This window comes from Diabrotica virgifera, chromosome 10 (assembly GCF_917563875.1).
Source record: "Diabrotica virgifera virgifera chromosome 10, PGI_DIABVI_V3a".
NCBI lineage: Eukaryota > Metazoa > Arthropoda > Insecta > Coleoptera > Chrysomelidae > Diabrotica > Diabrotica virgifera.
Window position 1 is genome coordinate 105569228 of NC_065452.1, and position 1153433 is coordinate 106722660.

Here is a 1153433-nt window from a genome sequence, read left to right on the forward strand (position 1 = left end):
TATGTTTACATAAAAAATTTATGGGGGTTTCGTTTCTTTAAACCCCCCAAATGTTTGTGTACGTTCCAATTAAACTATTATTGCGGTACCATTTGTTAAACATAGTGTTTTTAAAACTTTTTGCTTCTTAGTATTTTTCGATAAGGCACATTTTATGGATATGTGGCTTTTTGTTTAATACGGTTCAAAATATACCTAAAATGAAAAACACGAAAATGCAGCAGCTGCATAATACTCTGGTTAAATCGGAGAGTGCAGGAAGAGTATATACCGGTTTCGGAGGTTTTCTCCTACTCATCAGTTGTCCCATATCCTCTTCTCTCCGATTTTCCCAGGCATCACACTTATCATACGTATCATACTTTGAGCCTTTCCGAATTGCAAAGAAAGAAATGTCACAGATGTGCTAGAGCCATCTACCGAAAAACAAAGTAAGTTATCAATGGAATTAGCACAGAAAACGACAATAAATATCGTTCCCATACCACTAGATTGACAACAGGTGGAATACTTTCTTTGGTTACAACCTTCCGAGATTTTCAAAAATTATAAATCATACAGGATGCCGGGGAAATTAAGATGAGAGAATTTTAAATAATTCACAACCCATCTGCTCAGCGTGGTAAAAGTTCCAACAAGAAGGATTCCTTAGTACCATATCCTCTTTCCGATTTCCCCAGGCATCTCACTTTGGGCCTTTCCGAATTGCAAAGAAAGAAATGTCACGGATGTACTAGAACTATCTACCGAAAAACAAAGTAAGTTATCAATGGAATTAGCACAGAAAACGACAATAAATATCGTTCCCATACCACCAGATTGACAACAGGTGGAATACTTTGTTTGGTTACAACCTCCCGATATTTTCAAAAATTATAAATCATACAGGATGCCGGGGAAATTAAGATGAGAGAATTTTAAATAATTCACAACCCATCTGCTCAGCGTGGTAAAAGTTCCAACAAGAAAGATTTCTTAGTACTCAATAAAAAAGTAAATGAATTAGGTAAAATGTCTAGGAATGCGTGATGGAAATGTCTGCTTATAGATGGAAATACTTAAACAAATAATACGATGACAAAATAAACGTTTTTATTTTAAGATAAATTCCTGGTTATATTACAAAGTTCTTATTGACATTGACACTTGTCACTTGTGTCACTCACAGGTGTTGCCAACACATAAAAGTCTACAATAGAGAATTGTAATACCAACACCCTTCTGCAATTCTATATTAATTATACAAAACTATAACTCAACAACATTTAGAAGTTCCCTAAAATATGTAAATTTAGTATTTGACAGTGACTTTGTAAAAATGTCACCTTGTTGCTGATCAGATGGTACATACTTTAAATTAATTAGTTCCTTTTCTAAACAATCTCTAATAAATTAATGTCTAACATCAATATGTTTGGTTCTTTTTGATTCCAATGTAGAAGCCATCTTAATACATGATTGGTTATCTTCATACACATGTATATTATAAATAGTTTTAAAAATCTCTTCTAACATCTGACTGAAAAACAAACTTTCTGTAAGACATGAAGATAATGCCATATACTCGGCTTCGGCTTCTGCACTAGATAGTGACACTACATTTTGCTTTTTAGTTTTCCAACAAATAACATTATTGTTAAGCTTTATAGCATAACCACTAATACTTTTTCTGTCAATCTGATTGTTTGCAAAATCTGCATCAACATAGGATATTATCTCTATTTCTTTATTTCTACTTTTAACAAACTTTAAAACATAATTTTCTGTAGATTTCAAGTAGGGGAACAAGGGGCTTGTTGTAACAGGGGTAAGTAGTAACACGGCTTTTTCATAGGTTATTTGACCGTTTTTAACTAATTTAGCTGGCTCAATCTTATTCTCTTATCGCCCTGCAAATGACACCGTCTAGTCAGTCATGCTCCCATAGTTGCAAATAGTAGTTTTGTGCACGAGCTTCAATTGGATGAGTTAATATAAAATTTGACACTCATTAAATTTTGGTTATCGCTATTGTTTTAAATGGAAATGAAACTTTTGGTGTTCATTTCTTTTCTAAATTTAGTTATTCTTTGATGTTGCTTAACAATTTTACGATTAGGAAGATATTTTTACAGTTATTTTAATAAATATACAAAATTGTGCTACGGGGTATGTTGTAACAAAACGTTGGGGCTTGTTGTAACATGTTGTAATATGCCTTCGTATATTCTGAAGTGAGCTGAAATATATTTTGGATTAATTTCCATGAAGATGCGAAAACTGTCTTACCAATGTGCCGTGAAACTCAGTGTTAAGCAACTTCTTTCTTATTGGTATCAAAATTATAGAGTTGGTCCCGATTGGGTTCAAAATGTTATGCGTAGAAATTTACATTTATATTTAAGAACACCGGAAGCCACGCTATTAAGTCGAGCAACATCTTTGAAAAGGAGCAACGTTCTTTTTTTTTTCGAAATATACCAAAAAATTCAAATTATCGTACTGTTACAACCTGCCCCAATAGATGTTACAACTAGCCCCAAGCGTGGGGTAAGTTGTAACAATGCACTTTTTTTCGTAAAATGCTAGTTGATTAAAAAATACCAGTCTTTTAAACTTTTTTTCAGTTCAATTTGATTCAGAAAGAGTTAAACTAGCGTTGAGTGTTTAATTAGTGATAATTGGGAAAATAGCTGTCAAGATATATTTGATTTTATGAAAATTGTTACAACTAGCCCCCTCCCCCCTCCCCTCCGCCCCTACCTCAAAACATTTTTCAAATTTTTCCAATGTTCTTCAGTATAATTATTCTGAAATTGGCTAAAATATGACATACAAAAACTTAAGTCTGGCCTAGAGCCTAACATTACATACATCAGACAACCAATCAATTCCTTATAAGGTAACTTAAGATTTCCTACCAAATCTTTATCTTTACAGATTGACAGATTAAGTTTAGGTTGCTTTGGAATATCTGACATTTTACAATCACTCATATTAAATCTTTGCAAAATTTTCTTCATTAATTCTTTTTGTGATATACAAATTTTATTTCCAATTTTACTTATATGTAAACCTAAAAATATTAATTTTTTATTATCAAACTCTTTTAATTTAAATTTTTTCTTTAATTCAGATTTTATAAAAATAATATTATCTTCAATTTTTGAAAATATTATCAAATCATCAACATATATAAGTAAAAATGTAAAATCCTTAAAATACAAACAAGGATCCTTCCTTGATCGTTGAAAACCAAGATCAGTTCGACATTCATGAAAAAGTGTATTCCAACATTTAGGAGCTTCTTTAAAACCATACAATGATTTGCTTAACTTACAAATTAAATTTTTATCATATCGACTAAGTTTTCACTCTAATGGCGTATAAAACAACATAATGCTATTCTACACCCCACCAGAATGAAAACAATGGGAACCTTCTCTGGTTACACCTCCGAGGCTTCTACAATTTGCAAGCCATACGGATGCTGAGACTAAGGAAGATGAGGGAATTCTACAATTTACAATTCACGTCCCATCTGCTCAGTGCGGTAAAGTTTCAACGAGAATGGTTCCCTTCATACTCCACACAGAGTAAATGTAAATAAAAAATGAATAACCATTTTCAATTTCGTTGCAAAACGAAAACACAGCCGAACCATATTCTAGTCCAATCAGAGAGTGCTGCAAGCACCCCTACCGGTTTCGAAACTTATTAGTCTCTCATCAGGAGGCACATATGCTGCTCTCCCTGATCCAACCAAAACAAACCCCAGCGTGCAGTCCCGGATTGCAACGAACGAAATGGCATAGATGCACTAGCGGCAACTGCTAGCAAGAAGACTAAGTTTTCACTCTAATGGCATATAAAACAACATAATGCTATTCTACACCCCACCAGAATGAAAACAATGGGAACCTTCTCTGGTTACACCTCCGAGGCTTCTACAATTTGCAAGCCATACGGATGCTGAGACTAAGGAAGATGAGGGAATTCTACAATTTACAATTCACGTCCCATCTGCTCAGCGCGGTAAAGTTCCAACGAGAATGGTTCCCTTCATACTCCACACAGAGTAAATGTAAATAAAAAATGAATAACCATTTTCAATTTCGTTGCAAAACGAAAACACAGCCTAACCATATTCTAGTCCAATCAGAGAGTGCTGCAAGCACCCCTACCGGTTTCGAAACTTATTAGTCTCTCATCAGGAGGCACATATGCTGCTCTCCCTGATCCAACCAAAACAAACCCCAGCGTGGAGTCCCGGATTGCAACGAACGAAATGGCATAGATGCCCTAGCGGCAACTGCTAGCAAAAAGACTAAGTTTTAAGACTAAGTTTTCACTCTAATGGCATATAACATATCCCACCAGAATGAAAACAATGGGAACCTTCTCTGGTTACACCTCCGAGGCTTCTACAATTTGCAAGCCATACGGATGCTGAGACTAAGGAAGATGAGGGAATTCCACAATTTACAATTCACGTCCCATCTGCTCAGCGCGGTAAAGTTCCAACGAGACTGGTTCCCTTCATACTCCACACAGAGTAAATGTAAATCAAAAATGAATAACCATTTTCAATTTCGTTGCAAAACGAAAATACAGCCGAACCATATTCCAGTCCAATCAGAGAGTGCCGCAAGCACCTCTACCGGTTTCGAAACTTATTAGTCTCTCATCAGGAGGCACATATGCTGCTCTCCCTGATCCAACCAAAACAAAGCCCAGCGTGCAGTCCCGAATTGCAACGAACGAAATGGCATAGATGCCCTAGCGGCAACTGCTAGCAAAAGACTAAGTTTTCACTCTAATGGCATATAACATATCCCACCAGAATGAAAACAATGGGAACCTTCTCTGGTTACACCTCCGAGGCTTCTACAATTTGCAAGCCATACGGATGCTGAGACTAAGGAAGATGAGGGAATTCCACAATTTACAATTCACGTCCCATCTGCTCAGCGCGTTAAAGTTCCAACGAGACTGGTTCCCTTCATACTCCACACAGAGTAAATGTAAATCAAAAATGAATAACCATTTTCAATTTCGTTGCAAAACGAAAATACAGCCGAACCATATTCCAGTCCAATCAGAGAGTGCCGCAAGCACCTCTACCGGTTTCGAAACTTATTAGTCTCTCATCAGGAGGCACATATGCTGCTCTCCCTGATCCAACCAAAACAAACCCCAGCGTGCAGTCCCGAATTGCAACGAACGAAATGGCATAGATGCCCTAGCGGCAACTGCTAGCAAAAGACTAAGTTTTCACTCTAATGGCATATAACATATCCCACCAGAATGAAAACAATGGGAACCTTCTCTGGTTACACCTCCGAGGCTTCTACAATTTGCAAGCCATACGGATGCTGAGACTAAGGAAGATGAGGGAATTCCACAATTTACAATTCACGTCCCATCTGCTCAGCGCGGTAAAGTTCCAACGAGACTGGTTCCCTTCATACTCCACACAGAGTAAATGTAAATCAAAAATGAATAAACATTTTCAATTTCGTTGCAAAACGAAAATACAGCCGAACCATATTCCAGTCCAATCAGAGAGTGCCGCAAGCACCTCTACCGGTTTCGAAACTTATTAGTCTCTCATCAGGAAGCACATATGCTGCTCTCCCTGATCCAACCAAAACAAACCCCAGCGTGCAGTCCCGAATTGCAACGAACGAAATGGCATAGATGCCCTAGCGGCAACTGCTAGCAAAAGACTAAGTTTTCACTCTAATGGCATATAACATATCCCACCAGAATGAAAACAATGGGAACCTTCTCTGGTTACACCTCCGAGGCTTCTACAATTTGCAAGCCATACGGATGCTGAGACTAAGGAAGATGAGGGAATTCCACAATTTACAATTCACGTCCCATCTGCTCAGCGCGGTAAAGTTCCAACGAGACTGGTTCCCTTCATACTCCACACAGAGTAAATGTAAATCAAAAATGAATAACCATTTTCAATTTCGTTGCAAAACGAAAATACAGCCGAACCATATTCCAGTCCAATCAGAGAGTGCCGCAAGCACCTCTACCGGTTTCGAAACTTATTAGTCTCTCATCAGGAGGCACATATGCTGCTCTCCCTGATCCAACCAAAACAAAGCCCAGCGTGCAGTCCCGAATTGCAACGAACGAAATGGCATAGATGCCCTAGCGGCAACTGCTAGCAAAAGACTAAGTTTTCACTCTAATGGCATATAACATATCCCACCAGAATGAAAACAATGGGAACCTTCTCTGGTTACACCTCCGAGGCTTCTACAATTTGCAAGCCATACGGATGCTGAGACTAAGGAAGATGAGGGAATTCCACAATTTACAATTCACGTCCCATCTGCTCAGCGCGGTAAAGTTCCAACGAGACTGGTTCCCTTCATACTCCACACAGAGTAAATGTAAATCAAAAATGAATAACCATTTTCAATTTCGTTGCAAAACGAAAATACAGCCCTAGCGGCCTAGGATGCCCTAGCGGCAACTGCTAGCAAAAGACTAAGTTTTCACTCTAATGGCATATAACATATCCCACCAGAATGAAAACAATGGGAACCTTCTCTGGTTACACCTCCGAGGCTTCTACAATTTGCAAGCCATACGGATGCTGAGACTAAGGAAGATGAGGGAATTCCACAATTTACAATTCACGTCCCATCTGCTCAGCGCGGTAAAGTTCCAACGAGACTGGTTCCCTTCATACTCCACACAGAGTAAATGTAAATCAAAAATGAATAACCATTTTCAATTTCGTTGCAAAACGAAAATACAGCCGAACCATATTCCAGTCCAATCAGAGAGTGCCGCAAGCACCTCTACCGGTTTCGAAACTTATTAGTCTCTCATCAGGAGGCACATATGCTGCTCTCCCTGATCCAACCAAAACAAACCCCAGCGTGCAGTCCCGAATTGCAACGAACGAAATGGCATAGATGCCCTAGCGGCAACTGCTAGCAAAAGACTAAGTTTTCACTCTAATGGCATATAACATATCCCACCAGAATGAAAACAATGGGAACCTTCTCTGGTTACACCTCCGAGGCTTCTACAATTTGCAAGCCATACGGATGCTGAGACTAAGGAAGATGAGGGAATTCTACAATTTACAATTCACGTCCCATCTGCTCAGCGCGGTAAAGTTCCAACGAGAATGGTTCCCTTCATACTCCACACAGAGTAAATGTAAACAAAAAATGAATAACCATTTTCAATTTCGTTGCAAAACGAAAACACAGCCGAACCATATTCTAGTTCATATTGCCTCCTGATGAGAGACTAATAAGTTTCGAAACCGGTAGGGGTGCTTGCAGCACTCTCTGATTGGACTAGAATATGGTTCGGATGTGTTTTCGTTTTGCAATGAAATTGAAAATGGTTATTCATTTTTTATTTACATTTACTCTGTGTGGAGTATGAAGGGAACCATTCTCGTTGGAACTTTACCGCGCTGAGCAGATGGGACGTGAATTGTAAATTGTAGAATTCCCTCATCTTCCTTAGTCTCAGCATCCGTATGGCTTGCAAATTGTAGAAGCCTCGGAGGTGTAACCAGAGAAGGTTCCCATTGTTTTCATTCTGGTGGGGTGTAGAATAGCATTATGTTGTTTTATATGCCATTAGAGTGAAAACTTAGTCTTTTTGCTAGCAATTGCCGCTAGGGCATCTATGCCATTTCGTTCGTTGCAATCCGGGACTCCACGCTGGAGTTTGTTTTGGTTGGATCAGGGAGAGCAGCATATGTGCCTCCTGATGAGAGACTAATAAGTTTCGAAACCGGTAGGGGTGCTTGCAGCACTCTTTGATTGGACTAGAATATGGTTCGGCTGTGTTTTCGTTTTGCAACGAAATTGAAAATGGTTATTCATTTTTTATTTACATTTACTCTGTGTGGAGTATGAAGGGAACCATTCTCGTTGGAACTTTACCGCGCTGAGCAGATGGGACGTGAATTGTAAATTGTAGAATTCCCTCATCTTCCTTAGTCTCAGCATCCGTATGGCTTGCAAATTGTAGAAGCCTCGGAGGTGTAACCAGAGAAGGTTCCCATTGTTTTCATTCTGGTGGGGTGTAGAATAGCATTATGTTGTTTTATACGCCATTAGAGTGAAAACTTAGTCTTTTTGCTAGCAGTTGCCGCTAGGGCATCTATGCCATTTCGTTCGTTGCAATCCGGGACTGCACGCTGGGGTTTGTTTTGGTTGCGTCAGGGAGAGCAGCATATGTGCCTCCTGATGAGAGACTAATAAGTTTCGAAACCGGTAGGGGTGCTTGCAGCACTCTCTGATTGGACTAGAATATGGTTCGGCTGTGTTTTCGTTTTGCAACGAAATTGAAAATGGTTATTCATTTTTTATCATATCCTTCAAGCCCTTCTGGTTGATACATATATACTGGTTCTTTCAATGTTCCATAAAGGAAAGCGGACTTAATATCTAGCTGTTTTACAAAAAGGTCATATTCTACATACAATGACAATAATACCTTAATTGTAGCCATTCTTGCTACTGGCGCATACACATTTTCACTAATATTACTCTTTTGGAAGCCTCGAGCTACCAGTCTAGCTTTCTTAACTACGTTTCCGTTCACTTCTTTTTCACGAAAAACCCACTTTGAATCTATTACACTCACATTTTGTGGTTGTTTCACTAAAGTCCACGTATTGTTTTCTTCCAATGACTGAAGTCCATCGCTGATTGCTTGTTTCCATTCCACGTCCTTGACTGCTTCAGAGAAGGTTTCAGGAACATTATCAAGAAATTGTCCTACTGACAAAGCTGCTAGTAGATTCATCTCTGTATTGTATTCACAATCATAATCTTCAAGATATGTTGGTCTCTTTTTGTTTCGTGTACTTCTTCTGTTTTCATTAATTCCTTCAACTACTTCTTCTTTTCTTCGTGTATATTTTCTTGTTCAGTGATTCTTTCAGGAATATTTTCCACTCTCTTTTCGGTTCGAATTTGAGCAATTTGTTCATTCTCAGTAAATCTAATTTTATCATTTTCAATTGAATTCTCATCAAAAATCACATTCCGTGCATGGATTATTTTTCTTTCTTTTGGATTCCATGGTCTGTAACCGTTATCTGAATAGCCTACCAAAACCAGCATTTCACTACGAGGATCAAACTTAGATTTCCTATTTTCTTTAGGAATTAGATTATAAGCATTACAACCAAATAATTTTATCTTTTTCATATTTGGCTTTTCACTGTACCAAATTTCAGCGGGTGTTTTGTTATCAGGTAAAGTTCGAGTTTCAGTTCTATTAATTAAGTATGCTGCTACTCTCACAGCTTCACCCCACATGCTTTTATCTAAATTTGAATCAAAAATTAAACATCTTGCTTTTTCCATAATGGTTCTGTTAAAACGTTCAGAAACACCAGTTTGTTCTGGATTCCTAGGTACTCTATACTGAATTTTGATTCCATTATTTGAACATAATCTTTTAAAAGCTTTTGAAGAGTATTCACCTCCGTTATCGCATCTTATACGTTCAATTTTTTACATTCAATTTAGCAGTGACCATATCAATATATTCTTTAAATTTATCTATTACCTCTGATTTCCTCTGAATCAAATAACATATACAAAAATGTGAATAATGATCTATTAATGTTACAAAATAAGTTTTATTATCATGAGTTATTGGATCTATAGGACCACACAAATCTGTTGATACAACTTCTAAAATTCTTTTTGCTTTTCTTTCAGCATCAATGCTATGAAACGGTTATCGTGATTGTTTTCCTTTTAAACAGATTTCACATATACCAGATACAGGATACTTTGCAGAATAACCCATTTTCCTATGCATTAGCACATTACGTTCAACAGCTGCAATATCTGCTTCTGGTGAAGGTCTACATCTTAATTTAACAATATATAAGTTATTTCTTAACTCACCTGTTATCACAGCATTATTTCCTTTCATTATCTTGACCTTTTTATCTTTGAATACAATTTGAAGACCTGCTTCTTCAATTTTCTTCACAGACATTAAATTATATGAAAGTTGATTACATACCCATACATTTTTCATCTCAATTTGGTTACCATTTACTGCTTGTAGATTCAAATCACCTTGCTTTGTTGCCTCCAATGATTGACCCTTCTTTGCTACATTTATGTTATACATTACTTCCTGGATATTACCTACCTAAAAACCTTTAAACATCCTTTGTAACTAAATGTTTTGTAGCACCACTGTCTATTATGAAACTTATTTCACCAGATTCTGAGTTGCTAACTAAGGTGGTTTCATCTGCAGTCAAAAATGTTACCTTCTCATCGGTTTCTGCTGGGAATGCCCTATTTCCATTTTTATTTTTCCAACACTGATAGCGATTGTGACCAATTTTTCCACAGTTGTGACATTTAAATTGAAATTTTTGATTGTTTCTTTCATTACCATTACTCGTTCCAGCTTTATTCTTCCATTTATTCCATGGCTGTTTCTTTGCTACAAATGCAACATCAGGATTTGTTTCAGGATCACTTTTATTGTGCCTTGCCTCTTCCATTAGTAGCTTGTTTTTAACAAAGTCTAATGTAACTTTAGTTTCATGTTGACAAAACATAATATCAATTGCTGTAGTAACTGCTTGATATGATTAAGGCATTGCCAATAGTATGTAACTGTGATACAACTTCACTATCTTGTATTTTACCTCCTGCACTTTTAAGTTCCCACACGGTTTGACTGAATTCTGTTAAAAATATATTTAAAGACACCTATGCAGTTGAACCTGTGTCGAAATTCCCTTCTTTCGGCAAGCATTTTCCGGTGTACCAATAATCTGTTTTGCTGAGGTATTTGATTTAATCATTTCCAGTACATTGTCATGCAAACATTGCACAATTAGATTCCGGGCTTAGACATCGTTTTTCTTATATAGTTCTCGAGCGACCTCATCTGCTGTGGCTGCGGGTTCATCTTGGGATAGTACAGCTAAGACACCAGCTTGTTCCAATAACAATTTCACTCTGAATAACCAGTTGGAGAAAATATTTCCATCAAAGGGTTTGATGTTAACAAAATTTGCTTCCGCCATTTTTGTCGTTGACTTCCGTACCACGTTTCGTGAACACTTTTGATTTCTAATTTACCACTATAGCGTCTTAAATTTCCACAATTCTGGGCCCATAACCTCTAGGAATACGTGATGGAAATAGTCTGCTTATAGATGGAAATACTTAAACAAATAATACGATGACAAAATAAACGTTTTTATTTTAAGGTAAATTCCTGGTTATATTACAAAGTTCTTATTGACATTGACACTTGTCACTTGTGTCACTCACAGGTGTTGCCAACACATAAAAGTCTACAATAGAGAATTGTAATACCAACAAAATGTATAAACATTTTCAATTTCTTTGCAACACGAAAATGCAGCAGCTGCATAATACTCTGGTTAAATCGGAGAGTGCATGAAGAGTCTATACCGGTTTCGGAGGTTTTTCCTCCTCATCAGTAGTCCCATACCCAAGAAGCAATTGGACGTAATATTACGACGTCTTAACGTTGGATTAAATGCCCCAACGTTAATACGCGACGTTGCGACGACGGTCAGAAAACCGCTATTTGCACCTAAGTGGGGAATAGAAATACGGGTTGCCTCGACGTCCCCCTCTCGACTTCTCAGCTCGAGATATTTTATCGTCAAATTACGTTAGTTTTTAGGACTTTGGTCTTGTAAAGTAATAGTATAAAATTCTCTACCACAGAAGTACGGCCGACACACTTCATTTTTACCAAATAGGTTAATAATCTTGGAGGATATTAAATCATCAGAAACTAACATGCATGACGGCCTGTCGATACTTATTTAAGTAGGTTCCTTACTCTATTCAGAATATAACCTAAGTTACTTGTATAATTATTTTAATAATCATCTGCCTCATTGCATAATGCGGTCGAAAATTTACAAACGCAAGGAAGTGTACTGGTAAACTAGATATAAAAATTGCTAAAAACTGAAAGCGCCTCAGAAATTTACAGGTTAAATCGAACAAAACGGTAAAAGTAGAAATAACCATCGTAATTAAAAAAAAAAACATATTATTATGTCTAGCAGAGGCGTGCGGTCCATGGAAGCGGGGGAAGCGCCGCTTCCCTATTTATTCGTCGATATAAGAAAATATATTATTAATTAATATTTAATAATAAAATTTTTTGCCTAATCCAAATAATCTACATATTACCTAGCCAATAGGCATTGAAAAATATTAAAAATTAATCGCGTACGAACGAACTCAATATGCACACAATTCAACTATTTGGTCCACTCCTGGCAGAAGCGCATCTCAAAACCGCCACTTGTCATGCAGTTGTCCCTTTTAAAATTGGTCAGGGTTCAATGACCGCAGCCACTAGTCGCGCGAATTTTGGTATGCCATGGAAGCGCTCGTCGTATCGCCTTCCCGAAAGTGAGATGCTCCGACTGTTACTGCTGCTAAGGGGTGCTTAGGTATTACATACATTCGCTTAAAGAATATTTCGATTTAAATGCAGAGATTTTTGCAGAGATATTTCCTTTTACTGCTCTTTTATTTGACATTTTACAGAAATCAAATTGTATTGCATTTTGTATAAGACAAATTGATGACTTTATTAATACGATAATTAAAAAAACGAGAGCAGTTTAAAAATATTTGAGATAAAACTGAACATATGGGGTTTGAACATGAAAGAAAAATAATGAAGATTGATAATTTCGGAGACAGAGAAAACAGAGGAAACAAAGAGACCTGTTGATAATATTCTACAACAAATGAATTCTAGCTTTCAAAATTTTAACGATTTAAAATTTGTAGAATTATATATAATCTTAATGTTTCTAATTATAATTCATCAAAATTTCCCACAGAAAAATTTATGTCACTACGATTAAATAATGAAAATTTTTTGATATCCCAGCTTTGCATTCTCAGTTAAGTATCATTTATGAAACAACTGACATGAATGATAAAGAAATACCCAGAAATCTGGGATTTCTTTATAACTACTGGTTTAAACAAGTCGCTGTGTGAAGTGGTCAAGTTGTGTGAATTAGTACTACTAACTATACCAGCCACAAGTGCATCAGTTGAACGAAGTTTTGCAGTATGAAGATGCATTAAGTTTCAAATTAAGAGTTTCAAAGAAATTCAACAAGCGAAGACAGACTTTGAAAGTTAGCCCTATTATCCATTAAAAAAGACTGCATTCAACAATTATCAGAAGTTGATAGGTGAATAGACCTCAAGTATAAATAAGTGTCATTTTAGTGAAAGTTTTGTGTTGTGGAAAATGCCTCGGAGTATATTTTTTTTAAATATGATTCTTCTTTAGAAAACCAAGCCCGGCGCGAGGACTCAAGGCCCGAGCTAGCAATACAGATCAATGATAGGTCACTAGTCACTAGAAATAGCGGGAATAGAGTGCCTCACGCATTCACGCGTCACGGATTTAGTGTGTGAGTCCTTGTACGCAGGACGTCTCACATAATTAAGTACTTTGCTGATAGAGAGCCCCTGCGCATCAGAGTGTTATCAGGTGGAAAGTTGCTCGACCCTCGACCCTTAAGAAAATATTTTTATATCCTTATTGAATCGCTTCCCCTTTCGAAAAAGTCACCGCACGCCACTGATGTCTAGACCCATACAAAATTATCCTTGATTTATATATAAACAAAATTCGTTAATTAAAATCAAATATTCATTAAAATCTAGCAAAAAAATTGCCAAACATTATGTTTCAAAAAATGGCTGAACCATGGCGATCTTTCATTAATGGCGGATTTGACTCGCGACCTAAATTGCACTACATTTTAACTGATTTGGACAAGGACACCCCCTGCTGACCTTTAGTATAACCTATTTTTACGTCCTAAATGTACTTTACGACGTTGGATAGTCGACGTTTTTTAGTAAATTACAGGTATCTTATAAAAAAAACTTTGACGTCAGGTTAACGTATACAACTTTACTTAAGTACTACGTTGTTATTACCTAGGTTGTATTGTCGTTCTCACCTTCCCGCAAGTACACGCAGCAATCTACCATATACCTACTGAGAAAACACCCGACGTCTCCTGAACGTGGGGTTTGATACAAATAAATACTCTGTAATCCCCGACGTTGAGCAGTCGTTAAATGTCTTCCAGTAAATTACATTGTAGTATAGAGGTTATACCCGACGTCAGCTTAACGTTAAACCTTAACCTTTTGTTGGATTGTCGTTGTCTTCTTCCCGAAAAATACGTCTACCATACTCGATAAAACTGAACGTTGGCATCTATCCTAAAAAATACGTTGTAATTCCCGACGTTGAGTAGTCGTTGATGTATGCCACTTAATTGCACTTATACTACAGATAGGTTAAGACCGACGTCAGCTTAACGTCAAACCTTATCCTAATAATTGACGTCGTTATTCCCGATGTCGGTTGGTCATCAGATTATATTACTTATTAGCAGCAACGTTGGTCCATAGGAAAAACAGACGTTGTCCTTGGTTAAGGCTTATTGTGAACCAATTTTGTCCTTAAATTTAACGTCCCATTAGGACAAAATTGGTTGCAGGTCGTAAAATTGCTACTTGGGTATCTTCTTCTCTCCGATTTCCCCAGGCCACTTTGTTCCTTTCCGAATTGCAAAGAAAGAAATGTCACGGATGTAGTAGAGCCATCTACCGAAAAACAAAGTAAGTTATCAATCGATAACTCGATATAAATTAATTTTCATATTATTACCAGGTCTCTATAATCGTACTTAACATTATACCTACAAATATGTGAGATATAAGATAAAAACTGGATTTTCGAGAAAATACTAAGAGGCAAAAAAGTTTAAAAACTGTGTTTAGTTTAACTAATAGTACTATAATAATAATTTAATAGGAACATACACAAAAGTTTAGGGTGGTTTAAGGGAACAAAACCCCCTTAAAATTTTTATGGGGTGCACAAATTTCACTATAATTTTCTTTAAGATATTGCTGCTATAAGAATGCCACATGTCTATTTTCAATAAAAAATCTTTAATAGTTTTCGAAATATTGGAAAAAAATTGATTTTCATTTTGTAACTTCAAAGGGTTGTAACTTTTTTATGTGCATATTTGTACTAAGGTAAGTTAGGTTAGGTTCAATCAACCTATTTTTGATACCAGAATCTGTGATATAATTTATGACCAATCTTTTCGGGACACCCTGTATACCTACTACCCTAACCTAACCAAACAATACCTCAATCAACGCTACTACATAGTAGATAGTAAATGTTAACAGTGACAATATTTAATGGACAATGGTAGTAAATATAGGTACCTACCTAGTCCGTTGTATTTTTTTTTTATTTTTACATCTTTTTTATTTTGAATTGTAAAATTTAAAAATGTGAATTTTGGGTTTGTTTATAATTAAATATTATTTTTTCATTTTGCTTATTTAATCTCTACCCACTCATACTATTTTCAGGCGGTTCAGATAAGGGAAAACAAATTCGTATATTTACTAATAGACTAAGAGCCGGGATAGGTAAAATTTTGTTAATCATTTATCAAGCCTGTAGCTTAAATTATCATTATCAATTGTGCTACAGTCCTATGACAGAGCCTCGACCTTCCCAAGTCTATTACGCCAGTCAGTCCTATCCATTGCAACCGTTGCCAGTTTGCTGCTCCTATTTTTCTCCCATCCTCGTCTACACCATCCTTCCATCTGATTTTTGACCCACCTCTATTTCTACTTCCCACAGGTTATGACATAAGGATTCTTCTAGGAGAGTTGTTCTGCTGTGATCTTGCTAGATGTCCTGCCCATCTTAGTCTTAGTCTTTCTATTCTTATAAGAGATACTACGTCTTTACCACCAAATATATGTTTATATCTGTGGCCTGTGGTATACCTCGTAGTTGTATCTCCTCCTCCAAACACCAATTTCACAGATGCCACCGAATATTCCTCTCAGACTGTAGCTTAAATAGTAGAGCCAAAAAGAAAACGTATGAGCACTAGCACTATGCCGTCAATGTTCGGTGGCACATGCGTCGGCAGTGGAAATTCAAACTTCCCATGTATGGACGGGATAAATTAAAAGCACCCCCCGTTAAGACAGTCAAAATGGCCTTACTCCCAGAATTCAATTTGTTTACATCCTATGTGTGGTAGCGGGTAGATACTTCTCTGCGATCCCGGTAGGGAATAGATCTACTTCAGGAATATCACACCTGCCCTACGCGAGCTCATGGATTTCCCCAACATCCCTTTACCGGGGAAACCATGTCCAAACCCAAAGCATTCCCATCTCCACCATTTCCTCCTTCCACATCCTAACCAACTCGCCAACACGCACTAGCCAAGCGTGGCGTTTTAATGGCTAAAACCCCAAAGGCAAATTTCCATGAAAGACGAAACTACTGAACGGCCCTCAGTCTCCGGCGGCTCCAACACCCCCAGCCAAGGTAGCGGGTGGAAAAGGGTTGGAGCAGAGGGTGCTAAGAATCCCCGGAAAAGATCAGGCTACCGCAAAGAACGACAAATGCATATCACCTCATATAATGTTAGAACTCTTATTCGGACCAGAAGATGATGGAACTGGAGGAAGAACTGAAAACAATAAAATGGGACATCATCGGCCTCAGTGAAATCAGACGAAGAGGGGAAGCTCAAATTACCCTTAAATCGGGGCACTTATTTCATTTTAGAGGAGAAGAAGACACTTCAAATGGTGGAGTAGGATTCATTATACATAGAAAGCACGCCCAAAATATAACTAAAATTAACAGCATAAGTCCCAGGATTGTGTACCTCATCTTCAAACTAAATGCAAGATATAACCTTAAGATAATCCAGACATATGCTCCAACGACTAGCCACTCGGATGAAGAAACTGAAATATTTTATGACGACCTACAAACAGCATTACATACTACACCAGCATACTACACAATAGTTATGGGCGACTTTAACGCGAAAATGGGCTTTAAACAAGATGATGCAGAAGTAGCAATGGGCAAGTATGGCTACGGCGAAAGAAATGAACGAGAGCAAAGACTGCTTAACTTCTTACACCAGGAAAATTTATCCGTGATGAACTCTTTTTTCGATAAAAAGCCTCAGCGTAAATGGACATGGATAAGCCCAGATGGCAGTGTCAAAAATGAGATAGATTTTATCATAACGAACAGAAAAGAAATAATTAAAGATATTGAAGTACTTAACAAATTTTCGATAGGAAGCGACCACAGATTAATCCGAGCAAGGATACAATTAAATGTCAACTTGGAAAGAACAAAGATGATCTTCAAAACACGAAAGAAGAAATGGATTCCCCCAGAAAACAACGACCTCTATGAAGATATACTAACCAGACGTATACAAGACTTAGAAAACGAAATAGAAGACATCGAACTAGCAAATAATCTCATAACGGAGGCACTTAAAGAAACCGAAAGGGAGTGCTGCCCGACGGTCGTGACCCATAAAGAAAAATTAAGCCAAAATACCAAAGAGTTAATAAGTAAAAGAAGACAACTGACGGAAAAATACGACTCCAACTACACAACACTGAAGAAATTAAATAAAGATATCCACCGGTCAATCCGAAAAGACATAAGAGAAAACAATACAAGAGAAATAACTCAAATAATTCAAGAAAACAAAAGTTTAAAAGTTTTGCGGCGAAATACGAATAACATTGGCAACAAAAATATGTACAGAATAAGAAATAAAGACAACAGCATTGCTACGGATAGAGCCGAAATCCTTAAGGTTGTCGAATCGTTTTATCGCGAAATGTATGAGAGCACCAACGCAAGGCAAGATCAGCTCCTGTCCAAAATCACAAACCAGGGATCAGAATTAATGCCAGAAGTGACACCATACGAAGTTAAAAAGACACTTTCAGAAATGAAAAATAATAAATCCCCTGGCGATGACGGAGTAGTGATCGAGGCAATCAAACAAGGTGGAAATAAAATTATCCAGGTTTTGGCCAAACTTTTCACCGAATGCATTTACCAAGGAAAAACGCCTTCTCAATGGAACAATGCAGTCATTGTTTTATTGCACAAGAAAGGTGACATAACAGATTTAAAAAACTACCGTCCTATCAGTCTGCTATCACACATATATAAACTTTTCACAAAAATTATCAAAAAGAGACTGGAGGTTAAGTTAGACTTCTATCAGCCTAGAGAACAAGCTGGCTTCAGATCCGGATACAGCACTAACGACCACTTACTGGTAATAAAAAATTTGATCGAGAAGTCTGCGGAATACAACAAACCATTGGCACTGATATTCGTGGACTACGAGAAAGCGTTCGATACCATAAACCAGCAGAAAATGTTAAAAGCATTGACAGAATGCCGAATAGATTATCGCTACACTAACATGATAAAATATATCTACCACAACGCAACGGCTAGCGTAAGACTATCTGATCAACAAACAAATAAATTCTGTATACAGCGAGGAGTACGGCAAGGAGACACCATCTCACCAAAGCTGTTCACAACCCTTTTAGAACACAGTTTTAAGAAGGCAGATCTGAACGAATATGGTATCAACATAAATGGAGAGAAGTTCAGTCATTTGAGATTCGCAGATGACATCGTCCTTATAGCCGATCGTATGGATGATGCAATAATAATGTTGAACAAGTTATATCACGCTTCCTTACAGGTCGGACTAAAGATTAACATCAACAAGACGCAAATAATGACTAATCTGGTGCTAGATCGTAATATTGTTCTTGATGGAATGAATATTGAGCAGACTGCATCTTATAAGTACTTGGGACATGAAATTCGATTGGGAAGAGATAACCAGACGTGCGAGCTCCCACGTCGCATAGGATTAGCCTGGGCAGCGTTTGGTAAACTGAGCTATGTATTTAAATCGGACTTACCCATATGCCTGAAAATGAAAATCTTTGACCAGTGTGTATTGCGTGTACTCACTTATGGAGCGGAAACATTAACACTCACAAAAAAGGTAGTGAACAAGATTCGCATAACTCAAAGGGCTATGGAGCGCCAGATGTTGGGTGTCTCCCTGAGGGACCGAATCCCAAACGAAGAAATACGTCGTAGAACAAAAACAGCGGACGCCGTCGAAAGAATCGCGTCGCTCAAGTGGAATTGGGCAGGACACGTCGCCAGATTGTCAGACAACCGATGGACAAAACGTATTGTCGAGTGGAGGCCACGAGAAGAAGCACTACGGAGCAGAGGACGACCACCAACCAGATGGGCTGACGATCTGAAACGTATTGTCGGCAACTGGATGCAAGCCGCACAAAACAGAGAAAGATGGAAAGAGCTGAGGGAGACCTATGTCCAGCAGTGGACGCGTACGGGTTGATGATGATGATGATGACATCCTATGTGATTAAAAAATAAGACGTCCCCTCCCCCCATCAAAATTATTAATTTTTCGTTTTTATTTTTCTTAGGTGGGATGCAATCAATTTAAAAATTTCAAAAAATTCACAGGCATGGTCAGTTAAGGCTTTTACAAAACATGTCATTTTTTATAGACCTGTAGGCTTAGATAGGTATATAATACCTAGATTGCGCCCTGCCATCTAAAACTATCTGACGATTGCGACAGAGAAAACAGAGGCTATTAGGTCGGAAGTCTCTTTCTAATCGACGGGGTTTATCCAATGAAGTTGGGTTTATCAACCACGTCACTTTCCCACTCTCACCGATTTGATAAACTCCTCTGATTAGAAAGAGACTTCCGACCTAATAGCCTCAGTTTTCTCTGTAGCAATCGTCAGATAGTTTTAGATAGCAGCGTGCAGTCTAGGTATTATTATGTCTAACCCCCAAAAAAATTTTAAAAAAGCGTATCAATATTATTTTTTGAGATGGCTGCAGGTCTATTTTTTTTTACTTTGTGTATTTTATCAAAAATTATACTTACCTATTTCTAATCTTTTTTCAGATTTTTCCGTAAGGTGCATTCTTCTTCTTTAGGTGCCGTGTCTGTATTCAGACGTTGGCCGTCATCATATTTACAATTTCCTGAAACCTCTCTCTATCGGCTGCTGCGCGAAATAATTCTTCTACTGTGCAGCCACACCATTGTCTAATATTACGCAGCCATGAAAGTTTCTTTCGACCAATCCATCTCTTTCCCTCCACTTTTCCTTGTATTATAAGGCGAAGCAGATGGTATTTAGGTCCTCGAATTATATGGCCGAAGTATTCTGTTTTCCTCCTCTTTATGCTGCTTATGAGCAAACGTTCTGAATTCATCATTTGAAGAACATCTTCAATGGAAGTGTGCGAAACCCACGATATATTTTATATTTTGTTTAGCATTGTGGTTTTTAACGTCCATGTCTCACAACCATACAATAGGATAAACCACACATAACATTTCAGGACCTTCTTTCGAATATTCATCGACAGGTATCTGTTACATAAAACTGGTTTCCGATTCCAGGTCATAAAAGTCTTCCGTGATATTTCGATCCTAGTTATTATCTCTTCATCAGAGTCACAATTTACATTTAACCAGCTGCCAAGGTACTTGAAATGATTCACCCGTTCTAACTCCTCTCCATCAAGAGAAAGTTGACCTTGATCTATATTAATCTTTCTAACTACCATCTTTGAAATGTTGATTTTAAGGCCTCTCCGATAACTTGCTTCACTGACTAGATTTAGTAGTGTCTGAAGAGAATGGCTGTATCGTCAGCGTATCTAATATTGTTGATTACTTCTCCGCCTAGCCTTACTCCCTCTTGTCTGTCATCCAAAGCCTCCCTAAAGATTTCTTCAGAGTACAGATTAAAAAGGGTGGGTGATAAAACACAACCTTGTCGTACTCCACGTTTTATCGGTAGTTTTTCAGTACGACTGTCTCCAATTTGGATAGAGGCTATTTGATTGTAATATAAGTATTTCAGCAGTCTTATATCGTAGTGGTCAAGGCCTGCTGCCTGCAGGCAATCGAAAAGTGTATTATACCACACTCTGTCGAATGCCTTCTCGAAGTCGATGAAATAAACATAAACGTTCTTTCGGAATTCACAACTTTTTTGTAAGAGAACGCACATACAAAATAGTGCTTCTCTAGTTCCTAGACCATTTCTAAATCCAAATTGTTTATTACCCATTCTAGTTTCGCATAGAAGGAATTACTCGGTTTTGTATAATAAGTATAATCCGACAAGTGAGTGCTGGCGGGTTGCGCGTAGAACAAATTGAACAGTGGAAAGGATTGCTCATTTCTATTGCTGTCGGCTAGGAGTTCACATCGTAGTGAACAATATTTACGAACGTAATTTTCAGATTCCAACTAAATTTTTGAAACGGCAACCACGCATTTGTTGCACCCGCGATTAAGGTCACCCGCCAGCTCTCGCTTGTCGGATTGTAAAAGTATCTTAAGTGTGTGACTCATCAAACTGGTTAGGCTAAAATCGCTACATTTGGTGGGCCTGCTTTTCTTTGGTAATATTATAAACAGTGACTCCAACCAATCATCTGGTATTTTTTCTTCGTTGTAAATTTTGTTGAAGAAAACAGTCAAGTAGGTAATGATTTCCTCATCTAAAAGTTTAGTAGCTCAACAGGGATTTGATCTGGTCCAGGTGCTTTATTGTTTTTTAAGTTTCTTGTGGAGGTTGAAACTGTAATGCGTTTTTTGGAGGTCTTCTATTTCTTTACATGAATTCTCGAGCCAGGATTCTTTGGCATGTTTAATTTTTCTTTTTATGAGTTTGTTGATTTCACGGTATTTGATAATATTTCTATTTTTGTATTTTCGTCGAACTTCCATCGGGTCTAGAATGTGAATTCTGTAAGGTGCGCTAACTTCAAAAATTCGAAATAATGGTTTTTTATGGAGTTTTGAGGCATCTTCCCCATTTTATAGACTTCAAAATAAATCAGTTCCAGTTCAAGGTTTTTTTTATAGATTAGGTTGGTAGATGTTTTGGGGGTCTTTTTGGATATTTGAACGTGTTTCTCCCATTTTTGATTATCCTTAAGGTCTTAGTTAATAACCTATAAAAAACCTTGATCCAATCTATTCTGAACAAAACCTAATAAAAACAAGTTTTTCGAATTTTTGAAGGTCACCTTATGGAAAAGTCTGAAAAAAATTAGAAATATAATTTTTGATAGAATACACAAAATAAAAAAAATTAGACCTGCAACCATCTCCAAATAAACGTTGTACCTATGATTTTTTCAAAAAAAATTTTTTTTGTGTTATGTAGACTCAATCTGCGGGTCTATTAGAATAGAATAGAAATATGCCTTATTGTCACTGAAAATTATACAATTTTATGGACAAAGCTTAACATAGAGTCACGAAAAAAATATACATAAGAATAACAAATAAAATTTTATAAAATTAGATAAATCGTCAATAAAAAAAATATAAACAAGTTAAAAAAGTGAAGTAAAAAAACAAAAACCAATATATTGCAAAATTACTATAAATTGCAAAATTGAACATACAACATAATATAATAAAACACAAACAAAGGAACTAATAAGTTTAAGCTGCTGTATGTGACACCCAAATATAGATAAATACACTTTAGTTACTTGTACATTACTGTGATTTCTTAGTTAGTCATTAAGAAACTCTTCTACTGAATAATATGGTCTTTTAGATAAATGAGCTTTTGTCATTTTACGGAACTTGAGAAAGGATGTTGCAGATTTGAGTTGTAAAGGGAGATGGTTGTATAGTTTTTTTGCGGAATATAGTATAGATTTCTTTACTAACTCAGAAGACGGGATCGGTAAATAGATATCAAAAGTTGAATTTCTGGTGGAGTAGTCATGATGAGGCCTTGCTGGAAAGACATGCATGTGTTTACGAATTAAGTAAACAGTTTCTAAAATATACAAAGATGGAAGGGTTAAAATTTCGTGATCTTTAAAGTAACTTCTGCAATGGGTTGTTCTTCTGAGGCCAAACAGATATCTTATTGCTCTTTTTTGTAATTTGAAAATAACATCAAATTGGGCAGCTGTACTAGACCCCCAAAAAGGAAGACCATATCGAAGATGAGACTCGAATAAAGAAAAATATGTTATTTTAGAAGATGCTAAATTGAGTTCCTTCGAAACAGATCTTATGGCATAGCAGGCTGAGGCGAGTTTCTTACTTAACAAATCGATATGAAGGGACCATTTGAGGTTGCTGTCTAAAAGAATACCAAGAAATTTTACAGAATCAACGGTAGAGATCTGGCTGCTATTCACAAGCAGGGGTTGAAGAGCACTTTTATATGATAATGCTACCGTTTTATCCACGTTAAAAGAGAGTAAATTAGAGTCAGACCAGGTTTTTATCGTAAGAAGATCAGAAGTTATAGTTGCATGAAGAGTTGCAATAGTTGAGTTGCTCCAAGTGATACTGGTATCATCAGCAAAAAGAAAAATTTTTCCATCGATTTTTAAATTAGTAATGTCATTTATAAAGATAAGGAAAAGTAGAGGACCCAATACTGAACCTTGTGGTACTCCACATACAATGTTTTTGAGATTAGAGTCAGTATCATTTGCTCTAACCAGTTGTTTCCTATTATCTAAGTAAGATTTGAACCCATTCAAAGAAATACCTCGAATTCCATAGAAATTAAGTTTTTTAATCAAAATGTTGTGATTTACACAATCAAAAGCTTTGGAATAGTCACAGAAAACAGTGGCAGTATAAAGATTATTGTTTAGTGCTTGGTAAACCTCGTGAAGTACAGAAAACATGGCATCAGTTGTACATTTATTAGTTAAGAAGCCGAACTGATTTTGTGATAAAATATTGTTATCAAAGAGAAAGGACATAAGTCGGGTTTTTATGAGCCTCTCAATAATTTTGGAGAGTACCGGTAGTAGGGCAATAGGTCTATAGTTGCAGGCATTAGATTTTTCGCCACCTTTATGAAGAGGAATAATAATGGCTGTCTTTAGGCACTCTGGAAATTTACCGTTTTCAAAGGAATCATTAATTAGTGACACGAGGAGTTCTAACACATTATCTGTGAGATTTGAGAAGATTTTTATGGATAGTCCATCAGTACTACAAGATGATTTGCTTTTGATACTATTGATCGTTTGGATCAATTCAGATTTAATCTATTAAAAATATAGGTACATGTTTTGTAAAAGCCTATGCGTGTGAATTTTAAAATCGATTACATCCCATCCAAAAAAACTAAAAACGAAAAATGACGTTTTTGAGGGCGGGAGCGGGTTGGGTGCCACAGTGGGGGATCCAGGGGGGGGAAGATAAATGTGATTGGCCCCACTCTCAAACCAAATGATTTTTTTTTAAAATTAGGTATACAGCACTGGCGAAGCGTGCATGTAACCACTGTTACCATTGGTAACAGTTAAAAATCTTGCAAATAAATATTTTATGACTACATACTATGAAATAATTCCATTTATATTTTTTACTAACAGATTTATTAATAGTACCTAATTCAGTAAATAGCCAACTACGCGCACGAAAATATTGGCGAGATTATGTGAATCTGTTGCACGTTATTATATGCTGTTACCACATTTGGGTATGGTAACGCATGGCTCGTTTCTGAAAATTTTGAAGGAGCAACGGCTCTAGAGACGGCGCTTTGGCACGCTGTGTATATTAGCATTGCAACCATATTTTGGTTTGGCAACGTTAGTTTAGTACCTATTACAGATTACCTACAGTGTGCGTGCATTTAAACATGGAAGAGTGTTGCTGCGTATTGCGTAATCGATCAACTACTTGAAAAGTAATTCTCCTTGTATATTTTTTTATATATAATTTTGACGAAAAAAATGGGATTATTGAAAATGGAAGACTTAAAATATAAACAATAATTTTCAAAATATGTTCTTTTTCCTACTTGTTCATTTTTTATGTTAATTTTATGGTAAAATAATCTGTTTAGTTTGTTTATTATTTATTGTTATACCTATTACATATATGTACATAATTACATAAATATAATTTGGGAATAGTGATTTGTTTAATTTTATCACACAGGAATAAAAACAAAAACTTATATTTGGGAGGTTCAAAATATTTTTTTTAAATAAGATTTTTTTACATCTGGTTTTGTTAACACTTTCGAAAAAGTCACGCGTCGCCACTGGTATACATTCGAACCCGCTTATTGGAATAGCCAGAGGCGGCTTTACCTATTGTGCAGGGTGTGCGGTGCACACGGGCGCCGGGATGTTGGGGGCGCCGAGCGCCAAAGAGCGGGTCATTTACTGTGTTTTAACATAAAATATGCTTTAAAACGATTAATGAAAAATTACATAGGCACTTATGCGCGATTTATAGATTGCCGCCCGCCCGGCTATGCGTCCATCGGACGGGCGACAATCTTTTGATTCGTTCGAGGACATACCGACAATGATTCCTAAATCAGTTGTGGAACCTATAAAGGTCAAATTGCTTGGGACTAAAAATTGAAGTAAATGATATTATTCAAGATTTTACTAATGCAAAAGCACGAAATGTATCTTTTTTTTTATAAGTATATGTTTTAACGTTACAAACATCACATCTTTGCTATTTTATTTTTAAATAATTCATTTATTTTCTTTTCTTTAATATTTCATTAATAATTATCTGCTCTATTTGTTTTACCTGTTTTCCCGGTTAAAGACTTGTTTGGCGCCCTCTTTTGTTACCCTCTATTTCGTATCTCTCTTTTCATCTAAGATCTAAGTCATACTGAACATACTTCATATTCTCTTACTCTCTAATGTATCTCAATGATATTTCAATTATCGTGATAATGTGAATTTATCGTGACAATGTTGTAGTATGTGCGTCCTGTAATAATTCGTTAATAAATTATTATTTTTTTAAATAATCACAAATCACAAAGTCGTTCTTTTTTATTCATCTAACCAATTCCTTCCTATAAGTACTATTTACTCGTGTACTCAAACCTGTCAAATTTCCTCAACCAATTTTCAACCTTACCTCATAGATAAAAAAAGTTCATTTTTAATTAAATATTTTTAACAGATTTGGGTAGGTTGTTCTGATGCCGTGAATACCTATTGGCTTCCAACATCATTTAATATTGCACTATTTGCATCCGGATTTTTGTTTACATTATAAGCGTACCTTATACCCTCTAAGACTCTATGTATAGCCGGTTCGCTAAACTCAGACACAACTGGCTAGTTAGTTAATTTAGTAACTAATTTTGTCAATTTGGTAAAATTGGCAAAAAAATAATTAATAAAAATAGTTAATAATTACTAAATAGTTAGTAATTACCGACTAAAATCACTAGCCAGCTGTGTCTGAGTTTAGCAAACCGACTATGCTAGTACTAGGTAGCGACTATACTAGTACTAGGTAGGTACCTATTCAACTATGTATTCCATTTTTACTGTGTGTCTACCAAAGGGCGCCAGGGCATCGACTGCACACGGGCGCTACATGGGCTAGAGCCACCTCTGGGAATAGCCTTCGTGCCAACCGATCATTGGTGGCTAGTAGATACGTTTCGGGACCTCAAATTTCTATTTCTTAAACCGGGGTCCTATAACCGGTATTCTAATAAGCGGGTTCGACTGTATATATAAAGATTATAAAAACATTCATTTATTTTTATAGAAATTTAGCCAATCGGCCCCTTAACGATGCTGGATCCGCCGCTGGAGGGTGGTGGGTTAAATTGCACCTGAGTCTTATTTTTTAATCGCATAGAATGTAAAAAATTTGAATTCTAGGCCTATCTTAACAACGGGCTTGCCCTTTAATTTATTTATCCCGTCCATAAGTGGAAAATTTGATTTTCCACTGTCGACGCATGTGCCACTGAAAATTGACGACATACTGCACGTTTTCTTTTAGGTTTTAGGTTCCACTATATAAGTTATAGGTAGACTCTTACGGTACTTAAAAACCTAAAATGATAAGCAAATTTTACCTATCCCGGCTCTTAGTCTAATATTTACTTATTTTGTAACGTACTATTATACCTTATGAATGACACAAATTGAAGTAAGTATATGGTGCGTTAAAGCACGTTAAAGGTCCTAACGAATGTAGAATTAAACAAGGCCACTGCCTAATCATATACATATATCATCAATTTACGACATTCAAACAAAAACAAAACCACCGAGACCCAGACACCTCAAAAACAAAAACACCTAGATTTCCCCACTTTCTGATAATTTTCTTAAGTGCGCGCATTTCATTTGTAAGCTGTGAACAGTGAGTTTTGATTTTTGATGACTCGTAGAATCTCTAGAAGTACGTGGTTGGTTAATAATAGTTCGTAGCGTACTCTTTGTTTACAAGTGAGGTGATTTTAAAAATAGGAAACTCTATTGATTAATATAAGTGACAAAGTTAATTCAAGTTGTTTCAAAATAATATGGATAACTGCTTTTTCTAACCCCAAAACAGTAGTGCCGGTTTAAACTGTCACTTCTCTGATAGATCAGCTGGTAGTTTTGTTTACAACGAAATATGTGGATAATATGGACTTTATACAATTCTTAAAAATTCGGATTTTCTTATTTTTTTCTAAATGATGTCAGTGTGCCAGTGACCAAAAACTGTATTGGACATTCAATAATTTTAAGGTTATGTTGATTTTTTGGCAGTGAAAATAAATACTGTTAAGATGTTGTGTCTCAAAAAGATGTACAGGGATGAGCTCCTCCAACTCGCCCTCCTGTTAAGCATTTTAAGAGTTAACAATGATTCCGTCTATGACAATATCTATGACAATTTGGATTTTGATAATGGTACAAGCTGGAGAAGTATCAATCCATCAGTGTTAAGATCACACTATGTAAATCCAAAAAGTCTAGACTCTGTTCTGTTAAACTATCAAAGAGATTTATTTGCTGATCTAAACTCTTTAGGGAGATTTAACAGGGGTGGCTTCAGACATCCAGATGTTACTACGTATTTGCTTAACATCGAACGGACTGCTGCAGCTGGAGCTAGCAATGACACATTAGCTATTCCAATCGTGCCACAAAATCAGTCAGATAACATTGTCACGGAAGAACCTACAGATTCTTTGGACATGGGCATCAATCTTACTCAGGAGGTGAGTACAAATTTAATCTGTACCTATTGTTATTACTCCCAAAACTAACATGTGTTTAACAAATTTATATATCCCTAAGTTGATTTTAATGATATTTGTGATGGTTTGACAGTAACATCACATTTTTGTATTTTCTCTCCAAGCAGGGCCCCGCAAGGCTGAGCGGCGCCCACGTGCTGGATATATTTTGGCGCCCTTTAAATGCACCTATATCCAATTATGAAATAAATCTATAATTTTTTATTTTTTACTCCTTTTACAACAGAAATTGCAAGAACTCAAATTTTATTTTTTTTGTAACTAATTTACTGATAATGGCAAAAAAACAAATAAAACTTTAATATGTATATTAGTTATGGGCGTAGGCATAAAATTTCGGGGAAATGTGTATTAAATGCGTTCATTTTTTTTTCGAATCCTGAGAGAACTAATAAGTATTTTTGAAAAATTTTAACGCAGAATGAAAGATTGCATTATTACCGAGGGCCGAAGACCCTTAAAATGACCAAAAAGTTCTTTTGAATGAGATATTTGAAATTAAAAATTACACTAAATTTTCTGTTTTTTTTTCACCCCTATAATTTATTAAAATAAACATTATAGAAGTTTTCAGGGACTTCCGGCCCTCGGTAATAATACAATCTTTCATTATGCATTTCAATTTTTCAAAAATTCTTACAGATTAGTTTTCTCAGGATTCGATAAAAAATGAATGCATTTAAAACACATTGGCGCCAAATTTTGCGCCTACGCCCTTAAATCTATAAATCAATATCTTAAATCTATAAATCAATATCTTAAATCTAAATTGAATTAAATGGGTGTTTTTCTAAATTTGACTGCAGCAAATTCGTAAATAATATCTTTAAAGTCAATTTTATTGACGAGCTCTTGCTCGATGGTTAATATTACCAAACCAGATAGTCTTTCCTGTACCATAGTACAGCTCAAACAGTTTTTAATTAACTTTAATTTTGAATATGATCGCTCACCAGAAGCAACAGACACCGGTAAAGTTAGATTATTTCAAATATATATTGAAGAATATCAAGTGGATCTGATGAGTTAGGTAATTAAAGTACCTAATTATAAAGCTTTATCTCGCTAAATCAGTCAGTTGCATCAATCTTTATTTTTGCCTCCGTCTTTACTGGATAAATTATCTTTTGTTGAAAAGTGAGACAATGTTTTAAAATATCATGGTCACTTAATGTAAAAATATCACTGAAAAAACCAAAAACATTATCATAATAAGACATCGTATCAAATCTACTATTCAATGAATTTGATCAATTATTCTAAAAAAAAAATAATATTTTAAACACGGTTTTTGGATCTTGAAATGTCTCGTTGCTATGTTCATAATCGAAAAATTTTGGTTTATATTTTCGTTTCATGATATTTAACGAAGGAAAATCTTGTTCATCAGCTGCCAATTTTCCCACTTGGGCAATTATTTCCTCAACAACATTTTCATCTCTGTAATTTTTTTGGCCATTGGCATGATACAGTTGATTTCACATTCAGATTATAGTGTAATGTGTAGTGTGTGTGTTGAGTAAATGTCTTGTTATATTATTATATTAAGGTCTATTTCATTGTATTTGCAAAGAGACGCTAATTGTATCCATACGTCTCCCTTTACCTATCCCACAAGGATAGAAATTATTTCTATTAACTGATTTTTAATAAAGAAAAATTTGATACTCAGCTGGGATTCATAGCTCACAACCCTTGGATCCAAAGGTCGGCTCTCTTACCATTGAGCCACACATCTTCGGCAATAACGGGCCTGCAAGTAATGCAGGCGGGCTCCCCTATTTGGTGAGTGCCAAAATGAGCTTTTTGCTGCTGGTGTTATACAAAATACATACTAATTTTAAAAACCTAAGGGACATTATGCTAGTTTTGCAGGCAGGCACCTTATACCTTATCCACAGAAGGAGGAGACTGTAATTTTTAAAATGATTAACTAGATTCTTTAAATAGTTTTGACATACTTTAATGTTAATTATTGTATCATTTTGCTTATAATATTAATCTGGAATAAACATGATACCAAATAATCATTATGATCTCTATAAATAAATCTAAATGATTGGATATTTAATAGTAAAGCACTTGCTTTATGTCTACTTGCTCCCAGAATTTCAAAAACCATATGCCACTTCCTAGCATGTATTATTTATCAAATTGGGTGTTTCTATTAAATTATTAAAAAATCTATTTAAACCAAAACCCAAGCTATCCACCGTCAAAATTTATTTTTCAAAATTTGAATACCTCGTCTCAAAAAAACCTCAATGCCAAAATTTTATGAAATTATTTTAATTTCAAAAATCCACGAATGTTTCAAATCTGGACAGAATATTATAGGTCTGGATCTCGCGTATGAAAAAAAAAATGATTAATAGCAAGCTGAAAACTTGTTAATAGCTTAAGGGTGCCTAGTCGGATAAACTTTGATATATGGGAACACTGGAACAGGGGCAGTTTTAATTGTGGAACAGGTTAAAAATTTGGAACGCTCACACCACAAAAACGGCACATTTATTTTGTCTGACAGGGCATCTACTGTCAATCTTCATTTTTACCAATCTTGTGGTTTTTCTTTGACTTCTCTCCAGGTTAGGCTGACATTTTCAGCTTATTTAATAATTGTTTTTTTTTCATGTATTTATCGGCTTCCTCTGTTTCGGTTTTCCTGTAGGTTGGAATTCCAATGCTTGTTTTGTTATATCTATGTCTGGTTTCCACAGAATATGACCCAACCATTTCAATCTTCTCTTTCATATTTCTTTATTTATTGGTTCTTGTTTAGTTTTTTCCATGAGTTTCAGTTTGTGCTCCAGTTCGGCCAAAATATTATTAGAATTCTTCTTAACCATTTATTAATGAAGGTTAATTTTTCCAGTATTGTGTTTTGTTATTCTCCAAGTTTGTGATCCATATACTGCTGTTCTAAGCCAAAAGGGCATATCTAGAAAATTTTCGATTTTTATATTATGGTTCTTAAGGACCCCAAATACAATGTTTAACCTATTTCCTAAGCAAAAAAGACGCATTTTAACTTCATAGTGCCTAAAAATTGGTAATAAAATTAGATGCATCTTAAAAAAGAATACAAAATCCTACTCCGATAAATTGCAATAACTCAAAAACTTAAAATATTGAGATGCGTCTTTTTGGCTTAGGACGGCAGTATAGTAGTACTGCTTTTACATTACTATTGAAGATTTTTACTTTGGTGTCCAGTTTTAACTCACTTTCGATATATTATTTAACATATTCTGCTTTGTCTGTGCTTTGTAAATTCGTGTTTGAATATCCTCATCTGCTCCTCCTGTCGTGTTCAGTATGCTTCCTGACTCTCCACTGATTTCAGCTCGTGGTGTTCTATTTGTATGCCCATTTCTCTTGGTGTGTTTCTTTGGATTAATTACTATTTATCACAGTAAACTATTTTAAAAACAATACAATTTATTTTGGATTCCATTGTAGACATTAATCGTTGCATATATCCATGCTATTTGTTCTATGTCCTATCTAAGGATTTCTAATCTTTTCTCTCAGTGATATTCTAAGCATTGTTTGTAGTTTTTTAGGAAATATTTTCTGGTAAGGGCTATGGTCTCCAAGTAGGTACAACTGGTAGTATGGATGTGTTATGCACCTTTTTCTTTAGGTTTATTGGAATGGAGGATGAATACCAATACTTTTTAAATACATTATTTTTTTTTCGAATCCTGAAAAAACTAATTAAACACAGGATGAAAGGTCACATTATTACTGAAGGCCGAAAGTCCCTTAGAATAAACAAAATATTTCTTTTAAATGACATATTTGAAATTAAACATCACACTCAATTTTCTCTTCTTTTTCACCCCTGTAACTTATTAAAATAAACATTATAGAAGTTTTCAGGGACTTTCAGCCATCAGTAATAATGTAATCTTTCAATCTGCTTTTAAATTTTTCAAAAATACCTATTCGTTTTCTCAGGATTCGAAAAATGAATGCATTTAAAAAGCATTGGCCCAAAATTTTGCGTCTATGCTTTTAATTTCAGCCTGCGATCTTGATTTGGTTTTCCTGGTTTGATAATATGACTTAGATATACATAATGTTTAACGTTTTCTACAGTATGGTTTTACTTATATTATTATATTAATTTTATATTTGTTATATTTGTCTTGTCCTGGCTCATTATTTTTGTTGTACTGAAGTTCATTCTCAAGCCTACCACTCCTGAAACTTCATTTAATTGTTGTAACATTTCATTTAGTTCTTGGATATTATCTGCTATTAATAATATGTCATCTACAAATCTCAAATGGTTTAAATATTATTCGACAATGTTTATAGTATAAACTTTATACCCTTGTTGTCCTGGTCTAATTTCCTAAAAATGTCTTCTTGCACTTTTTTATTACATTAGTGTAACTTGAATCTGTGATGTAGTTCTATAAAGCACAACAATAATTCAATTTTAAATAATGTATTAATAATATAATTTCGGCACTGTTTTAATTTTGTAGTAAGAAAGGAATCAAATACAGTATAGTTGACTCTTGACTCCATAGATCTACTGTCTGTCGGTAAAATTCAAACAAACACCACCTGTAGTCGACACAAAATAAAATATTTTTTTACCACCAAAAATGGGCCGTTTTAACCAAATAATGCTTCAAATATAATGTACAGAATAATTTTGAATTCGGTTCCGCCAATGAACTTTCTTTTTTTGCCCTTTAAAGTAGAAAAAAGTTTAATTTCTCTTGATACATATTTCTGTAGTGTTTTGGCAAAGGTTGATATAATATGTCCGTTTAACCTAATTTTTCAGGAGAGCATTTTGAAAGTTTGAGTCATGTTTTGCCAACCCAAAAATGAAAAGTAATCAATATAAGAAATCAAGTACCTACTTAACATATCAACATTTGTCCTACCTAATAAGTAAAAAGCTGACATACCATATCGCACCTCCGCTCAAAGAGTGTCGTAAGTCAAAAAAGCAAAGTTTCGAGAAAATGATGTTTAAAGTTTATCCTACAACATTTTCGGGTTTAATTCAAAAACTATTAAAATTAGAACAATAACTATTTCAGTCAGTTACAATGGTTTTTGAAGATCTATATAATAGCGTATAAAAAGTATATTAAAAATATTAAAAATTTTTTTTGAGTTGTGACACTATACAGATAAAATAACGAAAAAATTACGAAATATTATTTATCAAAAGTGACACTTGCAGTACAGAATATAATATTATTGTTATCTGGTTAACAGACTCATACTTTTTAATGATGTAACTTTAAATACAAATAATACAAGTACCTACCAACATTAAACACAAAATATTGCAAAAGAAAGATAAATACGTGATAAATGCACATACTTTTCTTGGGCACATACGCAGATTGTTTTAAATAAAGTAATCACATATACTGTCTTAACTCGACAAACGACGCTTTATACACATCTTAGATGGACAAATGCTTTGCAAAGTCGATATGCTACACTGTTTGTGTTCGGTGCTTCGTTGATTTTGGATAATCGTATAATGACACTAGTGTCACCTAACGATAAATACTTGACCCATAGACGTGACACTTTATAGTTTTATTAAACAGTTAGTGCAATAAAACAGATTTTAAAATTTTTTGAGTTATGACACACGTTGAGCGGAGGTGCGATATTTGTTATTCTCATTTTTAAGGGTTTTACCTTCATCACAGACATACCAAACTCTACCAACTTGAAGAAATGTTATTAAATAATATCAAGCAAGTAATCTCATTTTGGCAAAAATCGGACATCACCTTTGCCAAAACACTACAGTGTTTTAATAACGATAATAATAATATCTTAATCATAATGTTATCATCTAATTGTTTTAACTCTATGCAACTGTTTATATTAAGTTCTATAATGACTAATTTACACCTTGTTAACATACCCGCAAGTATTTATCTACAAAGCGGCTATATCAAATTTCTTAAACATTGATACTAAACATTGATACCGCTACTTTAATATATAGAACTACAGCCTTCGTATAGAAATATGGAGGCGACTTTAACCTTTAACTACCCGCGCATCAAGTTATAACATAACTACACGCGTGGCGTACTTTGTACGCCACAAGAAAATACACTTAAAAACAGCGGATTTGTTTAATTTTTTTTGAAAAAAATACACTTAGTTGTTTGTTATAAACCTTATTCGGCATCAATGAATACTTGGAGTTCCTTTTCAGTAAGCCAATTGGGATTTATAACTGGAATCATGGAATAACTGGATTCCATGATAAATAAAATTACTAATAAAACATTTTTTTAAATGTGATTTTTTACAGGAGAAAAAGTATTGTTTACAAAGAAAAATATATTTTTTGCCATAATGACTAAAAAACAATTAAAATATGTACTTATATTACGACTTATAGTAATATAATCCTAGGGTATATTGTCCACCACCGGAAACAACAAATAATAAAATGTAAATTACGATCTTTCCAGAACGCCGATTATAACGAAACTAAAATCAAATTGTAAAGCACATTCCAGTGATAGGTTAGAAAAATAAGCAAGGTCAAAAATTAAATTTTTAAATATATTTCCAGTAGAATTCTTATATCTGGCGTACAAAGTACGCCAGCGCGTGTAGTTAAAGGTTAATACCTAGATGTTTTCATCAGTCAAATCCCTTGTCTTCTGTGTCATAGTCAGTCATTCTACTGTTTGAGCTATCTGGTCAAAATTAAATGAATATAAATATTATTTTAAATTTATAAATGACATATATATTAATATGTTTTTTTTGATTGACTTTCTAATGTTGATATTTTCGTTGTACCAAATTCTTTTAAAACAATAACCAAGTACTCTTAAATTCAACAGAAAAATGCTGTACTAAATTTTCCCCATTTCCAAAATTCAAATTCCTCGGAAGGGTATTCAACCCATGAATCAGGCGTCTGAAACTAGCGTCTTAGCTCATCTTGAAAGAGAATGAACTATAGTAGAGGAGCTGATATAAGAACGACCTTCACCGATCTGTTTAATAATAATAATAATAATAATAATAATAATAGCTTATGATAATAGCTATGATAATAGCTTTATTGCCCAACAGTTTCCCATTTACAGGACAATGATAAAAATATTACATAATTTATAACACCTATTATAGGTAAGATAAAGATTTAAGCAGTAGTACCAAAAAAATAACATTAATAATACAAGTTGGACTAAAATTAATATAAATTCAAACAGAAAAAGAAATAAATTAATAAAAAAAATTAGTGCTTATTTCAGACACTCAATAGCTACTTTTATAAAGTTCCTTTGAGAACACGAAAAAATGTCACAATGTTTACCAATAACATTAAAATTTCTACACATTACATTAATAGGAGCCTTACATAGAATATTTGTACGAGCTCTTGTACACCTAAATAATTCATTTGTTCTTAAATTTGACCTTGGAATATTAAAATTAATGTTTTCTAATATTGAAATACAATCAATTGCATTATTAACAAGTTTGTACAAAAAAATTAAAGATGCAACTTTTCTTCTTAATTCTAAACTACACATACTAAAACGATCACACAAGTAATTATTATCTACACCTCTAGCCGGATAAAGACCATTTACTTTAAACATTAAAAATTTTAGAAATTTTCTCTGAACGCTTTCAATTGCAATGTTATGACAATCATAGAAAGGACTCCATACAATACTGGCATTCAAGTTTAGAGCGGACATAAGTATAATATAGCAATGTTAATGACTTTATATTATTAAATGACTTACTATTGCGAATTAAAAACCCATAAGCCTTCAACGCTTCAGAAACTTTAACACACATATGTTCCACAAAAGTGAGTTTTGTGTCAAAAATTACACCCAAATCCTTAACCGTGTTCTGTCTTTCTAATATTCTATCGTGACAACTATAGTTAAATACAAATAAACTTGATTTCCTAGAAAAAGTGACTACTTTACATTTTTTTGTGTTAAGTTGTAATTTGTTGCTGTTGCACCAATTTTCCAATATTTCTATATTCTGCTGAAGTTGGTTACAATCATCCAGCTCCCTAATAGTAGAAAATATTTTCAAATCGTCAGCAAAGCCCAGTCTTTCGCATGACATATTTCCAAGAAGGTCATTATTTAAGGTTTAATAGATAAAAATTATTTGATATGTAATTTAATGTGTTAAAAATTATAAAAACCAGGGGGTGTCCGATATAATTTTGTCCAACTATAAAACTAATAATTAAAAAATGATTTTTTTATAAATTCTACTAAATTTTTTTCAGCCGGGCAGATATTTGAGATTATTGGGATCATTAGAAACAAAAAAGGTCTTGTGTAATTATTTTTCTCTTAAGTTGATCGTTTTCGAGTTACTTATAATCAATTTAAAACTGAAAAAATAATGAAAAATGACGATTTTTAAGTCTCAAAAACACAAGTAAAAAATATTATTTTTGAAATCATTAAGTACCTAAATTCAAATTCAAACCTTCTTCTATCAGATCCCGATAAGAATTTTTACCATGTTTTATTCTAAAATATATTTTTTAATTGTTAACGAGGAAGGTTCCGTATGGGAAAACGGGCGATCGGGCTGCATTAACAACTAAAAAACAATGTTTTAAAGTGAAATAAGCTTAAAATACTTATTAACAACTGATAGAATATGGATTGAACTTAAATTTAGGTACCTCGTAATTTCAAAAATGATATTTTTTACTTCTGTTTTTGAGACTTACAAATCGTAATTTTTCGTTTTTTAATTTTAAATTTTTTATAACTCGAAAACGATCAACTTAGAGAAAAATTACAAAAGACGTTTTTTGTTTCGAATGATCCAAAAAATCTAAAATAATATCTGCCCGGGCCGAAATTATTTTAGTAGAATTTATAAAAAAAAATAATTTTTTAATTATTAATAATTACAGTCCGGACAAAATTATATCAGGCACCCCTTGTTTTTTATAATTTTTGACATACTAACTAAATTACATTATCAAATAATTATTGTCTATTAAACAGATCGACGAAGGTCGTTCTTATATTATCGGATCTAGACTAATAACGTTTATACCATACTTAATGTTTAGTATTACCTATAAAGTTACGAAAACAAGAACAAGAAATAAATCAATAGGTAGTAAAACTGACTCTACAAACCGCGGGAATGATTAAACGCCATTCATACATATTTAAGAATAGCAGAAATGTTTAAAATACCAATAACCTTCTGAAGGTTGACAATCATTGGAGAATGCCAACTTTCAAAAACGTTTTTTTTTACCAACACTTACGGAAAATCTGATTGATCTAATTCGTTAATGTAATTTAAAATTTAATAAAAATCCGTGTTTTAGTTATATGTATCCTAACAATCTAAAAGTATAACTGAAAATTTTGGGATTATATATACTGATATCCAAAAAAATGCAACACTTTCTATTCGCTTATTTATCTCGATCAAAAATATTTCTGTCAGTATTATCTAAAAATATATACATGTAGATACATTTTTTCTCGCTATCTTCTCTTTCTCTGAAGTATTTTTTTTGCAAAAAAAAGATAAAAAAGTTTATTTCTGTGTATTTAATTTTAGTTTATTTGTAATTTTTGGTCATTTAGGGTTGTTTTTGATTTGCCCAAAAAATTTAAAATGCCAGAGTTCGCGGTCGTTGGCAATTTTGTCATTTAAGCGACTTCGAATAAGGACGAATTGTAGGCATGACAGGCGTCGGTTTTGGTTGACAGGAAATTTCACGAAGAGTTAAAGCTAATCAATCAACGGTGTTAAAGAGTTTGGAGGAGATGGTCCAATAGGTCCAATGATGAAACTTATCGGCGTCGTGGAGGATCTAGACGTCCTAGAATATTGCAATGTCGTGATTTGCGCCATCTTAGACTTTTTGCTCCCAGAAATAGATGGGACAGTGTACATCAAGTAAGAGATGATTTAGGTGCAGCTAGAGGAAGGGTAATATCAAGAAGAACAGTTGATCAACGATTACTTGTAATATGACTTAGAGCTTACCGTGTGATTTTAATACCACAGCATAATGCTCGACGCTTAGAATGGTGCAAAGCTCGGCAAAACTGGAATGGCCAATGAAAGTTTGTCTACTTCAGTGATGAATCTACGTTTTGTTTGGGTGGCTCTAATGGGCCCATAAGGGTAAGAGTTAAGACAAAATATAGACTAAACTGTTGAACATCATACTGCAAGACAACCAAGCATTAGGGTATGGGGTGCTATATATATATATATATATATATATATATATATATATATATATATATATATATATGTTACACTTGAAGTTTCCGCGGGAGCTATATGTGCTATCTGTTGTTTTCCGGGTTTGACTCCGCGTTGAATAATTTTGGTTTTAAGAAAAACCATTATTTTGACGACGTTTCGGCAAGATCTCACTTGCCATTGTCAAGTCAGGTAGTTCTGCTTCTCGCTGCTGCTTGAAGTAAACTTTACTCAGTTTACTTCAAGCAGCAGCGAGAAGCAGAACTACCTGACTTGACAATGGCAAGTGAGATCTTGCCGAAACGTCGTCAAAATAATGGTTTTTCTCAAAACCAAAATTATTCAACGCGGAGTCAAACCCGGAAAACAACAGATAGCATATATATATATATATATATATATATATATATATATATATATATATATATATATATATATATATATATAACAGGTATATAATCTTTGCTGAACAGTTAGGAAACAAGGTTGAAATATTGGGGTAGCAGCAATCTCAAAGAAAACTCTTTATAATAATTCCAAGCTTTCGATAATGTTTATTATCATCTTCAGGGAAACTACAAATATAAATATACAGTATTTAACAATTAGTCTAACTAAAATCAATAAAAATTGTTATCTTTGTGCCATCAAAAATCCAAAACACCATAGTTTTCTCTCACTACACTAGGTGTCTAGGATCCCCAGAAACACAAAAATAACAAAATATTGCTCTGAGAAATGCAGAGCTAATACTCTCACTATAAACACCGCATATCACAGAACAACCTTACTAAAAAATTATTTATATGTTTTGGTACTTACATTATTTGAGGATGTAGAGCCTAGTTGTTAAATACTGACATAACAATGAAATTTTGTCTTGGTAAATAGTAAATAATATAAATTAAAGTAAAAACTATATAAAAACTTATAAAAATCTGAGTATAAAGCGATAAAAGCTAAAATATTTTTTAAAAAATTATGTATGTCTAATTGGCATTTTACAAAATGTCTAACAAAATGTTATGGATGTTTATTCATTTTTCTTTGAATTCATACGGAAACGTCACATTCACTGAACCAATTACAATTTTGTTATAAATTTCTAATAAATTTTGAAATAGGAAAAGAGCGAAATGATAATATAAAAGTTTTAATAAATGCAAAATTGTTTCATAGTCCTTGTTAAATAATTGTTAAATAATTGTTAATTAATTAAAATTAATTAAAACTAATTGTTAAATACTGTATATTTATATTTGTAGTTTCCCTGAAGATGATAATAAACATTATCGAAAGCTTGGAATTATTATAAAGAGTTTTCTTTGAGATTGCTGCTACCCCAATATTTCAACCTTGTTTTATATATATATATATATATATATATATATATATATATATATATATATATATATATATATATATAACAGCACTCTGACAGCTCGATGATATATTGGTGAAGTACTGCAGCCGGTTTTACTTCCCTACCTATAAACCATTCCAAATGCGATCTCTCAACAGGATAACGCAAGACCTCATATTGCCCATGAAACCATGAAGTTCATACAATAATCTGGTATAGAGGCTTTGGAGTGGCCATCAAGATTAGCTGATTTGTCGCCCATTGAACAGGTGTGGGATATGGCAGGTCGAAACCTAAATCGATTTATTCTTATAGGGAATTATTTCTGCAAATGGAGATTGCAACCCAATCCAACTAAGACAGAAGTGTCCTGCTTCCATTTGAACAACAAGATGGCCAACTATCAACCTCAAATCCATTTTGAGGACAGACTCCTTAACTATAATAAACACCCAAAATACTTGGGTGTTACACTTGACAGAACGCTAAACTTTAAAGAGCATCTTACTAAGACTGCTGCAAAACTCCGAACTCGTAACAACATCCTGCAAAAGCTCTGCGGCACTACATGGGGCTCCTCAGCACCCACACTTAGATCGACAGCATTAGGACTGGTATACCCCGTAGCGGAATACTGTGCACCAGTATGGATAAACAGTCCACATACTCACCGTGTTGATGTCCAACTCAACCAAGCCATGCGAACTATATCGGGCACAATCAAGGCCACGCCCACTTACTGGTTACCAGCTTTGAGTCATATAGCTCCACCACCCATCCGCCGGGAACATGCCCTTGTCAGAGAATTTACAAAAATCAATACTGATCCTGAGCTCCGCTCCCATGTCGGAACTTCCGCCAGAGACATAAATAGGCTCCGTTCAAGACACCCGCCTCTAAAAACAGCAAAAAGGCTAGTAGATCAAAACTTTAATGTAACTGAACGGTGGAGAGAACAATGGGAGAATAACGCTGCACCAGCTAACTGGAACATGCCATGTATTACAAGCAAACCTGAGGGCTTCAACCAACCGAGACGAATTTGGACCACACTCAATAGAATAAGGACGAACTGTGGCAGATGTTCCGACTCACTTTTCAGATGGGGAAAAATACAATCACCAAATTGCGACTGCGGCGCCGAAAGGCAAACAGTAAACCACATGGTAGAGGAATGCCCGATTAGATCCTATAACGGCAACCCTTCGGATTTACTGGTTGCTACAAAAGAGTCAATCTCGAATATATTTATAATCTAGATGTTTGTTTGTAGAATATTTTTGTATTTACTGTTGTTTGTAATTTATATATATGTATATATATATATATATATATATATATATATATATATATATATATATATATATATATATATATATATATATATATGAGCAATATTTCTACTTTTCGGTGAATTTTGTGGGGAGTGTCCTCGGATTTTCTTCAAATTTTAGTATGTTATTGGACCTATTTAAAAAACGTTATCCTGAGAGTTACAGACCCCTAGGGGCCTTAGAGCCCTAGATAGGGCCCGTCAAAGGCCCAAAAAAGGTCCTTTTTGCCGTATATTTGACAGGCTGTATATCGGCTCCCATTTAACCGATTTTAACTTACCAAACGTCATTGTCTTTGTAATTTTAAGTAGTTTTTTCAGTGACAATTTCAAGTCTTTAGTCAATAACCCTGATTTTTGGGACCACTTTAAGTAACGCTAAAAATTTCAAAAAAATACTATTTTCAAAAATTTGTTAAAAATCTAATTTTAATCCGATTTTCATTTTCTGGACGACAGTTTAAAGGTATTAAAAAGGGCTTTAAAATGATATTTTGTGAGTTAAAATCCGTTTAGTAGAAGTGGAGATAAAACAGATTGAAAATAGACATTTTTGTAAAAATCGCGTTTTTACGCATTTTCAAAGTGCTGGCACCTTTTGGGGTATATATTAAATTGTACAAAAATTTTTTCACAGGTAGTTTTTTATATAGATAATAACGTTTCATTGGAGATTTTCTTGGCCCGAGCCTCTATCTACCTCATATAACCCTCTAAAAATGAGTATTTTGTTACTCAAATGAGGCAACTTAACAAACAACTTACGGCTTATTTCTATCAATCAGATAGCCTGAAGACTTTATCTATCACAGATTATAAAAGTAGAGATTAAAACCTTTTATTTAAGGGGTCATACAAACTTCTACGTAGCCTACAAGTACAGTTATGATATTTCAAAATCTTAACTAAAATCAAAGTATCAATTCTGTGAACGCTATTTTTATAGACTAAGAGCCGCTATAGATGAAATTTGATAATTATTTTAAGCACGATAAGAGCCTAAAACTTAAATAGTAGAACCTAAAAGAAAAGCTATGAACACTCTGCCGTCACTTTTTAGAGGCACACACCTCGACAGTGGCGCATCAAACATTCCACTTATGGAGGGGATAAATAAATTAAAAGGTACCCTCCCTCACTCCCAGAATAAATTTTTTTTATTTTTTAAAGTTATACGTGATTCAAAAATAAGACTCAGTGTAATTTCAACTCGCCTCCCCTGTTTTCCTACCCCCACCATCAAAAAGTTCATTTCTCGTTTTTTATTTTTTTTAGGTGGGATATAATCAATTTTAAAATTTAAAAAAATTCACACGTATACTTGTGGCTTTTACAAAACATGCCTATTTTTTATAGACACGTAGATTGAGTGACATAACCTAAAAAAATTATTTTTTTATTTTTATAAACCTTAAAACGAAAAACTTTTTTTGGGGATGGCTGTTGGACTATTTTGTTTTAATCTTGTGTATTTTATCAAATGCTATATTTCTAATTTATTTCAGAAGTTTCCGTAAGGTTCTCCATCTTCAAAAATCCAAAAAATTGTTTTTCGAGGGGGTTTTTGGGACTTTCAACGTATTTCTCCAATTTTTAAATATTCTACAGGACACAGTTACTTCAATTTACATATAACCTATAAAAAAAACATTAATTTAATCTATTTTAAAGTCTATAAAATAGGGAAAATCACCAAAAATCCCTTAAAAAACAGTTTTTTTGGATTTTTGGTGGTGGGGGAAGGGGGATGGGGGAGGCGGGTTAAAATTACACTGAGTTTTATTTTTTAATAACGTAGAACTTTAAAAAATTAACAAAATTGAATTCTGGGTGTAAGGAAGGGTACCTTTTAATTTATTTATCCCGTTCATAAGTGGAAAGTTTGATGCGCCACTGTCGAGGTATGTGCCTCTAAAAAGTGACGGTATAGTGTTCATACGTTTTCTTTTAGGTTTTATTGTTTAAGTTATGGCCTCTTATCGTGCCTAAAATAATTAACAAATTTCACCCATAGCGGCTCTTAGTCTATAAAAGTAGCGTTCACAGAATTGATACTTTAATTTTAGTTAGGATTTTGAAATATCATAACTGTACTTCTAGGCTACCTAGAAGTTTGTGTGAGCCCTCAAATAAAAGGTTGTGATCTCTACTTTTCTAATCCGTAATAGTTAAAATCTTCAGGCTCTCTGATTGATAGAAATAGGCCGTAAGTTGTTTGTTAAGTCACCTCATTTGAGTAACAAAATACTCATTTTTAGAGGGTCATATAAGGTAGATAGAGGCCCGGGCCAAGAAAATCTCCAATACGAAGTTATTATTTATATAAAAAGCTACTTCTAAAAAAATTTTTGTACAATTTAATATATACCCCAAAACGTGTCAGCACTTTAAAAATCCGTAAAAATGCGATTTTTACATAAATGTCCATTTTCAATCTGTTGTATATCCGCTTCTACCGAACGGATTTTAACTCTTGAAATATTGTTTTAAAGACCTTTTTATTACCTTTAAACTGTCGACCAGAAAAAGAAAATCGGATTAAAATTAGATTTTTAACGAATTTTTGAAAATAGCAATTTTTTGAAATTTTTAGTGTTACTTAAAATGGTCCCAAAAATCAAGGTTATTAATTAGAGACTTGAAATTGTCACTGAGAAAACCACTTAAAATTACAAAGAAAATGACGTTTGGTGAGTTAAAATCGGGTAACTGGGAGTCGACATACAGCCTGTCAAATATAGGCTAAAAACGACCTTTTTTGAGTCTTTGACGGGCCCTATCTAGGGCTCTAAAGCCCCTAGGGGGCTGTAACTCTCAGGATGACGTTTTCTCAATAGGTCCAATAACATACTAAAATTTGAAGAAAATCTGAGGACCCTCCCCACAAAATTCACCGAAAAGTAGAAATATTGCTCATATATATATATATATATATATATATATATATATATATATATATATATATATATATATATATATATATATATATATGAACCTGTGATGTAGCCATACGCTAAATAAAATAAATAACCTAAATCGATTGGCACGTCCTCCAGCAAACTTAGAAAACCTGTGGCATGCCATAAGAACAATATTAATGAGTATTCAGCAATATTATATAGAATATAGACCACTTAATTCGATTAATGCCCCATAGAGTAACTGAGTGTATAGAAAATCAAGGAGGAGCAATAATGTTATTTAGAGGTTTTTACACCTATTGAAGTGGCTAGTTACAATTACTTGTACACTGGACGTTTACACTGATGATGGTCAGTTTGACCGAAAACGTTTTGTACTTCCACTCCCTTGTGGATAAATTTTAAGAATTTTAATAAATTCATATACCTATATACAACAGAAGTGTTTACTTCATTCCACGTTGTTTTATCGAAGGTATACAGCCAACTACAGGGTTTACCCTTTTTAAAGTTTTGAGCTACTCATTATTAAATTTTTGACGAAAATGACGTTGCAAATTTGTTTATAATAATACAGGGTGTTTGGTAAAGAATGGGCCATAGCTTAACCTTAGCTTCCTGAGGTTAAAATAGGTCGATTTAAGCTAACTTACCTTAGTACAAAAGTTGATAACAGCCGAAATACAGGGTGTCAAAGTTAAACTTTTATTTTATTTATTTTTGAATATTTCCTGACATGGGACAACAACACGAAATTTGGTAAGTGGTGCTGGTACTGTACACCCTACTAAATTATGTTAAAAAAACGTTTCTGGCTACTACCAGAGGCGTACGACGGGGGAACGTGAATGGTTGACCCTTCCCAAATTCTACGCCACTGGCGGAATTTCTATTTTAGTACAATTTTTGATTCTTCTATACTTTCTATGTAAATAACATACTCTTCATTCGTAACGATAAGGCCATTAGTTTTTGAGATATTTGATGCTAAAAACAAAGGAACATAATACATTAATCAAAATAAGTGTGCCTTTTCATTTTTAACTTCAAATATCTCGAAAACTAATGACTTTATCGTTACGAATGAAGAGTGTATTATTTGCATAGAAAGTATTGGAGAATGTAAAAATTATGCTAAAATAGCAGTTTCATCAGTGGCGTAGAATTTGGGAAGGGTCAACTGTTCAATATTATTTTATTTATTATAATGTATTAGTGTCATATTGTTTTGATGTTTTCGAAAATTGTTATGTCAGTTGTTAATCATTAAAATATATAATCTCTTGTGAATTACCTTGAACAATTATTCGTAATAAATTACATTCAAATACACAATAGAATTGGCGACGAGGATGGGATATATGTATTCAAATTTGAATTTCTGTTTACTTTTGAAATTTTATTTAGATTTTCGGGAGTCTGTATATAACGTGATTCAATTTTTGATGCTTCAATGGAAGAAGCTACTGCAACAACATCTGCAAATGTGGATTTTTGACTTGTAGTGACTTGTAAAAGTTTTTCTCTAATTTCATTTGAACGCCCCTCTCTTATAAACTGACCCCCTAAATAAGTATCAGCAGTAGGTTTTTTACAGTTTCCACATGTAAAATTACAATTTACTGTCAGATGCTTAAGCTCTGATTGATATTGTGCAATTGGAATTGGAATCGACAGAGACATAGAGGAATTGGTGAAATCATGTCGAAATTGCAGTTTAGTTCAAGCAAAGTTTAAATACAGACCCTACAGATTGAAATTGTAATACAACGAGGGGAAGTGTTCAATATTATTTTATTTATTATAATTTATTAGTGTCATATTGTTTTGATATTTTCGAAATTTGTTATGTCAGTTGTTAATCATTAAAATATATAATCTCTTGTCAAATACCTTGAACAATTATTCGTATTAAATTACATTCAAATACACAATATCAACCATTCACTTTCCCCTGTGGTACGCCTCTGGTATTAACCACAAACGATTCTCCAATACTTTCTATGCATATAATATACTCTTCATTCGTAACGATAAAGTCATTACTTTTCGAGATATTTGAAATTAAAAATGAGAAGGCATAGTTATTTTGATTAATGTATTATGCTCCTTCGTTTTTAGCTTCAAATATCTCGAAAACTAAAGACTTTATCGTTACGAATTATGAGTATGTTATTTACATAGAAAGTATTGGAGAATCAAAAAATTGCACTAAAATAGCAATTCCGCCAGTGGCGTAGAATTTGGGAAGGGTCAACCATTCAAGTTCCCCCGTCGTACGCCTCTGGTAGTAGCCAGAAACGTTTGTTTAACATAATTTAGTAGATTGTACAATACCAGACCCACTTACCAAATTTTGTGTTGTTGATTCGAAGATTCAAAGATTCAAAACTTATTGACTACGTTTACAAAAAAAAATCAATTTGTCAAATATAAAATATAATATAATAATGTGTATATACATGTAGGATTGTAAATATTTTATCTTAATTTTTAAGATACCCTGTATATAATATTTCTTTAATTATTCGTATTTACAAACACGAAACGAGCGGTTGTCGGCGAGGCTCTAAAATGCACAGATGGGTGGGCGTATCTAATCGAGGGGTAGTTTAAGTGAGCAGTTTCTGTTTATTTTTAAGACATAAAAATAACAAAGTAGAGCCCTTTGACCCAATTTTTATTACTAATAGGCTAGTTCCCGCGAAAGCGAATTAAACCATGAAAATGGGAAGATTAGCAGTAAGGGAATTTTGGTTGTGTGGGAACGAATACATTTAGTCGATTCTAACATCTTAAACGCGACAGATCTGTTCTTAGGTTAAGGGATAATACTTAGACGTGTATTATATTGATTAGATGCAAATTATCTATAAATACATTTCCCTTTTGTAACAGGAAAAACACGTAGATTTTTGGTCGCAAATTACACTTTTACACTTTTACATTTCGATAAGTTAATAGTAACAATAATTTAGTTATCTATTTTATTAATTAAAACTATTAAACATCAAACGGACTTTTATTACGATCGTCTTTAAAAGAAACCTACATACAAATAATATATATAGAAATATAAATGCATTCACGCACATGCACAAAATAAGACATCGGAAAACATAGTGAGTAATATTCATGTCCATGATACTGCTTTAAAATGATCAAAATATTCACTAACAGAGTAAGAAACAAATCTCAGAAGATATTTTTTCAGAAAGACTTTAAATTTATTGATTGTAAGGTTTTTAAAATCCTTAGGTATGACATTATATATGTTAAAGACAATTGAGTTTTTTTTTGTGATTTACTCAAACGATATTTGACTGTTCTGATATTATTGGCACCTCTTGTGCTGTAATTATGCAAGTCAGACTGTTTAACTAAAGTATCTGCAGTTTTGTGTATTTCCACATTGTATAGCCATAGTGTTGGCAAGGGCATTATTTTATATTTAATAAATAATGCTTTGCAAGATTCCAAGTAACCAACTTTTGCAATTATTCTTATTTATTTTTTTTGCAATTTAAATATTGTTATTGCATTGCAAGAGTTTCCCCACAAAATAACGCATTCGAAAAACGAATGGAAAAGAGAAAAGTAAATTATTCTTAAGGTATCAACACTTGTAACAAGTTTTAGTTGTCTAAGTAAAAATAAAGTACTTGAAAGTTTACCTTTGAGATGATCGATATGGTTATACTAAGTCAGTGTGTGGTCAATTGTCATGCCCAGCAATTTTACAGTATTTTTTCCCACACGAGCATCGAATGGATTAGATGAAATGAATAAATTTTGAGTTTTGTAATGGCATGTTGTCCCATACCTGTCAGGAAATATTCAAAAATAAATAAAATAAAAGTTTAACTTTGACACCCTGTATTTCGGTTATTATCAACTTTTGTACTAAGGTAAGTTAGCTTAAATCGACCTATTCAGGAATCTAAAATTAAGCTATGGCCCACTCTTTACCAAACACCCTGTATAATCAAATAATGAGAATATTATAATGTATACTTCCATAAATAAATATTTAAAAAAATATTTGTCCCTCTAGGTGTTGCATTTTTTTGGCTGTCAGTATATGAAAAGTTTTTTTTTGTGTAAATTTATTTGAAATCTTATGGATTTGGTCAGATATTGATCAGGTATTTTTGAAACATTAATCTGTTGTAACTTTCTTCGCTGTATGTTTCTGTGAGTAGTCAGCCAATTATTCCTGCCATAAATATTTTAATAACAGTTTTTGCAATAATGAGTGGGTTTTCAGCTCGATCGATCCTACAGCCTTAACTGAATATTGCGACGAATTAACTAAAATACATTATAGACCAGGAAACTATCGATTTTCCTATGACATTTCGTTGATACAGGTTTCTAACAACTGTTTTTGATAAATTTGGCGATAACAATATGTAATAAACAAAATACGCAAAAGATTAAACGTCATTTTTTACTTATAAACAATATATAAACAACGTATGAACGCTATTTGATTTTAAATACTAAAGACGAAGACGGGTAAAATATATAGAAAAGTGACACAATTTTACTGATAAAGCATAGAAAATCTTTTAAAATGGGTGCTTGTAAAGTTATTTTTGTTAATTTGTTGCTTAATTATTTCAAAAATAGCTTGAAAGTCGATCAACTTTTCTAAAAATTCATAAAAAAAATTAATTTTACGGGAGAATAAGGTTGATATCACAATTATTCAGCTCGATTTGTACAAAAAATTTGGGATTAGGCTCATTTTACCTTCTAGTTCATTTTCCATATTGATCCGTTGTACGCTTTTGGTTTTTTAAGGGTGATAACTACCCCTAATTGTAAAAAGATATAATAATAACATTTTAAACTTTAATATGCTTAACATTTGGTTTCTATCAGTTAAATAATGATTGTTTTATGATTTAGGATATAATATCATATTTCAACTCTTAAAACCACCCTTGTTGAAGCTATATATAAAAAATTTATTTATCTTAAAATAATTATTTCGGCTTGCATCGATTTGCATAAAAATTTGGGATTAGGATCATCTCACCCTGTACTTCATATTCTATGTCATGCTCAAGGGCGTTTATTATTTTTAGGGGTGTAAACGTTTGATTTCTATTAGTTAAATAATGATTGCTTTATGCTTTAGGATATAATATCATCATATTTCAACCCTTAAAAATCACAATAAATAACATTGCAATTTTTATAAGTAATTTAAAAGATCTATACAGAAAAAAAAAGTAGAATTACGTACAAAAACATTTAATTAAACAAAAATACGAATTTACAAATACAAATACAAATAGTTTTTTAGTCTTCATCGAGATCGATGTCATCTTCGTCTTTTTCTATAACCCGGTGGGTTATTCACGATTAAAACTGAATATAGAGGGCAGGTCGAATGCAGTAAAATGGCCGATATAAATGGTATAAACAAACATTCAATTGAGGAATAGAACAATACCGATTTGATTTAAAATATTTTAATGTAGGTACTCATAATGCTGAAATCTACTAAAATTTTTTAAATAGTTACAAAATTCCATTCGAATCAACAATTTTCTGGTTTGTTTATAGTACTTATAGTGGTTTAAATTTATTCCACCAGAGGTCAGATACTTCGCTTTTAATCGCGAATTATTGCAATCATCCCCCGAGCACCCAGAACAAGTGGGATTGTAGTATAACCCCAATTTTCAAAGAAACTCACCAATTTATTTACTATAATAAACACAATTGAATAATTCTACAAAAATTGTCGGTTGTTTAAAGAAAAGGGTGAAAATTACGAAATTGCAAAAAATCATTTTATCTTTAAACTCCAATTTTTCTAAATTCGGGAGCGTTCAAGTATTACGTAACGCAATTTTTGACCCCCCCTCACCTGCGTTACGTAATACTTAAACGCTCTTTCTAAATAGGTCAAACTTCTTGGGTGTATTGATAAATATAAAAATAATTACAGAAGGCCGAAGATTGTTTTCACTGATTTTTTGTAGAAAAAAGTAGGTACCGACCTTATTTTGATCATAAATCGCTCAATTTTTATGCTAGAAACTTTTTTAAAGGTCAATAATTATTGTATACTTGAAAAAATATTCTTTAAGTTTTCCTCGAAAAATGCAAAGTTTTTCCGTTATTTGGCTTTGAATATTTCAAATTATGCATTTGACGAAAAAAACTAACTTTTAACATGCCGTATCTCGGTTTGTATTAGTCGTAAAAATGTTATAGAAAACGGATACATGCCGAAAACAAATTTTAACATGCCGTAGGCACCCCAGTTTGTATTGGGTGTAGAAAAATTATAAAAAACGGATTTTGTTTGTGTTTCTAAAAGATACAATTTTTAAAGCTACAGTTTTTTGATTAAATGTATATTTTTTGAGTTATTATCAAAAATCCCTCTAAAAAGTCTATCTTTTCGTCGAAAAACTGTTACTTTCAAGCGCGAGTAACTAGAAAAATATTAGTTTTACGAAGAAAACGTAAAGAACATTTTTTTTCCTTAGAATTACATTTTCCATCGATTTCCATGGTTTTTAACATTCAATTACAATACATTTTATGTAATGAAAAATTCCCGCCTCCGAGATGGGGTGGCAACTACCCCTAAGGTTTTAGCGTACAGCGGCATGATATAGAAAATGATCCTTGGGCTATTTCCTACCTTCTGTGAAAATTTCAAGTAAATCCATGCTGGACGAAAAAATTGCGAGCCAAAATGCTTCATTTTCTGGCCTAATATCCAGTAACATTATTTTAATTTCTAGAATGGGTTGTTTGTGCGAATCAACTTTTACTAAATGGCATTGGGAAGAGTATACTTTAACTAGTTGGAGTCTACTTTTACTAGTAAATGTTGAATAAAAATCTTCATTTTATATTTATAATCAACTCTTACTGAAACCAGCCGTTTGAGTTGACTCGAACTAGGAATAGTCAATTCCAACTGGATAATCAACTTAAGCTGTAACATATATATCATACTAGTGACGTCATCCATCTGAGCGTGATGACGTAATCGACTATTTTTTAAAATGTGAATAGGGGTCGTGTGATACCTCATTCGAAATGTCATTGAATTCTCTATTCAGTAATATAAACATTAAGATAATCATTTATACAGGGTGCCCAAAATTTTTTTTTTAATTAAATTAATTGACACAAAAAGAAAAATGTATGTAATTTATTTAATTTAAAATATCTTCTACTGCTGTTAGAAAACACAAATAAAAGTTTATTGCACAAATAAACATTGTTTTTTTGCTTAAATTTAATGTTCAAACTGCCAAGAAGCAGATGGGTGGCAGCTTGAACATTGAATTTAAGTGAAAAGTAATGTTTATTTGTTCAATAAACATTTATTTCTGTTTTCTGACAGTAGTAGAATGTATTTTGAATTAAATAAATTACATACATTCTTATTTTTGTGTCAATTAATTTAATTTAAAAAAATTTTTTGGACACCCTGTATAAATAATTATCTTAATGTTTATATTACTGAATAGAGAATTCAATAACCTTTCAAATGAGCTAGCATACGACCCCTATTCTCATTTCAAAAAAATAGTCGAATACGTCATCACGCCCAGATGGATGACGTCACTAGTATGATATATATATATATATATATATATATATATATATATATGTCAAAAAATCATAATTTAAAAATAGAATAACTTTTGTATTTTACATTTTTTTCTAATTGTGTAAATACAGCAGTTTACAGAGGGGTCAAAATATAGTGAATAACCCTGTACATCCAGGATGTACCAAAAAATAGAAGAACAACTTGGTAATACACAGTTTGTGTTCCGCAATAACCTTGGAACCAGAGAAGCACTATTTCGTATTCAAGTTATGGTACAGAGATGTAGAGATGTCGGAAATCCGGTTTTTATGTGTTTTATTGACTTTGAGAAGTCCTTTAATCGAGTCAAACATACTGAAATGATTGCCATTCTTCAGCAGGTGGGTATTGATGATAAGACCTACGCAGGCGCGGATCTAGAAAATCATAATAGGGGGGGGGGGCAGATTTTACTCTAAGGATAAAATTCACTCATCCCAGATACCTACGGTATCAAAAGGATTGAGCTCTCGTGGGACTCTTTCCGTGTTACGGATGAAACACTGAAATAGTCCGTGTGGTCATGGGTGGGTGTCTAATACAATGTGGGGGGTGGTCCATGGACCCGTTGCCCCCCCCCTGTATCCGCGCCTGGACCTACGCATTATTAAAAATCTAACTTGCCAACTGGCATGAATACCAGGTTTGGCCGGGCCATTTCTGAAGAGCTTCAAATACGAAGAGGAGTAAGGCAGGGCTGCATTTTGTCCCCACAAATATTTAACATCTGGTCTGAGTTAGCTTCTAATAAAGCAGTGGATAATGTTCAATGTGGTATCAAAATGAATGGCGTGAATATTAATAATTTGAGGTACGCTGATGACACGGTGTTAATTGCAAGCAATCACGAAGAACTTCAAGATCTGATTAATAGGATTACCACAGCGTGTGATGAATATGGACTCAAGCTAAACACCGCAAAGACAAAGGTGATGGTTGTCAATAAAACGGCAATACAACCGGAAGTGATACCAGCTTATGGTGAACAACTGGAGAGAACTAACAGTACCACCTACTTTGCAATCTAAATGAGAACTAGGACATGAGCAAAGAAATTAGAATACGTATAGAGTACGCCAGAGCTACATTCTTTAAGATGAAGAAACTGTTATGTGGAATCAATATTACTTTGAGTCTGAAAATTAGATTATTGAGATGTTATGTGTTCTCTACTGTTTGAGTGGTATCGAAGGTTAGACTTTAACCTTTAACGGATACACTTCTCAAGAAACTGGGAGCCTTTGAAATCTGGGTGTATCGGAGAATCCTACAAATAAGTTGGGTCGATAGAGTTCGTAACGAAGTTGTTTTGCATCAGATGGGAAAAGTTATGGAAGTCGTCAGAATAGTTAAAAATCGCAAACTTTAATATTTTTTTGAAAAATTCACCCGGGCTTTGTTTACAAACATTAAGAAATTTAAAAAAGAACCATTAAAAAATTAAAAGTTCCAAGTTTAGACAAAAAAATTCAAAACGGTTTTCTTTAAATATGAGCTGTCCATGATCCACCAAAAATAAAGGGTTTAACAGCGAACCAATTTTACTACCTATTTCAAAAATTGAATTCATAATTTCAAGTGTATGAAAGTCGCAATATTTCCGGTTCTAATTAATAAAAAATTGATGCATTTTTTATTTTGGGTAACTTGGGGGCATTAGATACCAATGTGGGAAGGTTTTCTACTTCCACGAGTAGTGTACTGTTTTGAGGTTTTCTTGGACACTCATCAGAAGTTCCAATTTTATCTATGGGATGTTTCGGGTAGAGATTTGTCAAATTTTAAAGGACCGTCTGATGTAATAATATCTGCACCAGCTCCCTGTTCTGTGCGTCGGTAAATATTTTAAATAATTCTTTGTACTGCTAGTTCAAGATAAGGTTCAGCTCTGCTTTAAAGATTGCTGGAATTGTTTGATCCTTAATATTTAACCTTAATGCTACATTGCTTTTTTTTTTCGGTCCCCAATAGTTCATGGAGGCCAATTGTCAGAGTTTACTGAAAAAACTTTTGGAAATTGAATATTTAATTCAGGACAGTACATTCGAATTCTTCACTACACCTAAATACAAAACTAACTCTAAGGCTAAGGCCAGACAAGCGATAATTTACGGCGCCGTAAGAGCAGTAAAATTAAGCTCGAAAATGGGTCCCACGGTGAGATAGTGGATGGCCAGACGAGCTGTAAAATATCGCCTAGCAACATAGAATAGGACCCATTTTCGCGCTTCATTTTTACTGCTCTTAGGGCGCCGTAAATTATCGCTTGTCTGGTCTTAGCAAAAGATTCTATGACAATATTATACCTAATGTATTGCCACGTATTGCCATGTTAGTGTCTAATAAAGGTGGACTGTAACTCGGTGAGATAAAGGGTACTTGAATCATCACCATTCTCATTGCCTTTTCCCCTATGGAAGATCAGCTTCCCAAATTAAATTTCTCCATAAGTTTTTATCTGGTGTCCAGTAGCGTACTGATAGATCAGGGGGCCCTGGTTCCAGTTGAGATGCGGGCCCCCGCCTAAAACATTAAATATAAATCATCATAAAATCATTATATCATAAATTATATCATAAATTATATCATAAAATATGTCATAAAAACTCAAGTTAATTTATAGTCCATTTACTCACGGTTTTTGCTGTAAATTTTAAAGAACTGTTCGGATTGAGATGAAATTTGGCATACACATAGCTAACATGTCAAACAAAAAAAAGTGATACCTATTGTGACGATGTGTGCTTCTGCCCTAGGGGTGTTTCACCCCTTCTCGGTTGAAAAACATACGTTCAAGATAAGTCTGGAATTGGATAAACTGACTAATTCTAAGCAACCTTTGAGTTCTATAGAGTTTTTCACTAAGAGCCGTTTTACATGACCGATATTTACTTCGAAATTTATTTCAAGAATAACGAAAATTTATGTAGTAAAATTATACAATTTTTCCATTGTTCCTTGTTTTACACCTATAGTTAAATATTAACATAATTGTTGTGAAACGCATGCGTAGTGTAATGTGACTGGAATTAAATAGAATTGTTTTATAAATAAAAGGCCACTGATGAAAGAAAACCAAGTTAGAGGTACCATAAGAAAAGAAGAAATGTGAAATGACGTTTTAAGGTTATAAGTTACAACTTTCATTTGTTTATTTTTTAGTAATATATTTGGACAGAGAAGTAAATTCTTGTGCAAATATAATTAATTTGAACAAAGATACTTCACTGAATAAACAAATAAGCACGTGTTGTTAAAGGTGTTATCGTAAACACCATCGCGTTATTTAACGTTCTGCGCAGAAACTCGCGCAGTTTACTCTGAAAACTTTCTAAAATATAGAACAGGTTCTAAATTTTTATATTGAAAATTATCATGAGAAATTTCAGAATAAATCTTGTGTTTTACATCTAATATTTTTATTAGATAATTTTTCATTGTAGTTATCAGCGTCAGTTTCGAAGTAAATCTCGGTCATGTAAAACGGCTCTTAGTCAATACTTTTCGAGTTATTTTCGAACAAAATCGATTCTCAAATTGCATATGATACATTTATGTATAAATAAGTTAAATAATTACATACAAACCTACTCTAGGGAGATAAAACGCTTAAATAATAAAAATATCAAAAAAACTTTGTATAACGGTGGGGTTGATATCTTTTATCAAACGACTAGATTTTCTTAAAAAGAAATTAGTGTCTATATATACAGGGTGATTCATTAAGAATGTCCAATCTTTGAGATGTAGATTCTAGACCTCAAAATATTAAGATTTAACCCAAATCATTTAAATAAAATGTGGCTCGTTACTGAGTTACAGGGTGTTTTATTTAAAAATTTAATAACTATTAAACACCCAGGGCTTTAAAACTATTTGACATATCCTTGTCATACTTGTCAGAAAATATAGGTACTGTACATCCTACTAAATTATGATAAATAAACTTTTCTGGCTACTACCAGAGGCGTACGACAGGGGAAAGTGAATGGTTGACCCTTCCCAAATTCTATGCCACTGGCGAAATTGCTATTTTAGCACAATATTTCGATTTTACAATACTTTCTATGTAAGTAATATACACTTCATTCGTAACTTAAAGTCATTAGTTTTCGAGATATTTGAAGTTGAAAATGAAACGGCATAGCTATTTTGATTAATGTATTGTGCTCCGTCATTTTTAACTTTAAATATCTCTAAAACTAATGATTTGTTCGGTACGGATGAAGAGTATATTATTTGCATAGAAAGTATTGGAGAATCGAAAAATTGCAATAAAATAGTAATTCCGCCAGTGGTGTAGAAGGTGGGAAGGGTCAACCATTCACTTACCCCTTTCGTACGATTCTGGTACTAGCCAGAAAGTTTTGTTTAACATATTTTAGTAGGGTGTACAGTATCTACACTATCTCCTAAGTATGATAAGGATATGTCAAATACTTTTAAAATACTGGATACAAATAGTTAATATTTATGTAATAGGGATGTTTGATTTAAAAATTTAAAAATTATTTGTACCCAGTACTTTAAAAGTATTTGAAATTGCCGTATCATACTTGCCAAAAAGTGTAGGTACTGCACACCTTAATAATTTATGTTAAATATACGTTTCTGGCTATTACCAGAGGCGTACAGGGGAAAATGAATGGTTGAACCTTTCCAAATTCTACGCCACTGATGGAATTGCCATTTCAGCATAATTTGTAGATTCTCCAATACTTTCTATGCAAATAATATACTCTTCATTCGTATCGATAAAATCATTAATTTTCGAGATATTTGAAGTTAAAAATGAAGGGGCACAATACATTAATCAAAATAACTGTGAAGTTTGATTTTCAACTTCAAATATCTCGAAAACTAATGACCTTAACGTTACGAATGAAGAGTATATTATTTACATAAAAAGTATTGGAAAATCGAAATATTGTGCTAAAATAGCAATTTCGCCAGTGGCGTAGAATTTGGGAAGGGTAAACCATGCACTGTCACCTGTCGTACGCCTCTGGTAGTAGCCAGAACTATTTGTTTATGATAATTTAGTAGGGTGTACGGCAACTACACTTTCTGCAAAGTATGACAAGGATATGTCAAATAGTTTTAAAACACTGGGTAAAAATGGTTATTAAATTTTTAAATAGAACACCCTGTAGCTCAGTAACGAGGCATATTTTATATAAGTGATTTGGGTTAAATCTTAATATTTTGAGGTCTAGAATCTACAACTTAGAGATTGGACATTCTTAATGAATCACCCTGTATAGGATCTTTTTATTTTTACCACTATTGTCTATATTTAGAATTTAATTTCAATTTTTAAGAATTACCCGCCTATATAAAAGTACATGCTGAATGATGACGGTTCTATAAACACGAGTATCGAGCCTATTGTATTGGGATTACTTTTATGACCCAGTATAAAACTTGCAATGCATATTTGCAACTTTGTAGTTTACCTACCTACATCTTATTTATGAATCTTGCTAATGTAAAAAATATAAGTCTTTGAGTTATCACGTGTAGGCAGGCCCTGGCGGTTAGTCTTTACAGGTGTTGAAATATGGGTTTTGGAAAGCAGGTAAAACTAGTAAGGAACCTTACAACAGTATTGTACCCTGTATTTCAATAAATTTTGTTTTTAAATTTTTTGAGCAATAGGATTTCTTCGTTTTTATTTATAAGTACCTACACAAAAATTAAAATCTATTAAGCAGTTACATTTCCTATGTGTGTACTTGTCTAGTTCAAAATGTCCCCATCAAATTAGAAACAAAAGAAGCAAAACGCGCGTTAAACCGGGCCCCTGCGGGGCCCGGGCCCTGGTTCCGCGGAACCATGCTCAGTACGCCACTGCTGGTGTCATACTAATATCAATCCCTTTTACCGACATGTCCTGCATAAGCGTTTCCTCCCAGGTCTTCTTTGGCCTTCCCCTTCTATTAGTCATACAACCGCAGATCAGCAATTCTTCTTATTGGGTGATTACTGTCTCGACGTTGAACCATCTTAACCTATGTTTTCTCATTTTAGCATCTTCTTCTTCTTCACGTGCTATATTAGAATTATCCTACATTGGCGATCATCATTGCGAAGGCTTCTCAATGTTCTGTAATATGGAATAATTGTCCTGCATTTGAAATCCGAGTCCATTCATGAATGTTTTTTCACCAAGAAACTTGTTTTCTTCCTACGCAACTCGGCCCTTTATGTTGATTTTAAGGATCAGTTGTAATATTTTATATCGATTTCCCCTCACTATTATGTCCCAGATAAGACATTTTCCGGTGTTTAACAGTCTTAAGTAGTTCTCTATCTTAGTTGACACTCCTTATACTCCGGTCAACTTACACATCCGAGGTTACAAAAATTACCATCAAGCTGAAAATTGGCAGGATTGTTCAAAATACCATCATAAATGAAATCTAAAAAGTCCTCATAAATCCGACCCGAGCTAAAGAATTTACGCGGGGTCAAAGGTCACCAAATATAGTTTTTAGCGATTTTCAGCAAAACGGTAAGTTTTATCATAAAATTAGTTCCAACAAAAATTGTAGATTAGATAATTATCTATAAAAAATGTCTTATTACTTTTTTTCCTAAGAGCCACCGTTTTTGAGATACAACGATTCAAAAAGTTGTAATCGTCATAATATGCGCACACGTTTCCACACCACCTTAGCGCATTTTTTAACGTGGTTTCCCAGTAGGCCTATTCCACGGATCTGTTATGATTCTGTTAGATTTGAAGCTATTGAATAATTAATTGATATTGGCAAGGGTTAAAATGATAAAAGTTATAAAAAGCGGTATAAATTAAAAAAAAAAAGGGAAATTTATCCAACTGGTTCATAATTTTCTAATACTTCTTCCTCTTCTCCTTGTTCTTCTTCTTCTTCACCTTCTAGTTCTTCTTCTTCTTGTTCTTCTTCTTCTTCTTGCTCTTCTTCTTCTTCTTGTTCATCCTGGGTGCAAGTAAATTGCCCCAATAATGATATATCGCATGGCTCCTCGATAGAATCAAATGAATCCTCAATTGTTGGTGATTCAACATTGGAGCACGACCGGTTTTGACAATTAGTGCATGCTACCGAACAAAACAGTCCAACTTTTTTGCAACCACATTTAGCGCTACATCCCTTTTTACAGTTGCAAAAAATTGTGTTCAGGAGTTTTTCCGGCGCAGGTGGGAGTAAAGTTTGAATTGATTTTAATGAACTGTCGACTAATTTCCATCCCCACTCTTTTGGATCTAGCTGATAACCAAGCCACACTTGAACTTGGTAATATACCCAAAAAAGATGTTGATGAGCAGCCGCTGAGGTTGGAGGAAGACAAGATAACTAAACTTGTTTTAAGTATTTCGAGTATTTTTAAAGAAACATGCATATCGAAACTTATCTAAGCACGCAGTTTTTTTAGGCGCTCCATACATAGAGAGAAGAAAGCTAATTCCGTTGGAAATAACTTCTTGTGGAGTTGAACTAGTTTTTTTAAAAATTCACTCCACATTTATGGTCACAGATTTCTGCTCTTTAAGAAATTCTAAAAATTCATCAGCTCTTTCAGTACTTGCATTGATTAATGTTTTTATACCACGTTCAACGGCAACAATTTCGCCTTCACTTAAAATTTTAGCACAAATAAAACAATATTCTGACATTTTTGTTATAACAATGAAAATAACACGAAATAGGTTAAAAAATGTAGGTTTAACACGTATTTTCACTCCGGAGTAGTACTCAAGACTAATTAATACCTCGAGGGTGTCATTACCTGAAGGATTTCGCCATCCAGGAAGATTACGGTGTAATTTGCATAATAGTAAACAAACTAAATTTGCATAAAGTTTATTGTATATTGAAATGTTTATTAGTACTAAGCAATAAACATTTTGCCTAGAAAGTTGGCTTTTATTATGTTCAATCCCTTCTGAGAAAAGAATAGGTAGAGTGATTAGATTAGCCGACGTACCGATAGAACGTGTTTATTCCGACAAAATCCACCTTTACAAATTGAATAAGACGCATAAGTAAGAAGAATTATTATAAGTTAATACTTTGTCATATCAATTTACTATTTTTGTTGGAAATAAGCCGTAAAACTGAAATAATAATATAAAACTGAAATAATAATATATAAATAATAATTCTTATTATTTTCGCGTTACATTCACTTTGTAAAGATTTTTTTGTTGGCACTGTAATAATACAGCGTACACATTGCATCCCTCGGTAGACCGCAAGCTGTGTAGTAGAAACATTATCACATGTATAATATCTTATATTATTATGTGTTTTATAAGTTAATTTGACCGATAGATTATTATGTTTACTTCTTTTATAGCTTCAGTGATACGTGGTGTACTAATACATATTATGACGATTAGAACTCTTTCAACTCTTTGAATCGTTGTATCTCAAAAACGGTGGCTCTTAGGAAAAATGTATTAAGATATTTTTTATAGATGATTATCTAATTTACATTTTTTGTTAGAACTAATTTTATGATAAAACTTACCGTTTCGCTGAAAATCGCTAAAATCCATATTTGGTGACCTTTGACCCCGCGTAAATTTTTTAGCTCGGGTCGGATTTATGAGGACTTTTTAGATTTCATTTATGATGGTATTTTGAACAATCCTGCCAATTTTCAGCTTGATGGTAATTATTGTAACCTCACTCCTATGTTTGAGTCTAACTAGACCGGTCTATTAGTACTTATTCATTAGCTTTTCTTGTTGTCCAAGGTATCTTCTTCATTTTAGCATCAATTGGTGCAATATTATGCAATACATTTAGGGTACCCATCTAAGGGTACAGAGTACCGTAAATATAGAGCATAAAAATGTTTATATTATATCAACCCCGGATTCCGCTGAACAGAATCTGTCAATGTAATCAAAGGTATTGTTTTATTTAGTACATCGTTTAAACTCAACATTTTTCTGTGCATGACAGAGCCAGGTTATAATACGTTATGTATTATTTTACCTTCAAGTCTTAAATTTTTATTGTAAATTATTTTGTAAATAATCACAATTTTCTATTTGTCCGGTGAATTAGTTTGTTGTAAGGAGAAAGAAACAATCATATATTTACATTGTTAATTTTCAGATGACCTTACGAACAGTTCAATACGCAATACTAAAAAGGGAAATATTAAGTCCGATAAGGTGAATTTAAAATGAATTGGGTCAGGAGTTTACTGATAATTTATTAGTCCAGAGAAATATGGATTTTCTCGGGACACTCAAAGATTCAGGTAGCTGACTACTTTTTTAGTTATTGTAGACCTATGGGAAGAAAACCCACCTGTTTCCTGCCTTCGCGTCCGTTTTTTAATTACTAACAATTTAGCGCAAAAATCGCGATTTTTTCGATTTTTTGGACCCCATTCAAAAGCTAAATAGTTAATATAAAATTACAAAATTGAATTTTTTAGAACATTGAAATATCTTCAAAATGCCGATTTTTTAAAGTTAAAAAGATAATTTGTTGCTACGCAAACTTCAAAATAAGTGAACATCGTTATTTGTTAATAACTTTTAATAAAACTACCTTAGAACTTTAGTGTTTCACCCAAAGTTGGGTATTGGGGTACTTAACAAATACTCAAAATTTGAGACCGATCCATTAATTAGTTTAAGAGTTATTCTATTTGTTTATCCCAGAAACCTTTATTTTGCAGTAACATAAGACAGAAAATAATGACGATAGGGCAATTCTGCGTATAACAAATGAAAGTAAAAAAATGATACTATCAAAATGTACAAAAAAAAGATAAAAAAATTATCTAATATAGTCAAAAATCCTAATGCCAAATTTTTGAAATTTTGTAGTTTATAAACATTTAGAATAACTTTAAAAATGTTGTCCGTAGAAACAATCTTTTTATATATTCGAACAGATAGTATTTTAACACGAATTTTCAAATAAAAAAATTTAGCCTGGGTTTTTTTGGGACAAAGTTAGCCATGTGTTTTTTTTATTCACATCTAATTTATTTATAATAATTAAGGCATCTCATTAATGCCATTTTAAGGAATGGGATTTGTATTTTTTCTTAAAAAAATTGCACAAACATTGTACTTTCACAGCATCCTCTACGATTTTTCAAAAATGTAGTTCAAACGATTACTAGGGGGAACCTACAAATCCACCGAGTTCAAATACCGAAAAAGCAATTTCAAACTAATACAATTTTCTGTATCTCGATCCTCACGGGAGGGACCGCAGACGTTCGGATGCAATTAGCGTCTTCGCAAAGACAATGACGTCGACTTTGCAAAGTAACAAGACACTTACTCAACACACACTACATATGACACTAGGTACCCAACTGAAAAAATTCACCGTACCTACCATGCCAATGGCCATTAGTTGTCGAGGCATTACCTAAATAATAAAAAAAATAATTTTTTGTATCTCCTTCTTCTTCTTAAAGTTCCATCTCCTAGCGGAGGTTGGATATCATAATGGCTATGGTCACTTTGTTGGCTGCTGCTCTGAACAGTTGTAATGAACTACAGTTAAACCATTCTCTAAGGTTCCTCAGCCAGGAGATGCGTCTTCTTCCTATGCTTCTTTTTCCTTGGATCCTTCCTTACATAATAACTCTCAGCAGCTCATATTTCTCTCCTCTGGTAATGTGACCCAAATATTCTAGTTTTCTTGTTTTTATACTGTTCATAACTTGATACTGTTGTATCTCCGGATTAACTCAATGGATTTTGATCTTTCTTTTTTTAATTTGTATGTAATTTCGACGTACATTACAAATATGCAATTTGTTTATAAATTTGTTAATTAATTAACAGTCTAATTTGTTTAAACAATTCTTGAAAAAAATTTTTTTTCGAAAATCTATTTTTTAATCATATTAGTATTAATGATCATGGAAAAAGGTTAAGTACACTTTAATAAATCAATTATTTTTATTAGATAAGTATTTATTGAAGTTAATTTATTTATTAAAGTGTAGCTTAACTTTTTCTATGATTAATAATGATAGTATGATTAAAATCATGGATTTTTGGGAAAAATTATTTTTTCAAAAATTGTTTAAACAAATTAGACTGTTTATTAATTATTAATAAATGTCTAGACAAATTTCATATTTGTAATGTACAGAAAAATTACATACAAATTAAAAAAAAACGATCAAAATATATTCAGTACATCCCGAGATATAGAAAATGATAGTAGTTTTAAGTTGCTTTATTAGTTTTTGAACTCGTGCATTTGTCGGCTCACAGCTTCCCCTTCACTTACCACGACTAGTCACCAATTGAACTACATTTTTAAAATTCGTGTAAAATACCAGCTTTTCTAATATGTAAAAGGATTTTTTCTACGGACAATATTTTTTTAAGTTAAAAGGATTTTTGACTATATTAGATAATTTTTTTATCTTTTTTTAGTACATTTTGATAGTATAACTTTTCTACTTTCATTTGGTATACGCATAATTGCCCTATCTTCATTATTTTCTGTCTTATGTTATCACAAAGTAAAGATTTCTGAGATAAACAAATAGAATAACTCTTAAACTAATTGATGGATCGGTCTCAAATTTTGAGGGTTTGTTAAGTACCCCAATACCCAACTTTGGGTGAAACACTAAAGTTCTAAGGTAGTTTTAGTAAAAGTTATTAACAAATAACAATTTTCACGTATTTTGCAGTTTGCCGGCATCAAATTAACTTTTTAACTTTCAAAAATCGGTATTTTGAAGGTTTTTCAATGTTCTAAAACGTTAAATTTTGCAATTTTATATCAACTATTTAGCTTTTGAATAGAGTGCAAAAAATCGAAAAAATCACGATTTTTGCACTAAATTGTTAATAATTAAAAAACGGACGCGAACTGTAGGCAGGAAACAGGTAGGTTTTCTTCCTGTAGGTCTACAATAACTAAATAAGTAATCAGCTACCTGGATCTTTGAGTATCCCGAACATGGTCTATTTCTAGCTTATTTCCCTGGAGTATATGGGAACTCTCGATATTCGATTGCTGCCATCATCTGCATTATAATTTAGTCTATCTGGGAAAAAATCATCGGTTTGACGTAAAAACCATATATAAAATTTAGGTATATAAATTAAAAATAAATCTAAAATTTGAGTTCTAAAAGGTATACGAGTGGTAGCTTATGACAAATCCGTAAAGACTTGCAGCTGATTTTGCTTTTTTTAAACAATCATAAAAAGCGAAAAATAATGTTTTTGCCTATAAAACGTTTCTTGCACATTCTAAAGAAAACTGGTTCAATAAAAAGTTATAGATCTTAAAAAGTTATTTACCCCTATAACCCCTAAAAACTACCTCTTATCATAAAAATTAGGGAAAACATCAAAATTTAGACGCCCCGTAATTTTCGAACATTATCTCTAGAAAAATGTATTTGGTTTTTTAACAATAACTCGGCTTCCCTTAAAGCTTTTTGCATTAACCCACACATTATTTTGTAGGGAATTTCATAAGCTATAAGATCATGAGAGTTGCAATCTTTCTAGACCCTTTTGATCAGAGAATTTTAATGTTAAAGGGCTAAAAAGACGCTCCCTTTGCATTGAAATCAATACTTTAAACACTCATATCTCGCCTAATTTTTTAAGCTGCGTGAGTTAAAAAAAGCAAAATTTTCAGAAAAAAAAAGGTAAATTTTTGGTCAGATCACTTTTTTCATAAATCCAATAGTTTTTGAGATATTTTGAAAAAATTACGTATTTTTTGAAAAATCGAAAAAAAACTTGATGAAAACAAGTTTTTTCAAAATGTAATTGTTCTAAATAATTCAAACTTTTGGAACGTGTTGTTGGAACATAAATAAAGTTAATTTTACATGGGCTAAGATTAATATTAATTTTGCCGCACATGGCACACATTTTACCGTAATTTTTTTTTATAAATTCGAGGTAAGTACTTGACTAATTTTCGTCATAACTTGCTTAATTTTCATGCTAGAGGCTTTGATCAAAGCTTATTTTGAAGTCTGAAATAGTACTTTACAAATGTTTTTTCTACGGCCTTGCTAAAAAAGGAAAGTTGCACTTTCCCGCACGGCGTGCGTGAAAGTAAATTTTCCCGCACGGCGTGCGGGAAAGTAAAATACCTTGTAATATGGCATTATAATATATTATAATACATGCAATAAACTAATATTTAGATATTATTTACTAATTTATTTCAAATTTATCTTATTGTGTTCATGTTTTAATTAAATAAGCGCGAGAATTCGATGAAATAAAATTATTCTGACATCATATTTAAAAGTCGGATCAGTAGACAATTACAATGGTTTTGAATCGTTGTCATGGAAACCAATATCGTCGTCGTGGTAACCCATTATATTGAAAGTTTGGTTTTGACAACCTTGTCAAAGAATTAATTTTTGTGTATTTTCAGTCCTAAATAAAAATTGATATAACTCAATTTTTGTGGCTTTTTTCCAAACGTACGGCCCTAGAAAAAATATTGTTCCTAACTCATGCGGAAAGTGTCTTCCCCGCAGTCGTCTGCTGCCCGAACTCCGCTATCGCGTCGTTCGGGTCAACGGCTGTCTCGTGCGTGAAAGTATCACTTTCCGCACTAGTTAGGAAAATAACTATATTAACATTTTCTATGAAAAAATAATCATTTTTTCGTTATTTGAGCTCAAACCTTTGCATAAATTTACGAAAAACAAAAAATTCGTTTTCAATGACTCAGAAGTTGCTTAATATTATCTAAAAAAATTAATTAAAACTGACTAGTTTCTTTGTGTTTTTTATAAGATTCAATTTTAATAAGAATGGTTTTTTCCTGAAAATGCGAAATTTTCGAGTTATTCGCGAAAAACTGTCGAAAGACGTGATTTTTTTGGAATTTTCAATGGCGAATTACAGAAATTATTAAGTTAAATAAAAAATTTTATTCTACATTTTCTTCATAAAATTCAATTCTCTATCGATTCCCGGTGTTATTTTGAAATTTTAAATTTCCACCCCCGAGAAAGGGTGGCACTCACCCTTGGGGTGAAAGCATACGTTGGCACCAAGTCAGGTTTGTTATTTGCATCATTTTTGAGCTACTGTCATAATTTCAAACAAATCCATAAGGGTCTTTAGAATAATTGCAAGGCGAATTGCTTGAATGACTGTACTATAATAGGAAATAAGCAGAATTTCTTATAAAGAAAAATAAGAAGAATACAGGGTTTTTGATCATTATTATATACCAATAACGTATGACGTAGATATATTATTATTATGTGACACATGATAGAAGCTCGAAACAAATGACTGTGAATGAAAAGCCCTATATACAGTATTTTGTTTTAAAGGGTCGGTTTAGATTTCCTGCCGATAATCCAGTATACAGGGTGATTGATTAGTATGGTAAAGCTCAATAGCTCCGCTATAGTAATAGATAGCAATAAAAGTTAATAACAAAAATTTTAGCCACCTTTCAGCTTCACATTACAAAATTAGTTACAATGTTACAGGGTGTTCGATAACACAGTGGCAGACCGAACTTATGTTTTTTAAATGGAACACCCTATATTTTATTTTAAATTCGCAATCCTGTTAACTTCTCCATCACAAAAATATAAAGGTTTGTTATGTTATACAGGGTATTTACAAAGTTATAACCAATTTTATATGAAAATCGTAACAAGTTCAACTCCCTGTATAAATAAAAATAAGCAAAACAACAATGGTTTATTAATGCCATATTTTTTAACGTATTGTCAAAATTTTCAAGAATGGTCGATATTGCTAATTTTCTTTTTAATTAATATTTTCTCAGTAATTTTAAATGGAACACCCTGTATTTTATATCACTATTGAAAAGTACCATTACCGTACTTTAATTTTTAGATAACATTCCCTATGTCTAAATTTATTAGTTTTCGAGATATTTTCATTTTTCAATGGACCAGTAGCGTGGCCACCCAAATCACCAGAATTTAATAAACTGGACTGATTTTTTTGGGGTTACGTTAATAATGAAGTTTATAAAATACCTCCAACAACAAGGGATGAGATGAAAAATAGAATACAAAGTGTATTTCAATGTGTTAATTTACAAATGCTCCGTAGAGTAAGTAGCTCATTCAATGATCGTTTTTAGGCGTACATAAATGTGTTAAGAGACAATTTTGAACACCTTATGTAATTAAATATTAGAAATATTTTATTAAAAGTAGCTTCTAATTTTTTCAAACATGTTTTTTTGGAAAATGTATTACTGATAAATTATGTTTTGTTCTTTATTTGTTACATTGTTACATTTACCTACAAAAGTAGTGTTTAATTGTCTTCACAAAATATTGTATTTTGTGTTTGTGTGTTTTTTTGTAAAATTTATTACTAATTTTCTTTGTTTATTTGTTGCATTTACATAAAAACATAGTTTTTAATTGTTTCAAAAATGTTGCATGTAGTGGTTGTGTTTTTGTTTGTAAAATGTATTACTAATAAATTATTTTTATTTCTTTATTTGCTACAGTGTTACATTGATTACCGGATTGATAATTGGTAATCTTCAATTGTCAATTCAGTCATGGCTTACTTAAAATTTAGATAAATTTAAACACCTAAAATAATTTGCTCTGAAAAATGAAAATATCTCGAAAACTAATAAATTTGGGCATAGGGAATGTTATATAAAAATTAAAGTACGTTAATGTTACTTTTCAATAATGATATAAAATACAGGTTGTTCCATTTAACATTACTGAGAAAATAATGTACTTGCGTTTTGACTCACCCTGTAGTTGATATAAAGAAAATTAGCAATATCAATAATTCTTAAAAATTTTGACAATAAATAAAAAAATATGGCATTAATAAACCATTGCTGTTGTGCTTATTTTTATTTATACAGAGAGTTGAACTTGTTACGATTTTCATACAAAATTGGTGATAACTTTGTAAATACCCTGTATAACATTACAAACCTTTATATTTTTGTGATGGAGAAGTTAACAGGATTTCGAATATAAAATAAAATATAGGGTGTTCCATTTAAAAAAACATAAGTTAGGTCTGCCACTGTGTTATCGAACACCCTGTAACATTCTAACTAATTTTATAATGTGAAGCTCAAAGGTGGATAAACTTTTTGTTATTAACTTTTATTGCTATCTATTACTATAGAGGAGCTATTGAGCTTTACCCTACTAATCAATCACCCTGTATTATCTATATATTCAGTGTAAAACATAGCACAAAAAAATAGTTTCAGAACCACGTGCTTACTTTGTTTTTAAATCTAACTTGAGTTAATATTTTCGTAAATATTAAATTAAAATTGAAAGTGATTTTAATTACCTCTTTATCTGAAGTAATTATAGACAATGTTACGTTTTATCTTTTTGTTTATTTTTATAATAAAAAAAAATATTTTTGTGCGCGGATTTTAGATAATATTATACAATTTAGTTGCGATAGTGTACATAGACTAGATATTATTGTTACTTAGTTGTAATAAAAATGTATTTAATATTTTCTGTATATGAGATAATAAGTTTAATAATCTTTGCAATTATTTCACTGCTTCAAAATTAGTTTGCTACTCCATGATTTAAAAAAAATCATTCATAAACATTAATTTATATACGTATGTATTTGGTTTATTTTTAAATTGCTATCTTATCAGTATATTACACATACTTAGTTTCAAAAGTTATGCATCACCTAAAATTATTCTTATTTTCGTAGTTGATTTTTTCGTCAACAGATTAACGAATTCCGCTAATTTTTTTTTATTATTTTAGAGTTTTCTTTGGTATTTACACAGTTGGGCAAAGGTTTACTCAAACTATTTTTTGAACTTATACCGGGTGGAAGAAAATATATGTTTTTCTGATGTTACGTTTGAGAGACCCTGTAGGGAGGACAATGTATAAGTGTGGATATAAATCGAAATCATATTGTAGTCTTATGTTTTGTGAACATTATGTTTTTGGAATATCTCTGATATATTTAGAAACAAAGAAAATAGACGGTTTTTTTCTTTAACATGACGTGTTTTAACTGAAACAAAACTAAATTAACAATAAAAAATTACAGTTAACAAACCTTTAAAAACAGAAAGGCACATAATGTTAACAATTCTAGTCGACATCTTAAGAGCTATTTGTCGATCAAGTGAGCGGTATGGACAGCGCAGCATAAGAGAGACAAGATTGTTTAACGGAGGCTCAGTAGTATTTTGAGGTGGAATTCCCTTATAGTCCAGAAAGCCACTGCGCATCCGCTAGGAAAAATATTCTAATTCGGATTTTTTGCACAATCTTACTCAAAAAGGACCCCTTTTAACAAATTTGCATGTTGCCAGGACCAAAAGTTGGTCAAACATTTTTTAAACGTTTTTTTTTTTTTTTTTCCTAAAATTATTTTTTTTGCATGGAACAATTTTTTTTAGGTTTTTTGGATCATTCCAAAGGGAAAAGGTCTTTAGTGACTTTCCCCTAAAGTTGATAGTTTTTGACATATAAGCGATTAAAAATTGAAAAGTTGCGAAATCGGCCATTTTTAACCCTCAAAATCTATGTGAAAAACTGAAAATTTGAATGTTGCCAAGGTAGGTGGATATTCTTTAAACATTGATTGATGAAATCCCGAAGAGTTTTTTGCAATACAATATCAAAAACCCCTTTGTTTTTTAATTGCCAATCAAGCGTGCGCGACACTATTTTCCACCGTTGCTTGCATGTGTATGCAGTATGGTGCAAATGAAAGGAATAAATGCGTTATTTCGTAAACAGGCGACTTTAAGGAAAAATCCCGAAACAGGTCGATTTTTATTTTTAAGTTATAATATTGTGACATATGTGGTATACTAGTGACGTCATCCATCTGGGCGTGATGACGTAATCGATGATTTTTTTAAATGAGAATAGGGGTCGTGTGCTAGCTCATTTGAAAGGTTCTTCAATTCTGTATTCAGTAATATAAACATTTACATAATTATTTATACAGGGTGTCCAATAATTTAATTTTTTTGTCAATTTGCCAAATGATTTAATTTAATAAAAATTGTTTGGACACCCTGTGTAAACAATTATGTACATGTTTATATTACTGAATAAAGAATTGAAGAACCTTTCAAATGAGCCAGCACACGACCCGTATTCTCATTTAAAAAAATCATCGATTACGTCATCACGACCAGATGGATGACGTCACTAGTATACCATATATGTCACAATATCATAACTTAAAAATAAAAATCGACTTGTTTCGGGATTTTTCCTTAAAGTCGCCGGTTTACGAAACAACGAATTTATTCCGCATACACATGCAACGGTGGAAAATAGTGTCGCGCACGCTTGATTGGCAATTAGAAAACAAAGGGGTTTTTGATATTGTATTGCAAAAAACTCTTCGGGATTTCATCAATCGATGTTTAAAGAATATCTACCTACCTTGGCAACATTCAAATTTTCAGTTTTTCACATAGTTTTTGAGGGTTAAAAATGGCCGATTTCGCAATTTTTCAATTTTTAATCGCTTATATGTCAAAAACTATCAACTTTAGAGAAAAGTCACTAAAGACCTTTTCTGTTTGGAATGATCCAAAAAACCTAAAAAAAAATTTGTTCCATGCAAAAAAAATAATTTTAAGAAAAAAACAAAAAAAAAAGTTTAAAAAATTTTTGACCAACTTTTGGTCCTGGCAACATGCAAATTTGTTAAAAGGCGTCCTTTTTGAGTAAGATTGTGCAAAAAATCCGAATTAGAACATTTTTGATAGTGGATGCGCAGTGGCTTTCTGGACTATGAGAGTAAGTACGGATTTAGTGTCCACGTGTGAAACCAAGAACTTCTGTTGGAGTGAATGTAAAGACAGTGATATACTCCAACAGAAGTAAGGAAAAAAGAAAGTAACTATACAGCTTGGTAACTAATGTACTAGATGTATGTAAGCTAATGGGACAAGAATGAAGATAGTGTGGTGGCATCTACATTGAAGCCGAAGTAAGAAAAAATACTACTTTGCAGTAGTACTGAAGAAAGGGGGATTAAAAGGGATAGAAGTAGAAGTATGGAGAGACAGAGGCAAACTGAATAGAGTTGGCTAGCTAGAGATGCAAGAGAACAACTTGACACTCAAGGATGGATACGGCTCGTTTGCATGCCTGTCGAAGAACAGTAGCTCAAGTAGATAATGATGACTAGAAAAGGTATATACTAAGATAAGAATAATGTACTGAAAATGTATAAAGATGAATAAGTGCTAAAGACGAACAAAATTAATAAAACTAACAAATCATGGGCGCCAAGAAAATGATCTTCGATCACTCTCCCAGGTATCTTACACTGCTGTCAAATGTTAAATATATTAAATCTGTAATAATGAACATAAAGGAATAATAAAAAATAAATGATATACAAAATAAGTAAATATTTATTAAAATAACTACCTAGATTTTTGACAATCTCTGAGTTAAACCAAATTTAATATTATGTGACTCTAAAATTACATACGTTATACTTTAACATGTTATATTCAAGATAACAACAATCCTGTTACCTATTACAAAATTATATAAATACCTCTTACTTACATATAGGGTACAACTAGTGTTGCCAGGTCCGATTTGTTCTTAATCGGTACATAAGCAAAAACAAATCGGGATTTAGGGTTGTAGTTCGGGACAAATAAACAACAATAGTTCATTAAATGACCGTTTTGGAGTGTAATTTTCAGAGTCAACTCTGAATTGCATGAAAATCTGGTTTTAGGTTCTACTTACTGTCTATTTCAAAGTTAAACTTGTACCGTTGGTTGCTTTTACTTGGGGGGTGACAGTTATCCCCTTCTCGGGGGTAAAAAAACGCGCGTTTAAAGTAAATCCCAAAATGGATCAACTGACTAACTCTAAAAAACTTTTGTTCTATATAATTTTTAAACTAAGTCAATACTTTTCGAATAATTTTATCGAAAAAAATATTCTTAGCAAAAATGTAGCTTTTAAAAAAGCAAAAAAAATTGTATGTTCAGAAAGTCTATAAAACAAGTAAAAGCAAAATTGTAGCTCATCAAAAGTACGTTCTTATTCGTCAAATTCCAAATCGAATTTTTCAACTTCAAATAACCAAAAAATTAAGCAATTTTCGGGCAAAACTTATTAAAATTTTTTAAAGTGTTTAAAAAAATCTTTAATTTTGTTTTATATAAAGGTCTCTTTAAAGCGAGTAAGCATTAAAACTAAGCGAGTTACGCTCAAAATAAAGTTGGTCCCTTTTTTTGGTAAAAAAAAAATCGTGAAAATCTTCCCCTATTTAGTACCGTAAATAAAATTAATCGTTACCGCTTTACCATTTACTTTATATGTGTATTGTTTATACGATCTGTAAGGTTTACCGGTTGGGAGTGCTTAGTTTTCAAAAAAATTGTTTTTATAGCAAAAAAAAATTCCTAAAATATTGGAAAATGCCATTTTTTCAAAATAACTTAAGAAGTATTAGGGATACTAAAATTCCCAAGGAGTAAAAAGTAAGTAGGTTTTGCTTTTATAAATATATATGATAGATTCATTTTGTTTTTCTGTAAGACAAAAATTGGTTCAAATATGGCTGTTCATATTTTGCATACACTCGTGATTAGTGACTCGTTCAGGCCATTTCAATCATGTAAAAAATACATAAGTAAAGTAAATTGTTTGTAAAGGGGTAACGATTAATTTTATTTGGGGTGCTAAGTAGGGGGAGATTTTTACGTTTTTTTTAACAAGAAAAGGAGTCAACTTGATTTTGAGCATAACTCGCTTAGTTTTGATGCTAGAAACTTTTTTAAAACATAAAAATAAAGCTTTATTAAACAAGTTTTAATTGGTTTTTCCCGAAAAGTGCTTCATTTCTTGGTTGTTTCACGTTGAAATATTTGATTTGGAATTTGACGAATAAGAACCTATTTTTCATGAGCTACAACTTTTCTTTTGCTGGGTCTATAGACTTTACGAGTTCACAATTTTTTCCATTTTTTTATGTTATGCTACATTTTTGCTAAGAATATTTTTTTCGATCAAATACTTAATTTTTGAGTTATTTGCGAAAATCGCCTAAAAACGTGATTTTTTGTCTAAAAATAAACATTTTCAATCGTAAATAACTCGAAAAGTATTAACTAAGTTAAAATTAATTCTATAGAACTAAAATTGCTTAGAATTAGTCAATTTATCCATCTCCGGACTTATTTAAACGCGCGGTTTTTCACCCTCAACTAGGGGTGACTGTCACCCCCCTAGTAAAAGCAACCAACGGCACAAGCCGTCCAAATTGTCATGCAGTTTGGAGTTTATCCTGAAAATTACACATTATCGCCGTATTTCCCGTTCATTTACTGGGCTACAAGGTGTTTCTATAATCTGCATTTAATCCTACATAATAATAATAATTAGACGAAATTACAAAAAAAATCGTAGATTAAGTAAATTATTTATGTTTTATTAAAATTATATTTTTCATTCGATTTTGCCGCTTTTAGGAGTGTCTTGTTTTTATAACATAGTTATAAAATTCACTGCAAGTCCTGAAATTGGTTTTCATGGGTGAAAATCGGGACATTTAGTGTCCAGATCAGGTACAAATTGGTACGCGTCCCCAGGCCCCTGAAAATCGGGACGTCCCGCGCAAATCGGGACAGCTGGCAACGCTAGGTACAACTCACATGAGATTTCTACCAAATGGTTATAGTACGCCTGCTACGTACAACGAAATTAAAACCGAAAAATATTAAAAAGTGATATAAATAAATAGGCACAAGCCTGACTAAGGGAAAATACTAAACGAATTACGCAAGTTAAATATACAATGAATGAAATAGAAATGAAGTTGAGATAAATACCGAAAGAATGACCTAGATTAACCGAACAAATGAAGTAAAGTGAATAAACAATAAAATATTTGGGAAACAAGCTACTAATACAAACTAAATTTACCCGAATTACATCAACCAATCAAAGCAATAATAAAGTATAAAAACCTAATTTTCTAGGGTTATTCCTGTGCACAAGAAGTTGCCGTAGATACAAAGTTTGGGAACCTAATACATTAATATACAAATATGTCATATCAAAAAAACCAAAGGTAAACTAAATCTGAAAAAATTAATTAATAAACATAGTGCATCAAATAAATGTCTGAAATATAAAGAACCATAGTTACTTTATCACCACACTAATTGTTCCCAAACAAACCCAAACGACTCCTAACAGGTTGCTGTTGTATCCTCGAAAATGAGCATCAGGATGATGCGCCCCATGCCCTCCGTAGGCCCCGGTGGCAGGACGAAAGGGAGCTGGAATGCCCCCAAAAACATGTTCCCCAAAATGACTACCCAATAGTGACTAGTGGTTGGAAATTGTCCTACCTCTCCGATGGTATTGGGAGGTCTAAGTTTTCACGGGAGTGGCTAAAAACACAAAATTTCCATTTACTTCAGTTTCTTAAGTGTATGAAAAAAGAATCCAAGGAAAGATAGAAGAAAAACCAAGAAAGTGTTTTTTTGGATAGATAGTAATGTAAAAAAACTCATTAGTTAGGCACAAGAAATTACTGAATACTAAACCTTAACAACTTTATGTGAGAATTTCTAATTACAGCCACGTGGATTTGGGATTTAAGTACAGAATAAATATGATTTCTTTAAAATAATTATAGGATATTGCTGAATAATGGAATAATTCAAAGATAAAAGATACGGATACATAGCTAAAAATTAGGGTTAGGATTTTCTCTGAAAGATTTTGGAATAATTAAAGATAACTACTAATTTCAGTGAATAAATTTACACATAAGATTTAATTGGAAAAATTATATATTTCACCATGAAAGATTGACAACAGATTGTTATAAAAAAAATTAATATAAAAATTGTAGTTACCATGAGACTCGATGATGTTATATAGAAAACCCCATTGGATGGAAATACTCCTAATAGTTTTGGTGATCCATAGTTTGGAGTTCACATTTTATGGAACTAGGTATTAACCTGGACTTGACCTAAATTTTGTGCCATACCACTCCCAACAATTCCCAACTAAAAGTGAAAGCTGAGCTGAGGTTTTTTTCGTCTGTCACAAGGACGACCTCAGAACACGAAAGACTATTGCTCGATAGGTGGCGTATATAGTACGTTCCATCACCGAAGTATGACGTCACGTCAGTAGTCCTTTACGAGAAATTAGAGAATTTAATTAAGCGATCAAAAGAAAATAATTATAAAAATAATTAAAGCGCTAAAAATGATAGTATAACGGGTGGACCGTTACACGTGGAGGGTCTTTAAAAAACGAGAGGTACACTGCACAGATTTTCTTTCTTTGAACACTTTATTCCTTTTGCAATAGGAAATAATAATAAAGCTATATATATAGGAAATAATTTCATCTTAGTATATGATAAGACATAACCTCGTCACGTATCGCTATCGTCAGTTAAAACAAATAAAAGAGTAAAACCGTCTAATTTCTTTGTTATGAAAGATATCAGAAAAACTAAAAAAAAATCAAATGTTCACAAACTATGAGACTACAACATAATTTCGATATATACCCAACTTTGTACCTTTTCCTCCCTACAGGATGTCTCAAACTTTTTTCAACAAATCCCTCCATTTTCTTTGTTTCTAAAGATATCAGCGACATTCAAAAAACAAAATGTTCACAAAACATAAGACTACAATACGATTTCGATGAATACTAACGCTTGTACCTTGTCCGCCCTACAGATTGTCTCAAAACCCAAGAAAAATTTTTCTTTTCTTCCACCCGGTATAAGCACAAGAAAGAAGTTTGAGTAAACCTTTGCTAAACTGTGTAAAAATACCAAAGAAAAATTTAAAATAGTAAGAACGGAATCCGTTGATCTGTTCATGAAAAAATCAACTATCAAAATGAGAATAATTTTAGGTGATGCATAACTTTTGAAACTATTTTTATATTGTTTATAAATATATTGTATGATATATTGTGTGATAGATAATTCTATCTCTACTGACCATCTTTGAACCTCAAAAATCTTCTAAATGTACCTACCCGATTATTTTCAAGATACAGTACAGTTCACAGGTGTAGAGACGTCATAATGATATCAACATCGTAAAATTTAACTTTTAATGATACCTACAAACCTACATGTGCTCAAAATGTCACATATACGACCATATTTATTTTATGAAAATTGAAAACTAAAACTGCCAAATCGTTATTATTTGTGTAGTATTGCTCAACAATGAAAACGTGTTGTTATTTTGTGCAGCTCATCAATTTGAATAAATATGAAGGCTGCCATTTTTATTTTTACACTTTTTAACTTTACTACGCAAATGGCTTCAAATTGAAGTATTCGTAAAATTTCCACACCCGCTACCAGTGGCAAACCATGGGGGGTTTTGGGGGTTATAACCCCCCATTGGGATGTACTTTGAGCTCGATACGCTTAACACCATTCCCCCAGAGACCATCCAGTAGTTGGAACCCCCCTTAGGATCATCCTGGTTACGCCGCGCGCCGTTGCCCGTTACCCATTGTAACAAAGTTTTTTTAGAAAAAAAAAACAACGAAAACGAACATGGACTAGCCTTGAAAGGCTAATGAAAAATGAAATTGAAAACATGCTCAAACTACAAATAAACAATGAAATATGTAACTGCCCTTTATCACCTTAGTATAATAAGTGACCATCGCCTATAGACCAGGGCATTTATGAAAAAAAAAGTTTACAATAGAAAAATGGGTGAAAATGCATAATTGCATAACAGTGCATAAAATGCATCTCAAAGTGTATAAGCATGTCAAAATCAGTATAATTAAGAGCCAGATTTTGTTACCTGGGGATTTTTGGCGTCGCTGACCATGAATGCTATAGCACGCCATCTGGAGTTTCGAGGGTTTTAGGTACTAAATTGATGAAAACAGATTAATCGTGGGTTTTTGGGGTCGACAAATACAAATACGTCATCAGAACCGACCCCCAGAGCACCTGTGGCTAGGGTCACTCCTGAGGTATCTACGCCATTTTTTGGAGTTTCAAAGGTTTTCGGCACTATATTGATGTAAACAGATTACTTGGGGTTTTTTGAAGTTGCTGAAAACCCTTGAGTACTCTGTTTACATGAATTTACTGTCGGAAAGCCACAAAATTCCAGAAGATTGCGTTCATATCCATTACCCTGGGCACTATGTGCTCCGAGGGTCGGTTCTGATGTCATATTCATGTTCAGCAACCCCATAAATCCACGAATAATATGTTTACATCAATTCAGTGCCGAAACCCCTCGAAACTCCAGAAGACGTGCCTTAGTTGTAACACTGGGCACCATGTGTTCCAGGGGTCGGTTCTGATGGCGTATTCGTGTTCAGCAACCCCAAAAAACCCCCAAGTAATCTATTTTTATCAATTTAGTGGCGAAAACCTTTGAAACTCCAGATGACGTGTCGTAGCAGTGACCCTGGGTACCAGAGGTTTTCTCAAGGTCACCTAGAGGGCTAAAAATAGCTATAGGCTAATTTTTTACGGTTCAGTAATATTTTAAAATTTGGTAAAAATCTGCAGACCCCCCCCCCCCAAAGTGGTCTAAAAGTAAGAATATTGCTCTATATATAAGTAAAATAATTTATTTTTAAAATGTATAAAAATTTTCAATTTCTTTGCAACACGAAAATGCAGCAGCTGCGTAATACTCTGGTTAAATCGGAGAGTGCAGGAAGAGTCTATACCGGTTTCGGAGGTTTTTTCCTCCTCATCGGTAGTCCCATATCCTCTTCTCTCCGATTTCCCCAGGCATCACACTTTGGGCCTTTCCGAATTGCAAAGAAAGAAATGTCACGGATGTACTAGAGCCATCTACCGAAAAACAAAGTAAGTTATCAATCGAAGTAGCACAGAAAACGACAATAAATATCGTTCCCATACCACCAGATTGACAACAGGTGGAATACTTTCTTTGGTTACAACCTCCCGAGATTTTCAAAAATTATAAATCATACAGGAGGGGCCGGCGTAGCTCGGCGGCAGTATGCTGGGCTCGCGTGCTGGTAGTCCGGAGTATACTTTCTTTGGTTACAACCTCCCGAGATTTTTAAAAATTATAAATCATACAGGAGGGGCCGGCGTAGCTCGGCGGCAATATGCTGGGCTCGCGTGCTGGTAGTCCGGAATTCAAATCCCACCGCCAGCAAGAACAACTAGACATTTTTAAAATGTCTATAGGCTCCAGGTCGACTCAGCCTGAATAAAATGAGTACCTTGGGTAAAACCAGGGGTAATAATAGGCGGTTGAAGCGTAGCACTGGCCCTGTTATCTTCCTTGTATACCGTAGGCCCTAAATATAGCAGACTACCCTGCTATACTCCCAAAGCCACGTGAGCGGTATAAAACGGGAAACTATTATTATTATTATAAATCATACAGGATTCCGACGAAATTAAGATGAGAGAATTTTAAATAATTCACAAACCATCTGCTCAGCGTGGTAAAAGTTCCAACAAGAAAGATTCCTTAGTACTCAACAAAAGAGTAAATGAATTAAAATGTATGAACATTTTCAATTTCTTTGCAACATGAAAATGCAGCATCTGCATGATACTCTGGTTAAATCGGAGAGTGCACGAAGATTCTATGTACTAAGGAATCTGTGTCTGTTGAGTACTAAGGAATCTTTCTTGTTGGAACTTTTACCACGCTGAGCAGATGTGTTGTGAATTATTTAAAATTATCTCATCTTAATTTCCTCGGCATCCTGTATGATTTATAATTTTTGAAAATATCGGGAGGTTGTAACCAAACAAAGTATTCCACCTGTTGTCAATCTGGTGGTATGGGAACGATATTTATTGTCGTTTTCTGTGCTACTTCGATTGATAACTTACTTTGTTTTTAATTTATTTTTCTTTCGTTTTTCACCGTTTTTCAGAATTATGTTGTTTGGTTAGTAAATAATTCCTTATCTCAATGAAAGGGCGATATATCTAGCCACTTTTGTTTTGTTGTTGGTTTTTGTCGAGGTCGTTCCCAATAATAGATTTAACCGTCCTCAAATTTTTGTTTTCTTGTCCCCATTTTAGGTGAGTTATTCATGGTACAGTTTTGATTCTGGCTCATTTTTACCAAGTTGCGCATACTTAAATGGAAATCTGGGTCACAATTTGCAAACACATTTTAAGATTGTCCTTGTTTTTACCTCTTTTAATGAAATACCGACACTACAAAAATAGACACTCTTGGACGTAGCAAAATACTCGTTTTTTTCATTTATTGTTAACTTTTATGATGCAAATGTCGTTTTTAACATTGTGCCTGTCCTCTCATTGCTTCAATTATTTCTTATCCCATTTGCTGTGTTTCTTGAAATACCATATCTATTATTTACTATTTTTATAGGGAATTCAAACGAAAAACAATAGATGCACAAATCGATATAAGTAAATTATAGAGCCCACCCACTCATAAGACAAGCCTGAAAGAAGAAATCAATAATCGATTAATGAATGTTAAAGAACAAATTCTGCAAAATACTGTCACAGATTCAAAATGTTTAATTAACCTTTAACTACCCGCGCATCAAGTTATAACATAACTACACGCGTGGCGTACTTTATACGCCACAAGAAAATACACTTAAAAACAGCGGATTTGTTTATTTTTTTTTAATACACTTAGTTGTTTGTTATAAACCTTATTCGGCATCAGTGAATACTTGGAGTTCGTTCTCAGTAAGCCAATTGGGATTTAGAACTGAAATCTGATTCCATAATAAATAAAAATACTAAAAATTTTTTTTTTTTTGAAATGTGATTTTTTACATGAAAAAAAGTATTCTTTATAAAGAGAAGTATATTTATTTTGTGCCATAATGACGAAAAAACAATTGAAATATGTACTTATATTACTACTTATATTACTATATTCGTGGCGTATATTGTCGACCACCGGAAACAACAAATAATAAACTGTAAATTACGATCTTCCCAGAACGCCGATTATAACGAAACTAAAACCAATTGTAAAGCACATAGTGATAGGTTAGAGAGGTAAACAAGGTCAAAAATTAAATTTTTAAATATATTTGTAGTAGAATTCTTATATCTGGCGTACAAAATACACCAGCGCGTGTAGTTAAAGGTTAATAAAGACAGAATTAGATAAAAGTTAAAAAAAATGAAATTCTGATACCAACCAGATACAAAAAGGCCCAATAGATGACGGAGGAAATTTTAGATTTAATGAAAGAAAGTTTTACCACCAGGCCAGGTGCCACGGAGACCATCGTCGTCATGAAATTCGTGCTCAGCGACCACCAAAACCCCCGAGTAATGGTTATTGACTGATTTTGATTATAGCATAAAACTCCAAGCGACGAGTTCCACCATAGGCACCAGATACCTACGGGATCATCGCCGACATGAAATTCGTGCTTATCGGCCCACAAAGCCCCTGACTAATAGTTATTGACTGATTTTGAATGATTATAACTTAAAAATCCAGACGACGAGTTCCACCCTGAGCACCAGGTACCTCGGAGACCATCGTCATCATGTAGTTCGTGCTCAGCGACCCCCAAAACCCTCGAGTAATGGTTATCGACTGATTTTGAATGATTATAACATAAAACTCTAGGCGACGAGTTCCACCCTGGGCACCAGGTACCTTTAAGTATATCGCCGAAATGAAATTCGTGTTCAACGACCTCCAAAAATGTAAAAATTTCACTCATTTCCTTCGGTACTTCCTGAGTTATAAATTTTTCATTTTCCATCTCTTCAAGGTGCACTTTGAATGCATTTTTCTTATGGAAATTTTCTTCTGCCGGATATTAATTTAGTTCACAAACTTTCCTGGCACTCTCCTGAATCGAATGCAAAAAGTTGCATGACGTTTCATCTTACTGCACAAAATTCCTAGGTTTTGGGCTTTTTAGCGCTTCGTTGCTTCGTCTAAATATAGAGATTTTGCAAATATTTTTTATTGTGGATTGAAAGCGGCTACATAGTCGCCAAACAAAATAAATATTACGAATAAATTAGTGATAAACTTTTAAATCTTTTACGCAGTGAACGATGATTAGTTAGTGATATAAACTGCTCGTCAAAAGTTAAGGCTATTATCAGAAAATGCTTTAAAAACGAAAATATTCAAACTTTAATAATAAAATTTCTTCATTATAAAATAAATTAAGATCACTGCATCTCTTTTCTATAAAAAATCTACCAACTCAAAAGTTTCGTAAAAAAACTGAAATTGACAAGATTTCTTGACAGAATATACCCGAATCATTATCCATCATCAAAATCGAACAAAAAAGTGTTAATAGGTGGTATGTCTTCCACAAGCCTCATAGTCTAGTCGCAACATAGGGGGTCCCGTGGGCACTTTTAGGTCGCCGCGATTTGATGGTGGTATTATAGGTTTTTTGGGTCGCTGAATCCAATGGAAGTGGTCTGGAAGCCCAAATTTGGTGCGTTTAATTGTTATTAACAAATTATGGTAAAATTAGGTGTTTTTCAGGAATTATTAGAAGCCCTGTAAATAAATTGATAGTGTTAAGGTCTTCTCTGGTGTATTTTTGGTCGCTGAATCGAATGCGACTAGTCGCGATTACTCAAAATGTGTTCTTATTTTGTTAATAACAAAATAATTGTTTATTCGCCGAAAAGCTCGAAATGCGTTATCTACAGCAAGTTTGTAGTCTTTTTCGTAGTATTTTTATACGCTAAATCGATTGCCACTAGTCGTGATAGCTTAAACCACGTTTCGACTTTGTTATCAATAAATTATTGCAAAAATAACGGTTTATAGTACGTTAACTCACGATGTTTGCTCTAGATTTTAAAAAACCACTTGGATTGACATAAAATTTGGCATACACGTAGCTAACATGTCAAACAAAACAAGTGATATTGTGCCGATGTCTGCTTTTACCCTGGAGTGAGTTTCACCCCTTTTCGGGGGTGAAAAAAGAAACCTTTAAAATAAGTCCGGAAGTGGATAAACTGATTAATTCTAAGCAACTTTTGTTCTATACAGTTTTTTACTAAGTCAATACTTTTCGAGTTATTTTTGTTTTTTTGTTAAAAAATCAACAAATCAACATTCACTCGCAAATAACTCGAAAAGTGATGACTTGGTGAAAAAACTGTGTAGAACAAAAGCTGCTAAGAATTAATCATTTTATCCAATTCCGGACTTATTTTAAAGGTTTCTTTTTTCACCCCCGAAACAGGGTGAAACTCCCCCAGGGTAAAAGCACACATCGGCACAATATCACTTGTTTTATTTGACAGTGCATGCCAAATTTCATGTCATTCCAGGTGGGTTTTTAAAATTTATAGCAAAAACCGTGAGTAAACGTACTATAAACTATAAACCATTATTTTTGCAATAATTTATTAATAACAAAGTCGGAATGTGGTTTAAGCTAAGACTAGTGGCAATCGATTTTGCGTATAAAATTACTATAATCAACTATTTATAATGGGAAATAAGCCACAATTTTACCAAAAAAATATTTTATTAACGTTTCGAAGCCCAAATCGGGTTTCGTTGTCAAAATACAAAATACTACTGTAGTATTTTGTATTTTGACAACAAACCCGATTTGGGCTTCGAAACGTTAATAAAATCTTTTATTAACGTTTAAAAAAATTAATTAAAATTATTAAAAAAAATATTTTATTAACGTTTCGAAGCCCAAATCGGCTTTCGTTGTCAAAATACAAAATACTACTGTAGTATTTTGTATTTTGACAACGAAACCCGATTTGGGCTTCGAAACGTTAATAAAATCTTTTTTTGGTAAAATTGTGGCTTATTTCCCATTATAAATAGTTGATTATAAAAATGCCACAAGGAAATAGCTTCAGAACAACAATAAAATTACTATGAAAAAGACTACAAACTTGCTGTAGATAACGCATTTCGAGCTTTTCGGCGAATAAACAATTATTTTGTTATTAACAAAATAAGAACACATTTTGAGTAATCGCGACTAGTCGCATTCGATTCAGCGACCAAAAATACACCAGAGAAGACCTTAACACTATCAATTTATTTACAGGGCTTCTAATAATTCCTGAAAAACACCTAATTTTACCATAATTTGTTAATAGCAATTAAACGCACCACATTTGGGCTTCCAGACCACTTACATTGGATTCAGCGACCCAAAAATCCTATAATACCACCATCAAATCGCGGCGACCTAAAAGTGCCCACGGGGGAACGGGTCACCCTATGTTGCGACTAGACTATCAATAACTGCTTGGCAACGTATTGGCATACTTTCCACTAAATTGTTAACCACATCTTGGCCTGATTTGCATCCAAGGTTGTGGCAATAAGTTTCTTGATTGCTGAAGAGTTTCAGGGCGTAGCTCGTGTGCAGTTGATCCCAAGCATGTTCAATGCAGTTGAGATCACGAGACTGATCCGAGGAGACCCCGGAGGTAACGACAAATGAGGAATACCTTGATTTTCTCGAGCTTCAACTAGAGTGGCAGACCGGTGCAGAGTTGTATTATCATCAAGAAAAAAGAAGTCTTGACCAATAACGGCGTGAAAATGGGGAATAATATTGTTGATGACTTCATCTCTATAAATCACACTGGTCATATTCCTGTTCAAAACTAATAGGTTTTACGACCATCAAAAGAAATTCCAACCAACATTGTAACAGTACCTCCTCGAAATGGACGAATTTCATGGGCAGGTCGACGGTTTCTTGGCGCTAACGAATTCTTACTCGTAAGCGGCAACTATCAAAATACCTTCCATAGCGAGACTCGTCGGTAAGGAGTACAGATTTCCGTTCTTCCTGACAATTTCGATTTTTCACTGGTCATTTATTTATTTATCGTATGGCATAGATACAATAAGAACACATAATTTAAAAAAAGTATATAAAACGTTACATGAAGTATCACAAACGAATATCTAATGTATTAATAATATAATGTAAAACATTTTCGGTCGCATTCAGGAACTCATCGAAAACTCCGGGGTACCGCCTTCAGGGGCATTCCTCAATAATGTGGCGGACGGTCTGCCGTTGCGCAGCACAGTCACACTCGGGAGTAAGGGCCTTTCCCTATCTATGAAAGCTGTCAGCACATCTACCGGTACCTGTTCTTATTCTGTTCAGCGCCGTCCATGTATTGCGGGGCAGTTCAAAGCCTGGCGGTTTCTGATCGATACAGGCCATTTGGTGTGCTTCCTGTGGTGAGTCGCTGTCCCATTGTCTTCTCCAAGCGTTGGTGAGGTCGAAATGTTCCTGATATAGGGAGGTATTACTGGTCATATTCTTAACCAATAGCGCCGCACTGTGGTTCCAAATGCCGAAAAGGTGGTCATGAACCTTTAAAAGCTTATATTGTTCAACACTTCGGAATTACTTTGGTACTTAGGGTTTTTGGCATCGCTGATTATGAATCTGACATTATTTTTTTTTAAACATAGTGGCGGATCCAACATGGCGGAAAGAAATTGAAAATATCAATCAAAACCCAATTTTTTTGTCAAATTTGGTAGTTTAAGGTCACTGATTAAAAATCTAACATTATTTTTTTGAAAAACAAAATGGCGGATCCAATATGGCCAAAAGAGATTCGAAAATTTTATTTTAAACCCATATTTTTTTGTGGCATTTTTAAAATCAAGTATATTCAAATGGGAAATAAGCCACAATTTTACCTAAAAATGATTTTATTTTGTATTTTGACAACGACACCCGACTTGGGCGTCGAAACGTTAATAAAATCATTTTTAGGTAAAATTGTGGCTTATTTCCCATTTGAATATACCATATTTTTTTGAAATTTCATATTATAAGGGACTTTTGAAATTGCTGATCACCAATACATTTTCTTTTTGAAGCATAATATTTAGAACCTATTACTTATGTACAAACCGCCCATACATACGTAACAATCGCCAGAATCATGTAATGTACGTCATTTCACACTTTTCTAGTCAAACAACTGCCAGCAATGCAAAGGCAGCTAAACCAATGTGATTCTGTATCTGCTGACTGTACATTTTGAGACTAATAAACATTAATCGCAGCATTATGCATGTTTTGAATGTATTTTTATGAAATTTTTATTATTTCAAGTACCTATATTTTTACTGCTTATTCGGTAACAAATTTTATGCAATTATTGTTATCAAATCTTTAGTCAACTTTTATCTTACATTAATGCGTACTTGAAAAAGAAGAATCTACTTTACAACAATAAAATTGATAAACTACAAAACGTTTACAGCGTTTTAAATAAACGCGTTCTTTTTGACTTTCACTGCCGACCAAAATAAGATCGTACATGGCTCACTTGTCCCGGAATTATGAATAAGAATAGATCCGGTCTGATCCTTATACCTGCGTATTACGACTCTACAATAGTATGAGAAAACAACTACTGTAAACATGAAAATCCCTACATAGGGACTTTTTGTTTTACCTCATGACCACGTTTTTAGCATTTGGAACCACTGTGCGTCGCTTGCTTATAGCAGCCCAATTGCTATCAAATCTTTAGTCAACTTTTATCGTGCATTAATACATACTTGAAAAAGAAGAAAATGTTTTATAGCAATAAAATTGATAAACTACCAAACGTTTTACAGCGTTTTCAATATACGCGTTCTTTTTAATTTTCACTGCCGGCCAAAATAAGGTCGCACATGGTTCACTTGTCCCGGAGTTATGAATAAGAATAGAGCCGATATGTTCCTTATACCTGCGTAATACGACACTGCGATAGTATGAGAAAACAACTGTAAACATGAAAATTCCTAAATAGGGATTTTTTATTTTACCTCATGGACAGTAAAACCTCTTCCATGTCGGTACTTTGATCTCAAGAAGTAATACCGGCAGTACGCAATTGGTAATTTACCAGTGGTGGATGCGGGTTTTCCCTGTTAAAACCTGTACGTTTCTATGCGACTAGCAGTGCGAGAGTTGGGCAAAAGCGACTAAGAACATTGCGCGGTCGCCATGCGCGACTAAAGATTTTACTTCCAATTTTTCGGAGAGTGGTTCTACTGTCCCTCTTTATACTGTGTCATGGCCACGTTTTTAGCATTTAGAACCACTGTGCGCCGTGAAAATGTGGAATAATATTGTTGATGAGTTCATTTCTATAAATCACACTGGTCACATTCCTGTTCAAAACTAATATTTCTGTTCGACCATTAAAAGAAATTCCAACCAACACTGTAACAATACCTCCTCGAAATGGACGAAATCCTCCTTCCTGGGTAGATTGACGATTTCTTGGCACTAACGAATTGGTACTCGTCAGTGGCAACTATCGGAATACCTTACATAGCGCGACTCGTCGGTAAAGAGTACAGATTTCCATTCTTCATGCTAATTTCGATGTTCCAGAGCCCAAGCTAGTCTTTGGGTCTAAAAGACTTCTTGATCTTAAATTAACCTTGGAGAGCCTTCGACGTATTTAGGATTCTACAGGTATCGAGTGGCGTTCTTCGAGCTGATATGTACATGTACAGTAATGTAAAGGTCCTGGGTCCCTAGTAACTCTCGGTCTTCCAGTTCTGAGCCATTCCACAACATTTCCCGTTTCGTTGAAACGATTGACTAATCGAGAAACTACACTTTGCGATACAGTAAAACTTTCACTTACACCACTTGCGTAGCCCCGGCTTGGATCACACCAATAGCCATATTTGTCTGTGCAACACTTACCTTCCTTCTTTCCATACCTCTACACTAAAAAACTTCGAAATGCTAAGGATTGTGTAGAAATCTATTCAGTTCAGGGACAGACTTGTTCTTCTTTGTGTGCTGTGCTTGTTTTCAAGCGTTGGCTATCTACTCCAGGGTAATAAGCTAGAAATAGACCATGTTCGGGACACTCAAAGATCCAGGTAGCTGACTACTTTTTTAGTTATTGTAGACCTATAGGAAGAAAACCTACCTGTGTCCTGCCTAGAGTTCGCGTCCGTTTTTTAATTATTGACAATTTAGTGCAAAAATCGCGATTTATTCGATTTTTGCACCCCATTCAAAAGCTATTACCTATAGGAAGAAAACCTACCTGTTTCCTGCCTAGAGTTCGCGTCCGTTTTTTAATTATTGACAACTTAGTGCAAAAATCGCGATTTATTCGATTTTTGCACCCCATTCAAAAGCTAAATAGTTGACATAAAATTACAAAATTTAATTTTTTAGAATATTAAAAAACCTTAAAAATGCCGATTTTTGAAAGTTAAAAAGTTAATTTGTTGCTACGAAAACTGCAAAATAAGTGAACATCGTTATTTATTAATAACTTTTACTAAAACTACCTTAGAACTTTAGTGTTTCACCCAAAGTTTGGTACTGCGGTACTTAACAAACCCTCAAAATTCGAGACCGATCCATTAATTAGTTTAAAAGTTATTCTAATTGTTTATCCCAGATACCTTTATTTTGCAATAACATAAGGTAGAAAATAATGAAGATAGGGCAATTCTGCGTATGAAAAATGAAAGTAGAAAACTAATGCTATCAAAATGTACTAAAAAAAGATAAAAAAGAATGTATGTGTACTTTGTGCGCACGTAAGAAGTTATACTTCTATTATATAATTTCAACGAAATAAATATACTTAACAGTTACAATACCAAAAATTAACAATAATTACCAAAAATTAACCAAAACTTAACAATACCAAAAATTAAAAAAAAAATATGAATATGAATAGTCCGGGATTTGAACCTGCGATCTCTCGATCTCTGGTCCAATGCTATATCAACTGAGCTATCAAGCCCCGTGCTATTGACGTGTCGGATATAATTACACATCACGGTGACAAATAGATCAAAGTGAAGTATAAAAATAGATATTTTATTATCCTACGCCCGAGGAAGACAAATCCAAAGACACAAAAATTATAATAAATAATACATTTACTAAGAACACTAATATATTCTTTTAATGACTTATTTGCGCTGATACATACATAATTTGAAAGATTAGCGACGAACTACATACTGTCTGTCTGCGCATGCGCCAGGGAATTATAAAATTTCACCCTCGATCGTAAAGAAGTATAACTTAAAAAATTATCTAATACATATAGTCAAAAATGCTAATGCCAAATTTGTGAAATTTTGTAGTTTATAAACATTTAGAATAACTTTAAAATATTGTCCGTAGAAAAAATCATTTTACATATTAGAAAACCTGGTATTTTACACGAATTTTTAAAAATGTAGATCAATTGGTGACTAGTCGTGGTAAGTGAAGGGGGAGCTGCGAGCCGACAAATGCATGAGTTCAAAAACTAAAAAAGGCAACTTAAAACTACTATATTTTTTTATATCTCGGGATCTACTGAATATATTTTGATCGTTCTTTTTTTAATTCATATGTAATTTTTCTGTAGATTACAAATATGCAATTTGTCTAGACATTTATTAATTAATAAACAATTTAATTTGTTTAAACAATTTTTGAAAAAAAAATTTTTTTACGTCATACTATCGTTATTAATCAAAGAAAAAGTTAAGGTATACTTTAATAAATAAATTATCTTCAATAAATAATTCTCTAATAAAAATCATTTATTTATTAAAGTATACTTTAACTTTTTCTATGATAATTAATGACTATGATTAAAAAAATAGATTTTTGTAAAAAAATATTTTTTCAAGAATTGTTTAAACAAATTAGACTGTTTATTAATTAATAAATTTATAAACAAATTGCACATTTGTAAGGTACGTAGAAATTACATACAAATTAAAAAAAGAAAGATCAAAATCCATTGACTTGATCAGGAGATACAGAAAATTATATTCGTTTGAAATTGCTTTTTCGGTATTTTAACTCGGTGGATTTGTAAGCTCCCCCTAGTAATCGTTTGAACTACATTTTTGAAAAATCGTAGAGGGTGCTGTGAATGTACAATGTTTGTGCAAATTTTTTAAGAAAAAATACAAGCCCATTCTTTAAAATGGCATTAATGAGATTCCTTAATTATTATAAACAAATTGAATTAAAAAAAACATATGGCTAACTTTGTCCCAAATGAACCCAGGTTAAATTTTTTTATTTGAAAATTCGTGTTAAAATACTATCTTTTCGAATATATAAAAATATTGTTTCTGCGGATAACATTTTTAAAGTTATTCTAAATGTTTATAAACTACAAAATTTCAAAAATTTGGCATTAGCATTTTTGACTATTATTATACCATAAGACTATAGCACTTATTTTGCAGTTTGCGAAGCAACAAATTAACTTTTTAACTTTCAAAAATCGGTATTTTGAAGGTTTTTCAATGTTCTAGAAAATTAAATTTTGTAATATTATGTCAACTATTTGGCTTTTGAATGGGGTGCAAAAAATCGAAGAAATCACGAATTTTGCACTAAATTGTTATTAATTAAAAAACGGACGCAAACTCTAGGCAGGAAACAGGTAGGTTTTCTTCTATTATAGGTCTACAATAACTAAAAAAGTAGTCAGCTGCCTGGATCTTTGAGTGTACCGAGAAAATCCTTATTACTCTGGACTAATCGCCATATTAACAAGTTGATGAAATGTTTCTCGGTTGGCAGCTATATGAAACAATTCCTCAACCGTTCGACCTGTCCATTGTCTACTATTAGGCAGCCAGGACAGTTGTTTTCTTCCAATCCAGCGTATTCCTTCGATTTTGCCCTGAATGATCAACCGGAATAAGCGATATTTAGGTCCTCTCATACTCTCATTATATGACCGAAGTATTGAACCTTTCTCATTTTTATGACGTTGATCAATTCTCGCTCTCTGTGCATGGTCTCCAGCATACGTTCGTTGGATATGTGTGCTATCCACGGGATTCTGAGCATGCGACGGTAACACCACAACTCGAACGTTTGTTGAAATTCTTCACTTTTGTTGTCCAAGTTTCACATCCATAGAACAAAACGAACCAGACGTAGCACTTCAGTCCTCAGGCCTTCAGATGTGCTCCTAGACGTGTGGTCAATGACACAGACGTCTGCATAGACATACTGCACACATGGTACCTAATTCATGCATTCTAAATTATTATGATGAAAATGTACTGATAATTTTTTGTGAATAAAAAAGGATTTAATGGAACTGTTTACTTTCATTTGATATGAAAATAACCAAACTTTTAACAAAAGTTTTATTTCAATAATACCAATATCCTTAACTTTTGACGAGCAGTTTAATTTTAAGTCTATCCGAATGATAAAAGTTCACTTGTTTATAAAGTTTTTTCTTTTATTGTCATATTTCTGGACAAAGGTTTAAAATTATAGTGCTTTGTATCATTAATTTTTGTTGTAGGTATATTTAATTTTCAAAATAACTTCCTTTCGTTCATTATTTCTAAAAAAAAAACAATGCTTTATAAGCCTTGTGACTAATATCTTCAATTGTATAAAAGTTTTCTATTGTGTTCACTTTAAAAACATATTCTGAAATAGATAAGTCCGTCCTTGTTGAAAATTTTTAGTAAGGATGATAAGAATGATAAGATCTTTTGAATCTTAACCTTTCGTTTCTATTTTTTAGATGGATTTGTAATTACAAGCCGTAATTGCATTTTATAATTTTTATCTATTCTGAGAATCAGATTTGATTTTATCAATTGGCGGGATTGTTTTATGTGTTTTTTGATGAGAAAAAAATAGTGGAGCAATGAGCATTTTTTATGTATATTATACAGGGTGTCCAGAAACTATACCGACAAACGAAGACAGGAGATTCCTTAGATCATTTTAAGAGATTTTAACCCAATTCATCTAGTCCGAAAATGCTTCATAAGGGAGCTAGAGCTCTTTGAAGATGACGTCTTGTAATTAGTTTTTCTTAAGTACCTCAGAACGCTTCTAGCTAGATAAACAAAAATTGGTACGCATATTTATCTTCCAGAAATAAATCGATTCCATCCATAGCGAATTTCTAGTACCGGTCATAGGCGTCAGTTTTGGGTAGCTTATTTTATCGCATAAATTTTGTCTTTAAATTTTAAGGATTTTTTACCCTGGATTATTAAATTGTGAGTTATTCTCTAGTAATAAAAGGTACTCTTGCTTTAAGTCGGTAGGATGCACCGTTTTCTAGAAAAATCGATTTGAATATTTTTCGTTTTATGAATTTGAAAAAAAAATTGAAAATTTTTTTCAAAAAACACGATGTATTTTACCAACTTACGGCAAGAATGACTTTTAGTACTAGAATACTTCACTATTTAATAATCTGGTGTCAAAAATGCTTAAAAATTAAAGACAAAAAAATAACCGTTGACCTACCCAAAACGGATGCATATGACCGGTACTAGAAATTTGCAATTAATGAAATCGATTCATCTCTGAAATATAAATAAACGTACCAGTTTTCGTTTTTCTAAATGGTTTTTTTGGAATTTTTTTTTAATTTAAAAAAAGGAAAAATGTTCAAATCGATTTTTCTAGAAAATGGTGTATGCTATTGGCTTAAAGCAAAAATACCTTTTAGTACTAGAATACCTTACAATTTAATAATCCAGAGTCAAAAATACTTAAAAATTACAGACAAAAAAGTTATGCGATAAAATAACCGTTGACCTACCCAAAACGGACGCCTATGACCGGTACTAGAAATTCGTAATTGATGAAATCGATTTATCTCTGGAAGATAAATACGCTTACCAATTTTCGTTTTTCTAGCTAGAAGCGTTCTGGAGGTACTTAAGAAAAACTTATTACAAGACGCCATCTTCAAATAGCTCTAGCTCCCTTAGTAAGCATTTTCGGACTAGGTGAATTGGGTCAAATGATCTTAAAATTATGTGAGGAATCTCCTGTCGTCGTTTGTCGGTAGAGTTTCTGGACACCCTGTATATCTACACTGCGCGTCAGAGAAAACGGACCCCAAAAATGGGTCATTTTTGATGTCTCGAATTTCCTAAACCTGTTGTCCGATTTAATTGTTTTTTTTTAATATGTTATAGCTGTGTTCTTTAACAATATCGCTGTAATAATATTGTTGCTGTACAGGTAAATTCTCATTGTATACCGGGTGTACCAATCAAACTGTGTTTTTTTCTCAATGTTCACAACACCCTGTGGAAGATTCTAGCCTTTATAAAATCCTGAAGTTAAAACCAAACTATAGCCTCAGGTTTTCTTAACATTCTGTTTTTTGATTCATTCGTTTATGTTGGATAATTAATAAAAAAGTTAGGGACTTTAACAACTAGCCTTGTTCTTCATCAATACAGAGTGTTTCTAAATAAGTGCGACAAACTTTAAGGAGTAATTCTGCATGAAAAAATAATTACTGTTTGCTTTATAAATATATCCGCAAATGCTTCGTTTTCGAAATACGGGATGTTGAATTTTTTCTTACAAACTGACGATTTATTTATTGCTCTAACACCGGTTGAGATATGTAAGTGAAATTTGGTAGGTTTTAAGAGGTAGTTATTGTGCATTTTTTGACATACAGTTAAACATTTTATATTCATCATTGGCGTGCATACATTCATCATTGGCGTGAATACCCGTATGCACGCTAATGGTGGATATAACATTCTTTTCTAGATGTTTTTTTGTTCTCACTATTATCACCACATCACCAGCGTGCGCTATGAACTATTCCTTACTATTGAAAATATTCCTGTTTGTGCTTGTATTGAATCGTTTATCTTTGAATAAATTCGTTGATATCGGATCATCTTGTTGTAAACCTCTATAAACTGTGTTCCTCTGCATGGTTTGTTTGTGGATTTTAGACAAGCATGTGATAGAGTCGATGGTCAAAATGTATCGAGCAATGGTGCATTTGGGTATACCAAAAAAAACTAATCAGTCTAGTAAAAATGACACTAAATAACTCTACCTGTGATTTTTCTAATTGTAACATTTAGCGGGGCACTCTTAGAAAATGGAAAGAAAGGATAGTGGCACAGGAAGTGAAACCGATGACGAAACGAAACGCAAAAGAGAAAACTTGGATGATTGTTTTAATAGAAGTAAAATTACAAAAAGGTCACCAAGCAAAGCAGGCAACGAAAAAAAGGAAGACATGGAAAATGTTATGATTACGATGATGAGAGAGCTAATGAATAAAAATGATGAAATGTTTCAGGAAATAAAACAAATAAGAAAAGAACAACAACAAACCAATAAAGAGTTAATGGATGTAAAAGTAGAGAATCAAAAACTAAAAAAAGAAGTAAAGCTGCTACATGAAAGAATGGAGCAACTGGAGAAATTTAGCAAAAAGAAAAGCTTGATCGTAACTGGGTTGAAAGTAGAAACAAATGATGATAAGAAATTAAAAGAAGAAATGGAAAATTTCATAGCTCAAGAGTTGCAAACACAAATAAAACTAAGAAGTGCAACAAAAATAGGAGAAACAGTATGCGCAATAGAAACAGAAACCTTCACGGATAAAATGGAAATCCTAAATAAGAAAAGTAAACTAAAACAGCATAAAAATCGTATCTATATAAACAACGATTGGACATCGAAAGAAAAAGAAATACAAAAGGAAATAACTAAAATAGCAAAGGAACAAAGAAGCAAAGGTAAGAAAACGAAAATCGGCTACAAGAAGTTAATAGTGAATGGCAAAATCTGGATATGGGACGAAGAGAGAGAACAGCTGATTGAAAATTCAAAAAACTATTAAACGAAGAACAGCGGCTGAAATATGGTATTGACATGGCAAAAAAGGGATAACGACTTTGGAAAATGAGGGAAAAACGATACAAATAAGGAAAAACCTAGTAAATAATAAAAATTGGAACCTGGAATGTACGAATGTGTACGAAGAGGGTGCCTTAAAAAATTTAGATAATATTATGGAGAATTACAAAGTAGACATCCTGGCCTTACAAGAAACAAAACAGTTGGGAACTGAAATAGTCAAAATAGGAAAAAGAACCTTTTTTAAGAGTGGCGGGACAAACAGATATTTTGGAGTTGGATTTATGTTGACAGAAAAAATAAGTAAATTAGTTATAGACTTCCAAGCAATATCAGATAGAATATGTTATTTAAGAATAAGAGGAAAGTACAGAAAAATTAGCATCATTAATGCACATGCCCCCACTGAAGAAAAAGACCTAGAAACCAAGACAGAGTTCTATGAGAAGCTAAGTAATTTAATGGATAAAATTCAGAAATATGACATAAAGATAATCGTAGGAGATATGAATGCCAAAATAGGAAGAGCAGAGATTTACAGGAGTATAACGGGTGTGAAAAGTTTGCATAAGGAATCAAATGAAAATGGGAAAAAATTAATTGAATTTGCAACAGAAAATAAAATGAAAATTGTAAGCACAAGATTTGACCATAAGGATATTCATAAGATAACTTGGATATCTCCAGATGGAAGAGCAAAAAGCCAGATAGACCACGTATTAATAGAAAGTAAACATATCAGAGCAATTACCGATTCCAGAAGCTACAGAGGGGCAGATACCAATAGTGATCATATTCTAACGATAGCCAAACTTAAACAAGAGCTGCCAAGAAACCCAAGAACAGCAAAAGAAAGATCAACATACAAGATAGAATTACTTAAAGAAGAAAAAACGTCAAACAGATTTGTGGCAGAGATAAATAAAAGACTTCGTTACCCCACCGCAGAAGATATTGATGAAGAATGGAAGAATATACAGATAGCGATGACAGAAGCAACGGAACTATGTCTAGGAAAAGTACAAGCAGAGAAACGAAAAGACTGGTTTGACGAGGATTGTAAAATAGCATTGATACATAGAAATAAAGCAAAAATAGAAAAAGACAAAAATAATACACAGGATACTACAGAAAAATATAAAATGGCAAGAAGAGAAGTAAAACAAATCTGCAGAAAAAAGAAAAGATAACATCTTGACCAAACAGTTGAAAACAATAGAAGAATCATACATAAACAAGGAAATAAGAAATTTCTACCAAGAAGTAAAAAAATCACGAGGAATTGCAAAGAGTAAAACAAGTTACTATAGAGGTAAAGACGGTGTGCTTTTAGGAGAAACAACAGAAAAATTGAACAGATGGGCGGAGTGTTTTGAAGAACTATTAAATGCAAATAAACAAGCAGAACCCCAGGAAATAAAACAACATCAACAGGATAACACAGAACAACAACGTGAAGAAGAACCTACACTACAAGAAGTAAAAGAAGCAATATTGATGCAAAAAAAATAACAAAAGCGCAGGAGAAAGCGGAATTCCGGCAGAGATCTTTAAAGCAGGGGGAGAAAAGCTGCAAGTAAAAATTTTCCGACTAATAATAACAGTCTGGCAAAAAGAGGAAATGCCGCAACAGTGGAACAATGCACTCATCTGTCCAATCTACAAAAAAGGTGATGAAACAAGTTTGCGAAAATTATAGAGGAATATCGCTATTAGAAGTGGCCTATAAAATACTTGCAAAAATCATCCGAAATAGATTGCAAAAGGAGGTAAATAAGATTGTTGGAGAATACCAAGGAGGTTTTAGACCAGGAAGATCAACAACAGATCAAATATGTTTATTACAACTAATACAGAACAACAGCTACGACGAAAATTTGGGACTACACATGTTGTTGATTGACTTTAAACAGGCTTACGACTCAGTAGACCGAGATATGCTATATTTATGAAGCAATGAGATCCTTAGGTATTTCCGGAAAGCTGGTTAAATTAGTGAGAATGACGCTCAACAATACAAAAAACAGGATAACAATGGAAGGAAATTTTTCAAAACAATTCACAGTGAATAAAGGACTGAAACAGGGTGACCCTCTATCCACAGACTTATTTAACTTGGTACTAGAGCACATAGTAAGAAGGATAAAAATTAGTACAAGCGGTACCATATTTAACAACAGACAGCAGTTTATATCTTACGCTGATGATCTAATCCTCCTAACAAGAACAAAGGAACATCTCCAAAAAATATTTCAAAAGTTCGAAGCGGAAGCAAAAAGGTATGGATTAAGAATCAACCAAGGAAAAACACAATACATGGTAATGAAAGGAAATATAAATAAAGAGGATAACTATATAAAATTGAAAGGAGAAGGAGATGAATATAAATTTAAGGAAGTATCAGAATTCGAATACCTGGGAGTCACTGTAACCAATACCTGTAGGGAAGAAAAAGAAATAGATAAAAGATTATTGAAGGGAAGTCGAGTTGTGGGTGCCTTAAACACGATATTAAAAGCAAAAAATGTATCAATAAACGCGAAAATCAGAATGTACGAAACGATAATACGGCCCACAGTGTTGTATGCGAGCGAAACGTGGGTAATGAATCAACAAGAGGAGAAGATACAGATATGGGAAAGGAAGGTCCTGAGAAAGATTTTTGGAGGTATACAGATAGCAGAGACGAACAAATGAAGAAGTAATGAGGATGTATGGGAGACCAAAAATAACGACAAAAATACGAGCCCAAAGAGTTAGATGGCTGGGACATATTACTCGAATGCCAGAAAGTAGAAACGTCAAACGAATATTGAATGACAGAGCATTGGGAAAAAAGAGACGAGGTCGCCCAAGGAAGAGATGTTTAGAGGCCGCAGAGAGGGTTTTAGAAGAAATCGGGGTGAAGGACTGGAGAAAGAGTGCAGAGGACCGAAAAGAATGGAGAAATATTATCCAGAATTTAGAAACCGTAGGCCTATAAGGCCTGTTAGCGCTGTTATATATATAACTCTACCTGTGAACTTGCTTGGCACGGTCACATTTTAGATTATGGTTGCAAAAGGCTTGAGACAGGGAAATCTTTATCCACCATATTATTCATCTTAGTGTTAGAAACTGTAATGAAAAAATGCAGCATGAAGGTGGAAGAAACAATCATGAAAAATAAGTACCAGTGCTTGTCATTTGCTGATGATCTAACGATCCTAGCAAGAACCGCGAAATAATTAAAAGAGTTGTAAATAAAATTATTGACGAAGCTCAGAAATTCGGATTGAAGCTAAAAGAAGACAAATCCAAATTTATGATCATGATCATGGGAGGGACAGTCGAAATAAAAAGAAGAAGAAGACTTTAGCGTGAGGTCTGTTAGTGGTAAAAGCTATAGTTTTACAAGGGTGGACAATTTTGAATACCTGTGTGAAAAGGTAAAAACAGATGAAAGTGGAAAAGCGAATATGGGATCTCGATGCCAGAATAGCAAAAAAAAATAAAGATTAGGTAGTTTAAGAGCACTAATGAACTCAAAATACTTTTCTAGACAAGGCAAACTCCAAATTATATAAAACAGTAATTAGACCCACATTAACAGATTCCTGCGAGCTATGGACATTAAATAAGAAGGAAGAGGATACTCTGGAAAGATGGGACATGAAAATATTGAGACGGGTATTCGGACGACGGAAGACAGAAAACGGATGGGAGAGAAGAACCACCAACGAACTAAAGGCTTTTTACAAAAAACATACCATCACCAGGTTCATCAAGTCACAAAGAATCAGACGGTTGAGACATGTAGAAAGAATGCTGGTGAACAGAATGTCTAAACTAGTTATGACCAGAAAACTCGAAGTGGATTAATAAAGTGGAGGAAGACCTTAAACACGTGAAGGTGTGGGACTGGAAAATAAAAGCACAAAATAAAAGTGAATGTAAAAATATTGTTCATCAGGTCCTTCAGAGTAGTTAAGAATTTGGTATTAAGTTTGAGTTTTGTTTAAAATAATTGTAATTAGTTAATCTTATAGTTATGTTTTATAAAAATGCCCTAGGTCTTAATGGCCTGTTGTGCGCATACATAAAATTCACCGTGGACCAAACTGGACCTATAGAGCTAATTTCCTCTCCGTCAGTCTCCGCGCTTCCAGTAACTATTCACAGTTAATGCATATTTAATAACCAAAGTTTATTAAAAAACCATGTAAACAGCGATATCCATAGAAAATAGCAAAAACCGTAATCGGATTTGATAATAGTTGGTAGAAAAATTGAGGACACCACATGTGGCTGAGGGGATACTATTAAGGTAGCGTTCTTCTTCTTCTTTTGGTATCATAACCCTGGATGGGTATTTGCCTGTCTGGCTATGTCCTTCCATTCAGATCTCTCTCGTGCCCTTCTCCTCCGTTGTCTTATATTCATGGTTTTCAGATCGTCCTCCACGTCATCCAACCATCTTGTTCGGGGCCTTCCTTTCTTTCGTCTTGCTATCGGCTTCCATTATATTTTCTTTGCTGTTTTTGCATCTTCTTGTCTCTGAACATGTCCTAGCCATGACAGTCTTAGACTTTTCACAAATCTTAGAATATCATACCCTTCATTCAATTCATTAACCTCGTCGTTTCTCTTGATTCTCCATGTGCCGTCTTCCTCTTGCACCAGGCCATATACTTTTCTCAGTATGTATCTTTCTCTCAAATGTCCTGAGTTGGGCTTCATCTTTTTTTGTCATTTTCCTTGTTTCGCAGCCATAGGTTATTACTGATACAGGGTGTCTGCGTAACTTGGAACCATATGGGAAACTTTTTTAATGTCAATTTTACGAAAAAAAGTCATTCTTTATAAAGTGCTCTGCATAGTCTAAAACCTAAGATGCAATCATCAGATATCAAATTTTGTCAACAGTATACGAGGTATGTCAAAAAATATGAATTTCGGTCAAGAGCAAACTACCTTTATATTTCCAAATATCAAAAAATTTTATTATGAAAAGTTATTTGAAATTAAAAACCATATTCAAATATGCAATAACAGCCTCCTACTTGAAAAAAAAAATTCTGAAATTTTCCTAAATTACCGATTCCGAACATCATTTTTATTTATTAGACATGTAATAACTCTTTTATTAATAATTTTAGGAAAAAAGTTATTCTTCATAAAAATCTGTGGAATATCTAAACCTCAAGATGCAACCATCAGTTATCCAAGTTTGTTAATTTTATACGAGGTGTGTCGTATAAAATAATATGAATTTAGAAAGCATTTAGAAATTCTTTGTAAATTCATATTATTTGACACACCTCGTGTAAAATTAACAAACTTGGATAACTGATGGCTGCCTCTTGAGGTTTAGACCATGCACAGATTTTTATGAAGAATAACTTTTTTTCCTAAAATTATTAATAAAAGAGTTATTACATGTCTAATAAATAAAAAATGATGTTCGGAATCGGTAATTTAGGAAAATTTCAGAAATTTTTTTATTCAAGTAGAAGGCTGTTATTGCATATTTGAATATGGTTTTTAATTACAAATAACTTTTCATAATAAAATTTTTTGATATTTTGAAATATAAAGGTAGTTTGCTCTTCAGCGAAATTCATATTTTTTGACATACCTCGTATACTGTTGACAAAATTTGATATCTGATGATTGAATCTTAGGTTTTAGACTATGCAGAGCACTTTATAAAGAATTACTTTTTTTCGTAAAATTGATATTAAAAAAGTTTCCCATATGGTTCCAAGTTACGCAGACACCTTGTATAATCAATGTTTTTTTAAATTATCATTTTGGTTCTTTTGTCTAATAATTTCGATGCCATCAATCTTTTATTAGCATAGTATGCATGATTCCCACTGGAAATACATGCATTAATGAATAAAGTCCACACGTTCAATGGTATTATAGTTATCTATTGCAATATTATTTTCATTGTCTGGTGTTTTTTTGCCGGTCATGTACTTCGTTTTAATTCGTTGCTTTTAAGCCCCCTTTTTCGTGCTTCAGGATCATTTTCCTTGAACGCTTCCATTAGTCGTTGTTTGCTCCTACTAATGATAGCTACATCGTCTGCATATGCAGTAATTTGTACTGTTTTGGTATTTATATGGCCGGTTACATTGGTTTTTCTGGTGGCTGCCTTAAGAACTAGGTTGAATACCGTGGTTGATCATGCGTCTGCCTGTCTCACTCCTATATTGATGTCAAACAGGGGAGTCAGTACTCCATCTACTCTAACTGAGGCTTTTGAACCCTCATGCTTTATCATGAGATACCGCATGATAAAGTGTTAGAAGAAGTTTTAAGGCGTATGAATAGAGAACGTGAGCTCACAGAAATTGTCAAGAAACGTAAAATATCTTATCTTGGACACATATTTAGACATGGCAGGTATAACTTCCTTCACACCATGAACATATGGGAGAGAGTAATTGATAGGCGGATACGTGAAGAAACCGAAATATCCAATAATCAATTTGGCTTTATGCAGGGCAGATCAACAACAGATGCAATTTTCATTGTAAAACAACTGATGGAAAAATACAGGAATAAAGAGACCAACGCTCATATGGTATTCATTGATCTTGAGAAAGCATATGATAAAGTTCCTCGAGAGGTTCTGTGGTGGGCACTCAATAAGAAAGGAGTCCCTGGCGAATATGTAAAGATTGTGAGAGATATGTATGAGGGAGTAACGACTAGTATTAGGACAGGTGTGGGGGAGACTGATAAATTTCAGGTGAAAGTAGGATTGCACCAAGGCGCTTAATCCTTATTTATTCTCATTAGTTTTGGACCAGGTAACAGCGAAACTACAGGGTAGCATTCCATGGTGCCTAATGTATGCTGATGATGTAGTGTTAGTAGGAAATAGTGAAAGAGACTTAGAACAAAAACTGGAACAGTGGAGACAAGCTCTCGAGGAAAAAGGTTTAAAACGTAGAAGGACAAAAACAGAGTATTTGGAATGTTCATTTAAAGATGGAGTTACTACAAATAAAATGGTATCTTTGGATGGTGAAATGATTGTGAAAAGCAATAGTTTTAAGTACCTAGGATCGGTATTACAGAGTAATGGAGAAATAGATGGAGATGCATGCACTAGAATTAGGGCTGGATGGATGAAGTGGAAAGAAGCGAGTGGTGTGTTGTGTGACAGAAACATTCCAATGAGGCTGAAGGAAAAATTCTATAAAACAGCCATAAGACCGGCTATGATGTACGGAACTGAATGTTGGGCAGTGAAAAAGAAAGAGGAACAACGAATGCATGTGGCGGAAATGAGAATGTTTAGATGGATGAGTGGAGTAGTGATGGGTAAATACCCAGGGTTTTTACCGGGTTTTTACCCGATTTGGATATTTATATGGGTTTTTTTATTAAAAATTTAGTTGTTAGTAAAAAAAAATTTTTTAAGAAATTGAAACATTAACACATATTACATACTAAAATCTAAGTCACTGAGATTCTCATTCTCACTAGCTGTTGAGCTATCATCTCTATACGGGATATCCATCTCACTGATCTCACTCCCATTTTTTTCCCTCATCATCGCTAGTATCATCGCAGTCAATATAGTCATTATTTGGATTTGGTGTTTCTTCAGCTTCGCCTGTTGTCAATTCATAAATTTCATGTCTTCCTTTTTCGTGTTTGTTAAACGATTACGTTTTTTATTGTGGATCCATCTGAACGTACTGAACGATCTTTCAGTTGCTGCAGAGCTAACTGGAGGTGATAATATGCGAACAGCAACTTCCGAAAGACGACTACCTTTGCAGATTAGTATGGTATAGTTAGACCCAAACCCAGACATCCAAAGTGAAAGTTATCCTCCAACACCAAATTGTTCTATATGGTCCACATAATGTTCAGAAAAAAGTCACACCATTTTGAGCGTCGGGTTTGGGGGGGAGAGGGGGGAGAAATCTGCAAATTCGTAGTTTTTTACGTTTTTCGTCAATATTTCTAAAACTAAGCTGTTTAGCATGAACAACCCTCTACACAAAATTGTTCTACATTAAATTTGAAATAAAAAAGGCCCGATGCATAACCCTTCTAAAATGAACGGTTCCAAAGTTACGGAGGTAGTATAGTATAATTGGTCCAAAAAAAGGCCTAACCCAGACATCCAAAGTAAAAGTTTTCCTTCAACACCAAATTGTTCTATATGGTCCACATATTGTTCAGTAAAAAGTTACACCATTTTGAGCGTCCGGTTTGGGGGGGGGGTGACGGGGGAGAAATCGGTAAATTAGTAGTTTTTTTAAGTTTTTCGTCAATATTTCTAAAACTATGCTTTAGCGTAAGGAATGTTCTATAGAAAAATGTTCTACATACCATTTAAAACAAAAAAGGTTCTATACATAATTGTTATAAAATCAACGGTTCCAGAGTTACGGAGGGTGAAATGTGGAGGTTTTCGATACTTTTTATATTTACCGATTTTTCTCCCCCTCTCTCCCCCCCCCCCCCCAAATCCGACGTTCAAAATGGTGTGACTTTTTTCTGAACACTAGGTGGACCATATAGAACAATTTGGTGTTGAAGGATAACTTTCACTTTGGATGTCTGGGTTTTTGGTATAGTTATATCATAAATATTGCCTAAAAAATATAAAAAGTATCGAAAACCTCAACTTTTCACCCTCCGTAACTCTGGAACCGTTGATTTTATAACAATTATTTATACAACATTTTTTGTTTTAAATTTCATGTAGAACATTTTTGTATATAACATTGTGTACGCTAAAGCATAGTTTTAGAAATATTGACGAAAAACGTAAAAAAACTACTAATTTACCGGCTTCTCTCCCATCTACCTCTCAAACCGGACGCTCAAAATGGTGTAACTTTTTACTGAACAATATGTGGACCATATAGAACATTTTGGTGTTGGAGGAAAACTTTTACTTTGGATGTTTGGGTTATGCCTTTTTTTGAACCAGTTATACTATACTACCTCCGTAACTTTGGAACCATTCATTTTAGAAAGATTATGCATAGGGCCCTTTTTGTTTCAAATTTAATGTAGAACAATTTTGTATAAAGGGTTGTTCATGCTAAACCGCATAGTTTTAGAAATATTGGCGAAAAACTTAAAAAACTACGAATTTACCGTTTGCAATATAATTGGCCAAGTCACTGGAAGCCGAAGTGGCAATATTCATTTTGTCAGCAACTTTGTGAATGAATTCCATTGGGTCCACATGCTCGACTGGCGTTAAATGGCAACCCTGACTCGAGGGATCTAATAGTGCTGCAGCCAAATGAATTGGCCCTAGAGCCATATGCTTCCTCTCTTCAATTTTTTGTAAAATAGTATTCTCCTCGTCTTTTGTAAGTGGGGATTGTGGTAATAAAAGGACAAGATTTTTCTGCAAATCATTAAAAGCGTAATGCACTTTATGGATTAAACATGCATTTGATTCAAATTGTTTTGTTAAAATTACAATTGGTTGTAAAATTAATATTAATTTCTCATCTCGAATCCAAAAAACATTGTCATCTAGAATTCCAGACTTTAGTTCTCTTGGTAAACAGTCTGTTCATTTACTGCTAATGTTTGCAGTGTGCTCTTGCAAGCAAAAAGGCTTTGTAGAGTATCAAGAAAAATATCCCAGCGGGTTTTCACTGGCAATTTTAGACTGACTGTTATATTTTTCTCCTTGTTAATCGTAGTAAATAGGGCAAAAACAGGGTAAAAAAATGAGGTTAGGTGTGATTTTATTCTTCTTGCATGCTTTGTCTACTCCGGCAGGCCTATAGCCAGCGCAAACCGTGTGACGAAATGCGGGTTGCCTGCTTGCAAGCTTTTAAAAACTTTAAAACCAAAGTTAAGGTTAAAAAGAGGAAAAAACCCAAATTTGGGAGGGTAAATATATTTTTGGGTATTTACCCGATAAATACCCGGTATTTATATATTTACCCAACGGGTAAATACCCACGGCACATCACTAGACTGGAGTGACAAAGAAGGATAAAATTAGACATGAGTATAATAGGGGAAGTCTAGGTGTGGCACCGATTGATGCCAAAATGAGAGAGCATGGGTTAAGATGGTTTGGTCATGTTCAACGTCGAGACGTTAATCACCCAATACGAAGAATAGCTGAAGTGCAGATTCCTGGAAGGAGTAGGAGAGAAAGACCAAAGAAAACCTGGGGGAGGCGATAAGGCAGGACATGTTGGTAAAGGGGATTAACATTGATATGACAAGATAGAAATGTGTGGAGAAATGCAATTAGGGAAGCCGACCCCGCATAGGGATAAGGCAAAGAGAATGATGAGGTATAACTTCCTTCAGCTTATTATAGAAGGGAAAATAGAAGGCAGACGCGGCCCGGTAGACGACAAATGACCTGGCTGCGCAACATCAAAGAATGGACAGGATTAGACTTTCAAAGTTTAATAATAAAAGCCCAAAATAGAGGAGACTTTGCAGAAGTCATCGACAACCTTCGATAAGAAGACGGCACCTAAAGAAGAAAAGATACATATTATATTTATATGTCGTATTCATAAGCTTTTTCCTGTATCTTTCTTAGTATGAATATAATATTATCTGTAGTGGCTCTATTTGGTCTGAATCTATTTTGATAATCACCAATCATATTTTCGGTGTATTCTAACAAACTAATACTGGACATTGATTAAAATTTTTTAATTTATTAATAAAATAGTTTTTTTTAATAATTTATTTATTTATTCAATTAATTATTGCCAATGATTAGCACATTAAATACGTCAATCACATAGTGCCACAGAGACGCATCATGTAGTGCGATAGAGACGCACAGTACAGTGCGACACTCGGCGGCTTAAAAGTTGGGTGGACACGCATAATTAACAATTAAGAAACAACGGTCTAAATTTAAATAAGCCCTGATTACTCTTCAGAATCTGGAAACTAAATGTTTAAACTTCAATTTAGGCACATGGCAACCTCAAAAATAATTGAAACTGAATCAGAAATTTTTTCATGCAGCAGCGGCCTCACAACATAGACTGTCAGTCTCTGCGCTTCCTGTAACTTTTCTCAGTTAATGCATATTTAATAACCAAAGTTTCTTAAAAAACCATGTAAACAGCGATATCCTTACAAAATAGCAAACACCGTAATCGGATTTGATAATAGTTGGTAGAAAAATTGAGGACACCACATGTGCCCGAGCGGATACTATTAAGGTAGCGTTACTTTCTATAAGTGTCTCGCGATGATTCACTTTTACTTGACCATAAAGAGTAACTCACAAGGCGAAATCTAACGTTAATCGAGGATTTGGATTGTAGCCTAGTTATTTTTTCATTGATGTGATTGTAAAGTCTATTTAAATCAAAACAGAGAATTATTACTCCAGGGAAATAAAGCAAAACTATACCATGTTCGAGACACTTGAGCAGCCAGGTTGGAAATGGGTTTTTTGGGTACTATATACCAGGGGTGGGCAAACTTTTTTTAGTAAGGGCCACAAAATATTTTTGGCCTATTACCGTGGGCCGCAATATTTGTTACCTTAACATGTTCGAATTTTTAACTTTTTACTAATTTTGTTTACGGGTAGGGGGGGCATGGTTAAATTAAATAAACATATTCAGTACAGTACAATTCAAAGATTATTCAAAAAAAATTCAAGACCAAATATTGCAAAATAAGCCAACGGTGGCAAATTTTTACAGGCAGCTCCAAGAAAAAATGGATTTTGCAGTAGAACTCCTCCATGGATCATATTAAAAAAAATTCAAAAATATTTTATTAGCTTATGACTTTCTCGAGGTAACGCTGTTGAGTTTTTTAGTTTTAACGATTTTTTGATATCACTCAAAATACCAGTCAAAATAAGGAAATTTTTGTAAAAAAGGGTGAAAATCAACATATTTATTATTGTTAACCAAAACATATCTCGACAGAGTTACCTCACGAAATGTCCAAAGAAAATCTATGAAAAATTTCAGATGGATCTGTCAAGTAGGTAGTTGTTGAGTTACAATGTCCACCGCCTTTGAAAAAAGCAGTTTTGAGAAAAACGCGTTTGGTTTGACAACTTTTATTTCAATTTGTTTTTTGTCTGTCAAATCGTAAAGTGATGCACGCCGGAATATGTTTTTGAATCGTAGAGTAATTTACAAAAGAGACGGGAACAGCTGTTGAACGTTTCTCACTACGCCCAAGCTACTGCAAAGCGAGTCGAAGGTAGGGATATTAAACATGCTTTACTTCCGGTAATTTTACTCCGGTCAAGCTGAAAGTTTTAGAGAGTATTCTTGAAGTTTATTTATTTATTTATTTATGTACTTTCATTTAAAATAATAAAAAAAATCAAAAATTTCAAACAAAAATATTTTTCAAACCGTACCCCTCCCCCCTAAACAGCATTCGCACTTAATTAAGCATGGTATTTCCCTCAAATATATGTGTATCTATATATTTATTTATTTTTATTTTATCTCTGAACCTATTTCTTTTTTTTTTCTAATATTGTTCTGAAGCTATTTCCTTGTGACATCTTATGCAATTTACTATTTTATTTGGGAATAAGCCACAATTTAAGTTTGAAATTAAATTTATTTGACGTTTCGATTTCCACTTCGGAAATCGAAATTATTTAAAAACTCTGTATTGACGAAAAACACAACTAGTTGTTAAAGTACCTAACTTTTTTATTATCCAATATAAGCGAATGAACCAAAAAACAGAATGTTAAGCAAACATAAGGCTATTTATAGTTGAGTTTTAATGTCAGTATTTTATAAATGTAGTCCAGGGTAATAAGGTTTTTTCCACGACACTTGAACAGCCAGGGTACTGAAGCGTTTTTTCGACAGGTAATACCTATAAGAACAAATTGTAACTATTTCCTGCGTAGGATCTGGCGGCCATTTTTATTTATAAACAATTTATTGTCAAAAAACGGTCTTTTTTCCTTTTTTTTGCAAATTAATGGAAAACAGTAAAACTATTGTTTTTCTTAGTACAAACATCTTCGAGAGAATGGGAAAAGCTTTAAAATGGCGTATTACAAAGTTTAATATACTCACTTATTGTTAATATAATTGCGAAAAAATGTCGAAATTAAAAAAAATTAATTTTGCTATAAATATTGTAAAAACAAGTATAGAGCTTTGAATTTTTTTTCGAATGAGGGTTCTTTGGTGCTTAATATGTGACAAAAATTTCAAAGAGATTCATTCAATTGTTTAAATTTATTCAAATTTTTTATCCCAGAGAGCTTTTTTTGCAATAACATAAGTCAGAAAATAATAATGTTAGAACCATTCTACAGGTGTCAAATGAAAGAGTATGAGCTAATCTTTCAAATTGGTTTAAAAAAAGTGAATAAAAAATTCATTTATTAGTAATAAATAATTACGCAAAAGTATGTTCAATTTTTACTTATAAACTTTTTTATTTTTTTATATAATAAATTATATATATATTTATTACAATTTTTCATTAATTATCATATAAATAACGTTAATTGGTAGTTGTGCATCTAAAAAACGGTAAAAAATAGATTTTTTTGAAAAAAGTTATTCAAAAAGTTTAAAGGATTCAAAAAGGAAAATTTTACGATACTTTTGCATAATTATTTATTACTAATAAATGCATTGCTTATTTACTTTTTTTAAACCAATTTGAAAGTTTAGTTCATGCTAGCGTTACCAGGTGTCCCGATTTGCGCGGGACGTCCCGATTTCAGGGGTCTGGGGACGCGTACCGATTTGTACCTGATCGGGACACTAAATGTCCCGATTTTGACCCACGAAAACCAATTGCAGGAGGACTTGTAGTGAATTTTATAACTATCTATGTTATAAAAACAAGGCACTCCTAAAAGTGGCAAAATCGAATGAAAAATATAATTTTAATAAAAAATAAATAATTTACTTAATCTACGATTTTTTTTGTATTGTCTGATTATTATTATTATGTAGGATTAAATACAGATTATAGAAACACCTTGTAGTCCAGTAAATGAACGGGAAATACGGCGATACCGTGTAATTTTCAGGATCAACTCCGAATTGCATGAAAATTTGAACGGCTTGTGCCGTTGGTTGCTTTTACTCGGGGGTAACAGTCACCCCTAATTAGGGGTGAAAAACCGCGCGTTTAAAATAAGTCCGGAGATGGATAAATTGAGTAATTCTAAGCAATTTTAGTTCTATAGAATTTTAACTTGCTTAATACTTGTCGAGTTATTTACGAGTGAAAATGTTTATTTTTCGACAAAAAAAATCACGTTTTTAGGCGATTTTCACAAATAACTCAAAAAGTAAGTATTTGATCGAAAAAAATATTCTTAGCAAAAATGTAGCATAATATAAAAAATGAAAAAAATTGTGAACTCGTAAAGTCTATAGACCCAGCAAAAGCAAAGTTGTAGCTCATGAAAAATACCCAAAAAATACCCTCATGAAATAACCAAGAAATGAAGTACTTCTCGGGAAAAATCAATTAAAACTTTTTTAATAAAGCTTTATTTTTATGTTTTAAAAAAGTTTCTAGCATCAAAACTAAGCGAGTTATGCTCAAAATCAAGTTGACTCCTTTTTTTTTTGGTAAAAAATTCGTGAAAATCTCCCCCTACTTAGCACTCCAAATGAAATTAATCGTGACCGCTTTACAAACAATTTACTTTACTTATGTATTTTTTACATGATTAAAAGGGTCTGAACGAGTCGGTAATCACGAGTGTATGCAAAATATGAACAGCCATATTTGAACCAATTTTTGTCTAACAGAAAAACAAAATGAATCTATCAAAATAAAAGCAAAACCTACCTACTTTCTACTCCTTGAGATTTTTAGTATCACTAATACTTTATTTTAAGTCATTTTGAAAAAAGGGCATTTTCCAATATTTTAGGAAATTTTTTTTTACTATAAAACCAATTTTTTTCAAAATTAAGCACTCCCAACCGGTAAACCTTACACACAACCGTATAAACAATACACATATAAAGTAAATGGTAAAGCGGTAACGATTAATTTTATTTACGGTGCTAAATAGGGGGAGATTTTCACAATTTTTTTTACCAAAAAAATGAGTCAACTTTTCAGTTTTAATGCTAGAGACTTTTAGTTACTACTGGGCTATTGTTGTTTTTTGTCCCGATCTACAACCCTAAATCCCGATTTGTTTTTGCTTATGTACCGATTAAAAACAAATCGGACCTGGCAACACTAGTTCATGCTCTTTCATTTGACACCTGTAGAATGGTTCTAACATTATTATTTTCTGACTTATTTTATTGCAAAAAAAGCTCTCTGGGGGAAACAATTTGAATAAAATTGAATGAATCGCTTTGAAATTTTTGTCACATATTAAGTACCAAAGAACCCTCATTTGACAAAAATTTCAAAGCTCTATACTTATTTTTACAATAGTTATTGCGAAATTAACTTTTTTGAAATTTCGACCTTTTTTCGCAATTATATTAACAATAAATGAGTGTATTAAACTTTCTAATACGCCATTTTGAAGCTTTTTCCATTCTCTCGAAGAGGTATGTGCTAAGAAAACCATAAGTCTTACTATTTTCCAGTAATTTGAAAAAAAGGGAAAAGGGCCATTTTTGACACTAAATTGTTTTTACATAAAAATGTCCGCCAGATCCTACACAGGAAATAGTTACAGTTTGTTCTTATAGGTATTACCTGTCGAAAAAACGCTTCAGTATCCTGGCTGATGAAGTGTCACGAACACTGTATATTTTTGTCTTATTACCCTGGCCTAATGCTACTAGAATATTCCACAGGATCAGGTGAACATCGAGAAAAAAACACAGTTTGATTGCTACAACCGGTATACAATGACAATTTACCTGTCTAGCCACAATATTATTACAGCGATATTGTTAAATAAACATTTTAAAGAATAAGGCTATAACAATTTCGGGGAGATAGTATCACCATGTCCAATTCCACGTTCTATTCGGAAGTTTTTGGTATCTTCATGAAGTCAGACACAGACTGTACCAGTTTCGTAGATGCTCTTAATCAAGGCAATAAATCGATAGTCAATGTGGCAATCAGCCAATGCTCGAAGCATTTTATGATGATCTATAATCTGTAGTATCAAACGCCTTTTCATAGTCTACGAATTTACCTAAGGAAGATAGCCTTGCCTATGACTATGCTAGGAGCATAGGCATAGGCAACAATAGATCATAGGACTATGAAATCGATGATTTTTTCATAAGTAGACTGAACTATATGCATTTTAGCCGTCACTAGTGATATTAGCTTCCTTAAAATACCTAAGCATGAAATAAGTGTCCCGAATTTTTCAAAGTGAAAAGACGTGCTACTTTACTGTATCATTAATGATCACATGTCATCATTTACAAAAAAGAATTCTAACGTTTATAAATAATTCTAACAATTCTTCTACCTAATTTTCATTTTTATTTGTATGTATTTATTCGACCAGCTATGTTAACAACCTAATAATCACTGCCGATCTTATGAATATTTTAATTTATCTTTAAACGCTTGAAAAACCTGGCCGTACGGTGAAATTCAGACCATGAACATTCGTGTTATAGCTTTAAAAATATTTTTTGGTACGCAGAATTCACTTTAGTCTACTTAGCATTGCTTTAAAGTAAATACAAAGCACTAATTAAAATACAAGGTGGGGCAAAAATAATCACCCGATGGTCTTTTGCTATATTTTTTTAAATAAAAAACTTTGGTTCCGCTTGTGAAATTTGTTTATTTAATTAATTAGAATTCATTCCAGCAAGTCTAGAAAATGATATTGGCCAAGTGGTCCCCGCCAGAGTTGACGACCATACGAGTCCGTTTTATGGCATTTTCCATCCCTCTTGCCAGAGCTTCGGGCGGCAGGTTCTGACATTCCTGGCGAATATTCTCCTTAAGGCTTTAAGAGTCTGAGGCTCTTGTTGAAGTAAATCCGCAACTGTAGATATGAACGAAGTAGTAGGAATGAACGAGTAGATATATCGCCAAAACAAGGCTCGAAAGAAACCTTTGAACGCCAGAACCTTTATTTGGCATTACTAAAGATGTTACGAAAAACAAGGTTCAGAAATGGCTGATAAGGAATCATTAAAAGAAATGGAGAGCCAGTCAAGGGCAAACCCAGACTAAATCATCAAGTATATTGATAATGATATCAAAAAATTTGATGAACCTCAATAAACGAAAGATCAAAATGGTTACTGAAATAATAACTGGACATTGCCGTTTAAGAAACCACCTATAAAAACTAGGTAAGCTGAATGAACCATGGTGCAGAAAGTGCGAAATGGAAGAAGAGACTGCCATATACATACTATTCTGTTGCAATGTCTTAAGTGATATTATAAGGCAAGAATTCACTAGTCAACTGAGGTTTGAACCAGAAGAGATCCTAAACCTATCAATAAGAAAACTGTTGGCATTCGATATTCTCAGAAGAACGGCTGCTCCGCAGTGGCGTAACAAACTTCGTCGGGGCCACCCCGCAGAATTGAAAATGGGCTCCTTTAAAAAGTTACTAAATGCGACTTGTGTAACAAAAACGTATACACATGTATAGTGTATAGTATAAGTAGTGTATAGTATAATGTATAGTGTATCTGTGCACTGTTTATAACAACAATATTGGTATATAGAACTATCATTTACAGCAACTTTGTTGGTATAGAATAAAATAGAACAAAAATTAAGAGCGTAGTAGCAAAATTTCGTGCCAATGCTTTTTAAATGCATTATTTTTTTTCGAATCCTGAGAAAACTAGTAAGTATTTTTGAAAAATTAAAACGTAGAATGAAAGATTACATTATTACCGAGAGCCGAAAGTCCCTTCTTCTTCTTCAGGTGCCATCTCCGCTACGGAGGTTGGCAATCATCATAGCTATTTTAATTTTTAAGGCAGTAAAAGTCCCGGAAAGTCCCCGAAAACTTCTATAATGTTTAATTCAGTAAGTTACAGGGGCGAAAAAAGAGAAAATTTAGTATGATTTTTAATTTCAATTATCCCATTCAAAAGAAACATCTGTTTATTATGAGGGACTTTCAGCCCTCGGTAATATTGTAATCTTTCATTCTGCGTATAAAGTTTTTTAAAATATTTATTAGTTTTCTCAGGATTCGAAAAAAATTAATGCATTTAAAATCTCTCGGAATAAAAAATATCTCTCTGAACTAGTGGTCGTGACGAGTAATGTTGAAAAAAATTGTACGCATGACACACTTCTGGTATGCAAGATGCAAGCAGTAGTACAATGAAAATCTGTAAGAATAATTTTGGCTGCATCATAAATAATAGTGTTCGTCGATTCCAACTATGTCCTCAATGATTTTCTAACAAATTGCAGTTGCTCCAAAAACTCATTACTTAAACCTGACGGGTACGCAGCAACTAATTTACTGACTCCTGCAAAACCTTCTGGATCCTATTTGAAAAGATATCCACTTGTAGGATGTAAGACTTTAAAATCGTTGTTCACTTTGTATATACTTATAAATCCAGCTTGAATTTGTTCAATGACTACATCGAGATTTCCGAAAAACATGCCTATAATTCATCAAAATGCTTCTTAACTCTACCAAACCTTTTGATTTTAAAAGTACAGCGAAAGCCACAATTAGCCAAAAATGACGTATAGTTTTGTCCAAAAATTTGATGAAAATTCTTTACAGTTGTAATGTAAAAGTAGTACTTTATTTTGTAAAATAGATGGGAAGACAAATTCAAACTGTTCCATAATTATTAGTTGTCATTCTCTACTCACGACCTGTGGTAGTCAATATTATTTTAGACTTTAGACAATGTTTTTAAAATTGTCATGTAGCTTTGCTTTACACCAACCACAGTTTGTAATTTTTAGACCATTTTGGTTGGACGTTTTTCTGCATTGTTTGCTAAATCGAATCGAGGGAAGTTTTTGAAGATTTCTAGGCACTGCTGAAAAACGTTGCGTATGCATGCTTAAAAAATATATCAATGACATATTTTTACATATTTTAGACGACAAGATGGGGCCCCTGATATATTGCCCCCCCCCCCGCAAGCTTCATGCTGCGGGGGCCTCTGTTACGCCCCTGTGCTCCGGTGTCGGCCTAGGGAGTATTTCGTGTTGTCCCAGTCTCTTCAATGCAAGTCGCCAAACGCCACAGTGTTTATCCAATTGGTGTCGGACGGCCAGGAAATCTGCCACAACAATGACGAATTACACCCAAAGCAGACGGGCCACTCTGCAGCGCTACTCTGTGGCTCCACAGAGTGGCTGAAACAGGCGATTTTCTAACGCCGGCGACTACGCTGCGAAGTGGATCGTTTGGAAGGGTGCGGCGTGTAATGTAATGGGTGAGAAAAAAAACTTGCCGGCTAATATTTTTTTAAAAAAGTGTGTTCGTCAAAATCAGTGTTTGTAATGTCCATAGTTTTAAATATTTTATAAAATTTCAACGCTTTTGCAAAAATACCAATAAACTCCATAAATGGAAGAACCAGACAAAAACAGCTATATCACAGAAACAAGCACATAAAAATTCAACCAGTACATCTGGTATCCTACAGGCGTAAAATAGTTTGATACAACCTGACAACTGAGTGAAAGTGAAAAACATGTTACCTTGCAACGCCTTTTTGACTGATATCTTATCGTTTTGATTTCAACAACAAACAATAAAACCTTTTTTGACCTAGAATGGGACCCCACTATTTAACATAAATAAACAAACAAGATTGTGAGTACCTATTGTTTTGTTCAGTTTTGTTTTACTCACCCTATAACCTCTCATAAACATCTGCGGCTACAAAAGTGGTCCGTCTGAATGGCGTTTGCCACTAGTGGACGCCACTAGCAGTGACGCTCGGCGACTGTGGCCGGCTACACTCGCTCGTCTGGGGTGCGACGTCAACTTCACATAAGAACCCACGGTAAATCATCGTCAGCCACTCTGTGGATCCACAGAGTAGCGCTGCAGAGTGGCCCGTCTGGTTTGGGCCTTATTGCGCAAAAAATGGAAGCAATAATAATTATTCCGCGTTTTTGCAATGTGGCTTTCCGATTTGTATCTTGCGGTTGTTTACTTCACAAATGTCACAATCGAATTAACATTTGGCGCAATTTATAAAAGCTTTGCAATAGGGTGATTACTTTTACCCCACCTGTTATTACAATAATTGCTACCCTAATGGTATTTTAAGCAGCATACACTTACTTTATAGTAAACAAACATTTTTCATAGTTTTTTAGAGTAATAAAAGTATTTTTTATATCATTTAATTTTAATATTTACTTCAAATAAATGATATTACATGCATAGATATGATAACAAGCTATAAGATACTTAGTATAATATATTTTTTATGAATTTGTTTTAATTAGGAGAATAATAAACTTATGACTACAAAAAACACTTAATATTTGGAAGGTCAGCACAGCCAAAATGATAAGATTTTCCATAGTTAACATCTAAGTTGTAAATTAATGATTGACAGCTGCTAGTGATCTCAAATTATAATAACATGTTCTTGTTTATTTTTATAAAAAATTGTCCTATTCCAACTTCCAGGACTGTATTCAGTTTATTTGATTCTTCAAACCTCTGTAGCTCAAAAATAATCAATACCAAATTCATTATTGTTAAGTAAAACAAGTAATTGGACTTCGTAAGTCCTAGGTTTTCACCCAAAGTAATCGAAAGTAGAACTGGAAGACGATATTTGAATTTTACGTGTAACTTTGCGTGGATTGATATACGAATTTACTAATGTTGAGTCATTCTTACTAAACTTTGACATTTGTCACCTCATTTGTGATTCTACCCGGTATAATGGCAGAGGAGTTACATTGGCGGTCCTACGGACCGACGGAAAGATTGCCCAGGTCAAATATCTCACTTTAGTACCATCCTTGGATTATCAGCTTTTATTTGACACCTCATTTGTCATTCTACCTGGTATAATGACGGAGAAGTTATATTCGCGGTCGTACGGACCGACGGAAAGACAGCCTAGGTCAAATATCTCACCTTTAGTACCATCCTTGGATTATAAGCTTTCATTTGACATCTCATTTATCATTCAAGCTGGTATAACGATGGAGGAGTTATATTCGCGGTCGGAGGGACCGACGTACAGACCGCCTAAGTTAAATATCTCACCTTTAGTACCATCCTTGGATTATCAGCTTTCATTTGACACCTCATTTGTCATTCTACCTGGTATAATGACGGAGGAGTTATATTCGCGGTCGGAGGGACCGACGCACAGACCGCCTAGGTCAAATATCTCACCTTTAGTACAATCCTAGGATTATCAGCTTTCATTTGACACCTCATTTGTCATTCTACCTGGTATAATGACGGAGAAGTTATATTCGCGGTCGTACGGACCGACGCACAGACCGCCTAGGTCAAATATCTCACCTTTAGTACCATCCTTGGATTATAAGCTTTCATTTGACACCTCGTTTGTCATTCTACCTGGTATAATGATGGAGGAGTTATATTCGCGGTCGTACAGACCGACGGACAGACCGCCAAGGTCAAATATCTCACCTTTAGTACCATCCTTGGATTATCAGCTTTCATTTGACACCTCATTTGTCATTCTAGCTGCTATATTGCCGGAGGAGTTGTGGTTACGGACAGACGGACAGACGGACGTGGATAATACAAAGATTTCACATTTTTTCAAAATGGGTGAAAACAATATTATTGTTGTTAAGTATAACATGTTGATTTTATCTGTATTATAAAAATATGAGGAAAAATATGAAACAAACATCATTATCGGTGGTTATACACTATACAGTAGTGATTGCAATTGCTGGATCCAGCATCCAGCAATCTAGCTGGATCCAGCGGTTTTTTTTACATGCGGGATCCAGCATACTGTGCTGAGTCCAGCAGCGCGGATCCGCAAACTTGTCAAATTCGTCAAACGTTCATAAAATCACCTTCCAAAGACGATATGTTTTTGTAAAAATATGTCAAGGAAGGGAAAGGTAAGGAATTAAGTTTAATTCTTGACTGCCGTATCAGGTGGAACAGTTTGCTCAGTAGGCTGGAACGTTTCTACAGCATAAAAGTTTGCATCGATAAAGCGTTGATAGACATTGATTCTGTGATAAAATTCTCTGCTGGAATTTGGTCAATAATTTTCAAAGTCAATGACTTGACCGCCACTCTTCAACCGTTCAAACTGGCTGTAGAAGCTTTTTGCAGAAGAGAGCCCACTTTAATAAGGGCAGACACAACCATGAAAATTGTCTTAGACAAACTAAATAGTCAGAACTTGACCTATAGTGCCGAGTTATCGGAAGCACTATTCAACAGAATCGCGGAACGGAGCCTCTCGGAAATTACAGGTACATTAATGTATTGATAAAATTCAAATAAGTTTGACGAAGGACTAAACAATCCTGGTAATAATTTCCCCATGCCGAAAAAGAATGCAATGTGACGGGAGATGAAAAATTTGTTGAGTCTTATAAAGAAACAAGTGATTGTGGAACCAGTGCAAAAGGACATAATGGAAGTAGAAGACGGGCCAGCTAATCCGGAGTCCGTGAATTTTACTTTAGAACAAGAACTTGAGATTGTACTGAAATGAGAGAGAGAGAGAGAGAGAGAGAGAGACAGAGAGAGAGAGAGAGAGAGAGACAGAGAGAGAGAGAGAGAGAGAGAGAGAAAATGTTTATAAAAAACCTGGTTCTCAAAAAGATTACGAAAAGAATTTGAAAAAGGAATGACCGTTTATGAGATCGAAGTAGAGAAAAGCGATCATTTGTCCATGGTTTATGCCTATTTAATGACCTTAAAATCGACCAGCGTAGAGGCCGAAAGGGCTTTCTTTGTAACCGCCTATTTGTGCAGCTCTGTGAGAAGTACGTTTATTTGATAAAACTATCGTCTTATCGCCCAAAATCGTGTTTTTATTTCGATTCCACACTTTGCTGGATCCGCGCTGGATCCAGCTGGATTCAGGCTAATCTTGCAAAAATCCAGCTGGACTGAAAACACTGCTGCAATATACAGCTCTAGTTAAGCCTCGAATGAATATTAAATTCATTCGTTTTTTCTAATATTTCACGTAGCACATAAATCTGGTCAATTGATGAGCTTTAGGTATCCCGAAATAACCAAAGTACGTGCCTCCTAGCGGCGGGATACGGGCAACAATACATTGGCTTATAGGGCAGTCCTTACAGTAGGGATCCTGGCCTATACAGAAAAATGCAGGCGGGTGTGGGGTAATACTGCACTTTGGTTGCATTGGTGGTGTATTGGCTAAACGTGCAGGGCAGGGTATGGTGCTGATAGAAAAGGCATTCAGGCATCAAATATCCAAAAATCTTTTCAGGCCATAATAATGAAAAGACCTTCTCCAAACGCAGTAAAAACTTATACTGAAATGATGGCATCTCCTGAGGTAAAATGTTCCGGAAGTAAAATGAGCCTCCGTTCGGATCTCCGGGTGAGGACTATCTCAGGGGGAACACCATTGCAGGTTAGAAAAATCAGGATAGGGTCTTGGAATCTTGGTAGTCTTACAGGTAAGAGTCTGGAGTTAGTGGATGCGCTCAAACGAAGAAGAGTTCAAATTGCTTGTATTCAAGAAACTAGGTGGAAAGGACAAAGGGCGAAAGAAATAGGTGAAGGATACAAATTGTGGTATGTAGGGAGTAGTAACACTAGAAATGGAGTTGGTATAATTGCTGATAGTGAAATGAAAGGTAACGTAGTAGAAGTTGTAAGAACGAGTGATAGAATGATGTCAGTGAAATTTGTAATTGATAAAGAGGTATTGAATGTTGTTTGTGTGTATGCTCCCCAAACAGGTCTGGGTGAGAATGAAAGAAGAGCTTTCTATGATCAATTAGGAGACGTACTGAGTGATATTCCAGCAGAGGAGAAAGTTATAATAGGAGGTGATTTCAATGCACATGTGGGCCAAACCAAGACAGGATATGAAACAATACATGGGGGATTAGGCTTTGGAACTAGAAATGAAGCTGGAGATGACATGCTTGAATTAGCAACAGCATTGGATATGGCGATTGTTAACACATTCTTTAAAAAGAGAGAAACTCAACTTATTACCTACAAAAGTGGACAACATCAATCCCAAATAGACTACTTCATGATAAGGAAAGAAGACATACGTGAATGCAAGGACTGCAAGGTAATAGTGAGTGAGACAGTAAGCCAACAACATAAGCTGCTTGTTCTGGACATCGAAGTAAAAAGCGAAACTAAACAAAAATATCGGAGAGGACCACAAAAAATCAAATGGTGGCTGCTGAAAGATGAGAAAGAAGGTATATTCAGGAGAAGAATAGTAGAAAAAATATGTTGGAACATGAAAGGAAGCCCTAATAAAATTTGGAGAAAAATGGCCAGTAGTATTAGAGAGACTGCTATTGAAATACTTGGGAAAACGTCAGGAAAAAAGTTTGAGGATAAAGAGACTTGGTGGTGGTCAAACGAAGTACAAGGAAAAATAAAAGAGAAGAGAAAATTATATAAAAAGTGGCAAGAAACCAGATCCGACACAGATCTTCAAAACTATATGGTGGCGAAAAAGGAAGCGAAAGTAGCAGTAGCAAAAGCCAAAGCAGAAGCGTATTCAAACCTATATGATCAACTTGATACCAGGGAAGGCGAAACGAAGATATATAAAATAGCCAAACAGAGAGCAAGGAAAGCAAAAGATTTTAATCAGATTAGATGTATCCGAGATGAAAATAATAAAATACTAGTTCACGAAAGGGAAGTCAAAAAGAGATGGAGAAAGTACTTTGACAGCTTATTAAATGAAGAATTTGACAGACAGCCTGTAGAGTCAACGGAGACAGTAGCAGCAATGGTCACCAAAATAACCAACGAGGAAGTGGCTCAAGCGCTTCAAAAAATAAAGAAAGGAAAAGCGGTAGGACCAGATGATATTCCTGGGGAAGTATGGAGAGCATTGGGAGAGACAGGAACAAGGTGGCTAGCAGGTCTATTTAATAGAATTATGGAAGTCGGACAAATGCCAGACGAATGGAGAAGCAGTATACTGGTACCTGTTTACAAAAACAAGGGAGATATACAACAATGTACAAACTACAGGGCTATAAAACTGCTTAGCCACACCATGAAAATATGGGAAAGAGTAATTGACAGACGGATACGTGAAGAGACCGAAATATCCGAGAATCAATTTGGCTTTATGCAGGGTAGATCAACAACAGATGCAATTTTCATTATAAGGCAGTTGATGGAAAAATACAGGAGTAAAGAAACAAACGCTCATATGGTATTCATTGATCTTGAGAAAGCATATGATAGAGTTCCTCGAGAGATTCTGTGGTGGGCACTCAATAAGAAAGGAGTCCCTGGTGAATATGTAAAGATTGTGAGGGATATGTATGAGGGAGTAACGACTAGTGTTAGGACAGGTGTGGGAGAGACTGATAAATTTCATGTGAAAGTAGGGTTGCACCAAGGCTCTGTGCTTAGTCCGTATTTATTCTCATTAGTTTTGGACCAGATAACAGCGAAACTACAGGGTAACATTCCATGGTGCTTAATGTATGCTGATGATGTCGTGTTAGTAGGAAATAGTGAAAGAGACTTAGAACAAAAACTGGAACAGTGGAGACAAGCTCTGGAGGAAAAAGGTTTAAAACTTAGTAGGACAAAAACAGAGTATTTGGAATGTTCATTTAAAGATGGAGCTACTACAAATAAAATGGTATCTTTGGATGGTGAAATGATTGTGAAAAGCAATAGTTTTAAGTACCTAGGATCGGTATTACAGAGTAATGGAGAAATAGATGGAGATGCATGCAGTAGAATTAGGGCTGGATGGATGAAGTGGAAAGAAGCGAGTGGTGTGTTGTGTGACAGAAAAATTCCAATGAAGCTGAAGGGAAAATTCTATAAAACAGCCATAAGACCGGCTATGATGTACGGAACTGAATGTTGGGCAGTGAAAAAGAAAGAGGAACAACGAATGCATGTGGCGGAAATGAGAATGCTTAGATGGATGAGTGGAGTGACAAAGAAGGATAAAATTAGAAATGAGTATATTAGGGGAAGTCTAGGTGTGGCACCAATTGATGCCAAAATGAGAGAGCATAGGTTAAGATGGTTCGGTCATGTTCAACGTCGAGACGTTAATCACCCAATACGAAGAATAGCTGAAGTGCAGATTCCTGGAAGGAGTAGGAGAGGAAGACCAAAGAAGACCTGGGGGGAGGCGATAAGGCAGGACATGTTGGTAAAGGGGATTAACATTGATATGACCCAAGACAGAATTGTGTGGAGAAATGCAATTAGGGAAGCCGACCCCGCATAGGGATAAGGCAAAGAGAATGATGATGATGATGAGCTTCCTGGCCTAAAACCGCTTTGATATTCCCCAAGAAGTTCTTCCACGTACGTACGTACCTAAACATCTGTACAGGATGTTGGAGAATATTTTGTCTATTATGTTCAGAAGAGTTATACCTCTATAATTTTTACATTCCAAAAAATCTTCCTTTTGTGCAGTGGATATATAGTCCAGGGCAGAAAAATAAAAACGGGAGAAAATCATACAGGTATTTGAAGGTGCTAAATCGTAGGGGGATATAGTTATTTAAAAATACATACAGAGGTAGTCGTAAATCGACCTCATTTTTTTTTATAAACAAAGGCCAAAGTCAGAAAATATAGTTTTTTGCCTATAGCATTTTTAGTATCATATTTGCAGCAAAAGTTGTTTAATGAAAGTTGTGTAACATGAAAAAACGATTATTTTGAATTTTTACAAGTTAAAATCCATAAAGAATTAACCGAGATAATTGCAAAAAACCACGGTTTTTGCACTATTTTGTAAATGTTAATAACTTTTACCAAATAGGTCGTAAGGAACTTATTATACCTTGATCATGACCATGAGGCAATTAAGTGCCTTTATTAGTATACAAAATTTCAAAGATCTGCTTGTCAGTTTACGAGTTATGTTAAATGTTTATCCCAGACATCGAATGTTTAAACAATCATTGTTGCCCTAGGAGTATTTTCACAGCTTTTTGGCAAAGTGCAATGAGTTCTTAAAGACTAAAAGTATTAATAAAGTTAAAAAAAGAATATATTTTTTTCTTAATTGTTGTTGAACAGGTCGATAAAAAAATGGTGAGTTTTTTTCTTATAAACAATTAGAATATCTTTGTTATTTTTTCTGATAAATAATTATAATTGGTTGTACCAAAAAGCTGGTAAAAAAAACACACATTAAAAAAGAAAAAACAACTTTCTAGGACCAATAATAGACAAGTTATACTTTTTTTTGAAAAATCACATCTCTATTGTTTATAAATATTAAGAGTTGAAATACGGAATAACTTCTATTTAAAACGAGTAATAACCCTTTAAAGTGAAGTTGCTCGCGCTGACTGAGCTGGGACCATATGTGATAAGAAGATTGTCGGAGTCCAGTTTCGCGCGTCGAGATTTTGCTATAGAAAGTTCAATTTGGAGCGCTTGAAAATTTTTATAATATCTCAGCTTCCAGAGAACGTAGAGCCTTCATTTTTTCAAATTTGGGTAACTCAACGAAAGAATAACGACTAGCTAATTTTCATTTACCGAAAAAATCGGAAAATTCTGGAAAATGGACTTTTTTTATTCAACATTCATTTACAATGTTAACACTAATATATTTTGATAAATATTTTCATAAAATATTATAAATTTGTAAATAAATATTAAAATTTAATTATAGTATATATCTATTTATATACAGGGTGGTTCATTTTATTCGCCCCGGGTCTGTATGGAAAACGACGTGATTTAAAAAAATTTCTTCATAGACATCAGGGCAATTAATACTACAATCTAAAAATAATGTGAATTATACAGGGTGCTACAATAAAGAGTGGTATATCAAAGATAGATATATTTTTTTATGGAACATCCTACAACTGATAAAATTTTTAAATTGCCCTTAAAAAATAAGCTACACTATACCTAAGTACAGGGTATTTTGATTCATTTAAATTTTTACAAAAATATAAAATTTTAGAAAAAAATAAATATTTACAAATCTAAGAGTCGGTGACAAATTTTTTCTTAGATCTTCATAATAGACTATTCAGCATTTTTAAACAGATGTTTATTGTAACAAAAAATTTATAATTACTTAATAGTACATTTTTAGATTTAAAAACTAATTGAAAACAAAAACCTTCTCAAATTGAAAAAAAAAATGTGTGTATAGATTATAATTATTGATACTCGTTAATTCTACACAGTTTATGTACAGGTTCATTAATTTATTATTTCTTTAACATTATCCCTAATTTTTTTAAACAAATCTTCTTCAACTTCCACTTTCGTCATCTATAATAACTGTCAAAACGTTGTAGCATCTTTTTTCGCCAGTGTCATCTTTGCAATTTATGCAAAGCTCGGTACAATTGATTTATTTCAAAAATTATTGATAATGTGGAAGAAATTAATGAACCTGTACAAAAACTGTGTAGAATTAACGAAGATGAATAATTATAATCTATACATAATTTTTTTTAATTTGAGAACGTTTTTGTTTTCAATTAATTTTTAAATCTAAAAATGTACGATTAAGTAATTATAAATTTTGTTACAATAAACATCTGTTTAAATATGCTGAATAGTCTATTATGAAGATCCAAGAAAAATTTGTCACCGATTCTTAGATTTGTAAATATTTATTTAAAAAAAAATTGGAGTACGAAGGGAACCATTGTCGTTGGAACTTTGCCGCGCTGATCAGATGGGACGTGAATTATAAATTGTAAAATTCCCTCATCTTCCTTAGTCTCAGCATCCGTTATGGCTTGCAAATTGTAGAAGCCTCGGAGGTGTTACCAGAGAAGGTTCCCATTGTTTTCAGTCTGGTAGGATGTAGAATGACATTTTTGAATGTTGTTTTATGTGCTATTAGATTGAAAACTTAGTTTTTTGATAGCAGTTGCCGCTAGGGCATCCCTGCCATTTCGTTCGTTGCAATCCGTGACTGCACGCCGGGGTTTGCCCTAGTTGGGTCAGACAGAGCAGCATATGTGCCTCCTGATGAGAGACTAATAAGTTTCGAAACCGGTAGAGGTGCTTTCTGCACTCTCTGATTGAACTGGAATAATGATGCGGCTGTAGTTTCGTGTTGCAACGGAATTGAAAATGGTTATTCATTTTTGATTTATTTTTTTCTAAATCTTTACATTTTTCTAAAAATTTAAATAAATCAAAACACCCTGTACTTAGGTATAGTCTAGCTTCTTTTTTAAGGGAAATTTAAAAATTTCATCAGGTGTAGGGTGTTCCATAAAAAATATATCTTTGATATACCACTCTTTTTTGAAGCACCCTGTATAATTCACATTGCAGTGTTAATGGTTCGGTATATTTCTATGAAGAAATTTTTTTAAATCAAGTCGTTTTCCGTACAGACACCGAGACGAATAAAATGAACCACCCTGTATATAAATAGATATACATATACTATAATTTTATTTTGATATTTATTCACAAATTTTTAATATTTTATGACAATATTATTTATGAAATTATATGTGTTAACGTTGTAAATGCATGTTGAATAAAAAAGTGCATTTTCCAGAATTTTCCGATTTTTCCGGTAAATGAAAATTAGCTAGTTGCTATTCTTTCGTCGAGTTATTCCAATTAAAAAAAAAAAATGAATTCTCTACGTTCTGTGGAAGCTGAGATATTGTAAAATTTTTCAAGCGCTCCAAATTGAACTTTCTATAGCAAAATCTCGACGCGCGAAACTGCACTCCGACAATCTTCCCCATCATACGGTCCCAGCTCAGTCAGCGTGTGTAACTTCACTTTAAAGGGTTATTACTCGTTGTAAATAGAAGATATTTCGTACCTATCAATTGAAATATAAAATATAGATATTTATTATCATTCTGTAAAAATTTCAACTCTTAATATTTATAAACAATAGAGAGATGTGATTTTTCAAAAAAAAAGTATAACTTGAATATTATTGGTCCTAGAAAGTTGGTTTTTCTTTTTTAATGTGTGTTTTTTACCAGCTTTTTGAGACAATCAATTATAATTATTTATCAGAAAAAATAACAAAGATATTCTAATTGTTTATAAGGAAAAAACTCACCATTTTTTAGCGACTTGTTTAACAACATTTAAAAAACAAATATATTCTTTTTTTTTACCTTTCTTAGTACTTTGAGTCTTTAAGAACTCATTGCACTTTGCCAAAAAGCTGTGAAAATACTCCTAGGGCAACAATGATTGTTTAAACATTTGATGTCTGGGATAAACATTTAACATAACTCGTAAGCTAACAAATAGATCTTCTTGAAATTTTGTACACTAATAAAGGCACTTAATTTCCTCGTGATAAAGGTACAATAAGTTCCTTACGGCCTTTTTGTTAAAAGTTATTAACAGTTACAAAATAGTGCAAAAAACGTGGTTTTTTGCAATTATCTCGGTTACTTCTTTATGGATTTTAACTTACTCAAATTAATCGTTTTTTCATGATACACAACTTTCGTAAAACAACTTTTGCTGTAGATATGATACTAAAAATGCTATAAAAGTCCTATCCGGACCCTGAACTTCCGGTCGCTTAGGTACGAGGAGATGAGTTTCGTCATGGCCCCGATGTATCCATAATCTCTCATTTTGTATGTCAGTCCTTCATGCCACACTCTATCAAAGGCTTTGCTTACATCCAGAAAGGCTGCTCCCGTATATTGTTGGTCATTGAATCCAGCTACTATATATTCGGTAAGTCTTAATATTTGAAGTTCGCTGGAATGTTGAGCTCTGAATCCAAATTGTGCTTCTGGGATTATGCCTAGCCTGTCTGTCTCTGATTGGATGACCCGCTCCACTATCTTACTGACTGCTGGAAGTAAGCTAATCGGCCTGTAATTTTGCGGAAATATGTGGTTCTTTCCTGGCTTGGGTATCATAATTCCATGGGTTCCTTCCATCGATTTGGGAAGAGCCTGTATCTTAGTATTGCGTTTGTTATATTTTTTAAATACACAACTGCTTTCGAGAGAAGATCCTTCAGAGCTCTGTTAGTGATTTCGTCTGGACCAGGTGCTTTCTTTGGTGAACTTTTTCGAATCAGTTCACTTATTTCTCTTGGTGATTTGGGATTTATTATTTCTTCTTGTTCTTCGGGCGTTTCTAGTTCTGCTTCTTCGACTTCTTCGAAAGTCTATATCTTCGTCTTGGTGATAATTCAGTGTGCACTCTCTTTCGAGTGTCCTTCTCATCACCTCGGCTTTATCTTTCTGTTGTGTAGACGATCCCGTTTTCTCCATGTAGTGGGGGAATGGGTTTTCTATCGTTTCTTAAAGTTCTTTGGAGCCTCCATATTTCTTGCATATTTTGGCTCCTTTCCTTCATTTCTTTTATGTAGTTTGTCCACTTTTGGCTTCTATGGTCTATTAGTGCCTGTTTGACTTGTCGATTCAGTCGATTTGTTGAATGTTTCCAATTCCTATGCTCACTAGGCGTTTGAAGTTAGACCACTTGGTTTTCTTTCTTTTCTTTGTTGTTTTGTTATCTTCTTCCCATGTACCTATTTCTATGAGTATGGGGTTGTGGTCTGCTGATCCTTCGTTAAAGGTTCGGATGTCTGTTTGTAGTCCTAGGCTTTTGGCCACTACTATATCTAAATGGGTTGGTAGAGCATTTCCAGGAAAGTATGTTGGTTCGATGGGCCCAATCACCATGGTGTCTTCGTTGTTCACTAGATAATTATTCAGTATTCTACCGTTTCTGTTTGTAGCTCTATCGTTCCAGTTAGGGGATCGGGCGTTTAGGTCTCCTATTATTATGGACGGTTCTTCGGCGTTCAGGAACGCATTCAGGTCGTATCCTGGAAACTTGATATTGATGGTATGAGTTAGTTTAGTCAGAAACATACCAGAGAAACATATACGGGTAACTAAATCAATATACAGACACTAAAAACCGTGTCATAAGTAAAAATATGATATCCGACCAGTTCAGAACAACTGAAGGTGTAAGACAAGGGGGAAGGTTGAGCCCATTACTGTTTATTACGTTTATGGACGAAATAATAAAAGAAACAAAAACAAAAGTCAGACCACTACACATAGGGTATACAGGGTGTTTCATTAATAATTGTCCATATAGTAACTGGAGAAACCTTAGCACAAAATACGAAGATTTAACCTAAAACGCTTAAATAAAATGTGGTTCCTTACTGAGTTACAGGGTGTTTGGTCTAAAAATTTAAAAATTATTTTTGCTCAGCATTTTAAAACTATTCGACGTATCCTTTTCATACTTGGCAGAAAGTGCGACTACTATACACCCTACTAAATTATGATAAAGAAACGTTTATATCTACTACCAGAGGCGTACGACAGGGGATAGTGTCTGGTTGACCCTTCTCAAATTCTACGCCACTGGAGGAATTACTATTTTAGTGCCATTTTTAATTTCTTCAATACTTTCTACGTACATAATATACTCTTCATTGGTAACGATAAAGTCATTAATTTTCGAGATATTTGAAGTTAAATATGAAACGGCACAGTTATTTTGATTAATTTGCGATATGATTAAAATTTAAAAATTATTTGTACCCAGTACTTTAAAACTATTTGGCATATCCTTATCATACTTGGCAGAAAGTGTAGGTACTGTACACCCTAATAAATTAAGATAAACAAACGTTTCTAGCTACTACCAGAGGCGTGCGACAGGGGATAGTGGTTGGTTGACCCTTCCCAAATTCTACGCCACTGACGAAATTGCTATTTTAGTGTAATTTTTTGATTTTCCAATACTTTTTATGTAAATAATATACTCTTCATTCGTAACGATAAAATGATTAGTTTTCGAGATATTTGAAATTAAACATGAAGCGACACAATACATTAATCAAAATAACCGTGTCGTTTCATTTTTAACTTCAAATATCTCGAAAATTAATTACTTTATCGTTACGAATGAAGGGTATATTATTTTTAAAGAAAGTATTGGAGAATCCAAAAATTGAACTAAAATAGCAATTCTGCCAGTGGCGTAGAATTTGAAAAGGGTCAACCTTTCACTTTCCCCCGTCGTACGCCTCTGGTAATAGCCAGAAACGTTTGTTTAACATAATTTAGAATCTTGTACTGTACCTATACTTCCTGCCAAGTATGAAAAGGATACGTCGAATAGTTTTAAAATTCTGGGCAAAAATAGTTTTTAAATTTTTAGATAAAACACCCTGTAACTCAATAACGAAACACATTTTATTTAAGTGTTTTAGGTTAAATCTTCATATTTTATGCTAAAGTTTCTCCAGTTACTATATGGACAATTATTAATGAAACACCCTGTATAGAAATCTGATAGCAGATTGTACATTTGCCGACGATGTAGTAATTTTAGCAGCGACTGAAGACGAGTTACAAAGAAGTGTAAAAACATGGAACAGTTTTAAAAAAGTATGGTATGAGTATGAACAAAGAAAAATCGAAGGTAATGGTAATAGCCAAAGAAAGAGAGGATGTACATGTTCAGATAGATGATACAGAAATTAGACAGGTACAATCATTTGAGTACTTGGGAGTAACCATTGAAGAAACAGGTAAACAGGGAGCTGAGATTAATAAAAGAATTGATAAAGTGAATAGACTCTACCACGCAATAGGAAAAACAATTATTAACAAGAAAGAAGTATCGAAACATACGAAAATAAAGGTATTTAAGGCTATATACAGACCAGTACTTACATACGGTTGTGAATCCTGGGTACTAAATAGACAACACAAAAGCAAGATACAGGCAGCAGAAATGAGGTATCTACGCAGAGTTCAAGGAGTCACTAGAAGGGATAGGGTAAGGAATAACTACATAAGAGAAGAACTGAAAATCGAGAAAGTGATGTAGTATGTTGAAAAAACACAATTAAGTTGGTGGGGCATTTACAACGACTACAGAAAGAAGTAACAGTTAAAAGGATATGGGAAACGAAGGTGCAGGGGAAAAGAAGTAGAGGAAGACCGAGAGAGACATGAAACGAAGTGATGGCAAGGATTCTTGACAAAAAAGGAATATCATGGAATGAAGCAAAGGCTTTGGCACAGGACAGGAAGCAATGGAAGAGATTTGTTCACTGTTAACAGAGCACACGTTAATCCGTACACCCGAGAGGGTAGAAGGTCTAAAGATTATATATATAAAATGCATCCAAAAGTGCATAAACATGTCAAAATAAGCATATTAAGGGCCAGAATTTGCTACTCGGAGGGTTTTTGGGATCACTGAACACGACTACGGCATCAGAACCGACATCCATAGCACCAGGTGTCCAGGGTCACTGCTAAGGCACGTGATCTGGAGGTTCGAGGGTTATCGGCAGTACATTGATGCAAACAAATTACTTGTAGGTTTTTGGAATCGCTGAACACGAATACGCCATCACAACCGATCCCCGGAGCACCTGATGCCTAGTGTCACTGCTAAGGCACGTCATCTTCTGGAGTTTCGAGGGTTTTCGGCATTATTGTTGTAAATAGATTACGCGAGGGGTTTTTGGGGTTACTCAACACGAATACGCCATCAAAACTGACCCCCGGAGCACCTGGCGCCCACGGTCACTGCTAAGGATCGTCATTTTCTGGAGTTTCGAAGGTTTTCGGCCTTTAATGCATGCAAATAGATTACTAGGAGGTTTTTGGGGTCGTTGAATACAAATACGCCATCAGAACCGACCAGCGGACCACCTGGTGCCCAAGTTCACTGCTAAGGCATGTTATCTTCTGCAGTTTGGAGGGTTTTTCTGCACCAGGTGCACAGGGGTGTCGGTTCTGATGGCGAATTCTTGTTGAGCGACCCCAAAAACCTCCGAGTAATCTGTTTGCATCAATTTAGTGTCGAAACCCCTAGAAACTTTATATTAGTAGGAGTTAACCTGGGCACCGGGTGCTCCGGTGGTCAGTTCTAATGGCGTATAACAAAATGGTGGTCGGTAACAAAAACGGGTCCGTAATATACTTATTTTGACATGTTTATACACTTTTGGATGCATTTTATGCAGTTTAAAATGCAACTATGCATTTCCACCCATTTTTCTATAGTAGACTTTTTCATGACATCTTCCTGAACACAATGCAAAAAGTTGCAAGTCTCTAGGTGCTGTATTTAACAATCGATTTATTTTGTGCTAAATGGCCTATTTTCGGTAGTAGGATGAATATTGATTCTAGGCAGTCTTTGGGCATTTTGCTGTATCATAAATGCGATTGAATAAAAGGAGAAATATTTCGATTAAATCGGCATTAGGATGTGAGAATAACAATCTTCTGAATATACATTTTTAGTTTGATTATATAAAATCTTATAGCAAATAATATTAAAAAAATTGTAAAACTAACAACGCCATTTCTGTTTTGGTTATGTCCAACCTTGTAGTCTTCAGTAGAAAATTAAAATACAAATTATTGATGGCATAATAATAAAGTATGATAATAGCAATAAAATAATAAAGTTACTTTTGCCCATTAACTTCTTTCGTAGGAGCTCCTTTTGTATGTATTACCTTGAACCCTGTACTGACCCACACACTAATTATAACAAAATACATAATATATAAAAGTTCTACGTCCGTTTCCACGGTCAAGAAATATGTCATTTACAATTATAAAACTTATATAATTTTATGCTTGTAGCCAGAAATACTCGTATATTTTAAAGTTGAACAAATTCTCGCATTATTTATATTCTTGAAGATTTTACTATATTATTAAAAGCAAGATGTCGCAACTATTATATATAATTTGTTTTGTTAATTAATATCGCTTGAATCATGTAATATTGTGTAATAATAGTGAAATACAGTGTGCGCCAACAAAATAATAGGTATCGTCGTTAAAAATATTAAACTATTGTCTTTTCAAGCTATTGTTCGACTTCTTAAATGATTCTTCTTCTGATTCTTTGTTTCTGTATTTATTTAAAAAGACATAATCTATAGCTAATTTATTATCAAGGACGATAATACCGGCCGAATTGAAAACATGAAATATAACTCCAATAAGTAAAGAAGATGATAAGACCATGTGTGATAACTTTAGAAGCATACAGTAACACCAACGTTCATCAGGTTGACCTCAGTTGGCCAGCCAATTCCTACCTCATATCGCTTAGCAAGCTTAGCCATTGCAATAGCAGAGGATGTGTATGAGAGTCTCTTCTTCCAATTTCGAATTTTCTGTACCACGGTTCATTCACCTTACCTAGTTTTTATAGGTGTTTTCTTAAACGGCAATGTTCAGTCGCTATTTCGGTGGCCCTTTTAATCTCTCGTTTATTGTGGTCGATCAAATTGTCCTATAGTTTTTTATCAATATTCTTGATTATTTTAATCTGCTCGTTAATTTCCATGCATCCCTTCATGGCCCGACACCCGCAAATTAAAGACATTTTATTCCCTTTTGCCAGTTTGTTGAGGACATCTTTGCAGATCCTCACCAGTTTTGATTTGGTAAGTGGATTCTTTTCCTCTTTGCTTTAGGGTCTCCATCCATGATATCAACAATGCAGGCCACCAAAGCAAAGATTTCAGCCTGGAACATAGTTGTATATTGACCTAGACTGTAAGATTTATTATAATTACATGTTTGCTCAAAAACACCTGATCCAGTACCATGGGCAGTTGTAGATCCATCAGTCACTATATTAAGTCACCATTAATATTTGCTACTTTTTGTTCTCTATGTATATAACCAACAGATTACCTTTGGTTTCAACCTCCAGGTTTTACCTACAACTCATCTGCAGTTCCAAAACAGTCGCTTAGCCCTGTTGGTTATAGTGTTAATATTACCAACAGGGATATAATGCTCCAATTGAGTTTGAAATCCAGGGTTATCCCTAGATAGAGGTAGCTTATCCAAGAAGGCCTACTAAGGCGGACTGGAAATTAGCTACCAAGTCAGGTGGGCCATCAATAAATTCTAACCATACAAATCATATGGAATGGACGGGATTTATCCAGCCTTCCTATAGAAGGGACAGTATGTGATTATCCCGCATCTAACAAAGATCTTCAAAGCTAGTTTGGCATGGAGATATATTCCAACTGCATGGCGAAGGGTGAAAGTCACATATATCCCCAAGGTTGGTAGGGTAATGGACCAGACCCCCAAGTCATACAGACCAATAAGTATATCCTCTTTCCTAGCAAAAGCGCTGGAAAGGTTGATAGACAGGTTCAAAGTCACTAGATGACAAAGAGATAGCGGTGGCGACGTTTCTGGACGTAGAGGGAGCGTTTAATAACGTCTCCTTCGAGTCTGTAACAGAAGCGTTTAAAAGGAGAGGAGTTCCTGCCTTCAATAGCGAGTGGACAAAGGCGACCTTAGCAAACAGGATCATGGTGTCCCCGTTAGGTGAAGCCACCATTGAGGCGAAGGCAGAAAGCGGCTGCCCACAAGGAGGAGTTCTATCCCCATTACTTTGGGCTACGCTTATGAACGACCTATTTAACACGCTGTCCAGGGAGGGTTTTACTGTCTGGGTTATGCGGACGACTTGGTAATTGTAGTTCGAGGACGCTTTACGAAAATAATTTCAGAAAGACTTCAAGTCGCTCTGAGGATGGTGGACTGCTGGTGTGAGGAAGAAGGCCTGAAGGTTAACCCTCAAAAAATATCCGTTGTTCCCTTCACCAGGAAAAGAGCACGGCAAGGCTTACAGCCACTAGCGCTCAAGGGAGTAGAAATCCCATTCACAAGTCAGACCAAGTACTTAGGTGTAATATTCGACCAGAGGCTGACATGGAATGCATACATTCAAAAAGTCACACAGAATGCCACTATGGCCCTGAACAGATGTAGACGAATATGTGGTAAGAATTTGGGGTTAAATCCTAAAATGAACCTCTAGTTATACACAAGGGTTATAGGGTTATACACAAGGGTTATAAGGCCCATGATAACTGACGATTCAGTGGCGTGGTGGAACAAAACGCAACAGTACGGGGCGATTCGATTGCTCAGTAGCACACAAAGGCTTGCATGCTTGAGTGTTACAGGAGCCATGAGAACAGCCCCAACGGACACGCTAGAAGTTCTGCTAAACCTACCCCCTCTGCATATATATATACAGAGTGAAGCCAGATCAACAGTACATCGGTTGATCCAGGGCCAAGCTCCAATAAGTATGATGCAGGTTGCCGAAAACTAAAGGCTATACTAGGAAATAAAGGCAGACCCCGTTCTAGGAATGCCTGTAGACCGAATGGTTACGAGGTATAGTTTTAACAAAAAATTTCAAATTACAATACCAAAAAGAGAGGACTGGGAAACTGGTCTGCCGCTAACGGCAAACTCAATATGATATACGGACGGCTCCAAAACCGATATAGGTACAGGGGCTGGAATATATGGTATAAAACCAAGGACGGAAGTCCGGGTATGTCTAGGAATATACGCGACCGTATTTCAAGCCGAAGTAGCTGCTATATAAAGGTGCGCTATGGAACTAATCAGCCGAAATCTAGATAACGACTCCATCGTTATCTATTCGGATAGTCAAGCGGCTCTAAAGGCTCTCAGTTCGGTACAGGTCGATTCATGGCCGGTATGGAACTGTTTGAATGTCCTCTCCCAGATGGGAAGTCGAAACAGGTTGACACTTGCCTGGGCGCCGGGACATAAGGGTCAACGTGCCAACGAGAAGGCCGATGAATTGGTCCGAGAAGGCGCATCTACGCCACTGGTTGGTCCGGAACCCTTCTTTGGAATCGCAAATACGATAAAAAGAGCAGCCATACAAATGGGTGCAACATAAGTCTCTTGAGTGGTGGAACAACTTACCAGGACAGAGGCAGGTCAAACAGTTCATCAAAGGACATTCGGCTAAATTTACAGCAGACTTACTTTCGCGCAGTCGCAGGACTGTCAGAATGATAGTGGGTCTGCTGACTGGACACTGTAGACTCAGACTCAATAGACACTTGAGTCTCATAGGCCTGACAGAAGAGGACACCTGTCGTTTCTGTCTGGAAGAAGAAGAAACCGCTCTATACGTTCTGTGTCATTGCGAAGGTATCGCACGAGTGCGGTTTCTAGAACTCGGGGAGCAAAAACCGGAAGCACCAGGCTACATAAAAAACCACTATCAAGGCTGTCGAGTCTCATTAAGAGAACCAAGCTAAATTAAGTGCTTTAAAAGTAGGGGGAAACACAATAGATCTGCAAAGGTCGCAGTGTATCAGGCTCTATTGGCCGCCCCATTTTCTACATTCTACATTATTCATTCTATCCCTATATATTTGACCTCATTGGTTCTTTATAGTTCCTCCCCAAGTACCACGAGAACCACCGCTACATAATGTTCCTCACCCTATCACATGCAGTCTGTCGCTTGTAATGTTTCAAAACCAATATATCAAAACACTTTTACAAACAAATATCTAAACAAATTCCAAAATTCGCTATACTAAAAAACCATGTTATTAAAGAATTAAATTCATACTTCAATATCTAAACACTAATTTTCCGGATATTTTCTTCTCGGATATTTAAATACCCTGAACCTTGGCTGATCGATTTACCAATCCGTGATACAGCTCTGACCTATTTGTATAAATCCAGTACAAACGATTCCCTGATTCGGCTTAAGTCGAAGCCCTCTTAGGCAAGTACCACGACATATACAGTAGAACCCCGTAAATCCTAACCCCTCTAATCCGAACGTTCGGCAAATCCGAACCAACGGAAAGTGAAAAAAATTTAAAAATTCAATACAAAAAATGGATCTTCTTCAAATTGTAAATCTAGCCACAACTTCTTCCACGATTTTCTAATTAAAGTCACAAGGCAGTTCTCCCAGGTTTCAGCCAATCAATAGATGACATCTTTTACGGTGATTTTTTTTTCAAGATGTCAGTAGTGAAACTTTCCTCACTTTCTAATACAGTCCGTAACAAATTTGTATAATGCAGTTTTATAAACTGCAGAACACCTTGGGTTGCAATAATGGGGTCACATTTTCTCGTAGGAAACCAGCTTTAATTTCATCACATATACTAAGTCTCTTGACTCCGGCGTGTGATGTAGCATTGTCTAAGAAAAGTATGGCTCTGTTGGGAAGCCCCACTTCCTTAATGAATTTCGAAACGGATAGAACAAATCGTTTTTCAAACCATTCCTTAAAAAGTGCACTATTCATCCATGCTTTCCTTTGGGCCCTATAATAAACAGGTAATAAAAGCGTTCATGTTAACATATTTCTAAGCTCGTGGTTTTTTAGACTGTCCAATGATCGTTAATAAAGGTATTTCGTTGTTGCTTCAGATTACAACAGGCCATAAGAGTCAAACTTTGCATATTCATTTATTAAAGCCAGGTGCACAAGCTTCTTCTTTTGAGGCAAGACTTTTGATAGGCAGTGATTTGAAACTTAGTGGGAGAGGGAGAGAGTGAGACAGGTGCAACTACTCAACATCAACGACAACGAAATCTTTGAATTATTTATTGTTAGGTTAACTTTCGGACAATCCGAACTTTTCGGAATCCGAACAGGCTGTCCCCCCAATTAGTTCGGATTAGTTCGGAGTGGGGTTCTACTGTATAGTATAAATCTGTTTATATATAAATATTATAAATTCTGTCCGAAGACCGAGTAGGGGCATCACTCATTTTTTCCAGAAAACGATCTTCTTTTCCGTCTATCCCCAGTATTAAGGGGCTTACAAAAGCCCTGATCATAACAGATTCCTTTATCTCTCTAAACTCATTAAAACATATTTTTCCGAAATAACCTTTTGAAAAGTTACGAAAATACCAGCTGTCCCAAGCTCAACAACATGGAAGAAGAGTTCCATTTTTGTGGGTCGGAATAACTGGAAACGAAGAAGCAAAACTGTAAAAATAAAAGGATTTCATCGCACAGAAAAGGATGATAAAATGTATAAAAAGATGGGAGAGAACCGTAAATACGTAGTGACCCTTTCCTAAGTTAGTTTCCCTAATCTTATTTGACTGCAGCGTACCTACTAATGAAGACACATGATAATTAATATAAAAATACGTACATATTTATGTACACACATCGGAAAAGTCTAGGGATATTTTTAAAAAGCGACGCAATTTCTTCGTTAATTGTTTTGAATAAATAAAAAAAGAATGTATGTGTACTTTGTACGCACGTAAGAAATTACACTTCTAATATATGATTCCAACGAAATTAATATGTACTTTAAACAGTTTATTTATATTTTATTTAAATATTAAACTAATTTTAATACTTACTACTTTCCAAAAAATGTTATTAAAACAATACCAAAAATTAAAAAAAAATAAAAGAATAAAACAGACACAAACACATTGAAAAATGCCACAAAGAAATGATTCCTGAACAATAATTGTTGGCAAAAATTTTAACTAAATACGCATTTTCTGAGAAAAAAAATATATAACAAATATACTTACAATCATAAAATGTATAAAAAAAATAAAAACTTGCAGTGGGATTCGAACCCGCGTTTATTTGGGTGCTTAGGATTTGAATTCGAAGCCTCTACTCATTTAGCCACTTACACGTACCTGTCATGTGCGAAGATAGGCCAACTGAACGTTTTACTGTTTGACAGTTCTATATTTAATCAAATTAGTTTGATTTTTGTGGAATTAAAATATTAAAATACAACAAAACATAGAGTAAGAAAACAATATATTAGATGAAGATTGGTAGAAATTTTGTTGGTATTCAATTTATGTAAATCAAAGCATTACCTACTAGATAAGTACATACATTTTCCAAATAGGTAAGTACCTATGTAATTTTTTATTACAATACTGAAACATTTACAATAATTACGTACCTGTTGCTTTTAAAAACTATTTAAAAAGTCACTACAATTATAAACTTGCTTTTTTTCTGTCCTCACAACAATAAAAACTAATATACACAACATTTGTTTATCCATAACCGACATATTGAACAATTGTTGACAAGTAATTGTAATTACCTAATCAGAGCCCGACGAGCCCGTATTAACGTTTGAGCTGCGCTCAGGATCAAGACTTTTGATGAATTCGCGCACATATAAATTTACTCCCAACGCGCCTAAAGAAGTAGAACTTCAATAACCGATTTGTAGTGATTCATCATCAAGGCTATTTATTCCGTATGGAATGCTTGCCGCTCTTACTTAGAGCTCTCTGATTCACTTATTGCGGTGAATCACTCCGCATTCCACTTGTGTGTTGTCAAAGTTAGTTGTGTGACTTGGCTTTCGTTACAATTTTCTTCCACTCATTTCGATACGTGTATAGTTCCCTCCAGTTTCTCACTTTCAGAAATTTCATAACCTGGTCCTCCCATCTCCCTCTGGGTCTTCCCCTTGGTTTTCAGTTTCTGGTTTCCATCTGATGAACTTCTTAATCAGTAGGTCGTTTTTCCTTCTCTCTATATGTCAGAGCCATCTCAGTCTCTGCGCTTTAATAAACCTAACTATATCTTCTCCCTTTATTATGTCTCTTAGTTCATAGTTCATTATTCTTCTCATTTCTCCGTTGTCCATTCTTATCAAGCCCATAATCCGTCTGAGGATTTTCCTTTCGAATATTCCCAATTTTTTTTCATCTTTTTCTGTGAGGCACTTTGTCTCAGCTGCGTACGTAACTACTGGTCGAATTGCAGCTCTGTATATTTTTAGTTTTGTATTTCTGGATAAGTTCTTATCCTTTATTAGCCTATGATATCTGCAGTATCTTTTGTTGCCTGCTAGTATTCGCTCCGTTACTTCTTCACTTCTCTTATTTTGGCCATTCACTATTACTCCCAAATATTTAAAATTGTTGAACTCGTTCAAAAGTGTAGTTTTCTCTCCTGATTTCTCTCGTCCTGTTATCTTCTCTTTAGAGCAGAGTAGATATTTTGTTTTTCCTTCGTTAATTTCTAGACCTCTTTTCCATGCTTCCTTTGCCAGTATTGTTACTGCTTCTTTTAACTTTCCTTGTCTCTTCCCATAAGAACTATATCATCTGCATATGCAACTATTTGTGTTGAGGAGTGGGTTATAGTTCCCTTAATTCTGCTGGCCTTAATTGTTCCTTCTACTGCTATGTTGAACAGTGTGGCTGACAGGGAATTGTCCTGTCTGTTTCTATTGCAATTGATTTTGTGCAACCTTCTTCTGTCGTTACTTTAGCTCGAGATCCATCCATAGTCATTTTTGTTAATCTGATCAACTTTGCTCAAGTATATCTTGATTTTTTAGATCAATAAATAATTTATTTCTTCCAATACAATTAAAGGCTTGCCTGAAGTCTATGAAGAGGATGTGTAGTTCTATGTTGTGTTCGTGGTATTTCTCGATTGTTTGTGTAATTATGTGGATCGCATCTGTAGTGGATCTGCCTTCTCTGAATCCTTGCTGGTAGTCCCCAATTTTTTCTCTGTGAATTGAGTAAGTTTTTGTCTGTAGTGATTTTAGTGCTAGTAGTATGTTTTTGTAGTGATTAGTAGTATTTAATATACAACATTTGTTGAAATGTCAAAAATAACTAGAATGACTTTCAGAAATAATGTCAAAAATATCGAGAAGTACAATTAAAAAAAATAGGTCATCACAAAATATGGTCGTAATAAAAAAAACAAAATTAATACAAAGTATGGCGACTATCCTGGTATATAACGACTCTACATCTGTCGTTCATAGACAAAATGAGATTGTTGATATCCTGTTGAGGTTCTTCTTCTTAAAGTTCCCTCTCCGATCGGAGGTTGGATATCATAATGGCTATAGTCACTTTGTTGGCTGCTGCTCTGAATAGTTGTAATGAACTACAGTTAAACCATTATCTAAGGTTCCTCAGCCAGGAGATGCGTTTTCTTCCCATGCTTCTTCTTCCTTGGATCCTTCCTTGCATAATAATTCTCAGCAACTCATATTTTTCTCCTCTGGTAATGTGACCCAAATATTCCAGTTTTCGAGTTTTTATACTTTTCATAATTTCTAACTCCTTATTTAAACGTCGTAGCACTTCAACATTGGTAATCCTTTGAACCCACTGAATTTTCAATATTCTTCTGTAACACCACATTTCGAACGCTTCTATTCTTCTTATGTGTAGTCTCTTCAATGTCCAAGCTTCCATTCCGTATAGCAATATAGAAAATATGTAGCATCTTAAAGCCCTCAATCTGAGAGGCAACTGAAGGACTTTGTTTATAAGCAGTGTCTTCATTTTTATCAATGCTTGCCTTGCAGTTTTAATTCGGAATTTAATTTCTTTGGTTTGGTTATTTTTAGAGATGCATCAAGTCAAACTAGTTTGATTTTACTCAACAAACTTGAATTGACTTGAAAATCAACCTTTTTGTATAAAAAAGTTTGACTTGACTTGATTTCGATATCTTTAGGTTTGACTTGAATTCAAACATCTTCAAACAGTTTGAAAAGTTTGAATATTACGCAACGTGTTTATTTTCAATTTTAAATGAGACCGCCTACGCCTTTATTTGTTCAGTGGCGGTTCAACGGGGGGAGGGGTAGGGAAAATTCCCCCCTCTCCCAACAAGGTCAAAAAAATTTTTTTTGACAAATTTCAATAAACAGAAATGTATTGGCTGATATTTAAACCGCAGACAGACAAATAAAACCCAATAAACGCGCCAGTTAGGATAATTATTAAGAAAGCTTAATGCATATTTATACATTAATTTTTTTTTTAATTTAAACCCAACATTTGTAGCCTGTATCCGAAAAAAATTTAAATTGTAGATATAAAACCATATAGACCTGGATCCCGCGTACCAAAAAAAAGTTGATTAATAGAAGCTGAAAATTCGTTAATAGCTTAACGGTGTCTAGTCAGACAAACTTTGATGTATGGGAACACTGGAACAGAAGAAGATTTAATTGTGGAAAAGGTTAAAAATTTGGAACGTCAGACTACGTAAACGTTCCATGTATTTTGTCGGACAGAACTTCCAATTAATTTGTTACCATTTCATTAAACTCTCATGCAAAAATCAGACTGGTGTTTATCACCAACTGGGCATTTTAATGATGGAACACGAAGAACATGTGAAATGACAGGAATCATGTTGGTTAGTAATAGCAGTCTGATTTTTGCATGAGAGTTTAATGAAAGGGTAACAAATCAATTGGATGTTCTGACCGACAAAATACATGGGACGTTTTCGTAATCTGACGTTCCAAAATTTTTAAACTGTTCCACAATTAAAACTTCCCCTGTTCCAGTGTTCCCGTACATCAAAGTTTGTCCGACTAGACAACGTTAAGCTATTAACAAATTTTCAACTTGCTATTAATCAACTTTTTTTGGTACGCGGGATCCAGGTCTAATATAACCCTATGGTTAGTTTTGAATTTTAAAGAAATACCAACGAATATACAGCAATACTAACTTTTGTATTGTGGTACATATTTTCGAGTGAACTAGCAGCTTCGTACCACATGTTTTTTCGAACTGTCGAACTTTCGAAAAATTCCAAATCATTTTATTTGGAGCTGTCCATTGAAAAACCAAATAGTCTTATTTTATTGTAACCCTTAAGGGCATAGGCGTAACATGTCGCTTATCAAAATGTTAAATGTGTTTTAAATGTATTAATTTTTTTCAAATCCTGAGAAAACTAATAAGAATTTAAAAAAAAAATTAAACGCAGAATGAAAGATTACATTATTTCTGAGGGACGAACATCCCTGAAAACTGCTATAATGTTTATTTTAATAAGTTACGGGGGTGAACATAAAAAGGAAAATTTAGTGTTATTATTAATCGCAAATATTTCATTCAAAAGAAACTTTTTATTTATTTTAAGAGACTTTCGCCCCTCGGTAATAACGCAATCTTTCATTCTGCGTTTAAATTTTTCAAAAATACTTGTTAGTTTTCTCAGGATTCGAAAAAAATAAATAACTACATTTAAAAGTTTTAAATTAAAACACATTGAAAATTTTGACTTTTATGTGGCACTCATTGTATTATGTGTTAATTTTCTTATCTTAAGTGGCAACTAACATGTCTATCTCCACAAAAAAGTATTTGTACCAAATAAATTATTTTTCAAACTCTTTCAAACTAGTTTGACAAACAGTTTGAATTTTCAAACCTGTACGATTGACCAGTTTGACTTGACTTGAAATATTTATCAGAAGGATTGACTTGAGTTTGACTTGAAATTAAGTCAAACTCAAGTCAAGTTCAAACATTCAAGTCAAACTTGTGCAACTCTAGTTATTTTTGTCCTCAACCCAGGTGCCCAGATATTTATATGTCTTAACTTTTTTTATTTGGGTTTGCTCTATCTTTAACCTTTCATTTCCATGTTCTGTTTTTGAGACAATCATAAATTTAGTTTTTTTCTTGTTTATTTTTAGTCCGTATCGAATGCAATAATCGTTAATTCTATTTAGCAATTCTTGTAGCGATCCAGGGTGTCTGCCATTATAACGGTGTCATCAGCGAATCTTATGTTATTTACTATTCTTCCGTTTATAGAGATTCCATCACTTAGCTCCGCTATCGCTTCCTGAAATATGGCTTCACTGTACAGGTTAAACAGTAGCGGCGACAGAACACAACCCTGTCTTACTCCTCTCTTTATATCAATATTCTCGGATTTTTGTTCTTATATCTTTATATTGGCCTTTTGATTCCAATACAGATTGATGATAATTCGTAAATCTCGTCTGTCTATATCTCTGTTTTTCAATAATTCTATTAGTTTTTCATGTCGGACTCTGTCGAACGCTTTTTCGAAGTCGATGAAACAGGAATAAATATCCAGGTTCATATCTAAGCATCTTTGAGAGAGGACATTAAACGCAGCAATGCCTCTCTTTTTCCAAGTTCTTTGCGGAACCCAAATTGGGTATCATCCATATCATATTCTAGCTTTCTGTATAATCTTCCATAAATCACCTTTAGAAATATTTTGAGGGTATGGCTTATTAGTGATATTGTCCTATAGTCCGAACAATCTTTGGCATATATTGTTTTTGGTATTGTTACAAAGATGCACACCAACCATTCCTGAGGGATTTTTCCGGTTTTATATACTTCATTAAACAGATCCAGCAGTACCGGTAGAGTTTCATCGACTAGACATTTCAGTAATTCCGCAGATATTTCGTCTGGACCTACAGTTTTTCCGTTTTTTGCGTTTCATATTGCTTGTTCGATTTCCTCCATTATGATCTCTGGTCCCGTTTCGCTGTCGATTTCTTCCGATTCTTGTCTATTATCCTCAAACAGATCTGTTATGTATGTCTTCCACCTGTTGAGGTACGTTTGCCCATTCTTCTATCAGACGTTTTCGGAAACGAAACGGCGTGTACCTATATGTTACCCATATGTGGAGTAATTCTTCGTTGAAGCATGTTCTATACATGCTCGATGGGATTCAGATCAAGGAATTGTGCTGGCCAAGATAACACATCAATATCTTCGTTGGTAAGCCAGTCTGTTACTGGGAGTGCGACATATGGACGAGCATTATCATGCCTGAGGTGGAAGTTTTGACCAATCGCTTCAGCAAACGGACTAACGATCGGTTGTGGAATGAGTTCGAGGTACCTACTGCTGAGCTGTAAGGAAGCGGTTTAAAAAAACGAGGTCCGTTCTGCCACCGACTATTATTCCACTCCATAACATTACTGTACCACCTCTGTATGTGTAAACATCCTGGACATGCTTTAAGCGTTCTACATTTCAAGATCGTCTCCGCACTCCTACTCGACGAGAATCTGGATGAAATCCAAATCTAGATTCGTCGGAGAATAAAACTGTAGCCCAATCATTTGCATCCCAGTTTTGATGTTCTTGAGACCACTCTATCTTACAGCGTGATTACCTATGGAGATAGGTGGACATCTCAATGGACTTTGTGGACAATGACGATTGTGGAGATTGACTTCATAAAGATGATTTCTTACAGTATTACGGCCTATGGTTACTTTGTGAGCCCGCTGCAAGTCGCTAACCAATTCAGGTGCTGTAATTGTTGGTTGTCTTCTAGCGGTTAACACTAAAAATCGGACTTGAGCTGCAGCTGTAGCGCGTTCACGTCCTAGATGATGTTCACGTCCTAGGTGATAAATACGCTGCCACAATTGACTTCTACACTTTGGGAGACACCCAAGCGCAGCCACATTAGTTTGCCACATGTCACATTGAAGAAGGCCTACAGCCCCATTGATCTCATCCAAAGTTAAATGACGTCGTTTCATGATAAAAAACAATATTTTTAATGCACTAAAATGGCCGGCAAACTTTTTAGCCAAAGAGCCAAATATGAACATTACAACAATTAAAAAAAATTGGGAGCCAAGTCTGCCTGTTCAGCAAACTTTTATTACACTAAATAAAACTAAAGGGTCTAGTCGGTTAAGATAGTGAAAAATGCTTCCAGCGATATTCCAAAAATAAAAAAAAAAACAGCGGTATTCGACCAAAAAATTTTTACCCCTAGTCCCGTCCATAACCCCCCAAAAAATTAAAACGTGTTTTTTCGGTTTTTGGCGATATCTTCGTTTCTAATCATACTACGTAGAAACTTCTATTTTCTTTCGTTTTGTAAGGTTTTATTTCCTACACCTACAACACTGTATTTTTTACAAAATTTTTAGACAAATTACATTTTTTTAAATGTTAATATAGAACCGAAAAGAGAAAGAACAGCAAACGTGAGCCTTTTCAGCTGATCATAAGATTCAGGAATACTATTCCAAGCGTTGAAAATGATCGTGTCTTCCTTCTCCAGGTCATTCAAAGCAGACTACTTGTGTTGTGAGCATTTTTTTCTTCTCCAATATTTCCAATTCAACACAAAGATGTTCGAATTTAGAGCGCCATACCTCCTTGTTCTTAAATCCATAAATTGTATTTCAAAGCTATTAATGCCAATTTCAATTTTAACTCGGTTAACGTAGCACCAAGAGGATTTTTGACAAATGCTAAAGTTTATAAGTTTATAAGTACATAATGTTTTTCCTACCAAGTTTTTTTACATGAAAATATTATTGCACTTTCTGTGGATATTTGTGCCAGAGCCGCACCTAAGGAGCCAAAGAGCCACTGACATGTGGCTCCGCAGGAGCACTTTGCCGACCACTGGACTAACAAATACATACTTTAAAGCATGCACAAAATCTAAACTATCAGAATATTTACTGCAGTACAAAACCTATAGTTTTTTCCTCTCCTGTAAAAAGCTTTATCAAAGATTCTATATCACTTTTACCGTTATGTTTTACTCACAAAAATCTACAGGATGAACAACTATACCAATTTAGTTGAAATTAAACGACCCCATATTATTTATATGGGTTTATTTTTATTAATTTTATTATCTTATAAAAATATCCCTAGATTTTCCGATGTGTGTATTTACAGTCTGAGGAAGTAATTACTGAGTCAGTAGTTAATAGATTCGAAGCACATCATCCTTACTTTATGTAGATGCATTTGCCAAAACTATAAAATTTGTTAATCAATTTTAATAAATATAATTCTATTAAATTTCAGATACATTTTTCCTGGAAGAGATCATACTTTTTAACCAATTTAAAATTCGACTAATTGAAGTATAAATAGAAAAACTGTTGCGTTTGCGTTTGGAGTAGTAAATGTAGTGAAGTGTATTAAAGCACATGTCAAGGATATGACAACCTTGTTTGTGAATAATTTTAAATGCAACTTACGCATTTTATGTATGAAAAAAAAACAACTTTTATATACAAAACAAAACAATATTTTTTACAAATTAGACAAAGATGCAACAACTAATATTTAGTATTAAAATTAAATCATTATTGTAGAAATGGAACTTTGTCAGTGGCCATATCAGTCATCATCATTCTCTTTGCCTTATCCCTATGCGGGGTCGGCTTCCCTAATTGCATTTCTCCACACAATTCTCTTGGGTCATATCAATATTAATCCCCTTTACCAACATGTCCTGCCTAATCGTCTCCCCCCACGTCTTCGTTGGTCTTCCTTTCCTACTCCTTCCAGGAATCTGTACTTCAGCTACTCTTCGTATTGGATGATTAACGTCTCGACGTTGAACATGACCAAACCATCTCAACCTATGCTCTCTCATTTTGGCATCAATTGCTGCCACACCTAGACTTCCCCTAATATACTCATTTTTAATTTTATCCTTTCTTGTCACTCCACTCATCCATCTAAGCATTCTCATCTCCGCCACATGCATTCGTTGTTCCTCTTTCTTTTTCACTGCCCAACATTCCGTACATCATAGCCGGTCTTATGGCTGTTTTATAGAATTTTCCTCTCAGCTTCATTGGAACTTTTCTGTCACACAACACACCACTTGCTTCCTTCCACTTCATCCATCCAGCCCTAATTCTGCTGCATGCATCTCCATCTATTTCTCCATTACTCTGTAATACCGATCCCAGGTACTTAAAACTATTGCTTTTTACAATCAGTTCACCATCCAAAGATACCATTTTATTTGTAGTAACTCCATCTTTAAATGAACATTCCAAATACTCTGTCTTTGTCCTACTAAGTTGTAAACCTTTTTCCTCCAGAGCTCGTGTCCACTGTTCCAGTTTTTGTTCTAAGTCTCTTTCACTATTTCCTACTAACACAACATCATCAGCATACATTAAGCACCATGGAATGTTGCCCTGTAGTTTCGCTGTTATCTGGTCCAAAATTAATGAGAATAAATACGGACTAAGCACCGAGCCTTGGTACAATCCTACTTTCACATGAAATTTATCAGTCTCTCCCACACCTGTCCTAACACTAGCCGTTACTCCCTCATACATATCCCTCACAATCTTTACATATGCACCAGGGACTCCTTTCTTATTGAGTGCCCACCACAGAATCTCTCGAGGAGCTCTATCATATGCTTTCTCAAGATCGATGAATACCATATGAGCGTTTGTTTCTTTACTCCTGTATTTTTCCATCAACTGCCTTATAATGAAAATTGCGTCTGTTGTTGATCTGCCCTGCATAAAGCCAAATTGATTCTCGGATATGTCGGTCTCTTCATGTATCCGTCTATCAATTACTCTCTCCCATATTTTCATGGTATGGCTAAGCAGTTTTATAGCCCTGTAGTTTGTACACTGCTGTATATCTCCCTTGTTTTTGTACACAGGTACTAGTATACTGCTTCTCCATTCGTCTGGCATTTGTCCAACTTCCATAATTCTATTAAATAAACCTGCTAGCCACCTTGTTCCTGTCTCTCCCAATGCTTTCCATACTTCCCCAGGAATATCATCTGGTCCTACCGCTTTTCCTTTATTTTTGAAGCGCTTGAGCCACTTCCTTGTTTGTTATTTTGGTGACGATTGCTGCTACTGTCTCCGTTGACTCCACAGGCTGTCTGTCAAATTCTTCATTTAATAAGCTGTCAAAGTACTTTCTCCATCTCTTTTTGACATCCTTTTCGTGAACTAGTATTTTATTATTTTCATCTCGGATACACCTAATCTGATTAAAATATTTTGCTTTATTTGCTCTCTGTTTGGCTATTTTATATATGTTCGTTTCGCCTTCCCTGGTATCAAGTTGATCGTATAGGTTTGAATACGCTTCTGCTTTAGCTTTTGCTACTGCTACTTTCGCTTCCTTTTTCGCGACCATATAGTTTTGAAGATCTGTGTTGGATCTGGTTTCTTGCCACTTTTTATATAATTTTCCCTTCTCTTTTATTTTTCCTTGAACTTCGTTTGACCACCACCAAGTCTCTTTATCCTCAAACTTTTTTCCTGACGTTTTCCCCAGTATTTCAATAGCAGTTTCTCTAATACTACTGGCCATTTTTCTCCAAATTGTAGTAGGGCTTCCTTTCATGTTCCAACATATTTTCTCTACTATTCTTTCCCGGAATATACCTTCTTTCTCATCTTTTAGCATCAACCACTTGATTTTTTGTGGTGCTCTCCGATATTTTGGTTTAGTTTCACTTTTTACTTCGATGTCCAGAACAAGCAGCTTATGTTGTTGGCTTACTGTCTCACTATTACCTTGCAGTCCTTGCATTCTATTTGGGATTGATGTTGTCCACTTTTGTACGTAATTAGTTGAGTTTCTCTCTTTTTAAAGAATGTGTTAACAATCGCCACATCTAGTGCTGTTGCTAATTCAAGCATATCATCTCTAGCTTCATTTGTAGTTCCAAAGCCTAATCCCCCATGTATTGGTTCGTATCCTGCCTTGGCTTGGCCCACATGTGCATTGAAATCACCTCCTATTATAACTTTCTCCTCTGACGGAATATCACTCAGGACGTCTCCTAATTGGTCATAGAAGCTCTTCTTTCATTCTCACCCAGACCTGTTTGAGGAGCATACACACACACACAACATTCAATACCTCTTTATCAATTACAAATTTCACTGACATCATTCTATCACTCGTGCTTACAACTTCCACTACGTTATCTTTCATTTCACTATCAGCAATTATACCAACTCCATTTCTATGTTACTACTCCCTGCATACCACAATTTGTATCCTTCACCTAGTTCTTTTGCCCTTTGTCCTTTCCACCTAGTTTCTTGAATGCAAGCAATTTGAACTCTCCTTCGTTTGAGCGCATCCACTAACTCCAGACTCTTACCTGTAAGAGTACCAAGATTCCACGACCCTATTCTGATTTTTCTAACCTGCAATGGTGTTCCCCCTGAGATAGTCCTCACCCGGAAATCCGAACGGAGGCTCATTTTACTTCCGGCACATTTTACCTCAGGAGATGCCATCATTTCAGTATAAGTTTTTTTTTTATATCATTTGAGAAGGTCTTTTTATTATTATGGCCTGAAAAGATTTTGTTTGGATATTTATTTGATGCCTAAATGCCTTTTCTATCAGCACCATACCCTGCCCTGCACGTTTAGCCAATACACCACCAATGCAGCCAAAGTGCAGTATTACCCCACACCCGCCTGCATTTTTCTGTATAGGCCAGGATCCCTACTATAAGGACTGTCCTATAAGCCAATGTATTGTTGCCCGTATCCCGCCACTAGGAGGCACGTACTTTATTCGGGACACATAGCCATATCAGTGTTTGGTATAAATATTTAAGAAATTCTATACGCCGCCTTTAAAGATAAGAGTTTACCGATATTTTAACATCCCATTAATGATGTAGATTAGTCATTAGTAATCAACTTGCATATTAGTACAGTTAGAATTATTATACTATAAAATATTAAACAATATAAATTTAACTTTTTTTCTACTTTTAAGGACGAAATAAGCAATTTCAATACCGGAACCGAATTATTCTGCACACCATTTTTGAAACGCTATTTGGTTAAAATATTTAATTTTTATTGGTAAAAAATATATTAATTTGTCTGGACTAAATTACGCTTTTGTTGATATCAGAGGACTTGGTATTCATACAATGTTGCCAAACTGAATTTTGTTATATTCTGTTTAAATTTTCTAGTGAATTTTCGAGCCACTATACATATAATAATTATTGATGAATTCGACCGTTACTTGATGGAAATTCATCTTATCTAACAATGAAACACTGAAAACTTTTGTTGTCAATACTTGCACAAAATTTATTACAATTTAATGTAACTACAGCTGTTTCGGCAGAGTGCCTTTCTCAAGTGATGAATTTTACTACGTATCTGCACTTTTAAGTCTCTAACTGCGGTCTATATAGACATTTGAAATAACAAAAATTGCCAGAGAGCAAAATTTTGGCGGAGAGCTAGGGTATACCATAACAAATAAAGTTTTAAAAGTCCCCATCGATCCCATGTGTGCAACAAAAGTTATTCGGGGTCAAAGGTCAAAATTTGAGATTTTTTGGATTTTTTTCGAAAACGGTAAGTTTTATCAAGAAAGAACCTTAAACCAAAGTTGTAGATCTTAAAATTCTCTACAAAAATAGTCCTTACTATTTTATTCCTAAGAGTTGCCATTCCTGAGATATCGCGACTAAGAGTCACATTATACATGATATTATGCACACGTTTCCACACCACCTGTGAGGTAGTGTACTCCGCGCGTTTTTTTTTACCGTGGTTTCCCCTGTAGGCCTACTCCACTAAGTGTTTTGACAATTTTAGGATAATTTAAGGAAACCATACCGGTCAAGTTCTAGATATTACCTTATTATTGATATTGATTATTGATATTGCTATTAATTATTAGGTTAACTATTGTTTTGATTTCTTTAGATATTTTAATCAGATTCATATTCTTCAAAGTCTACTTCAACAGTCAAGTCTTCTTCGATTTTATCTTCTTCCTCTTGCTGGATGTTCAAAAATTGTTCAAATGTGACCGAGTCATTGGTCTCTTCATTAAAATCACAGGAGTCTTCCTCTGTTGTACTAACTGGACATTTGAGCAAGACTGACCTTGGCAGTTGGTACATGCTAGAGAACACAGCTACCCGACTTTTTTACATCCACATTTGGCACTACAACCTTTTTTGCAATTGCAAAAAATAGTGTTAAGGAGTTTTTCTGGAGCAGGTGGGAGTAAGGTTTTAATCGGTTCCAGAGTATTATTTATTAATTTCCAACCCCAGTCTTCTGGATTTAGTTGATTACCTAGCCATGTTTGAACTTGATATCTTATATACTCGATACAAATGTTGAAAAGCAGATGCTGATGTTGGAGGAAGACATGATAGTTGTACTTGTTTCTTGCTTCGCGTATTTTTTACAAAAGTTAAGTATCGGTATTTATCAAGACAACTAATTTTTTTTGGAGCTCCAGAGAATTCGCAAGAAAGCGAATTAGCGAAAGCGAAATTAGCGAAATGTGACTTGCGAAATTAGCAAGAAAGCGAATTCCTTCCGTAATTATTATTTACGGTGTGGAATCAAGTTCTGTAAAAAACTTTACAGCAGTCAGTCAAATCTTTTTTTTTTTTCGAATAATGTAAGTACTGAAGTTTTGCCCCTTCTGTACATTGCTGACGTAGTGGTTATCGCATGTAAAAATAAAATGTACTTTTGGCATTTGGGATAAGCCGATAAACTTTTCGAAGAATATAATATCTCTGTTCGCTGTTGAGCCCTTCCAGGTTTCAGAAAATAAATAACTTTATCTACTGGAGTCGTTGCAGTAAGCAGTACTAACAAATCATCTTCACCAACTACAATCGTTGTGTTTGTTGCCTTAAATTTTTCAATTACTGTCTCAATTATAAGGACATCTGCGTCATTTTTAGCTTGTTTCACTTCAATATTCACAGCTGTTAATTTGTCAGTTAACATGGAAATGAAACGAGATTTATTATTAATGTTAGCGAAAAATTGTTGTTGATTCGCTGGAACTTTATATTTTCATCAAAGATAATCTCGGAACCCGATGATGTTTTTGTAGTTCAACGACGGTGTTCTGCAGTTTTAATATTATTTGTCTAGGCACTGCAGCCGTCAAATACCACTGTCACTGTAAGCCCGTAATGTCTGCTGAATGGTAGACGCTTGTAATAAGTATTACTTATATTTACTTGAACTGAACCTTTAGCACTAAAAGAAACAGATAATATGAACAAGACCTACGGACAATACTGTAGCCATTGTTTACAATAGACAATCTGTTCTTTTTTAAACAATGGTATAGCCAAATGTTTTTCAAGGCCACGTGGATAGAGGAAATTCAATTTGGGACTGATTATCTTTTGAAGAAATATTTTCAGAATAGTATAATATATTTTATAAAAGAGACACAAATAGGCATTTATACTTGTCTTAAGTGCCACTTTATGTATATACGTGGCTTATATGTGCATATAATGTATAAAGTAACTTTTAAAATCGCGATATCTCAGGAATGGTAACTCTTAGGGAAAAAATTGTAAGGACTATTTTTGTAGAGAATGTTAAGATCTACAACTTTGGTTTGACATTTTTTTTTTTTTGATAAAACATCGTTTTCGAGAAAAATCCAAAAAATCTCAAATTTTGACTTTTGACCCCGAATAACTTTTGTTGCACACATGGGATCGATGGGGACTTTTAAAACTTTATTTGTTATGGTATACCCTAGCTCTCCACCAAAATTTGGCTCTCCGGCAATTTTTGTTATTTGCCAACTATTTTGATGTCTAAGATGACCGGATTATAGGTTGTGGAGTATGTCAACCTCAACGAGTCAGAAGTTGGTCATTCAAAATTATATCTATATTTTTTAATTGAATGATTTCCATATATTCTAATAAAGATAGCTTAAGGCCTTTTTTTGAATTTGAAGAATTTGAAACTGTTCACTAAAAGAGTGATTATGATCTAGAATGTGAAGTGCGTACGTAGAATCTGTTTTTCTATTATTGAAAGTTTTTGTGTTCTGTTATACGTTTGTCAAAGGTTCTGCCAGTTTGACCGACGAAAATTTTTGGACCGTCACCACATGTCAGTTTGTATAAACCAATCTGCAATTGCTTTTTCTTTTGGCTCTTATTGTTCTTAATGTATTTGCCTAAGTTGTTGTTTGTTCTGAAAGCTGGTGTCATTCCTCTCTTTTTTATGTGTTTGGCTTTTTTGTTGATATCTTGCCTATATATGATAGAGCAGAAAGTACTGGGTTTTTCTATGGTGGTGGAAAGACTAATTTAGGGCTTTCTTATGCCTCCATTGGGTGCTACCACTCACACCTGAACATATGTGTAAGTGTAACCGTTTACTATGGCGTAGAAAAAGAACTCTATGGGATTGGAGATCGAATTAGGTTGTTTTAGTGACGAATATATTATCTGTTTATGGATGCACTATGGTTGTGCAAGAGTGAGAAGGCGACGTGATCAAAGACGTTATCCATAATTTAACAAAGAGTGGCACTACACTGTGAGTATTATGGTATGAGATGCTATTGTTAATGGTAGCAGATCACCAACAATTTTCATCAGAGGGAATATGGCAGCCCGACGCTATATTCAAGAAGTTGTGAAACCTCATATTTTTCTATTCCTAAACACCATCCAAAATCCGATTTTTCAGCAAGGCAATGCCAGACTATATACCTATTTCCAAAGAATTGTTAGCCTTCATGGATCAAGATCAGATCAACCATTTACCTTGGCCGCGACAATCGCCAGACTTGTCTCCAATTGAACGTGTCTGGGACATGATAGGTCGCAGGCTCTTGAATTTGCAACACCCTCCATAGACTTATGCAGCTTTTACTCTTGAAGTTGCAGTAGCCTGGAATGAAATACCCCAAGAGGATATCGACCACTTCATCAGAACGATGACCAGGCGTTTGAATGAGTGTATGAGAATTCGTGGATCCTCAACAAATTATTGAAGCAGCTTCTGTACGAATCAAACTGAAAATTTAATCATTTTTCTAGTAAGGGACACTCAGTATAATATGTAGAGCCATCATCAATCAGGCAATCGCATCCATTGCTTCCTTCCTTCCTTCCTCAGTTCTTTCCATTGTTTTCTACACTGGGTCTCTTGTAGCCAGTTTCCCGCTACTCTTTTAGCCGTGTGAAGTTGGCACCTCTAAATACGATTTTTTCAAAATTTTTTTTTAATTGTCCATCAAATGTCCACTCTTTTCCAGCAAAAATTTTTTTTGTCCACCTTTTTTTTACGATATACTAAAAAACGTGAAATAAGGCCCAACACCCCGAAGTCAAAAAAACGTCGTAAAAACTGATACGTTTGATTGTCCAACTGTTGTCCACATTTGTCCAGGCATTTTTTTTTAATTGTCCACCTTTTATTTATTTAAATTAGCAATAATTATCGTTTGTTAGTAAAAATGTCAAAAAATGAGAATTTTTGGAAATTTTTTTTCACGTTTGATTTTCCGTCGAATGTCCACCCTTGTCCAGCAAAATTTTTTTTTGTCCACCTGTTGTTTACGAAATACTAAAAAAACGTGAAATAAGTCCCAACACCCCGAAGTCAGAAAAATGTCGTAAAAACTGATACGTTTGATTGTCCAACTGTTGTCCACACTTGTCCATGCATTTTTTTAATTGTCCACCTTTTATTTATTTAAATTAGCAATAATTATCGTTTGTTAGTAAAAATGCCAAAAAATGAGAATTTTTGGAAATTTTTTTTCACGTTTGATTGTCCATTGAATGTCCACCCTTGTCCAGCAAAATTTTTTTTGTCCACCTTTTGTTTACGAGATACTAAAAAAACGTGAAATAAAGCCCAACACACTGAAGTCAAAAAAACGTCGTAAAAACTGATACGTTTGATTGTCACAACTGTTGTCCACACTTGTCCATGCATTTTTTTTTAATTGTCCACCTTTTATTTATTTAAATTAGCAATAATTATCGTTTGTTAGTAAAAATGCCAAAAAATGAGAATTTTTGGAAATTTTTTTTCACGTTTGATTGTCCATTGAATGTCCACCCTTGTCCAGCAAAATTTTTTTTGTCCACCTTTTGTTTACGAGATACTAAAAAAACGTGAAATAAAGCCCAACACACTGAAGTCAAAAAAACGTCGTAAAAACTGATACGTTTGATTGTCCAACTGTTGTCCACACTTGTTCAGGCATTTTTTTAATTGTCCACCTTTTGTTTATTTAAATTAGCAATAATTATTGTTTGTTAGTAAAAATGCCAAAAAATGAGAATTTTTGGAATTTTTTTTTCACGTGGTTGTCCGTCGAATGTCCACCCTTGTCCAGCAAAAAGTTTTTTTGTCCACCTTTTTTGAAAAAAATAGTTGAAAAAAATTTTTTGGGCAGGGAAGAAGTACAAGTTTCCGAATTCGAGAGAAAGTTGTCAAGACTAACAGCTTTGGATTGTCCAATAGTTTTCGTGTTGACATTTTCATTTCTTGTGAAACATTGGTTTTTTCTCAGCAATATTTTTTAGTTTGGTAGCAACAATAGTAAAAGTTAAAAACATCAAACAAACAATAATATATTTCTTCACTAGTGTGGAAAAGTTTTTTTAAACGAATCTGAGGGTTGCAATGCGAGCCGAAGGCAAGCGATCCATTGTTGCTACCAAACTAAAAAATATTGCTGAGAAAAAACCAATGTTTCACAAGTAATGAAAATGTCTGAACACGAATGGACAACCATTGGACAATCCAAAGCTGTTAGTCCTGACAACTTTTTCTCGAATTCGGAAACTTGTACTTCTTCCCTGTCCAAAAAATTTTTTTCAACTATTTTTTTCAAGAAAGGTGAACAAAAAAAACTTTTTGTTGGACAAGGGGGGACATTCGACGGACAATCAAACGTGAAAAAAAAATTCCAAATCATTGTTTGGCATTTTTACTAACAAACAATAATTATTGCTAATTTAAATAAACAAAAGGTGGACAATTAAAAGAAATGCCTGGACAAGTGTGGACAACAGTTGGACAATCAAACGTATCAGTTTTTACAACGTTTTTTTGACTTCGGGGTGTTGGGCCTTATTTCACGTTTTTTAGTATCTAGTAAACAAAAGGTGGACAAAAAATAATTTTTGCTGGACAAGGGTGGACATTCGATGGACAATCAAACGTGAAAAAAAATTCCAAAAATTCTCATTTTTTACATTTTTACTAACAAATGATAATTATTGCTAATTTAAATAAATAAAAGGTGGACAATTAAAAAAAATGCCTGGACAAGTGTGGACAACAGTTGGACAATCAAACGTATCAGTTTTTACGACGTTTTTTTGACTTCAGGGTGTTGGGCCTTATTTCACGTTTTTTTAGTATCTCGTAAACAAAAGGTGGACAAAAAAAATTTTTGCTGGACAAGAGTGGACATTTGATGGACAATTAAAAAAAATTTTTTTTGAAAAAATCGTATTTAGAGGTGCCAACTTTATAGAGGTTTTATAGTTTCTGGATCTCCATTCCATGGTCGTCTTATCCACCGTTCATCTTGTTTTTGTGCTTTGCCCAGTTCCATCTAACCTTCCGTTACTCTCGCCCAGGGTTGGCAGGTTTAAACCAACATGGTTAAAACCTTGGTTTAAACCAAGGTATAAACCAACTGGTTTTTTTAAGAAAAAAACAAACTGGTTTAAACCAACTGGCTTTTATAAGAAAACAACCAAGCTGGAGTTTGTATTTAAAGTTTTTAGTATATCTACCGCAAATGAACAAACTAAAGATAAATAAATTGTATTTTTGTATTTTCGAATTTGTATTTTCTGATTTTGTATTTTGAACATTATTACGTTTAAAGATATTTTTTTGTTATATTAATTTTTTGTGTGTGTAAATAAAAATAAAAGTTGTCTTTATAATTTTTCATTGTTTATTACTATTATGTTATAAAATAATTTATTCATTTTTGAAGTATTTAGACTTATAATACTTTGTATCAAATAAACCTGGTTTAAACCAAAAAACCTGTTTTTTTTTGTTTTTTAAAGAAAACCTTGGTTTTTGCCAACCCTGCTCTCGCCAATTTTTTGTGATCGAATACTCGCGCACGGCGCAGAAGACCGGGTCCAAAATATGGGTCAGCAATATTTAAAAAAAAAACTTTTTAGCAAAATTTTGTACAATTATATTATTTAATGAAAATATGATCATATAATTTTGTAGATGTGCGTTTGTGCCAACATTATATTATTTTAATAAAAAGTAAATTTGTTCATCATCATCTTCAAACGTTTTCTCGTCAGTCGATACTTTCTCAAATAATTTTAATAATCTTTGCTTCTCCTTCTCGTAATCCATATCTAAATATAAATAAACAAGTATATAAACATTAAAAATAAGAAAAAGATCTTAAATTACCTTACTAATTAAAACTCTCGATGTCTGATTTAAACACAAAAATTTGTGCACAAATACTCACACCCGGTGTACCGCACCGTGATGCCTAATAATAAAAGTACTCCTCTTTTTACACTGCACGTGGACTTCACCCACAATTGACTGATGACTGAAGAGGTATATGCAGCAGCAATTCAAAATCTCCATTACAATCTCAGAGTTGTAGGAAGTTATTTAGAGGGCCGGTCTCATACACCGTGTGCGAGTAACGGAGGGTTAAGCGTCGTGATACTTTCGATGACGTCTGGCACTTCTGATCTTTGCCTGATTTGTTGGTTTGTTAAATGGTCTCCAAGGCTTACGTCCAGCATTGCACGTTCCTTGGCTCGTTGTGTAACTCTTTTATTTGCACGTTTATTCTCAGTTTATTTGCGTCATTGTTATCGTAAGACTGGCCATAACTGAATACCACAATGAAAATAAAGGAAATTGGTTCCGATTTAAAAATTAAAACATTTAAAAACATTATTTTTTAAAGTTAAGTAAATTAGAAAGTCAGTGACGTAGTTAATAGACAATTTCAGCACTGCGAATAATTACTTAAATTGTTTCCTTTCCTGTAGAATAATGATATGTTTTTGTTTTGGGTAGTAGTTTCAATTGCCATTAACTTGTAAATGTATGTATGGTAGATTTAACATTTACATCTTTACGGTAAAGTTCTACGGTGATTTATTCGACGGTTTTGTATCATATTACTGATTTCTTTTATACTGTATGTTTAAATTTTAACTCAAAACCAATTTTTTAACATCCTTTATTTATTAAAACCTGTTATAAACATAACAATAAATAATATAAGTAGTAATAATATAATAGTTGGTCTGTGTCCATTGAACTGGCAAGAACCACGATTTTTTATCGAGCAGGGAACCATGTTGCCCTTTGAGCAATCCTAACACATAAATTAATCCTTTAACATCAAATTGGAGTCGTTATAAATATTATAGAATTATCATGTAAACCATTTTTCTCGATGTTACCATTTTCATAAGGTTGCTAGTTCCATGTACTAGGCAGAACGCACTGAAGATGATCTGATCTAGATCGAAAACGTTTTGCAGATCCTTTTGGATGACTTTTAATAGTTTTTAATTAACTTTTTATACCATTGTACAAATGAAGTTTTTTACTTCTGTATGATGATTTTTTAATAAATAATATGTTTGACGAGATAGAAAAAATGACACAATCGGTGAGCGACTACACCCAGTGATGAGCACCCTTTTCCTATATTTAGTTTCTTCTTCTTAGGGTAAGAACAGAACAAGTAGGCCGCGGTGGAGGTGGAGGTCGCGGTCGATGTAGACATCCATGTAAAACAAACACATTGTACTGAATGAAAGAGAACAGAGCAGGCGGTGGAGGTTTACATGGATGTCTACTGCGCGGCCTACAAGGATGTTTCCCTGTAATTGGTCCGTTCGAAGTCAAGTTGTCATTACCTGCGCTGAGTTGATACTTTTTATATATTCCCTTTTTTGTGTTCAGTTTATTTTTGAATTTCTTTAAATTTCATTAAACTACTTCACTTGATAGTGGTTCTAGCTCGACTGACAACGCAGGTGACCTCCTTGCTATGTGCTGTCGACATCGACCGCGACTTAACTAGTAGCATCCACCGGGACCTACACCTCCACCTCGACCCACTTGTTCTGTTATTACCCTTAGCCTTCTATCGTCCATGTTTGTACATAGGCCTCTCCCACCTCCTTTCATCGGTCTCTATCCTGAGCAACATATTTCCAATTTGTTCCGGCTATTCTTTTAATATCATCAACTCATCTCATCTGTGGTCTTCCTCTTGGTCGTTTACTTTCATAAGGTCTCCAATGTTATATTGTTTCGTTCCAGTGTTGGTCTTTTTGTCTAGCAGTGCGGCCTGCAAAGCTCCATTTAAGTTTGGCAATTTTTGTTATTATGTCCTCGACTTTTTTATTGATCTTACAATTGCTCTTTCCATTGCTCTTTCTGTTGTGGCTAGTTTATTCATATTTGCATTGGTTATGGCCCAGGTTTGACATCCATATGTCATGATAGGAAGGCTGCACTGGTTGAACATTTTGCTCCTCAAGTATTGGGGTATTTTGCGGTTCTTAAGTATTCAACTAAGTTTTCCACTTACTACTCATGCTAGTCTTGCTCTTCTAGTAATTTCCGCACTTTCGTTCTCTTTGTCAAGTTTCAGGATTTAGCCTGGGTAGATATACCTATTCCTGGACTTGTTCTATCTCACTGCCATTTATCTGTGATTGTCATTATTTTGTTTTTCTCATATTCATTTTTAGACCGACGTATTGGGAGCTGGCTGCGAGTTCCTTCATCATAATTTGCAGTTCATCGAATGTGCTCGCTATAATCACAAAGTCGTCAGCGAATCAGAGGTAGAGGCTTGTTGCCATTAACGTTAATACCATAGGTTGACCAACTTGTAGTTGGTCATCTTGTAGGGCTAGGTTAAAAAGCTTTGGCGATATTATTTCTCCTTGTCTTAATCCTCTCTTAATGGGGAGTAAGACAATATTTAGTTTAAATTTCTGAATTTTATACAAGTGAGTAACTTCCATCTAGTTCCTAGCGGTGGAGAGATCTAGAGGATCCAACCTTTTTAATCTTCTAATTCTAAGCAGTACTGAGGTCAGGAGATTGTTGGTGAATGGATTTGGATGAGATGATAGTCTCTTGTAGTAGTTTGTACATTGAGTGACTGTTGCTTCTTTAACAGTTGCAAAATTCAGGTCATGATGAATAACACAGTTTGGCACATACCTTGGGGCATTGCAGACATCACGAAAGACTTTGCATGGCAATATTTGTAGTCTTTGCATATTTGTATTACTGGTAGTTCCCAAGATTTGAATCCCGTACATCCAGGCCGGTCGTAGGTCCCCTTATAGAGAAGAAATTTGTTCTGGATATTTTAACCTTATTTCTGATTCATAACCCAGTATATTTTCTTTTAGCATGCCCAGTTGTCGTTTGGACCATATATGTTTTCACATTTAGGTGATTATCTATGTGGAAAAAAGTGTACAGAAGCCCTATTGTGATAAATATTTTATAAAATCTACAAGGAAAAGAAATTTTTCCTGTAGCTGGCTGTACACCATCAATCACAAAAATCTTTAATAAAAAATCCTTTGTAAAAGGTATAAAAAATATTTATTAAAATCCTTTTAAGGGCTACATGACAGAACGTTTTCGATTTTTAATAAAATCATCATCAGTGTTAAGAACAGGTTAATAATTGCAAGCTGAGCCAACAAAGAAATACCAGGGTGAGAACCCTATAAATGGTATATAATTATATTATAATCACAAGAAGGACAAATGGACAGAATTTGGAGAAAATATGGAAACAAACAGTAAAGAGAATCAAAAACTGTTCTATGGAGTATTAAAATCAATGAGAAAAGAAAAAATTCAAGAAATAGAAAACATAAAGAATAAAACTGGCGAAATTCTTACAGAAGAAAATGAAATAATGAACAGATGGAGAGAATATTTCCAAGAGATGCTACTCCAAACTCACTGCTATCAAGAAGAAAACAATGTAGCGCACCCAAATAATAGGAGTAGACATTGTAGACAATGTACCATAAATGAACTGCAAGAAGCTATTGCAGAAATGAAAAACGGAAAAGCACCAGGGTATGACAGAATAACCTGTGAAATGATAAAAAAAATGGGACAAAATGCAACAGAGCTATTATTAAAAATATTTAATGCAGTTTGGAGAGAAGAACAGATACCGATGGACTGGCAGAAGGCACAGATAGTGCCGATTTATAAAAAGGGCGATAGAACAGATTGCAACAATTACAGAGGAATAACACCGTTAAACACTGCCATGAAAATATACGAAAAACAATGAACAAAAAAAATTGGAAAAATTGACAGCACACTAGAGGAATCACAAAGCGGTTTCAGAAAAGGCAGAAGCACCCAGAATCACATATTTACAATCAAGCAAATAATAGAAAAATATCAGCAACAGGAGAAAAAAATGTGTATGGCTTACATAGATTTAGAAAAGGCTTTTGACACGATACCAAGGCAAAAATTATGGGAAATATTAGAAAAGAGAGGTATAAGTAACAAAATGATAAGGGTAATTAAGAACATTTACAACAATAATGTGAATTATATCATCAGCCAGAACAGAACATCAAAACCATTTACTACGAACGAGGGACTGAGACAAGGAGGAGGATTAAGTCCAACACTGTTTATAATTTACATGGATGAGATAATTAAAGAATGTAAAGTAAAAGTGAAAAAAATGCATGTGGGTTATAGAAATTTAAGAAGAGTAGACATTTCAGAAGGAGCATTCGCCGATGACGTCGTCATATTGGCCGAATATGAGAAACAACTACAAAGAAATATAGAAATATGGAATGAAATACTAAAAAAATATGGAATGACAATTAATAAAAATAAAACAAAAGTTATGGTCATGGGGGAAAAGGAAGAAGAAGAAGAAAAGATAAACATAAAAATAGAAGAAGTAAATATAGAACAAGTACGAACATTCTAATACTTAGAAGTAGAATTAGAAGACAACGGAAGACAGGAAACAGAAATTAATAATAGAATTCAAAAAACAATAACACGAAAAACAAAAATTAATGTGTTCAAGTCAATATACAGGGTGTTTTATTAATAATTGTCCATATAGTAACTGGAGAAACCTTAGCACAAAATACGAAGATTTAACCTAAAACATCTAAATAAAATGTGGTTCCTTACCGAGTTACAGGGTGTTTTATCTAAAAATTTAAAAATTATTTTTGCTCAGCATTTTAAAACTATTTGACGCATCCTTTTCATACTTGGCAAGAAGTATAGGTACTATACACACTACTAAATTATGTTAAACAAACTTTTCTGGCTATTACCAGAGGCGTACGACGGGGGAAAGTGAATGGTTGACCCTTTCCAAATTCTACGCCACTGGCGTAATTGCTATTTTAGTTCAATTTTTGGATTCTCCAATGCTTTCTATGAAAATAATATACTCTTCATTCGTAACGACAAAGTCATTAGTTTTCGAGATCTTTGAAGTTAAAAATGAAACGACACGGTTATTTTGATTAATGTATTGTGTCGCTTCATTTTTAATTTCAAATATCTCGAAAACTAATCATTTTATCGTTACGAATGAATAGTATATTTTTTGCATAAAAAGTATTGCAAAATCAAAAATGTACGCTAAAATAGCAATTTCTTCAGTGACGTAGAATTTGGGAAGGGTCAACCAGCCACTATCCCCTGTCGTACGCCTCTGGTAGTAGCTAGAAAAGTTTATTTATCTTAATTTAGTAGGGTGTACAGTACCTACAGTTTCTGCCAAGTATGATAAGGATACGCCAAATAGTTTTAAAGTACTGGGTAAAAATAATTTTTAAATTTTAATCATATGAATAATATCATAAATTAATCAAAATAACTGTGCCGTTTCATATTTAACTTCAAATATCTCGAAAACTAATGACTTTATCGTTACCAATTGAGAGTATATTATTTACGTAGAAAGTATTGGAAAGTCCGAAAATGGCACTAAAATAGTAATTCCTCCAGTGGCGTAGAATTTGAGAAGGGTCAACCATTCATCATCCCCTGTCGTACGCCTCTGATAGTAGCTAGAAACGTTTGTTTATCGTAATTTAGTAGGGTGTCTAGTAGTCGCACTTTCTGCGAAGTATGAAAAGGATACGTTGAATAGTTTTAAAATGCTGAGCAAAAATAGTTTTTAAATTTTTAGATAAAACACCCTGTAACTCAGTAAGGAACCACATTTTATTTAGGTGTTTTAGGTTAAATCTTCTTATTTTGTGCTAAGGTTTCTCCAGTTACTATATGGACAATTATTAATGAAACACCCTGTATAGACCTGTATTAACCTTTGGTTGCGAGTCATGGGTACTAACAGAACGACAAAAGAGTAAACTACAGACAGTAAAAATGAAATACCTTAGACGAGTTCGAGGAGTTACCAAAAGAGATAGACTACGAAACACTCAAATAAGAGAAGATCTGGAAATCGAGTCAACGTTAGAATTTATAGAGAGAAGGCAACTCAGTTGGTGGGGTCATCTTCAGAAAATGGATCAGACAAAACCGGTGAAAGAAATTTGGCAGGCAAAAACGCAAAGAAGAAAGAAGAAAGGTAGACCACGACAAACATGGGATAGAACACTAGGCAAAATAATCGAGAAAAGGGGAACAACGTGGATAGAAGCAAGGACGCTGGCTAGAAATAAGAAGGAATGGGTCAAATTTGTACATAATATAAATGTATAGCAGTTATTAGTTAAATTTAAGATTAAGTTGTTTTTGTAATGTATTGTCGCCTTACACCACTATGTGGTAAAAAGGTTTTTTTTTGAAAATATATATGTTACAGTTTAAGTTGATTATCCAGTTGGAGTTGACTATTCTTAGTTCGGTTCGAGTCAACTCAAACGACTGGTTTCAGTAAATGTTGATTATAAATATAAAATGAAGATTTTTACTAGTAAAAGTAGACTCCAACTAGTTAAAGTATACTCTTCCCAATGCCATTTAGTAAAAGTTGATTGACACAGACAACGGATTCTATTTAGAAATTAAATGTTACTGGATATTAGTTCAGGAAATGAAGCATTTTGGCTCGCAATTTTCACAGAAGGTAGGGAATAGCCCAAGGATCATTTTCTATATAATGCCGCTGTAGGATAAAACCTTAGAGGTGGTTGCCACCCCATCTCGGGGCCCGGGAATTTTTCATTACATTTTAACCAGGGAAATCGATGGAAAATACACTTCTAAAAAAAATTGTTCCTTACGTTTTCTTCGTAAAACTGATATTTTTCGAGGTATTCGCGGTTGAAAGTAACAGTTTTTCGACAAAAAAATCGACTTTTTAGAGGGGTTTTTGAGAATAACTCAAAAAATATACAGTGAATAAAAAAACTGCAGATTTAAAAATTGTATCTTTTAGAAACAGAAACAAAATCCTTTTTTTATAATTTGTCTACAACCAATACAAACTGAGATACGGTATGTTAAAGGTTAGCTTTTTTCGTCAAATGCATAATTTGAAATATTCCAAGGCAAATAACGGAAAAACTGCATTTTTCGAGGAAAACTTACAGAATATTTTTTTAAGTATAAAATTAGACCTTTCAAAAAAAAGTTTCTAGCATAAAAATTGAGCGACTTATGATCAAAATATTCTACGAAAAAATCAGTGAAAACTACCCTCTAATTCAAATTGATCTTCGGCCTTCTGTAATTCTTTTTATATTATGTATTATCAATACACCCAAGAAGTTTGACCTATTTAAAATTTAGAAAAATTGGAGTTAAAAGAGATAAAATTTGAGATTGAAGAGATAAATTTTTTTGAAATTTCGTCAAATATCGCTTATTCAGAATATCTCCGAAAATATTAGAGATACAAAAAAAATATAAAGTATGTATTAAATTGTATCTTTTTTAATAACTAAAATTAACCTTTGCAAAGATTTTCTTTACAGTGAACATTTAGCGAGGTATAGCTGCTTAAAACCTATATTTCCAAGCAAACAACTCCTTATTCGAGCCCTTTAAAGTCACCCTACTTAAAACCTAAGGGATCTTACGGAATTTAATTTACAAATTCTTTATATATAATTTAGCTCTTATAGCTATAAAATAGCCCACCAGTTATAGAAAAAGACGAAGATGACATCGATCTCGATGAAGATGACTAAAAAGCTATTTGTATTTTTAAATTCGTATTTTTGTGTAAATAAATGTTTTTGTACGGAATTCTACTTTTTTTTTCTGTATAGATCTATTAAATTACTTATAAAAATTGCAATGTTATTAAGGGTGATTTTTAAGGGTTGACGTATTAAGATATTATATCCTAAAGCATAATACAGTCATTATTTAACCAATCAAAACCAAAATTTACCCATATTAAGGTTTACAATGTTTTATATAATTTTGACAATAAGGGGTAGTTTACACCCCTAAAAATAATCAGCTCCCTTGGGCATGATATAAAATATGAAGTACAGGGTGAGATGATACTAATCCCAATTTTTTATGCAAATCGATGCAAGCCGAAATCGTTCTTTTAGGATAAATAATTTTTTTATATATAGCTCCAACAAGGGTGGTTTTAAGAGTGGAAATATTGAAACGGTCAAAACAAAGAGACGCACAGTCATCAAAAAAGCACGTGAGATTATACTCGTATAATCAACATTTACCGAATCGATCCAGGAATAGTCATCTCAAGCTAGTAAAAGTTGAATTAAATTTTTCAAATCAACTTTTACTGCTCGTTTTAGTTGGAGTTGACTCTAACTTGGAATAGTCAACTCTAACTGAGAATCAACTTGAACTGTAACATATATTACATATAATCGCATATTTGCTTAAAATTCCATAGGATGGATATAATATTTATAAAAAATTATGCCCTTTATCAAGGTATGACTTTCCCCATCACGTGGGTTGCAAAGCGAGTTGATGTGTCTCTACATGATGGCAGTTATATGGCAACTCTTGTTGCCAGCAACAATCAAAAATGTACCACCTTTAAGGTGGTGCGTTAATTTTGCTGGTTAGTGTGTATGTAGGTTGCTACAAAATATTATGCCAGGGAAAATAACAGGCAGATCCAGTTCAGGACGAAGAAAGACTTCATGGTTGAAGATCTCGTGAGATTAGTATTAGATCGGTCTGTATTGTCGCCCCCGCTAGCGAAATTATTCCGATTCGATTTTTTTACACAAACTTACTCAAAAAGAGGTCTTTATAACATATCTACAGGGTGCCGGTCGGTGCCATGGTCGAAAAATTGTTTAAACATTTTTTTTTTAACAAATTCACAAAAATAATTTTTTTATTTCGAACAATATTTTTTTGATAATCTGGGTCATTCTAAGCAAAAAGGCCTCTTGTCATTTTTCTCTAAAATTGATTGTTGTCGAGTTATCTGGCCATTTTCGCATTTTTCAAATTTTAAATCGCGTATAACTCGACAACAATAAATTTTAGAGAAAAATTACAAGAGACTTTTTTTGCTCAGAATGTCCTAAATTATCTAAAAAAAATGTTGTTCGAAACGAAAAAATTATTTTTGTGAATTTGATTAAAAGAATGGTTTAAATAATTTTTCGACCACGGCACCGCCCGGCACCCTGTGGATATGTTATTAGGACTTCTTTTTGAGTAAGTTTGTGAAAAATAATCTAATCGGAATAATTTCGCTAGCGGGGGCGACGATACAGCCCGGTCTATATGGTAACGATGCCGAAACCAAGGAAATATAAAAACATTCCTTGTATCGGCATCGTTTAGTTGCCTTACCTGAGACCTGAATATGCATAACAAATTGTACTATGCGAAACCGGTCGTCGTAGGTAATATTAAATTGATTGTGACTAAATCTACTTTTATTTCTCTTACCTAAAATGACCCGTGTTGAGCTGCCCCCCCACTTGCAAAAATTAAAAAACTAATAACCCTGATTTATGAGCTCTCATATTCCGCAAATTAAAAATTTTGAGCTCGTTCCACGGAGCTGGAATTTACCCCCCCCCCCCCCTCCCACTACTTAAAAATAGGAATATTGAATCGATTTTTGCGGCAGAATTACGAGCTATTTATGAGCTCTTGATATGATATAGTTTCGATTTTTGAGCTCATCCCCTTCACCCCCAAACAACCCTTTATTTTATTTAACTTGCTGAGAAAACTTAAAATATATCTTATTGCGGATATAATTCCTATAGCTTATATATTCTAAGAATAAACTATTAAATCACGTGCATTTCAATTATTGAGCTACAACCCCTTCGCAAGAAAACTACCCCATCTTCCCGGCTTAAGAGAAAGTAGTACTTAAAATACATTAAATTAATTATTTGGCGACTACATATCATTTAATAATTTATAAGCTCCTAAATTACGCTCATTTAGATCAGTAAATTGCAATTTATTTTGTATAGTGCAGTCACTGAAGGTAAAAATCAACGATTACCTTCAATTTCGGTGAATCTTCATCGATTTTCACGAAAATTAGTCAGTGGTTAGAGGATACCTCAAGAAACAAAGGTGACATGGTGCCACCTTGCGCCTTTACCCTGAGGGTTGATACCGCCCCTTCTCGGGGGTGAAAATTATTTTATAAAAAATAACTGCACAAATCAATAAAAGGACAAATTATAAGCAACATTTGTTATATAAAGTTATTAAAATAAGTCAATACTTTTTACGTTATTAAAGATCAAAGATTTTAATTATTCGTGAAAAAAATGCATGTTTTAAAGCGGTTTTTCGTAAATCACTGAAACATTGTAAGTTTTTACAAAAAAGTTAATAGCAGTTTAATTCGTATAGCTTATATTCTAAGAATAAACTCTTAAATCACGCGCATTTTGACTATTGAGCCACAACCCTTTCGCAAGGAAACCATCCCATATTCCCGGCTTGAGAGAGTTGTACGTAAAGTAAAGTATTGTTGTAGTTATTATTTTAAATATGATTTAAAAAAATCAAAATTTTTTAAATTTTCTTAAATTATTTGCTTTTGATAATAACTCCAACAATACTCGGTACACGTAAAAAATTATAGATAACGAAATTTGAGTTTTTTTTATTAGATTAGATTTTACCTGCCTTTTGATTTCTGTATGTATCAAAATAACGAAGATAGAAACGTTTAAGCCTAAATTTTACTACGAGAACAATGTAACAGGAGCCCTTTACTATTATCCTAAAAAAATAAATTATTTGAAATAAAATATCCTAAAAATCCTAAAAAATAAAGTATGTGAATGATATCCTAAAAAATAACGAGAGTTATTCAAAAAAAAATTTTTTTTGGAAAAATTTTTGGAGTATAAATTTTGATGCTATCAACTTTTTCTGGAGCTCATTTGATACCTAGGTATTTCTAAGTACTTTCACAAGTATTTAGTAAGTGTTACATAAAATGCATCTCTTTCCCGTTATTTAAGCTTGAATCCTTAGATTTGAATAGTCACAGAAAAATATACATTTAATTGCCTATAACTTACTTTAAATTAACATTACTTTTAAGTAAGCAATTTATTCTATTTTTTATTAGCTTTAATTTTAGTGATGAAAACTTTTTTGTAAAAACTTAGTTTTTAAGTCATTTATGAAAAATCGCTTTAAAGCATGCATTTTCTTTCACAAAAATTAAAATATTTTATCTTTAATAACTCAAAAAATATTGAATTATTTTAATAACATTATACAACAAATTTTGCTTAGAATTTGTCCCTCTCTCGGTTTGTGGGGTTATTTTTAATAAAGTAATTTTAACCCCCGAGAACGGGTGACATATACCCCAGGCTAAAACCGCAAGTTGTTATTGTTAATTTTGTTTCTTGAGGTATCCTTTATCCGCTCACCAATTTTCGTGAAAATGAAAGTATTGACTTATTTTAATAACTTTATATAACAAATGTTGCTTATAATTTGTCCTTTTATTGATTTGTGCAGTTATTTTTAATAAAATAATTTTCACCCCCCGAGAAGGGGCGGTATCCACCCTCAGGGTAAAGGGGCAAGGCGGCACCATGTCACCTTTGTTTCTTGAGGTATCCTCTAACCACTGACCAATTTTCGTAAAATCGATGAAGATTCACCGAAATTGAAGGTAATCGTTGATTTTTACCTTCAGTGACTGCACTATACAAAATAAATTGCAATTTACTGATCTAAATGAGCGTAATTTGGGAGCTTATAAATTATTAAATGATATGTAGTCGCCAAATAATTAATTTAATGTATTTTAAGTACAACTTTCTCTTAAGCCGGGAAGATGGGGTAGTTTTCTTGCGAAGGGGTTGTAGCTCAATAATCGAAATGCACGTGATTTAATAGTTTATTCTTAGAATATATAAGCTATAGGAATTATATCCGCAATACGATATATTTTAAGTTTTCTCAGCATTTTTCTCTTAAGTTAAATCAATTAAAGGGTTGTTTGGGGATGAAGGGGATGAGCTCAAAAATCGAAACTATATCATTTCAAGAGCTCATAAATAGCTCGTAATTCTGCCGCAAAAATCGATTCAATATTCCTATTTTTAAGTCTGACTCAGCCCCCCCCCCCCCCCCACTAAAATATTAAATTCCTGCTCAGTGGAACGAGCTCAAAATTTTTAATTTACGGAATATGAGGGCTCATAAATAGCTCATAAATCAGGGCTATTTGTTTTTAATTTTTGCAAGTGGGGGGGGGCAGCTCAACACGGGTCCTAAAATGAATACTTAATTAGATATTAATAATGAAATATTTTATTATTCTCAAATTTGCTAACCATAATTAACTCCATATTTCAACAATCTAACAATCATTTTTGTTTCAGGTAAATATTTTCAATAAACAAAACATATACATTTTCGACTGATGGTAAGATAAATCAAATTTAAAATATTACGTTTATTTAAATGAAATTTTTTATTCCAAATATCCAAACATATTTTTCCAATTATTTCGATAGCTGCTTACATCTGTATGTCGGCTCTAACCGTCTCTCACCGTGAGTTTTTTGGAATGAGCTTCATCATCATCATACAACCTCTTCTGTCCACTGCTGGACATGGGTCTCCCCCATTTTTGGCCACTCTCCACGGTTCTGTGCGTCTTGTTGCCATTTCTTGGATATTGGTTTAATGTCCAAGCATTTAATAAATAAAGCAAATGTGCTTCTTTTTATAATAAATGCTCATGCAAATGACAGAACAATTGGTACAGTACTTTTGATTTTAGAAAATCCCAAAAAAGTATATGAATTTCTTACTTTTACACTAGGATAGCCCCTTAATTTCTATTTTCCCTTTTTATTCTTATTTTGCTCTATTGCTTGTTTAGTTTTTTCCTATTTTGTAATTTCTTCTATCTTGTCTTATTGCTTTTGTGATCGTCTTATTTATTTTATTTAGCGCTTATTTGCTTATACTGTTATGTTCTTTCAACTGTCGCCTTAGTTCTAAGGTTTTTCGTAGGGTGACTTAGTTTTTCAACCTTTTTGTTTGTTGGACAATATTTAGTTTGAGTCTGTTTCATTATGTTGACTATTTATTTGTTCAGTATATTGATGTCTGTTGTTGTTTTGCTTTTCAATGAATTATCAATAAATTTTTCGAACTCCTGAATACTAGTTGGATTTGTCCATTTCTTTTGTTGTTTGATATTTTTATCAAATTAAGTCTTCTTTCTCCGTCGATATCGATTCTTAATAACCTAGGATCACTGCTTATTACACTGGTTTAACACATTTACGTCTTTAAATAATTATGTTTTGTTTGTTAAGAAATACTCGATTTCGTTCCTTTGTTCCATCAGGGCTTTCCCATTTTCCTCTTATATTATATTTTTTTCTTTTTAACGAAGCTGTTCATTTAATATAGATTGTTTTCCAAAATAACGCTCGTTTTACCTGGCGTTACTTGACGAGAGTGTGGATGAGCCATCAAAGACAGGTTTTTGATCCATTTTTGCGAGTAATTTTTTACTTTTATTCAAAATAGACTTTATTTTTAGTGGGTGAATAAGATTGCTACGAAATGTGTTTATTTGTATCTATTCCAAATATTTGCACGTTTTAGTTGATCTATATTGGTCCCATTTGTCACTTTCAAATGTCTTAACCTTGGTGTTCGCCAAAAATGAACAATAAATTCTGATTTTAACACGATACATTCCCAATCCATCAACCATAATAATAGAAAAACATGTAAAGCACTTGTAATTTTATGAAATTATTATTGTGTCGTCATTGAACTTTTTTTAAATTTTCCATCTGCTTAATAAATGCTTATGATATAGACCTCCGTTGTAAAGTACAATAAATTTGAAACGGATGCACTTAATAATCCAGAAAATTATTTAAAATGAAAACAAGCTACCACCTTGTTATTCTTAACCTAGATTTCGAAATTCTTCTTATTATAGACTTTTATTTTCTTGTTTACGAGTTTTCACATTAACAAATGAAAAACATTTCAAAATCTTTGAACAACGCCGACATCGAGTGTGCCAAAAATGGTAGGGCGAACGACCTGGTATACATGTTTTTATCCTGAAGGACGTTCCCACACATAAATGACCTATCTCGGGTTTTTATTTTAAATAATTGATGGATTCGACCGTTACTTGATGGAAATTCATTTTTATATAACAATAAAACACTGAAATTTTTTATTTTCAATACATACTTCCATAAAATTTTACTAAAACTAATTACTCAAATTTATCTGTTTTGTCCTTTGTTAAGTGTGTATTTATATGTTAATTTAAGTTGCCACCAAAATATCTTATTAGATGACATTCGAGGATAATACCTTCTTTTTATTGACGAAGTAAGTAAGAAACGTTATTGTACTTTTTTATCACATCATCTTCGATTTTTTGTCGAAGTTTTTAACTTTTTCTTCCTTTTACAATGGCGTTTTCTTTGCTTATTTCAGATGCCCCTGAAGATGCTCTAGATAGCGAAAGTATACTTGGGCAAGATTAAATAAACTCAGTGCTCGATATCTGCCTTTTATTTCCATAAATTTAATATTTAAACTGCCGTACAGTGTTTTCATCAGATATTGAATAATGGTATTGCGAATTGTGTTCCTATTAGAAAGTTTGTTTCTTCTAACTTCTCTCGATGGTATCGTCCCTATCTCAAACGTGCCATATTAAAAAAAAGGCTCGTATGAACGTCAAAAATTCTCATTCCCAAAACGACTACATTGTTTATTCTAATTTACGGTCCCAATGTAAAAACTTGACTAGAGAGTGTTAAAAAATGTTCGTTTATGCTCGTTTGGACCAAAATATTCATTATGAATAGGTACTAACCTTGTATCTCATTTTTCTAATTTTTCATTTATTTTTCTGAACAATAATATTAAGCAAGCTTTAAGTCCAATCTGGAAAAGGCAACTGAATCACAGGAAACGAGATAAATGAGGCGGCATAATATATTCATCATATGAATATTTAATGCTCTAGGCCCTAAAGTCTAGATGCAGGTGGATATAATCTCTTGCCCTCAATATTGCCTTGTAGAATCAACTGTAGAAGTCGGTGTTTATTATTACGCGTAATGTGGTCGAAATAAGCCAATTTTCCAATCTTTACGGTGCTAACAATTTCTTTGTCTCTTCTTATCTTACTATATATATATATATATATATATATATATATATATATATATATATATATATATATATATATATATATATGTATGAGATCCTTAACATACGTCGGTAGCATCACATTTCAAATGCCTCTAACCGATTTATGGCATCTTCTGTAAGACTCCATTTTTCTATTCCATATAGGAGGACAGAGGACACTAAAGACGTAACATCTAAGAAATCCTATGCGTATATTGATTCTAAAAGACAAGTTGCAGAAAATCTTTCTACGACCATTAAAAGAGTTTCTGGCTTTTTCAATAAGAGTTTTTATTTCGTAGGTATGATCCCAGATATCCTTAATATTGCAACCCAGATAGCATATTATGTTGTCCACTCTTTCTAACAGTGTATCGTTTATATGAGATCTCCGACAGTTAACTCTCGAATCACACTATTGCTTTTTGTTCTAGATATAAATTTGAGATTAGTGTTATATCCTTACCATCGAATCCCGATGTTTTTAGGATATCGATTAGTTTCCCATGCGGTACTTTGTCAAATGCCTTCTCGAAATCAATGAAACATGTATACACCTTGCAGTTGATATCCCTGGCTCTGTGTAGTAGAACTTGCAAACTGAAAAATGATTCTCTCGTTCTGAGTCCTGCTCTGAATCCAAATTGAACTTTACTTAAATGTTCGTCTAATTTGGTGTAAGTATATCCGCGAATAAATGGTAGTGAGGCGTACTTTATGTAGGTACATGACTCATCAAACTAATTAATCTATGTTCTTCACTTTTTATTTCATAGCTTTGGCTTTTTTGAAAAGTGGAATGATTATTTATAGAAGCCAGTTTTTTGGTAAGTGACCAGTCTTATATACATATGTTGTTAAATAGCTTAATAAGAGCTATGTTTGGTGTGCCTCAATAGCTTCAAAATTTTACGATCCACTTCATCAGGTCCTGGTGATTTCCCAACTTTAATTCTCTTAATTGCCATGGTTACTTCTTCGTAGCAGTTACTAGTACCATTAGTAAAATCTATGAGAAAATGATCAAAAATAGAATAGAAAGAGAATACACTGATATGGAGGCAGAAGAACAGGCGGATTTTAGAGCTGGTAGATCGACCATAGACCACCTTTTTTGTATCACTCAACTTATAGAAAAAAAGGTTGCTGTAGATCAAGAAGTCCACTTTTTGTTTGTTGATCTAAAAAAGGCCTACGATAGCATCCCCCAAAACAAGTTATGGAATACTCTAAGACAAACGAACATCAACTCAAATCTCATAACAGCAGTTGAAAAACTATATGATAACGCCAACGCCAAAGTTAAAATAGGAACGAATGTTTCCAAAGGTTTTGTAGTAGACAAAGGACTGAAGCAGGGATGCTGCCTATCGCCGACACTTTTCAAAATATATCTGGAACAAGCATTAAAACTTTGGAAGCGGAAGTGCAGCGGCATGGGTATAATAACAACCGTAATTAAATAATAACAACCTGTACACTCTATGTTTTGCTGATGATCAAATTGTGATTGCCAACGAATATGACGATCTGGAATACATGACTCGAAAATTAATCGAAGAGTACAAAAAATGGGGATTAGAAGTTAACATAGAGAAAACAATGTACATGAACATCGGTGGCAACGAACAGAATCTAGTTTTAAACGACGGACAACACATTAAGTACAACAATAAATATTCTTATTTAGGAGTAGAAATCACGGACAACGGCAAATCAGATCAGGCTATAAAAAAACGAAACACTCAAGGTAGAAGGGCCATATCTCAACTAAATAGTATTATTTGGGATCAACATATATCCAAAAAAAATAAACATCGAATATACAACACTATTATAAAGAGCATAGTAATGTATGGAAGTGACGTGTGGCAGTTAAAGACAACCACTGAAAGAACACTACAAGCCACGGAGATGGACTACTGGAGACGTGCCGCAGGAAAATCCAAACTCGAAAGAATTAATAACGAACGTATACGAGAGATTATGGGAGTCACACATGCGATTGTCGAAGATATAAGAGTACAACAACTAAAGTGGTATGGACATGTGCAGAGAATGCCAGAACACCGTCTGCCAAAACAGATTCTAGATTGGTCACCACATGGAAAGAGAAAAAGAGGCCGACCCAGAAAGAGCTGGAGAGAAGGAATAGACAGAGAGATCCGAGAGAGAGGTTTAGACGAAGACCTTTGGGAAAATAGAGATGCATGGAGATTGGGCATCGGAAGACGTCGGAGGACGTTTTAAACCGATTATATATATATATATATATATATATATATATATATATATATATATATATATATATATATATATATATATATATATATATATATATATATATATACAGGGTGTCCCAAAAGTAGTGGAACGGTCGAATATTTCGCGAACTAAACATCGGATCGAAAAACTGAAAAATACGTGTTCAATCATTTTCAAAAATCTATCCAATGACACCAAACACCAACCCCCACTACACCCCCTGGAGGTGGAGTGGGGGGTAACTTTAAAACCTCAAATGGAAACCCCCAGTTTTTCTTGCAGATTTTAATTTGTTACATAAAAGTAAGCAACTTTTATTCAAGACATTTTTTCGAACTGTGGATAGATGGCGCTATAATTGGGAAAAACGATTTATCCTGATACCAGAGGTAAATTATAGAAACTTTCTAATATCTCCCGAAATACACTATCAAATGAGAAACTAAAAAACAGATAAAAAACAGAAAAACAGAAACAGAACCTATCGAATAACACCAAACATGACCCTCCAACCCACCCCCTGAGTGTGGGGTGGGGGGTAACTTTAAAATCTTAAATAGCAACCTCCACTTTTTATTACAGATTCGGATCCTTCATGAAAAATTAAGTAACATTTATTCGAAACATTTCTTAGAATTGTTAAAAGATGGCGCCTTAATTGGAAAAATTCGATTTATTAGCGCCATCTATCAGAAATTTTAAAAAATGTTTCGAATAAATGTTGCTTAATTTTTTATGACGAATCCGAATCTGCAATAAAAAGTGGGGGTTGCTATTTAAGATTTTAAAGTTACCCCCACCCCACATCCAGGGGGTGGGTTGGAGGGTCATGTTTGGTGTTATTCGATAGGTTTTCAAAAAAGATTAGAAATCTGTTTTTTGGTTTCTCATTTGGAAGTGTATTTCGTGAGATATTAGACCGTTTCTATAATTTACCTATGGTATCAGGATAAATCGTTTTTCCCAATTATAGCGCCATCTATCCACAGTTCGAAAAAACCTCTTGAATAAAAGTTGCCTACTTTTACGTAACAAATCCAAATTTGCAAGAAAAACTGCGGGTTTCCATTTAAGATTTTAAAGTTACCCCCCACCCCACCTCCAGGGGGTGTAGTGGGGATTGGTGTTTGGTGTCATTGGATAGATTTTTGAAAATGATTGAATACGTATTTTTCAGTTTTTCGATCTGATGTTTAGTTCGCGAAATATTCGACCGTTCCACTACTTTTGGGACACTCTATATATATACTTCTTCGTTTGTTATTTCTGGGCCGTAGGGATTATCTATTTTAGTCGGCCTTCTGCTGTATCTTTGAATAATTCTTACATATTTTCTTTCCTTCTTCTTAATTTATCTTCAACTGACTCAAAATCTGCCCTTTGATTGTCTAGTACTATATTGTACGTATTGCGTTGTTTTCTGGTGTTTTCTACCTCTTTAACATTTTGTGCATATGGAAATGGTCATGTTTGCGTTGTAGTATTTCAATTTCCGTACATTTCTTCCATCAGCCATGCTGATGGAGAAATGTACTACTTTTTAAATTCATTGACTTTTCTACCTTTAAATTTTGTTTGATGTTTCATCATCTGCAATACTTTATATATACTATACTCTTGCTTCTTTTCTTTTTTTTGATTAAGATTTTCATGCAAAGGTATGATATAAATAATAGATATCTTCAATTCGTTCCACTGTTTTTCTATGCCGCTAGTAGTGTTTTTAACTATTTTTTTAGCAAAATTCGTATTAATCTGGATCTCATTTTCTTTTGAATTATTTTTAGTCGTATGTTGATATTTGCAACTAATAGAAAACATCTGCTCCTGCCTGGATATGTTTTTGCTGAAGTGATAGAATTTCAAAAGCTTTTGTTTGTTTTTTTTTTAAATCAAGTTGGTTTCTTATAATAATTTTCCCCTGGGTATCATCGGGTGCTTCTCATATTGTATAAGCCTTCTTGAATGTAATTTTTAAAATGTATTCGTGACAACCATATCCGTTTCTTGACAGATTGTTAATTGAACAACCTATTGAAATACAATAGGTTGTTTTTGTTTAGTAGGTCAATCATATACATGTTTAGCAATATATTTATTGAACCATCTAATTGACTAGTACGTTTGTCTATCTGGGAAAAAATCATTGATTTCATATAAAAATTTTATACAGATATTTGAAGGTTCTAAAAGGTATATGAGGGGTAGCTGATGAATAGAGCTCGGAAAATATGCACTTAAAAAACTCTAAAATATGCATACAAATATGCACAAAAAACAGTTAAAATATGCACTGAAATATGATTTTACGCATTTAATGCATATAAATAAAAAACGCAGTACTCCTTGTCTTGAAGGTATTTAATTTATTTTATGCTAAAATCAGAAAAAATATTTATTAAAATTTCTATTACCTACATATTCATTTATTCTTTATATTCATCATCATCATCATGCTTTATTATATTATTATTACAGTTATAACTATATATTTATGATTAAATGTTTTTTCTAAATTTTCTAGACAAAAACTGTGCCCGTCTATCTGATAATAATTATTTATACGCGGAAAAACTTCTTTCTACTTCACATGAAGTTAAAGGACCAAACATAAAATATTGTATAATTGAGGATTCTACCCGTAAAATTAAATTATTTTCACAATTCCCCATATTAATACTATTATTAATTTGAATTATTTTTTGATATCCCTCACGGGTGCAGAATTTTTGATACACTTTGTTGGTTTTCCCAAGGTGTTTAATTTTTTCATTTAGTAAATTGATAATTGGAATACTAACGAAATGTTTCGCTTTTATAATTTAGTAATTAATTCAGCAATATTTGTAAAGTTGGTATGGATATGTGCCAAATTACTTTATAACGGTTTTTTTAAACATCGTTGAAAGAATGGATTATCCAATTTTGCAATTGGAATATTGCAACCAATCTTACAATTGCATTACTGTCCATTGGGGTCTATTGTCATTATGCTCATACCAATAAGGAGTATTTTTGAGGAATATTTTTATCTACCTCGCTAAACTAACTGCATTACTTGTGTCCTCAGATGTTTGTCCTTATTGTGATATATCTGAAAATATATGCACTTTTAATAAATGCATAATATGCACTTATACAATTTATCCAAAATATGCAAGTAGGTATGCACTTAATATGCATTTTGCATATTTCCCGAGCTCTACTGATTGAAAATATGTCCAGACATACAGCTGATTTTGCTTCTTTTTAAACAATTTTAAAAAGTAAAAAAAATGTGTTTTGTCCATAAAACGTTTCTTAGACATTTTAGAGAAAAAAAGTTTAAGTAAAACTTGTAGCTCATAAAAAGTTCTTTAATTTTGAGAGTTTCCAAATTAAAATATGTACATCAAACATTGATCGAGATAATTGCAAAAACCCCTTTTTTGCAGTAATTTATAAATGTTAATAACTTTTTTTTTACATAATGATATGTAATATAACTACTCAAAGTAATGAGTTATTAAAGTTTGCCAAATTTAAATCAGATCAACCGAATAAGTTTATAGCCTATTCAGTTTGTTTATCCCAGAGAGCGATTATTTAAACAACTCTACTTGTCCAAACAGTCACCCTAAAAGTATTTTGTAAATTGTATTATTTTTAAGGTTTATTAAAAAAACTTCAATATTTTATTAAATTTGTTATTAAAAAACAGTTTGAAGAGGGCTGACTGTTTAGCTTATAAACATTTATAATAACTTCGACATCTTTTATGTCACACGCTTGTAAGCAGTCTCATTTAGAAGCTCATGCCACACTTTCCAAAAAAGAACAGAAACTTCTTTGGCCTATAGGAGACAAAATGGTATTTTCTTTTTTCTTAAAATCATGTTTCCATTGTTTATTAACGTTAGGAGCTGAAAATTTAACTTATTCTAAATGAATATCTAAGTTTTATGGTGTAAGTTATATGGTGTAAGTATATTCAGTAATTCAGTGAATGAGTAGAAAGTTATAAAGCTGTTACAGTGATGGTACCTACTACCTACTTGTAAAATATCGCGACGGTAAAGTGGAGGGGAGTAACACTTTTATAGCTCATTAATTGCCATAATTTGCATAGTTGCCATAATAAAGTTGTTAACGTTTATAAATTACTGCAAAAATAATGTTTTTTTGCAATTATCTAGGTTAATTGTTTATGTATTTTAATTTAAAAACTCTTAAAATTAAAAAACTTTTCATGATCTACAGCTTTTAGTTAAACCATCCTTCTTTACAATGTATAAGAAAACAAACAAAAGTTTTTTACATAATGATATGTAATCTAACTACTCAAAATTATGGCAGTTAATGAGTTATTAAAGTGTGCTAAATTTCAAACAGATCAACCAAGTAATTAGCTATTCAATTTGTTTATCCCAGAGAGCGTTTATTTAAACAACTGTACTAGCCCAAACAGTTACTCCAGAGGTATTTTGTAAATCGCAACCAGTTTTTTGAGGCTTCATTTTTGGGGTATATTAAAAAATTCAACATTTTATTAAGTTTGTTATTAAAAACTAGTTTGAAAAACCGCTGACTTTTTAGCCTATAAACATTTATAATAACTTTGACATTTTTTATGCCACACGCTTCAATAAAAAGCTGGTAAGAAAACACACTTTCCAGAAAAAACAGAACCTTCCATGACTAATAGACAACAAGATTTTTTTTCTTAAAATCATATTTCCAGTGTTTATTAATACTAAGATCAGATAATTGACCGGATTCTAAATGAAGACCTAAATTTTATGATCCAACTTATAGATAGCATTATGCAGTGAATAGCCCGATCAAAGAACAATCTGACCCTAAAAAAATAAAGGAAAGATGAAAATTTGAGAATAGGCAGTTGAAATTATCTATTATTATATAAGAAAAAGTTTACAATTCTACGTCCCCTCCATTTTACAAAAATGGAGGGGAGTACCCCCTCTCGAAGATGAAAAAAATACATTCAAAATAAGACCGAAATTGGATAAAATGACTAATTCTAAACAACTTTTCTTCTAGAGTTTTTTCACTAAGTCAATACTTTTCGAGTTATTTGCGAGTGAACATATTCATGTTTAACAAAATAAAACATGTTTTTTGGCGGTTTTTCGGAGATAACTCAAAAAGTAAGTATTTTAGCGAAAATAATATTCCTAGCAAAAATATAGCCCATAAAACATTGAAAAAAAATGGTGTATACATGAGGTCTGTAGATCCAGTAGAAGCAGAGTTGCAGCTAATGAAAAGTAGGTTCTTCTTCGTCAAATTCCAAATCGAATATTTCAATGTGAAATAACCCAAAAACGGAGCACTTTTAGGGGAAAATTCATTTTAACTTTTTTAAAATGTTTAAAAGAGGTTTATTTTTGTTTTTTAAAAAAACTTGTAACTTTTAAAAGTAAGTGAGTTACGCTCAAAATATTGTTGGTCCCTTTTATTTTTTGGTAAAAAAATCACGAAAATCACCCCCTAATTAGCATCAAAAATAAATTTTATCATTACCACTTCAGAAGTTACTTTGCTTATGTATTATTTATATATGATCTGTAAGTTTCATCCGTTCAAAGTGCTTATTTTTGAAAAAGCTGTAGTTCAAATGGCTTGAACGAGTAACTAATCACGAGTTTCGGCAAATGTTGAACAGCCATAGCATAAATAATTTTTGTCTAACAAGAAAACAAAACAGCAAAAATATTCAGAAAAGCAAAACGTACATTTTATTACTCTTTAAGATTTTTGGTATTACTAATAATTTTTAAGTTAATTCCATGAACAATGCCATTTTTTTTTCAAAATTAAAAAAAAATGTTTTATTTTAAACCCAATTTTTTTCAAAAATGAGCACTTTGAACCAATGAAACTTATAGATAATATAAACAATACATAAGTAAAGTAACTTGTGAAGCGGTAACGATTAATTTTATTTGGGAAGCTAATTAGGGGGTGATTTTCGCGATTTTTGTACCAAACAATAAAAGGGACCTACAATAGTTTGATTATTTTTAATGTTAGAAGTTTAAAAAAAAAACAAGAATAAACCTTTTTTTAAATACTTTAAAAAAGTTGTAATGAGTTTTTCCCGAAAAGTCTCTGTTTTTTGGTTATCTCACATTGAAATATTCGATTTGGAATTTGACGAAGAAGAACCTACGTTTCATTAGCTACAACTCTGCTTCTACTGGGTCTGCAGACCTCACGCATACACCATTTTTTTCAGTTTTTTATAAGCTATATTTTTACTAAGAATATTTTTTTCGGTAGAGTACTTACTTTTTGAGTTATCTTCGAAAAACCGTCCAAAAACATGTTTTTGTTTTGTTAAAAATGAACATAGTCACTCTCAAATAACTCGAAAAGTATTGACTTAGTGAAAAAACTCTATAGAACAAAAGTTGCTTAGAATTAGTCATTTTATCCAATTCCGGGCCTAGTTTGAAAATATATTTTTTCACTCGCGAGAAAATATTTTTCACCCCGTATTTCCCAATTTTTGCAAAATGGAGTGGATGTAGAATTGTAAACTTTTTCTTACATAATAATAGACAATTTCAACTACTTATTCCCAAATTTTCATCCTTCCTTTATTTTTTTGGAGGTTTTCGTAAAATTTTGTGTTCCCTGATCGGGCTAATAAACAAATTGAATTACTTATAATATAAACTATTTGGTCCAATCTGTTTGAAATTTAGCACACTGTAATAACTCATTAACTGACATAATTTTGAGTAGTTATACTGCAAAAATAAGCGTTTTCTTTTAATTATCTCGGTCAATTGTTTATATATTTTAATTTGGAAACTATCAAAATTAAAGAACTTTTTATGATTTACAACATTTATTTGGACGATTTTTCTATAAAATGTATAAGAAACGTTTTATAGACAAAAAACGATTTTTTCAGTCTTTATGATTGTTAAAAAAAACTAAGGAAAATTAGCTGTACATCTTCACGGAATAGGGAACTTGCATATATTTTTAAATATTAAAATAATATTAAAAAATATAAGGTAACATGATCATAAAACGCATGCATGCAAGAAAACAAATATTGTTAACCCATAGGCTTATTACGAGACATTGAAAAAGCTATAAAATTCAAATTTCTTCAGAGGCGCGTAAACGGGTCTGACGTCACGACTCACGTCTACCTGCTAGATTTCTATGAGTCGACAACAAAGCCGCTAGGATATTTCGAAATTATTTACAAATTCATTCACATTTACTTAAAACTCTCATGTAGAAGTTGATTGTAAATAAAAGTTCAAAAAAAGGTTGTTTTGGGGATTGTATTAATTCCATTTTAATCATATTATTTAATTGGAAATTCCAAGGTATTTGTGTTCTTGTATAGTTCCATAATGAGTATATTTAGTTTCAAACTGAAATTGTTTTTTAAATGTATAATATGACTGACTAGGGTTTTTCAAAAAGTTAATCTGGCAATCTACAGTAGTTGATTTCTTCATGGTGGCAAATTTTATAAAAAGCAGTGAAAGTTATTCTATTGGAGAAATGCGAGAAGGCAAATAAGTAGGTACCTATTATAAGTATTATTAATAAACACATTTAAATTGTTTATAACAATAGTTTTTTTTAGTTACTCTGACTTTTATTACTAAAAGTTTTGTTTATTTTTAAGTTATTTTTATTTTCTTTCTTCTTTGTTATGAATTTAAAATATTTATAAATTATAGGTTTTAGTTTTGTTTATTACAAAATATTACGACCAGAAGTACATATATTTGGAACATTTAATAACCAATAGACAACCAAATAACCAATGTTACAATGTACAATGCAAAAGTACAGTTGCAAATAATATTTCTTATTTAAAAAAAGTGTTGATTTTGCGTACCAGATACACACTTTAAAAATAACTCAAAATTTACTTATATTTGGATAGAATAGGACGCAGATCTTATCGACAGTTTGATTAGTATAGCACAAGACTTTTGGAGTGTAAATATTTTCCCGCATCTATTTGGATCTGATAATTATTAAAAATAAATGGAATAAAAATTTGATAAAATAAAGTTTCATCCATAAAATATGTTTTATTTCTTTATGTGAGAATGAAATTCATATTTTAAACTAAATATATATTTATATATTATAATAAAACATTATTTCTTTTTCTTTTCATAAGTAATTTTTTAGTAGTATCTATGTACTTACATTTTTTAAGAAATATGATATTAATGTAGGTATTTAATTTTGTTCAAACTTTATAATATAATTTGGCATTTGAGATACCTATGTTGTAAAATAAAAATGTATTTCCCTAAATTAAAAATAATATTATGAATGCATGAAAATCTTTACAAGATATTATCTGCAGAGTGCACGTCTGGCACTAGGCAGTAGCCAGACGAGAACAGTGGTAAATATCATGGTTGGTGACGTCAGACCCAAGCGCGCGCTTTTAAAGTTGTTTGAAACGGTAATTTCGGGCGCGGAATTATAATCAGTTATTGTACGTACACTAATAATTGTTACGACGTAATATTTTGAATTTATCATTTTTAAACATAAATTAACAATTTTATGCAAAAATATTTTTATGTGCAAGTTCCCTATTGTTATCAGCTACCACCCAAATACCTTTAAAACCTTCAATTGCATGTATAAGATGTTTTTTATGTTTTTTCCTATTGACTGGAGACGGTATGAAATTCTGTCTAATTCTGTCTTATAATGTTCATTTTTTTTTCTAACTGTTGGGTTATTCGTTACCGACGATTTCCAAATGATTTATTTTGCGTCTTAGTCTATTTCCAACTATATTTATACATCAAAGAATATCTGTATTTTTAATTGTCAGTAACAAGTAAAATTGTTTATTTTGAAAACTTGTACCTACGTCACCAAAAATTTACCTGTAGGTCGTGGAATCCTCATTATTTGGAACAGCCAGACTGTAACTAAAACAGTTGGGAAAATAATTCAATCACGTTTTCCAAGATAAAAATAAAAAGTTCACATAAAGCGAAACAAAACACAAATGTCTGGATTCCCCATGACAGCTGACTAGAATCAAAAACTCGAGCATTCAGAAAATAAACCGGTGGGCGTAAAGGTTAATGAAAGTGTTGCACTTGTTTTTATAAAAAAAATGGACAAGCCTTATACTCACCAAAAATAAGAGTAATGAAGACTAAGAAAGTATCTACTATTAATTTACGAAAATATATATGTACTTAAAAAAACACTTGTACCAATACATTTTTGTGAAGGTGGAAAAAGAGTTCAATTTATTTAACATAGTCCTCGATTGATTTTAAATAAAAAAATATGAAAAAAAAAGAATGTGTGTGTGTACTTTGTACGCACGTAAGAAGTTATACTTCTATTATATGATTTAAACGAAATTAATATACTTTTTATTTATATTTTGTTTAAATATTAAACTAATTTATACTTACTACTTCTCAAACATTTTTATTAGAACAGTGCCAAAAATTAAAATAATAAAAGAATAAAACACACACAAACACATTAAACAAGCCACAAATGATGTCTGAACATTAATTGTCGAAAATTTTTTTAACTAAATACGTATTTTCTGAAAATACAATTATATAATAAATATACTTACAATCATAAAATGTATTAAAAAAAAAAACAAAAAAGAAAGTTTCTATTGGGACCCGAACCAGCGCTGATAAGCGCGGTTGGTATTGGAATTCATTCGCCTTCAACGCTTAGCCACGGACACTATGTGTCATTATTTACGAAGATCGACTAACTAAACGGATTAAACTTGTGATAGTTTGATATTTTGAAAATTGATCAAATTATTTTAATTTTGAATTGAAATGATTTAGAATTGAAAAAATACAACAAAACATAGAGTAAGAAAACAATATATTAGGTGAATATTGATAGAAATTTTGATGGTAATCAAATTATATAAATAAAAGTATTACATACTATGTATTTTGGCAGATCAAATAGGTATGTTTATACCCCTGATACATTAACAATTATTACGTACTTGTTGCTTTTAAAAACTATTTAAAAGTCACTAGTAATCAAATTATATAAATAAAAGTATTACATACTATGTATTTTGGCAAATCAAATAGGTAGGTTTATACGCCTGATACATTAACAATTATTACGTACCTGTTGCTTTTAAAAACTATTTAAAAGTCACTACAATATTATAAACTTTTTTGTTTCTGTCCTCACAACAATAAAACTAATATATTATACATTTGTTTACCTTTACCTTTACCTCCAAACCACAGCTGTCCTACAGCTGCCATATCGGATAATTTTTGACATGTCATTTGAACATCCAATCAGAACAAACTTATAATGCGCATGCGCCGGGCTGATAGGTTTTAACATATAAAAATTCACCCTCTATCGCCGGTAAAGAAGTATAACTTCAAAAAATTTTTAAGAAACGCTTTTCTTTAGTTAAGAGTGACTAGAATTAAAAATGTTATAAAAAAAATCAACTGAAAAGCAAAAAATAAAAAAAAATTGAAAAAATCTAACACATTCGTCAAAAAAAAAAGCGTGGCGCGTCTTCATCGAATAAACGGTTTTCGCCCCACGCTTTTCTTTAACGAATGTGTTAGATTTTTTCAATTTTTTTTATTTTTTGCTTTTCAGTTGATTTTTTTTATACCTAATATTTTTAATTCTAGTCACTAGTAACTAAAGAAAAGCGTTTCTTAAAAAATTTTTTTTTCATATTTTTTTATTTTTTACTTTTTAGTCTTACACTTTTCAAACATTAAAATATATCGTCATGTTTCTTAAAATACGTATAAAACATATGATGTACTAACATGAAAAGTAGTCGGAATCGGCAAAAAATTTGAAACTTTATTGTTTATTTATGAAGCATAACGTAAACAAATAACGTAAAAGGTGAAATTATGTATAGTTCATATCATTAGCTACAATCCGTAAAAGTTTCAAGTTTTTACATTGTAAAAAACAAGAGAATTTCAGCATTTTCCATTAAAATCGTTTTTTTTTTATTTAAACAATTAATAAGCATAAAAAATGTTTTTTATTGATTATTCGTGTATTGTTCCCGCGAATGCATATTGTGTGCAAATTTTCATTCATTTGCATTGGAGAAAAGGCACTCAAATTAATGTCTAAAGATTTGACGCAAACTATTGAACTAAATAAAAGCGTTTAAAAAATGGATCCGACTTTTACTTAGTAACAAGACAATTACTCAAAACACAAGCTACAAAATATACTATGTATAATAAGCTAATTGTCTCCAGCACGAGCAGTTATACCTTCTTCTACGGCACTACAGCCCGAATTGAGCCTTGGCCTCTTTTATTTTTTGCCTCCACCCTTGTTTGTCTGTGGTTGCTCTTCTACATACACAGACTCCTAAAAGTGCTTGTGCGTCGTGGCTTACTGTGTCTTGCCAGAGCTTTCTTGGCTTCTCAACCGGCCTCTTTCCCTGGATTCTAGCGTTCAGTGCTCTTTTTGGCAGCTTATCATCTCCCATTCTTATCACATGTCCGACCCATTCCAATCTTTGTATTCTAATGAAGTCTGACAGAGGTGTTTCCTTATAAACTGGATAAAGCACGGTGTTGTATCGAATTAAGATTGTAAGAATTAACAAAATTATAAGTAACAATAATAAATAAAATCAAACAATATGCTGTGTATGTCCACCACCAACATCTCTACATAACCTAACTTTTCTTGTTATGTTGACGTACACTGCAAAGGTAAGGTAAACTGGAAAGAATATCTGAATTAAGAATAGACATGTTCTGTATAGCTATCTCTGTCGTTATAATCAAATATCCTTAACTCGCGTTGTCATGGTGATGACATTTGAGCAATAAATTACAACAAAAGTTTTGACAGTTTTGTGGTTTGAAAGAAGTTAGAATTTTTAAATGTCAAAGGTCTAAAAATTGTAGAATAGAAATGAATTCCAGTGACGAAGAGTTACAGTTTTTTTATTTGTTTATCGTAGATAAAATATTGTATGAAACTGTGCGTGAAGTACTTTTTGCGAACTTACGCGATGTATAGCCCTCGCTCCGGTATCGCTCGTGCTCTAAACACGCGTGCGTTCGCAAAAAGCATACTTCACGAACTGTTTCATAAATAACTATTTCCTATTCAAGTGTGTACAAAACATATCAGTCTTTTCAAATACATTTTTGTGAAGGTGGAAAGGGTTCAATTTATTTAACATCATAATCCTCGATTGATTTCAAAAACAATGGATCCGACTTTAGTTAGTAACAAGGTAATTACTCAAAACACAAACTACAAAATTTAATATACTAGGTACAATAAGCTAATTGGCTCCAGTACGACCAGGTATGTCGATGTTGTGTAAAAAAGTTTATAAAGGATATATTATGAAGGATAAAGGATATACAGGGTGTTTCATTAATAATTATCCATATAGTAACTGGAGAAACCTTAGCCCAAAATACGAAGATTTAACCTTAAACACTTAAATAAAATGTGGCTCCATACTGAGTTACAGGGTGTTTTATCTAAAAATTTAAAAACTATTTTTGCTCAGCATTTTAAAACTATTCAACGTGTCCTTTTCATACTTGGCAGAAAGTACGACTACTAGACACCCTACTTATAATAGCCAGAGTATAATACTTATAATAGTAGCAGGATTGCAATCTCTACAGCAACTAAAATTTTGAGCAGTTCAAATTCATGAGAAATTTTTTTTTGCGATTTGTTCAATTTTTATTAAAATAACTGTCGCTAGTTTAAAATTATTGAATTTTGTAAAATTATTTTTAAATATAAACTCAATTTATAATTGACAAAAATATTCCTTTCCTTTATTTCAAGATTAATTTGCTATATTCTAATTTGATCGATGATCATGTTATTATTAGGCATTAACGTTGTTATTTGTCACCCTGGATACCAGATACTCCAGAGGCCTTCACCTACGGCATATTCGTATTCAGCAGCCCCAAAACCCCCAAGTAATCTTTGTCTAAAACCGTCGAAACTCCAAAAAATGACGTGCCTTAGCAGTAACCCTCAGCACCAGGTGCTTCGGAGGTAGGTTCTGATGGCTATTGCATGCATTTCTGGATGCATTTCATGCACTGTGAGTGCAATTATGCATTTCCACCAATTTTTTTACTGTAGTCTTTTTCCTGACGTCATCCCGAACACAATGCAAAAAGTTACAAGTCGACAGGTGCTGTATGATAATTAACATCACTTTGATGTAAAATGTGGGTAAACTAGGTAAACATTCAAAAAATCGACTACTAGATATATGTAAGGGTGTAAACTATTCAATGGCCGCAGTTGTACATCTCCAACACAATTGAATGCCGGAGACCTGCTACGATTCAGCCTCCAACCCATACGAGATTTGGTCCAATCTTCTTGTTTTTTTTTTTAATTGTGTTCCTTCTATATTTCCCACCTCCAGTGGTAACTCCTAAGCGGGTTTAAAGTTTATTTATCTTTCATTTGCTATTCTAACTCCTCTCGGCATTCCTTGATCGCTTGTACACTTCTTCCACTCTAACTATTTTACCATGCAAGTTGAATCAAAAAATAAAGTGAAACGTACGTCGATGTGTAATATTGATATGTACTGTCAGAGTGTCAGTGGTAATAATTAGAAAATGGCTATTATGCCGTGAACGTATTTTATAAAGTTAAAAAATGAATAACCATTTTCAATTTCGTTGCAACACGACACTACAGCCGCGCCATATACCAGTCCAATCAGAGAGTGCCGCATGCACCTCTACCGGTTTCGAAACTTATTAGTCTCTCATCAAGAGGCACATATGCTGCTCTCTCTGAACCAACCAGAACAAACACCGACGTGCAGTCACGAATTGAAACGAACGAAAAGTGCTTAGTCTTTTTATAAAGTTAATTTATTGAAGTGTTTATTTAAATCTTTTTTCACTTGTGAGCAGATTGATGGACTCAACGTTAAATAGCTTTAACACCATACAGACTCTTACGAATAAATGTAGAACGGTAATAAATAAATTTAAAAAAAGTCACAACAAAGTTACTATTGTTAAGAAGATTTAATATTACCTAAGGTTGAGAAATACAAAATTATCGAGTGAATTACATAAAAAATAATTAATATTTTTAATATTATCAAACCTTTTGGGGAAAAAAGTGATACAAATGCAAATTTTTCACAAATTGTGTTATCAAAACTACGATATTACTAATACTCGTCACTCGTGTTTGTCTGGGGACCCAAAAGTCAGTATTGCAACGCTTCCTTTATTTAACTGAAATATTATATTTATTTTTTATAAATATAAAACCAAATAAACTTTATTGATAAATAAATAAAACTTTATTGATTTATAAAACCGAATAAACAATAAAAGCAAATAATTCAAAAAAACTGTCACTGTCATTGAAAATTATAAACGTCAAAGTTGATAAGATATCAAAGACATTCGATATTGTTTATCATTGTGTAACTTATTGTGATTTCTATGTAAAAGCGGCTATATTTTGCGGTACTAGTTTTGTGAGTTAAAAGAGACCTAGTATAAAAAGTAGTTCGTGAATAATTTCGTGCATGGGAAAAGTTAGAGTGGAGATACTATAAGGATCTAGTGACTAGTCATGTTGATTATAGTTACTTTCGAGTATTTATACTTTGAAGTAATCATTTACAGTATTCGTTACTTTGATTACTATGATTACTTTTGTATTTGAGTACCGGTAATCATATCGAAAATCGTATTTCTCAGTAGGTAGGTATTTCGTATAAAGTAATCATTTACAGTATTCGTTACTTTGATTACTAAGATTACTTTTGTATTTGAGTACCGTTAATCATATCTAGAATCGTATTTCTCAGTAGATAGGTATATTGTATAGGTATTCCGATATAACAACGACCTTCACCTTCACCGATCTGTTTAAGGGATAAAAAGATTTGATTACTATGATTACTTTTGTTACTTTTGTATTTGAGTACCGGTAATCAGATCGAGAATCGTATTTCTCAGTAGGCAGGTCTGTATAGGTATTCCGATATAACAACGACCTTCACCAATCTGTTTAAGAGATAAAAATGATTTGATTACTATGATTACTTTTGTATTTGAGTACCGGTAATCATATCGAGAATCGTATTTCTCAGTAGGTAGGTATTTTGTATAGGTATTCCCATATAATAACGACCTTCACGAAGTACGAAGTAATCCGAGTAATCAAAGTAATCAAAGTAGATACAATAGTCGTTACTCGCTTTGGTACGATTGGTACGAAGTAATCAGAGTAATCAAAGTAATCAAAGTAGATACAATAGTCGTTACTCGCTCTAATACGATTGGTATGAAGTAACGAAGTAATCAGAGTAATCAAATCAAAGTAGATCTTGGTTAAGTAAATCTTGGTTCTGTGTTCTCTCCAGGACACACATAAGCTGGAGACCCACATTTCTAAGGTTTCGATCTTACTTCTATCAATTTTTTTGAGAGTCCATGTTTCAGCTGCGTGTGTATCAATGAGAAAAAGAAGAACATTGACCAATCTGAGCTTAGTATTCATTGTTATTGTTCGGTCTTCCCATATTTTAATTAATTTAGCTGTTGCAGTTTGGACCATTGATAGTCTACGCTTGATTTCTGAAGAGTAATCGCCATTGTTGGTTAACAGGGAGCCCAAGTATACAAATATGTATCATCATTCTCTTTGCCTTATCCCTATGCGGGGTCGGCTTCCCTAATTGCATTTCTCCACACAATTCTATCTTGAGTCATATAAATGTTAATCCCCTTTACCAACATGTTCTGCCTTATCGTCTCCCCCCAGGTCTTCTTTGGTCTTCCTCTCCTACTCCTTCCAGGAATCTGCACTTCAGCTATTCTTCGTATTGGGTGATTAACGTCTCGACGTTGAACATGACCAAACCATCTTAACCTATGCTCTCTCATTTTGGCATCAATTGGTGCCACACCTAGACTTCCCCTAATATACTCATTTCTAATTTTATCCTTCTTTGTCACTCCACTCATCCATCTAAGTTCTCATTTCCGCCACATGCGTTCGTTGTTCTTCTTTCTTGTAGTAACTCCATCTTTAAAAGAAGATTCCAAATACTCTGTTTTTGTCCTACTAAGTTTTAAACCTTTTTCCTCTAGAGCTTGTCTCCACTGTTACAGTTTTTGTTCTAAGTCTCTTTCACTATTTCCCACTAACACTACATCATCAGCATACATTAGGCACCATGGAATGCTACCCTGTAGTTTCGCTGTTATCTGGTCCAGAACTAATGAGAATCAATAAGGACTAAGCACCGAGCCTTGGTGTAATCCTACTTTCACCTGAAATTTATCAGTCTCTCCCACACCTGTCCTAACACTAGTCGTTACTCCCTCATACATATCTCTCACAATCTTTACATATTCGCCAGAGACTCCTTTCTTGTTGAGTTCCCACCACAGAATCTCTCGAGGAACTCTATCATATGCTTTCTCAAGATCAATGAATACCATATGAGCGTTGGTCTCTTTATTCCTGTATTTTTCCATCAGTTGCCTTTCAATGAAAATTGCATCTGTTGTTGATCTGCCCTGCATAAAGCCAAATTGATTATCGGATATTTCGGTTTCTTCACGTATCCGTCTATCAATTACTCTCTCCCATATTTTCATGGTGTGGCTAAGTAGTTTTATAGCCCTGTAGTTTGTACATTGTTGTATCTCCCTTATAAAAGTTAATAATACCTGCTTTTTAATATCAGAGTTCTTAAAAAATTCAATATAATTTCAAAATTAAAGTCATAAAATTGTCTGGCCGAAGAAGCGAACCATTAAACTTACTTTTTTGTGCTCTTTTCAAATATGCAAACAGATTTTCAAAATTTGAATATACAGGGTGTTGTTTGAAGGTCACAATTACTTTATAATTTTTTGTTAATCCGGACCTGGATTTTTCTTATGGTTAGTGTGTCGGTCGTTTGGGTTTTGAATGAGACATATGTGTACCAAATATCAAAAAAATATACAGGGTGGTTCTAAAGTTATGGCTTAGGAAAGAAGTGGGCAAAATCGATAAAACATCCTGGTTATAAAAGTCGGCAGGGCAAAAAATATGGTATATCTAGAACCGGCTCGGTGACATCTATTCACCGTTAAAGTATTTCCGTTTCCCAATGAAACACGCTGTATATCTTTGCTTTGCCTTCCCTGGTATCAAGTTGATCGTATAGGTTTGAATACGCTTCTGCTTTAGCTTTTGCCACTGCTACTTTCGTTTCCTTTTTGGCGACCATATAGTTTTGAAGATCTATGTTCGATCTGGTTTCTTGCCACTTTTTATATAATTTTCCCTTTTCTTTTATTTTTCCTTGTACTTCATTTGACCACCACCAAGTCTCTTTATCCTCAAACTTCTTTCCTGACGTTTTTCCAAGTATTTCAATAGGCATCTCTTTAATAATATTGGCCATTTTTCTCCAAATTGTGTTAGGGCTTCCTTTCATGTTTCAACATATTTTTTCTACTATTCTTTCCCTGAATAGACCTTCTACCTTCTTTCTCATCTTTTAGCATCCACCACTTGATTTTTTGTTGTCCTCTCCGATATTTTTGTTTACGGATACAAATATGTATACTATTTCGAAATTCTCCACTTGGTGTATGTGTGGTAGATTATTATTTCTCTGTCGCTTCATCAGAGCCACAATAATTTACATTTATTCTGCGGCCAAGGTATTTATAGTGGTTTGCACGTTCTATCCCTTCTCCATTAAGAGAAAGCAGACCTTGATATATAATAATCTTTCCAACTGCCATCCACCTTGCCTTTGAAATGTTAATTTTAAGATTTCTCCGATAACTTTCTTCACCGACTAGATTTGTCCAAGTTCTCCAAAAATCACATTCGGAAAATTAAGCTACTTATTAAAAAGAAGAAGATACCCACAATACGTTAAAAACCGAGAATATTTTACCAGTGTCTATTTATAATTTGCAAGATAGCACTTAAAGCAACTACTGACGAACACATTGATATTATCCAAAGAATTCCAATCGCAGATATCAATTTGAATATCAAGCAATATTGTATACAAGTTTGGCAGCATTGTTAGGATTCGAATAGCTCAAAGAGATCAAACCTGACATCAATCTCCAGCTCCAGCTCCCTGAAAAGAGAAGAGAACAAGTGGTAATAAACCGATTAAGAATTGGGCATACAACATTAACCCATAAGTACTTAATAACCAAAGAGCTACCACCACAATGCTCATACTGTAGATGCATGATAACAGTCCAGCACATTCTTACAGAATGTCCACTTTACTCGTATGAACGAAGCATCAACAACATTTCTGAAGAACCAAGTCAGCTGAAGAATATATTAAATTATAATTTATTCAGTGCAATTAATTATCTTAAAGATATAAATTTATTTCATAAAATGTAATAATTATATTGTAATTGTTCAACATCCGCTAATAACCTTCCATGTTTGGTGCGGCTTTATGTAAATAATAAAAAAAGGCAAATATTGAAACTTACAAAAATAAATAAAAAGATTATAAATCTCTAGACTAAACGGTAAGCTGCCAAAGGCAATTTTCGGGTCTTATCACTCGACAAAATGATGTTAGGTGGAATAAGTGGATAATATACTAGCCACCGTGGAAATACAAGAGAAGAAAACGAAGACCTTGAACAAGATTAAACGATGATCGTAAGAAACTTGCTCGAAGAAAATGAATGCACTGTAGCTGTAGGAGACATTGTCCAAAAGGAATGTCTTATTAGGCCATGCAATAGGATCATAATCAAAAATGAATAGCTGTGAATAGTGTGCATACACTGTCTAATTTAATTTCTAACTTCGCTAAAACATGATACGGAGCTTGAATCGATGTACATTTATATTATCACAATTTTTTTCATCACTCTCCCCCACGATTACATTATTTTTATATCTGAATCGTCTCTGAATGTAGGCAACCAAGTTAACAGCTTTAGATATGTAAAGTTGCAGACGTCGTAGGTATCATATAATTTATAAATAAACATTGATTCGTGAATCAGTTATTTAATTTAGACAGAACCAAAATATAATTCGAGGAAATCTGGACTACTGGTTTTAAACAAAGTAGATAATAATGTATGTAATGTTGTGCAATAAAGATACGTATATGCGAATCTGTATTCAACGATGACGCAATAAAATATATAGAAACTAATAATTGCATACTTTTTCTCTATTTAGCTTGCATACTTTTTCTCTATTTAGCAGATAAGTAGGAATTATTGTTATTAGATAAATATATTTAATGGTTATATAATAACAGGTATTCAAAACTTGCCTAATTTTTTTTAAAATCCACAAATCATTGTTTACATAATAATATACAGGGTGTAACAAAAATGCAGATCATAAATTAAATCACATATTATGGGACCAAAAATAGTTAGATTGAACCTAACTTACATTAGTACAAATGTGCACATAAAAAGGGCTACAACCCTTTGCAGTTACAAAATGAAAATCGATTTTTTCCAATCTATCGAACACTATTATAGATTTTTTATTGAAAATGGACAGGTGCGATTCTTATGGCAGGAACATCTTAAAAAAAATAAAAGTGAAATTTGTAAACATAAAAATTTTATAGGGGTTTTTTTGTTCCTTTAAACCCCTCATGTTTGTGTACATTCCAATTAAACTATTATTGTGGTACCATTAGTGTGTTTCATTGAAAGTCCCCCTCCCCAAAGCAAGTTCCCCGAAGGCACATTTCTAGGCCCGCCACTGCCTGTGGCAAACACTGTTGGAATGCTTTTCCTCACGGCTCAACAGTTCACACTGATCTTTGGCTTCGCTACTTTTTTTAAGTTTCAAGTTTAGATAGTTCTTGATGAAAAATTGTCTACGTTTGCATAATAAGGGCTTCTGGTTTGTATTTTAACGTTGCTTAGGCCTACTGTGTCCCCTAAAGGTCAGCTTTTTAGAATATGTTATATTCAGTCAAATGGCCTCAACGAACGCCAACAGTTTTCTTATTGTTAGTTTTATGATATCTTATGGTTCATTTCTCAGTCAGTTGACCAGTTAATTCCTGCCTCATCGCTTAACACAATGCAATGGTATACGCTGTGAGCTTCGCTGGTGTCGCTCCTAGCGGACTACTAATTCAACTTTCACCGGTAATTTTTAAATTTATTATTGAATTGTTATCGCTTAATATTTACAACGCAAAAAAGTAATTAAATTGTAATCGATTTTTTTAAGATTTTGCTAATCATTTTGACGTTCTATTGACAAAATATGAATTTCTTACTTGGGATACTTTCACAATTATCGTGTAGATGGCGCTAAGATTAATAGATTAATAGATTAATAGAACATTAAAAAACTTAAATTCAGTATTTAAAACGTAAGTATATTTAAGCTAAAAATATATACCACATCTTTGACCAACTAATATTTTTTATAATTAATGTTTTTAATTTTAATTTTAAATTAATCACTTTGACATTTATGTCAAATTTCCGGTAAAGGTTTACAGACTTGTTTGTCACTACTGGCGCTCGCGAATTTGTAAATATCCCCTCTACGTACGAGCTCACAGCGTATAGGATGTATATATTCTTCCATTTGCATTTTCTGTACCATAGTTCATTCACCGGGTCTAGGAAAGTTAGTCGAGAACACTTCGTCGACGGAAAATTAGTCGACTAACAGTTGGTCGAATGCACAATTCATCGAATGTACAATTCGTCGACGAACATTTGTTCGAATGGATTTTTCGTCGACAAACTGTTATTTATCTTTAGGATAAAGGGATTAATGGTGACAAACGACGGATTATTGGTTTTTATTTTGTTAACTGGAATATTGTATTATTATCTGATTTTATTTTTTTTGGTTTTGTTAATATTTGTTTCTAAATCTTAATTATTCAATGAAAAAATTGGCTGCGGTGGGAGAGTAGACAGCAAATATAAACCGATATTTTAATTAGTAATGTTGAACCATTTTTCTTTTTGGTGTCGGCGCACTTGCAAACGGAGCATTTCCGGACAAGTCAAATTTGGGGGCACTTGCGGACAAGATGAAATATGCGAGATGCTGAGGTAAATAAATTGTTAGGGAATCAAGGCATTTCCGTACAATGTTTTCGACTGCAATAATCAGTCAATATCAATAAAAAATTAAAGAAATCGTGAGAATAAACTTCCCTTCACAATTTATGCAAGGCTTAGGACTGGCAATCTATAAAATAATTTTTTTTGATATGGTACAAAGAAACTAACTTTATATTATATTGGCGTGTTTACGCCATATATTATTCCCTTTGGGTCTTTGTCGACGAAAAATCCATTCGACCAAATGTTCGTCGGCGAATTGTACATTCGATGAATTGTGCATTCGACCAATTGTTTGTCGACCAAATATTGTTGACTAATTTTCCGTCGACGAAGTGTTCTCGACCAACTTTCCGACACCGCATTCACCTTTGTATAGGTCAGCGTTTCCCAAATGGTGGATCGCGATCCGGTACCGAGCCACGGACGAAAAATGCCGGGTCGCCTCGCCGTTTCACATCTTGCTTTTTAATACCGCGCTCTGACTGACGCAGGCTTCTCCGAGGATCAAAGCTGTAGCACCAGAATGTGTTTGGGTGCCACCGTTTTTAACCAAATCTATGCAAGAGTGTGTAAAACTTATCTTCATAAAATCTTGCCCACTGAACTCAAGAGTATTCTCTGCTTTGTGCAAAGAAATGGGAAGTAAACATGAACATCTTCTTTTACACTGCGAAGTGCGTTGACTATAAAAAGCAAATGTTTTAAAAATACTTATTGAATTGAATGAAGAAATTTCAATGTTCTTAGAATGACATCCACCAACAACTAGGGATGCAATATTTCAATTTAAAAACAGTTTTCATGATGTCAATTAGTTAATCAAGGCACCCTATCTTTGTGATATGTTTGACCTCTTGAACAATTTAAATATGACTTTACTAGGTAGCAATGTAACAGTATTTAAAGTACAAGAGAAGGTGGAAGCTGTAACAAAAAAAACTTAATTTGTGGACACGCCGCGCGTAAGCAGAAAATTGCAAAACTAACAGAACTACAAAAAGAGTATAACGTGAATTCATTGCCGGGTGATATTCCAGCGGCTTTCAAGGAACACCTGCTAGGACTGGAGGCAAATCTGAAGGAATATTTTCCGCCCATCCACCGCAACAAAGCATGGATAAGAAATCCATTTATATTGGACGTAGAATCTGAGACAGGACTTCCGGATTTAGCTATTGAGTCAGTAATTGAACTATCGTGTGATTAGGGCACTCAAAGACATATTTGACAAAATACCACTGATAGGTTTTTGGCTGTCTTTAAAAAATATATATTTTTAAAAGCGATAAAGTTTCTAATTCCTTTTGTTACGACCTATAAGGGTGAGGCAGGGTTTTCAACACTAGTTTTCCTCAAAAATAAATCTAGGTTACTACCGTTTGGAAATGGAACCGGACTGAGAACTAACATTTTTTCCTCCAAACGTGAAGTTTTTAGTTAACCAGAAATAACTGCATACCTACTTCTCAAAAGTAAAAGGGGTATGCAAAAAAATAGTGGGTCACGAAGGATAAGCACAAAAATAACCGGGCCACGGAAAAATAAGTTTGGGAAACGCTGGTATGGGTGTTTTCTTTCTTTACCGACAATGTCGTCACCATTTCGGTAACCGTTTTGATTTCTCGTTTATTGAGGTTTAGCAAAGTGTTCGAGAGTTTTTATCGATATTCTTGATTATTTTCTGCATATATAGTCTGCATTTGCCTTTGAGTGGCTCTCAATTAACTTAATAAAATCCTTATCAGCCACTTCGTTTGATCCTTATCAGAACCTCGTTTTTTGTAGCGTATATTAGTGATGTCACAGAATACTTCTGAGCCTACAAAGGTTTCTCTCGAGCCTTGCTTGCATTGCATTTGCATTTTTTTGTGATTCTTTAGCGGCCACTGAGAAAAGGTCATCTCAATAAATGGTTATAAAATAAACAACCTTCGTTTCGCAGATGACACAACTCCTCTTGCAAATAGTAAACAGAGCTGATTGATCTTATATCACTGGTCGAAAACGAAAGTCAAGTATTTGGTCTGCAATTAAACATATCAAAGACAAAGATCATGATAGTGGGTAGACTACATAACAATCATCCACACATAACCACAATTGACCGGTTTGAGGTTGTGAGCTTACACTTATATCTGGGATCATTGATCACAAACACAGGGTCATTACAATAGATGTGATCTAGCAAAATTTGACACAGCAAAAATGACCAAAATATGGAAGTACTGTCAAATTTCAAGAGCGTTAAAGATGAGGTTGACCAACTGCTCAATATTCCCAATACTGACCTACGGATGTGAATATTAAACCCTGAGACAATCGGAAAGAAGTAGTGATGAGCGAGACTGGTCTTGGTCTTGCGGTCTTGGTCTTGGTCTTGCAGCAAGACCAAGACCAAGACCAATACCAAGACCGCCTTTTGGTTGCAAGACCAAGACCAAGACCAAGCTTGCAAGAACAAGACCAAGACCAAGACCGAACCTTGCAAGACCACGCAAGACCAAGACCAACCTGCAAGACTCTTGCACTTTTTTTGAGAAAAATTGGTTTATATGTTTATATTATTTAACTTTATTTTTTTAGTTCAATAATATATACTGACATTGTAAGAAACCTTAAACAATATCGAATTTTTAAAATACATAATATTTTGGTTATATTTTTAAGTCGTTTTGATTAAGTCAAACGGTTTGCATTTTCTCAACCTTTAAAGTGTCCATAAGGCAAGTTTTCAAACGGCGACAGTTCAAGGACAATTGAAATTACTTGTAAGACAAAAAAATGTAATTATAGATAGGGTAATTCATTTAAAAAATGCAATTAAAAACGGTTTTTATGTACCAGTAGTTTTCGCTTTTTTGTCTAATAAAAATACTGACACTTATTTCAATTCTTTTCGCATAATCGAGGAAAAATGTAGGTCGTTAAATTTAAAATGAATACAAAAAATATCCTAATAGATTTTGAAAAGGGATTCACAATGCTGTGAAAGCATTGTGGCCTGAATAAAAAATAACTGGTTGTCGATTGTAATGTGTCAAGCTTGGTATCGCAAAATCCAAAGCTTAGGTTCAGTTTCTGAATATAATGACAAAAATTCCGATACTGGGAAACTTTTAAAATTATTTTTTGGATTAATTTTTTACAATCAACGAAAGTTGGAAGTTAAATTATTTGTGAAAATCCCGGATGACAAACGTGTAAAGAATTTTACTGATTTCATATTTGAAAACTATTTGGAAGAATCTAGGTTTTCCCCAGAAAGGGCCAGTAGTACAAATAGTATGTGCCGCACTTGAAATGCATGCGCATCATTTCAGTGTGTTTTAAATTCTAGTTTTTACTACCCACATCCGAATATTTTCAAGTTTTTAAATGTCATAATGGGTATTCAATCCAAAAATATGTGAAAATAATAAGTGCGAATAACTCGTGTTACGAGAGCAATGTAGTTTAAATAAAATTAAAGAACTGCAAGATAACAAATACCGAAGTAAGCGTTTATAACTCCCCATTAGGTTTAGTTATTATGTTATAGTATTAGGTCTATAAATAGGTATGGTAAATATGTACGTATTTACTAAAAAGTATGTTTTAGTTAGTTTATATATAAAAAAAGTTAATTATATTAAATAATGATTAAATAGAGTAAAAAATATTTGATTTTTGTGTTCTCTTAAAAAAATTTGATTTGTGTTCTTAAATTTGATCCTCGTAGGATAAATACTACAGTATTCGAGTGAAAGGAGCAGATCATTATCTGTTAACAACTATAAACCGTTTATCCCTTTTCGTAAAATCCGTGAATTGAAGGTCCCGACCATTTGTGGCACCTTTAAGAAGCTCTTTTTCTTTAACATTTTATTAAAATACAGGGGCAATAAACAATAATCCAGTCTCAAGACGTGATCTGAAGGCAGGCGGCAGGTATCGACAGCATGCAAAACACAACGTGACACAACCGAAGGCCGGCAATTGCAACAAGGGTTGTAAATGCAGGTTTTTCTTACTGATAAACATTACCATTATAAAAATATACTCTAATCTCTTTATATAGAGAGAAATAATTAGGTCATTAGGTGAATGTATAATGTTAAAATTGGTATCCGTTTGAAACTACATTCTACATTCTGTTAAAATTTTAAAGCAAAAAATATAGTTTCATTCTTCACATCTTTATTTATTTCAATGTACATTTTATTCGAAATTGTTTGGTTCAAATTATTACTACCAAAAAAGCAAGACCAGCAAGACTCTTGCAGCAAGACCAAGACCAAGAACAAGACCGGCTAGTGCAAGACCAAGACCAAGACCAAGACTGCCTTTTAGCTGCAAGACCAAGACCAAGACCGAGCTTGCAAGAACAAGACCAAGACCAAGACTAGCCTGGTCTTGGTCTTGTTCTTGTTTTGCTCATCACTAGAAAGAAGACAGATAGACTCCACTGAAATGTTCTATTGGAGACGAATGTTACGAATTCCTTGGACGGACCATATTTATTATTTATTAAGCGCAACAGGCCTTGTAGGCCTAGAGCTAAAATGTTTACATTTCTGATTACATAAATAATATAATAAATAACTTAATATAACTTACATAACTTATAAAACTTATAAATTTTATTTAATTACACTTCAGTCTTTTTATACACTCCTTCACCACCTCTCTCCATCTCCTTCTGTCCATGCTAGTTCTTTCCATCTCTCAATGTTACTTTTCTTCAAGTCTTTATACACACTGTCCTTCCATCTTTTCCTTGGCCTGCCTTTCCTCCTCTTTTGTATTGGTCTTCGTGAAAGTACCATTTTTGGCATTGGTTTACTTCCCATTCTCTCGATGTGCCCCAAGTATCGTGTTCTCTGTGCTTTGATCGTCGTCGTGATCGTTGGCTCTTGATATAGTTCTTCCAATTCTTTATTGGTTCTTCTTCTCCACTGACCTTCTATTTTCACACCTCCATATATTGCTCTTTGCATTTTTCTCTCCCATCTTTCTAAAAGGTCTGTTTCTGACTTTTTGAGCACCCATGTTTCGCATGCGTATGTTACTGTAGGTCTGATAACAGTCTTATAAATTCTTATTTTTGTTTTTCTTGATACGTATTTGGATTTCAATAATGTGCGTAATGCTCCATATTTTTTATTTCCTTTAGCTATTCTTGCCTTTATCTCCCCTTCTTCATGACCATTTTCATCTATTTTGGCTCCCAGGTAAATAATTTCTTTGGCTCTTTTGAACGAGTATGTTTTTTCTCCATCTATTTGTACTAGGATGTTATTTTTCTTTTTCTTTTTGGATCTCTCCCATTATCATATACTTTGTCTTCTCTTCATTTATTTTGAGTCCGAATTTTTTGGCTTCTGTTATTATGTTTTTCATTAACTTTTGTAGTTCTTTTTTGCTTGTTGCTAATAGCGTCAGATCATCTGCAAATGCTATGCATTGGTGACCGTTTTTAAATATCGTTTCTTGCATGTTTATTCTGCTTTTCCTGATTATTCCTTCCAATGTTAGATTGAATGCCGTTGTTGATAGTGGGTCTCCTTGTCGTAATCTTTCCTTGGTTTCAAACTTTTTGGATGTATACCCTTTCCAAGCTATTTCGTTTGTTGTGTTTTCCATCGTCATCTTTACCATCCTGACAATTTTACTTGGTATCCCCTATGAACAAAGCATATAGTACTGTTTTATATTCGTAACAGGTAGTCTGTATTTCTTTTAAGGCAAATATTTGGTCAGTCGTTGATCTGTTGTTTCTAAAACCTGCCTGGTATTCTCCCAGTATTTTTCCCGAATATTGACTTAGCCTTTTTCTTATACTTTGTGCCAAGATTTCGTAAACTATTTCTAATAGTGCGATGCCTCTGTAGTTTTCGCATAGCATTCTATCACCTTTTTTATGTATAGGGCATATCCTTGCTATGGTCCACTCTTCTGGCATTTTTTCTACTTCCCATATTCTTTTTATCAGGTCATATATCTCTTTCTGTAGTATTTTCCCCCCTGATTTTATCATTTCGGCCGATATTTCTGTTATTCCTGGGCTTTTGTTATTTTTCAAGCTCTTTATTTCGTTCTTTATTTCTTGTTCTGTGGGTATTTCAATTGCTATCTGATCATCTTCAATTTCATGGTTTGTTTCCTTTTGTACTTCGCTCTTATTTAGCAGTTCTCTGAAATAGTGTTGCCAGTTTCCCATTATTTTTTCCGGCTCATTTAGCAACATCCCTTTATCATCTCTCATATGGGTTGTTTTTTTGATATCCTCTTTCCATTTTTTTTGCTTCCTGGTAAAATGATCTTTTTTTTTGTAATTTTTCTTCTATTTCTTTGAGTTTGTTCTCGTTGTATTTTCTCTTTTTGCTTCTACATTTTCTTTTCATGATTTTTCTCAATTCTCTGTATTCTTCTCTAGTGCTTTCTTCGTCATTTGTGAGATTTTTGAGTCTTACCTTTCTTATTGCTTCTGCTACTTCTTGACATTCTTCATCATACCAATCTTTAGTTTTGTGTTTTTTTTTTGGTTTTCGCTAGGATTGCTTTACTTGTGTTCAAGATTGCTTCTTTTATATTTTCCCATTGTTTGTCTGGGTTTGACGTTTCTTGTTCCCTGATTAGTCTGTTCGTTATTCCCGGTTCATACTTCTTCTGTGTGTTGTTATCTTTTAGTAGTCCTATGTTGAATTGTTTTCCAATTTTTTCTTTTGTTTTATTGTTTTTCTTTATGTTCTATGGAACCTATGGACCTATGTCCTATGGACCGACCATAGGACAAATAATTCAATTTTAAGAGGGCTAATAGTTAGCCAACGACTCTCCAGTAAAGTCCATCCCCAACAATTAAAATACTTTGGACATATTATGAGAGCAAACACAGAAAACATGGAAAGACTCATTATACAAGGAAAAGTGGAATGCCGAAGATCACGAGGAAGATCCCCAACAAGATGGATCGATCAAATTACAGGAATATGTAAAAGACCTATGCATGAGTTAAAAGACATGATCAGAGACAGAGATCTTTAGAGACGGACAATACACGACATCACGTCGACCACTACACCCCCTCCGGGGAGTCAGAATTGAAGAGAGATCGGCCACTTCCAAATCTCGTATTTTGTAGCATCTTTATTGATGCCACAGAATGATTCTGGGCCTACAAAGGTTTTTCTCGAGCCTTGTTTTACCAACAAATCTTCTCGCTCATTCCCATACACCGTGAGTTTGTTCATTCGTATGCACCCCTTCATGACCCTGCACCCATATTAAACACACTTTATTATCTTTTGCCAGGTTATTGAGGAGATGTTTGCAGTTCTCAGCCAGTTTTTATTTAGTGAATAGGTTCTTTATTGCCAGAGTAGCCGCTTGGCTGTGTATAAATTGTAATTCTCTTTGCTTTGGGGGTTCTCTCCATAATTTCTTCAATGCAGGCCACCAAAGCAAAAACTTGCCTGGAACATAGGCTGTAAGATTTATTATAATTACATATCTGCCCAAAAACACCTCATCCAGTACCATGGGCAGTTTTTGATCCCTCAGTGAACCATATTAAGTTCCCATTAATATGTGGGACTTTTTTTCTCTAGTTTTGTTCTCTCTTGTGTTAATCTTCTTAGTGAAAATTAGTTCTATGTCACACTATGAAACACCAACCAAAAAACATAAAAAGATAAACCCAAACTAAATAAAAGACGTAAATAATAACTTATATGCATTAAGTTCCGTAAAATTTCCTAACTAGCATTTTTATTGAGTTGAATTTGTCTGTCTGTGGTTTAAGTTTCATGTCAGCTAATAGACTTTTATGTTTCAACAATTTTTTTCTTTAATTTTGGACCTTGTTAGGGGGGAATTTCCCCATTTTCCCTCCCCTTAGATCCGCCACTGCGTATCAGAAATGTGTGTAACCAACGTTAGTTGAGGCTTTTTGTATTTAATACGTTTAATATTTTTCTTCGCATAGGTACTATTCTTTTTTACTTGTTCCTCTTGTTCCCCCTATACAATGAGGTTTGAGATTCATTCTTTTAAGTTGGTTTTTCTCAGATTTTCTGGTATTGTATCTACCTTTTTTGTACTCAGTGCATACTTTTCTTTCTGTACTCATTACATGTTCTTCTCTATTTCGGAACCTTCTTCTTAAGTATAACGAAGTAAAGCTGGAGGAAAAATACCTTGGACACGAAATAAAGATCACAAGAGACAACCAAACATGCGAACTACGAAGATAAAAAATAAACCTAGTATGGGCAGCCTATAGAAACCTCAAAGATCTTTAAAAGCGATATACCAATTTCTTTAAAACGTAAACATTTGACCAATGTGTGTATCCTGTGATGACCTATGGTGCCGAAACGTTGACATTGACAGCTACAACTTCTAAAACGTTGCAAATAGCTCAGAGGAAAATGGAAAAGTCAATGCTGAGTATATCGCTTCGTGACCGAGTGAAAAATGAAGACTTAACACGAAGAACAGGAGTTACCGATGTAGTTTCCCGAATTGCCACACTGAAATGGAACTGGGCCGGACACGTCGTCCGAATCAGTGATGAAAGGTAGATGAAGAGATTACTTAAGTGGAGACCGAGATTAGGCAAAAGAAGTAGAGGAAGACCCCTACTCGTTGGAATGACGATCTCAAGAAAATGTCAAGAAATTGGATGCAAAGTGCTCAAAAAAGAGCACAATGGACAAACATGAAGAAGGCCTATGTCCAGCAGTGGACTTAAAGGGCTGGGTGATGATGATGATGATGATTCTTAAGTATATATTACCTTTTTGAATATTTGTCGAGGACATTCTGTAAACTAATAATGAAATTATTTAACAGATGTTCCTGACGCAATGATGAAGTTGTACTAATCTTATAACTAATTGTAAAAACATCAAAAATTCCGACTATTTTCGGTTTATCTCAAATTTATCTTATTAGAAACAACAAATCGAGATATAAATATCCGCTTCAAATAAAAGTTGTGCCCATAACAGAAAATTCCATGGTATTTTTATATATATGGTATTTTATATAATATTAGTTTAAATCAACAACCACTTTAAAATAGTCTTCTATGGGTATGTACTTGGTTCCCTAGTTTTCCCCCACACTGGCGATTTTTCTTGGATGAAAGGCTAACAGAAAAAGAGAATTCTTAAAAAAATATTTGTTGTTCTTTCTACTTTACTATTTTTCTTTTCTTTCTTTCATGCAATATACCACTAACTTACTTCGGTTCAACTTTTCTGATTTAACTATTCTGAATGCATCTCCATTTCTTCCCGTATTTTAACACCTATTCTAAATAACTAAAATTGTTAGTTTTCAAAGTCGTTATAATATTACTTATAGATTCATGAAGGTGACTTTTGGCCCATTCCACTGCGACTTATTAAGGTCTATTGTGGTCCTCTAGACCTAGTAGACCTAGATTACATTTTCTAGCCTGATCCTCTTTAAAAGGTCTAATAACTTCCGAAACTAAACCTTCCATTAACTGTTTGCCGGTGGCTATTCTTCGCCTACTTCGTCGACCACTACACTCCCTCCTGGGGGTCAGGATTGAAGCGATTGAAGAGAGATTCGTCGCCTAATGCACAGAACCGCACATATGCCAGGCTGTTACACTTACATAAAATGAGCTCTTCACAAAAATTCAGCTTAGAGTGTCCTGTTAGCATACCTACTGTATTTGGGTTTGACTGTTTTCCTGTCTTTACTTATTAGGTCTGCCGTAAATTTTGGCGAATGTTATGTAATCAACTGTTTCGCCTGTCTTGTAACCGTTCTTGCTACTGCCTTTGCAATGGCGCAGAATGCTTTCGGTCAAACGAATAGCTCAGATGAGCGTTTTTTGGCCATTTCATTTGTCTTTTTAATTGCCCTTTGGGGTTGCCTTGGTTCATAGTTTGCCATATTACAATATCTACTTGTAGGTCCTCGGTTAGCTTTTTCTATTGTCAGCACTATGTGCCTGGCTTATGTGTTGCTGACTGTGTATTAATATGTGTATCACTGATCTGGCTTCGCCCTTTAAAAAGATATGGAGTGGTAGTAAATATAACAGGACCTCAAACGCCTCTGTAGGAGTTGTTTTTATGGCCTTAATGCCCCTTATTGCTCTCATCTGGTGCGTCTTTGTCTGTTACGTTACAGACCAATAGATTATCGTTGTTCTATAACCCTTGTGTATAACCACAAGATTACATATCATCCTTTCAATTTGTGTGGCTGTTTGGAATTCAGGAAAATGGCCGTCTGATTGGTGTACCTCAATTTATATCCCGCTACACAAAAAAGGAACTACTACCAGATGTGAAAACTACAGCATACTGTCACTAATAACACATGGTAGTAAAATCTTGTTTTATATCATCAAAACCCGATTAAAAACTATCTACATTACCAAATACTTCAGGAACAAGCGGGGTTTGTAAAGGAACACGGGAACAAATCCTGAACCTGAGACAACTCATTGAAGAGTCTAGAGAATTTCAAGTACCTATGATTATATGCTTCGTTGACTACCAAAAGGCATTTGATTGTGTAAGCTGGATAAATCTCTGGTCCATTTTAATAGAAATGGGCACACCATTGCACCTGGTGACACTTATTAAAAATCTGTACCAGTCCAATATAGCAACAGTACGACTAGATCAGAAGTTCTCATACCAATTCAAGACCGAGAGAGGTGTTAGACAAGGATGCGTGTTGTCACCTAACTTATTCAACATTTATGGTGAACATGTCATGAGGATGGCTCTAGAAGGATGGGCCGGTGGAGTAACAGTAGCTGGTAGGAAAATCTCCAATTTAAGATTTGCTGATGACACTACACTTATAGCAGCAAATGAGCAAGAAATGTTCGATCTCCTGCGAGGAGTTGAGTACGAAAGCAAAAAGTTGGTCTGAAAATCAATAAAGCTAAGACAAAAATAATGGTGGTCGACAGATTCCACACTGTTCAACTGACTAACATGTTACAGGAATACCAAATAGTAAACAGCTTTGTCTATCTCGGGTCTAGTACAACTAACGATGGTAACTAAGTTTGGAGACATATTGGTATGGCAAAAAATGCGATGAGTCGCCTAACTAAAGTTTGAAAAGACAGATCTATCTCTCAAAATATCAAGATTAGACTCGTGAATGCCCATGTATTTTCAATATGGGGCGGAAACATGGATTGTGCAAAACACACATGAATCAATGATAAACTCGACCGAGATGAAATACATGAGAAGAATAGCTGGAGTTACGAAGTTTGATAGATTCAGAAATGAAGATATAAGAAGAGAGCTGGAACAAGAACCGATAATGAGGAAGATCGAAAACAAACAATTAAACTGGTTTGGACACATACAACGAATGGAGCAAAAGAGACTTACAAAGAAGGTATATGAAGCCAAAATGGGAAACAAAAGAAAAAAAGGGAAGGCCGAGGAAGACATGGATGGACCAGATCATGGGTATGAGGGATATGAAGAACCTGGCCACCAATAAAAGCGCTTGGAAGAAATGGATAAAAGGCGGAATCCGACATCCGAGGCCCTGAACGTCACTAAGGATTATGAGAAAGAAGAAGCTTAACTTCCCTATAGATGTCTTTGGATCCGAACACCTGCGACAGAGAGAAGTATGTTTTTTTAGCAAGCATTATCCGTTTCCGCATTTCCTCCTCCTCGCTGCTGTCCTCAGTCATCTGTACACCCAGGTATGTTACTTCTTTCTTGCTTGTATAAGAGCTTTAGTTTTATCTACGTTGACAGCTAACCCTATTTCTTTCGCATTTTCGTCGTACTCCTCATAATGTGATGTCTCTTGCTGTTTTTCCCATCAAGTTTACATCATCTGTGTACATTACAATCTGCTTAGACTTATTAAATAATAAATTTCTTTGGTTTACGGACATCTTTCTTATAACATATTCCATACATTTATTAAACAGAGTCCATTTCCCTGTTTTAGCCCTTTAGAATTACAAACTCAAGTCAAGGATTTTTTGGGGCTCTCTCTTTCCTATGGCGCTACAGACCAAATCGGGTCCTGGCCCCCCTAGTATCCGCCTCCAAGTATCTCTGTTCCTGGCTGCTCTCCTTCAATTATCCACCCTTAATATCTCTTTACTATTGGTTCTCACTTCGTCTTTCCACCTCTTCTTTGGTCCTTCTACTGGCCGACGTGTCACCATAGTTCCGCTAAACGTTCTACTAGGTGTCTTGTCATTATCCATTCTTATAAGCAGGCGCGGATCCAAGGGGGGGCCAATGGGGTCAATTGCCCCCTCCTTGAGACCTCGCCTGGTGTCTACTGACATTTTTTTTAAGAAAGAGATTACGGTTGGAAAAAAAATAGTGAGTTTTGTGTCCTGTTGATAACTGAATAACTGAAACATACCTAAATATGGCAGAATTCCTTGGAATCGAAAATTATTAAAAAGTCTTTGGAACATAACAAATGAAAAATTCCCACAATAAATCTGTTCATTACCATCTATTCAATTCAATGCCAGAGTCCAGATAAAAATAGTAATTGCCGCTGCTATGTTATGGTAATTTGTTTTCTAGAAAGGTTTGTATTGTCGACTGCAATAAAGTAAGCCGGTGGTTTCCAATAGACGCTGTAGGCTGCGCACAGCATCATGCCGTAGGAAAATTATTCATTTTCGTTACTTTGAAAAACAAAAACTATCTTATTTTATAAAATTGTAATTCTAAAACAAAGAGCCCGAATAAGAGCCACTTTTAGAAGGATGTCCAAAGTGTCATGTAACAGAGACTTAAAATTGGCATTAAGGACCTACGTTTCTCGGTCTTACTGTATGGTGTCGAGTCTTGAACTGTGAATAAAGTCGATCTAAATCGCCTTGAGGCTCTCGAGATGTGGTGCTATAGAAGAATTTTAAGAGTTTCTTGGGACGAGAAGATTCAAAACTCCACAATACTAGAACGTCTCAGCAAGACTATTGAGATTATAAAAAGCGTCAAGAAGAGAAAGCTGCAGTATGTACTTCGAACATGTAATGAGAGGTCCCAAATATAGGTTGCTACAAAAATAGAAGTGAATAAAATTAAGATAGCTATGACCGTAACCACCTCTCTGAAAGGATATGGTACTTACATGAAGAAGAAGAAAATAACAGACCATCCCGAAAAAGAATCCTGCGAACGCCAGTGACGAGACATTTTTTATTTCATTGCCCCCACCTTGCAAGGTTGCTGGATACGCGGTTGCTTATAAGATGACCTGCTCAACGTAATGTTTGTATTTTCTTATAATTTGCTATAGAGCAGGGGTGGGCAAAAGCGCGGGCCAGATCCGGCCCTTTTGCTTACTTTATCCGGCCCATTGAGAAATCCCGCAAGCAATTTTTTTTAGTAGAGCGTAATGCATTAATTTTTTTCGAATCGTGAGAAAACTAATAAGTGTTTTTGAAAAATTTAAACGCAGAATGAAATATTATATTATTACCGAGGGCCGAAAGTCCCTGAAAACTTCTATAATGTTTATATCACAGAGGTGAAAAAAAAGTGTGATTTTTAATTTCAAATTATGTCTTTCTCCTTTTAATGATGGTCAAAAGGTCTATGTTCCTTTTCCATTTTGTGCAACACCATTTCGTTCGTAATATGATCGGTCCATGGAATTTTCATAATTCATAATAAAAGCTTGCAGCTTTTTCAGTAAGTCAGCATTAACAATCCAATAAAGAAGAAGAGAGTGGACATAACATTGTTATTATTATCCCGGTTTTTATAGTGTTCTCCGTCTTCCGGTTGCCAGTTTCCAGCTTCGTCCGCCGTTGCATTCGTCAGGGTGAAGGTTCCTTTCCGACATTGCCTTCTGAATGCCGCCTAGCCAGGATTGTTTCGGCGTTCCTCTCTTCCTTCTTTCCTTGGCGTTCATTTTAAAATTTGTTTTGGCAGCCTGTCGTCGTCCATTGATGTCGTACATGACCATACCAGATCATTCATCTCCTTTGAATTTCGTCTATGATGGTTGACTTGACATAACATTTTACCATCCGGTATTAGATTTGCAGATTGAATCTTTGGTTACTCAGACATTTCCTCATGTTCAAAAAGGCTGCTCTTAGATCAGACCATATTAAAAATTTCGTAATTTTACTGAGAACAAATTGTTCGCATGTACACATCAGAAAGACAATTTATTATTATTAACAGTCAAATGTCTTTCTCCAAATGCTTTAAAATGATACTTATAGTATTTTTGTCAAAAAAATTTCTTGGTCAAAGAGAAACCTCCACCAAAAACATTAGCGTACATACTGGGTATAGTCCTCAGGCCCGGGAGACATTTTGAAAATTTCATTTTGGCCCGCGCTTAAAAGTATTTGCCCACCCCTGCTATAGAGTGTTCTTTGCTATATTGGTATAACTCGTGGTTGAACATTAGTGTCCATATACCATTATCGCAAATGGGTCCCAATATCCTCCTTAATATCTTTATTTCAAAAGCTTTTATGAGGTTTATTGCCTTTTCTGTCATGATCCATGTTTCTACGCCATATGTTGCTATATGAGGGTTCTTTGTAATATTGGTATAACTCGTAGTTGGACCTTATTCTCCATATTTATTATTGTCGCAAATGGGTCCCAATATCCTCCTTAATATCTTTCTTTCAAAAGTATTAATAAGGTTTATTGTCTTTTTTGTCAAGATCCATGTTTCTGCGCCATAGTTGCTATTGGTCGTATGATGGTTGTATATAGATTCTTTAAACTTTACTTCCCTATGGATGTCTTTGGATCTTCGATCTAGATCCAAATACCTACAATAGAGAGAAGTATGCTTTGTTAGCAAACATTATCCGCTTGGAACAAGGTTAATAGACTTTGCAACGTCCCACAACCTACTAATAAACTCGACAATGTTCGAACACAAGAAAATACACAAACAAACATGGGTCTCCGATGACGGCGTCACAAGAAATCAGATCGATCATGTTCTAGTTATTCTAGTAGATGCCAGGAGAGGTAGTAACTGCGTAGACGTAAGAAGCCTAAGAGGAGCTGATGGAGACACGGATCATTTTCTGGTAAAAACGAAGATAAGGACAAGAATAGCGTCCCAAAAAACACACAAGAATATACCAACACAGTTATGAAATACCGAAGTTCTACGTGATAATGAGACAGAACAGAAATTTCAAAAGGCTATAAAAATAGCTCTAACACAGACAGAGGACTATAACAACATAGACTCAGCTTGGAAACATATAAAATTAGCTCTGACAAGCGTATCAGATGAAATACTAGGTCACAAAAAGAGAACAACAAAAAAATGGTTCGATGATGATTGCCTGAAATCCATAACAGGAAGAAATATGGCTACAAGGAACATGCTACAAAACCCCTCGCACAACAACAATGAAATGTATAAACAAAGAAGAACAGAGACAAAAAAACTAATGAAAAGGAAGAAAGGGAGTATCAGGAACAAATAATCAGAGATATAGAAGAAAAAAGAAGGAACAAACAAACGAGATAGTTCTTCAAAGGAGTTTCAGATATCAAGACCGGGTACCAAGCAAGAACAGGTAACTTCCTTCAAAACGACACCTGGCAGCTTATCACTGACGACAAGGAAATCCTAAAAACCTGGAAGGAATACTTCTATCAACTATTAAACGACCAATATAGCAGAAATACATCAAACACAGAAGTACATACAGCTGAAATAGAAGACCAATACCCGACATACGAAGAAGTAATACGGGCAATTAAAAAACTTAAAAATAATAAGACACCAGGTAGCGATGGTATACCCGCAGAGTGCTTAAAACATGGAGGAGAAGCGTTGTACAGTTCTATATACAAGCTAATTCAAGACATTTGGCGAGAAGAAACAATGCCAGATGAATGGAAAGAGGGAGTTATTGTACCAATACACAAAAAAGGAAACAAAAAGCAATGTATTAACTACTAACACTCCTAAACACCACCTATAAAATCCTTGCAAACATCTTCGACTACAAGGAGTTTCTGAAAACATCTTCGACTTTAAGAAAGTTCAAGGAGAATCAGGAGGAAAGAGATATATACCTACCAGATTTCTGGGACTAACGCTACAGGAAATGGTAGCTGAACGTTTTGAAATGTCCCAACTAATTGAAGGAAGATTGGAAAATACCTACTATTATAATGAACATCACTCAAAATCACTCAAACTTTCGGAAAAATTCATGTACATATTGACCACCAAAGTTCCTTCGAGTAGGGCTTCCACACCTAGCATCAGCTACTATGGCTCCCAAGTAGATTACATGAGTCCTGCTCATATTCATGTAGAAGCTACCCCAGTGGATACTCTTCCAGGAAATAGTGATCATGATCATACTTTCATACAATCACCCAGAAGGAAGAAAGTTTTAAATGGAAGCAGTAGAAGTTCTTCAGAAGATTCACCAAACGCCAAAAGAGGCGTTGATATAATTGATACTGCAGCGCTGGCACAGAACCTAATGGATAATACAGTTTTCCAATAGAAAATAGTTTCTATATGTAATAATACAAACATCCTGCTAGAAAGAACCAAACATCAAAGATGCAAACATCCTGCTAGAGAGAACCAAAAAAGTACACAGAAGAAATCGTTGGACCGGGCCGCTCTACTATTGACCAGATATTCACAATAAAACGGATAATGGAAAAACGCTGGGAATTTGATCGTGAGCTTCATCAGATGTTCATGGATTTTAAATAAGCATTTGATAGAGTATGCAGGGCTAGACAGTGGGCAGCGATGCAGGAACTTGGCTTTCCAAAAAAACTAGTTAGGTTGATACGGATGTGTATGGAACAGTTACGATGTAAGGTGAGAGTTGGACAACAACACTCGGAGACATTTGAAATAAACAATGGACTAAAACAGGGAGATGCACTTTCACCACAACTCTTCAAGTTAGCTCTGGAGCACATGATCAGAAGTGCAAGAATCGAAAAACCCAATACAGTATTTCATGGAGAAGGACCAAACTTACTACTGGCGTTTGCAGACGATATCGATCTAATAGGTAACACACTATTAAGGATGAAGGAGACTTTCGTGAGGTTCGAGAAGGAAGCAGAGAAGATGGGGCTCCAAATCAACGAAAACAAGACGAAATATATGTATATGAGCCGCAATAACCAAAGCAGAGATAGTCTGGGCTGATTATCGGAGAATAGGCCATTTTTGGGAAAAGTTATTTACCAGCAGTTTTATTGCTGGAATCGAATCTTATGATTGTATATGTTAATAATATAGGTATGCAAAGTCCGCAGATAGTGTGCTACTTTTTTTATAAACAAAATGGCGCCCGAAAATCGTGTTTTTTTCAATTTTTGCTCTATATCTCCAACGATTTTAACTTTACACGAAAAACACTCAAATAAAAATTAAGCGCAATTAAATTCTGCATAGAGACGTGTTTTTCCGATTTACTTCGAGGAAAACTTTCCCCGGAAAAAGCGGGGTTTTCCAACAAAATCTTTAATTTTAAACTAAACTTTTAGATAAGTAATTGTTAATCAATAATTAAATAACTTGGTAATGTAAAAGCCCTTTTTGTATAGATTATAATTCCAGAAGTCGATGGAAATTGAATGAACAGTTTAGCAACAATTGAATTGTTAATTAAAAATTTACGGTCGCCATAATAACGACAATTATTATGATGCATAAGAATAACTATGATTTTTTCATAAAAAGACACTATACCTATCTAATGTACTTTACAAAATTGAAATTGGACTATTTAAGCGGCCTCAGGAATATTTTAAAATTAAAAAGAATTTTTTGGCTTATAAACAAATAGAATATCTCAGGAAATATTAAACTAAATTAAATTGTGAAAACGGTATTCGAAAAGCAGCGGCAGGACGCTTCTTTTAAAAGAAAAAACGTTTAATTGTGATAAATAGTTCCTGAGATACAACCGGTCAAAGTTGACCGGAATTTACGGCAAAGATATAAACAATAGGATCATAATTTTCAAACCATCACCTTTTTATTTTTGTCCTCTTTCTCCACACCAATTTTCATATCCTTAAAATACTCATAACATATATTATTATAATAAAAACTATCGATAATACGTGTGAAAATTGCCAAAAATAGCAAAATTCCAAACAAAAATTAGGTTGGAGAAAATGTAACCTCAAAGTTCAAAATCGGTAGACGTTAAAAAAATGCATTTTCTCGGCTTCCCATGGAGCAATTTCCTTCATTCTTTTTTTGTTCCCAAGTAACTCGAGTAGAGCCATCGAACTAACGCATTATTAAATGTCAGACTTGCTTTTGTTTTGTTATAATAAATTAATTTATTTATTATAACACAAAATTTTAATTTGTTTAAATAAAAATTGTTTAAATAATTATACAGCTTTAAAATGAGAATATTTATGTTTTTAACTTTAAAAGGTACACTTGTAGTAAGTTTATCTAAAAAAAGCGTACAACTGGAAAAATATGTAGTTTTCTGTTCTTATAAATAAAAATTATCTATTATAACAAAAGAAAAGCAAGTTTGACATTTAATAATGCGTTAGTTCAATGGCTCTACTCGAGTTATTAGGGAAAAAGAGAATGAAGGAAATTGCTCCATGGGAAGCCGAGAAAATGCATTTTTTTAACGTATACCGATTTCGAACTTTGAGGGTTACATTTTCTCCAACCTAATTTTTGATTGGAATTTTGCTATTTTTGGCAATTTTCACACGTATTATCGATAGTTTTTATTATAATAATATATATTATGAGCATTTTAAAGATATGAAAATTGGTGTGGAGAAAGAGGGCAAAAATAAAAAGGTGATGGTTTGAAAATTATGATCCTATTGTTTATATCTTTGCCGTAAATTCCGGTCAACTTTCACCGGTTGTATCTCAGGAACCACTCGTCGTAATTAAACGTTTTTTCTTTTAAAAGAAGCGTCCTGCCGCTGCTTTTCGAATACCGTTTTCACAATTTAATTTAGTTTAATATTTCCCGAGATATTGTATTTGTTTATAAGCCAAAAAATTGTTTATAATTTTAAAATATTCCTGAGGCCGCTTAAATAGTCCAATTTCAATTCTGTAAAGTACATTAGATAGGTATAGTGTCTTTTTATGAAAAAATCATAGTTATTCTTATGCATCGTAATTATTGTCGTTATTATGGAGACCGTAAATTTTTAATTAACAATTCAATTGTTATTAAACTGTTCATTCAATTTCCATCGGCTTTTGGAATTATAATCTATACAAAAAGGGCTTTTAGATTACCAAGTTATTTAATTACTGATTAACAATTACTTATCTAAAATTTTAGTTGAAAATTAAAGATTTTGTTGGAAAAACCCGCTTTTTCCGGGGAAAGTTTTCGTCGAAGTGAATCGGAAAAAACACGTCTCTATGCAGAATTTAATTGCGGTGAATTTTTATTTGGGTGTTTTTGGTGTAAAGTTAAAATCTTTGGAGTTATAGAGTCAAACATTGAAAAAAACACGATTTTCGGGCGCCATTTTGTTTATAAAAAAAGTAGCACACTATCTGCGGACTTTGCATACCTATATTATTAATACATACAATAATAAGATTCGATTCCAGCAATAAAATTGCTGGTAAATAACTTTTCCTTGTATTTTGCTAATTAGCCCAGCCAGAGTAAGACAGAATTGGTCAGAACATCATCATCGATGACTTTAACTTTGAGCGCGTTAGAGAATTCAAGTATCTTGGAACAACAATAACTGAAGACAATAACGGATCACAAGAAATAAACAACAGTACAACAATATAAACAACAATAAAAACAACTAACAAGACGTACGAAGATACAAGTCTATAAAACAATCATACGACTCGTGGTGATGTATGGAATCGAAACGTGGAGGATAACAAAGGCAAACGAAGAGAGACTACGTGTTTGGGAAAGAAAAATCCTAAGGAAGATCTTTGGTTTGGTCCTGTGCTGGATGAAGCATCAGGACAATATAGGATAAGAACTAACAAAGAGCTCGAAGAACTCTACCCGCAGATGCCAACATCATAAAAGAAATAAAGTCCAGAAGACTCCAATGGGCGGGACACCTCAGAAGACATTCTGACCAAAGAACATTAAGACTGGTATGGGAGGAAGTCCCAACTGGAAGGAGACCACACGGACGCCCTCGACTCCGGTGGCGAGATAATATAGCAGGAGACCTAAGCGTGATGGGCGTGGAGAATTGGATGGAGGTTGCTCAAGATAGAAAACAGTGGAGGCATGTTGTCGAGTCGGCTAAAACCTACGAAGGGTTGTAACGCCACGGAGTAAGGAGTATTATCCGCTTCCGCATTTCCTCCTTCTCGCTGCCGTCCTCAGATATCTGTACACCCGCAGGTATGTGAGCTGTTTTACTACTTCAATGTTAGTATCGTCTGTTGTCAAATTCTGCAAGTTTCGTTGATTCTTTGCTTGCATTAGGGCTTTAGTTTTATCTATGTTGACGGCTAGCCCTATTTCTTCCGCATTTTCTTCAACTTCCACATAAAGTTCTGTGATGGCTCATGCGTCACTCCCATCAAGTTTACATCATCTGCGTACATTACAATCTGCCTTATTAAATAATAAATTTTTTGGGTTTACGGACATTTTTCTTATGACATATTCCATACAGAGTCGGTGCCAGCATATCTCCTTGTTTTAGCCCTTTAGTTATCTGGAAGGGATCTGTCAATTGATTTCGAACTGGTACTTACGCTTCTGTGTGAGTCATGGTGGCTTGAACTAACTTTTCCAACTTCCTTGGTATATATTTGGTCTCTAAAACCAGACTTTTCAGGGCCGTGCGGTGCTATGATGCGGTGAGGCGGTCGCATCAGGCGGCATCACAAGGGGGTTGGCATAATTAGTAAAATGAAAATACATCAAAATAATCATATGGATAACAAAGGGTGTGCAAAATAGAACATTTAAAAAATATGCGATGGCTTGTGTCACTCGAGTTTAAAGAGTAACCATGCCACTTTGCAAACTTAGTTTAAAAGTGAAAGCGTCTTCTTCTATAGAAACAACAACCTTTTTTTGTATTATACAAGAACTTTACACTTTTTTTCTGGTTCCACAGTGTTGTTAAGTTCTGAAAAACCATGTTTTTCAACTAACTCTAAAACCGTTAAGCGATACTAGATGGCCAAGTCGAGTAGATGCATTGAAACCTTTAAGATTTCAATTTTGTGAAATATATGATGCCGTATTCGAAATAATAGAAGTCAACAAAGATACAGAAACTAAAGTCAAAGCACGAGGATTAGAAAAAAATATTAAAAATTATAAATTTATATGCGGTAAAGTTCTTGGGCATGATATTTTATTTCATATAAATTCAGTCTCGAAGATGTTGCTTCATGTAACTATAAATTTGTCAGATTGTGTAAAAAGGTTGTCAGAAACAACAAAAAAAAAATTAAAAGTTACAGACAATCTGGCTATGACCAAATGAAAATTACTGCTAATGAAATTGCAGAAAATCTTGATATATGCTCCGAATTTCCAGCGGAAAATGAAATTCAAGCAAGGAGAAAAAAGCGTTAATTTGATTACTAAGAATCTATGGATGAGCTTTTAACAGAAGAAGATAAATTTAAAATAAATCTTTTCATCGATATTTTAGACATTGCCATTATTTCTTTGATTGGTCGATTTTCGCTTCTAGAAATTCATGAATAAATAAATTTTTAATGATATATTTTTAAATTGACGGAAATAAATGATAAAACACTAAAAAATATTGTATGAATCTTCATTCAATACTTTCAATAGGGCTTTTCATCGATTGTCATTTGTTTCGAGCTTCTGTCATGTCTCACATAATATTAATATATCTACGTCATACGTCTTTGGTTTGTATCATGGGTATATACCAATAACGTACGACGTAGATATATTAATATTATGTGACACATGACAGAAGCTCGAAACAAATGACTGTGAATGAAAAGCCCTATAGAAAAAGAATCGAATATACAGGCAAATGATCTTCTAGAAGAATTGCGTGATATATCCCAAATGATAACATACTCAATGAAACCTTTAGTAGTTTTGAACTATTTCTGAATACCCAAATGTAGTTGTATCGTAAAGAATTTTATTAACACTCCCTGTCTCGGTAGCTAGTGGAAAAAAAAGTTTTGCAAAATTAAAAATTATTATTAAAAACTATTACGAAGCTCCATAAGACTAAACAAAACTAAACAAAGACAAAACTAAAAAAATTAGCACTCAGTTCAATAGAGTCCTCACTAGCTGCTACTTTAGACTACACAAATCTGATTGACGAATTTGCCAAAATTAAAGTCAGAAGGGTAAAATTGTAATTTTTGTAAATGTTATTTAATGTTAATACGTATTTCATTTAATTTAAATTATGTTTTGTTTTTAAAATAAAAGTGTGTTCATTTTGTGCAGTTGCATTTAATAAAAAAAGTTAAATTTTAATTATATTTAAGGGGCGGCATTTTAAAAACTTGCATCATATTGAAAAGATCTGAAGGCTCTGAAACTTCTTATCTGGCAAAAACATTTTGCCTTCTTCTTCTTCAGGTGCCATCTCCGCTACGGAGGTTGGCAATCATCATAGCTATTTTAATTTTTGAGGCAGTAGCTCTAAATAGTTGTTTTGAGCTGCATCCAAACCATTCTCTCAGGTTCTTCAGCCATGAAATTCGTCTTCTGCCGATGCTTCTTCTGCCATCTATCTTTCCTGGCATTATGAGTCGCAGGATGCCATACTTCTCGCCCCGCATCACATGTCCGAGATACTGTAGTTCTCTTTCTTTAATTGTAAGTTCAACTTCCTTCTCTTTACCTATTCTTCTTAGTACTTCGTTGTTCGTAACTCTATTTACCCAGGAAACCCTCATAATTCTTCTATAGGTCCACATTTCAAAGGCGTTAAGTCGTCTCATTGTCTCATGTCACATTTTGCCACAAAACTTTAAATATTTTAGATTTAGAAGGCAACAGTCTAATTAAGCGATATGAAGGCACTACTGCGTGGAATTGTGTCTTACCCTTACGGAAAAATTTAAAAGAAAACTCACAATTTTAAACTTGCTAGTTGATCGTCTGTATATATGTTACAGTTCAAGTTGATTCTCAGTTAGAGTTGACTCCAACTAGTTGGAGTCAACTCCAACTGAAACGAGCAGTAAAAGTTGATTTTAAAAATTTAAATCAACTTTTACTAGTTGGAGTTGACTCTTCCTGGATCGATTCAGTAAATGTTGATTATAAGAGAATCTCAAGTGCACTTTTGATGAGTGTGCGTTTCTTTGTTTTGACCGTTTCAACTAATTAGTATAGTCTGTAACGTCGCCCCCGTTAGGTAAATTATTCTGATTCGATTTTGTTGCACAAACTTACTCAAAGAAATACATCCGTATAACAATCCTTATAACAAATACACAGGGTGTCACGCGGTACCGCGGTCGAAAAATTGTTTAACCAATTTTTGTTAACCAAATTCACAAAAATAACTTTTATCTACTCTATCTCATATTATGTAAAGCAGCGGTTCTCAATCTGTGGTACATGTACCACTGGTGGTACATATCATTATTTGCGGTGGTAGATTTTGAGAAAGCGTTCGATAGGATGAAGCACAAGACCTTGATAGAAAGATTGAACGACATCGGAGTCGACAAAAGAGATTCTAAAATTATAGAGGCTATTTATTGGAATCAGACAGCAATCATAAAGACCAATGGTAATACGTCAAGGCCAATTGAAATACAACGAGGTGTTAGACAGGGTTGTGTGCTATCACCCATACTTTTAACGTCTACTCTGAGGTAATATTTGCGAACTCTTTATCGCACTCTTCAGAAGGAATCAGGATAAACGGTCAGAGAGTAAATAACATCCGCTATGCAGATGACACAGTATTAATGACTGATTCGGACCATAGTCTGCAGATACTGTTGGATAGGGTTACTGAGAGTTGTGAAAAAATAGGGATGACGATCAATACTGCGAAAACCAAAGTTATAAGAATATCAAGGAAAAAAAAATTACCTCTTCCAATAAATATGTGAAACACCAACAGCTTGAATACGTAAGCCAGTACAAATATCTTGGTTGCTGGTTCAACAATCAACTTGATTACGGAGGCCTGGACACAACACAACACTGATGAACAAGTTGGACGCCTTTGAACTCTGCCTTTACAGAAGAGACTTGAAAATACCTTGGACAACCCATACCACCAACGAATATGTTCTGAGAGAAGGTACAGATAGGGAACTGCTAAAAATCATTAAAGTCAGAAAAGTTAACTACCTGGGACACATAATGAGAAACGAAAAGTACCGCCTCACGCAACTGATCATCCAGGGTAAGATTGAAGGAAAACGGGGTCCCGGTAGGCGCCAGATTTCATGGCTTAGAAATATCAGAGACTGGACCGGCCTTGATTCAACATCTTTGTTTAGAGCCGCATTGGAGAGAGACAGATTTACCAGTGTAGTCGCTAACCTCCACTAAAGGAGAACGCACCACAAGAAGAAGAACTTTCGCCTTGTCATGGTGATGACATGTGAGCAATAAATTACAAAAAAAGTTTTAACAGTTTTGTGGTTTGAGAGAAGTTTGAATGTTTAAATGTCAAAATGGTTCAATGGTGCATCTCACTCGCACTCACATTGATAACTGCGTCAATACGCTCCTAGCGCTCATTGTTAATAATTAAAAATAACCGCTTAGTAATAAAATAATAACAAAAATTTCTTCAGTATCTTGTAGGGGGGTCGTTAAAATTTTATTTGGTGACTTTTGGACTTTCATAATAATTTATAACTGAGTTATTAAGCCTTGAAAATGGTCATTTTCGTATTTTGCAAATTTTAAATAGCGTATAACTCGACAACAATTAATTTTAGAGAAAAATCACAAAATACCTTTTTTGCTCAGAATAACCCAAAGGATCTAAAAAAAATTGTTCGAAGTGAAAAAATTATTTTTGTGAATTTGTCTAAAAAAATTGTTTAAACAATTTATCGATCAAGGTACTGCCTGGCACCCAGTAGATTTGTTATAAGGACCTCTTTTTGAGTAAGTTTGTGCAAAAAATTCGAATCGGAGTAATTTACCTAACGGGGGCGACGATACAGTATATACTAATTTGAACATATTCAGTAACATTTGATTTCTAGAATCGGCTGTTTGTGTGAATCAGAATCAACTTTTACTAAATGGCATTGGGAAGAGTATACTTTTTTTAGTTGGAGTCTACTTTTACTAGTAAATGTTGAATATAAATCTTCATTTTATATTTATAATCAACTTTTACTGAAACCAGACGTTAGAGTTGACTCCAACCAGTTGGAGTCAACTCCAACTGGATAATCAACTTGAACTGTAACATCAGTGGTGTCATCGTGTGGGAACGCGTGGGAACGCCGTTCCCGCACTGGTTAAGAAAAGAAAAAAAATAATAGAGAATTTAGGTTTTGTAAACAAAAATTAGCAGTGCGTTCCGGCACTGCGTTCCCGCAGTGCTAATTTTGCCATGACACCACTGTGTAACATATATAAATATTTGTGATTTCCGTCCTGTATAATGTAGCGCAGTCAAACAAGGTCCTTATCCGCTGTGATATTAAGCAACTACCAAGAAGATATCACCGCTAAAAAAATGATACGAAACAAATGATTGTCTGATAAGTAAAACCAAACAAGTGGGGTATATCGTGTCGTAATTGACAGTCGTCGTACAGTACCATTCATCACAACACGACTACCGCGAATAAATATACATTTATTTACAATTCACCGCAGGCAATCCAATATCAAAAGTTCTGTCGAGCTAAACACACCGTACCACGTGCTTTCCGTAATAATTACAAACTAAAGTCAAGGATTTTTACTTTTAGAGAAAACACGTATCCATTATTGGGGCTACCTATATCTATTCTATGTAAATAGACGTACCAGATCCGTAGATTCTACAAAATTGTGAGTGTGTTAACGTGTTTATAGGCGGTGAAAGAGGCCTTGGTGCGGTAGTGACTTTTAAACAGGGTATGCAGTGGAAAAACAATTGTAAAATATGGTAAGTGATATTGAAATCAAATATTCAAATGTCAGTATTATGTTCAAGAAGCACTCTATATAAATAAATCTAAACGTCAAACCCAACTTATCGCATAAACACATAAATTTGCTTTACATTTCTTACAAGTACTTATGTACAATGTACATTGTACATACATATTACCAAATATTTTCAAAAAAAATATAAGTACCTAACATAATAAATTGACCTATAGTAAATAGTATTTAGGTTATTTTAAATTACGTCATCACAGTTAATAGTTAACCAAAAAGAACCTGTAGTATATTACACAAATTAACATAACTGGTAAATCCAATATTTTTAATGTTTTCGGGCTTCAATATTTCCAAAATAGTGCCTGTTTTTGAAAATACAGATTCCTATCTGACTAGAATGTTTGTTGTTTCAGAAGGTCGTCAACAGAGCGCACTGCTTGTGACATTAGTCGATGTTTTATCTAAAACCTTGATTGATTATTTCCCTATCAGCGTTGCCAGCTGTTTAGAAATGTTGATATTTATAGGAACTTTAATTCAAATTCTGAGGAAAATTCGCTGCTTACAATAATATTTATAATTGTTTCTACCTACCTAATATTGTCCATTTTTATTTGGATATCATATTATACTCTACGATTCTCATAACAGATTTTACTGCAATTATGTTTATAATAATGTATGCTTGCTTGCTTTATTTTTCTTTTGTGACCTATTGATTAGGTAATTAATGTATATTAAGTAAGTGCTATTCTTTTTTTGTTCCAAATCAGGATGATGAAAGTGGATATTAACAAAATATTTTTGTATTTACGGGGTACTTAACTTACATAAAGTTGATAAAATATAAATATCCTTTAGCAATAAAATACCAAGATGTCTTTGATCACATATCCTACATATTAAGCTATTGATTATGTACTTTAGAAGGGAACGACAACGTTAAATGAGTTTTATTGTATCATATGTTCATTAGATCTCCAAATATGAAAAAACCGCGGAGTGCTACCATTGAAACGGATGCGTTTTTTTAGAAAGGAGTGAATTAGTCCCTATGCATACACATATGTATCAAATTAACTAGTTTTTTGGAAAGCCAAGTTCTTGCATAACTGTCCACAGTCTAACCTTACATAATATATCAACTGCCTGTTTAAAATCTACGAACATCTGATGAAGCTCACGATCAAACCCTCAACATTTTCCTTTGTCTGTTTTATTGTGAATATCCTATCTAAATCCGCATCGATGTCTTCTGTGTATGTTTTGGTTCTTTATAGCAGCTTGTTTGGAAAGACTTTGTAGGTGGTATTTAGGAGCGTTATTCCCCGGTAGTTAATACACTGGTTTTTATTTCCTTTTGTTTCCTATTGGTTTTCTATTTCAGCGTTATGCACTTCTATGTTTAATGTATTTCTGCTAGATTGGCCGTTTAACATTAATTTGTGTTTCGAACAAGATAACTTCTACTTTAGAATAACTTCTTTATCTTGTTCTACTTCTTAATTTGCCAGGTTTCAAAGTAAAAACCAATCAAATTAGGTTAGCTGCAACTAATTCAGTCAAATTTCGTTCTTTTTCCAAATTTTCCAACGTTTTTTTATTACTTTTTCTCTGACACTGACAAGTATCAATTTTTTATATAAATAGCTTAATAGGAGAGACTTAAAATACTAACTTTCTTTACAAATTAGATAGCGACTGAAAAAACTTGATATCTGCACTAACTTATTTTCTAATTATTATTAGTCCAAATAAATGGTTTAAACATACTGAAACATTCTCCCTTTCTAAAATTAACTAATCTTAAAGTAATTTAGAACCAATTAAAATGAATCACAAATAACAACCAAATGAATGAAAAATAAGGAAATGAATGAAATTTAAATAAATATTTAAATTTTCAATCTTCTTGACATCCGCACAGGCATTTTACATAACTGCTTCCTCTCATGAATGAAGTTGATTATGGCCCGTTTCTCAAGTTGACTGTCATTAGCAATTGGTAATGTCGAAATATTTAGTCATTTATTTTCCTCCGATTTCAGAAAAAAAGTTGACATCTTTGTTGAACTTCTTAAGCGTGTGGCATCATCGGCAACATTTTCCTACGTGTTGATCCAATTACACTGATCCAACGTAGAGTAATCCAGAATAAGGTTTACCCGATTGGTTACATATTGGCTGAATCTTTCCATTTGTGTAGTCAACCAACACATTACAGTTCTTGAATCAGTCCATAGAAAAGAGCTTACAAAGTTAAGATCTTGTCCAAAAGCTTTTTACTCATACGCTTTCAACTTGGCTCCTTCAACTGCAGTGTTGAGTTCTAATCTTGGTATTGACATTCCTTTGACTCTTGCTACTTTTCTTTTTCCTGCGATGATTAAAATACTTAAGCTCCCTCTCGCATGACCTCGTACGTAAGACACAGCTGCAAACGCTTCTTCGCTAGCATCACAAAAGCAACAGATGTGAAGTTGGAGTTCCTTGCTTAAATCCACATCGTAGAATCTTGGAACTTCAATCTCAGGAATTACTCGAAGTTCTTCCAACCAGTCCTCGAAGCGGGTGTCAATAACATCTGGTACTTGATCATCCCAGTCTACTTTGAATTTCCAACATAGCTGCAGAATGATTAATCCACGTTTTGTCCGAGTCCTATGTCCTTTCAGAACATCCTTGGGTATCTTTTTTGTATCCAGCTCAAATCTGAAACAGTCGTTTACTTGATCCCAAAAAATTCCGAGAGTTTTTTCAATTCCTAAATCTGTCTTTGATGAAATTTTGATCGTTCCTTCCGCCCGCAGCTCTGAAGGAATTGCATTTGTAACTTTCACCGAATTACTTCTCCATTTGACGATGGGAAAACCTCCATTTCCATGAATCATTGTAACTTCTTTCTGCATTTGTGTCGCCTGTTCTTCCGTTTTAGCTCCACTTAAGAAATCGTCCATATATATATGTATCTTTGATGATGGAATTAACTGCAACTGGATATTGGTCCATATGTTCCTTTGCATTTAGGTCCTTGGCATAGATTGCAGAGGTCGGTGAGCATGCTGATCCAAAAAACAATACTGACATTTCATATGAATCAGGTTCTCGATTACGATCCATTCCACGATATAAACGTGTCTGGGCTGGTCGATCTTCTTTTCTCAGTGCAACTTGGTGAAACATCTGCTTGACGTCTCCAGAAATAGCAAATCGATGTCTTCGGAGTCTCATCAGAACAGCAGCAAGTGGTTGTAGCAGATCGGGTCCAGTGTAAACTAAATCATTAAATGACTTTCCTTTACTTCTTGCAGCTGCGTCAAATACAAGTCTTTGCTTTTTACTCGGGTGAAAGACAAAGAAATGAGGCAGGTACCATCTATTGTCTTCTGTTTCATTAGGGTCTACTTTAACCTTTTGGAGAAATCCAGCTGAGATATATTCTTTGAAATTAGTTGTGTATAACTCGGCAAAAGCTGAATCCTTATCGGCTTTTTTTTCCATGGGTAACAGTATCTTTCTTGCCATTTCTTCAGACGAAGGTAAAGGTAGAACACAATTTTTCCACAGCAAGCCTGTTTCCCAACACCCTTCTTTATTAATCGTTGTTTCTTCCAAAATCTTCAAAGCTTCCACATCTTCTTTTGGCATTGGTGTCGCAGATTTGAATGTTGTGCAATCTTCGGCTGCAATGAAGTCACTCATGATGCTAATTTTCTTGCAAGTGAAGATAGAGAAATTTCCTTGTGTTCCTCTAGTTAGCATTTCTTCATTTCCAGCAAGAGTCCATCCTAACTTGGTCTTCACAGCAATTGGTAGATCAGGAGATTGTTCAATGTAATCTCGTGACAGAAACAAGGAGAGATTATCATTTCCCATGATTAGTGATGGGGTTGCATTCGTCAGTGATGGGAATGGTGGTCCTCGTAAGTACGGGTACTTCTTCTTCAGCTCTGCAGCAGAATAGGTCTGAGACGACAAGTTCAGTACTGGGACTGTATGACACTTCAAAATGTAAGCCTTTGCATTTGGAAAGTCGCCCGAGATCTCTATTCTCGTTTTCATTGATGAATCCGTGTTATCTTGTCCGTTGAACCATCCAAGTGAAAGATCTCGCCATTTACCATCTATACTAAGTTTCTTCACATGTTCTTCCAGAATGAGAGTCTTTTGAGCTCCCGTATCAAATATGACAGTGACGGAAATTGTGGTTCCATTACTTCCTTTAAGTTGAACAGGGGCATACCATAATAACGTTCCTTCATCTTCATCGCCTGTATTTGTAGCTGATCCCTGATGGCAGTGCATATGAGCAGCTGGTGGACCTGAAGGAGGTTGAGATTTTGATTGATCTTGAAGGAAGGCTTCATGTTTTTCGTGAACGTCATTGAATCTTGAATTATCATGTAGATGTATGATGCCTTCCTCTATATCCATCAACTTTACAAGTCATTCTTGATTTACAATTCTTAACTGCGTGATTTTTCTTTAAACAACGGAAGCACATACGATTCTTCTTTGCAAACCTGTCTTTTTCCTTAATTGGTAGTGCTGAAAACTTTCGACAGTCACCGACATGATGATTTTCAATTTTGCAGTACACACAGTACACTTTTCGATTCGGCTTGGAGTTAGTTGTAGAGATGCATCAAGTCAAACTAGTTTGATTTTATTCAACAAACTTGACTTGACTTGAAAATCAAACTTTTTTTGTAAAAAAGTTTGACTTGACTTGATTTCGATATCTTTAGGTTTGATTTGAAATCAAACTTCTTCAAACAGTTTGAAGTTTGAATGTCATATTGGCAATGTGTTTATTTCCAATTCTAATTGAGAGCGTACGGATTTTGTTGTGACTTATTTGGATAGGTCTGAATCTGTATTCTGCTACTCCGCAAATTAGTTTGTAGTTCATATTTAGACGTCCATGTTTGGCTTGTTTATTACGTTCGTTTTGAAGTGTGTGGCTTTGGGAGATAATATCTGAATGTGGATATTTTTCGGTTCAGATAAAGTACCAGAACAAGAGTCTGATATTGAAGGTATACCCACTGCAAAAATTAAGAGAAACAATCTGTAGTCGAAGCAGTATTAATTAAGAAAAATAAATATACTGATTTATTTGATGTTGCGGCAGGTAATTTCAAAACAATGAAAATTGCAAAGTGCATACATACTTCTATTATGTAAAAATAAAGAACAGCGTTATAAAATCACAAACAGTGAACTAATTCTAAAGGACAGCGTTATGCATAACTCGACCAAGCGCATTTTCTTTAAAATCGAGATAACAGCGGATTCTGGTGACACATAGCTAAAACTATCTTGGAAAAATCCCTGTTATTGTCACGTTAACGGGTACTAAGAAAAACAAAAATAAACCAAGCGACATTCTGTCTATTAAGGGTTTTTAGTTTTGCATAACAAGACTATATTCATAACTGCCATTCTTAACTGCCATTCATAACTGCCATATATCCATAACTGCCATTCATAACAGTTTCGCAATTGTAGACTAAGCGCCGACTTTGGTCTGTTTATGCTAAACTAAGCGTTTGGCCAGAATAACAGTTTTGTCCCCATTAATGTACACATTAATTTTGAAGTTTCCGTCAAAAAATGATGGAATTTTTTAAAAGTGAAAATGTTGTGTTTATATACAGGGTGGTTCATCTTATTCGCCTCGGTCTCTGTACGGAAAACCACTTGATATTTTAAAAAAAATTCTTCACAGAAATATACAGGGCCTTTAATACTACAACCTAAAAATAATGTGAATTATACAGGGTGTTCCAAAAAAGAGTGGTATATCAAAGTTATATTTTTTCCTATGGAATGCCCTATATATGATGACATTATTGAATTGACCTTAAAAAAATAAGCTATACTTTCATAAGAGTTCCCTATACCTAAATATAGGGTGTTTTGATTTATTTCGATTTTTATAAAAATGTAAGGTTTTAGAAAAAAATAAATATCTACGAATCTAAGAAGCAGTAACAAATTCTTTCTTGGATCTTAATAATAGACTATTTAGCATACTTAAACAGATGCTTATTGAAACAAAATTTCTTACAGGGTGGTCAAAATATGAGATTGTTCTATTAACAAATTCAAGCTGTAATAACTTACTTATTTTAAATGGAAAATGGAACACCCTGTATCTTACTAGTCTATCGCGTAGAAAATTTACTTAGCTTTCAATTTGTATTAGGGTTTCCTATACCTATCTTTTTACAGGGTGGTCAACATATTAGATTGTTCTATTAACAAATTCAAGCTGTAAGAACTTACTTATTTTAAATGGAACACCCTGTAGCTTATTAGTCTATCGAGTAGTAAATTTACTTAGCTTTCAATTCTTATTAGGGTTTTCTATACCTATCTCCCTTCATTTTTTAAATATTTAAAGATTTCCTAATTTGTGAGCTTTAAAAATTAGAATTACATAAGTACCTATGTCGTGTTTATGTACAACACATCACCAACACCGGCAATATACTTAGACAAGATACTGTCATTAATAATAAAATTTTCATTGTTATTATGTAGTCACACAGAGTGTTGTATTATTTTAGTTGATTTTGGCCTACATTTGAAATTGAATAATATGTTTATTTTAAACTGCATATCCTATATTAGATGCCGCATTCTGGAAGATATTTAAATTATATTTCATTCCGTATAAGTATTTTCCATATCTTAAACCAACGGTTATTAAGTAAATTTAAGAACGCCACTTTTTGTTTGAATCTTTAAATTGCAATTACAAACAATTAAATGCAATGGCTACTTTGACGAAAACGAGCCTATTGTACAAAAATATGTAAAAATGGGTATTTACAGAATAACATGGGAATTTATATTTACAGAATAACATGTGTATTGAGAATGTTAACATGGAATTGAAGAGATTTTAAATATCTTCCATTATAAAGAATAGAATATCGAGTATGTCATTTAAAATAAGAACACTCTGTGTGATTAAATGATAAAAATGTGAATTTTATTAATGAAACTATCTTGACTAAGATATTTAAGTATATTGCCGGTGTTGGTGATGTGTTGTACATAACCACGACATAGGTACTTAATTCTAATTTTTAAAGCTTACAAATTAGGAAATCTTTAAATATTTAAAAAATGAAGCTAGATAGGTATAGGAAACCCTAATACAAATTGAAAGCTAAGTAAATTTTCTACGCGATAGACTAGTAAGATACAGGGTGTTCCATTTAAAATAAGTAAGTTATTACAGCTTGAATTTGTTAATAGCACAATCTCATATTTTGACCACCCTGTAAGAAATTTTGTTGCAATAAGCATCTGTTTAAGTATGCTAAATAGTTTATTATTAAGATCCAAGAAAGAATTTGTTACTGCTTCTTAGATTCGTAGATATTTATTTTTTTCTAAAACCTTGCATTTTTATAAACATCGAAATAAATCAAAACACCCTGTATTTAGGTATAGGGAACCCTTATGAAAGTATAGCTTATTTTTTAAATAAAATCAATGGAAAAATCCCAATAGTTGGCTGTATACCATAGTTTAAAAACCTATACAGAAGTAAAAACTTCAAATTGTATTTTGGTATAAAATAGTTTATTTAAAACTTCTAAATATTAACTATTTTATACCAAAATACAATTTGAAGTTTTTACTTCTGTATAGGTTCTGTTTTAAATAAACTATTTTATACCAAAATACAATTTGAAGTTTTTACTTCTGTATAGGTTCTTATTTTTTAAGGTCAATTCAATAATGTCATCAGATATGGGGCATTCCATAAGAAAAAAAATATAACTTTGATATACCACTCTTTTTTGGAACACCCTGTATAATTCACATTATTTTTAGATTATAGTATTAAAGACCCTGTATATTACTGTGAAGAAATTTTTTTAAAATATTAAGTGGTTTTCGTACAGAGACCGAGGCGAATAAGATGAACCACCCTGTATATGTAATTAAATTGAAAAATACAATAATAATCTTTATACAATTTTTTATTATGTCTAACGTGCTATGTACTAAGAATATAGTATAGTATAAGTCATAAAATGGACCTTTCAGGATTCTTCTATATTTTGAATTTTGAATGTTTATTAATCATTTCTGTACTAAGAGTATAAATCAATAGTCTGTTTTTCATGTATAAATATTGATTTTATTCCAACAGTACAACTTTTAATTTCAAAAGTCTGCTTTGTAAGGTACAGGTCAACTTCTACTGTTAGTACCTTCAGCTTTCACTTCGCAGCTTTGACTTATACTTTTAGTGCACACCAAATGTTGTGATTCTGGTGCATTTGTATTGAAAAAATGTAGATAATCCAAAATTGACCATAAAATTTCAAGGAATTAACATCTTTAAAAAGGGGTTGGTACGGAAACAGATTTTTGAGGTTCTTGGTTTTCTTCCTTTTTAACTTTCCTGAACCTTTTTTTATGACTTTCGTTCTGTCGTTGAAGACGGTGCCGATGTTTATTGTTCTCGGTTATAAAAGCAGAAAATTATAACTGTTCATTTAGTATTTTTTTTATTTAATTTTGTTGTACGTGCTAAAAAATAGTTTACTGTGAAAGTGTCAGTAAATTTTACTATTTTACATGATTTTTAAAAATGAGTAGAGGGAAACAAATACTAAAATTATTGGAACTAAAGGATGATTTATATGGCACTCAATGTATTATTAAATTTCTTATCTTAATTGGCAACTGACATGTATATCTCAATAAAAAAGTATATAAAAAAATAAAAAAAAATAAAATACAGGATCCTTTGTAAAAGATATATTTAAAAGACCATAATAATGGTTACATCACAAAACAAAACGTTTTCGGATTAACAAGTAATCCATCATCAGTGTTAAGCCAATAACATGCATGCGTGAGCCACCAAAAAGTTATGGGTAAAAACCCTTTAAAAGATATAGTTGACACTCAATTTTCAATATGTGAGGTTCATCCCTTTCATATCACATCCACGTGGGTTAGAGTCCTGTGTTGCCCTGGGTAATATCCAGGAATATTTGCAACATCTAACTATTTTAAACATAATATGTAGTATAATATAAGATCTTATACCTTTTAAAGGGTTTTTACCCATAACTTTTTGGTGGCTCACGCATGCATGTTATTGGCTTAACACTGATGATGGATTACTTGTTAATCCGAAAATGTTTTGTTTTGTGATGCAACCCTTATTAGGGTCTTTTAAATATATACCTTTTACGAAGGATCCTGTATTTTTGTGATTTATGGTATACAGCCAGCTACAGGAATTTTATTTTCCTCGTGGATTGTTAAAAAAGTATATCTACGAAATAAATTATGTTTCAAACTCTTTCAAACTAGTTTGACAAACAGTTTGAATTTTCAAACCTGTACGATTGACCAGTTTGACTTGACTTGAATTATTTGTCAGAAGGATTGACTTGAGTTTGACTTGAAATTAAGTCAAACTCAAGTCAAATTCAAACATTCAAGTCAAACTTGTGCAACTCTAGTTAGTTGATACTGTCCCAAGATGAGTCTGCTTCTTCTTTCTATCCTTGTCATTTGCATTTTCAGAAGCTGTAGTGGGAATTGACACAAGATACGCTACAGACTGTTTTATAGAAATCCATTGTGAAAAATGTTTCAGATTCTCTTCTCTTGAGGTGTCTTGTCGAAGCCAGGTGTACCACTCAGTTTCCATTTCTATCGACATCTTCTTGACCAGAGTGCTCAGGATTTCAATGGAATACGGATACTGGCTACTTTTGTAGGACGTGATGCTTGCCACTAATGCTTGAACGGCGATTCCGAATTTGATTGTTGCTTCAGGTTTGGTTGCTGATGGAGAAGGGGCTGCTCTCGCTTTATTTAACAACCCTTCAATCACAAACTTTGGTTGCCCAAACCTATCTTCTAGGGTATTTATGATGCTTTCCACATTATCGATGTTTGGTAGCAGGAATGAAACTGTCTCCATCAAAGCTTCTCTTAATCTTCGAATGTTGATTGAATTGTCAATTTTGTACTCTTTGGTTGATCTATCGAACTCAGCTTTGACTAGTGGCCACTCTTCTGAACATCCATTGAACTTTGGCAATTCCTCATGTTTACGAGAATAGGATGATGTAGCAGACATCTGTGAAATCGCTTGAGCTATCAGAACAATTGGGTCAACTGGAACATTTTTTGATTCTGGTAGATCCTTTATTTGTGGTATCTCTTCTGTCCACTGCTGGACCTAGGTATTTCCCATTTTTCGCCACTCTCCACGGTTCTGTGCGTCTTGTTGCCATTTCTTGGATATTCGTTTAATGTCGTCCATCCAACGTGTTGGTGGTCGTCCTCTGCTGCGTTTTTCTTCTCTTGGGCGCCAGTCAATTAGTTTTCTGGTCCATCTTGAGTCTTTCAGTCTCGCTATGTGACTGTCCAATTCCATTTCTATACGTTAGACGACATCGGCGATACCTGTTCTTTTCCTTAGGTCTTGGTTCCTTATTTTGTCTTTTTTGTCACGCCGAGAATCGATCTTTCCATGTGCCACTCGCATTTTTAGTGCTGTTGTTTTTGTGAGCGTGAGAGTTTCTGCTCCGTATGTCATAATAGGAAGAACGCATTGGTCAAATGTCTTCCGTTTCATAGCCATCCGGATGTTGCTCTTAAAGATGTATCTGAGTGAACCATACGCCGCCCAAACAAGTGTTATTATCTGACTTCATGACCGAGATTGATGTTCATTTTTAGACCTATTGTTGAAGATACGTTTTCTAATTCTTCTAGTATTTGTTGTGCTTCACCCAGATCTTCGGTAATAAGTACTATATCGTCGGCAAAACGCAGATGATTGAGCATTTCCCCATCTATTTTTATTCCTTCATTTTCCCACTTTAGCATTTTAAAGACGTATTCGAAGACCGTTATAAATAATTTAGGTGAGAGGGTGTCGCCCTGTCTCGCACCTCACTTCATATGAATTTCTCTGGTGGTATCATGTAGTTTTACACGCATTGTGGCGTTTTGGTACAATGTTTGTACTACTTTTGTAAACCGGTAGTCTATTGTCTATATCTAAACTATTGTTCAGCGTAGTTATAATACTGTCTAATTCCACAGTGTCGAAGGCTTTGTGAAAGTCTACGAAGATAAGTAGCAGTGATCTGATATATTCTATCGATTTTTCTATTAAGGTTTTTACTGTTTGTAGGTGATCGTTTGTTCCGAATTTTGAGCGGAAGCCAGCTTGCTCTCGGGGCTGGTAGAAATTCAACTTTTTTTCTAGTCTTGTCGTAATTATTCGGGTAAACATTTTATAAATGTGGTTCAATAAGCTGATTGGTCTATAGTTTTCTAGGTGCGCCTTGTCTCCTTTCTTGTTGTAACAATCTGTTAAACAAAGGTTAAACAAAATTTTTATTTGGTTGAGAAGGGCACGTCCGCCCATCTTTATATAGCTTCTATTACGACTCCATCTTCTCCTGGTGCTTTGTTGTTTTTCATCTTCTTCATTGCGTCCTGGATTTCGCTTAGTGTGATCTCTGGCATGAGCTCTGAACTCTGGTTGATAATTTTGCGTGATGCGGCGGCTTCCAAGGTCGTTTGGTCTTCTCTTTGACTTGTGTATAGTTCTTGATAGAAGTCTTCAACTATGTGTAGTAGTTCTTCTCTATTTAATGTGGAGACTCTTTCTTTGTTCTGTAGTTTGTGTACATATTTCACATTTTCCATTGTTTAGCCGTCTTCTCAGGACTTTCAGACTTTCATAATATTCTCTTCTATAGTTCAGTGGACTTTTTCATTCTTAAATTTCCTTAAATATTTCCTTATAGCTTTTGATACTTCCTTATTTATTTTTCGCAGTTTTTCTTCGTCAATGCTTTCGTTTCCTTTGATTTTTCTTCTAGTTTCCATTAGTTGATTTGTTTCAATGGTTATTTTTTCGTTTTGGCGTCTTTTAGGGCAGCATTTTATTTGAGCCTCTCGGATAGCTTCTACGATATTTTCGTTTAGGGCATTTACATTATTCATGCATTCATTTTGTTGCAGGATTTAATTGATTGCCTTGGTATTCATTTAAATTCGTTGGATCGTTCCATATTGGGTTGGCTTTCTTCCTAATCATTTTGGATCTTTCTGTAATTAAGTCTAATTTTACTTTGGCTCCTACCATTCTATGATCGCTGCCTGTGATAAAGATATTAATATATTAAGGACTGACATCGTTGAATATATATTTTTTGACACTGATTATATGTAGTCTATCTCGTTTCTGGTCTTGCCCTCTGGGCCTTTACACGTCCATCTTCTGTGATCTTTTTTAGAGAACAAACTATTCGTTTGGTATAGATTTTGTTGTAATAGAAATTCTAGTAGTGTTTGTCCACGCTCGTTTCTACCTTTGGATCCAAATATACCTTGCTGTTTCCTGTTCATCCTGCTTTAGACCGATCTTTACGTTAAAGTCGCCGCATATAATTGTGTAGTGTGTTGGTATTTCTTTCAGTGCCGTTGAGATATCGTCGTGTTATTAGAAGTCTTCAATCTGCTCATCCGGATGGTCCGTTGTTGGAGCGTGTACCTGAATAATCTTTATTTCATACCTTCTGTTTAGCTTTACTATTAAATAGGCTACTCTTGTGGACAATATTATGCATGTCCTTTTAGCCTGATATAATACCGGGTGTCCACTTATATTTTCCCCCATTTTAACTGCCTATAACTTCCAAACGGTTCAAGATATAAATATGCGGTTTTCGCTGAAATGTTTTATTTTAGTAAAAGTTTTGTCTGAATGGATTGAATTTTTTATATCGCTTTGAATATTTTTGAAAAAAACTTTGTTGACTTTTTTTTAATGGAACACCCAGTATATTTTTTTTGTAAATTGAAAGAAAGGTCATTCACCTATCCAGCGATATAAAGTTTTTCAAATTTCGTTGTCAAATCACTGAGTAATTAATTTTTAAAATGAGGGGGGCAGCGTGGATATCACATAACTAAATAACATAACTGAGCAAAATGATATTATGTTATGTGATTTCCACATTGCATCTCTCATTTTAAAAATTAATTGCTCAGTCATTTGGCAACCGATTTAAAAAAATTTTATATCACTCGATAGGTAAATAACCGTTTTTTCAAGACACAAAAAATATACTGGGTGTTTTAATAAAAAAAGTCAACAACGTTTTTTTTTTCAAAAATCCGCCATTTTTTATTTAAAAGCGATATAAAAAATGGTCATTTACCTAAAAACTTGAAAAAACGGTCATTTATCTATCCAGCGATATAAACATTTTTAAAATCGGTTGTCAAATGACTGAGCAATTAATTTTTAAAATGAGAGATGCAATGTGGAAATCACATAACTTGCTTAGTTATGTTATTTAGGTATGTGATTTGACAATTTATCAGTGATTTGACAACCGATTTTGAAAAACTTTATATCGCTAGATAGGTGAATGACCTTTCTTTCAATTTACAAAAGAATATACTGGGTGTTACATTAAAAAAAAGTCAACAAGTTTTTTTCAAAAATCCGCCATTTTTTATTTCGTATTTGAAAGCGATATACAAAATTCCATCCATTCAGACAAAACTTTTACTAAAATAAAACATTTTAGTGAAAACCGCATATTTCTATCTTGAGCCGTTTAGAAGTTATAGGCAGTTAAAATGGGGGAAAATATAAGTGGACACCCGGTATAGCCTTTCGTTAACAGATTTGAAAGTTATCACTGACCCTTCAAGACTTTCCTTGACTATTGTTATCTTTATTTATATACAAAAACTGTGATATCGCCATACGCTAAATAAATAGGTAAATATGAAGCCAATGCCGAATTGGTACTCCTGTCACTTCAGAATACTGATAACATCAGAAATAAGGGCGTTAGAATATCAATAACTGGGAAAGCACTGAGAGATAGAATACCTAACGACCGAATAAAAGATCTCTGTAACATACAAGACATAGTACTTTGAGCAAGACAGAGAAGACGAGAATGGAATGGGCATGGGACGAGAATGAGCAGTGAGAGAATAGCCCGAATAGCAAGATATTCAACACCAACAGGCAAGAGATCAAAAGGAAGAACTTTTAAAAGGTAGCGACATAACTCTATTTATTAGAAGAAGAATAGTAAAGCAAGGTTCTTGTAGAACAGGTTGCTCTTCCCGTTTGGGTTCTGATTCGTCCAGTTATCTCTGTATGAGATATTTAATTCCATTCTTTTTAAATAACAACTTATACTATAGTAGCTATTAGAGAAGGACTGTGCTGATTATTGGACTTGTTAGCTGATAATGGTGATGACATTTTGTTGATTGTTGATAAAAAGTTCACATTGTGATTCAAATGCATTAATTTGCTGCTTCACACAGTATTATTTTTTATTTAGGAAGTGACTATGTCATCGTTTTTAGTTTAAAGGATACATCTGACAACACGATAGAATCCCGCATGTTTTATCAGATAGGAATTTTTTATAGGGGCGCACACTTCTTTGCGCCTCAAATATGACAAGATCCAAAGATACCGGGGACAAAAAACAACAAACGGTATCAATGATATACCAATGCAAAGCTATCGAATGGGAATCGACATGACAGGACAATAATATTAATAGTTTCGAACACAGTCTATCTTGTATCGAATAGGTGGTCCTCGTAAAAAAGACCTTACATCATTTGTCATTCACCACAGTGTGACCACCCGACAATTCGAAAAAGTCATTTTTCAAATTTCAATTGTTTTCATGTAGTGATGGTCAAGCCGGGCGCTTTTAACCCCTTTTTGAGGTTTACCTGAATATCTGTAAAATGCGAATTTGCAGTAAAGGATATATGTATTTAAAAGCGTATTTCAGCAGATTTTGGAAATGCCGACGATAATCAAATAACACACCTCATTATTTTATTTTTTAATTATACAAATATAAAGGAAAGCTATATTTTTATTAAAAGCTTTTCTTTAGTTCAATCGTTTGGGTCAAATCTTTAGACGTTAATTTGATTGCCTTTTCTTCAATTCAAATGAATGAAAATTTGGCATAATATGCATTCGCGGGAACAATACCCGAATAGTCAATAATTTTTTTTATGTTTATTGATTGTTTAAATAAAAAAACGATTTTAATGGAAAATGCTTAAATTCTCTTGTTTTTTACAATGGAGAAATTTGAAACTTTTACAGATTGTAGATAATTATATGAACTATACATAATTTCACTTTTTACGTTAATTGTTTACGTTATGCTTCATAAATAAACAATAAAGTTTCAAATTTTTTGCCGATTCCAACTACTTTTCATGTTTGTACATCATGTTTATAAACATCCTAAGCGGCGACGATTTTGAACGCACATATCTTTGTTTATATAAACATCGGCACTTATTCGTGTCAAATTTCAATACGATACGAAACAAAACTTCAACCAAAACTCGAATTAAAAAAATTCGTGTTTTTAACGTAGTCTTAGAAAAACCACCGGTAGAGACGTTTCGTGCTACAATTAACATTAGAATTCGTAATTCGCGAGAAATTAACAGGGTCTACACCGTGCAATAATAAAGCATTGGAAGAGATGGAAAGACTGCTAAAACTGTAATAGGTGTAAATAATGATTTTGATTTAAGAAATGTATGAAGAAATTACAGAAAATGTACAATGTATGTATCAAATGTTGAAATAAATGCAAAAATTGTGTCGATCATATACAAACATCCTTTTTTTTAAACATGTCGATATATTTTAATATTTGAAAAGTGTAAGACTAAAAAGTAAAAAATAAAAAAATATGAAAAAAAAGTTTTCGAGTGACTAAAATTAAAAATATAAAAAAATCAACTAAAAAGTAAAAAATAAAAAAAATTCAAACTCGAAGGATTATTCGAAAAAACTGTTAGACAGATTAAATACACAAAAATCTCACACATTCGTTAAAAAATGAAAAAAGCTAACATATTCGTTAAAGAAAAGCGTGGGACGCGAAAAGTAAAAAAGTATCTATCCTCAAACCGTTTATTCGATTAAGACGCGCCTCACGCTTTTATTTAACGAATGTGTTAGATTTTTTCAATTTTTTAACGAATGTGTGAGATTTTTGTATATTTAATCTGTCTAACAGGTTTTTTCGAATAATCCTTCAAGTTTGATTTTTTTTTTATTTTTTACTTTTTAATTGATTTTTTTATATGTATTTTTAATTTTAGTCACTCGTAACTAAAGAAAAGCGTTTCTTAAAAAAAATTTTTCATATTTTTTTATTTTAATCATTATTTTAAATTATCATTTCATTATACTCCAGTCTTCAGAGACGAACATGCCACTGATCTTTTAAAAATCATACGAAAAAGCCAAATTTATATGAGAATGCCAATTTCGACACTCCAAAATACATATAAAAAAGTTTGGCACTCCTACCCCCGGGCTTCCCCCTAAAAACCCACTCGTAGAAGGAATGGGGAAACGGAAAACAGAGATTTACCAAGAATGTGTATGCCGTAAAAAAATGTCAAACATGAAATGTAGCCGAGATAATTTTGAACAAAAATTTGTATTAGTATTTTTTGTGTAGTATTAACCGTTCTCTTAGAAACAGCGCTTGAAGCGACCGGCGATTTTGAATTTTCTCGTAAAAGGACAAAAACAATTAAAAAAAATCGAGTTTTTTCTTCTTAAAATGCCCTCTCCTCAATGGAGGTTGGCTATTACAATTGCAAACTCTTTTCACGATAGTCTTTTCCTTCCCATTCCTCTCTTTCCCTCGATTTTTCCTTTCACTGTTAGTGGAGCATATTGGATATGATGTTTTTCTAACTTTCCCTGTGTTGAAAAGTTCTCGTTCTTTGCTATTCTGTGCATCAATTCTTCGTTTGAGGTATGCAATGTTCATGAAATTTTAAGCACACTCCGGTAGATCCACATTTCAAAAGCCTCCAATTTATTTACGGTTGATGTTTTAAGGGTATACGTTTCAGATGCATAGAGAAAAGTCGACCAGACATTTTGATAAACGTAGTAGAGAGCATAGAGTTTAAAGAATAATAATATTCGATTTGAAAAACGCATATGTCGCATCATAGTTATATGTATGCATTCATAGCTTTTTCTATTCTTGAATTTATTTCCATTTCTTCATCTCCTGAATCCTCTATCTTAGTGCCCAAATACTCAAACATGTCGACTTGTTCTAATTTTCTTCCCTCAATTGAAATGCTCATTTTTTTAATCGTCTCCTATCTTCATTACTTTGGTTTTGTCTTTGTTCAGAATCATTCCATATCTTTTTAGTGTTTCATTCCAGATTTCCATATTACTTTGAAGGTCTTGTTCACTTTCTGCAACTACCATCACATCGTCCGTGAATGCTCCTTCCGAAATCCTCACCATTTGTAAATTTTTGTACCCTACTTAGAATTTCTTCGCTTTGTTTGAACAGAAGTTCTTGAAAATACTCTTTCCATCTGCTCATTATTTCTTTGTTTTCGGTTAACACTTTTCCTTCTGAATTTTTAATATATGTATTTGTTTCTTTTTTGTCCTGCCTGAACGATTTAAGGATTTTATAAAACCGTTTTTGGTTTTCTTTGCTATTTTGTTCCATTTTCTCTCCAAATTCTGCCCAACTTACTTTTTTCGCCTCTGCAACTAGTTCCTTTGCTTTTTTCCTTTGTTTCTGGTACTCCTCGTAATTAATTTCGTTCCTATTGGCCAAGTATTTTTTCCAAACGGTTTTCTTATTTTTAATACCATTTTTGACATTTTCTGTCCACCAAGAGGTTTGTTTCTTGTTTTTGACGGTTCTACAGGTTCCACAAGCTTCACTTGCCGCTTCTAAAATTGCTTCCTTGTATATAGCCCAGGAATACTCTACGTTTTTATCTCTTCTTTCTATTGAAGTATGTAGTCCCTAATTTTTGTTCGACTAATTCTTTGAATGTGTTAGCTACTCGTTTGTCATTTAATTTGTAACTTCTTATTGTTTCACATTCAGTTTTTTGGATACTCCTATTCTTATTCTCTATTTTTCTTTCGTTTACGTCTCTTATTTTAGATATTACCATAAAGTGATCACTACCAATCTCTGGTCCCCTTCTAACTTTTGTGTCTAGAACATTTTTCATATTTTCTCTATCTACTATGACGTAATCGATTACTGATTTCTCGTTTCTTGTTGGTACCTCTCTTGTATAAATAAGTATGTATCTCTTTATGTTTGAACCAGGAATTTGTTATGATCATATTATTTATTGTGTAGAAGTCTAAAACCTTTACTCCGTTGCTGTTGCACGCTTTTTCTCCGTGTGATCCTAATATCTCCTTATACCTAGGGTTCGCACAGCCTACTCTAGCATTAAAATCGCCAAGGAGATATACCATCCCTCTCGCTCCTTCTCTGGTTTGTGTTAGCTGTTCCCAATACTTTTATTTGTTCACGATTCTCTCGTGTTCGTTTGGTCCATAAGTAACAATAAATGTATTAATCCCGTTATAATCCGGTCAACTTAGACATCAAAATGCTTGGCAAATAACAAAAATTGCCGGAGAGCCAAATTTTGGTGGAGAGCTAGGGTATACCATAACAAATAAAGTTTAAAAAGTCCCCATCGATCCCATGTGTGCGTCAAAAGTTATTCGGGGTCAAAGGTCAAAATTTGAGATTTTTTGGATTTTTTTTGAAAACGGTAAGTTTTATCAAAAAAAAAAACCTTAAACCAAAGTTGTAGATCTTAAAATTCTCTACAAAAATAGTCCTTACTATTTTTTTCTTAAGAGTTGCCATTCCTGAGATATCGCGATTCAAAGAGTCACATTATACATGATATGCACACGTTTCCACACCACCTGTGAGGTAGTGTACTCGGCGCGTTTTTTTTTACCATGGTTTCCCCTGTAGGCCTACTTCACTAACTGTTTTGACAATTTTAGGATAATTTAAGGAAACAATACCGGTCAAGTTCTAGATATTACCGTATTATTGATATTGATTATTGATATTGCTATTGATTATTAGGTTAACTATTGTTTTGATTTCTTTAGATATTTTAATCAGATTCATATTCTTGATAGTCTACTTCAACAATCAAGTCTTCTTCGATTTCATCTTCTTCCTCTTCCTCTTGCTGGACGTTCAAAAATTGGTCTCTTCATTAAAATCACAGGAGTCTTCCTCTGTTGTACTAAACTGGACATTTGAGCAAGACTGACCTTGGCAGTTGGTACACACTAGAGAACACAGCAACCCGACTTTTTTACATCCACATTTGGCACTACAACCTTTTTTGCAATTGCAAAAAATAGTGTTAAGGAGTTTTTCTGGAGCAGGTGGGAGTAAGGTTTTAATCGGTTCCAGAGTATTATCTATTAATTTCCAACCCCAGTCTTCTGGATTCAGTTCATTGCCTAGCCATGTTTGAACTTGATAATATACTCGATACAAATGTTGAAAAGCAGATGCTGATATTGGATGAAGACATGATAGTTGTACTTGTTTCTTGTTTTGCGTATTTTTTACAAAAGTTAAGTATCGGTATTTATCAAGACAAATAATTGTTTTTGGAGCTCCATAAACCGTAAGAAGAAAACGAATTCCTTCCGTAATTATTGTTTGCGGTGTATAATCAAGTTCTGTAAAAACTTTACAGCAGTCAGTCAAATCTTTTTTTTTTTCGAATAATTTAAGTACTGACGTTTTGCCCCTTCTGTAAATTGTGGACGTAGTGTCGCAGCCGGTTATCGCATGTAAAAATAAAATGTACTTTTGGCATTTGGGATAAGCCGATAAACTATTCGAAGAATATATCTCTGTTCGCTGTTGAGCCCTTTCAGGTTTCAGAAAATAAAGAACTTTATCTACTGGAGTCCTTGCAGTAATCAGTACCAACAAATCAACAACTTCACCAACTACAATTGTTGTATTTGTTGCCTTAAATTTTTCAATTGCTGTCTCAATTATAAGGACATCTGCGTCATTTTTAGCTTGTTTCACTTCAATATTCGCAGCTGTTAATTTGTCAGTTAACATTTCAGCTTTCTTTCAGCTTTCTTCTTGCGGTTTATGGAGCTCCAAAAAAAATTATTTGTCTTGATAAATACCGATACTTAACTTTTGTAAAAAATACGCGAAACAAGAAACAAGTACACCTATCATGTCTTCCTCCAACATCAGCATCTGCTTTTTAACATTTGTATCGAGTATATTATCAAGTTCAAACATGGCTAGGCAATGAACTGAATCCAGACGACTGGGGTTGGAAATTAATAGATAATACTCTGGAACCGATTAAAACCTTACTCCCACCTGCTCCAGAAAACTCCTTAACACTATTTTTTGCAATTGCAAAAAAGGTTGTAGTGCCAAATGTGGATGTAAAAAAGTCGGGTTGTTGTGTTCTCTAGTGTGTACCAACTGCCAAGGTCAGTCTTGCTCAAATGTCCAGTTTAGTACAACAGAGGAAGACTCCGGTGATGTTAATGAAGAGACCAATAACTCAGTTACATTTGAACAATTTTTGAACATCCAGCAAGAGGAAGAGGAAGAAGATGAAATCGAAGAAGACTTGACTGTTGAAGTAGACTTTCAAGAATATGAATCTGATTAAAATATCTAAAGAAATCAAAACAATAGTTAACCTAATAATCAATAGCAATATCAATAATCAATATCAATAATAAGGTAATATCTAGAACTTGACCGGTATTGCTTCCTTAAATTATCCTAAAATTGTCAAAACAGTTAGTGGAGTAGGCCTACAGGGGAAACCACGGTAAAAAAACGCGCCGAGTTCACTACCTCACAGGTGGTGTGGAAACGTGTGCATATTATGTATAATGTGACTCTTTGAATCGCGATATCTCAGGAATGGCAACTCTTAGGAAAAAAATAGTAAGGACTATTTTTGTAGAGAATTTTAAGATCTACAACTTTGGTTTAAGGTTTTTTTTTGATAAAACTTACCGTTTTCGAAAAAAATCCAAAAAATCTCAAATTTTGACATTTGACCCCGAATAACTTTTGACGCACACATGGGATCGATGGGGACTTTTTAAACTTTATTTGTTATGGTATACCCTAGCTCTCCACCAAAATTTGGCTCTCCGGCAATTTTTGTTATTTGAAATGTCTATATAGACCGGGTTATTATCTCCGTTCCTTATTTCAACTGACATGATTCTCTCGAATATTGCTTCCCATTCATATATGTTTTTGCTATTTTCTTGTGAATAATACATCCAACACCAGCAGCTGCCCTGATTTATTTTGATAAACGTAGTAGAGAGAATATAGTTTAAAGAATAATAATATCCGATTTGAAAAACGCATATGATAAAGAGGGTCTACACGCAGACTCATAAACTTTGCTATGATCAAGAATATGTAATAGTTTGCACACGATTTCCCCACAAAGACAAGTGAACTTGGAAATGTCCTGATAATGAAACGATTAACCAAATAGATCATATAGGCATTGATGCAAGACTAACTTTTTAGGTGTTAGTTCTTTCCAGTCAAAAAAAGGAGATCGAAAAAAAGGAAAGAAAAAATAAATATTCACAAATTGAAAGATCCGGACAAAGCAAATGGATATAAAGAGTAAATAGAAGATGAAATGAGGAGAAAAAACTTAGAAGAGGAAGAAGATATGAACCAGCTATGCTTTAAAATGTGGGATATTGTTTTGTAGAAATCGGTTGAAATGTTGGGTAAAACCAGGACAGAAAAAATGAGTCGGTGGTTTGATAATGAGTGTGAGATGGCAACAAACAGCAAATACACAGAAAAGTAAAAAACTCTTGAAGCCGGTTGCACACGGGAAAAAAGAAGATATAGACGCCTCAGAAAAGAGGAAACGCGTGTTCATCGACTTAAGAAGAAGTAGAATTTTCAATTTAAAAAGGGTGTAAGGCAAGAAGGTCCACTATCAACAAAATTGTTTAATTTACTTCTGGAAACAGGAACATAAAGAAATGAAACGATTTTTATCCAGTAACACCCATGCCTAGCTTTTGCCGATAATTTAACTCTACTGGCTAATAAATAAGACATAATTAATGAGTGCTGGAGAAATAAATTCCCAACACTAATTTAGTAAAACTATATTTTATTAAAATATTTTGTTTAGTGGTTTGCTCCCTGTGTACAAGTCACAAAGTTTTTCTATGTTTTATGTTTAGTCCAGGGCGCATCTGTTTTGAGATGGACGTTGAGAGGTGACTCAAATTTTTTTGCAGAAATTGCTTGAAAATAATTCAAATAATGATATTTGAGTTATCCTCCCACTCAAAATGGTCCGGAACATTGCTTAAATAATCAAAATGTCAAAATATGAAGGAAAAATTCGATTTTTTTATTGGTTTTTGATTATAACTTTAAAGCTATTCATTTCTGAGAAAAGTTGTACTAACATAAAAGTTGCGTAATTAGATTTCCTATAATATAGAATTGGTTAAAAATTTTAAAAATAGTCACCCTTGTTGCAAAATAGCAATAATTGCGAAAAAAACCATACAAAAACAAGTATTCGCATTTTACGTTTTTCAACCACTTATGTTACATTTAGGACCTTCATATTTTACCCAGAACAACTTTATGATATAGTAAAACAACGCTGTAAATTTCATTAAGATCGGTTTAATAGATTTTGCAAAATAAATTTTGCAATCCAGCTTTCGCAAAAAAAATTCATTTTTTTTTAAATGTTGCAGGACTGAAAATAAAGCAGATAGCAAGTTGAATTGTTTTTTACTTATAGAAGTGTACTGTACCTTTCATTTGCAATTTGCAAAATTAAAATCGATTAATTACCACGGCGTCAGAAAGTTTTTTTAATAAACATTAATTTTTGGTGCTACGCGCAGGACAGCGGTGTTCGATTCACACAAGTTGATTTCCACCAAGATTTCTTCCAATTTTTATCTAATCTATTATTTTCTTACTCTATTTTTTGTTGTATTTTAATATTTTAATTCCACAAAAATCAAACTTATTTTATTATTGTTTGTGAAATATTGTTTAAACAATTGCATATGTTTAAAAATAATAAACTTTTATTCTCTAAGTTAAAATATATGAACAAAGAAAGTTTTTGCTAAAAAAAGTGTTATTTCAAAGGATAGAGTATGTGTTTTTATTTTGCAATAAACAAATTTATTTATTTATATCGAAAATTAAAATGTATCAATCATTATCAAAGGTCATTGGAATGCCCAATCAGAGCAAACTATCCGCTGTCCTGCGCGTAGCACCAATAATTAATGTTTATTTAAAAAAATTCCTGACGCCGTGGCAGTTAATCGATTTTAGTTTTGCAAATTGTAGATGAAAGGTACATTACACTTCTATAAGCAAAAAAAAATTAACTTGCTATCTGCTTTATTTTCAGTCCTGTAACATTTTGAAAAAATGAATTTTTTTTGCGAAAGCTGGATTGCAAAATTTATTTTGCAAAATCTATTGAACCGATCTTAATGAAATTTACAGTATTGTTTTACTGTATCATAAAGTTTTTCTGGGTGAAATATGAAGGTCCTAAGTGTAGCATAAATTGTTGAAAAACGTAAAATGCGAATACTTGTTTTTGTATGTTTTTTTCGTAATTATTGTTATTTTGCAACAAGGGTGACTATTTTTTAAATTTTTAACCAATTCTATATTGTAGGAAATTTATTTACGCAACTTTTACCTCAGTACAACTTTTCTCTAAAATGAATACTTTTAAACTTGTAATCAAAAAACGAAGAAAAAAATCGAATTTTTCCTTAATTTTTTGACATTGATTATTTAAACAATGTTCCGGACCTTTTTGATAGGGAGGATAATTCAAATATTATTATTTGAGTTATTTTCAAGCAATTTCTGCAAAAAAAATTGAGTCACCTCTCAACGTCCAAATGTACTAATATTTTTACAGATGCGCCCTGGTCTAGTTATATGATTCGAAGTTTACACAAAAGGCGCATTATTCAAAAAAAAAGAAAGTTCGTTACTAAGGTTTTATTTTTATTTATTTTATTTATCAACGGGCCATCACCCAATTAAAATACAGTGTAAACATTAATCACAGGGGATTTATAACCTAACCTAAAGTAAATTTAAAAATTTTAATCATACAAACTAGGAACATTAAATAACAAACATTAACAAAAAATGTACAAAACACAAGGATATCAAGTTATCACACACAGTTTTTAAGCTGAGCTTTAAATTCATTTGGAAAACTATAACAATCTAAACCTTCTGAATATTGGTTAGCAAACCTAGGTGTTCTGGACATGAAGGAGTTTGGTCCGTAGTTAGTGCGATGGGGTTTAATGTAAAAAGGTTGATTTAGCCTCGTTTGTCTACTGGGAACATGGAGGCTAATTTTCTTCAATAGTTGAGGACCAAAATTATTGGAGTGTAGTATATTATAAAACATTGTGAGATCCTTATGCATGCGTCGGATTAGGAGAGAGGTTATGTTGAGAGACATTCCTATATTAGAATAGTTAATTTCATCAACCCTCTCGTTTTGTTTAAATGCCACAAATCTTAAAAACTTGTGCTGAACTCTCTCAATAGCTAGAATATGGATGTAATAGTGTGGAGACCAAACACATGAATAGTAATCTAGGTGAGGTCTCACAAGTGAACAATACAATATTTTTATGGATGGGATATTTAGAAAGTCTTTAGCACAACGTTTGATAATCCCTAAGAGTTGAAGTGATTTTGAGACAATAGATGAGATATGGGGATGTACGATATGCTGGAATCGACCACAACACCTAGGTCTTTTATCTGAGATACAGAGTCTAAAGGACAATCCTTAATATGTAGTATAGATATGATTTTTAGGAGTTATATTTCGACCAAAAACCATTGACACTTTTTAACATTAAGTTCCATTCCGTTGCTATCACACCGATAGCTCAACCGATCCAAGTCAGATTGTAATTTTTGATAGTCACCATCATTCTCGATTTTCAAATATAATTTTAAATCGTCAGCAAACATTAGGAAAAAAGCAAAGTGGAAACATATTATACAGGGTGTCCCGAAAAGAATGGTCATAAATTATACCACACATTCTGGGATCAAAAATATTCGGTTGAACCTAACTTACCTTAGTACAAATGTGCTCATAAAAAAAGTTACAACCCTCCGAAGTTACAAAATGAAAATCGATTTTTTTCAATATATCGAAAACCCTCAGAGATTTTTTATTGAAAACGGGCATGTATCATTCTTATGGCAGGACCACCTTAAAACAAAATTATAATGAAATTTGTCCACCCCATAAAAAATTTATGGGGATTTTGTTCCCTTAAACCCCCCCAAACTTTTGTGTACGTTTCAATTAATTCATTATTGTGGTACCATTAGTTGAACACAACGTTTTTAAAACTTTTTTGCCTCTTAGTATTTTTTCAATAAGCCAGTTTTTATCGAGATGCGGCTTCTTTTTTACTATATTTACATAAAAAATTTATGGGGGTTTTGTTCCTTTAAACCCCCCAAATGTTTGTGTACGTTCCAATTAAGCTATTATTGTGGTACCATTAGTTAAACACAGTGTTTTTAAAACTTTTTTGCCTCTTAGTCTTTTTTTGATAAGTCAACTTTTATGGAGATATGGCTTCTTTTTCAAAATATACCAAAAAATTTAAGTTATAAATAAATTTTCAGATTATTAACAGGTGTCTATAATCAAACTTAACCATATACAAATATGTGGTGGATACGACAAATATTCAAAATATCTCGATAAACACTGGCTTATCAAAAAAGTACTAAGAGGCAAGAAAGTTTTAAAAATATTGTGTTTAATTAATGGTGCCACAATAATAATTTAATTGGAACGTACATAAAAGTTTGGGGGGGTTTAGAGGAACAAAACCTCCATAAAATTTTTATGGGGTGCACAAATTTCACTATAATTTTTTTTTAAGATGTTGCTGCGATAAAAATTCTTCATGTCCATTTTCAATAAAAAACCTCTAGGAGTTTTCGATATATGAAAAAAAATCGATTTTCATTTTATAACTTCAAAGGGCTGTAACTTTTTTTGTGTGCACTATTGTATATAGGTAAGCGAGGTTCAATCAACCTATTTTTGACCCCAGAATCTGTGGTATAATTTATGACCAATCTATTCGGGACACCCTGTATATCTAGTAGGATATTACCTTATTACCTACTATCATTAACATAGATATTGAATAGAAGGGGTCCCAGATGTGACCCTTGTGGCACTCCTGAAGGTACCTTAATTCCAAACGATTGAAAACCCTGAACACGTACTGTTAGTATAATAATAAAAAAAGATAAAAACGGCAAGTGGGGGTTGTGTCCGATCCCACATAAATTATTATTTTAATACCAAAAGTTTGTGTTAGTCAGTTAGTGTAATAAAGTTTATTTGTGAAAAGTGCTTTAGTTATTCCTAGCTTCCAACTAGATTCAAAACCAGCGAAAATTCTTTCTTAATGTTGGAAAACCCATCAATCAGCGTATTTAAAAAACTGGAAAGAGAAGCAAGAAATTATGGGCTCTAAATTAATTTTAAAAAGTAGGAGGTCAATGGGAAGTTGAAGGGGAGCAATTCCGAGGACAAGATGGGTGAAGGCTGGTGATCAGAGAATTTTCAATATAAAAGGGGTGTAAGGCAAGAAGGTTCACTATCAACAAAATTGTTTAATTTACTTCTGGAAACAGCAATTTATTAAGAAATGGAACAATTTTTATCCACTCCCATTAACACCCATGCTTAGCTTTTGCCGATAATTTAACTCTACTGGCTAATAAGACATAATTAATGAGCGTATTTAAAAAACTAGAAAGAGAAGCAAGAAAGTATGGGGTCTAAACTTATTAAAAACTAGGAGGTCCATAGAAAGTGGAAGGAGAGCAAGGCCAAGGACATGAGGGTTGAAGATTTAGGGTGCATTAAGGAAATAGGTGTTTTATTTCGGAGAAGAAAGGCAGAAGAAGCATTGGAAATGCTGGAAAAGAATTGTCAAAAACTTTAATCACAAAATAATTTAAAATGATACAAATATAACTTTTTGTCCCAGGTCTACAAGGCTTAGTGTGCACTGTTAAGAAAAATGTGACATTTTGGAAATGCTGACGCATCATCAATTAGCACGCTAAATTAATACATTATTTTCATGTGGATCTGAAACTATTTTCTCATGGCGTGTTTCACACTGAATATTTTATATGTATTTGTGGGGAATAAGGCTCAACCATTTTAATTAAAATTACATGTTTCTAAGAAAAACTAGGAATGGACGCGTAAGTGGTTTTCCATTCCCGTTCATGTCACAGTTACCTAATTTCACTCACGTACATGAATTTCTAAATTGAATCCTGCTCACGGATATGTGATTCGTGTATGAGTCACGTGTCACATCACATAAAATGACTAAATTAAGTTTAATCCAAATATTAAATTTTACTTCAATATCGATTTTTGATAGAAAGATGAATCTTTAAATTCGTTAAAGGTCATTGTTGAAGATAATGTAGATGTGGAGTTCGTGAAGCCAAAGCATTTGTCAGTTCACCAACGTTTCATTGGGCTCTTTTAATCCTGACAATCTTTCTTCGTAGATTGGGATTCTAAAATAGTTTCTAGCATAGCAGTTACTGATTCCTTTCAATTCAAATAGTATATTCTGAATTGCTATATCTACATCTTAAATATTAATTAACATTGTATATATATATATTTATATTGAATTACATCTCATTGTTACATGCTGTTTTAAAGTTTTGGAGGGTTTTCTACGTAACTTGGAGTTTTTAAAGAAACTCACTAGTTGTTTTGTTTCATCTATTACTACGGCTAGTTCTGTAAATGTATGGTTTCTTTCTAAAAAGTCTTGCATAACTAAATTTAAATTGTGACAGGCACATGTCAGTCTGGTGTGAGGCCGAAACGCTAAAACTACATTTGAATCATTCACTGTAATAATTATTATACTTTTTGAAAGTTCATCTTCAGCTTTATCTCCATAATACCCTTAATATGTCAATAGGGAATTTCCTTATGTTAATACTTGTTTTTCTTTATATAAAATGGCTAGTTGTAAGTACATAGTTGCCAACATATCAATAAATCCATGGTAAAAGGAAATTCAGATTTTCTAAGAAGTAATTGTAACTTACATTTTGTTTTGTCGTATTCTCCTGGTAAAACAGTCAGTCACTCAAATATGTATTATACTGCGACTATTCTCGATTAGTGAGATTACTGAGATTAGCCTGATAACGTAAACTGCCGCAACTGATAAATGGGCGAGAAAGCATCCAATCACGAATTATTATCTTTTTTTTATATACAGTGTGTCTGCGTAACTTGGAACCATATGGGAAACTTTTTTATTATCAACTTTGCGAAAAAAAGCTATTCTTCATAAAGTGCTCTGCATAGTCTAAAATCTAAGATTCAATCATCAGATATCAAATTGTATCAACAGTATACGAGTTATTTCAAAAAATATGAATTTCGCTCAAGAGGAAAGTACTTTTATATTTCACAATATCGAAAATTGTTATAAAGAAAAGTTGTTTAAAATTAAAAATTATGTTATAATATGCAATTAAATTCTTCTAATCGAAAAAAAATTATACCTTTTTCAAATTACGGATACCCTACATCAATTTTATTACAATAACTCCGTTATTATTAATTTTACGAAAAAAAGATATTTGTTATAAAAAGGTCTGGACAGTCTTACAACTAAAATGCAATTACAAGATACATATCAAATTTTATCAATTTTATACGAGGTATGTCAAAAATTACGAATTTCGCTAAAGAGTAAAGTACCTTTATCTTTCACAAAATTGAAAATTGTTATTATACCAAGTTGTTCGGAATTTCAGACTCTGTTTCAATATACAATTACATTCTAATTGAAAAATAAAGGTTCTTTACTCTTGAGCGAAATTCATATTTTTTTGACATACCTCGTATACTGTTGACAAAATTTGCTATCTGATGATTGAATCTTAGGTTTTAGACTATGCAGATCACTTTATAAAGAATAACTTTTTTTCGTAAAGTTGATAATAAAAAAGTTTCCCATATGGTTCCAAGTTACGCAGACACACTGTACTAGGTTTTTGAAAATTATTTCAGGATTGGAAGTCGAAAAGTAAAAAACATGTAATTTTAATTAAGTATAAAACTGTATTACAAAAATATAAAATATTTAGTGATTATCCCACATATTATCGTGTACAACGTATATATCAACAACTTGGAACCTGTACACGTTAATGCTTCACTGCATTTTATGTTGACATCTTCATTTGTACAGTTTTATCATCATTATCTTAGCTTTTATCGCTAGGCTGGGTCTGCTTCGTTAATTACAGTTTTCACTGGTTCATCATCGTTCTCTTTGCTTTTATTCAGTTACTCAAAACTATTACTTTTTAGTAAATGATAAACAAAGTTATCATTTTATTTGCAGTAACTCCATCTTTAAATGAACATTCCAAATACTCTGTTTTGTCCTACTGTTCCCTTAGATATCATAAAAACTATTGAATACATCTAGCAAAACAACAAACGATACTGGAAACGAAAGAGGTATAGAAATATGCTTTATTGCCATGAAAAATTTTACAATTTTATCGACAAAGCTTATAAATAGTCAAAAAAACAAAACAGTAACAATCCAATTTACTAAAATTACATAAATCGTCAATATATTTAAATAATAATAATAATAATAATGAAGCTCTGAAGTACAGAGATCTGGAAATTCAAATACGGAGACAATGGAGAATGCAAAGTACCCAGACGATACCAATTATTATGTCTACTACTGGAGTCATTCCGAAGACCCTCCTCGAAAGCATAAAAAAGCTGGGTCTTAATGAACATCTTTATAAGACCATGCAGAAAGCAGTACTACTCGCAACGGCCAGATGTGTACGAAAATTTTTGGGAGATACACCTGCATACCAAGTCACCTAGGGCTCGATAACACGGAAAGAGTCCCACCAGAGCTCAATCCTTTTGATACCGTAGGTATCTGGGATGAGTCAATTTTCCCCTTAGAGGGAGTGTGAGCCGTATGGCTAAATCTGGATGAAGCTCTTATAGGATCAGGATCTTGGATCAGGTTATACCAACCAGAAATTACCTGAAATATATTATCAAAGACCCTCAGGTTCAAAACGACAGATGCCGATATGGATGTCAAGCCCAAGAAACCATCCAACATCTTACAGGGGGCTGCCAGGCATTTGCTGCAACTGAATACAAGGAACGGCATGATGCAGTAGGAAAAATCCTTCATCAAGAGATAGCTATCAAGCTCGGACTTCTCCAAACAGACCATCTCCCGTATTATCAATACGTCCCTGAGAGTATGCTTGAGGATGGCAACTACAAGCTATACTGGGACCGCACTGTGCTCACAGACCAAACAGTGGCACATAATAGACCAGATCTCGTACTAGTTAATAAATTAACAAGACAAACAACACTAATTGATGTGGCGATACCTAACAACAATAATCTACGTAGTAAATTTACTGAAAAGATCGCCAAATACAGAGATCTAGAAATTCAAATACGAAGGCAATGGAGAATGCAAAGTACCCAAACGATACCGATTATTATTTCTACTACTGGAGTCATTCCGAAGACCCTCCTCGAAAGCATAAAAAAGCTGGGTCTGAATGAACATCTTTATAAGACCATGCAGAAAGCTGTACTACTCGCGACGGCCAGATGCGTACGAAAATTTCTGGGAGATACCAAGTCACCTAGGGCTCGATAACACGGAAAGAGTCCCACCAGAGCTCAATCCTTTTGATACCGTAGGTATCTGGGATGAGTCAATTTTCCCCTTAGAGGGAGTGTGAGCCGTATGGCTAAATCTGGATGAAGCTCTAAATGAAGTTAAAACAGAAATAATCAATTGCAAAAATTTAAATAAATTGCAAATGCATAGTGTACCTAATAATTAATAAAAAATGTTTAAAATTTAAAAAGTTAAGCTGCTGCATATGACACCCAAATATAGATAAATAATAATAAAAATACTACTTGTGCAAAGGGTACTGTAATTTCTTAGTTATTGACTAAAAAAATCTTCTACTGAATAATATGGTCTTTCAGACAGGTAGGCTTTTGTCAATTTACGGAATTTGTGGAAAGATGGTGCCGATTTTAGTTGTAGGGGGAGATGGTTGTACATTTTTTTTGCGGAATATAATATCGATTTTTTTACTAACTCCGAGGACGGGGTCGGCAAATAGACGTCAAACGTAGAATTTCTCGTGAAGTAGTCATGATTAGGTCTTGGTGGAAAGACATGTAGATGTTTACGAATTAAGCAAACAGTTTCTAAAATATACAAAGATGGAAGGGTTAAAATTCCGTGATCTTTGAAATAACTTCTGCAATGTGTTGTTCTTCTGAGGCCAAACAGATATCTTATTGCTCTTTTTTGTAATTTGAAAATAACATCGAACTGGGCAGAACCCCAAAAAGGAAGACCATAACGAAGATGTGACTTGAACAAAGAAAAATATGTTATTTTGGAAGATGCTAAATTGAGTTCATTCGAAACAGATCTTATAGCATAGCAAGCTGAAGAGAGTTTCTTCCGTAACAAATCGATATGGAGGGACCATTTAAGGTTGCTGTCTAAAAAAATACCAAGAAATTTTACAGAATCAACGGTACTGATCTGGCTGTTATTAAGAGGTAAGGGTTGAAGAGCTCCTTTATAAGACAATGCTACTGTTTTATTTACGTTAAACGAGAGTCAATTTGAGTCAGACCAGGTTTTTATTGTAAGTAGATCAGAAGTTATAGTAGCATGAAGAGTTGCAATATTTGAGTTGCTCCAAGTGATACTGGTATCATCAGCAAAAAGAAAGATTTTTCCATCGATTTTTAAATTAGTGATGTCATTAATAAAGATAAGGAAAAGTAGAGGACCCAATACTGAACCTTGAGGTACCCCACATACAATGTTTTTGAGACTAGAGTCTGTATCATTTGCTCTAACCAGTTGTTTCTTATCATCCAAGTAAGATCGAACCAATCTAAAGAAATGCCTCGAATTCCGTAGAAATTTTTATCAAAATGTTGTGATTTACACAATCAAAAGCTTTGGCGTAGTCACAAAAAACGGTGGCAGTGTGAAGATTATTGTTCAGTGCTTGATAAACCTCATGTAGTACAGAAAACATGGCATCAGTGGTGCATTTATTATTTAAAAAGCCGAACTGATTTTGTGATAAAATGTTGTTTTCAACTAGAAAGGACATAAGTCGGGCTTTTATGAGCCTCTCAATGATTTTGGAGAGTACCGGTAGTAGTGCAATAGGTCTATAATTGCAGGTATTAGATATTTCACCACCCTTATGAAGAGGAATAATGATGGCTGTCTTCAGGCACTCTGGAAATTTAACTTTCTCAAAAGAATCATTAATTAGTGAGATGAGGACTTCTAACACATTTTCTGGAAGATTAGAAAAAAATTTTATCGATAGACCGTCAGTACTACAGGAAGATTTGCTTTTGATACTATTGATTGTTTGGATCAGTTCAGATTTATCGACTGGTTTTATAAAGAATGAATTCGAGACCTTTCTTGAATTAGGGAGATAGGAAATGGGATCTTGTTGTGGCAAAATAGTTGATGTAATATTTTTACTCACATTAACAAAGTATTCATTTAGATTTTCAGGGTCTGGAAGGGAAAATGTTTGAGCAGTGTGGGTTTTATTTCGAAGATCGTTTATTATGGACCAAGTTTCTTTTGCAACACTTTTGGAGCTTCCCAGACGGTTCTGGTAGTAGACTTTTTTAGCTGATTTTATAAGTTTAAGGTAGGTTGCCCTGTACTTGGTGATATATTCAGTGATAGAGACGTTGGTAGTAAATTTCTTGATATAGAGAAGAGAACGCATATTCTTGGAAGATATTCGGATACCTTTAGTAGTCCAGGGTTTGTGATGTTTTGGCTTAATTGCAATTAAAGGAAATGCTTTATTGAAGATACAGATAAGCTTATCTAAGAATTCACTGAAATTATTATCCACGTCCATGGCAGGAAAGCGCCACTCAGAGGTTAAGCATAAATTTTGGAATTTATGAAAGTTCCGGGTGGAAAAAATCCTGCCTAAACGTCGGGTTTTCGAGGAGGGTTTGCTGGAGATATTAAACTTCGTATAAACTGCTTCATGATCAGATAGTCCAGCATTAATAATTGTAGAGTGGACATCAAGGGGTGAGAAATCTGAGACTGTATAGTCAATTATGGTAGATGAAGTTTTTGTAATCCTTGTAGGAGAATCAACGTGCATTGTTAGACCATACGATTCAAATATGTTGACCAAGGATATTTGTGTAAAAGTGGTGAGAGGTGAGAGTAGTGAGAAGAATTAGAGGAAATAAGTACGCTAAGAAATCGAAAGAGAAGTGAAGGCATTAAAAGAAAATGTAACGTACAGTGTATAAACGAATGGACACTAAACAGAAAAAAGAATGGAATAACCATAAAAGCAGATTGGAGGAGAAACGTGTCGCCCGTGTGGTCAAAATAGCAAGAGATAAATCAAAAATCGGTAGAAGTATACCAATACTTCGCAAAAGATGGAGTGGCAACCTTCCGTAGAGGTATCAATCCGCGAATGACCAAGCAGAATTGCTTCTAAAGAGATAGAAGAAGAAGAATTTTAGTATCTGGTATGCCCATTATAACTAGTTCGCATTCCCTAATGCTTTGGATTTTCATCTTGTTGACTTTGTGAAGCTTTCATCTGAATATATTCGCTTTCGCTTTAATGCATAATATTTAAGTTATACCTTTTATATATTAAAAAAGCATTTTAAAACAAAAAAAAAACATTTTTATTTAAAATAATAGAATAGAAACACATTTTATCATTTACTGTGTAAGATAAATCAAAGGTGCTGGGACCAAATATGAAATTCTTTTCTGTTTTGATGTGGATAATTTTTCGAAAAATCTAACAAACTTTGATTGTTGATATCTCCGTACCTAAAGTTTATTCTCTTAAGCTATGCAGGAGATGTAAACATTAGTTGACAGCGATGTCGTCATCAGCAACATGCAAGATGGCTATTTCGTTAAGTTTTTGAATATGTTTGGATAACAGATACTTGTATAATCGCGTAAATTATTCATTAATTTAATTAGTAGGATTATTTTTTCACTAAGCGGTAGCGGGTAGGAACTCCTTTAGAATCCTTGGATTCTATTGGATAGTCCTATCAGGGAAAGTGAATCAATACCTGACCTCCGCAGATTCCAGGAGCTTCTTGACCCGGGAAGCTAGCACCTGCTAAGGGTCCCTTGTCCAGGGTTACGGATGAAGTCCAGAACGGCATCCAAGGCGACGAAGACTACTTTTTGGTACGGCGAAGGTGGCGGAGCTGGCAACCCTTGATTTTAGGGATAGTATAAGATCAGGGTAGGTGGGACTCTCTAGCTGTAGTGGAAGCAACTCGCATAGGAGAAGGATACTCCGATGTAAAATCCCTGGCCCTCCAGGTTGGGGGTTAAGGCACCGAGCTAACTCCTCGGTACTTATAAAACACGTACAATGTTAAAAAGCCTAACCAAAGCCTCGGAGCACATGATTGGAAACACAATAGACGAAAACTGCAAAGAAAACGGTTAATGAATTTTTGTACATGGAATATGCAAGGTATCTCCCGAAAAACACCAGAAATCATGTCAGAACTCAAAAATGCAGAGATAGATATCGCGGTGCTTACGGAAACTAAAAAGAAGGGTAGTGGTTCCGAAAAGTGGGGTCACTATGACATGTTTGATAGTGGAGTAATTAAAGACCAAAGAGCACAACAAGGAGTTGCTATTGTTATTCGCAAAACTTTAAGAATGTATATTACCTCTTGGGAAGCAATTAATCAGAGGTTTATAAAAATGAACATCACGATAAAAGGAAGCAGAATAGCCATACTAGGATTATATGGCATTAATGAGGACACATTGATCAACAATAAAGATGAATTCTTCGAACAACTGAACGATGAAATTATAAAAGTAGGAACATCTAGATATATCATACTTCTAGGAGACTTCAGTAGCAGAGGTGGACGGGAATTTAACAACAAAGTGGTAGGATCACACGGTGAAAATACCAGAAACGATAATGGAACCAGATTAATATCAACATGCACACAAAATAACTTAAAAATATTAAATGGATTTTATCCACACCGTGATATACATAAGTACACCTGGATACAACAGACCAGAAATCTGAAATCTATAATAGATTATAGCGTTGTAAGACAGAGAACTACAATTAAAATACAAGATATGCGAGCAGCCAGAGGGCCATCATGTGGCACCGATCATCATATGCTAAAAGTTAAAGCGGTACTCCCAAACAGATATGAAAAAGAAAAAGAGCACATCGAGTCAAATCAGTTAATAAAACAAGTACGGTACAATCTATACAGTCTAAACCATGAGAGTGTAAAGCTATTGTATAAAAAACGTTTAGACGAAAAATTAGAAAGTGGTAGCTTTGAAAATACCGAAGAACACTACGAACACATCAAAAAGTCCATTCATTTGGCAGCAGAAGAAGCACTGGGGAAATGTGACGAAAACCATAAAGGAATAAAACCATACTGGTGGGATGAAGAAGTAGAAAAAGAAATTACAGATAAACGTCGGAAATACCAAACGTTCCTATCAACAAAAACAGACAACGATAAAATAATTTACAAAGAAGCCCAAGTCAAAGTAAGAAAGAAGATAACTCAAAAAAAGAACGAATCATGGGAAAAGAACTGCCAAAAAATCAACACTTACATAGGAGGTAGAAGAAGCACAGAGAGTTGGAGATTAATTAAAAATATGAGAACTAATAAGAACAAAGACGTTATATCACCAATAACAACGGAAAAATGGGAAGAATATTTCAAAAAATTACTAACAGAACAAAGACCAGAATTTGTTAACATAGAAGACGACACGATAGGTATACATATAAATTCATTACCATTACAAATAAGTAAATCAGAGATGGAAGAAATAACCAAATCCCTGAAAAATGGAAAATCCCCTGGTCCTGGTGACATCCCTGCAGAATTAGTGAAAGCCGGCACAGACAAACTTCAAGAACAGCTAAGAAAACTCTTCCAAGATTGCTTAAATGGTGCCGAATTACCAAAAGAATGGAAATTATCTATCATGTCAACAATCCACAAAAAGGGCAGCAAGGATCAATGTGAAAATTACAGAGGAATTGCGGTAAACAGCACAATAAGTAGGATGTATGGGAAACTTATTAAGAACAAAATAGAAAATGACTATAGAGATTACGAAGCAGAGGAGCAAGCTGGCTTTAGAGCTGGGCGGTCCACAGTAGACCACCTGTACTCTATTACGCAAGTTATTGAGAAAAAAACAGCCGTCAATAAAGAAGTTCACTTGGTATACGTAGACATACAAAAAGCATATGACAGTGTGCCCCTCAGCAAACTATGGTCAACCCTACATCAAACCAACATTACACATGGTCTTATCAAAGCAGTCCAAAGTCTGTATAATGGAACGACTGCAAAAATTAAAACTGGATCAAGGATGTCTGAGGGATTTAAGGTCACGAAAGGATTGAAGCAGGGTTGTTGTATTTCGTCTACCCTTTTTAAAATTTATCTGGAACAAGCACTCAAGCTGTGGAAAAGAAAATGTAATGGCATGGGAATCCCACTATAATTAAGCGAAATCGCCTGCAGTGGGCAGGACATGTAGCCCGAGCCCCTGAATCTAACATGATAAAAAGGATTCTAACAGCTCAACCCGTGGGAATGAGAAGACGGCGTAGACCAAAGTTAAGGTGGATGGACGGGGTAACACAAGATGCCGAGAAGATCGGAGTCGGCAACTGGAAAGTGCAGGCAAGGGACAGAACAGAATGGCGTAGAACGCTTGAGAAGGTCGAGGCCCTCTAAGGGCTGTAGCACCATGATGATGATGATGGGAATCCCTCTCAATGACGACACAACACTATACACTTTATGTTTCGCTGATGACCAAATTCTGATTGCTCAAGATCATGACGACTTAAGTTACATGACGCGGAAGCTAATAGAAGAATATAACAAATGGGCCTCGAAGTCAACATTAAGAAAACTGAAGCCATGTGTATTGGAGGAACAAAGCAGTCCATTACATTAGACGATGGGGTAGAAATTAAACACTGCGATGAATACAAATACCTGGGCATGAAGATAACTCAAGATGGAACACTCGATGCTGCTATAAAAGACAGAAACATACAGGGTAGAAAAGCCATATCCATGATGAACGGCATTCTGTGGGACCAGACAATATCTAAAGCGAACAAACAGCTTATATACAATAGCATACTTAAAAGAATAATCACATATGGCAGTGAAGTTTGGCCACTGAAACAAAGAGCGCAGAAAATGTTACTAGTAACAGAAATGGACTTCTGGAGAAGAGCAGCAGGCAAATCAAGAAGAGATCGGATACCGAACGAGAGAATACGAGAAATGATGGGAGTAACACATACAATAATTGAATGGTGGGCTGCAACAATGTTGTAAGCGACATATTGTGTCAAAGTGAGGTTTTAACACAACATTATTGTATATCCAAAGACCAATGCGAGTATCTTTCAATCTGGCTAAAAACATTTTGCCATCCCCGAGTTTTTCGTACCGCAATGTTGGTATCCGTATGTTCATAAATAGCTTGTCAATATGTTTTTTTCATCTCCTGCATTAACTCAATTCTGTCGCTTACAACATTGTTGCAGCCCACCATTCAATTGATGACATAAAAACAAAACAACTGGTATGGTACGTCCATGTACAGAGAATGCCAGATGACAGGATCTCTAAACAGATTTTGGCATGGACACCACAAGGGAGAAGAAAAAGAGGAAGGCCGAGAAGAAGCTGGAGGGAGGGAATTGAAAAAGAACTAGAGGAAAGAGAAATCCCTCCAGGTTTATGGTTAAACAGAGCAGAATGGCGGTTAGGAGTCGGAAGGCGTCGGAGAACGCTGTAAACCGATAGTAGTAGTAGTAGTATTTTTTCACTATCTATGTAGTCAGTGTAGTCACCCAGCCCTTTGCGTCCACTGCTGGATATAGGCCTCCCTCATTTTTGTCCATTGTGCTCTATTTTGAGCACTTTGCATCCAATTTTTAGACATTTTCTTGAGATCGTCAGGCCAACGAGTAGGTGGTCTTCCTCTACTTCTTTTGTCTAATCTCGGCCTCCACTCAAGTAATCTCTTCGTCCATCTCCCATCACTGATTCGGGCGACGTGTCCGGCCCAGTTCCATTTCAGGGTGGCAATTAGGAAATTACATCGGTAACTCCTGTTCTGTCTTAAGTCTTCATTTCTAACTCGGTCACGAAGCGATATACTCAGCATTGACCTTTCCATTTTACTCTGGGCTATTTGCAGCATTTTAGAAGTTTCAAAGTCAAAGTTTCGGCACCATAAGTTATCACAGGCAACACACATTGGTCAAATGTTTTACGTTTTAAAGAAATTGGTATATCGCTTTTAAAGATGTCTTTGAGTTTTCCATAGGCTGCCCATGCTAGGTTTATTCTTCTTCGTAGTTCGCATGTTTGGTTGTCTCTTGTGATCTTTATTTCGTGTCTAAGGTATATGTATTTTTCCACTAGCTCTACTTCGTTGTCTCCAATATTGATATTTCCGCTAGGTACTAGGTTTGTCATGAATTTTGTTTTGGAGATGTTTATTTTAAGACCTACACTGGCACACACTAATTGAAGTTCATGTAGCATTGCACATATCTCCTTAAGTCTTAAGGTTGTCAGAGAATAAAACTATGTCGTCTGCGAATTTCAAATTTGTTAATTTTCTACCGTCAATATTCAGGCCTCGCTCTTCCCAGTTAAGTTTTTTACAAGCATATTCTAGTACTGCGGTAAACAGTTTAGGCGATAAGGTATCGCCCTGTCGGACTCCTCTGCTGATTGGGATATGGTCCGTGTTTTTATGTAGTTTCACCGACATAGTTGTGTTCTTGTATGTATTGTAAATTAACCTTGTGTATCGGTAGTCAATGAGGTATGCTTGTAGTGCTTCCAGAATTTTGTCAAATTCTACCGTGTCAAAGGCTTATGGAAATCTACAAAAGCCAGAACGAGTGGTCGATTGTATTCGATAGTCTTTTCTATTACCGTTTTAATGCTCTGTAGGTGATCATTTGTTCCAAATCCGGTACGATAATTTGTATACTATACAATAAAAACTAATAATTGAGAAAAGAGAAGAAGTGATAAAATTGTTTTAATAATATACTGATACTATGTTGTGCATCTACTGTACTACTTTAACTAAAATCGTTGTTTACATGCCGTGCATCTCTTATTGAAATTTAGTATAGAAGCCAGATCAGACGAACAGACTAACCTTTAACTCGTTTCAATCCATCACTTCATGCTAAACTGCATTTAAGTCAAATGAGATTTATTTTAACTTATTCTGCTTTACCGTCTCATCGGTATTTTATAACTACCAAAGACATATTTTCTGATTTACAGTAATAGCTCTGCTGAATTCATTCCCACTTGTATGTTAAATATTGTCCCACTCTGTATGGACTATAATAAAATAAGTACTATTTACTATACAGGGTGTCCCATAATTAATTGGACATTAGCTAATGGGTGATAGAAGACATCAAAATATTAAGATTTAACCACAATCGCTTAAATAAAATATGGCTCCTTACTGAGTTACAGGGTGTTTTTTTTTTTAATTTTAAAACTATTTTTGCTCACTATTTTCAAACTATTCGACTATTTCATACTTGGCAGAAAGTGTAGGTATCATACACTGTATGAAATTATGATAACTAAACGTTTCTGGCTACTACCAGTGGCGTATGACACGGGACAGCGAATGGTTGACCCTTCCCAAATTCTACGCCACTGGTGGAATTGCCATTTTAGCGCAATTTTTTTATTCTCCAATACTCTTTATGTAAATAATGTACTCATCACTCGTAACGATAAAATCATTAGTTTTCGAGATATTTGAAGTTAAACATGTAACAGCACAGATATTTTAATTAATGTATTGTGCCACTTAATTTTTAATTTCAAATATTTCGAAAACTAATGATTTACTCGTTAAGAATGAATAATATACTCTTCAGCCTTAGCAATAAAATCATTAGTTTTCGAGATATTTGAAGTTTAAAATTAAGCGGCACAATACATTAATCAAAATATCTGTGCCGTTATATGTTTAACTTCAAATATCTCGAAACTAATGAATTTATCGTTACGAGTGAAGAGTACGTTATTTACAGAGAGAGTATTGCACAATCGAAAAATTGCGTCAAAATGGCAATTCCGCCAGTGGCGTAGAATTTGGGAAAGGTCAATCGTTCGCCGTCCCCTGTCGTACGCCACTGGTAGTAGCCAGAAACGTTTATTTATCATAATGTCATAGGGTGCATAATATCTACACTTTCTGTCAAGTATGAAAAGGATACGTCGAATAGTTTTACAATATTGAGCAAAAATAGTTTTTAAATTTTTAAATAAAACACCCTGTAACTCAGTAAGAAGCCATATTTTATTTAAACGATTGTGGTTAAATCTTAATATTTTGATGTCTTCTATCACCCATTAGCTAATGTCCAATTAATTATCGGACACCCTGTATAAGTACTACAATTTATTTTTTTGGAGGCTAATAATTTTTTTAATAGAGTATTTTCACCCTTCTATTCTATCCAATTTTTCATTATCTTACTATTTGTCCAGAAAAGGTAGAATCTGAAAAACCGTATAAGAATTCCTAATCAGGATACTTATCACCAGAGCTCTGATTTATAGGCAAAATATATACAGAGAGGGGCAAAATTATGGAATAAATTTATTTTCTCTAAAATGGACAATTTTGGAGAAAAATTCCGGAAGAGGTCGATATTTATTTTTAAATTACAATTTTTTGGTATACATTTCATACTAGTAACGTCATCCATCTGGGCGTGATAACGTAATCGATGATTTTTTTAAATGGGAATAGCGGTCGTGTGGTAGCTCATTTTAAATGGTGTTCAATTCTCTATTCAGTAATATAAACATTAACATCATTATTTATACAGAGTGGCCAAAGAAATAATTTTTGAATTAATTTAATTGACGCAAAAAGAAGAATGTAAGCATGTAATTTATTTAATACAAATAAATACACATTTTTTCTATTTTCTGACAGCAGTACAATTCCAATGTATTTTGAGTTAAATAAATTACATATGTTCTTCTTTTTGCGTCAATTAGTTTAATTGAAAAATTAATTTTTTGGTCACCCTGTATAAATAATGATGTTAATGTTTATATTATTGAATATAGAATTGAACAACCTTTCAAATGAGTTACCATATGTTCCGATCGTCCATTTTAGAGAAAATGAATTTATTCCATAATTTTGTATAGCCCCCTCTCTGTATATTGTATATATGCCCCTATAAGAGAAAAGATTTTTATTAAAAAAGACAGAAATCTTAACATATAGGCAATAACTTATTATTTAAAAGCAAATTAACTTAATGCTAACTTAACACAAATTTATTTACACAACATAACATTAGTAACATACTAAATTAACAACTAAATCCACGAGGAAATGGATTTTCTGTAATTGGCTGTAGGTATACCATACATCACAAGAATTTATTAAAAAATTCTTTATAAAAGGTGTATTTATTATACTAATATGTTATATTATAATAAATCTACCTCTAACTATTATAAAGTATATTTGATGAATAAATATTTTTAGTTACAAATTACAAATTGTAGCCACTTAAAATTATATCATTAACAACTTAGACGAAGCAATAAAGCACTAAAATCAGCCTTATCTCAGGAAAAAGAGGACAAGACGGATCTTAATAATTCTTTTTGCATTCGATTCGTGAATGCGCCAGGAAACTTTGTGAACCGGAGCCATGATATAATATTAAAAAACTGCATACAAAAAATGCATTCTTAAAGTGCATCTCAAACAGACAATAAAAAAAATTCAGAACGCGTCAATTATCGGCGGAAATGAGTTCAATTTTGTTTCTCGGGGGTTTTTGAGGTCGCTGAAAATGAATATGACGTCAAAAGTGAGCTCCGGAGTACCTTTTGCTAAGGGTACCTCGTCATTAAAATTCATTAAAAAATTAGTCAAAAATCATTACTCGGGGGGTTTTTGGGGGCCGTTAACGACGAATATGACATCGAAAGTGATTTTCGGAGTACTTGGTGCCAAGGGTACCTACTGTTTAGCTCTCTTGTGCAGTTTTCGGCAAAAAATGTATTAAAAATTAGTCAAAAATCATTACTCGGGGGGTTTTCGGGGCCGCTAACGACGAATATGACATCGGAAGTGATTTTCGGAGTACTTGGTGCCCAGGGTACCTACGTTTAGCTCTCTTTAGGAGTTATCGGCAAAAAATTTATTAAAAAATTAGTCAAAAATAATTACTCGAGGATTTTGACATCGGAAGCGATCTCCGGAATACCTGAAAATTTATTAAGCGATCTCCGGAATACCTGGTGCCCAGGTTACCTACTTCTTATGGAGTTTTCGGCAAATTCATTAAAAAATTAGCAAAAAATCATTACTCGGGGTGTTTTTGCGTCGCTGACGACGAATATGACATCGGAAGTGATCTACGGAGTACCTGGTACCCAGGGTACCTACTGTTTACCTCGTTTTCTGGAGTTTTCAACTAATTCATTAAAAAATTAGTCAAACATCATTAGTTACGTGATAAACAGTAGGTACCATGGGCACCAGGTACACCGGAGATCACTTCCGATGTCATATTCGTCGTCAGAGACTCCAAAAACCCCTAAGTAATGAATTTTAACTAATTTTTTAATGAATTTGCCAAAAACTCCAGAAAACGAGGTAAACAGTAGGTACCCTGGGTACCAAGTACTCCATAGAGCACTTCCGATGTCATATTCGTCGTCAGCGACCCAAAAAATCCCCGAGTAATGATTTTTGGCTAATTTTTTAATGAATTTGCCAAAAACTCCATAAGAAGTAGGTACCCTGGGCACCAGGTATTCCGGAGATCGCTTCCGATGTCATATTCGTCGTTAGCGATCCCAAAAACACCCTAGTAATTATTTTTGACTAATTTTTTAATAAATTTTTTGCAGAAAACTCCACAAGACGAGGTAAACAGTAGGTACCTTGTGCATCAGGTACTCCGTAAATTACTTTCTTTCAATGTCAAATTCGTCGTTAACGGCCCCAAAAACCCTTAAGTAATGATTTTTGACTAATTTTTAATGAATTTGCCGAAAACTCCACAAGACGAGGTACACAGTAGGTACCCTGGGCACCAGGTACTCCGGAGATCACTTTTGACGTCATATTCGTTTTCAGCGACCCCAAAAACCCCCGAGTAACAAAATTGAACTCATTTCCGCCGATAATTGACGAGTTCTGAATTTTTTTTATTGTCTGTTTGAGATGCACTTTAAGAATGCATTTTTTGTATGCAGTTTTTCAATATTACATCATGGCTCCGGTTCACAAAGTTTCCTGGTGCATTCACGAATCGAATGCAAAAGAATTATTAAGATCCGTCTTGTCTTTTTTTCGAAGGTTCAGTGCTTTATTGCTTCGACTAACTACAACTAAATGCTTTTCAATATTTTTGGTCTTAAAACTATGTGTTCGCACACTTAAATTAATTTTTCACTGAAAATGAACGTTCTATATCGACAGATGAAATGGGAGCATATTTCAGGGAGGATAATAAATCTGGCTCAATTGCAATTCCTCAGAAAATATCCGAATCAAAACTTTAGCAACATTAGATAAAAACGAGAAGCCTTCATTTTTGCCAAAAACATATTTAATTTTTTTGAGTTAATTGACCATTACTTCCAGGTTCCGATTTATTTTTTTTTGCTTTTTTTTATTTTTTTTACTCGTACACTAAACGTCTTGTCTTTCTAATAAGGTAATTGTGGCAACTATTAATTTATAACATAATGATGAATGAAAATGAAAGACATCTTATATTTCAATTCGTTCAGAGATGACCACTATCCTCTTACGTACATTTCACCCATTTTGGGGATCATGGGAGAGGCTCTATCTATAGTCTGCTCTGAACGAAAATAAAATATGAGCTATCTCTCAATCCCGAATTAAAACAGATGATTCGATACAGACGCTGTAGCGACATCTACTTAAAACAGTTCGAAGCTTTAGTTCCGAAGAACTAAATACGTCTACTGGACGGGCGCGCTGCAGTTTCTCAACACGACTCTATCTTATCGGTAGAGTCTACGAGAAGTGCACGGTAAATTGAATGTGTAATTACTAGAGAGCGGAATATATGCAAAGTGCATATAGATGCATATATTCCATATTTTCAGACAACAAACACAACATTGCATATTTAAGCTAAACACGATTTATTTTGCATATTTTAAAAATAAATTATATAAAAGTTTAAAATTTTCCTCTCTTAGTTGGAATTTTATAACTTCGATATGAACGAGCTCGTTATTTATCTATCTATCGCTCATTATTATCTATCTGGACTTTCCCATTACTACCTGAATTTAACAATTATGGGTGTTCCCAGAAAAATATTATTTTATTAGCGTAGCAAGTCGTAGGTACCTACCTGCTTTTAAGGGTCTAATATTTATTTTGTCAGTTTCCGGCCAACATTTGTTTAAAGTAAACGTTGCATCGTATTTAGTGTTTTTGAAGTGATTGGTATATATTAAATTTAAATATGTCTACCATTCAAAAAAGTGCTTGGATAAAGTGTTTTCCCGAGTTAAATAGCGATACGCTTTAATTACTATTTTTGCTAATTTTAATTTTAATATTTTTTCTCAAAAACGAAACAGCGTTAGTCATTCAAATACAAAATGTTAAGAGACATGGCTTAGCCCTGTCACATCTGTTTTTCGTCTGTCGGTGTAACAGGCTGCACCCTCATTAATTGAGTACTTTATCAGGCAGTTATTGTGTCAACAGCTCGCTATGCATTCGAAATTGTTTTTCTTAAAACTGTAAAAGTAGACGCCAGACTTAGTGTTTTATTTGCTCATCTGGTCAAGGGGAAAGGAACAGAAACATTATCATCGTTTGTGGTTGTTTTCTTTAGTCACTACACAACACGTGAACGGTTGACACACACACCGACTCGACCCTCTCCGAGAGACCTAACGAAACACATTTTCGTTACAACAATAAAATTACCGTTTGTTTTATTATATTCATTTTTTAATTAAATTCCGGCAACTCATCCCATCGGAAAATGAAAGTTTTTGAAGGCAACTTTTCTGAAGATCTTACGACTTGGCAAATTAGTTTACTGCCTAAATTAAAATATTGTCCTATAACATCAGTAGATGTAGAACGAACTTTTTCTGTGTCCAAACACGTTTTTAGTGATAGAAGGCAAAAGTTGCTAGTTGAAAATTTTGAAAAATATTTGATTATAAATTCATACTATAATTTAGATTCTTAATTTAATTATAATATCAGTTTTTGTGTGTCATTTCATTTGTTTTTATGTGAAAAATAAATAGGTATTAAACATAAATGTAGGTTGAATTTTTTAAACATAAATGTTTATATTTAATATATTGTTTTATTTTTGAGTATTTTTAATATTCATTTGCATATTTAGACAAATTTAGAAAAAATACCTGCATTTTGTAGTAAAAGTAATGCATATATATGCGCATATTTTGGTAATGTTGTGTTGCATATATTCCGCTCTCTAGTAATTACAAAAAAAAATTATGTATGTCTTTGTACTCACTTTATAATACTCAAAAAATTAAGGGATCTGGATTTCAGTGCATATTTTATTTATAATTCTCATATCAAAGTTACGCGTGAAGCTAGGTGTATTGATGACAGTTGAGAAACTGCCAGCGATCCTACTGGGACAAAATGCTGGTAACACCTACGCTATAGCGACATCTACTGGTATTTAAAATAGTTCGAAGCAAGCTTTAGTTCCGAAGAACTAAAGAGTTATACTGGGACCAAGCTCTGGTAACACCTGTATTCATGCTTTCTAATGGTTGCAAAGCATACGAACGATGAATTAGAAGAAGACTAACGGAAATTTAAAATTGCATTTCACTACCTATCTATTCATCTAGGTAAAACTTCCAACGAATCTTGGTTCTCTGTACTCAGATAGGAGTAATCATCATCATCATGGCATCTACACTCCTGGCGGAGTGATTGCCGCGCTCTTTGGGCTCTTGGGCGCAATACCATTTGGGTTTTACAATTGGTTGTGTGAATTGGCATCTTCTTCTTCTACAATTTTTCCTCATTCTTTTCTGTTTTTGCTTATGGTTACCCATTCTCTAACTTCCATCTTCTTAAGGTCCTCAATTATCTGGTTCTCCCATCTGGTTTTGGGTCTTCCTGATCTTGGGGCTTCTGGATTTCTCCTTTTTATATGTCCCATCCATCTGAGCCATCCATCAAAGTTCTCTTACTTCGTGGTTCATCAGTTTTCTAAATTCATTATTACCTAAGTTTAGTGGGCCTGCTATCCTCCGAATTATTTTTCTCTCTAGAATCCTCAATCTTTGTTCATCTTTCTGTGTTGGATACATTACTTCAGCACCATATGTGATTACTGGTCAAATTGCTGCTCTGTAAATTTTCAGTTTAGTATTCTGAGTAAGCTTCTTATCTTTGAGGAAGTTGTTGTATTTCCACTAGGTTCTTCTTAATCATAATCCTTCATCTCCTTGCTTTGTCTTTTATTCTTTAGTTGAGTAACGAGCTTGCTTATTCATCTGATCTGTTTCTTCAGAAAATAATAGTTATTTATGTACCAAGTTAGTAAAGTGACTCTTTATAGAACGAGTCTTTATAGAGCGGGGCGAGTAACATACGAGTTCGATAAAGAGTCTCTACTGACGTGGTGCATACAAAATTTTATCGCCAACCATAAAATATTAGTTTTAACACTTACAATTTACAATTTAAGAATTTTTTAATTATAGACGAAATACAAATTTTATATGACAGTGATGACAGATGACTTTTGCATGATGGCCGCTTTCGATTTTTAATCGATAATTGAATAATTACTAAATCGGTAAAGTTTTGATTTGTTTTATATAAATATAATAATTACAAAATACTACAGAATTTAATTTTATGACATAAATTTAATAATAACGTAAATTTTGTACAATATTTTTAATAATTAGAAGTGAAATAAATTTAAAGTTCACTCAAATAAATAATCGATTACTGCCATCAATCACTTACATTAAATCTCAGTTAATTTGATTAATTTTTGCGGCAGGTCTTTTTCTTTCAGTACAATAAAGTGCTACTTTACTGTCGCAAATGAGTACAATAATGAATGACTTTAGTGACGGTTGGCGAGAAAGTTTTTTATTATTTCTATTTATTATACCAAAATGTATTACTAATTCTAATTTTGGCAGCCAATTATCGTTACAAGTGTCTATAATTGTGAATAAACTATAGATAAACTGATAACGTCTGCTTCATAGTAGTAAAAAAAAATTATTACAAAATCCATTTTGTTTACTTATTGTTTTATTACACTTGATCCAAGTAGAATTTTAATATCTATTAATAACTATAAATGAGCAGTGGAGCAATGTACAGAAAATAAAGTGCCGCATGGGAAAGGCAAGAACGGTCTTTAACAAAATGAGCGCCATCTTCAAAAGCCACAACATATCCCTAGATACAAAAATGAGACATTTGAGATGTTATGTTTTATCTATATTATTGTACGGAGCGGAGGCATGGACGCTTACAGACACCACTATTAAAAAACTTAAAACATTTGAGATGTGGCTTTATAGAAGAATGCTGAGAATACCATGGACAGTAAGGATCACGAACAAGGAAATGCTAGGAAAAATGAAGAAGGAACTGGAGATTGTGTTTACCATCAAACGCATAAAACTGCAGTATCTGGGACACAAAAAGGAAATATGGCTGATTGTCAGAATTATCGAGGCATGGCGCTGCTAAACATAACGTATAAAATATTGGCTATGCATATTAAAAACAGATTAACAACGAAGGTTGATAAAAGCATAGGAGAATATCAAAGTGGGTCCAGAAAAGGCAGAAGTACTGTGGATCAGGTCTTCACACTACGAGAAATACAGGCTGAAAGTTACGAATATAATAAAGATACCATGGTTCTTTTCATTGACTTTAAACAGGCTTTCGATCGAGTGAAAAGAAGCAAGTTATTCACAGCATTGCAAGACATGGACGTTTTTCCAAAGCTTATTAGAATTATAAAATTAACTCTCCAAAGAACAATGAATAAAGTCAAGATAAACAATACTATAACAGAAAGCTTTGAGGTCAAACAAGGAGTGCGCCAGGGTGATCCATTATCGTCTATAATGTTTAGCATATTACTAGAAAAGGTTATACAGGAAGCAAACATTAATAGAACAGGTCTGATCTACAAAAAAAAACATCAGTGCTTGGCATTCGCAGACGATTTGGTAATCTTGGCTAGGAGCAAAATAGAACTTATAGAAACAGTCATGAAACTCGAGGAGAGGGCAGCAACCAAAGGATTGTATATAAATGAAGCAAGAACAAAGTATATGGAATGGACAAATAAGCAATTGGTTCGGGGGCAATACATAACAATGACAACAGCGAAGGGAACACTCTATAAATTCGAAGAAGTTGAGAGATTTGAATACTTAGGAACTGTCTTCACAAGAGATCCTAACTGTGAAGAAGAAATACAAAAGAGAATTATGTCGGGCAACCGCGCTATATTTGCTCTTAATGGGTTGTTAAGAAGTAAAAATATATCACGAAGAGCAAAACTAAGAACTTACAAGACCGTAATAAGGCCGATAGTAACGTATGCTTCTGAAACATGGGTCACAACAAAAAAACATCAAGAGTTGTTATTAGTTTGGGAGAGGAAAATACTGCGCAAAATCTTCGGTGGGAAAAACTTAAATGGACAATGGGTAAGAAGAACAAATAAGGAACTAACTGAGCTCTATCAAGATCCTAACATACTAGCAGTAATTAAGGCGCAAAGACTTAGATGGTTGGGCCATGTACAGAGGATGATTCCATCTAGAATTCCCAGAATGGTACTATCTAGTGCATTGGCAGGGAATAGACGAAGAGGAAGACCGAGGTCACGATGGAGTAATGGAGTTAGAGAAGATATGAGAAGAATAAACGTAAGGAACTGGGAAAAAGGGAGTGGAAAAGAATAGTACATCAAGCCATGGACCTACTAGGCTCGTAGTGCTTACATATTATTATTATTATTATCTGGGACACGTTATGAGAAATCAGAACCGTTACTCCCTGCTGCAGTCCATATTGCAAGGTAAAGTCAAAAATAAGCGAGGACCCGGTAAAAGGAGAATATCATGGTTGCAGAATTTGAGAATATGGTTTAAGAAAACCTCAATGGAACTGTTTCGGGCCGCAGCGAGTAGGGTTATGATTGCCAATATAATTTCCAACATCCGAAACGGATAGGAACCAGAAGAAGAAAAATAATAAATAACTAAAATAAACAGTTTCAAAAGTTATGCATCACCTAAATAATATATGTCCATTTTCATAGTTGATTTTTTTCTGAACAGATTAATGGATTCTTCAAATTTTTTTATTATTTTAGATTTTTCTTTGGTATTTACACAGTTGGCAAAGGTTTACTCAAACTTTTTTTTATAGTTATACCGGGTGGAAGAAAGAAATATTTTTCTTATGTTAAGTTTGCAACACCCGGTAGGGACGACAAGGTACAAAGGTGCGTATACATCGAAATTATGTTGTAGTCTCATATTTTGTGAATATTTAAATTTTTTAATTTCTCTGATATCTTTAATAACAAAGAAACTAGACGGTTTTACTCTTTAATATGGGTTTAACTGACGACATGCGTTACTTGAGGAGGACATATCTTATCATATACTAGCGAAAGCCACAAGGTATTCAAAGAAAGAAAAATCTGTGAAATGTACCTCTCGCTATTTAAAGAGCCTCCACATAGACAGAAAATCCGTACTTACTCTCAAGGAAATTCGACCCCAAAACATCACAGAGCCTCCATTAAACAATCACGTCTATCTTATGTTGCGCTGTACATACCGCTCATTTGGTCGACAAATAACTCTTATAGGTGTCGATCAGGACTGTTAACGTAATGTGCCTTTCTGTTTTCAAAGTTTTGTTAACTGTTATTTTTTTTATTGTTAATTTAGTTTTGTTTCAGTTAAAACACATGTTAAAGAGTAAAACCATCTATTTTTCTTGTTTCTTAAGATATCAGGGGCATTCAAAAAACAAAATGTTCACATAAGACTACAATCAGGCGCGGATCTAGAAATTCATAATAGGGGGGGGGGCAGACTTACCTCAAAATTTCTCAAATATTACATTTTCCAGATTTAGCCATACGACTCACATTTACTCTAAGGATAAAATACACTATACCTACGGTATCAAAAGGATTGATAGACAATTCACGACTATTAATCTCACTGGTCGTTCTTTACTATAAAGATTAACCTTTCTACCATCAATGGGTAGGTACGCATGGATTATCTAGTAAAATACACATTTTTATATCTTTATTGTATCGCAAATTTGAAACGCGACTTTTCATGAGATAAGGTTTATACCCAGTGTAATGTATTTGCATTTTAAAATATCATTTTTATTATTTTTTGAATTGAGAAAAATATTTCTGTTGTTTATGGTTCCACCGGTACTCAAACAAATGTGCCTGCAGATTATTTTTCAGAGAAGGGTGTTTTATTAGATTTTATGGCTTCTTTCAATTCTTTGGAAGCGGTTGTCGTGTAATTTAGTGTTATACTGATGGCTTAAAGTTTAGAGTTAACAGAAAAAAATAATAAATAATAAAAAATACTTATAGACTAAATACAATAGGGGGGTCTATGGACCCGTTGACCCCCCCCTGTATCAGCGCCTGACTACAATACGATTTCGATGTATACCCACACTTGTACCTTGTCCTCCCTACAGAGTGTCTCAAACTTAACATAAGAAAAACATTTCTTTTCTTCCGCCCAGTATACGTCCAAAAAAGAAGTTTGAGTAAACTTTTGCCCAATAGGAAACTTGCATATATTTTTAAATATTAAAATAATATTAAAGAATATAAGGTAACATGATCATAAAACGCATGCATGCAAAAAAAACAAATATTGTTAACCCATAGGCTTATTACGAGCCATTGAAAAAGCTAAAAAATTCAAATTTCTTCAGAGGCGCGTAAACGGGTCTGACGTCACGACCCACGTCTACCTGCTAGATTTTTATGAGTCGACAACAAAGCCGCTAGGATATTTCGAAATTATTTACAAATTCATTCACATTTACTTAAAACTCTCATGTAGAAGTTGATTGTAAATAAAAGTTCAAAAAAAGGTTGTTTTGGGGATTGTATTAATTCCATTTTAATCATATTATTTAATTGGAAATTCCAAGGTATTTGTGTTCTTGTATAGTTCCATAATGAGTATATTTAGTTTCAAACTGAAATTGATCATTTTGAGTGCTACTTTATAAAGTAGTGTTTTTAAATGTATAATATGACTGACTAGGGTTTTTCAAAAAGTTAATCTGACAATCTACAGTAGTTGGTTTCTTCATGTGCAAATTTTATAAAAAGCAGTGAAAGTTATTCTATTGGAGAAATGCGAGGAGGCAAATAAGTAGGTACCTATTATAAGTATTATTAATAAACACGTTTAAATTGTTTATAACAATTTAGTTTTTAGTTACTCTGACTTTTATTACTAAAAGTTTTGTTTATTTTTAAGTTATTTTTATTTTCTTTCTTCTTTGTTATGAATTTAAAATATTTATAAATTATAGGTTTTAGTTTTGTTTATTACAAAATATTACGACCAAAAGTACATATATTTGGAACATTTAATAACCAATAGACAACCAAATAACCAATGTTACAATGTACAATGCAAAAGTACAGTTGCAAATAATGTTTCTATTTGAAAAAAAAAGTGTTGATTTTGCGTACCAGATACACACTTTAAAAATAATTCAAAATTTACATATATTTGGATAGAATATGACGCAGGTCTTACTGACAGTTTGATTAGTATAGCACAAGACTTTTGGAGTGTAAATATTTTCCCGCATCTATTTGGATCTGATAATTATTAAAAATAAATGGAATAAAAATTTGATAAAATAAAGTTTCATCCATAAAATATTTTTTATTTCTTTACGTGAGAATGAAATTCATATTTTAAACTAAATATATATTTATATATTATAATAAAACATTCTTTCTTTTTCTTTTTATAAGTAATTTTTTAGTAGTATCTATGTACATCAGAGTACACAAGAGTAATCACATTTTTTAAGAAATATGATATTAATGTAGGTATTTAATTTTGTTCAAACTTTATAATATAATTTGGCATTTGAGATACCTATGTTGTAAAATAAAAATGTATTTCCCTAAACTAAAAATAATATTATGAATGCATGAAAATCTTTACAAGATATTATCTGCAGAGTGCACGTCTGGCACTAGGCAGTAGCCAAACGAGAACAGTGGTAAATATCATGGTTGGTGACGTCAGACCCAAGCGCGCGCTTTTAACGTTGTTTGAAACGGTAATTTCGGGCACGGAATTATAATCAGTTGTTGTACGTATACTATTAATTGTTAAGACGTAATATTTTGAATTTATCACTTTTAAACATAAATTAACAATTTTATGCAAAAATATTTTTATGTGCAAGTTCCCTATTGTGTAAGTATGTACCAAAGAATAATCTAAAATAATATAAAAAAAAATTAGCTGAATCCGTTAACCTGTTCAGAAAAAAAATACTTTTTTTTTGATAAAATGAACTATGAAAATGAGCATAATTTTAGGTGATGCATAACTCTTCAAACTATGTGTAGTTTTGCGTGGACTTTTGCCATTTTTTTTCAAATGTCCTCTTACGCAACCTTTCTGTGCGGGTAAAATTAATCGGTTCACCATCATATTATAGGTATAGACATCGGTAGAATAACACGTTTTTTAACAAATAATTAATTAAAAGTAAAGGCGAGGCAGAACAATGGAAGCGGAATAGACAGGTGAGTGGATGGAGCCTGGTCCGGTTTAGGCCCAATTCTGATCGTTGGTATATAGTTACTACTACCAAAAAGCATATTAATCGATTCAACACGGCGGCGCAGTGATATAATTTTATGAATTTTAGAAATAAGAGGCAGATATCGAGCACTGCTATTTATTAAATCTTGCTCCCAGGAAGTATATTTCCGCTCTCAAAGCATCATCAGGGACATCTGAAATAAGCAAAAAAAAAACGCTATTGTAGAGATAGAAAAAGGCGAAAAATTCGACAAGAACTCGAAGCTGATGAAAAAGTTATAACGTTATAAATTTACTTCGTCAGAAAGGAAGATATCCCAGTATGTCAGAAAGATTTCTTATTTCTTCTGCAATTGTATTTACCCCGTGGTCTAGGCAATTACAATGAAGTAAGTTAAATGATAAAATGTCTTGAAATTAACAGTAGCTTAAACATATGCCGCAGCACCTGCAAACAATAAAACTATTTTATTCACTGGACTCGATAACCAAATAAGGTTTTCTCGCAAAGTTGACGTTCAAAATTCTAATCATCAAATTAGCTATATATTATTATGTATCACTTTATCAATCAAAGATAGAGTAAAAATTTTAATTTTTTAATTATAACGCGGGCACATAAATTTGATACACCCTGTATATTGATTTGTAACTATTTAGTAGAAGGTAGCTTGTACGCAATGGGTTTATCCATAATGAGTTTTTCCCTGAAGACTTAAAGACATTTGTAAATAAAGTGATTTGGAAAAGACAATTTATTTAGGATTATACTTTAAAAAGATTGTTTGTTACGTGAAAGGTAACGTACAGGTTGGTACAGGTAGCTGTAATTATTAGTTTTTAGAAAAATAAAGGTAGAAAGATTTGGAATTTTAAGTCTGTTTGTTTAAGCACAAGAATATTTGTATAATTTCCGAAAAGTGATTAGTTTGAGTAGAAGTATTGTTTGAAAGAATGCCTGGGTTTTTCGAATGAAAAAGAGGAATGTGAAAAGAGAAATGTTTCTGATTGGCTTGGCAATTTGGAAGGGGGAGAGAGAAGTTTGAATGTTGAGACAGTTTGGAAAAGAAAGATTATTGTGTGGCTGGCATCCGAGAAGGGCAGTCAAAGTTTTCGCGGATAGTTCAGAAGCAAGTACTAGTGGTTGTTTGTTAGTGGAGAGTAGCTGAAAAGTGGAACGAGAGACAAATCAAATCGAGAAGAAATACCTCTTTGATTCTGTAAAGTCCAAGAGAGTAAGTTACAAGAATTATAGTTATTAAAATTATCGGTGACACCAAGTAAAAAGATACTTGGGTCTCAGGAGATTATTGTTGAGAGAAAGAGAGGAGAGAGTTTTGGAGTTTATTGAACGAGTACTGGTCAAAAGAGGCCTGGCTTGTGTTTTGGAGAAATAGTTGCTGGTATTCTGCTGGATTGATGCTGAGAACGGTGAGGGCTTTGATTGGAAGCCTAACATAATCAACAAGGAAGAGCTGTTTGGGTCAAGAGGAGACATCATTGTGTGTGAATCAAAAAGATCAGTCAATAACTTATGTGATAGATGTTCTTTATAATCAGAAGTTAAAATATTTGCGTAAAAGCATATGAATTAAGATTCCAACATTTCAATAATTTAATAGGAAGTATAAGATATTTTGCAAATACCTAAATTTGTTTGTTTAGCTTATTTTACTAATGGTATCAGGAACAAAGCGATAAATATTTGTTTGAATTAGATTAATTATATGGTAAAAGTTTCATTTGGACAATTATGCCCACAGGATTTAATTGATAGATTTTCAGAGCACAGCTTTTGATAATAAACGTATTTGTATGTGCTTATTTATGGTTTTTCTATTTATTTCCTTTTCCTATTTTATCCCGATAAGGATCAACTAAGAGATACTGAAGCCACGAGAAAGGATAAGTATAACCTAAGATAATTTAGTTATTTTTTTATGACAAAAAGGCACCCTGAGATTTTTTATTAATTTATTTTTGTATGATTTGCGTCAATTCAATAATTAATGCAATAAATACTAATTAATATAAAAGTAAGAGAAAGCAGATCATAACAATATATACCTGCCGAATACATCTGACCTTTCCTTTGATCCAATATATTATAAAAGAAATTGTCCTCTAATTTTTGAAATACTCCATACTGGTATATACTCTAGTTTTAACTCATCTTGGGGTGTTTTTAGCAATTGATTTGACTAGTGGGTTGAATCTACTGTAGTTATTGGGCAGGGAATGAATTATTATATACCATTGTTTAGGTGTGCTGAGAATTTTGTCCAGCAGACTTTTGAAAAGTTTTATCTGGGAAAAAGGGAAATGTGGATTACTGAAATTTACAAGCCTGGTTCCAATATTACGGGGCAATGTTGTCTGTAGAGAAAATGTTTAATAACGTGACTGCATATGGGTAAACTACGTATTTCCCTAATGATCTGAAGAGGTAAAACAGAGGTTCGGATTGGTTTCAGAGCTCTATCTGACAGATTTGAAGGTGCCTATGTAGTTATCACTTTATATTAAATGCATGTTTTCCTTGTCTGCCCATCTCTGTATCTGTAGGATAGGGAGGGCGAGTGAAGTATCACAGCACTTAGGCCAGAATTCACCCATTGTGCATTCTCCGAGGGGTCTGTCCTTCTTAGCTCATTGTCCATCCTACCATTTTCAGGAAGGTGGATACTAGTCACCAGGGGACATCTCCTTTATCTGGGCAGGTGTAGGCCAGGGCTCGCCGAACGCGCACTCTCGTATTGACGATAACTCCGGACATTCACATAAGACATTCTCGACAGTTTCGTCTTCTCGTTCACATTTCCTTTATAGAGGTGTTTCTACTAACCCCAGTGTGTGGAGGTGTTTGCTTAGTTGATAATGACCAGTTAAAAAACACAACCGTCAAGCGTAGGTTTTTTCTAATCATTCCCAAGTACTTCTTTGATGCTGATTTTTCGAGTTTCCTTAGTGTTACCTTGGCAAGTCTACATCCTCGCCCTTCTTCCCATCTTTTCACGGTTTGCGTTTTGGAAGTGACATTTTGCAATATCCGCGATTGTTGTAGTTGACCAGCCAAAAAGATCACCAGGTTCTAAGCGTCTTAAACCTGCTGCCTTCCTAGTCAGTTGGTCAGCACAGCAGCTGCCTTTATTTCCATTGTGTCCTTTAGTCCACCTCAATATGATGTTATTACCATCCGAAGCTTGAGATAGTGATTCATGACACTCCATTGCTAACCTTGATGTGACACGTGATCTATTCAAGGTTAGTAATGCTTTTCTGCTGTCTTGTCTGCCCATAGTAATAGATGTTGACCATTAGTATTAAATATTTGGGGATGGAAGGCCGGTGGACGTACACCAATGTGCCAAAATACTGGAAGTGGAATATTAATCACAGTTATATCAGTAGCTGCAATAGTGGTAGTATGTTGTTCTCTTCCGATGTATTATATCAGTTTAACATTGTCAAGTTATAATCTTACGGAAGTAGCTGTATCATATTATTTAGATGAGTTGTAGCCATCCATTATTTCTCTAGCTCTAGATCAAGGTCGTGACATATTTTGGGTGTAAGCTTATAATAGGTTTGTTCGTAGTACGATCCAAACGATCAGCAACCGTTGCCAACCATCAGACGCATGCGCAGTTAAAAGTTCGCGCAGCGCAGTTAACAGTTAGAGATCGTAGACTACTAACACGCATGCGTCTGATGGTTGGCAACGGTTGCTGATCGTTCTACGAACAAACCTAATATTATCTCGTTTTTTGTCTACCTTCAATATTTAATAAAATTGATAAACACTGAGAACTGAGAAGAAATGCTTTGCAATAGTTTGTGTTATATTTTGTTTTCTTTAGATACTTCAATAAAACTATTTTAGTTTATCAAAGGCTTTAATTTCCGGTCTCTTTCATCATCATCATTCTCTTTGTCTTATCCCTATGCGGGGTCGGCTTCCCTAATTGCATTTCTCCACACAATTCCATCTTGGGTCATATCAATGTTAATCCCCTTTACCAACATGTCCTGCCTTATCGCCTCCCCCCAGGTCTTCTTTGGCCTTCCTCTCCTACTCCTTCCAGGAATCTGCACTTCAGCTATTCTTCGTATTGGGTGATTAACGTCTCGACGTTGAACATGACCAAACCATCTTAACCTATGCTCTCTCATTTTGGCATCAATTGGTGCCACACCTAGACTTCCCCTAATATACTCATTTCTAATTTAATCCTTCTTTGTCACTCCACTCATCCATCTAAGCATTCTCATTTCCGCCACATGCATTCGTTGTTCCTCTTTCTTTTTCACTGCCCAACCTTCAGTTCCGTACATCATAGCCGGTCTTATGGCTGTTTTATAGAATTTTCCCTTCAGCTTCATTGGAATTTTTCTGTCACACAACACACCACTCGCTTCTTTCCACTTCATCCATCCAGCCCTAATTCTACTGCATGCATCTCCATCTATTTCTCCATTACTCTGTAATACCGATCCTAGGTACTTAAAACTATTGCTTTTCACAATCATTTCACCATCCAAAGATACCATTTTATTTGTAGTAGCTCCATCTTTAAATGAACATTCCAAATACTCTGTTTTTGTCCTACTAAGTTTTAAACCTTTTTCCTCCAGAGTTTGTCTCCACTGTTCCAGTTTTTGTTCTAAGTCTCTTTCACTATTTCCTACTAACACGCCATCATCAACATACATTAAGCACCATGGAATGTTACCCTGTAGTTTCGCTGTTATCTGGTCCAAAACTAATGAGAATAAATACGGACTAAGCACAGAGCCTTGGTGCAATCCTACTTTCATATGAAATTTATCAGTCTCTCCCACACCTGTCCTAACACTAGTCGTTACTCCCTCATACATATCCCTCACAATCTTTACATATTCACCAGGGACTCCTTTCTTATTGAGTGCCCACCACAGAATCTCTCGAGGAACTCTATCATATGCTTTCTCAAGATCAATGAATACCATATGAGCGTTTGTTTCTTTACTCCTGTATTTTTCCATCAACTGCCTTATAATGAAAATTGCATCTGTTGTTGATCTACCCTGCATAAAGCCAAATTGATTCTCGGATATTTCTGTCTCTTCACGTATCCGTCTATCAATTACTCTTTCCCATATTTTCATGGTGTGGCTAAGCAGTTTTATAGCCCTGTAGTTTGTACATTGTTGTATATCTCCCTTGTTTTTGTAAACAGGTACCAGTATACTGCTCCATTCGTCTGGCATTTGTCCGACTTCCATAATTCTATTAAATAGACCTGCTAGCCACTTTGTTCCTGTCTCTCCCAATGCTCTCCATACTTCCCCAGGCATATCATCTGGTCCTACCGCTTTTCCTTTCTTTATTTTTTTAAGCGCTTGAGCCACTTCCTCGTTGGTTATTTTGGTGACCATTGCTGCTACTGTCTCCGTTGACTCTACAGGCTGTCTGTAAAAGTCTTCATTTAATAAGCTGTCAAAGTACTTTCTCCATCTCTTTTTGACATCCCTTTCGTGAACTAGTATTTTATTATTTTCATCTCGGATACATCTAATCTGATTAAAATCTTTTGCTTTCTTTGCTCTCTGTTTGGCTATTTTATATATCTTCGTTTCGCCTTCCCTGGTATCAAGTTGATCGTATAGGTTTGAATACGCTTCTGCTTTGGCTTTTGCTACTGCTACTTTCGCTTCCTTTTTCGCCACCATATGGTTTTGAAGATCTGTGTCGGATCTGGTTTCTTGCCAGTTTTTATATAATTTTCTCTTCTCTTTTATTTTTCCTTGTACTTCGTTTGACCACCACCAAGTCTCTTTATCCTCAAACTTTTTTCCTGACGTTTTCCCAAGCATTTCAATAGCAGTCTCTCTAATACTACTGGCCATTTCTCTCCAAATTGTATTAGGGCTTCCTTTCATGTTCCAACATATTTTTTCTACTATTCTTCTCCTGAATAAACCTTCTTTCTCATCTTTCAGCAGCCACCACGTGATCTTTTGTGGTCCTCTCCGATATTTTTGTTTAGTTTCGCTTTTTACTTCGATGTCCAGAACAAGCAGCTTATGTTGTTGGCTTACTGTCTCACTAACTATTACCTTGCAGTCCTTTTATTCACGTATGTCTCTTTCCTTATCATGAAGTAGTCTATTTGGGATTGATGTTGTCCACTTTTGTAGGTAATAAGTTGAGTTTCTCTCTTTTTAAAGAATGTGTTAACAATCGCCATATCCGATACTGTTGCTAATTCAAGCATGTCATCTCCAGCTTCATTTCTAGTTCCAAAGCCTAATCCCCCATGATGTGCTTCGTATCCTGCCTTGGCTTGGCCCACATGGGCATTGAAATCACCTCCTATTATAACTTTCTCCTCTGCTGGAATATCACTCAGTACGTCTCCTAATTGATCATAGAAAGCTCTTCTTTCATTCTCACCCAGACCTGTTTGGGGAGCATACACACACATAACATTCAATACCTTTTTATCAATTACCAATTTCACTGACATCATTCTATCACTCGTTCTTACAACTTCTACTACGTTATCTTTCATTTCACTATCAGCAATTATACCAACTCCATTTCTAGTGTTACTACTCCCTACATACCACAATTTGTATCCTTCACCTAGTTCTTTCGCCCTTTCTCCTTTCCACCTAGATTCTTGAATACAAGCAATTTGAACTCTTCTTCGTTTGAGCGCATCCACTAACTCCAGACTCTTACCTGTAAGACTACCAAGATTCCACGACCCTATTCTGATTTTTCTAACCTGCGATGGTGTTCCCCCTGAGATAGTCCTCACCCGGAAATCCGAACGGAGGCTCATTTTACTTCCGGCACATTTTACCTCAGGAGATGCCATCATTTCAGTATAAGTTTTTTTTATATCATTGGAGAAGGTATTTTCATTATTGTGGCTTGAAAAGATTTTGTTTGGATATCTGATGCCTGAATGCCTTTTCTATCAGCACCATACCCTGCCCTGCACGTTTAGCCAATACACCACCAATGCAACCAAAGTGCAGTATTACTCCACACCCGCCTTCATTTTTCTGTATAGGCCAGGATCCCTACTGTAAGGACTGCCCTATAAGCCAATGTATTGTTGTCCGTATCCCGCCACTAGGCAAGTACTAGGAGGCACGTACTTTATTCGGGATACCTGTTAATTTCCGGTTTCTTTGTACAGCAATATTTCTAAAAATGTTGTGTAAGCGAAAATTGAAAAAAAAAGACGAATAAAACTATCCACTCAAAATTGAGTGTATTAGCCATTTTAGTTATTTATAGATTAATTAATAGTTCTACTTGAACTGAGTTTAATAAAACAGTACTTTAATTTAATGGATTTTGCGATAACTTTATATTCTTTAAGTATGGAATTATCGTTATCGGTTTATCTAAAGTTTACTCACAGTATAGTTACATGTAAAGATAATTAGCAGCCACAATTATTAGTCACTAAATTTTGTTATAAAAATTTCAAATATTCTTTTTTTGAAAAAGATAAGTATGATTATTTGAAGAGGCAAAGTAATGGGCATAATGGGCAGGAGAATGACCCATGTCTGGAAAATAGCAAACAGATCTGGAAGCTGTCTTTCTACACCGGCCGACTGCCGCCACTTAGGTTATTTTACATCTTCCATTAACTATCATACTCATACGTAATACACTCGGGTGCAAAAAAATCGATCCACTTAAAAATTTGGTCAATTTGATGTCACGAATTTCCTAAACCAGTTGTCCGATTTAAGTGATTTTTTTACCATGTTATAGCCTTATTCATTAACAATATCGCTGTAATATCGCTAGACAGCTAAACTGTCATTGTGTACTGGGTGTACGAATAAAATTGTGTTTTTTTCTCAAAGTTCGCATCACCCTGTGGACTATTCCAGCATTTATAAAATACTGAAATTAAAACCCAACTATAGCCTTAGGTTTTCGTAACATTCTGTTTTTAGATTCGTTCGCTTATGTTAGATAATAAAAAAGTTAGGTACTTTAACAACTGGCCATGTTCGTCATCAGTACAGGGTGTTTCTAAATAAGTGCGACAAACTTAGGTAATTTTACATGAGAAAATAATGACAGTTTGCTTTATAATCATACGTCCGCAAACGCTTCGTTTCCGAGATACGGGATGTTCAATTTTTTTTTACAAACGGACGATTAATTTATTGCATTATAATAATTATTATTACATGTACTTACGTTGGGCAATTTTCTTTGTGACACGGTGACAGGAAAATACAGCGTGTTTTATATGTTCATTCATGGGTATTCTTTCATTTTTCCGACTGTAGTTAAGTCGCGGTCGATGTTAACAGCACATAGCAAGGAGATCACCTGCGCTGTCAGTCGAGCTAGAACCACTATCAAGTGAAGTAGCTTAATGAAATTTGAAGGAATTCAAAAATAAACTGAATACAAAAAAGGGATTATATAAAAAGTATCAACTCAGATAGCGAAGGTAATGACAACTTGGCTTCGAACGGAACAATTACAGGGAAGCATCCTTGTAGGCCGCGCAGTAATCATCCATGTAAAACAAACTCATTTTATTTTCAAAAGCTTCTATGTAAACCTGCTGGATGACATCGCGCTAAACCTCCACCTCGACTTACCTGCTCTGTTCTCTTCCATTCACTACAATGTGTTTGTTTTACATGGATATCGACATCGACCGCGACCTCCACCTCCACCGCGACCTACTTGTTCTGTTCTTACCCTTAGGGTAAGAACATAACAAGTACCCTTAGGGTAAGAACAGAACAAGTGGGTCGCGGTGGAGGTGGAGGGGGAGGTCGCGGTCGATGTCGATATCCATGTAAAACAAGCACATTGTAGTGAATGGAAGAGAACAGAGCAGGTAAGTCGCGGTGGAGGTTTAGCGCGATGCCATCCAGGAGGTTTACATCGATGCTTTTGAAAATAAAATGAGTTTGTTTTACATGGATGTCTACTGCGCGGCTTACAAGGATATTTCCCTGTGCTTGGTCCGTTCGAAGCCAAGTTGTCATTACTTGCGCTATCTGAGTTGATACTTTTTATATAATCCCTTTTTTGTATTCAGTTTATATTTGAATTTCTAAAGTAAATTTTTGAAATATGAAGGAGGATCTGATTATTTACAGCTGACATTTCATCACTATCATCACTTGACTGACACAACATCGCAAAAGTACAGTCTTTTTGTTATTCAAATTTCATTAAACTACTTCACTTGATAGTGGTTCTAGCTCGACTGACAGCGCAGGTGACCTCCTTGCTATGTGCTGTCGACATCGACCGCGACCTAACTAGTGGCATCTACCGCGACCTGCACCTCCACCTCGACCCACTTGTTCTGTTCTTACCCTTAGAGTAACTGAAGATAGAGACCAATGGAGAATTAGGAGAATACCTCAGTAATGGGAAAACGACAAAAGAAAAGATAGACAGAAAGAGACAGAAAGTGACAGAGAGAGAGAGAGAGAGAGAGAGAGAGAGAGAGAGAGAGAGAGAGAGAGAAGAGAGAGAGAAGAGAGAGAGAGAGAGAGAGAGAAAGAGAGAGAGAGAGAGAGAGAGGGGAAGAGAAGGAACATGGAAAGGCGTATATCCAAATATACCTAGAATAAAGCGATAAATAAATAATTATGGTCAAATTGACTTGTCTTTCTCTTTGAACAACTGTTTCTGTATAGCAATCTATTTCTAGGGTTTTGGGATCAATATGTATGTGTTTTATTTCGTGCGTTCGTTTTTTTCGTGAGTTATATGATTGATATTTTTTTTGAATTTTTTTAATGTTGAAGATTTTTGTGTGGTCTAGTTCGATTCTGGCGATGAGAATGGTCCGGTCTTGTTCTAGCGGGGGTCCTTGGAGGTCACGTTGAAAAAGAGCAGGCACACACGGACCACATTAACTGTCCGAGATATCAAGCATGACTTAAAAATATAAAAAAACTAACCCGTCGACATAATCAACTCTGACCAATCACGGAGAACTTTTCAACGAGCCGATCACAACAGGCTTCCAAGCTCTGACAGAGATAATATATCGATGTTTTACAAGCCACAGCCCCGAGACCCGCTCATTTTCATGAAATTCTTTGATTATTAAGCGCGTATACACCTACTGACAAGAAATTAATGATATTTTACATTTACGCCGCAGATGCGACTCAAAAAACGTTTGGTCTTTTATCTTACGATTAAGTGCGTGAGGAAAACGGTTTGACATAGCTGGAGACCTCATGATTCAAAGTAATAACAATAGTTAAATTAGTCACTAAGTTTTAAAAATAGGTGAAATAATACAAATTGCCACAGAAATTTCCAGATAGGAAAACAATATCCAACATGATGAACAAGCTGCTGGTATGAGCACATTGTGAAATGTTAGGTAATAAGGAGTCTAATGCTCATAATCTTTTTGAGGGTTTTATTAACTACAGTTTGTGGGCGACCGGTTTCGGCGTTTACAATTTGTACGCCATCATCAGGCTCTTAGAAACTGAACAAAGATATCAGTACATGAAGTATACAGTGTACAATCTGGTGTTAGAATTGTAAGGGGCTAATTTGTTACAATTCTAACACCAGATTGTACACTGTATACTTCTTGTACTGATATCTTTGTTCAGTTTCTAAGGGCCTGATAATGGCGTACAAATTGTAAACGCCGAAACCGGTCGCTCACAAACTGTAGTTAATAAAACCCTCAAAAAGATTATGAGTATTAGACTCCTTATTACCTAACTTTTCAATATCCAACATGTTTATCTTAATAAAAAAACGAGATACACTAGCGAAGTAAAAATAGCATAATATATTGGAAATTAAAACTACTATTATTTAGATGCTACGATCAAAGGAAAGATGTAATGACGTGCTTTATAGATTATGAAAAAGCGTTCGATAGAGTACAACATCATAAACACGTACATACTAAAACAACTCTTCAAGGTGGATAACGAAACAACGCAAGCTCAAAAAATTTTCAGAGGTAAGACGGGGATGTATTCTCTCCATACTACTGTTAAATTTATATTCAGAAAATATCTTCCAGGAATCTCTTAAATCCGAAAGCGGCGTCAAATTAATGGTACCTGGGTCAATAATATACGATATGCGGATGACTCGGTCTTAATAGCGCACAATATAGAAGACCTCTAAATAAAATCTTCTTAATAAAACTGAAGAACATAGCAAGAACATGGGACTTAGCATCAACATAAAAAGACGAAGTTCCTTATAATCAGCCGTCAATTGTGTCAACATCAAAATGCAAGACTAGCATATAACAATCAAGATGTAGAGTGCGTAAGAAAATTTAAGTACCTGGGAACCTGGATATGTGAAGACTGGATGCCGGATATGGAAATTAAATGTAGAAAAGGATAGAAAGGGCCAGAAGTGCATTCATAAAATTCAGAAACGTCTTTACGAGCTCTGACTTTGACCTGAACCTAAGACTAAGATTCACAAAATGCTATAATATAATATGGCCGGTGCTCCTATATGGCATGGAAGGATGGACTTTAAAAATAAAGACAATGAATAAGCTAGAAGCATTTAAATTGTGGATTTATCGACGAATCCTTAAAAATCCCTGGACCCCACAAATAACAAATAAAGAAATCCTCAGAAGAATTGATACAGAACGACAACTGCTATGCACAATTAAACAGAGAAAAACGGCATAACTGGGGCACGTAATTAGAAACGAAACATACCAATCTCTGCAAAACTTAATTGAAGGAATGATCTAAGGAAGAAGAGGAGTGGGCAAGAAGAAAATGTCATGGCTCCATAATGTCAAGCAATGGACAGGGCTAAGAAACATAGGAGACCTAATACACACTGCAAGGGATAGAGAAAAATGGTCAAACATGATCGCGAACATCCATTAGTGGATTGCATAAGAAGAAGAAGAATTATTTACAAAGCTAAACATAATAATATAATATTTATACATTACAACGCTTATATCAAGTGGGGTAGCGTCTTGTCCAATCATGCTCCTTGCCTACTAAATCGACTTACTATTCTCCTCCATTCATCTGTTTGTTGCTCTTTCTTCCCAACCAATAATTCCCTCATTTCTGAGATCTTCCTGTATGCTATCAAACCATCTTTTTCCGAGTCTATCTGTCCTTCTATTCGTGGTTCCCAATGTGGTTCTACCCAATGGTCCTGTTTTAAGATCATCTTTGCATCCTCTTTCTTTCAATTCTCATCACGTGTCCCATTCATCTCACTCTCTGTGACTTTATGAACCGACTGATGCTTGGTTCGTTATACAGTTCCTCTAGCTCCCTGTTTGTTCGTCGCACCCAACCTTCCACCGTGCCATCTCGTGCAATTATTTTCGGTCTTTCTATTTCCTCCACGCAGTGATACATTGCCGTTATTTCCGCCTGGAAAATTGTGACATCCCCATCCGATGTTTTTGAGCCATCAGTATACCTGGTAGCTTTTCGTTTCTTTCCAGTCTTTTTTGCCTGGTATATTAATTTTGAGTTTATTGTCAAAGCTTATATCTTGTAGCTGTTGCATTGATGGGTTGCCCCATTACAATATCTGCTTTTAGCTTCTCGATTAGCTTTCTATTGTGAGCACTATGTGCCTGGCTTATGTGTTGCTGACTATGTATTAATCTTTACATCACTGAGTTGGACTTTTCAACGCTGCTATAGGAGTTCTTTTTATGGGTCCCGGACATGCTAGCCTTTTCGTATTACTTAGCAGCCTTATTGCTCCCACTTGCTACGTCTTTGTCCACCGCGTCACAGATCCATAGGCTATCATAGGTCTGATAACTTTTGTGTACAACCATAGGGTCATTGTGGAGTTGAGCATTCAATTCTTGCCTTCTTCTACATCTGCCCAAGGGCATAGTAACTTTCTGTGAGGTTTTCAGTTTTCAGTATGTTATTATTCCATATAAGCCTATGATCAAAATATACCTCTGAGTATTTTGTTTCTTTGACAAATGAAATCTCTGTTCCTTCCAGCACCGATGGGCTTAGGCTTGTAATGCTGTCTTTTTTGCGAAGTTGACGATTTGTGTTTTTTGAGCATTGACTATGTCTCTATTATTTACAGCAGTTATCAACTATATTTAGGACTGCTTGAATGTTCCCAAACAGTACCTGGGCAAATTTGGCCCTGACGACGATTGTAATATCGTCCCTATTCCCTACTCCTAGACAGTAAAAGTCTTTTGTGGAAAGATTTTTGAGATCATCTGTTGCCCAATCTCATCTCATGAGGTTACTCAAAGTAGAGGTGACAGAAACCCTCCTTGTGGATAGTCTTCACCTGCTGTTGATGGTTCTGTACTCAGAGTTAATATTACTATCCTATTCTCCAGGGATGCCCTTATTCATCTGCATATTACTACAGGTGTGCCTCGTCTACTCATTGCTTTTATCAAAGAGTTAAGAGACCTCCATGTATAGTTTGCTTTTTTAGTTTAATGATGGTCAAAAAGGCTACTGCTGAATTGGGTAATTCCAGCTGGGGAGGAGCGCCTGTCTGTAGACTGGTGAGACTGGCTGTACTTGGTTGTGCTATCGTTTACCTTCAGTGCAGTATTGATCAATGTGCTAGCTTTGGTTGCTGCTGTGCACAACGAACAGGTCACATTTGATTGCAAACTCCAGGTTCTACCAGGTTCTCTTAGAGATTAGTAGTCGTTATTAAATCCTAAACCACATTAGAGAGTTTCTTTACTAAAAATGTTTAGAGGAACTTTTTGACTATGTTTCCTGAATAAAGGTTAATAAAACTGGCAACAACGTACAACCTTGTATTTTACATTTTTAAACATAAGTTTAATTAATAAATAGACATTAAATTAAATCCAATAATATAATTTACAACAAATAATTTGTACGTTATAAACAGATTTCTCTTAATCAAATTACAAAATGTGTTTAGTCATTTTTACGAACTGATTAATACATAGGAAGATCCTAAAATAATATTTGTGCTGATGACTAATAGATTTGGTCAACAGAAAAATATATACACATAAACATATGTCCCATTATCAGTTATCTGTTAAAAATAATATTAAGCTTAATGTAATAATTATTGAGTTTGTAACAATATACACATATATTTAAACGGGAGACAAAAAATTAGATCCAATATATGTAATAGTAAACTGAAGAAATATTTAATAGGCGAGGCAAAATCATCTTCTGTATCAGACAATTGATTTTCTTGATAGTTCCCCATATTCATGCAATGGGACCCAGCACAATTTTTACACGCTAAATTGTAAACCAAGTCCTACATCCCCAATAGTTGCCACAGACTTTTTTTTTAATTAAACTCGTAACACTTGGTGGACCAGGAGGCTTTGTCATCTTCACTGGATGATAGGAATTTTCTTTGAGCTCCCATCCCCTGTCTGTTACATTCAATACTCCTTCTGCGAACAACTAAGTCTGAACTTGTAAACGTAAATACACTCTTTTTAGATGCTTTATGAATGCATCTACCGTTTTTCAGAATTTTACCAATCGACACCTTTTTATTTTTGGAAATCGCCATGAGATACATCCTATACCAATACGTTTCAGCCAACTGAATATTCGATGGTCAAGTATTATGCGATTAATAATACGATACTGCGAAAAAGGGAAATCAGCCAGGAAACAAAAATACATGCATCTATATAATACAGTCACAGTACTAACTCTTCTATATGCAAGCGAAACATGGGTTACAAATAAAAGACATGAAAGTGCCATAAATGCAGCAGAAATGAAGCATTTCTGTATTTCAGCAAATTAGTGTATCCACCACCACAGAAAGAACCCAGTACCTTCTGCTCTCTCACATATACTCGCAAGATAACAACAAAAATAGCCAGATACATAAAAAAGAAAGGAATAACACCAGCTTTCAGAACTAACAACAACTTAAGCAAATATATTAAGAACAATAAAAGCCGAAAGAGAAAGTAACTACAGAGTGGTGTGTACAAACTAACTTGTGGTGACTGTCCGAAAACGTACATCGGTCAAACTGGCAGAACTTTTGACAAACGGATAGCAGAACACAAAAGGGCTTTCAACAATAGAAAAACAGACACTTCTACATACGCACTTCACCTTCTAGATCATAATCATTCTTTCAATGAAGAGTTTCAAATTCTGCATATTCAAAATAAAGGCCTTAAGCTATCTTTTTTAGAATCTATGGAAATTAATAAACTGAAAAATACAGATATAATTCTGAATGACCAACTCGAGACAAACAGCTCCCCACTCCTCAACCTCTTCAGTTAAAGACTTAAAAAGACAAACACATTGTAAACTATATCACTTGAGAAAGGCACTCTGCCGAAACAGCTGTAGTCACATAATTGTAATAAATTTTGTGGAAGTATAGAAAACAAACGTTTTCAGTGTTTTATTGTTAGATAAAATGAACTTCCATCAAGTAACGGTCGAATCCATCCGTATTTAAAGAAATGAAGCAGCTGAGAAAAATAGCTGGAAAGACAAAGATGGACAGGGAAAGGAACGAAAACATCAGAAACGTGCTAAGACAGGAACCAATAGAGAAAAAAATTGAAAAAAGAAAACTGAATTGGGGCAGACCTAGAAAGGGGTGGATGGAACAAATCGAGGAAATCGAGACCAAGTGAAGGAAATGGCAGGCGACCGGAAGGCGTGGAAGAAATGGATAAAAGATGGTTAGGTGATACCAAAGTCCGACGCTCTTATAGGGCATAAGGACAACTAGAAGAAGACGAAGAAGAAATAAATCTGCATCAGTGTTTTAAAAAATATCTGAAACTATTTGTCCTGATATTGGAAAAGTTGGAAAGAGTTAAAAATGAATAACCATTTTCAATTTCGTTGCAAAACGAAAATACAGCCGAACCATATTCTAGTCCAATCAGAGAGTGCAGCAAGCACCTCTACCGGTTTCGAAACTTATTAGTATCTCATCAGGAGGCACATATGCTGCTCTCCCTGATCCAACCAAAACAAACCCCAGCGTGCAGTCCCGGATTGCAACGAACGAAATGGCATAGATGCCCTAGCGGCAACCGCTACAAAAAGACTAAGTTTTCACTCTAATGGCATATAAAACAACATAATGCTATTCTACATCCCACCAGAATGAAAACAATGGGAACCTTCTCTGGTTACACCTCCGAGGCTTCTACAATATGCAAGCCATACGGATGCTGAGCCTAAGGAAGATGAGGGAATTCTACAATTTACAATTCACGTCCCATCAGCTCAGCGCGGTAAAGTTCCAACGAGAATGGTTCCCTTCGTACTCCAATCAGAGTAAATGTAAATCAAAAATGAATAACCATTTTCAATTTCGTTGCAAAACGAAAATACAGCCAAACCATATTCTAGTCCAATCAGAGAGTGCAGCAAGCACCTCTACCGGTTTCGAAACTTATTAGTCTCTCATCAGGAGGCACATATGCTGCTCTCCCTGATCCAACCAAAACAAACCCCAGCGTGCACTCCCGGATTGCAACGAACGAAATGGCATAGATGGCGTAGCGACAACTGCTACAAAAAGACTAAGTTTCCACTCTAATGGCATATAAAACAACATAATGCTATTCTACATCCCACCAGAATGAAAACAATGGGAACCTTCTCTGGTTACACCTCCGAGGCTTCTACAATATGCAAGCCATACGGATGCTGAGACTAAGGAAGATGAGGGAATTCTACAATTTACAATTCACGTCCCATCTGCTCTGAGCGGTAAAGTTCCAACGAGAATGGTTCCCCTCGTACTCCAATCAGAGTAAATGTAAATCAAAAATGAATAACCATTTTCAATTTCGTTGCAAAACGAAAATACAGCCAAACCATATTCTAGTCCAATCAGAGAGTGCAGCAAGCACCTCTACCGGTTTCGAAACTTATTAGTCTCTCATCAGGAGGCACATATGCTGCTCTCCCTGATCCAACCAAAACAAACCCCAGCGGGCAGTCCCAGATTGCAACGAACGAAATGGCATAGATGCCCTAGCGGCAACTGCTACAAAAAGACTAAGTTTTCACTCTAATGGCATATAAAACAACATAATGCTATTCTACATCCCACCAGAATGAAAACAATGGGAACCTTCTCTGGTTACACCTCCGAGGTTTCTACAATATGCAAGCCATACGGATGCTGAGACTAAGGAAGATGAGGGAATTCTACAATTTACAATTCACGTCCCATCTGCTCAGCGCGGTAAAGTTCCAACGAGAATGGTTCCTTTCGTACTCCAATCAGAGTAAATGTAAATCAAAAATGAATAACCATTTTCAATTTCGTTGCAAAACGAAAATACAGCCGATTGAACTAGAATATGGTTCGGCTGTATTTTCGTTTTGCAACGAAATTGAAAATGGTTATTCATTTTTGATTTGCATTTACTCTGATTGGAGTACGAAGGGAACCATTCTCGTTGGAAATTTACCGCACTGAGCAGATGGGACGTGAATTGTAAATTGTAGAATTCCCTCATCTTCCTTAGTCTCAGCATCCGTATGGCTTGCATATTGTAGAAGCCTCGGAGGTGTAACCAGAGAAGGTTCCCATTGTTTTCATTCTGGTGGGATGTAGAATAGCATTATGTTGTTTTATATGCCATTAGAGTGGAAACTTAGTATTTTTGTAGCAGTTGCCGCTACGGCATCTATGCCATTTCGTTCGTTGCAATCCGGGAGTGCACGCTGGGGTTTGTTTTGGTTGGATCAGGGAGAGCAGCATATGTGCCTCCTGATGAGATACTAATAAGTTTCGAAACCGGTAGAGGTGCTTGCTGCACTCTCTGATTGGACTAGAATATGGTTCGGCTGTATTTTCGTTTTGCAACGAAATTGAAAATGGTTATTCATTTTTGATTTACATTTACTCTGATTGGAGTACGAAGGGAACCATTCTCGTTGGAACTTTACCGCGCTGAGCTGATGTGACGTGAATTGTAAATTGTAGAATTCCCTCATCTTCCTTAGTCTCAGCATCCGTATGTCTTGCATATTGTAGAAGCCTCGGAGGTGTAACCAGAGAAGGTTCCCATTGTTTTCATTCTGGTGGGATGTAGAATAGCATCATGTTGTTTTATATGCCATTAGAGTGAAAACTTAGTCTTCTTTGAAAGAGTTATCATTTCGCGCTTCGTAGGCGTAAAATCCACAAATTCGTTGAGCATTAGAAATGAAATAGATTTCTCACTCAAATAAAAATAAACATGCAGCCTACACAAACACAATATTCTTTTCAAATTCTCCCTCTTATTATATTTGTATATAATGTGCGTCTATGTATACGTCATTTAGATCCAAAGGCGTTCGTGATAATTTCTATGACCAAACAAAAAATAAACTGCCGAAAAAGACGAGAGAAGTAATCTATGTTTAGACTGATCTTTTGTTAGTTAAATGAAAATTTAATGTAATTTAGACCAATGAATATCACTAGAAGAAATGTGGTAATTCTGATTCTCTTTTTTTTAAACAGGTCGTCTTTAACGACCTGTTTAAAACACCTGATTAAAAATCAGGTGTTCATCATCCCTTTAATTGTGTTTCAGTAGCTATTTTGCGAGAATTCCTAAGAAAAACCCATTTTATATACACACACACCCAAACTTATATGGAATCATCTGATATTTCTTATTATTTCGTGCAAATTTAAAAAAACGAACACATGAAGTGAAACAATTTATTCTAAAGCAATTTAATAACAAATACATAACAATTAAATAAAACAATAAAGTATTTAAAAAACAAATTGAAACTAGTTGTTTTAAAGTCAATAGCATAAAAAATTTCAATGTAAAACGAATAATGTTAAAATTGTTTTTATGCAAACTTCAGTTTGCTTGGGCACGTTCCTAATGAAATTATAAACATTTTGTTGTAGTAGGTTGCTCCATTCTTCAAGAGCAGCTTGTACTATAGACCAGGGCGCATCTGTAAAAATATTAGTACATTTGGACGTTGAGAGGTGACTCAAATTTTTTTGCAGAAATTGCTTAAAAATAACTCAAATAGTAATATTTGAGTTATCCTCCCTCTTAAAAAGGTCCGGAACATTGTTTAAATAATCAAAATGTCAAAAAATGAAGGAAAAATTCGATTTTTTTCTTGGTTTTTTGATTAAACTTTAAAAGTATTCATTTCCGAGAAAAGTTCTTTTGACATAAAAGTTGTGTAATTAAATTTCCTACAATATACAGAGAGAGTCTGTAAAGTGGAATAAATTCCATATCTCAAATACTAATTGTTTTTTTGGAAAATGCTCAGACCCGTCGATTAGTATTTCAAATTGTCCTTTTTGACATTCAATAAAAATGTATACAGGGTGTCCCAATTTAGAGATATGACGTCATCGTCGATTTTCTTAAATGGCAACACTGTCATTTTGATAGCTAATTTGATAGGGTTTGTAAAGTTATACATAACTGCAAAATATCAAATTTTTATTCTCTACCATTTACAAGATAATAGAAAATAACAAAGTTATATCTGTAATTTGGAATATATTCAATAATTAAAATACTAACTGTTTTTTTGAAAAATGCTCAGACCCGTCGATTAGTATATCAAATTGTCATTTTTGACATATAATAATAATGTATACAGGGTGTCCCAATTTAGAGATATGACGTCATCGTTGATTTTCTTAAATGGCAACACTATCATTTTGATAGCTATTTTGATAGCGTGTGTAAAGTTATACACATCTGAAAAATTTCAAAATTTTATTCCCTACCATTTACAAGATAATAAAAAATAACAAAGTTATGAAGAACAAGAAGTAATCAAATAATAATTGAATTTATTTATTTCAATTAAGCAAATGCTCATAACGTTGCCCATTGACAATTTGACAATAATTGAGGGCAACATTATGAGTTTTTGCTTAATTTATTCAAATATTTAAATTCAATTATTAGTTGATTACTTCTTTTTCATAACTTTGTTATTTTTTATTATCATCTAAATGGTAGAGAATACAAATTTGAAATTTTGCAGTTGTGTATAACTTTACACACCCTATCAAAATAGCTATCAAAATGACAGTGTTGCCATTTAAGAAAATCAACGATGACGTCATATCTCTAAATTGGGACACCCTGTATACATTATTATTATATGTCAAAAAGGACAATTTGATATACTAATCGACGGGTCTGAGCATTTTTCAAAAAAAACAGTATTTTAATTATTGAATATATTCCAAATTACAGATATAACTTTGTTATTTTCTATTATCTTGTAAATGGTAGAGAATAAAAATTTGATATTTTGCAGTTATGTATAACTTTACAAACCCTATCAAATTAGCTATCAAAATGACAGTGTTGCCATTTAAGAAAATCGACGATGACGTCATATCTCTAAATTGGGACACCCTGTATACATTATTATTGAATGTCAAAAAGGACAATTTGAAATACTAATCGACGGGTCTGAGCATTTTCCAAAAAAACAATTAGTATTTGAGATATTGAATTTATTCCACTTTACAGACTCTCTCTGTATAATCGGTTAAAAATTTCAAAAATAGTCACCCTTGTTGCAAAATAGCAATAATTGCAAAAAAAAACATACAAAAACAAGTATTCCCATTTTACGTTTTTTAACCTTTTATGCTACACTTTGGACCTTCATGTTTCACCCAGAAAAACTGTATGATACATTAAAGCAATACTGTAAATTTCGTTAAGATCGGTTTAATATATTTTGCAAAATAAATTTTGCAATCCAGCTTTCGCAAAAAAAATTCATTTTTTCAGAATGTTACAGGACTGAAAATAAATCAGATAGCAAGTTGAGTTTTTTTTTTGCTTATAGAAGTATGCTGTACCTATCATTTGCAATTTGCAAAACTAAAATCGATTAACTACCACGGCGTCAGGAATTTTTTTAAATAAACATAAATTATTGGTGCTACGCGCAGGACAACGGATAGTTTGCTCTGATTGGGCATTCCAATGACCTTTGATAATGATTGATACATTTTAATTTTTATTACATTTCGATATAAATAAATAAATTTGTTTATTGCAAAATAAAAACATATACTTTATCCTTTGAAATAACACTTTTTTTAGCAAAAACTTTCTGTTCATATATTTTAACTTAGAGAATATAAGTTTATTATTTTTAAACATATGCAATTGTTTAAACAATATTTCACAAACAATAATAAAATTCGTTTGATTTTTGTGGAATTAAAATATTAAAATACAACAAAATGTAGAGTAAGAAAATAATATATTAGATAAAGATTGGAAGAAATTTTGATGGAATCAACTTGTGTGAATCGAACACCACTGTCCTGCGCGTAGCACCAAAAATTAATGTTAATTTAAAAAAATTCCCGACGCCGTGGTAATTAATCGATTTTAATTTTGCAAATTGTAAATGAAAGGTATAGTACACTTCTATAATCAAAAAAAAATTCAACTTGCTATCTGCTTTATTTTCAGTCCTGCAACATTTAAAAAAGTGATTTTTTTTTGCGAAACCTGGATTGGAAAATTTATTATGCAAAATCTATTAAACCGATCTTAATGAAATTTACAGCGTTGTTTTATTATATCATAAAGTTTTCCTTGGTAAAATATGAAGGTCCTTAGTATAGCAAAAATGGTTGAAAAACGTAAAATGCGAATACTTTTTTTTGTATGGTTTTTTTCGCAATTATTGTATTTTGCAACAGGGGTGACTATTTTTTAAATTTTTAACGAATTCTACATTGTAGGAAATTTAATTACGCAACTTTTATGTTAGTACAACTTTTCTCAGAAATGAATAGTTTTAAAGTTATAATCAAAAAACCAATAAAAAAATAGAATTTTTCCTTCATATTTTGACATTTTGATTATTTAAACAATGTTCCGGACCATTTTGAGTGGGAGGATAACTCAAATATTATAATTTGAGTTATTTTCAAGTAATTTCTGCAAAAAAAATTAAGTCACCTCTCAACGTCCATCTCAAAACAGATGCGCCCTGGACTACTAGCCGTGCAGTGTTTTGTCGATTATCCTGGCGAGCTCTAATTTTTATTTTAAGCATATCCCACAAATACTCTATAGGGTTAAGTTCGGGTGAGCAACTCCAAACAAGGGATACCTTCTGCTTCAATGATGTCTCTAGTCACTCTAATGGTATGTGGAAGTCTATTATCATGCATGAAAATTAAATTTTCTCCTGTTGCACCTCTCCAGAAACTAACTACAGGTTATAAACATACCTGTGAGCAGTTAAAGTTGATTGGATGAAAATTAAAGTAGTTTTTTTACGGATCACAATTCCTATTCAGAACATTACACTTCCACTTGTATATTTGTGAACACATCTGACATTTTTCGTTCTTGCTTGTCTTCCTCGACCTCTAAGTACACAATTTCGTGGGTCATCGGATTTTACACAAATCCTGACATTTTCTGAAAATAGCACATTTTGTCAATTTCCAATGTTCCATTTTTGGTGGTGAAGACACCAATTTAGGCGATCAATCTTGTGCTGCTTGGATAACTCGGGTACCCATAACTGTCTCCGGCTGTATACTTCTTGGCACGAACTCTTCTTTTTCTCGTTTCAACTGAAACAGCTACACCTGTATCTTCCAAAAGCTGCCTTTGGAGCTGCAGAGTGCAGGTGAGAAATGGTTAAGTGTCTTCTAGCTGATTTGACAATTAAACGATCGGGAGGAGCCTTTCCTACTTTTTGGCGACTTTCCCGTGCTTTATTATTGAACTTTCCTAGTTCCTGTTTCCTAGCATAGGTTTTGGACAGAACTCCCTAAGTTACGCCTAGCTCTGCAGCTATGTCCCTCTGAGACCATTATTTGCTTCACAAGACCAATAATCTTTCCCCGTTGTAAGTTCTATAACCCCACATGAGGCATATTTTCGTCTTTGGACGCAAAAGTTAGTTTATTTATTTTCGTTCAATTTACAACTCAAGCAAATAACCTGCTTATACCGTACCGAGCTGTACTATCTGATTGTCTTATCGATTTATTTATTTTCAATAAAAACCTATATTCTTCTGAAGAATAACAAGTTTCTTCAAGAGAAATAAATATTTCTTTGAAATACATGTTGATTCCATATAAGTTTGGGTGTGTGTATATGAAGGAGTATGACTGTTTAAGTTTAAATACATACATATACAAAATAAGTGAGATGAAAATCTCACTTCAAATGAGGTTATCAGTCAAGGCAACCTTGACTGATATACTCTGATATATTTATAAATATATAGGATGTATCTACATAAATAGGGACAAGCCACAATGAGTAGCTTTCTTATGGGGAGTTTAAGGATTTTTCCTGGTTACGTAGGTCAAATATCTACAAAATATGAGATTAAATTTTTGTATTTTTTATGCTCTTAATTAGCTTTTATCTCGGATAAATCTCTCGAAATATCTCGGATCTATAATATCTAAAGAAGGCACTACCAAAAGAGACATCGAAAACAGACCGCAGCAGGGGAAAAAACGGTAAACATTATAAGCTCTCTAGTCTCTACTATGGTCTAAAGATATCAGACAAACAACGAAATTGAGAATCTATCCAACCTTGCTAGAGACTGTTATGACTTATGGAGCAGAAGTTCGTGGCAGATCACGAACAAAGATAGAAAAAGAATAGAAGTAGTAGAAATGGATTATCTAAGGAGACCGTGTGGTATATCCAATAAAGATGACATCAGGAATGAATATATTAGAAGGAGGACAATTACTGTATATTCCAGTGTAGATAGAATTGAAACGAGACAACTAGTGTGGTATGGTCACGTGAAACGAATGAATGAAGATATATGGCCAAAGCAAGCTTTAAATTGCATACCACAACAAAGAAGAAGAAGAGGAAGGCCTTCAGTTGCCTGGGAAGAAAATGTACGGCATATAGGTAATGACAGGTAGAGCCATCAAAGAAGACGAATGGATGGACAGAAAACGATGGCGGTTGAAATGCGAGAAACGGCAGAGGTAGTAGGAACCTTCCTTATAGAATATAGAGAGAAGTAGCTTTTATTCCCTAAAATGTATTCCCATAATGTTTTTGATATTTATCTATGACCTTTCGGACCCAATTTTAGCGTCTGGTATGCCCATAATTATCTCCTGGTTTAGTCCTCTAATGTTTTAGATATACATACAGTTAAATTGATGTGGCGTTTCTTTCTTCTGCATAAATTCCTGTTATGTTCCTGCGTGGAGGTAATTGTCCAAGGATTTGGTTTTAGGGATTCCAGTACAGTTTATTCAATTCTACTCGAACTGTTATGCTCGAAAGTTCAAAAGTAACCGTGCATAAATCGACCTTAATATTGTGAAGCACATGAAGCTTCATCGACAAGTTTTAATAAGACATCCTTTCCGGATCCTATTCCGTGCAACTTTTAATTTTTTCCTGGTCCAGAGCCAATTTTTCCGAGGCTTCTTCCCTTCCTATACATAGGTACTGTGTTTTCCACCTGTAAGGGACCTCCAGTTTATATATTTTTCTACAAGTTTCCTTGACATATAGTATATAGATATTCTGAATTTTCCTTGTCCTGTTCAATAACAATTTGATGATCTGCGCAATGTAATGTGTAAAGTATTGTATCCCCTATCGGCAGTTCCATGCTCTTACATTTCTGTTTCCAGTATCTGAGGACTTGATCAATGTATATATTGAGTAATACTGGAGATATACAGCATATCTGTCTGAGCCTTTTAGAAACCAAGAAGCTTTCCGATATTTTATTTCCCAATTTAATTTTGGATGTAGCGTTTCTGTACAGTTCTTTCAACAATGAGAGTAAATGAGAGTAACACTTATATTAGTTTTCTCTAGAACTTCCCCTAGCTTATTACTGGGTCCTGTGTCATATGATTTCGTTAAATCCACCATTAGTAAATATAAGTCTTATGTTCTTGAAGGCATTTTTCTATTACCTGGGTTATTCTAAAAATATGGATCTACCAACTCTGAACGTCCATTTGACTTTTCAGATTCATAATCATTATATTCTTCACATGAGGTCTTTCAACACTGTTCCATATAGTCGACTTAGCCTGTTGGTTACTGTTGTTTCTCTGTAAGTATGAGGGTTTTGTTTACTCCGTTTCCTGTATATCGATGTTATCCATCCGTCTTTCCATGCCTGTGATACAAGCTCACCATTTATGTATGTATTAAAAACAACGTGCTTATTAGTTTCTTGCTAGTTTAACATTTGCCTTATTTATCGTAATCGGCTCTCCCAAAATTCTCGATATTGTGTTCTTGTTTCTTCTTTTGTGATGTTCTTTCCATTTCGATACTGTTATGAGGTTTATCACCACTTCTTTCCTTTTGTTTTTAAAGATTTTTTTATAAATCTCCAGAACTCTCTAGAATTTTACCCACAAATTCTCCAATAAATGTGTACAGCTCCTGACATTTGTCTTCCTAACTTTGCTTTTTGACTTTTATTACTTATATTTTGAGAAACAAAATATTGGAAACAATATCAAAATATTGGGAACAATATTTGCAAACAATAATTGGGAAAATATTGGAGTCAACATAAATAAGGAATTTCTGAACAACTTGAGGTTTGCAGACGACATAGTCCTAATTGCAGACCGGGTAGATCATGCCTACCAATTCCTTCAAGACCTTCAGAGCTCTTGTACACAAGTTGGTCTTAAAATTAACTTTTCCAAAACACAGTACATGACCAATCTTGTGCTGGCCACAAACATCTCAACTAATGGCACTCAAATTGAACATGTATGTGCTAGTCTAGTCGCAACATCGGGGGTCCCGTGAGAAATTCTAGCTCGACTTGATTTGATGGTGGTATTATAGGTTTTTTGGGTCGCTGAATCCAATGGAAGTGGTCTGGAAGCCCAAATATGTGGGTGTTTAATTGTTGTTAACAAGGTATGGTAAAATTAGGTATTTTTCAGGTATTATCAAAGAAATTGATAGTGTTAAGGTCTTCTCTGGGTATTTTTGGTCGCTGAATCGAATGCGACTAGTTGCGATTACTCAAAATATGTTCTTATTTTGTTAATAACAAAATAATTGTTTATTCCTCGAAAAGCTCGAAATAATGCCCTATCTACAGCAAGTGTATAGTCTTTTTCATAGTATTTTTATATGCTAAATCGATTGCCACTAGTCGTGATAGCCTAAACCACGTTCCGACTTTGTTATTAATAAATTATAGCAAAAATAACGGTTTATAGTACGTTTATTCACGGTTTTTGCTCTGAATTAAAAAAAATACTTGGATTGACATGAAATTTGGCATACATGTAGCTAACAAGTCAAACAAAACAAGTGATATTGTGCCGATGTGTGCTTTTACCCTGGGGGTGACTTTCACCCCTTTTCGAGGGTGAAAAAAGAAACCTTTAAAATAAGTCCGGAAGTGGATAAACTGATTAATTCTAAGCAACTTTTGTTCTATCCAGTTTTTTCACTAATTCAATACTTTTCGAGTTATTTGCGAGTGAATATGTTCATTTTTCAACAAAAAGCCACGTTTTTGGTGGTTTTATAAGCACTTTCGAACTGATGAAACTTACAGATCATATAAATAAAACATAAGTAAAGCAACTTGTGAAGCGGTAACGATTAATTTCATTTGAGATGCTAATTAGGGGGTGACTTTCCCGTTTTTTTACCGAAAAAAAAGGGACCAACTTTATTTTGAGCGTAACTTGCTTATTTTTAATACTAGATACTTTTTCAAAAAACAAGTTTCTTTTTAAAAGCTTTGAAAAAGTTGTAATGAGTTTTCCTCAAAAAGTGCTTCATTTTTTGCTTATTTTATGTTGAAATATTCGATTTGGAATTTTACGAATATGAACCTGTTGTTATCAGCTACAACTCCGCTTCTACTGGGTCTACGGACCTCACACATACATCATTTTTTTTCACTTTTTATAGTCTATATTTTTGCTAAAAAAATTTGTTTTGAAAAAATCCTTACTTATCAAGTTATTTGCGAAAAACCGTCTAATAACGTGGGTTTTGTTATAAAACTGTCTTTTACGCGGTTGACTTTACTATTTTATTATATATGTTTTTAGGCACTAAGTTTAATTTTAGTTGACTTTATTTATTTTTAATAACTTACAACTAAACAAATGAAAAACGATGAATTTATATCTTTTATTTTACAAACTACGATAAACACTTAACTACATTATTTTTATACGTTACAAAATAACCACGGCTTTATTCCAGATTACATTAAAACATAATAATTTATTTCGCGTCCGAACATCGAATTGTTCGCGACGGCTACAAATTTATGACTAAACTCTAATTCCAAGAATGTCTCTTTATATAGTTATAAAATTAATCTACTGATTTTCAGAAAAATCGAAAGGTAAGTATTATTTACAGAGCAATAAAAAAAGGTGTATTCGATCGCCTTCTAAATCGTAAACAACTTTCCTCTCGCCCTCAGACAGTACGTCGCCAGAAAGTTCTGGCGTTGACAGGGCCGGCCTGCGACCGTGACATTGCCCCCTCCTCAAAAGATGGTTCCTCCTGGAACCTTGTCGGGACTCGAACTGGATGCTGCTATCTGCAACTGGACCCTCTTTTACAACTCCCAGTTGTATAAAAGTGGCAGGGGACGGTCTTCGCTCCGCACCAGTAACTATGCGGACTGCAACAGACTAACACCTGGACCTCGGTATCTTTAAAAATTTCTTTTACCATATTTCGGATAACTCTCCAGTCTAATTGGCGGCATTCTAACTTTGGAATGGCTAACTTTTGCACGTCGGACTCCAACACGTGCTCTCTTAATTGAAATAATGCATCCCATACATCTTGGTAGGTAGGTTGGTCATGGACAGTGTCTTTTGTTACCAGATAGAATAGGTAACGTGATGCGTCTTGGAGTTTCAATGCTTTGCCAGGAGCTGGCAGTTGGCATTGAAGTTCTGCAACTCGACCAAACTTCCTTCGAAAGGCAGTGCCAACCCTCGTGCGTCTTTGATACTGGCCGGGATGGTATGGGCCAGTGAATAGTCATCGGGAAGTGCAAGTAGATCTCGCTTTTCTTCAGTGGTAACACCATGTCTCGCTTTACCGGTACCTCCATAGGCCCCCATGAACTCCTCAAACGTGAGGTCAGGTATTTCTCGAACTTGGTTGACTTCCACTTAGTAAATTCAACAAATAATAGTAATTCTGGCAGCAAAACACTTTCTTGATTTCGTAGATGATAAGCAATTACCTTAGTTTATCGTAACAATGTACAGATTTCATTAAAACAATGTACAAATGTTGTTAATAGAGAGTAATATATGATTATTCCGTAGATGTAAACTGATTGTTATGACAACGAATGCATTACTCAATCTACTACTGCGTTTAATAACCACAATCAATGCGTTCATGGTAACAATAAACGCAGTTGTTGAAACAATAAAAAATGTTTTGCTTGACCATTTGAAATGTAACGGCTTTTCCTTATCGTGATACCCCGAGCTTCTCTGTGTTACCATTGTTTAAAAAATATTTTTTTTGCCGAAGTGCCGAATATTTTCATTTCGTTTCAAAGTGTAGTCGGTACTGGAAGGAAGTTTTCGTGTGTCTATTATCGTATTCATGTTTTTCGAATCCTGAGAAAACTTATTAGTATTTTTGAAAAATTTAAACGCAGAATAAAATACTACAGTATTTTCGAGGGTCTAAAGTCCCTGAGAACTTCTATAATGATTATTTTAATAAGTCATAGGGGTGAAAAAAAAAAAAGAAAATTTAGTATGATTTTTAATTTCAAATATACCATTTAAAAGAAACTTTTTGTTTATTCTAAGAGACTTTCAGCCCACGGTAATAATGTAATCTTTTATTCTGCGTTTAAATTTTTCAAAAATACTTATTAGTTTTCTCAGGATTCCAAAAAAATGAATGCGTTTAAAAAGAATTCGATCGAAATTTTGCACCTGCGCTCTCACAAAGGATTGAAGTGTTACACATTTTTGGAATCACTATTTCAAACGCTTTTAAATGAGCTATCACATGATGTACTTTTCCATTTAAAAAAATCAAAGTTGCGCCTGTCACCTGAAGAGGGGTCGCGTAAAGTTCGAAACATTGATGTTATAATATACTTTGATTGTTTTAAAAATCAACCTGTCCGAGCGTTTTGCTTATGTGCTAAAAATAAATAAGTTAATAAGGGGGGGGGGGTAACATTTATTCCAGCGCACTGTATAAGTGAAATCATATGAGAAATCACACAGTGTAAAGTCCATTAGGTTTAGGACAAAAAAGATGGATTTGCAAAATTATTATTAATCAATTAATAGCATACATTGAGCTAATGTATTCAGTAATTATTAATATAAAATACGTTCATAGTAGGAATGAACGAAACTGATTGTAGGAATAGGAATGAATAGAATTGCTTGTAAGAATAACCGTATTATTGTGGGAATGAACGGAATTAATTGTAAGAATAAATGCAAAAAGCAGTATACGTTAGGAGAAATAACACTGTTATTGACTCAACGAATAGTCTTCGTCGGTCAATTAACGACGTTGTTGTTTCAATGAATATTGTTCGTTGACTCAGTGAATAGTGTTCGTAATATCAATAAAGTGATATTATGGTATACATAATGACAGTATTATATATTAATAAATGGATCTTCATCCATTCAATAAACGTAATACATTGGATCAACTAACGAAAATAATGAATTGATGAACATCGTTTTGTTGTTCCAATAAAACCAAGAATTGGACAAATTTTAAGTATTGCTTTTGTTGTCTGAATTAACATTTTTATTACGTACCTTTTTCGTTGAGTGCTGCTTAGTAACGTGGTCGGTATAAGATATCTTCAGGATTCGACGATAAAACCGCATTTGGAAAGCCTCAATTTTCTTACAGGTGCGTCTGTGAGAGTCCTCAACTCAACTCGTACAACACTATAGGAAAGATATAACGCTGTATGCAAGATCGGATGCAATGGAATTATTTATGGGAGGCCTATGTTCAGTAGTTGACTCAAAATGGTGGTGGTGGTGGTGGTGATGATGACTACTATTTGAAAATTAACAAGTATTTGTTTACTATATTGTTTTTTAACTGTCGCGCCTATGCCTTTGAAGCAATGTACATTTTTCGGTCTTCCGCCTCTGGCAATACAGGTATAAGCGGTGACATATGATAAATGATAGTTCTTAATAGTGGTCTCGTTTTTCTATGTTGTTAGATCGACGATCGCTATATTCGACTGGGATTGGGTAAAAGGTTTTGCCGCCTTACTCTTCTAGCTTTAATCAAGCAAAACCGAAAAGCGGTCCAGACCCTGTCAGAATAAGCAGATTGTAGACACGCCTGAATGTTACTCGTCCGACCAAATTCATTATAAAATCTTATTAAGGTGTAGATTATATATTAATGTTCTTGACTAAATTGAAAAGGGGTGTTAGAATTATCGAATAAATTTCTTTTTTACAATAAGTTATACATAGTATTTCTATAAAGAGTTTACTGACTATTTGCTTTTCTCTATTTTTTGTATCTTGTACAGTTTATTCTATCTTTACTATAAATAACATGTCCTGACTAACTGTATCCTAAATCTAAATATCTCTTGGTATGTATTCCGTTTAATACCTACTTATTGTAGGAAGTTATATGATTTCAGCAATTCTTCGTATTGTGTGAAACATTTCGGTGTTCGTGCTCCAACCAGCTTAACTTTGTTTTCACACTAATTCGTCGAACGTTCATACCATCTCTTCTTCTTCTAAGTGCCGTCTCCTAGTCGAAGAACTCTTGAGAACTTTGAAGAGTTGTATGGAATTGCATTTAAACTAATTCCTTAAATTTTTCAACCATGGCACTCTCCTTCTTCCTATACTCCTTCCTCCTCTTGTTTTCCTTGTATTATCAGCCTTAACATTTCATATCGCTGTCCCCTCATTACGTGTCCCAGATATTGTAACTTTCTAATTTTTATTGTGTTTATTTTTTCGTATTCTTTGCCCATTTCTCGCAACACTTCCGGGTTCGTTTTCTTCTGTGTCCATGCTATTCTAAGCATCCTTTTGTAACAACACATTTCAAATGACTGTAGCTTGTGGTCTTGCTTTCATGTACAGCTTTCAAGTCCATAATGCAGTACCGAAAACACGTAGCATCTCAGAGCTCTTAATGTCAGTTCTAATCTAACGTCTTTGTTGCAGAGAACTGTTTTCATTTTTACAAACGCATTTTTTGCTATTTCTATCCTGTCACTTATTTCTGTTGTCTGTTCATTATTTTCTGATATCCAGGTTTCTAGGTATTTGTATTTATCAATCCTTTCTCTCGGTACATTTCCCGAATGTATGTTTGTTTAAGGGATCAATTTTACTACTACTCTTTTTTTGTAACTTCATTCATTCTCCTTCATCTATTCAATTTTTAGAAAATGTCCTTGTTGTTTATCTTTTTGTCCCACTGTCCAATTTAAAATAATGGTTTGACCATTACTAGGTATATACCTACTATGTCAATCTGACAATGCAATTATTGTGTCTTCGTACTTTGTATCCATATTCAAATATAAAAGCTCGAATTACTTGCTTGTTATCAAGCTTGTGTGATCAATTACTAATTTTTTATGGTTGTTTATTTCGGGGTAGCATATTAACTTGTATGCACTTGATTTTAGAAAGCTTAGGTTTCTCCTTTTAGTACTACTGCTACTAACATATTTTTGGCCAGATGAACATGAACATATTTAATCCCTTCTAAATTAATTTCATCTATTACCTTATTTGATCATCAACCCGTACGCGTCCACTGCTGGACATAGGTCTCCCTCAGATCTTTCCATCTGTCTCTGTTTTGTGCGGCTTGCATCCAGTTACCGACATCGTCGGTCCACCTAGTTAGTGGGCGTCTTCTGCCCCGTAGTGCTTCTTCTGGCGGCCTTCTTCTGGTTAAAAATCTGGCGACGTGTCCTGCCAAATTCCACTTTAGCGACGCCATTTTTTCGACAGTTTCTGTTGTTTTTATTCTACGACGTATTTCTTCGTTTGAGATTCTGTCTCTCAGAGAAACACCCAACATCTGGCGCTCCATAGTCCTCTGAGTTACGCGAATCTTGTTCACTACCTTTTTTGTGAGTGTTAAATGTTTCCGCTCCGTAAGTGAGTACAGGCAACAAGAAACAGGGTTGGAAAAAACCCGGGTTTTTTTTTAAAAAGCCCAACCTGACGGGTTTTTTGGGTTTTTTAGGGTTTTTTTCGGGTTTTTTTGGGGATTTTCAGTTTTTTATTTAGATTTGATATATAGTTTCTGCTCTATCAAAAGTTTTACAAAAATTATGAATTTTATTGCAAAAATAATAAAATACCAAAATATGCTTACAAAATAAAGCAACTTGACATAAATAAATACATTTGGCATCACTGGCCATCAGTGCATCAGCACCTGCACTACGTCATTTGCCTCCACGCCAACAGCCGGATAATGGGGAATCACCGATATTTCTTCGGGGATTTATTTAGAGCACAAACCTCTTAACACGTTAATCGCCCAAATGATGCGAAAAATATCTTACCCCCAGGCCCAGTTAAGACAGACCTTAATGTTCATACTAGTAGTGAAGGTTGCCGTATGGGTGTCAGAGCGTGTACAACCATAAGATCTGAAACCCAACTGTTGGGGGTCATGGCGATTAATGTGTTAATTTTGTCAATTTTAACTGTGCGATGCATTGATGAGTGCGTTTTGCCGTGGCGTTCTGAAGTTGTGAAATTACATCATTCTGAAATTATGGCAAATAACAGTAGATGTGGAAGAAAATTAGATTTCAGTTGGGCAGACGTTAACAAAATTGAAACGGAAGGAAAGCTTAAAGCCGAATGTAAACATTGTAAAATTTTAATAAGCAGCAAAATTGAAAGAATAAAAGCACTGATGCTTTGTCTAACAAGAAACTTGTTTATTTTTTTATTTGTCTATATACCATGTTTACAGTAAGTGTTTTATTAGTTTAGTTTCAGTTTCTCTCGTTTTGTATTCACCTACTACTTACTTCATGGTATTTATGCTAGTTTTTGTTTTTATTCAGAAATAAATATATGTATATGACGTTCATTCAACTGAAAATTTGCTATTTTTGAAAAAACCCCAAAAAACCCAATAATAGTGGGTTTTATCAATTGAAAAAAACCCGAAAAATCCCACTGGGTTTTATAAGATGGGGAAATTCTATGCCAACCCTGACAAGAAACACGGGTACAGTGGTCAAAGATTTTCCTTTTCAGGCATATGGGTTAGGGGTCGCCAACTTCTTGAAAATTTCAAGATCTTGTCTTGATCTTGTCTTGATTTCAAGACAAGATCAAGACAAGAAATTGTATGTCGATACCAAGATTTCTTGTCAAGAAAACAAGATATCTTGAAATATCTTGACTAATAATGAAAACTCTAAAACGTAGATATTTATTTGTGAAAAAGATAACATTATTTTAACATAACATGTTTTATTAAAAGATAACATTCCATAGGTTTAATTATTCACTTTTTTCGTTCGTACCCAGAGTCTTGAATTTAGCAAACTCCCTTTACAATTTACAACTGTTCGACAACTCCATCAGTCGTTTTAAAAGAAATTTACATGGGATCAATATTTGAGTGAAACGTCTGTAATTTGTTAACTTATTTTTATGGTATTATTTCCCACGGGCGTAGCCAGGGGGGGGTTTTGGGGGTTCAAACCCTCCCCGAAAAGTTAAGATATTAACATATTTCAAATTTTTATTATGAATATAAAGGTTATTTTATGTAGTTTTAGTAAGAGCCCAGCCTCTGTTGGATGGGGTCGGGGATTGGTGTTGTAAGTGGAGAGTCACGCTGAACGCGAACAAAACAACAACAATTGTGTTTCGCGCCCCTTCTGTGTCACAAAGAATCATAAGAAATGAAGACGACCAATATCCACTGAGATTGTTGGGAGAAAGGCTTGTTCTTAGCCCGACTGCGACCTACCTGGGAGTACTGTTCACCAGGACTCTTAACTGGGACGCAGATCTAAAGGCAACTTTAGATAGGGTAAGGAACAGGGCCAGACTTCTCAACCCTCTCTCTGGACGAATTGGCAAGACACACAAGAAGACTCTCTTACACACTTACAAGACCTATATTCGACCCGTCATTGAGTACAAATCATGCCTCTACTCTCTTTGCGCTAGAGCACAAAAAGAGAGGTTGTTGCGAGTGGAACGGAGAATCTTGCGTAGATGCAACTACGAGCACTGGAGATATCCCTCAAACGAAATCCATAACATCTCAAACATCCCCAAAATCAGTGAGAGAATACTCACTGAACAGGAACTTCACAACCAAAGTAATCAACGGTCCCCCCTCCGACACACAAGAATCTCTCAAATGTTCCTGTTCATCTTCTGGCCACGTATTCTACCGCGCAAACCCCAAGCGCAAAAAGATTCATCCACCGTCTGCTCTAATGCAAACATGCATTGACGAACTCCCGGTAGAATACGAAAACATCCTCGAGGCTACCCCGTTAGCCTACCGCACCCACCTATAACTCATCCTCTTCCCTACCCCGAACAGGGAGTAGTTGGTTTTTGCGGTTTCCCAACTTCATTGCACAATTATACCTGTTCGTCCCAAGAAAATAGCCGCAACTATTTTCACCACTCAAACGCTCACTGCCCACGCTGCGCTCAAAACCACCTCTTGACCGCCGACGAGGGCCGCTGGTTCTACCAGTTGGCGTACAATGGTCTCTAGAGGGGTGGTCGAGGGCAAAGCACGGACAGTACACGTAAATGTCTATGGAACCAACAACAACTCCATCAAACTTTCTTCTCTGTTGTCTTTTTGGCCTTCTGGACACCACCGTCCGGCATAACCCAGGATCACCAGGAACACCAGGACACGACACATGCCCCAGTGTGCTTTTCGGACTGTTTGCTTTTGCGGCCACTTTTTCGTTGTTCAACTCAATACATTCACTACAAACCCTGAAGAGGACAAAATCCTAAACGGGGACTCTCATTGATAGCATTTCCACATAGCATTTAATCTATACACGCAAATCAAACAATGAGATGATAGTTTTAGTCATTTTACTTTTTTGAACCCCCTCCGAAACTAAAACCTGGCTACGCCTGTGTTATTTCCTTTTGCATATTTACTTCTATATTATATTTATATTTCTGTACGTCTGTTTTTTATATTATATTATGCTATTGTTTTTATCTGTACACTATGTATTTATGTTCAATTAAAAAATGTAATGTATTTTTATAGAATTGGGCTTGCCCGTAAAATAAATAAATAAATAAATAACATATTTTAATCCGTTGAACATTTTTTTTGCTAAAACGATTTACAAAAATGTAAATTAAAAATAATAATTACTAATACTTAGGTACCTTATCCTGTTGAAAATAAAATTGCAAACTAGATTTTATGTCAAATAACAAATTTAACACATTTTTAAATCGAAATTGATAAGCCATGAATTAAGGCAGATAACACTCCTCATGGAGTCAACGCCTAGCCGATTTCTTGGCTTTGTTATTGTTAAAGTTGCGCTTGAAAATAGGCTTTCCACAGATACAGATGTTGCTGGCGTTCCGAGAAAATCCTTGGCCATTTTCGATAATAACGGGTAGATATTTTCGTGTCTTCTCCACCAATCAAGTATATTTTCAGAATATTCTGACCTAGGCTCATTTATTTATTTTTCAGTCTCATACTTCCAACATTGTAAGTTATCATTTTATCATTATCAGCTTTCTTAAAAAGGTAAGTAACATTTAAATCAAATTCGTTTCTTCTTTTTTCAGACTAAGTGGTATTGGACTTCTGTATTGGATTCTGTATTGGTCTGGTATTGGATTCTGTAGATCATTCTGGGATTTATTAAAGTAGTTATCTTCAAATATTTCTTCAAATTTTTGTACTGCTTCTGATTGTAGAAGCTTTCCCCAAGATGAAGAGGAAAATGCTATTACTTTATGCCGAGGATCCAAAATAAGAACTATACAGTATATCCAATTAGTTTTGTTATGTTTCATCGGTTGTGCCTCTATCAATTTTATTATCAAATTCATGAGCCCAATATTCCAGTTTGTCAAAAAGTAAGCTTACTCCAATTACCACCAATGGAAGTGTGCAATATTTTTCCCCTTGCGAAACATACAAAATGCTTATTTTAAGCATGCAACTACACATCAATTTTGCTTTCGTCAGGTAACAAATGCAGATCGGGTACTCCCCCAAGTGGCAGTGGAGGCCGTGTTACCACGCAACGCAATAAAGAGGTCGACGGTGAATCACCGGACCGGGTAATTAAGAAATGTCAAGATCTTGAAATTTCTTTAGTCAAGACAAGATATAAGATGTCAAGAAAACGTCAAGGCAAGATGTTTTAAGATTTCTTGATTTTTTCTCAAGACAAGACAAGAAGTTGTTGTCAAGACAAGAATTCTTGTCTTGTCGAACCCTACTATGGGTAAGTCCGATTTAAATACATAGTTCAGTTTACCAAACGCTGCCCAGACTAATCCTATGCGACGTGGAAGCTCGCACGTCTGGTTATGTCTTCCCATCCGAATTTCATGTCCCAAGTACTTATAAGATGCAATCTGCTCAATATCCATTCCATCAACAACAATATTACGATTTAGCACTAGATTAGTTATTATTTGCGTGTTTTTGATGTCAATCTTTAGTCCGACCTCTAAGGAATTGTTATATAATTTATTCAACATTATTTCATCATCCATACGATCGATTATAAGGACGATGTCATCTGCGAATCTCAAATGACTGAGCTTCTCTCCATTTATGTTGATGCCATATTCGTTCAGATCTGCCTTCTTAACAGTTTGTTCTAAAAGGGTTGTGAATAGCTTTGGCGAGATTTTCTCTTTTTGCCGTACTCCTCGCTGTATACAGAATTTATTTGTTTGTTGTTCAGATAGTCTTACGCCAGCCGTTGCCTTTTGGTAGATATATTTGATCATTTTAGTGTATCGATGGTTTATTCGGCATTCTGTCAATGCTTTAACATTTTCTACTGGTTTATGGTATTGAATGCTTTCTCGTAGCCCACGAATACCACTGCCAATGGTTTGTTCTATTCTTCAGACTTCTCTATCAGGTTTTTTATTACCAGTAAGTGGTTACCTTATTTATTTTGTAGTAAATTTGTTTAGTGTGTTGATGTAAATTTGTAAATGGTCCAATACATTCATTTGATAATTCCATTTTTAAAATTAATATTCAATTTAGACTACACTAGAAGTTATTTAAGTAACTTCATGCTTAAAGGTAGTCACTGCTTCTAAAGTAGCCTTCTTCTCGATTCTAAAGTAGTTAATTTCTTATGGTAATTCATTTTGCTCGATTTTCATATATGCTTAAACAGAAAATGCAATCCTCCCTATGTGAGAATGCAATCTGTTTTCGATATCCACCTGTTCCTATCTGTTCTTCTCATGTGTCCATACCACTTATCTTACCATATCTTGCTTAAAATTAGTCCTAGAACTTTTTACAATTTACCGTACCTACACATAGCATTTTAAAGTCAATTGATTTTTCTTTCTATTCTGTATCATTGCATAGATCCAAAACTGCGTAGAAAAAGTTATGGACCAATGTTTGCGAAAAAATAGGGAAAATGGCCCAAAAGTGGTGTGAGTAGCGAACTTTGAAAAATCGTATCTCAAATATTATGAATCCTAAAGATTTGGACCAAACGTGCGTCATTTTGGAGAGGAAGGATAAAAGTTTTTTTCTGTAAAGCAATGTGGTATACATATACCCCCGTGGAAAACATAGGTTAAAAGGATTTAACCTATGTATTTTTGGTCGCTAAGCATGTCAAACCTGTAACACTGATGATGCTCTTTTTAGAGAGCGAAAACGTTCTGTGAGTGTAGCCCTTTTAAGGATTTTTAAATAAATATACGGTACATTCCATGTCAAATCACTCGGGCAAAAAATTTTGGATCTCCGATTTGTCTGAAAATTGGTAGGTATATAGCTTCTGCGGGACGTAAAAATAAGATATTTAAGGTCAAAAAATCTTCTTCTTTTTTTTTTCTCAAAATGTTATTTTATGCGATTTTACAGTGATTTGGTGTTTATTTAAACAAATTTGCATTTTCTGTCGCAAAGTATCAATGAAAAACATATCTAATATTTTAATAGAAGGGACTCAAAAATGACATTATATGGCATTATAACAAGTTATTTTGATTCAAAATAAGGTTTTGATCAAATTTTATAGTGTAGAAAACGTTAAAATACCGTTTTTTACATTTTTCTCCATTCCCAAAATACATACATCATCATCGGTTTGGCTGAAAATTTGCCCACAGATAGCCAAAACTAGTGATGAGCGAGACTGGTCTTGGTCTTGCGGTCTTGGTCTTGGTCTTGCAGCAAGACCAAGACCAAGACCGCCTTTTGGTTGCAAGACCAAGACCAAGCTTGCAAGAACAAGACCAAGACCAAGACCGAACCTTGCAAGACCACGCAAGACCAAGACCAACCTGCAAGACTCTTGCACTTTTTTGAGAAAATGAGAAAAATCGGTTTTTATTATTTAACTTTATTTTTTAGTTCAATAATATATACTGACATTGTAAGGAACCTTAAACAATATCGAATTTTTAAAATACATAATATTTTGGTTATATTTTTAAGTCGTTTTGATTAAGTCAAACGGTTTGCATTTTCTCAACCTTCAAGGTGTCCAGAAGGCAAGTTTTCAAACGGCGACAGTTCAAGGACAATTGAAATTACTTGTAAGACAAAAAAAAAATGTAATTATAGATAGGGTAATCCATTTAAAAAAAATCAATTAAAAACGGTTTTTATGTACCAGTAGTTTTCGCTTTTTTGTCTAATAAAAATACTGACACTTATTTCAATTCTTTTCGCATAATCGAGGAAAAATGTAGGTCGTTAAATTTAAAATTAATACAAAAAATATCATAATTTTTGAAAAGGGATTCACAATGCTGTGAAAGCATTGTGGCCTGAATAAAAAATAACTGGTTGTCGATTGTAATGTGTCAAGCTTGGTATCGCAAAATCCAAAGCTTAGGTTCAGTTTCTGAATATAATGACAAAAATTCCGATACTGGGAAATTTTTAAAATTATTTTTTGGATTAATTTTTACAATCAACGAAAGTTGGAAGTTGAATTATTTGTGAAAATCCCGGATGACAAACGCGTAAAGAAGTTTACTGATTTCATAGTTGAAAACTATTTGGAAGAATCTAGGTTTTCCCGAGAAAGGGCCAGTACTACAAATAGTATGTGCCGCACTTGAAATGCATGCGCATCATTTCAGTGTGTTTTAAATTCTAGTTTTTACTATCCACATCCGAATATTTTCAACTTTTTTAATGTCATAATGGGTATTCAATCCAAAAATATGTGAAAATAAAAAGTGCGAATAACTCCTGTTACGAGAGCAATGTAGTTTAAATAAAATTAAAGAACTGCAAGATAACAAATTACAGAATTAAGCGTTTATAACTCCCCATTAGGTATAGTTATTATGTTATAGTATTAGGTCTATAAATAGGTATGGTAAATATGAACGTATTTACTAAAAAGTATGTTTTAGATTAAAAAAAAAAAGTTAATTATCTTAAATAATGATTAAATGGAGTAAAAAATATTTGATTTTTATGTTCTCTTAAAAAAATTTAATTTATGTTCTTAAATTTGACCCTCGTAGGATAAATACTACAGTGTTCGAGTGAAAGGAGCAGATCATTATCTGTTAATAACTATAAACCGTTTATCCCTTTTCGTAAAATCCGTGAATTGAAGGTCCCGACCATTTGTGGCACCTTTAAGAAGCTCTTTTTCTTTAATATTTTATTAAAATACAGGGGCAATAAACAATAATCCAGACTCAAGACGTGGTCTGAAGGCAGGCGGCAGGTATCGACAGCATGCAAAACACAACGTGACACAACCGAAGGCCGGCAATTGCAACAAGGGTTGTAAATGCAGGTTTTTCCTACTGATAAACATTACCATTATAAAAATATACTCTAATCTCTTTATATAGAGAAATAATTAGGTCATTAGGTGAATGTATAATGTTAAAATTGGTATCCGTTTGAAACTACATTCTACATTCTGTTAAAATTTTAAAGCAAATAATATAGTTTCATTCTTCACATCTTTATTTATTTCAATGTACATTTTATTCGAAATTGTTTGGTTCAAATTATTACTACCAAAAAAGCAAGACCAGCAAGACTCTTGCAGCAAGACCAAGACCAAGAACAAGACCGGCTAGTGCAAGACCAAGACCAAGACCGCCTTTTAGCTGCAAGACCAAGCTTGCAAGAACAAGACCAAGACCAAGACTATCCTGGTCTTGGTCTTGTTCTGGTTTTGCTCATCACTAGCCAAAACATAGGACTTAAGGTGGTTAGAAGGATTTGAATTATATTACAATACCAAAAAAGTTACATGCAGTAATATCAGACTCAAAAGTAGGTATATTAGTCCAGTCAGAATAGCATTTGACCTTGCATGCCGAACTGTCCAAAATTTTATTTTTCTAATCTTTAGGGGAGTCAATAGTAGCCTAAATTTAAAATCACGAATGAATTCCTCTGTTACGTTATCCGCCATCTTGATTTTAAAGGAGAACCTGTTTTGCTCAATATTTCCGCATTTTTAACTTTTCGACAAAAATGGTAGAAACTGAAATTGTTCCAAATAAATCATATTTACAATTATTACAGTTTCCTTTTTAACAGTTTTTGTCGTGAGGTCGATATTTTCGTGTTAATTTTACTTATAGTAGACGCCTATATTTTTGACTATGATATTGCATGTAACTTTTTTGGTATTGTAATATAATTCAAATCCTTCTCACCACTTAAAGTCCTATGTTTTGGCTATCTGTGGGCAAATTTTTAGCCAAATCGATTATGATGTATTTTGGGAATGGAGAAAAATGTAAAAAACGGTATTTTAACGTTTTCCACACTATAAAATTTGGTCAAAAACTTGTTTTGAATCAAACTAACTTGTTATAATGCCATATAATGACATTTTTGAGTCCCTTTTATTAAATATTATGTTTTCCATTGATACTTTACGATAGAAAATGCAAATTTGTTTAAATAAACACCAAATCACTGTAAAATCGCATAAAATAACATTTTGAGAAAAAAAGAAGAAGATTTTTGCCCTTAAATATCTTATTTTTACATCCCGCAGAAGCTATATACCAATTTTCAGACAAATCGGAGATCCAAAATTTTTTTTGCTCCATAATTGAGTGATTTGAAATCACCCATACCTTTTATAAAGGAAATTTTTCATTAAATTTATTAAAAACTTTGTCTTATAACTTTTCGAAAAGGATATTTCGTCTGGGTCATCTTGTATAACATTTTAAGGGAGAAACCTTTAAAACATTGGTTAATTTGAAAACTGTCATGGACAAAATATATTATAGACTGGCGGTACAGGTAAGGTGCTAGTTGATTAAGAAAAATATAGTTCGGTAATTAAACTGTTGTACCTGTACACGCATGCTTTTTGATTAATGAGTTTTTTTCGATACGTGTAGCTAATAGCGGCCTAGTGCAACGAGATAAGCCAAGAACAAAACAGCACCTACTTTTGTATGCTAATTAACCCGATGGAAATTCTAGCAGTGGCGTAATATTTATATTATTTATTCCCAAGTTACAAAACAGAAACAGTACATTGATATGATACGTTTATCTTTATAATAGGATCTAAATGGGTTATAAATAGCAACTTTATTTTTTATATTCATTAAATACTTCTGATAAGACACCTCGCTTAGCGAACAAAAAATTTAAAAGTAAATCGTGACCAGACATCTCGTAACGCGACAGTTCGTAACCGGACAACTGGTAACGGACAATTCGTAACAGCGACAGTTCGTAACGGCGACACTTCGTAACTATACAAATTCGTAACGGACAATTCGTAATGGCAAAAAACAAAAAAATTACCTACTATAATCACTAGCCAGTTGTGTCTGAGTTTAGCGAACAGACTACCTCGGATACATAATGAGAAACGGCACTAAATACAGATTACTGAAGGTTATCCTTCAAGGCAAAGTATTCGGAAAGCGAAGAATTGGGAGAAGAAGAACCTGAGAAAATGGTTCTCCACAACAACTAATCTATTTAAAGCTAATGGTTTGGCTAACGGCTAAAGGTTAATGAAATAATTATAGTCAGAATGATCGCCAATATTCGAAACGAATAGACACCAAAAGAAGAAGAAGACCTCTTAGTGCTAATCTAAGGTCTTTATTGCAGATAATTGTTTTTAATTGATGGATTCGACCGTTACTGTTAGATAATTGTTTTTATTTTTACAAACGCATTTGTTGCTATTTATATCCAGCGAAACACTATAAATATGTTTGTTATTAGACCAGGTAAAAACAGGATACAGTGAGCATGGGGCTAAAGTTGACAAGTCATTTGGTATGAGCATTATAAAGAATTGGCGACATAAATTACTTAAACTTTAAATGAAATGACCTTTTTTCTATAATATAAACCTGCAATTGAAAATTTTAAACTCTAAATTGCTATTCTAATAAATTCTAAAGTGCTATGCATTTCGGTTGATACTATAAGTACTAGAAGCCTGGACCACAACAGATCATGTTTTAAGAACTCGTGAACATGTGTTTTTTCCGCTCTAAGCATACCATTCTCTCAGGTTTCTCAGCCGAGATATTCGTCTTCTTTCCATATTCTTTTTTCCACATATAATCAGAATATGATGTCCCGGGGTACAAAATACACCCTCAAATTGTTTCAGCTAAAAGAATGGCACTTGCCTACAAGACCGTGGTCAAGTAAGTGAACGGTTAATTTTGAAAAGACGTAACCAGTGGATTAGACTTAAATCCACCTCCAATATACTTATCTAAGAATTTATCTATCTTAAATATATCTATTTATAGTCTGATTTATTGAAAATGTTCGTTTTTTAAATATCCTAACTTAAGCTAAAATAAAAAATATCGAAGCAGATAAGCAAAATGCAATGTTATCTTAATTCCAGTCTCATAAAGATAAATAAAAGTACCATTAAAAAAATAAAAAATCGCAAATAGGTATCGTAGATAGCCCATGACAGATAAGGAAACTATACATACATTTAATGATCATGGACTTCGGAATCCAAGATCCGGCAGGGGAGGAAGATCACAACCAGACCACGGGGCCTCTCAGGTCGTCAACACACGAAAACCCCGTGTCGTGGAAATCCACAAGATAGCTACGTGGAACGTAACAACTATGTTTGAAGGTGCGAAATTACAAAATATTCAGCTAGAAATGGCAAGACCAGACATTCCTATCCTAGGTATAAGCGAGACGAAATGGCTAGGGTCAAACATATTTGAGAGTAATGCGGATACGTTGTATACCATTCGGGAAAGGCAGAAGGACCCAGACGTAACGGAGTCGCAATCATTGTCAAAGAAGAAATTCGTAACTGTATCCGAAATTTCGTCCCCTTCAATGATCGTATCATGATGATTCAGCTGCAAAATAAACTACTGAATATTAATATAATACAAGTCTATGCACCATCATTTATGAAAGACTTAGACCACACGCTGAAAAAATAGTTGGCAGGTACCAAAGTGGCTTCTGTAGACGGAAGTCAACAATAGACCAGATATTTGTTCTGCGACAGATCCTCGAAAAAACAAGTGAACATAAAATCGACACACATCATCTCTTCATAGACTTCGAAAGCGCATATGACAATATAAACCGAGAATTCTTAATAAAAGCAATGAAAGAATTTAATATACCAACACAACTAATAGAACTGATAAAAGAATCTCTAAAAGTAGAAAGTAAAATCCGGATACAAAACGAACTAACGGAAACAATAGATGTGAAAAAGGGACTACGCCAGGGAGACGCTCTATCATGCATCTTGTTCAACATCGTACTCGAGAAAATAATGAGGGACACAACAGTCAATACTCGAGGAACAATAATTAATAAAAGCGTGCAAATACTAGCATTTGTAGATGACGTTGACATAATCGCAAGATCAAGAAGAGAAATGATAGAGGCATTCAATCAAATAGAACGAGCTGCACAAAATAGTGGCCTTAAAATCAACCAGAACAAAACAAAATATATTTTTTTTTATTAACATCCAAGTTTTTTTACAATCTGTTTTACAATGAAAACAATAAGTAAAATTGTTTGTCTTTACAATGGCAGAGAGATGTAAGGTCCAGTGACCAAAGCATCACGACACACACACATTACCTTGTTTACCGGTGAGATGCGCACATACACTGATACGCGAGCACGAAAACTAAAACAAAATATATGCAGGTAAGTAAAAACACAGAAATAAGGCAGCCACAAAATATAACAATAGGAGAATACAACATTGAGGGGGTAAAAAACTTTACATACTTGGGATCCCTAGTCACATCTGATAATAACGTAGCAGAGGAAGTGAAGAGGCGAATATTTATTGCCAATAAAAGTTACCATGGCTTAATTCGGCAACTTAGATCAGATAACGTCGCAAGGAAAACAAAATGCCAAATATACAAAACCTTAATAAGACCGGTACTCACATACGGCTCAGAAACCTGGACACTCACTAAAAGAGAGGAAACATTGCTAGCCACCTTTGAAAGAAAAATCTTGCGACACATATATAAGGGCACAAAAGAAAATGGAATTTGGCGAAGAATGTACAACTTTGAACTATACGAAATATACCAGGATCCGGATATCATAACATTCATTAAAATAGGACGGCTGCGATGGATGGGACATGTAGGAAAGAATGGAAGAAGGCGAAATACCAAACAAAATATTCAAACAGATGCCAGTAGGAAAAAGAACAAGAGGAAGACCGAAGCTGAGATATTTAGAACAAATAGAAAATGATATAAAAACCTTAAAAATAAAAAACTGGAGAAAAACGCACGAAACAGATCAGAGTGGAGAAGAATCCTGGAACAGGCCAAGACCCAGAAAGGGCTGTCGAGCCAATGATGATGATGATGAAGTCTATGCACCAACAGCTGACAAACCAAATGAAGAAATTGAGCAATTCTACAGCCAAATTAAACAATTTCTCCGGAGCACAAAAAAACATGAAGCTACAATTATTATGGGAGACTTCAACTCAAAAGTTGGGGCCGAAATCACACAAGATATAACCGGAAAGTATGGACTTGGAGAAAGGAACGAAAGAGGGCAAAGACTAATACAGTTCTGCCAAGAAGAGAAATGCATGATAGCAAATACCTTGTTTCAGCAACCTAAAAGACGACTATATACCTGGAAATCTCCAGCTGATCAAGAGAGAAAGATAGTCAGAAATCAAATTGACTACATTGTCATTAATAGAAGGTTTAGAAACAGTATTACATCTGCAAAAACATACCCAAGTGCAGACGCAGTAACTAACCATAATCTGTTCTGTGCTGGATTCAAACTAAAACTAAAAAGAATAAAAGCCCCCACAACGCAGAAGAAACCTAATACTCGACTACTAAGAAATGCCGTATTAGCAGATGAGTTTGGAAATAAGATAAATCGTGAGATTAAAAAACAGTTAGAAAGATCTGAACAAGAAAATATCGGTCAAAATCTAGATATCATGAATTCCGCCATGGTCACCATAGCGAACGAAGTTTTGAAACCAGAAAAAGACCCAATAAAGAAAAAGGATTGGATGACCGATAAAATACTAAACCTTATTCAACAAAGAAGAAATTGGAAAAACAAAGACGAGATTCGGTATAGAGAGATATATCGACAAATAAGATACGAGGTTAAGCGAGCAAAAGAGGACTGGATGGAACAAAGATGTCGTGAAATGGAAGAACTACAAAGAAAACATGACGAGTTTAATATACATAAAAAGCTTAAAGAAATTACCTACACTCAGAGAAAAAGAACTCCTCACTTTATGAGGTAAATATATTTTTATATTTTATACAAAGGTAAAATAATTCTCGACTTGAATGAAAAAAAGGAAGAATGGACTAACTATATAAAAGAGCTCTTCCTGGATACGATGCCACCACTTAACACCACAAATTATACGAATACTGGTCCTAGTATTTTAAAAGCGGAAGTAGAGAAAGCCATCAAACAGAGCAAAAATGGGAAATCTCCAGGCCCTGACCAAATACCATCAGACTGGCTCAAACTTCTGGATGACGACAATGTCTCACAACTAACAAACATGTATAACCATATATACGAGACTGGAATGATGCCACAGATATGGTTAGAGTCTACATTTATTCCACTCCCAAAAAAACCTAATACATCATCATGTAAAGACTTTAGACTAATTAGTCTCATGAGCCACTCTCTCAAGCTACTTCTTAAGATAATTCTTAATAGAATCAAGCAGAAATGTGAAGAGACAATGGGAAACAAACAATTCGGTTTCAGAGAAGGATTGGGAGCAAGGGAAGCTTTGTTCTCAATGTTAACATTACTTCAACGATCATGGGAAGTACAGAAACCAATTTACGTCTGCTTTATAGATTTTGAGAAGGCGTTTGATAGAGTTCAACATGATAGGTTGTTTGAATATCTAGAAATGATTGGAATAGATGATAAAGATCTGAGACTTTTACAACATCTATATTGGAATCAAGAAGCTTCTATTCTGGTAGACGGCAAAGAAACAGATAAAATTTGCATTCAAAGAGGTGTCAGACAGGGTTGTGTGTTATCCCCAACTTTGTTTAACGTGTACTCGAAATAATTTAATTAATGAAGCCTTGGAAGGACAATGTGGAGTTCGAATCGGGGGAGAAACTATTAACAACATCAGATATGCAGAAGACACCGCGATCATGGCTGAAAATATCGAAGATCTTCAATTCCTTATAGATCGAGTCACTAGAGAATGCTCCAATAACGGACTTAACATAAATGCAACAAAGACAAAGTTACTTGTGGTTAGTAAACAAGACGTCGGCCCTATGCAACTAATTGTCAATGATGAATCAATAACAAAAGTTAACCATTTTAAATACCTAGGATGTTGGATAAACGAGACACTAAATCCGGATGAAGAAATTAAAACTCGTATAGAAATTGCAAGAGGAGCATTTATGAAACTTAGATCTATTCTGAGCAACTCTCAGCTGAACTTACAACTAAGAATCAAGTTCCTAAAATATTATGTGTATCCTGTATTACTATATGGATGTGAAACCTGTATCATGAAGGTTAACATGATGAACAAATTAGAAGCCTTTGAGACGTGGTCGTATCGTAGAATGCTCAGAATATCTTGGGTTCAACGCATTTCAAACAGAGAAGTCTTAAACAGAGTAGGTCAAGGCGAAGGTGACTTAATGAAGATGATAAAAAAGAAAAAACTTGAATATCTGGGGCATATAATGAGAGGTAGCCGATACAGGATGCTGCAGTTAATACTCAATGGAAAGATCGACGGAAAAAGAGGAATTGGTCGAAAGAAATATTCATGGCTCCGAAACCTTCGTCAATGGACTGGCTTATCAGCAGATCAATTGTTACATGCTGCACAAGATCGAGAACGATATTGGCAAATTGTTACGGAAGCTACCCACGCCTAAAAATTTGGGCACGGTACTTAAAGAAGAAGAAGAAGATAGCAATGTCAATATTATATTATTATAATGTGAGTTTCTAGTCGAAAGCTATATATCTTGACATATGGTTTTTAATGTAATATCAAAAATATGTATATCTAAGTTATTAAATTATAGTTTTTTTGTCCAATACTTGATTGATTATACTCGATAAAAAGAAATGATAATATTATCGAAATCGACACATCCAATAAATTTCACTGTGAAGAATTCTTTTCTGTCCAGTATTAAGGGGGGGGGGTATGGTTTGAAATATTTATTTTTTTTATTATTTCAAATAAAAGTGCATATTTTCAAGAACACTCCCTGAAAATTTCAAAATAATCGGAGTAAAATTACCAGAGATACAGCGTGTTGAATATGCTTTCTGCTTTATTTTCAGTCCTGCAACATTTTGACAAAATGAATTTTTTTGCGAAAGCTGGATTGCAAAATTAATTTTGCAAAATCTATTGAACCGATCTTAACTAAATTTACATTATTGTTTTATCATATTATAAAGTTTTTCTGGGTGAAATATAAAGGTCCTAAGCAGAGCCGTGCGGTAGATCTTTTCATTATGATGATGCAAGTCTTCGAAATGCCGCCCCTTAAGTATTATTAAAACTTAACTTTTATTTTTATTCAATGAAACGACACAAAATGAACGAAAACTTTTACTTTAAAACAAAACATACCTTTAAAATTTTGCCCTTCTGACTTTAATTTTGGCAAACTGTCAATCCGATTGGTGTAGTCTAAAGTAGCAGCTAGTGAGGACTCTAGAAATGAAACCATTTATTTTAAATTTATCTTCCTCTGTTAAGAACTCATCCACAGATTTTTCGTAAGCAAATTGGCGCCTTTTCTCGTGGCTCGAATTTCATTTTCAGCTGGAAATTCGGAACTGATATCAAGATTTTCTGCAATTTCATTAGCAGTAATTTTCATTTGATCATAGCCGGATTGTCTGTAACTTTTCATTTTTTTTGTAGTTGGTGACAATATTTTTACACAATCTGACAAATTTATAGTTACATGTTGCAACATCTTTATACTACACCGCTTTTCCATAACTTTTCCAAATTTCTCAAAATAAGTCCTATTAAACCTTCACCGGTTGAAACTATAGCTTCAAAAAACCAGTAAAAATTCCTCGATAATTTATTCTAACTAGAACTAAAAAGCGACAACTCTTATCGTCAATGGGAGCTGTTTAATATGAGTTACGTCTGGGATACAATCGGCGATTATATCGAAAAATATTTAGCGATTTTTGCTATTTCCTACTGTTGCTTAAATAAGTCACAAACTACTTATCGGACTCTCGTTAAACTCTCCTGATATGTTCTTCTATTACTGGATCAAACTCAGAGAGCAATTGTACTAACTTTAAAAAGTTTCCATTATTAGGTTGAAACAAATGATCAGTTATTCCACGAAAAGCTAAACATTGTAAGGCCAAAAGCCTAATTCTTTTCACAACTTCTCCCCAATCTTGAATTATCCATTATTACATTAGATTTTAGTGATTATGCCGCGTGATGCCGCCTGATGCGACTGCCTCACCGCATCATAGCACGGCACGACCCTGGTCCTAAGTGTAGCAGAAATTGTTGAAAAACGTAAAATGCGAATACGTACTTGTTTTTTTTTTTGTTTTTTCGCAATTATTGCTATTTTGCAACAAGGATAACAATTTTAAAAACTTTTAACCAATCATATTGTGGGAAATGTAATTAGGCACGCAACTTTTATTTTAGTGCAACTTTTCTCGGAAGTGAATATTTTTAAAGTGATAATCAAAAAGTGAAGAAAAAAATCGAATTTTTCCTTCATTTTTTGACATTTGATTATTTAAACAATGTTCCGGACCTTTTTGAGTGGGAGAATAACTCAATTATTATTATATGGGTTAATTCCAAGCAATTTCTGCAAAAAAATTAGAGTCACCTCTCAACGTCCATCTCAAAACAGATCCGCCCTGGACTACCCCGCGAATAAAGACTTCTACTGTATCTTCTATTTTCCATTGCTTTTTTTCTAAATAAACCAACTAATGAGAAATAAATGAAAGTTAAATAATCGAATGAATGCCACTGGATCTAATTATTACAACCTGACTTTATATTAAAAAAAAACGACGAGACCCAAAGTCGCGTATACACGACTAGCCCGCTGGTCGACAAGATGGCGAAGCACATTACGCTTAGCGGGAGTCGAGGAGTGGTCCTTGGATATATAGCGGCGTTTCACGTTCCACACTTTGCCTCCACCTCTTCATCCGCTCCCCCTTACTCTCTCTCTTTCTACATCCATTGTCTTTGACGCTCCTCCCAATCTGGTAGATTTAATGTACGAGTGAGTCGGTTCGTCTATTGCCGAGCTTTGAACTTTTGATATGAAGTTCTTCGATTAGCGCTTGAAATGTACTTACTCTCTCTTACAATTTAAGATGCTGGTTATTAGGTACCAGCAATTTATTTAAATATAGATACAAATAAATCGTGTCGAAGGACCATCAAAAATGATGCTACAAGAAATATCAGGAATTAAACATTACCTCATAAACATTTAGTTCACAATTTTCTTGAATTACACAGGGGAACAGCAATTTCGTTATCAGAACGAAATGCGACTTGTTTTCAACTATAATCGAATCCAAAAAAGAATAAATAAAAACTTTTTAAGATACAGTGTACTCCCAAAAGTCATACAAACTGTTCATAGGAAAATAAAGTAAAAACTTTGCCGAGTGTATTGTTTTCAAAGGCATTTTTTCTTCTTCTTTTGGTATCATAATACTGGATGGGTCTTTGTCTGTCTGGCTGTGTCCTTCCATACAGGCGTCTCTTCTCTTGTGTCCTTCTCCTCCCTTTTCTTATATTCATGGTTTTCAGACCGACTTTCGCGTGATCCAACCATATCGTTCTGCGCCTTCCTTTTTTCGTTTTCCCATCGGCTTCCATTGTAATATTTTCTTTGCTGTTTTTGCATCTTCTTGTCTCTAGTCTCTAGCTAGACATTCTTGTCTCTAGACATCTCCCAGCCACGACAGTCTTTGACTTTTCACAAATCTTACAATATATCATACTCTCTATTCAATTCATTAACCTTGTCGTTTCTCCTGATTCTCCAAGTACCGTCTTCCTCTTGCACCGAGCCATATTATACTTTTCTCAGTAGATATCTTTCTCTCGAATGTCCTGAGTTGGGCTTCATCTTTTCTTGTCATTACCCAGTTTTCACAACCATAGGTTACTACGGGGTCCGGACAAATAATCCCCGGAAAAAAATCCCCACAAATTATCCCAGGACAAAAAATCCCCGGACAAATAATTCCCGGACAAAAAAATCCCACAAAAAATCCCGGACAAATAATCCCCACAAATTTTTTTGGACAAAATATCCCCACAAAAAATCTCGGGACATAATATCCCCAAGAAATATTTGCTGCCGAATAGTTCTCTAACAGTTTTCCCGAAATTTTACCAAATTTCTAATTCCAATTCCATGCCGAAAACTTCAAATTTTACATGACAAAAGAATGTGAGTTTTTTCAAAAATCTTTCATAGCTGCTCGGGGAGAGGCCAGATGGGAGAAGGTCTGTAGGATGGCCTAGAAAAAGGTGGAAAGATGCAGTCAGAGAAGATCTGGAGAAAATGGGAGTGAGACAATGACAATAGGAAATAGTGGCACAGGACCGACAAACATGGAAAGCAATAGTAAACGCGGTAAAGACTCTCGAAGAGTTATAAGGACATTGATGATGATGACTAAATATTTTTGACGTTAAGTTAACAAAAATGAACAGGTTTTTTGCATTACAATCAATATTATCGTTTTCAAGACCAGCAGCTATAGTGATGAGCGAGACTGGTCTTGGTCTTGCAGCAAGACCAAGACCAAGACCGCCTTTTGGTTGCAAGACCAAGACCAAGCTTGCAAGAACAAGACCAAGACCAAGACCGAACCTTGCAAGACCACGCAAGACCAAGACCAACCTGCAAGACTCTTGCACTTTTTTGAGAAAAATTGGTTTTTATTATTTAACTTTATTTTTTAGTTCAATAATATATACTGACATTGTAAGAAACCTTAAACAGTATCGAATTTTTAAAATACATAATATTTTGGTTATATTTTTAAGTCGTTTTAAGTCAAACGGTTTGCATTTTCTCAACCTTCAAAGTGTCCAGAAGGCAAGTTTTCAAACGGCGACAGTTCAAGGACAATTGAAATTACTTGTAAGACAAAAAAATGTAATTATAGATAGGGTAATCCATTAAAAAAAATGCAATTAAAGACGGTTTTTATGTACCAGTAGTTTTCGCTTTTTTGTCTAATAAAAATACTGACACTTATGTGGCCTGAATAAAAAATAACTGGTTGTCGATTGTAATGTGTCAAGCTGGTATCGCAAAATCCAAAGCTTAGGTTCAGTTTCTGAATATAATGACAAAAATTACGATACTGGGAAATTTTTAAAATTATTTTTTGGATTAATTTTTTACAATCAACGAAAGTTGAAAGTTGAATTATTTGTGAAAATCCCGGATGACAAACGCGTAAAGAAGTTTACTGATTTCATAGTTGAAAACTATTTGGAAGAATCTAGGTTTTCCCCAGAAAGGGCCAGTACTAAAAATAGTATGTGCCGCACTTGAAATGCATGCGCATCATTTCAGTGTGTTTAAAATTCTAGTTTTTACTACCCACATCCGAATATTTTCAACTTTTTAAATGTCATAATGGGTATTCAATCCAAAAATATGTGAAAATAAAAAGTGCGAATAACTCGTGTTACGAGAGCAATGTAGTTTAAATAAAATTAAAGAACTGCAAGATAACAAATTACAGAATTAAGCTTATAACTCCCCATTAGGTATAGTTATTATGTTATAGTATTAGGTCTATAAATAGGTATGGTAAATATGAACTTATTTACTAAAAAGTATGTTTTAGTTAGTTTATAAAACAAGTTAATTATATTAAATAATGATTAAATAGAGTAAAAAATATTTGATTTTTGTGTTCTCTTAAAAAAATTTAATTTATGTTCTTAAATTTGACCCTCGTAGGATAAATACTACAGTGTTCGAGTGAAAGGAGCAGATCATTATCTGTTAACAAATATAAACCGTTTATCCCTTTTCGTAAAATTCGTGAATTGAAGGTCACCGACCATTTGTGGCACCTTTAAGAAGCTCTTTTTTTTAACATTTTATTAAAATACAGGGGCAATAAACAATAATCCAGACTCAAGACGTGGTCTGAAGGCAGGCCGCAGGAATCAACAGTATGCAAAACACAACGTGACACAACCGAAGGCCGGCAATTGCAACAAGGGTTGTAAATGCAGGTTTTTCCTACTGATAAGCATTACCATTATAAAAATATACTCTAATCTCTTTATATAGAGAGAAATAATTAGGTCATTAGGTGAATGTATAATGTATAATGTTAAAATTGGTATCAGTTTGAAACTACATTCTACATTCTGTTAAAATTTTAAAGCAAATAATATAGTTTCATTCTTCACATCTTTATTTATTTCAATGTACATTTTATTCGAAATTGTTTGGTTCAAATTATTACTACCAAAAAAGGAGGACCAGCAAGACTCTTGCAGCAAGACCAAGACCAAGAACAAGACCGGCTAGTGCAAGACCAAGACCAAGACTGCTTTTTAGCTGCAAGACCAAGACCAAGACCAAGCTTGCAAGAACAAGACCAAGACCAAGACTAGCCTGGTCTTGGTCTTGTTATTGTTTTGCTCATCATTAAGCAGCTATGATCACGAATACGCAATGTTTTTAACATAGTTATTCATAGCAGAGCGAGCAAAAGATTTAAGCGAATAATTACAACATGATTTCCACAGCCTTAGCTTATTCCCCATATCTTCCACGATTTTTGAAACTCTTTTGTCATGTAAAATTTGAAGTTTTCGACATGGAATTGGAATTCGAAATTTGGTAATCGACATTGCAATTCATGCTTAATCTCAATTGCTATTCATTATTTTCGTACCGAAAAGCGGTTTCATGGCGATTGCTATGTATAATTTGTATAACCCTCATGCACGGAGGCTGAAAAACATTTGCGTCGATTGCATTCACGGGAAAACTTTTAGAGAATTATTCGACAGCAAATATTTCTTGGGGATATTATATCCGGGATTTTTTGTGGGGATATTTTGTCCAAAAAAATTTGCGGGGATTATTTGTTCGGGATTTTTTGTGGGGATTTTTTGTCCGGGGATCTTTTGACCGGGGATTTTTTGTCCAGGGATAATTTGTGGGGATTTTTTGTCCTGGATTATTTGTCCGGGGATTATTTGTCCTAGCTTCGTTACTACGGGTCTAATCAGTGTTCTGTGGATAATCATTTTGGTGCCACTGGATAATCATTGCCACTGGAAAAACGTGCATTAATTTCGCTCTTATGGAATTCTTCTGATTGGTTTCTGTGCCCAGATATGTAAAGGCATCCACAGGTTCGATGGTATAGTTGTCTATTGCGATATTATACAGGAAATATTTCTTCGTGGATTTTATATTATTTTCATTGTCAGATGTCCTTTCGACGCTCATGTATTTCGTTTTTGTTTCATTTATTTTAAGCCCTGTTTTTCGTGCTTCAAGATCAATAATTTCCTTGATCATTTCCATTAGTCGTTGTTTGCTCCTACTAATGATAGTTGCTTCGTCTGCATATACCTACAGTAATTTGTACTGTTTTGGTATTTATCTTATACTATTTTTCTTCTGAACAGCTGATTGGATATCGATTTTCTTTCACAATATGTCAACGTCAAAAATGTCAACGTTTTACCCGTATACGGGATTGAAAAAATAAAGGTATGTTTTTTCGTCTTATTTTGCAACATCCTGTGAAATTTATTATAAACGTTACATATGTTATTAATAGTGCGAGATAGCTTTATCTTTTCTCAACATTTTTTTAAAAAAATCATTTCGTTATCTCTATTATCAAACATTATACAAAACTTCAGATTTAACCAGTTTTTATTGACATTTAAAGCAAACACTATTTACATAGACTTTATTGACATTTAATACAACTAAAGCCTAAGAAAACACAACCTAAAAATAATCTTTAGCAAGTTCCCTCTCTCAAAAACACTTAATGACGAGTATTTCCGCCTCTATTTCTAATAACTTATTCATAGCGATTAGGTATACTTAAAATCAAGTGTCGTACTTAGTCCTGATCAATTGCATCTCAAGCTTCTCTCACCATAACTTCTGTGTCATCAAGGCAGACAGGTGGTGGTTGTCCGCTCCTAAGTTGACGATTAATAATATCCCACAAATTCTCTATGGCATTTAGATCAGGGCTGCAGGGTGGCCAGTTCATGGTTTGTATACCAACCTCGTCCAAATAATCACGGGCCACACGTGCAACAGATGGTCGTACATTATCTTCTGAGGCCTTTGAACAGTGCCGACCTTAATGTTATTGAGACAAAGTGCAGCCTACTTGAAAAGTATTCCAGACCAAAGACCAAGGCACTTCTAAAAATACTTATATAAGTCTTTTAGAACCGGACCAGGTAACGAATTGTTTTTAAATTACATACATACATAGTTACTAATTAAAAATTTCTTCTGAGTTTTGTGCTTATGTTGATAAACATAGGCACTCTTATAGAAAAATCGACATGTAGATATTCTCATTTTTCCATTTTCTTATGTTACTCTTATTTGGCGCATATATTCTCAAGGTTAAGGTTCTTCAAATCGGCAATAACTCCACTATCTCATAATTTTCTGATCCTTAATAAATAAAAAGTTTGATAAACTTGTCTAAAAATTACTTATAAAGTTAAATAAATATACACGACGGCTTCGTTTTACTATAGATAAGCAAGTATAATGATTTCACAACTGATAACATTCCTCGGGAATAAAAATTATGCATAGATATATTATATACCCAGCTATGTTACATACTATGGAAAATTTGAATTTATTAATTGTTGGTGTGAAAATGTAAATTGATACAGCTTATCATTAAATTAAGTAGATATCCTTAAAGTTAAAATAAACATTAAAAGTATGGCAGTAATAATATACAAGTTTGAACTATTGCAATAGTTCAAATAGATTTAAATACTATAGGTTAAATATACATGCGCAGGCGCGGATCTAGAAATTCATAATAGGGGGGGGGGCAGACTTACCTCAAATATATTATACATATTTTCCAGATTTAGCCATACAACTATCACTTACTCTAAGGATAAAATACACTATAGAATCCAAAATACCTACGGTATCAAAAGGATTGATAGACAATTCACGACTATTAATCTCACTGGTCGTTCTTTACCATAAAGATTAACCTTTCTACCATCAATGGGTAGGTACGCATGGATTATCTAGTAAAATACAAATTGTTATATCTTTATTGTATCGCAAATTTGAAACGTGACTTTTCATGAGATAATGTTTATACCCTGTGTAATGTATTTGCATTTTAAAATATCATTTTTGTTATTCTTTGAATCGAGAAAAATATTTCCGTTGTTTATGGTTCCACCGGTACCCAAACAAATGCGCCTGCAGATTATTTTTCAGAGAAGAGTGTTTTATTAGATTTTATGGCTTCTTGCAATTCTTTGGAAGAGGTTGTCGTATAATTTAGTGTTGTACTTATGGCTTAAAGTTTAGAGTTAACAGAAAAAAATAATAAATAATAAAAAAATACTTATAGACTAAATACAATGGGGGGGTCCATGGACCCGTTGACCCCCCATGTATCCGCGCATGTACATGCGTCAGGGTGTTTTACCTATACCACACAATGAACATATTCGATAGGTGATCCAGGTATTCATAGATCACATTACTTTCTGTAAACCGGATGTCAGCTTTGTTGAAAATTGTTTATAGGATAGAGAAAGAATCAGAATTGTACGATAGAGAAAGCAAGATCTACATTTAAAAAAAATGGCTAAGCTATTCAAATGTCATGATTAATAAAAAAAAATCAGGTTACTACGATGTTATATATTTCCTATACTGTTTTACGGAGTTGAGTCATGGACTCTCACAGACGCCTGCAAGAAAATTGAGGCTTTAGAAATGTGGCTCTATCGTAGAAGCCTGAAGATATCTTATACCGACCACGTTACTAATAAGGGTGTGTTGTTAAGAATACAAATAGAAAAAGAGCTGTTGACTTTAATAAAAACAGTCAAAATCGGATACCTCCGTCATATCGTGAGGAACAACGAGAGATATGAACTGCTGCAACTAATCTTGCAGGGAAGAGTAAAACGGGGACCAGGAAGGCGAAGGATTTCCTGGCTGAAAAATCTACGTACGTGGTTCAAGGTTCAACACAACAACCACAACTCCTTTCAGAGCAGCAGTGTGCAAAATAGTCGCCAACTTCCGAAACGGATAGGCACTTCAAGAAGAAGAAGTTTGAGACAACCTGTAGGTAGGACAAGGTACAAGTGTATACAAGGGTATACCGTAAAATCGTATTGTAATCTTATGTTTTGTGAACATTTTGTTTTTTGAATGTCCATGATATATTTAGAAACAAAGAAAATAGACGGTTTTATTCAACATGGTGTTTTACTAAAACAAAACTAAAGTAACAATAAAAAAATAACAGTTAACAGAACTTTAAAAACAGAAAGGCTTATAACGTAAACAGTTTTGATCGACACCTATGAGTTATTTGTCGACCAGGTGAGCGGTATGCACAGCGCAATATAAGAGAGACGAGATTGTTTAATGGAGGCTCTGTGATGTTTTGGGGTAGAATTTCCTTGAAAGTACGGATTCGGTGTCTTTACGTGGAAGTTCTTTAAATATAGCGAGAGGTACATTACACAGATTTTCTTTCTTTGAACACTTTGTTCCTTTCGCACAATTTCAACTTTTTTTTGTCCAACTGATTTTTCTTTCTTTATTTTTTGAAGTGATCGAATTACTACTATAACTATATTATATGAATTATACTACTATTTATTTATCGAACTACTGTGGTTTAAATTTTTATAAATATGGTATGTCATTTGAAAACATCTTCTATCTTAAATAAGTTTCTGATATAAATTCCTTAAAAAATTACTCTCTTCACAAATTTTCAAGAGCTTCTTTTGGCGAATAGATTAAATTTATTATAAAAGTTCAAAATACCGTCTTCCTGCCAATCATACAATACTCCCTTTTTCTATCTTTCGTTCATGACTTCAAAGTTAATATATAGAAAAAAGTGTTGAAAAAATGTGATTTTATGTTTTTATTTGAAGTCCCTTGTCTCTTATATTATATTTGTTCGTATTTATTATTTTCTTTTATTATGTTAATAACATATTTCTCTTTTTATTATTGCAGGATATGGATTTGATTGAAGTATTGTGGAAGCAAGATGTGGATCTTGGTTTCACCGTTGACAATGTGGTACCGAAACAGGAAAAAGAAGATATTAAGCTCGAGCCAGACGACGCCACTACATCCCTATCGAAAGATGACAATTTAGAAAAAATTAAAACTCTACAGTCCGTCAATGAAGATTCCATCAAGGTAAGATTGCAAATTATCATTTATTTATTTATCAATTATTCTATTTATCAATATGATAGGTAAGAGTAGCAAAGAAACATACAATATTGTTTTCTTCCTCCTCATTACTTGAGCTCTTTGTTAGGACGTGGTGACACTTTGACAATATTGTTAGCCTACTGGAAGAGAGAAACCGTTTGGGCTTGACTGTGGGATTTTCTATAAGATGTGCGTTTTTCACTTCTTTGTTCCATGCGCCCATCCAATGCTCATCGATTGTGAAATTGTTTGGAGGATTGTTAACTGCTCTTTTTGGCGGCTTTCGAGATTTTAGCCGCAATTGGCGCTGGTTTAGCTGATCGATGCCGGTACGATAGGTTGTCTTTTTAGTTTTGCATATAGCCATACAAACAAAAAATATATAAAGTACTTTATTGCTTTTCAAAAAATGTCCCACCAAGATCGATACACTTTTGCACCAATTGGTAAAACAGTTATTCCAGTCTTCTGTGGACACCTGCATAATCGCTGTTTTAAAGGCATCGATGGCTTCTTCTGGCGACTGGAATCGCCGCCCACGCATTGAATTCTTTATCTTTGTTGTTGGGACTTAGATCAGGGCTATACGGTGAATGGTTTAACAATTCGATGTTTTGAAGCTCCAAAAACTCTATTGTCTTTTGAGCAGTGTGACCACTTGGATTGTCATGATTTAGGATGATTCGCCGTTGTCTGTAGCTTTGTCAGAGTTTCGCGATAAGATCTGGTAAACAAATCGTTATATACCAGTCAGAAGTAACCGTTCTTCGATCTTCTAAAGCAATTGTTGCTACATGACCAGATTTTGACACAAAAGTTGCGACCATTTTCTTTAACACACTTCAAGAACGGATCACTTTTGTTGGTTTTTCCTCATCGTGAAACACCCACACAACGGATTGGCGTTTATTTTCCGGTTGGTAGTACAGTAGAGCGTCGATAATGCGAACGAATTGGTACAGGGGTAGTTCGGATTATCAAATTGTTTGGATTATCGAACATATGTTCAAAATATGTACAAAGCTCATAAACATAGTACATATGTACATACGTTTTAGTTACAAGGAATAAAACACCTGCATAATAAACAAATATATTGTATGTATTTCTACATGAACAAAACAACAATCTGCGGTCATATTTTGCCCATATTGTCATATTAAATCCAAAAACTCGGTCCACGATCATATTTTTTAATTTTATAATTTTTTTTGCGTTCGGATTAGCGATCGTTCGGATTACCAGGGTTCGGATTATCGACGCTCTACTGTAGTAAATCCAAGATTCATCGCCACTAACAATACTATAAACGTTTTTTGAGCTTCCTTTGTTGAACCGTTCCAATGTTTTTCGACACCAATTGACGCGCACTTCTTTCGCTCTTCTGTAAACAAATGACTCTGGCAAACGAACTTCCTAACACCCAGTTCTTCATGTAGGATCTTTTAGATCGAGGTCTTTGAAATGCTCAAAGATGCCTCTATATTTCGGTATGTTACACGGCGGTCATCCTTAATTAGCTGACGAACCGTATCAATGTTTTGCTGTGTGGCTGATGTTTTGGGTGGACCTGGCCAGGATTCGTCGCTGAAACTGGAGCGACCACGTTGAAATTCGCAATACCAGCGGAAAATAGTTGACTGGTGTGATGCTTCATTCCCAAACACAGAAACCATTTCAGCGTGACATTGCTGTTGGGATAATGCTCTACGAAAGCTGTAACAAAGTATTGCTCGAAAATGTTCTCGGCTAAGATCCATTTTTCGACCGACTTGCTAATTTCAAAAATTCACTGTATCTACACGACTTGTTCTATGGCAATGAAACTCTCGATTTATGTCAACAAAAGATTGAGGTTACGTTTGTGTCGGAAGGTTTTATTGGTGGTGCCCTCTAAGCGGCTATATGCAAAACTAAAAACACAGGCCACGTATTTATTGTCAGTGATGGATGCTTTTGACATTTCTGGTATTGACTTTTAAAGGCAGCTAATTGTCGTGTTTTGGGTGGTGTAATGCTGCTTAAAACCGGAAGCCATTGAGTTGGCGTACTCTTTATGATACCCGTAGTATAGCTTATGGTTTGATTTATTTATACATCTATAACATTAGTGTGGTGACTGTTTAGCCAGACTGGAGCACAATATTCAGTTGTTGAATAGACTAATGCAACAGCGCTTGTACTGACTGTGTCGGCATTGGCTCCCTAAGAAGTGTTTGCAAGCTTGTGAATGATGAAAGCAAGGTTTAGATATCTGGGAATAGATATAACCAGTTACGGAGATGTTGAAGAGGAAGTACGACAACAAAGCTTAAAAGCAAGTAAAGCGGCGGGATCTCTTAATGGCACAATCTGGAAGAACCGATACCTAAGACAAGACACAAAAGCAAGAATCTATCAAGCAGCAATTAGACCTATATTGACATACACGGCGGAGACAAGACATCTAAAACGAGACGACTACTAGAAACAACAGAGATGAAAATACTTCGACGAATATCAGGGAAAAGTCTGTTGGATAGGGAGAGAAGCGAAAACAGAAGATCATGCAATGTAGAAGACATAAATGGATGGGTGACAAAACGGAAACAGGAGTGGAACGAACACGTTAGTAGAATGGCAGAGGATAGGATAGTATGAATAGCACGAGATAAGTCCCCAAATGGACGAAGAAGTGTTGGCAGACCAAGAAAAAGATGGTGCGATAATTTAAACAATTTAGGAGGTTAATATTGAAGAAGACACAGGCTTTAAAGCCTATATACAAGAAGGAAGAAGAAGAAGAAGAAGAAGCTTCCTATGTTTAGTCTGTGGTTTACTTCACGACGATTTAGATGGAAAGCGGTAACTCTGTCTTTGTAGGATTTGGCTGAAGACTCAATTTTTTAAAATATAAATTTTAAAATATTTAGGTCGTGTTTCATGCCATCTGCATAAATAAATTTGCGTGAGATTGTAGTGAGAGCCTCTGAGATGTTAATGTTGAACAAGAGCGGCGGTAAAACGGACCCTTGTGGTAAGCTGTTCTGTAAACTTTTGAATTTACTAGTTTTCCCATTAACGCTAATTTTAAATAATCTATCGCACTGCATTTGATTTACTAGGTTATTAAATGATTGACATGGTAGAGTTGGTGCAAAACCTCGTGAACCTTGAAAATGCGTATGTATAATATAACCGAAATAAAATGAAGCCTAAAAACAGGCGACCATTTTATTTGCTGCGAATGGCGCGACAGGGTCCCATCTGCACCCTGTTATTTTCAGTAATGTCGGATTCAATCGTTTCGTTCGTATATTGACGTCACCAAATGAACGAATTAGGTTCACGAAATTTTGTAACAGCAATACCATCTGGTTGAACTTAAGTAGTAGACCTTTTTTCCATACTTTCCATCGTTTCGTATGTGTAAGTCAGATCAATGAAAGCTACTGCCATTTTGATTTTATTTTGGAAGCCATTTTCAATAAATAATGTTAACTTGACCACTACAGTTCCTTCCTGGCATAAATCCAGCTTGTTCTACGGGAATCTTTCCGCTGATAAATTATTGTAAAAGCCTCGCGTAGGTTATTCTCTCAAAAATTTTATAGCAGACACTTAAAAGGGCGATTGGTCTTATAACTCCCTGGTAGTGAAGTGTCTTTGCCTAGTTTGCAGATTGCGATAATTTTGTTTTATTTGAATAGTTTAGGAAGTTTTTGCGTCCTGTCATCATTATGTGGTTGAAGAAATCCAGAAGCCACTTTCGAGTTTTTGGACCAGTGTGATTTATGAACTCGGGAAATATTTTGTCAACACCTGAAGCTTTGCTACACTTAATTAACTCCAGTGCATTGAAAAGTTTCCGCGGTCTCTATTTGCATCATGATTGACAGGCTTTGCTGATATGCAGTTTTGAGCTTTTTGAGCTTTTTGAGCTGATATCGTACTTCTCTTTTATGAACTTTTTCTATGTCGGGTTTGGAGAGCGGGGCAATGCGCTTCGCTATATCTTCTGAGTTTGGTGATGAAGGACGGGATGTTAGGCCGTGTGTCCAGTTTTCTGAGTAGGTTCCAGACAGTTCGACTGCTATGCGTGAAATTAATGTTTTCGAAGATCTCCTCCACCTTGTGGTTCATGCAGTATTCACAGACTTTGAGAATTGTTCACGTACGTCTGGGTCTATGGTTTGCTCGTATGAATCATACATGCATTTACATTCTTCGGTCCAGCGTGGAATGTAGGATCTGGTTAGTTTATTACGGCCACCAGTATGAAGAGTTCTTGAGATGAGTAAGAGTGTATGGTGCTCACATTTTTTATGTTTTGTTATACAGTAGATAGCAATACCATATTGTGATTATGTCCATGTTGTTTTCTGCAAGAAGCTTGCGGATGTATTCGCTCTTGATTCGTCTAATGCCTTTAATGTTTATTTGGCTTACTTGTATTGTTAATCCACTAGTCAAATGGTTCTTAGACGAACCGTTTTTTGTTTGTTGTATGGTTGTTTGCAATGTGTTTGCCAGGAGATCTGGAAGACGGTCTGGCGGTTCGATGTTGCTGCTCATTTAATTTACCCAGGGGTGCCCAGGGTGCCCCACGAGGAGGCGAGATAACATGTATAGTATATTCTTTAATGAGTAATGAAAAATAAACTATTGAATTAATACTGAAATGTATTTTCAGCAAGAAAAAGAAGACGATCCTTGGTCCGGATTCGACTACACCATTGATACAGAAACCGGTAAGTTTTATTTTGTACAGAACATCAGAAACATATATTTCATTAATTTACAACAATTAAATAATAAATAGTTTTGATTTTGAGTACACCCAGTACACCTCCGGAACAACGTGTAAATTTTTGTATTTGCTGCTAATTTTACAAAAAAATATCTATATGTGGGGATATATTTGCATTTTGGAAGAATGTTAACAGTTTATTTTTCTTTTCTTAGACATAAATAATACTAATAAAAGCCAATTTCTTACCATTAACAAATAAGGGGAGATATTTGACGGTACCACAAGTATCCACAACGGAAAAACCTCATACATCAGAATAATATTCAAATAAGTACGGAGTAAGTAAGTAGAAATGTACTGGATGGTTCATGAGATTGTTAATAGGGGAGTAACAGCGATCGCTTTAAAATTGTTTAAACTTAATTTATATGATTAAATAAATATAAATCATCATCATTGTTACACAACTTATCGAGTACTCCATTTCTACATCTAAGACTTTACAATCACGTCCAAATTGTCGTGCTTTAACGTTCTCACTTGGGAACTTTAATAAACGAAACTGGAGACCAAAACAATGAAATAAAAAGACGTATCGAAATTGCCAGGGCCACCTTCATAAAGATGAGAAAATTCTTCTGCAACAGAGATATAAGCATCCCTCTACGATTAAGAATGCTAAGAGGCTACGTATTTAACACGCTATTTATTATACGGTGTAGAGGCCTGGACTCTCAAACAGAACAACATAAAAATATTGAAAGTTTCGAGATGTGGTGCTACCGTCGAATGCTGAAGATAAGTTGGGTTGAAAGAGTCACAAACCTTGAAGTATTACGAAGGATAGGAAAGACCCAGAAATTTTGTTAGCGATAAAACGATGAAAACTCGAATATCTCTGGGTCACCTGATGAGAGGATATAAATACGCATTACTTCAAAATATAATGCAAGGAAAAATAGAAGGTAAGCGCAATCCAGGCCGTAAAAGAATGTAATGGTTGCGGAATTTGAGAGAGTGGTTTGGCTGCACCATTAGTGAACTTTTTAGATCAGCTGTAAACAAGGTCAGGATAGCCTTGATGATTTCCAATCTGCGATAGGAGTGGCACAAGAAGAAGAAGAAGAACGTGCTTATTCACTTTGGTTATGCCATCTTACCCACTTGCTCTTGGTCTTCTTCTTTTTCTCTTACTTGGTCTCGGTTTCCGAGTACTTATCTCTGCCATTTTTCGTACCCTTTTCTGAATATTATGTCTATCTCCAATTCACAGTAGCAAGGCATTTTTTACATCTTGAATCGGGGGTACTTTTACTTTCCCTATAAATTGTTCAAAGGTAAGTAACTGTAATTCTATACAGTCAGAGCCACCTAGCTCGGTGTTTTAGGTGGCTCCGATTCTATCGAAGAACACAGATTCTTGTAGAAACATCCTACTCTTCGCATTATTTCTTTTGTCTTGCCTAACTCTGTCCTCGCCCAAAATGCTGATAATTTCTTTTTTGTCTTTACCTTGTCTTTTACCAAAAATGTTGGACCCTTATCCTCTTCTAGGAGCTCTTCTATAGTTTTATCGTTTTTTGTAAAATTGAATTACGAAAACAAACGATGTTATGCCGAAGGATGGTATAATCTATATCCAGAATCTTCTATCTCAAACAGTTATATCTGTACACGTTTTACCTGAATAAATGAATTTGTTCGCTTATTACGTATATTTAATTTATTTCGTTCGTACACAGTTCTTTGATTATCGACTTCCCTTCTAGTTTTTTTCTTATATTTCTCTCCATTTAGTTGTAGCTATAGACAATACCAGTAGATCGTTGACGGACCATAGCGAATGATTTTTTTGTCTAAATCACCAAATGTGCCTTTATTTCAATTTTGAATTATTTTTCTATTCTCAGATCACTATTAGTCTTTAGCATTTGTAGATCTAAACCATAAATCTTATAAAACTACTTCAACAATTTTTTATTAGCGGTACTTTGCATTCTCTATATTATTTACTGCATTAATGAATTATTTTTTATTCGAATGATATTTTACATGATCCTTGTATAAATAAAACGGAACTTCGTTACGCAGCTTTTTGCAAGTTGGAAATGACTTTTCAGACTTTGTGTGGACTGTGATGATAAGGCACAGTCAACAATACAAACACAAATCATTCAATGGCCAGTTTAGATAGTTTAGAAGGACACTTGCTAGACTTCGCGCAGACGACATTCAGTATCGGACTAGCCCACATGTGTTACCATTAAATATTTTAGAACAAAAAACACACCCTCTAGACCAGGGGTCGGCAACCTTTTGAGTCGGAAGAGCCAAAAATTAAAATTTACAAAATTTCAAAGTTTTTAAAGAGCCACATTTTTTTGTCAACGATAAATAGTACTCGCATAAAGTTCTTTGATAAAAAAATTAATATATTTATTCATAATTATGTATATAGTGTATTTCACATATATATTTTCTTACATTTCATTTATTCAAGTAAAAAATTAAAACAAAAATATTCACTTACTACACTAACTTGTACTTCAATGACAAACAATTGAGCAAATAATCTCAATGGGAGCGTTGGCTTTGCATGGTTTTAAAAAGTGTGGATAAATCTGGCTCATAACTTGTTTTAAGTTCCAAACACGACTCTAAATTTTCATTTGTTAGTTGGCTTTTTAGTTTACTTTTAATTATATTCATGCAAGAGAACGCTTTCTCGCAAGAATATGTCGATCCAAAGATAGTTAGCACTCCAAATGCCAAACTTCTTTACCTCACTGTATGTAGCACTAGCAATCTGGAAGACTATTCCATGCGTCGAAATATAAGTCCCTCAATTCGCGACATTTCTTTCAAAGCTGTCCACTTTTATTGCGTTACGTACATACATTTCTGGACCTCCAACTCTTCCAACTTGCCTTTCAATTCTTTAAATTTTCCACTCCACAAAGCTTTACTTTTTAAATCGATCAATTGCATTTCTAAAGATCCAGTACCAATTATTCCAAGTGTGTACATGGGCTAGTGTACATCGGCACTAGTTACTTAAAACAGGGTTAAAGATGTAAATGGCGCCGGAACTATCCGAAAGGATCTCCCCGGCAAAAATGCCATACGATATTATTATTATTAATTATTCCAAATGGCTCAACGTGGATTTCGTTACTATTTGTGTTGAGAGGTTTTTACTATGAATGCTAGAGTGGTTCTGTTGGTTTTTAATTGTTCAAATCTGCCAGCCAATTCATCTTTAATTTTTTTGTAACTGTGCTGAAGTAATTCGTGTCAACAGTTGCACTGGTTTTATCGCGATATTTTGGTATTTATTTATTTTGGTAAAGTAAATAATATTTGCGTGTGGAACTAAAGAGCCGCAGCTTCACATCCAAAGAGCCGCATGCGGCTCGCGAGCCACAGATTGCCGACCCCTGCTCTAGACTACTCTAGAGTGAGACAAGTTGTTCGGCAAGTACACATCTTTCTGTACCGTCATCAGTTTCTTCGATTTCCAAAATTGTGTCTGCTATTTCTTATTTCTTATTGATTACTTAAAGCTTTATTCTTACTTAAAGCAGACTGGACAGTATCACAGAGTGGAGTGGAATAGTCTGTCCGTACAAAATTATACATATTACTAAAAGTCGAATCACATCTCTGACGTCTAGCGTAAACAAAAAAAAATATAAATACATACATACATACTAAAACATGTTATAACAGTTATCTGATTTTAAGAATAGAATGAATGCACTTTTTTTGGAATTGTTTGTCTTATAATATTCTATTTGCTGGAGTCTTCTTCCTGTTGACGTTTTCAGTGCTTCTGTAATAGTTCCTTGCTTTCATTGTTTCAAAAGTGTATAAATCACCACAACCAACTTAACTATTTTCTACAGACCAGACCCCGACTGAACTAATGATGTGTTTAAAATTATTGACGCTAAGAGGTGATACTAAGAGATTGATGAGGAGATGCTAAATTTTCATATATCTTGCTGCGAGGCCCCTTTCCAAACGGAGAAAATAACAGCTATCAAATCTCTGAGAAAAAACAAGTTCCTGGGAATCTATAACATTGCTGCCGAGACATTAAAAACTGATCCGCATCTAACTGCTGAACTTTTGCTCTTCATAATCCGAGAGGTGTGGGAAACAAACCGAATTCCGGCGGGCTGGAAAAGAGGTAACATTATTAAGCTTAAAAAAAAGTGCAAAAATTGGAGAGGAATTGCTTACCGCCATAAATAAAATTTTCACGACTAATTAAGCAGGCTTTAGACCAGAAACCTCCTGCATAGACCACATTAATACTGTGAGGGTAATAATGAAACAATCTGTTAAATGGAACACACCCATATACATGGTTTTTGTCGATTTTGAGCGTGCCTTTGACATATTATCTAATGCCGCTATATGGAACATTTTGGAGCTAAGAAACATCGCTCAAAAAATCATTTCCATTGTAAAATAACTGTACACTGACACACAATGGGATCAAAAGTGACGAATTTAATGTACTTACTGGAGGCAGACAAGGCTGCGTGCTTTCTCCGTTTGTTTTTAACATAGCTGTAGACTATGTTCTCTCCAAACTACACTCCGACACAAGAGGGATACAATGGGCGTTAAACGTCTAAGCGATCTAAAATGCGCCGACGATATCTGCCTATTAGGACAAAGGTTCCAAGATGTGACTGACCAATCAGAAATATTTTCCACTGAAGCCAATAAAATAGGTTTGAAAATCAATATTAATAAAACCAAATCCATGAGAATAAATGCAAAAAACAACGTACTATTTAATATTAACAACATGCAGATTGAAAATGTGGAATATTTTACGTATCTTGAAAGTGTAATGACAGAAATGGAGGAAAATGTAATGACGGAGGTACAGAAGACGATATTCGTATGAGAAAAAACCTCATACGGAAAAAGAACCTCATGAGGAAAAGAACATTCGTATGAGGTATATACGGAAAGCTCAACAAGCATGTAGCATATTTAACCCTGTTTGGAGGTCTGACCAGTATAGTATACTACAAAGACAAAGATCCGAATATTCCAGTCAAATATCATGTATGTTGTACTCTACGGATGTGAAATCTGGAAAGTGACAAAACCCTTACAGACAAACTGCAGGTATTTGTTAATAAATGCCTACGAATAATTGTTCATATTTTCTGGTCTAACATCATCAGAAACAAAGATCTGCTACACCTTACCGAACTCCTCCTCCTCAGTCGTTTCCTCATTGCTGAGTGTCGTGATTCCCTATAATACGAGCAACTATCTCTTTCCATCGGCTTCTGTCCTGAGCTTCCCTCATGGATTCAGAGAATGTTTTTCCACTGGCTTTCTGTACTTGATCCATCCATCGAGTAGGTGAGCGACCTCTACTTCTGCGCCCTTCAACGTTTCCCGAAATTATAAGTCTCTCAAGCTCAAGATTATCATCACTTCTTCTTGCAATATGGCCGAAAAATTTTAAGACGGTGGAAAGGCAAATAGAGGAAAGTCGAGTCTGAATATTAAGCTCTTGGAGGATTGAGTGATTTGTTCTGTGTTTCGTCCATGAGATCCGAAGCATTCTTCTCCAGCACCACATTTCAAAGGCGTCAATCCTTTTTCTGTCGTCCGATTTCATTGTCCATGTTTCGGATCCGTAATTAAATATGGGAAAAATTAATGCACGTACTAATCTTATTTTGGTGTTCTTCGATAAGGAGCGATCTTTCCAGATTTTCGATAATCGACTCATAGCGTTTTTGGCCATGCCTATTCTCCTACGTATTTCTGTTTCACAAGATCCTGTATTACTGATGTAGGATCCTAGATAATTGAACTCGTTAACCACTTCAAACTGGTCCAAGGCTCCTGTTGTCTGAAGTGAATTTGAATAATCTACTATCATAATTTTTGTTTTTGTTTATTGATCTTGAGACCACATCTATTGCTTTCGGCTTCCACTAGCTGCAGCAGGCTGGACATTTCTTCTTCGGATGCAGTTATTAATGTTGTATCATCTGCATATATGAGATTTGAGATCTTCTTTCCTGCGATAGAAATACCGCCATTCCATTTGTCGAGTGCTTTTCTTATTATATATTCATTACCGAACAAACGAGAGTAAAAAATGAAATAAGTCCAAAAAGTGAGGTTGGGTCGGATACACTCAGAAAAAATTGGCTCCAGTATCGCAAAGAGAGCCCTAGAATGGAATCCGCAAGGAAAAATAAAAATAAGTCGCCCAACACAAACTTAAAGAAGATCCATCATGGATGAAAATAAGGAGTCTTGGAATGAGGTGAAGACCTTAGCGCAAAATAGAACTTGATGGCGCATTTTCACTGAAGCTCTATGCTCCACTTAGGAGTTCAAGAACCGTATATTATTATTACTATTAAAATTATTGATAGGTTTTATGACAAAGATCATTTGAATTTAGTTGCTATCATACATTTCCAAATGGAGACTAATAACTACTTGTGATATCAAATAACTTTGTTGCAATTGCAATACTTTGTTGATGTGTTGTTCCTCTTATTATTAAGTAAACTAAATCTCACTAATTACAAAGATTAAATTATTTATTTTTGTTTTATAATTAACCATTCTTCTATGAGATAGTTTGAAACGAAGATAGTTTAGCCTAAAACAATAAAAGAGCAATTTGAAATTAAGTAATTCCATGGGCAGCTGTTTCTTGATGCTTGCAGTTGTTTTCTACCCGACCCGATGACTCTGCAACTTCGCTGGATGTTTCCCTCCTTGTCCGATGCAGACGAAATTTTTTCAGCCATTATTTTTCGGCATTTTTTAGGTAATGACTGGCCCAGAAATTGGTAGACCGAGAACTTATATTATTAAAGTTAAACAGAACTTTTTATATTTTCATTCTCCGATATAGCTTTTTTAAAACCAGAAAATAAAATTTATTATTATTGAGAAGGCCTTGACAAATTTTACTCTAACGTATGTCCTAAAAATGTTTCAAAGATATTTATCGATTTTTTTTATGAATAAATTTGTTTAAACACTAGTTATCATAAGTTCCAATTCAGTACTTAACTAAACTATAGGTACTATCGAATTATGTGGAGTGGCCTATTCTGCTCTATTCGAAGCACATTATTTATTCAAATGTCTGCCATGAGGTCATGGACGGAATTCAGATCAATTTCTCTCTGTTTTTCGTAAATTCGCCGTCTTAATTGTTCTCCATCTTGGGCTTCCCGGCCTCCATGATAAACTTTCCTAGACAGTAAAGTCCAAAAATCCTCTATTGGGCGAGCCTTCGGTAGGTTTGTAACATTATCGTTTTGGGAACAAAGGGTATGTAGTGTTGTCGAAGCCAGTTTTGGGTATCTCTTGAGTAATTGTATGATGCTAGGTCTGACCAAAACATAATATCGTCATTATCATGATGTTCGTGGACAAACTGAAGCAATTTGGAAAGGCAGTTATCAATATAGCTCTGATTATTCAAACTTCACCTCTTACTCTTCCCACAAAAGGTCGGGGATACACTTCTGTTAGAAACTGCCAACCAGACAAGGATTTTATCTGCAAATTTTGCTTTATGTTTGTATCTAACTTTGTCAGGATATTCCTCTACGTTCTTCGTATAAAATCCATCGTTTCCCTTTAATTCAAAATTACCTACTCAAAGATAAATACTTTTCGACATCGACATCAAAAATAATGATTTTTTCATTGGCAAGTGTACTCGCGTTAATTGTCGACAGCATCTTGGTATACGAAGGAGTTGCGCTTGAGAGTATTTGGGGCACTTACGTGTCTTTCGATGTTTAAAACATTTCTCCTCAATTCCAACGATATTGTACTCTTAGAAGATCTTATTGACGGGCCAATCTCCTAGTTGACATTCCAACCTGGTTTTTGCTCTTCTCACCAAGCTCTCTGACCTCTGCGCAGAAAATGCACGTCGTCTTCCGCTGGTAGATTCAGACATGGTATTCCCTGCTAGCACGCCATTATTGTTCTCAAATAGTTCTGCGTGAATTGTTTTCATTCTAGAATATTCGACATATTTTTGCTTTGGGTTCCCGCCCTACCAACTTCTTCTTCTTCTTCTTCTTCTTCTTCTTCTTCTTCTTCTTCTTCTTCCTCTTCTTCTTCTTGTTGTATAGAGATGACTCTGTCTGTTTTTTCAATGTGCCTCTAGTAAGTTGTCGTTCCATCGTTTTCGTGGTCTTCCCACTGATCGTCTTCCTATTGGGAAACAGTCTCTCGCTGTCCTGACTATCCTATTTGTTGTCATTCGGCTTATGTGGTCATTCCGTATATATGTACTTCTAGCTCTGTCCCATAGAGTCTTACCATCGATTTTTCGAAGGGTTTTCATCTCCGTTGTTTCGAGCAATCTTTTTGTCCTCTCTGTGTCGGGTCGTGTTTCTACCGCTTATGTCATTATTGGTTTGATGACTGTTTTGTAAATTCTGCCTTTCATTTCTTTTCTGATATTTTATTTCTGCATATTGTGTCATTCAGGCAACCTGCGGCTCTGTTTGCTCTATTCACTTGATCTTCCTCCTTACCAACTTGTAGATACTTTTTTATTTCTAAGTTATACGACATCCTAAAGCGAAAACTTCAAAATAAATTCTTCAACTGAAAATCTCAACTGACAGTTGACAAAGTAAACAAACTTTTGTTTCCAAAGGCAACTTGATACTATTTTATTTTTATTAAAATTAAAGCCAATGAATTTTGTACCAGAACTTTTAGGACATACGTTATTATTTTTATTAACTTGTATAGTATTATTAATATTGTAATTCTATCATTTAGTGAATTAATCTAAACTCGCTACAGAATGACAGCCTGTCACATTGTATTAGTTATTAGGGTAAATCAGGGTGATATGGTGAACAAAACAGTTAAGCCGTGTGGAAGACAAGAAATTGTTTATTTAAACGAAATAAGAATACGCTTCTTCAACAAAACGTATTGGCAACAACTTAACAGTGTCATAGTTTTTTAAGACATAACAAATGTTTGAAAAAAAAAACAATATTTATTTTTATAAATTCACCATATAACCCATGCATAAGGGTGAAATGGCGAAGGCACTTAGGGTGAAATAGAGTACGGGAACAGGGAACATCCATAAACTACGTCGTAAAAATTTCGAACTTTTTAATACCCTCCCCCCTTCCGTCGTAAAGCGTCGTTTACAGTTGACCCCCCTCATACCGACCACCCTTCTTAGTGATTTTTTTTAAATTCCATGATATTTCTGAATTTTTTAAAGTTAGCTATCAAAGTTTATTTACTTACTGTGTAGCTCATTAATATCCGCGTACTTTTTTCTCTCAATTCACTGTACAACTAATTAGCTTTATTGGGACAAAAGACAATACTTTTATCAGAGTTCCGATATGCTTTCTTAACTGCATCATATAAATCTTGATACTTATTTTGTTTTGATTTCAATACCATTTCTTTTATTAAGTATAAATACAATGTACTAACTAAATATAAAAAAATATGAAAAAAATTTTTTTTAAGAAACGCTTTTCTTTAGTGACTAAAATTAAAACTATTATAAAAAAATCAACTAAAAAGCAAAAAATAAAAAGAATTGAAAAAATCTAACATCTTCATCGAATAAACGGTTTTCGCCCCACGCTTTTCTTTAACGAATGTGTTAGATTTTTTCAATTCTTTTTATTTTTTTCTTTTTAGTTGATTTTTTTATAATAGTTTTAATTTTAGTCACTCGTAACTAAAGAAAAGCGTTTCTTAAAAATTTTTTTTTCATATTTTTTTATTTTTTACTTTTTAGTCTTACACTTTTTGAACATTAAAATATATCTTCATGTTTATTAAAATATGTATAAAACATTTGATATACCAACATGAAAAGTAGTCGGAATCGGCAAAAAGTTTGAAACTTTATTGTTTATTTATGAAGCATAACGTAAACAGTTAACGTAAAAAGTGAAATTATGTATAGTTCATATCATTAGCTACAATCCGTAAAAGTTTCAAGTTTTTACATTGTAAAAAACAAGAGAATTTAAGCATTTTTCATTAAAATAGTTTTTTTATTTAAACAATTAATAAACATAAAAAAAATTTTTATTGACTATTCGTGTATTGTTCCCGCGAATGCATATGTCTGCAAATCTTCATTCATTTGAGTTGGAGAAAAGGCAGTCAAATTAACGTCTAAAGATTTGACGCAAACTATTGAACTAAATAAAAGCGTTTAATAAAAATAGAATATTTTATTTCTATTCATTCTTGTAGAATTGTTTCACACAGAGTATTCAGTAAATAAATGAACAGTTTAATATTTATTGCTTCCAGACGTTGTTCTGTATAGAAGCGTTTGTTTAAATACATAGCACAATGTTTTATTGTTTGTTATTCTGTACAAAACTGCTAGCAATATTATTAAGGCTGTGAGTGATAACGACGAAATGAAAGTATGCGATAAAAGTAATATACCTAATAATTCTTTTTAATTCTAAAATAGGGTAATTTTTTATATTCGTGAACATCAAACGACGTCAGATGTGCACTCATGGCCCCCTCCCTCCAGTCGTATACCGTCGTAATAAGCAAAGACCCCCTCCCCCTTTTCAACGACGTAGTTTATGGATGTTCTCTACTCCTGCTTTTTACCACATATATCACACATGGATTCATATTTTGTACAGTCTTCGTGCAGTCAAAGTTGGCAGCTAAAATACATTTGATCCAATCCACGTCCTTTTTAGTGTAACTGTACAGTTCCTACCCTACACAACAAATAATCTTTATCGCCCACGTCGTCATCATGGCCTTGCAAGTAGAGTTTGTTTTTTTAATCACTGACAAACCAAAGCAAATCGGACCAAACCAATCAAAAAAAATTGGACCGAATTTGAAATAGCGGTTCTAGAAATAGGTATGCGTGTTGGAAAAGGCCTTCACCATATTGCCTTGCCCGAGTTCACCATTTCTCCCATTTCTTCTTCTTCAGCCTGTTTGCATCCACTCCTGGACAAAGGCCTCCCCATGAGTTCTCCATTCTTGTCTGTTTTGTGCTATTTGGTGCCAGTTTCTCCCCATTTTTGCTTTGATGTCGTCTAGCCATCGTTTTTGTGGTCTTCCTCTACTACGACTGTGCTCGCGTGGTCTCCAATGTACAATGTTTCTTGTCCACCTTTCGATGTTTTGTCGTGCCACGTGTCCTACCCAGTTCCATTTCATTTATGCAATTCTTCCAATTACATCTTCCACCTTCGTCCTGCTTCGCACGTCCTCATTTCGTATATTATGTTCCTTCAGGGATATTCCTAACATAGCTCGTTCGATCGCCCTCTGTGCCGTTCTCAATCTATTGGCTTTCCTGTTAGTGGTAGGTCATAACTGGTAGAATACAACTGTTGAATACCCTTTTCTTTAGATTTATTGGTATCTTCTTGTTTTTCAGCACGTCACGAGTCTTTCTACTGTTGCCCAAGTCATTCGAATTCTTCTAGTTATTTCTGCCGTTTGATTCTGTTTACTTAGTTGGATCGTATGATCTAGGTATATGTATTCTTCGACACTTTCGATCTCACTTCCATCCAAGTCGATTGTGATATCCCATTTACCATGGGTGAAATTGTGAATAGCACGGCAAGAAGTTTACAATATTAGAGGCAACGATTTCTAGGTTATGTTGTACATAAACAGTCTAAGAAGGCAGAATATAATATCGAAAAATACCTCGCGGACTAAGCTACCTGAAGCAACGTCTAAAAGTGCATACATTGTATAAAAATAATTGAGCACCGGAAACAGTTTTGAACAAATTACCTACTGTTTTTTAAACTGGGCTGGTTTTCACAACGTGCTCGCTGCATAAATGATAATAAACTGTCGGTATTTAGATTTACAGAGACATCTGTGTACCGGGAAAAGAAATAGAGCATTTCACCATTTCACTCGATTCACCATATGACCCTGAATTATCCTACATATTGTAAGACTTTAAAAGGACAAACTCTTTCTGGGGAACTTATGTGTAAGTTAATTTATCTATCGTACCTTATTTTATCCACTTTTGGATCCATTGGCATTTTCACTTCCATTGGATCTATTTTCCCATCCATTTTGTTTCACAATCTTTCTTGGGATCGTCAGTCTATCTCAAGTGAGATCTTTCATTTCCTCTCTGGTAATCTCATAGTCACAAATAGTTTACCTGCTTATTCCATCTAATACAACCTACAATTTTTTTGTGTTTTCCAATTCTTTTACGGCAACTAACAAAGGTTTTCTTGCAAAGTTTTCGTTCAAAATTCCAATCTTTAAATTAGCTATATACCTGCCACATACAGCTGTAGTTTAATCCACGATGATATGCAAGAAATTGCCCTCTAACTCCCGCTTAATTTTTGAAATACATCTACATATAGCACTTCCACATATCATTTTTTCATAGTTTGCTCTTCTTCTTGATATATCTATCCGTGACGAATGTTGAAGATCATCGTGACATTCTTCATCTTATCTGAAGCAGCTCGAAAAAGCTGCACAGATGTTGTGTTGAACCAGGTTCTAAGGTTATTCACGATATTCCAGGACCCAGGATATTCTTCTTCCTGGACCTCGTTTTCCAAATTATATTTTTCCTTGCAGGATGGCTTGTAGGAGGTTAAATCTAGATTTATTTCGCATTTTATGTCATATAGGCATAGTTTGTTATGTAATTGTAATTGGACTCATAAAAAACTTTATTCTGTTAGATTATCTGCTGTGCGCAGCTTGCATATTAAGTAGTAAATATTATTTTTACTAGATTTGATTATTGATCTATGCATAAAAAAAATTCAACAATAAAATTATTTTCCACAATATTCAATTGTGGCCAAATTCTCTCTCGGCTAAAATTTTCGGATACTAATCTCACGTTTATTAATAATCTATACTAGATGTTCCAAGATGCCATCTTGAATGTTTGGAAATAGCGAGGGGAAGTGCATCTCGCGCCCTTTTAAGGAAGGAATTAATAATATCCCTAGAAACAATTAAGTTGAAATCTATACGCCGAAGCATGAACGGGATGTGATGTAGATAAATGGGAAAGGATTACTTGAAATACGAATTTTCAGACTTAAAATTTAAAACTGAGGAACTTTAACTTAATGGAAATACGATATTTTACAGGGTGTTTCATTAATAATTGTCCATATAGTAACTAGAGAAACCTTAGCACAAAATACGAAGATTTAACCTAAAACGCTTAAATAAAATGTGGTTCCTTACTGAGTTACAGGGTGTTTTATCTAAAAATTTACAAATTATTTTTGCTTAGCATTTTAAAACTATTCGGCGTATCCTTTTCGTATTTGACAGGAAGTATAGATACTGTGCCAGCTACTAAATTATGTTAAACAAACGTTTCTGTCTATTACCAGAAGCGTACGACGGGGAAAAGTGAATGGTTAACCCTTTCCGAATTCTACGCCACTGACGGAGTTGCTATTCTAGTTCAGTTTTTGGATTCTCCAATACTTTCTACGAAAATAATATACTCTCCATTCTTAACGATAAAGTCATTAGTTTTCGAGATATTTGAAGTTAAAAATGAAACGACACGGTTATTTTGATTAATGTATTGTGTCGCTTCATTTTTAGTTTCATATATCTCGAAAATTAAACATTTTATCCTTACGAATGAAGAGTATATTATTTACATATAAAGTATCGAAAAATCAAAAAATTACACTAAAATAGCGATTTCGTTAGTGGCGTAAAATTTGGGAAGGGTCAACCAGCCACTATCCCCTGTCGTACCTACGCCTCTATTAGTAGCTAGAAACGTTTATTTATCTTAATTTATTAGGGTGTCCAGTAACTACACTTTCTACCAAGTATGATAAAGATACGCCAAATAGTTTTAAAGTACTGGGTACAAATAATTTTTAAATTTTAATCATATAAATCATATCATAAATTAATCAATATAACTGTGCCGTTTTATATTTAACTTCAAATATCTCGAAAACTAATGACTTTATCGTTACCAATGAAGAGAATATTATTTACGTAGAAAGTATTGGAGAATCTAAAAATGGTACTAAAATAGTAATTCTGCCAGTGGCGTAGAATTTGAGAAGGGTCAACCATTCACTATCCCCTGTCGTACGCCTCTGGTAGTACCTAGAAACGTTTGTTTATCATAATTTAGTAGGGTGTATAGTAGTCGCACTTTCTGCCAAGTATGAAAAGGATAAGTCGAATAGTTTTAAAATACTGAACAAAAATAGTTTTTAAATTTTTAGATAAAACACCCTGTAACTCAGTAAGGAACCACATTTTATTTAAGTGTTTTGGGTTAAATCTTCGTATTTTGTTCTAAGGTTTCTCCAGTTGCTATATGGACAATTATTAATGAATCACCCTGTATAAATCTACTTTTGGCAACATAGGTGAAACATTTATTATTAATTTTAGGAAAAAGTTTTAAACTAAAACCTAACATGCAACCATCAGGTATCAAATTTTATTAATCTTATACGAGGTATGTCAAATAATATGAATTTCGCTCAAAAGGAGCTTTATATTTCACAATATTGAAAGTTGTTATTATGAAAAGTTGTTTGTAATTAAAAACTATGTTTCAATATGCAATTACATCCTTCTAATTGAAAAAAAAATAGCAATTTTTTCTCAAATGACCGATATCGAACATCATATTTATTTATTTCAAATTTCAAAAATATGATAACAAATGAAAACCAAATTTTACAAAACAAAATTCATTAAAGATCTGATTGGCATCGAAGAGTTAATAATATTTCAATTAGTTAATGTCTGCCTTGTAACATTCTAGCGATAAAGTAAATGTAATAGCAGGTTAGATGTAAGGCAATACCTTGAATATCGTTTTAATGGAAGAGTTATACATCGTGTTTCTGAAACTTTTTGTCCTCCTCGGTCTCCAGATTTGACGCCACTCGATTTTTCTTGTGGGATTGTCTACAGGGCAATCTTGAACACTCAGGTGAACGCTTGAGAATACTATAATTGACTCGCTTAAAATATGAAGAAGATGCATCCTGTTACCGTTTATAATAAAAAGAAACGTTAATTCAATTTGCTCCTACAGCACGTGACATACACCAGTCTTATAGAGGCAGTTTAAGAAGACGGCAAAAGTTTTTTAAAACCCATCACAATAGAATCAAGTTTCATTCTTGATCTCCACCACTGAACCATCCCTAGTCTACGAATATATTTCACCACTGCTTCGAATTTGTGACTAATGGTATTGCATGACGTCAGCATAATGTAATCGCATTCAAAATTCTGTATGGAATAGAATAATTACTGCTATTCTTATGGAAACGGCCAAATAAAGAAATATAAGCTCTTGTGAAGAGTAACGGATATCACTCTATAAGCTGACAACAGAATGGTTCTGAAGAAAAACATCCATAAGCAATTGAAAGAAAAATGACTTTAATAATCCATAAATGCTGATTCCCTGTATATCTATATTCCCTTCTTATTGTTATTTCGTATTTTTGAAGGGAAACAAAATATTATCGATTTCTGCCACAATTTTAGTAATACACCGTTATAGAAAAAACATTCTCAAAGTTAACCATTAAAAAATATCTACAAAGAATATCATTTAAAGCTTGTCAAATGCCTTTTGCTAATCTACGATACACGTTCAGTAGAAAAAATTATTTGTTATGGAATTTTAAATCCTAAAATAGTTTAGTCAAGAAAAAAATAATGGAACACCATTGTTGTATTTTCTTTATTTCATTTTTGTTATTTGTTATTACCTTTTCATCGGGATCTGCCTCTCTTCCTTCTTTCTATCGGGCTCCACTCTGTTATTCTGTTTATCCAACGTTTTTGGTCTGCTCTTCTGACATGTCCGTACCAGGTTAATCTCTTCTGTTCTATGTAGTCTATTATATCTGAGTTCATTCTCATTATTTTCTTAATCTCTGTTATTTCTTCTATCTCTTCTTGTTACTCTGCAGCGTCTCCTTAGGAATTTCATCTCTGTTTCTCTTATTTTGTTTTTGGTTTTCTTATTTACATATTATCAAAAATTCACACCAATAAGGGCAATCATTGAGGATACTTTCTTGTCATAGTGTTATATACTCTTCTTTTGTTTTTATACTGATGTTCTTATCCTACAGTACCGGGTTCAATATTCGTATGCAGTCTCTTATTTGTCCTAATCTATTTTTTGTATCTTTTTTAGTTCCTTTGTTTGATATTGTGAGACGTAAATACATGTACTTGTCTGTTCATTTAATTTGTTTACCTTCGTCTTTTTCCAGCTTTTTTATTTCTCCGTTGTTCTCTCCGTGTTCTCCGTTGTTATACCATTCTTGGTATATTTCTGTTCCACTTTTGTCATCATAAAACTGAGGTCATCTTCGTCTTGTGCGATCACTATTCGGTCGTCAGCAATACTTATAGGGTGTATAAGTATTGGTTTCTTACTAGTATACCCATTCCTTCCCATTTTTCTTTTTTCCATGGTTTGAGAGTTTTTTCCAGGAATATTTGAACTGAGTACGGGATGTGGAGCAGCCGTGTAGCAGTCCCTTTGTCGTCTTAAATGGACTGCATATTCTATTGCCCGTATTGATTGCTACTTTGTTATTCTTGCGGAGTGCTTTTACTGCTTTTATTAATATTCGTCTAACTTCGATGTCTTCCATTACTTCCCATAGCTTGGTTCTAGGTATCAAGTCATAGGCCTTCTTAAGGTCTACAAAAGCCAGGTGGACGGATTCATTTTTGGCCATTATTTTTTTTTATTAGTTGTTCGACCGTGTAAATGTGCTAAGCATGCATTTCTCGCTGTGAACCCTGCCTGGCCTGATGTTCTCCTTATGTATTTATAATTTTTCCTTTATGGCCTTTTTTAACTGTCTGCCTATAGACGATATAATGCTGTTATATACTTTCAAAATTAATTGGTCGTATTCTTGTTTAATTTTGATTAAATATTGTTTATTTTAGCGGACTTTTGTGTCAAACTTATATTTATTAATAAATGATGGTTTTGTGCAGAGGAGTGCACTCTAACGAACGCTGCTGAGGACGCCTGAAATGGTAGAAACAGCCTGTCCAGCGGGTGTGCAACCCTCTGAATCGAAAACAAGCAAAACCATCATTTATTATTTTTCTATCTTTACTCGGATTTGAGTACTGAAAGTTCCTCTTCTGTCCTTTTTTCCTAGACGAATGAAAGCGGAATGTGATGGTTTCCTTTTCGTTTTCTATATTCGTCGCCTGCGGTCTTATTAATTGAAAAAGTCGCAGATTAAGGATGTACCAGAAAGAACTTTCAACACGAAAAGTCTCAGTTTTAAATTAATATTTACCATTTTAATTTTTATTAAATTGGTGGATTCTGCATCTGAGACTCTTCAATTTGTTATATTTATTAGGATAATACAGGGTGTAGCAAAAATACAGGTCATAAATTAAATGGCGTATTTTGGGACTAAAAATAGATTGATTGAACCTAACTTCTCTTAGTACAAATGTGCACATAAAAAAGTTACAGACCTTTGAAGTTACAAAATGAAAATCGATTTTTCCAATATATCGAAAACTATTAGAGATTTTTTATTGAAAATGGACATGTGGCATCCTGATGGCACGAACATTTTGTTCCCTTAAACCTCCCCCCCCCCCAAACTTGTGTGTACGTTCCAATTAAATTATTTTTGTGGTACTGTTGGTGGTGTAGCCACAATGTTTTTAAAACTTTTTTGCCTCTTAGTACTTTTTCGATAAACTAGTTTTCATCGAAATATTTTAAATATTTGTCAAATCCACCACATATTTGTATATGGTTTTAAGTACGATTATAGAGATCTGGTAATAATAATGGAAGCTTATTTATAATTTACATTTTAAAGTATATTTTGAAATATATTAAAAAATAAATGGTGGCTTATGGAAGAAATATTAAGAGGCAAAAAAGCTTTTAAAACACTGCGCTGTGTTTAACTAAAGGTACCACAATAATAGTTTAATTGGGAACGTACACAAACATTGGAGGGTTTAAAGAAACAAAACCCCCATAAAATTTTAATGTAAACATAGTAAAAAAGAAGCCGCATCTTGATAAAATCTGGCTTATCGAAAAAGTACTAAGACGCAAAAAAGTTTTAAAAACATTGTGTTTAACTAACGGTACCACAATAATAATTTAATTGGAACGTACACAAAAGTTTGGGTGGGTTTAAGGGAACAAAACCTCCATAAAATTTTTATGGGGTGCACAAATTTCACTATAATTTTTTTTAATATGTTCATGCCATAAGAATGCCGCATGTCCATTTTCAATAAAAAATCTGTAATAGTTTTCGATATATGTATTGGAAAAAATTGATTTTCATTTTGTAACTTCAAAGGGCTGTTTTGTCTGCAGTCCATACTTGTTTAATCAACTTTACTGTTTCTGTAGTAATATTTATTTGTTCTTCACCACTTTAATTGTTTGTGTCTCCTTCTACTTTCTACTGTATTTGTAGACACTGATCCTCTTCATTTAACACCTGTAAATGTAAGCTAAACCAAAGATTACATCAGTAGACAAACACAAATACAAAACGTAATTATAATCATAGTGGGTACATATTAATTGTTAAAATATTCATCCACAGAATAAAACGTATTTTGTAATAAAAAATTTTTAAAATAAATTTAAATGTTTTCACCTTCTTCCATTTTTTATTGACACTGGTAACTTATTATAATATTCTTTGACCTATTATTGCAGATGAGTAAAAAAATGTATTTACTTTAGAAAAAGGTACATGTAGTTTTTACTTCTGTCTCGTTATATTTATATTGTGAATTTGACTAGTTTGACGAGTTTTAAAGTTGTCAAGAATGCAGGAGCGTCATTTGAAATTTTGATAGAGGGGGGCAAGCATTATATATACAATACATTATATATGCAAACATAATACAAAATTGATCTATTTTTTGTAAATTTCAGTCATTTTCAGGGTCAGGGGGGGCACATGCCCCCCCCCCTGGACACTCAAATGGCGTCCCTGCAAGAATGAATGAATAAAATCACAAACTTCAAAAATATATAAGCACGGTACAGTTAAAAGATAACTCTTTCAGCTAGTTATTCGGGAAATACCAGCAATACAACGGATTATTCTCTTTTGAGATAAAAAGACTTTCACTGAATTTACAAGACGTGCCCCAAAATACTGTGCCATACCGCAAACGAGACTCCACCTGAGTATAATACAGTATCATTAGTTGGTCTTCAGTTAGGATGTCTCTGAGGTTCCGAAGTAGGTAGCATGCTGAGTTTATTTTGGAAATAATATCGCATTGCCTTTGACAATTGAAACATTCATCATCAACGTACAAACCCAAGAACTTTAGACATTGCACTTTTTCAATTTGTTTAGAAATCTTGATAATTTTATCGGCATTACGATGTAAGTAATTCTGATAGCTAGGACTCTAGCCATTTTAGTTGTCGCTCTTTTATTCCAATGTTTGCTAATATATTAATGAGTAAGTTATGATCGGCACAGTCAAATGCCCTACTAAGGTCACAAAAAATCCCGACCGGGCAGTCATCCGCATCAATACAGTTGGTTCAAGTCTCGTAAAGCATATGAATTGTAGTACTTGTAGACGTACCTACCTGAAAGCCATGCTGATATTTACTAATCACATTGTTCTCTAATAAATAAGAGTTTAATCTGTAGAGTTAACACCATTCAAAAATTTTCGAGAACACTGAAGGAACAGTTAGTGGGCCATAATTTCTAATAGCCTTTGGACTACCTGTTTTATGCACACCTTTAGGTAATCCGGGAAAATACCCGTTTTATTCCTTCTTATCCTATCATACGCCTGTTTAAAATCTATGAACAACGCATGGAGGGTTACCTTATGTTCATAGAGGTAGTCTCGATTTCTTTTAGTTAGTGATGAGCAAAATAAGAACAAGACCAAGACCAGGCTAGTCTTGGTCTTGGTCTTGTTCTTGCAAGCTTGGTCTTGGTCTTGGTCTTGCAGCTAAAAGGCAGTCTTGGTCTTGGTCTTGCACTAGCCGGTCTTGTTCTTGGTCTTGGTCTTGCTGCAAGAGTCTTGCTTTTTTGGTAGTAATAATTTGAACCAAATAATTTCGAATAAAATGTACATTGAAATAAATAAAGATGTGAAGAATGAAACTATATTTTTTGCTTTAAAATTTTAACAGAATGTAGAATGTAGTTTCAAACGGATACCAATTTTAACATTATTCATTCACCTAATGACCTAATTATTTCTCTCTATACAGGGTGTCCAGAAACTCTACCGACAAACGAAGACAGAAGATTCCTCAGATAATTTTAAAACAATTTAACCCAATTCACCTAGTCCGAAAATGCTTCTTAAGGGAGCTAGAGTTCTTTGAAGATGGCGCCATGAAATTAGTTTTTCTTAAATACCTCCAGAGCGCTTCTATTTAGAAAAACGAAAATTGGTGTGCCTATTTACTTTTCAGAGATGAATCGATTCCATCCATTGCAAATTTCTAGTACCGGTCATAGGCGTCCGTTTTGGGTAGAGCAACGGGTATTTTATCGCATAACTTTTTTGTCCTTAACTTTTATGCATTTTTGACACCGGATTATTAAATTTTGAGGTATTCTAGTACTAAAAGGTACTCTTGCTTTAAGTCGGTAGGACACACCGTTTTCTAGAAAAATCGATTTGAAAGTTTTTCGTTTTTGGAATTTGAAAAAAAAATTGAAAGAACTTTTCAACAAAAAAACGAAGTATTTTACCAACATAAAGTAAGAGTAAATTTTAGTACTCGAATACCTCATAATTTAATAATCTAGTGTCAAAAATGCTCAAAAATTCAAGACAAAAAAGTTATGCTATAAAATAACTGTTGACCTACCCAAAAGGGACGCCTATGACCAGTGCTAGAAATTCGCTATTACTGAAATCGATTTATCTCTGGAATATAAATAAATGTACCAGTTTTCGTCTTTCTAAACAGTTTTTTTTGAATTTTTTTTTTTTGAATCAAAAAGCGAAAAATTTTCAAATCGATTTTTCTAGAAAACGGTGTGTCCTACCGATTTAAAACAAGAGTACCTTTTAGTACTAGAATACTTCACAATTTAATAATCCAGCATCAGAAATGCATAAAAGTTAAAGATAAAAAAGTTATGGGATAAAATAACCGTTGCCCTACCCAAAACGGACGCCTATGATCGGTACTAGAAATTTGCAATGGGTGGATTAGATTTATATCTTGAAGATAAGTACGCGTACCAATTTTTGTTTTTCTAAATAGAAGCGTTCTGGCGGTATTTAAGAAAAACTAATTACAAGACGCCATCTTCAAAGAGCTCTAGCTCCCTTAGGAAGCATTTTCGGACTAAGTGAATTGGGTTAAATTATCTTAAAATTATCTGAAGAATCTCCTGTATTCGTTTGTCGGTAGAGTTTCTGGACACCCTGTATAAAGAGATTAGAGTATATTTTTATAATGGTAATGTTTATCAGTAGGAAAAACCTGCATTTACAACCCTTGTTGCAATTGCCGGCCTTCGGTTGTGTCACGTTGTGTTTTGCATGCTGTCGATACCTGCCGCCTGCCTTCAGACCACGTCTTGAGTCTGGATTACTGTTTATTGCCCCTGTATTTTAATAAAATGTTAAAGAAAAAGAGCTTCAAGGTGCCACAAATGGTTGGGGACCTTCAATTCACGGATTTTACGAAAAGGGATAAACGGTTTATAGTTGTTAACAGATAATGATCTGCTCCTTTTACTCGAACACTGTAGTATTTATCCTACGAGGGTCAAATTTAAGAACATAAATTAAATTTTTTTAAGAGAACACAAAAATCAAATATTTTTTACTCTATTTAATCATTATTTAATATAATTAACTTTTTTTATAAACTAACTAAAACATACTTTTTAGTAAATACTTACATATTTACCATACCTATTTATAGACATAATACTATAACATAATAACTAAACCTAATGGGGAGTTATAAACGCTTAATTCTGTAATTTGTTATCTTGCAGTTCTTTAATTTTATTTAAACTACATTTCTCTCGTAACACGAGTTATTCGCACTTTTTATTTTCACATATTTTTGGATTGAATACCAATTATGACATTTAAAAAGTTGAAAATATTCGGATATGGGTAGTAAAAACTAGAATTTAAAACACACTGAAATGATGCGCATGCATTACAAGTGCGGCACATACTATTTGTAGTACTGGCCCTTTCTGGGGAAAACCTAGATTCTTCCAAATATTTTTCAACTATGAAATCAGTAAAATTCTTTACGCCTTTGTCATCCGCGATTTTCATAAATAATTTAACTTCCAACTTTCGTTGATTGTAAAAAATTAATCCAAAAAATAATTTTAAAAATTTCCCAGTATCGGAATTTTTGTCATTATATTCAGAAACTGAACCTAAGCTTTGGATTTTGCGATACCAAGCTTGACACATTACAATCGACAACCAGTTATTTTTTATTCAGGCCACAATGCTTTCACAGCATTGTGAATCCCTTTTCAAAATCTATTATGATATTTTTTGTATTAATTTTAAATTTAACGACCTACATTTTTCCTCGATTATGCGAAAAGAATTGAAATAAGTGTCAGTATTTTTATTAGACAAAAACGCGAAAACTACTGGTACATAAAAACCGTTTTTAATTGCATTTTTTTAATGGATTACCCTATCTATAATTACATTTTTTTGTCTTAGAAGTAATTTCAATTGTCCTTGAACTGTCGCCGTTTGACAACTGCCCTTCTGGACACTTTGAAGGTTGAGAAAATGCAAACCGTTTGACTGAATCAAAACGACTTAAAAATATAACCAAAATATTATGTATTTTAAAAATTCGATATTGTTTAAGGTTTCTTACAATGTCAGTATATATTATTGAACTAAAAAAATAAAGTTAAATAATAAAAACCAATTTTTCTCAAAAAAGTGCAAGAGTCTTGCAGGTTGGTCTTGGTCTTGCGTGGTCTTGCAAGGTTCGGTCTTGGTCGTGGTCTTGTTCTTGCAAGCTTGGTCTTGGTCTTGGTCTTGCAACCAAAAGGCGGTCTTGGTCTTGGTCTTGGTCTTGCTGCAAATAGCTCGTGTTACGAGAGCAATGTAGTTTAAATAAAATTAAAGAACTGCAAGATAACAAATTACAGAATTAAGCGTTTATAACTCCCCATTAGGTTTAGTTATTATGTTATAGTATTAGGTCTATAAATAGGTATGGTAAATATGTAAGTATTTACTAAAAAGTATGTTTTAGTTAGTTTATAAAAAAAGTTAATTATATTAAATAATGATTAAATAGAGTAAAGAATATTTGATTTTTGTGTTCTCTTAAAAAAATTTAATTTATGTTCTTAAATTTGACCCTCGTAGGATAAATACTAGTGTTCGAGTGAAAGGAGCAGATCATTATCTGTTAACAACTATTTGTGGCACCTTGAAGCTCTTTTTCTTTAACATTTTATTAAAATACAGGGGCAATAAATAGTAATCCAGACTCAAGACGTGGTCTGAAGGCAGGCGGCAGGTATCGACAGCATGCAAAACACAACGTGACACAACCGAAGGCCGGCAATTGCAACAAGGGTTGTAAATGCAGGTTGCGTGGTCTTGCAAGGTTCGGTCTTGGTCGTGGTCTTGTTCTTGCAAGCTTGGTCTTGGTCTTGGTCTTGCAACCAAAATTCGGTCTTGGTCTTGGTCTTGCTGCAAGACCAAGACCAAGACCGCAAGACCAAGACCAAGACCGCAAGACCAAGACCAGTCTTGCTCATCACTATTTCTTTCCCTCCATTCGATTTTTTGTTATTTTTGAGCCCATTGATTATATTTTTAATCTCTCCTTCATTATTCAATTCTATTATTATACCATCATTCTCTATAAGGAAATTTTCATTCTCATCCATATTTTGCACTTTCAGTAGTTCCCATAATATACTCATCACTGATTCTTTTGTCACTCATGAGTGTTCCATGTTCCATCTTATTTTTTCATGTATGAATTGTATTACCTATTCTAGTATCCCCCTGTCAGCTTTTTTAACTTCTTGATAAAGCGACCGTATTTCTTTCTTCTGAAATCTTTTCTCTTCTGTCTACACACTATTATCATTATTCTTTTTTGATCTTTGTAACTCTGGTTCATACTATCATTATTATTTGTTAATGTCAATTCTCTTAATCCTCCATTGTCTACATTCGGTAAAAGTCGCACAATGAAGTGACTTAATCAATTTTGAAAATAAAAAGGTATATAGTACTATCGAAGAGAGAAATAATATCAATAAAATAACTAAAAGTATTTAAAAGTAACTCTTTAAAGGTATTTTAATGCAAATTTTTTGAATTTAACGTTTGAAATAAACAATATAAAAATGAATAATAAATTGAAATAAAAATCGATTTACATTATCCATCACCCAAATAGCTTGAAGAACTGAAACATGTCACGTGTGTTATCATAAGCTTGCTTTATTCAAAAATATCGCCAATAATAAAGATTTATCTGCCTCCGACCTGTCTTGAGTGCCTAACAATAACACCTTTCGTCTCTCAAGAGGTGAGTTAATCCAGAGACTGCCTCAACTGCAACACTAAATACTCTGGTCGTCCAACGTCCAACAACAAGCCGCTCAAATGTCAATTAATATTGAAAGAGTGCGTGAGACTGTTGGTGGAAGAGTGGAAGTCCTAGAATATGAATTCGGCGTCGTGAACAAAAATTACGACTTTCGCGAAGCTCTCTACAGCGTATGCTTACTGAAGATCTGCATCTCCATACTTACAAAGTTCAATTGACACAACTGAAGCCTAATGATCATGCATAGCGAATACAGTTCGTTGAATGGATGATTGAACATCAACCAGTGGATCATCCTAAATGATGAAGGACATTTTTTAAAACAAAGTAAGTTATCAATCGAAGTAACACAGAAAACGACAATAAATATCGTCTCCATACCACCAGATTGACAACAGGTGGAATACTTTCTTTGGTTACACCTCCTCAGATTTTTAAAATTTATAAATCATACAGGATGCCGAGGAAATTAAGATGAGAGAATTTTAAATAATTCACAACTCATCTGCTCAGCATGGTAAAAGCTCCAACAAGACAGATTCCTTAATACTCAAACAAAAGAGTAAATGAATTAAAAATGTATAAACATTCTCAATTTCTTTGCAACACGAAAATGCAGCAGCTGCATAATACTCTGGTCAAATCTGAGAGTGCAGGAAGAGTCTATACCGGTTTCGGGGGTTGTTTCCCCCTCATCAGTAGTCCCATATCCTCTTCTCTCAGATTCTTCCACGTACCACACTTTAGGCCTTTCCGAATTGCAAAGAAAGAAATGTCACGGGTGAACTAGGGCCATCTACCGAAAAACAAAGTAAGTTATCAATCGAAGTAACACAGAAAACGACAGTAAATATCGTCTCCATACCACCAGATTGACAACAGGTGGAATACTTTCTTTGGTTACACCTCATGAGATTTTCAAAATTTATAAATCATGCAGGATGCCGAGGAAATTAAGATGAGAGAATTTTAAATAATTCACAACTCCCGAAACCGAAACCGGTATAGTATAGACTCTTCCTGCACTCTCAGATTTGATCATAGTATTATGCAGCTGCTGCATTTTCGTGTTGCAAAGAAATTGAGAATGTTTATACATTTTTAATTCATTTGCTCTTTTGTTTGAGTATTAAGGAATCTTTCTTGTTGGAGCTTTTACCACGCTGAGCAGATGCGTTGTGAATTATTTAAAATTCTCTCATCTAATTTCCTCGGCATCCTGCATGATTTATAAATTTTGAAAATCTCAGGAGGTGTAACCAAAGAAAGTATTCCACCTGTTGTCAATCTGGTGGTATGGAGACGATATTTATTGTCGTTTTCTGTGTTACTTCGATTGATAACTTACTTTGTTTTTCGGTAGATGGCCCTAGTTCATCCGTGACATTTCTTTCTTTGCAATTCGGAAAGGCCTAAAGTGTGGTACGTGGAAGAATTTGAGAGAACAGGATATGGGACTACTGATGAGGGGGAAAAACCCCCGAAACCGGTATAAACTCTTCCTACACTCTCAGATTTGGCCATAGTATTATGCAGCTGCTGCATTTTCGTGTTGCAAAGAAATTGAGAATGTTTACACATTTTTTACCTTGATGGCTTTGTTAATCGCCAAACTTGCTGCATTTAGGGTTTTGGGAACCTACACATGACTAAAAAATGCATCCACAACATATCACTGTATGGAGCGGATTTTGGGTTGGATGCATCATTGGATTGTACTTCTTTGAACATGAAGCTGGTCAAGCAGTGACTGTTGCTGGTGCTCGATATAGCAACATGATAAGAGAATTCTTGCTACCTAAATTGGATGACATTGATGTAGATGACATGTAGTTTCAAAAGGACGATGCCGCATGCGATACAGCCCGTGAAACAATTTAATTGCTGCGTGAGACATTTTCTAGACGTGTAATCTCTCGTTTCGGTGATCAGAATTGGTCCCCTAAATCATGTGATTTAACACCGTTAGATTTCTTTTTATGGGGTTATTTGAAGTCAAAGGTTTATGCCAAGAAGCCTACAACTACTCGTGAATTGAAGGAGGAAATCCAACGCTTCATAAACGAAATTCAGCCATATTTGTGTAAAACAGTCATGGAAAATTTCGACAAAAGAATGCGTATGTACCACCAAAGCTGTGGAGGCCATTTGTCTGATGTACTATTCCATACATTCTAAAGAAATAAAAAAATATGAAAAAACATTTTTTAAGAAACGCTTTTCTTTAGTTACGAGTGACTAAAATTAAAAATATTATAAAAAAATCAACTAAAAAGCAAAAAATAAAAAAAATTTTAAAAATCTTCAACACATTCGTCAAAGAAAAGCGTGGCGCGTCTTATCGAATAAACGGTTTTCGCACCACGCTTTTCTTTAACGAATGTGTTAGACTTTTTCAATTTTTTTTATTTTTTGCTTTTTCGTTGATTTTTTTATAATATTTTTAATTTTAGTCACTCGTAACTAAAGAAAAGCGTTTCTTAAACAATGTTTTTTCATATTTTTTTTATTTTTTACTTTTTAGTCTTACACTTTTCAAACATTAAAATATATCGTCATGTTTATTAAAATATGTATAAAACATATGATGTACAAACATGAAAAGTAGTCGGAATCGGCAAAGAATTTGAAACTTTATTGTTTATTTATGAAGCATAACGTAAACAATTAACGTAAAAAGTGAAACTATGTATAGTTGATATAATTAGCTACAATCTGTAAAAGTTACAAGTTTCTTCATTGTAAAAAACAAGAGAATTTAAGCATTTTCCGTTAAAATCGTTTATTTATTTAAACAATTAATAAACATAAAAACAATTTTTTATTGATAATTCGTGTATTGTTCCCACGAATGCATATGTCTGCAAATTTTTAGGAATTTGCATTGAAGAAAAGGCAGTCAAATTAACGTCCAAAGATTTGACCCAAACGATTGAACTAAAGAAAAGCGTTTAAATAATTAATACGCCAAAACGAATTCTAATGTTAATTGTAGCACACAACACACAACGTCTCTACCGGTGGTTTTTCTAAGACTACGATAAAAACACGAATTTTTTTAATTAAAGTTTTGGTTGAAGTTTTGTTTCGTATCGTATTGAAATTTGACACGAATAAGCGCCGATTTTTATATAAACAAATATATGAGCGTTCAAAATTTGAAACTGTATTGTTTATTTATTAAGTATAACGTATAACGTAAAAAAATTAACGTAAAAAGTGAAATTATGTATAGTTCATATCATTAGCTACAATCCGTAAAAGTTTCAAGTTTCTACATTGTAAAAAACAAGAGAATTTAAGCATTTTCCATTAAAATCGTTTTTTTTTTATTTAAACAATTAATAAACATAACAATTTTTTTTTATTCACTATTCGTGTATTGTGTATTGCATATGTCTGCAAATTTTCATTCATTTGCATTGAAGAAAAGGCAGTCAAATTAACGTCTACAGATTTGACGCAAACTATTGAACTAAAGAAAAGCTGGAATTCTCGCTGGAAACTTACCGCCTGAGCAGATGGGACGTGAATTATAAATATGTAGTAAAATTCCTTCATCTTCCTAGTGTCAGAATCTGCATGGCTTGCATTTTTAGAAGCCTCGGATGGTGTTACCAGAAAAGGTTTTCCATTGTTCTTAATCTGGTAGGATATAAAATGGTATTTTAAATATCATTTTGTGTGCTGTTAGATTAAAAACTTTTGAATTAATCAAGTTTGAAAATAAAAAGTGGTACTGTCGAAGAGACAAATAATACCAATAAAACAAGTAAAAGTAAAACTTATTTAATTATATTTTTATGAATGTAACGTTTGAAATAAACAGTTTAAAAAGTAAATTGAAATAATAATCGATTTCCACTATCCATCACCCAAATAGCTTGAAGAACTGAAACGTGTGTTATCATAAGCTTGCTTTGTTCAAAAAGATCCCCAACAATAAAAATTTATCTGCCTCTGACCTGTCTTGAGTGCCTAACAATAACACCTTTCGTCTTTCAAGAGGTGAGTTAATCCAGTGAAGAGCGGCTGGTGCAGAACAAAAGTGTTCTCAGTTATGCACTTAATGTCTTTAAATTTTGAAGATCGACCAACTTTTTTAAACAAATAATTAGTTGAATATTCAATACGAGTTTTGAATTTGTAATGAAAGGACGACTTGGAGAGGTTGATGTTCGTGACAACTTTATTAAGGGTTCTTCCTTGGTCGATTGAAGTTGATGTCTCGAGCCTTTATGTGTACCATTTTTAGGATTATTTGATTTTTATAAGGGTACCGGATGTCCCACAGATAATATAAATTTTTATTAAGTATTTAATTAATCGATCAATGACAAAATAAATTGCTCAAAATATAGAATAAAGGTCAATATTAAGGTACTAGTACACTTTAGAAGACCAAAAATAAGCATATTTTCAAGATTTTTTTTCTCAGAACCTTTATTAAAAATGAACATAAAACTTTTTACATATTAATATCTAACTCTTAGAGAATACAAAACATATATATTTTTTCATTAATGCACGTACACTAATATTGTACAGGGCACCAAAGTGGAGGCCTCGAAAAAAAGTGGTTCCGATGGCAGGCAGTTAATCTCAGGATTGGGATTTCTGAAACAAAAAAATCGTAAGGCACTTGAAAAAGGAAGGTTTCTTACATGACAATTTACCCCCGTTAGTGAAAAATTCCGCAAAAAAAAGATTTTACGGAAATTTGAAAAAATTTTGTGAAAAAATCGGCCGTCTTTCTTCAGTTTTTCATGGTTAAAAAATATTTATTTTTTGGTCACATTGTGCTAAATTGTCACGTAAGAAACCTTCCTTTTTCAAATTCAGTACGATTTTTTTGTTTCAGATATTACAATCCTTAGATTAACTGTCCGCCATCATTTTTCGAGGCCTCAAATTTGGCGCCCTCTACAATATTAGTGTACGTGCATAAAAGAAAATAGATATATTTTTTGTATTCTCTAAGAGTTAGATATTAATATGTAAAAAGTTTTATGTTCATTTTTGATAAAGGTTCTGAGAAAAAAGTTCTTGAAAAAAATGATTTTTTTTTGGTCTTCTAAAGTGTACTAGTACGTTAAATAAAAACATATGTGAAAAGTAATAACTTGTTCAATATATAGTATTTTGTTTATGGGATTGAGCCACAATTGTTGGTGTAATGAAAATTTCTGCTTCTTCTTATGCAATCCACTAATGGATGTTTGCGATCACGTTTGACCATTTTTATCTATCCCTTGCAGTGTGTATTAGGTATCCGCTGTTTTTTAGCCCTGTCCATTGTTTGGCATTACGGAGCCATGACATTTTCTTCCTGACCGCTCCCCTTCTTCCTTCGATCTTTCCTTCAATTAAGGTTTGCAGAAATTGGTATCTTTCGTTTCTAATTACGTGCCCCAGGTATACCGTTTTTCGCTGTTTAATTGTGCATAGCAGTTGTCGTTCTGTGCCAATTCTTCTCAGGATTTCTTAATTTGTTATTCGTGCGGTCCAGGGCACTTTAAGGATTCGTCGATAAATCCACATCTCAAATGCTTCTAATAGCTTATTCATTGTGTTTATTTTTAAAGTTTATCCTTCCATGCCATATAGGAGCATCGACCATATACAGTAAAACCTCCGTTAACCGAAACCTTTTTAACCGAAACATCGTTTAACCGAAACGGCTGACATTCGTCAATAAAAAGTAAATTTTTATAGAAAAACGGAAACAATTCTATGTAAATTGGTCAAAATCGTCAACATTGCTCTCATACAACTAAAGAACCCTATTAAATATACAACACATTACGAAATCACTTCATAAATAGTATTTTTTAATGCCAACTTTGACCAAGAATACTATGTAATTTGATACAAGAAGAATACCAAAAACAATGTTATTTTTAACCGAAATTCTTGTTATCCGAAACAGCCTCCCCCCAAATTATTTCGGTTAACGGAGGTTTTATTGTATAGCATTTCGTGAATCTTAGTCTTAGGTTCAGGTCAAAGTCAGAGCTCGTAAAGACGTTACTTAATTTTATGAATGCGCTTCTGGCCCTTTCTATCCGACATTTAATTTCCATATACGACATCCAGTCTTTACATACCCAGGTTCCCAGGTACTTACATTTTCTTACGCCCCCTGCATCTTAATTGTTACGTGCTAGTCTTGCATTTTGATGTTCAGGGCCCCCGCTACCATATGTGCAAAGTGTGCAATGCACACGGGCGCCATCCTTTAGGGGCGCCAAAACCCGGGGTAAAAAATTGCAAAAAACAAACAAAAAGCAAAAATTCATTTTAAAATAAAAGTTGAGAAATTAAATAGGATTAAGTATAAACACGCACGAAATTTTATTAGTATATCATCCAGTTACTGCCGATTCCCATATGCGAGAACATGTCAGAAGTTAGGAATTTTAATTTATTTTGTTATGATTTTATTCTGTTTGTTTCATTTTGATATTTTAGTCTACAAATAATACCTAGTCCATTTACTCACAGTTTTTGCTGTAAATTTTAAGGAACCGCTTATATTGACATGAAACTTGCCATACACATAGCTAACAAGAAAAGAAGTGATATTGTGCCGATGTGTGCTTTTGCTCTGGGGGTAAAAGGGGCTTTTTCAGGGGATTACGCCCGAGAATACCTGAAGGTATTCTTGGGTGCGAAAAATCATACCTTCAAAATAAGTCCGGAATTGGATAAACTGACTAATTCTAAGCACCTTTTGTTCTATAGAGATTTTCACTCAGTCAATACTTTTCGAGTTATTTGCGAATAAATATGTTCATTTTCAACCAAAAACCCCGTTTTTAGACGGTTTTTCGCAAATTACTCAAAAACGAATTATTTTATCAAAAAAATACTCGTAGCAAAAATATAGCTTACAAAAAAAGTGAAAAAAATAATTTATATGTGAAGTCTGCAAACCCAGTAGAAGCAGAGTGGTAGCTAATGAAAAGTAGGTTCTTGTTCGTCAAACTCCAAATCGAATATTTAAACGTGAAATAACCAAAAAATGAAGCACTTAATTTTCGGGGAAAACTCATCAACTTCTTTAAAGTGTTTATAAAGTCAAAAATAGAAACTTTATTTTTGATTTTTAAAAATTTTCTAGCAACAAGAACAACCAACAAGCAACCTTTTTTGGTAAAAAAAAATCGTAAAAATCACCCCCTAATTAGCATTCCAAATGAAATTAGTCGTTATCGCTTTACCATTTACTTTATATATGTACTATGTATTGTTTATATGACCTGTAAGTTTCATCGGTTTAAAAAGCTCATTTTTGAAAAAATCCGTCTAAAAACGTGTTTTTTTTTGTTGAAAAATGAAAAATAAAATGAACATATTTACTCGCAAATAACTTGAAAAGTATTGGATTGGTGAAAAAACTTTATAGTATAGAACAAAATTAATGAAAATTAGTTATTTTATCCAATTCAAGACTTTTTTGAAACGCATGTTTTTTCACCCCCGAGAAGGGGTGAAACTCACATTCAGGGCAAAAGCACACATCGGCACATTATCAGTTTTTTCTTTGACATGTTAGCTTTGTGTATGCTCAATAATGTCATGTCAATCTAAGCGGGGCTTTAAAATTCGGAGGAAAATCCTTTTTTGCACACAGGCGCCAGTAACCCTTACAGGGGCCCTGTTGATGTTGACATAATTGACAGCTGATTATAAGGAACTTCGTCTTTTTTATGTTGATGCCAAATAACCATGTTCTTACAATGTTCTCCAATTTTATTAAGAAGGTTTTGGAGGTCTTTTATATTATCCGCTATTAAGACCGAGTCATCCGCATCTCGTATGTTATTGACCCAGCTACCATTTACTTTGATGCCGCTTTCGCAATCCTCAAGAGCTTCCTGGAAGATACTTTCTGAATATAAATTGAACAGTAGTGGGGAGAGAATGCATCCCTGTCTTACACCTCTGATAATTTTTTGAGCTTGCATTGTTTCGTTATTTTTTTTTGAATTTTCTGAGGATGATTTCCGGAATGGAAATCGAAACGTCAAACAATAGTTCATTTAAGAAATGATATTTTCATTACACCAACAATTGTGGCTCAATCCCATAAACAAAATACTAAATTTAACATGCCACAAGAAAAGAGTTTTAGAATCTTGTTGAATATGATAATAATATGTTCGATATAATGTATACTAATAATAATACTAAAATGTTGAACGTTCTTTAAGAATGCTCTCGTTGTGTACGTTCATATATTCCCGTCATCACCATAGGTACTTTCAGGAACCCGTTCCATAATGAAAATTAAATTTTTTTACAATAGGACTTTTCATCGGTTGTCATTTGTTTCGAGCTTCTGTCATATGTTGTATAATCTGTGTATAATATTAATAGACACGGATTATACGACATATGACAGAAGCTCGAAACAAATGACTGTGAATCAAAAGCCCTATTATATTCTTACCCGTACTCTCAATAAGCTGAGTGAATTATTGATAGGAAAATTGAAATGTTCAAAATCGTGAGGATTTCACGAAATACCTCAATTTTTGTCAAAAAGAGTAATTCTATTCATACTTATCCCTGTAACATTTTTAATAAACTTGTCTTTTTGCAGAGCTTCTTTGGCATACCCGCAAAACTGGTTAGGTTAGTAAGAATAAGAATGACTCATGAAACTTCATGAAAAATAAATTCTCCATTAAAAAAATTCTCTACTGAGATTTCCTTCTCGATTCCTTATCTTATCATTTTTATTTTTGGTGCAATTCTGCTCTGTCCCTGACTTGGGGTTTTCAGTTCTTAGCATCCTGTGTTACGACGTCTATCCACCTTAGTTTTGGTCTACCTTCTTCTTAGGTGCCTATCCGTTACGGATTTTGGACACTACCACGGCTATTTTGACTTTGTTGACTGCTGCTCTAAAAGCCCGGCAGTTGTAAAGTTAAACAATTTTCGTAGGTTGTGAAGATATTCCTCTTCTTCCTAGCCCTCTTTTCCAATGCACTTTACCATAAAGTATGGTCCGAAGTCGGCCTGCATCTCTAGAGTCTCACACATAACAAATGAACGAGTACGAGATGTTATGAATAGGAAAACAAACAAAATAGAAGAAATCCAGGAAAACCAACTTTGTTGGTATGGCCATGTACAAAGAATGGAGGAACATCGACTCCCAAAGCTGATAATGGAATGGAAACCCCCGGAAAGAGGGAAAAGGGGTAAACCGAAAACTAACTGGACAAGCGGGATCCAAAAAGCAATGTCTGAGAGATATCTACGACGAGGATATTGGACAGATCGACGCGGTTGGAAAATAGGCACCGGAAGGCGCAGGAGGCTATAAATCGGTGATATATATATTTTCTCTATTTAATAAGTAAAAATCAAACTTGTACGATGGAAGGGGTCGGATAAGAGAACGCATTTATAGTACCGAATAATTAATGAAGATCAGAAACATATAATACGAGCCATATGAGTAAAGGAGAAACAAAAAAGTTCTACCACCAAATAAACTTTATTACAAAATAATTCAAACCGAGAACCAATATATTTAATGATAAGGATGGCAACATGCTTACCATCAAACATCATCAACATCATCATCATTCAACCTCTTCCGTCCACTGCTGGACATAGGTTCTGTGCGTCTTGTTGCCATTTCTTGGATATTCGCTTAATGTCGTCAATCCAGCGTGTTGGTGGTCGTCCTCTGCTGCGTTTGTCTTTTCTTGGGCGCCAGTCAATTAGTTTTCTGGTCCATTTTTTTGGTTTCAGCTTGGCTATCCGTTCGACGACATCAGTGATACCTCCTGTTCTTTTCCTTGGGTCTTGGTTCTTTATTTTGTCTTTTTTTGTCACGCCGAGAATCGATCTTTACATCAAACAGGATATCGTATTACGATGGGTAGGACACTTTCGAGAGGTGTTGGAGGGGGAGACTACTAACAACATAAAACTGGAGTACCGAAATGAGAAATTGGTGGAACCCCCATCGGTAGAGGAAGTAAAAATATCAATAGAGAAACTAAAAATGACAAATTCCCAGGCAGTGAAGGAGTTATTTAAATATGGTGGCGTAAAATTTGATTCTGAGCAAATGCCTGAGGCCCTGAGGAATGGAGCAAAGAAAATCTAAAAGAGCCAAAGGGGCCTGAAAAGTCTGAGCGAATTTAGCAGGGGAACTATATGTAATAGAGCAGTCCAAATTTTAGCACATGCTGACGACGTGCACATTATAACAAGAGCCAGGGCGAAAACCACGAAAATCCTAACCGACCTAGTAGCAACAGCAAAACATATGGGAGTACATATAAATCAAAATAACACCAAATTTGTCGCTACCATGTTGTGTTGTTGGCAGAATTTAGTCTTTATCTCTCCCCTGTTCCTTACTCCGTACGAAGTCTACAATCAATCCAGAAACCTTTCCTCTCCCAACTTAGCGTTAAAGTCACCTAAGATAAAAGTTAGGTCTCGTTTTTGGTCATTTTTATAAGTTTTTCTACTTCAGCGTACCATGCTTCTAGCCCCTTAATAGATTTATCGGCCGTAGGGGCATAAGTCTGAATGATGTTAATATTTACTGACTTTCCGCATATTTTAATAAGTAGGCATCGGTCAGAAAATGGTGTAAAGTTTGTGACAGCATTGTTGTAATTGTCTTCTTAAATTACTCCAACCCGATATCTGTATTCCTAAACGTTTCTTTTCGTAGCATGCGTTGGCAAGTTTTTCCGTTTCGAACAGACTTTTAACGTTTGTTTGTCTGCAGTGGACAGGAAATGTAGCCCGGGCCTCAGAATCGAACATGATAAAAGAGATTCTAAAAGCACAGCCGCTAAAAATAAGAAGACGGGGTAGACAGAATGGATAAAGAGTGCGAACTAGTCGTAACCATAAAACGTCGCAAACTGGAACACCTGGGTCATCCTTTATATAATTTTAAAGATTTAAAGTCTTACTTACTTATTATAGTTCTGCAACTGTTTTCTTATGGAATATTAGGTTAAATATTATATTAAGCAGGATTAAACCATAATTGATTGTAATGAAAATTACATTTTACATTTATGAGAATGATTTCCGGATTGGAAATCGAAACGTCAAAACAAAGTTTCACGTCAAAACAAATGTCAAAACATAAGTTTGAAACATTAGACACGCCAAATTTTAGGTAAAAAACTATCAAAACAGATGTGTCAGTGAGCTTTATATTATGCAAAAGTTGGTCAATTTTACTCGAGGAATATCAAAATTCCCTGGGTGATATCCCTGAAGATTGGTTAAAGTCCGAATTCATAACCCTACCAAAAAAACAACGTCCGAAAAACTGTAGCGATTATAGAATGATGAGCCTTATGAGCCACACTTTGAAAATCTTTCTACGTATCATCCACAGTAGAATCAGAGATAGATGTGAAGAAGATCAGGATGAAACACAATTTGGCTTCAGAAATGGACTGGGAACCCGAGACACACTCTTTGCACTAAATGTATTATTGCAGAAATGCCGAGATCAAAGCAAAGACGTCTTTGCTGTATTCATTGACTATGAGAAGGCCTTTGATCGAGTACAACATCACAAATTAATTAAAATATTAAAGGATAAAGGAGTTGATAGTCAAGATGTACGAATCATAGAAAAATTATACTGGCGTCAAACAGCGACAGCTTGCATAAATGGAAAATCAACAGAAATATGCAAAATACAGAAATAGAGGTGTCAGACAGGGTTGTATACTGTCCCCACTGTTATTCAATTTATATTCAGATAGAATATTTAAGGAAGCGCTGCATAATTTGGAATGGGATGTGAAAGTTAATGGAATTCTGATAAATACAATCAGATATGCAGACGATACAGTTATTTTAAGTGATGATATGAATGGATTACAACACCTTTTAAATGCTATTGACACAGTGGGAAGAGAGTTTGGCCTAAACATAAACTGTTCAAAAACAAAATACATGGTATTTAGCCGTTTGGCCCATCAAGATTCACGGTTATATGTTGATGGTCATATAATTCAAAAAGTACCCACTTTTAAATATCTTGGCTGTCATATTACTGAACAACTAGATCCAGATAAAGAGATAAAATGTAGAATCGAGATAGCCCGCACGACATTTTTAAAAATGAGGTCATTCTTTTGTAATGATAACTTGCAACTTCAACTTCGAAAGCGCATGATTAAATGTTACATTTGGTCAGTCCTCTTGTATGGCGTCGAAGCATGGACATTAAAAATATCCACCATTAATCGTTTGGAGGCCTTTGAAATGTGGCTGCACAGACGTACACTGAAAATACCATGGACGGCTCTGCTCACAAATTTGGCAGTCCTTAAGAGGGCAAATGCTGCCCGCGAGCTGCTTAATAACATCAAATATAGAAAGATGGCCTATTGTGGACACGTAGTAAGGGGAGACCGGTATAATATTCTTCAACTTATTATGATGGGTAAAATCGAAGGACGCGTAGGAATTGGTAGAAAGCAAGCCTCTTGGTTAAAGAATATCCGGGAGTGGACAGGAATAAAGAAAGCAGAACAACTATTTAGAATAGCTCGAGACAGAGACAGTTTCGCCATGTTAATCGCCAACGTCAAGGGGACTTGATAGGGCACGTTAAGAAGAAGAATATCAAAAACAGTTCATAAGTTTGTAAATATTGTTTTTATGGTTATAAAAACACTTTAAGTGTTTAGAAAACACTTTAAGAAGAAAGAAAAATCAATATTTTGAAAAAATAATAATAGAACTCTAATAAAAACTGAAAAAATCAAGACAATTATTGTAATGTACAATGTCAAGTAACAATTTTTAATTTACGTACATAAAATGAAACGTATCCTTCAAGATTATAATTGTAAGCTTTTACTGAAAGAATATTAACACGGTATACTCCTAAATCCACAACAGATGACATAATCAAAGAATCAAAATTACTCCGTTAAAATCTGCCCTTAAATTGATTTTTTCTAATTCAAAATGTTAAGTTTTATGAAAATTTTGCTACTCTGTATAAAAATCATCTTTAAATGCTGTTAAGCATTTTAACAGTCATTGTTTTCTAGAGAGTAACAATTTTCTTTTACACGGCATTAGCATCCCCACTTATAGTACAATACATCTCAGATGACTTGTAGAAATGATACGATGATATTTGTTTTTAAAATGCATAAACTATTGTTTTCACCAAATTATTTGAAGAATTCCACAAAAAGGTACTTGAACATATCAATTACAGATTTATTAAGTTAATGTTCTTTAATGTTAGTCGGGGTTTTTATGAGCACCAAGTATAATATAGTCCCCTCAAAACATGGCAGCAGCCCCCAGTCTGTGAACTAGTTCCCTTCTCTGGCCCCCTATTGTCTGAGTGGCAGCCATATTAGCTTGGACTGCTCTGTTGCCTTTATTCTGATTGGCTTTGCTGCTTTTCAGATATTGTAGACGGAGAGAGAGACTTCAGTTGAATCTAGATACCTGTGTGTCCAATGTGCTCCGTGATATTATATACCTTGTGCATGAAATTTGTGACTTTTGTGGATCGTTTTTGTGTTTTCAGAAGGATTTAGTTATTTTTTTTGGAGTGTTTAGCTTGGATACGTATTGTAACATCTCATTTTGAGGTATGTTTCTCTGTATAACGTAGAGATTTAAACTTACATATTTTTTTCTACCTAGCGGATCATTAGGGATAACAATAGCTTCTTTGAAATATTAATCATGGTTTGTGCACAATTTAAATGTCAAAAATTTCATTTTTATATATTTTTGATTAATGATTGCCAGGTATACTCTGGGGAATGCAACCGTGACTTGGTAAAAATAAGTTTTATTTGAATAATAGTAATTCTGAATTCTAGGGTTGATCAGATGGGATGTTTCAGTCCCTTGGGATTAAGTTGGAATCTACTATACAATTTTAAGGCAGATAGATTCTTTAAATTTTAATTCTGCCGTCTGTTTTGGATTCAGAGAATTGACAGTAAGCTTGAATCAATTTTTATTCATTCAGAAAAACGTTAAAATTATATTAAAATTGAAAGATACGTTTTGTTTCATATACATTTTAAAATTATTACTTTATTGATAAACCGCTTGATTTATTTAGTCTTTTTATAGTCAGTATCAGATATATTTTTTAAGGTGCTGATTTATCTTTTCTTATTTCCGAATTGTATTTTCATTTCATAGATGCTATTCACCAAGTATATCCGCATTATATTATACTATACAAATACTATATCATATAATACTGCATATGGATTATATAGAACCAATTCTTTATCCGATATTACCAAAATTTACATAAATATTTACAAGCCCCTAAGTATTTTATTTTGTTAAAAAATCAAACTATCGGTGCAAAAATTAAATATGGACCAAAAAGATCATATTGTAACTTATCGGTAGATTTTCCTAAAGAAAGAAAATTTATTTAGTCAAGCAAATTAATAAATCAAAATAACAATGTTGCAAATATGCACACATAGACAATAATTTTATTAGTATGATCAATAATGTAAACAAAAACTTGATTATTCCTCAGAATTCCTTATATAATCTCAGAAACACAAGTTCATTTTTATGAAGTATTAGTTAAAACGTAAATGATAATACCAGTAAACGTGATTGATCAAGTGTTATTAATGAAACACTCAATTAAAAACACATTGAAGATAATATACAACAACTTATTGCACACTGCAAATGGAAACTATTATATTGCCGATATAGTTACTATTGCATTAAAAGTTCATCAGGGGTATAATCATATTCATAATCAAAACCAAAGCAAATATGGACTTACAAATCAAAATACAGAAGCTGACATATCACCTATCATGTCCAATCCAGACTATTACTAAAGAACATCGACAAAATTTTGGTTGAACAATAACAAGAGAAGAGGGGTGCTCGCATCCACGTGCCAACAAAGACCACGTCGAAGACAATTGATGAATTTGTATTGTATCCAATTCCAACAAATATTAAAGAGACTTTAATTTGGCACCAAAAACTGACAACAAAGGTAGCTTCGAGGGGCGAGGTTCCACGAGACCATCTCATCTACATTCCATGTGGATAAAATATGTTTTAACCCCTTTACTGCTTACTCTTTTCCCAACAACAATTTCAGGCTTATAGTATGTCTAGTATTCATATTTCTTTTACTGAAGATGTGTGACTTTTCGTCAATTTTGTGTTTTACCTGGTATCAGAATCGCTAGGAAATAATACAAGGGAAAAACAAGGAGACTCAGTATTTCCAACTTCTTCTTTAAGTGCCGTTTCCAAATCGGATGTTAGATATCATTATCACTATCTTTACTCGATTTACCACTACTCTGACGAATTCAATTGAACTGCATTTAAATCAGTCTCTTAAATTTTTCAACCATGACATTCTGCTTGTTCCCACACCCATTTCTCCTCTTGTCTATCCCTGTGTTATCAGTCCTAGTATTTCATACCTCTGTCTCCTCATTACGTGCTCCAGATATTGTAACTTTCTTATTTTTATTTTGTTTATTATTTCGTATTCTTTGCCCATTTCTCGCAATACTTCTGGAATCGTTTTCTTCTGTGTCAATGCTATTCATCTTTGTGTAACACCACATTTCAAACAACCGTAGTTTATTTATGTGTACTTGGTTCAGCATCCAGCTTTCAAGTCCATATATTGTAGTATCGAAAACACGTAGGTAATACCAAAAATTCTTCTAATTATTTGCCTTATGGGTAACAATGTTGTAAAATATAAACAATATAAGTAACTATACCTTAGAACAACTGAACTCCAGATATAATGTGTTTTTATTTGATTTAATAAAATTAACCAATAAGCAAGAAGAAGTGACAAAAGTTAAAGTAGTATTACAAATAGAAATAGAGAAATAACATTTCAAAAATGACTATTTGACATTTCAACTAGAGTTGCACAAGTTTGAATTGAATGTTTGAACTTGACTTGAGTTTGACTTAATTTCAAGTCAAACTCAAGTCAATCCTTCTGACAAATAATCCAAGTCAAGTCAAACTGGTCAATCGTACAGGTTTGAAAATTCAAACTGTTTGTCAAACTAGTTTGAAAGAGTTTGAAAAATAATTTATTTATAGATATCTATACTTTTTTGTCGAGATTGACAGGTTAGTTGCCAATTAAGATAAGAAAATTATTAATACAATGAGTGCCACATAAAACTATCTTGATACAGGAAGCGAATATAATCAAAATAGGGTAAATTTTTTGAAAATTATTCCTGTATGTTTAGAATTGCTTGCTGGCAAGTTTCGTTTTATCGATATAACTTTTTTATATTTTTATATTTGAGTGTTACTAGATTAAAACAAATAATTCGTTGGATAGTTTTTTTATTATACCAAGTGTAATTTAATCTAGTTTGGAAGCTTTCAAGTATTACGTAACGCAAGGTGGGGGAGGGGGGCATGTAAAACGTTACGGCCCGTTATATGGGGGGAACTTATATAAAAAAAACTACGGAATCACAATCTCCCAACTTTTCAACTTTCGTTTATAGTGTACATAGAACCCCTGGATTGTACTATATTGCCCCCTTACGCTCCGCTCATGTTACAGTAGGACAATAGTATTCAAGTGAAAAAATCTTAAAATTTGTATTAACCGGATGCAGCACAGTAACACCTGTTTGCAATAAATAGCTGGACCTTTATTCACAACAAAAGATGAAAAGATACAGATGGGATAAAGAGGTTGTAAGAGCTTCAAAAATTGCGTTTCTTAATACTTGAACGGCCCCTTAACAAAAATTTATGAAGGAACAACAAAATATTATATTTTTGATAGAGAAGGTTTAATGAATTTTTTGCGACTTTGCAATGTCGTCCTAAAGAATTAGTTCACTATTTGTCATTTTATAACGCTGTTCTTTATTTTTACATAATACAAGTATGCAGATTTTTTTCTCTTAATTTTTGCACTGGTACTTATTCTGAGCCGAAAAATATTCAGGTTCAAATATTATTTCACAAAGCACACACCTCAAAACGAACCTAATAAACAAGCCAAGCATATACTTCTTAATAATATGAACTACAAACTAATTTCGGTACGCTCTCAATTAGAATTGGAAATAAACACGTTGTGCAATATGATAATCAAACTTCAAACTGTTTGAAGAAGTTTGATTTCAAGTCAAACCTAAAGATATTGAAATCAAGTCAAGTCAAACTTTTTTACAAAAAAAGTTTGGTTTTCAAGTCAAATCAAGTTTGTTGAATAAAATCAAACTAGTTTGACTTGATGCATCTCTAATTTCAACTATCTCTAGGACTATCTTCCTCAAAAGTATAGAGAAAAAAGATGAAGTTAAAACAGAATAATACAAATAGCGAAAATGTAGATAGTACTAAGAATTGTTTAAGTTCTAAATTATTACAAAAACTATACCCTGTTTTAAAACTAGGAGGATAAACTACTGTCACACCCAATAATAATTTCATAAAAAAATCACCAAATATATCTTCTGTTTTGGTTGATCATGTCGGCCTTCGACGGTAATCCAGTACCTAATCAGTATCGGACAACTTATAAGACTAATAACACTCATACGTCGCTAAATAGTTCTAAAAACAACAGTTCTTTTATATAAACGCAGACTAAAAGTCTAACAATTAAAGGAATAACGGAGAAAACACAAAAAATCGCCAATATAACTAAATTAACCTATGAATATTAGCCATTAGCTGTCAAAATTTCATAAATGTCAATAGTGTCAAAATTTCGTAATTTACTGGAGTAAACTTGCCTGCGGGTGGACCAATTTGGTCCAACATTAATTTGAATTACTCCTTTAAAAACGAGGTATAGTAACTTTTAACTTATGACACAATATTTTTTAGCACATGAAACTAAATAATTAAAAACAATAATAGTAATCAGTGAAATACCCATAAGATATAAAATTACCTAGGGAAATAAGAGAAGTAAAAAGAGCAAATAGATTAGCAGGACGTCTTAATAATTACACCATATGCCTATATGGCGTAACTGTGAGATGAAAATCTAGAATCTATAAGCTCAGTATAAGACCAATAATGACGTACGCCGTACGCATCAAAAACAAAACCCGACACAGCCAAAATACAGAGAATGCTGGAAACAGCACAAATGGGATTATTCAGAAGAATTACACGAAACATGCTGAGAGACTGAATGTGGAAAGACGAGATTAGAACAAAATATATAGTGCAGTCACTGAAGGTTTTCACCTCCGATTTCGTTGAACCTCCATCGATTTTTGTGAAAATTGGTGAGTAATTAGAGGATACCTCAAGGAACAAAGGTGACATGATGTCAACTTGCGATTTTACCCTGGGGGTGGATGCCACCCCTTCTCGGGGGTGAAAATTATTTTATTTAAAATAATACCATATGTCGATAGAGGGACAAATTATAAGCAAAATTTGTTATATAAAGTTATTAAAATAAATCAACACTTTTTGAGTTATTAAAGACCAAATATTTTATTTTTTCGTAAAAAAATGCATGTTTTAAATCAGTTTTTCACGTATAAATCAAAAACTATAAGCTTTTACAAAAAAGTTAATATTACTGAAATTGAAGATAATAAAAAATTGAATACATTCCTCACATAAAGAACTAAACTAATGTTAGTTCAAAGTGAGTTATTGGCAACTGAATGTGTATTTTTTTCGACGAGTACTCAAATCTAAGTATTCAAGCTTAAATAACGGGAAAACTATGCAATGTATAAGATATTCCTGCTAAACATTTGTCAAACTACTTCGGAATACATATCAAATGAACTTCAGAACAAGGTAATAGCATCAAAATTAAGCAAGTTATGATGGAAATAAAGAACCGTTTCGAATTTTTTAGGAAAAACGGAAAAATAAAACATACGCCATTTCCACAAAAATTAAAATTTATAGTAATCCTTACAAGAACTTCTTTATATTACCATAAGTAATGTTTTCGATAGTTTTGACCGGTTTAGAATGCATATTTTTGAAAAAAAGATATAATTTTAAAAAATCATAATTTTTAAAATTATTGTAATTCTCATATTCTTTTGATAATGACTCCAAAAATACGCAATATACGTAAAAAATTATAATAACCAAATTTTAGTTTTTTCGGTGCCAACTATTTTACCTATTTTACTATTTCTATAGGGTAAAAAATAACCGAGATAGAAACGTTTAAATCTTAAATTTTGCTGTGGGAACCATGCAACCGGGGTCATTTAACTTTTTATTTTATAAAAAAGTAAGGGGTTTAGAAGATTAGGTTCAACGTGCTTAAATAGCACTTGGAATTAACTTTCAAAAAGTTTTTAGATGAACCTGATACCGTAAACACGAACGGAGTTATTAAAAAAAAATAACATTTTTTGGAAACATTTTTAAAAGATAAATTTTGAAAAAATTTTGGAGCATAAATTTTAACGCTATCAACATGTTCGGGGGCTTATTTGATAGATATTTTTAAGTACTTTGACAAATGTTTAATAAGTTTATGTTATAAAAATGCATCAAATTCCCGTTATTTCAGCTTGAATACTTGAGTTTTTTACTCGCCGAAAAAAATATACATTCAATTACCTATAACTCACGTTTAGTTAACATTAAAAGGTTTTTCTAGTAAAGGGTTTATTTCATTTTTTATTAGCTTCAATTTTGATAATAATAACTTTTTTGTAAAAACTTACACTTTGTGAGTTATTGATGAAAAATTGGTTAAAAACATGCATTTTTCTCAAGAAAAATTAAAATCTTTGATCTTTAGTAACTCAAAAGGTTTTGATTTATTTTAATAACTTTATATAACAAATTTTGCTTGAAATTTGTTCCTCTATCGAATTATGAGGTTATTTTTAATAAAATAATTCGCACCCCCCGAGAAGGGGTGGCATCCACCCCCAGGGTAAAAGCGCAAGTTGGCACCATGTCACCTTTGTTCCTTGAGATATCCTCTAACCACTCACCAATTTTCATGCAAATCAATGGAGGTTCAACGAAATCGGAGGTAATAGCTCATATCCACCTTCAGTGACTCCACTAATAATGACAGATGGATTTACAATGTTCCATAGGCAAAAATCCGTCAATAAACAAGCAAAACTGTTTATATCAAGGAAGAAGGAGACGAAAACTCAATAATTTGGTAATAAATAAAATAGTTTGATGATTACCAAAGCCCTTGCGAATGTATGTTTAAATTATATTTTTCTGCGAAGACATCTTCGGATCTTGTTTACCTGTCAGTTGGCCAATGAGCTTTCATCTATAGCCAAATTTATCAACGGTTTCTTCAAACTAAGAGTCCTACGGAAACCTTTTACGATCTCTAATAAATAATATTGCTTAATAACAGCTTGATATGCAACTTTACATCTCACTATCTGCTGGTTTCGTATTAAACATTTAAACCAACTTGCAAAGTATTGTTCTTTTGACTCTTTTTTTCTTCCAGTGGTGTAAAGACCTGGATTGTATAAACATCACATGATTTTGAAGTATTTTCTCGTGGCTAGTCTTGTCAGCTTCATTATTGTATCCACAGCTTGTAATCTTCGTTGCCTTCTATAATTAAATAATATCCACATTCCACTTTAATAGTTTATTGTTTTTCTAAAGTATGTGACTACTACCAAAAATTAAAACACGATGTCTTATCTCAACGTAGATGGACTCCTTAATATCTATGATTCTGTGAGCAAATGACTCTCCTATGCTATCATCTAAAATAATTAAATGATTTCAAAACCAATTAAAAACAAGAACAGAAAAAGGTAGAGCTAAAAACTAACACAAATTTTTGTAAGATCAAGAGGAAATGAAGAACGAAGAGGTGGAAAATTAACCCAATATTCTTCTTCTTCTTCCTTCTTGTATGTAGGTTTTAAAGCCAATTTCTTCTTCAATGCTAGCCTCCTAAATTGTTTAAATTATCGCACCATCTTTTTCTTGATCTGCCAATAATTCTTCGTCCATTTGGTGACTTATCTCTTGCTGTTCGTACTATCCTATCCTCTGCCATTATACTATGGTTGGTTCCACTCCTGTTTCCGTTTTGTCACCCATCCATTTATGTCTTCTACATTGCATGATCTTCTTATGTTTTCCCTGATATACGTCGAAGTATTTTCATCTCTGTTGTTTCTAGTAGTCGTCTCGTTTTAGATGTGTCAGATCTTGTCTCCGCGGTGTATGTCAATATAGGTCTAATTGCTGCTTTATAGATTCTTGCTTTTGTGTCTTGTCTTACGTGTTTGTTCTTCCAGATTGTGTCATTAAGAGATTCCGCCGCTTTACTTGCTTTTAAGCTTTGTTGTCGTACTTTCTCTTCAACATTCCCGTAACTGGTTATATCTATTCCCAGATATCTAAACATTGCTTCCTGCTTTATAATTTTCCCATCAATTTCGATTTTACATCGTAGTGGGTATTTAGATGTAGTCATACATTTGGTTTTTTCTGTTGATATTATCATATTGTATTTCTTGGCTGTTGTATTGAAGATGTGTGTTAATCTTTGGAGATCGTCTTCTGTCTCGGCGACGGCGATTAATGCGGCGTCGTCTGCATAACATAATATTTGGATTTCTTTGTTCCCCATTCTGTAACCATGACCTCTACGTACAGCTTCTATTATTTCGTCCATTATTATATTAAAGAAAGTGTGGCTAACGAGTCACCTTGTCTGACTCCGATTTGTACTGGTATAAACTGTACTAGTTTTCCATTTATCTTTGCCTGTATTCGATTATGGAAGTAGATGTTTTCGATGGTTTGTATAATATTGATTGGTATATTTCTTCTATACAGTACCTAAGTGTAACCCAATATTTAAAAAGCAAATAGCGTAAAAAGAAAAAATCGACAAGAAACTACCAAGCAAAACAAGTTCAGAAATATATCAGAATATCTTAAAATACATCCTTGTCAATGTACTAATTAAAGAAAACCCAAAGAAGTGACAAGACAAAGGATATCCAACGACATGAAACTAAATATTTTACTATACAGATTTTCCGATAGAACAAGGATTGCACGATGATTGCTTACTTTTACATACAACGTGATTATCTTCACAGATAAACATAATTTATTTTATTACTAAGGTAGACTTTCCAAAGTTATTTGGTTGTCGACGACAAGGTAATACATCAAATAACAAAAAAGAACTAGCACAATAATTAAACCATAGTTTTTTTTTCGATATGTACGTAACTATCTAAAACAAGAACGGCTACAAGAAAGTGGGTAGCTCACAAATCTTTGGAATGGTGGAGGAATTCACCAGGACAAAGAAAGGCGAAAGAGTTCATTACAGAACATTCGCCAAAAATTTACAGCAGACCTAATAAGCAAAGACAGGAAAACAGTCAAAGCCATAGCAGGTCTGCTAACAGGGCACTGTAAGCTGAATAGGCGCTTAAAGCTGATGGGATTGTCAGATGATGACATGTGCAGATTCTGTGAAGAAAATTCCGAGCACATTCTATGTCAGGGTGACAGTCTGGCAAATGTGAGGTTCTTTGCATTAGAAGAAGAAAATCCAACGGCAAATAGCTACATGAAAGGTTCAATCTCGAAGCTATTAGACTTTTTAAAAAGGGTCAGGCTAGAGAATGTTATCTAGGACTAGAGGACCACAATATATCTGAAAAGGTCGCAGTGGAATAGGCCAATAGGCCACCTCTTTAAATCTATCTATCTATCTACTATCTAAAACGAGCTAGTTGAGATGAAATGAAAACGCTAAGAACGATCAAGAGATTAGAACTGCAATATCAAATAGGAAGCAGAATCATAGTTAGATGTAGATATTTTGTATATGCAGTACCTACATCTATGTTTTAGTCCAAAAAGCCTAAGTTTCGTAAGAAAGCTTTTATCCGTTTCGGAGATACATTTGTTACCTACTCAGGTTCTAAAAAGACCTGTTAAAGCGTTTTATGGCTTTGACGAACAATTGTCCTTTAGGTGCAAACAACATGTTCAGCAGCTTCCTCTCCGCTTCCATTGAGTCTGTATTTGCTCGTGTTCACTTTGCGTATTTTATGCTCAATTTCTTTATGCCCTGAAACTCATAAGAAAGTTACTTTAAACTATAAGCTTAAGAGTTACGTCAAATACTATTGACTGTAATACATCCAACTCACACAGAAATCTGGAAGCACGTTGCCACTGGCGCCACTGTCGGCTTGCGGTGAAACTACGTTGTGACAACGTAAAATTTGACGTAAACATTCAAATTTAATTTTATAAATTTTTGAATAACAAGCTAATTTTGCTAAATTAAATTAAAATAAAAATGGTTCAAACACTTATACAAAAACAATAATAAAGCAATTTTATAAATGTAAGGTTAGATTGTTCTGGTTATCACCGTAGACCGCCTAGATGGCGCTATTTTTTGCTATTTTTTGCTATTTTTTTGCTTCCTCAAATGTAATGGGTAATGTCAAGAGTTGTATGTATTACAGTCCATAGTATTTGGTTACGTCCTTTCAGGCTCTTTTTAGCTATGTATTTGCAAGCTAACGGTAACTATTCCTATCGATTTATGTATTTTTGACCCATCGGTAGAATAAGTGAAAACACCTCTTGTGACTTGCGATTTTGTTTTGTGTTAACCTACACTTGTTGATATTTTTAGTGAGAGTTCGAAATCTTGTTTTACAGACCTAATTCCTGTGGACATCATTATGGATTTTTTGTTTCAACCCTGAAGGAATAGATTGAAATATAATTACAACGTGACTAAAGACCAGAGAATATGTTTATATGTTTAGGCTTAATAGACTAGCTAATACATGGTACGACGAATAACTAACAAGGAACAAATTAACTGCTTCTTCATCATCTCAACTTTTTGAAAACCACGTCACCATGCATTTTCTGTCTTAAGTCATAGCAATATTAATCTCCATTTTTTTGTCTCTCCCTCGATATCTTTTTTGATCTTCCTCTTGCACTCTTTTTAGAAATTTGTCACATGAAGATTCTTCTTATTTAGTGCTTATCATATCAACGGTGAATGTGCCTTAATAATCACAACCTAGGGTTCCTCATAAACAGGATAATGATCAGGATGTGCGAATCATTATACCATGTGAGAATCATTATACCAATATTATAAAGTCGTAACACGACTAGACCAACAAAAATCTAAAGCAGTGTTTCCCAACGTGGAGGCCACGCCCCACAGGGGGACAATTCGAATATGAACTCAATACGAGGTCAACCCTTCCGCTCCGGGTCATTTAAATGTAATACTAGATTTTTGCGAAGAATATTAAAGTCTCTATTTGCTGCTCACGCTCATACAATAACGTTAGCGGAAGAATAGACGAAATGGGTGAAGATATTGAAACACAACTTATTGACAAACAGAAAACAATAAATTTCTCAGTGCAAATGGATGAATCAACTTTGAGAGACAGCGAGGTAATATTGATAACTTATATCTTGTGCTGCTGATAGTGTTCCTAATATGATGGACAAGAAAAGTGCCTGCTTAAAATTTATAAAAGATGCGAATCCAGAAATGATTCTTGTGCATTGTGTTATTCTTAGGGAAAACTTGGTAGCTAAACGTATATCGCCTGTTCTAATTGAAGTATGTACTACATTCTGTATTAAAGTGTGTTAATGCTATTAAATCTAATGCCAAATGTGATCGTCTCTTCAAGTTATTTTCTGAAGACCACGTGGGACTTTTACTTCATACATACTGAAGAAAGAGGGCTATCTGAAGGGAACTGCTTGAAAAAATTTATGGAACTGTTTGATACTGTTAGTGATTTTTTAAGCGACAAACCTGAAATGAAGTATCGTTAACAATCGATGGTAAAGCATTTGTGAGTTATTTAGTCGAAATTTTGTTACATTAATTTGGTTACATTACCAATATCCAGTTATGTCAGAAATATATTAACAACAAAAACTTTGAACAGTTTCATTGGCTCCAAAAATGTAAAGTAACTCTTTCGCTTTACTTATTATTGTCAATCATCTGAATATTCTATCGGCTGATTTAAAAGAATGATTTTCTGATTAAAAACAAATTTATTTTCCAACATGGATGATGCAGCCAATGTCAGTAGATTTGTCTGATATATCAAATATGCGGTATCAAGAAGAACTAACATAATTACAAAATGATGAGTCAGTTAAAACTTCATTTAATATAAAAGAAGCAATGGCATAGCTTTCTGAGGAAATAGAAATCAAATACCCAAATTCAACCAAATGTGGAAGAAAGCTATTGCTGCCGTATCCATCTTCATATTTAGCTGAATGTGCATTTAGTGCTATATATAAATGATTTAATGGCAAAAAAATCGACTGGATACAACACAACGTGGAGACTTGAGACCGAAGCTAACCAACTTTGAACCTAATATAAAATCTTTGTGAAGCAAGTAGCAAGAATCAAGCGCAAGAATCTCACTAAATTAAAATAATAAATTATAGAAAAATCTTTATTAAAATTATTTGGAATTTGAATTTGAGGTTTTCATTATATGGTTTGAAAATTTACTGTTTCGTTAACAATTTCCTAGTGATTTCTTCCTAAAACTCATCATTTAAGTTTCGTAAGTGACCAAATCATTTTTTTAATATTAAAAATTATGTATCTTCCATAGGGGGGCATAAGAATTTTATAAAGGCTAAGGTGGGGCATGGCACAAAAAAGGTTGGGAAACACTGACTAAAGAGATGCCTATAAGAAGAGGAGTACGACAAGAATGTGTACTATTCCCTCTACTTTTTAATGTGCGCTCAGAAGAAATGTTTAAAAAGGCACTAAGAGACATCAATCAAGACATATCAATTAATGGAACACTAGTGAATACTCTCAGATATGCAGACGATACAATACTCCTTGCGGACAGCAGAGAACGGCTGCAAATGTTGGTTGATCGTGCTACGCAGTACTGCGAAAGTTATGGAATGGCTCGGAACACAAAAAAAAACAAAAATCGTGATTGTAACTAAGAACAAGATTGAAGACGAAACAATCTACGTTAAAGGAAAAGCTTTAGAGAAAATACCGAGATACAATTACATACATACTTGGAATGTGAGCTAAATGAACAATCAGTTTTTAAAATAAAACGACGCATTGAGATTGAGATGGCCAGAAGCGCCTTCAATAAGACGAAAGCAGTATTATGTCATGAAAAACTGGGAATAGAAATTAGAACTAGAGTATTGTGATGCTACGTATTCTCTGCCCTTTTATATGGAGTTGAAGCCTGGACAATTACGGACGCAACTGAAAAAGACTTGTCAGGTTTGAGATGTGGTGTTATCGAAAATATGAAAAATATCATGGACACAACACCTAACAAATACGGAAATATTAAGAAAGATGAAAAAGGAAAAAGAAATATACAACACCATGAAGGAAAAAATGAGCTACTGTGGTCATATATTAAAAATTTAAAAAAATAAATTGATGCGATTGATTATACAAGAGAAAGTGGGAAGAAAAAGAGGACTGGGAGATGACGCACCTCCTGGTTGAAAAATTGAAAGCAGTGAAGTGGAAAAACAACAATAGAACTTTTCAGAACCGCTACAGACAGAGTGAAATGGGCCCTGATGGTCGCCAATGTTCTTAAAGGATGAGGCACACGAAGAAGAAGGTTCCTCATGCTAACATCGATCGGCGACATCCTTAAAGTTTCACTAATTATTTCATTTTTAATTTTATCCTATTTTTTCACTCTATTGATCTCTACGCATTACCATTCCATGCATTCTTAGTTCCTTCTTTTTAGCTAACCAATATTCAGTGCCTCCCACCAAATCTTGCATGGTCTTTTCAAATGTATTTGTCACCTAGATAATTATGTAATTAACTATTCTAAATGGGGAATAAGCCACAATTTAACTAAAAAATGATTTTATGTCCGATTTAATGTCCGATTTAATGTCCGATTTGGACGTCGAAATGTTAATAAAATCATTTTTTAGTTAAATTGTGGCTTATTCCCCATTTAGAATAGTTAATTACAAAAATGCCACAAGGAAATAGCTTCAAAACAACATTACGATAATTCTGTAATTTGTCAAAATAGTAATATAAGAAAAGAAAATTAATAAAGTATTTGTCAAAGAAAATTAAAGGAGCACCTTATATGTATGAGCTTTGTTTTGATGACAAACAGAGCGAAACTTTCAAAGCCAACCTTAAAAAATCTTACGCAATAGTAACCAATTTAATTGAACTTACCACAAAAATGAACCATTTTTCTATGCGAATTTTGTGGTCAGCCAAATCAAACGGTGATTTTTTCTTATCAGACAACGATATTTAGATTCGTTTGAATGAGCTTCGTAGTTTTGAGGAAATTTTACTTGCAGATGGATTTACCTTGAGTTTTTTATTTCAATTTTATTTAGTTACACGTGGATACCATAGACATTTCCTGCTATACTGTACAATGTACATATAAAATAGGGAATCGTCGGAATACTTATAGAAAAACAATATCAGAGAAGATTGCTGATAATGAAATATCAGAACACGATAACATCGAGGAATGACTTGAAGAGGGAAAAGTAACGAATAACATAACATATCAAAATACAAAACCCCATGATTGAGAGAGGAAGTGAAGATAAAATGTGAAGAAAAGAAGAAAGCCTTTTTACAATACAGAACAAAACAACCACAACAGGCATACAACCACTACAAATGAATCGAAAACGAAACGAATACTTTAGTGAGGCAAATAAAAAGGGAACACTGGCAGAGTTTCTCAAAACAGGAACATGACGTTTACGGAACACAAAAAGAAGTATGGAGAATAATCAGAGGACAAAGAAAAGATATGAACGAATTAATAAATACGAAACACATTCAGAAGGAAACATGGCAGACTACTTCCGATCTCTATTTGCTAAAGACGACGTTCATGTATTACAAACACCTAAAGTTACGACAAACGAAGAAATAAACATCGAGGAGGGAGAGGTAAAGGAAGCATTAAGAAAATTAAAAAATAGAAAATCTCTAGGATAGGACAGAATATCGAACAAATTCCTGAAGTGTGAAGGACAAGATCTGACTAAACAAATATTAAAACTAATACAAAAAATAATAGAAAAAAAAAAACAGAATACCACAAGAATGGAGCTCAATCCTAATACCTCTTTTTAAGAAGGAGACAAATCGGACCCGGAGAATTAAAATTACAAACATTAAAATTAACAACGAAAGTGATAACAAATAAACTGAATGAAATTAAAACATTAGCAGAACAACAATAGGTTTTTAGGTCGGGAAGATCATGCACCGACGCTATATGTATAATCAGGCAAGTTTAAGAGGAATCGTTGGAATACAGCAAACCGGCATATTTATGTTTCGTGTACCTTAAGAAAGCATTTGACAGGGTCAAATTAAAGGACGTTATCCATTTGTTATACTCAAGAGAGGTACGTCTAGGGATAATTAAAACGATCTAAAATCTAAAACATCTACCAGAACAGCACAATAAAAGTAAAAGTAGAAGATGAACTAATTCACCCAATTGAAGTGACAATGAAATAAGACAGGGAGATTTCTTGAGTCCTTTACTGTTCAATCTGATCATGGATGAAATAATAAAAAAAGTAAGAACTAAAAAAGGATACCAAATGGGAGAAAAACAACTTAAAATAATATGCTATGTAGACGATGCAATACTAATCTCTCAAAGTGAAGATGATTTACATCCAATTTAATATAACTGCTAGAAAGTTTAACATGTTAATTTCCCCAAAAAAAGACAAAATGCATGGTTATAACAGCAAATCCAATAAGATGTAAATTGGAGCTGGAGGGTTAGAATAGAACAAGTGATGGAGTTTAAATATCTAGGCATCACCATATCTACTTACGGAAAGCTCGAAACAGAAGTAGAAGATCAAGTGAATAGAGCAAACAGAGCCGCAGGTTGTCTGAATGGCACAATATCGAAAAATAAAAATATCAGGAAAGAAATGAAAGGCAGAATTTACAAAACAGTCATCAGACCACTAATGCCATACGCGGAAGAAACACGACCTGACACAGAAAGGACAAAAAGATTGCTCGAAACAGCGGAGATGAAAACCCTTCGAAAAATTGATGGTAAGACTCTATGGGGCAGAGCTAGAAGTACAGATATACGGCGGAGATGCAAGGTAGACAACATTAACCTTTAACTACACGCGCTGGCGTATTTTGTACGCCAAATATAAGAATTCTACTGCAAATATATTTAAAAATTTAATTTTTGACCTTGTTTATCTCTCTAACCTATCACTGGAATGTGCTTTACAATTTGGTTTTAGTTTCGTTATAATCGGTGTTCTGGGAAGATCGTAATTTACAGTTTATTATTTGTTGTTTCCGGTGGTGGACAATATATGCCACGATTATGTTAATATAAGTCGTAATATAAGTAAATACATATTTCAATTGTTTTTTAGTCATTATGGCACAAAATATATTTTTCTTTATAAACAATACTTTTTCTCCTGTAAAAAATCACATTTCAAAAATTTTTTATTAGTAATTTTATTTATCATGGAATCCAGCTATTCCATGATTCCAGATATCCTTATTGGATATTTATTCTTATTAATCTAGCAAATCATCTATTTAAAACGAATATTTCATTCGAATTAAAACAAGAAATAGATAACCTTAAACATGAGAATTGGCTACGTAAGAATACAAATTTAATAAGTAACGAAGAGTATAGAATAAAAAAGAATAATATAAATAATAAAATTATACGTGAAAAACAAACTCATTTATCCAACGTAATAAACAACTCTCAAAATAAAACCAAAACAATTTGGAAATTTGTCAACACAAAATTAGGAAAAAACAAAAACCACGTCATTCCAGAAAAACTTGAACATAACGGTCGGCAATATGAAAACAAAAAAGATGCTAGTAATGGCTTTGTAGACTTTTTCACTAGTTCGGTGTTATCAATTGTACCAAATAACAGCAATACATGTACAATTAGCAAAAACACACCTGGTGGGTCATTCTTTTATAGGCCAGTAATTGAAACTGATATATTGGAAATTATAAATACTTTCAAAAATAAGAGATCTACAGGGTTTGATGATGTACCACTGTTCTTGTTGAAAGAATGTTCTGATAAGATCGTCCCCGTTCTAACTGAATTAATAAACTACTCTGTATCCACAGGAACATTTCCAAATATACTAAAGATGGCCAAGGTAGTTCCAGTTTACAAAAGAGGAGAAAAAAATCTCCTGTCTAACTACAGAGGAATAACACTTTTAAGTGTCTTTGCAAAAACATTTGAAAAGGCTGTTTATAACCAAATTATGCCTTATTTAAATAATGAAAATATTATTACGAGTAAACAACATGGTTTTCGGCCGGGACATTCCTGTGAGACCGCCACTATCGAGTTTGTACAATCTATCCATGATAAAATTGATAAAAATTTATTTACATATGGTTTGTTCTTTGATTTATCGCGTGCATTTGACTGTTTAAAACCGGAGTTTTTGCGTGAAAAACTTGAGGCAGTCGGTATCAGAAATCCAGTGAATTCTTGGATACTCTCATATGTTTGTAATCGTCCGTTTTACGTTGCTATAAACAATGTATATTCTGATATCTTTCACAATAGCCTAGGAACTCCTCAAGGAGGAATATTAGGTCCACTACTTTTTCTTTTATATGTAAATGACTTACCAGAGTATTTTAGAGAACAAAAAGACCTATTTATGTATGCCGATGACACCAGCATGATAGTTTCCGCAGAAACTTTGGAGCAAGTAGTTATAAAAGTAAAATATTTAACAAGGCTATTCAAGGAGTGGTGTGATAGGAATGGATTGGTTGTAAATTTGGAAAAAACCAAGATTGTAAACTTTTCATACGGTGAGAGAAGAACGACCCAACCCGTTTTTGAACTTAAAATCAGTAACAGAGATGTGGTAGTCAACACAGCAACATATACAACATTTTTAGGCACAGTTATAGACGCTAATTTAAGTTTCGATAAACACATAGATCATTTATGTAAGCAGCTTAATAAGACGTATTTTGCGATAGCGGCATTAAAAAATGATATGCCATCAAGTACATTGATCTCTGTTTACTATGCGCAGGTATATTCCCGTATCGCGCAGAACATCATTATTTGGGGCCGGGCTTCCGAAAGTATGCGCATCTTTCTCTTACAGAAGCGTATTATCAGACGAATTTTTGACATAAATTACCGTGACAGTTGTCGGGAAGTTTTCAGAAAGAAAAGAATTCTTACGGTACCTTCCGTGTATATGTATAAACTGTTAACTTTTATTTTCCAGAAGGTTGAACTGTTTAAGAAAAATAGCGATCTTCATTCACACTTCACGAGGAACTGTGACAAAATTCGTTTGATGAAATGTAACCATGCCGGTTTTAAAAAATCCCCTTACTATACTGGTCCATCTCTATATAATAGACTACCGCTAAGTTTAAAAAATCAAAATAACTTAAGAAAATTCCAAAAAGAGCTGAAAGAGTTTTTGTTGAATAATGCATTTTACTCCTTGGAGGAATTCATCCAAGAGACAGCTGGGTAGTCGCGGATATGAGAGTATTGTATTATTTCTGTTTTTGTTTTGTATTTTAAGTGTGCAAGTGATTTGTGTAATTTGTATACTTTTTTATGTAATATTTATTATGTAATTCGATATTGACTTACCTTCATACATGTATGACACAAAAGGTGAATAAATTATTTATTATTATTATTATTATTATATTGGATATCCTTATATTGGATATCCTTATTGGATAGCCAATTCCCAATTGGCTTACTTAGAAGGAAATCCAAGTATTCACTGATGCCTAATAAGGTTTATAACAAACAACTAAGTGTATTTTTTCAAAAAAAAAACAAATCCGCTGTTTTTAAGTGTATTTTCTTGTGGCGTATAAAGTACGCCACGCGTGTAGTTATGTTATAACTTGATGCGCGGGTAGTTAAAGGTTAATAACTGGGTAAGAAACAGAAGAAATAGAATGGAATGACCACATAAGCCGAATGACAACAATACACAGCGAGTAGTAAGGACAGCCAGAGACGGTTTCTCAATAGGAAAACGATCAGTGGGAAGACCACGAAGACGATGTAACGACAATTTACTGGAGGCAAATTGAACAATAAAAATTATGTCTACACAGAAATAATAAGCAGAAGAACTTCCTTCCTTTGCAGTAGTTAAAGATGAAGCTATTAAATAGCGTTACATTTTTTAAATGTTGTTGCACTTATATAGTTTATGTGCATATTTATAGATTTTTCACATATGCATATTTATAGATTATACCAGGGCTTCCCAAACTGTGCGTCGCGACGCCCTGGGCGTCGCGGCGTTGTCCATGTCAGCGCGGACTTTTAATACAGAAAGTATAATTATTTGATTTAAAATGAGTAAAAAATATAGAATATGTATTAATAAATAAATCAAATAAAAAATATAACATCAACTCGATAGACCCTTGAAATGCGCAAAATTTTATTCATTCAGAGTTCATAATAAAATTAGCATACCTCTGTGACATATTTAACAAATTAAATGATCTTAATGAGCCTTTGCAGGGAAACAATACTCATATTATGCAATTGGCAGATAAAGTTACTGAGTTTCAGAAGAAGTTGCTTAAGTATGAAAGAGAAAATTAGAAAATCAACAAATTGACGGTTCCTCGATCCCTCTTTAAAATTATGTTTACACAACACATATTATCATTGAGCGAAAACTTTGAGAAATATTTTCCCGCAGACCTGGAGCAATATGACTGGGTCACAAACCCTTTCCAGTCATCCACACAATCGATACTTTCAACAGAGGAAGAAGAACAACTGACAGAATTGTCCTGTGATTTCAGCCTAAAGCTTCAATATGACAAGGATAAACTGTTTGAATTTTGGAGCTCAGTTTCTCATGAATATCATGCCATCAGCACTGCTGCATTAAAGGTTTTATTACCATTTGTAACTTAGTACTTGTGCGAAACGGGCTTTTCTGCAGTTGCAGTAATTAAAAACAAGTATAGTTCAAACATAAACTTAGAAAAAGAAATGAGAGTGCCAGTTTCCAAACTGGAGCCTAGGTTTCATAAGCTGTGCTCAAAAAAGGCAAGCACATCCCTCCCATTAACCAGGCAGTTACATAAATAAATATGCCTTTTTGCTTTTGTGCCTGTTTTGATTTCGTTTTTAATTTCTAATAAAAATTATAACTGTTCAAATAATGTTTGTGATATAACTATAACCTGTTACTAGGCTAGTACTAAAATTGGTAAGTATTACTGGGTATTGGGTTGAGGGGCGTCGCAAAAAAATAGCAAAGTCCCAAGGGCGTCACAGTACGAATAAGTTTGGGAAGCCCTGGATTATACAATCGACTTCTGGATATTCCCTCTGCCGGGATTTTTTAGAAAACCTTCGGATTCGTTAGTATATATTATCTGATTTTCTTTGATGGCCTCCTTGTTTCGTTTATGCTTTGTACATGAACTTACCATATCAACGAATCGTCTCTACTTCATAGAGTAAACTGCTGTTAATAAAAGATTCATATTTAGGAAACCGACTTTAATTGTTTAAAAATCAAGAATCATCTTGGCCACAAAGGCACCTTCTTGACATATGAAATTGCCTTGTAAGGCCGTTTAAGATATCAATCTATAATTGAGTCTCAAGAACTGCCACTTTTGTTGCTTTTTCAAATTTACTTCACCCTAATAGTTTCTCCGAATAGTCCATTATCTGTCTTCGAGATATTTTCTTTGTGATTAGACCTTTTATAGTTAGAATTTAATTATTAATACAGGGTCTTGTGAACATTTTATCGAAGATTGTGTTTTAAATATACCGAACAAAGTTTACATATTGCAAAAAGAAAAGAAACCGAACAGACAGTATAAAAGGTTGTTTTATATTTTTTGGAATAAATCACAATGATTTAATAATAAAAAATGTATAAATGTGTAAAACATTACGCGTAAAACATGCTCAAAGAAAGTTTTTTCAGAAGTATAAAAGGATCCAGTAAATGCAATTATTGTTCTAATTTTGAATGACTTTCAAAATGAAAATTGTATCAAGAAAAAGTTGTGCATTAAGTAATATCTAAAGATCATTTGGTGCTAGTTCCTAGGAGATTTAGAACATTTTAAAGATACTCCATAATTACTTCCTCTTTTGGCATCATAACCCTGGGTGGGTCTTTACCTGTCTGGCTATGTCCTTCCATTCAGATCTCTCTTGTGCCCTTCTCCTCCATTGTCTTATATTCATGGTTTTCAGCTCGTCTTCCACGTCATCCAACCATCTCTTCCTGTGCCTTCCTTTTTTCGCCTTCCTACCGGCTTCCACTGTCATATCTTCTTTGTCATTTTAGTATCTTCTTGCCGCTGAACATGTCCCAGCCATGACAGTCTTTGACTTTTCACAAATCTTACAATATCATACCCTTCATTCAGTTCATTAACCTCGTCGTTTCTCCTGATACTCCATGTGCCGTCTTCCTCTTGCACCGGGCCATATACTTTTCTCAGTATCTTTCTCTCGAATGTCCTGAGTTGGCTTCATCTTTTTTCGTCATTACCCAGGTTTAACAACCATAGGTTACTACGGGTCTAATCAATAGATAGTCATTTTGGTTCGTTTCTTTAATAATTTCGATGTCATCAATCTTTTATTAGCATAATATGTACGATTTCCACTGGAAATTCGTGCTTACTATTAATTTCGCTACTTACGGAATTCTTCTGATTGATTTCCGTGCCCAGATATATAAAAGCATCCACACGTTCAATAGTATAATAGTTGTCTATTGCTATATCGTTTTCATTCTCAGGTGTTCTTTCGATGGTCATGTACTTAGTTTTTGTGTCGTTTATTTTAAGCCCTCTTTTTTGTGCTTCAGGATCAATTTCCTTGAACGGTTCCATTAGTCGTGTCTTGTTTCTACTAATAATGGCGACATCGTCTGCATATGCAGTAATTTGTACTCTTTTGGTATTTATAAGGCCGGTTACATTGGTACATTTCTGATGACTGCTCAAGAACTAGGTAGAACAGCATGGTTGAAAGTACGTCTCCCTGTCTCACCCCCACGTTGATATCAAACAGGGGAGACAGTTCTCCATCTACTCTAACTACGGCTTTTGAACCCTGCAATGTCATTTTTATGAGGCTGATATATTTTTTTGGTATACCTAGATTACGGAGGTCTTCCAGCATTTTGTCTCTTTTCACACTATCAAAAGCTTGTTTAAAGTCTATATACACCTGTAAAACTCGATTGTTGCGAATACAATGGCTAATGAAACAATCTGAATTACTTACTTATTACTTATTCCTGGCTTTACACAGCTTATTCAACTTTCAACTGTCGTTTTAATGATTTGTTGTTTAATTTTGCTTGTAATATCGTCGCTCCATAGAATCGAGTCCAATTGTCGTGTTATGGTCTTTCCATTAATTATATCCATTTCATTTAGTCCTGTATTTTTGTTAAAGTTAAAGTATCATTTATATTCATTTGTCTGTTTTATGGAGTTGATATTTATCTCCAGGTCTTCTGCACCTGTTTCCAATGACCATGTCTTGCGTTTTATCATAATTTGTTTTTAAACCCCCAGCTCCCAAATTCTTCTTCTAGCTTTTTCATCATGAAGACAATGTCTTCCTTGTCTTCTGCTAAAATTGTTTGATCATCCCCAAACAAAGACTATTTATACAGGATGCGCCAAACCTCTGGTTTTCTTTGATTACGGCTAAATTATGGGATACATATACAAAAAAATGTTTTTAACAAAATTAATGTATATTGAAGCCTTCTATAATTTAAAATTATTTTCGATTATACAGGGTGAGTCAGAACGACGGTACGAACCAAAGTTGTGTTTTTTAAATGGAACACCCTATATATTAAATCATTTTTAAATGCCTTATACCAAAAGAAAGGTTGTAATATTTACTACATAATGCAATACTAATATACAGGGTGTTCCATTAAAAAAAATGAGAAAATTTTGTATTTGCACGTAGTGATTACACTGTATATTTTATGGCTATAAGTAAAAGATATTAAAATATTTAAAAATGACACTATATTATAAAAACTTTGACCTACCACTTAAATTTTTGTTACCTTGGAAACATAATTCACAGCCCTATAAATATTACCATTTTTCTCAATAAAAATGTAAATATTTCGAAAATTATTAACTTTAGGCCTATAAGATCTTATACAAATTTTTCATATTTTTAAAAACTATATATAAAAATGATCTAATATATAGCGTCTTCCATTTAAAAAAACACAACTTTGGTTCGTACCGTCGTTCTGACTCACCCTGTATAATCGAAAATAATTTTAAATTATAGACGGTTTTGATATACAGTAGTTGTTTTAAAAACATTTTTTGTATATCCCATAGTTTAGTCGTAATCAAAGAAAACCAGAGGTTTGGCGCACCCTGTATAGTGTCGTCAATTTTTACTCCCATCTATCCACATTTCTTGTTAGCTAGCTTTTTAGCGTTTCATCAAATATAGGTATCAAGGATATAAAGTTTAAATAAGGTCGATTACAGGCAGCATCCTTGTAGAAGTTCCTTATCGACTTTAAACGGTTCTGAGTAGTTTTGTCAGACTTTAATTCTACATTCATTGTCTTCATAAAGTGATTTGACTGCCTTTTTGTATGTAGATGTTATCTACTCCATGGTTTTTCATTGATTTCCACAGTCTGCCATATTGACTGAGACACTATCATAGGACTTTCGGAGGTCCACGAGTACAATGTGCAATTCAGCGTTGAATGCTATTGTTTTTTATATGAGCTGTTTTATAGAAAATATATTATCAATACGTGAGCGTTTGGGACGAATCAAATAAGCATTTGTTATCTTAGTTAACGTCATAATTAGTTGCATAATCAGATGCTCTGAAAGAATTGTACATAACTTCTACCTCTAAAATTAAATTGGGAAATAAAGTATCGGAATGTTTCCTTGTCACTCAGACAGGTCCATTCTGTATGTCTGGATTCTGTATATCGTATATATCCAGTATTATTCAATATATACATTGGTAAACCCTGAGACTGTGGAAAAGAACTGTAAGACAATAGGACTGCCAGTAGGCATGACGTAGATCAGGGGTCACCAATTAGCAGACCGCGGTCCGCATCCGGACCGTGAGCTAGTTTTGTGCGGACCGTCAATAAATTGTGTACTATGTTTGGCTCAACTTATGTGTGCGAAGCTGCTTTATCAAGAATTAACTTTATTAAAAATCGATGAATATCTCAACTCCCTAATGAGACTCAGTTGCACTAAACTCATTCCAAACTTCAGAGATGTTGTACATAAAAAAAATGTCATTTTTCTCTCTGATAATTTAATTTTGTAAAGACTTTTCCCCCTTATTGTTATACTTATTAATAATAATCATTAATTTTGAAATTAAGCTGTAATATAAAATTGTCATGTGCATTTTTTTATATTCATTTCCTCTCTACTATACAGTGATGAGCGCCCTAATAACCGGCAAAATAGCGCAAAAGATGGAAAACGTATTAAGTTACGAGATAAAAAGAAATGAAACTAGTCGAGCTGGGAAATTTAGTGAAATTAACCTTTAAATTTACATTATATTGATTGTTTCCCACCTTTACACATATCAGAGGAGTATGTCAACTAAAACTGTCACTGTGACAGTGGTAGTTTTTAAACTCGTCTGATACGTCTGAAGGTGGGACACAATCAATATAATCTAAATGTATAAGTTAATATCGCTAAATTTCCCAGCTCGACTAGTTTCATTCCTTTTTATCTCACTACTTAATACGTTTTCCATCTTTTGTGCTATTTTGCCGGTTATTAGCGCGCTCATCACTGTATGTTAAGTGGAGTACTTTTACACAGCATTTTACAGAACATGTTCATTAGCATTTTGTACTATGATTATTTATTTTAAATTACTCAGTTTCCTTTCTACAAAATTGAAGATGTCTAAAAACTTCATTAGCATTCAAAATATAAATTCCTAATTTTTAAAATATTCTCAGTAACAATTTACAATACTGCTGTTTTCAAAATATACTGATAATAACATCAAAACAATACACAATGAATTTATATTTTATTTGTTGTACTAGGAAAACTTACAGAAAAGTATACAGTAACCAAAAAACAATCAGATATTATTAGTTTTCCTTTTCATAGTAGTCCATGTGTGAGGCCACTTGTGTATGAAAAATGTTTCTGACTCGATTTATTTGCTAATGAAATGCGTTCATTTGCGTTCCAAAATGAAGAAGGGTGCCGGGTAAAACCATTTTTTAAGCAAATTCAAAATTACTTTTTTGCCTCGAAAAATGTATTTTTAGGTTTCTTGGGTAATTATAAACAATAAAGGTCTCTTGTCATATTTCTGAAAAGTTGATAGTTTTCGACTTATAAGCGATTTAAAATCTGAAAAATGCGAAAATATGCATTTGCGATGCTTGAAAACTCTTAAGTTTTAATAAAATGACAGATCTTTTTTATTTAAGATGACCCAAAAATGCTACAAACATATTTTCGCGGGCAAAAAAGGTGATGTTTTGAATTTGTTAAAAAAATATTAAACAATTTCTGCCCAAAAATTTCGCTTGGCACCCTTCTGATTTGTTTATAGGGAAGATTTTTAACAAGAATCCACAAAGAAACCGAATTAGAACAGTCAGACACAGGCAGCATAAATCCGGACCACGTAAGTGTCATAGGTTTTCGAAACGGACCCTCAGGGAAACTAATTGGTGACCCCTGACGTAGATGATCAAATTGTTATTGCACAGGACAAGGAAAAATTGAAATATATGTCAAGAAACTTCTTGTGGAAGAATATAGAATGTTGGGTCTAGAGCTCAACATGAAAAAACACAGTACCGATGTATAGGAAGGGAATCAACTACGGAAAAACTGAACCGGGCCAGAAAAAATTTAAAGTGACAACGAATACCTATACTTAGGAATTAAGCTAACTACTACAAGACGAAATGAAGAAAAGACCGGATACAAAAGAAAGACAAGTGATAGTGGTTATAATATGAAGCAGCAAAGGAGTCAGAAGACTTCTCTTCAATGGCGAATTAGGTAAACTGCAAATCCATAGTTACTGGAAGCTATTGGACGATGATAGGAATAAGCTTTTATTCTGACAATACATCTACAATTTATCCTTGAAAAACATCATCTTTTGCACTCCTCATCTAAAGAAAAGATGTTGAAACGAAAGTAGACCAATTTATTTATTTAAATTCGTACCCAAGTAATAAGGTAGTGTGTGCTATCGGCTTTAATTTAACAATAAACATAAAGAAAACAAAAAAGAAATGGTTATCAGTAAGAGGGGCAAACTCATTACAAGAATCCAGATAAAAAATGAAGATATTGAGGTAGTACACAAAATGAAATACTTAGAAATCTGGATTACGGCATTACGGAAGATCTAAATCCGAAATCAGAAATTTGATCAAAATTTGATCAAGAATAGAGCAATTAAGAGCAGCTTTTTTGAAGAAAAGGAAAGTTCTGAGTAACCAAAGACTCAATCTTTAAATCCGATATCGGATATTAAAATATCTAGCGACAGGCATCTGTGGCAAGAATCAAAACAGCAGGCAACGAAAGCAGCGAGAATATCTGGTTTCCTGAGGGATATAATCTGGCGGAATAAATATATGAGCACCGAAAACAAAGTCCGCATTTATAAGACGTGTGTTAGACCCGTACTGACATACGCAGCTGTGACAAGGGCCGAGACAACAAAGACCAAACAAATAATGAGAACAACAGAGATGAAAACCCTAAGATCCATAAGAGGTATCACACTCAGAGATAGAATACGAAACGAAGACACATTGAGAGAGCTAGGCGTTCAAGACGTAGTAAGATGGACAAGAGCGCGACGACGCATGTTGAGAGACCACGTAGATCGGATGGACCCTGAACGTATGGCGCATTGGGCGAAAACACAGAAGCCCAACACCAAGCGACCCATAGGAAGATCCAAAAAACGATGGTACGAGAGTTGGAGCTCCGGATCGCAGCAAAGACTGTAACAGAAGAAACAGGACATAGTCCTATTACAAGAAGAAGTAGAAGAAGATATTAAAATGTTATATCCACTCTATTCTTCTTTATGGTTCGACGCCTTCAATGTTGGCTTAATGAGAAAGCTGGAAGGAAGCTTTTGAGGTGTGGTTTCTTAGGAGAATTTTGAAAATCCCATGGACTGAGCATATTACGAACGAAATAAATGGTGTTGCACAGAATGGGAAGAGACAGAGAACTTTTGGCCCCCATTAAAATGCGAAAGACAACATATTTGTGACACATACTTAGAAATAATAAGTACGAGTTGTTGTAACTGATTATGAAGGGTAAAATCGAAGGAAAAAGGACCGGGTTAAACACACAGACGCTTTGAAGAAAAGCAGAAAATAGACAGGAATTTGCAATGTTTATAGCTTCATTAGGCTTTAACCTTCATTAGATTGTGGTGACGCCACTAGAAGAAGAAGGGTATTATTTTATTTTTTTTCTTTTTATTCTCTATCTTCTGGTAGTTGATCTAATAATAATAATAATATTTTTGAAACGAAACATAAATATGGGGAAAGAAATAAAAAATAGTTTCCGAATGTGAACAATTTCAGTTTGTTAATAATAAAAACAAGGTCAAAAAATGCGTAGCAAAAGAAACCAAACGCATTATCTCCAAATTCCCTCTACTAGTGTTGAACCTTTTAACCTTGGATTTTGTTTCAGACATACTAATTTGGTAATTCAAGCAACCAATAGCAGCTTTCGGCTTTACTAACTTATTAATTTAGTTAATTGCCAGTTAGGACCACATGCGTGACGTATTAAATAATTTGGAGTTTGCTTCTCTTCTCACGGTTTCAATTGGGCCATATTAATAGATTTTAGTAAATTGTAATTGATGTAACTGAGGCATTTGAATATAGAGATTCTTAAACCTAGTCACTATTATTGTGTTATTATTTATTGCACATATCGATATATTCTACTTATATCGATCTAATGATTCCAATACAAATTCTAGATAAGTATACCGAGCAACTATACCAATCCTGAACATACAGTAAGCACGTAAAGGTTGGAATAAATTCATTTTTTCATGAATGGGCGATTTTGGAAAAAAATCCCGAAACAGGTCAATTTTTATTTTTAAATTACGACTTTTTGGCATATAATATCATACTAGTGACGTTACCCATCTGAGCGTGATGACGTCATCGGTGATTTTTTAAATAAGAATAGGGGTCATGTGATAGCTGATTTGAAAGGTAATTTAAATCTCTATTCAGTAATATAAACATTAACATAATTATTTATAAAGGGTGTCCAAAAAAAATTTTTTTTTAATTAAATTTAATTGACATAAATAGAAGAATGTATGTAATTTATTTAATTCAAAATACATTTTACTGCTCTCAAAAAAATAGAAAAAAATGTTTATTTGAAAAATATTCATTGCTTTTCGCTTAAATTAAATTGTTCAAACTGTCAAGAGGCAGGTGGGTGGCTGCTTTAATATTGAATTTAAGCATAACACAATATTTATTTGTCGAATAAACATTTTTTTCCTGTTTTCTGATAGCAGTAAAATGTATTTTGAATTAAATAAATTACACACATTCTTCTTTTTATGTTTAATTAAAAAAAATTTTTTGACACCCTGTATAAATAATTGTGTTATTGTTCATATTACTGAATAGAGAATTAAATTACATTTCAAATGAGCTATCACACGACCCCTATTCTCATTTAAAAAAAATCATCGATGACGTCATCACGTCCAGATGGGTGACGTCACTAGTATGCTATATATGCCAAAAAGTCGTAATTTAAAAATAAAAATTGACCTGTTTCGGGATTTATTTCCCAAATTGCCCATTCATGAAAAAATGAATTTATTCCAACCTTTACGTGCTCACTTTATATGGATCCTCAACATTTTTTCAGTAAGGTATATGATCTCACATACATTCAAGAAGACCACATTTCTGACCATAAGCAGAATAAAAATTCAGTATGATAACGTATTCGACAGGGCTGAAGAACTTAACTTCCCAATTTAACCGCTCATTTAAACTTTTCAGAGCAGCAATAAATAGGATTTAAATAATTATAAACATGGATTACCTCGATATACGATCGAAAGAAGACAATACTTTAAAAAGTCATTATGCTTAGAGGCAACCTCTAGGAAATGTGTCCTTAGAACAGGGTTGAAAAAATATGTTTTTTTTTATTTTATACAAAACAAACGTTTTTTTTTATTTAAACGGTTTTTTTTGTTTTAAACATGTTTTTTCTTGTTTTTATATTACATGTTTTAAACAAATAAAACGTAGAAAAAGCATTGTTTAAATCATATTTTCTTAAAATGAGAAGGATCTGTTTGAGGAATTGGGCAGCACAGATACAAATAATAACTTATGGATGGCTGTTCAGCCCATATGTATATTTAACTTACTTGCCCATGATATAGAAGTGCCAGGAATAAAGAGTAGTATAAAAAATTGCAAATATTTCAGAAATGTACATTTTGCTAGCCCAAAATTCTGAGAAGCTGGTGATTCTGCTCTTGTATTGCATCAGTATGTTCGTTGGAATACTTGATCGAAATGCTTAGAAAGTTAGTTGAAAAACTGGCCAATATTATTTCACGGTTGCTCAAACAATAGAATACGTATTGATAAAGATGTAATAAAGCTTGTAAATGATACAAATTTAAAGACAAATTCCTAAGACTAGGTATTTATAAAAATTAAAGTATATTGCAGGGACAAAGTCCAAACAAATACTTGCACTAATGGAGAGGCTATAGAGATATGGCTAGAACTTCTGGAAGAATTCAAGGCTGAACATGCAAATGGCGAATATTTGGTAAATGATACGAATAAAATCAATGAGCTTATGGAAATGGCTTTGATCCCGGCCCATTTTTTAACAAATTTGCTTGCTCATCGCTTTAGTGGAAATACATTTAGTCAAGGGCAAATAAAAACTGGCACGGAATATGTAGAAACTTATTATCCAGAAGCATTGCCAATTATTATTAATTACCAGGCAAAGTGTGTACTCTTTAAACCATATATTATTATATTGTAAGACCATTGGCATGGCGGCGTTCTATGGTCATCCAACATAAAAAACTCTTCTCATCATACGCTTTAATTAATTCCAAACTATGTAATCGGCTAGACAATGTCAAAGCTGCTAAATTGGTTTCAATTTTTAAAGAGCTTAATTATTCTATATAAGTAATAACGTGGCTGATCAGATTGATGACTTAGATTACAAGATTACTACGAGACTGAAACAGTTTGAGAAATTTATTAACTCTTGTATGCAAAATGTTTTGAAGTTTTCCAATTTTTGTTGTGTTACCATTATTAATAAATAAATAATATATTTATATTTATATATTTACATCTAAAAATTGCAAGCCAGATGGATGCTGTAGTCAAGACAAGAGGGAATTCTAAAAAGTTGCAATTCACAACCCCGTCTACAGCTTGTTAAAGTTCCAACGGAAAATGGGCCTAGTTACTCTATAGGAGTAATACTAATATAAAATAAAAAATAAAATAAAAAAAAGTATACCATTTTTATTCAGTTGCAATGCGAAGCCAAAACTGTCTTAAATTTTACTTAGAGAGCGCAACCAGCACTCTTATCGACGATTTCACCTCTTGTTAGAGGCTCTTCAGAGAATGCATAGACTGCTATCTCTACTCCAGGTAAAAATTTTCGACATTAATTAGTCCCCCATTGCAACTAACGTGAAGGTAGTAGGTACGTAGCGGCATCTGCTAAATGAAAGTCTAGGGTTTTCAACCTAATAAAAATATTTGTAAAATAAAATACTTTTAAAAGATTTTTAATTGAAAAACTTATTGGACCATTTTCCTGGTGACAGCCTCCGTGGCTTCTAAAAATTGCAAGGAAGATGGATGCTGCAGCGAAGAGAAGAGGGAATTCTAAAAAAGTTGCAATTCACAACCTCGTCTACAGCTTGGTAAAGTTCGAACGGAAAATGGACCTAGTTACTCTATAGGAGTAATACTAATATAAAATAAAAATGTATACCATTTTTATTCAGTTGCAATTCAAAGCCAAAACTGTCTTAATTTTTACTTAGGTTAGAGAGCGCAACCAGCACTCTTATCGACGATTTCACCTCTTGTTAGAGGCTCTTCAGAGAATGCATAGGCTGTTATCTTTACTCCAGGCAAAAATTTTCGACATTTATTATTCCCCCATTGCAACTGACGTGAAGGTAGTAGGTGCAATAAGTTAGGTCCAATAAGTTTTTCAATTAAAAATCTTTTAAAAGTATTTTTATTTTATAAATATTTTTGTTAGGTTGAAAAACTTAGACTTTCGTTTAGCAGATGCCGCTACGCACCTACTACCTTCACGTCAGTTGCAATGGGGGACTAATAAATGTCGAAAATTTTTACCTGGAGCAGAGATAGCAGCCTATGCATTCTCTGAAGAGCGAAGAGCCTCTAACAAGAGGTGAAATCGTCGATAAGAGTGCTGGTTGCGCTCTCTAACCTAAGTAAAAATTAAGACTGTTTTGGCTTCGCATTGCGAAGCAATAACTAAATAAAAATGGTATACATTTTTATTCTAAACAAAAATGTTTAACATATGATTAAAACAGTTGTTTAAAACACAATGTTTAAACAAAACAACCCTGCCTTAGAACGAGAGGCCTGGACGATACAGCGATACTTAGTAAACTGAAAGACATTGGAATGTGGATGTGTATGATATGCCTGGACGGTGCCCAAGGATAGAACAGGATATTACATTTTTTGGCAGTTTTGACATCAATGAACCATGTTACAGTCGTCAAAAGGTAGAGGAAGCACGAATTACTAAACGAAGGTTAGACACCTGTTAAAGATCGTGAATATTGGTCTGATCACTTCCATCGAACTCAGCTCATTACCAAGATATCAAGAACGACCTATTATGTGTTATGAAAATCTCAAATTTAATGTCTTCAAAATTTTAATATTTATTTTTTATGTTTTTAACCAGCTTCCTCTTGTTATTTTTGAAGTTGTTTCAAACCTTTTTGTCCAGGAAAAGCCAAAAGTAAAAAAATTTCCGTGGCGAAACAATATATTTTTCAACTGTCCACTTTTGGAGAGATCCTTATTCTGGAGCGCCTTACGAATGTGATTATGCAGAAAAATCTTCACATATCATTTATCAATATAGAGGTATCTATAAAAAAGTAGTATAAAAAAGAAGTATATCTATAAAAAAAAGTGGTAGAAGATAGCGAAGAAAACGGACTGTCCCTAAACACAAAAAGACCCAATTTATGGTACATAATTACAAAAGCCCAACAGCACCAAGAAAGCATAACAATACATGGAGAACAAATTAAAAAAGTTGAAAAATATAAATATCTGGGTAGAATAATTAATGAAAATAATGAGTACACAGAAGAGATTTAAAGCAAGAATAGAACAGGCAAGAAATGCTTTCAACAAACTGAAAAAAGTATTGTGTAGCAGGGACATTACAATTTCGTTAAAGATAAGACTTAAGTTAGACTCAGGGGTCACCAATTGGCGGACCGCGGTCCGCATTCGGACCGTAGGCTAGTTTTGTGCGAACCGCGATTAAATTCAGATTATGTATAATAGTGTTTTGCAATTTTGAAAATGTTTGGCCATAAAATTGTGTTGGCTCAACCTATGTGTGGGAAGCCCCTTTTTTCAAGAATGAACTTTATTAAAAATTGGTACAGATCTCAGCTAACAGATGAACATCTCAACTCCCTAATGAGAGTAAGTTGCACTAAACTCATTCTAAACTTCAGTTGTACATTTTTTTTTTTGATAGGAAACAGTTTTTTTAAACAAATTCGAAATTACAATTCTGTCCCAAGAAATGTATTTTTGGGTTTTTTTGGTAATTTTAAACAAAACAGGTCTCTTGTGATTTTTCTTAAAAGTTGATATTTTGGAGTTATAATCGATTTAAAATCTAAAAAAAAACGTGAAAATACTCATACGCATTTTCGGGGCTTGAAAACTCGTGTGTAAATATTATTAGTGTTCAGGTTGACAAGTACCTAAATTCAAGCTTATACATTCAAGTTTTCAAGATTCTAATGAGTAATCGGGGCTCATTTCAGTATAGTCCGTTGTTTTTTAATTGTTAATCGTCGCGTGTCGCACTTTATGTATTCATATTATACGTAATTATGCGAAAAAGTACTTGACATTTATTAAAATTTTATAATATATTATTAACATAGATTTTTTTAAATAATTTATTTATTTGTTCAATTAACTATTGCCAATGTGCTAGTTAAATAAGCCAATTATATAGTGCGATACGCACCATATAGGTAGTGCGACGAACCGCCGCCGCGGTTTAAGGGTCGAGTGGACGCGCATAATTAACAATAATTAAAAACAACGGTCTAAATTGAAATAAGCCCCGATGACTCATCAGAATCTTAAAATTTAATGTGTAAACTTTAATTTAGGCACTTGACAACCTCAAAAATAATAATTTACACATGAGATTTCAAGCTTCGAAAATTGTTATTTTCGCATTTTTCAGATTTTAAATTGCTTAAAACTCGAAATATATTAGCTTTTGAGAAAAATGACAGATCTTTTTTGTTTAAGATGACCCAAAAGTGATAAAAACATATTTTTGCGTCCCGGTGAATTCGTAACTATTTTAATCCCCCATCCTAATTACAGGCCAATTGGTAACTCTGGCCCTCAGGTAATTTTTCGGTAACCAATCAACTACCGGTGAATTCGTAACTAAATAAAGGTATAATCTTTTAGACTTGAAATAAACATATGGAAAATCTCTTTGCTTTTAAATTATCAGATGGATTTAAATAATGTATCATTGCTAAACATCCAAATATTGAATTTACAATTACTTGATAAAAACCAAGCTCGTGGAGAGCTATACTTGATGGAAATAATATTTATAACACGTGGTAATGAACCACTATAATATTGTTTCAATTATTTTATTAAGATATTTCAATTTTTGCTATTTTGTATAGGTACATACAGTACAAATATAATGTTTTTAAGCAAACCAAGAAACATTTCAAGAAAACAAGAAAGTTTCGAGTTGGCAGGTCAGGTAATAGAAAAGTTGCGAATTGGCCGGTGTACATTTTGATTTGAAAATTTTTGTCATTAAAAGTTACGAGTTGGCGCGTGTCCATATTTTTGGGGGCAAAAGGATTTTTTGAATTTGTTAAAAAAATTGTTAAACAATTTCTGCCCAAAAATTTCACCCGGCACCGGCACCCTTCTGATTTGTTTATAGGGGATATTTTTTAACAAGAATCCGCAAATAAACCGAATCCGAACAACCAGACACAGGCAGCATTGAATCCGGACCCCGGATGTGTCATAGGTTTGCGAAACGGACCCTCAGAGAACTTAATTGGTGACCCCTGGGTTAGACACTTGGACATTAAAGAAAGATGTTTCGGACAGAATAGAAGCCTTCGTTTTATGGGCCTACAGAAGGATATTAAGAATAAGTTTGTGTGGATAAAGTCACGAATGTCGAGGTGTTGAGAAGAATGGGAAAAGATAAAGAGGTTTTAAATACAATTAAAGTTAGAAAACTGCAATATCTGGGACATGCCGTGAGAGGGACTAATTTGTTGCAATTAATAATACAAGGAAGAATACAGAATAGAAGGAATCGTGGAAGAAGACGCATCTCATGGTTAAACAATTTGAGAGCTTGGTTTAACTACACTTCTGCAGATCTCTTTAGAGCAGCGCAGCGGTGTCGAAAGTGCGAATTGCCATGATGGTTGCCAACCTTCTTAGAGGAGATTGCGCATGAAGAAGATAAAAAAGTCAAAAATTATTACGTACTACCATCTTCTTCAATTTCTTTCTCTACTTCAAAATTCCTTTTTCCTCCAGAAAATGTACTTCTTATCTGAGACAGATTGGTCAAATCGTCAAGTTTCTTTACTTAATTCTCTAAGCTTGTCGTATAATATTAAACATACTTATCTTGATACCTCTTTAAATTAACTGTGGCCATAAAATTTCACTTTAATTATACTGGTAAAACTATTTATACTTCTTGTATCTGTCAAAAAATTAACCAGCATGTACTTTTTTATCTTGACCAGCTTTGAATAGCTTTTGTATAGTAAAAGTCGTGTCTACTACTTTTGGAAAGTTGTCGGTTTTTTTGATAGTAGTCTTTCACTACTTAATAGTGTATCCAATATATTTAATTTTATCTAAAAAACAGGGATTTTTTTACGGGTTGTTTCTTTGTACATATTATTTTCTCGTGAGAGTAATCTACATCTACATACAATGTTTTCTGAAAATATATAATAGGTATAAAATAAGCGAGCATTTTGATTAGATTCTCCGCAGTAGTTGACCAATTAACTAGATATATTGAATGAAAGATTTACGCATATTTTAATAGTTCTTATTATTAATTATCCTAGATTTTTAATGCTTCCTTGTTTATGTTCCGTTGCTATTCCTTTTTATACATATACAACTACGTTATAGATCTACGAATTGGGGAACCATTGCATTCAGTACTAAAGTCAATGACGCAGCATATTATTATGCTTAACTTGAAACACAGATCTGTATTGCTGTAAGTAATTAGACATTTGCAAAAATAGGCCAGGGTAATAAGACAAAAATATACCCTATTCGTGACACTTAGTACCCCAACAGCCAGGGTACTGAAGCGTTTTTTCGACAGGTAATACCTAAAGAACAAATTGTAACTATTTCCTGCGTAGGATCTGGCGGCCATTTTATTTATAAACAATTTAATGTCAAAAAACGGATTTTTTCTTTCTTTTTTCAAATTAATGGAAAACAGTAAGACTTATGGTTTTCTTAGTACAGACATCTTCGAGAGAATGTAAGAAGCTTTAAAATGGCGTATTACAAAGTTATTTGTTATATTTACACTTATTTATTGTTAATATAATTGCGAAAAAAGGTCGAAATTTCAAAAAAATTAATTTTGCAATAACTATTGAAAAAATAAGTGTACAGCTTTGAAATTTTTGTCAAATTAGGGTTCTTTGGTGCTGAATATGTGACAAAAACTTCAAAGCGATTTAGTCAATTGTTTAAATTTTATTGAAATTGTTTATCCCAGAGAGCTTTTTTTGCAATAACATAAGTCGGAAAAAAATAATGTTAGAACCATTCTACAGGTGTCAAATGAAAGAGCATGAACTAAACTTTCAGATTGGTTTAAAAAAAGTGAATAAAAAATGCATTTATTAGTAATAAATAATTATTCAAAAGTATCTTTTTTTTTAACTTTTTAAATAACTTTTTTCAAAAAAATCTATTTTTTTACCGTTTTTTAGATGCACAACTACCAAGTAATGTTATGTATATGATAATTGATGAAAAATTGTAATAAATATATATAATTTATTATATAAAAAAATAAAAAGTTTATATGGAAACATTGCACATACTTTTGCGTAATTATTTATTACTAATAAATGCATTTTTATTCACTGTTTTTATACCAATTTAAAAGTTTAGCTCATGCTCTTTCATTGGACACCTGTAGAATGGTTCTGACATTATTTTTTTCTGACCTATGTTATTGCAAAAAAAAGCTCTCTGGGATAAACAATTTGAATAAAATTTAAACAATTGAATGAATCGCTTTGAAATTTTTGTAACATATTAAGCACCAAAGAACCCTCATTTGACAAAAATTTCAAAGCTGTACACTTATTTTTACAATAGTTATTGCGAAATTAATTTTTTTGAAATTTCCTCCTTTTTCGCAATTATATTAACAATAATGAGTGTATTAAACTTTGTAATACGCCATTTTAAAGCTTTTTCCATTCTCTCGAAGATGTTTGTACTAAGAAAACCATAAGTCTTACTGTTTTCCACTAATTTGGAAAAAGGAAAAAAGACCGTTTTTTGACACTAAATTGTTTATAAATAAAAATGGCCGGCCGCCAGATCCTACGCAGGAAATAGTTACAATTTGTTCTTATAGGTATTACCTGTCGAAAAAACGCTTTAGTACCCTGGCTGTTGAAGTGTCATGGAATTACCCTGGACTAAAATTAGAGTGTGTATAAAATAGTGTCTATTAATTTTTTGCAGTTATTTATTTTTGTTGTGAGCTGACGAACAAGCCGAAGATACACGGATGAGCGAGGTGCAGGTCGCGATCGCGGTCGAGGTTTACATCGATGACGGGAACATACCGAAGACACCTTCCTTTCAGTGTTCTTTGCGGTTTCCATATAACCAAAACTTGTCGCAACCTGATGCCAACAAGAAATGAATAAATACACCAGCTGTATCTTCGGCAAATATCACGTGGTTTAAAAACCACCAATAAACAGAGGAAGGCCGCCTACACGATGGACAGATGATATCAGGCGGATTAGTAAAAACTGGCAACAATCAGCACAAAATCGTGAAGTGTGGAAACAATTGGGGAGACCTATGTCCAGCAGTGGACGTGAATTGGTTGGATGATGAATAAACTTTAATTTACCATGCGATCAGCAGCTCGATCGCGATGTAAAAAAAACTATTTTGTTTTGGCATCGATATCGCTGTAAACCGCGGTGATAGGTCGCAAGGATGAACGGATGACACATCCTTGGTATGTGCGATCTCATAAGAAAATGAAGGTTTGTTTTGACATCGATCGCGACCTACACCGCGCACATCTATGTATCTTCGGCATGTTCGATGTTCGTACCCTTAAGGCTGATTCTCACTATCATGCAAGGCAAGTGCTCGGCATGGACAAGGCATCGGCTCGGCAAGATACATTTTACATAAAATCTTATGAACTTCACGGGACTACATTCACACTATGCGTGCCAGGCACCGGCAAGCGACGGGCTTTGCATGCGACGTTCTTTTCGAAACAATCTTTGCCTAGCATGTGCCGTGAAGGTCACGACAGTGTGAATACCTTACCGGCAAGCAATCTGCAATATTGGTTGTTTAAAATCAGTTCTAAAAGACGATAGAGAAAAGAAGTATTTTGTTTTAGAAGTGGTCCCTCAATATGCGCCAATTTTTCTTCTTTTTTGGTATCCTAACTCTGGATGGGTCTTTGCCTGTCTGGCTATGTCCTTCCATTCGGGTTTCTATTGTGTACTTTTTCTCCATTGTCTTATGTTCATGGTTTTCATGTCGTCTTCCACGTCATCCATCCCTCTCGTTCTGGCCCTTTCTTTTTTTTTCGCCTTCCTATCGGCGGCCATTGTAATATTTTCTTTGTTGTTTATTCATTGTATTTTCTCTGCACATGTCCCAGCCATGACAGTCTTTGACTTTTCACGTATTGTACAATATCGTAACCTTCATTAAATTAATTAACCTCGTTGTTTCTACTGATTCTCCACTTCCGCCTTCCTCTTGCACCGGGCCATATACGTTTCTCAGTATTTTTCTCTCGAATGTACTGAGTTGGGCTTCATCCCTTTTCGTCATTGCTCAGGTTTCACAACCATACGGGTCTAATAAATGTTCTGTAGATAGTCATTTTGGTTCTTTTGTCTAATAATTTCGGTGTCATAAATATTTTAATAGCATACCCCTCTGGAAATACGTGCATTAGTTTCGATCCTTACGGAATTCTTCTGATTTCTGTGCCCAGATATGTGAAGGCATCCACACGTTCAAGAGTATAGTTGTCTATTGTGATAATTTTCATTGCCAGGTGTTCTTTTGACGGTCATGTAATTCGTTTTTGCTTTGTTTATTTAAAGCTCCATTTTTCGTGCTTCAGGATCAATGTTTTTGAACGCTTCAGTTAGTCGTGTTAAAGTGTAGAACTACATCGTCTGCGTATGCAGTAATTTGTACTGTCTTGGTGTTTCATTGGTTTTTCTGATGAGTGACTCAAGAACTAGGTTGAATATTATGGTTCAATATGCAGCCATAAGTTGTTAAATTCATCCACTGTCATTCGGTTATATTTAAAAAATTTTGTCTGATCGTCTAAAACAGTGTTTCCCAAACTTATCTAAAGCGCGACCCCTTTTTGTTAAAAAAATTGTTCACGACACCCTACTCATCACCCAAACCAAAATAGCGACAAAAATAGCGTGCCTAATTTACAACTGATGGTTTCTCAAATTTTATTTTACTTTACTGTTTAAATTCAAACTAAATACATTTAAAAAATTCAACAATTATTTTAATAATTGCGATCTGTCCCACTAGTACACTAGTAGTACTTCTGCCAGACTAGCATTTACAATAAAAATAAATAATAAAAAGTCGACTGCACATTGTACACCGCGACATCTTTGTGTCTATATCGCAATACTTTTCCATTATATTCGCAAAGGCTCTACTCCTTACTTCGCTACTAGATGGCACTCTGGAACGTTCTCGTAGCCTCGTTTTGGCTTTATATAAGCGGCGATGTACAATGAGACCTCAGTTCGAAACAGCACGTTGTGGCGAATGCAGCGGTATTAAGTAATGAGTAAATATTTTGCGACTTACGTATTCCCGTTTACGTATTTACGTCTACGATAAATTACAAATTATGGATAAGTTTTTAAAAAGAAGTGCAGAACCATCTACGTCTGAAAGTGGCAGTAATAAAAAGAAAAACAGACTTTACAGTGATGAATATCTTAAATATGGTTTTACCATTACTTCCAATAAACCACAATGTGTTATTTGTGGAGAAGTATTGTCAAACGAAAGCATGAAGCCATCAAAGTTACTTCGACATTTAAATAGCAAACATCCAGATAAAAAATACAAACCCGTAGAATTCTTTGAAAGAAAGCTGAACGTCCTTCACAAACAGCAAGATACTTTTCAATTGGCAACCACTACTAACGAAAAAGCATTATTAGCAAGTTATAAAGTTGCTTATCGCGTTGCCAAAACTAGTAATCCACACACAATTGCTGAAAATCTGATTTTGCCAGCAGCTGTTGAAATGGTACACATAATGATTGGTGAAAAAGAGTCTGCAAAGTTAAAAACAATACCTCTGTCAAATAATACTATCCAAAGAAGAATTAGTGATGGCAGAAGATATTCAAGCGCAAGTTGTGGAAAATCTTAATAAATGCACGTATTTCTCTCTTCAAATGGACGAATCCACGGATATATCTAACTGTGCCCAATTTATTACGTTTGTAAGATATGATACAAATAATGGCATTCAAGAAGATATTTTATTTTGTTCCCCATTGGAGACCAATACCACTGGAAAATGTTTATTCGACAGTTTTGTGAAACGCACAAGTAAATATGTTATTGACTGGGGAAAATGTATTGCTATATGCACAGATGGCGCTAAAGCTATGACAGGACATCAATATGGTCTTGTCGTCAGATTACAAGAAATAATGCCTAATGCCACATGGAGACATTGTTTTTTACATCGAGAAGCTCTGGCGTCAAAAGCTTTACCTCCTGAAATGGACTGTGTTATGAAATCCATCATTAAAGTTGTAAATTCCATTAAAGGAAAAGCTTTACAGACCCGTATTTTTCGAAAAATCTGCGAAGACATGGGTGCTATATTTCAAAATCTTCTTTATCACACCGAAGTAAGGTGGCTTTCAAGGGGCAACGTCTTAAAAAGAGTATTTGACTTAAGAGCAGAGCTTTTAATGTATTTGAAAGATGAGAAGTGCCCATATGAAAATCAATTTTCCGATCCTATTTGGCTTTTGAAACTAGGTTTCCTTGCTGATATATTCGAACAATTAAATATTTTGAACAGTAATTTGCAAGGTCGCGACATTAATATAATTACAGCCACAGATAAAATTAAGGGGTTTATAAGAAAAATCGATTTATGGTCAACTTCACTTGGCAAAAAGCAGCTCGATTCATTCCAGTGCGTTCAGGAAATTATAGAAAATGTATGTTACAGTGCTACAAATTTTGAACAAGTTTATGCAGGCATGCAAGTTACTTTGCTTAATTTAAAACAACAGCTCTGTGATTATTTCCCCGAAGAAATTCAAAACAGTTACGACAGTTGCAGATGGATACTGAATCCGTTTTTAGCCGATTCCTTTCAACATGCTGAAATACCAATAAACATGAAAGAACAACTTATTGAAATATCAAGTGATGGAATGTTGAAGCTCCAATTTTTTTCCCAGAACACGGACGAATTTTGGACCAAAAAGATGTAGGAATACCCTCAGTTGGCGAATGAAGCTGTAAAATGTTTGGTTCCATTTGTAACATCATATTTATGTGAGTTAAGTTTCTCGTCTATGACTGCCATTAAAACAAAAGTGAGAAATCGTCTCGTACTTGAAAACGATATAATTGTGTGTGTCTCAAATACACAGCCTAGATTTGAAAGACTAGTTTCAAAAAAACAGGCGCATGGGTCTCATTAACATTGTAATATTTGACTTTATTTTTTTCTTTTACTTTTAAGGACTTTTAATATTTAGTTTTATGTTTCGTTTGATAATTAATTGTTAATTTTTATTTACGGCTTTATTAAAATAAAAATACATGATTTAACAAAGTAGTGTTTTTGTCTTATTTTGGAAATTTCCGGCGACCCCCTAGTACCTCATTGCGACCCCCCAGGGGGTCGCGACCCACACTTTGGGAAACACTTGTCTAAAAGTTCGGAGTGTAAGGTTGCAAATTCTCCTTCTTTTGTGCGTTTCTTTAGCATTTTAAGCACCCAACAACGTATTTTTCTATTTCTGCACTATTTGTTTCCAGTTTCTGTTTCTTCGTCTAATATTAGAGCAATTTTTATTAACGTTCAATTTCAAAATTGTTCACTACACATAGCAACCAACCCGCGGCCAGCTTTTCGCAGTGTGAATTGGCTCCGAAAACCTTGCCCGTGCCTTGCCGTTGCCGGTCCGGTTCCTTGCACGTCTAATGAGAATCAGGCTTTATTCTTCTCCTGTCTTGTTTTGGTCACCATTCAAGCTATGTATTGCGCTTACTTCCACTTTAGTCTGTCTGGCTGATGATTTGTCATTTTAATCCTTCTTTTGATCTCTCCGTATTTTATTTTGTCTGGCAGAGTTATTCCTTACATGGATCGCTCCATTATTTCTGTGTGATTCTCAATTTGGTAGCTGAAGCTTTTTTAATGTAAGTGTTTCTTACAGTTTCTGTAAAAAGTAGAGTTTTTGTTGATATATCATTTATCGCGTCCATATTTTTAATCTGGGACTGGGATCTCTGTTTATCTGTAATTTATCTGTTCTTTATTTGTTCTCTGTGCATTTGTTTTGCTTTTAGGTTTAATGCAATCATCTAAAATTAATATTTTTTTTGCTAATTTTCTTATCTTTACACGTGTTTTAGAAAAATTAGATAAAATAGCTAGATAAATAATTTTCTAGATAATAAGATAGTATATTCTGTAGCTAAATTAGAGTGGGAATTAGATACGAGTGGAAGATTACAAAAGCCATCGTGAGAACCACGAAAAAAAATACAATTTTTATTCTAAATTGAAAAAGGCTGTATAACTTGTACACACTTCTAAAATATAGGTCAAACTGGCAACAGGTGTATTTTCTCAAAAAACTGATAATGTGTAAAATTAATTATTAAAATCAGCTAAGTACTTTCTGGATGACACAGGCGCGGATCTAGAAATTCATAATAGGAGGGCCAGACTTACCTCAAATTCTCAAATATTATATTTTCCAGATTTAGCCATACGACTCACACTTACTCTAAAGATAAAATAGACTATATAATCCCAGATATCTACGGTATCAAAAGGATTGATAGACAATTCACGACTATTAATCTCACTGGTCGTTCTTTACCATAAAGATTAACCTTTCTACCATCAATGGGTAGGTACGCATGGATTATTTAGTAAAATACAAATTTTTATATCTTTATTGTATCGCAAATTTGAAACGTGACTTTGCATGGGATAAGGTTTATACCCAGTGTAATGTATTTGCATTTTAAAATATCATTTTTGTTATTCTTTGAATTGAGAAAAATATTTCCGTTGTTTATGGTTCCACCGGTACCCAAAAAAATGCGCCTGTAGATTATTTTTCAGAGAAGGGTGTTTTATTAGATTTTATGGCTTCTTTCAATTCTTTAGAAGCGGTTGTCGTGTAATTTAGTGTTGTGCTGATGGCTTAAAGTTTAGAGTTAACAGAAAAAATAATAAAGCATTATAAAAAAATACGAGACTAAATAAAGAAATAAAGACTAAATACAATAGGGGGGCCCATGGACCCGTTGACGCCCCCTGTATCCACGCCTGGCATGACACATACAATATTCACAGCTTCGTCTTGTAGGTCATAAATGTCTCATAGAAGAGTAATAATTATTGTCGACATACAACATATTAAAATTATTATATACAGGTCTAAGCCTCTGATCTTCGAGTGAAAATGCAGTTTCAAATATTAAAAAATCACACCTGATGTGATTACAGATCAATATGGCTACCACATGGTACCAGGAACAGATTTTAAAAGCTTGGTTTCCGTTAGTCCTATAATATTTTACAATAGACTATTTAAAAGTACCGAAAATAAGCTTTCCTTTTATTTAGCAATGTATACCTTTACCTAAATGTACAAAGAACGAAGTTAAAACGATAAATGTACAATATAGCCCTAAAACTTTGAAGATCCATATCTTGCTCAAGATTAATCCTAGAATTTTCTAGAATATACTATTTTAAAGGTAATTGATCTTTCTTTCCATTAAGTGTACTCGTCTTCTTCAAGTGCCATCTCGGCATTATCATAGCTACTCGGACTTTAGAGAACGCTGCTCTGAAAAGTTCATTTGATAAACATCCTTACCATTCTCTCAGGTTACGCTGCTAGGGGGATATTCTACGTCTCCCTATGCTTCTATTTCCTTGAATCTTTCTCTGCATAATCAGTTGGAGCAAGCTGTACATATCCCTCTCCACGTGTAATATATCCGAAATATGCCAATGTTGGACTATCTAGGACAGTGATTCCCTAAGTGGTCCAGGTGGACCCCCAGGGGTCCACGAGGGACTCATCGGGGGTCTACGTTGGCGTGAACTAAAAATGGGGGTTCACAAATTGTAACTGGGGGTCCACGAAAATTGTATAATGACTTGGTATTTATTTAAACAAATTTGCATTTTTTTATCGTAAAATATCAATGGAAAAAATAATGTTTTAATAGTAGGGACTCAAAAATGTCATTAGAACGCATTATAACAAGTTATTTTGATTTAAAACAAGTTTTTGATCAAATTTTAGTATAGAAAACGTTAAAATACCGTTTTTTACATTTTCCTCCATTCCCAAAATACATGTCATTTGATTCGACTGAAAATTTGCCACTGAAAATCTCAACCGTACGAAAAAATGGTTAAAAAAATTGTAATAATTATTGTAAACGTGATTTATTTGGAACAATTTCAGTTTCTACCATTTTTGTCGAAAAGTTGAAAATGGCGGAGATATTGAACAAAAACCACTGCTATCAAACCAATCAGGTCTTATGCTCGCGCCTTTGCCGCATACGTACTACCTGACATATTGATTTTAGCAAAAAAATGAAAGAGATCAAAATTGTGTAAAATTTAATTCTCTCTATTTTTGTATAGGTACATTTTTGTTCTAAAACTAATAATAAACGAGATAAGTCAATAGTTATGCTCTAACTGTCACTATTTTCCCCCATAACTCGGAAAATATCGACAGCACAAAAAATTTTTAATAAAAGGAATTATAGGAAATCATATTTTCAACAATTTCAGTCCGTACACTTTTTGTCGAAAAGTTAAAAATGGCGGAGATATTGAGCAAAAACGGAGGAATTCATTCGCGATTTTAAATTTACACTACTATTGACCCCCTAAAGATTAGAAAAATAGTATCTTGCTTAGGTAGCTCGGCATGCAAGATCAAAGGCTAACCCGACTGGACTAAATAATTTTGACTCTGATATTATCACATGTAACTTTTCTTGTATTGTAAAACTATACAAATTCTTTTAACCACTTAAAGTCCTGTCTGTTTTGGCTATCTGTGGGCAAATTTTCAGCCAAATAGAAGAACATGTATTTTTGGTAATGGAGAAAAATGTAAAAAACAGTATTTTAACGTCTTTTACACTAAAATTTGATCAAAAACTTTTTTTATATAAAAAACACCAATTGTTATAATGCCTAATAATCACATTTTTGAGTCCCTTCTATAATATTATTTTTAATAGAAGAAGATACTAACCAGTAAATTTTTTAAAGTGGTCTACAAGAAAAAATAGTTTGAGGACCTCTGATCTAGGATATAAAATATACCATTACATATACCTAAAACTGCATAAAAAAAGTTATAGAACAATGTTTGCGAAAAAATAGGAAAAATGGTCCAAAAATGGTATGAGTGGAGAAATTTGAAGAATCTTACACCTAAGATACCTACTATCAATCCTAAAGACTTCTACCAAACGTCATTTGTAGAGAAAGGAAAGAAGTTTTTTTCTGTGAAGAAATGTCTGTACCTATACCGTCAAGCAATTTCTGTACCGTGGAAAAAAGTTTTGGGACAAAAAAGACAATTCGTGTTTTTTCGTGTTTGCTTTATTTTTGCTTCTATTTTTGAATATATTTTTGTAAAAAAAATTACTTTTGACTTGAGAAGGTGACTTTTCGATAGTAAACTTTTTTTGTAGATGTATATCTACGAAAAGTGCATAGAATTCGAGTTAAAAATTGGTTTTGGTTGTTTGATATTCTCAATATAGCAAGTAGAATATTTGACATCTGGGTGGGACCGATATGTGAGGATCAAAACTATTAAAAATACATAATAAATACATAATAAAAAATACTACACTATTAGCAGGTATAGCTAAGATTAGGTCATCCACATATTTCTTGACAAAGAAAGGTGTAAAGGGTTGCAGAAAGAAAATTAAGACTTTGCATACTATGTTCTTAAGAAATGTTAGAACACAAATTAACACATGTGAATTTATAGAGGAAGACGAAATTCTGTGAGATCGAATAGTATCTTTGTTATTTTTTTATTCTATAAAATGTTGCTGTAGTTTTGGTATTGTACTCTTCTAGGTATATCCTAATTTTTGCAGTGGTCCTTAATGTATTACCCTTAAGAGGACAAATAAAAATTATATAACAAACTCACTGTTTGTTCATACATATAACAAATTCACGAGCGAATTTTAATATGACTGGTCCGACCCTGTGTATCTCTTCAAATGGACATTTAATTACATTTAATAAGTATAATTAAAAAATCAGGCTATTTCTCTATTGGTTATTACCGTTGGAAATGACTAGATGGCTGCTGCAATTCCTAATACACTCTTAATTATTTTTATAACTGATGTTCTATGACTCGTTCATAGAGTACACGTACAGAGGAAAATATGTATCAGAAATGTTACAGCATTGACAGTAAGCCAGATGGTAAAAAATTAAAACATATTTTTAAACATCTTTGGATACTTCAAGATAATCGTAAAATAAATTAACACTGAACTGAAATATGTAATGTTCAGTGTTGTTTCATAAAACTACAATCTTTTAATAACATAAGTAACTGATCAATCAATAGATTTGATAAATTTCATTACTAAAACATTGATACACTTTCAAATTTGTCTTCTTCTTCTTTTGGCAACATAACCCTGGATGGCTCTCTGCCTGTCTGGCTAAGTTCTTCCATTCAGATCTCTCTTGTGTCCTTCTCCTTCATTGTCTTATATTCATGGTGTTCAGGTCCGGTGCCGCCCAAAATTCCGACAGCCAAAATCCCGACAGCCAAAATCCCGACATCCAAAATCCCGACATCCAAAATCCCGACGGCCAAAACACCGACACGCCAGAATCCCGACACGCCAGAATCCCGACAGGCCAAAATCCCGACATGCAACAATCCTCGCATAAGTAAAAATTCCGACTTTTGTTTAATACTTTTAATACAAAATACTTTTGTTTAGTAACAAAAAATAAAAAACAGATGGCCATAAACAAAAAACAAGAAATAAATGTAATTATATATTAAAAAGAAACTTATCAAACCTGTCGGGATTCTGGCGTGTCGGGATTTTGGCCGTCGGGATTGTGGCTTTCGGGATTTTGGCTGTCGGGATTTTGGGGTAGACCCGTTCAGGTCGTCTTCCACGTCTTCCAACCATCTCGTTCTGGGCCTTCCTTTTTTCGTCTTCTTATCGGCTTCCATTGTAATATTTTCTTTGCTGTTTGTGCATCTTCTTGTCTCTGTACATGTCCCAGCCATGACAGTCTTTGATTTTTCACAAATCTTACAATATCATACCCTCCATTCAATTCATTAACCTCGTCGTTTCTCCTGATTCTCCATATGCCCGTTTTCTCTTGCATCCGGCAAAATACTTTTCTAAGTTGTATGTATAAAAATTTGTCTATTATACATGATACTAAATTTACATTCAAGATGCAGTAGAAATAAACAAACCAAGACACGTTAAATGCTACTAGGAGCACTTCTGAATCATAAGTTACAATGTATAAACTTTGGAAATCATGATTTGGGATTTACAATGTATTATTGTGTTTCAATTTATCAATCAAAGACAGAATAAAAATTTTAATTTTTTTAATATAACGCGGGCACATAAATTTGATACACCCTGTATATTGATTTGTAAATATTTATTAGAAGTTAGCTTTCAACGCAAAGTGGTTTCTCCTTAATGAATTTTTCCATGAAGAATATTAAAAACATTTTTGTAAATAAAAGTGAAGTGAAAGTTATTTAGAATTAGTATTTTAAACCGATTGTTTATTACGGGAAATATAGAAGCCATAGGTAATTAGTTCTTAGAAAATTAAGGTAAAGAAAGTTTGGAATTTTAAACTTTTTGTTTAACCCCGAGTAAATTTTGTAGAATTTCCCGAAAGTAATTAGTATGATGGTAGGAATATTTTTTAAAAGTATGAGTGGGTGTTTCGAATAAAAAAAAAGAAGGGAGAAGAAGAAATGTCTCTGATTGGTTTGGCAATTTGGAATGGGAAGGAGAGAAGGTTGAATTTTCAGATAGTTTTGGAAAGAGGGATTTTTGTGTTACCGGCATCCGAAAAGGAGCAGTCAAAAGTTTTCGTGAGTAGTTCAGAAGCAAGTACTAGTGATTGTGTTGATAGGGAGAGTAGCTGAAAGGTGGAACGAGAGACAAATCAAATCGAGAAGAAATACCTCTTTGATTCTGTAAAGTCCAAGAGATTAAGTTATAAGAATTATCGTTATTAAAATTATTTGTGACACCAAGTAAAAAAGATACTTGGGTCTCAGGAGATTATTGTTGAGAGAAAGAGAGGAGAGAGTTTTGGAGTTTATTGAACGAGTACTGGCAAAAAGAGGCCTGGCTTGTGTTTTGGAGAAATAGTTGCTGGTATCCTGCTGGATTGTTTGCTGAGAACGGAGAGGGCTTTGATTGGTAGCCTAACATAATCAACAAGGAGGAGCTGTTTGTGTCAATAGGAGACATCATTGTGTGTGAATCAAAAAGGTCAGTCACTAACCTATGTGATAGATTTTATTTATAATCAGAAGTTAATTTTTTTACGTAAAAGCATATGCATTTAAGATTCCAACATTTCAAAAATTTAATAGGAAGTATAAGTAATTTTACGAATACCAAATTTGTTTGTTTAGCTTGTTTTATTAATGGTATCAAGAACAAAGCAATAAATATTTTTTTTGAATTCGATTATTTTATATGATAAAGGTTTCATTTGGACAATTATGCCCACAGAATTTAATTGATAAATTTACAGAACATTGCTTTTGATAATAAAGGTAATTGTATGTTTATATTTATGATTTTTCTATTTATTTCCTTTTCCTATTTTATCCCGATAAGGATCAACTAACGAAATACTGAAACCACGAGAGAAGATAAGTATAACATAAGATAATTTAGACATTTTTTTATATTATAAAAAGGCACCCTGAGATTCTTTCTTAATTTTTATGTATGATTTGCGTTAATTAAATAATTGATCAAGTAAATAATAATTAATATAAAAGTAATAGAAAGCAGATCATAACAGTATATACATTGTAAATTATGATTCGGGAGTGCTCCTAGTAGCATTTAACGTATCTTAGTTTAAAAATATCACAAGGAAAAATTCCTGTGCTGGCTGTATACCATAAATCACAAAAAATAAAAACCTTCTCTTGTAAAAGGTATATTTAAAATCCCTAAAAAGGGCTGTTTCACAACAAAACGTTTTCGGAATCAATATTCCATCATCACTGTTATCACAGGTTTACATGCTTTAAGCCACCAAAATGTACGGGTAAAAACCCTTAAATTGATTTTAAACAGTTGGGGTTAACTCTGCCATGTAAGGTTCTACCTACAATTTCCCAACCAATATGGTTGATGTAATGTGATACCAGGGGTTAATCTGGAAATATTTTTAACATCCTTTAAAATCAGATAATATAATGTAACCCCAACTGTTTAAAATCAATTTAAGGGTTTTTACCCGTACATTTTGGTGGCTTAAAGCATGTAAACCTGTGATAACACTGATGATGGAATATTGATTCCGAAAACGTTTTGTTGTGATACAGCCCTTTTTAGGGATTTTAAATATACTTTTTACAATATAACGTTTTTATTTTTTGTGTCTTAGTTTGTTTATTTTTACTTCATCTTGATTGTAAATTTAGTATAGTACTACTAAATATGTAGATCCACAAGTCGATGCATCAGCTTTAGTTCTTCATTCAATGCACATGTGGTGTCCAATAAAACCCATTTTTCAAAACTACCTTAGAATTTTAGTGTTTCATCCAAAGTTGGGTATTGGGGTACTTAACAAACTCTCAAAATTTGAGACCGATCCATTAATTAGTTTAAGAGTTATTCTAATTGTTTATCCCAGAGACCTTTATTTTGCAGTAACATAAGACAGAAAATAATGAAGATAGGGCAATGCTGCGTATGCCAGATGAAAGTAGAAAACTGATGCTATCAAAATGTACTAAAAAAAGAAACAAATTATCTAATATAGTCAAAAATCCTAATGCCAAATTTGTGAAATTTTGTAGTTTATAAACATTTAGAATAACTTTAAAAATATTGTCCGTAGAAAAAATAATTTTATATGTTAGAAAAGCTGGTATTTTACACGAATTTTAAAAATGTAGTTCAATTGGTGACTAGTCGCGGTAAGTGAAGGGGGAGCTGGGAGCCGACAAATGCACGAGTTCAAAAACTAAAAAAGGCAACTTAAAACTACTATTATTTTCTATATCTCGGGATCTACTGAATATATTTTGATCGTTCTTTTTTTAATATGTATGTAATTTTTCTGTACATTTCAAATATGCAATTCGACTAGAAACTTATTAATTAATAAACAGTCTAATTTGTTTAAACAATTTTTGAAAAAAGAATTTTTCCCAAAAATCCATTATTTTAATCATAGATACTATCGTTATTAATCATAAAAAAGTTAGGGTATACTTTAATAAATAAATTATCTTCAATAAATAATTATCTAATAAACATCATGTAGGTATTTATTAAAGTGTACTTTAACTTTTTCTATGATCATTAATGATATTATTATTAAAAAAATAGATATTAGACTGTTTATTAATTAATAAATTTATAAACAAATTGCATATTTGTAATGTACGTAGAAATTACATACAAATTATAAAAAGAAAGATCAAAATCCATTGAGTTGATCCGGAGATACAGAAAATTATATTCGTTTGAAATTGCTTTTTCGGTATTTTAACTCGGTGGATTTGTAGGTTCCCCCTAGTAATCGTTTGAACTACATTTTTGAAAAAGCGTAGAGGGTGGTGTGTAGGTACAATGTTTGTGCAAATTTTTTTAGAAAAAATACAGATCCAATTCTTTAAAATTGCATTAATGAGATTCCTTAATTATTATAAACAAATTAGCTGTGAATTAAAAAAAAACATAGTGCTAACTTTGTTCCAAATGAACCCAGGCTAAATTTTTTTTATTTGAAAATTCGTGTTAAAATACTATCTGTTCGAATGCATAAAAAGATTGTTTCTACGGACAACATTTTTAAAGTTATTCTAAATGTTTATAAACTACAATATTTCAAAAATTTGGCATTAGGATTTTTGACTATATTAATAATTTTATTTATCTTTTTGGCATAATCCACTCTTCTACTTTCATTTGGCATAATCAGAATTGCCCTATCTTCATTATTTTCTGTCTTATGTTATTGCCACATAAGGTCTCTGGGATAAACAAATAGAATAATTCTTAAACTAATTAATGGATCAGGCTCAAATTTTGAAGGTTCGTTAAGTACGCCAATACCCAACTTTGGGTGAAACACTAAAGTTCTAAGGTAGTTTTAGTAAAAGTTATTAACAAATAACGATTTTCACTTATTTTGCAGTTTGCGTAGCAACAAATTAACTTTTCAACTTTCAAAAATCGGCAATTTGAAGATTTTTCAATGTTCTAAAAAACTGCATTTTGTAATTTTATGTCAACTATTTAGCTTTTGAATGGAGTGCAAAAAATCGAAAAAATCGCAATTTTTGCACTACATTGTTAATAATTAAAAAACGGACGCGAACTTTAGGCAGGAAACAGGTAGGTTTTCTTCCTATAGGTCTACACTAACTAAAAAAGTAGTCAGCTCAGCTACCTGGATCTTGAAATGTCCCGGGAAAATCCTTATTACTCTGGACTATAATTGTTCGTTTGAATCCCATTATTTCTCCAATGCATTCCTTGGCAATCCTTTCTCTTCCAGATCTTCCTGCTGCTTTTCTCCAAAAATCCATTTCCGTTGCAGCGTTGCCAGTGTTTTCACTATAGTCTCATATATCCTCTTTTTATTTTCTTTGCTGATGGATTGGTCTCATAAAATACTGTTTAGTTAGCATTGTCATGGCTTTTTACTGACGTATTTCTTTTTCTTATGGCTTTGTGTAATGTTCCATCGTGCGAAATATTTATACCTACTCGTAGATGTGTGTAGTCCTAGCAGTGCTTTATCGTGGTCATGTCGTATAATGTGAGATCTTTTTGTTTTCCTTCAATGCACAACTATTCTGTGTCCTTTTTATCCACTTCTAGACCCCTTATATCTTATATCATACTCTTCAATTAATTTTCGGCCATCGTCATAATCTTGAACCATTATTACTTGATTGTCTGCAACGTTGAGCGTGTATACCGTATAGTGTTGGTGAGTAGTATCCCCATTGTTCTACATTTTTGTTTCTATCTTTCCAAAGCAATTTTTGATTTTCTGCCTTTTTTAAGAGTTTTTAAGTTGTTGCAATCATATTTGGTAAGTGTTTCAGTACTTATTGTTTAATTAGTTGATGTCTATATCGAGTATCTACCCGAATGTATCGAGCCCGCATCTGTAAATTAAAACAAACCGCTGCCATAATTCCGTCTGAAATGAACAAAATGGTTCACCCTATATTATTAACTGGCGGCCATTTTTTATCGAAACCGTAATGGATATGAATTGCCGCACAAATTCTAACATTTAATTCAGGCCAATAGGATGGAAGTTAATAACCAGAGAGGTAACGAGGCGTGGGGATTGGCGTCTGAGCTTTGAGCAAGAGGCCCCAGGTAGAAAATATTTCTTGAATTTATGATCTCAGCGGGCACACTGTTATTATCGATGGACCGGACTGAATTTTTGTTAGTACTTTGTGTGTAATTGCTATGGTTGTGTTTGTGTTTAATTTGTTTAGTGGTTTTTTTTGTGAGTGAAGTGAGGTATTTGTAATTCCCAGTGTAGGTGCATGTGTAATGACAACAACTTAAGAATAATCCAAAGGAACTGCTCAAGGTACATTACATATTACTATTAATTTACCGTCTATATTTGTAAAAGCATTCTGAATGATACATTAACACCGTTATGTTAAATTCTTCTCTCTTACACGTGCCCTCAATGTCTGATTGAGCATTCATATTGCAATTTGATGCTATTGTTAAAAAAATGTGTTACTGTAAAGGATAAAAAGCACCTAAGCCCTTTATATACTACTTTTACTAAATTCTTTAGTTGAAAAATCAAATACAAAATACAATATATTTTGTAATTATGTTTTTTTGTGTGTGTATGTTATAGGCATAGATCTTTAAACTTTCGTAACTTTACCCTTTTATCCATGGCATTTCCTATAGAAATACATTACGAATATTTTTAATCCATACAGTTGTAATGAAAGACCATTTATACTTATTTTATAGGATAAGTATAAATGGTCTTTCTTTCTACAATATAATAGTGTAAGGTGTAAGGTTTATTTTACTTCTTAACACATTTCTTCCATTCTTTACGGGTTCGTGTCAACATCTTTGCTTCTCTCCATGTCAGTCCTCTTTCAATATCTTCAATATCTTTCCGATTACTTTACCCCATGTATGTCTTGGTCATCTTCTTTTTTGATTTTCAATATTTTTGCTTCCCCACTGGTATGGTATCTTTCTCTTTCATCCTGTGTAAATGACCCCACCAACTCAGCTGTCTCTGTTCTATAAACTCCAATGTGGATTGAATTTTTAGTTCGTTCCTTAAATCCGTGTTCCTTATTCTATCGATTTTGGTAACACCTTTAACTCTTCTTAAAAACTTCATCTCTATAGCCTGTATCTTGCTCTTTTTACTCCTTGTTTGTGTATTTCTTAATATTTTCGTCCATATAATAATATACATATTATGTATATTATAAATAGTTTTGGGGCAAGTGCTCCTCCCTTCCTTAAACCTCCATTTTTTGTAAACGTATCGGATGTTGAATTATTGCTAATTACGGCTAATTTGTTGTTCTCATTGTATATTTTTTGTATCATTCTTAGTATCTTGTTGTCCATTCCTTTTTCTCTAAGTATTTTTCATAATTTCTCTCTTGGTACTTTATCGAAGGCTTTTTTCTAGGTCAAGAAATACTACGTATATATTATTTTTCTCTTTCATCGCTTTTTGTATTATCTGTTTTAAAGTAAATACAGTGATGAGCGCACTAATAAAAGGCAAAATAACGCAAAAGATAGAAAACATATTAAGTTGTGAGATAAAAAGGGATGAGCCTAGTAGAGGTGTTAAATTTAGCGATAGTAACTCATAAATTGACATTATATTGATTGTTTCCCATCTTTAGACGTATCGGACGAGTTTGAGAAATGCCACTGTCACAGTGTCAGTTTTAGTTGACATACTCCTCTGATACGTCTAAAGGTGGGAAACAATCAATATAATGTGAATGTATATGTTACCATCGCTAATTTTAACACCTCTACTAGTTTTATTTCATTTTATCTCACAGTTTAATATGTTTTCCATCTTTTGCGCTATTTTGCCGGTTATTAGCGCGCTCATCACTGTATATGATCCTGTATACTTCGATCACTTCTAAATCCACTTTGTGCTTCGTCTATTAGTGTGCGTTCTGTCATTATTCTTAATATTTTGTTTATTATTTTTTCGAAGAGTTTCATAGCAACGTCAATCCTCGGTAGTTATTACATGCTCTCCTATCTCATTTTTTGTATATGGGTACTATTAATGACCCTTTCCATTCTTCCGAGATATTTTCATTATTCCATACACTGTTTTCCATACACTTCATCCTCTTTTTTTGTTTTTCAATATTTTTGCTTCCCACATTGTTCTCACTCAGGCGTGGCTTCAAGAAATTCTTAATATATAGGGGGGCTAGACTTCCCGAAAATATTAGATATTATTATCCAGATTTAGCCATACGGTTCATGCTCTCTCTAAGGCTCTGAGCACAGTGTGGTCCCAGTATAGCTTGTAGTTGTCGTTTTCAACATTCTACCAGGGACGTATTGATGTTATCAATACGTCCCAATCTCAATAGGTTATTAAATTAGCAACATGCTTGTCCACTTGCTCGCCTATGCCCATAAGTCCTCTTCCTCCTAGATACCCCGGTAATGTTGTTCTCTCTACTGCACTAAGTGGATGATATTTTTGTGCCTTTGCGAGAAGTGTTCTTGTTTTCTGCTGAAGACTTTCTATATCCGTTTTTGACCATTTTATAACTCCAAATGAGTAACTAAGCGCGCAACAGGCGTTAAGCGGAAAAATTCACTCATCCCAGATACTTACGGTATTAAAAGGACTGAGCTCTGGTGGGGCTCTTTCCGTGCTATCGAGCCCTAGGTGACCGGGTCTGCTGGAGTAGGTATCTCTCAAAAATCTTCGTGTATATCTGGACGTTGAAAGTGGTAAAGCTTTCAGCATCGTCTATAGAGATGTCCATTCAGACCCAACTATTTTATGTTTTCTAGAAGGCTTCTACCGGTCTTGCTTCTTTTATTATTACTCCTAAGTACGTAAAATCTTTAACTTGTTCTATTTTTATTTCTTCAATTTCTATATTAAGTTCTTCCCTTGTTTCTCTTATCTGCATAACTTTTGTTTTGTTGATATTTATCTTCATTCCGTTTTCGTTGAGTACTTCTTCCCATATTTCCAAATTGTTCTGAAGTTATTTTTCATTTCTTGCAATTAACAACAGATCGTCAGTGAATGCTCCTTCTGAGATTTCTGCTCTCTGTAGATTTCTATACACTACATTTAGTTTTTTACTCCTTGTTGTGTATTTATTAATAATATCGTCCATATATATTATAAATAGTTTTGCCTTAAACTTCCATTTTTTATTATTAATTAAAAATAATGCTAATTATTACTACATTATTAATGCCGTAATTACTACTAATTACGGCATTGTTGTTCTCATTGTATATTTTTTGTATTATTCTTAGTATCTTGTTGTCCATTCCTTTTTCTCTAAGTATTTTCCATAGTTTCTCTCTTGGTTCTTTATTAAAGGATTTTTCTAGGTCAAGAAATGCTACGTATATGTTCTTTTTCTCCTTCATCGCTTTTTGTGTAATCTGTTTTAAAGTAAATATATGATCCTGTATACTTCCATCACTTCTAAATCCACTTTGTGCTTCGTCTAGTGTATGTTGTGTCATTATTTTTAATCTTCTGTTTATTATTTTTTTGAAGAGTTTCATACATGTACATAGCAACGTCAATCCTCGGTAGTTATATACATACTCTCCTATCTCCTTTTTTTGTGTATGGGTACTATTAATGACACTTTCCAACGGCCGGCGGGCGAACTTTCGACACCAAATTGTGTTTGTACCTGAGAGTGCCTGAGGTAATCGAAGGGTCAAATCTTATTACAGGAAATTTCGACACCGCGCGGTAAAGCAGGTAGCTGGGTAATTACTTGGTTTTCTCAATATTTTATTATCGCTTATCACTTGCATCTAAATTATTAGTCACGAATATTATTCAGTTGTATTATATTTCTTGTTTGACGTCTTGTTTGTACATAGATGGTATTTCAAACAGTACCAAATTTTTTCTCCAATGATTTACTATATTATGGCTTGGAAAATGGACATTATATGTTCTTTGTTAACGAACAAATTGTCGATGACATACAAAAATGTATTTTGTTTACTAAATAGTCAAAAAAGTCTAAAATTTTTGCAACATTTCAATTATCTTTAGAGTCAATTGAAATATTTGTGGACTTTGAAAAAGCCATTCGTTGTGCTGTATTGTGCATGTGAGCCAATGTAAAAATTCGAGGATGCCGTTTTCACTTACCTACATTAAAGCTGATGTAAAAAAAATGATGTTTGAAAAAATTCAATATCTGGGTTTGGTACTAGAATATAAGAATACAAATTCAGAAATTGCAAAATTGTTAAGGCATACGTTTGATTTAACTTAACAAAGTTGAAGAATGCTTTGTTTATGATTTTCTTATCATAGGTATACACCTAAACACATAATAATATGTGCAGATTATTTACCGGAAATTTACATAATCGATAGCCTGTTTCCATCACAGATATGGTCTAATCAGAATCCAGGTCTATTACGAGGACCACGAATGCCTGTGAACCCTTCCATTCGAGGTTTAATTCTTCTTTTTACTCAACGCATCCTTTTGTTTTTATGCTTATTGAAAAGTTTTAAGTGGACACTTATGTCAAAATAAATAGTAGATACTACCGTTAAGGCTAAATTGGCAATTTTGGAGAAAATGATAGATAAACTAAGATTCCAACAAATACATAATATGTATACTAAATTTACAATCAAGATGCAGTAGAAATAAACAAACCAAGACATGTTAAATGCTACTAGGAACACTCCCGAATCATAATTTACAATGTATTGATGTGATCTTGATTATTGATATGAGATAATATTCTTATATGTCATTTAATTTAATCAATGCATTAATAATAATCTAATTAATTAACCTGATCACATATCAATATGTTTTCAATCTCAGGGCGAATTATAAATTAATTACTTACTTACGTGGCTTCTAAGTATTTCTCAATGGTTCCTAATCGGGATAGGAAAGAAAAAAGTAAAATAATACACACATATGGGTTACAATTATAATCAAAGTATTGTTTATTTTATTTAAATGGCAATCACTGCTTAATATTTGCTAGATCTTATTATTCTTAAAAATAATATTTACAAATGGGAATCTTATTTCCTTTTGGTTTCCAATTGAAAGTTTTTATTAACATTTAACTATTAGGATTTATTAGCAACAATTCTATTTAAGTTTGATGAAGCTTTTCTGATATTATTGTTTATGTTCTTTAATTTATAATGTGGTATTTAATACGAAAAACCCATGCATTCATGTCCAAACAAATGAGACTGACCTTTTTCTGGTGAACTGAGAATGTCTTCACAGAAGACCCGCTTTCTGCTATCCTTGGCTGCGATCAAACCTCGTCCTGGCTTTCAGTAATGTTCTCCTTTGAAAACTAGCTCGTATAGCTCTCGTTCCTGCTTCTGTCGTGATGCTGTGTTCTACCTTTTTCGAAACTCCAATCAGCTACCGGGACACTCTTGGCTCAAGGAGGTTCTTTACTCTCAACCTGGCCTACCTCTCGTTCCACGATAAATACTCCACACTCACGGAACTACACCGGCTTTCTCACTCTCCGTACACTACCGTCTACTACTGGACTTCACTTCTCGACAGCTCAAAACATTCTGATCTCTCTTTTCAGTCATTCACCTACTTTCTAAATATCCCTTCCAGATTCACAAATCAACCTTCCACCACCAACTCTCATTCGCAGTATTCCTCAAAACCAATTTTTAATCTTTCTAAATATGCTTAATGGATTTCAAAAAAAATAGTTAATTCCCATTCTAAAATTACTTTCTACTATTTACAAAATTTAATGACCTATTATCTACTTCCACTGAGTCTTATTTAGCATAGGCTAATGATCGAACCTTCCGCGAACAACGATAATGACCTATTATCTATTTCAACTGAGTCTTATTTAGCATAGGCTAATGATCGAACCTTCCGCGAACAACGATAATGGCACGCGCCATTCACTTTGTTTATTCTCGGCGCATTGTCCCGAGTTTCGTAAGCTTCTTCTAATCACTTCTTAAAATTAAACATAACAATTTGTTGTATACAGGTTGTTCTAAATTTATATGCCCGTGGTTGAGAAAATTGAAAATATTTTATATTAAATTGAATTTTGTTTATAATTATCAAAATTTAATTTTCATATCAAATAGAAATATAACAGTATATACATTGTAAATCCCAAATCATGATTTCTAAAGTTTATACATTGTAAATTATGATTCGGGAGTGTTCCTAGTAGCACTTAACTTGTCTTGGTTTGTTTATTTCTACTGCATCTTGATTGTAAATTTAGTATAGGTTAGATTTTATTGAAGCTATATCGTATCATTCCTATAATAGCTAATAAATTACATATTGTATAAGTACTACATGTACCTATACTGACTGTAAAATGTATAAAAATTACTATACTAAATTTACAATCAAGATACAGTAGAAATAGACAAACCAAGACACGTTAAATGCTACTAGGAGCACTCCCGAATGAAAATTTACGATGTATAAACTTTGGAAATCATGATTTGGGATTTACAATGTATATACATTGTAAATTATGATTCGGGAGTACTCCTAGTAGCATTTAACGTGTCTTGGTTTGTTTATAGAATAAAAATATGCTTTATTGTCTTGAAAAAATTTAACAATTTTATAGACAAAGCTTACAAGAATCATAAATAAAAACAATAACAAATACAATTTACTAAAATTATACAAATCGTCAATATAAATACAACATAATAAAGTCAAATAAAAATCAGTAACAATCTATTGCAAAATTAAAAAAAAAATTGCAAATTGCGTAATCTACCTTAAAAAATTTAATAAGAAATTTAATAAGTTATGCTGCTGCATATGACACTCAAATATAGATTAAGATTCTACTTATACATAACAATACTGTAATTTCTTAGTTATTGGTTAAGAAACTCTGCTATTGAATAATATGGTCTTTCAGATAAATAGGCTTTAGTCATTTTACGGAACTTGGGGAAAGATGTTGCAGATTTAAGTTGTAGAGGGAGATGGTTGTATAGTTTTTTTGCAGAATATAATATAGATTTCTTTATTAACTCACTGGACGGGATCGGTAAATAGATGTCAAAAGTAGAATTTCTGGTGGAATAGTCATGTCTAGGTCTTTCTGGAAAAACATGTAGATGTTTACGAATTAAGCAAACAGTTTCTAAAATATATAAAGAAGGTAATGTTAGAATTCTGTGATCTTTGAAGTAGCTTCTGCAATGTGTTGTTCTTCTGAGGCCAAACAGATATCTGATTGCTCTTTTTTGCAATTTAAAAATAACATCGGATTGGGCAGCTGTACCAAAACCCCAAAAAGGCAGACCATATCGAAGATGGGACTCGAACAATGAAAAGTATGTTATTTTGGAAGAGGCTAAATCCATTTCCTTAGAGACAGATCTTATTGCAAAGCAAGCTGAGGATAGTTTCTTGCTTAACACATCGATATGAAGGGACCATTTAAGGTTGCTATCTAAAAAAATACCAAGAAACTTTACAGAATCAACGATACTGATCTGGCTGTTATGAAGAGGTAAGGGTTGAAGAGTTCCTTTATAGGGTAATGCTACTGTTTTATCTACGTTAAAAGAGAGTAAATTAGAATCTGACCAGGATTTTATTGTGAGTAGATCAGAAGTTATAGTAGCATGAAGAGTTGCGATATTTGAGTTGCTCCAAGTGATACTGGTATCGTCAGCAAAAAGAAAAACTTTTCCATCGATTTTTAAACTAGTGATGTCATTAATAAAGATAAGGAAAAGTAGAGGACCCAATACTGAACCTTGCGGTACCCCACATACAACATTTTTGAGACTAGAGTCTGTATCATTTGCTCTAACCAGTTGTTTCCTATTTTCCAAGTAAGATTGAAACCAGTTCAAAGAAATACCTCGATTTCCATAGAAATCTAGTTTTTTTATCAAAATGTCGTGATTTACACAATCAAAAGCTTTGGCATAATCACAAAAAACAGTGGCAGTGTGGAGATTATTGTTTAATGCTTGATAAACCTCATGTAGTACAGAAAACATGGCATCGGTGGTACATTTATTATTTAAAAATCCAAACTGATTTTGTGCTAAAATCTTGTTATCAACGAGAAAGGACATAAGTCGGGCTTTTAGGAGTCTTTCAATAATTTTGGAGAGTACCGGTAGTAATGCAATAGGTCTATAATTGCAGGCAATAGATTTTTCTCCACCCTTATGAAGAGGAATAATGATGGCCGTCTTTAGGCACTCTGGAAATTTACCTTTCTCAAAAGAATCATTTATTAGAGAGATGAGGACTTCCAACACATTGTCTGGGAGATTTGAGAAAATTTTTATGGATAGTCCATCGGTACTACAGGAAGATTTGCTTTTGATACTATTGATTGTTTGGATCAATTCAGATTTACCAACCGGTCTTATAAAGAATGAATTCGAAACCTTTCCTGAATTAGGGAGATAGGAAATGGGATCTTGTTGTGACACAATAGTTGATGTTATATTTTTACTCACATTAACAAAATATTCATTTAGATTTTCTGGGTCTGGAAGGGAAAATGTTTGAGCTGTGTGAGTTTTATTTCGAAGATCGTTTATTATGGACCAAGTTTCTTTTGCAACACTTTTGGAGCTTCTGAGACGATTTTGATAATACAATTTTTTAGCCGATTTTATAAGTTTTAAATAGATTGCCCTGTACTTGGTGATATATTCAGTAACAGAGACGTTGGTAGTAAATTTCTTGATATACAGTAGTGAACGCATGTTTTTGGCTGATATGCGGACACCTTTGGTAGTCCAGGGTTTGCGATGTTTTTGCTTAATTGTGATTAAAGGAAATGCTTTATTGAAGATACAGACCAGCTTATTCAAAAAATCACTGAAATTATAATCGACGTCCATGGAAGGAAATTGCCACTCAGAGGTTAAGCATAAATTTTGGAATTTACGAAAGTTCCGACCGGAAAAAATCCTGCCTAAACGTCGAGTTTTCGAGGAGGACTTGCTAAAGATGTTAAACTTCGTATAAACCGCTTCATGATCAGATAGTCCCGCATTAACAGTTGTAGCGCAGAAATCTGAGACAATATAATCAATTATGGTAGATGAAGTTTTTGTAATCCTTGTAGGAGAATCAATGTGCATTGATAGACCATATGATTCAAATATGTTGACCAGGGATATTTGTGTAGCACAAGTAGCAGCATAATTAATGTTGAAGTCCCCGCATAAAATTTTTCTGCTTTTATGGGGCAGGTCATCTAACAAATTAAGCAGGTTCTGAAAAAATTGTTCCACGGAAGAGTCAGGTGATCTATAAATGCAAATAATATAAAGATTAAGGTTGTTACTGTAAACTAAGGAAAACTCAAAGAATGCTTCACTTAATAGAAAGTCATATTTTGTTACCAGAGAAAAAATCATTATTTGTAGAAAGAATTAGGGTGCCTCCATGAGCTGAACTTGGACGGTCATACCTAGCAATAGTGGAATATTTTTCTACAAAAAAAGGCTCGTTGACTTCAAGCCAGTGCTCAGTAACCGCAACTATCGGTGGAAACCCTAATTCCTCTAGAAACAGAAATAATTCATCAGTTTTATATCTTATAGAACGAATATTAATCAGAACCATGCTAAAGTTGTTATCACTAAAATAATTTGAGGATTCTAGTCCCTCAGAACACGTCGTGATGTTTAAAAATTTCGTCTTGGAGAGGCAGCGGAATAGTAGTTTCGGTGGCATTCCCTTGATTTTTGCAGGTGAATAATTCTTTCCGAAGTTAGAAAAGACCTAAAAGCAGCAAGATCAGCGTCTACCTCATCTGCACCAATTCCATAAGCATCATTAAAATCTAGAAGAATTTTTCGTAGATCTTCACTCTTTGTAGGAAGTCCTTCGGAAGCCAGAAACAATTTAACACTTGTGTTGGTATACCCATCATAAAATACTGATGCAGGTTGGTCGTGTAAATAAGCAAGATGCAGTTTAATGGCCTTTAAGATATCCGGTTCCCTTAATCTGGCTAAAAGATATCGACTATTAGAGTTATTGGTTAATCTAACTCTTGGTGGGGTCAATGGATCGAGATTAGTCGATGGTTCTATAGTATCTTTCTTAATGAAATTAATATGGGTATGGAACGGATTCTTAGTTTTGCAAATTTCGATGGCCTGTTTGTCTGTTTGTATGTTTGTGCTCTGAACTTCATCTTTGTTGTTGCATAAACTGCTATTTGAATTTTCCAGGCTAATAGGACTTCTGATATTCTTCGGATTCTTATGTGACTCAGATGGAAGCGTTGGTTCGGAATATGAAGATTCGATAGACCATTTAATGTTTACACCAGGTGGCCAAATGCCCTTATTAAATAATAGGTTAATAGATGTTCTAGATTTTATACCTATTTTGAACGAAGAACCAGTTGTTGTGTCGGCATCTTTAAGGAGGGCATAACATCTTATATATTCCTTGATACCTAGCTTCTCTTTAATATAGTGAACCACTTGTATAGGGGTGTATATTGGGCTCAAGTTACTAATAACTACAAAGTAACACTTATCTTCTGTAATTTTTGACTTTTGCTCTGCATTTGCTTCGAAATGTTGAGGCTCTTCAGTCTGGGTACTTGAGGTGGCATAACATGTATTTTTCTTCAACTTCTTCTACTGCATATTGATTGTAAATTTAGGTAGTGTTATATTCAGATATTATTACCGCTTTCGAGAAATAAAATGTATATTATGTTTATAAAATAAACAAATACATTAATTAATTAAGGTATTTTATTTATGCCGCAACTATATTTATTTGGTGTCGAATATTCCTGTAATATAAAAACCGGCCTTTGGGGCTGGTGTCGAAAATTGCCATTAAATTTTAGTCGCTACCTGCTTGGTGTCGAAAGTTCCTACGCCCCTTTCCAATCTTCCGAGATATTTTCATTTTTCCATATTTTATTCATGATTTTTCCAAGAGGCCCCAGGTAGATAATAATTCTTGAATTTATTATCTCAGCGGATACACCGTTATTATCGATGGACTGGACTGAATTTTTGTTACTATTTTTTGTATAATTGCTATGGTTGTGTTTGTGTTTAATTTGTTTAGTGTGTTTTTTGTGAGTGAAGTGGGGTATGTATTTGTAATTTCCAGTGTAAGTACATGTGTAATGAGAATAACTTAGAATAATCCAAAGGAACTGTTCAAGATAGATTACATAATATATTGCTATTAATTTATCATCTATATCTGTAAAAACGTTCTGAATGATACATTAACTCCGTTATGTAAAATTCTTCTCTCTTACACGTGCCCTCAATGTCTGATTGTGCATCCATATTGCATTTTGATGGCATTATTTAAAAAATGTGTTACTTTTAAAGGAACAAAAACAAAACCCAGCACCTAAGCCCTTTATATACCACTTTCACTAAATCCTTTGGTTGAAAAATCAAATACAATATATTTTGTAATTATGTTTTTTGGGTGTGTGTTATAGGCAGTGCCGGATTAACCATTAGGCGGACTAGGTGGCCGCCTAGGGCCCGGGCACTTGATGGGGCCCGCATCCCACACAAATGCATTAATTCATATTGAATTATTTAGGCAGTAATTTAAAAAAAATTTAAGATGTTAAAAAAATCAAATAGGGCTAACTGAAACAAAAAAAGAAAATGGTTAATTTATGATTTCTAATCAAACTCAGTTTTTTGCTTTGTCTTCTGTCAAATATCAGGAAAATACAAGACTTCAAGACAAATTAAGCAGTTATCTTCAAAGGCATTTTTACATTCCATGTTTATTCTATTCCCTCAATTTGGTAATCAATGTTGCAAACAAATTTTGCTTAGAATCTGGTAAATATTTTGGTATGGTTTTTTTTTTTTCAATTTCTACCCACCGATGGGCCTTATAGTCCATTCACTCACGGTAAAATATTGCAAAACCTCCGGATTTTAAAGAACCTTTAGATTTGAAACAAGAGCTTGGATTGACATGAAATTTGGTATAAGCATAGCTAACATGTCAAAGAAAAAAGTGCACCCCTTCTCGAGGGTGAAAAAATATACCGTCAAAATACGTCCGGAAGTGGATAAACTGATTAATTCTAAGCAACTTTTGTTCAATAGAGTTTTTTCATCAAGTCAATACATTTCGAGTTATTTGCAAGTGAATATCTTCATTTTTCAACAAAAAATAACAAGTTTTTAGACGGTTTTTCGCAAATAACTCAAAAAGTATTTTATCGAAAAAATATTCTTAGCAAAAATATAGCTTTTAAAAAATTTAAAAAATGGTGTATGTGTGCAGTCTGTAGACCCAGTAGAAGCAGAGTTGTAGCTAATGAAAAGTAGGTTCTTATTCGTCAAATTCCAAATCGAATATTTCCACGTGAAACAATCAATAAATGAAGCATTTTTCATAGAAACCTCATCATAACTTGTTTAAACGTTTAAAAAAGCATTATTCTTGTTTTTTAAAAAAAATTCTAACATAAAAAGTAAGCAAGATACGCTCAGAATAAAGTTGATCCCATTTTTTGGCTAAAAAAACTGGTGAAAATAACCCCCCAATTAGCATCCCAAATGAAATTAATCTTTACCGCTTCACAAGCTACTTTACTTTTATATTGTTTATATGCTCTGTGAGTTTTATCGGTATAAAGTGCTTATTTATAAAAGGGCTGTAGTAGAAAGGGCTTGAACAAGTCACTAATCACGAGTGTATGCAATTTTTTTTTATTTGGTTTAATGCCTCGACAACTAATGGCCATTGGCATGGTACAGTGGATTTTTCCAATCAGGTACCTAGTGCAATGGGTAGTGTATGTGTTGAGTAAATGTCTTGTTACTTAGCAAAGTCGTCATTGTTTTTGCAAAGAGACGCTAATTGTATCCGAACATCTGCGGTCCCTCCGGTGAGTACCGATCCCACAAGGATAGAAACTATTTCCATTTATTAATTTTTAATAAATGAAAAATTCTCTACCCAGGGTATGCAAATTTTGAACAGTTATCTTAACCAATTTTTATCTTCCAAAAAAGCAAACATCTGAAATATTCGGAAAAGCAAAACCTACATTTTTTTACTCTTTAAGATTTTTGTAACCACTAATAATTTTTAAGTTATTTTGAAAAAAAGACATTTTTTTCAAAATTTCAAAAAATTTGTTTTACTTTAAATCCCAATGTTTTGGAATATGTATATGTAATATACTAATAAGTTTTTTCAAGATTTTCATAAATTTTCAAGATTTTTTTGCCAAAAAAGAAGAATCAACATTATTTTAAGCTTTAGGTACTTGCTTAATTTTGATACTTGAAACTTGTTTAAAAATAAAACATTTTTAACACTAAAAAAGTTCTGATGATTTTTCACTGAAAAATGCTTCATTTTTTGGTTATTTACGTTGAAGTATTTGATTTGGAATTTGTCGAATAAGAATCTACTTTTCAGTCATTATCATTAGCTTCCAGAATCATTAGCTCCAGTTCTGCTTATATTGGGTCTACATACTTTATACATACACCATTTTTTTAAATTGTGTATACGCTATATTTTTTCTAAGAATATTTTTCGATAACATACTTAATTTTGGAGTTATTTGCGAAAAACCATCTAAAAACGTGTTTTTTTTTGTTGAAAAATGAACATATTCACTCGCAAATAACTCAAAAATATTGATTTAGTGAAAAACTCGATAGAACAAAAGTTACTTAGAATTAATCAGTTTATCCATTTTTCCACTTATTTTGAATATATGTTTTTTCACCCCCGAAGTGGTGGCACTCATACCCAGGGCAAAATCACATATCGACACAATATCCCTTTTTTTCTTTGGCATATTAGCTATGGACTATTAATAAGAAGTTGTTGCGAAATGTAAAAAAAATAATCTTTTTTACATTGTCGTAATTTATTATTGTAGTAACTACTTTCCAAAACAACATAAATATCTGTAAATTTGTTTTAAGTACCTAAATGGTCGCTATAAAGGGGCCTACTTCTTATGGTCGCCTAGGGCCCCATGATGCCTTAAACCGTCACTGGTTATAGGTGTCTAAACTTTCGTAATTTTACCCATTTCATCCACGGCAATTCGTAAAGAAATATATTCTTCTTCTTCTTCTTAAAGTGCCCTCTTCTCAATTGAAGTTGGCTACTAGAATTGAAAACTCTTCTCTGTCTTCAGCTGTTCTTATTAGCTGTTCAAAATTTAGCCCTGTCCATTGTCCATTGTCCATTGTCGGATGTTTCTTCGCCACGATAGTCTTTTCCTTCCTAGTCCGCTCTTTCCCTCGATCTTTCCTTTTACTATTAGTTGGGCATATTGGTACTATTCTTATTTCTCAGTATGTGGCTTAGGTATGATGTTTTTCTAACTTTTTCTAACCCAAAAAAATAAAGGAAGGATGAAAATTTGGGAATAGGTAGTTTAAATTGTCTATTATTATATAAGAAAAAGTTTACAATTCTACATCCCCTCCATTTTACAAAAATGGAGGGTAATACCCCTCTCGAAGGTGAAAAATATACATTCAAAATAAGACCGCAATTGGATAAAATGACTAATTCTAAACAACTTTTGTTCTATAGAGTTTTTTTGCTAAGTCAATACTTTTCGAGTTATTTTCGAGTGAATATTATGTTCATTAAAAAAAACATGTTTTTGGACGGTTTCTCGGAGATAACTCAAAAAGTAAGTCATCATCATCATCAGTAGCTCGACAACCCTTTTTGGGTCCTGGCTTGTTCTAGGATTTTCCGCCATTCTGTTCTGTTCCTTGCTTTGTTCTTCCAGTGGGTAATCTCAAGTGTTTTCAGATCTTGTTCCACTTGTTCCATGTATCTAAGTTTGGGTCTTCCCTTTGACCTTCTCCCTACTGGTGTTTGCTTCATTATGTGTTTTGGTGTTTCGGTCTCCAACATTCGTTTAACATGGCCCATCCAGCGCAGACGTCCGATCTTTATGGATGTTATGACGTCGAGTTCGTTGTATGCTGCGTATAGTTCAAAATTATATCTTCTGCGCCATACGTCATTTTCTTTCACTCCCTTATATATGTGTCTAAGGATTTTTCGTTCAAACGTACCTAATAAGTTCTCATCGCTTTTCGTCAGTGTCCATGTCTCTGATCCATATATAAGGACCGGTTTTATCAGGGTTTTGTATATTTTGCATTTGGTTTTGCTCGTGATGTTGTTAGATCTTAGATATTTAATGAGTCCATTATATGTTTTATTAGCAATATGTATTCTTCTCTTAACTTCTTCGCTGACATTGTTATCTGCGGTAACTAGTGAACCTAGATATGTAAAATTTTTTACGCTTTCGATGTTATAATCTCCTATTGTCAGATTCTGTAAGTTTCTTTGGCCTGTCGATTTGCTAGCCTTCATGTATTTGGTTTTTATTTCATTAATATTTAGTTAGGCCACTGTTTTGTGCCGCTCTTTCTATAGCATTAAATGCTTCTATCATTTCTCTGTTGCTTCTAGCTATGATATCAACATCATCTGCAAATGCCAATATTTGTACACTTTTTGTTATTATTGTTCTTCTGGTGTTGACTTTTGACTCTCTAATTATTTTCTCTAATGTGATGTTGAATAGAATACAGGATAGGGCATCTCCCTGTCGTAGGCCCGTTCTAACATGGATTGTATCTGTTAGTGCGTTTTGAATTCGAACCCTGCTTTGTACTTTAAGTGTTTCTTTTACTATTTCAATGAGATGAGTTGGGATATTAAACTCTTTCAGGCGTTGATCAGAAATTCTCGATGGATACTCAAAAAGTAAGTATTTTATCGAAAAAAATATTCTTAGCGAAAATATAGCTTATAAAAAAATTGAAAAAAAATGGTGTATGCATGAGGTCTGTAGACTCAGTAGAAGCAGAGTTGTAGCTAATGAAAAGTAGGTTCTTCTTCGTCATATTCCAAATCGAATATATCAATGTGAAACAACCCAAAAACCGAGCACTTTTCGGAGAAAATTCATTTCAACTTTTTTAAAGTGTTTAAAAAAAGGTTTATTTTTGTTTTTTAAAAAAACTTGTGAGTCACGCTCAAAATATTGTTGGTCCCTTTTATTTTTTGGTAAAAAAAATTGCGAAAATCACCCCCTAATTAGCATCACAAATAAATTTTAACATTACCACTTGGCAAGTTACTTTGCTTATATATTATTTATAATATGATCTGTAAGTTTAATCGGTTCAAAGTGCTTATTTTTGAAAAAACTGTAGTTAAAATGGCTTGAACGAGTAACTAATCACGAGTTTAGTCAAATGTTGAACAGCCATAGCATAACCAATTTTTTGTCTAACAAGAAAACAAAAAATCAAAAATATTCAGAAAAGCAAAACGAACATTTTATTACTCCTTGAGATTTTTGGTATTACTTACTAATAATTTTTAAGTTAATTCCATAAAAAAACGCCATTTTTTTTTCAAAATAAAAAAAAATGTTTTATTTTAAACCCAATTTTCTTCAAAAATGAGCACTTTGAACCAATGAAACTTATAGACAATATAAACAATACATAATTAAAGTAACTTGTCAAGCGGTAACGATTAATTTTATTTGGGAAGCTAATTAGGGGGTGATTTTCGCGATTTTTTAGCAAAAAATAAAAAAGACCAGCAATATTTTGAGCGTAACTCACTTACTTTTAATGTTGGAAGATTTTTTAAAAAACAAAAGTAAACCTTTTTTAAACACTTTAAAAAAGTTATAATAAATTTTCCTCGAAAAGAGCTCCGTTTTTGGGTTATTTCAAATTAAAATATTCGATTTGGAATTTGAAGAAGAAGAACCTACATTTTATTGGCTACAACTCTGCTTCTACTGGGTCTGCAGACCTCATGCCTACACCATTTTTTTCAGTTGTTTATAAGCTATATTTTTGCTAAGAATATTTTTTTCGCTAAAACACTGACTTTTTGAGTTACTTGCGAAAAACCGTCCAAAAACATGTTCTTTTTTTGTTAAAAATGAACGTATTCACTCGCAAATAACTCGAAAAGTATTAACTTAGTGAAAAAACTCTATAGAACAAAAGTTGCTTAGAATTAGTAATTTTATACAATTTTGGACTTATTTTGAACTATAATTTTTCACCCCCGAGAAAATATTTTTCACCCCGTATTTCCCAATTTTTGTAAAATGGAGGGGATGTAGAATTGTAAACTTTTTTTATAATATCTCTCGTTCCATCCCTCCTGTGGAGTATTGGGCGCTTATGCGTTTCTTGGCCAAAAGTGTAAGATTGCTGTCTGGCCGGGACAACGCATCTTCTTTTGTTTTTATTCTCTGGATAAATTGTGGACTAATTCCCTCCACTCTCTTCTATCTTTTGTTGTTCTCGTTGTTGTTCTTTTCCAGCTGTTGTCTGGTCTGCCCCTCTTTCTTTTCCCCTCTGGTTGGTATTCAAGTGCTTGTCTTGCTATGCTGCTTTAGTCTTTCCTTAAAGTGTGGCCGATCCATTTCCATTTTTTTTCCTTGACTGTAGTAGATACGTTAGTTTGCTTTGTCCTTTCCCATAGTTCTGTATAGTTATTTTGTTTGGCCAGTATATTTTCAGGAGTTTTCTTAGAGATTTGTTTACAAATGTTTGTAGTTTTTTAGTTGTATTTTCGTCCTGTTTCCATGTTTCTGCTCCATAGAGCAGTATACTTTTAATGCAACTGTTAAAGATGTTAATTTTTGTTGTTTCCGATATTTCGTTTGTTTGCCAAATTCTATTTAAAGCGTTGAATGCGTGTTGCGCCTTTGTTATTCTCGTCTGCATATCCTTTTTACACCCCCCGCTCCTTTCCATGACAGATCCCAGATATGTGAACTTGTCTACCTCTTCTACTTCTTTACCGTTTATCATTATTTATTATTTGGATGGTTATTATTTTTTAGAAGTTTAGTTTTTTCTGTGTTTATTCGAAGTCCGATCATTATAATATAATAACAGACAATTTCAACTACCTATTCCCAAATTTTCATCCTTCCCTTATTTTTTGGAGGTTTTCGTAAAATTTTGTGTTCCCTGATCGGGCTATTCCCTGTGTTGAAAAGTTCTCGTTCTTTGCCTATTATATGCAGCACTTCTTCCATGGAGGTATGCGATGTCCATGAAATTTTAAGGATTCTCCGGTATATCCACATTTGAAAGGCCTCCAATTTACTTACGGTTGATGTTTTAAGGGTCCATGTCTCAACTGCATAGAGAAGAGTCGACCAGACGTAACATTTGGATAAACGTAGTCGAATTTCGAGTTTTATTCGAGAATCACATAGCAGTCTTTTGATTTTTTCCAAAGATTTTCTGACCTGTTCTATTCTCAATCTTATTTCTAGATCAGGATTTAGACTTCTATCGATCCAACACTCCAGGTTCTTCAATTTATTGACTTGTTCTAAAATGTGCCCGTTTATTGTGGAAGGTTGAGGTACATTCCGTTTTTCTTGGATTTTCGTTTTCTTAATGTAAGTACACCTATCACTTTGGTTTTCTTAATGTTTATTATAAGTTTTTCGTTTATTTTTTTCTCAAATATTTTTGCCATTTCTTTGTTTCTTAGCTTATACGTTTTTATCGTCTCTTTTATAATTGATTTTTCCTTTTCAGTACTTGGTTTTTATTTATTTTTATGTTTTACTTCTTTTCATATCTTAGTTACGACGTTAAACTATCATAAATTTGTTAATTCATTTTACGAACTCACGTTGAGCAGTTGGAATTCTTTTTATATAAAATTTATACAAGGTGTCCCAAAAGTAGTGGAACGGTCGAATATTTCGCGAACTAAACATCGGATCGAAAAACTGAAAAATACGTGTTCAATCATTTTCCAAAATCTATCCAATGACACCAAACACCAACCCCCACTACATCCCCTGGAGGTGGGGTGGGGGGTAACTTTAAAATCTCAAATGGAAACCCTCAGTTTTTCTTGCAGATTTTAATTTTTTACGTAAAAGTAAGCAACTTTTATTCAAGACATTTTTTCTAACAGCGGATAGATGGCGCTGTAATTGGGAAAAACCATTTATCTTGATACCATAGGTAAATTATAGAAACAGTCTAATATCTCACGAAATGCACTTCAAAATGAGAAACTTAAAAATTGATTTTTAATCTTTTTCGAAAACCTATCGCATAACACCAAACATGTCCCTCCAACCCACCCCTTGGAGGTGGGGTGGGGGGTAACTTTTAAATCTTCAATAGCAACCCCCACTTTTTATTACAGATTCGGATTCGTCATTAAAAATTAAGCAACATTTATTCGAAATATTTTTTAAAATTCTTAATAGATGGCGTTTTAATTGGAAAAACACGATTTATTAGCGCCATCTATCAGAAATTTAAAAAAATGTTTCGAATAAATGTTGCCTAATTTTTTATGGCGAATCCGAATCTGCAATAAAAAGTGGGGGTTGTTGCTATTTAAGATTTTAAAGTTACCCCCCACCCCACTTCCAGGAAGCGGGTTGGAGGGTCATGTTTGGTGTTATTCGATAGGTTTTCGAAATAGATTAAAAATCTGTTTTTTGGTTTCTCATTTGGAAGTGTATTTCGTGAGATATTAGACCGTTTCTATAATTTACCTATGGTGTTGTTCTGAAGCTATTTCCTTGTGGCATTTTTATAATAAACTATTTTTAATGGGAATAAGCCACAATTTTACCAAAAAAATGATTTTATTAACGTTTCGAAGCCCAAATCGGGTTTCGTTGTCAAAATACAAAATACTATTGATATATATTTACCTATGGTATCAGGATAAATCGTTTTCCCCAATTATAGCGCCATCTAACTACATTTCGAAAAAATGCCTTGGATAAAAGTTGCCTTTTACGTAACGAATCCAAATTTGCAAGAAAAACTGGGGGTTTCTATTTGACATTTTAAAGTTACCCCCCACCCCAGCTCCAGGGGGTGTAGTGGGGATTGGGGTTTGGTGTCACTGGATAGATTTTTGAAAATGATTGAACACGTATTTTTCAGTTTTTCGATCCGATGTATTATAGTTCGCGAAATATTCGACCGTTTCGCTACTTTTGGGACACCCTATATATAGGGTGGAAGGCACTTATGGAATAAAATTATTTCTATCCTTGTTTCAAAAAATTATAAGAAACACTGAGACCCGTCAATTTTTAAATAAAAATATGCACTTTTTAAACATAAATCTAAGTGTACAGGGTGATCCCTGGTGATTGTCTTAGTTTGGCTTCCGAACAGAGCGCACGTGTCGGTCCGAGGGTCTTGTAAAATAGTGAAATAAAAACATAAACTCTCAGTGATAAAAACATTTGGTTTTTCCTAGAAGCATATCAGCCCGCCTAAGGTCAAAACACAAACAGATGGTGTCACTGCGCTCGAAAACTGTATTTACGAAATATATAAAGGGTGCCATACACGAGAATGTCTGAAACCGATACAAACAAAATACTAAAAGAATTAGATATTATCAAAAAAGAATTAAAAAGCACCATAGAAGAAAGTCAGAATAAAATCTTAGAAAGCCTAAACGATAAAATTAAACGGCTGGAGAATGAAACTTTATCTCTGCGAAAAGCTCTGGAAAGTGTGCAAATAACTTGCAAGAAAAATAATCTAGTAGTATTTGGATTAGAAAAATCTGCAATTTCGGAAATCCCAAAGCTCTGTAGTGATTTAAGCAACGCGCTAAAAGTAGACATTTCAGAGAAAGATATAAGTGACGTATACTGCATGGGTAGTACGGATAAATGCCCAATTAAAATTGAGTTAACTCGACATATAAAAAAAAACAGAAATTCTAAAAAATGGAAAAATTTTAAAGGGCACAGGTATATTTATATCACCTGATTTAACAAAAAGTCAGCAGGAAGATCTGAAGATCTTAAAAAAACACTTAAAAATTGTAAGAGAAGAACAACCAGGAAAAAACAGCTATATACGGGGCAACAAACTGTTTATAGACCATCAAAGTTATACGCCCAAAGAACTTGAAGAAAACCCAACTTTGCCGGAGGAAGAGGATATATCTGTCGCCTCAATTGGACAGAAGACCGAAGAAAAAATAGAAAACATGATAAACCGAATAATACCCAAGGCTAATGAAAAAGAGCCAACGCCAAAAAAACATCCATCGGTGTCTACTGTTACTGGAAAATCAACCAAGCCTCAAAAGTCATCCACTACATCAAATCCTTCGTTTGAAGAAAAGAAAAAAATGAACACCAGGTCAAACGAGCACCATTAAATGTGCGGAAATAATTAGTGTGTGCTAGTTAAAAAAAGAAAAATGGATAATTATGTTAGAGACTACGAAGAAGAAAAAGTGGACACCAAATGTGTAAGTAGTGATAGTTTTAATAAGGATTACGCAGTGACGATAAAAAATGACTTAAAAATAATTCATTGTAATGTTAGCAGTATAGGTAAGAATTTTGATAATTTTTGTTTGTTTTTGTCAACTTTAAATGTTAGCTTTGATATACTAGTTCTTACGGAGACATACATTCAAGATGATATTGATAAAACCCCATTTTTGTTAAAAAATTACGATTTATTATACAATTATGGTGATTTAAACAAAAATGATGGAGTTATTATTTACATTAAATCCTCTATAAAATATGAATATTCTGTTGTACCATTGGGGAACATCAAGTTACTTGAAGTCATTTTAAATTATAATAAAACAAAAATCTGTTTGAGCGCTATCTATAAATCACCGACAGTAAACATAAATAGTTTTAATCAGGATTTGCATCAATACCTCATAAGTAAAAAACGAATGTGCTTTCATATATTAGTTGGTGATATTAATATTAATTTGTTTGAGGATCTAGATCACACTGAAGAATACCAAAATATTCTAGCTTCACAAAATTTCTTGTCTTATATAAATAAAACAACTAGACCTAGAAGTCAAACTTGTATAGACCATTTCTTTATAAAAAGACCTGCTGATTACACTAACATAACTTCATTTGTATTTGAAAATAATACCACTTCAGATCATTATCCAATCGCAGTTTCCATCCCTAGTCTAACCAAAACCAAAGAAAACAAAATAATAATAAAGAAGTACATCAACTACAAAAATCTAAAAAACAATTTGAAGCAGGAAAGGTGGTTGGATATTTACAATAAAACAAATAAAAATGAAGCGGTTAAACTTTTCATCGACAAAATTTTAAATTTAATAAACAAAAATACAATTATTTTAAAAAGAAACGATCTAAAAACCACTTTTAAAAAAGATTGGATGACAGAGAGACTTTTAAAGTCTGTACATGAAAAACATAGATTGTATGATCAGCTGATCCAAGATCCCTCAGATAACTTAAAAAAACAACGATATACAGACTACAAAAATAAATTAAGACTTTTAGTTAAAACTGCAAAAAGAAATTATACAAAACAACGAGTTGAAAAAAATAAGACCTCTTCTTCATCACTTTGGAATGTAATAAATTCATTGTGCGGAAAAATAAAAGGAAATACAAAAATTGAATCGGTTAAAACCAAAACAGGAGAAATAATAACAGACAGAATAGTATATTGTGCAACAAGTGCAGAAAGGTACTAATTTCTCACGAGTTTGAAAAGTTGCGGTACGAGCGCAAGCGAGTGCCGCAATTCAAAGAGTGAGAAATTACCTTTCTGCACGTGTTTCACACTATACTTTTTCTACAAGCACAGTTTTTCCTAAAAATAAAAATCACAATTTCCAAACGACGATTAATTATAATAGGTACCTATGTGATAAATTTTAAACTGTATTTAATTAATACCTACTAATCAATTTAAATTCCTTATACCTAAATAAATTGCACAGAAATCAGTTAAAAAATTAATGCACTGCCTTAATTTGTTTAAATTTAAACAATTATTACACATTATTGACATTATATTTATGCAGTCACGGATTTACACAAAACCTACTTCATTCGACGTCTCTTGCACAGGTTGCTAAATCCTTATTGGTTATTTGATAATTATAAAATGTTTAATAAGAATAAAATTGTAAAATAAAACAGTTGTAACATCCATAATTTAGTTTCTATGCTATAGTTAAATATAATAATTGTCTTATAGGTTATATATTTGTCTAAAGTTTAACCACGGATGTAAACAGAATATAACGTTACTCAGAATGAGGTAGTCAACTGTGCAGAAAAGAACTTTGCGGCACAGAAACGTCACTTTGCGGCACAGAAACGTCACTTTTCTGCACACTAATGTCAAATATCTTATACTGTGAGAAAATATCAAGTTTGCTAACATAAAACCGTGCAGAAAAGTGCACTTTGAATAGTGGTTGTAGAAAAAAGAAATTGCAAATGAATTTAACACACATTACAGCACATTAGGACAAAAATATGCACAAAAAATACCCGTTTGTAATGACCAGACTGAGGAGATAGATAGGATAGAAAGCAGCATGTACTTGTATCTCGTTGACCAAAAAGAAGTGGTAAATGCAATACAATCTTTAAAAAACAAAAAATCTCCTGGCTGGGATGAGATCAAGACAGAAACCATCAAACAAATTAAGGAAGAAATTATTACTCCTTTAACTTTTCTCATTAATGCATGTTTTCAGGATGGTTGCTTTCCAGAATGTCTTAAAATAGGCACAATCAAACCTCTGTTTAAAAAAGGAAATAAAGAAGACGTGATTAACTACAGACCAGTCTCTTTGTTGTCTGTTTTTTCCAAAATATTTGAAAAAATTTTAAAAAATAGATTAGTAAGTTTTTTTGATAGGTTTAGTATAATATCGGATTGCCAATACGGTTTTAGAGAAAGAAAATCGACACAAGATGCGATTTGTAAACTAACATCACAAATATCAGAAGCTTTTGAGTATAATAAACGTAGTTTATGCATATTCGTCGATCTCTCTAAGGCGTTTGACACGATATCTCACGAGATCTTGTTGAAAAAACTTGAGAAGTATGGTCTGAGAGGAAGGGTTTTGACATTACTAAAAAGTTACTTAACTGACAGAAAACAATTTGTAGAAATTGATGGTGTCAAAAGTGATCCTGAAGTAATTAATTATGGCGTACCGCAAGGGACCGTTTTAGGCCCTCTACTTTTTACACTATATGTTAATGACATGCTCAAACTAAAAACTGTTGGAAACATAATTAGTTTTGCTGATGACACTGCAATTTTTTATAAGGCAGATAATTGGGAAGATCTTAAAATTATAGCAGAACAAGACTTTAAAATTATAAAAACATGGTTGCAAATAAACAAACTCACATTAAACTATGAAAAAACTAAATATATACCTTTTGCAATATATAAAAATTCTCTGCCAACTTTTAATTCATTAAAAATAAATAAAAAACAACAAATATCTAAAGCAGAGCACATAAAATATTTAGGAGTTTTAATTGACAGGCACCTTAAATGGGACTTACAAATAAAAAATATTATAAGAAAAATTCGAGGACTGCTACCAAAATTCCGTTATTTAAAAGAGTTTTTGGATGTTGAACAGCTTAAAATGCTTTACCTGTCTCTGGTACAATCTCATCTTGTATATGGGATTTTAGGATGGGGTGGAGTAGCTGATTGCCATCTGGTGACCCTTCAAAATACTCAGAAATGGTTTCTTAAACTAATATATGGAAAACGAAAAACATATCCCTCAGACCAACTTTTTCATGAAACTCAGGTTCTTGATGTTCGGCAATTGTACTGCTTAGAGTTACTTAAAAATATTCATAAAGATAAAATTCCTCTTAAAGTAAAAGTGTCAAATTATGAAACAAGAAGAAAATTGAATGTCGAATGTCTTCACACTTTAAAAACAATCACGCAACGGTCAATTAAATATTTTGCTCCAAGAATTTACAATCAATTGCCCATAAATTTTAAAAATATAAAAAATTTTTGTTTGTATAAAAAATTAGTTACTGCTTGGGTAAAAGAAAACAGGGAGTTGTGTAACAATTTAATAAATTTAAATTATACTAGATAAAAAAACATAGAAATTAGATTAGAAACTGTAAAATAAAATAATGATTTGTAAAAAAAAAACAATAAACATAAACTTGTCAATATTAGACAGATTAAGTCAACAAGCATGTTTATGCTTTTAAGACTTTTTTTTACGTTTATTTTAGTGTAAGTAAACCGAAATTGTATATTATTGTAATTACTATTGATTTGAATAAACGTATATTATTATCCTTGCAAGTCTAGCAGAGTCCATAAGCTTTATTTTTAATGGAACACCTAGTATATTCTTATATTTTTAAGAGCTGCTCAACAACCTGATTTCAACGAACTATATCATGTAGGGTGGGTGCATTATGAATAATACAGGGTGAAAATTTTAAATTAAAAAGTATGGAAACTACTGATGGAATAAAATTGTTTGTGTTCTTATTTTAAAAAATTATAAAAAATACAGGGACACGTCAACTTTTAAATTCAAATGGGCGCTTTATAAACATAAATTTAAATATACAGGGTGATTCACACAAGTACAGCTTAGTCCATCACTTTTAGTATTAATGGACCACCCTGTATATTTGTATGTTTTTAGAATCTGCTAAACAGCCTCATCAAAAAAGTGTATACCTATTATGTAGAGCCTATTATGAATAATACAAGGGGAAATTTTAAAATTATGTATAATTTTCGTCAAGATATTAGATACCTACTTAAAATTTTGAAATTAATAATTTAGCATGCTTTAAATAACGGTATTATTTTTAAATTAGCTAAATAAAGGCATATATTTTCTAAACTCAGTACTACATCTATTGTGTTTTGTATTTTATATCTTGACAAAATTTATAAATAATTTCAAAATTTCACCTTGTATTATTTATAATGGACCCTAAATAATATACTTTTTTGAGATGAGGTTGTGAAGTAGCATCGAAGAACATAAAAATATACAGGTTGGTCCATTGAAACTATAGATCATGGACTATGCTGTAGTTGCGTAAATCACACTGTATATTTAAATTATGTTTGTAAAGCGCCCATTTAAATTTAAAAGTTGACGTGTCCCTGTATTTTAAAAAAAAATTAACATAAGGACACAAACAATTTTATTCCATAAATGGTTTCCGTACTTTTTAATTTCAAAATTTCACCCTGTATTGTTTATAATACACCTTACATGATATAGTTCGTTGAAATCAGGTTGTTAAACAGCTTTTAAAAATATAACAATATACAGGGTGTTCCATTAAAGATAAAGCTTATGGACTCAGCTAGACTTGCAAGGATCACCCTGTACATTTAAATCTATGTCTAGAAAGTGAACATTTGTCTTTAAAAATCGACGGGTCTCAGAGTTTTTTATAATTTTTTGAAACAAGAGCAGAAATAATTTTATTCCACAAGTGCCTTCCACATTGTATACATTTACTGTGTAGGTACTCCGAAATGTTTATGAATTGATATTATTTCTTGTTGTTGAGTAATGGAATTGGTAGTTTGAAGCTAATATGACTAAAATGAGCATTACTTAGTGTTTTATAGCCAATAGTTTTGGCATGAATCGTGTATTTATTGCAACAATAAACTGTGTTGATATGTATATACAACAATACCAACAAATCAGATGTTGATTATATTTCTGGTAATAAACATACCTTCGAAAAGTGTTAATAGTGATCTTGCAAATATGAGGTGGAAATTATTATACTTCTGTTATGCAGGTACGTTATAAAACCAATGCATCCATTCATTAATCACTAGGGATTATAGCAAACGTCATGGCGTTCAAAATCATATTTTTGGGTGAGTGTCTTTGTGCTGCTACCACGACTTTTTTCCATTTCTTCCTGTCTTTGCACTGAACTTTCCCGTCTTTAACATTCATTGCTCTTATATCTTATTCTATATTATCCAGTCATCTTCTAGGCCTTCATCTACCCCTGGGTCCTAGTGGTATCCAGTTAGATACCCTTCTCAACATATCTGAGTGTGGGCGTCTTTGTATAAATCCTCTCCATTCTAAGCGAAGATATTTTATATATCAGACTATATTGGCTTCCTTTAATTCTTCTTCAATTTCTGCATTTGTGTTTATTCTTATTTATCTCTCTCTTTTGTTACATTGTGACCCAGTATCGTTCTCATTATTTTTCTTACAAATTTCAGAATGCTGTCGTCCTCATTGTTGCTAATCGTCGTTGTTTCCATCCTATACATATGTAACAATATATCTTATTAAGGTCCTATATAGGTTCATCTCAGTGGCGTAGCGTGAGTGTCGGCTGCCCGGGGCAGAAGACAATTTTGCCGCCCTCCTATTTAGGTATTTTAATTTAATGTATACTATACATTACATACATTAATTATAGAGAACTTTTCGGCGAGAAAAATCTACTTTATACGTCTACTTTTTTTAAGAGCAATGTCTTTTATTGCACCGTCAATGTCTATCGCATCATACACCTCTTGCTCAATAGAAAAAATAGCCAAATTAGTTAGTCTTAAAGTACTAATTGTCGATCTTAAATAATTTTTAATCAACATCAATTTTGAAGAACTCCTCTCATAGCTGGCATTGCTTATAGCAACTGTGAAAAATATTCAGAACATTATTAAAATATTTTGCAGAGTATCTTCCAGCTTGGATTTAAATGTAAATAATTCAAATGAGTCTGCATTAATAAATTTATTTTCGTTACCTGTAGCAGCAACGAAAGTCCGCAGTCGAAGTCTTTCCAGCTTGAAATCCTGCTCGTCAATTTCGTCAGATGCGTAGTCTAGATTACATTTAGGGTTGTCTGGATCTAATAATATAGCCGTCGCCGTCGTTAGATAAGCAAACTTATCCGTTAAATTCTGTAGCTGTTGAAAACGCTCACGAATTTCTACAATAACTCTATCTAACCAAGAAAACCGCTTTCGTCTCAACTTATTTTCACAAGACAAGTTAGCATCTCTAGTTCCATCATCAAAAGTATGCTTTCTTGTTATGCGCCTCCTAGGTTTTATGGAAATTCCAAGTTGTTCACACATATTTTTGCATAACCTACAGCGCCATTTGCCCATTCCTCTTTTTTCTCTGTCAATATCATCTGCAAAGCATTTACTTTCTGATCGCACAATCTTATGTCAAGTCCCCTTGTTTGTAAATATGTTTGTGCATCATTCACTTCATGTAGAACCGGTTGCCACAGGCCCAAAAAACAAAGAAAGGATAATGACTGCATCGAAACTAGTAAAGCACCTGCATCTGTCCCAGTGTTCCCCGGATTCCCCGAATTCGTCACAAAGTAAGTAATGAAAAATTCCGTGCTCCTTTCAATCGGTCCGAATTTGTAGTTGCGATAAAAATATAAAATAGTTCAAATATTTACAAAATATTTTTATTGTTACATTTTGCCGCCCCCGAAAAAGTGCCGCCCCCACTACGCTACGTCACTGGTTCATCTTTGTTCTCTTACCTAGAGTCTTGCTTCTCAGCAGATTTCTATTCATTCCATATGTATTTTTGCATATGTTTTTTCCATATGTTCTCTCTTCCGGTTTTCCCTATTGTTACTCCCAAGTAGCTAAAGGTGGATACAAATGCAAATTGATGGCTCTGAATTGTTAGAGATTTCTAGTTGTTTTGTCGTCCTTCTCTAACGTAGAGCTTCACGATACGATACAATATCGATACTTTTTAAGTATTGAGTATTGTATTGGTTATGCCAATGAAGTATCGTATCGAGTATCGATATCGGCAATATTTTCTTATAAAAATATCGTATTGATATTGATTTCGATACGAGATCGATACGATACTCGATAAGATATCGACATAAAAAGAATAATTATACATCTTAGTTGTGTACGCTCTTTATGCCCACTTTGCCCACATTTGCATGCTTGGCAAATGGGCATTATTCTAAAAATATTACAAATATTTCTTATAACTTATAGATTCTTATAAAAATTTAATATGGCATATGGCTGAATGCTTCTTTGAAACGACTAATACTTACTAATTCTGTATCTATTGTTTGAAAACTACTTTTGAAAAGATCCCGGAGATTTGGAAATCCCGGAGATTCGGAATAAATCGCTATTCATTATTTTTGTTGAAAATTATTTTTGCGTCATCATCATTTACTTCCATAATATTGCCACAAATGCCACATGATATAAACAGTGTAATCATAACAGTCATTTAGTCACTCTCAAAAGCTTCAATTTCAAGCACTCAAGTGTAAAATATTATAACAGCTGATGCTTGGGTTGCAGATCACTTATCTAAATGCCTATTCCACGAAATATTATTAAACAACTGTGGCGTTTAATTTTTTGTTTCTCGATATCGGTATTTTCAATAATATCGAGGCAAGCGTATCGACAATACAAGAGTATTGTATTGATTTCAGATAAAGAGTATCGTATCGACGTTAATATTGCTAAGGTGTGTATTGTATCGGTATCGTATTGATTTTCGATGCGATATCAATACAATATCGATATTTTTATCGAATATCGTGAAACTCTACTCTAACGTCATATATTTTGTTTTGTGCCGGTTTATCTTTAGCCCTATTCTCTTTGCTTCCTTAATACGTTTTCAACTGGTTTTATAAGTGCCTTGTCGTCTTATGATGACTAGATCATCTGCATATGCTATGACTTGAAGTTGATCTGTAATAATGTTTTTGTTTGCAAAGTGTGTCCTCCTTATTATTGCTTCCAATATCAGGTTAAACAGTGCCTGGGAGATAGGGTCACCTTGTTTCACGCCTTTGTTTACTTTGATCTTCTTAGAAGTTGTTCCGTTGAAACTGTTAGTATATGTCTTAATTTTTCTGGGATTCCAAGGTGGTCTAGCTCTTCCGTCATTTTCGTCCTATTAATTGTATCAAAAGCTCTTTTGAGATCTATGAATATTACGTGGATTTCTCTGTTGTAGTCTCTCGATTTTTGAATTATTTGTTCTACTATATGTATGGAATAATTAATTGTCGATCTCCTCGGTCTGAACCCGTTCTGGTGTTCTCCCAATATTCGTTCAGCGCATGATTTAAGTCTCCTGTTTAGTATGTTTGTCTAAAACTAATATCTACATAAAAATTTGAAAACTCGATGCAGTCAAAATCAAAGAATTTAATTTAACTAACTTCCGAAGCTGTTGTGGAAATAATATTTAGCAGCCAACTAAATTCGATTTCGATTAGTTGATTTTTGTTTGAGTGCTGTTGAAAACAGCTGATTTCGTACAAACCATAGGATTGTTTCCGACCTTCAACCATACAAAAAAAAATGCCAGTAACTCCAAGACAAACTTTTTTACAAATATTGCTTTTTTACCAAGTCATGCTAGGCAAGCGTTATTTCAATTGGACCAAAGAACTGTAAACCATTGCGTTTTCATCAACATTCAACGATACAATAGAGCTAATCTAACTTTTGATATGTATCCATGATGCACCTACTTTGTTATTGTTCATAGTTTTCCATCTTTTAAGGGAAATTTTTGTAGTTGTACAATAACACTGATATAACAATGATACCGTATGAAATCGCAAGATCAAGATGACTAGTATAAGAAGGATGACTGGTAAAATAATATACCTGTACATATATAAACAACAATAAAAGGTGTATTTTATTTAACATATTGAACGTATGTCAATAATTTTCAACATCGTGGTGCTCAATTAAAAAGAAATCTATTCAAACGTTGTTATTGGTTATGTTTTTATTATATCTATCAACAACACTTTAAACAAAAGGTCTTTTGTTACTTGGAAATAAAACTCTTCTAATAGTTAATTTGATCTATAATCCAATGACAATATTGGTATATACAGTGTTCTCCATTCTTTACGTTCCTTAGTTTTCTCTCCAATTTCTAACACCTTTCTCTTTAAGGTATTTTTCTGCTTCATCTGACCATCGCTTTCTTGGTCCACCTTCTTCTTCTTTTGGCATCATAATCCTGGATGGGGCTTTGCCTGTCTGACTATGTTCTTTCATTCAGATCTCTCTTGTGTCATTCTTCTCCATTGTCTTATGCTCATGGTTTTCAGGTCGTCTTCCACGTTATTCAACCATCTATTCTGGGGCTTCCTTTTTTCGTCTTCTTCCTTTCGTCTTCTTCCTTTTGTAATATTTTTTTTGTTGTTTTTTCATCGTCTTGTCTCTGCACATGCCCCAGCCGTAACAGTCTTTGACTTTTCACAAATCATACAATATCGTAATCTTCATTGAAATTAATTAACCTCGTTGTTTCTCCTAATTCTCCATGTAGTCCATGTGGTGAGACCGCTTCCGTCTGAAAAAATTTCTGATTTGGTTTCTTTGTGGATTCCTATTCAAAAATGTCCCCTTTAAATTGTTTAAACAATTTTTTTAAACAAATACAAAATATCACGTTTTTTGTTCTGAAGCATATATTTTTAGGTTTTTTGGGTTATTCTAAACAAGAAAGGTATCTTGTAATTTTTCTTAAAAATTGATAGTTTTCGAGTTATAGGCGATTTAAAATCTGAAAAATGCGAAAATACGCATTTTCCAGGCTTAAAAACTCATATTTAAGTTAGTAGTTTTGTGATTGCCAGATACCTAAATTGAAGACTAAACATTCAGCCTCAAGATTCTGAAGAGTGATCGCGTCTAACCTTAATTTAAACCATTGTTTTTTAATTGTTAAATATGCGTGTTTATCCGATTTTTTTGCCGGTGCGGCGCGCTCTATTTCAAAAATCTCCTATTTTCCTTCGAAATATATTTAATTTTCTTGACATTTTTCTGAAAAGTTAATAGTTTTAAAGTTATAAGCGATTTAAAATCCGAAAAATGCCAAAAAAACGCACATTTTTGGATTTTAAATCGCTTATAACTTTAAAACTGATAACTTTTGAGAAAAATGTCAAGAAACTTATTTTATTTAGAATATGCCAAAGAGTCTAGAAAAATATTTTTCGGAGGAAAATAGGAGATTTTTGAAATAGAACGCGCCGCACCGGTAAAATAATCGGATAAACGCGCATAATTAACAATTAAAAAACAACGGTATAGATTAAGGTTAGACGCGATTACTCTTCAGAATCTTGAAGCTGAATGTTTAATCTTCAATTTAAGTATCTGGCAATCTCAAAAATACTAATTTAAATATGAGTTTTTAGGCCCCGAAAATGCGTTTTTTCGCATCTTTCAGATTTTAAATCGCCTATAACACGAAAATTATCAATCTTTAAGAAAAATTACAAGATACCTTTCTTGTTTAGAATAACCCAAAAAAACCTTAAAATATATGCTCCAGAGCAAAAACCTGATCTTTTGTATTTGTTTTAAAAAATTGTTTAAACAATTTCTGCCCAAAAATTCCGCCCGGCACCCTTCAGATTTGTTTAAAGGGGACATTTTTGAATAGGAATCCACAAAGAAACCGAATCAGAAATTTTTCCAGACGGGAGCGGTCTCACCACATGGACTAATGTGCCGTCTTCCTCTTGCACCGGGTCATATACTTTTCTCAATATTTTTCTCTCAAATGTCCTGAGTTGGGCTTCATCTTTTTTCGTCATTACCCAGGTTTCACAACCGTAGGTTACTACGGGTCTAATCAATGTTCTGTGGATAGTCATTTTGGTTCTTTTGTCTAATAGTAGAGGATACGATATAAGGTCGAACTGCACCGATCTGTTTAATGGAAAAAAATTATTTTATATGTAAATTAGTATGTTCAACATTATAAAAAACAAGGGGTGCCTGATATAATCCTGTTCTGACTATAATTAATTAATAATTAAAAAATTATTTTTTTTATAAATTTGACTGACGTGTTTAACAAAAAAAATTAACACTATCGGTAAGTGCAAAGCCTATAGGATATGTAAAAATAGGGGTGCCTGTAAAAAGCCTGTTCTAAATGGGGGTTGCCTAATTTTTAAAATTTTACAGCGTCTACTTACGGATAATTGAACATGTGTAAAACTTTGTTATTACTAATTTTACGAAAAAAAGTTATTCTTTATAAAAAGTTCTGCATGATGTAAATCTTATGATTCAACCATCAGATGTCAAATTTTGTCAATTTTTGTACGAGTTATGTCAAAAAATGTTAATTTCGGCCAAGAGTGACTTCGGCCTTTCGAAAATTGTTATTATAAAACTGTATCAATAATCAAAAAATATGTTTTAGTGCGGAATTACATCATTATAATTTGCAAATTTTTCTGAAATTAGATTCTAAACTTCATTTTTATTTCTTACAAGTAGGATAACCCTTTTATTATCAATTTTGCGAAAAAAACCAATTGTTCATAAATAGCTTTGAATTGTCTAAAACCTAAGGAGCAGCCATCATCAATTTTATATACTTTATACGAGGTATGTATATAAAAAAATTTTGAATTTCGCTGCGGAGAAAAGTTATTCAGTATTAAATATATGTTGCAATATAGAAGAATATCCTTATAATTTGAAATATTCTGAAATATATAAAGGTATAAAAAATCTCTTAAGCGAAATTCATTGGCAAAATCGGCCAACTTGGCAAAATTGGCAAAAAGGGAAAATCACTGCCAAAAACTCTGAATATATGTATACAGTGATGAGCGTTCTAATAACCGGCAAAATAGCGCAAAAGATGAAGAATATATTAAATTGTGAGATAAAAGGGAACAAAACTAGTAGAGTTGTTAAATTTAGCGATAGTAACTTATAGATTGACATTATATTCCCACCTTTAGACGTATCAGAGGAGTATGTCAACTAAAACTGTCACTGTGACAGTGGCATTTCTCAAACTCGTCCGATCCGTCTAAAGGTGGAAAACAATCAATATAATGTCAATCTATAAGTTACTATCGCTTAAATTTAACATCTCCACTAGGTTCATCTGTTTTTATCTTACAACTTAATATGTTTTCCATCTTTTGCGTTATTTTGCCGGTTATAAGTGCGCTCATATATTATTCATTATAAATAAAGCATTTAAATATCGTTATAAATTGCAACCAGAAAGCAACACATAGTTACTTGAAACGTTTCAAGGATGTAAATATAAATGAACAATGTCAGTTGTCAAAAATTTCAAATTAAAAAATAAAAAATAATTATTAAAGATATTTTATTCAGTACAAGAATTTTATTATTCAAAACCATAAGTTATGAACCATGGACGTTAAATGTGGAGACAATGAGACGACTTAACGCCTTTGAAATATGGACCTATAGAAGAATTGTGAGGGTTTCCTGGGTAGATAGAGTTACGGACAATGAAGTACTGAGAAGAATAGGTAAAGAGAAGGAAGTTGAACTTACAATTAAAGAAAGAAGGCTACAGTAAGTCGGAAATGTGATGATTTTATTTCAATTTGTGCATATAATATACCTAAAAGCACCTAAACTATTAAATTTTGAAGTTTGAACTCTTGACAAAACCGCATCCATAGAAAAAGTACAGTGTACAACACATGATAAAATTACATATTTCTCCCTCGCTTGATTTGCGGCCCTCGCCCAGTTCCTCGGCTCGTGCCAACAAAAATGTCTGCGCTCGTGAGAAATATGTCGTTTTTTCTTATTTGTTGTACAGTATACTATTCCTTACAGGAAATTCCTGTAAGGAAATAAGATTTCCATACAGATATTTTTCGATTCCAGGCAACAGCTGAATATATGGAAATATACGTTCCTTTCAAAAAAGTTGTCAACAATGTCTAAATTCCTGACCGATTTTAGGATTTGTATTGAAAAATATATTATAATATATTTCAATATTTAATGTTTACAGTTTTTTTTTAATCTAATGTAAATATATTTCCAAATTATTGGATATTTCATAGTACTTGTAATTATATAAGTACCTACATATATTGCGAGCTTTTGCCAGTGATTTTCCTTTTTTTTTGCCAATTTTATTAATGAATTTCGCTCAAGAGTTGTTTCGTACTTTTATATTTCAGAATATTCCAATTTTAAGGATATAATTCTATATTGCAACATACTTTTAATGCTGAATAACTTTTTTCCCGAGCGAAATTCATATTTTTTGACATACCCCGTATAAAATTTATAAAATTGATGATGGCTACACCTTAGGTTTTAGACAATTCAAAGCTTTTTATGAACAATTGCTTTTTTTTCGCAAAATTGATAATAAAAGAGTTAAATGAAGTTTAGAATCTAATTTCGGAAAAATTTGCAATTTTTTTTTAATTATAATGATGTAATTGCGCACTAATACATATTTTTTGATTATTAATACCGTTTCATAATAACAATTTTCGAAAGGTCGAAGTCACTCTTGACCGAAATTAACATTTTTTTATATACTCGTATAAGATTGACAAAATTTGACATCTGATGGTTGAATCATGTGATTTACATCATGCAGAACTTTTTAAAAAGAATAACTTTTTTCGTAAAATTAGTAATAACAAAGTTTTACACATGTTCAATTATTCATAATTAGACGCTGTAAAATTTTAAAAATTAGGCAACCCCCATTTAGAACAGGCTTTTTACAGGCACCCTACAGGCTATTTTTACATATCCTATAGGCTTTGCACTTACCGATAGTGTTAATTTTTTTGTTAAACACGTCAGTCAAATTTATAAAAAAAAAATCATTTTTAATTATTAATTAATTATAGTCAGAACAGGATTATATCAGGCACCCCTTGTTTTTTATAATGTTTAACATACTAATTTACATATAAAATAATTTTTTTCCATTAAACAGATCGGTGCAGTTCGACCTTATATCGCATCTTAGACTATAATAATTTCGATGTCATCAATCTTTTATTGGCATAGTATGTACGATTCCCGCTGGAAATACGTGCACTTACGGAATTTCGTTACTTACGGAATTCCTCTGATTGATTTCTGTGCCTAGATATGTAAAGGCATTCACACGTTCAATAGTATAGTTGTCTATTGTGATATAATTTTCATTATCAGGTGTTGTTTTGACGGTCATGTACTTCGTTTTTGCTTCGTTTATTTTAAGCTCCCTTTGTCGTACTTCAGGATAAATTTCTTTGAACGCCTCCATTAGTCCTGGCTTGTTCCTACTAATTTTACATCGTCTGCATATGCAGTAATTTGTACTGTCTTGGTGTTTATATGGCCGGTTACATTAGTTTTTCTGGTCTTCCAGCATTTTGTCTCTTTTCACACTATCAAAAGCTTGTTGAAAGTCTATACATATACATATTATATACATAGTTCTATGTCGTATTCATAAGCTTTTTCTTGTATCGTTCTTAGTACGAATATTCGGTCTGAATGTGAATAATATGAAGTGGCTCTATTCGGTCTGAATCCATTTTGATAATTATTAATTATATTCTCGGAGTATAATCGATTGTATATTATACATACCAGAAAGAATTTTGTATATTACATTTAGCAATGTAATTGGTCTATAAGTCTATTGAGTTCTTGGTCCACTTACTCTTCATATGTTGCCCATTTCTGTATTTATTAATATTTTTAGTATTCGTTTTTCCTTCATTCTTTCTAAATGTGCCAACCATCTCAATATTGATGCTTTTATTACTTTTGATATCGCAATCTCTTTAAAATTACGTATGATCTCGGCATTGCTTCTTCATTTATATACCTCCGTTTTGCTTGCATACAGGACTGTCGGTCTAAAAACTGTTTTGTATATAATATGTCCTTTGGCTCGTCTCTACAATTCTTCTAATAGTTAATTTGATCCCTAGTCTAATGATAATATAGGTATATAGTGTTTCCCATTCTTTACAGTCCTTACTTTTTTCTTTCCAGTTTCTAACAATTTTCTCTTTAAGGTCCTTTTCTGCTGCACCTAACCAACTGTTTCTTGGTCGACCTACTATTCCCACTAGTTGTTGCCCTTCCCTGTATTTACCAATATTTTTGGTATTCTTTTTTCTTTCGTTCTTTCTAAATATCCCAACCATCTCAATCTTGATTCTTTTATTATTTCTGATATCGCAGGCTCTTTAAAATGACTCATGATCTATGCATTGATTGTTCTTCTAGATATCTCCCCCTTTGCAACACCTCTAAAAATTCTTCTCAATATTTTCCTTTCCCATCATCATCATCACCATTCAACCCGGATCTATCCACTGCTGGATATAGGTTTCACTCAGTCTTCTCAATGCATTTCTGTCCTGTGCTCTGTCTGCATCCAGTGTCTGTCGATCCGTTTGATGTCATCAGACCATCTGGTTGGCGGACGACCTCTACTTCGATATGCTTCTTGTCTTGGTCTCCAGTGTATTGTGTATTATTCGCTGTGTCCATCTGTTATCCGATATTCTAGCTATGTGTCCAGCCCAGTTCCACTTTAGGGTCATAATTCTTTCTATGGCATCCGTCACTCCTGTTCTCCGTCTTATCTCCCTGTTCGTAATTCGATCCCGACGAGAAATGCCTAACATTGATTCCATGGCTCTTTGGGTAACACAGATTTTATTTCTTACTTTCTTGGTTATTGTTAAAGTTTCTACACCATAGGTAAGTACTGGCAACACACACTGATCAAAGACTTTTCTTGTGAGACACATAGACAGTTCTGACTTAAGGATATAGCTCAGCTTTCCGAATGCCACCCAAGTGAGTCCTATGCGGCGGCTTAGTTCGCACGTTTCCATGTCCATGTTTCTGAATCGTACATAGGTGGCGATACAAAAAAATATTAATTCGAACAAGGCGTAATTTTGTGTTTTTTTGTAATTTCGTAATTATAATTTTAATTGTTTAAATTACTATCTCTATTACAGTGTAAAAAGCTATTGCCAATATTTTTAAATATTTTTGTGGGACAATTTTATTGGAACATAGCTTATTAGATTACATGAAATCAACTTTAATTTAAGAACACCTGTGAAACAGATAATGATAGGTTAATGATAATAATAAATCTTAATAATATTACTTATTATTACACTCCATTATATCCAATGATGACAGTAAAATCTCTTTATTAGTAATTTTGGTGTAAATCATTATGACAAATTAGGCACAAAGCCCTGATACCAAGATACAATTTAGTTTACTCCCAATATCGACATAAAACTAATTTTTTTAAGTCTCGATTATTATTATCATGTATCCTCGATATATTTCTCTTTTTTGTTTATAAACTTGCCAATATTGACACTTTCACTTCAACTACTTTAACTACTTTTTTAATATAGGTAACCATGTTATACATACCAGATTCTATTGAGGAATAATTTGCTAAGCAATAAAACGGCGGGTGTAATTTCCTCACCAAAATAATCTTTTGCCTGCGTTTATAAGGGTATGTTATAATCCCACAGGTATTTGCCTCACCAAGACCAAAATGGTTATTTCAGGTAGTTTTTAGTAAAAGGCGTTCAATTGAATTATTTATCTACTATTAAATTGCAGTAGGTACCTATATTATAATAATTAATTAATTAATTATAGTATTTTATTTTTAGTCGCCATTGGAATTTTGACAAAAATGGCATGTTTAATAGAAAGTGATCGCGGTATTGGTATTTGAAAATTGTATTTTTTATAAAGTGAAAGTTTTAAAAAGTGAAGAAGTGTTCTGGAGGATAAAACAACTTGTAGTGCGAAATTTTTTACTATTGGTGCAACTTTTACAATATCTAAAGTAGCCGACAACATAATCATGAACCAGATTGTCAGAAGTTAGATCGAAAAATTGTTTTTAACTATTGTAAACGTAAAGATGAAGAGAACTGAAAAACCAGCAAAACCAGCATACATAAGAAAAAAATATATAATTATCGACGAAAAATGATGTCTGGTCGACTTCCTTCCAATATTGATGAGGTTCAAGAATTTGTGAAGAGGTGTGCTCAAAAAACAACCAAGAGGGAAAATTTTCTTGTGAAACAAATATAAGACTTTTAGCCACATTGAATTTTATTATATGGATGGCACATTTTCTTATTGTACCACATATTATTTGCAATTATTCATTATTCATGGGCTAATTAATGGGCATATTTCTTTATTATACTGTTTACTGCCAAACAAAAAAACAGAAATTTACAACAATATTTTTTATTTGTTAAAATCAGAAATTTTTATAGCTCTCAAAATTGAGTTTAATGCTAGTAAAATTTTTGAAGATTTTGAAAAGAAATGCAATCATTGAAATGTGTCCGAACACTGAAATACATGGTTGTAAATTTCACCTACACCAAGCTTGGTATAGAAATGTCTTGGCCTCTTGATTTAATATCAGAATTTAAAAATGATTCTGAAAGAGGCAAGTGGCTCAAACATACTTTTGGCCTTACATATAAAACCAGAAGACATATCAGATTGTTTTGTGTTTGATTTAATGTCATACAAACCAGGAAATGAAATTTAAGATAGATATGTTGATTATTTAGTTGAAATTTATACAGCGTGTCTACTTAAGTTGGAATCATATGGGAAACTTTTTTATTATTAATTTTACGAAAAAAGTTATTCTTCATAAAAAGTTCTGCATCCTCTAAAACCTAATATTCAATCATCATATATCAAATTTTGTCAATATTATACGAGGTCTGTCAAAAAATATGAATTTCGTTCAAGGGTAAAGTACCTTTATTTCTCTGAATCTCGAAAATTCTTATTATGAAAAGTTGTTTGGAATTTAAAATCAAGATCAAATATCCAATTACATGCTTCCAATTGAAAAAATAAATTTCCAAATTTTTCTCAAATTTATGGATATATAACTTCGTTTTTATTTATTACCCATATTATAACTCTTTTATTATTAATTTTAAGAAAAAAAAGTTATTCTTCATAAAAAGTTCTACATGGTCTAAAACCTAAGATGCAACCATCAGATATCACATTTTGTTAATTTTATACGAGGTCTGTCAAAAAATATGAATTTCACTCAGGAGTAAAGTAGGTACCTTTATTTTTCACAATATTGAAAATTGTTATTAAAAAAGTTGTTTAGAATTAAAAACTATGTTTCAATATGTAATTACATCCTTCTAATTGAAATATTGTGAAATATAAAGGTACTATACTCATGAGCGAAATTCATATTTTTTGACACACCTCGTATAAAATTAATAAAAGTTGATATATCATAGTTGCATCTTAGATTTTAGACCATGCAGAGCTTTTTATGAAGAATACCTTTTTTTCGTAAAATGAATAATAAAAGAGTTATCATATTAATTTTTAATAAATAAAAATGACGTTGGGTATTCATAAAGAGAAAAATTTGTAAAATATTTTTTTTTCAATTAGAAGCATGTACTTACATATTTTATATTACATAAAATATTACATATTTGATCTTGGTTTTTAATTCCAAACAACTTTTCATAATAAGAATTTTCGATATTCATAGAAATAAAGGTACTTTACTCTTGAACGAAATTCATATTTTTTGACATACCTCGTACAATATTGATAAAATTTGATATATGATGATTGAATCTTAGGTTTTAGAGCATGCAGAACTTTTTATGAAGAATAACTTTTTTTCGTAAAATTAATAATAAAAAAGTTTCCCATATGTTTCCAACTTAAGTAGACACGCTGTATAGACGAAAATGCCATATTCTCCCCATATTTGTGGACAGAGGCAAATTATTCTGTTATTCGTATTACGAATGCTTGCAAATCTTTTCATTCGCATTTTAATTTATCGTTTTGTAATACGCATCCATCCTTATATATTTTCTTTGAAAGAATTAAAGAATTTCAGGTAGATACGTATGTTAAAATTTAAAGTTTGCATATTGCAAAACCTATCAAAGATAAACAAGTTAAACTGAAATTGAAAAATGTAGTAAATTTATTAGTCTAATCAAATGACTAGAATGGATTTTGTAAAGTGTCTGTCTTATTATAGTAAATATTAAATAATAATTTATACGTCTTGCATATTATCTATATTATAAACTATTATTATAATGTAAGGAAATTAATGTCTTGTATTCGGATTTCGGATGCTTTCATAATAGACATTCTTAAATTAAATCTATATTTTTATTTTATTACTTGAGTGAGTTGGTGAGGAAAATACCTACCGGATTAATAGGAACCTTTAACTTTGGTGAGGAAAATACCTGTCGGATTATATGTTTTTACTGGTTGCTAAGGAATTTACCTCCGCCCCAATAAAATGAGGGCAGCTTCTTTCATTTTTCTTTTTTATTAGTATCCGTTAATGAATCCATCAATTTAGTGATTACATAATATCTAAGATCTATCAAATTATCTATGTAATTTTAACGTAACATTGATATTCGTTTGAAAAGTACTACGCAAGATATTCGTAGTGATCTTTCAAAACGGAATATGGAGCCGTAGATATAAATTTGAACTGCAGAATATCTACAAGCATAGGTTTATTGAAGATTCCAGCTAACGACACATTTATTAACACGTGTCGTGTTAACACGTGTCAACACGGCACGTCAGAATGCAACGTATCAGATAGGCCGGACACATATGTGTGTTGCAAAACGTGTGTTATGCTGACATTTTGATGTTCTTCTTCTTCTTCCTTCTTGTATGTAGGCTTTAAAGCCTGTTTCTTCTTCCATTTAGCTTCCTAAATTGTTTAAGTTATCGCACCATCTTTTTCTTGGTCTGCCAATACTTCTTCGTCCATTTGATGACTTATCTCGTGCTATTCGTACTATCCTATCGTCTGCCATTCTACTAATGTGTTCGTTCCACTCCTGTTGTCGTTTTTCCACCCATCCGTTTATGTCTTCTATATTGCATGATCTTCTTATGTTTTCGCTTCTCTCCCTATCCAACAGACTTTTCCCTGATGTTCGTCGGAGTATTTTCATCTCTGTTGTTTCTAGTAGTCGACTCGTTGTAGATGTGTCAGGTCTTGTCTCCGCCGTGTATGTTAATACATATAGGTCTAATTGCTGCTTTGTAGATTCTTGCTTTTGTGTCTTGTCTTAGGTGTTTGGTCTTCCAGATTGTGTCATTAAGAGAACCCGCCGCTTTACTTGCTTTTAAGCTTTGTTGTCGTACTTCCTCCTCAACATCTCCGTAACTGGTTATATCTATTCCCAGATATCTAAACCCTATTTCTTGCTTTACTATTTTCCCATTATTGATGTTCTTAAGCTAGTGAAATAATACTAACAAAATAATGGAGCACCTACAAGAAGGGATGGATTGGTTAGATGAAGAAGAGGAAATGGTAGCTGTTTCTTTGCTTATGCTACGATATGAATTCAGAGAGTACTGGAGAGTAACACGCGTTAAGACGTGTTAAAGCGCGTTATCGGTTTCTGACGACACATCACAATATGTGTAGATCTATTTAAAATAACGTAATAGATATTTCTATGACACGTGTTAATGCGTGTTAACACGACACGCGTTAATAATGTGTCCTTAGCTTCCATCATCGCAGTCGGTGAGAATAAGACAAGAATATGGAGCAGACTAAAACTGAGGTGAATAGATGGGGTAACACAGGATTCTGAGAAAATTGCTGTTACCTACTTCTTCTTCCTGTCCGTTCTTGTCCGTTCCGAACATGGCTATTCTGTTTTTGTTTACGGCAGATCTGAATAGTTCGGCAGATGACAATCCGAACCATTGCCGCAAGTTTTGGAGCCACGATTGTTTCCTCCTCCCTGGACCCCTTCTGCTGTCTATTTTCCCTTGGATAATTAGCTGTAGGACTCTATATTTATTGTGCCTCATAACGTGACCCAAGTATTCCAACTTTATTTTCTTTATAGCTATTTCTACTTCTCTCTTCTTACCTATTCGGCGTAGTACCGTCACGTGCTCGGTCCAGGATATACGTAATATACGTCTGTAAGCCCACATTTTACCTACTGTACAATCCAATCAAGGGAAAGAACAGAATAGCGCAGAAAGCTTGAGAAGGTCGAGGTCTTTTTAGGAGCTGTAGCACCGTGATGATGATGACGTATACGATAAACCAGTAGAACAAGTGGCACTGTTTACAACAACTTTATTGGTATAAAACTATCATTTACAACAACTTTATTAGTAGAGAATAAAATAGAACAAAAATTAAGAGCGTAATCGCAAAATTTCGTGCCAATGCTTTTTAAATACATTCATTTTTTTCGAATCCCGAGAAAACTAGTATTTTAAAAAAATTAAAACGCAGAATGAAAGATTACATTATTACAGAGAACCGAAAGTCCCCGAAAACTTCTATAATGTTTAACTCGCTAAGTTACAGGGGTAAAAAAGAGAAAATTTAGTATGATTTTTAATTTCAAATATCCCATTCAAAAGAAACTTTTTGTTTATTCTAAGGGGCTTTCAGCCCTCGGTAATAATGTAATCTTTCATTCTGCGTATAAAGATATCAAAAATGAATGCATTTAAAAATCATTAGTCCGAAATTTTGCGCTTACACTCTTTAAATTATTACAATATTACATAGAATTATTCTATGAGATGAACAACTTTCTTCGTGCACTACTATCAGCGACTATATCTACAATTATTTTATTAATATCTATCTGATGGGCAACTTCGTTTTCAATACCTGTAGCGCTAGAGAAATTCTGATATTGTACTACGAAGATATGGTTTTATTAATTTAAGCTCAGAAAAATATCTCTCTGAACTAGTGGTCGTGACGGATAAAGTTGAAAACAAAATGTACGCATGACACACCTCTGGTATGCAAGATGCAAGCACTAGTGCAATGAAAATCTATAAGAATAATTTTGTCTGCATCATAAATAATAGAGTTCGCCGATGCCAACTATGTCCTCAATGATTTTCTGACAAATTGCAGTAACGCAGCAACTAATTTACTGACTCCTGCAAAAACTTCTGGATCCGATTTGAAAATATATCCACTTCTAGGATGTAAGACTTTAAAATCGTTGTTCACTTTGTACATACTTATAAATCCAGCTTGAATTTGTTCAATGACTACATCGAGATTTCCGAAAAACATGCCTATAATTCATCAAAATGCTTCTTAACTCTACCAAACCTTTTGATTTTAAAAGTACAGGGAAACCAAAATTAGTAGCAAAATCTTTGGATTCTTGTAAAAATGACGTATAGTTTTGTCTAAAGATTTGATAAAAATTCTTTACAGTTGTAGTTGTAAAGTAAAAGTAGTACTTTATTTTCAAAATAGATGGGAAGACAAATTCAAACTGTTCCATAATTATTAGTTGTCATTCTCTACTCACGATGTTTTTAAAATTGTCATGTAGTTCTGCTTTACACCAACCACAGTTTGTAATCTGGATGACCACCTAGTCATCGATAACGTTTTTAGAGTAAGCGATTTTGGTTGGACGTTTTTCTGCATTGTTTGCTCAATCGAATCGAGGGAAGTTTTTGAAAATTTCCAGGCACTGCTGAAAAACGTTGCGTATGCATGCTTAAAAAATATATCAATGACATATTTTTACATATGTTAGACGACAAGGGGCCCCTGATATATTGGGGCCTCCCCGCAAGCTTCATGCTGCGGGGGCCTCTGTTACGCCCCTGCCTAGACCTAGAAATAAAAACAAGTATAGAAATGTCAATAGAACTTTCCTCAACTACCTGAAATTTGCCAAATGCAACGTGTACTCTATCTTGTTGTATGGACTAGACACTAGACGATGTGACCAGTTTACCTGGATGAAAAACATTCGTGCTTGAACAGGATTCAATTAACATACTTAACAATATTGTTATTTTGTCTGTTCACTGTATAGTTTTCACATTTTGTTAGCAGGTGTACAACAGTACACCTGTCAACAGTAAACACAACGGTTTGTGTTTAAGTCAACAGTAATGTTGACTTAAAAGTAGTCATACACTGAAATTTCTTCCTTATTCATAGGTACTTGTGCGTAATATTGGTATGACCTAATCCTAATCGAAGTCGAGAAATGTTGACTTGGTGAGCTCTTTTTAGGTTTATTAGCCGCCACGGTTTCACTGTCGATTTAATTTATTTTACTTTAGATTCCGATAAGTCCCATTTATTTTGCCACGCACTAATCATCTTTTCTTTGACGAACTGTTTTATATCACTGGAGATGGCCTTTGACACTGTTATAGCATGATCATTTTTGGTAGCTTCTCTTGCTTGGAGGTCTGATTTTTCATTACCTTGTATTCCCGTGTGAGATGGAACCCACTTAAATTTGACTTCGGAACCGGATTCTTGTATGGCAGCAAGTTCTTTTAGGTTATGGAGTTGACTATTAGAGTAGAGTTGACCGATTGTTGTTAATGAGTTTAGAGAATCTGTGATAATTACGGAATAAGAAAGGTTTGTAATTTTGATATCAATGAGGGCATGTAATATTACATATAATTCTGCTGTGTATCAGTGGCGTGCTGGTCATATAAATGAATCGGTGCAATCACCGAGAGGCCGCGGCCTCTTGAGGCCGGTCAAAGAGGTCACAAAAAATTTTAGATATAACTAAAAAAATATTTTTTAAATTTTTAATCGAATGCTAATTTGGTTAATAGTATCTATTAAAAAACATTTAAAAAAATTAAATTTTTTTTAATTGTAAAATACAAGTTAAGTAGATCATTGAATAAGACTATATACATAAATAGATTGCTACAGATAATATTTATTTTCATGCCTACAAGTATATTTATGGTTGTTCAATTTTCTTCAAACATGTATGATGTATGTACCTACTGTGCAGAATAAAAAATGGAAAAACGTTTTGCACAATTTTGACCGAATTATTGGAAGTATCAAAAAACGATTTGATCAAGACAAATCGTTTTATGATGATATAATCACTCTACATCCTAAAAATTTTGATACAATAAAAAATGGTATACCTTTACGGGCATTTAAATCATTTACTGAAAAATTCAGAAATTGTTATCCTACCATATCTGGGACTTGGGACTGCAATTATAGAAGAATTCGTGGATTTTGCTGATAAATCGATTGTATTAAAAAATAGGATTTTGCAAAATACTGAAATTATAGAAGATCGAGTTAATGATGAATATGTTCAGTCTACAGAAAATATAAAGGATTATTAATCTAAGTGATAATGAACATGAAGTAACAAATGACAATGTTGTTGATATCGTGAAAACTTCACCTCCATGTGGCACTAAAAAGTGTAAAGATTGTATAGCTTACTATAACGCTGTTTTGCTTCAGTGTGCTTATCCAAATTTAAATAGTATATTATAAGCATTTATTAACTTTTTCAGTGACATAAGTATCTTGCGAAAGAAGCTTTTCAACGTTCAAATACATAAAAAAAATCGGTTAAGAAGTACTTTAACACAAGATCGCTTGGAAACATGTATGCTAATGGCTATAGAAAAAAGAAGCTTTGAATGAGCTTAAAAATGATGAAATAATCTACGAATTTGCTCAAAAATTTACTTTAATGCGGAAATTATAAAATAATGTTTAGATTATTGTATTGTATTAACATTTTAAATATTGTTAAATGAAAGTACGTCGGAAAAATGAAAGAATACCCATGACCGAACATATAAAACACGCTGTATTTTCCTGTCACCGTGTCACAAAGAAAATTGTTCAGTGCAAGTACATGTAACCATAATTATTACATGTACTTGCGCTGTCCAACTTTTTGTGTGCCACGGTGACAGGAAAATACAGCGTGTTTTATATGTTCGTTCATGGGTATTCTTTAATTTTTCCTACTGTATTTGCACTGTACTTGTATTTGTACTCTCTTGTATAATTGATTTACTAAACTCCAACTTAACACATAACTGAAAAATTCTCAAAATTTTATTTTACTTTTATCTTAATTACATCAAATTCATATTATATTTTTTCAGGAAATTATGATTTCTGCCTTACTACATACAATATTGTCATACATGTCATTTACTATTTGTAAGATTGCTTATTCTTAAATAAAAAAATATAGCAAATTAAAAAAAAATCATTGAATTCAAAGTTGTATGTTTGATTTCAAAATCATTTATATTTTTGTTTATTTGATTTTATAAATAACGAGTAAAACATCCTTATAATAGAAGGTAAAATGAGAATGGGAGGCCGCCTTTATATAAAATCACCGGGCCGCTTGACAAGTTCCAGCACGCCACTGCTGTGTATATAGATGTGGCTGACATTAATTTAAATTGGGAAGAGGAATGTGAAATGATAAAGGCTGATCCTACGCCGTTTGCAAATTTGGAGGCATCTGTATAAATGCAAAAACTTTCCCCATATGTCACGAGTTCGTTTAAAAATGACTGTCAGATTACAGTGGGTGGTAGCTCTGATTTGTGGCATGTGAGTAGTGTTGTATTGATTTCGGGAATCATGATTAACCAGAGGTTTTAACATTTGAAGGAAAGAGGTCAGGAATTTGGAATTGCAGATCTTTTAAATTTCTTCGGACTCTTTCGTAGAATGGTGAACCGAACCGAACCCACTTTTGTTATATGTTTCTAGGTAACGTTTCGTGAATGTATGTCGAAACACTGGATGGTATGTGTTACTTGTTATTGAAGATGGATATGAGAGGCAAAAATACTTCCTTCGTAGGGTAGAGGTGGTTATTCTGTAAGGCATTGAAGATTCTTAACTGGTGCGATTCTAAACACATCTGTGGGTGCGTGGGTTTTTTATTTTTATTTGATAATGTGTTCATTACATTTAATCTGTTTTGGCAAGACTCTTTTATTTCCAACATATATTTTTCCCTGCTAGTTTTTGGTCGAACAACATTCCGAGAAAAAAAATTGTTTTTGAGCCTGAGAATGTGAGGGGCTCAAGCCTTGATTTCCTCGAAAGCGGCACCGACAAACTGCGACCGTAACACTGCGATGAATGACGTCAGATTACGGTGAAAAATTCAAGGTTCTTCACTGCGGCAATTAAATGTGTAAACTCAGCAAGCGGTGGCTTCCAACGCATCCTTGGAAACCACTGCTATTATTTTGCGTGGTACAGTCATTCATCGAAGTTTGTCGGTGCCGCTTTCGAGGAAACCCGGGCTTTAAAGTTTTAAAGGTGTTTTTTGTGGCCGGTGCCGAAAAACATGCATCTTGTTTTTAGTGGAGAGAATTACACACTTAATGACGTGGACCATATCTATATATATTATCGATTTACAACGATCTCCGTCTTCCGGTACCCGTTCGCCATTCCTCTCTGTCCGCACATTGATCTACTTGCAGACCTCTTTCATCCATGGCTTTGTTTATTCCTGCCTGCCAACTTTTCCTCGGTCTACCTCTTCTTCTACCTTGCGGTCTCCAGTTTTGTACTTGTTTTGGGATTCTGTCTTCGTGCATTCTTTGTACGTGACCAAACCATCGTAGTTGTATTTTGTTGATTTCGTCATTTATTGTATGTGTGACCTTCATTATTTCTCGTATCCGTTCATTGGTGACATGTTCTCTTCTTGATCTTCCTGCAGCTCTTCTCCAGAAATCCATTTTGGTGACCTCTAACATTCGTTTTGATTTTTCCTTCATAGGCCATACTTCGCAGCTGTAGAATATAATGCTTTTCACTACGGGGTTATAGATCTTTTTCTTGTTTTGGTTGTTTATCTGCTTGTCCGAGAGCGGTGGCGCCCAAAATCCCGACGGCCAAAACACCGACACGCCAGAATCCCGACACGCCAGAATCCCGACAGGCCAAAATCCCGACAGGCCAAAATCCCGACATGTAAATTATTATGTATTTTAAAAGAAAGAATTATTTAAACAGTTCATTTTATAATATAAAAGCTATACTTACTGAAATGGAAGGTTGTAAGAGACATGATAATATCTATTATATGAAAGTAAACTTGAATTCAGGATTTGATTATGCATATATTATTGGACTATATATTGTCAAAAAAAATAATAAGTTCATATACCCATGTTAGAAATTTTATTTAGAAAATTAGTTCATAATAAATGGTAAATACTTTTGTTTAGTAACAAAAAATAAAAAACAGATGGCCATAAACAAAAAACAAGAAATAAATGTAATTATATGTTAAATAGAAACTTATTAAACCTGTCGGGATTCTGGCCTGTCGGGATTTTGGCCTATCCGGATTCTGGCGTGTCGGGATTTTGGCCGTCGGGATTGTGGCTGTCGGGATTTTGGCTGTCGGGATTTTGGGGTAGACCCGTCCCAGAGTACTGAGTTTAGGAGCGTAATTGCTTTAATGCCCCGAGTATTTCGTTTTTTAATGGCTCCATCCAGTGTTCCATCATTCGTGATTTTCATACTCTGGTATTTATATTCGTTACATTTACTGATTGTTTGACCTCCGTCTAGTATCAAGTCCTGCTGCGTTCCACCGATATTCATATATTTGGTTTTTCCTATGTTGATCTCTAGTCCCCATTTCCTGTCTTCCTCTATTAGCTTTCTTGTCATTTAACGAATATCATCGTAGTCTTGTCCTATTAGTATTTGGTCGTCTGCGAAACAAAGAGTATATAGTGTATGGTCATTTAGTGGGAGTCCCATGTTCTTTTATTTCCGTTTCTAATTTTGAAGAGCTTGTTCCAAATATATTTTAAGAAGTGTTGGAGAGAGGCAGCATTCTTGTTCTTGTTTGATTGAGACCTTTATTTGTCAGAAATCCTTCGGTGAGTTTGGTTCCTTGTTTAATTCTCGTGGTCGTGTTGTTATAAAATTTTTTAATTATTTTTATGATTTCTATGTTTATATTTATATTCTCCAGTGCCTCCCATAACTTTACCAAAGGTACACTGTCGTATGCCTTTTTCATATCAATATATACGAAATTAATCTTTTGGTTAACCGCTGTTTTCTTTTCCATGACTTGTGTGCTTGCAAAAAGGTGATCAATTGTAGATCTTCCGGCTCTAAATCCTGCTTGTTCTTCTGCTTCCATTTCCTTGTATTCGTCTTCTATTCGGTTTTTTAAGATCCTTCCGTATAATTTTCTGATTGCTGGTGTAACGGAAATACCCCTGTAGTTATCACATTGTTTTCGATCTGTATTTTTGTATATTGCTGACATATACGATAATGTCCATTCTTGTGGGACTTCTTTGTTGTCGAATCATCTTTGTAGTAGTTTCCTTATGTGCTTTTAAAGTCTTGGAGTTCTGGATATATCTCTAGTTTATAAATAGATTGTTGTAAGTGTTTTTGAATCATTCTCGCCCTTTGAAAATAGAACCAGATCGTCGGCATATAGTCTTTCCATAACTAGCGCCGAGTAGTGATCTAGTATATCGTTGATAGTCACACGAAAATGAGTTAAACTCAGAACCGACTTCTGAGGTGTTCAGTTTTCCTGAATTTTTTGTTGCAATATAATTATCGGTGCGAACAAAGAAAGCTCTTGACTGAAGAAAGTTTTCTTTTAATCTATGCATATTACCTGTGATTCCCCATTTGTGTAATTTTGATATAATATTAAACCTCCAACAACAACTAATCTATTTAAAGCATCAGTTAATAAAATAATTATAGCCAGAATGATCGCCGAGATTCGAAACGAATAGACACCAAAAGAAGAAGAATTAAACCTCCAAACCGTGTCGTAAGCCTTGGTGATATCGAAGAATACTGCGATGCGCTCTTGATTATTTGCAAACACTTTTTATTATTTAAACGTTTTTTTTTTGTTCTGAGTACCACAACAGTCTTTTGTTTATAATTTTTTCTAGAACTTTGCATGATACATTAGTGAGTGATATACAACGGTACGAATCTATGTGGGTTCTGTCTTTGTTGGGTTCCCTGATTCCCAATTTGTGTAATTTTGATATAATATTAAACCTCCAACAACAACTAATATATTTAAAGCATCAGTTAATAAAATAATTATAGCCAGAATGATCGCCGATATTCGAAACGAATAGGCACCAAAAGAAGAAGAATTAAACTTCCAAACCGTGTCGTATGCCTTGGTGATATCGAAGAATACTGCGATGCGCTCTTGATTATTTGCAAACACTTAGTGTATCTCTGAGTCTAAATCTATTAAGTTGTCTAAGCATGATCTATTTTGACTTAACGGAAGCCACTTTGCTGAGGAATTAAACGTTTTTCTTGTTCTGAGTACCACAACAGTCTTTTGTTTATAATTTTTTCTAGAACTTTGCATGATACATTAGTGAGTGATACAGGACGGTACGAATCTATGTTTGTTCTGTCTTTGTTGGGTTTGTTCTTTTTCTTCTAGTTCCATGGCCATTATCGATCGTTAGATATCATGTTGGCTACCATATTCGCTATCGTGACTTTATTGACAGCAGCTCTGAATAACGATTTAGTCGATTTTCCGGGTTATTTTCCTTGAATCTTCCATTTGATCATCAGTTGCGCGAGGCGGTACTTTTCGTTTCTCATTATGTGTCCTCGGTAGCTAACTTTTCTAACTTTGATATGCCCTATCTGTACCTATTCTCCTCATGGCATTTCCGTTGGTGGTGTAGGTTATCCAAAGTATTTTCAAGGAGTCCTACTAACTTAAGTTATTAATTAACTACTAAATATTTTGAGTGCTTTTCTCTTTATACAAATGAACGTGTCTCATTACAATAGTTATTTATGTACCAAGTCAGTAAAGTTACTCTTTATTGAACGAGTATTGATATTACGAGAAGAGCGAGCGTAGCGAGCGAGGCGAGTAACAGACGAGTTCGATAAAGAGTCTTTACTGACGTGGTGCATACAAAATTTTATCGCCAACATAATTTGATTGGAAATCAACTTGGAATTCCGATAAGTTGCACCTTAAAGTTGACTACGTAAGAATTTGGGCTCTGTAATTATTTAAAAATAATATAAAATATATAAAATAAATTGAATAAAAATCTGTAGTGTATTTAACTTCTTTAAAATATTATTATAACACTACCCAATTTTTTAAATTTGATTATCTTCATTATTTCATAAAATTAATCATCTTTAATTTTAATAATCCCTGAATGAAAAACTGGAAAATGAAGTACCTACTGAAAGCTTGGATAATGCCAAAATATATTTTATCTACAATTTCACTTTCTACAATAATTTGATATTGGTTTTAACACTTACTGGCAATTGACAATTTAAGAACTTTTTAAATTTTAGACGTCATAATAATTTCATGACAGTGATGACAGATAACTTTTGCAAGATGGCCGCTTTCGATTTCGATATATTTCGATTTTGATAATCGATAGTTATCAATATTGAATAATTACTAAATCGGTAAAGTTTTAATTTATTTTATATGAATATATTTACAAGATACTACAGAATTTCACTTTTTGATATAAATTTAATTGATAATAACGCACATTGTATACAATATTTTTAATAATTAAAATAAATAAATTTTAAGTTCACTTAAATTCTCGCCATTTGATTACTGCCATGGACCACTTACATTCAATCTGGGAATTTGATTAATCGCGGCAGGTAAAGTAAAATTCTTCTTTCAGTACAATAAAGTGTTACTTTACTGCCGCAAATGAGGGCAAATGAGTACAATAATGAATGACTTTAGTGACGGTTGGCGATAAAGAATATTTATTCCCTTTATACATAGATATTCACTTTATTTATTATCGTGGATGAACTTCGTTCAGTTGTAAGCATTTAAATTCATCTTTAAAAACTCTTTTGTCAATATAAGTTCGTAGTTTAATAAAGAATTAACAGCAGTAATAGTATTTTAAATATTATATCCTTCAAAAATCTAAAAAAAAAGAAATGCTGATACATTTTATATTCGGATGGACGTCTTAAAAACAAATTAGCATTTGAACACAGATCACTCAACAAGTGCCCAAGACCATTGTTAAATAAATATTTGCTTTCGTGTGAAGATCGACAGCATTTCACTGTCGATTTGAAGTCATTTCAAAATTATTTATACAGTTTGTCCTCTTTCAAAATCAATTACATAACTATCAAAACGTACCTTCATGAAAAAGGTACGTTTTTGCTTTTATAGTAAATGCTTTGGACTTTGGAAGTAAAATTCTTTTTTTACATCCAGTTTTGACTCGGTCAATTCATAGTTACTTGTATTTCTGCTGTTTTCGATCTTCACTACATTCCTTCCTCCATTATTTGCCTAAACTAATGCGCTTTCTGATTTATTTTATGTTAATGATTAATTACATATAGCGTCCATTATTTAGTCTTTTTGAGAGACTTAATTTCTATGCAAAGGATATAATTGGACATTACAATGTGGATTCACTACGGGAAAGATATACCCCAAAAACCCCTGAGTAACAAAATCTGGTCCTTAATAAAATTATTTTGGCATTTTATGCACGTTAAAATGCAACTATGCATTTACACCCATTTTTCTATAGTAGACTTTTTTCCTGACATCATTCTAAACACAATGCAAGAAGTTGCAAGTCTCTGATGGCTGGCTGCTATATTTAAAAATTGATTTATTTTGTGCTAAATGCCCTGGTCTATATTATAAATTAAAAGATAAATCGTAAATAGTCAATCAGCAAAAATTTTCAACTTGCGAACAGTATGGGCTGTTAATTTTGTGTTGGATTAAATTACACGTACCTACTAATCAAACGTCTTCATCTTCTGATTAGAGCCTTAATGCGTTATTTATTTGGATCACTCAAACTGAAAGAGTCGGCTTTGTACTTTGTGCATGGATTGTGAACACTCATTGTATAGTGTTAGTTCTTAGTGCTTTGTTTTTATTATTTTGTGACATTTTGGCAATGGACAATATGACAAAAGAGTCAGGTATTTTTCAAGAATTTAAACAAACTATTAAATCTTTGAAAGTGTATAATATGTAGCTTTTTTACAGGCCTTTTAGGCCCAGAGCTTTGTTGTTCTTTTCCATAGCTTTATTACCACCTCTCTCCATCGCTTTCGTGGTCTTCCTCTCTTTCTTTTATAATCTGGTACTCTCCAAGCTATTTTCTTGACCACTCTGTCATTTTTCATTCTTTCTATATGGCCCAGCCACTGCAACCTTCTTGATTTTATTACGCTATCTATTTGTGGTTCTTTGTAAATATTATAAACTTCCTCATTTGTCCTTCTTATATACCCTGTCTCGGTTCTCTTCCCTCCTAATGTTCTTTTGAGTATTTTCCTTTCCCATCTTCTTACTGTTTCTTTTGTTGTTTGGTTGGGTATGCATGTCTCACATTCATATATCGGTGTTGGTCTTATTATAGTCTTGTAAATCCTTAATGTCGTATTCCATGACAGCTGCTTTGATATTAGTAAATAATTCATGGCTCCCTCAGATCGATTGGCTTTGCTTAATCTGGCATCAATTTCTTTCATTTCTTCACACTTGTTTGTTAACCTTGCTCCTAGATATACAAATTCGTCTATTTCCTCAAACTTAAACTCTCCTAATTGTGTGCTTACCTTGAACTTTGTCCCATCCCACATTTCTCTTCCCACTTTCATAACCTTGCTTTTCTTTTGATTTATTTGTAGACCCGGTTTACATGCTTGATTTACTAATCTTTCTGTTATCTCTTTCAGTATTTTTTCACTTGTCGTTACAATTGCCACATCATCTGCATATCCCACTAATTGATGACTCTTGTACATGTGCCAATTTATATTTAAGTTGCTATTCCTAATGATTGTTTCTAGTATCATGTTAAATATTAGCGTTGATAGCGGGTCTCCTTGCCTAAGTCCTGATCTGACTGCAAAATCTTCTGAGGTTCCCTCTTTTACTCTTACGTTGCAGGTCGTATGCTTCAATGTAATCGTCACCAGTTTCTTTAGCTTCATAGGTATTTCATAACTTCCGCAATTTTTTCTCTCTTGACAGAGTCGTACGCCTTTTTAAAATCTATGAATAATACTATTGCTGGGATATTGTATTCATAGCAACTGGTCAATACCTCTTTCATTATGAATATTTGATCGGTGGTTCCTCTGCCTTTCCTAAACCTTGCTTGATATTCCCCTATCTGTGGTTCAGCTACTATCTCCAGCCTGATTTTAATGATTGTCGCTATTATTTTTAGGCCACATCTAGCAGTGATATTCCCCGATAGTTTTTACACTCTTCCTCATCGCCATCCTCTAAAATCGGTATTATTGTTGCTTTTTCCCAATCATTCGGCATGTGCTCCTTTCTCCATATTTTATGTCCACAATATTAGTTCACACAGTTTACGTTTTATCTCTCTGCTGGCATATTTAATATTTTCAATTGCTATTTCATTCGATCCGGCGCTCTTATTGTTTTTCATGTTGCTTAAGATTTTTCTACTTCTTCTTCTGTTGGTTCCTGTACTTCAATATCGTCTTCTCCTATTATCTGCCATTTCATTTGGCAATTCATAGAAATATTCTCTCCATCTCTCTTTCATTTTTTCTTCGTAGCCGACTTTGAAAGTACCTGTGAGCAATATTTGTAATATTACTACTGATGGACCACCAAATATGACAGGGGCAAAATCTGGTTTCCTAGGCATGTTTAAGGAATCATTTCATGGGATCGAAGTAGTATTTCTTCATTGTGTCAAACATCAAGAAGCCCTATGTGAATCTGCTGTAGATATGAAACATGTGTTTGATGTTGTTATTTCTTTTTCTTCTTCTTAGCCTTCTATCGTCCACGTTTGGAATAGGCCTCTCCCAACTCCTTCCATCGTTCTCTATCCTGAGCAACATATTTCCAATTTTTTCCGATTACTCTTAATATCATCAACCCATCTCATCTGTGGTCTTCCTCTCGGTCGTTTACTTTCGTAAGGTCTCCAGTGTTGAATTGTTGCATTCCAACGTTGGACTTGTTGTCTAGTGTGGCCTGCGAAGCTTCCTTTAAGTTTGGAAACTTTTGTTGTTATGTCCTCGACTTCTGTTTTTGGTCTTACCCAGACGTTCCTCTTTTTATCTGACAGTCGTATACCTAACTGCTCTTTCCATTGCTCTTTCTGCTGTGACTAGTTTATTCATATTTGCCTTGTTTAGGGTCCAGGTTTGACATTCATGTGTCATGATCAATCAATCAATCAATATTCTTTATTTCATCTGACTTTTACAAGTATTGAAATGCGTCAAATAAAATCTGTGATCAGTAAAAACTATAAGTACATAAAAACAGTTAATATAAAAACATAAAATATACACAAAACATACAAATTGTTAAAAAGATGCCTGCAAGTATTCCTCTTTACGAATAGAAAGTGTTTACCGGAAGTAAGTCCTTAACTGTTCTCTAAGCCAAGCCGCACACCAAAGAAACATGAAACGAAAAACATGAAACATGAAACGAAAAACATGTTTCATGAAACTAAAACACTGCTAAACAAATCTCAAAGTCCGCCTACCAATGAAACGAGTGTGATTCATGCTCATGACATATTTTTATTTTCGGAGAGTTTCATAAATGGCCGGACGTATATTTGTTTAGCAGTGGTTTATTTCCATGAAACGTAATTTACGTTTCATGTTTCTTTGATGTGCGGTCGGGCTAAGGCAAGCCGCCCATCAACGAAACATGAAACGAAAAACATGAAACGTAAAACACGTTTCATCAAAATTAAACACGGCCAAACAAATCTTGAAGTCCGCCTACCAATGAAACGAGTGTGATTCATACTCATAACACATTTTTATTTTCGAAAAGTTTCATAAATGGCCGGACGTCTATTTGTTTAGCAGTGTTTTATTTCCATGAAACGTGATTTACGTTTCATGTTTCTTTGATGTGCCTGCCTTAAATACATAAATATTTTACTCTTTAACATAATTAGGTAATTTATTATACAAACGAACGCATGTTGGGTAAGGACCCTTGCCCACAACGGTCAAGTGGCGAACAGGGGTCACCAAATCATTTCTGTAACGAAAATTGTAGCCACTCATCAAGGAAACATCATTTCTGCAAATAAAATTGCATCTATGTGACTTTATATAAACAACACACCTGAAAATATACAGCGAAAATTACAGTTAAAATATTTAATTGTTTAAAAACTGGTCTACAGGAATCCAAGCGCCTTCTAAACGTCATGGTACGAATAATTTTTTTTTTTGAAGAACAAGCACCTCATTAATTCGCGAGCAATTTCCCCAACAAACTAAGCAATATTGCAAAATTGACTGTACATGATCAAAATAGTAAAGTTTTAAGGTATCCAGGGAGACCAAAATCCTAAGTTGCCATAGAACATAACAGTGCACAGACACTGACCCATTGTCAAGTTTTACTAATGGACTCATCTGCATAGTAGAAGGTGAAAAGGTTACCATATTGGTCTTTGATCCATTTAAGATTAGGGCATTATTTAAACAGTAATGAGTCATACTTTTTACAAGACAGTTTGCTTTTTGTACTACATGAAAAAAATTATTGGAATTTAGTGTGCAACTCTGCTATCTTCAGCAGATTGAGTGACATAACAGCCTGATGATTGCTGTTCCACGTTTTCTACTCGAACGCTTATTGCATCAGAAAAATTATCTAATGGATTCCGAACCAAACATGTTGAGCTATCGTTTATCAGTTGATTTAAATCATTGACGAAAATCAAAAATAAAAGAGGGCCAATGATACTTCCCAGTGGAACTCCGGAGAGGACACTTTCTTCTGAAGAAAATATTATATTCCCATTCACATTGACCTTAATTTTTTGAAACCTTTTCGATAAAAAGGTGTGGATTACAGTTCCTCTAACACCACTATAATAAAGTTTTTCCAGCAGTATTGGATGATTTACAGTTTCAAAAGCTCGTGCTAAGTCAAAAAACAAACAGATAACTTTATTACCCTTATCAAAGCTCGATAAAATATGATTGCACAGCGTTAGTAGTGCATCTTGCACACTTATACCTTGATAAGAAGGATGCATTGGTTGAATATTTTGCTCCTTAAGTATTGGTGTATTTTTCGGTTCTTAAGTAAGTTTGCCAAATCCTGCCATGCTAGTCTTGCTCTCCTAGTAATTTCCGCACTTTGGTTTTCTTTGTCAAGTTTCAGGATTTGGTCTAGGTAGATATATTCTTGGATTTTTCTATCTCACTGCCATTTATAATTATACGTCTGGGGTCATCTGTGTTTGTCATTAGTTTTGTTTTTCTCATATTCATTTTTTAGGTCGACGTATTGAGAGCTGCCTGCGAGTTCCTCCATCATAATTTTTAGTTCCTCGAATGAGTTTCTCGAATGGTGTTGTTATTAAGCTTGTTAATATTTAGCATTCGCTCACGAGCTCTCAATAATAGACAATTTCAAGAGTTTCTTGATTCGTCGTAGTCTGATTATTCTGATGTACCTACTTTACTACACTTAAGTAAGATGGCTAAATGCTGGTCGGGTTTTTGATCGCGTTTGGAATCTTAAAAACGTAATAATCTCTTTCATGGAAGCAAAAGGAATGGATGAGTGTGAAGATTTAAAAGATATTTCATGGCTTTCGTACTTTGCATTTTTTACAGATCTTCTCAGTCACATCAATAAATTGAACATTAAACTCCAGGGAAGAAATCCATTAATCCATGATATCTGGGGTCAGTCAGGGCTCTCGAAATGCAATTGAATCCATTTTCTAAACAACTAAGCAAGAAAGACCTTACTCATTTTCCAAAGCTAAAAACAGTTAGGGAAGATAATCTTAAGAACTATGAAAAAAGCGTGAAATGTCTTCATGACTAGTTTGAGGGAAGATTCCAAGACTTCAAAGTTATCGAACAGGACCTGGACATTTTCAGCATGCCGTTTAATGATGACTGTGAATCAGTAACACCAAAATTCGGTCGTTTGTCTGTCATTTTTTTAATTTCTTATACGTTATTAGTCCTTTTATTGATATTTTTGCTTCTGCTAATTTCGCAATATGAACTTGAATGTAAACATATATCAGCACTAACAAAAAATAATAGTCGAAGACCTAAATAATATTAACAAATATCTGGGTGACTTAAGATTGGAAGTTTATAAATGCATTTAAAATAAATTTATTTAATGATATTAAAAAGTTCACTAACTGATTGTTTTACTTTTTGTAGGAGAGTATGTGATAAAAGAAGAAGCCAGTCCGCTTCCACGAGAGTCTTCAGAGCCAGTCAATCTTAACCTTGATGATCTTACTCTCCCATTGCCGGAATTCTTTCTTGATGAAGCTCTGCGTCTGATCGACTTGGAAGATGAAACGTCACAGGTAAGTTCAATGAATGTTTATTATGGTTCCATGACATCTCGTAACGCGACAGTTCGTAACTCGACAAATGGTAACGGACAATTTGTAAGACGTCAGTTCGTAACGGCGACAGTTCGTAACTATACATATTCGTAACGGTATAATTCGTAACGCCAACATTTAATTTTTGTTTAGCAAATTTAGTATTACTGAATTTATACAAAAATGCATTTTGCATACATTCCTATACTAAAAGTAATGGTACTTTTTTAAGACCACTTCTTTTTAAATATGTATAATATGTATTTCACACATATTTTGCATATTATATTCTTGTTAATATGCCAACTTTTTAATAATACGACAACAAAAATTTTTAAAAAAATTTATCTTAAATATCACTAAGTATCCCAGATAAGGAAAGAATACATACGTGAATGCAAGGACTGCAAGGTAATAGTTAGTGAGACAGTAAGCCAACAACATAAGCTGCTTGTTCGGGACATCGAAGTAAAAAGCGAAACTAAACAAAAATATCGGAGAGTACCACAAAAAATCAAATGGTGGCTGCTGAAAGATGAGAAAGAAGGTCTATTCAGGAGAAGAATAGTAGAAAAAATATGTTGGAACATGAAAGGAAGCCGTAATACAATTTGGAGAAATATGGCCAGTAGTATTAGAGAGACTGCTATTGAAATACTTGGGAAAACGTCAGGAAAAAAGTTTGAGGATAAAGAAAGAGACTTGGTGGTGGTCAAATGAAGTATGTACAAGGAAAAATAAAAGAGAAGAGAAAATTATATAAAAAGTGGCAAGAAACCAGATCCGACACAGATCTTCAAAACTATATGGTGGCGAAAAAGGAAGCGAAAGTAGCAGTAGCAAAAGCCAAAGCAGAAGCGTATTCAAACCTATACGATCAACTTGATACCAGGGAAGGCGAAACGAAGATATATAAAATAGCCAAACAGAGAGCAAAGAAAGCAAAAGATTTTAATCAGATTAGATGTATCCGAGATGAAAATAATAAAATACTAGTTCACGAAAGGGATGTCAAAAAGAGATGGAGAAAGTACTTTGACAGCTTATTAAATGAAGAATTTGACAGACAGCCTGTAGAGTCAACGGAGACAGTAGCAGCAATGGTCACCAAAATAACCAACGAGGAAGTGGCTCAAGAGCTTCAAAAAATAAAGAAAGGAAAAGCGGTAGGACCAGATGATATTCCTGGGGAAGTATGGAGAGCATTGGGAGAGACAGGAACAAGGTGGCTAGCAGGTCTATTTAATAGAATTATGGAAGTTGGACAAATGCCAGACGAATGGAGAAGGAGTATACTGCTACCTGTTTACAAAAACAAGGGAGATATACAACAATGTACAAACTACAGGGCTATAAAACTGCTTAGCCACACCATGAAAATATGGAAAAGAGAAATTGATAGACGGATACGTGAAGAGACCGAAATATCCGAGAATCAATTTGGCTTTATGCAGGGTAGATCAACAACAGATGCAATTTTCATTATAAGGCAGTTGATGGAAAAATACAGGAGTAAAGAAACAAACGCTCATATGGTATTCATTGATCTTGAGAAAGTTTATGATAGAGTTCCTCGAGAGATTCTGGGCACTCAATAAGAAAGGAGTCCCTGGTGAATATGTAAAGATTGTGAGGGATATGTATGAGGGAGTAACGACTAGTGTTAGGACAGGTGTGGGAGAGACTGATAATTTCATGTGAAAGTAGGATTGCACCAAGGCTCTGGCTTAGTTCGTATTTATTCTCATTAGTTTTGGACCAGATAACAGCGAAACTACAGGGTAACATTCCATGGTGCTTAATGTATGCTGATGATGTCGTGTTAGTAGGAAATAGTGAAAGAGACTTAGAACAAAAACTGGAACAGTGGAGACAAGCTCTGGAGGAAAAAGGTTTAAAACTTAGTAGGACAAAAACAGAGTATCTGGAATGTTCATTTAAAGATGGAGCTACTACAAATAAAATGGTACCTTTGGATGGTGAAACGATTGTGAAAAGCAATAGCTTTAAATACCTAGGATCGGTATTACAGAGTAATGGAGAAATAGATGGAGATGCATACAGTAGAATTAGGGCTGGATGGATGAAGTGGAAAGAAGCGAGTGGTGTGTTGTGTGACAGAAAAATTCCAATGAAGCTGAAGGGAAAATTCTATAAAACAGCCATAAGACCGGCTATGATGTACGGAACTGAATGTTGGGCAGTGAAAAAGAAAGAGGAACAACGAATGCATGTGGCGGAAATGAGAATGCTTAGATGGATGAGTGGAGTGACAAAGAAGGATAAAATTAGAAATGAGTATATTAGGGGAAGTCTAGGTGTGGCACCAATTGATGCCAAAATGAGAGAGCATAGGTTAAGATGGTTTGGTCATGTTCAACGTCGAGACGTTAATCATCCAATACGAAGAATAGCTGAAGTGCAGATTGCTGGAAGGAGTAGGAGAGGAAGACCAAAGAAGACTTGGGGGGGAGACGATAAGGCAGGACATGTTGGTAAAGGGGATTAACATTGTTATGACCCAAGATAGAATTGTGTGGAGAAATGCAATTAGGGAAGCCGACCCCGCATAGGGATAAGGCAAAGAGAATGATGATCACTAAGTATCCCAGATCTAAACAATAATCTGAAACTTCTCGTGGAACAACTTTCTGGTACATCCTTAATCCCTGCCTTTTACAATTTATAAGGCAAGGAGACGACGAATAAAGAAGACGAAAGGGACTCTACAATATGCAGTCACATTCCGTCTATTCGTCTAGGAAAAATTCCAACGAAAGTTGATTCGTGTACTCAAAATATGAGTAAAATGAAAAATTTAAAAACAGCTTTTGTTTCAATTCTGCTCAGAGGTGATGCACCATCCCCATATTCTTCTTCTTCTACGGCACTACAGCCCAAATTGAGTCTTGGCCTCCTTTATTTTTTGCCCCCACCCTTGCTTGTCTATGGCTGCTCTTCTCCAAACACGGACTCCTAAAAGGGCTTGTGCGTCGCTATATACTGTGTCTTCCCAGCGCTTTCTTGGCTTTCCAACCGGTCTCTTTCCCTGCATTCTAGCATTCAGTGCTCTTTTTGGTAGCCTATAAGTGGTATAAGTGCTCTTTCTGGTATAAGTCTGACAGGGGTGCTTCCTTATGAAGTTGATAAAGTTCGTTGTTGTATCGACTTCTGAAGATTGCGTTTTCCCTCACAGGTCCTAGTATTCTCCTCAGTACTTTCCTTTCGAATGTGTCGAGTTTGTTTTTGGATGTTTCTTTCAGGACCCAGGCTTCACTGTCATAGCATGTTATTGGTCGAATTAAAGTTTTATAGATTCTCATCTTTGTATTTCGGTGGACACTTTTAGACCGAAATATATGGGAGAGGGCAAAATAAGCTCTGTTTGCCTGCGTTATTCTCTTCCGTATTTCTCCATCTTCTGATCCGTCGGCATATATTTCTACTCCCAGGTATGTAAACTTTCCAACCGTTTCAATGTCATCTTCATGTATAATGTTTTGTGGGACTATATTTCTTCTCGTCTGAGTCATTATTTTTGTTTTTACTGTGTTAATTGCCAGACCTAGCATTTTTGTTTGTGTTTTTAGCTCTGCGTATGTTTCCTGTGCTCCTGTTGATGTTCTACTCATAATATTAATATCATCGGCATAAGCGGCCAGTTGAACCGTTCGGTTGGTCAGTAGGTTTCCTCGTCCAGTTTGCATTTGCCTAACCGCATACTCCAGTGCCAGGTTAAAAAATGTTGGGTGCAGCCCATCTCCCTGCTTTAGTCCCTGCGAAATTTTGAAAAAGTCTGTCCGGTGGTTTTGTATTCGTACACATGCCGAGTATCATCCATTCTGGCTAATTAGTCTTATTAGCTTGTGTGGTATTGCCAATTCAGCCAATATATAGTATAGTTTGTTCCTTTTGACTGAGTCGTATGCCTGTTTGAAGTCTACAAACACGTTGTGAACATCAATATCGTGTTCCCATGATTTGCTCAAGATCTGTTTGACTGTAAATATTTGATCCAGTGTCGATCTTCCCCTTCGGAAGCCCGTCTGATATTCTCCAATAATATTTTCTGCTAATGGTTGGAGCCGCTGGTTTATAATATACGTGAGGACTTTATATGCTGTACATAGTAGAGAGATTCCACGGTAGTTTTTGCACTGGAGTTTGTCTCCTTTTTTATAGATCGGGCATACTATACTTTTCTTCCAGTCGTCGGGTATTTTCTCTTTTTGCCATATGTCTTTGATGAGTGCGTGGATGTGACTTGCTAGGTGGTCGCCACCTACCTTATACAGTTTGTTGGTATTTCGTCAACTCCCGGAGCTTTATTGTTTTTCTGGGCCTTAATAGCTTCGAGAACTTCCTCTATAGTTGGAGCTTCTACTCCATTATCTATTTCATTCTCTTCTACGTAGTTCATACCAATTTCATCTTCCATGTCTACTTGTGTTACAAGTAGGGTCTGAAAATAATGCTTCCAGGTTTCTGTGACTTTCTGTTGGTCACTGATTATTTGCCCACTTTCATCTTTACATAGACTTGTTTGAGGTTTATACCCATTTCTTATCTTTTTTAGGTATTCGTATGCCCCTCTGATTTCGTTGTTTTTAAAATTTTCTTCCATTTTTTCTATTTGTCTATTTTCAAAGGCTCTCTTTTTCTTTCTACATATCTTGTCTGCTTTCCGTCTTGCGACTTCAAATAATGTTCATCTTTCCCGTGTTCTTCTTGTTATGTACATTTTGTGTGCTTTATTTCTTTTCTCTATTGCTTGTCTGCACTCGTCACCATCCCCATATACGTACGTTTTTGTCTCTCCAGACGCCTTCAGTGGAGCTACATGAACTAGAGTACAATTAAATTAGAGTATTAGAAAAGAAGAAACAGTATATCTCTGTAGTAAAAACAAATTTGCGAAGATATATTACATTTTTTTATGTTGTACCTTATGGTTATATATTTATTTCAGGAAAATAGAGTAAGCCTCAAGGAGCTGGAAAGTCTCTCCACTGAGGCCAGTAATAAATCTGTGCCGGTTGCAACGTCGACAGTTGCAGCTAACTCTGATGAGCTCGCATCTTCCCCAGAGGAAGCCCTTCCTAAAGACCCTGAAGACGAGTTCGGTTTCCTGTCAGACATGATCCAAACACCACAATTTCACCACCCCCATCACAGGGCTCCGTTCCAGGTGAGTGTTAGTTTATGTTTTAACAGTGGTTTTCTATCTTAAAGTTAAACTTTAAACTTTAATTTAAAATTGTATTTAATTTATCAATCATGAAATATTATTATTTCCTTTCATTCACTGCAAAAAACAGTACCTACAATTATCACTATATGAGAAATACAAACAGTTTCATATGAAATAAGTTAAAGAAGAAATACCGAATAACAAAATTCCAAATTTGAAAGGGGTTATTTGACTTGGGATTTTGGGATATCTATATTACTTTGTCTATATTTTGTTGTCATCTGTAGGTACATAAATCACATGTTGTCCCATATTTTATCTGATGATTTTAATATTTAATCTAATACTTGATCCATGGTATGGTATGGTATGGTACATCTGGGCAGGGCCCACTTGTGAGTCCTTCAAACACTTAGACCTCCTATTGTTTTATTGTATCTATCATACGGACATTACAAAATGTAAGGGGGGTACCCCCCTTATCACTTAGGGATATGAAAATAGATTACGACCGATTCTAAGACCTACCGAACATACATATATAATTTCATAAAAATCGGTCAAGCGGTCTCAGAGGAGTATGACAACAACACTGTGACAGGAGAATTTTATAGATGTAAATAATATATAGATTGCTAATAATGATAGAAGGATGAAAATTACGAGTTGTATGCATTTTTAATGCTACATCATATAAAATTAAGGTAGACAATTTTGTCCAAAAAAATAAAAAAAAATGTCAGGGGGGCAACCCTCCTTATAACTGATTCCTTATGGGTATGAAAAATATATTACAATGTATTCTCAGTCCTACAGGATATACGTATAAAGTTTCATAAAAATCAGTCCAGCCGTTTCGGATGAGTATGGTAACTAACACTGTGACAGGAGAATTTTATGTATATAGAAGTAACTGTGAATTAAATATAAAAAGTGGCTAACTTTGAACATAATTAACCTAGGCAAAAAGTTTTGAAAATTCGTGTTAAAATACCAGCTTTTTAAATCCCAAAGTAGATTTAGTCTACAGTCAATATTAACAAAGTTATTCAAATTATTATAAGCCAAAAATGACTCTACTTTAGTAAAATGTTTTCGGAATGGTAAAAATGACATTTTATTGATTTTTTTAAAGACGTTCAAAATATAAGTATTCTTCTTTCATGTGGTCTTACAGAATTGCTGTATCATTATCATTTTCTGAGCAATAACATTGTAAAAAAAGCTCTGTGGGATAAACAAATTGAATAAAATTTAAACTAATTGACGAATCATCTTGAAATTTTTTGTGCATTATATTGACTATTTTACTCAACTTTTCGTGCAATACCACAGTCTTAAGTACATTTTCGCAAAAGTTATAAAGTTATAGCAAATTTTTGATTCCCGAAATTTTAGTCATTTTTTGCAACTTCCGAAGCAACAAATGATCGGACCAAAATTCAAAAACTGCCATTTTAAACCTTTGCTCATCTACTAAAAGTTGAATACTCTAAATAATATATTTAATTACCCTGTTTTTATCTGTAGCGATATAAACGAAAAAACTGCCATTTTTAACCCTTATTATTTGTTAATAGTAACTAAAATTCTCGTCCAAACTGTGACGGGCATTTTTGTATTTATAATGTATTAGTTAATATATAGTACCTAAAAAACCTATTTGCAACCTGGCTGGTCAAGTGTCCCCACAAAAACCTTATTTCTCTGGACTATAGATCGTTCAGGGTTAATAATTTTGATCGCTTTATATTTTCAAATTTGCATAAAATTTTTTTGTTTTAGCGTGTTTCAAACTGAATTAGTCAGTCGCTACTGATTTATGTACCTATTTATAGTTCATTTTGATTTATAAAATGTACTGCTTATAGTCAGATTTCCGTATGTTTTCCTTTCTTGTTCGTGGTAATCACTTTGAGACTTTTCCCGTTGATTAACGACTTTCCATGTATATATTTTTTATTGTTCTGAAGGAACAATTTATTCTTGAGGAAACTTGTAATTTGTATTTTGCTATTTTTATTTGGAATAAGCCACAACTTTACTTTATAAGTTTGTTTCGACGATTTCAGAAATCGTTCTCAAAATATATTATTTTTGTTCCGATTCTATGATGCATATTTTCGTAGCCTTCCTTCTATCTATTTTTTTCCGAATATGTTGCAGACTTGAAAACATATCAAAAAGTATAGTATTCTATATACAGGGTGTTTGGTAAAGAATGGGCCATAGCTTAACCTCAGGTTCCTGAGGTTAAAATAGGCCGATTTAAGCTAACTTACCTTAGTACAAAGTTTATAATAACCGAGATACAGGGTGTCAAAGTTAAACTTTTTTTTATTTATTATTGAATATCTCCTGACAGGTATGAGATAACAACATGAAATTTGGTATTTGGGGGTTTTTTGGGTCTAGAAAACTAAATTCCCTACCAAAAATTATGTATTGCCCAGAGGGCGCCACATACGCCTTTCAGCACTCATTTATTACGTTCGTTTTTTTTTATCCCTCACTCTGTATAATTTTGACATTAAAATTTTTATTGTCCTATTAGTTTTACTTAAAAAAGGTATACTTCTTTTATCTCCCTAAACTCAACCGTTTTCGAGATAAACGCATTTTAAATCTGCGATACACCATCATTTTTAGCATAATATCATTTTAGTTCCACCCGAAAAATAACTTAAAACCATAATAATTGTGCCAGTTCTCAAATTTATGTCATTGCATCGAAAATTCCATTTGATGAAATTTGCGATACATTTTTGGATAATTTTATGGTTCTTTTTTAAGTTATTTTTCGGGTGTAACTACTAGTGATGAGCAAAACAAGAACAAGACCAAGACCAGGCTAGTCTTGGTCTTGGTCTTGTTCTTGCAAGCTTGGTCTTGGTCTTGGTCTTGCAGCTAAAAGGCAGTCTTGGTCTTGGTCTTGGTCTTGCACTAGCCGGTCTTGTTCTTGGTCTTGGTCTTGCTGCAAGAGTCTTGCTGGTCTTACTTTTTTGGTAGTAATAATTTGAACCAAACAATTTCGAATAAAATGTACATTGAAATAAATAAAGATGTGAAGAATGAAACTATATTTTTTGCTTTAAAATTTTAACAGAATGTAGAATGTAGTTTCAAACGGATACCAATTTTAACATTATAGATTCACCTAATGACCCAATTATTTCTCTCTATATAAAGAGATTAGAGTATATTTTTATAATGGTAATGTTTATCAGTAGGAAAGACCTGCATTTACAACCCTTGTTGCAATTGCCGGCCTTCGGTTGTGTCACGTTGTGTTTTGCATGCTGTCGATACCTGCCGCCTGCCTTCAGACCACGTCTTGAGTCTGGATTATTGTTTATTGTCCCTGTATTTTAATAAAATGTTAAAGAAAAAGAGCTTCTTAAATGTGCCACAAATGGTCGGGGAGCTTCAATTCACGGATTTTGCGAAAAGGGATAAACGGTTTATAGTTGTTAACAGATACTGATCTGCTCCTTTCACTCGAACACTGTAGTATTTATCCTACGACGGTCAAATTTAAGAACATAAATTAAATTTTTTTAAGAGAACACAAAAATCAAATATTTTTTACTCTATTTAACCATTATTTAATATAATTAACTTTTTTTATAAACTAACTAAAACATACTTTTTAGTAAATACGTACATATTTACCATACCTATTTACTATTTATAGGCCTAATACTATAACATAATAACTAAACCTAATGGGGAGTTATAAACGATTAATTCTGTAATTTGTTATCTTGCAGTTCTTTAATTTTATTTAAACTACATTGCTCTCGTAACACGAGTTATTCGCACTTTTTATTTTCACATATTTTTGGATTGAATACCCATTATGACATTTAAAAAGTTGAAAATATTCGGATGTGGGTAGTAAAAACTAGAATTTAAAACACACTGAAATGATGCGCATGCATTTCAAGTGCGGCACATACTATTTGTACTACTGGCCCTTTCTGGGGAAAACCTAGATTCTTCCAAATAGTTTTCAACTATGAAATCAGTAAAATTCTTTACACGTTTGTCATCCGGGATTTTCACAAATAATTCAACTTCCAACTTTCGTTGATTGTAAAAAATTAATCCAAAAAATAATTTTAAAAATTTCCCAGTATCGGAATTTTTGTCATTATATTCAGAAACTGAACCTAAGCTTTGGATTTTGCGATACCAAGCTTGACACATTACAATCGACAACCAGTTATTTTTTATTCAGGCCACAATGCTTTCACAGCATTGTGAATCCCTTTTCAAAATCTATTATGATATTTTTTGTATTCATTTTAAATTTAACGACCTACATTTTTCTTCGATTATGCGAAAAGAATTGAAATAAGTGTCAGTATTTTTATTAGACAAAAAAGCGAAAACTACTGGTACATAAAAACCGTTTTAATTGCATTTTTTTTAAATGGATTACCCTAGGTATCTATAATTACATTTTTTTGTCTTACAAGTAATTTCAATTGTCCTTGAACTGTCGCCGTTTGAAAACTTGCCTTCTGGACACTTTGAAGGTTGAGAAAATGCAAACCGTTTGACTTAATCAAATCGACTTAAAAATATAACCAAAATATTATGTATTTTAAAAATTCGATATTGTTTAAGGTTTCTTACAATGTCAGTATACATTATTGAACTAAAAAAATAAAGTTAAATAATAAAAACCAATTTTTCTCAAAAAAGTGCAAGAGTCTTGCAGGTTGGTCTTGGTCTTGCGTGGTCTTGCAAGGTTCGGTCTTGGTCTTGGTCTTGTTCTTGCAAGCTTGGTCTTGGTCTTGGTCTTGCAACCAAAAGGCGGTCTTGGTCTTGGTCTTGGTCTTGGTCTTGCTGCAAGACCAAGACCAAGACCGCAAGACCAAGACCAGTCTCGCTCATCACTAGTAACTACAATGATATTATGCTAAAAATGATGGTGTATCGCAGGTTTAAAATGCATTTATCTCGAAAACGGTTAAGTTTAGGGAGATGAAACAAGTATACCTTTTTTAAGTAAAACTAATAGGAGAATAAAAATTTTAATGTCAAAATTATACAGAGTGAGGGATAAAAAAAATTGTACGTAATAAATGAGTGCTGAAAAGCGTATGTGGCGCCCTCTGGGCAATACATAATTTTTGGTAGCGAATTTAGTTTTATCGACCCAAAAAACCCCCACATACGAAATTTCATGTTGTTATCTCATACCTGTCAGGAAATATTCAATAATAAATAAAAAAAAAGTTTAACTTTGACACCCTGTATCTCGGTTATTATAAACTTTGTACTAAGGTAAGTTAGCTTAAATCGACCTATTTTAACCCTAGCAACCTGAGGTTAAGCTATGGCCCATTCTTTACCAAACACCCTGTATATTATTTATATGTATTTAGTTTTGCCCAATTTTTGGCGAAAGTTGTCGACAGAAGAGATGAATGACTGTTCTAACCATATTAGTTTCTTTTGTACGCCTTCAAAAGATTTGTGTTTGTATGAGTAACATGAACCTGTCTCATAGATGTTGTCATTCTTATTCACTTGTCCGCTTGAATACTAATCAATGACAAATCAAGTTTTAGAAATTAGAGTCACAAAGATTCGAATAAGGGTCTTAAATAATAATCCTCCTATTCTGTGACTTAATCTTTTTATCTTTTATGGTGTCATAGCACTTAGGCATTGAATTTAATTTCCGTGATACCTGTTAAATGGTATTGTTTGCCGCCTGTCGATTACAGATTAATGTACAGTTTATAAAAATAAAAGAAAAGCAAATTAAGAAAATAATAAAAGAAAATGCTTCGAGTATCGAGTATCTATTTTTTGGTGTGTATTTCTTTCTAATATGTCCTCTTGGGCAGGGCACTTCTTCTTCTTAGCCTTCTGTCGTCCACGTTTGGACATAACCCCCTCTCCCAACTCCTTCCGTCGGTCTCTATCCTGAGCAACATTTTTCCAATTTTCCAATTTTTCCTCTTTTAATATCATCAACCCATCTCATCTATTGTGTTCCTCTCGGTCGTTTACTTTCGTTAGGTCTCCAGTGTTGAATTATTGCATTCCAACGTTGGTCTTTTTGTCTAGCAGTGTGGCCTGCGAAGCTTCATTAAAGTTTGGCAACATTTGTTGTTATGTCCTCGACTTTTGTTTCTGATCTTACTCAGTTGTTCCTCTTTTTGTCTGATGGTCGTATACCTAAGATTACCTCTTTCCATTGCTCTTTCTGTTGTGGCTAGTTTATTCATATTTGCCTTGGTTAGGATCAGGGCCGCCGCTAAAGTGTTGGCCGCCCGTGTGCAATTTAATATTTGCCGCCCCCCTCCCAACACTTTAGACATTTCAACATAGGTATTTTACTAGCATTTCAAGAAATGTGCAGGAGACCGTAACGCGTAATAATAATTTCTCTGATCTCGACGTTACTTTTAGACCTGGATCCCGCGTACCAAAAAAAGTTATTATTAATATGTTAATAATAATATACAGAAATGCAATCTTGCACTAATACCTACACGTGTAAGTTTTGTTTACAAGACTACTTACAACATTTGGCATGCTTAATTGTTTACTAATATATTTAAATATATAGGCCTGGATCACGCGTACCAAAAAAAAGTTGATTAATAGCTGAAAATTTATCAATAGCTTAACGGTGTCTAGTCGGACAAACTTTGATGTATGGGGACACTGGAACATGTAGTGGGGACACTGATTTGTTACCATTTCATTAAACTCTCATGCAAAAATCAGACTGGTGTTTATGTCAAATGATAGGAATCATGTTGGTTAGTAATAGCAGTCTGATTTTTGCATGAGAGTTTAATGAAAGGGTAACAAATCAATTGGATGTTCTGTCCGACAAAAGGGACGTTTTCGTAATCTGACGTTCCAAATTTTTAAACTGTTCCACATTTAAAACTTCCCCTGTTGCAGTGTTCCCGTAGGTACATCAAAGTTTGCCCTACTAGACACCGTTAAGCTATTAACAAATTTTCAGCTTGCTATTAATCAACTTTTTTTTCGTACGCGGGAACCAGGCCTATTTGAAATACAGTAGTGTGCAAAAGAAACGGGCACACTACTATATGTATATTACAAATAAAATCGTTTATCAAAAGCGTGTCTAAAATCATAACTTCTCAACTTAGACTGAACTATAACCCATCTATAACCATACATAAGCATAAAGGAACAATATGATAACAAAGAAACCATCGAGTAATAAAAATTATTTTTTTTAAACCATCTAGTAATAAAAAAGATTTTTTTATTACTCAATGAGAGCAACTTAACAAGCACTTATCTAAATTCTCGGAAAGTATCCGATTGTCGTCGTACTCTCTTAACAAATCATAAATGTTCAGAGTTTGAAAAAATCGCATATGAACCACGTAGATAAAAATATATCAACGTCCGAAAGCCGCCGCCACTTTGAATTAAAAAGCAATCCCGGCAGGGGTGTAGTCGCAGCAGTACCGGAACGCTACGACTTTGTGATATTACTTGTCAGGGCATTTCATATAATAAATAACATTTTCTGTCATTTTTGTTTAGATTGTTTGGGATATTAGAGTTTATAGAAATATCTGAATCATTACTATTTCATTTTTTGAATTTATTTTCGTTTTAAAAAAAGTATTATCATCAGTGGCCTGCTTTTGGCCGCCCCTATAATCGGCCGCCCGTGTGCGATGCACACTTCGCACACATGGTAGCGGCGGCCCTGGTTAGGATCCAGGTTTGACATCCATATGTCATGATAGGAAGGATGCACTGGTTGAACACGTTGCTCCTCAAGCATTGGGGTATTTTGCGGTTCTTATGTATCCAACTAAGTTTACCAAATACTCCTCTTGCTAGTCTTGCTCTCCTAGTAATTTCCGCACTTGGGTTCTCTTTGCCAAGTTTCAGGATTTTTCCTAGGTAGATATATTCCTGGACTTGTTCTATCTCACTGCCATTTATAGTTATACGTCTGGGTTCATCTGTGTTCGTCATTATTTTTGTTATTCTCATATTCATTTTTAGACCGCGACGTATTGGGAGCTGCCTGCGAGTTCCTCCATCATAATTTGCAGTTCCTCGAATATGCTCGCTATAATCACAATGTCGTCAGCGAATCTGAGCTGGTTTACCTTGTTGTCATTAACGTTAATGCCATGGGTTGACCAATTTGTAGTTTTGAAGACTTCTTCTAGGGCTAGGTTGAAAAGCTTTGGCGATATTTCGTCTGCTTGTCTCACCCCTCTCTTAATGGGGATGGGATTTGTATTTTCGTATCAGGCACGGCACAATAAATAATAAAGAGGTGCGTAAATTGTTTTGTCAAAAAGCTTTTGATACATAAATCAGAATAAAACCATATTTTCAGATAGTGAAAGGTTTAAACGTATATCTTGCATACATATTAGTTACTATAGACAAACTACAGCGGAAGAAGAACTGACGCGGAAACACCAGAAATTACCACAAATGAAGAAGTTAATATAAATATAGGTTTATACACAGGAATTTCGAAAAACACTTGGAAAGCTGAAGAACAGAAAAGTTGCAGGTAAAGATGGAATAACAAACGAATTGCTGAATTCAATGCCAGAATAGCCAATGACAGAATAATTACAACAATACAACGTTAATTAACAAAATTATACAAAATAGCCAAAAACTACAGAGGTATCAACTTGTTAAATACTACCCTAAAACTTAAAACTAAAATCTTACAAGACGTAATGAATCAGAGGATAAGTTTAGCAGATGAACAACAGGGTTTTCGTACTGGAAGATCGTGTACAGATGCAATATTCGTCACAAAGCAAATTACTGAGAAATCACTAGAGTATAATAGACCAGCATTTCTATGTCTGATTGACTTAAAGAAAACATTTGACAGAGTAAGATTCAAAGATGTAATCCATCTTCTGTATAATAGAGAAGTCCCTCTAGATATCATAAAAATTATTGAGAACATCTACCAAAACAACAAAATGGAAGTCAGAATAGATGGAAAACTACAGAACCTATAGATATAGGCAGCGGAATAAGACAGGGAGACTCATTGAGTCCTATGCTTTTCAATTTAATCATGGATGAAATCATCGAAAGCGTCAACAAAGAAAGAGAATATAGAATGGGAAACAAAGAAGTAAAAATACTCTGTTACACTAGTTGGAGTCTACTTTTACTAGTAAATGTTGAATATAAATCTTCATTTTATATTTATAATCAACTTTTACTGAAACCAGCCGTTAGAGTTGACTACAACTAGTTGGAGTCAACTCCAACTGGATAATCAACTTGAACTGTAAGATATATACATTATACATTGTAAATTATGATTCGGGAGTGCTCCTAGTAGCATTTAACGTGTCTTGGTTTGTTTATTTCTACTGCATCTTGATTGTAAATTTAATATAGTAAGAGTTAGGAAGAGTTAGGAAGAGTCTACTTCAACTTCAACTAGTAAAAGTTGAGTTAAATTTTTCAAATCAACCCTTACTGATCGTTTTAGTTTGGGTTGACTGGAACTAGGAATCGTCAACTCTAAAAACTGAGAATCAACTTGAACTGTAACATATACACAAAATATGTAGGTATGTAAAAATACAATTTTCCACTATTTACACTACTTTAATTATGATCTTTTGTCCTGTATATCGCACTGATTACACTAATAATTATAATATTATCAGTATGTTTTTTTGCCGAGAGATAAAAATTTGTACAAGTTTATTGTATAAGATTAAAACACATGTTACATAGGTATTTGCATTTATCAATATTTTTAATTACGTGTAGACTTCGCTCTTTGCAAAGTGGATTTGTATGATAATAGTAAATTGTTCATTAGCTCGAAAATTCAATAATTATTAAAGAATGTCCCTAGGTTCTATTAATTAATGAATTTTAATTTTTCAAAATGCATTTAAAAGTTTGAATCCGCTTGATATGTCATTCAATGTACAACTATACGAAGACCTCAGTTTTGGACTTGCATAATTTTGCAAAATTAGTATTTAAAAACCATTTTATCGATATTGAAATTGTGTGTGATAATTGAACATTTCAAAAGATTTCATTCGCGAACTATGAAGCCTAAGTATGAGAATTAAAATCCCAAAAAAATTCACTCCTGGAGTATATACTTAAGCCGTCCATTAATATGATCTCTTCCTCTTCTGATCCGTTTTTCGCGGGGACCACTCCGCATTTTCTTTGCTTTTTGTTCTCTGTCGTCTTCTTTCACCGGTTGTCGTGTGATTTCGCCCGATTCCCATTCCTTTCTTTTTTAATTTTGCTCTTACAATGTACATACATACAAAGACTATATATATTTTATAAATACATATTATACTAAATGAAAATAATATTAAGTTTTACATTTATTTCAAATTGTATATTCAAACTTTTGAGTCAGTGAATATAAAGAGTAAAGGCAAAAGGCTCTAATGGGATTAGGTCTTGAACTAGGCCCATTGAAATTTAAAGTAAAACTTTTATTATGACAAATGAGTTGCGGTGGCTTAGGTAGTCGCTCTTTTGTATCTTGTGGGTTCCTCTTGTCAAATTATCATCATGTAAGATTTAAGATGCCATCATCGGAAACATTAATCTTTTGTAGAAATGCCTTTATACCTGTCTGTGAAATTTCCCAAATTTCGACCTTCAAAAATAATGAGTGAATATTAGGAAGGATTATACAGTACATATTATTCTGAAAAGTTAAAAGCTTTTAGACATATTCCTTTTAAAAAACATTATAGTTTGCACATTTTTTTAATTATCACAAAAATAAAATAAAACAATACCGTACTAACTTACTAAACTGATAATATACAGAGCAATCAGACCAGTAGTTACATACGCAGCTGAGACAATGTGCCGCATAGATAGTGATCGTGATCAAGAAAAATTAAGAATATTCGAAAAGAAACTCCTCAGAAGAATTATGAGCCATGAATAAACCATGAAGTTAGAGACATAATGAAAAGAGAAAATATAGTTAGATTTATTAAACCGCAAAGACTGAGATGGCTAGGACACGTAGAGAAAAGGAGAAACGACTTACTGATTAAGGTCACCAGATTGAAGCCAGAAACTGAAAGACCAAGGGGAAGACCCATAGAGAGATGGGAGGACCAGGTCATGAGGGACATCAAAATCCTAAAAGTGGGAAACTGGAGAGAACTATGCACATATCGAAATGAGTGGAAAAAAATTGTAACGAAAGCCGAGGCGTGCAGCAAACTTTGAATGCGGAGTGAAGAATGCGGAGGAATGTGAAACAAGAAGGATGCGGAGTGATTCACCGCAATAAGCGAATCAGAGAGCTCTAAGTAAGAGCGGTAAACATTCCATCCGGAATAAAGAGCCTTGCCGATGATGAACTAACTAACAACCACGTAGTTAAAAATGAAATCTATGTGCAAATGAAAATAGGTGTCTCTCGTGGAAAAGTAAGGAACCAGAATTTAGACTGCGTCCTGATCAAATAAAAACACCGTTGGTTCATCACAAACATCAGGAACATACGAAAACATATTAGCTCTGAATCGAATCATATTTGCATCAGAATGTGAAAAGAAAAACTAAATCAAAAAATAAAAGCTAATTCTGTGAAGCAATGTTGAACATTATAAATAAATAAATATGTTTAACCTTCTATCCATAGAGATACCAGAGTATCCTGTTCTCAGAAGATAATTAACTTGATAAAGGTTTGTTTATATCAACACTTCAGGCATAGGGTTTCCGTCACAGAAATTAAGTCTGGAAAGGCACCCGGTTCCGATAAAATGGCTGGATAATTTCTATATAAATATCTTAGAATCAGGAGAAACCCCCACTCACTTAAAAAAGACCTTCGTTATAGCTATATTAAAACCGGGAAAGGGAAATGATCAGCCTCAAAACTACAGACCAATATTCTGCCCTCCTAAGCCAAAATGACGTAACTCATTTTGCCATATTTGCGTAAAAGGTTTTTTAATAGGGTGTTTATACCAATACGCATCAAATTTACTAAGCGAAACAGACGTATCTCGCGTTGTTGTTGTTGAAGCAGTTTCATTCGAGATAAGTCTTTAAATCGCTTAGTAAATTTGATGCGTATTGGTATTACCCTATTAAAAAACCGTTTACGCAAATATGGCAAAATGAGTTACGTCATTTTGGCTTAGGAAGGCAGTATTGTACTGCTGAGCTGTGTCTATAAACTTTTGGAAGGCTTAATCTACAGCAGAATCAGTCGAAACATATTTGAATGCATACCCGTTCAGCAAGCAGGGTTCAGACCTAATCGCAGTTGCACAGATCAGATCATATTCCTAACAATACATATTGAAGCAGGTTTTCTAAGAAAACTAAAAATATGCGTGGCTTTCACTGAACAGTTATCAGCTGCATATGATACTGTCTGGAATCAAGAATAAATCTGCAAACTACTCCATAATCTGCCATTCCGTGTCAAATTGTACAGACACTTTTAAGTTTCTTAACGGCAATTTAAAAACGGTCCAATTGAATCTCAGCAATGGACTGCCACACGGATTTGTGCTGGCGCCCTTACTGTTTAATTTATACATCGCAGCATCGCAGACTTGCCTAGGATAACTTCGCAGAAATTTGTCTACGCTGACGACTGGGCCATTGAAAAAAGACATAATAACATCGATATTATAGAAACCATACTAACGGATGACCTTGCCATTTTGGAAGAATACTTTCGCAAATGAAGGCCTAATGCCCAATGCCGCTGTCCGCTGTTTCCATCTAAATAATGTCCAAGCCAACAAAAAGCCCTTCGTTCACTTACAAAATAGACTACTGACTGACAACTCAACACTAAAATAACTTGGAGTACCTACTGAGGACTATTAATTGTCTTCACATTCTGAGTCACATTTCAACGCTTAAGCTTCTCTTGTAAGAGAATATAAAAAATTAAGGCTAGCCAACTACACCTCCACCATGACAAGCAGAATATTTAAATGGATAGACTACGTCCCAGATATTCTCCATTTTTAAAGACCACTTCCTTACATCAAGAACGTTTCAGTCTAACCAACGCCACAACGCCTAGAGAAACCACTGGGACAGTGACTCACTCACAAAACGAACAGTGGTAGATGTGCTGACAGCTAATAATAATAATAATAGGTCTATTCGCGCTTCATGCCCTGAACGTATCCTGAACTTACTTAGGTTTTCGGAGGGAAATATTCGACCTTATTGAACGTCCAATTTTGTAATGCGCAAGCGTTCTCCCGTTCTGGGTACGGGGTATACAGCGCGAATAGGCCTAATATAGATGGGGAAAATCCTTACGCTTTGGCCACACGGCGCTCATTGGTTGACTAACTCCTCCACCAATTTTAGATCAAATAGGAGTTAGTCGAACAATGGTTCGTCAAGTTTATTGCTCTTACGGCGCCGTAAAAAATCGCCCGTGTGGCCAAAGCGTTACTCCTGAGTGTGACTGTGGTGCGACAGATTGTTCATCATATTGTCAAAGAATGCCCCCTAAGGTAGGGTGACCAAACGTCCCGTAAAAACGGGATTGTCCCGTTTTTAACGATTTGTCTCGGGGTACCGAAAAAGTCTCTCGGGACGCCTAAATGTCCCGTATTTACGTTGGGTTGATTTTATGTATATGGCTATATTTTCTCTCTTTAATTTTTCTTCAATTTCGGCATTTGATTTCATTCTTATTTCTCCCTCTCTTTTGGTCCATCTCATGGTTACATTAACAGTGATCATGGTTAGAGACATAACAGTGATCATGGGTGATTTCAATGCAAAAATTGGCGAAGGAAAATGCTACCCTAATGTAGGGCCATATGGACTTGGCGAACGAAATGACAGAGGGGATCGCCTAATAGAATTTTGCCAGGAACATAATGTTGTAGTCGCAAATACATTCTTTAAATTACCTAAGCGACGCCTTTATACATGGAAATCGCCAGCTGACAAAGACAACAAAATCGTCAGAAATCAAATTGACTACATCCTAATAAAGCACAGATATCGAAACTCAATTCAGGCAGTAAAGGCATATCCAGGAGCGGACGTATCTTCTGATCACAGTCTTCTTATTGCTAGGTTTCAACTTCAACTAAAAAAGACGCAAAAAAGCCGCAACAACAATAAACTTAACATACAGAAACTTAAGTCAGAAGAAACAAAAGAAAATTTGAAACATGGAATCAACACAAATCTAGATAGAAACCCAAGAAATAATTGCAACGTAGAACAACAGTGGCAATTCTTCAAAACCTCTATATTAGAGCCAAGTAAGAAAGTACTTACAACAACCAAATGTAAGAAAGAAGAATGGATGACGGAGGAAATTCTAGAGTTGATGAATGAAAGAAGAAAAAACAAAACAATTAATAAGACTCGCTATAAACAGCTTCAAAACCAAATAAGAAGAAAAATTAGGGAGGCTAAAGAAACCTACTTCTCTGAAAAATGTAAAGAAATAGAAGAACTTCAAAACATATATGACAACTTCAACCTACATAAAAAAGTCAAAGAACTAGCCGGAATAGGAAATAGAAGAACCTCAAATACAGGGTGTAACAAAAATACAGGTCATAAATTTAATCACATATTCTGGAACCAAAAATATGTCGATTAAACCTAACTTACCTTAGTACAAATATGCACATAAAAAAAGTTATAGCCCTTTGAAGTTACAAAATGAAAATCGATTTTTTCCAATATATCGAAAACTATTAGAGATATTTTATTGAAAATGGACGTGTTAGATTATTATGACCGAAGCATCTTAAAAATAATTTATAGTGACATTTGTGCACCCCATAAAAATTTTATGGGGGTTTTGTTCCCTTAAACCCCCCCAAACTTTTGTGTACGTTCCAGTTAAATTATTATTGTTGTACCTTTACTTAAACACAATGTTTTTACAACTTTTTGCCTCTTAGTATTTTTTCGATAAGATAGTTTTTATCGAGATGCGGCTTCTTTTTTAATATGTTTACATAAAAATGTTATGGGTGTTTTGTTCCTTTAAACCCTCCAAATCTTTGTGTACGTTCCAATTAAAGTATTATTGCGATACCATTAGTTAAACACAGTGTTTTTAAAATTTTTTTGCCTCTTAGTATTTTTTTGGTAAGGCACCTTTTATGGAGATGTGGCTTCCTTTGTAATATGGTTCAAAATACACCTAAAAATGTAAATTATAAATAAATTGTCGTATTATTACCATGTATAGGTTACCATATACAAATATGTGGCGGATTTGACAAATATCTAAAATATCTCTATAAAAATGGACTTTTCGAAAAAGTACTAAAAGACAAAAAAGTTTTAAAAACATTGTGTTTAACTGATTGAATCATAACAATAGTTAAATTGGAACGTACACAAAAGTTTGGGGGGTTTAAGGGAACAAACCCCCCATAAAATTTTTATGGGATCTACAAATTCCACTATAATTTATTTTTAAGATGCTTCGGTCAAAGTAATCCAACACGTCCATTTTCAATAAAATATCTCTTATAGTTTTCGGTATATTGAAAAAAATCGATTTTCATTTTGTAACTTCAAAGGGCTATAACTTTTTGTATGTGCATATTTGGACTAAGGTAAGTTAGGTTCAATCGATCTATTTTTGGTTCCAGAATACGTGATTTAATTTATGACCTGTATTTTTGTTACACCCTGTATATTGCTCGACAAAAACGGAAATACTATAATGGAGACAGAACGAAAACTACGACGATGGAAAGAGTACATCGAGGAACTATTTCATGACCAGAGAGAAGCTAGTACATCCGTAGATAGCCAAACCGGAGATGTAGGCCCAGAGATAACCAAATCAGAGGTTAGTCAGGCAATAAACTGTATGAAAACCAATAAATCTGCTGGCCCAGATGAATTACCTAGCGAGCTGATAAAGTTGGTCAACGAGAAAAACCTGGACATAATGGTAGAACTGTTCAACGCTATCTATACTACGGGAATCATCCCTAGAGAAATGTTGACATCAGCATTTGTGTGTTTGCCAAAAAAAGTGAATGCCAAAGAATGCAGTGACTACCGAACCATAAGCTTAATGTCACATACCTCGAAAATTCTGCTGAAAATTATCCACGCCAGAATACACTCTAAACTGGAGCTGGATATTAGTGACACTCAATATGGGTTCCGCCATGGAATGGGCACCAGAGAGGCATTATTCTCCTTCAACGTGCTGACACAGAGATGTTTGGATGTTAACCGTTCTCTTTACGTCTGTTTTATAGACTACAATAAAGCGTTTGATAAAGTGAAACATGACCGACTCATGGCAATTCTAAAAACTAAAAACCTAGATGAAAGAGATTTAAGACTAATAACACATCTCTATTACAGTCAGCGAGCAATAGTAAGAATTGAAACAGAAACATCTGAAGAAATGGAAATGAAGAGAGGAGTCAGGCAAGGCTGCATACTATCACCTCTATTATTTAACGCTTATTCTGAAGAGGTAATGCGAGAAACTCTGGAAGATGAAACAGTCGGCATAAGAGTAAATGGAGTCTTAGTTAACAACATCAGATATGCAGATGATACAGTAATAATAGCCGATAATTTACAAGACCTGCAAATACTCATGAGTAAAATAGTAAGGTTTAGTAGGGAGTACGGACTCTCTCTCTCAATATCAAAAAGACAAAGTTTATGAAAATTAGTAAAAACAACCATAATACTAACGAAATCTTGATAGTAGAGGGCCAGCAGATCGAAAGAATAAAAAAGTACACTTACCTAGGGACACTTATAACCGAAAATAATGACTACACTGCAGAAATCAAAGTCAGAATCGAGAAAGCACGTTCTAATTTTATGAAAATGAAAAAGGTCCCATGTAGCAAAGATTTAACATTAGCTCTTAAAGCACGCCTAACAAAATGTTACGTATATAGTGTACTATACTATGGACTGGAATTATGGACGTTAAATGTAGAGACAATGAGACGACTTAACGCCTTTGAAATGTGGACGTATAGAAGAATTATGAGGGTTTCCTGGGTAGATAGAGTTACGAACAATGAAGTACTGAGAAGAATAGGTAAAGAGAAGGAAGTTGAACTTACAATTAAAGAAAGAAAACTACAGTACCTCGGACATGTGATGCGGGGCGAGAAGTATGGCATCCTGCGACTCATAATGCAGGGAAAGATAGATGGCAGAAGAAGCATCGGCAGAAGACGAATTTCATGGCTGAAGAACCTGAGAGAATGGTTTGGATGCAGCTCAAAACAACTATTTAGAGCTACTGCCTCAAAAATTAAAATAGCTATGATGATTGCCAACCTCCGTAGCGGAGATGGCACCTGAAGAAGAAAATGGTTACATTTTTGCCCAGGATTGTTCCCATTATTTTATTTCAAATTTCAGAAGGCTATCTTTCTCTTTCTTGTTATCGTCATGTAACACCAGGTCTTATCTAGTTTCATAATATTATACTTACAGTCTTGCTTCTTAGCAGATTTCTATCCATTCCATATGTTTTTCTGCCTCTCAGAATAGTTATTTCCTCTGTTCTCCCTTTTCCGGTTTCCCTATTGTTACTCCCAAGTAGCTAAAGGTGGATACAGTTTCAAATTTATGGTTTTGTGTTATTAGATATTTCTGAGTTGCTGTGCCATCCTTCCCTATCGTCATGTATTTTGTGTTGTGCTGGTTTATCTCCAGTCCTATTCTCTTTGTTTCCTCATAAGTGTCATCTTCGTCTTCGCTATGATGACTAGATCATCTGCACATGCTATTTTTTCTGTCTTTTTCAATATCCTCCAGCGAAACCAGTCATTTTTCTTCTTTTTATTTATTGAGTTGGCTTTGCATGTCATTCTGGCGGAGTTTTTTAGTGTTCTGTCTGTTTCGCAGTCTTGAGCAGACGTAAATTACATGTTCAAAGGTAAATTGAAAAGGATTTCTAGGCCCCAAATTAGCTAAAAGACCATTTTTCAATCGCCCCTACCTGTTTGGGTATCGCCCCAAACCGTCCTTGGCAGTGGCGCACACAGGGGGGGGCTTTTCCTTAGAGCATATGAGAGAACTGCTTAGAGCTATAAAGACTAGTAAAATTCTTGGTGCGCTACTGCTTTTTGAATGTGTCCCGTTTTTTCAAATTTATGATTTGGTCACCCTACCCTATGGGGGTTCCGTGGAGTAGGTACTTGATGAGTTCCTAAATGTGAACTAATGAATTTTTCCATGAAGAATATTAAAAACATTTGTAAATAAAAGTGAAGTGAAAGTTATTTAGGATTATTATTTTAAACCGATTGTTTATTACGTGAAAGGTAGAAGCCATAGGTAATTAGTTCTTAGAAAATTAAGGTAAAGAAAGTTTAGAATTTTAATCTCTTTTTGTTTAACCCCGAGTAAATTTTGTAGAATTTCCCGAAAGTAATTATTATGATGGTAGGAATATTTTTGAAAGTATGAGTTGGTGTTTGGAATGAAAAAAAGAATGGGGAAGAAGAAATGTCTCTGATTGGTTTGGCAATTTGGAATGGGAAGGAGAGAAGGTTGAATTTTCAGATAGTTTTGGAAAGAGGGATTATTGTGTTACCATCATCCGAAAGGAGCAGTCAAAAGTTTTCGTGAGTAGTTCAGAAGCAAGTACTAGTGTTTTGTTTTGATAGTGAGAGTAGCTGAAAAGTGGAACGAGAGACAAATCAAATCGAGAAGAAATACCTCTTTGATTCTGTAAAGTCCAAGAGAGTAAGTTACAAGAATTATCATTATTAAAATTATTTGTGACACCAAGTAAAAAAGATACTTGGGTCTCAGGAGATTATTGTTGAGAGAAAGAGAGGAGAGAGATTTGGAGTTTATTGAACGAGTACTGGCAAAAAGAGGCCTGGCTTGTGTTTTGGAGAAATAGTTGCTGGTATGCTGCTGGATTTTTGCTGAGAACGGAGAGGGCTTTAATTGGTAGCCTAACATAATCAACAAGGAGGAGCTGTTTGGGTCAAGAGGAGACATCATTGTGTGTGAATCAAAAAGGTCAGTCAATAACCTATGTGATAGATTTTTTTATAATCAGAAGTTAATTTTTTTACGTAAAAGCATATGAATTTAAGATTCCAACATTTCAAAAATTTAATAGGAAGTATAAGTAATTTTGTGAATACCAAATTTGTTTGTTTAGCTGGGTTTATTAATGGTATCAAGAACAAAGCGATAAATATTTGTTTGAATTAGATTAATTTATATGGTAAAAGTTTTTTTTGGACAGTTATGCCCACAGAATTTAATTGATAAATTTACAGAACATTGCTTTTGATAATAAAGGTAATTGTATGTGCTTATTTATGATTTTTCTATTTATTTCCTTTTCCTATTTTATCCCGATAAGGATCAACTAAGAGATACTGAAGCCACGAGAAAGGATAAGTATAGCCTAAGAGAATTTAATTAATTTTTTTTTGACAAAAGGCACCCTGAGATTTTTTCTTAATATTTTTATGTATGATTTGCGTTAATTAAATAATTGATCAAATAAATAATAATTAATATAAAAGTAATAGAAAGCAGATCATAACAATGTATATATTAGAAATGCTACAAACCAGTTAGGTATTTTTCTGATTCTTTTCTTGGAATATATTTGTCTACTGTAATCGTTACAAAATTTTATCAAGTCTTCGATTCTATCTGAACGAAAGTAAAATAAGAATCATAAACTTTCTAAGCATCTCCAGAATCTAAACATCCCAAAATGTCTTAAGCCGATCTTCAAACAAGCCCAAAATCATATGAATATTAAAATGTGTCAAGACTCAATGGGTAAGGTAGCTCGAATAATAAGAAGGGACTTGTGTAAAAACATCTATTTGTTTATACAACATTTATTTGTGCTACATATTTCCGTGGGAAGGCATTTTATTGTTCAGGGGGTGTCCCTACTGTGACAAAAGTCACTCAACCTGCCGGACCTTACCTGTCGCTTTCAAGTGCTTTTCAGAGTTCTGTGCACCCATCCCCAAGTTATTCATTCCACTTGAATATGCCACAAATAATTTGAAAACATTCCACCGCAAGAACTTGATGAGCAGTTATTAAAATTATACAATTTACTTTCATTTTCTTATTTTGTTTACGAGATTTTATATAAAAAAACTATCCGGCGTAGCATAAAGATTAGAGTTGTACAAGTTGTACAAGTTTCACTTGAATGTTTGACTTAATTTCAAGTCAAACTCAAGTCAATCCTTCTGACAAATATTTCAAGTCAAGTCAAACTGGTCAATCGTACAGGTTTGAAAATTCAAACTGTTTGTCAAACTAGTTTGAAAGAGTTTGAAAAATAATTTATTTAGTAGATATACTTTTTTGTCAAGATTGACATGTTAGTTAGAATTTAGTTAGTTAGTTAGCCAATTAGAATTAAGATAAGAAAATTAATAATACAATGAGTGCTACATAAAAGTAACTTAATAAGGGAAGCGATTATAATCAAAATAGGGTCGTAAATTTAAATTTCTTGAAAATGATTCCTAAATGCTTAGAACTGCTTGCTGGCAAGTTTCGTTTTATCCATATAACTTTTTTATATCTGAGTGTTACAAGATTAAAACAAAGAATTCGTTGGATAGTTTTTTTATCATACAAAGTGTAATTTAATCTACTTTGGGAGCGTTCAGGTTCAAGTATTACGTAACGCAAGTTGGGGGGGGGGTCATGTAAAACGTTACGGCGCGTTACACGGGGAGGGGGTAGGATGGTTCGAACAGCGCATTACGTAATAGTGATGTAACGAATGTCATTTTTTGAACATTCGCGAATACGAATGCGAATATCTAATAACGACATTCGCGAATGCGGATGCGAATGCGAATGCTCAGTTTTTTTAATTTGTTTTTATTTTTGAAATGTTTTCTAAATTTGTAATGAGAAGTTAATTGATATTTAGTGTAAATCAATCTGAATCTTAAACTTTATTACATTATGCCAAATAATAAAACAACGTGAAGGCTGATAATCTGATTATACGAGGTTAAGTTACCTTTTTTTAATAAAAAAGATGAGAAAGAGAATAGATTTTGATTTTATTAATCTAACTTTATTTTCAAATTATTATTTCTCTGATATTCATATTCGCAAAACATTCGCACAAATTTTGCGAATGCGAACGCGAATGCGAATATGCAAAAAGATGCGGATATTCCCGAATACGAATACGAATATTCGTTACATCACTATTACGTAACATTGTTTTTTAACTTAAATAAAAAAAACTACCGAATCACAATCTTCCACCTTTTCAACTTTCGTTTATATTTTACATAGAACCCCTGGATTGTATTATATTGCCCCCTCACCTCCGCTCATGTTACAATAGGACAAAATAGTATTCAAGTGAAAAAATCTTAAAATTTGTATTTAGCAGATCAAGCACAGTAACATGTGTCTCAATGGCCAGCTCAAAATAAAATGATTTGGAATTTTTATGACTTTCTTTATTAAAAAAGGAATTTAAGGGCCAGTTAGAAAAAACATCTGGTACCAATCTGCTAGTTCACTCGAAAATACAATACAAACGTATTGCTGTATATTTGTTGGTATTTCTTTAAAATTCAAAACTAACCATTGGGTTATTAGACCTGGATCCTGCGTACCAAAAAAAGTTGATTAATAGCAAGCCGAAAATGTGTTAATAGCTCAACAGTGCCTAGTCGGACAAACTTAGATGTACGGGAACACTGGAACGGTGGAAGTTTTAATTGTGGAACAGTTTAAAAATTTGGAACGTCAGATTACGAAAACGTCCCATGTATTTTGTCGGACATAACATCCAATTGATTTGTTACCCTTTCATTAAACTCTCATGCAAAAATCAGACTGCTATTACTAACCAACATGATTCCTGTCATTTTACATGTTCTTCATGTTCCACTCATTAAAATGCCCAGTTGGTGATAAACACCAGTCTGATTTTTGCATGAGAGTTTAATGAAATAGTAACAAATCAATCGGAAGTTCTGTCCGACAAAATACATGGAACGTTTACGTAGTCTGACGTTCCAAATTTTTAACCTGTTCCACAATTAAAACTTCCCCTGTTCCATTGTTCCCATACATCAAAGTTTGTCTGACTAGACACCGTTAAGCTATTAACAAATTTTCAGCTTGCTATTAATCAACTTTTTTTGGTACGCGGGATCCAGGTCTATATGGTTTTACCTACATTTATCTACAATTTAAATTTCTTTCGGATACAGGCTACAAATGTTGGGTTTAAATTTTTTAAAAATTAATGTATAAATATGCATTAATAGTATGGTATAACTAGACCCAAACCCAGACATCCAAAGTGAAAGTTATCCTCCAACACCAAATTGTTCTATATGGTCCACATAATGTTAAAAAAAAAGTCACATCATTTTGAGCGTCGGGTTTGGGGGAGAGGGGGAAGAAATCGGTAAATTCGGAGATTTTTACGTTTTTCGTCAATATTTCTAAAACTATGCGGTTTCTAAAGGATTCTACATAAAATTTAAAACAAAAAGGTCCTATACATATTTGTTATAAAATCAACGGTTCCAGAGTTACGGAGGGTGAAAAGTGGAAGTTTTCGATACTTTTTATATTTTTTGGGAAATTTATAATATTATTACTGATGAAAGAAATTTTATTTAACAGGATTGTGTTTTGTAAATAAAATTTGCTATTTCAGTGGCATGTTAGTGATAAGCCCTCGAAGAAACGTCAACCTCACCACCCAAAATCATCATCAATTGCCCAAAAAATATAAAAAATATCGAAAACCTCCACTTTTCACTCTGCGTAACTCTGGAAGCGTTGATTTTATAACAATTATATATCGGACCTTTTTTGTTTTAAATTTTATGTAGAACAATTTTGTAACAGAACATTGTTTACGCTAAAGTATAGTTTTAGAAATATTGACGAAAAACGTAAAAAAAATACTAATTTACCGATTTCTCCCCAATCTCCCCTCCAACCCGGACGCTCAAAATGGTGTAACTTTTTACTGCACAATATGTGGACCATATAGAACAATTTGGTGTTAGAGGAAGACTCTTTCTTTGGATGTTTGGATTAGGCCTTTTTTTGACCAGTTATACTATACTACCTCCGTAACTTTGAAACCGTTCATTTTAGAAGGATTATGCAATGGGCCTTTTTTATTTCAAATTGAATGTAGAACATTTTTGTATAAAAGGTTGTTCATGCTAAATCGCATAGTTTTAAAAATATTGACGAAAAACTACGAATTTACCGATTTCTCCCCCCTCTCCCCTTCAAACCCGACGCTCAAAATGGTGTGACTTTTTTCTGAACATTATGTGGATCATATAGAACAATTTGGTGTTGGATGATAACTTTCACTTTGGATGTCTGGTTTATGCCATTATTTGGATCAATTGTATCATACTATAAGACGCTATAAGCTTTCTTAATAATTATTATCCTAACTGGCGCGCTTATTGGGTTTTATTTGTCTGTCTGCGGTTTAAATATCATATCAGCCAATACATTTCTGTTTATTGAAATTTGTCAAAAAAAATTTTTTGGACCTTGTTGGGATTGGGGGATTTCCCCTACCCCTCCCCCACCCATTACTCCCCCCCCCGTTGATCCGCCACTGAACAAATAAACACGTTGCGTAATATTCAAACTTTTCAAACTGTTTGAAGATGTTTGAATTCAAGTCAAACCTAAAGATATCGAAATCAAGTCAAGTCAAACTTTTTTATACAAAAAGTTTGATTTTCAAGTCAAGTCAAGTTTGTTGAGTAAAATCAAACTAGTTTGACTTGATGCATCTCTAGTAGAGTTGCAAAAGTTTGACTTGAATGTTTGAACTTGCCTTGAGTTTGACTTCATTTCAAGTCAAACTCAAGTCAATTCTTCTGACAAATAATTCAAGTCAAGTCAAACTGGTCAATCGTACAGGTTTGAAAATTCAAACTGTTTGTCAAACTAGTTTGAAAGAGTTTGAAAAATAATTTATTTAGTAGATATACTTTTTTGTCGAGATTGACATGTTAGTTGCTAATTAAGATAAGAAAATTAATATTACAATGAGTGCCACTTAAAATTATCTTGATACAGGAAGCGATTATAATCAAATAGGGTAAATTTTTTGAAAATGATTCCTGTATGTATGCTTAGAATTGCTTGCTGGTAAGTTTCGTTTTATCAATATAACTTTTTTATATTAGAGTGTCACTAGATTAAAACAAAGAATTCGTTGGATAGTTTTTTTATCATACCAAGTGTAATTTAATCTACTTTGGAAGATTTAAAGTATTACGTAACGCAAGTTGGGGGAGGGTAACGCAAGTTAGTAAATGGACTAATTAAACATCTAAGATCTAACAACATCACGAGAAAAGCCAAATGCAAAATATACCAAACCCTGATAAAACCGGTCCTTATATATGGATCAGAGACATGGACACTGTCGAAAAGCGATTATAAGGGGGTGAAAGAAAATGACATATGGCGCAGAAGATATAATTTTGAACTATACGCAACATACAACGAACCCGAGGTCATAACATCCTTAAAGATCGGACGTCTGCGCTCGATGGGCCATGTTAAACGGATGTTGGAGACCGAAACACCAAAACATATAATGAGGCAAACACCAGTATAGAGAAAGTCAAAGGGAAGAACTAAACTTAGATACATGGAACAAGACCTGAAAACACTTGAGATTACCAATTGGAAGAACAAAGCAAGGAACAGAACAGAATGGCGGAAAATCCTAGAACAAGCCAGGACCCAAAAAGGGTTGTCGAGCTGCGAACAGCGCGTTATATAACATTGTTTTTTAACTTAAATAAAAAAACTACGGAATCACAATCTCCCAACTTTTCACCTTTCGTTTATATTTTACATAGAACCCCTGGATTGTATTATATTCCCCCTCACGCTCCGCTCATGTTACAATAGGACAATGGTATTCAAGTGAAACAATCTTAAAATTTGTCTAAAAGATCAAGCACAGTAACACATGTTGGCAATAAATAGCTGGACCGTTCTTCACAACAAAAGATGAAAAGGTACAGATGGGATAAAGAGGTTGTAAAATTGTGTTACTACGATACTTGAATGGCCCCTTTAACAAAAATTTATGAAGGAACAACAAAATATTATATTTTTGATAGACTAGGTTTAATGATTTTTTTGCGACTTTGTAATGTCGTCTTAAAGCATTAGTTCACTTATTGTCATTATATAACACTGTGCTTTATTTTTACGTAATACAAGTATGTACTTTTCAATTTTCATTGTTTTGAAATCACCTGCCGTAATATCAAATAAATCAGTATATGTATTTATTTTTTCTTAATTAATTCTACTTCAACTACAGATTTTTTTCTCTTAATTTTTGCAGTGGAAGAGAAGAGATACCTTCAAAATCAAACTCAATTTGATCTGGTACATGCTCTGAGCCGAAAAATATTCAGATGCAGATATTATTAAAAGTAAGAACAAAAAAAGGATACCAAATGGGAGAAAAACAACTTAAAATAATCTGCTATGCAGACGACGCAATACTAATCTCTCAAAGTGAAGATGATTTACAACGTATGCTGCACGAATTTAATATAACCGCTAGAAAATTGAACATGTTAATTTCCCCAAAAAAGACTAAATGCATGGTTATAACAGCAGATATAATAAGGTGTAAATTAGAGCTGGAGGGTCAAATAATAGAACAAGTCATGAAGTTTAAATATCTAGGCATCACACTATGCAGCTACGGAAAGCTCGAAACAGAAGTGGAAGATCAGGTGAATAAAGCAAACAGAGCCGCAGGTTGCCTGAATGAAACAATATGGAGAAATAAAAACATCGGAAAAGAAGTGAAAGACAGAATTTACAAAACAGTCATCAGACCAATAATGACATACGCGGCAGAAACACGACCTGATACAGAAAGGACAAAAAGAATGCTAGAAACAGCAGAGATGAAAACATTGCGAAAAATCGATGGTAAGACGCTGTGGGATAGAGCTAGAAGTGCAGATATACGAAGGAGATGCAAGGTGGACAACATTAATAACTGGGTGAAAAGCAGAAGAGTAGAATGGAACGACCACATAAGCCGAATGACAACAATAATAGAGTAGTAAGGACGGCGAGAGACGGTTCCCCAATAGGAAGACGATCAGTGGGAAGACCACGAAAAAGATGGAATGACAACTTAGGCACATTGAAAAACAGACAGAGTAATGTCTATATAAAAAGAAGAAGAAGAGAAGATATTATTTCACAAAGCACACACTTCAATACGAACGTAATAAACAAGCCAAGCACATACTTCTTAATATGAACTACAAACTAATTTGAGGAGTAGCAGAGTACAGATTCAGACCTATCCAAATAAGTCAAAGCAAAAGTCAGTAGGTACCCTCTCAATTAGAAATGGAAATAAACACGTTGCGCAATATGATATTCAAACTTCAAACTGTTTAAAGAAGTTTGATTTCAAGTCAAACCTAAAGATATCGAAATCAAGTCAAGTCAAACTTTTTTACAAAAAAAAGTTTGGTTTTCAAGTCAAGTCAAGTTTGTTGAATAAAATCAAACTAGTTTGACTTGATACATCTCTATTCCGGAGATCACTTCCGATGTCATATTCGTCGTTAGGGACCCCAAAAACGCCCAAATAATGATTTTTGACTAATTTTTTAATAAATTTTTTGCCTAAAACTCCACAAGACGAGGTAAATAGTAGGTACCCTGTGCACCAGGTACTCTGGAGATCATTTACGACGTCATATTCGTTTTCACCCACCCCAAAAACCTCAGAATAACAAAATAGAACTCATTTCCGCCGATAATTGACGAGTTCTGAATTTTTTTTATTGTCTGTTTGAGATGCACTTTAAGAATGCATTTTTTGAATGCAGTTTTTCAATATTATATCATGGCTCGGGGTCACAAAGTTTCCTGGCGCATTCACGAATCGAATGCAAAAAGAATTATTAAGATCCGTCTTGTCGTTTTTTTTTTTCGGAGGTAAGGCCGATTTGAGTGCTTTATTGCTTCGCCTATGAAATCACAATAAAGATATGCATTAGAAATAAACAAACCAATATCACTTTGAATGTTACGAGGAGCACTCCCGAATCATGATTTACAATGTATAAACTTTCTAAATCATGATTTGAGATTTACAATGTATATGTTACAGTTCAAGTTGATTGTCCAGTTGGAATTGACTATTCCTGGTTCGAGTCAACTCAAACGGCTGGTTTAAGTAAAAGTTGATTATAAATATAAAATTAAGATTTTTATTCAACATTTACTAGTAAAAGTAGACTCCAACTAGATAAAGTATACGCTTCCTATACTACTTAGAAATTAAATGTTATTGGATATTAGGCCACGAAATGAAGCATTTTGGCTCGTAATTTTTTCATCTAGCATGGAGTTACTTGAAATTTTCACAGAAGGTAGGGAATAGCCCAAGGATCATTTTCTAAATCATGCCGCTGTACGTTAAAACCTTAGCGGTTTTAGGGACTTTTTAAAGGGTTATTTGAGAATAACTCAAAAATATACATTTAACCAAAAGACAGTAGCTTTCAAAATTGTATCTCTTAGAAACACGAACAAAATCCTTTTTTATAATGTTTCTATGACCAATACAAACTGAGATACGGCATATTAAAGGTTAGCTTTTTTCGTCAAACGCATAATTTGAAATATTCAAAGCCAAATAACGGGAAAACTTTGTATTTTTTGAGAAAAACTTACAGAATCTTTTTTCAAGTATACAATTAGACCTTTCAAAAAAAGTTTCTAGCATAAAAATTGAGCGACTGATGATCAAAATAAGGTCGGTAGGGGAGCAGGGGGCTAGTTGTAACAATTTTCATAAAATCAAATATATCTTGACAGCTATTTTCCCAATATCACTAATTAAACACTAAACGTTAGTTTAACTCTTTTTGAACAAAATTGAACTGAAGAAAAGTTAAAAAGACTGGTATTTTTTAATCAACTAGCATTTTACCAAAAAAAGTGCATTGTTACAACTTACCCCGCGCTTGGGGCTAGTTGTAACATCTATTGGGGCAGGTTGTAACATTACGAAAATTCGAATTTTTTGGAATATTTCGAAGAAAATACCAACGTTGGTCCTGTGGAAAGATGTTGCTCGACTTAATAACGTGGCTTCCGGTGTTCTTAAATGTAAATGTAGATTTCTACGCATAAAATTTTGGACCCAATCTGGACCAACCGTATAATTTTGATACCAATAAGAAAGAAGTTGCTTAGCACTGAGTTTCACAGCACATTGGTAAGGCAGTTTTCGCATCTTCATGGTAATTAGTCCAAAATATATTTCGGTGCACTTCAGAATATACGAAGCCATTTTACTTTCTTCTTCGGCTGTAAAAACTATCCCTGGTTCAGTACAGCCCACTTGTAGACTCTTAATGTTTTTCTTTTTTTCTATATCGGTATCAAGATACATGACACAGTCCGTGATGTTTTACTTGCTTGCTTTATGCTACATTGATTATCTAAAATTTCCGCTGAACCTAACTGGTAGACTTTACTTTCTGGCTTTGAGTTGCCCTTGGCAGGGTCCACTTGTAAGCTCTTCAGACACTTAGACCTCCTAAGTTGCCTTGAGTTGCCCTTTCTGATTTTCTTATATGTTGTCTCATTCTGGACTATTACTAAACTAAATAATACGTTTTTATATTGTAGTGTAGATCATAAATTTAGTCAGATTCAGCGCAATTTGTAACATGTTACAACAAGCTCCAACGTTTTGTTACAACATGCCCCGTAGCACACTTTTGTATATTTATTAAAATAACTGTAAAAATATCTTGCTAATCGTAAAATCGTTACGCAACATCAAAGTATAATTAAATTTAGAAAAGAAAATAACACAGAAAGTTTCATTTCCGTTTAAAACAATAGCGATAACCAAAATTTTATGAGTCAAATTTTAAATTACCTCATCCAAATGAAGCACGTGCACAAAACTACTACATTTTTGCAACTATCGGAGGATGACTGGCTAGACGGTGTCATTTGCTGGACGATAAGAGAATAAGATTGAGTTAGCTAAATTAGTTAAAAACGGTTAAATAACCTATGAAAAAGCCGTGTTACTTCTTACCCCTGTTACAACAAGCCCCTTGTTCCCCTACCTACTTTTTTCTACGAAAAAAACAGTGAAAACAACCCCCTAACTACCATCCTAATTAAAATTGATCTTCACCCTTCTGTAATTCTTTTTATATATGTATTATATAAATTGGAGTTTACAGATAAAATTATTTTGGCAATTTCGTATTTTTCACCCTTTTCTTTAAAATATCTCCGAAAATACTGGAGATACGAAAAAAATGACACGAGTACTAAATTGTACCTTTTTTAATAGCTAAAATTAACCTGTGCATAGATTTTCTTTACAGTGAATATTCCCCCGTGATTTAATTTTTTTTAATTTTTAGGTTAAAATTGCGATTTTGACAATGTTCCCCACATAAAATTTAAAATAAACCTCATTTTCGTTTTCAGCACCATCCCAAACATAAAGTAAGACCAAAATTAGCCATTCAGCCCCATGGCCAGTATTTCGAAAAATAAGCGTTATTTTGGGGATGTATAAGGTCGATATTAAAAGTTGTACCATTTTTTTTCTATAAAACATTTGCTCTAAAACTTTCCAGAAAACTTCTTTGTACTCTATTTTTTAGCATAAACGTAATTAAAAAGCTAAATTTCAAATTTCGCTACTCAACTTTTGCGATTAAACTTTGCAGTTCACGAATGTGAACCTTTGACTTTAAAAAATCCATAACTTTTACTAGAATAAAACTAAAAGCTTCAAACAGGTACCATTGATTTCAAAAAGGTGAGTAATTAATATATACTGTACAAACTTAAAAAAAATATATTAAAATGGAACAGAGTTGTAGCGAGTTAAACGCAAAAAACGTGTTTTATTATTTTTTTAATCTTTAGGGTAAAATTGCGATTTTGACAATATTCCACCACCTAAATTTCAAAATAAATTTCATTTTCATTTTCAGCACCATCAAAAACATAAAGTAAGACCAAAATTAGCCATTTACCACTCATGGTCAGTATCTCGAAAAATAAGCGTAATTTTGGGAATTTATAATGTCGATATTAAAAGTTGCACCATTTTTTTTTTCTATAAATTTTGATCATTTGAACCTTTTGTTATAAAACTTTCCAGAAAACTTCTTTGTACCCTATATTTTAACATAACGTGATAAAAAAGCTACATTTTAAATTTCGTCACTCAACATTTGCGATTAAACTTTGCAATTCACGAATTCACAAGCAATTCACCTTTTGCTTTAAAAATTCATATCGTTTATTAGAATAAGACTGAAAGTTCAGAAAGGTAAGAACTATATACTGTAAAAACTTCAGAAAAAATATTGAAATTGAACAGAGTTGTAGCGAGGTAAACGCAAAAAAACGTGATTTTATTTTTTTCATATTCAGGGTAAAATTGCGATTTTGACAATGTTTGCCCACTTAAATTTAAAAATAAACCTCATTTTCGTTTTCAGCACCATCAAAAACATAAAGTATGACTAAAATTAGCCATTCACCTCACCGTGGTCAATATCTGGTCATTTTAGTTGACCATATTAAAATTTAAAATGGTATTTTATAATTTTTTAGAAATAGGGGTAGTTTTCTCTCTTAAATAACCAAAAGCGTACAAGGGCTCAATATAGAAAATGAACTAGAGGGTAAAATAAGCCTAATCCCAAATTTTGTACAAATCGATTCTGGACGAAAAAATTGCGAGGTTTTGCCATTTTTTTAGCTTCATTTCCTGGTCTATATGTTCAAATCGTGATAAGTAGTTGAAACGGTCAAAACAAAGAGACGCACACTCATCAAAAATGCACGTGAGATTATACTCGTAAACTCGTATAATCAACATTATTTACTGAGTCGAACTAGGAAGAGTCTACTTCAACTAGTAAAAGTTGAATTAAATTTTTCAAATCTACTCTTACTGCTCGTTTTAGTTGGAGTTGACTAGAACTAGGAATAGTCAACTCTAGTTGGAGAATCAACTTGAACTGTAACATAATCCTACATATACTTTGTAAATCATGATTTGGGAGTGCTCCTCGTAACATTCAACGTGTCTTGGTTTGTTTATTTCTAGGGCATCTTTATTATGATTGTAGTATAGCAGTGTTACATACTAACGAAAAATTAAAGAGATGGACAGAATACATAAATGTGTTGTTCAAAGACACGTTCAATGTGTTGTGAACAGAACATATTATGGAAGTAGAAGTAGAAGATGCGAAGATGGTGCCGTTTTAAAGATATTAAATGAGGAAATTAAAATGGCATTAAAAACAGCAAAAATGGCAGAGCAATTGGTTCATAGGCGTAACCAGGGGTGGTTTTGGGGGTTATAACCCCCCCCCCTTTGGATGTACTTTGAGCTCTATACGCTTAACACCATTGCTATTCAATATCTCCCAGAGACCATCAAGTACAAGTAGTTGTACAAGTAGTTGTACAAGTAGTTGTACAAGTAGTTGTAACCCCCCCCCCCTTAGGATCACCCTGGTTACACCTCTGAATTGGTTTAGACCAAATTCCAATGGACAGCTTAAAATGCATAAATGAGGAAACTTTAGACATTATAGTAGACTTATTTAACACAATACAGTAAGGTCTCTTTTTATGCGGATTTTTTTAATGCGATTTTGAAGTTGTGCGGTTTGTAGTTCATTCAAAGATTTCTATTATTAACAACTATTATAATTAATATTATTAACTATTCACATTGAGATATCAATAAATTAACATTATTCAATTTGATTTGGGGATTCCACTTGTTACATGATGTCGCTATGACATCATTCTGCTAGCTTGTCGCTAGGAAATCAATGAGTTTCACATTGAAAAGTATAACCTGTAGTTGTTTTGAAATTAAATTTTCTCTTAGCGGTGCTTCATTCATTTTTATAAGTGACTAGTTTAAATTTTTTTTATTTCAACTTGCAGTATAAAGCCGCGTCTTCACTGGTAAACATACATTTGCAACGAATCAACTGTTTGTCGCAATTATTTGCGTGCTCGAGGTAAATTGTGCCAATGTGGACGTGTTCGTCGCATAAATCGGACGCAAGAATTTTCGACTCACACGCACTCGCTCTGTTGACGTTATGCCGCGTCCTTACTGGTAAAAATTTGTATTGAACCAGCTGTTTGTCGCAATTATTTGCGTGCTCAAGGTAAATTGTGCCAATGTGGACGTGTTCGTCGCATAAATCGGACGCAAGAATTTTCGACGCACACACGCACTCGCTCTGTTGACGTTATGCCGCGTCCAGGCGCGGATCTAGAAATTCATAATAGGGGGGTCAGACTTACCTCAAATAGTATATTTTCCAGATTTAGCCATACCTACGACTCACACTTACTCTAACGATAAAATACACTATATTTATAATCCCAGATACCTACAGTATCAAAAAGATTGAGCTCTGATGGGACTCTTTCCGTATTATCAAGCCGTAGTTGCAAGTAAAATAAAACGGAATTATCATAAATACATTTAATATTAAATCATTATTATTATACACAATTTTAAATGTGAAGTGACAAATATCTTTATCTAAGGCCGGGAATAATATAACAATAAAAACAAATATATTAATATAAGTATTATACTAAACACAATTTGTGATACTGGGAACAGTTTGGTTTAACAATACACATACAGAAAACAAAACTAAGTTATCCTAGTTTATCTAAGAAAACTTACGGTTATCAGTAAGAAATGTAAAGTCATAACAAAAATCCAGGTAAAAAATGAAGATATTGAACAAATGGACAAAATGAAATACTTTAGGAGTCTGGATTAAGGAAAATCTAAATATGCAATCAGAAATTTAATCAAGAATAGACCAATCAAAAGCAGCCTTTTTGAAGATAAGGAAATTACTAAGTATGAGTAACCAAAGACTCAAATTGCATCTCCTATATCGAGTGGTAAAATGTCCACTCTACTCTATTCTTCTTTTAAAGTACTGAAGCTTGGACTGCTAATGTTGACATAATTAGAAAGTTGGAGACTTTTGAGATTTGAGATGTGCCTTCTTAGAAAAATTTTGAAAATACCATGGACTGATCATATTACGAACGAAATGGTGTTGCAAAAACCGGAGGAGACAGAGAACCTTTGACCACCATTAAAAGGAAGAAAACAGCATCTTTTGGGCACATACTTAGAAATGATAAATACGATTTGTTATAGCTAATTATGAAGGGTAACACCGAAGGAAAAATGGGTCCTGGCAGACGACAAATGTCCTGGCTAAAAACATTCGCGACTGGACCGGGTTTAACACACAGACGCTTTTAAGAAAAGCAGAAGATAGAGACGAATTTGGAATTCGTCAAATGATGGCATAAATGAATATTATGTAAGTTAGAATGGTACAAAATCAATGAATTAACCTTGAATGACAGAATAATAGTAAATAATAATGATATCTAATAAAAACAGATTCGCACAAAATGCAGTTAATAAAATGTAATGCAATAAAATAATATAAATATACAATTATACAATACAGTTTATGAACTGCATTATGTCGGTTTGAATCTTTCGTTTGGACATATTCACTATTAATAATTAATGAATAATTATTAGTCAACGCTAGCAAACACAATTCACGACTATTAATCCGACTGGTCACTTTTTTCCAAATGGAGGTGTAAAGATTAACTTTTCTACCATCAATGAATAGGTACGCGCCCCTGGACTATCTAGTAAAATTCAAATTTTTATATCTTTATTATACCTACCGCAAATTTGAAACGTGATTTTTCATGAGTTAAGGTTTATACCCAGTGTAATGTATTTGCATTTTAAGATATCATTTCTGTTATTCTTTGAATTGAGAAAAATATTTCAGTTGTTTATGGCTCCATCGGTACCCAAACAAATAAGGTTTCAATTTATTTTTCAGAAAAGGCTGGTTTTATTGCTTCTTTCAATAATTCTTTGGAATCGGTTGTCGTTTAATTTAGTGTTCTACTGATGGCTTAAAGTTTAGAGTTGACAAAAAAATAATAAATAATAAAAAAATACTTATAGACTAAATACAATAGGGGGGTCTATAGACCCTTTGACCCCCCCTGTATCCGCGCCTGGTCGCGTCCTTACTGGTAAAAATTTGTATTGAACCAGCTGTTCGTCGCAAATATTTGCGTGCTCGAGTTAAATTGTGCTAATTAGGACGTGTTCGTCGCATACATTGGATGCAATAATTTTCGACGCACACAACGCATATGCTCCATCGGTTGTCGGTTTTTGAGCGAAGATAAAAGGATTTGCGTCGCATACGGTTTGCAGTGTGAAAGAACAATAAACAAATTTTTCGATGGTCGAGCAATTAAATTCGTGACGCAAATTTTTGCGACAAACCATTAGTTCAATACGAACGTAAAAATTTACCACTGAGGACGCGGCTTTATATGCAGCACATTTTGATTTCTGCATTTAAACGTTTAAAGTGAGTGTTTTAAAGTTTTACTTTTCATTAGAAGAGGTTTTTGCTATCTCAATATCTAAGTCTATTTTTTTATTTGTTTTTTAGGATTTTATTTGAAATTTTGGTGGACAAACGTTTTGGTTTTATGTGATTTTAGAAAATTACGGAACGTATTTCTACTTTTTCAATGCAAGTCAAGTCTTTTTTAATGCGATTTTTTTATAAATATGCCTTTTCTGTAGAACGTATCCACCGCATAAAACGAGACCTTACTGTATACGAAACAGGATATAATATGTATACCAAAACAATGGTTACTCTCCACCTTTTGCGCTATCCGTAAAAATAAAAACGCTAAAGACTGCGTTTATACGTGAATACCATTATCATTAAGTCATGTTCTCAATTTATTTTTGCAAATAATAAATGGTCGTTTAAATAAAAACTGGAAGAAGGAATAGATGATAGTTTCTCCGCTATCCCTAAAAATAAAAACGCTGAAGACTGAAGTGGATACAGAACAATATCATTAATAAGCCATTGTCTCAAATTATTGTTGCAAATAATAAATAATATATGGTGTTTAGGCAATACGTAAAGTATCCTTAACAATAGTAACCTATACTTATTGTACGGTTATAGAGTATATTCCCATAGGTAAGCTGGTTAAGAGTAGATAACGATTTTTCATATGTAATTTAAAGTATTATCTGCATAAATGGCACAAAGAATATTTGCTACGAGAGGTATATGGTTCAAAATGCATACAGTATCACGACTAATAAGTTATGTTCACATACATGTAGAGTACTCACAGTTTTATTCCTTGATGACGTGTCACATCAGAGCTCTGATTGAATTCCATAATCCATTTGGTTCATTTGTAAGGCACTCACTAATACGCTAAATAAATCATCGTCGATAATACTGAGCAGATTGAATTATCTGAGCGGTATAAAACGATAGCAAAAAAAAGCCGGTAAAATGCGGCCTTTTTACGAATAGCGGGAGCGTCGATAGATTAGAGATGATTCTCGTTAGGAAGCTTTTGACGATCTGCCCCGGCGAGGGGTTCAAATGCGAGTCTCAACAATAACCTGGAGTTTCCAGAAAGGTTACATAAATACTACTTGAATTTTAAGTAATCAGTAGTACAGGGGCGTAACTAATTATTTTAGTGAGCCGTGTATAATATATTTATTGTACATATTGCCGGGGGCGACAGGCGAGAGAGATGGCCTATATCACCTCGAAGAGAGGGGATTGGCAAAGATGTGCACAACGATAAGAAATGTTTGAAGAAATTAGAGTTTATATACACAAGGGGTAACAACGATAAAATGGAGGAAAACGATAAGTTTTCCCCCTAGGGATAGATTTTAATCTTCCAGGGGAATCACAGCGATTTTCGTAATACCACGAAGAAAATCACCGTGAGTAGTGTGAATCTTGACAGTACGAACTAGACCATCCTTACCAGGCAATACATCTATTACCCTGGCAGTTGGCCATAAGAGTGGAGGAGTACCATCCTCCTTCAACAGAACCAAATCCCCGATCTTGACAGGGTCAGTAGGGTCGGTCCATTTATTTCTTTGCTGCAGGAGGCAAAGATAGTCTTTTTTCCACAATTTCCAAAATTGCTGTTGAATTTTACTAATACGCTGAAAAAGATTCAACCTATTTTCAGGTATCTCTGAAACACTTGGTTCAGGGGGCGCGGTTAAACTTCTTTGAACTAAGAAGTGAGCTGGAGATAGGAAAGCGAAGTCATTGGCGTCAGACGACATCCTAGTGATGGGTCTCGAATTTAGAATAGCCTCGATTTGGCATAATACTGTGTTAAACACTTCAAAGGTGAAGTGGGAATTTCCTATAATTCGATAGAGGTGATACTTCACACTCTTTATTCCTACCTCATGGAGGCCGAATTGATGGGGGTTGCGGGGAACACCCATCTTGAAAGTTATGGAGTTTTGAGTACAGAATTCCTTAATCTGTTCCGAATTATTTTGATTTAAGAAAAAATCATAGAATTCGCGCATTTCATTTTTTGCCCCATGGAAATTTGTGGCATTGTCGCTCCAAATAATACTGGGCGTGGATCTTCTGGCAATAAACCTTTTCAGAGTAAGAATATAGGCTTCTGCGCTTAATCCTGTGACGAGTTCGATATGAACACATTTAGTGCTCATGCAAATGAAATAGGCTACGTATGCTTTGTAAAGCGGTGCCTTCCTCAAATGTGAGGACTTAATTAAGAAGAACCCCCCATAGTCCACTGAGACGACTTGGAAGGGTCTAGTGGGGAGTACACGATCGGGATGCATATCTGCCATCTGTTGAACAGAATTGGGTGTCATGAATCGGAAACAGTTTACACACTTACGAATTAAGCGTTTAATCTGTCTTAATCCGTCAATTGGCCAGTACTTCATTTTGACATACGAAAGTACTGTTTGCGCGCCTGAATGTAATAACTTATGATGAGCTTGAGTCAAGATTAGTTCTACAACTCGACATTTAGAAGGAAGTAGAATGGGGTGTTTTTGATTATACGATATGGGGGCGTGTCGGAGACGTCCTCCCACACGAATCAGCCCATCATTATGTTGTAGGAAGGGGTTGAGTTTACGAATGGCTTTATTGGTCACGAGTTTAGCATTTTTCAATTCAAGAATCTCTTTTTTAAAGTAGATACTTTGGATATACCTGATGATCGCGTGATCAGCGATCTCCATTTCGGGTGGCGTCAATATATCCGTATCTCGTGGAGAGTTATTTATTTTCTTTTTAATATTACTGATGAATCTAAAAAGATAAGCGACAATTCTTTGAATTTTACGAAAAGAAGAAGATTTAGCGAATAGATTTTCAAAGGTGTCGTTGAGTTCGTGATTTGTTGCTATGTTTGAGACAACTAACTTCCTTAATTCAGGAAGATCATCCTGAAAATGAGGAATTTGATGAAGAGAAAAATCGATGGGATTGTCTCTAATAAAGCTAGGTCCGCATAACCAGTCTTCGGTGGTCTGGGGATTATCAAAGACATTTATCCCTCTGGAAGCGGGGTCAGCGATGTTTTCGTGACTTCTGACGAAATGGAAATCACAAGGAAAAGTTTCCAACAAGGAATTGACCTTTTGAATTCTGTTTTGTACAAAAATGTTCCAAATGTGTTTTTTAGAAAGTATCCAAGACAAGGCAATTGTAGAGTCAGCAAAGAGATGAGATGAAGATATACTCAAATTTTTCTTGAAGATGTGAAAAAGTCTATGAGCCAGAGTGACTCCCAACACTATTCCACAAAGTTCCAATTTGGGGATGGTGAGTTTATTTTTTAGCGGAGAAATTTTGTTTTTAGAAGCGATAAGCCGCGACGATACAGAAAAGTCTGAGTATGTCGCTTTGAGATACACACAAGTGCTGTATATTTTTTCCGATGCGTCGGTGAAAATAATTAATTGAACATCAACAACTTTCTTTTGTAAAAGTAAGCATCGAGGTACCTTGACCTCTTCTATAGTTTTGAATGTCGATAAGAGGTTTTGCCAATTTTTCATAATGATGGGTGAGTCAATGGGTTGATCCCAGTCCAATTTCTGGGACCATATTTCCTGTATCAAGAGCTTAGCGTTCACAAGGACAGGGGATAACCATCCTAGCGGGTCATACAAAGTAGCAATGTAGGAGAGAATAGTACGTTTAGTAACAACATTAGCCAATTTGAAGATAGGAGTTTTAAACGAAAAGTGGTCGCGTTCTGAATCCCAGAATATGCCTAAGACTTTATCAGATCCCGTGAAGTTAAGACTGACTTCAGAGACGGGATTTAAATTGTGTTGAGACAGAAATTCTGAAGAACTGCAGTTCCACTTGTGGAGGAGGAAACCATGGGTTTCTAGCAAAGAAGTTAATTGTTCGAAAAGACAACTTAATTCATGAAGACTGTCAGCACCGCTGATCAGGTCATCCATATAGATAGATTCTTGCAGAACACTAGTAGCAAGTTCGTGGGTATGTTTGTTGTTGTCAGCGATGTGCTTGATAACTCTTTGAGCGATAAATGGGCTACTTGGGAGCCCGAAGGGTAATCTTTGAAATTGATAGCACCGTAAAGGCTGCTGAATATTGTCCCTAAAGAGAAAATTTAACAGAAATGTTTCAGTGGGACAAATGGCGATTTGTAGGAACATAGCCTTGATGTCGCCTACTAGTGCGAATTTAAACTGACGAAACTTAGCGAGAATGTCAAAAAGTTCATGTTGGACGACATAACCTTTGTCTATGACGTCACTGAGGGAGATTCCCGTAGACGATTTATTGTTTGGATCGAAAACTATACGAGTGGAAGTAGTAGAGTTGGATTTGAAAACGGGAAAGTGAGGGAGAAAGTAATTAGGTTTACCTGAGTCATTTAGCATTTTTAACGGCACTTGAATTATTTGTCCGTTATTGAGATATTCCGATATAATGTCCTGATATTTTTCCAATAAATCAGGGTTGAGTTGAAAACGTTTCTCGAGACTGAGAAAACGTCTTTTTGCCGAGAGAAACGAATTTCCCATGTCTATATCTTCGATAGGGAGTTTGAGATTGAGTGTGGACTCATATCGTCCATTGGGGAGAACATTAACATGTTTTACAAAATTAATTTCAGCGGGGTGATCATTAATGAGATCGGTGTTCTGAGGAGCGGCTTCTTCCAGCTCCCAGAATTTTTGTAAATGATCGGATAGTTCCTCGTTGGACACTACCGGCTCATTTACGGCGGAAGGAGTGTTATGAGAACAACAAGTAACGAGAGAGTTTGAATAAAATTCCAAAGCCTTTTTAGTATTTTTCGACTTAAGAGCAAAGTCTGGAACTGACCCTGATATCGTGTACCCGAGTAGAGTGCGTTGAAGAACGGGAAGACCTTTTCCCAAACGAATTATTTCAGGTTGAATGATATCGTTATACAGGTCTGCACCGAGCAGGATACCAATTGGGGATGTTACATGGAACATCGGATCACCTAATGGTATCTCTGAGGGTATGTTTAGTTTGCTCGCCGAAATAGAAATTTGAGGAAGCGGATTTGTTATCTTTGGGAGTACAGAGCACGAGATGTCAAAAGGAACGTCGTTAGCGACAGCGAAAATTGTTGTATCTACAATAGATTGAGACGAGGATGAGGTGGAGTTAATTCCATTGATCCGTAATTTTCCATCTCTAGTGGTGAGTGACAGTTCCTTTACGAGGTCAGCACTAATAAATGAAACCTGTGAGGCCGAGTCTAAGAGTGCCTTTGCGAAGACCCTCTTGCCGCTAGGAGCGACAAGATAGACCTGGAGTGTGCTTAATAACACCAAATGATTATCAAGCGAGGCTGCAGATAGAGCCATTGAATGTGGAGTCGAATTTTGAAGATTAACTTCCGTTTCAGGAGCTCTAACATGTGAGGGCCCCTGTTGTGAATTACCCTGTGTATGGGAGTTATTTGAGATAGCGGTTTTATTATGATTATTTGAGTTGTGTTGGCCAACAGCCGCGGAAGGGTTACTATGACCCGTTTTGTCGAAATGGAGCAACGTGTGATGACGAGATTTACAAACTATGCAAGAGAATTTGGATTTACACTGATCGAGCATGTGAGACCCAAGACAATTAATACAAAATTTATTTTGTTTGACAAAACTAAAACGTTCTTTAGAATTCAACTGCTTGAACTGAGGACAAGAGTAGATCGAGTGAGAGTCGTTGCAATAGGAACATTTCTTAGGACCTAAGCGAGGCGAAAGGTTACTGGTAGAAGTGTCTGAGGCTAGGTGTAAAGAGTGTCTGGAAGTAGTAGTCGATTTTGGTTTTGATTGAGATTGAATATTCTCAAGATGAACAACGCGTGTCTCGATTTCCCCTAGAAAATGGACAAAATCAGGGGTAGCTTGGCTACCACCGGATTGGAACTCAAGAGCCCTAATGGTAGGTGCGTCGAGTTTCTGAGTAGCGATATGTATGAGAAGTAAATGCAAGAGATCTGAAGGGGGCCTATTCAAGTTCAATAGGGCCTTGAAATTATTTGACATGACCGTATGAAAATTTCTTAATTGTGAGTGATTTGCGTTTCCAGAAATAGGAGGCGCATCAAGAATTTGAGAGATGAGAGTTTTGATAAGCGATTTAGAGTTGGCGTACCTTTGTGTCAGGTTATCCCGGGCTATTTTGTAATTGTCACCTGTGAGTGGGATATGCTCGAGAAGCGTCAAAGGCTCGGAAGTTAGAAAACTTTTGAGGTAAATGAGTTTTTCCAGATCACTTAATGTAGTATCAGATCCTATTATTGTATCAAAGGTCTCAATGAATGAATTGTATTCAGTAACTAAGCCACTAAATGGTTTTAACTGAATACGAGGGAGGTTTACTGTTCGTTGCCTAGCCATAGACTGTGAGGTTAGAGAAGAATTAGGGTCAAATTGGAGGGAGGGGGTAGCAGTCACATTAGAACTTTCAATGACCTCTAACCTTTCTTCCAATAGAGAAATTGTATCCAAATATTTATCAAAAACCACAGAGGAATCAGTAGAGGGGGTAGGTTCCTCGGGGATCGTCTCCAGCACATTTTGAGCATCGCGGAAAAGTCCGTAAGAATGTTTGAGTTGTGAAATTATTTCACGAATTTTATATTTGTTTAGAGAATTAAGAGTTGTGGGAACCGAATCAGCCAACTTGGTTATATCAAGTTTTGCGGTGAGCCTCTGTCGGTTATATTTTGATCGGTCAGCCATGTTGCGAGAATGTGAGATTAGATAGATTATTTGCAAATGTCTAAACCTATAAATCGATGCGAAAATGAGAGAATATGTACAATATATTATATATTACACGTTTAATAGTGTGAGATTGGCTTAATAGTATCACCCTGTATGAGCGCAGATTAGTATATGAAATGCAAAACTATAAAATTTCAAAATATATGCAATTTTCCAAAATGGGTATTTTTCAGCAAGTGTGAGACACCCTTAACAAGTATTTAAATTAATTAAATTGAAGGAAAAAACAATTATTTATTTTCTATAGTTTTCTAGAAGTGTAAAATGAGCTTAAGCGAAGCTAAATGTAGCAAAAACTTACAATTTATGCAAGAAAACAAAATTATTTTTAATAATTTTTGTAACCTGTGAACCAGGCTTAATCGGATTCAAAATTATAAATTTAATTTAAATCAAAAGGTTGAACAAACAATGTTAAAATTATAACACCCGTACTATCAGCCAAGAAATGAGTACACTTTTTGTATACTATAAACAGAAAAATATATTTACGAAAATAAAATAATGTAATATATGCAAATATTTTTTCATACAAACAAAACGACTCCTTTATTTGAACAAAGCAAGTAGTTTCTGAAATTGCACGTGTAGACCGGGCTTAACAACCTACCAGCTATTGTAGAGACGTGCTGGGTTAAATACTGAGAATTTGAGTGCAGAAAGAGAGGAATATTTTATTTTTGTGCCGGGGCGGCGTGGCTTGGAAATTTCCAAATGCAACAGAAAGACACTATAAATGAAAAACCGTTATTCTCAGAATAGAGATTATCAAAATATGCAAATACGAAGGACCTTGAGGATTTAATTAATAAATAATTAATATGATACGGCTCGATGGAACAGAAATGTTTAGGCAATACGTAAAGTATCCTTAACAATAGTAACCTATACTTATTGTACGGTTATAGAGTATATTCCCATAGGTAAGCTGGTTAAGAGTAGATAACGATTTTTCATATGTAATTTAAAGTATTATCTGCATAAATGGCACAAAGAATATTTGCTACGAGAGGTATATGGTTCAAAATGCATACAGTATCACGACTAATAAGTTATGTTCACATACATGTAGAGTACTCACAGTTTTATTCCTTGATGACGTGTCACATCAGAGCTCTGATTGAATTCCATAATCCATTTGGTTCATTTGTAAGGCACTCACTAATACGCTAAATAAATCATCGTCGATAATACTGAGCAGATTGAATTATCTGAGCGGTATAAAACGATAGCAAAAAAAAGCCGGTAAAATGCGGCCTTTTTACGAATAGCGGGAGCGTCGATAGATTAGAGATGATTCTCGTTAGGAAGCTTTTGACGATCTGCCCCGGCGAGGGGTTCAAATGCGAGTCTCAACAATAACCTGGAGTTTCCAGAAAGGTTACATAAATACTACTTGAATTTTAAGTAATCAGTAGTACAGGGGCGTAACTAATTATTTTAGTGAGCCGTGTATAATATATTTATTGTACATATGGTCATATAAATAAAAAACTGGAAGAAAGAATGCATATGTGATAGTCAGTTTGGGTTCAGAAACGAACTAGGAACCAGAGAGGCGTTATTTGCATAGGGATGGGAAAAACCTACCGGTTATAACCTAAAACCGGTTTTTTAATTCGAAACAACCGGTTTTACCGGTTGTTTTTTTGTCCCAGTTATAACCGGTTTTTTCTTTTTAAAGTAATAACCGGTGAAAACCCGAATAAGTTACCTGTGGAAAAAAATTAATTTAGAGAAAAATGAAGAAATTTCTATCTATTTTCGATCTCAATCATATTATGTATTATAAATAATATGCGAAGTAATTAACCCAAAACAACCATAATTCAACTTTTATTTACTAATAGAGAACTGGACGAAAGTGTCACATCAGCTTTTATGAAACAATTTTGGGAATAGTTATTTAGATTTAGATAATAATATTTACATAAAAAAGTAAGCGATCTGCTTGAAATCGATATTCCAACCATCATCAAAAAATTGTTTATACAGTACTTGAGACTCTTGTATGAAATGTGAATACCGAAATACGATTAGGAATCTCCATTATGTAATTTTTAAACAATAAATAATTCTTAGGAAATAAAAGGTAGGTATTGTACAAACGTATTAAAAAATATTACCTACTGAAATTTTTTGATGAAAATAGAGAAGTAAATAATGAATTGGTTTATCGAATTTATTTAAATAAAATATAAGTCATTTGGATATTTTTTTAAACTCAATAGATCCAAGGGACATTTCGGTAGATCGGTAGGATCATCACTTTTGGGAATATCCCAAAGGTATGGTAATTTGAAAGCGCCTGGGAAAAATTTTATAGGTTGAATTGGTTGGGGAATTTTTCGGGAGGAAAATTGAGCAAACTAAAGTGCAATATAAATGTAACATTATAACCTATTGAGTATTTGCTTTTGATTAAAAAAACCGAAAACCGGTTTTTTGAACAACCGGTTTTTTTGACCGGTTATAATCGTCAGGTTAAACCGTAAGTAAAAAAAACGGTATAACCGAAAACCGGTTTTTTGTTCAACAACCGCCATCCTTTAAATGTGATAGCTCAAAGTTGCATGAATATGAATATGGATATGCACGTTTGTTACGTTGACTTTGAAAAAGCATTTGACAAAGTAAGACATGAAAAATTAGTCCAATATCTAAACACAAAGATATAGACAAACGAAACTTAAGGAAAATAACAAACCTTTACTGGAATTACAAAGCACATATTGTACTAGGTAACGAATCCAGTTCAGAAATTGAAATCAGGAGAGGAGTTATGTAGGGATGTATTATGTCTCCATTACTATTCAATGTATGTATATGGTGAATCAATTTTTAAAGAAGCATTACTATTTGAAAGTGAAGGAATAATCATTAACGGAAGACCTATTTTAGCAACATAAGATGTGCAGATGACAGCGTGATTATGGCAAGCTCTGCTGAACAACTCCAACTACTACTAAACAAGACAAGTAGTTTCTTTGAAAATATGGACTAAAAAGATTATAAAAAGGCTAAATATATGATAATAACAAAGAAAAAAATATACAAAGCCACACATAATTGGGTGATATTCCAATAGAAAGGGTACAATTACACAAATACAATTACTACAATCCAGGAACCTGGATTTCAGAAAATAATGATCGAACATCAGAAATTAGAGCCACGATAGAAAGAGCAAGAAATACGTTTGTAAAAATGAAAACAATTATTTGCAATGAAGACCTTGGATTAGAACTGAGAGTAAGATCTCTGAGATGTTATGTGTTTTCGATACTACAATATGGACTTGAAAGCTGGACACTGAAAAGTACATATAAAGCATACATGAAAAACACATAAGTAAGCTTCAATCATTTGAAATGTGGTTTTACAGAAGGATGCTATGAATAGCATTGACACAGAAGAAAACAAACACGGAAGTATTGGGCAAGAAATGGGCAAAAAAATCGAAATAAGTAATAAACACAATAAAAATAATACAGTTAGAATATCTGGGACACGTAATGAGGGGACAGCGATATGAGATGCTAAGACTGATAATAAAGGGAAAGATAAGAGGAGGAAGGAGTATGGAAAGAAGGAGAGTGCCATGGTTGAAAATTTTAAGGGACTGATTTAAATGCAGTTCAATAGAACTCTTCATAGCAGCGATAGATAGAGTAAAGAGAGTGATGACATCCAACCCCCGATTAGAAGACGGCACTTAAAGAAGAAGAAGGAGATATTAGGAAGTGTCTCCAAATTATTTAAGGGATTGTTCCCATCGTTCTAAAATCACTTTTCCATTCAAACACATTTCAAAATAATGTACATAGCATTTCAAATAGCTTCGGCGTTCGATATTTCATCAGCTCCTGATATATTCACTCTAAACCTGCAGATTTTTTCAGTGTCATACTTGTAGCAGCTTCTTCATATTAATGTTGTACTGGTACGTCTACCTTTTTTCTTCTTTTTCTTCTTCTTTCCCTTTATTAGCAATTCTGATTGTTCATTGGCGGATTGATACCTCTATGGAAGGTTGTCACTCTATCTTTTGCGCGGTCGGCCGATATTTCTTCTACCGATTGGTGATTTATCTCTTGCTATCTTGACTACACGTGTCTCCCCCATTCTGGTTATGTGGTTATTCCATTCTTTTTTTTCTATTTAGTGTCCATTCGTTTATACACTGTACGTTACATTGTCTTCTAATGTCTTCACTCCTCTTTCGATCTCTCAGCGTATTTCCTACGCGTCTACCTTTTTTGTGTGTGTAGAAACCTAAGTTGTAAATTTTACTAAATTTTATTGGGAGTAGGTATTAAACACAATAAAAATAAGAAAGTTACAATATCTGGGGCACGTAATGAGGAGACAGCGATATGAGATGATAAGACTGATAATAAAGGGAAAGATAAGAGGAGGAAGGAGTATGGAAAGAAGGAGAGTGCCAGGGTTAAAAAATTTAAGGGACTGGTTTAAATGCATTTCAATAGCACACTTCAGAGCTCCCTTCCTCCTAAGTGGCTTCTCTATTGAGGTTGGCGATCAATATGGCAAATTTCTCTCTGTTCTGGGCTTGGTGGATTAAGTCATTCCCTGTTGTGTGGGTCCAATCTCTGATGTTTCGGAGCCAGGATTTTTTCTTTCTTCCTATACCCCTTTTACCTTCGATTTTGCCTTCTAATATTACCTGAAGCTGCTCAAATTCCCTATGGCGCATTATGTATCCTAGACACTTAGAGCAGCGGTAGATAAAGTACTAAAGACAGTAACTATGATCTCCAACCTCCGATTGGGAGACGGCACTTAAAGAAGAAGAAGATAGTAGGGATTGCGTCCATTATCCACCCTTGAAAAACACCATCTTTTGCACTCTGAGCTATTCCAGGTCAATTCAACACACTTTGAATTAATTTTTTTTCCTGACCTATTTAGATTTTGTTAAAATTTAGAGTACTCATAGTGGATGAATAGGTGAAGAAAAATACAAAATTTTAAATTTTTATCTCAAGCCGTTTCCGAAATATGGTTATGTAAAGATGTCCAAAAAAATCCAAAACAACGCGACCATACTCTTTTGGAATGGTTTTAGAAGCTGTCCTAATTGAGCTAGAATGCTGAGAGAGTATATGTAGAAGTACATAATTTAAAATTTTCATAATATTCCTACAAATACATAGTACTGTTGTTAATAACATATAAAAATTTTATCATGGGATGGTGATGGATTCAACATAAAAAATTAATTTCACACATACAGTATGGTGCAAATGAAAGGAATAAATTCGTAATTTCAAAAGCTGCCGACTTTAAGGAAAAATCCCGAAACTGGTCAAGTTTTATTTTTAAATTGTAATTTTTTGGCATAGATATCATTTAAAATAGATTTATATATATAAAAATATCATTTTAATGTAAATAAATTACATCGGTACATTCTTCTTTTTTTTGTCAAATAATTTAATTAAAATAACTTTTTTGCCACCCTGTATAAACAATTATATTAATGTTTATATTACTGAATAGAGAATTAAATAACCTTCCAAATAAGCTAGCACACGGCCCCTAGTCTCATTAAAAAAATCATCGATTACGTCATCACGCCCAGATGGATGACGACACTAGTAAAAAAACTTGTTTATCATGTTGTATTATCACTGTAAAGAGCTTTAAAAATGCTGCAAAATGACACTTCTACCAGCATTCTAGCTCAATTAGAACAGCTTCTACAACCATTCCAAAAAAGTATGGTCGCGGTGTTTTGGAATTTTTTGGAAAACTTTACATAACCATATTTCGAAAACGGTTTGAGATAAAAACAAATTATAACCAAACCTGAAGAGGGGTGGAAATTAGGTGTGCTGGGTTGCTATGGAATGACCCCTCTTTACGTAGATAAAAAACATTTAAATGAAAGGAGATGATTGCATTTCTTTTCAACTCTTGTCAAGCTTATGGTTTAACATGTTGTCGTCCTAATTACCTCTTTCTAAGGCCTTGTTCATATAAGAGCGGTTTGCCAACCTCGACGCCGCGATTTACCTGTTTTCCCCCTATTTTAATTGATCTCACCCTAACGCCGCCTTTGAAGTCACCAAGAAGAAAAATAGGGGGAAAATAGGTAAACCGCGACGTCGACGTTTGCAAACCGCCCTATATGAACAAGCCCTAAGTGGAATAATTGGAAAAAGTACTTCAAGAAGGTGTTTAGATATTATAAAAGTTTATTGATCTCCATGGAATTATTTTAATGAACAATAGATCGCCTTTTGATGATAAATATTTGCGCTCAAATCTTAACTAGCAGTCACTCAATAACTTCTTGAAATATAAATTTACAGTTTGAATTATATCCAGATGATACATTTAGCACTTTAATCACGCAAAGTTTTCAATTACGTTACATAAAAAGAGATTAAAACAATTTTTTGTTGCAACTCGTAGACAAGATTAATTAAACTCTATGATTAATTGCAAAACGGATTTGATCTCAGATAATAAAGTAAAATTTCTTAAGAACGTAGTCAATTACCTTTTATCGATATATATTTCGATAATATATCATTACTGAAATGTAGATCAGAGAGCAAGGTTTTCTAAAATTGGAACTAATAAAATAATTAACTGTCTATCGAGATAATTTATTTTAGATGCCTGCAACATAGTTGAAAAAATTAATTGAAATAGGGACAATGATTATCATTAGATAATCAACTACCAATGTTAATAAATTGCAATAATTTAGTTTATTAATTCAGTTAATAGTTTGGAAAATGTAAAACTCATCTTCTCTTCCTTGCTTGTAATTTCATCTTCCTTCGGAGCCTGACGATTTTGTTAAACATATGTTTTTGCACCTATTACATAAATTTTTGCAACTACAGTATTACAGTATGCGGCAAAATAAACAGTACTGAAATGAATATTGAAATGTTTATGATTATTTATATATCTAGTATACATGATATAGCCTTGCAAACATTATTCACGACGACGCAGGTTCCCGATAAAACAGATGTTAAAGATGCCCTCTGGGCAGTGGCAGATTCACGGGGAGGGCATGTATTCTCAACTCTCCTGTATGGAGTAGAGGCATGTACCCTTACAGAAACAAGCAGTAAGTAAATAACAGCATTCGAAATGTGGTGGAGGCATCGAGGCCAACGAAAATGTTTTACAAAGAATAGGTCAAGACCAAAAGCTAATCCTCATCATCATCATCAATGGCGTTACAACTCTTCGTGAGTCTTTGGCGCGTTTACTATTGCCTTCCATGTTTGTCGGTCCTGTGCCGCTATTTCCCATTGTCTCACTCCCATTTTCTCCAGTTGTTCTTTGACTGCATCTTTCCACCTTTTTATAGGCCGTCCTACAGTCCTTCTTCCATGTGCCCTTTCCCAGAACACATTGTTTATAAGGCGATTGTTGTTAGGTACTTAATTACCAAATTTTTAATTATAATTAAATTTACATTTTTAATTACATTGTTTGTAATTACCAAAAGCTAATCTTCACAGTAAAACATTCAAAATTTACAAAACTCTCATATTTTGGTCATGTGGTGAGAAACGATAAATACCACATTATACAAGTTATCATGCAGGGTAAATTAAAAGGAAGCAGAGGACCAGGTAGACGACAAATCTCTTGGCTAAAAAATCTGAGACAATGGACGGGTAAAAGATCCTTAGAACTGTTTAGAACCGCTGTAAACAAACATATGTGGGTTTATTTTCTTATTTTTGATTTATGTTCCACGGGATATTTTTTAATGAAAGCTGAAATGGCACAATGGCATTAGGGTTCCCACCGATAGTTGAGGTTACTGAGCACTGGCTTGAAGTCAACGAGCCTTTCTTTGTAGAAAAATATTCCACTATTGCTAGGTATGATCGTCCAAGTTCAGCTCATGGAGGCACCCTAATTCTTTCTACAAATAATGATTTTTCTATGGTAACAAAATATGACTTTCTATTAAGTGAAGCATTCTTTGAGTTTTCCTTAGTTTACAGTAAGAACCTTAATCTTTATATTATTTACATTTATAGATCACCTGACTCTTCCGTGTAACTATTTTTTCAGAACCTGTTTAATTTGTTAGATGATCTGCCCCATAAAAGCAGAAAAATTTTTTGTGGGGACTTCAACATTAATTAAACTGCTGCTTGTGCTACACAAATATCCCTGGTCAACATATTTGAATCGTATGGTCTAACAATGCACATTGATTCTCCTACAAGGCTTACAAAAACTTCATCTACCATAATTGATTATATTGTCTCAGATTTCTCACCCCGTGATGTCTGCGCTACAACTGTTAATGCGGGACTATCTAATCATGAAGCGGTTTATACGAAGTTTGACATCTGCAGCAAGCCCTCCTCGAAAGCTCGACGTTTAAGCAGGATTTTTTCCGCTCGGAACTTTCGTAAATTCCAAAATTTATGCTTAACCTCTGAGTGGCACTTTCCTACTATGGAGGTCGAGTATAATTTCAGTGATTTTTTTAATAAGCTTGTCTGTATCTTCAATAAAGCATTTCCTTTAATCACAATTAAGCCAAAACATCGCAAACCCTGGACTACCAAAGCATATCAGCCAAAAATATGCGTTTACTACTGTACATCAAGAAATTTACTACCAACGTCTCTGTTACTGATATATCACCAAGTACAGGGCAATCTATTTAAAACTTATAAAATCGGCCAAAAAATTGTCCTATCAAAATCGTCTCAGAAGCTCTAAAAATGTTGCAAAAGAAACTTGGTCCGTAATAAACGATCTTCGAAATAAAACTCACACAGCTCAAACATTTTCCCTTCCAGACCCAGAAAATCTAAATGAATACTTTGTTAATGTGAGTAAAAATATAACATCAACTATTGTGTCACAACAAGATCCCATTTCCTATCTCCCTAATTCAGGAAAGGTCTCGAATTCATTTTTTATAAGACCGGTTGATAAATCTGAACTGATCCAAACAATCAATAGTATAAAAAGCAAATCTTCCTGTAGTACCGATGGACTATCCATAAAATTTTTCTCAAATCTCCCAGACAATGTGTTGGGAGTCCTCATTTCTCTAATTAATTATTCTTTTGAGAAAGTTAAATTTCCAGAGTGCCTAAAGATGGCCATCATTATTCCTCTTCATAAGGGTGGTGAACAATCTAATGCCTGCAATTATAGACCTATTGCATTACTACCGGTACTCTCCAAAATAATTGAGAGACTCATAAAAGCCCGACTTATGTCCTTTCTCGTTGATAACAACATTTTATCACAAAATCAGTTCGGCTTTTTAAATAATAAATGTACCACCGATGCCATGTTTTCTGTACTACATGAGGTTTATCAAGCATTAAACAATAATCTGCACACTGCCACTGTTTTTTGTGATTATGCCAAAGCTTTTGATTGTGTAAATCACGACATTTTGATAAAAAAACTAGATTTCTATGGAATTCGAGATATTTCTTTGAACTGGTTTCAATATCACTTGGATAATAGGAAACAACTGGTTAGCGCAAATAATACAGACTCTAGTCTCAAAAATGTTGTATTTGGGGTACCACAAGGTTCAGTATTGGGCCCTCTACTTTTCCTTATCTTTATTAATGACATCACTAGTTTAAAAATCGATGGAAAAGTTTTTCTTTTTGCTGACGATACCAGTATCACTTGGAGCAACTCAAATATTGCAACTCTTCATGCTCCTATAACTTCTGATCTACTCACAATAAAATCCTGGTCCGATTCTAATTTACTCTCTTTAAACGTAGATAAAACAGTAGCATTATCCTATAAAGGAGCTCTTCAACCCTTACCTCTTCATAACAGCCAGATCAGTATCGTTGATTCTGTAAAGTTTCTTGGTATTTTTTTAGATAGCAACCTTAAATGGTCCCTTCATATCTATGTGTTAAGCAAGAAACTATCCTCAGCTTGCTTTGCAATAAGATCTGTTTTGAAGGAAATGAATTTAGACTCTTCCAAAATAACATATTTTTCTTTGTTTGAGTCCCATCTTCGATATGGTCTTCCTTTTTGGGGTTCTGGTACAGTTGCCAAATTACTTTTATTCTATTATATTCTATTTATATTATTTTTAAATTACAAAAAAGAGCAATAAGATATCTGTTTGGTCTCAAAAGAACAACACATTGCAGAAGCTACTTCAAAGATCACATGATTCTAACACTACCTTCTTTATATATTTTAGAAACTGTTTGCTTAATTCGTAAACATCTACACGTCTTTCCAGCAATACCGAGACATGACTATTCCACCAGAAATTCTACCTTTGACATATATGTACCGATCCCGTCCAGTGAGTTAGTAAAGAAATCTATATTATATTCTGCAAAAAACTATACAACCATCTCCTTCTACAACTTAAATCTGCAACATCTTTCCCCAAGTTCCGTAAATTGACAAAAGCCTATTTATCTGAAAGACCTTATTATTCAATAGCAGAGTTTCTTAACCAATAACTAAGAAAGTACAATATTCTTATTTATAAGTAGAATCTTAATCTATATTTGAATGTCATATGCAGCAGCTTAACTTATTAAATTTTTTAAGGTAGATTACGCAATTTGCAATTTTTTTTAATTTTGCAATAGATTGGTGCTGTTTTTTGTTTCACTTTATTATATTTTATTTATATTGACGATTTATATAATTTTATTAAATTGTATTTGTTATTGTTTTTATTTATGATTCTTGTAAGCTTTGTCTATAAAATTGTTAAATTTTTCATGACAATAAAGCATATTTCTATTCTATTCTATTCTATTCTATTCTATTCTATTCTATTATATTCTATTCTATTCTATTCTATTCTATTCTATTCTATTCTATTCTATTCTATTCTATTCTATTCTATTCTATTCTATTCTATTCTATTCTATTCTATTCTATTCTATTCTATACAATAAAACACTTTAAGACAATGCTGTTATTTTGTTCTATGTATTATGACATCCACCTGTGCCGGTGTACTCAGATATAAAATGGTTATGGTCACGGCCGCGCCAAGGCTTTCAAGCGTCCCGGGGCAAGATATTTTAGGCGCCCCTTTCCTCCTCCCTTTGTAAATAGTTTTTTGTAGCTTAGTGAATCGTTATACGGTATACCTACAAACTATTTTTTATGTGTTAGGAAAGTATTATCACTATCATAATCTAACCATTATCGTCCACTGCTGAACATATGCCTCCTCTAAGTTTCTCCATGTCTCCCTATCTTGAGCTACCAGCTATCCAGTTCCCGGCAGTTCTCTTTACATCGTCACTCCAGCGCGTTGGTGGTCGATTTCTGCTTCGTATATCCGATTGTCCGCCCGCGATCGCTATTCCAATAATCTTCTAGTCTAGCTGTTGTTCGGTGTTCTTGCCACATGACCTGCACATCTCCATTTATTTTTTGCTACATGTTCTACTATGTCTTTGATTTTTTTTCTTTGCTTGATGATATTATTTGGTATTCTGCCTCCTTGTGATTCCTAGTATGGTCCTCTGGGTAACCCTTATTTTCTGCTCTTAGATTTTCAGCAGCAGGAAAGTAATAAACTGATAAGTTATTATGAATACTATAAATATTTACAAAAAACAACGATTACCATTAGGTTTGTTCTAGCATCAGTTTCAAACGGTTTGAAACCATCAGCGAATAGTGGACCAGCGTGAGTAGAGGGGATAGCACTGGTGATTGTATTATGTTTTCTCACTGACCAACTGTTTGCTGACGGTTTTTGACTAGTTTGACTGTTTGCTAGAATAAACCTATTATAGTCCATTTCTCACGGTTTTTGCTCCGTATTTTAAAGAACCGCTTGGATTGGCATGAAATTTGGCATACCCATAGCTAATTTATAACAAAGAAAAAAATTGATATTGCGTCGTCGGGGATGAAAAAATATACGATAAAATTAAGTCCGGAAGTGTATAAACTGACTGATAAACCACTTTTGTTCCATATACAGTTTCTTTCACTAAGTCAATATTTGAAAACGTTTTTATATACTTGGCTTGGTCTTTGTAACTATGTCACTATGTCTGCACATTTTGTAATCCATTTTAAAAATAGTTCTATGCTATCTAGGCACCTGAAATTTTCAGAATAGCTCAGAACTAGCTAACAATGCAATACTTAACTGCTATTATATGGATAAATCGATTTTTTTAATTTCAAACTATTTTAAAAAAGTGACTAATGCAATGGCATTTAAATTCCATTTTAAAGTACGTTAATAAATCGATAGGTGGTGACTTAATGGTAGAGCGTTAAACTGCAGATCGAGAGGTCCCGAGTTCGAAACCCGACTGTTACGTATATTTTTTAAATGTTTTTAATAAATAATTAAAAGTTACGATATTAACATTCATATTTTATAAGTTAATTATTATATATAAATATTATATGTACTATTTTAAATATTTTCTTTTGAATTATATGACTTTAAATACCTTAGAGAAAATATTCCTCTAAAAAAGTTGATTACAAAATTCTTTTATGACATAGAAATTGAAACAACAAAATAGTTTTTAATTTTATATTGGGTCCTATAAATAATGAAAACGTTTTATTATAAAAAGTTCTGTTTTATAGAAGTGTAATTATTTCGAGTTATTTGCGAGTGAATGTTCATTTTTCAGCATAAAAACCACCGTTTTAGACGGTTTTTGCAAATAATACAAAAAGTGTGTATTTTATTGATGTTCTTAGCAAGAATATAGCTTATAAAAAAATTTAAAAAAAATTGCGCACGCATGAAGTCGGTTTTTAGTCGGTAGATCTAGTAGAGGAAGAGTTGTAGCTCGAGAAAAGTGGGTTTTTATTCGTCCAATTTCAAATCGAACATTTCAACGTGAAATAACCAAAAAATGAAGCACTTTCGGGCAAAACTCGTTATGACTTATTTAAAATATTTAGAAAAAACTTTATTTTTGTTTTTTAGCAGCAAAAGTAAGCCAGTAACGCTGAAAATAAAGTTGGTCCCTTATTTTCTCGTAAAAAATATCGTAAAAATATCCGCTTAATTAGCACCCCAAATGAAATTAATCGTTACAGCTTTACAATTTACTTCACTTATGTATATTTATATGACCTGGAAGTTTTACCATTTCAATGTGCTTATTTTTGAAAAAAAAAAATGGTAATAATATTTTGAAATTTTGAAGGAAATTACTTTTTTTCAAAATTTTTCCCAAGAATATATTTTCGATAAAATTCTTACTTTTTGAGTTATTTGCGAAAAACCGTCTAAAAACGTGTTTTTTTTTGTTGAAAAATGAACCTATTCACTCGCAAATAACTAGAAAAATAGATATTGACTTAGTAATATAAAAACTATATAGAACAACTTAACTTTATAGTTACTTACAATTCGTCAGTTTATCTACTTCCGGACAAATTTTGAAAGTATACTTTTCACCCCGTGAAGGGGTGGTACTCCCCTAGGGCAAAAGCACACGTCGACACAATAGCATTTTCTTCTTTGACATGTTAGCTATGTGTATGCCAAATTTCATGTTAATCCAAGCTGTTCTGTAAAATCAGAGGTATTGCAATATTTTACCGTGAGTGAATGGAGCAATAGTTCAGTTTAATGAGAGAAATAACGTTTTAGGGGATCAAAGTAATAAACTGCTATTTTTATATCTACCGACGATTGGTAAATTTTCAATTTTACAAGATAATAAAATATTACTAATATTTTTGGTAATTTCGGTATTGTCAAATTTTTTTTTCGGCACCTGCCGGCGCCTTTTTGGTTCGGCGCCGGGGGGGCACCGCCCCTCTCCGCCCTTATGGACGGCGCGGCCCTGGTTATGGTATAAACGTATTTCTGTACTTTTAGATATCTAAATATCTGTTTTACCTACAACAGTGTTTCTCTTTCTACAGAGCCGCATGCCCTTCGTAAGAGCAGTGAGCATGGAACAACGATGGCAGGATCTAACAAATTTGCTAAGTCTTCCGAGTTCGGATGGAGGCGGTATTCATCACCATTTCAGTCATCACCACCATCCCTTGCACAACTACACTCACCATCCCCATCCTCATAGCATGAGCTACAGCCCCGAGGCCGCCCGAGGTGTGCTGCTCCACAACGCCACGTTGCCCACGCCCATTGGTGACTTAAATTCGTCTGTGCCATATAGTAATTTAGGTAAGTTTTTTATAATACGCTGAAAACTACATGTACGATGTTTTTCTCTTTTGAAGCAGGATGTGAACTATCGGCCAGTTTAATTCTATTAGTTATAATACAATTATGTATTACAGTACCTGCCAAATTACTTACGAATCTTATTTTTAATGTACAAAACGAATAACCTTGATTACCATGAATGTCCAGGCTGTTTTCATCTGCTGGGGATATATAGATAGTAGATAGTACTGAAAAACTACCCATCAAACGTGGATTACAACAGGGCTGTGTTTTGTCACCCAGTCTTTTTAATCTATACAATGAAGAAATGTTTAGGGTGGCTGTGAATAACAGAGGGACAAGAGACAAGAGGGAGTAAGAGTAGGAGAAGTAATCAACAATATCAGATACTCTGACAATACAGTCTTTTTGCAAAAAAATTAACAAAATCTCATGACATTAGTTGATCTAGTCAGTGAATCAATTTATCGAAGAGGTTTTAAAATTAACATTTCAGAGATAAAGTGGATGGCAGTTGGAAAGATTAATACAGGGTGTAACGAAAATACAGGTCATAAATTAAATCTCATATTCTGAGACCAAAAATAGTTCGAATGAACCGAATTTACCTTAGTGCAAATATGCACATAAAAAAAGTTACAGCCCTTTGAAGTTACAAAATGAAAATCGATTTTTTTCAATATATCGAAAACTATTAGATAATTTTTAGTGAAAATGGACATGTATCATTCTTATGACAGGAACATCTTAAAAAAGAATTATAGTGAAATTTGTGCACCCCATAAAAATTTTATGGGGGTTTTGTTCCCTTAAACCCCCCCAAACTTTTGTGTACGTTCCAATTAAATTATTATTGTAGTACCATTAGTTAAATTCATTATTTCTAAAACTTTTTTGCCTCTCAGTATTTTTTCGATAAGGCAGTTTTTATCGAGTTGCGGCTTCTTTTTTAATATGTTTACATAAACATTTTATGGGGGTTTTGTTCCTTTAAACCCCCCAAATGTTTGTGTATGTTCCAATTAAACTTTTACTGCGGTACCATTAGTTAAACACAGTGTTTTTAAAACTTTTTTGCCTCTTTGTATTTTCTCGAGAAGGCACTTTTTATCGAGATATTACTTCTTCTTTAATATGGTTCAAATATACCTAAAAATGTAAATCATAAATAAATTTTCATATTATTACCAAGTCTCCATAATCGTACTTAGCCATATACAAATATGTGGTGGATTTGCCAAATATTCAAAATATCTCGATAAAAACTGACAAGTACTGAGAGGCAAAAAAGTTTTTAAAATATTGTGTTTAACTAATGGTACAACAATAATAATTAAATTGGAACGTACACAAAAGTTTGGGGGGGTTTAAAGGAACAAAACCCCCATAAAATTTTTATGGGGTGTCCAAATTTTACTATAATTTTTTCTTAAGATACTACTACCATAAGAATATCACATGTCTATTTTCAATAAAATATCTTTAATAGTTTTCGATATATTGGAAAAAATCGATTTTCATTTTGTAACTTCAAAGGGCTGTAACTTTTTTTATGTGCACATTTGTACTAAGGTAAGTTAGGTTCAATCGAACTATTTTTGATCCCAGAATATGTCATTAAATTTATGACCTGTATTTTTGTTACACCCTGTATACATAGATCAAAGTCTGCTTTTTATTAATGGAGAGGAGAACTTATAAACCATTTTAAACACCTTGGCAGCTGGTTAAATGTAAATTTTGACTCTGATGAAGAGATAATAACTAGGATCGAAATATCACGTAAGGCTTTTATTATCTGGAAACCAATTTTATGTAACAGAAACCTGTCGATACAGATTCGCAAGAAGGGCCTGAAATGTTATGTGTGGTCTGTCCTATTATATGATTGGAGATGTGGACATTAAAAACCACAATTTTGAACAAATTAGAAGCATTCGAATTGTGGTGCTATGAACTGATCCTAAAAATACCGCGAGTTTCGCAAACTTCCAATGAAGATGTTCTTAAAATGATGAATTTAGAACGTTTGCTCATAAACATCAAAAAGAGGAGAAAAACAGAATACTTTGGCCATATAATTAGAGGACCTAAATACCACCTATTTCGTCTTATAAAATGTACAAGGAAAAACTCTTTTTTTCGACAAGCGAACAAGTCGAACGAAGCTTTTATGACTTTGTAATATTAGGCAATGATGTGGTTCTACGGTAGAAAAATTATTTCGCGCAGCAGCCGACAGAAAAGTTTCAGAAAATTGTACGACCTAAATGATGACGACCAACGTTTGAGTGTGGACACGACACCTACAGAAGAAAAATCTGTCCGAGTCTTGAAACTTTATGTAGGTTTCTTTTGGCCCAACAAAGAAGCCTATTAAATGGGGACGTTCCTATCCAAATCATTAGATGTTCAGCCAACGCTTTCCTTACGATCAAGAATTCTACCAGGTATTAAACCACGATCATAATTTTGAGGTGGTCAAAGAATTCAAATAATTAGGAACAACAATTACCAGTGACAGCACAGGAAAACGGGAGGTTGAACTACGAATACTGGCGGGGAATAAATCTTTCTTTGCCGTTCAACATCTAATGAGGTCAAAGTTTCTCTCAAGACGTGCCAAAATCCAAATGTACAAAACCATAATACGATCAGCAATGACGTACGGAAGTGAAACATGGACATTGAGAAAGAAAGAAATCAATAAACTATTAGTATAGGAACGCAAAATCTTGAGAGTTATACAGGGTGTTTGGTAAAGAATGGGTCATAGCTTAACCTTAGATTCCTGAGGTTAAAATAGATCGATTTAAGCTAACTTACCTTAGTACAAAAGTTAATAATAACCGAAATACAGGGTGTCAAAGTTAAACTTTTATTTTATTTATTCTTGAATATTTCCTAACAGGCATGGGATAATACCACGAAATTTGGTAAGCGGGGGTTTTTTGGGACCAGAAATCTAAATTCGCCAACAAAAATGATGTATTGCCCAGAGGGCGGCACATACGCCTTTCAGCGCTCATTTAATAGGTTCAAATTTTTTTATTACCCACTCTATTACCCACTCTTTTTGAATCAAAACTTTTATTCTCTTAATATTTTTACTTAAAAAAGGTATACTACATTAATCTCGTCAACCGTTTTCGAGATAAACGCATTTTAAATCTGCGAGGCCACATAATTTTTTGCATAATATCATTGTAGTTACACCCGAAAAATAACTTAAAATCATAAAAATTTACAAAAATGTATCGCAAATTTCTTCAAATGGAATTTGCGATGCAATGACATAAATATGAGAACTGGCACAATTTCTATGGTTTCAAGTTTATTTTTCGGGTCTAACTACAACGATATTATGCAAAAAATTATGTTGTATCGCAGATTTAAAATGGGTTTATCTCGAAAACAGTTGAGTTTAGCGAGATGAGTATAGTATACCTTTTTTTTAAGTAATAATATTAGGAGAATAAAAAATTTTCTTAAAAAAGTATGTAGAGTGGGGGATAAAAAAAACTGAACGTATTAAATGAGCGCTGAAAGACGTATGTGGCGCCCTCTGGGTAATACATCATTTTTGGTGGCGAATTTAGATTTCTCATCCCAAAAAACCTCCTCTTACCAAATTTCATGTTTTTTTATCCCATGCCTCTCAGGAAATATTCAAGAATAAATAAAATAACAGTTTAACTTTGACACCGTGTATTTCGGTTATTATCAGCTTTCGTACTAAGGTAAGTTAGCTTAAATCGACCTATTTTAACCTCAGGAATCTAAGGTTAAGCTATGGCCAATTCTTTACCGAACACCCTGTATATGGTCTTTGCAGGCACAGTGTGAAAAATGAATGGAGGATCAGATACAACAGGGGTCACCAATTGGCGGACCGCGGTCCGCATCCGGACCGTAGGCTAGTTTTGTGCGAACCGCGATTAAATTCAGAATATGTATATAGTGTTTTGCAATTTTGAAAATGTTTGGCCATAAAATTGTGTTGGCGAATCCGCTATGTGTGCGAAGCCGCTTTTTCAAGAATGAACTTTATTAAAAATTGGTACAGATCTCAGCTAACAGATGCACATCTCAACTCCCTAATGAGAGTAAGTTGCACTAAACTCATTCCAAATTTCAGAGAGGTTGTACATTTTTTTTAGATAGGAAACAGTTTTTTTTAAACAAATTAGAAATTACAATTCTGTCCCGAGAAATGTATTTTTGGGTTTTTTTGGTAATTTTAAACAAAACAGGTCTCTTGTCATTTTTCTTAAAAGTTGATATTTTTGGAGTTATAATCGATTTAAAACCTAAAAATACGCGAAAATACGCATACGCATTTTCGGGGCTTGAAAACTCGTGTGTAAATATTAGTGTTCAGGTTGACAAGTACCTAAATTCAAGCTTATACATTCAATTTTTCAAGATTCTAATGAGTATTATTTCAGTATAGTCCGTTGTGTTTTAATTGTTAATCGTCGAGTGTCGCACTTTATGTCTTCATATTATACGTAATTATGCGAAAAAGTACTTGACATTTATTAAAATTTTATAATATATTATTAACATAGATTTTTTTTAAATTATTTATTTATTTATTCAATTAACTATTGCCAATGTGCTAATTAAATAAACCAATTGTATAGTGCGATACGCACCATATAGGTAGTGCGACGAGCCGCCGCGGCGGTTTAAGGGTCGAGTGGACGCGCATAATTAACAATAATTAAAAACAACGGTCTAAATTGAAATAAGCCCCGATGACTCATCAGAATCTTGAAATTTAATGTGTAAACTTTAATTTAGGCACTTGACAACCTCAAAAATAATAATTTACACATGAGATTTCAAGCTTCGAAAATGCTTATTTTCGCATTTTTCAGATTTTAAATTGCTTAAAACTCGAAATATATTAGCTTTTGAGAAAAATGACAGATCTTTTTTGTTTAAGAGGACCCAAAAGTGATAAAAACATATTTTTGGGGGCAAAAAGATTTTTTGAATTTGTTAAAAATTTCTGCCCAAAAATTTTGTCCGGCACCCTTCTGATTTGTTTATAGGGGATATTTTTTAACAAGAATCCGCAAATAAACCGAGTCAGAACAACCAGACACAGGCAGCATTAAATCCGGACCCCGGATGTGTCATAGGTTTGCGAAACGGACCCTCAGAGAACTTAATGGTGACCCCTGAGATACAACAATGAATTAGAGACTCTCTTCGGGCAGGGAAACATCGTGAGATACATCAAAGCCAACATGCAAAGATGGGCAGGCCACGTGGTACGGAGTGATGACGACAGACTGATTAGCAATGTGTTTTGGGAAAGACCAGACGGTAGAAGATCGGCAGGACGGTCTAGAAAAAGGGGAAGAGATGCAGTCAGAGATGACCTGGAGAAGATGGAAGTGAGACCATGGGAAATAGTAGCACAGGATCGGAATCAATGGAAGATAATAGTAAACTGTTTGTGCATATAAATATGATTATGATATACACTCATGGACAAAAATATGGAATATTTTGAAATTATCGAAGTGAATAATTTAAAAAACATTGAAATTTTTTAAATGAAATCTAAAAATGGCTTGAAACTAAGTATTGTTTGTAATTGTCTTGCAATACTCTGAATTAAATCTTGTACTGCAGTCCTTAGTTCTCCCAGTGTCATAGGAACGAGATTTATGCTCGGGTAGACATGCTCGATATGATTTAAATTCGTGCTATACATATGGTGTCCAATATAATCTTTCAAATTAAACCTCATCAAGGTAAGCATTCACTATTCTAGCGACATGAGAATGTGCGATATCATGTCACGAAGCTGTCATATCCAATCTTTTATATCCAATATGGATGGCAAATGGCAAATGGCAAAACATGATCTTCTAAAATGTTTTTAATGTACGTACATGTCAGCTGACATTCGCCCTCTCATCACCTGCACAAGGTTGGTATGTCCTTAAGTTAAACCGTCCCATGGCATTATACCGCCATCACCAAAGCTAACGTTCTGTATGAGGTTACGATGAGCATACTGTTCGCCAAATCTTCTGTAGACAAATAGAATAATAGAAGTATAGAAAGATATTTCGTAATTTTTTCAAGTTCACAGCGGGTAAAGCACGGAAGAACCGAAAAACAACTAACAGCAAAAATAATGACCAAAAATACATCCGTCCATCTGGCTTCTGTAGATCATAAGAAGGCTTATGACTCGATACCTAGAACCAAGCTATGGGAAGCAATGAAAGACATCGAAGTTCCACAAATACATATTCATAAAAACAGTAAAAGCACTCTACAAGAATAACAAAGTAGCTATTAAAACGGGCAATAGAATATGCAGTCCCTTTAGGCCGACAAAGGGACTGCTACAGGGCGGCTTTACATCCCTTACCCTATTCCTGTAGACATGGAAAAGAAAGTGCGAAGGAGTGGGTATACCAGTAAGAAACGAATACTTATATACCCAAGTTCTCCTGACGACCAAATAGTGATCGCACATGACGAAGGTAACCTCAGTTTTATGATGAGAAAACTGGAACAAGAATATACAAAGAATGAGATGGAAATAAACCTAAAGAAAACTGAAAACCTAAAAACGGAGAATACAGAAATAAAACGGCTGGAAATAGACGAAGGTAAACAAATCAAAGGAACAGGCAAGTACAGGTATTTAGGTTTCATAACATCAAACAAAGGAACAACTGAAGAAGATATAAAAAATAGATTAGGACAAACAAGAGACTGCATACGAAAATTGAACCCGGTATTGTGGGATAACAACATCAGCAGATATAAAAACAAAATAAGAATATATAACACCAGACAAGAAGTCTCCTCACTTACCGGTGTGAAAATTGGATAATAAATAAGAAAACCAGAACGAAAATAAGAGCAACAGAGATGGAATTCCTAAGGAGAAGCTGCAGAGTAACAAGAAGACATAGAATAAATAGATAACATACTTAGAGATTAAGAAAAGAATGGGAATGAACTCAGATATAATACACTACATAGAACAGAAGAGATGAGCTTGGTACGGACATGTCAGAAGAGCAGACCAAAAACGTTGGATAAACAGAATGACAGAGTGGAGCCCGGTAGGAAGAAGGAAGTGACGCAGACTCCGAAGATCTTTCAGATATGAAGTGGATGAAGCAATGGAAAGAAGAAATCTTCAAGAAGGGGACTGGCAAAACAGAAAGAACTGGAGAGAACGGTTGAGTGAAGGAATACAGGGAGAACTGTGAAAATATCTTTTTCTACAGCCGTGCTAAAAGAGCCACTTTCACGCACGTATTTCGTTTCCGAAAGTGCACTTTCCCGCACGGCGTGCGTGAAAGTAAATTTTCCCGCACGGCGTGAGGGAAAGTAAAATACCTTGTAATATGGCATTATAATATATTATAATACATGCAATAAACTAATATTTAGATATTATTTACTAATTTATTTCAAATTTATCTTATTGTGTTCATGTTTTAATGAAATTAGCGCGATAATTCGATGAAATAAAATTATTTTGACATAATATTTAAAAGTTAGATCAGTAGACAATTACAATGGTTTTTAATCGTCGTCTTGGAAACCAATATCGTCGTTGTGGTAACCCATTATATTGAAAGTTTGGTTTTGACAACCTTGTCAAAGAATTTGACAACCTTGTCAACCTTTTTTCCAAACGTACGGCCCTAGAAAAAATATTGTTCCTAACTCATGCGGAAAGTGTCTTCCCCGCACTCGACTGCTTGCCCGAACTCCGCTATGGGTCAACGGCAGTCTCGTGCGTGAAAGTATCACTTTCCGCACTAGTTAGGAAATAGCTATTTTCCACCTACCTCTACCGAAAGTATACTTTTTCGGACATGATTGTAGGGAGCAAAGCTGTACTTTTCCTCCCTAGGGAGGAAAAGTAAAAGTGACGTCATTCATGAAATATAACTTACTGACCCCCTGTACAATATCTATTTTCTATTACGTAAGTATCTATACATTTTAACGTTTATTTATAAAACACCCAGTATTTTGCATAATGGTAAAAAACAGTAAATTGATATTTTGATTTAACAATGTTTACATTAATAATTTGACTTATATTTGACAGTTGACAGTTATATTGTACCTACTTGTTAGTTTTAGTTTTAATAAATTTTGTTGGTTAGTTACATAAATAAATTAAGTAAAAATGAAAAATGACTTGTTATTAATTTAAGGAAGGTGGAAAAACCATATGTATAACATAGGAATAAAGTGCCTTTTCCTCCCTTGAATGATTACTGCCCTCCGCTACGTGTCGGGCAGTAAACTTCATTCTCGGGAGGAAAAGTAGCACTTTCCTCCCTTGTTATTCAAATAGCTATTGTATAACAAGGGAGGAAAGTGCTACTTTTCCTCTCGTGGAGTAAAGTTTACTGCCCGACGCGTAGCGGAGGGCTGTAATCATTCAAGGGAGGAAAAGACACTTTACTCCCATGTTATACATATGGTTTTTCCACCTTCCTCAAATTAATAACAAATCATTTTTCATTTTTACTTAATTTATTTATGTAACTAACCAACAAAATTTATTAAAACTAAAACTAACAAGTAGGTACAATATAACTGTCAACTGTCAAATATAAGTCAAATTATTAATGTAAACATTGTTAAATCAAAATAACAATTTACTGTTTTTTACCATTCTGCAAAATACAGGTTGTTTTATAAATAATCATTAAAATGTATAGATACTTACGTAATAGAAAATAGATATTGTACAGGGCGTCAATAAGTTATATTTCATGAATGAATTACCATGACGTCACTTTTACTTTTCCTCCCTAGGGAGGAAAAATATTTTCCTCTCTAGGGAGGAAAAGTACAACTTTGCTCCCTACAATCAGGTCCGGAAAAGTATACTTTCAGTAGAGGTAGGTGGAAAATAACTATATATTTCAATTTTGGTGTCATAAATATTCCATATTTGTGTTTAATAGAATTAAAAATCTAACAACTTCGTAAAGTTAAAAATATTTAAAATTAAAAAGCTAACAGTAAGTTTTTTCTTTGCGGAATATTTATTATAATCTGAAGAATAAAATACCTTTATCGAACAATAAATCGTTATACATAGTATGATGTTTCCTCCAAAAACTAGTACATAATATATTTTTATATAACATAACATCAGACATGGCGGTGTTCACTCTCCTGTATAAAAGAGACCGCCCTAGTTTCGTTTTAATTTTTTTTTTGAATCATAATTACTAACTCCATAGGTGGTACGAACTTTGGGAGCGCCGTAGCAAGTTCTATGAACCTCACGAATAGCAGCGAACCAATGGGAGAGTCTTCAAACACACCCCATTACAAACTGGAACCTTCGCACGACATGGTTTATTATCAGGTATGATTATAAATTAAGGCCCATTGGTTCATCTAGAACGATTTATGTTAATGTTATCAAGGTTTATAGTCCAGGGAAGTATGATTTTTCTTAGGTAATAATCCAGGTATCTGACAAGTTTTTAGTTAACATTAAGCAGTGGCGTAACAAACTCCGTCGGGGCCCCCCCACGGAATTGAAAATGCGGCCCCCTTTAAAAAATTACTAAATGCGACTTGTGTAACAAAAACGTATACATAATAGTGTATCTGTGCACTGTTTATAACAACTTTATTGGTATAGAACTATCATTTACAACAACTTTATTAGTAGAGAATAAAATAGAACAAAAATTAAGAGCGTAATCGCAAAATTTCGTGCCAATGCTTTTTAAATATGTACATTCATTTTTTTTTTCAAATCCTGAGAAAACTAGTATTTTTAAAAAATTAAAACGCAGAATGAAACATTACATTATTACGGAGAACCGAAAGTCCCCGAAAACTTCTATAATGTTTAACTCGGTAAGTTACAGGGGTAAAAAAAGAGAAAATTTAGTATGATTTTTAATTTCAAATATCCCATTCAAAAAAAAAAACTTTTTGTTTATTCTAAGGGACTTTCAGCACCAGCCCTCGGTAATAATGTAATCTTTCATTCTGCGTATAAAGTTATCAAAAATGAATGCATTTAAAAATCGTTAGTCCGAAATTTTGCGCCTACACTCTTTAAATTATTACAATATTACATAGAATTATTCTATCAGATGAACAACTTTCTTCGTGCACTACTATCAGCGAATATATCTACAATTATTTTATTAATATCTATACGATGGGCAACTTCGTTTTCAATACTTGTGGCTCTGAGAAATTCTGACATTGTACTACGAAGATATGGTTTAATTAATTTAAGCTCAGAAAAATATCTCTCTGAACTAGTGGTCCTGACGGGTAAAGTTGAAAACAAAATGTACGCATGACACACTTCTGGTATGCAAGATGCAAGCACTAGTGCAATGAAAATCTATAAGAATAATTTTGGCTGCATCATAAATAATATAGTTCGCCGATTCCAACTATGTCTTCAATGATTTTCTAACAAATTGCAGTAACGCAGCAACTAATTTACTGACTCCTGCAAAAACTTCTGGATCCGATTTGAAAAGATATCCACTTCTAGGATGTAAGACTTTAAAATCGTTGTTCACTTTATACATACTTATAAATCCAGCTTGAATTTGTTCAATGACTACATCGAGATTTCCGAAAAACATGCCTATAATTCATCAAAATGCTTCTTAACTCTACCAAACCTTTTGATTTTAAAAGTACATTGAAAGCCACAATTAGTAGCAAAATCTTTGGATTCTTGTAAAAATGACGTATAGTTTTGTCTAAAGATTTGATAAAAATTCTTTACAGTTGTAATGTAAAAGTAGTACTTTATTTTCTAAAATAGATGGGAAGACAAATTCAAACTGTTCCATAATTATTAGTTGTCATTCTCTACTCACGATGTTTTTAAAATTGTCATGTAGTTTTGCTTTACACCAACCACAGTTTGTAATCTGGATGACCACCTAGTCATCCATAACGTTTTTAGAGTAAGCGATTTTGGTTGGACGTTTTTCTGCATTGTTTGCTAAATCGAATCGAGGGAAGTTTTTGAAAATTTCCAGGCACTGGAAAAAAAGGTTTCGTATGCATGCGTAAAAAATATATCAATGACATATTTTTACATATGTTAGACGACAAGGGGCCCCTGATATATTGGGGCCTCCCCGCAAGCTTCACGCTGTGGGGGCCTCTGTTACGCCCCTGACATTAAGGGTCGTTTTCACACTACGTCTTACTGTACGTTTTGTGTGTCATACAAAACGTACGACAAAACGTACGTTTTGTGAATAAGCGGATTTAATTTTTTCGATTCGACAAGACGTACATTTTGCTGTTTTCACGCTACGTCTTATTGTACGTTTTGTGTGATAGGACAATCCTTATCGTACAATAAGACGTAGCGTGAAAACGAGCCTTTAGAACACTGAAAACTCTTGCTTTTAATACTTCCACAAAATCTATTACGTTAATGTCACTACAGCTGTTTCGGCAGAGTTCCTTTCTCAAGTCACGTATTTTACTATGTGTCTGCACTTTAAAGTCTCTAACTGAATTGGTTGAGGACATTGAGGAGTGGGGAGCTGTTTGTCTCAAGTTGTTCATTATATCTGTATTTTTTAATTTAATAATTTCCATAGATTCTAACAAAAATTCTAGATAATATTAATTTTAGGGATTTCTTATGCAGTTTTTGTTTAAAATTTTGTTAATTGGTTGTTTGTTGTAAACATTGTTGTAAACCATTGTTTACTTCTATTATATACAGGGTGTTTGGTAAAGAATGGGCCATAGCTTAACCTTAGATTCCTGAGGTTAAAATAGGTCGATTTAAGCTAACTTACCTTAGTACAAAAGTTGATAATAACCGAAATACACGGTGCCAAAGCTAAACTTTTATTTGATTTATTTTTGAATATTTCCTTACAGGCATGGGACAACAACACGAAATTTGGTAAGTGGTGCTGGTATTGTACAATCTACTAAATTATGTTAAACAAACGTTTCTGTCTACTACCAGAGGCGTACGACGAGGGAACGTGAATGGTTGACCCTTCCCAAATTCTACGCCACTGGCGGAATTGCTATTTTAGTATAATTTTTTGATTCTCCAATACTTTCTATGTAAAAAACATACTCTTCATTCGTAACGATTAAGCTATTAGTTTTCGAGATATTTGAAGCTAAAAACGGAGGAACATAATACATTAATTAAAATAAGTGTACCTTTTCATTTTTAACTTACAACTGTCTCAAAAACTAATGACTTTATCGTTATGAATGAAGAGTATATTATTTGCATAGAAAGTATTGGAGAATCTAAAAATTATGCTAAAATAGCAGTTTCGTCAGTGGCGTAGAATTTGGGAATGGTCAACCATTCACTTTCCCATGTCGTACGCCTCTGGTAGTAGCCAGAAACGATTATTTAACATAATTTAGTAGGGTGTACAGTGCCTACACTTTCTGCCAAGTATCACACGGATATGTCAAATTATTTTAAAGTATTCTTTTTCTTTAATAATTTATTCTTTATTTAAAACTTTAAGAACTATGTGTGCCCGGTATTACAAAACTATTTGACATATCCTTATGGTACTTGGCAGAAAGTGTAGGTACTGTACACGTTACTAAATTATATTAAATAATCGTTTGTGGTTAATGTTAATACCAGATGCGTACAACAGGGAAAGTGAATGGTTGACCCTTCCCAAATTCTACGCCACTGACGAAACTGCTATTTTAGCATAATTTTTAGATGCTTCAATACTTTCTATGCGAATAATATACTCTTCATCCGTAACGATAGTCATTAGTTTTCGAGATATATGCTCCTTCGTTTTTAGCTTCAAATATCTCGAAAACTAATGGCTTAATCGTTACGAATGAAGAGTATGTTTTCTACATAGAAAGTATTGAAGAATCAAAAAATTATACTAAAATAGCAATTCCGCCAGTGGCGTAGAATTTGGGAAGGGTCAACCATTCACGTTCCCCCGTCGTACGCCTTTTGTAGTAGACATAAACGTTCGTTTAACATAATTTAGTAGGGTGTACAGTATCGGCACCACTTAACAAATTTCATGTTGTTGTTCCATGCCTATCAGGAAATATTCAAAAATAAATAATATAAAAGTTTAACTTTGACACCCTGTATTTCGGTTATTATCAACTTTTGTACTAAGGTAAGTTAGCTTAAATCGACCTATTTTAAGCTCAGAAATCTAAGGTTAAGCTATGGCCCATTCTTTACCAAACACCCTGTCTATGACTTAAAAAGTAGAACTCCGCAAATCGGAACTAATTGAGGGGACAGTCTGTTCGGATTCCGAAAAGTTCGGATTATCCGAAAGTTAACTTATAATTCAAAGCTTTCGTTGTCGTTGATTTTGAGTCGCTAAACCTGTCTCACTCTCTCCCTCTCCCATCCATATCAGATTGATTTCACTGTTAACGGTCATTGGCAAATCTAAAAAACCCCCAGCTTTGAATAACTTGAACGCATTGCCTGTTTATTATAGGGCCCAAAGGAAAGCATGAATGAATAGTGCACATTTTAAGGAATGGTTTGAAAAACAAGTTGAACCATCCGTTTCGATATTCAATACGAAAGTGGGGCTTCCCAAACGGTCCCTACTCTTCTTAGACAATGCTACATCACACCCTGAAGTAATAAAGCTTATACGTGATGAAATTAAAGCTGTTTTCCTATCACCAAATGTGACCCCGTTATTGCAACCCATGGACCAGGGTGTTCTGCAGTTTATAAAACTGTACTATACAAAGAATTTGGTAGGAACTGTATTAGAGGGCGAGGAAAGTTTCATTACTGACAATCTGAAAAAAAATCACCGTAAAAGATGTCATTTATTGGGTGCCTGCGGCCTGGGACAACTGCCGTGAGACTTTAATTATTAGGAAATCGTGAAAGAAGTTGTGGCCAGATTTACAATTTGAAGAAGGTCCATTTTTCCAAGCTCCATTACAAGATGACCTCCTAGAAGTCGTACAACAACTTCCAGGATGTGAAAACACAGAAGAAAGTGCAATTACAGAATGGATTGAAGCTGATGACAAGGGGCACCAAGAATGTACGGAAGAAGACATTGTGGACTTGGTTCAACCTCAAAGCAACCCTAATGAAGATGAAGAAAGCGAGGAAGAAGTTTCCCTGCCAGATCGAGTGACACACGCAGATACCACTAAAGCTCTGGATGTGGCTCTACGTTACGTAGAGCAGAACTCTGCTGCGTTACTGGTGGATGTAATGTTTATGCGTAAATGGTTCAACATCGCTGTATCAAGTCGCTACAAGTCCATGTATTCAGAAGAAACTGACCGACTTCTTTAAGAATGCGCTATAGGGCTGCAAACGTTCTCATAAGAGTGTGGGCAATATTTTTGGACTTAAGTTGACTACAAGAGAACCGACGTAAGTCTATGTTTAACCTTTATAAGCACTATGTCTAAAGTACGCATTCATTTTTAAGACATTTTAAAAGTCAAAGTCCTATTAATAAATAAACATGATTTTGAGTTTTTGTCTTGAATTATTAAATTTTTTTACCGCGGCCTAATAAGGCGGTCATCAATGGTGAGTGCGAAAGAGATGTTCCATTCCGGCAGTCCAATGGTGAATCTCACTCGCACTCACATTGACGGCACAACAATTAAAAATAACCGCTCACTAACACAATAATGACACAGATTTCTTCAGGATCTTGTAGGGGGGCTTCAAACTTTGATTTGATAAATTTCTGACTTTCATAATATGTAATAATTTTTAACCGAGTTATTAAGCCTTGAAAATGCCAATTTTTGCATTTTTCAAATTTTAAATCGCGTATAACTGGACAACAATCAATTTTAGAGAAAAATCACAAGAGACATTTGTTGCTCAGAAGTGATCTAAAAAAAATTGTCCGAAGTGAAAAAATTGTTTTTGTGAATTTGTTTAAAAAAATTTTGTAAACAATTTTTCGACCACGGTACCGTTAGCACCCTTTGGATCTGTTATAAGGACCTCTTTTTGAGTAAGTTTGTGCAAAAAAATCGAATCGGAATAATTTACCGAACGGGGGCGACGATACAGCCTGGACTACTAGGTTAATTTTAATAGTAGTTATTAACAAATAACGATTTAGCCATATTTTGCAATTTGCGAAGCAACAAATTGACTTTTAACTTTCAAAAATCGCCATTTTGAAGCTTTACAATGTTCTAAAAAATAAAATTTTGTAATTTTATATAAACTATTTAGCTTTTTAATGGGGTGCAAAAAATCTCAAAACAGCTGCGAACTCTTGGGAGGAAACAGCTAGGTTGTCTTCTTATAGGTTTGCAGTAACTAAAAAATTGTCAGATACCTGGATTGTTCGATGTCCCGAACAGGGTCTTTTTTGCTTATTTCCCTGGAGTATCAAGGTTTATGTATCTAGTTGAATAAACAAATTTATTGTGCAGTTTAAAGATTATAATACCTATTATAAACTGCAGCAACTAGAATTCTTAATAATTGTTATTACACGACATTATTCAGCAAAATAAACATAGTTTCAAAAGTTATGCATCACCTCAAAAGTATGGTCATTGTCATAGTTGATTTTTTCGTGAACAGATTAACGCATTCTGCTATTTTTTTTATTATTTTAGATTTTTCTTTGGTCTTTACACAGTTGGGCAAATGTTTACTCAAACTTCTTTTTTGAAGATACGTATACCGGGCGGAAGGAAAAAAATGTCCTTGTTATGTTAAGTTTGAGACATCCTGTAGGGAGGACGATGTGTAAGTATGGGTATACATCGAAATGGTATTGTAGTTTTATGTTTTGTGAAAATTTTGTTTTTTTAATGTCCCTTAATGTCTTTAGAAACAAAGAAAATATACGCTTTTATTCTTTAACATGACGTATTTTAACTGAGACAAAAATAAATTAACAATAAAAAAACAGTTAACAACTCTTTAAAAACGGAAAGGCATATAACGTTAAAAATTTTGGTCGACATCTTAAGAGTTATTTGTCGATCAAGTGATCGATATGCACAGCGCTACATAATAGAGACGAGATTGTTTAATGGAGGCTCTGAGATGTTTTGGAGTGGAATTTCCTTGAGAGTAAGTACGGATTTTGTGTCTACGTGGAGGCTCTTTAAATACCCAGAGGTACATTGCGCAGATTTTCTTTCTTTGAACACTTTGTTCCATTCGCACTATAATATATGAAATAATTTCATCTTAGTGGTATGATAAGCCATACCTCCTCACGTATCGCATGTCGTCAGTTAAAACACATATTATAGAGTAAAACCGTGTAGTTTCTTTGTTATTAGAGATATCAGGTCAGAGAAACTAAAACAATAAAATGTTCACAAAATATGAGACTACAACATTAGTTCGATGTATTTTTTTACCATTTCCTTCCTACAGGGAGTCTCAAACTTTTGTTTCAGTTAAAACACATATTAAAGAATAAAACCGTATATTTTCTTTGTATAGGTATATACTTAGGATTTACACAGTTTTCACTGTATTCCTTCACTCAACCGTTCTCTCCAGCGCTTTCTGTTTTTTCAGTCCGCTTCCTGATTTCTTCTCTCCATTGCTTCGTCTACTTCATCTCTGAAGGATCTTCGGGGTCTGCCTCTCTTCCTTTTTCCTATCGGGCTCCACTCTGTTATTCGGTTTATCCACCGATTTTCGTCTGCTCTTCTGACATGTCCGTACCAGGTTAATCTCTTCTGTTCGATGTAGTCTATTATGTCGAGTTCACTCCCATTCTTCTCTTAATCTCTAGTTATTTATTCTATCTCTCCTTGTTACTCTGCAGCTTCTCCTTAGGAATTCCATCTCTGTTGCTCTTATTTTATTTTTGGTTTTCTTATTTATTGTCCAATTTTCACACCCATAAGTGAGGATACTTCTTGTCATGGTATTATATATTCTTCTTTTTGTTTTTATGCTGATGTTCTTATCCCACAGTATTCGGTTCAATTTTCGTATACAGTCTCTTGTTTGTCCTAGTATATTTTTTATATCTTCCTCAGTTGTTCCTTTGTTTGATATTATAAAACCTAAATGCTTGTACTTATCTGTTCCTCTGATTTGTTTACCTTCGTCTATTTCCAGTTGTTTTATTTCTGTATTCTCCGTTGTTAGGTATTCAGTTTTCTTTAGGTTTATTTCCATCCCATTCTTTGTATATTCCTGTTCCAGTTTCCTCATCATAAAACTGAGGTCATCTTCGTCTTGTGCGATCACTATTTGGTCGTCAGCAAAACTTAGGGTATATAGATACTCATTCCTTACTGGTATACCCATTCCTTCGCACTTTCTTTTCCATGGTTTCAGGGTCTTTTCCAGGAATATTTTGAATAGGGTAGGGGATGTGGAGCAGCTCTGTAGTAGTCCCTTTGTCGCCTTAAATGGACTGCATATTCGATTGCCCATTTTGATAGCTACTGTGTTATTTTTGTACTGCTTTTATTAATCTTCGTGGGATTTCGATGTCTTCCATTGCTTCCCATAGCTTGGTTCTAGGTATCGAGTCATACGCCGCCTTAGTTATTCGACCGTGTAGATGTGATCCAAGCATGCTTTCCCCGCTGTGAATCCTGCCTGGTCTTCTCCGATTTTATCCTGTATATATATTTCTAATTTTTCCTTTATAGTCTTTCCATACAGTCTACCTATAGATGATATTATGCTGATTCCTCGATAGTTTTCGCAGTTTTTTCTATTTCCTTTCTTATATATTGATGACATATCTGCTTGAGTCCATTCTGCCGATAAGTCTTCTCCATTCAGTGCTCTCTCAAACATTTTGTGTATCATGCGGAATAGCTTTTCCGATCCGTTCTTTATCAATTCATTTGGTATTCCGCCGGTGCCTTCTGCTTTTTTGTTCTTTAGTGTTTTGATTGTTCTTTTTACCTCAGCTAGGCTTAATTCGATTTCGTCATGTGTATAGATTTATATTCCGTCTCTTTCTACTTCTTTGAATTGGGGGGCGACTTTCGGTTAGCAATTTTTTTATAGTATTCTTGCCACTCGTTTTCTTTAATTTGAGCGATGTTGACCTTCTCTGTTTTATTTCTTTGGAGTGACTTTAAGATACGCCATGACTCTGAATTTCTCGTTCCTCCTATGTGTTGTTCTATTTCTGTGCATGTTTTTTCCCATCTTTCGTTTTTTTCTTTTGTACTTTTCTTCTTCTTTTTTTTGTATCTAAAGATATCAGGGACATACAAAAAACAAAATGTTCACAAAACATAAAACTACAATTCGATTTCGATGTATACTCACACTTGTACATTGTCCTCCCTACAGGGTGTGTTAAACTTAACATAAGAAAAATTTTCTTTTCTTTCACCCGGTATACGTACAAAAAAGAAATTTAAGTAAACATTTGCCTAAGTGTGTAAATACCAAAGGAAAATCTAAAATAATAAAAAAAAGTTTGCAGTATCCGTTAATCTGTTCATGAAAAAATCAGCTATGAAAATGAGCATAATTTTAGGTGATGCATAACTTATGAAACTATGTTTAAAATTAGTTATAGTAATCACTCTGAAATTATTATCTACAAATTATTAGATACAAAATTATTAAAACAGCAGATAAAATACCGATGTTGACTTTTCGTATCACTTTTTCAACTTCTTACGTCACCATGTTCTTGTGTCTATTAAATAAAATAAAAGTCAAATATCACGAGACAGGTACAGCGAATCCTTAAATAGAGTAAATACGACAGTGCACAGCCATATTTAATTTTATTATTATAAGGCAAGTGATGGAAAAATACAGGAATAAAGAAACAATCGCTAATATGGTATTCATTGACCTTGAGAAAGCATATGATAGAGTTCCTCGGAGATCCTGTGGTGAGCACTCAATAAGAAAGGATTGTGAGATATATGCATGAGGGACTGACAGTAGGACAGGTGTGAGAGAGACTGATACATTTCATGTGAAAGTAGGATTGCACCAAGGCTCGTTGCTTATTTATTCTCATTAGTTTTGAAACAGCAAACAGCGAAACTACAGGGTAATTTCCTTGGTGGATAATGTATGCTAATGATGTAGTGTTAGTAGGAAATAGTGAAAGTGACTTGGAGCCGATCCCGCATAGGGATAATAGTCATATTTAAATTAATCTGTTTTTTAATGGAGAAACTGAACTGACAACAGTAATAAAGTAAAGCAAAATATTGCAAATTATCTTATATTTTCAATTTAAGTTCACATAAAACAGTAGTATACACATACGAATATACATACTTTATTACCAGACATGTTACAAATGTTTCTTGTTTGATATGCTCGCCTTACTTTTCTGAATAATGAAATAATACAAAATAATGAACATAGGTTAACAGGTCAAATTCATTTTCATGATCAATTGTAAACAAATCATGAAAATTAAATCGTAAATAAAGCCTGTAGTACAAGAAACAAAATGTTTACAATACCTATTCCTAAATATTTGAGTCAACTGACGGAAGAAATGAAAAAAAAAAAGAAATAATAAGCAATCCGTAGAAATAGCAGAAGCAGTGCTGTTGATACATTAATACGAAATAAAAAATTGTCAACTGTCCGAAAGACGACAATATAATAGAATAGATGGTGTAGATAAATTAGCAAATTAAAAATTGGACCGAAGAAATATCTATACCAAAATATATGTAGAATAATCTAGAGAAATTACTATTAGTACTACATATTACTATTATCCTCTTCCATGAGGTTATCGAAAACCCATATTTTCCCTTCAATCACATGATCCACCCATCTCTCCAGTTTCTCTCTGCAGTTATACAATGACATATATTATATCAATCAATGAGTACTTCGTAAGTTCACGTATATTTTTCGTAATTCTTAATTAGGACAGATAGAACTAGAACTGAGCATGGCACTTCATGATGTAGATTTAGCACCAGTATTGGTCTAAGAGAAACTATTTTAAGACAGCTGATTCTTTCATATATTGTTCCCTATGCTTCCTCGAACACCGTACCGGCCATCTGGCTGCTGATACAGGTTGCATTCATTACTGCGCAGCATACCTGTACCTACAGGTAAATACAAAATCAGGGTGATTGATTAGTGTGATAAAGATTAGTAGATCCGCTATAGTAATAGATAGCAATAAAAGTTGATAACAAAACTTGTAGCCAACTTTGAGCTTCACATTACAAAATTAGTTAGAATGTTACAGGGTGTTCGATATCATAGTGGCAGACTAAACTTATGTTTTTTTAAATGGAACACCCTATATTTTATTTTATATTCGAAATCCTGTTAACTTCTCCATCACAAAAATATAAAGGTTTGCTATGTTATACAGGGTATTTACAAAGTTATAACCAATGTTCTACGAAAATCGTAATAAGTTCAGCTCCCTGTATATATAAAAATAAGCACAACAGCAATGGTTTATTGTTGCCATATTTTTTTGTTGATTGTCAAAATTTATAAAAATGGTTTATATTGCTAATTTTATTTATATCGAATACAGGATGAGTCAAAACGCAAGTACATTATTTTCTCAGTAATTTTAAATAGAACACCTTAATTAATAACTTGCTCTGAAAAATGAAAATATCTCGAAAATTAACAAATTTAGGTATAGGGAATATTATACAAAAATTAAAGTACGGTAATGATACTTTTCGATAGTGATATAAAATACAGGGTGTTCCATTTAAAATGTCTGAGAAAAGAATGTACTTGCGTTTTGACTCACCCTGTATTCGATATAAGGAAAATTAGCAATATCAACCATTTTTATAAATTTTGACAATCAACAAAAAAATATAGCACCAATAAACCATTTCTGTTGTGCTCATTTTTATTTATACAGGGAGCTGAACTTGTTACGTTTTTCATAAAAAATTGGTTATAACTTTGTAAATGCCCTATATAACATAACAAACCGTTATATTTTTGTGATGGGAAAGTAGGGTGTTCCATTTAAAAAAACATAAGTTTGATTTGCCACTATGTTATCGAACACCCTGTAACATTCTAACTAATTTCGTAATGTAAAGCTGAAAGTTGGCTACAATTTTTGTTATCAACTTTTATTGCTATCTATTACTATAGATAGCGGATTTACTGAGCTTTATCACACTCATCAATCACCCTGTATATTGAATTTAAATTATTTTAGGACGAAACATTTTTTTGTCATTACTTTTTAAACTACAAAAATGTCTGGCAATTATAGTTCATATTTCTAATAATGTTTAAAAAGTAATGACAAAATAATTTTTCGTCTTACAATAATTTTAAATTCGATATGTTTACCTGTACAAATGTGCTGCGCAGTAATGAACGCAACCTGTATCAGCAGCCAGATGGCCGGTACAGTGTTCGAGGAAGCATAGGGAATAATATATTAAAGAACCAGTTGTCTTAAATTTTTTTTTCCGACGTTGCTACTAGCTCTTGGTCCATATATCTAAGGTCAGAAGACAATAAGAGCAGACTTTTTTGTAATTAACTATTCTAAATGGGAAACAAGCCACAATTTAACTAAAAAAATTATTTTATTAACGTTTCGACGTCCACATCGGACGTTAATAAAATCATTTTTTTAGTTAAATTGTGGTTTATTTTCCATTTAGAATAGTTAATTACAAAAGTGCCACAAAGAAATAGCTTCAGAACAATAGACTTTTTTGAATTTAGAAGGGATTGATGTTGGTATCTCTGAACAGAAGGGTAAAAGAATAGGTGAACAGTCTTGTCTGGATATAGGTGTAGATTGCGGACTAATCCATTATAATAATAATACCCAAAAATTATCTAGTAGTTTGAATGGTAGAACTTCACACGATAGCAGGGAAGCAGGGTAGAATTTACTTTTTTATGAACTTTTGGTTTCTTTGTAATATATTTCGTTTAATATATATTGGAGTTTAGATCGTGTGGCTCGTCTGAGTGGCTCATCTGTTTCTGCGGTAAGAACCGAAACATGTACCTATTTGTAGGAATATTACGAAACTTTTAAATTATGTATGTACTTTTTGGAAAAAAACTTAATCAAAATAATTTTTTTTTGTTTGAGAAAAACTTGTTTATCCTAACATCATTTTGTATATATCGCTGTAAAGAGCTTAAAAAATGCTGAAAAATGACACATCTCCCGGCATTCTAGCTCAATTAAGACAGCATCTACAACCATTTCAAAAAGTATGGTCGCGGTGTTTTGGAATTTTTTGGAAAACTTTACATAACCATATTTCGGAAACGGTTTGAGATAAACATTTAAAATTTTGTATTTTTGGTTACCTTATTAGCCACTATGAGTATTCCAAATTATAACCAAATCTGAAGAGGGGTGGAAATTAGGTGTGTTGAGTTGATATGGAATTACCCTGTTTCTGCGCTAAGTCTGCATGAAACGGTACCAATGTATGCAGGTGACCCTTGACTGGAGCATATCCAGTAAAACAGCCTGTTATCTCTCTGAGCTGATTCTTGCTTAAAAGGGCAAAACTAGAAATTGTGTACATAGACAGGAGAAAAACAACTTGGCTTAATGTAAACAAATTAATATCTGAGAATTGGTGTAAAGATATGACATTGAACTTTAAAACTGCTGAAATTCCAACAATGCATTTAATTTACGTCAGAAATTACGATTTTCCTCATATTAGTATCAAATTACAAGTTTTCGATAATTATAAAAAAACCACCTGTTTTTCATAGAAATCGGTGCTTAACAAATTATAATGTGTCGAATTGTGTTGTTATTATTTTATAATTACTTCAAACTCTGAATCAATTAACTAATACCAATTACAGCATATGCACTGTTAAAAACAATATTTGAATCTAATATCATTGCATCTCCATCTGGCATGTACCTACATCAATTAAGGATACCAATTTTCTATGATTATACCTGTTCTATCCTAAATAAAGATGAGAGAAGATAAAATGATTTTGATTAGTAAAGTGCAGCGGTTGAAATACACTTACACAGAACAAGAACAAGTTCATTAAATCTTCAATAAATTTACTGTCTTTTTTATGCTGTCTTATACCGTAGTATCCATTATCCATATCCCCCTCCGTAGTATCCATATTTAATTTTATCCTTTGTCAAGCCAAAAGTTTTCAATCAATACATCTTTATACATACTTATTTATACATTTGCATTCGTTAGTCACAAATATTTAATAAATATGTGATAAAAAGACCAGAATATTTGTCTTGTCGTGATGATTCTCGTAGCTTACACGATTGCTTGTAGAGTGCAACCTTTTGGTCTGATAAGGTTCTTCAAGGCCATATTTTCTACTAACCTTAGATAATAATTTTTCATTGGGACAGTCCCTCTTCATTAAATCCCTGCACAGTATCTGTAAAAATAACGGTATTATCCGCATACCTAAATGTGTTTGGTATTTCTCCATTTACCTATTTAAATTCCTTGTTCCATTTGTTCTAAGGCTTCTTAAAAAACTACTTTCAAGTAGATACATATTCAACATAGGTAGTAATAATGTACTCTTGCAGTACTTCTCTGAGACTTTCCATACCTTATGTTGTCTCATGGTTGCCTTTAACAGAAGCTGATTGACACCAGTATATATTTTTATCATGCTCAAATTTTTGCCATAATCTACACTGTGTAGAAGAACTCACATCATATCGTTGTGCTTAACTTTATCAAATGCCTTTTGGTAATCGATGAAACAGACATATTCGTTACAAATAATGTTACAAAAAGAATCTATATACTTGGCTAATTATACTGCAATATTTTTTCATACATTAGACAGTGGCCAGCCACTGTCGCCGATCCTCGTCACTGTGGCGTCCATAACAAAATTATTGGCACTACAAACTCACCTGTTTAAGCCACTTTGTGGATCCACTCAGTATCGCTTCAGAGTGGCTCGTTTGTTTCTGTTCTAACAAACTGCAAGAAAAGAAAGAAGAATATGACACTATTAGGTCATATACAGGGTGTTTGGTAAAGAATGGGCCATAGGTTAAAATAGGTCGATTTACCTTACTACAAAAGTTTATATTAACCTAAATACAGGGTGTCAAAGTTAAACTTTTATTTTATTTATTTTTGAATATTTGCTGACAGGCATGGGACAACAACACGAAATTTGGTAAGTGGTGCTGGTATTATACAATCTACTAAATTATGTTAAACAAACGTTTCTGGCTACTACCAGAGGCGTACGACGGGGAAACATGAATGGTTGACCCTTCCCAAATTCTATGCCACTGGCGGAATTTCTATTTTAGTGCAATTTTTTGATTCTCCAATACTGTCTATGTAAAAAATATACTCTTCATTCGTAACGATAAAGCCATTAGTTTTCGAGATATTTGAAGCTTAAAACGAAGGAACATAATACATTGATCAAAATAAGTGTGCCTTTTCATTTTTAAGTTCATATATCTCGAAAACTAATGACTTTATCGTTACGAATGAAGAGTATATTATTTGCATAGAAAGTATTGGAGAATCTAAAAATTATGCTAAAATAGCAGTTTAATCAGTGGCGTAGAATTTGGGTAGGGTGAACCATTCACTTTTCCCTATAGTACGCCTCTGGTATTAACCACAAACGATTATTATTTAACATAATTTAGTATCGTATACAGTACGATACCTACACTTTCTGCCAAGTGCCATAAGGATATGTCAAATAGTTTTATAGTACCGGGCACACATGGTTCTTAAAGTTTTAAATAAAGAATAAATTATGTAAAAAAAAAGAATACTTTAAAATAATTTGACATATATCCGTGTGATACTTGGCAGAAAGTGTAGGGACTGTACACACTACTAAATTATGTTGAATATTCGTTTCTGGCTACTACCAGAGGCGTACGACAGGGGAAAGTGAATGGTTGAGCCTTCCCAAATTCTACGCCACTGATGAAAATGCTATTTTAGCATAATTTTTAGATTCTCCAATACTTTCTATGCAACTAAGATACTCTTTATTCGTAACGATAAAGTCATTGGTTTTCGAGATATTTGAAGTTAAAAATGAAAAGGCACACTTATTTTGATTAATGTATTATCCTTCGTTTTTAAGTTCAAATATCTCGAAAACTAATGACTTTATCGTTACGAATGAAGAGTATATTATTTGCATAGAAAGTATTGGAGAATCTAAAAATTATGCTATAACAGCAGTTTCATCAGTGGCGTAGAATTTGGGAAGGGTCAACCATTCACGTTCCCCCTCGTACGCCTCTGGTAGTAGCCAGAAACGTTTTTTAACATAATTTAGTAGATTGTACAATACCAGCACCACTTACCAAATTTCGTGTTGTTGTCCCATGCCTGTCAGGAAATATTCAAGAATAAATAAAATAACAGTTTAACTTTGACACCCTGTATTTCGGTTATTATCAACTTTCGTACTAAGGTAAGTTAGCTTAAATCGACCTATTTTAAGCTCAGGAATCTAAGTTTAAGCTATGGCCCATTCTTTACCAAACACCCTGTATATTGAGAAATAAAGAAAATACGGAGAAGTAGCAGATGGCCATAAACCAAAAGCTAGGAAATAACAAGAAAAGATAGAGGGTCGAAACGTAGAACAACTATGGAACTACCTCAAAGATGTTATAATAAATACAGCGACAGAAGTATGTGGAACAAGTAAGAAGAGCAATAAAAGAAAGCAAATTGCTTGATGGAATGAACAAATAATAGAACGAATTAAAAGAAAGAAAATTGCTTGGAATCTATACTTACAAGATAAAACAAATTATTAGTAAAATAATTTGTTACAAAAGCATATAATATATACTAAGTGCTTCCACAGTTTTCACTGTATTCCTTCTCTCAACCGTTCTCTCCAACTATTTCTGTCTTACCAGTCCCTTTCCTGTAGATTTCTTCTTTCCATTGCTTTGTCCACTTCATCTCTGTAGGATCTTCGGGGTCTGCCTCTCTTCCTTCTTCCTATTGGGCTCCACTCTGGTATTCTATTTATCCAACGATTTTGGTTTGCTCTCCTGACATGTCCGTACCAGGTTAATCTCTTCTGTTCGATGTAGTCTATTATATCTAAGTTCACTTCCATTCTTCTCTTAATCACTATGTTAATTATTATATCTCTTCTTGTTACTCTGCATCTTCTTCTTATAGGGGAGTGCAATTAGAACGAAAACATGCATTGTTTCGGAATAATTCAAACAAACTTATATTTTTCTAAAACTTTTTTTGTTAGTTACATGTTACAAGTTAAAGTAAAAAGTTCTACTCGCAGATTTGGCCGCTAATTGTTTATTAATTTGGCTTGCAAAAGCCAAATGCAGCATCCATTTGGCTTGCAAATTGTAGAAGCCTTGGAGGTGTCACCAGGAAAGTGTACCAATAAGTTTTTCAATTTAAAAATCTTTTAGTAATAGTTTTAATATTTTCAGAAGTTTTACAGAAAAAAGTTTTGATCACTTTCTATAAACATTTCTTTAGCTGGTAATTTTCGGTTTTTGTATTACATTTTTGTTATCTTTCTTAACTTTCTCAAAAAGAAATAGTATATTTCATTTCGAAAGTAAAATAATTTAGTGCATTTTAAAGACTACATCCTAATCTTTAAAAAACACCTATAAAACTTTAATAGACCTGTTCAAACTTGAGTAATATCGTCTTAAAGTGGTGTTAATTCTGTAAAACTATGAAGTTTTCAAAAATTACATTTTTTGAGACATCGTATCATTTGAATTAAATTTTTGAAATTTTTTTGAATTAATCATCGTTTAGTAAGATGCTTGAAAGGTAAGTTGTGCAAAATTGAGAGTTTTAACAGAAAAATTGTATTAGTTACACATTTTTAAATCATTTTTAAACAAAATTCATGTCAAGTCTTACTTTCAGCCCACACCATACTTATGACCATACATTTTATTTCTTTTTATTATAACCATAAGATAGCTTAATTATTCTTCTTTCATGTCCAATTTCTAAAATTTCATTTGATCGATCAGTTAAAGAATTACATTAAAATAACTCAACCATGCACTTAGCCGTACGTTAGTTTACAGTGCGCCAATGTTTGTTAGAAGGGCGACTTTAGCGTTATAATTAAAAAATTATAGAAGATACAGATTTAATTTTAGAAAATTCTTTATATAAGGTTTTTTTTTGTAAAATTTTCTGAATTTTTCAATGGTCAAGTCAGTTTTTTTTTTAAATTTATATTTTCGGAGGTCTTTAAAAAAACATCTAATTTCGTACTTCATTTGTTTAATAAAAAATGAAGCACCCACTTCTTGAGTAGAACTTTTTGATATGTTGTTTATTAAACATTTCTTAATGAAATTAGAAAAAGTTCTATCTTGTTTGATTTTTTCCGAAGTGGAAATCTATATGCACTCCCCTATTAGGAATTCTACTGCAGCTTCTCTCCTGAGAATATTTCCAAGAGATGCTACAAACTAACTGCTATAATTGTTGTAGAAATTACAGACTTCATTACGTAAGTTTGATCAAACTAATTTGCTCAAATATTTGACCGTTTGACACGGACTTAAAACAGAAATAGTAAACAATTTTTTTGTCTATGAGTGTATTTCAATAACTCACTTTCTGGGCTCAAACTGAAAATTAATTATATTCCTTCATGCATGTTTTCTTTGTCCGTTCTGCTTATCTCCAGGGGATATAGAAACCCGCTGGAGTATACGCACTTCGAACATTTTTCATGTACGCCACCTCAAAATTTTTTGATGTCGCCGCTCGGTTCTGTCATTCGAAAAACAATTAATCTTTTTTTACTCACAGAATGGTTCCTCTGAGATTAATCAAACTGATGGTTTCCTTTCTTCGATTCTTAACGACGAGGATCTACAGCTAATGGACATGGCTATGAATGAAGGTAAGATTACTTTTTATTTTATTTGTATTTTAATATTTGCTGGATATCAATTGTTAGTTTAGGATACCTACTTTGTAGATTGCATATTATGAAGAGAAGAACAAAATAGTTTACAACTATTTAATGTATCTTGCAAAAGGTATATTTATAATACGAATAAGTTTAAATAACCTCTTTAATGAAATATTAATATGAAATATATTTGATTAACCTAATATTTGTATTAAGAATCTTAGGATGGAAATATCTAGTAAAGTCATCAGTAGTTGTCTGTTCTTATATTGTGCCACCACACTCTAATGTGTAGATTACAGTCCAATGCTGTTTGTTTTACAATGAGAATGGAACTTTTTAACTCAATATCAACTTCACGTGCCATATCAGAATTATCCGACGTTGGCGATCACCATTGCGAAGGCTTCTCGATCTTCTGCAATATGGAATAATTATCCTGCATTTGATATCTGAGCCATTCACGAATGTTCTTCAACCAAGAAACTTGTTTTCTTCCTATACCTCTACGGCCCTCTATTTTGCCTTTAAGGATCAGTTGTAATATTTTATATCGACTTCCCCTCACTATATGTCCCAGATAAGACATTTTTCGATGTTTAACAGTCTTTAGCAATTCTCTATCTTTGTTGACCCTCCTTAGTACTTCTTCATTAGTTTTCCTTGCTGTCCCAAGGTATCTTCAGCATTCGTCTATGAATCCACATTTCCAATGCTTCAATTTTGTTCATGATCGACACTAGCGTCCACACTTCTGCACTATACAAAAGTACGGACCAAACATTGCACTTAACCATTCTTTGTCTTAGTTCTAAACTGAGATGATTATTGCAAAGAAATGACTTTATTTTCATAAAAGTAGTTTTAGTCATTGCTATTCTACGTTTTATTTCTATGTCTGGATCTAGTTGGTCCGTTATCACAGTTCCCAAATATGTCATTTTGTGAACTTTCTCAACTTGGACTCCGTTTAATTGAAGCTTTGCATCGGGATGTGAGTCACGACTAAACACTAAAAATTTGGTTTTGGTAACTTCTTTGGTCAACTCAATCGCCACTTCTTTTATTGTGACAGTCTTCATCTCTTAAATTTCTTTCCGAAATCGCTTTAGAGATGCTCTTCATCCATGTGGTTGCTAGTCTTCCCCGTTGTCGTTTTTCTGTGGAGGTTTAACAGCGGCACCAACACAAACAAAAATCAGAGTCGAAGGACTAAATACGGAATGCACAAAATAATTAGTCAGAAAAATAATATCAGAGAAGATTGCTGAGAATGAACTATAAGAAAACAATAATATCGAGGAAACTGGCAAAAACTCAAAAATAACATATGTACGGCAGCAACAGAATCACTTGGAGAGAGAAAGTAACGAATACTAAAATATCAAAAAAGAAAACCCCATCGCTTAGATAGGAAGTGAAGACAAAATGTGAATAAAAGAAGAAAGTCTTTTTACAATACCGGGTGTCCACTTATATTTTCCAAAAAAACGTTGTTGACTTTTTTTTAATGGAATACCCAGTATATTTTTTGTAAATTGAAAGAAAGGTCATTTACCTATCCAGCGATATAAAGTTTTTTAAAATCGGTTGTCAAATCACTGAGTAATTAATTTTTAAAATGAGAAGTGCAACATGGATATCACATATGTACCTAAATAACATAACTAAGCAAATTGATATTATGTTATGTGATTTCCACATTGCATCTCTCATTTTAAAAATTAATTGCTCAGTCATTTGAGATCCGATTTTAAAAATTTTTATATCGCTGGATAGGTAAATAACCGTTTTTTCAAGTTTTTAGGTAAATGACCATTTTTATATCGCTTTTAAATAAAAAAATGGCGGATTTTTGAAAAAAAACGTTGTGGACTTTTTTTATTAAAACACCCAGTATATTTTTTTGTAACTTGAAAAAATGGCCATTTACCTATCCAGTGATATAAAAATTTTTAAAATCAATTGTCAAATGAGTGAGCATTTAATTTTCAAAATGAGAGATGCAATGTGGAAATCACATAACATAATATCAATTTGCTTAGTTATGTTAGTTAGGTATGTGATATCCACGTTGCACCTCTCATTTTAAAAATTAATTACTCAGTGATTTGACAACCGATTTTGAAAAAATTTATATCGCTGGATAGGTGAAGGGCCTTTCTTTCAATTTACAAAAAAAATATACTGGGTGTTTCATTTAAAAAAAGTCAACAACGTTTTTTTGAAAAATCCGCCATTTTTGTTTTCGTATTTGAAAGCGATATAAAAAATTCAATCCATTCAGACAAAACTTTTACTAAAATAAAACATTTCAGCGAAAACCGGATATTTCTATCTTGAGCCGTTTAGAAGTTATAGGCAGTTAAAATGGGGGAAAATATAAGTGGGCACCCGGTACAGAACACAGCAAATACAATAGGGATACAACCACTATAGACGAATCCGAAATAAAACGAATACTTTTAGTCGGAATCAATACGTTAGGCAAATAAAAAGGTAAAAAGGGAATACTAGAAGAGCTGAGAGCTTCACAAAACAGATGAAACACGACTTCTACGGAACACACAGAGAAATAAGGATAATGATCTGAGGACAAAGAAAAGAGATGAACGAACTAATAAAAATGAGACACATGCAGACAATAAGCTGGGTAGACTACTTTCCATTCCCATTTTGCTAGAGGTGATGATAATGAACACCAGAAGATAGGACAAGCGAAGAAATAAACATTGAGGAAGGAGAGGTACAGGGAGCATTGACCTAATTGACTAATCTGACCAAAAAACCGTTAAGACTAGTCTAAAAAATAATAGAACAAAACAGAATACAAAACATTAACAAATAAACTGAATCGAATTATAACACTAGCAGAAGAACAACAAGGTTTTAGGTCGGGAATATCATGCACTAACGCTATATTTACATTGAGGCAAGTGCAAGAGAAATCATTAGAATACATGCTGGCATATTTATGTTTCGTTGACCTTAAGAAGACCTTTGACAGGGTCAAATTAGAGGACGTTATCCGCTTAATATACGCAAGAGAGATACCTCTAGAATCTAGAAATAATCTAGAAATATTCAAAACGAAAATATCTACCAGAATAACACAATAAAAGTAAAGTAGCAGAAGAACTAACTAACCCAATTGAAGCTGGCAATGGAAGAAGACAAGGGGATTCCCTGAGCCCTCTATTCTTCAACCTGATCATGGATGAAATAAGAAAAAAGTAAGAACTAAAAAAGGATACCAAATGGGAGAAAAACAACTTGTAGACGATGCAATACTAATAATATCTCACAGTGAAAATGATTTACAACGTATGCTGCACCAATTTAATTTAACCGCCAGAAAATTTAATATGTTAATTTCCCCAAAAAAGACAAAATACATTCTTAAAACAGCAAATCTACTAAAATGTAAATTGAAGCTGAAGGGTCAGATAATAGAACAAGTGATTGAATCGAAATATCTAGGCATCACACTAACTACGGAAAGCTCGAAACATGAGTGGAAGGTCAAGTGAATAGAGCAAACAGAGTTGCAGGTTGTCTGAATGAAACAGAGAAATAAAAATATTGAGGAAATGAAAAGCAAAATTTAGAAAACAATCAACAGACCAATAATGATATACGCGGCAGAAACACCATCGAGACAGAGAAAACAAAAAGAATGCTAGAAGCTTCAGAGATGAAAACCCTTAGAAAAATAGATGGTAAGACACTGGAGGATAGAGCTAGAAGTACACATCAAGGACTGGGTAAGAAATGGAAGAGTAGAATGAAACGAACATATAAGGCGAATGACCACAAAGACAGTAGGTACTCAGGACGGTGGGAGACAGTTCTCCAATAGGAAGACGATCAGTGGGAAGACCACGAAAACGATGGAACGACAACTTATTGGTGGCATATTGAAAAACAGACAGAGTCATGTCTACACAAAAAGGAAAAGAGGAATAAGCCTGACTAGTATTTATTGTGTGTTAATTTTACTGTGTTAATAACAGCTCACCAAGACAAAACACTTAAGTTTACTTGGCAACGCGGTGTAAGTGAAGGTCTTCGTCATGTTTTTATGTCTATAATGCTGTGTCACAATATCCATTCAAAAAATATAAGAAGTGAAGAGATATACAAGAAGAAAACAATACAAATAAGTTCGAAAACTCGACAGATATAATATATAATAAAAATATTTTATAGTCCCTATTAGGTCTGTCAACATCTAATACCTACACTCATTATTACCATAATTTTATATCATGTGTATGTAATCTTTCCAGTCCCCTATCATGTTTTCACAGTTAAGTTTGACATTTCGTTACAGATCTAAATCTTGTCAGTGTTGTTCTTTTTAAAAGCCAAAAAAGATGTTATTGGGGTACCTGCGGTTATTTCCGACGACATATGGCAAATACGAAGTTGAGTTAAACCTTACAACTGACTGATATCCATTGTATTTTTATCATTATTCAATGAAGGGCACAATTGGGCTCAATCACGTTCTTTTATAAAGACCTTCCATCTTTTTTTCGATAGATTGACTTAACTAACGTGTGGGTTAAAATGATATTTCAAATGGTTATAGAAATTTGATAATTCTTTTTGTTGTCAACCCAATTTATAAAAGTAGAAAAAATAGAGTCAATTAACCAATCGTTATAATTTTTAAAATACTAAAAAAATGAGAGGTGGCATTCTGACTTTTGCAGAAAAAGTTGTGTGATAACTTCAATAATAATAATTGACTTCCCTCCCTCTCAAATAGGTCGGGAATTTAACACGTTTGCTGTCGTAATGTTAAAAAACTGTGTCTCTACGGCCACGAGTCTCCCGTTTCTATGCTTTTGAAACAACTACGGTGTGTCACGCGGCTGTTATCAACAACAAAATGAGACACAACATTTGTGTCTCACGGCAGCCAACGTGTTAATAAAAAATATTTAAAAATTACTTTCCTTGCTTATAAGTTATAACTCTAAAACGATTTATTTTGAAGCATGAAGTCTTTAAACAAAATAGCCATAATTGAATTTTCTATAAGATACGACTGGTTAAAAATGTTTTAATGTATTACCCTTGCTGTAAAATAGCAATAAATGCAAAAAGGCGGAAACAAGCCTTTTCTCATTCAATGTTTTTTAAGCTCTTAGATTGCACTTAGGACCCTCTTAATTCACCTAGAAAATCTTTATAATCTTTATAATATCTATAATAAAAGAGTCTACCAAATTTCACTAAAATTGATTTAATAGATTTCGCATAATAATTTTGCGATCTAACTCTTTTTTTTTAATTGAAAATCTCGAAAGTCTTCACAACAAAAACTAGACCATATTATTATAGAAGTTTGACATTTTTTTTGCATATAACACTTCAAAAGCACTTCATCTATCTAACCAACGATCTAACACAATTTTATGGAATTGAAATCGGATGATTTGGGCGGACTCAGGAATGTTTTCAAATTATAAACATTTTTTTTTATTATACAGGGTGTCCAGAAACTCTACCGACAAACGGAGACAGGAGATTTCTCAGATAATTTTAAGACAATTTACCCCAATTCACTTAGTCCGAAAATGATTCCTAAGAGAGGTAGAGCTATTTGAAGATGGCGTGTTGCAATTAGTTTTTCTTAAATACCTCCAGAACGCTTCTATTTAAAAAAACGAAAATTATAGGTACTATTTAGAAAAACAAAAACTGGTACGTTTACTTGTATTCCAGAGATGAATCGGTTTCATTAAGTGCGAATTTCTAGTAACGGTCATATGCGTCCGTTTTGGGTACGTCAACAGTTATTTTATCGCATAACATTTTTGTCTGTAAATTTTAAGCATTCTTGACATTAGATTATTAAATTATGAGGTATTCTAGTACTAAAAGTTACTCTTGCTTTACGTTGGTAAAATACACCTTTTTTTTGAAAATTGTTTTCAATTTTTTTTGCAAATCCAAAAAATGAAAAATGTTGAAATTGATTTTTCTAGAAAATGGCGTGTCCTTCCGACTTAAAGCAATAGTATCTTTTAGTACTAAAATACCTCACAATTTAATAATCCAGAGTCAAAAATGCTTAAAAGTTAAAGACAAAAAAGTTATGCGATAAAATAACCGTCGCCCTACACAAAATGGACACCTATGACCGGTACTTGAAATTCGCAATGGATGGAATCGATTTATCTCTGGAAGATAAATATGCGTACCAATTTTTGTTTTCTAACTAGAAGCGTTCTGGGGGTATTTAAGAAAAACTAATTACAAGACGCCATCTTCAAAGAGCTCTAGCTCTCTTAGGAAGCATTTTCGGACCAGGTGAATTAGGTTAAATTGTCTTAAAATTATCTGAGGAATCTTCTGTCTCCGTTTGTCTGTAGAGTTCCTGGACACCCTGTATAAACAAATAGAATATGTCGGTAACTATTAATTTATAGTTTAAATTAAGTTCAGAAAATTGCGTTTTAAAAGACTCGGCAAGACCCTGTTTTTAAGAAAAAAAGTTGAATTACAAGCAGAGTGGATACTGAGATACAACCGGTCTTTGACCGGCATTTGCGACGAAGTTATAAATAATAAAATGGTAATCTTTGAACTTACCTTTTTTTTGCCGTAGCTCTTTCTGGATAATTTCTCGGCTTCCAATGGAACAATGTTCTTCTTTTTTTTAACCCGATGTAATTGGAATCGAGACACCTAAATAACGCATTACGAAAACCCAAAGATGCGTTAGTTTTGTTATAAATACGTTAATTAATTAATTAATTAATCTATTAATAAATATACATATTTTAGTATATAAATACTCAATATAGTTCAAATATCGACTTCCGGTCAGGTTGGGTGAAAAGTCGTCGTCTGCATAATGATGAAACGATCCATAAAATCTCTTTTATCTTTTCTAAACAGCTCCAGAAGTTGCAGAGAATGTCGCATTTGAATGTTTTCTGTTCCATTGTTAAGGAATACAGCACCCGCATACAGCTTTTTGAAAACTTCAGTCAAAATATTATCTGTTCCTGTCCCATAAGATTCTTACTTCTTGACTAAACCTCTTTAGGTTCATTGACGATCTTCCAAAACCATATTCTATATTTTGCTATGACTGCTGAAGTTTATGCACTGTTTGAACGTCCTTCACATGGATTGCCTTCAAGACGTGTATGACCGCGTTTAAATTCAGCTACACATGTTTCTACTGTTCTAATTGAAGCTGAAGCATTATGAACCAGCAGGAAGAGAACAAAGTAGAGATCTGGAAAAGAAAGTTGCTCAGAAAATTTTTTCGAGGAATAGAGACGGCAGAGAATATGGCAGAATGAGGATGTATGGAAAATCGTTATTTATGGCAAAAATACGAGTCCCAAGAGCTAGCTGGTGTGGTCACATTATACGAATGCCAAAGAACCGAAATGTTAAAACAACACTAAAGGAACAAGAAATGGGAAAAAAGAAGAGGACGTCCAAAGAAGAAATGGTTTGATGCAGTAAAACAAGACTTGTCAGAAATCGGCGTGAGAAATTAGAGAAAAAGCAAGGGAGCGAAAAAGATATAGGTAAATAACCAAGATTTTGAAAGCCAGGGCCTTCAAGGTCTGTAGTGCTGTTGTATATATCTATTCCTAAAGGTTGCGTATACAATATTTGCTAATTTTTTGATAGACATTCTTAGAAATTGTTTCAAAACTCCTCTAGAAATCGAGTATAAGCAAGTGGCCTTGTTCCAGTTTTGTTTGTTTGAGTAACTTTAGAAACTTCTTCGTAGAAGTAAAATAAGAAAATAAACAGTACTGAAATTCGTATGCCTTAAATTTGTATGTGTCAGCCCCTAAAACGTACTGAGTGTTTTCCGAACGTCGTTATAACATATGTGAGTGTCGTGATAATGTTAGGTGCATCAGAATGGTTCTCAGTTTTGCAGAAAAATTTTTTATGGTGGAGTACTATTTTCGGTTATACAGAAAAGGTCACGAAAACGGTCCAAGCTTAAAATCAACAATGGTTTCTGCAGGACGGGACAACCTGTCTTACTGCCAGGGAGTCTCTTCGAATACTACGCGATTATTATTGGAGTTGCCACTCACCAGAACTAATGCCACCAGATGCGTACAATGCTGAAGGAGTCAGACAGATCCACCGTCTGCGATTACGGAATTGTGGACTAGAATTAAAGATTTTTTCGTGGTAGAGGCAGTGGCAGATCTAGAAATTTGCCTTAGGGGGAACTTCCAATAAAAAACCAACCAAAAGACATAAAAAAGATAAACTCAGATTACATAAAAGACATAAATAATAACTTATAGGCAGGTTCCCTTAATTTTCCTAGCTAGCGTGTTTATTGGGTTGACTTTGTCTTTCTGTGGTTTCGGTTTCATGTCAGCTAATATATTTTTATATTTGAACAATTTTTTCTTTACCTTTGGGCCTTGTTAGGGGGAAATTTCCCCCCTAACATCTGTTTTATTGGGAAACGTGCGTCGTCGTGAATAATGTTTGCAAGGCTATATCATGTATACAAACTAGATATATAAATAATCATAAACATTTAAATATACATTTCAATACTTTTTATTTTGCCGCATACTGTATATCCAGTTATTTTATTTTTCCTGTGCCCAAGGAAATTATTATCGTACATGTACTCTTTAACCATATCATATTTTGAAAAATGTTTGTTTAATCCAGAATGCCACTTTTCATATTGACAGTAAATAAAATAATTTAATTGGAAGATTAAAAACTAATCGGTTCTACTATAGCAGGGGTCACCAATTAGTTTTTTTGGGGGTCCGTTTCGAAAACCTATGACACTTCCGGGGTCCGGATTTCTACTGCCTGTGTCTGGCTGTTCTGATTCGGTTTCTTTGCGGATTCTTGTTAAAAAATATCCCCTATAAACAAATCAGAAGGGTGCCGGGCGAAATTTTTGGGCAGAAATTGTTTAACATTTTTTTTAACAAATTCAAAACATCACATTTTTTGACCCCCAAAATATATTTTTAGCATTTTTGGGTCATCTCAAACAAAAAAGATCTGTCATTTTATTAAAACTTAAAAGTTTTCAAGCATTGCAAATGCATATTTTCGCATTTTTCAGATTTTAAATCGCTTATAACTCGAAAACTATTAACTTTTCAGAAATATGACAAGAGACCTTTTTTGTTTATAATTACCCAAGAAATCTAAAAATGCATTTTTCAATGCAAAAAAGTAATTTTGAATATGCTTAAAAAAATTGTTTCACCCGGCACCCTTCTGATTTGTTTAAAGGGGACATTTTTGAACAGGAATCCGCAAAGAAATCGAGTCAGAAACATTTTTCATACGGTAGTGTCCTCACACATGGACTAATATGGAAAGGAAAACTAATAATATCTGATTGTTTTTTGGTTACTGTATACTTTTCTGTAAATTTTCCTGGTACAATAAATAAAATATAAATTCATGGTGTATTGTTTTGATGTTATTATCAGTATATTTTGAAAACAGCAGTATTGTAAATTGTTACTGGGAATATTTTAAAAGTTAGGAATTTATATTTTGAATGCTAATGAAGTTTTTAGACATCTTCAATTTTGTATAAAGGAAACTGGGGAATTTAAAATAAATAATCATAGTACAAAATGCTAATTAACATGTTATCTTTTCTACATTAGTTTCAATGCAAGGTGTTTGGTGCAAACTTATTAAATCTGAAAATTATTTTAATTAATTGCACATCTGAAAGTACTCCTCCTTAACATATAGTAGAGAGAAAATGAATATAAAAAAATGCACATGACAATTTTATATTACAGTTTACTTAATTTCAAAATTAGTAAGGATAACAATAAGGGGAAAAACTCTTTACAAAATTAAATTATCAGAGAGAAAAATTACATTTTTTATGTACAACCTGTCATGTGAGTTTGGAGTGAAGGTTGGAGTGAGTTTAGTGCTACTGAGTCTCATTAGGGAGTTGAGATATTCATATGTTAAGTGAGATCTCTATCGATTTTTAAAAAAGTTTATTCTTGATAAAGCGGCTTCGCACACAGAAGTTGAGCCAAACATAGTACACAATTTCATGGCCAAACATTTTCAAAATTGCCAAACACTAGGTATATTCTGAATTTATTGACGGTCCGCACAAAACTAGCCCACGGTCCGGATGCGGACCGCGGTCCGCTAATTGGTGACTCCTGTACTATAGTATGCAGTCTACCTCGAAGGTGAATATCTACCTGAAGGATTTGCACAAAATAATGAAATGCAAGAAAACTCTTGTAGAAAAAAATATTTATTCACATGTAATAAACATTTTAAACAAAATAAATAATGTAGAATGAAAGAAGACTCTAATACATAATTAACAAAATAAATGCAATTTAATTAAAAAGAGGGGTTGATATGTGCGCATACTCTGGGAAAAGAGTACGGTGTAACGGTGATATTTGCATAATAGTAAACAAACTAAATCTGCATCATGTTTATTAGTACTTAACAATAAACATTTCGCCTACAAAGGTGCTTTTTATTTTGTGTGGAAACCCTTCTGAGAAACGATTATGGTGATTAGGCGCACATGTACACAGTACCGACAAAAGCAATCTTTACAAAGTAAATAAAACGCGTAAGTCAGAAGAAATCATTTTAATTTTACAAATTAGTACTTTGTCATATCAACTCACTATTTTAGTTGTGAATAAGCCACAAAATTGGCTTATTCCCAACTAACATATCAACTTGATGTGACAAATTAAATAATTTTATTTAAGTATTAATATGTAAAATTAAAATAATAATTCTTATGATTTATGTGTTTTATTCAGTTTCTAAGGTTTTTTTGGCGGCATTGTAATATAAACAGCTTATAGACCGCATCACTCGGTAGAAACGCGATGGTATACTATAGTAGCACCAAATAATCAAATAATTGTTAGAGTGTATTCGGAATCTAAACGTTCTGATTCCACCCCTGTGGTTTCTCCCTTTCCATTTGAAAATGAGAAATGAGAGGAATCGACGGATTCGAGGGTGGATTTTAAGTGGTAGGATCGACATGGATGCATGCGGTTTAGGCCGAGGGGTGTGAGTGGCGGTACAGCAGCGGGAATCAAATCATTTTTCATTTGTAGGTGACACCCCTCCTAGCTCCTGATTGCATTGCCACAGAACATGATGGATAACTGAATCGGCAATTTTCAGACGCCATTTTTGATCTGCTCCACCAAGAAAATAGTTGGGAAATTTAGTTACGAGGAGCTCACTGAATATGAATTAGTTTGGTCTTATATAGCCGAGAGCAAAATAAAATTAATCTTAAATGATGGTTTCCTAGTTACAGTATGCGGCACAATAAACAGTACTGAAGTAAATGTTTATTATTTATAGATAATTAGTAATAATTATTAATAATAATAATTAGGTACTTATTAGTACTTATGGGGAAGAAATCCCGAATAGTTGGAAAGAAGCATGGATTACTCCAATTCACAAAAAATGTCCAAAAGACATCTGCGGAAACTACAGATGTATCTCGGTCACTAGTACCTTTAGCAGGCTGTTTGGTAAAATCTTAAAAAACATGATTGAGCAAGAATACGAACCTCATGAAATTGAACAGCAAGCAGACGTGGAAGATCTTGCGTAGACCACATATTTACCCTAACACAACTTAATGAAAAGAAAGTTGCAAGAAGCCAGAAAATACATATTTTATTTGTGGATCTCACAAAAGCATATGACACGATTCCTGTGAGAAAGCTGTGGCAGTCTCTTGAACGATCTTCCTTAAATAACACGATCATCGCCGCGGTCAAACAACTATACAATAAAGCCACATCAAAAATCAAACTAAACAACACCTTATCAGAAGAATTTTCAGTAACAAAAGGATTACGACAAGGATGCTGCCTCTTCCTAGTACTATTTAAGATATATTTAAATGAAGCACTAAAACACTGGAGACGATCTTGTTCAGGGATGGGAATTAAACTTGACGATGATACAGCATTGTATACTCTACATTTCGCGGATAAGCAAGTGGTAGTAGCAGCGGATAAGGAAGATTTAGAATTCATGACGAGACGGTTATTTCAAACATACGAAGAGTGAGGCCTTTCTGTAAGTAGAAACAAAACGCAGTACTTATGCATCGGGACTGAAGTAGAAGATCTAATAGTTCTTCTTCTTCTTGTGCCACTCCTATCGGAGATTGGAAATCATCTAGGCTACCCTGACTTTGTTTACAGCTGACCTAAAAAGTTCATTAGTGGTGCAGCCAAACCACTCTCTCAAATTCCGCATCCACGACATTCTTCTACGGCCTGGATTCCGTTTTCCTTCTATTTTTCCTTGCATTATATTTTGAAGTAATGCGTATTTATGACCTCTCATCAGGTGACCCAAATACTCGAGTTTTCTTCGTTTTATCGTTAATAAAATTTCTGGGTCTCTTCCTATCCTTCGTATTACTTCAAGATTTGTGATTCTTTCAACCCAACTTATCTTCAGCATTCGACGGTAGCACCACATCTCGAAACTTTCAATATTTTTTATGTTGTTCTGTTTGAGAGTCCAGGCCTCTACACCGTATAATAGCGTGTTAAATACGTAGCCACTTAGCATTCTTAATCGTAGAGGGATGCTTATATCTCTGTTGCAGAAGAATTTTCTCATCTTTATGAAGGTGGCCCTGGCAATTTCGATACGTCTTTTTATTTAATTGTTTTGGTCTCCAGTTTCGTTTATTAAAGTTCCCAAGTATTTATAACTTGATACCTTTTCAATTTGAATGCCGTTTATACTAATATGTGCTGGTTGTGTCATGATTTTTCTGAAGACCATCTACTTGGTTTTTTTGATATTAATGTTTATGCCATAATTTTTGCAAGCAATATTTATGTTTGTAAGTAATCGTTGTAATTCTTCTACTGTTCTTGCAACTAGTACAGTGTCGTCTATCTAATGGTTAACGAACAAGAAACATATGTATAAGGAATATGTATATTTGGGAACAACAATCCAGAACAGTGGGCGCACCGAAAAAGAGCTAGAGCAAAGGATCGTGAAAGGAAAAAGGGTGATTGGATGCCTAAACCCGATGCCTATGGTCAAAAGAACTATCTAATCAAAGAAAACATCTTATCTTTAACTCCATCTTTAAAATTTTAGTGCTCTATGGATGCGAAACATGGCAACTTACTAAATCCCTGGAACGACGCCTACTTGCATTGGAAATGGACTTCTGGAGAAGATCGGCTAGAAAATAAAGGCTTGAAAGAATACAAAATGACCAAATCAGAAATATAATGGGAGTAAGTCAACCATCATATACGAAATTCAAAGGAGATAACTGATCTGGTATGGCGATGTAGAAAGAATGGACGACGACAGACTGCCAAAACAAATTCTAAAATGGACGCCAAGGGAAAGAAGGAAGAGAGGAAGGTCGAAACAATCCTGGCTAGGAGGCATTCAGAAGGCAATGTCGGAAAGGAATCTTCACCCTGGCGAATGGAACGACGGACGAAGCTGGAAACTGGGAACCGGAAGGCGAAGAACTCTATAAAAAAACCGGGATAATAATAATAGTACTTATTAGGTTAACTAGGTGGTTAGGTACTCCATATTTCCCATTATGCTTTATGTATAATGGGAAATATATAGGTACTCCAGGGAGGTTTTCATTTTACCGAATCGAAAACCCTTGTGTAATCTATGAAACAGAGCAGCATTGGTATATTTTATTGTGTTCCTTTGCTTTTTCTATTATCTGTCTGGTGTTCAATATCTGCTCACACGTTCTTTTTCTGGTAAGAATCTTCATTGTCCTTCAGCTATCTCTGACTTCAGCTATATCTACCTTCAGACGCTCCAACATCAAATTTTTCAGCAAGATAACGCAAGACCAAACCTTGCGATGGTCACCATGGACTCTTCGAATAGACCGGAGTTAATAGTTTGCCCTGGTCCCCGAGATCCCCAGATTTATCCCCAATTGAACACGTGTAGGACATTATTATGGGTCATGATGGGTCGGAGACTTCTTAATTTAGAGCATCCTCCTCAAATTTTGGGACCACTTCGGGAGGAGTTAATTTGCCACCTAATCAGAAGCAAGTCCAAGCATGTGCATCTAAGACTGTATTGCTCACCGAGGTGCATCAGCACATTATTAATTATTGATTTACCTCTAGAAGTTGTTTCAATCATATTATTTAAATTTTGATCGTTTGTTTAGTTTAGTTTACTTTGTTGAAGTATATCCTGTAGAGTTGTACAAAATATTTTCAAAATATAATTTCTAATTTTCTCTTTTCGTAGACTTTATAATTTATATCGGCCTATGATAGTGCCCTAAGAAATACATTGTATGAAGCCATGGATGAATTCCACATCCCCGATAAACTAATAAGATTGGTTAAGGCTACAATATATAAAGTTGTTTGCAAAGTCGAATAACAGAGCGAACAATCAAAGGCGTTTGAAACGCATGTTGGACTGCGACAGGGAGATGCGCTGGCGTGTCTCCTTTTCAACATAGCTCTGGAAAAGGCGGTCAGAGATGCCTGAATAGACAACAGAGGAAATATTTTTAATAAATCATCCCAAATTTTGGCATATGTAGATCATGTGGACCTAGTTGCCCACACAACACGCAAGCCAGTAGAAATGTCACTTTCTCAAATGCCTCAAAAAATATGGGCCCGCAAGTAAATGAGGAGAAAACTAAGATGATGGCGTCAAGACCCAACAATAGAGCCAGAAACATCGGTCACCAATTCACCGTTGATAACTACTTTTGAAGTGGTGGACAAATTCACATACTTAGGCTCTCTGATCACCAAGGAGAACGTCATGACGGAAGAAATCACGCGAAGGATAATCCTAGCAAACAAATACTGTTTTGAACTGAGTAGATATATGAGAAGCAGAAACTTAAGCCAAAAAAACAAAAATTACCATATACAAAACCCTTATACAACCAGTGTTGACATATGGATCGGAGACATGAACCATCTCCAAGGAAGTTGAAAACCTTCTGCTTATATTTGAACGAAGGATCCCGAGAGGAATATTCGGTGGCATCTGTGGAAATGGCGTTTGGAGGAGGGGTACAACTACGAGACATACCACAGATATAAACTTTTGGCGGTAAAGACGTAGTATCTCTTATAAAAATAAGAAGACTAAGATGGGCAGGACATATAGCAAGATCATAGCAGAACAGCCCTCCTAGAAGAATCATTATGTCACAACCTGTGGGAAATAGAAACAGGGGTAGGCCAAAATTCAGATGGAGGATGGTGTAGATAAGGATGGTAGAAAAATAAGCGCAGCAAACTGGCAACAGTTGGCAGTGGACTGTCGTAATAGACTTGGGAAAGAATAAAGGCAGTTTTTGTTTTTATTCGATTCAGAGTTGGACCACCATCTCCATATAGCTATTTCAGCATCCCATGCATCTTCAGTGAAGCTATGCAGTCACTACTCTGAAACGAATATTAACAACCCTGCCTATTTAAGGGAAACCATCGCGATACAATGATTCCACCTTTTGAGACGCAATCTAGCGACATCTCTCACAATACGAGGAAAACAACGAAAAGCCCTAAATACAAAGTTTACTACTTTTTAAACAATTAGAATAATTGAAATAAAAATACCTATAATAAACAATATTTTAAATCTAAGACTTCGTTAATAAACTGCTTTCTGGCTACATCCTGTATCTCTGGCTTTTACAATATATAAGCACAAGAGGCGACGAAAATAGACTTGGGAAAGTTGAGGCTCTTTTATAGGATTGTAGCACCATTGATGCTGATGAATAATTTCTAATGCGTGTTCGGATTTCTGTCACAGTATATTATTATCCTTTTTTATGCATACAAATTTTCATTTTGTTCAGATATTGGTGACGCATTATATTATACGATATCAAAAAAGTACACACGTGTTTGATGTTTTAAAAAAAAGTTCTGAAAAAAACCTAGTTCCTAAAATATTAACCTTGTCTGTCTACCCACTGCCGGCTGGACGGACCATTACGGTCCTGGCTAATGCTCGATCGCTCTCATTTCTCATTTTAAGACATAAAGGGAGAGCCCTAATCGGCTTTGTATTCGATTTGCCTTTTTCGTTGAGCCTGACGCTACCACCGGGAATCGGAGGGTGGGTTAGTGAAAGAAAGGGGGGAAGCAGTGGGGGAAAGATATCTAGACGCCATTATACTCTACAAAAAATGCATAAGATAAATAGGAAGGGCGAAATCAAAGATAAAGTACTTTTGGAAACTTGAGGGACAAGGGTATCTATGTCAATTTTTTGTTTTTTTTTGTATATAAATATATCGATCGTATTTTTTCATAGTAGAAAACCTAATAGCCATTAAAAAAAGCCAGATAAAGACAAAATTATCTTTGGTAAACCAGTTCATAAATAAATGGTGCAAATTGTATTAAGTTTTTATGACTTATAATTATTTATGAATGTTTTCGTAGGTTATCATGGATTAGATATGAATAAAGAACCAATGACGTACTGGCATATCTTGTTAGTCATCGAATAACAATGCTAATCAGAATCACATCAGCTGTATACTTGTGGTTGCATATATCGATGTGGCCAATTTCCAACGTTAGAAATTTAAAAAAAAAAAGTACTTTAAAATTTATAATAAAATGTTGTTGGGATTTAGTAATTATGGAAAGACAATAAAAGTCGGGAAGACGTCAATTGTTACGCATAAATTCTGAAACATTTTATTCATTCATTCATTAAGCATTACAACCCCTAGGGATTATAGCTAACGCCATGGCGTCCAAAATCCTATTCTTTGGTGAGGTGGATTACTCCTCTGTCATTTATAGCTTGCTGTGTGATTTTGCTGTTGTGACTATTTTCCATTTCTTCCTGTCCTTACACTGAACTTTCCAGTCTTTCACACTCATTGCTCTTATGTCTTCTTCCAGATCATCCAGCCATCTTCTTCTGGATCTTTAAACCTGGTCCATAGTGGTGTCTAGTAAATAGTTATTCAACATATCTGTTTCTGGGCGTCTCTGTATGTCTTATCCATTCTAAGCGAAGAGATTTTGTGTATCTGACTATATTTTCTCTCTTTAATTCTTTATCAATTTCGGCATTTGTTTTCATTCATATTTCTCCCTCTCTTGTTACATTGTGGCCCAGGATTGTTCTCATTATTTTTCTTTCAAATTTCAGAAGGCTATCTTCCTCTTTCTTGTTAATCGTTGTTGATTCCATCCCATATGTAACAACAGGTCTTATTAAGGTCTTACATAGGTTCATATTTGTTCTCTTACTTAGAGTCTTGCTTCTCTGCAGATATCTGTTCATTCCATATGTTTTTTGCCTTTCAGAATTCTTTCGACTGTTCTCTCTTTTCCTGTTTTCCCTATTGTTACTCCCAAGTAGCTAAAGGTGGATACAGTTTCAAATTTATGGTTCTGAGTTGTTGTGTCGTCCTTCCCTATCGTCATGTATTTTGTTTTGTGCTGGTTTATTTCTAGCTCTATTCTCTTCGCTTCCTTATCTAATTTTTCAGCTTCTTTTTTTAGTGTCATCTTCGTCTTCGCTAAGATGACTAAATCATCTGTATATGCTGCTATACTAAATTTACAATCAAGATGCAGTAGAAATAAACAAACCAAGACACGTTAAATGCTACTAGGAGCACTCCAGAATCATAATTTATAACGTATATACATTGTATATAATTCCCAAATCATTATTTCCAAAGTTTATACATTGTAAATTATGATTCGGGAGTGCTCCTAGTAGCATTTAACGTGCCTTGGTTTGTTTATTTCTACTGCATCTTGATTGTAAATTTAGTAAAGTTGAAGTTGGTCAGTAATAATGTTTTTGTTTGCAAGTTAAATAGTGTCGATGAGATAGTCACCTTGTTTCACGCCTTTGTTTACATTGATCTCCTTAGAAGTTGTTCCGTTGAAACTGATCTTTGCTGTGATATTGTTTAGGGTCACTGTTAGCATATGTCTTAATTTTTCTGGGATTCCAAGATTCTCCAGCTCCTCCATCATTTTCGTCCGATTAATTGTTTCAAAAGCGCTTTTGAAATATATGAATTTTAGGTGTATTTCTCTGTTGTATTCTCTCGATTTTTGAATTATTTGCTCCACTGTAAGTTATGGAATTAATTGTCGATCTTCCCGGTCTGAAACCGTTTTGGTATTCTCGTAATATTCGTTCAGCGCATAATTTAATTTTCATGTTTATTATGTTTGCTAGAATTTTATATGCGGTGTTCAATAAAGTTATTGCTCTGTAATTCTCGCACTCCTCCCGATCTCCTTTTTATATACATAGTTACTATTATTCCTCTGTTCCAATCGTCCACTCTAAACTTCAATAAACTTTAAGAAAGCATATACTAAATTTACATTCAAGATGCAGTAGAAATAAACAAACCAAGACACGTTAAATGCTACTAGGAGCACTCCCTAATCATAATTTACAATGTATTGTTATGATCTGCTTTCTATTACTTTTATATTAATTATTATTTATTTGATCAATTATTTAATTAACGCAAATCATACATAAAAATTAAGAAAGAATCTCCGGGTGCCTTTTTATAATATCAAAAAATGTCTAAATTATCTTATGTTATACTTATCTTCTCTCGTGGTTTCAGTATCTCTTAGTTGATCCTTATCGGGATAAAAATAGGAAACGGAAATAAATAGAAATACCATAAATAAACACATACAAATACCTTTATTATCAATAGCAATGCTCTGTAAATTTATCAATTAAATTCTGAGGGCATAATTGTCCAAATGAAACCTTTATCATATTAATTAATCTAATTAAAAAAAATATTTATCGCTGTGTTTTTGATACCATTAATAAAACCAACTAAACAAACAAATTTGGTATTCGCAAAATTACTTATACTTCCTATTAAATTTTTGAAATGTTGGAATCTTAAATTCATATACTTTTACGTAAAAAAAATTAACTTCTGATTATAAAAAATCTATCACATAGGTTATTGACTGACCTTTTTGATTCACACACAATGATGTCTCCTCTTGACCCAAACAGCTCCTCCTTGTTGATTATGTTAGGCTACCAATCAAAGCCATCTCCGTTCTCAGCAAACAATCCAGCAAGATACCAGCAACTATTTCTCCAAAACACAAGCCAAGCTTCCTTTGACCAGGACTCGTTCAATAAACTCCAAATCTCTCTCCTCTCTTTCTCTCAACAATAATCTCCTGAGACCCAAGTATCTTTTTTACTTGGTGTCACAAATAATTTTAATAACGATAATTCTTGTAACTTACTCTCTTGGACTTTACAGAATCAAAGAGGTATTTCTTCTCGATTTGATTTGTCTCTCGTTCCACTTTTCAGCTACTCTCACTATCAAACACAACTACTAGTACTTGCTTCTGAACTACTCACGAAAACTTTTGACTGCTCCTCTCGGCTGCCGGTAACACAATAATCCCTCTTTCCAAAACTATCTGAAAATTCAACCTTCTCTCCTTCCCATTCCAAATTGCCAAACCAATCAGAGACATTTCTTCTTCCCCATTCTTTTTTTCATTCGAAACACCCACTCATACTTTCAAAAATATTCCTACCATCATAATAATTACTTTCGGGAAATTCTACAAAATTTACTCGGGTTTAAACAAAGAGCTTAAAATTCCAAACTTTCTTTACCTTAATTTTCTAAGAACTAATTACCTATGGCTTCTATCTTTCCCGTAATAAACAATCGGTTTAAAATAATAATCCTAAATAACTTTCACTTCACTTTTATTTACAAATGTTTGTAATATTCTTCATGGAAAAATTCATTAAGGAGAAACCACCTTGCGTGAAAGCTAACTTCTAATAAATATTTACAAATCAATATACAGGGTGTATCAAATTTATGTGCCCGCGTTATATTAAAAAAATAAAAAAATTTATTCTATCTTTGATTGATAAATTGAAACACAATAGTATATATGTTACAGTTCAAGTTGATTATCCAGTTTGAGTTGACTCCAACTAGGTTGACTCCAACTAGTTGGAGTCAACTCTAACGGCTGGTTTTAGTAAAAGTTGAATATAAATATAAAATGAAGATTTATATTCAACATTTACTAGTAAAAGTAGACTCCAACTAGGAAAAGTATACTCTTCCCAATGCCATTTAGTAAAAGTTGATTCTGATTCACACAAACAGCCGATTCTAGAAATTAAATGTTACTGAATATGTTCAAATTAGTCTAGGCTGTATCGTCGCCCCCGTTAGGTAAATTATTCCGATTCGAATTTTTTGCACAAACTTACTAAAAAAGAGGTCCTTATAACAAATCTACTGGGTGCCAGGCAGTACCTTGATCGATAAATTGTTTAAACAATTTTTTTTAGACAAATTCACAAAAATAATTTTTTCACTTCGAGTAATTTTTTTTAGATCATTTGGGTTATTCTGAGCAAAAAAAGGTATTTTGTGATTATTCTCTAAAATTGATTGTTGTCGAGTTATACGCGATTTAAAATTTGAAAAATGCGAAAATAGCCATTTTAAAGGCTTAATAACTCGGTTAAAATCCATTATTATGAAACTCAGAAAGTGACCAAATCAAAGTTTATAGCCCCTTCTACAAGATCCAGCAGAAATTTTTTGTCACTATTTTATTACTAAGCTTTATCTATAATTATTAACAATGAGCGCTAAGTGCGTATTAGGCGGCCGTCAATGGTGAGTGCTAAAGAGATGCACCATTCCGGCCGTCCAATGGTGAATCTCGCTCGCACTCACATTGACGGCCGCCTCAATACACGCTTAGCGCTCATTGTTGATAATTAAAAATAATATGTTATTAATGAAATAATGACAAAAATTTCTTCAGGATTTTATAGAGGTAGCTTTAATCTTGATTTTTTTTAGTTTCTGACTTCACTAAAATCATTCATTATTGTACTCATTTGCCCTCATTTTCGGCAGTAAAGTAACACTTTGTTGTATTGAAAGAAGAATGTTACTTTACCTGCCGCGATTATTAATCAAATTAACCAAGATTGAATGTAAGTGGTCAATGGCAGCAATCGATTATTTATTTGAGTGAAATTAAAATTTATTTACTTTAATTATTAAAAATATTGAACAAAATTTATCTTATTATTAATAAAATTTATGTCAAAAAGTAAAATTCTGTAGTGTTTCGCAATTATATTCATACAAAATAGATTGTTACTTCAGACACACTTTAAACCCTTCATGTACTACTATCTATATTTACAATTTTCACACAATAAAACCTTTACATTACATAATATGAGATAGAGTAGATAAAAATTATTTTTGTGAATTTGGTTAACAAAAATTGGTTAAACAATTTTTCGACCGCGGTACCGCGTGACACCCTGTGTATTTTTTGTTATAAGGATTGTTATACGGATGTATTTCTTTGAGTGAGTTTGTGCAAAAAATCGAATCAGAATAATTTACCTAACGGGGGCGACGTTACAGACTATACTAATAAGTAGTTAAAACGGTCAAAACAAAGAAACGCACACTCATCAAAAATGCACTTGAGATTCTCGTATAATCAACATTTACTGAATCGATCCAGGAAGAGTCAACTCCAACTAGTAAAAGTTGATTTAAATTTTTAAAATCAACTTTTACTGCTCGTTTCAGTTGGAGTTGACTCCAACTAGTTGGAGTCAACTCTAACTGAGATTCAATTTGAACTGTAACATATACATTGTAAATTATGATTCGGGAGTTCACCTAGTAGCATTTAACGTGTCTTGGTTTGTTTATTTCTACTGCATCTTGATTGGAAATTTAGTATAGTATCCGTTTCGAAGATAAATTTGTTGTTACCAAAACAGGTTCTAAAAGACCTGTTAATTAAAAGTACTTAGGTAAGTATAGAATTTTGGTCATTGAACAATTGCTCATTACATTCAATATGTTCTGACATTCTGAGTATTTGGGAAAGATAAATAATCGTATCCAGCATTTTACTTCAATAGTATAAACATGGATAATAATAATCCTTTACCTATTAAGATCCATTATTTTGAGACATCCTATACACATACACCGTTTGTAATTTATCGTTTTGCATAGATTAAAAAATGAAAACTGTTTTGTGGTAGCGGAAAACGCAATGCATGAAGACTATTAAGAATAGATCAAGGTCCCTGAATTTTGTCATCATGTCAACCTAAAATTAGAAAGAATACCTAGCCGCTGATTTTTGACATCGGACAGAATAGAATGCCGATATTGGGAAGGCTATGTACCGTTTGACTAGTTCTAATTTGAATAATAATGTGTAATCAAATTACAAATGATATTCAAATATTCTGTGGCCTACCCTTCTACTTAAAATGTTTATTATGTGGAGTTTAAAGTATTTTAATTTTTGATAGTGTGTAAAAAGTTGACAGTGACATGTTTTCTGATATAACGGTGGTGCTCGTACCCATAATGGAGATTTTTTGGATGTTTATTGTTTTGTAAGTCATCCATTTTATTTTATTATTATTAACTAAAATAAAAATGTATACCATTTTTATTCAGTTGCAATGCGAAAGCAAAACAATCTTATTTTTCACTTAGAATAGGGAGCGCAGTCCAGCACTCTGAATCGACGATTTTCGACTCTTATTGGAGTCATCATCGGAGAGGCGTAGGCCTGCTGCTCTCTGCTGGAAGTGACCAAACCTTGAAAGCTTATCCCCACATTGCAACTGACGTGTATGGATTAGGTGACTAGCGTCATCTGGCAATTGAAAGGTAAAGTTTTCAATCCTAATAGCAACATTAATAATATTGAAAAATATTAAAAATATTACTAAAAGATTTTTAAATTGAAAACTTATGGGTCCATTTCCCTGGTAACAACCCCAAAGCTTTTAAAATTTGCAAGCGAGATGGATGCTACAGTGAAGACAAAGGGAGGGAATTCTAAAAGTTGCAATTCACAACCCCCGTCTGCAGCTTGGTAAAGTTCCAACGGAGTTGGAAGTTGGAAGTTAAGTTTTCAATTTAAAAATCTTTTATATAGGTTCATTGTATAGGTTCAGGAATGAAAACTTTGCCTTTCAATTGCCAGATGACGCTAGTCACCTAATCCATACACGTCAGTTGCAATGTGGGGATAAGCTTTCAAGGTTTGGTCACTTCGACCAGAGAGCAGCAGGCCGACGCCTCTCCGATGATGACTCCAATCTTCTTCTTTATGCGCCGTCTTCTACCGAAGGTTGGCGACCATCAAACGATAGGTTTCTCTGTTTTGTGCCGCATGTATTATGTTCGCAGCTTCTGGTATTTGAAACCATTCTCTCAAGTTTCTCAGCCAGGATTTCTTGTTTCTGCCTAAACCTCTTCTACCTTCAATCTTGCCTTCCACGATAAGCTGTAGCAGACTGTACTTATAATTACGGAGCACATGGCCAAGGTATGACGCTTTCCTCCTTTTAACAGTTGTTAACAATTCCACCTCTTTACCCATTCGTCTCAATACCTCTGTGTTGGTCACTCTGTCTGTCCAAGGTATTCTCAGTATGCGTCGATACAGCCACATTTCTAGAGCCGCTAACTTCTTTATAGTTGCTGCTGTTAACGTCCACCCTTCTACTTCGTAAAGTAGCGTAGAGAGTACGTAGCATTTCGTGGCGCGCCATCGGAGGTTAACGCTTAGGTTGCGGTTGCGTAAGAGCTTTCTCATTTTTATGAATTTGGATCTTGCTATTTCAATTCGGATCCTAATCTCTACGTCTGGGTCCCACTTATCATTTACTGTATATCCCAGATATTTAAATCGGTGTACTCTTTCAATACGTTCGGCTTCAATATTCAGGTCGATATGTTGAATGTTCTTTTTACTGATCACCATAAATTTAGTATTCTTTCTATTGATCTTCAGTCCAAATCGGTTGCCAGTTGTATTTACTCTATTTAGCATCATCTGTAAATCTTCGATGTTATCGGCCAGTATAACAGTATCATCTGCATATCGAAAATTACTTATTGGTACGCCATTAATCTTGATGCCCTCATTGTACTCTTCCAGTGCCTCTAGAAATATTTGTTCCGTGTACAGGTTGAAAAGCAGTGGCGAAAGAATACAGCCCTGTCTAACCCCTCTAGAAATGGTTATGTTTTCACTCACCATATGTCCATTCTTTATGTGGGCTGTTTGATTCCAATATATATATATATATATATATATATATATATATATATATATATATATATATATATATATATCCCGTTCACAGCGTAATACGCCTTTGGGTTCCCGTTCGCCAAGCCTGTCTATTCGGCCAGTCTTCTTCAGATAGATTTCTTGCTGACATTGCTTTTGAGATTCCTTGGATCCATGTTGTTGGTGGTCGTCCTCGTTTTCTTTTCTCTGGTGGTACCCATTCTAATATCTTTTTGGGTAGTCTTTCTTCCCCCATACGTCTAACATGTCCGTACCATATTAGTTGTTGTTTTTCGATGTCTTCTATAATTGATCTTTGTACTTTCATTTGTCTCCTGATGTCCTCATTTTTCACATGTTCTAATCTAGACTTTCCCGCTGCTCTCCTCCAAAAATCCATTTCAACTGCCAATAGGTTACCTTTAAGCTTTTGTGATAACTGCCACACTTCTGGGCCATAGACGATTACTGGTTTTAATATGGTATTATATATTCGTTTTTTCGTTTCCGGTCTTATATTTTTTTGCCATAATACTGAATTCAACGCACCTATAACTTGTTTTCCTTTGGTTATTGTGTCTTTTATGGCTTCATCACTTCTTCCTGTCTTTGTCAGTTTTACCCCCAAATATGTACATTGGTCACATTTCTTAATAGTTTCATCTTCTAAGTCGAGGTCATCTGGAGTATTTTCTCCTCCTACGCAAAGATATTGTGTTTTTTGGACATTTACTTCGAGGCCCCATTTTTTGTACTCTTCCATTAGTTTTCTAGCCATATACTCCAGGTCTTCTTTGTCTTGGGCAATAACTACCTGGTCACCTGCATAGTGCAACGTATATAACGTTTCATCCCCAATAGATAGCCCCATCCCTTTACACTTCTTCTTCCAGTGCCTGAGTGCTTCATCGATATATATGTTGAACAGTATGGGAGATAAACAACAACCTTGCTTCAGTCCTTTTGTTACTTGAAAACCATTAGACACCTCTTTTCCTATTTTAACTTTTGCTATTGTGTTCTTATAAAGCTCTTTAATAGCATCGATTAGTGTAACGCTGATACTGGTTTTCTCCAATACTTTCCACAACTTCGCAACAGGCACGGTGTCATATGCTTTTGTTAAATCGACTAAGAGTAAATGCACTTCTCGAGATCTCAGTGTTCTTTTCTCAAGTATTTGGGATAAGCAGAAAATACTATCTATTGTGGATCGTCCTGCTCTGAATCCGTTTTGTTCTTCTGACTCAAAAGGCGGTATTCTTCGCATATGCGTTCTTTCCAATATGATTCCAATATAGATTTTTTATAATCTGGATGTCCTATAAGAGTCGAAAATCGTCGATTCAGAGTGCTGAACTGCGCTCCCTGTTCTAAGTGAAAAATAAGATTGTTTTGCCTTAGCATTGCAACTGAATAAAAATGGTATACATTTTTATTTTTATTTTATATTAGTATTACTCCTATAGAGTAACTAGGTCCATTTTCCGTTGGAACTTTACCAAGCTGCAGACGGGGGTTGTGAGTTGCAACTTTTAGAATCCCCTCCCTTTGTCTTCACTGCAGCATCCATCTGGCTTGCAAATTTTAGAAGCCTTGGAGGTGTTACCAGGGAAATGGAACAATAAGTTTTCAATTTAAAAATCTTTTAGTCATATTTTTAATATTTTTCAATATTATTAATGTTACTATTAGGATTGAAAACTTTACCTTTTTTTTTATTATTATTCTTTATTCATCAAAATAATCTCCTTTAGCGGCGATATAATCATTGCAACGCTTTTCTAATTTTTCGATGCCGCTCTTGTAAAACGATTTATCTTTGCCTTCAAAATAGTCTTCAGTTTCGGCAATTACTTCCTCATCAAAGCGATATCTTGCAACGGAGAAATTTTTTAGATCGGAAAAAGCTGATAGTCACTGAGGGCTATATCTGGATTATACGGTGGGTGCGGAAGCAATTCAAATCTCAATTCGTGCATTTTTGCCATATTTTTTATCGAATTGTTACACGGTGCATTATCTTGGTAAACCAACAATGTTTTCTTGAACAACTGAGGCCCTTTCTTTTGCCATTTCGATCTTCAAACGCTCCTATAAACCAATACAGTAGTCTTTATTGATTTTTTCTCCATGTTTCAAATAGTCAATAAATAATTCCTTGCGGGTCTCAAAATACAGAGGCCATAACCTTTCTGGCAGTTTGTTGCATATTTGGTCGTTTTGGACGGCTTTCTCAAGGTGGTATTCACCTAGATGACTGCCTATTTGATTCTGGTGTGATGTGGTGGATCCATGTTTCATCCGACGCAAAAACACCGAGATATTCCGATTAAACAGCGTCGAGCCTCATCAATTCCTGGTTGTTTTTGCTCTGATGGCAAAAATGCGGCACCCATTTAGAAAACAGCTTTCTCTTACCAAAATATTCGTGTATAATACTGAAAATGCTATCTTTTGACAACTGTAGAGTGTCACTTATCCAGGGCCGCGTTTAGGTCAATTGACGCCCTAGGCAATTCTCTAGTAGCCGCCCTTCAAACATGTACCATTTTTGCGAAAAAAAAATTGCAGAAATGTTTATTTAAATAAGAATACACTAAAAATGGATTTAAACTACGATGTTTATATACCTACAATAGAAAAAATTGTTATTCCAGTTCGATCACATCAGAGACTTCTTTTCAAAAAAAGACTTTTCAAAAAAAAATTTGTTCTTGACAAAATCGACAAATTGTTGACACTTTCTTGCGTCATACTTGATGGGAAATTATTTTTTATTCTTGACATTTTCGAAAATGACCTTTCAGCAGACACATTGGCAACTGGGAAGCACAAATAAATGTGCAAAGCAATGTCAAAATTAGGGAAAATATCTTTCAATCCACTTAGTGCAGTCACTGAAGTCACTTGAAATCGGAGGGTCACCTCCGATTTTGTTGAACCTCCATCGATTTTCATGAAAATTGGTGAGTAGTTAGAAAATACCTCAAGGAACAAATGTGACATGATGCCAACTTGCGCTTTCACCGTGGTGGTGAAAACTACCACTTTACTTACGTGGGGGTGAAAAAAATAATACCCTAAATCGATAGAGAGACAAATTCTAAGCAAAATTTGTTATATAAAGTTATTAATATAAATCAATACGTTTTGAGTTACTAAAGATCAAAGATTTTATTTTTTCGATGTATGTATCTTAAATAACGGGAAAACGATGCATTTTATAAAATATACCTGCTAAGCACTTGTCAAAGTAATTCGGAGTTCCTATCAAATGAGCTCCAGTAGAAGTTAATAGCATCACAATTAAGCAAGTTATGATGAAAATAAGAACCCTTTAGAACATTTTAGGAAAAAGTGGAAAATAAAACATACGCCATTTCCACAAAAATCAAAATTTATAGTAATCCTTAGAAGAATTTCGTTATATTAGCATAAGTAATTATTTCAACAATTTTGACCAGCGCCTAGATTCCGTGCACTGTAGATATCTACATGTCGCTTTCTATCGATATTTGAATATCAAAATATATGAATTTTTAGCTTTAATTGAATTATTTTCTAGTTTTGCTCTAGTTTATCAATTAGAGTATAACCTAGCAAAACTAGAAAATAATTCGAATAAAGCTAAAAATTCAAATATTTTGATATTCAAATATCGATAGAAAGCGACATGTAGATATCTACAGTGCACGGAATCTAGGCCCAGTTTAGAATGCATATTTTTGAAAAAAAAGATGTAATTTGTTTAATAAGGTTTTGTTATAAAATGCATAATTTTCCCGTTAAGCTTGAATACTTAGATTTGGGTACTCCCCTAAAAAAATATACATTCAGTTACCTATAACTCACTTTTAGTTAAAATTAGAAGGTTTTTCCACTAAGGAGTTTATTTCGTTTTCTATTAGCTTTAATTTTGGTAATAATAACTTTTTTGTAAAATCTTATAGTTTTTGAGTTATTTATGAAAAATCGGTAAAAAACATGCATTTTTCTCACGAAAAGTCTTTGATCTTTAATAACTCAAAAAGAGTTAATTTATTTTAATAACTTTATGTAACAAATTATGCTTAGAATTTGTCCCTCTATCGAATTCTGGGGATATTTCTAATACTTAAAATAATTTTCAGCCCCGAGAAGAGGTGGCATCCATCCCCAGGGTAAAGCGCAAGTTGACACCATGTCACCTTTTTTCCTTGAGATATTCTCTAACCACTCACCAATTTTTATGCAAATCGATGGAGGTTCAACGAAATCAGAGGTAATAGCTCATATCCACCTTCAGTGACTGCACTAACTCTTCTTTAAATATTAAGATATGTCAATTGGTGATTTTATTGTGGTATCCAAATGACCCTTTAAGTGAATGCATCCATGTATGAATCTTGGTCGTCTTTATTTTGTATCAGATTTTCAGCTTCTTTAATAATTTCTTCATTGCTTAATTTTGGCAAATCTGTTAATAACACGAAAACGTTGATAAATAAGTCGATAAGATTCCAGACGTCTATTCAGGTCTCTTATCAGAGTGTCGATTATAACATAGAATGTGTGGATTTTCATCTCATCACTAGCTGAAAAGTTTAGTTGATCATCGGCCCCCTCGTCAAATTGAATTTCTCTTTCTTATTTCTTTGTATGTTTTATTTGGGCACAATTGTTTGGCTTCTTTGCGGTAAAGTAATTTGAAAGTGCTTCATACTCTTTAATGACAGAACTTAGATCCATAATGTTTATATACAAATATTTTTTGTACAGTATTTTTGCCGCCCTCTCATAATGTGCAACTGCCTATATTGCCTAATGGATAAAGTGGTCCTGCACTTATCTCTTGAAACTTCACTTTGCTGTTTTCCGTAATAATTTCCTGCGTTTTTTCGATGTTTTCGTAAATAACTACCTCATTTGGCCTTTCAGAGCTCTCAGCGTCATTGGTGTCGGTACGACCGCGTTTGAATTTTGCAAACCATCGGTTAACGGTTGTAAACGATGAAGGAGAGTCCCGGTAATACTTTTTGAGTCACTGCTCAGTTTGCACTTTATTTGCCCCATCTAATAACAGTAAGACAAAACAGTTTTACATTAACCCAAAATTATCACACTCTATCTCATTCCCGGCCCAAAATCATATTATATCTTTCGTTTCAACGTCGTATCATCACTAGAAACGAAGTTAGCGAACTATGCATTTTATCGAGATATGGAAAACATATTTGGAAATCTGGGCCCTAAATCATATTATATCTTTCGTTTCGACGTCGTATTTTCACTAGAAACGAAGTTAGAGAACTAAGCATTTTATCGAGGTATGGATAACATATTTGGAATTCCGTGCCCAAAATCATATTATATCTTTCGTTTCGACGTCGTATCTTTACTAGAAACGAAGTTACCGAACTATGCATTTTATCGAGTTATAGATAGTATATTGAAGCTCCGGGCTCAAAATCATATTATACCTTTCGTTTTGACGTCTTATCTTCACTAGAAGCGAAGTTAGCAAACTATGAATTTTATCGAGATATGGATAACATATTTGGAATTCCGGGCCCAAAATCATATTATATCTTTCGTTTCAACGTCGTATCTTCACTAGAAACGAAGTTAGCGAACTATGCATTTTATCGAGATATGGATAACATATTTGGAATTCCCGGCCCAAAATCATATTATATCTATCGTTTCGACGTCGTATTTTCACTAGAAACGAAGTTAGCGAACTATGCATTTTATCGAGTTATGGATAGCATATTTGGAATTCCGGGCCGAAAATCATATTATATATTATATCTATCGTTTCGACGTCGTATCTTTACTAGAAACGGAGTTAGCGAACTATGCATTTTATCGAGATATGGATAACATATTTGGAATTCCCGGCCCAAAATCATATTATAACTTTCGTTTCGACGTCGTATCTTCACTAGAGACGAAGTTAGCGAACTATGCATTTTATCGAGATATGGAAAACATATTTGCAAATCCGGGCCCAAAATCATATTATATCTTTCGTTTCGACGTCGTATCTTCACTAGAAACGAAGTTAGCGAACTATGCATTTTATCGAGATATGGATAATATATTTGGAATTCCCGGCCCAAAATCATATTATATCTTTCGTTTCGACGTCGTATTTTCGCTAGAAACGAAGTTAGCGAACTATGCATTTTATCGAGATATGGATAACATATTTGGAATTCCCGACCCAAAATCATATTATATCTTTCGTTTCGACGTCGTATTTTCGCTAGAAACGAAGTTAGCGAACTATGCATTTTATCGAGTTATGGATAGCATATTTGCAATTCCGGGCCGAAAATCATATTATATATTATATCTTTCGCTTCGACGTCGTATCTTTACTAGAAACGGAGTTAGCGAACTATGCATTTTATCGAGACATGGATAACATATTTGGAATTGCCGGCCTAAAATCATATTATATCTTTCGTTTCAACGTCGTATCATCACTAGAAACAAAGTTAGAGAACTATGCATTTTATCGAGATATGGAAAACATATTTGGAAATCTGGGTCCTAAATCATATTATATCTTTCGTTTCGACGTCGTATCTTCACTAGAAACGAAGTTAGAGAACTAAGCATTTTATCGAGGTATGGATAACATATTTGGAATTCCGGGCCCAAAATCATATTATATCTTTCGTTTCGACGTCGTATCTTCACTAAAAACGAAGATAGCGAACTATGCCTTTTTTCGAGTTATAGATAGTATATTTGAAGCTCCGGGCTCAAAATCATATTATATCTTTCGTTTTGACGTCTTATCTTCACTAGAAGCGAAGTTAGCAAACTATGCATTTTATCGAGATATGGAAAACATATTTGGAATTCCTGGACAATGGATTTGGGACACAAAAGTATCAAGCACTCTAATATACGTTACAGTATTGTGATAGTATACTTTGTAGGCTGACACTACGGAAATGTCATGTGGATAATTCATTAAAGTCGCCATCTTGTGGTTAGGCCCGGGACTTATTGACCGACGATATACGTGTACAGGCGCGGATACAGAGGAGGGTCAACGGGGCCATGGACCCCTATTCTATTTAGTCTATAAATATTTTTTTATTATTTATTATTTTTTTCTGTCAACTCTAAACTTCAACCTATCAGTAGAACACTAAATATACACGACAACAGCTTCCAAAAAATTGAGAAAAACCATAAAATTCAATAAAAGCAGCCTTCTCTGAAAAATAAACTGCAGGCGCATTTGTTTGGGTACCGATGGAACCATAAACAACGAATATATTCTCAAAAAACTCTAACATGAAGTAAAAACCACTTCTATGTAATTGGTATATTTATTGAAATTTAAAAATCCCAATGGATTGAATAAAATGTGTCCAATTCAGAACGTTTTCAGACCTATCGGTCCATCATCAGTGAATTTGAATACTTGCTAAATAGTCTCAGAACCAAACAATGGTTGAATGTATAATTCGATTTACATTATGTCAAATTAAAATTGAAAAGGCTAAACGCCGATGTTAAAAGATATAACCTCCGGGAACATGGTGAAACCCTACCAGGAAACTTAAACAACCATAGATGACCCCGCTATTATGAATTTCTAGATCCGCGCCTGTATGTGTATAATGGATGAATGTATGCTGTTGGACCAATATATTATCAAATTTACTTAACCTTTGAGAAATGATTCTCTAGTTTCTGTTTTATCTGTCCCTGTTTTTTTCCTCCACTTAGTCATTTTCAATTTTATTGTGACAGTTAATGTTAAGTAAAAAATTGTTTTGTACAAAGGTAGATTTCTATTTGTATTTGCCACATCTTACTTTCCTAAAAAGGCTGTTAAGATAGAAATATTTTGAGACTAAGATACAATTATTGTTGATCAAACTCTATATTTGGTCGATCATCACAGGGGTTTATCGTTTATCATCTCGTTCTGATACGAACCAATTCCTCGTCTTTTATATGGTGTATCCATATTCAGGTTTCTTGCTTTTTTATGTATCGAAAATCGAAGCTAGGTGTAGACCTGTAGACTCTTTCATTCTTTTGAGATAAGTATTCTGTTGCTACTCTTTCGGAGCATGTCTGTCAGACATCTACAAATCTTGTCCGTGTCATGCTTTAATTGCTGTGGAATATTCTCACAACGCAAAGTGCAGAGTATTCAATGAATTTAGTAAACAGTTATGTATCAGAAAGGAAATTATATTTTTAGACGAGGCAATGAAGCATTAAACCTAGGAATTTTATGCAGTAAGATGAATCGTTATGCAACTTTTTGCATTCGATTCGTGAGAGTGTCAGGCAATTTTGTGAACTAAATTGATCTCCGGCAAAAATTTTTGCGCATGAGAAAAATCATCTTTAAAGTGCATCTCGAAGAGATGGAAAATAAAAAATTTAAGACTCAGGAAATATTGACGGAAATGAGTTAAATTTTTATACTTGGGGGTTTTGGAGGTCACTGAACACGAATTTCATGACGGCGATGGTCTCCGAGGTACCTGGTGCCCAGGGTGGAACTCGTCGCCTGGGACGACCGAATAATTCGCGGGACGATCGAATAATTCGCGAAATGAAGATTGAATTGAAAAATACCTGTTCAATATTTTTCAAAAATCTATCGAATGACACTAAACACGACCACCCCCCTGGAGGTGGGGTGGGGTAACTTTAAAATCTTAAATAGAAACCCCATTTGTTATTGCAGATTTGAATTGCTTACGTAAAAGTAAGCAACTCTTATTCGAGACATTTTTTAGAATTGTGGATAGATGGCGCTATAATCGGAAAAAACGATTTTTTCGTCATACCATAGGTAAATTATAGAAACGGTCTAATATCTCGAGAAATACACTTCCAAAATAAAAAACCAAAAAATACGTCTTTTATATTTTTTAAGAACCTATCGAATAACATAAAAGACGACCCTCCACTTAAGCCCCTGGAGGTGGGGTGGGGTGTAACTTTAAAATCTTAAATAGGAGCCCCCATTTTTTATTGCAGATTTGGAGTCCTTACGTAAAAATAAGTAACCTTTATTCGAGACATTTTTTCGAATTATGGATTCGAATAAATATTACTTATTTTTTCATGAATCCAATTCTGCAATAAAACATGGGGATTCCCATTTAAGATTTTAAAGTTAACCCCCACCCCACCTCCAGGGGGTGGAGTGGAGAGTCGTGTTTGATGTTATTCGATAGGTTCTTGAAAAATATTAAGTATTGTTTGGTCTTTTATTTGGAAGTGTATTTCTCGAGATATTAGACCGTTTCTATAATTTACCTATGGTATCACGATAAATCGTTTTTTTTACGATTATAGCGCCATCTATCCACAATTCGAAAAAATTTCTCGAACAGAAGTTACTTATTTTTACGTAGGCAATCCAAATCTGTAATAACAAATGGGCGTTTCCGTTTTAGATTTTAAAGTTACCCCACCCCACCTCCAGGGGATGGAGTGGGGGTTGTCTTTAGTGTCATTCGATAGATTTTTGAAAAATACTAAACGCGTATTTTTCAGTTTTTCGATCAAATCTTCATTCCGCGAATTATTCGATCGTCCTGTGAATTATTCGATCGTCCCAGTCGACGAGCTCCACCCTGGGCACCAGGTACATCGGAGACCATCGTCGTCATGAAATTTGTGTTCACTGACCTCCAAAACCCTCAAATATAAAAATTAAACTTATTTCCGTCAATATTTCCTGAGTTCTAAATTTTTAATTTTCCATCTCTTCGAGATGCTCTTTGAAAATGCATTTTCTCGTGCACAAATTTTTTTGCCGGAGATCAATTTAGTTCACAAAATTGCCTGACACTCTCTCGAATTGAATGCAAAAAGTTGCATGACGATTCATCTTACTGCACAAAATTCCTAGGTTTTGAGCTTTTTAGTGCTTCGTTGCTTCGTCTATTTATGGATAGAGGCATAAGTATATTTGGGGCACAATGAATACCTGTCTAGATCAGCTAGTTAACTTAAGTATAAAAATGAGAAAATCTACTTGTAACTACGAACTTTAAGACATTCTTACGGCTTCGTGGTATCTATGGCCAGCCAGCCTCACCAAGAATAATAATTGTAGGCTGCAAAGGTGCAGCAACATCATAGATGGATTTATCCATACAATGAATTGTACTTAAAATAATAATAGTCTCCCGTTTTATACCGCTGACGCGGCTTTGGGATTATAGCAGGGTAGTCTGTTATATCTAGGGCCTACGGTATACAAGGAAGGTGACAGGATCAGTGCTACGCTTCAACCGCCTATTATTACCCCTGGTTTTAACCAAGAAACTCATTTTATTGTGGCTGAGTCGACCTGGGGCCTATAGACATTTAAAAATGTCTAGCTGTTCTCGCCGGCGCACGGATTGTACTTCACTAGTCCAAATATAAATTATTAAAATGCAAGGAAAAGTTTACGGTTGGGTTAGGTTCAATATGAATGTGCTCTTAATAACTATTCCACTCGACCAAGGAGGACTATTGTGGCCCATTCCATACCTAGGTTAAAGTTGTTCTTTCTTCTTTCAGCCCAGCCTTTTTTACAACGGCTATTATGGCCTTTAGTGACACTTCTACGAAGTCGTGGGGCTCGAATTGATAATGCTAAAATGTACAGAGCCTTCATTCAACCCTTGGCAGTTGTACAGAACTCGTTCCACCGTCTCGTTTTCAGCCAGACATAATCTTCAATTCGCACTTTATGTCAGTCCGATTTTGTTCATCTGCCCCTTGAGGCGGCCACCATGTCCTGTTAGGAGACCTAGATTCTAGATAAGTAAAAGATCATTCCTACATATCTAGTAGATCTTAAGATCTTTTCTTCGAAGGTTCATGTATAAAAACCTTCGAATGTTGAGACACGCTTGTTCGTACCAGTGGTTACGTTTTATCCGTACCACCCAGTCCGATACCGTTTTTATGGCTATACTTCTTGCTATGCCAACAAAATGCATGCTTTGCCCCACCTCGGACAAGTAGATCTACTTTTTCGTTCCATTTAATACCAGTGTGTCCAATCCCCAAGAGTAAACTTACTTTCTTCCAATCCAAATCAGATTATGAAGACAGTTCCAAGCTAACTTGCCGTCAATTCATTTCTATTCCAGTGTCTTTAATGACGTCTGGCTATCCGATATAATTTTTGTAGACCTTTCCCTGCAGTTCCTCTTTTATGTTCCTGCAGGCACATCTCTATAGCATACATTTCTGCTTGGAAGATAGTGGAGTGATTACCTATGCTTTCACTAATGCTTAGCCATGGTTTCCTCCCGTATACTACAACTTCTTCCAACCCCTTCATCGGTTTTAGAGTTCAGCATAAGAGAGACGTCAATACAAAACAAATATCTCGGCTAAAGAACTTAAGAACCTGGTTTGCAACGTCCACCACTGGATTAGTCAGAGCAGCAACAAATAAAATGATCATTTCCAAAATTATTACCAACATTCACATAATCACAATACGAGAAAATAATGGAATAGTGGAGGTAGGTTCATGAAGAAAAAGCTATAAAACTTAACATGACAATAACAGAATATTAATTTCAAATGAAGTTTGTACTATGTGAAACCTATAAAACTCTTTTAAACATAGGCGTAACCAAGGGGGTTTTGGGGTTATAACCCCCCCATTTGGATGTACTTTGAGCTCTATACGCTTAACATCATTACTATTCCATACCCCCAGAGACCATCCAGTAGCTGTGACCCCCCTTAGGATCATCCTGGTTACACCGTTGCTTTTCAAATCCACTGCTGGACCGACGCCTCCCCTGTTTGTATCGGAAGTTCCCGGTCTTGTGCATTTGTAACCTCATCATCATCGTGCTACAGCCCTTAAAAGGCTTCGGCCTTCTTAATCTTTTTAGAATCTCGTGTTATCCTGTCTCTCCACCTCAGCTTTGGTCTGGCCACCTTCTTATTGTCACCGGCTGTGCTGTTAAAATATTTTTTATCATGTTCGATTCCAGGGCACGGGCTATAATATGTCCTGCCAACTGCAGACTGTTTCTATCCTTTTAGGGGATATTCTTATCTATTATTTTCAAATAATTTGTACATCAAATGATAACCAGAAAATATGATCGCAACAAAATTGTTATACTAATTATTATATTTTAGTGCTAAAATTTTATCACATTATATCTATATAAAAAACAAAGTACTTGTCTACTGATAATGAGATCATATACCTATGTTGCAGCATTTTTCGTGAAACTATACATTATAAATTTCTTTGGATTTTAGTTAAATATTTTACACATTTTTTCTTAATGTTTGCCCTAGTAAAATGACTAGGTCTCACAAGTTGCCAAAAATCAAGAAGGCTTGCTATTAAAGATATGTTAATTGATACTTACTTTACTTTATCGTGTCCGGACATGTCATTTATAAAATTTCGGCCCAGTATCGGGCTACGTCGGTTCCATGTTCGTTGGCGAGCCACAAATCTTCGAGGGTACACCGATATGGACAGTTTATGCATGCAAAAAGATGTTCCATATCCTCCGTTTCTCCACAGTCACAGTTCACATCATCTTGGTCTATTTCCCCCATTTTACCATGTTTGATTTCACTGGAGCGACCCTCGTTCTTATCCTATTCATAGTTTTCCAAGTTTTAAAGTCTAAAGACTGGCCGGTCCATTGAACCTGAGGAAGTGGAAAATACTCAGGCGGTTCATCCTGCACTGTTCCAAGGAAGCTTTTCCTGGATTTTAGTCGCTTACGTGGTGTTCGAGCTTTGTATAGGGCATGCCTCTCGTCCGCAATCTGTTTGATTTTCTCTATGTGCTCTGCAACGCCTCAGCGTGTTGAGGGTTCTGCAAAACCCGCTGCTTTATATAAGCTTGAGAGTGGTGTTGGTTTCATGCACCCCGTTACTATCCTGCATGTTTCATTTAGCGCAGTATTGACTTGTTTAGCGTGGGTAGATCTGCCCCAAACTGGACACGCATATTAAGCAGTTGAGAAACACAGTGCCTGTGCCGTTGTTCTTAAGACTCCAGGACATGCACCCCATTTACTTCCCGTTAGCTTTCTGAGTATGCTGTTCCTACTTGGTACTTTCCCTCTCGTTTTTATGCAATGTTACATGTAGGTAAGGGACCGGTCCAGAGTTACTCCAAGATATAGGTTGGTCTGTGTGCTCTAGTATATTACCATTCCACACAATTTGGAGTTTTCGCTTGGCTTCCTTTGCGCGAAGGTGGAAGGCGCAGACTTGTGTTTTGGAGGAATTGGGTCTCACGGAATTTTGCAGATAGTACTCTGTCATTGTTTTTAAGGTAGTTTCGAGCCTCTCCTCCACTTCTTCAAAGCTATTTCCTTGAGCACATATTGCGAGATCGTCAGCATAGAGGAAATGCTTGGTTTCAGTCGGCGTAGGTTGGTCGTTTGTATATATATTAAAAATCATTGGTGCTAAAACACTTCCCTGTGGGAGGCCGTTCTGTTGGACTCTCCACCTACTTACTGTGCCCTCCAGCACAAGAAAAAACGTCTGTTTTGCAGTAAGGAATATACGACCTTATCCAAATGGTGGTCATTGAGAGTGTCGTATAATTTGCGGAGCAATGTTTTGTGTCTTACTGTGTCATAGGCTGCTGTTAAATCTACGAAAGCAGCCCCTGTTATAAGTTTTTCTTCAATGCCCTCTTCAATGTGTTCTGTTAGTGCGAGTACTTGACCGGTGCAAGATTTGCCGGGTCTGAATCCTCCTTGTTGTGGGATGAGGTGCTTGTCGACATTTGTTAATGTTAAATGTCGATGTTAATTGATGAAAGATTAGTCCATGACAGAAATGAGTGGCGAAGAAGGCTGAGGGGACCCTTAAAAATGGAAAATCTGAGGAAGAAGAAGAAGAAGTAAAACCAACAACAAAATATGCATCAATGGTGTGCTGGCCAAGGTGGAGCAAAAAGTGTGCCATCCTCTCACTAATAAAGACTTGCTTGGTTTGGAATTACAGTGATTCTTAGGGACAAACCAATAGCAACTATGTGGGCGCCCTTCTGAAACTTCTCCTCTGCACATCGTTATAAGGGTAGGCGAAAATGAGATATTGTAGATTCCGAGAAAACTTAAGTAACGTAGGGCATGAAATCCGAATTGCCAGGGACAATCAAACTGCCGAACTACAAAGAATAATCATCTTAGCATGGGCCGCATATGGAGCTCTATCATACATTTTCAAGAGCAACATACCAAATTATCTGAAAAAGACGTTCGACCAATGTGTGCTTCCCGTCATGACTTACGGCGCCCAAACATTATTGTTAACCCAGGCCACAGCAACCAAACTTGAGAGTGGCCCAAAGAAGAATGGAACGGTCACTACTTGGACTGACTCTCAGAGACAGGGTCAGAAACGAAGAAATCAGAAGAAGGACAGGCGTCACAGATGTCATAGAGCGAGTAGCATGGCTGAAGTGGAATTGGGCGGGTCATGTAGCCAGAATGAAGGACGGGATGTGGACCCAAAAAATTACAGTGTGGAGACCACGAGCAGACAGAAGTAGAGGTAGACCACCTACACGATGGACAGACGACGTCAAAAGGGTTGCTGGGAATTGGTTGCAGGAAACCTAAGACCGATAGAACTGGAAGAAATTAGGGGAAGCCTGTGTTCAACTTTGGATGCAGAAGGCTGGATAATGATGATTATGATAATGATCTTCAAATTATGTGTGAACAAGTTTTATTCTTGAACGTTTCAGAAATACCAAGTCTGTTGAAAGGTAGTCTCCCTATTCTAATCCTCTATTGATGTTAAACTGATTTAAAAGACTTCCTTCTATCATGACTTTATCGACTGTATTAGCGTCATTTTAAATAATCGTATCAGGTTGTCTTCTATTCCTAGTGATCTCATTGCTTCATGTATTCCGTTTAGTGAGATGAAGTTGTAGGCCTGTTTAAAATCAATAAAGAGCATAATTATGCTAACCTAGATTTTGTTCATAACTATTGTTTTGTAATAATTTTAGCATAAAAATTTGGTCGGTTGTTCTTCTTCCTTGTTTTAAACCAGCCTGGTATTCTCCTATTGTCTCCGATTCGTAGGTTATTCTACTTCTTATAATTTTTGCTAATATTTATTACTTCTAATAGTGTGATTCCTCTGTAACTTTTATAGACAGTTTTATCACCAGTTCTTGCGAATTGGGCAAATGAGTCAAATGAGTGTTCTACTGCTCTGACATTTTTTCGTTTTCCCTTTTCGTTGTAGTTATACCGTACATATAAAAATTTCATATTTTTCAAATGTTTATGATAGTTATGTGTATTTTTTTACGCTGTGTCTAGGTACACGCTAACTTGTACGCAAATCAAAAAGTTATAGATACACGCGAGCCAAACGTCATCAAGCCAGTGACATCATTATTTAGCATGCGCTGTGACTGTATTTTTGGTACACGTTAATGTGTGACGCGTGTATGCTGTGCTAAGTACAGTGAGTGTCAGAGTGAGGTTCGATATACCCCTGTTGCGCTGGCCCCCCACCTTGCAGAAATTAAAAAATAAAAATAGCGGTAAATTACGAGCTTTTTATCAGTTCTCATATCCCGCAGAATAATAATTTTGATCTCGATACACTGGGAAAGAATTTAATATTTTTTGTTTACTCCGCCCCCCCCCTCACCAGTTAAAAATAGAGTTATTGAAACGATCTATGCGGCAGAATTACGAGCTATTTATGAGCTTTCGAAGTGATATAGTTTCGATTTTTGAGCTCATCCCCTTAACCCCCAAAGAACCCTTTAATTGATTCAACTCAAGAGAATAATGTTAAGAAATATTAAAATATATCGTATAGCGTATAAATTCTAAGAATAAACTCTTAAAATACGCTCATTTCCATTATTGAGCTACAACCCATTTACAAGAAACCCTCCCCATCTTCCTGGCTTAAGAAGAATTGCACTTAAAATGAACAAAATTAATCATTTTGCCGCTACATATCGTTTCCTAACGCGTATTTTGCGAGTCGCGAAATAATGAATTTTATTTATTTTATGTACAACTCTCTCTTAAACCGGGAAGATGAGGAGGTTTTCATCGAAATGCGCGTATTATTTTAATTTTTCTAATTTTAATTTATTTTTCTCAACATTTTAAGCCCCCCACAAAAAATATTAACTTCCTGCCCAGTGTAACTCAAAACTCAAAGCTTTTAATCTGCGGGATATGAAAGCTGGTATGTAGCTCGTAATTTAGCGCTATTTATTATTTAACAGGGGTGTTAGATATGTTTGTTGTTTAATCGCGTTGTGTTTACACTTTAATATTAATTAGTATCTAAATAGTTTTCTTATTTTTTAATTTTATAGTGTTTTTTAAAATTTAATATGGAGTGTAGACAATTATTATTTATTTCTTTGACAGTTTTAGTGAAAGAGTATTACCGCCCAAAATTAAAATAAAAGGAAAACCTAAATGTACCAATCAAACCGTTATTGGATTAAAGCGAAAACGAATTAAAAAATAATTTTGAGCTTTGACAATAATAATTATCTTAGCTATAAAAGTTAGCCATAATTATTATAACAGTATTTTGTACATGATATGTCAACTAAATGTATATTTTGCTAACCTAAATATACAGGGTGAGGCAAATAAAGGGCCTATTAGAAATATCTCGAGAACTAAAGGCAACAGAATCATGAAAATTGGAATAAAGCGGTTTTGAAGGATGATCTATTAAATGAAAATATTTATCTCTTTGCAACTTCCGGTTATACCGGAAGTTGCTTATAACTTCGTTTTTTTTAATGGGACACCCTGTATATTTTTACATTTTTGGATTCTCTTCGATGTCTCCTTTCTTAAAATATGAGGTTTTGTAATATTATACAGGGTATTTTAAAAGATAATTACATTTTTTTATTAATTTCGTAGCAAAATTAACACCCTGCAGAATTGTAGTAGTTTGACATCTAAAACTCTACTTACGTTCAAATGATTTTTAATATACTCTACTATTGTTAAGAATCATTAATATAGCTAAATTTTAAATTTTAGTATACAGGGTTGGTCGAAACTCGGAATGAGTATTTTCTGAGTTTTCTTAAATGGAACACCCTGTATTTTAGTATTGTAATGAAATGATATTGTATGGTACTTTTTTATTTCTTAAGCATTCCCTATACCTAACTGCTTTAATTTGTGCTTAATTGTTAATCGCACCAACAATCTTAACTACGTAGGTATTTTGATAGCTAAACCATTATTGGTAATTTTAAGGACCACTCTGGATTAATATGTATTTATTTCTGAAAAATTATTTGGGTTTGAGTATTTTCACGGCCAACCTAATAAAATTTTACGTATTTTTTGGTGCAATTAATGTTTAGCTTGAATCACCAATAATCCACAAATTAGAGCAGTTAGGTATAGGGAATGCTTAAGAAATAAAAAAGTTCTATAAAATATCATTTCATTACAATACAAAAATACAGGGTGTTCTATTTAAGAAAACTCAGAAAATACTCATTCCGAGTTTCGACCAACCCTGTATACTAAAATTTAAAATTTAGCTATGCTAATGATTCTTAACAATAGTAGAGTATATTAAAAATCATTTGAACGTAAGTAGAATTTTAGATGTCAAACTACTACAATTCTACAGGGTGTGAATGTTGCTACGAAATTAATAAAAAAACGTAATTATCTTTTAAAATACCCTGTAAAATATTACAAAACCTCATATTTTAAGAAAGAAGACATCGAAGAGAATCCAAAAATATAAAAATATACAGGGTGTCCCATTTAAAAAAACGAAATTATAAGCAACTTCCGGTATAACCGGAAGTTGCAAAGAGATGAAAATATTTTCATTTAATAGATCATCCTTCAAAATCCCTTTATTTTAATTTTCATGATTCTGTTGCCTTTAGTTCTCGAGATATTTCTAATAGGCCAGTTATCTGCCTCACCCTATATAGTTTTATATAGGTACACATTGATTTGTGACAATTATTAAGTTGAGACATATCAATTAATAGTTCTGCTTCCCTTCTCTTAATCACAAATATTTTTCTATCAAACAAACACTAAACACACCAAAAGATCGGAAAATTAGCGTGTACCAAAAATATAGTCACAGCGCACGCTAAATAATGACGTCACTGGCTTGATGACGTTTCGTTCGCGTGTATCTAACTTTTTTATTTGCCTACAAATTAGCGTGTACCTAGACACAGCGATTTTTTTAACTACGGTTTAGTTTTAAAAAGCTTTATCAGGATTCTTGACAAACAGATTCGTAGGACCCGGCCCTGCAAATTCCTAATTACAAATTTGCCTTAAAAAAACATTGTTGATAAGAGATAAGCAGATGATTTGAGAAATTAGTAGCAAATTTGGTGTAAGCCATGAGTGGTGCAATTTTTTGGGAATGCATTTTCCGGCAAAATGTAGTGAATGTGAAAATAACATGGTTTGTTTGTACTATATGTTACGTAAGTGCTTTCTCTATTATTGATGTGATAGCCTGAGCCGATGGGGTTCACAAATACGTTAGACTGATAATAAGATAAAGAAATTATTCGCTTAATTTAAATTGATTGTGTTTACACACGTGCCACTATGATTAAGCCAAAATTTAGAGATAAAATGGAAGTGACATTTTGTAAAAATCGGGCGGGATTCGAAGAATAAGAAGCCGATGAGAAGCACCAGAGGTAAATCATCTTTAACCTAAAATTAACCCTCGGGTGGGCGCGCTTTTGAAAATCACAAGAGCGGGCGCGCTACGACACTTTATGCCGCCGGCAGAGAAACGTATACATTAAATTCAAAAGATACATACTTATCCCACATATGTGGAGCCACCCACAAAATGGGCTATTTTTGATGTCTCGAATTTCCTAAACCTGTTGTCCGATGAGACATTTTTAATATGTTATAGCCTTATTCTTTTAGAGAAGAACGCAGGCTTGATATTGGCCTTTATAGACTGCTAAAGCCTTCGACAGCATAAAACATACAGTCCTGTGGAAAATCTGAAAGCTAAATAAATTACCTCCTAAGATCATTGGAATAATCAATTTGATGTATCAGCAAACAACATGTCAGGTACTGCATAATGGGCAAATGACAGATAAAATAACAATAGAAGTAGGTTTAAAACAAGGTTGCATACTGTCACCTTTGCTCTTTAATATATGTCTTAACCATATACTGGAAAAAAACATTGAAAGAAAAAACGGGATCCCTTGGAACTACCCTCAGAACAAGAAACTAGCAGATATGGAATATGCAGATGATATCTGTTTCGTAGCGAACACAATAGATGATATGAAGAGCATGTTAAGGAAGCTAGAGGTAAAATCGGCAGAAGTGGGTCTTAAAATTAACACGAACAAGACAGTAGAGATGAGAATAGGTGTATCTAACTGTGACAAACTATACATCAACCAACAAGAAATAAAACAGGTTCAGGAATTGTGCTACCTAGGCAGTATAATCAGTGCAAAAGGTGGAGCTCAAGCAGATATTAAACAGAGAATACGAAAAGCACACATGCCTTTGGAACCCTCGCAAATATATGGAGATCAACACAGATTAGCCAAAATACTAAAATAAGGCTATTTAATAGTAACGTGAAAACTGTGCTATTTTATGGGAGTGAAACATGGGCATTAACTGACGGAACTGTAAATAAAATTCAAGTTTTTGTAAATAGATGTCTACGTAAAATTCTAAAGGTATATTGGCCCAATACCATAACAAATGTAGCACTATGGAGGAAAACCAAACAAGAACCCATCAGAACAACAATAAAGAGGAAAAGATGGAACTGGCTGGGACACACCCTGAGGAAAGAAAATGCAGACATAACAAAACAAGCATTCAAATGGAGTGCAGTAGGACGAAGAAGCAGAGGACGCCCGACCAAAACATGGACGAGTACCATTGAAGAAGACTACAAAAGTATGAAGAAAACCTGGGGAGAAATAGCAACCATGGCCAGAAATAGAGGGGAATGGAGAAGCTTCGTGGATGCCCTATGCTCCTTCACGGAGTAGCAGGATTGGATATATATTATTTATTTAGCCTTATTCTTTAACAATATCGCTGTAATAATATTGTTGCTAGACAGGTAAATTATCATTGTATACCGGGTGTACCAATCAAACTGTTTTTTTTTCAAAGTTCACCACACCCTGTGGAATATTCTAGCATTTCTAAAATACATACTGAAATTAAAACCCAATTAGAGCCTCAGGTTTTCTTTACATTCTGTTTTTTGATTCATTGGCTTATGTTGGATAATAAAAAAGTTAGGTAGATACTTTAACAACTAGCCATGTTCTTCATCAATACAGGGTGTTTCTAAATAAGTCCGACAAACTTCAAAGGGCAATTCTGCATGAAAAAATAATGATCGTTTGCTTTATAAACATCATGTCCCCAAATGCTTCGTTTCCGAGATACGGGATGTTGAATTTTTTCTTACAAACTGACAATTTATTTATTGCTCTAAAACCGGTTGAGATATGCAAATGAAATGTGGTAGGTTTTAAAAGGTAGTTATTGTGCATCTTTTGCCATACAATTAAGAATTTTATATTCACTATTGGCGTGTATACAGATAATATGACCCGTATGCGCGTCAATGGAGAATATAAAATTCTTAATTGCATATCTCGACCGGTTTTAATAAAAAATCGTCAGTTTGTAAGAAAAAATTCAACATCCCCTATCTCGGAAACGAATCATTTGTGGACATATGTTTATAAAGCAAAAAGTCATTATTTTTTCATGCAGAATTACGCCTTAAAGTTTGTCGCTCTTATTTAGAAACACCCTGTATTGATGAAGAACATGGCTAGCTGTTAAAGTACCATACTTTTTATTATCTAACATAAGCGAAAGAATCAAAAAACAGAATGTTACGAAAACCTGATGCTATAGTCGGGTTTTAATTTCAGTACATATTTTATAAATGCTAGAATATTCCACAGGGTGTGGTGAACTTTGAGAAGAAAACATAGTTTGATTGGTACACCCGGTATACAATTTGACTTACCTGTTTAGCAATAATATTATTACAGCGATATTGTTAAAGAATAAGGCCATAACATATTAAAAAAATCACTTAAATCGGACAACAGATTTAGGAAATTCGAGACATCAAAAATTACCCATTTTGTGGGTGGCCCGTTTTCTCTGACGCGCAGTGTATATTATAGTAAATCTGAAACAGTTAAAACAAATTATTTATTTCAAAAAAGTACAAAAATAAAATAATATTCTACATAATTAATTTTTCTCCTACTTCGAATTTAGTCGAGACATGTTTTGCTGATCCTTTGGATCCAGGAAGAACTTTTATTATATTTTTTGCTTTAATTTTACCTGATGTTGCTGGAATACTCTTCCAAATATCGTTGTCATCTTTGGCAATGTAGAATCAAAAATTCCTGTATTTCCATATGTAATACGGATTTTCGAAATCCTCGTCCCAGGATTGTTCGCTGAGTCGCTGTTTTCGTCTTCTAAATTAGTTTCCTAATCTCATCTTCTTTTTTCTTTTCCATCACTAAAGTTCATTTTATACTCGATATCTGAGAAATTTTCAGCCAGTTCTTTAACTCTGTGGCAGTCAAATATTTTTTAGAATTTAATCCCTCAACTGAATCCCTCAGAAAAAAATGATACCACTTATATAACAAAGTAATACAACAATTTCTTACAATTAATTTTTTATTATAACTACCTCAAGATCTTAGGCTACCTATTATCACAAAAAGCTCTTCTTTTTCTTTTTGTGTAGACATAACTCTGTCTGTTTTTCAATGTGCCTCCAATAAGTTGTCATTCATCGTTTTCGTGGTCTTCCCACTGATCGTCTTCCTATTGGGGAACCGTCTCTCGCCGTCCTTAGTACTCTATTTGTTGTCATTCGGCTATTCGGCTTATGTGTTCGTTCCATTCTACTCTTCTGTTTTTCACCCAGTTATTAATGTTGTCCACCTTGAATTTCCGTCGTATATCTGCACTTCTAGCTCTATCCAATAGTGTCTCTTACCATCGATTTTTCGCAATGTTTTCATCTCTGCTGTTTCTAGCATTCTTTTTGTCCTTTCTGTATCAGGTCGTGTTTCTGCCGCTTATGTCATTATTGGTCTGATGACTATTTTGTAAATTCTGCCTTTCATCATTTCTTTTCCGATATTTTTATTTCTCCATATTGTTTCATTCAGGCAACCTGCGGCTCTGTTTGCTTTATTCATCTGATCTTTCACTTCTGTTTCGAGCTTTCCGTAGCTAGATAGTGTGATGACTAGATATTTAAACTCCGACTTGTTCTATTATCTGACCCTCCAGCTCTAATTTACACCTTATTAGATTTGCTGTTATAACCATGCATTTAGTCTTTTTTGGGAAAATTAACATGTTAAATTTTCTTCTTCTTCTCCTTCTTCTTCTTCTTCTTCTTCTTTTATATAGGCAGTACTGCCTGTTTTTCTTCAACGGTGCCTTTCATTCTGCCCCTAAGTTGTCATTCCATCTTTTCCTTGGGCGTCCTATACTTCTCCTGCCTAACGGTGACTTATATGCTCTTACCCCTGGCTATTCTTACTATCCTTGATTCAGACATCCTGCTTATATGCTCATTCCACTCTTCTTTTCTGTTCTTTACCCAGGTATTTATATTGTCTATCCCACATATGCGTCTGATTTCCTCACTTCTTACCCTATCCTGTAGTCCTTTTCCAGCAATCCTTCTTAAGATCTTCATTTCGTTGGTTTCCAGATGTCTTCGTGTTTTGCTTGTATCTGGTCTTGTTTCGGCCGTGTAAGTCATAACTGGCCTAATAACTGACTTATATATTCGGGCCTTTGTTTCCAATCATAGGTGTTTGTTTTTCCAAATTGTGTCTTTTAGGCATCCGGCCGTTCTACTGGCTTTAATTATTTGGTCTTTTACCCCTTCTTCGATATTCCTCTTACCTCTTATTGGTTCTTTGGCAATTACTAAGCTTTTTGTTTTTTGGACTGATATTTTCATATTCATTTCTTTTGCGTTAATGTTGAACTCGTGCAATAATCTTTGTAGGTCGCCTTCGCACTCTGCTACTAACACGGTGTCATCAGCGTAACAGAGTATTTTTATCTCTCTATTGCCCATTTTGTACCCTCTTTTTTTCTTCACTTGTTTTATTATTGCATCCAATATTATGTTAAACAGTAGAGGGCTTAGTGAATCTCCTTGCCTGATAAATACCTGTGTTTGTTTCTATGGATTCTGTTATTATTCCATTGACTTTCATTTCTATTTTATTTCTTACATATGTTTTCTATCAGTTTTATGATATCCAGTGGTAAATTTTTCTCATATAGTAGGTGTATCACATCTTTTAATTGGATTCTATCAAACGCTTTCTCTAGGTCTATGAAACAGAAAAAGGCTGGTTTGTTATATTCTAATGATTTCTCCGCTATTTGCCTTATCACAAAAACTGCATCGTTACATGATCTTCCACTTCTAAATCATTGTTGTTCATCCGATATATTTATGCACGCCATTATTTTCTCCATAAGTATTTTTGTTGTGAGTTTCAGTATAGTGCTCAGTAAATTTATCCCTCTATAGTTACTGGGGTCTGCCCTATCACCTTTCTTAAATAACGCTATCATTTGAGTGGTTCTCCATTCTTCTGGAATTCTCCCTGTATTTATTATTTTACTTATAAGGATATTCAGTTCTTTGTGAAGTCTATCTCCTCCGTATTTTAAAAGTTCATTAGCTATTCCATCTTTCCCAGGAGCTTTTCGATTTTTCATCTTTTTTAAGGCGTTCTTTATATCATCCTCTTTAATTTCTGTTTTCTCATCCGATTCTAATCCTGGTGTTTCCAGTTCTTTGTGATTAGCTGTTTGATAGAGGTTTTTTAGGTAAGTTGTCCATGTATTTGTATCAATATGTTTTACTTCTATCAATTCCTTCATCTCTGCTCTTTGACCTCTTATCATTTTCCACATTTCCTTTTGCATCCCATAAAAGTCGCACTTGGAAAAAGTACCTAAAAAATCAGAATAGAGCTACAAAGAAACAGGAAAGAAGACCCTGTTGAATGTGAGACAAGAATAAAGGTAGAACAGCTACGAGACTTGTCAACACGAGATCTATACCAGAGAAGACTGCAAAAAGTACTGAATGAAAACTACATTACACCGGATGAAGAAAGTTGGAGGAAGATCAGAGATAATATCAAAATGGCAGCAATGGAAGCACTTGGAGAACGTAAGATAAGTAAACATATACGAAAGAAAAGGAGAACTCCATGGTTCTGTGAAGAAATAAAAATAAAATGTCAAGAAAAAAGAAAATCTACCTAGAATACAAGTCCAAAAGAACGAGACAAACATATGAAGAATATAAAAGAGTACGAAATGAATTAAACTCAATAGTAAGAAGGAAGAAAACAGAACATTGGGAAGCATTTTCAAAAGAGATGGAGCACGACTTTTATGTTAAATTTTCTAGTGGTTATATTAAATTGGTGCAGCTTACGTTGTAAATCATCTTCACTTTGAGAGATTAGTATTGCGTCGTCTGCATAGCAAATTATTTTAAGTTGTTTTTCTTCCATTTGGTATCCTTTTTTTGTTGTTACTTTTTTTATTATTTCATCCATGATCAGGTTGAACAATAGAGAACTCAGGGAATCTCCCTGTCTTATCCCATTGCCAGCTTCAATTGGGTCAGTTAGCTCTTCATCTACTTTTTCTTTTATTTTGTTGTTCTGGTAGATATTTTCGATCGTTTTAATTATTCCTAGAGGTACCTCCCTTGCGTACAATAAATGGATAACGTCCTTTAATTTGACCCTGTCAAATGCCTTCTTAAGTTCCACGAAACATAAGTATGCCAGTTTGTTGTATTCTAACGATTTCTCTTGAACCTGCCTCATTATAAATATAGGTCGGTGCATGATCTTCCGGACCTAAAACCTTGTTGTTCTTCTGCTAATGTTATAATAATTTTATTCAGTTTGTTATCACTTTGGTCGTTAATTTTAGTGTGCTGTTTAATAAATTAATTCCTCTGTAATTATCCGGGTCCAATTTTTCTCCCTTTTTGAAGAGAGGTATTAGGATGCTTGATCTTCATTCTTGTGGTATTCTGTTTTGTTCTATTATTTTTTGGATTAGTTTTAATAGTTGTTTTGTCAGATCTTGTCCTCCGTACTTTATGAGTTCATCCGATATTCTGTCCTTTCCTGGTGATTTTCTATTTTTTATTTCCTTAATGCATCCGTTACCTCTGCTTCTTCAATGTTTATTTCTTCGTTTGTTGTCACTTCGGGTGTTGGTGGTTCGTTATCGTCACCTTTAGCAAATAGAGATGAAAGTAGCCTGCCCAAGTTTCCTTCTGAAAGTGTTTCGTTTTTATTAGTTCGTTTATCTCTTTTCTTTGTCCTCTGATCATTCTCCATATTTCCTTTTATCACAAAAAGCAGTTGTATTACATACAAAAACAAAAAAAAACAAATACAATTCGAGGTTAATTTTACTCACAACATCGGGCGCGCTGCTGCACGGTATGCCGACAATTCAACACCTATTACTTCTGCATCGTACTGACAACTAAACAAATCATAAATCGAGGCGGTATGTGTGTCGTAAGTTACCTTAACTAGTGGATAAGTGGAAGAAGTTAAAAGAATTTTATGGAATCTTGAAATTAGTAAAAAGGCGGCATATAGGACCGATAGCGCGCCCGCCGCAAAGAAAATCATGGGTATGCGCATCAATTACTGTACTTAGCTATATGGAAACTCACATTATAATATCACCTGGTTATCTGCAAAATAACATTATTAAATTACCTTATATATAAGCATCTTGACACGATACCTTGACTGTATACAATATTATTTCATATTTAAATTTTATTGCATGTATAAAAATTTCATTGGGATTTTTGCTTTAGAAAAGTTCTTTTATTTATAATAATACAGGACTCATCAGCTACTGACATCGATAAATTTTCTTTTTGTCACTATCCTAATCCATCAAATATTTTTCATTTAGATCATGGTAAGGTATAGATAGAAATACGAGATAACATTGGCGGAACTCTTAGTATATTTAAATTTTAAAACTTCATAAACCGAATATAAAATAGAAATGACATATTCTTTTAAATCAATTACACATTTATTCGTTTGATTAGAAAATATTTCGTGAATAAAACTGTATATGGTATTTTATTTAACCTAGAAATTGGCATTCCTCTTCTTGTGTCGTACGCATTGCAACATGTAGGCATTTCAATTCAGTTTCTGTGTTATAAATTATTCCAAGGATTGAATCTTCACCTAGTGGGAAAATAGACTCAACGTCTGCGACTTTGTACCAGTTACGTATGTTTCAATGACAGAAGTGCAATTTCACTCCTGGTCAGCTTATACCCTTATACTGCCGGTCAGTATAAATTTTAGGAGGCAATATCTTGATCCACGTAAAATGTGCCAAAGTTTGGAAACTTGCGCTGGCTCACCACCACCACACATAACACTTCTCGATCCATCCCAGCAACATCTCCTCATTGTCATCTCAGTCTATCCACGATATTCTGGACACTGTAAATACTAGGTTTGTTCCAACCCGTCACAAAAACCGATCTTAAACGGTTACAAGTATGCGCAGTAACGAAACGTTTTGTATCGAGTTGGAACAAACCTATAGTTAGCTTGCTGTCTCCATAGGCTGTGATCTTGTACCAGATGCAGTGGCGGTGGCGGATCCAGAATTTTTTGGGGTGGGGGGTCATGGATTTTAAGAATGATTTAATTACTTTTCTACCTTATCACCCCTAGAATAAGTGGGTTTTCAGTTATTTTTTGGATGAGCCAACATTTTTTTTGTTTTTCGGTTTTTCTTTTGTTTGGGATTATTGAATTGCTATTTATTTTCGTTTGGGGTGGGGTCATGACCCCGTGACATCCTCCTCTGGATCCACTACTGACGGCTTCATGTAGTGATTTCCCAACCAAAGTCTTCATTTGGTCTGTCCATCGTGTTGGAGGCCTTTCTTCTGGTGTTCAGCCTTCTACCTTTCCTTCTACCTTTCCTTCTTCTATCAATAGTTCCATAGTCCCCGTTTTTGTGGAAATGTGGCCAAAGTAATTTAGGTTTGCGGTTTTTTTTGAGTCCATATTTCAGCTGCGTACGTAGCAATGGGAAAAATAAGGGCATTGACCAATTTCAGCTTGGTATTCCTTGTTATTGTTCGGGGTTTCAATATTTTAATTAATTTATATTCTGTGCTTGATTTCTGAGGAGCTACCACCATTTTTGATTATCAGGGAGCCCAAATACTACTTCGAAATTCGCCACTTGATGTCGAATACAAAACAAAAATCGAATCAAGAATCGAAAACAAAAATAATGATGATGTCATCCATAATTATTTTTTCTAACAATAAAACACTGAAAACGTTTGTTTTCTATACTTCCACAAAATTTGAGGAGCTGTTTGTCTCAAGTTGGTCATTCAGAATTATATCTGTATTTTTCAGTTTATTAATTTCCATAGATTCTAAAAAAATAGCTTAAGGCCTTTATTTTGAATATGCAGAATTTGAAACTCTTCATTGAAAGAATGATTATGATCTAGAAGGTGAAGTGCGTATGTAGAAGTGTCTGTTTTTCTATTGTTGAAAGCCCTTTTGTGTTCTGCTATCCGTTTGTCAAAAGTTCTGCCAGTTTGACCGATGTACGTTTTCGGACAGTCACCACAAGTTAGTTTGTACACACCACTCTGTAATTGCTTTCTCTTTCGGCTTTTATTGTTCTTAATATATTTGCTTAAGTTGTTGTTAGTTCTGAAAGCTGGTGTTATTCCTTTCTTTTTTATGTATCTGGCTATTTTTGTTGTTATCTTGCCAGTATATGTGAGAGAGCAGAAGGTACTGGGTTCTTTCTGTGGTGGTGGATACACTAATTTCAGGGCTTTCTTATGGAGTTTTTGGTTTAAAATTTTGTTAACTGTTTGTTCGTTATAGCCGTTGTTTACTGCTATTTGTTTAATGATGTTTAGTTCTATCTCGAAGTTATTTTTTGCCATGGGAATTTCTGTCAGTCTATGTATCATGCTATGGTAGGCTGCTAATTTGTGTTGTGTAGGATGTGATGATGAATTGTGTATAGTTGTGTCAGTATGGGTAGGTTTATGATATACGGAGAACTCATGTTTTGTTGTGTAGTCTGGTAATCGTTTCATCTAGAAAGTTTATGGAGTTATTCTGTTCTGTTTCTATTGTAAACTCAATATTATTATGAAGTGAATTAATATATGATAGAAATTGGTCAAGTTGTCTGTTAGTTCCTGTAAAGCATACATAGTATATCATCCACGTATCTCCACCAATATAAGAACTGTTTAAATACGGGATGTTTAGAAATTGTTGTTTCAAGTTGGTTCATAAATATATCTGATAGCAATGGGCTTAGAGGATTAACCATAATAAGTCCTGCACTGTTGTTTGTGTATATTTGATTATTGAATTCAAAATAGTCTTGATTTATGCAAATTTCAAGAAGGTGTAAAATTTCAGATGCAATGATCGGATTTGTACTATTATGGTCTAAAAGATTTTTAACTAAAACAAAAGTTTCTGTAGGAGGAACACTAGGAAAAAGATTTTTTACGTCAAATGAAATTAGTCTGGAGTTGTTGGGCAATTGAAAATGTTGTATTTTATTAACTTCTTCTTCTTCTTCTTGTGCCACTCCTATCGGAGATTGGAAATCATCAAGGCTACCCTGACTTTGTTTACAGCTGACCTAAAAAGTTCATTAGTGGTGCAGCCAAACCACTCTCTCAAATTCCGCATCCACGACATTCTTCTACGGCCTGAATTCCGTTTTCCTTCTATTTTTCCTTGCATTTTATTTTGAAGTAATGCGTATTTATGACCTCTCATCAGGTGACCCAAATACTCGAGTTTTCTTCGTTTTATCGTTAAAAAAATTTCTGGTTTTATTAACTAGTTGTAGTGAATTTTTTACGGTGAATTTAGGTGAAAATTTAGTGTATTCTGTAATAATATCTGACAGTTTTTTTGAAAGTTTATATGACGGAGCTGTATAAAAAAAACTACAGGCCTTATTGGGTAGTCAGGTTTGTGTAGTTTAATAAAAGAGTATAATTTAGGAGGTTGTGGAACTTCCGTCAAGTAACGGTCGAATCCATCAATAATTATTTTTGTTTTACCGATGTTGATCTGAAGGATCCGAATTATTTGCTTATCCAGCTTAGCCGTTAGGTAATGGCCAGGCCCGGCCCCAAGGGTGTGCGAACTGGGGGGATGCCCAGGGCGGCAAATTATAGATGACACCCAATTTTTTTGTATCAAGAGTCTACCAAGTAAGGAAGGGGCGGCGGTCACCGATCTTGCCCAGGGCGGCAAAATCCCTAGGGCCGCGCCTGGGTGATGGTAATCATTTCGCCTTCATTCGCTGCTAGCGTAAGTGTTTTATCTTCTTATCGCAGTTTACTGATTCTTCTGCCTCCTATAGTGATTCCTTTATCTTATTCGCCTCGTACTTTCCGCATATATTCAGAATGTCAATTTTTGGATTATTTTCTTAGTCTGGATTTGACCTTGAATGGCTCTCAATTACTTAATGATTCCTTATCAGATACTTCTGAACCTCGTTTTTTGTAGCATATTTAGTGATGCCACAGAATACTGCTGGGGCTACAAAGGTTTCTCTCGAGCCTTGTTTTGCCAACAAATCCGCTCGTTCATTCCCATGCATCTCTTCAGGACCCGGCACCTATATTGAAGATACTTTATCTTTTGGCAGGTTCTTGAGGAGATTTCTGCAGTGATGTGGTGAGTGGGTTCTTTACTGCCAGAATAGCCGCCTATCTCTATATTGTTGATTCTCTTTTCTTTGGGGTCTCCATTCATGATTTCAACAACGCAAGCCACCAAAGCAAAAACTTTGGAACACAAGCTGGCTTTTGAAAGCCTGGAACACAATTGTATATTGTTCTTCTTCTTCTTCTTCTTCATGTGCCCTGTCCGTTGCGGACGTTGGCTATCATCATAGCAATTTTAATTTTGTTTGCTGCCTTTCTAAATAACTCGATCGATGTTAGTCCAAACAAAATTTTTTTATAATTACATGTTTGCCCAAAAACTCCTGATTAAGTACCATGGGCAGTGTTGGATGCATCAGTGAACCCTATTAAGTATCCATTAATGTTTGGGACTTTTTGTTCTCTAGATGGTATAATTGTGTTAATCTTCTCAGTGAAGATTAGTTCTGATGTCATTATAGCTGAGTTCATCATAAAAATGGATTCCTCAAGTATGGTCCCAGTAGTATTTGTTAGGCTATTCAATACATAATTGACTATCCAAGTCTTGTTTTGCTTTCAATCTCAGGATGGTCATAAAAGCTACCGCCGAAACATATAATCCCAGCGGAGAGAGGCCTGTGATAGCCTCTAAAGATGCTGTACCTGTACTATTCAAGGCTCCTATTATATTTAGAAGCGCTCGTCTTTGTAGGGCGGTAAGAGGGGGCGCACAAGATTGCAAAGCCATATTTTTCCACCAAAGTACTGAACCATAAGTAACTGTCGGTCGTATCTCTGATGTGTATAACTAACAGATGACCTTTAGTTTTAACTCTCAGGTTTTACCTACAACTCTTCTGCAGTTCCAGAAGTTCCTTAACCCTGTCGGTTATAAGTTTTAGCCCTTGTTAATATGAATACTCCAATTGAGTCTGGAATCCAGGGTTACCCCTAGATACTTGACCTCATTGGTTCTTTCTAGTTCCTCCCCAAATAATTTCAGCTCACGCATTCCAGTAAGCTTCCTCTTATTAGTGAAGGCTACTAATTGATTATCTTGTTGACTAATTGATTATCTTGATTAATGTTAACAGTTCTTTGTTTTTTCCATTCTCCTCAAAACTTCGTTATTTGACGTGATCCACCCAGGATCTTTCAAGCCTACGTCAACTTCTCGAAGGACTCTAAGCTGTTCATTGTACCGACATTCATTATCCAAACCTCTACTACAAACAAAAAGACGTAATCTGAGCCTGATCAGCAGATATATTTTGTCACCAGGATTTTGTCACTTGCTGTTGGGTTGGATTGGGTCTACATAGTGTATGCCCATGATCTTAGTTTAGTGTCTTCTTGGTCGTGTTAATTTTCAAGCCGAGATTATCGCCTTCCCTTGTTAGTTTGTTCAGTCTACATTGGAGGTATTCTACGCTATCTGCTGGCACCGCTGTGTCGTTAGCATTTGACAAGAGTTTCTTTATTTGATATTTTATTAATATTTTATGTTTTTGACAATGTTTTTGCATATTATTTGTTCTCTAGTTAAAATCATGCACTGTCTTCTCGATTAATATGTTCATATTGAATTTGCTACTTATTTGGTTAGATTTATGAAATTCTCTCAGTAGATTGTCCTCGTTTTCCTCTATAATTACCGGGTCATCTACACACAGAACATACCGAGTCGCTTGTTATTGATCATGTATCTCATTTTTAGAACAATTTAGAGCCTTCTATTATTTCAAAGGAAAGGGTTCATTTCTATTACATCATTTCAATTATTTTAGTAGTAATAGCCTCTTCCGAATATTCCGAACATAACACTAACGTTAAATATTTGTTATTGTTTTGTATTTTCTTTACCTTTTTGTGTTTTAGGCATGTACACCATGCGTATGCTGGACGGTAACAGCACCTTGAACAACGTTGCTACAAACAACACCACAATTTCAATGTCCCGTAACGATATGGAACGGATGGATACGTCGAGTGATAGTGCTCTTAGTTCGATGGGTTCGGAACGAGTACCCTCCATTTCTGATGGGGAATGGGGAGACGCGGGATCTGATTCTGGCCACACGTCTACTGAGCCGTATGTCACCGATTATGCATCGTGAGTTTTAATATTATAAATAGATATTAAATATAGTCTAAATTAGTCTAAGTACTTTTCCATCTCTAGCCCTTAACTACTGACGTGGATATGCGGTATGTCATACCGTTGCCTATTCTCCTTTGTTTTCAACATGAATTTGTCTTATATCACTCTATTTGTTTTGTACATCAACTAAGGAATGATTCTTCACAATGCTGTAGAATGAAATACTGCGCCAAATAAAATAAACTTTATTTTTTCAAGAAAATTATGAACGTATGCGTACTAAAAAAATGATGGACGTTCTTACAAAATTCTTTATAAACTAAATTACAAAAAAACGAGTATTAGTAACTAAAAAATAGTAAAAAAATGTTAAAAGCAGTTGAATATGGTTGCTGCCATACTTATAGCGAAATAATACATTGGACTGCTTTTAACTAGAGAAACGTAAACACTGACAGGCGGTCCATGATACCGCAAGAACACTTTACTTCAACGTAGCTTAAAGACTAAACCATACTAAAACTGCAGCAGTTGGGAGAAGGTACAATTACACAGCACTTGAAGGTACACAGATGGTATTCTAGGAATCTTTTATAAAACATGTTTTACAACAAAATATATTTTTGGCGCGGTATGGCATACCGCATGTCAGTGGTTAAGGGCTAGGAAAGAAAACTTTTTCCTAATAGAAATTCATTAATTGTCTGGTCTGATTATGATTTGTGAATTCTGATCTATCGTGCATTCTCGATATAATTTCTACCTCTCTCCCAATATATCTAGTTTTTTCTGTATCTTCATTTTATATTTTTGTAGATAGTTTATCGTTATTTAGCATGAATGATATTATTGTGCAAAAGCTGAGAGATGCAACAGTTGCAGAACGGTACTCCGAAAACATCATTAACAAGCTAAGGAATCAAAATGTAAATGAAGAAGACCAGAAAGATATAGACTCCTACTGGAACAAATTAAAGGAGGATATTGAAGCAGCAGCAAAAGATGAAATAGGAACAGAAACTTATGCCTATAAGAATTATTAGTTTGACGATGAGTACAAGAATGTAACAAGAGAAAAAAAAATGAAGCCTACAGAAAAATACTTAGCCGACGAACTAGAACAATTATTATATATAATTGCCAGACAAAGAGAAGACAAGCAAAGAGGATTGAGAAAAGAAAGAAAGAAACGAAACCACTTAAATAAGGAACTTAAATTTACAGAAAACTTTAACAGAGAGAAATAATTCAGAGCATTCTATAAGGAGGTTAACATCAACAGAACAGAATTCAACGCAACTACAAATCAATGCAGAATTGTGAATGATGTCCAATTAACAACAAAGACAGACGTATTGAATCAGTAGGTGTAATACTTTAACTGGGTACTTAATATAGAGGAAGAAGAGGAAAACCTGGAAAGCGAAAAAGATGAGGTAAACGGAATAGACGAGAGGGAAGAGGATCCACAAACGATTATTGAAGTTAAAAACGCAGTTTAGAACCTTGCCAGAGACAAATCACCCGGAATACATAATCTCCCAGCTGAACTATACAAAGAAAGTGGCCACGGTACCATAATGGCACTACGGCAGCTGATAAAAGAAATATGGACACAGAAATCCCTCCCCAGTGATTGGAATATTGGAATACTTTGCACAGAAGGAATACACAAACACGAAGATATCTTTGAATACTCTAACCACAGAAGAATTACGCTTCTAAATGCAGCGTATAAAATGTTCTCACTGTACTATGCCACCGTATGGTACCATATTATGCAGAACGAATAAGAAAAATACCATGCTGGTTTTAGAGGTGGTAAATCGGCGATTCGTCAGATTGCAATCCTGAGACAAATTTTAGAAAAAAACACTGCAATATGACACAGATACTCACCACAAAATTATAGACTAGAAGGCAGCCTACTGTAACATGGTACGTTAACCCTTAGCATTGAACAGAACTTCTACAAAATAAAATATAATATAGTTTATATTAATGATCGGCATTGACCGCTATTGAACTTATCTATGTTATTATTTAGTACTGTATATAAACGAACCAGAGAAATGACGAGACATTCAGATCAATCGATTAGTCACGATGAAGCAATAATGCCTTAGTTATTTCTTACATAGAGACCGTTGTTTAATTGTTTAAACGAACACTGTGAAGTTCAAATATAATTATATAGTGAGAATGGTATTTTATTATACATCCCGCACTTAGGGCTCAATAGCTCAGCCACCAGACGTATTACCACATCATGGCGATCCTGCCAGGAGAGACTTTATAACCAAATATCAATGTATTCTAGACTATTTCAACCTGAAACTACACGTAAAAACTGACGATGATTATTACATTAGTCTTAATATTCTTGATAACACAGATCAGAACAACATAGCAATTCCACCGAGATGCGAAGTTTATAGATTAATCAATGAATTTAAAGGAATACATGAGAATATAGTCGTAGAACAACAGGAGATTATACAAGGAGTTTTCATAGCAAGATCAATCATTTCAAGAAAAAACCCATATATCAAAATTTTGAATACAAACTATGAGAGTGCGATTATCAATACTAATGACATCAAAACATTGGAGCTGAACCTATTCAACATATACAAGGTAGAGAATGTTATGGAAAACACGAAGAAAATATTGCAGGAATCACTGAATCTAGAAGTTCCTGAGTATGCGAAAGAGAAACTGGTAGCCTTGTGTGAAGCTTTTGCAGACATCTTTGCGTTAAGAGACGACATATTAACACATAATAATTTTTACGAACAGAAGCTACGGGTGAAAGATTCTACCCCAGTATACATTAAAAATTATCGTACCCCACATTCTCAAACATCGGAAGTCAACGCGCAGGTAATAAAAATGCTAAGGCAAGGTATCGTAGAACCTTCAACGTCGGAATATAACAGTCCAGTAGTCTTAGTACCTAAAAAATCAATAGATGGAAGCAAGGCGTGGAGATTGTACATCGATTTTAAACAACTTAATAAGAAGTTAGTCACAGATAAATTCCCGTTATCGCGCATAGATGCAATTCTAGATCAATTGGGAAGATCTAGGTGGTTTTCAGTTATAGACCTAATGTCGGGTTTCCACCAAATCCCACTAAAAAAAGCCTCAAGAAAATACACCTCCTTCAGTACAGAGAAAGGATCATTTCAGTACACAAGATTACCATTTTGGGTTAAACATAAGCCCAAATAGCTTTTCAAGAATGATGTCGATAGCATTCTCAGGATTGACACCCGAAAAAGCATTCCTATATATGGACGATATAGTTGTAATAGGCATATCAGAAAATCACCACTTAACAAACTTAAGAAAGGTATTAGAAACATGCCGGAAATTCAACTTAAAGTTAAATCCAGAAAAATGCCAATTCTTCCGAAAAGAGGTTACTTACTTAGGGCATGACTTATCTCAAGACGGTTTACGACCAGATAAAGTAAAATATTCGGTAATTGAGAATTATCCTACCCCTAAAAACGCTGATGAAACAAAAAGATTTGTGGCTTTTTGCAATTATTACAGACGATTTATTAGGAAATTTGCAGAAATTTGTATACCGTTAAATAGATTAGCAAAGAAGAAAGTGAAATTTGAATGGTCGACGGAGTGCGAAAATTCTTTTCAGAAGCTGAAAACGGCATTAACAAACCCTCCTATACTCCAATATCCCGACTTCAACAAGCAATTTATTTTGACAACTGATGCATCTAATACAGCATGTTCAGCAATTCTGAGTCAAAACTATGATGGTATAGATCTACCAATAGCATACGCACCACGTGTCTTCAAGAAAAGTGAAATCAATAAGCCTATAATTATGAAAGAACTGCTAGCTATACATTGGGGCATAAATCATTTTAAATGCTATCTATATGGGGCACCGAAATTTATTATTAAAACAAATCACAAACCATTGACCCATCTGTTCTCCATGACAGAACCTACATCTAAACTCACAAGAATTCGGCTAGATTTGGAGGAATACAACTTTGACATACACTACATCACAGGCAAAAATAACTACGCGGATAGTATTTCAAGAATATCCGTGGATCAGCTGAAAGACTTATATATTGATAATACTCATATCTTGGCAATAACAATGGCCCAAGCAAAAAAATGCAGGGACTAAGGAAGAGTGAGGAAAGCCCGTCCCCAATCAAACAAAGACTGTCACTCACGGTCAGGGAAAAGCTGTAAGGAAGGTACTAAATAACTTAGAAGCACACAAGCTACCAATTCTGTCTTTTGTGGATAACCGTATTTCTCTCGAGATGAACATACGGATCAGAAACAGGATACGGGTTTGCCAAAGACTGCCTACCAATTTTACCAACTTTGATTTAGGTCAAACGTTGGGAAAGCTTAATCAGCTTGCGGAGGCTAGAGGAATTAAAAGGATAAAAATATATACGAATGACATTATTTTCACAAATTGCACAATCACAGAATTTATAGAGAAAGGAAATAAAGTATTAAAAAATATAAAAATATGCATTTGCGAAGTACCTAAAACAATAACGGAAAAAAAAGAAAAGCAGCAAATAATAGAGACCTATCATAACCACCCGATGTTTGGAGGACATGTAGGGAATAATAGGCTAATAAAGAAACTAAAAGCAAATTTTAAATGGAAAAATATGGAAAACGAAGTAAGACTGTATATCAAGAATTACCAAAAATGCCAAGTAAACAAACCAAAGAAAGGCTATACAGAGGAATTCGTGGTAACGGACACTTCCGAGAAACCATGGGATATAGTGTATATTGACACGGTAGGCCCATTCCCACGGAGCAGAGAAGGAAATCGGTACTGCATAACAATGCTCTGCGAACTGACAAAATACGCAGTAGTATCCCGGTGCAGGATAATAGCTAGGGGTATATTCGAAAACTTCATACCCACTTACGGGCTAATGAAACAAATAAGGACGGATCAAGGGACGGAATACAAAAACGAAATAATGTCGAGTTTGACGAAAATGCTCAACATCCAACATAACTTCTCGGTAGCTTACCACCCTCAATCGATAGGAAGCTGCGAAAAACTACATCGCACACTTAACGAGTACGTCAGGTGTTTCATCAACGAAGGTAAGGATGACTGGGATGAGTGGTGCAGAATGTTCACATACTGCTACAACACCACCCCCAATTCATACCGTGGATACACACCTTTTGAATTAGTATATGGGCGGCCAGCAAATATACCTGAGAACCTCACCTCTAACATCCAACCATGCTACAATATAGACGAATATTATAATGAGCTTAAGTATAAACTTCAGTTTGCGCATACCAGAGCCCGCAAAATTCTAATACAACAAAAAATAAACAGGCAGGGGCAGAGCCAAATCGTAGCATCACCTCAGAAATTCAAAGTAGGTGACTTAGTCTTAATTAAAAATGAAGAGAACACCAAATTCGATTCCTTATACAACGGTCCATATAGGATATCAGGGATAGGTAAAGTAAATTTCAAAATTGAGTTAAAACCGGGAAAAGTAAAGGAAGTTCATAAGAATAGGTTATATTCATACAAGAAGTGAATTATTAGTGTGAAAAAAGACTAAAATATATTTAATTTGTAAATAAGATTTAATTTGCTTATAAAATAGGTAGGTACCAATTTATTAGAATAAGGAATAATATAAATATTTTATTGCTATATTTTGGATAAAAATAGGATTTCTTTAAGTTAGGGTGTTAATATAGTTGAGGACTTATATCTGACGATATAAGCCCTCTTCCCCAAAAAGGGATGATGTAACATGGTACGTTAACCCTTAGCATTGAACAGAACTTCTACAAAATAAAATATAATATAGTTTATATTAATGATCGGCATTGACCGCTATTGAACTTATCTATGTTATTATTTAGTATTGTATATAAACGAACCAGAGAAATGACGAGACATTTAGATCAATCGATTAGTCACGATGAAGCAATAATACCTTAGTTATTGTTTACATATAGACCGTTGTTTAATTGTTTAAACGAACACTGTGAAGTTCAAATATAATTATATAGTGAGAATGGTATTTTATTATACATCCCGCACTTAGGGCTCAATAGCTCAGCCACCAGACGTATTACCACATCACTACGACCTTAATAGAAGAGAAATGTTCAGAGAAATGAAAGAGCTATGAGTACCAAATCAGTTGGTAAATTTAACAAAACTAATGCATGAAAAAGTTGAATGTAAAGTAAGAATCCAGTGGGAACTGTCATAAAACTTTTAAAACAAATACCAGAAAATGACACAGAGACACCCTCTCCTATATACTGTTCAATCTTGGCTCTGGAAAAAGTAATACGTTTGTCACAACTGAGCCCATCACAATCAAAACCTGCTAAATCCTAAATGTTTCGTTCTGCTCATCCTAAATTTTTCGTTCTGCTAAATCCAAACTAAAAGTACAAATTTCTGAAGATGTGAGGGGTATGCAGAAAAATGACAAATTAGTGTGCCAATATATGATATTTATTGATGCCTCTTTGATTGAGAAATGCCGGATACTTTTTGGAAAATTTACATGTTTATTGTTTTGTTAACCTCCTGAAAAATTTCAAAATATGGATCTGCAGGTTTTGATTCTATACACTCATCAACACTGAAAATAACAGAGAAAAATCGCAGAATTTGCACGGCCAATATGTGCTATTTTGGACTCAATCTCCTTAAATCCTCAATTATATATCCAGAAATACAAAGATAAAACTCTACAAAACAATAATAGGCCCAGTCTAAAATATATTTCAGAGACCTAGACTCAACAAAAAATAATGAAAACATGTTAAAATGTTTCGAAAGAAAAGTGCCCACTAAGGCGAATCTATGGAGCGTTGAATGACAATGGAGTGGGGAGGAGACGATACAACTTCGAACTTTATGGAATATCCCAGAAATCAAATATCGTAAAATAGATCAAGATAAGACGTCTGATGTGGGTAGGACATGTAATGCGGATGGAACAAAATGACCCAGCTAGAGAAACACTCCTTGGTAGACCCATCGATCAGGTAATAAGAGGAAGACCCAAAACAAGGTTTCTTGATATTAATGAAGTTTTGAGAAATATGGGAATACGTGCTTGACTGAAGATGGGGAAGGAATGCGAAGTCATAAAAACTAACCCAGTCTATATAGACATTTGAAATAACAAAAATTGCCGGAGAGCCAAATTTTGGTGGAGAGCTAGGGTATACCATAACAAATAAAGTTTTAAAACTCCCCATCGATTCCATGTGTGCAACAAAAGTTATTCGGGGTTAAAGGTCGAAATTTGAGATTTTTTTCGAAAACGGTAAGTTTTATCAAAAAAGAACCTTAAACCAAAGTTGTAGTTCCAGAGTATTATCTATAAATTTCCAACCCCAGTCTTCTGGATTCAGTTCATTGCCTAGCCATGTTTGAACTTGATAATATACTCGATACAAATGTTGAAAAGCAGATGCTGATGTTGGAGGAAGACATGATAGTTGTACTTGTTTCGCGTATTTTTTACAAAAGTTAAGTATCGGTATTTATCAAGACAACTAATTTTTTTTGGAGCTCCATAAACCGCAAGAAGAAAGCGAATTCCTTCCGTAATTATTGTTTGCGGTGTGGAATCAAGTTCTGTAAAAACTTTACAGCAGTCAGTCAAATCTTTTTTTGCCCCTTCTGTACATTGCTGACGTAGTGTCGCAGCCGGTTATCGCATGTAAAAATAAAATGTACATTTTACATTTTTACATAAAATGTAAAATGACATGTAACAATATGAGTGTACAATAGACAATCTGTTCTTTTTCAAACAATGGTATAGCCGCCAAATGTTTTTCAAGGCCACGTGGATAGAGGAAATTCAGTTTGGGACTGATTATCTTTTGAAGAAATATTTTCAGAATAGTATGATATATTATATAAAAGAGACACAAATAGGCATTTATACTTGTCTTAAGTGCCACATTATGTATATATGTGGCTTATATGTGCATATAATGTATAAAGTAACTTTTAAAATCGCGATATCTCAGGAATGGTAACTCTTAGGAAAAAAAATGTAAGGACTGTTTTTGTAGAGAATTTTAAGATCTACAACTTTGGTTTGATGTTTTTTCTTGATAAAACTTACCGTTTTCGAGAAAAATCCAAAAAATCTCAAATTTTGACCTTTGACCCCGAATAACTGTTGTTGCACACATGGGATCGATGGGGACTTTTAAATCTTTATTTGTTATGGTAAACTCTAGCTCTCCACCAAAATTTGGCTCTCCGGCAATTTTTGTTATTTGCCAACTATTTTGATGTCTAAGTTGACCGGATTAAAACAATACAAACGAGAAAAGTGGAATATCTAGGCCACATAATGAGAGGGGAAAAGTACTCCCGGATAAGGCTCATAATCCAAGGAAAAATCTAGGAAAAGTGAAATGTGAGGCATAGGAGGATTTCCTGGTTGCGAAATTTAAGGGAGTGGTACGAGTGCAGTTCAATGCAATTGTTCAGAGCTGCAGCAAACAAAGTTAAGATTGCTGTGATGGTAGCCAACCTCCGATAGGAGACGGTACTGCAAGAAGAAGAAGTGCTTGACTGAGGAAGGCAATGGATAGGAACGACTGGAGAGAAATTATTGCGGAGGCTTGGACCTACAGCTAGAATAAAAGGGTAAAGCCAGAATGATGATGATATGTTGGTATTTAAACCGACAATTCAAATATGTACATATTATACTTTTGCATTAAATGGCTTTTCTATCACTTATACATGAAGAAGTTGTACTTAATTTTAACGAAACGCCGAGATGAGCCCACATACTGGTTGTCCAAACAAGACACTGCCCCTGTCCAAACCAAAATCGTAATTTTTGTTATTGATATTAAAAGAGTGATATTATTGATATTATAAGACTGTCTATTATTTTTGATCTTATTTGTTATTTTGACTTACATATTCAACAGCCATTCTACGAAATAGGAACAAACTAAAGAATGTTGAACCTAAGAAAATATGGATAAGAGAGGACCTTACAAAAAAAGAGAGAGAAAAAATGAAATCGCTGAGAGACAAATCAAGGGAGATGAGAGATAAAGGAAAAACAGTGAAAGGTGGGGTCAACAAAATTACAGTGGATGGTAAGGAATGGAGATGGAACTACAATGAGGAAAAAGTAGTGGAGGTAGCGAGTCCAAAAAACTAGCAGAGCGACAGAGAAGAGACGAAGTAGAGGCCAGACAAGAATCAGAAAACAAGGAAATTACGAATACACTGGACAATGGAAATAAAAGTATAGACTTGATTAATGATAAAATTAGGTTTAGGAATTCAAATGTTAAACATAATAGTAGAAATGGGATGGGTGATGGAAATATTGGTAGTATAGGTAGTATAAGTAGTAGTAGTAATAATAACAATAATGAAAATTCAAATACTAATTTTGTAAATGACGAATCAGAACAAATAGGAATAGCGACATGAAGCGTAACCTCTCTAAATGAAAAGGAAATAGATAATATGTAGCTAAACTAAACCCAAATCCGATACCTGAAAGGGTATAAGGAAGGGAAGAAAGACTTACATATTCATATATCTTTTTAAAATGACTAACCGACCGACATCAAATTCAAATTAGTATATGTACATACTTCTAACTGAATGTTCCAATAGTCTTTTATATCTGAAAAGATTTGTGTATAATGGACGACTTTCTTAGTACCTTGGTTATAATTTTACTAAAATTGCTGACATTATACATACTTACTCTAATGAGTCATATGTTTATAAAACTTTTAAACAGGAGACGAAACAGTCAAATAGAATTCAAATCATTCGAAACATTCCAATTCGAACTATCATTCAGTACTTAGTCAATTCAGTTTTCAGTTCAACTCAGCCCAAAGCAGAATGCAGTTTGATATTAAAGTGTAAAGATAGGTCTATAAGTCACTGGTATTTCCCATCATATTATTTCTAAAATTATTAATTTCAATAACTATTTTTTATTAATTAAACTTAATGTATTTAAATTTTTAGCAAAGTCCGCCCATACGACTACAGCTACACTAGCAGACAGTTGAACAACGGCATGGGCGGATCTGACAACACGAGAGTCCCACCAGTGGCCCAAAAGAAACATCAGATGTACGGAAAGCGATATTTTCAAGATCATAGCTCATCAAATTCATCACAACCACCTGTCACGCCTTTGAAATATGAATACCAAGAACCTTCTACTACGTATAACATTGCCAATCAGTCTGAAGGTGCAGTTGGACCCAAACTACCGGAAATGAAGTACTCGTGCTCGATGGAATTCGGTCTTCAAAGTCACCTTGCAAGAAATCATGTAAATCACATACAACATAATCACACTTACCATTTACCGGCTGAAAGTGCTGGTGCCATGCAGAGACCAGTCCTAAGAGATAAATCTAAGCACGTAAGATAAATCTAAAGCTAAATCATCATACTTTTTGTTAACATATATTATATTTTTTGTTCATAGCGAAAATCAGAAGATGAGTATTTAACTAGAGACGAAAAACGTGCCAGAGCGTTGAACGTTCCCATTACTGTTGACGATATCATTAACCTACCAATGGACGAATTCAATGAGCGCTTGTCTAAATACGATCTCAGTGAAGCTCAGTTAAGTCTGATCAGGGACATAAGGCGAAGAGGAAAGAATAAAGTGGCTGCGCAGAACTGCAGAAAGAGAAAGCTAGACCAAATATTGAGTTTAGCGGACGAAGTCAAAGAAATGAAGGACAGAAAAATGCGACTCATTGCAGAACACGAGTATACCAGTACTGAATGCAAACGCTACAGAGACAAATATCAACAACTATACAGACATGTTTTCCAGGTAATACATAGTATCTAATATAAGTTTAACTATTAATTTATTTTATTTTTTCTTTTTTTATATTTGCTCCTTCTTTTTTTAAAGTGCCCTCTCCTCAATGGAGGTTGCCTACTACAATTGCAAACTTTTCTATGTATTCAGGGACCATATGGGCAATATCGTCCATATGGGCAAGGTCGTGTGGCGCACGACGACGCCAAGGCGTTGCCCCCAACCCCCACTTGCCAAAATTAAAAAACAAATAGCCCTGATTTATGAGCTATTTATGAGCTTTCATATTCCGCAAATTAAAAATTTTGAGCTCGTTCAACTGAGCAGGAATTTAATATTTTAGTGGGGGGGGGAGGGCTGACTCAGCCCTCCCCCACTACTGAAAAATAGGGATATTGAATCGATTTTTGCGGCAGAATTAGGAGCTATATATGAGCTCTTGAAATGATATAGTTTAGATTTTTGAGGTCATCCCCTTCACCCCCAAACAACCCTTTAATTGATTTTACTTAAGAGAAACATGCTGAAAAAAATTAAAATATATCGTATCACGGATATTATTCCAATAGCTTATATATTCTAAGAATAAACTCTTAAATCATGCGCATTTCGATTATTGAGCTACAACCCCTTCGCAAGAAAACCACCCCATTTTCCAGGCTTAAGAGAGAGTTGTACTTAAAATGCATTAAATTAATTATTTGGCGACTAAATATCGTTTAATAATGTATGAGCTCCAAAAATACGCGCCATTAGATCATTAAATTGCAATTTCTTTTGTATAGTGCAGTCACTGAAGGTAAAAATCAACTATTACCTTCAATTTCGGTGAACCTTCATCGATTTTCACGAAAATTGGTGAGTGGTTAGAGGATACCCCAACAATCAAAGGTGACATGGTGCCACCTTGCGCCTGTACCCTGAGGGTGGTTACCACCCCTTCTCGGAGGTGAAAATTATTTTATTAAAAATAACTCCACAAATCGATAGAAGGACAAATTATAAGCAGAATTTGTTATATAAAGTTATTCAAATAAATCAATACTTTTTGAGTTGATCAAAAATTTTAATTTTTCGTGAAAAAATGCATGCTTTAAAGCGGTTTTTCGCAAATCACTTAAAAATTGTTAGAGCATTGTATATCATTTCAAGAGCTCATAAATAGCTCGTAATTCTGCCGCAAAAATCGATTCAATATCCCTATTTTTCAGTAGTGGGGGGGGGGACTAAAATATTAAATTCCTGCTCAGTGGAACGAGCTCAAAATTTTTAATTTGCGGAATATGAAAGCTCATAAATAGCTCATAAATCAGGGTATTTGTTTTTTAATTTTGGCAAGTGGGGGGGGGGGGCAGCTCAACACGGGTAATAAATATCCAATTCAAAACTAAATATTTTTTTAAGTAAAAAAAACATTGCAAAAATAACTTAGTCCTCTCATTCCCAAACATTACTATTGCGTTACGTATATTATTAACTATATCGATTTCTTTAGCTTGAGCCGAGAGATCATTTTCTAAACTAAAACTAATTAAGAATTACTTTAGATCTAGAATGGGTTAGGAGCGACTAGAATATCTTGCTTTCTACAGATTTCTACAGAAATTTCTAAAGAGAGTTTTTAAAGGACCTGAATATTGAAAATCAAATTAATGAATTTGTCAAAGATAAAGCAAGAAAAGTTCAATTTCTATAAGAAATTTCCGTTGGTTTTTATCATAATAAGTGTATTTGTTTAAAAAAAATCGCAATATAAATATATTTTATTTATTGATCTTCAGTTTTTTAATAATTTTAAGTAATGATTCTGGTCTGTTTTATTGTGCAATAGATTTTATATATTGTGAATATAGTGTTTTATATATTATTTTTAATAATTACTACACAGGGTGTCGGGGTGTCCAGAAATTCTACCGACAAATGAAGACAAGATGAAAACAATTTAGCTGAATTCACCTAGTCCAAAAATGTTTCCTAAGGGAGCTAGAGCTCTTTGAAAATGGCGTCTTGTAATTAGTTTTTCTTAAATACCTCCAGAACGCTTCAATTTAGAAAAACGAAAATCGGTGCGTATATTTATCTTCCAGATATAAATCGATCCCTATCCATTGCGAATTTCTATTACTGATCATAGGCGTCTCTTTTGGGCAGGGCAACGGTTATTTTATCACATAACTTTTTTGTCTTTAACTTTTAAGCTGTTTTGACACTGGATTATTAAATTGTGAGGTATTCTAGTACTCAAAGGTACACTTATTTTAAGTCAGTAGAACACACGGTTTTCTAGAAAAATCGATTTGAAAATTTTTCGTTTTTTGAATTTGAAAAAAAAATTTTTTGTTTTTTTGAAAAATTTTTTCAAAAAAGCGGTGTATTTTACCAACTTAAAGCAAGAGTAACTTTTAGAACTAGAATACCTCATAACTTAATAATCTAGAGTCAAAAATGCTTAAAAATTAAAGACAAAAATGTTATGCGATAAAATAACCGTTGACCTACCCAAAACGGACGCATATGACCCGTACTAGAAATTCGCAATTAATTAAATCGATTCATCTCTGAAATATAAATAAACGTGCCAATTTTCGGGTTTCTAAATAGTTTTTTTTTTATTTTTTTTTTTTTGGAAATTCAAAACAAGAAAAATTTTCAAATCGATTTTTCTAGAAAACGGTGTATCCTATTGACTTAAAACAAGAGTACCTTTTAGTTATAGAATACCTCACAATTTAATAATCCAGAGTCAAAAATGCCTAAAAATTAAAGATAAAAAGTTATGCGATAAAATAACTGTTGCTCTACCCAAAAAGGACGCCTATGATCGGTACTAGACATTCGCAATACATGGAATCGATTTATCTCTAGAAGATAAATATGTGTACCAATTTTCGTTTTTTTTCAATAGAAACGTTCTGGAGTTATTTAAGAAAAACTAAATACAAGACGCCATCTTCAAAGAGCTCTAGCTCCCTTAGGAAGCATTTTTGGACTAGATGAATTGGGTTAAACTCTCTTAAAATGATCTGAGGAATCTCCTGTTTTCGTTTGTCGGTAGAGTTTCTGGGCACCCTGTAGTTATTTTTTAAACCAGGAGGAGTAAACTAAAAAGACAGATTCACACGAAAGAAAGTCACTAGAAAAATCACCAAATACATTCTTTTTTGGTTGATCATGTTTTTTATATAAAAGCAGACTAACAATCTAAAAGTTAAAGAAATAACGCAGAAAACACAAAAAATCGCCGATATAACGTAATTAACCTATGAAATGCCAGTAGTGTTAAAATTTCATAAATGTCATTAGTGTCCAAATTTGATTACAGTGGAGTAAACTTGCCTGAGGTTGGACCAATTACAAACAAGTATTAAGGCGCGGTAAATTTGAATTACTCCTCTTGGTTTAAAAAAAACAGATCGTAGACTACTAGAAAAAACAGATGACAATACTTCGATAAAAAACAGGGAAAAGTCTGTTGGATAGGGAGAGAAGCGATAACATAAGAAGAACATGCAATGTATAAGGGGTGACAAAGCGAAAGCAGGAGTGGAACGAACACATTAGTAGAATGGCAGAGGATAGGATAGTACGAATAGCACGAGATAAGTCACCAAACGGACGAAGAAGTATTGGTAGACCAAGAAAAAGATGGTGCGATAATCTAAACAATTTAAGAGGCTAATATTGAAGAAGAGGCTTTAAAACCTACATACAAGAAGGAAGAAGAAGAATATATTATTTTTTATAAGTGTACTTGTGTTCTGTGGTCTTATTGTTTCCTTCAAAAAACCTAGGCAGATGTAGAAAAAAATTTATACTTTTCCACGTTGAAATGTGAAGGAGTGATTCTGATGTTTCTTAGTGTACGTTCAGATTGGAAGCGGAGAGCAGAGCGGCGATATTTTCCCGAGCAACCAGCAAAGAGCAAAGAAGTGCCAAGCCAGAGTGGGAGCTAGGAGTCGAGCGAGTGTCTTTCAGTTTCAGTTCTTTCCCACTCGGCAGTCATTGATGCTATTTTCTTTTTTTTTTTTTTTAAACTCCTCATTGAAAACGTGGTACTTCCTGACTCCTGGGAGAGGAAATTCATCCTATTAATCCATCCCGCGGTGACCAAGGTGAATTCTACCATTTATTCAAAGAGATACAGGAGGATCTCGTCAAATTCAAAGCATATTTCAGGATGAATGTGGAGACTTTCGACTACCTACTCGAAAAAATCCAAAACAAATTGACCAAGACATGGACGAATTTCAACCAGAACCCAATCTTACCTGCTGAACGTCTTTACTGTATCTTTAAGGTTGGCATGCCACATATTTAATGAGGTCATTGTCATTACAAGATATTTTATTTATAATAAGTATTTATTATTGTTAGATAATATTATAAATTTACAAAATCATCGTGGTTATCTGAATAGCCACTAAAACAGAACCCAGTAGACCAGGGGTGGGCAAAAGCCGGCCCGCGGGCCGGATCCGGCCCTTTTGCTTACTTTATCCGGCCCATTGAGAAATCCTGCAAGCAATTTTTTTAAGAGCATAGCCGCAATGTTTTTTAAATGTATTCATATTTTTCGATTCATGAGAAAACTAATAAGTATTTTTGAAAAATTTAAAGGCAGAGTGAAATATGACATTATTACTCAGTGCCGAAAGTCCCTGAAAACTTCTATAATGTTTATCACAGAGGTGAAAAAAAAAAGAGAACTTACGTTATCATTTCTAAGTATGTTCCCTTTCTCCTTGCTGTCTTTCTCCTTTTAATGATGGCCAAAAGTTCTCTGTTCCTTTTCCATTCTGTGCAACACCAGTTCGTTCGTAATATGATCGGTCCATGGTATTTTCACAATTCCCCTAAAAAGCGACATCTCAAAAGCTTGCAGCTTTTTCATTAAGTCACCATTAACAATCCAATAAAGAAGAATAGAGTGGACATAATATTTTTATTACTATCCCTGTTATTTATAGCGTTCTCCGCCTTCGGGTTGCCAGTTTCCAGCTTCGTCCGTCATTGCATTCGTCAGGGTGAAGGTTCCTTTCCGACATTGCCTTCTGAATACCGCCTAGCCAGGATTGTTTTGGCGTTCCTTTCTTCTTTCTTTTCTTTGGCGTCCATTTTAAAATTTGTTTTGGCAGCCTGTGGTCGTCCATTGACGTCGTACATGACCATACCAGATCAGTTGCCTCCTTTGAATTCCGTCTATGATTACATTATACCATCCGATATCAGATTTGCAAATTGAATCTTTGGTTAATAAAAAATTGCCTCATCTTCAAAAAGGCTGCTCTTGATTACTCTATTCTTGATCGAATTTATAAAGTTCATTTTTTATCTGAATCCTTGTTATGGCTTAATATAATGGACCATATTAAAAATTTCGTAATTTTACTGGGAACAAATTGTTCGCATGTACACACCAGAAAGACAATTTATTATTATTAACAGTCAAATGTATTTCTCCAAATGCTTTAAAATGATACTTATAGTATTTTTGTCAAAAAAATTTCTTGGACAGAGAAAAACCTCCACCAAAAACATTAGCGTACATACTGGGTATAGTTCTCCGGCCCGGAAGACATTTTGAAAATTTCATTTTGGCCCGCGCTTAAAAGTATTTGCCCACCCCTGCAGTAGACGATGGATTGGATAAGTTTTGGCTTGAAGTAGAAGTTGATGGATTAGAAAAGCTTTGCCTTGAAGTAGAATTGATGGATTCTGGCCATTTGTATATTGACCAAATACCACATCGTAATCAAGTTGCTGTATACTCAAGCGAAGTAAAAGCTTGTCTGCTTGTGAAAGGGGTCTGATGTATGCTAGTAGGCTATTGAAGAAAGGTTCATCATCATCAACTTGTCAAGACTGCATTGCTCTATTTCTCACTCTGATGTATGCTAGTAGGCTATTGAAGAAATATTCATCATCTTCAACTTGTCGAGACTGCATTGCTCTATTTCTCACCGTGTCAAGTTTTTTCTCTTCAGGGCGAATCAAAGCGTTTCCTATTTCATCAGAAGATCGTTTACGTTTTCGGGTGGTGGTAACTAATTCTGCACTGTTACCTAAAATCCAGTTTTTGTCTAAAATATATAGATTGTGATGTTGAATAATCTTTCTGATCCCACAACGGTTTCTTTTGAAACACTTCCGCTGTCAAGACATCGAGATTCATTTTTCGAAATAGTACCAGAGCGTGCGAGCGGGGAAATCAAACTGGTTTTGTTATGCTCTTTGTTAAGGCCCGTTTTCACGCTACGTCTTATTGTACGTTTTGTTGGATAGGACAAATCCTATACAATAAAATGTGGCGTGTAAACAGCAAAACGTACGTCTTGTCGAATCGAAATGAAATCCAAGGTCAGATCGAAGATATGTGTATACACTAGACAAAATGTACGTATTGTTGTACGTTTTGTATGACCCACAAAACGTACAAGAAAACGTAGCGTGAAAACGGGCCTTTGAGGCTCGTTTTCACGTTATTAAGGCTCGTTTTACGTCTTATTATACGTTTTGTGTGATAGGACAAATCCTATACAATAAAATGTGGCGTATAAACAGCAAAACGTACGTTTTGTCGAATCGAAAAATGTATAGGATTTATCCTATCACACAAAACGTACAATAAGACGTAGCGTGAAAACAGCAAAACGTACTTCTTGTCGAATCGAAAAAATTAAATCCGCTTATTGACAAAACGTACGTTTTGTCGTACGTTTTGTATGACCCACAAAACGTACAAGAAAACGTAGTGTGAAAACGGGCCTTTAGACAGATTGCTCGACCTTCGGATCACGCCTCAGTCTGTGTACCTCCGTTTCCCAGTAGTAGTTCGCCGCTTTGCTCTTTGCCTTGGCTCGCACTCTTTCTACGTTCCACTCTGAAACTCTGAACGTACACTTAGCCACGATAGTATTTTCCTTCCTAGTCCTCTCTTCCAGGCATAGATCTAGAAATTCATAATAGGGGGTCCAGACTTACTTACTGATTGTTTGAAAATAAGAGTTGACAGAAAAACATAATAAATAATAAAAAATGCGTATAGACTAAATACAATAGGGGGTCCATGGACCCGTTGACCCCCTCTGTATCCGCTCCTGCTCTCTTCCCTCGATCTTTCCTTCCACTATTGGTTGAGCATACTGGTACTTATTATTTCTCGGTATGTAGCCTAAATATGTTTTTCTAACTTTCACCGTGTTGAAAAGTTTTTTCGGATTGACGTCACATAGGTTTTCTTAACGTTTATTTTCATACTAAATTCCTCACATACCAAGTTGGCCCTGTCGATGAGATGTTGTAGACCCAAGTCGGAATCCACAATCAATACCGCATCATCGTCGTATCTAATGTTGTTGATATTTACGCCATTCCTTGGAATCTTCCAGTGCCTCTTTAAATAGAAACTCAGAATAAAGATTAAATAGCAGGGTTAACAAAGCACATCCTTGTCTACTTAACTCCTCTTCTAATTTTTACTTCTGCGGACGTGAAACCTTCGATCTTAACTCTGGCGTTTTGGTTCCCGTACAAGTTTTTAGTGGTATGATTTCCTATGTAAACACTTTTTGCAGATTTCTAATACTAGATCTTGTCTTACTCTGTCGAATGATTTTTCAAAGTCTATGAAGCATACAAATGTAGTTTTCAGAGCAAAATGCCAAAATATGCACAGATTATTAAAAGAGAACGATAGTAACCTGTTTGCAATACAAAAAACACATACAGAAAACAAAGTCCAATTGAGCTTAAGAGGAAAAATCCCTGGCTATCATAATTATTATTGTTATTTATTGTTTGTAATGTATTGTCTTCTATAAACAAAAGCTCGACTGTGATGTAGCCATACGCTAAATAAATAAGTTTCTGTTAGTCGTAGCATTTTTGGACCAGAACTGGTAAACTGATCAGGGCTTCTATACATTCGGTTATGTACGACTTTTAATAGGACTTTTACTGCATTACTCATAAGGCTTATCAGACGGAACTCGTTGCAATGTTATGGGTTTGGCTTTTGCGGTAGTGAGATATATATTGATTCTAGCCAGTCTTGAGGTATTTTTCCTGTATCATCAATGCGATTCAATAAAAGGACAAATATTTCGATGATTTCTTCGCTGATTAATTTTAACGTTTCTGTATATATTCCATCTGGACCTGGGTTCTTATTTGTTTTGAGTTGATTAATGGCATTTATAATTTCGGTTTAGAATCAATTTAGTTGTTTGGTATTTCAGAACCTTTATCTAGTTTAAGTAGAGCTACTACCTTTGCATTACGGTAAATTAACTAGCTTCAGAGTAGCCACTCCTTGCAGCAGCAGCTATATCAAAGAGAGGAAAATACAATACTTGGGTCATGTGTTCAGTGGTGAAAGATGAATTACCCCGAATCATATTGGAAGGTAAAGTACAGGGCAAAATATTAGTAGGAAGACGCCTGAACTCATTGCTGAAAGACCTGAGGAGATGGTTTGTCCGTTCATCCACAGAAATCTTTCGTGCAGAAGTTTCCAAAGCTACAATGCCTATTTATCGCCAACCTTCGATAGGAGACTGCGCTATGAGAAGAAGCCACTCTTTAGTTCAATCCTTCGTTTCGCGGCGACTTTGCAGTACAGACTCTTATGAAGAACAGTGTTGCCTGTTCTACGGCTGCACAATACATTACCTATATTTAGCTTATCAGCAGCACTCGAACATTTTAAACACCCATTTTATTTAAGTTTAAAGATATATTCAATAGTAAATTGTTAGAATATAAAGTTATTTTAAAAACAATAAAACATTTATATGGGTACTCGCGAAAAATAATTCATTGTGGACCTAGTTATATAAGATAAGGTAGAATTGTAAATATGTGTATGTATGTAATTACGAATATATCTACGTTATACATATTAAGAATAACGTTAGTTCGCCAAAACCAAATTATATTAAGTTAAATATAATTTAAATTGCTTATATTCTGAAGTCAATTAAAATGTTTTTTACAGTTCACTTTCATTGTCGTCAAGAAAATTAGAAAATGGCATTTAGTTAAAGATTAATCACAGACTAATTATTTTAATATTCAAATGCTATATCGTTAATATCGTATACCTTTCATGGTTAATATCGTATACCTAATACCTTTCATGGTATCTATTAATTGCTTAAAAATAATAAAACCAGCAGCACTGAGCTCCAAGTTTCCATTAGATTTACATTGCCTATGCTTCTCGAACTGCAAAGTGACTGCGAAACGCACTACCGCCAAAATGTTGCGTCTGCTCTATAATATTTCATCTACACCCGGTGACTTGTTGGTGACTGTTTATTATTTTTTGTATTTTGTTTTTACCTTTGGTTTTATCATTCAGTCGAAGTTCAGAAACCATTACACCTCCAAAAGTTCAGAAGTTTATACATTCATCCATTTGACCAGATAAAAATGTGATTCTTTAATGTAATGCGGTATGTCAATCTATATGTCTATCAGGGACCTAGCCCAGCTAAAACTGCAATAGATAAAGCAAGATTCGGAGTCAGCATTAAAAGTTATTTGGGGAAAAATGATGAGAGTGAAAGTTTTTCCTCCGGTCTATTTCCATTAACTTTTATACGATGACAGCTAGAGCAGTTTTTCTTAATCAACATAAAAACGTTTTTAAATGTTAATAATAAAAATTTACTTGAAAAATTCCGACTGGAATTTGTTGGAATGGAATATGTTCGAGAACTTGAACTTTATACAAGACAATCCCTCTTCCGCTGAATTGGAAGAAGAAATCCTCCTCCTCCTAAGTGCCTTCTCTATTGAGGTTGGCGATCAATATGGGAAGAAGAAATACGACCTCTTAAATTCGCATATTTTCCTATAGAAATCGTTATACAACGTTGCGAAAAAGTCTGGCAACAAGGCTTTATCTTTGAAAGGAATAAACTTAAAATTATGAAATTTTGGGATACTAAACGGCATTATATTCTGCATGCTCTACAATCTACAAGATAACTCAAGTTTGCATGACGTCATCGTTTTCAGTATCGCCGCCATCTTGATTTTTTTTAAATAGCAACGTAGGTTGAGTGATATGTCAAAGAAAAGCTTATTTCATCCGCTTTTCAAAAATGATAGTAACTTGACGCAATAGTAAATAATTAATCAAATAATTGAAGAAACTTCTATCATACCTCTTCGACCAATCTATCTCTGAGGATTGTCTAACGTCCCTTTGATAATGTGGGGGTGCACTATCTTGTTGAAAATGTACATTCATGTTTGGAAACAAACGGTTGATTTCAGGTATAATTTGATTTTGGAGAAGGCCGAGATATTTGGCTCCGTTCAGTGTACCTTAAATAAAAAAAGGACCAATTAAATGGCTTTTTACCAAACCAGCCCAGACATTAATTTTTTCTGGATATTGTGTACGAATCTCCTCCATCCAGTGCGGATTACAATATGACCAGTATCGAGAATTATGTCTGTTCACATATAGTCCAGGGCGCATATGTTTTTAGATGGACGTTGAGAGGTGACTCAAATTCTTTTGCAGAAATTGCTTAAAAATAGATCAAATAATAATATTTGAGTTATCCTCCCTCTCAAAAAGGTCCGGAACATTATTTAAATAATCCAAATGTCAAAAAATGAAGGAAAAATTCGATTTTTGTCTTCGTTTTTTGATTATAACTTTAAAAGTATTCATTTCCGAGTAAAGTTGTACTGACATAAAAGTTGCATAATTAAATTTCCTACAACATAGAATTGACTAATAATTTAAAAAATAGTCACCCTAGTTGCAAAATAGCAATAATTGCGAAAAAACCATACAAAAACAAGTATTTGCATTTTACGTTTTTCAACAATTTATGCTACACTTAGGACCTTCATATTTCACCCAGAAAAACTTTATGATACAGTAAAACACTACTGTAAATTTCATTAAGATCGGTGCAATAAATTATGCAAAATAAATTTTGCAATCCAGCTTTCGCAAAAAAAATTCATTTTTTTAAAATGTTACAGGACTGAAAATAAAGCAGGTAGCAGGTTGAATTTTTTTTTGCTTATAGAAGTGTACTGTACCTTTCATTTGCAATTTGAAAAATTAACATCGATTAATTACCACGGCGTCAGGAAATTTTTTAAATAAACATTAATTTTTGGTGCTACCCGCAGGACAGCGGTGTTCGATTCACACAAGTTGATTTCCACCAAAATTTCTTCCAATCTTTATCTAATATATTATTTTCTTACTTTATATTTTGTTGTATTTTAATATTTTAATTCCACAAAAATCAAACTAATTTTATTATTGTTTGTGAAATATTGTTTAAACAATTGCTTATGTTTAAAAATAATAAACTTTTATTCTCTAAGTTAAAATATATGAACAAAGAAAGTTTTCGCTAATAAAAGTGTTATTTCAAAGGATAGAGTATGTGTTTTTATTTTGCAATAAACAAATTTATTTATTTATATCGAAGTGTAATAAAAATTAAAATGTATCAATCATTATTAAAGGTCATTGGAATGCCCAATCAGAGCAAACTATCCACTGTCCTGCGCGTAGCACCAATAATTAATGTTTATTTAAAAAAATTCCTGACGCTGTGGTGTTAATCGATTTTAATTTTGCAAAATTGCAAATGAAAGGTACAGTACACTTCTATATGCAAAAAAAATGTCAATTTGCTATCTGCTTTATTTTCAGTCCTGTAACATTTTGAAAAAATGAATTTTTTTTGCGAAAGCTGGATTGTAAAATTTATTTTGCAAAATCTATTGAACCGATCTTAATGAAATTATCAGTGTTGTTTTACTGTATCATAAAGTTTTTCTGGGTAAAATATGAAGGTCCTAAGTGTAGCATAAATGGTTGAAAAACGTAAAATGCAAATACTTGTTTTTGTATGGTTTTTTCGCAATTATTGCTATTTTGCAACAAGGGTGACTATTTTTTAAACTCTTAACTAATTCTATATTATAGGAAATTTGATTACGCAACTTTTATGTTTGTACAACTTTTCTCGAAAATAAATACTTTTAAAGTTATAATCAAAAAACCAAGAAAAAAATCGAATTTTTCCTTAATTTTTTGACATTTTGACTATTTAAACAATGTTCCGGACCTTTTTGAGAGGGAGGATAACTCAAATATTATTATTAGATTTATTTTCAAGCATTTCTGCAAAAAAATTTGAGTCACCTCTCAACGTCCAAATGTATTTATATTTTTACAGATGCGCCCTGGTCTAATAACCATTTAAACAGAATGTGGCTTCATCACTGAATACAACAAAATCTAAAAAATTGTGTTGCCTCTTTATTTTCTCTGTTACCGTTTCACAAAATTCTAATCGGCGATGAAAATCATCTTCAGATAATTCTTGGTGGGTCTTAACTTTGTATGGATGAAATTTATGTGCATATAAAATGGACTGTACAGACTTTCTACTAATGTTGTAATTTTTTTGCCAGTTCACTCGTAGACACTTTAGTGTTCTCCTGAACGTTTAATATGATATCTAAAGTTTTATCGTCATTAGTTGCTGTTTTCGGTCTAACAGACCTTGGAATATCCTTTACACTACCAGTTTCATCAAATTTCTTTATTATTCTGGATACTGTTGATCTACTTATAGGAGGGAATTCAGGGTTTAAATCGTTAAAAAGATTACTTGCTTCTTCATAGATTCGTTTCCGATCACCAAATCCAACTAATATGAGTACTTGAATTCTTTCTTTTTTTTGATAAATTTGCCATTATTTTTTAAAGTTTGTAGCTATCAATTTTAAATAATCAGTTTTGACAGTTTGTAGATAGAACAAATAATAATAATGGTATTGTTTATTATGTAAATGTCTACTAATATTTTTGTCTTATGTTAAAGAGCACCCTCAAATTCATAGCAGATATGCTTGAATTAGAGATCACCACACTTTCACTGTAATTCAGTTTAATTGAATATGTTTAACAGAGGTTTTTCAATTATATGGTTAATTATTTATTATTGCGTCAAGCTACTATCATTTTTTAAAAATGGATGAATTGAATATTTTAACAAAGTTTTTTCAATTATTCGGTTAAATATTTATTATTTTGTCAAGTTACTATGATTTTTGAAAAGTGAATGAAATAAGCTTTTCTTTGACATGCCACTCAACCTACGTTGCTATTTAAAAAAATTCAAGATGGCGGCGATACTGGAAACGATGACGTTATACAAACTTGAGTTATCTTGTAAAACATGCAGAATATAATGCCGTTTAGTACCTCAAAATTTCATTATTTTTAAGTTTATTCCTTTCAAAGATAAAGCCTTGTTGCCAGACTTTTTAGCAACCCTGTATGTATTTTTATTGTTAGTAATTATTATTATTGAATTGCAATTAAGCTAACTTTTTTCTTTTTTTTTTCAGAATTTGCGCGATTCTGAGGGCAATCAATATTCCCCTTACCAATTTAGCCTCCAAACATCCGCCGATGGATCTATCATCTTGGTTCCAAGATCGAATTCCACGGTTTCGAATTCCGACTCAAAGGATCCTCTCCAAAATCGCAAGAAACCATAAAACACTTGCTCAAAATTTTATTTACTAATTGTTAACAGGGTTGTTTTTATTTTTATTTTATTTTTATTTTTATGTTACAGGACATTTCAACAATAGTAAAGTTTCGAAATTTTTCTTTGTAATTCCAAAAAATTAAACATTCCTGCGATCTGAACAGTACAAAAGTGTTTAACCAACATGCAATATTTATTCTATACTTTATTTCACGTTACGAACGGAACTAATGGCTTATGCTGATCAGCGTTGCCAAAACTATCAGGCACGTGTTGCTACTGACTGCTGATATACGATTCATTCTCGATACGATAGAAGCGGCATCGGCGCGCATCTATTGTCCATAAGAAATACATAGCCCTATATCTACTCAACGTTCCGTTCTTCACGTGAAACGCTCTATAGTTATTTTTGTCAAACAACTATAACTGTTATTACTGCAAAATATCATATTCAATAATGACAACGTTAAGACCTATATACTATTAACATCAAACAAAACTGAGAAAAAATATTGCTCGTCATTTACACTTTCAGAAACATGATTTGCAACATACATTTTTCTTGCGATTGAGTAAGAAAAGTATTGAAATTATTATTGTTTTATCTTTCCACTTTTCATCTATCTTTCACTCCATTCTTTCTTTTTCGCGTATCTTTAATAAATTTGAATCTTTAGTATCGCCCTTATTGTCATTTATCTTCTGTCATGTCCAAATTATCCATTAATTATGAATAATTCATATTAATCCATATTATATTAATTATATTATCATATTAATTCGTTGGCACATGTGATAAAGTTTATAACTTAGAAACATTGGTATTCAGTTTTTTCTGATTGATTTTTTTCGGCCTATTCAAGGCTATGATTACTGCTTTAAACGTAAAAAATAAATTATGTAATTAACAATACCCCTTAAGAATAGAATACAATAGAATTTGTCTAATGTGTAACATTAATTAATAAAAATTTTAAAATTATGTCATTTGTAATTATAAAAAAATATAAACACAATAAAATATGGCTAAAATCATAGAGACTTTTTAACTTATGTAATTTTACATGTGTAGGAGTTTTATACATTATTTCCATATATAAAAATAAATTTACAATTTAGAGTTTGAACCCAGTTTTAGGAAAATATACTTATTCTTTTGCACCTGTGAATTGTCTTAGTATACTTCATCATCACCATTATGACATTTCAATCTTCCCAATATGTACTATACATAGATTCAATGAGGTGACTCTTGGCCCATTCCACTGCAAACTTTTTAGATCTATTGTGGTCCTCTAGCCCTAAATACATTCTCTAGCCTGATCCGTTTTAAAAGGTCTAATTTGCCGCACATTTTAAAAACCGCACATTTGCCATGCTATCACTTCTCTTTCTTGTAGTGCCTATCCGTTTTGGATGTTGGTGACCATCACGGCAATCTGCACTTTGCACACTGCTGCTCAAAAGATACTTTTGAGTTTTATTTTATTTACTTTATTATATAATATATATATTATGGATATATTATTTTACTTTTTGATTTTTGTTGTTCTTATTGTGGTTACTGTCATTGTAAACATACTGGCATGTAAAATGTGCTCTGCTGTTTGTTCTTCTAGGTGACAGAATCTGCATAGGTCTTCATCTGCCAATCCCATTAGCTCCAACTGCCTATTCAGCTTACAGTGCCTGTTAGCAGACGTACTATGGCTTTGACTGTGTTCCTGTCGTTGCATATTAGGTCTGCCGTACATTTTAACGAATATTCTGTAATAAACTGTTTCGCCTGTCTTTGTCCTGTTCAATTCCTCCACCATTCCAGAGAGTTATTTCCCCTGTTTCACTGGAGCGAGTTAGTCGCTTTTCCTCCAGTGTGTCTTCCCCTCTTTGGATCGGAAAGTTAACATTTCCTTTCCGGAAAAGGGTGACATTTGTAGTTTATGGAGCTCCTCTCGAGATTAAAAATCCATTGGAAACCCCTTTATTTAAAGCTTTGCTACCCCAGACTGTCCACGAGATGTGTTCTGAGCTCATGGTTACTTATCCTTAGTCTATTAACGCTCCTTTTGGACTCGAGACGTTCCCCATCTTCATCCTGTACGAAGACAGTGCATGAGTGCGACTTAAGTATATCTTCCCCCTTCAAAGTCCCGAGAGATGCATCTGCCAAGGCCTTAGGGTTGGTATCACCTCTTTCAGCCACCTCCCAATAGTATTGTATTATACCATTTTTCTTTTCAATAATTATATCCTAATCTTTGTTGTTTCCTTCATTGGTAAATGAAAGTCATTATGATCAATTAAATTTTATGAATAATTTTTCGCCTTGACCAATGTCTTTTCTTTCTTCATTTTTTATGATATCTACATCTGTATGAATCTGATACTTATAGGATTTAAAAGTTACAAATTTGTCTTTTAAAAAAGTTCTACATAATTGTGTAATTTTATAATTTATTTCTCAGTTTTTTCGTATATATTGTTTTAACACTGAGACACACACAGGTTTATGCCATTATTGATATTTAAAACTTATTAAGAATACTTTATATTTAATTATACGTATTGCTTTGCCACCTTCAAAGGCCAATGAAGCCTATGTGAATATACTTCTTATATTCTCTAGATTTCAGATATAGGTACATGGTCGAGTATGTGAATTGTATTTATCATTGATACGAGACCCGTTTGGCAGTATTGATTATTTACCCCTTTTTTATTCAGTTTATAGTTTATTAGATTCGCAAATATTTTATTAGTTCAAAATTAGGAAAAATCCTTTTTAAAAAGTATATTTAATTTAAAAAAATCCCTTAAAGGGCTACATCACAGCACCTTTTCGAACTAAAGAGTTTATCATCGGTGCTGTTAACAGGTTTTTACATATGTACTTGAGCCAAAAAATATAGAGGGAAAACTCTTTAAATATTAAAAAAAAATAAAAACCTTATCTTGTAAAAGGTATATTTAAAATCCCTAAAAAGGGCTGTATCACAACAAAACGTTTTCGGAATCAATATTCCATCATCAGTGTTATCACAGGTTAACATGCTTTAAGCCACCAAAATGTACGAGTAAGAACTCTTAAATTGATTTTAAACAGTTGGGGTTACATTATGTTATCCGATTTTAAAGGATGTTAAAAATATTTCCAGATTAACCCCTGGCATCACATGACATCAACCATATTGGTTGAAAAATTGTAGGTAGAACCTTACATGGCAGAGTTTATCTCATACCTCAAACTGTCACCTAGGTGCCAGTTGTCACCTAAACTCTGACATGTAAGGTTCTAACTACAATTTTCCAACCAATATGGTTGATGTCATGTGATGCCAGGGGTTAATCTGGAAATATTTTTAACATCCTTTAAAATCGGATAACATAATGTAACCCCAACTGTTTAAAATCAATTTAAGGGTTCTTACCCGTACATTTTGGTGGCTTAAAGCATGTAAACCTGTGATAACACTGATGATGGAATATTGATTCCGAAAACGTTTTGTTGTGATACAGCCCTTTTTAGGGATTTTAAATATACCTTTTACAAGATAAGGTTTTTATTTTTTGTGATTTATGGGATACAGCCAGTACAGGAATTTTTCCTTGTGATATTTTTTCTTTAAATATTGTGCAGTTGTAGAAAATTTAGATGTTTATATAAAATTAATTGTGATGTTTAAAATAATCCTAGATTTTATATCAGGCAACACAGAACTGGCTCACAATACGCGGGTTGCAAGTCTAGAGGGCAGAACCGCACATTATGGACTGTAAAGAGCAACTGACAGCACTGATGATGAACTCTATTTCGAAAACGTTTTGTGATGTAGCCCTTTAAGAGACTTTTTAAATTAAATATACATTTTATAAAGGATTTTAACTAATTTTTTGTGATTAATGGTATACAGCCGACTACAGTGGATTTTATTAGTTGTGTTAAAAGTTGATATTGCTCTATAATTACAGCATTTTTCTTTATCGCTCTTTTGGTTTCATTATTTCTATTTTCAACTTATCTGGTGTAACAAAGTTACTAGTTGTGAGCCACTAATTGCCGTAAACATAAGCTTTAAAAACAAAGTGGGAGAGCACACGAAGAAGACTTATACCAGATAAATTATTAGTTTGATCTTCAGGCTCAACATTTTTCGATACGATCTGGTTGCTATTCTATTTCTTTCGCTAAACTATGTTTATCTTGTCATCAGCAATATAGTTAATTTTTAGTGTACAACTAACTGTAGAACTTACTTTAAATAATTGTGGAAATATTTAACTTTTATGGTTTTGTAATAAGAAATAAAATTGTAATCCACTTTAAAAAAAATAATCCGATATATATTTTTTATATGATCAGGTGATGAATATGCCTTGTCTTAACATTTTAATGTACATATTACTTAGGATAGAAGTGAAATAACTAAATTTTGTCTGACTGGTGTTGGAAAATAGCTTATTATTGTTATTATTTGGCCTGATGAATATTGATATCATGTAATTTAAAAGAGTTCGTGGCTCCGCTTTCATAATTTTAACAGATTTTAAAAAGTGTTAAAACATGGTTTAATTCGTTTACATGCATTAATAATACTATATGAGGGTCATCCGTAAAAAAAAGTTACCTGTGCCGCTGAGAAAGTGTCATACATCAACTCTCCTTCTCTCTTACCTCACCAGTTTCGACTCACTGCTTTTCTCAGTGTCGACTTAGCAGTCTTCGAAGATGGAGGTCCCGGTGGGTGTTACCTCCAATGTGAAATTCATGCTGTGATACGTTTTTTAAATGCTGTTTTTTAAATGGATTTCACCTATTGACATTCATCGTCAGTTTATATCTGTTCAACATGTTCGCAAATGGTGTAGAGAACTCAGTGATGAAGGCCTTCACTGAATTCTCTACAACATTTGCGGATATGTTGAACAGATATGCAGTCATACCCATAAACTTTGATTGACTGACGATGAATGCAAATAGGTGAAATCTATTTTGCATGTAAAAAAGGTATTTGCATGCAAGGGCGGATCCAGGACAGATTTTCGGGAGGGGCCATGAACTTTTTTTTGAGAGGGGTACCGGAGGGTCTGGGGAAAATTTTTAAAAATGAGGGTTGTAATAGTGAGTTTTAAGGCACTTTTCACAGACTTTTGAGTGCCATAAAGACATTCCAAACTTATAGTTATTAAAGTATTATTAAAGTCAGGACACATTTCTTCGGATCTAAGTTCTTTCAACAAGTTTAATACTATTTTTCCAGTGCTTCACCTGTCAGGCCTTGTTCTTCCCCTCTTTCTGATTTTCACTAATTATTTTTATGTTCTCATAAGCGTCAATGAACTTGACAAAGTCTTCACGAATGTTGTTATTGTGTATGTATCTCACATTTAGAGAAAACTGTTCCACGTGGGATCCGTCGGTCATTTTGTCAAACATGACAGTAATAATTTGCACTTTGAACCTGATTCATTATTTGTTCAATTATTTCTTCACCACAACATGTTATATGTTATCATTGATTTTGACTGGTGCTACTAATGTATGTTGCTCGGGAAGATGCGGTGGATAGGTGTTGTTTGAATCTTATCTCCTGATGCGATTTTAAACCTTAACAATTCCCCTCATTGTTAGGTCTAGCATCTTCGTCCAGAAGCAGAAGGCTATCATCACGATAGCCTCTTAGAGGAGTATTTTGTCGACTTAAGAACACTATAGACTCTACTATTAGTCGTAGTCTTTCTCTATTTTCTTGTACCTATTTCGACCTCTGAGAGTATATCTGTTTAATGACTGACTTTTGCAGGTTGCGATAACTTTATAGAAAATCCAGCCCAACCTGAACGCACTCCTTGTGGTATGATGTTTTTTCATGGGTTTGTATGGCTCCCTCTTTGACGATGAGTTTGGCTAAACATGTTAAAGGTTTCGTGACAAGACTTTGAGCTGTCATCCCTTTAGTGTGACCATGTTTTTCGTTAGAAAAATAAAACGCAATCTTGATAAACAATCTCTTTTGACTGTGTGAAAGTACCAATAAACTCCTTTGTTCTAAGTGCTGATGACCCAAGTAATGCTTAATTTCTTTTCTATGTGTATACAGAATATGGAAATTGATACGATTTTGATGGCTGCCAAGGTCGTTCTAAAAATTGGCACTTTGTAAAATTATCAACATTTTGATTTGCAAAACATCCTATGTCATTCTTGAAGCTTTCGTTACTGCTTTTGTTCAATTCTAGTCCAGACAATATATTTATCTCCTATTTTGTATATATACATGTGTTTGGAACTAAAAGCATGTGAACTGCAAATATTTAAATTTATATTTTTTAAATTCTCGGAGGGGGCCAGTGGTGGGATAAGAGAAAGGGAGAGTTGATATGTAAGGCAGTGTTGTCAGATTTCTCCCAGCCCTTCGCACTCTTTCTCAGCGTCATTGGGAACCTTTTTTTACGAATGCCCCTAGTATCTAAAGTTTGTTCGCTAACCAAATTATTTAACGGGGCTGGAACAGCTACGTATTATATAAGTTTACTGTAGACGTGGCAAACTTTTCACTAACAGGAGATTGCCTAGTCCAATTACTACACTGAGATGGCTCTGCGAATAAACCTATGGTTTTGATACGTTCAACCGACATGCTGGAAATGATCGACATACAAGTTGACACGAAAGTTGTATTTATTTTATGTAAATGAAGTGAACAATGTTTATCGGGCTAATTTTTATATAATAGCTTATCTAGTAGTCAGATTTGGTATTACTTAAGGAAGTATGTGATTTATAGTTATGATTTCAGTTATGTATGAGTAGGTAGTAACAGTACTTTTATCATTTTTGGTAGAAAATGTAACAAAATTCTAAGATCAATTACATTAATCTAGGCTAATATTTTTTATGAACATTATAGGTTTTGTACATTGTATAGTGTAAGTAGAAGAATAAAAGTTCTAAATGTATGTTTCTGTTTTCTGTACTTACTTTAAGTAGATATTCACTAAAAAATATATTTTACTTCTACAAGTAACTAAACATCATATCAGACGAACGATAAGATTTTCATAATGAGACAAATTGCAGAAAATGCTCTTAAAACAGAAAAAGAAATACATGCATGTTTCATAGATATTGAAAAAGCTTTCGACAGAATTAAAAGAGAAGATATTTGGAAAATACTATATATAAATACTAAAGAAAAATTGAACAAGATCTAATAGGATGCATCCAGAGTTTACACGAAAAAACGAAAAGCTATGTAAGGACAAGAAATCAAAAATATTCGACAGCATCATTGGATTAAAACAGGGTTGTGTCCTGAGCCCACTACTCTTTAACCTATTACCAGATGACGTAATAAAAGAATGCAAACACAAATGGAGAAAATATAATGTAGGATATTGGATATACAAATAAAACTATGCTATGCAGACGACCTGGTGATCATTGAGGAGTTCGAAAAACAATTACAAGAAACTATAAACATACTGTATGAAGAGCCAAAAATTAAGTATTTTGGGGTAATCATAAGCCGGGATGGAAAATTATAAGATGAAATAAATAAAAGAATTGCAAAGACTGGTAAGCTGTACAATAATATCAAAAGTAACTTTATAAATAAGAAACGGAAACGGAAATAGTAAAAAAGATAGTGAAACCCACTCTAACATATGCCTGTGAATTATGGGCATTAACAAAAAGACAAAAGAATGGACTAATAAGCACAGAAATGAGATTTTTGAGAACAATAGAGGGAAAAACAAGGAAAGATAAAATCAAACCTTTAGAGAAAATCTGAAAATACACCCAGTTACAACAACAATCGAACAAGGACAACTTAGATGACTCGAACATGTACTGAGAAGAGGAGAAGAAAAAATAGTAAGACAGATATATGAAGCGAAAGATATGGGAAGAAAGAAGAGAGGAATACCAAGAAAGACGTGGACAGAAGAAGTGAGGGAAGCGGCCGACAAAAGAGTAACATAAAATGAGAGGAAACAAAAGCATTGGCCATGGTTAGAAGGAAATGAGGAAGAAAACGACGAAGAACCCTACTCCGTAATAACTCACACCGACAGGTAAACGAGTTCTGGATTAACTAAGTAAGTAACTAAACATTGTGACAACAAAGGTAAGATTGGAGAAGGAAGACCTGAACATCATTAGGGTATAGGTACAAAAAATAATAAGCCTCAAACAACAAGGGAAACATTTTACGACGAGTTACAAGTAGTATTCCAAGTCAGAGGGAAGATGATAATATTGGGTTTTAACGCTCGAAGAGACTACCAAGTAATACTAAGGAATAAAAAACAAAAACAAAATTAAAGCAAAAAAACGAGAATCTTAAAAGCGAAAATGGAGAGCTGATGATAAATATCTGCACGAATAAAAATCTTAGAATAAAAAACACATTTTTTAACCACAAGGACCAACAGCAATGTGTACAGGATTTATATTAGTATCAAAAGAAATAAGAGTAATTCATATCGATTTAATTTTTAAAGGTCTTGCACAAACATTATCTACTTTATAGTAAATAAATGGGTGACATTGATTTCGCAATGTAGGCCACTCGTTTCGAGAACACCCAAGTCAGCGAGTTTGATATTATGAGTATTTCACGGTCACAACGGTGTCGACAATGATAAAACAATTATGAGTTTATTTATAGATACGGAGAAAGTAAAGCAGGGATTATTCATCATTCATTATTTAGACATCAATGTAGTTAGAATATAGACTTTGTCCACCAACTCGTTACTAGCGTATATAGTGATTAAATAAACATAGTATGAGTATTTAGTGTATTCCTTATATCCAACCCCTAGCAGAGGGACGTTCACCCCTTACAAAACTTTCTGCAATCACTTCTGTACTGTATAGGAATCTTGTATCTACTGGAGCAGTTCATGTCTTTGCAGGTACATATTAGGTCTCTGTAGGCAAAACTCTTCTGTGCTTGTAGTGACTTAGCACACTTCACTTACAAGCTCCGTACAGTCTAACCTGTAGTGTTGTGCAGTACACGGTGTCATGCATTCTTACATGTTTTTTATTCATAATAGTTTTAATGAAATGAAAAATATAGGTATATAAACAACCAGTGTATTTTATATTAAAGCTAAAATAATGGGTAAGTGGGCAAAGTGGTAGCTGGGGTAATACAAACTGTCAGCATTGAACATAATGACTTCTATGGGCACTTTTTTTAACCTTCTGGACTCCGAACATAATTTAAGTGCTCATGATAAAACTTGGGTGCCTTTTCATAAAACCTTGATGAAAATCACACCCTCAGAACTAAAAACAGCAACTGGACGCAATCATAACATATCTAAAGATTTATGCGACGAAATGTCTCAACTTCTGAACTACCAAAATTAAAAATGTTTCTATAATGTAGTATAAATTTGTATTCATTGTGAAATTTGGTGAAAATACATTGTTGTGTTTACTAACATAACCTCTTAAGGCTGTATGACACTATGCATTTTCTTGTATCATTTCTAATATCGTTTCTGATATGTCAAAAAAATGCATAGTGTCATAAACAGATACAAGAAACGATATCAGAAACGATACAAGAATTTGTGTCAGGCACAGATTCTTGTACAAGAACTGCGCCAATTTCTGCGCAAAGAGCAAAAACGTAAAACCTGCTGGTAAAACATCTAAAGTGACATCTAAATGTCATAATGGCGGCTGAAAATGAGATCATATGATTTAGGTGCGGCTAAATATGCAGTGCCGCTCCCTACTTTGCGCTTGCGTCAAAATATTTACAACGTTGTCATGTTGTTTACACATTGACATCGCCGGGAAATTCAAAATGCTAGCTCGTGGCAAGGAATCTTTTATTTTGACAAATGACATAATAATATTTTTGTAATGTGTTGTAATGTAAATTAATGTAAATATAAAAATAAAATTCTATTTTGTTTTACCTGTACCTGTAAGGGTATTAAGAAAATATATTAAGATCATTGAAAAGAGTAAAACGTTGAATTTAATTATTTTGTCAGTTAAAGAACAACATAACCATCATACAATATGGAAGTGCTATTTTAGGTTTAGAAGTTTTTAAATACTTTTGCATATTATGATGGGTATATAAAATGGAGAATTATGGACAAATGACACCATTGCAGAATCTTCAGACACTAGTTGGACTGCTGTATATTCAATCACAAATTGCCTCAAGAATTGTTATTGAAAGAATATTTGGTATTTTATGAAGAAAAGATTCCCCATATTAATATGTGAAATGAGATGCAAGTTACCTTTTGTTTGAAGAATAATATCGGCTTGTATACTTTTACATACTATTGCAGTTGTTAATAGAGAAAACATTGAAATACTGGAAAAGGAGGATGCTGTTAGTTAATCAAACAAGCTCTAGCAGTACCTACACTTTCAACCAGGAGCCAATCTAGTGCATCTAAATTTTGTGTGTGTTTGTTTTAAAAGATTATTCTCCATTTAACTCAAGCCTAAATGGTTCCCACATAATAATTTCATGTTCTTGGTAGATTCGATATTCAATATTCGATAAAGGTTTATTCCAAGAATAAACTTTTACGAATATTCTAAGTAACTATGTACATGAATGTGCTCAGTATATTTGGTCCGAGAATATTCTTTGAAGTATATGTAAAAAACATGAAATTTAGAATGTTTTTATAGTATATGCTATGCTTCTACTACACACATACTAAAAAGAATATATTCCGACGAATGTTGGTAGTATAATATGCTTCGAACATGATAGAAAGATCATTGTAATGTAGTATAATGTTGATAATTTTATTTTTATTGGACTGCAGTTTGTTAATAAATTTATAAATAAATAGGTATATTATATTTGTGACTGATTTAAGTATTTTATTATTATTAGCAGTTTATTAATAAATTTATAAATACATACATGATATTGGTGTTTGATTTTGAGTATCCCTTAAAATTTATTTTATATCTCATTCTGTTAAAAGGACTTCCACAACTAGCAAAAATGTATGAACAAAGAAGTTATTTTAAAGGACAAAAATAATAATAGAAAAATTAGCTTTATGGTGTTTTTTTTATTAATTTTTTTGACAGTATGTTTAAATAAACAAATGCTGATAACACGAAAATGAAAGTGTGCGTCACACCATCAAATAATTTGATCAAACAGTTTGAGCAAACTCCGGAAGTACGTCAAAGTGACGTCACAATTGTAGTTTTTTTTGAAATTCTAAAAATCTGTGCTCTCACTATCAGTCTAGTTTGATCAAATTTTTTGTATTGAGTTGTCTAACTTGTTTGTACTTTATTTAAAATTAAAATTTTTCATTATTCTCCACAATGAACACTCAGGATGTGACGTCACTAACTGTCACTTTCAGTTTGCTCAAACCAGTTTGATCAAATTATTTGATGGTGGGACGCGGCCTTTATACATAATTTTGGTTGAAAACTTTATAGATTATGGGCAGGTACTTTATGTCCCGGTTAAACCTCGGTTAGCTAATCGGGAAAGAAAAGTACCTCTTTGGGCCTCTTGCGTTGTAATATCATGTATAATCATATCATCATCATTGGCTCCACAACCCATGGTAAGTCTTGTGACCTGTTCCAGAATCAGCTTCCTATCCCTCACCTTGGTTTTTCAATTTCGCACTCCTAATCATAATAATAAGTATAATTGTGTTTATGTCTATGCTATGCATATATTTCTGTCCTGATTAAACCCGGTTAGCTAATGGCGGTTTAACCGGGACATAAAGTACCGGCCCTATATCTAATATAATAAAGGATTAAAATTCCAAAAACCTTTGTTTTATTGTATTAACCTGTTTATATTGTTAATACCATAAGTATATTATGTTACATCTGTTGAATTGAACTGTACTTTCGAATCCAGAATTTTAACAAATCCTAAACTTTTCCACAATTGCTCAAGCATGATATTTGTGCATTCAAATTAATTGAAATTACATCTTATATATCTATACCTACTAAAAATATTTATTTCTACACAAAAATGTCTAAATTAATTATAAAGAATGTCTATGTGATTCTTGTAATTAACAGTTTAAAATTATATAGCTTCAATAAATGTCCTTTTTTCATACTGATTTGGGTCAAACCATGAATAATCTGTATCTGAGAATAAACTTTTATTTAGGAGTCCTTTTTAATGAATAAAACAGGACATACACATACAACTTAGATCCAAAATATAAAAAATATCCAACAAACAACCAAAGCTGTGACAAATATACAAAATACAAGTAAAGTTAGACGCGTTTCTTGTTCTCAACGTAATTTGACAAATTTGTCCTTCAAACTATCTCGGAAACGGCAACGTTGGAGTTGAGGACACGCATGCGCAAATTAGGGAGCAGCACTGTATCTTTAGCCGCACTTGTCTATTTGGACGTGGATAATCGGGGTTCGAATCCCATACCAACTTTACCTTTTTTATTTTTAATTTAATCAATATTGCGTTTATTAGATATTTTTACATCTGAAAAATGGACCTAAAGTAAAGCTAGCAGATAATAAATGTATGTATACTTAGTTAATATTGGAAAACATAATTTGTGAACTGCATAGTAAAATAAAAGTCGTTCGTTATTAATATAAATTCGGCCTTATTCGAATGATGTGAATAATGTTTGTTTTGCTTCTACCTTTTCAAAAAATTGTAACAATATATTTTCATAAATAAAAATAATGTCTAATTACTTATAATTGAATCGGTCATTTCAAAAACAGCAAAGTCCACAATTTTCAGAAACTAACTTTTTGAGAGGAATAGACTCCTTTAAGATAAACGTTGTGTAAAAGCGACACCAGTCCAGTAAAAACATTAGGAACAAAACTACAATATAACTCTGATTTTTGATGTCATCCATTTCATCCATCTTTCAACTATATAAAGTAGTTAGGGACTCCGGCCCTGGAACTCGTTATAAAAGTATCGATACATTTCAGCTCCGATTAAACGTGTTTTTTGTTGGTTTATACCAATAATTAGAAAACAAGTTTGTAATAAGAGTGAAGTTTAAAGTGGTTTTTAAGTGCAGAGAAGAAAAATTGTAAGTACAATTTTCATTTCGACCATATCAAACCATTTCTTAAAGAATATTGCTGAAACCTAACCAACAGAAAATCCATTTTTATTTAAAATAAAACGCCGAATAACCGGCTTATTTAAATTAAGTAAGGAGCGGCTCTAGAAAATGTCCTTCAAATGAAGAAAGCAAAAATTAAAAGTGGATAGCGATAATTTAACTCATACCAAACCACGATCAACACAAACTACCTCTTCAACATCTTCAACAATTACTTATTCCAACGCCGTAACGAATTTTAACTTCCCCACCAAGCAACAAGCAGTCGTTTTGTCATCTGTACCAGACATAAAAATACATGAATACATGACAGCAATAGGAACTTTAGTACAACCAAAAAATATCATCTTCGCGTCCAGAATCTCAAACAACCGAGTATGCATCTATCTTAGTAACACCACAATCGTAGAAAATTTACTACATAATCACAAATCCGTTTCAATACAAGGAAACGACATAGAGATCAGAAGATTAATTACTCCTGCAAGCCGACTAGTGATATCAGGTGTCTGTCCCAGTATTCCAAATACTATAATCGAAGAAGAGCTTAAAAAATTGGAGCTTACTGCAGTGTCTAAAATAACATTTTTAAAAGTTGGCATGCCTGAATCTGAATACATTCATATCTTGAGCTTTAGGCGTCAAGTATTTGTTTCTCCAACAATTAATAAGTCTATCCCAAATTCACTTCTAATATCTCACGACAACACCGCTTACAGAATTTATCTTTCCTTAGATGGTCTAAATTGCTCTAAATGTAATACCACAGGGCATAAAGATGAAAACTGCACTACTGAATCAATTAATGAACAAAATCTTGACCAGTTATCTCAACCTATGAATGTTAATATTTCTGAAACAGAAAATTATCCAATAAATCAAAAATCCCTTACATCAGAGTCTCCAACTGCTCATCAATCCAGTACTCCTCCTACTTCTATAACCAACCCACCACCAAGTGCCTCCTCGAACTCAAAAAACCTATCTGAATCATCATCTAATACTACCAACATAGTAGCACATACTTCTATCAAAAGACAAATTTCAACATCTCCTGAAATAATAGAGTCAGAAAATCAAAAAATAATACTTCCAGCTCCAAAGCAATCTGCACCCAAAAGAATAAAAAAAGCATTTAACATCGAAACCTCAATGAAACCTATAGAAGCCATTTTATCGTCAGCCACCACTCTTTACCCACTAAAATATACAGAACTATGTGACTATATTACAAATGCTATAGGCTCCAAATTGCCTGAAACAATAGCAAAGGATTATACTAATGACCTACAAGGACTTAGCGCTGAATTGCAAATGGTGCACGCAAACGCAAACGACCGACGCCTTAAAAACAATATTTCAAGGATTTAAAAAAAATAAACGGAACAGACAACTACTCTTCTGTTACTGAGGAAGAAAGCGACTGTAACCCTATTCAATAACAAATTCATAGTTCAATGGAATTTAAATGGCTTCTACAGCCATATCGAAAATTTAAAAATACTAATCAATGAATTTTCACCTTTAGTAATATGTTTACAAGAAACGCGACTTTCTAATAATAAAGTAAATTTAAAAAACTATACATCTTACACTAAATGTAGACCGGTGCAGCAGATAGCTAGCGGTGGTGTAGGTATCTTTGTGAAATCTACTGTCGAGTCCAAAGAAATTCCGATAAACACAAATTTAGAAGCGGTTGCAGTGTCAATACTTCATCATTTCAAAATCAACATTTGCAGTATATATCTACCACATCCAGACGAATCCATACTCCTAGAACTACAAAAAGTGATTGAGAACAAATTCCATCTCCTAAATTAATTCTGGCTGACACAAACTGTCATAACGAATCTTGGGGATCTGAAAAAACTGACAAAAATGGCAAAACTCTATTGGAAATAATTAACAACCTCAAACTAGTACTATTAAATACGGGAATGCCTACCCGTTTCAACGCATACAATGGCACGTTTTCAACCATTGATTTATCCCTCAGCGATTCAACTTTAGCACCACTACTTGAGTGGAATACGCTTTCACACTTATATGACAGCGACCATCTACCAATTTTAATCACTCATATTAAAGACGCAAACATTAATACAAAACCATATGAAACATGGAAATTAAAGTCAACAGATTGGGAAAAGTACCTTAGTTTAGTAACTGCACGAATGGAAGACTTCAAAATATTAGAAGATGTAGACACAACAATAACAAATTTTAATAATGTTATAGTTGATTCAGCAAGAGAAGCGATTGGAAAAACTAAAGCTACCACTAAAACACCCATACCCTGGTGGAATATCGAAATAGAGACTTCTTTGAAACAAACAAAACATTCATTTAATATATTTAAAAAACACAATTCCGAAGTCAACTTAGCTAGATTTAGAGCCTTAAGAGCCAGATCCAGATTTCTAATCAAAAAATCTAAGAAAGAAAGCTGGGCCGATTATGTCTCGTCAATAAATTCATCTACGCCAATAAGTGATATATGGCAGAAAATAAGGAAAATAAAAGGCTCAAACAAAGTTAATCATATCGACACCATTACTACAGATAACTTAATTACTTCAAATAAACTAGAAATTGTAGAAATCTTAGCAGATCACTATCAATTACATTCAAGCAATGACCAATATAACTCTATTTTCTTAAAACACAAAGAAAAATCCGAATTGTCACAGATCGAAATAGAAGATATTTTATGCCCTCTCAATATGCCTATTACACTAGACGAGCTTAACGAAAGCCTAAGTAATGCTAAAAAAACTTCTCCAGGACCTGATGATATTCCAACTATATTTATTGAGAAATTACCGGAATCGGCAAAGAAAATTTTAGTCGACATCTTTAACAATATTTACACAAATAAAAAGTTCCCTTCAATATGGCGTCAAGCAATTATAATTACATTTTTTAAAATGAATAAGCCAAAAAACTTACCATCCTCATATCGTCCAATATCGCTCACCAGTAATATATGCAAAGCAATGGAAAGAATATTAAGTAAAAGACTGAAATGGCACTTGGAAAACAGAAACCTTTTTACTCCAATACAAAGCGGATACCGTTCAGACAGATCGACAACTGATAACATTGTCGCACTAGAATCGGAAATTCATAAAGCATTTACAAAACAACAAAAAGTAATCGCAATATTTTTTGACATTAAAAAAGCTTTCGACACGACATGGACGCATTACAGGCCATCAAACATGTTTACCCTACCCACATCAATCTATTTCTAATTAAAGACGCGTTGCATCAGCTCCAATTTTCTGGGAAAACCATTTCATTTATGTGGGTCCCATCCCATGTAGGAATAACTGGTACCTAATGAGTTAGCAGACAAAACAGCGTTCGAAGCGATAAACAATGTGAACATTGTTCACCGACTACAACAGGCATACCAATCTCTGACACTAAACCTTTATTCAAGAATCATGCAAACAAAATCTGGCAAGAAATATGGGATCAAACAAACACAAATCTGAAAACCATTAAACCAGACGTATCTTCAAAAAATCTTCCTATGCCACCAAAAAGAAAAGACCAAGTAATTATCAGCAAACTCCGGCTCGGACACACACGACTTACTCACAGCTACGTAATCTCCAAGGAACCGCCACCAATGTGCCAAAGATGCCAAATACCTCTCACAGTTAACCATATAATAATAGAATGTCCAGAATACACTTCAGCGAAAACAATATTCAAGATACCCAACAGCCTGAAAGAAGCACTGGTCACAAAATTCAATGAAGTTTTATCTTTTGTAAATCATTGTAAACTGTATAACAAATTATGATTCATTTCTTTTTTTCTTTGTAAACTCTAAATAATTTCCATATTTTTGTCATTCTTATATTCTAAAAATGTATCTTTTGCTCTATCTATTTTGTATTATAAATGTACCGCTAATAACCCGAGTGGTTGATGCGGATAAATAAAAATAAAAAAAAAGTAGTTAGTTTTCTTTGCTCTTCTGTAAAATTAGGAATAGTATGTGACTCGTGTTGTTTTTGAAATGACCGATTCAATTAATAAATCGATTATGTTGATATTAATTATTGGTAATTTGTACGAATATTTAACAATTACTTTATACTATTCTACCATAACTTATTAAAAAAAAATAACATTGCAGTGGCGGCCGGTCAGGGTCGGCAGGGTCGGCAGTGCCGACCCACACATTTATAGATATAGATTTTTTAAATATTTGTATCTCTGAAATAAAAAAAATCTATCAGATAATACAGACTAAATTTTATTCATGGTTTTTTAAAGAATTTGATCAATCCGAGCGTTAAGTGATCCCTGCGCATAACAGACTTCTCAAAAAACCAATGATCCGAGCCATTTATCTGACTTTTCGGCTAGCCGTCCCTAACATCCGTAGCTTGACAATTTACACGTAAAACTCAACGACGACGTAACAAGTCGATGAGCAAGCGAACATTACTTTTCTCCGTGGGCAATAGAAGATACGGCATGGCAGGTTACGCGCCAAGTACGGCACATTTCGATCTGCCGGTCGGTGTTTCATTTGGAAGCATGCATCGGCAGAAATTGTCAAAAATAATCACGCCGTTTTACGTCGTTTAATTGATATTGTAATTTTTTTAAGTTGTCAGGAATTATCATTTAGTGGACATGATGGATCGAAGCATTTGTTAAAAATCAAAGTAATTATAGAGAATTAATAAAATTGTTTTAGAAATACCTATTTACTTTCTGATTCGAAGTGTATTCGTAATACAGAATGAACTACATAATACATATTATAATCAAATAGTTAAATTTTGAATAACGTTGTTGAATCTGAGATTTAGAAAACCATTTGCTTTTCACTGAAAGTAGATGAAACTTCTGATTATCATGTCATTCACAATTATTATCAATTATTTTGTTCGATACGCGTTACGTGGTAATATTTATGAGAGGTTTTTAGGTTTTAGAGATGTGAGTAAAAGCAATAAGGCAGAATATATTTTTGGTGTTTTAAAGAACAGATTCAAATTTTTTTATACCAAAAATAAATTGGTAGGGCAAACTGGGGCAATCTTATGACGGCGTTGCTGTGATGAGTGGTGAATTGAATATTCTCCAGGCAAAAGTTAAAACTATTGCATCACAAGCTTTATTTACTCACCATTATGCGCATATAATGAATTTAGTTTTACATGATACGTGTAAAAAATAAAGAATATCGACTTTTCTTGCCAGTTTAGCTCACCTAAACGGATTACTGCTTTAGAACAAATTTGTTTCGAAAAAAAAGCGAACAGTTTGTCAGACGCGATGAAATTTTAAATCTCGGTTAGTTTTATCTAAGCAGATTATCTCTTATAGTTTTAGTATCTGTAGCAGATTTTCGTGAACAGCTTTTGGAAGTTTTTGATTTTATTATCGAAGGCGATGATTTTGAAAGTGGCGATACCTCGATCCGTGAAGCAATCGGTTTGAGAACTTTATTAAATACTAATGACTCTTTCAATATTTTTTTAAATATTTTTAAGACAGAGTTTGCCCAAAATATTCCTTGTTGTTCAAAATCAGTCAACTGACATTATTTATTCTAAAAATAGAATACGAAAGCTGGTGCAAAATCTCAGAGATTTTCGTAATGATAGTAGTTTCTAATATATACGCAGTGACGTTTTGGATTTGCTTGATATTTCCGAACCACCCCAAAAAAGACAACGACATGATACATATCTCGAAAAACGAGTAAGTATATCTTGAAATTTTGGATACCTACTATTATATGCAAATAGATACTCGTTTTTCGAATTTTGAAGATTTGCAAATTTTTGACCTCTTTGACGATTTAAAATTTAAAAGTTACGTTCGCCAAAGAATTTCCAAGATATTTATTATTACAAGTTAGGTAGATACTTAAAAATTATGCTGGTCCAAATATTTTCAGAAAGTGGGATAAGTAGTTGCACAATATGTATGTATAATTCTATGTAGTAAGTACTGCAATTCATTACAACAAACTGTTTATCAATTTTCTTATTACCACCAATTTCTGCCTAAAAAAAACGGGATTTACCTTGTCTCAAAAGAATCAACACGTATTGTCGAAACACCATGAAACAAGAGAGAATGTCAAGTACATCAAATAAAAAAAAAGCAAAAAACAACAAAATCTCCTATGATGAATTAAGCCTTTTAGTTTGATGGTATACCTATATGAGGAGACAAAAAAACCTTGCCGACCCCGTCTCCAAGGCCACGAGCCGCCACTGTAACATTGGCTTTTATATTTTTAAAAATCTATAGGTACCTACACAGTTTTTCTTATTTGTTATATATTTCTTTGCATAGATTTACTTTAGAGATGTAATAATATCTAATAAACGCAATATTGATTAAATTAAAAATAAAAAAAAAGAAAACTTTAACAGGGTACAGGTACAAATATTTTATGAAATCAGAAACACTGCAGTTTTCGTCGTTTTACCGGTACCGTTACAGTTTCCTTCTTTGTTAGTTGGCTTCTATTGATACACTTCCAGTAAAACTTTGAGCCTTTGACAGATAGCAGTGATAATTAATACAAAAATTAGATTTTTATTTAGATAAAATACGAATAAACTGTTTACAAATATATTTTATTACGCTGAAATCATATTATAGTTTCGATAAAATACTAATAATTTTATACAAAAACTTCTAGCTTTAAATAATCTTGAAAATGTAAAATGTTAATATATATTTATTTACAATTTTGTAAAACCACCATTTTTGACGTAGTTGCTGTTGCTTGCATTTCTGTTCTCCTGATCCTGAGACCAAGGCTAAAATTCGAAATGTGTGGCTTGGTTGTATTATTATTATAGTTTAGTTTGTTCGTTGATTGTGAAATATTAGATAAATACGGGTATTAATATTTCAATCAAGGGTTTGGTGGTTTTGAATTTTAGGTGTACTGCAGACGGATCGACAGCTAGACAATCTTCATGCGTTTCTGTTATCCTGATACTAAATCTTGTGAAAGTTGAAATTCTAAATCTTGGGATTCTTGGATTTTTTGGTATTTACGGAATATTGGATTACTGGAATAATTTCAAAAGCTGTTTTTATAAGAGAAGAGTTTTTTTGTAAGAGAAACAAGGGTTTATTGTAAAGATTACTTCATTAATTGGACAATTAAAAACTTTTTACATTTAATTAGCAAAGAACTTCTACCTAATTTACTCTATAAAATAAAATTTGATCAGGTCCCATTGACAAATTGACAACCTTTGTTTTAAGAAACATTTCAGAAATCTTTTAAATTGGTGAAAGATACCAAAAAGTACCTTTTTCACAATATGCTCATGGAAAGATAGATGTTGAAACATGATAGCTTGCAAAGCAGTCAACGCTTTTTTACGCCAGCGTCTTTCTTTTTGTATTTTTTGCTATCTGTATGATCAGATACTATATTTTTCTAGCTTTTCCCAAAGATTGATATTATTTAATAACAGTTTTCTTCACACTGTTCAACATAGCAGTAAAAGGAACAATTAAGGCCAGTGGAATTAAAGAAACTATAGCCCACTCCTCAACACAAATACCTAGATGCATTTGCAGATAATAATAATAATAATAATAATGTTTATTTATTTGTTTGTTTATTTTTCCCAGATACCGTAGGTATCTGGGATGAGTCAATTTTCCCCTCAGAGGGAGTGTGAGCCGTATGGCTAAATCTGGATGTTTATTTAGGAATAACAATAAAGATTTACAAAAAAAAAATAAAAAGCATAATGAGTACCTAAATAAACATAAATAACTCACTGAAGTTGAGCTACCCTGTATATATATTACTAATATACATACAAAAGTAGCACCCCTTGTGCGTGAGACTTAAAAATATAATATACTAATTTACAAATATAAACAAATACAAAAAATATTTAACAAATGTATAAATGTATACAGTTATATCGAAATTTATAAAAATACTAAAAACTCTAACATTAATCAAGAAAAAATAAAAATATAATAATTTTAATATAATTTGTGATATAAATGTGGCCATCAATAATTCAAGAAATGTTGCAGTTGATAATAAAAATCTATTTAGATACAATTTTTTATTTCTTATTTAAGTTTATTTATTACAATTATTGTCCATTAATAAGTTCTTCGCTGAATTTTGTTGATTTGTTCCCAATCCATTGTTTAATTTCATATTTATACCTATGTTTTTTATAATTTTTAAATTGTTTTAAATTATCCGGTAGCAAATTGTACAATTTGGGCCCTATATGTAACCAACATATCTTTGAAGGATGGATTTATTACATTTTGGTAGAATTGTATTATGTTTTATATATCTAGTTTGGTGGGCATGACTTAAAATTTAATATTATCTTTTTTTCATGTATATGTATAAGGGCTTTATAACAGAATAATTTACGTACATTTAAAAATTTACTTTCGTAATATAACAGCTCACTAGAATATCTTAAATTTTTCCCAAAAAATGATAATATAATGTTTAAAAGATGATATAGTTCTTATGGAAAGAGACAAAGAATGATTAAAAGAAGCAGTAACAATCCTGACAAAGGAAGCACGGAAATGAGGTTTAGAAATTAACGAAGGAAAAACAAAATATCTACTCTGTTTTAGAAGAAAAGATAACAGGACGAGAGAAATCAAGATAGAAAACTACACTTTTGAAAGAGTTCAACAATTTAAATATTTGGGAGTAATAGTGAATGGCTAGTTAGAATTTATAAAACTTGGATCAGACCTGTTATGACATAAGATGGTATTGAATCAAGAGAAGACACCAATAAAACCAAAAGCATGCTACCTACGAACAGCCGAAATGAAGACACTAAGAGCAATAGCAGGGAAGACAAGAAGGGATAGAATACGAAACAACATCATCCGGGAAGAATGTGGCGTGCAAGATGTAGTGAGATGGGGTAGGCAAAGACGAAGAGAATGGTTCAGTCATGTAGAAAGAATGGAGGAGCACAGACTACCAAGAATAATTGCGCTAGAAGGAAAACCACCTGGCAAGCGTCCACCGGGGAGACCACCAAAAAGATGGAGAGATAGCTGGCAGTCTACCTTTCAAGATATACTTCAACGTCAGAATTAACAGATCGACAGATCTACAACAAGTATAAGAAGAAGAAGTGAATGGCTAAGAGAAGTGAAGAAGTAACGGAGCGAATACTAGCAGGCAACAAAACGTACTGGAAATACCATAGGCTGTGACGATATTATAATTTTATCGTCTAGAGCAGCGTTTCCCAAACTTATTTTTCCGTGGCCCGGTTATGTTTGTTCTTATCCTTCGTGACCCACTAATTGTTTTGCATACCCTGGTGCGTGTCTACAAGAAAACATATTTAAATATTTATTATAGTTTTATATATTTTAATAACGAATCATTAGCTCAAACAAAAATGTATTAAAACAAAATAAAAATCAAATACTTTATTAATGAGACGTATGCAGTTGTTTCTACTTAAATAAGACCTTCGAGTTTGGAGGGAAATATGTTAATTTTATCCTCAGGTCCGGTTCGACATTCAAACGGTACCTATATTTATTTTTGAGGAAAACCAGTGTTAAAAACCCTGACTCATACTTATAGGTCGTAACAAAAGGAATTAGAAACTTTATCGCTTTCAAAAATATATATTTTATAAAAAAAGCCAAAAACCTATCAGTAGTATTTTATCAAATATGTCTTTGAGTGCCTTATCACTACACACGATAGTTCAATTTACTGAGTCAATATCTAAATCCGGAAGTCCTGTCTCGGATTCTACATCCATTGTAAATGGATTCCTTATCCATGCTTTGTTGCTGTGGATGGGGGAAAATATTTCTTCAGATCTGCCTCTAGTCCTAGAAGGTGTTCCTTGAAAGTTCTGGAATCTCATCCAGCAATGAATTCAGGTTATACTCTTTTGTGGTTCTCTTAGCTTTGTAAAAGATTTGTAATTTCATGTTTCCGCTCAGCGTGTCCACAAGTTAAGTTTTTTGTTGCAGCTTCCACCTTCTTTTGTCCTTTAAATACAGTCACATTGCTACCTTGTAATGTCATATTTAAATTGTTCAAGAACTCAAAAATATCACAAAGATAGGCTACCTTGATTAATCAATTGACATCATGAAAACTGTATTTAAATTGAAATATGTATTGCATCACTATCCGTTGGTGGATGTTGTTCTAAGAACATTGAAATTTCTTCCTTCAATTGAATAAGTATTTTTAAAACATTCCCTTTTGATAGCCAAAGCAGAGAATACTCTTGAGTTTAGTGGGCGAGATTTTATGAAGTTTATAAATTTTACACTTTTGCATAGATTCAATTAAAAACAGTGTCATTTTTTTTGACAGCTAATTCCTCTTTGGGATACTAGAATGCACCCAAACACATTCTGGTGCTACGTTTGATCCTCGGAAAAGCCTGGCGTCAATCAGAGCGCGGCCTTAAACAGCAAGATATGAAACGGCGAGGCGACCCGGCATTTTGCTTTCGTGGCCCGGTACCCGGTCGCGACCCACTATTTGGGAAACGCTGGTCTAGAGTCTAGAGTACGCCAATGAATTAAGTAAAACGTGTTTTTGTACCGTCTCGGACGATATAAAAGTCGGAACGAAAAGCCTATTCATAGTTGATTATTATTCTTGAAGTGCTGATCGAAGAATAATAAACAACAACGAGGTATAAGAGGTGAGTTGTCCCGAATATTTTCCGCCATCGTTTTGGTGAGCTGAACGAATCCGACGGTTTTCCTTTTACCTATCTTTATACGAGCGGTGATCGTATTTCCCAACATGTCTTTTCCTCTGGCGAGCTGAGCGAGATTTCCTCTCCTTATGCATCAATGTCGTATTAATAACAGCAATTCCTAATCCACGCGATCGTCAATTCATGTATAAAATATCGTCACATCGGCCCTAACAGAAAGCTCGATGCGTAGATTATAAATATATTTTATTAACGAAATTAGCGAGTAATTAAGGCTAATTATCTTTTGTATGTTTTGATTCCAAATAAAAATGTCTTAAAAAGTGAACTTTTGTCTTCGGCTGATTTTGTTACCTGGAGCAACAAACGCAACGATCACGTTACAAGGCTAATGAAGGAGAAGAACTTATCCAGCAATACAAAACTGAAAATAGGAGTCCGGTCCTGAACATGGTAACACAAACTGTGTTTACATTTCAGTCCCAAAAAATCATCTTTTTTCAAGTAGTTTATATCCAAATAAACTTGAAAATAAGCAAAAAGTAATAGTATATAGTGCAGTTACCTTACGGAATAAACCAGTGAGTTTTTATTATTTATTTATTCAAAACATTACAAAGCATACCGTTTGTAAGGTTAAGTGACGGCCGAAAGGCCAGTTCTCGGAACTAGTTCTGGTTCTGAAACTGGTTCATAATTACTAATGAGTATACCAAATGATACCAGATCCGACCTAACTAATTTGTCAACAATCATGACTGAAGATCATCAACAACCTCAAAACAAAACCTCATATTCAAATGTGCTTAACAATGCTTCTTCAATTCAATTTCCTTCAAAGCTGCAAGCAATTTTATTTAATTCGCTACCTGATACTAAAATAGAAGAGTACTTAATAGCACTTGGTGAAGTTGTTCATCCACGGAATATTTTATTTTCATCAAGGCTATCAAATAACAGAATATGTATTTATCTCTCCAGCGAATCCCTGGTGGAAAAATTTATGTCCGGTCCAGCAGAAATAACAATTAAAGGCGAAAATCTAAAAGCACGAAAATTGATAACTCCAAACGAAAGACTGTTACTATCGGGTGTTTGCCCTTCTATTCCACATATTCTAATAGAGAATGAGTTAACCAAATTCGGTCTTAAATTAATGTCACCTTTAACCTTCCTTAGAATCGGTAGTCAACTTCCAGAATTTCAACACGTCCTCAGTTTTAGAAGACAAACGTATATTCAACCACTTGCAGATATAGACCTTCCCTCTTCTTTCTTAATGACATATGATCAAACTTCGTATCGCATATATTTAAGTTTAGATAAACCAAATCATCCAGTCAGTAATTCTAATGCCGAACCTTCACTTAACCAACAAACAGATACTAATTTAATGCCCCCCGTATTAATTATGGAAACTAATTGTATATCTAAGGATCAGTCAACGACCAATAAGAGAACAATTTCGGAAATTAATACTACTCCATCTCCCACTGAAGAATTAAATAAAGAATTTAAAGTACCAACACAAACCAAAAAGAAACAAAAAAAGCAAACTGGGTCTACCAGATCAATTCAGGAAATAATGATGCCAACAAAAACAGTATTTCACGATACGTCAAATAATTTTAACTTAACATATGAACAAACACTTGACTTTTTTGAAAATTATACTAGCTCGACTGATCCCATTAGTTTATTACAAACATACACAACGGATATACCCAACTTTATTTACATGTTAACAACAATTAAGCCATATTTTACAGAAAAAAGCATGAAAACCAAATGCACTAAATTAATAAACAAAATCGAAAAAATGCTAGACGATCCTGCTTATCAAGATAGTGATTGTTCGACAAATTCAGCTCCAGAAATAAACTAAAATCTTCGAACCGATACTACAATGGAATGTTAACGGGTTTTATCCCCGTTTAGAAATGCTTAAACATTTATGTTCAATAATCTCACCATCAATAATATGTTTACAAGAAACAAACTTTAAAGGATATCACAGTTATGACATGAAGAATTATTCTTGTTTCCATAAAAACAGAGACAACGCAAATATCGCTAGTGGAGGAGTTGTTACGTATGTTAACAAAAAATATGAATCAGAAGCATTAGTAATCAATAGTAATTTAGAAGTAGTAGGAGTATCAGTGTCCTTTCCACAAAAAATGAATATCTGTAATATTTATATTCCACCTGACTTACCTATCACAGAAGCAGATATTTCAGATGTATTAGATCAGATTCCCACTCCCAGAATAATCGTTGGTGATTTTAACAGCCATAATCCAATATGGGGATCTCTTGGAATAAATTCCAAGGGCAAAATTCTAGAAAACATAATTACCTCAAAAAACCTAAACGTACTGAATGATGGACAATCAACAAGATATAATATTCATACAGGTACTTCATCAGCTATCGACCTGTCATTATGTGATCCTGTACTGTCAGCAAAATTTTCATGGGATGTAATTCCGTTTTTATTTGGAAGTGATCATTATCCTATTAAAGTCTCTTTTAACAGTAATTATGAAGATACTAATACAACCCCAATTCCAAAATGGAATCTAAAGAATGCCGATTGGTATTTATTCAAAAAGTATATTCAACAGAACTGCCATAGCTTAAAAGAAGTCACCGAAAATCATCATATAGATGAACTTTTGAATTCGTTTATATCATTAATCCATCTTGCCGGTGAAAATCATATAGGTAAAACACAAACTCTACATAAAAGAAATTCATTACCATGGTGGAACGCAGAGTGTACTGATATAATAAAGAAATATAAAAAATCCTTTAACAAATTGAAACGTCACAAAACACTTGAAAATACTATAGAATATAAGAAGTTACGGGCTCAAGCTAGATATATAACTAAAAAGAACAGAAAAAAATCTTGGCAAGAATTTATGTCCTCTATTAATTCCACTATGCCTATCAGCACCGTATGGGAAAAAGTTAGAAAAATATCTGGAAGTAATACCTATAAAAAGATTCCATTCCTATGCAATAACAAACAGATAGTAACATCTAATAACGAAATAGCAGATTTATTAGCAAAACAATTTGAAATGAACTCCAGCAATAACAACTTTTCTAAAGAATTTATCAATACCAAGATGATTTCGGAAAATAAATTAATAGATTTTAATTGCATTGAAGATAATCCTCTTAATATAGCATTTACCATGGAAGAGCTTAATCACTCTTTAAGTACCAGCAAAAAATCGGCGCCAGGACCAGACGATATTCCTGTTAGTTTCTTACAAAATCTACCAGATAATGGAAAACAATATCTTCTTAACCTATACAACAGAATTTGGACTAATAATGAGTTTCCCACAAAATGGATGCAGGCGATAATAGTTCCATTACTAAAACCAAATAAACCACGAACTGATCCCGAATCCTATAGGCCAATTTCGCTTACCAACACAATGTGTAAAATCTTGGAAAAAATGGTGAATAATAGACTAAGGTGGTTTTTGGAAAATAATAAATTAATAATCAATGAACAAAGCGGCTTTCGCAGGAACAGATCCACTATAGATAATTTAATTGACCTAGAATCCGAGATAAATGAATCGTTTGCAATTGGACAGGAATGTCTTGCGGTTTTTTTTCGATATAACAAAAGCGTTTGACATGGCTTGGAGATACGACATTCTTAACACACTAAGTCAGTGGGGCGTCAAAGGTAACATGCTATATTTCATTCAAAATTTTCTTAGTAAGAGACAATTTAAGGTTAAGATAAATGGTACACTATCCATCACTAAAGACCAAACAAATGGAACACCTCAAGGATCTGTTATTAGTTCAACACTATTCTTAGTAGCAATAAACAAAATCTTAGAAAACTTTCCACAACTTGTTAAAGCGAGATTATACGCTGACGATTTAGTCATATATTCAAGAGGAAAAAATATTCTTTCTATACAGAAAAATTTACAATGTGCATTAAATCACCTTGAAAACTGGTCGAAAGCTGTAGGATTGCAATTCTCTACAACCAAAACTAAATGTATTTTATTTTCAAAAAAACGGCAGTCTACAACTCCAGATCTTCAGTTATATGGAAACAACTTAACTTATGTGGAACACTTAAAATTTCTAGGAATGATCTTTGATAAAAAACTATCTTGGAAGTACCACATTATGCACATTAAACAATCCTGTCAATCTGGTCTCAATTTAATGCGTACACTGTGCAATCGTAATTGGGGTTCAGATTGTAAAAGTTTGATTCTTATTTACAAATCTCTAGTACGATCCAAACTCGATTATGGATCAATTGTATACTCATCTGCAAAGAAGACACTTCTTGCTCAACTAGAAGTCATACAAAATACAGCATTAAGAATAGCCACAGGAGCATTCTGTACTAGCCCCATTAATAGTTTACAATGTTTAACCGGAGAACCACCTTTAAATTTCCGAAGAATGTACTTGTCATTAGTCTACGCATCATCCATATATGCAATAGAATCGCATCCCACTTTCCACCACACTATTGCAGAACGTTTCAAAGAAACTTATGTAAATAAAAAAAGAACTAACCCCCCCTTTTACGAGAGAATCAGAAAATATCTCTCTCTCAATAATATTCAATTCCCAAAATTTTTTAATCATACAAATACAGTTACTCCTCCGCCCTGGACCTTTCCTCCTGCAATATGTGATCTAACTCTTTCTAAATACAATAAGCTTGATACCCCCCATGCAACAATTAATCAATCTTTTCTCAACATACTTGCTTCTTTCCCAGATCATTGTTATATTTATACAGATTCATCTAAGACTGCTGATGGTGTGGGATCGGCAGTTGTAGATTCAAACACTATATTACAATTTAAATTATCTTCCACTTGCAGTATTTACTCTGGAGAACTATATTCAATTCTGCAAGCCCTCATTCACATTCGTACTCAAAAAATTCCAAAATCTGTCATAATTACCGACTCTCTCAGTGCATTACATACGATAGAACAGTTATATACAAGTAATCCTATAAGTATTTTAATAAAAGAACAATTACATTTACTGAAGAACACGATGCAGCAAGTAAGCTTTATATGGGTTCCATCACACATTGGACTTCAAGGAAACGAAAAAGCAGATTTCCATGCCAGAGAAGCAATACACAGTGCGTCTTCAGTGTTAGTGAACTTAGTGCCTGTTTCCGATTACAAACCATTCCTTAAAGAAAAAGTGTTAAACAAATGGGAAAACGAATGGAATCTTTCACAATCATCTCTACACACAATAAAGCCCTCAATTGAACCTTGGTGTGAGATAGACCTAAATCGCCAGCTGTTTGTGAAGCTAAATCGTTTACGCATAGGGCATAGCAGACTTACTCACAGCTACCTAATCTCCAAGTCAAATCGCCCTATTTGTGACCTGTGTAATTGCGACATCAATGTAACACATATATTAATAGAGTGTCCTAAATATCTTAATGAAAGACAAAAACACTCCATACCTCTCAATATAAAAGCAGCCTTAGGATCACACTGTAAGCTTACGCATTTGTTTAATTATTTGAAAGACATTAATGTTTTAACCAAACTATAACCACTGTTAACATTTTATAAACCCCATTCTTAATTTGTAAATTATGATATTGTTACCTAAATGTGAACTTATGTAATACCTAATCAAAATGCTATTAGATTTAAGTAACCATGTATCAATGACAGTACAGCTAATAACCCAAAGTGGTTGATGCTGATAACAATAAAAAAAAAAAAAACTGAAAATACAGAGTCGCAATCAGACCAGTAGTTACATACGCAGCTGAGACAATTTGCCTCACAGAAAAATATGAAGAAAAATTAAGAATATTCGAACTAAAAATCCTCAGACGGATTGTGGGCCCGATAAGATTAGAAAATGGAGAAATGAGAAGAATGAACCATGAACTAAAAGACATAATGAAGGGAGAAGATATAGAAGATTTATTAAAGTTCAAAGAATGAGATGGCCGGAAGCTGGGACATAGAGAGAAGGAAAAACGACCTACTAGATCACCAGATGGAAACCAGAAACTGAAAGACCAAAGGGATGACCCAGAGAGAGATGGGAGGACCAGGTTATGAGAGAGAGGTCACCAAAATCCTGGAAAGTGAGAAACTGGAGAAAACTTTGAACTTTGACAACACACAAGAGGAATGCGGAGCGATTCGCCGCAATAAGCGAATCAGAGGCCTAAGTAAGAGCGGCAAAGATTCCGTCCGAAATAAAAAGCCTTCATGATGAATAAACTTTATCCAAGAACATTGACACAAATTAATATTAAGTACAACATCGATAGACTAACTGCTTACCACATAATCCAACTGGGAGAAGATGCCATTTAATTTACTCTACAAAAATGTCACCAAGCCCTGCAGCTTTTTTTATTTTACCTTTGGCTATTGTCCTGTTTAAATATTATATTTGGAAGGGACTAGCAATATTGGTTGCTTCTTCTTCCTCATTTCTAATTATTTTGATACTTATTTTGGAAGGTTTCTGTTCAGGTCGGCCCTTTTCTAGGAACTATCGGATTATTTGATTGGCCGTTAAAGACGTGTAGCTTGAAGAGTATGTAATATCACGGTTTAACACTAGAAGCACCAGAGCGGTCATTTTGACTGCTTTCTATTTTTGACACTCTGTTTTACTCATTCATAGTTATTTTAGAAACTTGATAATTTATGACTTTTCCTAAATCTATTTGAAGATTATAATTTCTCTTTAACAGCTACTTAGCGGAATTACTTTTTAAGATATGCTAATGTCTACCTAGAAGCACCAGAGCAGTCATTTTGACTGCTTACTCTTTTTAACCCTCTGTATTACTCATTCATATTTATTTTACAAAATTTATAATTTGGGATATTGAGGATTATAATTTTACAGGTACTTTTACAGTATAATTACATTTTAAATATAGTTGAAATTTACCTAAAAAAATGGGGTAGTAATGACAAGGTATTCTACTTTTTGTTCTACTTTTCTGGGAAGTTTTTACTTATTTTATGTATAAAATGCATCGAAAATATTTGTTATTAGGAAATTTGAGTATGTATACTCTTTGCAAGTGCGTGCTCAATATGTATTTTGATTTTTCATTGTGATCTTTCTCTTTTCTGCTGTTATGATGTCTCGTCGATATTTCACTGAGAAATAACTACTGGAGTGGTTACAGAATTTGTCAGATAATGAATCTGAAGTAGAGTTATGTGATGAACATGTATCCAATAATGAAGATGAAGTCGAGATTGAGGAGATGCTCAGTACTTCTGCTTCAACTTCGAATGCAGACTCCAATACCTCTCCAGGAATTATTACCAACTGGGTAAGAGGAATTCGCGGAAGCAGTTTAGAGGATTCCTCCATCGACACCATAGCATGGGAGTTACTTTACAATAGCGCTAGTACAACAGGTTAGCAACTATATTATATTAGTAGCTTCACTAGCTTCTGTTTATGTATTCACTTAGGTTGGTATGTAATATTTTTGAGCATATTCTTCTTTTTGATGTGCCTGTCCGTGACAAATGTTGGCGACCATCATGGCAATTTTTACCTTATACGCAGGATGTTCTTCTTCCTGGGCCCCGTTTTCCAAATATTTTTGCTTGCAGGATGGCTTCTAGAAGGGTATATCTGGATTCATTTCGCATAATGTGTCCGAAGTATTGTAGCTTTCGAGATTTGCTGGTGGTCAGTACCTCTCGGTTCTTCTACATTCTTCTGAGGACCTCCTCATTTGTGACTCGGTCAGTCCACGTGATTTTAAGTATTTTCCGATATAGCCACATTTGGAATGCTTCCAATTTTCTGCAGATATCTTTGTTCAAGGTCCACGATTCAACACCACAAAAAACAACAGAGAAGACGTAGTAGGTGAAAGTGAAAAACGTGTGAAATTTGTCATATACATATTATGTAAATAAAAATTGTGTGGGTCTTGTCTTGTGTGTAGCAAAATTTAAAAATTTTGCTACTGCATAAATTGTGCTTAAATAAATTAAATATATATTTAAATTAATTAAATATGTCTTTTATTATTAGTTATTAACTCAATATAGGTTTTTGTCAAGTAAAAAAGAATTAAAAAACGGATGGCAATAGAAAATTCTAATACCCGTCATTTTGACCGCTGCGGTGCTTCTAGGTATGCAGAAATGCTGGTGCTTCTAGTGTTAAACCTCTCACTGAGACTAGAAGTCTCAATGTTTTGTGGCTACTTCTGCCCATATCTAAATTCTCAACTGTCTTTAGCCAGCTTTCTCGAAGACGATATTGAATTCGAATATCGTTATGTATTTCCTTAACTCATGTTTCAGCTCTCGTGTAAAACCTTTGATGCTTTTTCTCCTACATCTTCCAGAATGGATTTTCTTTAACTCTATTTTACAATTTTACATATAAAACAAAAAAAAAAAAACAAAACAAAAAGGTAAACAAAATTTACCTTGGTTATGTAACAACCTTAATCTTTATCCAGTAGGATCTGGAATTTCTCCGAATCTGCCTTTTATAAATTGTATCTTCATTAGAAATAATTGCAACGTAGAACAGCAGTGGCAATTCTTCAAAACCTCTACATTAGAGCGAAGTAAGAAAGTACTTACAACAACCAAACGTAGAAAAAAATAATGGATGACGGAGGAAATTCTATAGTTGATGAATGAAAGATGAAAAAAAACCATCAATAAGACCCGCTATAAACAGCTTCAAAACCAAATAAGAAGAAAAATTAGGGAGGCTAAAGAAACCTACTTCTCTGAAAAATGTAAAGAAATAGAAGAACTGCAAAACAGATATGACAACTTCAACCTACATAAAAAAGTCAAAGAACTAGCCGGAATAGGAAATACAAGAACCTCAAATATATTGCTCGACAAAAATGGAAATATTATAATGCAGACAGAACGAAAACTACGACGACGGAAAGAGTACATCGAGGAACTATTTTATGACCAGAGAGAAGCTAGTACATCCGTAGATAGCAAACCGGCGATGTAGGCCCAGAGATAAGCAAATCAGAGGTTAGTCAGGCAATAGACTCTATGAAAACCAATAAATCTGCTGGTCCAGATGAATTACCTAGCGAGCTGATAAAGTTGGTCAACGAGAAAAACCTGGACATAATAGTAGAACTGGTCAACGCTATCTAAATTACGGGAATCATCCCTAGAGAAATGTTGACATCAGCATTTGTGTGTTTGAAAAACAAAGTGAATGCCAAAGAATGCAGCGACTATCGAACCATAAGCTTAATGTCACATACCTCGAAAATTCTGCTGAAAATTATCCACGCCAGAATACACTCTAAACTGGAGCTCGATATTAGTTACACCCAATATGGGTTCCGCAATGGTATGGGTACCAGAGAGGCATTATTCTCCTTCTACGTGCTGACAAAGATGTTTGGATGTTAAACGTCCTCTTTACGTCTGTTTTATAGACTACAAAAAAGCGTTTGATAAAGTAAAACATGATCCACTCATGGAAATTCTAAAAACTAAAAACCTAGATGAAAGATATTCATGACTAATAACAGACCTCTATTACAATCAGCGAGCAATAGTAAGAATTGAAAAAGAAACATCTGAAGAAAGGGAAATAAAGAGAGGAGTCAGGCAAGGCTGCATACTATCACCTCTATTATTTAACGCTTATTCTGAAGAGGTAATGCGAGAAACTCTGGAAGATGAAACAGTCGGCATAAGAGTAAATGGAGTCTTAGTTAACAACATCAAATATGCAGATGATATAGTAATAATAGCCGATAGTTTACACTCATGAGTAAAATAGTAAGGTGTAGTCGGGAGTACGGACTCTCTCAATATCAAAAAGACGAAGTTTATAAAAATTAGTAAAAACAACCATAATACTAACGAAATCTTGATAGTAGAGGGCCAGCAGATCGAAAGAGTAAAAAAGTACACTTACCTAGGAACACTTATAACAGAAAATAATGACTACACTGCAGAAATCAAAGTCAGAATCGAAAAAGCCCGTTCTAAGTTTATGAAAATGAAAAAGGTCCTATGTAACAAAGATTTAACATTAGCTCTTAAAGTACGCCAATCAAAATGTTACGTATACAGTGTACCATACTATGGAGTGGAATCATGGACTTTAAATGTACAGACAATGAGACGACTTAAAGCCTTTGAAATGTGGACCTATAGAAGAATTATGAGGGTTTCCTGGGTAGATAGAGTTACGAACAATGAAGTACTGAGAAGAATAGGTAAAGAGAAGGAAGTTGAACTTACAATTAAAGAAAGAAAGATACAGAATCTCGGACATGTGATGCGGGGCGAGAAGTATGGCATCCTGCGACTCATAATGCAAGGAAAGATAGATGGCAGAAGAAGCATCCTCAGAAGACGAATTTCATGGCTGAAGAACCCGAGAGAATGGTTTGGATGCAGCTCAAAACAACTATTTAGAGCTACTGCCTCTAAAATTAAAATAGCTATGATGATTGCCAACCTCCGTACCGGAGATGGCACCTGAAGAAGATCTTCATTAGAATTTTACTTTCTTGTTGTAGGGCGATCCTAATTAACAACATGATTGGTCTATATTGAGTGTCCGATACCAAAGGTATCATCATACCATGTCTTTTGAGCACTGATCGAGTGAATCACCTTCTACTATTAAAGCAGGACCTAAAGGGGCAAGAAACAGCTTCAGGGTAGCTGCCCCACAAAGTGGCCTGTGACTATTAAAGTTTCCGATAATAAAGGCCTATTCGTTCATAAAAACTATATTTGGCGGTTTATATATTAAGTGGTGCAGGGATGCGTGTTGTCGCTAATTCTTTTTAATGCATACTGAGAAGAGATCCTAAAAACCCACCTCTTGAGGGTGAAACAGCTGGAATAAAGGTGAATGGAGTTCCCATTAACAACATTAGATCTTCAGAAACTGGTGAACACAATAGCGGTGAAGCGGTGTATAGCAAAGAATACAGAATATAAAAATAAACATCAAGAAGACAAAATTTATGAGAATATCTAAAACTCAAAGAAATAACGAGATCTCCCCATAAACGGGACCAATGTCGAACGAATAGACCAATATGCAAGTGAAGTTTCTAAGTCCAAGAACAACGTTTTTAAAAAGAACTTTATTGACAAGGGACTACTTACTACAGTTAAATGCAAAATAAGAGTGACGCTATACAATGCAAAAAGTTTATTTATAAGCTCGGTGACGCCGAGGTGTGGTCGAGGTGAAGCTTGCTTACGCTGTCCTTTTATTATTGGTGATTTAGCAGTTCTGGTTTCTTAACTCCTCCGGGGCTAGATGAGAACTATGGGGTGGCATAGTTCGAAGAAATGGAAAATTTTCTGGTACCTTCTTTTCTTGTTCTGTGGATTCCTTTGGTGATTCTGGATTCGTATTTTTTCTGTATATTTGCCAAATGGTGTAGACAAGGAAGATGATTGCTATGACATATAAAATTATGGTATAAAAACTGACATGTTGAAAATGAATGGGAACTGTGTCTAGATTGTCTATTTTGTTTTCTTGATCTGCTAAAGCACTTTGAACATTATTTAATTCGTCTAATTTTATTGAGTCTATTTTTATTGTTTTAAAGTTTAGATCACTGACCGGGGTTTTTAGTAACACTTCTAAATTTGGCAGTTCCATTTTAACAAAGTTTGGAGTTTTTAGTTCAAATGATTTTAAAACGTAATTGTCTATATAAATTTCGCACGCACTATTGAGTTCGATTAAGTAACTACCGTTTAATGGAATATTGTCCGAATTTTTGTCGCATTTTTGAATACTAATCACTTTGTTTAGAGTTATTACGATCCACTTATTGTTTTCAAGTTTTTGGATTTTTATATTGTTAATTTCTGTTGGCACTGATTGACATTGATTTACAAATTTTGAGTACTGTATTAGTTGAACTTCGCAAGGGGCTGTTGGTGTTACTTCAATGGACTGGACATCGTGGCATAAATATTCTTCTTCTAACAATTTTTGACATTGAACGTTGGCAAGTGCATATTGGTATCGATTGGAAAGTAGGAACTTGGATTTTGGAATAATTGTTCTAAAATGAGTTTGGTATCGGGTCGGAAAGGAATAAAGATGATAATAATCATAGTCATTGATCTCAACAATGGGTAATTCAAGTACAAAAATTATTTTATTTGCTTTACTATAACTTTTTATCTTTATTATTTTTTCGAACAACAAAATATTTTGCAAAGATAATTCAAAAGGGAATTTGTTATTTTTAAGGAATTTACTAGCGTTTAAAATTTCGAGAAATAGTTCATCTGGGTCGGCTATCGAATTATGAAATGTATTTAGTTTTGAAAAGCTGATAGCAACTTCGATTTTTTCTAGAAGATCATAAATAATTTGGAAACTAGTGTAAAATTGCGATACAAGTCTTTCTAGTGCAAAATAATGAAATGTCTCAACTTTTTCTATCTTTATATCTTTAATTAAGTTTTGAACTTCTGTTATTCGTGAACTTAAAATTAACTGGTTATGGGCTAAGATTTTTGTATTATTTTCAAAATTCTTTATTGAAGATCTTAATAAGGTGATTTGGTTTTTAACTATAGTTTTAATATTATTCTGATTATTTGTTAAAGTTGATATAGCGTCGTCGTAACGTTTTGCATCGTTTTGGTCTAGGTTTCCGGTTATAAATTTTATTGCGGAACCTACACCATCAAATAGAGATCTTTTAGATCTGGTATTCCAAAAGGGATTTAATTGTCTTAATTCGAGATAAATTTTGTTTTCTAAAATTTGGATTAAATGATAGGAGTCTTGAAATTCTTTATTAAAGCTTAGAATTTGGGAAGTATTTGAAAGGGTATTTATCATGGAATCATATTGATTTTGTAGAGTAAGGAAATTTGTAGTAATGTTTGTAATGTCATAGATATGTATAAAAGTCCAAACATCTGTCTGAATTCGGGCTGTGCCTAAATGAAGGGGTAAAAGTCCGGGATTGTCGTTTAAGTTATGGAATTTGGATGTGTCTCGTCTTGCGTCGACGTTTGTTGTCCAGAGGGTGAACCTGCAACGGGAGGTTTCTTTAGTTCTTTAATATGTATAATTTCTGTCTGGTTAATGTCTTTTTTATATTTAAGTCTTTGTCGTACAAGTTCTACTCGGTTTCTGTCAAGAATTTTGGTTATTTTGTAGGGACCTAAGTATGGTTGATGTTTTTTGTTACGTTTTTGGGTATTAACTTTATAAACTACTTGTCCAATTTTAAATTCTGAATTTATTTCTCCTTGATCGTTTCGTTTATCAATTACTTTAGTTTTATTTTGTGTTAGATTTTCATGTACATTTTGGTAAACGTGTTTTAATTTGTCTTTATGATTATTTATATATTCTGAATAGAAATTTTGGGAAAGAAATAGTTCGTTGGGGTTTCTAGAATCTGTATGTCCGAAAGTTAGTTCAAATGGGGTAAATTTTGTGGAACTATGAATAGAATTATTGTAAGCTATAAGAGCATAGTCCATTAGGTCATCTTCGTTAGGATACGTTTGTTTTAGAAGTCTTAAATGTTCGATTAGTGTAGAGTGTATTCGTTCAGCTATTGAATTTGATTCATGGTGACCAGGAGTAGTAAAATGAACTTTGATTTTGTGAATTGCTAATAAATCTTTTATTACTTCATTATTAAATTCTCTACCTTTGTCTGCTACTATTAATTGGGGAATGCCGAAAGAAGTGAAGTATTTTATTAAGGATTTCGTAATGTGAATTGCGTTTTTACCTGGAATAGAATAAGCTTGAGCAAATTTAGTAAATGCGTCTGTGAGGGTCAAATATTTGTTACCGTCATATGTAAAAATATCTATATGAATAATTTGAAAAGGTTTGCTGGCGGTTTCCGTAAGCATTAGTGGGACATAAGGGGTGTGTCTACCATATTTATTTTTTTGGCAAATAGAACATTCGTTAATGTAATTAGTAATAGTTGTCTTCATATTTTTCCAGTAATAATTTTGACGTAATTTTTCAAATGTTTCGTTAATTCCTCTATGGTTAGTTTTTCCTTCGTGGTAGTTTTTTAATAAAATTATTTGTTCCTCTTCGTTTGCTACTGTATTAATTAATCTAGTGCATTTAATTAGTTTCGGACCATTTTCAGAAAAATGTTTTAGGTAATATTTATTAAAATCATTATACAGGTTGTCTTTACTGAAGTACAAATAAAATGTAGTGTTAAGGTCTGTGTATGCCATAAGAAATTCAAAAATATCTTTTTCATTATCAGTTTCAGGGATTTTTACTTTAATTATTTTATGGTTTTGATAAGTTTCATGAGTTATATCGGTTTTTGGGTAAACGTTAGGGTATACTAAGATTTGGTGAACTTTGTTATTTATTATTTCGTCTAAAATGGGTATTCCTTGATTCGTTGTTTCGTTTGCGGTTGTATGTTGTGTAGATTCGTCTGAGCTTTCGTCTTGTGTATTTATTTTGTCTGGAGGTATTCTTATATCAGAAATAATGTTAATTTTTCTCGATTCGTTATTGTTACTTGTTGAAGGTTGTTGGTCTAATGGATTCTCTGCAAAATTTTGGAGGTACTTTAAAATATCTTCGTCTACGTCTCCAGGATTATTTATTATTGATTCATCTTCTAATGCGTTAATTGTAATGCGAGATAGACAGTCTGCGTTTGTATTGTGTTTTCCTTTTTTATAAATAATTTTATAATCGAATTCTTCTAGTTTTAGACGCCAACGTATTAATTTTGAGTTTGGCTCCCTTAGACTAAAAAGCCAAGATAATGGTTTGTGATCCGTGTAAATGAAAAATTTTCTTCCGTAAAGGTATGGTCTAAAATGTTTACAGGCCCATACAATTGCTAATAGCTCCTTTTCTATAGTTGAATAATTTGTCTCTGATTTATTTAGTGTTCTTGAGGAGTATGCGATGGGTCGATCATTTGGTACATTTCCTTGTGATAATACGGCTCCAATTGCATAATTGCTAGCATCTGTCGTTAATATAAATGGTTCGCTAAAATTTGGGTATTGTAAAATAGGGTCATTTGTTAATATTTGTTTACAAGTTTCAAAACAGTCAATAAAATCTTTATCGTGGTTTACTTTCGAACCTTTTTTCAAACATTTGGTCATTGGTTTAGTAATTTTTGCAAAATCTTTTATAAATCGTCTATAGTAACCTAGTAATCCTAAAAAGCTTTTTATTTCAGTTTGGGTTTTTGGAATGGGAAATCTTTTTATAGCTGCGATTTTATCAGGGTTTGGTTTTACGCCTTGAGGGGTAATTACATGTCCTAAATACATAACTGTTTTTTGTAAAAATTCTGACTTGTCTAATTGTACCTTTAAATTACTTTTTCTAAGTCTTTCGAAAACTATTTTTAATTTTTCAAGGTGCTCTTGTAAAGATGTGCTATAAATTAAAATATCGTCTAAATATACTATACATGTTTCGTCTGTTAGTCCTCTTAAAACATTGTCTATTACTCTCTGAAAAGTTGAGGGTGCATTTTTCAAAACAAAAGGCATTCTTTTAAATTGAAAGTGACCTTGTGGGGTACTAAAGGCTGTTTTTTCAACATCTTGTGGGTCTACTTCTATTTGGTGGAAGCCACTTGCAAGATCTAGTGTCGAAAAATAATTTGCTCTTCCTAATTTATCTAAAATTTCTGTTATGTTTGGTAATGGGTATTTATCATCTACGGTTCTCTCGTTTAACTTTCTGTAATCTATTACTAGACGCCATTTTCTTTTTCCTGTAGCATCTTGTTTTTTCGGGACCACCCAAATGGGACTCGAAAACGCTGAATTGCTATCTTCTATTATACCTTCTGCTAACATCTTATTTATTTGGGATTTAACTTCTTCTCGGTGAACTTCCGGGAAACGATATGATTTTGTATATATTGCAGAATCATCAGTAACTTTAATTTTATGTTTAATACTATTAGTAAAACTTAAAGGTATGCCTTCACAATAAAATATATCTCTGTATTGGAAACAAAGCTTTTTTAGTAATTCTTTTTCTTCTTTGTTGCAATGATTTATCCTTATATTTTTTAAATTCCTTTTTAACATATTATCATCATTAATAGACGTTTCTTCGTCAGTTTCCATCTTTCTTATAAAATTAGTATTTACTATATCTAATGGTTCTATATCTAAGGGTTCAATATTACTTAACGTTGTATTATATTCGCTTATATTCGTAATAGTGGTTATAGCAAAATTATTTTTTACGTTAACTACTGCTTTAGGCATTTCGATTCCTTTACCGAAATTTTTATATTCTAGTATACCTAATCCTTCATTTAATTTTACCGGTATTTTGACTATTTGCTTAGTTCTAGGGGGAATAATTATTGTATGATTAAAAGTTGCTTTGGGATATAATATATTCTTTTTACTGGGTTCAAAAATTATGGGTATTGTTACATAAGGCGTTTTCATTTGTCTCGTGTTGACATTAATTGAAGCTTTTAATTTTTGTAATAAATCTATACCAATTAAACCATCAAAATTTTCGCTAAATTTAAAAACATAAAACTTATTATATTGGTTTACTTTAAAAATGTTAAAAGCTGGAATATTAATTATTTCATTGTGCATAGAAATTCCGTGAGCTGTCTGTATATTAAAATTTTCATAAGAAATAAAATTTTTATAATATTTATGCGCTAAGTGTGGGGATATTAAACTTTTGGAAGACCCTGTATCTAATAAAAATCTGGCATTGAGTTCTGGTATAATAATATGTGGTAAATCTGCTATCGTCGTATTTAAGTATATTATGTCGGATTGTAATTTTCTTGGGTCATGCAAAAATTTACGTTTTCAACATTTTGAGTTGGATCGTGATATGATCTTTCATATGTGTTGTCTTGAGTTTGATAAGGACTGGATTGAGTTTCATAATTGTTCTCGTAAGGCGGTAATGAATAGGGTAATGAACTTTGAGTCGGGTGTTCGTAATCAGTGGGAATATTATTATTTTCAAAGGGATTTTCGAATTGTATTTGATCGTTATTAATTTGTTGATTAAATAATTGCGTGGAAGTAAAATGTGGTTTAGATCTTAAAGAAGTATTTCTTGAATTTGTATCCATCGGTTCTGGCTGGTATTGATTTTGATTTTGGGGTCGATTATTAACATATCTTTGTTGAAAATTAGGATTATTATTATGGAAGTATCTTGGTCGAAAATTAGAATTATTATTATCGAAATTTCTTGGATTGAAGTTAGAATTATAATTATTATTGAAATTTCGGAAATGATTTTGGTGTGGTTTAAAGGTATTGTTAGGATTAAAATTATTATTTTGGTATTGCGGTCTGACATTTTGATATTGGTAAGGTGGAAATCTCATATTAGGGCGATTTTGTTGAAAATTATTTCTAGGAATAAAAGTTTGATTAGTATTATTGTTTCTCATAGGAGTATGTCTCGATGAGGGTCTAAAAGAATTTTGTGAGTTTAAATTATTTCCGCGTTGTAACGAATATAGAAAATTCTCTTCTTCGATAACGAAGCACATAGCTTTCTCTAAACTGTCTGGGTTTCTCAATCTAATATTTGTTTGTAACGATAAGGGTAAGCCTCTAATGTAAGTTTTTAAACATAAGTCATCGTAACTTTGTATTCTAATTAATTTTTCTGGTGCTTTAATATTAAGGGTATTTAATTTTTGTGCTACTAAACTACGTGTTTCTTGGCATCGCATGCCAAAATTATAAGGGGTTTCATTTTTGAAAGGCCTCAACGTTATCAGGTCTTGGATAAGGCAATCGAGATCTCTCTGATCTCCAAAACTAAGATTAAGGGCATCCTTTACAAGTTGCCATGTATTTAATTCTGTCCTAGAGCCTATTAACATTTGAGCTCTTCCATTTAATTTACCTAATATAGCTCGAAGTAAAAATGTATTCAAAGTGCCATCTGTTTGGCTAGCAAAATTAGTTATTAAATTTTCACAATTTTCAATAAATATGGTTAAAGTATGTGGATTACCATCATATGCTGGGATAGAATCTAAGTATAATTTTAACAGTTGGTAGTTTGTTTGAGCCATTTCGTTATCTTTATTACTATTTGGTTCTAAAATTGAATTTAATTCTGCTACAAGGCTACTTAAATCTAATTTACTATCAGTTTCACTCATTAAATATTTATTCTTTTTATTCAAATAATATATCAGGTTATAATAAAATATTAAATATGTTTCACTTCAATATAATCAAATATTTTCAAAAATATAATAATATAATATAGTAATAATAATATTTTTCTTATTTAAAATAAAAATCTTTGTAAAATCATAAAATCTTAAAAAAAATCATTTACTGTCGTTAGCTCTCTGACTATAAGTATTCTCAAATATGCATAGGAAAATATAAAATGGAATAATAAAAATGGAAAAAATCGGAAACACTTACATTAAAATGTAGAATTTCAACATTTCTGCCTATAGGATTCGACGATTTTGTTCTTCTCCCAGGTCTCGTTGAACTACTGCTTAAAATCTACTGCCTCTAGGGTTCGACGATTCTTGTTCTCTCCCCAGGTCTTGGTGATACCTTGTCTAAAGCTGATCTTGGACACTTTCACAAAAAGTTCGGTTTTCCGGTAAATCGTTAAAACGAAAAACTACTCGCGAAATCGTTCGATTTTTGTAACGTAATTTTGCGACGTAATTCCCGAAAAATCCTACTGACTGCGCCAGTGAAGTTTCTAAGTCCAAGAACAACGTTTTTAAAAAGAACTTTATTGACAAGGGACTACTTACTACAGTTAAATGCAAAATAAGAGTGACGCTATACAATGCAAAAAGTTTATTTATAAGCTCGGTGACGCCGAGGTGTGGTCGAGGTGAAGCTTGCTTACGCTGTCCTTTTATTATTGGTGATTTAGCAGTTCTGGTTTCTTAACTTGCATATCTTGGAACAATGATCAACTCCACATGATTACTTCCAGGAAATTAAAATTAGAATAGAAAAGGTTACAGCTTATTTGAACAAAATGAGAAGAGTGCTCTGCACAAGAGATTTGAAGTTAAAGCTAAGAGATAGGCTGGCTAGGTGCTACGTTTTCTCGACGTCGATTTATGGAATGGAAGCTTCGACCTTCAATGTGACATCAATGAAACAACTGGAATGATTCGAGTTGTGAGTGTATAGAAGTATTCTGAAAATATCATGGATAGAACATGTTAAAAACAAAGAGGTCCTGAGAAAGACGAATAAAGAAATGGAAACTTAAAAAGAGGGTAAACCCTGTAGTTGGCTATATACCTTCAATATAACAACGTGGAATGAAGTAAACACTTCTGTTGTATGTAGGCATATGAATTTATTAAAATTCTTAAAATTTATCCACAAGGGAGTGGAAGTACAAAACGTTTTCGTTTAAACTGATCATCATCAGTGTAAACCTGGAAATAAGTGAACCACTAAGATTAAAAAGCAAAAAGGTGAAATTTTGACAGTTGAAAAAATAAGAAAGTGTGGTTACTTACGTCCAGTGTACAAGTAATTGTAACTAGCCACTTCAATAGGTGTAAAAACCTCTAAATTACATTATTGTTACATTCTATATTAAAAAGTAGTCGACATAAAGTCGATGTCTTAAGATTTTAAAGATCACATGTGAATGTATTTCATCCTTGCTAGAAAATTGCACAAGGTACTTGTGTTCTAGTGAGAATTTAATTTTAAATAATTTTTAAAATTAAAAAATATACTAATTATTAGTATTTCTTAAATAATATACTAATTATTAGTATATTGAAATATGCTTATTTCAATATACCAATTTAAAATTAAATTCTAATTCTCTTTGTTAAAAATTTTTCGGATGACAGATGAAAAATCCACCTAACTTTCTTTGACATCTTATCTTGTCATACATTTCTGGCACGAAACTGTCTAATATTCAGTTGGTCGTTAACCTCTCACTAGAACACAAGTACCTTGTGCAATTTTCGAGCAAGGATGAAATACATTCACATGTGATCTTTAACATCTTAAGACATCGACTTTATGTCGACTACTTTTTAATATAGAATGTAACAATAATGTAATTTAGAGGTTTTTACACCTATCGAAGTGGCTAATTACAATTACTTGTACACTGGACGTAAGTAACCACACTTTCTTATGTTTTCAACTGTCAAAATTTCACCCTTTTGCTTTTTAATCTTAGTGGTTCACTTATTTCCAGGTTTACACTGATGATGGTCAGTTTGACCGAAAACGTTTTGTACTTCCACTCCCTTATGGATAAATTTTAAGAATTTTAATAAATTCATATGCCTACATACAACAGAAGTGTTTACTTTATTCCACGTTGAAAGAAATGGAAGTCTTAAATACAATCAAGACAAGAAAATTGGAATATCTCGGAGATATTACACGTAGAGAGAGATACAACTTACTCCAACTCATTATGCAGGCAGAGATCCAAAGGTAAAATATTCATAGGGAGACGTAGAAGATCATGGCTGCCCAACCTGAGAGAATGATATAGAAGTACATCAAATTAATAAACTTTTCAAAACAGCCGTCTCTAAAGTTCGAATAGCTATGATGATACCCGAAGAAGATATTAATGTATCGTGTAGTCCATTCAGTATTATGGTCTAGCTGGATCATGGATAATAAAATATTGTCATATGGGACTAACTTTTAGTTTTAGGACTTGTGGAGTGGTTTATATCAAGAACGTGTTTATATAATATGCATATCTACCTTCTAAAATTAGTAAAATGATACAATCAACCCTATTATTCGATAAAAATACTATTTTATTAAAGACAAGAGATACATGGTACAAAATAAATATATATTTTAAAATGCAGTACAACTGACTATTTTAACATAATTAATAACTATATAGAGTAAAGGCACATTTTTTAATAAAAGAAGGTACTGTTTCAATTCATAGACGATCGAAGATTGCCGTCCCATGCATCCTGTTCATTTTTCTTGACTAGCCTCTTCATTTCTGTAAAAAAATTAACGAATTTAGATGAAAATAGTAAAGGTAACATTTTATTTAGTAACATAATATATTATGTGCTGTGATTAGCAGGATATTATACAGGGTGTCCCGAAAATAGTGCGTTAACCCGTTATCCCGAAAAGTTAACTGCTTCCAAAAAAAAATTACGTTGCTCTCCATATAAGCGAACTTTTATTTTTATAAAATTAACCAATCTGACATCACTGTACAAGAACTGTTTGTTACTTGGGTTATTGACACCATAAATGTAGGTCAGACAGATACACCTGCAAAATAATTATACCACCCCATGTTTGAAAATCAAACAAAACAAGAATTTGTTTGTTTGTTTAGGATGACGACAGGGTTTAATGTAAATACTTAAGGCTAATGCTGCAACTATTTTTGAATTGTGATTGTATAATTTTAGATTTTTGTATACATAGTTGTCAGATTTCAATTTGCATACCAAAATGTATTTTGGTTTTCTGGCCAAACGGTTAAATTTAGAAAAAAATGTTATAAGACTTTTTTTGCTCTGCATGGTGCCTTCTACCTATAATTTTAACACTAGAAAATTGGAGGGGCCAATTCGGCCCCTGTTGCGATTTTAAGTTATTGTAGTTTTTTTTTATTTGAGGCAATAATATTTTCATATTTTATGACTTTTAATATTTTGATACAAAGTCTTATTTAGCACAAAAAAATATTGTTTACTAATGTTATTAAATGGTTTTTTAACAAATCTACCATAGAAGTCTAAAGGGGCCAAATTGGCCCTGTGTACGTTATTATTGTTTTCTGGGAAATTCGAAGATCATTTCTTTCAAATTCCTGTCGAATGGGTAAAATTATATTTATGTATGTTTATTGTAAATGGGTGCCCTTATACTGGTACTGATCATCTACGTAATAAAGATACAATTGTTGGTGTAGAGGACCAAATGATGCGTCTGTATATTGCAAAAGTAACTTCAAGACGATGGCCTATGTACGTGTTTTATAATACTCTTGAATCGAAAGCAATAAATGCATGGATTATTCATAAAGAAATATCTGGAACTAGACTCAGTCTTCGTAAGTTTATTCTTCGGCTGTGTGAAGAATTATGGGATTCCCATACCTCGTCTCCCGAAATCTGGAACTACGCCTAGCAACACCAGGTCTACCAACTACTATCACTGTTACTATCCAAAAACGAAAAAAATATCAGTTGAAAATATTTTGTAAAGGAGATCATACTTGCAATCATTGCCACGGCTGTAACAAGGCAATGTGTAGCAAATATCAAAAACTGCAAACTGTATGGTGCTCCGAATGTTTTTGATAGGCAGCGAATGTGTTAAACAATGAAAGTAAAAAATAAAATCAGATTCTACCGTCTAGAGTAGATTTAATTTCTTTAAACTGAGTATTAATTGATTAAAGAGCGTGGGGCCAAAATGATCCCTTCCCGCTTTCTCGGTAGGTATGCTAAGCCAGACTTTCTAGTGTTAAGGAACGCACTATTTTCGGGGACACCCAATTCTACTCTTCAAACAAGAACCAAACAGAATAACAAGAATGAAGATCAAGCATCCTAATACCTTCTTCTTCTTCCTCTTTATAAGCAATTCTGCTTGTTCATTGGCGGATTGATACCTCTATGGAAGGTTGTCATTCCATCTTTTGCGCGTCTGCCGATACTTGTTCTACCGATTGGTGATTTATCTCTTGCTATTTTGACCACACGTGTCTCCCCCATTCTGGTTGTGTGGTTATTCCATTATTTTTTTCTATTTAGTGTCCATTCGTTTATACACTGTACGTTACATTGTCTTCTAATGTCTTCACTCCTCTTTCAATATCTCAGCGTATTTCCAGTAATTCTTCTCATTCTTCTCATCTCTGCCGTTTCTAGTAGTCTTTGTGTTGTGGCTGTATCGGGTCTTGTTTCTGATGCATATGTCATTATTGGCCTAACAATGGCTTTATAAACTCTTGACTTCATCTCAGTGTCAATATGTCGGTTTCGCCATATAGTGTTATTAAGGCATCTTGCCAGTCTATTAGCTTTTTGTACTTGATTTCTCACTTGACCGTCTCCCAGGTCTCCGTAACTTGACAATGTAATTCCAAGGTATTTTACTTTCATTACTTGTTCAAACACTGATACCATCAATTTCTATTTTACATCTGATTGGTTCTTTACTGATTACTATTGTTTTAGTCTGAGATGAAATTTTCATATTGAATTCTTTTGCTGTTATGTTAAATCTGTGGACTAATCTTTGCAGACTATCTTCATCTTGGACTATCAATATTGCGTCGTCTGCGTAGCAGAGTATTTTTACTTCTTTGTTTTCCATTCTATATCTTCTTCCTTTATTAACGTTTTTGATGATTTCATCCATGATTAAATTGAAAAGCACAGGACTCAATGAGTCTCCCTGTTTTATTCCGCTGCCTATATCTATAGGTTCTGTAAGTTGTTCATCTATTCTTACCTCCATTTTGTTGTTTTGGTAGATGTTTTCAATAGTTTTTATGATCCTAATATCTCTCTGCAAAAAGGTACACACATTAAACATAACATCCATTTGTTTTACTCAAGAGAGGTACCTCTAGGAATAATTAAAACGATCGAAATTCAGCCCTGTGATGTAACAAACTTGTTATAAATAACGTGTACACGTTATGTTAACATAACCTTTGATTATAACAGCCTGTATAACGTGTTGCCAAAAATTAGATGTGATGTATCATCTTTTTAACGTGCACGTTATCCAGCATGTTATTTTCAAAATGTAAAAAGTATCGTCTTGCCCGACAAGAATAACAGTATACAGAAATTGAATAAGTTAGAGGAAGACAGACAAAAACATGCAGCGTGCAGCAAAGTACGCATCTTGTTCACGCACTCGCACATCTGGCACTGGCACCAAAACCAAGACCAAGATGTTATTTGAAATTCCCGGTCCTCGGTCCGTGAGGTGTTCTTTCTAATGTGCATTTTATTTTTAATTTTTGCTTGTCGTGTTATGTTATAAAATGGCTCAACAAGGATTGAAATAAACTACAAAACGAACATACAAATGGATTTACCCAATCTGGCTAAACTGGTCTCTATAGTCTGTATATTTTCTTCATTTATATGAATAAAATGTTTTTGTTTACAAATAACATAACCTCAAAAAATAATACACTATTTCTAAAAAATAACTTTAACAATCCTTCTAATAGCATCATCTAGTAATTATTTTAATAACCCGACGTTTACAATCTGACAAAATTCTGGACTAAATTGTCCATTTTTTATATTTATTTATTCTTTATACTACACGTTATTTTATAACAAGAGGTTAAATAGGTCCCGTTAAAATGAACCTGTTATGTTACCAGATAACGTTTTTGAGAAACGTTATTTGTCATACATCACATCAATTTGTAGAATTTAACGTAAATGGAGGATAACGTGCACGTTATTTATAACGTGTTTGATACATCACAGGGGTGAATATCTACCAGAACACAATTAAAATTTCAAGTAGAAGATGAACTAACTGACCCAATTGAAGCTGGCAATAGGATAAAACAAAGGGATTCCTTGAGTACTTCATTGTTCAACTTGATCATGGGCGAAATAATAAAACAGTAAGAACTAAAAAAGGATACTAAATGAGAGAAAAACAACTTAAAATAATCTGCTATGCAAAGTGAAAATGATTTTAGTCTAGGCGCCAGAGCACCGTGTCCTTTTCAATTCTGATTGACAAACTCAACGGTTTCTTATGGATTTTTCGCTGCGTATTACGAATTTTGAGGGTGGATTTCGATCCGAGTGGTGAAAAAATTGTTATAAACAATTTAATGGTTTATAAGGCTCTGGCTCATAAACTAGAAGAGATAAAAAAGAATGTTTCAAACAAAATTTGTTCGTTAATAAAAAACGAAGAAAAAAGGTTTACTAAACTTAAATCCAACAGTTAGAACTCAAGATATTATAAAATTAGTGCACAATGCAAGTTGCAAATTGCAAAATAAGTATTTTTCGAAGCTTTATCGATCGTAACTCAGCTTCTACGCATGCAAATGAGCCCTAGAAGGTCTCATTTTAAAGCTTCATTAATAGGCTTCCAAACAAAGTTTGTTAAATTACTTTACCTTCATTTGTTTTAAAGTTATACCCGTTGGAAGTAATAATTTTCTTAAAAAAATTGTACATTAATTTGTTTATAAGGGTTTCAAGTAAATTTGGGCTGTAAACATTTATACTTAAATTAATAATTATGATATAAAAGCTCAAAAGGAACATTTTGAGCTTTTTAAAATGTTCGTAAGTTTATTTTTGGTCAAGATATCGATATTTTAATGGCGTGTTATGAGGCGCAAAATCGGCTCACAGTCAAGTATGTAAGTATTTTTCGACGCTCTATCGATCATAACTCGGCTTCTACGCATGCAAGTGAGCCAATATGTGATATCCATATAAAAATGAATCGAGTTCTTTTACAGCATCATCATTGCATATAAGACGAGCATTTATGTTGTGGCGGCATACACACAATTGAAGTGCCTTGATGATGTTGCAAAAGAACTAGATTCACTTTATATGGATATCATATAGATAATTAGACTCTGAAGCCCCAGAAAGTTTTAGTTTTACTGCCTACAAGAACAGACTTAGTACCACCATGCAACTGTAAAAATTGCTCTAAGAACTTATGCAGATGTAAAAAAGCTGAGATTCTCTGTATATCTCGATGCAGATGCATGAAAGATAATGTTTGTAAAAATAGTATTAATAAATAATATCAACTTACTTTTTAGTTATATTTCTGAAATATTAGTTTTTAATGTTTTTGTTTTTCTCATTTAGTACAAAAAATAGAAGACAAAGTATGTAAATAGAATGACAGGTGATACGAGGTGCAGTATGATGATTTAATTATAAGAATTATATGATAAAATATGATTAGGATCTTCAAAAATGAAAAATGAAGATAACGTATATATACATAGAAATTATAATTTGCATCGAGAAGTTAGCACGTGAACCTTTACGCGGTGAGCCAATCTCGCGCCTCAGCGCGCACTATTAAAATATCGATATCTTGGCCAAAAATAAACATACGAACATTTTCTTAAGCTCAAAATGTTCTTTTTGAGTTCTTCTATCATTACTGTTAATTAAAGTATAAATATTTATAGCTCAAATTTGCTTGAAACCCTTATAAACAACATATATAAACTTTAAACGGATATAACTTTAAAACAAATAAAGACAAAGTAATTTAACAAACTTTGTTTGGAAGCATATTTATTAAGCTTTCAAATGAGACCTTCTAAAACTCATTTGCATGCGTAGAAGCCGAGTTACGATCGATAAAGCTTCGAAAAATACTTATTTTGCCATTTGCAATTTGCATTGTGCACTAATTTTACAATATCTTGAGTTCTAATTGTTGGATTTAAGTTTAGTAAACGTTTTTTTCTTCGTTTTTTCTTAATGAACAAATTTTATTCGAAACATTCTTTTTTATCTCTTTTAGTTTATGAGCCAGAGCCTTATAAACAATTTATAAACAATTAAATTGTTTATAACAATTTTTTGACCACTCAGATCGAATTCCACCCTCGAAATTCGTAATCAGCAGCCAAAAATCCATAAGAAACTGTTGAGTTTGTCCATCAGAATTGAAAAGGACACGGTGACCTCTATTTGGCGCCTAGACTAATTTACAACGTATGCTGCACCAATTTAATATAACCGCCAGAAAATTGAACATGTTAATTTCCCAAAAAAGACAAAATGCATGGTTAAACAGAAAATCCAATAAATGCAAATTAGAGCTGGAGCTCGAAAAAAGCTCGAAACAGAAGTGGAAAATCAAGTGAATAGAGCAAACAGAGCCGCAGGTTGCCTGAATGAAACAATATCTCTCCCCTACGGCGCTACAGGCCAAGTCAGGCCCTGGTGTCCCCATCATCCGTCTGCAAGTATTTATGTCCCTGCCTGCTCTCCTCCAGTTTTCCTTGGTCTTCCTACTGGCACGTCCCACCATAGTTCCGCTAAGCGTTCTATTAAGTGGTCTGTCACTATTCATTCTTATCAGGAGACCAGCCCACCGCAATCTTTGTATTTTGCATAAGTTGCTCTAGAGGGTTCTTTGTAATATTGGTATAACTCGTGGCTCAACCTTATTCTCCATAATATACTGTTGTCGCAAATGGATCCCAATATCCTCCTCAATATCTTTCTTTCAAAATTATTAATAAGGTTTGTGTTTTCTGTTATGATCCATGTTTCTACGCTATATGTTACTATTGGTCGTATGATGGTTTTATATACAGGGTGTTTCATTGGGAAAGTAACATACGTTAACTGTAGAAAGAAGACACTTGGGCGATTTCAAAAATACCATATTTAATAGGTCTTACTTCATTAATAACAAAGATACTGGGTGTTTAATCTATTTTGCCATTTTCTTATTTAGTTCATAACTTTTTAACCACACTGTATATTTATTTTATATTTGTGTACAATCAACTAATTTATTTAAAATTGTAAAAAATCCAGGTCCGGATTAAAAAATATTGGAAAAATGTTCCGACCCAAAAACAACACCCTGTACATTAAATTTTTTTAAAATAGATTTTGTATTTGAAAAGAGGATGAGAAACTAAATTTATTGGTATACTTTGAATTTTTGGCAAAATGATTTTTCTGGTAAAATTTTGAATTTGAATTCTGAAATTATGCGAATTGTGAGAGCTCGAAGTAGAAAAAAAATTGAAATAAGACTTCAACGTTGTTAAACACACTGTATATTTATTTTATATTTAACACAGAATATTATTTAAGGTGCCCAATCAATTAATTTATTTACAATTATAAAAAATCCAGGGCCGGATTAAAAAATATTGGATAAATGTTACGACCCAAAAAAACACCCTGTAAATAATTTTTTTAAATGGATTTTGCACTTAAAAAGGGGACGAAAAACTAAATTTTGTGGTATACTTTGAATGTTCGGCAAAATGCTTTTTCTGATAAAATTTGGAATTTGAATTCTGAAATTATGTGAATTGCGAGAGCTCGAAGTAGAAAAATTAAACTGTGACTTAATTTTAATCAATACCATTATTTAATCTAAATTGGTTAAATTTTTTATTATGGCGACAAATAATTCATAACAAATATTCACCTTTAATTAATGAATAAATAGTAAAGAGTCCACAAAAAATACATAACTTTAATCAACGAACTATCTTACAAATTAAAAAAAAAACAAAAATTTTTCCAAAACATAACTTATCAAAACTATAGTAATTGTTCAAAATGGCCACCACCTTGTCGAAGACAAAGTCTTGCTCTTTTTGTTATTTGTCTGACTGACTTCCCAATATCGTCAGAGTTATTCATTTATTGGAAGGCGTCTCGAATCCGCTCAAGAAGTTCTTCTGTACTATTTATTTCCTCGTTATAAACTTTGGATTTTAGATATCCAAAAGTTATTTTTCAGCAAACTTTTTCTGTTTTTTTAATGTTCGTTGATTAAAGTTATGTATTTTTTGTGGACTGTATTATTTTTATTTATTAATTAAAGGTGAATATTTGTTCAAGGTGAATGAATTATTTTGTCGCCGTAATAAAAAAATACTAAAATGTTAACATTTTTACAATTTACATTTAAATAATGGTATTAATTAAAATTAAGACACATTTTAATTTTTTTTTACTTTGAGCTCTCGCAAGTCTCATAATCTCATAATTCAAATTCAAAATTTTGCCGGAAAAATCATTTTGCCGAAAATTCAAAGTATACCACTAAATTTAGTTTTTCATCCTCTTTTCAAATGAAAAATCTATTTTAAAAAAATTCAATGTACAGGGTGTTGTTTTTGGGTCGGAACATTTTTCCTATATTTTTTAATCCGGACCTGGATTTTTTATAATTGTAAATAAATTAAATGATTGGACACCTTAAAGAATATTCAGTGATAAATATAAAATAAAAATAAAGTATCGTTAGCAAGTTGTAAGTCGTATTTCAATTTTTCTTTCCACTTCGAGCTTTCGCAATTCACATAATTTCAGAATTCAAATTCAAAATTCGACCAGAAAAATCATTTTGCCGAAAATTCAAAGTATACCACTAAATTTAGTTTTTCATCCCCTTTTCAAATGCAAAATCTATTTTAAGAAAATTCAATGTACAGGGTGTTGTTTTTGGGTTGGAACATGTTTCCAATATTTTTTAATCCGGATCTGGATTTTTTTACAATTTTAAATAAATTAGTTGATTGTACACCTTAAATAATATTTGCGTGCCAAATATAAAATAAATATACAGTTTGGTTAAAAAGTTATGAACCAAATAAGAAAATGGCAAAATAGATAAAACACCCAGTATCTTTGTTATTAATGAAGTAATACCCATTACGTATGGTATTTTTGAGACCGTCTAAGTGTCCTCTTTCTACAGTTAACGTATGTTACTTTCCCAATAAAACACCCTGTATTAAATGAAATAATATGAAGAAATAAAAATGTCGGAAAAGAAACGAAAGGCAGAATTTACAAAATAGACATCAGACTCATACTGACATACGCGACAGAAACACGACCTCACAGAAAGGAAAAAGGTTGCTAGAAACAGCAGAGATGAAACCTTCGAAAAATCGATGGTAAGACACTATGGGACAGAGCTAGAAGTACAGATATACGACAGAGATGCCAGGTCGAGAAAATTAATAACTGGGTAAGAAACAGAAGAGTAGAATGGAATGACCACATAAGCGGAATGAGAAAAAATAGAGTAGTAACGACGGCGCGAGAGACAATAGTGGAAAGATAATAACTCTGATAGGAAGACAATCAGTGGAAAGACCACGAAAACGACAACTTACTGGAGGCACATTGAACAGTCACAGCTATACAAAAAGAAGAAGAAGAAACAAGCTTTAGGAACCCTTCACTTACTGAGGGGTACAGTGTTACTAAATAGTATGAACAGAACAGTTTTCACCACATCAGTGAATTATCATTTAACCCCCGTAAGGCGGTGCTTAGATTCTTACGTAAACAACGGTGCGGGGTGCATGTGCACCCCATTTGTATATCCATTTTTTTATATGTGAACGTCGGGGAAATTAATTTGAAAGATAATTAGGACTTATTTATTATCGTACGAAACATAATTTTACAAAAAAAGTACTCATTTCTTCTTAAAAAAATAGCTATTTGTATAACAAGGGAGGAAAGTGCTACTTTTCCTCCCGAGAATGAAGTTTACTGCCCGACGCGTAGCGGAGGGCAGTAATCATTCAAGGGAGGAAAAGGCACTTTACTCCCATGTTATACATATGGTTTTTCCACCTTCCTCAAATAACAAGTCATTTTTTCATTTTTACTTAATTTATTTATGTAACTAACCAACAAAATTTATTAGAACTAAAACTAGCAAGTAGGTACAATATAACTGTCAACTGTCAAATATATGTCAAATTATTAATGTAAACATTGTTAAATCAAAATAACAATTTACTGTTTTTTACCATTCTGCAAAATACAGGGTGTTTTATAAATAAACGTTAAAATGTATAGATACTTACGCAATAGAAAATGATATTGTACAGGGCGTCAATAAGTTATATTTCATGAATGAAATACCATGACGTCACTTTTAGTTTTCCTCCCTAGGGAGGAAAAGTACAACTTTGCTCCCTACAATCAGGTCCGGAAAATATACTTTCGGTAGAGGTAGGTGGAAAAAATATTATCGTCGCAAGACAAACACATGAAATTTTTCACAGAATGAGTAACACAAAGTTTTTAGACACAATACAGTAGTTATGCCGGGACTTTCGGTCTTTTTTCTCTGACATAAGTAACACCGACCTTGTCCCGTAGCTCTGTTAGCTCCAGGTGGAACATCAGAAACGTCCAATTCAGGATACGATGTTGTCATCATTTGCACCCAAGTCATTTTTTCAAAAAAGCACATAAACACAAAGGGTTTTAAATGCTGTAATGGGTGGAATACGTTTAGAATTGAATTTAATACGAATAAAAAAATTGACAAAAATCAAAAAAAAAAAATTATTAAAAAAGATAGGTGAGAAAAACGAGGTCTGGGGTACACCTGCACCCCGCACCGCCTTACGAGGGTTAAAGAACAGAGTTGCTAATTTGAGATCTTGACATTAATTTAAATTGCGCATCTTGCGAAGTAGATGATACAACATCGCTTAAACTGAGGAAATAAGAAATCCATACAAACCGTCTATTTAAGGAGAAACACAGACTCTACCGTCAAAGATATTTCGGCAAAGGTGCAAAACGACAAATTATCAATCAAAGATAGAATAAAAACTTTATAATTTTAATATAACGCGGGCACATAAATTTGATACACCCTGTATATTGATTTGTAATTATTTATTATAAGTTAGTTTTTAAGAAATGGGTTTATCTTTAATGAGTTATTTCCCTGAAAAATACGACATTAGAAAAGAAAGTGATATGAATAGACAATAATTGTTCAGGGATTTGGAGATTATAACGGTGCTTTGTTATGCACGAGGCCAAAAGCCACAGGTAATGATATCTTTAGAAAATAATATAAAAGAAAGTTTGGAATTTTAATCTCTTTTTGTTTAACCCCGAGTAAATTTTGTAGAATTTCCCGAAAGTAATTATTATGATGGTAGGAATATTTTTGAAAGTATGCGTGGGTTTTTTCGAATGAAAAAAAGAATGGGGAAGAAGAAATGTCTCTGATTGGTTTGGCAATTTGGAATGGGAAGGAGAGAAGGTTGAATTTTCAGATAGTTTTGGAAAGAAGAGGATTTGTGTTACCGGCATCCGAGAAGAGCAGTCAAAAGTTTTCGTGAGTAGTTCAGAAGCAAGTACTAGGGTTGTTTTGATAGTGAGAGTAGCTGAAAAGTGGAACGAGAGACAAATCAAATCGAGAAGAAATACCTCTTTGATTCTGTAAAGTCCAAAGATACTTGGGTCTCAGGAGATTATTGTTGAGAGAAAGAAAGGAGAGAATTTTGGAGTTTATTGAACGAGTACTGGCAAAAAGAGGCCTGGCTTGTGTTTTGGAGAAATAGTTGCTGGTATCCTGCTGGATTGTTTGCTGAGAACGGAGAGGGCTTTGATTGGTAGCCTAACATAATCAACAAGGAGGAGCTGTTTGGGTCAAGAGGAGACATCATTGTGTGGGAATTCAAAAAGGTCAGTCAATAACCTATGTGATAGATTTTCTTTATAATCAGAAGTTAATTTTTTTTTACGTAAAAGCATATGAATTTAAGATTCCAACATTTCAAAAACTTAATAGGAAGTATAAGTAATTTTGCGAATACCAAATTTGTTTTAGTTTTTTTTATTAATGGTATCAAGAACAAAGCGATAAATATTTGTTTGAATTAGTTTAATTTATACGGTAAAAGTTTCTTTTGGACAGTTATGTCCACAGGATTTAATTGATAAATTTACCGAGCATTGCTTTTGATAATAAAGGTATTTGCATGTGTTTATTTATGGTATTTCTATTTATTTCCTTTTCCTATTTTATCCCGATAAGGATCAACTAAGAGATACTGAAGCCACGAGAGAGGATAAGTATAACCTAAGAGAATTTAATTAAATTTTTTATGACAAAAGGCACCGTGAGATTTTTTCTTAATATTTTTTATGTGTGATTTGCGACAATTAAATAATTAATCAAATAAATACTAATTAATATAAAAGTAATCGAAAGCAGATCATAACAATATATATTGTTAAGATATGTAAAATTTGAATTAATATGGTTTCGATCTTAATATTTTAGAAAAGTTAAAACATATAATAAAAATATACCAAAATTCATTTCGAAGAAATGAAAGTCAATTATCTTTGGATGGCCGTAGGTAAACAAAATTTAAATAGGGATTAAGTATTTTCTTTGTACAGTTAGTATGATAAGAAAGTGGTTATGTGTTTGGACAATGAGACCGGGTTTCCCAAATGGACTTTTGCGGCGAGGGAACAATTGTATTTAGAAATTTAAATGAATGTAATCTTTGTTTAGATATTAAGAAAGGAAAAAAAAACCGATTGGCATGTAATTAGTTTTAGGAAATTTCTAATGGTAGGGAAAATTGGTGTTTGTTATCTGAAAGGTAGATGGGGATAAAATTGAGGAACTCGGATTGGTGAAGAAGGAAAAAGGAGGGGCTAGGTATGAAGAATGGGAGTTTAGCGAAATGTTAGAGGGTGGAAGAAGAGTCAGTTGTTAAATGATCGTTAAGTCGACTAGTGGTGATCTCTAAGAGTCTCCTGAAGTAGTAAGGCAGATAAGTGAATAGTTGTGAGTTTGTTGAAATAAGTGTCCTGACGGAAGCTCATCACGTAAAGCATTGTAAGTTATATTGTTCTACTTATATTCCAAGAGTCACCGTTGCATGCCGGAACGAGAAATAGATTCAGTTTATCGAGAGGAGAAAAGGCTAGCATTGTTTTTTGAAAGATACGTGCATCTGTAGGGGGTCATTAATGACAATAGGCTTGCAATAATTTGTTGCGAGATTGCTGACTACATCGGGGGCTGCTAAGAGTAAATTGTAGGCGACCAGAGACAAGAATTTGGACAACTCATCATCCGAGAGACAGTTTCATTTTTTTTGTAGAATTATTCATAACGCAAATTTCAATAAGTACTTTAGATAGTGGTAGGGTTATTTCAATAATCAGAATAGGAGATATTATTTTTAGAGGATATTTTGAGGGTGAATTTATTTTAATAGATGCTTTTGTACCATATATGTGTTTTATTCCGTTAATCTTTGACCTTATTTATCATATGTAAAGCAAAGGAGATATTGAAGCACGAGAATATAAAACCCTGAGATTAGAGCATTAAATAGTGTGATTAAATCATAAGTGCATCATTAAAATTAAATTTAATTAATTAGTTAATTATCTAATCAATTGCTTTGAGCACACCGATCTTTGAATATCACATTAACTGGCGCCCAACGTGGGGCTTAAAAATATCGCAGCTTTGCATTTGATGGTAGGGAAAGAGATAAGGAATAACTACAGGTGATCCAGAGATAATTTGACAATTTTTCCAGGTGTAAAAATAATTTTGATTTATGGATTGATCGTAGGTATTTGATATTTACTGCCATTGAATTATTTGATTTTTTTTTTACCAATCGTACATTTGATATTTATTTTGAAATTTACTGATTGCATATTTGATATTTGTGGAGAAAATTTATTAAATTTGGGGAGAAATATTTGTCGTGTTCTGCAACTTATAGAGTGTTGTAAAATTTCACATTTGGCGGGGACAAAGAAAACAGTAACGAAAAGAAACAACATGTCGACCACAAGGAGGCAAAGCAAAATGCAAGAAAACAGAGAAGAGGAAAAAATTGTTGAAGAAGGATTGGATAATGAAGGAGATACAACGATTATGGAGAGAAAAGAACAGGAATTAACAGGAATAGAGAAACTATTGCAACTGATGCAACTCCAATCACAACAAATGGATAGAAATCAACAGGAAACAAAAAGGACAATGCAAGAAAATCAACAGGAAGCAAAACGAACAATGGATAGAAATCAGGAGGAAACAAAACTAGCAATGAAGGAAACACAGCAAAAAATGGATGACAATCAAAAGGAAACAAAACAAGCAATAGAAGAGAACAATAAGAAAATAGAGGAACGCATAGAAAAGTATGAAAAGGAAATAAAAGGATGTTTGACAACAATGAAAAACGAGATAGAACAGTTAGAAAGCAAATTTGAAAATGTAATACAAGAAGACAGGCGAGAAATAGAAGAAAAATTTAAGCAAAACGAAAAACAAATTGCGGAACTCAAGAATCAACAGAATTGTGGAGAAAGAAGGGAAATGATTATCCATGGTACAAGCGACGCGAAAATACAATTTGGCGGGGATATTAGAAAAACACACCCAGTACCATTTGTTAAAAATTTGAGAACCAAATTGCAACATATTAGATATTTTGACGACTGCAAAGAAACAATTAGAAACCATCTGAAAGAAGGAGCAGCGTTATGGTATGAAAGTAAAGAAGATGAGTTTGAAAATTGGACAGATTTCGAAAATAAATTTCTCAACTATTTCTGGGGGAAAGTTAAACAGAGGGAAATCAACCAAGAGCTACAGAATGGAAGATATCACGAGAAAATGGGAATATCGGAGGAAAGATATGCTTTGCAGATATATAACAATTCCAAATATCTAGACTACAAATACTCTACCGAACAACTGGTAGAAATGATAAGCAGACATTTCGAAGAAACGCTGGAGGACCACGTGATTTTGAGAAACTATCAAGATATTGATAGTTTGTGCCAATTCCTTCAAGTAAGGGAAGCAAAACGAAGAGAAATGCGAAACAGAAGACAACATGAACAATATAATGGACCGGCAAGAAGGTATCAATCAAATTATGACCAGAGAAACCGACATGCCCAATCAACAAACGAAGATAGGCCGAGAGGATACCAAAATTACAATAGACAACAAAATTATGATAACAGGAATCACGCAAAAAATAGAACATATGAAAATCACAACAGAAACAGAGATGCACAAAATCCTCCGACTAGGAATACGAACGAACAAAGGGACGGTAGAAACAATCAGAATTTCCAACGACAAAATAGAAGGGAGATGAATAATGTAACAATAGAAAACGAGGAAGAAGATGTATGCAATGAATCCAGACAGGATTTTCAATAAAGCATCCACTGAACAAACATAAACAACTCTCCGGTATATTTTGTCATCCGAGAGAGTTTATACAGTTGGCGGGAAATGAAAGACAAAGTTCTAATTCAAATTTAATATTCTTAGATGCATTTATAAAACATAAAGCGATTAAAATTTTGATTGATTCTGGATCGGAGATATCGTTAATCAATAAGAAACTAGTAAAAGAATTAAATTTGGACAGATTTGTGTATAAAATTCCTAGGGTTGCTTTAGTGGGTGCAAACAACAAAAAATTGACGACAGTAAATGAAGGTTTGGGAGTGCGGATCAGAGTGGGAGACAAATACTATATTATGCAATGTGTGGTGATCGAAGATTTAAACCATGATATGATAGCGGGAATTGATGAATTGAGTGAAAAACATATCACCATAAATTTTTCGGAGAATCAACTGGAAATCAAAGCAGAACCAGACAACATAGAAGAAGAAACGGAAATAGAGAGGAAAATAATTGTTGAAAAGATAAATGAACAGGAAAAACATAAAGAAATCAATATGACTGTAGAGGAAAAACCGAAAGTACAAGAAAAAAATCAACCAGAAAAAAAAAGAAGGAAGAAAAAGAAGAAGAGTTCAAAAAGAAAGAAGGAAAACACGGTGGATACAAGAGAAAGACAGGAAATCGAAGATACGGAAGAATTGTCGGCAATCGACGATAAAACAGAAAGGAAGCAGGAAGAAAAGGAAGTTCTCATAAGAGAAATGAAAGCAGTAGAAACATGGTGCTCGGGATACAAAATGGAAATTGAAGATAAAAAAAAAACAGAAGAAGAAATAAAGGATGAGGACAGAGAAGAAATGGCAATAATGGACGAGAATCCAGAATTTTATGAAGAAATATTATGGACAGTGAACACATGCGAACAAAATGAGGATGAAAGAAAATTAAAATGTGGAGAAAATATGGAAAAGGAAGTAGAGAAGATTCTAGAAAGTTATGGAGATTTGATTAATGAAGAAAGCCGAGTGGCTAAAAATTATGAACATTCTTTTAAAGTTAAAAACTTAGAAAATTTTAAATCCAAGACATATCCAATCCCGTATAAATACAGGCAAAGCGTCGGACAGGAAATTGAAAAAATGATCGAAGACAAGGTGATAGAAAGATGTGACTCTCCATATATCAACCCGATAGTATGCGTTAAAAAATCGAGTGGTGATTTGCGATTATGTTTAGATGCAAGAAACATTAATTCACACACAATCGCGCAATACGAAGCGCCTTTGAACATCGAAGCCATATTTGGACGAATCACAGGGTCACACATTTTTTCCAAAATCGATTTGAAACATAGTTTTTGGTTAATACCTTTGGCAGAGAAATGTCGAAATTATACCGCTTTTTCGATCGACGGAGTGGTATACCGATTTAGGGTGGTACCATTTGGCCTACAGAGTGCATGCGCTGCTTTGGTTCGCGCATTGAACACAATCTTAAATAGGCATGAAGAATTTGTTGTACATTACATAGATGATTTATTAATTTTCTCACCAGATATAACAAGCCATCTACGACATATTCACACTGTGCTAGAAGAACTGGATCAAGCGGGATTGAAATTAAATATTCAAAAGTGTCAGTTTTTCCAAAAGGAAATACTGTATTTAGGATTCAAATTAGACACAAAAGGGATTAGTCTTGCAGAAGATAGAATCGAAATTATAAATAACTACGCTAGGCCAACCAATTTAAAAACATTGCGGGGATTTTTGGGAATGGTAAACTATTTCAAAAAAACTAATACCAGACATCAGCACAAAAGAAATACCTTGATAGCATTACTTAAGAAAAATGTTAGGTGGAAATGGGGAACGGAACAAGAAATGGCTTTCAAAAATTTAAAAGGAGCTTTTTCCACAGCTGTAAGAGTACACCACCCAAGATATGATCAACCTTTCATTCTCCGGACCGATGCTTCCATAACAAAATTCGCAGGGGTGTTATCACAGATCCAAGACGATGTAGAGGTGCCAATCTGTTTTGTCTCCCGTGTAACCAAAACATATGAGAGAAAGTACAGCGTTACTGAATTAGAGTTCGCCAGTGTGTTATTTTGTGTAAATAAATTACGGTTTTACCTACTAGGGGCAAAATTCACCGTTGAAACAGACCATGCAGCTTTGGTACATATAATGAAAAATAGGCTGGTAAATAATAGAATTCATAGGGGCATTCTTTTACTTCAAGAGTATGATTTTGAATTTAAATATATCAAAGGAACTGACAATATCTTGGCTGATGCGTTGACGAGAGATGAACAATTCCGCAAAGAGGACCACAAAACTCTCCACGTTGGCATGAACATAATGAGAGAAGAAGCAGGCTTATTTTCTTTGGCTCAGATCAGGGAAAATCAGGAACAACTGGATGAAAGAGAAAAGCAAAGGGCCGAACAAGAAGATAACTTATACAGTGTGTCAATTTTAAAACTTACAATGGCTATATCTCACGAACAAAAGCTGAAAGCGAAAAATGCTTGAAACCGTTTTTAGGATAGTAAGGGGGAACTAAAATGACATGAAAGAGAACTCACCCCTATCAACCCCCTAGGCCCCACCCACCACAACCAAAATAGTTTAAATTGCAAACCCCTACTTGTGATACATCATTGAAAAGGCTATAAAAAATTCTATCCAATGGTATAAATAATAATTATACAGGGTGAAGCAATAATTGTGAAACTTTCGCTTAAATGAAAAATTTAATGAGGTTTTGTTCAACTACAAATTTGATAAAAATGTCAATTAAGTAAATGTTTAAAGTGCGTTCCGTTGTTTTGTAAACAATAATACAGTCTATTTTCAAATTCTGCACGAAATTTGACAAATGTTTTTCTAGTAATAGGACGACTTGCTTGAGTAATTATTTCTCGCAATTTCCCAAGTGACGCAAGTTAAGTTTTATAAACAACTGATTTAAGGCAAAAATGGCAAATTAAGTTTTAATTAACAAAAAAAAAGTACGAGCGGACACTTACCATTTAAAATAATAGTCCGGGAGATAGCATTACAAATACAAAATCATAGTAAGCCAGCTGAAATTAACACCCTGTATAATTATTATTTATACCATTGGATAGTACTTTTTATAGTAGGATAGTATATATTTTTTTTGTATGGGGTTACCCTAAATCAGTTGTTTATAAAACTCAATTTGCTTCACTTGGGGAATTGCGAGAAAGAAGTACTCAAGCATGTCGCCCTATTACTAGAACATTTGCTAAATTTCGTGCAGAATTTGAAAATAGGCTATATTATTGTTTACCAAACAACGGAATTCACATTAATATTTACTTAATTGACATTTTTAATAAATTTATAATTCAACAAAACCTTTTTAAATTTTTCATTTAAGCCAAAGTTTCACAATTATTGCTTCACGCTGTATAATTATTATTTATACCATTGAATAGCATTTTTTATAGCCTTTTCAATGATGTATCACAAGTAGGGGTTTGCAATTTAAACTTTTTTGGTTGTGATGGGTGGGGCCTAGGGGGTTGATGGGGGTGAGTTCTCTTTCATGTCATTTTAGTTCCCCCTTACTATCCTAGAAACGGTTTCAAGCATTTTTCGATATCAGCTTTTGTTCGTGAGATATAGCCCATTGTAAGTTTTAAAATTGACACACTGTATTTTAAGAGGGTCGATGGTAAAGAACTATATGTAATCACGGAACAGATGGCAAAAGAAGTTTTAGCAAAATTACACTGTGACAACGGACACATTGGAAGCAGGAAGGTGTGGCTTATGTTCAGGGAGAACTACATTTGTCGACAGGACTATACAATAGCCAAAGAGATGACTCGAAATTGCGAGACATGCCAAAAGTGTAAAAGTAAGAATTTCAAAAACGAAAACATCACAAAAAACGTCATAGCTCGGAAGAAACTGGATATTGTCGCCATTGATATGTTGAGCGATTTAATAACAACAACACAGAGGAATAAACACATATTAGTTATGGTGGATGTTTTCTCAAAGTATTTAAAACTGTACCCATGTAGAACCACGAAAGGAGCTGAAATACTTCGGAAGATAGACGATTTTATCGAAACAGTGGGAAGACCAGACAATATTTTGTTGGACAATGCGACATACTTTAGGAATGACCGTTTTAAAGGGGAATTAAGAGAGAGAGGCATAAATACAAAATTTGTAAGCATCCGACATCCACAGAGCAACCCATCAGAGCGTTTTATACAAGAAGTCACAAAATTTCTAAGAATTGCTGCGGAAGAACATCATCGACATTGGGACAGAAAAGTGTTTGAAATAGAGACGTATTTGAACTGTGCACCAAATACGGTTACCAAGGAGACGCCTTTATATGTAATGAAAGGATATCTTTAGAAAATAATATAAAAGAAAGTTTGGAATTTTAATCTCTTTTTGTTTAACCCCGAGTAAATTTTGTAGAATTTCCCGAAAGTAATTATTATGATGGTAGGAATATTTTTGAAAGTATGCGTGGGTTTTTTCGAATGAAAAAAAGAATGGGGAAGAAGAAATGTCTCTGATTGGTTTGGCAATTTGGAATGGGAAGGAGAGAAGGTTGAATTTTCAGATAGTTTTGGAAAGAAGAGGATTTGTGTTACCGGCATCCGAGAAGAGCAGTCAAAAGTTTTCGTGAGTAGTTCAGAAGCAAGTACTAGGGTTGTTTTGATAGTGAGAGTAGCTGAAAAGTGGAACGAGAGACAAATCAAATCGAGAAGAAATACCTCTTTGATTCTGTAAAGTCCAAAGATACTTGGGTCTCAGGAGATTATTGTTGAGAGAAAGAAAGGAGAGAATTTTGGAGTTTATTGAACGAGTACTGGCAAAAAGAGGCCTGGCTTGTGTTTTGGAGAAATAGTTGCTGGTATCCTGCTGGATTGTTTGCTGAGAACGGAGAGGGCTTTGATTGGTAGCCTAACATAATCAACAAGGAGGAGCTGTTTGGGTCAAGAGGAGACATCATTGTGTGGGAATTCAAAAAGGTCAGTCAATAACCTATGTGATAGATTTTCTTTATAATCAGAAGTTAATTTTTTTTTACGTAAAAGCATATGAATTTAAGATTCCAACATTTCAAAAACTTAATAGGAAGTATAAGTAATTTTGCGAATACCAAATTTGTTTGTTTAGTTTTTTTTATTAATGGTATCAAGAACAAAGCGATAAATATTTGTTTGAATTAGTTTAATTTATACGGTAAAAGTTTCTTTTGGACAGTTATGTCCACAGGATTTAATTGATAAATTTACCGAGCATTGCTTTTGATAATAAAGGTATTTGCATGTGTTTATTTATGGTATTTCTATTTATTTCCTTTTCCTATTTTATCCCGATAAGGATCAACTAAGAGATACTGAAGCCACGAGAGAGGATAAGTATAACCTAAGAGAATTTAATTAAATTTTTTATGACAAAAGGCACCGTGAGATTTTTTCTTAATATTTTTTATGTGTGATTTGCGACAATTAAATAATTAATCAAATAAATACTAATTAATATAAAAGTAATCGAAAGCAGATCATAACAATATATATTGTAAAGATATGTAAAATTTGAATTAATATGGTTTCGATCTTAATATTTTAGAAAAGTTAAAACATATAATAAAAATATACCAAAATTCATTTCGAAGAAATGAAAGTCAATTAACTTTGGATGGCCGTAGGTAAACAAAATTTAAATAGGGATTAAGTATTTTCTTTGTACAGTTAGTATGATAAGAAAGTGGTTATGTGTTTGGACAATGAGACCGGGTTTCCCAAATGGACTTTTGCGGCGAGGGAACAATTGTATTTAGAAATTTAAATGAATGTAATCTTTGTTTAGATATTAAGAAAGGAAAAAAAAACCGATTGGCATGTAATTAGTTTTAGGAAATTTCTAATGGTAGGGAAAATTGGTGTTTGTTATCTGAAAGGTAGATGGGGATAAAATTGAGGAACTCGGATTGGTGAAGAAGGAAAAAGGAGGGGCTAGGTATGAAGAATGGGAGTTTAGCGAAATGTTAGAGGGTGGAAGAAGAGTCAGTTGTTAAATGATCGTTAAGTCGACTAGTGGTGATCTCTAAGAGTCTCCTGAAGTAGTAAGGCAGATAAGTGAATAGTTGTGAGTTTGTTGAAATAAGTGTCCTGACGGAAGCTCATCACGTAAAGCATTGTAAGTTATATTGTTCTACTTATATTCCAAGAGTCACCGTTGCATGCCGGAACGAGAAATAGATTCAGTTTATCGAGAGGAGAAAAGGCTAGCATTGTTTTTTGAAAGATACGTGCATCTGTAGGGGGTCATTAATGACAATAGGCTTGCAATAATTTGTTGCGAGATTGCTGACTACATCGGGGGCTGCTAAGAGTAAATTGTAGGCGACCAGAGACAAGAATTTGGACAACTCATCATCCGAGAGACAGTTTCATTTTTTTTGTAGAATTATTCATAACGCAAATTTCAATAAGTACTTTAGATAGTGGTAGGGTTATTTCAATAATCAGAATAGGAGATATTATTTTTAGAGGATATTTTGAGGGTGAATTTATTTTAATAGATGCTTTTGTACCATATATGTGTTTTATTCCGTTAATCTTTGACCTTATTTATCATATGTAAAGCAAAGGAGATATTGAAGCACGAGAATATAAAACCCTGAGATTAGAGCATTAAATAGTGTGATTAAATCATAAGTGCATCATTAAAATTAAATTTAATTAATTAGTTAATTATCTAATCAATTGCTTTGAGCACACCGATCTTTGAATATCACATTAATATGTATCGATGTGTCGATACCTAGCAAGCAACAAACTAGCAGCAATAATTAATCTGCGTGTTATATACAACGAGAAAAACGGTAAGATTTGTTTCTACTACTGATATAATTTCGAAGAGATTCCTAGAGAACATCAAATAGATCAGTCTTATTGAACATTTTTATAAAGCCATGCAAAAAGGAATAATGCTCACGATGTCCAGATGGGTCAGAAAATTTGTGAAAGATTCTCCAGTATACCTGATCACAATAAGACGGAAGCAGACACCTCTGAGTTTAGTCATTTTGATACCGTAAATACTGGTGTGAGACCAGTCATCACAAATGGTGCTGAAGTAATGTATCTGACACATAAAGATTGAGGATTCCAGAGAGAAAAATAATTCGGAGAATAAGCAGGCCCACTAAACTTAGGTAAAATGAATTTAAAAAACTGATAAACTACGAAGTAAGAGAATTTTTGAAAGGAGAAGACATCGTCAAAGGACCCCGCAGAAACCTTATGGGAAATGGCTCTCTGTCAAATGCTCTGAAACTGAAACTTTGGGTTCTGGTAGTCCTTGATGTGTAGAACAAAAGACTCAATGGGCGGGGGCCTAACGATGGGGTGATTAACTGGAAGACACTATATTTCCCATTAATACTTTATTATTATAGGTACATTTAATACTCGTTAATAGTACCCAGTTGACGATGGAATGAACGTCCTCTCTTCGAGGTGGCACTCACTAAAGTAACCCCAATATTAGACTGTTAGACTGCCCTAAATATTTCTGTGTATGAATACTTATTGATTACCTATGTTTGTAATACTTTCGTATATGTATGTCAAGATTATTATTTCACAGAAATGCAATCTTGCACTAATACCTACATGTGTAAGTTTTGTTTACAAGACTACTTAAACATTCGGCATGCTTGATTGTTTACTAATATATTTAAATATATTACAGTGGAATAATTTTAAGATATTTGAAATTATCTGAAATATTGTTAAAATCTAGGACACCACCGTTCCTAAAGAAAAAAAAATTACTCTGCAATTTACTGTGCCTTTTGTCTCTCCCTTTTGATATACAAATATACAACTTATTACACAATTAAAAAAATAGTCATCAAACATCGTCTATTCTTATTTATTACTTCCTTATATCTCGCGAAAGTACACTGAGAAATTATATTTTATATTTCACTTTAACTCAAAGGTTTAAAAAGAAATTTACAACTTAAACTCTTAAAATTTAAATTACTCTGTTACTAGACATTTACAAGACAAATATTTTGCTGTTCTCAAATTTTTACATATTCTTCTATTAGAAATTCTCTCTTTTTTTATTCTTCTTGTCTGGTACTTCACAATAATTACATATTTCTTCATTTTCTTTATACTTAGTACTTTCTTCATAGTGTACTATTAAACATAAATCTTCTTCTTCTTCATATTCCTTCATTATTTCATTTTTCATTTACTTTATATTTCATATATATCTTTTTTCATATATTCATCATTTTTCATAATTTTTCATTTATATATCATTTACTTCATAAATTTTTCTTCTCTTACCCTTACCTACTCGGTGGGTAGTTTTTCCGCAGCTTTAAACCCTTGAATTTGCTTCCGGTCCTTTTGCACGTCCTTAGTCGTGAGAAGGTTTGTTCCAAAAAGACAAAATGGATAGTTGTGCGCTTAAAAATCTTCTTCTACGTCTCGCATCCCCAAATTCCTATTTGAACCTACTGTTCACCCTTAGTTGAGAATAGGATTACTTCAAAACAAAAATTGGGTATGCTAAAATCTTCTGATCTTCATTTTGTACCAGTTTTCTTGACAAGAGTGTGTTTTTTTTTGTTTTGTCTAGATTGTCTCATATTAATTATGCTTTTAATATATTAAAAAATCAGTTATCTCATTAATTAATCATCATAAAACATTTAAAAATCATATTTATATTAGAATTCGACCGATATTAAAAAAAATTAAAATCAACGATCTTAATCGTATCAAACGATCTTTATCGGTATCAAAAAACTTCAAGCATTCAATTATGAGAAAAAAAAAATCCGAAAGAAAGTGTTAGTAAAAATAGACTATATTCTGTTAAAAAAAAATCGATTAAAATCTCCTGACCATAAGGAAAAATTTAAATCCTAATTCTAAATCTGTTTCTGGGCCCGGGTACCCACAAAATATTTACATAAAAATTACGAACGAGAAAAACTTACAATAGCTAAAAATAGTTTATCTTTTTTTTTTTGACACTAATTAAATATAAGTTCAGTTTCTTCGCACGAATAGTCACTTTTACGTCATAAAAAATAGTCTCTATTTATCTAATTGAGATACAGTCTTACATGACTTGTCTTATGTTTTCAATCAAAATATATTTATATTATAAGAATTTAAAGTTATATTATATTATATTATAGAAATTTAAAAGTATATTTATATCATACTCAATATATACTGTTTGTAGCAGTATAAAATATTCTCTTTAAATATTCTATTTTTCAGATAACTTATTCTTCATTGTCACTTCATTTTCATTATGACTTGTTTTGTCTTTATTCTTGTATCAGATTAGTTTCCAGGACATAATATTTCCTTAGCCTGTATCCTCTTTTCGTATAAAAAAATTCTTCATGGTTAGTCCCTATATATGGGATAGTCCTTGTATATAAAAAAAATCAAACTTCTCTTCCATATTCATTTTTTATTTTCCCTTTTTAGGATTCATTTCTTTGTAATTATCATATTTATCATAAAAGTTCTTTAAAAATGTTGAGTGCATTATTTTCAACAAAAATTTCCATATTAATTATTTAGACATTTCCGTCTCGTAAGTCCTGTATTTTGTTCCAACGTCTCGAAGTATTTCTTTTCTTATCTTATATTATATAATTCAAATAATAATAATATTTCTTCCATTATATTCTCAAAAATATTCTAATTCATCGTAATTCCATAAAATCTTCCTATTACATAATTTCTTAGTGTACATATAGTACTATAAATAGTCCATTTAAATCGTATATTATGACGTCTCAGCACATTCTTTTGTTTCTGTTCACGGTCAATATCAACATTTGAGAATAGGTAAATATACCTTACCTTACGCAAAATAAAAGTGTTTAAATAGCCAAAAATTGATAATCATAGTTAAAAATATAATCTATTAAGAATTGCAAAAATTCGCATCTTTCCTTAAAAATAAAACTTAATATCGATACTATAGTCAAAAATAGATATCAACTAACTTATTGAATATATTAGATTCTTTATATTATATACTTAAAAATTAATAAAAATTATGAAAACTTCACCTAGTTTGATAATTATTGTATTCAATTAAAAAGTTAATACTTCTCAAAAAGATTACCTATATTTTTACGTTTTATTTACTTAATCAAAAAAAATTATTCTTATCTGTGAGATTAATCTGTGAGACTGTATGCAATATAAAAAAATAGCTTATTAAAAGTTACTCACGAATTCACACACAATTATTGTCCACTATGGTCCATTTTCCTTGACGCTGGGCGTGGTCCCATGTCTCCAAAGCTGTTCCTGCCGACGTCTACCATTTCTCGTATGGTTGGCCTCTCCAGCTCCATATTGCAGCTAATAATGCTATTTTATAAGAGGATTTGTACTTTACCCCAAATTTTCTGTCTTTTCTTCCAGTTTTTTGTTGCCATCTTTCTTGTTGCTGTTGCTGGTTCAGAAGTCCAGTTCGTCTCTCAGGTCGCCATATGGTGGTAACGCGTTTTATTTACTTAACGATGGGGTGATTAACTGGAAGACACTATATTTCCCATTAATACTTTATTATTATAGGTACATTTAATACTCGTTAATAGTACCCAGTTGACGATGGAATGAACGTCCTCTCTTCGAGGTGGCACTCACTAAAGTAACCCCAATATTAGACTGTTAGACTGCCCTAAATATTTCTGTGTATGAATACTTATTGATTACCTATGTTTGTAATACTTTCGTATATGTATGTCAAGATTATTATTTCACAGAAATGCAATCTTGCACTAATACCTACATGTGTAAGTTTTGTTTACAAGACTACTTAAACATTCGGCATGCTTGATTGTTTACTAATATATTTAAATATATTACAGTGGAATAATTTTAAGATATTTGAAATTATCTGAAATATTGTTAAAATCTAGGACAGCGTTGCTCCAAAAAATCATGGTTTTAAGATATAAGCCTCTGAAGTTATATATACAGTGAGGACGTTTGAGTTGGAATAAATTCATTTTCTCGAGAATGGGTGACTCTGGAGATAAATTACGAATCAGGTAGATTTTTATTTTTAAATTATAACTTTTTGGCATATTTATCATACTAGTGACATCATCCATCTGGGCGTGATGGCGCAATCGATGGTTTTTTTTAAATGAGAATAGGGGTCGTGTGATAGCTCATTTGAAAGGTTATTCAACTCTCTATTCATTAATATAAACTCTGACATAATTATTTATACAGGGTGCCCAAAAAAATTTTTTTAATTAAATTAATTGAGACAAAAGAAGAATATATATAAGTTATTTTTGTCCGAAAACAGGAAAAAATGTTTATTTGAATAAATACTGTTTTTCGCTTAAATTCAATATTAAAGCTGCCACCCACCTACCTCTTAACAGTTTGAACATATAATTTAAACGAAAAGCAATGTTTATTTTTCAAATTAACATTTTTTTCTGTTTTCTGACAACAGTAAAATGTACTTCGAATTAAATAAATTATATAAACTCTTCTTTTTGTCTCAACTAATTTCATTTAAAATTTTTTTTGGGCACCCTGTGTAAATAATTATGTTAATATTTATATCAGTGCATAGAGAATTGAATAACCTTTCAAATGCGCTGTCACACGACCCCTATTCTTATTTAAAAATATCATCGATTGCGCCATCACGTCCAGTTGGATGACGTCACTAGTATGATATATATTCCAAAAAATTAGAGTCGCCCATTCTCTAGAAAATGAATTTATTCCAACTCAAACGTCCTCACTGTACCTACAACTTCAGAGGCTTATATCTTGAAACCATAATTTTTGGAGCTACGCGCCCATTGAGTCTTTTGTTCTACACATCAAGGACTACCAGAACCCAAAGTTTCAGAGCATTTGACAGAGAGCCATTTCCCATAAGGTTTCTGCGGGGTCCTTTATCAAGCCACAGAGACTCAGAAGGATGGGAGATATAGAAAAGAGAAACCAAGCAGTTCTCAAGAAAATCACCAAATGAAGACCAGTATCAGGCAGACCACGAGGAAGACTCAGAAACCAGATGGGAGAACCAGATAGTTAATGACCTTAAGAAGATGGGAGTTACAGAATGGGTAACATAAGCAAAAACAGGAACGGATAGAGAAATACTGTAGAAGATGCCAAGTCACACAGATAAATCCAAATGATGTAAATCCAAAATGATATCGCCTTATCAGTCCGCATACCGATTCCCCGCGACAAATGAATCGGAAGAGCCCAAAGAGGCCGGCAATCACTCCGCTAGGAGCGTAGATGCCATGATGATGATACCGTAAATATTTGGTAGAAATGTGGATAATACTCGTCTGAAATTTATGATATCGTGGAAAGGTTCCAAAGATATAGTTTTATCCACGCTGTATAGTTTTATAGGACGTCTTGCTTTAATTTTCTTTTGTATCGGTAAATATTTCATTTACCATATTATAGATCCTTGACATCTTTTTCTTAATTACACTAGGAGTAACCAGGAAGTACTCGAAAGGATGAGTAAACGAAAAGGGGCAAAACTAAGAATAACAACGAGAAAACTGCAGAGTTTAGGAATATTTATACTGGCAAATAAATACTAATTACTATAATTGATTTGAGCTTTGTCATGAGAAGGATGTCTTGATTGTTAAAATTCAGAGAATTGTGAATTAAAGTTGTGTTCAAACTGTACCGAACAGCAGCCCGATTTTTTTTTGAAAGCAGTTTTTTACTGTAACAGGTCGTACTGCAGGCAATTAGCCACTGTACCGGGTGTCCCAATAAGAATGGCTCTCGGCCATATCTCAGGAACCGTTTATAGTACAGTTTTGAGAAAAAAATATTTATAACAAAAGTTGTCTCGGGAAAAGCCTGGAAAGTATTTTCATAATTATTCTAGGTCTACCGCTAGAGGGCGTAATTGAATATCAAAAATTAAAAAATCAAAATTTTACAAAATTTACCTAACACACTTTTAATACGTGATTTTGGCAGTACTACTTGTTGAAATGTACGTACTCCATCGGGACTTTCACACTCCTCTCACGAATATTCTCGTACTTGACTACTTTTTCTTTTTCGTCAAGGGACTTTTTCTGTTATGTGGGGTCAATCTTGCAGAATTGTGGTAACAGTATATTCTAGTCGTGTTTGTGCGCATATTTGATTTCACAAGTTTAAGCCTACCTTTGCAAATATGAGGGTGGGGGTGAGTGGGAACCTTCTTATGAAAAAATGGCTGTAAGTCCGGTTCTGCTAAATCGAATTTTGCATACTTACTTTGGTATTTTTGAAAACAGCTCTTTTTCGCCAATGTAAGTGTCTTATTTTCGAAATGGCCTAATAAGTAATATGCAAGCTAGGAGTCGTTATTTAATTATTTTCAGAAATCTAGTCTTCTTTGGAAAATATTAAATATAAGTATGCATTTTTAATCCTGTATTATAAAATTAGACCAAATTAGCAACATAATACCGAAAACCGCATGTCGATAACTTTTTTGTCTCTCGAGATATCTTAAGAAATGCGTAAATTTTAAACATAACTGTTACTGTCACCGACTAAAACAACTAAAATAACGACTTAAAAATTGGAAATACATTCTGGTATCAAAATATGGAGGACAGATACACTTTTGAAGCACAGGAAAGAAATGCCAAAAGTCTAATAGATTACATCGTGATTCCTGCAGAAATGAATATTATCAAAAATATAAAAACAGAAAAATTTGCAGAACTTAATAGTCAACACAAGCTACTCGTAGCCGAAATGACTACAAAGAAAAAGCAATATATAGTCGATAAGTCTTACACTAAGATAAATATTAAGAAGCTGAAAACAGAGAAAGAGAAAAGTGACTATAAACAAGAAATATATGAGGAATTGCAAAGAATGGAGCTGGAAAGAGAGCAATTGGATATGGAAGAAAGATGGAAAATACTAAAAGACACACTATATAAAACAGCAGAGAAAATTTGTGGAAAAAAGTCAATAAATAAATATCATAAGAGAACAGAATGGTGGAGTCAAGAACTAAAGAAAATAATAAAGGAAAAGAAGCAAGCCTGGAAAAAATATCAACAATGTAGAAATGAAAATAACAAAGTAGAATACATGGAGAAACGTAATAGAGCAAAGATAGCAGTAAGGAAAGCGAAAAATATGAGCTGGGAAGAATTCGGAAAAGAATTGGAAGCAAATTACAAAACAGATAACAGAAAATTCTGGAACCGTATAAAGGGTCTAAGAGGGAAAAAAGGTAGGGAACAGTATGGAATCAAAGATAAAAATAACCAATTGAAAATAGAGACTACAGAAATAGTAGAGGTATGGAAACAATACTACGAAGATAAATTCAAACACGAAGAAGTAGAAATATATGAAGCAGGAAGAAATAGACCAGAACTGGAGGAGGAAGAGGAACCAGAGAGTATAAGGAAGGAAGAACTGGAAGAAGCTATAAACAATATTAAACTTGGAAAAGCGGCAGGAGAGGACCAACTAGATCCAGAAATGATAAAATGGATGGGTGAAAAAGGAGAGGACTGGCTATTACATATATGCAAGGAAGCATGGAGTACAGAGAAAATCCCAGATGACTGGAAGAAGAACATAGTTCTACCAATATACAAAAAAGGACAACATAATGAATGCGAGAATTATAGAGCAATATGCTTGTCATCGGTCGCCTTCAAGGTATACACGAGAATTATAGAGAAGCGTCTAAGATCAGTGATCGAGAAAGAATTGGAAGACGAACAGGCTGCATTCAGATCAAACCGTCAAACAAACGATAACGTCTACATCATAAGAAATATAATAGAGAGACAATGCCGTAAAGGGAATGAACTATTTCTCATGTTCGTCGATCTGAAGGCGGCATTTGATACGATAAACAGAGAAATATTGTGGAAAATATTGGAGAGCTATAATATACCAAAAAAGATGATAAAAGTCATAAAATCTATATATATGGAAGTAGAAGGCCAAGTACAAATAAATGGAGAAAGATCAGGCACTTTTAAATGGGATAAGGGAATTAAACAAGGAGATGGACTAAGCCCCCTCTTGTTTATAATAGTCATGGATACTTTAATCAAAAATACCAAAGATCAAACAAGAAACCTTCAATACATAGTAGGATATAAAAACTTAAATGCAATAAAGATCAACTCCCTTCTATACGCTGATGATATAGTTCTAATCACAGACACAGTAGAGAAAATGCAGAAACTAATAGATATTTGGCAAAAAGAGATACATAAATTAAAAATGGAAATGAACCTCAACAAAACAAAACTTATGATAATAAATGAAGATGAGAAAAGAGAAAGGAATACTAATATAATAGTAAGGGAAAAAGTAATAGAACATGTATCTACTTTTGAATATCTGGGAAATATAATAACAGATGATGGGAAAACGGACTTGGCAATAAGTAATAAACTGAAGAAGGCAACTAGCGTGTATTACTCTTTAAATAATACAATTTTTGGAAAGTCAGAAATAAGCAACAAAACTAAACTCAGAGTATATAACAGCATAGTAAATCCGATAATGACATATGGGGCGGAAACATGGATTGTCCAAAAGAAACATGAATCAATGATAAACGCGACGGAGATGAAATACATGAGAAAAATAGCCGGAGTTACGAAGTTTGACAGATTCAGAAATGAAGATATAAGAAGAGAGTTGGAACAAGAACCGATAATTAGGAAGATCGAAAACAAACAGTTAAGCTGGTTTGGACACATACAACGAATGGAGCAAAATAGACTTACAAAGAAGGTACATGAAGCCAAAATGGGAAACAAAAGAAAAAAGGGAAGGCCGAGGAAGACATGGATGGACCAGATCCAAGATATAGGTGAAAGGAGACACATCAGTATGAGGGATATGAAGAACCTGGCCACCAATAGAAGCAATTGGAAGAAGTGGATAAAAGGCGGAACCCGACATCCGACGCCCTGAAGGGCACTAAGGATTATGAGAAAGAAGAAGAAGTTACTGTCACCGTTAAACGAGGTTAAGGAAAACGATTTGTTTTTTCCATGCTGTGGAAAAAACAAATAAACATTTTCCAGATGTAAACGTATATAATTAATTAAAACAACAATAAGACAAACAACACTATACAATATAAAAAAGAAATAAAAGCAACTACTTACTTAGTCTTAGTGACTGTCTAAATTTTCAAATTGTTGCCCATCATTTTCGATGCAAGCATTTACTCTTTCAAGAGTAGATTGAATAGCAACAGATTTAACTGTTTTAGACTTTTATTTATGGGGACGAATTAAAGACATTGTTTTTGCCGCTAGGCCCACTACTCGAGAAAACATGATCTAGAATCTAGAGAATACAAAACGCCATTCAAAGCATTGCGAAAACAGAAATTGAGACTGCTGCTCAATCTTCTCTTGAAAGAGTAAATGTTTGCATAGAAAATGATGGGTAACACTTTGAACAGTTAGGTCGTCACTAAGTAAGTAGTTGCTTTTATTTCTTTGTTATATTTTATAGTGTTGTTTGTCTTATTGTTGTTTTAATTATATACGTTTACATCTGGAAAATATTTATTTGTTTTTTCCATAGCACACTACTTTTCCTTAACCTAGTTTACCGGTGACAGTAACAGTTATGTTTAAAATTTACACATTTCTTAAGATATCTCGAGATACGAAAAAGGTATCGACATGCGGTTTTCTGTATTATGTTGCTAATTTGGTCTAATTTTGTAATACAGTATTAAAAATGCATACTTGTATTTAATATTTTCCAAAAAAACTAGATTTCTGAAAATAATTAAATAACGCCTCCTAGTTTGCATATTACTTATTAGGCTATTTCAAAAATAAGACACTTACATTGACGAAAAAGAGCTGTTTTCAACAAGACCAAGTATGCAAAATTCGATTTAGCAGAACCGGACTTACAGCCAATTTTTCATAAGAAGGTTTCCACTTACCCCCACCTCTTATTTGCAAAGGTAGGCTTAAACTTGTGAAATCAAATATGCGCACAAACACGACTAGAATATACTGTTACCACAGTTCTGCAAGATTGACCCCACATAACAGAAAAAGTCCCTTGACGAAAAAGAAAAAGTAGTCAAGTACGAGAATATTCGTGAGAGGAGTGTGAAAGTCCCGATGGAGTACGTACATTTCAACAAGTAGTACTGCCAAAATCACGTATTAAAAGTGTGTTGCAAGAACATCATAGCAGCCTTTCCGGAGCACATTTTGGAGTCAAAAGAACACTGGCCAAAGTTCAAGACATATTTTACTGGATTAATTGTCGGCGAGATGTAGAAGACTAGTGTAAGAAATGCGATTTGTGTAATGGTAGAAAAGGTCTAGAACAAGAAGTCGTGGTAAAATGGCACAATATCTTTCCTGAGAGCCTTTTGAACGACTTACAGTGGATATTCTCTGTTCACTTCAGATGACAAAGAGAGGAAACAAGTATTTAATGGTTGCAATGGATTATTTTTTCAAAATGGCCTGAAATTGCACCTTTCCTAATCAAGAAGATAGTACAGTAGCAGAAGCATTCATAACACACGTCGTATCAAAACATGGAGTTCTTTAGAGTTGCATTCTGATCAAGGACGAAATTTTGAATCAGAATTATGGCAAGCATTAATGAAACTCTTGGGTATTAAGAAAACTCGCACTAAGCCTCTCCATCCACACAATTTGTTAAGTCAATATCTTTCAATGTTTGTTGCTGATAATCGAAAAGATTGGGATACTTTAATTCCTCTATTCCTGTTAGCCTACAGAAGTTCCAAACAAGAAGCAACTGGTTATTCTCAATCGATGATCATCACAGGAAGAGAAATTAAGCTTCCTCAAGATCTTGTTTTCGGAAGATTGCCTTCCTGATGTACATTGAAAAATATGAAAAAAATCTGCAAAAGTCTACGAATTTGCTCGTAAAAGTTTGAACCTTCAAAGTGATAAAGAAAAGTCCAGGCTCGATATGCATGCTACTGGGACAAAATTCGAAAGAGGTGACCCAGTATGGTTAAAGGACGTTTCTTTAACTACAGTCTAATTAATGCGTATGCCCGACAGAAGAAAAAGAAGATGAAATTAAAGAAGAGTTTTATGATGAACTAGAGTCCGCATATCAGTCATGCGCAAAAAATGATATAAAAATAATATATGGAGACCTAAACGACAAAGTTGGAAGAGAACAGAAATTCCAACCCACAATACGTAGGCACAGTCTCCATGAGCAATCAAATGACAATGGCAATAAGTTAATAAACCTAGCAAGATCACTTAACATGGTGAAGAACTAAGTAGATCAACAGAGACAAGAAAATTTTATCAGGAACTGAACAAAAGCAGAAAAGACTTCAAACCGAGAACAACGATGTGTAGAGATAAGGAAGGTAATATATTGACAGAACAGCAAGAGATACTAAGAAGATGGACAGAACATTTTACGGAAAAGCTTGAAGGAAATGGGAGTGAGACGAACCATGATATACCATTAGACCAAGCAGACAACAGAGAAAAGAGTCCACCAACAATAACCGAGATTAGAACAGTAGTAGACAAATTAAAGAACAATAAATCACCGGGATCGGATCAAGTAGTATCGGAATTACTGAAGGAAGGAGGAGACGCACTACAGAAAACAATACATGAATTGATAACAAAGATATGGACAAATAAACAGCTACCAGCGGAGTGGAATAGCGGTATTATTGTATCATTACATAAAAAAGGAAATCAGTTAGAATGTGGAAACTACCGTGGAATCACGCTGCTGAATGCAGCCTACAAAATAATGTCCAACGTCATTTATGAAAGACTTAGACCACACGCTGAAAAAATAGTTGGCAAATACCAAAGTGGATTCTGTAGACAGAAGTCAACAATAGACCAGATATTTGTTCTGCGACAGATCCTCGAAAAAACAAGTGAACATAACATCGACACACATCATCTCTTCATAGACTTCGAAAGCGCATATGACAATATAAACCGAGAATTCTTAATAAAAGCAATGAAATAATTTAATATACCAACACAACTGATAGAACTGATAAAAGAATCTATAAAAGTAGAAAGTAAAATCAGGATACAAAACCAACTAACGGAAACAATAGATGTGAAAAAGGGACTACGCCAGGGAGACGCTCTATCATGCATCTTGTTCAACATCGTACTCGAGAAAATAATGAGGGACACAACAGGCAATACTCGAAGAACAATCATTAATAAAAGCGTGCAAATACTAGCATTTGCAGATGATGTTGACATAATCGCAAGATCAAGAAGAGAAATGATAGAGGCATTCAATCAAATAGAACGAGCTGCAGAAAATAGTGGCCTTAAAATCAACCAGAACAAAACAAAATATTTGCAGTTAAGTAAAAACGCAGAAATAAGGCAGCCACAAAATATAACAATAGGAGAATACAACATTGAGGGGGTAAAAACTTTACATACTTGGGATCCCTAGTCACGTCTGATAATAACGTTGCGGAGGAAGTGAAGAGGCGAATATTTATTGCCAATAAAAGTTACCATGGCTTAATTCGGCAACTAAGATCAGATAACGTCGCAAGAAAAACAAAATGCCAAATATACAAAACCTTAATAAGACCGGTACTCACATACGGCTCAGAAACCTGGACACTCACTAAAAGAGAGGAAACATTGCTAGCCAACTTTGAAAGAAAAATCTTGTGACACATATACAAGGGCACAAAAGAAAATGGAATTTGGCGAAGAAGGTACAACTTTGAATTATACAAAATATACCAGGATCCGGATATCATAACATTCATTAAAATAGGACGGCTGCGTTGGATGGGACACGTAGAAAGAATGGAAGAAGGCGAAATATCAAACAAAATATTCAAACAGATGCCAGTAGGAAAAAGAACAAGAGGAAGACCGAAGCTAAGATATTTAGAACAAATAGAAAATGATATAATAACCTTAAAAATAAAAAACTGGAGAAAAAAGGCACGAAACAGATCAGAATGGAGAAGAATCTTGGAACAGGCCAAGACCCAGAAAGGGTTGTCGAGCCAGTGATGATGATGATGACCCAGTATGGTTATACAATCCCACACGTAATGACTTTATCCGAAACTTCAACGAAACTGGGAAGGCCCGTACACCGTTTTGTAGAAACGATCTAATCTACCGCATTCAGTTTTCGCCTAGAAGTAAACCCAAAGTAGTTCATATCGAGAGATTAGTCCCATACCATGGAACTGATCCACCCTGTTAGCTTCAACCTGTTCCTGATACACCTGTTATTCAAGGCGAATAACTATAAAGGAGGGAGCAGTGTTACGACAGTTCCTTAATATTGATCCCACATAGAAAAAGTCCCTTGACGAAGAAGAAGAATTAGTCAAGTACGAGAATATTCGAGATGTCATGTAATAACCCAGAAATGTCTAGTGACGTCTAGAACGTCAGAAAATGTATATAAACATAGAGAGTTGACAGTTTGTTCAAGTTGTAAAGTTATAAAATATTGTAATATTTAAATAAAATAAAATTGTTTTGCCTTCGCATTGAAACTGAATAAAAATGGTATACATTTTAATTTTTATATTAGTATTACTCCTATAGAGTAACTAGGTCCATTTTCCGTTGGAACTTTAACAAGCTGCAGACGGGGGTTGTGAATTGCATAGTATAGAATTCCTTCCCTTTTGTCTTCACTGCAGCATCCATCTGGCTTGCACATTGTAGAAACCTTGGAGGTGTCACCAGGGAAATGGACCAATAAGTTTTCAATTTAAAAATCTTTTAGTAACATTTTTAATATTTTTCAATATCATTAATGTCGCTATTAGGATTGAAAACTTTGCCTTTCAATTGCCAGATGACGCTAGTCACCTAATCCATTCACGTCAGTTGCGGTGTGGGGGATAAACTCTCGATGTTGGTCACTTAGAGTGTGGAGCAGCAGGCCTACGTCTCTCCGATGAGACTCTAATAAGAGTCGAAAATCGTCGATTCAGAGTGCTGGACTGCGCTCCGTATTCTAAGTGAAAAATAAGATTGTTTTGCCTTCGCATTGCAACTGAATAAAAATGGTATACATTTTTATATTAGTATTACTCCTATAGAGTAACTAGGTCCATTTTCCGTTGGATCTTTACCAAGCTGCAGACGGGGGTTGTGAACTGCATAGTGTAGAATTCCTTCCCTTTTGTCTTCACTGCAGCATCCATCTGGCTTGCATATTGTAGAAGCCTTGGAGGTGTCACCAGGGAAATGGACCAATAAGTTTTCAATTTAAAAATCTTTTAGTAACATTTTTAATATTTTTCAATATTATTAATGTCGCTATTAGGATTGAAAACTTTGCCTTTCAATTGCCAGATGACGCTAGTCACCTAATCCATTCACGTCAGTTGCGGTGTGGGGGATAAACTCTCGATGTTGGTCACTTAGAGTATGGAGCAGCAGGCCTACGTCTCTCCGATGAGACTCCAATAAGAGTCGAAAATCATCGATTCAGAGTGCTGGACTGCGCTCCGTATTCTAAGTGAAAAATAAGATTGTTTTGCCTTCGCAATGCAACTGAATAAAAATGGTATACATTTTTATATTAGTATTACTCCTATAGAGTAACTAGGTCCATTTTCCGTTGGAACTTTACCAAGCTGCAGACGGGGGTTGTGAATTGCATAGTGTAGAATTCCTTCCCTTTTGTCTTCACTGCAGCATCCATCTGGCTTGCACATTGTAGAAGCCTTGGATGTGTCACCAGGGAAATGGACCAATAAGTTTTCAATTTAAAAATCTTTTAGTAATATTTTTAATATTTTTCAATATTATTAATGTCGCTATTAGGATTGAAAACTTTGCCTTGCCTTATTGTAATATTGTTGGTGTTTAATTATAGCTATTTCAAAGAAAAGTAGCAATACCAACGTTCACAACGATAAACTAAAAATAAATGCACAGAAGACAAAAGTATTTTAAATAAATACTAACCTCTAGCAGCTTTTAGATCATTCCTTTCTTTGGCACTTATTTCACTGGTAATTCCACTCTTGGTTCCTAAGTGAGTTGTAATCAGTCTCCTAGCGGTTTGTAGATTTGTAGCTGGTCGTTTCATAGCAGGCTTCAAATCGTTTTGGTAAGCTATTGAAAGTGTTGATTTGCTGGCTGCCACCATTGGTCGAACTTTTATCAAAGGATTCTGCACATTTATAGCTCTTTGGGCTAAAAATAAAACTTCTTGTTAAAATCTCCATAATATAGACTTGGATATCAAGTTTTAAAACATTTAATTTATTTAATATGCTCTACAGGCTTTACAATTTTACTAATACACATGCCAGTATAGGTACAGGGTGTTTGGTAAAGAATGAGCCATAGTTTAACCTTAGATTCCTGAGGTTAAAATAGGTCGATTCAAGCTAACTTACCTTAGTACAAAAGTTGATAATAACCTAAATACAGGGTGTCAAAGTTAAACTTTTATTTTATTTATTTTTGAATATTTCCTGACAGGCATGGGACAACAACACGAAATTTGGTAAGTGGTGCTGGTATTGTACAATCTACTAAATTATGTTAAACAAACCTTTTCTGGCTACTACCAGAGGCGTACGACGGGGGAACGTGAATGGTTGACCCTTCCCAAATTCTACGCCACTTGCGGAATTGCTATTTTAGTGCAATTTTTTGATTCTCCAATACTTTCTATGTAAAAAACATACTCTTTATTCGTAACGATGAAGCCATTGGTTTTCGAGATATTTGAAGCTAAAAACGAAGGAGCATAATACATTAATGAAAATAAGTGTGCCTTTTCATTTTTACCTTAAAAAATATCTCAAAAACTAATGACTTTATCGTTACGAATGAAGAGTATATTATTTGCATAGAAAGTATTGGAGAATCTAAAAATTATGCTAAAATAGCAGTTTCATCAGTGGCGTAGAATTTGGGAAGGGTCAACCATTCACTTTCCCCTGTCGTACGCCTCTGATATTATCCACAAACGATTATTTAACATAATTTAGTGGGGTGTACAGTACCTACACTTTCTGCCAAGTACCAAAAGGATATGTCAAATAGTTTTATAGTACCGTGCACACATAGTCCTTAAAGTTTTAAATAAAGAATAAATTATTTTAAAGAATAAAGAAAAAAGAATACCTACTTTAAAATAATTTGACATATCCGTGTGATACTTGGCAGAAAGTGTAGGAACTGTACATAATACTAAATTATGTTAAATAATTATTTATGTTTATTATATTATTATTGTATCCCGAAATAACCAAAGTACGTGCCTCCTAGCGGCGGGATACGGGCAACAATACATTGGCTTATAGGGCAGTCCTTACAGTAGGGATCCTGGCCTATACAGAAAAATGCAGGCGGGTGTGGGGTAATACTGCACTTTGGTTGCATTGGTGGTGTATTGGCTAAACGTGCAGGGCAGGGTATGGTGCTGATAGAAAAGGCATTCAGGCATCAAATATCCAAAAATCTTTTCAGGCCATAATAATGAAAAGACCTTCTCCAAACGCAGTAAAAACTTATACTGAAATGATGGCATCTCCTGAGGTAAAATGTTCCGGAAGTAAAATGAGCCTCCGTTCGGATCTCCGGGTGAGGACTATCTCAGGGGGAACACCATTGCAGGTTAGAAAAATCAGGATAGGGTCTTGGAATCTTGGTAGTCTTACAGGTAAGAGTCTGGAGTTAGTGGATGCGCTCAAACGAAGAAGAGTTCAAATTGCTTGTATTCAAGAAACTAGGTGGAAAGGACAAAGGGCGAAAGAACTAGGTGAAGGATACAAATTGTGGTATGTAGGGAGTAGTAACACTAGAAATGGAGTTGGTATAATTGCTGATAGTGAAATGAAAGGTAACGTAGTAGAAGTTGTAAGAACGAGTGATAGAATGATGTCAGTGAAATTTGTAATTGATAAAGAGGTATTGAATGTTGTTTGTGTGTATGCTCCCCAAACAGGTCTGGGTGAGAATGAAAGAAGAGCTTTCTATGATCAATTAGGAGACGTACTGAGTGATATTCCAGCAGAGGAGAAAGTTATAATAGGAGGTGATTTCAATGCACATGTGGGCCAAACCAAGACAGGATATGAAACAATACATGGGGGATTAGGCTTTGGAACTAGAAATGAAGCTGGAGATGACATGCTTGAATTAGCAACAGCATTGGATATGGCGATTGTTAACACATTCTTTAAAAAGAGAGAAACTCAACTTATTACCTACAAAAGTGGACAACATCAATCCCAAATAGACTACTTCATGATAAGGAAAGAAGACATACGTGAATGCAAGGACTGCAAGGTAATAGTGAGTGAGACAGTAAGCCAACAACATAAGCTGCTTGTTCTGGACATCGAAGTAAAAAGCGAAACTAAACAAAAATATCGGAGAGGACCACAAAAAATCAAATGGTGGCTGCTGAAAGATGAGAAAGAAGGTCTATTCAGGAGAAGAATAGTAGAAAAAATATGTTGGAACATGAAAGGAAGCCCTAATACAATTTGGAGAAAAATGGCCAGTAGTATTAGAGAGACTGCTATTGAAATACTTGGGAAAACGTCAGGAAAAAAGTTTGAGGATAAAGAGACTTGGTGGTGGTCAAACGAAGTACAAGGAAAAATAAAAGAGAAGAGAAAATTATATAAAAAGTGGCAAGAAACCAGATCCGACACAGATCTTCAAAACTATATGGTGGCGAAAAAGGAAGCGAAAGTAGCAGTAGCAAAAGCCAAAGCAGAAGCGTGTTCAAACCTATATGATCAACTTGATACCAGGGAAGGCGAAACGAAGATATATAAAATAGCCAAACAGAGAGCAAGGAAAGCAAAAGATTTTAATCAGATTAGATGTATCCGAGATGAAAATAATAAAATACTAGTTCACGAAAGGGAAGTCAAAAAGAGATGGAGAAAGTACTTTGACAGCTTATTAAATGAAGAATTTGACAGACAGCCTGTAGAGTCAACGGAGACAGTAGCAGCAATGGTCACCAAAATAACCAACGAGGAAGTGGCTCAAGCGCTTCAAAAAATAAAGAAAGGAAAAGCGGTAGGACCAGATGATATTCCTGGGGAAGTATGGAGAGCATTGGGAGAGACAGGAACAAGGTGGCTAGCAGGTCTATTTAATAGAATTATGGAAGTCGGACAAATGCCAGACGAATGGAGAAGCAGTATACTGGTACCTGTTTACAAAAACAAGGGAGATATACAACAATGTACAAACTACAGGGCTATAAAACTGCTTAGCCACACCATGAAAATATGGGAAAGAGTAATTGACAGACGGATACGTGAAGAGACCGAAATATCCGAGAATCAATTTGGCTTTATGCAGGGTAGATCAACAACAGATGCAATTTTCATTATAAGGCAGTTGATGGAAAAATACAGGAGTAAAGAAACAAACGCTCATATGGTATTCATTGATCTTGAGAAAGCATATGATAGAGTTCCTCGAGAGATTCTGTGGTGGGCACTTAATAAGAAAGGAGTCCCTGGTGAATATGTAAAGATTGTGAGGGATATGTATGAGGGAGTAACGACTAGTGTTAGGACAGGTGTGGGAGAGACTGATAAATTTCATGTGAAAGTAGGATTGCACCAAGGCTCTGTGCTTAGTCCGTATTTATTCTCATTAGTTTTGGACCAGATAACAGCGAAACTACAGGGTAACATTCCATGGTGCTTAATGTATGCTGATGATGTCGTGTTAGTAGGAAATAGTGAAAGAGACTTAGAACAAAAACTGGAACAGTGGAGACAAGCTCTGGAGGAAAAAGGTTTAAAACTTAGTAGGACAAAAACAGAGTATTTGGAATGTTCATTTAAAGATGGAGCTACTACAAATAAAATGGTATCTTTGGATGGTGAAATGATTGTGAAAAGCAATAGTTTTAAGTACCTAGGATCGGTATTACAGAGTAATGGAGAAATAGATGGAGATGCATGCAGTAGAATTAGGGCTGGATGGATGAAGTGGAAAGAAGCGAGTGGTGTGTTGTGTGACAGAAAAATTCCAATGAAGCTGAAGGGAAAATTCTATAAAACAGCCATAAGACCGGCTATGATGTACGGAACTGAATGTTGGGCAGTGAAAAAGAAAGAGGAACAACGAATGCATGTGGCGGAAATGAGAATGCTTAGATGGATGAGTGGAGTGACAAAGAAGGATAAAATTAGAAATGAGTATATTAGGGGAAGTCTAGGTGTGGCACCAATTGATGCCAAAATGAGAGAGCATAGGTTAAGATGGTTCGGTCATGTTCAACGTCGAGACGTTAATCACCCAATACGAAGAATAGCTGAAGTGCAGATTCCTGGAAGGAGTAGGAGAGGAAGACCAAAGAAGACCTGGGGGGAGGCGATAAGGCAGGACATGTTGGTAAAGGGGATTAACATTGATATGACCCAAGACAGAATTGTGTGGAGAAATGCAATTAGGGAAGCCGACCCCGCATAGGGATAAGGCAAAGAGAATGATGATGATGATGATGTTTATTATATTATTATTATATTATATTATATTATTATGATTATAATCGTTTCTGGCTACTACCAGAGACGTACGACAGGGGAAAGTGAATGGTTGGCCCTTCCCAAATTCTACGCCACTGATGAAACTGCTATATAGCATAATTTTTAGATTCTCCAATACTTTCTATGTAAATAATATACTCTTCATTCGTAACGAGAAAGTCATTAGTTTTCAAGATATTTTTTAAGTTAAAAATGACAAGGCACACTTATTTTGATTAATGTATTATGCTACTTCATTTTTAGCTGCAAATATCTCGAAAACTAATGGCTTTATCGTTACGAATGAAGAGTATGTTTTTCACATAGAAAGTATTAGAGAATCAAAAAATTGCACTAAAATAGCAATTCCGCCAGTGGCGTAGAATTTGTGAAGAGTCAACCGTTCACGTTCCCCCGTCGTGGGCCTCTGGTAGTATCCAGAAACGTTTGTTTAACATAATTTAGTGGATTGTACAATACCAGCACCACTTGCCAAATCTCGTGTTGTTGTCCCATGCCTGTCAGGAAATATTCAAAAATAAATAAAATAAAAGTTTAACTTTCACACCCTGTATTTCCGTTATTATCAACTTTTGTACTAAGGTAAGTTAGCTTAAATCGACCTATTTTAAGCTCAGGAATCTAAGGTTAAACTATGGCTTATTCTTTACCAAACACTCTGTATACTAATGTCTTATATAATTTTATTTAATGTCTATGTAAAAATTTCTGCACTATGGTTCTCCACTGTATCCTATTTTTCGCCTTCTCTTGACAGTCCGTAATTCCCATAGATCCTATATCTTCCTGAAACTTTTCATACCATCTTTTTCTTTGCCTACTCGTCTCCTTGCCCCAACTGGTCTTCTTAGCAGTACCTTCTTTGGCATTCTTTGGCAAAAAACTTACTTACTGTACCTTCTTTGGCATACAAATCCATTTTCTCGACATGACCTGCCCATCTGATTCTTTGTGCCTTTGTGTATCTTGTTATACTTGGTTCCTTGCTTAATTCTTGATTGGATCTTCTTTGCCAACCGTCTTCCGTATTTTTCACCGAAAATAGCTCTCCGTACCTTCCATTCCCATCTCTCTATCATTTCTTCTGTTTTATTTAGCATCCAGGTCTCACATCCACAGATGACTGTTACTCTTATTATGGTCTTGTATATTCTGGTTTTCGTCTTTCTCGATATGTCCTTTGACCTTAATATCCTGATATGTCCTTTGGTTCATTTTGCTCGTGCCCTTTTTCGTCTATTATGACACCTAGATATGTAAAGTGCTTTACTCTTTTAATTTTATACTTTTTTCCATCGAACGCTGTTACTTTAGCATATCCTCAGGTTCTCTTTCTGCGTTTCCTAGCAGCATGTATTTCATTTTTCTTTCTTTAAAACAACTGAAACAAAAAAGAAAACCGACAATATATTAAAATACGCACCTTGTGTAGAAGACCCAAGAACTAGTATAGCATGAGTATCATCTACCCACTTAATATACATGGCATCACTCTTAATTTCATTAAAGGCATGGATCAAATCGTGCGTTTCCAAGGAAGCTGGAAAATCATATAGCTCCACCATATGTTCCAATTCTTCAATCTTCACATGTTTTGAAAAATAGTCAGAGTAATCTTCCTTAGCTTTGACAATAGTTACATTTTTTCCTACTTTATGTACGATCTGAAATTATTTCAGTACTATAAAATTGATACTTTTGAATATAAAAAAGTAAAAATAATTAAATGACGTACAACTACACTTAAGAGCAAAAAAAACGACTCAAAAGTAAAATGAGTTACAGTTTTTGATTACGCTGTTTGGCAAGTGTCTATCCAAACACAATGTAAACTTGGCAAGTAAAATATTGTGAACAGAAGTAATTTTTATTGCAATTACACAAATATTTATAAAATTAGTAACTAAAGAACATAAGAACGACAAATGTATGTGAGAAAACACTTTATGAATGAAAGTCATTATGTAATGAATATAAAAGTAAATTAACATAAAAATCTGAGTAAATCAAAATGAATACCGAGTATTTCCTCCTCTTCGTTATTAACACTTTCCATGCGACCTTATTAAGTTTCTTACTTCACCATCATCATCATTCTCTTTGCCTTATCCCTACGCAGTGTCGGCTTCGCTAATTGAATTCATCCACACATTTTTGTCTTGGGTCATATCAATGCTAATTCCCTTTACCAACATGTCCTGCCTTATCGTCTCCCCCCAGGTCTTCTTTGGTCTTCCTCTCCTACTCCTTCCAGGAATCTGCACTTCAGATATTCTTCGTATTGGGTGATGAACGTGCCGACGTTGAACATGACCAAACCATCTTAACCTATGCTCTCTCATTTTGGCATCAATTGGTGCCACACTTAGACTTCCCCTAATATATTCATTTCTAATTTTATCCTTCTTTGTCACTCCACTCATCCATCTAAGCATTCTCATTTCCACCACATGCATTCGTTGTTCCTCTTTCTATTTCACTGCCCAACATTCAGTTCCGTACATCATAACCGGTCTTATGGCTGTTTTATAGAATTTTCCCTTCAGTTTCATTGGAATTTTTCTGTCACACAACACACCACTCGCATTTTTCCACTTCATCCATCCAGCCCTAATTCTACTGCATGCATCTCCATCTATTTCTCCATTACTCTGTAATACAGATCCTAGGTACTTAAAACTATTGCTTTTCACAATCATTTCACCATCCAAAGATACCATTTTATTTGTAGTAACTCCATTTTTAAATGAACATTCCACATACTCTGTTTTTGTCCTACTAAGTTTTAAACATTTTTCCTCCAGAGCTTGTCTCCACTGTTCTAGTTTTTGTTCTAAGTCTCTTTCACTATTTCCTATTAACACTACATCATCAGCATACATTAGGCACCATGGAATGCTACCCTGTAGTTTCGCTGTTATCTGGTCCAAAACTAATGAGAATAAATAAGGACTAAACACCGAGCCTTGGTGCAATACTACTTTCACCTAAAATTTATCAGTCTCTCCCACACCTGTCCGAACACTAGTCGTTACTCCCTCATACATATCTCTCACAATCTTTACATATTCGCCAGGGACTCCTTTCTTATTGACTGCCCACCACAGAATCTCTCGAGGAACTCTATCATATGCTTTCTTAAGATTAATGAATACCATATGAGCGTTGGTCTCTTTATTTCTGTATTTTTCTATCAGTTGCCTTACAATGAAAATTGCATCTGTTGTTGATCTGCCCTGCATAAAGCCAAATTGATTATCGGATATTTCGGTTTCTTCACGTATCGGTCTATCAATTACTCTTTCCCATATTTTCATGGTGTGGCTAAGTAGTTTTATAGCCCTGTGGTTTGTACATTGTTCTATGTCTCCCTTGTTTTTGTAGACAGGCACTAATATACTGCTTCTCCATTCGTCTGGCATTTGTCCAACTTCCATAGTTCTATTAAATAGACCTGCTAGCCAACTTATTCCTGTCTCTCCCAATGCTCTCCATACTTCCCCAGGAATATCATCTGTTCCGACTGCTTTTCCTTTCTTTATTTTTTGAAGCGCTTGAGCCACTTCCTCGTTTGTTATTCTGGTAACCATCGCTGTTACTGTCTCAGTTAACTCCACAGGCTGTCTGTCAAATTCTTCATTTAATAAACTGTCAAAATACTTTTTCCATCTCTTTTTGACATTCTTTTCGTGAATTAGTATTTTATTGGCTATTTTATATATCTCCCCCTCCGCGACCACCATCAGGCACGAACACAAGTTCTGTTTTTCCTTCTAAAGATAAAGTACACCAAAATATACACGAACCATCTCCATATCTCACTGTTTCGACACTGAAGCACTGGGCAAATCGTTCTCCGGGCCTCCGATGGACGTGTCGTCTTTTGTCATTGCTTTACAAGCACATTCGACTCTCATCAGAGAATAAATCTGCATCATTGGCTAAGGTCCCAGTTGGCGTCTTCTCGGGCAAACTGAAGTCTAGCTTGTTTCTGACGTGCATTCAAATTGGGCCGTGTTAGCTCGTCTGGGAGTCAAAGCCTTCTCCTAACTATCCACTGAGGGACGGTGACACCTTGAACATTCCTCAAGGATTATTGTAGCTCAATTCTTGTCACGTGCCGATTCCGCAAGACACCCAGGACAATAAATCTATCATCCGTCTCTGTCATTACACGTCGCGTCGCCGACCGAATCTGGTAGTCGACTGTAGCTACCGGTCTCCTGGTGTTGACGGTGAGCCATAAACACTGCAGACTGCGTCATAAAGAAGGGACGGGCGACAGTCCTCCGACTATATCCTTCTCGTAATTATGCAATTACCTGGACACCATTTACTGGTGACGTATCAATTTTGTAAACTATTCACTTACTGCACTTCAAAGTTAAACCTTTGAACAGCGACTGAGACGACTACCGGCAAATTCAGAGAGGTCTAAATTGCGTAGAAAATGCCCGTTACAATGTTTGGTGCATTCCCTATGTCCTACAGAAGACAAATTTTACAACACGTTACCAATTTGCACAAATCAATTATTTTTTGGAAGCTCTATAATAGACCATATTTTTTTTCAATAGTTGTTTTAATTCAAAGAACACAACATGAAATTACTAAGCATAAATTACAATTCATCGAGTGAGTCGATTTTTTTGCTCTCAAGTGTAATTTTTTTAACCACCAATATTTCAGTTTTCTCATGATTTACAGCGATGTTGTGAAAGAAACCAGAGCGAAAGAAGAGTCGCCTTGTTAGTATACAGAAATTTTTTACACCGAGTACAAGAATGTAAATATATCTCTCTGACAGAATAGTTAGTGTAAAAGACAAACTGGATGTTATAGCAATAAACCTCTGAATGTGATAGCAATATATGCACTTGACAACAACAGAGATACCACCACAAGAGAAATCTTCTATGAACACCTTTAGACTGTAATAAACGAGATCCCAAAATGACGAATATATAAATGACATAGTTCCAGGAATAAAACGATATAATGAACATATTAGAAATGAAAGCGGAGACCTTCTGACGGACATCTACAGCATAAACAAAATACGTATTAATAATACATTTTTTCCTCAACAAGAACAATACAAACACACTTTTGGAAACACTAGAGGACATAGATCTCTCATAGACTATATTCTGTCGAATAGTTACTCAAATCTTGGATGTAAGACACTAACATTAGCAGAAACAGAAAGCGATGATAAATTACTATTGTGCAAAATCCGAGTGAGAAGATGTATATTATAATAAAACATCAGAATAAACCACAAAGATAAAAGTCGACAGCTTTCAGAATCACTTCACAAGATACCTATTCCAAAAAAGAATAACAGAAAGAAGCAGAAACATATATGTCATAGATGGAGTCGAAGAAAGCTGGGCAAAAGTCTAATATTTTAGCCCCAGCTAAGCAAAGCGAAGAAGCAAGAAGTATGCCAAGAGGCATATGATTACAAGACAATAAGAAATGAGACACATGCACTTGTAAGAATAATAAAAAATGGGTACTGGGGACTGAGAACGTTTTTCGAAAGAAATGGAACATGATTTTTATGGACTGCAAAAACAAATATGACGCTTTATTAGAGATCAAAGAACGGAGGTAGAGGAACTAACAGACCCAAAACACGTTTGACTATCCAAAAAAGCTATGCAGAGGAAAAACAAATGACGCTAGAACCGGAGACACCAGAAAGTACCACAAATCAAGAAGTTAGCATAAATACACAGACAGTTCGAAGAACACCTAAATAACTGAAGAACACAAAAGCTGCTGGTAAAGAAGGAATACCAAACGAATTACTGAAATATTGTGGAGCAGCAATGACGGAACAATTAACAACATTAATTAACCAAATTATAAAACAATAAAATATAGAAAGAACGGAGAACTAGCGAACTAATTCTACTATTCATTAAAGGAGGTAAAAATACCCAGAAAACTACAGAGGTATAAACGCGTTAAATACTATCCTAAAACTATATCCTATTATCAATCAGAGGATAAGTTTAGAAGATGAACAGCAAGGTTTTGGATTAACCTTTAGGTTTAGGAGCAGCAAGGATGCAATATTAGTGATAAAGCAGAGAAATCGCTAGAGTATAATGGACCAGCATTTCTGTGTCTGATTGACTTGAAGAAAGCAATTCACACAGTAAGACTCAAAGATGTAATAGACCAGGGCGCATCTGTAAAAATATTAGTACATTTGGATGTTGAGAGGTGACTCATTTTTTTGCAGAAATTGCTTGAAATTAACTCATATAATAATATTTGAGTTATCCTCCCACTCAAAAAGGTCCGGAAAATTGTGTAAATAATCAAAATGTTAAAAAATTAAGGAAAAATTCGTTTTCTTTCTTCGTTTTTTGATTATAACTTTAAAAGTATTCATTTTCAAGAAAAATTGCACTAACATAAAAGTTGCGTAATTAAATTTTCTATAATATAGGATTAGCTAAGCATTTTAAAAGTTGTTACCCTTGTTGCAAAATAGCAATAATTCCGAAAAAATCATAAAGAAACAAGTATTCCCATTTTAGGGTTTTCAACCATTTATTTATTTCACTTGAGACCTTCATATTTCACCCAAAAAAACTTTATGATATAACAAAACAATTCTGTAAATTTAATTGAGATCGGTTCAACAGATTTCACAAAATAAATTTTGCAATCCAGCTTTCGCAAAAAAAATTCATTTTTCAAAATGTTGCAGCACTGACGTTGATAGCAGATAGCAAGTTGATTTTTTTTTACATATAGACGAATACCGTACCTTTCATTTGCAATTTGCAAAATTAAAATCGGTTAACTACCACGGCGTCAGGAATTTTTTTAAAAAAACATTAATTTTGGTGCTACGCGCAGGACAGCGGATACGTTTGCTCTGATATTCCAATGACCTTTGATAATGATTGATAAATTTAAATTTTTAGCACATTTCGATATTTTTTTTAATTTAATTTAAAAGTATTTTGCAATCTGTTGAGTGTCAACAATAAACAAAAGTAATGACATTGACTAAGGACAAGAAAGATTTTACCCACTGGTAAAATCAAAGTACAATTTTTATAAAGTTGTGTAGAAAATAATTACATTTTATAACTACTAACTAATTAGTTTAAAAGTTTACTCTAAATGGTAAGTCGAGTGGTTTGAACCTCTTTAACCTACGCTGTTCTTGGGAATTGTCTAGGAGGTTAAGTGCAAACTGGTTTTCATGACCCTCCAACTTAGCAATGTATGCAGCGCTACATTTTGTGATGACTTCTTGTACCATATCCATTTTAAGGTGTCGATGAATAATTTTGTTGTTGATGTACCAAGGTGCATTAGTGATGGTTCTGAGGGTTTTTGATTGGAAGCGTTGGATGATTTCGATGTTGGAGTGACTGGCTGTGCCCCATAGTTCCAACCCATATGTCCAGATTGGCATAAGTATTGCCTTATAGAGCAGCAATTTATTATCCAGAGATAGTCTTGATGAACGGCCCATTAACCAATACATATTTCTGAATTAGAGACCTAGTTGCTTTCTCTTGGTCCAGATATGTTTTCTCCATGTGAGACTTCTGTCCAAATGAATACCAAGATATTTTACCTCGTTGGCTGATAGTAATTGGTGATTATTTAAAGTTACATGAGGACAAGTTCCTTTTCGTGTTGTAAATGTAACATGAATAGATTTTCCTTCATTGACTTTAATTTTCCATTCCAAAAACCAATCTTGTATTCTGTCTAGATACGCTTGCAGGAGATGCGAGGCATAAATAGGGTCAGTGTGTGAGGCTAGGATTGCAGTATCGTCGGCAAATGTTCCTAGCATCATTTCTTCTGTAGTTGGTCTCCCCTCTAGTGGTTCCTGAAGAGTTGGAGGTATACCTGTGGTAAACAAGAGATACAATGTAGGTCCCAGCACGCTCCCCTGTGGTACACCAGCTTTGATAGCATAGAGTTTGGAAATTGCATCTTGGTATTTAATAAAATAACACCTACCTGACAAATATGACTCAAGAAGAATGTAAAAGCTGTGCGGTAATATCCTTTTTAGCTTGTATAGGAGGCCTTCATGCCATACCTTGTCAAATGCCTGCCTAACGTCAAGAAATGCCGCTGAACAGTACCTTCTGGCCTCAAAATCAGCATTTATATGTTTTACCACTCTGTGGACTTGTTGGATTGTTGAGTGATGAGGCCGAAATCCAAACTGGTGGTCTGGAATTCGATTTTTGATCCAGGGTTTGAGTTTTTTTACTAATAGGTTTTCGAAAACTTTAGACGTGATTGGCAAGATGCTGATTGGCCTGTACGATGTAGTTTCTTCTTGAGGTTTCCCCGGTTTTAGAATGGTTATTATCTGAGACACTTTCCATTGATCAGGAAAGTAACCTAAGTTTAATATAGCATTGAATATAAACGTTATAAGTTTTATGCATTTGAGACGTAATTCTTTTAACACTTTTCCACTGATCAAGTCGTACCCTGGAGATTTTCTATAGTTTAAATTATTAATAGCTAAGATGACTTCGGACGATTTAAATTTCGGAATAGGCAAACTCATTTGATATGGACTTTGAAGAAATGAGAATACGTCTACTTCCACAGGTGAATTCATTTGATTGGGAGTAAACAACTTGCTTTCTCTTGTGCACTACGAGCCCATTCTCTGTCCGATTTTCTGATCGGAGGTGACGGTTTCTGGGGTTGTTTCAGTTTTCTCGTGGCTTTCCATAGCGAATAATCGCTACCTTTAGTGGAATCTAAATTTTCCAAGTAGTACCGAAGTGATTGGGTTTTGAGGTCTTCGAGCAGCTTTTTTAACTCCCTTGATGCACTATTGAATCTACGCTTATCAGCAGGATCTCTGGTCTGTTGCCATCTTTTCCTCAATCTTCTCTTTAGCAACATTTTTTCTTTGACTACTTGTGGGCAGTCATTTATTATGCGTTTATCTTGTATTGTTGGTGTTGCTTTCCAGGCCGCTGATTGGATATTTGTAGTTAGTTGTTCCACAGCAAGAAAAAGGTCCTCTTTGGTTTTTAGTGGAATGTCTAGACACACCTTGTTTTCCAGGAGAGATCTGAATTTTGGCCAGTGTGTGCGTCTGTTATGAAGTGAGGGGGATATTTCTTTAATAAGTACCTGGGTTCCAACTGTCAATCGTATAGGCGAGTGATCAGAAGATGATTCTTAGCATGATGTAGCTTTCATATTAGACCTAGGGATGTTCTTAACTACAGCAAAATCGACCAAATCGGGGATTTTATTTCTGCCTGAGGGCCAGTATACTGGTTCGCCGGTTGATGCATAATCCATATTATTTGACTCTATGATATTTAGGAGAACTCTACCTCTCGGAGTGATTAGTCTTGATCCCCACCTGGTATGTTTGGCATTATAGTCCCCTGCTGCTATGAAGCAGCTCCCAAGTGAATTGTAATAATCTTTAAATTGTTCGTTTGTGATAGAGTGTCGTGGGGGGCAATACAGCGCAGATATTGTAAGTGATCCATCCCAGTCTTCAACCATAATATTGGTCGCTTGAATATGATTTGTTTGGTACTCGCCAGCATTATGATGTTTTATTGTATTTCTAACTATAATAGGAGAGCCTCCATGTGCGGATCCATCTGGATAATTAGTAGTATATATAGTATTGTTTGGAATTTTAAGGTTTCACAAAATAAATTTTGCAATCCAGCTTTCGCAAAAACAATTTATTTTTCAAAATGTTGCAGGACTGACAATAAAGCAGATAGCAAGTTGATTTTTTTTTACATATAGACGAATACCGTACCTTTCATTTGCAATTTGCAAAATTAAAATCGGTTAACTACCACGGTGTCAGGATTTTTTTTAAAAAACATTAATTTTGGTGCTACGCGCAGGACAGCGGATAGTTTGTTCTGATTGGGCATTCCAATGACCTTTGATAATGATTGATAAATTTTAATTTTTAGTACAATTCGATATAAATAAAGAAATTTGTTTATTGCAAAATAAAACACATACACTGTCCTTTGAAATATAACACTATTTTTAGCAAAAACTTTCTTTGTTCATATATTTTAACTTAGAGAATAAAAGTTTATTATTTTTAAACATATGCAATTGTTTAAACAATATTTCACAAACAATAATCAAATTAGTTTTATTTTTGGGGAATTAAAATATTAAAATACAACAAAATATAGAGTAAGAAAATAATATATTAGATAAAGATTGGAAGAAATTTTGGTGAAAATCAACTTGTGTGAATCGAACACCGCTGTCCTGCGCGTAGTATCAAAAATTATTGTTTATTTAAAAAAATTCCTGACGCCGTGGTAGTTAACCGATTTTAATTTTGCAAATTGCAAATGAAAGATACAGCATTCTTCTATATGTAAAAAAATTTCAACTTGCTATCTGCTTTATTTTTAGTCCTGCAACATTTTGAAAAAATATTTTTTTTTGCGAAAGCTGGATTACAAAATTTATTTTGCAAAATCTATTGAACCGATTTTAATGAAATTTACAGTATTGTTTTACTATATCATAAAGTTTTTCTGGGTAAAATATGAAGGTCCTAGTGTAGCATAAATGGTTGAAAAATGTAAAATGCGAATATGTACTTCTTTTTTATGTTTTTTTTCGCAATTATTGCTATTTTACAACAAGGGTGACAATTTTTAAAATTTTTAACCAATCCTATATTGTAGGAAATTTAATTACGCAACTTTTATCTTAGTACAACTTTTCTCGGAAGTGAATACTTTTAAAGTTATAACAAAAAACCAAGAAAAAAATCGAATTTTTCCTTAATTTTTTGACATTTTGATTATTTAAACAATGTTCCGGACCTTTTAGAGTGGAAGGATAACTCAATTATTATTATACGAGTTAATTCCAAGCAATTTCTGCAAAAAAATATGAGTCACCTCTCAACGTCCATCTCAAAATAGATGCGCCCTGGAATATAATCCGTTTTCTGTATAATAGAGAAGTTCTCCTAGATATCATAAAAACTACTGAAAATATTAATCAAAACAACAAAATAGAAGTCAGAATAGATGATACGAGCTGTTATGTTTACACTAGACGGCCTAATGGTACAAAACAAAATTATATATTATATCTAAAACTCAATGTACAAGCTTATTCAATTGAAACATATCTTTGGTCAGGTTAGCCTTGGAAACAACTATAATCACTCAACTTACGTTCTGAAATGTTAGTTATGTTTGTATACGTCACTCTGATCAGTTCCTATCATTTGTATTTGACTCTTATTTTAAATATAGCGACTTCAAAATGGCTTTTGTGGTTAACAACCCGTTCAATTATAATCAGCGTGTGGCCATACCAATTTCAATTCTCTGGGGGCAAGGTCATGTTAATATATTTTTTCAACCATAAAGGACCTTTGCTCATGGAGTTTTCGGAACCTAGAGTGCATATTAACGAAAACCTGTACCTATGGGGAAACTTTAAACGAGGTTTATCAAGCAAAGGTTTATGACCAAAACGTCTAGAAACGCTCTTCAGCGCGACACTGCTCGGCCTTATGTCGCTGAAAAGTGAAAAAATCTACAACGAAAGAAATAGAGGATATTAGAGTATCCTAGCTATAATAGTTTCGATTTGTCGCTCTATGATTTTCACATCTTTGGGCCACTGAAAATGGCGTTAAAAGGTAACCGTTTTTAGATGGAAGAAGAAATATAAAACGCTGTAATAGAGTTCTTCGACCTACAGCCAGAATTCTTTAAACTAGTCTAGACGCAACATAGGGTCCCGTGGACACTTTTAGTTCGCCGCGATTTGATGGTGGTATTATAGGTTTTTTGGGTCGCTGAATCCAATGGAAGTGGTCTGGAAGCCCAAATGAGGTGCGTTTAATTGTTATTAACAAATCATGGTAACATTAGGTGTTTTTCAGGAATTATTAGAAGCCCTGTAAATAAATTGATAGTGTTAAGGTCTTCTCTGGTGTATTTTTGGTCACTGAATCGAATGCGACTAGTTGCGATTACTCAAAATATGTTCCTATTTTGTTAATAACAAAATAATAGTTTATTCGCCGAAAAGCTCGAAATGTGCTATCTACAGCAAGTTTGTAGTCTTTTCATAGTATTTTTATACGCTAAATCGATTGCCGCTAGTCGTGATAGCTTAAACCACGTTCCGACTTTGTTATTAATAAATTATTGCAAAAATAACGGTTTATAGTACGTTCACTCACGGTTTTTGCTCTAAATAAAAAAAAACCACTTGGATTGACATGAAATTTGGCATAGACGTAGCTAACATGTTAAACAAAACAAGTGATATTGTGCCGATGTTTGCTTTTACCGTGGGGGCGAGTTTCACCACTTTTCGGGAGTGAAAAAAGAAACCTTTAAAATAAGTCCGGAAGTGGATAAACTGATTAATTCTAAGCAACTTTTGTTGTATACAGTTTTTTCACTTCAAGTCAATACTTTTCGAGTTATTTGGTTGTTTTGTTGAAAAATGAACATATTCACTCGCAAATAACTCGAAAAGTATTGACTTAGTAAAAAAACTGTATAGAACAAACGTTGCTTAGAATTAATCAGTTTATCCAATTCCGGACTTATTTTAAAGGTTCCTTCTTTCACCCCCGAAACAGGGTGAAACTCACCGCCAGGGTAAAAGCACACATCGGCACAATATCGCTTGTTTTGTTTGACATGTTAACTACGTGAATACCAAATTTCATGTCATTCCAAGTGGTTTTTTAAAATTTAGAGCAAAAACCGTGAGTAAACGTACTATAAACCGTTATTTTTGCAATAATTTATTAATAACAAAGTCGGAACGTGGTTTAAGCTATCACGACTAGTGACAATAGATTTAGCGTATAAAAATACTATGAAAAAGACTACAAACTTGCTGTAGATAACGCATTTCGAGCTTTTCGGCGAATTAACAATTATTTTGTTATTAACAAAATAAGAGCACATTTTGAGTAATCGCGACTAGTCGCATTCGATTCAGCGACCAAAAATACACCAGAGAAGACCTTAACACTATCAATTTATTTACAGGGCTTCTAATAATTCCTGAAAAACACCGAATTTTACCATAATTTGTTAATAACAATTAAACGCACAACATTTGGGCTTCCAGACCACTTCCATTGGATTCAGCGACCCAAAAAACCTATAATACTACCATCAAATCGCGGCGAACTAAAAGTGTCCACGGGAAGTGTTTACCGATCATTTTTTCTGGATCAATAATAAGTTTCAATTGAACAAGCCTAGTAGATAAAAATATGACTCAAACTTAAAAATAAACTAAATTCTTAGATTGAAGAATAAACAACATATTCTGTTATAAAGGAAAACCTTACCTCTTTTAAAAGATCTTCCTGTATTTGTCCTTCTTCATCAAATAGATCTTCCCAGTTGTTTACATCGTTCTTCTCAATTTTAAGCGTGTCATTTGCTTCGTCAACATATTTAATAATTGGACGGGTTTTCCTATTTATATTCTCTTTGGCTTTCCTCATAATCTCCTTCTCTTCCTCCAAATCATTTTTCACTTTAACGTTCTCAGTTAAATTTATACTATTTTTCAAATAGTTCATATTACTGTTAGGTATAACATTCTTTAAATTATTTTTTTGTGGAGGGAAGACGTTTTGATGGGGTACTTCTGAATTTGTTTTTATTACGTGTTCCTTAATAATATTAGTTTTTTCGTTTTCGGGTACATAAGAAATAATATTTTCGACTTCTTTTTCGGGTTTTGAACCAACTAATTCTTTCTCTTTTTCTTCGGAAATTATGAGCTAAAATAAAAGTAAGAAACACAATATTTTTGAAATTATAAATTTGTCATTTCAAATAAAAGAGTCGTAAGGTCATAAAGATGAATATGACCAAATGTGAAGAGTAAATTAAACGTGACGAATTAAATGTGACGAGTAAAAGAATCTTTTGACATGAAAGGCTGCAACAAAATTTTAGATGAATCAATTCTACGTTAATAATAATTTAATATCATGTGGGGCAATGATGTATAACTGAATAGATTTAACTGTCAAAGTGTATTGGGATTCACAGCATCCATTATTAAGCATCCAATTTAGAGCAAGACACATTTTTTTAAAATTTAAATGTCCTTGGTAAACAAACACAGGTTTGTTTATTATACATATTACGTGACCCAGATTACTCCACACAAGTGTACTAGTTGTCAATCCTGCTGCGTCAGCGATTCAATATTACATATTCCTAATTCATGGCCAAAGCCGACTCAGCATAAATAATATCAACACTTTTTCTTTTATTTATATACACAGAAAACATCGGGAGGCATTCTAATTTCATTGCGTGATCAATCATCATTGATAATTGAGATACACCAGAGGGTGAACGTACATTAGCACACCAACTCTTTACAGTCTTACTCCGAGTTGATAATAAATGAATATACTGTGAGTAGTGTTCACTTCATCAACCCCTATCGTAGGGGGTAACTACCCCCAACCACTCTGAGATGGTCCAGATGATGTAGAACTAATATATGGCGATCTAAAACCAGGCGAGAACATATGGAACGAGAAATGGAATGAAAAACGTCTATGGATGAGGTTTCTTGCACCTCGACCACCCTAGAACAGTGTGGTATATAGAAAAAGGATGGAGACAAATATGGTATGGAGATGGAACATGGTACGGAAAAGGTACGTGCATCGAGGACTTTTGGTGATACGAACACAAACGTTTAAAAGTGGTAAGTCCATATTGTTTATTCTTATGTCATTTCCATGATATAGTAGTAATTCGTATAACATAAATAATAATGATAATATAACATTAATTTAAGGTATACATAATCTAATTTTTACCTATTTTTATCGACGTAACCTATTTTTAATTACCTTTATTGCTATTATCGGGAATTTTTTTTACAAATATTATGGCTATTTATAGGACGTATTGATACATTTTACATTTTTTCATGATTTTTATATATTTACTATTTTATCCAAATATTTCTTACCGATTTCTATCAAACTGATTTTATGATGATTCATAATGATTGATATAATGATTGCAATAGAAATCACTATTCACTATATAACATTTACTATTTTTGACATACTATTTATGTGACAATTTTATTATACCTAGTAAGACTATCGAATTTATGCTTTCGTTACGAAGTACAGGAATAAAGGATAGGAAAAATTATGAATAAAAGAGTAGCAACAAAGTTACTTGGGAAGACTTTGTCAAAATAGTTGAGGAGATTACGCAAGAAGTAATAAGACAAAGCAGAAGGGTCTTGAAGAAGAAAGTACCTAAATCTAAGGATATACAAGAAGAAGTATCTACACAGTTAATTAAATCGTATAACAAGTTCACACACTTAACGAAGAAAAATTGGGAAGCGCTAACAGACAAACAAAGAGAAGCACGCAACAAATATTTTGGAAGAATCAGAGACAAAGTTATACGCTCATTTCAAGCTGTAAACTTAAGACCAGTAGTTCCAAGTTCAATACATCAGCCAATCGACAAGGAAATAGAAGAAGAACAAAGCGACGAGGAAGTAGAGGTCTTAAGTTCTGCATATTCAAAATAAAGGCCTTAAGCTATATTTATTAGAATCTATGGAAATGAATAAATTGAAAAATACAGATATAATTCTGAATGACCAACTCGAGACAAACAGCTCCTCACTTCTCAACCTCTTCAGTTAAAGACTTTAAAAAGGCAAATCCATAGTACTCTAAATCACTTGAGAAAGGCACTCTGCCGAAACAGCTCTAGTCACATAGTTGTAATCAATTTTGTGGAAGTAAAGAAAACAAACGTTTTCAGTGTTTTATTGTTAAACAAGGGATCATTTCATAAAGCAGGTAGATCCCTTGTTTATGAAATTTCACACCTCCAACAATAGCACTCCGTTCAGCTGAATATTAACGAGTCTCTTAGATAGTTTAAACTATACTACTGGTGTTTGTGTCTGCGTATTTTTATAAAAAAAAAATGTTTTTCCATACCATATCAACTCAATATATTTTTTGCCAGTGAAAAAAAACGAATAACCGCACTAAATACTGATTCTATGATAAAATGAGCTGGTCTTCAAAACAATGCATATCACTTTAAACAGCGGTTCCTGTCCGTGATCGCCAGATAGGAAAGGGAAATAGATACTTACAAAATCGCTTATCATATCTTCTATAGTACTAATTTCATCACAATTGTTATCGTTAATATAAAAAAAATCACCATAGCACGCACTCCATGCTCTTTTCGGCTCCCAATTATTTTTGATTATCAACACGTCAACATCACAATAAATATTGAACTCTTCTAACATCTGTATATAGGTTTTCTCTATACAAAAATTAGTCATGATGGATGCTCTATAATATGTATCACTGTCCTAAAAGAAAAACATGTATTAAAAACAACTACGTACAATAGCTTTGATGAGTCATGCTCTAAAACTATTCTTAAAAATAATCCACAATAGGATCTATAGGAAATTGGACGTAGACATCAGTAACACTCAGATGCGATTCAGAAAACGGCTGGGTACAAGGGAAGCTCTGTTTGCAATTAACGTTCTCTCACAAATATGGTTAAACATGAACCAAGAAATTTACACCTGTTTTATTGATTTCGAAAAGGCCTTTGAGAAAGTACAGCATGAACCACTAAGGCAAGTTCTAATAAACAAAAGTATAGACAGCCGAGATATTCGAGTTATATGCCACCTATACTGGAATCAAACAGCAAATGTGAAGGTTGAGGGTAGGCTAACAGAAGAAATTCAAATCCGTCGAGGAGTCCGACAGGGATGTATCTTATCTCCACTTTTATTTAATCTGTATAGTGAAGCCATCTGTCAACAAGCACTCGCGGAAGAAGATGTTGGTTTGATAATAAATGGTGAGACGATCAACAATATAAGGTATGCTGACGATAAGGTTCTCCTATCGAGAAGGCTAGTAGAACTACAACAATTCGTTCATAGTCTCAATAATATACTGTAGGTAACAGTTACGGCTTGAAAATTAATTTGAAAAAAACTAAACTTGTCTTCTTCTTGCAGTACCGTCTCCTATCGGAGGTTGGCTACCATCACAGCAATCTTAACTTTGTTGGCTGCAGCTCTGAACAACTGTATTGAACTGCACCCATACCACTCCCTTAAATTTCGCAACCAGGAAATCCTCCTACGTCCCACATTTCTCTTTCCCGAGATTTTTCCTTGGATTACGAGTCTAAGCAGAGAGTACTTTTCTCCTCTCATTATGTGGCCTAGATACTCCAGTTTTTTCGTTTGTATGGTTTTTATGACTTCGCATTCCTTCCCCATCTTCAGAAAAACATCTTGATTTGTTACTCTTTCTGTCCATGGTATTTTCCACATTCTTCTGTAACACCACATCTCGAATGCCTCAATGTTTTTGATATTTATCTTTTTCAGAGTCCAAGCTTCCATGCCGTACAACAGAACGGAAAAAACATAGCACCTTAACATTCTCGTTCTTAAGTTTATATTTATGTCCCGGCTGCATAGGAACTTTTTCATTTATACAAACGATTGTCTCGCTATCTCAATTCGCCTCTTGATTTCTCTTGTCTGGTCATTAGTATCAGTGAAACAAACCCCTAAATATTTGAAGGACGTAACTCTTTCAACTGGCTGATTATTTATGGTTAAATTCATATTGGTGTATAGCTTCTTTGTAACAATCATGAATTTAGTCTTTTTGATGTTCAGTTTTAGACCATACTTATTGGTATGAGTGTTTATGCTTTCCATCAAATACTGTAAATTTGTTAGGTTATCTGTTACTATTAGCGTGTCATCAGCGTATCGTATATTGTTAATTAACTCTCCGTTAATGTTCATACCAATGTTTTGCTCTAGGAGCGCTTCCTGACATATTGTTTCGCTATATACAGGGTGAGTTTTTAGTGCGGGATCGGTCGATAACTCCATTATGGTATAAAATATCGAGAAAAGTTATTTAAAAAAAATGTAGAAAATGATATTCTCCACGCTTGGAAAATATGTACATTTCTACAGGGTGATCAGTAACTGCGTGGTATATCAAACATATAATTTTTTAAATGGGACACCCTATATATTTTTTTATATTTATATTACCCTCATAATTCTTGTTCATATAATATTGGTTTTGCATTACTATACAGAGTATTTAACAAGTTATGACCATTTTTATTTCGAAATCACTATGAGATTAACACCCTGTATATAAAGAAGTAATTCGTAGACAATAATTTGTTTTATGTAATAAGATAAACAATATACTGTAGTTTTTAAATTAAGTCCAATTCACATCATTGACGAATATTTGTATACAGGGTGAACTACAAAACCAAATTACGATTTTCTCTATTTTTTTAAATGGATCACCCTATATTTTATTTTTCAACATTATTGTATTTAATATACTCTTTCATTTTTATATAGCATTCCCTATATCTAAACTGATTACTTTCCGAGATATTTTTAGTTTTCTTCAAATTTCGGGAATACATTCAATTTTTCTAGTAGAAATAAGTTGGTATTGAGTGATAATTAAACAAAATTATTTTTATTAGATAAATAACTAACACCAAATATAAACCATAGCAATATGCAGTGAATATACCAATAAATGTGATATTAAGAAATTATCATATTTCCCTAATATACAAGAATCGTAAAATTTCTAAAAAAAAACTTTGTATTGTATATAATAATATAACAAAATTATTTTTATTCAATAAATAACTTACATGAAACATAAATCAAAACAATACACAACTGATGTAACAGTTTTTAGATTGGTATATCAACAGCATTCTAAGCCAAGAATTTTTTAGTAGAACATTCATTTTTATAAGTACTTTTAAACTACAAAACAAAATTACGATTTTCTCCATTTTTTTAATAGATCACCCTATATTTTATTTTTTTTTGAAATATTGTATTTATGATACTCTTTCATTTTTATTTAGCATCTCCTATACCTAAACTTATTAATTTCTGAGATATTTTTAGTTTTCTTCATTTGCCGGGAATACATTCTTATAAATATAAATAACTTAACAAATAAGTATTATGTAATAATATAACAAATATTTTCATTCAATAAATAACTAACAAAAAAATAATAAACCATAACAAAATTTAATGAATGTACCAATTAATGTGATGTTAAGGATATAAGTCTAAAGTAAATGTTGAAAATGACCACTTTCAACGTCTATGCAATTTTGTAACCGATATTCAAATGACCGAGCCACGTTCCTTTGTAAGTCAATATTATTAAAAGCTTCTTTTATTCTATTTTTCATATCATCAAGCGTTGTTGGATGCTTCTGGTATACAAGGTTTTTTATATAGCCCCACTTGAAAAAATCAATTTTGGAAGAACTGGAGCATCGTCGTATAAAAACCGTCAACGGTCAAAAAATGTGGACCAATCACATAATCTCTAACAATATCACCTTAAACATTTATAGATCACCTAGTTTGAGTGTTATCAAGGGATTTCTTGATGCATATTAATGAAATTTAATATGAAAATTATATTATTAATAACTGCGGGTCACAATCTGCAATTAGGAATGTGTTACTAAAATCTTCTTGGCGTAGAATGATGTTGATATAATAATCTAAAAACTATTAAATTAGTTGTATATTGTTTTGATTTATGTTTTGTGAGTTGTTTATTAAATAAAAATAATCTTGTAATTTTATTATACACAAGATACCTGTATTTTTTGTAGGAATTGTATGATTCTTGTATATTAGGGAAATATGATAATTCCTTAATATCACATTTATTGATACATTCATTGCATATTGCTATGGTTTATATTTTGTGTTAGTTATTTATTGAATAAAAATAATTTTGTTTAATTATCATTCAATAAAAACTTATTTCTACTAAAAAAATTGAATGTATTCCCGAAAGTTGACGAAAACTAAAAATATCTCCGAAAGTAATAAGTTTAGGTATAAGGAATGCTATATAAAAATGAAAGAGTATAATAAATACGATATTTTTGAAAAATTAAATATAGGGTGATCCATTTAAAAAAATAGAGAAAATCGTAATTTGGTTTTGTAGTTCACCCTGTATACACACATTCGTCAATGATTTCAATTGGACTTAATTTAAAAACTACAGTATATTGTTTATCTTACTACAAAAATAAATTATTGTCTATGAATTACTTCTTTATATAGAGGGTGTTAATCTCATAGGGATTTCAAAATAAAAATGGTCATAACTTGTTAAATACTCTATATAGTAATGCAAAACCCTATATTATATGAACAAGAATTATGAGGGGAATATAAATATGAAAAAATATACAGGGTGTCCCATTTAAAAAATTATATGTTTGATATACCACGCTGTTATTGATCACCCTGTAGAAATGGACATATTTTCCAAGCGTGGAGAATATCATTGCCTACATTTTTTCTAAATAACTTTTTTCGATATTCTATACCGTAATGGAATTATCGACCGATCCCGCACTAAAAACTCACCCTGTATATTGAATAGTAGTGGAGAAAGTACACAACCCTGACGCACACCTCGACGAATCTCAATTTCTTCGGTTAACTCATTATCAACCTTGATTTTTGCTGTTTGTCCCCAGTACAACCTGGATATGATGTTAATGTCGCGACTGTCGATGTTTTTGCTTTTTAGGATTTCATACAGCTTTTGGTGTCTGACTTTATCGAAGGCCTTCTCAAAATCTATGAAACCTACGTAGAGGTCTTGGTTTACATCCAAACATCTTTGCATTAACACACTCAGACCAAACAAAGCTTCCCGTGTTCCCAGGCCGCTTCTGAATCCAAACTGTGTGGCGCTTATGTCCTCTTCTAATTGATTAAATATTCTTTTGTGAATTATTTTTAAAAATACTTTTAGTGTGTGGCTCATCAATGCTATAGTTCTGTGGTCTGAACACTCTCTGGCGTTGTTCGTCTTCGTTCTAATTTGAAAAAAAAACTAAACTTATGGTAATCGCAAAATCAAAGAACATCAGAGCTAATCTTGTAATCGAGGTACTTAGATCACAGACGATACTGATCAAACAAAAGAGATTAAATGCAGAATAGAAATCAGTCTTTAATAGAATTCGCAAACTCTTTTGCAATCGTGAAATCAACATAAAGTTACGAATACGAATGCTGCGGTGTTATGTCTTTTCCACCCTGTTATATAGAGTTGAGGCTTGGACACTAAAACAGTCGACTATAAAAAACATCGAAGCATTCGAGATGTGGTGCTATAGGCGCATTCTCAAAATATCATGGATGGACCGCGTCACTAACACGCAAGTACTCCAAACTTTAGACAAAAGATGCGAAATTATAAATGAGATAAAAACTAGAAAGATGGAATACTTGGGGCACATTATGAGGGGTGAAAAGTATGAATTCTTAAGAAATATCATGCAGGGCAAAATTATGGGCAAAGGAATTGTGGGAAGAAGAAAAATATCGTGGCTTCGCAATCTACGTGAATGGTTCGGGTGTAGTTCGATTGAACTTTTTAGGCGCGCTCCTAACAAAGTCGTAGTGGCCATGATGATTTCCAATCTCCGCTAGGAGTGGCACGTGACGAAGAAGAAGAAAAACAAAGTAATAAAAGACTTTTCAATGCAACATAACCTTAAGTTAGCAAGTACACAATTTGATCAAAAAGATGTACATAAAATAAGCAGTGTTCGCGCTGTACAAATAGAACGTATTCAGAGTAAGTTGGGGATTAGTTTCCAATGCGCAGGCGTCAACGTAAACTTATCCTGGACATGCTCAGGATTTTTCGCTCCGCGAACAATTTTCGGATTGGTAATGTAATGACGGGTTGCATATGTTATAGTCAAAGCCCGAATTTCAGGCACTCATAGGTTTGACTAGGCAATCCTCAGGTCTGACTGACGGTCTCAGTCAAAGCCCGAAATAAATTACAGTTTCGGTCTTTGACTAGTCAAACCTAGGAGAGACTAAGTTGTTCAGACAAAGGTCGAAATTTAATTTTATGAAATCGGGGTTCGACTAGTCAAACCCCGATCAGCTATTAAAATGTCGTAATTTGTTAGATTAGGTTTAATAAAACGTCAGTTTTTAATTTTAATGTGTATTATTTTTATATTGTCGGAATGTAAATTTAAAAAAAATTTGTGTATTCTCACATATCGAGGCATTATGGCATTTAGAGTTGCACAATGCGTTAGACCTTTTACACTTACATAATTTTGAAGAGCATTTCTCATTTCACTTATTCGAGCATTTTATAAAACCTTTTCCTCCAAATTTAGAATATTTTGTACCAATTTCTTTTAGAGACAGCTTAACGACTGGAACATCTTCGAAATTAAGGAATTCTCTTTGCATTCCCTTATTTGATATCTTAAAAAAAGTGTGTTTATTGTTCCGTATTTCGTACCAACTCTATGTAAACCGTCAGTTGTTTTATCTTGTATGTTACAGTTTTTTAAATAATTATAATTTAATTACACCATAACAAATGAGAAAATTATTTAACATTAAATATTTAAAAATATTAAATTTTTTAAACAGAATAAAAATATTTTGAGGAAATAGATTCCACAGAATTGTATGAGTTTACTCCCAACATTTCCAATAATCCTTCTTTTTTTTAATGAAACCAACTTTATTTGAGCTGTTAATATTGTGAGGTAGGGAATTCTGTGTTGTACGTTTCCTACTCTGAATCTGTCAAAATGTGTCGAGTTCAGCGAACGGAGTTTGATTATTATTTACATGTAATTTGGTTTGACCAAGTATATGGTCATACCAAACAAAAGTTACATGCATGCGTTGTGCACAGGTAGAAAAGATTAAAATAAATAAAGGAAAGGCGATTGAAGGTCTTCATGCCCAGGCTAATGCTATGAAACAATTAAGTGAAAAAATTTCCTCCAATTTCGATCGGAAAAACTGTAACAATACATATATCCCCCGCTTTGATAGAGCCAAAGGAGATGCTCGAAATATTTTGGGTATCATACAAGATACAACCACATTTTTTTCAAGAAATCAAATACGAGAGTGCAAAGAGATTTTTTTAATTTAGAGGATGTTCCAGATGTTAAGCTGTCTCTAAGAGAAATTAGTACAAAATATTCTAAATTTGGAAGACCAGGCAAAATGCTACTGCAATAAGAAATAATGCTCTTCAAAATTATGTAAGTGTAAAAAGTCTAACGTATTGTGCAACTCTAAATGCCATAATACCTCAACATGTGGGAATAAACCCTTTTTTTATTTTATTAACAATATAAAAATTATAAACATTAAAATTAAAAAATGACGTTTTATTAAAGCTAATCTAACAAATTACGACATTTTAATAGCTGATCGGGGTTTGACTAGTCAAACCCCGATTTCATAAAATTAAATTTCGACCTTTGCCTGAACAACTTAGTCTCTCCTAGGTTTGACTAGTCAAAGACCGACACTATAATTTATTTCGGGCTTTGACAAAGACCGTCAGTCAGACCTGAGGATTGCCTAGTCAAACCTAGGAGTGCCTGAAATTCGGGCTTTGACTATAACACATACACTAAGGTTAGAGAAGGAAGCCTTTTGTTGTTCCTTTCTTATTTCGAAATCAATGTCAAAAAAAATGCAAATGCAACAAATTTGTATGTCAACAAAGAGAAAGAGAATAAAAGCAACAGGCAAAGGATTAACTTTCTATTCATCAATGCCTTTCTTAGAAGTTAGAAATTTGATTAGCGTCTTTCTTTATTATTTCCACATTATTTCGATAATTTGGTATTTCCACGCCGAAATCTGGCTTACATTTTTGTAGAGAGTAAAAGATTGTTATGTATTACTTGGAAATGGCAGCTTGATATTTAGATATAAAAATTATGTACCTTTAACTTCCTGGGGGTTGAACATTATCTGGAGGAAGGAATAATTTAGTAAAGCAATCATTTCCAATTTTGATATATATTTATTGAATTTGATAGGTTGTGGCATTGTGTTGTGGTTTATTACACCACAAAAATAATGAAATATAACAAGACACAAGAAATAGTTTCAGAATAAGTTTGATGTGTTGTTTATGTTTCATTATATTCGATAAGAGACTAATTTAACTCATAAATTAAACTGAAAAATAAACCACAAGAATATGTAGGTACTTATAAGCTCATCTAGATAGAAGAAATTAAGTAAAAAGAGAGTACAATTTATTGTAATACATACTACCGTAATAGATAATTATCGAATATCGAATGAAAATAATGGGTCCCCCCATCCTAATTACAGGCCAATTGGTAACTCTGGCCCTCAGGTAATTTTTCGATAACCAATCAACTACCGGTGAATTCGTAACTAAATAAAGGTATAATCTTTTAGACTTGAAATAAACATATGGAAAATCTGTTTGCTTTTAAATTATCAGATGGATTTAAATAATTTATCATTGCTAAACATCTAAATATTGAATTTACAATTACTTGATAAAATCCAAGCTCGTGTACAGCTATACTCCTATACTTGATGGAAATAATATTTATAACACGTGTTAATGAAACACTATAATATTGTTTCAATTATTTTATTAAGATTTCATTTGCTATTTTTTATAGGTACATATAATACAAATATAATGTTTTAAGCAAACCAAGAAACATTCGGTTTAGATTTAAGGTATTAGATTTAATCAATGGTTTCGAATTCACCTGAAGAAAGTTTCGAGTTGCAGGTCAGGTAATAAAAAAGTTACGAATTGGCCGGTGTACATTTTGATTTGAAAATTTTTGTCATTAAAAGTTACGAGTTGGCGCGTGTCCAAAATAATACTAGAAAAGGTACTTAATTATTTATAAACATACTAATGGAAAACATTGACAAACACAACTAAAAAAGCTTTAATATAAAAAATATTAAAATTTGTTTGAAGAATATTTAAATGATACAACACTTTACATAATTTTAAAATTTTAAAAACCAGAATCTACATCTACAAGTTGTTTAACAAAACAATATTTTAGGTTAGAATTGGAAGGAGTAAGAACAGAATGTCAAGAAATTCTTCCCAAATATTTTGTGCGCCTGTGCGAACTTAAAATCCGAAACAAAATCCTCGAACGTCGAGAGCGTATCCCGGACACGTTCAGGATCTTTTTTCTGTACTGCGCGAACACCGAATTAAAAATCCGGAGGGTGTTCAGAGGGAAAGATTTGACCTCCGCGAACGCTCAATTTTGTAATGCGCAGGCGTTCTCCCTCTGGGTATACTCAAGATGTCCTGCGCGATCAAAGCTATAACCTGGATCTCCCCTGATGGAAAACTAGAAACCAAAGAGACCATTCTCACCGATAGAAAACACAATACATCCGTAAGGGGCCGTTCAAGTATTACGTAACGCAAGGTGGGGGGGGGGGGGTTAAAAATCTTCAAACATTGCGCTACGCAATAGTTAAACGCCCATTAGAGTGCGGTACGCAGGAGGGGAGGGGGGGTCAAAAATCTTCAAAAATCGCGTTACGTAATACTTGAACGCTCCCTAACTGATTGTAGAAGCTACAGAGGACAGTAGAGATGCTGACAGTGACCATAATATAATGAAAATAGCAAAACTTAAGCAAGAAGTTCATAAACAACCAAGAAAAGGAAAAACAACGGAAAAATACCAAGCAGCTCTACCAAGTAGCTCCTAGATAATGAGGTAGCAAAAAGAATAGAGGAATAAACAAGAAATGAAGAATCACGACGGGGAACTTGAGGAGGAATGGGAATTAAAACAAATAAAATAGCCATGATACAAGCGACAGACCTTAATATTTGGAAAGCAGACAAAGGAAAGAGAAAACACTGGTTTGATACGGACTGCAAAAGAAACAACGCAGAGGAATAACGAAAAAAAAAAAAATGGAAAATCATGATTTACAATGTATACAGGGTGTTAGTAAATAAGTATGACAAGCTTTAAGGGGTAATTCTACATGAAAAAATTGGTAATTGTCTGAATTTATTTAAAGAAAAAAATAGTATGCCACTGAGATATGTCAAGTTAAAAATAATTTTTAAATTCCACGTTAAATTGATGATAAAAATCCTCTCTTGTCTTATTTTCATATGGTGCACCATTTTTATGCAAAAAAATATAAAACATCTTGGCGCGTATTTTTCATTTCTTCATACATTATCAAGAACTATCTAATATAATAATACTAAACTAGAACAATAACAGAAAATATTACTAATAAGATTTTAACTAGGTTAAAAGGTAAAAAAAAATGTTCAAAATGACCTTCTTCACTGATGACAGAAGAATTTTATATTCATCATTGGCTCGCGTAAGGGGTAATAGTCTGAATTTTTTTAAGAAAAAAATAGTACGCCACTGAGATATGTCAAATTAAAAATCATTTTTTAATTTCTCGTATAATAATTTGTGACAAAAAATATATCTTGCCGTTTTTTCATATGAGGCGCCGTTTTTATACAAAAAAATAAAACATCTTAACGCTTACAAAGTATTCGAGGTAGTTTCCATCTGCATAGAGACTTATTTCAAATACTTTGTAAACGTTAATGTTTTTTTTCATCTAAACGGCGCCTCTTGTTAAAAAAAAAGGCAAGAAAGATTTTCTGTCGTAAATTGAATAAGGAATTCAAAAACGATTTTTAATTTAATATATCTCAGTGGCGTACTATTTTTATCTTTAAAAAAATTCAGACCATTACTGTACGCACGCCAATGATGAATATAAATTTTTCTGACACATCTGTCATTTTGAAAATTTCTTGTAGCTTTGCACCTAGTTAAAATCTTATTAGTGATATTTTCTGTTATTGTTCTAGTTTAGTATTATTGTATTGGATAGTTCTTGATAATGTATTAAGAAATGAAAAATACGCGCCAAGATGTTTTATTTTTTTGCATAAAAATGGTGCATCATATGAAGAAAATACTAGAAAGTTCTTTTATCATAATATAAACGTGGAATATAAAAATAATTTTTAATTTGAAATATCTCAGTGGCGTACTATTTTTATATTTAATAAAATTCAGACGATTACCCGTATGCACGCCAATGATAAATACAAAACTCTTAGTTGTATGTCAAAAAATGCGTAATAACAATCTCTTAACATCCACCAAATTTCATTTTCATAGCTCAACTGGTCTTGGAGCAATAAATTGGCAGTTTGAAATAAAAATTTCAACACCCCGTATCTCGGAAATGAAGCATTTGCGGACATACGTTTATAGAGTAAACTGTCATTATTTTTTCATGTACAATTACCCCTCGAAGTTTGTCATACTTATTTACTAACACCCTGCATACATTGTAAATCATACCCGTGTTGAGCTGCCCCCACTTGCAAAAATCAAAAAACAAATAGCCCTGATTTATGAGCTTTCATATTTCGCAAACTAAAAATTTTGAGCTCGTTCCACTGAGCAGGAATTTAATACTTCAGCTACTGAGTCAGCCCCCCACTACTTTTGATTTAACTTAAGAGAAAAATGCTGAGAAAACTTAAAATATATCGTATTGCGGATATAATTCCTATAGCTTATATACTCTAAGAATAAACTATTAAATCACGTGCATTTCGATTATTAGATAGATATTTATTCATTGAAATAGGTTACCCTAATATACAATCAATGTAGAGAATAGATATTACAAATCATTTACAAAATCGAATATAATTAAGCAACATCAAATGAAATTGAAACAAACTTTAAATAAATTTTACAACATATAATACCATACAATACCCACCCATAAAATTAACATAATAAAGTATTACATCACTTGTTTCTAATATACAGCTTAAATTTGGCTTTAAAAGATTTTAGTGACATCGTATTTTTTAATTCACCCCATTGAGCTACAACCCCTTCGCAAGAAAACCACCCTATCTTCCCGGCTTAAGAGAAAGTTGTACTTAAAATGCATTAAATTAAATATTTGGCGACTACATATCATTTAATAATTTATAAGCTTCCAAATGACGCGCATTTAGATCAGTAAATTGCAATTTATTTTGTATAGTGCAGTCACTGAAGGTAAAAATCAACGATTACCTTCAATTTCGGTGAACCTTCATCGATTTTCACGAAAATTGGTCAGTGGTTAGAGGATACGTCAAGAAACAAAGGTGACATGGTACCACCTTGCGCTTTACCCTGAGGGTGGATACCGCCCCTTCTCGGGGGTGAAAATTATTTCATAAAAAATAACTGCACAAATCAATAAAAGAACAAATTAAAAGCAAAATTTATTATATAAAGTTATTAAAATAAGTCAATACTTTTTAAGTTATTAAAGATCAAAGATTTTAATTATTCGTGAAAAAAATGCATGTTTTGAAGCGGTTTTTCGTAAATCACGGAAAAACTGTAAGTTTTTACAAAAAAGTTAATAGTAGTTTAATTCGTATAGCTTATATTCTAAGAATAAACTCTTAAATTACGCACCTTTCGATTATAGAGCTACAACCCCTTCGCAAGAAAACCATCCCATATTCCCGGCTTAAGAGAGAGTTGTACTTAAAATAATTTAAATTAATTATTTGGCGACTACATATCGTTTAATAATTTATGAGCTTGCAAAATATACGCATCTCAATTATTGAATTGCCATTTTCTTTCTATAGTGCAGTCACTGAAGGTAAAAATCAACTATGACCTTCGATTTCGGTAAATCTCCATTCATTTTCACGAATTGACAATAACAACTTGCGGTTTTAGCCTGGGGTATATGTCACCCCTTTTCGGGGGTGAAAATTACTTTATTAAAAATAACCCCACAAATCGAGAGAGGGACAAATTCTAAGCAAAATTTGATATATAATGTTATTAAAATAAATCGATCATTTTTGAGTTATTAAAGATCAAATATTTTAATTTTTGTGAAAGAAAATGCATGCTTTAAAGCGATTGTTCATAAATAACTCAAAAACTGTAAGTTTTTACAAAAAAATTTTCATCACTAAAATTGAACCTAATAAAAAATATAATAAATTGCTTACTTGAAAAACCCTTTAATGTTAATTTAAAGTAAGTTATTGGTAATTAAATGTATATTTGTTTCTGCGACTGTTCAAATCTAAGGATTCAAGCTTAAATAACGGGAAAGAGATGCATTTTATAACACTTAGGTACTAAATACTTGTCAAAGTACTTAGAAATACCTATCAAAAATGAGCTCCAGAAAAAGTTGATAGCATCAAAATTTATACTTATAAAGTATACAGCTATAAAACTGTAAAACATTTAATCTTTCAAATACTTTATTTTTTTAGATCATATTTAAAATAATAACTCCAACAATACTCGATTGACGTAAAAAATGATAGATAACGAAATTTGAATTTTTTTTTATTAGCAAAGATTTTACTTGTCTTTTGATTAATGTATGAATCAAAATAACGAAGATAGAAACATTTAAGCCTAAATTTTACTACGAGAACAATGTAACTGGAGCCCTTTAACCTATTATCCTAAAAAATAAAGTATTTGAAAGATTAATCCGGTACTTTACTGTCTCGGTTGACAGCCGGTTAGTTAACCGGAGTTTAATCGGGACCACTTTAGGGTCTCTTGCGTTGTAATAAATGCAATTACAAGTATTATTATGATTATAAATAAGAATAATAATAATAATACTTATAATTGCATTTATTACAACGCAAGAGACCCTAAAGACCCTAACTAACCGGCTGTTAATCGAGACATAAAGTATCGGGCCTAAATGCAATACAGTTTTATAGCTCTTGAAATTACCTTTCAAATAGTTGGATGTTCCTGATATCATAAAAATTAACAGAGTGATTAAAAAAAAATTCATTTTTTTTGTAAAAATTTTTGGAGTATAAATTTTGATGCTATCAACTTTTTCTGGAGCTCATTTGATAGGTATTTCTAAGTATTGTGACAAGTATTTAGTAAGTGTTATAAAATGCATCTCTTTCCCGTTATTTAAGCTTGACTCCTTAGATTTGAATAGTCGCAGCAATTTATTATATTTTTTATTAGCTTCAATTTTAGTGATGAAAACTTTTTTGTAAAAACTTACAGTTTTTAAGTTATTTATGAAAAATCGCTTTAAAGCATGCATTTTCTTTCACAAAAATTAAAATATTTGATCTTTAGTAACTCAAAAAGTATTGATTTATTTTAATAACATTATATAACAAATTTTGCTTAGAATTTGTCCCTCTCTTGATTTGTGGGGTTATTTTTAATAAAGTAATTTTCACCCCCGAGAAGGGGTGACATATACCCCCGGCTAAGTTGTTATTGTTAATTTTATTTCTTGACGTATCCTCTATCCGCTCACCAATTTTCGTGAAAATGAATGGAGATTTACCGAAATCGAAGGTCATAGTTGATTTTTACCTCAGTGACTGCACTATAGAAAGAAAATGGCAATTCAATAATTGAGATGCGTATATTTTGCGAGCTCATAAATTATTAAACGATATCTAGTCGCCAAATAATTAATTTAAATTATTTTAAGTACAAATCTCTCTTAAGCCGGGAATACGGGATGGTTTTCTTGCGAAGGGGTTGTAGCTCAATAATCGAAAGGCGCGTGATTTAAGAGTTTATTCTTAGAATATAAGCTATACGAATTAAACTACTATTAACTTTTTTGTAAAAACTTACAGTTTTTCAGTGATTTACGAAAAACCGCTTCAAAACATGCATTTTTTTCACGAATAATTAAAATTTTTGATGTTTAATAACTTAAAAAATATTGACTTATTTTAATAACTTTATATAATCGCGGTATCCACCCTCAGAGTAAAGGCGCAAAGTGGTACCATGTCACCTTTGTTTCTTGAGGTATCCTCTAACCACTGACCAATTTTCGTGAAAATCGATGAAGGTTCACCGAAATTGAAGGTAATCGTTGATTTTTACCTTCAGTGACTGCACTATACAAAATAAATTGCAAGTTACTGATCTAAATGCGCGTAATTTGGGAGCTTATAAATTATTAAATGATATGTAGTCGCCAAATAATTAATTTAATGCATTTTAAGTACAACTTTCTCTTAAGCCGGGAAGATGGGGTAGTTTTCTTGCGAAGGGGTTGTAGCTCAATAATCGAAATGCACGTGATTTAATAGTTTATTCTTAGAGTATATAAGCTATAGGAATTATATCCGCAATACGATATATTTTAAGTTTTCTCAGCATTTTTCTCTTAAGTTAAATCAATTAAAGGGTTGTTTGGGGGTGAAGGGGATGAGCTCAAAAATCGAAACTATATAATTTCAAGAGCTCATAAATAGCTCTTAATTCTGCCGCAAAAACCGATTCAATATTCCTATTTTTAAGTAGTGGGGGACTCAGCCCCCCACTAAAGTATTAAATTCCTGCTCAGTGGAACGAGCTCAAAATTTTTAGTTTGCGGAATATGAAAGCTCATAAATAGCTCATAAATCAGGGCGATTTGTTTTTTAATTTTTGCAAGTGGGGGGGGGGCAGCTCAACACGGGTGTAAATCATGATCTGGGGGTGCTGCTCGTAACATTCAACCTGTCTTGGTTTGTTTATTTCTAGTGCATTTTTATTGTGATTTTAGTATAGAAAATATGGCCCGACTATCATCATCATCTAGCCTTCTACGTCCAAAGTTGAACATAGGCCTTCCCAAATTTCTTTCAGTTCTGTCGGCCTCGAGTTTCCTGCAATTAATACCCAGCTACCCTTTTGACGTCGTCTGACCATCGTGTGGGCTATAAATCTGACTATAAATCTAGAAAAATCAAGTATATGGAATTGAGAGGGAAAATGCAGATGAAAATAAATGGATTACTAAAGATGATTGAGAGAGAGTATAAAGAGAAGGTAACATAATTTGAGTACCTTAGTTAGAGTAACAGTTACAAATACAGCGGGCAAAGAGAGAGAGAGAGAGAGAGAGAAATAGATAAACGGTTGTTGAAAAATAGCAAGGCAGTAGGATCATTAAACGCACTGTTGAAGACAAAAGACGTGTCCAAGGCAGCCAAGATTGGAAATTATGAAACAATAATGAGACAACGCTGTTGTATGCATGTGAAACATGGAAAATGAATCAGAATGAAGAAAAAAGCTAGTGATTTGGGAGAAGAAAATATTGAGAAAAGTTTTTGGTGGTATAAAGGAGGCTAACTGGGAATGGCGTACAAAAACAAACCAGGAGCTAATGGAGATGTATCATCATCATCGTGGCATCTACACTCCCAGCGGAGTGATTGCCGCCCTCTTTGGGCTCTTCCGATTCGTTTGTCGCGGTGAATCAATCCGCATTAACATTTTGGTTTTACAATTGGTTGTGTGACTTGGCATCTTCTACAATTTTCCTCCATTCGTTCCTGTTTTTGCTTCTGGTTACCCGTTCTCTGACTCCCATCTTCTGAAGGTCCTCCACTATCTGGTTCTCCCATCTAGGTTTGGGTCTTCCTCGTGGTCTGCCTGATACAGGTCTCCATTTGAAAATTTTCTTGATAACGGCTTCTGGATTCCTCCTTTCTATATGTCCCATCCATCTGAGTCTCTGTGCCTTGATAAATCTGACGATGTCTTCTCCTTTCAGAAGTTCTCTTACTTCGTGGTTCATGAGTTTTCTAAATTCATTATTACCTAAGTTTAGTGGTCCTGCTATCCTCCGAATTATTTTCCTTTCTAGGATCCTCAATCTTTCTTCCCCTTTCTGTGTCAGACACATTACTTCAGCACCATATGTGATTACTGGTCTAATTGCTGCTTTGTAAATTTTCAGTTTTGTATTCTGAGTAAGCTTCTTATCTTTGAGGAAGTTACTGTATTTCCAGTAGGTTCTGTTTCCTGCCTCAATTTTTTAATTATTTTCGATACTTCTATCATTAGTTCCATTAACTGAGACTCCAAGATATTTAAAATGTTCTACCTTTTCAAATTTATATTCACCAATATTTAAGCTTATCATATTAACTGGGTTTTTTCTTGAGCATATTAGGTATTTTGTTTTGTTTTGATTTATTTATAAACCCCTTTTGGATGCTTCTTTGCATAACTTCGTAAACTCCTCCTTTAAACTGTTTAGGTTTCTGATAATTAATGGTATGTCGTCAGCATACGCCACAAGTTGCGACGTCGGTGTTATAATCGGACATTTCTGTAGCTCTTATTGTTCCTTCTATAGCGACATTAAATAGTGACGTTGATAGAGAGTCGCCTTGTCGTACTCCACTTGCTATTATTTCTATATTTTTGGTGCTTCCGTTATCTGTAATTATTGCAGCAGTCGATCCTTTCATTGTCATTTTCGTAAGCTTTATAAGTTTCATTGGTATATCTAGGTTTTTTATGTCTTCTATTAGGTCGGGAAGTATATGAAAAGGATGTGTAAGTCGATATCATGTTCGTAACATTTCTCAATTGACTGTGTGATTATGTGAACTCCGTCTATTGTTGACCTTCCCTCTCTAAATCCGTGCTAGTAGTCTCCTATTTTAGTTTCAATGTATTTTGAGAGTTTTTGTCTGATTAATGATGTCAATATTTTGTACCAGCTGTTTAACAGTGTTACTCCTCTATAGTTGTTACATTTTGTGGTGTCCCTTTTCTTAAGAATCGGAAATTTTCATCGGGCATTATTTCTTCTTCCCAAATCCTTATTATTAGGTCGTATATTTTCCGTTGTAGTTCTTCTCCGCCTCGTTTTATTAGCTCATTTGGGATTTCATCTGGGTCTGCTGCTCTCTTTTGTTTTAGATTTCTTATCACACGTAAAAAGTCCTCATATGACGGCTTTTCGATTTCGATTTCATCATCAAGGTCTGTGTCTTCTGTATATTCGAGAGAAGTTTCTCTCGCCTTAAATAACTCTTCGTAGTATTTCTCCCATATTTTGGCATCAATCTTAACTGTTGGTTTCTTCTTGTTTTGTGATTTTATATCGCCGCCGCCTACGAAAAGTATAACTCAGAAAAATGCCGTTAAGAGTATAACTTTCAATGAACGCCGCGAAAAATATTATTTTAGATTATATGATTGTGTAAATTATAGTCCCTAATAAAGTGTTAGCGAAAAAATTTATTTTTTGATGAGTATCAGCAAAAAACATAATTTCTGTTTGTGGGTCCACGAAAATTATAATTACTAAAAAGTTCTCAGAAATAATTGTTTTAGTCGGCAGAAACAGAAACAGAAAGGGAAATAACTGTTTTCATCGGCATCTATTATTATGAACTAAATCTTTTCGTTATACATATGTTGGGAGTTATAATCTTCGCGGACACGCATATAAAAAAAAATTGTATTTTAACACTTATCAAAGAGTTATTATTTTCACTGGAAATGTATTAGGAATCACATTAATCATAGGTACCAGCGATATATTTGTAAAGTTTTACATTATTTTTGCTATTTACTTCCAGTCCTTCTATAACTTCATCAATCCATATCTTTTTTTATTTGTACAGCATTTGTCTGAGTCCTTCTTTTTCTCCTATACTCTTCCAGATCTTCTTCTTTACCTGTCTTCAGCCATTTCTTTCGAGCTAGGTTTTTTCCCTGGTTGCTGTTTCGCAGTCTTCGTCATACCATTCTTTTTGCCTTTTCATTTCTTTGTATCCTATTACTTTTTCTGCTGCTATCGAAATTTTATTTCTTTCCGCGTTTCTTCTGGAAATGGAGATGTATATGAGACTCAAAATAAGACAGAAAATCAGGGCACAGAGAGTTAGATGGCTGGGCATGTTTTACGAATGCCAAAAGAAAGAAACGTCCTAAGAGTTCTGCAAGCAGAACAAGGAAAGATGAGAATAGGGAAACCACGAAGAAAGGGGATTGATGCCGTCCTGACTGACAAAGAAGACATGGGAACAAGGCACTGGACTGGAGAAAACAAGTGAAGGATCAGACGAAGTAAAAGAAACTGAGTGAAAAGTGAAAGTCTCTAAGGCCTGTAGCGCTGTTATTAACAGGTGTATAGTCGCACGACACATATTATAGATCGCAGCAAGACTTGAAACGTCAACAAAGCTTCTATTGTTTCGAAATATCAACGAAATTGATACTGTCTGACTACTATAAGAAGAAACAAAAACAACATGGATGAACTATGTGACAACAACATTTGAAGACGATAGGAATGTCACCATCACACAAAATAAAAATGACGATACCGGACCACCTATTCTCGAAGCGGAAGTAGAAGCTGCTATAAACAACATTAAGGAGGGAAAAGCTGCAGGACCAGACGAGTTCTACTCAGAATTTTTGAAAATTATGGATCAAGACGAAGTAAAAAGACTTACCTTGATCTTCAACAATATATACCAAAGTGGAAAAATACCCCAACAGTGGCTAAGATCAACTTTTATAACAATCCCTAAAAAACCCAATGCCAAAAAATGTGAATAATAATAAGCCTTATGAGCCATCTCCTGAAAACTTTTTAAAAAATTATACATAAAAGAATATATAAAAAGTGTGAAGAACACATGACAAACACACAATTCGGCTTCAGGGATGCATTGGGTACTCGAGAGGCACTTTTCGCAATACAAGTTCTCTTTCAAAGATGTAGAGACGTGAATTGTGATATATATGTGTGTTTTGTTGATTACCAGAAAGCGTTCGATAGAATAAAACATGACGAACTGATGAAAATATTAAATTCAATTGGTCTAGACAGCAGAGATCGCCGTATAATAAACAATATCTATTACGGACAAACTGCAGCTGTTAGAGTAGGGGATCAGTTAACAGACGACATAAAGATAAAAAGAGGTGTGCGACAGGGATGTATATTGTCCCCATTATTGTTCAATACATATTCAGAGCACATTATGAACCTAGCGCTAACGGACATAGACGAGGGAATACTTATAAACGGAAAACGATTAAACAACATAAGATACGCTGATGATACTGTCATTTTTGCAGACAGTCTTGAAGGTCTGCAGACACTTGTCTCCAGGGTGGCAGAAGTAAGTAGCAGGTTTGGGCTTGATTTTAACATAAAAAAAAACCAAATACCTGGTTATAAGCAAAAATAGGATACCACCTGGTCAATTACTAGTTAACCAACAACCTATAACACAAATCACCAACTTTTGTTATTTGGGTGCAAACTTAAATGAACAGTGGGACCAATCGACGGAAATTAAGATAAGGATCGAGAAGGCAAGATCAGCTTTCGTCAAAATGAAAAAAATCTTTAACAGCCACGATATAAAATTGGAAATAAAAGTTCGTTTACTAAAATGCTACGTATTCTCCGTTCTTTTATATGGCGTGGAGTCATGGACCTTAACTGAAGCATCACTGAAGAGACTCGAAGCATTTGAGATGTGGTGCTATAGACGCATGTTGAGGATTTCCTGGATAGACAGAGTTACCAACGAAGAAGTTCTACATAGAATGGGTAAAGAGCGCGAACTGGTCGTAACCATAAAACGTCGCAAACTGGAATACCTGGGCCATATAATGCGCAATGGACAACGATATGACCTACTTCGGACCATACTTCAAGGTAAAGTGCATGGGAAAAGAGGTCCAGGACGAAGAAGAATATCCTGGCTGCATAACCTGCGAAAATGGTTTAACTTAACCACTACCGGACTTTTCACGGCAGCAGTCAACAAAGTCAGAATAGCCATGTTAGTGTCCAACATCCGTAACGGATAGGCACCATAAGAAGAAGAAGACTACTATAAAAGATTCAAATTTTGTATAAATTAAATTGGGCATTCTTTAAGAATATGTTTCACATATTGCTCATTAAGCTAATCAGGTGGTAATCAGAACACTGCGTTTCTGAATGCTTTTTAAGCAGTATGATGAACATTGAGTTGAGCCCCTTAACTTGATTTTTTCCCTGCAATAAATCAGATTATAAATAATTTCACCAACGATTTTAATAAGTGTTCACGTTTTATGAGCTATAAAACTTCGGTATGTACTTCATATCGCACTAAATCTTTATTTTTAGATAACAATATCGTTAAATAAATTTCAATGCAGTTTTCCAATTAAAATGCCACACACAAATAGTTTCACAGCATAATAACACAGATTTTATGACAGAAGAACGGTCTTATTCAGGCACGTTCAATTCAGGAAAATTATAAATATCGATACCTTCTTGCATCACTTTTGTACAAGAATTTATAAGAATAATATAACTATCCAGACAAACTCAAAATACGAATACAACATAAAATAAAATGCATATAAACTGTTATTCTTTTTGACCGATTTGATATTGAAAACCATTAAAACAAGATGAAACTGTCAATCAAATTTCCAATGATGGAGAGGTTTATACACTCACCGGCACAATTAACCGCCCACCTCGTATTTCTTTCAATTTGCAGAAATTGCCCATCTTGGACCACATTTTATAAAAGATAGGGAGAAAGCCACATTTGAGAAGAAAACAATAAAATTGTTGAAAAAATGTCGCTTAGCAAAAATCCAATGTTTAAAAATCTTCGAAGAAAATTCAAACAAACATAATTTTGAAAAACACTGCCTGGGGTAATTGCAGGAACATCAGATCACTCAACACTAGAGATCAAGAAATCACCCAAGTATTATTAAAAGAGAAACAAATAGATATATGCGCTCTACAGGAAACAAAAAAGAAAGGAAAATGACAATCAAGATTAGGCGAATATATACTAATCTACAGTGGAGTAGCAAAAGAAAACAGGACCAAAGAAGATGTAGCATTACTAATACATCAAGAATACCAAAATCATATCAAAGAGTGTCAATATATATCGGAAAGAATTGTCACAGCAAAAATTAGAATGGAAAAGGAAGACCTGAACATCATCGGAGTATACGGCCCAGAAAATAACAAGCCTCAAACAACAAGGGAAATCTTTTATGACGAATTACAACAAGTAGTAGATAAAGTTAGAGGGAAGATGATAATACTGGTGGATTTTAACGCTCGAATAGGTAACCAAGTAATACCCGGAATTAAGCAAAAACACAATGAAAATGTTAAAAACGAAAATGGAGAACTGATGATAAACTTCTGAACGAATAACGAACTTAGAATAAACAACACATTTTTTGACCACAAAGACCAACACAAATATACATTCAATAACACCCGTGGACAAAGATCTATGATAGATTATGTTGTAACCAACAGAGACATACATCCATCAAAAATAATCGACGTAAGATGCCTCAACTCAGCAGATATAGGTAGCGACCATAGCTTAGTATTATGTAAAATAGGAATCATTATGAAATATTTCACACCCAAGAGGGCAGCACCACCACAAACAAAAATCAAAGTCGAAGGACTACATACGGAATCCACGGAATACTTATACAGGAAAAGAATATCAGAGAAGATTGCTAAGAATGGAATATTAGAAAACGATAACATCGATGAAAGCTGGCAAAAACTCAAAGATAACATAATCAACGCTGCAACAGAATCACTTGGAGAGAGAAAAGTAACGAATACTCACATATTTTTTACAATACAGAACGAAACAAACACAAGAGGCATACAACCACTACAAACGAATCAGAAACGAAACGAATACTTGAGTTAGGCAAATACAAAGGGAGCACTGGCAGAGTTTCTCAAAACAGATGGAACACGACTTCTACGGAACACAAAAAGAAGTATGGAGAATGATCAGAGGAGAGGGAAAAGAAAGGAGACGAACGAATTAATAAAAGCGAAACATGGGCAGACTACTTCCGATCTCTATTTGCTAAAGACGACGATAATGAACCACCAACACCTGAAGTTACAACAAACGAAGAAATAAACATCGAGAAGGGAGAGGTAAAGGAAGCATTAAGAAAATTAAAAAATAGAAAATCTCCAGGAGAGGACAGAATATCGAACGAACTAATATAGTACGGCGGACAAGATCTAACTAAACAACTATTAAAACTAATATCATACTATTAATACCATAAGAATGGAGATCAAGCATCCTAATACCTCTCTTCAAAAAAGGAGACAAATCGGATCCGGAGAATTACAGAGGAATTAACTTATTAAACACAATAGTAAAATTAACAACCAAAGTGATAACAAACAAATTGAATGAAATAACATTAGCAGAAGAACAACAAGGTTTTAGATCGGGAAGGTCATGCACTGACGCTATATTTATAATGAGGCAAGTTCAAGAGGAACCGTTGGAATACAACAAACCGGCATATTTATGTTTCATGGACCTTAAGAAAGCATTTGACAGGGTCACATTAAAGCACGTTATCCATTTGTTATACTCGAGGGCGGTACCTCTAGGAATAATTAAAATGATCGAAAACATCTACCAGAACAACACAATAAAAGTAAAAGTGGACGATGAATTAACTGACCCAATTGAAGCCGGCAATGGGATAAGACAGGGGGATTCCTCGAGTCCTTTATTGTTCAACCTGATCATGGAGTAAATAATAAAAAAAGTAAGAACTAAAAAAGGATACCAAATGGGAGAAAAACAACTTAAAATAATCTGCTATGCGAACGATGCAATACTAATCTCTCAAACTGAAGATGATTTACAACGTATGCTGCACAAATTCAACAGCCAGAAATCGCCAGAAAATTTAACATGTTAATTTCCTCACAAAAGACAAAATGCATGGTTATAACGGCAGATCCAATAAGATGTAAATTGGAGCTGGAAGGTCAGATAATAGAACAAGTCGCCTCCGCCTACGAAAAGTATAACTCCGAAAAATGCTGTTAAGAGTAGAACTTTCATTGAACGCCGCGAAAAATATTATTTTCGATTATATGATTGTGAAAATTATAATCCCTAATAAAGTGTTAGCGAAAAAATTTATTTTTTGGGGAGTATCGGCAAAAAACATCATTTCTGTTTGTGGGTCCACGAAAATTATAATTAGTAAAATGTTCTCAGAAATAATTGTTTTCGTCGGCATCTATTATGAACTAAATCTTTTCATTATAAATATTTTAGGAGTTATAATCTTCGCGGACACGCATATAAAAAAATTGTAATCGCAAATACTTATCAAAGAGTTATTATTTTCACTGGAAATGTATTAGGAATCACATTAATCATAGGTACCAGCGAAGTGATGGAGTTTAAATACCTAGGCATCACACTATCTAGCTACGGAAGGCTCGAAACAGAAGTGGAAGATCAAGTGAATAAAGCAAACAGAGCCGCAGGTTGCCTGAATGACACAATATGGAGAAATACAAATATCGGAAAAGAAATGAAAGGCAGAATTTACAAAACAGTAATCAGACCAATAATGGCATACGCGGCAGAAACACGACCCGACACAGAGAGGACAAAAAAATTGCTCGAAACAGCGGAGATGAAAACCCTTCGAAAAATCGATGGTAAGACTCTATGGGACAGAGCTAGAAGTACAGATATACGACGGAGATGCAAGGTGTATAACATTAATAACTGGGTAAGAAACAGAAGAATAGAACGGAATGACCACATAAGCCGAATGACAACAAATAGGATTGTCAGGACAGCGAGAGACGGTTCCCCAATAGGAAGACGATCAGTGGGAAGACCACGAAAACGATGGAACGACAACTTACTAGAGGCACATGGAAAAAACAGATAGAGTCATGTCTATACAAAAAGAAGAAGATAATTTTGAAAATCAGTCTAATTAAAAAAATTATGAGTATTAATAATGGGTGTTGCAGCCCCTGGTCCTTAGGACTTCTTGGAGCCGGTTCGGCAATCCATTCATGATATCCTGGATATCCGATTGGGGGATGTTGTGCCAATCCTCTACCGCAGCCGTCTTGAGCGGTCCGAAGGATGTAGGGGCTGGTACTCTTGCTCTTACCCGTTTTTTGAGGTTGTCCCAAATGTATTCAAGTGGGTTATAATTGGGACTGATTGCCAGCTATGGTAAAACTTGAATCCTGACCTTATTAAGGTACTCACGGGTAAATCTTGCGGTGTCGCAACGTTCATTGTCATAAATTAATATAAAGTTTTCACCAATAAACGGTACGAAAGGTCTTGGAGAAGTGCTTCCACGTATCTTTTAGCACACAACACTGCCTCTATCGAACTCAACAAGATCAGTACGAGTTTCGTAAGAGATACCTTCCCAAATCATTATTGGCCCTCCTTGGTAAGTTAGTTGGCCCGTTTCGGTTACAGTGCATGGAGCAAATCTTTCATTTTGACGCCTGTAGAAACGCAGACGTCCATCTGGGTCTCTTTGGGCTATTCGGCTCTCATCTAAGAACAGTTTGTTATTCCATTCCGCCACAGTCCAGTCAGCATATTCTCGCATAAAACCAAGTCTAGCTCTACGGTGTTGTGGGAGCAGCTGTGGGGCGCGAGCTAAGTTTTCTTCTAATTTTTCGTTAACTTACACTAACATTTCTCAGCTCAAAAAAACGCGTACGAGCTTCAGGAGCGGTGCAAAAGCAATTTCTCAACACGTTGCTGACAATGAAGCGGTCATCTCGAATTGTAGTGCATCGATGTCGGCCTTGACCTGACCTGCCCGTGTATGAACCTGTCTCCCGAAATCGTCTGATAGCATCTCGTACCGTAGTTCAGCCCCTACATCCTTTGGAGAGCTCAAGACGGCAGCGGTAGAGGATTGGTACAATATACAGGGTGGGGCATTAGTGTGACAAAGTTCAATTACTCGTTTGTCGTAAGAGATACGAAAAAAAGTTTTTAGGTAAAAGTTGGGACACACATAGTACCATAATTTAAAAATATTTTCAAATATACAGGGGCGTGCGTATTGACAGGGTGACACAAAATTATGTTTTTTAAATGGAAAACCCTGTATATTTTTACATTTTTGTATTCTTCTCAATGTTTCCTTTCTTAAACTATATGGTTTTGTAATATTATATGAGGTAGTTTAAAAGTTAATTACGTTTTTTTGTTAATTTCATAGCAAAATCTACACCCTGTAGAATTGTAGTGATTTTACATCAAATTTTCTATTTATATTCAAACGATTTTAAATATAGTCTACTACTGTTAATCAATAACAGTATAGCGAAATGTTTACTTTTAGTATACAGGGTGGGTCGAAACTCGGAATGAGTATTTTCTGAGTTTTCTTAAATGGAAAGTATTTTAGTATTGTAATGAAATGATATTTTATGGTACTTTTTTATTTCCTAAGCATTCCCTATACCTAAGTGCTTTAATTTGTAAGTTATTCGTGATTCTTTAAGCCAAACATTAATTGCAACAAAAATTACGTGAAGTTTTATTAGGTGGCCGTGAAAATATCCAATCAAAAATAATTTTTCGAAAAAACATACATAATAATCTAGCCTGATCCTTAATTTATTAATATTGGATCAGATATCCAAATACATTCGTAGTTAAGGTTGTTGGTGCTTAAAATATTAATCAAACATACAAAATTCTCCCTAGTTGGCTATGACACAAAATTTGCTTAAACATTTGACATTATACTATGTATATCGTTCCAGTTAATTTGTTACCATTACTAATATTAATTTTTCTAATGAGGAACTGATTAAAATGGCTTTGTGCTAGGAGAGTATAACAAAAATGAGATACTTGCAATAAAAAATTATCATCAGCAATTCCCTGATAGACGACAACCAAAAAGAGAAACTTTTGAAAGTACCTATATTAAAACGGTTTCAACAGACTAGATACTTAGATTGTAAGAACGGTCGTACTCATATGCAGATCCTCAGTGACACTAAGGATTACATTTAATTCCTGTTTTCTTTACTTCAACAGTTTTTGTTCGATCAGATTTATCATAATCTAAGTGTCCAGTCCGTTGAAACCGTTCTAGTATATTTTTAAACGTTTCTCTTCTTAGTTGTTCGTCTATCAGGGAATTTCTGATGAAAACTTCTTATTGCTAGTAGCACATTTTTGTTATACTCCATTAGCACAAAAATCTTATTAATTAGTTCCTCATTAGAAAAATCCATATTAGTAATGGTAACAAAGCAACTGGAAATATAAAAATAGTATAATGTCATATTTTTAAGGAAATTTAGTGTCATAGCCGACTAGGTAGAATATTGTATGTTTTTATGAATATTTTGGGCACCAACAATCTTAACTACGAATTTATTTGGATATCTCATCCAATATTAATAAATTAAGGATCAGGCTAGATTATGATTTATTTTTTTTTTCGAAAAATTATTTTTAATTGAATATTTTCACGGCCACCTAATAAAATTTCACGTAATTTTTCTTGCAATTAATGTTTGGCTTAAAGAATCACGAATGACTTACAAATTAAAGCACTTAAGTATAGGGAATGCTTAAGAAATAAAAAAGTACCATAAAATATCATTTCATTATAATACTAAAATATAGGGTGTTCCATTTAAGAAAACTAATAAAATACTCATTCCGAGTTCCGACCAACCCTGTATACTAAAATTTAACATTTCGCTATACTGTTAATGTTTAACAATAGTAGACTATATTAAAAATCGTTTGAACATAAAATAAAAATTTAATTTCAAATCACTACAATTCTACAGGGTGTAAATATTGCTACGAAATTAACAAAAAAACGTAATTATCTTTTAAACTACTTCGTATAATATTACAAAACCATATATTTTAAGAATAAAAACATTGAGGAGAATCCAAAAATGTAAAAATATACAGGGTGTTTCATTTAAAAAAACATAAGTTTGTGTCACCCTGTCAATACGCACGCCCCTGTATATTTGAAAATATTTTTAAATTATGGTCCTCTCAGTGCCCCAACTTGTACCTAAATAACTTTTTTTCGTATCTCTTACGACAAACGAGTAATTGGACTTTGTCATACTAATGCCCCACCCTGTATATCAGAATCGGATATCCAGAATATCATGAATGAAACTACGTCTCTTTCTAAAATGATCCCTTGACTTTTCCGATGTGTGTATGCAGGGTGTTTGGTAAGGAATGGGCCATACCTTAACCTTTGATTCGTGGTTAAAATAGGAGATAACATAGGTCAATTTAAGCTACGTTACTTTAGTACGAAAGTTGATAATAACCGAAATACAGGGTGTCAAACTCAAAGTTTTATTTTATTTATTCTTGAATATTTCCTGACAGGCATGGGATAAGGTTTTTTGGGAGAAGAAATCTAAATTCACCACCAAAAATTATGTATTACCCATAGGGCGCTACATACGTCTTTCAGCGCTGATTTAATAGGTTAAATTTTTTTCATCCCCCACTCTACACACTTTTTGAATCAAAACTTTTATTCTCTTAATATTTTTACTTAAAAAATATAAATATATACTACATTCATCTCGCTAAACTCAACCGTTTTCGAAATAAATGCATTTTAAATCTGCGATGCAACATAATTTTTTGCATAATATTGTAGTTACACCCGAAAAATAAACTTGAAATTATAATAATTGTATAAGTTCTCATATTTATGTTATTGCATCGCAAATTCCATTTGAAGGAATTTGCAATACATTTTTGGAAATTATTATGGTTTTAAGTTTATTTTTCGGGTGTAACTACAATGATATTATGCAAAACATTATTTTGCATCGCTGATTTAAAATGCGTTTATCTCGAAAACGGTTGAGTTTAGCGAGATCAATCTAGTATACCTTTTTTAAGTAAAAATAATAGGGGAATAAAAGTTTTGACTCAAAAACTATGTAGAGTGGGTAATAAAAAAAAATTAAACGTATTAAATGAGCGCGTGAAAGACGTATGTAGCGCCCTTTGGGTAATACATAATTTTTCGTGGCGAATTTAGATTTCTCGTCCTAAAAAACCCGCTTACCAAATTTCGTGTTGTTACCCCATGCCTGTCAGAAAATATTCGAGAATAAATAAAATAAAAGTTTGATAAAACTTTGACACCTTGTATTTTGGTTATTATCAACTTTCGTATTATTATTTCATCACAAAGTTTCTCCGCAACAGAAGCCACATCCAGTAGAAAACATAGAATATGGAACCTTAGCAGAGCCAATTGGACGATTTATACCAGTATTTTGGAAATAATGGAAGTTCCATTAATCTACGAAGAATTGTTAACAAATATAAACCAGGCAGCCAACATCGCTATTCCAAAATATTCCTCCATTAACGAAAAAAAAAAACAGAAGCCATATTCCGAAACCATGGTGGAATAATCATTGTCAATTAGCAGCTGAAAGTAGAAAACATGCGTTCATTAATCATAAACAGAATCCAACACTCCAAAATCTAATAGAGTATAAACGACTTGACGCTGTTGCCAAGAAAACCTTCAAACAGAAAAAAAAAGAAGAATTGGATTGATTTTTGCGAAAGCCTCAACTCAAGAACACCATTAAAAGATGTCTGGCGAAAAGTTAATTGTTTTAAAAACCGCAAACAAGCCAACAGAGTACCTATTGATCGAAAAGATACATGGTTGCAAGATTTCCACAGAAAAATTGCTCCGGCATGGGTTCCAACTGACGGCACCGTACAAGAACATATTCAAACAGTATCCAGAGAAAACTACAATTTTGACGAAAATATTCATCGATGGGAATTACATCGAGCCCTTGAACAAAGAAATAATACTTCTCCAGGTATAGACAATGTGTCATATTCGCTGTTATATAACTTACCGATTGAACATAAAATTTCACTACTAAACATTTTCAACAATATTTGGACAAATAAGATACCAGTACCAAATAGTTGGAAAGAATACCTGATAATTCCGATTAAAAAACCTGGCAAACCAGACCTTGATCCAAATTCTTACCGACCCATCTCCTTATCTTCATGTCTTTTAAAAACATTCGAAAGAATAATTAAAAATAGATTTGAACATTGGTTAGAACACGATGGTATACTTCCAAGTTCCCAATATGGTTTTCGCAAGTCTAGGTCCACTCAAGATGCAACTGCAGCTCTAGTTACGTCAATTCAGCTTAACTTTACAACAAATAAGTCTACAGCAGCTGCGTTTCTAGACATCTCCGCTGCTTTTGATAATGTTAAGTTAGACATTCTTTACAAAAAAATGTTGTATATTGGAATCCCTAGTTCATTTGCTATCTTTGTAAAATCCTTACTACTCCAACAGATTAACTTATTTAAAAATTAATAATGATGAATTTTCATATCCCCGACTAACTAATGTTGGATTGCCACAGGGAAGTATTTTAAGCCCGATTTTATACATCCTGTACAACATAGATCTTGAAGTTAGTATACCCAACCATACAAAAATTCTTCAGTATGCTGATGATGTTGTTTTATATACAGAAGGAAAATTGTTAGGTAGATGTGAAAATAATTTAAAAGTCGCACTAGAAATCGTGAATCAGTGCTATGAAGAAGTAGGATTATCAATTTCTGACACAAAAACTGAAATGTGTTACTTTACAAAAAAACAGTTCCACAAGGCAATCTTAATGTTTGGAAAATTTAATTTTTCTATTAAAAGCTGTGTTAAGTATCTTGGTACCTATCTAGACAGGAAATTGTCATGGAAAGATCACATTCATCATATTGTTAAAAAATCAGAAAAATATTTTAAGAGCTTTCTGTAAAACAAATTGGGGAGCAGACCCAAATATCGCTTTGATGTTTTACCGTAACATGATCAGGCCCATTTTCGACTATAGCTGTCATTTATTTGGATCAGCGACCAATACACTTCTAAATAAACTTGAAATTAAAAAAAATAAATGCTTGAGATTATGCCTAGGTTATTTAAAATCCACATCAGTCCAAATAATGGAAAATGAAGCAGTGGAACCTCCATTGCATTTACGCCGCCAAATTCTTAGTGATAAATTTACAACACGAATTCTGTCCAAAAAATGTAAATACCTTCAAGATCTACTGAGCTATCAGTTTTAGACCTCACTCATAGGTATTGGAGAACTAAAAAATCTATACCTTTGGTAGAAAGTTATCTAAGTGTGGTAAAGTACAATAAAATTATCTATAAAAGTCAAATTCCGCCTTACTACAGTGAAATAACAAAAACATTATTTTCTAACAAGATTAAAACATGTTATTTAAACTCACATTTACCGCCGAATATGTTTGATATACTTATTAGAGAAAAATGGTCAAATTTTCAGTACATATTTACCGATGGGTCAAAAGACGCAAATGGAACGGGCTGTGCAGTGTTCCACGAAAATAAAAATTACCATAATCAGTATAGCTTACTTGTTGAATGCTCAATATACACAGCAGAAACGGTAGCAGTAATGTTTGCTCTTCAGTATGTACTACTGAATCCAACTAACAATTATGTTATATTTACTGACAGTAAAAGCGTGGTGGACAGATTTAATAACATTCAAACAGTCAAAGACATAAACCACATTGAATTGAATATTCTTAAAACTCTGTTTGAAACTATACAATTAGGAGTAAATGTAACAATTGCTTGGATTAAGGGTCATTCGGGAATAAATGGCAATGAAATAGTTGACAAATTTGCTAAATCAGCTATTTAATCGGAGAAAAAATAAACAAAAATTTAATTCCAGCTTCAGATAGTGATACTTTTAGCAGACAAAACCTTAAAAATAATTGGCAATTGCATTACAGAGAATGTAATACTGGCTCAAATTTTGCTCATTGTAACCCTAGGATATCCTCAAGAAGATGGTTTTACACAGAATATAATAGACTTTTTATAAAGACCATTAATCGGCTGAGAGCAAATCATGCTCTTACTCCATCTTACATGCATAGAATCGGCTTGGAAGATACTCCCAATTGTACTTGTGGCAAAGTCGGAGATCTAACACATGTCATATTAGAATGTCATTTACAGATAAATAACATAAACGACCTTTATAAGGAATTAAAAAATTTAAAATGTTGTTTCCCAATAAACCTTAATACTTTAATATTTACAAATGATATGAAAATTCTTCATCTCATTTATAAACATGTTAAATTATAATCTAAAAACAGGAATTTAAAATTAAGCTATGGCCCATTCGTTACCAAACACCCTGCATAGTCATATATGCTCCAGTTTTCTTTTGTGCAACCCCCAAACAGAAAAAAACATGAAAAAACTGCATTACACATTAAAACTGTTCACACAGGTCAATGTCAGTCAACAGTCAGGTCTTGCCCAAAAATTATATAAAAAGTGGCAAGAAAATAGGTCGTACACAGATCTTCAAAACTGTACGGTCGCCAAAAAGGAAGCAAAAGTAGCAGTAGCAAAAACTAAAGCAGAAGCGTATATAAATCTACACAAGGAACTTGATATCAGGGAAGGCGAAACAAATATCTATAAAATAGCTAAACAGAGAGTAAAAAAGCAAAAGGATGTCAAAAAGAGATGAAAAAAGCTCATTGACAGTCTCTATTAAATGAAGGATTTGACAGAAAAGCAGTTGAGGTAAAGGAGACAGCAACAGCAACGGTAACCAAAATAACAAATGAGGAAGTAGTCCAAACACTTCAAACAATAAAGACAGGAATAGCAGTTGGACCAGATGATATTCCTGGGGAAGTGTGTAGAGCATTAGGAGAGACAGGAGCAAGTTGGCTAACAGGTTTATACAGAATTATAGAAGTTGGACAAATGCTAGACGAACGCAGACGCAGTATATTAGTACCTGTTCACAAAAACAAGGGAGATATACAATAGGGTGGGTCGAAAAAAATAATGTTTCATTTTTTAATCGCTATACCGCTGAAAACTTGACTTTGGGGTATATAAGTAAAATGCAAAATAAAATAAACTTATATATTGAACACCCAGCTAGCGCATCATACTTAAAATTTAGTTTTTTTTTCAGAAATCAAGACATTTTTCTATTACTTTTACAATCTTTAGCCAATAATATTTGAACGTGCTACAGTGAAAACTGTTTAGTTAATAGTTTAAAAAATAGGAAATAAATTTGAAATTTTGAAATTTGAAGTACACAAAAATTGTTAAAATTCACATATTAGCACCTTCAAAGAAGGTGTGGTCTAGTATGTTGTGTTAAGTGTTAATAGCACAATCCATTTTTTGTTCTTTTACTTTACACCCCATTTAATTGGAATATAATTATTAAAGTGTGTTTAAAGTTATAAAGGATATAAATAAAACAACTTATAATTTTAAAACATATTTAATTGAAACAGAAAAGAAACCAAATTGTAGTCAAACAATGTCAACAAATTAAATGAAATTTTGACTTTAGAAAGAGTCTTTTACTCACTATTTCTGAGTGGGTACGTTGAAGCTGCGCTTGCTGTCAAACTTTGGCATCGAAGCTCTGGATGTTACGGCAGATCTTATGAAACCATCTCGTTCCTAACCACAAGGAGGACTAGTTAATCGCAAAATTTTGAGTAAAGATGAATAGTATCTTCTAGATATAAGTTGCGCAATAAAGTCAGCCAACTGCCCTGTGGACTTATCTGTTCGAGAACCGGGTCCACTTTCCCACTCTCGATGGTTGACTACAGCTAACAGAGTTTTGAGACTGTAAGTGTGGAAACGCCTTCAGTTGAACATAAATTGTTAGTATCCTTCATTCTTAAATCATACATATTTATATGGTTCAAAATAAAGTACAGCAAATACATAACCGATGGACCTGAACACGTTTTTGAGGCTATCAAATCAACCAGATTTCTACCAGAGAATCTGATTAAAGTAGTTGATCTTGTAATCGAAAGAAATGCATTTTTCCCACCCAGAAAATTGGCTACTGAGGATGATAGTGGATGAAAGGAAGCACATAAGAGAATTAGGATTCCGAAGAATAATCAAAGTAAGAATGTTAGCTACAGAAACAGAAACAATTAGGGTTTTTCGACCTCCAAAAATCAACTTTCATGCGACTGACTATACTGAATTAATTGATTGGAACACCACTGAAATTACACCACCATCACTGTTACAGAGAGTCTCTGATGATGAAGTTTGGGCTAAAATCACTGCTGGTGAAACACCCGAGGATTGGATCCTTGGAAAATTTCCATGTCATACTCAAGGCGTGGAACGCTGCGTCAAGTTAGTGACTGAAGCATCTAAAAAAGTCGTTGGTGCTAAATAATGAAATGGTTTCATAAGATCTGCCGTAGCATCCAGAGCTTCGATGCCAAAGTGTGACAACAAGCGCTGCTTCAACGTACCCACTCAGAAATAGTGAGTAAAATACTCTTTCTAAAGTCAAAATTTCATTTAATTTGTTGACATTGTTTGGCTACAATGTGGTTTCTTTTTTGTTTCAATTAAACATGTTATTAAAGTTATAAGTTGTTTTATTTATATCCTTTATAACTTTAAACACACTATAATAATCCTATTCCAATTAAATGGAGTGTAAAGTAAAAGAACAAAAAATGGATTGTGCTATTAACACCCAACGCAACATACTACACCACACCTTCTTTTAAGGTGCTAATACGTGAATTTTACCAATTTTTGAGTATTTTATATTCAAATTTATTTCCTATTTTTTAAACTATTAATTAAACAGTTTTCACTATAGCACGTTCAAATATTATTGGCTAAAGATTGTAAAAATAATTGAAAAATATCTTGATTTCTGAAAAAAAACTAAATTTTAAGTATGATGCGCTAGCTGGGGTTTCAATATATAACTTTATTTTTCTTTGCATTTTACTTATATATCCCAAAGGCAAGTTTTCCGTGGTATAGCGATTAAAAAATGAAATATTATTTTTTTTAGACCCACCCTAATATACAACAATGCACAAACTACAGGGCCATAAAATTACTTAGCCACACCATGAAAATGCGTGAAAGAGTAATAAAAAAACATTTGAAGGTGGTCAAAGACTACAGGAAGAAATCACAGAGTTGATACCTGAAATATGGACCAAAGAGCAAATACCAAAACAGTGGAGAGAAGCCCTGCTATGCCCAATACACAAAAAAAGAAATGTTATGGAATGTAAAAACTACAGGGGTATAACATTACAAGACACAACGTATAAAGTTCGTATTAGCTATATCAAATCAGAAATAGTAGCCAAAATTGAAGATAACCTGGGTGAATACCAAGCTGGTTTTAGAGCAAATAGACCAAATGTTTACAATTAAACAGATCCTGGTTAGATTATATGAATTGAATATCACTAAACATATTGTTTATTGATTGTCTAATATGACACAATTAACTAAATAATTTTTCGGATAAAATAATACCTTTAACTAAATCCCTTCTGAATGAAACTAAAAGTAAAGTTATGATAGAAGGTCATATCTCCGACAGCTTTAACACCACTAGAGGCCTACGACAAGGTGACCCCCTATCCACTGTATTTTGTAACCTAATATTGTAAAGAATTCTAAGGGAAAGCAATATTCACACTAAAAGCTCAATCTATTACCACATACATCAATGCATAGCATACGCAGACGATCTTGCCCTAATAACAAGAAGACCAACAGAATTAAGAGAAATTTTTAAAATATTCGAGAAATTTGTTACGAATATTGTTACGAAATCTCGAGATAGAAAAGCCGGACTAAATTCAAGACGGCGACCCAGGCACGGAACTAAGGACAATGCTTTAAAGATCAGTACTAGGAATGTTAGAACGCTGTACAGGACAGCGGGACTGAAGCTGCTCCAAGATCAACTCCTAAATATAGAATAGATATTGCAGCCATTTAAGAGATGAGATGGACAGAAACCGGCATTATGTAGAAAAAAGAACATGATATAATATTATAGCTGTAACCCGAACCGACATGAGTTCGGAACCGCGTTCCTAGTATCAAAGAAAATCAAAAATTTTATTATTGGTTTTAAAACCATAAATGATCGGTTATGTATCCTTCGAATAAAAGGAAAATTTTTCAACATATGCCTCCTGATCAACGTGCATGTGCCAACCGAGGAAAAAGACGAAGAAATTAAAGATCTATTCTACGAAGACCTTGAAAGAGCATATATTATGATAAACGATTTTCTCGGGACACTCAAAGATCCAGGCAGCTGACTACTTCTTTAGTTTTTGTAGACCTATACGAAGAAAATCTACCTGTTTCCTAGAGTTCGCGTCCGTTTTTTAATTATTAACAATTTAGTGCAAAAATCGCGATTTTTTCGATTTTTTGCACTCCATTCAAAAGATAAATAGTTGACATAAAATTACAAAATTCAGTTTTTTAGAACATTGAAAAACCTTCAAAATGCCGATTTTTGAAAGTAAAAAAGTTAATTTGTTGCTACGCAAACTGCAAAATAAGTGAAAATCGTTATTTGTTAATAACTTTTACTAAAACTACCTTAAAACTTTAGTGTTTTACCCAAAGTTGGGCATTGGCGTACTTAAACCTTCAAAATTTAAGACTGATCCATTAATAGTTTAAGAGTTATTCTATTTGTTTATCCCAGAGACCTTTATTTTGCAATAAGATAAAGACAGAAAATAATGAAGATATGGCAATTTTGAGTATGCCAAATGAAAGTAGAAGAGTGATAGTATCAAAATGTATTAAAAAAAAGATCAAAAAAATTAATATAGTCAAAAATCCTAATGCCAAATTTTCGAAATTTTGTAGTTTATAAACATTTAGAATAACTTTAAAAATGTCCGTAGAAACAATATTTTTATATAGGTATTCATAAAGGTATTTTAACACGAATTTTCAAATAAAAAAATTTAGCCTGGGTTCATTTGGGACAAAGTTAGCCATATGTTTTTTTTTAATTCGCAGCTAAGTTGCTTATAATAATTAAGGAATCTCATTAATGCCATTTTAAAGAATGGGATTTGTATTTTTTCTTAAAAAGTTTGCACAAACATTGTACCTTTACAGCACCCTCTACGATTTTAAAAAAATGTAGTTCAAACGATTACTAGGGGGAACCTACAAATCCACCGAGTTAAAATACCGAAAAAGCAATTTCAAACGAATATAATTTTCTGTATCTCCGGATCAACTCAATGGATTTTGATCTTTCTTTTTTAATTTGTATGTAATTTCTATGTACATTACAGATATGCAATTTGTTTATAAACAGTCTAATTTGTTTAAACAATTCTTGAAAAAATATTGTTTTGACAAAAATCTATTTTTTAATCATAGTACCATTAATGATCATAGAAAAAGTTAAAGTACACTTTAATAAATAAATGATTTTTATTAGATAATATTATTTATTGAAGATAATTTATTAATTAAAGTATATCTTAACTTGTTCTATGATTAATAACGATAGTATGATTAAAATCATGGATTTTTGGGAAAAAATTATTTTTTCAACAATTGTTTAAACAAATTAGACTGTTTATTAATTAATAATTGTCAAAACAATTGTTTGTAATGTACAGAAAAATTACATACAGATTAAAAAAAGAACGATCAAAATATATTCAGTAGATCCCTAGATATAGAAAATGATAATAGTTTTAAGTTGCCTTTTTTAGTTTTTGAACTCGTGCATCTGTCGGCTCCCAGCTCCCCCTTCAATTACCACGACTAGTCACCAATTGAACTACATTTTTAAAAATTCGTGTAAAATACCAGCTTTTCTAATATGTAAAATGATTTTTTCTACGGACAATATTTTTAAAGTTATTCTAAATGTTTATAAATTTCACAAATTTGGCATTAAGTTTTTGGACTATATTAGATAATTTTCTTATCTTTGTTAAGAACATTTTGATAGCATCAGTTTTCAACTTTCATTTGGCATACGCAGAATTGCCCTATGTTCATTATTTTCTGTCTTATGGTATTGCAAAATAAAGGTCCCTGGAATAAACAATTAGGATAACTCTTAAACTGATTAAAGGATTGGTCTCAAATTTTGAGGGTTTGTTAAGTAACCAAATGCCCAACTTTGGGTGAAACACTAAAGTTCTAAGGTAGTTTTAGTAAAAGTTATTAACAAATAACGATTTTCACTTATTTTGCAGTTTGCGTAGCAACAAATTAACTTTTTAACTTTCAAAAATAGGCATTTTGAAGGTTCTTTAATGTTCTAAAAAATTAAATTTTGTATTTAATTTAGCCTTTTTAGCAAATATTTAGCTTTTGAATGGGGTGCAAAAAATTGAAAAAATCGCGATTTTTGCACTAAATTGTTAATAATTAAAAAACGGACGCAAACTCTAGGCAGGAAGCAGGTAGGTTTTCTTCCTATAGGTCTACAATAACTAAAAAAGTAGTCAGCTACCTGGATCTTTCAGTGTCCCGAACATGGTCTATTTCTAGCTTATTACCCTGGAGTATTGGGGACATGAACGCCCAGATACGAAAAGAGATATGCTACCAAGATTAAATTGGTAAACACAACCTTCAGGTACTAATAACAATGGTTAAAGACTTATTAGTATGGCAGCTTCCAAAGACTTAATTGTGGGAAGTACATGCTTTAATCATAAGAATATCCATCAAGCAACTTGGATATCACCAAATGGAAACAACACAAATCAAATCGACCATGTTATAATTGACAGAAGGCACTTTACAAACCTAATGGACGTCAGAAGTTACAGAAGCACAAATATTGACTCAGACCATTTCAGGGTAGGGGGCCAAGTTACGACAAATAATTTCTAATGCCAAGAAAGAAAGGGCACTAGACAAGTAAAATATAATTTACATATGCTAAATAATGAAGAAAACGTAGAGAAACAGTTCCAGTCACATATAAAAGAAATCCTAGAACACACCTGGGCAGTCGACCAGTCAAGCACGGAAATGTGGAACAACTGCAAGGAGGCTCTGAAATTAGCAGCCGAAAGCACATTGGGAATATCCCGAACCCAAGAAAGAAACAACTGGTTCGACCAAGAGTGCAAAAAAATAACAGATGAGAAGAACGAGGCTTTTAGGACCATGCAAAATCGGAAAACTAGGACAACAATAGATAGATACAAACCCTTACGAATAGAGGAAAAACGCATACACCGAAAAAAGAAACGAGACTCGGAAAATGACTTATGAGAACGGCTCGAAAGCCATATGAGCCACGGAGAAATAAGAAAGTTCTATCATCAAATAAACATTATTATAAAATAATTCAAACCGAGAATCAACTATTGTAATGATAAGGAAGGTAACTTACTTACCAACAAAGAGGATATCCTGTTACGATGGGTAGGGCATTTTCAAGAGTTGCTGGAAGGGGAACCTACTAACAACATAGAGCTGGAATACCGAAATGAAGAACTCGTGGAACCCTCTCGGTAGAAGAAGTGAAGATATCTGTAGAAAAACTAAGGAACCACAAATCCCCAGGCAGCGATGGCATCCCAGCAGAGTTATTTAAGCACGGTGGAGAGCAGATCATCAAGGTGATGCGAGAAATTGTTTATAAAATTTGGTCTGAGGAGCAAATGCCTGAAGAATGGAGCTTAGGCTTAATATGCCCGTTACACAAAAAGGGAAACCAACTGGAATGCAATAATTACCGCGGAATAATGCTCAGAATATCAGGCAGAATTCAGGCGTGGACGTTCAACCATTAACCAGATTTTACATTACGACAGATCCTCGACAAAGCGCAAGAGTTTAACATAGATATGTACCATATTTTACAGCGGCATATGACAGTGTCTTAAGACCAAGTCTTTACAACGCTATGAATGAGTTAGGAATTCCAAAAAACTCATATCTGATAAAAGTGACAATGGCGAAGATGCTATCAGCAGTAAAAATTCAAAACGACTCATCAACCCCATTTGAAATACATAGGGGGTTAAGACAGGGAGATGCGCTGGCGTGTCAGCTTTTTAATGTAGCCTTAGAAAAAGTCGTACGAGACGCTAATTTAGATAGCAGGGGAACAATATTTAATAGATCAGTCCAAATTCTAGCATATGCAGACGACGTGGACATTATAATAAGAACCAGGGCGAGAACTGAGGAAATCCTAACCGAGCTAGTAGCAGCAGCATATTGAATGGGGTTACATATAAATCAAAATAAAAACAAATTCATGGCGACTAACACAAACACAAGAGCTGGAAATGTTAACGCAGATCTAATCATCAATGACCAAAACTTCGAAGCGGTCAAAGAGTTCATATATCTAAGGACATCGGTTAACCTCAATAATAACACATCAGGGGAAATAAAAAGGCGAATAATAATTGCAAACAGGTGTTATCATGGTCTATTAAAGTACTTAGCGTCAGTATCATGGTCTATCAAACGTCTGTCTCAAAAAACTCGTATAAGGCTGTATAGAACATTGATAGTCCCCGTTCTCACATATGTATCAGAGGCATGAACGCTAACTAAAACAAATGAATCCGCTCTATCGACTTTTGAAAGAAAGGTGCTACGCAAGATATTCGGAGCGGTCTGTGAGAACGGAATATGGAGGCGGAGATATAACTTTGAACTGCAGAATATCTACAAGCATACGTTTGGTGGAAAATATATCACTATAATTAAGCGAAATCGCCTGCAGTGGGCAGGACATGTAGCCCGGGCCCCTGAATCGAACATGAGAAAAAAGATTCTAACAGCGCAACCCGTGGGAATGAGAAGACGGGGTAGACCAAAGCTGAGGTGGATGGAAGGGGTAACACAAGATGCCGAGAAGATCGAAGCCGGCAACTGGAAAATGCAAGCAAGGGACAGAACAGAATGGCGTAGAACGCTTGAGAAGGTCGAGGTCCTCTAAGGGTTGTAGCACCAAGATGATGATGGATGTATGGACCACAAAAAATTTCAAAAATTGCGAAATTGCAAAGACTAAGATGGCTCGGACACTTAGCTAGAATGCAGGAAGGAAGAGTCCCCAAAGAATTAATAAATACTGAAGCTGACACAAAAAGGAAAGAGGACGATCATTAAGAACAAGAATGTAATCGGTAAAAGGTAACTTGGGATTATTAGCAGGGCCATAAGGGCGGTACCCCCCGGCGCCAAACCAAAACAACGCCGGCAGGTGCCGAAAAAAAATTTGACTATATCAAAATTACCAGAAATATTAGTAATATTTTATTATCTTGTAAAATTGAAAATTTACCAATCGTAGGTAGATATAAAAATAGCAGTTTTTATTACTTTGATCCCCTAAGTGTACGATCCGTTATTTCTCTCATTAAACTGAACTATTACTCCATTCAATCACGGTAAAATATTGCAAAACCTCTGAATTTTAAAAAACAGCTTGGATTAACATGAAATTTGGCATACACATAACTAACATGTCAAAGAAGAAAATGATATTGTGTCGACGTGTGCTTTTGCCCTAGGGGAGTACCACCTCTTCACGCTAGTGAAAACTATACGTTCATAATAAGTCCCGAATTGGATAAACTGACGAATTGTAAGTAACTATAAAGTTAAGTTGTTCTATAAAGTTTTTATATTACTAAGTCAATATCTACTTTTCTAGTTATTTGCGAGTGAATATGTTTATTTTTCAACAAAAAACCACGTTTTTAGACGGTTTCTCGCAAATAACTCAAACAGTAAGTATTTTATCGAAAATATATTCTTAGGAAAAATTTTGAAAAAAGGCATTTCCTTCAAAATTAATTTTTTTTATTTTATTTTTTTTTTCAAAAATAAGCACTTTGAAATGGTGAAACTTTCAGATCATATAAATATACATAAGTGAAGTAAAATTGTCAAGCTGTAATAATTAATTTCTTTTGGGATGCTAATTAAGTGAAGATATTTACGATGTTTTTACCAAAAAAAAGGGGCCAACTTTATTATCAGCGTTACTGGCTTACTTTTGCTGCTAGAGACTTTTTTAAAAAACAAAAATAAAGCTTTTTCTAAGAACGAGTTTTGCCCAAAAAGTGCTTCATTTTTTGGTTATTTCACGTTGAAATGTTCGATTTGGAATTTGACAAATAAGAACCCACTTTTATCGAGCTAAAACTCTTCCTCTACTAGATTTACCGACTTCATGCGTGCACAAGTTTTTTAAATTTTTTATAAGCTATATTTTTGCCAAGAACATTTTTTTCAATAAAATACACACTTTTTGTGTTATTTGCGAAAAACCGTCTAAACCCGTGGTTTTTATGTTGAAAAATAAACATATTCACTCGCAAATAACTCGAAAAATATTGACTTAGTGAAAAAAAAACTGTATATGGAACAAAAGTTGCTTAGAATTAGTCAGTTCATCCACTTCCGGACTTAATTTTAACGTATATTTTTTCATCTCCGACGACGCAATATCAATTTTTTTCTTTGTTATAAATTAGCTATGCGTATGCCAAATTTCATGTCAATCCAAGCGGTTCTTTAAAACACGGAGCAAAAAGCGTAAGCAAATGGACTATAATAATAATTATATATATATATATATATATATATATATATATATATATATATATATATATATATATATATATATATATATATATATTGTTCTCTGATAACGTAATCGTTGTTTTTTGTAAATACTTATAGTATTCACATAACTTATCAGTACATTACTTTCCTGCTGCTAAAAATCTAAGAGCAGAAAATAAGAGTTACCCAGAGGGCCATGCTAAGAATCACAAGGAGACAGAATACCAAATAATATCAGGCAAAGAACAAAAATGAAAGACATAGTAGAACATGTAGCAAAAAAGAAATGGAGATGTGCATGTCATGTGGAAAGGGCACCGAACAACAGCTAGACTAGAAGATTATTGGAATAGCGATCGCGGGCGGACAATCGAATAAACGAAGCAGAGATCGACCACCAACGCGCTGGAGTGACGATGTAAAGAGAACTGCCATGAACTGGATAGCTGGTAGCTCAAGATAGGGAGACATGGAGAAAATTAGAGGATGCATATGTTCAGCGGTGGACGATAATGGTTAGATTATGATAGTGATAATACTTTCCTAACACATAAAAAATAGTTTTTAGGTATACCGTATAACGATTCACTAAGCTACAAAAAACTACTTACAAAGGAAGGAGAAAAGTGGCGCCTAAAATTACTTGCCCCGGGGCGCTTGAAAGCCTTGGCGCGGCCAGTGGCGTACTGAGCATGGTTCCACGGGTGCCGCGGAACCAGGGCCCGGGCGCAGGGGCCCGCTCAAACACGCTTTTTGTTTCTTTTTTTTTTCTAATTTGATGGGGACATTTTGAACTACACAAGTAAAAACTAGGAAATATAACTGCCTAATAAATTTTTATTTTTGTGTAGTTACTTATAAATAAAGCCTGGATTATAAGCAAAATGCATGTGCATAAACATGCAGCATATTTGTGGGTTTCTTTATAAATGCATATTCATATTTACTTGATAAGGGGAATATTGCGGCATGTTTTGATGTATTAGACAATATTGCATAAATAAAATAGTTTCCTATAATATAATATTTAGATAATACCTACTTTCTTGAAAATATTCATAGCAGGTATATTCTTGGGGTATCTACTATTTACAAGTTTTATTGTTTGGGAAAACCCACCTGGAACTATTTATCAGTAGAAGAGGGCCAACAGGTAAATAAATAGCTAGGTATAGTACGAATTTTGACATAATTGTAAATTCTATTACAAAACTAGAGAGTCAAAGATACAAAGATAGAAGGAGAACCTCAGAGATAGCATTTGCAAATAATAATATCAAAGATATCAAAGAAAGAATAATAAATCTTGTAGGGACAATTGAAAAAACAATTAAAAATAAATTTAGTGACGTTTTAAACAGAAATTAAGGCTGTCATATTATGTTATAGCTTTATTATTTAACAATATCCTTGTAACAATACCTATTGTAACTAGACAGGTAAGCTGTCATTGTATACCGGGTGTACCAATCATACTGTGATTTTTTTTCTAAAAGTTCGAAACACCCTGCGCAATATACTTCTTCTTCTTCTTCTTGCAGTACCGTCTCCTATCGGAGGTTGGCTACCATCACAGCAATCTTAACTTTGTTGGCTGCACTCCCTTAAATTTCGCAACCAGGAAATCCTCCTACGTCTCACATTTCTTTTTCCCGAGAGTTTTCCTTGGATTATGAGTCTTAGCAGGGACTACTTTGGGAGCGTTCAAGTATTACGTAACGCGATTTTTGAAGATTTTTGACCCCCCTCCCCCCCTACGTAACGCACTCTAATGGGCGTTTAACTATTGCGTAACGCAATTTTTGAAGATTTTTGACCCCCGCCCCCTCCAACTTCCTCTGTCATTATGTTCTGTTCCAGTTTTCTCGTTTTTGTTATTTTTGTTTTTTGATTCATTCGCTTATGTTCTATAATAAAAGAGATAATATATGTCCTTTTATATTACAAATGAGGTTTGCTAGTAGTTGGTCTTTAATAACAATATCATTCCAAATCTCGAGAGCTACTGTTTCTATCTCTTGTAAGGTTCTAGGAGGTGGCAAACGCTGTCATAATCTTCTGCCAATTATGTTCCACAAATGTTCGAACGAAAATCTGAAGATTTACCTGTTGTAAATTTTCGGTTACAGTTCGTGCAAAGTCAGGTCTTGCAGTATCGTACATTAGCAAAAAATAATTGTTACTAATATAAGGAGCCGCTAGCATGGTAGCTAAGTTCTTCGCTATGTAAGGTGACTGGTTGAACGCACTCATTGCTGGTCAAATTCCTTGTAGCGCGTTCCATTTCCACCAAACAACAACAAAAATTACGGACATAAAATAATACATACATCTACTAATTTTTACAACAAACCAGGCACTTTCTGACTGTTAACAATTTGACATTTATCAAATTGTTAATTTATCATAGCCTACTTTAGGCTTGTTTATTAAACTAAGCAAAAAATAAGAATTTATTGACGAGAAACATGGCTAGTTGTTAAAATACCTAACTTTTTTATTTTTCAATAAAAGCAAATGAATTAAAAAACAAAATGTAAAGAAAACGTGATGCTATAGTTGGGTTTTAATTCTAGTATTTTATAAATGCTAGAATTCTCCACAGGGTGTTGCGAACTTTGAGAAAAAAACACCATTTTGATTTGTACACCCGGTATACAATAAGGATTCACCTATCTAGCAACAATATTATTACAGCAATATTGTTAAAGAATAACGCTATAACATAACAAAAAAATCGGACAAGTTTAGGAAATACGAGACATCAAAAAGTCCCATTTTTAAGGTGGTGCGTTAATTTTCCTACTTAGTTTATGACGATTTTTTATATTTAATGTTTATTAAAAACTTTTGATATACAACGTGTGTTTTCATTGGACGGGGGGCCCGCATCCCAACTGGAACCAGAGCCCGCGGATCTATCAGTACGCTACTGGGCGCGGCCCTGATTATTAGTACAAAACTGAAAAAATTTAGCACAAGATAGGAACAAATAGAAGAAAACCATTGAAGCCTTGGGCATCTAAGGCCTGTTTGAGCTGATTCATATAATATACCAATTATATACTATACAATTAAATGAAATAAAATTAGTCTCTAGTTTTAAAAAATTAATTATCACCTTCTTGGACCAATGGTTTCAATAATTTATAACCACCTGTATAATAAAAATGGATGAGATGTAAAAATATGTAAATTAAACCATACCCATTGTTATACATATTAAAATACATATTTACAAATGAAATTAATGTAAAAGTTTATATAAAACTTACCTTTACATCTGACTGATCAAGGCTACTAGGAGAAATGGCTTTCATATAGGATTTCTTATTATTCATGAGCACATCAAATTTCGGTTGCCAAAGAACAAAATTTTTACTTAAAATATACAGAGACTTCGTAGTTTCTAATTTGTAAATATTTCTAATTCGTAAATTGCACAATCGACTTTTTTTCATAAATGACTTAGAATACACACTTTTTGCTTCATTTTCAAGTGGGTCAGACAGTTCATACTTCCACCACATGTAAGAAAAATTGCTAACTTCATTAAATTGATTTAATATGGCATCTCTAATATTATCTTCGTTGTAACTTGGTCTCTCAGTTTCAGTCACAGCTTTTACCTTCTCTGGTAGTTCTTTCTTTCTACTAGTAGTAGAAATTTGTTTTCTTGCTTTTGGACTTGATCCATGGTCCGTTTTTGAACCATTTGGTAACTCGGATATAGGTAACCTCCTTTGAGCTGGGGGTACGTAAAGTTGTCTTTCTGGTCGCTTTTTTTTCGAATTATTTCCAGTTCCAGCTTCTTCATTATTTGGCATTATTTGTTCCTCAATTTCTTCTTTTTTGCTGGAATGAAGAATACATTGATTAATTTTATTATCACATTAACTTATTGGACATAAATATCCCTTTACATGCAGGGTGATTATTAAAGAAGTAGTAAGCGATAGGTATGGCCACAAGCTCGAGCTTAGCTTCGAGCTCAAGCCGGTTTTTTCTTGCGAGCCGAATCATTTTTTTTTTTTCGAGAGCCGAGCTGAATTCGAAACGAGCCGAGCTTTCCTTAACGAACTTGTCAATATTTTAGGTAATGTTCTAATACTTTTTCTAATTCATTTATTTGTGGTACGACTGATACTTTTGTTTGAGAATAAATAATTCAGACTACAAATGTGTATTTTCAATATACAGTGTGTCCTTAAAGGATCCCCCAAACCAACGCGAAACTTTCGCAACCGCAACCTACGCGGAATCGCGGCGAACCGATATTCACGGCGGATTATGAAGGTGTTCAGACCACTTTGCGCGGAATCCGCAACGGTCGCGGCAGAACAGCGTTCCTTTCATGAGACGCTGCATGCACGGTTTTTTCCGCTACCGTTGTAGTTTCGCGTGTTTTAAAATGGTTGTTACAGAAAAACTCATTGAAATTGTTAAACAATATCCTATAATATATGATTTAACGGACGAAGATTATAAAAATATAAGAAAAAGGATAAAGTCTTGAATAGTATAGGGTCAGAATTAGGAGAAAATGATAAGTTTTCATGATATATTATATTATTATTAATTTGCTTGCATAGAGATTACGCCCACTTAAAAATTTGGTCATTTTTGATGTCTTGTCTTTCCTAAACCTGTTGGCCGATTTAAAAATATAATTTGTTCACATTTGTATGGCGAATAGTCGCGTCGGCTTTCGCGTCAATATGGGGAACCCTTGTCCGCTACCGCTCCGCCTGCGAATGTTCCGCTACGGAAAATTCGCGTCGCAAAACTTTCGCGTCGGTTTGGGGGATCCTTAAAACCGTAAATTATGAAATAAATTCCATCTGAGCCCGGCTCGGCTCGAACTATTCCATCCCTAGTAGGCGAGTAATAGGGTGGTGCGAAAAAAGTCAAGTTGATAATTTTGTGTCGCTATAGTGCGGAAAAGTTGCGATTGATAATTACAAGAAAAACAAAAAAGAAGATCCTTCGTGTACGTTTTATTTATCGCTATAGTAATAGTATATTACATACCTAGCGGGAAAGTACTCTATTTCAGCCGAGCGGCAAGATAGTTTACCGAGGTGCGAAGCACCGAGGTAAACTACAGACGCGAGGCTAGAATGAGTTCCCGCGAGGTTTGTATACTATTTTACTCACAATCGGTTAGTAGTTTATGGATTTCTAATACTCACAATCTACCAATAATAATTTCGTTTCAAATATCTGTATCTATTTTCATTATGTGATAAGATGAATTATTTTAAGTAACCTGTGAGATCGTTGCTAGGTAACAAAACAAGTTTGTTGAATCTGACAAATCTATTTCTGAAACTCATAATTTTGAGCAACACGGTCTTACTTTAACCGTTAATAGTAATCATAATTCCAATGTAACTATTAATATTTATAATTCCAAATAGTTTTCTTTTTGTTATTGTTGTTGTTGTTTCTTAATTAAATAAATGTTGAGTGGATTCTATTCTTTCTAAACCATCTTTTAATCAAAAATGACATTGACATTTGCAGGTAGAAAAGTGACAGATACTAGCCGGGAAAGTACTTTCCCGGCTAGCTGGGAAAGTAAAGTAAGTAATAAGTCGCTTCCTGATTACTTCAAAGGTTAGAAATCCATAAATTACTAACCGATTGTGAGTAAAATTTATTTACATACAGTTTGCATGGTAGAGTAATAAAAAAAATAGATTTATGCATTTAATGAATATTTTCCGATCCCGCAAGGTCAATCAAAACCTATAAAAATTTGAAATTTTTGATGATTTTGATAAATTAAAAAACATTTAGTTATCTCATTTTTCTGTTAAACTGTAAAGCTCTTCGCTTGTTTAGATATTGTATGACAATATTTAAACAACCCAGAACTCAAAACGAGGGGGTGGATGCAGTTCTAGCTCCACACGCACCCCTCTCTTCAACCAACCAATGAGTGTGTGTTTTTTACATTATTTACATTATGTACATTTCTTTTTCATCTGCTTGTGTCCAGCTCTTAAACATCAACTTTGTATTGTGATTTCTTGGTAAAATCTGGCAGCATGGACCTTGATCTAAATGTTTTCCTGATGAATCCATCTGTTGATTGGGGCCCACAACATACATCAGCATTAGACGATGCTTCCGTGGGCAACTTTAGACACCGCTCGTCAGCTTGCATGTGGCAGGGATAGTTTTGTACATTCCAGTCTGGTATGTCTCCCGATGTAATGCAATAAGTTATATTTTCATTTGAAACTCTTCGAAGAATTGGTGGAGAAGATAGTTTTGTAACATTCCAGTCTATTATTTCAGTGTAGTCCTGTGCTTGAAAATTTAAAGTAGGAGGGATGAAATTTCTAATACTTTTGCCCTTGGCTTTAGTCTGTCCGGCTTTTAACACTCTCCTTGGCCTTAGCTCTCTAATGTGTTTCCTTTCTCCCTACTACTTGAAATTTTGAAGAACTGGACTAAACTAAAATAATAGACTGGAATGTTGCAAAACTATCTTCTCCACCACTTCCTCGAAGAGTTTCAAATGAAGATATAACTCCTTGTATTACATCTGGCGATATGTCAGACTGGAATGTACAAAACTATCCCTGCCACAATCCAGCTGAGAGCGGTATCTAAAGTTGGCCACGGAAGCATCGTCTAATGCTAATGTATGTGGGCCTCAATCAAGAGATAGATGCATCAGGACAACACTTAAATCAAGGTCCATGCTGCCAGATTTTACCAAGAAATCACAATGCAAAGTTGGTGTTTGAGAGCTGGACACAAACAGATAAAAAAGAAATGTACATATGTAAATAATGTAAAAAACACACACTCATTGGTTGGTTGGAGAGAAGGGTGCGTGTGGAGCTAGAAGTGCAACCACCCCTACGTTTTGAGATCTGGGTTGATTAAATATTATCATACAATATCTAAACAAGCGAAGAGCTTCACTATGTAACAAAAAAATTAGATAACTAAATGTTTTTTAATTTTTCAAATTCATCAAAAATTTTAAATTTTTATAGATTTTGATTAACCTTGCGGGGTCGGAAAATATCCGTTAAATACGTAAATCAATTTTTTTTAGTACTCAACCATGCAAAGTGTAAATAAATTTTACTATAACGATAAATAAAACGTACTCGAAGGATAAATAAAAATTTTTGAAAAAAAGGTAGAATTTTATTTTTTTTTATAATCTTTAGGTCCCTTGCGGGATCGGAAGATAAAGTCCGATTTGAATAATTCTTTTTTTGTTTTTCCTGTAATTACCAATCGCAACTTTTCCGCACTATAGCGATACGGAATTATCAACATGACTTTTTTCGCACCACCCTAGCGAGTAAAGAAGAACAGTTCTGAGAAACAATTGACAAATACTCCATCAAAACACCAATGAACATGGGGAGTTTCTAACCAATTTAGTAAGCAGATGAGATAAAATTATATGTATACTGCCGTCCTCAAATAAAACGCGGTATGTGCAGCCAACTTAAAACCGAGAAATTGGCTCTCAAAGTTTTTTCTCAGGTCTCTATATGTTTTGACAACTTTTTAACGCAAAACATGTTCTACTGATAGTTGAACATTATTTAAAAATATATTCTTAAAAAAATCATGTTTTTATCAAAGCTGTAAATAAAAAGTCATACACCACGTTTTAATTGAGCAGCGGACATATTGCTGGATCAGAAATAGTGCCGTATCTGCATTTTATTTACAAAAAGGATTTTTTACAAGAAAAAATAGTTACCAAAAAAAGAAAAATAAATAGCTTATATGTAATTATTTATTATATACGCAAAATACCTACATGTCATAAATGTTCAAAATACGAGGTCGCAACACGATCGATAAAAACGCGGTAAATGCGCTGTGCTCAATTAAAACGCGGCGAGTACATGATACCAGTGATGTTGATTATAGTTACTTTCGAGTATTCGTTACAAATCGTTACTTTTGTATAAATAAAGTAATCATTTACAGTATTCGTTATTTTGATTACTATGATTACTTTTGTTACTTTTGTATTTGAGTACCGGTAATCATATCGAAAATCGGATTTCTCAGTAGGTAGATATTTTCTATAAAGTACCTAATCATTTACTAGTATTCGTTACTTTGATTACTATGATTACTTTTGTATTTGAGTACCGGTATCATATCGAGAATTGTATTTCTCAGTAGGTAGGTCTGTATAGGTATTCCGATATAACAGCGACCTTCACCAATCTGTTTAAGAGATAAAAATTATTTGATTACTATGATTACTTTTGTATTTGAGTACCGGTAATCATATCGACCAAGATATAGGAGTTAAAATAAATGGCACTTTAATAAACAATTTGAGATACGCTGATGACACAGTATTAATAGCAGAAACCCCGGAAGATCTCCAAACACTGATAAATAGAATAGTAGAGCGCAGCGAAAAGTTCGGTTTATCACTTAACATCAAAAAAACAAAAATAATGATGGTGTCGAAATCTCCACAAAATTTTTCTGACATAACCGTACATGATCAAAGAATTGAGCGTGTTAGAAAATATCATTACCTGGGAACTGTTATTAATGAAAACAACGACAACTCTGAAGAAATCAAGATCAGAATAGAAAAAGCTAGAGCTACTTTTACCAAAATGAAAACAGTTTTATGCGGAAGAGAGCTAAGTTTAAATCTTAAAATTCGCCTCATGAGATGTTACGTGCTGTCAGTTCTTTTCTATGGAATGGAAGCTTGGACACTGAAAAAGATCGATACAAGGAAAATAGAAGCATTCGAGATGTGGATGTACCACAGGATACTGAGAATATCGTGGACAGAGAGAGTGACAAACATGGAAGTGTTGCGAAGGATGCAGAAAGAAAAAGAACTTGCGCTTACTATTAAAAAGCGCAAACTGCAATACTTGGGACATATAATGAGGGGACAAAAGTACCAGCTACTACAATTAATTATTCAGGGAAAAATAATAGGTAAAAGATCCATTGGCAGAAGAAAACATTCATGGTTGAAGAATTTAAGAGATTGGTACAAGTGCAGCAACTGCCAATTATTTAGATCTACGGTATCAAAAATACGCATAGCCTTGATGATAGCCAAACTTCGGAACGAGGACGGCACCTGAAGAAGAAGAATCATATCGAGAATCGTATTTCTCAGTAGGTAGGTATTTTGTGTAGGTATTCCGATATAATAACGACATTCACGAAGTATGAAGTAATCAGAGTAATCAAAGTAATCAAAGTAGATACAATAGTCGTTACTCGCTCTGATACGATTGGTACGAAGTAATCAGAGTAATCAAAGTAGATACAATAGTCGTTGCTCGCTTTAATACGATTGGTATGAAGTAACGAAGTAATCAGAATAATCAAAGTAACGAGTACTTTGTAACGAATAGTTACTTTTTCAACATCACTACACGATACTAGCTAGCATATACCGCTTTTTAGTTGAGTACTCTGTAGATACCGCATTTTAATTAAGCAGCTATTGAAATTTAGCACATACGGCATATTCCAATTTGTTTATTTTGGTAGTAAAGAAAATGATACGGCTTTCAGACATTGCAGAAGCATAAATAAGGTAACAAGTAAACCACATATAGCAAAAACTCGATTTTCAATGTTTTTGCAGATACCGCGTTTTAATTGAGGACAGCAGTATAAGTATTCGATAGTCTTTGCACTTCTAGATATACAGGGTGGCCCATCCTATACCCATCGGTCTCTGTACGGAGAACGACATAAAATTAAATTGAATTAACATTTTTCTCTTCATAGAAATATACGAGGCCATTAACATTACAATTAAAAAATAATGTGATTTACACAGGATGTTCCAAAAAAGTGGTATATCAAACTTATAATATTTTTTATGGAAAACTTAGTATTTAATGACATTTATAGCCTATATATAATATAAAGTAACTGAGTCCTTTAGGCTTTTAAGACATTAAAAAATGAGAGAAACACGTTCAAACCCCCCACAGAGAGGGTGGCTGTTTTTGGTGGATTAAACGTATTTCGCTCAATATTTTAATGTCCTAAAAGACTCAGTTACTTCCAATTATATATATCTAACCTATAAAAATATCTTTGAAGTATTTTTATCTATTTTGAAGTCTATAACATGGAGAAAACACCAAAAAAACTCTAAAAAAAAACAGTTTTTCAGGTTCTCTAGACCTAGAAGCAACGGTTAATAAGTACATTTAAAATCATCACTTTTTATTTGAATCTTTGTACCTTTTTGTCGTTGGTCTTTCACGAGGTAAAATAGGCTGAAACTTACAAAAATGAGTGATATCCCAACCAAAATACTTAGTGTGTAGGTAGACCAAAATCCGTTATTGAACGAAACCACTCACATCTGCAATACTCAATTTTTTTATTTAAAAAACATTTAATAAAATATATAAAAATGAAAAAAGAAAGAAACAAATAATATTCAATAACAAAGAAATAAATCAAAGAAATTGTTTAAAGTGACGTTTGAAGTGTGTAAAGTGATCTTGTTCTAAATGGGGATACTGTATACTTTATAAATTTCCCCAGAAAAAGATTCCCAAGGTTTTTCTTGATTTTTAGTCAGGCTATATTTTCTAACTTCTTCAACTTTTGTAAACATTTTTTGAAGTTCTATACTTGAACGTATCAGAAATACCAAATCATCTTCGAAACCTATGCACTGTTCTCTTTTGTTCAGAATCTGGATCTTGACTGCTCTAATCTTCTAAGGAAATATTTCAAAAATAAAAAGGGATTGGTATAGGAAACACCAATATAGTTTGAAAGCTAAGTAGATTTGCTCTACGACAACGTAATAAAAATACAGGGTGTTACATTTGAAATAAGTACGTTATTATAGCTTGAATGTGTTAACACAACAATCTAATATTTTGACCACCCTGTAAAGAATGTTATAATAAATATCTGTTTAAATAAGACAAATAGTATTTTATTAAGGCCCAAGAACAAAGTCCCTGAGTCTTAGATTCGTATTTATTATTATTAGTTTTTAACATTTTTAGAAAAATCTAAATAAATTAAAAAACCCCTGTATTTAGATCTAGAGAACCCTTATAAAAGTATAGCTTATTTTTTGAGCACATTCAAAAATGTCATCAAATGGGTATTCTATAAGAAAAAGTATACCCTTGATATACCAAGGTTTTTCGGAACACCCTGTATAATTCAAATTATTTTTAAATTCTAGTGTTAATGTAATAATATAAATATATAAGTACAAATTGTGAATAATAAGTCGTTTTTCCTACAGAGACCGACGCGGATAGGTTGGGCCACCGTGTAAACAAAGCAACGTGGATTATGTCTATAGAGCGTTTAACGTTAAGAATAGAACATTTCGGAGATAGCCCCATGTATTTGTTATGGACAACAGAAGAGCGCCGATGCCACGCCGTACTGACTAGAATGAATCGTATATCGGCAGTCGAGTATCAACCCCTGCGCCAAAGATTTGGCAACACTGATCTCCGTAAGCGTAACGTTCTATTCTTAATGTGAAACAAAGATTAGCCGAGCAGTCACCAAATAAATTACCATTTCTTAATATACAAAAGAGCAGCGAAAAATAATTTCCTAGATATAAAAATTCGAAGGTACATAAGTACATATAATGTAAACTGGATCAAATATCTGTACAGATACTATGAAGGTGAAAATTATCAAAAAACAAAGACAAGCAGGAGCAAACAACAGAACTTTAAAGGCACGTATCCACTATGTTGGTGCTCCGTGCTCCCTGCAACTGCTTCAATCTATAAGGCATGCGCTCCTCTACATATAAACCGCCACCGATTGGAGCACCGAGGCGTAGCGTGCACTGTTACAACGAGGAAGAGCGCCAAAGTACACACTATGTGGAGCAGTTGCAAGAGCGCGGAGCACCAACATAGTGGATACGTGCCTTAAGAAAACGATGTAAATCCTGAACAAGCTTGTGTAAGAAACCAAGAAACACCTATAACTCGCAGACTATCAGAGGCAAAATAGGTTACATATCATCCTACACATCTTTAATATTCCATAGGAATATATCTAACTATTAAAAGAAAACATCGACACAACAATATAGAAGGGTCCGCATAGAGAATGAAATATTTCAAATAGCCAGAACTAAAAGAAGTCAGTGGTTAGCCCCGACATTGTTCAACAAAATCATTACAGCGTATCATCTATTCTGTGGGTCTAGGAAAGTTAGTCGAGAACACTTCGTCGACGGAAAATTAGTCGGCAAACAGTTGGTCGAATGCACAATTCATCGAATGTACAATTCTTCGAGGAACATTTGTTCGAATGGATTTTTCGTCGACAAACTGTTATTTATCTTTAGGATAAAGGGATTATGCCCTACCTCTTTATGTGGCTTAATGATTTGGATTGTAAACACAGATAAGGAAGGGTGTGAATATCATGTAATATATGAGTTTATAAATATGTACTTTTAAATTGATACTTGTCAACATTTTAGACTACAACAAAAAATTTAAACAAAATATTGAAAAAAAAATGAAAATCAATAATCCCTCATTTGTCACCATTATTCCCTTTGGGTCTTTGTCGACGAAAAATCCATTCGATCAAATGTTCGTCGACGAATTGTACATTCGACCAACTGTTTGTCGACCAAATGTTGTCGACTAAATTTCCGACACCGCTATTCTGGAAGTAGTAGTCACCTATGCACAAGCACAAGGGCAAAGAGAATCCAAATAAACTTGATATTCAAGAAGGAAGAAGATATTCTTCTTGTAGTGCCTATCCGTTTCGGATGTTGACGACCATCATGGCAATCTGTACTTTGCACACTGCTGCTCTGAGATTTGTGGTTGTTGTGTTGAATCACGTAAGTAGATTTTTTGCGAAGAAATTCTTCACCTTCCTTGTCCTCGTTTTTCTTCTTCTTTTCCTTGTAAAATTAGTTGCAGCAGTCCATAATATCTCTCGCTGTTTCTCATGATGTGACAGAAGTATTCGATTTTGGTTTGTTTTTATTGTGGTTAATAGCGCTTTTTCTTTTTGAATCCTTAATAAAACATACTGGTTAGTAACGTGGTCGGTATAAGATGATGCCAACTTATCTAGGAATTGAATTAAAAAAAAAGGAAACAAAAAAATTCAAAAAAGAGTAATAAAGGACAACAAAGCCTTATCACGCTGGCTCATATATTCCGATCCAAAAGCTTACACATATCGAAGATCCAAGATTATAGCCCGATCAAAGAACAATCTGACCCAAAAAAGAAATAAAGAAAGGATGAAAATTTTAGAATAGGTAGTTGAAATTGTCTATTATTATTTAAGAAAAAGTTTACAATTCTACATCCCCTTTATTTTACAAAAATGGAGGGGAATACCCCGTCTCGAAGGTGAAAAATATACATTCAAATTAAGACCGGAATTGGATAAAATGACTAATTCTGAACAACTTTTGTTCTATAGAGTTTTTCGCTAAGTCAATACTTTTTGAGTTATTTGCGAGTCAATATGTTCATTTTTAACAAAAAAAAAAAACATGTTTTTGGACGGTTTTTCTGAGATAACTCAAAAAGTAAGTATTTTATCGAAAAAAATATTCTTAGCAAAAATATAGCTTATGAAAAATTGAAAAGAATGGTGTATGCATGAGGTCTGTAGACCCAGTAGAAGCAGAGTTGTAGCTAATGAAAAGTAGGTTCTTCTTCGTCAATTTCCAAATTTTCGCCAAACCCAAAAACGGAGCACTTTTCGGGGAAAATTCATTTCATAAAGTGTTTAAAAAAAAGGTTTATTTTTGTTTTTTAAAAAAACTTCTAACATGAAAAGTAATTGAGTTACGCTCAAAATATTGTTGGTCCCTTTTATTTTTTGGAAAAAAAAATCGCGAAAATCACCCCCTAATTAGCATCACAAATAAATTTTATCATTTCCACTTGACAAGTTACTTTGCTTATGTATTATTTATATGATCTGTAAGTTTCATCGGTTCAAAGTGCTTATTTTTAAAAAAGCTGTAGTTAAAATGGCTTGAACGAGTAACTAATCACCAGTTTAGGCAAATTTTGAACAGCCAAAGCATAACCAATTTTTGTCTAACAAGAAAAAAAAATCAAAAATATTCAGAAAAGCAAAACGAACATTTTTTTATTCTTTGAGATTTTTGGTATTACTAATAATTTTTAAGTTAATTCCATAAAAAATTCCATTTTTTTCAAAATTAAAAAATGTTTTATTTTAATCCCAATTTTTTCAAACATGAGCACTTTGAACCAATGGAACTTATAGATAATAAATATAAACAATACATAAGTAAAGTAACTTGTGAAGCGGTAACGATTAATTTTATTTAAGAAGCTAATTAGGGGTGATTTTTGCGATTTTTTAGCAAAAAATAAACAAGACCAGCAAAATATTGAGCGTAACTCACTTACTTTTAAATAAAAATAAACCTTTTTTTAAACACTTTAATTTTCCCCGAAATTGTAATGAATTTTCCCCGAAAAGAGCTCCGTTTTTGGGTTATTTCAAATTGAAATATCCGATTTGGAATTTGACGAAGGAGAACCTACTTTTCATTAGCTACAACTCTGCTTCTACTGGGTCTACAGACCTCATGCATACACCATTCTTTTCAATTTTTCATAAGTTATATTTTTGCTAAGAATATTTTTTTCGATGCAATACTGACTTTTTGAGTTATCTCGGAAAAACCGTCCAAAAACATGTTTTTTTTTGTTAAAAATGAACATATTGACTCGCAAATAACTCGAAAAGTATTAACTTAGTGAAAAAACTCTATAGAACAAAAGTTACTTAGAATTAGTCATTTTATACAATTTCGCACTTATTTTGAACGTATATTTTTTCACCCTCGAGAAACTATTTTTCACCCCGTATTTCCCAATTTTTGTAAAATGGAGGGGATGTAGAATTGTAAACTTTTTCTAATATAATAACAGACAATTTCAACTACCTTCCAAAATTTTCATCCTTCCTTTATTTTTTTGGAGGTTTTCGTAAAATTTTGTGTTCCTTGGTCGGGCTATTAATAGCTAGTGATAGAAAATACAAAAAGAAAGGTAAACATTTTTGAATTAAAAAACGTGTCAGAATGTTACGAATGAATAGACCTTGTCAATGTTACGAAGCAGACACTACAGGAGGCCAAGGTCCAATTTGGACTGTAGCGTGATTGGAAGAAAAGAAATAATAATCTTCTCTAGCAGAAAAGATTTATTTTTTGCTTAAAAACTGGTCGTCTAATATTAATATGTATGTACTTACAGGGTGTTAAAATTTTACAAACAATTCAGTTTATTCAGTATGTAATGTGATAATTTCAACAACGTTTTTTCACATTGTGATGTGATGAGAGTAATTAATGAGATTTCCTTTATTATGTATTAGAAAGAGTAATTAAATTTAAATAATATAAAATGTTATTTAATATTTAACTGGGTCAAGATTGTGTATTGTGTAATATCGAGTAATTGTATAATCATTTTGTAAATGTGAAAAGTCCTAATTCTTGAGGCACGAGTGTTACCCCAGTCAAGGAAGAAATAAAGCTGAAAAAATCTTGAACAGATATTTGAAGGTTCTAAAAGGTAAATGAAAAATACGTGAATCCGTACAGCTGAATTTGCTTTGTTTTTTTTAACAATTTTAAAAAGTGAAAAATATTTTTTGCCTATAAAACGTTTTAGATAAAAATAGTTCAAATAAAAGTTGTAGATCATAAAAAGTTCTTTTGTTTTAAGAGTTTCCAAATTAAAATCTAACAATAATTGACTGAGATAATTGCAAAAAACCTTCATTTTATAGTAATTTATAAATGTTAATACCTTTGTTTTTCTCATAATGACATTTAATATAATAATTCAAAATTGTGACAGTTAATGAGTTATTAAAATGTTTTAAATGTCAAATAGATCGACCAACTAGTTTATAAGCTATTCAACTTGTTTATCTCGGAGAGCAATTATTCCACAACTGTGCTTGATCAAACAGTCACTCTAGAGGTATTTTGTAAATCGCAATCAATTATTTGAGGCTTCATTTTTACGGTACATTAAAAAAACATTAACATTTTATTAGATTTGTTATTAAAAGACAGTTCTCAGTCGTCCGAAGAAGGAGGGAAGTTGCTAGGAATGAGGATTATGAAGATGAATGACACTTAGTATTAAATTCAAATAAGTGAAATAAATACACTGAAAAATGTAGTTATTTTCTATTGGTTTATTTATCTTTTCATGTATGAATAATACATTTCAATAAGATATGGTTCAATGCTCGAATATACGAATGTTACAAATAAACGGCGGATATCGAGCACAGTTTATATTTATATGTATGTTATGTTAAATTATAATTATAATTTAACATAACATACATATAAAGTCAACAATTATAATTATAATTATAATTTAACATAACATACATATAAAGTCAACATTTTGTGTTAGTTTTGAGAGTAAACTAAATGTAAGACCAAATACTTATAATGTCGGGATAGTATCACAAGGTTTTTTCCTAGTTTTTACTCGTGATCTACTATGGAATCACTAACACGAGAATTTTACCGTCACCGTTGCATGCATGGGCGCCCATACCCGGGGGGCCGTGCCCCCCTAACTTTTCGGGTGCTTTAATCTATATATGGTTATCCAAAGTATACGAAATATAATGTGCAACATCTTCACGTCTGCCCCCTAAAAATTTTTATATGGGCGCCCGTGGTTGCATGTGTTTGTCTTTTAAAGACAGATCACATGCTATGATTTTTTTGTGACGAATATTCTCGAGTTAAAGTTGATTTCATGTAATCGAATGAACTATCTTTCAATAAAGTCGTCCCAAGAACGCAACTCATAAATATTGGCAATGTCATTTTAAAGTCTTCGACTTTAAAATGTATAATACATAATATACACACATCCAAACTTACATGGAATCACCATGTATTTCAAAGTAATCTTTATTTATTTTGAAAAAAACTTGTTATTGTTGCGAAGATTAAACCCGTGTTGAGCTGCCCCCCCCCCATTTACAAAAATCAAAAAACAAATAGCCCTGATTTATGAGCTATTTATGAGCTCTCATATTCCGCAAACTAAAAATTTTGAGCTCGTTCCACTGAGCAGGAATTTGATACTTTAGTGGGGGGGGGGCTGACTCAGCCCCCCCCCACTACTTAAAAATAGGAATATTGAATCGGTTTTTGCGGCAGAATTACGAGCTATTTATGAGCTCTTGAAATTATATAGTTTAGATTTTTGAGCTCATCCCCTTCACCCCCAAACAACCCTTTAATTGATTAAACTTAAGAGAAAAATGCTCTAAGAATAAACTATTAAATCACGTGTATTTCGATTATTGAGCTACAACCCCTTCGCAAGAAAACCACCCTATCTTCCCGGCTTAAGAGAAAGTTGTACTTCAAATGCATTAAATTAATTATTTGGCGACTACATATCATTTAATAATTTATAAGGTTCCAAATTACGCGCATTTAAATCAGCAAATTGCCATTTATTTTGTATAGTGCAGTCACTGAAAGTAAAAATCAACGATTACCTTCAATTTCGGTGAACCTTCATCGATTTTTACGAAACTTGGTCAGTGGTTAGAGGATACCTCAAGAAACAAAGGTGACATGGTACCACCTTGCGCCTTTACCCTGAGGGTGGATACCGCCCCTTCTCGGGGGTGAAAATTATTTTATAAAAAATAACTGCACAAATCTATAAAAGAACAAATTATAAGCAAAATTTATTATATAAAGTTATTAAAATAAGTCAATACTTATTAAGTTATTAAAGATCAAAATTTTTAATTATTCGTGAAAAAAATGCATGCTTTGAAGCGGTTTTTCGTAAATCACTGAAAAACTGTAAGTTTTTACAAAAAAGTTAATAGTAGTTTTATTCGTATAGCTTATATTCTAAGAATAAACTCTTAAATCACGCGCCTTTCGATTATTGAGCTACAACCCCTTCGCAAGAAAACCATCCCATATTCCCGGCTTAAGAGAGAGTTGTACTTAAAATAATTTAAATTAATTATTTGGCGACTATATATCGTTTAATAATTTATGAGCTCGCTAAATATACGCATCTTAATTATTGAATTACCATTTTCTTTCTATAGTGCAGTCACTGAAAGTAAAAATCAACTATGACCTTCGATTTCGGTAAATCTCCATTCATTTTCACGAAAATTGGTGAGCGGATTTTGATGCTATTAACTTTTTCTAGAGCTCATTTTTGATAGGTATTTCTAAGTACTTTGACAAGTATTTAGTACCTAAGTGTTATAAAATGCATCTCTTTCCCGTTATTCAAGCTTGGATCCTTAGGAAGAGTCACAGAAAAAAATATACATTTAATTACCAATAACTAACTTTAAATTAACATTAAAGGGTTTTTCAAGTAAACAATTTATTATATTTTTTATTAGCTTCAATTTTAGTGATAAACACTTTTTTGTAAAAACTTACAGTTTTTGAGTTATTTATGAAAAATCGCTTTAAAGCATGCATTTTCTTTCACAAAAATTAAAATCTTTGATCTTTAATAACTCAAAAAGTATTGATTTATTTTAATCACATTATATAACAAATTTTGCTTACAATTTGTCCCTCTCTCGATTTGTGGGGTTATTTTTAATAAAGTAATTTTCACCCCCGAGAAGGGTTGACATATACCCCAGGTTAAAACCTCAAATTGTTATTGTTAATTCGTGAAAATGAATGGAGATTTACCGAAATCGAAGGTCATAGTTGATTTTTACCTTCAGTGACTGCACTATAGAAAGAAAATGGCAATTCAATAATTGAGATGCGTATATTTTGCAATCTCATAAATTATTAAACGATATGTAGTCGCCAAATAATTAATTTAAATTATTTTAAGTACAACTCTCTCTTAAGCCGGGAATATGGGATGGTTTTCTTGCGAAGGGGTTGTAGCTCTATAATCGAAAGGCGCGTGATTTAAGGATCCCCCAAACCAACGCGAAACTTTCGCAGCCGCAACCTACGCGGAATCGCGGCGAATCGATAGGCACGGCGACTTATCAGCGTGTTCACACTAGTTGGGGCGGTATCCGCAACGGTCGCGGTAGATCAGCGTTGTTTTAATGAAACGCTGCATGCACGGTTTTTTCCGCTGCCGTTGTAGTTTCGCGTGAATTAAAATGTCTGTTACAGAAAAACTCATTGAAATTGTGAAACAATATCCTATAATATATGATTTAAGTAAAGATTAGAAAAATATAAGAAAAAAGGATAAAATCTAGGATAGTAGGTATAGGGTTAGAATTAGGAGAAAATGATTGAATTAAAATGAATATTTTAAATTAGTAAAAATGCATGAATTTTCATGAACTAGTCATCCATTCTCAGAAATAATATTTGATTAATGATTATGAAATAAAGATAATAACATCAATAAAGAAAACATCAGTTAAAAAACCAACTGTCAAGTGTAGGTTTTTCCTGGTCATTCTCAAGTAGTTTTCTGATGCTGACCTCTCAAGGTTCTTTAGTGTTCCCTTACAAGTCTACATTCAGGGCCTTGTTCCCATCTTTTCACGGTTTGCGTGCGGGAGTGATATTTTGGCAACTTCCTAGATTGTTGTAATTGACCAGCCAAAAAGATCAGCAGGCCTAAAACTCTTACGCCTACTGCCTTCCTAGATAGCTGGTCAGCAATGCGGTTGCCGTTATTTCCATTGTGCTCCGGGTAACTACGTAGTTATCGGGAAGTTTATCTGACAGTTTTATTAAATATCTGTCAGATAAACTTCTCGTTAATTAGTTATCCGGAGATGAAAAGACCGCCATAAAATTATAATTTGTTCATATTTGTATGGCGAACAGTCGCGTCAGGTTCCGCGCCAATGTGGGAAAGTCTTGTCCGCTACCGTTTCGCCTGCGAATGTTCCGCAACGAAAAATTCGCGTCGCAAAAGTTTCGCGTCGGTTTGGGGGATCCTTTAAGAGTTTATTCTTATAGAATATAAGCTATACGAATTAAAATACTATTAACTTTTTTGTAAAAACTTACAGTTTTTCAGTGATTTACGAAAAATCGCTTCATAACATGCATTTTTTTCACGAATAATTAAAATCTTTAATCTTTAATAACTTAAAAAGTATTGACTTATTTTATTAACTTTATATAATAAATTTTACTTTTAATTTGTTCTTTTATTAATTTGTGCGGTTATTTTTTATAAAATAATTTTCACCCCCGAGAAGGGGCGGTATGCACCCTCAGGGTAAAGGCGCAAGGTAATATTATGTCACCTTTGTTTCTTGACGTATCCTCTAACCACTGACCAATTTTCGTGAAAATCGAAGGTTCACCGAAATTGAAGGTAATCGTTGATTTTCACGTTCAGTGACTGCACTATACAAAATAAATTGCAATTTACTGATCTAAATGCGCGTAATTTGGAAGCTTATTAGTTTAATGCATTTTAAGTACAACTTTCTCTTAAGCCGGGAAGATAGGGTGGTTATCTTGCGAAAGGGTTGTATCTCAATAATCGAAATGCACGTGATTTAATAGTTTATTCTTAGAGTATATAAGCTATAGGAATTATATCCGCAATACGATATATTTTAAGTTTTCTCAGCATTTTTCTCTTAAGTTAAATCAATTAAAGGGTTGTTTGGGGGTTAAGGGGATGAGCTCAAAAATCGAAACTATATAATTTCAAGAGCTCATAAATAGCTCGTAATTCTGCCGCAAAAACCGATTCAATATTCCTATTTTTAAGTAGTGGGGGGGGGGGGCTGACTCAGCCCCCCCACTAAAGTATCTAATTCCTGCTCAGTGGAACGAGCTCAAAATTTTTAGTTTGCGGAATATGAGAGCTCATAAATAGCTCATAAATCAGGGCTATTTGTTTTTTGATTTTTGTAAGTGGGGGTAGCTCAACACGGGTGAAGATTAAAGGTTTTTATTGAAAATAAACAAATATACAGGGTGTCCAGAAACTCTACCGACAAACGAAGACAGGAGATTCTTCAAATAATTTTAAGATAATTTAACGTAATTCACTTAGTCCGAAAATGCTTCCTAAGGGAGCTAGAGCTCTTTGAAGATGGCGTCTTGTAATTAGTTTTTCTTAAATACTGCAAGAACACTTCTATTTAGAAAAACAAAAATTGGTACGCGTATTTATCTTCAAGATATAAATCTAATCCATCCATTGCAAATTTCTAGTACCGATCGTAGGCGTCCGTTTTGGGTAGGGCAACGGTTATTTTATCGCATAGCTTTTTTATCTTTAACTTTTATACATTTCTGACACTGGATTATTAAATTGTGAAGTATTCTAGTACTAAAAGGTACTCTTGTTTTAAATCGGTAGGACACACCGTTTTCTAGAAAAATCGATTTGAAAATTTTTCGCTTTTTGAATCAAAAAAAAAAATTAAAAAAACTGTTTAGAAAGACGAAAACTGGTACATTTATTTATATTCCAGAGATAAATCGATTTCATTAATTGCGAATTTCTAGTACTGGTCATAGGCGTCCGTTTTGGGTAGGTCAACAGTTATTTTATAGCATAACTTTTTTGTCTTGAATTTTTGAGCATTTTTGACACCAGATTATTAAATTATGAGGTATTCGATTACTAAAAGTTACTCTTACTTTATGTTGGTAAAATACTTCGTTTTTTGTTGAGAAGTTCTTTCAATTTTTTTTCAAATTCCAAAAACGAAAAACTTTCAAATCGATTTTTCTAGAAAACGGTGTGTCCTACCGACTTAAAGCAAGAGTACCTTTTAGTACTAGAATACCTCACAATTTAATAATCCGGTATCAAAAATGCATAAAAGTTAAGGACAAAAAAGTTATGCGATAAAATACCCGTTGCTCTACCCAAAACGGACGCCTATGACCGGTACTAGAAATTTGCAATGGATGGAATCGATTCATCTATGAAAAGTAAATATGCATACCAATTTTCGGTTTTCTAAATAGAAGCGTTCTGGAGGTATTTAAGAAAAACTAATTTCATAACGCCATCTTAAAGAGCTCTAGCTCCCTTAAGAAGCATTTTCGGACTAGGTGAATTGGGTTAAATTGTCTTAAAATTATCTGAGGAATCTCCTGTCTTCGTTTGTCGGTAGAGTTTCTGGACACCCTGTATAAGACAATCGGATAGTACAGCCCGGTACGGTATAGATTATTTGCTTGGGTTGTAAGTTGAACGAAAATAAATAAACTAACTTTTGCGTCCAAAAACGAAAATATGACTCATGTGGGGTTATACAACTTACAACGAGGAAATATTATTGGTCTTATGGAGAAAGTAATGTTCTCAGATGGACATAGCTGCAGAGCTAGGCGTAATACAGGGCGTTCTGTCCAAAACATATGCTAGGTAACACGAACTAGGAAAGCTCAAAAATAAAGCAAGAGAAAGTCGCCAAAAGTAATAACGGCTCTCCACGATCGTTTAATTGTCCAATCAGCTGGAAGACACCCAACCATTTCTTACCTGCAGCTCCAAAGGCAGCTTTTGGAAGCTACAAGTGTAACTGTTTCAGTTGAAACGATAAGAAGAAGAGGTCGTACCAAGAAGTATACAGCAGGAGACAGTTATGGGTTCCCTAGTTATCCAGGCAGCACAATATTGATCGCCTAAATTGGTGTCTTCGCCACCAAAACTGGAACATTGGGAATTGACAAAATGTGTTATTTTCAAAAACAGTCAGGATTTAATGTAATCAGATGGAAAATCAGATGACCCACGAAATCGTGTACTTAGAGGTCGAGGAAGACAAGCAAGAACGAAAACTGTCAGATCTGTTCACAAATATACAAGGGGAAGTGTAATGTTCTGGAGAGGAATTGTGATCCGTAAAAAAACTTCTTTAATTTTCATCCAAACAACTTTCAACTGCTCACAGGTATGTTGATAACCTGTAGTCAGGCTCTGGAGAGGTGCAACAGGAGAAAATTTAATTTTATTGCATGATAATGGACCTCTACATACCATTAGAGTGACTACAGACATAATTGAAGCAGAAGGTATCCCTTTTTTTGGAGTGGCCTGCTTGCTCACCCGAGCTTAATCCTATAGAGTATTTGTGGGATATGCTTAAAAGAAAAATGAGAGCTCGTCGAGATAATCCACAAAACACCACACGGCTAGTACAAGCTGCTTTTAAAGGATGGAGCAACCTACCACAACAAAATGTTGGATAATTTGATTAGGAGCGTGCCCACACAAACTGAAGCTTGCATAAGGACTAGAGGTGATAACACTGACTACCACAAAATACAAAAAAAAAATAATAAAAACAAGAAGTTAAACATTATTCGTTTTACATTGAAATTTTGTATGCTATTGACTTTAAAACAACTACTTTCAATTTGTTTGTTAAATACTTTATTGTTTTATTTAATTGTTATGTATTTGTTATTAAATTGCTTTAAAATAAATATTGTTTGACTTCGTGTGTTCGTTTTTTAAATTCGCACGGAATAGTAAGAAATATTAGGTGATTCCATATAAGTTTGGGTGTGTGTATGTCTGAATTGCCCATATAAATGAGTCAGATTAAATTAAATTATTAGAAGAATTTTTTACTAAGCAACAACATTTTTGTTTAATTTATTAATATTTTGTATTTTGACAACGACGTCCGATGTGGAAGTCGAAACGTTAATAAAATTAGCTTTTCAAGTTAAATTGTGGCTTATTTCCCAATTAGAATAGTTAATTACAAAAATGCCACAAAGAAATAGCTTCAGAACAATATTCAGTTGTTATAATATTACTATGTTGATTAATTAATTTTATCAACTTCTTCTTCTTATTATTATTATGCCGTCTTCTAACGAAGGTTTGCGATAACTTCTAACCGCTTCCCTATCTTTTGCAACGTGAAATATCTGTTCAACACTGAGGTTATTGCAATCTCCGATTGGAAGCCTTTTCTTCCCTCTACTCTTCCTTTCGTGATGACGTGTAGCAGACAGTATTTATTGTTTCGAAGTGTGTGGCCTCTTATTTTAATGTTACGATGTTCTCTTATTTTAATATTAACGAACTTATTTTAATTGTGTTCATAAGCTTTCTGCCATGTCCAATTCGTCTTCATTTGAGAATTTTGCAGTCCAAGGAATTTTCAAAATACTCTTATACGGCCACATTTCGAGTGGCTCGTAAAGTTTTTACGGATTGGCCCTTCAGAGTCCAAGCTTCTACCCTATATTATAGAAGCTGCAACCAAACATAACATTCGACGAACCTCAATATGATAGCTATACTCAATTTCTTATTTGTAAACACTGACTTATATTTTATAAATCCTTTTCAAACTATTTCTATTCGGACCTTTATCTCCTCATATTGATCTAACTGTGAGTTTATAATAATTGCTCCGAAGTATTTATAGAGGAGAGCATTTACCACAAAATAAATCGATTTTTAAATACAGCACCTAGAGACTTGCAGTTTTTTGCATTAGGTTCAGGATGACGCCAGGAAAAAAAGCTACTATTCAAAAATGGGTGGAAATGCATAATTGCACTTTAAAGTGCATAAAATGCATCCAAAAGTACATAAACAGATCAAGATCAGTATACTAAGGACCAAATTTTGTTATTCGGGAGTTTTTGGGGTCACTGAAAACGAATACGCCACAGCACGGAGCAGCTGGTGCCCAAGCTTACCGCAAGGGACGTCATCTTCTGGAGTTTCGAGGTTCTTCGGTTCTCCATTGATGCAAACGGATTACTCATTATTTACTCATATTACGGATTACTCCGGTTTTTGGGGTTGCTGAATACGAATACCCCAGCAGAACAGACACCGGAGTACCTGATGCCTACGGCACGTCATCTTCTCTTGTTTCGAGAGTTTTTGTTATCTACTAAATTAATTAGTCATTACTCATTGATTACTCATAGGTTTTTGGGGTTGCTAAACACGAATACGCCATCACATCCGACCCCGTAGCACCTGGTGCCTAAGGTAGGTCATCTTCTGGAGTTTCGAAAGTTTTCGGCATTAAATTGGTGCATTACTCATGGGTTTTTGGGGTTGCTGAACACAAATACGCCATCAGAACAAACACCGGGGTACCTGGTGCCTAAGGCACGTCATATTTTGGAGTTTCAAGAGTTTTTGGTAATAAATTGATGCAAACGGATTACTCTTGTGTTTTTGGGGTTGCTTAACACGAATATGACTTAGATGAAACACTCTGGAGTATCTAGAATCTAGCAAATCGTTCTTGAAATCAATGAAGGAAAAACATTGTCGAAACATAATCAAATTAGTACCGAAAGGTGCTCCAGTGTCTTCTCTGATGGTGTATTCGTGTTCAGCTACCCCAAAAACCCAAGAGTAATCCGTTTGCATCAATTTAGTACCGAAAACTCTCCAAACTCCAGAAGATAACGTGCCTTAAGCACCAGGTGCTCTGGTGTCTGTTCTGATGGCGTATTCTTGTTCAGCAACACCAAAAACCTATGAGTAATCCGTTTGCATCAACGTAGGATCGAAGACCCTCAAAACTCCAGAAGACGATGCCCCTTTCATTGACTTTGGGCACCAGATGTTCCTTGAGCCGATTTTGATGGCATATTCGTGTTTAGCAACCTCGAAACCTCCGAGTAATCCATTTGTATCAATTTAATGTCGAAAACCCTCGAAACTCCAGAAGACGACGTGCCCTAGTAGTGACCTTGGGCACCAGGTATTCAGGAGGTCAACAATTATGATGGCATATTCGTGTTTAGCGACCCCCAAAACCCAAGAGTAATCCGTTCGCATCAATTTAATGCCGAAAATCCTCGAAACTCTAGAAGATGACGTCCCTGCAAGGAGATCCGGGGGTCAATTTTGATGGTGTATTCGTGTTGAGTGACCCCAAAAACCCCCCGAATAACAAAATTTGGTCCTTAGTATACTGCTTTTTTATGTTTATGCAATTTGGATCCATTTTATGCACTTTAATGCGCAATTATACATTTCCACCCATTTTTAAATAGTAGACATTTTTCCTGACGTCCCCCTGAACATAATGCAAAAACTGCAAGTCTCTAGGTGCTGTATTTAAAAATCGATTTATTCGGGTGTTTTTAGTGCTAAATGCCCCGGTCTATTATACTTGTCGACCTCTCTAACGGATTACACCCCGATGTCAATGTGTGTCGTCAACAGAATTTTCGAGATCACCATGTATTTGCTTTTATCTATATTCATTGAGAGTCCCATCTTTTTGCTTTCTCTGTTAATGATTTCTAGAAGAATTTGTAAATCGTCTATATTCTCTGCCATGCTTGAGGTATGGTCTGCAAATCTTATGTTATTAACGATGCTCCCACCAATCCTTACACCTTCAGTAGTTCAGGTCTTTCCTATTTTATTAACAGGAGTAGGAAAAAGTTCATAGGAGTAATTCCAAAGTGGAATTCCATCAATTTAATGAGTATTATCGCATATATGAACATGGCTAAGGAAACTATTCACTACTAATGGCATATTTTTCTTATACCAACATTTGCAAACCAAAACGATGCCTGCTAAACTAAATATTTTAGGTAGAACTGTAGATTTCTAATATATTAAATGTAATATGAACAGACAGAAATTTTCACTCATTTTCATGTCAGTGGCAGTTCACATGTCTCTGTCTACATAATGTCTATTGGAATGCTTGACAAATATCCAATACACAGTAGTAAACATTTATTTTTAATTATTTCTATTTTTTTAAGATATGTTTGTGCCGCTGAATAGCAGAATAAGGATCCGTTATCTAAAATAGATTTGACTAGCGTTCTGTAAAACAATAGTATTATTTTTGGATCTCCTCCCCAGTGATGAAATTCCGTAGATGTTTTTCTACGATCAGAGAATGAATGGTTTTCTCTAAAGAAATATTTATTTAATAGTATAGCATATACAGTGATGAGCGCACTAGTAACTGGCAAAATAGCGCCAAAGATGGAAAACATAATATGTACATTGCGAAACAAAAAGAGACGAAACTAATGGATGTGGAAATGATCGTTATAAACGTATCTATAAATTAACAATATGTACATTACATAGTTTCCCACGTTTAGACGTCCGTGACGGGAGTCTTTTATAAAATTCTACTGTCACAGTGACAGTTTTCATACTCCTCTGATACGTTTAAAGGTAGGAAACTATGTAATGTAATTTATAGATACGTTTATAACGATCATTTCCATCTCCACTAGTTTCATCTCTTTTTGTTTCGCAATGCATTATGTTTTCCATCTTTTGCGCTATTTTGCCGGTTATTAGTGCGCTCATCACTGTATAGATGTGTTTGGTAGGCTTCGTGGAATTTCCATGTGACACATTTTTGTATACAATATGTTCTAAGTTAATTAGGATACGTCCCTTTTATATCTAAAATAAAGCTATTGTGGACTGATCATTTGAGGGCAATTGGCCTATGTAGACTTTTTTTCGAGAACCAAATTGAGAACTGTGAATACGATTATTAGATTCTAGAAAAAAATCTAATCGAACTTTAATAATTCTTTCATGTTTCTAAAGGGCATGATCATGAAGAAACTGTCCTATAAAACGACGCTTCATTCGTTTTTTAGGTTTCAGTATGGGGACTAAAATTATAATTTTTCCATTAAGTAGGTATATTAACTTAATCTACTGGAGGAACACCATAAGCAGAGTCATACTGAACACGACAAAGAAGTAGGAACAAAAACACAACGAAAAGAAAAACATGGTTCGTTGAAGAAGGCAAACAAGCGATTCAGGAAAGAAATGAAATGCATAAGAATTGCATACTCAGACGAACTAGGGAGATGAAAACAAAATTTGAGAACAAAAGACGAAGAGCAGATAAATTATGAAGACAAAAAAGTACGAAAACTAACGAATATTGGTTGAACTTCCACCAATTCATAAATTCATTAAGAATACCTGGGGGATGTATTTAATGGAACTATCCACTAGAACGATAACGGTGGCAGCCGGAACAAAAATGAATACAACAATAAAAACTGAAGGAAGAAAATGAAGTAATTAGGTCTAGAGTGAAGAAATATTCCCGAACAATGGAACAAAGTATAATCTACCCTATGCATAAAAAATGGTGAATAGAGGTCACTGAGGCGGTTCTAGATGCTGATTTTTTGATATTCGTAACACATGTGTCTCATTCTGAGTCCAAACAACCAATCCTACTTACTAATTACAAGAAATATCTAGGTCCGGATTAACCAAAAAATTATAAAATAATTGTGACCTTGAAACAATATCCTATATATCCTCATCATCATCATTCTCTTTGCCTTATCCCTATGCGGGGTCGGCTTCCCTAATTGCATTTCTCCACACAATTCTATCTTGGGTCATATCAATGTTAATCCCCTTTACCAACATGTCCTGCCTTATCGTCTCCCCCCAGGTCTTCTTTGGTCTTCCTCTCCTACTCCTTCCAGGAATCTGCACTTCAGCTATTTTTCGTATTCGGTGATTAACGTCTCGACGTTGAACATGACCAAACCATCTTAACCTATGCTCTCTCATTTTGGCATCAATTGGTGCCACACCTAGACTTCCCCTAATATACTCATTTCTAATTTTATCCTTCTTTGTCACTCCACTCATCCATCTAAGCATTCTCATTTCCGCCACATGCATTCGTTGTTCCTCTTTCTTTTTCACTGCCCAACATTCAGTTCCGTACATCATAGCCGGTCTTATGGCTGTTTTATAGAATTTTCCCTTCACCTTCACTGGAATTTTTCTGTCACACAACACACCACTCGCTTCTTTCCACTTCATCCATCCAGCCCTAATTCTACTGCATGCATCTCCATCTATTTCTCCATTACTCTGTAATACCGATCCTAGGTACTTAAAACTATTGCTTTCCACAATCATTTCACCATCCAAAGATACCATTTTATTTGTAGTAGCTCCATCTTTAAATGAACATTCCAAATACTCTGTTTTTGTCCTACTAAGTTTTAAACCTTTTTCCTCCAGAGCTTGTCTCCACTGTTCCAGTTTTTGTTCTAAGCCTCTTTGACTATTTCCTACTAACACGACATCATCAGCATACATTAAGCACCATGGAATGTTACCCTGTAGTTTCGCTGTTATCTGGTCCAAAACTAATGAGAATAAATACGGACTAAGTACAGAGCCTTGGTGCAATCCTACTTTCACATGAAATTTATCAGTCTCTCCCAAACCTGTCCTAACACTAGTCGTCACTCCCTCATACATATCCCTCACAATCTTTACATATTCACCAGGGACTCCTTTCTTATTGAGTGCCCACCACAGAATCTCTCCTATATATCCTATATATTTCAAAATCCGTTTGCATATTTGAAAAGAGCACAACAGACAAGTTTAATGGTTCGCTTCAATTTTTTGAGATTAAAAAGCAGGTGTTATTAACTTACTACTAAGTTAATTAATCAATACTCGTTTTAAAAACACTTATACTAAATTTACATTCAAGATGCAGTAGAAATAAACAAACCAAGACACGTTAAATGCTACTAGGAGCACTCCCGAATCATAATTTACAATGTATAAACTTTGGAAATCATGATTTGGGATTTACAACGTACATACATATATACATTGTAAATTATGATTCGGGAGTGCTCCTAGTAGCATTTAACGTATCTTGGTTTGTTTATTTCTACTGCATCTTGAATTTAAATTTAGTATAGTACTTGTTGGCGCGGATGTGGGATCTGATCACTTCCTTGTAATAGTAAAGCTTAAGCTAAAAATGATAGATATGGAGAAAAAAGAAAACAAAAGGAAAAGATGGAGAATAGAAGAGTTAAAAACAAAGAAACGGCAATATCAACAAGAAATGGAACAACAACTATTGGAAAATGTAGAAAATGAAAACATTGAAACAGACTGGGAAAATATACGAAGAAGTATAGAAAACACAGCAAATACAGTGCTAGGAAGAAAATATGTAGAGAATAGGAATGACTGGTTCGACAATGAGTGCGAAGAAATATTAAAGAAGAAAAAATCAGCGAGACTCAAATGGTTAAGAACGGGATGCACAGATGATTACAGAATATACCAAAAAATCAGAGGTGATACCACAAAACTAATAAAACACAAAAAGGTGAGGTGGATTGAAGAAACCATGGATGCACTGGAAAAAGACACAAAAAACAACGGCAAGCTGTATAAATATATTAACAAGCAAAATAAAAAATTAAATATGGCAACAATAGAAAAGAAAGAGTGGCAAAATTATTTAAAAAATCTCTTAACGCAAGAAAACATACAAGCAAATGAAGATGAAGTTTTGGAAATAACAGAAGAAGAACGGCCTGAACAAAACATACCAACGGCAGAAGAATTTAACGAAGTGATAAGCCAACTTTTTAGATAGCAACCTTAAACGGTCCCTTCATATCGATGTGTTATGGCTGTATGACACTATGCATTTTCTTGTATCATTTCTATAGTCGGTTCGCTAAACTCAGACGCAACTGGCTAGATATTTTAGTCGATAATTTTTTTGTTTTTTGCCAATTTTGCAAAAATTGGCAAAATTACTAACTAGTTAGTGATTATTAACTATTTAGTAATAATTTTTTGGCAATTTTACTAAAATTGGCAAAATTACCGACTAAAATATCTAGAAAGTTGCGTCTGAGTTTAGCGAACAGACTATAATATCGTTTCTGATATCGTTTCTTGTATACATTTTCTTGTATCATTTCTTGTACGTACATTTGTGCCCTGTATGACACTATGCAAGTTCTTGTATCGAAAACTGTATGAAATTCGGCACGTGATTGGTCGAAATTTTGTTTGTCGCCCTGTCACGTTACATTGGTATGGTAGTACTGCGTCTACACCTGATTTTAAGGATTTTATAAAATTTATAAACTTTTAAAAACAAATATTTTAATGTTATAATAACTAGAATTTTTACGTTGACTGTTGATTATTTGTGTTTTTTATTTTGTTTTAATATTTGTGCTAAAATATTTGCATTATAATTATCTTCAGTTTGATCCAAATTGGAACTATTGTATTTTCCTCTATTAAAAAATTATGCAATATGAAACCCAAAGTTATTCTAAATATATGGTTATTAGTAGAACAGTAGTCCATACCAAACGGTATATTAAGTATCAATAAAATATTTATAAATAATACCTATAAAACACAAATAAATTCATCAAGACATAAATCATATGATCTCATTTTCAGCCGCCATTATGACATTTAGAAGTTTTACCAGCAGGTTTTACGTTTTTGCTCTTTGCGCAGAAATTGGCGCAGTTATTGTACAAGAATCTGTGCCTGACACAAATTCTTGTATCGTTTCTGATATCGTTTCTTGTATCTGTGTATGACACTATACATTTTTTTGACATATCAGAAACGATATTAGAAATGATACAAGAAAATGCATAGTGTCATACAGCCTTTAAGCAAGAAACTATCCTCAGCTTGATTTGCAATAAGATCTGTCTCTAAGCCAAGCCGCACACCAAAGAAACATGAAACGAAAAACATGAAACATGAAACGAAAAGCATGTTTCATGAAAAGAAAACACTGCTAAACAAATCTCAAAGTCCGCCTACCAATGAAACGAGTGTGATTCATGCTCATGACATATTTTTATTTTCGGAGAGTTTCATAAATTGCCGGACGTATATTTGTTTAGCAGTGGTTTATTTCCATGAAACGTAATTTACGTTTCATGTTTCTTTGATGTGCGGTCGGGCTAAGGAAATGGATTTAGCCTCTTCCAAAATAACATACTTTTCATTGTTCGAGTCCCATCTTCGATATGGTCTGCCTTTTTGGGGTTTTGGTACAGCTGCCCAATCCGATGTTATTTTTAAATTGCAAAAAAGAGCAATCAGATATCTGTTTGGCCTCAGAAGAACAACACATTGCAGAAGCTACTTCAAAGATCACAGAATTCTAACATTACCTTCTTTATATATTTTAGAAACTGTTTGCTTAATTCGTAAACATCTAGATGTTTTTCCAGAAAGACCTAAACATGACTATTCCACCAGAAATTCTACTTTTGACATCTATTTACCGATCCCGTCCAGTGAGTTAGTAAAGAAATCTATATTATATTCTGCAAAAAAACTATACAACCATCTCCCTCTACAACTTAAATCTGCAACATCTTTCCCCAAGTTCCGTAAAATGACTAAAGCCTATTTATCTGAAAGACCATATTATTCAATAGCAGAGTTTCTTAACCAATAACTAAGAAATTACAGTATTGTTATGTATAAGTAGAATCTTAATCTATATTTGAGTGTCATATGCAGCAGCATAACTTATTAAATTACTTATTAAATTTCTTAAGGTAGATTACGCAATTTGCAATTTTTTTTTAATTTTGCAATAGATTGTTACTGATTTTTATTTGACTTTATTATGTTTTATTTATATTGACGATTTGTATAATTTTAATAAATTGTATTTGTTATTGTTTTTATTTATGATTCTTGTAAGCTTTGTCTATAAAATTGTTAAATTTTTCATGACAATAAAGCATATTTCTATTCTATTCTATTCTAACTAAAACAAAATAAAGCAGGGGGAACAGACTGTTTAGTTAATGAGTTGATTAAACATGGAGGGACAGCAATACAGCAAAGATTGTATAACCTGATTAAACAGATTTGGATAAAAGAATCAATGCCTAAAGAATGGGAAAAAGGGTTAATTATTCCGATATTTAAAAAAGGAAACCCAAAAGTTTGTGAAAACTACAGAGGCATTACTCTTCTAAATGTGGTTTATAAGATCTTGACCACAATGATAAATAAACGATTGATGGAGCATACAGATATAAAAATAGGGGATTATCAAAATGGTTTTAGGAAAGGAAGATCTACCGTAGATGCCATACACATAGTGACTCAGACAGTCGAGAGATATGACATGTGGCTGCATATCCTCTTTATTGACTTCAAGCAAGCATTTGACAGTATTAAGAGGCCAGAAGTAGTAAACGATATGAGGAATATAGAAGTGCCTGGAAAGATGATAAGACTCGTGGAAATGACGATGAAAGAATCAAAGGCATCCGTATTAACGCAGGAAGGAACAACAGAAGAATTCGAATACAATGCAGGAGTAAGACAAGGAGATGGGCTGTCAACTACACTCTTTAACATAACTTTAGACGCCATAATTAAGACGTGCAAAGTCAATGGGACGATCACCAACAATTCAGTCCAGATAGTAGCATATGCTGATGACCTAGCGGTGCTGGCGAGAGACAAAAGAACCTTAGATGACATAACCAGACAAATTGAAAAGGAAGCGGTGAAAAGAGGCTTAACAATAAATGAAGAGAAAACTAAATACATGAAAATAGAGAGGAAAAACAAAGATACAGAGGAAAGAAGTATAAAAATCGGGAATTATAATTTTGAAATAGTCAGTAATTTTCAATACCTAGGAGTCACAATTAACAACAAAAATGAAAGAAACATAGAAATTACCAACAGAATACAAGCGGGTCATAGAGCATATTATAAGTACAAAAGTATTTTAAAAAACAAAAAAATCAGCAGGGTTACAAAAATCCGAGTATACAGAACAGCAATTCGAACAGTGGTGATATATGGGGCAGAAACCATGAACCTAACAAAGAGGGAAGAAGAAATGTTAAAAATATTTGAAAGAACAATGGTAAGAAGAATTTATGGACCAAAGAAAACAGTGCACGGAGATTATGAAAGGCTCTTGAATTTAGAAATAAGAGACATACTAGGAGGTGAGGACATAGTGAAAGCTATAAAAACCCAGCGACTACGGTGGTATGGACACTTAAGAAGAATGGGAGAAGAAAAAGATGTAAGAAAAGTTACAATGTGGAACCCAAATATAATAAGGGCGAAAGGAAGACCAAAAAGCAGGTGGGAAGACCAGGTATTGGAGGACATAAAAAGATTGGAAGTGCCAAGATGGAGACAGAAAATACAGGACCGGGATATATGGAGGAAAATAACAGCGGACGCAAAGAGGAACCCTAGATTAGACTAGTTAACTTGAGAGAAGAAAGAATGTGGAGTGACTCACCACAATAAATAAGTCAATGAGCTCAATAAGAGTGGCTCCAACTCCGCACGGAGTGTATAGCCTGTATATATATATATATATATATATATATATATATATATATATATATATATATATATATATATATATATATATATATATATATATATATAGTACTTGTACTATATTTGCTTCTCTTTTTTATAGCTGTACGCACACAAGAATAAGCGCTGTTTCACATTATAAGAATTTCGACCGTGCGATGGTTAAAATCTACAGAGTGGCTCGAGAATCTTTCTCCCTTCACCGAACGTTTCAAGCGGTGAAGGGAAAAAGATTATCGAGCCACTATGTAGATTTTAACCATCGCACGGTCGAAATTCCTATAATGTGAAACAGCGCTAACAATTGCTAAAAATGTCCTCCATTTTGGTGGATACATTTCCTTCCTCGATTTAAGATATTTCTAACCGATTTTCGAATTCCATTTGGATTGTTCTTGTTTTCCTGACTTGGCTCTTGTATTCTTCTAATAAGTTGGTCACGAGTATTTTTTCAGAATATTATGATTTTAAATGACCCCAGATATAATAACCTAGTTAATTAAAATAAGGGGATCTTGAAGGCCAGTTATGAGGGCCAAAACTATGATTTAGAAAGTCTCTAATTATGAATCTGCAATGAGGTGATGCACCATGGTTATGGAAGTACATACCAGCAATATTTACATTTTCTTCATGTAGTAAAACTGGCAGCATATTTTGCAAAAAATTTAAGTACAGGTCGCTGTATAGTCGCGAAGATAAAATGTAGAATCCAATTAATTAGTCCAGCAAATGAAGCATTTTGGCTCGCAATTTTTTCGTCCAGCATGGATTTACTTGAAATTTTCACAGAAGTGGGAATAGTCCAAGGATCATTTTCTATATCATACCGCTGTACGCTAAAACCTTGGGGTGTTTGCCACCCCATGTCGGGAGTGGGAATTTTTTATTACATTTTAACCATGTAAATCGATGTAAAAAGTCATTCTAAGAAAAAAAAGTTTTTTACATTTTCTTCGTAAAACTAATATTTTTCGCGCTTGAAAGTAGCAGTTTTTCGACGAAAAAATCGACTTTTTTAGAGGGATTTTTGAGAATACCTCGAAAAATATGCATTTAATCAAAAAAACTGTAGATATCAAAATTGTATCTTTTAGTAACACAAACAAAATTCTTTTTCCATAATATCTTTAAGACCAATACAAACCGAGATGCGCCGTGTTAAATAAAGGTTAGCTTTTTTCGTCAAATGCATAATTTTAAACATTCAAAGCCAAATAACGGGAAAATTTTGCATTTTTCGAGGAAAACAAATAATCTTTTTTCAAGCATATAATTAGACCTTTCAAAAAAATAATAAAAAGTTTTTAGCATAAAAATTGAGCGATCTATGATAAAAAAAGTCGATACCTTTTCTCTACGAAAAAATCAGTGAAAACAACCCCCAACTACCCTTCTAATTAAAAATTCGTCTGAAACTTTCTGTAATTCCTTTTATATTTGTATTATCAATACACCCAAGAAGTTTGACCTATTTAAAAGGCCTAATTTTAGAAAAATGGGAGTTTAAAGAAAAACTGATTTTTGCAATTTCGTATTTTTCACCTTTTATTTCAAAATATCTCCAAAAATACTGGAGATACGAAAAAAATGAGACTATTAAATTGTATTAAATTTATAAATAAAATTCTCTTGTACATAGATTTTCATTACAGTGAATAGTTAGAGAGATATAGCTGTTTAAAACCTCTATTTACGAGCAAACCCCCCTTAGTAGAGCCCTTTAAACCCACCTCAATTAAAAACTAAGGGATCTTACGGAATTTAATTTTTGTAGCTCTTCAAAAATCCTACAAAGTCATTTTTGGAAAAAACTTTTTAACGCCAAAAAATGAAGGAGCTATGTTTATAAAACCAATTTTTTTTCGAAAAATTCGAATAGTCCCCTTATGGAGCATTTTCAATGTATGTATAATACCACAGAACTGGTTCGTACACTGGAAGATGACTAAAAAACTATTTGTATTTGTACGTATTTGAAAATTCGTATTTTTGTGTAAATAAATGTTTTTGTAATTCTTTAATTCTACTTTCTTTTCTGTATAGATCTATTAAATTATCTACTTATAAAAATTGTAATGTTATTAAGGGTGGTTTTTAAGGGTTAAAATATTATGATATTATATCCCAAAACATAAAACAATCATTTAACCAATCAAAACCACATTTTACCCATTTTAAAGTTTACAATGTTTTTATATAATTTTTGACAATAAGGGGTAGTTTACACCCCTAAAAATAATCAACGCCCTTGAGCATGATACAGCATATGCAGTACAGGGTGAGATGATCCTAATCCCAAATTTTTATGTAAATCGATGCAAGCCGAAATTATTTTTTTAGGATAAGTAAATTTTTTATATACATATAGCTCTAACAAGAGTGGTTTTAAGGGTTGAAATATTATGATAGTATATCTTAAAGCATAAAACAATCATTATGTAACTAATAAGAACCAAATGTTGACAATATTAAAGTTTAAAATGGTATTTTATAATTTTTTAGAATTAGGGGTAGTTTTCACTCTTAAAAAACCAAAAGCGTACAACGGCTCAATATAGAAAATGAACTAGAGGGTGAAATGAGCCTAATGCCAAATTTTTGTGCGAATCGATGCTGGACGAAAAAATTGCAACGTTTTGCCATTTTTTTAGTTTTATTTCCTCGACTTAATTTATTATCGAACACGCCGCACCATATATTTATAGACCAGGCCATTTAGAATAAAAAACACCGTAATAAATCGATTTTTAAATACAGTACCTATCGACATGCAACTTTTTGTATTGTGTTCAGGATGAGGTCAGGAAACAAGTCTACAATAGAAAAATGGGTGGAAATGCATAATTGCATTTAAAGTGCATAAAATGGAACCAAAAGTGAATAAACATGTCAAAATAAATATAATAAGAGCCAGATTTTGTTACCCGGTTGTTTTGGGGTCTCTGAAGACGAATACGCTATCATAACCGACCCTTGGAGCACCTTGTGCCCAGTGCCACTGCTAAAGCACGTCATCTTCTGAAATTTCGAGTATTTTCGGCATTAAATTGACGCAAAAAGATTACTCGGGGTGTTTACTCGAAGCACCTGGTGCCTAGGGTCACGATATCTTCTGGAGTTTAGAGGGTTTTTGGACACTAAGTTGATGCAAACAGATTACATGGAGGTTTTTTGTGGTTGCTTAACACGAATACACCATCAGAATAGACTTCCGGAGCACCTGGTGCCCACGGTCTCTGTTAAGGCATGTCATCTGAAGTTTGGAATGTTTTGGGCACCAGGTGCTCTGGTGGTCGGTTCTGATGGCGTATTCGTGTTCAACGACACCAAAAGCCCCCGAGTAACAAAATCTGGCCCTTAATATATTTATTTTGACATTTTTATGCACTTTTGGATGCACCGTAAATGCAATTTCAAAAGCATTTCCACCATTTTTTGTATTGTAGAATTTTTACCGATAAAATTTGTCTGTCTAGTAAAAAAGGGATTTTCTGTTGTCCAGGTATTAAAATCGAGTTGAAGACACCGTCACTCGTAAATTAGGCTTCGTCTATAAACAGGAATCTAGTTATGATTCGCGAGTTGTATACGATCCATCTACTAAAATTTATTCTAGTAATATTATCCCCATCCTCCAATCTCTGTACTTGTTATGCGTGCAGTCTATGTATTTTTCTTCCACGCCAAACCGTGGCATGAGGATCCGATAAGGTCAGATCTGGACCGATCTGTTTAATGGGTAGAAATTATTGGATATGTAATTTATTAAGTTAACAATAAAACAAGGGGTGCCCGGTCTAATTTTGTTCTGACTATAATTAATGAATAATTAAAAAATGGCTTTTTTATAAATTAAAAAAAAATTCAACCCGGGCAGGTATTATTTCAGAATTTTTGGATCATTCTAAACAAAAAAGGACTTTTGTATTTTTTCTCTTAAGTTGATCGTTTTCGAGTAAAAACAATTTAAAACTGAAAAAAGAACGAAAGATGACGATTTTCAAGGCTCAAAAACACAAGGTATAAAATATATGTATCATATCACAAAAGATATTATCATTTTATATAAAATATATATCATTATGTATAAAAGATATCATTTTTGAAATTACAAAGTACCTAAATTCCAGTTCAAACCTTGTTGTATGAGGCACCGATAATAATTTTTGCCATATTTTATTATTCTTCTTCTTCTTCGTGCGACTAGGATTACTCCTGTTTATCTGCCTCTTATTCTGTTTCAGTTGTTGTTGACTGTACATTGTCTTTCCACCTTTTCGGCGGCCTTCCAACGGGTCTTCTGCTATACGGCTTGTTGTTTTTACAGATGTTCGCTAATCTATCTGGTCTCATTCGGTTTACATGTTTACTTCGTTCCAGTTTTTTTCTTGTTTTTATCCACCTGTTAATATTTTGAATTTTGCATTGTTCGCATATACTTCTGCTGCTTTGTCTGTTTCTTAATGATATGCCCGCTATTGATCTTAATACTTTCATTTCGATATTGTTGTTTTGTTGTTTCGTCTTTCTTGTATCGATCTTTGTCTACGATGCATATTTGGTCTTACTGTTGTCTTGTATACGTTCATTTTGCTTTCCGTGGTCAGACATTTGTTTCTCCGTATGGTTTCTCGGAGGCAACCACTTACTCTTGCTGCTTGCCTTGTGGGGTCTCTGTTCGTATATTCCTGCCACTAGTCCTAGGTAACTGAATTTCATTCCTTGTTCTAAAATATAGCCGTCTATTTTTAGTTTGCATCTACGCGGCTCTTTACTGATCACTATACATTTAGTTTTTTTGTACTGATATTCTCATAGTTTGTTTGCTGTGATATTTAATTGTGTGCAGCTGCCTTTGTAGATCATCCTCGTTATCAGCAATTAGTACTGCATCATGTTTTATTCTAAAATATTTAATTGTTAATGAGGAAGTTTTCCGATCGCATTAACAACTAAAATACAATGTTTTAAAATGAAATAAGTCCAAAATACTTATCAAGAACTGATGGATTAAAGTTTAAACTTGAATTTAGGTACAGTAAAACCTCCGTTAACCGAAACCCTTTTAACCGAAACATCGTTTAACCGAAATGGCTGACAGGTTTCAATAATTTCGTCAATAAAAAGTGAATTTAAAAAAAGCAATAAAATTAAGGAAAAGAAACATGTTTGTGAGTGTTTTTTTAAAGAAATCTTCTATTTTCTGTTGTATTTTCCTTTGACAACGATGTTTTGCAGCTATATCTCTCCAATAATATGTAATTTGATACAAGAAGAATACAAAAAACAATGTTATTTTTAACCGAAATTCTTGTTATCCGAAACGGTCTCCCCCCCCCCCCAATTATTTCGGATAACGGAGGTTTTACTGTACTTCGTAATTTCAAAAATGATATTTTTATATTTACAACAAGAGAAAAATTACAAAGGACCTTTTTTGTTTAGTATGATCCAAAAATTCTGAAATAATACCTGTCTGGGTCGAATTTGTTTTTAATGTATAAAAAAAGTCATTTTTAATCATTAATTAATTATAGTCAGAACAAAATTAGATCGGGCACCCCTTGTTTTTATAATTGTTAACATACTAATATTAATTTAAGAAGACTGATAGAGAGAAAAATAGAAGAAAGAGAAGAGTTGTTCCTAACATTCATATATACATACTTAAAAGGTGCCTTCGATTCAATGGATAGAGAGAAAATCTGGAAATCCTTAAAGGACTTGGAAGTACCCCCAGAATTAATCAAGATTATCAAAAGTACATACGACGCAGTGAAAGCTAAAATACAAATTTGAGGTCAGCGGTCAGAAGAGTTTCCAATGGACAAAGGACTAAAACAAGACGACAGTCTCAGCCCCTTACTCTTTGTAATAATAATGGACCGAATAATAAAAAATATCAGAGCAAGGGGACAAGAAGTTAACACCATAATCGGCTACAGAAATTTGGAACCAGTAAAAATAAATAGTCTACTATACGCAGATGATATAGTGCTTATAGCCAATAATAAAAATAAAATGCAGAAAAACCTTAATACATATACAGGGTGCGCCAAACCTCTGGTTTTCTTTGATTACGGCTAAATTATGGGGTATACAAAAAAATGTTCTTAACAAAATTAATGTATATCGAAGCCGTCTATAATTTAAAATTATTTTCGATTATACAGGGTGAGTCAGAACGACGGTACGAACCAAAGTTGTGTTTTTTTAAACGGGACACCCTATATATTAAATCATTTTTAAATATATTTTTTAAAAATATTAAGAATTTATATAAGATATTATAGGCCTAAAGTTAACAATTTTCGAAATATATACACTTTTATTCAGAAAAATGGTCATATTCAAAGGGCTGTGAATTAGGCTTTCAAGGTAATAAAAATTTAAATGATATGCCAAAGTTTTTTAGTATACTGTTATTTTTAAATAAATTAACATATTTGACATATAGCCATAGAGTATAGGTACAGTGTGATCACTATTTGCAAATACAAAATTTTCTCATTTTTTTTAAATAATGTATATGAAAATTGCCTTTTGTAGTAAATATTACAACCTTTCTTTTGGTATAAGGTTGTATGCACCTAGCATGTTTCGTTTTGTAGATATTTAAAAAAAAACTATAGATTTTACGTCTTTGCGGATTTTTTATTAAAAAATTTTTTTGCAAAAAAAATAATTATAATCTGGTTTTAGAAATATACATTAAAATATCAAATATGAAAATAAAAACGTATTTAAAGATTAAAATAAATCGTATACTAGTACAATTCAATTGAATTTAATAACTTAAAATTATTTTACAAAAAATATTTTACCATACTAATGAATGCATAAATTAGTTACTAAATTAAATAAACAACCAAATTTGATATCTACCCTAGAAATTTTTCTACCCTAGTAACTTTATTGTACCCAATTTTGTTAGTTAAATTGTATATCAGTTTTTAACTTTTAAATTTACCTTCATCTTGAGAACGTATAAAGTATGTTTTGAAACAAATGAACGTTATAGAAGTATATTATGAAGTAAATAGTTTCTACATATGTAGTTGTGTGACAAAAGCTGATAATAATTTCTAATGGTTTCGCCCAAAACAAATGTCATATCCACCAATTGTTCGGTTGAAAAATTGAAATTTAAAATATAAAAAATTGTTACAAAAATTTCAACTACAAAAGTATTACCAGCTTTTGTGACACCAGTTAATACTATTTATATTAATAAATAATTTGGTTGATACATTTAACATTCCTTTGTTTCAAAGCAAACTTTATAATTATGTTCTCAAGATGAAAGTAAATTTAAGAGGTAGGTAAATTAAAAGTTTAACTGATCTTACTCGTAAATACAATATACTAACTAAGTATACTAACTAACAATTAATTTGGTATCTTTAGTTTAGTTTAGTTTCTTGGTAGAAAAATTTCTAGGGTAGATATCAAACTTGGTTGTTTATTTAATCTAGTAACTAATTTATGCATTCATTAGTATGGTAAAATATTTTTTGTAAAATAATTTTAAGTTATTAAATTCAATTGAATTGTACTAGTATGCGATTTATTTTAATCTTTAATTACGTTTTTATTTTCATATTTTATAATTTTAATGTATGTTTCTAAAACTAGATTATAATTATTTTTTGCAAAAAAAATTTTTAATAAAAAATCCGCAATAACGTAAAATATATAGTTTTTTTTTAAATATCTACAAAACGAAACATGCTAGGTGCATACAACCTTATACCAAAAGAAAGGTTGTAATATTTACTACAAAAGGCAATACTCATATACAGGGTGTCCCATTAAAAAAAATGAGAAAATTTTGTATTTGCAAATAGTGATCACACTGTATACTCTATGGCTATATGTCAAATATGTTAATTTATTTTAAAATAACATTAGACTAAAAAAACTTTGGCATATCATTTAAATTTTTATTACCTTGAAAGCCTAATTCACAGCCCTTTGAATATTACCATTTTTCTCAATAAAAGTGTAAATATTTCGAAAATTGTTAACTTTAGGCCTATAATACCTCATACAAATTCTTAATATTTTTAAAGAATATATTCAAAAATGATTTAATATATAGGGTGTTCCATTTAAAAAAAACACCACTTTGGTTCGTACCGTCGTTCTGACTCACCCTGTATAATCAAAAATAATTTTAAATTATAGACGGTTTCGATATACATTAATTTTGTTAAAAACATTTTTTTGTATATCCCATAATTAAGCCGCAATCAAAGAAAACCAGAGGTTTGGCGCACTCTGTATGTGTTACGGTTGATGTGATAAATCCGGTCTGTATTAATAATTACCGGTAAATATTAATAATAACCGTAGCAGCTGGCCAATGTGATTAATAATGCCTTTATAATTAGATTTACCGGTTATTATTAATACTTTCCTAACAATTCTGGTTAATGTAATAAAAACGCATTTTGGGCTTCACTATTATTTGAAATTTATGAAATTTGATAATAAAGTTAAACTCTTAAACAGAATTTTTCAATAAAAAAAAACGACTAGACACCTTATAAGTGAAAACAAACTCATACATACTCATTAGGCTTAGACTCTAGTTTTGCCAATTTTGGCAAAATTCTCAAAAAACAAAAAAATTACCTACTAAAATCACTAGCCAGTTGTGTCGAGTTTAGCGAACCGACTATATTTTAATTTCATAGCAAATGGAACAGTCCATTTATCATAAAGGGGAGACCGTATACTGGTATAAACCTTTTTAAAGCTGGTAATAAATTATTGCTTTTAAAATATACTCAAATTGTATTTTTGAACATCTTATTTATTTTACATAATAATTAAATTCACTATCAAATGCCATTGATGTTTTATTAATACTTAATTTAAAATTTAGTTTGACATTCACGAAGTGTCAAACTTAAATGTAAATAACCTATGCTTTGCTTAACAAATCGAGATTTAAAAATTAGCCTACTTAATAGCAACGATTTCAGCTGGACGTGTAGTGTGTCGGCAGAAAATAAACCGATTGTAACGTCACATTTTAGACTTTGAGGTCGATTATCTCGAAGACGGTTAGAAATATCGAAATGCCGTTTTCAGATCTGGATTCAGAAGAAAAAACTACATAAGAATCCATCGACAAATCTGATCTGAGTATTGCAGGAGCGGCAACGCAATAACACACACACTTTTGCGAATTTATAAACGAAATGTTTTCGTTGAAAACTACATAAGAATCTATCGATAAATCTGATCTGAGTATTGCAGGAGCGGCAACGAAATAACACACAGACTTTTGCGAATTTATAAACGAAATGTTTTAAAATAATGTAACGCCGTAATAGGCATAAGGAAAAATACAAGAAGAAGAAGAACATACTAATATACATATTACATATCCAATAATTTTTATCCATTAAACAGATCGGTCTCGATCGACCTTATATCGTGTCTTAGATAATAGAATAATTAATAGAATATTTATGGCATTACTCATCCTGCTAGTGCTAATTTCCGGATTATTCTCCTCTGTTCCTGGCGTTCGTTCAATGTTATGCGTAGATTGAACTACGGTTGGAAACCATCCATGCGTTCGCGTATTTATATTTGCGTCACAAAATTCATAAAGATATCCGCGTATTCTTCAATAGAAAAATAATGAGGTATTTTAGTCAATACCTTAACAATGAAAAAAAAATCGTGGATAATCTAAATTATTTGACACAAACAATGACCTGTCAAAGTAATGTGTGTCTATATTGAAGCTTGGATACGAATATTGTAGTATGTAGATTCTTACAATATACCAGCTTGAGCTGATTAATCGCAAGAAGCAGATGGGATATGCATAGAAATAATCCAAATTAATCCTAAAATCACTTTGAAATATTTTAAGTTATGATCTGAAGTTTCTTAAAATACGATTTAACTTTTTGAATTTGTATTACTGAAGTACCTATTAAAAGGTAATTTAAAAACTATTAAAAATTTACGAACCTGAATTTATAAATCCATACTGGATTGGTCTACAAAACAAATAACCAATGTAGTTAACACTTATTTAGTATTTTCAAAATGAGTATTAGACCGGACTGTATCGTCGCCCCCGCTAGCGAAATTATTCCCATTCGATTTTTTGCACAAACTTACTCAAAAAGAGGTCCTTATAACATATCCACAGGGAGCCGGGCGGTGCCGTGGTCGAAAAATTGTTTAAACAATTTTTTTAAACAAATTCACAAAAATAATTTGTTCATTTCGAACAATTTTTTTAGATAATTTGTGTCATTCTGAGCAAAAAAGGTCTCTTGTCATTTTTCTCTAAAATTGATTGTTGTCGAGTTATATGCGATTAAAAATTTGAAAAATGCGAAAATGGCTATTTTCAAGTTTTAATAACTCAATTAAAAATTATTATTATGAAATTAAAGAAGTGACCAAATCAAGTTTCAAACCCCTTCTTCAAGGTCCTGAAGAGATTTTTGTCATTATTTTATTACAAAGCTGTTATTTTTAATTATTAACAATTAGCGCTATAGTCCAGGATGTATCGTCGCCCCCGTTAGTGAAATTATTCCGATTCGATTTTTTTGCACAAACTTACTCAAAAAGAGGTCCTTATAACATATCCACAGGGTTCCGGGCGGTGCCGTAGTCGAAAAATTGTTTAAACAATTTTTTTAAACGAATTCACAAAAATAATTATCTCACTTTGAACAATTTTTTTTGAGATAATCTGGGACATTCTGAGCAAAAAAGGTCTCTTGTAATTTTTCTCTAAAATTGATTGTTGTCGTGTTACACGCGATTTAAAATTTGAAAAATGCGAAAATGGCCATATAACTCGACAACAATTTTAGAGAAAAATCACAAGAGACCTCTTTTGCTCAGAATAAAAAAATTATTTTTGTGAATTTGTTTAAAAAAAAATATTTAAACAATTTTTCGACCACGGCACCGCCCGGCACCCTATGGATTTGTTACAAGGCCCTCTTTTTGAGCAAGTCTGTGCAAAAAAATCTAATCGAAATAGTTTCGCTAACGGGGGCGACGCTACAGTTGAACTATAGCGCTAAATGTTAATAATTAAAAATAGCAGATTTGTAATAAAATAATGACAAAAATCTCTTCAGGACCATGAAGAAGGGGTTTGAAACTTAATTTGGTCACTTTTTGAATTTCATAATAATAATTTGTAATCGAGTTATTAAGACTTAAATTGGCCATTTTCGCATTTTTCAAATTTTTAATCGCATATAACTCGACAACAATAAATTTTAGAGAAAAATGACAAGAGACCTTTTTTGCTCAGAATGACCCAAATTATCTAAAAAATATTGTTCGAAATGAAAAAAATATTTTTGTGAATTTGTTTTAAAAAAAATTTTTAAACAATTTTTCGACTACGCCACCGCCCGGCACCCTGTGGGTATGTTATAAGGACCTCTTTTTGAGTAAGCATGTGCAAAAAAATCGAATTGGAATAATTTCGCTAGCGGGGGCGACGATACAGCCCGGTCTATATTGATTCAATAATTTATTATTAAAAGTTAATAATACCTGGGTAGAAGAACAAACCAGAACCTAATGAAGATGTATAATAGACCAAAAATAACAGAAAATCAGGGCACAGAGAGTTAGATGGTTGGGATATGTTTTGCGAATGCCACAAGGAAGAAACGTCCTAAGAGTTTTGCAAGCAGGAAACAAGGGAAGAAAAGAAGAGGGAGACCACGAAGGAAGTGGTTTAAAGCCGTCCGGACTGACAGAAGAAATGGGAACAAGGGACTGAAGAGAACAAGTCAAGGACCGGAGAACTGGAAGAATCTAAATACTATCGAAGCCAAGGGCCTTTAAGGCCTGTAGTGCTGCATTAAACATCGTTTTTGTGCTCTTTTCAAAATTGAATATGTATATTTAATATGCAAAACGGATTTTGAAAATTTCAATTGTACACGGTGTTGTTTTAAGGTAATAATTACTTTATTTTTTTTGTTATTCCGGACCTGGATTTTTCTTGTAATAATAAGTGCCAAGTGGGTCGTTTATACGGGGTGGCTCTAATGTTACGGACTCAGAAAGAAATGAAAACATTCGATAAAACACCCTGCAATTCGGTTATAAAACCGTTAGAGTCAATATACAATGTATATTAGAGAATACATATACAATATAGTAACATGTATGTGGTATATCTCTATTGACCATTTAAGGGTGTTTCCCAATTAAACACCGTGTATAAGAAACATGATGGGGAAAATATTCACGAATGCAATACATGAAATGAAGAAAAAAGTATTAAAAAAAGAAAAAGACAAACTATTTAGAGAGTTTAGAATAGTATGAACAATTTTAAAGAAATACTGAAACCGTGAAATAGCACCGAATTAAAAATGTATAAAGGTGAAATGAATGACTAAAAAAAAAAAAGAAAACTTTGTGTATATCGCCAATCTTATTTTAAATAAAGCAAGTTGACTATTTCAAAACAAAAATGAAGAAGATCATTGATTGTTAATTAATTATGAGAAACATTTTGTTATAAAATTTAATTTTTAAAACGATTATTAAGAGGTCAACAATATTAAACATTATTTAAATTTTATTCACTTATATTTATATTTATAACATTTTTAATGTGTTGATGGTATTGTACTTAAACACCGATAAAAAATAAAAACAAGTGAAGTTGTTATTGAAACATGTATACATACCACAAATTATTATTTCCACGCAATGAAATATTTTTAAATGCGAATGCGAAAATATTAATAAATTCAAAATTTTATTTTTATCAAGTGCATTTTAATTTATTTTATTTCTTAACTTTCTTTTTATTAAATTTATGGCTGAAAAAGTCTTTCAATGACAGCGCTGCTATGTGCATTTCCATTCTTTATTTCAAAAATCTGTTTCTAAAATTTCTGATTTTCTGATTTCTGTTCACTTACGAGATTTTGCTGTTAAAGGGCAAATCTGTAAGACTTAATTTTTGCCATCCTCTATAAATAGACGAATAAATAAAGCACTAAAATCGGCCTTACCTCCGAAAAAAAAAAGGACAAGACGGATCTTAATAATTCTTTTTGCATTCGATTCGTGAATGCGCCAGGAAACTTTGTGAACCGGAGCCATGATATAATGTTGAAAAACTGCATACAAAAAATGCATTCTTAAAGTGCATCTCAAACAGACAATAAAACAAATTCAGAACTCGTCAATAATTAATCATCGGCGGAAATGAGTTCAATTTTGTTACTCGGGGGTTTTTGGGGTCGTTGAAAACGAATATGACGTCAAAAGTGATCTCCGGAGTATCTAGTGCCCAGGGTACCTACTGTTTACCTCGTCTTGTGAAGTTTTCGGCAAATTCATTAAAAATTAGTCAAAAATCATTACTCGGGGGTTTTTGGGGCCGCTAACGACGAATATGACATCGGAAGTGATTTTTGGGAGTACCTGGTGCCCAGGATTGAAAAAAACATGTTTTTTTATTTTATACAAAACAAACGTTTTTTTTTTGTTTTAAAAGGTCTTTTTTGTTTTAAACATGTTTTATTTTTCGTTTTTATATTACGTGTTTTAAACAAATAAAACGTAGAAAAAAACATTGTTTAAATCATATTTCTTAAAATGAGAAGGATTTGTTTGAGGAATTAGGCAGCAAAGATACATAATATAACTTATGGCTGTTCAGCCCATATTATGAACTTACTTGCCCACGATATAGAAGTGCCAGGAATAAAGAACAGTGTCAAAAAATTGCAAATATTTCAGAAATGTACATTTTGCTAGCGCAAAATTCCGAGAAGCTGGTGATTCTGCTCTTGTATTGCATTAGGATGTTCGTTGGAATACTTTATCGGAATGCTTAGAAAGTTAGTTGAAAAACTGGCCAATATTATTTCACATTTGCTCTAAACAATAGAATAAGTATTAAAAAAATTGGAAAAAATCCGTTGTAAAAGGTATAAATTTTTTTTTTATTAAAATCCCTTAAAAGGGCTACATTAAGGCGCATTTAAATCAAAGCGAACACGAACGAACGAACGAATTCGTTCGTTAACTTTATTGTATTTGTACAGCGAATCGAGCACGACCGAACGAATTCGTTCGCATTCGCACATGTTCCAACCGATGTCGGTAAGTGAGCGAATCATCAAAGGAAATCGTTGTTCAATGTGGACAGTGGATAGACGGTAGCGAACGAATTCGTTTAGAAGTACTGATTTAATTTATTTACAAACATTAGTTTGAGAGGGTTGTTTATTGTGTAGCTGTGAAAACATAATTTTGCAATATGGAATATGCCTATGAAACCCAAAATCGAAGCTATATAAAATAATAAACAGAAAATCTGATACTTGTTTTAACATTTCTATAGGAATGGGTTGTGATCTCTGAACTAAAAAAATGAATTAGCTTCTGGCATCATTTAGACGAGAAAGACAAAAAGAGGGTTCGAAGTGGTTTGCTTTTAAAAGCCTAATGTTTTTATTGGATAAATTTCAACCCAGAAACACTAATGAGGTAACCAAATCAAATTAATTGCTAAAATTAATTAAAAGCAAATTTATTTTGATACACCAATTTTACAAATTATTATTTGAACATAATATAGTCATAATATCAAGAGCAAGTAACTTTTTCGAGGAAGAATTTTAAGAAAGCTGGTTCTTTATTACATATGTTATTTTCTAAGCTCCCTCAAACAGCGTATAATACCTGCTACCTGCTATTTTTGTAAGCTATTATTGTATTAAAATTTACCCAGCAAGAAACACGAAAATAAACTTAAACACAATGTGTGACTGGCACTGGCCCATCAGCCCATCTTAAAAACATCTGCGGGCAATATGCACTCCGGATCATCAACGAATGCGAACGTTCGCTTCAATGTAAATGGCCCTACTTTGTAGCGAACGAATGACCAAGTGAACACCTACGAATTCGTTCCTTCGTTCGTTCGTTCGTGTTCGCTTTGATTTAAATGCGCCTTTACAAGGCAACCTGGATAATGCCCTGAGGTAATGTATTGAAATTTCCCAACACGTGGGATCCAAATTGAGTTGTTTACATTTCAATGACTTAATGGCAACTGAATGCGAAATGAGTGATGTTTCTGAAAAAACCCCTTTTTTTTCAGAAACATCAGGAGTAAACAACTCAATTTGGATCCCACGTGTTGGGAAATTTCAATACATTACCTCAGGGCATTATCCTGGTTGCCATGTGACCATCACAGGGCTTTTTATTGAAGTATGCACTTTTAAGGCATCTATATTACATGTAAAGGGTTTTTACCCGGATATTTTTCTTTTGTGGCTGAGCTAGCATCCAGTTTATCTAACACTGATGATGATTTTTTAAAAAAATCGAAAACGTTTTGTTGTGATGTAGCCCTTTTAAGGGATTTTAATAAAAAAAATGTTTATACCTTTTACAAAGGATTTTTTTCCAATTTTGTGATTGATGATATACAGCCAACTACAGGAAAAACATTTTCTTTTCCTTGTGGATTTTTTAGAATAAGTATTGATAAAGATGTAACAAAGCTTGTAAATGATACAAAATTAAAGGCAAATGCCAAAGACTAGGTATTTATAAAAATTAAAGTACATATATTGCAGTGCAGGGACAAAGTCCAAACAAATACTTGCACTAAAGGAGAGGCTACAGAGATATGGCTAGAACTTCTGGAAGCATTCGAGACTGAACACGCAAATGGCGAATTTTTGGTAAATGATACGAATAAAGTCAAGGAGCTTATGAAAATGGCTTTGATCCTGGCTCATTTCTTGACAAGTTTGCTTGCTCATCGCTTTAGTGGAAATAAATTTAGTCAAGAGCAAATAAAAACTGGTACGGAATATGTAGAAACTTCACTTCACATCCAGAAGCATTGCCAATTATTATTAATTACCAGGCAAAGTGTGTACCCTTTAATCCATATATATTTTCTAAACATCTAATGTACAACCATTGGCATTGTGGCGTTCTATGGTCATACAACATAAAAAAAACTCTTCTCATCATACGCTTTAGTCAATTCCAAACTATGTAACCGGCTAGGCAATGTCAAAGCTGCTAAGTTGGTTTTTAAAGTTGGTTTTTAAAGAGCTTAATTCTATAAGTGATCACGTGGCTGATAAAATTGATGACTTAGATTACAAGATTACTATGAGACTAAAACAATTTGAGAAAATTATTAACTCTTGTATGCAAAATGTTTTGAGTTTTCCAATTTTTGTTGTGTTCCCATTATTAATAAATAAAAATATATTTGTTACAAAGTCTGCATAATAATATGAGTAAGATTTTTTTTCATATTTATGTATTATTCACAAAAAAAAAATGAAAAAAAAAACGCTTGTTTAATTTAAGTGTTTTAAACATGTTGTTAACAAAATGTTTAAAACAAAACGACCTTGCTGGTGCCCCGGGTACCTATTGTTTACCTCTCTTGTGGAGTTTTGGGCAAAAAATTTATTAAAAAATTAGCCAAAAATCATTACTCGGCGGGGTTTTCGGGTCGCTGACGACGAATATAACATCGGAAGTGATCTACAGAGTACCTGGTACCCAGGGTACCTACTGTTTACCTCGTTTTCTGGAGTTTTCGGCAAATTCATTAAAAAGTTAGTCAAAAATCATTAGTCACGAGATAAACAGTAGGTACCCTGGGCACCAGGTACACCGGAGATCACTTCCGATGTTATATTCGTCGTCAAAGACCCCATAAACCCCTGAATAATGAATGTTGACTAATTTTTTTATGAATTTGCTAAAAACTACAGAAAACGAGGTAAAAAGTAGGTACCAAGTACTCCGTAGAGCACTTCCGATGCCATATTCGTCGTCAGCGACCCATGAACCCCCGAGTAATTATTTTTGGCTATTTTTTTCATAAGAGGTGGGCACCAGGTATTCCGGAGATCGCTTCCGATATCATATTCGTCGTTAGCGACCCCAAAAACCCCCGAGTAACAAAATTGAACTCATTTGCGCCGATAATTGACGAGTTCTGAATATTTTTATTGTCTATTTGAGATGCACTTTAAGAATGCATTTTTTGTATGCAGTCTTTCAATATTATATCATGGCTCCGGTTCACAAAGTTTCCTGGCGCATTCACGAATCGAATGCAAAAGAATTATTAAGATCCGTCTTGTCCTTTTTTTTCGGAGGTTCAGTGCTTTATTGCTTCGACTAAAAGTTCAGTCACATTATCTGCAGAAGAAGACAAATGTTCGGGAAAAAGTAAAGCGTGTCAGCAATGGAATGAATATTCTTTTTTCATTTCATTTTAGTGTTTTCTCATAATAAAGTAAATATATTTTTGGTGTTTCAGACTGCATTTCTTTGTTGAGCTCTGTAAAGATGGTTAATGCAAATTTAAAAATTTTTAGATACAGTTCTGTGGCTGGTTCTAAGGATTTGTTGAAAATTGCTTGATCAGAAAGTAAGCGATCAACATGAACTGGGTCTTGAAAATATAATTAAGCTTTGCACGAAACTGAAAAAGGTATTCTACTAAACGGGATCCGGCTAGACAACATCAGATATGCAGATAACACCACAATATTTGCGGACAACCTAAAAGACCTGCAAGTCGTGGACTCATTACAGTCAACAATATGGACTCAATATGAACATAAAGAAGACAAAGCTTCTGATCAATACCAAGAAAAAGACAACAGAAGGTCAACTATACGTCAGCGAAACCCCTGCAGAAAGAGTGACGCACTACAACTACGCACCATAAATGAAGAATGGACCAATAGACAAGAGATAAAAGCACGATGAAAAGCCAGATCCACCTTCAACCCAATGGGAGCCTTTTTCAAGAGCCGCAACCTTTCTCTTGGTACAAAAGTAAGAATGCTGCGATGCTACGTATTCTCTGTCCTTTTTTATGGTGTTTAATCGTGGATCTTGAACGAAGATATGTGCAGACAATTGGAAGCATTTGAGATGTGGCTATATCGGAGCATACTTAAAATCCCGTAGACTGACCGAGTCACAAAAACCTCAAATCCCCTCTTTCTATTACGCCAAGCCTATTTCTTTGTTTGTTAAATAATAATAATTTGATTGCATTACACACAAGATTTAATACACTTTTTTCAGACTTTCAGAAGGTCATGGCGTTGAAACTTCCACGCTGAAAGGATCGATAAACCAAGTTGGCATTTTCAGACTAGTCAAATCTTGGAATCGGGACTGTAGATCTTCTTTCAGGGTTTGAAGGTGGAGGCAATATTCTGAAGATCCTCAGAATCACCACAAGAAGAAGTTGAAGAATTTGGTCAGATCTCTTCTCTGTATATTTTCTTCACAAATAGATAGTCTGTCAATGAATGCTCCGACTACTCCCTTCGCTTTGGCCATATTTGTGTTCTTCCCTTGTAGTTGCAGGTTCGTTCCATTTAATTTTTCAAAAATCAATAATATCTGATAAGTAAGTGATGTCATTTCGCTTCTCTTATAGTGCTGTACCCAGTGTGGGGTCAGTAGTATTAAGAAATAACAGTATTTTATCCATGAGACTGAAGAACCGCTGTAAGCAATTACCTTTAGAAAGCCAGCGGACTTCCGTATGTAGTAGCAATGTATTAAATATCTCATCATTTTCTTTACAGTCCAAAATGAGGTCCTTAGAAAAATTAAGAAGAACCCAGAGGTACTTCTTCTTCTTGATGTGCCTATCCGTTGGCGATCATCATGGCAATCTTCACCTTTTCTGCAGCAACGCGGAAAAGCTGCACAGATGTTGTGTTGAACCAGGTTCTGAGGTTCTTTAACCAGGTGGGCCTCGCTTTCCAAATATTTTTTCTTGCAGGATGGCTTGTAGGAGGGCATATCTGGATTCATTTCGCATAATGTGTCCAAAGTATTCCAACTTTCGAGATTTGATGGTGGTCAGTACTTCTCGGTTCTTCCCCATTCTTCTAAGGACCTCCTCATTTGTGACCCGATCAGTCCATGGGATTTTAAGAATTCTCCGATATAGCCACATCTCAACTGCTTCCAACTTTCGGCACATATCCTCGTTCAAGGTCCATGATTCAACACCATAAAAAAGGACAGAGAAGACGTAACATCTCAACATTCTTACTTTTATACCAAGAGAAAGGTTTTGGCTCTTGAAAAACGCGCCCATACGGTTGAAGATTGATCTAGCGTTTCCGATGCGCGCTCTTATCTCTTGGTTGTTGGTTCATTCTTAATTTATTATGGTGCCGAGGTAGTTGTAGTGCCTCACTCTTTCTACAGGGGTTTGGTTGATATAGAGTTGACCTGTTATCTTTTTCTTGCTGAAGATCATAAGCTTTGTTTTCTTTACGTTTATATTGAGTCCATATTGTTGACTATAATACGTGATTTTGTTCATGAAGACTTGTAGGTCTTCTAGGTTGTCCGCAAATACTATGGTGTCATCAGCATACTGCATACCTGATGTTATTTAGCCGGTACCCGTTTAGTAGAATACCTTTTTCAGTTTCGTGCAAAGCTTCGATAAATATTCTTTTAGAGTAAAGATTGAAAATTAGGGGGGACAAAATGCAGCCTTGCATCACGCCACGCATGATTTTCACATATTCGGTGTATTCACCGTCAACTCTGAGGTTTGCAGTCTGATTCCAGTAAAGGTTTCTAATTATTTTCAGATCTTGGTTGTTAATTTCTGCTAATAAAATCTCGAAAGTTACAATACTTTCTACAAGCCATCCTGCAAGGCAAAATATTTGGAATGTGAGGTCTACGAAGAAGAATATCTTCAGAACCTGGTTTAACACAATATCTGTGCAGCTCTTCCGCGCTACTCCAGATAAGATAAAGATTGCCATGATGATCACCAATGTTCGTCATGAATAGGCACATCAAGGCAATTTCTTCCTTACAGGAAAAGAAGGTGTCACTAGCACTATTTACATCATTTTTCGTAAGTATTCGATTTTTCCTTTATCTGACAAAGTTTCGTTGAATGGATTGATTCCTCTCAGAATGAATCATGGATGGGCGCGCAGCATGAGTAGGGTTTGTTACCGGGGGCAGCATGGTGCATACTTGCTTCGTGGTACGATTTAGAATAAAATATTGATGTAACATGTTTGTGTATTGATGAAAAATAAATAAATTTTGAAAGAAAATCGTCGGACCAGAAAATCTTGAATATTATATTATAGATTATGGCATTCAACGTGTTAAGTTTGATTTTTATTAAATAAATGAAACAGAATGGTTTATATTTTTAATTTATTAACATCGAGTAATTTTTACTGCAGAATTTAATAGTTTTTGTTTTTTTTCTGGCCTGTTTACAATAAGATAGTAGATTACATAACCAGTAATAAGTTTTATATTTGTATACAATTTTCAGAAATTTCACAAATTTTAACGAATTTGCACAACAGTAGTGATCTAATTAATAATTCACATACAGTTAACATTTTGGTTGGATCCACAGACAATAGATTATAATATACACTTCTTATAATAATATATTATATCCTTAATAATTTTTTTCTACACCTGAATTGCCCTCATTATTTAGTTACAATTTGCAGCATAGGAACACCAATTACATAAATGTTTTTTTTATATCGCTTTCTTGTCCAATTCCAAATAAAAAAGAATAATGCCCCATTATTTATTGTTATAATTTGCAGCATAGCAGCACCAATTACATAAATGTTTTTATCGCCAACCGTCACTAGTCATTCATTATTGTACTCATTTGACGCCATTTGCGGCAGTAAAGTAACACTTTATTGTACTGAAAGAAGAATTTTACTTTACCTGCCGCGATTAATCAAATTAACCGATATTGAATATAAGTGGTCGATGGCAGTAATCTATTATTTATTTGAGTGAACTTAAAATTTATTTACTTTAATTATTGGAAATATTGTACACAATTTACGTTATTATTAATTAAATTTATGCCAAAAAGTGAAATTCTGTAGTATTTTGCAATTATATTCATATAAAATTAATCAAAATTTTACCAATTTAGTAATTATTCAATATTGATAACTATCTATCGATTAAAAATCGAAAGCGGCATGCAGAAGTCACCTGTCATCACTGTCATATTTAAAAAATTTAAATTGAAAATTGTATTTATTGTAATAAAAGTTTTAAAACGAATATCAAATTATAGTACAGTAGTGCTGCTTTGGAAATGGAAGAAATTACATGAACGCCACCTGAAATACGCAAGAAATCGTTAGAGGCAGTTTCAGAGCTTCTCCCAGAAAAATCCATAGAAAAATACAATAGGCAATATGACATATTTGAAGCATGGCTTGAAAAAAACTGTATTACAAATTATAGTGAAAGTGTTTTACTAGCATATTTCTCTGAATTGCCTAAAGAATATTCTCCATCGACTATGTGTTCCTATTATTCAATGTTAAAGGCAACTTTGACCACAAATAAAGACATGGATATAAGCAATTATAAAAAAACTTTTTGAAACAAAAAGGAAGGAATTACATTCCCAAAAAATCAAAAACCCTGCCGCAAGAAGAAGTGCTAAATTTCTTATTAAATGCACCTGATAACGATTATTTTTAATGATGAAGGTAATTCAACAAAAATAAAATTACTATTACATATTATATTGTACGTAAAGTTCTTTTTTATATCCTTGAATCTACCATGATTTATGTATAATGTCTTTTCATTTGATGTCAATTATTTTTCTTACATTTTTTACTTGCCTATTTGTTCTTTTTATACTTAATACCGGCCGTGTCTAGCAAGTGGTTGCGTAGGCTAGCGGTATGTGTATCTAGCTACGGACGTGTCAGTACTTGGTTCGAATCCCCCGTAAGGAAAACTTTTTTCCTTACGGGGTTAATAATGGTTAATATTGATGGTTATTGACATACTTAGATATTATAAGGACTAAGTACACACACTCTTTTTTCATTAGAAGGATATAATTAAGTAAGTGTTAAGTAAGTGTTAATGTTTTTTATGATTGGCGATCAAATTTTGTATGCACCACGTCAGTAAAGACTCTTTATCGAACTCGTCTGTCATTCACTTGTCACTTTACTGACTTGGTACATAAATAACTATTATGTAACTATTTCTTGTCCAATTCTATAAGATAAATGATACATAAATATTCAAGATAAATGCTACACTCCTTTGAAGAATATCGCTTCAAATCGTTCTTAAATCAATATTCAAACATTTGTCAAAAATAATCTAATCCGTGGTGTACAAACATGACATGGAGAGTATAGTATCATAGACAAAAAACAAAAAGCTAGAGGCTACATAAATGGATGTGTTTATACAATTTTTGAGAATATCCAGAAGAGATAAAATTAGAAACGATGATGTCAGGCAATATATGGCAGTATGTGGCTCTTTAACAACAGGTATTAAAAACAAGCAGCTTATATACTTGTAGGCATATACAGTATGGTGCAAAAGCTTGGAATAATTTCGTTATTTCGTAAGCCGGCGACTTTATGGAAAAATCCCGAAACAGGTCGATTTTTATTTTTAAATTATGATTTTTTGGCATATATATCATACTAGTGACGTCATCCATCTGGGCCCGATGACGTAATCGACGATTTTTTAAATGACAATAGGGGTCGTTTGCTTGCTCATTTGAAAGTATATAAAGGTTATTCAGTTCTCTATATCGTAATACAAACATTAGCATAATTATTTATAGAGGGTGTCAAAAAAATTATTTTTAATTAAATTAATTGACACAAAAAGAAGAATTTATGTAGTTTATTTAATTCAAAATACATTTTACTGCTGTCAGAAAATATAAAAAAAATGTATATTTCATAAATACACATAGCTTCCCGCTGAATGTAAATGTTCAAACTGCCAAGAGGCAGGTGGGTGGCAGCTTGAACATTGAATTTCAGCGAAAAAACAATGTTTATTTGTTAAATAAACAGTTATGTATTTCTGTTTTCTGACATCTCCTCTACTCTTTAATATCCACTTTGAATTTGTTTTCAAAGAAACCTTAGATGAAGATGCAGCTATTCAACTCAATGAAACAACTTTTATGAACAGGTTGACCAAAAAATGTGATGCATATGGTCTAAAACTCAATATTTCTAAGACAAAAATTATGGCTGTCAGCAAAACAGAGTTACAAACAATGAACATCAGAGCATATGGAATAACGTTAGAAAGAGTCCACAATATTACCTATTTGGGCAGTAACATTAACGCTAACTGGGATTTAAATAAAGAAATAAGAATACACATTGAAAAAGCCAGAGTAGCTTTCTATAAACTAAAGAAAATTCTTATTAATAGAGATATTATGTTAAACCTTAAAATCAGATTAACATGCTGCTACATATTCTCCACATTGCTGTATGGCATGGAGAGCTGGACCCTTACAGAGACTAGTGATGTTGAAAAAGTAACTATTCGTTACAAAGTACTCGTTACTTACGAATACCGAAAGTAACGATTACTATACAGAGAGGCAAATCGTTACTTTGATTACTCTGATTACTTCGTTACTTAGTACCAATCGTATCGGAGCGAGTGACGACTATTGTATCTACTTTGATTACTCTGATTACTTCGTACCGATCGTAACAGAGCGAGTAACGACTATTGTATCTACTTTGATTACTCTGATTACTTCTTACTTCGTGAAGGTCGTTATTATATCGGAATACCAATGCAAAATATGTACTCACCTACTGAGAAATACGATTCTCGATATGATTACCGGTACTCAAATGCAAAAGTAACAAAAGTAATTATAGTAATCAAATCATTTTTATCTCTTAGACAGATTGGTGAAGGACGTTGTTATATCGGAATACCCGAATACCTATACAAAATACCTACCTACTGAGAAATACGATTCTCGATATGATTACCTGTACTCAAATACAAAAGTAATCATAGTAAACAAATCATTTTTATCCCTTAAACCGATCGGTGAAGGTCGTTGTTATATCGGAATACCTATACAAAAGAGATCTATTGAGAAATACGATTCTAGATATGATTACCGGTACTCAAATACAAAAGTAACAAAAGTAATAATAGTCATCAAAGTAATGAATACTGTAAATAATTACTTTATACAAAATACCTACCTACTGAGAAATACGATTCTCGATATGATTACCGGTACTCAAATACAAAAGTAACAAAAGTAATCATAGTAATCAAAGCAACGAATACTCGAAAGTAACTATAATCAACATCACTAACAGAGACACTAATGAAAATATGGATGCCTTTCAGATGTGGATCTATCAACGAATATTATGGATAAGCTGGGTTGAATGAATAAGAAATGAAATAGTTTTACATTGAATGATAAAGAGCACAGAAATAACAAAAACAATAAAAATTCAAAATTACAATATTTCGGCCATGTAATGAGACATCCAAAGAGGTATAACAATATTTCGGCCATGTAATGAGACATCCAAAGAGGTATAACCTTCTACACCTCATAATACAGGGCAAGATTGACTGAAGAAGAGCCTCATGCTAAAGAAGAACAGGCTGGCTCTGAAATCTGTTTGAGCTTCCGTAAACAAACTTATTATTGTCAATATGTTCGCCAACATTTGATACTCAGATAGAGTACTAAGGAGGGATATGGTTTGAAATATTTAATTTTTTTTATTATTTCAAATAGTGAAGCGGCTTCGCGTCAGAGAGCTTGGCTTGTGTGTAGTGAGAAACGTTAAACAACTGTTCGCCTTCTCTTTTGTAGATTACTCCGCGATTCAAAAACATATTCCAATGTGCATCACTTTACGATTTGGCAGACAAATAAGAAGATGAAGATGCAGTTGTCAAAACTTTAAAGGCATTTTTCTGAAAACTGCTTTTTCAAATGCGGTGGACATTGTAACTGAAAAACTACTTGACCGATCTACCTGAAATTTTGCATAGGTTTTTTTTAGACATTTCATGAGGTAAAAACGTCGAGATATTTTTCTTTTTGTGCTTATTTTTTGTTCAACAATAATAAATCTGCTGATTTTCACAAAATTTTTACCAAAAATTTCATATTTTTGACTTTTGAGTGATACCAAAGATTCAAAAATCATTAAAAATAAAAAAACTCGGCATTGTTACCTCGTGAAACTTATAAGCTAATTAAATCTTTTTGAATTTTTTGTTTCGTATGATCCAGTGACGAGTTCTGATGTCCACCGCAAAATCCATTTTTTTTTTGAGCTGCCTGTCAAAAGGGCCTAGCCGGGTAAGATGATGAAAAGTGCCCCCAACTCGATTCGAATTCCATATAGGTTACCGTTTAGCATATATAGTGAAACTAACTTTCTGAAATTTTTAGCCCCCTAGGTGGTCATGTGACCCACCTAGAGCCTAATTAGGGTTTTTATGTTTTTATTTTTATCTCAGCCGCATCGAGAACTAGCGAAAAACTTCAAATAAAAAAGTTGTAAGCTTTAAAAAGATCTGTCCGAAATTCTTTTTTTATTTTTTGGCGGGAAATTTAAATTTTAGAACGATTTTAAAATTTTAAATGAGTATAAAAAAATAACTAAGACATTCGTTTTCACGAAAAAAATATATAACGTGTATTTTTGCACAATGTTTCACCCTGAATTTTTTCAAATTTTTAAAATTGGTGAAACGCACCTTTAAAAATAAAAAACCGCATTTTTTCGGTTTTTTTTTTCGTTTTTTGATACAATTTTATACATATTTTTCAAGAAAGGTAACACCGTCACTAGAATAGGTAAAAAACTGAAAAATAATTGGGGTTTGCTTAATAAAAATTTTTTGTAACGCCATTCATTTTCAAGATACAGGGCGTTGAAGAAAACAAAATTTTATACATTTTTTACGATTTTGCCGAAACTACTGGCAACATTGTAATAAAACTTGGCGGGTTTTAAGAGGTAGTTATTGTGCATATTTTGACATACAATTAAGGATTTGATATTCATCATTGGCGCGCATAGGGGTAATGATCTGAACTTTTCAAAGAAAAAAAGATAGTATGCCACTGATATATTTCAAATTAACAATCATTTTTGAATTCCTCGTTCAATTTGCGATAAAAAAACTATCTTCTCATTTTTTCATACGACGCGCCGTTTTGCTGCAAAAAATAAAATATCTTAACGCTTCCAAAATATTCGAATTAGTTTTTATAATGGATGTACGAGTTTATGTAGATGTACAATCCGACAAGCGAGAGCTGGCGGGTGATATTAATCGCGGGTGTCACAAATGTGTGGTTGCCGTATCAAAAATTAGTTGGGATCTGAAAATTACGTTAGTAGATATTATTCACTACGATGTGAACTCCTAGCCGACAGCAATAAAAATGAACAATCCCTTCCACTTTTCAATTTGTTCCACGCGCCACCCGTCAGCACTCACTTGTCGGATTGTAGAAACTACTAGAAGTTTGAATACTTTGTAAGAGTTGAGATGATTTTTTGAATAAAAATGGCGCCTCGTATGAAAAAATAGGAAGATAGATTTTTTGTCACAAACTGAACGAGGAATTCAAAAACGATTGTTAATTTGAAATATGTCAGTGCTATTTTCTTTGAAAAGTTCAGACCATTACCCCTATGCGCTCCAATGATGAATATCAAATCCTTAATTGTATGTCAAAACATGTACAATAACTACCTCTTACAACCCGCCAAGTTTTATTTTAATGTTGCCAGTAGTTTCGGCAAAATCGTAAAAAATGTGTAAAATTTTGTTTTCTTCAACGCCCTGTATCTTGAAAATGGATGGCGTTACAAAAAATTTTTATTAAGCAAGCCTCAATTATTTTTCAGTTTTTTACCTATACTAGTGACGGTGTTACCTTTTTTGAAAAACATGTATAAAATTAGATCAAAAAACGAAAAAAAAAACCGAAAAAATGCGGTTTTTTATTTTTAAAGGTGCGTTTCACCAATTTTAAAAATTTGAAAAAATTCAGGGTGAAACATTGTGCAAAAATACACGTTATATATTTTTTTCGTGAAAACGAATGTCTTAGTTATTTTTTATACTCATTTAAAATTTTAAAATCGTTCTAAAATTTAAATTTTCCGCCAAAAATAAAAAAAAAATTTCGGACAGAACTTTTTAAAGTTTACAACTTTTTTATTTTAAGTTTTTCGCTAGTTCTCGATGCGGCTGAGATAAAAAATAAAAACATAAAAACCCTAATTAGGCTCTAGGTGGGTCACATGACCACCTAGGGGGCTAAAAATTTCAAAAAGTTAGTTTCACTATATATGCTAAACAGTGACCTATATGAAATTTGAATCGAGTTGGGGACACTTTTCATCATCTTACCCGGCTAGGCCCTTTGTCACCATTGGCTAATTTTTCAATATTTTGGATTGAATTTTTTTTAAATATTCTTTGAATTCTACTTAATATGCTTATTTAATTTAAAAATAAAATATGTCTCCCATAGCTTTGATAAAAATTCACAAAAATGTGCTTCATATGTTGATTTCATACCACACCCCCCCCCCCTCCTTAAAGAAGAATTATGAGTCTTAATGTCAATTCTGAAAGGGCACACGACAATCGTTTTCACTTTCAAGAATAACCAGAAATGGCTCTGAAAGTCTTCCTCAATGATTTTGTTTGTTGTCTACAATAATGAGGGAAAAAAGGTAGGGAACAATATGGAATCAAAGACAAAAATAACCAATTATTGAAAATAGAGACTACAGAAATAGTAAAAGTATGGAAACAATACTACGAAGATAAATTCAAACAGGAAGAAGTACTATCCGTTGCAAGATAATTCAGATGGAATTCCCCAGATTATTTTGTGCTTGATATCAGCCCAGTCTCATAATATGGGGAATTCCATCCGAATTATCTTGCAACAGATAGTAGAAAGAAATGAAGCAGGAAGAAATAGACCAGAACTGGATGAGAAAGAGGAACCAGAAAATATAAGTAAGGAAGAACTGGAAGAGGCTATACTGCCGTCCTAGCCAAAAGGGCGTATCTCAAAATTTTTTGATTTTTATATTATGGTTCTTAAGGGCCCCAAATACAATGTTTAACCTATTTCCTATGCGAAAAAGACACATTTTAACTCCATAGTGCCTAAAAATTGGTAATAAAATTAGAAGCATCTATACGAGTGCTTGTATTAAAAAACCGATAAATCACAATAACTCAACAACTTAAAATATTGAGATGCGTCTTTTTGGCTTAGGACGGCAGTAGAAAGAATATTAAAATTGGAAAAGCAGCAGGAGAGGACCAAATAGATCCAGAAATGATTAAGTGGATGGGTGAAAAAGGAGAGGACTGGCTATTACAGATATACAAGGAAGCATGGAGGACAGAGAAAATCCCAGAAGAAAAGTTAGTTCTACCAATATACAGAAAAGGACAACATAATGAATGCGAGAATTATAGAGCTATATGCTTGTCATCAGTTGGCTTCAAGGTATATACAAGAATTATAGAGAAGCGCCTAAGATCAGTGATAGAGAAAGAAATGTAAAGCGAACAGGCTGCATTCAGACCAAACCGTCAAACAAACGATAACATCTAAGGAATATAATAGAGAGACAATGCTGTAAAGGGGATGAACCATTTCTCATGTTCGTTGATCTGAGGCGGCATTTGATACAATAAACACAGAAATAATGTGGAAAATATTGGAAAGTTATAATATAGCAAAAAAGATGATAAAAGTCATAAAATCTATATATTATAATTCAGGGGTGGTCAAGCTCCTTGATACTCTGAGCCACTTTTCATAAGTTGAAATTTTTCGCGAGCCGCAATTAAATACGTATTCAAAAAGTATGTAAAGAAGGTATTTACCAATTTTTAACAGTTATTTATTGAAAACAGAAATAAATTTACGAAATATTAAAACTTAATTACATATAGTTTTATTTTCGAGCTTGATCTTTGGGATATTTGGGTCATATATATTGGTAATAAAAAATTCACCTTATGAATTACATACATATGTTCATTTCAAACGAATTCAGGAAAAAATGAAGAGACGATTCAAAATATTTTAAGTCTTTTGAAATCTATTTTGAAGTTCGGTAAATACTCCTTCTGACTTTTTTTATATATGTACTCGTTAATGACTAAGATGTGTAGTCCAAATTACAAATTATATCCATAGCAAGAGTTATACAAATCTGTCTGGAGTCGGTTGATTTACTGACATTTATTTCGCGCCACTCCTAATGTTCATTTCTTCAGTTTTTGATGTATCACATCATTTTAAAAGACATTTTGAACATATGGAACGATAATATTTTTTTTTAAATATAATAACACAAAATTGAAAATGAACTCAGGTACATTTATCGAGAGCCACACGTAATCCTTCAAAGAGCCTCATGTGGCTCGCGAGCCGCAGTTTGGCCACCCCTGTAATTATATGGAAGTAGAAGGCCAAGTACAAATAAATGGAGAAAGATCAGGCACTTTTAAATGAGATAATGGAATTAAACAAGTAGATGGACTAAGTCCTCTCTTGTTTATAATAGTCATGGATACCCTAATAAAAAATACCAAAGATCAAACAAGAAACCTTCAATATATAGTGGGATATAAAAACTTAAATGCAATAAAGATCAACTTCCTTCTATATGTTGATGATATAGTTTTAATCACAGACACAGTAGAGAAAATGCAGAAACTAATAGATATTTGGCAAAAAGAGATGCAGAATTTAAAAATGGAAATGAATCTCAATAAAACAAAACTTATGATAATAAATAAAGATGAGAAAAAGAAAGGAATACTAATATAATAAGGGAACAAGTAATAGAAAACATATCTACTTTCGAATATTTGGGAAATATAATAACAGATGATGAGAAAACGGACATGGCAATAAGTAATAAACTGAAGAAGGCTACTAACGTAAGATTACTCTTTAAATAATATAATTTTTGGAAAGTCAGAAATAGTCAACAAAACTAAACTAAGAGTATACAACAGCATAGGAAATCCGATAATGACATATGGGGCAGAAACATGGATTGTACAAAAGAAACATGAATCAATGATAAACGCGACCAAAATGAAATACATGAGAAGAATAGCTTGAGTTACGAAGTTTGACAGATTTAAAAATGAAGATATAAGGAGGGAGCTGGAACAAGAACCGATAATAAGGAAGATCAAAAACAAACAATTGAGATGGTTTAGCCACATACAACGAATGGAGCAAAAGAGACTAACAAAGAAGGTACATGAAGCCAAAATGGGAAACAAAAGAAAAAAGGGAAGACCGAGGAAGACATGGATGGACCAGATCCAGGATATAGGGGAAAGGCGACACATGATTATGAGAGATGTGAAGAACCTGGCCACCAATAGAAGTGCATGAAAGAAATAGATAAGAGGCAGAACCCGAAATCTGATGCCCTGAAGGGCACTAAGGATTACGAGAAAGAAGAAAGAACAAAAGACATGAAATATGGTAAACTAAGTGTAAGTTAAGCAATACAAAATGAGTTAAGTAAATAGTAATGACTTACATGTTTGCTGGGCTGTCAAAACTTTTAATTGTGTACATTTACAAAAGTTTACAAATACTGTTTTGTTTTGTGTGGTTACTAAGTTTACTAAGTCAAAAAATATAATACTTACATTAAAAATTTTGTGTCACATACTGCTACAAAACAATTTTTCCCACTTCCCAAGGTAAACACTACAAGGTCAAAAAGTTCTGCCTGATACTGAACTGCTTTCAAATAATTCCGACCCAACAGAGGAAACACAACAACACTAAAAGTAAATGCCAATGAAAGTAAAACCAAAAGATTTGCTTTACATAATACGTGAAGTCACAGACTGACTTTCTCTTTTACTGCACAGCATAATAGGAATTCCTTTTCCGTGTGCCTGTTATAATCGATTGAATAATACGTGACGGGTTAATAAACTTACCAACATCGGTTTCGGTTCCTCAGGATTACTTGAAAATCCTCCAAGACACAGCAAACGAAATCTCTATCACAAAATATCTTATGGAACTTGGAAGATAATGTATTTATTACTTTTTCAACATCTGCGTTTATATTCATAGCATGATCTATCGATCCATAACTTCACTTATCGAGATAAAAGCTAAAATATATTTTACACAAATTATACATACACTACAATTTAAAATATACACCAATTTTTTGACTATATCATCCAAGCTGGAAGGTGTACAATTTAAAACAAATTTATTATCAAAACAACATGCTCATGCTGCCATTTGCGCCATTTGTCAAATGAGAGTATGAGAGTTAGAGGTGGACGCACTTGAAGAAATCTAAATATATAACACTTTCAAATTAGATGACCTAAATATTTAGAAAAACAAGAGAGTTCCTAATGGAGAAATGTGCAATTTAATTTTAAGATTTGTGCATTATATTGAATACAAAAATTAACTTACAGTGGCGGGAACGGAGTATGGATAAAATAAGTTATTTAAAAAAAGCATTTGATGGGATACCAGATATGTTAAACACTTTGATGGTTTTACTTTTGTCTCAAATTATTAAAATATGTATAGTCTCTTTAGCTTAGGTATCAACAAAATTTAATTAAAATTAATGTCGTTATTTAGGAGCTGTTTAACTAGGTGCTATTTAACTTATAAATACTCTTAACTTCAAGGCCATAAGTTACAAAAAATAACAATCAAATCTGTTACAGTCCAGGAGCTCTTTTTTATAAGTACAAAATTGAACACCATTAACGATTAGACATATACCTCGTCCAATTTACTTACCGTTGCACGTCATCCGCGCCATAGCCTGTAACACGATACCAACACGAAATATTTAGGCGGTGGGTGTGTTCTTTTTTAGAATCAAAATGATTCTAAAGGGGAACATACCTACCGCCTAGATATTTCGTGTTGGTATTGTGTCACAGGCTATGGCGCGGATGACGTGCAACGGTAAGTAAATTGGACGAGGTATACCTAACAACTATATTACGGGCAATGGCAATAATGTAAATCCGGCCAATAACTTTAATAACCGGTCAATATCGACAATGGCCGGATACTAACATTATTGTCCATAGAAACTGGACATTGCGATGATAATTTTAAATTCTTGATAACATTTCCATCATTGCCCGGTCAATATCAACAATGCCCGTTGTTAATCGGTCAATGTTTAAATTTAGGCTAAAAGATAGGTTTAGGTTTATTATTTGCTTATTTCTGTGAAATTATATCTAAATTTATGTAGAAAGTGTTACAAAATGCCATGGTCCACTATCTTGTCAAAATAAAATTGACATAGCCTTCAAAAGCTATCTTATACAGGGTGTTTGGTAAAGAATGGGCCATAGCTTAACCTTAGATTCCTGAGTTTAAAATAGCTCGATTTAAGCTAACTTACCTTAGTACGAAAGTTGATAATAGCCGAAATACAGGGTATCAAAGTTAAAGTTTTATTTTATTTATTCTTGAATATTTACTAACAGGCAAGGGATAATGACACGAAATTTGGTAAGCGGGGTTTTTTTTGGGACAAGAAATCTAAATTTGCTACCAAAAATGATGTATTACCCAGAGGGCGCCACATACGCCTTTTAGCGCTCATTTAATAGGTTCAATTTTTTTTGTTACCCACTCTACATACTTCTTGAATCAAAACTTTTATTCTCTGAATATTTTTACTTAAAAAAGGTATACTACATTCATCTCGCTAAACTCAACCGTTTTCGAAATAAACGCATTTTAAATCTGCGAGGCAACATAATTTTTTGCATAATATCATTGTAGTTACACCCCAAAAATAACTTAAAACCATAAAAAATTTAGAAAAATGTACCGCAATTTTCTTTAAATGGAATTTGCGATGCAATGACATAAATATGAGAACCAGCACAAGTATTGTGATTTCAAGTTTATTTTTCGGGTCTAACTACAATGATATTATGCAAAATATTATGTTGTATCGCAGATTTAAAATGCGCTTATCTCGAAAACAGTTGAGTTTAGCGAGATGAATGTAATATACCTACCTACCTTTATTAGGTAAAAATATTAAGAGAATAACAATTTTGAGTCAAAAAGTTTGTAGAGTGGGGGATAAAAAAATTGAACGTATTAAATGAGCGCTGAAATACGTATGTGGCACCCTCTGGGTAATACATCATTTTTGGTGGTTAATATTTAGATTTCTCATCCTAAAAAACCCCCACTTACCAAATTTCGTGTTGTTATCGCATGCCTGCCAGGAAATATTCAAGAATGAACAAAATAATAGTTTAACTTTGACACCCTGTATTTCGATTACTAGCAACTTTCGTACTAAGGTAAGTTAGCTTAAATCGACCTATTCTAAGCTCAGGAATCTAAGGTTAAGCTATGGCCCATCCTTTACCAAACACCCTGTATAAAAAAATAATAGGACATCATACCTAATTTTATTTATCAACATTGACCGTTTGCTTTTGGCCACTGTCGTTATTGACCGGTTATTGATGAAAACTCTAATTTTAGGTTATTTTTTTACAACATTGGTCAATAGCTGATGTTATTGCCGTTAAGCCGGGCATTGTCGCAAATAACCAGGGCACAGTAAAACCAAGGCACTTTGATCTCAAGAAGTAATACCGGCAGTACGCAATTGGGAATTCACCAGTGGTGGATGCGGGTTTTCCCTGTTAAAACCCGTACGTTTCCATGCGACTGGCAATGCGAGGGTGGGGCAAAAGCGACTGGGAACATTGCGCGGTCGCCATGCGTGACTAAAGATTTTACTTCCAATTTTTCGGAGAGTGGTTCTACTGTCCCTCTTTATACTGTGACCAGGGGAAATGGACATTCACGACAATGCCCGGTCTTTAAACGTCAATGGCCAATTTAAATCATTGTCCGTAACATATGCATTAAATTTCCTTAATTTTCCTAACTAGTGTGTTTACTGGATTGAATTTGTCTGTCTGTGGTTAAGTTTCATGTCAGCTAACATATTTTTGTTTCAACAATTTTTATCCTTTAATTTTGGACCTTTTTGGGGAGGGGGAAACTGTAGATCCGCCACTGATTATTGAGTCAGAAAACAGATTTGTATACTTGGGGCTCCCCGATAACCAACAATGGTGATTGCTCTGTAAAGAGTAGAGTAGCAATGGCCCGAACCGCAACAGCTAAATTAATTAAAATATGGAAAGACCGAACAATAACAAGGAATACTAAGTTCAGGTTGACCATCAGGCTATTTTTCCCATGGTAACATACGAGACTGAAACATGGACTTTCAAAAAATCGATAGAAGTAAGATCTAAGTCTTTGAAATATGGGTCTACAAAAGAATTCTACACGTGTCCTGGACATAACCAACATTTCAATTCTGGAAGAGCTTCCATAGCAAGAAGAACGGCGACTATGGAACTACTGGTAGTAAGTAAAAGTAAGAAGGCTGAAGACCAAGAGACCAACACGATATGGGCACACAAATGAAGATTCTGGTGGGAAAATCCCTACATGAAGCCGTCCATCTGGTACAGGATCGCAACCACTGGAGACAGCAAGCACCAATATTTAGAGTGTCACCACGCGCTGACAAGGGCTCAAGGAATGAGGAGATATTTGAGGCAGGGGCGTCATTTGATAGGGTCAGGAGGGGTATTTGCCCCCCTGACCCTGAAAATGACTGAAATTTACAAAAAAATATATCAATTTTCATCACTACATCATATATAATGTATTGTATATACAGGGTGAGTCATGAGGAACTGTACATACTCCTACCTCGTATATAGGCCCCTATGGGGAATAACAAATGACCATTAAAAGTATCTGCTCCCATTGTTTAATAATATACAGGGCGAGTTTCGCATTTTGACAGAAATTTATATTCGTCATAGTTTTTGAACGGTCAGATCGATAAGTCTCTTATTTTGGTCAATTGTTACACTATTACCACCTAATCAACTGATTTATTCAAACTAGAAAAAAATCAGGTCCGGCTTTAAAAAATTAGTTCGTTTGGGTCTTCGGAAAAATTTAACCCTGTATACGCTTTTTGAAAACTCTAATATTCATTTTACAAATTAGACAAATAGGCAATTAAAATGACATATCTATTTTTTTCCCCACACGATTACTTAATTTTTTATAAAAAAATCAAAGGACATCGCACACATCTTATGGAAAATATAATGTCACTCAAATTCAATAAAATTTATACGATTATATTCGTTTTAAATTAACGATCAATTCTTATCATTGCGCCAACTCTTAATTATGATTAATTACGGCGCAAATTGCAATTAAAGTTTATCGAAATCACATTTTTGGAGTCCATAAAATGTTAGTTACAATCATTATTGCTCTGAGTGCTATTCATAACAGCTTAAATCCCGCTGGGCCTAAGCGGATTAGTGAAACTAATCCGCTGATTTATGGAGTACCGAAAATCTGGGTATTTTAAAATATTTTTTCTCTCTCTAACTTATGTACCTACCCATTTGATTTCAAATTTATTTATATCAATTTCTGCTCTTATTTTTGAAAATAGAGTTGGCGCAATGATAAGATTTGATCGTTAATTTAAAACGAATCTATTGGTATAAATTTTATTGAATTTGAGTGACATTATATTTTCCATAAGATGTGTGCGATGTCCTTTTATGAATTAAAAATTTGGTAAAGTGAACCATAGATTTAAAAAAAATTAACTTTTATTACAAAAATTAATTTTTTTAAACAAATATTTGATTTATGATACCACCCAATCAACTGATTTATTCAAACTAGAAAAAAATCAGGTCCGGCTTTAAAAAATTAGTTCGTTTGGGTCTTAGAAAAAATTTCACCCTGTATACGCTTTTTGAAAACTCTAATATGAATTTTACAAATTAGACAAATAGGCAATTGAAATGGTGTATTTATTTTTTTCCCCACACGATTACTTAATTTTTTATTAAAAAATCAAATTTGTCAAAATCGCAATTTTACCATAAAAATAAAAAAAAGTTTTTCTTAAAATTAAAAGTTTCACCATTTTTTTTTTCTATAACACGTCTAGATCTAAAACTTCCCATAACACTTCTCTTTGGACTCTATAGTTTAACATAGACGTGATCAAATAGATAAATTTTAAATTTTTTCACTTAATTTTTGCGAGTTAACTTTGCAATTCACGAATCTGCACCTTTTATTTTTAAAAATTCATAACTTTTACGAGAAGAAGACTGAAAGTCTACAACAATTGTCATAGTATTCACAATAGTAAGAGATATGAGCTGTAAAAATTTCAAAAAAAATTTAAATGGAACGTTGTAGCGAGTTAAACCGTGATTTCATCTTTTTTTTTTCATTTTTAAAAATTCCGATTTTGACAAACTTGATTTTTTAATAAAAAATTAAGTAATCGCGTGGGGAAAAATAAATAATCCATTTTAATTGCCTATTTGTCAAATTTGTAAAATTCATATTAGAGTTTTCAAAAAGCGTATACAGGGTGAAATTTTTTCTAAGACCAAAACGAAATAATTTTTTAAATCCGGGCCTGATTTTTTTCTAGTTTGAATAAATCAGTTGATTGGGTGGTAACATAAATTAAATATTTGTTCAAAAAAAATTAATTTTTGTAATAAAAGTAATTTTTTTTAAATCTATAGTTCACTTTACCAAACTTTTAATTATTATTCATAGTCAAAGTTGATTTTTTTATAAAAAATTAAGTAATCATGTGGGGAAAAAATAAATATGCCATTTTATTTGCCTATCTGTCAAATTTGTAAAATTCATATTAGAGTTTTCAAAAAGCGTATACAGGGTGAAATTTTTTCTAAGACTCAAACGAACTAATTTTTTAAAGCCGGACCTGATTTTTTTCTAGTTTGAATAAATCAGTTGATTAGGTGGTAATAGTGTAACGATTGACTAAAATAAGGGACACATCGATCTCACCGTTCAAAAATTATGACGAATATAAATTTCTGTCAAAATGCGAAATTCGCCCTGTATATTATTAAACAAGGGGAGCGGACACTTTTTAATGGTCATTTGTTATTCCCCATAGGAGCCTCTATACGAGGTAGGAGTATGTACAGTTCCTCATGACTCACCCTGTATAATGCTTGCCCCCCAATCAAAATTTAAAATGACGCCCCTGGGCACCGGTGTCTGAAAATTGTAAGGACCATGGTAAAAAGCGACATCTTTTAATGCCGCCACTCCCAAGTATTTCACAAGTGACAAGTATAGTATAGCAATACAGGGTGTTTGTCAGAAAATTGTCCCAGAGTATTGGAGCAAAATGTATTGAAGTCGGTTTCAGTGGTTATTCATGACCATGACTCTCGTTTTATCTGGTGATCCAGTTCCAGTGATAAATATAATTGGCCGAATAAAAAATGACTTCCGTTTGTGATGTTCGTAGAGGCTCCTTTAATGTCCTTCTGTCATGATTAAATTGAAACTGGATAACCAAGAATTGCCTTAGTGAAAAATTTGTATTTCAGGAAATCCTAAATAAAAAAGAGAATATATAGAGAAAATCCTAAATGGAAAAGAGAATTTGAACGATTATTATTCGTGGCTTTAGGTTTGCGAACGCTAATGATTAGATTTCGTTTCAAGAATCTTTCCAGCCATCTCTCATCTCTTATAGGACAAGGCGACAAAATTACCACCTTAAATGGGCAGCCATTTCTTTTTTTTCGTTCGATTCTAAATTTCTAAAACAGGGACATTTGTCTAATTGTGCGGGACTTTGCAAGTTACCCTTCTTTAATCTTCTCTGGAATGTTTGGTAGGGGATATTACATTATATCCCCTATCCTCCTCCTAAGTGCCTTCTCTGTTGAGGTTGGCGATCAATATGGCAAATTTCTCTCTGTTCTGGGCTTGATGGATTAAGTCATTCCCTGTTGTGTGGGTTCAATTCTCTGATATCCCCTATACCCATTTCATTAGTCTTTTCCTATAGTAGCCTGCTGCTTTCCCTATACCCATTTCATTAGTCACCAACCTAGTACCCCTTTGGAGTAATGAGAGTCACAGTGGCTCTTCCTAACTCAAGGTGACTTTTTTATATAAAATAAAAACAGCACAACGTCACCCTAATTAGCAAACCTCGTAATTCCATTTTTACTCAATTTGTGAATATATGCGCCATCTGTTTGTAAATTAATTCTTTTTTAACGAAATTAAGTAATTAAGTATTTTAAGCAAATCCTGTAACTCCAACTAAATGTAAGTGAAAAAGAAAACCTTGTAACTCCGTATCAGGTTTTTTGCACCTCATGAACAATTTGTCGTTTTGGAGTTACGAGTTTTGCTAATTAGGGTGACGACAATTTAATAGAAAATCAGATATGATGCAATGAAATTAAATATTTTTACGAACCTACAGTAATAAAATAATTTAGATCTGACAAAAATGTAATACTTACGGCGCCACGTATCGCTGGAACAATATTACACAATTATTGCACTCAACCCCTGGTCAACGGTTTCATACGAACTGATTGAAATAACCACGGTGCCTATGAGCCATCACAGCTCAAGGTCAAGCGAAGAGTGCGTTCAGCAGTTATATTTAGGCCTTCCCATAATAATAAAGGTGGCTCCCACAACCCACTGGCTCTCATTTTCCCCATCTCCCCTACCGGGAAGATTGGACATCCGTGTAAAGGGGGAAAAAGCGCAGATAACTGCTCCCTAGTATCGAATGATCTATATTTAACAGCTTTTGGGATTTAGAGACATGAAAAGCAGACACGTATTTATTTCCACAAAAAAATGTTATAAAGAAAAAGAGTCAACCAGAAAATTTACCAATTTGTAGTTTGCAAAAGTACATCTTCTTTTGCCCTTTAATTCGTCTAATTTTGAACATACACTTCCCCCAGTTTCTTCGATTCGCTTCTGTTTAGTGCTTTCTGCTTCCAGTGCGTTCCTCCTATCTTTTTAATGTCGTCTCCTCATCTCATCTGGGGTCGTCCTCTTGCTCTCTTTCCTGTCGATGGTCTCCATTGTTGTATCGTGGTATTCCACCCATTGTCCGTTTGTCTAGCGTTATGACCTGTGAAGCTCCATTTTAGCCTGGCTATATGTTGTCCTGCGTCTTTGACTTTTGATTTATTTCTTACCCAGTTGTTTTGCTTTTTGTCTGTTAATTTTACTCCTCACAACATTGCTCTCTCCATGGCTCTTTGTGTCTTCATTATTTTATCCATGTTTGCTTTGGTCAAGGTTCATGTTTGGCATGCGTATGTGAGAATTGGGAGTATGCACTGGTCAAATACTCTTGTTTTTAAGTATTGTTGTATTTTTTATTCTTTAGGACCCATTTTAATTTCCCAAATCCTGCCCAGGCTAATCTGACTCTTATTTTTACCTCTGCTATTTGGTTTTCCTTATTTATTTTTATTATCTGTCCCAAATATATATAATCATTAACAGCTTCTATAGTGGTGTCGTTTAGTATTACGTTTGTATTATCTTGTGTGTTTGTCATTGTTTTTGTTTTGGCAAAATTCATTTTTAGACCTATTTGTTCGGATTCATTTGCTAGTTCGGTTAGCATGGTTTGTAGTTCTTCAAAACTTGATGCTATTAGTACTACATCGTCTGCATATCTAAGGTGGTTTAGTTTCTTTCCATTTATGTTTATTCCCATGTTTGTCCATTGCATTGTTTTGAAAACATCTTCCAGTGCAATGTAAATAGTTTAGGAGAAATAACATCTCCCTGTCGTACTCCTCTATTAATTGGTATGGGTTTTGTGGTTTCTTCCAATTGTACTGTCATTGTTGCTTTCTTATATATATATTATGTATTAGCATTCTGTATCTGAAAGAAATCCTGAGAAGAATTGGTACAGAACGACAACTGCTATGCACAATTAAATAAAGAAAAACGGCATACCTGGGGCACCTAATTAGAAACGAAAGATACCAGTTTCTTCAAACCTTAATTGAAGGAAAGATCGAAGGAAGAAGGGGAGTGGGCAGGAAGAAAATGTCATAGCTCCGTAATGTCAAACAATGGACAGGACTAAGAAACATAGGAGACCTAATACATACTGCAAGGGATAGAGAAATATGGTTAGACGTGATCGCGAACATCCATTAGTGGATTGCATAAGAAGAAGAAGAATCTGGAATCTATTCTACAGTTGTTTATAGATTTTTCTATTGCCCACATTTCCACGCTGTCAAATGCTTTTTCGTAGTCAACGAACGCTTAGTGCAGATCTATATCGTATTCGTTAGCTTTCTCTATTAGTGTCCTACTTGTTAGAAGATAGTCAGTGGTGCTATAATGCTTTCGGAATCGTGCCTGCTCTACTGGTTGATATGAGTCCAATTTGTATGTTAGCCTGTTGTTGATAATCCTCATGAATAGTTTATACTGACTTAAGCGTGGATGTTTGAAATATTTGCTAATATGCCCCAGGTAACATCTGAGCTGTGCTTCGACTTGTTCACATGGTGTCACTTGCTGTTCAATCCTAAGTATATACAAAGTAATTAACTGCTCTGGAGGACCCGAAGAACAATATTTAATATTTATCCATTTACTTCTCTTTTCTGCTTTCCTTTTCCAGTATTTATTTATCGTATGGCATAGATAAAATAAGAACACATAATTTAAAAAAAGTAAAGTATATAAAATATTACATGAAGTATCACAAACGAACATCTAATGTATTAATATAATGTAAAACATTTTCGGTCGCATTCAGGAACTCATCGGAAACTCCAGGGTACCGCCTTCGGGGGCATTCCTCAATAATATGGCGGACGGTCTGCCGTTGCGCACCACAGTCACACTCAGGAGTAAGGGTCTTTCCCCATCTATGCAAGCTATCAGCACATCTACCGGTACCTGTTCTTATTCTGTTCAGCGCCGTTCATGTATTGCGGGGAAGTTCAAAGCCTGGCGGTTTCTGATCGATACAGGCCATTTGGTGTGATTCCTGTGGTGAGTCGCTCTCCCATTGTCTTCTCCAAGCGTTGGTGAGGTCGAAATGTTCCTGATGTAGGTAGGTGGCCCTTAACAATGGGGGATATCTGGAGCGCATTCTGTTCATTTCGATATCAAGATTATCATGGTGGATGGGTAGTTGATGGTTAGCCTCGATTTTTCGATATTCTCTGAGAAGAGAATGACTTCTTCTTAGTTTCGGCGGTGGAATGTGACTCATAATGGGAAGCCAATAGTTTGGTGTTGGTCGAATTGTACCTGAGATCATTCGCATTGTCTGGTTTAATTGGGTTTCGTGTGTTTGCTATTGAGCCATACCGGCGAAGCATATTCAGCCGCCGAGTATACGAGTCCGAGAGCGGATGATCTGAGTACGGAGGCTGAGGACCCCCATGTGGTGCCACATAGCTTTTGGATTATATTATTTCGCGTCTTCAGTTTTTCTGCCGTTCTTTGTAAGTGTTCCTTAAAACTTAAAGTTCTGTCAAGAGTCATTCCAAGATATTTTGGTGTTGAGTTATGAGTGAGTAGTCTGTTTTCAAAGTGAACGGAGAGTTTTTTGTTGGCTTGGGCATTATTCAGATGGAAACAGCACACTTCAGTTTTCGTTGCATTGGGCCGTAGCCTCCATTTGCGAAAATATTCAACCATAACAGCAAGGTCATCCGTCAGTATTGTTTCTGTAACATTCATGTTATTATTTCTTGCTGAAATGGCCCAATCGTCAGCGTAGCCAAATTTCTGCGAAGTTGTCCTAGGTAGGTCCGCGATGTATAAATTAAAGAGTAACGCTCGGTTTCATAATCAGTTAATGTGGACTTTAAATTTTAAGTTGGTACCTGTATCAATGCAATTCATATGGGTAAATGTCAACGTTAAAGTGAACTTTAGTTAATGTTCACTTTAAGTTGATTATGAAACCGGGCGTAAGGGTGCCAAAACAGATCCCTGTGGCAGTCCATTGCTGAGCTTCATTTGGACACTTCTTAAGTTGCCCATTGTGACGTGAAAAGGTCTGTCGGTGAGCATGCTATCAATGAGTTTGGTTACCTTTTGGCACGGGATGGCACGGATCAGTTTGCAGATTAGTGCTTGTCTCCAGACGGTGTCGTATGCAGCTGATAGGTCAATGAAAGCAACGGATGTTTTTTGCTTTCTTTGAAAACCTGCTTCAATATGTGTTGTTAGGGATAGGATCTGATCTGTGCAGCTGCGGTTAGGTCTGAACCCTGCTTGCTCAATAGGTATCACCCCCAATATGTTGTTACTAATTCTGTTGTGGATTAAGCGTTCCAACAGTTTATAGACACAGCTCAGCAGTGCAATCGGTCGGTAGTTTTGGGGTTGATCATTTGCTTTACCTGGTTTCAATATGGCTATAATGGAGGCCTTTTTAAGGGAATGGGGGATTTCTCCTGATTTTAATATACAGTAAAGCGTCGATTATCTGAACGTCGATCAACCGAACGACCGGTTATCCGAACTCCCGACTCCCGCGCCCCACACTCGAATACCAAGCAAGCGTTAGTAATTAACGCATAAAATATCTTCAATTTTCTTCAATTTTGTATCCAAAAATATGTTGTTGCAAAGACTGCACTTTTTTGTTTAATTGCTTTTTGTCATTGTCAAGATATAAATACATATGTAGGTATGTAAATATGGCTTTTATTCACTTGTGGATAAATATGTATGACTATATCATTATAGTTCGATTATCCGAACAAATCGGTTTTCCGAACACCCATGTCTCCCAATTAGTTCGGATAATCGACGCTCTACTGTATCTGTATAGAAATCAGCCAGCCATTTCCTAGCATATTTGTCACAATGGAGTAAAAATTCTGGATTATTTTATCGGGGCCGGGTGCCTTTCCAGACTTAATTTCTAATATTGCTGAGGTAATTTCTTCTGAAGTAAACTCGTCAGAGTATTCAGATGTAGGCGGGCATGCAGACTTTAATATTTTTAGTTCCGGTTTTACTTTGGTGGTGTGGTCACGATCTCTAGGTGCCCTTGAGTTTGCTACAATGTGGGAGGCCACTCTGTTGGGAACTATTGGTACTTTGTCTCTAGTTGAGTGTCTGCTACTACCAAGTTTTCTAAGTAAGGACCACGCTTTTCTGCGTGATTTACTAAAGTCTAGTTTTTCCACAGTTTCCATCCATTTTTGCCGTCTGGCTGCATCCAAACTGTGCAGCAGTTCGTTCGCAATTTCTCGGTCTTGACTTTCGTTGTATTTTTGATACAATTTTTCGCATTTTTCATCCCATCCTGGGACATAATCTCTACGATATCCTCTGGGTATAGTTTTCTTCGCTGTAGATATAACCGCGCCAACAAATCTTATATAGTTTGTACGTGTTGGGGTTATCCATCCGAGACATTTGTCCAATCTCGCAGTAAAAGTCGCCCAGTCTGCTTTTTTAAAGTTCCACCTAGGTCGAGGGAAAGATGTTATTATTGGTATTTTGATGCCAACTTATTACAACTGGTCTATGTTGGCTATGTGGAAAATCTGGGAGCACTGTACGTGAAGCTGCCAGGGGTTGATTGTTTTCGTTTGTGGAGACAAAGCATAGGTCTGGGTTGTAAAATCGCCTCCAGGCTGCAGATCGAAAAGTTCCCCTATCTTTAGCGTCAAAGACTAAATACAGTAGGAAAAATGAAAGAATACCCATGAACGAACATATAAAACACGCTGTATTTTCTTCTCACCGTGTCACACAAAAAATTGGCCAGCGCAAGTACATGTCGTATTAATTATTGTTACATGTACTTGCACTGGACAATTTTCTTTGTGACACGGTGACAGGAAAATACAGCGTGTTTTATATGTTCGTTCATGGGTATTCTTTTATTTTTCCGACTGTACGTGCCAGCCCCTTCGCTCCAGTCTATCAAAGCCTCGCCGTCTTGATCACTTTGTCTATACTTCCAGAGTTCGTGATGGCTGTTGAAATCTCCAACATACACTGAGGGGTGTGGGTGGGCGTGAATAACATGCGGAGGCCACAGGACTGCCGGGGGTTTATAAATATTGCTGACAGTAATTTCGCCAATTTGTATGGTAACCGTATGAATGTTATTTATGTCTGATGTAGAACATATGCGTGCATTTTCTATTTTGTTTCGGACATAGGTTGCTACTCCATAAGCTGGATGGTAAGTTGCACCCAGTAAATCGTAACCATGAATTCTTCCTCTAGCGAGAATTTGTTCCTCGTTTTCTACATGGGTTTCCTGAATTGCGACTACGTCGATATTATTTTCAATGAGTACCTTTTGAAGGTACTCACATTTACTTCTACTAATACCTTCTATATTTAAATGGCATATTCGGACGCTTGGTCCGAGTCGTTTTGTTGCTTGGTCCTGAGAAGGTCCCTTTAAGTTGTTGTTTGGAGGCATATCTTATTATTTTAATTATTTTAATGTGTTCCTTGCCAGGAGATCTAGAGATTCTAGATTGTCTGGCTGCCTATTGTGCTAGTTCATTTAGCATTACCCAGGGTGCACGTGTAGTATTCTACTACGGACGCGAACTAGCTTTACACACCTTTTCCAGTGCCTCGCCTTCACGTGCTTAAGGCCTTCTTCCACTTTATTAATCTACCTCGTTCTGGGTCTCTTCTGGAAACTATTTGTTTCCTGGTCATAACGAATTTAGCCATTCTTTCTACATGTCCCAACCATCTGATCCTTTGCGACTTGATGAACCTGGTGATGGTAGATTCTTTGTACAAACCCATTAATTCGGGGTTATAATTAATGTCAAACCATAACTTTTACACTTTTACCACTTACAGATCTCACACTAATATTGTCTCCTTTTTTCTCTGTCCCTCCCATGATCATATATTTGGTTTTGTCCTCATTTAGCTCTAATCCGTACTTCTTTGCTTCTTCAATAATTTTCTTCACCACTCTTCTTAATTCTTTGGCGGTTCTTGCTGAGATAGTTTTAATGTTTGTCTCTTCCACCTTCATGTTGCATTTTATGATTACAGTTTCTAACACCAAGTCGAATAATGTAGTGTATAAATGATCTCCTTGTCTCACGTCTTTTGAAACCTTAAATTGATCTGAAATGGGACCGTGCCAGGCAATTTCACATTTATTTAGTGTAATTTTTACTAGTCTAATCAATTTTTTGGTATACCCAAATGCCCGACACATTTTGAGTCTACCGACACCAACAAAACATGCAGAGGAACTTCGTATCAAGTTGTCTGTATCTGCTTCAACCCTTATCCGGGCAACACATTTTACTTACGCAACCGGGCAACTCGGGTCCGTTGAGCCCACCACTGTTCTTGAATGAACTATTCATATTTACCCATATATTTCTAATATTCTTTTTTGATTTTTTATTAAAGTTAAATTTAAATTGTCTAGATCAGAAGTTCTCAATCTGTGGTACATGTACCACTGGTGGTACATATCATTATTGGCGGTGGTACACAAAACACAGAAAAAATTAAAATAGTAGTACTTAGTAAGTATTGATAATACAATTTAAAAATATAGGTGGTACCAAAAATAATAAAAATAACTGTAGATGGTGCATCACTCAAAAAGGTTGAGAATCGCTGGTCTAGATTAAAAAAAGGTGCTACTATAGTATGCGGTCTACCTCGAGAGAGCGATCTACCTGAAGTTATTAGTTGTCCAAAAAAGGCATATATGTAGCTCTGTAGAGTCGCAATATTTCCAGTACTCTATCCCCATGACTTTTTCGGCTTCTTTATTTGTACACTTCACTATTTCGTTCACAATTTTTTCGTCCTCAAGCAAACAAAAGGAGTCAACAGGATCATCTACACTTTGACCAGGGGCTAACATTACTTTGTGCACTTTGCTTTTATTATGTCGCAGGATTGCATACGTCCTGTCGGTTGTAGTTGACTCTTCTAGTTAATTCCATCCTTAGTTTAAAAAATTACACACTCTGAAATCTGGGAACTTGTAGCTACACATTCTTCTTCATTATCACTTAATACCACTTGCTTCCGAAAGATGATCTTTAATTTCAGAGTCACTTTCAATGCTACCTACTGCAGGAGATTCTTCATCATCGGAATCCCATAAATTATTTGCAATATCTTGCCGTTCTGCAGCAGATAACGGTTTTCGGGACATTTTATTCGCACTATCTACTTTTCTACTGTAATTCAATATAATTTTAGGAGCTTAGCTGTCGACACTAACATCGATATCAAACGACTGATAGCAGATGCATTATTTATTTCAAAAGATGTACAGGTAGCTACCTAACAATATTATTGCATTCCACCAATGATTATCAGTTTTTAAAAATCATTTAGAATAGATATAACACCTATTGTAAGCATCTCTTTGATGTTCACAAAAAATGGATGTTTACATTGTTTGTAACACGTTTAGACTTTATTATTGGATTTCCGGAATCATAAAAGTTGTTTAGATAATCCACAAAAACATTACCTGACTGCCAGATTAACTTCTGTAAAAAATTTTTAGACTTTAGGTATAGATACAAATAGGGTCCGACGAGCCCGTGTTGCCCGTTTACGTGACAAAATTCTTTCGACGCAATAATTTCAAAAATGATAATGAATATTTTGAATAGCTCATGACTAGACTTAGGCAAATATGCAAATAAAAAAGTATGAAATATGCGCATAAATATGCAGTATTTTTTACCCAAAAATATGCATGCTTATCTAGAAAATATGCATGTAATAAAAACAATATTTACAATATTTTTTTATTTACAAAAATATATTCAATATCTTCACATGTTGTATTAACTAGCAAGTACCTTTGTATTTTACAAACCAAGCTTGTGTAATTATATTATTTCGAATTATGGTAACAATCAATTATCAAATGCTGTTCAAAATTTTCAATTTTTTTTCAAATCATTTTTCATATTACGATAATAGTTGGTTCTAAATTAAATGGTTCTGAAAATGTCGCAGCTAGTATTGCACCAGTTCAGAAAGTTAACTACCAAGAACACCACTGGTTAAGAACTACCACTATTTATTTTAATGGTTGCTTTAAATTTTTGGAAAATTTCCTCCTCACTCAGTATGTAGTATTTTTAATGTTTTGACATAATGATTTAAATTCTTTTATTAAAAATGTACTGTCTAACAATGATAATTTGGAAGATTCTAATTGGGAAATGGTTTTGTGATCAAAACTATAGTTTGATTTTATGAATGGCACTGAACTCTATATTTTCAGCATTATCAAAGCACAATAATTATTCACAATTAGAAAGACATGTGTTCACGGCTTATTTTACAACAAACGAAACGGACCATCAAAATAAAAAATTTTACCTAGAGATATAAACTGGCAGATTTTGGAACCCTTGTATCAAGGACAAATCGTGACAAAATGTATAAGCCGGTATCTTTTATTAGTTAGTACATTCCGATACCAAAAATTTGAATACCTACCAAGAGATTATAAAACAAAATCAAATATTGAGATTTCCAAGCTATTTGTTACCTGAATATAAAAAGATATGTATAATAGTTACAACCAAAATTTCAAATTATATGCACTTTATGCACATTTATATATAGACCAGGGCGCATCTGTAAAAATATTAGTACATTTGGACGTTGAGAGGTGACTCAAATTGTTTTGCAGAAATTGCTTGAAAGTAAATCAAATAATAATATTTGAGTTATCCTCCCTCTCAAAAAGGTCCGGAACATTGTTTAAATAATCAAAATGTCAAAAAATTAAGGAAAAATTCGATTTTTTTCTTGGTTTTTTGATTATAACTTTAAAAGTATTCATTTCCGAGAAAAGTTGTACTGACATAAAAGTTGCGTAATTAAATATCCTACAACATAGAATTGGTTACAAATTTAAAAAATAGTCACCCTTGTTGCAAAATAGCAATAATTGTGAAAAAATCATACAAAAACAAGTATTCGCATTTTACGTTTTTCAACCATTTATGCTACACTTAGGACCTTCATATTTCACCCTGAAAAACTTTATGATACAATAAAACAATACTGTAAAATTCATTAAGATCGGTTCAATAGATTTTGCAAAATAAATTTTGCAATCCCGCTTTCGTAAAAAAATTCATTTTTTCAAAACGTTACAGGACTGAAAATAAAGCAGATAGCAAGTTGAAAATTTTTTTGCATATAGAAGTGTACTGTACCTTTCATTTGCAATTTTGCAAAATTAAAATCGATTAACACCACGGCGTCAGGAATTTTTTTAAATAAACATTAATTATTGGTGCTACGCGCAGGACAGCGGATAGTTTGCTCTGATTGGGCTTTCCAATGACCTTTGATAATGATTGATACATTTTAATTTTTATTACATTTCGATATAAATAAATAAATTTGTTTATTGCAAAATAAAAACACATACTCTATCCTTTGAAATAACACTTTTATTAGCAAAAACTTTTTTTGTTCATAAATTTTAACTTAATTAATAAAAGTTAATTATTTTTAAACATATGCAATTGTTTAAACAATATTTCACAAACAATAATAAAATTAATTTGATTTTTGTGGAATTAAAATATTAAAATACAACAAAATATAGAGTAAGAAAATAATATATTAGATAAAGATTGGAAGAAATTTTGGTGGAAATCAACTTGTGTGAATCGAACACCGCTGTCCTGCGCGTAGCACCAAAAATTATTGTTTATTTCAAAAATTTTCTGACGCCGTGGTAATTAATCGATTTTAATTTTGAAAATTGCAAATGAAAGGTACAGTACACTTCTATAAGCAAAAAAAATTTCAACTTGCTATCAGTGGCGACGCGTGACTTTTTCTAAAGTGTTACCAAAACCAGATTTAAAAAAAATCTTAATTAAAAAAATATTTTGAACCTCCCAAATATAAGTTTTTGTTTTCAATCCTGTGGGATAAAATTAAACAAATCACTATTCCCAAATTATATGTATGTAATTATGTACACACACCCAAACTTATATGGAATCATCTGATATTTCTTACTATTCCGTGCGAATTAAAAAAAAAACAAACACATGAAGTTAAACAATATTTATTTTAAAGCAATTTAATAACAAATACATAACAATTAAATAAAACAATAAAGTATTTAACAAACAAATTGAAAGTAGTTGTTTTAAAGTCAATAGCATACAAATTTTAACTATTTAGAATGGGAAATAAGCCACAATATTATTAAAAAATGATTTTTATTAACGTTTCGACGCCCAAATCGGGTGCCGTTGTCAAAATACAAAATACTATTAATATAAACAAAAATGTTGTTGCTTAGTAAAAAAATTCTTCTAATAATTTATTTAATTTGACTCATTTATATCGGCAATTCAGATACATATGATATGATACATTTTAAAGTAGAAGACTTTAAAATGATATTGCCAATATTTATGAGTTGCGTTCCTGGGACGACTTTACTGAAAGATAGTTCATTCGATTACATGAAATCAACCCCAACTCAAGAATATCCGTCACAAAAAAATCATAGCATGTGATCTGTCTTTAAAAAGACAACCACATGCAACGGTGACATTAAAATTCTCGCGTTAGAGATCTCATAGTAAATCACGAGGGAAAACCAGGAAAAACCTCGTGATACTATCCCGACATCGTAAGTATTTGGTCTTACATTTAATTTACTCTAAAAATTAATACCAAATTCTGACTTTACTATAATTTTGTTTAAATTATAAATAATATCAATAATACATGGGTATATAAGTAATACTAAAATATAAAATATGTACTAACTCGACTATTGACTTACTAATTGTGGTATTTTCTTTCTATTGACTTCCTCTTTCAGTATGGGTATCCACATCCTACTGCATTCCACCGAGGAATTTGCGACACAATTGGTTTCGTTTAGCATAATTAGAGCCGCTTCTTTGATTTTTCTCTTTTTACTATCTGATTCTTTCAGGACTATACTTGAATCTCTCCACTGAACTCTATGTTCATTATCCCATGCGTTTGAAAGAAATGAAAAAGAATTGTATTTATAAAATACCTTGTGAATGCGAACAGTTTTATATAGGTGAAACATCAAGACCATTAAACGTTAGAATAAGTGAACATCAATCTTATATTAAAAATAGAGAATTTGATAGATCTCAAATATGTCAACACGCATGGGATAATGAACATAGAGTTCAGTGGAGAGATTCAAGTATAGTCCTGAAAGAAACAGATAGTAAAAAGAGAAAAATCAAAGAAGCGGCTCTAATTATGCTAAACGAAACCAATTGTGTCGCAAATTCCTCGGTGGAATGCAGTAGGATGTGGATACCCATACTGAAAGAGGAAGTCAATAGAAAGAAAATACCACAATTAGTAAGTCAATAGTCGAGTTAGTACATATTTTATATTTTAGTATTACTTATATACCCATGTATTATTGATATTATTTATAATTTAAACAAAATTATAGTAAAGTCAGAATTTGGTATTAATTTTTAGAGCAAATTAAATGTAAGACCAAATACTTACGATGTCGCGATAGTATCACGAGGTTTTTCCTGGTTTTCCCTCGTGATTTACTATGAGATCTCTAACGCGAGAATTTTAATGTCACCGTTGCATGTGGTTGTCTTTTTAAAGACAGATCACATGCTATGATTTTTTTGTGACGGATATTCTTGAGTTGGGGTTGATTTCATGTAATCGAATGAACTATCTTTCAGTAAAGTTGTCCCAGGAACGCAACTCATAAATATTGGCAATATCATATCATATGTATCTGAATTGCCGATATAAATGAGTCAAATTAAATAAATTATTAGAAGAATTTTTTTACTAAGCAACAACATTTTTGTTTATATTAATAGTATTTTGTATTTTGACAACGGCACCCGATTTGGGCGTCGAAACGTTAATAAAAATCATTTTTTAATAATATTGTGGCTTATTTCCCATTCTAAATAGTTAAAATTGTAAAAATGCCACAAGAAAATAGCTTCAGAACAACAATAGCATACAAAATTTCAATGTAAAGCAAATAATGTTTAACTTGTTTTTATTTATTTTTTTTGTATTTTGTGGTAGTCAGTGTTATCACCTCTAGTCCTTATGCAAGCTTCAGTTTGCGTGGGCACGCTCCTAATCAAATTATCGACATTTTGTTGTGGTAGGTTGCTCCATCCTTTAAAAGCAGCTTGTACTAGCCGTGCAGTGTTTTGTGGATTATCCCGTCAAGCTCTAATTTTTCTTTTAAGCATGTCCCACAAATACTCTATAGGATTAAGCTCGGGTGAGCAAGCAGGCCACTCCAAACAAGGGACACCTTCTGCTTCAATGATGTCTGTATTCACTCTAATGGTATGTAGAGGTCCATTATCATGCAATAAAATTAAATTTTCTCCTGTTGCATCTCTCCAGAGACTGACTACAGATTATCAACATACCTGTGAGCAGTTAAAGTTGATTGGATGAAACTTAAAGAAGTTTTTTACGGATCACAATTCCTCTCCAGAACATTACACTTCCCCTTGTATATTTGTGAACAGATCTGACAGTTTTCGTTCTTGCTTATCTTCTCTAAGTACACGATTTCATGGGTCATCTGATTTTCCATCTGATTACATTAAATCCTGACTGTTTTTGAAAATAGCACATTTTGTCAATTCCCAATGTTACAGTTTTGGTGGGGAAGACACCAATTTAGCCGATCAATCTTATGCTGGCTGGATAACTCGGGAATCCATAACTGTCTCCTGCTGTATACTTCTTGGTACGAGCTCTTCTTCTTATCGTTTCAACTGAAACAGTCACACCTGTAGCTTCCAAAATCTGCCTTTGGAGCTGCAGGTGAGAAATGGTTGAGTGTCTTCCAGATGATTGGACAATTAAATGATCGTGGAGAGCCGTTATTACTTTTGGCGACTTTCCCTTGCTTTCTTTTTAAGCTTTCCTAGTTCCTTTTACCTAGCATATGTTTTGGACAGAACGCCCTGTATTACGCCTAGCTCTGCAGCTATGTCCATCTGAGAACATTACTTTCTCCACAAGACCAATAATTTTTCCTCGTTGTAAGTGTTATAACCCCACATGAGGCATATTTTCGTTTTTGGACGCAAAATTTAGTTTACTTATTTTCGTTCAACTTGCAACTCAAGCAAATAATCTATACCGTACCGGGCTGTACTATCCGATTGTCTAATACATTTGTTTATTTTCAATAAAAACCTTTAATCTTCGCAACAATAACAAGTTTTTTCAAAAGAAATAAATATTACTTTGAAATACATGGTGATTCCATATAAGTTTGGGTGTGTGTATATGTAACAGGTATAACAATAAATAATAAACAAACTAAACATATTATTCTACCATAAAATTAACATAAAAAAAATGAACAAGTAGGAAAAAGAACAGATTTTGAAAACTATTGTTTATATTTTAATTCTTCCATTTTCAATAATATCATTTTTTTCTTTAAAATAATATATAAAAAAATATACAAGTAGAATGACTTTTCAAGTAGTTCATCAATTACGCAATACGTAGCAACACTCTTCCATGTTTAAATGCACGCACACTGTAATCTGTAATAGGTACTAAACCAACGTTACCAATCTTCAAAATGGTTACAATACTGATATGCACCGCGTGCCCGCGCGCCGTCTCTAGACCCATCGGTCCTTCAAAATTTTCAACTAGTCCCGAGCGATAGCGAGGTTTCTCCTGTGTTACCGTTACCAGTGCCAGTATTGGTAACGGCATATGATAACGTGTCATGGATTCACATATCTCGCCAATATTTTCGTGCGTCTAGTTGGGTATTTACTGAATTAGGTACTATTAACAAGTATTTCTGTTAGTAAAAAATATAAATGGAATTATTTCGTAGTAGTCATAAAATATTTTTTGCACGATTGATCATTTTTGACTGTTTACCGTGACAGATTTTACGTCAGTAGGTGACATTTACTAGCAACTCGACGGTAAGTAATCCAACTCGACGGTAAGTACTCCAACTCGACGGTAAGTAATTCACTTACCGTCGAGTTAAAAAATCTCTTAATTTTAATTTATTTTTTGAAAGAATAAAGAAAACTAACGAATTATTTATTAAGATTGAAACTTATGGTACAATTTATTAAATTATTTAATGAAATCCCACTTGTTTGGGCTGTGGTTTCACTTCTAACAGAAACTCCTGCAGAATCGCATACATTAGTAGTATCCAACATTTTTTTTCTTCAAATACGCGATCAAAGTTGAAAACTTGGAAATATCAATGCCATCATAAAGAAAAACGGTGGATTTAATCATTTAATATTCTGCCCAGAGGCTTCCAGGAGCTTTCAACTGCATATGTCTTTGAACGAAATATGCCAATAGAGTCTTTTCTTCGATTCTTAAATTCTTGCCTTCGCACCATTTTTTAAAACTTTGGTAGGTATTTTGATAACGGATTTTGGATTTTTCGGGAATAATTGCGGAACACCCTTCTTCCCAAGCCCGTTCAATTTCTTCAAATTCACTTTCGCTCATATTTTAATTTATAATAATCAAAATTGTACTTAAAATTATTGACAACTAAATAAAAACTCAATTCTCCATTGTTGTTATGCACCCTAGTTACTACCTAACAACCAAAGTATCTATCTTGATAAAATGAATGAAACTAGTCAATATGACAAAAATGTTTAATTTTATAATTTATAATGGTATCAATCGTGCAAAAAACGTTATAAGCATGTCGAACGTTAAGGGTAACCGATCTCAGACAATAATTGGAGTCGTCGCTCCGCCCCTCCTCCAAACAATTGTCTTCGATCGGTATAAAACCCTTACCGTTCTCCAGACTTAATATACTATATTTGCAAGATTTGTAACTGTTACCAATGGTAACAGTGGTTACATGGACGCTTCGCCACTGCTTGCTATCTGCTTTATTTTCAGTCCGGTAACATTTTGAAAAAATGAATTTTTTTTGCGAAAGCTAGATTGCAAAATTTATTTTGCAAAATCTATTTAACCGATCTTAATGCATTTTACAGTATTGTTTTACTGTATCATAAAGTTTTTCTGGGTGAAATATAAGGGTCCTAATTGTAGCATAAATGGTTGAAAAACGTAAAATGCGAATACTTGTTTTTGTATGTTTTTTTGAAATTATTGCTATTTTGCAACTAGGGTGACTATTTTTTAAATTTTTAACCAATTCTATACTGTAGGAAATTTAATTACGCAACTTTTATGTCAGTACAACTTTTCTCGGAAATGAATACTTTTAAAGTTATAATCAGAAAACGAAGAAAAAAATCGAATTTTTCCTTCAATTTTTGACACTTTGATTATTTAAACAATGTTCCGGACTTTTTTGAGAGGGAGGATAACTCAAATATTATTATTTGATTTATTTTCAAGCAATTTCTGCAAAAAAATTTGAGTCACCTCTCAACGTCCATCTCAAAACAGATGCGTCCTGGACTAATAAAAATATGCAAAATTGTAAATTTTTGCATTTTTTACGCATAATATGCAATTTGCATATTTGCCTAAGTCTACTCATGACTATGTTGAAGTAAACATACTTCTAAACAAATTCAATAAAAAATGTTTTATCAGTTTATGATAAAAGAATTGGTGTCTCGGGCCCGTTGGACCCACCTTGCCCGGATAAGGGTTAAGAAGATTTGGTCTATTAGTAGATCTGTCCTTTCTAAAGCCGACGTGGTACTCTTTCCGTATAATAACTTAGTCTATTTCTCAATATTCTTGACAATATTTTGTGTTCAGTATCTAGTAATGCTATACATTTCTAGTTGTCACACTTCAGTTTATCTCCTTTTTTTATAAGAAAATATATAGGGACAAATAGAAATTGTAAAGGTAAAATAACAAAAGTGATAGTATCAACAAAATATATTAATTTATAAAAATTTGTATATTTATCAAAGCTTTATATTTGTATAATATATTATTTAGATTTGTCTATTTAATTTAAATTTGTAAATTTAATATAAATTTGTATATTTAATTTAAGTTTTGCATATTTAAAACGTAAGTATAAATTAATAATCTTAATTAGGAAGGGGTAGCGCACATATTTTGTTATGTGCGAAAATTGCCAAAAATCCAGCCAATGTAATTCCTATACTATCCCCAAATGTTGTAATTGCCATGGAAAACTGCTTGTTTTCTTCAGCGACCTACAAAAGCAAGAGGTTAGAAAATAGTCGGTTTCAGGACTATTATAATCAGTGGCGGATAGACGTGGCAAATGGGGAAATCCCAAAAAAAATGTTGAAAAGTAAAAATATGAGGCTCCTAGGGAACATCAAATAGCTGTTGTTCTTGTTGAACATCTTTATAAGATCATGTCAAAACCTCGTTACGGCTTGCGACGTCAAGACACCGTCAAAAAATTTGTGGGAGACACTCCAGCATGCAAGATTTCAGTTTCTCCAGGACTTGTGTTATGGAAGAATTTGGACCAATCACGGGTCACAGATTTTCGATTTGACACTTGACAGTGAGATTATCAACTTTCGAAAACATATCAATTTACCACAATAAAAACAAAGGCTATAGCGGGATAAGATGGTCAAAATTGCACCAGGCTCGATTCAGTTTTGGCTTTAGCCATTCGAAAATATATAATTGAAAACTCACTCAGCCAAATTTTCAAGTCCCTAGATGCTCCGGGGGTCCGCTATGGAAAAAAACGTGTTTTTTTGAAAACATTTTTTTCCAGACGCTGTATTGCTGCAAAAATCTGAAAAAATTAATGAATGCGTATCTTAACAACACAAAGCTGCCTGATTTTTTTTCAGATTTTTAGCTTTAAAATTGAGCGCAGGAAAAATTTTTGAAATTTTCAAAAAATTTTTAGGTTATGTTGTAATTTTTTCGCCAACTTTAAAATATTATTATTTTGTGTATTTTTTTCCATTCTTTCGAATGGCATAGGCACCATTATCATTTTCTACGTGGAAAATACCTAAAAATCGAAAAAACTGTTTTTTTTTGGCATTTTCTGAAGTTTTTGACGCATAAACTCAACAACATACAGCTAAATTAATCATCATTTACATTTTTATATGTATTGTTACATTTACAATAAAAATCAGTTATTAGAACTTATTTTCTTTCCTACAGCATGCTCAAAACCCCGTTTTTCGGCGTTTTTACTAAATAGCCTCAGAAATCAGTAAAAAAAAATAATTCTTTTAACGTTTAAAAAATTAAAATTTTGTTGTTCTCGATAGAATGTAATACAATTAATACTTAAATAAATTATTTTTTGTTTTGCACGATTGTTTGAATTTCATATATAATAATATCGTCCCATTAAGGGTACCCTGCCATAGGCTTATAAAAAAAATCAATAAATTAATTTTTTTAACGTTTTAACGTTTAAAAAATAAACATTTTTGTAGTATTCGATAGAACATGTTGCCCCTTTATAAAAATGCTTGTTGCGGCTGTGGAAAAAACTCAGGATAAATCAGTCCTCAAGTACCCGCCGTCGAAGCCACTAACTACTTACATACGTAATAAAAATATTTTTAAAATAATAAAATAAGAAAATCTACGGTTTCGTTTTGATTAAAAAATAAAAAAAATAAAATAAAAAAAATATTTTTATTAAACGTTAATGAGGAATTATTAATTAAATAAACAATTATTAAATTATTTGAATTACTTAATTGATTAAATAGTGCAACCTAAAGAGTGCAGAGTGTTTAAAGGGATTAATAAATTAATTATTAAAAAGTTACTACACAATCATGAAATTACAAAATTCAAATTAATATACAGCATGGTGCAAAGAAAGGAATAAATTCGTTATTTCGTAAACTGGCGACTTTCGGAAAAATCCCGAAACGGGTCGAGTGTGATACGAGTGACGTCATCCATCTGGGCGTGATGACGTAATCGATGATTTTTTTAAATGAGAATATGGGTCGTGTGGCAACTCATTTGAAAGGATATTCAGTTCTCTATTCATTAATGTAAACACTAACACAATTATTTATACAGGGTGACCAAAAAAAATTGAATTAAATTAATTGACATAAAAAGAAGAATTTAAGTAATGTATTTACTTCAAAATATATTTTACTGCTGTTAGAAAACAGAAGAAAATGTTTGAGATATAAACATTGCTTTTCACTTAAATTCAATGTTCAAGCCAGCTCCTGCCAGCCACCTGCCTCTTGGAAGTTTGAACATTTAATTTAAGCGAAAAGCAATGTTTATTTTTCGAATAAACATTTTTTCCGTTTTCTGAAAGTAAAATATATTTTGAAAAAAATAAATTACATACATTTTTTTTTGTAAATTAATTTATTTAAAAAAATTTGGTCACTCTGTATAAATAATAAGGGTAATGTTTCCATTGTTTTCAATCTGGTGGGATGTAGAGTAATATTTTTGATGTTATTTTATGTGCTATTAGATTGAAAACTTAGTCCTTTCTAATAATGGTAATGTTTATACTACTGAATAGAGAATTGAATAACCTTTCGAATAACCAAATTATAGTAAAGTCCCAGTGATTGGCTGTGTACCATAGTTAAAAAACTTACACAGAAATAAAAACTTCGGTTTGTATAATGGTATAAAATTCTATTAAAAAACTTTTAAAAAAGTCATCCAAATAGATTATAGAAAAACATCAGAACATTTTCTATCTAGTCAGATCATCTTCAGTGGCATTCTGTTTAGTAACTGAAACTAGCCCGCTAGTTGATATATTATTATGTAGTCTTCAAAATTACATAATTATTTATTAAAATTTCCCATATAAATAGTTAATCATAAAAATGCCACAAGGAAATAGCTTCAGAACAACATTAAAATTATACTTTTGAAATGCGGCACAATGTCGAAATTAATGGATTTTACTAAAGCTCAAAAGCAGCATGGCTTCCCCGCTCGAAAAACTGAAGGGGTACTTGTCACAACGAGTTCGAGGTCAAGACGGAATTCGGTCTGTGTCACTCGTCTTGACTTGTCATTCCAAAAGTATAATTTTAATAAAATTTTTATTTTAATAAAATTATGTAATTTTAAAGACTATGTATCAACTAGTGGGCTAGGTTTCAATTACTACACAGAATGTCACTGAAGATGATTTTACTAGATCGAAAACGTTCTGGATGTTCTTGGATGACTTTTTTAAAAGTTTTTAATAAAATTTTATAACATTATACAAACCAAAGTTCTTTACTACTATGGTTTTTCAAATAACCGTAATTCTCATTAAAAAAATTCATCGATTACGTCATCACGCCCAGATGGATGACGTCACTACTAGTATGATATATATGCCAAAAAATCACAATTAAAAAATCGACCTCTTTCGGGATTTTTCCTTAGAGTCGACAGTTTAATAAATAACGAATTTATTCCTTTCCTTTGCATCATACTGTATATCAATTTGAATTTGAATTTTGTAATTTCATGAGTACGTAGTACCTTTTTAATAATTAATTTATTAATCCCTTTAAACACTGCACTCTTCAGGTTGCACTATTTAAGCAATTAAATAATTCAAATAATTTAGTAATTTATTTATATAATAATTCCTCATTAACGTTTAATAAAACGATTTTTATTACGTAAGTAGTTGGTGACTTCGAAGGCAGTACTTGAGGAGTGGTTTTTTTCTATCGAACACTACAAAATTTTTATTTTTTAAACGTTAAAAAAATTAATTTATTGTTTTTTTTTATAAGCCTATGGCAGGATACCCTTAATGGGACGATATTATTATATATGAAATTCAAATAATCGTGCAAATAAATCGCTTATTTAAGTATTAATTGTATTACATTCTATCGATAACAACAAAATTTTAATTTTTTAAACGTTAAAAAAATTATTTTTTGATTGATTTTTGAGGCTATTTAGTAAAAAAAAAATAAGTTTTATTAACTGATTTTGATGGTAAAGATAAAAATACATATAAAAATGTAAATGATGATTAATTTAGCTGTATGTTGTTGAGTTTATGAGTAAAAAACTTCAGAAAATGCCAAAAAAAAAAACAGTTTTTTCGATTTTTAGATATTTTCCACGTCGAAAATGATAATGATGCCTATGCCATTCGAAAAAATGGAAAAAAAAAATACACAAAATAACAATATTTTAAAGTTGTCGAAAAATTTACAACATAACCTAAAATTTTGTTGAAAATTTCAAAAATTTTTCCTGCGCTCAATTTTGAAGCTACAAATCTGAAAAAAATCAGGCAGATTTGTGTTGTTAAGATACGCATTCATTAATTTTTTCAGATTTTTGCAACAATACAGCGTCCTAAAAAAATCTTTTCAAATAACACGTTTTTTTCCATAGGGGACCCCCCGGAGCACCTAGGGACTTGAAAATTTGGCTGAGTGAGTTTTCAATTATATATTTTCGAATGGCTAAACCCAAAACTGAATCAAGCCTGGTGCAATTTTGACCATCTTATCCCGCTATAGCCTTTGTTTTTAATACTGTGTGTTTACCTCTTTCATTTTGTTATTTTTATACACTTCTATTTTGTTCTGTAGTATTCTGTCCTTTCATTCATCATTGTAGCCTGTAGGTGAATTGGATTTATAGAAGTATAATTGGATTTACATTTATCAAAATATAGTGAACTCTAAAAATGAATTTAAATTCAGAAGATGTAAGTGTAATGATATGTGGATAATTAATGATAATTTTAATTCTATGTAAATGTAAAATAAATACACCTTAAATATAAATACAATAAGTGTTTTAATTTATTACCAAAACAAATTTTAAATAGTATCTAATAGTAAATTTAAATAGTACACTTTTGTTAGATCCAAACCCTCAAAAATAGACAAGTTACAACCAAAGAAATAAAATGATTGGGATTTTTTAATTTTCTAATATATAGGTATGTATTTTACCTTTCATTATAAGACTTTTTCTATGCTTGGAGTTACACAAAATAATAAGATAAATACTTGTGGATTTTCTATAATTTTTTTTATAGAAAAACAACCAATATCATCTTTTTCTTATGGTATTCCCTACAGTACATCTACTTATACAATACTTTTGCTTATACAGGGTGTTTCATTGGGAAACGGAAATACTTAAATGGTGAATAGAGGTCACCGAGGCCGTTCTAGGTATGCTAAATTGTTTGCCCTAGCGACTTTTATATCTGAGTTACAGGGTGTTTTATCGATTTTGCTCATTTCTTTCCTAAGCCATGACTTTAGAACCACCCTGTATATTTTTTTAATATTTGGTACACATATGTCTCATTCAAAACCCAAACTATCGACATACTAACCATAAGAAAAATCCAGGTCCGGATTAACAAAAAATTATAAAGTAATTGTGACCTTAAAACAACACCCTGTATATTAAAATTTTGAAAATCTGTTTGCATATTAGAAAACACCACAAAAACTAAGTCGAACGGTTCGTTTCGATTTTTCGGCCAGACAATTTTTTAATTTTAATTTTGAAATTATATTGAATTTTTAAGAACTCAACATTCAAAAGCAGGTATTATTAACTTTTAATTATAAATTATTAAAGTTATTGAATAAATACTCATTTTACAATGAATCAATACTTATTTACCACTTTGGAAAGAACTAATTAATAATCACAAGAAAAATCCAGGTCAGGATTAACAAAAAAACATAAAGTAATTGTGAACTTGAAACAACACTCTGTATATTGACATTTTCAAAATTTGTTTGCACATTTGAAAAGACCACAAAAATCCGAGTTTATCGGTTCACTTTGATTTTTTGTGCAAAAATTTATAAACTTTAATTTTGAAATTAAATTTATTCAAATTTTTAAGAACCCAGAAATTAATAAGCAGGTTTTTAAAGAACTTTTAATAATAAATCATTCAAGTTAATGAATAAATACTAATTTTAAAAATAATCAGTTATTATTTACTGCGTTAGAAGGACTCACTTACTAATCACAAGAAAAAAGCAGGTCCGTATTAACAACAAAATACAAAGTAATTGTGACCTTGAAAAAACACCCTGTATATTGAAATTTTTAAAATACGTTTGCACACCTGAAGAGAGCACGGAAAACTAAGTTTAATGTCTGCTTAATTTTTTGTGCAGACAATTTAATGACATTACTTTTGAAATTATATCGAAATTTTTATTATGAGTTCCCAGAGTTCTTAAAAATTTCGACATAATTTCAAAATTAAATTCATTAAATTATCTAGCCAAAAAATTGAAGCGAACGATTAACTTAGTTTTTTGTGCTCTTTTCATACCTATGTGCAAACGGATTTTGAAAATTTCAATATACAGGGTGTTGTTTCAAGGATACAATTACTTTACATTGTTTTGTTAATCCGGACCTGGATTTTTGTTGTGATTTGTAATTGGGTCGTTTGAATGTCGAATGTTCGAATTTATTGTTAAAAGTGCTTTAAAAATCTGCTTTTTAATTGAATCGTTTATTTCAGAAAGGGGTCAAGTCACAAAAATCTGCTTTTAAGAAAAACAAAAAAAAAACGTGTTTACATTCAACAAAAATTTTATTTATATAAAATAAAAATTCTCACTAATAACCTGTAGTGTTTGTCAAAAATTATTGTATTTTTCAAAAATTTATCTTGTTAATTTGTTGAAGAAAAAAATAACTAATTTTTTGCACTTGGCCCCTTTCTGAAATAAAGTTGGTGTTTACATTCAAACAAATTTTATTTATATAAAATAAAAATTCTCACTAATAACCTGTAGCGTTTGTCAAAAAGTATTGTATTTTTCAAAAATTTTTCTTGTTAATTTGTTTAAGAAAAAAATAAATAATTTTTTGCACTTGGCCCCTTTCTGAAATAAAGTTGGTGGTTACACAATTTTTAAGCAAGGAGTCATGTGTTGTTGCATGGCCCCTTTCTGCCCTATGGCAGCCATTGATTCCTTTCTGCAACAAAAGCTGTATTTACGTTTAAATTAAAAAATTCCACCAAAAACTCATTTTGTCAAAATTAGTCACTTGACCCCTTTCTGAAATAAACGATTCAATTTCAGTGTTCCTAAAGGTATCAATATATTTAATTTCAAAATTAAAGTCATTAAATTTCCTTCGCAAAAAATGAAAGCAAACTGATAAACTCAGAGTTTTGTGGTCTTTTCAAATGTGCAAACAAATTTTAAAAATTTCAATATACAGGGTGTTGTTTCAAGATCACAATTACTTTATGTTTTTTTGTTAATCCGGACCTGGATTTTTCTTGTGATTAATAATTGGGTCGTTCCAATGTGGTAAATAAGTATTGATTAATTTTAAAATAAGTATTTATTCAATAGCTTTAATAATTTATAATTAAAAGTTAATAATACCTGCTTTTTAAAGAGTTCTTAAAAAATTCAATATAATTTCAAAATTAAAGTCATAAAATTGTCTGGCCGAAAAATTGAAGTGAACTATTAGCCTTAGTTTCTTGTGCTCTTTTCAAATATGCAAACAGATTTTTAGAATTTCAATATACAGGGTGTTGTTTTAAGGTCACAATTACTTTATAATTTTTTGTTAATCTGGACCTAGATTTTTCTTCTGATTAGTATGTCGGTCGTTTGGGTTTTGGATGAGACACATGTGTACCAAATATCAAAAAAATATACAGGGTGGTTCTAAAGTTATGGCTTAGGAAAGAAATTGGCAAAATCGATAAAACACCCTGTAACTCGGTTATAAAAGTCGGTAGGGCAAAAAATGTAGTATATGAACCGCCAAAACCGCCTCGGTGACCTCTATTCACAATTAAAGTATTTCCGTTTCCCAATGAAACACCCTGTATAAATAAAATATATAAAACTATAATGTAACCAAAAATGCGTTTATACTTTTAAATACATACCTATACAATTTTATTTATATAAATAATACACATTACCCATTAAACTGTTAAACGTGGGCACATACAGTTAAAAAGTGCACAGGAAAAAAACCTAAAATGAAATAAACACATAAGTACCATTCTAAAATTCTTTACCCAAATCCAAATTATTTATTAAGCTGGATTTATAGTTTGACGGACTGTAGACATAGACACTCTGAAAAAATATCAACATAGAAGTTTGTGTACTCTTGTTTATAAAGCTTGCCACGCATGGGGAGCTATACTATAATATATTATATCACATCGCTCACTATAACGATTCCTAACTAGGAACCTAATTAGTTAGGAACTAATGGTTCCATGCGTGCAGGTTCACTCATCATTACTATAGTAGATCGCTCACTACAGCGATTCCTAACTAGGAACCTAATTAGTTAGGAACGAATGGTTACGTGCGTGCAGGCTCATTCATTACTATTAGTGAGCGATATGATATATTATAGTATAATAGCTCCCCGTGCGTGATAAGCTTTATAATCAAGAGTACACAAACTTCTATGTTGATCTTTTTCACACTCTACAGTCTGTCAAACTATAAATCCAGCTTAATAAATAATTTGAATTTGGGTAAAGAATTTAGAATGGTACTTATGTGTTTATTTCATTTTAGGCTTTTTCTGGCTATTTTTTAAATGTGTGTACGTTTAATGGGTAATGTGTGTGATTATATATTGTAGCTGATTTGCAAAAAGAGGCCAAGTAACATTTTTATATTTTTACTACCAGTTTTACTTTTACACAACCAGTTTAAAACAAAATGTTACTTGGCACCAAAAAATTATGAGACTATCTCAACAACAATAAGTAATACACTTGACCCCTGTTTACAGAATAGGTAGACCTTCGTACCTATCATTTTTGCTCCCTCTTTTGAATAAAAGGTCACTTGGTACCTTTTTGCAAATCAGCGCCGATATTTAAAATAACATTGTATATTATGTATTTAAAACTATCAAGGCACTTTTGATTACATTATAGTTTTATACATTTTAATTATATAAGCAAAACTATTGTATAAGTAGATGTACTATATACTGTAGTGAATACCATATGAAAAAGATGACATTGGTTGTTTTTGTATAAAGAAATTATAGAACATTCAAAAGTATTTACCTTATTATTTTGTGTGACTCCAGCATAGAAAAGTCTTATAATGACTACACTATATACATGTATGTATAATGACTATACATACTAGAAAATTAAAAAATCCCAATCATTTTCATTATTCAAATACCTTACTATTTGATAATAAAATTTGTTTTGGTAATTAATTAAAACACTTGTATTTATATTTAAGGTGTATTTATTTTACATTTTCATAGTATTAAAATTATTATCATAATATATCTACATATAATTACACTTACATCTTCTGAATTTGAATTCATTTTTAGAGTGCACTTTGATAAATATGTAAATCCATTTATTATACTTCTATAAATTATCCAATTAACCTACAAAGATCAATAAAAGTACAGAATACTACAGAACAAAATAAAAATGGATAAAAATAACAAAATGAAAGAGGTAAGCACACATTTAAAAACAAATTTGTTTTTAGTTTTTTTATTGTGGTAAATGGATCTATTTTCAAAAGTTGACAATCGAACTGCCAAGTATCAAAAAATCGAAAATCTGTGACTCGTGATTGGTCCAAATTCTCCCATAACACAAGTCCTGGAGAAACTGAAATCTCGCCTCCAGCATATCAGGTCATCCATTGAAAAATTCACACCGAGAATGTAGTACGGCTAAGATAGGGCAATACATTTCTAATCGGGAATAAACGCACAGGGTTGTCGGTCTTCACCAGTTGTTGATTGCTCTCTCAAGAGCGTCGCACAGGAACTGTGGCAACACTGAATGCGAATTCGTATCTTAACCGTACTGCAATTCCAGTGTGAATTTCACGTTAGAACTAGATAATACGGAAGAAGTTCCCCAAAAGCCGTAGGTACGATTCACTCATTTTTGATACGTAGGTATCTGAAATGAATGAATTTTACCCTTCGATGGTGCGACAGCCTCATGCCTCATGGTTTAAATATGGAAAATAAAACTCCTAAGAACAATTTTTAGAGTTTTCAAAATTTGTATCCAATGATTGAGACAGACTTAGTGAAGTTGGACCTTTACCAGCCTAGAGAACAAGCTAGACTTAGATCGGGATACATCACTAACGACCACATACTAGTGATAAAGAACCTGATAGAGAAGTCTGTAGAACACAACAAACCATTGGCACTGATATTCGTGGACTATGAGAAAGCATACCATGAACCAGCAGAAAATATTAAAATCATTGACAGAATGCCACAGCTAGCACAAGCCTGTCTGAACAAGAAACAAGTAAATATTGTATACAGCGGGGAATACCGCAAGGAGACACCGTCTCTCCAAAGCTATTCATGACGCTTGTAGAACATACTTGTAAGAAGGCAGATCTGAATGACTATGGTATCAACAGTACCATAGTATCTGTTGAGATACTATGTGATACTATTGTGAAAGGCAGAGAAAACCAGATATCTAAGCTGCCACGTTGCATAGAATTAGCCTTGGCAGCGTTTGGTAAATAAAACTATGTATTTAAATCGGGCCTACCCATATACCTCCAGAGAAAAATCTTTAACCAGTGACCTCTACTCACCAATGGAGTGAAATTATTAACACTCGCAAAAAAGTAGTGAAGAAATACGTCATAGAACAAAAACAATAGACGCTACCGAAAAAATCGCGTCGCTAAAATGGTTTTGGCCAGGACATGTCACCAATTTATCAGACAACCGATGGACAAAACGTATTGTCGAGTGAAGGCTAAGACAAGAAGCACTACGGAGCAAAGGACGCCAACTAACCAGATGGACTGATGACCTAAGGCGTGTTAGCAGTAACTCATATAGGTCGATGATGAATGGAGATTAAAAACAAACAAAAAAGTGAAAGATCTATTTCAAATATCCCTTTAAAATAAAGAGGAATTTAAATTAGGTCACTAAACGTTTAAAGGTACACAAGGAATATTAAAATATAAAAGTTAAAACAATAGTAATGTTTTACTTACTTCAGTTGAAATTCTGTAAAAGGTGTTAACATAAGAAGATCCTCCTAATAGTCCTTCCCATAAAACCAGAACTACAACTATGTAGAAGTTGGGAATATAATAAAATACTGCTTCTGTGGTAAATATCACAACATTAATGCCCTGCAATTGATTAAGTTTAAATATACATACACAACCGTACAAATCGTACAAATACAGTCACATAAGACTGCAACAAATAAAATATAACTATCAGAGGCATTAATTAAATTACCTGGAACAGTGTCATCCACCATGTTTGTTTAATATGGAACAAGTTAACTGAAGATCTGGAAAAGAACACTCCAATTTGGTAAGTAACTTGAAACCATCTGTATTGATCGTCATTTGATATACTTGAGTTTTTGATCCTAATTAACTCAAACTAAAATGAAATTAATTTTAATTAGTTATACAGGGTGTCCAGAAACTCTCCCGACAAACCAAGACCGGAGATTCCTCAGATAATTTGAAGATAATTTAACCCAATTCATCTAGTCTGAAAATGCTTCCTAGGGGAGCTAGAGCTCTTTAAACATGGCGTCTTGTAATTAGTTTTTTTTTTAATAGCTCCAGAACGTTTCTATTTAGAAGAACCAAAACTAGTATGCCTATTTATCTTCCAGAGATCAATCCATTCCATCAATTGCGAATTTCTAGTACCGGTCATAGGCGTCCGTTTTGGGTAGGCCAACGGTTATTCTATTCCATAATTTTTTGGCTTTAACTTTTAAGTATTTTGATACTGGATTATTAAACTCTCGAGGTATTCTGGTACTAAAAGGTATTCTTGCTTAAGTCGGTATGACCCACCGTTTTCTAGAAAAATCAATTTGAAAATTTTTCATTTTTTTAATTTGAAAAAAAATTTCAAAAAAAAACTACACTCACCAGCACAAAATTCCGCCATCCAAAATTTTTGATCAAGTTTGACAATTTATAACTTTATTATTTGTGCTCCGATTATCAAGATTCTTGCACCAGCTTGTAGATACATGTATTGGTGTCGTTTGGTATTATTCCGGTAACAAAAAAATTTTGCTTGCATGTCATTATACAGGGGTGAATGGAAACGTTGTATTTTCTCCCAACTTTAAAAAATTCTGTGGAAAAATGGAATCGCCGATTTTGTTTCACAGTCCTGTCATATTATCCCGGAGGCATCACTAAAATTTTGTTTTTTTGAATTATGTATATGAATATCTCTTTTCTTGTAAGAGCTGTACCATTTTTTGTAAATAAAAACAATGATTGACTCATAAAATAGAGATTAGATTGATAAAATTAGAATGGCCCGCAGGCAGCCCAGATCTCAATCCTATTGAGCATTTATGGGATGAATTAAAAAAAGCTTTTCGCCGTCATCCTAGGCCTCCAGAAAATTTGGTACAGTTATGGCCCTGGTAGAGGAATATCGGGCTATTCCCCAGACAAGGATAACAGATAACACATCTTTCTTCGATGCTAAACAGATTACGAGCAGTCGTTGCTGCAAGAGGTAGACATATTCGCTATTGAATTGTTTTGTTTTGTTGTTAATTTTGTTTTGTTTTGTTAATTTTAGTGCGTTTGATATGTTTAATTAAATAAACCTTCAAAGCAGTGTTTTTATTTACAGCTCTTACAAGAAAAGAGATATTCGGATAGTTCAAAAACAAAAACCTTAGTAATAATACCTCTAGGATAATACGAAACGAGTATGAAACAAAATCAGCCCTTCAATTTTTTCACATAATTTTTTAAAGTTAGGAGAAAAAACAACGCTTCCATTCACCCCCGTATAATGCCATCTAAGCAAAAATTTTTTGTTACTGGAATAATAACAAACGACATCAATACATGTACCTACAAACTGATGAAAGAATCTTAAATATCGGAGTACAAATAATAAAGTTATAGATTGTCAAACAATCAAAAATTTTGGGTGGCTGAATTTTGTGCCGGTGAGTGTATTTAGAAAAACGAAAACTGGTACGTTCATTTATTTTCCAGAGATGAATCGATTGTATCAATTGCGAATTTCTAGTACCGGTCATAGGCGTCCGTTTTGGGTAGGTCAACGGTTATTTGATCGCTTTATCGATTTCGTCTTTAATTTTTAAGCATTTTGACACTAGATTATTAAATTCTGAGGTATTATAGTACTAAAAGTTACTCTTGCTTTAAGTTGATAAAATACACCGTTTTATTTTGAAACATTTTTTCAAATTTTTTCAAATTCAAAAACAAAAAATTTTCAAATCGATTTTTCTAGAAAACGGTTCATCCTACCGACTTAAGGCAAGAGTATCTTTTAATACTAGAATACCTCAGAATTTAATAATCCAGTGTCAAAAATACTTTAAAGTTAAAGACAAAAAAGTTATCGTGATAAAATAACCGTTGCCCTACCCAAAACGAACGCCTATGACCTGTACTAGAAATTCACTACTGATAGATTCGATGTATCTCTGGAAGATAAATAGGCGTACCAGTTTTTGTTTTTCTAAATAGAAGCGTTCTGGAGCTATTTAAAAAAAACTAGTTACAAGAAGCCATATTTAAAGAGCTCTAGCTCCCTCATAGCCACTTTACACGATGCAAGTAATTGCGCAATTAATTGCACAATTTCTTGCGCAAGAACTTGTGCAATAAGATGCACCTAACTTTCTGCAATAAAGTCATTACCCGGTGCAAACAATTGCATAAACTGACATGAAATAGACATAGACAGAAACTTTGACAAAATAGCATAAATTTTAGGTTAGGTATGTTGTTTTTCAGAGTTATCAGATATTAGACTATTTACGTTACGATTATAATTTGAGAAAATTATATGTATTATAACAAAATCAATTAATACCTAATGCAAGTATACCTATATTATTATTCATTTACAAAAGGAAACAAGTTGTAAGAAATAAAAATAGTTTTTTTTAATCCCTATGTTGCATAATTAAAGTTATTCACCAGAATAATGTTATCTGTGAAGCGTGAAATTGGTAAAAAGTTCCTTTCTTTTGTTAAAAAATTGTTTAGTTTGAAATTTAGGATGACCGAATGTCAATGTAGTAAAAACAAACAGTGTAGCCTTAAAAGTTACTAAAAATATAACAAAATTGCATGAAAAATAGGACATGTTCTATTTAGCTGCAACTTCTTGCAACAAGAAGTTGCAGCTTTTCTGTGCAATTTTCGTATGACACGATGCAATTTCTATTGCTGCAAGAAATTGTGCAATTAGTTGCATCGTGTAAAGTGGCCATCAGACAGCATTTTCGGACTAGATGAATTGGGTTAAATTATCTTAAAATTTTCTAAGGAATATCCGGTTTTCGTTTGTCGGGAGAGTTTCTAGACACCCTGTCTAATTCTGAAAAGAAAAAACTTACAGTTCCTTGATTGATAAAATACTCAAAAACGTATACTAATGAAAACGGTATAATATATTTGAGCAGTCCAGGAATTAATTTCAGTTTCTTTATAAAAGCTTGTTTTGGGTTCTTTAGCTCATCGCTGTTGACAAGATTCTGAATTTCTAATGCATGTGCAATGTCCTCTTGGGATGGCCGTGGAAGCAACAACCAAAACCTAAGTAATAATAGGTAGTATTAGTTAAATAATATACCGGATGGGTCATTGTCAAACGGGCCATAGGAATACACCAGGGAAATAAGGCAAAAATATACCATGTTCGGGACACTTGAGCAGCCAGGTTGCAAATGCATTTTTTGCGTACTATATACCTAATACATTATAAATACAAAAATGCCCGTCATAGTTCTCACGAGAATTTAAGTTATTAACAAATAAGTGTCAAAAATGGCAGTTTTTTCATTTAAATCGCCACAGGTAAAAATAGGGTAATTAAATATCTTATTTATAGTATGCTTCTTTTAGTAGATGAGCAAAGGTTTAAAATGGCAGTTTTTGAATTTTGGTCCGATCATTTGTTGCTTCGGAAATTTCAAAATAAAACTAAAATTTCGAAAATAAAAAATTTACTATAACTTTTGCGAAAATGACCTTAAGACTTTCAAATTGCAAGAAAAGTCGAGTAAAACAGTCCATATAATTCACAAAAAATTTTAAGACGATTCGACTGTTAGTTTAAATTTTAATCAATTTGTTTATCCCAAAGAGCTTTTTTTACAATGTCATTGTTCAGAAAACTAAAAGGATATAGCAATTCTGTGGAAACCACATGAAAGAAAAATAGATTTGTTTTCAATGTATTAAAAAAAAATCATTAAAAAGTCATTTTAATCATACCGAAAACATTTTACTAAAGTAGACAAATTTTTGGCTTATAAACAATTTGAATAACTTTGTTAATATAGACTGTAGACTAAAACTGCTTTGAGATTTGAAAAGCTGGTATTTTTACACGAATTTCAAAAAAAAAACTTTTTGTCTAGGTTAATTAAGGTCAAAGTTATCCACTCTTTTTTTATTTAATTCACAGCTACTTTGTTTATAACAATTAAGCAACCTAACTACCGCCATTTTGAAGTTAAAGGTATATAGTTTATGTGTACAAGTTTGAGTAAACTTTGATTTTTAACAGAGTGGTTAATAAAGCTTTAAAAATGACGTCCTAACGAAATTGATTTGTGGTAGGTGGAGGCGAAATATTAAAATCCGTGCACTCAAAAAATGAAATTGATTGTTCAAACATATGCTGCGATTAATATCTCCGGAGGTTGTTGATAGATTTTGATCATAATTTTTGAAGTTATACTTCTTTAGGCGCGATTGAGAGTAAAATTTCATAATCTGCGCGCATGCGCACACAGACAGTATGGCGTTTAGTTGCTAAAATCTTTCTAGGTATGTATAAATATATCAGTGCAAGAAAAGGTGTGAAAAGAATATATTAGTGTTTTTAGTAAATATATTTATTATAATTTTTGTGTCTTTGGATTTGTCTTCCTCAGGAGTAAGATGAGTATTATTAAAACATTTTATTGTATATTTATTCACCTTGTCTGTTTGTTACCGTGAATTGTCATTAGGTACGTCCGAACCGATACAGACACAGTCCTCGTAGCGTATTTGGTATAGCACTTAGTCGAGGCATTGAAGGATTGAAGTGTCGATTTTTCGAATGTTTTGTATGCACCCATTTACGAATGTTTCTTCTAAAATTTAGGAATATATTAATTTTATAATACATTTAAGTATGTAGTAATTTTCTTTACAATTTTTACTTACCTATTTGTTTTTGTTTATACCTAATATCGCCGTGTCTAGCAAGTGTCTGCGTAGGCTAGCGGTATGTGTACTTGTTACGGACGTGTTAGTACTTGGTTCGATTCCCCATAAAGGAATTTTTTTTTGTTTATTATTAATGGTTATTGACATCTTAGACTATTATTATATGGACTTAAAAATGATTAAAAATAATTAATCGGGATGTTGCCCAACTATTTACCGAGTTGCAAATTTATAATAATTGCCTATTTCAAAATGCACTTTGGAAATGCATTTTTCTTATGCACAAATGCAATTTCAGATTTCTTATTCATTACATTAGTTCACAAAATTTCCTGACATTCTCACGAATCCAACGCACCAAACTGCATTAAAATCCGTCTTACTGCGCCAAAAATCGACAGTAAGGCCTTTTTTTGTGCTTCAATGCCTCGACTAATTCGGCCAGAGATCGAGAGTCTTGAGTTCGAATCCATTGCAATCCTATACTTTTTTTATTTTTTTTGAAAGCGGTAAGCATAAAATTAGCTTGGTGTTTAAAAAAAATTAAAACAAACTGTTTAAAGTATATTTATTTTTAAGAAATCATATAATAGAAGTATAACTTCTTACGTGCGTACAAAGTACACACACATTCTTTTTTTAAATTTGCATGTACTCGTAGTCCTTTAGAAAACTTTATGTATACATACCCCTACCAAACATTAAAATTTGTACATAAAAATAAAAAAAATCTCAGGGGGGCAACCCCCCTTACAACTTATGGGTATGAAAAATAGGTTAAAACCTATTCTTAGTCCTACAGGATATATGTGTAAAATTTCATAAAAATCGGTCAAGCCGTTTCGGAGAAGTATGGTACATAGCACTGTTACAGGAGAATTTTATGTACACAGAAGTAACTGTGGATTAAATAATAAAAATGGCTAACTTTGACTGTAATTAACCTAGACAAAAAGTTTTTTTGAAAATTCGTGTAAAAATACCAGCTTTTGAAATCCCAAAGTAGATTTACTCTACAGTCAATATTAACAAAGCTATTCAAATTGTTTAGAATCCAAAAATGATTCTACTTTGGTAAAATGTTTTCGGAATGATAAAAATGACTTTTTATTGATTTTTTTAAACATTTTGAAAATATAAAAATTCTTCTTTCAAGACGTTTCCACAGAATTGCTGTATCATTATTATATTCTGAACAATAACATTGCAAAAAAAGCTCTTTGGTATAAACAAATTGAATAAAATTTAAACTAATCGCCGAATAATCTTGAAATTTTTAGGGCATTATATACAGCGTGTCTACTTGAGTTGGAAACATATGGGAAACTTTTTTATTATTAATTTTACGAAAAAAAGGTATTCTTTATAAAAAGCTCTGTAGGTCATAAGGCCGAAGATGCAACCAACAGATATCACATTTTATTAATTTTATACGAGTTATGTCAAAAAATATGAATTTCACTCAAGAGTAAAGTACCTTTATTTTTCACAATATTGAAAACAGTTATTAAAAAAGTTGTTTAGAACTAAAAACTATGTGTCAATATGCAATTACATCCTTCTAATTGAAATACTGTGAAATATAAAGGTGCTATAATATTGAGCGAATTTCATATTTTTTGACACACCTCGTATAAAATTAATAAAAGTTGATATATCATGGTTGTGTCTTAGATTTTAGACCATGCAAAGCTTTTTACGAAGAATAACTTTTTTTCGTAAAATGAATAATAAACGAGTTATCATATTTGTAATAATTAAAAACAATGTTATTGGGTATCCTTAAATTTGAGAAAAAAATTTTGTTTTCAATAAGAAACATGTAATTGCATATTTGATCTTAGTTTTTAATTCCAAACAACTTTTTATCATAAGAATTTTCGATATTGAGAGAAATAAAGGTACTTTACCCTTGACCGAAATTCATATTTTTTGACATACCTCGTATGATATTCAGAAAATTTGATATCTGATGATTGAATCTTAGGTTTTGGGGCATGCAGAACTTTTTATAAAAAATAACTTTTTTTTCGTAAAATTAATAATAAAAAAGTTTCCCATATGTTTCCAACTCAAGTAGACACGCTGTATACTGGTTGACTCAACTTTTCGTGCAATATCAAAGTCTTAAGTTCATTTTCGCAAAAGTTATAGCAAATTTTTTATTTTCAAAATTTTAGTCTTTTCCTGCAATTAGCGAAGCAACAAATGATCGGACGAAAATTGAAAAACTGCCGTTTTACACCTTTGCTCATCTACTAAAAGAAAATACTACTAAACGATATTTAATACCCCTATTTTTATCTGTAGCGATTTAAACGAAAAAACTGCCATTTTTGACCCTTATTTGTTAATAACTAAAATTCTCGTCCGAACTGTGACTGGCATTTTTGTATTTATAATGTATTAGGTATATAGTACCCAAAAAACCTATTTGCAACCTGGCTGCTCAAGTGTCCCGACAAAAACCTTATTTCTCTGGACTAGAAACTCAATGGGAAATTCTAAATTGTTGAATTCTTGCTTCCCTAATTACTTTACATCAAAAGTCACGAAAAACTATTTGTAGAGAACTGAAATCTCTATTAAAAACAAATGTTAAAATTGTTCTACGAATTAAACTTAACATTCCAAAATTTTGCAAAAATACAATACATTTGCCAGAGTATTAAGTCCAATCGTTAGACATTTGACCTACAAAAATCATACGAACAAGCTGAATTTTTGAAAAAGGTTTGCCACTCCTACCACCTGGCTTCCCCCCTAAAACCTCATTCGAAGGTGGGGGAGGGGGAGAGACGAAAAAAATCGACTTAGCAATAATCTGCATGCCGTAGAAAAAAATGAAAAAAATGAAAAAATGTTTCAGACAAGAAATGTAGCTGAGATAATTTTGACCAAAAGTAATTATTAGCACTTTTATGTAGACAATAAAGTTCTCTCTACAACAACGTTGGAAGCGACTGGTGATTTGAAACGTCATTAAAACGTTTATCAACTCGATGATTAATATTCTCAGCAAAATTCAGCTTGTTCGTATGATTTTTAGAGGTCAAATCTCTCACGATTGGACTAATAATACTCTGGAAAATATATTATAAACATACAGTGGAACCCCGATACGTCGGCCCCCGATAACCCGGAAGTCCGGCTAACCCGGACCAATTTTTATCAGACAAACATTTCAACAATAAAAATGTATGTAGGTAATATAATATTTGAGAGATAATGTGTATTTGTGTAATTTTGAATTATGCGATAGTAAAAATGACTCATGGCACACGGCGGCAGAGCGACGCCGACGTTCATTATTCTCGGATTATCGGAAACAGCAGGCACCTGTAGTATTCCTTTATGTATTTCAAACTGTCTTAGCATTGTTTAAAAAAGACTAAAAGGCTATTTAAATTTTTTTTTAAACAATGGTCTTAGTAATTAACTAATTTTTATGGGAAATAAGCCACAATTTTATTAAAAAAATGATTTTATTAACGTTTCGACGCCCAAATCGGGTGCCGTTGTCAAAATACAAAAAATATCAATATTTTTTGTATTATGACAACGACACCCGATTTGGGCGTCGAAACGTTAATAAAATCATTTTTTTAGTAAAATTGTGGCTTATTTCCCATAAAAACTAGTTAATTACAAAAATGCCACAAGAAAATAGCTTCAGAACAACAATGGTCTTACCACCGTTCTTAAATAACATAACATCGTTCCGATTGTGACTGTATTGTGTGTAGTACAGTCTTGTATTGTTCGCTTCCGTTCTGTAATCGTGCTTCAGATAGATTTGTGTTTGCTTGTATTTTTGTCTACGTAATGGCAACAAAACGTAAAAATGTTATAGTGACAATGGAAAAGAAAGTAGAAGCATTAGGTAGGATTGATAAAGGCGAATCTTTAAAAACAATTGCAGCATCATATGGTGTCGGTACATCTACAGTATTGGATTGGAAGAAAAATAGAACTAAAATCCAAAAATTTTGTTTCAAAATGATAAAAAAAGACAGTTTGGACAATCGGTGCAAAGCTAATAAAGCTAAAAATGAGACTCCGCTTTGTATGTGTGGTTTTGTGCGGAACGCGAACGTGGTTTACCAGTGTCTGGACCAACTCTATACTCTATACAACTATACACTATACCTAATTTAGATGTGTACTGTGCATTTATATTTCATGTTATTTCAGTTATAACGAGTTTATCTGTGAGTATACCGTATTTTATTAATTTTTACCATATTCTCAGGCTAACTGTAGTTTCAAAAAATATGCATCACCTACAATTATGCACATTTTTATAGTTGCTTTTTTCGTGAACAGATTAACGGATTCCGTTAATTCATTTTTATTACTTACTTACTTAATCCAGAACTCGTCTACCTTTCGGTGTGAGTTATTACGGAGTTACAGTGGGTGATCATATTATTAGAGCCCATAGGCGTAACCAGGATAATCCTAGGGGGGAGGTTTCAACTACTGGAAAGGGGGGTTACAACTACTGGAAGGTCTCCGAGGGGTATGGTGTTAAGCGTATAGAGCTCAAAGTACATCCCAATGGGGGGGTTATAACCCCCAAAACCCCCCCTAGTTACGCCTATGTTAGAGCCACCTCAGAAAATTTTACTTTTGTTTAATAATGGTATGTAAGTTTTTTCTTTATACGGTCCACGTTGCCTTTGAAACTTTAGAAATGGATGATATGTTTCTGTTGGAGTGATTAGTGTTGAATAATAAAGTTTTTATTTCTGCTATTTTCCTTGGTGAGATGTCTTTGGCTTTTCCTATGATATTTTGGTACCACTAGTGTAACGAACGTGCAATGTTTACTAAATTCGCAAAAAATAGTATAGGAATGTCAGGATATCACTAGAGAGCAATAGAAACTTTCAAGAAACATTAAGAATACAAAATAATAGGGTCACGAGTTGCAAGCTAGGCTGGGCAGCACTGACAAACAATGGCATCTGAGTCACGCATTGCCACATACGCGTGTTGTCCAGACTATTTATTGGAGTTTCATAAAGTGTAACAAGACATTCAAATGGAAACAAACGTATTAATATATTATACAACTCAATTATATACTCTTTCTCTAAAACATTGAATTTTACTAGGTGGCTCTAATAATTTGATCACCCACTGTAGTTTCTCCGTCGTTTTCTTCCATATTTCTTTCCATTTTCTTCTATCCATGGCCAATGCTTTTGTTTCCTCCCATTTTATTCCTCTCTTGTCGGCCGCTTCCCTCACTTCTTCTGGTTACGTCTTTCTTGGTCTTCCTCTCTTCTTTCTTCCCATATCTCTCGCTTCATATATCTGTCTTAGTATTTTTTTTCTCCTCTTCTCAGTACATGTCCGAGAAATCTAAGTTGTCCTTGTTCGATTGTTGTTGTAACTGGGTGTATTTTCAGATTTTCTCTAAAGGTTTGATTTATAATTTTATCTTACCTTGTTTTTCCCTCTATTGTTCTCAAAAATCTCATTTCTGTGCTTATTAGTCTATTCTTTTCCCTTTTTGTTAATGCCCAAGAGTCACAGCCATAGGTTACAGTGGGTTTCACAATCTCTTTTATTATTTTAGATTTTTCTTTGGTATTTATGCAGTTGGAAAAAGGTTTACTCAAACTTCTTTTTAAAACTTATATCAGGTGGAAGAAATTACATAATATGTTTTTCTGATGTTAAGTTTAAGACACCCTGTAGGCAGGACAAGCTATAAGTGTGGGTATACATCGAAATCGTATTGTAGTCTTATGTTTTGTAAACATTTTGTTTTTTGAATGTCCCTGATATCTTTAGAAATAAAGAAAATAGACGGGTTTATTCTTTAAGATGCCGTGTTTTAACTGAAACTAAACTAAATTAACAATAGAAAAATAACTGTTAACAAACCTTTAAAAACAGAAAGACATATAACGTTAACAATTCTGGTCGACACCTATAAGAGTTATTTGTCGACCAAATGAGCGGTATGCACAGCGCAACATATAAGAGAGACGAGATTGTTAAATGGAGGCTCTGTGATGTTTGCGGGTGGAATTTCCTTGAGAGTAAGTACGGATTTGGTGTCTAGGTGGAGGCTCATTTAATAGCGAGAGGTACATTGTACAGATTTTCTTTCTTTGAACACTCTGTTCCTTTCGCACTAGATTTAGGAAATAATCGCATCTTAGAGGTAATGATCACCCACCTCACGTATCGCATGTCGTTAGTTAAAACACATATTATTATTAAAGAGTAAAACTGTCTAATAGTTTCTTTGTTATTAAAGATATCAGAGAAACTAAAAAAATAAAAGGTTCACAAAATATGATACTATAACATAATTTCGATATATACCGACGTTTGTACCTTTTCCCTACAGGGTATCTCAAACTTTTGTTTCAGTTAAAATAAATGTTAAATAATAAAACCGTCTATTTTTTTGTTTCTAAAGATATCAAGGATATTCAAAAAATAAAATGTTTACAAAATATAAGACTACAATACGATTTTGATGCATACTCACACTTGCACCTTGTCCTCCCTACAAGGTGTCTCAAACCTCTTTTTTGTAAGAAAATAAATAAACATAAGAAAACCATTTCTTTTCTTCCACCCGGTATAAGTACAAAAAAGAAGTTTGAGTAAACCTTTGCCCAACTGTGTAAATAGAGAGATTTTGCACCTCTTATTTTGCAATTCCGTTATGGTTATCGTTAAGGCGGGTATACATATGCGCTCCGCTCGGTGTGAGAGCCGCTCGCGCGCAGCATGTTTCTTAGATTAGTACGTGTTTTCAAGTGGCACACAAACGGCTCGCACACGGCGCACCACGATCTAACTTCTGTCGGCTTTTCAACCAATGCTTTGATGGTTCGCAATACGTATTTGGACGGGTTTGCGAGTGGTTTGTTGGTTTTGGGGCGCCTGAGTTGAATATTTGTTAGTAATGGAGTGATCGGAAGGAAATATCAAACTTATTGATGTTTACCGTGGAAAATCATTATTGTGGGATCCTCAACAAAGGACCATTTAGAAAAACAACTTAAACCGATATCTGAAAGGAAATAGAAGCTGAAATAGAAAATATACATGCGGACCAATGTAAAAAAGGTCATTTCATTGTTGTCTTCTTATCGGCGTGAGAAATACAAAATTAGATTTACTATTTTATTTGGGCATAAGCCACAATTCGAGTTTGAAATCAAGCTTACTTGACGTTTCGACTTTCACTTTGGAAATCGTTATCAATATAAGAAAAACATTCATAAATTAAAAATTTAACTTTGTTTCTGGTGAAGCAACGCAGTTGGAACAAGCAGATATATTATAATTGTGTCACCGGAAAGCGAAAAAGGTAGTCCCTAAAATTTTCAGGACTGAAACAATCCCTTAAAATTCGAGAATTTTTACGATTTTGACAAGGTAAACATTTGGTCTTAGGCCGCACCTACATTGGATCCGTTATTCTCCGATCCGATCCAAACAGATCAGATCAGATCCGATCCGATCCGATAGGCGGCACCTACATAGGGCTTTTCATTCACAGTCATTTTTTTCGAGCTTCTGTCATATGTCGTACCTTCCGTGTATATTAATATTATACACAGATTATACAACATATGACAGAAGCTCGAAACAAATGACAATCGATGAAAAGCCCTACAGGGCTATTCATAGATTGTCATTTGTTTCGAGCTTCTGTCATATGTTGTATAATCCGTGTATACTATTAATATACACGGAATATACACGGCGGATATCTATCTCCGCCTTTATACTACGTCTGCGCAGTAGCGAATATATGATCCGTTGTCGTTATTAAACATAAGGGATTCTGTAATTTACGGAGGTTTAAAGTAGTGCTTATCGTTATCGTTATAGTAATGGTTAAATTGCTTTGTTGCCAGAATGTAAAAAAATCAGTAAAATTACATTTACATATATTCTAATGTTGATGACCTATAAATTAAAATATCAAAAACTGTTCAAGTATATGCTTAAAATTACAATAACGTTGTGAAGTGAGGTTATGTTTAAATAACGATAACGATGACACGAAAAACCTACTTGACAGGCTGCAAAAACTCTGCTTTTTAACGTTGCCGTAATCGTTATGCTTAATATTAATAAAGTTAACCATAGCGGAGCCAAAATCAGCGGTTATTTTAAGAGGTGCAAAATCTCTCTAATACCAAAGAAAAATCTAAAATATTAAAAAAATTTAGCGGAATCCGTTGATTTGTTCATGAAATAAACAACTATGAAAATGAGCATAATTTTACGTGATGCATAACTTTTGAAACTATGTGTATTTTTGCAAAATTTTGGAATGTGTCTAATTCGTAGAACAAATCTAAAATTTGTTTAAATAGAGATTTTAATTCTCTACAGATAGTTTCTGATGACTGTTTCTGAGAAGCAGGAATTCAACAATTTAACATTTTCCATTGACTTTCCTGTGGCCCATTTGACGATTCATCACCCGATATATATTTTTATTTTTCAAGTGTTTTATTACTGACTGTGTTAACAGTAGAATTAATAAAACAAAATAATTTGGATTCATTGAAAATTTAATTTATTTAGATTTTAAGGGGACTTTTACTTTCTAAATGGAAAAAAATACAATTATTAAATATTTTTAAAAAGAACAGTATTACATTTATGGTTATAATTTTTTATACATTGTTAAGAAGGTTTCGAGGTATACAAAAAATGTTTTTTTTGTCACTTTTAGTTGTTTTTCACAAATATGCATTTTAATTTGGGAGACACGTTTCTGTCTTCCTATTAAATTACAACGGGATTCAGTTCTTGAGACTTAAAACTAATACATGAAGATAATTTTTTTTATATATATATATATATATATATATATATATATATATATATATATGTTTATTATAAACAGTATAGTCTTTATATAGGGTGAGGCAGATAACTGGCCTATTAGAAATATCTCGAGAACTAAAGGCAACAGAATCATGAAAATTGGAATAAAGGGGTTTTGAAGGATGATCTATCAAATGAAAATATTTTCATCTCTTTGCAACTTCCGGTATAACCGGAAGTTGCTTATAACTTCGTTTTTTTTAATGGGACACCCTGTATATTTTTACATTTTTGGATTCTCTTCGATGTCTTCTTTCTTAAAATATGAGGTTTTGTAATATTATACAGGGTATTTTAAAAGATAATTACGTTTTTTTATTAATTTCATAGCAAAATTAACACCCTGTAGAATTGTAGTAGTTTGACATCTAAAACTCTAGTTACGTTCAAATGATTTTTAATATACTCTACTATTGTTAATAATCATTAGTCTAGCTAAATTTTTAATTTTAGTATACAGGGTTGGTCGAAACTCAGAATGAGTATTTTTGAGTTTTCTTAAATGGAACACCCTGTATTTTAGTATTGTAATGAAATGATATTTTATGGTACTTTTTTATTTCTTAAGCATTCTCTATACCTAACTGCTTTAATTTGTGAGTTATTGGTGATTCAAGCTAAACATTAATTGCACCAAAAAATACGTAAAATTTTATTAGGTTGGCCGTGAAAATACTCAATCCCAAATAATTTTTCAGAAATATATACAAATTAATCCAGACTGGTCCTTAAAATTACCAATAATGGTTTATCTATCAAAATACCTACGTAGTTAAGATTGTTGGCGCGATTAACAATTAAGCACAAATTAAAGCAGTTAGGTATAGGGAATGCTTAAGAAATAAAAAAGTACCATAAAATATCATTTCATTACAATACTAAAATACAGGATGTTTCATTTAAGAAAACTCAGAAAATACTCATTCCGAGTTTCGACCAACCCTGTATACTAAAATTAAAAATTTAGCTATACTAATGATTCTTAACAATAGTAGAGTATATTAAAAATCATCTGAACGTAAGTAGAGTTTTAGATGTCAAACTACTACAATTCTACAGGGTGTTAATTTTGCTACGAAATCTTTTAAAATACCCTGTATAATATGACAAAACCTCATACTTTAAGAAATAAGACATCGAAAAGAATCCAAAAATGTAAAAATATACAGGGTGTCCCATTTAAAAAACGAAGTTATAAGCAACTTCCGGTATAACCGGAAGTTGCAGAGAGGTGAAAATATTTTCATTTAATAGATCATCCTTCAAAACCCCCTTATTCCAATTTTCATGATTCTGTTGCCTTTAGTTCTCGAGATATTTCTAATAGGCCCTTTATTTGCCTCACCCTGTATGCGATTTTATACAAAGTTTGAAAAAACGTCTGTTTTTGGGGGTGAATTTACTTGTGTACTAAAAAGATGTTTTTTTTTAACTTTTTAGAGATTTATTTAGTACTCGTGTATATAAAGTATCAAAAAAATTGGTTTACTGAGATTGGTGTAGTAGATTTGAAGAAAAACGTCCTTCCAGTTTTGAAAAATTTGATTCAAGAAAAAACGCGTTTAAAGTATTTTTACTGTAATTTTGTCACATAAAATGGTCATATTTATTTTTTTCCTTTATTCAGCGAATCCTGGTGCGTATTGTATGTGATGTGATTTGTAAAATCTGTAAATTATCGGTCAAAGCTTTTTCATAATTTTTACCTCTCGTTACCAATAATCCAATTTTTATTCCCATAAGGTGCATACAATGTGTCAAGACTTCATTTTTTTTTGCCGAGGAACTAGGTAATTCAGAATTGTTTTCTGCATTAAACTGATTACCTTTAAATTGTCTTTTATTCTTATGCTTTTTTCGATATGTCCACCAGATTAAGGCAATATTTCCGATTTTCAAAATAATAATTTTCGATAAATTTCAATAATATAAAAGATTCGCTTGCTTTATAAGTTTTAGAACTCAACTGTCTAGTTGCAGCTGCATAAGTCAGGCGTCGCGCGCACTGTATACAAATGAGTTTTAGCTCAGGTAGGTATCGTTATAAATACAGCTATAACTTCGTTTCTATTTCGAATTTCTTAATAAAATTTTAGAACAGTATTCCTAGGAAATGTTTTTACGTAGGAAAAAAACAAAAATCAACAAAATTTTTTTTAAGAAAGTAAAAGTCTTCTTAAACACAAACGCGTTCAATTGTTTTTTTATACTTACGCTAAACCCATGGCAACGGGAACTACAAGAAGTATCTGTAAAATTGTCCTCATTTCTAAATGGACTTGGGCAAGAATTGCATACGTAGCAGCTCCAATTACTCCTGCACCACCTGTTCCAGAACTCCATGTCGATATTACATTTCTAAAACATATCCTCATCTATAAGTGGTGGTAGATTTTAATACAAATAATTACTATAAAAATAACTTTTGTATTTGTAACAATTCCTATGAAATACCTATAAATAAGCTTAAATGGGCATGATAATTGTGGATTGTCACCAGACCAAAATATAACAACTTAGGGAAAGGAAACTGATTGAGTTGTATAAGAATTAGGTGTAGAAGTAAATGAGGCAAAAACATAAGGCATAATATGTATATGTACCGGGTGTCCCAATAAGAATGGCTCTTGGCCATATCTCAGCAACCGTTTATACTACAGTTTTGGGAAAAAAATTTATAACAAAAGTTGCCTCAAGAAAAGCCTGGAAATTATTTTCATAATTGTAAGTCCACCGCTAGGGGGCGTAATTGAATATCAAAAATTAAAAAAATCGAAATTTTACAAAATTTGCCTAATGAAAGGGCACTGGAAATCCAATCATCGTATTCTTCATACAATTCTGTGCATATTTTATTTCACAAGTTTAAGTCTACCTGTGCAAATATGAGGTGGGGGTGAGTGGGAACCTTGTTATGAAAAAATCGCTGTAAGTCCGGCTCTGCTTAATGGATTTTTACAAACTTGGTCTTGATGAAAACAGCTCTTTTTCGTCAATGTAATAGTTATAATTTGGAAACAGTCTATTACGTAAGATGCCCGCTAGAAGGCGCTATTTATTTTTTTTTAGAAATCTAGTTTTCTTTGAAAAATATTAAATACAAGTATGTATTTTTTTCCTGTATTACAAAATTAGACCAAATTAGCAACAGAATACCGAAAACCGCATGTCGATACCTTTTTTCTATCTCGAGATATCTTAAGAAACGTGTAAATTTTAAACATAACTGTTGCTGTCATATAAGTGGAAATATATAGAGAAGCACGTAGTGTGCTATGGAAAAAAACAAAGGAACATTGTCCAGATGTCACCGTATATAATGAATCAAAACAGCAATAAGACAAATATATATATATATATATATATATATATATATATATATATATAAGAGAAAAGTATTTATATATATATTTGCTCCTGTTTGGCTATACCATACTGATGACGACTAATAAGTCAGAAACACGTGTCTGTGGTTGCATTCCATCTTATGCATATTTTATATATATATATATATATATATATATATATATATATATATATATATATATATATATATATATATATATATATATAGACCGGTCACTCTAGTATAGAGTATAGGTCGCTCAGGTTCATGAGCTCTTTTAATCCATTTCATGCGGTGGATTGGTCCGCATAATTCCTCTTCATTATCCTTTATAGATTTTCGTGTTTTTTTTGCTTTTTCTGTAATCTGTTTCCATTCTTTCCTATTCTGTATTTTTTCTCTCCAGCCTGTAATTTCCATATTGGATATATCCTCTCGCAGTTGGTCTTCCCATCTTATTTTCGGTCTTCCTCTAGGTCTGTTTATTACTGGCGTCCAATTTGTTATCTGCCTAATTAGTGCATCTGCTTCTCTTCGTTGGATGTGGCCAAACCATTTTAACCTTTGTGCTTTAATGAATCTCACTATATCTTCTCCTTCCATTAGATTTCTTATTTCGTGATTCATCAGAATTCGTATTTCTCCTTGATCTGTTTTGATTGGGCCATGTATTCTTCTAATAATTTTTCTTTCTATTATTCTCAATTTTTCTTCATCTTTTTTTGTAAGGCACATTGCTTCTGCTCCATAAGTGATAACTGGTCTAATTGCCGCTCTATATATCTTTGTCTTTGTTTTCTTGCTTAGGTTTTTATCTTTAAGTAACTTGTGGTATTTCCAGAATGCCCTATTCCCTGCTTTAACTCTTTCATTTATCTCTATGCTTCTTCTGTTTTGACCATCTACTATCACTCCTAAGTATTTAAAGCAGTCAACCCTTTGGAATACATTATCACTTATTCTTATCTCTTTTATTCTATTTACTTGGTCTTGATTTCTCGTACTTATTAAGTATTTTGTTTTTTTCTGATTAATTATTAACCCCCTGATTTTTGCCTCTCTTGTCAATGTTAGCAGTGCATCTTCTAGACTTCTCTTGTCACGGGCTATCAACCCTAGGTCGTCTGCATACCCTATTATTTGTGTAGAACTTTGGATTATTGTCTTTTTTGTTAGTCCTGTGTTTCTAATTACTCCCTCCAAGGCTATATTAAAGAGCGTTGTCGATAGGCTGTCACCTTGTCTTACCCCTTGTTCTATGTTGATATTCTTCGTTTCACCATCCACTGTTTTGACCTTTGCTGTTGTGTCCATCATTGTCATTCTGGTCAATCTTATTAATTTTGCAGGTATATTCATATTTTTCATTTCTTTTAATAGCTGTTTTCTGTAGATGCTGTGGAAAGCCTGCTGGAAATCAATAAACAATATGTGCAATTCTATGCCATGTTCGTAACTTTTTTCGATTGTTTGCGTTAAAACGTGGATTGCATCAATTGTTGATCTCCCTTTTCTAAATCCCTGTTGATATGGTCCTAAGTTTTTTTCTGTGTATCTGGTTAGCCGATTTCTTATAATTGTTGTCATGATCTTATATGTTGTATTTAATAGCGTAATTGCTCTATAATTGCTGCAAAGCGTTGGGTCTCCTTTTTTAAAAACTGGTATAATGAGTCCTTTCTTCCATTCTTCAGGCATGTATTCCTTTTCCCATATACTGACCATTAATTTATATATACGGTTTAGAAGGTCATCTCCTCCATTTGCAATAAGTTCATTGTTAATCTCATCTGGTCCTGGAGTTTTGTCAGATTTTAGTTGTTTTACTACTTCTATAAATTCTTGGTAGGTAGGTGCATCTTCTTCTTCATCTCGGTTATCTGTTATATCTTCTTCTTCTGTGTCGATTGCTTGGTTGCTTGTATTTATATCTTTAAAGTGATTTTCCCAATCTTTTTTGCTTATTTTGCTGGTCACTTTGTTACCATTATATTGTTGTTTTATATATTCAAACAATTTTTTGTTGTCTCTATTATTTGTTTCAATCTCTTGCATCTGATCTGAGATCCATGTCTCTTTCTGTCTTTTATAAAGTTTGGCCGCTTCTCTCTTTTCTTTCTGGTATTGTTCTCTTTCCTCTTGTCCGCTATTTTCAAGCCATTTGTTTCGTGCCAGCGTTTTCAGTTGACTTTGGTATCGACATTCTTCGTCAAACCATTCTTTAGTTTTTTTTATTTCCTTGAGGTCCTATGGTTTGCTCCGCAGCCTCTATGATGCTCATTTTTATATTTTTCCATTCCTCTTCTACGTTCGTGCCATTGTACCTCTTTAGTTTTTGTACTAATTCCTCTGAATACTCTTGTTTTGTTTGTTGCACTTTTAATTTGGTTAAGTTCCACTTCCTTCCTACTTTATTATTAGCTTTGATGATTTTCATCTTCATTTTGGCTATTAAGAGTATGTGGTCAGTGTCAGCGTTTGCTCCTCTAAAGGATCTCACATCTTGTATTATCTTTGTCCATTTTTTCGAAATCAAAACATGATCTATTTGGTTGCCATCTGATCTCCCTGGTAACATCCAGGTTATCTTGTGTTCCCTTTTATGAATAAATTTCGTACTGACGATGTAGGTATTTGTTGCTGCTGCCAGATTGCAAACTTTTGCCCCGTTATCGTTTGTGACATTGTGGATCGTTTCTTTACCTGCTACATTTTGGTTGTAGCTCTCTTTTCCCACTTGCGCGTTAAAATCTCCCAGTATTATTAAGATATCGTTCCTAGGAATATTTTCGCAGGTTTCTTCTAAAAGTTCATAGAATTCCATTTTATCTTGTTGGTCTGCTTCCTCGGTAGGTGCGTAGCAGTTAACTAAAGATATATTGGCTTGTTTATTTTCGATTCTGATGTAGGAGATTCTTCCATTAATAGCTTTGAAATGTATAACTTTTTCTCTCATTCTTTTGCTCACCATAAAAGCTGTTCCATTTTTCCCCTGTTTGTCTTCTCCTGAGTAATACATAGTAAAGTTTTTCTTCTTAACTGTTCCTTCATTTTTCCATCGTATCTCCTGTAGTGCTAGTATTTCTAGTTCATATTTTTCCATTTCTAAAGCAATTTCCTGCATTTTCCCTACTTTTAGCATTGTCTGGATATTCCATGATCCAATTTTAATGGGTTTAGCTCTTTTATTCATGTTAATTTTATTCCTCTTTTTCTTGTACATTGTTTTATTATTATCATTATCCATTTCCTTAGCCGGGTCTGTTTCCACTATCCTTCGGTTTGATTCTTTCAGTTTTTTGGATTTTCTCTGTTGTTTCCAGTACACTTCAGCTTTAAGTCTTTTATAATGTTATTCCATTCCCAAAGTTGATCGTCTATCCATAATTTTTTGAAGCCCATCTTCACTTTCTTCCCTGCTTCCTTTTCCACCTCTGCTCTTTTCCTTACTTGCCTGTGTATTCTTCGTTCTTCATAGGTTCTTTGTTCGTCGATAAATATTTTTGTACCTTTGAGGATTTTCTTTTGTTCCATTATTTTCTTTTTATCTTGTATATTTTCCAATTTTGCTATTATGAACGGCTGTGAATTTCTTGGTCTAATTATCTCTGTTTGTTCTATTTTAGCTTCAACGTTGAGTTTTATTTTTAGTAAATTTTCTAGATCTTCTTTTACATTTTCTTCTCCTATTTTAATTCCCCTGACTATTACGTTTTTCTCAATTTTCTTTTTCTCCTCTCTTTCCGTTCTATCCTCTAGGTCGCTTAGTCTTTTTGGCACTGCCTCGTTAAATTTTAGTTTGCTTAGCGTTTCCATTTCTTCTCGCACTTCTTTAATTTCAGCTTTCATTTGTTTATTTTCTGCTCTTATTTCACTCATTTCTTGCTTTAGTAGCATATTTTCTCTTTTCAGCTCCGTATCCCTTGTTTCCATTCTGTCCAATTTTTCTCGCAAATCTTTTATGAATTCTTCCATGTTGTTACTATTCGATTGTTACTATTTGATTGTTACTATTTGATATACTAAATATATTTTTTACACACGTATAATTATAAGACAAATAACACTATAAAATATAACAAAAAAAGCGTGTGTGTACTTTGTACGCGAGTAAGAAGTTATACTTCTATTATTATGATTTTAACGAAATAAATATATTTTAAACAGTTTAATTTTATTTTTATTTAAATATTACACTAATTTTAATACTTAAAATAATACCAAAAAAATAGCGTTAATATGTAAGTTTTTGTGAATTGTTGCCTCCGCGCATTTGCTTTTCTCTCGATGAATTGTAGAAAATGTCAAAACGTCAGATTTTCTACACAAATTTTTAATTTTTATTTCATTATATTCTAATATCAATTATCCTATTCCCAACTAAGATAAATACATAACTGTTATTGTCACCGGTAAACTAAGTTAAGGAAGTCAAAGTGGAAACAAGTAGTGTGCTATGGAAAAAATAGAACTATTAGAAGTATTAACATCAAAAAGTCATCATGTGTCAAATCAGTAAAAAAATTTGTTCATTTATGGTTTGTTGCGGTTTGTTTCTATTAAATTTTATATAAAATTTATACAGAGTGAAATTCAAGATGATTTTTACAAACTAAGAAGCATTTGACATGATAGCCACATTCTTTAAATGCATAAGAAATGCAACTGTTGCGGCTAGAATATATGCAATGCAATATCCCCCAAGACGTCACCCCAGTAGTAGAGTTTTTCATATTTTGTTTTGATTTATTATATACGGTGACATCTGGAAAATGTTTCTTTGTTTTTTTCCATAGCACACTACTTGCTTCTATATATTTCCACTTATATAACAGCAACAACAAATGTTTAAAATTTACACGTTTCTTAAGATATCTCGAGATAGAAAAAAGGTACAGACATGCGGTTTTCGGTATTCTGTTGCTAATTTGGTCTAATTTTGTAATACAGGAAAAAAATACATACTTGTATTTGATATTTTCCAAAGAAAACTAGATTTCTAAAAAGAAAATAAATAGCGCCTCCTAGCCGGGATATTAAGTAATAGGCTTTTTCCAAATTATAACTATTACCTTGATGAAAAAGAGCTGTTTTCAACAAGACCAAGTTTGCAAAAATCGATTAAGCAGAACCAGACTTACAGCGATTTTTTCATAACAAGGTTACCACTCACCCCCACCTCTTATTTGCAAAGGTAGACTTACACTTGTGAAATAAAATATGCGCAGAATTTTATGAAGAATACGATAATCGGATTTTGAGTGCCCTTTCATTGGTCAAATTTTGTAAAATTTCGATTTTTTAATTTTTGATATTCAATTACGCCCTCTAGCGGTGGACTTACAATTATGAAAATAATTTCCAGGCTTTTCTTGAGGCAACTTTTGTTATAAATTTTTTTTCCCAAAGCTGTACTATAAACGGTTCCTGAGGTATGGCCGAGCGCCATTGTTATTGGGACACCCGGTACATAGGGAGAGAATAACAAGGCATTAAATTAGAAGATTATTAGCATAGGCGTAATTCGGGGGTGGCAAGGGGTGGCAGCTGCCACCCCAAAGTTTTGTACCCTCCTATTTTTCCACCCCAAAGATTGACGCATAAAACTAAATTTTATAAATAAATTATGTATAAAAATCAAAACATATTGTTTTCATTGTCGTGCAATTTACCAGCAAGAAAAAAACCAAAGCCGATGACGCTTTTACACTCAATGGATTTTCAAAGTGGAAAAAAGCAGTAAAGGTGTTTGAAAAGCATGACTCCAGTATGGCACATAAAAGTAATGTTACTAAGCTCAATTCTCTAAAAGAATCAGACAAGACTGTTACTGTGACAGAAAAAGTAAATGAACAATATTCAGAAGACATACATGAAAACAGACTTTACCTGAAAGCTTTGTGCGAATCACTCATTTTTTGTGGTAGGCAAACATTTTCACTGCGAGGATACGAGTACGAAGACTCAACGAATAAAGGAAACTTTTTGGAGTTAATGGAACTTCGATCAAAAGATAGTCCTATAGTCAAGAAGTTCTTTAGTGACAGAAAGAAGAACTTTCGGTATGTAACAGCTGCTTGTCAAAATGAAGTTCTTTCTATTATTGGAGAACAAATTAAGCTGCACATTGCTAAAGACGTGAAAGAAGCAAAGGTTTTTGCGATCATAGCTGATGCAACTCAAGATATAAGGAAACACGAACAAGTGGCAATCATACTAAGATATTTATGTCAATGACAAGTTAGAAGTTCAAGAGTCTTGTAGGTTTTTATTGAGTAGAAAAGACTGACGGAGTAACGTTGGCAAATCTCATTAAGATGGTGTTGACCTCTCTTGACTTGAACATTAAGAACTTACGTGCTCAATGTTACGATAGAGCTTCAAATATGAGAGATCCTTACAAGGGAGTTGCCGCGAGAATTATCGCGGCAGAACAGCAATGTACATTCATTGTAACGCTCATATTTTGAATTTGTGCATAGTCAGCTGTTGTTCGATTATAATCTCCATAAGGAACACATTTTTTGTACTTCAAAGTATTTACAACTTTATTGGAAGATCAACAAAACGTCACGCTATTTTCGAAATAATTCAAGCCAGCTCAAAAGGTTTTGCTGGAGGGACAATGCCTTTAAAGTCGTTAAGTGACACGAGATGGGCCTGCCAAGTCGAAGCTGTACGTTCATTGTTGAACAACTTCGAAGCTACAATTTCGATTCTACAAGAAATCGCAAACACTGACCCAGACACTGGTGGTCAAGCCAGCGATTTGCTAAAAAGCATGGAAGACTTCAACTTCGTCTTCAATCTGGATGTACTTAATTTGGATGTACTTAACCACCTGAGCCAATTGTTGGGAAGACATGAAGTAGTGGAGGAAAGCATCAAGTTTGTTTCAAAATACTACAGTTTGGACTAGGAGTTACTTTTCTGCGAAATGAAAATTTTTCATAACATGAAAGAAATGAGAAACAAAACAGTTGAAGAAAAATCGTCAGTTTTTGTAGAAAAGGCTCTAAAAATGTCTTGCCCATGACGTTTGAAATATTCAGGCTATTTTTCACGATACCACTAAACTCAGCTGGGTGTGAAAGGACCTTTTCATGCCTGAGAGGATTAAAAACCTACACCAGAAACGCTAGCGGCCAGGAAAGAATGTCTGCATTGGAGCTTTTAGCCATTGAAAGAAAAATCCCAATCGATATTGAAAGTGTCATTGATGTATTTAATATCCGGAAAAGGAGACTTCATTTAAGTTAGATTTGAATCACCTCTAAAACACACATTGTTTCTCTTATCTTACTACAATACTATTGTAAATAAAAGCCTATTAAAGATTTGAATTATTGTGTTGAATTTATAAGATTTAGACCTGTATCCAGTAGAATCCTAGGTTGATACACAAGATTGGGGCAGATATTATAAAAAATCGAAAATCAGGATGTGTACAGTCAGTGTGTAGTTTTAAAAAAATAGTATATAAATTGCGTTAAACCCTTCTATTTTGCATCAAAATTTACAAAATTTTGATTTTAACTACCGGAGGGTTTACTCCCCAAACCCTCCGGTAGGTTTTGCAACCCCAATGAATACTATGGTGTCATATACATATCTGATGTTGTTTAGCCGGTATCCACTTAATATATTACCTTTTTAGAGGAGACAAAATATAGCCTCACTCCATGCATGATCTTCACATATTCGGTGTGTTCACCTTCAACTCTGAGATTTGCAGTCTGATTCCAGTAAAGGTTTCCAATTATTTTCAGACCTTGGTAGTTAATTCCTGATTCTTTTGCTATTTGCATCATCTTGGCGTGCCGTACTCGACCAAACGCTTTCTCGTAATCAGCTAGACATGTGTATACGTCGTAACTGACGTCTCTGCATCTCTGGAATAAGATTTGTATTGAGAACAAAAGCCTCTTTCGTACCAACAGCATTTATAAACCAAACCGGTTGAGAGAAATTTGACTTTCAGAGCTTGTGACTTTTCTTATGGATTATCTTTTGGAACAATTTTAGGAGATAACTCATGAGGCTTATCGTAAAGTATTTTTACCATTTTTTTGTTCCTGGTTTTTTGAACGTGCAATAAGCTCAGACTTTAGCCATTCTGTTGGTATTTCTCCAGAGTTGTATATATTGAGTATCTTTGTGATTATTATAGCTATTAATTCGTTGTCCATTAGTTTGAGTAGTGCTACTGGTATATTATCGGGGCCTGCTCCTTTGTTCTGTTATTGCAGAACAAACTTCCTGCTGTAATATTATTGGTGTATCATTTAACTCTTCTTCTAGCTCAAACGTGTTCTCTTTATTTGGAGATGTATCCAACAAAATATGATAGTTAACTAGAATAGAGATGCAGAAAACATAATATGTATATAGGACAAACAATAAAGGCTACACATATTGTAGAAGATAGTAATTAGTAAGATTTATGGATATATAAATGGGATAGAAGCTCTTGTTGGATATCCAAATGTTATAGATTGAAAACTGCATGATATAAAGACCAATAAGTTAGATAAAAGGTATAAATAAAGATTCATAAAGATAAAATAGACTTAGGCTGCGATCTCTGGGAGAGCAGGAAAAATTAAAGAGTCCAGTAAAGAAAAATACTTCAAATCAGGAGACGCCGTTTGTTTTTAACCAATATAGAAAAAAAAACAACATGTAATATACACAATGGTGTATAATTGCAATTAAAAATCTACGTTTTCGTAAAACTCGGGTACTAGCTTAAATTCCATTGCAGTTACAGCACTTGTATATACTTGTGAGTAGAGTACAATGTATTCACAAGTTTTAGACTTTACGAATTTATTCTACTAGAATAGAATAGAAATATGCTTTATTGTCATGAAAAATTGTACAATTTTATCGACAAAGCTTATAAAAGTCAAGAAAACAAAACAATAACAATCCAATTTACTAAAATTACATAAATCGTCAAATATTTAAAATAATAATAACAATAATGAAGTTGACTACAAATGAAGGTGAAGGAACACAAATAATCAATTGCAAAATTTAAAATAAATTGCAAATGCATAGTCTACCTAGTAATTAATAAAAAAAGTTTTAAAAGTTAAAAGTTAAGCTGCTGCATATGACACCCAAATATAGATAAAATAATAAAAATACTACTTGTGCAAAGGGTACTTGTAATTTATTAGTTATTGATTAAGAAAATCTTCTACTGAATCATATGGTCTTTCAGATAGGTAGGCTTTTGTCAGTTTACGGAATTTGGGGAAAGATGTTGCAGATTTAAGTTGTAGAGGGAGATGGTTGTAAAGTTTTTTTGCGGAGTATAATATAGATTTCTTTACTAACTCCGAGGACGGGGTTGGCAAATAGACGTTAAACGTAGAATTTCTCGTAAAGTAGTCATGGTTAGGTCTTGGTGGAAAGACATGTAGATGTTTACGAATTAAGCAAACAGTTTCTAAAATATACAAAGATGGAAGGGTTAAAATTCCGTGATCTTTGAAGTAACTTCTGCAATGTGTTGTTCTTCTGAGGCCAAACAGATATCTTATTGCTCTTTTTTGTAATTTGAAAATAACATCGAAATGGGCAGCTGTACCAGAACTCCAAAAAGAAAGACCATAACGAAGATGCGACTCGAACAAAGAAAAATATGTTATTTTGGAAGATTCTAGATTGAGTTCATTCGAAACAGATCTTATAGCATAGCAAGCTGAAGATAGTTTCTTTCTTAACAGATCGATATGAAGCGACCATTTAAGGTTGCTGTCTAATATATATGCTGTCACATAATATGTGGTCTTGTAGGGATGCGACTTATTATAAAGCAAACTTACTTATCATAAAAACTACTATACTGCATATAGGTGACTTCTCCCAACCCCGATGCCAATGAAGTCATAACTACCCCTAATAATGCGATAACCAAGGTTTCGCTGTAGGCAACACACAAAAATCCTGAAGCGGCAAGGACAACACATATTGCTACTCTTAAGCTGAAAAAGAAACATATTATAATTAGAATTATTATAAAAGAAAACATTATTATATACAGGCAATCATTCATATTTTAACAAAACCATCGAAAAAACTCGTAATTAAGATACGCCATCTTCTTCCTCTTGTACCACTCCTATCGGAGATTGGAAATCATCAGGGCTATCCTGACCTTGTTTACAGCTGACCTAAAAAGTTCATTTGTGGTGCAGCCGAACCACTCTCTCAAATTCTGCAACCATGACATTCTTCTACGGCCTGGATTGCGTTTTCCTTCTATTTTTCCTTGCATTATATTTTGAAGTAGGTAATGCGTATTTACGTCCTCTCATCAGGTGACCCAGATATTCGAGTTTTCTTCGTTTTATCGTTGACAAGATAGGCCATGAAATCACATAAATATACGGTTCGGCAGTAACCTTGTCACCATACTGAATCACGTGACAATTGAAGAGACGAGTGGAAGAAGGTGTTATTTAACATTTCTGTCCTGTTCGGGTTTATTTGTTTAATAGTACTTTTTTAACCTTTTTTTTTCATATACATCTGGTGCAATTTCCTAGTAGTTGCAGATTTCCTGGTGCATGAAGGTATTATTTTTATGTATCGTATGGCACTTAACACGTTTCCATTTACATTTACATATATTTTGTATAAAACATAACACAAACGAACATCTAGCTTATCTATCGACTCTGGAGTCGCCATCAGGAAATTCTCCAAGCTGCCACGATATGATCTTGTGGGACACTGTTCTGTGACGTGACAGATGTTTTGTGGTTGTCCGCAGTCACAGAGTGGGGATCATAGATGAGGGGGATGGTCGTTTACCCCATTTGTGCATCATGTAACCACATCTGCCGTGTTGGGTTCTGATTCGGTTCAGCATAGTCCACGTGTTGCGTGGTAAATTAAAACCTGGGCCTAGATTCCGTGCACTGTAGATATCTACACGTCGCTTTCTATCGATGTCAATTGTCGTAAAAATATTTGAATTTTTAGCTTTAATTGAATTATTTTCTAGTTTTGGTAGGTTATACTCTAATTGATGCTGAAGTGACACTTAGTAAAACAAGAAAATATTTGAATTAAAACTAAAAATTCAAATATATTGACATTGATATAAAGCGATCGGCGCGATGTCAATATATTTGAATTTTTAGTTTTAATTCAAATATTTTCTTGTTTTACTAAGTGTCACTTCAGCATCAATTAGAGATAACCTACCAAAACTAGAAAATAATTCAATTAAAGCTAAAAATTCAAATATTTTTACGACAATTGACATCGATAGAAAGCGACATGTAGATATCTACAGTGCACGGAATCTAGCCCCTGGTGGTTTTTGTGTGATGCAGGATAAGCTGCTATTTTGTGGCTCCGTTCATTCTAGAGTCCATGTTGTCGTTAAGTTGAACTCATTTTCCACAGCAATATTTCTATTTTCTGTTTTTATTGGCGGTGAGCTGGAGCATAGACGGTTACGGTTGGCAGCATCTACTCGTATATCTTAAGGCTGTATGACACTATGCATTTTCTTGTATCGTTTCTGATATGTCAAAAAAAAATGCATAGTGTCATACACATACACAGATACAAGAAACGATATCAGAAACGATACAAGAATTTGTGTCAGACACAGATTCTTGTACAAGCAGTGGTGAAGCGTGACTTTTTCTAAAGTGTTACCAAAACTAGATGTAAAAAAATCTTATTGAAAAATAGTTATTTATGAAACAGTTCGTGAAGTATGCTTTTTACGAACGCACGCGATATTTAGAGCACGAGCTACAACGGAGCGAGTGCTATACATCGCATAAGTTCGCAAAAAGTACTTCACGCACAGTTTCATACAATATTTTATCTACGATAAACAAATAAAAAAACTGTAACTGTTCGTCACTGGAATTCATTTCTATTCTACAATTTTTAGAACTTTGACATTTAAAAATCCTAACTACTTTCAAACCACAAAACTGTCAAAAATTTTGTTGTAAGTTAGGGTGACCAGATCATAAACCTGAAAAAACGGGACACATCCAAGGAGCAGTAGCGTAGAATTTTTCTCTGGGGAAGGGGGTTGACTTTTTTTTTGTATTGTTTGTGAAAGACAAGTTACATTTTCCTACTTTTTTTATATATTTTTCATATGCCCTGAGGAAAAGGGAGTTTAACCCCCGGAGCCCTTCTCCGGGTACGCCACTGCCAAGGAGGGTTTGAGGCGATATCCAAACGGGCAGGATGAAACATGGTCTTTTAGCTAAGTTGGGACCTACAAATCCTTTTCAATTTACCTTTGAATATGTAATTTACGTACGATCAAGACTGCGAAACAAACTAAAAAAACGCCAGAATATCATGGATCAACAATCCGTCAGAACAAAACAGTTGTTAACTGAACATCAAATAAAACAATTTTACAAAAAAAGTCAGAGCAACAAAAAATAAGCCCAGCATTAAATCAAGCAAAACAAGAGGACTAAAAAAACCAAAAAGGAGAAACCGTATTTAAAGAGAAACAGATCAGCAAAATATGGGAAGAATATTACGCAAAAACGCTATTCACTATGAAGAAGGAAACACACTGCGATGAAGAAATAAAACCGTAGAAGATAACGACGAAGTCGAAATTTTCACAGCAGAAGAAGTACAAAAACAAATATTAAAAACCTAGGAAACGGAAAAGCAGCAGGAGAAGATGAAAAAGTAGTGGAATTAATTAAATACGGAGGGAGAGAATTACATAAAGAAATAAACCAACTAATACAACAAATTATGGACAAAACTGACTACCAGACGATTGGAACACAGGTATTGTAGTACCTATAATATATGAAAAAAAGGAGATCGGGAGGAGTGCGAGAATTAAAGAGCAATAACTTTATTAAACACCACATATAACATTCTAGCAAACATACTAAACATGACACTTAAATAATGCGCTGAACGAATATTAGGAGAATACCAGAATGGATTCAGACCAAGGAGGTCGATGATTAATTTCACACATACAGTGAAACAAATAATTCAAAACCTAGAGAATACAACAGAGAAATTCCCCGAATATTCATAGATTTCAAAAACGCTTTTGATATAATCAATCGGACGAAAATGATGGAGGACATAGAGAATGTTGGAATCGCAGAAATATTAAGACAAATTATGCTAACAGTAAGCCTAAAGAACACCAAAGCAAGGATCAGTTTCAACGAACAACTTTTAAGGAGATAAATGTAAATAAATGAGTGAAATAAGGTGACCCTGTCTCCCCGACACTATTATTTAATCTGATATTGAAAGTAATCATAAGGAGGACAAACTTGTATCCACCTTTAGCTACTTGGAAGTAACAATATGGAAAACCGGAAAAGAGAGAACAGAGGAAAGAATTCTGAAAGGCAGAAAAACATATGGAATGATTAGAAATCTGTTGAGAAACAAGACAAGTATAATATGAACCAATATAATACCTTAATAAGACCTGTTGATACATATGGGATGGAAACAACGACGATTAATAAGAAAGAGGAACATAGTATTCCGAAATTTGAACGAACAATAATGAGAACAATACTGGACCACAATGTAATAAGAGAGGGAGAAATAATAATGAAAACAAATGCCGAAATTGAAGAAACAATTGAAATTGAAGAAAAAATACGAGACATTTAGGCGTCCCGAGAGACTTTTTCGGGACACCGGGACAAATCGTTAAAAAACGGGAAAATCCCGTTTTTTCGGGACGTTCGGCCACCCTATTGTAAGTCATTGCTCATATTGCAATAAATATGACAACGCGAAAGTTAAAGATACTTGATTATATATGAAAGTGTGCCAAAGAATCCACTGAAAGTGTGCGAAAAAGTAAATCCCATTTAAAATACATTGTTACTTCACGCACACTTTAAACCCTTCACTCACTGCTATCTATAATGACAGTTTTCACAAACTTAAAACTTATACATACCTAATATGACATAAAGTAGATAACAATTATTTTGAACCTCCCAAATATAAGTATTTGTTTTCAATCATGTGGGATAAAATTAAACAAATCACTATTCCCAAATTATATGCATGTAATTATGTATACATATATTATATGCATGTAATAGGTATAACAATAAATAATAAACAAACTAAACAGATTATTCTACAATAAAATTAACATCAAAAATAAACAAGTAGGAAACAGAACATATTTTGAAAACTAGTGTTTATATTTTAAATCTATTTTCAATCATTTCATTTTTTTCTTCAAAATTATATATAAAAAAATATATAAGGATAATGACTTTTCAAGTAGTTGATCGATTACGCAGCAACATTCTTCCATGTTCAAATGCACGAATAGCGAATAGCTACTAAACTAACGTTACCAAATTGTAAAATGGTGACAATACTGATATACACAGCGTGTCCGCGCCGTCTCTGGAGCCGTCATTCCTTCAAAATTTTCAGTCCCGAGCGATATCGAGGATCATCTTTCGTTACCAGAACTAGAAGTGGTAAAACGGAGTATAATAACGTGCAACGGATTCAAATGTATTCACATGGTAATCTCAGCAATATTTTCGTGCGTCTAGTTGGCTATTTACTGAATTAGTTAGGTACTACGTATTAACAAATATTTCTGTTGGAAAAAAAATATAAATGGAATTATTTCATAGTAGTCATAAAATATTTATTTGCAAGATTTTTAACTGTTACCAATGGTAACAGTGGTTACATGGACGCTTCGCCAGTGTGTACAAGAACTGCGCCAATTTTTGCGCAAAGAGCAAAAACGTAAAATCTTCTGGTAAAACATCTAAATGTCATAATGGCGGCTGAAAATGGGATCATATGTCTTGATAAAATTATTTGTGTTTTTGTAGGTATTATTTATAAATCTTTTATTGATACTTAATAATATATGGACTACTGTTCTTCTAATAACCATATATTTAGCTGCTAGTAAAGTTCAAACTATAAGTTTGGATTTCATGTTGCATAATTTTTTAATAGAGGAAAATACAGTAGTTCCTAATTTGGATCAAACAGAGATAATTATAATGCAAATATTTTAGCACAAATATCAAAACAAAATAAAAACACAAATATAATTAACCTCAAACAGTCAACGTAAAAATTCTGGTTAACATTAAAATGTTAAATTTATAAGTTTTTAAAAGTTTATAAATTTTATAAAATCCTTAAAATCAGCTGTAGCCGCAGTACTACCATACGTGACCATACCAATGTAACGTGACACAGGGTGACAAACAAAATTTCGACCAATCACGTGCCGAATTTCATACAATTTTCGATACAAGAACTTGCATAGTGTCATACAGGGCACAAATGTACGTACAAGAAAATGTATATAACTTTCTAATATCAGAAACGATATTAGAAATGATACAAGAAAATGCATAGTGTCATACAGCCTTTAAGTATTGGCAGGCTCTCGTTATCAATTATCTTTCTGTACTCACTAGTGAGGGAGTGTATGCGCCGTAGTTTGGGTGGTAGAACGTGGCTCAGTACTGGAAGCTATTGCGTAGGGGTGGATTTGATAACGCCAGCAATGAATCTCATTGTATTGTTCAATTGGGCTCAAATCTACTTTGTGTATATGTGAGCTGTTAAGTCAGGCTGGAGAGCAGCAATCCGCGGTTGAGAAGACAAGGTCCAGGGTAGATGATCGCAAGGTGGAAGCCGATGCTCCCCGTGTGTTGTGTCGGATAGTTTCTGGATGATGTTGTTTCTGGATTTAAGTTTTTCCGCTGTTTTGTCAGATGTTTTTTGAAGGATAGGGTTCTGTCAAGAGTCACCCCAAGGTACTTTGGTGTTTTATTGTAGACGAGTGTGGTATTTTCTTATTCCTGCAAGCTTGTTATTTAGGTGGAAACTAGAAACCTCTGTTTTCGTAGTGTTTGGTTGAAGCCTTAATTTACGGAAATACTTTCCCAATGTGTGTAAGTCCGCCGTGACGATGAAGGTATTAACTGTACATATCATTTACAGAAACTCATTGGAAGAAGTCATTAAAAGTAGTTAACACCTTCTTCCACTTCAGTCACGAGAAATATAACATATAAAAAGATCATTATTGTGCCAGTACGTGTTTTGAGGTGACAGTGTTCGTAAAACTGCTTATTAAAAACAGTGAAAACTATAGAAATAGTCTAAAAACAATGATTTTAACTAAAAAACAAATGAAAACAAATGAAACAAAACAAACAAAGTTGAATGATATTTTTGTCAGACTAAGTTTTTCAACCTAATAAAAATATTTGTAAAATAAAATATTTTTAAAAGATTTTTAATTGAAAAATTTATTAGTCCATTTCCCTGGTGACACCTCCAAGGCTTCTACAATATGCAAGCCAAATGGATGCTGCAGTGAAGACAAAAGGGAAGGAATTCTACACTATGCAATTCACAACCCCCGTCTGCAGTTTGGTAAAGTTCCAACGGAAAATGGACCTAGTTACTCTATAGGAGTAATACTAATATAAAAATAAAAATGTATACCATTTTTATTCAGTTGTAATGCTAAGCCAAAACCGTATTAATTTTTACTTAGATTAGAGAGTGCAGCCAGCACTCTGAGTGCTTGCTGCACTCTCTAATCTAAGTAAAAATTAAGACGGTTTTGGCTTCGCATTGCAACTGAATAAAAATGGTATACATTTTTATTTTTATATTTTGATATTTTTGTCATTCATATCTTTTAAAAATGTATCTGTTTTCTCTATTTTGTATTACAAATCTACCGCTAATAACCCGAGTGGTTGATGCGGATAAATAAAAATAAAAAAAAGTTGAATGAAAAGAATAAATGATTTAGGTAAGTTTTTTATTATATGATGAAGATATCTATATGTTTAGAATTTTTACTATCTCACATTATTATCAAGTATTAATTTTTTTTCAATATTTTTTTTTTTGAAAATGAAAATATTGATAGATAAGGCAAACGAATACAACTTAGATTTATGTTTAGTCTTTGTAGACTATGAAAAAGCGTTCGATAGTGTCGAGATATGGACGATAGAAAAAGCTCTAAATAACAGCAGAATAGACTTCAGGTACAGGCAACTCTTACATAACATCTATAAAACAGCAACTATGACAGTAGAATGGGAAAATAAAACAAACAAAATTAATCCCCTAACAATCCCTAGAAGCATAAGACAAGGAGATGTAATATCCCCAAAACTCTTCACCTTAGCTCTGGAAGACGTCTTTAAAGAGCTGGAATAGAAGACATGGGTATCAACATAAACGGAAAGAAACTCAATCACCTCAGATACTGCGATGATGTTGTTCTTATTACAACCAACCGAGAAGAATAGCCACAATGCTGACTCAACTAGCACAAGCATCAGAGAAGATAGGATTAAAAATGAACATAAGTAAAACAAAAATCATGACAAATGCAAATGACAGAATAAATATAAATGTAAATAACGTAAATTTGGCACAGCCAAAAGGGGAGTATCTATAGCAATTAAGAAAGACTATAGAAAACACTTTAAAAAATGGGAAAAAGTAGATGAGCAAATAATCACATTAGAGATAGAGAAAAACGGTCACAGCATAACAATAATCGGAATCTACGCTCCCAATGAAGATGCAGATAAACAAACAAAGGACAATTTCTACAATAAACTATCCGATGTAGTAAATGCTATTAAAAATGACAATGAATTGTACATTTTAGGAGACACAAATGGGAGAGTAGGAAGAGAGCAGAATCACTCTGTAGTGGGGAGGTATGGCGAAGAAACACTGAACGAAAACGGTACTCGTCTGAGAGATTTTTGCCAATTCCGATCGCTAAAAATAATGAATGGGTTCTTCTCACACAAAAATATCCACAAATTCACATGGACGCAACCTACAAAAAAACTACGGTCAATAATTGACTACATAATCCAAAGAGAAAGCTCTAGACTCAAGACTACAGACGTGAGGGTATACCGGGGACCAGAATGTGGATCCGATCACCACCTGTTGGTAGCCAGCATAAGAATAACTTACCGGTCAACAAATACAAAAAGGCTAAAAAAAGACGAAGAAACTAATATTTCAGAAAAGTGTTATAAGTTGGAAAGCTTAAAACACGAATCGACCAAAGTTTTGTATAAGTTGAGACTGGCCTCAAAATTAAGATTTGTAGAAAGTAACACCGATAACACCGAAAAGTTGTACCAGCAAATAAAAGAAAGCATACACGCAGCAGCAAAGGAAGCGTTAGGGTATTTGGAAAAAGATGATAAACAAAATCCAAAATGGTGGTCAGAGAAACTAAAAGGTTTAGTAGACAACAAGAAGACAGCGTACCAAAAATGGCTACAGACACAGGACTTACAAGATCAAAGAGTATACGCACAACTGAACAGAGAAGTGAAAAGAGAAGTAATAAGGAGTAAAAATGACACATGGGAAAGAAAGTGCGAAGAGGTGGAAAGATACATAGGCGAATCCAAAGTAGCTGAAGCATGGAAAACGATAAAAATATCAGAAAAGAAAATAAAGGGCAGAGTAATTTAAATTTAATAAGTACCAAAGAATGGGAAGATTACTATAAGATACTACTGAAGGAAACTAGACCCGAATTTGTGGTAAATGAAATGGACATGCAGACGAATGTAAATGAACAAGTTAGAAGAATAACTACAAAAGAAATAAAAGAAGCCTTATTAGAATCAAAAAATGGGAAAGCATCAGGACCTGGAAATATCCCCATCGAACTGATAAAATATGGACCAGACATACTGCACGAAATAATGACGGAGCTCTTCAACAAATGCATGTTGCAGGGAGAAAAAATACCAGAAGACTGGAATTGTGCATACATTAGCTCGATTTACAAAAAAAGGAGACAAAACGTTGTGCAAAAACTACAGAGGTATAAGTATAACCAGTGCAATGGGGAGGTTGTATGGCCAAGTATTAAAGAAAAGGGTGGAATTAGAAATCCAGGATATGGAAGAACAAAGTGGTTTTCGCGCCGGTAGATCGTGCGCAGATAACATATTCGTGATGCAACACATAATAGAGAAAAGAAGAGCAAGGAATCTGCCTACTCACCTAACATTTATTGATCTGGAAAAAGCCTACGACACGGTACCTTTAAAGAAACTCTTTGAAATTTTGACCACGATAGGCATAAGCGAAGCATATGTGCGAGCAATTCAAAATATGTATCAAAATCCGAAAAGTTGTATTAAACAGGGAAAATCTATGTCGAAACTATTCCCTGTTACAAAAGGTTTAAGGAAAGGGTGCTGCTTATCGCCAAAACTATTTAAAATATACATCCAGAAAGCTCTGGAGCAATGGAGGAAAACAGTTGCTGGGATGGGAATAATGATTGAAGAAAACTGCTTAACAACTTTGTTTTTTGCTGATGACCAAGTAATTCTTGCCCACGATGAACATGATATGGATTATATGCTAAGAAAGTTACAGATAGAATATGAAAAATGGGGCCTATGTATGAACATGGAGAAAACGGAATATTTGAGAATAGGAGAGGAAACCGAAGATCCGGAATTAGAGTTAAGAAATATAAGGAAATGTAAGGAATATAGATATTTAGGAAGCATAATATCAGAAGAAGGAACTACAAAAAGAGACATACAGCATAGGATACAGCAAGGAAGGAAAGCAACTCGTATTTTAAATGGTCTACTATGGTCTAACAAGGTGAAGCTGAACACAAAGTTAACAATCTACAGAACAATTGTGGAACCTATTATAACTTATGGAGCAGTTTCGTACGGATCTTCGAGAGAACCACACGTATCTATTTACATCGGCCGGTGATATCGAGTGCTTAATAGTCAACAGATTTGTATTAAAACTTGTTAAATTATTTCTATAAAAAACAAACTGAAATAGTGGTAGTGTAGGGACACACAATGAGTGTCAATTCGGGGGGGAAAGACCCCCCCACTCATCCTCCAATCGATTCTACAGAACCGCAAGATATTAATATGCAAGTTACGGATTCAGGTATATTCAATACACAGGGAAATCAAAACGTAAGTACACCAATTTCTTCAAATATCGAGCAAACTAATCCTTTGAAAGACGGAAACACCTCCCAATTACAACCCCAAAGGGAGAAACAGGTATTTAAGTATGAATCAAACGATCAAGGACCTTACCATTTATATGTTGAAAATAATCAAACGAACTTTTCGGGTAGGCTAAATTCATTAAAAGTCGGGGATTTAATTTTATCAAATTTTCCTGAACTTGACAATAAAATTTTAAGTATAGATACAATAGGTCGCAATAGAATTCGAATAAAAATGAAGGACCCAAAAAATGCTAATTATCTTGTCAGTAACAAAAACGCTAAAGTATTTATCGACAACAATTTAGATATTTATGTTCCTAAATTTATTATTGTCAGGCAAGGAGTAATAAGAGATATTGCGACGGAATTTTCTGAAGAGTATCTCAAAAATAAAATTAAATCTTATGATAATCATCTGCCTTTCGAGGTTTTAAATGTTAAGAGAATAAATCGTAAGGTTACAAAAGATGAAATGACAGAATTTGTGCCAACCAAATCGTGTGTTGTCAGTTTCAAAACACAAATATTACCCAAATATGTAATTATCAATAAAGTTATTAAAGAGGTAGAGACATACAAACAAAAAGTATTGCTTTGCTTCAATTGTTTGCGTTACGGGCACCTGGGGGGGGGGCACTGTAAGTCTCATCCCCGCTGTTTCAAATGCAATAAGGATCATAATTCAAAAGAGTGTACGGAAGAAGAAATATCACCAAAATGTTTCAGTTGCATGGGAGATCATTTCACTATTAATTTGAAAGATTGCCCGGAGTTTCACCGACAAAAATTAATCAAAGAAACTATGTCATCAACAAATTTAAATTATCATGATGCTAATAAACAAATCCCTAGAAACACCTACGCTTCTATTACTGCAAATCGTTCAAATAACACTAGCAACATCCCAAATAAAAACATGACCTTTCAAAATATGTCCATCCCACCTCCAACCCGTTTTGAGCTTCTACCCTCATGTTCAACTCGACCTCCTCCAAACTATAACATCTTCGGAGAAAGCCCTTCACACCACACACAAACATACAGTAAAGTTCATCATAAACAATCAACTGGTACGTTTCACAAACCAGTTAAAAGGCTGAGGCCAAATAGCCCAGACCCCATAGAAATAGCACATCGAGATATTGTTTCCCAACCTAGGACTCTAGGGCCAGATTCTAATATTTTAACCAATAACAGTTACGTTAAGAATTTAAACACCTCAGATTTTTCAACTCATCATTCAGGGTTAGGCTCAGAAAATGTCAAAATTATTTTAGAATTAGTGGCAAACATTATCTCAACAATTAGGAGAACCAATAATTATGATATTTCAAAAACGGAACTAGAATATATAATTAGTAAACAATTAAATATAGACTCATCAGAAAACACATTAAATTCGCAGATACAATACAAAAAATAAATATAATTCAATGGAACTGCCGATCAGCAGTTTCAAATAAAGAGAACTTGGAATTCCTTCTTCACGAGTATGATGCTGCTCTTGCAGTGTTATCTGAAACTTGGTTCAAACAAGGAAAGTATTATAACTTTAAAAATTACAATGTTAGTCGTCAGGATCGCCCAGACGGATTTGGAGGGGTAGCAATATTAATTAAAGCAAACATTTTATATAAAGAAATAATAATAAATACTAAAGTCAATTTTTCTCATAAATGCATTGCTCTTAAGCTTTTACCTAATAAAAAAACAATTCATATAGTTTCATTATATATTGAGCCAAGAAAGAAGATAGCGCTGCAAGAGTGGACTGAATTTTTTGATAATGTACCAAAACCTTTTGTAATAGCAGGTGATTTTAATGCCCACCATGTTTCTTGGGGTTGCGATTTTAATGACACATATGGGAATATTTTATCTGATGCAATAAATCAATGTAACCTTGTTTATCTAAACAGCGGATCTCCAACATTAGTTCCTTTAAGTTGTAAAAGCGCAATCGACTTAACTCTATGCTCTCACGATATTGTACAATTTTTTACATGGACCACAATTGAGGACCCACATGGATCAAATCACCTACCCATATTAATTACACTCGATGTGGAAGATGATCATCAAGTAGCTGTATCCTCGGAGCACAACAGATGGCAGTTAAAAAATGCAAACTGGAATCTATATGTAGCTATTCTTGAATCCAGAGATATAGCTCAAAATTATGATGAATTCCTTTCTATGATTAATGAAGCTGCAGAAATCTCCATCCCAAGAAAAGTCTCTAGTCAGACTAAGCACCGTAATCACTGTCCGAAGCCTTGGTGGAACGAAACTTGTAACAACGCTGCTCATCAAAGAAAAATAGCTTTCATCAAATATAAGAGAACTCCAAATCGTGAAAATTTAATAGAATTCAAAAAAATGGACGCTTTTGCCAAACGCACTTTCAAACTCACAAAAAGGCAAAAATGGATTGAGTACTGTGAAAGTTTAAACCATCATACACCAATTTCACAAATTTGGAAAAAGGTAAACTCATATAAAAATCGGAAAGTCCAAAATAGACTACCAATAGACCCAAATGCGAATTGGATAGAAGAATTTCACATCAAAATTTCACCGCCATGGGTACCAACCAACCAAGTTGCATATGATCCCCAAATTTCGTCAGTACCAAGGAACATGACCAATCTAAGCGATAGTTTTTTTATGTGGGAACTGGAACGATGTATGAAACATACCAACAATAGCTCTCCTGGTATAGACAATATTTCATATTCCATGCTTTATAATTTGCCAATGAATCAGAAAAAATATCTTTTAAGTATATATAATGCAATATGGACAGGACAAACAACAATCCCTGAAAGCTGGAAGGAGTATATTATCATCCCAATAAAAAAATATGATAAACCGGATTCCATTCCAACTTCTTATAGACCCATATCATTAGCTTCATGTGTAATGAAAACCTTTGAGAGGCTTATCAAAAATCGTCTTGAGCAATGGTTAGAGAAAGAACATATTCTGCCTGACACACAATATGGTTTCAGAAAATCTAGGTCAGCATTGGAGGCATTAACAGTAATAGTAACAGACACTTTAGCTGGATTTTCTAGTAACTGTATGACTATGGCAGGTTTCAACGATATTACAGGAGCATTTGATAACGTTAACCTAAATGTTCTAACGAACAAACTGATTTCAATTGGATTTCATAAACAATTAGCGAACTTTATAACTTCCCTGTACACCAACAGAAAAATTCATTTAAAAATAAATCAAGAAATCACCAAACCTAGAATCACGAACCTTGGACTCCCCCAAGGCAGCATTTTAAGTCCACTTTTGTTTATATTATATACAATGGATGCCAGTGTTAAACTCAAAAATATACGAACAATACAATTTGTAGATGATATTGTTTTTTATTGTACCAGGAAAAACTTTGAAACATGTGAATATGAACTGAACAAAACCTATGACATCTTTAATGAGTGGCTGAATGAAAATAATTTTACACTCTCTGAACAAAAAACAGAGGTGTGTGTATTTAGCCGAAAACGAAACATTGAGCAGGATCATGTAAAACTGGGACCTTATAATTTCCAAATAAAAAATGTAGTGAAATACTTAGGATTATATCTAGATCGGAAACTGCTATGGAAAGACTGTATACATCAAATAACTAAAAAGTCTGAGAATGCTATTAACATACTGAGAGCTTTCTGTTATACCAAATGGGGAGCTGACCCAAATATTGCCTTGTTGTTTTATAGAACTATGATAAGATCAATCCTGGATTATGGTAGCCATTTGTATGGATCAGCGGCACAAACGCATTTAGATAAAATAGAAAACCAAAAAAACAAAAGCTTGAGAATATGTCTTGGATATCTCAAGTCAACTCCAATAAATATTATGGAAGCAGAAGCCGTAGAACCACCATTACAACTGAGAAGGCAACTAATTAGTAACAAGTTCATCACGAAAGCATTTTCCAAATCCGCAAGTTATATAACACTTATCCATGAACTTTCAGTTTCAGTACTCACTCAGTCGTATTGGCTAAAAAAGAAAACTCCACTTATCTGTGAAAGTTACACCACTCTTTCTCAATACAGGTTGTCACTATACACATCAAAAATCCAACCAATATTTTCAGAACGTCCACATATTCTGTTTTCTAAACAAATCAAGACATTTCAGATCGACAAACACCACTTTCTCGAAACGGTTAATCAACGATGGCCCGACTACAACCAGATTTACACCGATGGATCAAAACAAATTCGTACAGGCGCCACTTTTTACGATCACACCACAAAATATCACGAAGAGATCAGATTACCAGATGAGGCAACGATATATACAGCAGAAATGTTTGCAATAAGTGAAGCTCTAAAGTATATACTTAGGACTGATAGATCGAAAAGTATTATATTTACAGATAGCAAAAGTGTCGTGGAGAGACTAAAGAATATAGGTGCGTCGAAGAACTTAAATCATCTAGAAGTAGAAATATTACAGACCAATTACGAAATACGTAGCTCACAACGAAAGGTGATAATAGTTTGGATAAAAGGACATTCGGGTATTCAAGGAAATGAAATTGCCGATAAGTTTGCAAAGGCTGCGTCAGACTTAGACAGAGAGTGTATTAATCAGCGTATTCCTTATACCGATTTGAATTCCATACTTAAAATTCAGCTCAAAACCAAATGGCAAGAATTGTATAACAGCAAACAAACAGGACTAAATTACAAATCATGTCAAGTCCAGATCCCGAGGCTAAGATGGTTCCACAACCAAAACAACAGAAACTTTATTATTACCATTAACCGAATAAGAGCAAATCATGCAATGTCACCAACTTATAAATTTAAAATTGGTTTAATTGATGATTCTTCATGTTTATGTGGTGAACTGGGAGACTTAACTCATATTATACTCGGGTGTTCATTAAATAGTGCAAGCACTGATAAATTCTATAATGAAATAGTTAATAACAACATTTTTTTACCCATAAATTTAAATTGTATAATTTTCAATACGAATAATAATATATTGTATTTCTTATATAATCACACCAAGAGGTGCAAAATGAAATTGTAAATTACTAACCACATCTTTGTTAGCAATTCTGCAACTAATTATATTTTGTACGTGTGCACCGAAAAAATATAAAAAAAAAATATAAAAAAAAAAAAAAAATTAAAATTAAAAAAAAAAAAAAATTAAAAAAAAATTAAAAAAAAAAAAAAAATAATAATAAAAAAAAAACAAAAAAAAAAACAATAGTAAAAAAGAATATAAAGAAAAAAAAAAGCAAAATAAATTATACATATAAAAAGATAAGTAAAAATGAAATTATAAAGAAAACAAAAGAAAAATTTGCACACATTAATCTTACCTTACTAATATTTTGAGCATTGTAATCGTGAGGAAGGATGAGTTTTAAATTAAAAAAAAAATAAAAAACAAAAAGAATTGTTATAGTTAAAGAAAAAATTGTCTGGCTAATTGGTCCCTACCAAAGCCATCAAATTAAAAAAAAAAAAAAAAAACTTATGGAGCAGAGTGTTGGCAACTCAAAGGAAAGGAAAGAAAAAATATAGAAGTAGCGGAAATGGATTACTTACGAAGAGCATGCAGAGTATCTAGATTAGAACACGTACCAAATGAGGAAATAAGACGACGGACAAAGAGTTTATATTCCACGGTTGACCATATAGAAACAAAGAAATTGCTATGGTATGGTTATGTTATGAGGATGTCATAGGAAAGATGGCCAAAAAGAGCATTAAATTACACACCCATAAATAGAAGAAGAAGAGGAAGGCCTACAGAAACATGGAATAAAGACATAGAACAGTCTATGGCAGATAGAGCTATTGACGAAAACGAATGGGTGGATAGAAAACGATGGCGAGCGAAATGTGGTATGCGGAGGAGACCATAGGAACCCCACTACTTATATATAAATAACGTAAATACTGAGGTTGTTGACGAATATATATACCTGGGTCAAATAATCAAAGCCAATAAATAGAACCAACAATTGAAGTACAAACAAGAATCAGATTGGCGTGGGCAGCATTTGGAAAGTTAAGATGGATACTAAAAAGCACAAAGATACAACAGTACCTAAAAACCCGTGTATTTCATCAGTGCATCCTTCCTGTTCTGACGTATGGCTCAGAAATATGGACATTAACAAAGGCCAACATAAACAAAATAGAAATAACTCAGAGAAAAATGGAAAGATCCATGTTGGGAATAAAAATACAAGACACAAAATCAAACAAATGGATAAGAGAGAAAACAAAAGTAAAAAATGTAACTGAATATATAATATAACAAGGTTAAAGTGGAGATTTGCGGGCCACAATGCGAGACCGGAAGATAAAAGATGGAATGCTGAAGTACAAAACTGGAGACCGTGAACAGGAAGAAGAGGAAGACCTCAGAATGCGATGGAAGGACGATATAGCTGCAGGAACTCACTGGAAAAGCGCAGCCAAGAACAGACAGTTATGGAAAGATTTGGGGAAGGCCTATGTCCAAAGTTGGATAGAAATGGGCTAAAGAAGAAGAATTAAATTTTTTACACATGGGCATGATGAATGCGTGTCTTCTGATAATAACGTGAGGTCCAGCGATGAAAACAGTATATAAGTTCATAGAAATAATGTGATTACGAATCCGAATCAAACAGAAACTGACTACCATTTAGAATTGCTGGAATCTATAGCCCACATTACTACAGAAGATGAGAATATAGAGATTGGAGAGCTTTCAAAAAAGAAAAGGCAATTTCCGATTTTCGAACAAATGTCAAGAAAACGGAAATGGAATGAGGCGGAATGGAAAAAAGCAGCATTGGCTAGAGAAAGATCTTAGGTCATATAAAGGAAAAATAATGAATGCTAAAAATCTCAACCTTGAAGTACTGTGTAACGAAAATTGTAAAGGAAACCGAGAAGATGGAAGGACCGTGTGATAAAGGACTTGAGACAGAAAGGTTTGAATGAAGAAGACACAATGGACAGAAATGACTGGCGAAGAAGAATAAGGAAAAGCGGCCCCTCAAAAATGAAAAGCTGAGGAAGAAGAATAGGAAGAATATGTTACAAAAGTAATCAAAATGTTTTAAAAATGTTCTATACAGTAGAACCTCCGTTATCCGGGGTAATGACGGGTTTGGGGGTGCACGGATAATCGAAAACACCGGATAATGGAAATGCATTATTTTATTGACTCAATGTGATAGATAAGAAGGATAATTAAAAAAATGTATCCGAAAAATCATTTATTAAAAAACAAAACGTTTTTTCACATATGTATGTACTTACATGTGTATATTAAATTATGGTATGTATGTATATTGTATAAAACACTTACATAAACACTTACATACATAAATAAAAAATAACATAAACAATTTGCTTTTTGTCATCCCGGTTAATTGGAACCCCGGTTAATAGTTAATGGGGGTCCTACTGTACTTTGTTATTTTCCTCACAATTGTCTAGACAAAATCTGATAATCAGCTATATTTAAGTTAGCTTATAATGTAATATTTATTTAGATTTAATATGAATTCCTTAGTAGAGGTGACTTCTTTCTTCTTCTTCAAATGCCTTATCCTTTAAGGTACTAGCGTTCAAGAATTTTTTTCTTAGAACCTTTATTAAAAATTAACATAAAACTTTTACATATTAATATACAGGGTGTTTCATTGGGAAACGGAAATACTTTAATGGTGAATAGAGGTCACCGAGCTAGAGTTTTATAACCGAGAACCGTTTTAGAATAGTTTTATAACCGAGTTACAGGGTGTTTTATCGATTTTGCCCATTTCTTTCCTAAGATATAACTTCAGAACCACCCTGTATATTTTTTTGACATTTGGTACACATATGTCTCATTCAAAACCCAAATACCCGACATACTAACCATAAGAAAAATCCAGGTCCGGATTAACAAAAAAATATAAAGTAATTGTGACCTTAAAACAACACCCGGTATATTCAAATTTTGAAAATCTGTTTGCATATTTGAAAAGAGCACAAAAAAGTAAGTTTAATGGTACGCTTCAATTTTTCGGCCAGACAATTTTATGACTTTAATTTTGAAACTATATTGTATTTTTTAAGAACTCTGACATTAAAAAGCAGATATTATTAACTTTTAGTTATAAATTATTAAAGTTAATTAATAAATACTCGTTTTAAAAATAATCAATACTTATTTACCACATTGGAACGATCCAATTACTAATGACAAGAAAAATCCAGGTCCGAATTAACAAAAAAATATAAAGTAATTATGACCTTGAAACAATTACCTGTGTATTGAAATTTTGAAAATTTGTTTACGTATTTTAAAAGAGCATAAATAACTGCTTTAGAAGGTGCATGTAAAATTTTTGCACAGGTAATTTAATTACGGCAATTTTGAAATCATATTGATTAATTCTGCCAAGGTCACAAGAAGTTGCCAGAAAAGTGATGAATAATCCCAATGTAATTAGAAAATCGATTCGAAATCTTTTAAAACGAGCAAGGAAGTGCATCGAACAAAATTGCGGATATTTTGAGCAACTGTTATAGTTCAAATATTTTTAATTTATGTTAAACTGTTGAATTGTTTAAACGAATTTTTTTTATTAGATATAGCTGTTTTTTAAATTCTTTACTAAATCATTAAAATATCCCAATTCTCGCAATTCTAATTTTTAATGATGTGCATACAGCTAAAAATCCAGAGAATCCATGAAGCCAGCGTAGTAAATAAGTATTAACTATTCAAGTATTGATTTATTAACATTAAATTGTTAAAAGTTAATAATATCTGGTTTTAATCTCAGAGTTCTTTAAAATTTCAATATAATTTCAAAATTGATGTAATTAAATCAACGGCGAAAAAATTAAAATGAATGTCTAATCACAGTTTTTTATGCTCTTTTAAAATGCGCAAACAAATTTTCAAAATTTCAATATACAGGGTGTTGGTTCAAGGTCACAATTACTTTATATATTTTTTGTTAATCCGGACCTGGATTTTTCTTGTCATTAGTAATTTTGTCGTTCCAATGTGATAAATAAGTATTGATTATTTTTAAAATGAGTATCAACAAGCTCCGGCAATATTAATCGCAGCATATGTTTGCAGAATCAATTTCATTTTTGAGTGCACGGATTTGCGTTGAAAAAATGACTATTGTTCTTTCATACTGTTTTCACAGAATTGCTATATCATTATTATTTTCTGAACAATGCGAAAAAAAAGCTCTTTGCGATAAACAAATTGAATAAAATTTAAACTAATTGACGAATCGTCTTAAAATTTTTTGTGCATTGTGCGGACTATTTGACTCAACTTTTCATTCAATATGAAAGTGGCTAACTTTGACCGTAATTAACCTAGGCGAAAAGTTTTTCTTTGAAAATTCGTATAAAAATGCCAGTTTTTCAAATCCCAGTGTAGTTTTAGCCTAAAGTCAATATTAACAAAGTTATTCAAATTGTTTATAAGCCAAAAATGCCTCTATTTTAGTAAAATATTTTCTGAGTGATAAAAATGACTTTTTAATGATTTTTTTAAATGCGTTGAAAAAATGACTATTGTTCTTTCATACTGTTTTCACAGAATTGCTATATCATTATTATTTTCTGAACATTGCGAAAAAAAAGCTCTTTGCGATAAACAAATTGAATAAAATTTAAACTAATTGACGAATCGTCTTAAAATTTTTTGTGCATTGTGCGGACTATTTGACTCAACTTTTCATGCAATATGAAAGTCTTAAATTCATTTTCGCAAAAGTTATAGCAAATTTTTTATTTTCGAAATTTTAGTTTTATTTTGCAATATCCGAAGCAACAAATTATCGGACCAAAATTCAAAAAGCGCTATTTTAAACCTTGGCTCATCTACTAAAAGAAAAATATTATAAATAAGATATTTAAACACCCCATTTTTACCTGTAGCGATTTAAACGAAAAAACTCCCATTTTGACCCTTATTTGTTAATAACTAAATTTCTCGTCCAAACTGTGACGGGCATTTTTGTATTTATAATGTATTAGGTATATAGTACCCAAAAAACCCATTTGCAACCTGGCTGCTCAAGTGTCCCGAACATGGTATATTTTTGCCTTATTTCCCTGGTATATATATAGACGTTGGATATTCTTGCTTAGTTTGTTTGTTATTCCTCTTTGTTCCAGGAGCGACATTTTCATTTCTAAAAATGATACGAGCCGTTCAACATGCTACGGACGGTACGTTAAGCCGTCGCGGCCCCCCTGGGCTAGTGTGAGCATACTTCAATTCAAACAGGGTTAAAGATGCAAGACGTGGCGCCGGAACCTGTCCGAAAGGATCTCCGCGACAAAAATGCCATACGATATTATTATTATTATTTTCAACTTTTAATTTTTATTAATGTTATTTCCATTTTTTAAATTATTATTTACTTTACCCGTTTTATTTCGTACATTTTCTTTCATATTATTCCTAATTAATCTGTATACAATATTATTATGATGATTTAAATATTGTAGATAATTTCCAGAATTGAGAATCAGATCCATACCATTCTGCATTAGGGATGGCGGTTGTTGACAAAAACACCGGTTTTCGGTTAATCCGTTTTTTTTACTTACGGTTTAACCTGACGGTTATAACCGGTTATTGAAAAAACCGGTTTTCGGTTTTTTTAATCAATTTTCAATACCCAATGGATTACAACGTTACATTTACATTGCACTTTAGTTTGTGATACTCCACATGTCCATTTTCATACAACAGTTTTCGATATATTGGAAATAGCTATTTGTATAACAAGGGAGGAAAGTGCTACTTTTCCTCCCGAGAATGAAGTTTACTGCCCGACGCGTAGCGGAGGGCAGTAATCATTCAAGGGAGGAAAAGGCACTTTACTCCCATGTTATACATATGGTTTTTCCACCTTCCTCAAATAACAAGTCATCTTTTCATTTTTACTTAATTTATTTATGTAACTAACCAACAAAATTTATTAAAACTAAAACTGACAAGTAGGTACAATATAACTGTCAACTGTCAAATATAAGTCAAATTATTAATGTAAACATTGTTAAATCAGAATAACAATTTACTGTTTTTTACCATTCTGCAAAATACAGAGTGTTTTTAAATAATCGTTAAAATGCATAGATACTTACGTAAGAGAAAATAGATATTGTACAGGGCGTCAATAAGTTATATTTCATGAATGAAATACCAAGACGTCACTTTTACTTTTCCTCCCTAGGGAGGAAAAATATTTTCCTCCCTAGGGAGGAAAAGTACAACTTTGCTCCCTAGAATCAGGTCCGGAAAAGTATACTTTCGGTAGAGGTAGGTGGAAAAATATATTTTCATTTGGTAATTTCAAAGGGCTGTAACTTTTTGTAAGTACACATTTGTACTAAGGTAGGTTAGGTTCAATCGATCTATTTTTGTTCTTAGAATAACTGATTTAATGTACGAGCTACCTTTATAATTTATAATAAACTAACGCAATGAAAATTTCGGGTCGAAACAGTACCAAATAATTGCAAAATACAAAAGGTAGTGAAATTAGGTACCTACTTCTAACACTATAAGATAAGTAATATGAAGTAATGTACGAATATATACATGTATATTATAAAAACAAAAAACATCAAGAATAGTAAAACTTATAAAATGAAATAATGAATAATTGTTAAAATTCCGAACTGGATGTATTATTGTCCTAAATGTTTTTGCAAATCTGTTTTATTTCTGAAAAAAAGTCCTTTTACTCAAGATATACAAAACTATTTTATTTTTTAAAGTGATTTCACAGGAATTATTTTTTCCTGGATTTATTAATGATAAAATACGTTTATTGTCGTTTGGGTAGGTACAGCATCTAAGTATACAATATTTTGTAATTATAATACCACCATTACTGCACAGATGATGATTGATACTAATATCTATTTTTACTAGGATTCCCTAATTCAACAAACAAGAGGTGCTTTGGTGCTTACTCTCAATTTCATCAAAATAGCCAATTCAGCTTATCACATTTCTTAAACATATTTCAGTGAGTGTGAGAGCCATTAAGGAATATAAACATTAAACAAATCTTGATCCCAAATTTAAACAAATTGTTGATGAATTTATACAAACAATATTTTTTCTTATAAAGGAGGCCTTGGAAGAAGTAAACATGGATGAATACAATAAGTTATCTAAAAGAGACTGGCTTATATCAGCTATTGTAACTTTACTAACTTACTTGTTTTATGTTTTTTAGGTCGCTAGTAACCCTTGTGGTTGCAGCGTAATATAAAAAAAAAACATTTTTTTTCCAAAATTCATTACTTTTATTCAGAGGTAATTTATCCGGTTTTTCACCGGTTATGACTTAAAAAAAAAACCGGTTATAACCGGGACAAAAAAACAACCGATAAAACCGGTTATTGCAAAGTAAAAAAACCGGTTTTAGGTTATAACCGGTAGGTTTTTCCCATCCCTAATTCTGCATATTGGAGTGTATTAATTTTAATTAAGCCATTTTTCTTTTCGCTATTTTTATCACTTCGTCCATTCGTCCTGATGATACGATCAACAATACGAAACTTATATAGGGTGTTTCATTGGAAACGAAAATACTTAAATAGTGAATAGAGGTCACTGAGGCGGTTCTAGATATACCAGATTTATTGGCTCGAACGGTTTTTATATCCGAGTTACAGGGTGTTTCTGAATCCACAACTTTAGATGCACCCTGTATATTTTTTAATATTTGGTACAAATATGTCTCATTCAGATCCCAAACGATTCACTTACTAATCACAAGAAAAATCCAGGTCTGAACTAACAAAAAAATATACTTAAAGTAATTGTGATCTTTAAACAACACCCTATATATTAAAATTTTTAAAATTCGTTTGTATATTTGACAAAGCACAAAAACTAACATGAATGGTGCGCTTTAATTTTTTTGCACAGAAAATTTAATGACTTTTAATTATGAAATTATAGATGAGATTAAGAAGCAGGTATTATTAACTCTTAATAATAAATTATTAAAGTAAATGAATCAATATTCGTGTTAAAAATACTTAATACTTATTTACTACATTGGCTTCTCTTTTTGTTAGAATTGTGATAATTTTATTTTTTAATGTTTTAATAAAGAATTGGAAAAAATCCGGTCATTTTTCAAATGCATAGAAATAATCCAAAACTAATGTATTTAACAATTATATATACACCGTTATTAGGCGTCAACGCCCTTCGGTAAGGATCTATGGAGGAGTATAACCAAGCCGCAAGACCTTATCCCTTGACGTACCGCTCCTCCATATGCCGATCAGACACCAGTTTATTCCAGACCAAGTCGCAGATTCTATTGAATTTTATACTACGACGTTGGCCTTTTTATTAATTTCAAATGACCGGGCTGGGGGTCGAACCTCGATCGCAAATCCACTAAAGTTGTCGATCGACTGCGCGTCAGCCAACTAAGCCGTCTGACCGACAAATTAAAGAATTATTTAGTATTTTCAAAATGAGTATGTGTACCAAATATCAAAAATATACAGGGTGGGTCCCAGAGGCGACTTTACCTATTGTGCAGGGTGTGCGGTGCACACGGGCGCCGGGATGTTGGGGGCGCCGAGCACCAAAGAGCGGGTCCTTTACTTTGTTTCAACATAAAATATACTTTAAAACGATTAATGAAAAATTACATTGTCACTTAAGCGCGATTTATAGATTGCCGCCCGCCCGGTTCTCCGTCCAACGGATGGGCGGCAATCTTCTGATTCGTTTGAAGACATACCGACAATTATTCCGACGGTTGTGGAACCTATAAAGGTCAAATTACTTGGGACTTGCCGGACATTTTCAAAGGCGTTTGTACACGTGACGCGGGGTAATTTTGCGAAATAACTCCTTAAAAAAGCTTTGACGGAATGTATTAAGAAATATATTTAAGTTAACATGTACTACTATTTACTCGTGTACTCAAACCTGTCAAATTTCCTCAACCAATTTTCAACCATACCTCATAGATAAAATAGTTCATTTTTAATTAAATATTTTTAACAGATTTGGGTAGGTTGTTCTGACGCCGCACTGTAGTTCAAAACGCTGAAAACATGGTCATAAACCTTTAAAAGCGGTATACTGTTTATACACTTTGGAAACAGCTAATTTGTCCCTGAGCTAAGAATAAGAATACATCCTTTCTGATCTTTATACCTGCGTATTACGATACGCAGGTATAAAGATTATTATACTATCTACGATAGTATAAGAAAACAACTATAAACATGACAATCCCTAGATACCTAGGGACTTTTTCTTTTACCTCATGACCACGTTTTCCGCATTTGGAACCACTGTATGCCGTGAATACCTATTGGCTCCCGTCATTTAATATTGTAGGGGAGACCGGGGCAAAACGGGATACTTAAGAAAGAAAAAATCATAGAAAGAAAACTAAACTGTGTATTAAAAAATAACAAAGTCAGACAGGATCACTTGCTATTAAGCTTCATAGAAATAACTTTATTTATAATCCAAATTGCTTAGTTATTTGGTTATAAAGAACTTAAACTTAACTTGTCAGTGCGAAATTCCCGTTTTGCCCCGGTTACACGGGGCAAAATAGGAAGTGCAACGGGGCAAAATTGGAATGTATTTTAGTCAAGCTGGCAGAGTTCACAAATATGAGCACCTTCGTCTTCATCCCCAACATATGCGCAGAAATTAAAAGCCCATCCATGGCAGACACTACACACTACCCATCCTTCAGTTGACTGCAAATATAAGTATCCACAGTAGATGCAACCACAATCTTCATCATCTTCTAATGAGTCAGTGTCTATCTCGTTTTCTTCTTTAGTTTTCTTTGATTTTTTTTTATTAGTTTCAGTTTTAGTCAGATTCTTCTTACAAAGTTTTAATGCTGTAAAATAGTGGCAATTTAGGAGAGAGGATATTATCCCATCTTGCCTCGACCGCTTTGCCCCAACAGACATCATTTCAAATAAAATTAGTAATTTCTAACGTAAAAGCTATAAAACGGTTCGCAGCACGCAATATTAAAATTAAGCAACTATCATATTTTAATGAAAAACGTGATAAAACTTGAATACTCATCTTATAGCACTTCTATTAATATCACCAAAATTTTTAACAAAACAAAAGAAAACGGATTTTATGTCTGTAAAGAAGCAAACTACGTGATTAAAAGTTTCTTTCTAATGACTGAAGTGAGTCAACCCACGTTCGTTCGAATGGCGCTATTGCCGATATTATGAGGACTGTAAGTTATGCACACCGATGCATTTCCCGTTCTGCCCCGAGCCTCGTTTTGCCCCGGTCTCCCCTACTATTTGCATCTGGATTTTTGTTTACATTATGACCGTAACTAATACCCTCTAATACCCTATGTACTATGGTTTGTTTTTAAACCAGGAGGAGTAAACTAAAAAGACATATTCACACAAAATAAAGAGTTCTAAAAATAATTGTTTATTATATAAAAGTAGACTAAAAATCTAAAAATTAAAAGAATAACGCAGAAAACTCAAATTATCGTCGATATAACTTAATTAACCTATGAAACGCCACTAGTGTCAAAATTTCATAAATGTCATTAGTGTCAAAATTTCAAACAGTGCAGTGGAGTAAACTTGCCTGAGACTGGACCAATAATTACAAACAAGCATTACGGCGCGGTAAATTTGAATTACTCCTCTTGGTTTAAAACCAGACCATAGTACTAGATAGGTATCTATTCGACAATTCCATTTTGACTGCGCGTCTACCAAAAGGCGCCAGGGCATCGACTGCACACGGGCGCTACATGGGCTAGAGCCGCCTCTGGGTGGGTCTAAAGTTATGGATTCCGAAAGAAATGACCAAAATCGATAAAACACCCTGTAACTTGGCAGGTAAGCGTTAGGACCAATGTAACTTCTATTTACCATTTAAGTATTTCCATTTCCCAATGAAACACCATGTATAAACACTTTTTTAATGCTTTTGTTTGAAGGGATTTGTTATCTTATTCATACATTTATCCATTCATCCACTTTTCTTTTATAGGATTCAAACTTTTTATAAAAATTACATCTTTATGTATTTCTCCCTTGTCTGAATCCACACTGAGGTTTTTCATATACCTACATATGTACTCACCCACAGATACATACACCAGGGAAATAAGGTAAAAATATATCATGTTCGGGACACTTGAGCAGCCAGGTTGCAAATGGGTTTTTTTGGGTACTATATACCTAATACATTATAAATACAAAAATGCCCGTCACAGTTTGGACGAGAAATTTAGTTATTAACAAATAAGGGCCAAAAATAAGAGTTTTTTCGTTTAAATCGCTACAGGTAAAAATAGGGTAATTAAATGTCTTATTTATAATATTTTTCTTTTAGTAGATAAGCCAAGGTTTAAAATAGCGTTTTTTGAATTTTGGTCCGATTATTTGTTGCTTCGGATATTGCAAAATAAAACTAAAATTTCGAAAATAAAAAATTTGCTATAACTTTTGCGAAAATGAATTTAGGACTTTCATATTGCATGAAAAGTTAAGTCAAACAGTCCATACAGTGCACAAAAAATTTTTAAGACGATGCGTCAATTAGTTTAAATTTTATTCAATTTGTTTATCCCAAAGAGCTTTTTTCGCAATGTTATTGTTCACAAAAAAATAATGATACAGCAATTCTGTGAAAACAACATGAAAGAAGAATAGTCATATTTTCAATGCATTTAAAAAAATCATTAAAAAGTCATTTTTATCACTCAGAAAACATTTTACTAAAATAGAGTCATTTTTGGCTTATAGACAATTTGAATAACTTTGTTAATATTGACTGTAGGCTAAAACTACAATGAAGTTTGAAAACTGGTATTTTTATACGAATTTTCAATGAAAAACTTTTCGCCTAGGTTAATTACGGTCAAAGTTAGCCACTTTTTTTATTTAATTGACTGCTACTTTGTTTATAACAATTAAGCAACCTAACTAGAGCCATTTTAAAGTTGAAGATCTATAGTCTAGAGGTTATGTGTAAAAGTTTTAGTAAACTTTGAACCTCAACAGAGTGGCTAATAAAGCTTTAAAAATGGCGTCCGAACGGAATTAATTCGTGGTCGGTGGAGGGGAATTACTAAAATACGTGCACTCAAAAAATGAAACTGATTCTGCAAACATATGCTGCGATTAATATCGCTGGAACTTGTTGATGGATTTTGATCATAATTTTTTTAATTTGTATGTACTCGTAGTCTTATAGAGTACGTTATGTACACACAACCCCACCTAACATTTAAAAATGTTAGGGGCAACTCCCCTTATCACTCAGGGATATGAAAAGTAGATTACGACCGATTCTAAGACCTACCGAATATACATAAATAATTTCATAAAAATCGGTCAAGCGGCCTCGGAGGAGTAGGAGTTTTATAGATGTAAATATATAGATGGCTATTAACAAATAGGGGTTGGTGATAGAAGAGTGAAAATTAAGGGTTGTATGTATTTTTTAATTCTACATCACATAACAGTAAGGTAGATAATTTTGTCTAAAAAAATAAAAAAAAATGTCAGGGGGCAACCCCCTTATAACTTAAGGGTATAAAAAATAGATTAAAACCTCTTCAACGTCCTACAGGATAAACGTGTAAAATTTTATAAAAATCGGCCAAGCCGTTTCGGAGTAGTATGGTAACTAACACTGTTACAAAAGAATTTGATGTATATAGAAGTAACTGCGAATTAAATAATAAAAGTGGTTAACTTTTAACCTAATTAACCTAGGCAAAAAGTTTTTTTCTAAAAATTCGTATAAAAATACCAGCTTTTGAAATCCTAAAGTAGATTTACTCTATAGTCAATATTAACAAAGTTATTCAAATTGTTTAGAAGCCAAAAATGACTCTATTTTACTAAACTTTTTTCGGAGTGATAAAAACGACTTTTTAATGATTTTTTTCAATACTTTAAAAATATAACTGAAGAGCTCAAGAATAAAAGGATGAGGGTCCAAAAAGACAAGTTTTGAGATAATAAGTTTTTAAGATTTAAAACTAGATATAAAAATAATTAACAGAAAGGGCACTTGATTTTGGTTACTAAATCATTCAATAACTTACAGGGAATGTATAGGTTATGTTTTTGTGTTATCAATTTACAAATTACTATAAATATAAATTTATTTATCTTTTGATGTCATAAAATCTCAAGCTAAATGGATGAGGGTCCATTAACGTGTCTTAAAATGAAACTAAAAATACAGATAAAGTAGTCTATATTACAAATAGTTTATATTGCAAATAGCTATAGATAATATACAATGAAAAATAAACGCTTTAAGCATGTGGTAGTGCGTCAAAATATGCTTGAGACTTTACAGAGCAAAATTTTTTCAAATGTTGAATATCATCGAATTTTGCTTTATTTAAAGGTAAAAGTCCACAATATGCTAGCTCTGGTAGGTGAAAACAGCCTTCAGGTAGCGAAATTTATTTCCTCTTAGGCTTAGTAACAATACTTTCTTCATTTAGGCCATTAACAGTTTGACGATGTAACATCATTCGAGGGTGATGAGAAACGATGCTTAGTTGTCGTACAGGTCGTGTTTTGAAAAGACAACTTTTTGTATACAAAGGAGAAAGAAACTTAGTCTATGACTTAAATATTTCCTGGTTCTCGCAAGAAATAACTCTAAATGGTGTTGGTTTGGATCTGGAGTGTTCAATAATTTCGTTCCACTTCGAAGGGGTTTTAACTACAGATTTTTGATTGATTAAGCCCATGTTCCTTTCACACTCGAGGTACGAGTGGCCTCTGACTGGAAAAAACATTGTTATTTTATCAAGTCTCAACCTCAATTTTTTCATTACATCTTGAATGCGACCAAAACTTTTTCTTTTCCTTGAACAATTTTCAATTGCTGCAAAATATTCGTTGTCAGACATTTTAAACAGCACAGGACTTTAAAAATGTAATAACATCAACCTACACCAAAATAACAGAAAGCTATAAGCACAGGTATGTACGTTTACAAACTTCTGGGCAACAAACAAATCTATTAGCAGAGATCTCTGTGGTCAGAAATCTGAAGTAGGCGGACTGTCATCCTTTTAGCCTGCGTTTGTAGCACCTTCATTCTTTTAGCCAAGAAGACCTATTTTTCAAAGCTGAATGGCTTGTACACCGTCATCTATATTGCTTAGTTAGATACCATACAATATTTTACATGGGATAAAGTACAAGAAATTAGTATTATCTCCATAATGACAAATAATGGACCCTCATCCTTTTATTCTTGAGCTCTTCAACTATTATTATTTCATGTAGTTTCCACAGAATTGCTATGTCATTATTATTTTCTGAACAATAACATTGCGAAAAAAAGCTCTTTGCGATAAGCAAATTGAATAAAATTTAAATTAATTGACGAATCGTCTTAAAATTTTTTGTGCATTATATGGAATGTTTGACTCAACTTTTCGTGCAATATGAAAGTCTTAAGGCCATTTTCGCAAAAGTTATAGCACATTTTTTATTTTTGAAATTTTAGTCTTATTTTGCACTTTCAGAAACAACAAAAGGATCGGACCAAAATTCAAAAAGTGCCATTTTAAACGTTGGCTCATCTACAAAAAGAAGAATATTATAAATAAGATATTTAATTACCCTATTTTTACCTGTAGCGATTTAAACGAAACAACTGCCATTTTTGACCCTTATTTGTTAATAACTAAGTTTCTCGTCCGAACTGTGACGGACATTTTTGTATTTATAATGTATTAGGTATATAGTACCCAAAAAATCTATTTGTAACCTGGCTGCTCAAGTGTCCCGACAAAAACCTATTTCTCTGGACTAACATGTGAATATAATTATTCACATCTTTAAAAAATATTAGCAAAACATACGCTGTCATCATTAAATAAAAATCAACTAATTAAATATGCTTGAAATAACACAAATCTATTAAAAAAAATATACTTACTGCACAAAGAAAGGCAAAAAGGGAGCAATTACTTTAATAATCAAACCTGGCAAAATGTCGGCCAATAATATGGCACCTGTTGATAAATATGTACAGTCTCGAGCAGTAGTTTCCTAAAAAGGAAAACAAATTAAAATCATTATTTATTAAAAAAAAGTACTAAACAATCAACTATCCACTAGTTTCAACCTGAATAAGTACGTTCCTATTTATTATAAAAGACACTTGCTGGATAATAATACCTTGTCCAATTTAAACGCCATTCTGACCAGATTTGATAAGAGTTCTTTGTAATAAGGTCTTTAACTTAAATATCTCTTTCAAAACCAAAAACAACATCAAGTCCATCTATAGCAAAACCAAAGATAAAATTGACAAATTAAATAAATATAGCATTTACAAATTGTCTTGTGGGGATTGTAACATGACTTATGTGGGTAGAACAATGAGAACCCTTTTTCAGAGAATCAAAGAACATCTTAATAAGATAGATAAATCAAACTTTGGGCATCTCTTTTTCTTCTTCATCTAATGGCGCTACAACCCTTTATGAGTCTTGGCCTGCTTAACAATGTTCTTTAATTCTGCCCTGTCGGATACTTTCCTTCGCCACTGCCTGATGTTCATGGTTTTAAGATCTTCCTCTTCGCCGTCTATCCATCTTTGTCGGGGCCTTCCTTTTGTTCTATTTCCTTGGAGCCTCCATCTCTGGATTACTTTTACAGCTCGATTGTTTGGCATTCTTTTTAAGTGACCAACCAGTTTAGTCTTTGTTACTTTACAAATCTAACAATATCTGCGATCTGCATTAGTTCGTCCAGCGCGTTGTTCATTTTAACTTTCCACCAACCATTGCTGCAATGAGTTGGACCAAATATCTTTCTTAGTATTTTGCGCTCAAATATTCTCAGTTGATTCTCATCAGTGGTCGAGTCCAGTGGGCAGTGGGTCCACATTTCACATCCATATGTGACCACTGGTCTAATTACTGTTTTGTAGATTCTAAGCTTAAACTCACAATTCAGTAACTTACTTTTCATTAAGTCTTTGTATGCATAAAAGCACTTTTTACCGCTAAGAATCCGTGCTTGCATTTCTTGACTGGTGTTGTTGTTGTCATTTATTATTGAGCCTAGGTAGAGAAAAGCGGAGGCATATTCGTAGGTATGGTTGCCTACCTTCAGATTCTCATGTTGATTTAACTTTGTGCATTCCATATTATTTTGTTTTACTTTCATTTGTAATATACAGAGTCGGTATTTTCTTATCGATGGTATGCGCCTTTAATAAGAGCAACAAAGAGACATGTATTTATTATACATTTAAAACGGGTTAGAAGATGTGGGACGGCCGCACGTGGCGGAACTAGGAAGGGTCACCAAAAAATTTCGGGCCGTAGGTAATGGCTTTGTCAGACAGTGTTGCCAAAGTTGGAAATTATCAAAAGAAAATATTAAAGTAGAAAAAATAATATATTTAACTTTTTGTAAACAGATATAATAAACAAATTATTTAAAAGAAAAAAACTTACCTAAGTAAAAAATATTGTTTTCGCCAATTTTAAGACAGTTTTACATTATGCTATTTTCATGCTAGGCAAGAGCCATGCAAGACAAATCACGCTACTGCGCACGCCCACGCGCTATTTCCATGCAATTCCTGTGCTAGACGAAAAATTAAAACATGTTCTATTTTTCATGCTATTTTGATGCAAGTCCTGTCAAAATTCATGTTGCCAATATGACAAAATTTATAGTTTAGAAAAAAACTTAACCTTATTGTGTAAGTTTAAATGGTATTTACTGGATGTAGTAATTTGTGATTTATATTTGAATATATTTAATTATGTACTGAAATTTCCAAGTGAAATATCTAAAGTTAATATTTTGATATATTTTTTCTATTGGCAACAATGAAAGTGGTATCCAAAATTGCACAGAAATAGTAGTAGATGTAAAAAGGTCAAGCGCAAGAGATATGCCATGCAAGACGGACTTGCATAGCATGAGACTTGCATAGCCTTGATGTAAAGCTGCTTTTAAAAAATGTGAAAACGTTGAATTATATTTCAACGTTTATTTTTTTATTAGTTTTTTCTTTTAAATAATTTGGTTAGTACACTATTTGTTAACAAAAATTAATATAATATTTTTTCTACTTTAATTATGCAAGTTTTTCTGTCCCAGAGACTTTGTAAACACAACTTTTCCGTCATAAGATCAGACAGAAGGACAAACGAGGTGTAAGAGTGAAAGCTCTTAACGCAAGGATGTTATTAAAGTGAGAAATTTGATCGCACTTTCGGTTTTAGCGTTAAAATTGAAAGTCCTATTTTAAAGTCGCAGAAATTGTACAAGCGACTTATTATTCGACGCGCCGTAGCAAGATGCTTCCGGTATTATTCAAGTAGGTCCGTCCGATAAAAAAATAGAATGACAAATGATGTGTCGAATGAGAGCTTATAACCCAAAGATGGCATTAGAAGTAAGAAATTTGACCTCGGACTTCCGTTTGTAGAGTTACAACCGAGAGTACGGTTTTAATGACGCCGAATTAATACAAGCAATGTATTATTTAACACGCTTTAGCAAGACGAAAACAAATGTATTGTACTATTTCGGTGATTTTAAAACAGTACTTCCGGTTGCAACTGATACCATCTTTGGGTTATAAGCTCTAATTTGATACCTTGTCTTCGTATTGCTAAAGCCCATCGAATAATATGTCGCTTGTAGTATTTCGGCGGCTTTAAAACACTACTTCCAGTTTCAACTCTGCAACCGGAAGTGTGAATCAATTTCTCATCTTTAATAACATCCTTAATTCGACAACTCATACTTACTACGTGGCGTTACAACCCTTCGTGGGTTTTAGCCCACTCGACAGCATGCCTTCACTCTTTTCTGTCTTGGACAATCTCTGTCCAGTTCTCCACGCCCGTAGCTTTCAGGTCTCCTGCTATATTATCTCGCTACCGGAGTTGAGTGTTTTAATAACGTAGGAGTTATATTCGATAGACAGACGGACGGACAGACTTACACAAAGCCGGAAAAATATAATGGTTTTCGTCTTGCTAAAGCGCGTCCAATAATAAGTCGTTTATAATATTTATTGGGCGACTTTAAAATAGTACTTCAAGTTTCAACTCTAAAACTGGAAGTGCAAGGTCAAATTTCTCACCTTAATAAGATCGTTGGATCATGAGCTTTGATTCGACAGCTCATTTGTCCTGTCTTATCTAATGACGGAAAAGTTGTGTTTACAAAGTCTCTGAGAGAGACAGACGTGCGTAATTATCCATCAAAGTAGAAAAAAAAATAATACAGTGATGAGCGCGCTAATAACCGGCAAAATAACGCAAAAGATGGAAAACTTAATACGTTGTGAAATAAAAAGAGATGAAACTAGTAGAGGTGTAAAATTATCGATAGGAACCTATAAGTTTACATTACATCAGGTACATAGTTTCCCTCCTTTAGACGTCTGTGACAGAAAACATTTAGAATTTTATAAAATTCTTACTCCTGTCACGGTTAGAGTTGTTATACTCCTCAGATATGTCTAAAGGGGGAAACTATGTAATGTTATGTAAATTTATAGGTTCCTATTGATAATTTTACATTTCTATTAGTTTCATCTCTTTTTATTTCACAACGTATTATGCTTTCCATCTTTTGCGTTATTTTGCCGGTTTTTAATAGCGCACTCATTACTGTATATTAATTTTTTGTGAACAAATAAGTACATCTACTAAACAAATTATTTAAAAGAAAAATATAAGTAAAAAAATAAACGTTGAATTATAATTCAACGTTTTCACATTTTTTTAAAATGGGTGAAAACAATATTTTGTTATTTTTAAATAATTTGTTTATTATATCTGTTTACAAAAAGTTAACTACATACTTATATTATTTTTTCTACTTTAATATTTTCTTTTGATAATTTCCAACTTTGGCAACGTCTGACAAAGCCATACCTACAACGCGAAATTTTTTGGTGACCCTGCCTACTTCGGCCGTCCAATATCCTCTAACCTGTTTTAAATGTATAATAAATGCATGTCTCTTTGTTGCTCTTATTAAAGGCGCATACTATCGATAAGAAAATACCGACTCTGTATAGACCAAATGTAGCAGCTTCCCGTTTCAGCTTTATAGCTATTTTGCTTAATACCCTTTTGTTGCGGGTTATTATGGCAACATCATCCTCATATGCGCATATTTGCATATATCTTGTATTAATACAGCCGTTCATATCCAATTTTCTAACAAAAGCTTCCAAAGTTAGATTAAAAAGTATTGTTGATAAGATATCACCTTGCCTAACTCCATTTTCAATATCAAATGTCTCTGTTATATCTCCATCTATTCTCACCATGGCTCTGGAACCCTCCAAAGTCATTCGTATAAGTTTCACTAACTTATTGGGTATCCCGAACATGGATGGTTGCTTTAACATCTTTTGTCTATTTACTCCATCAAACGCCTGTTTAAAATCGATATATAAGTTGTAAATTGGTATGTTATATTCAACACATTTTTCTTTGGACATTACATCAAATTTAATAATCACTCCCAATATTCCAAATAAAAATGTTAGACAAATGAACATTTTCGAAGATAGAAATATCAAAAGAAATGGAATGAGGCGCTCAGAGCAACAGTGGCCTAACCCCAAAAACGAAGATAAATGGGATGCCAATGTAAAGGTAGGTTGTGTAGACCCTTGTTAATCCGAAAATTTAATGTTGTTGTTTTCATTAATATATTAATCTAAAAATGCTCAATTTGTGGCTTAGGCCACTGCTGCTCTGAGCGTCTCAAATTGAACCCTGATTCTTGCTTAAATACACAAGTTAGTACCAATTGCCACTGTAAACCTCTTTTTAAATTATTGTGAAGACTTTAGAGAAAGAAAAGTGACCTATGCAATCAAAATAAATTTTTTCATTTATTTAACAATTCATTACAGCAATTGGTAGAAAAGAGAATGGAGAGAAATTTGACAACTCATCTAATGTTTGTAGATTTGGAAAAGGCTTACGACAGTGTGCAAATAAACAGGATGTTTAAAGTGTTCCAAGAATCTGGTTTAGATAACACGTATGTAAAAGCTCTTGATAATACATATATACAAAAATTCGGTTAGTAGGATAAAAATAGGAGACAATTTATCAAAACCCTTTAAAACATCTAAAGGTCTAAGACAGGGATGTTGCCTCTCTCCTTCGCTGTTAAACATTTACATCCAAAAAGCGCTACAACTATGGATGAAAAAGTGCTCAAGAAAGGGAATAGAAATTGGAGAGGACTGCCTGTATACTTTGACCAAGTACTAGTGGCAAATGATGCAGAAGACATATCATTCATGACTAGAAAGCTAATCGAAGAATACACTAAATGGGGATTTGAAGACGGTATTATAAACAGCTGTAAAGAATATAAATATTTAGGAACTGTTATTGCCGAAGATGGTAGCACAGAAAAGGATATCCATAAAAGAATAATTCAAGGACGAACAGCTATCCAAAAATTAAATTATATATTATCTATGGTCAAAAAACATCAGGATGACAACAAAAATACATCTCTATCACAGTATAGTAGAACCAATCACAACATATGGCGCAGAATGTTGGCAGATAACACAAAGAAACAGAGACAAACTGAAAGCAGTAGAAATGGACTTTCTACGAAGATCGTGCAGAATCTCTCGATTAGACCACATAAGAAATTAAGTATTTAAAGAACGAGCAAAGGTTAAGACTAGCATTGACAACAGAATTAAATTCCGGCAACTGATTTGGTATGGACACGTAAAACGCATGACAATGAACGATGGCCAAGAAAGATTTTAGACTATACTCCAACAACTAGACGAAGACGAGGCAAACCCCGTAAATCTTGGAAACAAGGAATAATGGATGCCATGAGAAGAGGAGAAATAGAGGAAGAGGATTGGCAGGATAGACAAAACTGGAGATTGAAGTGCGGGAGGCAGCCAGAGCTGTAGGACCCCCGCTATATATATTTTACAATATTAGGTACAATTTTTAATTTACTTAAATACCCTAATAGAAACATTACAATCAAGTTTCTTCTGTATGGATAAAAACATCCGTCAATCTATATGAATTATTGTTTTTGGGGTTAATTTGTCAATTGATTTTTTGACCTTCAGTCAATTTCAACATATATAGTGTTCAAACTTATATTTATGTAATCTAATTTAGACAGTCTTTGATACATTTCACTCTTCATTCTGAATTTCAACTTTTCAACAGTTTTGACACTTATCACTTGTCATTTTTTGAAAAAAGTATTTAAAACCCACCATTGAATTCTACTCATATTTGTCGCCTCAACTATATCCTATCCTACCCAAAAATTTTAACGAGTCTCTTTTAGATGATGTTTAATATACACTCAGATGCAAAAAAAACGCAACGGAAAAAATTTTGGTCAAATTCAAAGTATTGCAGTTTCTTTATTTTTAGCCCTAGTTTGATGATATTTTAGCACACTGCGTAAAAATTTATAGATTTTAATTTGGTATAGTGAGTTTTTTAATCAAATTTTGTATTTGACTTATTATACGGGGTTAATCGAAAGGTGGTTTTTTATCCTAACTTTGAAACATCCTGTGGAATAATTCCGTTGGCGGATTTTCGTAAAACCTTATTTTTCGGTTGCAACCATGTATCCTAAGTATTGTGTTTTTTGTTTCATGTCAAAATATGCCTTGGTTCATTTTTTAGAGCCAAATGAATTTGCCACCCACAATTTAGGACTTTTTTAGTTATGTTTATTTTGGAGTTACTTTGGAATACGACTAGGTGGCTTTGGTGACTGTTATCATTATGTTATATTGACACTTACATTTTGTTTACCTACGATTGATCAAGGTTCTTAGTGTCGAAGATTGTGAGAAAGCCGTTGCTCTGGTTGAAGATGTGCTAAATTATAAATATGTGGCTAGAGTACAATACACTCATCGCTCTAACCATCCAAAGGGTAGTGGAATGTTTTATACGAACCGGAACAAACAAGCCTAAAGCTGCACACGGGTATATTGAGGAAATTTTAGCGAATCAGTACCCTTTTCTCAATATATCGGCGATGATTTTCTATTAATGCAAGATAATGCGCGACTCCACTCTGCAATGTGAGTCACGCAATATTTAGAAGAAGTTGGTATTAATAAAATGAACTGGCCAAAGGGGTTCGCCAGATCTGAACCCAATAGAGCACGTTTGGGACATGCTTGGTAGAAATATTAGAGGTAGCGAAGTCGCACCAGCCTCAATTAACGAACTTCGCTTGGCTCTAGAAGAGGAGTGACAAAACATCCACCAAGATGATATTCGCAAGCTCATAGACAGCATGAGCCGACGTGTACAGGCAGTTATAGAGGCTAGGGGAGGCAATACAAAGTATTAAGTGATTTTTTAGTAGTTTCTCTTTGTTATTTGCGTACTTAGGTCAAGTTACATTTAAGTTGTCTTTTTTATGTTTTGCTATTGCTATCACTGTTCATTAAAACCAAGTTCATGTCGTTGTTTTTAATCATTATTTAAATACAGTGCTTCTGGGATGTCGATATGACATTCCTTCGATATCAGTCAAGAAAGCCGCCATCGTCGTATTACAAATTAATACAAAAGATAATGGTAATAATAGGAAAAGTCGTAAATTGTGGGTGGCAAGTCATTTCGCTCCTAAAAATAAACCGATCCATATTTTCACATGAATTAAAAAACATGATACTTAAAAAGACATGTTTCCATCCATCCGATGGCACTACAGCCCAAATCGAGCCTTGGCCTCCTTCAATAAGCTTCTCCAATCATTTCGATTTACCGCTGTTCTTTTCCATGAACGCGTTCCCAGAAAGTTCCTGGCATCCTCATCGACTTCGTCTTCCCATCTCTTTTTAGGTCTTCTTCCCTGCATTCTTGCATTCAGCAATTTTCTGGGGATTCTACTCTCATGCATGCGGACCACGTGCCCTGCCCACCGTAATCTCTGCAGTTTAGTGTGTTGTGCTAGAGTTGGTTCGCTATATTGCTCGTATATTTCTCTATTATACCTAATTCGCCAGTTGTTATTTTCACTTATTGGGCCCAGTATCCTACGTAATACTTTTCTTTCAAACACATCTAATGCATTGGCAGATTTTTGTGTCACCACCCATGTTTCGCAGCCATAACTTACTATGGGCCTGATTATTGTTTTATATACCCGGAGTTTTGTTTTCCGGTGTACGTCTCGCGATTTGAATATGTGGCCCATCGCAAAATAGGCTTTATTTGCCAGCACAAGCCTTCTATTTATTTCCGGTTCTTCTTCATTGCTTGCAACCAGATCCATTTCTAGGTACGTGAATCTATTCACATGTTCTATATCGTCAATAAAGTGTTGTTGCGCCGGTCTATTTGATCTGATTTGTATGAGTAGTTTTGTTTTATTTGTGTTTATTGCTAGCCCTACTGCTTCTGCACTCTGTTTCAACTCAACGTAGGTTTCTTCCGCTGCATTCATTGTTCTGCTCATTATGTTTATATCATCCGCGTATGCTGCTAATTGGGTAGATTTGTTTGTAAGTATGTTATTTCCGCTTACCGTCAACCGTCTAATTACATATTCAAGAACAAGATTAAAAAGCGTTGGAGCCAGTCCGTCGCCTTGTTTCAGTCCTTGCGTTATCGTAAACGCATCAGTGATCTGTCCTTGAATACATACTTGTGCTTCTGTTTCTGTCATTGTCATTTGCACTAGTCGTATTAATTTTGATGGTATGCCAAATTCTTCCAATATATTAGGTAGAATTGTTCTATCTATTGATAGAAAAAGACATGTTTGCAACCGAAAAATAAGGTTTTACGAAAATCCCGCCAACGGAATTATTCCACAGGATGTTTCAAAGTTAGGATAAAAAACCACCTTTCGATTAACCCCGTATAATAAGTCAAATACAAAATTTTATTATAAAACTCACTATACCAAATTAAAATTTATAAATTTTTACACAGTGTGCTAAAAAAATCATCAAAATAGGGCTAAAAATAAAAAACTGAAATAATTTGAATTTGACCAAAATTTTCTTCGTTGCGTTTTTTTTGCATCTGAGTGTACTTTCAGAACTTTTTTAAATTTCGAAGAAAAAATTTTGTTCCACTTTTTGAAAAATGGGATGTTTGAACATTAAAATTTAAACAAAACATTTAAACATTGGTTAAATAGTTACTTATATTGAGTAATTCTATTGTAGCATAGCAGTGAGGTGGCTTCAGTGGCGTAGCGTGGTGGGGGCGGCCCGCCCCGGGCGGCACTTTTTAGGGGGCGGCAAAATTTAACAATAAATAATAAAAATATTTTGTAAATATTTGAACCATTTTATATTTTTATCGCAACTACAAATCCGGACCGATTGAAAGAAGCACGGAATTTTTCATTATGTACTTACTTTGTGACGAATTCCGGGAATTTCTTGTCTTTGGATGATATTTTGTAGCGACTGGCAACAACGTCTATACTGACTTGTGGGAATTCCTCGTTTATGTTTATGAATATCCAAAGACTTAATTGTTTGAATACGAATTGCAAGAAAAAATTGTTCAACTCTGCAATCAGATACAGCCAGATCAGCTGAATGAAATGATACTTGCATTGTATGATCGATTAGGTTTTTGTTCACTGCAAGAGGGTGGTTTGTTCGAACATTTAATTGGTTAAAGTTTTTTTAATGCCTTTAATTTAAATTTAATGATTGATAATACATTTTTCAGTTGGTTGTTTTCTTATAATTTTTTTTAAATGCGTTTAATTTTAATTTAATTATTTAGAATTATTGTTATGTTAGTTGGTTTTCTTATAAAAAGAATAAATATTTATTTTGTTATGTAAGTTACTTGTTTTTTTTTTCGATGCAGTCATTTTCCGTTCTTTGTGTTTTGGGCCTGTGGCAACCGGTGCTACATGAAGGGAATGATGCTCAAAAATATTCACAAACAAGAAAACTTGACTCAGAAAGTGAATGCTTTGCAGATGATATTGACAGAGAAAAGAGGGGAATGTGCAAATGGCGCTGTAGGTTATGCAAAAAATATGTGTGAAGAACTTGGAATTACCATAAAACCTCGGAAGCGCTTAACAAGAAAGCATATTTTTGATGACAGAACTAGATATGCTAACTTGTCTTGTGAAAATGATTTGAGACGAAAGCTGTTTTCTTCGTTAGATAGAGTTATTGTAGAAATTCGTGAGCGTTTTCAACAGCTACAGAATTTAACGGATAAGTTTGCTTATCTAACTCCGGCTATATTATTAGATCCAGACAACACTGAATGTAATCTAGACTACGCATCTGACGAAATTGACGAGCAGGATTTCAAGCTGGAAAGACTTCGACTGCGGACTTTCAATAAATTGATTAATGCAGACTCACTTGAATTATTTAAATTTATTGTTAAATCCAAGCTGGAAGATACTCTGCCCAATATTTTAATAATGTTCCGAATATTTTCACATTTGCTATAAGCAATGCCAGCGGTGAGAGAAGTTTTTCAAAATTAATGTTGATTAAAAATTATTTAAGATCGACAATGAGTACTCTAAGACTAACTAATTTGGCTATTTTGTCTATTGAGCAAGAGGTGTGTGATGCGATAGACATTGACGGTGCAATAAAATACTTTGCTCTTAAAAAAAGTGGACGTATAAAATTTTAATTGAAGACGGAAGTTTTGTTTTTAATTCTAACAAATACTCATATTATTTTTCAATAAAAATAAAAATATAACATTATAATATCGTTCTAGTTCTAATTAAAAATTGATTTTAATTAATCTTGTCGATCGTCAAGGTGTACCTAATCTTAAGTGATAGGTACCTAAGTCATATCAATGTATCTAATTGGTTAAAGTAAAAGAATTTTTGTATTAATAAACGTGATTGTAAAACTTGGATAAACTTTTTTTATTTAAAATCTAACCTGTACATTGCAAAATAATGATGACTGTTCTAGCCGAAAAGTTCTCTATAATTAATGTATGTAAGTATAGCCGGGTCACCAATTAGCGGACCACGGTCCGCATCCGGACCGTGAGCTACTTTTGTGCGGACCGTCATTAAATTCAGAATATAGCGTTTTGCAATTTTGAAAATGTTTGGCCATGAAATTGTATATTATGTTATATTATGACTCAAATTATGTGTGCGAAGCCGCTTTATCAAGAATGGACTTTATTAAAAATCAGTACAGATCTCAGCTAACAGATGAATATCTCAACTCCCCAATGAGAATCAGTTGCACCAAACTCACTCCAAACTTCAGACAGGTTGTAGATAATTAATAAAAAATGTAATTTTTCTCACTGATAATTTAATTTTGTAAATAATGACAAATTTTCTGATTCGTTTTTTTTGTGGATTTCTGTTCAAAAATGTGTGGATTCCCTTAAACAAATCTTTGCCCTTTGGCAAAACAATCTTTTTATACAAATTCAAAATTACCTTTTAGCCCCGAAAATTGTATTTAAAAAAAAGGTCCCGTGTCATTTTTTTCAAAAGTTGATGGTTTTCGAGTTATAAGCGATTTAAAATCTGAAAAATGTGAAAATACCTACGCATTTTCGAGGTTAGAAAACTCCTGTGTAAATTATTAGTTTTCAGGTTGCCCAGTGCCTAAATTGAAGTTTATAAATTCAATTTCAAGGTTCTAATGAGTAATCGGGACTTACTTCAATATAGACCGTTGTTTTTTAATTGTTAATTATACGACTCCACTCGACTTTTAAGTCGCCGCACATCGCAATTTATGGTGCATCTCTGTCGCACTTATTATACATATTATACGTACTTATGCAAAAAATGCCCAACAAATACTTCACATTTATTAAAATAATTTATTATTACCATATTTTTTTCTTAATGATTTATTTATTTATTCAATTAATTATTGCCAATGTGCTAATTAAATACGCCAATAAAAACAAACGGTCGAAATTAAATAAACCCCGATAACTCATCAGAATCTTGAAATTGAATGTTTAAACTTCAATTTAGGCACTTGACAACCGCAAAAATAATAATGTACACATGAATTTTCAAGCTTCGAGAATGCTTATTTACGCATTTTTCAGTTTATAAATCGCTTAAAACTTGAAATCTATCAATTTTTAAGAAAAATGACAGAATTTTTTTTTTTTTTGTTTAAGATGACCCAAAAATGCTAAAAACATATTTTCGGGAGTAAAAAGGTGATGTTTTGGATTTATTAAAAAACAGTTAAAAACAATTTCTGCCTAAAAATTTTACACTGCACCCTTCTGATTTGTTTACCGAATTGGAACAACCAGACAGGTAGTGTTAACTCCGGACCCCGGAAGTGTCATAGGTTTTCGAAACGGACCCTCAGGAAATATAATTGGTGACCCCTGAATGTATAGTATACATTAAATTAAAATGCCTAATTAAGAGGCGGCAAAATTGTCTTCCGCCCCAGGCAGCCGACACTCACGCTACGCCACTGGGTGGCTTTGTAAACCGAAAGCGCTTAGCTAGGAATTAAATGCTTTACACACTTTTAAAGTATGTATGTACCTTTCTTTTCAATTATTGATTTTTCATAAGTACGTACAAAACATATTAGTGTTTTGTCTTTTGCAATATAAATAAACGATGCGTCACAAAAAAATCTAAATGGTTGTAATAATGAACACAGGATATATTCATCTTAGAGATACAAATAGCCCAGAGAAATAAGGATTTTATCGGGACACTCAAAGATCCAGGTAGCTGTCTACTTTTTTAGTCATTGCACACCTTTAGGAAGAAAGCCTACCTGTTTCCTGCCTAGAGTTCGCGTCCGTTTTTTAATTATTAACAATTTAGTGCAAAAATCGCAATTTTTTAGATTTTTGCACCCAATTCAAAAGCTAAATAGTTGATATAAAATTACAAAATTTAATGTTTTAGAACATTGAAAGACCTTCAAAATGCCGATTTTTGAAAGTTAAAAAGTTAATTTATTGCTACGCAAACTGCAAAATAAGTGAAAATCGTTATTTGTTAATAACTTTTACTAAAACTACCTTAGAACTTTAGTGTTTCACCCAAAGTTGGGTATTGGGGTACTTAACAAATCCTCACAATTTGAGACCGATTCATTAATTAGTTTAAGAGTTATTCTATTTGTTTATCCCAGAGACCTCTACTTTGCAATAACATAAGACATTGTAAAATGAAATAGCCTCATTTAGTAAAGGAAGGGTTATGTTAACGCGCCTGCTCAGGATTCTGCGATTGCAATGTACAAAATTTCGAATTTGATTTTGAATAGATGCCTTATTCACCCTACTCCCTACATTTGGCTCCCAGCGATTTTTATTTACCTACAAACCGGAAAAAATTACTCGACGGTAAGATAGATCCGCCGAATCTACTTTCGAGTTAATAGATGTTATCAATAACTATACAGGGTGTTTCATTGGGAAACGGAAATACTTTAACGATGAATAGAGGTCACCGAGGCGGTTCTAGATATACTACATGTTTTGCCCTACCGACTTTTATAACCGAGTTACAGGGTGTTTTATCGATTTTGCCCATTTCTTTCCTAAGCCCTAACTTTAGAATCACCCTGTATAGTTTTTTGATATTTGGTACACATATGTCTCATTCAAAACCCAAACGACCGACATACTAACCATAAGAAAAATCCAGGTCCGGATTAACAAAAAATTATTAAGTAATTTTGACCTTAAAACAACACCCTGTATATTCAAATTTTGAAAATCTGTTTGCATATTTGAAAAAAGCACAAAAAAATAAGTTTAATGGTTTGCTTCAATTTTTCGGCCAGACAATTTTATGACTTTAATTTTGAAATTATATTGAATTTTTTAAGAACTCTGACATTAAAAAGCAGGTATTATTAACTTTTAGTTATGAATTATTAAAGTTAATGAATAAATACTCATTTTAAAAATAATCAATATTTATTTACCACATTGAAACGATCCAATTACTAATAACAAGAAAAGGTCCGTATTAACAAAAAATATAAAGTAATTGTGACCTTGAACCAACACTCTGTATATTGAAGTTTTGAAAATTTGTGTGCGCATTTTAAAAGAGCATAAACAACTGTGATTAAAGGTTCATTTTAATTTTTTGCGCCGTTGATTTAATTACATCAATGTTGAAATTATATTGAAATTTTAAAGAAGTCTGAGATTAAAAACCAGGTATTATTAACTTTTAATAGTTTAATGTTAATTAATCAATACTTATTTTAAAAATACTTAATATTTATTTAAGTCATTTACTACGCTGGCTTCATAGATTCTCTGGATTTGTAGCTGTATGCAAATCATTAAAAATTAGAATTGCGAGAATTGGGATATTTTAATGATTTAGTAAATAATTAAAAAAAAAACAGTTGCTCAAACAGTTGCTCAAAATGTCCGCCATTTTGTTGGATCCATTTCCTTGCTCGTTTTAAAAGATTTCGAATCGATTTTCTAATTACATTGGGATTGTTCTTAATTTTTCTGGCAGCTTCTTGTCACCTTGACAGAATTAATCAATATGATTTCAAAATTGCCGTAATTAAATTAGCTGCGCAAAAATTTGACATGCACCTTTTAACGCAGTTTTTTATGCTCTTTTAAAATACGCAAACAAATTTTCATAATTTCAATATACAGAGTGTTGTTTCAAGGTCACAATTACTATATTTTTTTTGTTAATCCGGACCTGTATTTTTCTTGTGATTAGTGATTGGGTCATTCCAATGTGATAAATAAGTATTGATTATTTTTAAAATGAGTATTTATTCATTAACTTTAATAATTTATAACTAAAGGTTAATATTACCTGCTTTTTAATGTCAGAGTTCTTAAAAAATTCAATATAATTTAAAAATTAAAGTTATAAAATTGTCTGGCCGAAAAATTAAAGGGAATTATTAAACTTACTTTTTTGTGCCCTTTTCAAATAGGCAAACAGATTTTCAAAATTTGAATATACAGGGTGTTGTGTTAAGGTCACAATTACTTTATAATTTTTTGTTAATCCGGACCTGGATTTTTCTTATGGTTAGTATGTCGGTCGTTTGCGTTTTGAATGAGACATATGTGTACCAAATATCAAAAAAATATACAAGGTGGTTCTAAAGTTATAACTTAGGAAAGAAATGGGCAAAATCGATAAAACACCCTGTAAATCTGTTGTAAAAGTCGGTAGGGCAAAAAATGCAGTGTATCTAGAACCGGCTCGGTGACCTCTATTCACCATGTAAGTATTTCCGTTTCCCAATAAACAAAACACCCTGTATATGGAACTATGGATAGTCGAGATATACGGGTAAAATTTGTTCTGGAATCCAAAAGCAAAGGTTAGTCGAAACAGAAACTATAGAAATCAAAAGAGGTGTTAGACAGGGTTGCGTGTTGTCCCCATTGTTATTAAATCTGTACAGCGAAGCTATTTTTAAGAAAGCAATATCAGAGGAAGAACAGGGTATATCAATAAACGTAAAAATCTTGATCAACATAAGATTTGCAGACGACACCGCTATTTTAGGAGACAGTGTAGAAGTACTGCAATGATTAGTAAATAGATTACATTAAGTCAGTATAAAATATGGACTACAAATGAACGTTAAGAAAACCAAGTTCATGATTATTTCTAAGCAACATACAGTAGGAAGGTTAGATATCGAGGGAAAACCAGTAGAAAGAGTGAATAACTAAAAATATCTGGGAACCTGGTAAACCGAAACAACGACCAAGGCAGAGAAATCAGGACACACATTGAAACTGCAAGTCAAGCATTTATAAAAATGAAAAAAAAAAATGTTTGTTAATCGAGACCTTTCTCTGGAGCTGAGGATAAGATCCATAAGATGTTACGTGTTCTCGACTTTATTGTATGTAATGAAATGATGGACACTAAAAGTAGATAATATAAAAAAGTTTGATGCATTTGAGATGTGGAGCTACAGAGGGATTTTGAAAATACCATGGATCCAACTAGTTACAAATTCCGAAGTGTTAAGAACTCTACAAAAGGATTCCGAGGCCATAAAGAAAATAAAAACAAGAAAGCTGAAATATTTAGGCCATATTACCGGAGGTGAGAAATATCAGATATTAAGGCTCATAATGCAAGGTAAAGTTAAGGGTAAAAGATCCATAGGAAGACAAAGAAATTCCTGGCTGAGAAACCAAAGAGAGTGGTATAGTTGTAGCTCAGTAGATCTTTTCAGAGCAGCCGCCAATAAGGCAAGGATAGCTGTGATGATAGCCAATCTCCGATGGGAGAAGGATCTACAAGAAGTAGAGCTTCACGATACGATACAATATTGATATTTTTTAAGTATTGAGTATTATATTGGTTATGCCAATGAAGTATCGTATCGAGTATCGATATCGGCAATACTCTCTTATAAAAATATCGTATTGATATTGATTTCGATACGATATCGATACAATACTCGATAAAATATCGACATAAAAAGGATTATACATCTGAGCTGTGTAGGCTCTATGCCCACTTTTGCATGCTTGTCAAATGGACATTATTCTAAAAATATTACGAATATTTCTTATTAAGATTCTTATAAAAATTTAATATGGCTGAATACTTCTTTGAAAGTCGACTATTACTTACTAGTTCTGTATTGTTTAAAACCTACTTTTGAAACGATAAGGAAATCCGCGAAGATTCGGAATAAATCGCAATTCAGTATTTGTTGAAAATTATTTTTGCGACATCATCACATCATCGCTCACTTCAATAATATTGCCATAAATGCCACATGATATAAACAGTGTAATCATAATAGTCACTTACTCACAATTCAAGAGTTTTAAGTTCAGGTACTTACGTGTAAAATATTATAACAGCTGATGCTTGGGTTGCAGATCACTTATTATTTTATGTAACTAATTATGATCTAAATACTCATTCCACAAAATATAATCAAACAACTGTGGCGTTTTATTTTTTTTTCTGAAAATATCGAGGCAAGCGTATCGACAATACAAGACTATTGTATTGATTTCAGATAGTGTGTATCGTATCGACATTAATATTGCTAAGGTATGTATTGTATCGGTATCGTATTGGTTTTCGATACGATATCAATACAATATCGATATTTTTATCGAATATCGTGAAACTCTAACAAGAAGAAGAAAATAAATAACTATTTTGAGGAATATTGATTAATTAAATTATAATGAGGGCATTGCTCATTTAGGATATCGTTGGGAGAACTGAGTGAACAGGAGATTATACTAGTACTATTTGGACAGTATACGAATATACATAAACGGTTTAGTCATATACGACTAAGACTGAAAACAAAAAGTATACAACTGTAGTAGATATTAAAATATTATCTATCATACCTCTTTCGGGGTGGTATCACCACCTGTCTCTTTCTTTAATATTTCGTTAGTTGCTGTTAACATGACAACATATCCATAATTGTTGCACAACCCAAGAATCCAATAGGAAAATAAGGCTCTAAACCTTCTATTCTTATTAAACGTGGTTGTCGTACCCTGGCTAGTTTCAGTAGGTATGACAGCCTCGCAGCTTTCGCAGTTATAAGACATTTTCAACAAGAATTCATTGGACTTTCGGCAAGTAAACATCGCATCGATAGCAAATAAACAAAGCCATCATTACGATGATAATTAAAAACCACTTCTGATAAAAATTTCGACAGTTTTTACTGCAAAAATCCTCTTGCGATATAGTCCAGTTTGTAAGGTCGTTTCTGTAGAAGAAATGTTTGTGATTCGGTTTCTTTGCGGATTCCTGTTCAAAAATGTCCGCTTTAAACAAATGTCAAGCGTTTCCTGCCCCGGGAAACATTTTTTTACGGTATTTTGGGACAATTTAAACAAAAAGGTCTGGTATCATTTTTCTCCAGAGTTGATAGTTTTCGAGTTTAATACATATCTAAATTATTATTTTTGAGGTTACCAAAAGCCTAACTTGAAGTTTAAACATTAATTTTCAAGATTCTAAAGAGTAATCGGGGCTTATTTCAATTTAGACCGTTGTTTTTTTTAAATGTTAATTATGCGCGTCAAATTCGATTTTTGCGGCCGTACTGACACCAAATTTTAATAAATATATAATTATATTATATTCAATAGATAAGTATTTTGTATCGAACACATTAAAAAAAAAAAGAAAATAACAATACGCTTATTATATTGTGATGATTGACGTATTTAATTAGCACATTGACAATAATTCATTTAATACATAAATAAATTGTTTAAAAAAACTATATTAATAATAAACCATAAAATTTTAATAAATGTCAAGTATTTGTTAGGAATTTTAGACGTAAGCTCGTATAATATGTATAAGTGCGACACAGACGCAGCATATAGTGTGCGTTTTTTCGCATTTTTCAGGTTTGAAATCGCTTATAACTCGAAAACTATCAACTTTTGAGAAAAACGGCAACATATCTTTTTAAAACAGACTTTTTAGGTCAAAAAAAGTTTATCGACGAAAATAGCTACAGAAATCTAACGAAGAAACTAAATGGCGTAAATTTCGAAAAGTATTCGTTTGAAGATACACAAAATAGACTTCTCAAAGTATCAAGAAAATGCAAGAAAATGAAAATATGCAAGAAAACTGTCTCAGCAGACATGGAGAATCCTATACAAAAGCAACCAAGAGAGGTCAACCAAATCCAAACATATGCTCAAATAGCCTTTATGGGATCAAAACAAATAGTAGGGAATGACCCCAATTCGATATCAAACGTGCTACACATATTAATAAAATGCATGGACAAGCACGAAAAATTCGATAAAAAGATTCTATACTTCTCCAAGAAATTAACGCACCACCTTAAAAATTGGCCATTTTTAATGTCTCGAATTTCCTAAAGCTATTGTCCGATTTAAGTGATTTTTTAAGATGTTATAGCCTTATTCTTTAACAATATCGCTGTAATAATATTGTTGCTAGATCTAGACAGGTAAATTGTCATTGCATACTGGGTGTACCAATCAAACTGATTTTTGATTCTCAAAGTTCGCCGTCACTCTGTGGAATATTCTAGCATTTATAAAATACTGAAATTAAAACCCAACTATAGCCTCATGTTTTCTTAACATTTTGTTTTTTATTCATTCGCTTATATTGGATAATAAAAAAGTTAGGTACTTTAACAACTAGCCTTGTTTTTCGTCAATACAGGGTGTTTTTAAATAAGTATGGCAAACTTTAAGGGGTATTTCTACATAAAAAAATAATGACAGTTTTCTTTATAATGTATGTCCGCAAATGCTTCGTTTTCGAGAAAGGGGGTGTTGAAATTTTTTATTGCTCTAAAACCGGTTGATATGCAAATGCAATTTGGTGGGTTTTAAGAGGTAGCTATTGTGCATTTTCTAACATACAATTAAGAATTTTATGTTCGACATTGGCGCACATAAGGGTCATATTGCCCGTAGCGCCATGTGTGCATACATACATTGCCAATGGTGAATACTAAATTCCTAATAGTACCCATATCAAAAAATGCGCAATAACTTTAAAACTCACTAAATTTCATTTGCATATCTTAACCGGTTTTAGAACAATAAATAAATCGTCAGTTTTTAAGAAAGATTTCAACCCCATCTATCTTGGAAATGAAGCATTTGCGGACATACGTTTATAAAGAAAACTGTCATTATTTTTTCATGCAGTTACCCCTTAAACTTTGCCATACTTATTTAAAAACACCCTGTATTGACGAAAAACAAGGCTAGTTATTAAAGTATCTAACTTTTTTATTATAAAACACAAGCGAATGAATAAAAAAACAGAATGTTAAGAAAACATGAGGCTATAGTTGGGTTTTAATTTCAGCATTTTATAAATGCTAGAATATTCTACAGGTTCAGAATAGACAACAGGTTTAGGAAATTCGAGACATCAAAAATATCCCATTTTTAAGGTGGTGCGTTAATTTCTTGGAGAAGTGTAGAAAGATTAAATAGCATAGAAATTAATAGGTGATAAAATGGCGGAAGACATAAGAATATTACATTGGAACGTAAATGGCTTCTTGCAACATCACTCAGCACAAGATGCTGTTTACATTAAACAATCATTGTTATTTCCAAATATATCGAGCATCAGTATATCAATGGATATCAAATATATCAAGCTCTTCATCCTAGAAACACAGCTAGTGGAGGAGTAACAGTGATAGTAAAAAATAATCTAATTTACTTTGAAAGAGAAAATATAGAGACTGAAGCCATTCAGGCAGCTAGTATAAGTGTGAAAACAAAGAAATCTGACGTAATAATCGCAGCTGCATATTGTTCACCAAAACATAATCTAAAAAAAGAAATCTTTCCATCCACTACGTTTATCTAATGCAGTCACATTTAGAAGACAGAACTTTTAGAGTTAAACAGGAAGGTATGAGTATTCAGAACTTTGACCAATCAACGCAAGAATTATACAGGCTGTATTCTGCCCTGTTCTCATACTATATTTATTATATACCGGTGACATACCTGTTACAGAAAATATTAAATTGGCCACATTTGCAGACAACACTGCAATACTAATTTAGAACTACTTGGAATAATAAACGGCGTATAAAAATTAATGGACAGAAATTTAATCTGTACATATCGATTTCATTTAAAAAAAAATTATCACCCAGTTAGACTAACCAATAAAATCGTCCCGCACAAGAAAACAGTTAAATATCAAGGTTACATTTGGATAGCAAATTAAAGTGACAGGATGATATTAGTAAGAAAACTGAAGCACTGAAACTGAAATACAAAAAGTTATATTGGATTTAAAACAAAAAAGTAGGGTAAGGAAATGTATATTGGTGATACAAGTAATTTGGTGGTAATTTTAAATCAGATTACTACACAGTTAACTACGCACGCACATTCATGACACAGCGCTAGTAAGTTGTTATAAGTGTAAGCAGGACAAACATATTATATTACGATTTCGCAATGCGCGCACCCGCTTTTAGTAAATATACTGTTTTGACCGTTGCGTAGTGCGACAGTCGACAGTAGAGCCATTTCTTATTGAATGTGAGAGACGGTTACATATTTATTGGAATAATTGCTGTTTTCTTTATAAAACTTTATAAAACCATTCAATAAACTAATTATCAATAAAAAAAGCTGCATTGAATTCGTGATTTAGCCAAGGTAAGGTAAATTCCTTAAACTGCCGTTGTTTGACCAAATTTTCTAAGCACTATCACCAATATACCTTACCGTGTCACCAACTTACCTAACATAAGTTTGTATGTCAATTTGACATTTACTATCATTATTATTCATTTTTTGTTAAATTAACTCTTCTAAACATTTACTTCAAATAATAAGTAACAATAAAGCACAACTTATTTCTTGTTTAGTTGTCAAATTCCTATATTATTAGTATTTTTCATTTTTATCACCAATACAGTAGAACCTCGATTATCCGTGTGCGGATTATCCGGGCTGCGGATTATCCATGCTATGATTTTCTATTACTCAACTTGCATTTTTGAGGCTTTATTAAAGTAGCGAGACCGTAAATCACTCGACTTAAACCCTATACGCCGAGAAGGAGACTCATAATGAAATATTTACGTTTTCTGTTATTCATTTATGGTAGGTACATATGTATGTATATTACGTACATATGTATTATATATGAGAATTAAATGTTTGGATTATCCGTGCATTTCAATTATCAGTGCCAACGTCCGGTCCCGAGGAGCACGGAAAATCGGGGTTCTACTGTATACCTTTCCTTACCCTATACAACAATAGTAGATAAAATGTTTTCTTTTTAACTATTTAGAATGGGAAATAAGCCACAATATTATTAAAAAATGATTTTTATTAACGTTTCGACGCCCAAATTTAAAGTCTTCTACTTTAAAATGTATCATATGTATCTGAATTGCCGACATAAATGAGTCAAATTAAATAAATTATTAGAAGAATTTTTTTACTAAGCAACAACATTTTTGTTTATATTAATAGTATTTTGTATTTTGACAACGGCACACGATTTGGGCGTCGAAACGTTAATAAAAATCATTTTTTAATAATATTGTGGCTTATTTCCCATTCTAAATAGTTAAAATTGTAAAAATGCCACAAGAAAATAGCTTCAGAACAACAAAATGTTTTCTATTGTACCTCTTTAGGGGGGGTATCACCACCTGTTTCTTTGTTCACTATTTCGTTAGCTGCTGTCAACATGACTACATATCCATAATTGTTGCATAACCCAAGAATCCAATAGGCAGTTAAGGCTCTAATCCTTCTATTCTTATTAAACGTGGTTGGCGTACCCTTGCCAGTTTCAGGAGGTACGATAGCAGCGCAGCTCTCATAGTTATAAGACATTTTTGTAAATCAAAGAAGAAACAGCAAGAAAATACCTAAAATACAAAGTATAAAGTTATTTTATATGCGGTATGGAAAGTTTTTATAGGATAGAAGAAATACATTAGAAACTTGTAAAAGTTTGAAAACTTTGTAAACAAATCGTAACAACATAATTCTGGGCTATAAAACCAGAATCCTCGGGCATCTCAGTAATAATTATTATCCCGAAGAATTGTTTCTAGATCATTTTAATATAAACTATTCGTCTAAAGATTTTTTCTTCTTAGGCTGCGTTTAGACAAAGCGATAAGTCACAGCAACTTATTGTGATGACAAATTGCTGTGATTTGTTGATGATTGATACTCTGTTTAGACGCTGCGATATGTTGCTGCGATTTATCGCGATGTGATTGACCACAACAATTTGAAGAGGGGAGTATTGTGTACACTTTACACCCTTCAATAAATTATAACGAGTTTTCATCCTAATAGATCCTGTTAACTTCATCACAAAAATATAAAGGTTGGGTATGTTATACAGGGTATTTACAAAGTTATAACTAATTTCATATGAAAATCGTAACAAGTTCAACTCACTGTATAAATAAATAGCACAACGGCAATGGTATATTGATGCCAAATTTTTTTATTTATTGTCAAAACTTTTAAAAATGATTGATATTGCTAATTTTCTTTATATCTAATACAGGGTGAGTTAAAACTCAAGTACATTATTTTCTCAGTAAAATTTAAATGGGATACCCTGTATTTTATATCACTATTGAAAAGTACCATTACCGTACTTTAATTTGTATACAACATTCCCTATGCCTGAATTTATTAGTTTTCGAGATATTTTCATTTTTCAATGGACCAGTAGCGTGGCTACCCAGATCACCAGAATTTAATAAACTGGACTGATTTTTTTGGGGTTACTTTAAGAATGAAGGTTATAAAATGCCTCCAACAACAAGAGAGGAGATGAAAAATAGAATACAAATTGTATTTCGAAGTGTTAATTTACAAATACTTCGTAGTGTAAGTAACTTATTCAATGACCGTTTTTATTCATGCATATGTGTTAGGCGGTCATTTTGAACAACTTTGTAATTACATAAATATTTAAAATATTTAAATTTTTTCAAAAATGTTGTGTTTTGTGTTCATGTCTTTTTTGTAAAATTTTTTACTGATAAATTATTTTTCGTTCTTTATTTGTTACATTATTACATTTACATACAAAAGTAGTTTTTATTCGTTTTCACAAAATGTTTGTTTTGTGTTTGTTTTTTTTTTGCAAAATTTATAACTAATAAATTATTTTTCTTTCTTGTTTCTTACACTTACACAAAAAAGTAGTTTTTAATTGTTTCAAAAATTTTGTAAGTATGTTGTGGTTGTTTTTTTTCTGTAAAATTTATTACTAATAAATTATTTTGTTCTTTATGCTATATTGTTACCTTTATTACCAGATTGATAATGGTAGGGGAGCACAAGCAAAGATTTTTGCAGTTACTCGAGCGCATCAGATTATCATATGGGGAGAAACCTGGTACCCTGCAGATGTACTGTGTTTTAAAAATCTGAGGATTTGAGCCAAAAAAAAAGAATTGTTTCACAAAAAGCGAATATTTCGCGAAATGAACGTCAAATCGAAAAACTAAAAGCTACATGTTCAATATTTTTCAAAAATCTATCGAATGATACCAAACATGACCCCCACTGAGAGGGGTGGGGGGTAAATTTAAAATTTTAATTAAAAATGCTGCGATATTTCGCAAAATAAACATCAGATCTAAAAACTGCAAAATAAATTTATTCTGTATTTTTAAGAAATCTATCGAATGGTACCAAACACTACCCCCCATGGATGTGGAATCGGGGGTTACTTTAAAATCTGGGTCGCGGACGTTTCCCCAACTGTCATCAATACGACTAACTTCGCGCGTAACTTTGATACGAGAATTATAAAAAAAATACGCATTGAAATCCAGATCCCGTAATTTTTTAAGCGTAATAAAGTGAGTACAAAGACATACATATTTCTTTCTTTGTAATTACAGCTTCAATTTACCGTACACTTCTCGTAGACTCTGCCGATAAGGTAGAATCGAGTTGGGGAAACATCCGCGTCCGTTAAAATCTTAAATAGGAGTCCCAAATTTTAATTACAGATTTGGATTCTCTACGTAAAAATAAGCAAATTTTATTCGAAACATTTTTTCGAAATATGGATAGATGGCGTTATAATCGGAAAAAACGATTGTTGGAAATGGAAAATTAAATTAAAAATGGCAAGTCCCCACTAAAATGGAAAATTTTACTTAACTTTTTTTGGTTTTAGGACCTAATAATCACAACGCAATAGGTCCCCACAGCGCTCGAGTGACTGCACATTTAGCATACTTTGCTCCCCTACCATAACCAGTAATCGTAAATTGTCAGTTTTAGACAATCCAGTCATGGCTTACTCAAAATTTGGAAAGTTTTAGGCCGTCCGCACATGGGTCGATCGAAGACACGTCTCGAAGTTCGCGCGTCTTGCTCGTCTTGTACGAACCCTGCGGCACAAGCGATTGCTCTTCGCACACTTGTCGATTCAGTTTGCTCACATCTTCCAAACAGGAAGAACGCATTTGTATGTATCAACCAAAACAACTATTTCGATCTATGAAAAGTACGGTATTGTTACATTTTTAGTATAATTTGAATACAATGAGTATTATACTCAGGACATTTTTCTACTCCCCCAACGAATTTTATATTAAACACCTAGAAACAGAAGTTCAATGTTTTCAGAATTTTTGTATTACAAACAATATATTTCCACAAAGTTAGTAGGTACTACTACAATCAACGAACATGACATGCACCGATCTTTAAATAAAAGTAAAATTTCATTCAGCGCAAAAAACAACAAAAAATGACGGAAACAAATAATAAAATAAACTACCTATTATGACTGCAAACGAGCGTCTCACTCGAACTTTCTCGTGCACTACGGATCGCAAGCGACGGGAGTCGTACAAGACGAGGAGATTTGCAATCCTAAACGCTCCGTGAACGGAGCTCAATGCCACAACGAAGGAACTTTACTTTCGGGGAGAGAACTACGTGACTGGAATCGAGTCGAGTAGTTCGAGCGTCGCTCCATGTGCGGACGGGCTAGTAATTAATAATTTGCTCTGAAAAATGAAAATATCTCGAAAACTAATAAATTTAGAGATAGGTAATGTCTTATAAAAATTAAAGTAGATACGGTAATGATACTTTTCGATAGTGATATAAAATACAGGGCGTTCCTTTTAAAATGACTGAGAAAATAATGTACTTACTTGCGTTTTGACTCACCCTGTATACAAGATAAAGAAAATTAGCAATATCAATCCGTTATGATAATTTTCACAATAAATAAAAAATACGTCATCAATAATCCATTGCTTTTGTGCTTATTTTTATTTATACAGTGAGTTGAACTTGTTACGATTTTCATATAAAATTGGATATAATTTTGTAAGTACCATGTATAAGCGTTGTATAAAGGCGGAGATACATATCCGCGCCGCGAACTCCGCGCCGTGTGAGCGCCGCGCGTTCGTGGCGCGGTTAATGTTTGTTAAAATTTTTCATTTTGACGAACCTTCCGCGATCCAGAGGAAACTTACGAACATTTAGCAATTGTAGATAATTAGTATTAAATGTGGGTGCCTACATTGGATCCGTTTTTCTCCGATCAGATCAGATCCGATATCGGCCGACGTCGGGAGTAGCTTCTCCTATTCTCATCGAGAAGTGTTTGGTTTCATTCCGATTGGTTGCAAGTTGAGTTGCAAGTTGGTTGCAAGTTGGTTGCAAGTTGGTTGTAAGTTGGTTGCAAGATGGTTGCAAGTTGGTTGCAAGTTGGGGGTTGCAAGCTAATAAAATAACATGTTTAAATATATTCAATGTCATCATCTCATTTTCATTTTCCACGGTAAACATCAATAAGTTTGATATTTCCTTCCGACCACTCCATTACTAACAAATATTCAACTCAGGCGTCCCAAAACCAACAAACCACTCGCAAACCCGTCCAAATACGTATTGCGAACCATCAAAGCATTTGCTGAAAAGCCGACAGAAGTTAGATCTTGGTGCGCCGTGTGCGAGCCGTTTGTGTGCCACTTGAAAACACGTACCATCTGACAAACGAGTCCTGGCGGCTGACCTTGCCCGAAAATACACAGCGATAAATGCACAATACGACAAGGTCACGCGCCACGTCTCGCTTGTTCGATAGTACTAATCTAACAAATATGCTGCGCGCGAGCGGCTCGCACACCGAGCAGAGCGCATATGTATACCCGCCTTAACATAACAAACCTTTATATTTTTTTAATGAAGAAGTTAAGATGATTTCGAGTATAAAATAAAATATTGGGTGTTCCATTAAAAAAAACATAAGTTTGATCTGCCACTATGTTATCGAACACCCTGTAACATTCTAATTAATTTTGAAATGTGAAAAGTTGGCTACAATTTTTTATTATTAACTTTTATTGCTATCTATCACTATAACGGATCTACGGAGCTTTACCCCACTTATCAATCACCCTGTACATATAATTCTTATAGTTAATGAAAGTATTATATTATTGTTGATTAATTGGCAAAGCCACATAGTAAGTATCAAATTATAAGCATTATCAAATAAATGTTATCCATTTAATTGGATATGTAAATAAGTTCTAATTCGGTAAGATTCTCCTAAATTAATGCAACCCAACTACAATTCCGATAAATCGCTGTACCGTTTAGACACGACGATAAATTAAAACAACTAGATCGTTAGAATAAGTTGATGCAATCCGATACCAACTTCAATCCAACTCCAACTTCGATAAGTCGCTGCGATGCACCGTTTACACTCAACGATAAATTGCAACAACTCGATTGATATCGATAAGTTGCTTGATTTATCGCTGTGTCTAAACGACCCTTTAGGCCATCAGAATTAATTTTTTCTTTCCGCCTATTGGCGAAAGTTACTCAGCCATGATATCTTTTTATGTGTACCTACCTCTCTACACTTTAACTTTCCTTCTTGTATTACTTCTGAGTGTAATCGTTCTCCTCGTAATATGTGCTCTTCTTCATCAATCAGCCCTGATTTGTCCATTGTTGAACATAAGTCTCCTCCAGGTATTTCCATTTTCTTCTATTCTGTGTCTCTGCTATCCAACTGGTCATAATTCTTTTGAGGTCGTTAGTCCATCGCGTTGGGGGTCTTCTTCGGCTTCACTTGTCTATCCATGGTCTCCACTCAAGCAATATTTTTTGTCCATCTGGCGTCTTTCATTCTCGCACATGTCCCGCCCATCTCCATTTTTGCCTTTTAATGCGTTCGATAATGTCTTCCTCTTCGGTTCGTCTACGAACTTTCTCGTTTCTCACTCTATTTCTTAAGCTTATTCCAAGCACTAATCTCTCCATCTTTCGTTGTGTCCTTCTCAATTTTCCGCTGATGATTTTGTGAGAGTTAAGGTTTCTGCTTCGTATGTGAGGACTGGTAGAAAGCACTGGCTAAAAGCTTTCCGTTTTAAATGGATTGGGATATTCGTTTTAAATGTCTCTCATTTTTACGAATGCAGCCCAACTTAAACTTATTATTCTGAGTAGCTCGCATGTTTAGTTGTCTCGCGTTAACCCTGGTTCGTGACCCACCTTCTTCTTCTTCTTCTTCTTCTTCTTAACTCAGGCGAGACTCGTTAGTCTCTGGCACTTGGTCATAAGACCTTTGTACCAAACTCTGTTCTTCTCCTTAAACTTTAAGAAGTCCTGTGGCCTCAACGAAGGCCAACAGTTTTCTTATTGGTAGTTTTAGGATCTCTTCTGGTTCAAACCTCATTTGACCAGTGAAGTCCTGCCTTACATCACCTAGCACACTGCAATGGCATGGTATGTGTATGGCAGTTTCTTCTTCCATTTCGCACTTTCTGCACCATGGTTCATTCACCTTACCTACCCATTCGTGACCCATAAATGTGTATTTGGGTCACGAAATAAGGTGTTCTTATTAGTTTTTTATATTCAAAAAATTCTCTACCTTCGGGGCAAGCTCTTACGTAAAACTACCTCATTTTTGAATCTGTCCTTCCATAATATTCTCAGTAATATTTTTTTAATAGGTAGTATGGTCTCGAGCTTCAATGAGGACTTGGCAATGCATATGCCATAATTTCCACTAACTAGTTAAGCTTAGCTTGCCTGATTTACTTCTAAAGTTGTGGCTTTAGCCACCTATACCGCTGAAGAATTTTGAGAGTGTGGTGCGCTTGCGTTTAATGGTCTAGCGATAGTCCCAAGCATGTACAGCGTAGATCAGGAAACCTTGGGAGTGATGGCAAATAATTGGTTTTATTGGGCTTCAACAATAATAGCAGACCGGTGATGAGTTGCTTTATAATCAACAAGAAAAGTCTTTGCCCACGGCAGTATGAAAATTTGGAATGGGTCAAATTGTTGAAGACCTTTATACAGGGTGTCCCAGACTAATTTATCCAGGCTATATCTCTTAAATGAATAAAAATTTTCGAATGGGACAAAAACTGATCTATTCCATTTGTAATAGACTATACTTTAATATGGCGTAGGGAAAATCATCCCCTAAATATTAATCCCTTAGTTACAACCCCTAACTTAAATTTTTTAATAGCACCCTGTACAGGGTTATTCACTATATTTTAACCCCCCTGTAAACTGCTTTATTCACAGAATTAAAAAAAATGTAAAATACAAAAGTTATTCGATTTTTAAATTATGATTTTTTGACATATATATCGTACTAGTGACGTCATCAATTTGGGCGTGATGACGTAATCGACTATTTTTTAAATGGGAATAGGGGTCGAGTGGTAGCTTGAAAGGTTATTCAATTAACCTATTCAGTAATATAAATATTAACATGATTAATTATACCAGAGTGTCCAAATTTTTTTTTAATAAATTAATTGACACAAAAAGAAGAATGCATGTAATTTATTTAATTCAAAATACATTCTACTGCTGTCAGAAAACAAAAATAAATGATTATTGAACAAATAAACCTTACTTTTCACTTAAATTCAATGTTCAAGCTGCCACCCATCTGCCTCTTGGCAGTTTGAACATTCAATTTAAGCAAAAATCAATGTTTATTTGTGCAATCAACTTTTATTTCTGTTTTCTAACAGCAGTAAAATGTATTTTAAATTAAATAAATTACATACATTCTTCTTTTTGTGTCAATTAATTTATTACAAAAAATTGTTTTTTGGACACCCTGTATAAATAATTTTCTGAATGTTTATATTACTGAATAGAGAATTGAATTACCTTTTAAATGAGCTAACACACGACCCCTATTTTCATTTAAAAGAATAGTCGATTATGTCATCACGCCCAGATGGATGACGTCACTAGTACGATATATAATATGTCAAAAAATCATAATTTAAAAATCGAATAACTTTTGTATTTTACATTTTTTTTCTAATTCTGTAAATAAAGCAGTTTACAGGGGGGTCAAAATATAATGAATAACCCTGTAAATTTTTTAAAAGTTTTGGATGTGGTCTTCGATCGTCTATTACACACATTTTTTAAAAATAAAATCGGTTCGTAAATAATCGAGAAAATATCAGTTTATTTTTGTTAATAATTATGTGTCCCAGACTAATTTATCCAGGCTATATTTCTTAAACGAATACGGATTTTCGAATGGGACAAAAACTGATCTATTCCATTTGTAATAGACTTTAATATGGCGCAGAAAAAATCATCCCCTAAATATTCATCCCTTAGTTACAGGGTGCTGTTAAAAAAATTAAAGTTAGGGGTTGTAACTAAGGGATGAATATTTAGGGGATGATTTTTTTACGCCATATTAAAGTGTACTACAAATGGAATAGATTAGTTTTTGTCCCATTCGAAAATCTCTATTCGTTTAAGAAATATAGCCTGGATAAATTAGTCTGGGAAACATAATTATCAAAAATAAACTGATATTTTCTTGATTACTTACGAACCGATTTTATTTTAAAAAAATGTGTTGAATATACGATAGAAGATCACATCCAAAACTATAAAAAAATGTACAGGGTGCTATTAAAAAAAATTAAAGTTGGGTGTTGTAACTAAGGGATGAATACTTAGAGGATGATTTTTTCTAAGCCATATTAAAGTGTATTACAAATGGACTAGATCAGTATTTGTCAAATTCGAAAATCTCTACTCGTTTAAGAGATATAGCCTGGATAAATTAGTCTGGGACACCCTGTATTAGTGTTGCCCAAACTCAGTCTTGGTCTTGTTCTTGCGTTTTAGCAAGACCAAGACCAAGACCGCCTAATTTGAGCAAGACCAAGACCAAGACTTACCGTGCAAGATTTGAGCAAGAACAAGACTAAGCCTGCAAGACTCTTGCGTCTTGCAATTAGAACTGAGGGTCGTTTTATGAAGTATATTAGTTCGGGTATTTCTTAGGTAGGTACTCTATGAGAAGCAAAAAAATTTGTAAAATTGGACTTATGCGCCTTACGAACAATACCATAAACAAACATACATTCTTCGCTCTGAAATTAACTGTCCAGGTATTGAGAATAGCCGCCCTCCATTCATAAATTAATAGGTCTGGATCCCGCGTATGAAAAAAAGTTGATTAATAGCAAGTTGAAAATTTGTTACTAGCTTAAGGGTGTCTAGTCGGACAAACTTTGATACATGGGAACACTGGAACAGGGGAAGTTTTAATTGTGGAACAGGTTAAAAATTTGGAACGGTCAGACCACGAAAACGGCACATGTATTTTGTCCAACAGAACAGGCTTAAACTCTCCGAACAGAGATTAAACTCTCATGCAAAAATCAGACGGCTATTTATCACCAAATGGGCGTTTTAATGAGTGGAACATGTAGAATATGTCAAATGACAGGAATTATGACAGGTGGTAAATAGCAGTCTGATTTTTTCAAGAGAGTTTAATCTCTGTTCGGAGAGTTTAAGTCTATTCGGTCGGACAAAATAAATGTGCCGTTTTCGTGGTCTGACCGTTCCAAATTTTTAACCTGTTCCACAATTACAACTGCCCCTGTTCCAGTGTTCCCATATATCAAAGTTTATCCGACTAGACACCATTAAGCTATTAACAAATTTTCAGCTTGCTATTAATCAATTTTTTTTCATACGCGGGATCCAGACCTATAATGTATCGAAATTTTTAAAAAATATGTCATATGCTGATAAAAAATATACCACCTAATAAGTATGTAGTTCATTTTTTTCCTTAATTAGTTTTCTAGGAATTTAAAGACGACTACACGACAAATTATATCGATGTATAGAATAATAAGACTATTATGTATTTTTTTGTCTGCTGAGTGTGATTACGATAAGGAGACAGACTAGAACAGATAATGCCGTGCCGGCTAAATATACGGTGTAACCAAATACCCAAATATTTAGTCTACGAGGCACTCAACAAAGAAATATTTACAGTGAAATACATGGAAAACAAAAGGACCTTTATAGCTGTTTTTTCTGTAGGTAGTTAAATTAAACTGGTCATTTGTTTTATCAATCAACTGTTGTTCTTTTGTTACTCTTTGGTTGACATACACACTATTTCAAGAAACGGGTCATTTTTGGTCTCTCGAATTTCCTGAACTTGTTCGCTTTAAGTGGTTGATAATTTGATTTTTTATTTATTTGATTTTAATGTTTGATAATAATATAGCCTTATTCTGTATAAATATCGCTGTAATAATATTGTTTCTAGACATGTAAATTTGTCATTGTACACCGGGTGTACCAATCAAAGTATTCTTTTTTCTCAAAGACGCATCACTCTGTGGAATATTCTAGCATTTATAAAATATTGAAATTAAAACCCAACTATAGCCTCAGGTTTTCTTAACATTTTGTTTTTTGATTCATTCGCTTATATTGGATAATAAAAAGTTGGGTAATTTTTTAACTAGCCATGTTATTCATCAATACAGGGTGTTTTTAAATAAATATGGCAAACTTTAAGGGGTAATTCTGCACGAAAAATAATTTGACAGTTTGCATTATAACTGTATGTTCGCAAATGCATCGTTTCCGAAATAGGGGGTGTTAAAATTTTTCTTACAAACTAACGATTTATTTATTGCTCTAAATGAAAGTCGAGATATGCAAATGAAATTTGGTGGGTTTTATGAGGTAGTTATTACGCATTTTTGACATACAATTAAGAATTTAATATTCACCATTGGCGCGCATACGGGTAACATGACCCGTTTGTTTAGAATTACCCCTTAAAATTTGCCATCCTTATTTAAAAATACCCTGTATTGATGAAAAACATGGCTAGTTGTTAAAATACTCAACTTTACTGTTATCCAACATTAGCGAATGAAAAAACAAAATGAAAAAAATATCAGACTGTAGTTGGGTTTTAATTTCAGTATTTTATAAATGCTAGAAAATTCCACAGGACGATGCTAACTTTGAGAAAAAAACATAGTTTGATTGGAACACTCATTAGTACCGATAAGTTATCGGGTACCTATACAACGACAATTTAACTTCTAGCAACAATATTATTACAGCGATATTGTTAACGAATAAGGCTATATAATAATAAAAAATCACTTAAATCAGAAAACAGGTTTAGGAAATTCGAGACATCAAAAATGACCCATTTTTAAGGAGGTGCCTTAATTTCTTGGAGAAGTGTATAATTCTCGGTTTGGTATTCGGTACCAAAATGAGAACTGGCGTTAACATATGAAGGGCCAGGGGAAAGAACGATGAATGTCTATCTGCAAGCATTTTCGGTAAAATGAAAAACAAAGTTACATATTCATTGTTTTTACCCCTTGCCCAATCTTGTGACGTGATTTTAAGACGATTATCATATTTATTTCCCCTTGTCCATTCACAGGTTGATAGTACTCTTTCTAAGCTAACAGATTGCACAACAACCTCAAAATGACAAAAATTGACATTCATCCTTTTTCCCTCTGACCCTTCATATTGTGCACATCTGTCACTGAATTGAATTCTTTTCAAATCACACATTGTCAATGGCAAATACTCGAAAAAATACGGAAGTATAAACTTTGGTTAGCTGGAATATAGACACGGATCGCTTAGATCGTAGGTTCAAACCCCACCCGGTGTCAGTTGTTTAGATATTTATTAATTTGGTTGATCTTTACTATGGCTGTGATATTGAAGCTTAAAATTGACCTACTCTGTTACGTTGTTCTAAGATATGTAATAGGCTAATGGGCAACTGCGAGACTTGAAAGACTCTTGCTGCAAGACCAAGACCAAGACCTGGAACGCAATACCAAGACCAAGACCAGGTGTACTGTCGCAAGACCAAGACCAAGACTCTCTAAGTCTCGTCTTGGTCTTGCATTTGGGCAACACTACCCTGTATACATAGTATTTACTAGTCATATTATGCCTATTCAAAACCAATAAGTTTGTGCGTACATTAAAATTAATTCCATCCCACACTGTAATTACTACGAAATGGGTAAATTTCTTTGATAGATCAACAATTTTGACATACAAGGGATTGGTAAAAAAGGTAAACACCTACATATATTTATCCGCTCTTAATAATTTTTGATATGCATGTTCTCTGTCCCTTAGTAGTAAAATGGTTAAATTTTCAGCTTGATTCGTCAACTTACTGCAGAAGCTGGTTCAATAATGTGTTGGCATCGTTCTAAGGGAGGTGGTTGATATCCTGTTGGGGTATTTCGTTTCAGAGTACTGTAACTTCGCGAGTAAGAGCTGCTAAAGCCCGTGGAGGGTGTGTCAAATCAAGAACCTGCGACATATAATGTCCCAGACATGTTCAATTGGAGACAGATTGGACGATCGTGGTGGAAAAGGTAAATGGTTGATGTGAGATTGATCCATGAAGTCTAACGATTCTCTGTCAACATGCGCTCTGGCACGGTTTTATCGAAAAATCGGGTTGTGGATGGTGTTTAGGTATGGAATAAGATGAGGCTCCACAACTCCCTGAATGTAGCATCGCCCTGACATGAAAAGAGGCAGACTGTCGTTTTCGGTCATATACCGTTGGCATACCAGTTATCCATACATGCTCTTTAATCGCTTCTTCTTCTCTATGTGCCATCTCTGCGACAAAGGTTGGCAATCATCATGGCTATTTTGACCTTCGAAGCAGATGCTCTGAACAGTTGCCTTGAGCTGCAACCAAACCATTCTCTCAGGTTCTTTAACCAGGAAACACGTCTCCTTCCTACGCTTCTCCCACCCTCTATTTTTCTTTGAATTATAAGTCTCAAGATGCTATATCTTTCGCCTCTCATCACATGTCCGAGATATTGCAATTTTCTTGTTCTCTAGGCTGATAGAAGTCTAACTTAGCCTCCAGTCTTTTTTGATAATTTTTGTGAAAAGTTTATATAATATGTGTGATAGCAGACTGATAGGACGGTAGTTTTTTAGATCTGTTATGTCACCTTTCTTGTACAATACAACAATGACTGCATTGTTCCATTGGGAAGGGGTTTTTCCTTGGTAAATGCATTCGGTGAAAAGTTTGGCCAAAACCTGGATAATTTTATTTCCACCTTGTTTGATTGCCTCGATCACTACTCCGTCATCGCCAGAGGATTTATTATTTTTCATTTCTGAAAGTGTCTTTTTAACTTCGTATGGTGTTACTTCTGGCATTAATTCTGATCCCTGGTTTGTGATTTTGGGCAGGGGCTGATCTTGCCTTGCGTTGGTGCTCTCATACATTTCGTGATAAAACGATTCGACAACCTTAAGGATTTCGGCTCTATCCGTAGCAATGTGGTTGTATTTGTTTCTTATTCTGTACATATTTTTGTTGCCAATGTTATTCGTATTTCGCCGCAAAACTTTTAAAATTTTGTTTTCTTGAATTATTTCTCTTGTATTGTTTTCTCTTATATCTATAGCGATACGCTTTAATTACTATTTTTGCTAATTGTAATTTTAATATTTTTTCTCAAAAACAAAACAACGTTAGTCATTCAAACTGCATATTCAAATACGAAGGTTATGGCCTTACCCTGTGACATCTGTTGTTCGTCTATGCGGCAACAAACTGCACCCTCATTAATTAAGTATTTTATCAGACAGTTAATGTGTCAACAGCTAGCTATGCATTCGAAATTGTTTTTCTTAAAAACCGTAAAAGTAGACGCCAGACTTGATAGTGATTTATGTGATCATCTGGTCAGGGGAAAAGGAATACAAACATTATCTTCGTTTGTGGTTGCTTTCTTTAGTCACTACGCAGCATGCGAACCATTCACACATACCGACGCGACCCTCTCCGAGAGACCTAAACGAACACATTTTCGTTGCAAAAATAAAATTACCGTTTGTTTTATTATATCCATTTTTAATTAAATTCCGCAACTCACCCATCGGAATATATCTTTTCGGATTGATCGGTGGATAACTTTATTTAATTTCCTCAGTGTTGTGTAGTTGGAGTATTTTTCCGTCAGTTGTCTTCTTTTACTTAGTAACTCTTTGGTATTTTGGCTTAATTTTTCTTTATGGGTCACGACCGTCGGGCAGCACTCCCTTTCGGTTTCTTTTAGTGCCTTTGTTATGAGATTATTTGCTAGTTCGATGTCTTTTATTTCGTTTTCTAAGTCTTGTATACGTCTGGTTAGTCTATCTTCATAGATGTGGTTGTTTTCTGGGGGAATCCATTTCTTCTTTCGTGTTTTGAAGATCATCTTTGTTCTTTCCAAGTTGACATTTAATTGTATCCTTGCTCGGATTAATCTGTGGTCGCTTCCTATCAAAAATTTGTTAAGTACTTCAACATCTTTAATTATTTCTTTTCTATTCGTTATGATAAAATATATCTAATTTTTGACTGGACTTATCCATGTCCATTTACGCTGAGGCATTTACCGAAAAAAGAATTCATCATGGATAAATTTTCCTGGTGTAAGAAGTTGAGCAGACTTTGCCCTCGTTCATTTCTTTCGCCGTACCCATTCTTGCCCATTGCTACTTCTGCATCATCTTGTTTAAATCCCATTTTCGCATTAAAGTCGCCCTATTATTTAACGCTTATTATGAAGAGGTAATGCGAGGTAGACGAAACAGTCGGCATAAGAGTAAATGGAGTCTTAGTTAACAACACCAGATATGCAGATGATACAGTAATAATAGCCGATAGTTTACAAGACCTGCAACGACTCCTGAGTAAAATAGTAAGGTGTAGTAGAGAGTACGGACTCTCTCTCAATATCAAAAAGACGAAGTTTATGAAAATTAGTAAAAACAACCATAATAATAACGAAATCTTGATAGAAGAGGGCCAGCAGATCGAAAGAGTAAAAAAGTATACTTACCTAGGAACACTTATAACAGAAAATAATGACTACACTGCAGAAATCAAAGTCAGAATCGAAAAAGCACATTCTAATTTTATGAAAATGAAAAAAGTCCTATGTAGCAAAGATATAATATTAGCTCTTAAAGTACGCCTAACAAAATGTTACGTATACACTGTACTATACTATAGAGTAGAATCATGGACGTTAAATGTAGAGACAATGAGACGACTTAACGCCTTTGAAATGTGGACCTATAGAATAATTATGAGGGTTTCCTGGGTAGATAGAGTTACGAACAGCGAAGTACTGAGAAGAATAGGTAAAGAGAAGGAAGTTGAACTTACAATTAAAGAAAGAAAACTACAGTATCTCGGACATGTGATGCGGGGCGAGAAGTATGGCATCCTGCGACTTATAATACAAGGAAAGATGGATGGCAGAAGAAGCATCGGAAGAAGACGAATTTCATGGCTGAAGAACCTGAGAGAATGGTTTGGATGCAGCTCAAAACAACTATTTAGAGCTACTGCCTCAAAAATTAAAATAGCTATGATGATTGCCAACCTCCGTAGCGGAGATGGCACCTGAAGAAGAAGAAGATTCTGAGGGACAATGTCAAATCTTTGCTGCATAAAATCTTTTCCATTTTTCGGCACTATATTGATGCAAACAAATTATTCGGAGGTTCTTTGAGTTGCTTAATACAAATATACAATCAATACGGACCCCCGGAGCACCTGGGGCGCAGAGTCACTGCTAAGGGACGTCATCTTCTGGAGTATCGAGAGTATTCGGCACTAAACGAATAGGCAATCAGAACGTCACCCGGTGCACCTGGTGTCCAGGGTCATATTCTGGAGTTTAGAGAGTTTTCGGCACTAAATTGCAAACATAATACTCGGTGGTTTTTGGGGTTGCTGAATACGAATATGCAATCAAAACCGACTCCCGGAGCACCTGGTGCCAAGAGTCACTGCTAAGGGACGTCATCTTCTGGAATTTCTATGGCTTTCAGAACTAAGTGATTTTTCATTTTCAGAGGTTTTTGGGGACGCTTGACATGAATACGCCCTCAGAATGGACCCCCAGAGCATCTGGAGCCCATGGTCACTGTTAAGGCATGTCATCTCCTGGAGGTTCATGACGTGCCTCAGCAATGACCCTGGGCACCAGGTGCTCCGTGGTTCTAATGATGTATTCACGTTCAGCGCCCTCAAAAACTTTCGAGTAATCTGTTTGCATCAATTTAATGCCGCAAAGCCTCGAAACTCCAGATCACGTAATTATGTTCATGTTCAGTGACCCCAAAAACCCTCGAGTAACAAAATCTGGCCCTTAATGTACTGATTTTGATATGTTTATGCACTTTTCGATGCATTTTACGCTCTTTAAATGCAATTATGCATTTCCACCAGCATTTTTCACTTGTAGACTTTTTTCCTGAGGTCATCCCAAACACAATGCAAAAGGTTGCAAGTCGGTAGGTGCTGTATTTAAAAATCGAATTATTTTTTCCTAAATGCCCTGGTCTACAAAAACTAACAGATAAACTTAAAAATTGTATCAATTTTGTTGTTTACAGCAAGATAAGTTGGTATGTAAACAATTAATGAATGTCACTAAACATACGTAGGTGTTTACCTTCCAGTTCTAATCCATTGAACTGTTCACCTATATCCATTTTCTGAATTATATCAATTTTATTGTCCTCCACAACAGTCTTTCTTTGAATAACTTACACTATAAAAACTACAATATGATAAAAATACATTCAATGTTCCACACAATTCATAAACAAACTGAACAGTTGACAACGCATACCTTTCAAATTATTGGCAAAAATACTGATAATTTTTTGTGAATATAAAAGTATTTACTTTGTTTACTTGCATTTAACCAGAAAATAACCAAATTGTTTATATTTTTAAATTATAATTTAATTTTTAACTATACTAAAATCACAATAAAGATGCACTAGAAATAAACAAACCAAGACACGTTAAATGCTACTAGGAACACTCCCGAATCATGATTTACAATGTATAAACTTTGTAAATCATGATTTGGTATTTGCAATGTATATACATTGTAAATCATGATTTGGGAGTGCTTGTCGTGTCTTGGTTTGTTTATTTCTAGTGCATCTTTATTGTGATTATAGTATAGTTCTGCAAGCAAACTAAGAGAGTCATTAATATTCAGCTCAGCGGGGTACTATTGATAGAAATGTGTACTTAAATAAATAAGGGATCATTCCATAAAACAGGTAGATCCCTTGTTGATCGCATTTTACACTTTAAAGAATAGCACCCCACTGAGTTCAATAGTGTATTACTCTCTGAGTTTGCTTGCAGAGCTTTGTAGCAGTTTATTTTCTAAACACATCAAAAATGTATAAGGAGCACACATTTTTTCTTATATATGTTATAGTCAAAGCCCGAATTTCAGGCACTCCTAGGTTTGACTAGGCAATCCTCAGGTCTGACTGACGATCTTAGTCAAAGCCCAAAATAAAGTTACAGTTTCGGCCTTTGACTAGTCAAACCTAGGAGAGACTAAGTTGGTCAGGCAAAGGTCGAAATTTAATTTTATGAAATCGGGGTTTGACTAGTCAAACCCCGATCAGCTATTAAAATGTCGTAATTTGTTAGATTAGGTTTAATAAAACGTCATTTTTTAATTTTAACGTTTATTATTTTTATATTGTCGTAATTAAAATAAAAAAATTAGTGTTTATTCTCACATGTTGAGGCATTATGGCATTTAGAGTTGCACAATACGTTAGACCTTTTACACTTTTGAAGAGCATTTTGTATTGCAGTAGCATTTTATAAAGCGTTGTCCTCCAAATTTAGAATCTTTTGTACTCATTTCTCTTAGAGACAACTTAACATCTGGAACATCTTCGAAATTAAGAAAATTCTCTTTGCATTCTCTTATTTAATTTCTTGAAACAACTTTGTTTATTGTTCCGTATTTCGTACCAACTCTATATAAACCGTCAATTGTTTTATCTTGTGTGATACTCAAAATATTTCGAGCATCTCCTTTGGCTCGATCAAAGTTGGGGGTAGGTATTGTTACAGTTATTCCGATCGAAATTGGAGGATATTTTTTTTTTCACTTTTTGTGAAATTGTTTCATAGTATTAGCCTGGGCATGAAGACCTTCAATCGCCTTTCCTATATTTATTTTAATATTTTCTGTCTGTGTAAAAATACTTATCCCCAGCTTTGATATAGCCAAAGGAGATACTACGAAGATGTTGGTACGAAATACGGAACAATAAACATTCTTTTTTCAAGAAATCAAATAAGTAAATGCAAAGAGAATTTTCTTAATTTCGAAGATGTTCCAGACGTTAAGATGTCTCTAAGAGAAATTAGTACAAAATATTCTAAATTTGGAGAACAAGGCTTTATAAAATGCTACTGCAATAATAAATGCTCTTAAAAATGTAATTGTGTGTAATTGTAAAAAAGGTATTAGGTATTGTGCAACTCTAAATGCCATAATGAATCAACATGTGAGAATAAAGACAATTTATTTTATTTTAATTACGAAAATATAAAAATAATAAACATTAAAATTAAAAAATGACGTTTTATTAAAATTAATCTAACAAATTACGACATTTTAATAGCTGATCGGGGTTTGACCAGTCAAACCCCGATTTCATAAAATTAAATTTCGACCTTTGCCTGACCAACTTAGTCTCTCCTAGGTTTGACTAGTCAAAAGCCGAAACTGTAATTTATTTCGGGCTTTGACTAAGACCGTCAGTCAGACCTGAGGATTGCCTAGTCAAACCTAGGAGTGCCTGAAATTCGGGCTTTGACTATAACATATATACAAAGCTGTGTCTTAGTCAAAGCCCGAAATAAATTACAGTTTCGGCTTTTGACTAGTCAAACCTAGGAGAGACTAAGTTGGTCAGGCAAAGGTCGAAATTTAATTTTATGAAATCGGGGTTTGACTAGTCAAACCCCGATCAGCTATTAAAATGTCGTAATTTGTTAGATTAGGTTTAATAAAACGTTATTTTTAACTTTATATTTTTTTTATTTTTATTTTGTCGTAATATAAAAAAATTAGTGTTTATTCTCACATGTTGAGGCATTATGTCATTTAGAGTTGCACAATACGTTAGACCTTGTACACTTACATAATTTTGAAGAGCATTTCTTATTGCAGTATCATTTTATAAAGCCTGGTCCTACAAATTTAAAATCTTTTGTACCAATTGTTTCTATTAGAGACAGCTTAACGTCTGGAACATCTTCGAAATTAGGAAAATTCTCTTTACTCTGGGCTAATTAGCAAAATACCAGGAAAAGTTATTTACCAGCAATTTCATTGCTGGAATCGAATATTATGATCCTATATATTAATAATATTGGTCTTAAAAGTCCGCAGATGGTGTGCTATTTTTTTTATAAACAAAATGGTGCCCGAAAATCGTCTTTCTTTTAATGTTTGCTCTATAACTCCAAAGATTTTATCTTTACACCAAAAACACCCAAATAAAAATATAAAAATTCATCCCAATTAAATTCTGCATGGAAACATGTTTTTTTACGATTTACTTAGACGAAAATTTTCCTCAGAAAATACTGGTTTTTCCAACAAGATCTTTAATTTTCAACTAAAATTTTAGGTTAGTAATTATTTATCAGTGATTAAATAACTTAGTGATATTAGCTTAGCTCTGTGATTTTAGACTTAGCTCTTTTGGTATAGATTATATTTCCAGAAGCCGATAGAAATTAAATAAAAAGTTAAACAACAATTAAATTGTTAATTAAAAATTTAGGGTTGCTATAATATAATAACCACAATAATTATCATGTATAAGAATAACTATGATTTTTGTATAAAATGGCACTATACATAGATATCTAATATACTTTACAGAATTGAAATTTGACTATTTAAGCGGCCTCAGGAATATTTGAAAATTGTAAACAATTTTTTGGCTTGTAAAACGGCATTGGAAATAACGCGGCAGGACGCTTCTTTTAAAAGGAAAGACGTTTAGTTGCGATGAATGGTTCCTGAGATACAACCGGTCAAAGTTGACTGGCATGTACGGCGAAGCGAAGATATACATAATAAGATGGTAATTTTTGAACGATTATCTTTTTATTTCCATATATACCATGTTCGGGACACTTGAGCAGCCAGGTTGCAAATAGGTTTTTTGGGTACTATATACCTAATACATTATACATACAAAAATGCCCGTCACAGTTCGGACGAGAAATTTAGTTATTAACAAATAAGTGTCAAAAATGGCAGTTTTTTCGTTTAAATCGCTACGGGTAATTAAATAGGGTAATTAAATATCTTATTTATACTGATATTATTTTAGTAGATGAGCCAAGGTTTAAAATGGCAGTTTTTGAATTTCGGTTCGATCATTTGTTGCTTCAGAAATTGCAAAATAAAACAAAAATTTCTAAAATAAAAAAATTGCTAAACTTTTGCGAAAATGACCTTGAGACTTTCATATTGCAAGAAAAGTTGAGGCAAACAGTCCATATAATGCACAAAAATTTTTAAGACGATTCGTCAATTAGTTTAAATTTTATTAAATTTGTTTATCCCAATGAGCTTTTTTTTCGCAATATTATTGTTCAGAAAATAGTAATATAATAGCAATTCTGTGAAAACCACATGAAAGAAGAAAAGTCACGATTTCAAAGTATTTTAAAAAAATCATTAAAAAGTCATTTTTATCATTCCGAAAACATTTTACTAAAGTAGGGTCATTTTTAGTTCATAAACAATTTGAATAAAATTGGAAAGAAATCCTTTGTAAAAGGTATAAAATTTTTTTTTTATATTATTATTAAAAATCCCTTAAAAGGGCTACATCACAACAAAACGTTTTCGATTTTTTTAAAAAATCATCATCAGTGTTCGATAAACTGGATGCTAGCTGAGCCACAAAAGAAAAATATCTGGGTAAAAACCCTTTACATATAATATAGATGCCTTAAAAGTGCATATTTCGATAAAAAGGCCTGTGATGGTCACATGGCAAACAGGATAATGCCCTAAGGTAAGGTATACAGGTTTCCCAACACGTGGGATCAAAATTTGAATAACTTTGTTAATATTGACTGTACATTAAAACTACTTTGGGATTTGAAAAGCTGGTATTTTTATACGAATTTTCAAAAAACACTATTTGCCTAGGTTAATTACAGTCAAAGTTAGCCACTTTTTTTATTTAATTGACAGCTACTTTGTTTATAACAATTAAGCAACCCAACTGGCGCCATTTCGAAGTTGAAGGTATATAGTTTATGTGTAAAAGTTTGAGTAAACTTTAAACTTTAACAGAGTTGTTAATAAAGCTTTAAAAATAACGTTCTAACGAAATCGATTTGTGGTCGGTGGAAATGAATTATTAAAATCCGTGCACTCAAAAAATGAAACTGATTCTTCAAATATATGCTGCGATTAATATCTCCAGAGCTTGTTGATGGATTTTGATCATAATTTTTTTAAATTGTATGTACTCGTAGTCTTGTAGAGTACGTTATGTACGTAAATCCCCACCTAACATTTCAAAATGTTAGGGAGAGTTCCCCTTATCATTCAGGGATATGAAAAATAGATTACGACCGATTCTAAGACCTACCGAATATACATATATAATTTTATAAAAATCGGTCACGCGGCCTCGGAGGAGTATGACAACTAACACTGTGACAGGAGAATTTTATAGATGTAAATATATAGATGGGTATTAAGTATTAACAAATAGGGGTTGGTGATGGAAAAGTGTAAATTAAGGGTTGTATGTATTTTTTAATCCTACATCATATAAAATTAAGATAGACAATTTTGTCCAAAAAAATAAAAAAAAAATGTCAGGGGGGCAACCCCCTTGTAACTTATGGGTATGAAAAATAAATTAAAACCTATTCTCAGTCCCATAGGATACACTTGTAAAATTTCATAAAAATCGGCCAAGCCGTTTCGGAGTAGTATGGTAACTAACACTGTTACAGGAGAATTTTATGTATATTGAAGTAACTGAATTAAATAATAAAAGTGGCTAACTTTGACCGTAATTAACATAGGCGAAAAGTTTTTTTTTTGAAAATTTGTGTAAAAATACCAGCTTTTGAAATTCCAAGGTAAATTTACTCTACAGTCAATATTAACAAAGCTATTCAAATTGTTTTCAAGCCAAAAATGACTCTACTTTAGTAAAATGTTTTCGTAGTGACAAAAATTACTTTTTAATGATTTTCTTCAATAAATTGAAAACAGGACTATTGTTCTTTCATGTGGTTTTCACAGAATTTCAATATAATTATTATTTTCTGAACAATAGCATTACAAAAAAAAGCTCTTTGGGATAAACAAATTGAATAAAATTTAAACTAATTGACGAATCGTCTTATAATTTTTTGTGCAGGATATGGACTCTTTGACTCAACTTTTTCTGAAATATAAAAGTCGTAAGGTCACTTTCGCGAAAGTTATAGCAAATTTTTTATTTTCGAAATTTTAGTTTTATTTTGCAATTTTCAAAGCAACAAATGATCGGCCCAAAATTAAAAAACTGCCGTTTTAAACATTGGCTCATCTACTAAAAGAAGAATACTATAAATAAGATATTTAATTATCCTATTTTTACCTGTAGCGATTTAAACAAAAAACTGCCATTTTTGACCCTTATTTGTTAATAACTAAAATTCTCGTCCGAACTGTGACGGGCATTTTTGTATGTATAATGTATTAGGTATATAGGGTGAGGTAGATAACTGGCCTATTAGAAATATCTCGAGAACTAAAGGCAACAGAATCATGAAAATTGGAATAAAGGGGTTTTGAAGGATAATCTATTAAATGAAAATATTTTCATCAATTTTCCACTTCCGGTTATACCGGAAGTTGCTTATAATTTCGTTTTTTTAAATGGGACACCCTGTATATTTTTACATTTTTGGATTCTCTTCGATGTCTTCCTTCTTAAAATATGAGGTTTTGTAATATTATACAGGATATTTTAAAAGATAATTACGTTTTTTCTTTAATTTCGTAGCAATATTCACACCCTGTAGAATTGTAGTAGTTTGACATCTAAAACTCTACTTACGTTCAAATGATTTTTAATATACTCTACTATTGTTAAGAATCATTAGTATAGCTAAATTTTTAATTTTAGTATACAGGGTTGGTCGAAACTCGGAATGAGTATTTTCTGAATTTTCTTAAATAGAACACCCTGTATTTTTGTATTGTAGTGAAATGATATTTTATAGTACTTTTTTATTTCTTAAGCATTCCCTATACCTAACTGCTTTAATTTGTGAGTTATTGGTGATTCAAGCTAAACATTAATTGCAACAAAAAATACGTAAAATTTTATTAGGTTGGCCGTGAAAATACTCAATCCCAAATAATTTTTCAGAAATAAATACATATTAATCCAGACTGGTCCTTAAAATTACCAATAATGGTTTAGCTATCAAAATACCTACGTAGTTAAGATTGTTGGTGCGATTAACAATTAAGCACAAATTAAAGCAGTTAGGTATAGGGAATGCTTAAGAAATAAAAAAGTAACATAAAATATCATTTCATTACAATACTAAAATACAGGGTGTTCCATTTAAGAAAACTCAGAAAATACTCATTCCGAGTTTCGACCAACCCTGTATACTAAAATTAAAAATTTAGCTATACTAATGATTCTTAACAATAGTAGAGTATATTAAAAATCATTTTAACGTAAGTAGAGTTTTAGATGTCAAACTATTACAATTCTACAGGGTGTTAATTTTGCTACGAAATTAATAAAAAAACGTAATTATCTTTTAAAATACCCTGTATAATACTACAAAACCTCATATTTTAAGAAAGAAGACATCGAAGAGAAAAATGTAAAAATATATAGGGTCTCCCATTAAAACAAACGACGTTATAAGCAACTTCCGGTATAACCGGAAGTTGCAAAGAGATGAAAATATTTTCATTTAATAGATCATCCTTCAAAACCCCTTTATTCCAATTTTCATGATTCTGTTGCCTTTAGTTCTCGAGATATTTCTAATAGGCCCTTTATTTGCCTCACCCTGTATAGTACCCAAAAAACCCATTTGCAATCTGGCTTCTCAAGTGTCCCGACAAAAACCTTATTTCCCTGGAGTATTTCGTATCTTTAAAAGACTCATAACATATATTATAAGAATAAAAACTATTGGTATTACGAGTGAAAAATACCAAAAATACCAAAATTTCAATTAAAAATCAGGTTGGAGAAAATAGAATATATCAAAGTTCAAAATCGGCATAGTTTAAAAAAATGCATTTTCTCGGCTTCCCATGAAGAACTTTTCTTCATCTTTTTTTTTGTTCTCAAGTAACTCGAGTAGAGCCATTTAACTAACGCATTATTAAATGTCAAGGTTGCTTTTGTTTTGTTATAATAAATAAATTTATTTATTTGAACCAAAATTTTTAATTTTTTTAAACAAAGATTGTCTAAATAATTATACAGCTTTCAAATGAGAATATTTGTATTTTAAATGTTAAAAGGTACAGTTGTGGTAAGTTTATCTAAAAAAGTCTACAATTGGAAAAATATGTAGTTTTATTTTCTTATAAATAAATTAATTTATTATAACAAAACAAAAGCAACTTTGGCATTTATTAATGCGTTAGTTAGATTGCTCTACTCGAGTTACTTGGAAAAAAAATTGAAGAAAATTGTTCCATGGGAAGGTCAGAAAATGCATCTTTTTAACGTATATTGATTTTGAACTTTGAGATTTCATTTTCTTCATAATACTAGTCATAGTATCATGCATTTTCTCTAACCTGATTTTTTATTAGAAATTTTGGCATTTTTCACTCGTAATATTGATAGTTTTTATTATTATGGTATATATTATGAGTCTTTAAAGATATGAAAATTTGTGTGGAGAAAGAGGACCGAAATAAAAAGGGGATAGTTCGAAAATTACCATCCTATTATTTATATCTTCGCCGTACATGCCAGTCAACTTTGACCGGTTGTATCTCGTCTCAGGAACCACTCATCGCAACTAAACGTTTTTTCTTTTTAAAAAAGAAGCGTCCTGCCGTGTTCTTTCCAATACCGTTTTCATAATTTAATTTAATTTAATATTTCCCGAGATAATTTATTTGTTTATAAGGCCAAAAAATTGTTTATAATTTTCAAATATTCCTGAGGCCACTTAAATAGTCAAATTTCAATTCTGTAAAGTACATTAGATATGTAGTGCCTTTTTATACAAAAATCAAAGTTGTTCATTATGCATCATAATTATTGTGGTTATTATAGCGACTCTAAATTTTTAATTAACAATTTAATTGCTGCTAAACTGTTTATTCAATTTCCATCGGCTTCTGGAAATATAATCTATACCAGAAGAGCTTTTATATCACCAAGTTATTTACTTATCGATAAATAATTACTAACCTAAAATTTTAGTTGAAAATTAAAGATCTTGTTGAAAAAACCCGTGTTTTCCGAGGAAAATTTTCGTCGAAGTAAATCGGGAATGTCTCTACGCAGAATTTAATTAGGGTGAATTTTTATTTGGGTGTTTTTACACGATTAAAAAAACATTAAAAAAAACACGATTTTCGGGCGCCATTTTGTTTATAAAAAAAGTAGCACACTATCTGCGGACTTTGCATACCTATATTATTAATATACCTATAGGATCGTAAGATTCGATTCCAGCAATAAAATTGCTGGTAAATAACTTTTCCTTGTATTTTTCTAATTAGCCCAGACTAGGTAAAAGAGAGTTTTCTTAATTTCGAAGATGTTCCAGACGTTAAGCTGTCTCTAAGAGAAATAATTAGTACAAAAGATTCTAAATTTGTAGGACAATGCTCTATAAAATGATACTGCAATAAGAAATGCTCTTCAAAATTAATATGTAAGTGTAAAAGGTATAACGTATTGTGCAACTCTAAATGACATAATGCCTATGTTATGCCATGTTATTATCTATTCAAAAATAGTGAATAATGAGCGTGTTATTAAACGGTCGTAGAAAAATTATTATATTACACTGAAATTAAAATAAATTCATTGATGACTAATCAGGCATTATAACCGTACGTAACTTTTTACAATCCAATCAAAACTGATGTTTATGTTATAGTCAAAGCCCGAATTTCAGGCAGTCTTAGGTTTGACTAGGCAATCCTCAGGTCTGACTGACGGTCTTAGTCAAAGCCCGAAATAAATTACAGTTTCGGCCTTTGACTAGTCAAACCTAGGAGAGACTGAGTTGGTCAGGCAAAGGTCGAAATTTAATTTTATGAAATCAAGGTTTGACTAGTTAAAACCCGATCAGCTATTAAAATGTCGTAATTTGTTAGATTAGTTTTAACAAAACGTCATTTATTAATTTTAATGTTTATTATTTTTATATTATCGTAATTAAAATAAAAAAATAGTGTTTATTATCACATGTTGAGGCATTATGGCATTTAGAGTTGCACAATACGTTAGACTTTTTACACTTTTGAAGAGCATTTCTTATTGCAGTAGCCTTGTCCTCCAGATTTATAATAATCTTTTGTATTAATTTCTCTTAGAGACAGCTTAACGTCTGGAACACCTTCGAAATTAAGAAAATTCTCTCTGCTTTCTCTTATTTGATTTCTTGAAACAAGTTTGTTTATTGTTCCGTATTTCGTACCAACTCTGTATATAAACCGTCAACTGTTTATCTTGTGGGATACTCAAAATATTTCGAGTATCTCCTTTGGCTCTATCAAAGCTGGGGATAGGTATTGTTATAGTTTTTCCGATCGAAATTGGAGGACATTTTCTTTCACTTAATTGTTTCATAGCATTAGCCTGGCCCTTCAATCGCCTTTCCTATATTTATTTTAATCTTTTCTGTCTGTGTAACAATACCTATCCCCAGCTTTGATATAGCCAAAGGATATGCTGGAAATATTTTGGGTATCATAAAAGCTAAAACAATTGACGGTTTATATAGAGTTGGTACGAAATACGGAACAATAAACATTCTTTCTTCAAGAAATCAAATAAGAGACTGCAAAGAGAATTTTCCTACTTTCGAAGATGTTCCAGACGTTAAGCTGTCTCTAAGAGAAATTAGTACAAAAGATGCTAAATTTGGAGGACAAGGCTTTATAAAATGCTACTGCAATAAGAAATGCTCTTAAAAATTATGTAAGTGTAAAAAGGTCTAACGTACTGTGCAACTATAAATGCCATAATGCCTCAACATGTGAGAATAAACAGGGTTTTTTTTACTTTAATTACAACAATATAACAATAATAAACATTAAAATTAAAAAAGGCCGTTTTATTAAACCTAATCTAACAAATTACGACATTTTAATAGCTGATCGGGGTTTGACTAGTCAAACCCCGATTTCTTAAAATTAAATTTCGACCTTTGCCTGGCCAACTTAGTCTCTCCTAGGTTTGACTAGTCAAAGGCCGAAACTGTAATTTATTTCGGGCTTTGACTAAGATTGTCAGTCAGATCTGAGGATTGCCTAGTCAAACCTAGGAGTGCCTGGAATTCGGGCTTTGACTATAACATGTACAATAGTTATTGTAAACTTCGAAAAATGTTTAAAGGATTTTTAACTGTAACAATAGGTCAGTATATTGTATATTTTTTACGTTTACACCTTGTTTACTATGAATTTTGACGTTATCATTTTCATTGACAGTGACATTAGCGCATTTGTTGAGTTTATTGGAATTTATAACTTCTTATTATTACGCCGTCTCCTTTCGAAGGTTGGCGATCCAAATGGCCATTGTAGTTTTGGAAACTGCAGCACGAAAAACTTCTACGGATGACCATCTGCTCCGGTCTTGCAGCCACGAGTTTTGGCGTCTTTTTACTAATCTTTTGCCCTATACTTTAACTTCTAATATGACTTGAAGTAGTTCACATCTTTCCCCTCTCAACACCTGACCCAGGTATTGTATTTTTCTTTCTTTGATTATTCTTCTTCTACGGTTATTTATAACTTATATTGTGTTTACTTTATAAAGTTATGTGTTAAATATATTATAACATATTATACTATTATAAAGTTATATTATTACATATATTATATTATAATTAAATATAAAGGTACATTATAACTTTATAAAATACGTCCACCGATAAATAGCCATTTCCTATTTATTACATTGACAGTAGGTACAAATCTGTGCTTATCATTTTATGGGAAACGAATAGAACTTGAATTGACTATTTCTTGTTGTATTTTTACAATACAAAAGACAACATTTGCTAATAGTAGGCAATCAATTATTCCGCCGCGTAATATTGGTAAACAACATTTATTTTTGTAAATTATAATTTCAATCTCGAGTAGTCGATAATTATATTTTTTTACTAATTAAAATAAAAAAAAGGTCGTAGAAAAAGTATAGTATTCTACTCGAATGTAATGTCTACTACTTACTCTGATGAATTACGACACTCGCCTTCGGCTTCATCATCAAAACTTCATCATCGTCAGTAATAGACATCATTACATGCTCGTTGAATAATAATATACTATTCTCTATGATGAAATGATCAAACAAAAGTTAAGAAGTGTAACAATTTAATGGACATTTTTACAATAAGAGTCTAATTTTAATACTAAACATAAAAATCTAACAACAAATATTTTTAGTAATCTGTGTTTCCTATTTATAACAGTAATAATTACATTATTAATAATTAAGCCTTTGCATGCTTAAAATTAAATTATCAATTTCGTTTTGAGGCAATAGAATCCACTCCTATTGCAAGAAGATCTTGAAGCCCTTATCTAGTATGAACATTATGCAGATGAGGAGCAATCCATCTCTCAAGCATATCCAGGGCCGCGTTTAGGTCAATTGACGTCCTAGGCAATTCTCTAGTAGCCGCCCTTCAAGCATGTACCATTTTTGTGAAAAAAAAATTGCAAGCAGATTTTTTTATTTAAATAAGAATACATAAAAATTGTCATTCCAGTTCGATCACATCAGATTTCTTTCTTGATTTTTCTTTGGAAAAATCATCTATAAATTATTTTCATGACTATTTTAAATTCTTGACATTTTCGAAAATGACCTTTCAGCGGACACGTTGGTTGGCAACTGGGAGGCACAAATAAATGCGCAAAGCAATATCAAAATTAGGGAAAATATCTTTCAATACACTCTTCTTTAAATATTTAGATATGTCAATTATCGGTGATTTTATTGTGGTATCCAAATGAACCTTTAACACCTTCAGCGCCACGCTAGTTCACAAAATTTTCATATTGAGCCAAAATGTTTTTTTGTATGAATAGAGTTTTTTATGTTATTTTACGGTGACTGAAGCAATTCAATGTCTAAGGCCAAACCCAGTTATACCAGTAAATTGGCTCAGGCCATAACATTATTCTCTACATATAAAAACTTAAGAAGGTGTATCCTTTTAGGAGATACAACAGATCGAACACAACGAGCCATGTGTATCTTTTTCGGTACACAGCGTTGAGGACAGTGTGTATCTAAAAGGATACACAGGCGCTGAGGGTGTTAAGTGAATGCATTCATGTATGAATGATGTAGGTATCTATTAGTGCAGTGAGTGAGGGTATTTGGCTCCGAGTTCCATCCTACTGCATCAATTTACTTGATATTTTCAGTGTAATTAGGGAATGGCTCAAGAACCAAAGTCTACGCTATATCCTATGACGCTTTTAACTTAAAGGTGGTTCCCACTCGTTCTCGGGGGTGGAATTTTTTTTTATCAAACTAACACCGGAAGTGGCCAGAGAACCTAATTCTAAGCAATAACTGTTTTACGAATTTTTTTGAAAACTCGATACTTTTTGAGTTATTCGTGGTTAAAAATTTGCCATTTTCATTGAAAAATGACACTTTTCGAAGACTGTTTTTTTGGGAATACCTACCATAAAAATTGTGATCTAACGAAAAAAACTGTATAAAGCATTTTTGTAGTTTATGAAAAATCAGAGAGATTCATTTTTTTATAAATCTTCTAGTTTTAATAAAAAAAGAGATGGTAGGTGAAAAAAGATTTTTTTTGGTGCATGCTCAAATCGGTGTATTCAACTTAAAATAACAGAGAAATTGTCGATTTTAGGGGTATAATATATAATATAATATATAATAACACTACAAATACCTTTTGTAGTGCCTGAAAAGACCTTTAAAACGAGAACTGTTAAATGTCGGTTACATTCAAACTATGCGAGATATGGTGCGAAAACTTATGATTAATGTATTTTAAGGAAAATGAGAAGTATATTTAACCCCCCATCCACCAGAATTTAAATGCATCGTTTTTCTTCTAGGATACATACCTTCTACTATAGTGTTATTTCTATATTCAAAAAGTTGGACGGGTTTAAAATGCATGGTTTTTGAAAAGAATGAGATCAAATTATAGAGCGCATTTTTAAATTTTCTTAAAAATCTTCCTTTTTCTCCATGTAATTCGAAAGTGATAAGAGATACGTAAAAAAATACCTTACAAAAATATAGGTTTCCTTTTAGATAAAAATTTTATTTTTCTTTCATTACTGTATCTCATTATCATTTTCGAGTTACATGGAGAAAAAGGAAGATTTAAAAAACAATTAAAAATGCTCTCTATAATTTGATCTTATTTTTTTTCAAAAACCATACATTTTAAACCCGTCCAACTTGTTGAACATAGAAATAACAAAAAAAAAATTGTATATCACATTATAACCGTACCACACATTGTATATCAAAAGTTTTTAATAAACATTGAATATAAATCATCATATATCATAAAATGTATCATACATTTTTTATAAAAACTCAAGCTAATTTATAGTTCATTTTACTCACGGTTGTTGCTCCATATTTTAAAGAACCGTTTGGATTGACATGAAATTTGGCATAAACATAGCTAACACGCAAAGAAAAAAGGTGATATTGTGCCGATGTGTGATTTTGTCGGGGGGGGGTGAGTTGCTTCCCTTCTCGGGGGTGAAAAAATACACGTTCAAGATAAGTCCGGAATTGGATAAACTAACTAATTCTAATCTAAGCAACTTTAGTTCCATAGATTGTTTTCACTAAGTCAATACTTTTTGAGTTATTTGCGAGTGAATATGTTCATTTTTCAACAAAAAAAACTAAGTTTCTAGAGGGTTTGTCGGAAATAACTTAAAAAGTCCTCTGTAGACCCAGTAGGAGCAGAGTCGTAGGTAATGAAAAATAGATTCTTATTCATCAAATTCCAAATCGAATATTTTAACTCATCACACCTTTTTTAAAGTGTTTAAAAAAGCTGAATTTCTGTTTTTTTTAAAAGTTTCTAGCAACAAAAGTAAACAAGGTACGCTCAAAACAAAGTTGGTCATTTTTTATTGGTAAAAAAAATCGTAAAAATCACCACCTACTTAGCATCTCAAATGAAACTAATCGTTACCGCTTCACAAGTTACTTGACTTACCTATGTGTATGTATTGATTATATGATCTGTAAATTTTATCGGATCAAAGTTCTCATTTTTGAAAAAAATTGGTTGAGTAGAAATTGTTTTTTAATTATGGATTTTTTTTTTAAATAACTTAAAAATTATTGGTGATACCAAAAATCTCAAGTAGCAAAAAAATATCCTATTGTAAAAATATTTTGGACTTTTTGTTTTCCTGAAGACAAAAATTGGTTAAGGTATGGCTATTCAAAATGTGTATACACTCGTGATTAGTGACTCGTTTAGCCCATTTAACTACAGCCTTTTCAAAAATAAGCACTATGAACCAATGAATCTTACAGATCTTATAAATACATAAGTAAAGTAATTTCTGAAGCGGTAACGATTAATTTAATTTCGCATTTTTCAATTTTTCGACCAACATTATTTTCATGTTGAAATCAGTCTTCTCGCGAAAATTGCTTGATTTTTTGCTTATTTGGTAGAACTTACTTTTTATTAGTTATAACTGCTGCTATATACGGGTCTACTGACTTTATATAATACATACTCCACTTTTTTCACTTTTTTATCAGCTATATTTTTTCTAATAGTATTTTTTTAATAAAATACTTCTTTGAGTTATTTGCGAAAAAGCGCCCGAAAAAGTGTTTTTTTTTTGTAGAAAAATAAACATTTGCACTCGCAATTAACTCAAAAAGTATTGACTTAGTGAAAAAACCATATAAGAAAAAGTTGATTGGAATTAGTTAGTTCATCCAATTCAGGATTAATTTTGAACGTATATTTTTTCACCCCGAGAAGGGGCGAAAGTCATCCCCTGGGTAAAAGCACACATCGGCACAATATCTGTTTTTTTTGACATTATTAGCTATGTGTATGCCAAACTTTATGTCTATCCAAGCCGTTCTTTAAATTTTTTTGGTTTGAAGGTTTTGCAATATTTTACCGTGAGTGAATCGACTATTAAAGCAGTAAATTAATATAAATCCTATCGTTTTTCATACTGACATGACTGATCACTTTACGCCAGCCGTTTTTATAAATAATAAAATTTAAAAATTTTCTACATCTAAATCTCCAGTCATAATAAATTAAAAACCAATATCGGAAAACTACTACAGCTTTTAAAAAATGAACATTGGAATGAAATTTATATCAAAAAAATAGATTTTCAAATTGAATATTATGATACATTTATTAATAAGTTAAATAATTACATACAAATCTCTAAGGAGATAAAACCCTTAAATAAACAAAAATAAAAAAAAACTTGGATCGGATCGGTGAAGTTGATATCAATCAAACGACGAGATTTTCTTAAAAATAAATTAGTGTCTATATTTTATCCTTATTATCCTTAGCACTTACCACTGTAATTGTCTACATTTATGCAGTGTTATGATGAGGGTGCTATAAATACAAACAAAAGGATCATCGAGCGTCTTGGAATTATTTTTATGACGGTATAAAACGGTATAAAACTTGCATTGAATATCTATATCTGTTTCCGAATTTGCAACTTTGCAGTTTTACAACTTCGTGCTAATATAAAAAATACAAAAGTGTTTGTGTTAGCACGTGTTTAGGCAGGCAACGGCAATTATTCTTTAAACAAGTGTTGAGACAAGGGCTTTGTTTAGCAGGTAAAATGAAGGAACCTTACAATAAATAACGTTCTCTGTATTTTTTTTTTCTGGAAGCCGTCTGTTGTGAACCGGTTGTACTGCAGCCACTTGGCTTATTGTACATCTTCCATTGTTTATGAAACCCATTCCAGAATTCTGGAACCCTGTACCAGCTTGTACAGGTCTAGTGGGTGGGTGCCATATAATTTTGGAGTCATTTCGATGTCTCCGAAAAGTGTTTGCCGCCTCCGATCCAATGCCTCACAGTCATGCAAAATATGGTTGACTGTTTCAGGTTCTCTGTTACAGAGTCTGCAGCTCAAGTCTCCATGAAACAGCCCCATTGTATGCAGGTGACCCTTAACTGGCGCATGTCCAGTGAGGAAACCTGTTATGACTCTGAGCTGATTCCTGCTTGTTTTCAGCAGTAACTCAGCTCTACTAGCACATGTCCGTCCGATATACATCTTGCCATGTGTTTGACCGGGTACACTCTCCCAGTGTGAGTTGTGTTGGCTTCGGATCCAGGCTTTTTTTCGTTCGCGGACGGTGCTTTTTGGCACTCCCACGGCCGGCTCTGGACCCAGGTATTTTGTAGCTGATGCTCTCTTGGCAAGTGCATCAGCTCTTTCATTGCCGTATATGCCCCGATGACCTGGAACCCATACCAGTATAACACTGTTATGTTGTGCCAGTCTATCAAGTTCTTGTCGACATTCCCACACCAGCCTAGAGTTCACCTTAGGGCTTATAAGAGCCCCAATGGCTGCTTGGCTATCTGTGCATATGTTAACCCGCTGCAGTTCGAATGCCCTCAGGTTGTTTTCTCTTGCACACTGCAAGATTGCAAAAATCTCTGTCTGAAATACGGAGGTACATTCTCCCAGTGGAATAGAAATGTTGAAATTTCCACCACTATAGAATATTCCTGCGCCCGAACCGTCTTCAGTTTTAGACCCGTCCGTATACCAGGTGCAACCCTGCAGTCTGGGTCGAGAGTTTCCTCTGTCCCATTCGTCTCGTGGGCAAATGTCCACTTGAAAAGGTACTTCAGGCATATATCTTGATGTCATATGGTCAGAAATCATCATCCATTCGGCATCATTAATTTCATTCGTTATTTTACTATGTCCTGATTTAACTGGTACGTTGCTCAGGTTTTCTCGCAGTCTATAATAGCCCATTCTCGCCTCACCTCTTATTGTTATATGTAAAGGAGGGAGATCCAGTAGTGCCTCCATAGCTGCCGTAGGTGTGCCCCTCATAGCCCCCGTGATCCCGAGACAAGCAAGTCTTTGCACCTTGCTTAATTTGATGATGGCACTTTTTTGCTGCACTTTTGGCCACCATACCACTGATGCATATGTAATTGTGGGTTTTACTACCATGTTATAAGTCCAATATACCATGTCTGGTCTCAAACCCCACATTTTTCCATGAGTACGTCTGGCTACCATTAACGTAGATACCGCTCTCTTCGTTATTCTTTCTATCTGCTGATTCCAAGTAAGTCTTGAGTCTAATATTATCCCGAGATACTTTACTTCACTCACCAGATTTAAATGTATACCATTTAGACTTAGAGGACCCAATTCCTCTGAATTCCTTCTTTTAGTAAATTTCATGATTTTGGACTTTAGAGGACTGATGTTAAGCCCTACATTTGAAGTCCATTCTGTAACTACTGTCAGAGCGTGTTGCATTCGATCTCTGACTGTACCATTAAATTTTCCGTGGGCTAAGATGACTAGGTCATCCGCATAGCCCAGGACGTGATGCCTATCGTTGTCGAGTCTAGCTATCAGGCCATCCATGACCAGATTCCACAATAGAGGAGATAAGACTCCCCCCTGTGGGCAGCCTCTGGCTACCTGAGCTGACACTGTATCCCCTAGCAACGTAGCATATATCACACGGTTTCTCAGCATGCAGTCTATCCATCTACAGCTTGTTTCGTCTATTCCTTTTAGACGGATCGCCTTTGTGATCGCTTCGTAAGAGGTGTTGTCAAATGCTCCCTCAATATCGAGAAATGCACCCAACATCACCTCTTGGTTTTCTAGAACGTACTCCACTCTCTGTACAAGATGGTGCAGTGCCGTTTCTGTGGAGACTCCCACTCGATATGCATATTGTCCCCGATGTATCGGACTTTCAACCAATACACCATCCCTGATATGCCTATCGAGCAGTTTTTCTAAGGTCTTCAGTACGAATGACATCAGACTTAATGGCCGCAGAGACTTGGCCCTTTCCTGTCCGATTTTGCCAGGTTTGGGTATAAAAGCCACCCTTATCAGCCTCCATGCTTTTGGTATGTACCCCAGCCCTAAACTAGCCTGCAGTATCTTACACAATTTTTTGAAAAGAAGGTCGTTTCCCTTCTGTAGAAGTATTGGATAAATCCCGTCCGGACCCGGTGATTTATATGGCTCGAATGAGTTTATTGCCCATTTGATTTTGTCCTGGTTTATAACTTCTTTTGCCACATGCCAGTTTTCCCTAGAACCATAATTCATGATATCCAGTCCGGTTTGCCATGTGTCTAGTGGTATCAGTTTTGTCTCAGACTCAGGAAAGTGCACCCTGAAAAGCTCTTTCAGGGTGTCTTCACCATTCTGAGTGTATTCACCTGACTCTTTTTGGAGCGAGGGAATACTTATCTGAGGGTCCTTTGAGAGAACTTTATGGAGCCTTGCCATTTCTGAAGTCCCTTCTATCTCTTCACAATGCCTTCTCCACGATTCTCTTTTTGCCCTTCTCAGTTCCTTATTGTAGTCAGTCAGAGCTTTGCGATAATCGCCCCACTCGCCTGACCTTTTGGCGAAATTAAATTTTCGTCTAACCTCTGTCTTTGATTTGCAAGATTATGATTCCACCAGGGAACTTTCCTGTTGGAATTCCTGACTATCTCCGGACAGTTGTCTTCGAACGCTGACGTGACAATCTCTTGAAATTGTTCGGCAGCCATGTCTAGGTCCAATGTATGCCTTATCTTCCCGTTAATCCTGCCTAAGCTATATTCTATGTCTGCTTGATATGCTTCCCAGTTTGTTTTACGAGGATTACGATAAGTTTCCTTGATAAGCTCATTGCCTGTCATTTCAAAACAAATGTGTCGATGGTCTGAAAAGGACACCTCATCTGACACATGCCAGTTTTTCACAGTTCTAGCCACGTTAGTCGTGGCAACTGTTATATCAATCACCTCCTTCCGTCGTGAAGTCACGAAGGTTGGTTTGTTTCCTACGTTTAATATGTCTAAATTATGTTGCATTATAAACTGTAGTACTGACTCACCTCTTGCATTGGTGTTTGTACTGCCCCAAGTCAGATGGTGCGCATTCGCATCACAGCCAATGATCAATTGCAATCCATTTTTCCTGCAATCTCTCACTAGCTGCTCCAATTCCCTTGATGGTGGTTGTTCGGGATCATCATATGGGAGGTATGCTGATCCGAAAACTATCTGCTTCACCCCTCCTCCATCTATGATCTTCATCTTTACCGTGGTTAAATCCCTGGAACAGTGATTTATCAACGGCAGTGTTTTGATGTTTCGTTTGACTATTATGCAAGTTCTCGGGACATCGGCAGATCGGCTATATATAAGCTCTCCACCAATACCCGATAGACCTCTTATTTTGCCCTTGTAAACCCAGGGTTCTTGTATCAAGGCTACATCAAACCTTCTCATGGCGACAGTAAGTTCTGCCGAAGCTGACTTACTATGCTGGAGATTCGCTTGCAGGATTCTGATTGGAGCCATCAATGCCTCTGATGGTTTTGAAGGATATCTTTTCAAGTCTGTAATACGCCTTGAAATTTGCAGCCTTCAATGTTTTATAGGAGACCTCGTCGATCGTGTATACGAGGATTTGCATGTCCTCTCCGACCTTCCGATTTTTCAACAACCAGTCTTCCGTCTTAAGGTCTTTATTTTGCCTCTCTAAACGGGTTCTGACTGTTGATTCTTCAGCCTCTTTCTCGGGGATGCGGGCGAGGACCATAGGGCGTTTTGGCATGTGGCTGGGATCGACCACATTTAAGTCGACTCCTTCCCACAGGCCCTCCATAGTCCTTACCACCTCAGTGGTCCATTTTTTGGTATGTTCGTTAGCACAGTTTACCCACAGAGTACCTGCGCTAAACGATGTTTTATGGAACTGTAGCAGTTGATTTTGACTTCCAACAGGAGCCTCATCCACTGCTAGCTTTAGTTTGTTGATGATCAGGTCTGCGTGAGCCTGATCTAGTTGAGTATCCGGATGGTGCCTGTGTGCCACCGCTATCCTGAATACTTTTGTGACATTGCTGTATGACCTAGTCTGCTCATGAGAGCTCCTTGGTATCTTAGCAACCCTTTGTTGCGGGGGGGTAATGGTATTCTCCCGCGGTCTCTTTTTACCCTCGGGTTTTACCAGTACTCCCGTTTTGTTTTTATGGGGATTTGCTGTGGTCCATGTTCCAGCAGCCATTTTTGCCTTTTTCGTCATCTTTCTTTTTTGAGCTCCAGAAAGGCGTTTTTTGCTACTTTGTGCAGAGTCTGTTCCGCTTGGAACAACTTCTGGCTCAGTATTTGGGACAGATACAGAATCCACGACTGAAGTCACCTCTGTGTCCGTTCCCGTTTTTGTGTTTGTTTTTTCAATCTCGTTCTCCATATTTGTTCCCACGAGTTGGGACGAATTGCTGTCAGGCACGGCAGTGCGCCCTTACCGTGCTAAGGCTATAATCCCCCAGAGTTCGCCATCTCTCTAGGGCATCGCTTTAGATACACTTTACTCCCTGTACCATGCATCCCGTCGGCACGATGGTGTTACACCTTAGGATTGGGAGGATGGATCATTTGGCGTTACCCAGGGTGCACCACGTGGAGGCGATCCATCGCTACACCCCACGTTCTCTGTATTACTTAATAAATTTGGTTTTCAAATTTTTGGATGAATAGGTATTTTTTGTTTTTATTTATAAATACCTACACAGAAATTAAAATTTATTAAGCAGTTACATTTCGTAGTGTGTACTTGTGTAGTTCAAAATGTCCCAAACAAATTAGAAACAAAAGAAGCAAAAAACGCGTTAAAGCGGGCCCCTGCGGGGCCCGGGCCCTGGTTCCGCGGAAACATGCTCAGTACGCCACTGCGTGCAGGCCAGCTTCATGTAATTTATTTCTCAAAGTTTGGTCATATACAGTAATGTTGTGGTTATTTTCTAAGGCACCACAGAGTCACGTGCAGTTATATGCACATTTCGAGCTAATCCTACCACATAAGTATTCTGTCGAGGAGTAGTTGCACGTTGGCGACCTTCGTGTCTTTCAGCAATATTACCAGGTTGTTCATATCGACGCCACAATAGCGAAATCACGCTCCAAGACACGTCAAAATGACGTGCAACATCAGCATGTCAAAGACCGGCAAATCATATTCACAGCACTTACCTACCATTTGAGTATATTATGTTAAATTTCTACACTCCATGGCTATCGTTGCGTTTAATAACCTGGTTTTACCAAAATTTTGAAGTAAATACAGACCATCTTTAAAATTTGAAACACTTTTTCTTTACAATTTGAAGCGCTTATCGTAAGAATTTGAGGAGCCATCTACGGGCTATCATCGAGGAACTGATGAGGTAGTTTTTGGCACTAAATTGATGTAAACATATTACTCGGGGGGTTTTTGGGTCACTGAACAAGAATAAGCTATTAGAACCGACCTCCGGTGCACCTGGTGCCCAAAAATACTCCAAACTCCAGAAGATAATATGCCTTAGCAGGGATCTTGGACACAAGGTGGTTCGGAGGTCGGTTATGATGGCGTATTCGTATTCAGCGACCCCAAAAACAGCCTATTAATCTATTTGCATGCATTCAAGGTCGAAAACCTTTGAAACATCCTGAAGATGACGTGCCTTAGAAGTGACCGTGGGCATCAGGTGCTCCGGGGGTCAGTTCTGATGGCGTATTCGTGTTCAGTAACCCCTAAAATCACTCGTATAACCTGTTTGTATCAATTTAGTGCCGAAATCGCTCGAAACTCCAGAAGATGACGTAGACACAAGGGAGTCGGTTTTGATGACGTTTTCGTTTTTAGCAACCCTAAAAACGGCCCGAGTAATCTATTTGCATCAGTTTAATGCCTAAATCCTTCTAAACTCCAGGAGATAACGTGCCTAAGCAGTTCCACTGGACACGGGTGCTCCGGGGGTCGGTTCTGATGGCATAGTCGTGTTCAGCAACCCCTAAAATCTCCGAGTAACAAAATCTGGCCCTTAATATGCTTATTTTGACAATTTTATGCACTTTTGGATGCATTTTATGCACTTTAAAATGCAATTATGCATTTCCATCCATTTTTCTATAGTAGACTTTTTCCTGAGGCCATCCCAAACACAATGCAAAAAGTTGAAAGTCTCTACGTGCTGTATTTAAAAATAGATTTATTCCGGTGTTTTTAGTGCTAAATGCCCTGGTCTAAAATAAGCCACGATTCAACTGACCAACCATATTTAGTTTGATGCTTTGGGGGTAGAGGGAACTGAAAACTCAAAAATCCCAGGGCACTCCACACGAAAAAATGTTAATCATCGTAAAATTTATCTAGAAAAACAAACAAAAGACATGTTTTAGATGTAGATTGTAGATACTATAATTTTTGTACCCTACATAAATACTTTATTACGAAAAAAAAAACAATGGCGGTACTTCAAAAATCGATAACGTCTGTACAAAATCGCGTGTGCGATGCTTTCGAGAAAGAAAAGTGAAAAAATAATCGTGAACTGCGGAAAACATGGATATCGAAAAATTTTACGGTCATAATGAACAAATATTAAAATATGTTAAAAAACCTTAAATACTTATTATACTTTATACTGGGTGATTTCAATGCCAAAAGTAGGCAAAGGGAAATGCGAAGATTGATTTGAATTCAGGTTAAATCTAAAAAAATCCAAACACACGCACAAAATAAATAAAATGTATGGGCATAAGTACGGTGTGGGCGGAAAGTGAGACATAATATGAATTTTGTTTAAAAATTATTTAAAAATGTGTAACTAACACAATTTTACCTATAAAACTCTCAAATTTGTAAAACTTACCTTTCAAACATTTTACTAAATGATGTTTCATTAAAAAAAAACTCAAATGATACGACGTCTCAAAAAATATAATTTTTAAAAACTAAAAACGTAGTTTTACAGATTTACTACCATTTTAAGACGGTATTACTCAAGTTTGAACAGATTTATTACAAGTTTATGGGTGTTTTTTTCAGATTAGCATGTAATCTTTAAAATGCACTTAATTATTTTACTTTAGAAATAAAATAAACAATTTCCTTTTAAGAAAATTAAGAAAGATAAAAAAATGTAATACAAAAACCGAAAATTACCAGCTAAAAAAATGTTTATACAAAGTGATCAAAACTTTTTTCTGTAAAACTCACCTAAAATACATTTAATAATAAGCTTCAACAATAATAAATGCTCAACAAAAAAATTTTGTTGAGCTCTTATACAGTATGTCTGCGTAACTTGGAACCTATTGATAACTTTTTTATTATCAATTTTACGAAAAAAAGTTATCCTTTATAAAATACTCTGCATCGTATTGAATCTAAGATGTAACCATCAGGTATCACATTTTATTAATTTTATACGAGGTATGTCAAAAAATATTAATTTCACTCAAGAGTAAAGTACCTTTATATTTCAAAATATCGAAAATTGTTATTAAGATAAGTTGATTGAAATTAAAAACTATGTTTCAATGTTTAATTACATCCTTCTAATTGAAATATTGTGAGCTATAAAGGCACTTAACTGTTAAGCGAAATTCATATTTTTTATACATATCGTATAAAATTGAAAAAGTTTGATATCTGATGTTTGTATCTCAGATTTTAGACCAAGTAGAGCATTTTATAAAGAACAACTTTTTTTCGTAAAATTGATAATAAAATAGTTATCACAATTATAATAAAATAATGATTGCTATCCGTAATTTGAGAAAAAATTGGAATTTCTTTTTCAATTAGAAGGATGTAATCGTTTTTAATTCCAAACAACTTTTCATAATAACAATTTTTGATATTCTGGAATATAAAGGTAGGTACTTTATGCATTAACGAAATTCATATTTTTGACATACCTTATATACAATTGATAAAATTTGATATCTGACGGTTGAGTTTTAGATTTTAGACTATGCAGAGCACTTTATACAGAATAACTTTTTTTCGTAAAATTGATAATAAAAGTTTCCCATATGGTTCTTATCTACGCAGAAATACTGTATAAGAGCTTCTGTATAAGAATGTTCAAATTGTAATGCCATATTCGGATTCAGCATAAACAAAAGCAAAATAAAAACATATTTGATCAAAGTAAAATGATGAATTTAACGATATTTTTAAAATTATTTATACAAAACAATTGTTATTGTTTTTTAAACAATTAATAAACAATTAGCGGCAAAATCTGTGAGTAGAACTTTTTAGTTTAACATGTATATAAACCACTGGTGGGCAAACTTTTTTAATGGTGGGCCACAAAGTTCAAGAAATTGTATAGGAGAGCCAGAATTATATGCATTGTGTGTTAAAGCTATATGTATACTATCCATATCGATGGACGCTCGGCGGGCCGAATTAAATACTTTCGCGGGCCGGAGTTGGCCCGCGGGCCGTACTTTGCCCATCACTGATATAAACTAACAAAAAAAGTTTTAGAAAAATATAAGCTTGTTTGAATTATTCCGAAACAATGCATGTTTTCGTTCTATATTGACTCCCCTATATGGCTAACGTAACATAAAAGGTATACGAGACGAAAAATGTTCGTCTTCTCATTTTCATGATAGGCATACGTCTGTTCCATCTCGGAATGCCTTCTTATTGGTTGTTCAGGTTATCACTCCTTCTACTAAGAGGTTTTGAACGCAAAATATTGATATGTAATATTAATAATAAATAGAAAAATATACCTATGTAATAATTAAACATGCATATAGCTGATATGGCAGGATGTCTTAATACTAACACTATATGGCGAAACCGACATATTAACACTGAAATGAAGTCAACAATTTATAAAGCCAGTGTACGACCAATAATGACATATCCATCAGAAACAAGACCCGATACAGTCACAACACAAAGACTACTGGGCCCTGATTCTAATTCATTTTGACAGTCGCAATTTCATTTCGACACCGCCATGACAGCCGCAGAGTATATCGATTCTTATTCATTTCGATATTAGTTACAACTGGGGATATTAACCTTATCATGTTGAGACTGCTCAGAATTTGGGTTGGCGCTTCGGTTTATTGGAATTTGTTGATAGTCTGGAAAAATTATCGAAAAATTGCCATTTTTGGGAAAAATTATTTACCAGCTATTTTATTGCTAAAATCGAATCTTAAGATTGCATATATTAGTAATATGGGGTATGACAAGTCCGCAGAAAGTGTGTTATTTTATTTATAAACAAATTAGCACTCCTAAATCTTCTTTTTTTTTTCAATTAGTGGGCTGTAACTCCTAAAATTTTTCCTTTGAGCCAAAAACACTCAAATAAAAATTCACCGTAATTTAGTTCTGCACAAAGCTATTTTTTTTTCCGATTTCCTTCAACAAAAATTTTACTCAGAAAATCCGAGTTTTCCCAAAAAATCTGCAATTTTCAATTAAAATTTTAGGGAAGTACCTAATTATTTATCAATAATTAAATAATTGATGACATGAAAGATTTATTATAGTAGATTATACAGAGGGGCTAAATTATGGAATAAATTCATTTCTTTAAAACGGACGATTTTGGAGCAAAATCCCGAAAGAGGTCGATTTTTATTTTTAAATTACAATTTTTTGGCATATATTTCATACTAGTGACGTCATCTATCTGAGCGTGATGACGTAATCGATAATTTTGTTAATGGGAATAGGGGTCGTGTGGTAGGTCATTTGAAAGGGCGTTCAATTCTCTAATAATAATTCTCTAATAATTCTCTTCAGTAATATAAACATTAATATCATTAGGTATTTATACAGGGTTGCCAAAAAAATTTTTTGAATTAAATTAATTGGCGCAAAAAGAAGGATGTATGTAATTTATTTAACTCAAAATACATTGTACTGCTGTCAGAAAATAGAAAAAAAGGTTTATTTCACAAATAAACATTTCTTTTCGCTTAAATTAAATCACAAACAGCCTCCCTCCTACCTATTGGCAGTTTGAACATTTAATTTAAGCTAAAAGCAATGTTTATTTGCAAAATAAACATTTTTTTCTATTTTCTGACAGCAATAGAATGTATTTTGAGTTACATAAATTACATGCATTCTTCTTTCTTGCGTCAATTAATTTAATTTAAAAATTTTTTTGGCCTCCCTGGATAAATAATGATATTAATGTTTATAATACTGAATAGAGAATTGAACGCCTTTGTAAATGAGCTACAACACGAACCCCTATTCCTATTTAAAAAAATAATCGATTACGTCATCACGCTCGGATGGATGACATCACTAGTTTGAAATATATGCCAAGAAATTAAATTTAAAAATAAAAATCGACCTGTTTCGGGATTTTTCTCTAAAATCGTCCATTTTAGAGAAAATGAATTTATTCTATAATTTAGCCCCTCTCTGTATATCAGGAGACCGGCGACAATCTAACCAATAGTTTAGCACTAATTAAAATGTTAATTAAAACATTTCGGTCGAAATAATAACCAGCAAGATTATGATACACCAGAATAACTACGATTTTCGTATAAAAAAGCACTATACCTATTCAACGTACCTTACAGGATTGAAATTGGACCATTTGAGCGGTCTCAGGAATGTTATAAAGAAACAATTTTTTGGCTTATAAACAAATAGAACCCCTCAGAAAATATTAGATTAAATTAAATTAAGTTAACGCTGTTGAAAAGGGCACGGCTTCTGTGTCCTTTTCGAAGAAAAACAAATTGAATTGCGAGGACTGATTCCAGGTATAACCGGTCAAATTTGACCGGCATTTGCGACAGAGTTATAAACACCAGGATTTTAATCTTTGAACCATTAGATACCTTTTAATTCCGGTCCTCTTTGTACATACAAATTTTCATATCTTCAAGACACTCATAACAAAAAAGATTTATGTCACTGTCACCAAATTATTTAATTATTGATAAATAATTATTTCCCTCAAATTTTAGTTGAAAATTAAAGATTTTGTTTGGAAAACCCGAATTTTCCGAGGAAAATTTCCGTCGAAGGAAATTGGAATAAATTATCAATGTGCAGAATTAAATTATTGTCAATTTTTATGTGAGTGTTTTGGTTTAAAGTTAAAATTTTCGGAGTCATAGAGCAATAATAAAAAAAAATATTTCGGAGCGCTAATTTGTTTATAAACAAAATAGCACACTTTCTGTGGACTTTGCACAGCTATATTACTAGTATAAGAAATCTTAAGATTTGATTTCAGCATGTCCAGCATTAAAATAGCTGGTAATTAATTTTCCTTGTTTTTTACTAATTTTCCCAGATTATTACCTTACATCTTTCATTGAGTTGATGATTCATGTTGTGGACATTCAATTATTATATTTCTAATTTAATACTATTCTATCTAATTCCTCAAAACAAGCAAATTTCAATTAAACCCAGCTATATTATAATACCTTTTGCTTTAGTTTTCCTTGCAAGAAATAAACAAAACACATCTAAACTAAACCTAACCTCGCTTTTGGCCATTCATTCATCTCCGTGTCAAATAATTTCGACAGTCGAAATTATAATATCAACACCCTTTTTAAAGTCGCTATTTCATGACGTCACTTCGTTAGTTCAACTAAAATCCACAAGGCTCGCACAATCGCATTTCAACCGTCGCCATATTGAAAGCGACCTGTTTTTGGTCGAAATTTGATTTAGAATCAGGGCCCTGGAAACGGCAGAGATGAGAGTACTGAGAAGAATTACAGGAAATACGATGAGAGATCGAAAGAGGAGTGAAGACATTAGAAGACAATGTAACGTAAAGTGTATAAACGAATGGACACTAAATAGAAAAAAGAATGGAATAACAATATAAGCAGAATGAGGCAGGGCTGCTTTATCCATTAGGCAATATAGGCAGCTGCCTAAGGCGGCAAATTGTGAGAGGGCGGCACAGGGGCTTGAAATTTTGATTGGGGGGGGGGGAGCAAGCATTATATAATATACAATACATTATATTATATGATGTAATAATGAAAACTGAAAGTATTTTTTGTAAATTTCAGTCATTTTCTGTTTCAGGGGAGGGGGCAACTGCCTCCCCTAACCCTATCAAATGATTCCCCTGGGGCGGCAAAAATACTGTACAAAAAATATTTGTATTTAAAAATTAAAATCGAATAACAAATATGTATATTCATCATTTATCCATCAATGAAATAGAAGTGGGCGTTCGTTTCTAAATAAAAGAAATTGCATTCATATGAAAAATAAAACAAACATAGCATTCTGTTATCTTACACCTAACACTATTCATCCAAAAAGAACGGAAATCATAAATTTAGTGATTATTGGGACGCCAGAATTCTCCGCAAACACGGTGAATTGACTGAAAACATCAATATTGAACATATTGCAGAAACTAAAGATTACCAGTAGGAAATCGAGTTAAGTTGGGATTTTCAAACTGTATTATTACAAGGAGATAACATTCGTGTCGTCGCACTGATATAATACTCCAGCCAGGGAAATAAGCAAGAAATAGACCATGTTCGGGACAATGAAATTAATATCAAGGTAGCTGACTACTTTTTTAGTTATTGTGGATTTGACCTATAGGATGAAAACCTTCATGTTTCCTGCCTAGAGATCGTGTTTTTTAATTATTAACAATTTGGTGCAATCAATGCGATTTTTTCCATTTTTTGCACTCAATTAAAAAGCTAAATAGTTGACATAAAATTACAAAATTTATTTTTTTAGAACATTGAAAAACCTTCACAATGACGATTTTTGAAAGTCAAAAAGTTAATTTTTTGCTTCGTAAACTGCAAAATAACTGAAAATCGTTATTTATTAATAACTTTTCCTAAAACTAACTTAGAACTATAGTGTTTCGCTTTACTCAAAGTTGGGTATTGGGGTACATAACAAACTCCCAAAATTTAAGACCGATCCATTAATTAGTTTAAAAGTTAGGTATTCTATTTGTTTATCCCAGAGACCTTTGTTTTGCAATAACAAATGACAGAAAATAATGAAGATAGGACAATTCTGCGTATGCCAAATGAAAGTAGAAAAGTGATCCTATCAAAATGTATTAAGAAAAGATAAAAAATTATCTAATATAGTAAAAAATACTAGTTTATAAACATTTACAAAACATCTTCTTACATAGGTATTCGGAAAGATGATATTTTACTCGAATTTTTAAAAATGTAGTTCAAATGATGATTAGTCATAGTAAGCTTCTGCGTTGATTGCACTAAATTGTTAATAATTAAAAAACGAACGCGAACTCTAGGCAGGAAACATGTAGGTTTTCATCCTATAGGTCAACAATTAAAACAGTTGTCAGCTACTTGGCGGTAGCCGAAAAATGCACGAGTTCAAAAACTAAAAAAGAAACTTAAAACTACTACCATTTTCTATATCTTGGGATCTACTCAATGAATTTTGATATTTCTTCTTTTAATTTGTATGTACTTTTGTGTAAATTACAAATATGCAATTTGTCTAGACATTTATTAATTAATAAACAGTATAATAAACAGATACTATCATTATTAATCATAGAAAAAGTTAAGGTATATTTTAATGAATAAAAATTATGTTCAATAAATTATTATTTAATAAAAATAATTTATTTATTAAAATATAGGTACTTTAACTTTTTCTATGATCATTAATAGTATGATAGAATTGATTAAAAAAATGACATAACCCAGACATCCAAAGTGAAAGTTATCCTCCAACACCAAATTGTTCTATATCGTCCATATAATGTTCAGAAAAAAGTCACACCTTTTTGAGCGTAGGGTTTGGGGGGGGGGGAGAGGAGGGAGAGGGTGGAGAGGGGGGGAGAGGGGGGAGAAGTCGGTAAATTCGTAGTTTTTTACGTTTTTCGTCAATATTTCTAAAACTATGAGGTTTAGCATGAACAACCTTTTATACAAAAATGTTCTACAATAAATTTGAAATAAAAAATGTCCCTATACATAATCCTTCTAAAATGAACGATTCCAAAGTTACGGAGGTAGTATAGTATAATTGGTCCAAAAAAAAAGGCCTAACCTAGACATCCAAAGTAAAAGTTTTCCTCCAACACCAAATTGTTCTATATGATCCACATATTGTTCAGTAAAAAGTTACACTATTTTGAGCGTCTGGTTTGGGGGGGGGGGAGATGGGGGAGAAGTCGGTAAATTAGTTATTTCTTTACGTTTTTCGTCAATATTTCTAAAACTATGTTTAAGCGTAAACAATGTTATATACAAAAACGTTCTACATAAAATTTAAAACAAAAATGGTCCTATCCTTAATTGTTATAAAATCAACGGTTCCAGAGTTACGGAGGGTGAAATGTGGAGGTTTTCGATACTTTTTATATTTCTTGGTCAATTGAAGATGATTTTGGGTTGTGAGGTTGACGTTTCTTCAAGGGCTTATCACTAACATACCATCGGCCACTGAAATAGCAAATCCTGTTAAAGAAAATTTCTTTCAATCAGTAAAAATATTATAAATTGCTCAAAAAATATAAAAAGTATCGAAAACCTCCACTTTTCACCCTCCGTAACTGTGGAATCGTTGATTTTATAACAATTATGTATAGGACCTTTTTTGTTTTAAATTTATTGTAGAACATTTTTGTATAGAACATTAAAGCATATTTTTAGAAATATTGACGAAAAACATAATTTAACTACTAATTTACCGATTTCTCCCCTATTTACCCCCCAAATTGGATGCTCAAAATGGTGTAACTTTTTACTGAATAATATCTGGACCATATAGAACAATTTGGTGTTGGAGGAAAACTTTTACTTTTAATGTCTGGGTTAGGCCTTTTTTGGACCAATTATACTATACTACCTCCATAACTTTGAAACCGTTCATTTTAGACGGATTATGCAGAGGACCTTTTTTGTTTCAAATTTAATGTAGAACATTTTTGTATAGAAGGTTGTTCATGCTAAACCGCACAGGTTTAGAAATATTGACGAAAAACTTAAAAAACTACGAATTTACCCATTTCTCCCCCCCCCTCCCCCAAGCCCGACGCTCAAAATGGTGTGACTTTTTCTGAACATTATGTAGACCATATTGAACAATTTGGTGTTGGAGGATAACTTTCACTTTGGATGTCTGGGTTTGGATCTAGTTATACCACACTATAATGATATGATTAAGAAAATAGGTATGTAAAAAAATAATTTTTTTAAGAAATGTTTAAACAAAGTAGACCCTTTATTAATTAATACATTTATAATAAAATTGCATATATGTAATGTATGTAGAAATTACATATAAATTAAATTGTTAATGTTGTTCTGAAGCTATTTTCTTGTGGCATTTTTATAATCAAGTATATTCAAATGGGAAATAAGCCACAATTTTACCTAAAAATGATTTTATTAACGTTTCGACGCCCAAGTCGGGTGTCGTTGTCAAAATACAAAATAATACTAAATAAACAAAAATGTTGTTGCTTAGTAAAAAATTCTTCTAATAATTTATTTAATCTGACTCATTTATATCGGCAATTCAGACACGTATTATACACGTTATTATATATTCACGAGGTTTTTCCTGGTTTTCCGTCGTGATTTACTATGGAATCTCTAACGCGAGAATTTCAGTGCCACCGTTGCATTTGGTTGTCTTTTTAAAGACAGATCACATGCTATGATTTTTTGTGGCGGATATTCTTGAGTTGGGATTGATTTCATGTACCTAATCGAATGAACTATCTTTTAGTAAAGTCGTCCCAGGAACGCAACTCATCAATATTGGCAATATCATGTTAAAGTCGTCTACTTTAAAATGTATAATACGTGTCTGAATTGCCGATATAAATGAGTCAGATTAAATAAATTATTAGAAGAATTTTTTACTAAGCAACAACATTTTTGTTTATTTAGTATTATTTTGTATTTTGACAAAGACACCCGACTTGGGCGTCGAAACGTTAATAAAATCATTTTTAGGTAAAGTTAAATTGTTAATAATTAAAAAAACGGACGTGAACTCTAGACAGGACACGGGTAGGTTTTCTTGCTATAGGTCTACAATAATTAAAAAAGTAGTCAGCTACCTGAATATTTCAGTTATTATGAAAATGATGTAACAGTGTGAAATAGCTTCAGTGAAATAACAGTTAAAAAATAACGGCTACTGCTATCGCAACACATTCCTATCTTATACTAGTGCAAATTGCAAATTATACATAATCATAATTTTTCATTTTTATGTAAAACATTCTGTGTTTATTTTCACCGGTCAAAAGTGAATTCATACCATTCATGTGATCAGTGTGATTTTTGTTCTTCTCACTTGTGTAAAATATTATTTTTGGGTTTCAATATTTTTGACTTATTATAATAAAAGTTATGAATTGTTTAAAGTAAAAGGTGCAGATTCCTGAATTGCTAGAATATTTGTAATAAAACACTCTATATCTCGTTAAGGAGAAATATTTTATTTAAGTGTTTTAGGTTAAATCTTCGTATTTTGTGCTAAGGTTTCTCCAGTACTCCAGTTACCATATGGACAATTCATAATGAAACACCCTGTATATCTAGCAAATAATAGCATTTAATATCAAATATAATCACAAAAAGAACGAAAATATTGATATACTCTAATCAAGCCCGTCCTCATTTAGGCGTCAGAAACGTGGATGATGACAAAAAGCGATGAAGATCGTTGAGGCTGTAAATAACTTACGAGTGTTAAGAGTACGAAATTGGAAAACCAAGGCGAATGAAAGGAATGGAAACTGATTCTAGAACAGGCCAAGACACACTAGGGGTTGTAGAGCCCGTAATGATGGTGATGAAGAAGCCTGTATATAGCACATATTCAGAGTATACTTCAGTTAAAAATGAGATTTGATGTACAATAACATCATGCACATTTAACACTACACTATTCTCTTGTAAATTAAGCACAAGCTTATACTATATTCGGTTAAATGTTGACGACATTTTTTAACACAAGTTACAACGCGTTAATTAACGCTCAAAATAAGTTAAAATAACTAAATTTGTGTTAAGGGTCGTTTTCACGCTACGTCTTATTGTACGTTTTGTGTGTCATACAAAACGTACGTTTTGTGAATAAGCGGATTTAATTTTTTCGATTCGACAAGACGTACATTTTGCTGTTTTCATGCTACGTCTTATTGTACGTTTTGTATGATAGGACAAATCCTATCACACAAAACGTACAATAAGACGTAGCGTGAAAACGAGCCTTAAGGTGGCTTGTACTGTATGTTGGAAATGTGATAGAAAACCAATCGAAACTATGGGACAATTATAGATAATGGTTAAGGGTGCCTCTCGTGTATTGATCCAATCTTAAGGGCATTTAACGACAATGTTAACATTATGTCACATTGTTGTTATTGTACGTTTTGTGTGTCATAGTATCCCGAATAAAGTACGTGCCTCCTAGTGGCGGGATACGGGCAACAATACATTGGCTTATAGGGCAGTCCTTACAGTAGGGATCCTGGTCTATACAGAAAAATGCAGGCGGGTGTGGGGTAATACTGCACTTTGGTTGCATTGGTGGTGTATTGGCTAAACGTGTAGGGCAGGGTATGGTGCTGATAGAAAAGGCATTCAGGCATCAAATATCCAAACAAAATCTTTTCAGGCCATAATAATGAAAAGACCTCCAATTATATAAAACAAAACTTATACTGAAATGATGGCATCTCCTGAGGTAAAATGTGCCGGAAGTAAAATGAGCCTCCGTTCGGATTTCCGGGTGAGGACTATCTCAGGGGGAACACCATTGCAGGTTAGAAAAATCAGGATAGGGTCGTGGAATCTTGGTAGTCTTACAGGTAAGAGTCTGGAGTTAGTGGATGCGCTCAAACGAAGAAGAGTTCAAATTGCTTGTATTCAAGAAACTAGGTGGAAAGGACAAAGGGCGAAAGAACTAGGTGAAGGATAAAAATTGTGGTATGTAGGGAGTAGTAACACTAGAAATGGAGTTGGTATAATTGCTGATGGTGAAATGAAAGATAACGTAGTAGAAGTTGTAAGAACGAGTGATAGAATGATGTCAGTGAAATTTGTAATTGATAAAGAGGTATTGAATGTTGTGTGTATGTATATTCCCCAAACAGGTCTGGGTGAGAATGAAAGAAGAGCTTTCTATGATCATTTAGGAGACGTACTGAGTGATATTCCAGCAGAGGAGAAAGTTATAATAGGAGGTGATTTCAATGCACATGTGGGCCAAACCAAGACAGGATATGAAACAATACATGGGGGATTAGGCTTTGGAACTAGAAATGAAGCTGGAGATGATATGCTTGAATTAGCAACAGCATTGGATATGGCGATTGTTAACACATTCTTTAAAAAGAGAGAATCTCAACTTATTACCTACAAAAGTGGACAACATCAATCCCAAATAGACTACTTCATGATAAGGAAAGAAGACATACGTGAATGCAAGGACTGCAAGGTAATAGTTAGTGAGACAGTAAGCCAACAACATAAGCTGCTTGTTCTGGACATCGAAGTAAAAAAGCGAAACTAAACAAAAATATCGGAGAGGACCACAAAAAATCAAATGGTGGCTGCTGAAAGATGAGAAAGGTCTATTCAGGAGAAGAATAGTAGAGAAAATATGTTGGAACATGAAAGGAAGTCCTAATACAATTTGGAGAAAAATGGCCAGTAGCATTAGAGAGACTGCTATTGAAATACTTGGGAAAACGTCAGGAAAAAGATTGAGGATAAAGAGACTTGGTGGTAGTCAAACGAAGTACAAGGAAAAATAAAAGAGAAGAGAAAATTATATAAAAAGTGGCAAGAAACCAGATCCGACACAGATCTTCAAAACTATATGGTGGCGAAAAAAGGAAGCGAAGGTAGCAGTAGCAAAAGCCAAAGCAGAAGCGTATTCAAACCTATACGATCAACTTGATACCAGGGAAGGCGAAACGAAGATATACAAAATAGCCAAACAGAGAGCAAAGAAAGCAAAAGATTTTAATCAGATTAGATGTATCCGAGATGAAAATAATAAAATACTAGTTCACGAAAGGGATGTCAAAAAGAGATGGAGAAAGTACTTTGACAGCTTATTAAATGAAGAATTTGACAGACAGCCGGTAGAGTCAACGGAGACAGTAGCAGCAATGGTCACCAAAATAACCAACGAGGAAGTGGCTCAAGCGCTTCAAAAAATAAAGAAAGGAAAAGCGGTAGGACCAGATGATATTCCTGGGGAAGTATGGAGAGCCTTGGGAGAGACAGGAACAAGGTGGCTAGCAGGTCTATTTAATAGAATTATGGAAGTCGGACAAATGCCAGACGAATGGAGAAGCAGTATACTGGTACCTGTTTACAAAAACAAGGGAGATATACAACAATGTACAAACTACAGGGCTATAAAACTGCTTAGCCACACCATGAAAATATGGGAAAGAGTAATTGATAGACGGATACGTGAAGAGACCGAAATATCCGAGAATCAATTTGGCTTTATGCAGGGTAGATCAACAACAGATGCAATTTTCATTATAAGGCAGTTGATGGAAAAATACAGGAGTAAAGAAACAAACGCTCATATGGTATTCATTGATCTTGAGAAAGCATATGATAGAGTTCCTCGAGAGATTCTGTGGTGGGCACTCAATAAGAAAGGAGTCCCTGGTGAATATGTAAAGATTGTGAGGGATATGTATGAGGGAGTAACGACTAGTGTCAGGACAGGTGTGGGAGAGACTGATAAATTTCATGTGAGAGTAGGATTGCACCAAGGCTCTGTGCTTAGTCCGTATTTATTCTCATTAGTTTTGGACCAGATAACAGCGAAACTACAGGGTAACATTCCATGGTGCTTAATGTATGCTGATGATGTCGTGTTAGTAGGAAATAGTGAAAGAGACTTAGAACAAAAACTGGAACAGTGGAGACAAGCTCTGGAGGAAAAAGGTTTAAAACTTAGTAGGACAAAAACAGAGTATTTGGAATGTTCATTTAAAGATGGAGCTACTACAAATAAAATGGTATCTTTGGATGGTGAAATGATTGTGAAAAGCAATAGTTTTAAGTAACTAGGATCGGTATTACAGAGTAATGGAGAAATAGATGGAGATGCATGCAGTAGAATTAGGGCCGGATGGATGAAGTGGAAAGAAGCGAGTGGTGTGTTGTGTGACAGAAAAATTCCAATGAAGCTGAAGGGAAAATTCTATAAAACAGCCATAAGACCGGCTATTATGTACGGAACTGAATGTTGGGCAGTGAAAAAGAAAGAGGAACAACGAATGCATGTGGCGGAAATGAGAATGCTTAGATGGATGAGTGGAGTGACAAAGAAGGATAAAATTAGAAATGAGTATATTAGGGGAAGTCTAGGTGTGGCACCAATTGATGCCAAAATGAGAGAGCATAGGTTAAGATGGTTTGGTCATGTTCAACGTTGAGACGTTAATCACCCAATACGAAGAGTAGCTGAAGTGCAGATTTCTGGAAGGAGTAGGAGAGGAAGACCAAAGAAGACCTGGGGGGAGGCGATAAGGCAGGACATGTTGGTAAAGGGGATTAACATTGATATGACCCAAGATAGAATTGTGTGGAGAAATGCAATTAGGGAAGCCGACCCCGCATAGGGATAAGGCAAAGAGAATGATGACAAAACGTACGGCAAAACGTCGTTTTGTATGACACACAAAACGACGTTTCCATAAGCGGATTTAATTTTTTCGATTCGACAAGACGTACGTTTTGCTGTTTACACGTCACATTATACACTGGACAAAACGTACGTTTTGTCGTACATTTTGTATGACACACAAAACGTACAATAAGACGTAGCGTGAAAACGACCCTTTAGAGTAAAAAAAAACATTTATTTTAAAATTTTTGAAAATACTCTTACAAAAAAACCCAAAAAAGTTTTTATTTTACTTGTTTTTGTACATTTTTCAATATAACTTTACACGGGACTTGATATTATCTATCTACAACTACTGTAAAAATTTGGACCTTTTATCATCTAAGGATCCAGAGATATTTGACATCAAAAGTTAAAAAACCCAGTATTCGGGAAATCGCAAAAACATAAAACACTCCAATAGGCTATACAGTAGGGTGGAACGAAAAAAATGATTTTATAATTTCAATGTGTAATAGTGATAGAAAGTTGCCTATAACCATTGTAAAGCCACAAATAAAATATTTTTCCAAACAAAATATTTTTAGAGGTGCCGCAAAATGGTTGAAAGTTAGAATTTTTAATTAAATTTTGCGAATTTTGATGATTTTGGTTTGGTAAAAAATAGATTTTTAATGTAATTCCTATTTTAAAAGACAAATACACATTCTAAAACTACTCTTTCAAGATAATTTTAGTTTTAACTTACAACAATCCAATGTTTATTTTTACTAAAACTGGCAAAATTTGAACTCGAATTCCACATTTAAAGAAATATTTAATAGGAAATATTTATTTCATTCCTTAATACAATTTAACATTCTGACTATAGCAGAAGAGCACATTTCAATAGTAGAGGAACCTGGATCAACCTTGCTAGGGTATATAACTTTTGCTTCCGGAACAGGTGAAGCTATAAAAGATAATGAAGCATTTTCAAGAGGACAATCTTTTGAACATTTCCAATATAACAGCTGGCACTAACACTGGTATTAACAATGGTGTAATTGCTTTTATAAAAAAAACCTGAATAAGCCGCTGAAATGGCCGATTTGTTTGTTCGATACCAATGAATAATTGTCTTTGCATCACTTGTTTTGCACATTTAATGAAAAAACTAAAGACCTTAATGAATTTGGAGGGCTTTTAGGCAAAGAACTTGAAATCTGTAACCAGCTTCGTGTAGTTAATTTCGTTCCCATACAAAACAACCTCCCTACTCTAGAGATTAAGGATGATCTAAGCACAGATCAAAAATATTTACTTGAAATTTGCAAGGCAATTTCCAGTGGTGTATGTCCTTCTGATCTTTCTTTAAAAACCCATGGAAAATTAACTCATTCACGATGGCTTACGTTGGCCAATCGCCTTCTTCGATTATATGTTGCAACAGAGAATCCTTCAAATAATCTCAAAACTGTAACTATGTATGTGATGAAGGTGTATCTGCCAGTCTGGTTTCATATCAAACTGAAACCATTTTGTGTAAATGGATCAAAACACCTATGGAGACTCATCAAAGTTTCAGGTTATCTTTGTGAGGAACATCTCCAAATAATTGATCCAGTAATTCAAAGGAATGTGACAAGAGAAAACATATAAGGGAGCTAGGTCTGCGGCGACTTTTGAATGCAAGATCGGAACTCATAAATGGTGTAAGGAAGTTTGTTGTACCGAAGCTTAACTTTAATGCCAATGACTGACATTGACATAGATATCATTAACTGGAAGGAAGAAAGAATAACTAAACCTCCTATGACAAAACATATAACTGACAAGGACTTAAGTATATAAGTGAAGCAAGAGACCCTAGTTGTCAGGTACAGTGTGTGGATTTTCCGTGTTTTCCCTGTCACACACAGGCAGTGAAAGGAACCATAAAGCTCGTAACTGTGTCACCTCTTAGTGTCTGTGGTCTTGAAGCAAAAATGGTTTTGTTAGAGCAAAGATTTCTTCCCAAAAGATCATGCCCAAGTTTGAGACAAAAAACCATTTTATTCAAGTATCAAGATGAATATTGTAACTAAAGAAATCTTATAGCAATGTGTACATATAGCAATGATAGCAATGCTAACTGTTATTAGACACAATATTTGACTAAGAAATATATTTTTTGTTAAAAACCTTTTTTGCAAAGCTCTTGCGGCACCTCAAGATCTAAACCTAGAACAAAAATATTTTGTAGTTTTATTGTGGATATGATAAGGCAACTTTCGAGTGCTATTAGAAAGTTCCATGAAAGAAAAATTATTTTTCGTATTCTTTCGTTCCACCCTAAAAAGCTACCGGTACGAGTGGCGTAACCAGGGGGTTTTGGGGTTATAGCCCCCCATTGGGTTGTACTTTGAGCTTAAATTGGTGGTATTCCATACCCTCCAGTAGTTGTAACCCCCCTCCCCCCTCCTCCCGGGCCTCCCCTTAGGATCATCCTGGTTACGCCGTTGACCGATACATGGTAAGTTGAATGCAGACGTTCAAAAAACAAATAATTTTGTAACCATGGATATTTTCTACTATAATGTGTTTATAAACCGTTGGACAGAGAAGATTTCAGAGAATCATTTTCCATCATAACCCAAAAAAACTTAAAAAATTCAATTTTTGAACTTTGGCTGCTCTTAACTTCTCAAATTTATATCATGAAATATTTATTATTTATTTTATGAAAATATTGTCCAGTATACCTACTTACAAAATTACTTAAGAGTTTTAAACATCTCGGAATTTATTTAGATTTTTATTATATTTAGATTGCATATCGGACAGATACTTTCATAGTAACTCAAGTGCTTACGTGAACTGTGCACGCTTACGATTTACTACATGATTAACATTGTTGACCTTTGGCGTAAGACATTAAAAAATAAACTATACAAACATTAAAAAAATATCTCTAGAGGTATTAAAACTTGTAGGTATTAGAGAATTTATAGAAAATTTAAGATTGTACTGAATGCGTCTATAAAGCGGCTGAAAAAGGGGAATACCAAAGTACTACACGAATTACCGTTATGATGTGTATGTGTCTAATAGTATATTATTCAACGAGCATATAATTTATATGCGAGTAGAATACTATACTTTTTCTACGACCTTTTTTTTATTTTAATTAGTAAAAGAATATAATTATCAACTACTCGAGATTAAAATTATAATTTACAAAAATAAATTTTGTTTACCAGTAGTACACGGCTGAATAATTGGTTGCCTGCTATTAGCAAATGCTGTCTTATGTATTGTCAAAAATACAACAAGAAATAGTTAATTCAAGTTATATTCGTTTTCGAAAAATTATAAGCACTTTGTACCTACTGTCAATGTATGTAATAAATAGGAAATGACTATTATCGGTGGATGTATAATACTTGTAAAGTTACAATGTAGAATGTAGGTACATTTAATATTTAACTATATATAATATAATAATATAACTATTTATAATATATTTAACACAATATAACTTTATAAAATAAACACAATGTAAGTTATAAAATCCAATAAACAAAGCAAATACACTAATATCATTGTCATTGAAAGTGATAAACGTCAAAGTTTATAGTAAACAAGGTATAGAGGTAGAAAATATACTGACCCATTGTTATAGTTAAAAATCCTTTAAAAATTGTTCGAAGTTAATTATCTTATATATAAAAATCAATTGCTGTTCGTTAGTCTCGCTAATACTCGGGAATGGCTGGACCGATTTGGCTACTTTTGATGTGGAAGTATTTGTGAAAGTCAGTGGCGTAGCTAGCCCCACGGGGGCCTCATATCAAAGTTTGTCGCGGGGCCCTTCTCCCCCGCGACAAAAGAAGCAAAAACGCTTGTATAGAATAGAATAGAAATATGTTTTATTGTCACTGAAAATTTTATAATTTTTTGAGCAAAGCTTACAAAAAGTCGGAAAAAAACCAATATAGTTTACTGAAATTACATAAATCGTCAATATGAGTACAAAATAAAAGATAGTGGAATAAAACAAAACAATATATTGCAAAATTTAAATAAATTGCACATTACATAATAAGTACAACCGTAGGAACTAATAAGTTCTGCGTATAACACCCAAATATAGATAATAATAATAAACCTAATATTTATTTTATTTAGCGTATGGCTTAAGTATATCACAGAATATATTTAGATTTATGCATTATACAATGCATCACAAACAGATGTCCAATTTTTTTATATATCGAATATATAAAAAAATAAACCTAATAAACTCTAATAAACCAAAGTCAAAAATAGATTTGAATTGTCAAGACTCATTGTTTGGAAATAGATTCAATTTTTTCAATCCAAGGATGAATGAACATTGAAAATGAGCTTAAACAAAGAAGCTCTGTTCTTATGGTATAACGGCGAGCGGCGCGGTGGCGGGAAAATATACTTATCCAAGAACTTAACGTACCACCTTAAAAATGGGTCATTCTTGATGTCTAGAATTTCCTAAACGTGTTGTTCGATTTAAGTGATTTTTTAATGTGTTATGGCCTTATTCTTTAACAATAATGCTGTAATAATATTGTTGCTAGACAGATAAATTGTCATTGTACGCCGAGTGTACCAGTCAAACTGTGATTTTTTCTCTCAAAGTTCGCGTTACCCTGAGTAATATTTTAGCATTTATAAAATACTGAAATCAAAACGCAACTACATAATCATAGTCTATGTAGTAAAATAAAATTACACTACATGTAAATCAAAATGTAAATTCGTACAGGTTGGAACAAATTTTATATCAAAGTTTAGGTGAGGTCAAAAGATATTTTCAAGAAAGTATCCATATGATATAAGGGGATCATTGTTTAAATAATTCAAAAGGGATCATTTTTGCACAATATTTACTTTTTTAACTGCTGAGGTAATTTACGTTTTAATGAAGGTGTTTAGAATATTTTTCTTCAAAGCTGAAGGATAAATCTTTCACCTAAGACTTACTAAATTTAATTTGATCCCCTATTTATTTAAATAATTGTATATAAAACTTTAAAAACAAATTTGCAAAAAAATATTATTTGCGATTTAAATAAGCACTATAAAATATATTGTTTTATAGGAGAAGTTGCTCGATTTTACCAGTATTAAGCAAAAAAATATTGCTGAATATTGAATTTGTTTATTAAATGTTACTATATTTTCAACTGCAAAAACGTGGTTGTTGCTAAAAGAATATACACCTCTATAAGGTCTCATTATTTTTATTTTTCTGTATATTTTCAATAAATGTATTGATAAATTCAAATTTTAATTAAACTCCCCCTCTAAAATGAAATCATTATTCCAATTTGTTTATTACTTCTTTTTGAATAACGTCACTGGGATTACACATTTTTAAATGCCGTTTCGATAATCCGTTTTCTGGGAATTTTTCACTACTTTTTTTATCGGTTTTTCTTTTGTTTTCTTGGAGTTATATTACTAGGGGCTCTTTAAGGCTCATTCATATAGTTATTTAAATAAATAGGGGGTCAAATTTAATTTAGTAAATCTTAAGTGAAAGCTTTATTCTTCAACTTTGCAGAAAAAATCGTAAAAGCCTTCATAAAAGCGTGAATTACCGCAGCAATGAAAAAAGTAAATATTGTGCAAAAATGACCCCTTTTTAATTATTTGAACAATGATCCCCTTATATGATTTGGATACTTTCTTGAAAATATATTTTGTATTCACTTAAACTTTGATAAAAATTTAGTTTTAATCTGTACGGAATTACATTTTGTTTTTTTATTCATTCGGTTTTGATTCATTCATTCTTATGTTGAATAATAGAAAAGTTAGGTATTTTAACAACTAGCGTTGTTTTTCGTCAATACAGAGTGTTTCTAAATAAACATAGTAAACTCTAAGGGGTAATTCTGCATGAAAAAAAAATGACAGTTTGCGTTTGCTTAATAAACGTATGTCTGCAAATGCTTCGTCTCCGAGATAGGGGGTGTTAAAATTTTTCTTACAATCTGACGATTTATTTGTTGCCCTAAAACCGGTTAAAATAGGCAAGTAAAATTTTGAGTGTTATAAGAGGTAGTTATTGCGCCTTTTTGATATACAATTAGGAATTTAATATTCACCATTGGCGCGCATACGGGTAATATGACCCTCATCTGCACAAATGGTGAACATAAAATTCTTAATTGTATGTTAGAAAATGCCCAATAACTACCTGTTAAAACCCACCAAATTTCATTTGTATATATCAACCGGTTTTAGAGCAATAAATAAATCGTTAGTTTGTAAGAAAAATCTCAACACTCCCGATCTCGGACATACGTTTATCAAGCAAACTGTCATTATTTTTTCATGCAAAATTAACGCTTAAAGTTTGCCATACTTATTTAAAAACACCCTGTATTGATGAAATATAAGGCTAGTTGTTAAAGTATTACCTAACTTTTTTATTATCCAACATAAGCGAATGAATCGAAAAACAGAATGTTAAGGAAACATGAGGCTATAGTTGGGTTTTAATTTTATATTTTATAAATGCTATAATATTCCACAGGGTGACAGAAACTTTGAGAAAAAACCACAGTTTGATTGGTATACAGCAGGTACACAATGACAATTTACCTGTCTAGCAACAATATTATTACAAAGATATTGTTCAAGAATACGACTATAACATATTAAAAAAATCAGTTAAATCGGAAAACAGATTTAGGAAATATGAGACATTAAAAATGACCAATTTTTAAAGTGGTGCGTTAATTTCTTGAAGAAGTGTAGATATACATAAATACAATTATAGATAAAGAACAGATTATACAAAAACATACCCAAACAATACATACTGTTTCAAGTATTTAAAGATAAAGCGATTACAAAAATTGCAATTTGGCATTCTACATTATACAATCACTCACACACAGCCGACGGAATTGACATTAAGAGGTAGCTGGAAAACAAAAAAACTCTATTCTTATGGGGCAGAGAGTACCTAGATAATAGATAAATATGTTTTATATAGGTACAGATAAAGAATCCACTATACCAAAATATTGATATCCAAACAACAATATCCTTGTTTCAAAACGATTTAATAGTGAAATAATTGTAGAATACTTTGTTCAATTTTTTTTGTAAATAGAATTTTGTTTCGACATGCCGCGCTGGGGCCCCGTATAATTGATACGGCTGATACGGCGGTAGCTACGCCTCTGGGAAAGTTCAGGGAAGGCTTATACGGTTTTATATACGGTTTGACCGAATTTTATGAAATTTTACACGTGTGTTCGGCAGGCCTAAGAATAGGTTGTTGTCTATTCTTCATACCCGTAAGTCATAAGGGGGTTTGCCCATGACACCGAAACTCTCACAATAATGTCGTGAAAAATACGAAATTAAGCAGGTATACTCCCAGCTGAATTCTGAACAGAACCGTACTTAAATTTTATCTCTAGCGCAATCGGTTTTCGAAATAACGAACCGTAAGTCTTAGAAAAATTCTGAGCACACGAGAAGAACGAGTGGCAAATTTCATGGAAGAAAAGTGTAACAGTTTAACGTTGGGAGTCAAATTGGGCAAAATATGAATTTTTTAAATTTTTGAAAATTTTAAAAAATATCTCTTAACGGAACTTTTTTGACGAACCGCAAGCAGGAAACAAATTCTGAACACAATAAAGAACAAGCATCAAATTATAAAATTTTATTTAATTCTTATTACTGTTGTTTAATTGTATTTAATTAAACCAAAAAATTTAATAATTTCAGATATATTAATAAACCGTTACACTACAAACTTATAAACTATCAATTACAATATTTATTGTATTATATAAACAAGTTTAAGTAATTTTATTTGCATTTTACATACGATTAATATATTAAAAGGGGCATGCATCACTTAACTAACTTAAGCCCGTGAGTAATGAACTCACGGGAAAGTAATGGGTGTCATTATCTATTCAAAAATATTGAATAATGAGCAGGTTATTAAACGGTTGTAGAAAAACATATTTACCAGTTGAAAGTATTGTTCCAACTTATTAGCATCTTACATTATACTTATTGTTAATTTTGTTAAAAGCTGTTCGACTAATGGAAGTGTCCAAAGAAATTCTGAGACACGAAAAAGAGGGCTAAAAATAAGCGAAACAAAAACTAAGTATATGACCGTAAAAGGAATACTTAAATAGAAGAATAATACCGCAATAGATAACTATAACATTGAACGTTTGGATGTCTTCACATATCTGGGCACAGAAATCAATCAAAAGAATTCACTCCAGTGGGTATCGTGCATAATATGCCAATAAAAAATTGATGACATCGAAATTATTGGACAAAGGAACCAAAACGACTATCTTCTTCTTCTTCTTTAGCCCATTTCTATCCAACTTTGGACATAGGCCTTCCCCAAATATTTCCATGACTGTTTGTCCTTGGCTGCGCTTTTCCAGTGAGTCTTTGCAGCTTTTACAATATCGTCCTTCCATCGCATCTGAGGTCTTCCTCTTTTTCCTGTCCACGGTCTCCAGTTTTGTATTTCAGCATTCCATCTTTTATCTTCTTGTCTCGCATTGTGCTCCGCAAATCTCCACTTTAACCCTGTTAAAATATGTTCTGTTATATTTTTTACTTTTGTTTTCTCTCTTATCAATTTATTTGATTTTCTGTCTTGCAGTTTTATTCACAACATGGAAATTTCCATTTTTCTTTGAGTTATTTGTATTGTGTTTATGTTGGCCTTTGGTAATCTCCATGTTTCTGAGCCATACGTCAGAACAGGGATGGATGCACTGATCAAATACACGGGGTTTTTTAGGTACTGTTGTATGACTATCTGCAGATGATTAATTAGACCCGTAGTAACCTATGGTTGTGAGATATGGGTAATGACAAAAAAAGATGAAGCGCATCTCAAGACATTCGAGAACAATATACTGAGTAAAGAATACGGCCCGAAGCAAGAGGAAGACGGCACAAGGAAAATCAGGAGAAACTACGAGAACTAAATGAAGGCCATGATATTGTAAGATTTGTCAAAGTCGTAAGATTTGTTAAAGTCAGAGACTGTCTTGGCTGGGACTTGACCAGAGACAAGAAGATATAAAATCAATAATGAAAATATTACAATAGAAGTCGATAGGCAGACAACCTGAAAACTATGAATTTAAGACTGGAGGAGAGGGGCACAAAGAGGTCTGAATGGAATGGGATAGCAAGACAGGAAAAGACCCATCCAGGGTTATGATGTCAAAAGAAGAAGAATATCCGAGGAATCCCCCAGAAGACAAAAATACGTTTGATTCGATTACTTCAAAAATACCTTTTTTGGATTTGGTATAGAGAACTGATTTAATGATTGATCTTTATTTATGGTTGAGACAAATTTTTTGTGCAGGAGATGTGTGGAGAAACCATAGCCTCCAAAAATAAAAGTTAATATCAACTCAGAATTATTCTCGTCAATTCCCATTACCAATTTTATCATCTTCCGAGAGTGAAATAATCAAAAATATTATGATTAAAAATGAGCAATCAGGTGTGGTATCCATTACTACCGAAATGAGAGAACATAAATAATTATGTTGATTGGTTAGGTTAGGTTAAATTTAACCTACAACAAAAATATGAAAAATACCGATCGACTTTTAAACTTTAGTCTCACTCCATTCATTTTCTACGAACTATTTTAAAAACAACATCATTATACATGAAATAAATATAGATTTTTAGTGAAGTAGGTTTAGGAGTTTTGAGAAAAACACGGTTAACATTTTGACAACTTTTATTATCAAAATTTTTTATCTGCCAAATCGTAAAGTGATGCACACCAGAATATGTTTTTGAATAGCGGAGTAATTTACAAAAAGAGAAGGGGAACAGCTCTTGAACGTGTCTCTATACACTCGTGCGTACTGGCGCGAAGCTGCTGCGAAGCGAGTCGAAGGTAGGAATATTCAACATGCTATATTTCCAATAATTTTGCTCCGATTAATATGAAATTTTCATAAAGAGTATTCTTGAAGTTATGTACTTTCATTTAAAATAATAAAAAAACGAAAATTTCAAAATTTTTAAACCATCCCCCCTCCCTAATTGATGAAAAATACTACTATACCGTTAACATTGATATTGTAACCTTAACGAACGAAAAAAAGAAAAACAATTGTAATATTGCAAGGAAATATTCATTTATACATTAAAACATGGAAAATAAAGAATTATACGTTTTTAAAATATCATATTTAAAATTTTTAATTCACGGGACTCCAGTTTAAAAAATGATCAAAATTGGTCCGCTAAAGCTAAGATAATTGCAATTTTTAAGCGCGTCGCTATTTTAAAGGCGTGAAAAACAAACCTCAAACATTTGTACTATTGTTATAATGTCGGCAAATCTTAATGTTTCTATAATAATTTTATTTTAAAGCTTGAACGCCCTTTTATACTTATCCACAAAAACATAAAATCTATAGTTCTTGTTTAAATACCCATAAAACAAAATATGTTAGGTATAACCTCATACCAAATGAAAGGTAAATAGGTAAATAAATAAATATTAGTAGTTTTTTTTGTGCTAACAGAGAAAACAAGCTGAAAATGCGAGCATTATCATAACGAAAACTTTGTTTACGTATTTTAATTCATAATATGGAAAATTGCTCTTATGAAAAGTTGTTTAGAATTAAAAATTATGTTTTAATGTGCAATTATATCATTCTAATTTAAAATGTTGTGGTGAACTATAAAGGTTCTTTACTCTTGATCGAAATTCATATTTTTTATATACCTCGTATAAAATTAATAAAATTTGATATATGATGGTTGCATCATAAATCTTAGACCATGAAGAGCTTTTTATGAAGAATACTTTTCTTCGCCAAATTAAAAATAAAAGAGTTATAAATGAAAATGTTGTTGGTATCCATAATTTGAGAAAAATCTTCAAATATTTTTTTCCATTAGAAGGATGTAATTGCACATATCAGACCATAATTTTTCATTCCAAACATTTCATATAGTTGGTTCGCTAAACTCAGACACAACTGGCTAGTGATTTTAGTCAGTAATTTTACCAATTTGGCAAAAAAAATAATTACTAAATAAGTAGTAATCTTGCCATTTATCATTAGGTACTCCCATTAAAGACGAGGCCGTATACTCGTATAAACCTTTTTAAAATTATTAATATTGTTAATAAATTATTGTTTTCAAAATATACTTAATTACATTTCTGCACACAATTCTATCCTGGGTCATATCAATATTAAGCCCCTTTACCAACATGTCCTGCCTAATCGTCTCCCCCCACGTCTTCTTTGGTCTTCCTCTCCTACTCCTTCCAGGAATCTGCACTTCAGCTACTCTTCGTATTGGATGATTAACGTCTCGACGTTGAACATGACCAAACCATCTCAACCTATGCTCTCATTTTGGCATCAATTGGTGCCACACCTAGACTTCCCCTAATATACTCATTTTTAATTTTATCCTTTCTTGTCACTCCACTCATCCATCTAAGCATTCTCATCTCCGCCACATGCATTCGTTGTTCCTCTTTCTTTTTCACTGCCAAACATTCAGTTCCGTACATCATAGCCGGTCTTATGGCTGTTTTATAGAATTTTCCTTTCAGCTTCATTGGAACTTTTCTGTCACACAACACACCACTCGCTTCCTTACACTTCATCCATCCAGCCCTCATTCTACTGCGTGCATCTCCATCTATTTCTCCATTACTCTGTAATACCGATCCCAGGTACTTAAAACTATTGCTTTTTACAATCAGTTCACCATCCAAAGATACCATTTTATTCGTAGTAACTCCATCTTTAAATGAACGTTCCAAATACTCTGTCTTTGTCCTACTAAGTTTTAAACCTTTTTCCCCCAGAGCTCGTGTCCACTGTTCCAGTTTTTGTTCTAAGTCTCTTTCACTATTTCCTACTAACACATCATCAGCATACATTAAGCACCATGGAATGTTACCCTGTAGTTTCGCTGTTATCTGGTCCAAAACTAATGAGAATAAATACGGACTAAGCACCGAGCCTTGGTGCAATCCTACTTTCACATGAAATTTATCAGTCTCTCCCACACCTGTCCCAACACTAGTCGTTACTCCCTCATACATATCCCTCACAATCTTTACATATGCACCAGGGACTCCTTTCTTATTGAGTGCCCACCACAGAATCTCTCGAGGAACTCTATCATATGCTTTCTCAAGATCAATGAATACCATATGAGCGTTTGTTTCTTTACTCCTGTATTTTTCCATCAACTGCCTTATAATGAAAATTGCGTCTGTTGTTGATCTGCCCTGCATAAAGCCAAATTGATTCTCGGATATGTCGGTATTTTCACGTATCCGTCTATCAATTACTCTCTCCCATATTTTCATGGTGTGGCTAAGCAGTTTTATAGCCCTGTAGTTTGTACACTGCTGTATATCTCCCTTGTTTTTGTAGACAGGTACTAGTATACTGCTTCTCCATTCGTCTGGTATTTGTCCAACTTCCATAATTCTATTAAATAAACCTGCTAGCCACCTTGTTCCTGTCTCTCCCAATGCTTTCCATACTTCCCCAGGAATATCAACTGGTCCTACCGCTTTTCCTTTCTATATTTTTTGAAGCGCTTGAGCCACTTCCTCGTTTGTTATTTTGGTGACCATTGCTGCTACTGTCTCCGTTGGCTCCACAGGCTGTCTGTCAAATTCTTCATTTAATAAGCTGTCAAAGTACTTTCTCCATCTCTTTTTGACATCCTTTTCGTGAACTAGTATTTTATTATTTTCATCTCGGATACATCTAAAATGATTAAAATCTTTTGCTTTCTTTGCTCTCTGTTTGGCTATTTTATATATCTTCGTTTCGCCTTCCCTGGTATCAAGTTGATCGTATAGGTTTGAATACGCTTCTGCTTTAGCTTTTGCTACTGCTACTTTCGCTTCCTTTTTCGCGACCATATAGTTTTGAAGATCTGTGTTGGATCTGGTTTCTTGCCACTTTTTATATAATTTTCCCTTCTCTTTTATTTTTCCTTGAACTTCGTTTGACCACCACCAAGTCTCTTTATCCTCAAACTTTTTTCCTGACGTTTTCCCCAGTATTTCAATAGCAGTCTCTCTAATACTACTGGCCATTTTTCTCCAAATTGTAGTAGGGCTTCCTTTCATATTCCAACATATTTTCTCTACTATTCTTTCCCTGAATAGACCTTCTTTCTCGTCTTTTAGCATCCACCACTTGATTTTTGTGGTCCTCTTCGATATTTTGGTTTAGTTTCACTTTTTACTTCGATGTCCAGAACAAGCAGCTTATGTTGTTGGCTTACTGTCTCACTAACTATTACCTTGCAGTCCTTGCATTCACGTATGTCTTCTTTCCTTATCATGAAATAGTCTATTTGGGATTGATGTTGTCCACTTTTGTACGTAATAAGTTGAGTTTCTCTCTTTTTAAAGAATGTGTTAACAATCGCCATATCTAGTGCTGTTGCTAATTCAAGCATATCACCTCCAGCTTCATTTGTAGTTCCAAAGCCTAATCCCCCATGTATTGCTTCGTATCCTGCCTTGGCTTGGCCCACATGTGCATTGAAATCACCTCCTATTATAACTCTCTCCTCTGACGGAATATCACGCAGGACGTCTCCTAATTGGTCATAGAAAGCTCTTCTTTCATTCTCACCCAGACCTGTTTGAGGAGCATACACACACACAACATTCAATACCTCTTTATCAATTACAAATTTCACTGACATCATTCTATCACTCGTTCTTACAACTTCCACTACGTTATCTTTCATTTCACTATCAGCAATTATACCAACTCCATTTCTAGTGTTACTACTCCCTGCATACCACCATTTGTATCCTTCACCTAGTTCTTTTGCCCTTTGTCCTTTCCACCTAGTTTCTTGAATGCAAGCAATTTGAACTTTCCTTCGTTTGAGTGCATCCACTAACTCCAGACTCTTACCTGTAAGACTACAAAGATTCCACGACCCTATCCTGATTTTTCTAACCTGCAATGGTGTTCCTCCTGAGATAGTCCTCACCCGGAAATCCGAACTGAGGCTCATTTTACTTCCGGCACATTTTACCTCAGGAGATGCCATCATTTCAGTATAAGTTTAATATCATTGGAGAAGGTCTTCTCATTATTATGGCCTGAAAAGATTTTGTTTGGATATTTGATGCCTAAATGCCTTTCTATCAGCACCATACCCTGCCCTGCACGTTTAGCCAATACACCACCAATGCAGCCAAAGTGCAGTATTACCCCACACCCGCCTGCATTTTTCTGTATAGGCCAGGATCCCTACTGTAAGGACTGCCCTATAAGCCAATGTATTGTTGCCCGTATCCCGCCGCTAGGAGGCACGTACTTTAATGGGGACACTAAATTCACTATCAAATGTCATTGACATTTTATTAATACTTTACTTAAAATTTAGTTTGACATTCACGAAGTGTCAAACTCAAATAATGTAAATAACCTATGCTTTGCTTAACAAATTCAGATTAAAAAACTAGCCTACTTACTAGCAAAGATTTCAGCTGACGTTTAGTGTGTCGGCAGAAAATAAAAGGATTGTGACGTCACATTTTAGATTTTGAGGTCGATTATCTCGAAGATGGTTAGAGATATCGAAATGCCGTTTTCCGATTTGGATTCAGAAGACAAAACTAAATAAGAATCCATCGATAAATCGGCTCTAAGCATTGCAGGAGCGGCAACACAATAACACACAGATTTTGCGAATTTATAAACGAAAAGTTTTCGTTGAAAATAAATATAAACATACTTTTCTTGAGATGGTGCATATCAGCAAAGGTTCTAATACAATGAACAAAAAGTCTGAAATTGATAATCTCAGTAAAATCTACAACTATTAGGTATCTTCCTTCTTTTGGAAAATTTACAGTTTATGAAATTCTTCAAATCTCCCACAAGTGTTGGTAGTAAGGTACCAACCATAATTAAATATGTATCACTAATATAATTTCGAATTTTTTTTGTAGTTTACTTGTTAGGATAAAAACAATCAAATATTCTTATCAAAGTTGACACATTTGAGTTGCAAGCTTTCTCGTTGTTTGTTTTCACGTTTTTTACCCAATCCTTGTAGGTAGATATTTGTTTAGTAAACTTAACTTAATCTTAGGAGCTTAACTTTGTGTTGGGAAAAATATTAGTATTTTATTTTATTTATTATGTACTACAGCCTTCTGCTGTGTAGTTTAATTTTGTGTGAATTAACCAATATGTATTGCCTTCTGCTGTGTAGTTTAATTTTGTGTGAATTAACCAATATGTATTTTAATCTAAATTTTTTTACGTTTTTACACAGACCCATAATAGTTTGTATATTTATATTGTAATTGTTTCCTTTTATTGCATTGCAGAAATTCTTGAAAAATAAACTTTATTTATTGCTTACATAATAAGTGCTGCCAAAAGATGGTCCAAGTGGGAAAGAAAGTGATCTAATAATAATAATTATAGGTAAAGTGTAGTATTAATAGTAAAACATTGTCACATTAAATATATTGAAGTTGAGTTCGCTTAGTAGTAGTTGAGCTCTCTATTAGGGAACCATAAAAACTTGCAGTCTCCTATTATATACTTATTGATTTCATTATGTTTCTCCTTTAGTAGCTCTTCCAAAAGAGTACTATCCAAGAAGTGGAGATGTGTGAGCCACACATCTAGAATGAAGTCAGAAAAGATGCCTAAACAAGTTTTAGTATTAAAATGTTCCTCATGTTTATTTTCATAAATCTCATGAAGGCCCTCAAAAGGGTTCTAGCCAAGAAGTGGAGATATTTGAGCCACACATCCAGATAGAAGTCAGAATGGATGCCTAAACACGTAGACTCTACACTCACTTTGTACAATATCTGCATATTTATGTTATCTCCACATAATATAAAATGATCTTTATTTATTAATCTTCAAATTATCTCTGTATGTAAAATAGTGGCGCCTTATAAATTAACAGATTCAAACATACCTACAGGTTGTAACAAAAAAACAGGTCTTACCTTAGTACAAAATGTGCACATAAAAAAAGTTACAGCCCTTTGAAGTTACAAAATGAAAATCGATTTTTCCAATATATCGAAACCTACTAAAGATTTTTTATTGTAAATGCACATGTGGAATTCTTATGGCAGGAAGATCTAAAAAAAATAAAGGTGAAATTTGTGCACCCCATAAAAAATTTATGGGGGTTTTGTTCCATTAACCCCCCCCCCCCCTCAAATATTTGTGTATGTTTCAATTAAATTATTATTGTGGTACCATTAGTTAAGCACAATGTTTTTAAAACTTTTTTGCCTCTTAGTAGAGACTTTTTTAAGCCAGTTTTTATCAAGATATTTTGAACATTTGTAAAACCTAACACATATTTTTAAATTGTTAAGTAAGATTATAGAGACCTGATAATTGTATTATGAAAATAATATTTGATTATCTTACTTAACCATTTAAAAATATGTGGTAAATTTTACAAAAATGTTTAAAATATCTTGATAAAAACTGGCTTATCGAAAAAGTACTAAGAGGCAAAAACATTTTAAAAAAACATTGTGTTTAACTAATGATACCACAATAATAATTTAATTGGAACAAACACAAATATTTGGGGCAATTTAAGGGAACAAAATCTCCATAAAATTTTTATGGGGTGCAATTTCACAGTTATTTTTTTTTAAGATGCTCCTGCCATAAGAATGCCACATGTCCATTTTCAATAAAAAAAATTCTAAATAGTTTTCGATATATTGCAAATAATCGATTTTCATTGTGTAACTTCAAAAGGCTGTAACTTTTTTTTATGGGGCATTTGTACTGAGGTAAGTTAGGTTCGATTGAACTATTTTTGGTTCTAGAATATGTGATTCAATTTATGACCTACCTTTTTGTTACACCCTGTATAAATTTAAATTAAGGTATTAAAATTTTCTCTCACTATTTGGATTTCACGAATTTTAAAGCAAAATAAAATAGTTTACATCTTTCTTCTTCTTCTAGTGCCGACTCCACTAATGAAGGTTGTCTATAACCATTGCAAATTTGTCTCTATCTTCTGCTTTTCTGAAAACCGTCTATTTGTTTAACCTGGTCCAGTTGCAAATGTTTTTCAGCCAGGATATTTTTCGTCTACCAGGACCCCTTTTTCCTTAAATTTTACCCTTCACAATCAGCTGTAATAACTCATACTTATCATTTCTAAGGATACCTCGATTCTTCATCATTCTTTCATCTTCTCTGGGACAGCCTACTGATCTTCTACCGTCTCTCAAAAAACACTGTCTGTAACACTCTGTCTTCCTCTGATCTTACCACATGACCTGCCCATCTTATCTTAGTTTTATATATCTGATGATGTTTTCAGTACCATACACAGTCACCAATTCAGCTTCGCGATGCCTTCTCCACTCTCCTGGCAATTTATCCCTTTCGAGGGCCATTTATCATTCTGGGAACTTTCCATTCAATTACCAGCAGCTTACTTATTTCCCGCTGATGTAGAGTCCATGGTTCACTTCCAATGTAACAATTGAGCGAATAATTGGCATATACAGTCTTAATTTCAATTGTCTTTTTAGCAGCTTAGATCTTAATAATGAGGATGGGAAGTATAATGCTTTATTCCATGCAGCTATCCTTTCTGATACCTCTTTTTTATGTCTTTGTCATCTGTGTTGACCGCCCCTAGATATTTAAACTCTTTTCCTACTTCAAAGTTGTGGTCAGTAATAAGTATGGTCTGCCTAACTCTTGGTTTTGGATTTTTGTTTACGAGCATGTATTTCGACTTTATTTATTCGAAGGCCCAGACTACCTACTTCTTCCTTGAGTTCCGAAAACTCCTCTCTCAGGTCTCTTGTAGAATAAGCCACTGCATCTAGATCTAGATCATCAGCAAAGGCCAACAATAGTTTTAATCTTTGATTCGCAAATCCTCCTGTCAGCTCAGATGATATTTTACTTATTACATATTCTAAGGCCAAATTGAATAGCAACAGTGATACGAATCGTTTTACCATAGTGCCTTATGGTAAAACATGGCGGATACGATTCGTATCAAGTGTTCATAATCCCTATGCTGGTATCCTTTAAGTCACCGTGTTACACTTAGTCTTTTATATTTTTGTCAGAAATTTAAGACATCTTGAAACACAAAAATTAAAAGTACTTCAGGTACGTACTTCAGAGCCATACATTATCCTTCAAAGAGCCAAAATTTGTGTGGGGACAATAAGGTACAAGCAAGTACAAGTTTGCATTAATTATCAAAACCAACTTTAAAATCCAGGAGAGAAACAAAAAAAAAACGATATTTGTAGTTAATAACTTTTGAAGAAATAAGAAATAGGTACTTTTGCCTTTGGTGCTATTTTTAATCAGTTACCTGAGGGTGTTTTAAAGTGAATAATTTTTTTCTTGTTTATGCCATAGTTTTGATTTACAATTAATATTTCAAATATATATTAGTTTTAGAGGAATATAATTATTTTTATGGAACTACATATAAGTAGGTATCCTGAAATAATGCTGTATGACAAACTGCATTTTTCAGACTGCATTTTTCCGGATGCACAAAGTATATTATATGCATTAATTCCAATGCCAACGAATTATATGGTACATACACATACCTACCAATAAATTAAAAATATGCGTCGCAATGAAAGCTAATAAGTACAGACAATTATTTTTAATTTGTTAAAATGAAGCATATAAATTTTTAAACAGTACTTTTTTTATATAAACTTAAATAGAAAAGTATTGTATAACTGATTTATACTTACTAAAATATTAAAGAAAACTAAAACATTTTCCAATCTAATATTTTTACCGATCACATTAGCATGGATAAGAAATAAACACAAACACGTGTAGGTATGTATTATACTTGGTTGATTGTAATTGAACTGATTCACTTTGCAGGAAATGATTAGCACAGATTACGAATATTAACCCGATTGCCTATATGCTGGATTTATTGAACTATTTAACTGGGGTTTCATTGTAAGAAATATGAAAGTACCTATTCCACATCAAATCAGTTCTAGATAAGCGTAAAATTAAACCGTTTGTGTTTTCCATTTTACACAAGAAGATTAACATTATTTAATATATAAATAAAAAACAAAAACAATTACAATTACAATACAATAACCTTTTGTGACATCTGCTAAATTAGGCAACCAGTATTAACCTTAAAGAAGTTTAGGATGCCTAAAGGTGGCTACAGACTATACATGTATTCGCGATTCGTGATGCGCGATCAGTTCAGGAATAGTGTGTAGGCAGAGCCGGATTTAAGGCAGTGGGGGCTCCTGGGCAGAATTGGTGTGGGGCCCTACATCCTGCCATTAAAAAAATTGTTGTTATAACTATGGTATCTACATAGTCAACTACAGGGTTCTTCCTTTTAGAAATTAAAAAAAATACTATTATCTAACTGGGAAATAAGCCACAATTAACTTGAAAAATTATTTTTTTCTTTCTACTTCCACTTCGGACGTCGTTATCAAAATACAAAATATTAATGTACTTATTTATATAAAATTAATATTTTGTATTTTGATAACGACGTCCGAATGGAAGCCGAAACGTTAGTAAATTCATTTTTCAAGTTAAATTGTGGCTTATTTCCCAGTTAGAATAGTAAATTATATAAATGCCACAATATGTATCTAACAAAAATACAAGGGCTTTATCTTAGATCTATACGTAGAGGAAGTGAACAATACATATAGTTCATATAGTGCTTCTAAGAAATCAAAGAATGCTATGGCAGCAGGACAATACTGTTACAGCTTTTGCAACTAAATTTAGAGAGTGGGCGGCACTCGGAATCCACAACGCCAAGATATTATGTTATCTAATTTCAGCCTGAACACCATAATATTTTCCACTCATAACTGACGCGTTGTCGTAGGACTGTCCCATGCAGTTTTTTAAATCGATATAATCTTCTTGAAAGAGAAGATTTAGACAGTGCCGGATTAAGAATCTTGAGGCCTCTAGGCAACCAAAGCTATGAGGCCTTAAAAAAAGCTACTTTTTTTATGGTTTGAGATTTTTGGTATCTCTAATAATTTTTAAGTTATTTAAAAAAAACCTTTTTTTTCAAAATTGAAAATACTACTATAAAACCAATTTGTTTAAAAATAAGCACTTTTCAAGGGGTGAAAATTATTTTATTAAAAATAACCTCATAAATGGACAGAGGGATAAATTTTTAGCAAAAAATATGTTATATAAAGTCATCAAAATAAATCAATGCTTTTTGAGTTACTAAAGATCAAAGATTTTATTTTTTTTGTGAAAAAAAATACATGTTTTAAATCGGTTTAACGTTATTATTACCAAAATTGAAGCTAATAAAAAATACAATAAATTCCTTAATATATGGATGTGTTATATTATTACATTATTTGTATATTTTACTTATAAACATAAATATGATTAAACTGCCCTCTAATACAAATAAATATAAATATCAATTTAACATTAACACAATAGTTATTTATGAAACAGTTCGTGAAGTATGCTTTTTGCGAACGCAGGCGATGTTTAGAGCACGAGCGACAACGGAGCGAGCACAGCTTCATACAATATTTTATCTATGACGAACGAATAAAAAAACTGTAACTCTTCGTCACTGGAATTTATTTCTATTCTACAATTTTTAGAACTTTGACATTTAAAAATTCTAACTTCTTTCAAACCACAAAACTGTCAAAACTTTTGTCGTAATTTATTGCTCATTATGTCATCACCATGACAACGCGAAAGTTAAGGATATTTGATTATATGAAAGTGTGTCAAAAACAGTGCGAAAAAGTAAGTCTCATTTAAAATACATTGTTACTTCACCCACACTTTAAACACTTCACGCACTGCTATCTATAATGACAGTTTTCACAAACTAAAAACTTATACATAATATGACATAGAGTAGATAAATTAATATTATAGAATTAATGCAATAATTGTTTATAGAACATATTAAAAATATGAAAATCAAATTGTAAATTAATTAACGTCGTGATAGGAGTAAAAGTGTATCTATCATAGTATATAAGCGGAACTATGTATGTTTTTCCTAATGTAGTCTCTCCACTGACAAGTGGTCAATCCATAAGTAAATTAAGTAGGATACGGAATATTAAGTATAGAATAATCTAAAATAAATGAGTAAAATTGGTGTATTGGCGAGTCTTAAAGGGCCCGTGTTCAACTCCAAGAAAGAAAATTATAAAGAAAATTTTCTGAATGTCATAGAAACAAAACTACTTAAAATATCATCAAATTCCAAATTTTCGAGCACATCATTCTCAATAGCCATAATTGATAAACATGTTAGTCTATTTTGTGCCATTGTCGAACGGTGACAGTTTTTAATAATTTTCATTTTTAAAAATAACCGTTCGCCTGTTACATTTGTAATCATTAGCGTAAGATAAATCCTAAAAGCTAGTGATACATTTGGGAACGTCGATTCGAGTTTGTTGTCATAAATAACCCGAAATGATTGTGAAGCAGAAATAAATTGTTTTCCCTGCAAGTCCTGAAGCTGTGCTATAAAATATTTGATCTGCACTAGTTCATCTGAAATTTCAGGTTCAATATCATCAGGATAGTTTTCCTGTAGTTTTGAAGCACACTGTTTTATTTGAGGATCACTTAGTTTTGGAAAAACACACAAAACATTAAATACTTAGTTCACTGACTCGTACGCTGTCAACCGACGACTTAGCTCAGTAATTAGCGGAATTAGCATCATCAAAATGTAGTTTTCTTGCTCGCTTTCGTTTCCTCTCGTCGGAATATTCAGGGTATTGTAGATCGCAGGCCTTCTGCTCGTAGTACTCAAAATTGTCTCTTTGGGATTTTAAGAATTCCAAAAGCGACTTTAGAAGCTGAACTGCAGTTTGAAGTTCAATCTCTGCTCTCTGTATCGTGCATATATACTGATCGTGCAGTATTATGGGGGGGGGGGGCCCTGCGGGATCTTAGTGCCGCCACTGATTCCTCTGACGAAGTAACACACAACCGTTAATAGCCTGACTTACGCTAATTACACACATACACCGATTTTGGACGGTCGATTTTATATCGGCCTTCCTAATTCCTATAGTGAACCACATGTGAGAATGGGACATTACACACACACGCACGACCGTCGATCGCCGTTCGGCGTATGTGCAATGTCTTCTTCTCACATGTGGTTCACTATATGAATTTGGAAGGTCGATATAAAAATCGACCGTCCAAAATCGGCGTGTGTAATTAGCGTTACAGGGATTGTATATTAGGCCAGGGTAATAAGACAAAAATATACCCTATTCGTGACACTTCAACAGCCAAGGTACTAAAGCGTTTTTTCGACAGGTAATACCTATAAGAACAAATTGTAACTATTTCCTGCGTAGGGTCTGGCGGCCATTTTTAGTTATAAACAATTTAGTGTCAAGAAATGGCCTTTTTTCCTTTTTTTTCAAATCAATGGAATATATGGTTTTTCTAATATAACCATCTTCGAGAACATGGAAAAAGCTTTAAAATGGCGTATTACAAAGTTTGATAAGCTAATTTATTGTTAATATAATTGCGAAAAAAGCCAAAATTGCAAAAAAAATAATTTCACAATAACTATTATAAAAATTAAAGGAAAGCTTTAAAATTTTTGTCAAATGAAGGTTCTTTGGTGCTTAATAGTTGATAAAAATTTTACAGGTGTCAAATGAAAGAGCATGAGCTATAGGTACTTTCAAATTGGTTTAAAAACAGTGAATAAAAAATGCATTTATTAGTAATAAATAAGTATGCAAAAGTATCGTCAATTTTTCCTTATAAACTTTTTGAATAACTTTTAAAAAAAATCTATTTTTTTACTCTGTTTTAGATGCACAACTAATAAGTAATATTATTTATATATAATTGATAAAAACTTGTAATAGATATATACCTATATATATATATATATATATATATATATATATATATATATATATATATATATATATATATATATATACAGTGCTGTTTTTGTAACAATACAGGTTCCGGTACGTAATGTTCTTGGGGGTCTGGGAAGTGTTCATAAGGGGGGTCCGCCCTCAGGAAACTTTTTAAATTTAGGCCCAATAAGGGCGTTTTGGGAGCAAGGAAAAAATTCAGGAAGTTGTCTATAATTTTGTTTTTTTTTATTTTTGTCCCAAGAGGTACCGGTACGGCGTACCGGCACGTACCGTCACAAAAACAGCACTGTATATATATATATATATATATATATATATATATATATATATATATATACAATATATATAATTTATTCTGCAAAAAAATAAAAAGTTTATGAGGAAAGATTGACGATACTTTTGCATAATTATTTATTATTAATAAATGCATTTTTTATTTACTTTTTTTAAACCAAGTTGAAAATATAGCTCGTGCTCTTTCATTATTGTGGATTGGTTCTAACATAATTTTTTTTCTGACATTTTATTGCAAAAAAATGCTCTCTGGGATAAACAATTTGAATAAAATTTAAACAATTGAATTAATCGCTTTGAAATTGTTGTCACATATTAAGCACCAAAGAACCCTCATTTGACAAAAATTTCAAAGATGTACATTCATTTTTACAATAGTTATGCGAAATTAATTTTTTTGCAATTTTGACCTTTTTCGCAATTATATTAACCTTTGTAATAATCCATTAGTATATCAAACTTTGTAATAATCCATTTTAAAGCTTTTTCCATACTCTCGAAGATGTTTGTACTAAAAACCCATAAGTTTCACTGTTTTCAATTGATTTGAGAAAAAAGGAAAAATGCCGTTTTTTGACACTAAACTGTTTATAAATAAAAATGGCCGCCAGATCCTAAGCAGGAAATAGTTACAATTTGCTCGTATAGGCATTACTTGTCGAAAAAACACTTCAGTGACCTTGCTCTTGAAGTGTCATGGAAAAAACCTTAGGTATTACCCTGGGCTATGTACATTTTATTGAAAATAACTTACCTGGTTTAAATATTGTAGAGATCTAAACAAATGCTTAAATTCCAATATTATACCAAGCACAACAGATAAATACCTACACTAAGTCAAAAATTAAGGTGTCTGGCTATCACTTAAAAGTGCCCTGGCACTGTTTTAAAATGAAGAGTTATTAGAATAAAATATTAATCAATCTGATGTGCAAATTTATAAAATCAACTATTGCACCTAACTACACGATCACAATTATTTTCTTCCAAAGAACAAAACCAAACTAAGAAAAGATGACTTCGATATAAATATTAGATTGAAAGAACCATCGATAAAACCACCCAACGCCAATAATATTCAGTTTTAATATACAATAGAATTATAAAACTTCATAGAATGTACGTGACAAATGTCCAAATTCAAATAAATTTATTATGGTTGATATAAACTATAAACTTATCCCATTGTAGTTACTTATATTGCTAAAATCTTGTATTTACTAGGTTACCTGAAATGTTTTTCAACAGTTTAGGTATTTTAGTAGGTATTACTCAAAACAGATACAACTCGTAGAAACATTTATTGTTTAGATTATATTGTCAGTTGGGTAAAGGTAAAAATTTTGCAAATTTTTATATTTTAACAATTTTATAGTTTTCGTTTTGGGCCCTGCGAGGGCTGCGAGGCCCCCTTGGTCGAGGCCCCTAGGCAACTGACTACTTTGCCTAATGGTTAATCCGGCAGTGGATTTAGAGAATTAAATATATTTTCTGCTTTATGATCGTGATTTCGCAAAAATACATTTTCAACAGGACCTTCCATCTAACGAAATATCAGAGTTAATTGATTGCCAAAATGCCAATGTGAATAATGTGTAGTTTTTTTTAAGTTTCGGGCTTTGTGGGGGCCCCGAGCAGCTGCCCAGCCTGCCACCCCTTAAATCCGGTCCTGGTAGGAACTTCTTCTTCTTCTTCTTCCTACTTTATAAATAGGCTCAATGCCTGTTTTACTTCGGTTTTTAGCCTCAATTGACATTGTCTGACCATCTTTTCCTCGATCGTCCCAATGATCTTCTTCCATTTGGCGATTTGTCTTTTGCTATTCGTGTACTATTATATTTTCTGTCATTCTTTCTATGCATTGATTCCATTTTTCTTCTTTTGGTCTACATGTTTATTTCGTCTATACCACATCTCGCTCCAGTGCCGGATTAACCATTAGGCAAAGTAGGCAGTTGCCTAGGGGCCTCGGCCCCAAAGGGGGCCTCGCGGGGACCAAAACGAAAAAATGTTAGAAAGATTCAAATATCGCGCAATACCATAAAAGTTATGGTAGACGTATAAAGCTACATTACAATGCATACTTTTGTTCACATAGAAAGTATAGGCTGTGGGGATACATCGCTAATGAATGCCCTTTGGTAGAAGGACCGGTACTACAGATGGAAACGAGAATCGAAAGTGAGCAAAAGAAACACAAGAAAAATCAGGAGAAAGAGAAGGTCCTTAATCAAAATCCAAAACAGAAGCAAAACTTATTTAAACTCAGTTTCACACGGAAATCCATAGCTAGTGAAGCAGCAACCAATGAAAATGCACGTGATGGAATAGAAATAACTGAGAGAAACATAGCTTCCCTAACTGAAGAAGATGAAAAAACATGTAACGACAGTTCTATTCCAGTTCAAGAAGTTAAAGAGCCAGAAACCGAAACTTAAGTTAAAAATAGAAGTTAAAGATAAATTGGGTCCTAAATTCGGAAAACGTCATAGGATTACGGAATACAGTAACTAAAGAAGTAAGGACATTTTGGATTGGGAAAGGTCTTCAGAATGTAAAAACCTTGATGGAAGTGTTTCAGCGTCAAAAAGAAATTTTGAAGGCATGGCAAGATTTTTATACAATCTATAGTTTTTCGAAAACAAATCAGTGGAACAAAAATTAAAAGAGATTGGCTGACGTATTTTCCCTCAAATAGAATATCGTATTTTGGGTTTGTTTAGTCTGTGTACAACTTTTTTCATCCTCTACCCACCGTTGGGAAGTTATGATCAAATTATCAAATGCTTAAAAGAAACTCCACTAAGCGATCTCATTCGCCACGATCTAGTCCTTATAAGAACAAACAGCACATGCCATAAGACCTTTGCCTAAAGGTTAAAACGCTTTCAAATCTGCTCTTCATAGGTACTCTTACTGAAGACACTAATCAGCAAGCTGAAACAGTTAATAAGGCTAAGTATTTGTTGAAAGAAATGTCAAAAAAAGAAACATTCATAATGAATGAGTTTTGAGTAACAATGTTACAAGGCATCAACGCTGTCAGTAAATCATTGCAGAGAAAAGAGATTGAAATTCAAACTGCAGCTCAGCTTCTAAATTTACTTTTGGAGTTCTTAAAATTCCAAAAAGATAATTTTGCTTATTACGAGCAGAGGGCCTGCGACCTACAATATTCTGACTATTCTCTACTATAATCTAATTACTGAGCTGACTCGTCGGTTGACCGTGTACGGGTCAATGAACTCAGTATTTGGTCTTTTGTGTTTTTCCAAAATTGAGTGATACTCAACTTGAAAATGAAAATGAACTAGAACAGTTTAAATATTTTACAGCCCAGCTTCAAACTTGCAGGGAAAACAATTTATTCCTGCTTCACAGTAATTTTGGGTTATTTCGCAACAGGCGAACGGACATTTTCAAAAATAAAAATTATTAAAAACGGAGAAATCTGAGTTTCTTAAGGGGCCTCATAGCTTGGGTTGCCTAGGGGCCTCAGGATTCTTAATCCGGCACTGTCTCGATCGTATTTCCTCACTTCTTACTCTGTCTCTTAGAGTTTGGTTTGTTATTTTTCGTAAGACTTTCATTTCTGCTGTTTCCAGCAGTCTTTGAGTTTTCGCCGTATCTGCTCTTGTTTCTGCTGTGTACGTCATTATCGGTGTTATTGTTGATTTGGGTCCCGGTGAATTCGTAACTATTTTAATCCCCCATCCTAATTACAGGCCAATTGGTAACTCTGACCCTCTCAGGTAATTTTTCGGTAACCGATCAACTACCGGTGAATTCGTAACTAAATAAAGGTATAATCTTTTAGACTTGAAATAAACATATGGAAAATCTCTTTGCTTTTAAATTATCAGATGGATTTAAATAATTTATCATTGCTAAACATCTAAAAAATATTAAATTTACAATTACTTGATAAAAACCAAGCTCGTGTAGAGCTATACTTGATGGAAATAATATTTTAACACGTGTTAATGAAACACTATAATATTGTTTCAATTATTTTATTAAGATATTTAAATTTTTGCTATTTTTTATAGGTACATATAGTACAAATATAATGTTTTTAAGCAAACCAAGAAACATTCGGTTTAGATTTAAGGTATTAGATTTAATCAATGGTTTCGAATTAACTTGAAGAACGTTTCGGGTTGGCAGGTCAGGTAAAAAAAAGTTACGAATTGGCCGGTGTACATTTTGATTTGAAAATTGTTGTCATTAAAAGTTACGAGTTGGCGCGTGTCCGTTGATTTATATATCCTGGTTTTCGTTTCCATTGTGAGGTATTTGTTTCTCCAGATTGTGTTGTTGAGACATCCTGCTGCTCTGTTCGCCATGTTCACTTGTTTTTGTACTTCTTCCACTTTACCGTAGCTTGACAGTTTTATTCTCAAGTATTCCGTTTCCATCACTTGTTCTATTATTTTGTTATTTACGACCAGTTTACATCGTCTCGGTTCCGCTGATATTACTATCGATTTAGTTTTCTCTGTTGAGATCACCATGTTGTATATGACCCTGTTGTTGTCTTCAAATTTTTTAATTAATCTTTGTAGGTCATCTTCATTTTCGGCTGTTATTACGGCGTCATCGGCGTAGCAGATTATCTTTATTTCCTTTTCTCCCATTCTATATCCTCTTCTTTTTTTAACTTTCTTTATGGTTTCATCCATTATCAGATTAAATATTAATGGGCTCAGCGAATCTCCTTGTCTAATGCCAGTTTCATACTTGATAGGTCGCGATAGTTTTCCCTTACATCTTACCATAGCTATGTTATCTTTATATATCGTCGTCGTCGTGGCAAAAGTCGCTAAGTCCAAAATAACAGATCTGAGAAAACGAACATTTAGTGACTTCTGCCTGACAACGCAATAGTAATTTTGGACTTATGCATATTCAGTGACTTAGGCAACCATCTCTAGGTACTTTCTAGGACTTCGTTACGTTTGCCAGACTATGAAAATTGATATTGTGAATCGATCAGGACACTTAACTCAATTTTGACAAAACTGGACTTGAGTTGTACCGTGACGACGACGATATATTCTCAATGGTTTTTATTAAATACATTGATATTCCCTTTTCCTTTTCATATAAAAAATGTATCGCGTCCCGAATTCTCACTCTATTAAACGCTTTCTTCAAATCTATCAGGCACATAATATGCTGGTTTGTTGTATTCCAGCGACTTTTCTTTTATTTGTCTTAATACAAAAACTGCATCCGTGCATGATCTTCCTGTCCGAAATCCTTGCTGTTCCTCTTGCATAGTTATTCCTTCGTTTATTATTGCCGCTATAATTCTTGTTGTCAATTTGAGTGTTGTATTTAAAAGATTTATTGCTCGATAATTATTGGGGTCTTTTCTATCTCCTTTCTTGAAGAACATCAGCATGATCGCTCTCATTCATTCATCTGGTATCCTGTTCGTTGTGACAATTTTATGAATAAGAACTTGCAGTTGTTGTACAAGGTGATCACCTCCATATTTTAAGAGTTCATTTGGTATTTGATCTTCCCCTGGTGACTTTCTATTTTTTAATTTGTTTATTCCTTGTTTCACATCTATTTGGGAGATTTCGGTCTTTTCATCAGTTATTATATTTGGAGTTTCTGGTAAAGATTCTTCGTTTTCTTTTTTAAACATTTCTGTCAGGAAGGCCACCCATGTATCCTCTTTTATGTGTTCTATTTCAACTAGTTCTTTCATTTCGCTTCTTTGTTGTCTTATGAAGCGCCATACTTGTTTCTGTTGTCCGTAGAAATCCATCTCTAGTCCTTTTGTGAATCTTTCCCAGTAATCTGTTTTGGTTTTTCTTACCAATTGGTGAGTTTCAGTTCTTACCCTTACTTTATAGTCTTCATATGATTCATTCGTTTTTTCTGACTTATCTTTTAGGAAAGCTTTCTTTTTTTGGTGACATTTTTGTTTTATACAGACTATGCATGTATTCGCGATTCGTGATGCGCGATCAGTTCAGGAATAGGGTGTAGGAACTTGTTCGTTAAAAATCGATAAACAACATGATTCGTGTGTGCACAGTAATTCGCTGTGTTGGGCGGTAAATTAACGAACATCCAAGGCTGTGCACCAACACGAACCGCTGATTCGCCGTAGTTCGGGCTGTGTTCATAGTTCATTCATCCATTCGCTGTGCGCGCTATTTTGTTCGAGGGTTTATGGGCTATGTTAATTCGGCGTTATTCTTTTTTAAGAATAATTAGAAACAATGGCCAAAGAAGATTACACGCAAGAATACGAGTGGCCTGATGTACGCGTTCTAGATTTAATCTACGAAACTGAACAACTGCGTTATTTGTGGGATCCAAGGGATAAAGATAAGAAAAACAGGAATAAAAAACGTGACGTCTTTATAATGTTATATGATTATAACATGATTATATAAAAAATAGTAGGTATCTACGAGCTATTGCCACATCATCGTCACTCTCCATATTTTCAGAGCAGAAATATGTACAATGTGCAATATACAACATACAATTTAAAAATAATTATATACAGGATGCTCGACGAACGCATAGTCTGTATGCTCTGTTTGCGAATTACTACGAACTACAACGAACTGGACGAATCAAGCATCACGAATCGCGAATACATGCATAGTCTGTAGCCGGCTTAAGTAGTGTGTTATGTAGTTCAGAGGTTTCTGTTATGTAGTTTCGTGGCCGATCAGTCTACGGAGTATCAGACTTTCAGAGTAGAGTGTAGAGTCGTAGAGTGTAAAAAGGCTTCTGGACTCCCAGTACACTTGAGTACACACCACACACCAGTGAGAGAGGTGGCTGGGTACACACAAAAGACCAGGGGCATCCTCACAAGAAATCGAATACAGGAAATAGAGAAAAACATCGACTGATCAGAGTCTAGCCGGGTGGTTGCTGAAGACAACTAAGCGGAGAAGTAGGTACAATGCAAAAGACAAGTACCTATAGAAAAATATGCCCAGTAGTCAATGACAGAAAAAATCAGGTACCTATACCCGAAGAGGATGCCGTTCAGACGGTGTAGAAGCGGAACGTTGGAAGAAAGAAGTTCTTCTTTAAGTTCCATCTTCTGTCGAAGGAGTAACACCAAAATTCAAAGGCGGCCAACTTATTCAAATGGACTTGTTTCAATGTCCACGCTTCCAAGCCCTAAAGAAGAGTAGAGAACACGTAACACCGAAGCATCTTTAGGCGTAGTTCTAACCTTATATTCCGACAACAAAGAAACTTTTTAAGTTTAATGAATGATGCACGATGCACGTGCTATTGCAGTACGTGTCTTAATTTCTTTGGTTTGGTCTACATCTGATGTTATCCATGTTCTTAAATATTTGTAGTTATTCACACTCTCAATTACAGTATCTTCAATAGTCAATTGGATCTTTGCGTGCGCTCATTTAGTCATGATCATGCATTTAGTTTTCTTTAAATTCATCTTCAGTCCGTACTCATGACAGCGTTCATTAATGCGTTGCATTACGTTGTGTAAATCATTGTTGTTATCCGTTATTATTAGATACTGTATCGTCTGCAAAACATAAGTTGTTCAAAACTTCTCCATTGATAGATATACCTTTTATTGAATCCTTAGAGTAGGTAGGAAGTGTAAAATTTCCCTTTCTTCCTTAGAAAAGTGTAAAATTCTGCCTACTCTAAGATTGAATCTGAGAGCGCATCTTGAAATACCGCTTCACTAGTGAAGAGTAGTGGGAACAGCACGCAACCCTGACAGACTCCTATCTGTATTTTGATATCTTGGGTGTCCTGGTTGTCAACTCTTACCTTGGCAGTTTTATTCCAATATATTAGATATAATTTTCATATCACGATTGTCAATATTTTTGCTTTTTAATATATTTACAAGCTTTTTATGTTGAACTTTATCAAATTCCTTTTCAAAGTCTACAAAACATAAGTACATATCCTGAGTCATGCTCATGCATCTCTGGTCCAGCACATTCAAGCCGAACAGAGCACCTCTTGTGCTCATACCATTTCTAAAGCCAAAGTGAGTGTCACTATTTTCATATTGAAGAGTCTTAACAATTCTGCTGTGTATTATTTTCAAAAATGTTTTAAGTGCGTGACTCATTAAAGATATTGTTCTGTGATCTGAGCATTTTGTTGCACTTGACTTTTTGGAAATTGCTACAAAGGTCGATTGCAGCCATTGTCTGGGGATTGTATGGCAGTCCGCAGTCTGATATATTAGATTAAAGAGTTCAACCATTACAACAATAACATCTTCATCAATAATAAGTTTTAATAATTCGATGGGCACATCATCTGGTCCAGTAGCTTTACCCTCTTTTGTATTTTTAATGGCATAGATGCCTTCTTCTCTTAATATTGGTAGTCCGGTATCCTTTGTGATTTCTAATAACAGTTCTTCTCTTTCATCATTAAATAGTTATTGGATGTAATTGGTCCAGTGACACAATCTCTCCTTCACATCAGTATTAGTATCCCCTTTATCATTTTTAAGAGTATTCGTTCTTGTGCTTTTTCTAGAACCTGTCATTTCTTTGATTTTTATGTGTAAATTAAAGCTATCATACTTTTCTATTCAGATCTTCTTTTTTTTTGTTTTGATTCTGGCCTTGGTTTAGAACCTTTAGCCACGTAATTACATATAAAATTATTATTCGTTCATACAAAATTGTCCAGTATACACTTAAAAATAAAGAATAATAAAAAATATAAAGCTTACAAATAACAATGTCTACTTACTATGTTAATAAATACAACTATGCTAATTTTTTTCTTCACTACGATAGGAACTAAATCCGATTCAACCTCTTGGAGATTTAGAAAACCTCTTTTAAATATTTTTTTTATTTATTTTTATTTTTTTTATTTTTTATATATATTTTATATATATTATATTTATATTTATTTATTTTTATTTATTTTTATATATATTTTATATATATTTTTTTATTATTTTTTTAATGTTTTTTTTTTAATATTTTTGTTTTTTATTTTTATTAATCTTTTTATTATTATTTTTTTAATCTTTTTTTTTATATAATTTGTTTTTTTCGAACATATGTACATTGGCTATAAAATTAAATAATTAATTACAGGAAATATCTCATTCATACATAATACAAAGGAAATACCTATCCATTCAAACGATTAGTTTTACATTCACACCTTTAATTTAATTTATTCAGATCTTCTATTACTTTGCATCTGTCGGAGAGCCACCTCTCTTTTTTCTCTCTGATTTTTGTCTGAATTTCTTTGTATTTATTCGGGTCTTTTGTTTTATGTTTTCTTTGTTCTTCCATAAGTTCAAGAATTTCTACTGGCATCCAAGGTTTTGTTTTTTCTCCAAGTGGTTTGAGAGTTTATTTTCCAACTGACACTAGGGTATGTTGAATTTTTCCCCATTTTTGGTCGACAGTCAGTTTCCGCACTATTTTCTTTGACTTTCCTTAAGTTCTCGTTTATTTTAAATTTCTTTTCCGCATATGTATTGTTTTGTTTGAGCCGCCTTGTATCCATGATTTTATTGGAGCTAGGACTCTTTACCTTCTTTAGTTTTACTCTCATCGACAACAGGGTTGTGATCGGAGGATATGTCCGCACCTGGATAAGTTTTAGATGATATTATAGAATTTCTATAATCTTCTGTTGACGGCTTGAAAGAAGGCTAAAATGTATCTATTAGGTGTGAAATGTTAATTATTGTTAAATGTTAATTTCCCCAAAAAAGACTAAATGCATGGTTATAACAGCAAATCTAATAAGATGTAAATTGGAGCTGGAGGGCCAAATAATAGAACAAGTCATAGGAGTTTAAATATCTAGGCATCACACTATCTAGCTACGGAAAGCTCGAAACAGAAGTGGAAGATCAGGTGAATAAAGCAAACAGAGCCGTAGGTTGCCTGAATGAAACAATATGGAGAAATAAAAATATCGGAAAAGAAGTGAAAGGCAGAATTTACAAAACAGTCATCAGACCAATAATGACGTACGCCGCAGAAACACGACCTGATACAGAGAGGACAAAAAGAATGCTAGAAACAGCAGAGATGAAAACACTTTGAAAAATCGATGGTAAGACACTAAGGGATAGAGCTAGAAGTACAGATATACGACGGAGATGCAAGGTGGACAACATTAATAACTGGGTGAAAAACAGAAGAGTAGAATGGAATGACCACATAAGCCGAATGACAACAAATAGAGCAGTAAGGACGGCGAGAGACGGTTCCCCAATAGGAAGACGATCAGTGGGAAGACCACGAAAAAGGTGGAATGAAAACCTACTGGAGGCACATTGAAAAACAGACAGAGTCATGTCTACACAAAAAGAAGAAGAAGGAGAAGAAGAAGAAGGTGTGAAATGTATACCTATAATACTTAGGCAATAAATGTTTTTTTTAATTTTGTGTCTTATGTATGTTGACCAGCTGAATTTGAATTTCAAACTTGTTTTTACGTAGGAAGTGACGGGAATTTGTTATTAACAATTTAATAAAGTGACGGGAATTTGTTGAACAAATTGCCGCAAAAGTAAGTTTGAAATTGGAATTCAGCGGGAGACAATACATAAGGATATACTCTGAAACTCCGTTGTCTTTAATTGAATAAAGGACAATCAATGCAATCGATAGAGATGCCCACTGAATTTCTGCAAAGTAAAATTGCGAATTTTAACTAAGTATCACCACACACGAATGATGTAACACAAAAATAAATCGCTCAAATTATATAAAACGCGCTATCACGTATTATACTGATAAGTCAAAAACACAAAAAAAGTATGAATAAGATCCCTTTCACATGACAAGCGGTTAACGCGCGTTTTGATAACGCGCGATTACAACCAAATACATTTTATTTAGGCCGTTCACATACTAAGGCCCAAACCAGACGGGCCACTCTGCAGCGCTACTCTGTGAATCCACAGAGTGGCTGACGATGATTTACCGTGGGTTCTTATGTAGAGTGGCAGTCGCACCCCAGACGAGCGAGTGTAGCCGGCCACAGTCCTTGATTACACGTAACGAGTATTATAGCGAGACAGTGTTCTCGGCCGAGTGCTCGTTTGGTATAAACATACTAACGAGTACTTGGTCGAGCACTCGACTCAGTCATATGGCGAGACAGTCACTCGGATCTTGTTCTATTTACTAGGCCGAGTCTTCGACCTCTCACCCTTCAATCGTATACTCGCCAATCCACTCGGTATGTGTAAACAACACTCGCTGTGTAACTGTGCACATTATCACTTTATCAGAGGAGACGACTTGTGTTAATCAATGTGATTTGTGATTCTCAAAAATAGCTAACAAATGGAACTCAGATAGGACAATAAAGTTTAGTTCAGTTGTATAAGTCACACCCGTGCTGTTGAAATTTCAAATCTTTGGAGTATAAAAATAAACAAGAACGTGATGCAGCATAATATATATCGGTTGTAGAAGAAATAAATATTTAGAAAAAATAAATAAAATCAATGGGAAAATCCCATCAAAAAAAAATATAAAAATAAAAATAAATATTCTTGGTTTTAAAACTCAAAAAGTCAAATAAAATAAAAAATTTAAATTCGACATATAGACAAGAAATGTAAAATCAATGAATCGAAGAAATCGGGAGCAGCGAGATTTGGTTTTCTTAAAACCCATTGTCTATAGTCCAAATAAGCTTATCTCCTTCTCATAATATATCCGTCAGTTATTGTATAACCAGTGATATAAGTCGTTTGATATATTTTTAATGTTAGCTTTATGATCCATAAGTACACTACTCCTTGTTTTTGGAAATCGAAACTAAACTGACTCGCCTCCACATTCAAAAATTGCCAACTACGTATAAACCATCTCTCGCCCTCACCACTGTCTCGACCTAGTAACAGTTTGCTGTCTCGCCACTGTACTCGTTACGTGTAATCAAGCCATCTAGTGGCCTGCACTAGTGGCAAACCCAATTCAGACGGACCACTTTTGTAGCTGCCGCAGATGTTTACGAGAGGTTATAGGGTGAGCACCTAAAATGAATTTCGATTCGGAACGGTTTTTGATTGAAGTGCGAAACAGATCGAATATAATAATATTATATTATCACATATCATGTGATACAAGAACCCGAGGGCATATTTATAGGACATTAAAAGGAAAACCGTGGGACGTCATCTTTGAATTATTTGTTTCTGATTTTAAAGAAGATAGCTCTATCGAACAGAATAAATCCCATAAAAGCAATGTTTTCTCTATATATATTTACATTTTATTATATGAATACATTGGATGCATTTGAACTGAATAAAACAAATAGGTACTCGCAATCTTGTTTGTTTATTTATGTTAAATAGTGGGGTCCCATTCTAGGTCAAAAAAGGTTTTATTGCTTGTTGTTGAAAACAAAACGATAAGATATCAGTCAAAAGTGGGTTGCAAGCTAACATGTTTTTCACTTTCACTCAGTTGTCAGGTTGTATCAAACTATTTTACGCCTGTAGGATACCAGATGTACTGGTTGAATTTTTATGTGCTTGTTTCTGTGATATAGCTGTTTTTGTCTAGTTCTTCTTAATTCCATTTATGGAGTTTATTGGTATTTTTTCGAAAGCGTTGAAATTTTATAAAATATTTAAAACTATGGACATTACGAACACTGATTTTGACGAACACACTTTTTTAAAAAAATATTAGCCGACAAGTTTTTAATCAGAATATAACAAACCTGCATAATATTTGCTTCGTAGACCTAAAGAAAGCATTTGACAGAGCAAGACTTAGCGATATAATAAAGAAAATTAAGCAAAAAAGGATACCGGCAAACATTGTTGAAGTCATAAAACAAATGAACAATAACAACACGACAAAAATTAAAACAAACGACACCACTACGGCCAACATACCAACACCAGGAGGAATCAGGGGCCTGATTCTAATTCATTTCGACGTCGCAATTTAATTTCGAGTCCGCCATGATGGTCGCAATTTATAGCGATTTTTATTCATTTCGATATTAGTTACAACTGGGGATATTAACGTTATCATGTTGACACTGCTCAGAATTTGGGTTGGCGCGCCGGTTTATTGGATGTATTGGCTACGCAACCAGCGAAACATTTGTTGATAGTCTGATAAAATTATAGAAAAAATGCCATTTTTGGGAAAAGTTATTTACCAGCTATTTTATTGCTAAAATCGAATCTTAAGATTGCATATATTAGTAATATGGGGTTCGATTGCATATATTAGTCCGCAGAAAGTGTGTTATTTTATTTATAAATAAATTAGCACTCCTAAATCTTCTTTTTTTTTTTCAATTGGTGCTCTGTAACTCCTAAGATTTTTTCTTTAAACCAAAAACACTCAAATAAAAATTCACCGTAATTTAGTTCTGCACAAAGATATTTTTTTCCGATTTCCTTCAACAAAAATTGTATTCGGAAAATCCGAGTTTTTCCAAAAAAATCTGCAATTTTCAATTAAAATTTTAGGGAAATAATTATTTATCAATAATTAAATAAATTGATGACATGAAAGATTTTTTATAGTAGATTATACAGTGCGGTGGAATAAGTGTTACCCCCTCTGTTAACTTATTTATTTTAAGAATATAAGCAAAACGCTCGGACAGATCGATTTTTAAACTAACCATAGTATATTAAAGCATCAACGTTTCGAACCTTACGCGATACCTCTTCAGGTGACAGCCATAACTTTGATTTTTTTAAATGGGAAAGTACTTCATGTGACACATCATTTAAAAGCTCTCAAAATACTGATTTCAAAAGTGTATAATACTTTACTCCTATTTGAGAGAGTAGGCGCAAAATTTTGGTCGAATTATTTTTAAATACATTCATTTTTTTCATATACTGAGAAAACTAATAAGTATTTGTGAAAAATTTAAAGGCAGAATGAAATATCACGGTATTATCGAGAGTAAAGAGTCCCTAAGAACTTCTATAATGTTTATTTTAATATGTCACAGGGGTGAAAAAAAGAGAAAATTTAGTCTAATATTTAATTTCAAATATATCATTCAAAATAAACTTTTGTTTAGTCTAAGGGACTTGCAGCCCTTCGTAATAATCTAATGTTTCATTACGCGTTTAAATTTTTTAAAAATACTTATTCGTTTTTTCAGAATTCGAAAAAAATAAATGCATTTTAAAATATTTCGACCGAAATTTTGCGCCTACGCTCTCAAATAGGAGTAAAGTATTATACATTTTTGTAATCAGTATTTTAAAAGCTTTTAAATGAGGTATCACATGATGTACTTTTCCATTTAAAAAAATCAAATTTATGTCTGTCACCTGAAGAGGTATCGCGTAAAGTTCGAAACGTTGATGCTATAATATACTATGATTAGTTTAAAAATCGAACTGTCTGAGCGTTTTGCTTAGATTCTTGAAATAAACAAGTTAACAGGGGGGAAACACTTATTCCACCGCACTGTATATCAGGAGGCCGGCGACAATCTAACCAATAGTTTAGCAATAATAAACTAGAAAGATTATATACCGGATTAACTATGATTTTCGTATATAATAGCACTATACCTATTCAACGTACTTTACAGAATTGAAATTGGACTATTTGAGCGGTCTCAGGAATGTTATAAAGAAACAATTTTTTGGATTATAAGCAAATAGAACCCCTCAGAAAATATTAGATTAAATTAAATTAAGTTAACGCTTTTGAAAAGGGCACGGCTTCTGTGCCCTTTTCGAAGAAAAAAAATTGAATTGCGAGGAGTGATTTTTAATTTAATAATTCCAGGTATGACCGGTCAAATTTGCCCAGCATATGCGACAGAGTTATAAACAACAGGATTTCAATCTTTGAACCATTATCTTTTTTATTCCGGTCCTCTTTGTACATACAAATTCTCATATCTTCAAGACACTCATAACAAAAAATATTTATGTCACCAAGTTATTTAATTATTAATAAATAATTACTATTTTTTGTTTTTTACTAATTTTAGTTGCAAATTAAAGATTTTGTTTGGAAACCCCGAAATTTCCGAGGAAAATTTCCGCCGACTGAAATCGGAAAAAATATCTATGTGCAGAATTAAATAACATTGAATTTTTATGTGAGTGTTTTTGGTTTAACGTTAAAATCTTCTGAGTTACAGAGCAATAATTGAAAAAAATATTTCGGAGCGCTAATTTGTTTACAAACCAAATAGCACACTTTCTGCGGACTGTGCATAGCTATAAGTATTACTAATATATGAAATCTTAAGATTTGATTCCAGTATGTCCAGCAATAAAATAGCTGGTTCATAATTTTCCTTGTTTTATACTAATTTTCCCAGATTATTTCCTTACATCTTTCATTGAGTTGATAATTCACATTGTGGAAATTCTCAATAATTATTAATAAAACCCAGCCATATTAATACCTTTTGCTTTAGTTTTCCTTCCAAGAAACAAACAAAACGCATCTCCTAAACTAAACCTAACCTCGCTTTCGGCTTTCGGCCATTCATTACTCATTCCATCCATGTCCGTGTCACAATAATTTCGACTCGAAATTATAATATCAACCACTTTTTTGGAGTCGCTATTAATTTCGATAGTCGCTATTTTGTGACGTCATTTCGTTAGTTCCACTAAAATCCACAAGGCTCGCACAGTCGCATTTCAACGTCGCCATATTGAAAGCGACTTGTTTTCAGTCGAAATTTGAATCAGAATCAGGGCCCACGCAGGGAGACAGCCTCAGTCCATTTCTATTCAATATGCTAATGGATGAAATAATAGAAGATGTGGAATCGCTACAACTAGGATACAGACTCGGCCACAGTAGAATCAGTATAGCGTGCTATGCGGATGACGCAGCCCTGATTGCAGAGGACGAGGATGACCTACAAAGACAACTTTATCGATTCTATCAAGCATGTCGACCACTCAACATGAACATATCCACGCAGACAACAAAATGCATTACCATTGCGAAAGACCCAATTAGATGCAAGTTAGTTATAGAGGGGAAACCCATAGAACAGCTAAACCAGCTCAAATATCTAGGCGTAGAGTTATCAAGTTATCATGACCCAGCCAGAGACCTAAGAGGACAAATTCACAAGGCCGCTGTCTTGCCCGGATGTTTTAGAGATGTGGTCTGGAATAACCCATATATGAGAATGGACAGCAAAGTTAGAATTTATAAAACTTGCATCAGACCTGTTATAACCTATGGCATTGAATCAAGAGAAGACACAAATAAAACCAAAAGCATGTTACGAACAGCGGAAATGAAGACACTAAGAGCAATAGCAGGGAAGACAAGAAGAGATAGAATACGAAACAACATCATCAGGGAACAATGTGGCGTGCAAGATGTAGTCATATGGGGCAGGCAAAGATGAAGAGAATGGTTCAGTCATGTAAAAAGAATGGAGGAGCACAGACTACCAAGAATTGCTCTAGAAGGAAAACCAGCAGGCAAGCGTCCACCGAGGAGCAGGACCGGATTTTAGGGGGGCAGGCTGGGCAGCTGCCCGGGGCCCCCACATTCCGGGGGCCCCCACAAAGCCCCAAACTTAAAAAAATCGGCACATCATTCACGTAGAATAATTTTTGTCAATCATTTAACTGTGATATTTCGTTACGTGGAAGTTTTCTCTCCTGTTGAAAATGTATTTTTGCCAAATCATTGTCATAAAGCAGAAGATATATCTATTAAATTCTCTAATCACATTCTTGCAAGAAGATGATATGGATTTGAAAAACTGCAGACTGCAGCGAACAGTCCTGCGATAACACATCAGTTATGAGTGGAAAGTACAATGGTGTTCACTGTTTTCAGGCTAAAATTAAATATATAGTATAATATCTTGGCGTTGTGGAATCAGTGTACCGCTTTCTCTAAATTTAGTTAAAAAAGCTGCAGCTGAGTGTTGTCCTGCTGCTATAGCGTTCTTTGATTTATTGGAAGGACGAGGTATATGAACTAGATGTATTTTTCACTTCCTCTACATATACATACAACTTGTAAATTTTGTGTTAAAATGTCTCATTTTCTCTTTTATTACTATCTTAAAGCCAAACTTCAGTGTAGTAAAGCTAGTCCGAATTCTCACTTGAGATTTTGTCTCTCTGGACGTTTAAATTTGTTCCTCTGAGCTAAGCAGCTACTCTTCAATAACTTCTCTCCCAGCGTTTCTTTAATTTGCAAGTTCTTACTCTTTCTAAATCACAATACCCAGAGTATTGTGTTACAAATTGGCAAAAAGCAACAAGCAAAAGCGTCTTTAAGCGAGAGCAACTCTGACCGTGGCAGAAATATTATTGTTCCTAAAAGAGTAAATGCTATTAGATCGTCATCTAGAAGTGACGCCTCAAAATAACTAGTTAAAGGTTATAATCAGATTAAAGGAGCAATATCCAAAATTTCAGAAGACGATGAGCAACAATTTGAACCTCGTAGCGATGCAAATGATTTGTATAATCGAATGTGTTTACTGGAAACAGGAATATTTGTAATATTTTGGAATAAAATGTTAGAGAGGACAAATATCACAAGTCGTATTCTCCCAGATCCAAATATTGCCGCTGAGTGACGGCACTTCGATCAATTAAAGAATTTATATTCTCTTAAGGAATATTTGAGAAACTGAAATGACAACATCAGAGAAATTTAAGATTCAAAATTATATCGCGATTATAGATCTCATTTCCTCTTTAAATCAGGGGCTTTCTGCATATGGTTCAATTCATTCAAATTTTGGATTTTTACATTATTTGAAAATTTTAACTCCCAGTGAAATTGAAGCTCACTCACTGAAGCTTCCCGACATTTATAGCAATTATTTAGATGAAAACCTAGGTGTCGAACTGGTATAATAATTTGTAGAATTTTTCAATTCATTTAAAGAGGAAATCAGCTCATCAAATATAAGTAAAGAACTTGAAGAAAGTGATGCGTTTCCCAACGACGTTGTGGTGACAAACTTCTGATGCTAACCAAATGCAGTGGAGAGGGATCATTCTCAAAATTTAAGTTAATTAAAAATCGACTTCGGTCTATGATGGACCGCGTTTGAATCATCTTTCTATAATGAACATTGAATACGATGTCGTCTTAAAACACGTCCGACATAATCAATGAATTATCAATTAAAAAATCTCGAAAAGTACCCGGACTTTATCCATACATTCTACTATGTTTATTATTAATAAGTATTTCACTGTAACAATATGCAGCTCTTGTATTATTTATTATCTAAAAAGGTATATTTATAAAAGTAGATCAACATTTTTTTGATTTCTAAAAGGGAAAAGCCTGTAGTTGGCTGTCTACCATAGTTATAACAACAATTTTCTTAATGGTAGGAGGTAGGGCCCCAAACCAATTCTGCCCAGGGGCCCCCACTGCCTTAAATCCGGCTCTGCCGGGGAGACCACCAAAAATATGGAGAGATTGCTGGCAGTCTACCTCTCAAGAAATACTTCAACGTCGGAATTAACAAATCGACAGATCTACAACAAGTATAAGAAGAAGAGAAGTTTTTAATCATTTGAGCAAACTTGTTTTTCTCACCCATTACATTACACGCCGCGCCTCACCCTTCCAAACGATCCACTTCGCAGCGTAGTCGCCGGCGTTAGAAAATCGCCTGTTTCAGCCACTCTGTGGATCCACAGAGTAGCGCTGGAGAGTGGCCCGTCTGGTTTGGGCGTACACGTTAAACGCTGTAAAATGTATGTATGGTATGTTAAACAGTAAATGGTTAAGATCAATTAGTTACCACTATAAACATCCTGGATTAGCCGATAATAGTATAAAAGGCCCGGTTTCAGGTAAAATTTAAATATGTTTTCTGGTAAAGTTTGTCAATCTTCATTTCTTAATGTTGATTTAATTGCGTACAATCCAAACTCATTATAATTTCATTAATACAGATTAGGCTTATATTGACGAAACTGTACAGCTAAAAGGGTTTTTCGAATTCGATTGTAGTGCGCGACGGGGTTGCTATTTAATCACCTTTTAAGTGGTTTTCAGGTATTTATATAATAAGTTTATGGAACTGAAAACCAACCAGTATTAAAATTCGAGTTCTTGATAAAATTTGTTAGTCTTTATGTATCACGGGAAGTGTTAAGTAGTATTACTCATTTTATTCCTTACGTTTTCTATCATTATGTGGCGTCCGTGGAATAGTAATAATGGGGCTTCTTCTAGTGTTCCGGTAAAGAAGAAACATTTATCTGTAGATGCAAAGCAAATTGTAAAACTATATACAGTACCTTACTTAAAAGAGGACTTGACACAACTTCCGCTACGAGCGAAATATGCGATTTGACGAAAATACCTCTGACCACAGTAAAAAGAATTACATCAAACCCCATAGAAACAAGAAAAAAACGTAAAGATTTCAGTTCCACCAAATGTATGGACGAAGCCGATAAGGACTTAATACGTCGAAAAGTCTATACCATGTACGAAGAGCAACGTATACCTACATTAAGAGCTCTGAAGCAACGGCTCAATGTTGACGAAACCCAAATAAGCTGTAGCCTCACCAGTTTATGGACAATTTTGAAAAGTATGGGCTTTCGATATTGTATAATTGACAAAAGACAAGTAATTATGGAATCTCATAGATTTCAAAAATGGCGTTATGAGTATATAACGTCGATAAGAAAATTCCGTTCTGAAAATCGTCCGATAATTTACCTCGACGAGACATGGTTTGACACACATTCAACGCGACCTAAAGGATTTGCCGATCCGTCCGGTAAATGTAAGACAAAAGCTCTGTCAAATAAAGGGAAAGAATAACGATTTTACACGCTGGTTCAGAAAATGGTTGGGTTCCAAATGCCCTGTGGCTTTCTGCAAAGAACATTAAAGACTCCTGCGTCGACTACCATGAATATACAACGGCAGAACTTTTTGAAGAATGGTTCAAAAATAATCTTATGCCAAACATTCCTCAGAATAGCGTGATAGTAATGGACAATGCAAGCTATCACAGTCGCCAACTAAGTAAGGCTCCAAACTCGAATAACACTAAATTGGAAATTCAAAATTACATGGAGACTAATGATATGTATTTTGAAGAATGTTATACCAAACAAGAGCTTTTAGAAGTTTTAAAGGCATTTTCTATAAAAAAAGTATATGTTTGTGAATCATTGGCAGAGGAAATGGGACATACAGTGCTGCGGCTTCCACCCTATTATTGTATGTTTAATCCCATAGAACATATGTGGCACGAATTGAAGTCTAACGTGAGGTCACAAAATATTTCTCCAACGTTAAGTAGTACTGTTGTAGAGTTAATAAGAAAATGTGTCAATGATATTCTTCCAAATAGTTGGAGAAATTCAGTCCGACACGTAATAGGTAAAGAAAATTCATATGTTCGTGTACATCATAATATAATTGGACCGATCATAATTAATTTAGATGAGGATAGCGATAGCGAAACGGAACTATGTGTGGAGTGATACTTTCATCAAATCTACAAATGTTACTATTAAAAAAACGGTTCTTTTCAGAACCACAAATTATTATTAATGTTTGAATGTTTGTTTTTCTATAATCTTAGCAATTAAAATAGATTTAATTTATTTTAAAACTCATTTGAAAACATTAATTTCTATTCGGGTAATAAGGCAAAACAAAATATTTTACATCAAATTTTTTTTGGTTTTTGTAGTCGTAATTATTGTAATTGTCAAAAGACCAACTCTGTCTACCTCGGTTGCTTATCGCTCCGGGTGGGTCTTAACAATGGGCCAGGTCAGATAAATTTAATAATGTTTACGACCGCAGTAATTATATTTAACCATTTACTGTTGAACAAACCATACCTAGTTGTAATCGCTAGTTATCAAAAGGCGCGTTAGGCGCTTGTTATGTGAACGTGGCCTAAAAGTTACTGGTCTTTTTTTCTTCTTATTCAGGTGTCATCTTCCTTCGAAGGTGGGCGATTATCATGACTAGTAATTATTATACATATTCTGTTTACAGCTGCTCTAAAAAGCTGGTTAGACGAGCAATAATTAAACCAATAATTAAAACATTCTCTGAGATTGCGAAGCCATGACATATATCATGATATGTGAAGATATTATAGTGATAGTAGTTTTCGTATTTTTATTTCATTATTTAGTTCTGTTTCTTTTGAAAGTCGTCGCAAGACTTTTTCATTCTTGACTTTATCTACTTAAGATATTCTCAGAATGTTTCTGTAAAGCCACCTCTCGAAAACCCACTCTTCTCATCAAAGATTTAGTCAGAGTGGCTGCCTGTATACCCAGTCGGGATTGAGGACTTCCCCTGCCCAGTTTGTCTTCTATGGAATACTGAAACTTTCAGGAAAGTGGGAAACCATTTTTGATATTTCTCATGACCCGATCCTCCCATTTTTCTCTGGGTCTTTATCCCTTCATTATGTCTCTTAGTTGGTGGTTCATTCTTCTTCCCATTTCTCCATTTTCCATTCTTATCGAGCCCATAATTGTTCTATTGGATATAGAAATTGAGTCAATACTCGCAATCTTAAAGTTTGTAGGTATATTGTTACACAATCTTGGGGCAACCGGTTTCTAGGCTTACAATTTCTGCCTCATCATCAGACCCAGTACATAAAGTCTTCACTGTTAAGAGGGATGATTGTGGATCGAGTTATTAATGTCAACGGCTTTAGTTTCAGATAATTTTATTTCCTATAAACTAAAAGTACATGCTAACTTCTACACACCATTCTACCGCATACTTTTAAGTGATACGGACGTGTCTAGTAATCGTATTTGGTTTAATAGTTTGTTAATTAGTTCTAGTTTTTTCTTTGTGTTTTGGTGATCGTTTAAAAATAAATACATAAATTGTGTGTTTTTAAATAAATAGACCCCGTAATGGGGGATAAAAATCTAAAGACATCCTCTTTGACGAAGGAAATTGATATGGACGTGTCTAGTGGAAATAGTGTATTGGAAACTAGTGATGAAACAACTCAGGAAAAAGATGATTTGCAGTCCAAGGAAAAGGAGATAAAGCATTTTAATTTGCAGTCGGATAAGTACAATTTAAATAATATCTGGGTATATATTGAAAGAATTGGTGATTTAAGTAATTTATCAAGATTACACCACAGGGTTTTAGGGGATTTATTATTTAAAAAGTTAAAATTTACTCACATACAGCAAATACGCCGTATTGGGAAGAATAGGATAAAAGTATTATTAAATTCTCGTTTAGATGCTAACAACTTAGTAAATAATAAGTCTCTAAAAGAACATAATTTACGAGCTTATATACCAAATCACTTGTTAGAAGTGAAAGGGTTGGTAAGAGACGTGGATACGACGTTTGATGTTAATTATCTTTTAGAGAATATTGAATGTACGTCAAAAGTTTTAAATATATATAGAACAAAACGTAGGATTCAAAAAGAAAGTAGAATAGAATATGTAGATAAGAAAACTGTAGTCATTACTTCTGAGGGAAATATTCTACCCAGTTTCGTTGCTTTCAATCGTGTTTATTTTCCTGTTGAGCATTTTGTTGGTAGGGTTGTTCAATGTTACCGGTGCCTGAAATTTGGGCACGTTTCTAAGCAGTGTTAAAGCTCACAGGAATCCTGTATACAGTGTGGTGAAATAAAAAATCCAGATCATAAATGTGAGAAAAGTATGTTTTGCATTCACTGTAAAAATAGTAACCATGTAACAATATCTAAAAACTGCCCTTTTTATGAAAAGCAGAAGAAAATCCAGACCATTATGATAGAGCAAAAAACTACCTTTTTAGAAGCAAAATTATATTGCGAAAATTCATTCTCCGGTCAAATCAGTCACAATCCTTTTTCTGTTCTTTCAAGTTATGATAAAGAATTTCCCACACTCCCTGTAAATAACAATAATGTTTCTTTAAATCGGCCTAATATAAGTATAAAACAAACCCAATTTTCAACACACCGTCCAACTATTTCTATTAGTGAAAATCTTCCTACAGCAAAGAAAAGAAAAGCCAACACCCCTCCTATACAATCACCAGCACATCAACCACATTTTCCATTCACATTTGGACCCTCACAACCCTTATCTCCTAACCCATACAAACCAAACTATGGAAAAACTGACAACAAAAATGAATTAGCTAAATGTGTGTCATCTTTTATAATCAATCTTTTAAGTAACATTCGTACATTGGAAGACATAAAAATAATAGACGATAAAACAATAATTTCAGGTTTAGAACAAGTATTGGATAAAATAGATAATAGTAAATTTTAATGTCTCTTAAAAATACTTTTAAAATAAGTCAATGGAATGCTAGATCTGCGGTTGCCAGCTTAATGAGTTATTTAAACAAAGAAAAAATAGATATTCTCCTCTTAAGTGAAACATGGTTTAAAAGAAATTTGCAGTATCAATTTAATGGTTACAATCTTATCAGAAATGATCACCAAGATGGTTTTGGCGGTGTGGGTATATTAATTCATAATTCAATTTCTTTTAGTGAATTAAACTTAAATGGTAATTTTAATAAGGATATTCAAGTTTGTGGTACAAAGATTAAATATGAAAAAAGTGAATTAAGCATATTATCTATATACAGATCACCTAAAAGTAAGAGCACAGTAGATGATTGGACAAATATTTTCTCGGAAGTCAGTAAACTAGCAATTATAGGTGGAGACTTCAACGCTCATCATGCAATCTGGGGATCGACTTTTAATGACGCAGTTGGAAAACAACTCATAACAGTTGCAGATGACTTGGATTATATAGTAATGAATAATGGTCAACCAACTATTTTTACCCGACCTGACCAAAATACTTCAACCATTGATGTAACTTTTGTTTCGCCTGAACTAACTAGTAAAATAAACTGGTCCGTCTATCCTGACACTTTAGGTTCAAACCATTTTATCATCAACATGGAAATAAATTGCCAGAATAAAAATGAGGAGATTAATCCTGCAAGCAAGTGGAACGTAAAAAAGGCCAACTGGTATTTATATACATCTTGTGTAGAACAATTTTTTGATAAGCAATACCAAATGGAAAATATATCAGAAAAATACTATTTCTTAATAGATGGGATCAACCAGGCAGCAGAAATTTCAATTCCACGGTATAAACTTTTTAAAAACAAAATTCGAACCCCTCCCCCCTGGTGGAATAGAGATTGTGACAAAATCATCAGTGAGAGACAAGAATCACTTTCAAATTATAAACACAATTCGAATTTTGAGAACTATTTGAAATGCCAAGAGACCATAGCAAACGGTAAGAAAAAACTGAAAGCAATCGCCCAACAAAGTTGGAAAAATTTTGTCTCCACCCTTAACAAAAATACTCCATCATCATCCTTATGGAATCCAGCCAGGAAAATAAACAGAAAACCAATATCGAATACAAAATGCTTTGACAGTACATTAGAGGAAGAATTTTTTGACCAGATAGCACCACCATCTGTTAAACCACGAGAAATTATAATACTTACATACTACAAAAAATAATGAAAAGGAATTTTTACTAGAACCATTTAAAATTGCTGAGTTAGAATATGCACTCAAAAACAGATGCAACACAAGCCCAGGATTAGACAATATTAAATATCCTATGATTCAATTTCTTCCTAAAATTGCTAAACTCTTTTTATTAGATATATTTAACGACATAATTATCAATAATTCAGTTATTTATGAATTTAAAGAACTAATTATTATTCCTATTCTCAAACCAGGTAAAAATTCCAACTTAGCAAATTCGTACAGACCCATTTCCCTTATGTCTTGTTTACTAAAAACATTAGAACGAATGATCAAACATAAACTAGAATGGTGGTTAGATAGGAATAACTTACTTCCAGAATTTCAATTTGGATACAAAAAAGGATGTGGTTCTATAGACGCTATTGCTACATTAGTAACAGACATTCAGGATATATTTACCAATAATACATATCTACCTACAATATGTTTAGATATAGAAGGTGCATATAATAGTGTTTGTCTTGACATCCTAATGGAAAGAATGATAAGAAATTTTCACATACCAGCTGCATTAGCGAAAACCATACTCAACTTTTACACTTGCAGAAAAATTTATCTGAGATCTAATAATAATAGACTGATAGGTCCTCGATATAATAACCTAGGACTTCCACAGGGGTCAGTTTTAAGCCCTCTATTATTTAATCTGTATACAGCTGACTTGCACAATATTTCAATGGTAAATAACAGCTTTAATATAATACAATATGCTGATGATTTTCTGATATACTCATCTTCCAAATCATACGAAAAGTGCATACAAATTTTAGGAAAAATGGACGACTTCTCTAATAGCTGGTTCAAAGAAAATGGATTTGAAATAGCACCAAGCAAATCCAGTATATGTATTTTCACGAGACATAATCTCCCAAAAATAGACAAAATAACAGTAAGCAGTCGTGAGTATAATTTCTGTGCCGCAATTAAATATTTAGGGATGATTCTTGACCGTAAATTAACTTAGAAGCTACACATCGAATTCATGTTAAACAGATGCAACAAGGGATTCAATTTCCTTAAAGCAATTTCTAAAACTTGGTGGGGAGCCGATGTAGAAATGGTATTGCTTTTTTATCGATCGTACATAAGATCAATCATCGATTATGGATGTGTTTTGTATGGTTCAGCAGCTAAGTATATCTTGGGAAAAATAGATGTGTTTCAAAATACAATATTACGTATTTGCCTGGGTACTATGAAGTCAACTCCAACCAATTCGTTTGAATCTCTTGAATTTCCATTGAGATATAGAAGACAATATCTTAGTCAAAAATTTCTGATTAATATTTGTCATAGAAACCCCTCTCTCTACTCCAATATTAGCAAACTTAATAATGCAGATTTAATAAATAAATATTGGATCCACAAGAACTCTCCTCCACTTTGTGAGGCTTTTAGAAATCTCTCATATTGCGATTACACCAACTCACATACATATAACAGCTCAAACTTTAAAGATTTTGATGCTTTTTTGCAAACTATTACGGTAATTAAACCAAGGTACCATGTAAATACTGCAATCAGCTTCAATATTTTAAGAAATTTATTAGAAAACTGGCCAGAATCAGCAGTTATTTACACAGATGCATCAAAGTCTTCTTTTGGCACTGGATGCGCTTTTTATATCCCCTCAAAAAGTATAGAAATCATGTTTACACTGGATCATAATTTTTCAATTTTTACTGCTGAAGCCATAGCAATTTATGAAGCATTAAAGTATTTTAAGAGTTCCAATGACAGCTCCGCAACAATTGCGTCTGATTCTTTGTCGGTTCTTTTAGCCATTGAGACTATGTTTTTACCCAGTAAAAACACAAATATTTACATTCTTCTAATTAAAAAAATTATTTTTGAATTACACCATGAGCAAAGAACAGTTAGATTTTTGTGGATTAAAGCTCACATAGGGCTCGAGTATAATAATGAGCATGTAGATATATTAGCTAAGAAAGCCATTGCTTCTGGTGTGAAAACAGATTAAAAGCTCTGCATTCCAGATGTATTTATAAAAATCAAAAATGATCTAAACAAGCAGTGGAAACAAGAATATTATGAATATAGTCAACTCTCCAACTCACAATATGCACTGATACAGCCCACAATCCCGAGTGAATTTTGGTTTAAAAATTACTCTGTCCCACGTAGATATATTACATCTATTATCAGAATGAGATCTGGACACGCGTGTTATCCAGCCCATCTAGCAAAACCTAGAGTTTTAAGTTCCAATTTATGTGAAAATTGTCAAAAAGGAGCAGATTTAAACCATATTTTCTTTGAATGTACAAAATATATACAACAAACTGATGACTTAATAAAAAATTTAATCAAACATAAAATCCTTCCTCCCTATAACATTTGCTACATTTTGTCATTAAATAATAAAACCGTATATGACTATTTAACAGAATTTATTTCAAAAAGTAACCTTAACTTGTGAGCACAGTTAAACTAGTAACCTTTGTTTTACCCCATTTGTTTAAAACCTTCTTTCCGTGACCCAGTCTAGTTTGTGTATTAATTTAATGTCTTGATGGGTCCCTAGACGAGAAGCGAGTAACCATGTTATTCCTTACTGATAATCAAATAGGTATTGTGATAATTATTTTCTTTTCTTTGCTTTAGAAAGAACTTAAAAAAGTTGTGACTGGCTGAATGGCAAAAGCCTGTGCCAAATAAAAACTTCTACACACCTGTCCAAAAGTTTGGAATACTTACAAATAATATATCTACGCCTATGGTGGTTTCAAAACTTGTGTTGATATTCATTCTAGAGCGTTTTTAAATGAAAATTCCACACCTGTAATTTTGAACCAATCAAAATACGTTATTTTGACAGATCACCATGGCAACGGAGGTATTTTATCGGAAATTTTTTGCTCGTGGGGTACCCAACAGCGAATTATAGTGGAAATTTTTTGACGTTTACAATAACAGAACATTTTTGACAGACTGGTTTTTATTTGTTTACATAATTTAGTTTTGATTCATTTTCTATCACTTTTAGTTACTCAAAACTTATGTAAAATTGAAGAATATACTATTTTCTATCTTGAAATGGTATTCCCATGCAACTACAATGAGTAGAAATTACGAATTTGAAAGCCTAAATAATTGCTGACAAAGCTATGGCGCGCTATTAATCTGTTCATGCAGCTTTGGATTTTTAAATGCAAATTTGGTGTGGAATTTTCTTACCGAATACCACGCGAAGTCAAATTAATATCCGGAAATTTTTTTTTGATCATGAATATTTTTAGAAAATTTCCCTCGTCTGCGACTCGGGAAATTTTCAAAATATTCATGATCTCAAAAAAATTTCCGGAAATAATTTGACCTCTAGTGGTATTACTAGTGAAAATCACATAAAAATGATAAAAAATTTGAATCGTTTTTATAACATTTTTGTCGCATTCAACTGATTAGCGTATTTGCACAATATTTCAGTCTTTGTTTAAATTTGAATTGAGCCGTTTAAAAATGTCTAGAAACGTGACATATCATTTTGACAGATCTATAGTAATTGCTTTGTTACAACAGGACTTTATTCAAAGTGATATCGCGAATATTGTTGATGTTACTGAGAGTGATGTATCGACAATTAAAAAAAAATTCCAAGATATAAATGACGTGAAGGATCGCTCCAGAAGTGGCAGAAGTCGATTTACAACAGCACCACAAGACCCTCAAATAACATTGATAGCTCGAAGAAATCGTCTGGAATCTGGAAAAAATAGGTTTCAAGCACGGAATATTTCACCTCAAACAATAACACGCAGACTAAATGAGGTAAATTTGTGTCGTAGAAGACCCTTACATGTCCCTAAACTAACCTACCAACACAAAATACTAAGGTTGCAATGGGCTAGAGAAATGGTGTAATATGGTCCTAACTGGAATAACGTGATGTTCTCTGATGAATAAAAATTGGCTTGATTTCTGACTCGCCAAAAATACTGGTTTAGAGGGTCCCAGGACGACAAGTCCTACTAGAAACAGCCCAACAGCGTGTCCCATTTGAAGGTGGCAGTATTATGGTCTGGGGTGGTATTATGAGTGGTACATGGACGCCACTGCTGGTCCTGGAGAGAAGAGTCACTGGTGCTATGTACATCGAGGAAGTTTTAAATCCTGTCGTGCGTCTATTCTGAGGGGCAGTAGGTGATGGATTTGTGTTTATGTATGACAACGCACCTCCTCATCGAACAGCAGCAGTACCAAATTTTCTGAAAGAAGAAGGAATATCTACATTACAGTGGCCCTCGAATTCCCACGACATGACCGTCATTGAACATGCTTGGTACATTCTCAAAACACGCATCAAGAAGCGAAACAATCCCTCTATTACACTTCGAGAACTAAACGATGCTGCTCGTGAAGAATGGGAGAGAATTCCGCAAGCCCAGCTGGACCAGTTAATCGGCAGCATGCCAAATCGCCTACACGCATGCATGCAGGCCAATGGAGGAAATACTGATTATCCGTTTTATTAAAAAATATTTTTATCTATACTAATTTATTTTTAAATATAAGTTGTACATTGTAAGTTTTTCACCTCAAGAGGTTAAATAATTTTTTTGCATATCGTTTATCTGGTTTTGAGATTTATTTAGTATTGATGAAAATTGAAGCAAAATGGTGTTTAACTATTCAGAAGAGTTTATATATAAAAGTCAATAAAAAGATGAAATATTCGAATATTCCAAACTTTTGGACATGTGTGTATATTCTAACTACGTTACACTATGCGATGCTTCACGTTGCCATGTTCGATGTGTTCTCCTTCATGTGCGCGCTAGACACTGTCACTGTACACACTACCTACTATAGGTCTGTTCCAACACTACACACATACCTACAATATAACATGTAATTCCTAACATTCACAATTACAAACTACAAGCTAAAAATCACAAAAAGTCTTGATTTACATTAAAATACATACAACAAAGCAAAACAACTGCAGAGTACTGAACTTAGTAACTTTAAGATTGTGAGTATTGACTCAATTTCTAACTCGCATTGGCAACCCTTTCATCATCCCATAATTGTTATTTCGAGGATTTTCCTTCTGTCCTGATTGCAAATCTATATATTTTCAGTTTTGTATTTCTGGATAAGTTCTTGTCCTTCATTAGCCTATGATATCTCCAGTATGTTTTGTTATCTGCTAGTATTCGCTCCATTAACTTCTTCACTTCTCTTATTTTTGCCATTCCCAATGGCTCCCAAATATTTAAATTGTAGAACTCCTTCAAAGGTGTAATTTTCTATTTTGATTCCTCTCATTTTGTTATCTTCTCTTCTAGAGCAGAGTAGATTATTTTGTTTTTCCTTCGTTAATTTTTAGATCTCTTTTCCTTGGTCATTTGCCAGGTGTGTTATTGCTTCTATTAATATTTTCTTGTCTCTTGCCACAAGAACTATGTCATCTGCATATGCTACTATTTGTGTTGAGGAGTAGGCTATAGCTATAGTTCCTTTAATTCCACTGGCCTTGACTGTTCCTCCACTGAAAGAAGAATAATACACGATAGAGGAAAATATGAATAATTAGATGAATAACATCATATGAAGAACATTCAAAATTCATAAAATAAATGTAGCAAAAAAAGGAGCTCTAGAATCTAATGAATGAAAAAAAAAATGAAAAACATTGTAACTAAAGTCACACGCCAACTTGTGAAAAAAAAAGAATAAGGATTGAATCCAATATATGACTCGAAAAAGCTCTAAGAAGAGAGCAGCAATCATTCAACCAGGAATGGAAAGTCTTAATGATATATGGAAAAATAAAATATGAATTTTTATTAATTATAGAGGGTGCGTCACCACTAACTCGACGGAAGATTACAGCGAAATGGTAAGAGATTTGAAAACAATTTTTAATTAGTGGTTTGTAAGTTGATAAAATCTACATTTTAAAATTATTTTGAAATATACAGGGTATTGTACAAAAGTGTAGGGTGTAAAAAAGTTATATTTTTTCTTATGGAACACCCTGTATTTTATTGCATTTTTTAATTGTCCCCAAAAAATATAGCTTCATAAAGCTTCCTTAGTTATATTGATTTTTCTTAAAATGTAAAGTTTTAAAAGAAGGCTTATTCTCAAGTTATTTAAGAAATTATAAAAAAAAAATACTTTTACATCTAAATACTTGGATATTGGTTGAATGTATTCCATGATTGATTATTACACATTTATTTACAGGGTGTTCAACATTTACAGTTTCATTATTGGATTATTCAATGTGTCATATGATGCTTATTTTAAATGGAATAGCATGTATATTAACTATTAATTATATTAAACGAAGTCACCTCTTTCGAATGGTATATGGATGTCCTATACCTAGGTCTAATAGTTTTTGCGTAATTTACAATTATTTAAATTCTTAATCTGTTAATCGATTTTAAAACAAAAGATGTATCTCATTGTATGACATCGTCATTTTATGACAATACGGTCTGGTAATTATCAAAAATATAAACAGCCATGTATGATATTCAAATTTAATTGTTCCTAAAAATGAATAACCACGTTATCTACGAAAGAGTAGACATGATACTTTGCATTGGGGAGCGTTTGCAAAATTGTATTCTTACTTTCTAAAGTTTACGCTCAAAAGTAGGTATCCTGATAGAAGACACCCAAAAAAGGACGTTTTAGAGAAATTTCGGAAAGTTAAATAAAAATAAACCAGTTATTTGTGATCACGTCAAGGAACTTGATGTCGTGCTTTCTGTTACGGAAAACCGAAATACTAGTAAAGAAAAAATTTCGGGTAAATCAGTCAAACGACTGTTAAAATACTTAAGAGAAACCACTATTATCCGTATAAAACTCAACTACACCAACATTAGACCGAACAGGATTATGATAAATATTTAACTTATCGTTTATGGACTTTAGACTTTGGAGCAGATCCTGATTTTTTTTAAATGTATTGTATACAGACCAATCTACCTCCTTTTCATAATAATGGTCTAGTAAATAGAAATAATTTTCATTTCATTATGATACAGTAAACGAACATTTATTTCGTACAGTTTAAAAATCGAGAGTGCATAGATATTATTTTTAAAATCAATTTACCGTTTAAGAAAATTGTAAATTACGCAAAAACTATGACTCCTAGTTATGGAACATCCCTATACCATTCGAAAGAGGAACCTGTTTTTATTATAATAATTTATTAACATACATGGTGTTTTATTTAAAATAAGCATCATATGACACATTAAATAATCCAATAATGAAACTGTAAATTTTGAGCAGCCTGTAAATAAATGTGTAATAATCAATCATGGAATACATTAATTATAAAATAATTACCAGACCGTACTGTCATAAAATGACAAAGTCATACAATGCTATTAATTAACTACATCTTTTGTTTTAAAATCGATTTTCAGATTAAGAATTTTAAAATTGTAACATTATAAACAAGAGCGGCAAAAAATGCCTCTGTAAAAACGAGAATTAAAAAGTGAAACAATAACAATTGTTCATTCGACCGAAAATCGACAACACCGCCTTCTTCTTCATCGTATAAGAATAGTGGGATCAAAACTACTCGCTAAGCCAGATCACGCTAAGTCTCCAGCTCATCTACAGTCACAGCGACAGTGGGTAGAACTAGCAATTTTATTAGAGTAGAGTCGGGCAAATCCATAGACGAAGAAACACAAAAAGTTCTAAAATGTAATAGAACGACTTGTATCAATAATAAAGTTCTTAGCACAACAGTGTCTTTCATTGAGGGGCGATTCTGATAAACTTTTTAATCACAACCATGGTAATTTTTAAAGCTTGTTGAGCTCTATGAAAAATTTGATTCTGTTTTACAAGAGCACATTAGGAGAACAACGAATGGTAGTAACAAGCAGCATCACTACTTGGGAAAACGTATCCAAAACGTAATTATTCAGCTTCTCCATGAACAAATCAAAAATAAAATTTTAAACTTTTTGAAATCAGCAAAGTATTAGACGATGGACAGATGATATCAGGCGGATTAGTAAAAACTGGCAACAATCAGCACAAAACCGTGAAGTGTGGAAACAATTTGGGAGAGACCTATGTCCAGCAGTGGACGTGAATTGGTTGGATGATGATGATGATGATGATGATGATGATGATGAAAGTATTATAGCATAATTTTAGATTATACACCTAATATTGCTGGAGTGAAAAAGATAACTACTGTTATACGTTTTGTAGATTTAGACTTGTTCACAAAGTGTTAAAATTAAAGCACATTTTCTTGGATTTGTGCCTGTTCTGAAAACCACTGGCTTGGGACTTACAGAAGTTATTTTGAAAAAACTGATTGAACTGTGAATAACTTTGGAAGATATGAGAGAACAAGGGTATGATGTATGATAATGGGGCATACATGAAAGAGAAAAACTTGGGAGTTCAAAACAGAATTTTGAAAATGAATCCTAGAGCATTTTTTGTCCCATGTTTTAGCCATTCACTCAACTTAGTCAGATGCTGCTAAAGCCTCACAGTTTGCAGTTCCTCTCTTTTCTTTACTGACAAAAATTTACAACTTTTTATCAGCGTCTATTCATCGTGGGGCTATACTGAAAAATCATATTATTTCTAACCTTTGTTCGAAACTAGATGGGAAAGTAGAATTGATGCAATTACTGCCATTGGATACAAAATTGAAGAAATCTACAATGCTCTTGTATAAATCACTGTCAATAAAAACAACGATAAAATGGTTGCTCTTGAGGCATGCTGTTTGGCAAATCAAATCCGTGATTTTACTCTTCTTTGCTCTGTGGTAATATGGCATGACATTTTACTTCACATCAACGTAGTCAGCACTGCACAATCACTAATCACTGCAGAGTATTGATATGCGAGTGTATCAAGCTGTAAGTTTATTTAAAAAACGGAAATCCATTTTAAGTCTCTCAGAAGTGATTTAAAATTCCAGGGCTATTTGACAGCCGCAAAAGAGCCAGTATCAAAGTTATAAATTGAGAATATGAAAATCGGAGGCACAGCAATTTTGCAAGAAAGACGAAAGTGAAAAGACAATTTGGCTATAAGGCTGAAGATGAAAGTGTAGACGTACATAGATAAACAACCTACAATATAAACAACAATATAAAAAATTATAGACACAACCTTTAACGCATTAAGTGATAGCTTTCAGAAAACTAAGAGCGACGGTGAAATTTTTGTTTTTGGGTCTACCAAGGGAGGGGGGCGGCGGTTGCTGATCTTGCCCAGGGCGGCGAAATCCCTAGGGCCGGGCCTGGGTAGATTTGTTTAGTATAATTATTTATTAATATACATGGTGTTCTATTCAAAATAAGAATCATATGACACATTGAATAATCCAATAATAAAACTGTAAATTTTGAACACCCTGTAGATAAATGTGTAACAATTAATCATGAAATACATTCAACCAATATCCAAATATTTAAATGTAAAAGTATTTTTTTATAATGTCTTAAATAACTTGAGAATAAGCCTTCTTTTAAAACTTTACATTTTAAGAAAAGTCACCATAACTCAGAACAATCTGTACATAGGTATAGGGAAGCCTTATGAAGCTATACCTTATTTTTTGAGGACAATTAAAAATGCAATAATATACAGGGTGTTCCATAAGAAAAAATATAACTTTGATACGCCGCCATTTATTGGGACACCCTGTATATTTAAAAATAATTTTAAAATGTAGATTTTATCAACTTACAAACCACTAATTAAATTTTTTTTAAATCTTTTACCATTTCGCTGTAAGCTTCCGTCGCGTTAGTGGTGACTCACCCTGTATATAGTTTAATAAATTTTTATTAATTTGACTCTAATTAATTTTATTTATATTAATTAATTGGAGCCAAAAATTATTTGAGACATTTTATCTAATTTGATATTTATCGGATAATATCCGGATAAAGCGTCTTCGGTTCGCATAATCTAAACTTTCGGAAATGCTATGTAGATATCCTCTAAAATCGAACTGATGTACCTGCCAAAAATATTCGCCAGAGCATAGCCACAAAAAATTTAAAAGTCAAGTTGAAGCGCCATCGAGGAAGAGGATATATAATGCATATACCTGTGACAGCAAACCCGATATAGCTTTTCAACAGTTTTATTATTCATGAATTGAGCAATTAAAGCTGTCACGGGTTGTCGTTTAATAGAAAGCACTATGCAGAACGGCGAATGTGCATATAGGGCTAATTGACTGGATGTGTTCAACAATCAAAACTGTTTGGTTTGGGAAAATCGAGACAAGCATTCATATAATATCTCTCTATGTATAATATACTTATATATAAATATACAGTGTCTATTTAAATTGGCAACATGTGGAAAACTTTTTTATTGCTAATTTAAGAAAAAAGTTCTGCATGATCTGAAACAATGCAGAACAAATATTGGATTTGGGGCAACCGCGACTAGCAAAAAACAACGAAACAGTTTATAAAAGTATACAAAAAGAAATTCGACGTAAAAGACGAGAAGCAAAGAGTCAACATCTTGCCAAACAGTGTCATGAAATTGAAAAAGTGAAAGTAAGAAGCGGCTGTTATCTTCAATAAGAGACAAACTGCACTGCTACATGATGAACATGGTAAAGTAATATTTTGAAGTTGAGGACAAACTTAAAGAATGGGAAAATTACATTACGAACCTATTCGAAGACGATAGGACTATACTAAATTTACAATCAAGATGCAGTAAAAATAAACAAACCAAGACACGTTAAATGCTACGTTAAATGTATAAACTTTGGAAATCATGATTTGGGATTTACAATGTATATGTTACAGTCAGGGCCGGACTGGCACATAAAAAAGGCGCCAAAAAGGCGCCAGACCCCCCCCCCTTTACATCAAACTTTTTTCAAATCCTAACGCATGTATTTTCAAGTAACGCTATAAATATTACTTGTGATTTTTTTAAGTTTATTTTAATTTAAATCCATAAAGTAATTTACTATTTTTATTGGAAATAGTAAATTATATTAAGATGCCATAAAAATATAGCTTCAGTTTCCCAGTATTCCTTTTACTCTGTTAAAGTTTTTAGTGATCTCTGGAGATTTAAAACAAATTTTTGAAAAGTTTGAGTAATCTTTCAACTGCTTCTACAGAGGAATCTACTGGTTCAAAAACAATTAACAAAAATCATGATTGGTGTTCAATATAAGTCACTTTTTAAAATTTCTCAAATTTTAGAGCGCTCTAACACTCCATATAATAGAAGAGTAAATCTAGATAAAATATCCGCAACCACACGGTGTCAGGCGATCCGTGCCGAGTGGTGAATGACCTAGATCAGACAGCCGCAAACGGAGCCCTCGTAGAAGTGACGAAACCCTTTGAAATTTGAAATTCAAGCCTTAACGTGGGTAAGGGCGCACTGTCTCCCCGGACAGTATAATTCGCCTCTACTCATGGGAACTATATGGATAAGTATTTAATCACGCAGAAAAAATAAAACAAAACGAAGGGACAATGGAGCGAGTCACCGGTGGTGATGCAAGCTAGAACAAGCTACGAATGAGATGATAATATCGTGTTCATCAGTACTGAAGTGAACAAAGGGAAAGTACTTAGCGAAGAAGAAAAGAGGAAGGAGACTTCAGAAAAAGGGGATCTGTTGGAAGAATTCCGGTCAGGGGTAGGGACCTGAACAAGACAGAGCTTCCAGCTGAGGCAACCTTGCAAAGGAGCTCCTCACTTGGGGAGAAAAGATCTAGAGAGAAGGAGTAGAGTTCCGAAATAACGGCTATGGTAAGAGCAATGAATAAACTTACCAGAGTTACAAATAATTTAGTGAAACTAATGTCCGACCATAAGAACACGAAAGTCGAAATCAAGAATGAGGTAAAAAACCTGGAAAGAGTCACCAAAGATATCTTCTTCTTTCTGTATAGACATAACTCTCTGTTTTTTCAATGTGCCTCTATAGTAAGTTGTCGTTCCATCGTTTTCGTGGTCTTTCCACTGATCGTCTTCCTATTGGAGAACCGTCTCGCACTGTCCTTAAATTATCGAAGACCACTGTCCACCGAAGACATGGAGGGCACTTTCAGAGAATTCGCCCTCGGCAGCATTGAGAACCGAAATATAATAGTGGAGAATAGCGGTGAGGTAGGAACGACTAAGAGGCGGCAAGCGTGTCCACACAAATAGACTTCGAAGAGTTCTTTCCCGAATAACTTAGTGAAAGAAAGATACAAATGATCGCAACGGTCCTAAACTCAAGGGAAAGAGGATTTGAAAAAATTAACATTATAAATTCGAATAGAAAGAAGATCAATTTACTTTACGGTCGTCAAACCGGGAAGAGGAAATAAACCTCCAGGCGACTTAGTAATGGTCTTGGAACCTGGACTTCTAGGTGAAGGGGAAAGGTCCAACGAACTGACCAGGAAAAACCGAAACTGGTAGTAAGTGCAGTAGGTACATACAGACCAAGAGACCTCACATTTCATTCTATGATCACAATTACAAGGTAGAGACAGGAAAAAGAGAACCGGAGAAGTCGTCAGACTATTTTTATGATCCGTGTAGAGAAAGGGATGACGGAAATGGAATGGGACAAGATACTACTGGCAATTATCTCTAAATTATTGAGGGAAGACATAGAGACACTGGAGACCAGAGAGGCGTCCCTAAGAGTATAGGGGGGCTACAGAGGTAGGAACCTCAGGAAGCTCCTCGAAGTCACCTTTATGGGTATGGACCTCCACCTCGCGCTGGAGGAGTATGAACGTGGTGACGTAGAAGGTGATCGTGAAGGGAGGTGGAAAATCCTACGCCGAGTTGCTAACGCCAAACAAAGGCAGTGCAGATACGAGGAAGAGTCAAATTGGTGTCAAAAGCGCTAAGAAGATTAGGTACAGGGGCCCAAAAGCTCGAAGTGGCATTAAGGAACAGGCCGAACACCTAAAGAGGATAAGCGTGGCCCGTACGGAGGAAAACGTAGTAGAGAACGTCCGGGGCTATCAGGACCAGGTGGATATATTTAATATAGACAGTGATGTCAAAAAGGAAGAAATCCTAAGACAGGTTCTCAGGTATACCGGCAACAGAAAATCTAACACATCAAACTTGTCTCTATAAGGGAAAATAGAGAAGTCAACACAAATAACACAGTCAAGACTGACGCGCATCGTAGCCAAAAAAGCACTGGAAAAAAAACATATTGGCTATAACTCGTGCAAGATACGAAAGAGAGACTGCAAGTCCAGCGATGCTTCAGATGCCTACAGTTTGGTCATGGTAAAACCGACTGCAAAGGAGAAAACAGAGCGACTCCTGCTACAGATGTGGCAAGGGAGGCAATCAGGCACGAGAGTCTAGTAGTGAGGCGACTTTTTGCCTCACTTCAGTGCCCGGAGTATAAATGGAATGTAAATGATTAATGGGATGTTACAATATTGGCAAGCTCTTATTTTTAAAGGATGCATATCGAATTTCTTAAACATTTATACCAAACATTAAAATGGCCACTTTTTGCGCATTTTGACAAAGTTGCGTTTTTACTACGCCCACGGACTTCATTATGTAGGATTCTAGGGCGCAACAATCCTACATGTATAATGTAGTTAAGGAGTGCAGAAGACTGCACTCGTATATTTTAGGCCAATTGTGAGATGTAACACTCTTATATTATAATAGAAAGAGCGGATATTGATACCTACGAAAGGCGCCTGAATCGTAAAATTGGTCTTCGAGGGCGCCGCGCGTCGCATCTAAGCCATTTGATTATCTAATACCTGATACAAGTTGACAATTTGTATTTTGTTGTACCCAATGGCTTCATTATTTAGGATTCTGGGGCGCAACAATCCTATATGTATAATGTAGTTATGGAGAGTAGAAAACTACACCTGTCTATTATAGGCCAATTGTGGGATGTAACACTGTTTGGCTGTTTGTATCAAGTATCAGATAATTAAATGGCTTAGATGCAACTTGCACCTCCCTCGAAGACCATTTTTATAAGAGAAACAGCGGAAATTAATACCTACGAAAGGCGCCCGAGTTGTAAAAATTATCTTCGAGGGCGTCGCGCGTCGTATCTAAGCTATTTACCTATTATAATAGAAACATTGGATATTGATACCTACAAAAGGCGCCAGAATCTAAAAATGGTCTTCGAGGGCACCGCGCGTCGTATCTAAGCTATTTATTATAATAGAGACAGTGGATACTGTTACCTACAAAAGACAAAGGAATCTAAAAATGGTCTTCAAGGGCGCCGCGAGTCGTATATAAGTTATTTTTTATAACAGAAACAGCGGAAATTAATACCCACGAAAGGCGCCGGAATCGTAAAAATGATCTTCGAGGGCGCCACGCGTCGTATCTAAGCTACCTATGTATTATAATAGAAACACCAGATATTGATACCTACGAAAGGCGCCCGAATCGTAAAAATGGTCTTCGAGGGCGCCGCGCGTCGTATCTGTGCTATTTGATTCTGATACCTGGTAAAAGTAATACTTTGTTGTACCCACTGGCTTCATTATATAGGTTTCTATAGCAGTTTCTGTTTCTTCATTAAGTAAAATCAGTTTTTAGGGGAATGGTTGTCACATAGTCTTTGTGTAAAGGTTAAAAAATTTTTTTTCATCGTCTAATTTTTTAATGGATATATACTAACGAATGAAAAAGGCGCACCGGCCCGCTGGCCGGTGGGCCGGCGGCCCAGTCCGGGCCTGGTTACAGTTCAAGTTGATTATCCAGTTGGAGTTGACTCCAACTAGTTGGAGTCAACTCTAACGGCTGGTTTCAGTAAAAGTTGATTATAAATATAAAATGAAGATTTATATTCAACATTTACTAGTAAAAGTAGATTCCAACTAGGAAAAGTATACTCTTCCCAATGCCATTTAGTAAAAGTTAATTCTGATTCACACAAACAGCCGATTCTAGAAATTAAATGTTACTGAATATGTTCAAATTAGTCTAGGCTGTATCGTCGCCCCCGTTAGGTAAATTACTCCGATTCGAATTTTTTGCACAAACTTACTCAAAAGAGGTCCTTATAACAAATCTACTGGGTGCCAGGCAGTACCTTGATCGATAAATTGTTTTTTAAACAATCTTTTTTGCACGATTGATCATTTTTGACTGTTTACCGTGACAGATTTTACGCCAGTAGGTGACATTTACTAGCAACTCGACGGTAAGTAATCCAACTCGACGGTAAGTACTCCAACTCGACGGTAAGTAATTCACTTACCGTCGAGTTAAAAAATCTCTTAATTTTAATTTATTTTTTGAAAGAATAAAGAAAACTAACGAATTATTTATTAATATTGAAACTTATGGTACAATTTGTTAATTTTTCTTTTCAAATACGCGATCAAAGTTGAAAACTTGGAAATATCAATGCCATCATAAAGAAAAACGGTGGATTTAATCATTGAATATTCTGCCCAGAGGCTTCCAGGAGCTTTCAACTGCATATGTCTTTGAACGAAATATGCCAATAGAGTCTTTTCTTCGATTCTTAAATTCTTGCCTTCGCACCGATTTTTAAAACTTTGGTAGGTATTTTGATAACGGATTTTGGATTTTTCGGGAATAATTGCGGAACACCCTTATTCCCAAGCCCGTTCAATTTCTTCAAATTCACTTTCGCTCATATTTTAATTTATAATAATCAAAATTGTACTTAAAATTATTGACAACTAAATAAAAACTCAATTCTCCATTGTTGTTATGCACCCTAGTTACTACCTAACAATCAAAGTATCTATCTTGATAAAATGAATGAAACTAGTCAATATGACGAAAATGTTTAATTTTATAATTTATAATGGTATCAATCGTGCAAAAAACGTTATAAGCATGTCTAACGTTAAGGGTAACCGATCTCAGACAATAATTGGAGTCGTCGCTCCGCTCCTCCTCCAAACAATTGTCTTCGATCGGTATAAAACCCTTACTGTTCTCCATACTTAATATACTATTTAGACAAATTTAGACAAAAAAAGGTATTTTGTGATTTTTCTCTAAAATTGATTGTTGTCGAGTTATACGCGATTTAAAACTTGAAAAATGCGAAAATAGCCATTTTTGAGGCTTAATAACTCGGTTAAAATCCATTATTATGAAAGTCAGAAAGTGACCAAATCAAAGTTTATAGCCCCTCTACAAGATCCAGCAGAAATTTTTGTCACTATTTTATTACTAAGCTTTATCTTTAATTATTAACAATGAGCGCTAAGTGCGTATTAGGCGGCCGTCAATGGTGAGTGCTAAACAGATGCACCATTCCAGCCATCCAATGGTGAATCTCACTCGCACTCACATTGACGGCGCCTTAATACACGGTTAGCGCTCATTGTTGATAATTAAAAATAATATCTTATTAATGAAATAATGACAAAAATTTCTTCAGGATCTTATAGAGGTAGCTTTAATCTTTGATTTTTGTAGTTTCTGACTTTCATAATACGTATATAATATCGTATGGCATTTTTGCATTTCGGACAGTTCCGGCGCCAATTACATCTTTAACCCTGTTTCAAGTAACTAGTGTCGATGTACACTAGCCCAGGGGGACCGACTGCTTAACGTGCTCTCCGAGGCACGGTGAGACGGCTCGTGTCATTATTGAAAATGAAAATGGTTTGTCTTTAGCAGGGCTCGAACCCACGTGCACTGGCGTATGCGGCCAGCGATTATGCCGTTACTCCACGGCCGCTCGCTCGACTTTCACAGTGATTATCTTTAACCGAGTTATTAAACCTTGAAAATGGTTATTTTGGCGTTTTTAAAATTTTAAGTCGCTAATAACTCGACAACAGTAAATTTTAAAGAAAAAAAGGCACAACGGATCTAAAAAAAATTTGTACGAAGTGAAAAAGCTATGTATTTTTGCGAATTTGTTTAAAATCATTGTTTATCGCCAAACTTCACTAAAATCATTCATTATTGTACTTATTTGCCCTCATTTTCGGCAGTAAAGTAACACTTTGTTGTATTGAAAGAAGAATGTTACTTTACCTGCCGCGATAATTAATCAAATTAACCGAAATTGAATGTAAGTGGTCAATGGCAGCAATCGATTATTTATTTTAGTGAAATTAAAATTTATTTACTTTAATTATTAAAAATATTGTACAAAATTTATCTTACTATTAATAAAATTTATGTCAAAAAGTAAAATTCTGTAGTGTTTCGCAATTATATTCATCCAAAATAAATCAAAACTTTACAGATTTAGTAATTAGGTAGGTATACAATATTGATAACTATCGATTAAACATCAAAACCGGCCATCATGCAAAAGTCATTTGTCATTACTGTCATACGAATTTTTTATTTCGTCTGAAATTAAAAAAATTTTCTCAAAGTTGTAAGTAAGTGTTAATGTTTTTTATGATTGACGATACAATTTTGTACGCACCACCTCAATACTCTTTATCGAATGCGTCTATTCCTCTGCTCGTAATATCAGACTCGTTCGATAAAGAGTCACTTTACTGACTGACTTTACTGAAATTGGTTAAACAATTTTTCGACCGCGGTACCGCGTGACACCCTGTGTATTTGTTATAAGGATTGTTATACGGATGTGTTTTTTTGAGTAAGTTTGTGCAAAAAATCGAATCAGAATAATTTACCTAACGGGGGCGACGTTACAGACTATACTAATAAGTAGTTGAAACGGTCAAAACAAAGAAACGCACACTCATCAAAAATGCACTTGAGATTCTCGTATAATCAACATTTACTGAATCGATCCAGGAAGAGTCAACTCCAACTAGTAAAAGTTGATTTAAATTTTTAAAATCCAACTAGTTGGAGTAAACTCTAACTGAGAATCAACTTGAACTGTAACATATATACATCGTAAATTATGATTCGGGAGTGCTCCTAGTAGCATTTAATGTATCTTGGTTTATTTATTTCTACTGCATCTTGATTGTAAATTTAGTATAGTTCACCTCCGGATATTACTAACTACGACGGGCATATAATCATTAAAAAATGGCAAAGGAGCAGGTCTTGATGAAAATCCAAGTAAAATACACAAACTTATAAATGATAGAAAAGTTTTAGAGGCTATAACTTCGTTTTTCAATACCATTTATATCATTGGACACCTACCTAATGGTTGATGGTTGGTCCAATTTGTTGTTCATAGCTCTACCTAAGAAGACAACAGCAAAAACCCGTGTTGAATATAGAATCATTACTTTGTTAAGCCAATTATTGAAAATGTTTCTGAAGGTAATACATGGGCGTATCTACAATAAATGCGAGCAATACCTAAGTGACAGGCAGTAGTTTGGCTTCCGTAATTGGTTTTGAAGATCTGATAGAAAATAAAGAGAAGAGAAAAAGTTGGATGAATGACAATATATTACAACTCATGGAAGAAAGAAGAAAACAAAACACGATTCAGAGAGAAATAAGAACTGAAATACGAAAGGCCAAAGAGAATTGGTTAAAGTCACAGTGTGAAGAGATAGAGTTGTTAGAACAAAAACATGATACGTTTAACATGCATAAAAAGGTGAAACAAGCAGCTGGTCTTCAGAAATCCAACACAGCTAGCAAACTGCGAAACCAATAGGGGGATATAATCACAGACAAAAACCAAGAAATCTGCATATGGACAAAATACATACAAGAACTCTTTGATGATATTAGATCCGAACAACCTCCATCCTACATATGTGATGACCACTTACCAATCACATCAGATTAAGTGGAAAAAGCAAAAAAGATGGTAAAGCTCCTGAACCTGACAATGCATATGCTGAACTCATAAAACTATTTAATACCGACGGTACTCAACGCCTAACAAAAATATTTAATGACATAATATATTCGAGCGGAGTAATACCAAGTACATGGCTGAAGTCGACGTTTATTGCTTTACCAAAGAAAACAAAATCCTTATCCTGCAGTGATTTCCGAACCATCAGCTTAATGAGCCATATTTTAAAATTATTTCTAAAAATTATACATCAAAGGATATAGACTGTGCGAAGAGAAAATCAGCCGTTTGGTTTTCGGAATGCATTGGGTACGAGAGAGGCTCTCTTTAGTATACAAGTGCTATTTCAACGATGTAGAGATGTAGAGACGTAAATTGCGATATTTATGCATGCTTCATTGATTACCATAAAGCGTTCGATACAGTAAAGCACGACAAGCTGATGGAGATAATAACCAATATTGGAATAAACACCTGTGATTTAAGAATTATCAGCAATCTGTACTGGAATCAAACATCAACTATCCGGACAGAGGCAGGAGAATCAGACGATATCAAACGTGGGGTCCGTCAGGGATGTATATTATCACCACTGCTGTTTAACATCTACTCTGAGCAAATCTTTCCAGAAGCAGTGGATGATGTTGAAGCCGGAATTGGAATTAACTGAGAATGTATCAATACCATAAGATATGCAGACGACACGGTGGTATCCGCTGACAGTTCTGAAGCCCTCCAGAGTTAATGAACAGAATAACAGAAGTCAGCCAGAGATACGGACTTTCACTAAACACTAAGAAAACAAAATGTATGATGATCTCTAAGAAGGAACAGCAATTTGGACGAATCAGTGTGAACGGTCAACAAATAGAAAGAGTAAAAACATACACCTACCTTGGTACGAACGTCAATGAAAACTGGGACCATTCCATAGAAATTAAATGTAGGATAGAGAAAGCAAGCTCTGCATTTCAAAAAATGGCTAAGTTATTCAAATGTCATGATTTATCATTGCCCATAAAGTCAGGTTACTGCGATGTTATATCTTTCCTATACTGTTGTACGGAGTTGAGTCGTGGACTCTCACAGTCGCCACCTGCAAGAAAATTGAGGCTTTTGAGATACAACATTTGAACACAACAACCACAAGTCTTTTTAGAGCAGCAGTGTGCAAAGTACAGATTGCCATGATGATCGCCAACATCCGAAACGGATAGGCACTACAAGAAGAAGAAGAAGAACGGGTTTGGAAGGAGAGAGGTATTGTTTGGGATGAACGTACTTGCTCAAAGATGTCGTGATATATCTGTAGACATGCACTGTTGTTTTATTGACTTCCAAAAAGCATTTGATCGTGTTAAGCACTGTATGTTGATCGAAGTTCTAAGAGGCATTGGCTTAGACGGCAGAGACGTTCGCATAAAATTTGTATTGGAAACAAACAACGTTAGTTTTAGTAGACGGTGTGGAATCACAGGCTCTTAATATTAAAAGAGGAGTACGACAGGAATGCCTCTTATCGTCCCTAATTTTCAACGTTTACTCTGAAAGAATTTTCGGAGATGCACTTTCTAAAAAACGAGAAGGTATAATTGTTAACGGTGAAGTCATCAATAATTTGCGATATGCGGATGACACAGTACTCCTAGCTTCTACTCAAAATCAAGTATATCTGCAAACATTACTTGAGAACCTGTCTTGAGTCTTTGAGAGCTGTAAGGAAGTAGGTCTGGATCTGAACATATGGAAAACCAAAATACTCGTAATAAGTAAACAACAGAATATAAAACCGTCTACACACACCCAAACTTATATGGAATCACCATGTATTTCAAAGTAATATTTATTTCTTTTGAAAAAACTTGTTATTGTTGCGAAGATTAAAGGTTTTTATTGAAAATAAACAAATATATAAGACAATCGGATAGTACACCCCGGTACGGTATAGATTATTTGCTTGAGTTGCAAATTGAACGAAAATAAATAAACTAACTTTTTCGTCCAAAAACGAAAATATGTCTCATGTGGGGTTATACAACTTACAACGAGGAAAAATTATTGGTCTTGTGGAGAAAGTAATGTTCTCAGATCGACATAGCTGCAGAGCTAGGTGTAATACAGGGCGTTCTGTCCAAAACATATGCTAGGTAACAGGAACTAGGAAAGCTCAAAAATAAAGCAAGGGAAAGTCGCCAAAAGTAATAACGGCTCTCCACGATCGTTTAATTGTCCAATCAGCTGGAAGACACCCAACTACCCAAACAGCACAAGTACTTCCCTGGGACGTACCCGGGACATACTACCAGGACATTCGGATGTCCTCAGGACGTACGTTTCAGGTCCTGGGACATCCTCGGGACGTACCGAGGACGTCCGATGTTACAAAATCATCTGTACCCAGGACGTCCGATCAAAACGTCCTTGGGACGGCCGAACAAGACGTCTTTGGGATGGCCGATCAAAACCTCCTTGGAACCTCCGACCAAACCTTTTTGGGACGTTATGTAAAATGTTTTCAGAAATTATATATCAAACAAATTTTCATTAAAATTTAACAAATAAATAATGTTAAGATGTCTTTTTAGTTTCTTCTTTGCTTGCTCCTCCAAATTTTGATGATAATTCTTTTACCTACAATACCAATCAAAAATGCATAAACAATCTAGATTCAAAGTTCTAGATAAGTAATTAAGTACCTACCTTATATAAAAACCCTGACAGCATGGTTAAAATCGGGTTTTCCTGAAGTATTATATATTTCTCACCTGCAGCTCCAAAGGCAGCTTTTGGAAGCTACAGGCGTAACTGTTTCAGTTGAAACGAAAAGAAGAAGAGTTCGTATCAAGAAGTATACAATAGGAGACAGTTATGGCCTCTTAAGTTATCCAGGCAGCACAAGATTGATCGCCTAAATTGGTGCCTTCACCACCAAAACTGGAACATTGGGAATTGACAAAATGTGCTACATATTTTCAAAAACAGTCAGGATTTAATGTAATCAGATGGAAAATCAGATGACCCACGAAATCGTGTACTTAGAGGTCGAGGAAGACAAGCAAGAACGAAAACTGTCAGATCTGTTCACAAATATACAAAGGGAAGTGTAATGTTCTGGAGAGGAATTGTGATCCGTAAAAAAACTCCTTTAATTTTCATCCAATCAACTTTAACTGCTCATGGTATGTTGATAAATTGTAGTTAGGCTCTGGAGAGGTGCAACAGGAGAAAATTTTATTTTATTGCATGATAATGGACCTTTACATACCATTAGAGTGACTTCAGACATCATTGAAGCAGAAGGTATCCCTTGTTTGGAGTGTCCTGCTTGCTCACCCGAGCTTAATCCTATAGAGTATTTGTGGGATATGCTTAAAAGAAAAATTAGAGCTCGCCGGCTAGTACAAGCTGCTTTTAAAGGATAGAACCACCTACCACAACAAAATGTTGATAATTTGATTAGGAGCGTGCCCACGCAAACTGAAGCTTGCATAAGGATTAGAGGTGATAACACTGACTACCACAAAATACAAAAAAAAATGAATAAAAACAAATTAATCATTATTCGTTTTACATTGAAATTTTGTATGCTATTGACTTTAAAACAACTACTTTCAATTTGTTTGTTAAATACTTTATTGTTTTATTTAATTGTTATGTATTTGTTATTAAATGGCTTTAAAATAAATATTGTTTAACTTCGGGTGTTCGTTTTTTTAAATTCGCACGGAATAGTAAGAAATATCAGATGATATACCTTAGACAAGGACAGAGAGAGGACGAGTAATCCTATGACCAAAAGTGAAGCCAAACTGACACCAGAGATTTTGATCATCGACGTATCTTTGGGGTATTGTTATGCATTGAGTATTTAAAATAAAAACATGAAATGTATTTAAAATGAAGAATTTGTGTACGGTAAATGTTTTATTAAGTTGCTCATATTACGTACATATGTTTCAATACATACATATGTTTTTATTACGAATTTTAGATGATGATTTACTTTATTTTTTATGAAATTTTAACCTTCAACGAACACCCACCACTGGCAACCCATTGTTATTTTTGACGTGACCGCCATGTTTCTGGTGACAAACAAACCAAAAACTGGCTTCACTTTTGGAACGTGTGTTTTAAATGAGTGTTACCCGTCCTCTCTTTTTTCCTTGTCTAAGGTATATACCAATAACGTACGACGTAGATATATTAATATTATGTGACACATGACAGAAGCTCGAAACAAATGACTGTGAATGAAAAGCCCTATTGTCGCAGAAAGTCACGGGAAAATTAGATCACAGAGCAGGTCAGAGCCGCTTTTAGAAGGTTATCCATGGTCAAGGTTAATAGATTGGGCGTAGGTTGTCTCGTAACTATAGACCAATCAAATGCTCGCTTTTTAAAGGCGGGAATACGTCACCCGTACGACACTTTTGAAATTATCATAAGTTTCAATGCTAATAAAAGGTTCAAAAATGTAGGTTTTGCAATATATTTTGGGATTTTTTTGGGTATAGATATATTAAGTGGTTCTTATTATTGATATTATACCAATTTTTCCTTTAAAAATCAATAGTCTGCTGACAAAAAAATAGAATTGATTTGAAGAAGATTTAACATTTATTGTGTGTTTTAAATGGAGATAACAGTTCAATTCGCACAAAAACCCAAAACAAAAAGTAGAAAAAGTTTAGCAAAATTACATACTTACTTATTATGGTTTTTCTGGAATGTACAGCATTTTTATCATGTAGTCATAGGAAAAAAAAACTAATAATATAAATAATTTATTTTTAGATTAAAATACAAAAAATTATTTGTCCTTCAAGCACTAATTCATTAAAAATGTACCATGTATACGTATTAATTAAAAATTAAACAAATAAACAATATTAAAGAAAATTATATATAGAAATATTCGGAAACACAACCACAACATAAAAAGGAGGGTTAGGTTTGAACCGCAAACAAAAACTGTCAAGTGTCAACGAGTGACGTAGTCCTCCCCCCCCTCGCTTCCGCCCACATAACGAGACAACCTACCTCATCCATGGTATTTAGTAACAGAGACCTAAAATTGACATTGAGGATCCGCCTACTTCACTCTTTCGCTGCTACGTGTTCTCTGATTTACTGAATGGTGTCGAGTCTTGAACTGTGAATAAAATCGATCTAAATCGCATTGAGATTTTCGAAATGTGGTGCTATGGAAAAATTTTAAAAGTTTCTTGAGTGGAGAAGATTCGAAACTCCACAATACCAGAGCGTCTCTATAAGACTACTGAGATTATAAAAAGCATCAAGAAGAGAAAGCTGGAGTACTTCGGACATGTAATGAGAGGTCCCAAATATAGGTTGCTACAAAATATTATGCAAGGGAAAATAGCAGGCACACGCAGTCCAGGATGAAGAAGAACTTCATGGTTGAAGAACTTGTGAGGTTGGTATGGTGTTGATACAAGCATGCTTTTTAGGGTCGCAGTGAATAAAATCAAGATAGCTATGATATGGTACACGAAGAAGAAGATGGTCTAAAACCTAAGATGCAACCTAGGTTTTATCAAAATTATACGAGATTATATTATGCAAAATATGAATCTCGCTCAAGAGTAAAGAAAAGTACCTTTATGTTTCACGATATCGAAAAATTATATTATGATAAGTGGTTTGGAATTAAAAACTGTGGTTTTAAAAAATTGCAAACTTTTCAAATTATCGATACCGAACAAGAAGAGAAAAACTAAAGGTAGCCCTACAAGTCTTTATCAAAATGAAAAGCTTATTTTGTAACGGTAGCATTAATATCAGTTTGAGATGTGGTTTTTTTTCATTGCTATGCACAGGGCCGGTTCTAGGGTTTTGAGTGCCCCGGGCGAAACAAAATTTGGCGCCCTTTCATACTAACATACAAATTTACAGCAAATATTAAAAATAGTAAAAAAGTCAAAACATCAAAATTTCATAATAAAGAACTACGTAAAAATATATTTATTCAAGAAATAGTACAATAGTTATTATAAATAACTATTTATAATTAATAATAACTATTGTACTATTTATTGAAGAATTATATGTATTTTTACATATATTTTAATAACTGATGCAACATAAGTATGGCATAACATAACAAGTGCATTTGAAGTTCAAGCGACGAAGGAACGAGAAAAGATAAAGATAAATGCACATTTTCAACAAACAGAAACAAATGTGTATAAACGTTGTACAATACCAAAAAGTAGGTTGATTGTGTGCACTGCGTGCGCATCCCTAATGACTAAAGCGATGGAGTGGCATCCACATGGCATAAAAAAAGCACGAGGATATTCTTTGCAAACACGAGCTTGTACGCCTTTATTTTTCCGTTCATGTTAGATCCGTACGTTGTCATATCCTTGGCCTCTACAATCATCTAAATTCAATTGAAAATTATTCATTAATTGTTTTATTATATCTATAATGTGTAGGCCTATGACTCGATACCTAGACCCAAGGACATGGGAACAATGGAAGAAACAATCGAGATTGCACGAATATTATCTAATAAAAGCAGTGTACGCACTCTACAAGAATAACAAAGTTGCTATCAAAATGGGCAACAGAATATGCAGTCCATTTAAGACGACAAAGGGACTGCTACAGGGCTGCTCCACATCCCCTTTCCCATTAAAAATATTTCTGGAAAAATCCCTGTAATCATGGAGAGGAAAGTGTAAAGGAATGGGCATACCATTAAGAAACGAATACGTATAATATACCCAAGTTTTGATGACAACCAAATGGTGATCGCACACTATTTGGAATGGAAATAAATCTAAAGAAAATTGAATTCCCTAACAATGTACAATACAGAAATAAAACAATTGGAAATAGACGAAGGTAAACGAATCAAAAGAACAGACAAATACAAGTATTTAGGTTTCATAATATTAAACAAAGAAACAACTGAAATAGTAAGAAAAAGAAGAATATATACACCATGACAAGAAATATCCAAGAAGTATCCAGTATAACATATGGGTGTGAAAATTGTATAAGAAAACCAAAAACAAAATAAGAACAACATAGATGGAATTCCTAAGAAGGAGGAGAAGCTTCAGAGTAGCAAAAAGAGATAGAATAAATAACAAAGAGATTAAGAAAAGAATGGGAACGAACTCAGATATAATAGACTACATAGAATAGAAGGAATTAACCTGATACAGACAGTCATAAGAGGACAAAAAAAAAGGATAAACAGAATAACAGAGTGGAGCCTCACAGGAAAAAGAAAGAGAGGCAGACCACGAAGATCTTTCAGAGATGAAGTGGACGAAGTAATGGAAAAAAGAAATCTGTAGGAAGGGGACTGGCAAATTAGAAAGAACTGGAGAGAACGGTTACAAGGTATTCGAAATAGGTTTCTATACATTCATATCAAGAAGAACTTGTCATTCTTAATTGATACATGCCCAGTTCGGTAGAAAAATAATTTAAAAGAAGGAATAAATCACTTTACAATGAAAGAATAGGTAAATTTATTTACTAAGATCGATGAGAATAATAATTTTAAAAAATCACTTCAAATGTTCAAAATTCTCGTCATTTACCTCATGATAATGTAAAATTTAATATTAAATATGATTTCCTACCATAAATTTAATTATACATTAATTTTTTTTATTACGTGGATAGCTACTTACCGAAATTTATTTAACATAATATAATAAAAATTCATTAATTCCACAACCAATATCTTAAAAAACTTTTTTTGTTTCACAAAGCACACGCGCCAATGTTAATGCAAATTTACAGAAATACTAAAAAGTAAAAATATTATTTAACCCATGAGGCGTATGATTACATAAGCACCAATATAGTATCACTGTCTATTCATGAATTTGTTGATAATTTAAAATTTGATCTTCTTGTATTTTTAACCCGCCATTACACGCGCTATGAGGGAATCCCTCACCATATTTGTTTATAAGCAATGAAATTGTGTAAACTAATACGATAACCTTAAGCACCCAGGAATGCCTTTAGCATGGTTCATGAGAGGGTATGAAAAAGTTATAGAATATTTCAGGCCGTGAGTGTGCTGTGTGATAGTTGAAAGAAGAGACATCCCTCTTCAGGTGAGGGAATTCCTCACTGCGCGTGCAATCACGGTGAAATCACGTTTCTGTTATCTCAAAGAAACTTTTAGGTTTTTATTTAATATTTAGGTAGGTTTAATTAAAATATTATTGTTTGGATTAGGTTAGGAACAGTGACACACCGAGGGGGGGGAGTTTTGGGGGTTAAAATCCCACCCAGAGCATATAGAAATATATATAAAAGAAGGTAGGAAAATGTAACTTGTCTTTCACAAATAATACAAAAAACTTTCGGTGCCCAAGCAAACCCCCCTCCCCCCCAAAGGAAAATTCTAGGTGCGCCACTGGTTCAGAACCCATTTTTAAATTTACCTATTCTAATTGGGAAATAAGCCACAATTTAACTTGAAAAATTAATTTTATTGACGTTTCGAATTCCACCTCGGACGTCGTTATCAAAATACAAAATATTAATAGTTAATTACATAAATGCCACAAAGAAATAGCTTCAGAACAGTTGTTAATTTTAATTTGTATTTTTAGTAAAATCAATTCGCGTAAAGAACGTTAATTTCTTCAGTGGCTTGCTGAAATTGAAAATTAAGAAAACTTGTGTTTGATCTATATTATTTTTACTTTTGTTTTGTTAAATTAATAAAAAAAATTGGTTTACGAGTCTTTCTATAATATGTGAGTACAACCCATTTTATATTTATACATGTTGACATTCATTCTTTCTCGAAATAAGTCGAATTTATGTAGGTGAGGGCGACGCTCATACGCGTGCAACCACGTCACAATAGAAGACGCGTGTAACGGCGAGTTAAGTAGATTGTTGGCATACGTGGCAAATAACCGTTTCAAAAAAATGAATAAACTTTTTAATCTGTCTGCAGTCTGCAGTAATTTTATATGAGTGATAATAGCCATAACAATTCTTAGGTTGCATTATTTTTAATAGTGGGCTTTGGTTTTAGTCTATTATTCTTTTTTTTTAATTATAAATTCTGACTATAGATAAAAATAGTTTTCTTTTAAATAATAGAAAATTATTCAATCAATGTCTTAGGAAAAATGTTCAAAATTAATATATAAAATCTAAAAAATATTTTATTTTTATATCAGCGTCCCTAAAAATTTGGCGCCCCGGGCGGTCGCCCGGCTCGCCCGCCCCTTGATCCGGCGCTGGCTATGTATGATCAATACTACTGTATGGATCGGAGGTCTGGGTGCTCAAAACTCTCCTGAACAAGTTAGAAGCCTTCGAACTCTGGCTTTATAGGAGGATCTTGAAAATACCTTGGATAATCCACACCACCAAGAAAAAATATCCTCATGAGAATCGGTACAGACAGGGAGCTGCCAAAGATTATCAAAGTTAGCTACCTGGGACACATAATGAGAAACGAAAAGTACCGTCCCTCGCAACTTAAAAAAAAATCGATAGAAGTAAGATAGCATGGAACTATTGATAGGCAGAGGAAAGGTATAGAGAGACGAAGATCAAGAAGAACATTTCTAACACGATGGGCAGGCCAAATTAAGATTCTGGTGAGATAATCCCTACATGAAGCCGTCCATCTGGCACAGGATCGTAGCCAATGGAGACAGCAAGCTAACAATATACAGCAGGGAAATACGCTAGAAATAGATCATGTTCGGGACACTCAAAGATCCAGGTAGCTGAATACTTTTTTAGTTATTGTAGACCTATAGGCAGAAAACCGTTTTTTAGTTATTAATTACAAACAAAAATAAATTTTTTAGAACATTGAAAAATCTTCAAAATGCCGATTTTTGAAAGTTAAAAAGTTAATATGTTGCTACGCAAACTGCAAAATAAGTGAAAATCGTAATTTGTTAATAACTTTTACTAAAACTGCCTTAGAACTTTAATGTTTCACCCAAAGTTAGGCATTGGGATACTTAACAAATCCTCAAAATTTGAGACCGATCCATGAATCAGTTTAAAAGTTATTCTATTTGTTTATCCCAGAGACCTTTATTTTGCAATAACATACGACAGAAAATAATGAAGATAGGGCAATTCTGCGTATGCCAAATAAAAGTAGAAAACTGATGCTATCAAAATGCACTAAAAAAAAATAAAAAAATTATCTAATGTAGTCAAAAATCCTAATGCTAAATTTTTTAAATTTTGTAGTTTATAAACATTTAACATAACTTTAAAAATATTGTCCGTAAAAAAATCCTTTAACATATTAGAAAAGCTGGTATTTTACACGAATTTTTAAAAATGTAGTTCAATTGGTGACTACTCGTGGTAAGTGAAGGGGTAGCTGGGAGCCGACAAATGCACGAGTTCAAAAACTACAAAAGGAAACTTAAAACTACTATCATTTTCTATATCTCGGGATCTACTGAATATACACATAGTTTCAAAAGTTATGCATCACCCCTTGTATTCACGATGTTTACGATTTTATAAATACGTATCTTTATTACATATTTAATGGGCCTTTTTTATAAAAATTATACCATTTTTGTTTTTTTTTACTTGATTACCCATTTAATTGACCTGGTTTTGCCAAGGGGTAAACATTTGAAAAATTTATTCCGGTGACATTTTTGAAAACGTGATTAAAAATGAATCGTACTTTAATTTCTGAGTTGGACCGTATAAGAATTATCGATTTAATTGAAGAAGGCCATTCACAGCGGTTCGTGGAGGAAAGAGTGGGTGTTTCTCAGAGTGATGTCTCACGGATATGAAATAGGTTCCTGGAGACAAACTTGATGCTGAATAGAGCTCGGTCTGGTAGACCCCGAGTTACCAATCATCGACAGAATAGATATATCAGAATTTCCATCCGTAGAAATTCTTCTATGTCTGTACCAGCCCTCCAAAGAGAATTCAGGCGTGCTAAAGGAGTCAGAGTATCGTTATCTACAATAAGAAGAAGAATTTTAGACTCAGGTTTTAGGAGTCGTAGACCAATAAGAGTTCCTCAGCTACAACCTAGACATGTTTTGGACCGCCTCCAGTGTGCTCAAGAACACATACAGCTCCCCCAACAATTTTGGAATTTTGTGGTTTTTTCAGACCAGCCCAGAATCTGTTTAAATAGTGATAACCTGCGAATTTGTGTGTGGCGAGAGCCAACAATAGCTGCACAACTAGCCACACACGAACTCGCCGGTTATCACTATTTAAACAGATTCTGGGCTCGTCTGAAAAACCGCAAAATTCCAAAATTCTTGGGGGAGCTGTATGTGTTCTTGAGCCCACTGAAGGCGGTCCAAAACATGTCTACGTTGTAGCTGAGGAACTTTTATTGGTCGACGACTCCTCAAACCTGAGTCTAAAATTCTTCTTCTTATTGTAGCCAACGATACTCTGACTCTTGTAGCATGCCTGAATTCTCTTTGGAGGACTGGTATAGACATAGAAGAATTTCTACAGATGGAAATTGTGATATATCTATTCTGTCAATCATTCGTAACTCGGGGTCTACCAGACCGATTTCTATTCCTTATCGAGTTTGTCTCCAGGAACCTATTCCATATCCGTGAGACATCACTCTGGGAAACACCCACTCTTTCCACCACGAACCGCTGTGAATGGCCTTCTTCAACTAAATCGATAATTCTTATACCTACGGTCCAACTCAGAAATTAAAGTACGATTCCTTTTTAACCACGTTTTCAAAAATTTCACCAAAATATTTTTTTCAAATGTTTACACCTTGGCAAAACCAGGCCAATTAAATGGGTAATCAAATAAAAATAAAAAACCAAAAATGGTATATCTATATATATAAAAGAAAGTCGAGGTTGTGTTAGTTACACCATTTATAACTCGAGAACGACTGAACAGATTTTTATGAAATTTTACATGTATATTCTAGCGGTCTGGGAATAGGATAATATGGAGTTTCATACCCGTACGTCATAAGGGGTGTTGCCCCCCCTGATATATTTTTTTAATTTTTGGAAAAACCGTTTTTTACTATTTTTATGAGATGTAGAAGCAAAAGATACATACAATCCTAAATTTTCAATTTTTTATCTCAGACCGTTATTTTTTAATAGCCATTTAAATATTTTACATCTATATATATAAAAGAAAGTCGAGGTTGTGTTAGTTACACCATTTATAACTCGAGAACGACTGAACAGATTTTTATGAAATTTTACATGTATATTCTAGCGGTCTGGGAATAGGATAATATGGAGTTTCATACCCGTACGTCATAAGGGGTGTTGCCCCCCCTGATATATTTTTTTAATTTTTGGAAAAACCGTTTTTTACTATTTTTATGAGATGTAGAAGCAAAAGATACATACAATCCTAAATTTTCAATTTTTTATCTCAGACCGTTATTTTTTAATAGCCATTTAAATATTTTACATCTATATATATAAAAGAAAGTCGAGGTTGTGTTAGTTACACCATTTATAACTCGAGAACGACTGAACAGATTTTTATGAAATTTTACATGTATATTCTAGCGGTCTGGGAATAGGATAATATGGAGTTTCATACCCGTACGTCATAAGGGGTGTTGCCCCCCTGATATATTTTTTTAATTTTTGGAAAAACCGTTTTTTACTATTTTTATGAGATGTAGAAGCAAAAGATACATACAATCCTAAATTTTCAATTTTTTATCTCAGACCGTTATTTTTTAATAGCCATTTAAATATTTTACATCTATATAAAAATTCGCCGGTCGCAGTGTTTGTTACCATACTCCTCCGAAACGACTTAACCGATTTTTATGAAATTTTGCAGGTATATTGGACTGTACTGGGAGTAGGTTGCTGTCTATATTTCATACCCGTACGTCATAAGGGGTGTTGCCCCCCCTGATATATTTTTTCAATTTTTGGAAAAACCGTTTTTTACTATTTTTATGAGATGTAGAAGCAAAAGATACATACAATCCTAAATTTTCAATTTTTTATCTCAGACCGTTATTTTTTAATAGCCATTTAAATATTTTACATCTATATAAAAGAAAGTCGAGGTTGTGTTAGTTACACCATTTATAACTCGAGAACGACTGAACAGATTTTTATGAAATTTTACATGTATATTCTAGCGGTCTGGGAATAGGATAATATGGAGTTTCATACCCGTACGTCATAAGGGGTGTTGCCCCCCCTGATATATTTTTTTAATTTTTGGAAAAACCGTTTTTTACTATTTTTATGAGATGTAGAAGCAAAAGATACATACAATCCTAAATTTTCAATTTTTTATCTCAGACCGTTATTTTTTAATAGCCATTTAAATATTTTACATCTATATATATATAAAAGAAAGTCGAGGTTGTGTTAGTTACACCATTTATAACTCGAGAACGACTGAACAGATTTTTATGAAATTTTACATGTATATTCTAGCGGTCTGGGAATAGGATAATATGGAGTTTCATACCCGTACGTCATAAGGGGTGTTGCCCCCCTTGATATATTTTTTTAATTTTTGGAAAAACCGTTTTTTACTATTTTTATGAGATGTAGAAGCAAAAGATACATACAATCCTAAATTTTCAATTTTTTATCTCAGACCGTTATTTTTTAATAGCCATTTAAATATTTTACATCTATATATATAAAAGAAAGTCGAGGTTGTGTTAGTTACACCATTTATAACTCGAGAACGACTGAACAGATTTTTAAAATTTTACATGTATATTCTAGCGGTCTGGGAATAGGATAATATGGAGTTTCATACCCGTACGTCATAAGGGGTGTTGCCCCCCTGATATATTTTTTTAATTTTTGGAAAAACCGTTTTTTACTATTTTTATGAGATGTAGAAGCAAAAGATACATACAATCCTAAATTTTCAATTTTTTATCTCAGACCGTTATTTTTTAATAGCCATTTAAATATTTTACATCTATATATATAAAAGAAAGTCGAGGTTGTGTTAGTTACACCATTTATAACTCGAGAACGACTGAACAGATTTTTATGAAATTTTACATGTATATTCTAGCGGTCTGGGAATAGGATAATATGGAGTTTCATACCCGTACGTCATAAGGGGTGTTGCCCCCCCTGATATATTTTTTTAATTTTTGGAAAAACCGTTTTTTACTATTTTTATGAGATGTAGAAGCAAAAGATACATACAATCCTAAATTTTCAATTTTTTATCTCAGACCGTTATTTTTTAATAGCCATTTAAATATTTTACATCTATATAAAAATTCGCCGGTCGCAGTGTTTGTTACCATACTCCTCCGAAACGACTTAACCGATTTTTATGAAATTTTGCAGGTATATTGGACTGTACTGGGAGTAGGTTGCTGTCTATATTTCATACCCGTATGTCATTAGGGGGTTGCCCATGACGCCGTAACTCTCACAATAATGACGTGAAAAATATGAAATTAAGTAGGTAGACTCCTTGCTGAATTCCGAGCAGAACCGTACTAAAATTTTTTGTCTAGCACAATCGGTGTCCGAAATACAATATCTCAAGCCGTAGGAATATTCTGAGGACAGAAGAAGAACGAGCGACAAATTTCATAGAAGAGAAGTGGCACAGTTTAACTTTGGGACTCAAATTGGGCAAAATATGAATTTTTTAATTTTGCGAAATTTTCAAAAAATATCTCTAAACGGAACCGTAAGCAGGAGAAAAATTCTGAGCACACGAAAAGAACAAGCAGCAAATTATAAAATTTTATTTAATTTTAATTCATTTTGTTTAATTTTATTTAGTTTAAGTATTTTATTTATTTTTGTTTATTTTATAAAATTTTATTTAATTTTAATTCATTTTGTTTAATTTTATTTAGTTTAAGTATTTTATTTATTTTTGTTTATTTTATTTTATTTCATTTTATTAAATTTTATTTATTTTTATTAGACTATATTTTCTTTTATTTAATTTTATTATTATTTTTTAATTTATTTATTATTTTTATTTAATTCTTTTTTAACTTTATTTAATTGTATTTAAGTTAATATGATTTTATTTATTTGTATTTAATTTTATTCAGTTTTTTTTTATTTTTATTTACGTTTATTCAATTTCATTTAATTTTAATTTACTTCATTTACTTTTTATTTAATTTTAATTGAATTTAATTTTATTTAATCAACACCTATAGACTTGGAATCTCCCCGAACCTAATAATAAATAGATGGTTGTTTTGAATGTAGATATAATAAAGCTGTTATATTCATTATAAGATAAACAAATTTAAGATTGTAACTGTTGCACTACAAACTTTATTTTGTTACTTCTAACTAAACTTTATTATTTCAAACATCATGTGTAATTAATTAAAAATAATAATAAAACCTCATTCACATCGAGCATTTTTGTTTATTAATTACGAATTCCTTTTGTTAATTTTAAGTTTATTGTATACAACAGTTTGTTTTTATCTATTGAGGCAGTACGAAGTCTGCCGGGTCAGCTAGTTTTTTATAAAATAGGCCCATTAAATATGTGATAAAGATACGGATTTATAAAAGCGTAAACATCGTGAATACAAGGGGTGATGCATAACTTTTGAAACTATGTGTATTTTGATCGTTCTTTTTTAATTCGCATGCAATTTTTATGTACATTGCAAATGTGCAATTTGTCTAGACATTTATTAATTAATAAACAGTCTAAAGTTTGTTTAAACCATTTTTGAATAATTGTAATGAGAAAAGAACATGAACGGGACCTAGAAAGAAAATTGGGCTATTGATTTGGTTTTACTACAGATAAGTGTTATATGTTGGTAATGACAGGTTGAATAGCTAGGGTGAGAATAGTGATATTTAGAAATATGATGGTGGGTTGTATGTAGATGAAAATTTATCTCCACTAACAGTATACGCATATACATTTTTAACAACATTTTGCTTACTGAATTTCAAATGATAATTTTCACAATGGAGTGTGTTGTTACATCATTTCTAATTTTAACAAATGGTAAACCATAGTCTTTAAATATGACAGGCTAATTTTTCAACTTCCTGTGCAACTGTCATTTCTGTCTATCTTGTCATCGTTCTGAAGTCTACACCTATTTCATTGTCATTTGCTACCAGACTTTCACCATGTAATCTAGTCACACCACAGCTCAGATGTTACCTGGGACATTATTTTAAAATAGTTTAAACATCCATGCTCTAATTGGCATTTTTAACTGATGTTTCCTTAACGGACCACTTATACAGGGCTTTGACCCACATATTTTTGTTAAACTATATCTTGGTGGTTAGCACGTAAACTTTACGTGAGTATAACCGACAGCTTTTGTAACCTTAGTTAAAATTTCAATTTTGCATTATTTTATCAGGTTATATTCATTTTAGGTAAGCACTGATGATAACTGGTAAACCAGTCGAAAAATAGTTATGTGATTGTGATGTAGCCCTTTTTAGGGATTTTAAATATATACCTTTTATAAAGGATTTACTATTTTTTGTATTACATGGTATACAGCAAACTACAGGAAAACTTTTTCCTTGTGGATTTGTATATAAATAAATTATCTTCAATAAATAATTAATAAAAATAATTTATTTATTAAAGTCTACTTTAACTTTTTCTATGATCATTAATGATACTATGTTTAAAAAATTAGAATTTTTGTTAAAAAAATATTTTTTCAAGAATTGTTTAAACAAATTAGACTGTTTATTAATTAATAAATTTATAAACAAATTGCGTATTTGTAATGTAAGCGTAGAAATTACATACAAATTAAAAAAAAAGAAAGATCAAAATCCATTGAGCTGATCCGGAGATACAGAAAATTGTATTAGTTTGAAATTGCTTTTTCGGTATTTTAACTCGGTGGATTCGTAGGTTCCTCCTAGTAATCGTTTGAACTACATTTTTGAAAAATCGTAAAGGGTGCTGTGAAGATACAATGTTTGTGCAAATTTTTTAACAAAAAATACAAACACCATTCTTTAAAATGGCATTAATTAAATTCCTTAATTATTATAAACAAATTAGCTGTGAATTAAAAAAACACATGGGTAACTTTGCCCCAAATGAACCCAGACTAAATTTTTTTATTTGAAAATTCGTGTTAAAATACTAGCTTTTCGAATATATAAAAATATTGTTTATGCGGACAACATTTTTAAAGTAATTCTAAATGTTTATAAACTACAAAATTTCAAAAATTTGGCATTAGGATTTTTGACTATACTAATTAACTTTTTTATCTTTTTTTAATACATTTTGATACTATCACTCTTCTACTTTCATATAGCATACTCAGAATTGCCATATCTTCATTATTTTCTCTCTTATGTTATTGCAAAGTAAAGGTCTCTGGAATAAACAAATAGAATAACTCTTAAACTAACTAATGGATCAGTCTCAAATTTTGGAGGTTTGTTAAGTATGCCAATACCCAACTTTGGGTGAAACACTAAAGTTCTAAGGTAGTTTTAGTAAAAGTTATTAACAAATAACGATTTTCACTTATTTTGCAGTTTGCGTAGCAAGAAATTAACTTTTAATTTTCAAAAATCGACATTTTGAAGGTTTTTCAATGTTCTAAAAAATTAAATTTTGTAATTTTATGGCAACTATTTAGCTTTTGAAGGGGCTGCAAAAAATCGAAAAACTCGTGATTTTTGCACAAAATTGTTAATAATTAAAAAACCGACCCGAACTCTAGGCAGGAAACAGGTAGGTTTTCTTCCTATAGGTCTACAATAATGTCCCGAGAAAATCCTGATTTCTCTGGACTATTAGAGCGTCTAAGCAATATAAGGAGAAGGATTTAGCAGATAGGTAAATTGTAGTATTTAGGTACGTAGATTTTTATACTATCCTTATCCACACCCAATGAAGTTATTACTGCAACATTAATTATTATTGACTTTTGTGATTTCCTTTTTTATCTTTGTATATACGACGCCGACGTTTACTCATATATCATAATTTTAATTGTTTCAGTGTAATGACCATAAATATGTGGAGACACTTTAATAATTTAAATAGATAACAATAAAATAAAACTATAATTATTTTTCGCTTTTACAAATCAATTTGTTGGTAATGCCACTGTCATTCGCCTATCTTTCAATTAATTTAATGTAGAAAAAATAAGCTTAAAAAAAGTTTGGAAAAAGTAGATAGGTACTTAATTTTATGTTTGCTGTCAAAAGTAAATTCGTAGATTTTATTCACAGTTTAGTCGGTTTTGATTTCAAAATATAATGTATGTAGTATCAATAATAGTCCACAGAGTACTAACGTTTATTCGATAAAACTTTTTCTATAAAACTTTTTTACAGGATTATCAAATCTGTGGTAGTAGAGCCTTTCTTGTAACTGATATGTAAGTAGTTGTAACTCTGTTGTATAAAAAGTTTATTTTAATTTTACTAACCCTCTATTAATTAATGACTAACTCTATAGTGCACGTTGCATCTGATTGGTTATACACAGTGGCATTAATTAATGTCTCAATATATTATATGTATTTTTTCAATCTCTCACTTAGTTAATGTTATAGTTAGTTGATTGCTAATTTTAGTTTGGACACAGTTTTTTTGCTTATACGAATTGTTGTATAAACCTATATACTGTGGTTTGGATTTAGTTGTTCATTGTTTGTTTCATTTTAGCTTGTAGTTTTTGTTAAACTATCTATCGAGTCGTAATGATGGGGCATCTATTATAAACCTTGAATGTAGCCCAAATTTTACATAAATAAAAACTACTAAGATTGTAAGTATTAACTTACTTCCTACATTAGTATTATGGACTCACACTGACAACTTTTTCATCATTTTTATCATTTTTTAAAACAAGTGTAACTATTGTTACCTGTTTTTATTTATTAATTTTTAAGTGTATCTTGACAATGGAAATACGCATTTCCGCAAGACTTACTTTTGAAAATGGTAGTGGTACTTGCGTTTTGAATAATCTGATCTCTTTTTATCTGCAACTTCATCTTATCTTGTAATGTTACCGAATTTTGGCGCCCATCATGGCTGTTCTTGCTTCATTTGCAACAGTACGGAAAAACTCATCGTATTTGTTTGAAATTAAGTTTTTAAGTTTTTTAACTAGGACTCCTTCCTTTTTCTTCTTCCAAGACTCCTGCCAGGTATTTTTTGTTGGTTTAGATAGGTATTAGTTTTCATACTTACATTACTTTTATATCTATTGTTATTTCGCATTACGTGGCATATACATTTGAGCTTACGTTTTTAAACCCTTAGAAAAGCTTTCAAATTTTTTTGTGGGTTTCTATATATACTTCTTTTTTTAGTGTATCGTCCTTCCAGGGTAGGTGATTGATTATCCTTCAATATAGGGACATTTCAAAAGCATTCAATTTTCGTGGATGCATCTTTAGGAGCCACCATTTCAGCTACTGGAAAAATATAGTTTTTAAGTACCTAGCTGAATTTTCACTTTTATTTAAACGTCATGGCTGCGATATAATTTCGGCATATTTCAAAAGGACTATCTTGCTTTTTCTATTTCACATCTGATCTCCATATAATGGTCACACTTGGTATTTTTACCGTTGTACCTAAACATTAGTGATGTTGATTATAGTTACTTTCAGGTATTCGTTAAAAATCGTTACTTTTGTATAAAGTAATCATTTACAGTATTCGTTACTTTGATTACTATGATTACTTTTGTTACTTTTGTATTTGAGTACCGGTAGTCATATCGAAAATCGTATTTCTCAGTAGGTAGGTATTTTGTATAGGTATTCCGATATAACAAGTAATGATTTACAGTATTCGTTACTTTGATTACTAAGATCAGTTTTGTTACTTTTGTTTGACAGATATAACAACTGTAGAAACATTGTCATTTCCACATTTTTCCGGTCAGTCTAGAAACTAGAAAGTAATCAAGTGTACTGGTTGTAGCCCAGCAAACAGGTTTGAGCCCAGTTACGTGATGATTACGTTAAATTTACGGCAAATTTCAACGAATACGTAACTCGGTGATTTATGACGGGAAAAAAACGTATTTCAGTGCCAAATCATTCACCTATACAGGGTGAGGCAGATATCTGGCCTATTAGAAATATCTCGAGAACTAAAGGCAACAGAATAATGAAAACTGGGTATTTTAAAAGATATTTACGTTTTTTTTATTAATTTCGCAGCAACATTCACACCCTGTAGAATTGTAGTAGTTTGACAACTAAAACTCTACTTACGTTCAAATGATTTTTAATATAGTCACTATTGTTAAGAATCATTAGTATAGCTAAATTTTTAATTTTAGTATACAGGGTTGGTCGAAACTCGGAATGAGTATTTTCTGAGTTTTCTTAAATGGAACACCCTGTATTTTAGTATTGTAATGAAATTATATTTTATGGTACTTTTTTATTTCTTAAGCATTCCCTATACCTAACTGCTTTAATTTGTGCTTATTTGTTAGTCGCACCAACAATGTTAACTACATAGGTATTTTGATAGCTAAACCATTATTGGTAATTTTAAGGATCAGTCTGGATTAATATGTATTTATTTCAGAAAAATTATTTGTGATTGAATATTTTCACGGCCAACCTAATAAAATTTTACGTATTTTTTGTTGCAATTAATGTTTAGCTTACCAATAACTCACAAATTAAAGCAGTTAGGTATAGGGAATACTTATAAAATAAAAAAGTGCTATGAAATATAATTTCATTACAATACTAAAATACAGGGTGTTCTATTTAAGAAAACTCAGAAAATATTCATTTTGAGTTTCGACCAACCCTGTATACTAAAATTTCAAAATTAGCTATACTAATGATTCTAAACAATAATAGACTATATTAAAATTCACTTGAACGTAAGCAGAGTTATTGTCAAACTATTACAATTCTACAGGGTGTGAATGTTGCTACGAAATTAATAAAAAAAACGTAAATATCTTTTAAAATACCCTGTATAATATTACAAAATCTCATATTTTAAGAAAGAAGATATTGAGGAGAATCCAAAAATGTAAAAATATACAGGGTGTCCCATTAAAAAAAACTAAGTTATAAGTTGCAAAGAGATGAAAATATTTTCATTTAATAGATCATCCCTCAAAACCCCTTTATTCAAATTTTCATGATTCTGTTGCCTTTAGTTCTCGAGATATTTCTAATAGGCCAGTTATCTGCCTCACCCTATATATTAGTGCTTCCTTTATACATGTTTGACATTAGAATAATATAAAATCATAATGACGAATATAGTACATGTTTTGTATAGCAGGTGTGAATGTTGGTTACATCGCAAAGGTGGGTACGTTTATTTCACGTAATAATCACGAAACAGAAATAACTTCCTTTGGTTAAATTTTGAAAAATATTTTGGAAAACAAAATTTTATAACAGTGTTGGTTAAATACGTATCGCTTGAATTTTACTCACTGTATTTTATGGACGTCGAAAAATTAGATGTGTGTCAAAAGTAATGTAAATAATACCAATATTTAAACAAAAAGTTTATGATTTCGCTTTTAAAATCATTTAGCATAACTATTTCAATCCAACCGTGATTTGAAGCTATGTTTGCTATTTTTTTCTTTAAAAATATCACAAGGAGCTAAAATGATGTTGAGTCTAATTTTCAAATCGCGCGGGGTAATGACGTACTACCAAGGCTTTCTTCTCCTTTAAATACTATCACGTGACCACGGTACGTGACCACAGTACGTGACCACAGTATAATTCTCCTATACTGTGACGTGACTAACATAGTTGGTTCGAAAACTAAATTAATCGATTTATTGAATAATAGATACGTTTCGATAGGATTATTTTTTTATATTATTCTGGTATTGAAATAGATTTTTAGTAAGACCAATTAGTTAATAGCAGAAGAAATTTAAAAACAAAAAGAAAATACGTAATACTAATTTAAAGTAAGTAGAATAGTTTAACTGTAATTTAAAAATAATCGATTTTTATAATCGATGATCATAACCTCTAATATCAGCTTCTCACATGTTCACCACAAAAAGTGAAACGTGAAGAGCTTTATTTCCCTTGTTTTATTTTAGGCGGGTTTATTTATAATAATGTCTTTCGTATTAACGTTTACCTCACTGCTCGAAGGTTGAAGTGCCGATAATGCAATTAGAAAAAACAAGAAAGTGTCGAAGTGTCCTCGAAATATAAAGTGACCTGTGTTGTATTTTGTGTTGGCAAATTTTTTAATGTGTCTTTAGGTCGGTACCATTTTTGGTCCATTATCTTATATAATAATTATTATACAAGACAAATGTTTTAAAGTCTCTATTCTACTAAATAAATACATTGTTAATACTTTATATCATGCTTGTTTTATTTATATCATATGATGATAATAATTACGTGATTCATAAGTTAATTCAGGTCGAATTATTTACGTGAACCGAGGACGTATTTTTCACGTGAATACTAATATATACATTCCCTAAAAGATACGTTAATCAACACGTATTTGCAACGTGAATTTCCCGAAACATTTTATTGCTATTTAAGGTAAACAACACGTCTATTGAAGACGATTTATTCACGTAATTTAAAGACGTATTTTCAATGTGACATTCCAACCAAATTTTCACGTGAAATTCACGTAAGCAATTTACGTATATTGGTGAAAAATGTACCCAAAATTCACGTAATTAACACGTCGGTCTGTTTGCTGGGAGATGTAGATACAATAGTCGTTACTCGCTCTGATACGATTGGTACGAAGTAACGAAGTAATCAGAGTAATCAAAGTAGATACAATAGTCGTTACTCGCTCTAATACAATTGGTACGAAGTAATCAGAGTAATCAAAGTGGATACAATAGTCGTTACTCACTCTAATACGATTGGTACGAAGTAATCAGAGTAATCAAAGTAATCAAAGTAGATACAATAGTCGTTACTCGCTCTGATATGAATGGTACGAAGTAACGAAGTAATCAGAGTAATCAAAGTAACTATTTGCCTCTCTGTATAGTAATCGTTACTTTCAGTATTCGTAAGTATCGAGTACTTTGTAACGAATAGTTACTTTTTCAACATCACTACTAAACATGTGTGTGCTTGTTCACTGATTTCGATATGAATATACAGGGTGTCCATAAACTCTCCTGACAAACGAAGACCGGAGATTTCTCAGATAATTTTAAGTCAATTTAACCCAACTCACCTAGACCAAAATGCTGCCTTAGGCGAGGCGCCCATTGAGGTGGAATGGCCGTGGTCCGTGGCGTGGTATTGGCTATTAGAGATAGTTCGGCCAGCTATTTTGATATAGCAGTTGCTTTTTTATTTTTCATTATTCAACATTTTCAAGATGATATGAGAAAAACAAAATCATATTTGTTTGTTTTGTTTGAAAAAGCATTGTTGTTGGTATTTAATGTGAACATATAAATAATAATTGTTACTAAAATAATACATCTAAGTACGAACATTTTTTGAAATGACAAAAAAATTTAACAAAATACATGGTGGTTGTAATATTTATATGGTCGTAGTATTTATTTAAATTTACTGTTGTTTTCACCCAATTTTGAAAAAATGTGAAAACTTTGAATTATCCACGTCCGTCTGTCCATCTGTCTGTCTGTCTGTCTGTCTGTCTGTCTCTCTGTAATCACAACTCCTCCGTCAATATACCAGCTAAAATGACAAATGTGGTGTCAAATGAAAGCTTATAATCCAAGGATAGTACTAAAGGTGATAAATTTGATCTAGGCTGTTTGTCCGTCGGTCTGTCCGACCGCGAATATAACTTCTCCGTCATTATACCAGGTAGAATGACAAATGAGTTGTCAAATGAAAGCTTCTAATCCAAGGATAGTACTAAAGGTAATAAATTTGATCTAGGCTGTTTGTCCGTCGGTCTATCCGACCGCGAATATAACTTCTCCGTCATTATACCAGGTAGAATAACAAATGAGGTGTCAAATGAAAGCTTATAATCCAAGGACAGTACTAAAGGTGATAAATTTGATCTAGGCTGTTTGTCCGTCGGTCTGTCCGACCACGAATGTAACTTCTCTGTCATTATACCAGGTAGAATGACAAATGAGTAGAATGACAAATGAGGTGTCAAATGAAAGCTTATAATCCAAGGATGGTACTAAAGGTGAGATATTTGACCTAGGCTGTTGTACGTCGGTTCGTCCGACCGCGAATATAACTCTACTGTCATTATACCAGGTAGAATGACAAATAATGTGTCAAATGAAAGATTATAATCCAAGGATGGTACTTAAGGTGATAAATTTGATCTAGGCTGTCTGTCGGACGGTCTGTCCGTCCGCGAATATAACTTCTCCGTCATTATACCAGGTAGAATGACAAATAAGGTGTCAAATGAAAGCTTGTAATCCAAGGATGGTACTAAAGGTGAGATATTTGACCTAGGCTGCTGTACGTCGGTCCGTCCGACCGAGAATATAACTCCTCCGTCATTATACCAGGTAGAATGACAAATGAGGTGTCAAATGAAAGCTTATAATCCAAGGATGGTACTAAAGGTGAAAACTCTGACCTAGAATTTCCGGTTTTAGAAATGAAACCGGAAGTGCTTTTTTAAAGAAGCCGGAGTAGTATAAGCGATATATTATTCGACGTGCTTTAGCAAGATGGGAACAAATGTATACTTTTGGTTTTTATATCATTTCCGGTTAAAAAGTTTTAACCGGAAGTGCCATATTATGGACACAAAAATAGTACATGTGATATATTTGAAATTTGACCTCGGAGTTGCGGTTGTAGAGTTGCAATAGGAAGTACCGTTGGAAAGTCACTGAAATAGTATAAGATATATTATTCGACGTGCGTTAGTAAGATGAAAAAAAATATTTGGTTGTAATATTTATATATTTATTATTTATATGGTTACTATGGGTACTAAAGGTGAGAAATTTGACCTAGCACTTCCGGTATTAGAATAAACCGGAAGTACTGTTTTAAAGTCGCCGGAGTAGTATAAGCGATGTATTATTCGACGTGCCTTAGCAAGACGAGAACAAATGTATACTTTTGGTTTTTAAATCATTTCCGGTTAAAAAGTTCTAACTGGAAGTGCCATATTATAGATACAGAAATAGTACATGTGATATATTTGAAATTTGACCTCAGAGTTGCGGCTTTAGAGCTGCAATAGGAAAATACCGTTGGAAAGTCACCGAAATGGTGGCAAATGGAAATAGTATAAGATATATTATTCGACGTGCCTTAGCAAGATGAGAACAAATGTATAAATTTGGTTTTTATATCATTTCCGGTTAAAAAGTTCTAACCGGAAGTTAGGTCACATAGTAAGACGGGAAAAGTACTCCCGGCTAAGGCTCATAATCCAAGGAAATATCTCGGGAAAGAGAAATGTGGGACGTAGGAGGATTTATACAAATACAATTGTTCAGAGCTGCAGCCAACAAAGTTAAGATTGCTGTGATGGTAGCCAACCTCCGATAGGAGACGGTACTTCAAGAAGAACAAGAACCGGATGCTTTTTGGGTTCATATCATTTCCCTTAAAAAGTTCTTAACCGAAGTACCATATCAGATTCGCAGAAATGGTACATGTGACATTAATTAAAGTGTATTGAAAAGTCAAGTTTAAATCTTTGGTTCCGGTTTTGAAATTATTTCCGTTTAAACAATTATGACCGAAAGTTTAGTAGAAATGACTAAAAATTAGCGAAATATTTTATCCATCAACGCAAAGTTACATGAAGAGTTCAAATATCGACTTCCGGTTCTACTTTCGATCCCCATGGGGGAAAACCTAGGACTTAGAAAGTTCAATTATTTGTAATTAATTAATACATCATTTGTGAAATTAGAATAATAATTCTTATGATTTATGCGTTTTATTCACTTTATAAAGATTTTTTTTTGTCAGCATTGTAATATTATAATACAGCGCGGTAGACTAAGTACTATATTTATAGTAGCACCGATTAACTTTTATTTCTTTAGTTTGCCAACCTCAATGCTAAAAATCCAAAGAAGAGAAAACATCATTATTGGGTGCACCCTATCTGGCAAAAAAAAAATAAAAATTTGCAATTTTTAACGTTTATAAAAAGGATTTGAACTTGAAGGGGTGGTATTTTGGAAGTGCCGCGCCGCAGCGCCAGTCCCCTTGCCACTAATCGACAGCAGGTTTAATTTTCGAGTGGTACTCGAATGGTGACCACGTTGAGTTTGTGTTGCAATATACGAGGACGTATTTAAAAATTTTAAAATCATACAAGACGATCAACAATTTAAGATAAATATATTAAATATTTATTTATATAGAAACTTTTTAATTCCTGGATTTTTCGATAAAACTCTTTTCGGCTATTTGCCATTTTTAATAAGCACTTTAATTAATAATTATTATATATTGCTAGCTTTGTTATTTGATTATTGACACATTATGGCAGAGAGTCAAATCAAGAATTGAATCTAGCATCTCAAAAATCCAACAAGTAAAAAATGTAAGTACCAGTTATAGGAATATCCCTGTTTATGGAATATAAATTAGAGGTCCCGAAACGTTTCCATTTACTTTTTAAGGGGGTAGGCGCAAAATCTTGGTGCAATGCTATTTAAATTCATTTTTTTTCATTTTTTCGAATCCTGAAAAAACCAATAAATATCTTTGAAAAATTTAAACGCAGAATGAAAGACTAAATTATTACCGAGTTCCGAAAGTGTCTTAAAATATACAAAAAGTTTAGTTTGAATTAAATACTTGAAATTAAAAATCACAATAAATTTTCTCTTTTTTTCACGCCTGTATATTATAATTATAAACATTATAAAAGTTTTCAGGGACTTTCGGCCCTCGGTAATAATGTAATCTTTCGTTATGAGTTTAAATTTTTCAAAATACTTATTAGTTTTCTCAGAATTCGAAAAAAAATGCATTTAAAAGCATTGGACCAAGATTTTGCGCCTACCCCCTTAATAAATTTATCCGTTTGTTGAAATATCTTTTAATAAAATAATACCGCTGTTTATAATACTTTTTAACTAAACGAATAAATTTTTACCTACAATATCCTAAAAATTTAAATTATATCGGGTATTATGCTTTATTGCAAATGCCTCAAAGGCCTGTATAGCTGTTTTATATTATTAGGGTTTCTCAGGTAATAAATACTTTATAACAACTGTTATGAATACAAACTCGCCGACAAATTTACTGGTGGTAAAATTATTTTACTTTTCTACAAATTTCTATACAGTGCCCACCTACTTATACTTCGTCTAATCTACTTACCGTTGCACGTGATCCGCGTCATAGCCCGTGACGTCACATGATACCAACACGAAATATTTTGGCGGTAGGTGTGTTCTTTTTTAGAATTATTTTTCCGAGTACACGGGAATTACAGCCACTAGATATATTTTATTATATACGCGTAGAAATAATATTTGAAGATTTCTATTAATGTTAACTTAAAGAAATACACAATAATATGTTTCATTTCATTTGTATACCTAAATGGACTATAAAGCGTTTTTATGAAGCACATTTGTTCGGAACACACTATAACTGTAATCGAACGAATGTGACATTTTAGCATAAATTGGTAACATTTATTTGACAGTTGCGGTGATGATACTTCATATTTGTTTTTATTCTTTATTATAAGTATATTTGTTTTATTATATTTACTGTTTATATTATTTACTTTAACTTAAGATTATAACTTAATTCTTGTTTTCTATTTCTAAAGTTTTTATTTATTTACATTGAATATGAATTTGTTTTGTTGTATAATCCACTTCCGCAAAAATTATGTGATATACCTACTTGATTTAAAATGACTTTAAGAATTATTGCGCGATCCCTCTTCAGGTGACAGCCATAACTTTGATTTTTTTAAATGGGAGAGTACATTATGTGACACCTCATTTAGAAGCCTTTAAAACACTGATTACAATAATGTATAATACTTTAATTCTTTTTGAGAGCGTAGGCAGAAAATTTCTGTTGAATTCTTTTTAAATGCAATCATATTTTCGAATCCTGAGAAAACTAACAAGTACTTTTGAAAAGTTTAAACACAGAATGAAATATTACATTATTACCGAGGGACAAAAGTCCCTTAGAATAAACAAAAAGTTTCTTTAGAGTGATATATTTAAAATTAAATATCACACTCAATTTTCTCTTTTTTTCGCCCCTGTAACTTTTTATTAAAATAAACATTATAGAATTCCTCAGAGACTATTAGATCCTCGGTAATACTGTAGTCTTGTATTCTGCGTTTAAATTTTTCAAAAACACTTATTAGTTTTCTCAGGATTCGAAAAAAATGAATGCATTTAAAAATAATTCAAACGAAATTTTGCGCCTACGCTCTCAAAAAGGATTAAAGTATTATATATTTTTGTAATCAGTATTTCAAAGGCTTTTAAATAAGGTGTCACATTATGTACTTTCCTATTTAAAAAAAAATTAAAGATGTGGCTGTCACCTGAAGAGAAAACAAACTTTGGAAAACTGTATGTTCTACACTACTCACGTACTTTTCAATACTATTTTACTTGATGTTATTAATTAGGAATGTGCAGGGCATTGCTATATATTTCATTTGGAGCAATTTCCGAAGTGGAAGTTTAATTTTACCTCCAAATTCAAATCTTTCCAATTCAATTTCTAATAATATTGTGGCTTATTCTCAGTTAAAATAAGTAATTGGACTTAATAAGTCCTAGGTTTTCACCCAAACTAATCGAAAGTAGAACTGAAAGTCGATATTTGAACGCTTCGTGTAACTTTGCGTCGATCGATATACGATTTTACTAATTTTGAGTCATTTTGACTAAACTTTGCGTCATCATTATTTAAACAGAAATGACTTCAAAAGAGGAACTAAAGATTAACAGTCAACTTTTCAATACGCTTCGATTGTTGTGTTACATATACTATTTCTGCGACTATAGCGGCAATTCTGGTTAGAACTTTTTAAGCGGAAATGATATAAAAACCAAAACCAAAATTTTTTCTTATTTTGCTAAGGCACGTCGAATGATATATCGCTTACACTATTTCGGTGACTTTAGAACAGTTTATACGGTTGCAACTCTAAAACTGGAAGTCCGATGTCAAATGTCTCATCTTTAATACCACCCTTGGGTTATAACCCTTCATTCGGCACTTCATTTGTCATTCTATCTGTATTAATAATGGAGGAGTTGTATTCGCGGACGGAAAGACAGATGAACAGACAGTGATGGAACCGAAAGTATATATTTATTCTCTTCTTGCAAACGTCGAATAATATATCACGTGTACTATTCCGGTGACTTTAAAACAGTACTTCTGGTCGCATTTCTAAAACCGGAAGTCCTAGGTAAAATTTCGCACATTTATTACCATCCTTGGATTATAAGCTTTCATTCGACACCTCAATTGTTATTCTATCTGGTATAGTGACAGATGAGTTATATTCGCAGTCGGACGGAAAGACGGATAGACAGCCTAGGTCAAATTTCTCACCTTTAGTACCATCCTTGTATTATAAACTTTCATGTGAGGTCTCATTTGTCAAGTCTCATTTCTGACAAGTTTTAGATATGTTGTCCTGTACTTCATGATATATTCAGTGACAGCAACATTGGTAGTAAATTTCTTGATGTATAGTAGTGAACGCATATTCTTAGCTGATATGCGAATACCTTTCGTAACCCAAGGTTTCCGATGTTTTGGCTTAATAGGAATTAAAGGAAATGCCTTATTGAAGATGTGGAGAAGCTTATCTAGAAAAACACTGAAATTATAGTCCACGTCTATAGAAGGAAATTGCCACTCAGAAGTTAAGCATAAATTTTGGAATTTACGAAAATTCTGGGCGGAAAAAATCCTACCTAAACGTCGGGTTTTTGAGGAGGGTTTGCTGAAGATGTTAAACTTCGTATACACTGCTTCATGATCGGATAGTCCCGCATTAATAACTGTAGAGCAGACATCAAGGGGTGAGAAATCTGAGACAATATAATCGATTATGGTAGATGTAGTTTTTGTAATCCTTGTAGGAGAATCAACGTGCATTGAGAGACCATACGATTCAAATATGTTTGCCAGTGACACTTGGGTAGCACTAGCAGCAGCATAATTAATGTTTAAATCACCGCATAGAATTTTTCTGCTTTTATGAGGCAGGTCATCTAACAAATTTAGCAGGTTCTGAAAAAATAGTTCCACGGTAGAATCAGGTGATCTATAAATGCAAATAATGTAAAGATTAAGATTTTTATTATAAACTAAGGAAAACTCAAAGAAGGATTCACTTAACAAAAAGTCATATTTTGTTACCAGAGAAAAATCATTATTTCTAGAGAGAATCAGGGTGCCTCCATGAGCCGAACTTGGACGATCATACCTGGCAATTGTGGTATATTTTTCTACAAAAAAAGGCTCGTTAACTTCAAGCCAGTGCTCTGTAACCGCAACTATCGGAGGAAATCCTAATTCCTCCAGAAACAAAAATAATTCATCAGTTTTATTTCTTATAGAACGAATATTAATCAGAACCATGCCAAAGTTGTCATCACTAAAATAATTTGAGGTTTCTAGTCCCTCAGAACACGTCGTGTTGTTTAAAAATTTCGCTTTGGAGAGCCAGTGGAATAATAACTTCGGTGACATTCCCTTGACTTTTGTAGGTGTATAATTCTTTCCGAAGTGAGATAGGACCTATAAGCGGCAAGATCAGCTTCCACTTCAGCTGGACCAATTCCATAGGCTTGGTTAAATTCTAGAAGAACTTTTCGTAGTTCTTCAGTATTAGTAGGTAGTCCTTCGGAAGCCAAAAAGAGTTTCACGCTGGTGTTGGTATATCCGTCGTAAAATACAGAAGCAGGCTGATCGTGAAGAAAAGCAAGATGTAGTTTAATTGCCTTTAAGATGTCCGGTTCCCTTAATCTTGCAAGAAGATATCGACTGTTTGAGTTATTAGTTAGTCTAACTCTTGGTGGTGTTAAAGGATCCAAATTTATGGATGGTTCCAAAGTATCTTTCTTAACAAAATTGATATGGGAACGGAAAGGCTCTTGAGATTTGCAAATTGTGATGGCCTGCTTGTGCAAACGTCGAATAATATATCACGTGTACTATTCCGGTGACTTTAAAACAGTACTTCTGGTCGCATTTCTAAAACCGGAAGTCCTAGGTAAAATTTCGCACATTTATTACCATCCTTGGATTATAAGCTTTCATTCGACACCTCAATTGTTATTCTATCTGGTATAGTGACAGATGAGTTATATTCGCAGTCGGACGGAAAGACGGATAGACAGCCTAGGTCAAATTTCTCACCTTTAGTACCATCCTTGTATTATAAACTTTCATGTGAGGTCTCATTTGTCATTCTACCTGGTATAATGGCGGATGAGTTATATTTGCGGTCAGACGGACCGACGGACAGACCGCCTCGGTCAAATATCTCACCTTTAGTACCATCCTTGGATTATAAGCTTTCATTTGAGACCTCATTTGTAATTCTACCTGGTATAATGATGGAGGAGTTATATTCGCGGTCGGACGGACCGACGGACAGACAGCCTACGTCAAATACCTCACCTTTAGTACCATCCTTGGATTATAAGCTTTCATTTGATACCTCATTTGTAATTCTACCTGATATAATGACGGAGGAGTTATATTCGCGGTCGGACGGACCGACGGACAGACAGGATACGTCAAATATCTCACCTTTAGTACCATCCTTGGATTATAAGCTTTCATTTGACACCTTATTTGTCATTCTAGCTGGTATATTGACGGAGTAGTTGTGATTACAGACGGACAGACAGACAGACGGACGTCGGTAATTCAAAGTTTTCACATTTTTTCAAAATTGGGTGAAAACAAAAGTAAATTTAAATAAACAGTGCGACCATATAAATGTTACAACCACCATGTATTTTGTTATATTGTTTTTGTCAGTTCAAAAAATATCCGTACTTAGATGTATTATTTTAACAATAATTATAATTATTTATATTATTTATATGTTCTCATGAAATGCCAACAAAACTGCTTCAAACAAATATTATTTTGCTTTTCTTATATCAACATGAATACGTTGAATAATGCTGAAAAAGCAACTGCTGTATCAAAATAGCGAGTCGGCCACCTCTACTCATTACCACGCCACGGGCCACCAAGGGCCACCAAGGGAGCTAGAGCTCTTTGAAGATGGCGCCATGTAATTAGTTTTTTTGAATATCTCCAGAACGCTTCTATTTAGAAAAACTAAACTGGTGCGCCTATTTATCTTTCAGAGATAGATCGTTTCCATCATTGCGAATTTCTAATTCCGGTCATAGGCGTCCGTTTTGGGATGGGCAACGTTTATTTTATCGCATAACTTTTTTTCTTTAACTTTTAAGCATGTTTGACACTGGATTATTAAATTGTGCGGTATTCTAGTACTAAAAGGTACTCTTGCTTTAGGTAGGTAGGGTACCTACACCGTTTTCTAAAAAAATCGATTTGAAATTTTTTCGTTTTTTGAATTTGAAAATAAAAAAAAAATTAAAAATAACGGTGTATTTTATCGACTTTAAGCAAGAGTAACTTTTAGTACTAAAATACCTCATAATTCAATAATCTAGTGTCAAAAATGTTTCAATTATAGACAAAAAAGTTATGCGATAAAATAAACGTTGCCCTACCCAAAACGGACGCATATGACCGGTACTAGAAATTATTATTATTATTATTATTAAAGAAGAAAAAGGAGCCGAGGTCTAGGACCTATATAGCTCCATTTGACTAAAAAGAACTATGCAAAAAGAAACCTAAACTTAAGACTACATACGACTTATAAATTAATTTAATTTAAGAAACGAAAAATTATTGTTCCCGTGATACAGAACTAAAAGAGTCATATTTATTTTTGAAGCAATTTACAGATACAGCCCCGACGACGTCGTGTGGAAGTGAGTTCCAGGTATAAAATATTCTATTGGATATAGAGTTCTCACGACATTTACTGTGAAACTGTTGTCTGGCTAATTTGTATGGATGACCCCGCAATCTAAGGTCGTTACTCAAAGGGAAAAGATGTGATAGATCTATCCCAAACTTTCCCTGTAACGCTCTATAAGCAATTATTAAATCCCCACGAAGTCGTCGGTCCATAAATGTAGGATAATTTAAGTAGGTTAACCGTTCTTCGTAGGAAGGACGACGACGGCCATAAGGAATTCTTGTTGCCCATCTTTGCACAGATTCAAGTCGATCAGAATCCCTTTGCCAGTCGACATTCCACACGGGTCCGGCAAACTCTAAAATAGGTCTTACATATACACTAAAGAGAGCAACAAAATTTTTTGGCGATATCTTAGAGAAAGTCTTAGATAATAAGTAAACTGATGTTCTAGCTTTATTGCATACCGACTGGATATGTTCAGACCAAGATAATGTTTCCGTCACAAGTACACCCAAGTCTTTTTGCTGCGAAACAGTTTTTAGAGAAACATTTGAAAGTACATACCGATTCCTTGGATTGTTTTTACCTAAATGTAGAACTGCACACTTGGATGTGTTTAATTGCAAGCACCAATCGTCTACCCACTTAGCAACCTCTTGAAGGTCGGTCTGTAATTGATTGTAACCAGAAAAGAGATTTGCATATAACTTTGTGTCATCAGCGAAAAGCGACATGTTACTTTTAAGGTGAATTGGCAGATCAGCAACGTACACTAGAAACAAAATCGGCCCCAACACTGAACCCTGCGGAACGCCACTGTATACACTAAACATTGAGGAATAACAGTCACCAACGCGTACGCAAAATTTACGGTTTATTAAAAATCCTTTAATCCACTCAAGTAAGTTTCCTCTAATACCATTATGTTCAAGCTTAAATAGTAGTCTCTTGTGAGGAACTCGATCAAAAGCCTTAGCAAAGTCTAAATATATAATATCAACAGGTTGATTACTGTCCAAACAAAGAGACCAGTCATTAACACATGTTAACATATTAGTAACTACCGATCTTCCAGGTACAAAACCGTGCTGGGAAATAGGAATTCTATTATTGTTTAAGAGAAAGTTCATAACCGATTCGCGAATAACTGATTCCATCAATTTAGCCGCAATGGATGTTAGACTAATTGGTCTATAATTGTCAGGATCTAACTTGTCACCTTTTTTATAAATTGGAGTAACACTAGAGATTTTCCAGCCATCAGGTAAAGTGTGTGACAAAAATGAGGTTTTCATTATAAAACTTAACGGATGGATAATCGAGTTTGCACACTTCTTAAATAAAATTGCGGCGAAACCGTCTAATCCGGGAGCGGAAAAGGATTTTAAACACAAAATTTTTTGTTTAAGAATCTCTGGATCAAAGTTTATGTCACTAATATCGTAGTTACTTCTTGTAGAAACAACACGTAAAGTATTCGGAAGAGCCTCCTCGATTGTAAACACTTCTTGAAATTTTTTGGCAAAAATAGTAGCAACTTCCATTTTCACTGAGGTTGGTTCGTCTGTTTCGGTTTTTAAAATAGGTAACGAAACTGTAGATAAAATAGAATTTCTGACATATTTATAAAGAGGTTTTTTGTTCTTATTTGAGGACAGTTGATTTTCAAAATTTTGTTTAGATTTAAAAATAGTTGATGTTAAGTTATTAGAAAAAGTTCGATGATTGAGGTAGTCAGCATTCGTTTTACTTCGTAAATACTTTTTCCATAATGACTTTTTAAATTTTATCATTTCAAATATTTCTGCACTTATCCATGGCTTATTAGGATTACATCTACGTTGCACATAATGAGAGTTCGTGCGCATGGATTCATTCAGAAAATTTTCCACTGTTTGTTAACATCCCTACCATTCAACATATCTACCCAATCTGCAGTAGATACATCTAAGTTTACACGATGATAGTTTATTCTTTTATATGTCATTAGCATATTATTTTGTAATATTTCCGACTTGAGGATCTGTATGGAAGTTGAAATAACTGCGTGGTCCGACTTTCCAATTGGAGATGTAACCGAAATATTAGTTAAAAGTTTAACATCAGAGGTTAAAGTAAGATCTGGCTGAGAAGGTTGTTGATTCAGACGAAAACGAGTCGGTTCATTGATTATTTGTTCTAATCCAGAATTTTCTAAGAAATTAATAAAAAGCTGAGATTGAGTATCATGAGGGTGATTGTTCAGCGGCCAAGAAATGTTGCTTAGATTGAAATCACCAAAAACAATTAAGGTTTTATGTTTGGCTAAGAGCGTTTCCAATTGACTGTATAATTCTTGATCACTTTGAACGGAACTGTAACGAGGTCTATATATACAAGCTATAGCAAAATTTATTTTTAACTTTTTAGAAGAAAAATTAAGCGTCAACCCTTCATAATGGTGATCAGAGAAGTTCTCACAAACAATGTTAAATTGGCAGAAGTCAGATTCCTTTGCATATATGCAACATCCGCCTCCTATTCTCCCAAATTCGCAATTAATGAAATTGAATCAGGTCTGAAAGATAAATAAACGTACCAGTTTTCGTTTTTCTAAATAGTTTTTTTTTTGAAAATTTTTTTAAATTCTAAAAACGAAAATTTTCAAATCGATTTTTCTAGAAAACGGTGTATCCTACCGACTTAAAGCAAGAGTACCATTTAGTTAGTACTAGAATACCTTACAATTCAATAATCCAGTATCGAAAATGCTTTAAAGTTAAAAACAAAAATATTATGCGCTAAAATAACCGTTGCTCTACCCAAAACGGACGCCTATGAAATACAGGGCCGCCGCTACCATGTGTGCAAAGTGTGCATCGCACACGGGCGGCCAATTATAGGGGCGGCCGCCAAAAGCAGGCCACTGATGATAATACTTTTTTTAAAACGAAAATAAATTCAAAAAATTAATTAGTAATGATTCAGATATTTCTATAAACTCTAATATTCCAAACAATCTAAACAAAAATACCAGAAAATGTTATTTATTATATGAACTGCCCTTTTGCAGCTGTAGTCATAAAGTAGTTCCGGGAATCAGGGGTGTAGTGGAGCCGGAACGCACCGGAACGCCGTTCCGGTACTGCTTTTTTGATTTCCTCAAACCCCGCAGAAAATTGACCACTGTACTGACAAGTAATATCACAAAGTCATAGCATTCCGTCCGGTACCTACTGCTTAATTTGCGACTACACCCCTGCCGGGAATGCTTTTTAATTCAAAGTGGTTTACCTACGTGGTTCATATGCGATTTTTTCAAATTCTGAACATTTATGATTTGTTAAGAGACTACGATACGACAATACGATACTTTCCGAGAATTTAGATAAGTGCTAATAAAAAAGTCTTTTTTATTACTCGATGGTTTAAAAAATCATTTTTATTACTCGATGGTTGCTCTGTTATAATATTGTTCCTTTATGCTTATGTATGGTTACAGATGGGTTATAGTTCAGTCTAAGTTGAGAAGTTGATGATTTTAGACACGCTTTTGATAAAGGATTTTGTTTGTAATATACATATAGTAGTGTGTCCGTTTCTTTTGCACACTACCAACTGTATTTCAAATAGGCCTGGATCCCGCGTACGAAAAAAACAGTTGATTAATAGCAAGCTGAAAATTTGTTAATGGCTTAACGGTGTCTAGTCGGGCAAACTTTGATGTACGGGAACACTGGAAGAGGGGAAGTTTTAATTGTAGAACAGTTTAAAAATTTGAAACGTCAGATTACGAAAAGTCCCATGTATTTTGTCGGACAGAACATCCAATTGATTTGCTACCAGGGATGGGCGGTGTCGATAATGTCATGTCGACAATTCGATTGTCGACATGTCGACAATCATGTCGATGTCGAGTGATTTAAAGTTGTTGCCAATGTCGACAATGTCGAGTATGTCGACAATTAGCAAACGATCAGAATGACGTTCCGTGCGCACTAATTTGAAATTTTAGGTTAATCTGGCTGCGCTGACTTATTGAAAAAGTATGCATTAATGTTTCAACAAGTTGCAAAGAGACCAAATAATCTCAAACTTTTGAAACTTTTAACCTCACTATTAACTTGCGATTGTCAAATTCATAGGATATTCCATAATTGTTTGATTGCAGGTTTTTCAAGTGTAAATGAATTTTTAATAGATTCATATAGAGACAATTTATTATGTGCAAACCTGATGATAGAGTAATGCAATGTAATGAATCTAAAATATTACCATATAGATGCAAAACCAGAAAAAACCAGCAAAACAAATTTTCATAGATTTTTAATTTTCTATCGTTACTCGTAAACTCGTAACATTTACAGAAAGGTTTAAAAAAATTAAAAAGAAACGTAAACCTAAACGTCAGTAAACGAGGTAAGATTCAAAACCACAATCAAACATATCTCAGTACATTGAAACCTTACCTTGTTTCCTAACATTTCGTTTACTTTTTTTTAAATTTTACTAACTCTTTATTATAATAATTATAGTATAATAATTACTGAAACAGTGTTGAATCTCTTCGTGCTTTGGCAGAGACTGCATAATAAAAACATTACAACATTTTGCGGTTTTGCTAATTTTTAACCAAAGAAAACATTTAACCAATAATACATCAAATAGTTGTACTTTCCCCGTCCATATCTACAATTTCTTCCTCGTCCAGGTCATAACTATTTTTATCAGGATACTCTCCCTTTAATGAAACATAAATATGTACCAATTTCTTGGAATTAGTGAACGTTAATCTATTTCTTATCAGACTGTGAATGTGTCCCCAATTTGAAAAGAGTCTCTCGATTTGAGCTGAGGAGGCTGGCATTTTTAGAAGTCTGAGAGCCATTTTAGCAAGAATTGGGCATTCCAGTTTGACCACTCGCCAAAATACTAGAGGCTTTTCAACTCCTTTTTCCCAAAGTGTTGAGAATATTCCTGAAATTGTAAACCTAATCTATTAAAAATCAAAAGAGCGATAATTTTGTCTGAAAGACTTACCCGATTTAGTGTTAAATTTGTCCCATTCTTCTATGCCCTGATTGCACAACTTTCTGAGTAAGAACTGAGTTATTATACCAGTGTGCTCTGACGTAAGCTTGGAATTTTCATATTTCGGATGCAGATAGTACGCAGTTAATGCGTACACGTTTAACGCCATTTGTTGTCTGTGTTTCAATTTTTCTTTAAGGTTATCTGGCAGATTCAAATTGAGCCACAGATGAACGGCATCTGCTACAGATGTGTCAGATTTCTGACAAACATTGATCAGATTACAAATGGGTTCATAAATTTCTATGTTCTGTTGAATCTCATCCACAAATTCATCGTTGAAGATTAATTCCTTGACTTTCGGCTTAATCTTTTTTTTCGTTACAGCGGCTACTTGTTTCATATATACCAGATTTTCTAGGAGACTTTCGAAAGAATCTCGGTAAGAGCACCATCTTGTTTCGGCCGGCAATTTGATTCTGCGCCCTCCCTTATCAACTATCATTTTTTCTAAATCTGGTTGCTTAAATTCTTTGAGGACAATGACCACATTGTCGACTAACTTTTTATCCAGCACGTCTTTGGCTAAACGGTTGCCGGTGTGGCTACTGCACGTAGAGTGCCACATGTTGTGCTTGAGGAGGGATCCAATTTTAATCATTGCACTAGCATTATCCGAAACTATACCGTACGCATCTACATCGTATTTTTCTTTTGCAATTTTTTTAGATTCTGTTATTATTTCGGCAAGTTTTTCTCCAGTCTCAGACTCCGTGGTTAAATCCCAAGCATCAAGAAAGGCATTTTTTCCGTCTGCACTATGCAACATTGTCACAACCGTTTTAGAATTAGTAGATGAGTTTTTCCAACCGTCACACAAAATGACTGACTCGGTTTCCACTTTTTTACGTGAAATCTCAATACAGTCTTCATAGCACTTATTTAAAAGCGATGTACAAAGTTTTTTCCGGCCAGGAATTTTGTCTAAATAAGCAGGACGGATCGTTTTTATAAAATTTTTAAAGAGAGGTGATTCTACCACAGTAAATGGTAAGTTACAGCCGAATATAAATTTGGCTAGTGCAGTGCTTATCTTCTCCTCTTCATACTCTTGTAATATGTCCATATAGTCGGTGATTTTCTTTGATTTTTTGGCTGGTCTAGCTTGACATGTAGCGAATAAATTTCTTTTATTCGTGCTTGTGTAGCTTGTGCTGGAGGAAGTTGGAGTACTTAAGTTAGTCAAATTACTACTCTCAGTATCAGTAGTTGATAACATCATATTTTCAACAATACTATGAGTGCCTTGAATTGCTACACCATTGTTTTCTTCCAATTCCAATAAGGCGGCATCGGTATCTAATGAATTTTCTATAATTCCATCTAGCATGTTTTCAGGTGAAGTTCCAGTCACAATAGCTAGCGAACCATCTTCCATAACTTCGTAACTACCGTTCGTTGTATTCTAAAATTCAAAATAAAAAGAAACTCTAAGGTGACTAAATATGAAGGGCGGATCTACGGACACCCTGTATACAGAAGTTGGCATAGATACAGCGTTTTGTACTTAATTCAATAGGCCAATCCGTTTTTTGCCGTAAAATACTAAACTTGGTGTTTTTTAAATGGGACACCCTGTATATAGAGATGCAACAACGTGAAAACCTTAGAATACAAATTCTGGGGTGAAAACTGATGCAATTTATGTCCCCTTCCGAATTCGAATTAAATAGTAATCAAGAAATCTACAATAATATATAGTGCGTTATTTTCACTTCTTGCCGTTAGATGGCTATACGGTTTTTGACGCCATGTTTTCTCCAATATACTACTACCGAAATGGTGATCCATGCGTTGTTGAGTTATGCGGCTCCGAACACATTTTACGATTCATTTTTATATTATAGATAAATGTAATTTCAAAAAGTTCCCCCCAAAATTTTTTCTAGATCCGCCCCTGCTAAATATGTAGTAGAACATACGTCCTATATACTCACTTGTGGATTAACTGTAGGTGTAAAACCTGTGTCTGAGCCAGTATTTTCGTATATCGAAACATGCGACATTTCATTATTGGATTGATTACCATTGCCACGATCTAACTTGCAGACGTTTCTTAAAATGAAAGTACGGGACGGGGTTAGTTATCAGCCGATACAAATATCAATTTCAGAGAATAAATCTCTATAGCTATCCAGCTAAAATTAATTAAAATATTTCTTCTTACCTGTGACTTTGCAATCTTGCTGCAGCTGTATTTTTTATCACATTTCCACATACACAACATTTAGCCGCGTGCTTTCCTTCTATCTTTAATACTTTGAATGATAATATATCATAGTTTTTATTCAGTTTTCTGCCACTCATTTTGATTCTGATCAGATCAGATCACATTCAAAGTTTACAACTGAATAATTTCATAACATAACCTCACTTTTTTCCATTATGGACACGTTGCTGACATTGTCGACATTGTTGACACGTTCTCGACATTGTCGACACGTCTGTGTCGACAATTAAAGTCGACGTGTCGATGCCCATCTCTGTTTGCTACCCTTTCATTAAACTCTCATGCAAAAATCAGACTGCTATTACTAACCAACATGATTCCTGTCATTTGACATGTTCTTCGTGTTCCACTCATTAAAATGCCTAGTTGGTGATAAAAACACCAGTCTGATTTTTGCATGAGAGTTTAATGAAATGGTAACAAATCAATTGGAAGTTATATCATATTGGAACGTTTTCGTAGTCTGTCGTTCCAAATTTTTAATCTGTTCTACAAGTAAAACTTCCCCTGTTTCAGTCATCAAAGTTTGTCCGACTAGACACCGTTAAGCTATTAACAAATTTTCAGCTATTAATCAACTTTTTTTTTGGTACGCGGGATCCAGGCCTATATATTTAAATATATTAGTAAACAATTATAAGCATGCTGAATGTTGTAAAAAGTCTTGTAAACAAAACTTACAAATGTAGGTATTAGTGCAAGATTGCATTTCTGTATATTATTATTGACATAATAATAATAACTTTTTTTGATACGCGGGATCCAGGTCTAAAAGTAACCTCGATATCAGAGCAATTATAATTCATATACGCGTTACGGTCTCCTGCATATTTCTTTAAATGCTAGTAAAATACAGTCGGAAAAATGAAAGAATACCCATGAACGAACATATAAAACACGCTGTATTTCCCTGTCACCGTGTCACAAAGAAAATTTCCCAGCGCAAGTACATGTAATAATAATTATTACATCTACTTGCGCTGGCCAATTTTTTGTATGACACGGTGACAGGAAAATACAGCGTGTTTTATATATTCGTTCATGGGTATTCTTTTATTTTTCCTGCTGTACCTATGTTGAAACGTCTAAAGTGTTAAAAGGGGGCGGCAAATATTAAGTTGCACACGGGCGGCCAACACTTTAGCGGCGGCCCTGATGAAATATACTAGAAATAAATATACTAGAAATTTGCAATTGATGGAATCAATTTATCTCTGGAAGGTAAAAAGGCGTACCAAGTTTTTGTTTTTCTAAATAGAACCGTTCTGGAGGTATTTAAAAGAACTAATTACATACAAGGCAATCTTCAAGGAGCTCTAGCTTTTCTTAGGAAGCATTTTCGGACTAGGTGAAATGGGTTAAATTGTCTTAAAATTATCTGAGGAATCTCCGATCTTCTCTTTGATTGTCCTTTTTATATTTCTAATTTCCATACTCCCTAAGTATTCTTCCTCTTGTTGTCTCCATCTCAGTGTAGGTCTGCCTCTGGTTTTTTACCTGGTGGTGTCCATTCCGTTTTAACCCTTAACGGATTGCTCTTCTCTCTTCTCAATATGTGTCCACATGTCCACTGTGAATCACATTTACAGTGAGCATTGTAACTTCAATAAGCACGAATTTTTTCTTATGACATGACATTAGTGAGTGATAGAAGTGGTAGAAAAAATTCCGTGCTTATTGAAGTTACCCTGCTCACTGTAAATGTGATTCATTAATTGGAGGGCCATTTGTTCAGATATGTTGCCTTTAACATCTAGATCTTATTACTTCACATGTAAGTTTCAAATAATAATTGTTCTCTTTTACAATTTAACATCAATCAGCTTCTCATGGAGTAGCCAACTTGCAGTAATAGACTAAGAGCCGCATAGGAAAAATTTGCTAATCATTTTAGGCACTATAGAGTCTACAAATGAAATAGTAGTACCTAAAAGAAAACGTTTGAGCGCTATGCCGTCACTTTTCAGTAGCACCTGTGTTGACAGTGGCGCATCAAATTTTCCAATTTTGGACCAGATAAATAAATTATTTTTAAATTGACGGCATTAAGATGCAAGGAAGATATTACAAAAATAAGACATACAAACTATATGCCGTACAATCAATTAATTTATTTACAATTATAAAAAATCCAGGGCCGTCTTAAAAAATATTGAAAAAATGCTCCGACCCAGAAAAACACCCTGTATATTAATTTTTTTAAATGGATTTTACATGTAAAAAGGCGATAAAAAACTAAATTTAGTGGTATACTTTGAATTTTCGGCAAAATTATTTTTCTGGTAAAATTTTGAATTTGAATTCTGAAATTATGTGAATTGCGAGAATTTGAAGAAAAAAAATTAAAATGTGACTTAACTTTAATTAATACCATTATTTAATCTACAGTCCCTGGTCCTATTATTAGACGCACTATAAGATTTTATAAAAAAAATTAAATACGAGGTGATACTAAATAGGATTTTTGTATGTACCACACACAATGTATATCTATTATTTTGTTGTCCATTTAATTGTCTAGTTTTTATCACAAACTAATCATAATTATTAATTAACAAATATGTATTTATTGACTCTTGAAAAAAACAAAAATAACGACAATTAAATGTTAAATATTTTGTTGAGCCACCTTTAGCCACTATTAGAGCTTTAATTATGTGCGGCATACTATCACTGCAAACCTGTACTACGATACCTGTAGAATTAAAGCTCTAATAGTGGCTAAAGGCGGCTCAACAAAATAACATTTAATTGTCGTTATTTTTGTTTTCCTTCAAGAGTCAATAAATACATATTTTTGTTCAATAATAATGTTGTTTTATTTGTTATAAAATATAGACAATTCAATGGACAACCAAACAACATACATTGTGTCTGGTACATACAAAATACTTATTTAGTATCGCCTCATAATTAACATTTTTTATAAAATCCTATAGTGCGTCTAATAATTTGGCCAGGGACTGTAGATTGGTAAAATGTTAACATCTGAGTGTTTTTTTATTATGGCGACAATTAATTCATAAAAAATATCCACCTTTAATTAATGAATAAATAATAAAGAGTCCACAAAAAAATACATAACTTTAATCAACGAACTGTCTTAAAAATTAAAAAAAAACAGAAATTTTTTTCCAAAAAATAGCTTATTAAAACTATAGTAATTGTTCAAAATGGCCACCACCTTGTTGTAGACAAAGTCTTTCCCTTTTTGATATTTGTCTGACTGACTTCCTAATGTCGTCAGGGTTATTCTTCATTTCTTGGAAGGCATCTCGAATCCGGTCAAGAAGTTCGTCCCTACTGTTTATTTCTTCGTTATAAACTTTGTATTTTAGATATCCAAAAGATATTTTTTTTTAATTTTTAATATAGTTCTTTGATTAAAGTTATGTATTTTTTGTGGACTCATTACTATTAAATAATAAAGAGTCCACAAAAAATACAATAAATTTTATTTATTAATTAAAGGTGGATATTTTTTAGTAATTATTTGTCGCCATAATAAAAAAAAGTAAAATGTTAACATTTTACCAATTTAGATTAAATAATGGTATTAATTAAAATTAAGTCACATTTTAATTGTTTTTTACTTCGAGCTTAGCAATTAACATAATTTCAGAATTGAAATTCAAAATTTTACCCGAAAAATCATTTTGCCAAAAATTCAAAGTATACCACTAAATTTAGTTTTTCATTCTCTTTTCAAATGCAACACAGGGTAATTTTTTGGATCGAAACATTCTTCCAATGTTTTTTAATTCGGCCCTGGATTTTTTATAATTGTAAATAAATTAAATGATTATATTCGGTGTTAAATATAAAATAAATATACAGTGTGGTTAACAAGTTGTAAGTCGTATTTCAATTTTTTTTTCTACTTCGAGCTTTCGAAATTCACATAATTTAAGAATTAAAATTCAAAATTTGACCAGAAAAATCATTTTGCCGAAAATTCAAAGTATACCACTAAATTTAGTTTTTCATCCACTTTTCAAATGCAAAATCTATTAAAAAAAAATTAATGTACAGGGTGCTGTTTTTGGGTCGGAATATTTTTCCAATAGTTTTTAGTCCGGACCTAGATTTTTTTACAATTTTAAATAAATTAGTTGATTGTACACCTTAGATAATATTTGCATGCCAAATATAAAATAAATATACAGAGTGGTTAAAAAGTTATGAACCAAATAAGAAAATGACCTTGTTATTAATGAAGTAAGACCCATTAAGTATTTTTGAGACCGCCTAAGTGTCCTCTTTCTACTGTTAACGTATGATATTTTCCCAATGAAACACCCTGTATATAGATAGTTTTAATATCTACGAATTAGCTTGTTAAAATATATATGAATACAATATCAAAATCAAAACACACGTTTCAAAATTTGATATTTTAGACTATCCCATTAATAATAAATATAATATTACATCACATGACATAATCAGATACCACTATGTACATAAATATAGATACGTGTGTATGTGTATATATTTGTATTTGTATACTTGTATGCATGCATATGTGTGTACATGTTATTTTATATTTTTTAATATTGGATTGATCATATTATATTGTCTTTGATAATCACCAGACAACGTTCTAATTCTGGTTTTTTGTAATTTGTAGCATTTAGTATACTTTTACCGGGACTTGATGATGCCGTGCAAATTATAGACAGCGAAACCGGTCGTCGGAGTAACACCATAAATGCAGGGCCCCCGTAAGGGTTAGTGGCGCCCGTGTGCAAAAAAGGATTTTGGCACCCCTTAAGACATTTTGGATCATGTTTTTTATGTATTTTTTTGAAGATAGGTAGGTAGCCAGGTAGGTGCTTGAAAAAAAGCAAAAACTTAACTTTAAAAGTCATATTTAAAAGTCGGAGGTTTTGCAATATTTTACCGTCAGTTAATGCAGGCTTTTTAGTCGGCTTCTTAATCAGTACAGAGATGTATGCATCGGTGAATCGGTGTAATGTGCGCATCTGCATACCTCTCTGTACTGATTAAGAAGCCGACTAAACTATCGGCCGATTAAAAAGTCTGCAGTCTGCGCGGGCTCTTAAAGAACTGCTTGGATTGACATGAAATTTGGCATACACATAGCTAACATGTCACAGAAAAAAGTGATATTGTGCCGATGTATGCTTTTGCCCTGGATTTGCGTTTCACCCCTTCTCGGGCGTGAAAAAGCATACGTTCAAAAAATTCACGAATTGGATAAAATTACTCATTTAAAGCAACTTGTTTTCTATAAGGTTTTTTCACTAAGCCAATACTTTTCTAAGTCAAGTTATTTGCGAGTAAATATGTTCATTTTTCAACAAAAAAAAACACGTTTTAGACGAGTTTTCGCAAATAACTCAAAAATAAGTATTTTATCGGAAAAATATATTATCGCAAAAATATAGCTTATAATGAAGTGAAAAAAATGGTTTATATATTATAAAGTCTGTAGACCCAGTAGAAGCTAAATTGTGGCTAATGAAAAGTAGGTTCTTATTCGTCAAATTCAAAGTCGAATATTTCAACCTGAAATAACCAAAATATCAAGCACTTATCGGGGAAATTTCTTCATTTTTTGGTTATTTCACGTTGAAATATTCGATTTGAAATTTGACAAATAAGAACCTAATCTTCATTAGCTACAACTCTGCTTCTACTGGGTTTACAGACTTCACATATAAACATTTTTTTCACTTTTTTGTAAGCTATATTTTTGCTAAGAACATTTTTTGCAATAAAATACTTACTTTTTAAGTTATTTGCGAAAACCCGTCTAAAAACGGGGTTTTTTGTTGAAAAATTATTATTCACTCGCAAATACCTCGAAAAGTATTGATTTAGTGAAAAAACTTTATAGAACAGAAGGAGCAGCAATGACAGAACAATTAACAACATTAATTAACAAAATCATAAAATACCGGAAGAATGGAGAACGAGCGAAAAAAGGAGATAAAAAGTAGCCAGAAAACTATAGAGGTATCAACTTGTTAAATGCTACCCTAAAATTTACAACTAAAATTTTACAAGACCTAATGAAGTCAGAATAGATGGACAACTTACAGAACATATAGATATAGGCAGCGGAATAAGACAGGGAGACTCATTGAGTCTTATTCTCTTCAATTTAATCGTGGATGAAATCATCAAAAATGTCAACAAGGGAAGAGGATATAGAATGGGAAACAAAGAAGTAAAAATACTCTGCTACGCAGACGACGTAATATTGATACCCCAAGATGAAGATAGTCTGCAAAGATTAGTCCACATATTTAACATAACAGCAAAAGAATTGAATATGACGATTTCACCTCAGAAAACTAAAACAATAGTAATCAGTAAAGAACCAATCAGATGTACCTAAAATAGAAATTGATGGTATGAGTATTGAAGTAGTAATGGAAGTAAAATACCTTGGAATTATATTGTCATAAATTACGGAGACCTGGACACAGAAGTGAGAAATCAAGTACAAAAAGCAAATAGACTGGCAGGATGCCTTAATAAAACTATATGGCGAAACCGACATACTAACACTAAGATGAAGTCAAGAATTTATAAAGCCAGTGTAAGGCCAATAATGACATATGCAGGGGAGGCTCGTGATAGTAGAAGGTGGTGAGGCACACTACACCTGAGGAATTTTATTATTATGGTTAGCTTCTATTGAATGGCCGGAAGGTCGATTTTGTGACGTCATAACGCTATTACAAAGCTAGGACAAATAATCCCGGACAAAAAATTCCCACAAATTATCCATGGACAAAAAATCTCCAGACAAATAATCCCCAGATAAAAAATCCCCGGACAAATAGTCCCCGGACAAATAATCCCTACAAATTTTTTAGACAAAATATCCCCACAATAAATTCCGGACAAAAAATCCTCAAGAAATATTTGCTGCCGATTAGTTCCCTAAAAGTTTTCCCGTGAATGCGATCGACTCAAATGCTTTCAGCCCCAGTGCATAGAGTTATTTTGAATTCCAATTCCATATCGAAAACTTCAAATTTTACATAACAAAAGAGTGTGAGTTTTTTCAAAAATCGTGGAAAATATGGGGAATGAGCTAAGGCTTTAATCATGTTGCAATATTATTCGCTTAAATCTTTTGCTGACTCTGATTTGAATAACTATGTTTAAAAAATTTTTACAAAAAGAACACAACCACAAAATACAACATTTTTGAAACACTTAAAAACTACTTTTGTATGTAAACGTCCGATGTGGAAGTGGAAACGTTAATAAAATCATTTTTTAAGTTAAATTGTGGCTTATTTCCCATTTAGAATAATAAATTACATAAATGCCACAAATAAATAGCTTCAGAACAATATATTAGGTGATAACGAACAATGATTTAAAATGAACAATGTTTTAAATACATATCCATAAACTTCTATAATATAATAATCCATTCGGTTCGGATTCGTATGCCGCGTATGCACAGAAAGCTATTCCAGCAGTTCGGCTATTCCTATTCCGTTCCGCGGAACCTTAAATAAATAAGGGAAAGGTCAAGTAACTTCGTAACTAAAAAACTCGTGTTTTAGGCCGGCCTCAAGGATAGATGAATTTTGTTCCCAGAATCGGTGGCACATTTTTCAAATTTTGCCGCTTTTACTGTTGTCGTTAAGAAACGGTAGTATGCTAGATAAGGATGGTGTGAGGCTAGCTTCAACTGAAATGATTTGAGAAAGTTGGAATGAGATGCATATAATACTGGCACGTGGAAGATGGATACGTGTACGATGGAATTTTTTTTATAAAAATAAAGTTATTTAGGAAATTCCAAAATGCTAAATTGTATTTAAAAAAAACTGATTATGAAACAACGAAATAACGTAAATAGTCTATTGATATACTGGTGAGGCACTGCCTCACCTGCCTCATAGGACAAGCCGCCACTGGACATATGCATCAGAAACGAGATCCGATACAGCTACAACACAAAGACTACTGGAAACGGCAGAGATGAGAGTACTGAGAAGAATTACAGGAGATACTCTGAGAGATCGAGAGAGGAGTGAATACATTAGAAAACAATGTAACCTACAGTGTATAAACTAATGGACACTAAATAGAAAAAAAGAATGGAATAACCACATAACCAGAATGGGGGAGACACGTGTGGTCAAAATATCAAGAGATAAATCACCAATCGGTAGAAGAAGTATTGGTCGACTGCGCAAAAGATGAGTGACAACCTTTCATAGAGGTATCAATCCGCCAATGAACAAGCAGAATTGCTTATAAAGAGAAAGAAGAAGTTACTTAGAATTACTCAGTTTATCCAATTCCGGACTTACTTATTTTAAACGTATGTTTTTCACCCCCGAGAAGGGGTCAAACTCACCCCCAGGGCAAAGCACATTTGCACAAATCGGCACAATATCTCTTTTTTCTTTGACATATTAGCTATGTGTAAGCCATAATTTCATGTCAATCCAAGAGGTTATTTAAACTTGACAGCAAAAAACGTGACTAAATGGATAACATTATTATTTGTAGACTAAAATATCAAAATGAAACAAACAGAATAAAATCATAACAAAATAAATAATTAAGATGCCTGACTTCTGACATGTTCTCACAAATAGGAATCTGCAGTAACTGGATAATATACTAATAAAATTTCGTGTGTATTTATAACTTATTCTTCATTAGGTGCAGTGTCCCTATTCAGACGTTGGTCGTCATTATGTTTAAAAATTCCTCAAAGCTTTCTCTATCGTCTCCATCTCTCTCCCTCCATTTTTCCTTGTATTATAAGGCGAAGCAGATGGTATTTAGGTCCTCTAATTATAAGTCAGACACCAAAAGCTGTATGAAATCCTAAGACGCAAAAACATCAACAGTCTCGACATAAACATCATATCCAGGTTGTACTGGGGACAAACAGCAAAAATCAAGGTTGATAATGAGTTAACCGAAGAAATTGAGATTCGTCGAGGTGTGCTTTCTCCACTACTATTCAATATATATATAGCGAAACAATATGTCAGGAAGCGCTCCTAGAGCAAAACATGGGTATGAACATTAACGGAGAGTTAATTAACAATATACGATACGCTGATGACACGCTAATAGTAACAAATAACCTAGCAAATTTACAGTATTTGATGGAAAACATAAACACTCATACCAATAAGTAAGGTCTAAAACTGAACATCAAAAAGACTAAATTCATGATTGTTACAAAGAAGCTATACACCAATATGAATTTAACCATAAATAATCAGCCAGTTGAAAGAGTTACGTCCTACAAATATTTAGGGGTTTGTTTCACTGATACTAATGACCAGACAAGAGAAATCAAGAGGCGAATTGAGATAGCGAGATAACCGTTTATCAAAATGAAAAAGTTCCTATGCAGCCGGGACATAAATATAAACTTAAGAACGAGAATGTTAAGGTGCTATGTTTTCTCCGTTCTGCTGTACGGCATGGAAGCTTGGACTCTGAAAAAGATAAACATCAAAAACATTGAGGCATTCGAGATGTGGTGTTACAGAAGAATGTGGAAAATACCATGGACAGAAAGAGTAACAAATCAAGATGTTTTGCTGAAGATGGGGAAGGAATGCGAAGTCATAAAAACCATACAAACGAAAAAACTGGAGTATCTAGGCCACATAATGAGAGGAGAAAAGTACTCTCTGCTTAGACTCATAATCCAAGGAAAAATCTCGGGAAAGAGAAATGTGGGACGTAGGAGGATTTCCTGGTTGCGAAATTTAAGGGAGTGGTATGGGTGCAGTTCAATACAGTTGTTCAGAGCTGCAGCCAACAAAGTTAAGATTGCTGTAATGGTAGCCAACCTCCGATAGGAGATGGTACTGAAAGAAGAAATTATATGGCCGACGTATTATGTTTTTCTTCTATTTTTCTCCTATTTATTCCCAATCCTATTTAATTTCTCAAATTTTATTTTAAAATTAATTTTTGTTTTTTTTTTGTTTGTTTATTTTTGCAATTTGTGCCCCAGGTTTTGGCGCCCCTAAACGATGTCGCCCGTGTACGTTGCACACTTTGCACATATGGTAACGGGGGCCCTGCATAAATGATTGTGAGCAAGTCTCTATTTTAATTTCATGTTTATTCCTAATAAATATATTTACACCAGGGAAATAAGGCAAAAATATACCATGTTCGGGACATTTGAGAAGCCAGGTTGCAAATGTCTTTTTTGCGTACTATATGCCTAATATATTATAAATACAAAAATGCCCATCATAGTTCGGATGAGAATTTTAATTATTAACAAATAATTGTCAAAGATGGCAGTTTTTCCATTTAAATCGCAACAGGTAAAAATAGGGTAATTAAATATCTTCTTTATAGTATGCTTCTTTTAGTAGATGAGCAAATATTTAAAATGGCAGTTTTTGAATTTTGGTCCGATCATTTGTTGCTTCGGAAATTTCAAAATAAAACTAAAATTTCGAAAATAAAAAATTTACTATAACTTTTGGGAAAATGACCTTAAGACTTTCAAATTGCATGAAAAGTTGAGTGAAAATATAATGCACAAAAAATTTTAAGACGATTCGTCAATTTTATTCAATTTGTTTATCCCAAAGAGCTTTTTTTTGCAATGTCATTGTTCAGAAAATTATAACGATATAGCAATTCTGTGGAAACCACATGAAAGAAAAATAGTTATGTTTTCAACGTATTTAAAAAAAATCATTAAAAAGTGATTTTAATCATACCGAAAACATTTTACTAAAGAAGATTCATTTTTTACTTATAAACAATTTGAATAACTTTGTTAATATTGACTGTAGACTAAAACTGCTTTGAGATTTGAAAAGCTGGCATTTTTACACGAATTTTCAAAAAAACTTTTTGCCTAGGTTAATTACGGTCAAAGTTATCCACTTTTTTTATTTAATTCACAGCTACTTTGTTTATAAAAATTAAGCAACCTAACTACCGGCATTTTGAAGTTAAAGGTATATAGTTTATGGTAAACGTTTGAGTAAACTTTAATCTTCAACTGAGTGGTTATAAAGCTTTAAAAAATGACGTCCTAACGAAATCGATTCGTGGTCGGTGGAGGGGAAATAATAAAATCCGTTCACTCAAAAAATGAAATTGATTCTTAAAACATATGCTGCGATTAATATCTCCGAAGGTTGTTGATGGATTTTGATCACAATCTTTTAAATTTGCATGTATTGTACCCTCGGAGATCCGTGGAAAAAATTTACACCCAAAATAACAAAATTCAGTTTGGCAACACTGTGCCAATGTTGATAGTAACATATCCTTTTTAAGATAAGCACAACTGTAATTTAGTCCAAACAAATTAATATATTTTTTTTGCCAACAAAAATGAGATTTTTCAACCAAATAATGTTTCAAATATGATGTGCAAAATAATTTTTAATTGGGTTCTGCGAATGGGCTTGCTTTTTTGTCATTAAAGTAAAAAAAACTAAATTTTACTCATTAAATCAATGTTGTCCGGTTATCGTCTTAATTATTTTAACTGTACTAATATACGTTGAGTATTTATGAATGATTAATAGGTCATTAAAACATTTTATCTCTAGCGGCTTCTGGAATATCTTAAAAATATCGAATTTCATTGATAAAACGCGCATATTCCACCGATCTTCGCTTCGACAATAATCGTAGTCCTTTAGAAAACTTTATGTATACATACCCCTACCAAACATTACAAAATATTAGGGGGAACCCCCCTTATCACTCAGGGATATTAAAAATCGATTACGACCTATTCTAAGACTTATATCTAAGACCGAATATACATATATAATTTCATAAAAATCGGTCAAGCAGTCTCGGAGGAGTATGGCAACTAACATTGCGACAGGAGAATTTTATAGATGTAAATATATAGATGGCTATTAAAAAATAGTGGTTGGGGATAGAAGAGTGAAAAATAAGGGTTGAATGTATTTTTTAATGCTACATAATAAAAAATTAAGATAGACAATTTTGTCCAAAAGAATAAAAAAAAAATCTCAGGGTCGCAACCCCCCATACAACTTATGGGTATGAAAAATAAGTAAAAACCTATTCTCAGTCCTACAGGATATATGTGTAAAATTTCATAAAAATCGGTAAAGTCGTTTCGGAGGAGTATGGTAACAAGCACTGTTACAGGAGAATTTTAATGTATACAGAAGTAATTGTGGATTAAATAATAAAAATGGCTAACTTTGACTGTAATTAACCTACGCAAAAAGTTTTTTTTGAAAATTCGTGTAAAAATACTAGCTTTTGAAATCCCAAAGTAGATTTACTCTAGAGTCAATATTAACAAAGCTATTCAAATTGTTTAGAAGCCAAAAATGATTCTACTTTGGTAAAATGTTTTCGGAATGATAAAAATGACTTTTTCTTGATTTTTTTTAAACATTTTGAAAGTATAAGTATTCTTCTTTCAAGAGGTTTCCACAGAATTGCTGTATCATTATTATTTTCTGAACAATAACATTGCAGAAAACGCTCTTTGGTATAAACAAATTTAATAAAATTTAAACTAATCGCCGAATAATCTTGAAATTTTTAGGGCATTATATATACTAGTTGACTCAACTTTTAGGGCAATATCAAAGTCTTAAGTTCATATTCGCAAAAGTTATAGCAATTTTTTTATTTTCAAAATTTTAGTGTTTCTTGCAATTAGCAAAGCAACAAATGATCGGACCAAAATTCAAAAACTGCCATTTTACACCGTTGCTCATCTACTAAAAGATGAATACTCTAAATAAGATATTTAATACCCCTATTTTTACCTGTAGCGATTTAAACGGAAAAACTGCCATTTTTGACCCTTATTTGTTAATAACTAAAATTCTCGACCGAACTGTGACGGGCATTTTTGTATTTATAATGTATTAGGTATATAGTACCCAAAAAACCCATTTGCAACCTGGCTGCTCAAGTGTCCTGACAAAAACCTTATTTCTCTGGACTAAATATTACTTTCAATGCGGCTTATTTAATAAAAACGTTCCCGATCTGATGAAAGCTGAGGCAAATTGGAAAATTATTTCACATTTTGTAGAGTTAAAAGCTAAAATGTATTTCCATAAATTGTACGTATCTCCAGAAGAAATTGAAGACGCAATCAAGACATATAAAAAGAATCATTTGGATATTGATAAAATTGGAGTTTTTTTTGTAGTCATAACTCTGTATATTTTTTTCAATGTGCCCCCAGTAAGTTGTTGTTCCATCGTTTTGCGTGGTCTTCCCACTGATCGTCTTCCTATTGGGGAACCGTCTCTTACCGTTTTTAATACTATATTTGTTGTCATTCGGCTTATTTGATCGTTACGTTCTACGTAAGGTAGACGGAAGAAGCTGACCAGGCCGAGGAAGAACGTCATGGCTTAAAAATCTGAGAGAATGGTTTAATAGATCCTCTGCATCCCTTTTCCGAGCTGCCGTCAACAAAATTACTATAGCCAGTTTGATAGATTAATTTTAATGTTGTGTTTATTAAATTAAGTCCTCTGTAATTCTCCGGGTCCGATTTGTCTCCCTTTTTGAAGGGAGGTATTCGTTTTGTTTCTGATTCGTTTATAGCAGTTGTAACGGTTGTGTGCCACTGATAAATTGAAAATTGAAGTTAAATTACAATATTTGGGGGCAACTAAAAATCCAAGGGACTTCAGTATTCTAATCAAAAACAAAATTACCTTTGAAGATTATGTGAACTCTCTCTAAGAAAATGAGCCAAAAGGCTGTAGTTTAACGTGAACCCATTCGTATGGATCAATTAATTCGTCAGAGGCGGCTCTAGCCCATGTAGCGCCCGTGTGCAGTCGATGCTCTGGCGCCCTTTGGTAGACGCGCAGTCAAAATGGAATAGTTGAATAGGTAACTACCTATTCTTAGTACTAGTACATAGGGTATTAGAAGGTATTAGGTACACTTATATTGTAAACAAAAATCCAGATGTAAATAGTCCAATATTAAATGATGTTGGGAGCCAATAGGTATTCACGGCGTCAGAACAACCTACCCAAAAGAGACTTTTTATCGGCAGATAGTTTGCCTTCAAACTAATTTGTCGGCCAAATATCGGCCGACAGTTTAATCAGTGTGAGCTAACTAGAACTTGCGCACACACGACGATTGTTTATCGGTCGATAGTTCAATTCTCTCCTATTAGTTTTGGTATCCAATACTTGTGCAGTGCGAATATTTTTTGAATATTTTGCGAAAAAATGGCATCGTCTAATTCACAATCGTTAATTGTAGAAACCTGCATAGCCCAATTAGCATGACTAGTTCATTGAAGGTGACTAAGATCATCCGATAAAAGGCGAAAAACTTTTTTGGGTAATCAAGTAATTTAGAATACATTGTGTAGAATTTTCCACTAAATAATCTATCACTGAGAATTCATCATCAGCATCATTCAACATCTATTCCATACATCGCCAGAAGGAAGCCTTCCTTAGGTATATCCATTCATTTTAGTTTGTTGTTTTTTGCATCCATTCGTGACCAGCTATTCGCTTGATGTCATCAGTCCATCTTGTTTGAGGTCTGCCTCTACTTATTTTGCTAGTCCTTGGTCGCTATTTAAGAATTTGCTTCGTGCAACGATTGTTTTCTATTCTTCCTATGTGTCCTGCCTAGTTCCATTTTAACATGACAATCTTCTGGATCACGTCTGTTACTTTTAACCGTCACGTCGTCTTATTTCTTTCACTGTAAATTATGATGCACTCAATACTCTCGGAATCTCTTCTTGGATTTCCTCCTCCGTTATATGAGAGCGATAATAACATGTCTGGATAATTTTTTCATTGTGCGACTACTAACTTCAACAGTCAAATAAGAACTTTAGTACTAAATTGTTCGAGAATAGTCGGTCGGCTGTTGATATTGTGCGCCCTTTTCACCAACCCGACTGTTTAGTTGGCTCAGTATGCGCACTAACAGCCCATCCCGACTAAACTAGCTGCCGATAAAAAGTCTGCAGGATGCGGGGCTCCGCTTACTGCAGTGTTTTATCCTTCCAGTGTTTTAATTTTTGAAGGAACGAAAAAGTGTCATTATTTTGCTTTAAAAGTTCGAAGCGTTTTTCAAATTTAGTAATTGCGGTATCTAATAGGTAATAGTAAAAGTTTACTTTAAAATGTATTTTCGCGTCAGTTACTGATTCCTTCCGCCTCCTATTTAAAAAATGTTCATATTTTATGTTGAAACAAAGTCAAGGACCCGCTCTTTGCTCGGCGCCCCTAAC

General features: G+C 33.6%; 3 protein-coding genes across 12 annotated transcripts; 1 reads left to right on the forward strand and 2 right to left on the reverse strand.

Moving 5' to 3' along the window:
- Positions 1–27253: 27253 nt before the first annotated feature.
- On the forward strand, positions 27254–660450 carry LOC126878550 (segmentation protein cap'n'collar). 3 transcript variants are annotated; one of them, XM_050641323.1, is made up of 13 exons: positions 27254–27285; positions 27428–28049; positions 329963–330151; positions 334842–334899; positions 484101–484252; positions 489243–489461; positions 544735–544999; positions 554266–554393; positions 572777–572870; positions 628829–629063; positions 639115–639520; positions 639587–639946; positions 653345–660450. In XM_050641323.1, the coding sequence occupies exons 2-13, from the start codon at positions 27615–27617 to the stop codon at positions 653495–653497; spliced, it is 2694 nt and encodes an 897-aa protein (XP_050497280.1). In that variant the 5' UTR covers positions 27254–27285; positions 27428–27614; the 3' UTR covers positions 653498–660450. The 3 variants fall into 3 exon arrangements, with proteins under 3 accessions (XP_050497280.1, XP_050497281.1, XP_050497282.1); XM_050641324.1 differs by lacking the exons at positions 27254–27285; positions 27428–28049 and adding an exon at positions 218323–218668; XM_050641325.1 differs by lacking the exons at positions 27254–27285; positions 27428–28049 and adding an exon at positions 326830–327159.
- Positions 660451–698163: 37713 nt separating this feature from the next.
- LOC126878551 (uncharacterized) lies at positions 698164–870683 on the reverse strand. Of its 4 annotated transcripts, none has more exons than XM_050641328.1 (9): positions 870605–870683; positions 863129–863308; positions 862829–862966; positions 801293–801872; positions 755965–756192; positions 753140–753580; positions 741191–741431; positions 735191–735421; positions 698164–698384 (listed from the first exon to the last, which is right to left on the reverse strand). In XM_050641328.1, exons 2-9 carry the CDS (start codon positions 863263–863265, stop codon positions 698314–698316), a joined length of 2067 nt encoding a protein of 688 aa, XP_050497285.1. In that variant the 5' UTR covers positions 863266–863308; positions 870605–870683; the 3' UTR covers positions 698164–698313. The 4 variants fall into 4 exon arrangements, with proteins under 4 accessions (XP_050497285.1, XP_050497286.1, XP_050497284.1 ...); XM_050641329.1 differs by lacking the exon at positions 870605–870683 and adding an exon at positions 863967–864046; XM_050641327.1 differs by lacking the exon at positions 870605–870683 and having other exon boundaries at positions 863129–863458.
- Positions 870684–887015: 16332 nt separating this feature from the next.
- On the reverse strand, positions 887016–1050556 carry LOC126878552 (battenin). Of its 5 annotated transcripts, none has more exons than XM_050641332.1 (9): positions 1050212–1050556; positions 977852–978096; positions 955636–955748; positions 925379–925537; positions 914411–914554; positions 901489–901687; positions 898353–898502; positions 898100–898240; positions 887016–887317 (listed from the first exon to the last, which is right to left on the reverse strand). In XM_050641332.1, the coding sequence occupies exons 2-9, from the start codon at positions 978059–978061 to the stop codon at positions 887189–887191; spliced, it is 1245 nt and encodes a 414-aa protein (XP_050497289.1). In that variant the 5' UTR covers positions 978062–978096; positions 1050212–1050556; the 3' UTR covers positions 887016–887188. The 5 variants fall into 5 exon arrangements, with proteins under 5 accessions (XP_050497289.1, XP_050497290.1, XP_050497292.1 ...); XM_050641333.1 differs by lacking the exon at positions 1050212–1050556 and adding an exon at positions 994066–994124; XM_050641335.1 differs by lacking the exon at positions 925379–925537.
- Between the last annotated feature and the right edge of the window lie 102877 nt (positions 1050557–1153433).

What these genes read in the sequence shown, in the direction of transcription:
- LOC126878550 (XM_050641323.1), top strand. Translation starts at nt 27,615, where the DNA reads ATGTTGTGTCTCAAAAAGATGTACAGGGATGAGCTCCTCCAACTCGCC. An exon ending in GCATCAATCTTACTCAGGAG is followed by an intron (nt 28,050 to 329,962) that starts GTGAGTACAAAT and finishes TTATTATTGCAG; the next exon opens with GATATGGATTTGATTGAAGT. An exon ending in TATGTCACCGATTATGCATC is followed by an intron (nt 629,064 to 639,114) that starts GTGAGTTTTAAT and finishes TTAAATTTTTAG; the next exon opens with CAAAGTCCGCCCATACGACT.
- LOC126878551 (XM_050641328.1), bottom strand. Translation starts at nt 863,265, where the DNA reads ATGAATATAAACGCAGATGTTGAAAAAGTAATAAATACATTATCTTCC. An exon ending in AGGAACCGAAACCGATGTTG is followed by an intron (nt 862,967 to 863,128) that starts GTAAGTTTATTA and finishes ATTTACTTTTAG; the next exon opens with TGTTGTTGTGTTTCCTCTGT. An exon ending in TGATCTAAAAGCTGCTAGAG is followed by an intron (nt 698,385 to 735,190) that starts GTTAGTATTTAT and finishes ATTTTTTTACAG; the next exon opens with AAATGAAGAGGCTAGTCAAG.
- LOC126878552 (XM_050641332.1), bottom strand. Translation starts at nt 978,061, where the DNA reads ATGTCTTATAACTATGAGAGCTGCGCTGCTATCGTACCTCCTGAAACT. An exon ending in CCCGTTGCCATGGGTTTAGC is followed by an intron (nt 901,688 to 914,410) that starts GTAAGTATAAAA and finishes ATTATTACTTAG; the next exon opens with GTTTTGGTTGTTGCTTCCAC. An exon ending in TTTACAGAATTTCAACTGAA is followed by an intron (nt 887,318 to 898,099) that starts GTAAGTAAAACA and finishes TTGCTTTTGTAG; the next exon opens with GTCGCTGAAGAAAACAAGCA.